Source organism: Myotis myotis, unplaced genomic scaffold (genome assembly GCF_014108235.1).
Source record: "Myotis myotis isolate mMyoMyo1 unplaced genomic scaffold, mMyoMyo1.p scaffold_m19_p_18, whole genome shotgun sequence".
Classification (NCBI taxonomy): Eukaryota; Metazoa; Chordata; class Mammalia; order Chiroptera; family Vespertilionidae; genus Myotis; species Myotis myotis.
In genome coordinates, this window is record NW_023416322.1 from 22,456,869 (window position 1) to 23,607,035 (window position 1,150,167).

The window sequence follows — 1,150,167 nt, forward strand, 5'->3', positions numbered from 1 at the left end:
TAGTTTCCATATGGAAGGCTTGCTCCAGGCTGGGCTCTACTTCCTCTAAGAATCCATCAGCCCTGGGAGGGGCAGTCTCTCCCCAGCCAGAAAGTTTTCTAATATGTCAATATGTCACAATATTCAGAAAATTAAAAATATATACAATACACCCACAAAGCCTAAAATATGTTCTGTCTGACCTTAGTAAAGTTGTCCAACTCTTGCTTGAAGGCACTAGATCTTCTTTAGGTCTTAATTCTTTAAAAAGGCTGCCCTTGTCCATCGTAGATTAAGTAACCCACTGAGAATCGAGGCAGGCATGTGCCCTCATCTTGAGTGCCAAGCTCTCAGATCCACACCCCCAGGAGTAGTGGTCACTGTACACTTGCTGCTGACCTTTGTCAAGATTGTAGTTGAGACTTAGTTGTATCGAAAGAATCCAGTCTAGAGAGAGGGAAGAATCAAGGTTTCAACTTTTCCAGTGTGCCAGTCAGTTCATGCTATGGCCTATGAATTTAAACAGAGCTGGGGAAAATTCCCTGCCAGAGTCTACCATGGTCATGGATTTATCAGAGCTGAGGGAAAACTCAAATACGCACTCAGTCCTATTTATGGGAAATACAGGGTTCTTCTAAATTTAGACAAATGCCATGATGGCAGCCCCAACCATCAGTTTTATTTGAGACCGTTTTTTCACCCATCCCACGTGGGTGCAAAACTCTTATTTTGCCTTTTCCCATTGGAGCCTGTGTACTGGTGCCTGAGGACGAAGTCGGGTGTGAGCTCTGTTTAGAGATATAACCTCTTTGGGGCTCTGTGTGCAGAAATTTATCAGACCTGTCCTTCAATGGCCCTGCTGTTGCCTTTTCCTGTGGCATTGTTTAAATCCTAAGAAATCTGTCTTTTAAAGTTTGTACCCTTGTTCTGACATCCATTTTAGTGAAAACATTACCTTTGGAAAACTCCTAAACAGAAGTTATAGTTGACCTTTCTGAAGTCTGTGCCTTAAGCATATGTGCCATGTGGTTCTTTTTTTCCCTCTGCATTTGACTATTGCAGGCCTTTAGTAACATTCCTTTCTCTCATAATTCTTTTCTGCAGTAATGGTATAAGCCTCTGATGTTTCATTCTCCTTGCTAGTTCCCCTGTGCCTTTGAGAATGGTTCAACTGAGGTTTTGACACTTTAACCTCCTTCTTGGGTTAGTTCCTGTCTTTCTTTACCACATGGTAGATCGATAGTGTTTATTGGCCTAAGTGCTCTCCTTCCTCTCTCCTTTTTGACTTATGGCCTAGATGGGAACAATACTCAAATAGTTCACCTTCATTATAGGACAGGTTTCAACCAATCAAGAGAGAAGTGACTCTGGGCATGATGTTACATACCTACCAGTGCATTCTGGCTGAAGACCGGTCCAGCCCCAGACATTGGCTTTTTAAAAAATTATGCATTTTTTTTTTCTTGTGGGAGCCTGCACAGTGAGACATGAAAAGTCAGCGCATCCTGGCCCATAAGATCATCCTTGGTTCAAGCAAATCCTCTTGAATGCCCCAACACTGAGTTGGTTAGCCTCACCCAGGAAGCATTATTGTAGCAGGTCAGCATCGAAAGCTGTCCAGGACTCTGTTTTTTATTTTCTTCCCCAGGTTCATGTTAGGATGCTGTATTTGTTCCTCACATTCCCCTAGAGGCCAAGTTTCACACCATTTCGAGCATACTTCAGTAACTACACCCCTGGTGGGGTGCTGGGGCTGGTTGCGTGGGGTGCTGGGGCTGGTTTCATGGGCTGCAGAGCTCAGCGTGCACATCTCTCCCCAAGTCCATGCCAGGCATTACCGTATTGAAAGCTTTAAATCAGCACCAGGGGGAGTATTCATATCGCACAAATTGGCAAGCACTACAAATAAGGTTATTATTTTTTTTCCCCAGAATAGGTTGTTAAACATTAACCATCACAATACTGCATTCCTATTGACTAAAACCTGCAACACTTCCCCTCGAAGGGCCTTAATTTTCCATTGTCAATATGAAGGAAAAAACAAACCAAAATAGCTCCCCCTCAAAAAGAAAACGGAGTTGCCTGACACTCACCCCAGTATTGCTATGGTTATATATGCTGCTCTTTGTTAAAAGTTCTTCTCCCCCCCCTCGCCCCCGCCCCCGCAATTTGATATACCCATCCTATCTTTCAAAAATGGTTCCCCAATGGCTCTTTAAAGTAGAGACTATTTTCAGCTTTAAACTTAGTTTCAGAATCTGAGCTCCTTTTAGGAAAACACCCCAGGTAAGTCTGGGCTCTTGCACTCTTGTTCTGCGGGATTTCTTTGTATTGAAAAAAAAAACACATAAAACTTTTTGCATCAAGAACAAGTGAAACATCCCCTCCCCTTTTCTAATTATCTCTTTTTGAGCCATTTGATCCAGGAACATCACCTTTACTACCTCTCTGTTGGCCCCCAAGATTTTAGTTTTACATTCGGATGGGTCTAGGGCCTAGACCGTCCTCTATGAACTCCTAAGGAAAGCCTTCCTTTCTCCCAGAGCTCCTGATATGATAATGAGGTGGTACATATTTTTAAAGCAAATCCAGTTTCTTTTCTGATTTCCTGAGATTTTTCCAGACACAGACCTTTGAGTTTATAATAACAGTTACTGAGGTGATTTTTTTTTTAATTCCTTAAACTGAGAAGACACTTTCCTTTATAAAATTAGGGTTTCCATTCTTTTAAAAAATGACCATTAATAAAATCCACCATCTAGGGATCTTAATGTATCCAGTATGGTGAGTATAGTTAATAATACTGTATCATATACTTGAAACTTGATAAGAGAGTAGATCTTAAATGTTCTCACCACAAAAAAGAAATGGTATGATGTAGGTGTTATCTAGCCCTGTGGTGGTAATTATTTTGTAATATACCGTAAATGTACCACATCAAGACATTGTACACTTTAAACTTACAGAATGTCATATGTCAATTATATCTCACTAAATCTGGGAAGAATAAAATCCACTGTATCTCTGTAGGTGAAAGCAAAATCTGGGTCTTTAAAACCTGAAGTCATGGTCAAAACTAAATAGTAAATCTGGAGCCAACCCCATCCTGACACAGGAGGTAACCATTGCAAATCTGTGGACATGCTGCATAATCTGGGAAATGAAACCCTCCCCACTTCTCAGACTTGCCCCTGAATGCAATTCCAAATATCATGGAAGAGCTGATTTCTAGAGCAAGCATGTCAAACTCAAAGGCTAAAACAGGCCAAATAAATGAGGCATGCAGCCTGCAGGCCGTGAGTTTGACATGCTTGTTCTAGAGTGTGCCTTCATGTCTTCCCTCCTACTCATCTTTCAAATTTACACTTAAATACCACATCGGCAAAGATTTCTTTGACTCCTTGGGCAGTCTCTCCTCTGTACCTTGTTCATCCTGCTTTTATTATACTTGTGTAATAATTTTTTCTACAATACTGAGAAGTAATCTTTGACCAGGATACCTTTTCGTTTTCTTTATATCCCTGGGACTTAGGGCAATGCTTATGGCATAGCTACAAATTCATAACATTTGATTAATGATAGAATGCAACTTTTTTCTAGTAATTATAATGTTTACATAAAAAATTAGTTGTCAAGAAAAACTAAAGTCATTAGATGAAGTGTTTCACTTGAAAGCTATTGATCCTTTAGTCTGCCCTGGAGTTGAGCAAACTAAAGGTAGTTATGTTACCACTGAGGGTGAATCCTTTAGTTTTCTTGTGCCTCTCTATTGGGCCAAAAACCTACTTTGTTTTACAACCCTGGTCATGATAGGAGGTAGATGCAGACGGTAGATCTATCCAACGACTTAGCCTAATTGGCCAGTATACCCATTCTTTTTTGACCTCATGAAATGAGGCCAGGATTTGAAGTCAGAAAATCCACTCATGGCTGAGCCTACTAATATCTGTGTGCCCTTAGGCAGGTCATGTAACCTTGGTGTGCCTCTGGTTCCTCATTTATAAAATGGGCTTAACAATACCCATATCCAAGAGTTGATTTGAGGATCATATTGGAAACCTTGAAAATATGTATTCCCTAGAAATTGGTGTCTTTATGTGATTATTGCCTGAGTCAGCTAGAGTTAACCGTGGACTCAGATCCGGAGCAGTAGAGAAACCCTGTGTAATTATGAACCATATACCGTTTCTACTCTGACATTTCAGGATATTCATCTTTCTCATCACACACACACAAAGAGTTAGCCTGGAAGTGGCCATGCTTCAGGTCTCATCCTGAGCTGAGGATTTCTCCTTTTCTTTTTTTGAAAGTTTGAACTCATACAATTCTACCAGCTTCTCTGCCTCGAAGTCAGATACAGAGTATTTTTTTCCCTTCAAGTCCCCTCTCAAAGAAAATGCTTCAATCTCTTTGTTGTGATTGTGTAACTCAGAAATGTCTAAAGCTATAAGCTTCAAACTTGGCAGGGTTGTTGTCTTCACTAAGAAAGAGAAATCAAGGAAAATTTGAAGGAGAAACTTTCACTGTAATTTTTTCCTTATAAGTTAGTTAAATTTTAAAATAATGTGAGTTGTTATTTACATGTCTTCATTGTCCTTGCTAATAACATCATTGTATTGCCTACAGAGATTTCAGTATCACCATTCTGGTGACATGTAGGATAGAGACGTATTTCTATTGTAGTCATGAGTAGTATGTGACCATTGTTCTTGTTCTGCAAGCAATACATGCTTTTCATCTCCTATTAGAGTGATTTGTACCCAGGTCTGATTATGGTAAGTAAAACGTGATTATCTTCAGGGTGCTCCCCACATCAGAATTCTCCCTACTTTTAGCACAAGTGAAATTCTATCCTCAGCTCTCCCCTTTTCTAAATAGCTATACTTTTTGTGAAAAGACAAATGATAGTTATTACCTATGGACTGCTCTGAATGAATAAAGAATGTGAAAAAGAGGTTTTGAAAGGAGTTGGAGGAGGTTGCATATATACACTATGTGTGTAAAATTAGCATAAGGTGGTTCAAAAGCAATAACACAGAGGATGAAGCAGTTACTATCAGTTGACCTGTTTTGTATATGCAGGAAGGGACATACTTAACTGTAATTCACTTATAAGGAATAGGAACTCCAGAGGGCACCCTCAAAAATGTAGGAAAGGAAGGAACAGTAAGAGTCTGGGATGAACAAAGCAATGTGGGCATGTGAGATGAAAAGCAGAGATTCTCAGGAACTTACATCTTGGTCTGAGTCCAAGGGGGGCAAACATGAGGTGTGGCAGGGTTGGCTGGTTGAGGTCCCCAGCAGAGTGATGGCCAGTGTCCTTAGTTAGGTGTGTAGAACACAGGGGATGCAGAGATCCAGGTAGTCAGCTAACCTCCAGGTCACACTTTTCCTAGGTCTTCTCATCAGGAGGGATTCACAATTTTTATTTGCTAGAAGAAAAGAGAGAGAGACAAGAGAAATAAAAAAAAACAACAACAATAGAAGTAATTTTGTTGTGAAAAATATGACTTATAAATTCTGGAATCCTAGAATTTTATATATGAGCAACTCATACTTATGAAAGAGTGTCAAGCATTTGGGCTGCAGGAAACTTGCTCAAGTTACATTTGTGGTAGAAGTTTCTTGAAAGGGCACACACAGTGATCAAGAAGACTGCATCCTCAGGGCCCCTGGGAACATCCATTACCCATGTTCCCAGTAGTGCTCACAGCACTTGGGTCATCTCTGTTGTTCCTTAGATCTGCACTCCAACACCATTAACATGACTGTTATTCTTTTTTGTTGCTTCTCTTTGTGCCTTTTCTCATTTCTCCTTCCACTATTTGAAGAGTCAAAGTGACTAAGAGCACAAGTTCTGGAGTCAGGCTACCTGGTTTCAAACACTAAACCAGCCGTGAGCAAACTACGGCCCGCGGGCCGGATCCAGCCTGTTTGAAATGAATAAAACTAAAAAAAAAAAGACCGTACTCTTTTAAGTAATGATGTTTACTTTGAATTTATATTAGTTCACACAAACACTCCATCCATGCTTTTGTTCCGGCCCTCCGGTCCAGTTTAAGAACCCATTGTGGCCCTCGAGTCAAAAAGTTTGCCCACCCCTGCACTAAACTCTATTTCTTACTAGCTATGTAAGTTACTTAACCTCAACCTACTCCTCTGTAGAATATGGATACTAATGGTATTTACCTCACTGGTGATTTCATATATTTAAAGTCCCAATTATTAATATATTCTAGCAATTTCTCTCTGTCCTGGAGAAAGATACTGGATATCTTGATAAGTTATATTACCTCTACTGTGTAAGCAACCAGTGTGTAGGTTGACCATACTTGGGTCAGATGTCTGTGCTGTCCAGTAAGAGGCCACCCTTTATTTACAAAATACCCAAGGGCCATTTTCCTCAGGAGAAGGCTGTGGTAATTTTTCTTGGGAGGTATGGTGAATGTGGCAAGCTCCATGACTAAGAAACCCATTTTAGGAGGGATTAGTGTAAAGATAATGCCTTATCTAATTAACTAAATCCTCCATCATGCTTCTATTAAAATCTGTGACCCCTTTTTCTTTCTCATTTAACTCATGTAATTACCTCAATTATGCATTTGTTCAATTATTATAATTATACATTTTTATTGAAGACATTCTTAGATGGAATGATGTCGGTGAGATGATCTCTAAGTCTCCTTCCAGTGAGGATGTCTTCATAATGATTCCTGTTAGTTTTGAGGTCAAGGACCTTGTCTTCTTGTTTGCTGCTATAGCCTCAGTATTAGAATAGTGTCTGACATGTGGTAAGTGCTCAATAAATATTAATTGAATGATGAATAAAATGGAGGCTTGGGAGAGGGAAATGGGCAGACAGAAAGATCCTGAGCAATACATTTCATGTGTCTTCCTCTAATATTTAATGTCTAATGTTCTTCTATTTTAAGATATAAAATTACCCATCACTCATTTTTTACTGATGTATTTTTCTTACTGGAACAAAATAAACTGTATGGACATCAAGACAATGAACTAAGCCAATCTCTGAGCAGTAGGAATAGGGGATGGAGATGTTTATACCTGGAAGTTGAACTAGTAATTGCCAATATCTAGAAAAACCATCACCAAGACACTCTGTAGTTGCCATGGATACTAGCTTGGTTGGCCAGAGGTGTCCTTACACAGTGAGATGAGTCATGCAGAGTTGGGCTCAAATCCCAGGCTGTTCTTCATTGACTCTGTTTTTCAGCAAGCTATTTAAACTCTAGAGCCTCAGTTTCCTCATTTTAAAATGCACAGATAGCAGAATTGGACGTAAGATGATAATAATAGTAATGGCTGCCATATAGTAAACATTTTCCATTAATAACACTTCTTCTACTTAATTATTCTGTAAAGTAGGCATTATTATCCCTATTAACAGATGAGACAACTCAGATACAGAGAGGCAAGCTAATTTGTTAAGGTCATACAACTAATAGGTGGTGGAGCTAAATGCAGCTGGGGTCTGAATCTCATACCTTGACTAGAGATAATTCATGTAAAGTGTCTGGCACATAACAGGCATTTAATGAATGGAAAGTATAAAGATTACTTCCCAATATATGCTTCCCTCAGGACTTTCTCATCCTCACTATTTCTCCCCTTGTCAGAGAACTTTTAAGACCCTCCTTTCTACCCAACCCCACTTCCTTACACAGATCATGAACTTCAAAGACCTTGTAAGTGAAGTGTGACAACAGCTGGCACAACTGGTTACTTCCTAGTCTATGCTGCCAGGAAAGGAGAGTCCATTTCCTTGATCTGAGCATCATTCAGGGGTTAATATGTATTTTATAGTGGTATGCTCCGATCCCTAACAGCTGGGTAAAAGTGGGTCAAGGAGGCTTCTCTAGCCAAGTAAACAGTGAAGGTGGGGGTGTTAGAACCTTTGAGAATCAGCATCGCCTTTTCAGGTGTTCTGTGCTATAGCCATGAGAGAGTCTTTATAAAACCAAATTTGATTCTGTCCACTGGATCAAAGAAATAATTATACCCTGGAGGGCTAAAACTATTATACAGGAAGAAAGAGAAGAAGAGGGTAAATGGTGATATGGGAAATAATTACTGCCAAAGGTGACGGAGATTGACTGGGCGTATGATACCTGTGTAATTGAAGCAAAGTGAATGTAAAAATATGCTGCTTTCTAGCATGCACATGCAGGGGTCCTTGGCAACTGGTCTGTGCAGTAGGTGGGGGTCTTCAATGTTGTCTTGTCTTGAATCTTTGCTTTTATAATATGTTCTTACAAGGCCTATTTAAGGAGTCTACTGCTGGCAGGGGAGTAGAGCAAAGAAAGCCATATTTAAAAAATAATTCCAATTATTAGTATCTTAAATTTCTCATGGCATTCTTTGAGTCTTAAATCTGCAGTCGAAGATAATGTGCAACCCTCTCCTGACCTTAAAAAGAATTTCTGACAACTGTTGAGTTTCCCAGTGTAAGCTCGGATGACAGGGTGAGTGGGCAGGAAATCCAGAGAACCTGACCTGCTCTGCATGTGTACTTCCTCTGTGGCTTCCAGTCTTTATTAGAAGGTGGAGTTTCTTTCAGAGTTTTCTAGGAACCTATTTCAGGTTATCCTTCTAGACTTTGTGGGGAATTGCATCCCAGCCAATAAGCACTGAACAAGTAAACAGAGGGCAAGGCAGGGTTGTCATGGAGGAAAATCTAAGATCTTGGCTTCCATATTCTAGATTGCCACTCTCATAACAATGATTAGATTCAGGCCCAATCTGGAGGTGATATGGTTTGTTAAAGGGAGTATGCTGTTCTGCTTGAAGTGTAGAACTCCTGCTGGTCTCCCCGGTCCCCTGTCTTCCTCCAGTTCTCCTCCTCTTTATAGTCTTGCTCCTCCTTTTCATCTGCTTCCCCCTTTTCTCTTTTTCCTCTTTCATCAACATCCTTGCCCATATTTTATTTTTCATCTATTCTACTTCTCCACTTCATATTTTTGTTTTACTTTGTTTTCCTTCCTCCATATTTCAAACCAAACTCATTGTCTATAATTTTGTCCTGAGTATCTCTTCCTTCCCCCTCTATGATATTTTTATGTCTTCAAAATACTCCATGTTTATCACCTTTTCTGAAGAATTTACATATTTAATGGTCATGGCCTTCATCCCACCCCCCAGGGGACAAAAGTGCAGGTGAACAGCTGTTCCTCCCTATACAGTTGGGCTGACAGGAGGGAAGAAGTAGCACAGCAAAGACTTGCCCCAGGGTACAAGACAAATTAGCCGAGGCTGAGGACTGCCTTCTTATCTCTGGATGGCTCTGTTGGGCCTATTCAACAGGTTTTCATTCCCACCCTCAGTAAGTCTATAATTATTTGCTTTTGAAGACACACAGATATTGTGGAAAGCCTCCCATCAGTGCTTACCCACTCACCGTGCTCAGAAACTTCTCAGGAGCAGCAGAGATGACACTGCAAATTACTATTAAGAAAGATTTTTATTCTGAGCAAAGCCAACAATCAGTGGTGAGAGCCAAATGAAATATCGGAGTATCAGTCAGCAAAAGAAGAAAGGAACTTGGGGTGCAGACCTTGTGAAAAGTGCTATGGAATGTACTGCAACCAGAATCAGTGAAGAGGTGGGAGCAGGGTCGGGTGTTTTTGTGGTACAAAGACAAGTTTAATTGTTTTGATAGACATGTTATGGCCTCAAAGCCTTAAATGTTTACTTTATATTTTTTCTTTATAACCCTATAGAGAAAAAATTTGCCCACCTCTGCATAAGAAAAAAGAGACAGAGAGTTAGAATAATAAGAAATTACTAAGCCCAGAAGACCTTTTGACATGAGTTCTCAGCTCATGTAGTGGGAAGGCAGAGAAAGCTATGGCACTAAACTGGGACTTAATCAGAAGAGTAACTGAGCTCCTGAGAAGGTCTAACTCCCAACCAAGGAAGGTCTATTATACTAAGGTCAGGGGACATACTCATAGGACAGGGACATCTGGACCCATATCTCCAATGGTCTTGAATTTCTAGATTCTTTTGAATCCTTTGAGCCTACAGAAGTATCCCTTTGTTGTTTGAAAAAAAAAAATGACGAGACCTCTCCCTCGAAAAACAAAATGTGCTCCCCTCAGAATCTGCTTCATCTCCCCTCCTGGCCACTAGACCTATAACTAGCAGCCAGAAGTGTGCAGGGCCTGCAAGGGGAGGGAAGAGATTATACCTTAAAGGAACTGCGGGACTTAGCCAGGATCATGGGGAGTATGTACAGGACTGATAATGGGGGTGCTTGACCAAGGGGACCAAAACATATGGTTGGATAAGGGAGACGTTATTGATTTAGGAGTATTCTGAGATATTATGTGTGATACTGTGTCAAGGATCCCAGAAATATGGCAGATTTCTTACAAAGTCTGGAAGGATGAAAAATCAATAGTCCACACTGAGTAAGGATGAAATGCCAGAATTTTCACAGAAGAAGATGGAGAAATTATTCAAAGAGTTGGGGAAGTCAGCATGCAAGAATGGATAGACTATGTAAAGCCAAAAACTCAACCAGAAGAATCTGTTCATGGGGTCACATGGAAAGCTCTGACAAGAGGGTCACAAACTTCAACAAGTTCAGGGATGGCTCTTGTTTATGGTCTGTGGCTGATGATAGGAGAAACCATCACAGTACAAAGCGCACTGATAGCAATGGGATGGTTGGATCCTTAAACAGTTGAGACCAGGTGGCACTTCACAGTCAGAAGCCAGGTGGATGAAATTCTCATAAAAAATATCAAGGTTGGAATGGCAGCCAAGAAGATGTGATCTGCCAAGAATTATGAATTGTTAACAGACTGTGGCATCCGTCAGGGCAGAATAAATGTGCATCCAACAGAGGTATTATTCAACTGTACCCTCAGAAGAAATCAAGGCTGCATCATCAAAGGCTGAGGGCCATTGCCCCAGTAAAAAGTTATGGTTCTTTGCCCATTCTCTGGACCTGAGCCAGTTTTTGGATCCTGAACTCACTGATTGAAGAGGAAACGGATTCTGGGATGAAAGACTGCGATACCAGTATGAATCTAGCAGTTCTTCCCCAAAGGGATGTATACTCAGGGACATTGCAAATGGAATACCCAAATATTTCAAGGACTATTGGACACCATCTTGGGCTTAACATTGATACCTCAAGACATGAAATATTTTTGTAGCCCTGTTAAGATGAAGATTTAAGAGGCCCACATAAAACATAGACTTTGAAAAAGGTCTGGCTCAGCAATTTTCAACCCATGTGCTGGGTTATGTGTACCACAAGAATTTTTAAAACATGAAGTACCTGACTATTTAGTCAGAGGCACTGACCTCTTTTCTCTCAGATTGTCAAATAAAAAAGTGACAACAGTCAACACAACAATAGCCATCCAGTGGTAATGAATCAAGATTATACCTTTGTTGTTGTTATATCAGCAAAAAAAATGTATTTGTTGATGTGATCAGAGTTTTAATAGTTAGTGTATATGGGCCATGAGGTGAAAAAGGTTGAAAATCTTTGGTCTAGCTCATTGTTTATTCCTTGGGTTTGTGAGTCACCCTGTAGTAATTTACCCTGTCCCCAAAACTATAATTAGGAGAGAAACACTTGGTAATTGGTGCGACCCACACATTGGTCTTGACCAGTGGAGTTAATGCTATTTATAATAATAAAAGCGTAATATGCTAATTAGAACAGACATCCTTCTGGACGACCTTCTGGACGAAGCCAGGACTCTGAGGGAAGCCCGGGTCCCAGGTGCCTGCTTGTGGTCAGAGGGAAGCCGGTGCCGGCAGTCAGGGGAAAGCAGGCCTACTTTTGCACAAATTTTGTGCATCGGGCCTCTAGTCTATAATAATTGAGAAGGTCAAGTTCAGGTGCTTGGATGGCTGATGAGAAGCCTGAAAGAAAAAACACGCACAACAGTATGAAGATTGAGACCAAGGAATAATGGGCTCGAGTCATGTGGGTAAATATATGGGAGTGGAAACAAAATGTGAAGATCATGTGTTACTACCCACTGAGAGCATCCAGCATGGAAATTCCTTTACAGAATGAAATGGAGAAATGAGTCAATCAGTAAGTAAATGATTATAGATATTGGGTGAAACCACAGATGTTGTCAGGGGTTGTGGTGGTAGTGGTAGTGGTTGAGGGATGGTGTAAGTGGCTGAAGGAGCTCACAATCTCTTGTTAGATGTGGGTGATAATCTATATGTCATATATCTTTGATGCTTGGCTAATGATCCCAGTCTGGAACTCTTTTCTCGGAGTTTTTTAGCCACCCCTTTCTGTTTCTTCTCTCTGTCCATCCTCCTCCACTCACTCACTCGCTCACTCACTCCTCAGGAACTCCTGGTTCCTGCTGCACATCCCCTTATCCTGAGAGTTAGGGTGGCTTCCCTGCAGATTTGTAGAGCAGGCCACTGTGTCCCAAAATTGGATGCAGACTCTAGGAGAAATCTATCTGTGATGAGAAGCTGCGGGCTTTTGAGGAGCCAGTTATGGACCTCAGGTCATTAGCCAAGACTTTTATCACAACACATTATTGTAGTTTTGTAAAGTGTCCAATATTTCTTATCCCGTGAACTTTGCTTGTAGTCTAACTCTCACTGTGGATACATATGGAATCAAAGAGCTTAGAATCTATAACCGTCTTACCTCTAACTAGCCCTTGTCAGCCATAAGTGTAGGGAGAGAGATAGCAGTCTAAATAGTATCATTTGGTGGGTTTAGATCAGTCCTTTTGCCTCTATTCTGTCTCCATAATTAGCAATATTTTCCTTATAGGTATAACATTTTTCTTATCCACCCACCCATAATCTTTTGAAAAGTGAAATAAAAAGAAATATCTAAAGAATCTGAGTTGAAGTTCTACTGCTGATTACTTCTGTGATTCTGGCAAAGCCACAAAACTTCTGTGAGCTAAAGTGTTCTTGGGTATAAAATGAAATGAGAGTAGCTGTGTAGTCCACCTCACAGGGATTGTTAGAAAGATAAAGGCAATGAAGGTGAGCGTTTCATAACCTGGAAAGAACTATATAATTGTAAGGGGTTATTATTTTCAGCTGTTCCCACTTCCCTGTAAATATTGTAAATTAAATTACCTGTCAGCTTTCTCTTTATCTCAGGACACCGAAAGAATAGGAGTTTTAAAAGAAAAGAAAGAAGGGATGATTTTTGAGAAGTTGCATGTTCTACTTGTCATGGGTAACTCTGGGCATGTGTCTAAATGGGGGGCTGAATGGACTGGATAAACCCAAGAGAGAGGAAATTGGTTAGTGGGAATTGCTGGCCACTATAAATTAATCACCTTGCAGTTAGGGAGAGCCCTGGACCGTACAGTGTTCAAAAAGAGCCAAGTGCAGATAACTTCATTCATTCATTCACTCATTCATTCATTAAAAAAACCCAAAAAACCATCTAGCCAGCTTTCGGTTTGTGCTCAACACCAGGGGAATGGAATAAAACACAGTTTCACAGAGTGGTGGCAGAGACAGTCTAACAGAACACACTTTTCTGCAGACTGTGACAAAGCTGTGACAGAGGCAGCAAGGCTAAGAGGAACACAGAGCAGGAGCATCGATATCGGATTAGGAAGCTCAAGAAAGGTTTCTTAGTGATGCTTGAGCTGAATTTAGAAGGATGAGTAAGTCTTCGATGACATGGGGGCGGAAAGAGCATTTTCCTGGAAGAGGGAACGGTATGAGCGAAGATTTGGAAGCCTAACGCAGCTTGTTGTACTTTAAGAAATCACAGGTGATTCCAAGTGGCTGTTTTTGGAAGTGTGTGGTGAAGGAAGAGGTGTGTGTGTGTGTGTGTGTGTGTGTGTGTGTGTGTGTGTGTAGAATAGAGAAATGGGGGAGGGCATAGCCAGAATTTCTGAGTTTGATCCTGAGAGCTATGTGGAACTTGAAAACGGGCTGACATAGTCAGAAATGCATTTTAGAGAGGACAGAGTTGACAGGGAGGAGTTATCCCTGGATGCAGGAAGCCCTGGAAGAAGACTGAGCAGCCCCTGTGATGGCACAGAGTAAGATACTAGCCTGGCCATGGGGATGGAGAGAAGGGGGAAGAGCTAACAGATTCTGCAGAAGCTGATAGTAGTACATGCTCTGTGACTGAATAGGGAAGTATGAGTGTGATAAGTTAGCATGCCTCTCACAAGTTGAAAGGTACAGATAAGTTAAGTTTGGTCACTGGACCCCTTCTATTAGAACCTTCCTTTACCCTGTTGGGAGTATAGGTATCTGGTGATGGTCTACCTACTCTCTGGTTCTGGGAGAGAGCCCAAGCATCATCTCCAGCTCCATTCAGTTACAGGAGGACCAACCCCACCCTCCATCATGCCCAGTCCATTATTAACTCTAAAAAATCAAGCTCATATACAGAGACTTTCACAGACTGAAGTCTCCCATCTCCCACATTTTCTGCAAGAACCCAGATTGCCTGTCCTGCTTTCCCCCCAGAGCAGTGGCTGGTGGCCCAGAGCTACTTTCTCCACAGGGCCAGTCTCTCCAGCTCTAAGTCCCTCCCAGCACACATGCCATCCTCTGTAGGAAGTGACATGCCTATTTTGGTCTGGGGGTTTCCTCTTCAGACTGTGTCTGTCACGTCCCCATTCTGTGATGCATGTATTCTAAAGAGTTTACAGGCCGTTTAACTGGGGCTGAGGCATTTATTTTAGCTGGAGAATTGCTGACATCCAGGAGCATTTTTTAATAGAAAGAAGAGTGTTAGAAAGAGGTGCCCTGCTCTCTTTTTCACAGCAGCATTTCTCTGCTGGCTGGTGATCTGGGGTGGCCTGGCGCATGTGGGAATCTGTAAATCGTGACCTGTTGCAGATTACAGAAATGGCCCCAATATCCTGGTATCCATGCCCTTGCAATGTGACTCTCTAGTTCCTCCCAGCAAGCAAGGAAGACTCTAGTTTTCTCAGGGCATTGAAAGAGTGAAGTTTTAAAGGAAAAGAAGGAAGGAAGACTCTGGAGATGTGGGGTGATTGACTTGGCACAGTTCTCAGAGAAAGCAGCTCTGGGTGTGTGTCTAACAGGGAGGTAGAATGTTCTGGATCAACCCGAGAGAGAGGGAGTCATGGGAACTTGCTGGGGGAAATAAATGAAGTGCTTTGCAGTTCTCCAAGAGACTCCTCTACCATGCAGTGCCCAAGAAGAGCCAAGTGCAGAGAACTTCACTTATTCATCTGTTAGTTCATTAGCTAAATTATTATTTCAAAAAATGCTTACCCGCTTTCAATTTCTATCCTTCAGGCACTGCAAGAGTTGAGGCAGGATAATAGGTCACCCATTTGAGTGTAATGTGGCAATTTTAGCTGAGATTCGCTGAGTCCACCACAGCCCGCCCAACAACCACCTGGAAGAATCATGAGTTAAATAAATGGTGATGTTTCAAAGCCTCTAAGTTTGAGAATGGTTGATTGCACAGCAAAAGCTAGCTGAAAGCATGATCTAAATCTAAAGGATTAGCATTTTGGTCTTTATTTCCCTAGAAAACTCCTTAGGCCTCCCTAGAAGATGGGTGATGCCAGATTTTATCTTACTATTTTTTTTTTTTTGCATTTTAATAAGACTTTATTTGAGCCAAGCTGACAACATATGCCAGGGAGCAAGATCTCAAATGCTCTTGGGCGATGCCAGATTTTAAAGTAAAAGTGTCTTATGCAGTAGAACAGGGCAAGAACATTTCATGAAAGCAGAAGAAAATGCTTGGTCCATCACTGGAAGATAGAACACAACCAGAATTAATTTTTAAAGGTATGCAAGAAGGCTAGACCCCAATAACCTTAAGAATTCAGAAGCTTACAGATGTAATTAAAGATATTTCTTTAATTTTTTATTGCCCCAAGGGTAATAATTGATTGGGTGATTTTTTTCTATAACCTTTTTATTAAACATTTTTAGCTCATAAAAACTTATACTGAGCTTATTTATCACAGAAAAATTACCTTTTCATGTCTTCTGGGGAATCTGCAAGTTCTAATAAGTTGATCAGAATGAACTATGTGATACCCAGGGACAGTATGAAACTTTCAAAGGTTCTCTTTGAGAATATTAATATAAAATATAAGAATAAAGTATTAGCTATGGGAAGTTTACTATAGACCAGGCACTCTGCCTGGGGCTCTCCATTCATTATCTCATTCTACCATTTCATCAGCTCACAAGAGGTAGAGTCTACCCTCATTAGGGACTCCACTTACGAGGTAACTGAGGCTCGGAGACATTTCATTAGGGAGGAAGTTAGCAGAAGGCAGCTTCGGCATCTAGGGTGTTCGCCCTTGGATGCCATGCTCTGAGCTGTCCCTTGGCACTGCTGTGTTTGACTGGGACTGAATCCACACTCTGTCGTTGTTCTCTGTCACTGCCCTTGGACCAGCCATTCAGCCTTTCTGCACTTCAGGTGCTTTCTCTACAACATGCAGGTAACAACAACAGCTGCAGAACCTGAGGGCTGAAAATGTGTCTTTATATTAGGGCAGCAGATATGGAAGCTCTCTGAGGATGTAAACCTAACTTTCACACAGTCAGAAGTTTATTTTTGTCCCTGCAAAGATTGTCAAGGCAAACACTTAGAGCCTGGATCTCAACAGGTCTCCACATTTTATCTCTTTCCTCTTTCTCCACGTTGTATTTGAAGGCTGTTCCTTGAATATGAATGTTGTGAGCAGTTCCTGGTTCTGGTTCATTAGACTGAGCCTTAGCCATCTTTGACCCTAACAGAAGACAAATCCCTCTTCTAGAAGCGCAGGGTTTTGTCACATATGAAAATGCAGGGTTTTGTCACATACAACCAACTAATCTGTCATTGTCCTATGAGAGATGCAGAAACTGGTAGCAACAAGGATCTCAGTGAGTGATAGCGGAGGCAAAATGTCTGTGGAGATAAATGGTACTTACTATTTGGGAGGTTCAGGAAACTTACAAATGTGGTCATTTATTCAGCAGGTGGTCTCCTCTCCCTTTGAGCTTCCTGAAGACTGTGAACCTGCTTTAGGTGTACACTGGATGAAAGGGATGGGTGCTTAGAAGAACTGGATGTTTTTTATCTCGCACTAGGATTTGTTTGTCCTTTGTGTGGTGCCAAGTAGGCCCAACCACTCGGATACACAGACACGCAAACATACACACACACACACATTCAGGGATAGTCAGGTGTCTGCTTTTGCCATGGGGCTCAAGTTAAAAGAGCAGATAAGGTAGGGAGGTAGAAAAGTTAGGAAGGCAGACACCTGACTATGGGGCTCAGGTTGACCTCCAGTCTTCTCTAGGTACCTTTAAGGTAGTTGTAGTGGGAGTTATAATCAAACGAGTATCCAGGACAACAGACCCAAATCTCTCTTCACTTAAACCTGTGTAGCCTCTCTTCCCCACCCCCCTGCCCCCAACATACACATACCTATCATGCACATACACAGTCCCACAGGGCACGGGGACACCTAGATGTCAGTCAGGTTCCAGAGAGCTGGGCTGACCCACACTCACTCAGTCCCTCAGTCATCCACCCAACAGAAGGTTATCCCAGGCACTATGCTGGGTGCTGTGAAGTCTCACGTCAAGATGATATGTCTCTGCCCTCAATGAGCTTTAAGCCCTGAGAGTGCCTTGGGGTTTCATTATACCTGGGCTTTCTATGATCATGTTTTCAGGGACTCATTAAACGTGGGGGAAAACTCATTAAAAGGGACCACTGATTTAAAGGAGGACAGAAAGTGAAAGGATTGGAAAAATGGGGGCTATTAGGGAAAGCTAGAGGAAGCAGTATTATTCAGCACAGAAGAAAAAGGCTGAAGTGATGACTTAATAATAGTAGTTAAGTGTGTAGAGAACGGACTCCATTATGCACAAATTTATCTAAAATCCTTTTTGAACCTAATTATCTTTTTTTTTTTTTTTTTTTTTTTTACTCTGTGCTACCTCTAGGGGTGATGAGTTCCTTATGCAGACTGCTTGCTCTGTGAAATAACACATACTTTTGCTTCTGAAATGTCTTCCTTTAAGCTTATAGGACCTCCCACTAACTCTGGGTTTCCAGCCTTGGTGAGTAGGACCTGTGTGGTGTGTCCTCCCAGGACCCTGTATGATTTTGCCAGCTTCTTTCACATCTACTGACAAGTCCCTGCTTTTTCTGGAGTCCCTGTCTTTTTCTCATAGAGAAGACCCTCTAATTTTGTTACAAAATTAGCTACACAGTGTTCTCAAATTTTCTTAGCTTTTGTGTGTCATTTTGGGGATATATGAACAATAACCAATTTATCAATTAAATTAAAGCACATTTCCCCCACATTTTAACATCTCAAAAATCATGATATCTATATATTTAAAAGGCTAAGTGACCAACCGTCCATCCGTTCTATTGACCTACCAGCCAGTACATATGACGTGCACTGGCAATTTAAAAATAAATGTTGACTCGTGCATGCACGCTACATATTAAAATATTTCATATTTTAATTTTTTTTAATTAAATCTTTATTGTTCAGATTATTACATTTGTTCCTCTTTTTCCCCCCCCATAACTCCCCTCCTCCCAGTTCCCGCCCCACCCTCCGCCCTCACTCCCCACCCACTGTCCTCATCCATAGGTGCACGATTTTTGTCCAGTCTCTTCCCGCATCTCCCACACCCCTTTCCCCCACAAGAATAGTCAGTCCATTCCCTTTCTATGTCCCTGATTCTATTATAATCACCAGTTCATTCTGTTCATCAGATTATTTATTCACTTGATTCTTAGATTCACTTGTTGATGGATGCATATTTGTTGTTCATAATTTGTATCTTTACCTTTTTCTTCCTCTTCCTCTTCTTAAAGGATACCTTTCAGCATTTCATATAATCCTGGTTTGGTGGTGATGAACTCCTTTAGCTTTTCCTTATCTGTGAAGCTCTTTATCTGACCGTCAATTCTGAATGATAGCTTTGCTGGATAAAGTAATCTTGGTTGTAGGTTCTTGGTATTCATCACTTTGAATATTTCTTGCCACTCCCTTCTGGCCTGCAAAGTTTCTGTTGAGAAATCAGCTGACAGTCGTATGGGTATTCCCTTGTAGGTAACTGAGTTTCTTTCTCTTGCTGTTTTTAAGATTCTCTCTTTATCTTTTGCTCTTGGCATTTTAATTATGATGTGTCTTGGTGTGGTCCTCTTTGGATTCCTTTTGTTTGGGGTTCTCCACGCTTCTTGGACCTGTAAGTCCATTTCTTTCACCAGGTGGGGGAAGTTTTCTGTCATTATTTCTTCAAATAGGTTTTCAATATCTTGCTCTCTCTCATCTTCTGGCACCCCTATAATTCTGATGTTGGTACGCTTGAAGCTGTCCCAGAGGCTCCTTACACTATCCTCGCATTTTTGGATTCTTTTTTCATTTTGCTTTTCCAGTTGGGTGTTTTTTGCTTCCTCGCATTTCAAATCATTGACTTGATTCTTGCGCTCCTCTGGTCTGCTGTCGGGAGTCTGTATAATATTCGTTATTTCAGTCCGTGTATGCTTAATTTCTAGTTGGTTACCCAATATAAGATCGAGGGTCTCATTAGTTTTCTTGTAGATCTCATTAAGTTTATCGGCGGCTTCTAAACAGTTCTTGAGAGACCTTAAAAGTGTGGTTCTGAACTCTATATCTTCCATTGACAATTTTGTCCTGTTTCTTTGTCTCCGCATTTTGTTATGCTTCCTTGGTGCACCCCCTAGTGGTCTTTGTTCGCAGTCTTATAGTTAAAAGTTGATTGTTGTAGCTAATACCAGGGAGGGTTTGATCTCCAGGCCAAGTGGCTATGAGAATCAGCTGTGTCTGCAGTGAGAGAACTTCTGTCCTCTAGGGAGGTGCTAATCTAGCCTTTGCCTGAGGCTATCCGGCAAATGCCTGTGTGCAGGGCTTGGGCGGGGCGGGTCGCACAGGATCAACAGGGTGGGCCAGAGAGAGCAGTTATGGCGGCTCTCAGTCCTGTCCCCAGGGGCTCTGCCTCTCTGAGTCCCAGCACCCGCTGCAAACCTTGGAGAGAAAGCTGCACTCGCTCTGACTGAAGCCAGACAGTCCTGCTTCTCCTGTTTGAGTCTGGGTCCCTAAAGACTCGCCTGTATCTGGAGCTCAGAGTCTGCGACTCCCTCCCGATTGAAAACGCCAACCGCGCCCTCCGCCGCCAGCCCGCTCCGCGCACTCTGCACCTCAGAATTTGACTTCAGCACTGCGCCTCCTCTGAGTGTCCGTATGCGTTTCTCTTTCCTCCTAGTTGTAGGACTTCCACTCAGCCAGCGTTCCTGTGGTTCTGGGTGATGTCCATTCCGTTTTTTAGTTTCACTTTTGAAGTAGTTGTTCAAAGCAGCAAACTCCGGCGTTAACCTATGCCGCCATCTTGGTTCTCCCATATTTTAATTTTTAATACTATATTATATATACTATTTTGACATGTTATTTCTTGCAGTAATGTAATTACCACATCAATATTTCTTCTAATTAATTTCCTTTCAGTGTGCATGAATCTGTGCACCAGGCCACTAGTTTAAAAATAAACATTGACTTGCGCATGCGTGATACATATAAGGCTCTCACTGGTGCCGATCGCACATATGTGTTTCGATCTGTCATTGTTGATCATGAATTTGGTTGACACATAGAGAAAGGGCAAATATCAATATTAAAATATTTCTTCTAATTAATTTCCTTTCAATGTGCACGAATCTGTGCACTGGGCGACTAGAGATCAATGTTATGAAAGCAATGTCTCAGAGCTTAATTGGCAACATATTTTTTAGCAGTAAGGAAAGATAATGGTGTGGCTTGACTATCACCTTCAATTTTATGAAATATGGTATTAATATATGATTGGTCTTTGTGGAACAGTGGATGCTAAAGCACAATGGTAATGTTTATGAGATGGCTCTTGGATGCCCCAGGATTTAAATTGAGTATTTGTTCAGTGTTTATTCAGGATCCTCCCCCCACCCCCCACCAATATCTTTATTGTCTCAGAGATCACCCCAGCTTCTTTTCATATAATACTACATACCCATTGGTTCTTAAATGATACTAACCAATACGGCTGGTGAGAAAGCACCTGGAACCTGGCTTCAATTCCTCACCCAGCTCCCCAGGTATCCCCATAGGATTTCCCTCCCATTGGTTCTGTTTAGAAGTGTAGAGAAAGACTCCCTACACATCTTCCCAACTGGTTTGAACATAAAAGCTAAGACAATGTCAGGATGGAACTCTGAGTTCCTTGAGAAGAAGAATTGTAGAGACCAGCATGATATCATTATTATTACCGTGTTGACCGTGTCCCTGGAAATCTAAGCCGTTCTGGAGAATGGCTTTTCCACTAAAGAATGGCTCTTTAATAGTAGCTTAATTGGAGGCAGAGTCTGTTTTGGGAGCTTCTCGGCATGGCTCTCCTTTCCCAGGCAGATTGCATTTCCCTTTACATAATGAGGCACTCTTTCTATTTACTGATTATTTCCTTATATAACTTGATCACTGAAAAGAAGTCACCGCCAAGACCTCAAGCAACTGACTAATAAACCTATTCCCAAGTCCAGGTGCGAGGAGCCCTTGCAATGCCTCTCCTGCTTGCAGATTGGAGTTTGTGCACACTGTATGTCAGAGTGTATTTTGCCAGAAGGCAGAATTTACATTCCTGGCATTTTCTATGGAAAACAAGAAGGAAAAGAACAAGGGAGTGTCTCCATGGCTGGCATCTGGAAGATTTGAGCTAGGATGTGAAATTTCTAGGGTCCACCTAATAATAGCACAAGTAACATTTATAGAGCACTTTATAATTGCATACTAATTTGTTCCTCATCACTACCATGCTGGAAATAAGCAAAAAAGTTATTATCCCACTTTGTATATGAGAGAAGCAATGATTGAAGCACTCTAGTGGCCCCAGATCACAGTAACACAGGGCAGAACAAAGAACTGAGTGCAGGTATTCTGATCCATAACCCTGGCGATCATACTGCCTCCCTTGAAAGCTGACTATATTCCAGGTCTGAGCCCTCAGGACAGCCATTGTGGCATCTGTCAATAGTGTGTACCCAGTGATTCAGATAAAGGAACCAACAGGCTTATACTGCTTTCCTTACATAATTTCCTCAATCATTCAATTTGTTTTGGTAGCATAAGTAGAAATGCTGCCTTGCTCCATTATTCCTATTTCTCTTCATCCTTGTTTTCTGTATAGAACTTATCCTGATATATAACTTCTCTGGTCTCAATATGTCTGTCTGCTATCTGTCTCTCCTATAGAAGAATGTAAGGTGCATGTGGGTATATACTGTTACATGCCCAAGACACATAGTTGGCATTCAGCAAATATTTGTTAAGTGAATGAATGAAGTAAAAGCTGCCTTAGCCCTAACTGGTTTTGCTCAGTGGATAGAGCATCAGCCTGCGGACTGAAAGGTCTCAGGTTCGAGTCCAGTCAAGGGCATGTACCTTAGTTGTGGGCACATTCCCAGTAGGATGTGTGCAGGAGGCAGCTGATCAATGTTTCTCTCTCATCAGTGTTTCTAACTCTCTAGCCCTCTCTCTTCCTCTCTGTAAAAAATCCATAAAATATGTTTAAAAAATAAATTTTAAAAATAAAAAATAAAAGCTTCCTCAGCCCTAGCCAGGAAGCTCAGTTGGTTAGAATATTGTCCTGTATGCCAAGGCTGTCGGTTTGATCCCAGGTCAGGGCACATACAAGAATCAACCAATGTATGCATAGATACAACAGTGGAACAACAAATCTATCTCCCCTTCCCTCCCCCCCTCCCTCCCTCCCTCCCTCCCTCCCTCCCTCCCTCCCTCCTTCCCTCTCTAAAAATCAATCAATAAATATTTTTTTAAAAGGTTTCTGCAATGGCTAATTTTTCAACCAACACCAAAGTGAACAGCATAGACTTTTATACATGTGTCACTTCACTGTAGATTTTATCTCCTTGAACAACAAATCTGTGTTCAAGGTGGTCATGGAATGTTGGAGTGTCAACCCAGCACCTTGAATTGTCCTGTCAGGAACACCATATCATCTGCACTTAATTATGCATTTACTATATTATAACCTTGGTTAGTGCATTACAACGAGAGGGAGATTAAGAGCAGTGCCAAATGGTACACCAGGGGCCATTGCAGTGATACAGTCTAGAGTTCGAAGAGCAGGGGTCATATTTATGGTCTTATGATCTTCTTCCTGGGTTCAGGTACTTTCACAATTTTTTTTAAATTTTTATATATTGATATTTTTTTAGAGAGAAGGAAAGAGAAAGAGAGAAGAGACAGAGGAAGAGGAAGAGGAACATCAATTTGTTGTTCCACTTATCTATCATTGGTTGATCCTTGTATGTGCCCTGACCAGGGATTAAACCTGCAATCTTGGAGTATCATGACCATGTTCTAACCAACTTAGCTACCCAGCTAGGGCTCATAATTTTTTATATTAACTCAATGAACCCTCCAATTTTCCCAAACTTACATAAGCAACCTTGGTATCATGGTAAGAAAAAAAAATGGTTTTTTAAAAATCTTTATTGTTATAAGTATTACATATGTCCCCTCTTTTTCCCCATTGACCCCTCTAGCCTGCCCCCACCCCCACCCCCACCCCAAGCCTTCACCACCTCATTGTCTGTGTCCATGGATTATGCATATAGGAATACAGGTTCTTTGATTCATCTCTTCCCACCCACTTACCCACCCCCACCTTCGCTCTGAGGTTCCACAGTCTGTTCTGTGCTTCTGTATCTCTGGGTTTATTTTGATCATCAGTTTATTTTGTTCATTAGATTCCCCATATAAGTGAGATCATGTGATACTTATCTTTCTCTGACTGGCTTGGAGAGTATTATGCTAAGCGAAGAAGTGTGTGTGTTTTTAATTTTAAAAGAAGTTTTTTTATACAAAACAAACAAACAAACAAACAAAAAAACAACCAATACAGTTTTATGGAGGTTTTTTGGTATATCTGGCCCTCTCCTGTGTCCATAAACTATTTCTTGTCAGGAAAGCTGCAGGAAAAATCTCTAGCATCTCTCAATAGCATCAAATCCCTCAGTGTAGACAGTGTGCTGTGTTGGTCGATGTGCTTGTTAAATTGACCCAGTGTTAATGTTTTACTTAGAACTGATGACACAGACATAAGTCAATGTTACTTATCACTGTCTTTGATCTGCTCCCCAGGATGGGAACTGCATGCATCTGCTTCCAACAGGTTGGACGGGCATCAGTAGTAAATAATAAATCATACATATAGGTCACCTGCTGATTGGTGGCAGGCACTGACAACCACCCACTTTCTTCTCAGACATCTGAAGCAAAAAATTCTCCTTCACCCATCCTTTCAAAATACTTCCCTTCAAATGTTATCACTTTGTTTTTAAAGACTGTCATTCATCACTCAGTATAAAAACACAAAATCTAAATTTAACTCCACGTGCCCCCCAGGAATACAATCCCTAATTCTGAGACACTTTGGGGTATATAGACATACTTTTGCTAAAGAATAAAATGGTTTAGAGTCCTCAAGTTATGTGAATAAATACGAATTTAGGAATCAACAAAAAGGAAGCAATGTGCTTATCTTTAGAAGCATAGTATTTTTGAGAAAGGGAAGTTCATGATCATCCATCTAATGTAATATTCCAATATCCTCTCCTTACAGTTGAGAAAATGGAGACTCAGAGAAGTGAAGAGGCTTGTCCTAGGACATGTGGTTACTTAAGTACAGAAATGGTGTTTTTTAAATGTCCAGTTAATGTGATTTGTAAATGCTAGAAAAGGGAAGATGGCTGGATCTTTGGCTTGTTCATTAACTGGGAGAAAGATTTCTAAAGTCTCACTTGACAGTAACTGCGAAGCTCTCTGGAATTATGTCAGTCTTTGGAACCCTCGCAGTCTTGTCACCCTAGAATGTGGTTATCTGAGTGCATTGCCATGGGTTAGTGGAGGGAGAGGGGCATGGTGGTTGCTGAAGGGAGGGAGGAGGCAGAAGAAAATGAAGAGAGGGCATAGCCTCTGTGGACCAGGGAGAATTAACCCTTAGTGCAGAAAATGCCTGTTTCTTGTTCCAGCTGAGTTACTGGAACAGGCATGAATGAGAATCCCTTCATCATAGCTCCCATTGGGCCTGACTCGGAAATAAAGCTTACATTATGTTCTAGAAGAGCCTTCTTCAAAGTTGGGTTAATTATGGAGGCCTCATCTGCTGGTGCGTCCTTGATTTCAGGAAGCAGCTGCTATATGAGGGGAAACATTTTTTTTAAGGCATGCATCCCCAGCATAATATGCTTAAATCCTCAGGGCACTCTTGAGAATTCAATGACCAACAGTATTCTCCATATTCATTAGACAGTTATGATAAAAATAAAAAAGATAATCTTACTGTATTCACATGATAGGTTACCAGAAAAATTAAATTGCAGTCTCCTACTTAAGGATTACTCTCATTTTCATCTTTGAGGGCAGGGCAAGAGTAGATTTTATGGTAGGTGATAAACTGATGGGAGATTTCTCTGAACTTTGATTGGTTCATATCCACCTGACTTTGCTCATCTCTTATTTTGTCAGAGGAACGTGCCTCCCATACTTTCTGCTCCTGGAGTTTTAGTTCTGTCTGGTTTACATCCTGAGTCACACTCATGTGTAATGTGCCTGTGGCCTGATCTGTGTCACTGACTCTCTGAAGTTTATTAAAATGTGTGTATCCAGGACTTTGAGCAGAAGGACCATCAGTGAATTGATAAAAATAGATGCAATGAACAACTCTTAAGTCCTTTTTGTAAAAACAAAACAAAACAAAACAAAAACAGCAGAACTACTTCACCAGTGACATCATAGCATTATCCCAAACTGTGATTACATTGAGAAGTCAAAAAGCGTGGCCACGTCACCAGTCATTCTGTGTAAATTAAAAGGACGGCTTACCCAATTCAACATGTCCGCATTACTTTGCTGGTGATGAATGTCTAGGATGTGTGAAGTGCTACACGGATACCCTTCACTGTAGTGGTGGGCACTGGCTGGTTTTGGTAACCCTGGGCTGATCCTAGTAGACATCCAATATGGGTGGAGTTTGGAGAGAAGGTTTATCTGCCTAGATATGAATTGTGGACTCCCTGCCTATCCTCTATAATAACAGGCTAATATGCAAATTGTCCCCTCGACCAAGAGTTTGACGGGGAGTTCAACTGGGAGTTTGAACAGGGGGTGGGGCCAGCCAGTCAACCACCTGCAGCCCCTCCCCCTGGACGGCCCCACCCCTGATTAGCCCCCCTACCATGATCAGGGTGGGACCACCAGCCAACCACCCATGGCCATTCCCTCCAGCTGGCCCAGCCAGATCTGCCATGATATGGGTGAGCCAGCGGACCCCACCCGTGCAAAATTTGTGTACCGAGCCTCTAGTTAGATATATGACTTTAAGCAAGTTGTTTGTGCTCAAATTTCCCACCCATTGTCCATAATATAGGAACAATAATTTCACTAACGTTATAGAGAAGTTCAAATAATTAAATGTATTAATACACATAAAGCATTTGAACAAATCCTGGGCACAGTTAGTTGGAGCATCATCCTGTACACCAAAATGTTGTGTATTTGATTCCCAGTCAAAGCACATACCTAGGTTGCATGCTTGATCCCCAGTTGGGGCACATACAAGAGATAACCGATCAATGTTTCTCTCTCACATCAGTGTTTCTCTCTCTCTCCATATCTCTCTCTCAAAAAGTTAATAAAACATATTCTCAGGTGAGGATTGAGAAAAAAAAAAGAGCAATTACTGGTACCTAGTAAGTGCTAAAAATGTCATGCTATTATTGACAATTTGATCAACCTATTTAATAGCAATGTTGAAGAGGGAGCACATCATGAAAATTAATCATTTTCTTGGCTTTCATGAAAACTCCACAGTACAATAAAAAGTCTGACTTAGAAATTATTTCCAGCTATATTATCTTGGGCTCATTACCTTGCTTTCTAAGTTCCAGTTTCCTGTCTGTAAAATGGAGCAGTAATATCTACCTCATGGCTTGTTACAAGGGCTAAATAACATCATGGACAGGGTGGGGCAAAAGTGGATATACAGTTGTTTGTATGGAAAATGATATAGTAGTTAGTGAATAATAATACAAAAATAAACTCTGTGTTTCACATAGTCACACTGTAAACACTTTGCCCCACCCTGTAGTGCAAATAAACTGTGCCTGATACAGAGTGATGGTTCCTGTCTGTCACTTCCCAGTTCCTGCCCAAACTGAGTCAACTGGGAAAGAAGGCAATGTTTTTAAGTCACAGTTTTCAAAATAAATGAGAAGGAAAATGTATTTAAATATTAATCTAGTGACCATTTATTGAGAACCTACAAAGTGCCAGGCCTTGTGCCAGCCACTGGGGATACAATGGAGAATGGGTCCTGCTCTCGAAGAGCTTACATTGTACCCAAAATGGCACTTTGATTTCAAGGTACAGAAGGAAACACTGGGGATTAACATCTCACAAAAGAGAAGATGCAAGGAAATTTTTGTTTGAGAAGGAAGTTGCCTTTGGATTCTTCTGTCTTCTTGAATTGGACTGCCAGGCCCCATCAGCCCACAGCACCTGTGCTAGCACGTCACTCTCCACGGAGAAAATAGAAAAGGGAACCGCATGTCACTGATTAGGCTGATTTCAGTGTCCCATCTGTCTTCATGGCTCAAGATGTTTAGTTGCAGTTCCAGAATCTTTCAGAACTTAAGACCAACTATTGGTTCTCACTAAGAGCTTCCTGGCTGATGTAGCAGAAATTTGAAAAGGTGGCTGCATGCCAGAGTGCTTTGTAGAGCTCAGAATCACGAAGTTTTTCTCCTGGGAGCTTAAAGTTTAACTTCATCAAAGCTGTCTGAAACAAATGAGGAATTTATAAGAAGAAAAGCTGATCTGTGGGAGAAAGGCATGTGGCAGTGTGGAAAAAGTACAATTTTGGAATTGGATGGACCTGGAATGAGGAAAGTGGTTAGAGGTATAGGCTCTGGGGTTGGGAATACCTGGACCCCATCATCTAACTAGCTGTGTGACTTTGAGGATGTTACTGAACCATTCTCTGCCTCAGCTTCTTGATATGCAACATGGGGGTAATAATGACTTTATCAGGTTACTGAAAGGACAAAATTCAATTAAGATCTACTTAAAAATGTTCCAGTAGAGAGGAAGGAGCTGCTGTTCTAGGATCATTCTGAGCAAGCAAAGGAGGGGGATGCCTTGTAGGGAGGAATGGCAAGAGGAAATATAGCACATGTTTATTGAGTACCTGCTATGTGTTATCTCTTTCCTGTGTCCTGGGGAAAGAGGAGATACAGGGTAAAATAAAACATTAATTGGGTGTCTGGGTGCCAGACAACTTTCCCGCATTATTTAATTAAATCTCCACAACATCCTTAATAGATGGTGACTTACATGATCTATAATTTGCAAATGAGGAAAATGTATATATAGGTATTAGATGACAGAGATAAAACTCAAATGCTAGATGCACTCATTCCCAAAATCCATACTCCTCTTACTCTTCAAAAGATGAACAAGACCATCCTGGCCAGTGTGGCTCAGTTGGTTGAACATTATCAAGGGCGCCTAAAGATTGCTGGTTCTATTCCCAGTCAGGGCACATACCCAAGTTGAGGGTTTGATCCCCCCTCTTCTTTCCCCTCTCTCTAAAAATCAATTAAAAACATTTAAAATTAAAAGATGAATAAGACCACATCTTTCTTCCAATGAGCTCATGGTCTAGTATAGTAAAAGCACTATGATTATGTAGATGGCATGAATTTCAGAGTTACAGACTCTGCTATGGAAATAAAACTGTGTTCCTTTATATCTTAATTTACCTCAATTATTAAATATGAAATGCCACCAATGGGAGAAATTTTAATCTTACCTTTTTAAGGCAAACAGCTATGTCTATCATTTTCCTCTCACACTTTTTAGACATTTATTCAGTTTGGGATTTTTCACTCTCCCTTAACCCAAAGGTGGTCTAAATTCCAAACACTCCATTAATTTGAGTATTTTGTCTATGGCTGTTTTCTGATGTTGCTCGTCTTTGCTGAGGAGTTTGCCTACCCCTGTACCCATTATTCCTCTGCTGATGTTCACCCAAGTGAGCATCTCACCCTCCTAGTTACAAGTCTCTTTCATGACACTCACACCAATGCCCCTTCTGCATTAGGCTTTGTAAAATTTGGCACCTCTTCCGAAAAACATTGGATTTATTACATAAATTATCGCCCCTGGTTGTGACCTGGGCTCCACCTGAAGAGCAGAGAGCTCCCATGTGCCTCCATCAGTCATTCTACTGCCCTATTTACCACTCTTCCTGAGCAGCTTTACAGACAGGTTCCTCTTACATCTCTGTCTTTCCAACAGGGAGCAAGAGTCTTTGGGTCAAGGATATGGGGAGTCTGGCACACATCTCAGCACCTGATACGTGGTGAGTGCCCAATAAGTGTCTATTTTAAAACAATCTATGAACAAACTCACAAATACTGAAAAAAACAAAACAAAACACAAAACACTGAAAACCCAAGACTGGTCTTCCTGGATGAATGTTAGTGATACCCAAGCATTCTTTGATTGTCTTATTTTCACTTTGTTCATCTCAAATGAGAGAACATAGTTTTAAGTTAAGGAAGAAAGGTAGAAAATCAACAAGATTACTTGGGAAAAGAAACAGGAGACCAGTATTGAGCACTGACTGTGTGAGACCCAATGTTAATTCATCTGCATTGACTCTGTGAGCAAAGCTTTGCCTGTGCTGATCAAGTTATGATGAAAAAATATAGCCCAATTTTTTATTCTCTTTTAGTTCAGACAGAATCATTTTGGACTTTTTAAACTTGCCTTTTACTAAATCTCAAGGGAAAACACCATGACAAAATATCTCACTATGAATGGAGATATATTTTTTGAGAACATCTGTGTTAAATGCAAAGCTGGATGAGATCTTGTTTCAAAGTGGCTTTGATGTGACTGTTTATAAGTACTGCATTTTGACTGAAACTCACTAAATCCTGAAGCCCAAAGTGTTAATTCTGGCTGGTGGTTCTCTGGTGAATTGTGCCTCTGGTAGGAAATGATGTTGGAAAGTTAGTATAAGCAACCATGCCTGAATACCAAGCAATAACTAGGTAGACTATCCAGGGGGCATAAAGGGGAGAAGGGAATAATGTTTATTAGAGCCTCATTACCAACTAGGTATCTTAAATCATCTCATGCTTACAGCAAGTTAATAAGAGGGCCATTATTATACCCATTTTACAGATGAGGAAAATAAAGCTCAGAGCATTTAGAAAGGGTGCTCAGTTAGCAAGTGGCAGAGCCAGATTTTGCACCCGAGGTCAACGTGTGGAGGGTAATTTAAACTTGCTGGAAGGCATAGCCTGAGTTGGAAAGCCAGGCTTGATGTTCAAAAAACCCAACTGGACCTAAAGACAGGCAGACATATGACCCAAGCAGAGCTCAATATCTGGGATCAGAATTTGTGTGGAGATGAAGCCTGATGGGAGGATTCAGGCAAAATATAAGGAAAAAAGCAGAACCAGATTTCCCAGCTTGGAATAGAGTGCAGCAGGGCTTTGTGCACTCCAAAGAAATATCTGCTGCACTGAGCACTGATCCTGGGGCACGAGCTGTCTGCCTCATGCCTGGGTTTGAAGCTGCTTTCTTGGCATGAACAGGGAAGGCAGGTAAGTGGAGGAAGCAAGGCTCTGCAGATGCCCCTACTCTGAGGAGGCCTCATACCTTCCTGGGTGACACAAAAGTGACTTTGATGAAATAGAGTAGCTTTTGCATTCGAAATGGAAATGTGGGTAAAAGCTTGTCTCCAAGATAGGAAACAGAACTGTGGAGGTCAGGGGCAGGGCAGGCAGCGCCCATGAATCTGCCCAGCAGCAGGAGATGAGAAGGAGCGAGGTCAGGGATAGAACTCTTGACCTGGACTTAGATGGTTCAGAGGGGTTCAATGAGGATAGAGTGTGGGGTGTACTTTACCTGTCAGGTAACTGATAAAAGGCAACATTTATATCCAGGATCTGGAAGGTATCCTTAATATCACCTGTAAAAGCCAATAACTTCCATTGTTCCTCAAGGGTTAGTGACTACATAAAGTGAGCCACCAGCTTCTGTGTGAGCTGGTTATAATTGGGAGAGTGTTATGATGTGGGTCATTCGCTATAGAGATGGGGGTACAGAAAAGATTAGGTTTAGATTCAGAAAGGAGTACTCTCTTCATCCTTTGTTGGCGACAATGGGGAGCCTTTAATTTGAGAATGACCTAGTTTTTATAAAAGTCCGAATTCCCCAATTTTGTCTGGGGCTGCTGTGAGTTTTCCTATTCAAGAAATGAGATGGAGCTGCCGATTCCTATATCTAATAAACAGGTAAAATAGAGGAAGCCCGTCCACCAGGTCATTTTTTTTAAAAAAATATATTTTGTTGATTTTTTACAGAGAGGAAGGGAGAGAGATAGAGAGCCAGAAACATCGATGAGAGAGAAACATCGATCAGCTGCCTCCTGCACATCTCCTACTGGGGATGTGCCCGCAACCCAGGTACATGCCCTTGACCGGAATCGAACCTGGGACCTTTCAGTCCGCAGGCCGACGCTCTATCCACTGAGCCAAACCGGTTTCAGCGCCCAGGTCATTTTTTAAAGCCACAAGACAAGCCCACAACAGGAGGCTTACCTGGTGCCTCCTATACTTAGTAATGTGAGTGTGAGCCTTCCTTTAATGGCAGCAAAGCCACCACCTGAAGAAGAGCATGCCTTGGCCTAGGGATGGGAGTTTCAGTTTCCTATGAAACATCTGATTCACAATCCAGTTTCTTCCCTGCCCCAGGCGGGCATGTTGCCGTAGGTTTTACTGGAGGGGTGGGGTGGTCCACTCCTCTGGAGTATGGGACCACTGTCTGCCTCCTGGACACCAGCAGAGCTTCAAGTCCACAACAGGCATGTAATGGAAATGCTCTGGTTCCTTACACATCTACCACAAGCATCAGGTTTTATTAAAAGGGAAGACAGCCTTCTAATGAAATATGGCCCTTAACTTCCTTTATATTTGGTAATCTCCCAAACTCTTTATCCAAATGAAGCATAAAGCCCTTACAACTATGTTTTGCCATTGCACTGACCGAGGAATATATTCATTTGCAGTAACATGGCATTCAATGGAGTGGAAAATAAGCTCTGAAAATTGCTCTTGCCACGAAATTGTATCAATAAATAGGAAAAGCCCATTTAGATTTCACTGACCAGTCTCCCCATGTGACAGAAATTAATATGGCCAAGTGGTTGGTGACAGAGGCTGGGCAAGCCATGTGCCAAGGCCTGCCTGGTGTAGTTAACTCTTTTTACTGTTCACAGAGCCAACTGAGAGTGTCTTTGTGGATATGTGGGGGACAATGAGGGGAGGCAGGGAAGCCTGTGGGGGTGAAGCAGGAGGAGGGGTCTGGGAAGCACCCACTTGTGGGTGTATTGACCAAGTCCTTACTTCTGTATCTCTGAGTCTGCACAGACTGAAACTCTCCCCAAAAGTGTCTAGCCCAAGCTGAGAAAATGAAAAGCAAGCTCACCTTGTACTTCTTTGAATCAGTGTGGTTTCTGGCTGTTAATTTCAACACACCGTATTCTCATAATAAAATTCTAGCAGACACATCCAAAAATAAACACATGGTTGATCTGTGGCTTATCCATGTGGAGATGAATAAAACATCAAATTCAGGTGTAAAGTAGCCAATTAGAATGTTAAAAAAATTTGTGAAAAATACAAAGGCTGGTGATTGATGATACAGAAGGGAAGTTACATTAAAAGTCAGAACTGACACTTTCTGCATGACTTTGGGGAAATCATACAGTGTCTCTGAATTCAGTTGCCACATTTGTAAAAATGGGCCTAATGATGGCTGTGCTGCTTGCTTCTCAGAGTTGTTATAATTCAATGAGATCATGTATGTAAAGTGATGGTGATGGTCTGTATACATTCAAGGTGCTCTTAAGCTCCATCAACTCAGCACTGCTGTTGAAGGACAGACAGTGCTAATGGAGGTAAATTACACCATGAGTCCTACTCCTTCATGCCCCAGAGGCAAAAGGAGTTGGAACTCAGCATCTGAGGAGCTGGATCCTAGTACAGCCCCTCCAGCAAGTCCTCAGGCAGCCAACTTAACACCTCCCCTTTTCACATCTGTACTGAATTATCTCTAAAATTCCTTTCCATTACCTAAGTTTGTATGCCTTAGATCAAAGAGGTGTCATAATAGAAACCCAGATGGTAAACTAGGAATAAAAGAACATATATTATAAATTCTGAAGCAAAAAGATCACAGTTCTCTTGTAATTTGATGTTAAGGGACAAGGTCAGGGAGGAAATTTTGGAATGATTTTTAGAGATCTATGCTCTCTAGGGTAAACTTGTCTTGAACCAAAATCACCGTACTGTGCTGTTACATGAGACCTTCACATATATTGTTTTCAAATCTCCATTTGAATCATCCGTCCAATGTCAATGAAGCTTTTTAGATATGGTAGACTCGTCTCCTTTCCAGATACCCACTGATATTCTAAAGTCTTGGCGAAGAAGTAACAACTATTTTCTTTGCCCACTGCCACCCTGGTAGAAGCTGACTATACTACTTTGTTTTCTTGCCAATAGAGGTGTCTTGGGGGCCTTCTCTTATTCCGGATATGCAGAATAACACACAGGAGAGAATCCCAGTCTCTTGCTTGTTTACTAAGCACCTCCCCTCCCTCTATATGCATGTCAGGAAGCCCTGACAAGTAGTAACTCCGTAAGGCACTCAGCATGAATGAACCAGGCCACCTTCTGCCTCTATGCTCTTGCCAGACTGCCCCTTCCATCCTGCAGGGTGTCTATCTGCTGCTTTTATTAGTCAGAGTCTAGCAGATGATTGCACAGACTTGTAGCAGGTGGAACATGGAGGGGAACGTTGACTTGTAGTCTGTGTCCCAGCAATGTGGGTGAAGAGAGTCTGTGCTGTGTTCTAGGCTTCTACTTGCCAGTTATGCTCTTAGAGAAAGTGCAACTCCTCAATAGAACTTTTAAAAAATGTACCAGTGTATATAGTCAGGTCTTAGCACAATGTTGTGGTCAGGACCGAGATACCAACTTTGCCTGCTTTGTTTAAACCATCCGTGGTATCTTGATAGGCCAGTCATTATTCTTTTGTGTGAATGAATGAAATATGAAAACTTTTTTTTTTGTAAAATCACAAGGGCAAAATAAAGCCAATTTACCATGGCTCAGCATCCCCTGTCTCTATGCAGAGGAGAACACTGTCAGTAAATTAGTTTTTACAAACATGTACCTGTATATAACAGGATGGTGAATGGGTGTACAGCTCAGGAGTTATTGGGGACCTCCATGCAGGATTTTCTAGGAAGCAGTAAAACTGACCCTGCTGCTCTCACTCTACAATTCTCTCAAGATGTATACAGAAGAAAGTAGAGATGTGATTTCTTGGCTTAGAGAGAGAGAGTGCTGTGGATCTTCCCTTCCATCTCCCCAGGGAATCAGAGGGTTGCTTTAGTCTAATCTTCAAGCCAAAGGAGGAAGGCTCCAAGAAAACCACTTTTATATTTGGAGGGTATCTGCAAGAAGAGGAGACTGGTCTCTAACTCCCTAATCTGCTTAGGAAGTGGACTTGCTGATCTTCACTGAGCACCTATTTGAGCAGGGTGAAAAGAGATTTGGTCTGACAAGGATAAAGGAGTTTTCTATGCCTTAAGCAGACATGGATGATGGTAGCTTGAATGCTCTTATTGGTACCCTGACCAAGGCAGCTAACTTCCAGAAGAGTAGACCCTGTCAGCAAGAGAAGATGGTTTGAACCACAAGGAACAAAGGTCAGAAGAAGTCAACTCGGAGCTTTTCATCTATTTCAGGAAGAACTCACTCATATTCCTTAAGAAAGATGTCTGCCAACTCAGTAGCATTGAAGGACAGGTGATGTCAACCAAGGGAGGACCTCAAAGGCACAGAGATTCCAGTTTTATCTCTCTACTCCAGTGCCGTGGAGGAGAGACAGAGACCTAGAGAAGGGAGGAGGAATGGAAGAAGCAAAAGAATAGACCAGACATCACCCCTACTCCAAGAACCCCCCCAGCCAGTGTCAGGCTAGAACAAGGTTGGAGGAAGGGTATGAGACTGATGATTTAAAGTGAGATAAATGGATAAGACGTAACTGAAGTGTTTAATATGTGAAAGTGATCAGAAATCTATGGGATCTCTTCTGCACATCATTAAGGATTTGAGATTCAACACAGTTATAGGCAGTGATTGAAAAAAATAATAAAGCAATTATTTCTATCCCTAGTAAATCAGATTTTTCAAAAAATTGGTTACATGCAGAAAGATATAGTATTGTTTGCATGTTTTAGCATTAATAATGTCATAATCTGTATATCACACTGTAGCTTGCCATTCCTCACTCAGCAATATGTCTCAGAGAACTTTATGTGTCAATACACATGGGTTTTGTTGTTATTTATAACTGCTGCATGGAATTCCACAGTACAGCATTCTTAGAGTTTATTTTTTTAAGTTTAATTTTATTTATTTATTTTCAAGAAAAATGATTTTAAATATAATGTTATATGCAACAAACATTAATATTTCAAGAAAAATGATTTTAAATGTTACATGCAATAAACATTAATATTTCAAGAAAAAACATTTTAAATATATATATTACTAAAACTGTACTAACAGTATAATATCACAAAAGTTGTAGGAAATATTAAAAATTTGCAAGTAACAGGATTACTGCTATTATATTCTAATATAATATATTTTTCTCCCACTCTGGCTCTATTTTGGCTCATCACTTTTAGAGTTTAGTTAGGCATTATGTAGCTGGTGGATTTCGGCTGCTGTGGAATAACCTGATGATTGGGCACAGTTAGACCATAAGAGAGGCCAAGGGTTGGCATTGATCTCTGCAGTAGGGCCATACCTTCTGAACTGATGAAGAACTTGCCCAGGATTTCTGAATCCCCAGTGGTCCTGAGAGCCTGGGTTCTGAGAACGTGGGGATGAGGGAAAGTGTCAGGACAGCTTGCCTGGGGATACAACTGTCTTCTCTCCATCCGCCCACATATGGTTCTTCAAAATCCCCATCTTCCTGAGGTAGAAGCAAAGCCAGTGATTTCAGCTCAGCACTCTGTTTTCTCACCCCAAAATTGAAATTAATTCATTCCTTCTCCTTCCAATTTTTGGTTCTGTGGCAATTAACCAATAATATCCGGAAAGTACTTTGAAAATCTTGAAATCGATATTTATTAGAAACTCAAGGATTTATTGAAACAAATCACCGTACCACTTAGATATAATATTTCATATACATGTGTCAAATACATATATTTTAACCTCTAATTTATGTTTTGAAAATAATGCATACTCAAACAGCGGGGTATTTTTCTGGTGATACTTTGCCTCATTGCCAGTAATTACTGAACAGATGTAAGGGTATCCAAGTAACTATATGCAATATTAAACATACAATGCTGAAGACAAAATATATTAATGATTTCACTTTTTTTTTTTGGACTGTAGTCATCATGGTCAAATATCCATAAACACATCTTAAAATTGAGTGAGCTCCTCCTCCTAATTCTAGAATTTTGTTTTTATTGGCCTTTTACAGCCTGCTTTATGAAGCTTTAAAATGAGAGCATCACATTTTTGTCCAGTGGAACACTTTCTGAATATCTGTCTGTCTTCTCCTAAGAGTAGAAGAATCTGGCATCATCCTTTAGGGCAGTTTTCATTGATTTGCCAATTGCTTTTTGTCTTTTGAAGGTTCTGTTCACCTTCCAAAATCTTCGCGTTAAGTTTTTAGCAACAAATACATTATTGCTATTGTGCACTGATCCAGTTTGCCTGATGGCATGACTGTGTGTCCATTCATGTTAGAAAGCTTACTGCTCTGTATGTGTCTCCCTGATTTATATTCTAAGGTAGGCTCTGATTGACAGGTGTCAGTGAAGTCCACAGGATTGTTAGTGGGTACTTACATGATGAGAAAAGACTTTCTTTCTCCTGTAAACTTGGCCCTCAGATGAGCCACCTGCCAGTGGTTTATAGCTTTTTATTTTTAAACTCAGAGGAAAATATAAACAAAAATCACTTGGTGTATCTGACAATCTTCTGTTAGAAGGATTTATAGACTCACAAAGCTCCAGGGAACCTAAGAGCCCACCGATCCCAAACCCTGTTCTTCATGCAGATCAACTGTTGGCATCCCAAATAGACTGGCTCTTTTCTCTTTTCATAGCTTTTAAGAATAAGAAATTGTATTCCTCACTCTGGGTGAATCATTCTAATATTTAATAGTCCTCATCTCAGGAAGTTTCTCTTTTAACCTCTCTGAGAAGTAAAGTTGGTTTCTTGACTGTATGCATCCAGGCTGAGACTGGGCATTGGTAGGTGAGCTAAACTGCTACCTTTGAAGACATTACTCTTTGACACACATAAATTTGTGTTTCTATCATTTTTGTGTTTTGTTTTTCCAATACTTTATCCGAGTGCCCACCGTCAGATCTGGAAAAGCCACCTTTGCTGCTGCTGTGGGCAGGGCAGGTCAAAAGCTAAAAGGGCCCTCGCAATTTCCTCACCACAAGTGTGTGTGGAAAAGATAGATGGCTGACTTTGCTTCTGATAGATGCCCATGACTGAACATCTGTGAGAGGAATGGGAGGGATGCACTCAGAGGTCCCATTTATATCAGTAGGAAGTCAAATGTCCACCTCTGAACAGCTTCCATGGAAGTGAGGGCAGTAGGCTCTGCAAGTCTGAGGCCTCATTTGCCTTCCCGCCACCACTTTCCTCACGGCTTGATGTTAGGCAGAGCTTGCTCTATCGTCCCATCCTTTGCAATGATCCCAGCCACCTAAAGCCACTTAGCCAGAGGACACGGTCAGGCCAAAAACATCCTGATTTGGCTCCTGTCCTGGGGACAGAATGTGGCCTTTCCTTTTTGACATCTTAACCCCTTGCCTTCATGAGTTCATCTCAGGGAAATAATCCTAGAATTGATATATAATTAATGATGAAGCATAGAGTTTGATTGATACCTCAGCTTCTTTTTTTAATTAATAATTTATATTATTAGTATTAGGGATGCTTTGCCCTCCGGTCCTGATTTATTCCCAATATCCAGGTAACAGGCTACAGGAATGGTAATTTAAAGTTGCTCAGAACACTTCGAATAAAAAGGAATTGAAAAGTGTTACAGGAAATGTCATATACTCTACAAAAGACTAGAGTGTTTTTAACTGAGCATATTCCTTTTGAGCCAAGACTTAGTGCCTCTCTTCCAGAGCCCAGCCTAGTCAGAGAGGACCTTCACAACATATGCTACCTAATGTTAAATAATGCTATGGGATGATATTTCAAATCAGGTACCCCTGAGTGAGTCTTGAAATATAAGCAGGATCCAGTTAGGCAATGGAGAAAAGAAAAAAAGGACCAGGGAAGATAGTAGAAAGAGAGTGAGTAGCTTCCCAGGAATTTTGAAATTGTACAGGATGGTGGAATATAGAGTACATGGAAGAGAATGATGAGACATGAGGTTGGATGGGCAGTTTCTAACACATTTGGGAGTTAGTTTGAAGGTAATAATGAATCATTGCAGAGCAAGAACATCAGCATATTTGTGATTTTAAAACTCATTGGGTGGTGGGGGGAGAGATTTGAAGAAGAATGAATTGATGGAGACAAAGCTTGAGGCAGGGAAACCATTTAGAAGACTGTTGAAATAATCATGAGCTAGACCTCAAGAAGTAGTAGCATTTGTGATGGAAAGATCCATATTGGAGATGGAGTTTGAACCATATCACAGAGGAAGAATTAATAGCATTTGATTGGCAATAGAAAAAGAAGGAACTCCAAGTTTTGGCCACAGAATTCAGTTTTTGATTCGTGAATTGTGAGATGTGTATGGGATATCCAGGTGGCAATGTCCAGCAGGTCTAGGCTTGCTTTGAAAGTCATCAACATATATCTGTAAAAGATGCCATAAAAGTAAGTGAAATTGCCCAGGAAATGTGCAGAGGATATACCTGTCCTTGCTTTACTCTAGAGCAGTGGTTCTCAGCCTTCCTAATGCCACGACCCTTTAATATAGTTCCTCATGTCGTGGTGACCCCCAATTTCATTGTTACAAATTGAACATAATTAAAGCATAGTGATTAATCACAAAAACAATATGTAATTATATATGTGTTTTCCGATGGTTTTAGGTGACCCCTGTGAAAGGGTCGTTCGACCCCCAAAGGGGTCACGACCCACAGGTTGAGAACGCTGCTCTAGAGCATAGTTCTCCAGGCACTGGATATGGTGTTCAGCATTTATAGCGTCATTTTCTCTTGCACAGTGGCAGGCAAACACTCTCACATTGTTATTCTGCTGCCTGGACTCTACAGACTCTCACCTTCTGTTATTACAGTTGTTTCAATATTTCATGATTCTAGTATTCAAGATGAAATGGACAAATCTATTCTTGATGGCATAAATAGATGTCTTAATTTGGGTATTAGCCATGCTCACATACCAGAGTAAAATGAGGTTAAATAAAAGCCCTTCCACTGTATTTAATGCCTCTGAGGCAGCTTCACCGGTGACAAGTTCTTGCCTTGTAACTAGATGTAGAGGCAGCTGTTTCACTTTTCTGTCCCTCGATCCCGAAACCTGTATCACTGCGTTGGATTCCACAGAACCGTCCTTATCTGTTCGCCCCTGACCGCTTGTGAATTACCTTGACTGTTTATAGAAAGGGAGGTGGGGGAAGGAGAGGCTTTTAAAACTGGATTTTCTAAGGCCTGACAAAGAGTAAATATTTTTAGACTAGAAAAAACCCAATAATTCAGAGCAGCAAATGCATGCATCTTAGTGTTCTGATGGCTGGAATGTTCTAAATGTGGAAACACCGCAGCCGCCTCTGTGCCTGTCTCCTTGCCACATCTCAGGTTCCCTTTGAGGCACCGGGATGGAGGGTGTTCTGAGCACCAATTGCTCACAGGTTCCCCCTTCTCTTCTGAAATACATTCATGCTAGCAGGTCTCCTAGTATTTAAGATGCTGCCTTGTTGTGTCAAAGCACATTCTAAGCAGAAGCATTTGCATTCTGGGTACTAACCTCTGCATGTCGAAAATGGGAAGGCAGACATGCTTCCTAATCTATTAGCATGGATGGGATGGGATTCCAGGCCCAATTATATGCTATTTTACTTGTGTTTGATATGAGATCCTATTGAAAGATGTTGAATATATATGGGTTTATGTGAGAGGTGAGTTTGCCCTCATTGTTAGATGATTCTACCAGTTCTTTGCCTTCTTTGATTAGTGAAGACTGGGCACAGCCCTGCCTACATATGTTGGGGGTGGAGGGGAAGAATGGAGTTGCTGATGTGAGCTGCACTCTAGTGACTCACCCTGGCTAGTTTGACTTTGGGGATAGGGCTTCTGTGCTAATAAAAAATTGATGCCAATCAGAGTGTCCCTATTGAAGGACCTAATACACTGTGTCCAGAAAAATCTTAATTCAGATGGCAAAAGTGTCAGGGGAAAAGAGTTTAATGGGCTAATTGAACTCAAGAGAGAGGTAGCTAACTGGAAGCAGGTGGGGGGAGGGCAGAGCAGTTTTTAGATAGAAATGAGTCAAGACCAGTTCTGGGAAGGGATGAGCCATTTATTGTGGCAAAGGAACGTATGGACTCATTTTGGAGTTCAGAGTGGTCCCGGAAACAGAAATTAAAGAATTGTGAAAGTGACTTCCAGTTTTGAAAGGATGTGTCTGATTTGGTACTTGCACCTAAACTGCTAACCACATAGGTTAACAAATGGTTGACTCCCTGCCACCAAAGTGGAAGCTGGTTAGACCAGAAACAGAAGCCTGGCATTAACAGTGGCATCCATGCCAATTGTGACTTCAGGCAGCTTTCCAGGCACTGGCATTGCCAGAGGCATTGTTTGTGCATATCTGCATAGATTTTTATATACATTGTAGTCACAGCAGTGGGTCAGTGCAGTGACCTGAAAGCTAAGAGCAGTCCCAGTGAATAATGGTCTTTCCTGACATAATTCCCAGGCTCATTATTTTTTACTTTATGTTATATGTACTGTGGTTATTTGCACTGCTGTGGCAGGGCATATTTCAGATTCTCTCTCTCTCTTTTTTCTCTCTCTCATAAACACATACGCACCCCTGCAGGTAACATGGCTTGGAGGCAATAGACTTCTCTAGATAATCCAGAGTTTTACTGGCATAACTCACCACAGTGCATGATGTGTCCTGCCTTAGAAGAGACCATGCCCATCTAAACAGGTGGTAGTTCTGGGACACCTAGACCTGGTGGACCTCCAAGTGGCTAGCTGAAATGGGAAGGTCAGCTACATAGACCAGGACAGTGAGGGGACAGGATAATTCTGGGAGCTGGAGTCAGAAAAGGTAGGAAAACCACTTCAAATCCTTTGCCTCGAACTGCATCCACTTATGCTTGATCTCAGCCCTCTGGGGCAACTGTTCCTGTCTGTCTTTGGGTAGTTTTCCTCAAAGCGGAGCCTGAGTCAGGGATTTGAGTGCACTTGCTTTATAGAGGGGCTGTTCTCCAGAGAAAGTGAGTGAAGGCTTAGGACAGGGGAAAGAGCTAAGCAAGTATTTGGTCTCAGCTTGATCTCCAGTATGGGCGAAAGGCAGCGACCCAGATACTAGATAGAGTCATTGGGAAAGGTCTCCATTGTGGGAGGGAAAACCTGTTTTTAAGTTATTTCCCTTCTAAATGTCCAAGATGGTATAAATACAACGTAGGACAAAAGTAGGTTTGCAGTTGTGAACACATGAAACAGAGGTTATTCTTGTATTATTATTTCTCAGTTGTATTATTTTCCATACAAACAACTGTAAACTTGTTGCTCCACCCTGTATACTATCCTCTCTCTTACTAATTTGGAGCCCATGACCAAGGAGATGGTCCTCATTCCCAACCCTGAGATGCTCTGGGATGGTGTCTCAGAGACCCGTTGTCCTGATAGCTGGTTCCTCGGCTGATATGTGTGACCTCAGCTCAGAGGTTACTCCTTAACATGTTCTGTGCCCCTGAGTAAGGCTATCCAAGGCTGTAACAACAGCTATTTCCAAACTTCTTATGCTGCCTCAGCCAGTTGCTGACTCCAATACTTTCTGCATCTTATTTGTTAGTGTTTAAAGGAATAATTATATCATGTGTCCAGAACAACCAATTTAATTTAGGTGTGATGGAATTCTCTTAAACAAACAAACAAATCATGAAATGATAACACTGGCCTCAGGAGAAACTGGAACCAGGGCCACCTTGTTCACTTGCATATTTTGTGCACAGCCCAGCCGAGGGGACAAGTAAGCCCTGGAATCAAGCCCTTGTTCTGTTCATCAGGCTGTGCTCTTTGGCATGAGGTCATGTCTACCCAGAGGTGCCTTCTGCACACCTCCAGGGCTAGGTCCTCCCAGAGGCATCATTTTTCTAATTGATCCCCTCAGAGGAGATGCCCACATTCACCTCTCCTCTGCTCATCCTTGCTCTTCTCATTCATCAAGAATCTCACTAATAGGGCTTATGTGAATGAGATTCTCACATCTCAAGCATATTTGTAGGATGTACCTCAGTAGCTTACCAAGTGTGATAATTGAGTTGGCATGGCAATAGCATCAGTGTTGGTGTCATTCACAGTCATTAGAAGATCTTTAACACTAGTTTAGGTCATTCCTGCGATTATGAAAAGAAACGGCATAAAAATTGGGGGGATGAGATAGTACAGGTCTAGTAACTATAAATCAGGGTCTCCTTTAGAAGAATGATTGTTACATCAAAGGCACTTAGGCACAGATTTGATACTGAGGGGAAAAAGTGAATTATAATTGACAAGAGTAACTTGAGAAGCTCTTCAGATATATAGAAAAATGGGGGTGAAATGAGAAAGGAGATTATGAATGTAGACGATAGAAGACCGCAGTTTTGCCAGATAATAGGAAGTGCCTCTGAAAAGGAAACCCAATCCTCTGGAACCAGATTAAATGAGAACTGAAATTATTAAAAATGTTCCTTGATTTGAGAAAAGATCTCATATCGGAATGACCAAAATTGCTCTTGTATAGATAAAATTAATAACATGAATTCTATATCCAGATATAGTCAGGCATAATTTCTGAATTATAAAGAGAGAAAAATCCTATTGGTACCCTGACAAAAGGAAGAAGAAAATGGAGAGCTATCTACAGAGGCATTAATATTAGGCTGGTGACAACTTATTTTCTTCAACATTAAGTGCTAGAAGACAATGGAGCAACACCTGGAATTTGGGTAGCTGTGAAAAGAAAGATTATTAGCCCAAATTTTATACCCAACTGAATAGATATTCAAAAAAATTTTATGTAGGACTAGTAAGTATACTGCCCATCAATTCTTTTTGAAGAAGTTAAATACATTCTTCAACTGACTAATGAATTTTTAATAAATACATGGAAATCATTATTAAAATACAAATCTTAGTACAGAACTGCATTGAAAACACTTTGGAGTTAATAGAGTTCATATTTATGGTTTTAACTATTTTCAAGCAATCCCAAAGTCTTATGATATGTAGCAGTTTTTAATTGTGTTGAAGTAGAAAGGTGAAGAGTAAATCACAGAGCTAGATAGCACCTCAGAATCTGCATTTTTATATGTGTAGTGTTTTCCTTAAACTCTCCCAACTGATTAAAAATAAAATTATTTCTTTGTTAAAATAATGACCATCAATGGAGAGAAGAACAATAGCAAATATCCAAAAGATAAGTAATGGTGCAAGGATATGCTCAGTAAACACATACTAGATATGTGTTAATTATTTTATTCTATAAGTATTTATTGAGCACTTACTATATACTGGCTATTGTCCCAAACCTGGGGAAGTGATGAATAAAACAGATATGATACAGGCCCTTATGGAACAAATGGAGCAAACTCTTTTCACAGTTAAAGAAAGAAATGGTTACAAACTGAAAGATGCTTAGTTCAAGAATATGGGTGAGGATTTACTTTCTATAAAATAGTAAGAAAGTGTTCAGAAAAGGGGGTTTTCAAGTTGAGTCTTTAAGGATGAGATGTTGCCTTGTTGGGAGCCTTTTATACCATACTAGAGGCCTGGTGCACAAAATTCGTACACTGGGGGAGTTGTCCCTCAGCCCAGCCTGCACCCTCTCCAATCTGGGACCCATCAGGACATGTCCAACTGCCGGTTTAGGCCCGATTCCTGCAGGAACAGGCCTAAACTGGCAGTCAGACATCCCTCTCACAATCTGGGACTGGCTCCCAACTGCTCGCCTACCTGCCTGCCTGATCACCCCTTAATAAATAATATCTGATACTAGAGGCCCAGCCACTCCCCTGCCAGCCTGATTGATGCCTAACTGCTCCCCTGCCGGCCCGATAACCCCCAACTGCCCTCCCCTGCCGGCCTGATCACCCCCGACTGCCCTCCCCTGCCAGCCCAATCACCCCCAACTGCCCTCCCCTGCCAGCCTGGTCGCCCCCAACTGCCCTCCCCTGCTGGCCTGGATGCCCCCAACTGTCTTGCAGGCCCGGTCACCCCTAACTACCCTCCCCTGCAGGCCTGGTCACCCCCAACTGCCCTCCCCTGCTGGCCTGATTTCCCACAACTACCCTCCCTTGCCGGCCATCTTGTGGCTGTGGGTGTTGCCATCTTTGAGGGCGTGGCAGTCAATGAGCATATTCCCTCCTTATTGGCTGTGGGTGCCGCCATCTTTGCAGCCTGATGCTCAGTTGTTTGGTTGTCCCTCACTAACCCCCCCACCAGCCTTGTCGCCCCACGCAGTTTGCTGCTCAGTTGTTTGGTCATCCCTCACTAACCCCCTGCCGGCCTGGTCACCCCACGCAGCCTGTTTGGTTATCTGTTCGGTTGTGATGGTTGCTTAGACTTTTATATATATATAGATGAATTTGGCATTTGATCAGTCTTAAACCAATAAGCAGTGGAATAGGATGAGCTGGCTTACATTTTGAAAGATCACTTTGTCTGCCATAAGGAGAATGAGGCAGGGGAGGGCAAAGATGGAATCTCTGTTCCAGGTGAGAGATGATGATATCCATATGACAGGTAGAAGAATGGCATGGGAAAGCAGAGTAGCAGTGGAGAAAAAGAGATAAAGTATTCTACCTTGGGACATAAATCAGAGATATCTGTGAGACATTCAGATGGAGATGTTAAGTGAGTAGTTGGGGATGCAATACCTGAGGTCAGAGAAGTTGAAATTACAAGTAGAGCATATGTTCAAAACCATCAGGATATAGATGACATTTAAAACCATGAAAATGAATGATGTCATCAAGGCAAGAGAATGTGGAGAAAGAAAAAGACCAGAATTGAATACCAAGTACAATGCAAAACAGGGCAGACAGCAATTCTACCATGCTTATTGGAGAAAACTCTTACATATAGTTATTGTGGCAGGTATTTGGGTTCTCTATTGCATTCTAGGTCAAGGCCCAGAAATCTAGTGGGACCAAATATTGGACTTTTTAGCCCTTGTGCTGTGGGACTTCTAAACTCTCTGACTGAGAAAGCATCAACCTTCACATGGCACCATCAGTGGCCTCTTTTTAGCACCATGGCAGTTTTGCTCTTTCCCCGTTCTCCCAGCTCTGGTTTATGGTTGGTGAAGCACCAGCCTTACTCCTATTGTGAACAAGGAGCTGAGATCTAAGACATGGGGTTGCAACTGTATGACATGGTGATTTACTGGCAATATTTCCTACATAAGCATTTTTGGTTGGAGAAACATCAGACCCTCCCATGGTTTGATCAGGTTCCTGGGATCCACACCTTCTGGTTGACTGGCATTGATTGACGGAAGCTATGGGTTATAGCCAGTTTCCATGAATTTTGGCCAGGGTCTTGAAGAAGATGAATCTTGATTCTCAATCGACCTTCTGATTCCACAAGATGGTGTCTATGCACTATATCCCATTGTCGGAAATCTGTATCATTTCAGTCCTGAGAGCTGTGAGACCAATCACTGACATTTTAAGAGACACTGGAAGATGGTTAGTAATTGTCAATTGAATACTCCTAGGAGGAAGATCCTTTTCATCTCAGGCATACAAGGAAGTCCATTCATAAGAATGGCCAGAAGAGGCATATTTTTCAGTTTGAAAAGTATAGCTAAGTCAGTATCTGCAGATATAGCCCTGGAGTTAAGAAACACCTACTAACATTTGCAGCATTACCGTGCAGGCTCCTCCAATGACACCCAAGAGAGAGGAGACATCATGAATGCCTTGCTCAATCTCCAGTCCTAGGCTTCATTGATGGTTTATTATTAGGATACTGATTTGCATAATTTAGTGGAGTTTGCCAGAAGCACCAGAAGTGAACAAAGGGGTTGGTGTTATCAGCACACACTCAAATGGCTACTAACTCCTAGCGCAGCCAGTATCAAATAGCAAGTCCAGTATCATAACAGATTAGTTGGGGAGGTCATCACTTATGAGAAACACACCAAAGAACTCATAATGACCAATGCAGAAATTTTCCTGGATGTATACACGCTCAGTTATTGTGTACACCTATTTTATCTTTCATGATTTTAGATGTTTCCCTTAGAATAAACAGGGTTTTTTTTTTCCTTCTTCTTGAAGTATCCTTACTGACTGTCCCATACTGGGGGACAGTCATCATGGCAGGGACTTAGGAGTCATCCCATCACTGTTCCAACACCAGGGTGTTGTGATTGTTGAATGCACTTTTACACTTGAGATGAATAAAGTGGCATATTATCAGTACATGGAGAGCCCATGGTAAGGAGTCTGAGTCCAGAAGTTCAATATCACATGGAATAAGGTAATAGTAATGTGGGTTCTCTTGAGTCATCTGATTGGCTGAAGAAAGCAGTGCCTCTGAGTGGTGTCTGCCCACTCCTTGGCACCAGGTATAGTCTGGACTTCACAACCTTCTCAGGGAGGCAGGGCAGTCACAGTAGTGTGCCTCTAATAAGCAAAATCTAACTGGAAACTGGTGTTTAAGTCTGAATAGGTGTTGTACCCTTAAGTAGAGATAAGAGCTAAGAATCTCAGTAAAGGTCCAAAGCTTAATAAATAAAATCTGATACTAGAGGCCCAGCACGCACGAAATCGTGGATGGTTAGGGTCCCTAGGCCTAGCCTGGCCTCCGTCGCATGGCCTCTGCCACCCTGCGATGCTACATGAAGCTCCCTGCCCCAGGCCCCAGGATTCTCTGCGACGCTTGCGGCCCCTTGACTGCTCCGTGAGGCTCCTCCCCCCCCAACCCCCTGCCCCACGACTGCTTCATGAAACTCGCTGCCACCTGGGTGACTGCTCCACTAAGCTCACGGCCGCCACCACCGCTCAACAGTCCCCAGTCCCACCCTGCCACCAGTCCCCCCTCATGGTGAGTGGCTTGGGGGCCAGGGGAGGGGGGAGACTAAGAGGTGCTCCATGCACTTCATGGTGACTGGTCGCCCGTTCAGTCATGACAGCACCTAGTTCTTTCTATATTAGAGTAGTCCAGCCCTTTGGATATTCAGTGTCCAAACACAGAATACCCTTCTATACATAATTAACTTTTAAATGGTAGCAATATCAGCATCATGTACCCACCTAATAGCATACGTTTACATATTGTATGAATAATGAGTTACTCTTTCTCCCCCAAAAAAGGACAGATACAAAATCCCATGTATACATGCATGTAAGATGTTCATTTCTTTCCTAGCACAGCCAAAATTCCTTTTTACATTCTGTAATCTAAAGACCAATAATGACTATCAATATACCATACATCAGGTAGTAGGGGAAGAAAGAATCATGAAAATGGTGTAAATCATTTCTACTCACATTTGGTCAGCCAAAACTGGTCATCTAGGCCAGAATCTAGTTGAAATCAGCTGGGAGGGCTGTACCTAAAAACAAAAGAAAATTTGTTTGGTGAACAATAGCATCGCCTCTGTCATACTCAGAGCAGAGTGTTTTAGGAAAGAGGGGCTTCTGATTAAACACGTATTCATCTCATTTCCCCAACATGGGAGTAATCTTCCAAAGTGACAATAAAGAAGTAAAGAAGGTAAAAATTGAGAAGGGAAAAGAGATTGGGAGGGTGAAAAACTGTGAGAAATGTTAACAAAATTTGGAACATGGAAATCAGATGAATGAGAAGTGGTAAATGTTTGAAAAGAAGATGGATGACAGAGAGAAAATAAATGATATTTCCACCTGCCCCAGGCCCCCTGAGAACCTCAGGTATTAGAGGAATGAGGTGCATTGTTTGGTGTCCTCACAGCAAATATGTGTAACAATCATAAGACCTCAGTGGCATACAGTTGTTGGCATGTCTGAAGATGAGCTGAATCTCACGTGCATTTGTGGGTCAGCTGGGGCTTTTCTCGAGGCTGGGCTTGGCCGGGCTCCTCAGGGGATCAGCTCTGCTTCCATGTCCGACTTCCTCTTCCTAAGGCCTGCGAGCTAGCAGTCACATCTTTTTCTTGGTAAGGACAGGGGCACAGGAGCACGAAGGAAAATTCCAGACCTCTTAAGGACAAAGTTCAGAACCAGCACACTGTTACACCCATTCTGTTGTCCAAGGCAAGTCATACAGCCAAGCCTGATTTCGAGAGCTGGGGTAAGATTCTGACTCTTAGTGAAGGGCTGCAGAGTCACATGGCAAAGGCATGGGTGCAAGGAAGGTGAAGAATTAAGTCTATTAATCCAATCTGTCATATATATATATATACTCATAGGCACACACATATAAAGCATGAAATCAACATATAAAATGCTAGCAATGTTTATATCTATGTAGTGGGATGCTTTATCAAATAAACATGCATTAATTTCAAATCTGGGGGGAAGTGTCATTTATCCATCTATTTATTTATTTATTTATTTATTTCCTTCAGAATATGGATGTTCCTGGACAGATAGACTACCAAGGAAGTAGTATGGTTTGCAATACCTTTTTTTTTTTTTTTAGAATGAGTTTGCCTGAGGAGATGAATGGAAGGTTTAACAGAATTCCAGAAAAAAACATACAACTCTATCTCTTCCCTTCTTGGGTGCCCCCAGCCCTTTCTTCACTCCATGGAGGTTGTCTCAGCCTTCCTCTCACTGTTTCATAGGTTTTGTCTCTCATTCCCCCAGGCTATTTTTGTTTTGCCCCCTCCCACTGCCTGATCCATTTTCAAGTAAAGAACATGATTTCTGAGTGTCCTACTTCATTTTTCTGGTCCCCCTGTGGACCAGCCTGAATGCGTGTTGTCAGAGAATTATGTTGCACTGACTTCAGGAAATGAATTAAATTGCTAACAGAGCATCTTCTCTTAGAACACAGGAAAAATGCAAATAAACTGGCTGTGTTGTCTCACCTCCCTATGAAGGCACTTTGGTCAGCTAGGAGCCCAGACTCTGCTTCTCTGGCTCTCTGGCCTCCCTCTTGAGCTCTTAACCCAAATGGACTTGGATTGGAAACTGCCTCTGTTCAGCCATGTGACTTTGGGGAGGTTCTGGTGTTCTCTAAGCCTAGGAGTCCTTCTTGGTAAGATGGCATAGTAACACCGCGTACCAGGCTGGAGAACAGCTGCCCCCATCAGAAGAGGGGTCCAGCAAAGAGCCATTTCCAGTCTTTCCTCCTACCTGAGCTTCCCACTATTTCTGTTTCAGTTTATTTCAGTTAGCAAGCCACAATGGTCCTGTCACAACACGAGGAATGTCCTGCCTTCATCTCCACAGTTGAATCTGGGCTAAGCTCAGACAGGTGGGGACTAAACACAAGGCTCTTAGCCAGGGGAATGGCAGCTGAGAGCTTCTCTGATAATGAACCTTTCTCATTGAAAATAAACAAACATATAACAACCTGCTGGTCTCCCACATTGGATGACCTTAGGTATTTATTTCCATCCTTGGTGACCCTAATATGATAGGTTCTTTTTAGTTTAACCTTGTTTAAACCTCAAGCAACCCTGTGAGATATTATCATCCAGATATCAATAGAGAAGAAAGTGATGGTGATGTTCAAGCTTCAGACAGTTGAATGCTACTTCAAGCTTCAGACATTTCCTCTAATCAGGAATCTGTACTACAGCTGGCTTCACTGAGAAAGGCCCCTCTCCAGGGCAGCTCCTACAAGCTTCAGCTATCTTCAGTTCTGATCAACACCAGACACGTTGCTAATTAGCATGCTGGAGTCAAAACTGAGTTTTCATTTGTGAAATTAGTGGCTTGTTAATCAGCATAATGGGTGTTAGAAACGAGCTTTAATAGTTCAAGTTAGAGGTAATCAAGACATGGGAATTGGCTAAAATGTTGTAGGGACATTCTCTACCCATATAAAAACAGATAGAAGAGTCCAGCAAGGGCAATAGGCTCTACCTTTGGGGATGGTGCCTGATCTTTGTATTTGATTCTTCAGCAGTGCTATTTCCAGCCATTAGGGCAAAGGATTTCTGGATGTCTGGCCCTGCTTTGGCACGTGACCCTCTGCTGAGTGAACTCCTTATGCGGTACAGTGGTCAGAGCCCTGCAAGCTCAGTGAATGCAGACTTCATCACACTTACAGAGCAGGTGTATTACTTGCTTTGTGCCGGCTTGTTAATGGCATCATGTCTGCATACGTGGCAAAATCTGATCTGAGATTTGCTCTCATTACACCTTGGTAATGAGGTTGAGGGAGCAGTAACTGATTCACCCATTTGAGCCTTTACAGTGAACCTAAGAGTTGTGCAATATTAGACTGGACTTTAACTGCTGTATCACCAGTGAGCAAAACAGTGTTGGGCGCAGAGTAAATAAATATTCCTTAAATATTTGTGGAATAAATGAATGATCCCAAAAATCTGACATATTTCTCTATTCCTTCCATATTATAATGTCCAAACCCATTGCAATTGGAAAGGCAATTGAGGAGTGACATGTCTTTCTGTGGGAGATGCTCATAATCACCCATTCACTGATATAATTAATTTTTCTTGCATGCCTTCTGTCAATCAGGTGAGGATGAAACTCTGAAGCAAGCCAGATAAATGTTCTGCCCCTATGGAAATTACCATCCAGGGGGAGTTATAAACATTAAATAGCAAGTGACAATTATAGATTGCGATGGGATTCATGAAGGAAAAAACAATAGTGTGCCATTGAGAGAGAATGGCAGTAGACCATGGTAGGAGCTTGTTAGAGGCCGCATCTCTGAGGAGATGACCGTATGCCGAGGCCTGAGGATGAGAATGAGCAGCACATAGTAAAGTGGATGGCAAGTGCAAAGGCCCTGAGGCAGGAAAGAGGACTGAAAGACCTACATGGTTGAGGGGTTGTGAGTGAAGGGTGAAAGCCATGTTTGACAATGAAAGGAAAGGCAGGAGGTGGGCAGCTAGAACTTACCCAAGGTGTCTTTAGTTAGAGGGCAGTTGTGATGGTTGAGCTAGAAATGGTGGAGGCTCGGACTAAAGTGGTGGCAGGAGAAAGGGAAAGATAGAACCACATTAGAAATATATTTTGGAGGTAGAATCAATAGAATTTAAGGAGAATGGAATGTGTTTACCCAGGGCTAGACACATGACAGATTTTCAGTGCATTTGCAATTACATTATATCATTGGGGAGAAAGGAAAAATAATATTTTTCAGAGTTCTGGCTTTCACAACAGGAAGGGAGGAAGGGCATTGCTGTTTCCTGAGAAGATGGAGAATCCAGAAACATCCTTAAGAGGAAAACTTGCTTCTGATTTGCACATATTAAGTGTGAGATGGCTGTGACCCTTCATGTTAAGTAGACAGTTGAATATCTGCAGCCAGAGTAGAAGAAAGGTCTGGACTGGAGATAGCAATGTTGTATCTAGGTGGGAATCTAGGTGGCATTTAGAACCACAAGAAGGGAAAATGTCACCCAGGCAAGACTAGCAAAGAGAATACATCCCAGAGAAGGTGCTCGGGAAATCTAACAGTCTCAGGCAATTCGAAGAGGAGAGACTTAGGAGGACATTTGACCGAGGTGAATAAGAGGAAATCCAGGATGATATGGTACCCTGGGGACAAAGAGGAAAGTTTTCTAGGAGGAAGTTTGTCAGCTAGGTTGAATGCTGGTGAAACGCTCAGAAAGATTAGGAGAGAACAGTGTGGGTTGCATTTGGCAACCTGGAGCAGTTTCCGCTGAGTAATGGGGATGAACGTCAGTGTTGGACAAAAGTAAGTTAGAGATGCACACAGTGGAGACAGCTTGTGTGGAAAACCCTTTTAAGAAGTTTTATTGTGAAGGGGAGCAGAAAAATGGTGCAATAACTAGAGATGTGTGGTCGAGGGAGAATGTATCGATCTTTTTTTTCATGTGGGAGATTATAGAATTTGCTTGATAGTGGTGGGACTGTTTCAGTAGAGAGGGAGAAACTGCGCAGAAGAGAGAGAGGAGAATGCCTTTAAAAGACAACAGGGGACAGGATCTGAAGTAGAAGCACAGAGATTGGTTGGCTTTTGGTAAGAGAGTTTTTATTTTACGGAACTCAGGATGGAAAGAGTACTTCTATTTTGCTGCTCAGGCCCCAAAGCTAAGAATAATAGTGAGTAATACCCCTGAATTCTGAAGTGAGACATGGCATCATTTGTGCAGGGCTTGGAAAGATGTGAACAAAAACCTATTTTGCACATTAGCCCATCAGCCTACTCTAGGAAATACAGGGGAAGCTGGGAGTGGGTGAGAACTCTCAGGAGAGGCTGTTTGCTGATTCCCTGGACGAGAGAGAGCAGAGACGTGTTTTCCCTTCACTTCAAGCCAGTGAGGGGAACGCTCCATGGAACCACTTGGGAAATTTGATTTGTATTCCCTGTGCATGGGGCATTCAGGGACCTACCTGATTACACCTGGAAAAGTCTACATAGGAGATCTATGTGCAGTGGTTGGCAGCAGTGGAGCAAAGAGGAAATGGCCTGTACTTCCAAAGTCATCAGGTTCAAAATGTTTGCTTGTTTATCTTTCCTGTGGGCCATAGGTAAGCCCCCCAAAAAGTAGGTAGTCTTGGGGCTTCTTAAAAGGAACTTTCTCAATAGAACAGCCTGGAGAGATGAGGTGGCACAAGAAAGAAAGTTTGCGTTGATGAGCCAGAATCCAGAGGATGACAGGGAATCAGAAAACTCCCACTGCAGAGGACTTTCCCACGTCAGGCACCTACCATGGGAGACCTCCAGTGGGGAGATATGTGAAGGGCCCACAAAAAGACTTAAATCAGGTGTCTGACACACAGAGGCCCTAATGCCATGATGCCAACATGCCAGCAAAGGAAGGCTGTGGCCTTTCCTCCGTTTACTCTAGCCCATAGTGGGCAGAACAGCATTTAGAACGTTGAAAAGAAGTAGAAAAGAAAGACAAAAGTAGATGTGGACACAGAAAAAAACCTTCCTACTTCATTCCAGGCTTCTGGACCAGGGGTGTCTCCAGATGGTGTGTGGGGCCAGCAGTGGGGGGGCACTTAAGTTGATCAACAGATTGGAGATTTAGTATCAAAATAGATTGGACTTTCTTCATACTTTACAAGCCAGGTTTTCCATTAATGCCTGAGAGTGATGGAAAGAATAAGCTGATGCCTAAGAGTCCTTTTTAGGTGGGGGAGAACAATTTTACAGAAAGAGTGTGAAGGGTCGGTGGTGAGAAAGAAAGAATAAGAGCTGCTTTCTGCCTGTCCCTTGCTCGTGCCAGCTTATTCAGCAGCTTATAATTGTTTCTATCTTAAAACATTGTGATGTTTATGCTGTTGTCGTCCAAATAAAACCTGTGTCTGACAGTTTATGAGCACTGCCATATTTCCTGTTCTATCGTGCTTAAACCAGGTTCGCACATTGAAAAGCATCCAAAAACCTAGCAAGTCGCAAAAATAAATGACTCAGGTCAGGGGCAATACACTACAGAAGCATGAGGCCTGGAGACTGCATGGCTTCTAGATGCTTTAGAATCCATCTGCCGGTCAAACAGCACGAATAGTTTACTATTTAATAGTAAATAAATAGCCTACTAGTTTATGACTTTTATGTTAGGTGTTAAATACAATTCTCCTCCTATTCTGGACATCGCAAGCCTACATAGCAATGAGTGTGGCCCCGGGATGGGGACAGGGCACAAGGCAGTGTGACATACCCGCACCTCACATTCATACATATTAATAAGCTAATGGCATTTATTATGTAAGTGTAGAAATATGTTGAGGTTTCCCAAATCTATAATTTATAATTTCTTGTCAACATTCTTGGCACACATAGGAAAACAGCAACTTATCATCTTAACATTCCGAGCAGGATAAATGAGAGAAGAAAGAGAGTGTGCGTCTCAAAACTCCTTTCGCTGTTCTATGCCAGGTCCTGATAATGAACATAAATGCAAGCCATTTGCTTTCACAAGGAAAGTGTTTTTTAAAGTTCACTAAATAGTTACTGAGCGTCTACTATGTGCAAGAAAATATTAGGAGATCAGCTTTGACCAGAAGGATTAGAACCCTCTGGTATATAATCTTGTCATTTGGAATTATGCCTGTGTAACAATATGCTAGCCTCAAGCAAAATATCTTGTCAGCAAAATGTGAGCTTCCTCTACTCAAACCAAGACATGTGAGAGAAATATAAAAACAGAGTTTCAGAATGAGAATAGTCATATGCTAGAGAAAAATGTATTTCATTAAATGTTTGCTTTCAAAATGATTCCCTGAAAAAAGAACCCAGGATTCATTTCTTTACATTGTATTTGAAAATAACTACAGAATCTTGGGTGTCAGAGGGTCCTCAGAGGCCATTCTCCTATGTGGGGGCAAGTATTCTCCTTAGAGGAATGCCCTTTCCACATGGTTCATTCCACCTAAGCTTGGCCCTCATGATAATTATAACCAGATCCTGGTGCTGTGAGTATTTCAGACCAGATGCAAGTAAGTGCTGAATCTAGACAGATCTGTGGTTCTGGGCAAAGGTCAAGGCTCTGGTTATATAAGACATGTGAACTTAAGTCTGAGAGTTGGTCTGTAATCAGGAAATAACCAGTTATAATGATGAGACGAGGCCATCAGTAGAGGACCAAGGTGGTGCTGGTTGTGAAGTCTCACAGCAAGAATCAGAATCTAATCAAAGGAAAGAGACCTACAGTAAGAAAGAAAAATATTCCTGACCCCCTGAGAACAAGGTGTTGACCCAGGAACACAGTAATGGCTTAATAAGAGTGCCCAGAAGCCAAACCTTGAACAGCCAATAAACAGCTCTCTGTCCTTCCCCAGCATCAGTGCTGGCCTGGGTGATCATTGCCTGCTGGCGGGTTTATGTTGCTTTTCATCACCCAGAATAGGAGAGATATAGGAGCAGTAAGGAGCAGTGAGGGGACTGTGAGATTCTCTCTGTGGAGGGAAATCTAATTTTTAATAACAGAATGACTTCCTCTTTACATACTCTATTCTTTTGATTTTCATCATTCCACCTTCTCCTGGTTTTTATCTTATCTCATTAGCCATCCTTTTACTGACTCTACCTTTTCTAACTGATCTCAAACATTTAAAGCTTCCAAGGCTCTGTTGTGAGGTCTCTTATTTTAACCTTCTCTCTCTAGCCCCAGGCTTCATGTTCCATCTGTTGTTGATGACTCCCAATCTTTGTTTCTCCAGCCATTACCTGTTCCCTGAGCTCCAGACTCCTGTATCTAACTTCCTACATGATATATCCACTTGTGAGTCAAAATAGGCTTTAAGCATAAGATATCCAAAACATAACTGAGTCCTATCTATGGTCCACAACCTGTTCCTCTCAATATTTCTCCATCTTAATGAATGGCCGTCCATCCAATTGAACAATTAAACCAAGAACCTAAGAGTCATCCTAATTCTCCCCTTTCCTCTCTGACACCACCACCCTACCAACATCCAATTCATTAGCCACTCCTGCCATTTCTATTTATGAAATGTTTCTCTATAGCATCACCACCCTGCTCCAAGCTCCTGTCCTTTGGCCTGTGGAATTCTGCTCTAGCATTAACTCCTTCACACTCTATTCCATGCCCAATGGCCAGAGGAATCTTTTAAAGTATAATTTAGATGATAATTTTACTGCTTAAAAAAATCCTGTCCAAAATATACACAATAGTTTTTCATCACAACTGGAATACAATTCATCCCCCATTCACCTTCTTTCAGACACACTTTTTTGTCTTTGGTAGCCCAGGCTCAATCCTAAGTGATGGCCTCTTCACTTGCTTTTTACCCTACTCAGAAAGCTCTTCCTAAGACTGGCTTCTCTTCACCATGATCTTGAAATGTCCCCTCCTTGGAAAATCTTTCCCAGGACCCAGTCTAATGAACTCTTCTCCAACCCTTGTGCTCTCCTCCTTCATCACACTCCATCTTTTTGTACTGTACTCCCTCACTGTACTCATCAATATATAAGTCATTTATTGTGTTGATTATCTGTCTCTCTACCACTAGAATATGACCTTGAGGAGAATATAAGCACTGCCTTGTTCCTCATTAGGTTCCTGTGCTTGTACCTAGAACAGTGCCTACTAAACATGGGTCCTTAATAACTATCGAATAAATGTAAACTCTACTTGAATATGGCTTCCAATCATTGGTCTGCTGGAGATGGGTTCAATCAGTCTATTGTTTCTTCTATGTGTTGTCCTTTAAATGTTTGGAGGAAATTTTTATTATGTATGAAAATTCCTGTGTGTGTGTGTGTGGTGTATGTGTTTCTCCTGGATAAATATCTGCAGGCATTTAAATCAACTTCACTATCCAGGTCACTCTGTCCTAGAAAAACTCCAAGAGGAAATTCATTCAAAGTTCATTCCAATGGTGTCTAAAAAAAACTTTAAGGACACCAAAAATAGGTAGTGGGGAAAGAGCTTTCAACTTTCAGGTTGAAAATAACATTTTTTCCTGTAATGCAAAATTTAAGACAGAGAAAATCTTAAAAGATTTTTATTCTTTAAAAATTTTTTTTTTAATTTATTTCAGAGAGAGAGGGAGTAGGAGGTAGAAACATCAATGATGAGAGAGAATCATTGATCAGCTCCTCCTGCACACCCCACACTGGGGATTGAGCCCACAACCAGGCATGTGCCCTGACCAGAAATCGAACAGTGACCTCCTGGTTCATAGGTCCATGCTCAACTACTGAGCCAAGCCGGCTGGGCTTTAGTCTTCTTTTCTATAGTGAATAACTCTCCCCCATAGCCCCCAAGCAATCAGCCTAAACCTGTATTATTTACTTCCTCGCTTACTATGAATGGCAGTTTGAATCTGAGAAAGAAATAGATGACAGGTTCTCTGCTTGTATTTCTAGCCCTGGCCTCACCCCTGAACTTCAAACTTGGACATCCACTATCCTATTTGGCATCTCCACCTGTTGTCGCATGGGCATCTCAAATCCAAGACATATCCCAAGCCAGACTTTTCTTCCCCTCTCCCCAAACTTCTTTGTGCTTTTATTTCCAGTGCCTTTAAATGATACCACTATCCAACTTGTCATCTAAGCCCCAAACTTCAGGTCATTTGAAATTCCTCTTCTTGCTCATTATCCACATCAAAACAGTTTTCTACTGTGAAAACAGCTGTTCTCTTGACCTTTGTGGTCACAGCCCTGGCTCAGGCCTTCACAATCTCTGGGTTGTAGATTCCTGAACTGGGCTCCCCTTTTCCTACCTTCAACCAACATTCTCTATATTGCAGTCATGACTGTCAGAGTGGCTCCTGTGGGGCCAAGCCTCCAAGCATTGTACCTACAGCCTCCTTAGGCCTGATCTGTCTACCTCCCCAGCAGCATCCACCATTTCCTGACTTGCACTTAATTCTTTAAAAAAAACCCAAAAAACAACAACAAAAAAAACACCTACATTTGAATCCCCTTGAAACACTATACACTTCTACCCTCCATGTCCTTTTTTTGCCTTCTACCTTGACTCCCATTCACACCTTTCTTCACTTGATAAAATTAACCTTCAAGGCCCAGAAGGGCAGCTGCTTCTCCAGGAAGCCTTTCTGAACCCTCTTTCTGGTGTACTCCCTTTTTCTGCTAGGATTGTGCCCCATATGATTCTCTGCCTAAGCACCCAACATTAGATATTGAAATTATCTGGTTTTGAAATGTTCACAAAGCTGAAAGCTCCTTAAAGTCTTCCCATATCTCTTAATGATTTTGGTGCCTATTCCCTGGGACCCAGCTAAGTGGGAAACACTCAATAAATATTCCACAAATATTTGCTCATCCCAAAGACCTTTTAAGAGGCTAAAACATTAAAAGCTCTAAATATGGAACTCTAAGACCTAGAATACCCCTACATTACAAAATGAAAGTGTCTGTATTTCTCTATCATTCATAGTTCTTTTTAAAAATATATATTTTTTAAAAATAAAGACAATCTTTTAATAGAGGAAGGGAGAGGGAGAGAGAGAAACATCAATGATGAGAGAGAGAGTCATTGATCAGCTGCCTCCTGCACACCCACATTGGGGATCAAGCCCGAAACCCCAGCATGTGCTCTAACAGGGAATCGAACCATGACTTCCTGGTTCATAGGTTGACACTCAACCACTGAGCCTTGCTAGCCGGGCCATAGTTCTGTTTTCAAAAGCACTTCTGAGATGATTTCTCATGCTGCTTCCACTGCAGGATCCAGGGAACTTAAGGTGGTTAGTGCTGCACCTATATGCTCTCTTTTACTTTCTTATCTGTGGCTAAATCCAGGTTAAATAAGGTAGGTGGTAAGACATGCTTCCAAAGCCAAGGCTATGAAACTTCTTGTGATCTAGCAGTAGATAGCTATTAAACAACAGAAATCCCAGTGTGATGCCATTATTGATGTACTTGTCTTAGTCCCCACAGCGAAGTTCCCACCTGGAAGATATGACTCATTTTTCCTTGAAACTCTGAGAGGCTCTGTCACTGTGTCCCACACACAGAATGACCTACACAAATGTGTACCGAATTGAGTTGAGGCAACTACATGCAAGGAAGCTACTTCAAGGCATCACTTTCGTTTGCAATTAACATGGAAAAATATGTAGTGACCATTTCTTTCTCTTTATAGTGAATTTCCTTGTCAAATGCCTCTTCAAACGGCAGGTGAAATTAATTGCAAGTCAGCTGAAAGTGCTGCCAAGGTGTGAGTGACTCTGGGAAAGAACGGAAAGACAACTGGTATTGTGTAGCATTGCTAACATGCAATGTCTACGTCAAAGTAATGAATCCATTTGAAATTAAGATGACTGATGACATTAGGCACTTGTAGTCAAAGCAAAGGGCTTTGTCACTGGGCCCTGGGAGAAATGACCTTTATTCTCTTCTCAGCCTCCCTTGCCATGTTAAACTCCAGTTGGTTGGACCACCAAATGCTCAGCCCTTAAAAGCTCTGGAAGTATTCTTTAACTTAAAGCATAGCATCTCTGCTGTCTTAAACTCAACAATGTCAGTCTTCTCCAACATTCTTTCATTCATTCACAAGTGTGCAATAAAGTATTTATGGTCAATATTCTTCATGGTGTTTCCCATGGGTTGTCTACAGGCATGTGAAACATAAAATAAGGATCCTAGCCTAAGGGGCACAGTATGCAATTAAATTGGGAGGACAGTGACTCTAGGTTCAGAAATTTCTCACTTTTTCTGTAGTCTGGGAGGAGGATGTCCCATAGACCCCTTGAAAAGTAAATTTGTAGAAAATATGAATATTAATTTATTCTCACCTTCAAGTATGAGATCTTCCTGTGTGTATAGAAGGAAAACGTGATTATTCTGGATACTGGAGAATAAGAACTTTGAAAACTAGCAAAACCCTATCTCTGCACACCACTAAGGAACATGTAGGCAGTGCTTCTGGCTGGAGGACTTCTATATATGGATCTAAAGAAAAATATAAACAAGCAAACAAAACCAGAAACAGACTCACAGATACAGAGAACAGACTGATGGTTGCTAGATGGGCACAGGTTGGGGACTGGGTGAAAAGGTTAAGGGATTCAGAAGTACAAATTACAATCTTGTCCCTAGCTACCTCACTTCCTTTTTTCTTTATTTTCTCTCTTAATCTATTGTAATTACACAGGGGCCTGTTGGTCATCTGCCTCTCTTCTATTTCCTGTTCTATAACTGTCAGGGCAATCTTCTGAACCTAGGCCACTCATGGTCCTGGGGAGGGCTCTGCAATCCTAGGCCTTTGGTCTTTCCATCCTCTGAGTGCCCAGGGCCCTCAGCAAACAGCATGTGGTTGCTTTTATGACTTCTCTCTCAGGGGAATGAGTGATCCTGGAAGGTGAGGACTACCCCTCATGTATCATTGTATCTACTGGGCTGTGTGAGTGATATGAGACGCCTCTCTGATCTCACTTCATACTAGAGTAGTGATTCTTGACCCTGGCTACACATTTAGAATTATCCAGGGAGTTTTAAAAACTATCTATGCCCTCATCAAATCCAAGATCAATGGAATCAGAATCTCAGGGTATGTGGACTCAGTCTAGGTATTGCCACAGCTCCCAGATGATCCTATTGTTTAGACAGAGCTTAGAGCCACAGTGTTTGTATATATGCCCTGGTCTCTCTCTATTGCTCCTTCACTCATCTAACTGGGTTTAAGAGGAAGGCTTACCTGTAGCCAACCCTGCCCTTCTCTTCCTCTCTGGGCCTTGCTCACACGCAGAGAGCCTGTCATCTGTGCTCCTGGCTGGACCTTATGGTAAACAGTCAGTGCTCTGCCCCTGGGCAAGCCCTGCAGCCCCCTAGAGCTGCCTATGTCTGGGCAGATAGGCCTGCCTAATTCTGGAGTTTGCTATTAGGAAATCCATTCTTACCTCAACCTAAGCTTCATTCTCTGGTATGTGTTTTCAGTAATAAACTAGAGGCCTGGTGCATGAATTCGTGCACCAGTGGGGTCCCTTGGCCTGGCCTGCAGGATCAGGCCGAAACCGGCTCTCCGATATCCCCCCAAGGGGTCCTGGATTGCAAGAGGGTGCAGGCCAGGCTGAGGGACCCCACCGGTGTACTATCGGGGCTGGGGAGGGACCTCAGGAGGGCTTCAGGGCATGTCCGGCCCATCTCGCTCAGTCCCGATCAGCCAGACCCCAGCAGCAAGGTAACCTACTGGTCGGAGCATCTGCCCCCTGGTGGTCAGTGTGCATCATAGCTACCGGCCAGTCATCTGGTAGTCGGGTCATTCGATCATTTGTTCACTTAGGCTTTTATATATATAGATTTGTTCTTTATATCTCTATTTGCCTGAACTCCCCTCTACCTCATCAATTAACTTAAAATTTAGGGAGAGAAGGTATTTATTATCTCCCTAAAATAAATAGCATCCTGTTTTTCTTGCCTGGGGCCCAGGACGTAATAGATGCTCAATAAATATTTGTTGAATGAGTCAATTCCCCATGCACTTGTAGTGATATGCATTCTCTATATTTCAGTTGCTCTTTCTCTCTGTCTCTTTCTTCCTCCACCAGCTACAGATGGTATAAATGCTGCAGTCCTTGTGAAGGCTGAAAAGGCAGTCAGACAGATGTGTTGTTCATAGCTCCCTAGCCAGGCATAACTAAACATTTACATTTATTACCAATTAGAGGGGAAACAGACTGTAGTTTTATGTACTGTATGTGGCTGGATATATTTCTTTTTGGGATCTCACTAAAAACTTCAAAATGTATCATTAGATCTCACTCTCTTACCAACTTGAACCTCAATGAAAATGCCATTTAACTAGAGGTCTACCAATGACAGCACGAATCTCAATGCCATTCTCCCATCCTCCATGAAGCACCATGAAGGTGGGAAAACGGGGTCACAGAAGGGCAGCTGACCCGGTGTGATTGAGTTGACCTTACTCCACTAGGAGTTTGAAGCACATGCAGAATTGATGGAGCTTTTATAGACTTTCTTGAAGGCAATGCATATAAAGTCGTTGATGGTACACTATGTGCATCAATGTGTGTTCGCACATAAAGCTTTGCTGTGTTTCTAGCCCCTTTTCCTTTTAGGGCAAAATAGAGTGAGTGAAAATTGTACTGTAAGTGGTGTTGGAGTCATTCCTTCCACAGAGCATCAGACCTAACACAAGAATTCAGTTTCCAGCTGAGTTTCACCGAATCTGCCTTACATCTGACCTATAAAACACCGAGCCAACCTCATCAAAAAGTCAAAGGGAAGCACTAGCTGGGGTCTAGGCAACCTGAGGTCTGGTCTCAGCTCTTGTTAACTTGGTTTCTTTACCTACAAAATCAGATGATGGCCTCCCTGAACTTTGCTGAGGAAATAATGAGATTTAATTAAAGACTTCACATGGTTACGTACAGTAGGGATGATTTTAAAACAACCTAATTGCTAACAGCAGAGTAGGGACTGGTTAATATCTTGTGGAAAAAACAGAGAATCACACAAACCAAAAAGTTGTGGCTTTACCCATAATGAGGTACCATTTACACCCAGTGTAATGGATGGATGGCTAAAATGAACAATTTTAAAAAAAAAAGGCGGAAAATAGCAAATGCTCATGAGAATGTGGAGAAATTGGAACCCTTGTGTTTTCCTGGCAGGGATGTAAAATGATACAACAGCTATAGAAAGCAGTTTGGTGGTTCCTTTAAAAGTTACACATGGAATTACTATATGACCCTATAATTCTATTCCTAGGTGCACACCCAAAAGAATTGAAAACAGGCTCTCAGAGAAGTACGTGTACACACATGTTCCCAGTAGCACTATTCAAAATAGCCAAAAGGTGGAGGCAGACCATATGTCCATTAATGGATGAATGGGTAAACAAACATATACATACAAGGAAATATTTTTCAGCCATAAGAAAATGAAGTACTGATACATGCTACAACATGGATGAATTTAAAAAACAATGCTTTGTGAAGGAAACCAGACACAAAAGGTCATGTATTGTATGATTTCATATATGTGAGAGATTCAGAATAGGTAAATCCATAGAGAAAGAGTGTAGGTTGATGATTTCCAGGCACTGGAGGAAGTGAACTTTGGGGAAACCACTTCATGGGCATGGGGCTTCACCTTGCAGTGATAGAAATAGTCTGGAGGTTTATAGAGGTGGTGGTTGCACAATATTGTAAATTTATTAAATACCATTGACTTGTTCAAATAAAGTGGTACATTTTAGTTATGTGAATTTTACCTCAATAAATTATTTTATAAAATTGTGATTTTGAAGGATATTTTCTGACACAGAAAAATTCACATCATGTATATATTGTTAAGAACTAGATGTATAATATAATCTCAATTTTATAAGCTTTAAAATATACATGAGTGTGTAAATATATGTATATATATGCACACAAATACATGCACATACATATATGAACACATATTTACAAATATTTATATACATGTACACTATCCCCCCCCCAAAAAAAATGAAAAGAAATGCAGAACTCTGATAATTGAATTATAGGTTATTTAATTTTTATATTGTTTTTATATTCCTTAAAATGAGTACTTGTCAATTTTATAATTTGAGGGAAAAGAAGCAATATTATTGAATAAAAATTGGGTTATAAGAGTACTGCTAAGTTTCCTTCAACTGTGCAATTCTAGGAATCTACCCTTACTTGAATGCCCTTTAGTGGTTGGGCAAGAGCAGAGAAGCCTTGTAGGTAGGTGCCTAGAAAATGATGAGTGAAGGCAGGCAAGAGTGGAGCACAGAAACATCTGATATGCAATTTGCATGCAGAACTTCAGTCCCTGTCACATCTCTCATTAGTGGCACCACCAGGGGGACATACACATCCGTCACCCAGCTCCACAGCCCATTCTCTCAGATGGCTTCTTGAAGAATAATGGTCATGTTCGCGGCTCTCATGTGGACTCTTTCCATCATACGTGCATCTGCAAAGAAAGTAAACGTCCCCGCCCTGCACACCTCCCCTAGCTGAATTCCCACTAGTAAAAGACAATTGAGTTGTTCAGATTTTCTTTTCTTTATTTTCTTAAAATAATACGCTCCAGTTGATGTACTCCAATAGGTGGCTTCCCACAATGCTCATCTCTTGTTTGGCTTGTCCCTCTCTGTGGGAGCCTGCACTTTTTATTATCCTCAATCCAGCCTCTCTCTTCCTCTTCCCCTCACTCCAGAGCAATGTGACTTTTTAAAAATGCCGAGAGTTAAAGAGAACTTGCATTAATGTTCACACAGTCAGAACACTTTTCTTCGTATTTACAGATTTTGTGGGGGGTCCTTTTTTTATTTTTATCATTTTATCTTCCGTGATTCTCCCCAAGCCCTAACTACCTTTGGGAAATAAGAATCCCCATTGTCCGCCTCACTACACTAGGTCAGTAGGTTTAAAAAAGAAACTGAAATATTAAAATGTTTGTGCTGAGATGATATCAGGAGATTTATTTCTACTGGGAGAAAATGCCTGTGTTTGGAAGGAACATGTGCTTGGACCTATGAGAAGAGGTATAAAATCTCATTTAGTGTTTCCAACAGAGAGGAGATTCATAAGGAAAACTAATTCAGATGCGGTTTCAGAAAGACTCTTGAGTCATACGCATGAAGGCATTCATAATAGAGGAAGATGTGAAAGATTGAGAGTATGTTCACAAAAGCCTGGAAAAAAAAAAAAACACACACAAAAGAACACTGCTGAAGAGTCATTGATCCCAGACCCACGAAAGAGGAGGTTCAGGGAAATTCTGTTGACGGAATTTTGGGATGTGTCCAAGATAAGTTCTGAGAGGATGACAGTGAGTCATTTTGAGCTCTATGAAGCACCAGTTTTATCAAAGTGAGTCAGAATAGAGCTGGCTTCCTTAGTCACGAAGCTGAGACATGACTCTAGATTCTACCTGGAGGAACACCTGGGAGGAGAAATGCAGGGTTTGTCAAAACCTGACAAATGTCAACCTCACGTGTGCCAAACTCAAATAATAAGACTCATCCCTTATCATTATTGACTCGGGTAAGGTCTACCTCACAGGCAGGGACGTGTGCCCCCTGAACATCTGAGTGTGCAGTGCTGAATGTTGGAGTGGGTGCTTCTGGGTAAAGGAAAGGTCTGGGGATTGTAGAAGAGGCTGCATTCCTACCCCCCTCCTCCCTCTGGTGACTGCTTTTTTGTTGAATTGTGAAGCTGTGAGGCCTCAAATAATAACCTGACATATTGATTCCTGTTTCTCTGGCTCTCTCTTTGAAAGAACACTAATTCCAGCCCCAGGGGAAATAAATAACCCTGGGATCAGTGAACAAAGGATAGCTGCCCCCATCCCTTGACCGAGATCTTCAGAGGAGTCAGAGTTTACCAGGCCTATGCCACGGAGACCTAGCAAGACAGTTTGGGGACTTGCCTGGCCTGCTCTGGAGCAGTTGGCTCTCTCATTTAACACTCACCCACTCGGCTCTGTTCCCTCATGGCATCCTTGGTCTGACACTACTTCACAGCTGTCTATATTAAATTGCACTTTCTTTTCTCTAGCCTCAGGTGACACACTCAAAAAAAAATGTTTCAAGTCCCTCTAGACCCAATTAGTTGCTATATCTATAAGTTTAGTTTATCAAGAGGAAGATGTGGTGGCGTTGATCAGCTCCTCCAGTGTCCTTCCCACATGGAGGTAGGTTCTGGACTGTGAGAATGGCATGTCGTGTGCTTTAAGCAACATGAAAATCGGGCCGTGTCGTCACTTGCAACATCACAGATGTATGCTACTCCCGTTGCATTCCTCCGGGAGCCATCACTTGATATCTGGAAACTCATTATTTAGGTGAAGAGACAGGAAACAGTGTCAGGCACGACAGCCCTGAATGGACATCAGCTCCGTGCTAACAAAGACCGCTCTTGTTCCTCAGGATGTCTCTGTGTTAGTAAAACCAGGATACATTCCTCCCAGGGTGCTGTCTTTACATTTCAAAGACTTAATTGAGGGTGAAGAACAAGAGAAATGTAAGGGATTTGCTTCCCTCCAAAGTGTCTTGATTTTAGAAAATGGATTGAGTGGCCCCTCACATAAGAATATGGTGCTGCTGGCTTTGTTTCTCTAGTGGTCAGGATGGACTTGTGTGGCATCAAATACACACTGTCTCCTGATCTCTCCTGTGACCAATGCTCTAAGATAGCTGGTTGGACTTAAAATCAGAACATATTATCTCAGAAGAAGCAGAAGCTGCCATGGCCAGCATTACACAGAACTAAGGTCAACACGTGGGGACATCCAGGTTTGCTCTGGAGAAGCAGAAAGATGCTGATTTCAGTTAATAATCAGAAAGCAGGGTCAGATGGTAGGAGGTCAGATGAGACAAGCCATTCTCCAGAGGCAACAAGAACAAGAAATGGGGAGCAAATGGGGGAAAAAATAGCTGTGACTCTGGGGGACGGGACCTAGGGGGATCCCAGTGGTTCCACCGATAGCATCTCCTTGGCCTGGCTCAGGTTTTGATGGGGTGGGTACAATTTCACTACTGATCCTTTTTCTACATCAGACTTATGGTCACAGCAGTTAGGGGAGTGATATCAAGAAGCAGCTCCTTGCTGGAAGTGTGGGTCAAGAATACAGGTTCCTGACTTTCAGTCCCATGCTCTGATGCGGGGGGGGGGGGGGGGGGTGTGTGGCCGGGGGTGTGGGGGAGGGAGGGCATAAGAATAGAGCTTTCCTCTGAGAAAAGGTGACCTGTCAAAGCTCTGGACATATTATAATCTGAGGAGGTTAGTTATCTATCACCCAACTCTGGGGGGATCTATGCCTCTCCCCTCTTCCCCTTAGTGGAGTGAAAATGTTAAGTCTGGCATTGGGACAGAGATCTTTATATGAGCTCTGAAGGGTCAAGATAGAAATGGCTGTATTTGACTCTGGTGGATTTGTATCCATTTGTATCCATTCTGTAGCAGGGACGCTGTGGACAGAGCTGCCCACTCTCTGTTCAGAAGCCGAAGGTTCAAGACCTATCCATTAGAACCCTCTCTTCTTCCCTTCTTCCCACCAACACTGTCCTTTTCTCTCATCTCTGCCCCCCTTCCCCTCCACATACACCTTTGTTCTTTCTTTCTGTTGATTCTTAGCCCCTCTAGGATGTTAGTTTTATCATGATCTTACATCTTTTAACCTCCACATTTTAACCTCTTCCCTTGATAGCTTTGAGCTCCTCTGTGTTTCTCACCAGTCACTCTGTCTTATTTTTCAACTCATAATCATTTCAAATGTTTAGCCTAAATGTTAGCTCTTTCCTTTTTCTTGCTGCTTTCAGTTGTTTGTAACTCCTTTTAAAGTTTCTGTTTTTTCATTTCATTTTCTAGTGTGTATTTTATTTGTTTTATAAACTCCCTTTGCTCTATTTTTTCCTTTAATTTACATCTTACTGTTAACCATGATCTGTAATGAAGCAACAGAATACTAATACAGCCTGGAGGTCTGTATGGTATAGGGAGCCCACTTTACTGAAAGGGAACCAAGAAGTGTTCTTATCCCACTTATGCCAGCTGCCTCTATATACGTCTTTTCCATCCTCTTGATAGATTTCCTAGCTTTGCAAGGAGACTTAGCCCTAGGAGGCTTGAGAGACTTATGGATAGAATCTCCTAAGAGCCCAAATCCCACTGTTCAGATAGTATGTTTTACTTGTAGGGTATTAGTTATTTACAGCTCACACTATCCAGGCATTGTCAGAAAAGTCATGTTTTAAAATCTGTGTTCTCTGAAGTTTACATCATTGGCTTGTGAGTAAATCATCAGAGTGGTTTGCCCTAGAGAGGTTGGGAGTGGAGCATAGCTTGCCCCCCATTCACACACACCCTCACCAGTGCTCCTGGCCTGACTTGGTAAGGGGCCAGGTAGGGCTGAGTAGAGAGAATGGGGGTGGATTCTGATACCACTCTCACTGAGCTATTTCTCTGCCCTGTCTGGGGAGGACCACAGGAGGAGCCTATCCAAATGTGACTACCACTGTCTGACCTTCTTTCCTTCAGCATGAGAACAAGGAGATGCTGTCTATGGCAGGGGTGATTACAAACAGGGTTTCTAAATGGGGGCAGATGTGACCCTGCCAGATGCTTCTTTCGAACCACCAGGCACTGTACTGGACAACAGACAACCACCCCAGAGGTCATCACCTGTGGCTCCTCTCATGTTCCCAGCCCTCACCAGTCCCCAGCCTCAGGACATCTACAGTGTACAGGAGAATAATTCAGAGTAGAGTAATCTAATTCTCTGCTAGGACTCTGGGGAAGAAAGATGGCGGAATTCCCCATCAACTGCTGATTATCACAATGTTCTTGTCGACTAAGCCAAGTTGGCTAATGAGATATCCCATCTGAGGACTGGTACTTCTCAGAGTTTGAGTGCTTGTTATAGACAGGTCTTAGTATTAGATGCCAAGGAAGTGACATGATGTGTGAGTATTAGTCCCTGCCTTCGGGACCCTTATGAGGTATGTAGTTGGTGATATAAGAAATATCCATAAAATAGTTATGTGGCTTATATGGTCCTTACATTCCAGGTCTGTCTTTCCCTTCTTTTTCCTACGTCACTAAAGACCTACTCATTCTCAAGTCAAATTTTAAGGTTACTTTCTCGAAGAAATCTGCCTTTCCTGGAAGAGGCCTCTTCTGACCTTTGCCTTTGCGATTTCCTGTGTTTCTGCCGATTTTCCTCATTTGACTGTAAGTTCTTTAAGGGCAGAGACTGACTCCCACACTGTTGTATTACCAGCATACACTAGAGAGAGAGATGCTCAACAAATATTTTCAGTGAGTGAATGAATCAGCGATAAGACGTAGCATATGTCACATGTGAAAGCATAGGAGAGACAGCAGATTCTGCACGAATTTAGGAGGGAATAAAGAAAGTGAGTCCTCAAGGTACTGCGGTACAATTATGGAGGCGGCGCAGGATCTGTGATCCGGCAGTTTTTGTAACCCTGGGCACGCATGTGCACTCACTTCTCATCTGGTGTCATGTGAAGCTACAAAGCCCCTTGATCACAGGAAGTTGATTAACATTCCTCTGGAACAGGTAGCATTGTGATTCTGAGCTCAACATTTCCAGATCCCTCGGCTTTTGCGCACAAGCTCGCGCTCGCTCTCGCTTTCAGCCTTCATCACTAACACTTCCTGAAAGCCACTCAAGTAGCAGTACAGATACTGTCTGTACTGTGATAGAGCCTATCAGCTTACATTCTAGTGGGAGAGCTCGGGCATACATTGCAGAATATGTACAGTAATACCTCTGAGCCTAAGTGACACGCGGAGACACCTTCACAAACAAGCACACTGCAAAAAGGACCCAGGCGTGGAAGCAGCCAGTGGACAGCTGGCTCAAGCTGTACAAATAGATCACAGAGAAGGAGGGAAACTCCTGCAGGTGGAAAGACCTTGTACCTGTTTTATGCACGTTTCTTGTATCACCAACTACTTTGTAAGGTCCTCAAAGGCAGGGGCTAAAACACACCCCATGGAGCAACTTGGCACCTAAGACCTGTCTATAACCGGCACTCAGTACCTTTCGGGGGCTGCAGAAAGGAGTCCCATTTTGAAATAGTAAAAGGCGAAAGATTTATGTGATCTGAAGAGATACTAGAGTACTGGCAAGGGTGTCTGGTGGGGCTCCTGCTGAGGGGGACTCTGGGCACAGCTCTAAGTGGGAGTAGGACCCGGTTTACTGAAGAAAACTGGGGAATGTGGTTCTGGAGGGGGATTGTGCAGGGTTGGTAGGTGGGGATTCCAGCTATCAAGCCAGGAAAGGGGCGCCGAGGTGGTGAATGAGGACAGCTGCTGGTGGACAAGAAGAGAGAAGGAGAAATACCATGAATGACACCCCCATGGAAGTGCTGCCTGTATCAAGTGTCATAGGATATATTCCTCAGAATCTGTGGATGTAAGGCTCTCTGCTGGGAATCGGTGAGCTTGTGTGGACAACAGAGAAGGGAAGTGTGAAGGGTGGTTACTTCTCAGGGTTCAAAATGATTCTTCTCATTTAGTAAATTTGTATTGAGGATCTGGTGGAGGCTTAGACTATGTAAATACCTGGCAGATGCAGTGCCAAGGGCGGCTCTGTACGAGCAGGAGGGAATAGTTAGGAGGTTCAAACTCAAGGAAAGGGGCTTTCAGGAAAAGAAGCAATCAGGAGCTTCTTGAGGTGTCTGAGAAGGATGGTCACCTGCTCCCATGGTGCTTGAGGAAGATGATTTAACATCAGAATCCAGATTGGATTGGGGTGGGGGAGAGGAGTTGAGATTGGGAGGCTGGCCAAGTGCTGCCAGTCTTCAAGAAAGAGGGTTAGCGTCTGGCTTTGAGTGAGCATAGAGAGAAGGGATGACTACAGAAATGTTGCCAATTCTGCTTTGATGTAGTGATGCTGAATGACGGGAACCGAGAAGGGGAAGCAACCACAGAGTTCTCATCCTTACAAGACTAATCAGTTAGGGGGCTTTCTGGGAGTTGCTTTGTGGAAGGAGCCAAGCCAGGAGTCTGAAACATGGCTCTACTCCTGGCTGTTGGACCTTGGGAGAAATAATTTCACATCAACTTTGGCTTATTTATCTTAAGTTGAGGCCATTTCAGCCTTAAATGGCCTATGATTTACAACAGTACTTTGGTGGGATGATGTGAATTAATGATATGCTAAATTATACTACTGATGGCACTAATCACTGAGATTTGTACACGGCTTTACACTTTACAGATCACTTTTGCATGTGATATTTAATTTCATCCTTATGAAATCCCACTGAGGTAAATATAATCATTTCATTCATATATTATCTTTTAATTTTTTAAAAAATATATTGATTTATTTTATATATAGAGAGAGAAATGGGGAGAGAAACATTGATTTGTTGTTCCACTTATCTCTGCACTCATTGGTTGATGCTTATATGTGCCCTAACTGGGAATCAAACTTGTAACCTTGGCTTATTGGGACAATGCTCTAACCGACTGAGCTACCCAGCCAACGTTCTTATTTCATTCATATTTTATAAATGAGGAAACAGATGTTTGGAGTCTTGTCCTAAGACAGAAGGATAATAAGTTGCAGAGCCAAGACTTAAATCCCCCCAGATCTTGACCTTCTATACTGTGTGGGAACATAGGGATCTCACTTATTTATTAAAAGTTGGTTGTGAATTCTTGTTGAATGGAAGCCAGCATTAGTTATCATCATCATCATCATCTCAGGACATTTGCTATTCACTGATATTAACCCACCCACACATTCATTATATGTTTATTGATTACCTGCTATGTGTCAGATGCAGAACTAGGTGCTGATGATAGGGTGAAGAAGTATGGTCTCTGCTTAGAAGGACCCAGTCTCATGAAGATGCTGGACTTTAAAGGTAAATCAATATTTACAATCCAGTGTGCCAGGTCCTCTCACTGAAGCATGTGGACGGTACTATGAAGTGTGTGTAGGTCTGTCCCATGTGAGGCTGGCGCCGTTTCAAGCCATGCAGAGAACAAACCTCTGACACATGGCCCAAGGACCACTCCTTGATCATGGCTCCCCTTACTTCAAGCCATCATCTTCCACCTTTATCAAAACCTGCTGCCCTCTGCTACCACCATTTGGCCTATGGTGTCTTAATTTTCATTTTCTGTGTGTTTGTTTCTGTTCACTACATGTTTTCGGTACTTCTGTAGAAGGCTCTGTGGTGTACACGGTAGTTTTTGCCCATGAGTACCATAGGTAACATTTGTTATCCAGTCAGACCCTGGGTCTGAACATGGTAGGAATCAGTAAAACATTTGTTTGTTTGATAAAGATTCCCAGATTGAGAATCCACATGTTTGGGAGATATCAAGATGAATTTTCTAAACATGCTGCCCTTAAACCTTGAGAGTGCGTTTCAAAGCAGCCGCAGTGCTGTAGAGCATGCTAATGGGATGGCTGGGGTCCACAAGCCTGCCTCTGACTCCCTCTGTTCATAGTATCAGGGGCTCAACAACTGCTTCCAGGCGCACCAGCTCCCCGGGTCAGGGAAAAAGGGAGACTTTGGCTCTTTAAAGTTGTTTTGTAAAATAGATCTCAATCCAGCAGGAAAGTGTTAAGAAGCAACAACAAAACAACAAAAAAAAGAAATTTAGTAAATTTGTATTGAGGATCTAGCGGGGGCTTGGGATTATGCAAAAAGCTGGCAGATGAAGAAACAGTGGCGGCTCTGTTGTTATTTTTTACCTTCATCCTGTTTCTGGCTGTGCCATGGCCTGGTGAAGGGGCCTTGGCATAGAGACTGCTTTTGAGGGCCAGTTTTCCTTTCTGTAAAATACTCCCTGGCCTTGAGCCTCAGCTCATAGGGGTGTTTGAAAGCCCAGAGAGGTGATGTCTGTGCAGGACAAAAGGCATCCTATAAATAAATGGGACCACTCCTATTAAGAGTACACAAGTGGTTCAGAATGTGTTTAATGCCCTGACCTCTTTCCTCATGTCTCCTTGTCCTAGAGTCAGTCCTGATCTATCTGCAGTCAGAGGCTGCAAAATCCTTTGAAATCCCATCTAGTTTGCCCACTTGGCCTGTCTTTCAGGGCTTTCAGCAAACTCTTCTCTTTATTGAGAAGGGGGAAAAGACATCACTTGGAATGGCAACTCCTTTATTCTTCTATCAGGTCAGCTTTTCCTGCGGGGTCCCGCTGCTCCTCAAGCAATCTCATCTGAAACTCCCGGCTTATGGTGATGGCTGCATGCAGGACCCTCTGGTTCGGTTGCCTTGACAACAACTTCTGTTTGTTGTGAGTTGAAATTAGTGTTGGGTAGCCGTTGTTTTCCCCTCTGCCTCGTGGTGCATGAGAGGCAAATAAACTCTGCAGGTTAGATGGAATGAAGGAAGCAGTCCAATGAGTGACAGGAGAAAGGGGAAGAGCAGACAAAGAAAACAAGGACTTAAAACCAGGAAGCAATTATCTAGGATGGTTTGAAGGGAGGTATGTAGAGACCTTGGCATGACAGACCAATTCCTATAAGAATCACAAAGAACAGGGGACTCCATAAGCATATCTGTTCAGGATAGACCACGGAATCACACCTGAGACATTTTCGTCACCCTCAATGAACTTAATCTTTGGGCATCTTCTTGCACTAATGGAGGGCCTGCTCAGAGCCAGTCTCTGTGGTTTACAGGACACGTTCAGCAAAACCCTTCCCAAATGTCCTCAGATCTCACCTATCCCTAAAGCACAAACATACCTGTCCAAGTGGTTTTACTTAACATTCATTAGCTTATTATTTATTTCTGCTTTTATTTTAAAATTTGTTTGGAAGATTTTTCACAGTTGTACCAGAAAAGACAACTTTCAAGACTTGTGAGTGTGAGAGAGAGAAACATTCTGACCCATTTCAACAGTTAAACTCCAAATCCTACATATGAGACTGTTGATTCTTTGTGTTGTCAACAAGGGCAACTCTTACATTGCAACAGGAGCAAGGAGGGTTTAGTGGGGAGGAATTCATTTGAATGTCAACATAAAGTTTAAAAAATGTACATTTACAGACTTTTCATTCTCTTATTTCCTCTCCAAATATTTATTGGACTCTGATGATTTTCAGGCATTAGTAGTCATTGGAGGTTAATAGTGAAGATGCTGTGTTCTCTCTCAGGCCCATAGTCAACTATGGTGCTCACGTAAGTGCTTCTGTTTTAGCAGAAAGATTAAATGGAGAATATAGAGTTGCCATGCCCAAAGTTTGCCATGAAATGACACAACTTCAGGCTTGAAAGGGCCTCCTGAGACCATTATCTCCATGCAAGAATTCCTGTTCCAAGCACCCCTCAGAGGTGGGCCCTCCTTCCACCTGTTCCCTCTTCTGCAGTGTCTCCCAGTCTGCCCCCACCTGCCTCACCCCAATGGTCCTGGAGCAAGTCTGCCTGTTTCCAGTCTTTCCTTCCTCCATGATCCCTTCTTCACACAGAGGGAGCTTTTAAAAATGCAAATGGGATCATGTCCTCTCTACTTAAAATCCTCAGAGGCTCTCTCTGCACTTAGATGACAATCTTAACTCTCCATGTTGCCTCACAAATCCTTGGGGTCCTTAGGCCTGGGCCTCTCCCTGACCTCACTTCCCTGACATCTCAGCACAGCTCTGTCCACCACCTGAAGCATGGTGGCCTGACTGCTGTCCACCATCTGAGGCAGGATGGGAAGCATGGTGGCTTGATTGCTTATTTCTCTGTTTTACTGCCCCTGAACCACTCCACATACCTCAACATGGACTTAAAACTAAGCTCCTTGGCAGCCTGTACTTTGATTTTGTTCACTTCTACTTATAAATGTGTCACACATAATAGGCATTCATCGTTATTTGTTGAATTGATAAAAATCTTGCCTCTTTAACACCTTTTTTGAGTGACAAAGGACTATCGGTATAAGGGTCCCCAATATATACATTATTCTAACATTTAGTTTAGTTTTTTTCTTATATAATGCAAAAATTTCTTTCCATGTAATTCACTGGACTTTGTTCTGTTACATGAAATTGACCCATTTCATATTTATGCTAGGCTCTTTCGTTGCATGTAACCTTTGGGTCTCACTTCCTCTCTGTTTTCCAGGATAAACATTCACAGTTCCTTTAACCTTTGACCTGTGCTGATTTTCAAACCTTTCCTTCTTGCTTCCTTTATCTTGAAGACTACCAGTTTGCCTAGTGCCCTCTTAAATTGTAGTGGTTGGTTTAATCGTATGTCACAGCTACCTAAGAAAGGTAGGATGAGCCAATTAACAGAAAATGTTTGGCTGGTGAAAAAGAAACGTGATCCAATGTTATAAAATGCTATTTGATCACTTACATGAAACTAGTTTAATGTCTGACCAATTAAACCTAATTGAAGGCTCTCCTCTGCCAAGCCCAGGAAGTACACCTTCCGTTGCATTTTGAACAACCACCTGATATGCATGTTAGTGAGAGGAGTTAAAAACTAACTCTCTGTTCCTAATTGCTCCTAATACTTGGCCTCAATAAATATGATATCAAAATAATTATAATAAGATTATGCAGAATCTCAGACATGGTAATTAATGAAAAAATATTTGAACTGTCAGTGGTGTCTTGAGCCCCAAAGGGAAAAATAATAACCTGACAATATAAGTGAAATATGAGATCAACCAATTAATTAGCAGAATAATTTAATCCTATGCTCTAAAAGTAGGCCAATTAAATGCACTGTTACTATTTAACATTGATTAAGCAAGGTGCTAGATCCTGAACACAGCATGAAAATAGACTTATTCCTACCCTCAGGGCACTTAAAACTAATTTAAGTGGTTGTGTATAAAAGGACAAAGGACCAGGAGGTGGGGTGTTGCCTTGATTTACTTACTGGAGCACCTGCCTCTAGTGTTTGGTAAGAGTACCACCACTACACTTTCCCAAACTTCTCACTCCTTCTAACCTTTCTAGGAGGTTGGGAGGAGTTTATTTAAGGTCAACCAAGATCAGAAGAAATAGGTTCAAAAGAAACAAAACAAAGTTTTTCAAAAATATGAAGTTTTCCCCACTTGAGCTTGTTAATGGGAAAGAGGAACCCAGATACCATCGATGCCTTTGATAGTTCATTAGGAATAATTCATTGTCTACTAATGAAAGAACAATAACATTAAATACCAAAAACCTGAAACCATTTGCCTTCCAGCATACTGAAGGGAATGCATGTACCCACTCTCAAACTTAATGATGATACAAAAATAAACCACAAAGTAACCCATTAACTGCTCATTTATCTTTAATGAATTCTGACCTCTGAAATAAATAAAAATATAAATTTATATGTAATTTGCAGAAAGTTCTTTAACCTCTTGTAGGCTGCCTTCTCCCTATGAAATGCTTAGGTTTCATGGTCTCCCCTCTAACACTTTGCTCACAGTGTTGATTGATTAATAGTTTAGTATCACAGCACTGTCCCTGAAAAGAGAACCCTCCATCCCTTCCATCTTACTAGAAGAAACACAGGAGAAGACCCTCTTTCTCTCTCTTTGGGATTATATGTTTCCTGTTGGGGTGCCCTTTGAATTTTTAAAAATATATGTTAATGATTGATTTCAGAGAGGAAGGGAGTAGGAGAGAGAGACAGAAACATCAGTGATGAGAGAGAACCAATGACTGGCTGCCTCCTACAGGACCTACACTGGGGATCGAGCCTACAACCTGAGCATGTGCCCTGACCGGGAATTGAACCATGATCTCCTGGTTCACAAGTCAATGCTCAACCATTGAGCCATGCTGGTGAGGAGTCCTTTGAAGTTTTTGCAGTACTTCAAGTAGATTGTATTGAGGCATCGGTCCTCTTTTGTTCTCCTTTAGAACCATCTGCATTCATCCAGATGTTGGGAATAGCTACCTCTGGCTGGACACAAACTGTGGCTCTGTCTCAATGATACTCACCCTAAGGCTTAGGACTGACAAGCATCATATTCCCTTTAGCGTTCAGCAATGTACTAGATAAAATTGGATGATAATTAGCCAAAATTTGTTGTAGGTTGTTCAAACACACTAAATTATTGTGCTTAAACACAAATGACCTCTGAGCTTATCTACTAAAATGAGACCAACTCACCAAGTGGCAGTCACCAACAGCTGTCTATATTCCACTGTGTGTCCATGGCTCTAGGTTAAAAAGTACTTGTCTAAACCCAGTAGCATTGTCTGCAACTTGGCTTGATTTCTTGGTACCTATTTCCATGAAAATGAAATGGTAACATTGATAAAAACTGGGAATAATTGAGTTCTTACTAGAGTTTACTAAAGCTAAGCATTTTCCATGCATTCTTTTATTTAATCCTCACAACCAATGAGGTAGACATTACCATTAATTCCCATTTTATACAGATAAAGAAATTGAAGACTAAAATTTAAGTAACACTGTAATTGGCAGAGGGAAAATCTCAAATACAAATCTGCCTGGTATGAATTTCCCTTCTATGAATTTCTCTGTGCCTTATTATCCCCTCAGGAATAATGTGTCAGGGTATTAAGGCTACAGTCATTGCTTGGACATACAAGGTTTAGATAGCTTACACATCATTAATATACTTAGCCCTTTGATTGAATCTTTTCTTATAATCTTTACATGCCTTTTATACTTGATTATTATAACAATTTTGTAACAAATTCCTAAAATCTAACGATGCTAAACATCTCCATGGTGACCATTCTTTTTTTTTTAAAATATATTTTATTGATTTTTTACAGAGAGAAAGGGAGAGAGATAGAAAGTTAGAAACATCAATGAGAGAGAAACATCGATCAGCTGCCTCCTGCACATCTCCTACTGGGGATATGCCCGCAACCCAGGTACATGCCCTTGACCGCAATCGAACCTGGACCTTTCAGTCCGCAGGCCGACGCTCTATCCACTGAGCCAAACCGGTTTCGGCTAACCATTCTTCTTTGTTGTGTCTATTATCACATTTGTACTATATTTCCAATCATCTAATTAATTGCATTTCCTTATTTAAAATGTTGTTATTTTTCATCCTTTCCCAGTTTGAAATTAGCAATTTGTATCACCACTTCTTCTCATAAAGAAGTAATCGAAGAGGAAATGGAGTAGAGTTTTTTGTGTGTGTTGTTTTTTTTTTCTTCATTTTTTCGACAGATGCAATGTATCACTTTCTTTGTCCCGAGGGCTAAATTAATGTTTGAAATTGCAGCAAATTGGGATCTCATGGCCAAATCTATCTTTCTCTGTAGAGTTTTCTTCTCTTCCTTGGAAGTCTGTGGGGTTTCCCATTTATTTAATGTTGCAAATTTAGGGTCCAGATTCCCCAAGTAAACTGTACAAAGCCCCTCTCTACCTCAGTTCTCCAGCCCAGCAACCACAAGCAAAGCGGCCCCAGGAAAGCTTTGTTTGCCTTTTTTTTTTTTTTTTTTTACCTGACACTCTTGAATTTACTATTTCTTACTGCTCTAATGAGAAAGTCTAGGGCACAAATGACATGGAACATGGAAGAAATTATCTAAGTATTCCTTGGGCAAGTGAAGTAATAGTATATTCATGTGACAATGGGTAAATTATCCAGTTACTATCTTCATTCCTTGGCATTGTTAGTGGAGAGAAATTATGAAAGAATAATGGAAAGATCTTGATGACTGATGAAATATGGGAGATTGGGGAGAAAGAGGAGTCATGATGATGGAAACATATTGAACTTAGATTGCCAGGAGAATGATGATGAAGTAGAAAAGACAGAAGGAGAAGCCACAAGGGATGAAGGGAGGAGAGAAAGGAAATTATGAATTTGGCTATAAAGTTGTTGAGTTTGAGGTAATGCTGGAAAATTAAGTACCAAATGCCTGGTGGGCAGTTTGAATGGTGGAAGTGGAGTTTAGGGAAAAGGTCAAGGTGTGAGATAAAAATGTAAAGGTCATGTGTATAAAACTAGATGATATCTCTGGGGTTGAGAAGAGGAATGAGGCTTGAACCTTGAGTAATACTCATCCTTAAACAAGAAGCCAACACAGAAAAGCTAGTTAGGAAGTTAGGGAAAGGAATGAAACACACATGGGAGAATAACTAGGATCCTGCTACATGTTTGAAGCCAAGGAATGATAATGGATTTTCTTCTGATAGAGCTATAAGAACTCAATCAGATTAAATATGTTGAAACAGTTCGTAAGCTATCAAATGCCATACTAGTTTTTATTTGTAAAGTTGTTTTAAACTAACATTTGATGAGGAAATGGAATGCATTAGAAGAGAGCAGCATTAGAGCCTCTAAAACCTGTCTAAATTCCCAACCCAACTGGATGCTGCTACTGAAGAGGAGACCCAGTTAGGACACTCCAGCAAAACACACACTTTATAACTACATTGAACCATATGAAACGGCATTTCTTTTGTCATGGGGAAAAAGGTCTTTTCATATGATTCATCCTAATAACTTGAGCATGGTTCCCCAAATCTACTCTGGTGAGCATGGCTACCTTTGAGCTTTAGGAAGTAGTTTTACCTACTCTGACACAGATTCTCCTCCCTTGGCCCTCACCCTACTTCCCCTGGTCATTCTATCTGGGGTCTTCTGAGAACTGGGCAGAGGACATGAAATTGGTGTTATGCAACTAAGTACCCACAGGCTTAGGTCAAACCTGTTCTCCTAACTCCTACCTTGTTCCCACTTTTCACTTCCCTCTCATACCATTTCTCTGAGCTATGTGAGCATATTCAAGAAATCAAGACTGTGGAAAGTAATGATTCTGACTCTGTCTTTCCATGAACTGAACACAAGAAAAAAATCCTCATTGATCTAATATATCAGGACACCCTTCCCTCTATGGAGCATAATCATATAACCTGGAAGTAAATTTAGGACAAAGGAAGGGTCAAGGTGTGTCATCATTCTGATTGACATGTAGACCCTCCTCCATGGTCTGATGATTTTTATGGTCAGAATGAAGCAAAGCTCCAAGAGACTTATTTCAATTATGCAAATCAGCGACCCAATTAAGAGCTTCCTTTTGTCCATAGAGTCCCAGCATTCGCATGCCTGGTCAGTTGGTTGTTCAAAGGACCAACTTTTACTTGGTCTTATTAACATGTAATCCTTAAAATGCATATTCACCCAATTAATGTAATAGCTTCTCTCTGCAAATGGAATTCTTCCCAAATATGTGGGTTAAAAAGTTTTAAAAGTATAGTGAGTACCTTATACATAGCCTGGTGATCATTAATAGAAGTTCTACAAAATGGAAGTCAGCAGAGAGAACCATTAAAGTGCAAATAAAGCAATTATGGACTGCCAGCCAGCCTGACTGTCCTTGTCACTCTGCATGGCTACTGTCTCTTTGCCAACTCCATAGCAGTTCAAGGAAGCTGACGTATATTCTTGATTCTTTGGTGTGGTTTCATAAAAGGGAGATATTCCAAGGCACATCTTTATATCCAGGAAGACTCACAAGAAGTTGAGATAATGCTTGATTATTCCAAAACTTAAGCATGCCTTGTATTTGCCCCTCCCAATAACCATTGGGTAAGGAGTGTATCTTTGCCTTTACAGTTTCCTGTGATACTCACCCCTGTTCTCCCTCATGGCTACTGCTCTTCATAAATGCAATTTAATGATGAAAATTTGAAAATAATGTGGCAGAGGTTGATTGCTGGGGAACACAGTTGCCCCTGCTTTTGTCTTTCTTCTTCAAGATATGTTAATAAAACATCAGTGAGATTTTTCATTTTAGATAACCGGAGAGACAGATGCATATGTAGAGACATTGATATGATGTCGGATATGTATTACAAAATTACCATATAATTATGTTGAACACTCTATGTAGTTTAATTTATATACATTGAAAAAAAAAATATATATATATATAAATATATATATATATATATATAATGCCTGTTTTATTTAAATACCCAGCAATATATTTTAAAACATTACTTGTGAATTTTTAAAAAGCCTATAATTTTTGTACCTATGGGATACTTTAGAAAGTTCATTTTCTCCACAGGTTCTGGTAATTTTAATAGAATATTCAAAGATGACTCATGCTCATGAACAACTTCCATGTATTGAAAATTGGGTTTGAAATAGGATTTAGAACTGTCATTTTCATAAATGAGATTATATAGTGTGCTCATAGCTTCATTTTTAATAATTTTTAAATTTGAAATTAATTTTAAAAATAAAACTCTGCTGAAATGTTTTTAAGGAAAAAGGTACTGTTCGCCTTTATCTGCTTCTTCCCTCCATGAAACTCCCTTAGGCCTTCATCTAGGCAGCACATCTTCTCAGCAGCCATATTGCTATTGCTTTCAAAATGTGTTTTCTAAAGACAACAAAACTAAGTATATAGATTTGCTATAGGTTGGAAGTTGCCTAGCAAGATGTCTGACAAGTCACATCTTGTTTCTAAAAGCATCATAATAATTCTTTGTGGGATATTGAGAGCTTATTTTATCTACATCTGTTTGTTAATAACTTAGATTTTTATAATAGTTAAATACTTATTTGTGAGGTTTGGGCTGAGATCACTAGACTGCAAGCACAGTAGATAGATGCCTGCTTTCTGTTCCTGAAGGTCAAGGACATGACTGGTAGATATACCTGGTGTCAGTCCTGGTGAAACAAGGATGAATTGCAGGTAATCACCAGGCTCCAGAGAGAGCACATTTTTATGGGATCAGTTTTTCAGTCTTTACTATTGCCTCATACCTTTATTTCAACAATAAAGTGGCCAGCATAAAGGGCCTGTGAAGTATGCATTGTTACTGCCCTCCCACTGCCTGTTGGATGCATCACCTCAGACCATGTCAAACGTGTTTGCGTACTGTGTATGTATTTAATGTACCCACATTCCACATTAAATCACATTTATACATTATGATAGAAGACTTGAATTACAGTTGACTATTTGATATGATAACTTTTAAGACTATTTAAACATTTACTACTTTTATTTTTCCTTGGTTTGGAGGTTTTTTAAAAATTTGTCTCAAATATTTTTTAAAAGCCTATAGGTCATAGACACGAAGCCTAGAGGTCTTCCCTTTTCTGCTGTCTTAGACCAAGACCTGCCCCTTCTCTGTGCCTTCAGCACTATCCCTGGCATCCATCAACAAGCATGTAAAGAATGACTACTATTTGAGCACATGATGAAGCAATGATGATGTAGAGTGAGAATTTCCACAAGAAGGAGAGAGCTCAGCTGGTATGGCTCAGTGGTTGAGCATTGACCCATGAACCAAGAGGTCACCAGTTCAATTCCTTGTCAGGGCACATGCCCGGGTTGTGGGCTCGATCTCCAGTAAGGGCCATGCAGGAGGCAGCCAATCAATGTTTCTCTTTCATCAATTTTTCTATCTCTCTATCCCTCTCCCTTCTTCTCTCTCTAAAAATCAATAAAAACATATTTTTTTAAAAAAGAGAGAGTACAGAACTGAATTTTCTTAGGACATGACTTAAGATGGTTTCACAGTGGAGGTGGCATTTATTCTGAGCATTATAGATGAATTGGAATTGACTAGATGGGGAAGTGTGGGGTGGAATAGGCATTTCTGACAAAGAAACAGTGTTAGCAAGAGAACAGCTGTCTCTTCGGTCTTGTCTATAATGTCTCTCTACTTTTGTCATTTTCAAAGACTTTAGAGACATTGGACCAATTTTCTTCCTATTTCTCAGATTGCCCTTTCTCTGGGTGTCATTTTGACTCCTACCCCCATGACATTAGATGCTGCCCTCAAAAGCCTGTCATTGTCTTCTTCTTTTCTTTATGTTCTCTCTAAATAATCTGACATTTTCTCAAGGCTAACAATTGTGCCCTTATGTAGAACTCTATCCTTCTCAATCTCCAGGGGCAAACTTTCTTCTATACTAAAAGTGGTGGGGCTTCTTTTCTATTTCATTTGCATGATGTGCATCTCCATGCATCCCAAACTCGGCATATCAACTCTTCCAGAAAAGTCTGCCCTTTGTTTTGTGTTCCTTATTCAGGGCACTGCAAGATTTCCTTAGGCATTTAGATCAAAAACTTTAGAATTACCTTGGACTTCTCCCCAGCAACTTGGCCCACCACTTCCAATCAGTAATTGTTCTTCAGCTATCTCCTTCTTGTCTTCTACTCTCTTCCCATCCCACTCTCTCCCTGTTAGTTAATTACACATTTCCCTCTCATTTAGGTTATCACCTAGCCTCATGACTGGTATGTCTCCATTCCCATTAACGCACACCTCAGTTAACAAAATGCCCATTTCTGATCAATCTTCTTTTCTCTTGAGGATGTTAAAGACATTCACTATCTGACAAGTAAGATTTGAAATGCTCAGGTCATATTTGAAGTCTCTACTATTTACCTTTCCAATCCTATATAATAAAAGCCTGGGTGGCCTCGCGTGATGTTGTCACAAGATGGCACCCTCACGTCATCACAAGATGGCCATCATGAGATGGCCCAGCAGGAGAGGACAGTTGGGGGCAACCAGGCCTTCAGGGGAGGGCAATTGGGAGCAACCAGGCCTGCAGGGGAGGGCAGGCCTAAACCAGCAGTTGGGGGCAGGCCTAAACCAGCAGTCGGACATCTCCCAAGGGGTCCCAGATTGGAGAGGGTGCAGGCCTGACTGAGGGACACCCTTCTTCCCCCCCCTCCCCCGCATGAATTTTGTGCACCAGGCCTCTAGTAGTAAATAAAATGTTCACATTTATATTGCATTTGCCCTATCAAAACTGCCTCATTTGCTGCTTTCCACAGGCACATAGAAATTTTCAGACTTTATTTTTGTGTGTAGAGACCTTTGATCCTCTGTCAAGAAATCTGACTTCTCCTTTAGAAGTCAACTAGGAGACCGCCTCCTTCACAGAGCCTCTCCTTATGCTATGCTTTCCTCCCCATCATCCATTGCTCCTCTCCTCCACCCCCACAGCATATTAGAAGGGAATTCTCTCCCTCTTTTAAACTCACAATTTTTAAATTAACAATCTTTACTGTGTTTTTCTGCTTATAATCCCACAGCCTTTTCCCCATAGCTCTTAGGGCAATTATTGTACTTTGCATTGATTCTGGAGACGTTCCTCCATAAATATCTGGTGGATGAATGAGTGCAGCCTTTATAGATTTTTTTTTCCTCTAACAAGTCTGCCTTCACATCTCTAAGTCAATTGAAAGAATATTATACACGGAGGGAATTTCTGTGTGCTCCCAACAAGTTATTTTAAAGTATAATTTGAAAGGTTGCTTATTTCTGGTGTGGAATTACAATTGTCCATGTAACTATAAAAAGAGGAATTAAACTGGTGATTGGATAATTTTGGTGATATTGTTGTGCAGAATAGTTGAGTTAAATTTTTGTATAATAAAGCAGGGGGTGAGTCAAGGACAATTAGTCACAACAATAACAATAGTTGAATATTATTTATTGAGAGCCAGGTATGTATCACATACTATTTCATATGATCTGTACACATTCTTTCTATCCTTACACTTTACAGATTTGTATACTGAGGCTCAAAGAGGTTAACTGTAATTCTCTAAGTACTCAAGATTACCATTTAAATTCCATAACTAGGTCTTATTTCTCTGGACCAGAATCTACCCCTCAAAGTACTTCTCGGTAAACATCACACAATTCCAGGCACCTCTTTACTAGAGTAAAGCCTATTCCATTTAGGGTCAACCTGTGGTTTGCCTCTGCTCTATTAGTGTGAGTGAAGTCATTTTTCTCCTGACTTTATGCATTTGTGCAGAGGTTGTTCCCAGAGGCCTGAGAAAAATGAACTTATCAGTGCATGAACAGTCAGGGTTTTTCCGCGTGGTGATCCATCTCAGGATGCAGCTCGGCAACGCCTGCATCTGAACGTGATGCACGTCTGCCCCCAGATCTGTGCAGCAAGCACAACTCTTTCTTTAATATTGGCATAAATTAGCCTAAAATATTAAATCTCAGAAACTTAGCTATTGTAAAAAAAAAAAGTCTGCACTGATCTGTCCAACAATGGCAGCTCCCACCGCCAGCACTCCCGGAGCTGTGGAAGTTCATTCCTGTGTTACAGAGTTTGTTCCAGGGAGTTCGGTGGTGAGAACAAATAGCATGGGCTTTGAATCTTGGCTCTACTGCTTAGGAGCTGTGTGGCTCCTCGGTGCCTCAGTTTCCCTGAGTGTGTAATGGGTGAGGAGAGGGGCGGGCGAGGGGATAGTACTATTTTAAAGAATGAAATGCGGACTGGAAAAACATATGGACCTGGTATAGATGAAGGAAATTCTGTAGCAGAAGGGAGCAGTCTGTATTTGGTACCTGTAGCTGCTGTAACAAATTCCCATAAACTTGCTGATTTAAACAATAGAATTTATTCTCTCTCAGTTGTGGAGGCCAGAAGTCTGAAATCGAAGTGTGGACAAGGCCATACTACCTCTGGAGGCTCTAGGGGAGGTCTCTTTCAGCTTTTGGTGGCTGCCAGCATCCCTGGACACATCACTCCACTCTCTGCCTCTGTGGTCCCATTGCCTCCTCTGTCTATGTCGTCTTCTTCTGCCTCCCTCCTATAAGAACACTTGTCTTTGGGTTTAGTATCAACCTGGATAATCAAAATGATCTATTCTCAACATCGTCCAAGTTAATAACATCTGCAAAGATCCATTTCCTGAATAAGATATCATTCTGAGCATTCATGGGTTCTGGGGATTAGGGCATGGACTTTTTTGGGTGGGGTGAGCAACATTCAACCCACTGAAGGAATGGGTAAGGCATCTGTCTTTGGGCAGGTGGAATATATGTGGTGCTCAGAATGCTTCCTGGGTGGGGTGACACAGTGCTGCTGCTGACAGCCAGAGGGCAGCATAAGAGGCTGAAACAGATTCTGAGAGAGCAGGAGGATAGGACACCCAGAGAAACAGTCTAGGACTAGGAGAGCTGTCCTATGGGGAAGTCTGGATCTGGGGAGAGTCAGGCTCTAGGTCAGGGTGGGAAACCTTTTTTCTGCCAAGGGCCATTTGGATATTTATAAACATCAGTCGTAGGCCAGGCAGAATTATTAATGTAAAAATTAGCCTGCTATATATTTGGTCAAACATTTCATTAACTCACCCCTAATGCCTTGGCAGGGTCATACCAAATGATTTTGTAGGCCTTATACAGCCCGTGGGCCGGACATTCCCCACCCCTGATTTGGTGTAATCTCACCCGCAACTCACAGTGTAGCAGAGGGCAAGACACTTCTCCACGGGCCTCAGTTTTCTCATCTATACAGTGAGAGAATATTGGGCCAGATCAGATTTTTTTTTTCCAGATCAGATTTCAAATGGACTGTATACAGGCTGAATGCAGCCTGTCCAGGTGTTTTATTTGTATCTTTAATTTTTTTTTGACTATTTACAAATGGACAGGTATCATATAAAAGGTAGTCCAGGTATTTAGAGAATCAGATGTGGCAGCCACAAGACACTCAGTCCCCTTAGCTGACTGAGTTAGAGGCAGTGGCCCCATTACCAGGAACTGACCCCCACACTCTGTTGGCTTCTGACACTGAGGCTGAGAGCCAATGGTACTTTGTCCTCCTCTCACACTGCAGATTTCCTGATGGTAGGGAAATGTTTGTATCCATGTTTTTATTGATCTTGAGATCCAGATAAATGGTTTTTCCTATACCTCGCCGAGCTTGCTCTCTGCCATGTCCTGCCTGGGCTTTCTAGAGCTTTGCATTTGTGATGACTATGTCGGAAGACTGAGATCACCTCTCGTCTCTATGATGCTGATGATCTCGGTGCCGGAAGGAAAGGCGAGGGCACCAGAGACTGACGGGACCTGGCCTGTATGCAAGCCTCCGTGTGACCTTCTAGTCCCTCCAATCCAGCATGTGCCAAACCTGCTAGCAAGCTGCTTCCCAGCTCAGAGGATGAGGTTCACAGGATGAGATTCCTGGCCCCTCGCCCCTTATAACCAGATCTTCCCTCTCCCCAGTTTTCTCAGCCCTTGGGCTCCTTCCCCTCATCTTTCTGTACATTTCCATGGCTCTGGCTGAAGGGCCGATATTCTTCAGCTCCTGCCAGTGAGTACCTTTCCTGTGGTTTAAAGGAGCTTCTTACACTGCCTCTTCCTCATCTAGACTCTCTTGCATGATTCATGACTTAGTCCTGCAAAGCATTTTTTGAGCCTTGTTTGTAGAGGAAGAGAACCAGGAAAACAAAGCAGCATATTGTCTTTAATCTGGTTCCTCTCCTAAGGGGTCTAGTTAATTTTTAAAATCGTAATCCTCCAGTAATGGACCATCTGAAAGGACAGACTCTCTCTCAGTGGGAGGCTCCTGTGACTTAGGAAGGAGTCTGTGCCCTGTTGGCAGGATTGAGCCTGCCCAGACCTTTCAGGGAAACTGCCCTCACCCATTCCCCTATCTCGAAGTCTCACTGTTATGTGTCCTTTCCAGGGGTTCCTACCTAACGCTGGGGTGTGAGACCATCTTATCTCCGCCCACCCCAACAATTTTCTTTTTTAAACCACCAGGGCTACCAGCTCACTTGGGTTCTACTGATGGCTCTTAGCTGTCTAAGCTGATTATGGAGAGAAGCCAGGTCTCTCACAAGCAAAAGAAGCCTTGGCTTTTATTTTAATTTTGATTTTTTGTTTTGCTGTTTCTGAACTTCCTTGCAAGTATCAAGCTATAGCTGACTGTCTTTGTAGTTGTGTGCTGTTCAGGCCAATAGGCAGTGCCTTGCCTATGCTTGTGGTCAGGTTTGAGCTAACGAAATGTGGAGATGAGCTGGCTTTAGTGAGATGAGTGGAGAGAAATTATCAAAGCTTGAGAAGCAGGTCAGAAGAAAAAGTCTGCTAGACACAGAGGTAGGCAGACTGAGGAACAGGAGAGAGGTCTGAGGCATGAAGCAATATTCTTGGTTATTCCATGTGCGGATGTGAACAGACCGAGGCTGCTGCAGACTCTGAGGGCAGGAGGTCTCTCCTAAAGAGTCATGTGGGCTGGTCGGCATAGCTCAGTGGTTGAGCATCGATTTATGAACCAGGAGGTCACAGTTCAATTCCCAGTCAAGGCACATGCCCGGGTTGCAGGCTTGATCCCCAGTGTGGGGCGTGCAGGAGGCAGTTGATCCATGATTCTCTCTCATCATTGATGTTTTTATCTCTCTCTCTCTCTCCCTTCCTCTCTGAAATCAATAAAAAATATATTTTTTTAAAAAAGAGCCATGTGGTTCTCTCAACAGAGTGTGCTCCTGTGAGATGATGCCCTGCCAGCCTGCCTTCCTTTGCTCTCTATTCTCTGTTAATGGTGCTACTCTTCGCCCAGCTGCTGGAGCCAGAAGCTCAGATTCCTCTTGACACTCACTTTCTCTTCACTCCCTCACCTTCCCTGTCACCTAATTCAGTGGTTCTGTTTTCTAAGCATTGAATCCACCCTATTCTCCCCTTTACCACCCTGTGGGATCTGTTGCAGGACCTTTCTACGCCATCTCTACCTCTAGTCTTTTTCCTTCTTAATTCTGCACAACTGCTGATTTGATCATATTGCTCATCTACCTGAAATCTTTAAAACAACAACAACAAAAACCCAGGCTCCTACAGAACAAAATCCCCAATCCTTAGCCAGCACGCAGTTCTAATTTCGTAGCCTCACCTCTACCACCCTTTGGTTCACAGTCACAATTTTAGGCACTCTAGACCATGTGGCTTCTTGACCATTTCGTGCTGTCTCATCAGCACCTTTGCATGGCCATGCCCTGTCCTGGGGCGCCCCTTCCTTTGCTCCTGCACCTGCAAGCCCTCTTTATGCCTGGAAAACTCAGGTTGGTCTTAAAGAGCCACTTTTCTGTGAAGTCTCCCCTAAGTTATTTGCTTTGTGGTTCAATACAAGGCACCCCACCTCCTTCCTTCTCACATCAGTCTGTGCAGAGGGTACCACATCCCTCTGCATCACTTTTGTTGGCTCTTAGTGACCTACACTCTAATCATTTGCATACAGTTTGGATCCTGCCAGGGACCTGGGCCGACAAAAGGATGGAGATCTCATTTAGCTTCCTTATATTAGGCATTCATTAAATGTACTCCACACTGAACAGATATTTCCAAATCATCTACTTAGTAGATTCTACTATGTGTCAGGCACGGGAGACATAGCAGTGGAAAACTATGGCAACACTGTCTGCCCTCATGGAGCTTACATTGTGGCCACAGTGCCTGAAAGTGACTAAGATAAAAAGTAAAAACCATGTGTTACATAGTGATCGGTGTCAGGGAAAGAACTGACGCCAACCTAAAAGGCTTGGAAGGAAATGTTTGTTAAATGAATGGGCCTTTCCTTCTTCTTTAGGATTTTATGAAATTTCAGGATAAGGAAAAGGAGTAATACACTTAAGATGAGTAAATATAAGAAAGAGCAGGAAACCTAATACTACACATTAATGTTTATAAAATTAGGCTTTGAACCTCGAGTGATAGGGATTAAGAAGAACCCATGGTCTGTGAGTGGCAAGGTCTGAGCAGATGTTTATACAGAGAAATGATGTTGCAAATTTCAATGTTCAGTTCTAGAAGCTTCTATCTGAACATTAATATGTAGGTATGTGCATTTCTTCCCATCCTTGGGACTACGGGCTTTTTTTTCTCTCTGTTCCTCTCACATGAACCCTGGAACCTCCTCATTATAGACTGCCTTACCTTGCCTCCTCCTCTCGTGCAGTAATCTGTTGTAAAGGTGTAAAGGTCATTCAAGAACCTTACTTATGTCATCATTCTTCCCAGCACCATGCATACACTCCCAAATAATATCTCACTTTCTCTCTCTCTCTCTCTCTCTCTCTCTCTCTCTCTCTCTCTCTCTCTCACACACACACACACACACACACACACACACACACACATGCACACAGACTCTCTCACACACACTCTCATGCAAAGACTCTGAGATGCCTGCAATTGAACCTCTGAAATAGTCATAATCATGGAACCAGCCACGTGTAGCTGTTTCCTGCCTCGGCACTCACTCTGGAATGTAGTCGCTTAAGGATCTATCTTGGGTCATAGGTCAGTTTCCATGAAGCCACCCTCAGGCTCTTTCTGCTTCCTCTGCTGTATAGGAATTCTGGTCTTCTTCGTGTAAATGTCCATGGATGACATCACCCCTTCCTTACCTGTGGCCCCTGCCTGAACCTTGGCTTCTTCTCTCATGGTGATTTCCCTGAATGCACCCTCTTCTCAGATCATTTGGAACTCCCACAGCCTGTGATGAAGACAGCTCTCCCCGTGGCCCCATGAGGTGAGGACTCGGCCAGCCTCTAGGCTCCGACAGAGGAATAGCCCTGTTCCCTGTGAGTGGAACACTCATTCCCAGGCTCCTCCTTCAGGCCCCTTCCCCACACAGCAGGGAGTGAGCAGGCCACCAGGAGAGCAAGAACTTCCTTGATTTGACCCAGCGGCCCTGCCTACTATTATCTAGTGAAGCTTTGCTTCATTGGAGACATTATCGTCCAGTCAAGGAAGATATGAAATTACTTCTCTCTGTGTCAGAAATTGAATTCATTAAAGCAATGATTACTCTCATCCCCAGGAATGAGGTGAGATTGTTGGGTTAGACGTGTCTTTTTTCCTTTCTGAATGAAAGAATCTTCTTTCTTCTTTCCATTTTTGAGACTCCATAAGGAGAAAAGTAACAGCGCATTTCTGAAGAGGGCTGGAAAATGAAAAGAGAATGAAAAATTATTATTCACTAATCAACTCTTTCTGCAAAAGCAGTAGGTTCTGCTGAGACATAGGACTCTGAGGAGAGGCCAACCCAGAGCCCACCTGCTTGCATCTCTGGGGCCAATGCTCTCCACAGAGACCTTATTAAGGGAGAAAGATGGGGAGCCAGAGGAGGAAAGAGATAGGATTCAGCCTTGGCAGCCTCTCTCTTTGTACAGCATGCAGAGTCACTGTCTTGTGGGCCAGCACACCCTCCCCTCTGAACCCCACTGTCCAATTAAGAAGCCACCATGTCCGCTGAGTGGCAATAGATCAGAGAAACTTAGAGCTGAAGAGGACCTTGAGAGTTGCCTACTCCACACCATCCATTCTAACGGTGTGGAAAGGTCCAGAGAAATTAAAAGATATGGCAGAAAAACCGTGGCTAATTAGTGGCAGGTCCACAGGGATCCCTGGGCCTCCTCTCTCCTAACCCACTGCATCACATTGTCTCAAAAGGCTGCTGTTCTGACTGGCAGAAGTAGCAGTTATCTGGGAGTGAAGGTTGGGCATGGCAGCAACGGAATACGCTTGGACCCTAGGACCTCGGCTCTGTTTACCCTTAACTGTGGCTCCGGCTGTGAGTGGAGGCTAGTCTCATGAAAGCATTGCTAGGCCTGCCTGCCTACTGGCTGGTAAGCAGCATGCAATCTGTCTCTCTCCTGAGGACAGCCCATTGGTTGTCATGGTAAAGATGTAGAACATGTAAGGAAGAGGTGTGGAGAGGTTGCCCACAGGTCTGCAGGGAATCAGCTGGGCTAGCCATGCCTCCCCACTGGAGAAAAGCCATCAGGGCTTTAAGTATCAAACTTGTCTCCTCTTGCAGGGCTGGCGGACATCCGGCCCATGGGCCATATAAACCCCCCGAAATCATTTGGTCTGGCCCTGCCAAGGTAACCGCAAGTGGGACTCAAAATTCAATAAATCTAGGAGCTTTTTTCATAGCAACATAAATTTATATTAAGTGAATTATATTAATAAGCAAATGATGTTATAAATATCCAAATGGCCCTTGGCAGAAAAAAGGTTCCCCATCCCTGCCTTAGTGGGAGGTGCTGTTTAGAGGAGATTCTCACTTTTTTGCTGAGTTCCTCAGGAAGCCTCTGACTTCTGGTAGTTGCATTTCTCATGCCTCCATGCCTGTGTGTATTGTCTCTTCTGTCAGGGATGCTTGCAGTCCTACATGGCTTTTTTGGAAAGCGCAAATATTATCTCCTCTGAGGAGCCTTCCCTGACCTCCCTGGAAGATTAAGACACTTGTCCTTTTTCAGTTTATTAACAAATATAAATAATATGATCCTAAGTCATCTAGTGAACTTGAGACAAGTACTAATTATTTCTGCTATACCTCTTTATGTAGATACTAGAGGCCCGGTGCACGAAATTTGTGTTCAGGGGGCGGGGGGTCCCCTCAGCCCAGCCTGCACACTCTCCAATCTGGGACCCCTTGGGAGATGTCTGACTGCCAGTTTAGGCCTGATCCCGTAAACCGGCAGTCAGACATCCCTCTCACAATCCTGGACTGCTGGCTCCTAATCACTCACCTGCCTGCCGGCCTGATAGCCCCAAACTGCCCCCCACTGCCAGCCAGGTCACCCCCAACTGCTCCCTCCCTTCTGGCGTGGTCGCTCCTAACTGCCCCCCCTGCCAGCATGGTCGCCCCCAACTGCACCCCTCTGCCAGCCTGGTTGCCCCTAACTGCCCTCCCCACCAGCCTAATCGCCTCCAACTGCCCCCCCCCCCCGTCAGCCTGGTTGCCCCCAACTGCACACCCCTTGCCAGCCTGGTTGCCTCTTACTGCCCCCCATGCCAGCCTGCTCACCCCTAACTGCCCCCCCTGCCAGCCTGGTCACCCCCAACTGACCCCCCTGCTGGCCTGGTTGCCTCCAACTGCCCGCCTGCCGGTCTGGTTGCCCCTCACGCCCCCCCCTCACCACCACCACCCCCCCCCCCCCCCGCCAGCCTACTCACCTCACACAGCCTGCTATTCAGTCGTTTGGTCATCCCTCACTAACCCCCCTGCTGGCCTGGTTGTGGGCAGGCATCTTGTAAGGGTGTGAGGGTTAATTTGCATATTACCTCTTTATTAGATAGGATTAAATAATTGGGCTGTATTATAAATATTTTCATGTCAGTTTCCTTATTAGATCATAAGCTAGTTGATAGCAGAGATCATGCCTTTTTCTTTTCTTTTTGGTTCCCCAGCCCCTACCAGAGCCTGGAGCAAAGTAAGTGTTCAAATAAATGTTCACCAAATGAATAAATGCACAGAGCTATGAAAGTGGGCATACCTGCAGTAAGCAGTAATACTTTTCTCCAGGGTCACACCCTGGACAACTTGCACTGCCTGCGAGTTCATGCCAGCATTTTCTTCATTACTGGCTCTGCGAAATATTGGAATCAACTGAAATAGTTACCACAAGGAGCTTACGAAGTAATCTCATTTGGGTCTTAAATGTTAGAGCCATTTCTTTAGAGAGTTGCTTCAGCATAATCATGTTCAGCTGACCTTGCAAGGCCATCTTTTAAGTTGTGATCTCAGTATGTCATTCTCCCCATCCCAATGTCCCAGATACGGGACCTTCTAAACCAGACCTTCCAAACCCATCATATGCTCCGTCTCTTTCTAAAGAACACACAAAGTCAGTAGCTGGCTTTTGATAGCTTGGTTCATAAAACATTTGAGGACCTTTGCTTAACATAACCCATACTTTGGAGGAATCTATATATATATATATATATATATATATAATGCAAAGTGTCCCCTCGGGAGTTCGACCAGGAGACTGGGAGTTCAATCGCTTGCTATGACGTGCGCTGACCACCAGGGGGTGGTGCGCAATGAAGGAAGGCCCAGGCGAGCAGCCGGCAGCTGGGAAAGGAAGATCCCGGCCGGTAGCCGGAAGGCTTCCATCAGCCCTGATTACCGGCCAGGCCTAAGGACCCTACCCATGCATGGATTTTGTGCACCGGGCCTCTAGTATAATTATAGTCTCCTACCAGGTCCTCTCAGATGTGTCTTGGCAGTTCTCGCTGCTCTTCACAGGAACATGTATTTTGATTCAAAGTAACTAGATACTGGCTGATCATTATCCCTTTCCACATACCAATTTTTTTTTTTATTTTTCATATTGATTCCTGCCTTAGCCCACATAGTGCGAGCTTTTTTTTTAAATATATTTTATTGATTTTTTACAGAGAGGAAGGGAGAGAGACAGAGAGGCAGAAACATCGATGAGAGAGAAACATCGATCAGCCGCCTCCTGCACATCCCCCACTGGGGATGTGCCCGCAACCCAGGTACATGCCCTTGACCGGAATCGAACCTGGGACCTTTCAGTCCGCAGGCCGACGCTCTATCCACTGATCCAAACCGGTTCTAGCATAGTGTGAGCTTTTATTACATCTGTCCTGACCTCTTTGCAACTGCATTGCAGAGTATAGGAAGGCATTATTATTTTTCCAACAGTTCTAGTAGACTTGACCAGTTGTTTAATACTGGTATGGATTCGAGGCCCCTGGAGGGATGAGCTCTCTATGCAAAAACAGGATGCTTTGCTCATCTGCTTGCAGGGAGAAGGGATGCTGTTTGGTGATTGGCGCAGCCCTTCACGGCTGCCCACCCCGACAGCTATGCTGCTGTTGTTTTCCTGTGGTTAAAAATAACTAGTTGGAGGGAGAGTGTGGGCTTGCAGTGGGATCCGACTATGTAAAGAGATTTAAAATGCTGTGGATATGTTCAAACTTCCACCAGCTCTCAGAAATCTCCCTTGCTGATCAGTTTCTTTGCAGGCATGTATCTTTCAGCAGGGAGCAGGGGTCACGGGGGGCAAGGACACCAGCAGAGCCTGGACCAAGATGTCACGTTTATACTTACAAGCTGTACTTCTCTGTAGCTTTGCTTGTTTTAGGTCGAGTCTGATTCCCCCATCCCAGAATGTGGAATTACATTAATTGAGCTGGTGCCTTTGCATTTTGGCAAATGTTATGGCTCTAGAAACTCAAGAATACCCACTAAGGAGAAATAAGGTAACACCACTCACACAGGACTCCTGTAATAGAGAGGAAAGACTGGTAATAGAGAGAAGTCTTTTTGATTTTCTGCTGCAGCTGGCTCTCACGATCTAATTGTGGGCATATTACTTCCTGACTTTAAACCTCAGTGTCCCTCTCTGTAAATCGGGGGTAATAAAGCACTTTGCTTGGCCCCTCACATGTCGTTTAGTTCTGGTAAATGCTTACAGCCTACAGAAGTCAGGACTGGCCTGAGATGAAATTGTACCCCATGCAATGCTTATATGCAACACCCTGGGAGGTCCACTTGCAATTCCAACTGTATGCTCTTGGATGAGAGGCTCAGTGAGAGAGGTAGCCAGCCCCTGAATGTCTCCCTTTTGCCTCCCGCCTGTGAGTGCAGAGTGAATGTCAAAGTGGACCTCGAGATCCCAGCAGGGAAATGGCATGGGGGGAAGGGAGCTGTACCAATGCTTTGTGAGACCCCATTCAGGAGCTCAAATGACCGACCAGGCCCCCTTCCCCCTCCACACACTCTCTGAAGGTTGGCCTGGTTGTGTTGTAGGGACAGGTGAAGCAACATCGCCAGTGCGCAGGCACCGGTAACATGAAGGCTCCCATCCTCTGTAGGTGAGAAGCAGCTTCTTTGATGAAGGTGTCCAGAAACAGCACCTTCTAAAAGAAATAACAGTCCCACTCTAAATGAAAACAATAACATAAACAAAACAAGGACTCCATTGATATAGAGAGAATATATCTGTCCCTTGATAACTCCTGGAGGTGGGGCCGGCAGAATCTGGGCGGGGAGAGAGGAAAGAGGGTAGAGGGTGCAGAGGTGCAGAGAGAAGGTGAGCGGGTGGAACTTAGGGAAGATCTGCAGTAGGACCCTCAGCCTCAGGGTCTGCAAACTACAGCCCAGGAGCCAAGGCCATGAACTTATGTTTGGTCCATGAACTACAAAGGGTTCCTGCCTATTTCAATGGCTGAAAAAAAAACAAAAACAAAGGAAGAATAATGTTTTAGCTATATGGAAATTATGTGAGTTTCCAATGTCAGCATCCATAAATAAAGTTTTATTGGAGCACAGCTCTGCCCTTTGGTTCCTGCCCACCACAGCTTCCACACTTGAAGGGCAGGGTTGGGCAGATGGGACAGAGACCCTGTGGCCCCCAAAGCCAAAAAATTGACTGCCTGCCTCTTGACTGGCAGATTTACTACCTGCTGACCCCTGCTCTAGCTAGTGTCTAAAACTCTGGCCGGTCATTTCATGTAAACTTTCCCCCAAAGAAGCGCCGAGCCATTATTTGTAATGGTGCATTGCTTCCGAGGGCCTGCTGCAAAGGCAGGTGGAGAGAGCATTCCAGCTCTGCAGCGCCCCTCAGCCAGCTGCGCAATCCTTGCACAGCTCATGGTGCTTTTTTGGGGAGCCAGCCCGCCAGTGGAACTTGATGTACATGAGATTTTCACTTGAGCAATCACATGGGGACTACATCCAACTCTTCAAAATATCACAGAAAAAGAAGTTGTATATGGAAATATGTGTAAAATGTGTTACAATGCTTTCCATTTCTTACCAACTCTAAGTGCAGCACAGCCACATCTAAATCATCGAATGTGTTATTAATCACAGTGTGATATGCAATGTTATTAAACTTCATCATAATAGTGAATGTTTCCTATCATATGGTGTCGATAATCTCTGGGTAATTAATCACGCTGGGGGCATGTACTTTGCATGGCTGCAGTGAGGACTGCTATATTTTACACAGCTGCTGCACCTCATGAAGCACATATTAGGTGCCCACAGATGCGTGTGCCCCCCCCCCCATGTCATTTTTTATCCTGTTAGCACTTGCAAATGGCTCTTGGACAAGAAATCTACGCTACCCAGCATAGAGTTGCCTTCGTTCCCACTACTTTCCACCAACTAGATCTTTCTTTAATTAGGTTCCTGTGTAAACTAGCCATTTAAAAAAAATGTTTTTTGGCAGCTTGCTTTACTTCTAAGTGACTGGCGGAATTTGCATATATTCCCCAAGGAACTTGTTACATAATCCATAGTTAGGGTTTTAATATGGGGAATCTAGCTCAGTTGGAAAGAGAGGGCTATAGTAAGAGAGATGGACAATGAAATAGATGTAAGAAAGCCTTGGTAGAAGCTTTCTGAGTGCCAGGAGGGGCAGAGCTGATTTGGCCACAGAGAGGAGAGAGAGAAAAGCAAGGGTAGAGGATGGGTTGGGAGAAAGGGGAGAGGCAGGGATGCTTTTCTGAGAGACTGAAAGAAAGGAAGATAGAAGCAGGTTCAAGGTCAGAGAGATGAAATGGCAAAAGGATGTTATGGAAAGAAGAAAGAGGTCATGGGTGCAGCTGTGATCTTGGAGGGAGAATGAGTACGTGGTGCATGTGGGAATGTGGATTCTCCTGCAAGGTGGGCTCCCAGAGAGCCATTGTGTAAAGAAGCGTGCATGAGAAGGTGGTTGGGGTCAGCGCCGAGCTGGTGGAGGGCATCAGAGTGCAGGCAGGGGGTGGCTTGTGTCTCTGTGTGTGTGCTGTGTGGTTGGTTGTGGGGAGGAGAGAACATAGAGACGGGCGTCATGGGGAAGGCATTAATTGCTTCGCTCCTGTTTCTGTAACCCGGCCGGAGACATAGTTTCCCCTTCAGGCTTTTTAATGGACCGCTGAGGTGAGCATGTGCTCTGGGCCCTGTCAGGAGTGACGGCATCTAGGCGGACAGCCCTGGGGCTCTGCTTCCCCCTGTAGTTCATCAGATCTGAATGGAAAAGGAGATTGTTTGGACAGGCCTGTTAAGTGAATGTTTTCCCAGCGTTGATGGGAGAGCTTGAGGAGCCTGCTTGGATGGAAAAGACATCCAACCACGTCGGGCTGCAGTGGGAGAGAAATTTGTACAACAACATCCACATAGCATCTTTCCTTTGTTTCCTTGGTTTCTTGCCCTCAGATTGGTCTCAAGCATCTCTCCAAACCTCTGCCTGGATTGGGTTAAACCTACCCAGCACCCATCTCTTACACTGTCCCAAATCATAGGTCTGTTTGCAGGTTCAAATTGGGTGCGTTTTAGGAATATTCCGAGTGAGCGTGTGCTCACCTGGATGTGTGTGTGTGTGTGTGTGTGTGTGTGTGTGTGTGTGTGTGTGTGTGTGAGAGAGAGAGAGAGAGAGAGAGAGAGAGAGAGAGAGAGAGAGAGAGAGAGAGAGAGCACGTACAGTGTGTAGAGAGAGGAGCCTTGGTTGTGGGGACTCCAGCAGCACTGCTTTGGGAAAGTTCAGGGAAAGTTCAAGCAAAATGATCTGCACACATGTGTGCTTATTTCTGTCAGGACAACATGGAGCCACAGGAGTGCCAGCTCCTGGGACAGTCCCAGTTACTCCATCTCCAAGCTGTTCCCCACACAGTGCACCAAGAAGAGTGAGGAGAATTGTCCAAGCTTGTGTTACATAGAAGCCAAAAGTCACATCATGCATAGTTTCAGGCCTTTACATTGAGATGGGGTGGAGACCCAGCTGTTCAACTGCGGGGACAAAATGCTGGATTTTTGTTTCTGGAGCAGGCCTCTCTGAGGCCGCCTGGGGGGGCTTCTGCACACCTCAGCAGCAGCAGGGCCTGGAGGGAGGAGGTGGCATGAGGCTGGAGAGAAACCTGGTCTGAGAGGAGGGGCTAAGGAGGAGAGAAATTTTTGCTGTAGCCAAAAGGGTTTCTGGGTTCTTCTTGCTCCATTAACTCTGCAGAGGGAGGGCCTCAGTCCCAGCCAGTGCAGGTGTGAACATTCAAAATTGGGCCCCAGAGGCAGGGGCTGCCAGCTGCTCGTGATGGGCTCTAACGCAGTCCAAGTCCAGGCTGTGAGGACGCTCCCAGCACCCCTTTCCCAGCAGCTTACTCATCCCCCACCACTACTCCCTCCCTCCAACCCTTTTCGGCTTCCCATGTAATTTGCTTGTAACATGCTTCGTAAAGTTTGGTCGAGCTTGCGAGGACTGGCGAGTGCAATGAGCTCCTGGTTCTGGCAGGGACACCAGGGTTAACAACATGCCAGTCCCCGGGAAGGGCGGGGGGGGGGGGGGGAGGGAGTGTCTGCCTGGCGTTCTCAGGAATGAGAGGCAACTTAACAACCTCCAGACTTTCAAAGTGTCAGAAAGGTAAAACCTGACATGCTCCTAGTGGGCTACATAACCCTGTTCTCTGAATTCCTAAGGCTCATCAGCTCCTTTAACAAGTCCAACCTCCTCTCTCCCTGGCTCCCATCTCCTGGGGCCTTCAAATCAGCACAAAACAGGACTTTTCTTGTCCTCTCATCCCTTGAAGCATTGGGCCCAACCCGTGTGTCACTGTCTCTTCGGTCACTCTCCACCCTCCAAACGTCTCCTACATTCCTTCCCATCAGTGTTGTTATATGTCATATGCCTCCTCTTCCTTCTTTCCCAAGACCCCTGCATTGCTCCCCTTACCTCATTCTCCCTCCCATTCTCCATTCCCTCTCTCTCTCTCTCCTTCCCTCTCTCTTCCACCTTTTTTCCATCCCTCCCTCCCTCTTTTCCCCTTGCTCCATACTTTCCTGACCCTCTGCCATATGGCTTATTGGCTTGGCATCTCAGTGGTATATGGACAGATGGACAGAGATCAGAGCAATGAAGTAGGCAGTTTCTCAAGGTGAACTAAAACACTTTCTCTTCATCTTCCAATGCAGCCAAGACACTTTATCAATTTAATAAACACAAATAGGGTACCATTCTGTAAGGCTACCATGTTAAGCATGGGGTCCTCCCTACCTCTGAATTGCCCCAACCTACTATTGATATTATCACTAAACTATAGTAATGTTATCAATAACTACGTTAGGTATTAGTATTAATTAGTATTATTAATAAGCATGACTATACTTAGTCATTAATTTTGTTACTATCTACACTTTCAAGCTTATTAATTGATTCCCCATATATTATCTATTCAAATAAACACATCTTTGTTTGGTACCTTCTGTGTGTCAGTCCTTATGCTAGTCTTTGGGGATATGAAGTGCTCTTCATGAGACTGACGGAAATCTCTGGAATAGCCCAAGGTTACAGAGCTAATGAATGGGCAACTCAGATGTTTTTCAGTTAGAGCTAATGCTCTTTCTTCAACATGGTTTCTCAAATTTGGCTGTACAGAGAGATCACCTGGGAAGCAAAAATATATTTCATTCATATGGAATATGTCCTAGGCTCGAGATTTTTAGACATTTCCCCCAAGTGATTTGAATATGCAGCAAAGAGCACCTTTTTTCCCTTTTTTAAATTGAATTTATTGGGGTGACAATGGTTAACAAAATTATACAGGTTTCAGGCACATAATTCCGCCACACATCACCTGTGCACTGTATTGTGTGTTCACCACCCCAAGCCAAGTCTCCTTCCGTCACCATTTATCCCCACTCTATCCTTCTTCACTTTCGCCGACTCTCCCCTCCCCCGACAATCACCACACTGTTGTCCCTGTCTATGAGTTTTCTCTTTCTTTTTTTCTTTTTTGCTCAATCCCTCCAGCCCCCCAAACCCACAACTCTATCTATGTGTCTGTCTCCATTTTGCTTTAGTTTATGTTTTTCTTAGATTCCAGATATGAGTGGAATTATATGCTACTTGTCTTTGTCTGACTGGCTTATTTCACTTATGACAAGTTGGAGGGTGGGTTTGGTGTCAGGAAAGACTAGCAAAGCAGTTCCCAGGCCCTCATTAGTGTCAGAGGGCCTGAGACACTTTCTCTAAATTCTTTTAAAAACAGAGTTGTCACAAAAACACAACAAAATGCCTTTCCTTGAAACGTCCAAGCAGCTCGCTTACTTGCCCTTTCTCAGTGTTCCCCACTTTGACTCCTACAGGATTCTTTTCCCTAGGACGTTCCTCTCTCCATTTTAAATGGTCTATGTTCCAAACTATACATACATACCAAGTTGGCTTTCCAGAACCCTTTCCTCCTTTCGAAGCTGGAACCTAGAAGCCAGGCATTGCCACTAGCACAGAAGGACCCATTCCTCTTGCCCTTCAATCTCTCCCCACATGCAGACCAGGGCCTCGCTGTAGAGGGAGCAGTGTAGTGGGCAGATCTCAGCCTTCGAAGAAGATGGCCAAGCCAGTTGCTCCCACCTGTCTGAGCCCTCACCAGAACCCCCTTACTCTATGTCTGTGGTGGGGGGTTGGATAGGGTATATAGTTCACATAAACTCAAGGAATCATCTGTCACCAAGGCTCCTGGTGCTATGAAATAGAACCCAAACATCTCTTAGTTTTTGGTTCTAGAAAAATGTTAAGTACTATAGGTCCACCTCTCCAGATGTAGAGTTGTGATATATCGGGACAGGGGAGGGTGGGATCTTTACTTTTAAGAGCTGCTTCAAAGGATTCATTCAGTCAGTCGATCAGTCAGTTAACATTTATTGAGCCCTTTTGAACAAGCGCTAGTTCAGGAGCAGAGATGAATAAACTTAGCTTCCAGGAGTTCCCAGTTTTATGGGGGAGGAAGACATATATGAAAATAAATACTCTGTGAGTGAACTGTACGGTGGGGCACAGAGCAGAGGATCCTACCTAGTGTGAGTGGTGGAATGTGGGTGCTAGGGAGGGTTTCAGGGAGAAAGGGAGTTTGTTGAGTGAGGGGTACAGTGAGTGTGGAGGAGTGGAGTGGGGGCGAAAGGATAAGATGAAGAGGTGGCCTTCATTGTGGCTATTTCCCTACCCCTAAACTCAGGGAAGGGACTGACCAGTCTCTGCCACCAGATCTGTCTGCCACTAAGCATTGGAGATATGTGGGCACCTTCAAAAGCAACTTTCCATGTGCTCAGTTGGTTTTCAGATGCAATGCCACCATCTCCCACAAGATCATCTCAGGTCCAAGCTTCAGGGCCATTCTTCTATCGTGTTGAACTTGTCTGCAATAAAAGAAAATAGTAGGCAGTTTCTGGTTGGGTGTTGCCTTCTCTCTGAAAACTGTGGTATGCCGGCAGGCAACAGGCTACAAATTCACCAACATACTTTATTTTTTAATTTTTAAATCTTTATTGTTGAAAGTATTACATATGCCCCCTTTCCCCCCTGTTGTCCCCTTCTAGCCTCCCACACACCACCACCCCCCCACCCCCCCTGCAGGCCTTCACCACATTATTGTCTGTGTCCATGGGTTATACAAATATGCATACAAGTTCTTTGGTTGATCTCTTCCCACCCACCCACCCCCGCCTTCTCTCTGAGATTTGACAGTCTGTTTCATGCTTCTGTGTTTCTGAACCGATTTTGTTCATCAGTTTATTTTGTTCATTAGATTCCACATACGAGTAAGATCATGCCTTTCTCTGACTGACTTCTTTCAGTTAGCATAATACTCTCCAGGTCCCTCCATGCTGTCTCAAAGGTTAAGATCTTTTTTACTGCCGCAGAAATCTACCAAAATACTTTAAACAATGACTTTCCATGAAAACAAACAAACAAACAAACAAAACTTATGATCCCAAAGGCGCATGCCATATCTTCTCTCTATTGATGTTGGAGATTTTTACGGGAGAAATGTTCCATAACCTTATTTCTTAAAGTCCCACCAAAAACATGGCTCAGCTCCTCTCCCACCTGACACTGTAGCTTCAACAAACCACTTCCTCCTCTAAGTCTCTTCTCAGCAGAATGAGTGCAGAATGCATCCCAGAGCTGTCAGACCCCACCAAATGTGTTTGTGAGCTTTTTAAATATCATTACAGGAGCCTCTGGACATTCCATGTGTTCTGGTTGCTGAAGGGCCTATAGTTCTCAATAAAGTGGAACTTGCAGAAGCCCCAAGGGAATTGTGTGTTCCTGGCCACACACCCAGACACAGGCACTGCTGTCTTATCTCTGGATAAGTGTGTGTGTGTGTGTGCGCGTGTGTGTGTGTGTGTTTATGTGTGCGTCTTTTTTTAAATGAGAAATCTGTTGAGCTTTTGAAGAAAGTAAAACGGTTATTTCAGATCTGGGCAACCTTCTACTACTAACCTGATTTTTCCCAAATGGAAACATTAGTCTCTATCACGAGATAGTTATTTTCAAAAGTAGGAGGAAATGGTGAAAGAGAAGGAAAGGGGTTTGTAAATTAAAAACCCGACTTCAAAAGGTAGCAGGGACTTGATAGATTGTACTCTCATGATAACCAAGGAGGCATTTTACAAATGAGGAGATCAAAACGCAGATGATTTGAATCATTTGCCCAAGACCACAGAGGTAGGAAGCAGCTGACCTGGGTTCTACAGGTCGGCACACAGGGCAAGCTCCTCATTCATATCTGTAGATTTGAAATTCCATGTGCAAAATTAGCTGGCAGAAGAGAAGGCCTTCTCTGATTAATTGGGGAGAGTGATTAATGAGGGATGTTAAATTTGATAAAGAGGATGTGCCATCAGGTTTGTAAAGTGATTTTCCACCTTACAAAACCTTCTGAAGCCCTTATCTCATAGCAGGACCCATGAAGGATGGCTTTCTCAGGTGAGGAAGCTGCAATGTGACAGGATCATTCAGTGAATTAGTAACAGACCAGGGCAGGGATCCGGGCTCCAGATACCTAAGCCAAGGCCTCAGCACTACTTTTGTTCATCTCAAGCCTTGGACATGTTTCAAAGTCAACATAGATTTCCAGATACCAACCCAAATTCACTGGATCTAGCTCCCCAGATGATTTTTCCTGACACCAAAGTTTGTGAGCATGTGTACTTGCTTTTGGGTACCTTTATGCATGGGAGGACATTGTGTGCCCCTTACACTGAGTTGAACTCCCCTATGTGCCCTCCAGTCTATCAGTGTCTTCTAATCTAAAAACCTGTTCTCAAAGGAAGACTAGAAAAATGCCCCCATTCCCTCTCATGTTTAACAAGCCTCCCTGTTAGCTGGTTCTTTCTAGGGTCTAACTATAGCTTTCCTTTATTCTTTTTTTTTTTTCATTTTATCATTGGGAATGGAGAACATATGATCGCCATCCCTGGTGTAATAACAGTCACTATAATTGAAAGCAACTCTGATGTCTTTCTTCAGAATCCTCTACTGCAGACTGAAAACTCTTAGCATAAGAATTATGAAATATTTTTAGACTGAGGCAGTTCTGAATTGTAGAGCTTGTGGACAGCATCACATAGAAGCTCCAAAGATACCCCCCCCCCATATGACATATTTTGAATAAATATTATTTTAAGATTTCCACTGATTTCACTTAAGAATGGAAGTATATGTTTCCAACTTACAGCCCTACATTTTATTTAAAAACCACCTAACCTAAAGTTAATAAAGCATATAAAAGAAACAATATTTAAGTCTGGAACATAATGATATACTACTTATGCAAATCGGTGAAAGTGATTAAACTCCTTTTACCCATTGCTCAATCAAGATTTATAGTTTCCCGTTATCTTGGGGACAAGGTTGGTCAGATAAGCTCACATTTCCCCCCATCTTTCTGAAACTTTTTTTTCCTTGGAAGGAAGACAATAAAAGGTAGAAAAAACACCTTTTCTTCCTTTGATCCTTGTTCCTTCCTACCAAAAATCAAACTCTTTTTCCAAATCCTTCACAGGTGATTCCAGTTGGGGCTTAAGAAGATGGTCCATGTATATATTTTCTTATGACAAAAAGAGATCATAGAAAGGCTTTAAGAGGAAAAACAGTTTGGGAGATATGACGAGGTTAGCAGAGAGGAGCAAAGGTCTCCATCCATTGTCAAGTGACTCTGACAACATGCTCCTCTTCTAGGACGTGGCTAATATTAGTGCTCACTTACTACATGGCACTTCTGCTGCCACAGGAGACTTGGGACTCTCTTGGCTGTATTGTGTATTCCAAAGAGCTTATTAAACATGTGTGGTAGGATTAGATTCAATACCCAGTCAAGTTCCAAGTTCTGAATCCAGAGAAAAACAAAATGAATAGCTGGCTGCTATTTAATTCCTTTTGTTCTACCTTCCTGTCTTGCTTTATAGAAAATATAAACGTTGAAAAATAGCCAACTGAAAAATAAAGTTATTTGAGAAGGTGTTGAGGTCAATGCACTCTTCCTTCCTACCTCAGCCAGAGGACCTGCCATGGGCAGGATGACTTAGCAGAAAGACCTGAGCACCCTGTAAAGAAGAAAGTCCTGACATTAACACATGGGATCAGCGTGCAGAGTAAGTGCCTGTTGGCAGGAAATATGCACAGGCATGATGCTTTATGACCCATAGATACCAGTCTTCCCATCTCCAGACAACTTTATCTGGAAAGACCATCCTGCCTAATGTCCTAAATGTCACTACAAAAGAGCTTTTTTTGTTCCTAAATGATCATTTTCTTACGCAAGATTTTTGCCTGCCAATGCATAAAATCTACAAAGAGAACAACAACCCAAGCTTGGAAATGACATCAATAGCAACACCTTCCTCTGGCTCCAGATCAGGGCAGCAAGGGAAGACAATGACAGAGATAGTCAACCCCTTTCCATTCCAGCCAAACACAAATGTGGTTGCAGATGCCTTGGCCAGTGATGGACGTTTGGCTCAGAGCTGCCTACAGTTGTTTCACAGTCACTCTCACACACATACTCTGATGGATGCCATCAAATGCTCTCCCCTCTGCCCATCCTGCCCTGAGCACATGCACACTTAGGGGAGACTTGGCACACACACACCTGGCTGAGCAGATCAGATGTTCCATCACCCACCATCTTCTACTTCCTGAAGATGCTCAGACATCCCTTCTACTCAACCTAACCTAAGTTGGAGCTAACCTAAGTTGAGTAAGTCCTCTTTGAGAACCATGGCTATAGCATATCTGCAGAAAGAAATGAGTAATTCAAAAGCAGGTTTTTCATAGTAAGACATCACTATGACCATTGGAACCTAGAATGCCTAATTAGACCAGGACAGAAGAAGGAGAGCCCTGACTCCTTTCATTGTAACTGACAAGGTGTTATTTTGTGGTGCCTCCTGCTTGAGGGAGTGCAAGTCTTGATTGTATAGACACATGTCCTCACAGACATATACTCAAGAAACTAAAGAAGCATTCCCAAACTAAAGAAGCATTCCTTATAACATATTTTCCATTTGCTTTTTTTTTTTCATTTCTACTTCCCTGCCTTCCTCATGTTCTGTGTTGTCCAGGGGTAACTATCTCTCCTCAGACCTGACCTTTGTTCATTCCTGAGAAGATTCCTGGGGGAATCTGACTTTCTGCTTAGTTTTCTACCAGCCTGATTGGAATTGAGTTAGAGATGGCTGGCAGTTACAGTGTCCTTCCCAAATGGCACTTATTCTTTGAAAGCCTTTGTTGGTGTTCACAATCTGACAAAATGTCAATGGTGATCATGCCAAGTATGTGTTAGGCCCATAGGAGCCCCCATATAAATCTTGATCAAGGTTCTCATTCCTATTAAGACCCCTGGATTCTAGAGACATTTTTTCCCCAGAAGATGGTCCCTGTGTGCAATTTTTCCTTTCAATCCAGTTTAGTAAATATTTTTGCTGGTAATAACACAACCATGTGCTTAGTACATCGCTGATCCTGCTGTGGAGGAACTAGAGAAATATGCCTCAGTTTCTGTAAGGTACCTGTTCGTGTAAATGAGACTTATCTCTACATGAAACAGTCACAAAGCAGGATATAAAGCTCATAATCAAACACTAAATTATGATGTCGAGCTGACAATACTATGAGTTCAAACAGGGATAGACCAATGTGGATGGCTATTCTGGAGAGGTGAGTGCATGTAGGGTAACCAGGTGGAAGGGCAAGGCTATGCGAGGTATGGAAAATGTGCTTGGCTATAGTAGAAATCGGAGCTAACCTAAAGCTGATGCTCTGAGCCATCTCTAAGTAGCGAGTGAAAACCTGCTTTTGAATGTTGTTTTGCCCCTTTAAAGTCTCCCAACATGAAGCTGTGGCAAGATGCCATTTGCCCATAGGCAGTGCTGGTGACCCTAAAGACTGGTCTTCTAGGCACAGCCTGGTAAATATCTGTCAGAGGCTTGGGCAGTGAAACATTACCAAATGATCAAGTGCCCAAGGTAAGGGGTCAATCCTGGGTTGGCCAGTTAGCTCTTCCTGTTTCACTTCATGGGCCAACTGTTCCCTGTCAGGCAGAAGAAGCCTGGACAAGAACATGAACGGATTATGATAAATCTGCCAGCATCATTAAAAAATCCACAGTTTAATACGGGCCATGTTTACTGATGTATTGGCAAACTCAAAGGTTTTTTGCTTGTTTGTTTGTGTTTTTATAGAACACATCATTAAAATATACTCATAGGGCAGTATTGCAGTGGCTAAGCACAGCCACTGGGAAGCAATTGCTTGGGTTCAAATCCTAGCTCTGTTTCTTAGCTGTCTGACTTTGGACAAGCTATTTAATGTCATTGCACCTCATTTTCTTTGTTCTTGTGTTTTGTTGTTGTTGTGTGTGGTTTTTTGGGTTTTTTTTTGAAAAATAGGGATAATGATAATAATACTTCCATATGATTGTTTTGAGGAATAAATGAGATAGTATATGTAAAAGGATTAGAAGAGTACCCTGGTATGTATTTGTGCATGCAGTAAATATCAAGTTGTCATTATGCTGATGGTCATTATTGATCCAGAATAGATCTTAGAGGACATCTAGTTAAATACTACAGTTTTATACCCTGGCCAGTGTGATTCAGTTGGTTGAGCATCCTCCCTTGAACCAAGAGGTCACGGGTTTGATATCTGGTCAGGGCACATGCCCAGGTTGTGGGCTTGATCCCCAGTAGGAGATGTGCAGGAGACAGACATTGATACTTTGCTCTCATCAATGTTTCTCTCTCCCTCTCCTTTCTTCTCTCTCTGTAAAATCAACAAAAACATATTTAAAAATAAATAAATAAACAAGTACTAAAATTTTACAAATAAGGACACTGAGTTTTTGAGAGGTGAAGTGACCTGCTGACAATCATTACTAGAATGGGAACTAGTGCCCTTGACTCCTGGCTCATAAAAAAAAAATTTACATTTATGTGTTATTTTAACCATTAGCAAAGAACACATTTACACACATTATCCCCAAACTCTCCCTGTTATACCATGTTGCCTCCGCACACTGAATTGCTGAAACATTTTTCAGGCACCCAAGTATAAGAGTTCCGCAGGGAACCATTCTCAGTGAGTTCCGGAAAGAGGCGCTTGTGTGTAATGAGATGAGGGAAGGGCATAGGGAAGGGATGTCACAACAGTGCCGCAGACAAATGTGAGGCCTTCGGTGCTGTAGCAAAGTTATGTTCCATTATTAATTTGATGCTGTGTTAAATTAGCCATTTTTATGAGCAGCACAGAGAATTCCTTCAGGGGGAGCTGCACTATATTCTATGAGCCCAACTGTCCCAACAGGCTGTCAAGACAGTACCTGTTTCTCTTCAGTGATTAGGGGCCGGGGACTAGAATGACATCAGGTTTGCTGCATTTCTGCTTTCTTAAAGAATTGAGTCTGGTCTCTGAGAAATGATATCTGCTTGTCTGTGGCCACCTTCCCCTCTACTCATGTTCCTGCACGAATTAGCCCATCTGCCACCAAAGACTAACAAACGGGCGTATCACAGTCACCGCCTGGGTTTGTCCTTTGTCTGGGTGTACCTGTCTTATACAAGCATCAAACTCCTTGAACATTTCTATTTTTCCTGAAGCAAGATGGAAAAAAGACTGTTTTACTACAACTTCTCTGAGTTTGTGTTGTTTGATAAATCATTGGGTTGGTGGGTTGAGACTTCAAATTTATGTTGTATTAAGTAACAGTAGCCTGATAGCGTAGTCAGCTTAGAGGCAGAATTACTTGGGACAATAGAGGAACTAAGGCTGACGTTGAGTGTGAGAATTCAGTCTGAGGACCACAGTAGGAGTCTGGAGAGTTCTGTCTGATGCAAAGACTTAAACTCTTTTTGCTATGAGGTGTGCAATGTAAGCCCTCCTTTCTGTTTTTTCTTATGATTATTTAGGAAAATTTATGAACAAATCATGAAGTGGATTTCTTTTAAAAAAAATGTGAATGAGTCTGTATTAAGATATAATCTGGTAAAGATAAGACAAAGGTCTTCTAAATTGTTGGTAGGATCCAGAGGGCAGGAGGGAAGTTGGATAAAAAATGTGCTGAGATACCCAGTGACAACCTGAATGGTAGAACTCTTTTTTCTACCAATAACTACCTAATCCTTAGTAGAAGTGGCCATCCTTCAACTTTTGGAAATGTTTTTCCTCTTTTTGTTCACCAGTTGTGTATGATGGACTGAATTGTGTCCTCCAAAAATGCACAGGTTGAGGCTCAGTCCCCAAAGTGACTGTATTTGGAGATGGAGACTTCAGGGGTTAATTGATGAGGTTATTTGAGTAGAGCCCGAATCCAATAGGATTCGTGTCCTTATAAGAAAAGTAAGAGACACCAGAGCTCGCCCTCTGCACATGCACAGAGGAAAGGCCACTTGAGGACACAGTGAGAGGCAGCTGGCTGCAAGTCATTGAGAGGTCTCATCAGAAACTAACCCTTGCTAGTACCGCAATCTTCCAGCTTCCAGACTTGGAGAAAACAAATGTCTGTGGTTTAAGCCACTCAGTCTGTGGTATTTTGCTATGGCAGCCCAAGCAGACTAATACAATGTGTTTGTTGTTCTATTAAAAGAGCACCCTCTTCCTCACTGTTGAGCATGGCTTAATATTAATTTTTTCCTGCCTGTTCTTTTACCTAGAATGTTCTACCACTCAGTGTCCACATCTCTCCTGGAAAGACAATTCCTATGTAAGCCTATTTAGCGGGTGCATAGGGCTGATATTCAAACATGCCATGGTTCTTCTGTCAGTCAGAGTGTAACAGAGGAGCAGAACCAGTAGGAGATATATATGTGTATGTGTCCATATATGTTATATATATTTGTAATTTATATTACGAATAGGCTTATGCAGTTGTAGGCACTGGCTTCTGAAGTCCCTAGGGCTAGGCAGTCAGGAAGAAAGGGAGAGAAATTGCAGCCCCAGCTGCTGCTGATGCCAGTGAGGTGAGTCAGCAGATCTGCAGCGATGAGGTGAGTACAGAAATCTCAGATTGTAGAAACATTTGACAGTTTACTTTCTCCTTGATTGCTCAGAACCTGTGATATTCAAGGAAGATTTAGTCACTTTTTTAAAGGTTTCCATCTTATTAAATTGGGGGCCATCCAGGATAATCTCTCTTTTGATTAACTCAACATCAAGTGATTTGGGACTTTAATTGCATCTGAAAAAATTCCTTCACGGGAGCATCTAAACTAGTGTGTGTGGTAAAATACCTGGGAAAAGGTGTGTGTATCCTACAGAATGGCAACCATCTCTCTTTGAGGGTCCAGATCGCAGAAAGATGCTCCCTTGTAGCCCACCCTAACCGGAAACACACAAGGGAATTCTGGGGAACGTAGTTTAGCTTAGCCTAGTTGTCACATCACAAAGCCATCACAGTGTTCAATAATGACACTGGTGCTGCTTCTTCACTCTCAGGTTTTTATCCCACAACATATCTAGGGCTTGCCAATATAAATGTATAAAAAAACTTCTCTGACCATGGAAAAGACCACCAGGCTTTAGAAAGATACATTCTCCTCTTCTGTGCTTCCTTTGGTTGTCTTTGGATTTAAATCCTGGTTGGTTTCACCAGGTGTCAGTCTTTGGTTCTGTTTGCTGGAATGTCCTAGGAAGAAAGCATCTACACCCTTATCTTTGTTGTTGCTTTGTTGTAGGTCTTCCAATTACACACTGAGATTGAATAATGGCTCTACCACTCACATGCTATGTGAAGTTGGGCTAATGCCTTACTTACCCAGGGCTCAAGGAATAAGGACCTCTTAGGGTTGCTCTGTAGGTTCGAAGACCAAATAATATAATACTGCTGTCTGCACACATTAGGAGCTGGATAAATGACAACATATCATAATCATTATTGTCTCGATATGATTCTTTATTATTTTCTGAAGGTCTTTAAAGATAATTGCAGAATAAGTGTTTTACCCAAACGCGTAGCTGAGAATTTATATCAGTTGATGCTCCTCACCCTACCAAGAGTTATCTCAAGTTCCTCGTTACTTTAAGACATGTGTTCAGAAAGTCTTCTAATTGATATCAGCCCTTTATCATTTTCCTCACAGATAGTGCCTACAGCATTAGCAGCAGCAATGATAGCTATAATAATGATAATTTCACAAAACCTAAATGCGCGTGCTAAAGTATCCAGTGACATTCTGAACAGCGGGAGAGAAAGTTTCTTCCTACCAATTAATGGGAAGCCAAGTCTAATTTGCCACCTGCACAGCACTTTTGAACCTGTCAGAGAAAAAGGAAACCAGTGAACCTTCATCTTGTCACTAGTCTTCTCGGGAACTGCTCTCTAAAGCAAATGAAAATAGCAGTCATTAGAGTAAAAAGTAGAAGGCCTGTGTCAGCCCCTTCTGTTCTCGTCTTGGCTAGAAGCAAAGTCCATCATTGTCAGCAAGGAAGCGGCCCCCAAAACCCACTGGACCTACAAACTCATCTCCTGAGGCTGGAGAATGAACATCTCCGTAAACTCTTTAGAAAAGTTTAGAATGTTGAGTTAATCAGTTCTCCGGGGCCTCATGAGTCAAGGGACGTTATAAATATGAAAAGAATCCCACAGGTTGAAGAAAGGAGGTAGATAAGGCAATGTCCCACGTAAGAACCAGGTACACATGCTATCAGTACACTAACCAGGTACACATGCTATCAGTACACTAACCAGGTACACATGCTATCAGTGAACGAAATAAACAGAGAAAATGGGGTCCCTGAAGGAATAATATTCGTTGAGCTATTTACCAATCTTATCAACAGAGCTATTCAATGTTTAACACCCAAACGCATAGAAAACATTAACTTTTTAAAATTTTCAATTACAGTTTACCTTCAATATGATTCTGTATTATTTTCAGGTGTTACATAATAGTGGTTAGACAATCATTTACTTTACAAACTGCCCTCCCCCCCCGATATTTCTAGTACCTGCTGACACCATACATAATTATTACAGTATTATTGACTATATTCCCAATGCTGTACTTTACATCCCCATGACTATTTTTTAATTGCCAATTTGTAGTTCTTAATCCCTTCACCTTTTTTCACCCAATTTCCCAACCCCTTCCCTCTGGCAACCATCAGTCTGTTCTCTCTGTCTGAGTCTTTTTCTATTTTGTTTGTTCATTTATTTTGTTCTTTGGATTCCACATATAAGTGAAATCATATGGGGTTTGTCTTTCTCTGACTGACTTATTTCATTTAGCATAATGCCCTCTATGTCCATCTATGCTGTCGTGAATGATAATATTGAAAAGCATTAACCTCATTAACTGATTCAACAAATATTTGTTGAGAACCTGCTATGAGTAACACATTATGGTAAATACTGGAGACACAAAAAAGAACAAAATAAAGCCCTTGCCCTGTGGAGTTTTTGTGGTATGGGGATGATCTACACTAATAAAAGAGAAAAATGGTAATTGGCGTACGACGCTACCCTTTTCATTGGCTAATCAAGGCTATATGCAAATTAACTGCCAACTAAGATTGGCAGTTAACTGCCAACAAGATGGCGATTAATTTGCATATGTAGGCACAATGCAGGGAGGCGAAAGGGAAAGCAGGAAGAAGCCCCCTGCCACTGACAGTGATCGGAAACCCAGGGGGGAGCTAAGAGCTGGGGGGCACACACACCCAGTGCACGAATTTCGTGCACAAGGCCCCTAGTATAATACAATAAGTCAATAAATACGTAAGAATATATGCTGTGATTACGGCCATCAGGACAACAATGTAGGCACAATGCAGGGAGGCGAAAGGGAAAGCAGGAAGAAGCCCCCTGCCACTGACAGTGATCGGAAACCCAGGGGGGAGCTAAGAGCTGGGGGGCAGGGCAAAGGCGGCCTTGGGGCCGCCTTTGCTCTGCCCCCCAGCCATGATCGGAGAATCAGGCGCCTTTGCTGCCCTGGCCAGTGATAGCAGGAAGTAGGGGTGGAGCCAGTGATGGGAGCTGGGCACTGTCAAAGCTGGCAGTCCCGGGAGCTAAGGGTCCCTTGCCTGGGCCTAAAGCGGAGCCCACGATCACGGGGCTGCTGCAGCTGCGGGTCCCCGCTGCCCAGGCCGGACGCCTCAGCCAGAGGCGTTAGGCCTGGGCAGGGGCGGAGCCTGCAACCGCAGGGAGCTGGGGGTCCCCTGCCCAGGCCTGACACCTCTGCCGGAGGCCTCAGGCCTGGTCAAGGGGCCGATCCGGTGATTGGTGATAGGAGGGTGATGAGGATCAACTCCTCTGGCTGAGGCATCAGGCCTGGGCGGGGGCTGGGGATCCCCTGCCCAGGCCTGATGCCTGGACCAGAGGCATCAGGCCTGGGTGGGGGCGGAGCCGGGAATTGGAGGGATATGATGGTCCCCTTGCCCAGGCCTGAAGCCTGGGTTAGAGGCGTCAGGCTTGGGCGGGGGGTGGAGCAAGCGATCAGAGGGAGATGGGGGTCCCCTGCCCAGGCATGATTCCTGGGCCAGAGGCCTCAGGCCTGGGCAGGGGTCAGAGCCAGTGATCGGGGGGAGATGGGGGTCCCCTGTCCAAACCTGACACCTCTGGCGGAGGCGTCAGGCCTGGGCAAGGGGCCAATCAGGCGATCGTAGGGTGATGGGGGTCTACGCGCTGGCCGAGGCATCAGGCCTGGGCAAGGGGCAGAGCCAGCAATTGGAGGGGTCTGGGGGTCCCCTGCCCAGGCCTGACGCCTGGGCCAGAGGCATCAGGCCTGGGCTGGAGGCAGAACTAGTGATGGGGGGAAATGAGGGTCCCCTGCCCAGGCCTGACACCTCTGTCAGAGGCGTCAGGCCTGGGCAAGGGGCCGATCCTGCGATTGGAGGGTGATGGGGGTCAACGCCTGAGGGCTCCCAGTATGTGAGAGGGGGCAGGCTGGGCTGAGGGACACTCCCCCCCCCCCCCCACACACACACCCAGTGCACGAATTTCGTGCACAAGGCCCCTAGTATAATACAATAAGTCAATAAATACGTAAGAATATATGCTGTGATTACGGCCATCAGGACAACAAACAGGGAGCTATGATTGAGAAAAATGTGCAGAGAGGGGCCTATGGAGTGGTCTGGGAAGGCCTCCCTAGAGGAACTGAAAATTAAGGAACCAGGCATAAAAGGAGTCCTGGGTGGGAGTGCCAACCAGTGACAGCAAAGGGGACAGCAGGCCCAGAGGTTCAGAGGGTGAAACAGCTTGGCATGTTCTAGAAACTAACAGCAGGCAGCCTAGTGGGAGACATGTGATACTATTGAGACATGAGGGGACAATAGGTGGTTGGAGATCAAAATGGCAACTTTATTACCGGAAAAAAAAAAGAAAAAAAAAAAGCTGGATGGGAGGGTGTGGCCTACATCTCTGGGTAAGTGGCTTGCTAATGCACCTCAGAATTCAATGCCTCCCCAGGCCTCCCTGGGAGATGCCAGCCTCTCCACGGGGACCTGCATCTGCAGTTTACTCCATGGAGAAATAGAGAATGATTCCCCCCCGCAGTGAACAGGCTGCCACCCCAACAAGGGAGAAAAGAAGGGGCTGCCATCCCATAACTCAAGTTTTTCTCCCAAACCCACCAATCAGAGAAGTTGTTCCTCTTCCCATAGAGATAAGAGGCCAGGAGGCTTATTTAAATGGTGGTGCCTTCATTTGGAAACTTGAAGCCAAATAAAGTGGTTCCTCTAAACAGTTATTTAGTTTGGTGTCTAATTGTGTATTTAGACTAGAGAAGGCTGACAGGAAGAAATGAGATACTACATGGAGTGAGAAGGACTGTGGCTTTTGATGGGGAGAAATCTCCCACTATCTTCACCAATATTTATCCCCCTTTGGATGCTGCCAACCAACAGCACCCATCAGGGATTGTGGCAGATTTAGCTAAGGTAGAGCCCTGTTTTGTTTTTGATCATTGTTTTGGCTAAACTGGACTTACAGGGGAGACAGACGTTGTCTATCAGGACTGAAGCTAGGCTAATGTCTTAGCTGGTCCCTTGGTCTTTTAAGCCACCCTGCTCTGGTTAAATGCAGGCAGGTATGTGCCTGGCCCACGTGCATTCCCTCCTTTCCATTAGGATCTAAACCTCATTAGCTGCTTTTATATCTATCCATAGAGTCAGATTTCATTATAGAAATTCAATTTTTGCTGCTTGACTCGCTGATTAATAAGGTAAAGAACAGAGTTATTCAACATTGTTGGGTTCAGACCAATGAGAAAAGATACCTCTTCCTTATTTCATCCAAAACATCTACCCTTCCTCCTTCAACATCACAGTTGCTGGGAAACAGAAGGAAGAAAATCCCAATGAGAATGAAAAGAGTCCTTCATCCTTTGGGGAAGCAGACCGGGCTCGGTCTGATTCCCACACAGTGAAATCCTGCTTGGCCCAGTGTTTCCTCTTGTGTCCCCTAGGATTCATTAGCCCTGGATTTCTTGGCATCTGTGGCTGGCAGGAATGAGATCACCTAGGCCCAGCAAGCTCCAGCCCACTGAGGGCTGAATTGCAGCCCGGCAGGCTGAGTATCCTTCTTGGGAACGGTTGGGAGCAGCTCCATGGCTAAAGGAGCTGTGTATTCCAGTCAAAAAGGGACCTTTTGGTGTCCCTTTGACAAGAAATGCACAGTTCCAAAAGTTCAAGTGGTTCTAAGGGGTTTACAAACGACCCCAGATTCTTACTCCCCAGAGGCAATCACTTTGGATTATTTAATCCTTCCTTTGGTAGTTTCCTCAATAATATTAAATAACATGCTTAACACTACTGATTTTTCCATTTTAGGCATACTCTATCAATTTTCTACTATACAAAAGTAAGACTTGGCTCTCTGAGGCCTACATACATGTTTGCACAAGAACACAGACACACACATGGATGCATACAACTTCTCTTCCCCTCATCTGCCCACTGCCATTACATCCATTTTCACTGGACACTGTGCATTGCTTACATCACTGTGAGGGTAGAACTAAATGCTTCCACTGCCAAGTCATATGGGGTACTATTATTTTTCTTGCGCAATTTCCCCCTAAAATAAATATTTGAACTAAATTTTTTTCACTTAGTTATACATGCAACTATCTTTAATTCGTCCCCAAACCAGATCCCTCCTCGATGTTTTTAAAACAAATGGGGTAATCTATTGGAGCCACTCCTATTATGGGGAACATGCCTTCCTATGTCTTGCCATTTGATGGTTGTTATCTGGGTCTGCCCCAGCTGCCCACCTGGCATCTTCTTTAGCCTACAGTCTACAGAGGGTTACACTCTCCTCCGTGTTGAGATAGGTCCCTGACCTTCTAGGTCCCATTTCTCCCTCCTTCTTCATTTACTTTTGGGTCTTCCACTAGGGGTGCATGAACTGGAGTAAAATTTAGATAACTTTTCTATCTGAAAAAACATCTTTATTCTATTCTTGCTAACAGATTGAGCATAGAAATAGTTTCCCCTCTGAACCTTGAGGTCATCTATCCATTTTCTTCTAGTTCTCTCTGTGACTATTGAAAAAAAGTCTCAGGTGGTTTTTATCCCAGTTCAAAAAATTTTTAATATCTTTTTCTCTATTAAAAGCTTTTAGGATTTTTTTCTATTTTCCCATCATCCTGAGATTTTATAATTCTAGACTTTTCTCCCTACAGTCTTGGGCTCTGGCCCTCTCTGACATGGTAAGTTTATTGCCACTTGTTCATCTATTCTCCGGCACTAAAATTTTATGGCCATTTCTCCCTTTCTTTTTGGACTCCCATGATTGTATACAGCCTTTAAAAAATCCTTTTAGTGTCCTGTGTGGGATATTTCAGGAGGATGTGGAGACACACGGGATGTGCCGCACCTTACCATTGTACTTCTCAATGCATTCTCACGATGCTGGGTTCTGCGTAAGTGAGGGCCACAGTCCAGGTCATTAATAAATAGATTTCCTGAGTCTATGACGATGCTACTGTCAGTCATTAGGAAGGGTGTTGAGTCTTGAGAGGGGGGTTTCCTAAACTGGCCACGGGCTCCTACTGTATGATGAGCACCTCATGTTCTTGGATGGCCTGCCAAGGCTCAGGTGACCAGTGTGTTTTCCCATGACTTCCAGCCATTGGTGTATAACCTGGAGCAATTGAAATATCTGACTTTGGTTCCTTCCCTTGTGAAGGAAACATACATATCTCTGCTTCTAAGTTTTGTGCCAGGCCTAGAAACTATAAACTGTAAGGCTCTCTGCAAATAATGGGGCCGTTATATTTTAGTTGTTTCCTCTCCTTGCCTCTCACACATCTCAGCCTGTGCCCACTTATTACACAGCACAAACCACACTCTAGTTAATTTTACATTTTCCTGTCCTCTCACTTTGCAATGAATGGCTACTCGACAGGTATATTGGCCATGATTTATTCAGTTGGTCTCATCAAGTTCTAGCACTGGGCATGGTACATAATAGGTATTTACATACTAAAACGTTGGCTGTTTAAAGAGGAGGCAGAGCCATCTAGCACCAGGATTGCACCCATAATCTTCACCTCTTTAATCGTAACTTCTAACCAACTGCATATACCATCAAGAGAAGCCACTTCCATGACTGCAAAGACCCTTTTTAATGGGCTGTGAGAAGCCACAGGCTGGTTGACACTGCTGGCCTTGCATATCTGGGGGCAGACCTGAAAAATAATATTCCTGCTAAGCTCAACTCTATGTCCTATTGCCCATCCCTTGAGCCATATGTTTAGCAACTTATATTTAATAAATACAGCAGCAGAATCGGATTATAGCAAGCCCAGTGATAGTTAAACTCGACTGCCAGGGAAATAAAGTTAGAATTTTGAATTGTTTTTATGCATTGCAATGGGCAATTGAAACGCCTGTTCCATATGGCGCTGACTCTGTCTGTAGATTGCACAGCCCATTCCCTGTCAGATGGACTTCTTTTGGGTCAGTGATGATGGCAGAGAACAATATGTAGAGGCAGGTGATCCCCAAGGGGGTCCATTAGATTTCAGTTGTTTCCCCTCGATCGCTGTCCCACTGCAGGCCATTGGACATTGGCACAGTTGGGCTTGCATCCTTCCATTTTTAATTGACACATTGGTATTTACGATGCTGGCTCTGTTCAGGGCTTTGGAAAGGCAGAGACAATGGTAAGAAGAGAATAAATGCCTCATAGAAAGGTTAGCGGAGATTGTTTGCATGCTTGCAAAGGTAGGGTGGCCTCTTTAATCTGCACAGTTCACCTGTTTCCAGCTGTAATGGTTTGGGGGAGCATCCACAACACTGCCCAGTGCTCAGCCAGAGGGAAGAGAGCTGTGTGCTGCTCAGCCTTCAGAGTGACATTTCTTCTTCCATCACCCCACCAACACCCAGAATGCATTGCCCTTCTTCCTTCTTGAGTCTGCTGGGGAGTGTTTGCCATTGCTTGCCCTGGCAGGAGGAATTGGCTTCCTTTTCCATCATTGAATGAAAATTACAGAAACTTCCTTAAAGATGTTCCCCTCTGGCTCACCTGTTCAGCTTATTAGTAAGGAATTCTGCAGCTTCCTGGGGGTGCCGGGGGGGGGGGGGGGAGGATGGCCTGGTAGAAGCTCGAGGTCACTCTTTGAAAAAAGGACTCCATTCAGATCCCAAGAAGAGACACACTCGCCTCTCCGTGCCCCCTGATAAAGCTTTTGTGAATGCTTTTAGAGTCTATTACAGGAGGCTGGCTTTGGTACATTATGAATATCAATGGAGCTCACATCACCATTCTCCCCATCATAAAGGAGCATTCATATAATATTCACCAGCTTGGTAGAGACAATAAGTCTGCTTCCCTCCCTGGCCCCTTTCCCTTCCTGTCAAGAGGAATCAACTCAGTGAGGAGCGTGGGCAGCCTAGCTTTAAGTAATTGCTCTGAATCCTGGCCTATTGAACCAGCAGCTTTCTTGTGTGCCTGTCACATGTCTTTCGTGGGTTCTTCTCTAAACAGTCTTTCCATCTTGCAGTTACCTTGCTCTTTCTGTATTTTTTTTTTTTTCTGAGAATTCACAACCAGGCTAACTTATACAGCGGCTGTGGCAATGTCAGGACACCAAGTCCTTTGCTTTTCACAGAAAGGCCAAATACCTTCCAGCTGGAGTTTACAGATGTCTTGCTGTCTTGGAACCTTCTTATTTAAAAACAAAATTAAGCCTCCTTGTTTGAGCAGTGGAGTCTTAATGACCTACATAACGCAAATGGCAATAAAGCAAAACAAGTACTGCTTTATAGCCAACTATTCACGGAGAAGAGGTTTTTTTGAAATAATGATAATAGTCCTAATGAGAAGTAGATATCAGGAAAGGAAGGCTGGAAATGGGGGCTGCAGTATAATGTGTCTTCTCCATTCATCTCTGCATAGCTTCTGTGAAACAGCGCAAAGGTGCATTTCCTTCCTGGGTGGGTACCTGCACTGACCTTGGGCCTCCTTTCTTGTCTTGGTCCTTGATGATTACAGCTGTGAGCCAGACGAGGCTGCCATCTGGAAACAGGTGGAGGAAGAAATGGGTCTCCTCGCCTTCTACCGTGTGTATCTCTTGCCCTGATGTCAGAGGTTCCCCACCGTTGTCTAAAACAGTTATTTCACCAAGGCCCATAGGTCATTGCCCAAGTCTCGGGTTATTTCAGAAGATTCACATTAGACAAAACTTGCACTGGTGGCCTTGCTCTCTGGAGAGAAACCTGGAGTTATTTCAGTATGCTCTAGGGCAGGGGTGGGGAACCTTTGTTCTGCCAGGGGCCATTTGAATATTTATAACATCATTCTCAGGCCATACAAAGTTATCAACTTAAAAATTAGCCTGCTGTAGTTTAGTCAAATGTTTACTTCACCCCTAATGCCTTGGCAGGGTCAGGCCTTACACGGCCCGCAGGTTGGATGTTCCTTACCCCCTGCTCTAGGGTGTTGGGGTTTCTAGATGTTTGAGGTAGTAGTTAGAAGCTAGGGAAGGCAGCATCCCTCCATGTACCCCAATGGGCCCATCTCAGAAGCCCTTTGGTAGCAGGGTCCTCTGGTTTTGTGTTTATATCCTTCTTGGCTTTCCTCTTCTATTATTCCCAGCCTTCAGGAAGTCTTATTTAAATATTCCCCCTGGTCTTAGCTCTGTGACAGAGTTGGCAGGTCGGGTTCCTGGCTTATGTTTGGTCGGAACAATAAGTAGAAGCAGCCCTGTCCTCCTCAGGAGAGGAGTGGTGGACCTAGTAATTAACAAAAGATTTCCCTCAGGCAGCATTTTCAGAAGCAGGTTGCATATAATGTGAGTTCTGTTTGGATATTAATAAGCCTTATGGGGGAAGGAGTATCATGGTCAACGATGTTTGAGGATTGTTGGGTTGTATGCCATAACAGGTTGACTTGGGCAAGACTTCTCAAAGTTTTTTACATTTCCTATGGCTGCTGTAACAAACTGCCATGAACTTGGCGGCTTGCATTCTCTCACAGCTCTGGAGCCAGGAGTCTGAAGTCAATGTCACTGGGCGGAAATCCAGGTGTTGGCGGAGCTGTGTCCCATTCTGAGCTCTAGAGGAGAATCTATTTCTTGCCTATTTCAGCTTCTGGTGCTTGTCCACATTTCTGAACTTGTGTCCACATCTCCCGAATCTTCAATATCAGCATCTCCACACCTCTATCTGCTTGGTCTTCACAGCATCTCCGTGTGTGTGTGTGTGTGTGTGTGTGTGTGTTTAACCTCCCTCAGCTTCCTTCTTATAAGGATATATGTGATCTCATACCACCTGGACAATACAGGATAAACTCCTCTTGAGCTTCTTAATTTCCTCACTTTTACCATATTAGGTAATATTTACAGGATCAGGGATTAAGAAGGGAATATATCTTTTTGTGGGGTCACATTTAATCCACTACTACTTCTAACACCTTAAGAGCAGTGTGCATCTCTAGGGTGGGGTAAGGGTTGTGAGTGTTTCTCAAACTTTTCTCCATGACAGAACAGTCTCATTTTGGGATGTCTTTGTAGGATCAGGGTTCTGAGGATCACAATTTGGAAAATGTCACCAATGTAAGATGAATCCTGGGGGGAAATCAAAGCCGATCATTTCAGCTGCCCTTCTCCCTGTAGGTTTAGGTTTTATTTTACTAAAGAAGATGGCACTCTCCTTGCTGCAGGGGTTGTTATTGTAGAGAGAAAATATGAAAAAATATCAGCAATTTCACAGAGACATTTAAGCCGGACTCCGCAGGGGAAGTGTCTCTGGGGAATAGTTCAAATAGCAGTTTCAAAACCTGGATTGGATTCCTAGTCCTCCTACATATAAGCTAAATCATGCTGGGAAAGTAATTAAACTTTTCTTCACCTTGGTTTTTCTCACCTATGCAATGAAGATAATAGCCATACGTACCTTGTTATATCATGTGAATGCTGTGTATAAAACACTTTGTTAAATGTACAGTTTTACACAACTAAGATATTATTTTTATTCTTTGAAACCCAAAATTTAAAAAAAAAAAAAAAAAGAGCCCTGACTGGTTTGGCTCAGTGGATAGAGTGTCAGCCTGCAGACCAAAGGGTCCAGGTTCGATTCCGATCAAGGGCGCATGCCTGGGTTGTGGGCTCGATCCCCAGTGGGGGGGCGTGCAGGAGGCAGTCAATCAATGATTCTCTCTCATCGTTGATGTTTCTGTCTCTCTTTCCCTCACCCTTTCTCTCTGATAGCAATAAAAATATATTTTTTAAAAAAGAAGAAGAAGCTTGTCCTATAGGATGATGATGGGTTGGGGTGCTGGGGGGCTAGATTTCCATTGGTTTTCCCTGGAGGTCAGGTTGGTTGTGCTCAGTGAGAGACCATAGCAACATGACTATGCTTTCTTATCCACTGCTACATTCCCAATACTTGGCATTCAGTACATCCTCAGTAAATGTGAGATGAATGAACTCTTTTTGCCTAGATACTTCTCCCCCATGTAAGTTCCACAAAATTGTGGAATCCTTGGCCTGGAAGGGCCCTCAAAACAACACATCGAACAGTAGTTCCCAAATGCTGATCTGAGGATAAGGGACGGCTCTCTGCCTGAAAATCACATCCCCAGGAGATGCATACAGCTGGTCTGTACAATGATATGGCCTTTTCCACTGTCTTCACACAGAGCCACTCCTAAAGCAGTACACCAAATAATTAATTTCTTTTTAAAGGTCCCCAAGGATATTTTGTGACTTCCTTCACTAGAGATGTTCTTTGTACCAGGTGGTCATGTGAGCTAGCCGTGACTCAGGGCGTCTTAGTTCATTCATTCATCTATCTATTCATACAAACTTTTATTGTGTACCTACAATGTGCCTGGCGCTGTGCTGATTTATCTCACTGCATTTCTTCTCAGCACATCTGTTGTTATAATGGACTCCATGAGTTAAAGCTTCTTATTTCTCCTTTTTTGCCTTGAATAAGTAGAGATATAAAGAGACTCAACTATCTGCTTCACTATTTGCTTTTCTCTTTTCTGGGATTATCTCTAAAGTAATAAGAAAATTTTTCTTCCCTTAAATAATGAACCCATGAATTCCTCAGAATTACGGATCATACAGTTGGAAGGGCCCTCAAGAAGCACAGTTCTCAGAAATGTAAGGCAGCATCATTCCCATTTCTTCATTTACAAGTAAACCAAATAAAATTCAGGACATGAAGTTATTTACCCTGTGTCAGAATCAGAGAAGGGAAAGCTTAGATCTCCTATTTCTTCACTTTTATTTTGTAAAATAATATTTATTTAGAATTTTTATTCTAAAATAACGTATATGAGAGCAAAGGTCTCCCATTTAAAAAAAAAAAAAAATACTGGCTTTCGAATACTTATCTGGTTGGCTTGAGAAATAGGCCTTTTCTTCTTTCCCAGGGTTCATAATTACTTATTGACATCTGATATTCATCAGTGTGTGCTTACAAATAAATATCACATGCCCCCAAACTGAGCCAGTCAGTATCGATTAAAGGGTGGAAGAGTAAATGCTGTTAGCTGTACTTTATTTTCTCAGCTGCAATAGGGCCCTTTTCTAGTCTCTCTAGCGCTAGAGGGTGAAAGTGCCTACCGTGAGCCCAGCTTCCTTGGCCTTACGGTGTCTCTGTTTCTGGGCAGCTGCTCATTTGTCACCAGCAGTCTCCAACGTGAATAGGGAGGCAAGTCTCCGGCAGTTCTGAGAGTTGTCATGAGATCTGCCAGAGTCTGGGAGCAGCAGCTGCCCCCCTCTGCCCACCTCCATCCCAACCCCCTCAATCTCTTTTCCAAGTTCTCAACTCAAACTTCATAGGGTCCAGAATGTGTTGCCCTCTAAGTGGCAAGTGACATACTAGTATTTGCGGGGTAGGGTGTGAGCATGGACCCACATCTCTGACCTGTGTGTTGGGGATCAGGCTGGCCTCAGAGCTTACATTTTTCATGTTAAACAAAGTTCTATTGTATCTTATTGTGTTTCTAGATAGCGATGCTGCCTTCCTTTGATCACATTTATCCAGAAGTCAACAGAAGGATGTGTGGGTGCCAGAGAAAGTCTCAGGGCCACCAGCTGGGATTGGATCCTGGGAATGATGATGGGAATAGGATTGCAGAGTCTTCATAAGGGCAATGGGAAGTTTGGGATTTGCTCTGTTTTTCTGACCAAACAAAATTGGCTGTTTTCTGGCCCCAAGGAAAGGGCAAGATACTACACTCTTTTTCTTTTCTTCCTTTGGTGCCTAGCATGCAGAAAAGAATCTTGATTTGATGAGGCTGGTGGGCTTTTGTCTTTTTCTATCTTTCTTTTAAATCGTTGATATTTGTATAGACAATTACTATCCTGCATTTTCACACCATTTACTGGGAATGAATCATTCAAAATAGCCCCAAATAGCTGTGAGTAGTGAGATCTGAAGTTCAGAGGATCTAAAGAAAGAAACTGTTTGAATGTCAACAAATAGTACTAATAATGAAATGCATAAAATTCCCACCTTTTTTTCCTCTTCTCCCACTCTCTCACTTCATCCAGTTGGTTCAAATTACTTGAACAGTGATAAAACTGTTTTGTGTACAAAAAATGTAAATGCCTTTCTTTCTCCCCCTCCCCCAGCCCACTGCCATCCCCACCTCTTCTCTTTCCCCAAAAGAACTTAGATTAGAGAACTTTTTGCTCTATTTGCAAAACGGTGAATTCAAGACCAGCCCAGCCGAAGACCTGCTCCTTGGTGCCCCTAAGTGTTCCAAAGGACATTTGCATATTTCCTGAGGAGGAGAGTCATAGGAAGCCACCAGTGTCAGCCCCCAAGGCCACTCTTCTGCGATAGCAATAACTGGAGTGGAAGGACATGCCTCATTGTATCTCAGCTTCGGATTTATTTTAATGCTGGGAAATGGGGGCTGGGAGGGGAGAGTGTAGGGCAGGAGGAAAACAGATGAATGGTTAATGGGGACTGAAGTGGCAGATTGAGAGAGAGCACAAACACAACAGACAGACGGATGGATTGATAGATTGGAGTCAGAGATGTAAATAGGATAGTTTATCTAAGCGTTTTAGAGCCCCTCCTTCTTATCTATCCATCTATTTATCTATGTATCTGCAGTAAGCAAGGACTGATAGGGGAGCAGACAGATAACATGAGCAGGATGGATTAGCAGCAGGCATAGGAGCCTCCTGGCATCCCAGACGTCAAGAGAGCAAAGGGGCTTCAGGACCTGGAGGGCAGGTGAGAGGCACTTCCCTGGAGAACTACTGCCCCTTTCTGCCCCCAGATAAAAACATGCTCAGCTCCCAGACAGAGGTTAGTCGGGTGTCTGCCAGTCTGAGCCTGCCTTGCTGCTCCAGACCCCTCCTCTGACAATTAGCAGGTGTCCTATTCTCAGACCCCAGGCAGTGGACAGCTGCCAATCTGAGAAGGAAGCTGAGAGCAGGGCATGGTGCTAGCGTGCATTTTTCTCCCAAAGCCTTGCTTTAAATTCCAGTCAGGCGTTCAGTCTTGCAACAACAACAAGGGAAAGGAACAAGGGAAAAAAAGAGAGAGAGAGAGAGAAGGAAAGCTAACCAGGCTGTTCCAGAAAGCTGTCAGCTGTCAGGTCTGTTTAATTGACAACCTGGTCTCAGAGCCTTGGGAGCCCAGCCCTGGGAGGGGATAGGTGAGAGCTGGCCTGAGGGGTGGGGATGTCGGCTTATTGCTGACTGCTTCTCCCTCTACCCCCACCCTGGCTCTAGGCTAATGAGCAAGCCTCGGGGAGAGGCATAGAGAGTGAGGTGAGGCATGTTCTCTGGTCCACCAATCATCCAGGGAAGAAGGGACCACAGGGTGAAGAGGGGCTATGCAGCAGAGAAGCCAGGACATCCCTCCTTTGTGGGGATAGAGGGGTTCCTTAGGGTAGGGAAGGGAGGAAGAGTAGGAGGGAGGGAGGTGGGAGAAGTTCAGAGATTTCCAGAGCTCACTCCAGGCACACAGGCAGGTGAGCTCACCTTGGGCCCCCGTTCATTGGGACTGAGCAACAGCCTTTAGGCTAGCTGGGAACCACATCTGAGATTAGCTGGTCCTCCCTTCTCATTTCCACGAGCTGGCTTCCAGGATCCCCTTTCTTTCTCCCTCCCTTTCTTTCTGCTGGGCCCATCTTCCTAGGTATGAAATTCTTGTGAGTCATCTTTCTAGGACAAACTCTGTTTCAAGTTGGAAGACAGCTAGGTTTTATTCCAAGTGCCCCTCAATTCCAGTCCCCACTACATACTCACCGTCTGACCTTGATCCTAGTTCCCCCTACTTACTCACTGTTTGACATCAATTCCAGTCACCCCTACAAACTCAGTATGTGACCTTGATCCTAGTCCCCTCTACTTGTTCACTATGTGACCTCAATTCCAGTCACCACTACTTACTATGTAACATTCATTCCAGTTCACATTACTTACATGGGACCTTGATCCTAGTCTGTCCTTACTGTGTGACCTTGATCCTGAACCTCACTACTTACTATATGATCTTGATTCTAGTCCCCATCACTTACTGTGTGACCTTGATTCTAGTCCCCACTATCTACTTATGTGTGATTTGGAACAAATAAGCCTTATCTCTAAAAGGGAGATCATCTTTAATGCACTGATCAAACAAAATTGTGCATACGGAGACATTTCATAAACTATAGGCATCTATAAGACATTATTCTTCCCTGATTTATCTTTGTTTCCTTGACAGCTCCTAGTACAACGGCTTACAAAGAGTAGGCATTCAATAATAGTCAAAGGAACAAATAAGTAAGTGGATGAAGGGACAAAGTGGAGATATGTTTCTCTGAGTTTGATCGTGGCACCGCTGAGCTCTGCTGCAGTCTGCAGTCAGAGACTCTGGGAGGGGGCCTGGAAATGGCTTCAGCCGGCTGCACAGGTAGTCAGTGTTTCAAGCTGGGGGGTTTCTGTCCTAAGTAGGAAAGCAGGGGGCATAGAATAGGTGTGTTCATTTTTTCTCAGGGCAGGGACTATGCCATCTTTGAATCCCCAGCACATAGCACAGTGCTTGATAAACAACAACACATTAATTCCTCAGGACAGAGTTTTATTTCATGAAGGCCACAATCAATGTTTTGGTACAAAGCAGGCTGCTAGGTTTCGCTAGTGAATAAAGCATGGTCCTACCCTCAAAACGGTCACATGCAGAGATAAATTAAAGTATTGCTGACCTGCAGCCACATACTGACACAGGGGCATTACTTGAAAAAGGAGAATATCCAGCAAGGCAGAGGAGGTGGGCACTAGGGTGAGACCAGTGAGGCACCTGGGCCACCAGATCTAAAGAGGCCCTACTTAGATTGTGGAAGCGCTTCCTTAAATGTTCTACGTAGGTGCCCTGCTTGCCCAACCTTAGTCTTGGCCCTGGAGTGAAGGAAAGAGTTAGAGAGGCTTCTGGAAGGAGTCATGGAGTCTAGAAAGATGAACGGGAAGTTTTCCAGGGGACTCTTAAAGAGAAAGGTATTTCAGGCAGAGGGAAGAGCATAAACAAAGTAGTGATGTTAGAAACACTATGGTGGGGTGAATGATTACATGGAGCTTCCAGGAGCATGAAATTAAAAGTGGAGTGTGGGAGACACGAGTGAGATGAGGAAGGAACAGGGAGGGTCCTATCAGCCTTACTGGGAATTTTTCCCACTGCCTACGGGAGCAGGAGGGTGAGGTGGTCAGTTTGTGCTTCAAACATTCTGATCAGTCTCTAAACACTGCACGATCCAATTCATAGATATTATGAGCCATAAATGTAAGCAATGTGAGTAACTTTAAATTTTCTACTAGGCACATTAAAAAAGAAAAAGAAAAACTACTTTGAATGATGTATTTTATTTGCCTTAACATATCCAAATAGAATCATTATAACCATCTCAACATATAATGTATATTAGACAATTAGAGGCCCGGTGCATGAAACTTGTCATGGGTAGGGTCCCTAGGCCTGGCTAGTGATCAAGGCCTTCCTTCCCGGCTGCTGGCTGCCGGCTGTGGCCTTCCTTTGTTCCTCGCTACCCCCTGGTGGTCAGCGCACATCATAGTGAGCGATCGAACTCCCGGTCTCCTGGTTGAACTCCCGTGGGGACACTTTGCATATTAGCCATATATATATATATATATATATATATATATATATATATATATATATATATATATATATATGTAATTAACCCATTGAGTGCCAACCAATATCCTAGGAACTATGCTAAAATTGCCAAGGCATTTTTGCTGATTTTACAGGAGTTTGGGGAAAAAATTATGAATCGCAAATAAATGAAGTTACATATTCAAAAACTTAAGGAAACCTTTACTACATTGACATATTTAGCAATATCATCATCACTAATAAAAGCAGACTTAGAACTGGAGGTCATTTCGAAGCTTTGCTAGCATTCCCGGCACTTTTGACGAAAGACAGGAGAAGCGCGATCACGCTCCCCGGCACTCTAGGGATTAATGGGTTATTTTATGTCTTTTCTTATACCAAGTCTTCAAAATCCAGTGTGTAATTTACACTAACAGCACATTCGCTCAAGTGATCAATAGCCACATGTGGCTAATGGCTACAGTATTGAACAATGTCTAGAGCACAGAATCTAGAGGCTAAAAAACAGAGGCAGGTTTTTTCAAGGTTTAAGGGATAATGATAAATTTCTAGTTCAGGATTTTAGTGACGGGAATGTAGAGAAGATGATAGACACATTGTTATGTAACTTGGCTTTCCATAGTTTCTTTATTTGTGGAATTGGACACCATATTTACCTTGCATGATGTAAAGATTCTTGGAGATCAAGTATATAGAGCACCAGCCCAGGCTGGGAACGAATGTATGCTTAGCCGGCATTCTCCTCACTACCTAAGCTGATTGCTCTCCCCAGGAACAAGAATTGACATCCCACATGAATAGGTGGTGTTTACAGCACTGAAGCGCCAGGCATGGACTGCAGATACCTCATAGTGGCCCCACTGCACCTTCCCAGGTGTCTCTTTCCATCTCACCCAGGGGGAGGGAAGTTAGTACCCGGCTGGCATGTGGAGGCTGGAAGAGTACAGTGAAGCCAGGGCAGGAGAGGCAAAGAGGCAGGATTGCTGGCATTCCAGGCTCAGCCACTCTTGATTATCAGCAGCCAGCAGTTGGCATCAGCTCCCGGTGATTGAGAACCGAACAGCTTAATTGGAGGAGTGCGAACACTGTGCAGTGCCAGGCTGGCATGGTTACGTGCAGGAATGTGTCCCCAGAGCCCTCATTCCTTATCTTCGGTTGATGTGCCCATGCTGTCTTAGGTAATGCCCCCAGCTAAACTCCTGTGCACAGATCAACAGCTTTTATGTTTCTTGGAAGAAGAAAAGAGCACATTTCTGAATAGATACAGGATACAGCTCTCCAGAGTTGCTTGCACTGTGGAGAGAGGCTGGGGGTAGGAGGCAGGAAACATAGGTCACTCTCTGCTCCATGAAAACTCCATGCAGGGTGTCCAAAGGGTAGAACAGTGGGTCCAGATCTTAGCTGCATTTATACCCTCTGATCACTGGGAAGTCTTGCCTACCTCCATGTCAATCAAGGTGACCTTCAGATGAATATTTGTTTATTTTCAAAATGATTATTTTGGTCAGCTAACTATCTGGTCACTGGGTGGGTGCTGAGAATCGAAAAAAAAGTTACTAATTAGTGCTTAGAGCTGGTGGGAAGCACAACTCAGATTCCCTTGTGTTCCCTCTGACTCACATTCATTTGCCATCTCCATATTAGTCAGCGTAGGTCAAAAGCTATAACAAACAACCCCCAAACTCCACTGAGATAATACAGCAAATGATTATTTGTGTAACATCAGCCTGATTTGGAGGAGCAGCTCCCCTAGACAGCTTTCTTCTATGCAGAGATCCGAGGACCCTCAAACCTTATATCTCATGGCTCTAACCTTCACGCCTCAGAACCCTTTCCTGTCTGCTCCTAGGAGAGGAAAGAAATAAGAGAATTGCATGTGGGAGCATCTATGGGGAAGGTCTGGGAGGAGGTATATCATCTGTACAACCCTTTGTCCAGAGTTCAGGCACTTAACTTCAAGAGGGTGGCAAATACTAACTCTGTGTCAAGGAGAAAAAGGGGAAAGGTTTGGTGACCATCGGTTGGTTTTTGCCTCTCTCTCTCTCTCTCTCTCTCTCTCGCTCTAGCTCTCGCTCTCGCTATCTCTCTCTCTCTCAACTAAGATAGACTGTTTTGGGCTCTCACTTGACCCTGGAGGTTTGAGAATCAGGAGACTGAAGGAGAAGGGCAACCTTAATTAGAGGGTGATGCCCTGGAGTTTCAAGGTGATTATTAATCAGGACAGTGTCATAGTCAAGAAGTTGTAATGCCAAACTAAAATTTTTCTCTCTTAGGTTCCAGACCTCGTTTATTAGTTTCTGAGTCAAAGAAAGACAAGGTGCTATAAACCAGAGTGCCCACAGAGTAGAGGGCTGGGCCAGACTTCTCAGCACTCATTGATACCAGGCTGTCACCCATGGCCCCATGTGCCAGCCACACTCAGTGGATCATTTGTGGTGGTATGGTATGGAAGAATATTTTCCTTTTGATTTCAAGAGCAATCCTGAATGCCCAGAGTAAGCAACATTATCAGTAAAGATGTGGAAATTCCAGTCTGGTGAGGCACTGTGAAAGATAGGCGATGGTCATGGTGGGGTCATAATAGAGGTCATTATAACAGATGTTGTCGTGTGCCACAGGGGTCCCCTCTTCAGAGTTGACACACATCTCCGCACTTCTTTGAATATCAACCATTTACTGCTCACAGTTCCAAGCTATGCCTCTCACTAAGAAATGCCATATCCAAAGTTATGGCCTCTCCCATGCATAATTCTAGCCAGTGACTGCACACTTGGAGATTTAAACTTTGAGCTCTCTTGCCTCAGTTTGGGACAACTCTGAAAGGTTGGTTAGGTTCCAGAACCCCAACAGAATCTGCTTAGGGCTCAGCGAAAGCTTCATTGCAATTCAGCTTCTCTTTCTGCTCAAACTTACTTTCTTCACTTCCTTACATGTGTATCATCTCAAGAACTCTCCCCAATCAACCTTCCACATGCAACTTCTCATCAGAGGATTAGTTGATACAAAATGTGTTTTGAGGAAGCTGACTTTCAAAATGGGGTTTTGGAGATGGGTCAGTCATTGGCTCTGGCAGTGCAAACTTCATCACAGGTAGTAGGTGGAGTGAGGCTAGCCCCTGAGATGCTGCAGCAGTGAAGTTGTTAAGTGAGGAATTTCCTGAGCAGTTGTTAAAACTTCTACCAGTGGTAGACTGATATGGGATGTCCATAGAAGGGGGTACAAAGGCCTATTGTAGTATTCCTCCTGATCAAGTGGGACAAGGGAAATTGTAATTATAAGGACCATGGAATTGGGTGTCTGTTGCTGAGCATCATTGATTTTTGAAAGATAAATAATGCTCAGATGATTAATCACCATTTCAAGGCACACAAGAAAGCTAGAGGGGCTTCTTAGCAGAATTTAAGGAAACCCTAATCTCCCGCAGCCAGAATACCAAGAGAATAGAAAACTAGGCTCAGGACTGAATCATATAAATAGTAGATCTTCAGGGAGGACTGACTTCTTAGCCTCAGTAAGTCTCCTACGCCAAGTACAGGGCTCAAACAGGGAAGGAGGAGGATGCTGAGACCTGGAATGTCTGAGTAGATGCAGTTAAGTACCTTAAATTGATGGCTCCGGAAGTCCCCTCCACCCATCTGCTTTTTAGAAGAGAGTAGCCCTCTCCTGGTTTAAAGATGATGCAGAGAACTCAAATGAGGCATGCACTTTGCAAGATGACCCCTAAATCCCCAAACAGCACAATAAAGAAGATGGAATCTCAGTACAACTAGACTAGAGGTAGACATGCTGAGCCTGTTGTAGAAGGAGAGAGAGCATATGCCATGGGAGCTATAGGTGTGGCGAATGTGTACCTGTAGTAGTAGCTGGTAGCATCAGTACAGGACTGAACCATGGAGTATTGGATCAAGAGGGGCAGAACATGAGGCATAGTCTCCATTTTATATGATTCAACATTTGGGTGAATATCCAAGAGATGATAAGACTATCTTGGTAAAGGGCTGTTAGGATCTGGAAAAAGCGAAGGCCCACGCTATGTGAAATAAAAATGCTGGAACTGGCATGTAGCATGGTGAAGGAACAGATCAAGGTTCAAAGAAGTTAGCACACTGGAGTGCATGCACTGTATACGGCTGAGACCACCAGTTGAATATGTCTCATGGAAGGGTCTGAAGGATGCTCCAAGTGTCAAACCAATAAGCAATGCCCTGGAACAAGTGGGAACAGCTCAGTGATGACTATTCTCTGTGGGCCAAGGTAGGAGAGGCTAATATAGAACTGGACTTCCTGATTGCCTGATTAGAGCCCCATACAATAAAGGTCCCAGTGGTGGCACTCAAACCTCAGAAGCAAGGAAGTTGCAGATATCATAGTGATAGCAAGGTGGCCACAGATACCACATTATGTGGCAAAATCCAAGTGGCATTTGGGTTCAGTTGAAGCGGCAATCTAAACTTGAAAGAACTGTGGAGATATTAATGGAACTTGATATTTCTACAGGCAAGTTAGATTAGCAGTTAAAGGGGCTATTTCTTAGTTTACATAAAAAAATAGCAAAGATGAATGATAAGAAGGCTGAGGGAAGCCTCTCAAATTGAAATTCATGTTACTTTGCCAAGTTTCCACACTTGAGTCAGTTCTCAGACCCAGAACACCAAAGGCAGAAAGAGTTGCTTCTGAGGAGGACTGCAAATACATAGCAATTATATTCTGTTGAAATTCCGCCAGTTCTTTTCCTAAGGGACCACAGTCATTTACTCAAGTGACTGTGTATTTGGGAAAAAGCAGTATCCAAACTCTTCAATGAGTATAGGGTCAGAATTTACACTGATAACCAAAATGGGACTCATATGCCATAATAGCCCTCCTGTTAGAATTGACTCTGCAGATCCATTTGGGGAGTATTGCCATTCAGTGTGGCTGTCTGGGAACAGATAATAAATGGGATCCTGGAATTCTAGGTCTGGCTCACAGTGTGTTCACTGGTTCATGAACCCACCTGATGGTCAATTGGAAGAGACATACTTGGAGTTTGGCAGAAACCCGTGGAGTTGGCATTGCTTTCTTAACCCGTAGAGTGAGAAATATTAGCCAAGTGGAAACTTCTGCAACTGTGCCTCCCCCAAGCCAAGATAGTAAATAAAAAAAATATTGCAACCTGGGGAGAATGGTAGACATTAGTGCTACCTTCAAAGGTACAAAGAATACAAGGGAGTCTTTGACAAATCCCCGTTGAATTCATCAGAATGGCCCCTAAAAAAATGAAATGAATCACAACTGAATGATTCACTACGGCAAACTTAATCAAGTTAGTGGCCCCAGTTGCACCTACTGTGCCGAATGTGATTTTACTAGAGCAGATTAATATAGCCTCCAACACATACTGAATAACCACTGATTAATTTGGTGAGTGCCTTCTTTCCCATCCCTGTAAGAAAAGAGGCTCAGAAGCAGTTCATATTTATGTGAGATGGACAAGAGTACACAATTATGGTCTCACCTTAGATTATGGTAACACTTGGACCCTCTGACATAATATTGCTAGGAGGAATATGGAATGTCTAACATTCCACAGAACCTCACATTGACCCATTTTATTGACAGTGCCATGCTTATCAGCCCAGATGAGCAAGAAGTGGCAAGTATGTTTGTACCTTTGGCAAAACACATGTGCTCCAAAGAGTGGAGATGAAAGATTCAGAGCACCAGCTTATTAATGAACTTTTTAGGGATCCAGAGTACTGGAGAATGCCAGAACATTCCATCCAAATTAAACAACAAAGTGTTGTCTCTTACACCTCCCATTACTAAGAAAGTAGCATAAATCTTAATAGCCTTTAAAGGTTTTGGAGGCAGCATATTCTGTACTTGGGAATATTGCTCTGTTTCATTTGCTGGGCAACTCTGAAGGCTCTGGGCTTTGCGTTATGTTCAGAGCAGGAAAGAGCTCAACAGACAGACCAGACTATGGTAAAGTGGTCTTGGCATTTGAGCCATATGACTCAGGAGACCCATATGGTACTAGAGGTATCTATGGTAGGAGAAGATAATGTGTAGAGTTTATGGAAGACCCAATAGAAGAATCACAATGTAAACCTCTGGGGTTCTGGAGAAAAATCCCTGCCATCTACAATAGAGGACTATCGCCATCAAAAAGCAGTTACTGATGTGCTACTTGGCCCTGGTAAATACAGAGCTTCTGACCATGAGATACCAAGGGATTCTGTGAGTACATTATCCATCATGAGCTGGGTTTGATCAAAGCCACCAAGTCATAAGGCGGGACCAGTCCTAAAGCAATCCATTCTAAGATGGATATGGTACAACTAAGGTTGGAACAAGCAGAGAAGGAGAAAATGCATAAGATAACCAAGTAGGTGACCCAGAACCCCATGCCATCCATTCGTGCTGCACTAGTGTATCCCCCACAGCTCACATTGGGGGCTTAATGGGAAGATCTTTATGACCAGATAAGAGAGAAATAAAAAGGCCTAGGTTCACTTATAAGGTTGCTTTAACGGACAATGATGAGGGGAAATCCTTCCAGAGAATAGAGTTTTGATGCTAAGTTCATCAGTTTTGTGTAGAAAGAGAGGTGGCTTGAGGTGAAAAAATATATATATATAGATGAACTCATGGGCAGTGGTGAATGGCATGATTGGTTGGTCAAGGCCCTGGAAGGAGAAATATTGGCAGATTAGAGACAAGGAAGTCTAGTAAAAAGACATGTGGATGGATCTATGGAAGTGGAAGCATGAAGATTTTCAAACTGTATGTTAACGTTCAGCAGAAAACACCTACCATGGAAGAGCTACTGAACAACTAGGCAGAATGACTTGGCCAATTGGTGAAAAAGCCAATATTTGTCATTGGCCACTCTGGTGCCGGCCCAGTGAGAGTGTGAACTAAATAGCCATGGCAGCCAGGATGTGTTCTAATTTGTTAAGGCTGATTCAGTTACCACTGCTGTTGAATGGTCTTTGAAGGCAGCTAAAAACTTTGGAGATGGGCTATGAACAAACACCTGGATTATTGATTATTCTCACCTTTTCATCATTTTAGCTTTTGGATGCTTTTATGTATCCACAGATAATGCTAAGAGAGATATCTTTTTCTGTAGGCCAACCTGACTCCAGAGTAAAATAATTTTCTCAAGTGCTCCTGGTCAGAGCATAAAGGGGAAGTCCTCCTGGCCCCACAGGAGGCAGCAAGAGCAAGAATGAATCTTCACAGCAAGAGCAAGAAAGCATTGGTTGGGGTCGAGTCATTAAGAATAAAGGGAATAGTAAAACTACATTTGGAGATGAGTTGCTCCTGTATAAAAAATGTTCTAAGGAATCCACACCAAAAAACAATAACTGTTAGAACTAATAAATCAAGTTTAGCGATTGTAGTTGTATACACAGTGAACAATCCAAAAATGAAATGAAGGAAACAATTCCATTTATAATAGCATAAAAATAATAAAATACTTATAAATAAATTTAGCAAAAGTAGTGTGAAACTTTTAAGGCCCAAAACTACAAAACACCATTAAAAGAAGTTAAAGATTTGAATGGAAAGATGTTCCATATTTATGGATCAAAAGACATGGTTATGATGGCAGTACTCCCCAAATTGATGTACAGATTCAACACAATCCCTATCAAATCCCAGCTGCCTTTTTGTTTGCAGAAAATGGCAAGCTGAACCTTATATTCATATGCAAATACAAGAGGCCCAGAATAGCCATAACATCTTGATATGGAAAAACAAAGTTGGAAGTTATATATTTCCTAATTTTAAAACTTATTACAAAGCTACAGTGATAAATACAGTGAGGTATTGTCATAATGAGAGACATATGGATACATCAAATCAAATTGAGAGTACAGATATCAAGCCATACAATTGTTGTCAATTAATTTTTGATACATGTGCCAAGACAATTCCTTGGGGGAAGAAAAGTCTTTTCAACAAATGTGCTGGGACAACTGGATATCCACATGCAAAAGAAAGAAGTTGGACCCCTGTCTCACACCATGCACAAAATTTAACTCAAAATGTATCAGAGGCCTAAATGTAAAAGCTGGGACTCTTAAAACTTTTTTAAAACTCTGAACCTTCTTCTTAGAGTTTCTTTCTTTTGCATTTCTAAAACACTTCCTTCTTAGGAGATAACATAGGCATGAATCTGTGTGATATTAGGCAGGAGATGTGTAGACAGGACACCAAAAGTAAGCAGCAAAAGAAAAAAATAGACTTTATCAAAATTTTAAACTGTTGTGCTTCAAAAAAACACTATCAAATAAATGAAAAGAAAATCCACATAGTGGGAGAAAATATTTGTATTTGTAAATCATATGATGTTTATGCATCATATATATTGTATGATCACACTTATATGAAATGTTCAGAACAGGCCTCTCCATAGAGACAGCAAGTAGATTTAGTGGTTGCCAAGGACTGGGAGTTAGGGAGGAATACAGAGAGATTGCTAATGGGCATAGGGTTTCCTTCTTGGGCGATGCAAATGTTCTGGAATTAGATAGTGGTGATTGATGCACACCCTTTTGAATAAAAACTACTGAATTGTACACTTTAAAGTAAGGGTGAACTTTATGGTATATGAATCCTATCTTAATAAAGCTGCTATTTGACAAAGAAGAAGGAAGAAAGTGAAGGGCATTGACCCAGGAGGCCGGGTTTAGAATGTGAACATTAAGCTGAACCCTCATCATGTCCTTGAATATGTGCCCAGATATATGCTCTTCTTAGAACATTTTCTCCACCTTTCTGCCTACCCAAGTCTTATACTTCTAATACAACTGGAATAAAAACTCTGCCTCCCTCATGTCTGTATCTAAAAAACGTATGTTAGTACTACGCCCTGGCTCCTCATCAAAGAATTCAACCAGGAGTTGACTGCAATCTGGAATTTGCTAAAAGTGCACTTAATATGCACTATTGGAAAGGGACAGTCTAATGGGCACATTAACTAGCCATTGGCTTAGGTACTCCAGGCTTGATCACAGTAATAAGTTACATCATCAGAAACAATGCGCTTGGGCCACACGACCTAGCCAGCCACGGGCATTTTGGTGAGGAGTGATGTTATAATATTTTATTCTCTGCTTTTATGGAGGGTCTGTATAAAAATATCCATTTGAATGGCTTATCTAAGTCTGCCACAAAATTGTAATTGAAGACCTTTTCCATTATATTATCGAATGACCCTTCTGTAATGGCCCAGGCGATAAATGTCTCTTTGTTAAGGAAGAGGTTTCTTCAGCAAGTGAATAACATGGATATTTCTTTGCTTTTCCTTTGCTTCTATTTCCTTCCCCTCCCTTTCCTTTTCCCCAAACATAGAAAGTATCTAATGCATTAAAAACAACCCACACTTACTGAGCATGTACTGTGAACCTGTCGAGATCCTTTACATGTCTTTCCTTATTTGACCATCACAACAACCTATGCTATACACACTGCTATTGTCCCTCTTACACAGATGTGCAGACTGAGGCTGAAAAAGATTTGATGACATATCCTGCTTCTCCCAGTGTGTAAATGACAGAGACGGGATTTGAACCAAGGTAGTCTGACTCCACAAAGCATTCTAAGTCCAGCTTCTGTTTTCACTTAGCTGTACAGCTTCTTCCCTACCCAAGTTTCACTTTTTAAGTCATCTGCAAAAATTTTGAATTAAGGGAGTGTGCCTACTAAATACATGTGTGCTTTATTCCTCACATCTACTGGCTGAAAATGCTCAATAAATAACATTGATTGATTTATTCCTCCAAGTTCTGAGATCCTTGGAAGAATGACCCTCCATAAATTCCAGTGGCTATTTTTATTAATGATGCAAGGGTAGTAATAATCATACAGGCTGAAGGGGAGGAGGACAGAGCTGAAAACAAAAGTGATTCATTTTATTTCTTAGATGAGGTGCCTGGAGGTGCAGTCTGAAGTCTGGGGCCTCTGGGTGCTTGCGCATTGCTGGTATAAATTTAATTGTCTCGTCTGATGTGTTTCCACAGAGTGGCAGGTACTCCCTCTCCCACTTCTGAACAGATTTACTCTGATAGGCTTAGGGAAAAAAGACCTTTTACTCTGCCAGCATGATTTAGCCGGTCGGTGGGACTGCTCTGCTGTAAACGCATTCATAAGCAAGCTAGCTCTCAGTCCACAGAATTTTGATTTGGTTGTTTCCTTTCTTTTCTCCCTTCTCTGCTTTTTTGCTCTATTGGTACATAGAGGTTAGACACCTGGCTCCTAATTGGTTGAAAGATGAAAGGCCAGTAGAGCATCAAGATTTTCATAAGTGAGGTCCTCACCTCCTAGCCAGACATGATTAACCTTTCTGTTTCTCAACCCCCGTGCTTCTGGGAGGCTCCTGCTTTAGAGTGCTGATGCTGCAGGAAGCTAATAGGCAGACTCCCTAAGAAACTTGCCTCTGAAAATGTGGTCCACGTACCAGCAGCAGTAGCATCACTTGGGAGCTTGTTAGATGTGCAGAATCTGGGGCCTCACCCAGACCTGCTGAATCAGAATCTGCAGGTGAATCATATGCACGTTTAAGTCAGGAAGCACTCTTTTGAGACCATTGTACTCTCAAGAGGTGGAAGCAGCTCTGCTACTAAACAGACCTCCCATGGCAGCCCCTTGAGCATGCCTTAAACTGAATGCCTTGGTGCTGACATGGGGTTCAGGAGTTAGAAATAAGGGCACCGACCAGACATAACGTGTGACTTCAGTGGGGCTCTGCTGCCATCCTTGCACTTTTCTGCTCTCTGGGAAGGATGCACATGTTATATGTTAGTCTTTCCCTCCACTGAGATGTAAAACATCTGATGTAAAACATCAGGGGTGTTGCTTCTATAGTTCTAGGAGGTTCACAGTAAGTGCCATTAGTGTCTCTTCCAGGGAGTGACTTTTCTGTGCATCATCAGTACTTTGTACATCTCTACTAGAGAATGCACCTCTCTGATTTGTGTATGCACCCCACCCCCCACATTATATTGTGCAATTCTTCATGGCCTGGAAGCATGTTTCAAAGAGTGTTCAATACCCTACACTTTAGCCTAGTGCCTAGCACTTAAAACATGAATGAAGGAAAGTAGGAAGGAGGGAAGGAGAAAGAGAAGAAACAGGCTTGATGTTTGGAGAATTGAAGATATACATGGGTTGTGGAGAGTATAGAGCAAAAGTGTGCAGGGAGGTAAGTGTTCAGAAAGAGAAAAAAAAAGAAAAATCTTAAGGAGGTGGGCATGAAGTAGTTGGGTTACAGATAAGGGGACAGGTCAAGAATTAAGGTCACTTAAATATAAATGTGGAGCCTCTATGCAAATCCAGGTCTGTCCAACTTCCCAGACTGTCTCCTGTGTCATACTATTTTTTTAAATATATTTTATTGATTTTTTTACAGAGAGGAAGGGAGAGGGATAGAGAATTAGAAACATCGATGAGAGAGAAACATCGATCAGCTGCCTCCTGCACACCCCTACTGGAGATGTGCCCGCAACCAAGGTACATGTCCTTGACTGGAATTGAACCTGGGACCTTTCAGTCCGCAGGCTGACACTCTATCCACTGAGCCAAACCAGTCTGGCCTGGGTCATACTGCTTTTAAAGGGATAGTACCAGAAGGACCCCCAGTACCTGGGTAGAATATCCAACTCCCTCATACACAGAGGAGCAAAATGGGAGAAGTGGAATGACTTGCTCACGGGTGTAGAGATGGCTGAAGGCAGAACCAGAAGAAAGGTGTGTGTCTACAGTCAGTCACACTATCTGAATTTTCCACCTGTCCTTCCAGTCCAGGAGTGCCAGCCACAGCTTTGTCTTGGGTAGCTTTTTTGGCCCACATGCTCACTCTACTGCTAGAAGGAGAACTCTGTACAGCAGAACTTGCCTCATTCCCCTTCTCTGCCATGGCCTAGACTCCAGTCATACACTTGACATGCTGACTGCACCACCTAAGCCCTTTGGTGTTGATGGTACCCGGATACCTCTAGCCTTCACAAAGTTGTTACGCAGATTTGCAAAGATATTCAAACTCTAATTGGTGATCTATAGAAAACATCAATAAATTAGAGGCAGGATATTGTAATTAAAAAACATGTAGCTGATAGAGTCATCAGGAATCCAGTAAGGAGATCCAACCTGGATGGAAATATGTCTAGGCTGTGCTGAAAGCTTGTCCCGGGAGAAACTTCAGTCTTTTTCTATTGCCTGTTAGAGAAGCTGGTTACTTTTGCTAGAACCAATACCAGGGAAAGATGTGAAGCTCTTCCCACCTCTAAGTAGTCCTCTTCTTCCAGGGAAATCACCTTTCCTCCACCCTCACACTCCTAAGCCCCACACTGGGTGCCTGTCATCTCCCAACACCCAGATGTACTAGCGAGAGAGGTAGAGAAAAAAGCAGATTCAGTGCTATTACCAGTTCTGCTAATACATAGAAGCTTAGGCAAGTTCTGTCACCTCTCCTTCCTCACATCAGAAATGAGTTGACTGAATGACCTCTAAAAACCTTCCAACTCCAAAAATTGCATCCTCTCTTTTGCCAGTGGGTTAACTTCTAAGATTTATTTCCTTCTAAGGGCATTTTTGTTTTCATATGAAACATAATGGCAAAAAAAGGAAGACCCCTCTTGTGCAAGAGAATAGACTTGCATGATGGAATTACAGACTTTGTCGATGATATTTGGGGGCAGGACATCACGTAGCAATGCATTCCATCTACACATAAGGCGGCTCTGCCCATCATGATGACTGTTTTCATATTTGTGAAAAGAAGCCAAGAACTGTATGTGAACTATGTGTGATACCCAGTATTTGAAACAGACTTCATTTACGTTTTTGGCTGTGTGAGTGTGAGTAGGCCTGCAGAGCATGGCATTATATTATTAGCAGCAGGCATTAAATATATTATTTAGTATTAGAGGTATTAGTCTCAAGCATTAGAACAGATTACATTTGATGTATTAGTTCTTTAGGGTGACAATTAAGGCTTGAATTCCTGATTGTTATAGCCAGTAACTGAACTGTGATTTGACTCTTAATTCCACAGGGAGTTCACCAACATTGACAATCCACTATTAATTAGTGACAATTCTTTATTTGTGACTATATCTGGGAATAGTTGTTTCCTATCATCTGGGTACTATAGACTTTGAAAGTGACAATTTTGACCAGTGGCATCCTTTTATTATTATGGCATTTCTTAGCCTAGCTTTTTTGAGAAATTCTATGCTGAATTCATGGTATTAAGTCTTTAACAGCCCCTTCAGGAATCCTGTCCATTCTTTATTTCTTCCTTTTCTTCCATCTGCCTTCTAGAAGCAGTCTTGGTACATCCACAGCCCTATTGATGAAGATGATCTGCTGGTTCCATATCCCACAGACAAAGAGCTTGAGACACCCTCCCACCCCCAAGCAAGTAGTGGCTGAACTAGAAATGGGCAATAACTGTTCGTCCCTAGTTCATCCATCACTCTGCATTCCCAGCCTAGAAGACTTCAGGGAGTTGTGAAGAAAGAAATGCCCTAGGCTTCTTATCTGCCTGGGATTTCAGGTCCTCGTGAACAGAGAGATGGTTCAGGTATTAAATAAAATGCTGGATTCTTCTCTATGCAGTGACAAACATGGAAGCTCTTGGGCAGATAGACATGGCCATCCTCTCATTGTCTCCCAGTTCATTTTGTACCAACTGAGATGTACCACAGGTACAGAATGAGGTACTTAGTATTTATGTGGTGACTTCCGCTTGAATAAAATGGGGGTTGTCATGCCTACACATTGTGCTCAGGGCATGTGGGGAATAGACAGAGAGACATGGTTCTTTAAAAGATTTGCTGTGAAGTGATTTCCATACCTCCTGGGGAAGGCACTAAGGAGAGAAGAGGCACTGCCCTGTGTGGCGTATGTCAAACCTGCTTTTCAGGCTGGGAAGGTGGTGATCAGACCGAATGGAGGAAACTCGTGCCAAGTCTGCATCTTTCCCAGTGTCCTCAAAGGGCGATCCCAGACTTTAAGATGCAGAGTGTGGAAAACTCTCCTGATGTCCGCAGCAGTGTAAGCAGAGGTCCCCCCTTTAGCTAGCATTTGCCCAGCATAAAGGCTGCAGTTCCCCTAAAGAGCAAAGACTTTCATTCTCCTGATAGTGTACAACCCGTGTTAGTCCTCACTCCTGGGAAAAGGGAGAGGGGAAGCCAGATTACCTGGGAGAATTCTGCCTTACTCCATCTCATTCCAATCTTTACTCATTCTCTCTCTCTCTCTCTCTCTCTCTCTCTCTCTCTCTCTCTCTCTCTCTCTCTCTCTCTCTCACACACACACACACACACACACACACCTCACACCCAGTCAAGATAGGCATGCATTCACTTGTGTATATACTAGTCAACCAGCTTCTCACACAGCAATATCCACCATCTAAGGACACCCACGTGTCACCCACAGAGCAATAAAAAAATCCAGGCAACCCAGGAAACTATACTATTTTTTCCTCTTTTCTCTCTCATTTTCCCTCTAATAAAGGTCTTTAAAAATATATATTAAATCAGTTAAATTTTTTTTACTCATATGTTCATGTGGCTGGAGCAGATTGACAAGGAAAACAATCACAAAATAAATATTTTTGTTTTTGTTTTTAAAAAAGAACATTTCCCTAGACATCATCTCTCTGACTGGACAGCTGCTTTCTTGGACAGATTGGGGGCGGTAGGAAGGGAGCTCTGGCTGGACCAGGGTGGGGACATGGAACAAGCCAGGCCCCAAAACTGGAGTAGCCCAGGAAGCCAGGGGACCAGGGGGGAGGGAGGAAGGTGAAGGGGGAGCAAGACCGCCTGCCCACCCTGAGTGTCCTCAGTTGGTGTCACTTCCCCTGTTTCCTAAAGGAGCTGCCTGGAGGAGCAGTCAGCGTCCAGGAGGGCTCAGAGGAGGCAGAGTACAAAAAGTAGGAGCCAGTGTGGGAATCACGAAACACCAAGAAACCTGGTCAAAAAGACTACAAAAGTGACTCCACAGAGGGGGAGCAGGAGCTTCCACCCCTTCCGTTTGTCCCCTCTTGCTTCCTTGAATGATAAGAATCACTTTTAAGGATTTGTTTGTTTCATGGTTTGGCTGGTTCTTTTTCTTAATCTCTCCCTTGGCTCCTCTCCTTCAACTGCATTCATTTTGGAAAGCACCGACTTTACAGACACAAGGCTGCTGAGTTGTAGCCTCCCCGAGGGAGCGTGCGCGCACACCCGCGGCGTGTGTGCATGTGCAGTGGCTGTTTCTTTCTCTCCTGCCTGTGTCAGTCCATTCCCCGAGGTCTCATCTGCTGGATGCAGAGTCTCAAGGGAGCACCTTGTTGGCACCAAGGTGAGTGCCTGGATGCATGGATCCCCTCCCTGTCCAGCACTGAAGTGCCCCCCCCTCCACACCCCATTAGCTACAGAGTTTGCCTGTCTCATACTCCACAGCATTTGGCAGCTTGGAATTGAAAGCCCTCAGGGAGGACTGGATCCTGCCCACCTCGTTGTTGGCCAGCTTGAGCCGGTGCCGGAGCAAGCAGGAGAAAAGGTCCAGCCGGACTTTGCCAGGTGGAGAAAGCTGGTTAACCCGGTCCCTAAGCTCTATGAGCTGCAAGAGGGCAGAGTCCTGGGAGCCTTGAGTGTATGGGTAATCCAACTGGAGAATTAAGTCCCGGATAGCATCTGGGTCAAAGGGCAGGCTGTAGCCGAAGACCTGCAAGGTGTTGATTTTCATGTAGCCCAAGTTCTTGGAGGGATCTGTCATCTCCAGGGGCTCATAGTAGATGGTCTCATTGGAGCTGTCATCCAGGGACTTGATTCGGCTCCGTAGGTAAACATGGACTGTCTCAAAGAAGGTCTTCCACCTGTTTCCCAAGGTGATCGTCCAGTTCTGGCACTGGGCAGCCGCGTCCACGTTAGTCCTTTCCCAGTCCGGGAAGTGGGCCTCGTTCACGGGCATGAACCAGCTCTCAGAGTGGCTGCCTCCAAAGGGGTTGACGTAGATGGCCATGACGGGCTCCAGGGTGCTGTTCTTGGTGAGGCAGATCTGCAGGGACAGGGCCAGCATCACATGCACCAGCCCAGGCTTGTACTTATTGCTCTTCAGGGTGAGCAGCATGCGCTTCCTCCAGGAGGGGTCAAACCAGCTGCCCAGGCGCATGTCGTTGCTGATGAAGATGGAGTGCACCTCGATGCGGCTGTCCCACTTCTGCAGCAGGTACTTCAGCTCCAGGTCCTGCAGGTCTGTCTCCAGCCCCAGAAAGTTCTCCAGGGACTCAGCCACCTCTGGCCGGCACAGCCCTTGGACCAGCACGTAGCCCGGGTTGCAGCCCCCACAGCGTGTGCTGTTGTCCCGGGCACAGTGGGCACAGGCAGACCCTTCACCCAAGGCACATGGGATGGGGCCCTGGCAGGAAGATTGGTCATAGGGGCAGCTGCAGCTGTGGCTCTGCTCCAGGAAGGTGCCAGGGAAGGTGCTTTCTCCACAGTAGAGGAAGGACTGGATTCGGTTCCACCAGAAGGATAAGGACCTTTGGGAGAGGAGACAGAAATGAAGCAAGAGTCGTAGGAAGCCACACACCGCCATCCTCCCTGAGGGTACCAGGACAGTGACCAGCAGACAGGGAAGGCGTTCAGGAAATTAAAGGCCCACATTCTCTAAAAGATGGAAACCCTACTGACTAGGGCCTGGGACTCAGGTTCTGACAGATCTGCCCCAGAAATATTTGACATCAACCTTGAAGTGGAAGCCGCCAAGCTCATCCCTCCCAGGTACTGCCTCACTCCCTCACTCAAAAGCCTACAGAAGCTCTGCCCCATCTTTTGTGTCAAATCTGGCTTCCAGCCTCCTAAATAAGATCTTCTCACAGCCGGCTCTCCACTTTCAAACATCCTGCCGACTTCCTCCCCACTTCTTAGTCGCTGTCCTTTGTGTTCCCTCTGCTTCTCTCACTCTTCCACCAAGAATAGGAATTTTCTAACATGGCTCCTTTAAAAAATTTCAGCTCTGTGATAATGCCTCCTCAAAGAGGTCTTCCGAGACTTCCCTTTCAGAAGAACCGCCCCGTCACTCTCTGTCTCGTCACCCTGTTTCTGTGAACCCACAGCAGTGATCAGGATCGAAAATTATTGTGTTCTTTTGGTGCTGACTTGTTCATGGATGGCTTCCTTGCAGATGCCTTGAGAGTAGGGACACTGTGCTATTCGCCAACGTGTTCTTAGGAGCTAGAATTGTTCCTTGTGCCCAGTATATATTTGATAATTATTTGTTGAAAAAGAAATGAATTGGTCTTGAAAACCCTTGCTGGCCTGCACCCCCCCCTCCTCTTCCTTCTCACCTGTGCCTCGGGTAGAGTGGCGCCTCTGGTTTGTTGCCAGGGCAGCTCCCTCTCCTGGAATGCCCGGCTCACATGCACCCGCCTTTCCATCTCCCTTACAGCCTGGCCGCTCCTCCTTCCCCATGGTGGCTTTTCTCTCTGGCCTTTGCTAGACCATGTTTTTTCTTTACGCTCCATGAGCATGAAGTGAAGTGGCTTTGAGTGGCTGCCACATAGCTGCAATTTTTCAGTTTTTATGTTTCTGTATATTTTTTCAGTCTTCCCAAATGTCCCCCACAGCTTAATCACAGCACATGCAATGTGGACTTAATAAAAACTTGTTGAACAAATGATTCAATGAGCAGATGAATGAGTGAGTGCCTAAGATACAGCCCCACTCTGTCCCCGAGGACATGAGACCCCAGCTCTCTTTTCTCTTGTGACTTGGAGCAGTCACCTGTTCAAAATAATCCAATGTGTGTAGTTCTCATCCCAAGCAATTGGTGTATGAGCTTTGACTCCCCCCTTTCTTTCCTAGAAGTCTTATCAAAATGGAAATAAGTGAGAATAGGAGTATTATTAGGATAACATTTGATTCTACCATCATTTATATATAAAAGTCCAATTAGCCTCTCTTTTTTTCACTCACTCACTTGAGGTACATCTCATAGTTGAGGATGACACATGAGTAAGTCAAGATAACAGGAGCATCTAAAAAGCCATGTGTGTAGCTCCCTATTGCTGGGTCTCCCATGTTGGGCAGAGGGTCCTCCCTGGCCTTAGCTGTTGGGGAGGTACCAAGCACTGGCTCTGGGGCCTGGGGTGCTCACCGCTCCTTGGGCAGACGGAAGCGAGGCTGCCGGTGGCAGCGTTTGCAGAGGTTGAAGAGCCGGCTGACGATCCGATGCATCTTCTTGAACAGCATTTTCAAGCTGGCTCCCAGCTGCTGGTAGCGGTGCTGGAGGCCAGCGTCCATGGCCCAGAACTGGGAGATGGTTGTGGAGTTCAGGAACCTGTCGTCAGGCAGCCTTTTCAGCAGGGTTTGGAATTCCTCTGTGGGCAAGGACACAGGCAGGGCTGAGGGGGTCCATGCACACCCCCAGAGGGGCAGGTGGTTGCTCCCCAGCCCTTCAGAGTCACTGGCTTCGCAGCCATTCTTCTCCCAGACCCTTTATTTATGTATTTTTCAATAGCTTTATAGAGAAGTAATTAATATACCATAAAATATGGCTTCAGGATTCTTTCCCATCCTTCCTGTCCTTAATATGCTTCTCAATTTCAAGACAGATCTCTGATATCCCCAAGGGGCCAATGGCCTTGGACATATCCTTTTCCCCTTTCTACTTCCTTGTAAGTCATTCACAATGCAGTCTGAGGTCAATCTTTAAAGACACCACAGCACCCTTATGGAAAATGCGGCACTCTTAAGGGTGAACAGCCCTTTCAAGCTGGCTCCCCACTGCTGGTAGCAGTGCTGGAGGTTGGTGTCGATGGCCCAGAACTGACTAACCAATGGGAACACAGAGAGGATAGAGCACCAGCTGAGAAATCTTCCTAAAAGCCTTTCAGTCTCTGAGACCAGCCACCCTCTCCCTATCCTTTTATTTTTTTATTTTTTATTTTATTTTTTTTACTCTGGGATATACTTCCTTTTTTTGAGCTTCCACTCTTGCTCAGATACCCATTCTTTCCTGTAGCTAATCCAGAAGCAATGTGCTTTCTGGTTCTCAGCTCCTACTGCCAGTCTGAGATGTTCTCCGGGCTTCCTGGTCACATCATGCTTTCTGAATTCATGCTCAGAGATTTGTCCACATCTGCTTTAATGGGACCTGCAGCCACCAGTCTCCTGATGGAGATCCAGAGAGTCCTTGTTTACTCAGCAGCAGCAACTCATGGTGGTGAAAGCCCGAAGTCATTTCCCGCACACTTAAAAGTTATGGAACAGCTATCCCCAGTAGCCCATAGCAGCTGGGGTTGGAAGACTAGGGTGGGATGTTCTTAGCTGCTAAATGCCTTGCCTAGAACTTGGAATGACAGGTGCCTCAGCTCATTCTGACTTCTCAAGCATCTGGTTCTGCATCCCCTGCAGAGAAGTGGAGAATCACTCCTGTAGTGCAACTTACAACTATCATGTGCATCATTCTGTTTAATAAAACATTTAACCTACAAAGGGGTATGGAGAATAGCAGGATAAGTTCCCATGTGCCAACTACCTAGCATTTGGCCCTTTGCCATATTGGTTTCAGATTTTTTTTAAAGGAAGTAAGACAAATAAATATGCTCGAATACCCCAGACTTCCCCACTTCTCCATCGAGATGTGGGCATTCTCTTGGATGTTTTCTTTATCGTTATCACATATTTTTATGTGTTCTACAAGTGTATTTATCTGTAAAAATATTAAGTATTCACTAGCATGTTCTTCAACTCCATATAAATAATATTAAATGTGTATTATATTTAATAGATTATTATATTATAGCATTATATATAGATATTATATATAAATATGTATATATCTCTTCCTCTTGCTGGTTTATCTAACATTATGCTTTTGAAATATATCCATATAACTAGCATTCATTAGTATTGAAATGTATGAATAGAATTGTGCAGAGTTCTTTTCACATTAATTTTATCTCAATTATCCCTTGTAAGCCTTCTATCCAACTGTCATTATCACTTTCTGTCTAACAGATGAGGAAACCGAGGCATTGAGAAGCCGTGTGGCCAATATAAGGTCATAAAGCTGGACAGCAACAGAGTGCATTAGTCTGTTTGGGCTGCTACAACAAAATACCACAGACTAGGTGATTTATAAACCATTGAAACTTATTTCTCACAGTTCTAGATGCTGGAAGTCCGAGATTGGGGTTGCAGTATGGCCAGGTTCTAGTGAAACCCTCTTTAGGGCTGCAGATGGCTGACTTCTCACTGTGTCCTCACATGGTGGAAAAAGTTAGAAATCTCTCTGGGTCTCCTTTATAAGGGCACTAATCCCATTCATGACCTAATCATTCCCCAAAGTCCCACCTCCTAATACCATCACTGAGTGCATTAGATTTTCAACATGAATTTTGGGGTACACAGACTGTAACACAGAGCAAGGATGCAAAACCAAGTCCTTCAGAATCTAGGTCTCAAGGTTACATTGGTATTAGTTATACCTAGCATGTCTGGGTCTCCTAGAACTTTTCTATTCACTTTACTCATTCAGCAACCATTTATTGTGCACCTTATGCGCAGGCACTGTTCTAGGCACCATGGAACCTATAGCATACAAAACAGAGCCTATGCCTCCCTTATATTTCATTAGCTTACTAAGTCCTTCAAACACATCTCTTTGGTACGTAGTATGCCCATTTGCATATAGAAGAGACAGAAATGACTTGAGACTCAGAGTGGTGATAGAATCTGCTTGAGGTGGCTGAGCCAGGATCCAAGTTGAGTTCCCATGATCTTGCCCCACACCTTACATCCCCCTCCCATTAACAGGAAGGACACCTGGGACTGGTGACTGCTCACCTGACTCCTCAAACTGCCGGTTGTGAGTGGCCCAGGAGTCCTGGATCTGCAGCAGGCTGTCCTCCATGGCCTGGATGTCCGCATCAGGACAGTTGCACTCAGGGAAGGTAGGGCTGCACTGGCACCAGCAGTCATTCTCCTTGCAAATGAGCTCGCCCTCAGAGCTGCATGTAATGTAGCTCAGCGCTGCAGCCACAAAGCGCTCACGCAGGTACTCAGGCAGTAGCACCTGCAGGCCTAGGGAAAGGACATGTCAGGAAATTGCCAGGCAGAACCAGGGGGGCTCAGTTTCCCTCACCCCAGGCTGCAGGAGGCCCAGCTAGGGTTCTGCTTCCTTGTGCATCCTGGGCCCAAGAACGGTCACCCCAGGGCCTGATCCTGCTGAGCTGGTTGGGAGAGAGGGTTGCTGCTGCCCCAGTGACAGATGGGGGAGGATCTGAAAATGCAAATGAGGATCATCAAAGCCCAAGGCTTAGTTGAACCCCTTATATCAGCCAAATTGAGAGCGTGCACATCATATGAACGGGCTTATTGGCTACCCATCAGCATTTCTAGGATGGAAACAGGAAGATGTTTCAGATAAAAGAAGAGCTTACGGCTCTCATGGGGGAGGAATCAAGCCTTGATGGGCTTTTTGCTTTGTCTCTGATAACCATCTTGTTTCTAGCTTCACTGAGATTAGCGGCAGGCATCCTAAGATGTTACTGAATGCTGATCCTTCTGGGCCTCCCACCCCAGTCCCAAGGATGGAAGAGGTTGCCCTGGTTAGGAGGCAGGGACAGGTATTCTGGGTATATAGTGGCCAGGCACTACCCCAAGTACTTTACATATACAATTGCAAGTAACAGTTGTGGTCATACTAAGCCTCTTAGAGGTGAGGAAATCCAAGCCCAGTGACCACGGTGACCAGCCCAAATCACAGTACTAGTAAAGTCTGCTTGGTGTCAGACGCTGCCCTTGTCCCACCAGGACTGGCTGCCCCATCTCAATGTAATTTAACTCCTGAGGAGATTCAAAAATAGGATGGTGGTAAATACCCAAGATCAGTCAGGCCTGGATACATGCAAATGGCTCTCAGCTCTCTTCTAATTAGCATCCTCTGATCTTGGCTGTAATCCACTGACACTTCAGTTTCCCCACCCATCTGTGGTGGGTATTCATTTACCAGTTGTAGCAGAAGATACCCCTAGTTGGTTTCAAGCCACACTGAGTGGCTGTTGGAAGCATATCAAGGGATGAGTGAGGGACAGGCATGCCTTGGGACACAGCCTGAGCTTGTTCAAGGTCAGACCTGCCGGAGGCTCCCCTGCTAGGGACACTGTGAGATCCTGTGTCAGGAGCGTGAGGGACATGGGGACTTATGTATATGATGCACCCCTTTTCTCAAATGTCTGCCAGCTCTTTATTTTCACACCCCTGACCTTGTCCTTGGCAGGCAATCAGAGAGCCCAAAGTATATATCCCAGTCTCAGCAATTCAAAATATGTTAGAATTGCAGCTGCAGTGGATGTTTGGTGTTTTTGTCTAAGGCCTCCCTCCCATTCTGGACTGCTCCCGAATTTTCCTTCCTTGATGTTGTGCCTGTAGGGGCCTTAGAACTGCCCTCCCCACACTCCCTGTCCATAGGCGTGCTCTCAACACCCACCCCTCTGCAAGTCCATTCCTTTCACCTCTCCTATCACCTCCCTCTGCCTCACCATAACATTTCCCACTGCTATAAAATAAGTGCCCGGAGCAATGTCTGCATGAGTGATGGGCTATAAAATTAAATGGCATAAACTATTCCAAATGAACCACCAGACATTCTGAACTTCCCTCGTTGCTAATTTCCAGACACCAGCCCAGCCCACCCAGGGATGTAGGAGAAGAGGGATGCTAACTGCCTTAGGTGCCAGCTAAGGAGTCTTTTACTCCTCTTTATCATTTATTCCTTGATTCCTAAAGCATTTATGGGTTGCATCCAGCTTAGGTTGCCTGGAATTTGTAATCGTAGATCCTGGGTGAGGGCTATTGATTTTATAATACAGAGACAATAATATCTTAAGCAGAGTCCAATTCAGTTAGGCCTTAAGAAAAATGAACTTTTCCCACTAGCAAACAGCTCTGACTCAGTTTGCGTGCCTACGGGGCAGACAGCAGGAGTGATGCCGCCCATCTCCAGCCTCCTGACCTAGTGGAGTTCCCTTTCCTCTGGCGTTCCCGTTTTCCTGCTTGCTGCTCTGTCTTCAGTTGAGGATCCCATTCCTCTCACACTTTCCTCCTAGCTTTGATCTCCCATGGAAGATCACTGACTAATAACAGAAAGCAGGGCACTACTTTCAGGGTAACCAGTGGTCCCACGGTTTGTATAGTTCTTAATTGAGCTAGAGATGGTGGCCCCATAACCATTCTGCAAAGGCCAGCTGTTTCCAGTGTGTTCTCAGGACAAAGCAGAGGCTTCTTTGGACAAGAAAGGAGATTGCTGAATGAGGTCAAGGCATATAAAGATGGATGCGTTGTTGCTGTAGGACAGTGACAGCATTTTTGGATTCGGGGTGTTGAGTGGTATAAGCATTGGTCTTGGGTGTGGGGCAAATCATGTCAGAAGTTTTCTCAAATGAATGATGGAAAGTTGTTAACTACCAATCCCAGAACTCTCGGTCATTCTTGTCTTAAAAGGGGGTGAGCAAATGGGCAGGGCCGGCAGGACTTTTCCCTGCTCCCTCGGGATCCACACCTTTTACCAGGTGTGAGGAGTGTGAACACCATCCCTGTGCAGCTTACCGAGTAACTGCACTCTGTTCTCCGGACTTTGCACCAGGACTGAGCTGACTGAGTCCAGATTGTCGTAGTTGCTGCAGCCCAGAGGGCCGGTCCTGGTCTCCGTGACCTAGAGCAGGAAGGGCAGAGCGTGGGTTTACATAACAAGGGGAGACTCCCTTTGCCCTTCTCTCTCCAGTCATCCATCTCAGGCTCTGTGTCCTGTCCTGACTAGCCAAAGGAATGGCATGTGTTCCCCCACCCCCAGAGCATAACACCACTCTTCTTCTTTGTCCTAAGATAGTGACTATCTGTGGGGCATGGTTGGAAGCAACAGTTCTACACAGAGGCAGTCTGTCAGAGGGAGCCAGAAAGAATTTGTGTCGGGGAAGAGAAAATTCAATATAGGCAGAGGAAGCTGGATCTTTAAGCTGGACCCTCCCCTCCCTGGAGGGAGACAGGAGACCAGATGTGGATGCCGTCAGCCTGCTGGTGAGCCCAAATGCAGCCAATCACTGTGGTGCTGACAGGCTTCACGGATCCCTAAGATGAAAAGTACTAGAGAAATATGAGTTATGAGTATTATTATTAGTATTAAACATTTAAGTCCCACCTCGGCACTGAGAAGTCCTTAGAGAAAATCAGCCATGGGCTTACTGCATATTTTACTAAGTATATTAAATATACATAAAGTCTTATAGCCATGTAATATTCCAAAACATCAGAGCCATTTTAAAATATTATAAAGTTGGCCTATCAGTTTTTCCCTGATGTTTAAAGTATAAGATGAAAAATGAGGAGCTTTAAATGCACTGAAATAATTATGTAATAAGAACGATGGGGACCTGAGGCCCTTTCTTCTCAGAATCTCTGAAGGCTTTTCCCACAATCAATCAACCAATGAACTAGTATTTATTGAGCAGCCACCATTTCAATTCCATGCAGTTCATCAAATATTCATAGTGTGCCTTTCCCAAAGTTCTTCCACGAAGTCTGCCCTGATACCTCTCACCCCCTCTCCGAGCTCTGGGCACCTCTGCTCAGCAGCAGGCAGGCAGGCCACCCTATTCCATCCTTTGCTGTGAATATTTCATAATGTCTGGGTCCTCCACACACCAAAGGCTCCACAAAGTAAGTTCATATTGTCAGCAGCTGTTAACACAGTGCCTGGCACATAGCAGGTACTCAGTAAATTAGAGAATTTATGAGTGATAGGTTTCAGGCTTTAAGGGGAAGAGAGGGTGAGCACAAAGATATACACATTATATACTGTATTGTCCAGGAGATTACAATCAACTACCCTCCTCCAAGTCCTCATCTATACCTGTAGTGGGGGTTAGGTATATATACAACTGACTGCTACACATTCAAGTCTAGCAGAAGCAGTATGTCATGGCTACTGAGGGAAGTATAGTTTTAAACAAAGAGAAAACAAGGGAAGAAGTAGCAGAGAAGAAACCAACCGAGTTGGTCCTTAAAGATAAGTAGAAAGTGGACAGGAAGAGAAGTGAGGGAAAGGTACTCTGAGAAAAAGAAGGGGCAACATGATGTAATACATATGGGTTCAAAGTGTATATTTCTAGCTCTCTTCTGGTTACCGTGTGAATACCAAAGTATAAGCAACATGCTTAAAGGGAATTTAGCATACTTAGGCTTAATACATATATATATATCAGAGTAATCAAGTGAAAGCTGGTATGATAATGACTTGAAATACAGTGGGATGAGAGACAGGAGAGATATTTGTAACTTAAAGTAGTCAAGGAAGGCTTTATGAAGAAGGTGAGCCAGAGCCAGACATTGGTCTTGAAGGATGAGTAGGGGTGGGATGGAATGGGGAGGGAACTGAGAGAAAAGGAGGTACCTCAGTCCCAGAGTCTGCAGAGTTGGTCCAAAGACCAAGGGGCAAGGATATACACAGTACATGAATGGGACACAAGACCAGACAAGGTAGGAACAACAGTTTTCCAAGTTCATCTTCCAATATCATTCTTTTTCACCTTCACAGTAACTCTCTGAGATAAATCTCAGTACTGTCACTCTCCAAAGGAGGACCCCAAGGTTCCACACTGTTGAGTAGCCCAAACAGGATTTTAACCCTTGAGTCTCCAGACTCCAGTTTGGTGCCCTTGTGTCTCCTGTGAGGGCATGTCAACAGACTGCAGAAAATAGAGTTAAACCCCTTTAGATGGCATCAATGTTAAAAACAATTACTTTAAACAGCATCTTTTAGTGATTTGCCTTCTTCTCCGAATGTGAACCTGAGGCAAAACAAACTGTATAGCCTTGAGATTGGAGGACCCTTATATTATAAATTAGGAAGCCCAGGCCAGTGAGCTTAAATGACTTATTCAAGGTAACACAGCTAGTCACCTGCTGGGCTAGGATTCATCCAACTTAATTATTCATTTACTTATTTTTTTCATTTAACAAATATTCAAGGAGCGATCAGAACTCACAGAGTATAAGCCCCAATCACTGCCACAAGAACGCATAGACAAGTGGAAACATGTTTCCATAATCCCCAAGTTCTGGCTGTTATACATGGGCCTGTGTCCCTCAATAGGTGGGCACTAAGGGCTGCATTGGGTGAGTGAGTGAGTGAGTGAGTGAGTGAGTGGTGAGTTGCCAGACTGAACTGGAAGGCTGAACATTGCCTTATATCAAGTGAAATTTTCTTTATCCATATGGTATGAAAATCCCTGTAAGAAGAGCCATGGCTAAGGACTAGCTCACCTGTTCTGGAGAAGCCTGCCCCCAATGGAATGGCTTGGGTTGAAGGGCTGGGTAAGATGGTGGGTGTGGTATTTGGAAGACCTACCCCTCCCCAACTCCAGGCAAGCTGGCATCACACTGTCACATAGTTCTGCACTGGATTTTCTATCCACCCACCGCTAAGCTGGTCCATTCACCAGCATCAGGTCTAGGCAGAGAGGGAGCTACACACTTTATGTAGGAACAGGATGACTCCCAAGGAGGAAAACCTAGAACAGCCACCTTCCTGTCCTTAGTCCCACCAGTAAGCCTTCCTCCCTACCACCCATCCATCTGCCTTCCCACCATCCTGTTAGCATTCTGGGCTGCCTCGGATTGTCTTTCTGACCTTCTCTTTGCTATTAACAAAGGTAATTTCCACAGAGGACAATCAGCTAGGTAATTCACTGAGCGAGTGTGAGTAGCTTCACTTTATTAATTGTGGCACAAGGATAGGAATGAGGAAGTGACAATGACCATGATCCCCAAGCTCATTTCTTGTTAGAGGGAATGATCAGGCCTGCTCTCCAAGAGGGAGGAAGGTTCACTATGATTTTACTAGATCCCAAAGTCACTGCTCTTCCCACTGCTATTCTGCTCTGAGTCACCTCTGTCCTCCCTAGACAAGTAAGGAGGAGGAGAAAGGGCACTGGAGAGGGTGCTCTTGCAGACAGTGCCTAAGCATGGACTTAATAAGCAGGATGGCCTAAGGCCCCCTCCCCCCAGTGATGGAGTCCCAGAGTCTGCAGAGTTGGTCCAGAGAGCCCTGTGCCTCTCTCTGTAGAAGAGGCAGGCAGCTCGGGCAGATTATAAAGAGGGCCCACAGAGGTAATGGAAAATGCAGTTCACTCAGGCGCACACGTTCAGAGTGTCTCAGATAAGCTTTCAGAAAGGGGAAATAATTGTGTGCTAATTGGTCTGTTGACAGAGACCAGCCTGCCATCAGAACGCCCTGATGGATCTCAGGTTCATTAGCACATCCAGTTTTTTATATATACCATTCTAGCCGCCTACTCTCCTCCCCTTGCCCTTCACTTCCGGCTGCTCTTGTCCTACCAGATAGGACACCTGCCGAGCTGAGAGTGAGTAAAATGGGCTTCTAATTGTGAGCAGTGGGGCTGCTTGGGAGAGCAGGGCCAACGCCAAGTGTGCCAAAAAGATCTGCAAACTGAATCGAAGGCTGCTGCTGTGAGCAATTTGTACAAAGCCCTCCTGGGATGCTTTGTGAGAACCACTTCCTTTTGCCATCTCGGGATCCACCTGAACTTTGTGTGGGCTCCGGAGCATCTTGAGCCACCCCGCACCAAGTCCTTCCTCAGCCTTTGATTAAATAGAGGGTGAGTTGCAACTGAAGAACATGCCCCCTCCCCTCCTTCATGCCTCTGATCCGATCCTGACACTTATGGGCAGGATGGATATGTAGTCAGCCCTTTATAGTTTACAAAGTGTTTTCATGTGAACTATATCATTTGGTGTCACTCCAGCCGAGAGTCAAGGATTATATTCACAATATTTGTGGCAGGAAGGACAGGGTATGCCAAAGTAGGGTTCTGGAAGCCTCCTGAGGTGCATTAGCCCTTTGGTTACTACCAGGGGGGAATCTGGAGGGTCCAGGGAAGGGTGAGATGGTTAGGGTGGCACACAGGGCGGTGTGGTGAAGACCGTTTATCAGCCAGGATGGAAGTGTTTTAATATTTTAGTAACTATGTAGCCATCGCAACTGAATATAAGCCTGGGTCTAGGTAAGTCAAATCGTTGGTAAACGATTGAGCTCCATATCAAGGAGCTCAGTGACTCCTCAAGGTCATAAAGATAGGAAGCATCTAGGCTGAAACCCAATCCCAAATCTCACTTGAGTAAGTTTGTTTCTCACTAAACCATGCAGCCCACTGTCACCTATTGAGCATTTGATTGGCCTTACTGTGCCAGATACTGTGAAGGGACCCAGAACTGTGTGCACTCCGCAGTCCCACTACTCTAAGCCATCTTGTCGTGATGGGTGTGGGAGACGAGATGGGCATGTAAACAGCTGTAGCATAATGTGCCACGCCCAATAGTAGAGGTGTGTGCTGATCCGGGTCCACCTTGCTCTCAGAGGAACATGCTGGATAATCAAAAGGGACCACCATCCTTGGAAGCCTGTTTTTGGAACATCTCTACTTGGATGTCTAATAGAAATGTCAAGTTCGATATGTTGAAAACCAAACTCTTGATTCACTCCTTTCAGATCTGCACCTCCCCCAGGGTGATCCTTTCTTAGCAAATGGAATCGCTGTTCATCCAGTTGCTCAGGCCAAAAATCTTGCTGTTAATCTGGATTCCTTTCTTCCAATTCATGAGTAGTCCTGTAGGCTCTGTCTTCAAAATACATTCTAAATCTGCCAACTTCTCACTGCTTACTTATAGCCAGCTGTGTCCGAGCAAGCTACCATGATTTCTCACCTCGACCACTGCAACAGTCGCTAATAAGTAATGCTCATGATCTTGTGCCTACAATCACTTATGCCATTTCCCACTTCACCCCCTCTTTGACTCCACCTCATATGGTGTTCCACCGAGAACACTCCCACTTTAGGGCAATTGCATTTGCTCTTCCCTCCATCTAGAATGCTCTCTCTCAAGATGCCCATGTGGCTTACTCCATCACCTCATTCAAATGTCTGCTTAAATAACATTCATCTAGACCAGTGCTTCTCAACCTTCTGGCCCTTTAAATACAGTTCCTCATGTTGTGACCCAACCATAAAATTATTTTTGTTGCTATTTCATAACTGTAATGTTGCTACTGTTATGAATCGTAATGTAAATATCTGATATGCAGGATGGTCTTAGGCGACCCCTGTGAAAGGGTCATTCGACCACCAAAGGGGTCGCGACCCACAGGTTGAGAACAGCTGCTCTAGACAGATAATCCCTAAAGCACTAGGTCTCCATTACCCTCTTTTCCCTGGTTTCATTTCTTCATATCAATAATCCCACTTGACATGGCATATTTATTTAATTATGTCTCCACTACTAGAATTTATGCTTCATGAGATCATGGACTTAATATGTTTTGTTCACTCTTGGATTCTCAGTATCCAGAAGAGTGACTGACACATAGGAGGTGTTCAAAATATTTATTGAATGATAAATAAATAAAACAGGACTTCCTTATGAATTTTGGGTAGGATAAAGGCAGGATATAAGATGAGACTGACCCTTATTTGCCACCCTAATTTTATATTTTGAATTCTAAAAATCCAGTATTCTCAAGTATTCTCACTAGTCTTCTCTTCTCTAAAACAATATGAACTTTCCTCAAACTCTGCTAGATGTAAGTAGAGATAGTGGGATGGAGGTTATAGTTACTAAAGTTACAATAATATTGATCTTTTCCAAACATGTATGGTCATATTGCTCCTCTGCTCCAAACTCTCTGGTTGTCTTCCATTGTACTTTGAAGTTCTCTATCATGGCCATGTAATCTGGCTCCAACCTACTTCTGAACCTCATCTTGTACCAGCACCTTTCTTGTTCATCTCACTGTAGTCACAGTACTCTTCTCTGTGTTCCACCAAAGCACCGAGCTGATTCCTGCCTCAGGGCCTCAGCACTTACTGTTCCCTCTGCCTGAACACTCTTCCCTCAGATCTACATACAGCTGGTTTCTTTTCATTCAGATCTCCATATAGAGACCAAAGGTGTCCTCCCCTGACCAATCTGGTGAATATTATCTGCTCCCTTCTCTCACCCCAGAAAAATCTGTACCTTATGACTCTTCTAATTTCATAATTATCTGAAATTACTTTGCTGATATTTAATTATTTATAATCTCTATCCCCTACTACAATGTAACCTTGGGGGAGCAGGGACCTTGTCTCCCTTTGTCTATATATAGTCCCTCGGCTGGAGTCAGCTTCAGAGCAGATCTACATGACTGTTTGCTGCAGAATGAAGACCTGGACCATGTTTAGGCTTGACTCTGCTTCTATAAGAAAACTTCCTTCCCCCTCAATCGGTCAGGCCTGGCCGACTTGGAGTTGGTTAAGACTCTCGCCTCCCCAGTGCCTCTCAGACCTTTACCTTGATGGCCCCTGTGGCTATCTGGATATGGTGCAGCCGCCTCAGGGTACTCTCTCTGTCGATGAAGTAGGAGGCTGCCAGCTGATGCAGGGTCTCCAGGGACACGGCGGAGCTGTTCCCACTGCCCCCAACTGTAGGGGCACTTCCTGCTGCTTCTGTCTTTCGGCTCAGTTTCCGCTTGTCCACAAAAATGGTCAGGGACTCTTCTCCTATAGCAAACAACATGGGTTCATTGATGAGGCCTTCTGCTCCCTCCTCCCCTACCATTAAGAATGAAATGTTTGGCCAGAATAGACATAGCTAAGAAGGAGCCCAGTACTTCTGTGGACGGCCTCTTCCCCGTCCCTTATCATATTTAGAAAAATCTCAGCAGACTGTGTCATAGGACAGCAGGCATCACACCTGAGAGGTCCTCCTTCCTTTCCTTAGTTCCGTATGTCTCCCCAGAGCTCCCCCTTGTCATCCAGCTTATCCATTTAACATCCTCTTTTGATCTCTATCTCAGGCATCCACCTCCTTGGAGGACAGAAAATTCTTCCTCTTAAGTTGTTTATGAGAAGTTGCCATGGATATGTATGCTCCCTCCTAAAGGACAGAAGCCTAGAAGTTTAAAGGGCCCTTTCCACTCAAACACTCAACACCTACCACATGCGGCAGCTGGCCTGACCCCTCAGAGAGCTCTTTTTTTGTCCGTCAGACAGTGAGCTAAATGTTATAATAAATCCTGTTTTCTTCTGCCGGAACAGAGAGAACTCTGCCTCTAACCTCCATCCAGCTCAGAATTATTAGAATTGGTGTGTCTGGTTACTCGTCTATATAAAGAGGAAGCAGGGGGCAGGGATTCAATAGACATTTCCCTCTTTGCCCATGGGCCTGGCAACTGTAGCCACAGCAAATGTAGGGATGTGGAGAAGCTTCAGGGTTGATTGGCTCAGTCAAAAGGAAACTGAGAGCACCCACTGCTGGCAAGGTCTTGATGGGAGTCTGTGTGTCCCCCAAACTCTTTATCCCATCCTCCTCCTCAGGAAAATGCTGAGAAGGTAACAGCAATGTTCTGGAGTGAATTTGGATATTAAGAAGCTATACTGTTCTCAAAGGCACCAGAAAGGAGACAATTCTCAGGCAATAATAGGCCAGGAAAAACTAAAGATGCAGGAAGACTACTAGTATGGAAGCTATACTCAGTGGGCTTTAAAGCTATTTTCAACAACCTGGCAACAATTCACGCAGGATCACGGTGTTGCTTACCTCCAAGGGTGGCAGAAAGTAGGAAATGGGTGCCGTACTTTTTGATCAGGTTTTCGGTAACCTGTTGCAGGTTGGGTCTCCTTCCCAGGAGGCGGATGTTCCGGATAAACTCTGGGGCAAGAGGCAATGGCAAACTGAAGAAGTCCCTCCTTTCCAGAGCCAAGTTGTTCACTTTCCAACGGGCAAACTCCCTGGAGGAAAGGTCAAGGGATAAGGAAAAGCTCATTGTATTCTGGAAAAGAGGCACGCAGTCCGCAGTAGGTCATGTTCTTCCTCCCCTGGAACCTGCTCATCTGCTCTCAGCCCACAGCTCCAGATGGATGCACCCACTGCCTGAAGGAGGCCCTTTGGCCTCCCCTGGCCTCTCATTCCCCGGGCTGTGAGAAAGGCTTTCTCAGCTGACCTCCATCATAACTTACTTTCCAAACCTTTCTCACTGGAGCGTAGCTGACCACCTCGTTCATGTGAAGGTCGTCATGGTAGTAGTGTAGTAAGGGAAACAAGCAATGCAAATAGTGGTTTTCAGAGATAGGGTCTAGTCACAGTTGGCCCCATGTGGGTGGATAACATCACCTGTTATAGCCTCAGTTACCTCTTTGTAAAGTCAGATGTTGGTGTAGAACAACAGTTCTCAAACGTTTTGGTCTCAGGACCCCTTCACACTCTTCAAATTGATTGAATCCTCCATATTTATGTGGCTTACATCTATTGATAATTGCCATTTTCGAAATAAAAACTGAGAAAAATAATTATGTATTTTATATTACATATCACATAAATAACACATTTTTATGACAATAACTGTATGTTCTGAAACAAAACTAATTCAGCAGGAAAAGAGGCATCACTGCATTTTGCAGATCTCTTCACTGTCTAGCTGAGCAGGTGAGGACTGCATAGTCAAATTTGCTTCTGCACTCATCTGTTAGGATAGTTGTAGATATTGTTCTATGGGGCCATACTAAACTCAACAAACATGGTTTCTTAACGGTTAGTTCCAGTGTGCAATCTCAACCCATATCAATGAACTCCTCCTCTGTTACATTAAAATCCAATGTTACACATTGTTCTTTGAGTAGATCTTTCTATCCTTCTTATTTTGCATAGTCAAATTTGCTTCTGCACTCATCTGTTAGGATAGTTGTAGATATTGTTCTATGGGGCCATACTAAACTCAACAAACATGGTTTCTTAACGGTTAGTTCCAGTGTGCAATCTCAACCCATATCAATGAACTCCTCCTCTGTTACATTAAAATCCAATGTTACACATTGTTCTTTGAGTAGATCTTTCTATCCTTCTTATTTTGTAACATCATGCATTAGTCATCCGGAAAATATGGGAACACTGAGTTATTCAGATCTTCCACATTTTGACACTTTTCATTATATAATATCAAAACATTATATTCATTAATATTACCACCAATCTCATCAGAAAAGTCTTCAAATATTGGAAAGCTGTCAAGCTCATGGTGACAAATAGGAGTTCTCCAAAATTCTATTTTTTTGTTTGAAAGCTTAAATTTTATCATTGGTAATAAATACTGTCAGTTGTTTTTCTTAAAGAAGCAGGCTTCCTGCATTTTTTTTAAAAGAAAATGTCTGCCAAACACTGAAGTCTGAATAACCATATTTTGTCCGTTGGTTGTCAAGAAAAAATTAGTTCCATGAAAAAAGTGGCAAGTTCAGCTCACAACTGAATCACAAAAGTACTTTTTCCTGAGACAACCATCAACCATCATTCTTTAGTATCCTCAGACATGCTTTATGTGCACCTCCTATTTTATCATATAGAAGATTAAAAAGACATATACTCATGGTCAAAATCCAGTGAAATTAATAAGTTTTACTGCTTCAAGGACATTCTTACATAAAACGAGCATACATGTGCATGTGTGTATGGATAGATGCAAGTATATAATGATTAAGAATACACAACTACTGATGTGATTTGATAGAACTGCCTTTATTCAAACTAGATGCCAGATTGTTTTTGGATCTTTGGTGTAAATGTCAACATGGACATCCTGAAAGGAACTCAGAGGACCCACATTATGAAAAGCCCTATTCTAGAAGATGGTAAAGTTCCTTTCCAGTGCCATCTAGAATTTTAATCTTCATGCTTTGCCCCACACTGAATTGTTCATATTTGAAAGGGGACCAAGATTTCCAAGGGGGATCTTTGTCCTGGGATGAAATGTAAAGGATCATATCCATTAGTAAGAAAGGAGTTTTCCGTACCTCTGAAATTACACGAGTAAGGACCAGCTCCACTGCCTTAGGGAACAACAAAATGTAGCATCTTCTCAATCTTATCATCCATCCCAACTCTTCTCCTCATGACAGTGCTAAGCCTTGGTCATACCTTCCCCCATACCCATGAAGTACAAATAATAGGGGTGCAAAAGAATAAAATAATTCAAAATAAACAAATAAAAAACCATGCCCCATTTGAGGCTATGGAGTCCCCAAATCTAAATCTAGAGACAAAGACAGAGAGGAGGGGCACAGGCCAAACATTACCAGGGAAACAAAAGAAAAGGGATGACTAATAATTCACAGTTCCAACAAAGTCTTTTAAAATTCCTGCTGTGTGGCTCTACTTAAGCAAGGCAAGTCCATAATAATATATTATTATTTATGCCTTTTGTGCATAAAATGCTAAATTTTAATAATAAAGTACAGGGTACTTGTCAAAAGTGTTTTTTTTAATCCCAAATCCCACTACCATGTGAAGAACAGTTGCTTGATCTCATTTCTAAATGGCTGGATGGCCAATAAAAAGACATAGAGCAGCTTAATGTTTTAATGAAACAAAAATAAAACCCAATTACAAACTGCCTACAGGAAACTCACTTCAGCTTTAAGGCTATATATATTGAAAGAGAAAGAATGGAAAAAGATAGTCCATGCAAATGGACACACACACACACGCTAGGGAAACTATACTTACACCAGACAAAATAGATTTAAAACCAACGATTGTAACGAGACAAAGAAGGTCATTTTATAATGATAAATATATCAATTCATTGAGGAGATATAATTTTTATAAATATGTATGCACTCAACATAGGAGCCACTAAATATATATAGCAAATATTAACAGATCTAAAGGGAGAAATAGGCAGCAATATAACAATAGAAGGGGACAGCAATACCCCATCTTCAATAATGGACAGATCATTAAGACAGAAAATTAACAAAGAAACATTGTACTAGATGGACTTAACAGATACCTACAGAGCATTCCACCCAACAGCAGCAAAATATGCATTCTTCTCAAGTGCGCATGGAACATTCTCCAGGATAGATCATATGTTAGGCCATAAAACAAATCTTGATAAATTTAAGAAGATTGAAATCTCATCATGCATCTTTTATGACCATATGCTATGAAATTAGAAATAAATTACAATAAGAAAACTGGAAAATGTACAAATACATGGAGATTAAACAATATGCTCCTGAACAAACAATGGATCAGAGGAGAAATTATGTATATATATATGAATGATGAGACAAATGAAAATGAAAACACAAATATAAAAACTATGGGATGCAGCAAAAGTAGTCCTAAGAGGAAAGTTTCTAGCAATATATGCATATATTATGAAAAAATGAAGATCTTAAAAAAGCAACCTTACTTTAAAAAACTAGAAAAGAATAAACTAAGCCCAAAGTTAGTAGTAGGAAGGAAATAACAAAGATCAGAGTAGAAATGAAAGACATGGAGACTAAAAAGTCAGCAAAATAGATCAATAAAACTAAAAGCTAAGGTTTGTTTTTGTTTTGTTTGGGAAAAAAAATGAACAAGGCTGCTCAGCCCTGAGGAGACCAGCACAGGGAGTTAGTCCTGCTACCCCAGATTTTGCACAGCTGCCTCAGGGGCTGAGGGCATCAACCTATCTGTAACCCGTCTTCAGCACCTCCAGCGCCAGCATGCATAGGGTTGGGAAGGTCTATTATAATCCCCTTATGTGAGTGATGGCGAACCTTTTGAGCTCAGCCTGTCAGCATTTTAAAAAACCCTAACTTAACTCTGGTGCCGTGTCACATATAGAAATTTTTTGATATTTGCAACCATAGTAAAACACAGATTTATATTTTTGATATTTATTTTATATACTTAAATGCCATTTAACAAAGAAAAATCAACCAAAAGAATGAGTTCGCATATCACCTCTGACACGCGTGTCATAGGTTCGCCATCACTGCCTTATGTTATGAGAAAACCATGAAACAGAGAGGGAAGTGGTTTGTCTAAAGCAGCGGTTCTCAACCTGTGGGTCGTGACCCCTTTGGTGGTCGAACGACCCTTTCACAGGGGTCACCTAAGACCATCCTGCATTTCAGATATTTACATTACGATTCATAACAGTAGCAACATTACAGTTATGAAGTAGCAACGAAAATAATTTTATGGTTGGGTCACAACATGAGGAACTTATTTAAAGGGCCAGAAGATTGAGAACCACTGGAAAGCAATATAACCAGTTGGTACTAGAATCAGAACAAAAAGTTAGTGTCCAGACCCTTCCCCAGTGCTATTGACAACAACTGTGATGATCGTGACAATAGACAATGAGACCCAGAGAGTTAAGAAAGCAACTTGCACATCACCCAGTAAGTGGCAGAGCTAAGATTAAGTCCCAGGTCAATACCAGACTGCTGTTTCTACAACCCTATTTTCCCTTGTGTAATTAGGTTAAGTGTATTTTACTGCATTCTAATTCTTTTTAAATGTTTACTATCTTCTAACAAAAATATTTCATTGCCTGGAACATTTCATTCTTTTAATTATCTACACAAAACATGAGTTTACTGTGTTTCTACAACACAGTGCAACATATACACCGAAGCAAAACCTTTTTGGATTAAGGTGGTTTCAATACACACATTTGCAGGAGGAGAAATTAAACCCTAGAAAAAAATCAAGTCCATACACAGGGTACCACGGGAGAAATCAGAGAAAAGGCCTAATTCCAACTCCTATAAATGCTCAGGAAATTATAACACAGACTAACAAGGACTTAGAAAAATGAATGATACTATCTTAGGAAGCTTTTTATGAGCAAAAGAAAATAAGGGTTAACATTTAATGAATTCTTAGAATGTGCCAGGCATTCCAAGCATCTTATAAGTACCAACCAATATAATATTTAAAACAACACTGTAAGGGAGAAAATATAATTACCTTCATTTTATGGATGAGGACATTGAGGCACAAGTAAGTTAATTTCCCAGTAAGTACTAATACCTAGTGGGTGGAAGAGTGAGAATTTAAACCCAAGCTGTCTAACTCCATGATCCAATCTTTACCACCCTGCCATAGCACCTCTCCTGTGAAGCTCCAAGGGGCAATAGTTTTGTGAGTGGAAGAGTGTATGAGTGTGTGTGTGTGGGGGGGGGGGGTGAATTTCATTTAAAAAAGAATATATGCACTAGAATGAATTAGTCACAAGGCCTAGCAGCTGCAGGAAGATTCAGGCTTGAGGGTGCCCAGTGGTTTTCTCTTCCAATTCACTAAGTTTCTTCCTGCCCTTTGGAGCCCTTCCTGGAATTAAAATAATGGGGGAAATGTCTGTGAGTGGATTTTGAGTCAGAAAGTGGTAAAAAATACGATTACAGAACTTATTAACCTGGTTCTTTGCTGCATCTTGAAACCTCAGAGGCAATCCTGGAAAGCAGCTCGAGCTGTTCAAAGAATAAATGTTCTTTTCTGATTTTTCATTTAGTAGTTCTTTCCAGTAATAAAAGAATCCAGGTTTCCTTTTTCCCCTCAGGAAAAGGATATTTTCTACATATTAATTAATTAGCACACGCTACTTCAATGAAGCCTTCATCTTTGTTTCCATTAAGACACCAAATAAATCTCCATTTCACTTCAGCCATTTCTCTTAAAACCTTCTCCCACTGAGTTTGGTTTGCAGTAAACAGTCTGAGAAAGCAAACATTTCAAACACAGGAAAGCCCCCTTGGAAAGGGCCTTTAGAACAGCAGAGGCCAGTCCACCAGGGGCTCACCAGTGAAGCCAAAGGTGCCCAGAGCTCTCTAAGGTGGACTTGACCTGTCAAAAGTGTTCACACTGCCCTCCAAAAGGGGCTTCAGTAACCTGCTATATAATTACCAGAAGTTGGGTCCTTTCCCATTGTATTTTACATTAGCCCAGAATGAACAACACATATTTCTGACAAAGGCCTATTAACATACCCATAAAATGATTAGTAACAACCAAAACAATGTTTAGGAAAGGTGTAATCCAGTTTGGAGGGTAAACCTCAACGTGTTAAATAAAGCAGCTGTACATACTGACACTCAGAAGTTTGAGCTCTAACTTAAAATCTCCATACTCTGGCTATATTGTGAAGTGATTATAGTTATCTTGGTCCCAAAATGCTTAACACTAATGGTCCAGATTGTCAAAAAGCCATGCTTCTGGTTGTATATGAGGTTAGGGATTTTCCCAGAATCCAGCAAGAGGAAAGCTGAACAGGCGTGCCAAGCCTCAGGCAACAGGAGCTCCTGGGAGCTTGGGGCCTGGGCCTGGGCCAGCTCTGGGTTTGCAGCAAAAGGGTCTCCATGACAATACTAAATGGATCAAGGTGTTCCTAATTTGAAAGATGTAAGTGAAAAGGAATGCCTCCCAGCCACAGCTCCTGACTGTAATGGCAGCAACCATCCTGCAGCACTGTGTTCCTTCATGTTACCCAAGGTCAGCGAGAATGCTGCCAGTGAGGGTCCCCCACAGGGTCCCAGCTCCTGGCGATTAAAGACTCAGAAAGAGCACAGCCGGGGTCTTCCGTCCCAGGTGCTGTATGCAGCAGCTGCCTGCTGGGGCACCACTTTTCGGGCTTGGAAACTGAGAACATTGATCTGGCCCCCAGTGAAGAGTCATTACCTATGAAGCCTCCTCCCTGGGAAGCCTTAAGGGAGAGAGTATTTAAACAACAACAACAAAAAAATCCATGGTTTCAGAACAAAAACAAAGCTATACCTCAAGTGAGGCTGGCATGTAGTAGTAATGAATCCTGCAGCCTGCAGTGTGGGCAGTGGTGCTGAGATCCTAAGAGCCGAATTATTCTGTTACCAGTTTCTAATCGACGTCTCTTTCCCTCTCTGTGTGAGAGCCTGGCCAAGCCCATTTCCAAGGCCACCGACATGGGAAGGCACATTTCCTGTATCCTGAGTGTGCAGCTGCCCCTCTCCCCTGCTGTGCCCCCCTCTTCAGGCTGGATACCCGTATCGATGTGCCCCGAGTGCCAGGAGCCCATTTGTTCCTCCTGAGTTAGACTCCTGGCTGGTTCACTGTGGAGGGAATCAATGTTGCTTCCAGCAGAGCCAACCCATCACCACGTGCCAACTCAGGCAGCATTTCTCAGAATAGGATCTGATCCGAAGAGTCAGCAGAGGTCTTAAGGCAGCCGTGGAGCCCGGGATGCCCAGCTCCAAGCTCCACTTTGAAATCAATGGTAGAAAGAATGTGCTGTTGTGGTAGCGACTAATCCCCTTCCCTGACCTATTTTGGGTAACCTCTGTCTTGGGGGGCGTGCTCCTCCAAACTTCAGTATTCAAAGGGATTGCAGTGCTGAAAGGGACTGAGCTATGGACTCTCCAAGTGGTTATTTTGGTATGACCCATCCTGTAAGAAAAAATATGATTGGTTTTCCTTGAAAAATTAAGGAAGGCACATGATGGGTTATTGAATAAAATATTTAAGAACTTTGAAGCGAAAAGGATGGATTGGCCTTAAGCCAAGGCCTCAATTTTCTTGTCATTTTTCCTGTGACTTGACTTTGCCTATGTTAATTGTCAACCAGTGTCCATGGGAGATTTTCTCTTATACCAGACAGCTCCAGATAAATATCTTTGTTCTCAAAAACCCCCTTTCTTTTGGAGAGTTGCCTTTTCCCAAATAGCTTGAGACTTGCCAGTTTGATACAGTAGTCTCAGTAAACCCCGCTGATCATTGGGCCACTGAGGTCCAGACACAAAGCAGCTTTTCTTTCCTCATTTTCTGTTAACATACCTCATATCTTGGGCTGTAGCTTCCAGCACAGAACCCAACCCATCAAGCTAAGCTGTTACACTTCTTCTTTTCCACGGGGCTCACACCCTTCATCATGAAAAACTCCCATGAACAAGAATAGCCAGAGCCAACACCCACATAAAGGATGCCAGCTACTTGCCTCAGCAACGCAGCTATGATGGTCTCATACTCTCTAACTGGACATGTTAGAGGCTGTGGGATCTGTGGTGTTTTGGCTCCTGTATAAAAGGCAGTATTTCTAGACACATTATATCATCAGGAGATTCCTATCTCAACATCACATTATTGTAATGTACTTGGCTATTAGAGCCTTTACTGTTATAATGAATAGGACACCATTAATCTAAGCTATAAAGAGAAATTATCATAAACACCATAACCTCTACTAGTAATATTGGTATAGAGCTTTCCTTCAGATTTTTTTAAAAAATTTGTACACAATTTTCACACATGTTCAACTATTTTATCTATACAAGGCCCTTAGAAAGGAGGAACAGAAAATATCATTACTCAACTGTTAACTTTTATAGGTTAACAAATGAAGTGGCAGAGAAATTGAGAAAATGACCCAATCTCAGTTGATCAGCAGTAGTGTGAAAAGATCCCAGACCATGCTGCGAATGCTTTCCTGCCTTTGTCTGTGACGTGTGCAAGTTGAGAGACCACTGTACACCTTTGTCATACTTCTCAGGAAATACTTTTGCCCTGTTTTCCACTGTGGCTGGGAGAAATCCACAGGCAGGACAGCTTCAATCCAAGAGCCATGGGTTAAATAATATCTGGGCCCTGAAACTCTGGGGGCACAGGAGCAGAATGGAGGCCAGCCCTCCCATGATGACCACTGCCCCTGTCTCTCCTCCTGTCTGGGAGAATTCAAGAAGCCTGGCATGGAGGTAATTTAACAGCCTGCTGTGTTCTCACACAATGGCCCGTAAACAATGATTGGCCAATTTCATTCTAATCTTCACAATTTTGCTCTAATTAAAATCAAGCTGCAGCTTTCAAACAGTTTAATTAAGTCTGATTGGGAGAGATGGGGAGGGGAGACTCAAGCTTAAAGGAGAGGAAGAGACCAATGTTTAGGGAATCTCACACTGCCATGTTGGGGCTCCACAGCTTGGAGAGGGCACTGAGGGTTATATAGAATTAACATGAAATGCAAACAGACAGGTTGGAATGGAGGACCAGTGGATCTGAAAGAGTAGAAGGAAATGAAAAGGGAGCTAAGGTCTGTGTTTTTCCAAGTACAGAAACCCAGCTCTGCTCTGACCTCTCAACCCACTCCCCACAGCTCCTCCATTCAATTGTGGAAAATGGCTCTGGTCACCGCTCTACCTCCCGTGTCCTTGTCTTTGCTCAGCAAGCAGATAGCTTGTGCTATGCTTGTCTCCAGCAAATGTCCACGGGCCACCCATTATCTACTCAACTCTAAGAGAATTCCCCCAGACTGACAGTTCCTTCCATTATTCTACAAGATTATTCCTTTTGCAATGAGATAGCCCTTCTGTTATTTGGGTGCATTTACTTTTTATATGGGCCACTCTTCTTTGGACTAAATATTTTTAGTTCCTTTAGTACAGTTTCCAGATTCCCTAGGCCCTTTATGTTCAACCTCATCTGCTTGAAATCTAGCTAGTGTATATATTTATTTTTTAAATGGCAATCCAAGTTAAACACAATCCAGTGGGTGTGCTCTGAGAGTACAGTAGGATACAATATCTGGATATGTACATCATTACCATCATCATCATAACTATCATCACAGTGCCTCTTTCCTGAGCCCCTGTGTTGCCAGGCTTGAGACTGGATGCTTTACATATTTTTTTAATCATCACCACAGTCTTCCAAATACAGTGTATTATATTGACTCCTCGTTCTTATCTGCATTAGAATGTCCCTAGACATGTGACTTTGCAGTATCACTCACTCATATAGAGGGAGCTCATTTACCTCCACCATTGATATTGGACTTGGCTATGCGACTTTGATTTGGACAACAGAATATGGACAGAAGTGACAGTGTGCCAGTTCTGGGCCAAGATCTCAAAAGTCATTGCATGATTCCACTCTCTCTTGCATCTCTGCACTCACCATTAGAGTTGCATTCCCTAGTGCTGCTCTTTCAGCCTGTGCCCCAGGAAAAACATCACTGGAGTAAAGACTTCATGAACCCCCTTGCAGGCCTGCATTGGGAAGCATAGCTAACCAAGCCAACCTACAGATGCATGAGAATGAGTGATTCTTGTTTTTAGCTACTGAGTTTTGGGGTTGTTTTCATATGCATAGTCATACCAGTAGTTAACTGATACACCCCACATGCTTTAGCCCTATATAGCTAAGCTGGCTGAGACTCAGATAATTTAAGTATTTTAGTCAAGGACACTTAGTTAAGCAACAGATGGAGAAAGTTGATGATCTTTCTCCTATACATATTTCCTTTATTAATGCACTTGCGTATTGTATTCTTTACACTTATTTATGCATTCATTGGTTGATTCTTCTATGTGCCCTGACCAGGATTGAACCCACAACCTTGGCGTGTTAGGATGATGCTCTAATCAACTGAGCTACCTGGCCAGGGTCATTGTATTCATATTTTAAAAGAGAAAAGTATTCTTGACTAACAGAGTAATGTTATGATCAACCAAACCTTACTTTTTTTTTCAGCCCCAGATTTCTTCTTTTTCACAGCTAAGTCAGATTTCCTATATATTTGTGAAGTTGACATTTTGAACTTAAATTTAGGGCTTTGCATTTTACCCTTTTCTTGCATTCTGCCCCTTGTGACATAGACTAGAAAGTTGTTCTCTAAACTGTTTCTACTTCCCTCCTAACTCACGGACACCCCCCTGCCCCAGCTTCCTCTGTATTAAGTATGGCAATGTGACTGAACACAGGCCTAGCCCCTAAGATCTGCCTTGACGTGCTTCATGCTCTCTCTCTTTTCTTGTCCACCGGGACCCAGAGGAGGATCTGAGGTCCCAGAGTGATTAGATAGAACACACCTTGGACCTGAATGATTTCATGAAGCAATCTACTTTTAACCCTTCCATAAATTGTACTGGAAGTGACATGAACAATAAAAAAAACACAACTTTTATTAAGTCACTGAGATTTGGGGACTGCTTGTACCTGCTTTAGCCTACTACGACTAATACTACCTTAAGTCAATCTCATATTCCAGCCTGGCAAAATGATCTTTACTCTTGATTTTATTGCATGTCTAGATTAGGGTCCCTTTCAGTTACCTGACTTTTATTGTCTATGAGGTCAAACATCCATGCCCCACTTCTCCACAGCTCAACAACATGCCCATTGGGGCCTCTCATTTTATCTGGGTGGGAAATGGTGTTGGTCTCGAGGCCTCGACTTTGATGCTGTGGGATCATGGTGTGTGAGTCATCTCTGCAGGGAAAGCATCTGTCACTGTTCAGGATTTTTTTTGAACTCTTGATAACTATAAAATCAGTGGATAGATTAACTCAGACTACAGTTAGGGAGAGAAGTGTGGGGATGTGGACGAGGAAGGAGTCGAGCAGCATCGCGCCTGGCCGCACGAGGGAGCAACGGCAAAGGAGACAGATACAAATCATGTAATAGGATACATGGCAGGGGCCGCGTGGCTATGATTCTACCACAGAAACTGAGTCTAGCTGCACAAAATCAAACCAAGTGAGAGGTGGAGGCAATTCTTTCGGAAGCTGAGGAAAAAGTTAGGATTTTTTTCACCTACATTTAACTTGCATGGAAAACCTGTGTTCTTTCACCACAAGCCTAGCACTTATTTCCAATTTTTCATGAAGCATTGATGCTGTGGTTCCAAAGGAGAGTCACCACTCTTCTGAGGTGGCCTGTGACCTAGCAGCACCCTCACAAGCCTTGGAGAACTGCAAAGAATGCAAGGAGTTAAAAAGTCTGTGGAAAGGACAATGCCTGGCCTGAACAACTCCAGAATGGTGACAAGATTCTTGAGCAAGCAAGCTCCTAGGAGCCAGAATTGGTTCAACAGATCTTATGTCAAAATAAATGTATTATATTTCCTTTATGAAGAAAGATGAAAAGAGGGAGAACAGCTTGAGGGAGAGGATGTGAAAGAGGGGAAGAGAGAAAAGAACTTCTGGAGGGAAGTTGTAGCGTGCTGACAAGTCTAGGAATCGGGGAGAATAATAACCATCTTCAGGTCTCTAGAGACGTGTTGTGAAGAGGAGGCACTTCAACTTGTCCCACAGAAATAAGAGGAAGCAGAGTCGGGATCCATAAGTGGAATTATGGGAAGAAAGACTGTGACTCAATATCAGAAAGATCGTTATAGTGGGCTGTCGAATGGAAATTGGCTTCATGAACACGCAGAAATGGAACTGCTCAAGCCCAGACTGTTCACTGCTTTCTTGGGCATTTGTAGAGCAGTTGTCTGCATTGGGTAGGAAATAGCTGACTTTAGGTTCAAGTATCAGGCATCCCTTGGTTCTATTCTGTCCCCGTCACCCATGTTGTTGGGCTTCCTTGCACACCTACGCACTGTCTTTGCAGCTTTGGCTTCCTGACCTAGGCCAACCCCTAAAGCTGTGGCTCCCAGATTTAGTCTCCCAGCCTTCAGGCACCCAAATGGACACCACCCTCCTTGGTGGTCACAGAAGACAAAAGAATGTGTTATCAGCTTCTAGAGTTACACTTCTATCGAGTCTCATTTGGGCATGAGTTTCTAGCTGAATGTTTGACTTGCACACACCCACCTTTTTCTCCACACTGTCTTTAGCAAGCTCACCATTTAGAACACCCACAGAACTAGCTGAGCAAGAGGCTGGCTTACCACACTGAAGTTTACCGCTGTTACTAGTAAACCAACAACATAGCTTATGTCGAGGGATCATTAGGTGGTTTCATGCCTCTGGGCATCCGGGGGAACTCACTCCCCAGAGCCTTTCTTCCTGTCCCTCCTCCGTCACTAGCATGTCCCCAGGTAAGGCTCAGACTCTCTGGGCACGCAAGGAACATGAGAATCCTCCCAGCACTGGGGCTGGTAATGAAGGCTTGGAGCAGTGCTGGTTCTGGAGACCTCATTTCTCTCCCACGAGGGCTCCTACCTGGACAGTGAAACTTCTTGCTCTGACTCATTGTGGCTTCCAGAGCTTGTTCTTTGCGTGCAGAGGGAGAAAGAAGCACATTTATGGGTTCAGGGGAGAGCCTGGCATGGTGCCAGAATCAGGTGCAGAAGGGAAAACACAGCAAGTAAAGGAAGCTCAGCCAGATCACTGCATCGTCCCCAAATAATAGCCCTACTATGCCTACCCCCACACCTACAAATCCTGAAACTGAATCGGGAGTCCAGACCTGGGTCTTGTTCAGAGCTTTATTGGAATCCACAGTGTGCTGTGCATGCAGGGAGTAAGCAGGGGTGACCCAGAGGACATACCAATCTTGTCACTGTAAGAAACTCCAAATTTACAAACGAAATAAGCAGAGGTTATTTGCAGCACCAAAGATTTTTCTGGCTTTGTGAAAATGTTGCTTCCAAGTAGATATTGGTGTTTATAGATCAGTAGCTATCTGATCCTAAAGTCAGGAGCTAGAAACTGACTTAACACTGAATTTTTATAAGCCAGGCCAAAAAAAAAAGAGAGAGAGAGGCTGCATTTTGGAAATGATATGAAGTGCCCCTCCAGTAGAGGATTCAAGTTACAGAAATTCAGTTTACAATGCCCCCTACAGAAACACACTGGCTGTGCAAAGCCCACAATACAGGCTTTGCTGCGGGTGAGTTGCTTCCTCCCATGGAGGGTTCCCCAGAATACAGGTGCAGATGGAGGAATCTGGTGGAAACAGAACCATAGGAACTTCGTGTGGGTTCCACCACCCTCCAGCTCCTTGAAGCCCACCTTATGCCTTCCAAAGCTCTGCAAGAATACCACCAAGGGGAGCGGAGGGCCAGGGCACAGGTAGTTACAACTGGTTTTCCTCAGAGTGATGGGAATCCAGGCTCAGATTATTTACTTCATTCAATAATAATTTAATGGTCAGGTCCTCTATTTTATGGGTTGAGTGCTGGCTCTTCTTACCAGTCATGTGACATCCCCTAATCTCAGTGTCTTTATCTGTAATGTATGTGTACAAATAGCATCTCCTTTGTATGAGGATAATTATATATCGCTTAATAAAATGTTGGGCATATGTGAGCACCCAATGTATATTAGCTTTTATTATTTATGTTCTTTATGTTTCACAGTAAAAAGAGAGTCATGTGTGCTCTTTCCCTATGTTAAATAGAAACTTTGGCCAGCTTGTTTGTCCTCCTGGAACCATCTATTTTCTTGGCCCCTGTCCTCCTTTTGTCCCACAGGGAAGTGGAGGAGATTGGTGACTCCTGCTGTCTTGTGGTCCACATTTCAATACTGTGTGGAGTCAATGCATTAAGCTCCCAGCTCACAACAGGCTCTTGTCCCTTGGGTACCATGCCCTCCAGTGGACAACCCCACTGAGGCTTCCCCCACCCCCCCTCTCGCTGGTACCTCACTAGCTGGAGCTCCATCGGAGGCCACATGGCCAGCCATGACCTCTCTAGGCTTCATTAGGATTGGGCAAACCAGTCCAATGGAATCCAGGTCCAAACCTTCATCTCCAGCCCAGGCTTCATGGTCATAACTCTGTCCCACGGGCCCTCGGTACCTTGTGAGTACACTCCCGTCTCCAGTTCTAGAGGGGAAGGCAGGTGACAGGCACAGGAACCAGACCCCTCACATCCGGCACTTTTCGGCCACATAGACCCCGGGCCACTTCCAATCACTTGCTCCAGGTTTTTCCGTGAGGGCAGCGCTCCCTGAAGCCTGGGGTGTATCCTGTTCACGCCGTGTCCCCAGCACTTATGGAGTGGCCAGCACACCCAGATGCTCAATAAATGTGCCCAGTAAATAAATGCACCGTGTGCCACTCACTGTTCTGAGCTTTCTGTGGACTGAAATAATTTTCTTGCGGGAGATGTGAGAAGCCCTCAGGTGGGATAAATGTGGCAGGAGCTGAATAAAGAAAAAAAAAATGAGATTCCCTGACCCAGAAAAAGCTCTTCTCTCAAGAAGAAGAAAAAAAAAAAGCAGAAAAAGAAGAGACCACATGACTAGCCAGTGTCCCTGTCTGCCTGCATCTGTGTCCTGACAATTTCTAGATGAAGCTCACCTCACTCCTTTCTAAATGTACATGTCTCTAAGTAACAATTCATTCATGAATAAAATTAATTATTTCTCAAAGCAAAAATTAATCCTCTTTTTCTCTGCCTGGCTGACTCAAGATCTTGCTTTTGAATCTCAACGGCAAATAAACCCAAATCGGCCTTCTCCCCCTGGCCATCCTGCATTCTCTCTTCACTTTCTTGCACATTTTTATTTTTTTCATTTATTCTTTACAGACCATCTTTGCCATCGTATTTTGAGCCAGGGTGAATAACCTGGTTACAGCCCCAAAAGACATGGGAAAATGTGGGGTGAGAGTCATTTTGTCCTGAGGGAACCTGGGACTGGCATCCTGGAAACTCATTCTGACATCGCATTCGAGGGCCAATTCAATCCATCAATCATTGAGCATGTCCTAAATGTCCTCCTCTCTGCAGCAGCACTTGAGATGTGACATTCTGATGTGTTTTCCGGTGTGTGTGCTGTCACTCAAACTGGGCTGCTGAAATCCCAGAAATCACTAACCCTGTTCTCTCTCTCTCTCTCTCTCTCTCTCTCTCTCTCTCTCTCTCTCTCTCTCTCTCTCTCTCTCTCTCTCTCCCCCTCTCCTACTATGTCCAGAATGTTCTGTACAAAAGAAAATGTTCCATAACTGCCCATGGGAGAACTAAGCGAGCACATGCAAGATGTGGTAAGCTTTCTCTGAATTCAAACTTTTCAGCATAAATGATGCTGGATTTTCAGTTGGACAAGTGGGTTTACAGGACCTGAAAGTACTGCTTACCATTTCCTCACCTGGGGAATAGTCACCCACAAGAGGAACAGCCTTAGCTCCTGACTTCTCCAGACATGCAATGACTTTAACTTCATTTCCTCGCCCCTAATGCAGAGAAATGACAGGCCCTGCCAGGTGAGTGTTTTGAAACTGCATTCTGGAAGAAACCAGTGTCTCAGGGAGCCTTTGGGCATTTTGGATGGACGAGTTATGGCGAAAATAACACAAAGCAGGGGAAGGAGGGGCACAGTCATGTGCATCTTGACATCGATATCAGATGTGTGGAACTGGCTGCCCAGTTCCTGAACCACACCTTTGTCCCCATGCCTTGGGGAATACTGTCCACCACACCATCCCCCATGCTGTCTCCCTCATTCACTGGGTTTGCCCTGTATATCACCTTTTATTACAGCCTTCCTTGACCTTCCTTTGCTGAGTGACCTGGAACTTTCTCCAAATGTGCTTATCTGTAAGTTCCATCAGATGAAGAATGGTGTCCTTCTTTCACGGTTTATTATTAGAATTTTCCAAAAGCAGAAGCACAGAGTCGGCCCTCAAAAATACTGAATGAACATTGCTCTTCGTAGACTCTTGAACTGTAGTTGCTTCTTTTGTGCTAGTTCTCCTTTTCCAAGAGAGAACACTTCCCTCTCCCATGTCAGAGATGGGGCAGGACTCTGCTCCCCCTCCAGACGCTCTGGACTGAAATTCCTTGGGTAAAGATTTCATGCCGGATCTACCCTCTAGATGGCATATGATATGTCAGAGGTACTGTACACTTAGTCAGCACAGACCTCTTGGTTAAAGCAAATCTCAACATCTCATCTGTCCCTCTCTCACACCTCTGTGGGCTGAGGAATAGAGCCTGTGACCAGACCTGTAGGCTCGTCATGGCCGCATTGCCTCTCCTTTTGCCCTCACTTGTTTCCCTCTGTTTGTGCACCATGCCTTTCTCTCCTTCCATCCCAATGCACTCTCTGGTTGTCAAAATATAAACCCAGTGAGAAGTTCAGAGATCAACCAGTTCATTCGGGTGACAGTCATTTTCCAGGAGACCTCCCCTCCTTCCCTGCCTGTTCCACCCCCTGAGAACCGTGGCTTCCCTCCCTCACAGTTCCCTGTAGCTGTGTGGTAGCAGCTTTTTGTCTGTCCCGGTAGCCATAACGAATGCCTGAGAATCACTGGAATTTACCTAGGCAGGCTGAGGTTGCCTTTGGTTGTCGTCTGTTTACATGGACTGTGATCTCTTAATTAGAGATGGTGCCTCTCCCAGGGTTTGCTGTTTATCCAAATCGGTATTTGTTAGTCCAAGAGAAGTGGTTGGATGATACATCAGCTTAGAGCTGCTCCTGTGATTGCTTCCACAGCTGCTCTCTGCCTCCTGCCTCCTCACCTCTCCGCTCCCAGGAGGCACCCACAGGCTGGTTCTAGGCCCTCCAGCCTTTTCTGTTTTTAAATTTTTCTCCCAGCTGCTGCATCTATTCTTATGAGTTCATGTGCCTTGGCACTAATAACTCCTAAATTTAACCTTCCTTGATTATGATTCTGTTTCATCTGTAACATCTTCTGTCACTATTCTCACTACCTCCAGGGCATTGTGGGAGATGCTGCCTTCCCTTGAAGCCTTCTGTCCATCCACCCTGGTTGTTCCTGCTCTCCTCTTGGTCTCCGGAGCACGTAGTGTAACCAAACACAGGGCCTCTCAAGCTTTAATGTCATGCTCTTGTGAAAATGCAGGTCCTGATTCCGCAGGTCTGGGAGGAGCCTGAGGTCCTGTGTTTTTTATGAGCTGCGGGTAAGGCCAAGGCTGCTGGGGTCACAGACCACACTTGGAGCAGTGTGGGTCAAATACTTGCTCTTTCTCTTTTCTCACTTCCTGCATACATGAGCTATTACCATATCTTATTTTTCATCCCGATGAACTGCAAACAGGTTTTCTTTTCTAAGGGTTATTGTGCTGGTGCCTGCTGATAACTTCTTTGGCCTTAACTGCCCTTGTTCATCACATATGATTCTGTGTCTGCTTGCCCCATTGGATGTTTCCAGATGCACCTGCTAAAACACATTCCTGCCTGAACACTGCCTACCTTTGGGTACCACTCCCCCCTCTTGACTTTCAGCTTTGTTCTATTTCGGTTCTCAAAATTTATAAACTTGGCCCAGAATATGATCAGAATGTAATGTCCTTTTTTTTTTTTAATCAATGAAGATATCTGTTTAATATATTTTTTGTTTATCTTCCTCCCAAAACACTTCTACTGTATCTCCAAATCCTTCCTTTCTAAAAAAATAAAAATAAAAATAAATGAGGCAGCTAGAAATGGAGATAATATTGACAAAGGTCAATAATTTGGAATTACACCAGCCTTGCTTCCCCCCCCCCCCAACCACCCTATTATACTCATGGTTCTGTATGGTTTTTAACTTTTTCTCCTAATTTTAATTTATTCTTTCCGAGTTTTAAGTGTTTCATCATAGTGGCTTGGATTTTTTCCAATCCCATGATTATCTCTCTATTAAAGCCTTAATACAAAAAGAAATAAAAAAAAACAGACTGCTCATTACTTTGATTTGTAGCAAAGAGAGAATGGAACATTATCGCTAGAGTGTTTCGAGAAACCATATTTACATTTGCATCAGCTCAATTTAGGTGCCTGATTAGGTTGCGTGTTATGATGAAGATGCACTTACCAGTCAGAGGGAAGTGGCCTGGTCTAGATAATGAGCAGAAGACTTCAAGTCAGGAGCCCTGAATGCTATTTCTGGCTGTGACTCTCTACCTCTCTGACCTTGAACAAATAAGTCCGTCTCATTGCCTTGGTCCTAATAGCTTCCTATGCCTTATAGGGCTGCTATGAGAAGTGGATCACCTAAGTGTTTATTATGGAGTAGGAGCTATGGAGTGAAGCAAGGGAGGGGGGTTGGGGCTCACAAATGGAATTGGAGATGGGACCTCTGCTCTGATGGCTCCACTAGCCTGCTAAGAGACAGTGTCTGAGAAGTGGGCTGACTGCTCAGATGTTGGTCTGACAGGGCTTGAGGACATGATGAGAGGTTAGTTAGTGAAACTTAAAAGCTTGCCAAAATATTGGGTGAGATGATCAAACCATCCTGTTACTTAGGAAGCCTTAACAAGAGTACATACTGTCTTTCTTCTCATAACGGTGCCTTCCTGAGGTGTCCATGTCACACCTGTGACCAGGACTGGCAGTGACCGGCTTCTGTAGGACATCCTAAGGAAGGCCTGCTCAGCTGGCGATCCCTGACTTTAGGGGAAAGATCTTCCCCTGTGGTGACTCTAAAACATGCTTGAAACAAGCTAGTTCCCTCTGTTAAGCCTGCAGGACCAGGAAGAGTGTGCCCAGAGAAGATTCATGCATTCTTTGGTTGAGTTCCTCTCCCAGCAGAGAGGTAGATGGAAGGGTGAAGGTTAATATGGTTTTAAAAAATAAAGAAAAATAACAATATTTTCTTTCTTTCTGTTGGATACTTAGACCTCAGCAGACATCACAAAGGCAGCACCTGTGGCTCTCATCTTGTTACCATCTTGTATTGGCTACTATTTGCTGAGAACAACCTAATAATGATAGGTTGTATTGATTAAACACTGTTCTAAGTGCTTTACATCAACCAACACATTTAATTTTCACATTAATTTATTAGTGTTTCACATTAATTTATCAGGGCTATTTCTATCCTGATTTTACAAAGAAGGAAATTGGGGAGTAAAGATATTAAATAATTTGCTGAGCATTACACAGCTAGGAAGCCACAGCTGCAGGCTTAGAAAACAGGTCTGCTAGCTCCAGAACCTTCCCTCAGAAAGGTGAAAACAAACTTGAAATGGAGAGAGCAACAAACTCTGGGGCCTGTGGTTAGAAAGGTCAGAGCTATTCTAGAGCAACAAGTCATCTCCTGAAAGTGAGAGCACAGGCTGATATCCCAACAAGAATGCGTGGGATCCAGAGACTAACATGAGAACCTTGCTGTGGGCTAGTTCTGACCTGTTCACACAACTGCAAGGGGGTCTTTTTCCTGATGCGAGAGAGCTTCCTAGGATTCAGCACCAAGCATCCCACCTGTTGGAAAGCCTTATTCTTTGCCATTACAGTTCATCTTCTTTCTTCTATGGAAAGCACATGAGGATACCATTTGTTTTCTATGGACCAAAAGCTTTCTTAGAGAATTGAATGAATTCTGTTTGAGACTGAATATTGCACCATAATACATTTCTGATACTCTCTGTAAGCTTATTCTCCCTCTACCGTTCTGGATAAAGTGCCCTTCTGGTCATGTGGGTGACCCTCCATGTGTAGTTTAACAATTTCTTGTGACCCTCTTTTGTCAGAGGAAGCAAGGTCATGAATTTGCCAAAGGGAGTTGCCACTAGAGACCAAAGGAGAAGGAAGATAAGAGGGAATTCCCACAGGAACAGGGAGGTGGATCACAATACAGACCCTACAACAAGTCTCCCTGGAGCCACCATTTTGCTTGATAACTAAAGGCAAAACTCCCAGAATGCTCCTGGAGCAGCTGTGTGTGACCATTCTTTGGTCCCCCACCAAAAAAGGGTCACAAATCAGAATGCTGCATGTCTGTCAGAATGAATGCTTACTGCCTCCCCAAGTAAAGGTTCATGTGCAAGAACTGACCCCTGAGAAGCAGAATGGCGCCGTGTAAGAGCTTGTCACATTAAATGATCAGAAAGCCATTACCGACTGATAGAACGGTTGATAGTGCAGAAATGATTACACACTCTCCTCCCCATCAGCCAGCTCAGAGCTGCCACCAGGCCCTCCATGGCTTCCAGGCTGGGGCTGGGACTTGATGAGAAGAAATCTCTATCGAAGAAGGAAACTGATGGTTGAATCCCTCCGGTTCTTACAGCGCTTGAAGTGGATGGTGGTGGTAGGATTCTCAGCCTATTTCAATTCCAATGTACTTTTAAAAAATATATTTGTGGGATAACAGTGCTTCTAAAAGATTTGGGGTAAACTGAAACATCTAAGGTAAATTAAATCTCTTTCGTGGACTGGAGGAATTTGCTGCTTAAACACTCTCTCTCTCTCTCTCTCTCTCTCTCTCTCTCTCTCTCTCTCTCTCTCTCTCTCTCTCTCTCTGGAGCAGGATTTTGTTTCTATGTAACTCTCCAACCCCTTCACTCTCCAGGCCCTTCGTCTGCACGTGCCTATGAGAATCACATGCCAGGAGATAGGCCTCTAAAATGTATGCTCTTACCAGTTGGGAATCTTCCAGTGCTGAATACCTTAAAACCTTGTGTCTGAGACACCATACTGACCCAAACAAACACCATGGTTATTGCAGACATTAAAAAAACAAAATAACAACAACAACAAAAACCCAACCTCTTAGAAATAGAACAATGCCTAAATATATTTCAAGAACTCAGATTCTGGAGTCTGACCATTTGGGAACTAAAGCTGGCTCACCATTTACTAGCTGTGTGTCCTTTGGTAAGTCCCCTAACTTCTCTGGACCTCCATTTCCTTATTTGTAAAAAGGGAGAAGAATTGTTCTTCCGGCATAGAGTTGCTGGAAGGATTAAATGAGTTAATGTACTGCCCTGGCCAGGTGGCTCAGTTAGTTGGAGCATCACCCACCCCATGCACCAAAAGGTTGCGGGTTCCAACTCCGGTTGGGGCATGTTTGGAGGCAGCTGGTTGACGTTTCTCTCTCTCTCCCTCACCCTCTTCCTCTCCCCGCCTCAAATCAATACAAGTAAAATAAATGAGTTAATGTACATAACAAAGTGCTAGATCTAGCAAGAGGTCCAGCCCTAGAGTATGTTCATATGACTGGACACATGTTAACCATGTGTCACATGGTTAACAACAACCTCCAGGTGCTGGAAGGATAGGCGTTTTTCTGGTTTTGTTTCTCCTTGTGCTTTTAAGATACTTTCATATTTTTGCATTGGGAACTAATTTGTAATTGGAAAATAAATGTCTTTGATAAGAGAAAAAAGTTCAGCCAAGCTCCCAGGATTGTTTGAAGACTAGGGGCATGGTGAGGGGGAAAGGGAGTAGGCGAGAGGGCAAATGGGCAGAGGAATGAAGGAGACATGGGAACTCAGGGATGCACTCCTGGGAGCCCTGACATGAGGATCTTGAGGTGCCTCCTGCTTTACAAGTGCTGGTCCAGCAGTGGGGTTTTTATCCCTGCTTTGTCCCTTGTCACATGGGCCATATGCAGCCGTGGGCAAACTACGGCCCGCGGGCCGGATCCGGCCCGTTTGAAATGAATAAAACTAAAAAAAAAAAAAGACCGTACCCTTTTATGTAATGATGTTTACTTTGAATTTATATTAGTTCACACAAACACTCCATCCATGCTTTTGTTCCGGCCCTCCGGTCCAGTTTAAGAACCCATTGTGGCCCTCGAGTCAAAAAGTTTGCCCACCCCTGGCCATATGGGTCTCATGCTTGACTTTCTGCTCTCTGAGGCTTCTGAGGATGGGCACTGATGGGCCAGGAAGTACAGCCTGGTTCCATAAGCAAGGCCAGCTGAGGCTGTGGTGTTGACAGGAGTGAGGGCAAGCTCGTCCCTGTCCCCATGGAGCTCCCCAGACCTCTGGAGCAGGAGCAGGAGCTTATCCTGCCTTCATTTGCATGTCTGGGTAATTAACAACTCATAAAAGTATCTAACCCATTAGTTAAAACCCAGCCCCAGCTTTTGACTGTACCCTCCTGCCGCAGCACTGGCCACACGCTGACTCTATGCTGCCTCATTTGTCCTCAATTTATAAGCAGCGGAACCTATAAATAGAAACCCTTTTGCTAAGTTCCCCAGGAGGCATCAGCAGGTTTTCCAGCCTGTATGTGTTTTCTTCTTTCTTTTTTTAAACACCAACATGGTAGGCTTGTTTTTCCTGCCCGCTGCTCCTCCAGTCCTCACTTCTAACTCAGTCTGTGGGCATTCCAGCTGGCTCAGTCGCCCGCCCGCAGGACCTGTCCAGGTTGGGTTCTGAGGGAGGCCCCACTCACCTGTAGATCCTGTACCTGGTGGTAAACCCCTGGCGGTACCGTTCCACGAAGTCAGTGTACTCCTGAGCACGGTGGAAGGGGCCCCGGTCCGTGAGCAGCCAGTCCAGGGGTGGCTGGCCAGCTGAGGACGCATGCTGTTCGGGGACTACAGCAGCAGCCGTGGCCGAGACAGCCAACACCCAACCAGGGAGGCCCAGCACCAGCAGAGTTGCCCATGGGGCCGCCGCCGGCCGGAGCCCTCTAAACCGAGTGCTGCTCTGCCACCTCATGCTTCTCCCAGGCAGTTGGTGTCTTCATTCTCTCGCCACACTCTCCCCCTCTGAGCCTCTCCTCCAGGGCCCCTGGAACCAGAAAAGTACACACAGAGATGTCAGGTGAACATCCTGGTCTCACCAATGGGCCTGTGTCATCAAATATCAGTGGGCAGGACACATCCTAGCAAGAGCCCACCCAGAAGTTGGGGCCAAATGTAAACATCTCTCTATATAAAAGCTTAAGTGACCAGATGACCGGCCAACCAGCTGACTGGCCAGAGTCTCAGCATCTGTGCAGGATGCTCAAATCAGTCCCTGGTCATAGGATAGAGGGACAGAAGCATGAGTGCCTGGACCTCCAGAGTCACTCCTCCACTCCAGCTCGGAGATATTGGTCATTTACATGTGTGGGGTGATTCTGAGAAGTTGCCCCAGTTAACACACAGTAAGAGAGGTTTATCAGCATTATTATTATTATTATAACTAGAGGCCCAGTGCACAGATTCATGCACCAGCAGGGGGCCCTCCGCCAGGCCTGTAGGGATCGGTCTGAAACTGGCTCTTTGACATTCCCCAAGGGGTCCTGGATTGTGAGAGGGTGGTTCTCGGGTGACACACTCTGGAATTAGGCTCCCTCCTCTCTGGTTCCAGTGCTTCACCCAAGAACTGCAGCTGCCAAGTCACTGCAGCTCAGCAGCTCCTGCGTTGAGCGTCTGCCCCCTAGTGGTCGGTGTGCATCATAGCTACTGGCCGGTCGGCTGGTTGGCCGGTTGGCCAGTCACTTAGGCTTTTATATAGGGAGAGGTTTACATTTCACTGGAACTCAGAGGAATTAAGCTAGGAAGATGCAGAGGTAGGATATGAACCTAGGTCTGGCTCCATGTTCAACCCTTGTCAAAGCATGCTGTGCTGTCTAAGGAGCTAGAGCAGGCAGCAAGGCAGACCCAGGCATAAGGGACTGGGTGAGAGAAGAATAATGAGGCCATGCCTGCTCCTACTGGATCTTAAAAGATATTATAAAATTCCAGTAATTAAAATAGGTGATACTGGCCCACAAATTGAATGGGCAGATCAATGATATAGAACAAATGGCTCAAAAATAGAGCTCATTATACATGAGAACTTAATATATATTTAAAAAAGCATTACAGACTAATTGGGTAAGGGATGGAATATTTTATCCATCATATTGGAAAATTAGTTCTAGATGGATTAAAAAGTTAAATATAAACAGTAAAATCATAGAAGGGAGAAAATTCCCCAAATGTTTTATAATAAGCATTCATTCCTTTTAGATCATGGGGGAAAGTGTTATAAATGAAAAGGAGGAATCAGCCTTACTCATGGGTTGTAGCATATTTAATAGGATACAATCTGATGAGGACACCCAGAATATTTCTCATTTAATCATTCGCACATTCATTTATTGAGAAGCATCCATTGAGGGCGCTGTGCTAAACATTAACAGTACAGAAGCAGGTGCTCATGCCATTATCTGAAACTCTACCAGTAGTAATTACTTCCTCTTATAAAACATTGTTTCTAAAGGCATGTTGCTGGAGGGGAGAGAAGGATGCTCACTTTGGAGGCTGGGCCACTTGACACAGCTGTCAGGTGGATGTGCATGAATGGGTGGGAAGTTACAATTCTAAAATGGCCACAAGTTTCCCACGTCCATCAGTGCATGCCCTTCCCCTTGAGTGTGGACAGGACCTGTGAATAAGATGAGTCACCACTCCCATAATCAGGTCACTAATCAGTTGACCATCAAATGGAAAGTATCCTGGGTGGGCCTGACCTAATCAGGCAAACCTTTAGCCATAGGTGACGTTTCAGAGACAAGCTCCTGCTGGCCTGGAAGAAAGCAAACAGCCATGCTGTGAATGGCCTATGAGGGCCATGCGGCAAGGGGTTTTAGGTGGCTTCTAGGAGCTGAGAGCAATTCCCAGTCAATAGCTAGTAAGAAAATTAGAAAGTTGGTCATATGGCCACAAGAAAGTCAGCTCTGTCAACAGCCACATGAACCCTGATCCCCAGATGAGAACTGTTTCCTTTATTTCAGTCTGGTGAGCATAGTAAATTTGTTTTTATTGTTTTATGCCTTTAAGTTTGTGGTGATTTGTTAGACAGCAATAGAAAAACAATACAGACTTAGCAAAAGACAATGGTACCCCTCCCCAATTCTGCACAAGGCCTGGCCTGGTGAGAGTTCTTTATGTTCCCCGAAGACTGACTATTCTTCTCAGCATGAGAAAAAGTGAGTGTGGCAGTTTCTGGAGCAGAGTGACGCCCCTAAATCTGATCACATCCACGCCTTCCCTGTCTGGATTATGGATCCCTCTAGATCAGCAGCCACATCTTCGTTTTGTAATTCCAACACTCAAGGGCCCTAAAAAAAAATTGTGAAGAATCAATTGCATGCAATGAGCCAGTGACACTGTGTGGCCTCGGTCCAGCCACTGAACCTCTTGGTGCCCTGTGCTATAATCTGGGGATTGGTAGCTGTCACCTCCCCTTCGAGTCAAGGGTTTTGTAAGGACAGGTGACAGCGTGTGGGAAAAAGAGAGCCCTATTGAGTCCACACGTGCTTCTTGTCATTCTTTGTTTGTAATTATGCCTTCTCGGAGCTCACATTGTGCTAAACCTGACTGGGTGTAGCAGTATCGGCTTTAGAATCAAATGCTTGTGATTGCGGGGCGAGTCTGCTGAGCGCAGCAACAACGCCCAAATCCAGAGCCAACCGCACATCTGAAAAGCCAGGCCTTGGATCATGTGGTTTCTGCTCCATAGGTTTCCTCATGGTCTCAAAACATTTTCACTAAATAAAAATATTTTTAAGAAAGCGAGGTTTTAAACTAGTTTCAAAACTCTTTTTTAAAAAAAGTCTTATAATTTGTTGATTTGCCTTAATTTAAAAAAGACAAAATAATTGCTGCATTGACAGTTATGTAAAAATTAGGCTCCTCCAGGGAATAGCTTTTGGCCATTCCCTGTACATACTCCACAAATAATATGACTAGAAATGTTTTTATTAGTGATCTCTGAAGAAATTTTTAACCGTCTACATTCTCATGACTTCTGGTGACATCACTAATATTCAGCAGGTTAAATAATTAGCACCTTCCCCGTGTCCTTTGTCCTAATGCTGACTATGTGAGTAACCCCCCTCATTATAGGCCCATAGATTAAAATGATGGTGAGGCTAGCTCTTCGATTAAAAAAAGTATAAATTTTCTTGTGAAAGCCCAATAATTTCATTTACTCTGACCATATTTAAGACAGAGTTTTACACGGACCCAAACAATAAATTCGCTTTGGACTAAAGGTGCAAGTGAAGTAAGTCCTGGCTTTTGCTTTGTGAGTACATTAGCTCAGATCTGTCCATGAATTAAACGCATTATAGTTTTGTCAGTAGAGAAAATCAGGTGCAAATGAAATCACACGAGAAGGAGCCCGTGCAGTCTTCCAAACGGGAGAGCTTATGAGACTCCTGTCTCCACCACTTGGAGGTGATCCCGGCTGTGGCCTTCTGGGGACTCTTGTGTCCTCCTGTTCATCTCAAACTCCATTTATCTTTGGTGTGTCAAGACAGCCAGTTAGAATGTGGGCATCCACGGCTTGTGTACTAAATCCCAACAAGTGAGAGAAACTTCCCCCTTGGAAAATTACTGCAGAGCAGGGGTTACATGTTAGAGGAGTTAAGGATATGGCTAACCTATTGTTAGAGGCCAGAGGAAGAGGAGAAACAGGTGTGAAATCAGTATTGTAATTAACAGAATGGTTAATCTTGCTAATAATTATCATTGGTAAACACCAGAATAAATCATTTAATATTTGTGTGGAACTTCCTGCTTAAGAAGCATGGATAATAAAATCACACTCAGTCTTCACCTCCTAGATTGTCTGCTCCCCCTTTCACAGATGGGAATACTGAGGCTAGGATTACCAGATCATGTATTTCAGTGGCAGATCCAGGTCTACACACTCCAGATCCTATCCTATTTGCTCCTCACTGCACCACTGGCATGATTTATAGCTATAAAACCTTGCGGGCTTTGCCACTTACAAGTTGGTGCCTGTGGGAGTAAGTCTCTCCCCTCTGGGAGTCTCCCTTTGGTCATCAGCAAACTGATTTAAGAGGTAAGATGAGCCCTCTGGTCTTGCCCAGTGCTCAAATTCCATTATTCCAGGCAAATGCAAGGTCACAAATAGAAGGGGAGAGGCATTAAGATTTTGTTTTTAGGAGGAAGCTCTGTGTTTCAGAAAGGGAGTGAAGCATAAGAGAAGGCAGGGATAAAGCAGAAATCCCTGCCTGATGGAGCAGTGACATTTAATAAAGTGATTAGGCAGTGACATTAAATAAGTTCTCAAGCCATTTGAGTGGTTAATTGGCCAACTCTATTGAGGAGGTGTTTTCCTGAATACATCTGAGGGTATCAGTGGGGAAAACTCGCAGAAAGTGTTTTGTTCTGATCAGCTGCCACATTTTGATGCAAAACCTCTTGTTTTGAGCAGAAAAAGAGGGTGGACAGGAGAAATGGCAGAACGTTCTGGGGTGGGGACTCCTACAGGGCAGGGGTGGACGTGGGTGCTATTAGATCAATGACTTTTATTCTCCCCTCCTGTTAGGGTGATCTGCCACCCTCAACAGAGACAAAGTATGGTGCTTTTACTCCAATAATAGGTCAGAGAGCTGCAGCAGGGCCACGATTCCCCTACTGAACCCAGGCAGAGGTTACACCCAGACCGCTACTGTCCTCTCCAGGCTCTGTGATAATGACCTTCAGTTTCACCTCCAGATCTGGCGTGGAACTGGCAAGCGATATTTCATGCATTTCCCCACCGCTGGTCAGGACATGACTTAAAATAGGTGAGACACATGGATATCTTCCCTGTATAGAATCAGGTTACCCACATTAATGATTATTCAAGCAAAGATAAGAGCTAATCATAATTTCTATTTACTAAATATTCTTTCATTCATCAGAGACCATTAAGAGGAGAGGCTGCGAAAGGAGAGGGACTTGCTGGCGCCACTCCCCAAGGAATGAAACTTTAATATTCACAGTCTAAGGTCTACACTTGGTTCTCCTCTTCCTTGCTCACCTGTGTCCATCTGTCAGTCAGTTACTAAGTAGTTTGTGTGCATGAGGACTGTACTAGGGGATGCAGTAAATCTGATGATCAAGGTGGTCCCAGCACTTGCCCTCATGAAACAGGATTTGAGGATCATGTGATGAGCTTAAGAGTGATGATATATGTTCGTTCTCTCTCTCTCTCTCTCTCTCTCTCTCTCTCTCTCTCTCTCTCACACACACACACACACACACACACACAGAGCGTTAGTGACATTAGACCTAGTAGGCACCATCCCCTCAGAGCCCCACATTTACAGGTTTCTGCTGTGTGATAACCAGCCCTTCACACGTGAAGAACAGATTCATGTGTCAGTCGCAGGGGTTCATACTTGCCAGCAGGGTGTCCTGGGCACTGTTCTTGGAGAGACAAACTACCCATCAGGCTTGCCCAGAGGCTTGCGTGATAAATTCCAGGTCATGGGGTGCAGACCAGGGAGGCCCCTCTGCCCCAGAGCTTCCCCTGAAGCCATAGGGGTCTCCCATATAGAGAATGAAGGCACTGCCCATCAAATAGAACCTCTAAATGAAAAATGCACATTTCAGAGTCTTTGGAACCTCACCTCCATGCAGATGAACCATTCTCAAACCATGACACATTTCCATGGTACTCCTTTTTTAGAAACCCCAGCAGCGCTTGGGGCCCTGATAACAAACCTGCCTTCCTCTGCCTGGCACTGAGATCCCTCCATCCCATCAGCTGCTCCACAGTGGAGGGGTCATGAGCATGGGCCACCAAGCCAGAATGTCTGGCTTCCACTTGGCTCCACCTCTATTGCCTCAGCTTCCTCATCATCTTCAGAGCTACCATCATCATCATCGCCAATTATGTTTAGATATCGGTTACTCCGTGCAGACATGGTCTAAGCCCTTTCCATTCATTGGCTCATTTAATTCTCATGAAACCTCCATGAAGTTGATATTGTGAAATTCCCATTTCACAGAGAAAACTCAAGAACAGATAAGTCAATAATGTCCTCCCAAGGAAGCCATAGTACACCCTAACTGACCTCTAAACCTAAGACTCACAGGCTTTACTCTGACGAGGGAGCCATAGTCACAGGAAGTTACCTAAACCCCTCCAGGTGACTTGTGTTTAAAAAAGTGCTATGGATTGATAGGAAGTTCAGAATCTTAAAATACAAAAGTAGGAGTCACCTAAAATCATGTTCCTGGCTTGGAGAAGGCCATCTAAGTGTCTGATTTGGGGAAGCTCTGTGGATCCTGTTTAGATGGCCCATCAGCATGCCCTTATGAAAAGGCAGTTACCTTTCACAGTACTAAGGGCCACAAGGTCAAGAATGTTCCCCCAACCTGGGCCCTGGTGGATAACCCACAATTGCTGGTTCCCTGTGTGCCCCTGAGTTACAGTGCTTTTTCCTCAGACCCCAAACTGAACAGAGCCTTTGCCCAAGTTCCCCATCCTCCTCCTTAGGGCCCAGTCTCAGAGGGTCCATCTAAGGTGTAAACACACACCCTTGCTGGCCCCTGCATCTGCTCGCAGCTCCACACTTTCTATTGTAGGGAGGCGGACCACTTAGATTTGCCTGCCCCTTTACCTGGTACTTAATTGCACTACCACCTCTTTCTTCGTGTATTCTGGCCAACAAGTCTGTCCTCCCTGAACCAAGATTACCTGAATTATGCCAATTTGCCCCTGCCTCAGGGTATGCCCAGCCACGCTCAAGCTGGCTTAGTGAGTCACTCCACACCTCTGGCAGACAGCTGGTTCCATCCTCCAGAGAGAAACCCTTCTCTGTCCCTGTCTCCTTCCCACCAGCCTGGCTTTCGCTTGTTAAGCCCAGCTCGCTCCCCAGCAGAGTGAGCCTCTGTATACACACAGGATGGTAAGTGTTTCTCTCAGGCCCGAGAAGCCAAACTAAACCTAACCCAATCACATAGAAATCGTTCATGGCTCTGCAGGCTGCAGAAGGGAGGTGAGGCTGACAAGCCAACTCTCCCTTTGACCCGCAGCCTACAGTTCTATTCCTACTCTTGGCCTTTTGCCAGGCCTGTCACCAAACCTGAACTTTTAGCCCTAGCTCTGCCCCATTTGGGCCTTGGCGTGGAGCAGAATGTAAAATGATAATGCCCTGAGCTGTGCCAAACAGCACGCAGCTCCTGAGATGTTACAGATGCAGCTGTGACCAGCAAACACATTGTTTCCGGGATTGTGTTTGTAAATATATGAGTTGCCTGACAGCTTGTGGAATTAAATATAGATGCTACATCACAAACCCTAGCTAAAATAAACTATATGCTGCTCGATGAATGTCAATAAGTACACTGAGAAAGAATCATTACCCCTTTCTGTAGTGCAGTCCAAAATACCCATCCCTGAGTGGTTTTTTTTTTTTTAAGTTGTTGGGGTTTTTTTGTTTTTGTGTTTTATGAAAGTGACTCCTCCCACCCCACAAGCTTTTGTCTGGCACTGCTGGACAGCTGGGGGGAGGGTGGTGTGAGGACACAAGATGGGTGCAATCAGTAAGGTTGCTGCATTGGGTATGATGTGTATAGTGTGTGGAAAGCCAGCTTGGAGGTTGCCAGGGAGATGAGGGAGTCATAGTCAGCCTTTGGGGATTGCTGGCCTTATGGCAGCATTTCTCAGTGTATGGTCTGAGGCCCACGCGGGGGGGGGGGGGGGGGGGGGCAAAGGGGGGTGTTTGGAAAGACCTTTGGATGGAGTGCAAACTTACCTGTCACTCAGTCTTCTCAGCAGTTTCTGAGCCACATGACTCTCCTTTCCTTACACTCGTTTCTACAGGCTGCTTGTACGTTAGCAACTGCTGAGATTAGTAAGGCAGGGGACGTGGAGGTGGTCTTCCCACACTGCAGTCAGCACCTGGAAAAGCTTCCTGAGCACTCTCACTGGGTCTTAAGGGAAGAAGGCTTGTTGCCATGGAATCCTGGGTGTTGATGCTAAGCCTGAACTGCTCTGTCCAGGTCACCGAAGCCTGCACTCTGGGAAGTGGTACAAAATGAAGACCCTGTGAATTCAGCGCAACCGCAGTGCTGTGTTAAGGTTTTACTTACGTTGATCATTAGGAATTTATGCAATTGTTATGTTTCTGCCAATTTTATTTATTTGTTTGTTTGTGGTATTCCTCTCTAGTTCTTTAACACCAAGTCTTTCCTCCACTAAGAAGTGGAATATAGACTTAGATAGACTGAAGATTGGGCACATTGAGTGGTCCTTATGCAAAAATATTTAAGAGCCTCTAGAACCAGAATAATTCTTAAAAACTTTTAATTCATCGTTGCTGGGTAGTTCAGTTGGTTGAAGCATTGCCCCAATGCGCCAGGTTTCAGGTTCCATGCCTGGTCAGGACAAATGCAGGAATTAGCCAATGAATTTATGAATGAGTGGAACGACAAACCTCTTTCTCTCTCTCTCTCTCTCTCTCTTCTTCACTCTCAAATCAGTCACTAAATAAAAATCTTAATTCAGACTTCATTCTGGCTTACACTTACTAACTACCTAAACTACTTATGACACATTAAACCATTTATTAGATGTGGTAAGAAGTTCCCCACTTCCTTTTAGGACATGTAATTGAAAGGGCGAGGACTACGCCCTCCACCTTGCCCCAGGGTAAGGGCTACGCCCTCCACCTTGCCCCAGGGTAAGGGCTATGCCCTCCATCTTAACTTGGCCATGTGCTCAGCAAGCTTCTTCCCGGAAGATAGTCAAGGGAAGTGCACGCCATCACTATGACCACATCCTGTGTAATGAGACACCGACTCGCGCCTGGCCAATCGGCAGGGCCCACAGTCCTTTCTCCTCCCCTTACCCCAAACCCCTATAAAACCTCTCTCCACACAGAGTTTTCTCTCTCTCGGCCACTGGAGCTTACCGTTGCATCGGTGAGTGTGGCAGGGGAGCCAAACCTAGGTTTGAAATGAATGACTCTTTGCTTTTGCATCGGACTCGCTGGCTCCCTGTGGGTTCTTGGGAATCATGAAATCTGGGCACAACAGTAATAAATAACTACTCATTCAGTTATCTAATGTTTATTGGACAAAAAAGAGTTCATTTAGCTAAAATATAAAATGCATGGACGGGACAGTGGGAGAAAATACTAGAAGGTAAAGCTTAGATTTCTTTGAACATGCAAACCCTTGTTAGAATTCAGGCCTCATTAGCCGAAGCCACGTTAAGAAGACTCTGCTGACCAGGATCTGCCCTCACAACTCAGTGAAAACAGAGGCTCCAATCAGCAATTTCCAAACCAAAACTGAGATGAAATTATTTTCAGCCTAATTTTATATTGTATCATTGATTTTCAGTCCAAATCTTTGGAAAAGTAGTATAAAGTAACTCTATTAAGAATTTTAAAAATTAAATCAAACATTCCATTTCTCAAACAGGGAAACAGAGAATGTAGACAGAGGCAACCATTTACTCCAGTGGGTCTCAACTGGTGTGTGTGTGTGTGTGTGTGTGTGTGCGCCAGAGAGAGAGAGAGAGAGAGAGGGAGAGAGAGGGAGAGAGAGGGAGAGAGAGGGAGAGAGAGGGAGAGAGAGAGAAAGCGAGAGAGAGAGAGAGAGAGAGAGAGAGAGAGAGAGAGAGAGAGAGATTGATTTTGCCCCAGGTGTGAAGAGACCCACGTCCTGTGTGGTTCAGGGTTTGGGCTCTGGAGAAAAGGCCACAAGCAAATGACAGAGATGAGACAAGAAATAATAATTTGGAAATTGGGGAGCCAGGCGGGAGCCCAAAGCAAAAAGGTGGACTCCGCTTGGGCTCAGGCCTTGCCATCCTTTTATTCAATTTGGGATACACCTATAGGCCTTTGGCAGTCAATTTCCAGTACTAGACAGACTATCTTATCAGTAAGGATTTGCATGACTATCAGGTGGGGAAGTTGCTTCAGCTACCATTGTCTCTACTAAACGACTAAACAGTGGGTGCATAGCTCTGACCTTTGCCAGGGTTCAAGGGTCACCAGCATTCTGGGCTCCTTGTCCACACCTCTCTGCTAGTGAAGACAATAGGCGGCTTCCCACACCAGGACACCTTTGCCAATTTCTAGAGAAATTTTTTATTGTAACGAGTTGGAGAGGGGTGCTCTTACTAGTGTTAAGGCCCAGCAGTTGTTGAACATTCTACAGTGCACAGGACAGCTCCTCACAACAAATCATTCTCTGCCCCTAAATCTCAGCAGTACTGAGGTTGAGAAGCTCTGACTTATGCCAACAAATTCTAATGAGCCCTGACTCATACAATGTCTGTGAATAATGGATGGTCAACTTTTTAGGAAAGGTTTTCATGCATATCTAGTTTGCTAACATATGTCATAGTGTCAAAGACCAGAATTACTCATTTCCACAGTCTCTTCATCTAAGACTCCTGTTTCATGCTGAATTGGACCTTGATAACAATGACAACAAAACAGTAAAACGTCCTATTTACTGAGTACTTATTTTCTACTGGGCACTTCCTTTCAACAAGATAGGTATTATTAATCCATGAGCAATTATTATAAAGACAATGAAATTCTAAGAGAATTAAGAAGTTTGTACAACTAACTAACTTCCTTCCTTCCTTCTTTCCTCCCTCCCTCCCTCCCTTCTTCCTTCCCTCCTTCCCTCACTCCCTTCCTTCCTTCCTTCTATCATCATTTGGCCAAAAAGCTAATAGGCAGTCCTGTTTGTGTGGGGTGGGGTGGCAGGGTGGCATTCTAGTAAAGGTCTATATATATATGAAGTAGGTGGTTGAATGGGCAACAGCCCAGTGGACTCGGGAAATTGGTTACACACAGGGGGGTCTAGCCAATAAGTAAATATATTGAAACTAATAGGAGCTAAGGTTCTTGTGAAAGAGGAGAGCTATAAATTTAGGAAGGACAAAAGCAAGAATAAACCATGCAGTGTGGCTTTGAGACTCAAGACATGACAACTGCCTGCAATGCACAATTCTGGGTTGGATCTTCTGTTCTAACAGACATGATTAGGTCAGTGGCAAAACTTGAAAGGGGTCTCTGGGTAAAGGGCATATGGGATTTACTTGTACTCTTGTATAAATTTCTAGTAGATTAAAGTTATTACACTGTGCAAAAGGAAAAAGAAAATCATACATGGTTACACAGCTCTTGCAGCCATCATTGAAACCCTATTGTTCTAACTCCGACACCTATGCTATTTACCAATCCATGATTCTAAAATATATGTGTTGCCCTGGCTGGGTGGCTTAGTTGGTTGGAGTGTCATTGCATGCACAAAAACGGTTGCAGGTTCGATTCTTGGTCCAGGGTGCATATGGGGGCCAACTGTTCGATGTTTCTCACATTGATGTTTCTCTCTCTCTCTAAAATCAATTAAAAAACATATCTACTGATTCAGCCAACTAATAATAATACAATAAAATATATTTGCCTATTGGTATACCTGTGGGGTATCTAAGATATGGTTTTAAGACAGACACTCATTGTTTACATCTTAGAAGCCATAACTGGAGACTTGCTATATGTGGCTTCATCCAGTGTAGTTCAATAAAAATATAATGCAAACTACATAGATATTTTAAATTTACTAGCACCAACATTAAAAAGGTAAAATGAAATAGATGCAATCAATTTTAACAACATATTTAATCTAAGGAATCTAAAATATTGTCGTTTGAACATGTAATTCATATAAAATTTATTACCAAAATATTTTATATTTTTTTCACCGAGTCTGAAAAAAAATGGGGGAATTTTACACTTACAGCACATCTCAATGTATACGTTAATTTTTCATCAGAAATATTTTATTCTGTATTGAGATTTGAAGTAATTTACAGTTGAAAAAATAAATTCACATACTCAAATTATTCCAAGCATACTTCAAGTTTTTCTAATAATGGAATTGAGTATAAGTTTTAAATTTTAAATTAATTAAAATTAAATAAAAATTTAAAACTTAAGTTTCTTAGTTGCATGAGCCACATATTAAGTGCTCAATAGCCACATGTGTCTAGTGGCTACAATATTGGACAACACAGGATGATTCATCTGCTCCTATGTATTCCTGTGCATGCATATTGCTTACCCCATCTCCATATATAGAGATGTGCTATAACTTTATTAGAAGCAGTATACTCTTTTCTAAAATTTAATTTTAGTTGACATACAATATTATATTAGTCTCAGGTGCACAACATAGTAATTAAATATATTTATATAGCTTGTGAAGTGATCATCCTGATAATTCCAGTACCCATCTGATTCTATACATAGTTATTATAATATTATTGACTATATTCCCTATGTTCCCTTACCTCCCTGTGACTATTTTCATAACCGCTGATTTGTACTTCTGAATCCCTTCACTTTTTCACCTGTACTCCAAATCCCCTCCCATCGGATAAGCATCAGTTTGTTCTCTGTGAATTTGTTTCTCTTTTGTTTATTGATATTTTTCTTTAGATTCCACATATAAGTGAAATCATATGGTATTTGTCTTTCTCTTTCTGACTTATTTCACTTAGCATAGTACCTTCTAGAGTAGACCATCCATGTTGTTGCAAATAGCATGATTTCATTATTTTTATGCTGAGTAAGATTGCATCGTACACACACACACACACACACACACACACCATATCTTCTTTATTCATTTGTCTATTGATAGACACTGAAGTTGCTTCCTTATCTTAGCTATTGTAAATAATGCTACAATGAACATAGGGTGCATATTAATGTTTTGGATTTCTTCGGATGAATACCCTGAAGTGGAGTTGCTAGGTATATGGTAATTCTGTTTTCTACAGTGGCTGCACCAATTTACAACCCTCCAACAATGCATGAGGGTTCCCTTTTCTCCACATCTTTGCCAACACTTATTGTTTGTTGATTTATTGATGATAGCCATTCTGACAGGTGTGGGGTGATCTCTCATTGTAATTTTAATTTGCATCTCCCTGATGATTAGTGATGTTGAGCATCTTTTCATGTTTGTTGGCCATCTGTATGTCCATTTTGGAGAAATGTCTAGAAGGTCCTTTACCCATTTTTAAATCAGATTGGTTTTGTGTGTGGGGAGGGGGGTGGGTGGGTGTTAGGTTGTATGAGTTTCTTATATATTTTGGATATTAACCCTTTATCAGATGTATCATTGGCGAATATCTTCTCCCATTCAGTAGGTTGTCTTTTCATTTTGTTGGTGTTTTTCACCTACAACTACTAGGTTAACCTCCCTTATCTCATGGCTAGAACTTAGTGAGTAAATATGGAAAGTACATAGCAGGATGGTACCACAAGAGAAAATCCTTTACAACTGAAAAGTCGTATGCAAATGTTAATTGTTCAGATTATTTCTCTTATTAGAGGCCAGAAGCAGTGGACAGAAGACACTGTCATTGAAAAGACTTTGAACAAATCAATGGGTGTACCAGTTAGACTTCTCTGTAATGATAATACAGGGATGCACTACCCTCTTCCAACCACCCCTTGCGCACTTATGCTGCAGAATGGATCTGAAATTGTCTGCTCCATACTGTACTCTCCTGAGAGAAAAGTGTTTTAGGTGAATTTATCTTGATAACTTGCCAAGTACTGCAATTATAGATGCATTTTATTTTCTTTGTTATGATTTTATGTTCCAATCTTTTTTATAAAACAGTGCATTATTTTTGTAATCAGGAAAAAAAAACTTAGGAGTACTCTTCTGTCTCCATTTTTCTCATCATCTAGATGACTGAGAGAGGCCTATCTTAGCTGTTTTTACTAAAGAGCTTCAGTCACCCATTCGAACAGCTGGTCAGACAACCCTCTCATTTCCAACCATCTCACACTTGGTTGCTCCACTTGTGTGAGGCAGAGCCGGGGCTTAGTTGAAACAAACAGAAACAATTCCTCATACTCATTCACAGACATGGCTATCGCCATCTCCACCATCCCTGATATCCTGCCCGCTCTGCGGCCTGTGCTTGCTCAGTCCTTGGCCAGGCAGCCAGTGGGCACATCCTGGACCTGGCAGTGGTGATTCAGCAGGATGGGGCTTTCTGTCTCACCCCACTCATCCTCATCCCCTGCCCTAATGAGGTGCCCAGAGGCTGAAACTGCTCTCCTGGCATCGCCGCTGGCGTGGAGGTGCCTGGAGAGCAGTTATCTGTACGTTTTCTGGGTTGTCATCCTTTGAACTTTCAATTAAAGTTGCCCTCAGTTCTTATGTGTTTATTTGTTTGTTCCCACCCTGACTTAGAACCCTCCCCTCTCTTCTAGGACTGCTGTATACTATGATTCAGATGGTCTTTGCACAACACCAAGGACACCATTCACACTGTAGTCTAAGTGAACGGCATCCTGAGTTGTTGAGCAGAAAACAACCTGTGTGGTCACACCTGGGGCCCTGCCACATCCTACATTTCCCTTAACCTCCAGAACGACAGTTAAGCCTCCCTCTTGGTGGGGCAGCATAGTTACAAAGGGGTAGGGAGCAGGTGCGAGAAAAGGTCGAAAAGGCAAAGAAAATACTAAAGATAAAATTGGTTTGACCATGTAGGACATCTCTGTGCACCATCAACTCACCCTATGAGATGGCTTGTCAGGGTTAAAACATTTGAGACTATGACATAAATATAGAGTGTCATGGACGAGGGTCCAGAGAGTAATACACCTGCTTGTAGATTCTGTTTGTACCTGGGAGCTATTTCTCTGAAGGGCCATTACTAGTAGTTAGGAGTTCATAACTCTCACCACACCAGGACAAAAGGAATGGTAAGTGCACTTCTTAAAATGCTTATTTTCCCGTTTTTATTTGAGAGACACAAAACTGCTTCTCCACACTTTTCTTGAACCTGCTCACATACAGCCCACCCCCCATTCTACAAACATCATTAAGCTTGTCTTCTGCAAAACCCACAGCAATGTTCTAATCTCCAAACCAGAGGGACTTTTCAGTGCCTGCGGCTAATACTTATTGAGTAATAACTGGGTACCAGGCGTTGTTCTCACTGCTTTACATACACTGTCGCATTTGATCCGCAGGACAATAAATAGCTTTGCATTCCACTGTTACTTTCTTTTTATGGAGAGGAAATTAGGAGCTAAAGAGATTAAGTAATTTCTCAAGGTGCCAGCGTTTTATGGCCAGGGTGGGTTGTCTGGATCCAGAGCCCAGGTTGTAACACTGGGTCCTGCCCACCGCAGCCCACTCCTCCCTCATTACCCTGACTTTCCTACAGCTTTTGGCACTGCTGGCCTCTCCACCTGACTTCTCTCTCCCTTTGCTTCTGTGTTTCTGTCTTTTCTTGCCTCCTCCTCTAAATAGCTTCCCCAACCCTTCAGTATGCCCTGTTCTAACTCTCAGCTCTAGGCACCATCCTTTTAGGGAGTGGAGAAAGGGAACCCACCTGAGAAGAACTATAAATAATACAGATGGACAAAAACCCCAGGAAGTCCAGCCAGCATGGCTCAGTGCTTGAGCCTCAACCTATGAACCAGGAGGTCACAGTTCGATTCCCGGTTAGGGTGCATGCCTGGGTTGTCAGCTCGATCCCCAGTGTGAGGCGTGCAGGAGGTCCTGCTAGCAGTCAATGATTCTCTCATCATTGATGTTTCTATCTCTCCCTCTCCCTTCCTCTCTGAAATCAATAAAAATATATTTTTAAATAACACAAAACAAATACAAAACAAAAACCCCAGAAGAGGCTGCCACACCAGCAACTGTCCTCTGGAAGTCTAGAATGGTAGGAAGATAGGCCCTTGGTTCAGAGAGGAAGAACCAGAATCCAGAGTGTGGTTACAAGGCTGATACACCAGTTAATGGACAGTTGGGGTTAGAATCAAGGCCGGCCTTTGCCACGCAGCCCAGAGGCCTTCATGGTACCCCACTCCTCTGACAAACCTATGGTTCCCAAACAGACCCAAAGGAGCCGGTTATCCAGGCAGGACTTCCACAAGACCTCCCTGAAATACCCAGATTCTGAGGCTACTTTTATGTTCCCCAGCCCCACTCTTCCCCTTCCCAGCCTCTTTCTACCCTGCATTTCTCCTCTCCCTTTGTCTTCAGCACTGAGTGTTTACAGTCTGTCTCCTGTCTCCCTGCTCACCTGTAATCTTGTTTTTTTCAAGCTGTTAGCCACTGGGCTCCAGGTAAACATCTTTCTTCTTCTATAGGATTGTTTTCAGCAGGATGCAAAGGCCATTAGTAAATCAATAACCCTTTATGAAGAAAGGGGCGGGGGGATGGGACCTGGAGTTTTTAATTCAGATCTAGCAACTCCTCGCCACGCCACCGTTAGCAGGCATGTTCTAAAATTAGGCCCTTGGAAAGCATGCCGCTGCTACTGCTGGAACTTTATAGCTTCCTGCCCATAAATAGGAGCAGCTTGCTATGAGAGGGATCATTAGCTGAACTCTCCCTCTCCTGTGGTTGTGATGTCTTGCTTTAACTCTGACACCATATGTATTAGCTATTGCATTGGGCTCTTGGCTTCTTTTATTCTTGCCTCCTCTCTCTTCCCTCCATGCCACTTTTCCCTGATCTCTGCTTCTGCTCTTTTTCTTCTTTTGAGGAAGCTTTGAATTTCCATCTATCGATGTGTTTCTAACACTGCAAATACTTCTGCAAGTGCATAAAGTCTCATTTGTTGATGTAGCTACTTTGAGCATCTGTAAACACAGATCTTCCTGCTATATTTACAAAGATGATTCTCTGTGTCAGCACCTGCCCAGTACCCATTGTGTTTCTTCCCTTCTATCTTTCTGTCTCACTCCTGTCCCACTCCAACTGTCCCCATGCAGAAAACAAAGACACAGTTCTGAGACAAGCCTGTGAATGGGACAAGAGCAGTGATGGCATAACCATTCCCAAGGCCAATGCCATTATTTCCAAAACAGCGCATATATAACATTGAGTGTATACAACCTGAGTGCTTTAACTGGGTGTCCTAAAACTTCCTCAAATCAGCATACCCCAAACAGCCCCATGATTTTACTTGGTTTCCTTTCAGAGTGAAGGGCAAAACAACCCATCTATTCTTGTGGTTCACAGTCCTCAGTGGATATTGGAATTATCTGGAAAGCCTTATTGTAAATACCAGTGCCTGGACCCCCAATGGTTCTGGTTTAAAAGTTCTGGGGTCAGGCTCTGGAGTCAGTATTTTTTTTAAATATATTTTATTGACTTCAGAGAGGAAGAGAGAGGGAGAGATAGAAACATCAATGATGAGAGAGAATCATTGATCAGCAGCCTCGTGCACACCCCCCAGTGGGGATCGAGCCCACAACCTGGCATGTGCCCCAATGGGGAGTTGAACCTTGACTTCCTGGTTCAAAAGGTTGGTGCCCAACCTCAGCCATGGTGGCTGGGCTGGAGTATTTTTTAAACCACTCCACAATGAATGTTAACGAGAGTGTAAAATTCCACAGATCTACTTACTCGATAGGAACCTGGTTGCAGTTGTTGACATCTTCCTCTTCCTTGCTCTTTGTGTGACCCATCACTAAGTACCATCAATTTTACCTCTAAAATGTTGCTCCAAAATAACAACCATAAGTCTTTGTCCTTACTGCAATGACCCTAATCTAAAAGGTCACCTCTCATCTGGGCTTTCGATGCATTCTGCATGACACATCAGATCAGGACCTGGCATCTCTTCTTCCCCCTTGAGGAGGACACACTCTAAAGTGTGTTTGTGTATTTACCAGTGCATATTTTTTTCAGGATTAGGGAAGATGTCAGATATGAGCACAGAGAGAAGAAAATAAAAATATATTTTTTGACTCTCAGAAATTTCCTATTTGCCAATTTTGAAGGACTACGGATTCCTAGAGTTTCAGAATCTATAGGTCTGGGGAGGGGACTGAGAATTTGCATTTCTATTAAGGTCCTGCTGTTGGAGGCACCTTATTTGGAAAGTAATATTAGCACCTAACTCATAAGTTTGTCATTGGAATGGCAAGATGAGTTACAGGGTAAAGTATTCTGAGTAGTGACTGGATATGCTAATTGTCCAATGAATGTTAGCTGTCAATATTATTCCCTGCCCAGCAAAACTGTACATGTTTGTCATCACTCATCTTAAATTTCACCTTTGCTGAAAGCTTTTGTGAGACTTCCTGGCAGAATTTGTAGTCTTACGCCTATAGCCTCCTTACCCCATTATAGAACTTACCATGTGGAACCGAATCTGCTTACACCTTACACGAATGCTCATGCCTTTCCATGTACTGACTGCTTAAGGATGGTAACTTTGCATTAAATCTCATTGATTTCCCAGAATATGCCTGACCCAGAATGGCTGCCCAATGAATATATTTTGATTGGAGAAATTAATACCCAGAGTGTCATTTTCCTGTGAGTTGCAGGGTTGGCGGAACTAAATAAGTGCTGTTGTCTGGCTATCATTTAGATTTTCACCTAAATTCCAACATAGGAGATTTCCTCTTTGGACAGTGGAATCACATTTTGATGATGATCACTGGCAGAATTATCTTTTCCACCAAGACATATCAGTACAGTGTCTCTGGGTGTAGAACCTGGGCACAGGTAAGTTTCAAAGTTCATCAGGTTATTCTAATGTAGAGCTAGGGTTGTGAACAACTGGTTTAGAGACATGCAACCTCTTAAAATGGGCAAACCATTCAACATTATCAAGCTTCTCCTTCCACCCATGAATTTGCTTCTCTTACCTCAATATAAATTGCCAGCTTGGAGCAGTTTTGAAAAAGGCTAAATAGAGAAATTAGCAATTGTAGTGCACTTTACAGTTTTCAAAGCACTTTCATACTCAGTGTGTCATCAAAATCTTAAAATAACCCAGTGAGGAAGGTATCATTATTCTTTACAAATGCAACAGCCTAGGGAGGGGGTTACACACCAAACCCTTTTAAAAGAAGCAACAAATCAGCAAAATGCCATCTGCCAGGTTCTTGCGCTTTGGGCCTAACTCTTATCGACAATGCTACCTACAGGCCATCTTTGCTGTTCATCTAGGACAGGGGTGGGCAAACTTTTTGACTCGAGGGCCACAATGGGTTCTTAAACTGGACCGGAGGGCCGGAACAAAAGCATGGATGGAGTGTTTGTGTGAACTAATATAAATTCAAAGTAAACATCATTACATAAAAGGGTACGGTCTTTTTTTTTTTTTTAGTTTTATTCATTTCAAACGGGCCGGATCCGGCCCGTGGGCCGTAGTTTGCCCACGGCTGATCTAGGACTTGGATTCCAGATATTTTCTTCACTTAGCCACCTGGTCCACACTGGTCAATGATTTCTGCATCCTCCTTGGCCTCCTGGATGGCTTGGCTCTTTGCCAGCTGCTTTTCAGGGATTTTCCTCACCCACTTGCAGGCACTGGTGTTGGTTTCACTTCCTTCTGCCCACAGGCGGCATCCCCCAATTTTCCCAGTTAAGGACTCTTCAGTTCAGAGGACTTAAATGACTTGCCTAGAGGCATAGAGTCAGTGAGTGGCAGGACTGAGACTCGAACCCAGATTGTAGTAAGAAACAGCTCAGGAAGACTCAGTGCTTTGAGTTGGGCGTGGGCACAGAGGAGTAAGGATGCTGTAAGGAGGCAGGGCTTTCCCTTTACAAGGCTGCCTAGGGTCACTTTGGAATTTGTGGGCATAAGATTGGATTATAAAGTAATAACAATGGGTTGATAATTATGCTAAATTTAAACATCCAAAGAGAGTATTTTGCTCATCAACAAAGTACTTTAGGTACACTGTTTTATTCCAGGGATGTGGCAATGACCCAGAAATATTTTTGGAAGTGCCTCCCAAATCTGAAGCACATTCTTGTAAAATATAATTAATGGTGGCAAATATTTGTCCTGTGAGGGAATAATTTATGTTTAGATTAAAAACTCACTTAGGCCCTTGCCGGAGTGGCTCAGTTGGTTGGACGTTGTCCTGGGCACCAAGCAGTTGCTGGTTCAATTCCCGGTCAGGGCACATGCCCGGGTTCTGGGCTTAATCCCTGATGGAGGGCATGCAGGAGGCAGCCGATCAATGTGTTGCTCTCTCATCAATGTTTCTCTCTCCCTTCCTCTCTCTCTAAAAATCAATTAAAAATCTTTTAAAAACCTCACTTAGACCCAAATATAATGAGTAAGAAAGAAGAGAGAGGAGTAGGATTCGTTCAGGAAAACCCGGGGCTGTAAGTGCCTCGTGGAGAGTGAGCATCTAAATTTCTTGTATACCTGCAGGCTCTGATATCTTGCTAGACCTATGACAAGAGGTTTTTGGTGAAACAATGAGCAAATGAATGAATGAGTTGAAAATATTTTGGTATGGGGCCCAGATGGTACTATTTTTAAAAGAATACCCCCAAATGCTCTAATTATTGGAGTATCATTGAAGGGAGTGTTGAACCTCTCAAGGAGACTAAGGGTTAGTTGAGGGCCTGTTCTCATTGAATCATACAGGTCTTGATGTCTTTGCTGCACATCCACACGTGCACGTGCACACACACACACATACACACACACAGCCTCATCACTTCATAGTCCTACTTTTTCTATCCACATGCAAATATGTGCGAGACATCCTATATGTATTGAAAGAGAGTTAAATCTTCTTAGTCATGGTAGCTGTTCAGGAGACAGGGAAAAATGAAGGCTTATAAAAATCAAAAGGGGATAGAAGGAGATTTGATACACTAAATGGTTAGGTACAAGGTTTGCCTGCAAATTGAGAATGTATCTTCTCCCTCTTTCTGATCCAAGGCAAATGAGCATTTCTCATCTTCTCCACAATCCTATCCATTTAAACCTCAGGTGTCCTGGGAAGGTGGAGTCCAGGGTGTAGCACAGCATCCTCAGTCTGGACCTGGATTCTCAGAAACATTCAATTGGGGGAAAGAATCCCCTGATCTAGCCTCTTTGAATTGTGGATGACAGAACCATGGCAAAGTGGAATACTCTGCTTATGGAAAGATGCAGGACTAGGATCATATTATAGAGACGGGCTTTTAGAGTGTTGAGATGAATAGAAAATTTTATTTCCTACAAGTCACTTTAAAAATGTTATTAGGAAAAGGAGAGTACGAAAGAACAAAACAAACCCTCCCATGGCTCTCCTATTGAATTCTGATAGAAGATAAAGAACAGCAGTATTTTTGTTTCTGCATGGTACAAACAATAAGATGTACAGCTAAACATATCATAAACATAATTAGCAGCAGCTTCTAATGTCAGTCCCTCTCTAGTCCTATCACTAGCATTTCTATTGCAACAGTGGCATGTAAAAATATCCAGGGCCATGGGCCAGGAAGAATGAGGTGTGGATTCAAGTTGCAGCTTTTGCCAATAACTAGCTCTGTGACCTTGAACAAGCTACCCCCCTGAGCTTTAGTTGCCTCATGAAAAAGATGAGGTGATCGGAGTAGACAACAGCTGGGGCTCCTTCCGGCACTGGCAGGCTAATAGTTTTTAAACACAGTTTCACCATATGATGGGAAAGATGAGCATAGAACAATACTATTCTGTGAATACCCCAGCAGTGTCTGCTGAAAAGACCACACCTTTGTCCAGGGTACATGTTGGACACGGCACCGTGCTAGATGTTAAATTCTACCTGAGGGATGCTTTCATGGCATGACTCAAGTTCAAGAAAGGACACACTTTTATTTCCTCCCCACGCAAAGAGAGACAAATAAATAAAGATTTTGCTAAATTTCCCAACAAGGGGGAAACTAAGAATCTCATGCAATTATATAGCTCCTGAAGGTTCTTTTAATTGAATTACCACAGGCGCCTGTTGGGCATTCCTGGCCACGTCCCCTATAATTCCAGTAGTATTACCCCTGAGGATCCTATAAATGCCATTAACATAAAGCAGCTATTTGCTTTCAGTAAGATAACAGAGATGATTTTGTCTAATTGTCTCTCTAATCCCTCCCCCTCACAGCCTGGGAAATCACTTCTAATTGCTCAAATCCAGAACTCTATTATTGTTAATCACAACTGCTTTGGAAACATGTCAGTGTTATTGAGAAGGGTTGTCTCCTCCTTTCACCCATCACATGCTCTTGTCTTTCAGGCAGGTGAAAGGAACCATTTGTACTGAGATTCCCACATAGAAGCCTATAGGGAGGGAGAAGAAAGGTAGATAGAGCTGGCCCCTGTCCTCACTATACTGGCTATGGACACAGGACTAAACTCGTGAGCAGTTTATGCCTCAGAGCCCAGATGAGTTTCCTTCTCTGAGACTCTTGTACCTGACGTGGGCAGTGGTTTGCTGTTGGGTAGTTGTTTGTGTCCATTGGACTGGGATCACCATCCATGGGCGGCAGTCAACTACTGTTTGGTCGCTATGTCCAGTGGAACAGGATCAGTCTGCAGCCCTTGTAGGCTGGTCTTATCATTCAGTCACATTTCTATTGTTCTTGGGCTACTCAATCTTGGATATTCCTAAACTGAGTCTGTTTTTAAGTTATTCAGGGCCTTTGCTTGTTTACCTTATGTTTTTGACTGTCTGATTGCGCATTCATTTCCACGTGTTGGCTGAGCAAGGTAAAACTTGACCTCCTTCACCCCTATTCATTGCTCCAATGAGATATTTGTAGGAAGGCTTAGGAAAAACTAGTTTCAAGTGTTATTTGAATTGCATTTATTCATGTTCAGACTCACCACTATAAAAAAAATCCAAAGTTGAACATAGGTCTGGCCACTGGTCAGTGGTAGTAATAAAAGTTGACACTTAGTTGTATCAGATAATGAGTGATGTTCTTAATACGAGTCAAGCTTGGATGGACTCATTTCCTCTCCACAAACCAACATATATGAACAGACCCAGGCTGTGTTATAAAAGGAAAAAGTAAGTTAGACTAAGTTGGGGACCAGATGGCTCTCACAGTGGGTCTCCCTAATCTCCCTCACCTATATTTCTGCAAATCACTTCCCTCTTAAACTAATCCTTTGATAATTACCAGGCCCATCCACCTACAGCCAACGTGGGCGCACCGGTACACTGAGAGACCTGAGGACATATGCAGTGGGCTGCCCATTAAAGACTACAGGTCTCTCATCTCTCATCCCCGCTGCAGAAGGTCTACCCTTCCCTTGTTAAAGAAGGTTCAAATCAGAACACTCCTAACTTTACCAGATTGGTGAGGAATCTCAATCAAACATGGGAAGTAATAAGAGGAAACAAGCTTCGCAGGAGACTCCTATTATCTCTGCTCACAGTGCAGCAATAATTGGAATAATTGCTCCACTGTGAACATGAGTCTCACAGTTAAAGTTGTTTCCCCATTATTTTCATTATTCCAATTGATTGATGCCACTTTTAAACCTATTTGAAAGAAATATGGTCTTCCATTATAATCTTTTATTTTTTAATGTAAGATTAAATCAAGATGTGTAGTAGTAAAGAAAATATAAGAAAAAAAATACATATTTTACATAAAGGAGAAAATTGACCTGATCTTTGTAAGAGTTATTCACTGCAAATTTTTAACTTCAACATATGCAGCTAGAGAACTGTCAGTGTTTGGTCCTTCCAGTCTGGGTCTCCTCTGGACACATTAGAGGTGAAACACATGAACCAAATGAACAGGTCTTGAAAGCGGACCACCAGGCCATTAAGTCCTGTGTCCTTAAGAGCTACAGTAGTTTGTTCTCTTCCTCCTACTCTCCAGAGTTCTATCTGGTTTCAACTGAAATGTCTTTAGAAATATAGGTCCCAAAGGAAAAGGTTGGTCTGGATAACAGAGCTTAGCATTTAAAAGCTTTCCAAATACAAGGCTGCGCTTTGAAATTTAGCTCCAGAAATCTTCTATGTGCAAATTACTACTTGTTCAAATAGTACACAAGTTTTAGGGCTTTCTAGTGATGAGATCCTGGATTAGTAAACTAGTCCTCTGTGGCTAAAGAGACAGTGGAGACATTATACTTTCCTGAAGGGATGATACTCTCTGGACAGATAATGACACAGCCAGGGCCCTCAGCCCTAGGGAGATGCCAGGTACTTCTCTTGACTGTTGAGGGAAACATTGAGCTTTTGCTGATTGGTCTGGGATGGTATGATAACATGAGCTAACATTTACAGGCCAGACAACTGTGCTAAGCTCTGAATGATCTCATTTCATCCTGACCATAGCCCTAGGAGGAGGACACAGTGACCATCTACCACCCACGTTTTCCATGAGGAAGCTTAGCTCTGTGATGCGACTCACGCATAGTCACATAACTAGGGAAGCCTAGCACTGAAACCAGGCCGTCTGACCCTTGAGTCTGTTCCAACCACACCCAGCTGTGGGCCCTTTGCCTGGGTCCAAGAAGGCAGACTGGTATTCCAAATCTCTCTTCCCATCAGAGGAGTTCAGTTTGCTTACAGCTGCTTCAAAGGGACCCAAGTGCTTTTCTTGACTGACTCCCACCAGGGGACGAAAGAGAGGAGAGAACAGGAGCTTGCCAACCTCAACAGATGATGTGTGGGCTCCTTCTGGATATGGGAAGAGAGAGGTTTTTGCTGGCTGACAGAGAACAAGGGGAAAGAGATCGGAGAGAAGAGTGACATAAACAGAAAGAGCTAAACTTGAAATATATGTGGAAGAGAAGAAGATCGAGGGATAAGGACAGATCTAGGAGACAGATGGGCAAATAGTCTTGAAAGGACATTTTTTAAAATGCCACTTAACTCCAGTCTAGGGAGGAAAAGTGAGCAAGGAGACACGGTCAGAAAAGGAAACTCTTCTCTATGGTGTTTGCAATTCTCCCAATGGGAAGATTCAAGAGACATGTAATTCTCCCCTCTACTGCCACCACCAGGGAGTTAGGGATCCATGCTCGTGTCCAAAGGAAGCTTGCCCTAGTCGTTTTAGTTTGGAACCAGCCTCCAGAAGAGCAAAAGATGGGAACATTCTTAGGAAGCTTAGAATAATATCAGTCCCTATCCATTGTCAACTGATTTCCGGAAAGGGATCAATAAGATGCAATTGGAATTTCTGTTTAGTTGACCTTTACAGATGTGCCACCTGATACCAAGCTCCAAGGACCCTCCCAGATCTTGGCTGAGAGACTCCTGAGAGTGAGACCAATGTCCCCCATCCTTCCCTTTCCTTTTCCCTCACAAGCTGCGCTTAAATTATTTATGCACATGACTTCCCATTAAGATGGTTTATGCATGAGCTTGCCTTAGGAGACAGGAGATAACCTGCTTTTGTGAGGGTCCCTCTGGGGAGGGGCAGCAGCACAATCAGGCTCTGTGAGGACAGAACACATCTCCATGTTGAGGCCTCTGAATAAAATAAGGACCTGTTGCCCAGGTCCTAGGTTAAGAATAATTTATATTGACACAGTTGCTGGAAGAAAAACAATCAAAAGATTATTGGGCACCAGACAGGGCAGGTCTGTGTTAAGTAGGACAAATCAGTACCTCTGATTGGTTGCATCAGTAACAGGCCTGAAGGTAATATCCCATTGTTGGCTGTGGTTCTTCTCTGGAAGGAATCAGGGGCAACCAGGTGAATCGTTCTGCCATCTTTACACCATTCACTGTGGATGGGGCTTGGCCAGAGGCCTGTCTTGGACCCTATTCTGGGAGGTTTGGTTACTAAAGAAACCAACTGCCAAATGGGCCTTACTGACGAGAAGGTCTCACCAGTCAGATAACTCTACTGCATCAGAAGAAAGTCTTTTTCTTCGGGTATCTTTGTTCAGCTTTCTTAATTTGCTCTTTGGTCATTTGTTTTGATTTTTGGAATCAAATCTAAATGGAACTATTGCTTTTAATTAAGATCACATGATGAATAACTGCAATTCTTAATTTATGTTAATGCTTTTGGAATGTTTTGCCACAGTTAGGACTGCATTTAATGACATGAGTTTCATCTCTCCCTTATCCTCCTCTATCTGGGCCCTTCCCACTTCTTCAAGAATTCTCTTGAGCTACAGATTTCACGACATTAATTTGTGTTTTGTCCTGAGTTAGCTTAATTGAAAACATCAAGCTAATAAACCTTAGAAAAAAAAGATGAGTGTTTTATGAAGGTACAAGTGACAGAGGTTTAGTTTTATTATAAAACTATACACTGCAATTTCTGCTCTTAAAAACTATTCTTGAGAAAGATAGGTGTGGGTTTATTTTTTATAAACAATTGCTGAGTTTTTAACCTGCGCATAATACTGAGAGGGAGCTCTGTGAACTAGCACAAATGTAAAGTGTAATATATACTCCAAGCAATCAAGAAGCCTACGGTGGAATCAAACATGCATACCTTGCAAGTTACATGGTAATATAAGAATTCAATAGGTATCAAAGAGTGTTACTGAGAAGTTACCAGAAAATATGTATTAATTTCCCACTGTTGGGAAAATTCTACAGATATCCACATGGCTCACCTCCCAACCTTCTTGTAGTCTTTGCTCAAATGTTACCTCCTCATTTATTCTCTAGTACTCCAATTTCCCCTGCTATATATTATTTCCAATAGCACTTACTACCTTCTACCAAAAAGTACAACTCATGTATTACAATTTTTGTTTATTTTTGTGTCTCTTCCCACCAAAACATAAGCTCTATAAGGGCCTGGATTTTATTTTTTTGTCTACTTAGGTCACTGCTATATCTCAGGCTCCTAGAAAGTGCCTCGCACCTGGGAGGAGCTCAATAAATATTTGTTATTCTTGTTATATGAACTTGGAATTGAACTAGATAGAATGAATACGCAGCTCAATAAGTTACAGTACCTGCTGTGAGAAACTCGCAAAATGATACTAACAGCAAAGATAAAACGGTAATAATAGCAACAATGATAGTTGTTTATATATCCAGCGCTTATTGTGGACCAGTCATTGTGCTAAGCTCCTTATTTCACTATTTCTTTCAATTTCCACAATAGCCCTGTTGGATAGATAAGATCTCTATCATATTGATGAGAAAACAAAGACTCGGAAAATTTCAATCATTGGCTCCAGATAACACAGCAAGAAAGCGATTGTGCTGAAATTTTTCAGCTCAAGACACTTTCACTCCAGCATCCACATTTTAAAAAATCCTTTTAATTATCGACCTTTCCCAAACACATATAAATTTGGAAAGAATCATGGTATCAACCCCTCTGTACCCACCACTTGGTTTCAACCAACAATGATAAATCCACAGCCAACCTGGTTCCCAGGGTCCATGATTAACCACTGGTATCTGATCAGATAAGCGGAATGGAAAATTTACTCCTCATGAGCAGAGGTAGAGCAGAACTCTGCACACGGGAGTGGTTAGGAAAGCCCTCAGGTGGTCTGCTGTGATTAACCTCTCCTCTCCCTCCTCCTTCTCTCCAGCTGATCACCCAGGCTTCTCGTGAAGCCCAGAGGATGGAGGGCTCAGTCCCTGCTCCACTCCTATCCTGTGCGCAGGATGTGTGAGGCCTGATCCAAGCGAAAATGGAATGAGAACTCAATTCAGTAAGTGTACATGCTTAGTTTGGGAAGCAAGACTTTCCCATTAAGCCTCGTTACTGGCAAGGGGTTTGGGGGTCCAGAGGAACAAGTTCAGATCAGAAGACCTTGGAAGTAGCTGTGTGGCCCAAGACGAGCTATCTCTGTGGGTTTCTGGAACTGGTGGCTGATGGACCAACCAGTCCATAAGGCGGCATAAGGCATTTTCTGTTAAGAGGTGGGCACCAATGATGACAGTGGGAAATAGTTGACTTAGGAGAGCACAGAACTTGGAGTATAAGAGAGGGTGCTGGGAAGGCTTGTTTCCAAAGATCATGGTGTGATTTTTAAGTAGCTCTTTCTTTTTTTTTTTTTTAATATATTTTTTATTGATTTTTTACAGAGAGGAAGGGAGAGAGATAGAGAGTTAGAAACATCGATAAGAGAGAAACATTGATCAGCTGCCTCCTGCACATCTCCTACTGGGGATGTGCCCGCAACCCAGGTACATGCCCTTGACCGGAATCGAACCTGGGACCTTTCAATCCGCAGGCCGACGCTCTATCCACTGAGCCAAACCAGTTTCAGCAGTAGCTCTTTCTAAGTTTTCATCACTGAGAAGCTAGTCCTCAGTGGTCCTCCCTGCCTTCTTTCTTCCTCCTGCACCTTTTCTGAGAGTTTGGGAGGAAGAATCAGGGAATTGGGTTAAACAGACCTGACTGCTATTCAGCCTCTGCTTCTCCGTCTGGTGTGACCACAGGCTAATTACAAACTCACCTAAATCTCAGCTTCCTGATCTTAGATGGGGCAACCGAGTTTACGTTTGTAGAGCATCTAAAATGATGTGTGGCACATGTGAGTTAGTTCTTTGGAAATCAGGGCTGGGAAATTACCCATGGTTGCCGTGGGACACTTCTCCCGCTTTCATTAATGAAGATGCAGAGTTCTCCAGTGGGATGTGCCCATGACTAGTATTATTCATGTTTTACAAAGAAGGAAATTAAAGTAAGCAAGAATCCTGGTTGGATTGCAAACCCCAGTGACCCACATTCCACAGGTAGTTCGGAAAAGATCCAGGGCCTCGGAGCCCAGGTGTACCTTCCTCAATTCCCTCTCATTCTCACTGTGGACCGTAACATTGACCTCTTGTTATCTCCTCCTTAACATCTTGGAAGGTACTAACAGGGAAAGGTCTCCTACTGCCACTGTGTGTGTCATCCCCAGGCCCTTACAGTACAAGAGGCTGAATATACCTTCCCTGTGCCAAGCACTAGGACAAACACTGTGTGTGTGTGTGTGTGTGTGTGTGTGTGTGTGTGTGTGTACACAAATTTATTCCTTATTTCTGTTTTTAATTTGTCTTCATTATTGAAAGTATTACAGACATCCTCTTTTTCCCTCCCATTGACCTCGCCCCCAGGCCTTCACCTCACTGTTGTCTGTGTCCATGGGTTCTGAATATAAGTTCTTTGGTTCATCTCTTCCCACCCGTTATCATTAGCTTTCCTTCTACTCTTTTTAAGATTAGGAAACAGAGGATTAAGGAGGTGAAGTAACTTGCCAAAAGCCAAAATTCAGCCTAGCTAGCCCCTTGAAGGATAGCTCCCAAGTTCAGGAACCATGAGGAGGTTGAGAGTTGGTACAGGGACAAGAGCCAGGCTATCCCATCACATATCAAGGTGACAGCAGGCTGGCCAGATCTTCAGCCCATTTGGGATTTTGTAGGCACAGAATATGAACCTAATTCGTCTTCATGAATCAGCCTTTTCAGGTTGTTTTGCTAAGTATATCTTGTATGTAAGTACAGCAAAATCTTTCAGAAGTTCAAACAGTTTTCATAATAATTCTCGGATAAATAAGGGGAGATGAATCCAGCCCTCAGGTATGGAAGAGAATCCTAGGGCATGTCTTCTGTGCTGTCATTCTTCCCGGGCAGAAATGTCCAGAACCTTGCTCCTATCTAATAGAGCAGTTAACAGGGCAGGACTGGAGGGAGCCGGCCTGTGTTCAAATCCTACTCTACCACTTTTCACTTTGTGATCTTGAGCAGACCCTGGCCTCTCAGTACCTTAGTGTCATCCTCAGTGAAACGATTATACTAAAAGTGTCTGACTCACAGGGTTGTTTTGAGAAGTAAATGAATTAATACATATTAAAAATGTAAAACAGTCCCTGGTAATTATTAAATGCTTAACATATGATTGCTAATATGACAAACACTCCCCCAGACTATCAGGTACCTCCCCTGTTAGCAATTTTCCCCAACTCCACACTCATTTTGTTTATTCTCTCTGTTGGAAATTTAATAATAGTAGAGCTGGGCTGTAATACCTATCTTGTCCAGTAGGTGCCACCCACTCCTTTATGGCAATGTTTCTCATACAAAATTCAACAATATTGAATAGGTTTTTAGCCATAAAATAAAATGAAATGAATAACAGTTTCAAGATCCACACATATTGGAAATAGTTGGTTAAACGAAATTAAAACATGTTTCTTTACTGCAGAAATTTTCAGAACCTCTGACATTCTAGGTACATTGTAAACCTCCAATTATCTATGAGGGGATGGGTGAGAAGGGGAAGAGAACCATGTCCCCCAAGTTTTCTAAGCACAGACCTTTTTTTCCCTTCACGATATTTTTTAACCATTTAAGTGACACTAATGTTCTACCAAACTGAGTTGGGTAACATTTCTCTTGGATTGCCTTAAAATGGTGTTCCTCAAAGTGTGGTCTTTTTATATCACCTGCTATTAAAGGCAGTGTTCCACATGTAACACAAGACCTGCAGAATGAGAGTCTCCAAAGGAGGGGCTGAAGATTCTGCATTTTACTTAACAAGCTCCCCAGGTGCACATTAAAATTTGAGAGCCACTGCATTAAAGAAAACACTTCCCTAATTTTGGAATTCTCTACATTTAAAATCCTGACTACTGAATTTCCCTGTTAACTCCTAGAAACCCGTATTTTAATGAAAAAAGGATGCTATGGTGAGGTTTGTTTAATTGCATAAACGTTAAAAGATTCCCCTGTGCGAGGTGTCATGTCACGGAACTCAGAATACAATGACAAATCAGACTTCAGGGTATTTAGACTCTATAATAAAAAAATGGATCTAGGGCCCTGGTTGGTGTGGCTCAGTTGGTTAGAGCCTTGTCGAGTGCACCAAAGGGTCACAGGTGTGATTCCCGGTCAGGGCACATACCCAGGTTGTGGTTTGATCCCCAGGCGGGGCATATAGGTGGCAACCAATCGATGTTTCTCTCTCGCATCAATGCTTGTCTGTCTGTCTGTCTCTCTCTCTCTCTCTCTCTCCCTCCCTCCCTCCCTCCCTCCCTCTCTCTTTCTCCCTTCCTCTGTCTCTAAAATCAATAAAAACATGTCCTTGGGTGAGGATTTTTAAAAAGATGGGAATCCAGGGACACTGCTCAGTCTCTTGCCAAGCATCACTGTAGGACTTTGGCTACAGCCACCTTAGTGGTCAAGTTCACATGGGATACAGTGGGTTGGGAATTAAAGTATGGAGAGGAAGAATTCAGTTCTCTTCTAAATAGCTCAGTCACAAATGAACCACCAAGATACTGATTTTTGTTTTGTTTTTTGATATCCTAAAAAAAAAGGCAGTAGGAAACAGGACAAAGAAGTCAACAAAGCAAAGGATGAGAGTGGGAAGTAAGGGGAGGGGAAACCTAATAGCTAGACGAGTTATGGGCAGAGAAAAGCCCCAACCCTGCTGACTCTGTTCAGTTTCAGGTGAGAAATAACAGGATTAGAATGTCAAATTGCTGAGTCCTGCAGACCTGAACCGTAAACCTCCTCTAAGCTACTCAGCTTTTCCCCTCTGCAGTCACTAATTAAATATTGCCTTGAAAGAAATAAAATAAAAAAAAAAATTAAAAAAGCCTTTTGGAGTCAAGCAGAAGTGCATATCATCAACCTGAAACAGGGCTGGGAATCATGTTGACCTACACAGTACTAGGAGCTAGCTGACAGTGGAACGGGACTATAGGAGAGATAGCAAGATAACAGACAGCTTATCTCTGACTTTTTTACAATCACTTCTTGTTTCATATGCAACCTTTGTAGCATCTTAGTTTCATATGTATTTTCTTTGCTCTAACTAGCAGTAGTAAAAATACGTGGGATTCCCCTTTCAATTTGATTTATGCAGAGATGTAGACCAGAGGATCCAATCCAAGGACATGATTAGTAGCATTTGAAGTCCAAAAATCATCCATGTGTCCAACGGAAGGGACGCTCAGGAGTCGCTCCAAATTAGGGTGGCTCAACAATTCAGCATCCTTTGCACTAGTCCCACCTGTTATCCAGATAATAGTTTTATACACTCTTTACTTCCTGGCACGTAAAGCTTGCAGTATGGCTGCGTTCCTAAGTCTCCTCTCACTCATGTCATGTAAACACAGTGTCTGTGTCCCAAGCTTGATGTTTGGCATCTTTATGCTTGAATATATGATTCTAGCATCTGAGGCCACGCCAGGCCATTGTCCACTGTGCCGTCCTCTCCGTGGTGGAGTAGGTCTGCCACCAAAGAATTTTACCAACTGAAGCCCTAACAGAGACATACCGCTCTGCACTCTTCTGTTGTTTGCCCGAGCAAAATCTATCATTTCTCTATCTGCATATGGCGTGTGTCAACTGCTTTAAAATTAGCCAATTTTCCTCAGCATAAAAATGGATTTTTGTCATATCACACGAACCATATATCACAGAAACAAACCAGTTTTTGTTGTGGCTTTTCTTTTCCTTTCCAAAATGCATTAAGTCTTTTTAAGTCACTGCCAAATTCATTGCGCTCACTGCATTTGTGAGATACATTTAAAGAAACCAAGCAGAAGGGGGGAAATAATCCCCTACACTGCTGTCACCTAGAAAGAAATCTAGTCCATTACCAAGCCAGCCACACCTAGGAGGCTGGATTGCTTCGCCTGCTTGTAAATAATAAGGACAGCATTTGGATGCTGCCCTGCACGCCAGGCTCGGGAAAGAGCAAAAATAATAAGTGAAACAATAAGATGATTAAGAGAAAGAAGTGCCATTTATTGAGCACTCCTTATACCCCAGACATTATGGGGAGGGCTAATTCTGCATAATTTCATTTCATACTCAGAACGATCCCGTGATTCAAGGTTTATTATATCCATTTGACAGATGTGGAACCCGAGGCTGGCAAGGTCACATCGCTAGTACCTAGCAGAGCCTGCCAAACACTTGAGCTCAAGTTAGTCATCCCCCAGCCGAGCCTGTTCTCTCAGTGCCGAGGGCATCTCGTGCTTCAGGAAAAGCCCATTAGACAACAGCAGGCCCCTCTCTGAACTCTTGCATTCTAGGCTTCTCCTCTGAGTGAAGGCTATGTGGGTGCCTCATGGACTTGATTGCCTTGGGTTTCTCTCAGTCAGAGAAATCCCCGTTTAGCTTTGGAGGAGGTGGAAGAAGCGGGGTCTCCTGTGTCTGCTCCCACCAGCACAGGCTGCCTGACGGATGGTGGCGCAGAGCAGCCTGCTCTGGGAAGTTCTGCCTCCTCCCTGCACAGTGCCTCCCCACCTTGCTCCCATGAGCAGAGATGCAGCTTGTGCCTGAATGGGCAGCTGTCTGCGTGGTGCATTTTGAGGGGCCTACAGTTCCTCCCAGGAGGAAAGAACATGAGTCTCCTACTTGGCTTAAAATCTGTTAATTTCTCTTTCTAAATGCTGGAATGTTAATTGAGAGGACAGCATATTAAATCATTACTAGTCATTATTACTTCGGCACAAATTGGTTGATCGGGTTACTGAGAGGTGTGCAGAGCGCGGAGGAAAAGGTATCATTTTGACGGAGGTGGTGGGGAGGGCTGACTGTGGGGCTGGCATTCAAAGGGAGGGAGGGAGGACCATCGTATTGCTTCTAGTGCGTGCGTGGGTGCACCCCTTCCCCCGCCACCCCCCCCCCACACACACACACACACACTCATGTGTCCCTGTGGAGCTTGCCAGGACTGCACTTATAAGCAAGGGTTTTAGGAAAGGTACCAGCCACTCCTCAGCAACCTCCTCTAAGAACCTTGACTGCACCTCCAAGGCCAGGGGGGCATGTAACACAGCTTTTGGCCTCTAGGGGTCTCCAGCGCCCCGAGGCTTCAGGAGGATGCTGACCTTGCTCTGGTTTCCTGAAGGGCCCAAATCCCAAAGAGCTGAGATTTTGGAAAGAGAGAGACAGGGGCATGGAGCCCCCAGGACCCCACCACCCACAGAACACTGCTTATCCACCGGCCCTGCTCCTTCCTGAAGGCCGGTTTACAATATGCTGAATGGCTGAACCCCAGGGGGGCAAGGGACAGAAGTTAACTGCCCTGCACTCCTCACTGAGGCTTGAGCATTCCTTTGCCTCAAGGGCATTTCAAGGACTTCCCTCTGCAGCCCCACCGCACACTCTTCCAGTAAGTCCCACGTCCAGGCTAGGAGACTATAGCTGCGCAGAAATCTTCACACACACACACACACACACACACACACACACACACACGCACACACCACCCCAGACCTATACCCTGGCACTCAGGATCCTGCACAAGACCTGGGAGAGCAGGGCAGGGCAGTGTCCCCTAATCACCAAGCTCCCCCTGCCACTGGAGCTGGACACCCATGGCCAGGAGGTTGGGGATGAAGATGGGAAGGGATAGTGAGGGAGAACCACAGCCTGGATCCTGGGAGACTGCAGTGCCCTATGAAAGCAGAGCCACTGAAAGCCAGAGAGTCCAGGGAGAAATTTTTCTGTAAAATCACACAACTGAGGAGTATTGGAAAAAGTAACAAACTTGGAGAGAGGTACTGTCATTGCAGGTCCATGTTTAAAGAGGCCGCAGCGGCGGATGGCAAGACCCTGGCCCTCTAGCCCTCCCACGGCTTGGGTTTGAATCTCATTCTCACAAGCTATGAGATCTTGGATAATTGACTTAACCACTCTATACTCAATTTTTCTCATCTTCAAAATGGGGATAATGAGATCTACTTTTAGGAAGTTGTTAGAATTGACTAAGATCTTACCGCTGCGGGTGCACTGTGCCTGACACGCAGCAGGCATGGAATTTCACGAATCTTCAAGCATCCAGAACCAAGGGGGACAACAGCGATTTGTCCCAGGCTCATTGAACTTCACAGGTTGGGGAGAGTCTTATTTTAAAAATCAGTTTTGGTATGTCATTTGAAATGAATCACGAGTCTTGCTTTCTAAAGGAATTCTGTAGTGTGGTGGTTTCCAGTGTGTTTTGAACAACCTTTAGGTTCCCAGAAGGTGACTCAGGGACCACTGTAGGTGAGAAAAAAGAAGTGGCAGGTGGGGGAGCTCCAGGCCCCCAGGCCTGCTCTTTTACCTGCTTCAGGTATTGGGGTTCTAGGTAAGGGTTTGTTTGCTCAGAGTCTTCTACTGCTTTTGTAAAATGTTAAAAATCACTGATAAATCCTTGTGTAATTCAGGGAAGCCTTTTCTCCAAGCCTAAGGACACTCAAACCTTATCTTGCTTTGAAAGCCCACTCTTTTGAAAAAGGAGCACACCTGTGTGCAGAAACAGAGGCACTTGAAATACTCAGCCCACCACACTAAGTACTCCCTTGAAACTGTGCGGCATTTTTGAATGTGCACCAGCCCACTTGACCTGCCCCAGAAACCACCCTGCCTTCCCTCCCCGACCCGTGTCTAATGATGCTTCCATCCCACTCCTGACTGCTGTAGCGTAGACCTCAGAACAGTTACCTTGACCTTGACCATGGAGGTGCCCTTCCCCTAGATGTGGCCAAAGACAATGATCACCGTGCAAAGCCCAGTATTGAAGGGCATGTGCTTTGGGATCTGGCAACATGGGTTCAAATCTGAGCTCTGCTAGTTCCCAGTTGCATGACCTCAGGTTAGTGGCTCAGTCTCTCTGAACTTTAATTTCATCTGCTATAAACAAGATAACGACCCTGTTCAGAGGGTTGTTAGATGATTAAATGAGACAGTGCCTGAAAAGCACGTAGCATGGTGACTGGCATATGGTAACTATTGCCAGGAAGTTCCGGATTCCCTGGCACCTAACAGCATATACTGAAGCTACTGCCTGACTCTGGCCACAGCTAAATGTCATTGTTCTCCATGGAAGTCCGTGTCTTACGTGCTTTCCTACTTGGGGACACAAACCAAACATCAGCTGCCGTTTTCTGAATGCCTATCCTGTGGCAGGTAACTTTGCTGAAATTTTTAAATCATTTTCTCTACGCTTCATGATGTTTGTACAGGATAATGGTTTATGGTTTCCATTTTAATAGAGGTATAGTGTAGCTCAGAGAGGCTGTGTAACACATCTGAGGTCACACAGTAAGTAACCAAGATTAGACTGAAGCCCAAATTTGTCTGAGCCAGAGCTGGAGGCCTTTTGTGCCCACCTTGTTGACTCTCAGTGCTTCCTGCAGGGTCTGAATGTCAGCTCCTCTGGGCTCCGTCTTCCTCAATATCAGTCTCTAAACAGGAATGATACTTCATAATATTGTGAAAAAATGTAATGAGATAATGTAAGTAATAATGAACAATTTTATCATTAAATAGGCGTTGGATGTATATCAAATATGTATAAACTTGCTCCACCTGCTCTATCTACTCTCCAGAACATTTTTTAAACCTTATTCTGAGAAATATTCATAGAGATTATATATATACACACATATATATATAAATATATATATATATATGTGTGTGTGTGTGTGTGTGTGTGTATACAAGTATTGTGGTGTGTGTGTGGATATGTAGGTATGCATGTACAGGTGCATCTATGTGTGTATATGTATATATTTATGTACATTATATATGGAAAATTATAGCACAAAGTACCACCCAGGTCCAGAAACAAAACACTGTCAGCATCTCAGAAGCACCCTCATCTGTATGTCCTCCATGAACAAATTCCCATTCCTCCCTCCAGTCCAATTCATTTCTCCTCTTGCTAAAGAATAATCTCCTGTCCCCCTTTCGCTCATGTCTCTGGGTTGTCTTCAGCCTTTTTGATGTGCCTGTGCCTGTCACTTCACTAAAGTTCTGAGTGACACATCATTCATAGGAGAGAAGTGAAATAAAGTGGTTCTGCAGAGCGGGGACATATGCGTGTGTGTGTGTGTGTGTGTGTGTGTGTGTGTGTGTGTGTGCGCGCGCGCAAACCAGATGTCTTGTAAGATGACTTAACCCAAAATAACCGAAGGAACAGGTGGTCTGATTGGGGAGAGGCATGGGGACATTCAGACAGTGTGCTATTCCCCAAGACCACCAGGGACCAAGTCTGATACCTCCAATGGTGAGGGGCCAAGGTCAGGGCTGCTGGAGCCTAGGTGACACAGAGTACAGTTTCTCTTCCTTACATCCCAGACTCCCTGGGATTTCTACTTCCTTGAGTGACAAATCAGGCCTCAGTTAAAAGTCCCCTCCTGAGGAAGCCTTTCCTGATCACCTCAACCACCCTCTCCTACTCTATTTTAATAATCTTCGTTATCAGTACCTGAAACACTCGCATTGATTTCTTTGTTTACATGTTTGTTTGTTTTCTGGATACCATAGCAATAGGCAGTATGGACTCAAGATCTAAACTGGGTAAGTATGCCAGCTACTCACTTACTAGCTGTGTGACCTTGGACAAATGCTTTAACCTCTCTGGGCCTCCAATTCACCATCTATAAAATGAGAATATAGGATTTATTAAAATGGGAATTACAGGATCATTCGGTGAAGTAAATGAGTTGATGTATATAAAAGCTTTCAGAACCATGCCTAGCACATAAGTACTATTAAAATGTTAGCTCTAATCAGCAGTGTTAGTAATGATCATTATTGTGATTATCATCCTAGCTTTCTTCTAGAATGTGAACAACTCAATGGCAGGGCTTTTATCACTGCTGAATCCCCCCGTGCCTAAGAAGAGTTCCTGGCACATATTTGTAATAATATACTGAATAAATATTTCCTGAGAAATATGTCTTACCACCCGATCCCAAGCCTGCCTCTGAGGAAGAAGATAACCACATAAACAAATCATTACAGTGTGGTGGGTACAGTGCAAAAACTGAGTTTACGGCAGATGTGTAGGAGTACAGAGGAGGAGGCAATTAGTTCTTTCCCTGAGTCTTAGGGAAACCTTCACAGAGGAGGTCATCTTTAGAACCTTGATGCTCAGGAACTCTCAGGGAACAGAAAAGAGGGCAGGGTTCTGCAGAAAAGCAGCACAGCCCACCCACAGCCTTGGGGTGCTGAGGGAGCTGCCCCTGTCTCAGGTGCAGAGGGGAAGGGGGAGGGGAAGTGGAGAGATGCAAGAAGAGGCTGTTAGACCAGCTCATGAAGGATCTGTTGGCCATGCTAAGAAAGTGGAATTTTATTCTGACAATAATTACATTGAAGAATTATAATAAAGGGAGAAGCATAATCAAATTTACCATTACCACTGCAAGGGGGAGGCTGGCCCGGCTGGCCTTCAAGGGAAGGAACTGGGAGACCAATTATTGGGAAAGTCCAGGTGAGAAGGGATGAGAACCTGACAAAGAGAGTGGCAGGGGGAGGGGGTTGGCTTTGAGAAACCACTGGGAGGTGAGCTGTGTAAGATCCTGGGGATTGGTTGCATTTTGGGGGGCGGGGGGTAGGGGGGACTTGTGAGAGAAAGTAGGGCCCAGGACAACCCCTATTTCTTAATAATGTCTCTGGGGGTTTGGTTGTGCCATTAACCAAAGAAGGGAACTTGGAAAAGGGAATCGTTTTATGTGTGAAGTTGATGCATAATGAGTTCACCTTTGGACATTTTCATCTTGGCCATATCAAAGTCAAGACCTTGGGTAAGAAAGGAGGCTGACATTTTTTTTTTTTGAGCATCTACCATGCACCTGGAACTGTGCTTGCCACCATATATATTTTATCTCATTTAATATTGAGAACAGCTCTTTGAAAGATGAGGCATGATATTGTTTATTTATAGATGATGAAGCACAGGCTCAGAGAGGTAATGATTCCCACTTTACATAGTTAACATTGAAGTACACTAAGTGGACCGGTTTGATTAAGCAAGACTGAATGAAGTGCATACAAAGAGTAGGATTCAGTTATAAAGATGTTTGGGGGCAGATCATGGAAAACTTTGCATGGAGATATCATCCATTCCACAGGGTGTTGTGAGAATCAGGTGAGAGAAAGCTTGTAAAACATTTTGTAAACGGAGGAATGCTGAGAAAAAAGGAGTGCAGGTTGTGGCCAAACCTTATTGCAATGAGAAATAACAATGAGTGAATGATGAAGTTCAAATCTGTAATTATTAAGTGGAATTCAATCAGGATGTCTTCTCCCATTCTTCTTACTCATAGGCCCACAAAAGAATCTTGAACACAGCGTGTCTTTTGTTTCTTCCCTTTCCCTCACCCCAACACACACCCACACACACACACACGCACACACACACACACACACACACACACACACGCACACACACTATCTACATGTCTGGCTTGAAGAAAGCTCTCAGAAGGAGAAATGATAATGTGGCCAAGATGACAAGGAAGAAAGGGATTGGAAAATCAAGCGCACCCAGCTGATCCCAGCTATTGTCTCCTCACACTTTGGAGTGAAATCCTAAAGATAATTTATTTGGTTATTTCTACTGTCAGGCAGAAACTCAAAAATATAAGGATAAAATTACTGGCAGCCTACCAGCTAACTGTTTGCGTGTGAAGTGACAGCTTCAATGCTTCTCAAATGCTTTAGGTGGGATGAGTCAGTTGAGGAGGTCCCTCAAGTTTAAGCCAATGTAAGCCACCTGTGCCCTCCTTCCCCTTAGACTTCAGAAACATATGCCCAGAGGCCCGAGCTGCTTGTCACCCCTCCCTCCATGATCTCTATTCTCAAGTCTCTGGCTCCTCCTGTCTCATGCCTCTGCAGGGCCTACACCAGCGCTGTTGAAAAGAAATATGATGCGAGCCACATATATGATTCAACTTTCCTAGTAGCCCTCATTAAGGAGTAAAAAGAGATGGATGAAGCTAACCTTTATATACTTTATTTAGCTCAATCATTTTTACATGTAATCAATATTTAAAAATTACTGATCAAATATTTTATTATCTTTTTTTAATACTAAGTCTTCAAAATTCGTCATGTGTTTTACACTTAGAGCACACATTTAAGTTCTCATCCTCTACACGTGGCTGGTGGCTAGGGCTCAGTCTTGGGGGCTATCAGATTGCCACACCCTCTGTTCAATCCAGCACTCCCCAAATATGTGCATTTCATGTGAGCGTCCATAAAAGGAATGATGGAACTGGCTGTAAAGATTCCACACTGTCATCTCAGTACTCAACTTTATTCCCATCCTCAAGACAGAGTGACAATTGCAAGAGAGATCAAACTGCATCCTAATTGGTCAGGTGAGACCTGCCCTCTGCAGCCCCCAATCTGAAGCATAACTGAGCTGACAGTCTTCGCTCCCAAAGAGAAGAGGCTTTAACCACAATCACTAACCACAGGCACATGGGCCTGGACCTCTATCTTAGCCCCAAACATGGGCATGGACACTTGCAAAGAATAAAGAAAAAAGGCAGTGGCCTCACCATTCAGCTTCAGGGTCATTTCACGCTGGAAAGAAAGGTGACAACAAGGCCAAGGGCAGGATTTTCAAGAGAAAGTACATATCCCTCAGGACTTGTCCCCAGGGCGAACTCGAGGACTAAGCAATCAAGCAGACTGGGTTCTTGGGCATTTTCCTCTGGACCTGAGAGCAAATAGGATGAGACTTTAGGCAAGTCATTCACTCTCCTTGCTGAAATGGGGCCACCCAAGCAACCAGGGACCTGCAGGGTGAATGGATGTCTCCAAACCCAGTGCAGACCAATGAATAGGATAGTTGTGTCTCAAGGGACCTATGCTTTGCCTTGACCTTTCTTCCGAGGAGATCAGGCTCAGTGTTGGAGCAAATGAGTGTGGCTGGCTGGTCACAGCCATCTCCTGGTGGTCTGCAGCCCTTGGCCCTTCCTTGGCCCTGCCCTGGTTGGCAGACTGCCTCTCCCCTCTGCTGCTCAGCTGAGCAGTCACAGTACTCGGTGGTACAGCTGCAGGCAATCCTGCACCCACCCCTTCTGCTTTTTTGTGGCTGCCTCCTTTGTGACTGCTACAGCATATGTTTTATTAAAAGGGAAAGAGGAGGGGAGACAAGAGGTTATGTACATGGGCATGCTCAAGAATCTTAAGATTGAAAATATGCTCAATGTGAAATGCCTAAAGGCTTTGGTATTTTGCTGGCTCTAAGTAAACCCCAACAGGGACTTTTGGGTGGGGAAATAGGAAATGGAGGAAAAGCAGGGTTTTCTCTTAGGGGAGCCTGATTCTAAAAATATGAAAATATTTTCTCCTATTCTCTTGAAATCTGCCTGCTGTCCCTCAATGTCTTCATCCAGTTTTTGTGATATGGTGTTGATTAGCTCTCTGACCTTGAGTTCTGTTTTCCCAGAATGTATGACTTAGGCTCCAGAGTAGGTGGAAGGCTAGGTAAATTTCAATGGCTGATGAGATGTCCAACATTTCAGTGCTCTGCCTGGCCCAAGGACAGCTTCCTCTAGGCCAGCAGTTCTCAGCCTGTGGGTCGCAACCCCTTTGGGGGTCGAACGACCCTTTCACAGGGGTCGCCTAAGACCATCCTGCATATCAGATATTTACATTACGATTCATAACAGCAGCAACATTACAGTTATGAAGTAGCAACGAAAATAATTTTATGGTTGGGTCACAACATGAGGAACTGTATTTAAAGGGCCAGAAGGTTGAGAACCACTGCTCTAGGCCATTATGTGCTTCAAATAATTAACCCAAGTGTATGGTCTTCCTATGATACAAGTGGGGAAGTGGCAAACCCCATGGAATCACACAAGCCTGATGTTTCCAGGCTTTCAGCTTGTGCTGCCCTTAGCATCCCTGTCAGCTAGCGTCCTTTCCCCATTTCTCCCTCTTCAAACAAATCCCACCCCAGTCCCCCTGGCGTAGCACAATGGTACCTCCTTGCAATACTGATAGCTCTCATTATCTGGACCAATCAATCCTAGATTAATTAGGTCAGCCTCTCAAATCTCTTGTATTGAACTGCTGCTTAGAATGTATAAGGCCATTTACCTTTTCCCAGATGTAAGCCTGTTTTCCTAACTAGACTGTAAGATCATTGAGGGCAAAGGCAAGGTTATTTTAAGACTTTTACCCCTCAAAGCCTTTAGTCCAGGGCCAGAGGATAAGGTGTATGTCACTGCAACCTCCCATTCTTGTAGAGTTCAGGAAAAAAAAAATGAATCAGATCACAGGCATGAGGTTAAGCCAGTCCTTACTTAGGAGGAGTCATGGAGCCTGAGATTGGTTTAGCAGTGATGAGACCCACACCCTACCCCATAGGTTCCCTTAATTTCCCTGAGTAAGAGCAGTTGGTTCATCTTCCTGAGGTCCTTTGCCCTTGCTTTTCCAAAAAGGGGGCTAAAATCATTGTAGTTCTACTTCTTAGGTAATCAAAGATCAATGAGACAATAAGGCATGTGAGGATTAATTAGATGAGCTCCCTGCCATGCCCCCAGCCCATTGGAAAAGGATGCCATTATAAAATTTAGACAAGGTCTTATTTAAGAGAAATACTTGAATTGCCAAAAATACACTGCACAGTGGGGAAAGCAAGCCATTAACCAGGAAACCTCAACTCTAAGCATCCCAGTCAGCAGAAAGTGCCCACATAGATGTCTCAGTCCCTCCAGATTACCTCTTGTTTGTGAGCAGGGGAGGGATTTTGGAGCACAGTCCCTGTCCCCGGAGGGGATCTCTTTGATGTGAAGCTCCCCAGTGGCTAGCCTGGGGATCAGAAGGAGTTGATGACGCAGGGTTGTTCTTTGCCCTCTGGCCTTGCTCAGTAAACAACCTGTTAGGAGGCCAGAAACACCCAGAGGATGATCTTTAAGGGCCAGATAGGAGAAGATGCTTCCATCCTTGAGAGTGGCCTAGTGCTAACAGAGCAGGAACCCTCCTCCCTCCCCAGCCATCCCCTTCTCTCCTCCTGTTGTGCCCACACTGCAGCACACATCACCCCATTCCGGGTGACAAGCTGGCCCCTTGTTTGGTGAGGAAGGAGAGGCCAGAGTCAGGGATGCTTCTGTCTTCTACATGCCTGCAGCTCAGCTGTCAAACCCTTTGAGGCAACCTCCCTCATCAGGGAAGACCCTGGTCTGACATTTGCTACCTTTTCCTCAAACATTTCACAGTATCCATGCTCTGCACCTACCCAAATCATATCCCTCCTCAAGAAGCAAAGCATGCATCTTTCCCCAAAGTAGCAGCAGCAGTGACACTGGTAAAAATCTCGGAACACTGTGGTAGCATTGCTTGGTCATGCCCCCAATGCTGCAAAGCATCTTACTCTGGCTGAGCGGGAACTCTGAGAGTCCTGCCTTAAACAAATAACATACCCACAACTGTGTGAGGTCAAAAAAGAAAACACCAACTTCAGCATCCCTTCGCTGTTGCCTGATGTCATCAGACTGCCCCCCAGGGGATTCTGTGAAATACTTGAGCTGCTTGGTTAATACTGGCATTGCATGCATTCTAGAGAGCCTGATCAGAGAGTATTACTTCCGCATACCCATGTCTGGAGAAGGACAGAGGCAGAAATACTTGACTGACAACATGCCTTTCAATCTCCTGATGGGTCTATGCTGACATATTATTGTCCCTGCAGGAGAAGGCCCAGATTACCCAGCTATAAGCAGGCCTGTTTTAGTTGCTCCCCTTTTCACAAAACATTTCTTCCTGCTTAGGGCACGGGCTTCCAGGCTAGGAAGAGTGCACACACAGTTCTTTACAGAGGGGTCTGTTCAATCACGTTACAGTGCATTAGCTTGATTATTCGATAATACTTGGCTTAGGTCTATATATCCTGGATAAATATGTACCAGGCATTGGGACTGCTTGGTGAGGAGGAAACTCCTCTGGACTGGAACAGCAGCTCCCAAGTTCAGGCTCCTACTAGGAAGGAACCCTCAGCCTGGGGCCTGGGCAGCAAGCTGCACATGCATGTTTTTTCTGTTAGCAACCCGCTTCCTGCATACAGCTGTGAGCACAGACACACACACACACACACACACACACACACACACACACACACAGAGGAAGCATTAGACTGTGTACTCAGGCGATCACAGAACCAGGGAGAGAGATGGCTAGATAATGTCAGCACACCCTTCCTTCCAATGTGCAGCCAGGCTCAACTCAATCAATGGGCTCCTGCCACCACCCTGGGGAGACTATTTGCAGCCCACGGGGCTCACTCCTCAGAATTTTTTTTCTTAGTTGTATGTGCATGGGAGGAAGAGACAGGACTCTACAGGCATGCCACTGAGCTCTAGGAACATGTGAGTATAGATGTATCACGTAGCATGGCCTCAGCTCTTTGGGGTCCTTCTCAAACATAGTGAACCACGTACAGTCTCAGCTCAGCAGGCAGAAGTCCTGGGCATTTTCTGCAATTATGCAGCTCGGTTGAATTTTCTGAAGCTAATGGGAGTTGCACTAACTTTGAGGACTTAGCCCAGGCAAATGCAATATAGGTCAGGCAGTGTGCCCAAGCGGGTGTCAGTCATGCACACCAGGAAGCAGTAACAGGGCCATCTCTAGCTAAACCCTAAATTGTATTGCTCAGCTCCACCAGACAGAAACTACCAGATGGGATCATTCCTTCTGCCTGCAACTGCCAGGCTACAGGGCAACAGGGTAGTAAGGGGGCAAATGATCCCCTTACCAAGGAACATAGCAGAAAGGGCAAGGAAAAGGGGACAGAGGAAAACCACCCAAACCCTGCACTGTTACCTTGGATCCTTGCAAGAGCCCTCCTGGCTGTATCAGCTGCTCCCCAAATGTCCACCGACTGGGAGGAGACTCCTAAAAGATTCCAGGTTTTTGTGCAACATCTCCAGTGGCAGCTTTCCAAAGTTTCTACTTCATGATTTCTTGTGGCTTTCTCATTTGGGGAAACGTGAATGCCTCTCCTTCAGCATGTGAGAGGGAAAGGAAGTCTTTTTTCAAATTCTCTTGCTCTGGGCTTTGCCTCCGCCGCTGCCTCGCTAGACCACTTGCCGGCTGCCTTTCGCTAAGCAGCCTGGATCCCTGGCACCCAAAGCAGGTTGGAAGTGGGCTTCAGCGCACGCGGGTGGGAGAGGGAAGGAAAGTGCAACAGCAAACCTGGAGAGTCCCCTGTCTGTCCACCGGAGAGGAACCCAAGATCTCGCTTTCCTTGCAACTCTAAAGGGATTCACCCTCTTGTTCTCTTGCCCGAAATCACTGCCTAGCACATGGGCAAAGCCCGTTTCGCCGGCTTCAGCGCTCGCTCTGCTGCCCGCAGACCTGTCCCTGAGCTCGCACCGCACGGCAGGTGCCCAAACCCGGGCCAGTGCGAGCGGGATGCTCAGGCGCAGGGGAAGCGCTGCCCCAGCCCCGCCAGCAGCTTCTGAGGCGGGCGTAGTCCAGTCCCGGCTGCAGCCGCGAGCCCCTGCTCTGACTCCCGCTCCGCACGTAAGCAGTGTCACCTGCAGACTCAGACACCAGATGAGTGTCTTAAGATAACAATGCTGCCCGGCCTGCCTCTCTCTCTCTTATGCACGTAGGTTGGCAGCCAATGGGACACAGCGCCATCGTCCCCACGGGCGCCCATTGGCTGGCGGCTTGGCAGGGGGTGGGCTCGGAGTCTCCCCGCTATCTCCTTTGGTCCGCGCCAGGCCGGGCACCAGCTCTGTTAACCCTCCCGGCCCAGCCGCAGGGACTTTTTGGTGTGGGTGAGGAGGGCTTGGGCTGGGTGTCGGAGAGTCTATGCAGGCTGAGGAACGGGGAGAAGCTTGGGAGCTAATTAGGTTTTCTCATCTTCCTGAGTTACAATAATCATTTATCCCAGACCATTTTGTTTGCTTAACTAGAATTCCCAGAAATAGGGACTCATTTGAGTCATTCTCTTTCTAATTTGAGGTTTTATTTAGTTGTTTGTGTACTTTAGCCTCTTGGTCCGGAATTAATTAGAAATGAGCCCCCCCCCCCGTGTGTGTGTGTGTGTGTGTGTGTGTGTGTGTGTGTGTGAGAGAGAGAGAGAGAGAGAGAGAGAGAGAGAGAGCAGAAAGATAGGAGAGACTTAGAAGAGGAGAGAGAGAGAGAGAGAGAGAGAGAGAGAGAGAGAGAGAGAGACACTTTGAACAGCTAAATCTAGAAACATTCTGTCCCCAAACCAGGATTGTGAAGGCGAAGGCAAGAAAAATTCTGGGGTGAAATTAAGGGGCGTGGGGGATGCCCTGCTTCCAAAAGAGGAAATTGTTCTGCCTGCGCTGTTTTCCTTCTGTGTGTCTCCTTTCACGTCAGTGAGTGTAAGGAAGAGGGAATGTGAACTTCCATTTGGTTTTTAAAGGGGGACCAGAGATTCGGAACAGGCCCAGCCTTGTTTCTGTGAAGCAGGTGGTGTAGCTGAGCCTGTGAATTGAGAGTGGGGGAGGGGAGAGAGAGAGAGCTAGGGAGAAAGAGAAAAGGAGAGAGAGAGAGAGAGAGAGAGAGAGAGAGAGAGAGAGAGAGAGAGAAGAAAATATTAACTTTCAATCAAAGAGTGTGAAATATATCCTTGATGTCCTAATGCGGAAGCAAAACTGAATTACGTCCAGCTAACTAGCATACTACACTAAATATTGGCAAGAAAAAGGACACTAATAGTTGAAGAAAACTGCAGTTCAACAGAAGAGCTAAGGGTTGGGGCTGGCAAAGGAATTTGGGGGTTTCACAGTAAGTCAATGTGGTGGGAGAAATATAGAGAGAATACACAGGGAGGGAGAGAAGTATTTTGGTTTAGTTTCTAGAATGAAGAGCAACAGCAAAGATTATTTTATTTAAAAAACTGGAAAAAATAAAGGAATGCAGAGGCTTAATGGATGTCAAAGTAATATAAACCAGGGTTAGCCAAAAAGCATCAAGGAACCAGGTGTTCTGAATGAATGGGGGTAAATTCGAAATATTCCAAAAATACACAGCCTTAGTCCCAATGATCCATCACTTTCACCTATATTATCCCCTGTGTATCTTATACAGGTTTGAGTGTCCTTCTCCATCCTGTAGGTATTTGTTTGTCTAAGCTACAAAATGTGTCAGAGAGAGGTGGTCCTAGAGGGTCCCCAGCTCTTGTCCTGGATAAAATATCCAAGTGAACCAGTGACAGACTACATCTGTTGCTGTCCAACTGCTGAATTATTTACTCCTGTGCTTAGTGACAGAGACCCCCTGAACTTGTCCCAGGAGCTAAGACATTATGTGTGGAAACTCTCATAAAATTGGAGAAGGGAGTGATTAAAGGGAAAGAGTAGTTGAACAAATTGTTATCAATTTCAATGGAAAGAAAGTTAAATTTTCCAAGATCTCTAAGGAAGAAGGAAAGGGGGTGAAATTGGGAGACGGGAAAACAACTTGAAAAAAGAAAAACTTACTTGTACTTTCTTCTCCTATGGAGTCCTAAGCCCTCTAAAAAAATCTAATGTGGTATAATATACATTAAATTCCACATGTGTACAGTTTGATGATATTTTGCCTATACATATACCCTTTGGAACACTACCCACGTAATTTCCAGCACTCAAAGAAGTTTGTATTACCCTTCTTAGTCAAAACCTCTCTCCGCAAGTGATAACCACTATTTTGATTTCCACCTTCCAAGATTAATGTTATCTCTCCTTGAACTTCATAAATATAGAATCTTGGGCTATACACTTTTACTCTTATGGCCTGATTTCTTTCATTTATCATTATGTCCATGAGACTCATTCATGTAATTACATGTTTATTTTTTATTGCTGTGCTATATTTTGTAACATGACTGTATTACATGAATTTATTCTCCAATTGATGCATATTTGGATTGTTTACATTTTTTGTATATTATGAGCAAACCTGCTATAAATGTTCCTGTACATGTCTTTTGGTAGACACATGCAATCATTATCTGGCATATATAGCTAAGAGTGTAAATCACTTAATTTGCTTTTGGCTACTAAAAGGGAACAAAATCTCACAAAGAAGATTCTGAAGACTACCATTATTTTTGAAGTAACTGAATGAGGGGATAATGGTAAAAGCTATCATGTTGAGCACCAACTAAATGCCTCAAATGTGTCAGACTTTATATATATATATATGTATATATATATATATAATATATATTATATATATATATATACATATATATATATATATATATATATATATATATATTAGAAGCCAGTTGCACGAAGATTCGTGCAATAGTCGTGCAATAGGCCTTCCTTCCCCTGGCTGCTGGCACCGGTTTTCCTCCGGCACCCAGGACCCAGGCCTTTGGTCTGGCCGCAGCAGAGAAGCCAAGCCTCTTCAGTCTTCAGTCTTCAGCCTTCAGTCTTTGCTCTGCACCTGTGTATGCAAATTAATCACCATCTTTGTTGGGTTAATTTGCATAGTCACTCTGATTGGCTGGTGGGCGTAGCAGAGTGACACCAATTTGCATGTTTCCCTTTTATTAGTGTAGGTATATATACATCTATTCTAAAAAATATGTATCATTGTTTCTATTTTGCTAATAAGAATATTGAGCACATTGTCTCAGGAAATGGTCCTTGGCTCCTAAGGATGTGTGTGTGTGTGTGTGTGTGTGTGTGTGTAAGTCCTCTGTGAGAGGAGCTATGAGCAAAGGAAGTGATGGAAGGTCTCACTGCATAGAAGAATCTGGGTATTGGTCTGCATGGATGGGAAGATCTAGGGAACACAGAGTGGTGCATTCCAGGTAGAAAAAATGCATGAGAAGAGCAAAAATGGGCTTTAATTTGATTGGGTTGTGTATGTGTGTTGTTGTGGGGAGGAGGGAAGGACAGCGTAATAAGCAATAAATCTAAGAGAATACATAGTATGAGATTTGCAAGCGTTTTTAAATTTCTAAACCATGCTTGAACTTATTCCCATAGGGGGGGAAATTTTTAGAATGGCATGATGAAAGCAAGATTTCATGAAGATAACCTGGCAGCTATGTGAAGAATAGGCTAATAGCAGGGGAAGCATTTGGAAGCTATTATGAGTCAAGGAGCAAGGCCACTGATACTTAAATATAGGAAGATGGATCTCAGGAGAAAAGTCTGGATTGGGGATAACAGAACCTGACCTTGATATTTTATAGTGTCTTAGTGAATATAAACACTTGCACTTAAAGTATCTGTAGCATATGTGATGGGCAGAGTTCACTGACCTCATTTTATTGATGAGAACATTAAAGATAAGATTGGTCCAGGCTCACCTCCAAATAAGCAAATTACATAGTTGAAACTTGAATCCAGGTCTGTGGTTTCACTACATCGTGTTTGCTATACACAAAGGTAATGATTGAGATGCATACAAACTTCTAGTCCCATTTAAACTTAAGACATTACACTGTGCAGATGGGCTGGTTTCTGTGAACTTCAAACTCTCCCCTATCTGTAGGTATTTAATTCCTTAAATGGAGGCCATGTGACATTGTATGATATTGTATCCAAGTTTACAGGAATCCAGTGCTCAGGCAAAATACTATCTCTTTTTATTTGTACAGTTTTCTTGCTCAGTCATTCCATAGAGAAAGAGGTATACAAAGGCTTAGACACCAAATTCCAACTACGTATACATTTAAAAATGGCCATGTACTATTTTTTTATAAATGTCAATAAGCATGTACAAATAACTATAGATAAGCACAGAATACTAAAATCAATTTATCAGAAAATCGACCCCAAATGGTTCACTTGGGTTTTCTAAAATGATTCAAGACACTTCAGAAAATTAGAGAGATTTCAAAAAAATTGATTACATGCTACTCAAAAGCAGAGATTTTTTCCCCTTAGTATTTGTCCATGCCTAGCCTAATGCCCAGCATATGGTACGTTTGCATATGTTTACTGAATGAGTTATGATGACCCACAGAACCCAATGATAATTCATGGATGCTCTACCATAGCCACATAGTGGAAAGAGTACTAAGGAAAAAATATGAGTTATCTCTACCCCTTCTCAGCAGATTGATCTTGGGTAAATCACCCAATTATTTCACTGGCCTCAATTTCCTCATGTGTTAAACAAAAGACTGGATTAATAGGTGATCTGGCAATTTCTCACATTTTAGGAATATGTGTGTTTTCCTGGCATTTACCCTAATTTTTCAATGATAAATCTTGTATAACTAGGTTTAATATTACTTTTTATGCTAGTGAGAGTAGGGGAAAGGTATCATGGAGTCTTTCTCTACCTCACTACCTCCTTGGGGAACAATGAAGATGAGGAAGAGTTTTAGAAAGGTCATTAGCTGATAAATCTGCTCTGCAGGAGCTTGCAATGCTACATGGTAATATACCTCTGGGTTAGTTCCCAGATACAACAGATTCAGACTTGCAATAAAGTTTTTCTTTTTCTTTTTTGAGGTAATCATGGCTCATTTTCTCTATTCCCATCCATCAATTAGAGTAACTTTGTTAAATATATGGCAAAGCTTTTTTTTTTTTAAGGACATGCACTCACATATGCCAATAAATTGATACCAGGAAGAATAAGAATGAAATTGTTTCTAAAACGGGGGTCCTCTTTGAAGAGTGTGGTCCAAAAAATTCCTATGGAGTAAGAATGACCTGTAACAGCCTTATATCACTAGTATTTAAGTCAGCATTGAATCAATGATGGTGGAGGGGCATAGCTTTCAAAAAGTTGTTGGTTATCATGTGAAAGCTCTGTTAGAGATCAGATTCCAGCACACATAAATGTCATTTTCTACCACTGTTTATTGCATAAGGTCATTACTTTAAGGCAACACTGCCCAGCACTGATGGAAACAAAACTTATATGCATTTTTGTTGTTGTTGTTTTTATCTGTTCCGTTCCACTCTTTGATTGGGCTGGGCTTGACTTGGCCCTACCCAAGGATATCCCTCTATTCTTTTTTCATTTGTTCAGAGTGCTTCGAAACTTTAGTTTGTCTCCTATTCTTCCAATTCCATTCACTTTACTGGATTCTCTAAAATTAAAGGCTCAACATTTATTACAGCACCCACCAAGTCATCTTTACTAGTATATTGGTTATAACAGATAACATTTATAACAGAAATGAAACAAAGAGGCAGAGAGAAGTTGCAAATGAAAGTTCTGGTCTCCTGCTCACTGTGTGCAGTAGATTGGCTTTGCTCTTTGTTGTTCATATCTACCTCTCCATCTATACTTATCTATATAACTAACATTTTCTTTAACTATTTCTGCAAAGTTAGTGTTGAGTAAAAAATACACAGTGTGTTTATCCCAGCATTGGCTTATCCGGTATACAGGTCCAACTAGTGGTTTAAACAAGACAGAATGGGGCCACCTACGTCCACAAAATAACTGGGGGTAACCCCTCCCACCACCACCTCCACCACTTGTTCTGAATAAGCACCTTGCCTGTTTGTGCCCTTCCCAGCCATCTGGATGATGTTGCTAGAGGGGAGATTTTAGACCCATTTCTAAAAATGCCTTGCTGGTAGTTAATGGCCAAGAGTCAGCTCCTCCTGAGGGAGGCAAAGGAGGAGAAAGGCTTGCGCACGGGCAGCCTGCTGGGGACTGACTTGCTCTCCTAGAATCCTAGGCTCCCTTCCTCCCCCTGTCCTTCCTTCCCGTTTTCTCCTCTCCTTCCCCCTCCTTTTCCCCTTCTCCAGATTAGCAGCTCTGAGAAACAAAGAACGCGGGCTCTCCAGGCATCAGCACCCAAGCCCCGCGCTGCAAGCAGCCTCCGGTGGGGGAAACCTGGGCTCCCCCGCGGCGCGTCCCCTCCCGACCGCCCCCGCCTCCCGCGCGCGCCCGCTCGCGCCCTCCCCGCTCGCCTCGCGTCCTCCCCCACCTTCGCGGCGCTGGGAGGAAGGCGCCCGGCTCAAGATGGCTTTAGTCGGGCTCTGCGCCCTGCTCGCCTGCTGCTGGGGGCCGGCGGTGGTGCTGGCCACGGCAGCGGGCGACGCGGATCCCTCCAAGGAGCTGGAGTGCAAGCTCAAAAGCATCACGGTGTCGGCGCTGCCCTTCCTGCGCGAGAACGACCTGAGCATCATGCACAGCCCCTCGGCCTCTGAGCCCAAGCTCCTCTTCTCGGTGCGCAACGACTTCCCGGGAGAAATGGTCGTGGTGGACGACCTGGAGAACACGGAGCTGCCCTACTTCGTGCTGGGTGAGTCCCGGGGAACGTCGTGGCGGCCTGAGGCGCTGGCCGGGCACCCCCACCCCCCACATTGGCTCGCTCTACCCACCCACAGGCCGGCGACCTCCCCTCCCCCACTCCCACCTCGCTGGATCCTCCCCCTACCAAGCGTTCTCCACACCCACTTGCAGGCTAGCGCCTCAGTGCACCTGGCTTCTTCCCACATCCTACCTGGACGCTGGGCCCTCAACCTCCCTCAGCTGCCCTGACTCACAGGAACAGGTTGTCAGTCTCTCAGAAACCTCTCCCAGCCCTGACCTCCCAGCTCTCATTCAGGAGCACATGGACAGCACTTGTGTGCCGCTACCGGCACAGCTACCATAAGCCTTTCTCCGGACTCCCTGGCCACATGCTCAGTCCTTCCCTTCACACCCCTTGGATACTCACTCCACCCGCAGCATTTCCTGGGGGAGTAGGAGACAGACATCCCTTTGTCACCTTGCCAGGCATGTGCAGGCCACTTTGTATTGGCTGGATCTCTGGTCTTCACTTATTGAGAGCTCCTTTCTGTCACCAGGTACTGACTGAAACTCTCTGGCCTTCCTTCAGAACACTCAAGTTTCTCATACCCCTGGTGTCCATCCTGGCACGTCCTACCTTCATACCTACATATATAACAGTCATGTCCACATCTCCATGCCACCTCACAATTCCATGGGTAAAGAAGTCATCCAGCTGAACTCCATTGATATTGGCATCCTCTTTATTCTCCAGGACACCTCAGATAGGCCTAGACATTCCTGCACACCTGGCACCCTGGGCAAGAGGCTTTTCCTTCCTTCCTTTGTCTGTTTACGTATCTCTCTTGGTGCCTCTGTTTTAATTTTCTTAGGCCACGAAACTCCTTCAGGTACTGGAAACTCTACCTCACTTCTAATTCCCAACCCCCTTTCCACTTCCAAGTTGCAAAGGTCTCTGCAGCACCTTTGTAGAGATTCATGTGACTTCGTTTAACCAAAATTTCCTTCACTTTTCCATGTGCACGTGCAGCTCTCACCCTGCGCACGTGTAGTTCTCTACTATACAGTCCATTTCTTTAGTGATGGTGTAAGTCGTTCTTATTTTGCCCAGGAGAGAATTCAGAGATAACCACAAGTGAGTCTCTAGATTCAAAAACAAATAATGCAAATGTTTAGGAGACTGTTTTAGCTACTTAATGCCCTACCAACTAGGGCTCACTTTGCAGGGGTATGGCCTCCTGATGGCCACATGTAGGTTAGAGCTACAAGTAGAATGTTATTCAACATCTTCTCATGCTCTTTCTTCACAAGAGATATCTTCACACTGAACACATCAAGAAGTGGGTGAGTAAATCTTCACTTCCCACCCATGTGGGAGAGCTATTTCTGAAATTACCTGACCTTTGAAAAGTTGGTTTACAGTTCCTGGAGTGCTGCTCAGGCAACCCTATTAAGAACACCTACGCTCTTGATGGCATTATTTATTTTTGCATTAACATGTACTCATAATGAGAACTAGGGACTGACTGGGAATAATGGAGACATTGTGGATATGCTGCTCATTACAGTGTGCAATTGCTGGTTATTCAGTGGATGTAAATTTCATGCCAAAGTCCTGCTGATATGCAAGTACAATCTGTTCATCATAGTACATAAGAATGAGTATGGGGAGTTATGTGTTTCTAAAGAGCCTGTTTTTTGGGCTTCACATGCAGTGTTTACTGTGTTGAAAGGGACATGAGTGGTATATGAAAAAAGGGAGATTAGACTAGCAAATATTCAAAATTCCACTTCCTTTTTTTGCAGAATCCCAAAGCTAAGGCCTAAAACCATGATGTGCCTATTAGGATCCAATGTGCACAGCAAAAGCCCAGATGTTAAAGAATGGGTTTCCTGCACCTCTGTGCAAAGCTGCCCACTGCAGCACCCTGCTGGAGTTGCTATGGTAACCTTCTGCAACTTGGCATTTATACACAGGAACAGACTCTCTCTCTCTCTTACTTTAGAGCCAGATGCATTTGCTAAATGCATTGATTGTCCACCACCCTCCCAGCCAATGGACGTGAGGGGGGGGGCGGTATTAGAATCAGAGATGAGCTGGTACCTATTCCTTTTGGCCCAGTATTCCCAGGGGAGTTGGAGTGAATCTGTTCTTGAGTGGTGGGGCAAAGCTGGGCAGAAAGGGAAAGGAATCCAAATTCATGGAATGTAGACTCAAGTGTAGTTGCTTTTGAAGTTAACTTTTGTGGTCCTGGATCCTGCCACTTATAGCCAATAGTAAGGGCTGTGGTGACTTAGATTTTGAGCTTTCCTTACTTGTATCTCTGGAACCTAGTTTGCTTGTATCCCCTGGAAAAAAATCTGAATTAGTCAATCCTGGGAATTTATTGCGCATTTACTTGCTGGGCACTATTAAGACAGAAGTTAATTAAAAAACTAAAAGATTCCGACCCTCCGGTCTTCTCTAGTCAGTGGAAACACAGACTGAGATGCTGTAAGAGCTGCAAGTAAGAACACCTGATTGTGTGGCATAGGAAGGTTGAGGAAGGAGATAATTGCACGATTAGGTTAGACACCATGAAGGCATGAGCTTGACTAGGGCCCTCGACCAAAATCAGACCCTTTGGCTTCCTTTCTCTCCAGGATCAAGTTCTGCCACTTCAGTGCGGCAGACAAGGGTCTTCTTCCAGCTGCAACCAGCTTCTGCAGCCTTATTCCTGCAAGCCTGCTATGGCCTTTCAGGACTCTCTCAAGGCTTTGCACATGCTGTTCCTTCTGCCCAGAATGCTTTCCCTGCCTACTCCACTTGGCAGTCAGTCATCCATTCTTCTTCTAAACCTGCACCCATGTCACATCTCTGTGAAGCCTTCCCTTCCCTCCAAAGCAGTCTTTGTCCACTTCTGTGCTCTATGCGTGGATTAAACAACATAGATGATCGGAATTAAAGGCAGATTTGATTTGGGATAAGGTGAAGCCATTTGACATCATGGAAAACAGCTGCGTAAAGGATGGTGGTGGGCGTGTAGGCGGGAATGGCGTGTGTATGGCGGGGATGGAGATCAGCCTGTGGTAGGAGAGCGGGAGGATGGCACCTGGCTCCGTGGAGTGGGGCGTGGTTCTCCCTTTAGAACCAGGTGGGGAGGCTGATGGCGCAGAACGCGGTGCAGCCGACTCCCAGCGGCCATTGCGGCATCACGGTCGCCATCTTGTTGGATAATCCGGAGCGGGCTGCGGAGGAAGGAGGAAGGTGTGGCGGAGGCTCCTGTTGTCCTCGGAGGTAAGGTTGGCAAACTGCGGTGCTAGGGGCATATGCGACTTCCCAGGTGTGCTTTGCTTGGCTACATCGTTGTAAAGTGTTTTGAATCTGAACGTTTTCAGTCGAGGCATGCCGTGCTTCTCGCGAACACTGCCCCGTGGCCGGGCCTGTCCTTGGTGGCACTTGAGCTGGCCGGCAGGGCTAAGTGAGGTCACCCACACCTCTGCCTCAGCAGTGTTGTACAACTCCCCACGCAGTGGTTCGCAACCTTCTGGCCCTTTAAATACAGTTCCGCATGTTGTGACCCAACCATAACATTATTTTCGTTGCTACTTCATAACTGTCATGTTGCTACTGTGATGAATCGTCATGTAAATATCTGCTATGCAGGATGGTCTTTAGGCAACCCCTGTGAAAGGGTCGTTCGACCGTCGAAGGGGTCGCGACCCACAGGTTGAGAACCGCTGCCCTACAGCATCATACGAGAACTGTTCATTTCGCGTTTAAGATATTTAGATACATAAGCCCGCTGCCCCTCTCAGGAGAATGTAAAAGTTTGTCGGGGTTAGTCAGTGAACGTCTCCTGTGTCAACCTCGGTGTTGTACCTTGGCTTTCAAAACAGCGCCCACTCCCGTGTTGGAGCCACGTTTGATTGGGAGACCACTGGCTGGCCTGCAGGGTGGCTTCCACACGCGAGGGCGACTTCTGTGCTGTGACAGGACATCACTGACCGTCTTATTACCACGAGAAAGGGCTGCGCCTCCGCTTCAGCCCCCGATTCCGAGCTTGCGCATGCGTGAGGCTGAGTGAGGCACGCCTGCTCTCGGCCTTGGGGTTGAGCCTCGGTGTCAGGGTTTGATGGGAGAAGGTCCTCCTGAAGATCAGTCAGCCCGCAGAGCTGTCGTGCGTCCCCACAAGGAAGGAACAGTCCAGTGTGGTGGTTAAAAGAACAGGCGTTGAAGACAGATCCGGTGTCAGCTCCCGGCTTTTCCACGTATCCCATTGGAGGAGAAGAGGAAGTGTCCGAGAAGTTGAGTAACTTAGGGTCACATAGCTAACAGGTGAGGGACCCATCACTCAGACTCAGGTCAGTTCGCATTTAAGGCTTTCTCTCGGTTCCTGTTTCATAGGCCTTAATTGGATGAAAGGAGTCCTGGCAACCGTTAGAACAGGGAACGCCCACTCACCTCATTTGGATAGAGGAATCCCTTTGAATATCCTTGCCCACGGAGTGATTGCTCACACAGACCTTAATGCAGCACAGGTGTGTAAGTATCGAGACATACTTACCTAAGTTAGTCTACTTCCCTCTGCAGAATTGGGGAGTTCTTATCTTAATCTTATTTGCCTTTTCCACGTTTGGGTAGCCATGTTCCATGGTGTGTTAGCACCCACAGTTGTGATATGTGGGTGAAGTCGACGTGTCCAGTGCTCTTCTTAGAAGGGCCCATGGAAATGCAAACTGGGAATCCAGGGAGGATGCTCCACTGTCAAATGGAGTCATCCAGGAGTTGTTGCTGTAGTTCTAGCTCCTTCCGCACGGCACTGACCTTGGAATTCGGTGGCCTTGTGCTTGGAACCCACTGTCAGAGGCCAGTGCAGGTGCAGAGGAGCAGTTACCGAGCTTTCCCATTGGCTTTGAATGTAATATCAGACAGAGCCTTACTTAGTGGTGAGCTTTAGCTTAACAGGAAGCATCCCTAGCATTCTTTTTCACGCATCTCTCCATTTGAAAAGAATCTTTACAGTTTATTTTCCCTCCTTGGTTCTCAGCTACAGTGAGCTGCCTAGGTTAACAATACTGGTAAACAAATTTGTATAGAGTGCCAGCCCATCATCCAAGACAAGGGAGGATGAATGGTAGCAATCTTCACTGAGGGTCTGCAGAACTTAAAATTCCTCGTACTAGCAGAATGCACTAATTCATAGTGTTATTATTTTATGGGTTCTCTACAGAAATGTAGATTTTTTACATCAAAGGAATTTTGAATGCGGGAGTGATGAATTTTACAACAATTCAAATGCTCTTCTAGATATACTGATAAATGACTTAAATTCAAGTCATTGGCATTTTTCAAGGAAAAATGAAATACAAGCTTAATTTCTTAGGGAAGATTAAGGACCTGTTTTATAGAGCTTATATCTAACGTCCTCCCTCCCTCTCTCTCTCTGTTTTCCTTCCTCTCTTTTCCTTTCTTCCTCTAGCCTCCTTCCTTCCTTACCTTCTTTTTACGAATATAATTAAACCAATCTTAGATTAAGGCCAGTTCACAAGAAGAAAACTTGGCACCTTTTCAGGAGGAAAATGCCAAGTCTTTATTTCTTCCCCTTTACACCAAGTTCAAATATATGCATACAGATGGCAGAAAAATCACTGTATTGAGCAAGTTAATCTCCCAGGACAAGTTAAGGCTTATGGTAATTTCTCATGTACCACAATTCAGCATCTATCACCCTATTTTTATTACAAATATGGAATAGTCATTATTTTCTAATCACATTCAGTTTAAAACTGTGAGAAAAAAAACAAAACAAAGCACCTCTATTGATCCCTAGGTTCCCAAGGAACCAAATTTGGAAAAAGTAAATCGTTATCAATGGTGATCTAAATTGACATGGCAACTTTTGTAAACAATTTGGCATTGTAAATAAAGTTGAAAGCATGCATGCCTTATAACCCAGCAATTCCACTTCTAGGTGTTTATTATATTGGAATTCTTACATGTGTACACAAGAATATTTGTAGCAATATTGTTGGTCACATCAAAGCATGGAAACAACCTAATGTCCATTAACAGGAGTCTGGACATGTACATGGTGTTACTGTCATCCAATGAAACATCATTCAGCCATGAAAATAAATGAGCTGTAGCCACATATACCAACATGGATACATGTCACACTGTCATGTTAAATGAGGATAAGCTACTAGCTGAAAAATACATACAGTACAATTTCATTTATATAAAATTCAAAACAACAAGACATTGTTCAAAGACATCCAAACGTGGCAAGTTTTTATGAAAAGCAAGGAAGCAAGAAATGCAAAATAAAGGATGGCATTATGTATGGTGGAAATGGAAGATGCTGTGAAGGGGAGGGAAAGAAGAGGGACTTCAAACATTCTGGCAGTTTTTGGTTTTGCTTTTTAAAAATTTTTTTATAAGTTTCAGATTTACAGAAGAATTACAAAGATAGTACAAAGAGTTCCCATAGACCCCAAATCCAGTTTCTCCCTTTATAAACATTTTACGTTTAGAATGATACATTTATTACAATTAAAGAACCAATATTGATATATTATGAATAATTAAGTCCATGCTTTATTCAGATTTTCTTAGTTTTTACCTGATATCCGTTAAAAAATATATATATATATATATTATTGATTTCAGAGAGGAAGGGTGAGATAGAAACATCAATGATGAGAGAGAATTATTGATTGGCTGCCTCCTGCATGCCCCCTCCTGGGTAGCAAGCCTGCAACTAGGCATGTACCCCTGACAGGAATTGAACCCAGGACCCTTTAGTCCACAGGCCGACGCTCTATCCACTGAGCCAAACCAGCTATGGCTACCTGATGTCCTTTTTTTGTTGTTCCAATATCCCATCTAGTATACCACATTAGTTGGTTAGCACCTCTCCTTAGTGGTGACTTGCCTGTGACCGTTTCTCAGGCTTGATTTGATGACCTTGACAGTTTTGAGGAGTTCTGGTCAGGTATTAAAGTCACTCTTTCCCTCTTTGTCCACACTGTACTTTTTGAAGGATATTATTATGTGTAGTCCATACCAAAGGAATGGGGAGTTAAGGTCTACCTTTTTAAAAAAGCATCTACATAACTTATACTGAATTATTCTACATGAGAAAATTACCTATTATCCCCCACTAATTTATTTATGTAATCATTTATTTGTATCATGTGGACTCATGAATATTTTATACTTTAGATTATAATCCAATACTACTTTATAGATTTCAATGCTCACACTGTTCCAGCTTTGGCTAATGGCAATTCTTTCCGTTGACTTCTGTGTCTCTGTGACAGACCCTCGTTAGTGTGAGTTTTTGTTCTGTTTTTGTTTCTTAGAGCACTTTGTTACTGTGGATCAGGACAGGCTGCCCCAGGTTACTTTGTATATTGCCTGCCCAGGTCCTAGAACCAGCTGTTTCTCCAAAGGTCCCTGATTCTTTTAATTGATGAATAGTATTAGAAACCAGATCAGGGGTGGTGGTATTTCTAGGCAAGGAAATATGTGTGTGTGTACTAACTCATACACGTATCTATAAATATTTCTATATGTAACCATCTGTATATAGAGTAAGACAAACATTAGTTCATACTGGTATCTCCAGCTCTAATCTGTTATCTAATTATCATGACCTAATTTTCATTATCTAATGTATTGTTTAATCCATGAATCATACTAGCCTCCTCCCCTTGCTCTGCTCATTCCAACAGTGAGAAATTTGGTTCCCACTACCTTCCATCTGTTTATTGTGTTGTTCAATTCCGCTATGCATCTATAGCAGTATCAGAATTGTTTGCCCATTCCCAATGAGCAAAACTTTATTAGAGTGCAATTCTTACGTACAATCCTGCTCTTAAGGACAGGGATATGTTCTGAGAAGTGTGCCTTTAGTCCTTGTGTGAACATCCTAGAGTGCACGCACACCAACCTAGATGGTTTAGGCCAGTGGTTCTCAACCTTCCTAATGCGCAACCCTTTAATACAGTTCCTCATATTGTGGTGACCGCCAACCATAAAATTATTTTTGTTGCTACTTCATAACTGTAATGTTGCTCCTGTTATGAATCATAATGTAAATATCTGATATGCAGGATGTATTTTCATTGTTACAAATTGAACAATTAAAGCATAGTGATTAATCCCAAAAACAATATGTAATTATATATGTGTTTTCTGATGGTCTTAGGCGACCCCTGTGAAAGGGTCGTTCGACCCTCAAAGGGGTCGTGACCCACAGGTTGAGAACCACTGGTCTAGCCTATGGCACTCTTAGGCTGTGTGATAGAGCCTGTTGCTCTGTAGGGGAGGAAAATAATTTTCCCTTTATCTTTCTGGATCCTTGGCTGTGACCTCCCTGTAATAAAAGACAGATTGACCTGAGAAAAACAAAAGTTTAATAACATTTGTACCTCCTGTCAGCTCTATATTTTTGAGATCCATTTATGTCACTCTTACTATTTATACCGATTCATATGTTTATCTGTATTGTTTTATTTATTGAAGCTCTGTAGTTTTAATATTTGGTTGGACTAGTCACTCTTTGCTACTATTCTTTTTTGGAGTTCTAGCCATTTATTTTCATGTAAACTTTCCAAGAAATTTGTCTAGTTCTAAAAAAAAAAAAAAGCCAACAAACAAGCAAAAATAAACAACAAAAAAGCAAGAATAACAAAAACGTGTTATTTCATTCAAATCCTGTTAAAATTTTAAATTAAGGAATAATCTATTTCTTACGATAGTTTTTCTGTTTAAGAAGCAGTACATTTGTATTTGTTGAAGTCTTTTAGTCTGCCTTTTAGTAGAGTTTTAAAAGAATATATTTTTTCTCATGCAGTGCTTGTATATTTATTGCTAGATTTAATTTTAGGTATTTTATTTTTTGTGATATTGTAAAAGGAGTATATTCTTTTTATAGATATATTCTAAATGATTACAGTTTGTGTATATGAAAGCTGTTGATGTTTATGTGTTAATTTTCAAACCCGCTGTCTACTGAGTCCTCTAGCTCTCAGTATGCTTCAGTTGGTGCTCTTGGATATTTTAGTTATGCAGACATATCATATGCAAATACCATTTTATATCTTCCACTCAAGTGTTTATACTTCTAATTTTATTCTCTTGTCTAATTACACTGGTAGTAACTCCAGTACAATATCAAATACGAATGTGATAACTTGGATTATTGTATTTTCCTGACTTAATGGTAACAAACCTGCTGTCTTGATAATATGATAATGGATTTTGGGTTAAAAGAGATAAAAAGTATCATGTTAAATAAGAATTTAGTGTTTTTTATTACCAAAAGTTATTTTTTAATTAAAAATATTTTTTCAATATTTATAATCATATTTAGATTTCTTAAAAGGATAAATTGTATAAGTAGACTTTCTAGTATTAAACTTTGCATTCCTGAAACAACCCTCACTAGGTAAATGATGAATTATTTCTGCAATATGCTGTTGGATTCTGTTGTATTAATATTTTGCATCAATAGTTCTATGTGAAGGTAGCCTTATTGTGTGTGTGTGTGTGTGTGTGTGTGTGTGTATCTGTGTGTGTGTGTATCTTTGTCAGGATTTGATATTAATTTTACATTTACTTCCTAAAAACAATTTTCAAACTTCTTTGTTTCCTCTGGATACTTAAAATAGCATTGAAATTACCTACAGAGTCTATAATCTCAGCCACTGCACTACCCACTGTGGTGCATGAAATGGCTGAATTCAGAACTGGTTCCTTAGTAAGTAATGAGCCACTAAATCAGACAGGATCATAGGCAATTCTTTCCAGAGAAAATGGTCTACATTGAGATTAAAGGATAATGGGATTTAGCTGGGTAAGCATGGGGGTTCTGAGTTTTGGGGATAAATTAGGAGCTCTAGTGTAAGGAAGCAGGGAGTAGAAGGCATAAAAACCAAAATTTGTGAAAGAATGCAAGAAATAGTCAAGCATTTACACTTTGTGTAAGACCTTGCCTCATACTTTACCTTAAAAATTGAAACTATCAGACATAATTTGTACACACCCTCAACTTCCAAACTTGTAGACCTACCTCCAACATTCATTCTTACCTTTTCATCTCCAACTGCCAATACTTTATAAAATTCAACAATACTACATTCAAAATAGTATTATTACATATAATCAACATGTAATTATTAATGAAACATTTTGAATTCTTTTCTGTCTTCTAAATCTAGGGTGTATTTTATACCTATAGTGCATCTCAGTTGACTAGCCACATTTCAAGTGCTCAGTAGCCACATGTGGCTGCTGGCTACTGTATTGGATAGCACAGATAAGTAATTGTAAAGAAACTTACCAGTTTGATTCCTGGTCAGGGCACATGCCTGGGTTATGGGCTCAATCTCCAGTAGGGGGCATGCAGGAGGCAGCTGATAGATGTTTCTTTCTCCTCCTCCCTCCATCTCTCTCTAAAATCAATAAAAATATATTTATAAAAGGAACTTCCCAGTGCCTTGAAACTACAGCTAATACCCAAACAGTTTAAAATTACTCGTGGCAACTTGTGTAGCTTTCTGAAGCCAACTTCAGTGCCTTATAGAGAGGAGGTACTCAAAGTTTATTTTTCTAATTACGTTATTTTTGTTTGCTCAATTCAATGTCTATACTTATGTAGATATGGTCAAAATGCCTCATTGTAGTAATGACTCATTTTGTTAGTCATGAAACAAAATATTCCATATATTTTATACTTCGTTTCTCAGAAATGAGAACTGTTTTAAGAATGTGTTTTTATAAGATTTGCCAAAATTTTTCATCACACAATAGTTTTTTTCTTCTTCTGCCAATACTATTTGAGTAGCTGCTAAGTACTGGTCATAATAGTAGGCTCTGGGGATGTTACCAGAAATAAAAAAATATACAACTCTGTCTTCACAGTATCAAGAATTCTTCCTCTTCTGGGGCCTCACTGTGTCTATCATTTCTCTCTTCTAGATATTTACTTTTCTTTCCCCTTCTTTTTCCTAGATCTTTCCCTGCAGCCTACAGATATATATTCATGTTTCTCCTATCTTAAAAAGACCGTTTGCTTACCTGTGTGTACCTCTTAGCACCTTATCTCTCCCTGTTCACAGTGGCTTTTGACTTCTTGGCTACTTCACTGCAATGAGGTTGCCTTTGACCCCCAATGTTAAGTCTAAAGAACACTTTTTAAAAAATATATTTTTATTGCTTTTAGAGAGAGGAAGGGAGAGGGGGAGAGAGATAGAAACATCAATGTTTAGAGAGAATCGTTGATCAGCCACCTCTTGCACGCCCCCCTTCTGGGGATTGAGCCCACAACCCGGGCATGTGCCCTTGACCAGAATCGAACCTGGACCCTTCAGTCTGCAGTTGGACGCTCTATCCGCTGAGCCAAACCAGCTAGGGCTCTAAGGAACACTCTTATCTCATCTTAAAGGCACACTGTGGCATTTTCCACTGCCGATCTTCCTTGAAATTGTCTCCTCCTTTCCTTGGGTAATGCACAACCTCTTCAAGGTAAGAGGATACTTTGTAAAACTGAAAGAAATCAAATGTGGCCGGGCATAAAAATAGAGTCCTCCCCAAATCAGTGGGTGGCACCTTCAAAAGCCTCGTTATTTCCCATCTTGTGATACTGTATTGATGCACAGGACCTGCTGGAGAGTGCTCAGGATTCCCAGTAAGGCATGGAAGGTACTCCAGGATGCGGTTCCTATTTCTGTAGCACCATCTCAAATTAACCTCATATTAGTTGGAACTTTTCCATTGCAAGTAAGAGAACACTTAACCATCTGATGTACATGATAAAAGGGATTCATAGGCTCAGGTCAGTGAAAGTGGTTGTCAGGCTTACTTGTATGAGGGCTCCAACTATGTATCTCTGCAGTTCTCATGACTTTGGCCCCCTCTGTATGTGGCCTACATCTCAATACCAGATATTGGCTCAGTGGATAGAGCATTGGCCTTGCGGACTTAAGGGTACCCGGTTTGATTCCAGTCCAGGGCACATGCCCGGGTAGTGGGCTCGATCCCTGAATCAGTGATTCTCTCTCATCATTGATGTCTTTTTCTCTCTCCTTTCCTCTCTGAAGTCAAAAAATATATTTGAAAAAAAATAAAAAAGGTACATTCAAATTTCAAATGGATAATGGATTTCAGTGAAGAGTATACAAAATGTTCACTGTATGGTTTCTGTTTCCACATTGCCACTCCCATTTAAGAGATTGCTACTTAATGAGTTTTGGTGTAGTATCAAAGAATATCCACACTTTTCTGAAATGGCTACTAAAATTCTTCTCTCCTGTAATGTTATCTCTGTGAGGCAAGATTTTCTTCATGGACCTCAGCCAAAATCTAGTCAGTGCAGTAGTAGAGATGAGAATCTAGCTGTCATTCATTAAGCTGGGTATTTGAGAGCTATAAAACTATAAGACAGGTAACTCTTCTCATTAGTTGTTTTATCATAAAAAGATTTTTTTTTCATAAAATACATGGTTCATGTGAATACATAGTGGATTTCTTATTATGGTTTTTAAATAACATGAATTAAATATTTAAAACATTTTTCAGTTCTGGCTTCAAATATGGTAAACATTGATAGATATAGCCCACATAACTAAAAGCTACTTGTGATTCTCAATAATTTTTAAGAATGAAATGGGTTGCTGAGACCAAAAGGTTTGAGAACCTCTGACCTAGGTTGCATGGCACTTCACCCCCATGGGGCCTGACCCTATATTTCAGAAAGAATCAACTAACTTTCATGTGAATATTGCAACCCGTGGTTTACATCTCTGTTACACTTCTAACAGAGTAACATTAGGTGGTATTACTGCTTTTTAAAAAAAAAAATTATCTTCATTATTGAAAATATTACAGACTTCCCTCTTTTTTCTCCCCTTGATCCCTTGAACCTTTACCCCACAAGCTACAGTCTATGTCCATGGGCTATACATATATGCATGTAAATTATTTTGGTTAATCTCTAACCTACCCCCACCCTTTACCCCTGCCTTCTCTCTGAAATTCCTCAGTCTCTTCCATGCTTCTATGTCTCTGCACCTATTTGGTTCATCAGTTTATTTTATTCCTGCTTTTTTTCCCCTAGACCAGTGATTTTCAACCCTTTCAATCTCATGGCACACATAAACTAAATTCTTTGGTACACCAAAAACTACAGGGTGTCCCCCAAAAATGTATACACACTTTGAATGACTATAAAGTCAGAGTTTATTAACATTCAGTTCATTTTCAAAATTTAAAAGAATCTACAGAAATGAATAATTTTTTTTGTCAATGTCATTTTTCAAACTGGTGACCTGACTGTTCTGGTCCAGGCACTGCCAATAACACAAAGCAGTGGAATCACAAACATTAATAATCATCTCATTTGGACTTTGTGTGCCTTCAATTCATTGACTGTTGCCTACAAATAAACTTTATATTTTATGTATACCCATAAAAAAAGTCTAGTGACCCTTATATATAAATTTTCTTTGTTCAAAACTTAGTCTGGCTTCACCCATTATGTCAAGTCAGTTAAAATTTTTATGTCAATTGAATAAAAATTAAGTGAGTTATCAGCTGTTAAAGTGTGTATACATTTTTGGGGACACCCTATATATTATGTTTTTTGCCTATTTGACAAAAATAGGTATAATTTTGATTTATTCACACTGGACAGCTATAGTGTTGACTGTTGTCATTTTTTAAAAATATATTTTATTGATTTTTTTTTACAGAGAGGAAGGGAGAGGGATAGAGAGTTAGAAACACCGATGAGAGAGAAACATCGATCCGCTGCCTCCTGTACACCCCCTACTGGGGATGTGCCCGCAACCAAAGCACATGCCCTTGACCGGAATCGAACCTGGGACCCTTGAGTCCGGAGGCTGACGCTCTATCCACTGAGCCAAACCGGTTAGGGCGACTGTTTTCATTTTTTATTCGACAATCTAAGGGAAAAGAGGTCAGTGCTCCTGACTAAATAGGTATTGAATGTTTCAAAAATTCTTGTGGCACACCAGTTAAAAATTGCTGTTGTAGTCAGTGACTCTCATGCTGGTGCATATCTGGTAGCCACTACTTGATGAATAAACAGAATAAAATGAGTGAATGAATGAAGGAAGGAATATTCCTGGTCTCCTCCTCCTACTCTAGCTCTGTTTTTGTTAATGTGGTTCCTTTGGAGGTCAGAGCTACTCACACACCCACAGGCATATGTATGCACACATGCACATGACTCAGGATAACGTCTACCACTTAGATGTGCTGTGTTTAGCCCCTGCCCCTTCAGCCATGTGGGGAATTTCTAGAAGTCAGGAAGGAAACGTCATTGATAAAGAATCTCTGACACTTGGCACCTAAAGGTGCTTTTAGAGGTGCTTTTCTTTAGCCACTTACTTCAGGATTTTGGATATGTAGTAAACCTGAAAGGCACACTGTTTTAGTTTCTTAAAGGTCACAAGGGACACTGATGGAAAGACTATGACATTTAAAGCAACTTTGGCTTATTTCCCAGGTGTCTTGAGATTAAAAGCAAGGGGAATGTTATTGTTCTAGAGCCATTTGAAAGGGTTTGAGCTACTTTTAGACAGACTCTAAATCCAAGGCATTTTCACCTTCATTTACCGCCAGAAAGATAGAACTAAAAGTTGATTTTTCTAAGGTTGCAGGTTAAAGGAATCAATGAATACTCTGATCTTCTCAAATCTTGGTCCTGGACCATGCAATTCTGGGCATTCGACACCTGGAGACTTAAGAGGTTTGAGGATATAAGGCAGTTGTTCATGGCATATCTCTCTGTGTCTCCCTGAAGTAAATTACATGTCTTTTCATGGCTGGAGGTGTTGGGCTTAGGGACTGTGGCTTATCCCAGTTCCACCCCTTATCCCAAGAGTTGGAGGTGAACATCATTGCATATCTGCAGCCCATTTGTAGCATGCAAGTATGTTATGGCATACCTATTGGGAAATTATTTTCTAAAGTGTCTTTGTGGGAAGGAGTTGGAATCTCATCATACTCTGAATGGATTTCTTGAATGCGATGAGAGATCACTAATAACTTTTCTAAGGATCTGAAAACCTTGGCACCTCCAAACTGGATCAGATTGCCCCTAAACAATTGGGGCTGTTATCCAGTGGGTTAAACCAGTTTGGAGATAACACCAAACAAGTGGGCTTCACTATCAGCTCTTAATTCTTTTTGGTCTCAGTTATATTTAGTCTAGTAATCTGGAATAGAGAGCACATTCCAGAATTTCTCATGATCTCCTCAACTGCAAGTTATAGTCTGTGGGAATATGTAATAACCATAATTTCCACAGGGACTTGATACAGTTCTAGCGAAACCTAAAGGCAAAGAAACTTGATATTTCTTTTACCCGTGAGTCCTTGTTTGATGTCAGCATTGCTCAATAAATGGTAACTTATTTTGAAATAATGTTAGGTTTACAGAAGTTGCAAAAACAATGCAGAGAATGCCCCTGTGCCCTTCACCCAACTTCTCCTAATGAATCTCTTGCTCAAATGTAATGAATGATCAAAACTAAGAAATTAGCATGGGTGTAAGGCTACATTTTAGAAATATAGTATTTAAACATATATTAGGAAATATGTAGTTTAGAAAATAGTAGGCATATCAAACTCGCAATTTCACTGATTTTTTTCACTAAGATTAAAGTTAAGCAACAAGTTGATATAAAATAAATTTTAATTTTAAAACATGAAAGTGACAAGTTTTAGGTGGTATGTGGACATGGCAAAATTAAATTATGAAGGTATTATTTGAATGAAGGACATTTAGGGGTCTTAAGTACATGCATGATTGGAAACATTAAGCATTTACCTCCTTTTCCTTACTACCTGGGTAGGTGCTCCTTGGATGCTGACTTCCCTGGGCACTTTCCTGCTTCTGAGTGCCACTCCTGAGTGATTTGACTCTCCATCCAGTCGGGGACGATGGTCAAGCCTGGCATAATGTCCCTGTACTCCAACATAGCTAAATTGACCTCCCTATAATCCTCCCATTACAATGTGGATGGATGATTATGATGGTAGTGATGGAATTTAATGTTCTTAAGACTGGACATTGACAAAAACTTGGAAATGCCCATACTAGAGGGAGATTTTCGAGGGAAATGTAAAGTATCCAGTTAATGGGCTTTCTCCAATAAAAATGCAAAAACCGCTTTCATCTTCAGGTCACCATGTAAATCACACTGCCGCCTGGCAGGTTTACGTTCTCTCAGGTTCTGTGCAGAGGTGATTACTCAGAACTCTGGAGCAGGGTAGCTATTTGAAGAGCTCAGATAGCCATGAGGAGCGTGCAGAAGGCCAGGAGGACTTGTGTTTAATTTGGAAGGGAATTTGCTGACCACATCTGTCTTGTGAAGTTCAGCCTTTTCTCCTCTCTCAGGAGTCAAAATCACTTTAAATAAGTTGTGACTCTTGAAACTCAGTCTTTATATTTCCTTCCTCCTTTCTCCTGGCTCAAAAAAAAATCTTGATTTTCCATGCATGTTCTAATTGCCAGTGAATGAAAGCGTGGTGAGACATAGGGTTTAAATTATGGTACCCACAATTCCATTGTCCTTACGGAAGTCAGGAAATTGCTAGATTAAATAAACACCTCCATATAGAGCTAAAGTGCTTTTTGTTACATGGTATAATTTTTGAAAAAAATTTTTAACCAAAGTCTTTCTCAAGGAACATAGATTTAATCCCACTGATTATCAGATGCTCTTGCTTTTCCCTATTTTTTATGTAAAATCTTGGACATGAAGAGTGACAGTGATGTGTAAAGGACTATTTGGTAATTGCCACTTAATAGTCTTCTGTATTTTTCTTTTATATTTTTATATTTTATATCTGCCTGGCTTTCCGGATCATTCCACATTGACTGGTATTCCACAGTAACACCAAGTCCTGGGGTGCTCCGGAATAACAGAAGAGGGAGTCTGATTTATAAATGTCAGGCACGTGAATTGGAGTTAAAGTAGTCTTCTGGTTCTGCCTTGGCTATAATTTGCTCATTATTTTTTAAATCCTTTTCCGGGGTTTGCTTATCATGTAATCACCACTGTCAGTACAAGTATAATTTTAAAAGAAATACAACAGCAATTTGACCACATGCTGACCACCTTGCCGAGAATTTGTAAATTTGCTGGTAATGTGTAATTATTATTATTATTATTACTAGAGGCCTGGTGCACAACATTCGTGCACTGAAGAGGGGAGGCCCTCATCCTGGCCTGCACCCTTTAGCAGTTTGGGAGCCCTCAGAGGATGTCCAGCTGATGCCCGTGGGGAGCAGGTCTGTGTCGGCAGTCAGACATCCTTAGTGCTGATGCGGAGGTGGGAGAGGCTCCTGCCACCAACCAACGCTGCCAGCCGTGAGCCCGGCTTCTGGCTGAGCAGCGCTCCCCCTGTGGGAGTGCAATGACCACCTGGGGGCAGCTCCTGCATAGAGCCTCTTCCCCCTGGTAGTCAGTGTGCAGCATAGCAACCGGTCATTCCACTGTTCGGTGAATTTGCATATTACCTTTTTTTAATATAGTAGGATTATATAGGATTTTTATTGCCTCAAACAACAACAACTACAGAATAAATATGACCAAAGGGAACTGTCATCAGAACCTGTCTGCATAACCAGTAGAGCTAGGGTTCATGGTTTAAGTGGTATAACAGTCCCCCATGGTGTAACAGTCCCTTATGGCTGTTTTTTTATTGGTGGACATTCATACTGTCCCCTTGATACATAAGGGGCATATAGTAAATTGGCTCATTTATTCATACTGACTTGGCAGTGGGGCCCCCTGGAAGAGAAACAAGAAAGGTGAGAGGAGGTTTTCCCAGCTGTGTCATACCTTCTTGCTGCTCTCTGCAGACATAATCACTGCATTTCTGTCCACTTTGGGTCTTCCACTTGGAAGGTTAAAATAATAATTATTATTAGGTAATCCTAAACACAAAAGTTTTCCCCTTCTAATAGACTTCTTAACATTCAAGAATCTAGGTTATTTCCACAATATCTCTGCTCCAGCATAACTGTCCTCATCACTGCATCCCAAGTGTCCTTGATTTAAGTTCTTAAACTTCTGTTTAGGTCAGGTGCATTGGTCTTGACTTGGTTCATAGCATGTCTTTCTTTCTAGAATGTTCTCCCATTCTTTACCCCCTGAAATACCAGTCATTCTGCAAAGATCAGCATGAGTCCCTCTGTTTGATAAAGGCCTCCCATAATACACTATCTCACTTAGATATTTCTCATCTCCTAAGTCCCATAGTTCTTGTCATCTAACTTGCATTATTTTATATTACTTAACTCTGTGCTCTGCATTCATTTTTTCCTCTCAGCTAGATGGAAAACTCATGCATAGGAGGTACTATTTTTCTGTGCCTTTCCTTAGAGCTCTGTCTTTGTTAGCACCCAGAACAATACTCTGCCCATGGCAGACGCTCAATAAACAGTTACAGAATACATGCTGGAGCCCTCATCTGCTGAGGTCTACTAAATCCTGAGCTCTGTTGATAAGTCACCCCTGGAAGGGTTTTCAGTGGATTGTCCTTTCCTTCCTAGCTTTTCTGCGTGGTGAAGTGGAAAGAGCATAAACTTGGGTGTCAGAGAATCCACCACTTATCATTCAATGACCATGGCCCAGTTTTATTCAAAGCCCCTAAACATCAGCTGGCTGCCTCATCTGCATAGCAGAGATAATACTTTTCTCCTAAGATTGCAGGAAATCACTGCTGTGGGAAAGCTAGTACAGTGGTTGGCACCAAAAAGATGCCTGTTCTTGCTCCCCACTTGGACACTACTCAGACTGCACCTTCTCCTCTGCCTTAAATCAGGTAGCTCCCAAGTGCCCCTTGTGTTCAGTTATATCCTGATTAATGAAAGCTTTCTAAGGAAGCTCAGCTTGGTGCAAACAAACTCTTCAAAACCTCCTCTAAATCTTGTGAAGTGCAGTTGTCTGAGTGCATTAGCATGATAAAACCACTCCAGGACACTGCTATTTGTCCCAGTCCAGTTGAAGAGGGAGCCATGTTGGCTCAGCAAAATGACCAAGTGTTCTAAATATATCTAAGCTCACAGCCTCTTCTTTCCATGCTTTTCCTCTCTCTCCTTTTTTAGCAGCCAGAGACTCCTCCGTAACTTCATGTGGGCCACATAACCAAAATTTGGAAGGACCTGATATAATTAATGCTGTTTGATGGATTGGTTGAAGGTGAATGTGAATTTAGCCCGTGTGTTACCTCAACCAGCAGTTCTATATCAAGCCTTTCTGTGTCTGGTGTTCTAAGAAACTTTGTCCCATGAAACTTTGTCTCCAGCATCAGCAAGCAGGGAGATTTTCTGGAGCAGGGAAATTCTCCCATCCAGTCTGCCAGCTCTAAGGTTGGCCTTGAACATAAACCAAATTTGGGATTTTTAAGGTGATAGGATATGTTGGCCAGGTGGCGCATCTCTCTTCTTCCTTGATGGCTCGGCTCCTTCCTCTCCTGGGGAAAGTTGACACGGGCTGGGTTCTGACACTTGTTCAGGTGGCTGGTGGTGACTGGATAGAGAAGTGACTACTGTATCATAGGCCCCTTCCAGCCTCTGGAGTGTTCTATTCCCTGCCACTGGTACCCTGGAAGGCACCTCCTTCTTTCCTGAGTGAGGTATCTTAACCTCATTCTAAACCAGTGGTTCCCAACCTTTTTTGGCTGTGCCCCATCTAAGAACCTCTAAAATCCTGATTGCCCCCCACCCTGTGACATATAATGCTTACTATTCAAAAAGTGAAGGAAGTATAAGTGTAATTCTTATTATTCACGTGGAGGAAGCCTAAAAGGCCATTAACTTGGTCTAAACAAGCTTCTACAGAACATGGCATCCATGAAAGAGAAAAATAAAAGAACGAAAGGACAATTGAAATACTGAGGAAGAAATAACTAAGAACTTGGTAAAAAATAATAATATGAAGTGATATGAAAAAATAGCAAATAAAGTTTCAAAACAATAGAGAACTAAAATGCATAAATATGTAAATATATATATACACATATATACATATATATATATAGTATATGAAGTCCCTAGGACCATAAGAAATACAAAAAAATAATTGTTAATAACTCATTCTTGAATTGTCCACCCTAAAAATCAAATTGCCCACCTGTGGGCATGTGCCCCATGTTGGGAACCACTGTTCTAAACTATCCTTATCATTTTCTATTCTAAGATCCATAGATTCATGTTTTATATTTTCTAATACCCTGGATGCTGTTTTAGTTAGCATTTCATTAACAGACCATCCACACTCTAAAAATCCTCATGAATCACAACGGACAGAATGGCACAGTGGAGAGAGTAATAGGCTACAATGCAGGAGGAGATCCGGGTTGAATTTTACTGCACAGCCATCACTGGTCCTCAGTATTCTGTAGGCCCACCTCTGGGTGCTGGGTAACCAAGGACAGGTAATACCGAGCCTGAACCTTTACAGACCTTGAAGGTCTGTGTTCCAGCTGTGTCTCTGGATAATGTGACTGGGGTCATGTGTAGAATGATGGCACTGGAGTAGGCGAATCTAACTCCCATTCCAGCTGTAGATTTTATGAGTCTACTAGAGGCCTAGTGCATGAAATTCATGCACTTGGGGGGTGTCCCCCAGCTTGGTCTGAGCCCTCTTGCAATCCAGGAGCCCTCAGGGGATGTCTGACTGACAGCTTAGGCCCCTGCCACCTCCACTGTGCTCACCAGCTGTGAGCCTGGCTTCTGGCTGAGGGGTGCTCCCCCTGTCAGAGCCCACTGACCACCAGTGGGACAGCTCCTGCATTGAGTGTCTGCCCCCTGGTGGTCAGTGCACATTATAGCAACTGGTCATTCTGCCATTCGGTTGATTTGCTTATTAGCCTTTTATTATATAGGATAGGATGCCCAGTAGACCTGCCTCTAATAATTAATACTTCAAAGTGACATTTTCATACCAGAACAGCCCTTCTTGTCTGACATCCTTGAACTCTTTTCTTTATCTCATGTTATTTCCATCTTAGTTAATGATAACTATGGCTGGCAACAGCCTTTGATGAGCACCTCTGCTCTTCAGTAAGAGATGTTTGCCATTATTAGAGGTTGTCTCTGTTCCCCTTGGTTTCTCCTCTCTGAGTCATGTACCTCCCTAGATTCTTCCTCCATCTTAACCAGCCCCTTGACTTGCATGTGCCATTAAAAATTCTCACATAATCATTTTCAATTCCTTAACTGCAGAAACCAGATATCCATTTTCATGTGGATAGCATGCAGCATAGGGCTACACAATGAGAAAGAGAAGAATGATTTATTATTGTTTGACTAACCCCTGGGTAGATAAACACTGTCACTATGTACATTTAGTCATGTTACAATCCCCCAGCGCATCCAGGAAGGGAGGTTTGTCTAAAACCATGGTTTGATACTTCTTATAATACTGAGAAATGTCTAAACACTATTCTATTGGGACACTTAACCAAATGCAATAAGACTAAAGATCCTCAGGTAATCCATTTAAGATATGTTCAAAAAAAAGACATTCCACATGAGAATAGCCATGAGGACTGCAGCAATGACTTCTGAGGCATAGGAGGCCTGCTGTGTGTGAGATTTACTTTGATGACAAATTTCAGCACAGTGTCAGGCCTCTTAATGGGCAACAGTGATTCTTCTTCAATAGGAGAGGTTATTTAGTCTGGCATTTGTTTTTGCTTTATTTTATAATTCTCAAGTTAGAACTGATGAAACTCTATACACCTGTAATAAAATGTTCTCGCACAATGCTTGTTAAACTTTAATGTGCATGCAAATCACCTGGGGACATATTAAAATGCAGAGTATTTTTAAGTCCTTCTGTTTCTTTCTTTCTTTCTTTCTTTCTTTCTTTCTTTCTTTCTTTCTTTCTTTCTTTCTTTCTTTCTTTCTTTTCTTTTCTTTTCTTTTCTTTTCTTTTCTTTCTTCCTCTCTCTCTCTCCCTTCCTTCCTTCCTTCCTTCCTTCCTTCCTTCCTTCCTTCCTTCCTTCCCTCCCTCCCTCCCTCCTTTCTCTCTCTCTCTCTCTCTCTCTCTCTCTCTCTCTCTCTCTCTCTCTCTCTCTCTCTGCCATGGACACCCTTGGAGTAACAAGGTTTTACAATGTTAAAACTGGAAAGTATTTTTAAGGTTATTTAGCTCAAGTATGTATGTCACAAATAATGCAAGTGAGACCTGGAGACTCTAGGGCTATCACGGATGGAGTGTGGTGACCAGATGTCCATGCTCAGGATAGTCCTCTCCCTTCCCCATTCCAACCTTGCTGCACAGTCTTTGGCAAATCACATACTGTTGCTGAGCCTTGGGTTTCTCTTTTTAGAAACATGTGGCCTGTGGTCCCTGTGCATTCTGTCTTAGCCAGGTGCCATTTCCTTTAAGCTTCTGTCATTTAGCTTTGGATACTGATGGTCACCACTACTCATAACTCTATTTCTGTTGCCTTCTGCCTCTAGGGGATGAATTTGGGGAATGCAGGGAGGGAGTGGGCTGAATAGGCAGAAGACGGCTGGGGACTGATGATGGGGTATCGGCAGGATAAGGAGCTGCCATCTTCATTTGGTGAGCGCACCTCTTTGAGATGGACTCTGACCTTGCTCACAAATGAATCCCAGCACCCATCATGCTGGCCACTACTGATGTGATGAGAGGCATAGAGCTTAATGTGAACTGGCGTTCCTCACTGCTGAGACACAGGCATCAAAACCAAAGCAGCGTCCTGTGGCAGACAGCACATCTATCTACCCCTCTGCATGTGGCAAAGGTTCTCAGAATCATAGGGATGCTATTTCTATTAATACTGCATTGAAGGGCAACAAGGCCCAGGGAAGGAAGGATGAGGAGACCTACACCGTTGTGCACTTGACCCTCTTCATCATTCATCTGCTGTAATGCCTTTTAAAACTGGCATCTTATTGCTTTTTAGGTCATTCTTACAACTAACCACTATGATTAGCTTTGGACATCCCTCTGGGAATTCCTAAGGCATTTCTCACAACTCATTCAAAAATAATGATTATACCTGTTCTCATAGAATGGTTCTTATTGCTCAAGTTTTACCCCTCTCCTGTATACATTCTTACCACTTCCTCTTTTCATTCTGTAGTAGCATCCAGAGAAACCATTTTTAAAACTTGAGGGGAAAAAAATCAATACTTTAAGCAATAAAAATCCATTGTTTTTCACAGACTTTTTCTTTGAGGATTTTTGCAAGCATCAGACAATACATGTCCTTCGTATTCCTTTAAAGTATGAAAGAGGGTTATTCTTTTCCATTTTGAATAACAGTGAGACTGACACATAGCCATTGAACATTGGCCTAAAGTCACTTTTGTGTTTGGTGGGGAGTGGCCCCACAAGAACAGAACCAGGTTATCTGGTTGAAAGTCAGACCTTGTGTGATTGATTCTCAACTCCAGTGAGGTTGCTCCCTGTAGTATATTAGGCAGGACTCCAAGGGTGGGAGCCCAGTGTCTCTTTAACAAGATCAGGACTGTAAGAGCTGATTACACCTGCAGGATGGAGCAGGAGTGGATAATGAGTGGCAAGGAGGTCAGCTAGGTGCTCCTGCTTCCCTGGCCCACATTTCAGAAGCAAGAAGGCACTCAGTGAAATGAAAATGTAACCCAGTTAGTGTTGATGAAATGACATTCTTACGTTTGCAATCCATTAGTAATCTGTGCATTTCAGTGCTCCTTGGAAGCACAGAGGCCAGCTACATACATGGAATGATGGATTTAGTAGGTGTTAGAGCAATAGATTGGAATTTGTGGGTCCAGAGATTGGTGCCCTCAATTCTGCTACTGTTATCTGTAATCAATAAATGTTTTCAACTCACAATCTCTGGGAGACTGCTATGGACACAGCACAGTCCTAGGCACATATGGTTTTGTCCCTCTAGCATCTGATACACAGTGGGTACTCAGAATAAGCTCTTGAGTAAATCAGTGTGTGAATGAGTTAATGTATAAATTAAAGCCAATGAGAACTGTTCCTTACACTTATACAGCTTTCAGGAGTTTGTCGTCTGTAGCAAGTTAGTCCCATTCTTGTGTCTCATTTTCTCCACCTTAAAAAAACTTAGACCTTTACAGGGCTAACCTGTGATGAAATCATACCTTCAGACCCTTTGGATAAGTAGAAATGTTTTGCTACAAATTATTGTTAATGTTTATGTCCTCACATTAGCTGGACTAAAGATAGAGTAATGAGTTTCATCCTTGTTCTGGAGACATTCAGTGTGCTACTATATTAATCATGGGATATAGCCCTCATTCCTTCCCCATCATTATGCTTTGACCATCTATATCCTTGCTTTACCCATCATCTATTAGTGAGAAGAGAAGCAATGATGAGGTATTTGGGATTATAGGACATTTATGCTTACAAGGCACCTGGATTTTGTGCCATGTAGTTTGGTAGGTAGAAGGCAGTTTGTTTCAGTCTAAATATATATATCAGCCCCTAATGCTTGGACTTTGTACCAAGACCCTGTTTGAGCTCCATCTATGGGTCATTGCTAACCAGTTACGTAACTTCTCTGAGCCTAGATTTTCTTTGCACCCTGGGGAAATTTAGAAACAGTGAATTGACTAGTGCATAGCTCCTCTAATTCTAGTGATTACGTAGGTCATTGCTTAGTGGTATCATTGCAGATACCTCAGTTGGACAACTAAGGTGATATGTGTGCTAAGAACAAGATCCAGCAAGGGTGGGTACATATGTGCATGACTCTAGGATATTAGGGGCATCCTAAAAGCTATCTTTAAAAGTATATTGTGTGATCAATTGTGCTTTAGGAACTAACCTGAAAGGATTATTTTTCTTGGAGGATCTGACCCATGCTAGGTAATTGAGAGGGAGAACACCGACATTGGGGTATCTCTCTTTATACCCCCTTCTCACTCTGGGTATGACTATCCATTAACACCTGTAATCCTCCTTGGGATCTGTAAAGCAAAGTATTTGATTCCAGGTCTTCCATGAATAGCTCTGTTGGTGTCATAGCAGTTAACACCTGTTAAGCACAAGCAGTTTGCTCATTGAATGCTAGAACATATATCAAGACAGTTTACATAGAATTATGTTAGCTTTGTTTTTCCACTGGGCCTTTGGCATCTGAGATCCCAGCTGTCCCCCAGCTTGTGCTTGGGCCTTGGTGGGATTCTGGATTATTGTTTCCAAACTACTGTTTCGGATGTTCTGTTAAAAGTATGACCTTGGGAATGGAGGGCGGTAGAAGAAGGGAAAGGGGATAAACAGTGATGGAAGGAGACTTGACTTGCTGATAAAAACACAATATAACATACAAATGATGTATTGTAGAGTTGTATTCCTGAAACCTGTATCCAATGTCACCCAATCAATCCCATATAACAAAAGCCTAATATGCAAATTGTCCCCTCGACTGGGAGTTCGACCTGGAGTTCCACTAGGGGGCCGGGCTGGCCGGCCAACCGCAGGAAGGGAGGCCCCAGCCGGCAGCCAGCAGCCTCCAGGGACCCTACCTGTGCATGAATTTCGTGCACTGGGCCTCTAGTTTAAAATAAATAAAGTATGATCTTAATGAAGAACTGAACTCCTGCTACTGTGCCTGAACTATCCTGATGAGTGGACTTAGATGCTGGGGTTTAGCAGGGTCATGTGGGTGTTCAGCCCCAGAGTCACAAGGCCATCCCAGCAAAGCCACCGCATGGGGAAGGGATAATGTCACCTTTCCTCTGTGGTGACTTCATTTGCTCTCTATCTCTAGTTGGTGATTATTCAGTCCAAATGGAAGCTAGCGATTGGCAGACTGGAAGGCAGACCTGAGTCTTAGCCAAGATAAGAATCCCCTTTTCTATTCAAAGGAAAGGAGTTAGTCAGATTGTATTTATCTTTCTGTGTTCACATGTCTTAAGAAATGCAATACTTTTCCGATGTCCTTCAATTGCATAGGTAATATCTGTTTCCAGTCTTTGTGTCAGAAAAAAAACAGGAAAGCATAGAGAGAAGAAAAATCACTGTTAACCTCACCAACCCGAGGGAACCCTGTTGATACGAAGGTGTGGTCCCTTCTTTTTAAGTATAGTTTTTACATACTTGAAATACTATTGCATGTCTAAATTAAAATCTTGGGTTTTCACTTAAAATGTTAGTATAAACAAACTCCCCTATTATCCAAAGAAACGTTGATTTTATAAAGTCTGAGAAGGCAGTGGATGGGTATAGATGGTTTACTATTAAATTCTCAGTGCCAGCCAATATTTGTCAAATAAAATAAACAGTGATATTCTTAACATATGGCTATTCAATATTCTACTGAATAATATTGATGTTTCCAATTTTTTGTTTTCCTAATGCTGTGGCAGTCATCCTTAGTATAGCAAACTTCTCTTGTATTTCTGATTCTTTTCTTTGGATACATTCCCTGATTTGTAATTATACACTTGGTCAAAAGGATAGGTGCATTTTTAAAGTTCTTGGAACATATTACCAAATTGCTTTCCCAAAAGGATGTGTTAATTTACACTTCCCCAAGAAGTATGTGAGAGGCACATTTGTCTGGATCACAGGCAGATATACTTTCATACCAAGGACCACTGAGCAGCTCCATCCATCTGGGAGGACAGACCAGGGCAACTTTCTAGTGAACTCAGGGAAGGTATTTGAAAGTAGGACCTGAAGAGGGAAATGTGTCATATACTTAAATTTCAAAAAGCCAGTAAGTGAAAACAGGGGCTCAGAGCAGGAAAAAAGAAAAGTTTTAGGAAAACCAAAGTATAAGCGATCTCCTGCTCTAGGGACCTAAGGACCAGCCCCTGCCAGCCTCAGCGAGGGACTCTATGCTAGGAGCTAATAGTAACCTTGTCTGCCTTTCCTGCTCAGTGTCAAACACTTTAACGTGAACCAGGCTCATGCCGAACTCTCTCGGTGACACTAATTCCTGATTTAATTACCATTGACAGTGTTCAACGGGCCTTAATGAGCTATGCTTTCTAATGAACTGCATCTTGCGGTTTTAGAGCATTGCCTGAAAGGTGTGGCCCTCACCCAGGCTAACTGGTGGGTGCAGAAAACCATCTTCCAGCTCAGGGACCTCAGTGCAAGTGACAGGGCAGCATTGGTGACCTGCAGTGTGATGCTTCTAAGTGGGAGGTGACACATGAGTTTTTCCTGGCTGTAAATCATCAGATAGGAAGAACTATAGGGACCATTTTAAGAGCATTAACCACCTTCCCAGCTATCCAGTCATCTTTCTGGGGACAAGGACCATTTTTCTTTTTGGATCTTTATTAAAGTTTCCTTCCTGCCATACCACAGGGCTGAGGTAGGAGGGTGCAACGCTAACTATTCTGGAGGGACATCCTAACTTTGTACCCAGGGTGACATAGACCACTGTGTTCTGCCCTGGCAAAGTTTACTCCTGGTCTTCTCTGTTAATCGAGGCATGATTGCTACTTTGAAAGAGGAACATCAACAAGAAGACCCAATAGAAAAAGAAAAAGTCAAATAAATTTGAGAAAGTAGATGAGTTTACAAAATAAAGCTTAACCAGGAATGAGTTTGTCTATTCACAAGCCCTATGACCTTGGAACAAGTTAACCTTCCTCAGTTTCCTCATCTCTAAGGAAGAGAACAATACCCACTTGCAGGATTTGTGAACATAAAAGGCAGATGCACAAAGAAGAGAATGGAGCTTAGCTTTGAGACCCTCCTTAGGGCTCAAGAAATGGCAGGTGCTTTGTTGTTGTTATTATTTTCCTGACCTCTTCTTTATTCAGCTCTTTCCTTAGAAAGAGTGTACTATTTAAAGACATTCCAACTCCCAGTCTGAGGAAGGTTGGGGCTGACAGAGCTTCTACATCTGGTAACTGAATAGATCCTGTCTAGCAACCTTTCTTCTTAAAAAAACAAAAAACAAAAAACAAAAAAACAAAAAACTGATGAGAGAGAGACAGTGATTTGTTGTTATACTTACTTATACATTCATTGGTTTATTCCTGTGTGTGCCCTGACTGGGGATCGAATCTACAACCTTGGCATATCTGGATGATGCTCTAAACAACAGAGCTACTCGGCCAGGCACAACCTGCTTTCTTATTTAGTAGGATCCTCAGATCTGACAAAAGCTGTTCTCAGGTCTTATTTCTGTGTGCCCCCCCACCTGTCCTTATGCTGATTTTAGTTTGACTTGGAAACTCTTATCTCTTCTATTCATGTCTGGTGCCCAATGTCCTGTATGTGAATTGTCCACTTGGAATTCAGAAGACTTGTTCTATGATCTTAACGATTATGCAGCCCTGGCAGTTACACTGTCCTCCCTTACACGTTTCCTGGGTATTCTATACATGACCTGAAGCTTATTCTTCAGTTTGTCTCCCCAGTAAAAGTAAGCCTACCATCTGATGAAATGTGGCAGACCTACATCTGCTGGTCTGATTGGGCACACTGACCTAGTCTTAAAGCCCAAGTAATTCTGATGGTTACAACCATCTTTTCTTGGCATTTGTTTCACCTTTGACAATTAGAGGCTGATTCATTCTGTTTGTAGATTCACAAGTCTTTTTTGACTGTTTATCATATTTCTATTTTGTGGTGATAAGAAATCCCAGCCCTCCTATCATATTCAGAGCAGTGATAAGTGATTGCTGTGTCCTAAGGCCAGTGGCTGATCCAGGCTTTGCTTGATTGGGTTGCTAGTTCTCTCCACTTCTCCGGTTTTTCTTTGATTCATTCTATGACATTAAAGAACTCTCTCTTTCCCTCAAGTGCCCCTATAGGGGGTTAATTGTTTAGATTCTTGTCTAATGCCCAAAGAGCATAAACACACTATTAAAATCTCAGAAGAAAGAGAAGAGTCATTTTATCACAGATGTTTCTTCCAGAATTTAATATTGGCTTTGCTAATAGGATCTCAGATTTGGTGCCTACATGCACAGACACACACCAACTTTGCATACAGCTGTTGTGCCGTGCCAGCACAGCCAAGGGTTTGGTGAGCCTTATGCAGGGCGGCGAAGGATGTAGAAAAGACAGAGAATAAGCTGGGTCTAGGTGTATCTTCCTGTGCCTGGCTGAGGCCACAGAGAGAAAGATCCAGACAGCAAGCTGGGCCTTTATTTTATAGCCAGAGGTAAACAAGGTAGTGGTCACCATAGTTACAATGTTCTTGCGAGTTTCACTTGTTTTGGCAGCACTTGCTACATTTCCCTCAGCCCATTAGTTAGCTACCCAGATAAGATCTAGGGAGCATCATAAAGTCAAGCCTAATTATGCTAAGATGGCTGTGCCCTCTAAGCTGGGACTTATTTGTGGCTTTGCCAACAGGTCAGTATGGAGGCTTAACCCTATAGCCGCTCCCTACATCTGTGGTACTGTGAGTTCCCCAAACTAAGGGAAAGAATATTTGAAAAACTGTGGGCTTTTTCAAAAGTAACTTGTTTGACTTTTGAAAGCAATATGTGGAGAATTTGAGGATAAAAATTTTAACTCTCTAATAAAGTTTGACTTTTAGAATTTTGATTCAATTAAGCAAATCTTAATTGTAGTTGGCAGCCTTTGAATTCACCTTAGAAAAGTCCCAGGCATAGAATCCCTTTGTATAAATTTATAGGTGAGTCTAGCCTACAGAGGTAGGAAACACTCTCCAGAAAGGCTTATGACAAGAGGAAAGTGGATACCCTTTGTATTCTTTTTCTATACAGTACTTCAAAATTATGACTCCTCTTCAGAAATGTACTATGTGCTCAAATTCATTTAATGACAAGAAATTATCTGAATAACCTCAAATTCCTATGTAGTGTTTTAATTACGAAATGATAAAGGCCCCCAAACCATTTTGCTGTTCAGTTGAAACTTAACATTTGCATTATTATTATTACTATTTTTCTCACACCTTGCTGATTGCTTCACCAGGGTGTTGCAAGTTAGTATTTGTAAATAAATTGCATCTCTCTGGAATAAAGGTTATTTTCTCTTGGTGCATAAGTTGACATGAAAAATTACATCTACAGCAAACATTTATGTTTTGAATCATATGCGTACAGGATGTGGTTGACCTGACAAACTGTTTAAATAAATCATCAAAATGGGATGCCATCCATCCAACAGTTTGGAAAAAAACTTGAGTGAAATTGTAAAACTGGGGGCCAAAGGTGTCAGTGCCTGTATGAGCTACCTGATTCAATAGGTTGCCTGGTAACTGTCAGAGACACCCAGCAGTACCCAGAAGGGCCCCTCAGATCACCTGTCCATTGCAAGAAAGAGCTGAGGCATTTAGAAAGAGAGGATTGTTGAATAGCTACAAAGCCACATGTTTACAGTGTAGTGCTTAAGCTCTTGGGTTTCAGACCAGACAGTGGGTCAGAGAGCCGAAGCTGTTTGATTACTGAGAAGGTGCTGGGTGTGGGTAGAATGGCAGAAAATATTGTGATGTGGGTCAGGAACTGGCTTAGATGTCAAGGAAGGTGATAAATGGGTACTTATCGGAATAAAAGGCATTAATCGTGGGGTCTTCTAGAAACCACTACAACATTTTTAATTTAACATTTTAATATTTTTATAGACGAGAGAGACTATAATGAAATTTCTTTAGTGTGCAATCGACATTAAAGTCTTTCACATATAGGAATGTCAAACCAATAGAAATAAATTTCAGAAGTATTGGAGATTAGATGAGGGAGTTGAAAGGCAACTTCTGTAAAAGATTAAAGCTTTATTCTTTGCCACCCAGATGAGTAGGACCTGACTAGGGTCTGCACAAGGTCTCTGATGGTTCCAGTGATTGTCCACCCTTATTCGTACCTTTGATGCTCGTTGCTTGTGCTATTTATTTGTCATGGAATGTATGCTAGCTTTAAAATATTACTTACTTTTTCCCATATATTTTGAGTCTCCGATCACATTGCCTATTTCCTTCTGGTATCACTAGCACCTGCTACACAGAACCCAGTCTCTAGATCCTTAACAAACTGTTCGTGGGACTCTTGATGAATACTTAGCCCAGACTCCCTAGAAAACAGGACCTAGGGACTAAGTTCTGATGCTTTATTTGCAAGGCAAGGACCAAACTAGTAAGGAGAAAGGGAATAGTAAGAAAAGTTATGCCGCAATGTGGCATTACCATGATGGCTACTGCTTCAGGACACCAGCAAGAAGACACAGCAGGTCACCTGGCACATACATTTGGCTCTGCCACATGGGGAATCTTTGAACTGGGCTGTACCACACTTTAGAGCCATTTATAGATGGCAAAGAGGCAAGAGTGTGTATCTGTCTGGCTTTTTCCCTTGTGTTATTTCCCATTGGTCAGTGTATGAACCAGAGGGGTTCCCTGTGCTTCTGGGTTACAGCACCTGGCCCCTGTAGTGGCCATTTAGCAAGCCAGATCTCAAACACTAACATGTAGTGCTATGTTGATCCAGAAATTGCAGGAGATGCCAAGACTCAGAGGGTGTAGCTAGTTAGCCTGGTAGTATGTCCTCGGCTAAGGGGGAAGGTCTGTTACTCCCAGGCAGTAACTGGTTAGCTTAGGCCGACTCATCAGTCACAAAGATAGCTGAGGTGGAGCAAGCAGGGCCTTGGAGGCAAGTGAGGGCAAGGGAATCAGATGAAGCCAGGAAGATGTATCTGAGAGCATGATAATGGTAATGAAGGAGGGGGAGAGGGAGGGGGAAGAACATTGCCTGCCAGAAATGTATCCAGGAAAACATGGGAAGAGGCCAAGAAGAATCAACAAGCAAGAGAGGAAACTTTTAATATAAAATTAAGTTCAGTACTCTTTATTTAGAGAGGTGAAAGTCAAGAGAAGTTCTAATTTATGAATACAGATTTGTTCACAATATCTTGGAATATTAGAAATAAGGGGCATCCTTTGAGGCTTGAAGGAGAGATTAATTTGGGAAAAATGAAAGGAGGTATTATTACTTAATATAGTTGGTAGTAAACACATAGAATGCATCACCCTCAGAGGTGATATTGTCAGAAACTACAAATTGGTTGAAGAATAATTTAGGTAAGCGTATATTTTATGGAGCCATAATCGGCTACTAGGAGGAAATTAAGGGTGTTTAGGGTACTAGCCCTAACCTTTTGAGATTGAGCTCACAAAAGAAGTAATGTCCTTCCTTTAATATACTTGGTGTCATTTTCAGTGGCTGAATCCTTGTCTGAATGGATCATTGGTCTGAGCCTATATGGAGTATTTTTCATAGCTATTTTTTATCATTAATATCCTTGGTAATTTCAGGGACTTTTTTTCCTTGCAGAGGTGTGGGGAGATGTGGATGATGCATCAGAATTGTTTTCTCCAACTCTAGGAGGGGTGATGCTCACCTTAAAGATTATTCTGCCTTTGTCAGTGCTCCGCCTGTTAGTATTTAATTCTCTTTTGCACCCAGTAGGGAATTAAATGGGCACTCATTCCATTTAATCTTTGTATAGTCATTTGAAACACAGATATATCAAATACATTAGTTTCATCATACTCATTCTGAACTCGTTTTTTGCCTAAATTAATCTCTGTACTTGGATTTTCTTCTGTTTATCCAAATCCATGCACCAAAACGCTTAGGCCAATTCCCGTTTCTCCACAAAAGCGCCTCTGACCACTTCATTCCTCGTGCCCTTTCACTGATTTAAATCGTTTGACATTTATTGTCTTTATCATAAATACTCAGCTTCATGCTGTCTGGAATTGGTTGCTAATCACTTTGTACATAGATCATGTCACTCTAACTAGACTTTAAACCCTGTTAAGGTGGGAAATGAGGTCTCCCTGTACTCTCGGTTTCCCCAGCTTACAGTACAAGTCCAGGCACTTGGATGATGCTGAGTGACAGGTTATCAGGTCAGAGAGGCATATGTGCTGCCATGCAGACAGACTCGGGGCAGCGGGCAGCTCTCTGTAGCCCCATGTGAAAATGCTTCCTTATTGCTTTTGGATAATGAAAGTCATCCTCAATTTGTGGTGAGAGTAGTAAAAGTGGTCCTCCCACTCCTTCCTCTTATTTTTTGTTTTTGTTTTTGTTTTTGTTTTTAATTAAATCTTTATTGTTCAGGTTATTACATTTGTTCCTCTTTTTTCCCCCCATAACTCCCCTCCTCCCAGTTCCCGCCCCACCCTCCGCCCTCACTCCCCACCCACTGTCCTCATCCATAGGTGCACGATTTTTGTCCAGTCTCTTCCCGCATCTCCCACACCCCTTTCCCCACCAAGAATAGTCAGTCCATTCCCTTTCTACGTCCCTGATTCTATTATAATCACCAGTTCATTCTGTTCATCAGATTATTTATTCACTTGATTCTTAGATTCACTTGTTGATAGATGCATATTTGTTGTTCATAATTTGTATCTTTACCTTTTTCTTCCTCTTCCTCTTCTTAAAGGATACCTTTCAGCATTTCATATAATCCTGGTTTGGTGGTGATGAACTCCTTTAGCTTTTCCTTATCTGTGAAGCTCTTTATCTGACCTTCAATTCTGAATGATAGCTTTGCTGGATAAAGTAATCTTGGTTGTAGGTTCTTGGTATTCATCACTTTGAATATTTCTTGCCACTCCCTTCTGGCCTGCAAAGTTTCTGTTGAGAAATCAGCTGACAGTCGTATGGGTATTCCCTTGTAGGTAACTGAGTTTCTTTCTCTTGCTGCTTTTAGGATTCTCTCTTTATCTTTTGCTCTTGGCATTTTAATTATGATGTGTCTTGGTGTGGTCCTCTTTGGATTCCTTTTGTTTGGGGTTCTCCGCGCTTCTTGGACCTGTAAGTCCATTTCTTTCACCAGGTGGGGGAAGTTTTCTGTCATTATTTCTTCAAATAGGTTTTCAATATCTTGCTCTCTCTCATCTTCTGGCACCCCTATAATTCTGATGTTGGTACGCTTGAAGCTGTCCCAGAGGCTCCTTACACTATCCTCGCATTTTTGGATTCTTTTTTCATTTTGCTTTTCCGGTTGGGTGTTTTTTGCTTCCTCGCATTTCAAATCATTGACTTGATTCTTGCGCTCCTCTGGTCTGCTGTCGGGAGTCTGTATAATATTCGTTATTTCAGTCCGTGTATGCTTAATTTCTAGTTGGTTCCCCAATATAAGATCGAGGGTCTCATTAGTTTTCTTGTAGATCTCATTAAGTTTATCGGCGGCTTCTAAACAGTTCTTGAGAGACCTTAAAAGTGTGGTTCTGAACTCTATATCTTCCATTGACAATTTTGTCCTGTTTCTTTGTCTCCGCATTTTGTTGTGCTTCCTTGGTGCACCCCCTAGTGGTCTTTGTGCGCAGTCTTATAGTTAAACCTTGATTGTTGTAGCTAATACCAGGGAGGGTTTGACCTCCAGGCCAAGTGGCTATGAGAATCAGCTGTGTCAGCAGTGAGGGAACTTCTGTCCTCTAGGGAGGTGCTAATCTAGCCTTTGCCTGAGGCTATCCGGCAAATGCCTGTGTGCTGGGTTTGGGGGGGGGGGGTCGCACAGGATCAACAGGGTGGGCCGGAGAGAGCAGTTATGGCGGCTCTCAGTCCTGTCCCCAGGGGCTCTGCCTCTCTGAGTCCCAGCCCCGGCTGCAAAGCTCAGAGAGAAAGCTGCACTCGCTCTGACCGAAGCCAGACAGTCCCGCTTCTCCCGTTTGAGTCTGGGTCCCTAAAGACTCGCCCGGATCTGGAGCTCAGATTCTGCGACTCCCTCCCGATTGAAAACGCCAACCACGCCCTCTGCCGCCAGCCTGCTCGCGCACTCCGCACCTCAGAATTTGACTTCAGCACTGCGCCTCCTCTGAGTGTCCGTATGCGTTTCTCTTTCCTCCTAGTTGTAGGACTTCCACTCAGCCAGCGTTCCTGTGGTTCTGGGTGATGTCCCTTCCATTTTTTGGTTTCACTTTTGAAGTAGTTGTTCAAAGCAGCAAACTCCGGCGTTAACCTATGCCGCCATCTTGGTTCTTCCTCCTTCCTCTTATTAAACATGCTAGTGAATTCTAAAGACCTTTAGTTGAAAATAAAGAGAATGTAATTTACCTGATTTTGAAAAAGAATTTGCCTTTCTTATCTCTGTCCTGTTGTTCTTGTGGGTAGTGGTATCTGTGGTAGCTGTTAGCAAAGTGCTTCAGTCAATACACATTACTGAGTTCCTCTCAAGCTCAGATCTGAGATGATACCATAGAGTTTAGCCAAAGCAGCAGCAGGCTCACACTGGCTCTCTCACCAAATCGATGATGGGTCTCAAGAGCCTTCTTCCTCTGTCTTCTCTCTCCTGGAAATAATTTGGAGGGAGGGAATTCATTTGCAATAGGAGGCAGAGCAAAGACTTGGAGTGAGAATGATTTGAATAATTCAGCCTGGAACATGCTACTCAACTTGTTTCAGCCTCAGTTTCGTTGTCTCCCAGGTGAGGGGATGAAGTGAGATGAAAACATGGATGATGCATGGGCAGTGAGGGTAGTCAGAGCTTCCTTGGCTGGCTGAGCCTCTTGGCGGGGATTCTGGCTGCCTGCTTTGAGCTAATGTGTTCACCAGGCCTGGAAAGATGCTACTTCCCTGTGCTGCTTAGAAAGAGGGCTGCAGTGTACACACAGTTGGAAGGAAGAGTCAAGCTCTCGGTTGGAAGCAGCTCCCAAAGCTCTATGATAATCAGATGCATGGTTCAGAGGCTACCTCCCAAATACCTCCATATCAGAGAGAACAAAATTAAGTGTCCTTAAATCAAACCTTTCATACTCTGGGCCGGCCCCTCATAGGCAAGGCAAGATGGAAATACACTTACAAGTCCAAGGCTGAATTCTTTTCCTTCTTCCCTCACTGAGGGACCACTAGATGTGGCTTTCTGCCTGGGGTTAGCTCAGAAGTTGATCCTCAGGCCTCCCCATAGCTTGGCTCTGCCAAATGCCATACGGCCGACCAAGAAGTAATCAGTTCACAATGCTAATAGGTAAGATGCAGCTTGACATGCATAGCTCCTGACTGTTGAGAAAGTCTGCTCTCTAGAACCCTGAACTCAGAAACAAAGAAAGAAGTAGCCTGTGGGCTACCAGGAGCCTACTAGGTTGAGGTGAGGGTAAGAAGGTGGGGAAGGAACATGAGGGTCTACCTTCTGTGATCTGTGATTGCCACCATTGGGACATTGGCTTAGGTTTGTATATTCTGTAGCACCTGATGCCTGCCTCATCTGAGAAAAGGGAAAGGCTGTACCTATCCTACTTCCTCCATGGGTCTCTGCCGGGGTCCAACCCCAGCGGGTCCAGGGGTCCCCAAAGGTGTGGATGGAGTTGGCGAAGAAGGAACGACACAGAGGCAGTGTTCAGTTGATCAGCAGCCTAGCCAGGATCTCTAGCCAGGTTCTGGTCAGGATCTCCAGCGAAGTTCTGGTTAGGATCTCTAGCCAGGTTCTGTGTCCATGTTCTCTTGCTAGGTTCTCCAGCCAGATTCTCCAGGTTCTCCAGCCAGGTTCTGTAGCCATGTTCCCTCGCTAGGTTCTCCAGCCAGGTTCAGTCACCAGGTTCTAGTCAGGTCCTCTGGCCATGTTCTATCCAGGTTCTATAGCCAGGTTCTGCCTCTAGGTTCTTCAGCCAGGTTCTCTCGCTAGGTTCTGTCTCTAGGTTCTGTGGCCAGTTTCTGTCCAGGATCTTTTGCCATGTTCTCTCCAGCGAAGTTCTTCTGTCTGTAGGTTCTGTGTAGGTTCTGTCTTCTTAGTTCTGTGTTCTAAGCTCTGTATTCTAAGTTCTGAGTTCTAAGTTCTGTGTTCTAAGTTCTGTGACTTGCTGTCTAGTGACATCTGTATTTATACCAGTTGATTCCAATCCTATCAATCTCTATTCCAAAGGTTAGGGCGTTTCCCATCTCCATTCCAGGGAGTAAAGACTATGTAGCTTAAGCATGATTGTTTGTAGTTAAAGTGATTAATTACCCGCCTGGCACTTAGTCAAGAGGTTTTATTCCCTCCCTAACTTCAGGGGAAAATCCCTACCTGGGGAAACAACCTTTCTCAGAGACCTTGGTTAAAACACATAGTGCCAAGAAGGTGAGCAAACATATTAAGAACAGTATGCCATATATGCCAGGTCCCTTGAAACAGCAAGGATGGACCGGCTCCCAGCAGGTCTCTGATGAGACGCAGCTGCCATAATATATTTACAAGACTCAGGAAACTACACATGATGTGGGCACTTGTTGGGCATTAATTGTCATAGTGGCAGTGGAAGTCCAATAATGATTATCATTCTCTGAAGTTTTCCTCTTCATTTTAAGTGAATGCTTCAAAATTTTTGTGCCAATTGGTGTTGACCTTCCATATTTCTCATTGACTGTTTGGATGAAGCTATCCCCCCTCTTAGGGGGCTTCTCTTAGGATCACTGATAGCACATTCTACTCAGCATGCATTGCTCTCCTTTACTCCTCGAGGAAACCTTTCAGAAGAATGTGTTCTTCATTCCTGACTGGTGACTGACTCTGTGGTTGAGTCCAACTGCACGGGGCTGGTGTGTGGTTTTCAAATAAGCAAGGCAGAACCAGCTGCAGGGGGCATTGCCTGGAGTGTTGAAAGGTGCCCTTGACCTTAAAGCTGTGGGCTGTTGCCACAAGGCGTGCTCCAGCCATGAAAGTCCCCAGAGGGAAGAACGGGGTGAGGGTCCAGCAGAGGCTATGCAGTTTGGTGTGTTGATTCTAGTTCACTGTCTCAGGGATCTTCTCTCAGCCTTTTCCATAATTTATTGTAAGCAGCTTAGAAGATCTTTTGGATCCTGGGCATTTCTACCTCCAAGTGCTTTGAAACAAGGAGGCTAATTCCAGTCCCCTCCTTTGCAGAAGTACGGTGAGTCTGATGAGTTAGGTAATGTCTGGACAGAATGCTGGCCACTGTGAAGTGAGGAGTGTAGGATCGAGTGGGGACATGAGTAGTCAGGTCACCAGGATGGGGAGTGTAACCCTTGTCAGGAAGAGTCTGAGCTGGATATGGGGTGGGAAGTGGCTAGGGGTGAGATAGGGAAAAGAAATGGGAGGGTCCTCATTTTATTTTTTAACAGTCCTCTCTGTAGCACCCTTGGCCATGCAAGTTGCCTTGCAAGCAGCAGTCAAGTACTTTTCTGTTGCCATTGCTCAGCTCCAGAAGCAGCAACTATAAACTACAGCAAATCCAACCACACCTTGTTTAAGGAAGTTTTAAATCACAAATCATCCAATTGCTCTGGAATGAAAATGTTCCACACTTGCAAGCCACTTGCATTTTCAGAACTCAGCACAATAATCTAGTGCACAAAAACCATGAGATGATAAGACTACATACATGCTGGTATTAGGTCTCCTAAGTTCAGCAGAGAGAGAGGCTCTTGCTAATGAGACCCCAGCCAGTAATGGCGAACCTATGACACGTGTGTCAGAGGTGACACGCGAACTCATTTTTTTGGTTGATTTTTCTTTGTTAAATGGCATTTAAATATATAAAATAAATATCAAAAATATAAGTCTTTGTTTTACTATGGTTGCAAATATCAAAAAATTTCTATATGTGACACGGCACCAGAGTTAAGTTAGGGTTTTTCAAAATGCTGACATGCCAAGCTCAAAAGGTTCGCCATCACTGCTCTAGGCACAGGCCGACCTTGTGCGGGGGAGGTGTCTTCACCTACTACACCTGGCATGCATCCAGATGGTGCCCTCTTTCTAATGGCTGGACTTTTTCCTTCGAATTCCTGCAGCTGAGAGGAAAGCTACGGCAAACACCAACCTAGAGAAACCGGAGACAGCCTGTGGGAGTGAGATAGGAATGGGAAATTCATTATAGCAGAAAGTGCTGCCTTTTTGTATTGGAGGGCCCTTCTTGTGTCTGGGACTCATGAATATCGCATCAAAAGAATAAGCTTATTTAAGAAAAGGAAGAAGAACCCCAGGAGTGGAGAGAATTAAACTCTGGGAACTAGCCTAAGGAAGGTCTTTTCAATTTGATTGTGTAAGTTAGTTTCTGTCGGGGTTTTGGACTTGGATTTTTAACTTGTGCGAATCCGATCAAGAAACCCCTTCGGGGTGCCTGAGGGGAGGAGGATGGCCTTTGTGGAACAAGGGTGGTAGGTGACTTCATAACTGCCAGTGTGGCCCAGGGCACTTATCTGGCTTCTCAGTGCCTGGTTTCTATTCTTCTTTTATTTAAAATTGCCCAATGTTTAAATCTCACCAGGGTAGTTGAGGATGTTCTAAGGGGCGCATCATTGTTGCAGCTCAGCCTTTTAATACTTAAATTAAGGCTCAAGCCAGCAAACAAATACTCTTCTAGGGGCTTCCTAGCACAAGATCAGAAGCAGGAGCTCCATGTGGGCCCATTTTCCAGCTCTGGGGCCACGTGGCTGCTGCTTTTTGTGGAGAGTGGAACAAATAAAGATCACAAAACGTTATTGCTTGTGGGAGCCACATAGAACAGGAAGGAGAAGCTTTTTCCTGGATTATTGATCAAGATTTTGACCTGACTCTGGTGAACCATGCAACAAAGCACCCCGCTTCTGTATGGGGTAAACAGGTTCTTTCAACAGTTCCTCATCCCACCCCCACCAGTCTGCCCTGTGTTTTAGGACTGAGGGACACTTCCTGGTTGATTGTCCTCAAGAAGAGGCAGGTTGTTTATGGACATACTTGAGGCAGTTCCCTGTGATACTGAGAACAAGGAGCAATAATAACAAAAGGCAGAGGACAGGTAAAGGCAGTACAGAAGGCATTAAATAGCCCAGAACCAAAGCCACATTGTTTCCTGTGGGCAGGTCCATCCCAGGAGTGCATGGAATCCTAGGAGAACTGGGTCCCAGAACTCACCTGGTTTCAGCTTTTGAGTTGCTCTAATTAGTGAAAGGTTTGGGAGAAAAGGAGAGAAGGGGAGAAAATCAAAATATCTTTTGCATTTCTATAGCTTCTTTTGAGTTGAGGACTCTTTAGCCAGAGCCTCCATCCAGAACCTTGTTTCCATGGCAACCCACTTGCAGCCTGCAAAGCTAACAGCCCACTCTGGAACTAGTGTTGCCGGACCAGAAAATGGAACAGGAGAAGTTTTGTTTCCTGGGTTATTAGCATTAAATATATACACAAAGAAGTATGTAGGAATCTGTATATTTAGTAGCAGATGCTGCTATTGTTTTTTCCTTGACCTTAAAAATGAATTCTGTGCATTTATGCAGCACTTACTATGTACTGCGTATGTTCTGGGGATGCAGAAGTGACTAGGATGTCATCTTTGACACCCACCAATGAAGCTGCCATCTCTGGTGGGGTTATCACACCATGAGATCTGTCAGCATTTGTGCGCCGATGTTTCACTGGCGCAGAGGGGGACAGTTAACCTTGGTAGCAGTTGGGAAGGCTTCCCAGTGATAACATTCAGGAACATAAAGGATTGAATATAAGTTTTTCAGATGGAAGATGTGGGGAGAAGGGAATTCCTGTGGGGATAATATCTATGAAGTGGAAAATAAAACACATTATGATTTTGTTTCTTTTTTAATGTATTTTTTTTATTTTTATTTCAGAGAGGGAGAGAGAGAGAAACATCAACCATGAGAGATAATCATTGATTGGCTGCCTCCTGCATGCCCCCCAATGGGGATCGAGCCCACACCCGGGCATGTTCCCTGACCTCCTGGTTCCTAGGTCGATGCTCAACCACTGAGCCAAGCAGGTTGGGCTGATTTTGTTTCTTGAACTGTTCCTGAGGCCCTAGAGCAGGGGTGGGCAAACTTTTTGACTCGAGGGCCACAATGGGTTCTTAAACTGGACCGGAGGGCCGGAACAAAAGCATGGATGGAGTGTTTGTGTGAACTAATATAAATTCAAAGTAAACATCATTACATAAAAGGGTACGGTCTTTTTTTTTTTTTTAGTTTTATTCATTTCAAAAGGGCTGGATCCGGCCCGAGGGCTGTAGTTTGCCCACGGCTGCCCTAGAGTCTGCCCACCAGCTGCTGAAGAATGTTCTGGCTGCAGCATTACCACTTTGGGATGATTTAACATCTGTGCACCAGTAGCATTTCCCAAGCCTTCATGGGGCTCCACCTACATACTTGCTTTAAGGGACAAGTGCATTTCTAACATTATGTACAAATGTAAAACTGGCAAGCCAATGCCATGGGCAGCTCAGAGAGTGGCCAGGGCTGATTTAAAAGACAGCTTATAATTAAATATTTGATTTTTTTTTTGTTTTCTTTAGGGTTTATAATACTTTCTCCCTAAGACATCCCCACCATTAGTTTGACTCTCCATGCAGTGACTTTTTAAAAGAGCAGCACACCTGTTCTGAACTACCATAGTGGTTTTTACTTTAGCAGGTTTCTTTATGCTTCTAGAGATACACTAAATTGCATATTGACACCAAGAATATAAAGATAAATTACTTCTTTCAGAGCACTGGAGAGTGAGGCCCACCTCAGTAATGTTCTGCAGAGCCCCCCCTAGGATCAGTGCCAGTCATTTTGCAAACGCCCCATGCATAGTAATTGGTGATAATTGAATAATAGCACCCGTCATCCTTAAGGAAGAAAACCAGAACCGCCTCAACTGATTGCACTTTTCTACAAAGGCTATTTTTATTACTAAGACTCACTAAATAATCAGATTGTCATTATCACACTCACTATTACTACTAATATACATTTAGTGTTTCCATTCATGCAACAGCAGTGTGGTGCGGATGTAAATATGGAAAAGAACAAGTCCTAGCATATAAGCATAACCAATGGACATAGGACACTGGGGGATAGGGAAGGCTAGGGGACTGTCAAGGGCGGGGGGGAAAAAAGAACACATATGTAATACCCTTTGTAATACTTTAAGCAATAAAAAAAAAGAATCTTACAATTTACTGTGTTTGTGGTAGGGAGGGTGGAGATGTATATATAAAAAAGGTAAGAACAGAATGAAGTAATAGCTATATATATATATGTGTGTGTGTGTGTATGTATGTATATATGGGTATATATATAAATATATCTCACTATTCCTCACACATAACACATTTTATAAGTGTCAAATGATTGATAGGATAAATAAACATGCTGTAAACACGCACAGAAGAAATGATTCATTTTGATGGCTATCCAGGGCTTTCAGGACAGAAAGGCTTTATAGAGGAAGCAACTTTTTTGTAGAATTCCCAAGAGTGAGTGCTATTTTGTAGGTATAGGGGAGAAGGGCATAAGGGCAGGGGACACAGTATGGGCAGAGGCTGGGAGGTGGGATGTTGTGAGGTGTGCCTGGGGATGTGAATGGTCCAGTGAGAAAGGATACAGTATGAAGCACCTGGAAGTCAGACACTTGCTTTTGGAGAATCTTGAGTGTCATCGTACCTAGTAGTTTTGATTTTATTTTTTCTGGTGGAAGGGGTGGAAATTCATGTGAACATTCAGTTAAAGGGATAGTTTGGGAATGGAGCTCCATATGGGACAGGAGGACTGCAGTGAAGGGCGGGAGAGTCTTTAGGTCACAGGTAATAATTGAAATACAAGAAGTCAGGGCCTTGGATCTCCTAGGGAGGGAGTGGAGGGCAGAGTTGGTGAGGACAGAAGGCAAATCCTGAGGAAAGCTTGCATTTAATGGGTAAGGCATTCAGAATCTTGAGACTTGGGAGGGAAGTCAGGAATAAAATTAGTAGAGCAAAGGGTCAAAGAATTCGAAAGAGTGTTTTCTGATTGAGGATGTGACCGAAGAGCTCAGTTTGGAAAGAAATGAAGCAGAGTGAAGGCAGGTACGCACCCACTGGATTCGATGGTCAAGAGGTATAATAATTCCAGTAGAATGGTGGAATTGGAAAGCATTACAGGAAGTTAAAAATGTTGGATGAGAAAATGTAGCACAAATGTGTTTGGCAATGAAGGAAACAAAGGGGGAGGATTGAATTTCAGGAGAAATCAGGGCTGATAAAGACTTTTTATATTTTATGAAGGGAAGTATGTTAGTGAACTAATGGGATGGGAGCTGTTATGTAAAGATGTTACAATACACCTTTAGTTGTTTCTATCATATAGGAAAAGTATTTTGATTCTGAGTAAAGAAGCATTATAAGACACTTGCTTCCATCTACACAGAAAATAATACATCTGAGCATGATTTTAATGTGATAATGTCAAACAGTGCATAAAGATGTTTAATATTATTGGTAGAGATCATTTGGACAGTCTCAGATTTGTCTATGGAAGGAGGCCTTCTATCTGTAAATGCCATGAGGTCCAAGGTATGGTGACATCACCATGTGTCGGTGCCTGTCTCTCAATGGCTGATAGTCCCAAGGATGAAAATCATGTTAGATCAGGGGTGGGCAAACTTTTGGACTCGAGGGCCACAATGGGTTCTTAAACTGGACCGGAGAGCCGGAACAAAAGCATGGATGGAGTGTTTGTGTGAACTAATATAAATTCAAAGTAAACATCATTACATAAAAGGGTATGGTCTTTTTTTCTTTTTAGTTTTATTCATCTCAAACGGGCCGGATTCGGCCCGCGGGCCGTAGTTTGCCCACGGCTGGGTTAGATGGAGAAGAACTTGGTAGTCCGGGATTTGGGTTTCATAAAGATGTTAGGAATCTTAGATGTTGAGATGCTTTGGAGGGTTATTGGATCTTTCATCTTGTGCTCCAGAAGATTTCCACTGAAAGTTTTCCAACATGATGTCCTGTCCAGTGTTGCTGTCTAGGATCTGCAGTGACAGTGGTATCAGTGTAGATGGGAAAAGGATCTCATGGCATTTCATGTGATCAGTCTTCGTTTTGGCCAGTTAGGGAGTCGAGTTGGCATAGAAATAAATGGGAAAACATTTTTTCTTTTTCTTTTTTTTTCTTAACCAGATAACATAGCCACGTCAAAGCAAATACAGTTTTTGTCCCTTTTGTGAAAATTGAAGATTTTATCATGCTCTGTGTCTTCAGAGTGCTAGGGTGGAGTGATTGTGATAGAGACAGGAACTGGCTGAACTGTGAGTAGAAGCGAATCTATTCTCTTCAGTCCAGAATGTGGAGACCACCGAGTCTGGGCCAACACGGGTGTCTGAGCCTATCAGATGAATGAAAAACCACACTGGCAACAAAAGGTGCTTTGTTTTTTAAAAATTATTCAAAAACAGAACTAATAGACAACTGCCCAGCAATGCTTAGAGCAACATTAATGCAGGTGCATGAGAAAGAGAAGTGGGCAGAAAATCTGATACTAGGGAGTAGTTGAATAAACGGTGGCACCTCTCTAAATTCATCACACACAGTTATTTAGCATATTCAGAATATGGAGGGAATGTTCAAGGGAATATTTAGGATACAAATCTCTATGTGATATGATACAAATTTTGTGGATTTAAGTGTTGCCCATTTGCATAGAAAATGCACCTGTGGGAATATTATACCCCAGAAATCTATGGTGATAGGATTGTGAGTGATTATCATTTTCCTCTTTATATTTTTATATACTTGCTGAGATTTATATAATGAGGATACTTTATTTTTATAAGCATACAAATTGTTTAAACCTGAACTTAAATAACATAGAAGTGTTAATCGCACATGTGTTTCCTCCTATGTTTCTTTTCATTTAATTTCTCCCTGATTAGGGTGTGGGTTTGAGGGGGGTGGGTTAATTTTATAATCCTGTGGGCTTTCGTTTACAACCAAACCCTGTATGAATCAGAACAGCCCTTGTTTAGACTGTAGACTAAAGCAGGTCAGAACTGACCTGTTTCCAGATACTTGCCTGTGAGTGGAGTGGGTGGGCACCAAGATTAGGGAGATGGTGGTGCTACTCCTGGTCTGTAGGAGATGGAAGTGGCTGCCCTGACTCCTGCTCCTTCTGCTTTCCTTGCTCCCTCTCCCATACCCTTTACTCTCGGTCCCCTGCTCCTCCCCCCTTTCTTATATTTCTCCCTCTCCGCCTATTTTCCCCCCTCCCCCTCCTCTCTTCCTTGGCTTCTCTGAAGGTCAAGTAAGTACTCTATTGCTGTGGTTGACCCATGTACACTGGAGGGTGAAGAGCTGGCTACTGCTCATAGACATTGATAAAATGCACCAGGAACCAGAAGAAAGGCAAAATGAGCATTTTGACTGTGGCCACCCAAAGCAGACCCTTTAAAAAACTGATTAAAAAACATGTCTGTTTGTGGGGATGGATATGTTGTGCACCTTTACTGTGGTTGTGGATATACGAACCTGCACACATGATAAAATTGCATGAAAATACATATGCCCATGAGTCTGAGTAACACAGGAATTCTGAGTAAGATCATTGGGTTATATCAGTGTTAATAGTCTGGTTGTGATGATATTCTGTAGTTGTGCAAGATGTTGCCATTGGGGGAAAATGGCTAAAGAATACATGCCACATCTCTGCGTTATTTCTTACAACAACAAGTGTGTCTATAGTTACCTCAAAATAAATGGCCTAATTAAAAAAATAAAAAAGTACACATGATCCATTCGTGTCACATATGATTCATTGCCCTGTGGCTCAGAATTCTGCTCTAATAGTAAAAACAAAGGGTTTTGAACAAATATCTATTAAGAAATTATTACATGTTAGGCACTATGCCTACTAGGCACTTTATATGCATCACTCTTTTAATCCATTCATCAGCCTTATGATGGGTGTTATTATCCTCATGTGACATAGAAGGAAACTGAGGCTCGAAAAGTTCAGTAACTTTTCCACACACCCCCAGCTAGTAACTGCAAAGTGAGGGACCAACCCAGCGTCTGATTCTGAAGCGTGCACACTTCATCACTAAGCTCTACTCCCTCTATTCTGTCAGGTAACCGTTTGCCTTGAATGGTATTTAACTCAGTTCTTGTCTCTTCCGAGCCATCATTTCACAGCATCGATCCTTTGGGGCTCATTCCCCTATGAGTCTATCTAAATACTTACTACACTTATTTATATGACCACCATTATTATCTCTAGTTTACTATTCAGTTTTCCAATAAATCAAGTTTATGTCCTGCAGTGGAGAGAGGTATGCCTTTTTAAATAGAAGTATTTCTCTTAGGTCTCTGTGGGAAAGTACTCCCTCCCTTTCCACCCCCTAATTACCAATATTAGGTGGGGCTTGATGCTGTGATGGGTCAGAGCAGGGCATGTGATGGGATAAATCCTGTAGCCGGAACTGGAAGAGTGGGGCAAGGCTGGGAGGGCCTGAAAACTTGTATTGGGGCAGAGCCCAGCTTCGGGAACCTGGGCAGTGGTTGAACTCATGGAGATGAGAGCAAATAAGTGAGATTAAACGAAGTAGGTGCCCTGGAAGGGAGAAGACAGAACAAATAGAGACCAAAACAAGGCTAGCTCTGGAACTGGCACATCCAAGGAAACCAGATGGTGGCAGAGGAAGGTAAGGATGAGAACAAACCCAAGGTCAAGAGGAGACATCATTGAGGAAGTTTCCTCCTGGAATTGTCTTGTGTGCTTCCCATGAGAAAAAAACAACTCAGCACCTGGACAGCAACAGGTGTCACCTTGGCCAGGCTACCAGATGCTGCGAGACTTAATCACTGCAGCTTGGCTGTCCTAATACTATATCATTTTAGTTCAGGGGGGTTAGGGAGCATGGCCTCTCTCCTGCCGCAGGGAATCTGGATACAACTGCAGGTGTTTATGGCCTGGTTTGGAGCAAGTGCACGGGTTAGGACTTAAGGGCTCTTATGGCGAACTGACTGCCTCTGATCCTGAACTCCTGGCAACAAGGAGGCACTTTCCAGATGATCACTGGGAAGATGGAGTATGTGCTGGGGGCTGGAGTGCAGGGAGGGCTGCTGGCGCCATGAGGGTCGCCTCTGTCTGTACTCACATTTCTTTTCATGGGATGCCTTGTATAGGGTTGGGAAAGGATTGGTTAGCTAGTTCATGTTAGCTCTACAAAGATCGCCTGACAAGAGAAAATGAAAAAGAACCTTTCACAGCCAGTCACAGGGGAAAGAGGTCACACAGAGGGAGGAGCAGGAGATGATGTAAGAAGAAAATTTCACAAGAAGACTACTGGATATGGCAACAGACCGATTTGAAAAATGGAAAAGAGGCAAGGACTCTGGGTGAGCCAGCACTGCCTATGTTGTGTGAAATGAGATAAAACAAGATGCTGGTGTCGTATTAGAATTGGGGGAGGTCTCCCCCTCTTGCTATTTTCTCCACCCCCTTCCCAGGCTATAGCTCAAACCTTAGGTACGTGAGACGAATCGGACTAGAGATGCCTGTTTGGAGGCAGTCATGTGGCTATATTGGTCAAGAGCCATGTGAAGCCATTCCCCCATTGGAGCTCATCACCAGCATCTGCCTTTGAGTCAGTGTCCCTGGTCTTGTTTGCACTGGATGGCACCTACCCCTGCTGAGCACGGGCTGGGCTGAATGGAGAGTGTCCTCTGAGAGCTCCTCTGGGGTGAGCAGGGCCTCAGCCGTGCAGTAGGAGCAAGCGGTTCTGGAAACAGCTGCTGTGTGTGTCATCCACTGCCCCCTCTTCTTTATTTTATTTTATTTTTTTAAAATATATTTTATTGATTTTTTTACAGAGAGAAAGGGAGAGAGATAGAGAGTTAGAAACATTGATGAGAGAGAAACATCGATCAGCTGCCTCCTGCACATCTCCTACTGGGGATGTGCCCGCAACCCAGGTACATGCCCTTGACCGGAATCGAACCTGGGACCTTTCAGTCCACAGTCCGATGCTCTATCCACTGAGCCAAACCGGTATCGGCAGCCCCCCTCTTCTTTAGATGTGAAGGATTCCTTACACAAAAGCTACTGTCAGCTGCAAAAACATGGTAATAAGTGTTTTCTTTTCCTGCTGAAATAAAGCAATTACCGCAGACTATGCAAACACCTAAGTGACCTCAGTGGTAACCAGAGCAATTTGCTGTGAAGTTGGTTTCCACTGAAATAGCAAAACACTCCCTGCAACTCAGCTGGGTTGCAGACTGGGTGGAGGTCACTTGCTCTTCGGCTCATCTAAGGAGGCTGTGCAAACCTTGGAGAGGGAGAGGGGCAGGGGAACAGGAGTGAGATGCAGAGCAGAGGTGGAACATTCATGGTAAAGCGTGCAGAATAATTTTGCACCGAACACCTCCAAGTTGCCAGCCCCTCCCCTGGCTGAGTGTTTTGAGCCCTATAGATGGGGGCCTATCTGATGGGACCATGATCATTTGAGAGCTGTTGCAGCCTCGGGGATCATAGGAGACATCCCCAAATTCTGCCTTTCAAAGGGGATTTCTCACCGCTGGTGGTGAACCCTTCTTTGCTGAGCAGTTGTCCTCGTGTTTGCAGAACTGAGGTGAGGGCTTGGGGTGATACCCCTAAACCTCTCATCCAAACCTTTTATGTGCTCCTACTCTCCATCGTAGCAGCTGTATTAGGGAAGATTCCCTTCCCATCACTTAGAGCAGTAATTGAATGTTTCAGCAAGCACCATTTCCACTGAAGCCACCTTGCAGAAGAGAGTGGAGTTCTGCACACACCTGCAGGGTTTGCTTTGTAAATTAAGTTCTCAGCATCATCAAGAGGTTCTGCAACTGCAAGTGAAATGACATATAATGAAACCAGTTTTACCATAGGCTGGTTTATATAAACAAGAGTTAAGTTCCTATGGCATCTCATCAATGTTAAAATGAAATGAAGTTGAACAAAATGATGTTATTTGAGGACCTGCTGTGCATCATTTCTGTTCTTAAAAGTGATCTGCAAACCAGGAGTACCAGCACACCCTGGGAGCTTGAAATGCAGAATCTAAGGCTCCACCCCATCTCTAGCCAATGAAACCTATATTTTCACAAGCTCACAGGTGATTGGTATTTATTTTGAAATCTGTGAAGTACTGCTTTTGGTGTCAGGTGCTCCTCTCAGGGGCATGACTGGAGCAAGCCTTGTCTTTGGAAGTAACCTTAAATCCAGATCATAGCTCTTTACCTAATGATGCTGGTCAAGAACCCTAACTTCTATGTGACTTAGTTCCTATAGCATAAAATCATGCACAAGGGCGGTTGTGAAAATTCAGTGAGTTGCTGCATATCAAGGGCCTAGCAAGGAGACTGGACTTGCAAAACAGTCTCCCTATGACCAAGTCTTCTCATTTAAGGGACCTTTGAATAAAACAGAATAAAACACCCCACTCCCATCTTCAAAAGGCTAGCTTTTGTAGAAACTGGTATTTTCAAGTGTTAATAGTAAGATTCCATAGAATTTCACTTTGCTTGATTGATCTGCCCTCTCTTATTCTCAGCCAGGCTTTCTGAGCAATCTTTTTGCTCAGTTATGTCTACTTCATAATTAAAGACAAGAGACCTGCCTCTTTCCTGGATTAGAAGCATCCTGGAATCAGGACCTTTCACACATTTTTCTCTAATGTGAACTGTGGTGCAACTCCAAGGGCTTTGGGCTTTAACAGGCATAGGTCCAGACTCTAGCTCTGCCCTTTACTAATATATGATGTGGAGGAGTTGTCTAATTTCTATGAACTTTGGTTTCCTTATGTAGAGAATGGAGCTGGCAAATCCTTATCTCCTAAGGTCATTGTGAAGAGTAAGTGAAAATTACATACAGCCCAAACCTTGCCACATAGTAGATGTTCCATACATATTTATTTCCTCTTCTCTGGTATCCAGAAATAATTAACCATTTGGGTGATAATTAAACTAATAATTTATTTTACAACATCACTGGCAGAGAAGGGTTTGCATATCAGGGACACACACCTAATTTTTGCTCCTCTTTTAGCCCCTGGCCACTTCAGAATTAGAGCTAATGTGATGTTAGACACACTAGCCAAAATGGTATGATGATGCATTGGTCTTGTGACTCATTCTAATTAACTTTGAAATGTTACCTGTTTTTATACTTCGGAACTCATTCTAACTTAGTCCTTGTTTGATCTTTATAATGTATTTCAAAGATCTCTTTATACGTTATTTTTCCTCTACAAGTCTTGTGGTGGCCTTTGGCCAAAAGCAGTAAAATTTTGACCTAGTAAAATCCCTGCTTATCATTTTTTCACATGTCATGTATAGTTCATATTTACCCTACCAACATTGGGTAAATACTATAAATATTATAGTTCAGAGAGAAAAATACTATTGTTCGGAGAGCAAAAAAATCAAATATTAGTGTGTTTTATAGGTCGATAAGTGAGGCAGGGGAAGGATGGATAAGGGAGGGCAAACAACCAGTAAATGACAAGTAGTGGAAGAGGAAAATACTCAGACATGTAATGGAAGGTGAAAGATGCCTTCAGATGAGCTTTTTAGGGAAGTGGAAAAATCAGTGAATCTGGGAAACTTGGCTGGACTATCTATTTTAGTAGATTGGAAATTGGAGTGATGAAAGCTCTTTCACCAAAGGTGGTGAAACAGTGGAGAGAATTATATAAAATTATGAAAGGAAGGACCCAGGAGAGATCTTCAAGTCTGTCTTCTTTATCATGAAGCATGCCTACACGTGGGCAGTTCCAGACAGATGAGAACCCATTTTTGCTTTTAAACAACGTTAAAGGAAGATATTCCATGGTCTCTTGATTTCAATCAGCATTTAACAATTTTTGAATGTTTTTAACAATTTCCATTCACAGAGAGCTTTTTTTCTGAAATCTAACCCAAGTCTCATGTTTCTTGCTCAACAGTGATTTTTATAGATAGTATATTGCTAAGATCTGGAGTTTTAAAATACCATCCTATAGCGTTCTCACATCCAGTGCAGTCAAGTTAACTGTCTCTTGAGATTGTGTATGTGTGTAACATTTTTCTCCTTTAAAATCACCTTGCAAGTTTTATCTGGTTTCTCACAAATGTAACACATCTAACAGTTTCTCACAAATGTAAGATCCTAATATGTATATTCCTTTACTTTTTTTTGAACAAATGGATTTCTTAGATTTACTACCTATTTTCTGCAAACTTCAAGTGTATACTTTTAAATGTAGCATACCATATTTGAAAAATCAATATTCATAATTTAATGAATTTCAATGACATCTAGTCTCAGTCTTAGTTTTTACCAAACTGATAAGGCCTGACAACCTGTATTTATTCCAGATGTTTTTCAGAATCAAATAACCCCACACTCTGTTGAATTTCTGATTTTCTATGTGCTTGTTCTACTTCCTTTTCTAGCTCATCCTTCATTTCCTCATCACAAAATTGGAGTTCTTCGGAACTCAGCCCTAGGCTAGGCCATCTGCTTGTGCTCTGCCCAGCCTCCAGAGGTGACCTCAGTCACTCTCTTGGTTCCCATTGCTACCTAGATTTCTACTTTTGCTAAATCTGTACCTCTAGCCCAATGTTTTTGTGAGCTCAAGAGCCATATGTATATTTATATACAGCATATGAGCACTTATATGTCTTATGGGCACTGAACATTAACATACCCTTAACTGAATACACCATTTTCCCCTGTTCCTTCCATACCTCTTCCTTCTGTTGTCCCTACTGCAATAAATGATACTAGCTGGTACTCACAAGAGCAAAAGGTGGAATCAACCCAAGTGCCCATCAAAAGATGAATGGATAAATGAAATGTGCTATCTACATACAATGGAACATTATTCAGCCTTTAAAAGGAAAGATGTTCTGACATATGCTACAACATGGATGGACCCAGAGACATTATGCTAAGTGAAATAAGCCAGTCACAAAAGAACTAATACTCTATGATTCTACTTATATGATGTGCCTAAAACAGTCGGATACATAGAGGCAGAAAGTTAGAGTAGGGGCTGCTGGGGATTGAAAGGAGGGGGGATGGGAATGAAGAGTTACTGTCTAACAGGTTGGGAATAGGAAAACAGGCCTGAAGATGGATTTGGTGATGATTGTACAACAATGTGAACGTGTTTAATTCCACTGAACTGGCCACTTAAAATAGTTAAGGTAGTAAATTTCATGGTTTCTGTATCTTACCACAATTTTAAAAAGACCAAAACAAATTAAAGAAACGTTAAAATACACCACAGAAAGCAATCTTCCAAATCCAGAATGTGGAATATAAAAGACAAATGACTGAGTTTCTCTAGGGGCATGAAAAAAAGAGGAAGGATGGAGGAACTGTTATGGAATTCAGGAGGGCTGAGAGACAAAGGTAAATTAATTAATTTTTGGAAGTGAGTAAGCAATACCACCTTCTACTTAGGCTCTTCAGCCATGAAGCTGAAAGTCCTAATTGAACCATCTTGCCTTATATGTCCACACATGTATTCTGCTTACGGGAAGTCCCCTGGGTTCTGACTTAGAAGCAAACAAGCTCCAGAGGATTTGGATAAGGGAGAAATTTTATGTTTTAGAACCGCAAGGTTGACTTGACAAAGAAGCGGGCCTGCTAAGGGCCTTAAATGCTGGGAAATCCAGAGTTACGTAAGAACTGGCTGTGGGAGATCAGATTCTAGAGAGAGGGATAGATGAGGATGGGGTGGAACAGGCTGGATGCTTGAGTGTCATTGATGGATAGGTTGCCACAGGGAAGCCTTTTGACCTGACCAATCTGGCTGCATTGGCTTCTTGTGGAAATGGTCCCTCTGGAGTGGGGTGTGCATCCTCCAACTTGGTTTGAGTCACATTTTGTTTTGGATGTAGGCCAAAGGTTATGCACATTTTATATTCTGTGATGTATGGGAGTCAAAGAAATTTGATCAGATATAATTCTGTAAGCTTCTAGAAGACAGGAGTCATGCTATGCAAAGGAGTGGGTGATCTGAACAAGTTGATCATAAAAGGGTAGATCTTACAGGAGAGGGGACATTTTCAGTCTTCTAAGACTTCCATGGTTGCAGATGAGGCCCTAAAGGGACCTTAGTATTAGAAGACACACAAGCAGGGTGTACCTGTTAAGTAGGGAATCTGGACTAAAGTGCAGTGGAAATCCATTTGAGAATTAGGACTCAACAGACAAAGGGCTAGCTTATCCTCAGGGATGTGCACAGCACTGGGGTTGACGTGTAAGTGGGATGGAACATCAGCCTTTGGTAAATTGGTTGCAACCTCTTCTTCCTGGATCTTCATTTTGAATCCCCTCTTCGGTGACAGATTACTGTTCTCCACTTTCCTTCCTATTTTTGGACCAATCCATCAGTCAGGGTCCCAGCAAAAAAGAGATTATGTGCCCCAACTGAGTATTACAGAATTTACTGAGGGATTATTCAGAAAGTACAGGAAGGAAAAGTGCAGTATGAAGGTAATAGCAGCCAAGTATTGTGGCTGTTTGGAGACAGCTGTAACCTCCACTGAGGGATCCAGCCAGCCCCTGGGGAATCTCACTCTTCTTTATCCCTCTGCCCTTGTATAGGTTGGTCTCCCTGGACACAGAGCCACAAATGGGCTATCCCTCTTGGAGTTCCATGTCACTCTCTTACCATCTCCATTTTGGTGTCACTGCATTTCTCCTGAGCACAGTTTCTCAGTTTTCCCCCCTCTCCTAATTCTGTGTTTCTATTCGATATATGCGTATGTATTCATTTGAATTTTTACAATGGAATATATTTTATAGCCAGTTTGGTCCTGCCAATCTGAACCTGAGCTATGAACCTTCTACCAGAACTTCTCAATACATAACGCACTTGGGAATAACCAGCTCCTGGTACTGATTGTGCCTCAGGATGTCTGGGGCGGGGACTGAGCATCCTCATTGCTAACACACTCCCAAGTGATGCCCCTGCAGCTGGTTCCTCGGCCACATTTTGAAGAGCAAGGCACTGCATGATTTGAGAATGGTCTTCCGATCCACTGCCAGCTGCCTTAAATTAGTTAGGTGCGGTCATGGGAGGGTCCACCTTTCTGCTGAAGGCCTGCCACCTGCTCCTTCATTATTTCTTGGCTTTGCCACCAGTTCCCAGCTTCAGGTGCAGCCTGTGCCTCAAAATTTATGCCTTCTCTATGGGACTTGATGCTGCTCTTCTTCCTGGACTTGTGAGAGAATAGTGACGGAAAATTACTATGATTATCTCCTGGGAATGGTGTCTTACAGTCCTGTTATCGGCCTCCCTGTTGCTGTCATTTGTTTGAACACTATTGGGCTTGATGCTTACCTGAGCCAGATAGGATGATGGTGTTTTGGTGACTGGATCAGTGAATTGCAGGAAAGGAGTCTGTAATCTTAGGGTAAGTAACCCTTTTACAGGGCAAGGTTTCAGAGACTAAAAGTTGGGGGTATCTTAGCATATCCTTGGTCCTATTGTTCTGTGGAATTTCAGCGAAACCTATAAATAGCACATTTATAATAATAAAAGTATAATATGCTAATTAAACTGGATGTCCTTCTGGACGTCCTTCCAGACAACCTTCTGGACGAAGCTAGGGCTGCGAGGGAAGCCCGGGTCCTGGGTGCGCGAGGGAAGCCTGTGCTGGCAGCCGGGGGAAGGAAGGCCTACTCTTGCACGAATTTTGTGCATCAGGCCTCAAGTATAAAATAAGTGACCAGTTTGCCAGAGGCAGAAGCTCTACAAATAGTGGGGAAAGTACAGGGGAGGGAGCAGTGACTTTGTCCCTCTGAACTGTGTTTAGACAAAGCTGATATATCAGGGAATAACACTCTGAAAGCCAGGACCCAGGGAAGATGCAAATGGGATGTCAGGGACGTTCATTATGGAATGACTGTGGGTGCCACTGGGCCTTGTGTCCTTGAGTTGAGACATCAGTGAGGCCAGTGTAGTTAAACATGTGGGAAGTTAAGGTAGAGAGAAGGAATAAAAAAAAAATCTGTGTCAAAATCAATGGGGAAAAGCAATAACATTTATGAAAATAGCTATTTTAACCTAAATGGTATAAAAGTACTGTTTATTGAGTGTTTACAATATGGGCACTTCTCTACATATATTCTTCCAGATCTCCACACCAACTCTGAAAAAAATAGCAAAAGTAAGAGCTCAGACTCTAAATTGCCAGGGTTTAAATCTAGTGTGCACCAGTTTGGACACGTGGCCTTATGGAGCTTCGGACCTCTCTGTGCTGCACCTTTTCATTCAGTGAAATGGACACAAAAATAGTAACAATCTCATAGGGTTGTCTTGAGGAACAAAGGGTTTGATAAGTGAAAATTGCTGAGATGAATGCCGGCATAGACTAATCAATGCTAACAATCATTATTATCATCTAATCATCTTCAATTTCCTGCTTAGCTGTGAGTTCTTCCCATGAAGCCTGGTTGTGTCTTCCAGCTTGGTGAAAATATGGTTTATAGTGCAATGACCAAGTTAGTGATGGTGGAGGGGAGTCTTAAATGTGTTGAGATATTCACAGGAGATTTTCTCTTTGTGTTCATAGCATCATCATCTATGTAGAGAGAAATAGAAGAAAAAATGATTTGGGACTTGAAACATAATGGTCATGATTCTTTGGGGTTCTGAGGAACTAAGGTGAAGGAAATCCACACTTGCAATGGTGTATCAAGGCTCTTCAGTTGTGGGTATGGTTCTTTTGGAGAACAAACAGGCACTAAACTCTCTTAAAGAACCATTTAGCCCTTGAATCTGGAAGGTATTTCAGGCAAGTTCTGTGAGACTTGAAAGGTAATTATTCCTGAGTATCTAGTGGAGTATTAAGTATTGGCTAAGTCCCATCTAAGCACATTATTTAATCCTCTCTCGCTCTTTGATGGTAGCTAAGTGTTTTCACATAATCCCCCATCTGTGAGGAAGTGATGGGCCCAGAATTCCAAGGCAATTCCTGTTCAAGGACAAACAGCAAGTCAGAGAGAGAGAGAAAACCCTCAACCCACCTTAGCCAGTTGGTCTCCATTCTGCCTATTAACTCTGTGAGCTGGGCTAAGTGGTTGGAGAGGCTGTCCATTTGGGAAAAATAAGCTTATTTCAAGATGGTACTTGAGGGACACATATGTAATACCCTTTGTAAACTTTAAGCAATAAAAAAAAAAAACCAAAAAACTGTCACAGTAAAGAGGAGCCTAAAGAGATATGACAACTACATGTGGTGTAATATCCGAGATGAGATCCTGGAACAGAAAGGCAACATCAGGTAAAAATCCAAAAAAATCTAAATAAGTATGAAGTTAATAATAGTGCATCAATATTGGCTCATTAATTGTACCTTGAGTACCATACTTATGTGAGATGATAATAATAGGGAAACTGGTTGTGGTGTTTAAGGGAATTCTCTGCAAAATCTGAGCAATTTTTCTGTAAATCTAAAACTGTTTAAATGAATAAAAACTTTTTAAGTGGGCAAAAAAAAAAAAAAAAGATGGTACTTGATGAAATGTAGGGGTGATCAAGAGGGATAGAGATACGGGCCAGAGGAGTACTATTTCACAGTCATAACGCTGGGGAAAACAAAACGCCATTTCATGGAAACTTTTTCATCTCACAGATGAAGAAGGAAGGGCCAGACCTCAAGGTCATTTGCCCTTAGTGTCAGTGTGGAGACAAGGACCTTTAGCTGGGAATGGAAGGCTGTGAGTTTAAATGTCCATGGAATTCTTTTAGTAGGAAATAGTTAAACCGGAAGATCATCCTTTTTAATTATTGAAATCATTTATTGATGCTGAGACACTGTTTGGTGAACAAAAGTGAAGAATATTAATAGATATGATATATGGCTAAAGCACCCCCTTAGTGACTTCTGTGTCACAACATAAACATGCATTGCCCAATAAAACATGACTTTGTCTTCATAGCATTATAAATAAATTATCAAGGGCTTTTGGTTTCTGCAGCCCTACCTTCCATAGGATTGTAATTAAAAATAAAGGAATGTGCAGCAACTTTTAGCCATAAACGTCAGGAGTTTAATGAAAAACTGGAAAAACTCAGATGAAAATATATACTATTTGCTGAGGGGCATTTGGAGGATGGCCTTTAAGAGGGCCATCGCCTTTGTGGTTGCTTATGCATCTCACCAGCTGTGGCTGAGGTCTGTGCTGTGGAGAACCTACCCAGAACGGCTGCCATACCCTGCTTGTTGGATGACCATGTGCATTGTCAAGGCCTTGGAGTGGTTCATCTTCTACATCATCCATATCTAACTCAAGCCTGACCTACAGCAGGCCCTGTTCAAATGCTCCTTGGGTGAATTATTGCTCTCCAGGCCATACCCTTGAACTCCAAAGCTGTATCATGGTTTGTATTTCTTATTTAATTAGTGAAAAAAAATTTTTTATTGATTTCAGAGAGGAAGGGAGAGGGAGAGAGATAGAAACATCAATGATGAGAGGGAATCATTGATAGGCTGCCTCCTGCACGCCCCCTACTGGGGATCAAACCCACAAGCCAGGTGTGTGCCCTTGATGGGAATAGAACCCTGACCTCCTGGTTTATAGGTCGACGCTCTATCACTGATTCACTCTAGCCGGGCGGCTTGGATTTCTAACTGAGTTGGCCTAGGGATCTGCTCAGAGCTGGAGTACTCTATGAAGGACTGCAATAAGAGACAGGAGGACCCAGTTTAATGAGCAAGGGCTCTGGTGTAAGCCATACCTGTAGTTTACCAATGCCTTCACTGTCTTAGGCAAGTTACATTGTCACTTTGACCCTCCTTTCTTTAAAAATGGCAATACCTGCTTTTTAGGGGCTGGTGTGATGACTGACAAACGTGTAAACTGAAGTCACATTTTACACAAATAGCCTGAAGGTTGCTCTTACTCTGCCTGCCCCCAGATGGAAGCCTCAAAGGAGAGTCACCTGATCATGAAACTAGCTATTAAGTTCAATTTATCTACTAGTATTGTTTTGCTATTTTTGTATAAACATTTAGTATCTACTGACCCATCTTGGTAGCTCCCCATATCCCCTTCCCTGTTTTCATCTCACATCAGTTTTTTTTTTTTTAATATATTTTATTGATTTTTTACAGAGAGGAAGGGAGAGGGATAGAGAGCCAGAAACATCGATGAGAGAGAAACATCAATCAGCTGCCTCCTGAACACCCCCACTGGGGATGTGCCCGCAACCAAGGTACATGCCCTTGACCGGAATCAAACCCTGGACCCTTCAGTCCGCAGACCGACGCTCTATCCACTGAGCCAAACCGGTCAGGCATCTCACATCAGTTTTGATTCAGAGTCTCTATGGCTGCTCCCTCCTAACCAGCCCTCTAGTGTTAGGTTCATTCAGTGCCCAGTCCTGCAAACCCTGCTGGAGAGGGTGAACAGGACAGATGCCCATTCCATGATTTTCTACGCAAGCACAGGGCTTACTGTACATATCCTCTAGATCAGCCGTGGGCAAACTACGGCCTGCGGGCTGGATCCAGCCCATTTGAAATGAATAAAACTAAAAAAAAAAAAAGACCGTACCCTTTTATGTAATGATGTTTACTTTGAATTTATATTAGTTCACACAAACACTCCATCCATGCTTTTGTTCCGGCCCTCCAGTCCAGTTTAAGAACCCATTGTGGCCCTCGAGTCAAAAAGTTTGCCCACCCCTGCTCTAGATGGTAAGTTTCACTCTCATTTTTTTTTTTTCACTCTCATTTTTTTTTTTTCCCTGGCTTTTTGATCCATCGAGTTGGAGTTCCCAAATACACCAGTAAGTCCACATCATTGGTTTCCCCTAGTACAGTGGTCGGCAAACTGTGGCTCATGAGCCACATGCGGCTCTTTGGCCCCTTGAGTGTGGCTCTTCCACAAAATACCACGTGCAGGCACGCACGTACAGTGCGATTGAAACTTCGTGGCCCATGCGCAGAAATCGGTATTTTGTGGAAGAGCCACACTCAAGGGGCCAATGAGCCACATGTGGCTCACGAGCCGCAGTTTGCCAACCACTGCCCTTATGTTTCATTATGAGTTAGGAAGTTGCTCTGAAACCTTTTCTGTGGGAGCTGAGAACATGTGCAAGACCAGCACCAGTGTGCCCTGTTCAAGGCTCCCTGTACTGATAGTCACACAATTCTTGGTACTTGCAGGACACTTCTTTATGCAGACCTTCTTTTAACACCCTGGAGGACAGGTAGGAGTTATAATCCCTTTGCAATCTGGGGATATGAGGTATGGAGAATCAGATACCTATCCTAGGTCCTAGCAGCAGCCATGGTGGTCAGGGAATACTTTCAGTGAAGGCGGCTCCCAGTCTGAGTTCTGATACTTCAAAGCAGTGTATCGGGTTTACCAGTTCTCTGAAGGCTTCTGGATTGGCACCATTGCTTTTTCCTCTTTGGATGTGGCCAGCTCTGCAGTGCTAGGACTGATTCCTTCCTGGGTCTAAGGGAAGTTAGACACATTGAATGTAGACATCTAACCTTTTGCAGCCTGCTTTTGGGATGAGCACCCCTTGGATACCACCATTTATGAAAGAATATTAGGCTGGAGAGAGAAAGTGGTCTGAACTAGCAATGAGAATTATTATAATCTTTTACCCTCACTACATCAGCGTTTAAGACTTATTTCCCCAGGCAACAGGGTGGTGGTGTTCTTTTCTTGCAGTTGGAATACTCTCTGATATGAAGATAGAATTGAAGCAGAGTTGAAAAGACATCTTTGGTTCTTTGCTCTAGACATTTTGTCAAAGAACTATATCTGTAGAAGCTGTGTGATATAGAATGAGCCCGATGAGTCAGTGGTCCCAAAATGAAATCTTTCTTTCTTCATTTAGTAGCAGTATAACTTGCAGATGAAGCACATAGGACAAGTGCCCAGTTAGTTCATGTTCCCAAATGATGTGTGTTCCCCAAATACATCTTGATTTCTCATTGTAATTAGTGGGACCCATCTCAGCTACCACAGCCTGCCAGCAATCAACTTAAAAAGACAGACTTGAGTTCACTCATTATCCTAATAGGTCCATTTTTAGTGTCTGAAAACTGAGACCCAATCTTGCCTTGGGGCAAAAAAAAGTGCCTTGGTTCCTGCATAAGAATGTGACATTTATACATTCAGAGTTTCTCATTTGCAGGCTGGTTACTAGTTTCATAAGCAATGAAGAGGGAAGACTAGGGCAAGGGAGAAAAGGCTGCCTATGGGTGCAGTCATTCTTTATCTTATTGATGGGCCACCTGCTAATTTGTCACTCTCACTCATGTTTTTATAGGAAAATTTTTAGGGCTTTGGATTTTTCAAATGTCATATACATACACTCACATAAACTTACAAATCATAAGCATGTAGGTCAATGCATTTTAAAAAAGGTAGCAGCCCTGTATAACCAGGACCCTGACCAAGAAACAAAATAGCATCCCTTCATCTCCCCCTCCTCTATCCTCCTTGTGCCCCTTCTACCACCATCACCACCCCTAGGGAAACACTAACTTGATGTGTAATGCCATAAATTAATTATATTACTTTTACATTTTATATGAAAGAACCACAGTGCCAACTTTTACATGTGTGGTTTCTTTTACTCCATTATGGTTTTTGTGTGTGAAAATCTGTGTTATTTCGAGTAGCCGTAGATCATTATCAGTGCAAGTAGTATTCCATTGTAAATATATCACAGTGTATTTATCCATCCTGCTATTGATGACCCTTTGGGTAGATTCCAGATGGAGGCTATTTTGAATAGGCTTTCTATGAACATTCTTGTGCATGCCTTTTGATTAATTTAAATGTATTTTTGTCACATACATTGTTAATTAAAACACAATGCAGTAGACAGTGAAAAACATCCTCAGTTTTGTTTTGTTTTTCCTTTTTTGGTGGAAGTAGGGTGGGGTATGGAAGTGGTAGAGACAAAGGGAAACAGCCCAGAAGGAAAGTTAGGTACATACCTATGAGTGGAATTCTTTGCTCATAATAGATGGACAAGCTTAGCTTTCTTGTCAACTGCCAAACAGTTCTCCAAAATTAGGGCTTCGGTTTTAAAAAGACAAGGTTATTAATGGCAGCACTGAGAAAGGACACTAATAATCACCTTATACTTAGGAATGGAAGCATCTTTCTTAAGCTATAGTTTACATGCTGCTTACAAATAGTTTCAATTTTAGTATATGTGCTGCCGAAGCGAGCACAACAAATAGTTTCAGTACTCAAGTTCTAACCCTGTAGTTAGCTGTCCTTACCCATTGGTAATGATTTTGTCTCATCTTGGATTCCTGAAGGCAGAACATTTTCCATGGTGGTACTAACCTTTCTCTGGATGTGAAAACCTCAGCTTGTTCATTTTTATGGCACAATAAAAGCCCACTTTTAGAAATTGGCCAGCAGGGTATCAGTAGAAAAAGTCTATGTGTATGCAGTTTCTAAGCTATCTTTACCCTGCTTGTTCTGTTTGTATTACTGGGAGCTGTCATTTGTCTTAAATGTTTTAATGAGTGATATTTAGTTGCCCTAGGCTTATTTTTTTTTTATCCAAGTACACACATACACACACACACACACACACACACACACACACACACACACATTTTAATGCAGAAAGAGATGGAAAATCCACTAGGCAACCATATTGTCAAAACATTGAATTGTCCCAACTTCAAATACTTCATTAGTTTTTATTTTAATATTAATATTTATTCATAAAATATCTATTAAGCATCAGCTATATATCAGGGTCTTATGATATAGAAATAGGTCATCAGATTCCCACACAGTCAATGAAAGTCTCTGGTGTCTGGAAAACCGATCTGATATTTTACATGATTTTCCTTTTTAAAATAGAATAAATAATGGAAGATAGTATATGGTCAGACCTGATGTTTTTTAATAACCTGTGCAGTTCATAAAATATAAGCTTGGACTTTAAAGACAGATTATACATTGTTTGTTTGTTTTTGCCTTCCTGTTTTTCCTGGAATATAATTATGTGGAAAAGCTGTTAAGAATTATGTTTTTGGAGGAAAATAGAGTACATAAAAATCAGCTTTGGAGTTTCTGTAAAAAAATACTTGATGTTTAATTTTTACTTATAGTGGTACAAGAGATTACGTGGCATTAGGTGTTGTGATGGTCATTGTTAAATTGACTATCCAGTGTATTGATGTTGCGTAATGGGAATATATATTCTTCCCTAGTAACATGTATATTATTCATAGAAAAAAAATGGTCTTTCATGAAAAGGCAGCTAGTCTCTTAAGAGAACGGAACCTCCTGAGTTGAAGTAGCTTCTAATAGGGGTTTTGATTTGCTACCCGAAGTGTAATTACAGGCTCATTTAACATTAATAAAAGGTGATCTGAGTTCTTTCCTGACCTTTTGGAATCTCAGTCACACACTGGGTCACTTAAGAGTTTTGGAATGAGTATGTAGCCAGTTAGCAACAGGTCATGGAATGAGCATTCTCACCTTTATTTCCCTTGTGGATCTACTCAGTAATTCATTTCCCTTTATTGGGGTGGATGGAGAGAGGGACTGGAAATCAGTTTATTGCAGAGATTATAAACAGTGATTTTCAAATTCACTCTTCTACTTTGTCCCCTGTTTCTTCATTCTTTTCTATTCTGGATTTCTAATTTTCTCCTTCCTTTTTTTCAGCTGTTTGCTTACTCAACATTTGCCATCACAATACCTAATGCCATGTAAAGAAAATTCATATTTTTAGAGTGCAGGGAGAGACTATGAGGCATAACAAACTGACTTGTCCAGAGGATCCAGAGAGGTAGATAATAATAACTAAGTATAGTGACCCTGCTCAGCCCGTATGGCTTAGTGGTTGAGTGTCGACCTCTGAACCAGAAGGTCATTGTTGGATTCCAGGTCAGGGTATATGCCTAGGTTGCAGGTTTGATCATCAGTAGTGGGTGTGTAATCAATAAAATAAATCAATAAAAATAGATTTTTTAAAAAAACACAAAAGAATAGTGACCCTTTGCATTCCCAAATTCACTGCGGCATTATTAACTGTAGCCAAGATATGGATCTAGATGTCCATTGATAAGTGGATGCAACATATATATATGGCTTACTCTTAAAAGGAAGGAGACTCTTTCATATGCTACTACATGGGTGAACCTTGAAGACATTATGATAAGTGAAATAAGTTATCACAGAAGGGAAAATACTGCATGATTCCACTTATATGATGCATCCAAAGTAGTAAAACTCATAGAAGCAGAAAGTGAAATGACAGCTGTCAGACTTGGGGGAGGAGGAAAGGGAGATTGCTGCTCATGGGTACAGAGTTTCAGTCTTACAAGATGAAGAGGTTTTAGAGCTCAGTTGTGCACCAGTGTGTATATAGTTAATAATACTGGAATGTCCACCTAAAGTTTTATTTAGAGAAGTTTTCATGTGAAGGGTTTTTTACGCACACATTAAGAATGAAAGTACATATTGTGAATGTCAGAAGGATGAAAAGGAAAGGCAATGGGCCTGAGATTCTGTACCACTGAACTGGTAAGAGGAGCAGTGGATTAACTCAGAGACGGCATATGCACAGGCAGCCTCTCTTCATTTAACACCCCTGAGCACATTTTCCTGGCACTGTATCCTCTTGAGAGGAAGGCTGTACGGTGCCTAAGGGGTGTGGTTTGGTGTCAGACAGTCCTGGGTTTGAGTCAGGCTACTCTGATTATGAATTGAAAATTGTCTTCACTTCAATGAGCCTCACTGTTTTCATCTGTACAGTGGATGATAATATCTTTTGAAAAGATTATATGTGATTATTTGTGTGGCAGTCTCAAAGGAAAATGGTCATACTTATGTATTAACATGGAGGCAGCATTGGAGCATGAGGCTGCAGTGACTGAATTATAGGAGTTGCCTGCAAGTTCCTGAAATTTCAGGCAAGGCGATTTCTACAAGGTAGGCTCTCTTGGAAGCTATTGTCAGCATTAGTATCTGTAGGTAGGTCTGCACCAAAAACATAAATACTAAAATATAAACCTTCAATTAAATTCTAAGACCTAACTATCATGTGTCCAAACACACGACTGAAAAGTCAGCCATCATCTACAACCAAGAAAAAAACCCTGAACTTTAAAAAACAAAACTCTTGTTAGTCATTAACCTGTGGGAAATGGTTGAAATCCCTCTTTCCTTTGTTGATTTTTTCTTTCATCTGCTGATGAACTCTGCCCACTGTGTCATTTTCCAACCAGAAGAACCCTGGAAGAGCCAACCTCATGGGTGTGCATAGGCTCTTCTTTTTCCTGTCTTTGTTGTTGTTACTGCTGCTTGGCCTTGTTCTTCCAAAAAGGACTAATGTGACATCTCAGAATATTAGCTCATCAAAAAGGTTTCCCCTTCTCTTACACTAAGAACTGTGTGAATGCTCTAGGACTTTGCAGTTCTAAGTTGGTAATAATGTTCATAGCGGCATTATTCATAATATTAAAAAAATGGAAGCAATCCAAGTATACATCAACTGATTGGTGAATACACAAAATGTGCTATATTCATGCAATATGCTATTTGACCATAAAAAATAAATGAAGTATTAATATGTGCTATAACATAGGTGAATCTTAAAAACATGATGCTGAATGAAGGAAAGAGAGAAAAGACCACATATTACATAAGTCCATTTATATGTACTTATAAATGGATGGTTAGAGGAGGAGTGGGACTGTTAATGGGGATAGAGTTCCTTTTTGGCATGATTAAAATGTTCGCAACTAGATAGTAGTGATGGTTGTACAAGTTTGTGAATATATTCAAAACCACAGATTGTACAATATAAAAGGGTACATTTTATGGCATGTGAATTATATCCCAATAAAATACATGCTTATCATAATTACAGGTTACATGAAACTAGCAAAGGGAATATTTGCATTGGATGGCAGAGATGGCAAAGTCAGTACTCAGAAGAATCTTGACGGATTGGAAAGATAAACTCAATCTGACAAGGTGAAATTTAGTAGCAATAAACATAGAATCCTAGAACTGCATTCAAGAAAAACAACTAATAACAGCTGTATAAAAATAATTCTAGGCTTTATTTTATAGGGAGCTTGATTTGAGTCAACAGAATGTCACATCCTGAGAGGTTAATGTAACATTTTCAGAATTAAATACAAGTGTAGTCACGCCAATGAGGAATTAACTTTTTTTTTTTGAGAGCTAGTCAAATGAAACTCAGACTTTTAAGGTCAGTTTTGGTTGCTGTGTTTCAGGACGCATCTTAGTTCAGTGGGTGAATCTAGTCCAAATACAAATTATAATTGGCTTTTCCCAAAGTCTGTTTTCTCATTTGAAGGTATTTGGGTAGAAGAGGACTCTCCCTTCCCCACCAGGCCTATCACACCTTCATTGCCTTAAGCAGAGCCAGACTCACACATGTATGTTAATCAACTGCTCCTTTCTAACATCTGAATTCAGCTCTCCTCTCCACCCAGTCTCAAAGGCAAAGGGTCCCAAAACATGTTGGAAGGATAAGGAACATTTGAATGAACTAGTTATGTTTGATCAGAAGAAGATCTGGAACCCATAGGAATTGACCTCATATATTTGAGGGTCCTTCATACAGATGTGGGAATAGTCAAATAGTTCAAGGGATTGATGGATTGAGGCTTCAGAGAAGATATTTTGACTCATTGTAGAGAGTATTTCAGCTGAGCTCCCATGGATGGGTGGTCTTTATCCAAAGGTAAAGTGCTGGTAGAGCTTTATTGGCACAAGCTGGATGACCATTTAGATGGAATTTATGATCAGATGGAGACAGGGTCAAGATGACTTTTGTAACTTATTCTAGTTTTAAGATTTCATCATGATGCTAGTTATCTGCTAAGCCACCCCACAAGTTTATCTATTAGACGCTCTGCTAGGGACTAGAAACATCAGGCTATCTTATGGGTCTTGACCTTTAGGAAGCTCACAGTTTAAAACGGATAAGAATGCCAGCACCATGGAATTATTTTGAGGATTAAATGGTATAATTTTTATAAAACAATATCTATGTCTAGCACAGGGTATGCACTCAGTTAATGTTATGATCTTTTAAATTAGGGGAGACAGAGAAAGTAAGTAAATAGAGTAAATGTGAAATGTTTGTATAGTAGACCAACAAGGTACTGTTGTGTCTTTACTGATTGTTGGTACTATGAGTTCCCTCCATCCAGGACATTGTCATATGGTGATGATAGGCTCTTAAGGTAAAACTGGGTTTCATGGATTATTGGTTTAACTGTATATAAATCACAACTTTCTAACTTTCGAGGCCTTGTATTGTATTGTGTTGATGATGGTGGTGGTGATTAAAGGGTGTATTTATGAATGTATGTGTGCTTTACAAATGTGTATATTTATGCTCAGGTGAGCCAGGCCAAACTAACAAATGGGTAATGAGTACTTTTTGTGTCAGAAGTGACAAGGTTGCCCTATTTTATTAAACAAAGTAAAAGCTTCAGTCAACCACTGACTGACTGGTCACCCAGGAAAGGTGACTGTTTTCAGTGATTTCTAATTTCTATTTTAGTGTTTGATTTCAAGTCCTTTTCTAAGGGCCAATTTTGATAAGGGTTGCAGGGTTGTTAAAGAACTCCCAGGGGGCCCAGTGGACTTAGGGTGCTGTAGAGAGTGTGATCAGTGGGTGGAGAACAGGCTCTCAGGTTGGGCAGTGCAACTGGGAGGCCAGAGTGTGAGGGGCACAAAGGATAAACCCACCCTCAGGGCATGTACCCCTCTGTGAGTAGTGAGTGCTACAGAGGGTGGAACAAGTGTGTAAGCATGTGTATCTGGGAGGTATCAGAAAAGTTTCTAGTTTTTTGTGAATTGGACTCTGAGAGTCGAGGAGTTCTTGTACTTGGTCTTATTTGTCTCAAAAGATTTTCAGGGTATAGTGTTTCTCTCTCTCTATCCCTTCCTCCTCTCCTTCTCCTTCCCATGATAGCTATGGATCAAAGATTAATACATTAGCCCAATGATAACATGGCTTTAACTTCCCTCCATAAGAGCTTTTGTTATTTGGAAGGGTCAAATCTGGACCCATTCAGAAACATCCAGAAACTCTCATGGTGTCTTCAAGGACCACCCAGAAGTGTGAGCTTCCTCCTGAGCAGAAAGACTCTAGGCATCAGACAGAACAGAGAGGAGAGGGAGCTCCAGGTCTCTGAGTTGATGAGGTGAGGGCATCAGCTCCTGGGCTACCCCCTCTGCCTTTGAGGAGAAGGACTAGCTGTGGCTGGTTACATCCGCCTGGAAAGGTCAGCATCCTCTCTGCTTGCTCACTGCCCAGTATCTTCCCCTTGTCCTTCCTTCAAAGGGGAGGAGAGAGTGGTAGAGGGAGAGAGAGAAGACACACATGCAGTAAGTTTGTGAATCCTGAGTCTGGGCCAGGTGAAATAGTCCATATCAAATGAGCATTACTCTTTTCTAAATCTTAATAGAAGCATTTTGATATTCTTAGTACCCCATTTTGTTAAGGAAGGATGGAAGAGAAGAAAGGGGAGAGTTTGCCCATGCAAACTCCACACGTGTTTGTGTATATTTATTCAAGCTTGGAGAAAGGTGTGCCAAGCTACAATTTCAGATTTTAATATTTGTTACTTCTGGGTATGGGATTGCAAGGCAGAGGGGCAGAGTCTGGCTTCAGAATCTTCAGGGTTGTTTGATGTCTTAGAATGAGCATGTTACATTTTCAAATAGAAATGTTTCAAGTCATTTTTTTAAATGATAGGGTATCAATGGAATGTAGGAGTTTTCATAAAAATTAAAGTAGCATCCCTTGGTTTGTTGACAACATATTTTTCCCATGTGAATGTCTCGCCCACCTTCCTCATCTTATTGACGGTATACTGGCCACATTGAGGAAGGCCTCTAGTCAGGGGTGTGGTGAATGTCACAATTGTGCAAACTCTCTCTGTCTTTGGCTTATTGGCGTGGTTCCCGGGCTCTTAGGGTCCTGCCCTCACACCCCACTCCCATCTCCTGTGAACACCAAGAAAGCTTGGCTGTACTATGGGAGTGAATACTATTCACTCTGGCAGTGGAACTTGGTCTTGGCTTTTTGGCCATGGCAGAAGTGACAGGTAGGCACTGAGGTAGGAAACCTTCTATTCTCTTTAGGTGCTTAAGTAGATTTGCAGTCCAATTCTGTAACATCTGAGGTGGTCAAATAGATTTGCAAAATCCAAGCCTTTAGGCCTGAACTGAACGGAAACTCTGTGGCACATGAGATTGGTTCCTCATCACTGGTGCCAGAGTTGAAGATAGAAAAAGATTAGGTGATAATAATACCTTACAGGTATACAAGTGCTTTAATCCAAAGCCTTTTGCAAACATCTGGGCAAACTCCAGGACCCAGGCCCAACTCAGCCAGTGCTGGAAGGCAGCCATTCCTGGAATGAAGCTGCCTTGGGGGTCAGCAGGCCACCCTCAGAGAGACCTGCCTCTGGACTTCACTCGGTGAGGTGAAAATTAGGACTGCATCTCACAGCAGCTGCAGGGACACTCTCTGAAGGCAAAATGCAATTACCAGAGTAGGAGCTGGTCTGGCAAGTGGGGATAAACACTCCCCAGCTCCCACTAGCACCTTGGGCTCTCTGAATGGCTTCAGCAAGATTTGGGGTTTTATGTTTCCATCCTAAAGTTGGCTCTGTGTGAAACACTGTGGGCCACAGGGACATTGATTCACTGTAACCAGGGGAAAGGATTTACTAGTATTTCTTGTAAAGCTAGGCAGCCGGAGGGTGGAGGTGGGGATTAGAGGAGATTTGCAGAGTCTGAAGGTTGTAAAAGAGGCCATGGTCACCTCCAAATAATAAATAACATGGACTCTTGCTGAACGCGCAGAATTTTGCACACGGCTTGCTGAGCTCACTGCTGACGACGGCTGCCTCTTCACAGTCAGCATCACAGGTCCTGTTACTAGTCTTGGATCCCAAGAACATCACTGAAAGATGCTTTTTTCTCTTTGAGGCAAGTTTCTCATGCAACCAGCGTAGGAGTCTGACAATTGGGGTTTTCTGTGATGTCGTGGTCAGGAAACCTGATGACTTACTACAAGTTGCTACCCCTCCCCTCCCCTTGGTGCCTGAGTCCTCATGTATGGAATGGAAGGTTCGAATCAAATCAGGATCTTTCCAACTCTTAGGATCCTAGGATTTTACTCATATGCTTCAGCTTCCACCAGAAGGGCGGGAAATGGTAGTGAGGGACCTCTGGGCACATTATCCCTGCTGGGCTCTTCTCTTCTCTCTGTTGACATAGTAAAGCATCTCTTTAAGGTTTCTTTTGAAGAAAGAGCTTTGCTATTAAAAATAATAGTTTAAAAATAGATGCTATTTTCTAGTTCTCTCTATCTATAGTAATCTGTGCCCATGCAAATAGCTTTGACAGTTTTACAAACAAAACACCCCTAGTATGCATATTAGTTACCATAAAAGATACCTAACAGCCTATGGAATCAGAACAAAACCTTCTTTTTCATTAAACACTATCGATTATAGAAAAATTAAGAGAAACACACAAAAATATAAAGAAGAAACTTAAAATCACTCACTCATAACCCAACTTTCCAGAGGTGAACTGTAAACATTCGTTGCATATTTTGCCAATTTTGTATCCATATAACTTTTTTTTTTTTTTTTTTTTTTTTTTTTAAGAAAACTAAGCTAGTGCCCTAACCGGTTTGGCTCAGTGGATAGAGTGTCGGCCTGTGGACTTAAAGGGTCTTAGGTTCGATTCTGGTCAAGGGTATGTACCTTGGTTGTGGGCACATATCCAGTAGGGGTTGTGCAGGAGGCAGCTGATCCATGTTTGTAACTCTCTATCACTCTCCCTTCCTCTCTGTGAAAAAAATAAATAAATAAATAAAATAAAATCAATAAAATATATTAAAAAAAGAAAACTAAGCTTGTATTTTTACACAATTTTCAACAAGTTTAAAAAATTATTTGAACGTACATTGCAAGTAATTTGCCACATCATTAAATGTTTTTTGAGACATGTGATGGTTAATGGCATTTAGTATTAAAGAGTATTTAATCTTGTTTCCATAACTTTCTTTCTCCATCCCCTCTTCCCATGCTGAGACATAGATGGATTCCAGGGTCCTCATGTTCTAGAAGGAAAATATTTCCTTGGAACATTCTTTTTCTACCACATATATCTATTTGAAGTTTAATTATTGATGTTGTTGGTTGGTATACTTGTTTGTTTAGTTTTAGCGTTATGGCTGTTTTTCCTTCTTTTTTTTTTTATATTTTATTGATTTTTTACAGAGAGGAAGGGAGAGAGATAGAGAGTTAGAAACATCGATGAGAGAGAATCATCGATCAGCTGCCTCCTGCACATCTCCTACTGGGGATATGCCCGCAACCCAGGTACATGCCCTTGACCGGAATTGAACCTGGGACCTCTCAGTCCGTAGGCCGACGCTCTATCCACTGAGCCAAACCGGTTTCGGCTGTTTTTCCTTCTTGAAAATTTATATTCATGTCTAAAACTAGTTAACATGAGAAGAAAAGTAAAGGTGGAGAAAAGAGTTGGACGAATGGATTCATGACACTAAAGAGAAGGTCCCACTAGAGAGGCAAGAAGGGGGAAATAAAAACCCTAGGAAAAGGTGTATGGGGGAAGGGCAGGGTGTCTCTGCTATTATAAAAGACCAGACATCTGAAAGCCTCCATAATATAGAGACATCTTTGCATCAGATCATACTTACTGAGTTTGAATAAAGATTCTATTTCTGAGGAACACAAAATAAGCTGTGTAGAACCCCTTCCCAAGGGGGCATTATGAGAGGCTTGAGTGAAAACCACATGAATAATAGAACAGCCTAGTTGCTAATTTTTGTGTTGCTTCTAACTAACACCATGTATTAGTGGTGTTAATATACCAGAATTGGACAGGTGGCCAGACTTTGTTATTTCGTCAGATAATGAGGGGGTTCCATTAGGTCAGTCATTTCCTATGACAGACAGCAGCCTACCTGGGAGCCACTGAGACAGTGAAAGGTGTCTCTGAGGTATTTGTGGTATTAGTTAAAACCTGATAGGAATTCTGACCTTGCTATTGAAAGGAGAGAGAAGAGAAAGAGGAAACCAGGGACACTTACATATTCCATGCCTCCCCTGTGCCAAACATTATCTTCATCTCAGTCTCCTCTAACAACGATCCTGGGAGGCAGGGATTCTGTTAGGTGCACTTTGCTGCTATAGCTGCATTTTATAGGTGAGGAATCTGAAGCTCTGATCAGTTAAGTAGCCTTTCCAGGGTCATGTGGCTTGTAGGTGCCCAAATAGGTTTCAAATTCATACTGCCTGACTTCAAAAACTATGATCTTGTCACTGGGCCATATGGCCCCAGTCAGATATGTCTTTGAATAAAAAGAACAAATAAGTATAGTAAAGAGGAAGAAAAAGATGATACAGGCTCTCTATCCATTTTTTTAAAGATATCTGAGAAATGTGGTGCTATTTCATCTCTAGGTCCTACTCCAACATATACAACCAAATGTTTTTCCTTCCTTTCTTCTAAGATGTCAAGGAGCATGATGAATCCTTTAGTGCAATCACATTGCTTTATAGATAAGAAACTGGGGCCCAGAGAAAGGTAATTGGCATGTTCAGTATCATTTAGATGATTAGGAGCAGAACTGAATTCAGAACCGAAGTCATCTATGATCAAATGAGACAAGTATTTGTAACACCTAACACAGTGCCTGGCCTGGGTCAATACCAGGTCTTCCTTCAGAGATAGCAAGTGAGGGAGAGGATTAAGGGCTCAGGTAAAATAAACAATAGCTTTTCCTTTAAGTTGGAATGATTATGAAAGGAAAAGTGAAGATATGACAAATCTTGACATGAAAGACAAGGACATTAATGGAGTTCACCTTTCTTATAGGTAGATTGGGATGATATTTTTGAGTTATGGAAGGAATTGGGCTCAGAATGTACCCACTCTAGAGATTCTTTATTTTGGGAGAGACATACTCGTTGTCAGGTCTGTGATTGGGAAGTTCCATAAACCCTTGGAATAGCCTGGATCTTTGGTGGGAGGCGTGTAGGCCCTAGGATTGTGGTGAAGCATAACCAGATGGTTCTCTTGCCCTTGCTTTTTTTTCCTCCTAAGTGGAAATTGTGACACCCCCAACCATGCCTCCCTCTTCAGAAGTGTGTCTACAAGAACTTCTTCTACTGATGTGGAACCGAGCAAGACTATGCTTCATAATCACAAGTATATGACACTCCAGAGGGCAGTGGTCCCCTATTTGCAGATATTATTAGAAGGCTCCAAAGTAGATACTTTTCATCTCCACAGAAGAAAAGCTAAAAGGAACAGATTTAAATGACAAGAAGGGAGAATTTACTCTGACAATTGAAGAAAAATATCTTAGTAAGGTAGGATAAGCATGTTGTGGAGAAGGATTTGGAGGAGGCTGTGGGACACCATCCCTAGAGACCTCCAGGCTCTCACTGGTCTGGGTCCCTGCAGGGCAGGGCAGAAGAACTTCCTGCAAGGGTTGGTCCACATGGTGTTAAGATTCCCTTACAGTTCTACATTTAATTTATAATCCTGTTGTCCTGACCCCAGTGGTTATCACTGAGGGAGGACCACTTAAGAGACTGTGTTAATGATTGAGGATTTGGGGAAGGAGCAACACACACACACACAAGGGGGAAAAAGAACTCTTCTGTGGCCTTTTAGGGATGTAATGGGCCTTTGCAAGAGGAAAGCATTTCATTCCAGGGGTTAGAAACGGAATGCCTCGCCCCAGTTTTATACAGAGGAATCCGAAGCCCCAGTTGCTGTGTTTTCATTCACTTCTGACTTTACTTGGAATTATTAATTTCCAGTACCTGAAAACAATGGTTTCATTTTAAAAGATGCTATGAAGCATTTTTTCCTTTCATGACGGAGAGAAAAGAATGATGCTTTTGGACATATAGGTTACCTACAAGAATTGTGGGAAAGTCTGAGAGCTGTCATCTCCTAGTATTGGGTGGTGCCAGAATGAGGGTGATAGATCACTAGTGTCGAATTTGTATATGATGACCAAGACATTTATACTCTGCCCAGTCAACCAAAAATGTATGGCCCTGGACTCACATAATAAGGAAAATACACGGATCCATGGCCAGTTGTTGGCATCGGGTCACTAAACCTATTTCTCCACATATTAAATGAGACTGCCTTGCCTCTCGCTACAAATGTAATAAAATCTAGTCATGCAACCATGAAAATAAGCATTGACCCTTAACCTGAGGGCTTAAGAAGTCAAGGCTAATGAGAAATGGGCAGTATACAAAAAATCAATAGAATTTCCTCCTCTTTACCTCGAGTTTAATAGAAATTTGGGTGTATTTTACACAGAGAACATGAGCATTGCACAGGTGGGATGTAAAAAATTGGAAATATTGTGCATTAAGAGGAAGAGTGAGTAAAGATATAAATGGGGATATGGGCAATGAAAATCTTATGGTTCTAATAATTTTTTGTCTAGTAGCAAGTAATGAGGTCCCAATACCTTAGGCGCATCTGTGGTGGTGGGGCTCCCTACAGGAGGAGGGAGAGTGTTGAAGGTATGCCAGGAGTACTTAATGAAAGGTACCTTAATAAAGAAAGCATTATTCTTCTGATTTAAATCACAACCACCTACCCCAACACCTGAGGAGTGGGAGGGAAATCCATGCTGTTTTGGTTTCTTTGAAGGCATGAGAAGGGCCAGGTCCTGGCACAGAGACCTGCCCTGATTCTCGCTTGCCTTTTCTTCTTCTGGTGTACTCTTTGTTGTGTGTCCTTGTGACGGAAAGATCAAGAGTCCACTTCAGAGGCGCTTAAGCTTCAAATAGCTTTTTCCAAAAATAACAAAGGTAGAAGAAAGAAAAGAGAGCCTCTTGTGAGTGGAAGCCTGAGCTAAAGAGAAAAGCATGAAGTAAGGGTATAGAGGTGTGTCACTCACCTGAGAGAGCCCAGGATCCCACCCCTCTCACTTAACAGAAGAGGAAACTGAGGCCCAGGAAATCCTTTTCCTTAAAGAATAGTGTTGTCCCTGCTATCATCCTTGCCCTCTAATCTTTACACATTTGCACACTCATAGATTGAATTTATTCATTCCCGTGGCTTCAACTGACCATAACTTATTATTGATCTTAGAGGAGAATTTCCAAGGTGCTTCTCATGAGTCCATTTCCTTATCAATGGGTCATTCCTATGTGGAGGTCTAACATGGAATTCAAACTCAGCATATCCGACCTCCACTCCTTCACCCAAACTTGCTTCCTATTCTTTGTTTCTTTCATAGGCAAATGGTATAAAGCCCATGATAGCCTTTCAGGGTTATCCAGAGGTCTTCCTTTCCCCTTGTCCCTTCATTCCCTCATCTCCACATTCAAGCAGTGACTCACACTGTTAATATCTCCTCCCCTTCTATTTACCTTCTGCCTTCTCCCTATTCTCCTTTCATGTCTCCTTTCAATGTTGATTTTCATGTCTTTGGTCTCAGCTCTCCTGATCTTCATATTCCACAGCCATCTTTTTAAAAAGCAAAAAACAGGTCTTGTCTTTCGCTCTCTTTAGCCTGGAGAGTAAAGTTCAACCTCTTAAGCACAGCATAGTGTCCTCTGTAATCTGGCCTCCAGTGAGCTCTTCAGCTTCATGCTGCCTGCCCTGTGCCACCCGGATGTTCTCAAGAGAGTGCCCTGCTGTTATAACCTGGCTCCATAGCATAGCCAAGAGGATGGCCAGAGTGTCTTTCGCTTGTCATGCACATTCTGCTGGGATGACCATGCTTACCCTTAAACTTAGTACACATGTCACCTCTTCTTCTAGACCAGTGGTTCTCAACCTGTGGGTCGTGACCCCTTTGGCAGTCGAACGACCCTTTCACAGGGGTCGCCTAAGACCATCCTGCATATCAGATATTTACATTACGATTCATAACAGTAGCAACATTACAGGTATGAAGAAGCAACAAAAATAATTTTATGGTTGGGTCACAACATGAGGAACTGTATTTAAAGGGCCAGAAGGTTGAGCACCACTGTTCTAGAACTTTGTGACTCTCTTCTTAGGAAGAACTAGGTACTCTTTCCTTATACTCTTACTCTGTCACAATTCCTTGATTGCATTCCTAGTAGTTTTATTTTTTTTCCCTTGGCCATTCTAGAATACGAACTCCTTATGGGTAAGCTCATTCATATTTGTAAATTTTATTATTTGGTAGGAATCAGTAAAATACTGTTTAAAGGAATGAGTGAATAAATTAATGAATTTTACATAGCTCATTGGTGGCCGACCTAAGCAAGAGATCCTTAGTGGTTCTTTTTCAACTTCAAATTTTCTCTGCTCCACGCTGCCCAGTAAGAAGACCCTGGTGTTGAAAGTGGTATTATCAGTGTATTTTTTTTTCTACAAAATGTATCTTATTTTCAAATTTAAATATTAGAACTCATAGGTTAATTGGAAATGAGTCAGGACGGGTTTCCACATTCTAGAGTTTGTCATCTCTCTGGTGGCTCAGTGATATTTTAATTATCCAAGAAAAAAATGCAGGCAGGAAGGATGTACACATGTGCTGAGTGCCTGGATTTCACTCATGGGCCCATTGACTCTTCATACACCCTTTACAATGTGTATTATCATCTACATTTTACAAATGAAGACACAAGGCTGGAAGTTATGTCACCTGCCTAGGAACCCATGACTAGCAAATGTCAGAGTTGGGAGTCTAACCACGTCTGTCTGGATCTCAAGTCCATTCTCTTTCCCCTTCACTTCACTTCCTCCCTAGGGAAACAGAACAGAATTAGGGACATAAAAATCTCAAGAAGTTTCACTAAAAGACATTCCTCTGTGTCTCCGATAACAAATTGGACTGAAGAAGCAGGAACTGTGGATCGTGCCTCTGATCCTGTTGCCTGGTGTGACTTTTGAGTAAATCCATTGACCCCTAATTTTCCAAATCTTTATGTTTACAAACATGTACACACAGACTCTTCTTACCAATTAATTAGTTAATGGAAAAATGACCTAGTGAATGAGTTTGTGTCATTTGCTGCAGAAATGCATTGGATACAATTATCATACAAGTGACCTTATTTCTAAAAGAAGCTGGTAGTGGTCTAAAGGAAATAAGACAGCTAGCCTACTGAAAATCAAGCAGTGGATAAAAATTGATTCCCTTTGTATTTAACTTTACTTAAAGTTTTTGTGGAGGTCTGTGAAGCCTGCATTCTTTCACGCTTGGTGGTGGGGCAAGCATGGAGGAATGAAGAGATGCTTATCAGGAAAGAGGAAGGGCAGGAGGAGAGTAGCTGTTGACATTGTATGTGCCAAATTGATTTTTTTCCCCCTAGGTCTAATAACTCCAAGATGGCAATTGGCATTTTTGCTTGAGCATTAAACACATAACAGTCACAGCATTCATTGGACCTCAGCAGTTACCAGCTGTTGACAGACTTGAATTTCAACAGTGCTTTATACAGTGCAAAGAATCAAAAATGAAATACAGTGGACAGGGCAATAGAGAAAATATTCAAAGTAGCAGCATTGTAGTATATAAAAATTATATTTACATTTCTGAATTTTGAGAGGCAGTATAACAGAATGAGCCCCAGTCTGAGATTCATTCCCTGGATTTCTTATGAGCTAATGTTCCTTGTGACCTTGGGCAAAATGCTTAATTCTCTGACCTTTTGTTATTTTTTAGAGATGTGGGAGGGGGTGGAGTATATACTGTGGAAGGACTGGGCTTCTGTAAAATGAGGACGAGCAGTATCTCTAACTTCCTGTGCAGCACTGTGTCCCTAGGTTTATGGTGGCTCAGATACTCGATTTGTTCTCCAGCCACTTGAGAGCACTCCTGATAACATGACAGCAGGGAGGTAGGTGACATGTTTGAAGGCCCAGATAATGGGGGGAAATGGGAGAATTGTGACTGTCTTTTCCTTAAAATAGTGGTACTTTTTTCATAACAGAGCACTAAAATAAAGACATTTTAAAATGGAAGGGAGAATTAATCTCAGCTCTTAGAACAGAGGTGGGGAAGGTCCGGTCCATAGGCTGTATAAGGCCCGTGAAATCATTTGGTCTGGCCCTGCCGAGGCATTAGGGATGAGTTAATCAAATATTTGACTAAATATAGCAGGATAATTTTTAAGTGGATAATTCTGTATGGCCTGCAGATGATGATATAAATATCCAAATGGCCCTTGGCAGAAAAAAGGTTTCCCTCCCCGTCTTAGAAGCTAACTTCCTGAAAGAATAAACTTCTTGAGACATTTTTTTAGTCCCCCCAACCCCATAATGGAAGGGGTGTGTAGGCTGGGAGAGACCTAGGTTGGCCCCAACACTTAGCCTTGCTAATTGCCCCCCACACCTAGGCTGCCATCCTTCTAGGCCTGGGAAAGACACCAGCTCCTTTCTCCAAGCATCTGTCATGTTTACAATTGGATACTCTCTCAGACATTTGCTCCCCTCTCTCCTTGTTTTAGAAAAAGTCCAGCCTTTATACGCCTAATATGATTTACTCCTGGTTTCATTTCCTGAATCTTTGTGTTGCTTTTTCTTCCTGGATCTCATGTTCAATGCTGCCAGGTTCTTTGTCCCTGCAGGTGCAGACAAATTAGCATAAAGAGTAAGTTGTGGAATTGGAGAACAGCAAATTTGATTTCAAAAGCCATTTCAGATTGAGGTCCATTTGGTGGCATTATGAGCAAAACTAATAAACAAACCCGGCGTTTTTTGTGTGTGTTTTTTTCCTACTCAAATTCTTTTTTTTTTTTTTTAATTTGATAGTATCACTGTAGAAGTAGGATATTTTATCAAATTCTGATTTTAGCTGTCATGTACAGTGCTTTTTTTGTTTTCTTATTATTGCTGACTGTTAAGTTATGTGGGTTTGGCAAAGGAAAATCTTTTATAATAAAGAAGAATGCATTGCTACCCAGCATCATTATCTGCCTCTGTATATCCTGACCTTACATATGCAATATTGTGCCTTGACGCAATTTGTGCTATTGTGACTCCCATTTTGCAGATGAAGGTAAATTGCAAAGAGAATTCGGGGCCATGGCTAGACTGTGAAAATTCTGAAGAAGCCAGGGCCCAGTGTACTCTTCCACTGTCTAAACAAACATTTCCTTTTATGGCTTCTCTCATAAGGAATAAGTCAGACAGAGAGAGAGAGCCATATACCATATGTGGAATCTAACGACCAAAATAAACAAACAAAACAGAAGCAGACTCATAGATAGATAGAAGAGACTGACAGGTGATAGAGGGGACAGGGTTGGGGACTGGGTGGAAAAGACGAAGGGATTAAGAAGTACCAATTGGTAGTTACAGAATGTCAGAGAGATGTAGGGCATATAGTCGGTGATAGTGTAATGACTATGTATGGGGCCAGGTGGATAGTGGAAATATTGAAGGAACACTCTGTAAATTACATGATTTTCTAACCACTATGTTGTACACCTGAAACTAGTGCAGAGTATTATTGAATGTTAAAAATAAAGAATGGTGTATATTTACCTGTTGTTCTGGGAAATTTTAAAAAAAAAAAGACTCTTGTATAAGCTATGACAGACGATCAGAGGAGGCCTGTGCTGGGTGCCGTGAGCAAGGCAACTAGCGAGGAGCCGGAGGTCAGAATTCTTGAGCATTCACAATTCTGAGGGATGCTCACCTCTCAGTGGGCAGGCTCTTTGGTTGCAGGCATGGTGATTCACTCAAGTTACTCAGTGATGGGAGGCCTGATCAGAATGCACACATGTCAGCAGGAGGCAGTGACCTCACAGGAATGAAGAAAAGGGAGCTGTGCTCCTGCTGGGCCTCAAGGCAGGACGACCTGGGTCCAGGCCAGCTCTTGCGGCTCCAGAGGCCAGGGGTTTTGGGGTGTTCCCTATGCTGCCCTGCATCCGTGTGCCTCTTCTCTGCTCAGCTGCTCCTGCTAGTCCCCATCGTTGTGCCTGGCATTTCCTCCACCTTCGAGCTTTGCTGGCTTATGGTTTTTCTATTTCCTCATCTCTCCAGCTTGAAGTGGCCCTAGGCCACTTCCCTCTGCGTCTCTTTGTGATATGCTTGATTGGTTTCATATTCCCGGTTTCAAACCCCTAAGAGTAAGGATCTGATTAGCTCATCTTCTTGTGCTGAGCCACATGGTAGCTCACGGCCCAGTCTACAGACAGGCTGCCCATAAGTGAGGTGCCCACACTGGGGTCATGTGGAAGGGCTGTGGGTGAAAGGGTGGCTTCCTTCAGCAGGAGCAAAGGGTGGACACTAGGATATATAGACCCAGGGCACAGCCTATCTTTCTTTTCACAAACCTTCCAAATACTATCCTCACCCTGAAGTAGCCCAGCAGCCTATGAGGCATGGCTGGAAATTAATTTCTAGTAGCTAAAATGTTTTCAAGGTCAGAAAAGGAGAAATCACTAAAATGACCATAACTATGAGACACTGTATTAAAAGCTTCACATTTATTGTTTTCTGCTCACAAGAACTCTATAAAGTAGATGTTATAGTCCTTATTGGGCTTAAGTAACCAGTTCAAGACAAACCAGTGTTAAGTAGAGAGGTTGACATTTAAACGTAGTCAGTCTGATGCCAAAATTGTGCCTGCAAATTATGCTCCTTCCATATCTAACTAGGTATCGGTAACTGGCATTTTCTTCACTTGAGTCGCCATCAGCATTTATGAATAATTCAATTGGAGTTGGAGCTGTCATGGGGGATGTCCCACATCAGAGCTGGGATGGAGGGGAGCAGTTGGGGAGGTTAAGGAGACAGTGTCGCATGAACCAGGGCTCCTGGTGTCAGTGCCACGGAGCAGCAGTGTGTCTGTGAGGTCGCATCACCTCCAGCAGATATGAATGGGTCCTGCAGAAGCCTTCTGTGACTTATATTAACACAGATCCATCATCAGTATGGCAAATATGCACACACACATGCAGATTTAATTGCTTCAATTTCCTTGAGTCACTGGTAGGTTATGGCCTGCCTCAATTCCAGTAAAACCGAAGCTATCTAGATTGGACAAAAATGTGTCTTGCTCCAGTCAATCTCTTGAATAGACCTAGACTCCAGCCAATGTGACAGGCTTGCTTTCTAGACAGGTGATTAAAGAGGCAAGGCAGGCTACTTTATTAAATCTTAGAAACTCTAGACGGAAAACATCTTTTCTTCTCCTGTCCCTCCCCAAACTATCAGCAAAGGCTGAGTTCCCCTCCGTTGGTCTCACTTCTGAGACCAGTCAGCATAGGCTTTCTAGTTTGTTCCACTGAGGTTAGGGGATGTGTTGTAGGGTTTCTGTTGAGGAATCCCTCACCTAAGGTGGAAAGGTTTGCCCAGAGAAAGAAAAGCCATCTTTATAACAGAAGCTTCCCCCCCCCCCCAAAGTCACTGCTGGCTCTTTGTGAAAAACTGAAGATAACACAAAATAGGATATTAATTGTCCCTTAAGTGACTGAGGAAACCTCTAGCAGAGAAAGCAAAAGCTATCAAGTAGGTGTTTGTGCTAATAGAATGTTTTAAATATTAAAAAAGCAAGGATTTGGAAAACTCTAATAGATTATTAAATGACTACCTGTGAAATAATATGTAATAAATAGAAATGAATTGACCAAAAAGTAGATTTTGGAATGATTAGAAGTGTAAGAGATCCCCATTAGATAGAAAGAAATGATACAAGTCAGAAAACGGTCACATTCTTTCATGATTGTAGAGGGAAAAATGATAAAAATAACTTATAGACTGACTTATCTCAGTTTTCCCTGATGAATTTATGAAATTTCAACAAACATGTTTCTTCCTAAAATTTAAGTACTAAAACAATAATGACTACTAAGAATACCCCAAACCAGGTAACAAGATTAGTTAAACTGCTGGTGCAGTGTATGATCCATCCATGTGTCCCGAAGAATTTCAGAGGTGACAATGGGAAAAGTGGTGTTGAAATAGCTAGTTCAATCTGACCTGGCAGACCATGCCTATTTGTAAGGACGCTGAGCCCTTACTGGGGCAAACCACCAACCTTGACGGTGATGGATGAGATCTGTAAATCCTTCAACACTAATTGAACCTACCATGAGTGTAAGTGATGGACACAGTGGGAGCGAGGGGGGCATGGTAACAATGGGAGTCTATAAAGGGAAATCCAGTCTGAATGATCAATATTCCATACATGTTGATTGATCAAGGGGATCTACTTAGATTTTCAAAAAGCTTTGGGAGGTTCTGCCTTTAGAATCTACTTTTTAGATCTCATGCATGATTTGGACAATACTAAACTTTATATACTAAAAAGCCAAGACAATAGAGGCTAACTGCAAGATCATTAGAATTTATGTTAGAGGACAGAAGCGAGAAGGTTGATTTTTATGTCATTAAGGAATGCTCTCCCAGATAGAGGGTCGAGCTCTAGTTATAAAATAAAAGGCTCCCTGTCACTCATTAAGGATTCAGGAAAATAACCTAGGATTCATTAAAATCGTTCTCTGAAAACATCAACCCAACATGCTGTCCTGGATGAAATGGAAGCACAATGTCATGCTGAAAGGCATGGGAAACACAGTAGAGCTCTGCACCATGTAGAATCATATCTATTTCTTTTACCAGGATGTAAATAGATTATTCTTGTGACTAATCTTTCATGACTGTATTAACATTAATAATAACGACAACTCCATATTCTCATATTTTGAAGCATTTCCATGTGCATTTTCACTTTACCAAGCTCTATGAGGTAGATGTTTGTATTATGACGCTTTTTCAAAGATAGAGAAATTGAGGCATAAAGATTTCCGAGACAGGAGCCTGTCTCTAGGGAGCACATTTAATGAACCCACAGAACGTGCACAGAAAGGTAACTATACTGGGCAGTAGGAAGTGGGTGTGGTTGTGTGAAGACAGAACACATAGTAGACGCAATAGCCAAATAAGGATGTAAGAAATAGGAATGTTACAAAGGCCAAGACTAAGAGAGAATGTGATCTCTATTTACCACATTAGGCCTATGTGACTTTGTTCACCACATACTCAGCGCCTAGGATTCAAAGCTCTATTTGAAAGTCCATGAAGGTAAGTTTAGGGCAAATTAAAGAGAAGTGCTAGTTCACTCAGCAGGTATTATTCATATGGAACTTTTTCCCCAGAGTGTGGTGTAATCAGAAAATATAGATGCAACAAACAAAACAAAAAAGATACTGAAAACTTCATGAATGAAAAAGACATGGTTCCTAAGAAGCTGAAATTGCCTCACTTTTCTAGTCCGGGATAGCAATAGTACCTACCTTATCAGCTATCAAATAGCTTAATGAGAATGTATATGTTTAGCCATTACCTGCCACATAGTAAATGCTCAATATAAGTTAGTTATTGTGAAAAAAATAGTAATATTAATAACTGTCAATTGCCATACTTTATTCTTTTATTTTTAAATATATTGATTTTTTACAGAGAGGAAGCGAGAGGGATAGAGAGTTAGAAACATCGATGAGAGAGAAACATTGATCAGCTGCCTCCTGCACACCCCCTACTGGGGATGTGCCCGCAACCAAGGTACATGCCCTTGACCGGAATCGAACCTGAGACCTTTCAGTCCGCAGGCCGACGCTGTATCCACTGAGCCAAACCCGTTAGGGCTGCCCTACTTTATTCTTGTTAGATTCAGCTTGATCATCACATCATCCAGCGGGTTATGAACACTAAGTCTGTCCAGGGCATGAATGCAAGTCTCATAAACAGATGAGAAAAAGGAAAACGTCCCTTGTTTCATGAAGTGTATGAACACAGATTCAGACCCATATAGAAGAGCAGGAAGGGTTCGGAGAAGAAAGTAAGCATGAGGGGCCGTGCTAGTGATGAAAGTTCACCTACTTTCTAACATGCACCCTTCCTGAAGCATGCATGGCTCTCACTTCTCACTGCCAGCTCTTGGATGGGTATTTTGTGTGTGTGTGGGGTGGGGGGAAGCTGTTGAGAAGGAAGGGCTTTAGAATTAAGATAGAATTTGGGAGAGAAAAGTTGAAAGAATGTATCAAGGTGTTCCCGCACTGCATGTTATTCCCAGCTGATCAGCAACATATTTTAAAGATCAAGTGATCTTTGTATTTCTTTGAAATCATTATCATTCACTCAGCAGGGACTGGATGGCTAGACCTACATATCTAGGGGATATCTGTCGGGTCATTTAGAGGTCATCTTCATCCCTTTTGTAATGAACATTTACACAGGTCAACCTGCAGAAGTGGGCCCAAGGCAGTGTCAAGAAAGTCTTCAGACTGGTAATGGGAATCTAGGGAAAAAAACAGATCTGATCCGCCAGGGGAGCCTGTCACAGAGAAATTACATCAGATTGCTATGTGAGTTATACCCTTGTGTGAATTGGTTAATAACTCAATTTCACTCCTGGGTCTAGAAGCCGAAACTCTTCAAACTCCTGATAGTGTTTACTTTTGCTGTATAACTTTTGTGTATCTAATTCATTAAGCTGAAATACAAGCAGAGTAGTTCATGATTTCTCAGTATAAATAAGTATCGCTTTGGTAGACAGCACAGTGTAGTAGAAAGAACACTGTACTAGGAGTGAGAAGCTGGATTTAGCGCTGTCTCTGTCTCATTTGCTCTAGCCCTTGCCATCTTCACTTACCCTCTGGCCTTCTGATTCTAATTCTGTGGAACCTACCACACAGAATTGATGAGTGAAAAGAGAGGGGATAAGAAAGGCCTTTGCAATTTATAATACGGAATTTTTTACTTCCTTGAGTCTTTGTAAACACCTCTCCTTTCTCAGGCTGAGGAACACAACAAAGATATATAAGATTATTACCACTTCTCATCTTCACTTTTTAGGAACTTAAGGTTCAGCCCCTAGCATGGCAATTACAGATCATAGGAAGATTTTTTAAAAAGAATTTAGAGAAGAGTCTTTAGAAGTCACTTATACTCCCTTTTCTTTTTTTCCAACTTTACATAATAAAGTTTTATAATACATAAAAATCTCAGGGTCCGTAACATCCAAAACGACCGAAGGCTTGACTGACCAGAAGTCAATTTTGCAGTCAGTGCTGGGTTGCCGTGGTGACCCAGCACTGACTGATGCTGCTGTGAGCATGGCAACCCAGCGCTGACTGCTGAGGGAGCTGCAGATCAGGCCTGAAGAGAGGCCTGGAGAGAGAAGCAGGGTCTTATCTGTACCCTCCATGGCAGCTGTTCAGACCTTGCCTCTCTCTTTCTCTCCGGGCCTGGCCAGCAGCCGCATCTCTGTTTCTCTCCGGCCTCCGTGGGGGCTGCTGATCAGCCCTGCCTCTCTGATCAGGCCTGGAGATAGATAGGCCTGGAGACACTGACTGGCATAGAAACTGACCAATCAGAACCAAATCTGGGTGAACTGTGAGGAGCCAATGGCTGCCTAGGAGGCGGAGCTTCTGACCCTGACATAGAAAGTGACCAATCAGAACCTAATCTGGGTGAACTGGGAAGGCAGAACCTAAGGTGGGGGCTGAGGAGGGGTTTTAAGGGCAATAGCTGTTTGGTGTAAGGTGTAAGGTGTAAGAAAGCGGTTTAATTTTATAAGGACCAGTTTGGCAGTATAATGGGTATGACTGGCTATCAGTCCAGATATAGGGATTATGTATTTTTGTCTTTCAAGAGCATCTCCTCCAGCTGAAAAAGGCTCCCCCCCAATTTAAGCAATCCTATCCTATATAATTTATACTAATAACAGGGTAATATGCTAATTAGACTGGGTCAACTGGCCATCTTCCAGACATCTGACTTCCTTCCAGACAAAGCCATGGTGGTGGGGGCCAAGGCAGAGGGAGTTAGGAGCGATCAGGCCAGCAGAGAAGGGTAGTTGGGGGCAAGATCAGGTCAGCAGGGAAGGGCAGTTGGGGGGAACCAGGCCAGCAGGGGAAGGCAGTTGGAGGCAAGATCAAGCTGGCAGGGGAGGGTCATTGGGGTGAGATCAGGTAAGCAGGGGAAGGCAGTTGGGGGCACCCAGGCTGACAGAGGAGGGCAGTTGGGGGCGATCAGGCCGGCAGGCAGAAGTTGTTAGGGGCGATCAGGCAGGCGGGTGAGCAGTTAGGAGCCAGCGGTCCCAGATTCCCCAAAGGGTCCCCGATTGGAGAGGGTGCAGGCTGGGCTGAGGGAACCTCCTTCCCCCTTGCACAAATTTCATGCACCTGGCCACTAGTTAAAGAATAATTGACAAATAAATTGTACCTATTTAAAGTGTGCAGCATGATGGTTTGATACACAGATATTTTGACACCCCTCCCTTCCCCCATCTGCAGGAGAAAATGATTTAGAGAAAGCTTAGAGAACTGACTGGCCCACCGAGCTTTGGGCTCCCCAGTTGTGTATGTGCAAAGAAGCTCATGGTCAGCAAGGTGAGCTTGCAGGTCTGCAGGAATGGAGTGGAAAGCCTTGTTCTCCAGGATGGAGATGAGAATGCAAGCTTCCACTTGAGTGCAATCAATACTGTTTGGCATTTATGATGTCAGAAAACAAAATTCAACTGAATAAATTTAAAGATCTAATTGGTGTTATTTAATGATTCATGAATCAGGCATCATCCCATCTTAGCAGCTAGAAAGGAGCCCTGAGGAGCTGTGCAAAATGGAAGAATTATAGGCAGAAGGAGGTGGGGCAAGGAAGTATTTTCTAGCAAAAAATGATTGTTTTAGGCAAGGTCACCTTAGCTTGGTGGAAGGTGTGGGATCTCTAAGGCCGATTATTTCACCAGTACTGACTGGGTAATTCCAGATTGGTTCACATTTACATTCTTGGAAGAACCTGAAACTGAGTTAGGCATTATGTCTCTGTTTCCTGACATGGGCCTTAGCACAAGTGAGTCCATTTGGGGCCTGTTTTTTTCTTTTTTATAATCCTTTCCTCCTTTTGGTCAGACTCTTAGTTTACCTAAGACAGGGGTCCTCAAACTACGGCCCGCAGGCCACATGCGGCCCGCCGAAAACATTTATCCGGCCAGCCGGGGGTTTTTGCCGCCGCTGCCTGTCCTGCTTAGCAGCCAACTCCTCCCGGGCCCGCAGTGCGCATGTGTGGAATGTCTGAGGGACAGTGAACTGGCCCCCTGTATAAAAAGTTTGAGGACCTCTGACCTAAGAGGTGACCAAAACGTATGACATCAACACCACTCCCAACCACTGCTACGGAGTTCTTGCAGTTTTGCTGATCCTATATAGTATTCAGGTTGTAACTTCAGGTTCACATTGTTTAAGTTGGTCACTCTCTTTGTTCCTTGTCTGACATTCTAGTCTTGGGAGAGATCATTTGCTTTGTGGTTACTGGTTGCAGATGTGCCTTTAAAGCTTTTGAGAGAATATAGTTGACCCTTGAACAACATAGGGATTAAGGGCACTGACTCCTGCAGTCAAAAATTTTCATATAATTTAAGTTGGCCTTCCACATATGCGGATTCCCAATCAACAGTTGACCCTTGAAAATGCAGGTTTTAAATGCATGGGTTGATTGAACTGAATGGATCAACTGGAAAAAGTTTGAGTGTAAGTGGACCTGTGCATTTCAAACCCACATTGATCGGGAGTCAACAGTACAGCTCACCAGGAGGGATTGCTATGATTATTATAAGTAAGATTATTCTCAATGCTTGGAGTCACTTAAAAGCCATGGTCCCTAACACCCAAATCCATCAAAATCACCTAAGTCAAAGACAGGCCCTGTTAAAAGAGTACCTTCTTTTAAGCCTTAAAAATTTTTATCTTTATTGTTGAAAGTATTATAGATGTCCCCTTTTATCCCCCCATTGACTCCCTCCACTCCACTCCCACCCCATCCCCAGGCCTTCATCGCACTATTATCTGTCCATGGGTTATGCATATATGCATATAAGTTCTTTGGTTAATTTCTTTCTAGCCTCTCTTTCCCTCTGAAATTCATCAGTTTGTAGCATGCTTCAATGTCTGTGGATATATTTTGTTCATCAGTTTATTCATTAGATTCCACATATGAGTGAGGTCATGTGATACTTGTCTTTCTCTGATTGGCTTATTTTGCTTAGCATAATACTCTCCTGGTCCCTTCATGTTGCCTTAAAGGGTAAGAGATCCTTCTTTTTTATAGCTGCATAGTATTCCATGGTGAAAATATATTACATCTTTTTCATCCACTCTATGGGCATTTGGGCTGTTTCCAGATCTTAGATATTGTAAATAGTGCTGCTTTGAACATAGGGGCGCATATATTCTTTCTGATGAGCGTTTCAGGATTCTTAGGATATATTCCTTAAAGTGGGATCACTGTCAGTTTTTAATTTTTGGCAGTTCCATTTTTAATTTTTTTGAGGAAACTCCATACAGTTTTGCATAGTGGCTGCACCAGTCTACATTCCCACCAACAGTGTTGATTTGTTAACAGTAGCCATTCTGGCAGGTGTGCAGTGATACCTAATTTGCATTTCTCTGATGATTAGTGGCTTTGAGCATTTTTTTATATGTCTCTTGGCCATCTGTATGTCCTCTTTGGAGAAATATCTATTTAGGTCCTTTGCCTATTTTTTAATTGAGCCATTATGCTCTATTAACATTTGACACAGGAGGTAAGAGCATACAGTGGCGTAAAGACAGTCTCTTCAATAAATGGTGTTGGGAAATTGATAAGTACGTGCAAAAAAAAAAATGAAACTAGACGACCAACTTACACCATACACAAAAATAAACTAAAAATGGATAAAAGGCTTAAATGTAAGTTGTGAAACCATAAAAATCCTAGAACAATGGTTCTCAACCTTGACTGCACATTAGAATCACCTGGGAATCTTTTTAAAATCCTGATAACTGGGCCTCATCCTCCGGAAATTCTGTTTCTTTGTTATGGGGTAAGGCCACAACATTAGTAACAAAGAAACAGAATTTCCCGAGGATGAGGCCCAGAAATCAGGATTTTAAAAAGATTCCCAGGTGATTCTAATGTGCAGCCAAGGTTGAAAACCACTGTCTTAGAAGAAACCATAGGCAGCAAAATCTCAGATATCTCTCGTAGCAGTATGTTTGCTGATACATCTCCAAATGTAAAGGCATTCTACTGCATGGGAGAACATATTTGCCAGTGATACGTCTGATAAAGGATTAATTTCCCAAAGATTTAAAGAACTCAACAAAAGTAAGGCAGCAATCCAATTTTTAGGCTTTTTTAAGACTTCCTTGGTCATCTTATGTTAACTGAGTTTCAACTTCTCCAGAAGTGTTAATCAGCTACAGCAGGTGGTATTGGCTACAGTATAACACCTTGCTCATTTAAAAGATAACCAGGGGCTAGCCTGTTATCAAGAACAACTTTGGCCAGAGAATCTAAGGTTTGTTGGGCAGGCTTATTTTAGCAGCAGATTCCCTGATACTTTCAAGAGTTAAGGGGAGGTTCTTGATCATAGCTCATTTACATTTACTCCTAACCAGGGAAGTAAGGACCTGCCAAAAGAAGTGACTCTTGGATCATGAAAACCTCCTGGTGAGTCCTTTCTAACTTGATGATGTAAATTCAGGGGATTTGACCAATAACGCGTCTCATTCATTTGTGAACTGTTAGGGGCACAGTTAGATAACCTAAGAGGCATTGTCTGGTTATGTGCCAGCCATCTGGGCACTTACAGGCCCAAGCAGAATGATAACCACCACAGACAAACCCTATATGAACACAAACCATTCCCATCAAGGTGGCACTATAAATGGATTCATTAACAGGGATCTTTGCACTTGACATTCAGACCATGGGTCATTTAGGTTTTTAGCACATTCGGCAAGTCAATCTCTTAGCCTGGAATAAAGAGTTGATGTAAATACCTTGCAAAGATGGGTGCTGCAGGTGAGATCATTTTGTGATTGGGGGCAGAACTGACGTAGGAAATTATGAGCACAAGAGAGTGCATATGTATTAAGATTTATATAGGTATTGGTGCCTATTTAAGCAGGTAGAGTTATAATCAGAGAAAGATAAAAAAAAGTCACTGGATGTTTTGGCCGTGAAAGTTAAACTTTGTAGAATATTTCTGAGTGGGTTGATTGTAGTTTGTGGGACATTGGAAAGAGGAAAGAAATTGTTAACAGGGAGGGCCAGAAGGTCTTTAGCATTATGGATAGATCTGAGTCTTGGATGACAAATCCATCAGCCTGAAAGTTTACCTTCCTTAACAATGGCCCGGGAAATGTGGACAGTGGCCTTATATTTCCAGGCCAATGCTAGAGTAAGAGAAAAAAGAGAAGAATAAAGGATTTCATGTTTAAAGTATGAGGTCTTGATCGGACATTGTGGGTGGATACATTCTACATCAATGTCTGCTACTTGTCTTCCTCATCCTTTTGATTTTGAGTTCCTCAGCTGTGTGCAGTTCCTTGAGTTCTGAGGAGCCCTTTCTGATCGGGAGATGTAGACCCAAGGTTCAAGTTCCTGATATTTGGTTACCATTTGGTTAGTGAGGATTTGGTATGGTCCATTACAAGATTTAAGAGCATTCTTTGTTGTTAGTGATTCCAAATCAGAAGGATGGGAGAAAATTGGAAACATTAGTTTGGAGAGTCATAACGTAGCTAGATATTTGAGGAAACTAGAAGAATTCAGGATCCTGTCCATTTTACAGATATATAACAAAACCTCAAGGACAATGAACAGGTCTAGAATGTATTATCTACAGAGGCGCATAGTTTTCTTTCTCTACAATCACCCCAATTTTTAAATCAAAGATAATCACAGTAAAACTAATTTTTTTAAAATTAATCTTGGCCTGGTTATTAACATAAAGGCAGCAAGGATAGTGATTGACCATATAACCTCTTTTTAAGACTGCTTTACTGGAACTTTTCATAAGGAATCTCAGATTGAACTCTTAAAAGCTTCCCGAGGCCAGGAGCTAAGCCATGGACTCACCATCAAATTTTATTTGCAATCCCTCTCCTTAGGGTGAATCTCTTTCTTGAGGTCCCCCAGATATCCTGTAGTTCCGGTTGTTTCTTCTTTTTGACAATGATAACAAGCATTTACACAGCCTACTCTGCAAGAAAGGTCTCAGTTTACCACTGAAGGAAGTTCACCTGTTATTTTAACACCACCTTCATTTTTGCTCCTTTCCTCTTCCTTGACTTCAGTCACAACTCCCACATCCCCTTGGGAGGACCTGCCCATCTTAATTCTTGAACATCTTGCTAAGCTCACTGGACTGGCCTTGTGTGCCAGCCTTGAATGGGCATGGAGAGCCTGGCATCCCTCCATGAAAGTCTTGTGGCTGAGTCTTAAAGCAAAGAATGTAAATGGAGTTTTATCAGAGATACCCAAAGAGTATAAGTTTGCTCAGGAACATTAAAGAAATGTGCTAGCACAACTTGGACCAGGTTTCTCACTATAAATGGGTGGATTCCTGGATTTAGGTTCCTGGATTTTTGAAGATAATCTTAAGCAGCTGGAGTCATTTAAAAGTACTATTTATTTAACTTTGTCAAGATTATTGCACAATTTTAGAATGTATATGAATGATGCTAATTGTGACAATAGCAAATACAGTATTGATGGATGATGATATTGATGTGGATTGGTGTTCATTATATGCCAGATAATGCCAAGCAATTTAGCTGTATTATTCTGGGGTTGAGAATTGCAAAGCAAGAGAATGTACATTAAAATAGTGGAAAGGAACAAAGGCCTTAAAGCCAGGAGCCCTAGGATTTTTCTCCTCTAATTTTCCCACTAACCAGTGAACTTCTTCAAGTATGTTGACTTTTCTGGAACTCCCCATCAATGAAATGGAGATATAAATACCCACATTAAAGGGTTGTAGAGGACTGAGTTAGCTCATGAATGTTGAAAGGGCTTCTTAACAGAGCCAGTGAATAAAAGGTACATCATTACTTGTTGAGTTGAATCATAGATGATAACCAAAATACAATTAGATGAGAAGTAATTAGAAATGGAGATAAATCAAGACAGGTGATGGCCTATTCTCTCCTGTAAGTCATGTTCAGGTGATATTTTGTCATTATCAGTTTCATTTTCCATCCATTTTATAAAGTGAGAGCCATAGAGGAGATCTCATGGAATAGTTAAGGATCAAGAATTAGAGCAAATACTAAACTCTTTGGCAATGAAAGCCTGGAGGCCGAGAAAGAGGACTCAGGAGGAACAGAGTTCTCCTGGGTCTGGTAGGCAGTTTCTTTCCAACCTTCCTGCATCGAGGGCCCCAGATTTCCAAACCCAGGTATTCCTATTGCTTCCAGTGCCACACTGCAAGGACGTGGCCCCCAAGGATGTGTAAACCTCAAATTAGAATTCCAATCATGAAAGCGCAGGCTTCAAAAGGACTTATTCTCATTACAATGTATGATATGATCTGTAAATACATATTTTAACATTACAGAGTTTAAATATTATTACACATCTAACTTGATGTCAGATTTTGTTAAATGGGTGCTGTTAGCTCAATTTACAAAGGTCAATTGGTGGCAGTGGAGAATAGAACTAGGCATATTTAAATTTTTTCTTATCAATACATCTGTGACTCAGATAACCCTACCTTTTTTCAAAGAGCTTTAGGCTTCCCCTCACCCCCTTTTCAAACAAGACTTTAATGAGAATCATGTGGATAAACTCTTTGCAGAGCTTTGAAAAGATCCAGAGAACCATTGTGGTAGGAAGAAGCAAACCATTTTGGATGAAATCATAAGCCATTTGAATGCCTCCTCATCTCCCCGGTTGTGTCAGAAACTTTTGGCTGCACTCCCCCCCACGGGAATGTTTTCATCTCCATGGCTAGGTAAATAGAATGTTCACGGAGTTGCTTGATTGCTATTCATGCTGGCAGAGAGTAGCGCGGTGACCTACTTCCAGCAGCATCCATAGAAAGCTTCACTGCTTTCATGAGCCTGATTTCAAAAGCCATCCTCTGTGTTCTACAGCGCCTGCCCACACCTGCCTCGGAGAAAACCTGCTATGGACCATTGAGGGTCCTTACTTCTGTCTCTCACACCACTCCTGCTCTCATTTTTGGTTCATTTTAGCCCACCTTCAACCTCTTTGGGAAAAATAGAAGTGGTGGGTGGTAATTTTTGAATTGTAGAGGACAGCTCTATAAAGGGATCTTGATGGGGTTGCAGAAAGATCAGGTGAAGTTGTTTTTTTTTGTGTGTGTGTTTTAAATCTAGATTATCCTTGTTTACATAAACATAATTGATCACAGGTAAATAATTCATTGGAAATTATTTAGAGGCATCTCTATGTGGATGATTCTTCTTGGGGACCACTGATGCGGTTTCCATAAGTCACTGTCATAAATTTCAATATAGCCAATTTTTACCCTGAAATGGATAGGCTGGGCTGAGCTAGAAGCTTTACAAACTCCAAGAAGAAAGTTGGATTTGAAAAACTTCCACAGAGACTTTTATCCAGTTGGCAGAAATATACTCGGCCTGAACCAGATTTGGGTGTCTGACTAGAGCTGACTGTCGTGTGTGGTTTTGTATCATTGAGTACCATGGTTAGAGCTGGGGAGTCCCTACAGACCTTCTAGTGCAATCATTTGAAGATCAGAAAAATGAGCTCCAGAGAGATTGCAGAGCCTCATCTCCCCAGATTCCCGTTCAAGGGCTCCTCTCCACCTGCCATTCCCTTTCTCATCACTGGGTCATTACTGCTTTAAGGCTCTTTCCATAGGGAGCAAATGTCACTGAGCAGGGAAATAGGAATTTAATTGTTTTTCTCCTGGTCACAAGTGGGAAGTTTCATTCCAAATCTCATCATGTCTGAAAGGTTCTAAGTACTTGAGAAAGGAGCTGCCTGGGCATCTATCTGTTGGGTGAGAGGTTCTTGAAGTTTGGAGCCATTTTACTATTAAGCTTTTGCCCACATAGTCCAGCAGCCCTTGCACAAGCCTATTTGGAGGTAGAGGAGCAAGAATTAGATGATAAGCAGCAGCAGGCACTGAGTTTAATAGAGGAACCACAATGAGAGTTCCTTTTTTAGTTGTATCCTGAGCATCTGCACAAAAGGACTTCATGGCTATGCTGTCTCCCATTTTGTTGTTCACTTAGCCGGGTCTATATAGGCACAAACTTCAGACAGGCCTTCGTGTCCCTGGCATCTGTGCTGCTTGAATCATTTTATGTGGCTCTCACTCTGGCAGTAGGATTGTGTCACCTCAGCACTCCATACCAGATGGTCCCTGTGGTGAAAGGTGTGAATACCCAGCAAGTTCAGCCCAAAGCACATTGTTGCCTCACTTCTTTTGACTTTGTCCTTTCTCTCTGCATCCTTCTACTTTGTCTGATTTTCATTTGTTCTTCATCTTTCTTCACAGATGGCCAGGACACTAATGCGCTGCTGTCATTATGTTTATGGAACAAGTTGGGGTCTTTAGAGGCTGCCGTTCCAGAGACATTAAAGGCTTGGGTCACGTTTGATACCAGGGTAAAGATTTGCAGGATAATTAGTGATCCTCTGCTGTTATTAACCCCTGACTTAAGCAGGTTATTTTCTTACAAAGGTGTTGAAAGTTAATGCCACTGTTAATAGTTTCAGTTGGAAGACCATAATAAAGCCATGTGGGAAAGTAGACCTACCATCAATATCTTTCAAACTCTGAAATTAGAGTTGGGGAAAAAGGAAAGTAAAAAAAGAATTGAGTAAAAGGGATAATTCAATCAAAGGCCTACCTTTGGTAACCTTAATTATAGTCCCTGATGCAAAAGGCCCATTTGTTATTCTTAGTTTTGGACAGTTGGCTTTATCACTAAATCCCTGAGCTTGCTTGTCATCATGAAGAACCTCAGAATGGTAGCTGAGATAGCACAGGGTGGGAGGTTGCTATGTTCTATTTTTAGAGATGTTCCCTTTCCCTTGTAATCTATATATATAAAAGCCTAAGTGACTGTTCCACGGTTCGACTGGTAGCTATGAAGCGCACTGACCACCAGGGGGCAGACACTCAATGCACAGGCATGGAAACATGGAACAGACTGATGAATCTCAGAGGATAGAGGAGCAGGTGGAGGGCGGGAAGAGATTAACCAAAGATCTTATATGCATACCACAGGCCTGGTGCATGGATTCGTGCACTGGTGGGGTCCCTCGGCAGGTCTGCCGGAGTCGAGCTGAAACCAGCAGTCCGACATCCTCCGAGGGGTCCTGGATTGTGAGAGGGTGCAGGCCAAGCCGAGGGACTCCACCAGTGCATGAATCCGTGCACCAGGCCTCTAGTTCTTTCATAAAGAATATGAGGCCATTCACAATACTGTACTTAATAGAATTGAAAAACAACCATGTAAAACTAATAACCCATGGACACTCCTTCCTTCCTCTAACAGCAGGCAGTTTTGTGGTAGTACATTTTATTTGTCTTTCAATTCATCCAGTTCTTTTCTAACTCTGGGGAATTCTCTTAGAAGCTAGACTAGATTTAGCTGGAGGAAGTTTTTTTAGATTAACATTAGGTTTGAAGATCTTGATCTAAGCAAGGTTTGTAAGAGTAATGTCCATCAGGTGTCACCCTCAACCCTGAAAGACTGCAGTTTCGCTCAACATGAGGCAAATAATTGACATGTCAATAGTTCTTCCTGGCTTGACCTGGTCACTGGAGCCACCTCATGGCTCCTCCATGGGATCCAGCTTGGAACTCAGGAGGGAAAATGGCCTAAATGCCAGTATTGCTCTAAACTGAGTCATTCAGTGAATTAAAAGGATCTTTTAGAATTTCCCCAATTCCAATCCACATTGGACTTTAAATTGTCCATTTCTTTGAAAAAGACATTACCATGGATCTGGTCGTTTCTGAAGTTACCTTTTGAAAAAATTTTGATCCTGAAACATGATGATTACTGTCTTAGAAGCTCAGTTCAGGGATTCTGAGAGTGAGGAAATGACTAATGCAAGTCATGAGGAAGGTGTAATTCCTAGAGAAGGAATTTTTGGAGCAAGTTTTGGGTGTCCTGACCTAATCCCACTAAAGGACAATGCTGCAAGCTCACAGACTGAGGCTGATTTTAATGTGATTTTGTCTTACCCTCTTTCCTGCTGCCTTTCTTCATCCCAGGTTATTCTCCAGAGTAGCGGTCGTCAACCTTTCGGACCTCACGGAACGCCAGTGATCCACAGACCACTGGTTGGCGACCGCTGTTCCAAAGGCTTCCTTAAACCAGCGGTTGCCAACCTTTCAGACCTCACGGACCACCAGTGGTCCTCGGACCACCGATTGGCAACGTTGCTCTAGAGTGACTCTCCCTGACCAAGTTGCTATCACCCACATTCTTTGTTGCATGTAGAAGCTCCAGGGTTTCTGCTTTAGAAGCCACATGTCTGTGCCAGTGTGATAAGAACCTTTCTCTCCAGCCTGAGATCCAGTCTGAAGATGGGCCTGGTTCTTAAAGGCTCTGATCAAATCATCCCAGACCGGTCCACCCTATGCTCAGAGGGAAAGGAGAAGTGGAGTACTATAGACCTGAGAGATGATTTGACATTGTCTGTGACATTGAAGTCATTGCCTTTTTAGGTGGTCCTGTGAAGCACACCTTTTAGCACTTAGAATCGTGGGTGGACAGAGTTTTACCAAGATTTTGACATTCATCTATACAGCTCCTCCTTATACAGATGAGAAAACTCAAAGCTAGTTTTGAGTTTGAAGGTTATTCCAGACTTGGGTCTCCTGAGCTCTGGTTGAGTATTTGGATCACTGTAGATTCTAGGATCAAAGTCACAGAGTGAGATTGATTAAATCTAGTCTGTTTGCTACTCTCTTTATAGGTCTTTCTTAATCATGGCTTTATTTTCTCCTCTGCTTAATAAAACTGTGTATGATTTTCTATTAGCTCCTAACTCCTTAAACTGGCATTCACAACTTTCACAATTGACACTAATCTGCATTGTTTTTTAGCCCCAGTCCTCCACTAATCTCTGCATATCCTCCATCCTGCAGCATCACCGGACCTGCCTCAGTTTTGCAAACACACATTGTTTTGCTGTTCCTTTGCACACACCATTCCCTTCATCGGCAATCACCTCCCAACATTTTACCTCTTCCCCTGGGTTTTTGCCCAGCCAATTTCTACCCTCTCACTCAGCACTGCTATTACTGTTTAGAGGACTTACTTATGGCCATGTCTTCAATTTCTTACTAGACCAAAAGCTCCTTGAAAGTAAGGACCATGTCACACAGTTGACTGACTGGCAAAAATGGTATGCTCCAAAAATATTTGTTGTGTCCAGGAATAACTGTGTATTCCAGTTAATTCCAGAATTTTGGGAGGTACTTAGGATGTGAGGGCTGTGGAATGAAAGAATAGACACGCTGAAAGGACAGTCTATCCTTTCAGAGATCTCAGCTCCAAGTGTGATGATGGCTCATGTCATCTGTGATAGCATGAGATGCTTGTGTGGGCTCCTGTTGGCACTTGTTTTATTCAGTACATTATAGAAAAGGCCCTGTCTGAGCCTCAGGTGCAGTGCACAAGGGGCCTTGGACTAGAGTAACTATTTTATTACCATCCCTGTTTGCTCCTTAGAAGTCTTGGGACAGCCTTGCATTGGCGAAACAATTTGGGAGCATTTCCTCTTCTTGAGGTATTCTGCTGACATCCAGTCCAATGTGACTGCATTGATGTTCTAGGCTCCACCTCAGCCCATCGACAATGAAATTCACAAGACATTTATTGTGCCCCATGTGTTTTTTTCATTGGTTGAACCAGGGCTACTATAGCATAAGTAAATAATTCCAGGTTTAGCATTTTAACTCTTCCATGTCAAGTCCTGCCAAGAAAGGGAAAAAAGCTGAGGAAGAAGCCATCATTCCTTAATTATCTTGAGTCTAAAATATGACAGTGCCCTCTCTGGCAGACGTGGCATTCTCCTTCCTTTAATCTTTGTCCTCTATGATGAGTCTGGTCTGGGAAAATCGCCGTCCATAAGGAGGGGTGTGAAAGACCTACAGAGGTTCAGAGGACTGGCCTGGTGCCAAGGCCAGAAATGCTCTCCGCTCACCTTCCCGTGTGGGCATTTGTCAGTGCCCTCCCTGCACCTGTTCTTTCCTTGGTACCATCCCTCCTAGAACCCTGCAGCAGAATACCTTCCTTCTCAAAAAAGTCTTAGATGGCCAATGAATATGGGGCTTCTTTTTGGGCTGATGAAAATGTTGTGGAATCAGAGGGATGATGGTTGCAAAGCTTTGCGAATACACTAAAAACCACTAGATTGCATATTTGGAAAGGGTGAATTTCTGGGTATGTGAATTATATCTCAATTTTAAATGAATTCATGGAATACTAACTCCTTGTGTAATAAATTAAAGTCCTGTAGCACAAAAACTTCTGAAAGACCACTCGGACTTTCTCCTCAAGTGCGTCCTTGCTCTGTGCATGTTCAAAGGTGAGGTAGTACAGTGTGTGTGCTGGGGGTGGAGGGGAATGACAGAAGTTCATCTGTTTCATTCCCTGTTGTGTCATGCCCAGTGACCTTGGTCTGGGTATTGAATTGTCTTTGCTTCCACAGTTAAAACAGAGGTAATAAGCTTGACCCACTTGATGAAGATCTGGGAAATAAAAATCCAGTTTGTTAAGTGCTTTAGGCAGCGGTTCTCAACCTGTGTGTTGCGACCCCTTTGGCGGTCGAACGACCCTTTCACAGGGGTCGCCTAAGACCATCCTGCATATCAGATATTAACAGTAGCAACATTACAGTTATGAAGTAGCAACGAAAATATTTTTACGGTTGGGTCACAACATGAGGAACTGTATTTAAAGGGCCAGAAGTTTGAGAATCACTGCTTAGAGCAGTGATGGCAAACCTATGACACGCAAACTCATTTTTTTTGGTTGATTTTTCTTTGTTAAATGGCATTTAAATATATAAATTATCAAAAATATAAGTCTTTGTTTTACTATGGTTGCAAATATCAAAAAATTTCTATATGTGACACGGCATCAGAGTTAAGTTAGGGTTTTTCAAAATGCTGACACGCCGAGCTCAAAAGGTTCGCCATCACTGGCTTAAACCAATGAGAGGCTAGCTTCCCTCCGAATGGGTACAGGAAGGGTTGAAGAGACACCAGCGTGTATGGAATAAATCCCAGGTGCGGGCTGGAGGCTGGGTGTGTGTTGTGCTGGGTGATTCAGTTATACCACTAGGTGCTCCATTAGGAACCATTGCTGCTGGTGACTTATGTCTATAGTGAGAAGGAGACTGAGTTTGGTTTCTGCAACAATAACAGGAAAGGGACTTAGGGGAGGAGGGTGTGTTTCCCTGGAGGAATCTTCCCAGTGCTTGGGTGTGAAGGCTTGATGGGTGAGGGTAAGTGCCACCTAGTAGGGTTTGTGACTGGAGGGGTTTCTACTAGTCTAAGCAGGAGGCACGCCCAAGGGTTTCTATTCACCTGGGAATCGGAAAACCTCCTTAGAGGAAAGGTGAATCGGGAAACCTGAGTCCCTGCCTCACCCACAAATGGGGCTGTGTCTGAGGCACAAGACGGGGATGCAGGGAGTCATCCATTCTCACACCCTCTGCCCACTGCAGCTTGCTGGATGCTATGCCAGGCACATCCCAGAGCATGGACAGCCTGTCAGTCCAGCACCCATCGGGGTAACTGAGTCCCCTAGGCCAGTGGTCGGCAAACTGCGGCTCGGCAAACCGCGGCTTGCGAGCCACACGTGGCTCTTTGGCCCCTTCGGTGTGGCTCTTCCACAAAATACTGACTTCTGCGCATGGGCCACAAAGTTTTAATCGTACTGTGTGTGCACGCCCACACGTGCTATTTTGTGGAAGAGCCACACTGAAGGGGCCAAAGAGCCGCATGTGGCTTGCGAGCTGCGATTTGCCGACCACGGCCGTAGGCGATCAGGGAAGAAGGGCTAAGTCTTTACTGCTTGCTGGTCCTCCGTCACATCCCACCGTTACTCTGTGCCCTTGTCTGTGGTGTGAGATAGGCGATCATATCAGTGTCTTCTAGATACTAGCCATGACCTGTGCCTCATAAAGATTCTTGTCATTTACCTACCCTGAGAGGAATGGCTCACATTCTTCTTCCTCCTCCTCATTCTCTTATCAGGGTCTGAATGCCTTCTCCCCACTTACCTGCCTGTTAAAGGGAAATCTCCCATACTTCCAGGCCCAAACCAGTATTATCTTCTGAAAAGAAGGCTACTTTCCTCTCTCCTTCACCCCTCTACCCAGGCAAGATGAGTCTTGCCTCCTCCTACGTTCCCACAGAATGCTGCCATGCATGTATTGTAGCACTTAACCCACGCTCACTCACCATAGGTTACTTTAGAGCAGCGGTCACCAACCGATGGCCCACGAGGTCGGAAAGGTTGGCAACCCCAGGTTTAGAGAACTTGTCAAGGGTCTCATGGGGATTCATGTCTTAGTGCCCAGAATAGGGTCTGATGCTTAATATATGGCCAGTGTGTGTCTGTTAAATAAGTGAATAAATATATAAGTAAATAAATCAGAACATTATTTGTGTCCTCGTACAAATAGTGAAAGGTATTTATAAACTCCATAAATATTTAAAATTGCTTTCCTCTTTATGGTCGTTGTACTTGATAAGCATATTCTTCTGAATGTGTTTTATTAAATTTTTTTTCTGTCTATGGAATTAGTTTTTTGGTCAAAGGTGGTAAATTTTGGGAGAAGCCATACCTTACAAAAATGAAGTTTTAGAAAGCAGAGCTTTGCCCAAGTGTGTTCAGCAGAAGGTTAGTTCCCTGGTGGTAATAGTTAGTAAAGAAGAAACGGTCTGGGGCCAATGAAGTTCAGGAGGGACTGGGTTGATCAGGTCTCTGTTGTGGAACGTCTCAAAGCTTTGACCTGGTGTTGCTTAGGAATATTAGTAAGAGGGTCATATCACAGTGACCTCTGCAGCAGGAGCTTAGCACCTATGGTATGAGGTGCATGTTTGGAGTTTTATAATTCATTTGTTGGTGATAGACCAGTGCCTCAATCTACTGCCCTGAGGGCAGGTGAATGTCTGCTCTTAGGAATGTCTTGTGCCTGTGCTAAGGACCCACTTCTGCACCACCCTCTCCCTGTACACCATCTCTGCTCTGAAAATGTGAAGAGAAAATTTAAAGGGAATCAAAACATTATTTTATCTGCCACACCAGTATCAGACATCTCCAGTGGACTCTGCAGAAAATGATTATGGTTTTAGAAATAACCTGTCAGCCCAGTTGTTTCTGCAGTAATCTCCCAGGATGTTTCATAAGTACCAGTTCTCTGCATGGTAATTACCAACTCTCTCCATGGTAGATTCGCTGGTATCTAGGAGCAATTGCTAGGGAACTCACACTTCCACAAATTTACAAGAGGAAAGCAACCTTGCATTTACCCCAGGGGGAGCTATCAGGGTATTAAAATTGTGCTGGGTAAAGGATGCTATTGATCATAGAAATAGCGGGAAGAACTTGAATTTTTACCTGGTCTTTTTCTCAATGTGTGAGAGGCTATCTCGCTAGATTATGGTGCTAAGACCGATGGGGGATAATTTTCTTCTCAGGGTCTCTTCCACTCCTTGAGATTTGGAGCAGCAGTAAGTCTGACCTAACTGTAGTTGGAACCCTATGTTGTCTTCCTCTGATGCTGGCTAATCGGTACCAGTGTCTATGAAGAAGATGAGTAAGAAGATTTGATCTGGTACAGCTGGAATTCTGATCTGTGCCTTTGCTGTTTGTCCTCTAGAGATCTCAGGGAACACAGAGGACATCCCTCTGGTGCGCTGGAGGCAGCAGTGGCTGGAGAATGGCACTTTGCTTTTTCATATCCATCACCAAGATGGTGCCCCAACCCTTCCTGGACAAGACCCAACCGAAGAACCCCAGCACGAGTCAGCAGAGGAGGAGCTGAGGATCCTGCACATCTCGGTCATGGTAAGAGCAGCATGGCCTTCATCTCTCAGGCCATGGCTTACATTACCTTGACATTAAGAGTCTTGGTGCCAACACACAGCTCTGTAAGACCCAATGCAATAATGATCACTGATCATGTTAATGAATAATTTTCCATTTATGGGAAAGCAATCCACCTGTGGTGTCAGTAAAAGTTGCAATTATTTCCACAGCACCATTACTCAGCTGTTCTCTGTAGGAACATGCCTAGGCATAGAGTTTTCACAAACCATCAGCAATAGACAGGAACAGTAGACTATCTTAGAAAGAAATTATTCAACTCGTATATCCAAATATCTTATAATAGTTGTTCCATAGATGTTGGCCAAATGACTGAATAGCCAAGCTGCTTGAGGCTACCAACTCCTCTTCCCTCTTGCATCACCTGAGAGAAAGTCAGCATCCTGGTAGTCTCTCCTCGTACAAGAAAGGTCATGGCAATAGATACTAGTCCCTCCCTCTAGCCCAGCTCAGAAACTTCACCATCAGTAATCCTTCACCTACTCAGAAATTTAAAAAAAAAAAAGTTTAGAAGATCCTAATTAGCAGATTTTTTTCTCAAAAAAATTAAAATAGTATTCCTAAAGTTCTAGTAAGGTGTATTTTAAAATCTCACTAGAAGTTTGTACAATGGCAGGTAGGGGTTTTCTTTGATGGTGTATCATTCATCACTGTATCCTTAGCACTTAGAACAATGCACTCACATACTTAATGCTTAATAAATATTTCTGGAATAAATGAGTGAATTTCCCAATGCAGATTGAAAATACCTGTTTTACTTGATATTTTATGTATTTGTATTATGTTGACAAAGCCAATACATCTTCTGCTCCTAGGGTAACCTGGGAGCAGATTGAGGCTTGACAGATTAGCCATGAGCCATATGTATGGAGGGCATAGGCTACTCCACTGTTAGGAAATTCAGCTGAGAACCAATCTAGGTCTTGGTGTAAACTTTAATCATTTATTATTCTGGTACCATCACTACATGCTGTTTAGTTTTATGTATCAGATTGGAGGAAACTGAAACACATTTTAGATATATGTAAATTTTCATTATCCAAATACTTGGCATAGAAACTTTCCCCATAAGAATCTCTCATAAAACCTCAGAATGTAATCCTTCTATATCTTCCTCAATCCGTGTCCCTATGAATAACTGGCTCAATAGATTACCTGCATACACATAAGCTACTTTATGTAAACTATCTAGTCAAGAAAAGAATTTTTGAACAGCAAATGTTAAATCTCAATGTCCAAATATGCTAGAAGGCAGATAAATGAGATTGCTATGCCCCATATTTACAAATGAACTGAGGTTTATAACATGGGAGTTACTGTACTTGTACATCCATAATCAAAGGCCAGTGTTTCCTTTCTCAGAGAAGGCTGTCTGCAGTATAGTTTGTAGTTTCCAGGGAGTGGTGAGGTCAGTCCGATCTGAGGAATCAGCCCGACATTGACCAGGGTGACAGATGTGATGTGGAGGCCCCGTTGTCTTCACACTAATAATATGGTCTGAGTGGAAAAAAAAAAAAAAAGGGTACAGGGTGGCTTCCCACCAGCTATCCACAGCCTTTCATGGCTGGGGGAAGCAGTCATAGTCATGGGTGGTTTTTATTTTGTTTCTTTTAGTCCAAGACCATGTCAAAGAACCTGTCTTTTTCACACCAAATATAAGTATTGAGATTCCCAAGAACTAATACTGGGTGTGATTTTTGTCTGAAAGAAAGACCTTGAAAACAAGAAGTTAAGATAGGTAGCATGTCAGAAGGAGTGTTTAGTTGGGGTGGGGGAGTCCTGTGAAGATCCTGGCGAGACAATCTAATGCTTGTCCTGGTTGCTACCTCATATTTTCAGTGTGGCAAGGACCGCAGTGTCTATCCTCAGATGGAGGTGTTTCGGTACCTTCTCTAGAGGAGTGTGTGTGTCTGTGTGTGTGCACGCACACATTTGTGAATGCGGATGGCAGTGACAATAGAAGTACACTGATCAAGAATGTCAAAGTATATGAGGAAATACGTTGTGCTCGTAAATATAACAGCCCCTGTGAGAAACCCTGCATTATGAATGCCATGCTTTTCTTGAGACCCCTGGGCAGGGGTTAATGGACAATGGACATTTAAATGGAAAGAGAACAAAAGTCAGCCTATTGCTGTGCCTTAGACCTTTCCTTCATATGCTACTGGTCACCATGGCAGACCACTAATGGCATTCTCTTTCCCAAATAAAATGGAATATAATATTCATCCAGCTTTATTTAAACTAAGTTATTTTCAATGAGGCTGGGGGAGGCAAAGGTTAAAAAGCAGTGGGGAAAGGGTGAGAATGGACAGGTCTTGTGTTTGTCCCTGGCTTGGCCCCTTGGAAAGGCCCACATGTGATTGAAAAATTTAAGTAGTCCATTGACTTCTGCAGGAGAGTAGAGTTCCCTGGATGAACTAAAGATATAAGTACCACCTCCCATCCTCCTCAAAGATGATGTGGTCAATGTAGTCCCCTGCAGCCCAGCTTGCTGCTCACCTTCCTCCATTCCCTATCCACTCCACCACCTCCCACACTGCCTCTCCTATGCTGAGTCTATTGTAGTCAGTTTCAAAGCTGCAGTTGTGTATTTGCCCTCAGCTTAGAAATCAAGCCTGAGGGTATTGTGTTTGAAGATGTGATTCCTAGAGTCTCTATGTCTTAAGAGATGGAGAGATGGATAGACTTTATCTGATATTCTTTATACCATCTTCTTCGGATATAAACTAGGCAACTAGTTGAGGCATCCAGAATGACAACATTATAAATGTGAGAAGATAGCAAAATGCTTTGACCAATAACAGTGTTGGGCTGCAAAATGCACTTGAAAGAAATCTTACTGCCCAAACACTTTTTTTTATTTATTGATTTTTTACAGAGAGGAAGAGAGAGAGATAGAGAGTTAGAAACATCGATGAGAGAGAAACATCGATCAGCTGCCTCCTGCACATCCCCCACTGGGGAAGTGCCCACAACCCAGGTACATGCCCCTGACCGGAATCGAACCCGGAACCTTTCAGTCCGCAGGCTGACGCTCTATCCACTGAGCCAAACCGGTTTCGGCCCAAACACTTTTATGAAATGACAAAAGTGGTGCTATTTTTCATTAATTATAATGATGACTGTTGGTATACTTTTAGTTTGGACCCATTAGCATAATTTGAAAAAGAGAAAAGTTAAGGTGTTTATTAAAACATGAATACATCTAACCTTTTCTCTATTATTAAAAAAATATATATTTAAAAGCTTACCTGATAATCCTATTTCCAATATGTGTAAAGGAAATTAATGATTCTGTGAAAAACCTTGAGCTTTACATTTCTTTCATTTCATGTTTATACCTTTCTTGTTCATCTTGTCTCGATGCAGGGATTGCTGTTTATATTTTGCATTTACCATGTTTTGTTTTAAACACAAAATAGAAGTAATGAGAAAATGAGAAACACAGAAAAACCTTTTTTGGTATCTTTATGACAGTGTATGAATGAGAATCATTAAGTCATGTCCTCCACGGTGCTAGTACAAATACACCATCTGCAAATCGTGGGCTGGCAGAAAACCAATACCTCGGCTGGGAACTGGGCAATTTTAAACTTTGAAAACATTTTACTTTTGTTATTTTTTTCAATCGCATCCTAAAATTTTTAATAATTCCCCCCCCCCAAATGCTACCATTTCTTCCTAGTGTAGAATAATTGGATTTCCCTCCTGAAATCTTATATCATTGCTCTGCAGGTCAAACAATGTATGTTAACCTCCTTTGTGACTCAAACTTGGTTGAAGAGATTTATTTCAAATTTTGCAAGATAATTGGCATTTAAAACTACAAAAGTACACATGGGTAGTTTTTTGCAAACTCTTGAACAAGCGAAGGCAAAATCATCAAATGAAAATTGATGTCTGAGTTTAAACCAGAAGTCAGATAAATCTTCAGTCATAAGCAGATTGTTTATTCCTAAGAAGATCGGGTTTAATTTGACTTTATATCGGCTGTTCAGACTCTGTGTGGATTAACATTTCCATATTTTACTTTTGCTAATTTACCATATGATCTACATTTTTCTTCAAGTATGTAAAAGAGTTTAATAATGTCTAATAGAATTTTAATGTATTATCTATATATTTCATCTTTGTAATTAAAGATGGCAGTGTTAATAGACTTGCTATATTGCAGCCAGGTTGGTTAAGTGCATTTTTCACAGCAAATAGCCTTTCAAAAATACTGTGAGTTGATGTATATTTTGTAGTGATAATTCCGACTGATAAGTAATATCTTTTATAGTTCAGCCTTCTTAGGCACAATTCACAATTGTGGGGAAAAATAATCTTTGTGCATTTGTCTATCCCCCTGAGGATAAAGTCCATTAATCAAGCTTGGGTGCTGCTGAGGCTTTCTAGCCCCCTCAAAGCCCCCACCTCCCCTGCATGAAGCTCATTGGCCATTGTCTACAGGCTCCTGTGGCCTTGACTGCTGGCTCCTCAGGTGTCCCCACGCTCGTTATTTCTGGGAACCTCTGATGAGTTCAAGAGACATTTTCTCTTTAGGGAGAAACATGAAGACAACAAGGTTCAGGGACAAAAGAGACCACAGGTGCTTTTGTGGAGTCCTAGAGTGCAGGAACAGAATGGACACTCTAGGGAAGTTCCAGTCTAGGGAAGTAACATTTGGGGCTGAGTTGAGTAGAAAGCCCACAGAACTTTTATGGGAGCCTCAAGGACTGTGTTTCCAAGACTGCAGAAAACTTTGTGCCATGGGACCCATCCTTTCTCTCACTGTTACATTTGAGTTTGGTCCAGCTGACTGTGCAACACATGTGACTTTGCTTGAAGTTGTCTTCATTTCACTCCTAAAGCTCAGCCGCTTCCCGGGCAGAGAAAAGCAATTCCAAGTGGTCATCACTATGTCCACCAAGACCACCAGGTACTTACTAAATGGTCATGGGCACAGGAGAGATGGTGAGATGCCTTTTCTGTCAATACCTTTTGCCTTCAGAAATCTGTTACAAAAATTATTAATCAGGGTTACTTTTGTATCTTTATTATCGATATTATTTTTGTAGTTCTGACTGAGGATGCCCTCATTTATCAGTGCTGATCTTTTTTACCTTTAAGAATCAAATGGAGGAGTTAAATGTGTCATGCCTTACTACGAAGGGCAGAGCTATGGCAATAAATTGAAAGGTACAAAAAGATGGGTCCTAATTCAGTGCAACGAGTTTTTCTAGCAATTCAAGCCATCATCCATCTTGGGACTGGACTGTCTGACTGGCATGCTGCCCACCTGCCAGACTCATTACTGTGTACTCTGCCTTCCACTAGGAAAGTGGGGTGCAGTTCCTAAAATAATCAACAAAATCCCTGAAAATGGAACTTCTGCTTTGGGTCTTTGCTCTGAAAGACTGATGTGCAAAAGACTGGAGATCAGGGTTCCTTGAGGCTATTCCAAGAGCCAAAGAAGGTTTGGCTTGCAAACCTCCTCACCCGGCACCATAATTTGTGCATCTCTTACAGGTACATGGGGGTCTGTTAGCCATTCAGTTGCTCAGCTAACTTCGTCTTGCTTGCTGCTATCCTTCCATGTTCCTCTGGAGCTGGGATATAGTGGAAAGAAACTCTAGGTTTGGAGTTGGAAGGTGGGCTTCTAAGGTTGGCTTTACTATGGTGGGTAATTGGCTGACTTTTTTTGGAAGATTTATTACCTCGTCTGTGAAATGGATGCATTGGTTAGACTTTTAAGTGATAAAGAATAGGGACCCCCTCTGTCCTCTAATGGAGTTTTACAATAGAAATTCATATGGAGGTAAGGGAGACAAGAATCCTCTGATTAAAACAAAATTCAAACAGAATTTCATGAAGCCTGGAAAAGTTAAGTTAGGGTTTTTCAAAATGCTGACACGCCGAGCTCAAACGGTTCACCATCACTGATCTATGTCATCTTGTCAGCCTCAGCAGTGGCTTGGCTCTTCCACACCTGTTTTATTGCTCCTGTTGCTATGAATTGGTTTCTACGTCTTATAGTCTCTAAATCCACCCCCCCCCCCGGCTTCATTGCTTTTATATGTTTGTATTTTCCATTTGCTCATCATGTCACCTCACTTTTGACCCCTCCTGACTTCTCTCAGTCTAACAAGATTTCCAGCTTTGTTCCTGTGTCTGTCAGAGCCCCTGTTTTTTGTCTCCTGTTCTTACTGCTTTGGGAGAGAAGTAGATGGCTCTACCCAGTTGCTATAGTTCCTGTTCAGAGCTTTTCCTATCAAGTTATCCCATAGGTCAGCGGTTCTCAACCTGTGTGTCGCGACCCCTTTGGCGGTCGAACGACCCTTTCACAGGGGTCGCCTAAGACCATCCTGCATATCAGATATGTACATTACGATTCATAACAGTAGCAACATTACAGTTATAAAGTAGCAACGAAAATAATTTTGTGGTTGGGTCACAACATGAGGAACTGTATTTAAAGGGCCAGAAAGTTGAGAACCACTGCCATAGGTGGATGTAACCCTATTGGCTGTAGTTATGAAGAGATGGGCTGCTGTGGCACAGAAAATGACCATCCCTGTTCTAGGCACAGCTCAGAACCACTTCCTTTAGCAGAGACTAACTTTATCATTCAACACAATGGACATAGTACCGTCTACCTTGTAGAGAGAAGGATTAAATGATATCATCATTATTATCATCTTATTTTGTACCTACTATGTGCCGATGCTAAGTATTTTCAATGTACATTATCTTATTTTTTTATTTTCATCACAACACCATGAGGGTAGGGTTTATTATTTTCCCATTTTGCAGATGAGGCGATTGAGGGCCAGACAAGCTAAGTAACTTACCTAAAATTAAGCAACTATTAGGTTGCAGAGCCAGGATTTGAATTGAGGCACTTGGCAGTCTAGACTATGAGAAGCAACTAGCTCATATTCTGTCCCACACTAAGTGGCCAATATATGTTTATTTCTTGTCCTCTTATCAGCTTTTGTTGTTTTGTTGAATTCTGTCTGCTAAGACTCATCTGACACTTTTCTTCATTGTTACTGCAAAACTACCAACTCTATGAGCACTAGGACCCACAAGCTATCACAGATCTTTCCCTCTGTAGCTGCACCAGGCAGCTAACCCCAAAAGCTCAGATCTGTTCAGCGTGGCTAAACCCACCTGCCCACCTTGGCTTCAGCCATGCCACCTCACAGCTGGCCATGGGTTTATTGGCAGGGAAGGGAAGAGGACAGTTACGGGTTTCCAACTCTAAAATTGTGGAAGTCATGTAACAATAGACTTCGGCTGCTTCATATACATCCTTTCACACTTTCAGAGTAAATTTTTAGAAATTCAAGAAGCATTTTGAAAGCATTATTGGCCTATTATTGATTTAAAAGAATCATTGACTCATTTATTTATTTAGATATTGATTCTTTCATTTAACAATATCTGTCAGACTTCAGGTATTTTTTTTAGCTACTAAGGAGATAGAAAATTAATAATACAAGATTCTGCTTTCAAGGGACATTCAATCATGTTATTAATGCTTAACATTTGAGGATGGCCTTTGGCAAAACTAAGAGCCAGGTGGAATGCACCGTCTTCTCCATTCCTTTCCATTTTTACATCCTTGTTACAATTCTGGTGTTTCCTTTCTTGAAGCTCATGGAAGCCTTAAGTCACCCCATTTTTCCAGACAACAAGGAAAATAGCCAAGAGGCCAATTTTTCACAAGGATACTAATGCCTTTTAGCAACTTGATGTAATATTCTGTACCGCCATTTAACTCACTTGATAGAGAAGCCAACGATTTACTTTTAAGTACTTAGTTCCCCAAACCCCTGAAGATCCTTTTGAAAGCAGGAGCTATAACCTCTTTGGGGTTCAAATCAATATTAAGAACTGGCAGTAGTCATAGTAATGAAGCTATCACTTTGCTCACTGCATACCAGGGAGGGTGTAAGATTATTTTCCTGCATAATACCAATCAAGTCCCATAGCAGCCTGGTGAAATTAGATGTGCATTTCCCCCCATTGTGACTTAGAGAAAGAAAATCCCAGAATCAAGGTCACACAGGTGGAGCCAGTATTTTCAAGGCCAGTGTGTCGGACCTCTGACCTCAGTCTGCTGTGGGACTGTACTGCTTGGTGGCACCAGAATCAGCTGGTCTCTCCCATTTTCCAGGCGGTGGGGGCACTTGCTCTCTCAGCTAGTGCAGCAGGAACTCTTCGCTTGGTGGAGATAAGGAAGAGGCACCTAGAGAACTGGATAAGATGTTACCATGGAGGAGTCTCTGAGCCCCTTCAGAAGTTGCAGAGCTAGATTGGACAAAAAGATCAAGCATTGCAAAGAAGCCTGAGGTTGGCTCTGAGCAAAGGTCATTGAGAAGCCGATGAAGACTATAGTCTTTGATGTTGAACTTGAGTGAAGTGGTTTATAGCAAAGGCTTTGCTATCAGACCAATTGAAATGCTAGTTCTACCACTTAACTGAATTTTCTAATGACCTTGGACAAATTGCTTAATCTTTCTAAACTCATTCGCCTCATCTATAAAATGGTAATGATAATAGATTCTGCTTTGTAAGCTGTTTTGATGATTGCAGGAGATGATTTTTATTAAGCGCTTCCTATAATGCCTGGCCCATGGGAGTGCCCAGTAAATATTAACTAGGTAAACTCTTGGGATGTCATGCAAGCTCCCTGTAACAATTCTGTGTGCAATGTGTTACCCGGTGGCCACTACTTTAGAGAGGCAGAAAAGCAGCTGGGATCATAGCAGCCTCTTAGAGGAGTCCTGGAGGAGTCATACTCAGGGAAAACACCAAGGCAATTAGGGACATCAGGGCAGCGGAATGAGCCCTTACAAAGCCAGGATACGGTCATGTACATCCAGGGCATTGTTAAGCTGCTTCTGTTTCATTGTTTATAGGGTTTCCTAGCAGCTGTATTATGGTTTAGGGTGATAAGCCCAGCTCCAAGCTTCCCTGGAAGAACTTCACCAATTTATTTTTTCATCAAACCAAATGATGTCATTATGGGAATTCCTTTTCTGCCCAGGTATCCACACATACAGATTGTTATTACATTCACAACAGGGAACAGAAGACATGGAATGGTGGGTGTATTCACCATTCAGATGCTTATTCCTAATGCTGTTACCTTTCCTCCAGGTCATGCTATCTTCCCCACGCTTCCTGCCCCTATCAAAACTTTGGGATTCCCTCACAGACCTGAAGTTTGTCTGTAAATATGCCCTCAAACCTACTCCCATCACACCAATGGGCTCTGATTGGAGACAGACTGGATTTGATAGTAGATGTAGCAGCTCTGTATAATGCCTGATCCATGGGAATGCTAGCATGGAGAATGGCAGAAAGTTAGGCCAGGGCTCTATGAGCTCTGTTGCAATTACCCATCTCTTGTCATTGTAGTACCAAAGCAACCATACACAATATGTTAGTGAATGGGTGTGGCTGTGTTCCAATAAAACTTTATACAAACAGGCAGTGGACCACAGTTGGCCTAGAGGTCATAGTTTGCTGGCCCTGATCTAGTACTTTCTCCTCATTTTGTCTACAGAGCCCAAACACAGACTAAAATCTAGTAATTTGGTAGAAGTGATAGGGTTGTATTTGCAATGTAAAGATAATAGTTTGCTAGTTTTCGTCAGCTTCCCATCGGTTGGTTGCAATTGTCACTTAAGGCAGGCATTGACAAAGGTTGTTCTTGCTACATATTTAAGGCATGTGGTATTCAATTCAGGTGACATGTAAGCACATTAGCCTCTCCTGTGAGGTATTAAAGGGTTTAGTGAAGACAAAATTTGATGAAAACAAAAATATGCTTCAACTTGACAAGAGTAGTCTAAAGAGGATACTGATGACAAATATGCTATTTTTCTTCTCTGTGTAGCTGATGGCCCCTGCTTGGTTTCAACTGTGACATACACAGTAGACTATTATTTAAAAAAAACAACACAGATATGTTAGAACAGCCTCTTAAAGCAAAATACCTAATAGACGTGTTCACACATGTATGGGAGTAGAGTATGCTTGCGGACATGTTAGGATCAAGTTGGTTTGTGTGGGACTGATATGTAAGACTTTAATAGTTAGTGGTGGCTCTTTGCCTTGCTGATGAGGCTAAAGGTAGACAAATCATATTAAGATCTCCCCTCATAAAGTCATCTGTGACCCTCTCAAATTTCTGCTAAAGTTTATTATGAGTCTTGCCTTGCCCTGGCTGGTGTGGGTCAGTGGTTAGAACATCAGCCCATGCACCAAAGGATCACAGGCTAAATTCTCGGTCAAGGACACATACCTGGGTTGCAGGTTCAATCTCTAATCCCTGATGGGGCATGTGCAGAAGGCAACCAATCCATGTGTCTCTCATCTATCTTTCTCTTTCTATCTCCCTCCCTCTCGCTCACCCCTCCCTACCTTCCACTCCCTTTTTAAAAAAAATCAATGGAAAAAATATCCTCAGGTGAGGATTAACAAAAAAGAAAAAAAAAAATCTTGCCTCTAGGATTGGCTGATGCCAGTGGACCCTCCTCAAGGTTGCATAGAGGCCTCTTTAGAACATGTGGGGAGGTCAGGTATATGTGGGGAAGTCTTAATACTGCCTTGCTATTTATGATTCTCCTGATCCTTCTGCTGCTGCTGATGTCCATGAATAGCAATAGAGATGAGTCAAGTACCTTCTAACTTGGGATGAATCAGATGCTAAGTTTATTGATATATTGGACTGAAGCTGACAGCAGGGGCTACTTCACAGAGCAGTATCTAGGAACTGCTGGGTTCTGGCTCCTAATCCCAATTACCATAGAGAAGACGGAGCCATAGGAGATCCTTAAGGGAGACCAGACACGAGATGTTTATTGATGCATTCCACCTTTTGTTTCCTCCCTTCCTGTGTCTTTTTTGGGAAGGGCTTTGGGACTAAGACACAGGAGGCTTTGGATTTATGAATGAACATGTCAGAATTTGGCATTTATTGGCCTTAAACCCATCATTGCACAATGAGGTAAGCTGCCACATAGAGCAAACTCAGAGGGTCCTGCATCCCCAGTAATGTTCAGGCACTCTCTGTTATTCCCTAAATGTCACAGTGTGTGTACATCCAAGGCTTCACCCCAGGCTGTCAACTGGCTGTGTCAGTCCCCAGCCCCACTCCCCTCACTGCTCTGCTGATCAGAACAAGCAGCCATCGGAGGCCCTGGGCTCTCCAGGGCACGGACACCTTCCTGGGACTGACTCTACTTGGTATTGGGATGGGACAGCAGCAGCATATCCCTGCCAGGCACTGCTCAGAGCTTCTGCAGCAGTGATGCAGGCTGAGAACCCAGCTAGGCTCATCTAGCCTCCATCTCTCCTCAGCAGTGACTAAAGCTGGGCCGAGGACATGTGTGGCCTAAAACCACTGACTTCGAAGTCAGGAGGTTTGGATTTGGGTCCTTTCCCCTCGAAAGTCTGAAACCTCAGACAAATTCCGTCACCTCCGTGAGCCTCCATTTGTTCATCTGTAAATGAGTGTTCACAAAACCTTAGCACTCCCCCCTTTTTGCCATCTATTTATACAATCTATATTCCTATTTTCTTGATATTTCTATATAAGTAGATTGGCTTTATCTGGCTGAATTTATTTTAACTGTGTCTTAGATGAAAATGTCAACAAAGGCATGGGCTTGATGTTATTCATTATTTCCATGGAAGTTCGGAAAAATGCTAGTTTATAAACTAAATAATAAAATGAAAATGTTCCACACTTTCTTTTTTTTAAAAAAATATTTTATTGATTTTTACAGAGAAGAAGGGAGAGGGATATAGAATTAGAAACATTGATGAGGGAGAAACACCGATCAGCTGCCTTCTGCACACCCCCTATTGGGGATCGAGCCTGCAACCAAGGTACATGCCCTTGACTGGAATTGAACCTGGAACCCTTCTTTAGTCAGAGGGCTTATGCTCTAACCACTGAGAAAAACTGGTTAGGGTAATGTTCCACACTTTCACCATCCATCAACCAGGAGCACACAGATGGGCGTGGCAACTCCAGACCAGATGACCATGCAGGCTGCCTCCAGCCCTCATGTTCTAGGTCAGCCGTGGGCAAACTACGGCGCGCGGACCGGATCCGGCCCGTTTGACATGAATAAAACTATTGAAAAAAAAGACGGTACCCTTTTATGTAATGATGTTTACTTTGAATTTATATTAGTTCACACAAACACTCCATCCATGCTTTTGTTCCGGCCCTCCGGTCCAGTTTAAGAATCCATTGTGGCCCTCGAGTCCAAAAGTTTGCCCACCCCTGTTCTAGGTGGAAGTGGAGACTTAGGGGCACCGGCAGTCTCTGGTTATAACAGATTTCAGAGCAATGAGTGAAAAAGCATTATTCCCATCCTCGGAGCAACTCTGCTCTTTTTTTTATCACCCCCAAACCCCACTTATGAACATGATGATGATGGTCTGGGGGAAATGGTGGGTCTGTGTGCCTGCAGGTGGAGTTGATGGAAGTGGTTCTGCCCCGGGAGGGAGCTGGCACTCGCCACTGTGCTGATCCTTTGAAAGGAGTTTGGTGCCTTTGAGCCCTTTCCCATGTCCCACGGGGGCCTCTCTGGGGACACCTGGGTTTGCTGAGTGCTGACCTAGGCACCCTGGTGCTCAGATGGCTCTGCTGTTTGCAGCCATCTTCCGGATGTGCGCCCGGCCATTGCTGACTGTAAGTGCTCCAGGAGCCTCCTGGGACTGGCCTCAGGATGGAGGGGCCCCAGAGCACGTGAGGGAGCAGGTCCACAGGAAGGGCCTCCAGCTTGGGGGATTTCACAAGGAGAACTGTCCCATGAGCACTGTGGAATCACCTATGGGGACTTGGGTTTCTCAGGAGTGGTTGTTGATTCTCCTACTTAAAATGACTTGGCTAAAAATAAATAAATAAATAAATAAATAATAAATAATAAATAAATAAATAAATAAATAAATAAATAAATAAATAATAAATAAATAAATAAAATAAAATAAAATAATAAAATAATAAAATAAAATAAAATAAAATAAAATAAAATAAAATAAAATAAAATGCCTTGGCTGAGGCCAGAGGCAGAGTGGCTCCTATCTAAGTCAGTGTTTTTGTATTTCTTCCTTACCTTACTGCCTCAATTGCCCTGTGTGCTCTGTTCCTAGGACAGCTGTTGTATTTTGGGGGAAAGGTGTGCTTTAGAAGAAACAATTACAGCACTCCGACTTGCCAAATAACAATGTAGGGACTCAGAGGGTACCTTCCCTTCAGTTGACCCGGAGGGTTCTGGGGCAGCCTACACATGCGGCAGGGACAAGTCCAGACCATATGTCCATCAGGAACACAGGGTCCCCTCAGAGGCACAGACACTCAGCTGCCTCCCTCCCTCTGCTTTCCTCTCCTGCATGCCCCTGTGAGTGCCTTCGCCTCTCTGATCAATCTTGGATCTGATGTTCATTTTTACCAATTTAATCTAACGAAAAAAGTTAGCGTGGGACGTGGGCCATGTTACTATTCCTGTGTAATATAACAAGCACATTCCAAGGGCTGTTTCTACATTCAGACATTTCCCCCAGCATCTGTGCTGCATGTTGCCTTACCAGCCTCGTGTCACTCCAGGCCAGTAGGGTTGAAGCAGAAGAACAGTTGAAAGGAGAGTTATTTCACTTGAAAATCATGCACACGCACACACACAGTGCATTTCATTATGTAAACTTTCTTATTCACTCTTATTGCCCAGGATCCCCCTTTCTGCACCCTCTGCTCACTGGCCCTCTACCTGCCATGGCTTTGGCATTGTGCCCTGTGCCCTCAGTACCCCTCCGTGCGTGTGCAAATCCTATCTACCTTTCAGGTCCTACCTCACCTGTGGCCACCTGGCTATCCTCCCCATCTTTCATTCAGAGACCATGCCTGCCCCTTCCTTCCTATGGCTGGGCTGCCAGGGAAGACCCCTCTAAGGCTCTCTCATGGCTCTATTTCCATCCAATGCGTCAGTATTTTGATGTGCCTTTTCCTTCCCTACGAGTCTCTGGGCTCCCAAATGGCAAGATCTGGTCTAAGTCTGATTCATCTTTATATTTCTTACAGCTTCCAGCCCAGTGCTTCACACAAGAAACATCCCCAGTTGGTGTTTGTGAAATGAGTATAATTTGTTTGTATTATGTTTTGTTCTACTTGGTCCTCACAACTGACTCTGTCTCACTCCCAAGCTTCTGACTTACAGATCTGTCTGTCTGGATGTCCCCTGTGCATTTCAAACAACACAGGCCCAGTGAAACCCATCCAGCCTTTCCAAACCCCTCTCCATTTCATGTTCTCTGCCTCACTTGGTGCAAGGACCACTGAAAGGGTCCCCAGCCAGATCCCCTTTCCTCCTTCTCCCTCCTCACTTGATCTAGCACTGAGCTCTGATCATTTTATTTTCCAGATGCCTCTAGATTCCTCTTTTCTCTACCTTGCCACGACCACCACTGATACAGGGCCCCCTTGCCTCTCACCAGACTGCTGCAAGGGTGTCCTACCTGTTCATTTGCCTCTCTTGTTCCCCTCAAAATGTCCCTCTGACTGCCACCAGGCCATTCCTGGGAAAATGTTCCTGAGCAAACACCATCTTCCTGGTGAAACAGCTCAAGCAGTTCCTTCCACGTTGAAGGGCAAATTCCAAGATGGGAAACCTTTCATGATCTGACCCTCTATCACCTACCACTCCTTGCTTTCCACTTTGTCCTAGCCACACTAACCAGCTCTGTCATCTTTCCTACATTCTCCCTATTGTTTAACACTTCTGTGATTTCACTAATCTAATGCTGTACCATTGGCTTCAAGTCTCCCTGAGCTCCTCCAAGTGTGGTTATTTCTAATGACACATGAGTTTAAAATCCACCCTCTGACACCCCCCCCCCCCCAGGAAGCTGAGTTGAGTGACCTCTGGTACATTGTCCCGCCATTGTCCCCGTCTGTGCATGTGTCTGTCTCCTCTCATGTGAATTTCCTGAATGCAGGGACTATGCATCTTTGGATCCTAGCGGGGCCTGGGCCTTGCCAGGAGGCTAGAAGGGACTGAATGGTCAGCCTGTAAGGAAGGCTAGGTAAGTCTGGCACAACAGGAAGCTCAGACTCAAAGGGGTCGAAGGGCTGCCTGACTGGGGAGTGGCACTGTGGGGACGAGGACCCAGCCGATGATACAGTGTCCCTTCCTCTGTCCTGCAAGACCTCTGGCCACATATTCAGTTCAGGTCTCCTCTGCTTGTTGTGGCTCCTTTCTCTCCACCAAACCCTCACCTCTCTTCTTTCCTCCACATATTCACAGAAAAGGGACCTCGGGGAAGACTGTCATACACACCAGAGCTGGCTAGGTTACAAAGCCCTCTCTATATATCTATTCAAAAGTTTATTTTAGCCCAGCCAATGTAGCTCAATGGTTGAGCATTGACCTATGAACCAGGAGGTCACAGTTTGATTCCCGGTCATTGCACATGCTTGGGTTGCAGGATCCCAGTAGGCAGTGTGCAGGAGACAGCTGATGGATGATTCTCTCTCATCATTTATCTTTCTTTCTCTCCCTCTCCCTTCCTCTCTGAAATCAATACAAATATATTAAAAATTTTATTTTAAATTCACACTGAGCAAAATCTCTGTGAAAGACTTTTTGAGTAAGAATTTCAGTTTTTAGTGTTACAGGGCATGGCATAAAGACTGAGGTGGTATTGCTTGGTGTGATAGCATGGAGAATCCCCCTTCTAGGGCCTAGAGACTGGCAGTCCCTGACCCAGCCTCTGGGCAAAGCAAAACTGCCCCGCCCCCCAAACAAACAAATAAACCCTCAGGAATGCAGCTAATTGTCCTTGGTGGCTACATTCACACTTCTGTAGTTGGCAACCACAGTGCCACATCCCCATCAATTGCAGTGTGGCAAATTAATTGGATACTAATAGTAGGTGGAGTGCTGACATTTGTGACTGGTTTCCTTTTTCCATTAGAGTGGAGTCAATGTTATAAATGACCTGTAATCAGGTTTCTCTCACTCAACATGTACCCGGGTACGGCTTCTTGACTGAGAGAAAAATGGAGTCATCGCTGGTGCTGGAAATGCATCAGCCCTCCATGTCCTGTGGTGTCTCCCTGTGGGTACCCCGTGTCTATCATGGCAGAGAAAACTTGAAAACTGCTGGCTCCGACGTTGATTGGTCTGCTTGCTAAGGCAAATGTATTCTCCCCAATTGCAAATGGACTAGAACTTCCTACCTGCAATCAGTCTACAGAAACAAAAATATAAATTCAAATATACAGCGTGAGGCAAAAATAGATTTCCAGTTGTGAGTACATGAAACGGAGTTTATGCTTATATTATTATTTATTAACTAGTGCCCCAGGGCATAGATTCAAGCACATTGAAAGAAAATTAATTAGAGGGAATATTTTAATATCACTATTTGTCCTTTCTCTATAATAGACGTGTCAACCAAATTCACAATTGACAATGGCAGATTGAAACACATGAGTGCGATTAGCGCCAGTGAGAGCTTTATATGTAACACACATGTGTAAGTCAACTTAGCCTTTTTTTAGATATAGAATAAACTTGCTTACTTAGACTTGCTTTCTAATTTAGCTAAACTTTTACCAGCTCAGTGAAGCACCCCAAGTTCTCTTTCAGGTAATTGTCAGCAACACAACAGTAAATATCAACACAAAGCAGATTATTATTGTAGATCATGGAGGGAGAACAAAGGGTAAAATATTTAACTGTAACAGTGTTTGGCTATATTCTGCACCGTGAGAAAACCTGATGTCATTTTCAAGTTCCACCATTTCTTACTTCCTTTCAGTTGGGTCAAGTTTCTAAACTTTCGAAATCTCTGTTTTCCGGCTAATGAAAATAAAATATGATTCTACCGAGTCTCCTATCCACCTACTCCAGGACTTCTGTGAGGATCAAATGAGACGAGGCATGGGAAAATGCTTCACAGACATTTGGTTAAAGTGTAAAATGTTTGCACCTGCCTGTAAAGCAAGTTGGGTTACTGGGTTGAAGAAACTCCAAGGAGGCTAGTCACTAGGGAGAGGAAACCAGGCATTGCTATGTGACATCATTACCTGGCGCCCACAGCCACCATTTCTGGGCTGGGCTGTACTGTGAGCCTCATTTTGCGACATGGGGTCTTGGCAGTGTTGGCTGCGATTTGGTGGGCTGGCGTTCTGGGGTGGTGGTGGGGCCTGTATCCCACTTGGGGGAAGCTGAGTGTTGGTTTGTCAGCACCAGGTCCGCAGTGCCGTTTCTTTTTAAAAGGCCAACGTGTATCATGGCAGCTCCTGTGCTGAGCATCTGCCCCCTGGTGCCAGTGCACATCATAGCTGCTGGTCGGATGGTTGGACGGACACTTAGGCTTTTATATATAGAGATTATTGCATTTTCCATACAAACAACTGTAAACCTACTTTGCCCCGTGTGTGTGTGTGAGTGTGTGTGTGTGTAATGCATAGATTAATAAAAAGTATAAAGCTTTGGTTTCTAAGAGAAGGGACTTTTTAAAAAAATTTACACCATTCCCTTTGTAAAGCATATGGTCCAGTTCTTCCTATAATTAGGTATTATAAAATGCAATGACATTCCCGGGCTGGGTGGCTCAGTTAGTTGGAGCAACATCCTGTACACCAAAAAAGGTTGCGGGTTTGATTCCCAGTCAGGACACATACCTAGGTGTTGTGGATTCGATCCCTGGTTGGGATGCGCATGGGAGGCAACCGATCAGTGTTTCTCTCTCACATTGATGTTTCTCTCTCTCTCTCCCTTCCTCTTTCTAAAATCAATAAACATATCCTCAGATGAGGATAAAATAAAATGTGATGGCACATTTCTTTGCCCTCTCTGGGGATGAGACTCTATTCAGGCAGAGGTCTGTGTGGTAAGGTACAGGTAAGTTCTAAGTACAGGTCATTTACTAGAAAAAAATCCCTGTCCATTGAAAGGTGCACTCTGCCTCCCCCAGCAGGGTGCTAATGGCACAGAATAGTATAAGTGACACTGAGGTTGGATAAGTCTAAGCCATCACACTTTCTGAAAGCACAGCTAATGTCTTCTGGGTGATGGCTCTGTAGCATGGACCTGCCATTTGAACGTCCTTGTGAGAGAGGAGGCTGACACCCTACTGTCTGCTGACTTCTTCCTTGGGGCAAGGCAGCCAGGGGCCAGTTGAGAGGAGTGAAGATGGGCTTTCAGATAGAGGCCTGGAGTCTGAACTGACAGCGTGTGTAAACATCATGCTATTTATGCTTTACCAACCTTGCCAAGCCATCTGGGTGTGCCTCCCTGCAGTTAATCACGCTGTGCACGGCTTGTGGGCGCCAGGCTTCCTGGGCCCTGGGCTGGGATGGGGCTGTAGAAACGTTTTAACACATGGTCTTTGCCTGCAAGTCTAGAAACAGCAGAATTAGGGGTTAAAGATTAATTCAGAAATGCCCACATATGCTTTCGGGTGTGGGAGAGAATGGCATGTCTGAGGATTGGAGTAAGCAAAGTCAGTTTTAGGAAAGAGTGGGAGTTATGCTGGGACTTAAGGGAATGGAGGGAGGGTGAGTGGACATGCTGTGGCGCAGAGCATGAAGGCTTAGGAATAGGCACAGACAAGGCCCCTTCCCTTCCGCCAGCTCTAGCTATCTATCTCTCTCTTCCCCGCCTTCCTCCCAACCTCCTTTTTATTTCTCTCCCTCCCTTACAATAGAGCTGAATGTTAAGAATAGAACAAGTAAATCGGCACAATTAAAAACTAGAAAAATTTGGCTGAAACCGGTTTGGCTCAGTGGATAGAGCGTCGGCCTGCAGACTGAAGGGTCCCGGGTTCGATTCCGGTCAAGGGCATGTACCTGGGTTGCGGGCATATCCCCAGTGGGGGATGTGCAGGAGGCAGCTGATCGATGTTTCTCTCTCATCGATGTTTCTAACTCTCTATCTCTCTCCCTTCCTCTCTGTAAAAAATCAATAAAATATATTTTTAAAAAAAAACTAGAAAAATTAAACCCTGGAACAACTGTGATCTGAATTAAGTAGTCATGCTGTTAACAGGTTGGCTGGGAATGGCACTCATGGGGTCAGGAACACATGCCCACCCCAGGTGCAGAATTTAGCATTGGCTGGGCAGGTGATGTGTGTCTCATTACTTGCTTTGGAAGCAAGAAACCCTGACCTCCTTTCTGTCACGTGAGTGTCTCTTGCCGGATTGGACTGAGCTATGGATTCACTCTTCATCATCAAGCTCCTGATTAGTAAATCAAAACAATACCAGTGTTGGGCTTTTTGTCTGTACCCAAGGGGGCAGGGCAGAGCTGGGACTCAGCTTCCAGCTTCCCTTTGCTCTGGCCCATCCTTGCTGATGAGCCTGGACCTGTGCCCAAGTTCCTGGCTTATGTGCCTAGCATCTGGCCAGGAACAGAATGAGCCCTGGTCAGCTAGGGAAGAAATCAGGCTTACAGGTGCCAGGGTCTCTACTCTACCTTATCACCCCACCCCCCAACTAATGCCAAATACAAGAGAAAAAAACTAGAAAACTAGGACAGAGCTGACAGCATGTGGTGAGGGGTGGGTAGGGTGCCAGGGAGGGAGGAGGCAGGGCAGGGCAGTGTTTTATTTTTTTGTGTGTGTGTTTTTTAAATTAATGATGAGAAGGATTTGAAGACTTGTACAATGGCTTTCCTAGCGAAAATGTAATTAGTTAAAGACAATCTGCCGCTGATGTTGGAGCTGGTGGGTTAACGAAGCCTGCCCTAATGAGAACAGCAGTGTCTCTCAGAGCTGCCTTCACACACCAGGCCTCTCCCAGATTGGGGCTTGATTAGTTCCAGAAAAAAATTGAATTCTAATAATTTAAGGCAGGGTGGGGGGAGGAATAAGAGCCATAGCACTTTGTGCTTGGCCCAAGATGAGACTCTTGTAACTGTCAGTCTTCTCTCTCCCAACCCCCTTTGATGCCAAAGTTTGCTGGCAAGGAATAGGTCTTGGAAGGGATTTCAGTGTATGATGTGCTAATTGTACATGTACGTCATCTCCTCTAGTCCTTAATTCCCTCTTGGGTTTTTTCCCCCTCGGATTTTTTTTAGCTCTAATATGCATCTTCCTTGGATGCCAAAATTGAGTTACAGCTGGAGTGTTAGAGGGATGTGACTGTGGATGCTCACTGTTTTCCTCAGTGTTGTGGGTCAGATCAGTGACAAGTTCAAGGAGGTTTGTAAGCAGAAAGCAATGCAGATGAGTTTTGTTAGCCTCTGTGACCAACATTGAATGACTTGCATTGGGTATGACCATTACCCTTTGGTACCTAACGCAAAAACTGACCTGCAGGGTTTCTCCTACCTTCTCCAAATCTGTTGGCCAGCAGTTTGTTGAGTTGCAGTTCCCAGTTTCCCTGAAAGTGTTCAAATTCAAGATTTTCTTCCCAGTCTGTCTTCTACATGTGTTGTTACATTGTGGAAAACATCTACCATTCCTCTTAGATCTCTGATCCCAGAACAAGGGGTTGCAGACAGCAAATAGACAGCAAAGTCGTGTTCATGGGTGGTAGACTGCTCTCAAGGAAACGAGTGAGCATCTGTTGCCTGTAGACCCTGGAGACAACAGAGTTCACTTAGAAAACATCTACTTAAGAACAGATCTCTCTATAGGTTTTCCCTGCCTGTTTCAAAACGACAGTCTGACAAGTATGGTCACCCATGGCACAATTAAATTATTGCTTGAAATTATGCATCTGGTCAACCCAATGATAAGCTTAACAGAAAAAGATTGGGGCTTCTGTGGCAGGCAGTGTAGACAGTGCTGAGTATGGATGTTTGGGAATCCTCATTTGCATAACCACAAGAGTTATGTGTGTAGGAGCAAGGCCATTCAGGGCTTAATTTAAAGAATATGGGAAGTTCTAGAATCAGGACCCAGACTACAGTGGTGGGCCCCTTTCTACTCATGGTCATGGAATACATAAGTAAGATCAGTGGTTGAATCTTTGGCCTCATACTACTGCAAAAACTTGGGCAAGTTATTTAACCCCTCTTATCCTCTGTTTCCTCATTTTAAAAATGGAAATAGTAATTCTGCTTATAATTGTGGGTAGGATTAAATAAAATAATATAATTATCTCTTCAATATGTGATATGTAAGAATAAGGCAGTTTGTGCCTAGAATAGCAAAATAAAGCAGGATTCAGGGGAGGAATTGAGCACATAGGCTGGATTGCTGTAGGAAGCTGAGAACAGCTTTCACAATGGTTTGTAGCATTTAAGATATTCACAAAACTAACCATCAGCTATGTATGGCTGTCACCTCTCTCAGTAGAGGTTCGGTGCCATTGGAGATCCCACTGTGAGAGAAGACCAGGCATGACTCCTAAGCAATGACACACCAGACCTAATGGCAATTATGAAGATAAGGTTGTACTTCTCTGTGTGGGACAAGAATGTGACCAAATCCCACACAATGTGAAGGGCCTTCCACCTGTCCCAACTATCATCTCTGAATAGTACAGCCATTAAGGGCCCATCTCAGTCTGTATTTGGGGAAGAAACAGACCTTTTAAATCTTCACTAGTTCAGAGAGTGACATTGGCGATTATGTACCAAAATCAGAAAAATCTTGACGTTTTGAATCTCTCTTCCCTTATGTTCCCAGTTGTTTTCATCTGAAGCCTTGTAATCCCCCCAGGGCATTGGAATCCCCCCACCTCCCCAGGTACCTTGCCTAAGGTCTGCCCTCAGTGACTAGTCTTGAATAGTGATTTTTATTTGCTCAGTTCCAGCTGCTGCCCACGAAGTGACTATATCTCTGAGACCTTCTCTCTTCCCCTTGACTTGGATTGTCTGACTTTGAGGAAATGGGGGGAAGAAGGGTTTAACAACTCCATTATGTTCAGAGAGAAAGAGGGTTAAAGTCTAATGGTCATTAGCATATACTGTGCCAGCTGCCTCTTCTGTTACTTGTTCAGTAATTCCCGTAACAGTTGGTCCTAATGGAGCAGATTATTGTTATTATTTTATTTCATGAAGATCACCTACTGCATAAAAACGAAGAGGAAAGGAGGAAGGGAATGTGGCCAAGAGTAGGCATTGAGTGTTACCCAGCTGGAGTATTTCTTTATTGGCTTCATGCTTGGCTCGTGAAGATTTGCAGGGCTGATGCACAAAGCCCATGGAGGCAGGCTGTCTCATGCAGCTCTGCCCTGGGTTTGCTGAGACAGTGACCTGGGGTGCTTTTGCTTTTGTGTGGACCCTTTTATCTCCTAGCCCCATGGTTGGCAAACTGCGGCTCCTTGAGTATGGCTCTTCCTAAGCCTTAGGAGTACCCTAATTAAGTTAATAACAATGTACCTACCTATATAGTTTAAGTTTAAAAAATTTGGCTCTCAAAAGAAATTTCAGTCGTTGTACTGTTGATATTTGGCTCTATTGACTAATGAGTTTGCCGACCATTGTCCTAGCCTGCCTGTCACCCATTCATGCATGTGCATGCACACATATAACCGCACACGTGGTTATCGGTGTTGTCTTAACACCGATTGGGGTTCCATCATAATGTCTGACCAGGCAGCAGCATCTCAGAACATGGTGAAGTCTACATCTAGAGCAGCGGTTCTCAACCTGTGGGTCGCGACCCTTTTGGTGGTCGAACGACCCTTTCCCAGGGGTCGCCTAAGACCATTCTGCATATCAGATATTTACATTATGATTCATAACAGTAGCAAAATTACAGTTATGAAGTAGCAACGAAAATAATTTTATGGTTGGGTCACAACATGAGGAACTGTATTTAAAGGGCCAGAAGGTTGAGAACCACTGATCTAGAGGGATGTGAAGACTGCAGCTTTGCCCCTGTCACCTGATTCCTCACTGCTGCCAGCTCTGCAGGAGGCTAGGCCATTCTTTGGAATTAGGTGATCTATTAGGGTCGCCTTGGACCTAGAAAACTCATCCCATAACAAGCTGCTTCTCTCTCACCCTACTTCTCTCAGCGTCAGTTGGCCTTAGCATTCTCATTAAACGATAGACAGGTCAAATCAAAGGACAGGTCCCTGAAGCTGCTAATGATTAGACAGCTCTGAGCAACTTATGAGCAAATGCACTCCTTTGCTTTTGCTCTGGGACAGAAAAGTGAAGGCTCTGAGGCAAGAAAAATCCCAAAACCAAAAAAGCAGCTCTATAAAAAGAATCTGAAAGAACAACTTGAAATAGCCCAGGCTGACTCCAGCACACTAGCCTCCGGCCACTTCCCTGTAGGGCTTCAGGCTGTCATTAGATGAAACTCCTGAAGTCTTATGAAGAAACTGAAGACAAACTTTCCAGATTAAAGACATAGGTAGTGATCAAACCTAACAGAATTAAAACTTTTAGACCTAGAAACAAAAAAGTAAAGCTATACAGTTGAGTTTCTTCCTGAGAAAACTCCATGCTCTTGGTTTCTTTGTTTGGAAGGGCCCTCAAATGTCAACCTGCCTGACCTGGAAGACCCTTATTCTTAGAGTGTGCCTCTTGCTTATGGAAAATTGCCTGGTCCCTACCTTTACCCAACAAATTACATTTTAATGAGAGGGGATATTGGAGAGACATCCTGTTTCTTTCCTAAGCTTTGGATACTTGATCTAGAAGAATGGGGAAGAGGTTTTGAAGCAGCTCACGACAGCAGGCTGCATTGGCATCATGCCCCAGTGAGAGGCTAACCTGGCAGGCGGGTCTGTCCCCTGCCAGTGGGATGTGCAATTCACGTCAGAAGCCCCAGAGGACATATTGAGGCCTCCTAATTAATATGGTGGCCCATGGCAACTGGAAGGCATTTCCACACGATTAAAGACTTCTGAAAGCCCTCAAGGGGAGGTAATGCTCCTAATAATTTATAAATTGAACTCTGTACTTAATATGCTTGAAGTGTTTCTCTCGTCTTCCATTTGGGAAGGAGACGGGTAGGGGATAATGGATTTCTATTCACCAGCCATCACAGAAAAGAGAATTTGCCGGAAGAACAAACCATGGAGCTTTCTCTTCTAGTTTAGGTGATGCCTTCTGGCAGTAAAAGGAGCCTCAAGGTCAAGAATTTGTTACTACAATTTCAATGACATCATCTGATTTCAAAGGCCTTATTATGCCTTTGGGGAAGTGGGTAGGTAGGCTTATGGGGACTTCATTGGCCCACCTTGGAAGGAGAGGGCCCGTTATTTTCGTGGTCTGCAGTTTCTGGCTTTACTGGGCAGGAATTGCTCACAGACATGTTCTCTACCATCGGTTTACCTCTTTCAAGTTACTTCCAGTTCTACAGGGACCAGTATTACACTCAGGGCATGTTCAGGTTGGAAGATTCAGGTCTTTCAATCACTTCATTTGATAGATGAAGGCCTCAGGTAGCTCCAGAAAGTTATGCGCTATCATTCCACTGGTTAGCCCTGCTGTTTTATTGGTGATGTTCATGTTATTAGTAATTTGGGTCTGATTTTCCATTGGGCTCATAGAAACACAGGGTTGGATGAGACTTTGAAAAGTCACCTATCTACCTCATTCATTCCTTATCCCTGGCCCATTTGAATGTAGATTAGAATATAGCCAGCATTGCCCATGTGGGCATTAGTTTTTCTCCTCTTGGTCTGTTTCCTTTGAAAGCCAGAGACAAATGAGAGTGATCATTGTCATACATGAGAAGGGACCTGTGCCCAGACCTTCGGGTTTGTTACTGGGGAGAAATAGTTGATGTGAGCCACCAAACTTGTCTATTTGAATCTTATTTTGTTAGCCACCCTTTAATTCCCTTTGGAATATCACTGGAATTCAGTATGTCCAGTTGTCTTGAGGGATAATTAATTATGTCTCAGATTCACTCCTCTGGTTCCTCCTAGGGTGAAACAGCTTTGAAATGTGAGCTGATTAATTGGCTGTAGTCCCTTGACAGATGGTAGCTGGAAACAAATCTCAGCTTTTCCATTTCTTTGCCAAGGGTTCACAAAATCCAGGTGACATCCTAAGTGTTGATGACATTGATAGATCCAGATTCTTTATTTTGAGATCTAGGGATCATATGACACTGATTTGGGGTAAGAGAAGGATTCCTCTCACCCCTGAGATGATACCTAGAGTACCTTCTAGTCCAAGATCTCTTTACCTGTCCCAGTTTCTTCTCTTGGAAGAAGAAGAGTAATGACTGCCTTCTAGCCCCTGTGAGCTGTTTTTATCTTCCTTTGTGCCTGCATTTACCTTTAAAAATGAGTTATACAGATTATTTTCTCTAACTCTAGTGTAAACTCCATGAGATTAGGATCTATACTTGTATTAGTTATGGCAGAATCCCCATAACAGTGACCACTAGAAAAATGCCTTGCTAAAGTGAGTAGGTACTTGGTGAATGATTGAGGAATGAATTGAATGAATGAGTCACATAAGCAACTGACTTATATAAGCTTTGCTTGAAGGCCCATAGAAGATGTCCATATTGAAATATACTCAAAGTTTACCTCTACTTCTCTCCTTCCTTCCGCCTCTTTCTTTTACAATTATTGAACACTTGCTATATTCCATGCACTGGGCTTAACCCTGGACCTTGATGGCTCCTGCTCTCATGAAGTCTAAAACTTAGATGAGGTTGACAAGCACATCAAAGGTAAACGTCCTTGTGGTTAGAGTCATATGGAGGGTTCTATGGGCAATTCAGCGAGATTAGGGAATCATATTCTGAGATTATGTCACTAAATTCACTTTGAAGGACAAGGAGGAGTTAACTAAGGGAGGGAGACGTGACCCATACCCAGAACCAATACACAGGTCAGATAATGAGATGGCCTTGTGGTTGACCTACATGACTGGGCTAAGCATAGAAGGGAGATCTGCCAAGCATGTTCTATCCCTGGGCAATCACCATCGGTGTTATATAAAAGATTCTAAAGTCTGCAAATTACCTGACAAACCTCATGCTATTCTCTAGGGTAAGTGCCAAAAATGTCAGTGTCATAATAAAATAAAAGCCGATTTCATTTGTTTGATCTCTGTTAAAGCCAGTAGAAACGATTTATTGATTTTTAAAGAAAAACATATTTTTAAATGCCACTTTTTTTGCAAGCAACTTGTTAATAGATGTGGAATTCTCATATGCCCCAAATGCACTTCTAGTTACAAAATGTTCAGTGTTGAGGAAAATCAATAGAATAATCAGAAAACTCATGGAAAGATGAACAAAGAGCAAAATAATTTCATATCATGCAGTCAGTGTTATTATAATTTTTTAAAATATGTTTTTATTGATTTGAGAGAGAGAAGGGGGGAAAGGAGAGAGAAACATTGATCCATTGCCTCCTGCACACCCCCTACTGGGGATTGAGTCTGAAACCTGGACATGTGCCCTGACTGGGAATTGAGCCTGTGACCTCTCAGTGCATGGAACAACACTCAACCAACTGAGCCACACTGGCAAGGGGTATTTTTTAAGATTCATAGTTTGCAACTTGTTTCACTTGGATCCAGATGTTTCTTAATTTTGTTTTGTTCTTAATGCCATAAAAGCAAACTAAGACACATAAATGAAGAATATGCTCCGAACACAGCTAAGGTATTACAGAAACTCAGAGCCAGAGTCGCGTGTGTCAAGAACTCTTAGCACTTTCTATAGATCCATTATGTTGTCATGTGCTCATGCTCACATCCAGGTGGAAGTCTGTTTGGAGTTGAATGCATGGAGCAGGTCTGTTCCTCCCAACAGACTTGGCTTTTGTCAGACAAGAAGATATGGGCAATTTTCCTTTCTTTCTTCAACTTGGTTATCAGGAAGCTCCTAGCTACAGCTGGTGGCCCAGGCTTTCTTTCCATTCCACTTGCCCCACCTCTTTGTTTCATTAGATGATTTGAAAGAAAATCCTAGATCATATGTGTTTTTTACTGAAACTGCTGAAAAATCCTCTGTGGAAGTATGAGAGATCACAAGTAATGATAATATCAAAGAACTACAGTTTATCATAGGACTGTAAAAGTAATCAGAGGTGAACACTGGATTTCCAAGTTGTCTCTGTAAAAAGTGGTCAGGAGGCTACACTTGTGCCTTTTTCTAGTATAGTAGAGAAAGAGAGAAAGAAAGAGAGAGAGAGAGAGAGAGAGAGAGAGAGAGAGAGAGAGAGAGAATGAATGAATGAATGAATGTGTTTAGCCTGCTTATGACTTTCTTTCTGGATAGGGCAGATAAGCAATTCAGAAGAATTTGTGTGTGGTGATTTTACAAATCATTATTATAAAATATTAGTATCAAATTACATAATAATATCGCATAGCATTACGTATGTGTAGTATTATCCTATATAATAAAAGTCCAGCGACCAAATGGCAGAATAATCAAAACCACCACTTGACCAGTAACTATGACGTGCACTGACCACCAGGGGGCAGGTGCTCCACGCAGGAGCTGCCCCCTGGTGGTCAGTGTGCTCTCACAGTGGGAGGGCCGCTCAGCTGACCAGGATGAGAGGCGCTTCCATAGCAGGAGCAGCCGCTCAGAGGGCAGGTCCACAGCCCCTTGGCTGACCTGGGTGAGTGGCGTTCCCACAGCAGACCAATCCTGTAGGCCACGCCCCCCACTAGTGCATGAATCCCATGCACTGGGCCTCTAGTGTATGTAATAATCCATAATCGATAAGCTGTATCAAAATGTTGTGGCACCTGCCACAAATCTGGATTCTAGAAGCAGAGAAACTACCCCACGACATCAGTGAGTACCTGAGAATCTTCGCTCCAGGGCCTGTGCTATTTCACCTGGTGTCTGGAACTCATTCTTGGTAACTGATTATTAAAGAGTTGAGATCATCAGGAATCACTTACTCTGAGCAGAGGAAATGTTTTGCCAGCACAAGTTAGAGATGCTAAATACACTGGTTTAGCCAAATGAAAATGTGTGTTCTAGCTTCCTTTAAGTCATCATGTTTTTGACAAAATAAACATAAACTAGTCCTGAGTGCCTAGGCGGACACGTGGAAATGGGAATTTCACATTAACCTAATCAAAACAGTCCCATGAAAGAGCAGTGAATGAAAGTCTTGGTCTAGAACAAATTGGGCACTGTCTAGCTTTGCCATTTCTCTGGGCCTTGTTTCTTTATCAGAAAATGAGGAGCTGAACCTAGAGATTTTCAGTGAGTCTCACAGTTGAACCAGAACACAGATTTCTTTGTTGAAATTCAACTAAGTTGAGGGCCTAGCAGCGGTTCTTAACCTGTGGGTTGCGAACAATGAAAATACATCCTGCATATCAGATATTTACATTACGATTCGTAACAGTAGCAAAATTACAGTTATGAAGTAGCAACGAAAATAATTTTATGGTTGGGGGTCACCACAACATGAGGAACTGTATTAAAGGGTCGCGGCATTAGGAAGGTTGAGAACCACTTCCTCCAGGCAGGGAGCAATGTATGACCTGAAAATGGGATGTGGATTTCCCACTGCTGATGGGTCCTAAGTGGAACACCTTGTGGGTGCTTAGTCCAAGGATGTGTGTTGATGACAGTGCTGTCTGACCCACGGTCAGCTGGATGGGCACTTTGAATAGTTCCTCTTTCCTTCAAGAAGTTAGGCTGGATGTAGGAGGAATTAGGATTATGATATATACTAGAGGCCTGGTGCACAAAAATTTGTGCACTCGGGGGGGAGGGTGGGTCCCGCAGCCCGGCCTGTGCCCTCTCGCAGTCTGGGACCCCTCGAGAGATAACGACCTGCTGGCTTAGGCCTGCTCCCGAGTGGCAGAGGGCAGGCCCAATCCCTAGGTGCAGCCCCTGGTCGGGCTCAGAGCAGGGCCAGTTGGGGAGTTGGGGCGCCGCCCCCTGTCATGCACAGAGCAGGGCAGATTGGGAGGTTGTGATGCCACCCTCAGTCACGATCAGGGTAGGGCCTATTGGGGGGTTGGGGCACTGTCCCCTGTCACACTCAAGGCAGGGTCGATGGGGAGGTTGCGGCGCCACCCCGTCACACACAGAGCAGGGCCAATCAGGGGGTTGGGGCACTGCCCCCTGTCACTCGCAGAGCAGGGCCCATCAGGGAGGTTGGGGCTCTGTACCCTGTCACGCACAGAGCAGGGCCAATCAGGTGGTTGGGGTGCTGCCCCCGTCACACACAGAGCAGGGCCCATCAGGGGTTTTGGGCACCGCCCTCTATCACCCACAGAACAGGGCCAATCGGGGTTGGGGCGCCGCCACTCTCACACTCAGGGCAGGGCCGATGGGGAGGTTATGGCTCTACCCCGTCACACACAGAGCAGGGCCCGTGGGCGGGGGTGGGGGGGTGGGGGGGTTGGGGAGCTCCCCCCTATCAGGCACAGAGCAGGGCTGATCAGGGGGTTGGGGCACCTTCCCCTGTCACGAACAGAGCAGGGTGGATAGGGAGGTTGTGGCCCCACCTCCTGTCACACACAGAGCCGCAGGGCGATCAGGGGGTTTGGGCGCTGCCGCCTGTCACACTGATCCCGGTGCTGGGAGGCCTCATGGCTCCGCTGATCCTGGTGCTGGGAGGCATATTACCCTTTTACTATATAGGGTAGAGGCCTGGTTCAAGGGTGGGGCCGGCTGGTTTGCCCTGAAGGGTGTCCTGGATCAGGGTGGGGGTCCCCACTGGGGTGCCTGGCCAGCCTGGGTGAGGGGCTGATGGCTGTTTGCAGCTGGTCACACACCCTTCAGGGTGGGGGTCCCCACTGGTGTGCCTGGCCAGTCTGGGTGAGGGGCTGAGGGCTGTTTTCAGGCTGGGGGTGACTAAAGCTCCCAACTGCTCCTTTTTTTCTTTTTTCTTTTTTTTATTCTGGGCCAGCTTTAGCTTTGAGTCTTGGCTCCAGCTCTTAGGCCTCTGTGGCTGAAAGTAGGTTTCTGGCCTTTGCTTACAATGTTGTGAATCTGTTGGCTGAAGTCCGGCGGTATTCTTTACAGAGTTTCTTAAACTGCCCGCTCAGAGGCCTGCAGCAGCAGGCGGGGAACGTTGGTTTCCTCCGTCACTGAGGCAACCAAGCCTCATGTTAGTTTCAAGCTGCCTGGCTGCCGGCGCCATCTTGGCTGACAGTTAATTTGCATATCTCGCTGATTTGCCAATGAAAAGGGTAGCGGTCGTACGCCAATTACCATGTTTCTCTTTTATTAGTGTAGATGCCAGGAATGAAACTCATTCAGGATGATTGTGGTCACGTGGGTTAGAGTAGGGGCTCTGAAGTGGCAGTCTCTTTGTTCCCATTTCAGTCCTAGTCATATGCTGTGTGACTTTGGGCAAGTTGGGTTTTACTGTGTGTTTTTCTCACTGTGCCTTAGCCTTTTCAATGTAAAATAGGGAGCATGTAATCTAATTACATAGTTTAACTCTACCCCTTAGAGTTAAAAGTGTGGAGCAATTGAAACAAATGTCTGATACACAGTAAGACCCCATAATAGACAACTGTTCTCTTTTTATCCCTGCATTAGAGGCCCAATGCACAAAATTCATGCAAAGGGCTCGGCCCTCACAGCCCCAGCCAGCCCCAGCCTGCCCTCGCAGCACCTCTCAGTCTTGGCCAGCCCTCGCAGTCCCAGCTTCGTCCAGAAGGTCGTCCGGACGGTCATCTGGAAGGATGTCCAGGTGGACATTCTGCTGTTCAGTCTAATTAGCATATTATCTCTTTATTATATGGGATAATATCAGGAAAGAACCTAATACTGATCTTCCAGCCCTGCATTGGCCATCTGAAAGGAGAATTGGGGGCTGGGGGGAGGGGCGAGTGGAAGGGGCTCCCGAAACGTCTGTGTGTGCAGGAAAGATGGTGTTTAAACCATTCCTCAGAGATGGATGTTTATGCTACTCTTAGAGCTCTTTAGGGAATGAAATTACCTCTTGCTTGCACAGACCTAATTCAGTGTCTGACAACTTTTCTCACTCTGCAAGTTTTTCTTCCTGTGTGGTTTAGTTACCTATTGTTGCAGTTTCAGTTTGGGGTGAAGGAAAGGATATGGGTTTGACTCTGAGACACGGGTTGGTCTGTGGAAAACCTATTGGGTTGGACTCAGCATTCCCTCTCTGCAAACTGGTGCGGGCTCAGAACATCACTTTTGAAGCCCCAGAGGCTTTGTGTGCACGTTTTCAGGACCCCGGATGGAGGGTGGAGGACAGGGCAGCAGGGAGTCAGCAAGGAGCCAGGATTCGTGGCTGTGGACTCTCACCCCAGCCATAACCTGAGCAGCTTCATGTTTATGCTTGCTCTGTATTTGCATAAGAGATTTCACTAGGAGAAGGAGTTCCACAGATAAAAGAGACATTTGAAAACCTGGAGGCCCCAATAAGCCACCTGGTGTGACCTGTCACTTGGCAGCTACTCTGTTGCTTCTTGTCTCAGCTCCTCTGTGCTGCCTGTTCAAAAGTTTCAACATCGTGTGTGTGTGAGTGTGTGTGTGTATGTGTGTATGTGTTTCGTGTATGTTTTTGTGTGTTTGTGTTTCTGTGTGTGGGGGGGGTATTTTGTGAATGTGTGTGTGTGTGTTTTTTTATATGTTTGTGTGTGTGTTGTTGGTATATGTTTGTGTGTGTATGTGCATGCACATGCTTCTTTGTTCACAGTGATGATAGGAGAGGGAGGGTAAATGGAAAGATTTACGGGGAGAGAAACTTTATAAATCCAAGACATAATGATTATGAGACTGGGAAAAGTCCCCTTTAAGAAGTATGGGGGAATAATATTGACTTAGCCTGTGGGGTTTTCATTTCCAGCCTGTATGACGGGGCTACAGTGATTGAAGCCCAAGGTTGATCAAGAGAAGAGCCATGTGGCACACCCCCACGTAATGAAATAGGTTTGGAGAGACATGGACCAAATAAAGGAGTGGTTACAGTTGTGCACAGGACAATTTATGTCTTCTGGGTGCTGAGCAGCACAGGCTTGCCAGAGTTTCCCTCCCAGCCCTGTTCTGGGTAGGTGTCCAAGGAGGGGCTCGATCTCGGAGCACTGCATCCTGATATCTGACAAACTCACAGCTCCTGGTATTTAAGTTATGGCTTCAGAGGGTAGACTTGGAGCATAAGGTTCAGAAGAAAACTCTCCTGCCAGCCTGACTCTAGGACAGGAGTCTTGATCTCTTCCCTGGAGATGCAGTGAGAATGGGAGCATCACTGTGGCCAGTAGGAGTGGGAGGCGGCTATCTCCCAGGTCAGTGGTGACCCAAAAGTCATGTCAGATGGTAAGGTTCCTGCACACACTTGGATAGAAACTTCCCTTTAGATTGGTCCATGGCCTTCCCTGCTGGGCAGTCACTTCGATGGAGATATTTAAGGTTAGGCTGAGGATGGCCTTGATTCTGTGGGTTACACTCTATTGGGCACTTTACACTATTACCTAACTTAGTCCTGACCACCACCCTTGGAGGTGTCTCCTCCATCACACAGATCGGGAACCTGAGGTTTCGAATTTAGAGGGCTCACTGATTGTTGGTGGAGCCAGAGTAAAAATATGTACACAATTGATTTTCAGATGTGAGAGAGGGAGAAACCAGATCCCCTCACACTGCTAAAAGAATTGGTCTGAAAGTAGCTTTGCATGGATCAGATTTGCCTTAACAGACTAACCCTTCCCCTTTTTTCTGAAGCTGAAACACACACACACAATCACAAAGATGTCTTTATTCAAATTGTTTGCTAAGTTGGAAGCAACTGTGGAACACTTGAAATGATGCATTGGTCATCCCAGTCCCATCTTTCTTTCACCTCAAACACAGGTTACAGCAGACTGTCCCTTTTTGCTAAGTGACACTTGTTACAAGTGCTTCTTGCACCTGAATGAATGAACTAGTGAGTGACTGGTGGTGGTAGCAGAGGGGCAATGCCTCTCTGAGGGACTAGCTCACCATCCCCTGCCTCAATCTGCTTTCCTCTCTCCAGGGTGGCATGATCGCGCTGCTGCTGTCCATCTTATGCCTGGTAATGATCCTGTACACTCGCCGCCGCTGGTGTAAACGCCGCCGGGTCCCCCAGCCCCAGAAGAGTGCCAGCGCTGAGGCGGCCAATGAGATCCATTACATCCCCTCTGTGCTGATCGGCGGGCATGGGCGGGAGAGTCTGCGCAATGCCCGTGTGCAGGGCCACAACTCCAGTGGCACCCTGAGCATCCGGGAGACACCTATCCTGGATGGCTATGAGTATGACATCACCGACCTGCGCCACCACCTGCAGAGGGAGTGCATGAATGGAGGGGAAGACTTTGCCAGCCAGGTCACCCGCACCCTCGACTCCCTGCAGGGCTGCAATGAGAAGGCTGGCATGGACCTCACACCAGGTGGGAACTCCTTAAGAATAGGGTTTAGATCATCATTGTCTCAGATTCCCATAGCACCTGGCCTGATGCTAAGCCCATCAAGTAGCCCTGTGCTGCTCAGGGGTTACAAAGTCAGCTGCTTTCAGAAAGCAAGCAGATCTCACAAACATGTGAATGAGCTGGATGTCAGACAATAGAGACTAGTGCAGACTGTGGTGATGAGAGGGCATGTTCTGGGTGAATACACTCAAATTACATTCTACAGTCTGTATCTAGTTAAAGGGCTATACCTGGTGACCCTATCCACACAGAATTAGTTTAATTGAACTTCCAGTTGGAATTACTTTTCCTTCATTCTTTTCATAACTTTGTGGTCTCCTAGAAATCAGAGTATTTCCGTCTCTGCCAACCTCTCACTTGAAAGGTTCCTTATTTTAATTCTGTGAAAATCACTTCCTTGGTTTATGCAGATTCCCTCGCTCTCTCTGACCTTCTCCTCTCAAAGTTCTTGCCTTGACTTTTTCTTACACAGGGAGTGACAATGCCAAGCTGTCGCTGATGAACAAGTACAAAGATAACATCATCGCCACCAGCCCTGTGGACTCCAACCACCAGCAGGCCACACTGCTCTCGCACACCTCCAGCAGCCAGAGGAAGCGGATCAACAACAAAGCGCGAGGTACCCGGTCTGAGGTTGGGGCATGCAGGTAGATTCTTTCCTACTGGTGGAGGCAGGATCCTTAATATACTCAACCACCACTCTCATGCAATCTTTTCTGGGGCACTATTGAGTATGAGTTACCAAAAAACTCAAATAATATATAAACCTGATGCCCAAGTAATTTCATCAAAAAGAATGTACCCTTAGGAAATAATTGGAAAAAATATGCATATGTGGTTGTCAGAGACTCTTTATCACATTGTTTAAAAGAGAGGAAAATTGGAAATAGCTTCAGTGTCTATAAAGAGGGAACTGGTTAACTGCCTGCACACTGTCTCCTGTCCAGTGGCCAACCACGCAGTCATTTATGACAATAGAGATTGTACCTGTTAATATGGAAAGTTGGCCTCTCATTTACATGACATGGGAAAAAATGAGGTCATAAAAGAGAAGGTGCAGCGGAATGCCATTTTTAAGGGGAGATTTAATAAAGTTCATCTGTTTTTGTATCAGAAAAGGCAGACTATATATATATATATCTCAAATGTTAAAAACTGGTATACATCAGTTTTTCTCTGATTTAAAAGATTTAGGGGACATCGGGGTTGTTGCTTTTACATATTTTTGTGTTTTTTTCTTTATTATCTTCTCTCTGCACATTGAATATATATAAATTCTAGAACCAGAAAAAATATAATATCCTATAGATATTAAGGCTTCTAGACATATGCCCCTTAAGGCATAAATCCAGTCTCATATCAACCAGAAGCCTGACTTGGAATGAGGGAAGTTTCCCTTTCTTCCTTTTCCACCCACCATCTATGCGGGCCTGCCCAGTAGGTAGCTGTCAGCAATAGCCTTCCTTGGTAGAAGCATGGGCTGGGTGGAAGGAGGGCTTTAGTGATTGATGTCATATAAAAGTTGATTTCTCCAATAAATCTGTATCTCAGGAAGCTCCAATTCCATGGTTACTCCTCCCACATTGTCAGTCAACCTGCTCTCATTTTTATTGATTTTTATCTTGAACTTGCCCAATGATGTGGTGCCATGAACACAAGACTGAAGATGTTCTTTGCCATGGTCCTATTCATTACAGCTGGTTCCGCCTTCCTGAACCCTGAAGGGGATTCTGGCACAGAGACAGAAAATGACCCCCAGCTGACCTTCTACACTGACCCCTCACGGAGCCGGAGACGCAGTCGAGGTAGGAAGCGAAGTGTGGGGAGAGGAGCTCTGGGAAGGTGAGGGTAGGGAGCTGCAGAGGTGCTGGTTTGGGTTGTGGGCTCACTGCTCCAAAGCCAGTTTACAGAATGATTCTTGGACTCTAAGTGGTGCTGTGTCCTAAGGAAGAAAGAAGAGCCTAGAGTGGACTGTTTTGGAGACTCATCTCTCCCAGATAATGGCACTCTCAAACAGGTTTCCAAGTTGTTTGAAAGGCTATTTCTTGGTCAGAAGACTCTCAATTCCTTCTGGAAGCCTCGGGAGTCTCATATTTTGCTGTTTAGAGATAGGAAAAAAGTTGATAAAGTGTGTTATATGTGAAAAAATGGACAGGGTATGTACCCTTGCTTACCTGGCCACACTGGCCTTGGGTTTGGGTGAGGCAGGGATGGGGGTGGGCAGGGTAATTAAGGAACAATTTATTGAAAACAAAATGCCCAGGCCCTGCCTGAAAAATGTGTGTAATGGTATTTGCCCTTTAATCCCCTCCCCAGTGGAATCACTGGAGCCCACACCTCCAATTCCCTCTTCTCCCCTGGCAGGGTCCAGGTTAGTTCATTTATTCTGTTCAGCATCGATAGGGTTGTCCCTCCATGCACTCACTGCCTGTGTGACTCCACTTTGATGTTTAGTGGCTTCGGATGTGGCTACTGCATCTGTGGCTGCTACTTATGACTTGTAGGCATCACCATCCTCACTGAGAGAGGTCTGGGTTCAAGCACCAATCAGCTTGCTGTGTGATATTGGATAAGGACAACAATTTCTCTGAGCCTCCGTTTCCTCACGGAGGAAATGGGTTAACAACAGGGCAACTGTCATGATTGAATTATATTAAAATGTGCTTTTTGTTTTTTTTGCTGACCGGCAAAGGTCTATGAAATTCCTATTGTTGCTGTTAGGATTCTCAACAGGGCAGCCTCAGGTTCCCACAACACTTCATCTTAAAGAACTTTGGGCAAGGGCCTATTGAGATACCATGGATGATGTGTGAGTAACATCACATTATATTATGACCAGTAGAATTTTCCCCAACCAAAAACCAGTGCCCTCAAAAGGCAGCTACATGTTGGCTCCTCCTGCCTACACTTGAGTTCCTTTCATACTGAGGGCACTCTTCCCAGAGATTGGAGGAAGCCCTTTTAAGTCCTCAGCTCCAGTTTCCATAGGCTTTGCAGCGATCAGTATAAAACTTCTTCCTAACATTTTTCTCGAGAGATCGATGGGGCTCTGGGCAATGCAATGTCTGATGCTCTGGTGTCCCTGAGGAGAGAATGTGGGCCCTCTGGTCCTCCTTACATATTTATATATAAGAAATAGTCAACCTGGGCTCATCAGCCCAGGCCACACCAAAGCAGAATGTGTTCTGCTTTAATAAAATCCTGTTTGAGAAAGACCATAATAATGAGTTAGAGTGAGTTTCTATGCAGCACAAGACTACTACTTTTAAATACCAAGGTCTCCTAGCATGTCAACTATTTATTGCTGCTAACTAGACTATAAGCTTCTTAGGGATGGGCATGCCTAATTTATTTTACCAAAGTGCCTAGTGGAGGATTTGGTCTTTGATAGATGCTTGAAAGTGTTTGTTCAATTGAACTGGATACATCAATCAGGCCAGCAAGAAATTTCATAACCTACCTGCCATGGGTCAGGCTGTGTGATAGGTGGTAGAAACATGAAAACATGGCATGGTGATAAGTCTTAATTTAATAATATAAATAAAGGAAAATGAATACTTGGAAGTGAGAACAGTACATTCTACCTGGCAGCAACTGGAGGCAAAAAAATAAAAAGGAGAAAATAATTGCACCTGGGTTGTATACCATATAAAAAATTTATGGAACGAGGAGAACCTATGGTAAGGGCATTCCAATAGAGGAAAGTGGTGTATAAAAAGCCTTAAAGATACAAAAGAACAGGGTATTTTCAAGCAAGTGAAAGTACTTCAGCCTGGCAGCTGTAACTCGGGATATGAATACACAGCAGGGAAACAAGCTGGCTAACTCAGGATCACCACTTATATGCCATGTTACCAAGTCTGCTCTGGTTCTGGTGGTCCTAGGAGTGACTGGAGATTCTGAAGTTAGTTGGATGATGGGTTGATAAGCAGAAGAACTAGAGAGACAAGAAGATGGGTAGCCAGTTCCTGCCAACACAGGAGAGCAGTGGAAAGTGGCCGTAACAGCGATAACACTGTGTGAGAAGAGCTGTAACAGCAGGGCGTACTGAGGGCTAGAGGAGCAACAAGGAATGAGTGAGAATTTGTTCTTAAACATTTCAGGGAAGTGTTTACAGGGTGCTGTTGTTCGAGCTGAGACTGAAGAGTAGGTGTAGACCTGGCTGACAAGGTGATGAAATGGCATTCTACGGGGGGAGGAAGTGACATGCGTAAAGTCACAGAGACATAAACTTAAGGGTCTAGTTGGAGAGAAGTGACTAGTTTATTAGAGTGAAGCTCATGGTGCAGGTCTGTGGTTTGCTCAGGAAGGACGGCTGGAACGTCAGAAGAAAGCTCATGGCCTTGACTACAGGACTTGGACCTGACCTTTCAGCTGTAGTCGATAAGGCTTTAAAGATCACTGTCCTGTCCTCTGCTGGTGGAGGGTCCCTCTAGGGCAGCCTGGAGGGTAGGTGAGGGTGGGGGAGGTTGAGGCAGGGAGGCAAGTGGATGGCTATTGCCATTGCCCAGGTGTGAGATGATAAGTATAAGCAGGGAGGGAGAAATGGGGGCGAGGGAAAGTCTGAACACAGAATGAAAAATGATTTAGTGTCGGTGGTGGGGAGGGTGGGCAGAGTTGGACATGAGGGAGTATTAGGACTTGAGAAACCAAGTAGATGACAATGCCATTGGCTGAGCAATGAAGCAGGAAGGGGAGTAGGGGTGAAGGGAAGTGGAGAGTCTAGTTTGGGATTTGCACTTGAGTGCCAGAGGGACATGCTGGGAGTGGTTCTGCTACTCAGGCCTGGTTTGGCCAGGAGTCCACATTTGTAAGTAAGTGTGGAGAAATAGACTCCATGCTCAGAGATAGTAGCTTAAGTAGAATATCTCCAGGTAGCCAGGGACAGAGGATCCAGAGGCTGCCTGCTTTCCCCCAACCCGAGTCTCTGCCTCCCAGCCCCTGCCAGCACACCCACTTGGGGAACCTGCTCCCATAAAGGATGGTGAAGCCATGGACCCAGGGATCGGGCTGTTGCTAGGGCTCAGACTCAGCTGGGCCTGCACTCTGTTCTGGCTCCACTCCTAGTAGCAGCTTGACCCTGGACCTGCCCTATGGCCTCTCTAACATATTATTTCTCTGTGGCGCTGCCTCATGAGATGGTCATTGTCAAGTGATATGAGCCACGAGACCCTGGTCCCTGGTCCCTGACACTCAATATACTTCGTTAGTGTTAACTATCACTATGAGGTTAATCTCTTTGAGACCTATTTTCTTACCTGTAAAGTGGGTAGTGACTGTGCACACATAGATTTATTGTAAGGAAGTATATATTCAAAATTTCAAAAGTACGTAAAACAGCATATTCTCAGATATCACAGATGCCTTTTATTTCTATCAGTAATAAATATTAACACAGACCACAAGACAAGTCCAAAGGACCAACATATTTTGTTGGCAACTCCCTTTGCTTTCTTCCTTTCCCACATCTGTTCTGCCTTCATGTGAAATCATCTTCACTGGTACCCAAAACAAACAAAAATCACACTAAAACCCCTCCTTCCCATCCCTATCCCCATCTGACTGGGAGTGTTTCTCATTCCCCAGCTCCATTATTTTCTCATTGAGCTTCCATTTGTTACCTTAACCCAGTGACTGGGGAGAGCCTTCTGTTGCAATATCCTCAACTCATACAGAGTGGATTTGCCTCAGTTACCTCCACCCACACCCTACAGAGCAGAAACTCCTACCTATTAAAATAGGTGCAAGCTCCTTAAGCTCAGGAAATTACTGGGAAGTGAAGGAGCTGATTTGGAAGCGTGCCCTCTGGGACAGCTGTGGGAAGTGCAGGGAGTTCAAGCAGGGTCCTGCCACCCTTGGACAAGAGGTTGGAGCTCAGCCAGGTGCAGACAGGGGGAGAACGCCCTCCTTTATCATTTCTCTTGTGAACCTGGCCCAGGGGGACTGCAGATGACTTGCACACCACTGACCATTGTTGACCCTGAGGGCCACAAGTAGGCCAAGTCCCCTCTGATTCTGACCCATGCCATAGTGTTCCATGAGGCTGAATGTCACGGAGGTCATGTGGCTGCACACATCTGTTGCCAGGGTTTGCCAGCTGCCTCCCCTGTTTGCTGGGTTGGGCAGCAAAAGACTAAGTTGGCTTCTCACTAAAAGATGTTTACCGCCACGTATCTTGCTTGTCTTGCTTTCAGTGGGCTCTCCCCGAAGTCCTGTGAATAAGACCACCCTGATGTTGATCAGCATAAGCAGCTGTGTGATCGGCCTGGTGTGCTCCTCCCATGTCAGCTGCCCGCTCGTTGTCAAAATCACCCTGCATGTCCCTGAGCACCTAATCGCTGATGGTGAGCCCACTTCTGAGATGCAACTTCCTTCCCAGTGAGGAAGGTTTTGGGTTCGGCAAGAGGGTATAGAGAAGCCAGGGTCATGGTTATAGTTACCTATGACTATAGATGAAGGGAAAATAAACACAGATAAATAGGCTTAGGACAAAACTGGATTGTTCACTGTGAAATCAAAAAGCAGGTTAAAAATACTGAACAGGTCACCTCTTCTCTGTGCACACTCCGTTTCCCATTTCTGTTGTTTGTCAGTATCCCCCATCTTGGTAGAAAAATGCAGAGCATCCCAGATCAGGTAGGTTGATACAGATTCCTGTAGCCCCTGATAGGGGAGAAGCTGAGTGGAGGAGCAGAGGTATTTCAGAATCAGCCGTGCCTCAGTTTGGTATGCCCTGGTGAGAAATTCCTAATTGTAGTAACTTAACTAAAACTCCATAGTAACAATTTACTCTAATCCAGGAGACTCCACTATAATGAAGGAGTGATATAGGTTCTGAGAGCTCCCGGATTAGTTCAGGCCAGAGCACCTGAGCGACTTGCTAGAATCTGTTTTCTTTATGGCTGTAAGGCTGAAAACAAGTGGGGACTGTCCCCACTGTCAGGGGGCCTGTTCTTTAATGGCCAGTAAATATGGGCAGCAGGTCTTTGTCCTTGGATGAGTGCCAGTGCCTGTGGCCGGGTCTGATGGAGCAGCGCCATGACCATCACAGAGCTGCTGTGCCCCTGGATCCCTTAGGTCCACCCTAGTGGGCATGACATGGTGCAAGGCAGCAGGGGACAATGCAGTGAGACATCCAAGGGGTGGCCTTGCTTCCATTTGGTGGTACTTTTCTTGGGTACCAGCTCATGATGGCCCAGAACTAGTAGAAGGAATGGCCTTGGACTGGGGCTAATCTTCAGAGAGTGTGTATGTATTTGTGCTTGCATGAATGTATGTGTTTCTTTGTGTGTGCAGGTTTGTGTGTGCGTGTGTGTATATGTATGTTTGTGTGTATATATTTCTGTGTGGATATGTATATATGTTTTATGTGTGTTTGTGTGGATATGTATCTGTGTTTATTTTTGAGTGTGTGCTTCTATGTGTTTGTATGTTTCTCTGTGTATGAGTATTTTCTATTTGTGTGTGTGCTTGTGTGTGTTTGTGTGTATGTATGGGTTTTTGTGTGTGTGTGTGTTGTGTGCACTCAGGGCATGCCTTCTCTCTCTCCCCTGCAGGGAGCCGATTCATCTTGCTGGAAGGGAGCCAGCTGGATGCTAGTGACTGGCTGAACCCTGCCCAGGTGGTTCTCTTCTCTCAGCAGAACTCCAGTGGGCCGTGGGCCATGGACCTCTGTGCCCGACGGCTCCTGGACCCCTGTGAACACCAATGTGACCCCGAAACTGGTAGGCGGGAGCGCCGGGCAGCGGGTAACTGTCAGAGATCATGCCTCTTGCAATCACCTTTTTGAAACCCAGGCAGTCCCTCCCAATTACCCCACTGCAATTGGGGGCCTAGACCGGTCGAACTGCCAACATCGTGGGCCCCTGAGCATGTTGGTTTTAAAGGTGGGGTCATCTTCTGGCAGAAGCCTGGGGAGCATCCTAATTGTAGCCCCTGGCCACACAGATCAGTTTGGGATGATATCCGCAGCCCATTAGCCATCCAGTTGGGATGTCCAATACTAGGGCTAGATTTCTTATGCTTGTTTATTGTAGAAAATTTGGAAAAATCTAGCAAAGCTTATAGAAGAAAGTTATAATCATCTATAATTCTGTCTCCTGCAGAAATCATTTTAAAATTTTCATGTCCCCTCTTCTATTTTTTGTCTATGCATGATGTTTAGAGGCCTGCAAGCACACAAAGTCCAGTTGTGTTTTCTTTATTCTTCTTCACTTATTCTATCATGAAAGTTTTCCAGAACATTAAACAATCCTCAGTAGTATAATTTTTTAATGGCCTTTTGGTATCCCTATGTGTGTGCATATTAATGCTCATTTAAATAATTCTCTTATTTGACAATTAGGATGCTTACAATTTTTAATTTATATAAATACTACTAAACTGAATATCTTTCCACATAAATGCAGGATACATTTGAAGTTATTTTCTCCCGATAAATCTTAAAAGAGGATTACTGGTCCAAAGGGTATAGACATCTTTCAGGTGTTATATCATCAAATTGGGCAGGGGCTTCACTGAGAGGGTCCACATTCAATGTCATACATCAGGACCTCAGTGCTTAAGCGCCAAGATGTCCAGCAGTATGGATCCCTCCTTCCAGGAGGCTTTGCATTTCACTGTGGAAGGAGGCGTCTACAGTCATCTCTGTAAGATTTGTTTCCAATAGATTCAGGACAACAAATAGATCTTTCCCAGAGAAGTAGTCTGATGCATTAGAACAAAGGAAAGGGATGTAGGGACAACTCCTCAAGAGAAATGTTGCTGGAGGCAGGGGCCAATTCCTCATGTACAGCCCTCCTATACACACACACACACACACACACACACACACACACCTGATATGCATCTTTTTTTTAGATGCTAGGACTGAAGTTGAGTACAGGAGGTCCATTTAGTCCTTCTGTTATAGTCCACTAGAGACCTGGTGCATGAAATTCATGAACGGGTAGGGTCCCTAGGCCTGGCCAGTGATTAGGGCCTTCTGGCTGCTGGCTGGGGCCTTCCTTCGTTCTGTGCTGTTCCCTGGTGGTAAGCACATGACATAGCAAGTGATCAAAGTGTCCTGAGGGGACACTTTGCATATTAGGCTTTATATCTAGACTAGAGGCCTGAAGATTCATGCACCAGAGAGAGGGGTCCCTCAGCCCGGCCTGACCCCTCTCACAGCCTGGGAGCCCTCAGGGGCAGTAGGCAACCCGGCGATCAGGGGAAGGCGATGCCCCCATCACACCTCTGCTGCTGCCACTTCTGGCAGCACAAGCCTCAGCCAGCCCTGGTTACCTGAGCCTCAGGCGGCTCTGGGTGGCTGGGCAGCTGCCATCTAAGGCTTGCCTGTGCCTCAGGCCTGCCCTAGCATCTGGGCAGCCAACATCCCAGGCTTGCCTGTGCCTCTAGCCAGCCCTGGGTGCCTGGGGGGCTGAGGGCGGGTCTGGCTGCACCGCGTACCTGCCAACCCCCCATCCCCCATGCGGGGCTGAAAGGACTGGGGGACTCCGGCGGGGCTGAGGGGACTGGACGCCGCCATCTTGTGGCTATGGGTGCCGCCATCTTTGTGATGGTGTGATGGTCAATTTGCATATTCCCTCTTTATTAGATAGGATTATTCTATGTTTTGAGGGGGGTAATGGGTCACTGCAACATCTAAAGTTCACCTTCTTAGGTCTAAAAGTTTTCACGTGGGCCCATTGCAGATTCCAGGCCCCCATATGGAGGAGAGAGTACAGCATTTTGAACATCTGATGTTTAAGGCTGTGCTTACTTGCTGCTCTTCCCACGCTGTCAGGCAAACACCAAACCAAACAGATGGGCTGTGCACCAGACCCAAATCCATTGTGCTTGGAAGAAAGAAAACGAGTCATCTCAGAGGTGGGGGTCTCTCCATGCGCTGAGGTAGTCTCTGGTCCCCCCACAGACTTGAATGATGAGAACCTGGGACAATCTCAGTTGTTAGACTCATGTCTCAGAGAAGCATAATTGTCAGAAGGCTTTGGAAGCTTCTGAGGTTTCTAAGAGCAGGAAGCACTAATTACATGTGGAAAGAAGGGATCAGTATTTGCAGCTTGGTGGGGTTTCAGAGATAAACTGCCTCCTTATTTTAGATCGATGCTCGAATTCCCCAAGAAGGCACATGACTTGTCCAAAGTCCCACAGCGACCCTTGGTAGAGTCTATGCTCTATTGTTAAAGCAGAATAGATGTGGGATTATAAAGGGCTGGTCAATTTCCCATGTCAGATCCAGCACACTTGTCATTCAAAACTTATACGCAACACCATTACTGAGCATCACTGCTTCCTTAGCCAAGAGCTCAGGAAGCTGAATGTCCACAGGGATGCTGCCGTTCCATCTTTGGTGCCTCCCAGATGTCTCACTTCCAGTCCTTGCTGAAATGGACTTTGGGTCAGTTCCCCTGCTAATGGCTTCCCAGTATCCATGACAATTAATGGATTTCCAACTGGAAAGCTTTAGAGGGAGACTAAAAATAAGAACCAAAACCCTACAACAGAGCTGAGGCACAGAGTCTTCATTTGGGTTAGCAGCTGAGAGATGATGGTGCGGAGAATTTTATTTTCATTAATGCTGGAATTAGAAACGCTCCCTCTTTCCGCCTTGATTCTCTGGGCACATGGGATGATGTGGTCATCCCACATGCTCATCAGCAAAAAATTTTATCACCTCCCACACTCCATCCTAGAGCCTTTCTCCAACGAGCTGGGTGTGGGAATTGGCTGCAAGTCAAGTTGACGTTATTTTTGTAATCCTCCAGCTCACTGGGAAATGTCATAGTGTTGGAACATGTGCTTTCCCAGCCATGCTGAGGGGTCCGCCCATGGAGATGGGTGGAACTGGGCAAGGGCACGTGAATACTTCTCCATACAAACAGGCACTCAGTCTCTGCAAAGGAGCCACCTCTGGGGCCTGGAACATTCCCTGGGCATCCTTCCAAAGTCTTCCAAAGTTAGGCATGTGTCTGCTCATCACCTGCACAGTTGTCTGAATACCAGGTGTGGCAGGATAAGGGGCCCCCAGAGATGTCCACGTCCTAACCTCTAGAACCTGTGACTGTGGTATGTTACATGGAAAAGATGAATTGAAGTTGTAGGAGGAATTTAGGTTGCTAAACAGCTGCCTTTAAAACACAGCCAATGTCATCACAAGGGTCCTTAAAACTGGGAGAGGGAGGTAGAAGAGGAGGTCAGAGTGATGTGATATGGGCAGGACCCCACCAGCCATCGCTGGCTTTGAAGATGGAGGGAAGGGTCATGAACCAGGGAATCTGGGCACCCTCTAGACCAGGGGTGGGCAAACTTTTTGACTCGAGGGCCACAATGGGTTCTTAAACTGGACCGGAGGGCTGGAACAAAAGCATGGATGGAGTGTTTGTGTGAACTAATATAAATTCAAAATAAACATCATTACATAAAAGGGTACGGCCTTTTTTTTTTTTAGTTTTATTCATTTCAAACGGGCTGGATCTGGCCCGCGGGCCGTAGTTTGCCCACGGCTGCTCTAGACAGTGGGAAAGGCAAGGAAACAGATTCTCCCCTAATGCGTCCAAAAACAACCTTTAGACCAGTGATGGCGAACCTATGACACGCGTGTCAGAGGTGACATGCGAACTCATTTTTTTTGGTTGATTTTTCTTTGTTAAATGGCATTTAAATATATAAAATAAACATCAAAAATATAAGTCTTTGTTTTACTATGGTTGCAAATATCAAAAAAATTCTATATGTGACACGGCACCAGAGTTAAGTTAGGATTTTTCAAAATGCTGACACGCCGAGCTCAAAAGGTTCGCCATCACTGCTTTAGACATAGCCCAGTGAGACTCATGTCAGATTTCTGACCTACTGCAAAATAATACATTTATGTTGTTTTAAGCCACTATGTTTATGGTAATGTTTATGACAGTTATGGAAAACTAATATACTAGAAAAGAGAAAATGATAGAACAAGAAGGAGCATTGTTGTGTGACCCTTCATATCATTCCCACCCAATTTATTGAGGGTGGTTTCATAGATTTTGTGAAGATGTTTCTGGAATCTATGGGAGAACCTGGGCTGAGGTTATTTGCTGATCTGTTTTCCATTCCAGCCACCCTTTGCCCTTCTAGGAATTGTGCTATTGGGGTGGGGAGTGTAATGTGGCTAAAGTTCTTAACTCAGTGCCTAGAAGCCCTTTGCCAACTGCATATTGATGTTCTCTCCAAATCCTTCCAGATCTGGAATCCTAGGTGTGTCTTTGCTCAAATTGGGCTAACTACAAGCTCTAAGGTCGTAAAGCTTTACGCCCAGCTGGATCCAGCCAAAGGTTGACTTTTCCTGTACTTTCTAAGGGTTTTGTTGTGGTTGTAGGTTTGTTTGATTATTTTTTTATGGAGACACAGACCAACGATTTTGGTGACCTTTCTCTGCACTCCCTTCCTGGCCTCAGTTCTGCCATGTGGACAGCTGGGAAGTCTTCACACATCTTCTCAATTTCACAGACCCTCATTGTCATTTCAAGATATGTAGGTTTATGGTCTGCCAGGAGCACAGCCCTCCAAGCTCAATTAAGTTGTAATCATCACCCAAGATGTGTCCCTAAATTTCTTTTGTCCCAGATCTTTCCATAAGCCAGTCCCCACCATGCAAAAATGTGTAAAATCTGGTGAGGCCATTGACCAGTTTTCCAGACTCAACCTAGCCCTCCTCTTTCTGTGCTCTTAGCCACTGCCTACTTTCCTCTAGCTTTCTCTAGTTTTTGAAACCAATTTGGCTGGGTAGCACAGCCTTCATTTTGTTCCTGTCACCTAGAGTGCCCGCTCACTAACGCATCCTTTTGTGGCGTGATTAAAACACCTGCCTTCAGGATGTACGTTGGGCTCATTGCCCTCTGTCTGGCCTCCCAGAGTCACACAGGATTGCTTGATTCTGGGCCTGGCTTTTGCCTGATATCTCCACAAGGAAGGAGATAAGGCAGTTAGATATTACCCAAGTCCACGTCTTGCAAGAATTGCCCTTTTTAGAGAAAACACACCCAATTCCATCTTATGAAAGCCCTCATCTACCTGAAGGAGAGAGGGAACTCAGAACTTACAGCTTTCCTTTGTATCCAACTCACAGAGAATGTGTGGTGAACCCAGTCGTGTGAGGAGCCCTAGCTATAAGGTCTTTCTCTAATCCTTCCATGAGATTGGTGCCTCAGTCCTCAACTGTAAGCAGGAAATGGCAAAGGTGCTACCCATCATACAAGGTCCCTCGAGGTGTCAGCCTTCAGGTGACCAAGCACAGATCAGTGTGGCCATCTCCAGGTGGCGCACAGATCACCTCCTGGTGGGCTTCTGCCCTCTGGTGGTGTGGTTGCCTGTGAGGGCATCCATCCTGTTTGGACATGTATTTGTGGCTTTGACACCCCTTTCCATTGGATCCTATGAATACTGCCACAGAGTCAGCACGTCATGTGTTCCCCGCCATCTGCCGCAGCAGATGCAGAGACTGTAACACCTCTAGCTTAGGAGGGCATCCAATATCCTTGTGGGGTCTTTAAAATTCACAGCTACCAGTAGGAGCTTGTGCTTGCACGACAACCCTCTTAAAGTCAAGATTTTGTAGTGGGTTGCCATAGCAACTTTCCTCGTCAAGTCTGATCTCCCTACAGTCTAGATGGCCAAACTGGTTCTGAGAAGTGATACAGAAGTCGCAAGTTTGGTGGGTTCCAGAAATGATCATTGAGAGGCAGATTTTGGATATCCTCAAACTCTATCCTGATGTGTTGGAACATGTCTCTGTTGCTCTGACTTTGATCTGCATATGCCATTATATAGAGAAAAGCTTTATCTGTTGTCAGCAGTGTTTCCCTACATAGGAGTGAGTGAAGGAAACCTCATAAGGAGATAATGACTATGAAGGCAGTTTGAGAAATGTAGATGTGCCTACCAATGGTAGATATTGGCATCATTAGGAAAATCAGGCTCTGCTTGAACTCTGAATTGTTACTGCACTTACTCTTACAAGTTTTGTTGTAACTAGATATCAAATGTAGAAGAAGGACTCCCTTTTTTGTCAGTCCTTAATTCTAGGCACGGTATCCAACCAAGGCCATTCTAAGAGTCAGAGTAGAGTGATGGATTTGACAGCCTTTTGAGGTTACCTCTTATTTGTAATATCATCTCTTGTCTAATGTCCACGAGGACAGTTAGGAAATTATCTCCTTTAGGGAGAAACATAGCTGGGCCCTAGAACCATTAACTGGCTTAGATATTTGCATCTTGGCTGAGGTGGTGGTGGTGGTGGTGGTGGTGTTACCTATAAATTTAGGGCAAATTAATTAATTTCATTTGGAAATTAATCCATTAATTAATTTCATTTGGAAATTAATCCATTCCACAGTATTTATAAAAGTCTTACTCATATGGGGGAAAGCTGACATTGTTCTTGCCCTTATCTAGTTTATAGCCTAGAGTTCATGCTTTCTTTGGAATTAATACAAACAGCCTTCATTTGAAAGCCTTATCAGCTGTCTAATTTTAAGCTGTTTTTTCCTGTGTTCAACTCATAGCTGCCTGAGCTCAGTACCACTGATGCCGGTAGATTGTAGTCTGTTGTGGAGATAGCCCATGTGGAAGCCTGAATTTGCTAAAGTTACTAACCTGATGGTTTCTTTTGACTCCCCACTAACTAAGAAATGACTCATTTTCACTGCACCCCTCAGCACCTTGAGCAGGTGTGGGGGAAGAAAATGCCTGCCATCTGGGAGTGAGGAGCTGATGGACAGTGATTTATAGGTCAATCTTGAAATGAATAGTTGAGCTAAGATTCTGTAAGCACCTTCTCAGAGTCTACTCAGCTCCTTTCCTCAACACTTCATTTGCCTTGTTTTTTTTCTTTGAAAAGAGAAAAGATCACTCAAAGCTATTATTCTATTAATATCCTTGTTAAGTGTCTCTTAAAAGGGAGATACAGAAACTATATGCCCCTGGTCTCCTTAGGGCAGTGATGGCGAACCTATGACACGCGTGTCAGAGGTGACATGCGAACTCATTTTTTTGGTTGATTTTTCTTTGTTAATAGCATTTAAATATATAAAATAAATATCAAAAATATAAGTGTTTTACTATGGTTGCAAATATCAAAAAATTTCTATATGTGACACGACACCAGAGTTAAGTTAGGGTTTTTCAAAATGCTGACACACCGAGCTCAAAAGTTTCGCCCTCACTACCTTAGGGCATAGCCCCTTTATTATTTACACATTTCAGGAAATCACACCCTACAAATGAAATAATCAGCCTGTAAAAGAGTTAATGCAAGTGCTTTAGTGGAACTGGTCTTTGTAGTGTAGGGATTCATAGTATTGCATAAGGAATTATTAATATGAGGAAGCAGCAACAATATTCAAGATTAGAGCTAAGCAGAGCAATGGTTCTTAATCTTGTGGGGCTCTTGGATATACTTGTAAACCTGACGAAAGTTATGAAATTTTTGACAGGAAGCTGCATATATATATATATATATATATATATATATATATGCAGTTTAGCATACAATTTCATGGGGATTGTAGGCCTCTTGGTATACTAATGGGGTAACTAATGATAATGAAGCATAGTAATATCCTAAACAAATATAGAATTGTGAGTGAGCCTTCTGTTTAGCAGCCAAAATGATTATCTTCTTTCATTTAAAAACTAAAACCCAGAGTCCCTGTAAAACCATAATTAGTTTAAGTGGCCTCCTGTATAGTAGTTGTTCTGTGGACTGGCAGCACGGCATGATTGGAAAATAGACCTGGAGTCAGACGGACATAGATTGAAATATTAACTTTGCCATTTACAGGCTGTCTCCAAGTCCCTTAATTTTCTGAGCCTCAGTTTCCCCTATCTGTATAGCATAGTCAATAATACCTACTTTTCAAGATTCTTAGAAATGTTTGATGAAATAACTCACTATGCACTCTTTATTTTTTTAATATTTTTTTTCTTTATTGATTAAGGTATTACAAATGTGTCCTTATCCCCCCACTTCACTATGCACTCTAAACATTTACTGATCGTCGAAAGTGTGTCTGGCAGTGTAATGGGCACCGAGGAAATAAATATGAACAAGTCCCTCTGCTCAAAGAGTTCCCAGGTTTTGTGTTTACAAGACACGTATACCAGGTGCTTTGTCAATGTTAGCTCTCTCTGGTAGTGAACATTATCACATGACGGAACTTGGAGGGATGGGTAGTGTGTTCATTCATGTGGGCAGTGGAAACAAAATGTATGACATCATGGGACTTAATGGTCTCATCCGTGTCACTGTAGAGCCCAAGTTTGATTGTCTCATATTAATTTTCCCCAAAACAGACATGTTAATCAATTCCCTTATGTTTCTTTTTCTTTCTCCTTACCCTGCCTCTAAGGGGAATGCCTCTGCTACGAAGGTTACATGAAGGATCCAGTACACAAGCACCTTTGCATTCGGAATGAATGGGGGACCAACCAGGGGTAAGTGAGGGGATGGCATGGTAGCCAGTCCCCAGATGTCACCCCTCTGTCACACAGGCCTGAGGTGGAGTCACCACATGTAGGGAGACAGAGCTAAAGGGTGGTTGGTTATATTCTGAACAGCGAATGGGTAAAAATGTCATGCTGTGTTTCCATATTTATACCATCTTAGTGACGTACCTATCAGCTTTTTCTCCTCTCCATTGACAAATTCAGAGATGACGTCTCTGACTCACAGCCCTCAGCTGGGATTTGAAAGCCAAGCTGTCCCTCTCCTTCTTGTAATAGTGTCGCCAGCCACGAGGATCCCACTGGCAGAATGTGGCTGCTGATTTGGTTGGAGGCACGTGAAGCCACAAGGACTCCCATATAGCTCTCCCAGGCTTGACAAGCTTTGTGAGACTGTCCTGAGTGGAAACTTGTTTTCATGGGGACTATCAGCAGGGGCGCATTGCAAGGACCCAGGGTGTGCTTGGTGTTGAGTAATAGTATTCTTTGCCTGATCCCATGTTACCAATTTTATGTGAGACCTTTGCTTTCCCCCAAGAACACGTGACTGGGATAAAAATGTTATCTATTGCATCTTTCTTTTTTTATGAATTTTTATTGTGACAAAATATACATAGTATCAATTTCACCATTTTAACCATTTTTCACTGTACAATTTAGTAGCATTATGTACATTCAAATTATAGTGTAACCATCACCATTGTCCTCCTCCTATTGCTTTTTGAGAGCATATTTGTGTTTTGTTTTGAATGCTGTGAGCTTGCTTTCTGCATTGGCTGGATTGTGGAAGAGAGCAAGGAGAAAGAGCTTAATAAACACTAACTAATAACAACAATCAATGGAACAGGGAAAACTAAAGAGAAATCAAGGCAAAAGCTCTCGGAGTGATTGCTTGGAGTGCAGATTAGAAATGTGTTTGCCGCAGGTCAGGGTGGAGAAAAGAAGCCACCGTCATGTCACTCATTGCTGTGGGGCACTGGGCCCCCTCTGTGTGATGTTGACGAGACCAAGCCTAGAATATTGGATATAGTTCTGGACTCTCAGAGTAATAAATATGGAGACGAATGGGTGAGAGTTTGGAGAAGAGCAATAAAAATGATTGAAGAGCTCAGGGGAATGATTTATGATGAAGGGATAGAACTCAATGCGGAGAACTTGGCCAGCTGATGACTAAGTCAGGGCATGATAGATGCCCGTAGATGTTAGGAGAGGGCAAATGTTCTGGAACGGGTTGAGGTTGAGGGATAAGGACAAGAGAGAATGAAGGTAGAGAAAGGAACTCTGAGTCACGGGTCAGAAAGCCTGGGGAAGTCAGAATGCCATGAAATGTTTCTGTTAGTGAAATTGAGGGATTGCTCCTTTTCCACTGAACTTGAGACCCTGTCAGAGAGGCTGTCCACAAAAGTCAGAGAAAGGTGTTTGTAGGAGGGTGAATGCAAATGAGGTGGCATGTTGTGGAAAGACTGGCCAGGAGGGTAGAGGACTTGGCTAGCAGATGCCCTTTAGGGTCTGAATGAAGAGGGTCTCTGAAATGTTTGCATAGCTTCTGGGGAGCCAGGGTTTTTGCTTATGGAGGACTAGAATCTCAGTTGGCTGTGATTCTTATTGAGTAAAATATTGTAAAGGGTGATGGATAACCAGCTCTCTCTCTCTTAGCCTGCAAACTTCTTACTGAAGAAAACAATGGCAAAATGTCATTTCGCTTTCTGCCCTGCATGATCCATGCTGGCTCTCTGCAGTGATTGGATTTGGTGGCTAATGACTCAAGCCTCCACATCCTTTGCCTTGTAGACAAATCATGTGTGGATGGGCCTGACCTCACTTGGTAATTGCACACGACTTTGTTGTTCCCTCTGGCTGTGTGTAGAGACAGTCTTTAGGATGTAGACAAAAGCCTCCAGGGAAATGGCGGAAGCTCCACGTTGGTGTCATTTAAAATAATACAGGCTGCCGAAACCGGTTTGGCTCAGTGGATAGAGCGTCGGCCTGCGGACTGAAGAGTCCCGGGTTCGATTCCGGTCAAGGGCATGTACCTGGGTTGCGGGCACATCCCCAGTAGGAGATGTGCAGGAGGCAGCTGATCGATGTTTCTCTCTCATCGATGTTTCTAACTCTCTATCTCTCTCCCTTCCTCTCTGTAAAGAATCAATAAAATATATTTAAAAAAAAAAAATAAAAAAAAAAATAAAATAAAATAATACAGGCTGAAGCACTGAGGTACTGACTGACAGGAACATTAGCCCCAGGAAACAGACAAGGAGACCTAATCTGTCATTTCTATCTCTAATTCCCATTATTCTCTGATCATCACTGTCTACGTGGTCTCATTTTGGACACTAATAAAATAATGGAGCAATTGTTGGCGGGGGGTGACTATCTTCAGGATAATGGAACCAGAGTGATAAGCAGCATGAGTTTATGTGTATATAAAATAGTGCCAGACAGATGACTGCATTTTCCTCATAAAATGACAAGATAAATGAAAAGTGGAAGATGTCATACATCTTTATTTAAATCACAGACTCGATGCCACGCTTCCTTAAATGATTCTTACAAAAGTAATCTAAATTGATTTGAAGGGGAAGACTGTCACCTGACTTGATAACTGCCTGACAGATTGCCAACTAATGATACGTATTGGGGTATGATGGGAAAATCAATGGTAGGCCTCCTTTTCCTGAATATTTTATTTAACATTCCAGAAGGTGGAGGTAAGCAGCATGTGTGAGTATTTATGTTTTCACTTAGTATTCTCAGATTGCGTACATTAAAACAGCTGAACATTCTTTTGAGAACTGGCAGATCCTAGGCTAGTAATAGTTCAAAGGAATTCCCTTGGGAAAAATCTTGGTTAATATACCTAGGGAAAGATAGCAATAAGCATTCATGACTTTTAGACAAGGAGGAAAATTGATCAAGGACATAATACAAAAAAATTATAAATGGGGCACAGGAGTTTCACCTTTATTCAGCTTCTGCCTCATGCTCCGGTTTATCTGGACCCACATGTGAGGCTGTTTGTGTGCATGTGAATGCATGTGTATGCATGTGTGTGTGTGCCTGCACACACTGGTTTGTTTATAGAAAGCCTTTCACCAGTACATGCCATTTATTCTCTTGCTCATTCGTGTTTTTAACACAGATTCATTCCATTACCTATTGTAGCCATGAATAAACTAGGTTACTAATTATAAGAAGGAAAATGTGATGTCTGCTGTGGAAGAACTAGTATCTAGATAAATGGGCACACAAGAAAAAATTACAGTGAATTATAAGAACTGTTAATGGGGAGCAAAGGTCTGTGGGATTATGGCTTCAGGGGTAATTTATGTGAGGTGGGAGAATCTGGAATGGGCTTCATGGAAAAGTTAGATTTTGAAGTCCTCTATTGAATGGAAACAAAGGTAGTGCTAGGCCGAGGGAACAGCCTATGTTAAGGCAGGGAGACAGAAGCAGCATGGTTTTCTAGGAATGGCAAGTAAACAGCTCAGTGTGGCTTAAGAGTACGGTTTACAGAGGCAGGAGAGGCTGAGAAGGTGGGGAGGACTAGATCTCCACAAGCTCTTGCTCTTGGACATTGAAGCTCTGGGCACAGGCCTCCAGAATTGGTAGCAGGATGGAGAAGTTCCAAGGTGTCTGTATATTTTGTGGGGTATTTTCTTACATTGTGTTTCTGAACCCCTCAAAATAATTTAATCCTAAAAAGAAAACAGAAACTACAGCTAACACATATAAAACCTCTTGAGACTATCTAAATTTTTATTGATCTGGATTCTATAAGTAAAGTATAGACCTAAAATTACCCTGTAGATAAAATTTGTTAAGACAAAATAGCAAATAATGACAGAACTGGGGACCATATGTGCAAGGCATGTGAATCAAATGGGTTGCAACCATTTTTGCTGACTCTTGTTCTGCCAAAAACGGCCAAGGAGAAGCTAGGAGGGTGAGGCATTCACATGGGTATCTGGGTGGGGAGCCAGTCACTGTAGCTCACCCAGGTGACAGGATTCAGGTGGAAGCTTGTAAAGTCACTGAGCTCCTTACACAAGAAGCTCCTATTCACTAAAAGGAAAAATAGCATCAAAAGGATATAATAAAGTTATGGGTGACATTTCTCGTGAGTTATTAAAAGAACATGCATGCTTGAAGTTATATCCTTGGTTCATGAGGTTGGCAACAAAATTATTTCCTGCCACAGCAACCTGGCGACTCTGCTGCCTGACAGAGGGCCAGGATGGAAGGGTCCTTCCCCAGCCCTGGGCTTTGCCATGTGTCGTCTAACCTGTGTGAATTCACTGAACATCACCTAGGCCTCTCATCTCCGTGGCTGCGTACACACAGCCAGGGCCAGTTAGGGTCTCTTTGATATTTGTTTTCTAGAGCAACAAGGACAAATTGAAATTTTTCACAGATGAGAAGTGAAAACAATAAATGAGGGTGGAGGAGGCAAAAGAGATTGATATGAAAATATTAGAGGAGGAAAAACAAATTTATTTAGCTACTTTAGAGAATATTAAGGAAGACTATACTAGTGGTTTTTTGTTAAATTAAAAGTGTACCCAAGGGCCTCTAGATAACATTTTCCAGAACACCGGTATTAGATTAAATTCATGCATGTGAAGATTCCCGGTAAATAATAGTCTGATTTCTTATTCTGGCATCTCCGATACAGAGGGCAGCTCCAAGGAGATTCCGCCCGAGAGACCTATCGCATATCACTCGCTTTCCGTGCTGAAGGATGGTGATAGAGCGATAATTCATGAGAGGGGGAGGGCCCTGCTGTGGGAAATGAACAGGTATTTCTCCAAGGTGTTAGGAGCTGATGTCAGGAAAGGCCCTGCTCATCAGCACACCTCCTCCTCATACCGCCTACTCAGGAGGCAACACAATTTCCATGATGTCTCCAGATTAGTGCACATGCACACACATGGACACAGGTGCACACACACGTATGCATATATACACACACAGACACAGCCCACGCTGCCTGAATACGTCCTTTCCATTGTCCCAGGATCTTATCATTCTGTCCTGCTTCTGCAGCTCCTCCCTGCTGCTCACCCTCTCAGAATGACTGCTTAGGGATTCTAACTCTGTATGTGGAGCCAGTGCCCCACCATGGAGTTTAGTTTCCTCTTCCACCCGAGAGCGAGATGCTGTTTGTCATGGTTGGCCTCAGTCTCTTTGTCTTGCTCATGCTTGGCAGGAGGTGGTTCTATTTGGGCCTGAATGATGCCCCTGACATTTTCCTGTTGTCCGCTCACAGAACAGTGGCCAGTGGCCTTGGGCAGAGTGCCTTTGCTTAGGTCCTGGGGCTTGAGCAGAGATCAGCTTCCATGGATTATTCAAAATGATCCCAAACTCATCCTTGCTTCTCATGGCCACTTAAAAATGAACAGGAACTTCCAAAGTGCAAATGCTAAGCCATTGTAGGCCAGTGATGAGAATGCTGAGCCCTTACTCTGATGCCAAACTCGGTCTTGGGCAGTGTTTGGCCTTCTGTGATCTATCCCTTCTCTTCAAATGTGACTCAGATGGAGGCAGGCAGTCCTATGTGACAGATGACATTTTCTGACTTTCCTTTCCTCATTTCTAGCTCATTATCTGGCTTTTATTCCCCTGCCCACATGCCTGTGCCACTGATGCCACTCACCTTGCTCCAGCCCCTCAGACAAGATTTGCTGGTCAGCCTGCTGCTGCCCCTTTATCTCTGGGCGCCCTCCACCCCCACAGGCAGCTGACCTGATTGTCTGTGCCCAGCTCTGGTCATTGCCATGCCATGTCCAAATGGGATTATCACCTCATTAGCTCTTTTTATTCTCCTTTCCTCTGTTTCTGTGTGTTTGTGTATGTGTGTGTTCACATGTGTGTGTCACTTTTTCTAATGATTCCTAACTTATTCACTTATTCCTAACAAGGGTTTCCGGTGTATTTGTATGGCCCTTTACTTCTCATTCTTCTTTTCTTCCCTCCCTTTTTCTTTACTTCTCCTTCTCAGAAGTTCATGTAAGTGTGCCTGTCTTTTATCCCACCAATTTCAATGTCAAAACAAAGGAAGAAAACACTTAGAATTCAACCTCAAGTCCCCAGGTTCTTCTCTCTCCAGAAGCCCCTGCTGTTGCCTGATTCCAGCTAAAACTTTGGGGCATAGAAGGAGATCAGACCCTCCCTAGTGATCAGGCAGGAATGGAGGGGTGGGCAGTGGAGCTCCCCCTACTGGGGCCTCCTTGTCCTGCTTCATGGGCTCAGGTCACCCAGGTGGCTTGGGGAAAGGCCACACTTTATTCTCTGCTCTATGAATTGGCCTCAGGAAGTCACATTGATTAGGGCAGTTATGCTCAAGTGAAAACATGTTTAACTCGATCCATTTTCACAAAAAGTGTGTGGTCAGTCAGCTAGCACAGAGTTACACTCCGTTCATGGCAGATAGACATTTGGCTGGGAAGGCAAGCGAGAGCCTAAACTAGTTCATGCACACCACTGCGGGTGGGGGAGCTCTGACAAAGGCTGTATGTGTGCTGATGGACACCTTTTCCTAATTCGCACAGACAATTGATGAGCTAGTGCCAACCCGGACAAGGCTGTGTCATTTTAGGCAATGCCCTTTGCTCCCTCTTAACCTGGTTACTCAGGACGATATATGAGCAAAACTGCCCTAGTCAATGTGACTCCCTGAGGCCAATTCATAGAGCAAACACTTAAGAATCAGCTGGGAGCTTATTTAAAATACTGATTTCCGGCCTGCCCCATAGCTTTTAAATTCATAGGTTTAGGAGAGGGCCCACCATTGACTCTGAAGCACAGGCAGACTCAGAGCCCTTCCTAAGCAAGATGTGGTGTCTCTAGACTCCTCGGGAGGGCATCGCTTACCAGAGGACCATTCTTTCCAATGAAAATAAGAACTAGTTTGTAGACTAGAAGCTGAGTACATCCTAAAGGATGCCTGCATTTTACTGATTGGGAAATAGGGGGGCAGTGAGGTGAAGACACTTGTTCAAGGTCACATGGCTGATGGCCAGGCTTTATAGTGACAGGTGAGTAGTGGCAGTCACTCAGGTAAATTCACAGTTCAGAGAGAGCACAGTGAGAAGAGCATATGACAGTCTGGACATCCGTGATCAGATGCTGATGAGAGGTGGACATTCTGTGTTACCCATCTGCTTCTCTGCACCCTCCTCCCCCAGGAATATGGGGACACATCTTTATCCCATCCTACCCCCGCCCCCCGTAATAAGCATCTGCAGTCCCCCTACAGTACTTCCCACTCCCCAGAGGAGGGTACACACACCATAGTGTTCTCCCTGATGATTCCAGTCACGGCACCAAGAGACTTATTTTAAACAGGGCCGGAGGTGGGAACACTCATATTTCCTGCAGCAAGACCAACAGGGTGAAAAAAAAATCAACCTCAATTTACCCTCCCATCTGCTCAAGAATGGAAGATAAATTGTTTCAATTTTTATAGAAATGAATGTTTTATGTCTTGTCCATGCTTTTCAGATAGGGTCCTGAATTTATATATTCTACCGAATGCATTGATGTTTTCCACTGTGAATGCTCTCTGGACCACCAGCTTCTTGGGTTTCAGTCTAAGAATACTAGGTCCGAGAGTGCTGTCACTTCCCCTGGCTTTGGAGAGCTTGACTATTTATCTTTTTTTCTTTAAAATAAACAGGAAAATAATCCACTCATTATTCCATGCTCAGAGAAAGCTACCATTACTATTGTGGCATATTTCCTCCCAGTTTCTTTTTGTATGCATAGAAAGTTTTGCTTCCCTCCTCAATCCTGTGTGTATTTTTGTTATTTGCATAATGTCACAGTGAGCATGTATGACTTGTACAACCACAAAATTTGCGGGGGAAAGATAAAGGAGGAAATTTCAAAAGTATCTTTGTGGTACTTTGGTTTTTCTCAAAACTTTCCATGGGAAGTTAGTCTTCAGGTCTAACTTATTACCCCTATTTTAACCTGATTTTGGAGGAAAGAAGAAAGTAGTTCAGGGTCTGGCATTTAGGTAAAAATATCCTCTGATATAAGCATGTCTGCAAGTCTGTATAACAAAGGGCTGAATGAACACCAGGCTGTGACCCTGACATTCAGCATAATATTTAAAGCAGTAGAACTTTAATGTCACTGAAGACTTTGAGCAGTCCTTTATAGAATGCAGGTTAATGGCTTTCATTTATTATTTTCATGTAATGTTTGGCTTAGTGTGTTTTTTTGTTAACATCATCTCTACTCTGGATAAAAATTCCACAAACTTGTTAAGAGGTGAGCAATTTGCAGTATTTCTGCCACTTCCCATTTCTGTGAAAACAATTTCAGGAAAAATAATCTTAAGGTTTAGTCTTCCTAGAGAAGGCATTTTGGATTCTTGTTCAAACATCTATATATCTAAAAGCCTAAGTGACCATTATGGCACAATGACCGGTCGCTATAACGCGCACTGAGCAGGCAGGCAGGTGAGAGGTTAGGGGTGAGCAGGCCGGCAGGCGTGTGGTTAGGGTGAGCAGGCAGGCGAGCAGTTAGGGACAAGTGGTCCTGGATTGCGAGAGGGATCCCAGATTGAGAGAGGGATGTCCAACTGCTGGATGTCCTAAACCAGCAGTTGGACATCCCCTGAAGGGTCCCGGATTGCAAGAGGGCATCAGCCGGGCTGAGGGACCGCCCCCCACCCCTGTGCACAAATTTTGTGCACCGGGCCTCTAGTTCATACTATAATTATCTTCTCCTAATTTTGACTTTAGATAATTTCAGAACTTTGAGAACAAACATTTTGTCACTGCACATTATTTTTACTTCATCTTTTTTCTTTATGTAAAAGCAATGCATGTAATTGGTAGAAAATATAGTAGAATAAAAAAGAACACACAGTAGTAAAAGGAAGAAATCCAAGCCACCCAGCATGCCATTCCCTGGAGAGAACATGCCCTGAACTTTAGTTTGTTTGGGTGTAATTTTTTTTTTTTACAAAAATTGCATCATGTTGTTTTATCTCTTGCTTTGTCATGAATGTGCACATGTTTCTATATTCACGTATCTCTCTCATATATATATATATATATATACTCAGTCCTAAGGTGCCCAGAGTCACACAGTGGAGAACGGACTGATGCCAACATTGAGGCTCTTTTAAATAAACCATAATGCAACTCAACGATTGCAAGAATCTTTTCCTTCCCTATGCTCTCCTTCCTACCAAGTTTATTAACCTTTACTAAAGGTTTTCCACACAGAGAATAACGTTGTTGGCTTGAGGAGATATAGCCCAAACCAACCGGACTTTCTGTTGAGGTTGGCCTTTAGGTCTGAGACACTGAGATGCGCGAGGGTGTCCAAATTTCTGTCATGTGGAACAGTGAAAGGAGACCCTAAACAGCTGCTCAAATGTAGCTCTGGCCCAGTCAGCCAGGGAGGTGGAGGATCCCCATGGGGCTGCCCAGACCACAGTTCTCAGCATGAACTTCCTCTCACCCTGAAATATAGTTGGGACCCCCTTGTTTGTAACCACAGGAGAAAGGTGACTTTAAATGGAGTGAGTGCTCGCCACTGTGGGATGATGACAAATTGGGAATGTATTCCCCACCAGGAGAAACCTGCCTGGAGTTGAATTAGCACCAATGAGCCCTGGTACTTAGCATTGCCTGGCCCTGTAGCATTCCCCACACTTTGCCCTTTGGGTACAGTCATAATAGTAGTGATATTCAAATTAGTAATAATAGTAGCTGATGCTTGTATAATCCTTTTGATGCAACAGCCACTCTTCCAAGTGCTTTTCATGTACCCATCAATTTAATTTTCATTTCAACACTGAAGTAGAAACTATTGTCCCATTATATAGGTGAGTCAGTTGAATATTGCAGCAATGTTGAGAATCTCATAGGCAAGAAAAGGGAATTTTGGTTCCTAAAGAGAACTTTCTATTGCCAAACTCCTCATGGGCTACTGTTCTGAGTCTCAGAATGAAAGCAGGAGAGAAGCTGCAATTCAGCCTTGAGGCTCTAGGAGAGGGAATTTAGAATGGATGTATAAATTAAAACAATGACAAGTATGTAGTGCATAGTTAAGCATCTTTTTCAGAATGATGCAGAGTCCTAGGGGAAGTGACAGTCATGGGAAGAACCTAGCTAGAGGCCCTAAAAAGTGCCATTGGCTGCTGCCTAATTCAGGTAAAAGAAAGAAGCACAGGGACACATCCTGGGGGGCCACAGGCTGGTGACTGTCTGAGGGAGGCAGGCACCTGTTACTGAGGAGCTCTGTGCTGTGGCTAATGTGAAATCATGGCCATGGGTGCAGGTCAGAATGGCCCAGTGTAGCAGAGGACACGGCCCAGCCCACACTGTGGACCCTGACCAGGATTGTGTTTGCCTATTTACTGGCTCAAAAGTGTGAGAATAAACACCTGGGCAGATCCTTGCTATTGGCAAAGATTTCAGAGACCTGCCCAGTGGGTCAGGAGGGACATCAGCACATATGAAGGATGGGGCCATCCATTTTCCCCAAGCTACTGGGCCTAGGGAGCAGGTAGTCTGGGACATGATCAGAGGTTTCTCTGGATATCATCAACCAGACTTCACTTAATGGCATTGGTCAAACTATCCCACTCTAGCCAGGAGGCTGTGAACACCTCACTTCCAAGAGGATTAATGTTCCCCTGCTCACATTTTTATCTGTGTGTCAGGCAGTGGTACATAATGGGTAGAGTGCTGAGCTGCTGTCAGACTGATTTGGGCTCAAATCTCACACAGTCTGATTTCTTCTACTTCAGAGCCCTGTTGTTTTGGCTAGCTTCATAACTTTTTAAAAAATATATTTTTATTGATTTCATAGAGGAGATGAGAGGGAGAGAGAGATAGAAACATCAACGATTGACCGGCTGCCTCCTGCACATTCCCCACTGAGGATCGAGCCTGCAACCCAAGCATGTGCCCTGACTGGGAATCAACCCTGATGACCTGGTTCATAGGTCAACCCTTAACCACTGTGCCACCTTGGCCAGGCACTTCATAACTTTTTTGAGCCTCAATTTCCTCACCAGTAAAAATAATAATAGTATCTACTTCATAGAATTAGTGTAAGAATTATGAAGAAAACCTAAATGAAACATGTTTTATTGAATAATGTTACATCAGCTGTGTAAACACTCAATACGTGATGGCACTAAGGTTCCAATCAATGATATTTTGCATTTGTCAAGGCCTCATTTTTGTTCTTTGAACTGCCACCCACTGATGTGATCTTAACCTCAGTTTGACAAGATGGGTTTAGAATAACCCAGCTCTACCATTTAAATTCCACAAGGGCATAAACAATGTCTCTTATATGTCATTACATTGTCATACCCTAACACACTGTCTGGCACCTAATAGGTGCTCAACAAATATTTGTTAAATAGATGAAGAAACATGTCCACCTTTGGGCAGGACTTCCACAGACCTCTGTTTTCTGATCATTGGATCTCTAGACTCTCTCCTGAGAGTGACAGATAACCTCCTCAATGTCAGTAAGACTATTAGCTGAATTACTGGCAGTTCTGCACACTCAGAGCTGGGAGCGCACTTCAAGGTCATAACTTGACACTTGGTATAAAAATCCCTCCTACAGCCTTTTCTCAGATGCCACCAAACAGTGTTCAAATACTCTCAGCAACAGGGGTTAGATTCTTTGAAAGGCAGCTACCTTATTGTTTTAATGCAGATTCTTAGACAGTTTTTTAGGCTGAGCCAAAATACGTTTTCCTATAACTTTTGACCTCTATGGTCAGCTCTGTCCTTTGGGACAATAAAGAATATGTTGATTTTCATGGTCTATGCTGAGGACTGGTAGCTTCTATAATGCCTTTGTGTGGATTAGAGAAATGTGCCCATCTGCTGCTGAGCCTGGGATGAGTGCCTGTGAACAAATAGGTCACCATGTATGGGTGGGCTACCTGGTAATGTTTCATGTAATTGTGACGATCTCTTCAACAAGCCTTCTCTTCTGAATACACCTAATTCTATCAACTTTCTTTTAGACTGCAAGTTTTCTGAAATATCCTACTGTTTTCTGCCTCTTCCTAGTTTGTCATTTTACCTGTCAGGCTGTGTTACCCAGGACTGATCAAATCACTCTGTAGCATATATTCTGCCTGTTTCTTCCTGTGCATTTTCTATTAATGAATTCTAAGCTAAGCTTGTATTAGATCCTTTAAGAAAAGAGTCATAGTGATGGCCAACTAAAGATATTTTTCAGAGGGACTGCTGTCAAAAAGAAGGTATGTTTAAGACAACATTTAATTGTCTTAACCTAAATTCAGGTCTTATGTAAAACCCTATTAAATTTTAGCTTTAGCCCGCTGAAATCCTTTGGTTCTTGACTCTGTTATCCTATGTATTAGCTACCCCTCCTACTTTACATGATCTGTAAATTTAATTAACTCACCTTCAATGACCTTCTCCATGTATCTGATGAAAGTGTAAAGAAAATACTCCCAAGCCCTGCTCCTATCAGAGACCTTCCTGCAGGTTGACCTTGACCCATCACTTGGAACTTGTTGGTTTCCTTGTTTAACTACACAAGAATTCACCAAATGTACAATCATTGAAGCCACATACATCTATCTAGTCCATATAAAAGATTATGTCAAGTGTCTGTCTCAGAATGGGTACTCAGTGCATCTTCTAAACCAGTGAATGAATTCCTCTCTAAAACCAAGATAGGTGACTCCTATGGCACCCTTTAAAATGCCGACCTAGAGATGCCATCAGAAATGGTCATAAGCTTAGTGTGGGACTCCTCTTTGTCAGTGAATTCCTTCCAGCTCTTAGACATCTTTGCATTCTTGTTTGTTTCTTTTTAATATTGATCCATCCTCTTTCCCTAAAGAGCTCAAAGCAATTAAAAATTTGCCTCCCCACTTTTCATGTGGCTCTTAGGCCATCTTTTCCTTCATGCAGGGTTTTCTTTCTGCTTTTACTTCTATTAGCATGTATTTTTTGCTGAATTTACTCCCAGGCCATGAGTTTTTGTTTCTTCTGTTTCTTCTAGTTAGTGTGTGTGTGTGTGTGTGTGTGTGTGTGTGTACACACAACCTCTTCTTTTGCTTTGGAAACAATCTGCTGTTTTCTAGTGAGGATCATCACCATGTGGCAGGGAGAGCTCATGCATGAGCTCTGTAAGCTCTGCCCCACATCTTGGGAGCTTTGTTTACCTGGATGTGCTCAATGACCAGAAACTCTGCACCCCTACCCTGAAGCTCAGCATTCCTCTCTGCATTTTTGAGCATGTATAGCAACAATTTAGCACTGCTTTTGGACCACGGACCCTGTGTCCAGCCCCACTGTTTGGCCTGGACACATGTACCAGCTCCACCATTGTAATGACAAAATGGCACATATTGCTTCTGTAAGGTGACATCCTTCAGATACTTGGTGGCTTTTTATGTATACACTAGTGGCCTGGTGCACAATATTTGTGCATGGAGGTGGGGGTTCCCTCAGCCCAGCCTCCACCCTCTCCAATTGGGGACTCCTTTGGGGATGTCCCACTGCTGGTTTAGGCCTGATCCCACACAGCCCTCTCACAATCTGGGAACACTGGCTCCTAACTGCTCATCTGCCTTCCTGCCTGATTGCCCCTAACCTTTCTGCCTGCCTGCCTGATTGCCCCTAACTGCCCTTCCCTGCCAGCCTGATCTCACCCCCAACTGCCACTGCCTGCCTGATCACCCCTAACTGCCCTCTCCTGCTGGCTAATTTGGTTCTGATTGGTAGGTTTCTGTGCCAGTCAGTGTCAAAAGCTCCGCCTCCTAGGCAGCCATTGGCTCCTCACAGTTGACCCAGATTTGGTTCTAATTGGTCAGTTTCTATGCCAGTCAGTATCTCTGGGCCTATCAATGGGGCCTGATCAGAAAGGTGTGGCTGATCAGGAAGGTGGGGCTGATCAGAAAGCCCTGGTGGAGGCCTGGAGAGAAATGGAGGCATGGCTGCTGGTCCACCCCGAGAGAAAGAGAGAGGCAAGTGCTGATCAACAGTTGCTACACAGGCTACAGATGAAACCCCACTTCTCTCTTCAGGCCTCTCTCGGGGCCTGATTCACAGTCCCCTCAGCAGTCAGTGCTGGGTTACCGCGCCTGCAGCTGCAGCAGTCAATGTTGGGTCACCACGACAACCCAGCGATGACTGCAGGACTGACTTCTGATTGGTCAAGCCTCCCGTCATGACGGACCCAGGGTTTTTATATATTAGGATACCCTTGATGGCCTGAACCAGTGGTCGGCAAACTCATTAGTCAACAGAGCCAAATATCAACAGTACAACGATTGAAATTTCTTTTGAGAGCCAAATTTTTTCAACTTAAACTATATAGATAGGTAAATTGTTATGAACTTAATTAGGATACTCCTAAGGCTTAGGAAGAGCCACAGTCAAGGGGCCAAAGAGCCACATGTGGCTCGCGAGCCACAGTTTGCTGACCACAGGCCTGGGCTGTTTCACAAGTATTCTTAAACTGAACATGGAGATTTGAACCTTTTACCTTGCTTGATTTTGTGGGGTTTTCTGAGTCAAGTGAATAGTGAACCATTTCCAGAGGTCACCTCTGGCTGCTTTTGGGAAGAGTAGCTCATGGGGTTTGATCTCATTCAGAGTATTGCTTTACAGGAGTTCTAATGATGTGACTATGAATAGCAGAAGAAAAGGTGATAACAGTAGCTAATATTTCCTGAGAGTTTACTGTGCCTGGCACATTTCTAAGAGCTTTCTGTGTGTTACTCTTACCATTACTCTTAAACCTATCCCCTTTTTTCAGATGAGGAAACAGGCACAGATAAGTTTGATAACTTTCCCAAAGGATGCACGATGGTAAGTGGCATAATTGGGATTCAAACCTAGGCAGGTTGTCTGGAGCCTGTGCACTTAACTCTTAGAGCGCCACCTGCACTCTGTGGACAAGCAGACTTGTGGGAGGCAAAAGCCCCTTCTTGTGTCTTGCCCCTCCCCCACAGCCCCTCCTTGGTTTCACAGCAGGCTGTGAGTCAGACAACTAGTGTGGCAGCAGGCATGGTAGTCAGGATTGCCCAGCAGCCCAGCCCATGTTCTCGGTTCTCCAGCTATGGGGGATTGAGCTCATGTGACCATCTCTCCATGGTGAGGAGCTTAATGGGTTTTCCTCCAAAGTCCTAGGAGCATTTGCACTTTGAAAGAAGCCTGTGGAAAGGTGGAGTTCAGTCCAGAGGAATGAACTACTCCAAGCATCAGTGAAGTCCATTTTGAGTTATTCAGGGTGCTCCATGAGAGCACAGAGAGGAGATCCATGTGTCATGGGCTCCTTTGTCAGGCCAGGCACTCTCTCTGGTACTTTATATCTGTTACCTTGTTCAAATGGTAATAGGTAATATTTTCTGAATGCTTTCTGTGTGAAAGGCATTATGTGTAAATGCTTTAGGGGTACTCATATAATTCCCTCCTTACATCTTACAGATGATAAAGCCATGGCACAGACAAGTCCAGTAATACTCAAGAGCACATAGTAGGGATGGAAGGAGATGGAATGGCCCCAGCATTCCATCTGGCTCTGTGTCCAGACTCTCAGTGTGATGAGTGAGAACAAGTGTGGCCAATGGTTAGCCTCTCAGGATAGGTCCCTCCCAGCACTCAAGGCTCCAGCTGCCTACTCTTAACCGCATGTCTTTGTTTACTCTACCTTCTACCCACGTTTGCTCAGGACATTTTTCCCCCTCTGGGCCCCCCCCCCCCTACAATGCCTGCCTCCTAATTCTATTCATTCTCTAAGATACAGCTCAAACATCTCCTTCATAATGCCTTCCCTAGTTCCCCAATGGGAAGCTGTCTCTTCTTTGGCCTGCCTCAGGTCTGTAATTCTCTCTTATGTCCACAGCCACATTTGCCTTGTGTTATTCTATCTCTAGACTCATCTTGATCCTCATAGACTCTAAGACTATTGGAGCAAGGGCTTAATTTTGAGCCTCCTTCACAAGTACACAATGTCTTGCACATAGTAGGTCCTCAATAAAAACAGAATAATTGCTACTGGTGGGATTTCAAGCATTATGGCAGATATTTATTTATGTTGGTGCCAGAAGGAGGGCACATCTTTATCCTACTCACAGCACATCACTTCCATTGAGGACTTTCTCTGAGCCAGACCTATATTTCATCCTCACAGCAGTCCTGGGAAGTCCTACCTATTAGCAGTTTAAATACACATTGAACAAAATGGTTAAGACTGTAGAAGTGGATACCTGATTCCAGATCCTGCCTCTACCATTTCCAGCTCTTCCCACTTCCTTTGGGCAAATAACATAAACTCTGTGTCATAACTACTCCCCTGTGAATTGGGGATAGTAATACCTACGAGGGAAATAGGAGTCTTGGAAGATTAGAGTATCTAGATCAGTGGTTCTCAACCTTCCTAATGCCGCGACCCTTTAATACAGTTCCTCATGTTGTGGTGACCCCCAACCATAAAATATTTCTTTGCTACTTCATAACTGTAATTTTGCTACTGTTATGAATCGTAATGTAAATATCTGATATGCAGGATGTATTTTCATTGTTACAAATTGAACTTAATTAAAGCATAGTGATTAATCACAAAAACAATATGTAATTATATATGTGTTTTCCAATGGTCTTAGGCGACCCCTTGGAGGTTGTTCAACCCCCAAAGGGGTAGCGACCCACAGGTTGAGAACCGCTGATCTAGATCATGGGAGGTGCTCGGTAATACCAGGTGTCAGTAGTTTAGGTGGCCCTTCCTCCAAGAATCAGGGGACCCAGCCTCAGATATTTAATACTTGTCAGGGATTGATTTTCAGGAAAGAAGTACTGCTTCTATTATTTAAACTCTCTCCATTTTGACCACTTACCAGCCTGGGTTTTTCACTGGTTGGGTTTTTACTTTTCTCTTTCTCTCAGTCAGCATCAAAGTAGTTATCCTGAAAACATGCTTCTGCCTCTTCTGGTCTTCAAAAGCTTTGTCCTTTCTTCCCCAAACTGTGCTTTCTACCAGGCAGTGGGCAGCCTTGTGGAATGCACCATCCTAAACTCAAGTCTCCTGCTTAATTACACTGCAGTCAGATTTTCCAAGAAAGCCCCTAGCATGGTAGGATGCCCTCTTTGATGTCATTAGTCTTCACAGCAGGGAGAGTACATCATCAAAGACTGTGTTTCCCAGCAACCCCTGCTGGGTCCTTGTGCACCTAAGGATTGTGGAGGGAGCAAGCTGAAAGCCTGCAAGTGCATTAAGTCCGCTGTTCTCTCCTCTGGTCCTGAACTGAGATTTCCTTTGAACTGAAGCCCAGGGAGAGGGCTGGTGATGCTATCGCAAAACCTCTCCCCATTCTTTCAGTTTTAACCACTTCAGCAATTAAACTTGCTAGGTCCAGGGATGTGGAATGTAGGCCATGGTTAAGGTTCCAGTTGGTGATCTAAGGCGCTGTGAAATGGGGCTTGGGAAAGGAGAGAAAGTGCCTTGGAGGCTCTAGATACTGAGAATGTACTTGATAGTGGCTGTGAGCAGTCTGCTGTGAAGTTAAAATTTTCTCTATGTGTGTAAGATGGGGAGACAAAGAGAGACAGAAAATTTGGACTTGACTCAAACAAACCTAGATTTTCATCCCAGTATTGCCTCTCTCTTTTTTTTTTAAATTAAGTCTTTATTGTTCAGATTATTACATTAGTTACTCTTTTTCCCCACCATAACTGCCCTCCACCCAGTTCCCACCCCACCCTCCGCCCTCACTCCCCACCCACTGTCCTCATCCATAGGTGCACGATTATTGTCCAGTCTCTTCCCTCACCCCCACACCCCTTCCACCCCCCCCAAGAATAGTCAGTCCATTCCCTTTCTATGTCCCTGATTCTATTACAATTACCAGTTCATACTGTTCATCAGATTATTTATTCACTTGATTTTTAGATTCACTTGTTGATAGATGTGTATTTGTTGTTCATAATTTGTATCTTTACCTTTTTCTTCTTCTTCCTCTTCTTAAAGGATACCTTTCAGCATTTCATATAATACTGGTTTGGTGGTGATGAACTCCTTTAGCTTTTTCTTACCTGTGAAGCTCTTTATCTGGCCTTCACTTCTGAATGATAGCTTTGCTGGATAAACTAGTCTTGGTTGTAGGTTCTTGGTATTCATCACTTTGAATATTTCTTGCTACTCCCTTCTGGCCTGCAAAGTTTCTGTTGAGAAATCAGCTGACAGTCATATGGGTACTCCCTTGTAGGTAACTGAGTTTCTTTCTCTTGCTGCTTTTAAGATTCTCTCTTTGTCTTTTGCTCTTGGCATTTTAATTATGATGTGTCTTGGTGTGGTCCTCTTTGGATTCCTTTTGTTTGGGGTTCTCTGCGCTTCCTGGACTTGGAGGTCTATTTCTTTCACCAGGTAGGGGAAGTTTTCTGTCATTATTTCTTCAAATAGGTTTTCAATATCTTGCTCTCTCTCTTCTTCTGGCACCCCTATAATTCGGATGTTGGTACGCTTGAAGCTGTCCCAGAGGCTCCTTACACTATCTTCGTATTTTTGGATTCTTTTCTCATTTTGCTTTTCCGGTTGGGTGTTTTTTGCTTCTTCGTATTTCAAATCTTTGACTTGATTCTTGCGATCCTCTGGTCTGCTGTTGGGAGTCTGTATAATATTCTTTATTTCAGTCAGTATATGCTTAATTTCTAGTTGGTTCTTTATCACAACATTGAGGGTTTCACCAGTCTTCCTGAGGATCTCACTACATTTATCGGCGGTCTCACCAGTCTTTTCGAGGGCCTTATTAAATTTATTGGCGGCTTCTAGACAGTTCTTTAAAGACCTTAAAAGTGTGGTTTTGAACTCTATATCCAGAAGTTTGCTTTCCTCCAATTCTGTCGTTTGTGTCCTGTTTCTTTGTCTCAGCATTTTTTATGCTTTGCTGTGTTGATAGAGTGCCTTTCTGTGCTAAGTGTCCCAATTACCTGAGGTAGACACTCTTGGTGCACCCCCTTGTGGTCTTTGTGCACAGTCTTGTTATAGTTAAGCCTTGATTGTTGTAGCTATCACTGGGAGGAATTGACCTCCAGGCCAATTGGCTGTGAGAATCAGCTGTGTCTGCAGTGGGAGAACTTCTGTGCTGGAGACACCCCTCTGGGGCTAGACTTGCTTCGATGGGGCTTTGGTGCTCACTGAGTCTGCCCCCTGAGTGTGTCTTTTATGGTCCCATGGAGCTGTAAACTGGATGGTCCCACTCTGATCTCTGAGCTTCCTGGCTCCTGGATCTCTAGGGAGGTGCTAACCTAGCCTTTGCCTGAAGCTATCCAGCAAAAGTCTCCCTGCAGGGCTTGGGCGGGGCAGGTCCCAGGGGATCAGCAGGGCGGGGTTAGCAATTATGGCTGCTCTCAGTCTTGCCCTCAGAGGCTCTGCTTCTCAGTGTCCCAGTAATCGCTGCAAGCCCCACAGAGAGAAAGCTGCCCTAGGGTTCTGAGCGATGCCAGACAGTCCCACTTCTCCCGTATGAGTCTGGGTCCCTAGAGACTTGCCCGGAACTGGAGCTCGGAGCCTGAGACTCCCTCTCGATTGAAAACGACAACCACGCCCTCAGCCGCCAGCCCACTCCACATGCACTCCGCACCTTAGTATTTGACTTCAGCACTGCGCCTCCTCTGAGTCTCGGTATGCTTTTCTTTTTCCTCCTAGTTGTAGAACGTCCACTCAGCCAGCCTTCCTGTGGTTCTGGATGATGTCCGTTCCGTCTTTTAGTTGTATTTTTGAAGTGGTTGTTCGAGGCAGCAAACTCCGGTGTTTACCTATGCTGCCATCTTGGTTTCTCTCTCTCTCTCTTTTTTTTTTTTTTTTTGCCATTTACCTGGGTAGCCTCTTTATTTCTGACTTTCAGTGGCTTGATCCCTTGGAAATTCAGGGACTATGGTAAATGAAATGTTCTGCAACCATTTCCTTAGACCTGGATTTTAGATTTTCTGCTTGGACCTGGGCACTGAAGTCCTAGGCCTCAGAGCAGACTGACTTGCTCTGTTTCAGAAGATCAGCTGGTGGAGCAATGTCATGGAATTCTTAAAGGGGGTGTTTGCTTCCAGACCTCTGGGGGGCCTTGCCAAGAACCAAGGGATGCCCCTAGTGGGAACCAGCATTAAGTATCTCTTCTCCACTGTCCTATTTATCTCATTGGCTCCACATACACAGAGTCTCATCTGCATCACACTTTCTCGGGCCAGCACTTTATCCCTCACTTGTGCCACTATGTTAGGCTTCTCAACTGGCTCGCTGCCCCATGACATGTCCCTTCTCTCCAAGCACCAAAGAGATCTATGCAAAAGAGCTTTCTATTTCATGTACTGCCAAAACTCACTAGTGAAACTTATGACCCTACACAATAAGTTTGGAGCTTTCTAAGATGGACTACAGGCTCTTTCCAACTTGGTTCCTGCCATCCCTTTCAGCCCAGCATCTCCAATCACTCTCTTCCCAGAATTTTATGTTTCAGTGACATCTAATATCTGTTGTAGAGTCTGTGCACTCATGCTTTATGCCACGTGTCTGGGCATTTGCTTGTGGGGTATGCCGTGCCTGGGATGGTTTTTCCTGCTCCCCTCCCTAGCCCACTCCAAACTTTTCTGGCTACTTCCTCCCTACTTACTGTTTAAGTCTGCATTCGCATAGCTTCTTGGAGACAAACACCTGATGCTCCCTAATCTTTACAAAGTAGCCCTCTCCTGTGATCCTGTGACCCCATCATATCTCTGCATTGTTTTCACACCTTAATTGTAATGATCTGATAACTCTGTAATCACCTGTTCATGTATCTGTCTCTGCCTGTACTATCCTAGTTTGTTACAAGTTACTCAGGTTCAGGATTGTGTCTTATTCATCTTTGTAATTATATTGCTTTTCCCCATCACATTCAGTATTAAGCACTGAATAGATATTTGTTGAATGAATAAATGATGGCTGCATAATGTGCAAGTTTTATGCAAACCTCTGCATGATTTTCTCTGTGCATTTTCTGTTGCTTAGGTCTTTCTATCCACAAAAGAGAAGTCAGCTTATTTATATTTAATATTAGGCATAATGTTCTTTTCTGAATTAGTTCATCTATTTCCCAAGTGCCACTAAAGTAGGGTACATCTTCATTCATTCATTTGAAAAACATTTGCCTTCCATATCTCAGGGTTTGTTAAGTGCTTGGGGAAAAAGAGATGAGTAATAATAGCCAACAAACATGTAGGGCTTATTATGTACTAGGCACTATTCAAAGCACTTAATACTAATTCATTTAATCTGCACAACAACTATATGAAGTAGGTACTATTACTACCCACTCTTATTTTAAAGTTGAGGAAATTAAAGAGCAGAGACTATCCTAGCCAGAGTACCCTAGAAACAAAGCTTATATGCTAAGGTTTCTGAGGAAGGTACAACTCCAGGGTAGCAAGAGTGAAGGGGCAAGATAATGGAGATAGGGAAGGGAGAAAAGCAAAGACAGGTGATGCTGGCCACAGTGTATAAGAAGCCAGTTTTTGGACATAGAGGATACAGTGTAGAAAGTATGGCAATCTGTACCTCCGAACAGTCCATGGGAAGGGAGAGGAACTTATGTGCTGGTTCTTTCCAGGCCATAGTTCTGATGGGGGTATTAACTGCCATGATCATCCTCAATGTTAGAATGAAGGGAGCCTATGTTACACACGCGTGCGCGCGCGCGCACACACACACACACACACACACTCATCCAGATGAGGCTCTGATAGGGGACAAACTCGAGAAAGGAAGTTAAATCAGAATTATAATAAAAATTTGGCAAATATCAATGTATAATATGCAGGAAGTACAGGACATAAGCGAGTTTATTATAGGAAAGTTGGAGTCTGACTATAAATATAGTCTGTTGAATGATTAAAGGAACTAATGAAAGAGTAAGTTAGTGACTGAATGAAAAGTTTAGATGAATGAAAGGATGAAGAGAAAGCACCCCAAAGAGCGATTGAGACAGGAACAATAGAGGGAACCAGCATAGTCCTGAAATGGCTCCACTGATAACAAAGTATTAATGCAAGTGGACAATGTCTCTAGCCCTGGCAAGAGGACAACCTAGTAGAGCCCCCACTGACCCAGGTTAGAACACATACTTTATATTGGTGAGATGGGTGCAGCCAGTCTATAGCTGGTGGTTTTCTGAAAGAGTTTTCCTAGGGGTTTTTTGGCAAGGAAGCGGGAGGGAAGGTAGTGTTTAAGGATAAATATTATATTTCTATTTACTTCTAACTCCTGTTCCAAGAACAATTCCCATAACAATCTTGATTTCCTGTTTTGCCCCTCATCTCTGCTATCGTGAATTTAAAAGTCTTCCCTGGGGTTCCATAGCACCTACATGCAGTGAAATGAGAGCTCAATTCAGGATAACCATTGGTAGTCTTGTCTGTTTCCCAACTGGACTGTACAGCAATGGCAAACTCCTTAAGGACACAGCCCATACCTTTTTTATTTTGGCTTTTTTGGTCTTGTTTTTGTCTGTGATGCCTAGTCCTCTTAGACCTACAGAATAGGTGTCCAATAAACATTAACTCCATCACAGAATCAGTGAACAAATAGTGCCAGATGGTTGATAGTTCCACTGTAGTCACTTTCAGAGAAGAGAGACAGACATTTTTCTTGCTCTTCTGAGTCTCTCTATTCTTATACCCGTGCCCAAAGCAATACCTGATAATAGAAACTGCAACAAAGATCATCTCAGAAGAGACAACAAATCTTACTGGAATGAGAGGAAGGGAAGAGTTTTTTTTTGTCATTTTATTCTAGACAGTTGAGAAGGATGCTTTCAGATCCTCATCTAGCTGCCTTTTCATGCAGTAGCCACAGGGGTCCAACTAGGTTACTTAATGAGTTTGGAAGCAAAGTTCTCATTCTCGCAGGTCATCTTTGTAACTCTTCCACAATGTTCAAGGCATATGTTTTTTCTTTCTTAAAGGCAGGTTTAACCCAGGAGGTCACTTTTTCCATTTTCTCCCATCTCCTCCAGACCAGTATTTAACACTCAGGAGAGGCAATGAATCTGGATGGGATCAATTTGAATTCCCTTCTTTTGGTCCAGTTTAGAGGCCAGGGGAATGTTCCGATTGATAACAGAAATAACTGCCATCTTTTTGGGCCCCTACTTTGTGCTTACAAAGAACTTTATTTACACTTTACTTCCATGGTTCCCTAACTATGTACCGAGAGGATACCACAAAATCTTATTGGAGCTCTGTTGTTGAAGGAAAACATGTGTATGTCAGATACCACAAACTACTTTCAGTTTTATGGATATTACTAGAGGCCCATTGCACAAAATTCGTGCATGGGGGAGTCCCCTAAGCCCAGCCTGCACCCCCTCCAATCCGGGACCCCCCAGGGATCGGGCCTATACCAGCAGTCAGACATCCCGCTCACAATCCAGGACTGCTGGCTCCTAACTGCTCACCTGCCTGCCTGGCTGATTGCCCCTAACTGGCTCCCCTGCCAACCTGATCACCCCTAACTGCCTCTGCCTGCTGACCTGATCACCCCTAACTGCCCCCCCCACCAACCTGGTTTCCCCCAACTGCCCCCCCCCGGCCTGGTTGCCCCTAACTTCCCCCTCCCCGCCAGCATGGAAGCCCCTTACTGCCCCTGCTGCCAGCCTGGTTACCCCTCACTGCCCCCCTCTGCCGGCCTGGTCACTCCTCACTGCCCAACCCTGCTGGCCTGGTCGCCCTCAACTGCCACCTCTGCCGGCCTGGTTGCCCCACGCAGCCTGCTGTTCAGTCGTTTGGTCGTCCCTCACTAACCTCCCTGCTGGCTTGGCCGCCCCACACAGCCTGCTGCTCGGGTGTTTGGTCATCCCTCACTAACCCCCTTGCCGGTCTGGTTGCCCCACGCAGCCTTTCAGTCGTCAGTTCGGTTGTTTTGGATGTGACAGCCCCTGGCTCTTTATATATAGAGAGATTTTTTTCAAATGGTTCCTCAGTTGTCAGGATGAAAATACTTATCAAGTTATTTGGATCTAACTACTTAACAAATGAAAGTAGTAGATGTTTCTTTGGACCTAGGAGGACTGTGAAAATTAAGTCACTTAGGTGCTATGAGTTGAGCAAGTTTGGGAGCCTGTTTTTCATTCATGCAGTGTCTCCAAGAAGGTTGGCATTATGTTCTCAAGTCTATCTCTGAGGACACTAAGGAATAGAGGAGTCAAGAAAATGACTTCATGGTCACAGGGCTTGTAAATAGTGGAGCCAAGTTTTGAACCCAAGACCTCCAGACCCTGAAGTCTTCCTGCCTCCAGAGTCACTCTACTGCAGAGACAAGCAAGATTAGATCTTAAACTGTCAGAGCCAAAACATGCTATAGCAATAATCCAGTCTGGCCCTGGCTGGTGCAGCTCAGTTGGTTGGAGTGTCATCCCATGCATGTGCACCAAAGGGTCATGAGGTCGATTTCCGGAGAGGACACATGCCCAGGTTTGATCCCCAGTTGGGATGCATCTCGGAAACACTGTCGATGTTTCTCTCTCACATCTAGGTTTCTCTTTCTGTCCCCCTTTCCCTTCCTCTCTCTCTAAAATCAATAAAAACATGTCTTCAGGTGAGATTTTTAAAATCCAGTCTAACTCACAGTCTGACCCCGTCACACGACTGTTGAGCAGCATAATTTAGTGTAGGGATCAGTCTCCTGACTTAAGGCTGCATTATTTCCTCCCTACGCTACACTCCTGTCTCATCCCAGCTTTGGACAACCATCCATTATTGTGCCTCATTTTTCATGGACATGCCAAAGGTGCTTCATTACCTGAAGCACAGAGAAATGAGGGGCTTTGGGGAAGAGCACCAAGACTAATTATGGTGGCATGGGGTTTGGTTTGCAAGGACAGATGGAAAAAAACAATCATGCCATGTACAATTTTGCTAAGCAAACAGACATAAATGGGAGGTGGCGTCATCTATTAATATCTAAGTGGTATAAATGTCACAGGAAAGGGCAGAGAAGTTATTTACGGGATGTAACTAGGAAATTAAATTAGAAGGGGAAAGAAAAATTTAGGCTGAAAATGTGATGTTGATATTTATTAGCTGGTGGGGGAGGGGCAGCAGAAGGCTCAGTGTTTCCTGATTTATGTAAGTTGGATTGGACATTGCGTTCTGGAAAACACCTGAGGCATTGACTCTGCTGAACCCTGGGGGCTGCCTAGATGTTTCTGTTTGCAATTTCTATCAGTCTTTAATGGTCATAGTTTTTTATTTGTCTTTTTCTGTGTATGTTTTTTCCCCCCTTTTCTGTATTTTCTCTTCCTATTCATTTATATCTATTCCAGGCTCTTCTTCCCACTTTTCTTTTTCTCTTTGATTTTGGATTTGCTTTCTTCCATCTCTAGGCACTCTCCCCTGGTCCATCTTCCTCCTAGTCTTTCTTTAGGACCTGGCGGATTCCAATTTCTGGGCCATTGTTCTTCTCTGTTCTCCCAACATGGCAGATGAATTTTGCCACTCTAACAAAGAAAGAAAAAGCTGAAAGTCCCTGCCAAAGTTACAAGGACAGCATTTTCCCTTTTTAGGGGGTTTTAATTTTAAGAAGAAAAAAATGGAAGCCTCTTCTCCCTCCCCTGCTGGATGTTCACTGCTCTTTGGGCTGGGAGTGTCAGTGGAGGGACAACCGGATGAAACACCTCTGCTTGGCTCCATGGTATCTGGGCTCTCGTGTTCCCGCCCAGCCTCTGTTTACTGCATCTTTCTGAAATCCAGGCAGAAATGGTAGCATTAGCATTTTTAATAAAGGAAGCTGGAGAGGAGAGATGCAGCTCAAGGAAGCTGAAAGAGGATGAAGCCCCAAAATACTGACAGTCAAAATTCCCTTTCTGCAGAGAGAGCTCAGGTGGGGGCAAGGAGAGGCAGACAGAGACATAGTCCTCTTGGGAGCAGCATTCAGGCCCGTACAATTGGCGCTGAGCACAGGCAGATGCAGTTGGGAAGTGGGAACTTGTTGTGCTTGATTGAGTTGGACTCAACTTGATACTGAGGCCCAGCATTGTAAAATGTTTTCTTAATGTAGGCCATTTTCTCCATCTTCCTGGAATGAGCCATTATTGGTCCATGGCTGGCAAAAAATGATGGTCCTGGCGTCCCCCACCCTTCTCCTTTTTCTTTTTCCTCTTTCCCCTGTACTCTGCAGGAAGGGAGAAGAAATAAACAGGGGAGAAGGGGCTACACAGATTCCTGATTTAGAAAAAGAAAGTGACTCTTGAAGACCTGGAGTGACTGACATCATCTTTTCCTAGTTCATTTTTTTTTTTATGGGTAAGAATGCCCAAGTTGAATGGAGTTGCTAGGTTTATGTTTCGTCTGTTTGGTTATTCTACCTCTGCAGGATGGAGCTTAATTGGCTCTATTCCCACCCCTAACACAGAGAAAAAATATCTCCTTGTAGAGGTTAGTTCTCTAAAGAAAGTGGCAGTGATTAGATTCTAGTGCCCCTGATTGCTGGATAAAAAGATGCTAAATAAGAATAAATTGAATGTCTAAACAAGAGTCCATCAGGAAGTAACACAGACCCCAAACAGTCAAACGAACCACCTTGTCAGAGCTCTCTGCACCCATCACACCTATAACACTGTGAGAGTCCAAAAGTGGCAGAGCCACTTTACTTTCCCAAGTCCAGTTCCAAGGAGAGCCAGGGCCAAGTCAGAATTGGGGAATACCTCATTCCCCCCTGGGGTTTCAGGTCTTAGGTCAGTGGTTCTCAACCTTCCTAATGCCGCTACCCTTTAATACAGTTCCTCATGTTGTGGTGACCCCCCCAACCATAAAATTATTTTCATTGCTACTTCATAACTGTAATTTTGCTACTGTTATGAATCATAATGTAAATATCTGATATGCAGGATGTATTTTTATTGTTACAAATTGAACATAATTAAAGCATAGTGATTAATCACAAAAACAGTATGTAATTATATATGTGTTTTCGGATGGTCTTAGGCGACCCCTGTGAAAGGGTCATTCGACCCCCAAAGGGGTCGCAACCCACAGGTTGAGAACCGCTGTCTTAGATGCTTGTAAAGTGTCAGTTCAGATCATTGTAGGCGTTGCACCCAGTTAGAGGCGATGCTAAATTCCATTTTTCAGAGCCCTGTAATTTTAACAAAAGAGTGACGCTCCTTACACATGAAAGCAATTGTTGTAGCTCACCTGAACTGACAAAAGACTGTGTATATTTGTACAAACATTTAGCTGCCTCTGGGCCTACACCTTAATGCTGCACCTGGATTTCCTCCTTCATGAGCTTGTCTTCTTGTCCCTGTACTTACAGCCCTGACCCAGGACCCGGTGCCAAGCATATGAACATACATATAATTACTAACTGCAACTCTAAAAAACTTCCAAGATATTTAAATCAAAATACCTTCAAAAAAGTGCAGAAAGGCTAATGCAATTGTATCTCTTAGGTTCTTTCAAGGAATCAATGCTGCCTTCAAGTTTCATGTCCAAGGGTAGAATTAGTACCAGCTGGAGACTCTCAAAACCACTGAGGTTTGGGTAGATGTAGGTTTATACCCAGAGCCAAGTTCTTTCGAAGGAGTCAGAAAATAATTCGGAAATTACTTTCTTACTATACCTAGGGAAAAGAGCGTTTCTCTCCCTCTCCCCGTCCCCAGTGTCTATTAATTTGCAAATAAACTGAAGTGAGACCTTGGCCTTTAAGGTTTTCACATTGAAATTACCCTGGTCAACCATTTAAGCATCAAAAAGGGAAGTTTTCCCAGTGGCATCCTCAGCCAGCTATCCCTACCTCTTCCTGGAGGTCTTCGCAGGGTGCTTGGTCCCCTTCTATTACTAGGCTGTCTGTGTCCCCAGGGAGATCTTTTCCTCTCCCACTGTCTCCAGTGTGATTTGTACACTTGTGGTTTTCAAATCTGTATCTCTAGCCCAAATTTCTTTTCTTGGTTTCAGGCCTCCAGGTCCAGATGCCTCCTGGACATTTACTTATAGATTTCTTACTAGTGTCTCAAATTAACATATCTAGACTTGACCCCGAAACCACTCCCCACCTGATACTGACTCTAACTTCCACAATCCTTGGCCTTTATAAATAGCATTGATGATCACTCAGTCTCTAAGATGGGTTATGCTCCATAATCCCCCACAATTACCTTCTCCTCACTCCTGTTCAAACATACCCTGTTCACACGTACCCTGTTAGTCACCAAGTCCTCTTCGTTGTTCTCAGAAATGTCTCTCAAACCCAGCTGCTCCTCTCTTTTTGCAAAGCTGTTGTCTTTGACACCTGTTACTTTTGACAATTTCTAACATCTTCCTAGCTGCTCTCACTGCCATTGGTGCACACAGAAAGGTGATTTCCCCAGCCAGACAGGTGTTCAGAAGTCCCCAGGTTTGCAGCAGATGCTGAAAACTTACAAAGGTGAGGACACAGATACTTCTAAGCCCTGCCTGACCACTGGACTTGAGGCCTGTGCACAGGGGGAGGTTTGTGGGGTCCTGGAGTGGCCAGGCCGCCCCAGGACACATACTAGGAGACAGGATTTGCATGCAGGGTTGGAGTGGAAAGAGTTCTGGGGAGCAGCAGTGCAAGGGGGTGAGAAAAGCAACTGGGCAGGGTGAGATGCTCACCTAACAGGCAGTGACCACGGAGGCCTCAGCCAGTCCCAGGGCAACAATTCTAAAAGGTTTGGCCTTTAGCTTTCAGCATGACCTCACTACCTGTAACAGTGTTCATTTCTGGATGGTGCTGATGTAGATAAAGTCCTTCCGCTCCCTTTTCCCTGGATCAGTTCTCACCATCCCCCAGCACTTACATCGGAGAGAGAGGGAATAAAAAGCCCAGCACTGCAGAATGGCACTTCGAATACTCCATTCTCCTTGCCATCTGTACTGAACAATTGCTGAGCCTCGGCCTTTGTTCCCGGCTGCTGCTCCCACCATGTGGAGGGAGAATAAAGGCCCTGTCTTGGAGAATGTTAAAAGGCCCAAGAAATGGCACAGCTTTCACTGTTTCAATGAGGCGGGGAGGACAGCCTCTGCTGCGGTGTCTTTCTCTGTCTCGCCTCTGGCTGGGCTGTTACAGTCACTGGACTTCCTGAAGTCTCCACTTGCACTCGGCTTGACAGAATGGATTAGGCCTCGGCTGGAACTTTCTACAGCAGCGCAATCCAGCTGTGGCAGGCCCAGCAGCTGTTGATTGTGTGAGTGCATCTGAGGCTGGTGGGAGATGCAGGAGGAACAGCCACGGGGATCTGAAACCTTTTATTAGCACAGAGCCCCTCGCTGCCTGACCACTGTGCCCAAGTCCAAGGTCAGAGCGGAGTACTTTCCAGGAGAGAGGCGGGGGAGAGGTGGGGGGGGGACAGGCCTGTGTGTGAGGCACTGGAGCCCTGAGATGAAAATAGTAGAAACCACATCTTGAGTTGATGACTGAGTTGTCTTCAGCAAAATATGGCCTATGCAAGAAACAGCCCCAAAGCCCAAATCAGAAAAAGTACTGGGAGAGAACAGCAACTAAAAATCAGTGAATTTTAACTACGTTTGTGAACATTTTTCATAGGAAAGATAAGGGCTGTGAGTGCAGCTTGAGTTAATGCTGCCACAAGGATTAAGAGGAATAAAAATGGTGTTTACACATATACCAGGGAAAAGAAGCACTTGGGAAAAATAGGTCCATAAATAAGGAAAGGGGGTTGAAATCTACTGTGTGCCAGGGTAACAAGATGGAGGCGCGGAATTGCTTTTTTCTCTCTGCCTTTTACATGAAAAATAACAAGGAAATGTAGGGAGTTATAATGATTTTCAGTGGGAGTCTGTAACTGTGAGGCAGGGAAGGGAGTCCCAGGGAATGCCGTGGACAGTGTGAGGAGTTCTTCAGGGGTCCCCATGACCCCCGGATGGCCCAGAGCCTCAGCCTGGCAAGTTTGCCCCTCGCTGCCCAGCTGCCTGCCAGCTGAGCCAGCCTCATCCTGGGCTTTACTTCCATGGCGATGGTGTATCTATTACAGTGAACCACTTGTGTTGTCTAAACAGACCACATTCTCACCCGTTCTTAGGTTCTCTCCCCTTCCTGGACTGGAGTGCACCCCTCTGTCGTCATTAATCTTCCCACATCCCAGCATCACTGCTGCCCTGTTCTTCCCCATTTTCCAACCTGGAAAAGCCAAACCTGCACTCGCTTTCACCCACCCCGACCCCAATCGTCATCAGCTCTGTGGCTTTTCCCTGCACATTTCCAAACCTCCGTGCCTCGCCTTCCTTCCATTACATAAATGTATGTCCACTGTCTTCCTCCCACTGGTCCAAGAGCCCTTAAGACCTAGCCAGGGCTTTTCACTCTGATCCTCATGTCTGTGTCAGCTCAGACACAGGTGGTTCTATACCTGGGCTGCACTTTAGCATCTCCTAGGTTGCCTAAAACATATCCATGGCCATGCCACCTATCAGACCTATGAAGTCAGACCTGGCATTGGCATAGTGTCAAAGCTCCCCAGGTGATGCTGGTGCCCAGGGAGGGTCAAAACCTCTAGTAACCTGGTTCTCCAAGTGTGATTCTCAGACCAACAGTGTCACCATCAGCTGGGATGTTGTTTGAAAGGCACTTGCTCCAGCCCATTATGGACCTGCAGAATCAGAAATGGGGTGGAGCTCAGCAATTCGCATGTTAGTAAGCCCGCCAGAAGATTCTGGTGTACACTGCAGGTGGAGAACCTCGGCCACACAAGGCACAATGCGATCAGTAGTCACTGAATGAGATCAAGATCATGAGGTGTCACCCTGATTCACCAATCCTTGGTTTGCCAACCTTCATTCCTCCCAGAATCCATGCAGCTGATGAAGCCATGGTTTGGCATCTTGTTTTCTTTCTTCCTCCTGTTTCTTCTCTGCATGAGTCAATTAATAACCAACCTTCATAACTCATGGGACTTTTCTGTGTACTGGCCAGGCCCCTAGAGAAGGAAATTTGCAGACACTGCCTCATACACATGTTGCAACTGGAAACTTGGGGCAGGCTTAGTTTTAAAAACTAAAAAGCCCCTTTACTAATAGAATTGTGTCCTCGGGCCACCTTCATTTTCTGCTTACATATCCCTGCCAATTACCGCCTCTCTACTTCTCAAGACTCTTACTTTGACACAAAAAAATATGATAGGTCTTCATCTCTTGCCTCTCATGATCTAACCCCTACCCAACTTAAACAATTGAAACTCAGTGTGTCCGATGGAAAACTCTTAATGCAAAGGTTTTTCTCCTTTAGACTGTGTGTGGAACTCTTGCCACCTATTTGCTCAAAGCAGAAATCTGGGTTTCCTCCTGACTTCCTCTCTCTTCCTCATTCCACGTTCAATCAATTACCAAGTCCTTTAATTCTGCTTTCTTAGTATCACTTAGAGCTGCCTTTTCTCTTCTGTCTGCTTCCTTTTTTCCAACACTTATTTCTCATGGATTACTCCCTGAGCCTGCTAACCATTCTTCTTGCCTCCACAGCTTAAAATCATTCAGCATCGATCCGTTACCTTTCAGGATAAAATCCCAGCTCCCCATGTTTGCACACAAAGCATTCACTACCTGGCTCTGCTTTGCCCCACCTCTGGCCTCTTGTCCAGGGCTTGTCTCCTGGTCACTGGACTCCAGGGGGTTAGATCCACCTGCTGTGCTAAGTATCTGTGACTAAATCAGGGCATTGTCTCTCTGTGGACTGTACTTCCACACGTCTTTCTCAAATCTATCCATATGTATCCTTCAAAATTGGGTTTCTTCCGCCTCTTCTCTAAAGCATTTTTTGCGCCGCCCCCCCCCTCCCCAGTGTGCTGTGAATCCATAATACCTGAAATATTCCCCAGTGAGTACCTTTTACTGAGCATATGAGTTTCCTACGATTGCCATAAAAAGTGCCACAAACTGGGGTGGCTCAAAACAAGAGAAACCCATTGTCCAGCATGTCTGGAGGCCAGAAGTCTAAGGCTAAGGTATTGGCAGGGCCATGTTCTCTCTGCAGCTGTCTTTGCCCTTCCAGGTGTTCCTTGGCAGGTGCAGCACTCCAGCCTGCACCTGGTGTTCCCACGCATGTCTGAGTCACCATATGGTCATCTCTTACAAGAACACGAGCCATTTTGAAGAGGAGGGACTCCCTTCATTCAATAGGACCTCATGTTAGCTAATTAAGTCTTCACGGATTCTATTTCCAAATAAGCTCACATTCGAGGCACTAGGGGTTAGGGCTTCTACATAACTTTTGGGGGACACAGTTCCACCCACATCACTCAGTCTGATAATAATCCACTGATTCATCTGGTGCCTTAATTAGACTGTAGGTGAACTAACAGATTTTTTAGTGCATCAGTATTTTCCAATTTTCTATGTTAGGCCAGTTCTTGATGGCATTATTATTTTAAAAGCATGCCACCTCTAAGTTTTTGCATTTGAAGTTCTGCACAATCTCCCAGCTTTTCCTCCTTGCCGTACTCTATCCTCCCAAAGATTTGACTCCTTGACCTCATTTTTTAGTATCCATCAAATCCATTGTCCCTTCGCTGGCTTGTTGCTTCCCAGCCTGCCTAGAGCCCATGAGAAGCCATTTATATAAATACATTCACCGTCCTTGCCTTTTTTATTTCCTGCTGCTCCTGCCTGGCTCACCCCAGACTTTGTAAGTGCTCGCCGTTTGCTTCTCTGCTTCTCAGGGGTTTCCTAGAGCTGGGAACTTGTTGACGGGTATTGATTGTTTCTGTATCTCAAACCAGGGAATCATTGCAGCATCACAATCTTCTTACTCATCTCTTGTCATGGACCAAAAGACCTTTCTCTCTCCTTAAGCACCCAGTTCTGTCCTGGCCCCTTACTCCCAGCCGGTAACCTCAGATCTAACTTAGCGAAACCACAGGGTCAGCCCCCTCCTTTCTTCCATTTTATTTTCAGTCTGTCCCCCATCTCTGTCCTTCTCACTGTTCTCCCTGAAGTGGATGTGGCCTTCTCCATGTCATAGCTACATCCACCACCTTAATCTGACAGTCCAAGTCTTCTTACTTTCCTATGGAGTCTTGCCCCCCAGGAAACCATTTCTTGCACTTACTGTTATACCTAGACACCTTCTATCCCTTATTCAAATGTCACATGATTCCTTGACCCTATTATCTCTCCATGTCATTTTTTCACTTCCACAGCCTAAATTTCATGAGGAAAATATCTGCGGAGTTTGTCTCTGCTTTTATCATCAATTCATTTCTTAATTATGATGGCTGGTGCTGGTGCTAAATTACCTTGAAATTTTAAATTCAATTTGCCAATCTCCCTTTTTCTTATACATAACAGTACCACACACATATAGAAATTGTTCTTTCTACTATCAGGCACTTTTGCTTATTTATAATTATCAAAATCATTTATTAAACCATTTTTTTCTGAGGGCTTTACTGTGTGCTAGGCTCTGTTACGAGCTGCAGATACTACATGGAAAGGACTCATAGGGCTCTTGATCTCAAAGGATAAACACTTGGCAGGAAAGGTACTAGAACATACACATCACAGAATACTTACAGGCTTTGAAAAGTGCCCTGAGGGAAAATACAGGGGGAATCAAGAAGCACTAAAGCGAGGGGAGGAGCAGGGTAACTTGAAATTGGGGAATGGGGCCTCAGAGGCTGTGTGCCCATGGAAAGTGAGAGATAAGAAGGCACCAGCCAGATCGGGAGGCAGTTGGGGCTTTTCAGGACTAGCACATGCTGATGTCCAGGGGAGGAAAACGCCCAGTCCCTTCTAGGAACTGTCCATCACTATGGTTCAGGCAGAATAAGCAGGGAGGGAGTGGCTATGGATGAAGTTGGTGAGCTAGGTAAGGGCTAGGTCATACAGGAGTGGGGGGCTTGAGAGCCAGGACAGAACTTTAAAGGAGGGGAGTGACATAATCAAATATGTATATATAACAATCCCCTAACCCAAGCTTAACCCTCTCCTTCTCAGGCAGGCTGTTGTTAACCATACACACTCAAAGACTGCAATCCTTTCTTCAGAGCACCCATCTCAACTGGTAATATTTCCACTAGTATAAACTCCATGAAGCAGAACCTCACCATCTTTACTTCTGTTCATCTCTGAACCCCCAGAGCACAGAGCTTGGCCTATGCCAGATGCTGAACACATATTTGCTGAAGGAAGGAAGGAATGAATGAGTGAATGAATGATCTTACTGTGTATCTACTATATGAGTTTTGGTAATTTAACCTGTCTGAGACTCAGTGATTTTTATCTATGAAATTGGGGATTGTAAATGATCAGTAAGTAGCCTTATTATATTGCTGTCTCTTCTACCCCATGGCCTCTATTTTCATTCCCAGTCTCTGTGCTTCCTTCTCTTTTAACCCATTGTACAGCATAAGCATCTGTAGATGCAAGCTGCAGACCTTCCCCACACGCCACTCGCATCTATATATATATATAAAAAAAAATGTTTTCCCTAAGTGGCAGCCCTGACCAACTTTAAAATCATTTTTCATGAGAATTTGCAGCTGAAAATATTCAAGAACACCCCACCCGAACTGTGAGTAATATATTTATTTTTATTATATTCATTACAAATTGATTTTTTAAATTAAATTCAAAATATCATGGCGTGTGAGGAAGGTTTCTGTTTTGGACACATGACAGTGAACTGGTGGATTGTCTGCCCTGCTTATCTAGCTACCTGCTGTACCTCTTGCCAGATGCTCACAGTTAAAACTCCACCTTGTCAACCCCACCTTCTCATTTCTGCCAGGGAATGTGGATGTGGCCTCATTTCATTAACCCTCCCAGCCAGTGCAATTCAGGGGTCCCCTTGGCCCTCTGGCAGCACTATGGTAATGAGGATACAGCAAGGTCATAGCAAGGACTTTGGCCTCTGAGAGCAGTGGGCTTAGCCTTGGCTCTGCTATGTATTAGCTATGAGACTTTGGCTAATAATATATAACATTTCTATGCCTCACTTTCTCCATCTGTTAAATAGAGGTAATACAAATGCATATGCCTCAGTGCTTTTTATGAGAATCAGTGAAATAATAAATGTAAAGTAAATATTCAGTAAATATGGCTTTTGTTTGCTCTATCATAAACACTGACAAATGAAGTGCCATGGATTGTTTACTTGTCACTTTTATCCCATTAGACCATGATCGGCGACAGGGACCCAGCCTTGTATCTGTGTGTCCCAGGGCTCTCCATAATATCGGGCTCCTTAGAGTTGTGTAATAACTGCTGAGGAATGATTCACTACACTAATGAAGTCCTTGATGGCAGAGAATGTGTATTAATCATTTCTGTGCCCCTTGACAGTGTTTAGCAAAGTGTGTTTTACATGGCAATTGGTTAATTAATATTTTTCTAGTAAACAAATACATGAATAAGTGAATGAGGGATTGAATTAATAGTGAAACTAGCTATGTTGAATTGAAATGACTTAGTAAATAGGAAAGAACTTTGGGGAAAGGGCAAATGCTCTGTACTAAATACAAGTCCTTGATGGATTTTGTGATATTTCCCTGGTTTATTTAACTTGTCAAATCCCCCTTGTTGCCAGTAAAAATGGGTTCTTGCAGTATTGCAAGAAAGGAATTTCAAAGGGCACAGGTGTGGGAGAAGTTTAAGCATAGTGGCAAGATTTATTGGGGTTAAGGGAAATAGTATGCCCTTGGGGATGTGGAGGGCAGGCAGGCTCTAGTAACAACTGCTCCAAGATTCCTGATAATCCTCCATATATTTTGTTGGTTTTTGGAATGAGTAGGCTTTCTTTCAAATTGTCCAACCTTCTTCCTATTTCTTCCCACACTTGTGCTGGGCCCTCCCCTAACCAGTCCCTTTCCTGGACCTTCTGGGTTTGTGCCTTTATTCAATCTGATTCTTTTTACAGATTTTCTTGGGCTAGGCTCCACTGCACATGACCCCAAATCCTGCTGCATCATTTGGTTTTTTACTGCACATGTGCTTACCTCTCCCTGCACCATCTTGGTTTCTGTTTTGCCCATGTGCCTAGCAAAGGAATTTCCCCTTTACTGTTTATTTCTCCCACCCATAGTCTGGGCCAGTGGACTGGCCGTCCCCTGGGGAAGAGCCTCCCTACACAGGACAAGGGGTGCTATCCCCTGGGGTGTCTGAAGCTATAATTTCCAGACTTAGACTGATTAAATGTAACGTCTAGAGCAGACTCAACCAGGCCCAGCCAGTCTAGCTCCCTTCTCTTTTATTAATTCCAGGCTGCCTATGCTAACACCCTCACATTATATATTAGAAATGTAAGAAGCTTTCTCTTCTGCACATTCTCTGCTTCTTTATTTTTTCCTCTTCTCTCATGTAAGTGCTGTTTGCCCTCCGACCTGGAATGTCTGTTGCTTTGGTGAAGGAAGGGGGAGCCCTCCGTTTGCACCCTCATTTGTATAAGGAGGTATCACTCCAAAGTGAATAGGTGTTAAGCTGTTTTTCTTGTGCAGAGATGGATTTGCACAGATGTATTACCAAGCTTCTGTCCTGTTCATTTGTGAGCAAAGATAGGAGTCCAGGGATTCCCGGGGCAGGCTGTGCCCATGGACAGGAGTAAGCGAGACTAACAAGCTTTCAGGGGTATTGAAGTGAGACTCTGGCTGCATTATCCCAGGGTAAAAATCAACTGTGTCTCTTTATTCAGAGTCTAGAGAGAAGTGGAGGGAAGTTACAGTTAGAAATTGACAAATGTATTTCAGCCATTGAAGTGGAACTGTATTCATTCATTTAATCATCTTACAGTCCTGTAAGTTACAGGTAGTTATCACCATTTCACAGAAGAAAGGCTTGGAAAGGTTACCTGTCTGGTCAGTTTCACACAGCAAGGAGCTCTAACCCAGACTTCAGACTCCAGTGGAGATCTGTCCAACTCCAGAGCCCACCCACAAAAGTCGGGTGATTCACAGACCAGGGGTGATCTGCTGTCAGTGGCTGTTCTTCAGGCTCGCTTTCAGAACCCATAGCAGTTGCCAGGGCATTAAGAGCAGAAGAGGCAAGCAATAGTGAGTTTTATCAGCCACCTGCCTCCTTCCCTACAGCCCCCAAGGGAATTGTTGCAGCTGTGGAAACGTGTGAGTTTGTAACTGTGTGTATGTGTATATATGTGACATGTGCATAGGTACATATATGTACGTACCAGTATGCATGTGTATGGGGGGCATTTGGACCTGTGGATTCATTTATGAATGCATGAAAATCTCAAATCTATACAATACTCTTTTAATGGAAATGTTGATCCACTGAAATAAAAATGACTAACAGTTTATAAAAAACAAATGTATGTCTTATATACTTATAATGATATTTGGGGATCTTAATTCATCAGTAAAGTGGATAGGAAGGAAGGAACTTAGTATGCTTCATCTCATGATTATTCGGATATTTGAAAAGTGGGTTCTAGTGCGTTTTTAGGCAAGATTGCAGTTGCTGTTTTTATGGCAATCATGTTTTATAGACTGCCAGACTCATTCATAACAATTTGCTGGGGCAGGGAGTGTATAAGCAGGGCACATATTAGGTCTCAACCTAATGTGTGCTTTAGAATCATCCACTTAACTTTTCCAAACTACCAAGGTGTGGTCCACTCTAGATATGTGAAATGAGAGGAATTAAAGTTTCAGAATAATTATGCCCATTTGTGGGGTGAATCTGATGTCCCCCAAGGCTTTAGAATCATTTTGCCAAATGTCACTTGTGAAAGACACAAGCGTTTTGGAGATTTAGTAGCTATGTCAGTGAGAGGGTATTTAAAGAGGAAGACAGATAAACAGGTGACCTAATACCACATGGTGTATGCTAGAATTGCCCTACAAAAACAGGCAGGGGAACAGGTAATTCTTGTGCACAATAGATAACATCTGCCATGCCTACCACCTGCACCTAGAGGCCAGGGGTGGGAAAGTCAGGCCAGTACCCAGGCAACATCTTTGCCTAGAGATCCAGTGCTGTCTTTGTACACTTCCTCTAGCAGCTGTATACCCATGACAGTGCCGGGGGAGAGCAAGGTGTGGGAGAAAGTGTAGGCTCTGAGATCCATGCTAATGCTCACCTCTGTCCTTTACTAACTGTATGACCTTGGACAAGTCACTAACCTTGATGAACCTTTGTTTACCTTTGCAGCCTGGGGATAATAACTGTATAGCTGATAGCTCTCCAGGTGGCTGTGAAATGATGCGTGTATGGCACTGAGCTTAGTGTTTGCCTGGCAGGTGGTCAGTATTCATTCAATAAATGGCAGCTACTGTTATCAGCTTTTTCTGACCCTTTCAAGACTTCTTTCTTGTGCTTTGTGTAATCCTTGACCCCAGAATATACAGGGGTGCTGCATGTCTCTGGGCTAACTTCCCCCATGAGTACAGATGGGTTCTGACCCTACCTTCTCTGATTATCTGTGAATCTACAGAAGCAGATACCTCTCCTTTATCCCCATAAGGCAGATGTTAGAAGTCAAGGGACTGAAGTCTCTTGCATAACTGGGGTCAATGTCCATGTCCCCTCGGTCAGTCCCTTACTCTCTGACATGATTTGTGTTAACATGAAGGTGAAACATGTATTCTATATTTTTGTATGTGTATATGTGTGTATTAGTCAGCATTCTTCAGAGAAACAGAACCAAAAACATGCAGAATATATAGAGATTTATTATAAGGAATTGGTTCATAAAATTATGGAGGCTGACAAGTCTCAAGATATGCATCCAGCAAGCTAGATACCCAGGAAAGGTGATAGTGTAATTTCATTCTGAGTCTGAAGGCCTGAAAGTCAGGAGAATCAATGATGTAGTTCTAGTTTGCAGGCTCGGAGGCTCAAGACACAATAAACAGTCCAAAGGCAGAAAAAACCTGATGTCTCATTTAGAAGTCCATTAGGCAGAAAGAATTCTCTCTTACTCGGAGGAATGTCTGCCTTCCTGTTTTATTCAGGTCTTCAACTGATCAAATGAGGCCCACCTACATTAGAGAGGGCATTCTGTTTTGCTCAGTCCACCAATTCGAATGTGAATCTTACTCAAACATAGAAGCACCCAGAATAATGTTTGGTCAACTATCTGGGCAGCCCATGGACCAGTCTGATGGACATATAAAATGAACCATCATAATTATGTATTTGTTTTTATTGCCAATTTTTGGGGAAAGGGCTGTATCTTTGAATCCTAAAATTGGGAGGGAAAGTCACAGCACTTGTTTATTATTGTCATTTAAAAATCATTTTATATGCTTCTAAAATTTCTTTAGGAGAAACCCTTTTTCAACATTTAAAACTAGCATTCCTAATAATGTGTGATTAATAGCTACCATTATACTATATCCAACATTGTCATAAGTTATTTGCACATGTTAACTCATTTAATCCACTGCAGTTGATGGGCTACTATTATCCCATTTTATGGACAGGAAAACTGAGCCACTGAGAGGCAGGAATTGTTTTCCCCAGTTCTATCTTTAAATGAGATAATTTTTGTTAAGCACACACATGAACATATGCACAAAATACAGAATTCAACTGCAAATAAAAAGTTGATTCAAAAATAAATGATCAAAGATTCTCAAGGATCTGAATTTTATTTATATATACTTTGTTCAACAATGTGAACTTTGTATGAAGTATGCTATCCCTCATGATTTCCATTCTGCAAATGAAGAAATTGAGGCTCTGGGGTGTTCTTATTTGATTGAGGTTATAGTAACAGAAGGGAGATTGATTTGTAACTTCCATCTAGGGCTCCTTCCCTTATATCTCAATGTCCCATAGACCCATAAGGTGAGTTGGGATGGCATCTTAAACAGGAACACAGTCTATTGATGCCTAATTACTGGAAGGAGGATCAAGGGATGAGCACAAGGAAAAAGAGGTGAGTGTGGTGAGGAAAACTTGTCATCTGATTGCCTCTGTTGTCTTGATCACATAGGAAGCAGGTTATTAGCTGAGGGTGAGGACGAGGGAGCAGTGTTGGAAGTTTGATGAGAAAAATTATATGAAACTAGAGGCCCAGCGTACAAAATCGTGTGGGTAGGGTCCCTAGGCCTAGCCAGTGAGCAGGGCCATCTTCTGCTAGTTTGCCAGTCCCCAGGCCGAACGCCGCCTCCACCGCTGGAGCAGGCACACCCCACAGCTTCCGTCAGCCCCGCAAGCTCCTTGCAGCAGTGGTGGTGCCCACGTGAGCGGCCCCGAGTGGGCAGTGCTTTCCATCAGCGGCCGGCCAGGTGCACATGCATGTAGGTGAAGTTGCCGGCACCCGCTTTCCCACTGGCCTGAGCCTCCAAGCAGCTGGGGATGCGCTTGGGATCCCAATAGCCTGACAGCCAGCCCGGTACTCTGGCTACCCATCCCAGTTCCCCCATTCTCCAGCGGGGGGCCTACGGGCCAGAGGAAGGGACCAAGAGGTCAGCCCTTCAGCCCACTCGCCAGTCCCCGCCCCACTGCCGCTCACCACCCCGCCTGCCACCATGCTCGCAGGCCAGGGGCGTGGGGAAGGGACCGAGAGGTGGTCAGTTCACCTCATGGCGATTGGTCGAGCTGTTGTTCCGGTCGTTACGCTTATGGTTCCTGGCCTTTTATTATATAGGATAACAATACAGAGATGGGAGAGCAAACACCCACGGAAAATGTAGTTTGATCATTAGGTAGTATTCAGAGCCCACTCGAGATCAGTGGTGTGAGATTTAAAATGAGACCAATTAGCATGGTTGCCAACTGCATTCATTTGTGCAAACGCAGAAATGGAGCCTCAGGGTGGTTGAGCTTGACCAGTATTGGAGAGTTCTGACAAGTTGATAAAGCAGTGAAGGGGAGAGAGAGAGCTGAGGTTACATGAAAGATGTGATTATATTAGTGGGTCAGAATTTAATCTGAATAAAGAGGAGAGAGAGTACGTGAGGTGCTTGAGGGTCAGGAAAACGGCGGTTGAATGAATGGATGTGAAGACTCAGGCAGGTGGAAAGGTGCGGTGGCACCAGGAGGTGTGAGCCCAGCAGGACTGAGTCCGGAAGGCCCTTATTGGGATCCTTGAAATTGTGGCCCAGGGAGGGATTATAGATAATGGTAATTTAGGCTATGACCATTGAGTGAGGGGGGTGGACAGGATCACTTGAGGAGAAAAATTAAGGTATGGTTTTAGAATTAAAAGCATTATTTCAGTAGCTACTGAAGTCCCCCAAAATTGTGAAGTATCAGAGAGGACAGTAAGCCAGGCTCTGAAATGTGTGTGTGCTTCAGGCAGGGATCGGGGACAGGTGGAGGCTGGGTGGTATTGACATGACTCCGGCAAGGAGAGGACGTGTATGGAATAGCGTGATATCAGGGCTGAATGACTAACCAAGGGCAGAGTTCATTAGTGGTAGTTTAAACCTATTCTGTCTGGCTCCAGAGCCGACACTCCTAGCTGCCTGGCTCATTAGTGACAAATATGTTGTTTTTCTGCATTAAAAAAATTCTAAATGAATTTGTTTAGCTGTTAGTCAACATTAAATAATGAATAAAATCACATCAATATTTAACTTTTTTCTATGAAATATACATGTTTAAAGATAGCAAGACTTTGTAAAATATACCATATGTCGTTAACTGTTTTTAAAGTGTGATGTTATAAATGCATTTTCTATTCACCACTGGGAATGTTAATTATGATTAATAATAGCCAAATTGGTTAGGTTTGTTCTATGTGACAGGCACTGTGCTAAGTATATACATGTTTATTTAATTCCAGGAACTACTTTACCACATTTTATAAGTGAAGATACTGGGGCTGGGAGAGATGAAGTGACTTACCTGAGGTTGCATAGTGCAATGGACACCCTCCTTTAGGATTGAACCCCCGTCTGTCGGACTCAGCTTCATTTGTGACTGTCCAATTCAGTGATGGCGAACCTTTTGAGCTCAGCATGTCAGCATTTTGAAAAACCCTAACTTAACTCTGGTGCCATGTCACATATAGAAATTTTTTGATATTTGCAACCATAGTAAAACAAAGACTTAATTTTTGATATTTATTTTATATATTTAAATGACATTTAACAAAGAAAAATCAACCAAAAAAATGAGTTCGTGTGTCACCTCTGACACACGTGTCATAGGTTCGCCATCACTGGTCTTAATTCTTTCCTGAGTACCTGCTCTGTGATATTATTACACTAGGCCAGTGGTTGGCAAACTGTGGCTCAGCAAACCGCTGCTCTTCCACAAAATACCGACTTCTGCGCATGGGCCACGAAGTTTCAATCGCACTGTATGTGCGTGCCCGCACGTGGTATTTTGTGGAAGAGCCACACTCAAGGGGCCAAAGAGCCGCATGTGGCTCGCGAGTCGTGGTTTGCTGACCACGGCACTAGACAGTCAGAATATAGCAATGATGATGACCTATCTGATGGGGGAAATTCTTGACTAAATATATAATGTATGAATTATGGTTATAGGTTTATAAAGGAGCATACATGGTGCTTTATATCACAAGGGGACGTAACTTAGTCTTGGGGCACCAGGGAAGGTCTACTTTGGGAAGTAATTTTTAGTCAGACTTGAAGAATAGTGTAGGTCATCTGAGTAAAAGAGAGGGGGAGAAATTCCAGGTAAAGTAATAACATATGCAAAGGCCCCAGGCCCTAAAGTGTCCTGTAGAAACTTTGGCCATCATCGTCCTTATTATTGAACCTTGGATAAAGCCACAGGTTTATCAGATAACCCGGGCATCAGGCGTTCCAGTACTTCTTCCTCCCAGTACTGGTACTGGCTATGAGGACAGTGGCATATACTCATCACCCCAGCTCACCATTAAGGTCAACTGAGGCATGGGATGTTTCAGCCAACTGGGTACCTGAAGAAATAATTTTTTTACCATTTATTTCTTTACTTCTGTATCTCATACAAACTACCCTTTTGTGGAAGCATTTTTTTTAAATGAATCTCTATTTTCTTTATTTCACTGCTCTCCCCTTGCAAATGAATTTACCTGGATGAGAAAAGGAACATTTGTTTAAAAACTCCCACATTATGTAAGGATGTGAAATCCTAGACCAGGACCCCAGTGTTGGGAGTAGCTGGGTGGGAACGTTCGAAACCCTGCTTCCTTCAGAAACTTAGTCTAATATGGACCAGAGGCAAGCTTAAGACAGTGCTTTTATTTAACTACTAGGGGCCCAGTGCACGAATTCATGCACCTTGAAAGGAACTGTGGGCCACAAGGCTGTAGTGGGCACAGAGACGGGTCTTGGCCCATCCCCCACCTGGCCCCTCCTGCCGCGATCCCCCGGTCCCCTGTCTGCCAGCAGCCCTGCTCCCGCTGCCGCCACTTCCATGCACTGATAGCACCGGCCCTGCTTGCACCCATTGACATCATGAAGTGATTGGGGACTGCGCCAGCAGTGGGTGCAAGTGCGGCCAGCACCATCAGCAGGTGCAAGCAACGGCTGCTGCCCCAATCACCCCTCAGGAGCAAGGGAGGTGGAGAAGCCCTCAGGTCATCAGGGCCAGCAGTTGTCACTCACACCCGTTGCCAGTGCCTGGTGCTGGCCCGATCGCTCCGAGCCATCAGCAGGTGCAAGCAGTGGGTGCAAGCAGCGGCCCTGGTGCCAGCAACAGGTGCGAGTGCCCAGCAGGACCACGGCACGTGGGAGCAAAGAATTTTCAGTAACCACCAGAGGCTTGCCCTGATGATAGCGACCAGCCTGGTCTGGTGCCCCCACTCACCAGCTTCACCATCCCCCCCGCGGCGGATGCCACCATTTTCCACGCACGCGCCCTGGTGGTCAGTGCATGTAATAATGACCAGTTGTTGGGTGGTTCTGCCATTTGTTCTATTTGCATATTAGGGTTTTTTATATATATAGATGGACAAATTACTGTCATTTGTAAAATGCTCTCTTAGCAATAGGTGGAGGATTATATAAGTTCAAAAGAAGCTCCTAGATTCTGCCAGCTCATCATAAAATGCCTTATTTAGCATTGGCTCTCTCTCAAACATTCTCTCTGCACTGAACCGTGTACACATACTGCATGCATGCTTAAATACATGCATACACCACATACATACATACATGTAGCCTCTCTATCCCCCACCTATTTTGTATGTATTTATGTATCTAACTATCTCACATCTGTTCCCCTCCTCTTACCCCATGGTAAGCTTTCCACAAGGAAGCCCATCTCAGGTACACTTGTCCTAAAGCTTTCAACCTCCATCTCAGGTGCCACAGTTAGGTAAAAAGCTGGGACTAGCACTTAAATCATTATTTAAAGGATTGCTGTCCAGAGCAGATGTGGTCACTTTCTGTACTGAGAGAGCCATTGTGAAGGGATACCCAGGTCCTCTGGTCAGACTGGCCATGTAGGAGGTCATCGCTCAGTTGGGTCTGTGTTACACAGTGGAAAAAAGGCACAAGAAACAAGCCCAATACCAAGAATGAAGGAAAAAGCCCTGCAACAGCTGTTGTGTCTTAGGGAAGAGGAGGAGCAAGCATTGAGGAGAGAAGCTGAAAGCTTAGAAATTGCCAGTGCTTAGGAAGAACTCTGCATAAACTGTGGGGATTGTGGGAGGCAGGGAGAGGAGAGAAAAGGCAAAGGGAAGATTACTAATTGTCCTCCGTGTACACAATTTGCATGTGTGTCCTGGGCTGCTGTGTTTTCATGACAACGGTGTTCCTCTGGGACACAGATCATGTGTCCGAGGCAGGGATCCCAGCTGGTTCCTCTGCTGGCCCTCGATGCCCCTGCCATCTGTAGCTGCCCACAGGGATGACAGTCTTCATGGTCTCGATTTGTCAGCAAGAAGACATAAACAAGCAAACAGACTTTCTTCTGAGTTTTGATTCTGCTAATTTTCCCAAACCAAGAAGATGTGACTGGCTTACCCAATGCAGAACAGAGAATTCTGGAGGCCACACATCTAAATTGTAGTCAAGAGACTGAGGGTTCTGTCCAATTGCAGGGCTCATCATGCCTGACACTGTCCTTGAGCTATTTGATGGGCACTCTTCCCACAAAATTACTGTTGGCACTGGATGCTCAGTATTGCCACCTACTCATGATGGAGGCAGCACCTTTACCACCACGAGCAGAGAGAAGCTCAGGTGGAAATTACTGTTTTGCTTGACACTCACCTTCCCCCCAGCTCTAGCCCTGAAGATCAAATGGGACTTGCTTTCTGCCTTGACAGGCCCAGGTTGGTCATCTGACCAGGGATATGCCAAGCAGTCTTCCCAGGGATTATTCTTTCCGAATGAGCAGGGGGAGTGCCCCTCTGTGGTCTGATGTAAAGACAGGAGCTGGAGCTGCCAGAGGCCCTGCCTCTAGCACATTCAGTAGACATTTTGAGCAAATGACACCTGCAGAATGAGAAATAGCAAGGAGAGGAGGACAATTCTATGGCTCTAGAGACCCTATTTACAGGCATCCCCAAGGCCACGTCCAGCTACGCATGGACATGCAGCTCAGTGATAGGCCTCTTCTTTGGTGGGGCCAGTTCAGTTCACTCACTTGGACACAGAGAGACCTACTGCATGCCATTCCTCTCAGTTGGTCTCAGGTAACAGCTCCAAAGTGTTTCTGGTACTTTTAGGTCCAGCTCTCCATCGCTTTGTGCCTCTTCCTATATGGTCCCCTGGTAGCTTCTTCACTCATGCAATCCCCCAACTATCACTCCATGCACTGCCAACACCCAGTCTTTGAGTGACCTGACACAACCCCCTCATTGTCACTTAGCATGTCCCCTATACCTGCATCTCTCTTCCCTTTTATTCATTCTCTTCTGTTTGGATCTATGTGTGTTTCTTTGGAAAAACTATAGGTTCCTTTCAGGGAAAGAATCTCTTAATCCCAGCTCCTGTTTCCTGGCATCACAATTCACACACAATAGGCCCTTCATAAATGTTTTCTAAATAAATAAATTGGAATTCCCATTTCTCTGACATCATTCCTGTCTCTTGGGAAGAAAATAGTAAATTCTCTTTTATTCCTTTGCTGAAGAATTGTGCAGCTGATTTCTCTTACCATTTCACAATATGTTCTTTCCTCTCTGTGGATTTAATGTCAGTACTGTATAGTCACTACCCGCAGAGTGATCGCTGGGTAGGAGATGGGTGGGGGCCCAGGCTTCCATACTCATTATTGCCTTCCCTCCAACCAACATTTACAGTCTGAGTGGAAGCCTGGTATTGCCATTGCATCTGTACTTCTTCCTCTAGAGAAATTGGGGGGTCTCTTTATTATAGTATTTATACTTGACTCAGGTAACTAGTAAATTTACCTTATTTAACTAATGCTTGTATGATACTAAATGCCAGATACTGTTGTGAACACTTTAACTATATTAACTGGCTTCTCCTCATAACAACCTTACCAGGTAGATACATTGATTACCAACGGTCTCATTTTATACATAAGGAAATGTAGACATTAGTGATTGAGGGACTTGTTCATAGTCACAATGGATTGTTGGCTAAGCCGGAATTTGAAATAGGCAGGCTTGTCTAGAGCCTATGTCCTAACCACTGCACCCTCCTGCCTTTCAATGTGACCAGGGTGGTGTCTATGCTGCACATCTGTGTCCTTTGAATCTAAGTTTCCTTTCTTACCATTCAGGCCTCTCCAGAGCAGGAAGTCCCTTTGCCCTCACCTACCTAGCAATATGGTGATGTGGGCTTAGTGGTCCTGGCTCATTTTATTACCTGTGACTTGAATGTAGGCTTATTGATGTTACTCTATGCAATTAACTGTTCACATTGTAATCAACACCATCCTAAAGTTTTGTTCCTCCAAATATATTTTCAAACAACCTAGGAACCATGCCAAGAATTAACTCTAGTTCACACATTATACCAGTTTTGAGTTCTACAGATGACTCAAGAGCAAAATGTGTGTTATTTGAAATTATTAAACAGATAGTAAAGAAAATGTGACTTTGCCGAAAAGAGAGAGAAAGTTGCATGTCTCTCTTCTCTCTTGATTGCTTTTTCTAAGTGTCTAGGAGCCTATGGAACAAATCATGATTTCTGGATTTTTTTTTCAATTAAGACATTTTTTAGCTGGCCTTAAGCCATCACTTACTATTCAACAAAAAAGAATCAGGCTTAAACCCCACTCTGTGGGGTCATCTTCAGTGAAATTAGCAGAACAAACATAAAAACACACTAAGAGCTGTGCCTTTGATGCAGGGGTTGGTTATTCATAGCACAGTGTTTGGGTATTTTTTGGAGCCAATTTTAGTTGCCTCCAAATATTTCTAAATTGGATTCCAGGAATAAAGTGTTTATAAATAGTAAGCATAAAAAATGAATGCATCCATCCCAACCACTCCTTCGTGTAGTCCTTATGGCCTCCCTTTGCAGGTACCAAGTCCTTGGAGTAGTTAATTGGTTAATGGGTTAGGTTAAGTTGGTGGTTCTCAACCTCACCAGACCTAACATGCTCCTTTATAACAAATGTTTTATAACCCCTTTTATAATCCTTAAATGAAGTCCTATATAATAAAACCCTAATATGCTAAGTGTATGACCATTCATTTGACTGTTTGACCGTTCCACCAGTTGCTATGACATGCACTGACCACCACGGGGCAGACATTCCGACGGTAGGTTAGCTTGCTGCTGGGGTGCGGCTGATCAGGACTGGTTGAGACGGGCAGGACATGCCCTGGAGCCCTCTCATGGTCCCTCCCCGGCCGGCCAGCCCCCATCGGCCCAATCAGGACTGGGCGAGACGGCCCTGATCGATGCCAAATGTGGGCTAGGCCAAGGGACCCCCCAATCAGTGCACGAAATTGTGCACCAGGCCTCTAGTTCATAAATAATAAAGTCTGTTAATTTTTTTTTTCAAAAAATAAGTATAATGCCTTAACAATGATTAAAAAAGAAATAACAAGAAAGTAATCTATCTATATATATAAAAGCCTTAGCGACTGAAAAACTGGTCGACTGGTTGCTATGATGCACACTGACCACCAGGGGGCAGACACTCAACGCAGGAGCTGACCCCTGGTGGTCAGTGCACTCCCACAGCAGGAGTGCCGCTCAACTGACTGATGGGCACCAGACACTGGGCTCATGGCTGGCCACTGCAGCCCGGAGACGGCAGTGGAGCAGCAGTGAGCCTACCAGGGCGGTGGCAAGCACAGCGGGACTGGGATGACCAGGAGCAGCAGGAGGCATTGGACTGCCAGTTTTAGCCTGATCCCCATAGGCCACACTGAGGGACCCCACCAATGCATGAATCCGTGTACCGAGCTTCTAGTTTATAATGACATAGTAACTTTTAATGTGTAAATATTCTGTAATATTAAAATAGAAGTATAGTTCACAGACATTTGCAGCCATTGTAGATTCACCAGAATGTAATCTGTGTAAGAATAATCCATCTAATTCAGATTCTTTATTGGTGATTCAGTGATCATGAACAGCATTTCAGACAATGACATAATTTTCCAAAATTATGAATAAATGGTAAAATTTCTATGTAGAATCTTCCTTCAATTTATATGGTATTTATGCACCTAGAAAATTAATCACATGTTAAAATTGTACAAGCTACTCTGTGCTTATTTGTAAATGGAGTTAGCAGCTAGGCTCAGATAATTATAAGCAGGGTTTCACCTCTGTAAATGTGTAGCAAGACATTTAAAAGTTTGGAGGGCATTGGGAAATGTGTTGTTTGCAGAGCTGAGAATGGCCCTGTTCTAGCCTTCTTAGCCCTACCTTCTAACTGACAGTAGTGTCCTCAGTCATTGTGTCACTCACCTGCCACAGACGTCCCTAAATGCCATCTATTGGGTGATATCCCTTGCCCTAACAAGCACTGGGTTGTTAACGCCTAATATTAGATTTAGCCCCAAATAATTGTATTCTCCTTTTTATAGTCCTTGAAAAGTAAAGGCATGTCTACAGTGAAATCCTCTATTACCGGGTTATTGGGTTGGTATAATTGGGTAATACGTGAAGATTGCTGTCCATGACAGCAAGGGCTCAGTCCATCAAGTGTGCAAAATGTCTGGTACCCAGCACAATTCTGGGATTTCCTAAGTTTTGCTCCAGTGAACAAATAATCTTGGGGTTGGACATCTGGGTTAGTGAAAAGATATATACTATTTAAAAGAAATAGTTTTATTACTTTCAAGTATATGAGACACTCACTAGGGAGGCTCGTGGTTAAGGATTCTTTTTAAAATACCATTTCAGTGGTTTCTGTTTCAAAAATGGGTGACATAAAAATTTTGAAAACATCTGGAACCAGAAGACCTGGAATCTTCCTGCCATTTTGAGTAGAGAAAGGGAATGTGTGGAGGACCCATATGAACCTTGACCTTGGCTTAAAAGTTTTGCTTAATTTTCACAGTGGCCTGTGAGGCAGCTCTTACTAACCCAATTTTTAGAAGTGATAAAATTATACTCAATAAGATAAATAATCTGCCCAAAGTCAGACAGCTGACTGGTTCATTAGCAGAACAAGATTTGAACCTGAGCTGTCTGATTACAGAGGCTCCACCTTCCCCGACAAATCATGCTGCCCACCCCTCAAATAAGTGAGCCTAAGCTACGTTTCTGTTCAAGCCACATCCGAAGGACCATGAGTTATGGTGATGGGAGGTCCACCTTAGTATAGTTTTACTCGCTATATCATTCCAATGTTCATGTCTATTAAATATCACTCTCCTTGTGGTTAAGTGATTTTTACATTGATCCTGTTGTTGCTTGGGTTCCTGCATTCAAGCACCTGTGTAAACTGACATCAGTGTGATTCCTGAGGACAGGAACTAGGTCCTCACTATCTTTGGGCCTCCAGAGTTCCGTCTGGTCCCCCTACAACAGGAGTCCTCAAACTATGGCCTGCGGGCCACATGCGGCCCGCCGAAAACATTTATCTGGCCCGCCGGGTGTTTTTGCCGCCGCTGTATGCATAGGAATTTGTTCATAGTTGTTGTTTTTTAAACTATAGTCCAGCCCTCCAACGGTCTGAGGGACAGTGAACTGGCCCTCTGTTTAAAAAGTTTGAGGACCCCTACCCTACAAAGTGGACGGATGTGCAGGGAGTGTGTGTTGAGTCGATTTTAATTGAATGATGTTTTTCCTTTTAGGCCTTGGCCTTACACAATATTTCAGCGAGGCTTTGACCTGGTTTTGGGAGAGCAACCTTCTGATAAAATATTCAGGTGAGTGGTTGTTTAGGGACTTGCTTATATATGTCTTCAAGCCCCATGTCCCACTTCCCACTGAGCTTGGCTTCCTAGCGGTAAAGTGGAAAGGCAACGCTTTGATGAGTCATTCTGTCCTCCTAGTAACAAAAGCATCTGTCCCCCAATCATGCCCAGTGACAGTGTGGAGGCTTTTGCAGTCACACGGATTCTGTGGGGTCCTGGCTTCCTTCCTCACCTGCTCTCTGACCCCGGTGCTTCACTTCACATCCTGGAGCCTCCACTTTCCACTTTGGTAAATGGGACTCTGTTACGTGCATGGCTCTCTTGTTATGAGGAATATGTGCGGTAATGCAGGGAGAACCCCTAGCACAGAAACCAGCACAGGACACGCAGCTACTGCCCCTCTCTGCATCCCCTTTGTGCACTTAATTCACACCTTCCTCATAAAGTCTTAAGTTGTTCAAAATTAATCTTTCTGGCCCTGCCACCCCCTTTTTTTTAGATCTACTTTATTATTATTTTATTTTACCTGCCATCCTCTTGATCAAATCGGATGTTTCTAATCCCTGCCTAATTTCTACCTACATACCTGGGAATGTCACATATTAGAAAATTCAACAAGCAGAGGAAGAATTTGGGTTGTGACTGTGAACTGTTGGATTTTTATAAAGTCTCATTCACACCAGACCTTAGCAGGAACACATCTTTACTTCAAACTAAGATCTTATCCATTTATTTTGTCAATTTATCCTTCACTTAACATGCATTTGCTGAGTACCCACTAAGTGCCAGAGACCTTGCTGGGCCTGCCAGGGTGGATATGATGAATACATCACCCTCTATGAGGGTACCCTCTTGTGGAGGAAGGAAACAATCCTGCAGGAGTGTCTGATGTCAAAGGATGCTCTGAGCTACCACATCGCATTAGGGAGGAATGGTGAGCAAGGTGGGACAAATGTGCTTCCTTTCACTGCACTCGGATAGTGTGCGGAGCCTCACATATTCACTGCTGCCTTTGCAAACCCCTCCTGTCAGCCAGTCCTGGCCTAGGTGTTAATATTGCTCCTGCACTTGCTCCTGGAGCTGGCTCCTCTGCCCCATCTCCTCCTGCTCCTCTTCCCTGCTTGCTGGGGATGGGCTGGGCTTGTCCACTGAGGCGTTTTCCTAAGGCATGCTCTTAGCAAGAGTGCAGATTTACAGATTCACGCCTCCTGGGGCCTTCTCTTCCCGAACTTTTCTCTCCTGATTGTCTCTCCTGGGGCAGGCTGAGTCATGTTTATGGCATTGGCTACAGGCTTCTTTTGAGGATTTGTGCTACAGGAAAAGACAGCTATATCCTTAGACTGTGACTTGGACATTTAAACTTTTCAACAATGATTTATCATTTGGCTGACCCCGCCCCCCCCCCTTTTTTTTGACTACTGATCTGCCAGGACCAGCCAAGGGTGATAAAGATAAGGCAGATAGAGAGCCTGGCCAAGTCAGGCTGATGAACATGTATAAGTTGCCACTCCCCTAAAAGTCAAGACACTAACATTTTGAAAAGCAAGCTCCTTAATGAAATAGCTATTAGAGCAGAACTTGTACCAAAAATGTGTTTGCATCCCCACAAGCACCATTTACTCTTTTCAGGTTCGTTAGTTGCCACCTGGAAGTGACACCTGAGCACTTCAGATGGGATTGGCTATGAGGCTGGAACGTGCCGTCAGTGCTCTCTCTCGGGAGCCAGTGTGTTCATCAGTAAGTGATGAATCATTCTGGTCACCAGCGTGGCAATAATGCATCTCTCAGATGAAATCAATGGGTCATGATTCCCTGATTTCAGGTATTAAGAACTTGAACCAAAACCACTCTGAGTAAACCGACTGTCAGTGGCCACGGGAAAATCCTGTGACCTGCTTAGTGACTCTTGATTCTTGAAGAAGCACGTGACTGTCCGCTACTTCGTTCACCAGTGATTTCGTGTTCTGAGGGATTCCAGGCCACTGCACATGTCCCTGGATTATGGAAGAAAATTTAAATGTTGACATTCAAATCTTCCCACAATTGAATGCCAATGTGTAGCTCCCTTTTAATTGGCTGCTTTTCTCTTATAGAGCTTTCCATTCTTACCATCAGATCTATCTTCTAACTGATGTACTGCTTCTAGAACTTGAATATTTTTTCCTCTGTACACTCACCCCTACTCTTTCCTCCAGCAAGAGTGCATATTCTCCTCCTAATATAAACACTACCCCTTTTCATGGCCTAGATCAAGTCTGTTGAGTACCTGCTATTTATTACAAAGCACTGTTTTAGATACTGTAGCTATAACCAAAAAAATATGACCAAGATAGTCCCTGACTTCATGCAATTTATGGTCTCATCCAAGAATTGTTTTCCAACCTTAGCCTCCATGAGAATCCCCAGTGTGCTTTAAAACGACCAGTGATCTCACACAGCACAAATCAATTCATTCAAAAGCTCTGGGGGGTGGGATGTGGGCATGCGTCTGTGTTTTTTTACAAACCCTATGGTAATTCTAATCTTTACTAGTGTTGATAAATGCTTCTCTACAGCTTTTCCAACCCACTGCACCAATCCACAATGACCTTTCCCCTCCAAATTTCTGTAACTTACTGGCTGTAATATTTATTTGTCAATTATTTTATTTCATATTTATTTTAATTTACCTATTGATTTCTACAGTGAAATGGTTGTCTTTTTGAGGGAAGTGTCATATATGGCTTTAAATATTTAATATCTAACATGAAATTTTGAACATAGTTGGTCTTTAACAAATATTTGTAGGTGATCATTTCAGGTATTTCCTGAGGACTTGAAACCAGATTAGGAAAAGATCTGATGCTCAACCTAACCTTGGTAATCTGCAATCCCAAAGAACCTGGAAAGGGTCCCAGCTAGACTCAAAGGGCCCAAGGGGAAAGGCTGAATCTTTGCACCAAGCCCAGTCTAGTGCCCAAGGTGTCCTTTCCATGATGGCTCAGATCACTCCATCTCACTGGATCTTCTGGTGGCCGGAATTACTTCAAACCAGATTTCTCTCTCAGAGACCTTCCCCCCAAGTGTGCACCTGCATCCCAGGGAACAAGACCTCCTCCGGGAATGGCTGCTCTGGGAAAAGAGTGCAGACAGTGGACCACGAGCTCTTTGTCCCTTTCTCCACATTCCATCTCATGCCCAGCACATGAGAGCACAGGCCAGTTCTGTCCACTGTGCTCTGGTGAGCATTTGCCTCTGAATAGAAGTGTCAAGCTCTTGTTTACCAAGGCCATGTACACGACTCAGCCTCCAGCCAAGCCACCAACTGTGATGGCCCCACCAGCTGTTGTAAGAGAAGGCCCAACCTGGGAAAGCATTCCAGATGCTCACCAACTTCCTTTGATGGCTTTCTGAGGTTGTTCCTGCCAAATCTGCATGAATGAGGGACAGATGAGATTTCAGGACACTGCTTTTCTCTCACAGTTTGGGCTATATTTAGAATTAGTAGATTTTGCAGATAAAAGAAAACTTTAGAATTTCGTAGGCATGAGCCAGTATGGGCTGGAAAGCTGCTTAGAGAATCAGACCAGCCCCCATCTTCCCACTTATGAAAAGGTGATCTTGAAGAGGTCACATTAAAATGTTAGTGGGCAAATGTGTAAAATGGGCCAAATGACCACTCTTGGAAGGCTGTTGTGAGGATAAATGAGGTGGCTCTGCAGACCACCTGCCCCTTTGAGAGTTCTCACTAGAGGTTCGTCTCACCCTACACCTGATTTGGCTTGCCCTTCAGGTTTTCACCTTGACTCCACCAGAGGTGAATGTGACACTATCTTTCTTGTTAACTTGGTACAAAGTTGTGTCTCAGAAACTTCTGTGAACTTTGGAAGTTTCTCATAATGTCAAAACCAGATCCACCCTGACCATTAAGTCCATTCCAACCCAGAGGTGAACCCATACCCTGCTCTAAACGAAGGAAATCTTCCCCACTGCTTCTACTTTTGCATTTGAAATTTGAAACTCTCTCCGGGTAGCATGTGCAAACTAAAGAACAATCTACTTATTGATCAGTCAGTAAATACTTAAGGCGTAATCTCCTTGGGCCAGAAATTGTATCAGTCAGTGGGAATGCAAAGATGAACAAGCACTGCCCTCTGCAGTCTAAGGGAGCACCTTCTGCTGAGCAGTGGTGAGAAGATGGGCACAACTCATCATCACCAGGAGCATGTATACAGAGGAGAGTCCCTTGCTCAGCCTGAGGGTTGGATGCGAAGATCCTGGAGGGGTGGGACCTTACCTGAGTCTTAAAATGAGCGGGACTCCTGCAACGAAGAAAGGGGAGAAAATTCAGGAAGAAGAAATACTAGGGGCAAAGGCAAAGCGGGGAGAAATGAGGGCATCTTTAGGAGCTAGAATCAGGTTGCTCTGTAGAAGCACAGAGTATGGTGTCTTTGGAGATGTGAACTTCGTTCTGTGGGCCTGGGGTGCTGTCCACAGTTTCACTTGGGGAAAGATGTGGTTTGCTTTTTCCTTTGAAATATTCCTATGAGCAGAGGAGGAAGGGAAAACAGATGGATGGACATGATCTCTCTCTTTTAAAAGAAAAACTCACCGCCAGGAAGTGCTAGACTTGCCAACCGTTGCCTAAAATCTGTGGCATAAATGATGAACTACAGGTCACTGATTTGTTGCTGTGCATCAATGCACAACTTCTCATTTTAAAACCAAAATAGAAAACAAAAACTCTGTCCCAATAAACTCTCCCCACCCTCCCCCCTCCAGCAGCATTCAAACGTGTGCCTGTTTTCTTTGAAATAGTACACATTGCACAACAGTAATGGGGCCTATCATAATGTTGCTGTCTCAAGAATATTCAGTACTAAATGCAAAGTGAACGCAAATCTTGCACACTGTTACCTCCAACACACATTTTTCCTTGAGTCCCAGATCCTAGGTACCTTGGGACAATGACTTGCCCTGAATACGGTCTCCTTCATTTTGCCAGTTGACATGTGTGTGTGCATGTGTGTAATGGGGCTGCCATGCCTTCAGTTTTACCAGCTGCTTAGAGAAGGGTGAAGTGGTGGGTCTCCTCCTCTGTCCCCCAGCAATGGGCTTTCCACATCTGGTGTGGACCACCCCTACACACACCTAGCCCAGCTCTTGCCTCTCTTTCCTGTGGATGGGAAAGGTTGAGTGCCTCCTTCAGATCAACAAGCTCTTCTGATACTTCAGGGCTCTTTAATGCAGGTGTTTGCCTAGCAGGTCTTTGGATAGGGGACTAAGGGTAAGAGAGTAGATGGGGAGAGGAAGTCTCCCAAATCCTGGCCACTTCCCACTTGCCTCTCTCTGGGGCACCTGTTTTCTCTTCTTAGAGCTGCTCTTCTGCCCAGAGCTGCCATTCAGGAAGTGAGTGAAATCTCATGGCTGCTTGCAACTCCTGAGACTTGGTCAGTGGGCATTCTCATGGCCAGCATCCTAGAGAGGACAACATTCCTCCCCAAATATCTCAAGTCACCCATCTGGTCTCCTAGCTCTCAGACAGCCCAGAGAGAATAGAAAGGTGCACTGGGTTAGGAGAGAGAAGGAGTCGGATTCTGAGGTGGTCCTCTGTGACCAGCATGCTGATGGAGCCTGTGCCGGATTCTGTTTAATCATATGCATCCTTCCTTATTCCTCCCTGCACATTAAGTTGGACGGCAACACCAGACTGCCACTGCCTTGTGATATCCCACCCACATTGGCTTTTATCCCACAGACTATTTTTGACTGTGAACAGAGAGCATTTGAATGCCTTTGAAATAAAATGAATGAATGAATAAATAAACAAATAATCACTAATGGTCTCTCTAAGCTCTCCCTTGAAATGCTGATTCTTTTATTCCTTTTAGCCCTTGTTATGAGAATAAAAACACACACCACCAAATCTTCCCTGTCTCCCCAGGGTTAAGGCCATTAGCTGAGGGTGTGGGGAGGAGTGCGGAGGATACATCTGGGCCAGTCTCCTTCATCCCCCTTCCCTTCTCCCTGGCTCCTGGTTCCAGTGTTCCCATCACACAGAAGCCAGAAAAAGGGAGCTGTCCTCCCTCCTATTCCTGGGTAGCATTCTGCCAGGCACAGAGAGACCCCATTGCTACCCCTGCGCAAGTGCAAACTAAGGGATGGCGGTATTGGGAGGCTGGAATGTCTCTTCAATTAAAATTCTTCCAATTATATCTGACTTAAGATAGAGGGCGCCCAGCTTCAAATATGAAGGAAACTGGAACATGCTTTCGTATGACTTGATAAAAACCACTCTCACAGCTGGTGAGTGGGTGCCATGATCAGTTCTCCAACTGTCTGGACATGTGAGCAAGAATGGGCCTCACCGCCTCCCTCAGACTCAGGCAGCTCATCCACAAAGTGGCAATCACTATCCTTTCTGCGGAGGCTGAGAGGGAAGCTTGCTGGCAATGGATGCTAGGTCCTCCCAGGGGCGGTGGTAACCATGTCCTAACCCCCTGGTGGTGGCTGTCCCTGCAGATTCACCTACACCCTGGGCGAGGGCATGTGGCTGCCCCTCAGCAAGAGCTTTGTGATCCCACCAGCCGAACTGGCTATCAACCCGTCAGCAAAGTGTAAGACGGACATGACGGTGATGGAAGATGCAGTGGAGGTCAGGTGAGTCCAGCCTCCAGGTGCTGAGGCCCATTCTTGGCTGGAGAGACTGAGGGAAAAACCACCTTCAAGTCCAGGACCCTGGGAAAGGAATCCTGACAAGCTGTAAAGAGAACTTGGCGGCTGCCTTTACATTCCTTCTACGCAGTGCCAGGATCTCCTCTATCTGGGTCAGCATTGCACACCCCAAGGCTCAGGCACAGGGAGAAGACATAAAAGCAGAATTTGTAAGCACATCTCAGGTCCTGTAAGGACTGACAGGGGATAACATGTTAATTTCCTAACCCAAGATGAGACCTTCTTTGACCAGGCCTTTCAGGGTTGGCTCAGCTCCCAGATATGGAGAATGTCTGTAATTTGTTAGCTCAAGGCTCAGAGCATGGTTGATCTCGAATTTTTATGAGGGAGTAAGACATGATCTGGCTGGCCAGGTAGAACCGTGGATTGTGATGCTACTTGTGGCACCTGGAGTCCTTTTGACGCCTCCCATGTCCCTGTGTTCTCCCCACAGAGAGGAACTGATGACCTCGTCCTCCTTCGACAGCTTGGAGGTGCTCCTTGACTCCTTCGGGCCAGTGCGGGACTGCAGCAAGGACAATGGGGGCTGCAGTAAGAACTTCCGCTGCATCTCAGATCGCAAGCTGGACTCTACTGGTTGTGTGGTAGGTCTGCCCTATCGAGCTTGTAGTGGGGAGAGGGCACAGGATCAGACACAATGCAGATATACAGATGAAAATACACTATGACTAAAAGAAAGGGTCGAGACTGCTTCTTCCTCACTGTAGCTGCACTCTAGTCTAAATTTTGAATCTCCTCCTGACAGAGATGAGATACTAATCACCAGTCAATAAGTCAAGGGATATTTATGGCGCACCTATGGATCACCTGTAGCTATCCAAGGGAAATCTCCTGAATTATATACCATGATTCTTTCTTTCCAGTCTTGCAGTCTAGTTGGTAAGGAATACCCCCAAACAATTTGAGAACTAATTAACTGCTAATAGTATGATATTGACTCTTATAGGAAATAGACTGTATTTACTCTAGTAGGAAATTCTAGGGGGAAAAAACTACCTTTGTTTAGACTTAAATCACACTGATTGTAATAGGGAATTTTAGGAAAAATCTACCTATATAAAATAAGCCAAGAATGGTATAGAAAAAATAAAAATGTGTCCCTTTTGAGACCATCGCAATGAACTCCTACCTGGGGAAAGGTGGTTTCTTACTTTGTTATTACCTATATAGACTTTGGATACCTATAAAATATGTGATGCTGTGAACTAGGAAGACTATTTGGGCTAGAGTGGACTGGGATATCTCCCATGCCATGGATAGGAAGACTGATTGAACCACACAGGCAAATGGAGGTGGGGCAGAGTGAGCCATCAGCTGCTGGTGCTTTTATATTGTCATTTTCATGCCCATCAGCACTACTGTCTGTTTCCAGCACTTTCTTCTTTTAAGGGCAGAATGATGCAGTCCTCTCAGAGAGGGGGAGGGGTGGAGAAAGAAGGCAGGAAAGCCAGGCATGAAGGAGAGGGAAGATGATTCATTGAGACATGTAGTCCTGTGGTGTTTCCAGGGCAGGGCCAGGGCTTCCATCTCTGGGGAGGATGTGGTGTCTCGTCTTGCTTCCACGTCTGACAGTTGTGCTCTTATCAGGGGACCCAAAGCCGGAGCAAGCTGTGAGGATGCTGGGCCGATTTCAGTGTTCACACCCTCCTCTTCCCCATCTTTGAGCACCTGCTCTGTTCAGGGAGCCATTCTCATCAAAGATGGGTATGAACCTGGAATCCAGGTGGGGCTCACTCTGGCCTGGGGCCTCCCTGGCTTTCACAGATTAGGCAGCAGTTGACAAGGGCCTAATTTATCTGAGGAGGGGGGAGATAATGAAGAAAGGAAAAGGGAAAGAAAGAAAGCTAAGGGGCAGGTAGGTGGAGAACTTGGCAGGTTCATCAAAGGGAGGGGAAAGTAAAGAGATTGGACTATCAGGAAAAGTACAAAGAAAAATGCTCTTTGGGCCAAGTCTTTTGAAGGCAGCCAGGTCAGTCCATGTCCCCCTCCCTGTGGCTGGTCCACTTTCTGCTGTCTAGGCAGTGAGTTTCCCAACTGGGTCCCTCAGGAGATAATTTCACTGTAATGGAGTTCCAGCTGAGACACTTTTTTAAAAAAATATTTTTTACTATTCAGCCTGCATGTCTCCATCATCCAGATTTCAACTTATCATTTTACATTATTCTCTTGGGTCACTCTAAGTATAAAACACTGTTTGTGCACATTTTTGAACATCCTTTGCATCCCCACTTCCATGCCAGCCCCATATGAGTTCGTGCATGCTCACGCACTCACACACATGCATGCGGATAGACTCCATGCTTTCCCACTGCTCTGCACCTTTCCTGAGCCCCTAAGGATTTGCTTGTCAAAAGCCTTCTGTTGGTGATCCTAGCCCCTTTACTTGGCATGGAGCTGTGCTGATGTATTCTTGTACTTTTAACACTGATCTGTGAGACAGAGCTAACAGGAATAGTTCTGATGAATATGCATTTGCAATAACAATTGGAGCCACTGCAGAAAGTCACCCAATTGTGCCAGGGCTTGGTATTAGCATAATAAATAGAAGTCACTGGTCCACGTGGCTCTTGGAGGGAGGTGAGGCCAAACCAACTGGCAGGTCTGTCAATTGAATGTTTTCCATTGGTTCTGAAGCACATGATCCCAGATGCAGGTGGATTGGTGAGTTGAGAGCTGATGTGCTGCATCCTGTTTCTTGTACCCCTGCAGAGAAGTATATTAGGAACTTGACTTTGAGCTGCCCTGACTCTCCTGGGCATCCACACCTTCCTCAAGCCCTGCTGTGTAGCAGAGTGGTCCCATGTCCTCTGGAAGTGGACCAGGGACAATGCCATCAGCTGTACAGCTGCCTTTCTCCTCTCAGAAACCCTGACATTCCGTTCTTTGGGCACTGAGCTGAAAGGCATCCTATATAATAAAAGCCTAATATGCTCAGTGTCTGGTCATCCGTTCAACCAATCAAAGAGTAATATGCTAATGATTTGTTAAGGCTGCTCAACTGCTCGCTATGATGAGCACTGACCGCCAGGGGGCAGACGCTCCAGCTGGTAGATTAGCTTGCTGCTGGGGTCCAGCTGATCAGGACTGAGCAAGATGGGCCAGACAAGCCCTGGAGCCCTCCCGCAGTCCCTCCCCGGCTGGCCAACCTCCTCATCCCTCCCCGGCCCTCTTGCAGTCCGGGATCCCTGGGGGGATGTCAGAGAGCCCTTTTCAGCCCATCTCACAGGCCAGGCCAAGGGGCCCCACCAGTGAATGAATTCGTGCACTGGGCCTGTAGTCCTATATAATAAAAGGCTAATATGCAAATTGTCCCCTTGACTGGGAGTTTGACCAGGAGTTCAACTGGGAGTTCCACCAGGGGCGGGGCGGGGCCAGCCAACCACCCACGGCCCCTGCCCCTGGCCAGCCCGGCCTCTGATTGGCCCCTCCCCCCAGCTGGCCCAGCCTGATGGGGCTCCAATTGGGGCAGGCCAGCCGGACCCCAACCATGCACGAATTCGTGCACCAGGCCTCTAGTATTTTATAAAAAGAGAGAGGATGAACTCGGAATACACTGACCCTTCAGGAACCTGGGAAAGGAGCAAAGATGTGGGAAGAGACAGTGTGTACTTCATATCCTCCTGTTGAACACAAGGCAGACAGGTGGGGCTGGTCCACCTCAGCTGCCAACATGTTTCTCAGTTCTGCATGGGCTCCCACAGGTTAGTTGCTACCCGGTTAATTGCCCTGATGTTTATATGGTCTCTGAGGACAGGAAACAGATCCCTGTGAAAGGCACACGCCTGTACAAGCCACAGCTGCTCTTTTCCAAACCAGAACATTCTCCAAACGTAGAGCTTGCTGACCCTTTGGAATGGTTCCCACTGCTAATAACTGGGTCCTGCCTAGGAGGCACAAGAGCATTTATTCTCTGTCTGTGGAGCCTGTTGGGGTTCTGCAAAGTTACTGTATTAGTGTCCTGTTGCTGCTGCAACAAATTACTGGAGGTTTAGTGGCATAAAACAACACCCATCTATATCTTGCAGCTCTGTGGTGCGAATTCAACATGGGTTTCGCTGGGCTAGATTCAAGGCTCCAGTGGGGCCGCGTTCCTTTTGGAAGGCTCTAGGGGGCAAACCATTGCCTTTCCTTTTCTAGCTTTGGAGGCCGCCCACCTCTTTTTGGCTAATGGCCCCTTCTTTCATCCTGAAAGCTGTGCCGTTGCATTTTTCTGACCACTCTTCTGCAGTCCTCTCTCTCTTCTGTTCTGTGCCTCTTTCCACTTTTAAGGACTCTTGTGATCACATCAGACTCACCTGGGTAATCCAGGTTAATCTCCCATCTCAAAAGTCATAACTTGATATGCAAAACCACTCTTGTCAAATATAAGGTGGCATGTTTATAGGTTTGGAGATTATGTTGCAGACAACCTTGGGGGCCACCACTCAGAGATGGCAGTATGGATTGGAGCAGACTTGGTAGGCAAGACTGTAGTCCAGCCATTCCCGGCTATAACAGGGCATTTTTATTCATATCAAGCCCACCTATTAAAAATTAATATAAAACTTTGCTTGAAAGTTCAGATCTGGCCAGGTAGCCCAGTTGGTTAGAGCCGTGGTTGGCAAACCATGGCTCGTGAGCCACATGTGGCTCTTTGACCCCTTGAGTGTGGCTCTTCCACAAAATACCACGTGTGGGCACGCACATACAGTGCAATTGAAACTTTGTGGCCCATGCGCAGAAATCGGTATTTTGTGGAAGAGCTGGTATTTTGTGGAAAAGCCACAGTCAAGGGGCCAAAGAGCCGCATGTGGCTCGCGAGCCTCAGTTTGCCAAGCCGCAATTTGCTGACCACGGGTTAGAGCATCATCTCCATCCACCAAGGTTGTGGGTTTGATCTCCAGTCAGGGCACATACAAAAATCAACCAATGAATGCATAGATAAGTAGAACAACGTATCAGTGTCTGTCTCTGTCTGTCTCTGTCTCTCTCTCTCTAAAATCAATAAAATAAAAGAAAGTTTTGAAATGCTTTCCAATGCGCAAATACAGTGGAAAGCCCACTCTGTACTGCTCCTTCCTCATCTTCACACTTACCCTGAAAGTGGCCCCCAAATGCCTTTGCTTTGTGACATGTCTGCATGTGCTTAGGTGAGAGACTGTGGCCTTGGAAAGCAAGAGGTTGGCCGTCCAGCTTTCTCGTGTTGGACACATGACCTTCGCTGCCAGATCATTACGCTCTAATGAGCTTTGAATTACACAGTGACCCCGCCGCCCTTCTGTCCACATGCTGTCCACAGTGGTTTTCCACCAAATGTGTCATTTCACTTCTCCTGGAGCACAGTTGTGCAGAGCTCATTACAGATGACCCTCCCTTTTCCTCTTTGTAGGGAGTGCGAGTCAGAGACTTTTAGCAATTCAGGGGCTGGAAGCTGAAACTCACATTTAATTCCTTCCAACTTTTCCCCTTTGGAGAAGTCCTGCATACCATAGGCTTCCAAGTCAGACTCATGAAAATTTCGGGAATTGCTATTTATGAAAGAAATAAAAGTGACATGTAGGAAAAGAGAACCTGTTTTGAGTAGGAATTATTCTGAGTCCCCCAGGTAAGGCGAGGCAGGCTTAGATACAGGAAGAGGTTCCTCTTCTTCCTCTTCTCCCAGAGCCCCAAACATGCTCCTGCGTCCATTATTCATGCTCTCTGCCCATAACACCCAGCTCATAATCTGCATCAGGTGCGCATGTCTCAGGCTTGGCGACATTTGACTAGACTCTTGAGTGATTAATCAACTCCGAAACCATTGGTAGAAAAAGAAGGGAAAGACGGGGAAGAAAAGCAGTTGAATGGAGAAAATCATTTTAAACTCATTAGCAAATTATGCCTCAGACAAGTAATAAGTCAAAAAGCCATGAGCATCTCATGAAAGATGATTAACCTTGTATATTTTAGGGGTCACTGAAATTGCAGTTCATTTATTAGACCTTCTTGATGGGGGAGGGCTATTGCCATAATAGAGAGAATTTTCTTGTGGAGCCTGTGGTTTATAAAGGCTCTGGGACTGCTTAATGGAACCTGTGCAGTGAGAGTTAGTGTGTGACCTTGGGGCTCCCTCCTGAGCAAACAGTCCTCTTTCAAGGAATAAGTGGAGGGATTGTCCACACGCCAGGGAAGAGAATGGCCAGCACTTGCAAAGAGGAAAGAGCTCCTTCCTTGTGGAGGCAGGATTTCTCTCCTGGCGGCTGGCCTATGGCTCAGACACTTCTAGGAGGAGGGCATGGTGTGGAGCCGGCAGTGTCTTTGTATTTATATGTAGATTTTGAGGAACCCAAAATGCATATGAATACCATAGCACAAGGCACATTTAGGTAAAAACAAACTCACACCTTGAGAAAATTGAATGATTAGCCTTCTTGGGAAGTGAGGGCTCTAGTTCAGTAAGAGTTAAAAAGAAAACTGTGTCTTTGGTTTCAGCTCTCTCTTTTTTTTTTCTTTTTTCTTTTCTGGGAATAATTTCAAAAATGTTTCCTCTGAACTGCAGCCCAAGTAAGTTATACTGAAGTAAAGATAATTGCATCTTTTTCAGAGATTGAGGATCTTGCCTTGTTTTCAAGGTCATGGCTCTGGGCAGTTTGCAGTGTTTCGTCCTATAAATATATACACCATAATATGGGTGTGTGTGTGTGAGAGAGAGAGAGAGAGAGAGAGAGAGAGAGAGAGGGAGAGAGGGAGAGAGAGAGAGAGAGAGAGAGAGAATGAATATATATGAATATTAGGCTAAAGATACAAATCCATAAATGACTTCAGAATGTACTCCAGGAGTTGCTTAAAACAATCAGACGAACAAATCTACAGAATTGATTTACTTTGTCAACACATTGACTATATTTCTTTAGGGGGTCCAGGAAACCCAGGTTTTCTCATACTTGGGATGCTATATGGCAGAGTGGAAGGGACACACATGAGCTTTGGGGCCTGACAGATTTAGGTCAGAAATCTGATTCCCACCTCTGTGGCCTTAACCAAGTGATTACTTAATCTTTCTGAGTTTGTTTGCCCTCTGAAGAAAACTAGAAAAAGAGTCTACCTGTGTTGTTGGGATTGAATATACATAGATTGTCCTGCATGTAGAATTGCTTAATTCCTGAGAGCTGTTATTTTTAGCTTTGCTCATAAGAAAAGAAAACTCCAAAGTAGCTAACTCTGTCTTCTCTTCAAATCTCCTAAGAAAGTGTAAATACCAGGTGGTCCCACTTGACACACCAATGTCATCTAGACACCAGGGCCACACAAGGTGTGGATGTGCCCGATTTTGGAGTTCTGGAATAAAGCCTGCTTGAGTTTCATTTGGTGAAGTCTTTGCCTGAAACCATGCTTAATGGAGCATTTGGGGAAAAGGAGGTAATTGAGGAGATGGGAGCCCTGGTGGTGACTGAAACAGCTAGCTGGTCCAAGGATTGAAAGCATGTGAGGTGGAATGACAGGACTGGCTTTATCTCCACTCTGATGATGTTTCTCAAGCTTTATAGAAAAAAAAGAGCTCATGGCAACCAGTGCAGCCCATTTAATTCCAATCAAACTTCTGTGTTTCAAGACCCACATTTGTGCCTGGGCTGCCTCATAGGGTGATGCCAGCTCCCTTCTGGTAGCACATCTGGCTTAGCAGCTGGATGGCCAAGGAAGCGGATGGGTGGGGGGCTAACAAAATGTGGGGTGCAATCCTCAGCTGCCTCATTTGCTTGTTTACCATCATCTGGAGCATCTCGGTTTGCCCAGCACGAGGCAGCCCTTGGAAACTTCCTTAAATGCTGTCACCTTCCGGCACTCCAGCTGTCTTTGGAGGGGGAAAAAGGATGGACCGGGCTGGGAGCCTGGAAGGCCCACAGGGGGCCCGTTTGTTTGGGAAATTGCGGAATCAGTGTCAGCAAACAGTGCACATCCTGCTGTGATCTTTGAGTGGGAAGCAGGGAGGAGGGGAGGTGGGTTTAGAGGCGCACCTGCCGCAGTCCCACTACTGGGCCAAGGTAATTGGCAGTGGGGAAGAAGAGGCAGCCAGGTGACAGGACAGAGAGGAGGTGTTTAATACTGTTTCTCTGAGTTTTGAAAGTTGTTTTTGGTTTGGTTTTGGTTTTGAAGAAGTGTGTTGGGTAGCTGACAGCACAGCCATTAAAAGCAAGTCAGATCTAGACAGACCCCAGCTCTGCCCCATATTCACTGCCTCGCTCTAGGCAAGTGATCTACACCCTTCCAGCATGTTGGGGAGAACCAGCTGTAATGCACATGTGCAGGATCTGGTGCACAGACAGAAGCAGGATGGCAAAGTGTAGCCATTGACTTTTAGATGGAGTCCAGTGCAGTGAGATGTCCCTGCATTAATTGGCTGTGTTAGTGCTTTCCACATCTTTTAAAATGAGGATAATACATGGCATTATGAGGTGAAGTACCTAAAGCACGTAGAATAGCCGGGGGTCCCAGTAAGTGGTAAAGGGTGACTGTTGTGTGAGAGGCTAATTGGGATGTAAGCCAAAGATGGAGCAACTAAGTCATGGACTACCAGTGGTCCTACCATGACCAGCAGTGTGACTTTTGGGAAGTTAAGCTCTCTGTGCTGTGTTTCTTCATGTATAAAATGAGGATGGTCACCCTGCTTACCTCAAGGAGATGTTCAGTGAGTAAGATGGATGCCATGTGAACTTCCTACTGCTCACCATGTCGCCCAGATTCTGGCTGACATGGTTCCTGGCTTCTCTCATTTGCTTTCACTCTTGGGGGTGGTTATTGAGGGCATGACAATGCAGAAAAGCTCATGTCCCACATTAACACTACCCAGGGCACTGGGATGCATACAGTCCAAACCCAAAGGAAACACATACGGGCGGTCACGTCTGTGTGTCTTCCACAGGGGTGTCCTTCTGCAGGAAAGGCCATGAGTATGGCCACTCCCACAAGGAAAGCAGTCAAACCTCCCTCCAAGGTCAGAAGAAGTCCACTTTCTCCTCCTGGCTGGATGCCCTGTCTCCTTTCATTCCCTCCAACACTGGTGTCTGGTATCAATGTTGACAAAGTGCTTTAGACACTTTTTAGAAAAGTCCTATTGATACTAAAGCAGCAACACTCCCTTGCTCCAGCCCAAAGGAATCTCTGTTAATGCATTTTAATTCTGGCCCATCATGTCCATGCTTCTGCCAACCCCAGGCCCAGTTGGGAGGCCAGCACACCTCCTCTGTCTTGTTACAATGCTCCCTTCCAGCCTTTTTGGAGGAATTGGCTTTAATGCAAATGTGTGTGGTCTGTGCCCAGAGAGAAGAAGCAAGATGTCAAAAGGTCCCTTGCTTTTAAACATAGTCCAGCGTAGCGGGGAATTTTACATTATTTGACAACGTTAATGGTTTCAATGTGAGTGTTAAAATAAGGGTCACACTCCAGATAAAATAGCAGCTACATGCCAGTTTCGAGAGAACCCACCCCCCTGATTCACCCACCTGTGTGGATGCTTTCTGATTGTGCCAGTGCCCTTCCGGACTCAGCCCCATGAAGGATAGTTCTGGCTGCTATGACCGCCACATTGGGGTGGACTGCTCCGACGGCTTCAATGGCGGCTGTGAGCAGCTGTGTCTCCAGCAGGTGGTACCCTTCCAGGACGACCCCGCCTTGTACAACATCCTCATGTTCTGTGGGTGAGTTGAGCTTCCCATGAGGCCAGCCGGTTTGCTGGGATGGGGGACTTTAGTGCTAAACCCAATTTAAAAAATATCTGAATAAGCTGGTCACCCCAGGCCAGCCTGTAGGTTCTGAGAAAAGAGCCTGCATGACTGGAAGAACAGTCCTTTAAAAAAAAAATTAAGTATATTCTTACTGATTTCTGAGAAAGGGAGAGGGAGAGAAAGATAGAAACATCAGTGATGAGAGAGAATCATAGATAGGCTGCCTTCTGCACGCCCCACTCCAGAGATTGAGCCTACAACCCAGGTATTTGCTCTTACAGGGAATCGAACCATGACCTCCAATGATACTCAACCACTGAGCCATGCCAGCTGACCAAGAGGAGCCCTTTTATAGTCAGAGTTGCGAAGACCCTTAGAGAAAGTTGGGTCCCACCCCTGTAGACAAGGAAAATGGCCACAGTTATTTCCTGCTTACATTGGAATTTTCCAACCATCTTTTGTGGAACTATTAATTAGGTGTTTTGTGACAACCTTTCAATGGTCCAAAGCTTGGGAAAGATTGTGTGGAACTAAACTATCAGAGAAGAGGAGGAGTGAGACATAATTAAATTCTGTCTCCAAAGTCCCAGCATTTTGTGCAGCTGCCCTCCCTCAGACAGAGGAATTACACCACGTAAAGAGCCCTTGACTGTGGATCAGCTCATTTCATTTGGGAGGACAGGGCAGGCAATGCCTCCCCATTTCACAGATGTGAAAATTAAGGCACAGTGAGGGTAAGTGACTCCCCCAGGACTGGGGAATTGGTGATTAGGAAGATTAAGATTAGCATTCAGGCCCTCCTGGTTTTAAAGGATTTCTGTAGCTCCTTTAAAATTGTAATTTATACCACTGACTAAAATTATATTTAAAGACATTTTCATGTTACATAAATTTGGCCCATTTTTTTTCAATCCACACCTGAAGATACGTTTATTATTGATTTTAGAGAGAGAGAGACAGAGAGAAATCGATGTAAGAGAGAGACATCAATCAGTTGCCTCACATATGCATCCTGACCTGGAATCAAATTCACAACTTAGGTATGTGTCCTAATGGGGATTCAAACCTTCAACCGTTTTGGTGTATAGGGTGACACTCCAACCACCTGCGCCACCGTGCCAGGTCTTGGCCCATTCTTACACAACCCTAGTTTGCTTGTCTGTCCTGTCCTCTCTCCTTCCTTCTCCCTTTCCCTCCTTCCCTCTCCTTTCCTCTCCCTCCCCACCCTTTTTCTGCCTGTCAGGGAGCTTGCTTCCTTTATGCCACCAACCATGCTGGTCCCTGGCTGCAAAGATGAAAGATGTGTAGTTCTTGCCCTCAAGGATCTCACAATCTAATAGGCTTACAATGAAAATCAATGTTTATAATAATAAACCTATGCTAGATTGTTGCTAATAATCATGAAAAGGTTATTTGATGGAATAGTAATGTTATTTTATTGTTTTTCATTTTTTTTTATTTCTTTGCAACCGAGCAATTTTCAATTCAGTTTCTTATAAAATCCCATTTCATAAATGGAAGCTTGATCTAAATCTTCATGTCTCTATAATGTTATCATTATGGTTGACCCACCTCAGTTAATAGAGGTAAGTTCAGCCAAAGTTGTATAGCTTTATTTATTTCATAAACATATATTTGAGCAACTAGTTTGTGCAGAAAACTTAGTTGTTAAATATAGGAGATCGCAGGCTATGAAACCTGATCTCTGCCCTCAAAGGCGTTCCCAGTGGGACACACGGTGATGAGCACGGAGAATAGGGGATACGGGGTCCTAAGGAGGGGAATTGGCCAGATGCTCACAGTGGTCTGAGGGAACTGGCCAGCTTCAATATTCTTTATAGAAATACTATGATACAGCTCAAGGATGGAGTCACCTCACTATCTTGTCCCAGACCTAGATTGGTACCATAGAGTCCTTTGTGGGTCTGGAATTACATCTGTTACCTGGACTAATGCAATAGCTCCCTAACTGGACTCCTTCCCTGTTGCAATCAGAATTCAGTACACGTGTGTATGCAGCACTCTCCAAGCTACTATAGCCTGACAAGTCCTTGGTTTGAGATTCTTATCTAACGACCAAGTCTGAGCTCTGGTCACACTTGTTCACACAAATATATAAATGGTAAATCGGGAGAACTAGTTCAAGGGCATTCACATGAGTCACATTTGTGCCTCTGCTAATAATAATGATGGAAACATTTGACGAGGACCTGCTATATGCTAACACAACAGAAGTTCTTGAGTTTCATTGTCTGTCTTCTCAACAACCCAGAGAAGCAGCTGCTGCTTCCCCTCCTTTTGCAGATATGAAAACTGAAGCTCAGAGGGTTTAATAAACTGGCTCAAGGTCACCTGTAAAGGGTAGTGTCATTGCCATTACAATATTGCTTCTAACCACTTAAAACTATGATTATTTGTTCCTCTACATAGAACAGAGTCTTTATCTTATTACAACAGTTACTGTAGGTAGTAATAAAAGATGTGTTTTAATGCCATGAACACCCACAAATTCAAAATCTTGTGTACTTCATATTAAATCAATATGCTTTTTAAATGGCAGCTTTATCAAAAGAATTCTTACTTGACTAACAAATTATAGTCTTCTCAATATAACTACAAATACGGTCCAGTTAATGACTTTTGGGTCATTGACCCATATTTGGCAGCATCAGTGTTGCCCTTCCATTAGAGTAACTGGACACGCTTAATGGGGAGGGTGTCGAGGAGGTGCCGCACTCCATGACCTAGCTGCTATTTAGTTTAATTGGAGGGGGAGTTAATATGGGTAGACCTTGTGTTTGGATACATTCTAACAGAACACAGCCGGAAGATGATCAATCTTCCTAATTTCTTAGTGACTTGTCACAGGACCAGATTTAGAAGGTCATTAATTTCTTAAGTACAGTGTCATTTTTTTTTTCTCTGCCTACTTACCCTCTAAACAAAGGCAGAATCTGGCCATATAGATGGTTCCGGAGAAAGGCTCCAAAATATCTTGGATTTTAAATGAGTTAACTCATTTACAAGCTTATCTCTTGAGCTATTTGGGAAATCAGATACTTAAAGGAGTACAGGACAGTCCTCCAAAGCTCTGAAAGCATTTATCTGCAAAGGTAAGGTGAGAGGTTCATTGTGATCACATCGTGGAAGGAGACTTGGTTTACAGGCTTAAGAAATTGAGTTGTGACAAAAATCACATTGGGATATTCACCATCTTCAGCTACTCAACACACTCCCAAAGGCATTTCCTCCCAACCAATTGGGTTGAGTTGACTGCATAGCTCGTTGATGGACTAACATCTCGAGTTTTCCACTGTGTCAGGTGCATTGAGGATTACAAACTGGGTGTGGATGGACGCTCTTGCCAACTTGTCTCGGAGACCTGCCCAGAGGGAGGCGACTGTGGGGAAAGCAGGGAGCTTCCCATGAACCAGACACTCTTTGGGGAGATGTTCTTTGGTTACAACAACCATTCCAAGGAAGTGGCTTCTGGACAAGTGCTGAAAGGAACATTCAGGTGAACCTCAAGTCCATAGAATTGATTATTCGGGGCTGCTAGATCTTCCCCCTCAGAGCTTTAGCCAGCATCACATGTTACATCTTAGAGCGAGATAAATGTGATCCTAAAAGGACAGGTTATGTTCTCTCCCATGGTCTTTTCCAAGTCTGCACTCCTCCTTCCAGAGTTCTAGAACCATGCTTCCTCTGGGTGAACAGTGAAGTATGAAATAAATTCTTATCTTGCCCAGCAGGAACTGGAAGATTTTCTGTGGAACCCTCCACAAAATGCTCAGGTTCTATTTTCCTTCTGAGTAGAAGAATCAGTGTGTGAGTCAGTCTAGAGTAGCAGTCCTCAAGTATGGTCCAAGAATCCCTGAGCAACACTGAGGTCCTTCCAAGAGATAGAGTCCTGCCTTTTCCAAATAAAGAGAGGCTGGGTTTCCTTTGTATACTTCAACCCAAACAATATGTTTCAGTAAGTTGAATGCAGAAGTGAGAATTCAGCTGTCTTGTAAGTCAGATATTGTAAAACTTTGCAAAAAATATAAAATAATGCTACTCCGCTCATTATGTTTTATAGCATAGTAGAGGTCCAGTGCACAAAATTCATACACTGGGCAGGGAGGGTGTCCCTCAGCCCAGCCTGCACCCTCTCCAATCTGGGACCCCTCAGCAGTCGGACATCCCTCTCACAATCCGGGACTGCTGGCTCCCAACCGCTTGTCTGCCTGCCTGCCTGATTGCCTCTAACCACTTCTGACTGCCAGCCTGGTCACCCCCTAACCACTCCCATGCCAGCCCGATTGCCCCCAACTGCCCTCCCCTGCAGGCCTGGTCGCCCCTAACTGCCCTCCCCTGCCAGCCTCTTTCCCCCCAACTACTCTCCCCTGCCAGCCTGGTCGCCCCAACTGCCCTCCCCTGCCGGCCATCTTGTGGTGACCATCTTGTGACCACATGGGGGTGGCCATCTTGTGTGAGGGTGTGACGGTCAATTTGCATATTAACCCTAAATTATATAGGATGTTAATATTTAATGGCTTTATGATTGATATTTTCCAGTAAATTAATATTTTTAAAATTCTTCTATTTCCAATAGGGTAAATGTTGATAGAGGTAATCCACATAAACAGGAGTAACTTGGGGCCTTCAGTTATTTTTAAGAGTGTAAAGGGATCCTAGAGCAAAATGTTTCAAACCATCGGTTTAGACTATTTCTAGGAGATTCTGCATTTGACCCCTGTTTCTGTTCGGTCTTAGGCTACTTGAATACACCTTCCTCAGAACTCATGCTTTGGGAGGTGATAAGTATGATGAAACCATTGTGATATGGACGAGCAGTTCATAGCAACCTGAGCCTAGAGTCTCATGAACAAACCGAGGCCCTAGACTCACATGAATTTCCAAGCCAGTTCCTGGAGTCACTTTTAGACAGTAGACTTTACTGTATTTCCCCTTTTGCCTGGGACCTTGCCAACAGCAAGCAGTGAGGTGTCATGCCCATTCTTGTGATGGCTGGGTCTTCTCTGTAATCTAGAAATGAGACCACAAACACGCAGATCTTATGCAGAGGGCACTGAGAAATAGGGACAGGGATGGGAAGAAAGAATGTCTCTATCTTCCGAGCAAACCTTTTTATCTGGTTTATTTCTAATCTCCCCCAGCCCTCACCCTACCTCTCACACCCACGTCCTACTCCAGACATGTACACTGAGTGGGGTTCCGAATGAGGGGAGTTTTTGGCCCAGAAAGAATTTTTTCATTGTGGGTTGAGATATGGATTTCACACTAAGGAGTGGGATTCACCTGCACACTCAGAAATAAATGTCTGCATCTGTTTCCAGGCAAAACAACTTTGCTCGAGGTTTAGACCAGCAGCTGCCAGATGGTCTTGTGGTGGCCACTGTCCCCCTGGAGAACCAGTGCCTGGAGGAAATCTCAGAGCCCACCCCTGACCCAGACTTTCTGACTGGTAAGTATGCCTCCTGCCCTCACTTACCCTGCAAATGCCAGGTGGCTCCCCAGGGTCTCATAAAATGAAGACTCTTGACCTCACTTACTTGGTTTCAAAGCCAGTGATTTCCTTAATATACAATAAAAGCTCAGTCCTAAAACTGAACACTGGTGGGATTGTCAGTAAAATTGCCAATATTATTATATAATCATCTGTAAAATACTCATAATAATACCTTTCTCGCTAGACTCACTGGGATGCTTTGAATCAGATGGGGTAGTAGATGAGAGTTCAGAGTTCTCAGTGGATTAAAGGGTATAACCAGATCATAGCAGAGGCAGAGAGAAGGTGCAGGTTACTGTGGCCTGAATGTCTGTCATTGCCAAGTACTGTGGGGCAGTGTGAGGGTGGTCCAACGACCCAGGGTCTGAATCCCGGCTCTGCTACTTTCTAGCTGTGTGACTTCAGACACTGCAGCTTCTCGGGTCATGCCTTATCATAAGATGGAGCGACACCTGCCACAATGCTGTTCTGAGCCCAGTGGCATCTTCCCCTGGCTCATATGGAACTAAGGGAAGGGTTGATGGGAAGAGGCAAGAACCTCAGGGGAAGCTTCTCCTTTCTGTGTCTGTGAAGACCCCCAGTTAGCATCTCCTGGACTAAAGAAGACATTTCAAAGGGTTCCATGGACCCATCCATAAAGGGCAACTAACCAGGAACCCAGCGTCATGTGCTGGAAGGCTGGATGTAAGCACAATTTCTTTACTGGCTTTGTTCATTTCTCCATTACTTCTCTTCCTTCCTCATTCTATGACGCTTATTTTTTACCCTTTCCCCCCTTTTCCCTCCTTTTCTCGGTAATGGATTGTGCTGGGGTCAAGCCTCTTCCAAATATTGAGTTATGTTAACATTGTAGTTTAGACCTGGGTAGAATTAGAAATAGGTCTGTCTGGGGTAGTGTACATAGTGATTAATAGCGAAGGCTCTGGAACCTGACAGCTGGGCTCAACTCTACACTGACTGTGTAATCTTGGACAAGTTACTGACCTCTGTCCCTCAGTTTTTGTTACCTGTAAAAATGAATATTATCTTCCTTATACGGTTGTAAAGTTTATAGAACAGTTGCTGATACACAGTGAGATATGTTTGTTAAATAAATAAATAAACCTTAGTGTTTTATCTATGGGGGGAGGAGAGGGAGCAAGAAAGAAAACAATTAGATATACCTGGACCAGAAATAAATCTCATTGAAATCAGTTCCCCACTAAAAAACAACTACAAACACAGACACACACCCACACACACACACACCCCCACACACACAGACCTTAAAATGAAGAAAGTACAGCGCAGCCTCTGGGCATGTCTCTAAAGCCTACATCTCTGGTGCTGGGGAATCTTGATGTCTTGCTTCCACTTCATTTGCTGAGAAACATTTGCCGGGCGTCTAAATTACCTGGTAAAGGAGGGGTGAGATGCACAAATAGGACAGGGTCCACACCAGTAAAAAGCCACCTGGTTTCCATTTAAAGACCCACCACAACCTCACACGTTAAACTTACTGTGCAGGTGAGACTGTATTTGGGTCGCCAGGCCTGGAGGACAGAGAGTAGTCCTGGATGCTACCTGAAGCTTTCTGGGGAGGAGTGGGTGGATAAATCTGAGAAACACCAGAATATCTTTGGAAATAGGGAAAAGATATGAATTCGGTCATCAGCCACAACAGAACATTCTTTCTTCCCGAGCCCTCGGACCTTGCCTGATGTGGCATGTTGGAGGCAAAGAGTACAGGGTATCCACATGGATCACTTTCGTTTTCATGGCCTTGAGAGAGTGAAGTCTATGTTCCGAAGTGTAGAGGGAACCCTTCTTGACCTGCTACTTTTGTAGCCTGCCTTTGTTTTTAACCTATTTTGATTAAAAAGTGGTGCCATTTAGACCAAGAACTCTTCTTTGATATATAAAGGAATCCATCTTCTTTATATAAAGCCCAGAATAACTAGAAGAGTCAATTAAAGAGATGGTTGACCAGATTTCTTCCATATTAACTTTCTAGTCGGGCAACACTTACTTGTATCTTTCCTGAGAGTCACACAGATAATTTCATATCTTGTCACACTATTGTGCTAGTATAGGTCGTAATCCCCATAAACCTACAAGCTTGGATTTTAGAGGGAATCTTCTATATCAGCATTTCTAAGCATGAAAAAACAGTGCTCCACTCTTTTTAAAAAATATATATTTTTATTGATTTCAGAGAGGGAGGGAGGGAGGGAGAGAGAGAGAGAAACATCAATGATGAGAGAGAATCATTGATTGGCTGCCTCCTACATGCCACACTGGGCATGGAGCCTGCAACTACGGCATGTGCCCTGACTAGGAATGGGCCAGTGCTCCACTTTTAAATAAGTTCTGTCTTCAACTCTTTGCAACATCTTAGCATACAACAGGTTCCAGAAACCCCGAGATAAAGAAATCGGTTGACTTCATTTAAACCAGCAGTTCCTAAACTTACGTCCCTAGAGAATTCTCTTACACATAACAGCTATTTTCATCTTTCAGAATTTCTGGTTTGAAGACATACTAGAAAATATTGACTTGTGTGTTTTATCTTGCTGATTGCTTCCCCCTTTATCAAAATAACAGTTAAGGCTGAGCTTTACCAGCCTTTTTCATATAATAAGTTGTGTGAAAATAAATGTAGACTAATCAGATGAAAGCTGTTTATTCATAGCTTTCTCTATTCTATAGAGTCTGTAGTATGGGAGTCGGTTGCCTTCACTTCTTCTTGGAAGAGACAGATGGGCAGGCGGAGGGGAGGAGAATTTAGAGGGGAAGAAGAGAGGCCAGATGAGCCCTGGGGGAGTTGTTGGCAATAGAGGGCCAACTACCCAGGAGTATGGCATTCTCTGTGAGTGTTTAGGGGGACATATTTGGCATTCTCTGGTTGGACCTAAGTTGGAAGCAAGAACAAAAATTGGGAATCTGTCAGTTATTAATCAAGTCCTGGGCATGGTGGGCCAACTTTTACAGGTGTTACTGTTTGGCATCCTGGACTGGTTGCTCGAGATAGTGCTCTGACTTCCTACAGATCTGATGTAGGATAGTAGACTCCCTTCTTGGGCTGATTACTTTGGATAGGTTGGTTTTCTGGGCTGATTGCTGCAGATTCTGGGTCAGAGTTCTATTTTTACATGTGATCTGGCCATCATCTATTTGTATTTTCAGTCTCTTAATTAAGGAAAAGAAGAGAGTGCAGGGGCAGACCAAGGAGGTAGAAGAGACTGCTGACCCCACTCATGGGTCTACTGGGCATCACAGTCGCTAAAGCAATATGAAGATGTAGAGTTCTGTGCTCTTAGGAACTCCTTCAAGGTCAACCAAAGGAAACAGACTTTAGAACTTTGGTGATAATATATCCCCTGACATTTCAAATAAATAATAGAAAAAAGCTTCCTTCCTTTCTTCTTTACTTCCTCCCGCCTTCCCTCCTTCTCACCCTCCCTTTCTTCCTTTCTTTCTCTCACATAAATCTATTCAGTCACTTTTTCTTCAGGCATAGTTAAGGAAAAAATTAATGTTTATTCTGGAGAAAACATTAGTTGGAGATACTTTGTTTGAAAAAAAGAGTCATTCATAAATGTATTCCAAATAACAATAAATTAACTCGAGCCTACTGCAATGCCAAGGGCACACTGAGAAATAATTCTATGACTCAGCTGAAAAGTATATCTACTTTAAAATATCCCTTTCTTTTTAAATAATGGAAATATTATCTGTAAGTGGGCACAGAACAACATCTGCCGAGCAGCACAGTTATGTAACCGTTTCCTTAGCTGTGCTCTGGCATAAACGCATTAAGTAGAATGGTAGTTAAGTAACAGAGCAGTTCGGTTGTCTGGCTCACCCTGGGTGAATGTGGGACACTCATCCCTCTCTACTCTTCTGCATTCGTACTTCCTGCATTTTTTAGTTCCTCTGTTGTTCTAGATATTTATAACAAAAGCATCAATTAAGAAGTGTCAGGTTCACATAATTAGGGGTGATGAGTGAGGTGAGGTAGAAGTGACAACATGGTGGAAGCCATGTTCCATGTAGTGGTTTATCTTTTCTCAACATACTTTTATACCCGAAACATAATTTTGTTCTGACAGCCTACCTACCAAGTAGGTAAGATGAATCGCAATCCCACTTTCCAGATAGGAAAATTGTAAAACACGAGTTGCCTAGTCCAAAGTCACAAAGCCTGATTGGAATCACAGAATTGAGAAGGAAGGACTAGGTCATTTCAGCTGAGCCTCTAGCTTTATAGACAAAACAACTGGGAACTCAGATCCTCTAGCCAGGTGGCCAGAGAGAGGAAGCTCAGGCTCCAGACTTGCAGTCAAAACCCCTCTCCCCCATAGCCAGTTTTAGAACACCCGTCTCCTGATTTCCCGCTCCTCTCTTGTCCCACTAGGAAACAATTCAATTAAAGGGAACATTTTATAATACTGTATATTGAAAAATCTTTATTTAGTGGGCTTGCTATTTTTTTGTTATTAAACTTTTCAAAAACACAGCAAGCTGATGAACTGACTTAACTATAGGGTACACGTTATCTAGAACAGTCCTCCACAGTGTGCCTCTTATGTTCCAATAAAACGTGCCTTTGGGGTATGTGACTGGGTCTTAAACTTGTAAAAGCATAATTTCATTTATATGATTTGAAAATTAGCATAAAGGTTAAAAGCCAGAGTAGGTAGGAGAATGACTGTTGTCATAAAACTTTATGCCCTAAAAGAAGAACATTTGAAAGAAAAAGTGCTAAAACCTTCTTTGAGTGTTAATCATTGATGGCCTACAATTAGATTTAAGCAATTGATTCACTAAGTACCTCTTCTGACCTTTTTTCTTTTTATCTTACCAATAATTATTCCCATATGATTCACACAGAAATGGAAGTTTGGTAATTGCACACCTAATTTGATCAGCATTGACAAGCAGCTAATTAATCCCACCCACTCTTCATCTAGTTTAGGTATTAAATTAGTTGATTATGCCTGAAGGAAGCATGGGTTAAAATGGCAGGATAATTCACTATATATGTATTATTTCCATTATATTTATACACACAGTCACTATCTCCTGTCTTCTAAATTTATTTTATATATGGCCATTATATTTGTATATATACAAATATGCATATATCTCTCTATATACTTATTCCTATAATATATACATAGCAAACAGGCATAGAAATTAAGCTAAAATTGGTTTTCTAAACTTAGCAAGGTGAATTTTTGTTTTTACTACCTATGGTAGCGGTTCTCCAGCTGTGGGTCGCGACCCCTTTGACGGTCAAACGACCCTTTCACAGGGGTCGCCTAAATACATCCTGCATATCAGATATTTACATTACGATTCGTAACAGTAGCAAAATTACAGTTATGAAGTAGAAATGAAAATAATTTTGTGGTTGGGGGTCACCACAACATGAGGAATTGTATTAAAGGGTCGCGGCATTAGGAAGGTTGAGAACCACTGACCTATGGCCTAATTATTTTGTTTCTGTAGCATTTTATATTAATGGCCAGAATTCAAATAGGGTGCCGTTCCAAGGTGCCCACAAAGGAACAGCCCATTATAACATCACTAAGAGGCTACAAGGATGTGTTTCTTGAGAGTGACCTTAGATGAGTAATTTGCCTTCTTGGAGCCTCAGGTGTCCCACCAATAAAAGGAGGAGTGCAATAAAGTGTCTATCACCGTGTCTGGCACATCAGTGTCACCCAATAGAGGGCCATTCCTGCCCCTTAACTTAGTTGCGCTGACACTGTTCCTCCTGGTAAAGAAGAAATAAGCATGATCAACTTCAGAGTAATTAAAACTTAAATACTGAAGACGGATCAGTTAAATGGGACGGAAAAATCAATGTTATCAGGTATGTAAGCTAAGTCAATTACTGCAACTATTAAAGGCAGTAAAAATCTGGTGTGTTACAGTAAGCCTAGCGTTTTATATACATTTATTAAGGGAATATTATACCAGAATGGTTAAGAACCCCAGCCCTGTCTCAGACACACCTGTTGGCCTAGGGCCCTTATGCAAACACCTTCTCTGAGCCTTAGTCTCCCCATTTATAAAATGCAAATAATAATACCTATTGCACAAGAATCAAATGACTTTATAGGTTCAGAGGGTTTAGCAAAATGCTGGGCACAGAATCAGGGTTCAGTGAATAATATCTGTTGTGACTATGGTTCCAGAAATTCTCTCCATCAAATTTTCTCACACTTACTGCCCCCCACACTGACCCCCAGGCCAACCCAATAGGTTTGGGACTTGGGAATCCATCGCACATGCTGAGCCCGTGTTCTCCTCTGCCCCTAGGGATGGTGAACTTCAGCGAGGTGTCTGGCTACCCCGTGCTGCAGCACTGGAAGGTCCGGTCTGTGATGTACCACATCAAACTCAACCAAGCGACCATCTCTCAGGGTGAGCACAGCAGCATGCTGTCACTCCCACCTGCTCTGGGGCAGGAGTTCCTTCCCCAGGGCACAGTGTTTTAGCCCACTGTCGAAGGTGCATTCTAAGTGAGATAGATAATCAGTTCATTTGTACTCACCTTTCAGGGCAAATGGCTGGAAGCAGACCCTTTTCTAAGGATGGATTAAATTGCAGATTTTATCTTGGGTCATAGAAGAGATGGAAAGGGCAAGGCAGGGACCACTGAAGATAAACACCTACTTTATCACTTTGTTCCAATTGCAAGGAGCAAAACTTAGAGGTTTCATACAATGAAGGAAATAGGGGAAAGAAGCAAGAAAGAGGGGTGGGGGAAGGAAAAATAGAAAATAGCTTACAATTCCTAAACAGCATGCAAGCAAAACAGATGATAGAGAGACAGCTAGATTTATTAAGTTAAGGAATAGTGAATTTGAAACTTAGGACAAATTATTCTAAAACAAAACAGTGAGGTGCCTTGTACAAGTATTCTTCAAATCTTAGTGGTAAATGCCTTGAATCAAGTTTTCCTAGCATTTTAGCAGTTCTAATGTACAATTTGCAAAAGAGAAAATTTCTGTAAATATGGCCTTAATATAGGTCTGTGTCTCTACTATTCTGCTTCACCCATGGACTAGGACATTACTCAACTCCGTCCTCTGAGGGCACCTAAGGAATGTACCAGACCGGACGTTTATGCTACAAAATTTGGCTTCTCTGTGTTAGGTGGAAGGCTGACTAGATTCAGATGGTATTATTGGCACCGGCTGACAAGACAAGGGAGTATTGTCTTTGGGCCAGCCATGGGTAGGCAGAGCTTAAGGCCAGCAGGAGAGAGAGAAAGGGTAGAGGCTGGATGCAGTTTTGAAGAGCAGATAGATAAGGCTCACAAAAGATAAGGCTCTGTGCACATAGAAAGAAATGCATTAAGGGTAGAGAACATCTGCAGAGGACAGGAAGGACTCTGAACTTTTTATTTCTTATTATGAAAAGTTCTTGGCAAGAAGGGATTGGGATGGGGATCTTACTGAAGTCAACTCTGCTGGTGCAGAAAACACCAAGAAAAAACTAAGCCCCTCTTCATTCTAGGAAACTCCAGCTGTATAGGCCCTACCCAACACAGGGACTGCATATCAGGGGTTAACAGTTAGATACCTCCATTGCCATATGCCTTCAGAATGGCCTCTGGACTTGAGGTCTCATGCCTGGGCCAGGTTCTGCTTTTTACTAATAGGACACAGGTGTGCAAGGCTATATGAAAGAAGGGCTGTGGAGAGCTGGCCAGGGTCAGCAGGCATTAGATTCAGAAAATTTGTTGCAGGTTATTTTTCAGACAAACATAATTCTCTTAAACAGGGAGAACAAGTCTGGGGTAGGCACACTCCCACATACACACAACAGAAGTTCCATGAGTGATACTTCATCTTACGATGAGAAATGTTCTCTGCTGGTATTTGTGTGTCTATTTTAGACTATGCTATTTTTTTTCTCTTCCCCCCCCCCCAAATGCTATTATTTGAGCTTGATAAAATGATTTAATGTCACGACTTACAATTTGAGAGAAAAAACAAACAAAAAACCATTAACTTAAGCAGGGGAGTAGATTTGGCAATGTTCTGCTTAATTTGTACAATTAACAACATGGCCAACTGGCTTAAAGAGATAGATAATTTGTTTAGGAACCAAAAGATCTGGTTTAGTTGAATGGAAATTCACTTGTAATCCCAGCCAGCTCTGCAACTCACTCTGGGCTACACAGGGCATCCACAATTGGGACTGAATGACCTGGGAACCCAGATGCCCCTATTGTGAGTTCTCACTCTTACTCTTGGGTGATGTTTCTCCACAGCCCTCAGCAATGCTCTCCACTCCCTCGATGGGGCGACATCCCGTGGGGATTTTGTGGCCTTGTTGGACCAGTTTGGTAACCACTACATCCAGGAAGCTATCTATGGCTTTGAGGAGTCCTGCTCTATCTGGTACCCAAACAAGCAAGTCCAGCGGCGACTCTGGCTGGAATATGAAGACATTAGCAAAGGTGAGTGACAGACATGAGCATCCACAAATTTTACACCCCAAATTTTACAGCAATTCCTGGCTGTCTAGGTGCAATAGGACCAGACTTAAGGAGTATGTAGGTGAATGACCAATGTGGGTATTGCCTTGATGCCCCACATCCTTAAAATGCCAAGGTTTGGTTGCTAAAACTCAGTCTCAGCATGCGGGTATTCAGGGGAAACTTTTATTCAGCATGGTGCCCAAACTGTACGCTCACTCTGTTAGTTATTGTAGGGAGAATCCTTGAAAGGTTTACCAGCCACTCGCCATGCTTCTGCTATCATAACAACAGCTGTTTTTATGAAGTAGAGGAGAAGGACGTGGTTACTGCAGTCTCCCCACCACTTCCTGTACCCCACAGTCCCAGCCTTCACTGACTGGCAACTCCTTCCAGCAGCTACACAATAACCCCTTCTCTTGCCCTCCCGCCCTATGTTTACACCCAGTTTTCCTACTGATGTGAGCTATACGGCTTATGTAGCTCCAGATACCAGCCTCACAAATAATTCCTTGTCTGCTGTTTGATGGCAAATTACTATTCAGTCCAAGTAAGTGTAAGACTGGTGCTTTTCAAACTTTCTGAATTTGCTTTCTGGTAGAGGAGTGCTGCCTAGTTAATGTGGGTTCTGGTCAACCAGGACTGGTTAAGAATCGCCGTTCATGAATGTCTTCTCCTGAGCTCACCCTCATGGCATTCTGAGGAGGCCAAGCTGTGGATATGTGAGCTGCTAAAGGCTACTAATGAAATCAGCACAATAGACATTTAATGATCAAGGGACTAGGGACAGGTAGGCTGCAGGAGGGAAAATGGTCCCCCATGGCTGGGATGCTCTTGGTCCTCTGATCGCCACACGAAGTCCAGTTTTGTCTTGCTTAAAAAGTAGCAGAGGCCTGAGAGTGTCTCTTGCTACTTCCTTCCAGAAGAAGTAAAAGGCTTGTGTCTGGTCTGGACTTCAGTTGCTACAGGCATTCCCCATGGCCTCACCCCATCCCAAGCCCTGATTTCTCTAAACTCAAAGACACAACCACAGGGTTCAAACTTCAGCATCTTAAAATTGTTCTGATTCCAATTTGCCAATAAAGGAGTGTAACGAAAGAAAATATAGATGAGACCAGCTAGCAAAGCTTCCTAAGTTTCCATGCCACAGCCTAGTGATAAACCAAAAGGCTAAACCCTCCTCTGTTTCTCTTTGCCAATAGTTCAAGGGTTGCCAGCCGCTGGACTGCTGGGGATGAGTCTGACCCTCCCCGAACTCTGGGTTCTCCCCTTGCATCCATCCCCAGTATGACAGTGTCCTAAAGGTTGAACACTGAGCCCAGGAGGGAAATTTGTCTGTGGCATTAGCACTGTGCTCTACTTTTGATCTCAACCCATTTTGCCACTTTGGAGCCAGCTCTGTCACAGTCCATCTGTTTACTGTAGCTCTGATGTATACACCCCCTTGCTTGTTATTGATCGTAAAACAACATAATTCACTTTCTGACTGTTCTGGCCAGAGGTCCAAAATCAGTTTTAGTGGGTTAAACTCAAGGTATTAATCAGTATGACAGGTTCCTTTTGCAGACTCCAGAGTGGCAAGATGTCCTTGTCCTTGCCAGCTGCTAGAGGCCACCCGTATTCCTTGGCTTGTGGCCCCTTCCACCATCTTCAAAGCACATCACTCCAATCTATAAGTCACATGCCCTTCTCTCTGACGCCTTCTGACACCTCTTATAAGGGCCCCTTTGATTATATTGGGCCCACCCAGATACTCCAGGATAATTTCTCCATCTCAAGAGTCTTAATTTAAGCATATCTACAAAATCACTTTTGCCATTCACGGGTTCCGAAAGTTAGGACCTGGGCATCTCTGGTCCTAATCATTATTCAGTCTACCACACCCTATCCTCTTACTGCTGATTCACTAACCACTCTGTACCCCAAGCATCCTCTACTCTGACCATATAAGGCTACTTGCTATCACTTCAACTTGCTTCCAGACAGTCAGCCTTCCTAATGCCGCGACCCTTTAATACAGTTCCTCATGTTGTGGTGACCCCCAACCATAAAATTATTTTCGTTGCTACTTCATAACTGTAATTTTGCTACTGTTATGAATTGTAATGTAAATATCTGATACGCTATATGTGTTTTCCAATGGTCGCGACCCACAGGTTGAGAACCGCTGGCTTAAGGCCTGAGCTTCCCTCCCTGCCCAGTCTAAGTCCATAGATACACTCTCGAAAGTCTCCATAACTACTGTCTCATTTGGAAATATTTTCTTGGGCTCCTCTTTTACCCTGCTCTTAGAACTTTCTCTTTTTCTCCTTTTCCTGGTGTTTGTTCAGTTGCCTAATTTCTGAGAGGATTTTTCTCTTTTCTTGGATCCTTAGGATCAGCAAATTAGTCTTCCTGACTATGCTTTCTGTTTCTTACTTGCATTTTTTTACCACCCCTGCTTCCCCCCCCCGCCCCCCCCCCCCCCCCCCCCCGCCCAGCTCTATAAATTGGTATTCGCCATTAAGTAATACCCCATCCCGGTGTCAGGCCCCAACCCTGGGTCCAGGATCAAGGTTCCCTGGTTTGGAAAAGGGCATTGGTTCTTTCCCACACTTCCTGAGCCTTTGTGTGTGCTGTCTGTCTGTCTAACCTTGTCCTCTAGTCTACCTCCATCCCACCATCTCTTCCTTCCTGCTCCTCAGGAGCATGCTTAGACATCATCACTTGCACCAGGCCTTCCTTGATGCTCTGGGCAGAGTTCTTTGCTACTTATCCTGTGCTCTTATAGCTCTGTGTATGTATCCTTTGGCAGCATTTTTCACATCTCCCTGTCTTGTTATTTCCTATATGACTGTCTCCCGTGATAGACTTGGCAACACTTCCTCCCTCTCTCTCTCTCTCTCTCTCTCTCCTTATTTAAAAAATTTTAATTGTATAAAATAGAATAAAGTGCAAAATCTTCCTCCCACTCTTATTTCCTGATAATTTATTTCCATTCCTCAGAGTCAACCAGGCAGCTATTTGCTACCAGTTTACTGCCTGTCCATTCTGATATAGTCTGTTCCTAGCCATTTGGAAGTAGATAGAGCAAGTTGTAAAAGGGTGGATATAGGATTACATCTGTTTTTAAAATTTCATATATATATAGGGTGTCCCCCTCAAATGTATACACACACTTTGAATAATTATAAAGGTAGTGTTCATTAAAATATATTTCATTTTGAAAATTGAGCTATCAGCTATTAAAGTGTGGGTGCATTTTTTTGTGACACCCTGTATATTTAATCCTTTAGCAGGCATCTTTCTCACTATATTTACAGGATGGGTTAAAGTAGGTTTAGAGTTGTTCGTATGGAAAAAAATACAATAATTAATAATAATGGAAAAATAAACTTTGGGTTTCACATACTCACACTGTAGACCTAGTTTTGCCCAACCCTGTGTAGTATATATGTGTATATAGTGTGTAGTGTGTTTATGTGTGTCTATATATACATATATATAGACACACACACGATATATGTATACACACACTATACACACACACACATATGTGTATATATATATATATATATATATATAGAGAGAGAGAGAGAGAGAGAGAGATGTATACAACCTCAAAATAGTTTTATTCATGTATTTATATGAACCAGTTATCTGTTTGCTTCAAGATTAGGGATATGGGACAGGGAAATATATTTTTTTATTCTTAAAACTTCTGTATTGCTTTTATCACAGTAGGCATATGCCACTTTTGCAATAAAACTCTTTTAAAACAATGAAAAATATATCATGAAAGGTTTGTATTACCTTGAATGAAGACTTATAAAGTTAACTGAAAACAAAGCGCACAGTTGTCCCTACAGAGAGCTGAAATTTGGATAGAAACCTGGGAAGAAGTACAAAACCCTGTGACCATTTCTCATTAATCTTTGAGTCTATATCTCTGAAAAAGTGCCTAAAATATAATGAGCATCCACTGTTTGTTGATGGAATGAACCCTTTATTTTGTTCTCACTTCAAGAAAAACCGGTAAATAACTATAGATCTGTAGATTAGGGATGTGACTGTAAAATATTGAACCTTCAAATAAGAACTTCCAAGGGATTACTTTCAATCCTCCACCTGACGTGCTAAGCACAATACATTTCCTTTTCTTCTTTATTCAGGAGTGGGTTTCCTTGGGTCTTTCTTTCCTTTGCCAACAAAATTTTCATTGTTAGTTCAGATCTGATCTTTGCCGTTGCGTGGTCTTGCCACTGCCTTTGGTGCCTATCACTGGGGTCACATGGGTTGACAGTTGGCAATAAGTGAACTCTTCTTGTCTGCTGTACCTTCTAGTGCAAAATCCACTGTTCTTTCATTTTGCTTTGTTTTGTTTCCAGAGTTGCTTCCGTTCCATGGGGAAAACTAAAAAGAATAGCTTCCTCGTCTTCCTAGATACAAGCTGACAGTTTTTCCCTGAAGTCCACCCTCTAGCTCTGAGAAGTCGTAAGTCAGATTAGAGTCAAAGGAAGAAGGAGCCCTTCCTCGGGTTGTATTTCTGCCACACAGGATGCCGTGTTTTCCGCTACCCATCAATGTGTTTTGGGGGGAATGGAGCCTAAGACATACTCAGTTAGTCTGTCTCCCCCAGATCATGAACAGACTTCTGCTGTGGCCGAACCTAAAACTAGCTGAATCAGCAGCCAGCCTTCTGAGTGTGGTCCGTAAGCTCCGGCCGGCAGAGAGTACGTCTTGTTTATCTGACTCTGGTGCAGTTTGTAGGCTAACTTACATAATTGTGGTTCGTGGCATAAAAATCTGATTAGGTTAAGGATGCAACATCGAAATCCAATGAAGACTAATAGCTTAAGTTTCTATAATGCTTTATGTTTTACGACCCTGGAGCACAAACCAGCTCCAGCAGCTCTTTTGGCTCTTTTCATGCACATTTATGACGACCAAGTTAGCACTCAAGTAGCAAAGCAATTATGGCATATAGCTATTTCCTTTAAATGATTAATTAATTAATTCAACAAATGTTTGCTGCGGGCCTGCTACGTGCATACCCTATAGTGCACGGAGAAGGGGTGTGGAGGAGACAGCTGTTCTCCGGCAGCCCCAGGCAGGCAGGCCTGAGGAGGGTGAGGCTGCAAATGAGCCTGGTGGCATCATAAACAGCCTTCGAAAGGAAACTGAGCTTTCCTAAACATATGTGCGAAGATTTAATTAAAGTCTCACATCCCTAGGCTCCGATGCAGTGGTCGCTCATGAGCCACATGCAGCTTTTTGGCCCCTTGAGTGTGGCTCTTCCACAAAATACCACGTGCGGGCGTGCACGTACAGTACAGTGCAATTGAAACTTCGTGGCCCATGCGCAGAAGTCGGTTTTCGTCCTGGGCGAGTCTATTTTGAAGAAGTGGCGTTAGAAGAAGTGGGGGGTGTCGATCGGTCAGGCGACGGGAGACGTGGCACAGGCGGGCCACGGGATATGCAGCTCGGGGCAGGCGTGCGCGATTCATGCACAAGTTGAGTGAGCCGGTCAGTCAGCAGTCTCATTGTGCAGTGGTTAGTGCTAGTCGCGTCCGCAAACCGCGTGCGGGTGACAAAAGTACCTACTCGAAGCATAAAGTTACCTGTATTTTTCCAACCAGCTGCAAATCCTACAGGTATTTTTGTCATCAATTTAAGAATTGTAATTATTTTGTGTTGGTGGCTTTATTATTATTTTAGCAAAGGCCAGCTTAGGAGTACCCTAATTAAGTTAATAACAATGTACCTACCTATATAATTTAAGTTTAAAAAATTTGGCTCTCAAAAGAAATTTCAATCGTTGTACTGTTGATATTTGGCTTTGTTGACTAATGAGTTTGCTGACCACTGGTTCAGAGTCAATTGATCTATAGAGTGAAGGAGGAAGTGACTACAAATACTATTGCCAAACTGCTACCATTTTTCTGAGCACTTACTTTGAGCCAGGCACTTGGCTGAAAATGTTACAAAGCTTTTCTCACTTAATTCTCAGACATATGTATCACTGAAGTCTCACCCTCCCCGAGAGAAAGACAGGGAATCAAGCCTCCAGGCGCTTAAATAACTTGCATATGGTCACAGAACTCAAAAGTGGCAGAGTGAGGGGAAGAACACCTTCACCTATGAGATACATCGTGAATGGCTGCATGCTGTTTTGCCTGCTGATGACACACGAAAAGATCAAAGAGGAAGGGTAGTGGACCAAATGAAAGTGGGATCAAGACCTAATTAAAGCCAGGCCACTGTTCTAAGGTGAACCCACCAGGACCAGGGCCAGATGTTGGACTTCGTAATGGGTCCCCATTGCCTTTCACCTTGAGTTTTCTGGATTTTTGATTGTTGAATGATTTTTTTGTTTTTTTGTTTGTTTTGCTGTGATCTGTTGTGATGTAGTTTTGTTTTCCTAAATAGAAGCACGTCTTGGAATTTACTGTGCCCCGTATTACCTGGGAGCTTGTTCAAATGGAGATTTTGACTCAGGAAATCTGGGTGGGGGCTGAGATTTTGCATATCTAACATGCTCGCAGATGACCCCAAAGCTGCTAATCCAAGGACCACATTCTGAATAGAAAGGCTATGTAATTTAATTGAAGACCAGCAGGGAGGGGCTCCCTTATCCTCCCTTTCTCCTCTTCCCCTCCACTCCCCCTCCAGTGCAGGAACTTCAGCCCTGGACCCTTGGCACGTGGCCTCCATGGGGACATCGTGGTATCCTGTCCACTAGGGACTGTCACAGGCAGGAGGACTAGCCTGAATGGACCAGGACGTTTCCCTGATTAAGGCATTGATCGTTAGGCTTGTGTGCAGAATTGAACAGTCTTAAGCCCTTAGGCACTGAGAGGAATTGGAAACATGCCAGCAATCAGGATTAAAGGTGATAAGCTGATATTTTAAAACTGGGTTCTGTAGGTAACACTATCCCATCTTACTTCCTCAGTTATTCTCTCCAGGTTTTTAAAAGTAGTGCTCAAGAAGCCCCTTTGTTCCCTCTAGAAACTGCTCACTGTCATAGAGCTTCATATTCTCACCTGGCTGATGTTTTAGTGCTGGTGCTGAGGCCAAGCTCCTTTCATATAACTGTGGCCCTGACAATAGTGACATACTATCCGTAGCATACAATTTAGTAGTTAATTATATAGTATTCTAGATCATAAGCTTTGCCTTCACATATGGATCGACTGCTTCCTCAGAGTGCGTTTACATGTTTATTGAAAACCTTTTATATCTAAACATTGGTCTAGGCACTGGGCATACAATGGTGAATGGCACCAAAAAGTTTCCTGCTTTTACAGAGCTTATATCCTAGTGAAGAGAGACAGAAAGGGATAAGTAACGCATAAATGAAAGCAATCGTTCTAGATAGTGATAGAAACCATGAAGAGACTAAAACTAGGTGATGTCGTAAAGGTTGACTGTAGGATTGGGGAGCTTATTGAGATGGCAGGCACAGCCTGGCCAGTGTGGCTCAGTGGTTGAGTGTTGACATATGAAACAGGAGGTCACAGTTCTATTCACTTCAGGGCACATGCCCGGGTTGTAGGCTCCATCCCCAGTAGAGAGTGTGCAGGACGCAGCCAATCAGTGTTTCTCTTTCATCATTGATGTTTCTCTCTCTCTTACCCTTTCTCTCTGAAATCAAGAAAAAAACACACATCTATAATAATAAAAGCATAACATGCTAATTAGACAGGACGTCCTTCTGGACACCCTGCCGGACGAAGCTGTGGCTGCAAGGGAAGCCTGAGTCCTAGGTGCCAGAGGAAAGCCGGTGCTGGCAGTCAGGGGAAGGAAGGCCTAGTCTTGCATAAATTTTGTGCATCGGGCCTCTAGCCCAGGGGTGGGCAAACTTTTTGACTTGAGGGCCACAGTGGGTTCTTAAACTGGACCGGAGGGCCAGAACAAAAGCATGGATGGAGTGTTTGTGTGAACTAATATAAATTCAAAGTAAACATCATTACATAAAAGGGTACGGTCTTTTTTTTTTTTTTTTTTTTAGTTTTATTCATTTCAAATGGGCCGGATCCGGCCTGCGGACCGTAGTTTGCCCACGGCTGCTCTAGTATATATATATATATAAAAGATGGTAGGTACAGAGAAGGCCTCCGTGGTGGGATAAGGGGTAAGTTTGATCTGAGGCCTGTTAGACAAGAAGGAGCCAACCATGCAAAGGTCTGGGGGCAGAGGAAATAGCAAACATAAAGGCTTCATAAGCTTTAGAATTCTCATAGCTTTTAGCATAATCTAGAGCACATAGTTACTTGGTAAATATCAGGCTGGTAACCGAGGTGGCTATAGAAGAGAAGACTGGATTCTCATGGAATATGAAGAGAAGAAACTCTACACTTGGCTTGTTCTGCTTCTCAGACTCGGCAAGCTAAGGTGGGACCAATTCATTTAGCCCATCTCATTTTGTACAACGTGTAGATCATGCTCAAACAGGCTGACCATGGGGCTACAGACCCAAGAGAAACAAACATGGCTATAGTCTTCATAGTACAATGCATCTGCCTACCAGGACTTCTATTTTGATCTTAAGTTATGGGCTGAAACCCACAAATATATATATTTGTTGCAGGAAAAACTACAAAAGGTGATTCAAGGGAGATTTAACATCAAATGTGAAAATCTGAATTGGACATCACTTGGGCTTTTCACGTCATTTGGGATGAGTGCCTTGTGTCTTTTTTCTTTTTTAATTTTTTTTATTTTTCCACTGTACTAGGATAGGAGTGCCTTGTGTCTTAAACAGCAATGGCCTATGTCACCCATCCTTCTCCAAGGCAGCATGTTGAGGGAAAGAGCACTGGATGGGGAGTCCATAGGCCTGGGTTATTGGTCTCAGTTGAGCCATAAGTCAGCCCCTGACCTTGGGTAAATTTCTTAACCCTCTTCAAAATAATCTTCTCATCTGTGTCATAACTAACCTGAATTAGATGATGCTTAGAGTTTCTTCTACTTCTAATGTTCTGTCACTCTGTATATTCATCATATAATTTTACTTCTGATGACAGAATGCAACATTTAATTACACCTGGCTCAAGGTTAACTAGGTTTCAGCCAGCCGGGATCTCAGAGCTGGAGTTGAAACAGTGTTTCGATTATAGAACCCAAACAAACCAGATACCTGCTTTCAGCAGCGAGGCCTAAGAGCTGGAGCCATGGCTCAGAGCTAAAGCTGGCCCAGAATTAAAAAAAGAAAAAGAAAAATAGGAGTGGTTGGGAGCTTCAGTCACCCGCCAGCCTGACAACAGCCCTCAGCCCCTCACCCAGGCTGGCCAGGCACCCCAGTGGGGACCCCCACCCTGAAGGGTGTATGACCAGCTGCGAAGAGCCATCATCCCCTCATCCAGGCTGGTCAGGCACCCCAGTGGGGACCCCCACCCTGATCCAGGACACCCTTCAGGGCGACGCCCCAACCGCCCCCCACGGGCCGGGCTCTGTGTGTGACGGCATAGAGCCATAACCTCCCCATCGGCCCTGCCCTGAGTGTGACAGGGTGTAGCGCCCCAACCCCCTGATCCGCCCTGCTCTGTGTGTGACAGGGGGCGGTGCCCCAACTCCCCTATAGGCCCTACTCTGTGAGTGACAGGGGGGCGCTCCTCAACCCCCTGATCGGCCCTGCTCTGTGCATGACGGGGGAGCTCCCCAACCCCCTGATTGACCCTGCTCTATGCGTGACAGGGTACGGAGCCCCAACCCCCCGATGGGCCCTGCTCTGTGCGTGACAGGGGGTGGCACCGCAACCTCCCCATCGACCCTGCCTTGAGTGTGACAGGGGGCGGTGCCCCAACCCCCCAATCAGCCCTACCCTGAGGGTGGCATCGCAACCTCCCGATCTGCCCTGCTCTGCGTATGACAGGGGGCGGCACCCCAACTCCCCAATCGGCCCTGCTCTGAGCCCGACCAGGGGCTGCACCTAGGGATTGGGCCTGCCCTCTGCCACCCGGGAGCAGGCCTAAGCCAGCAGGTCGTTATCTCCCGAGGGGTCCCAGACTGCGAGAGGGCACAGGCCGGGCTGAGGGACCCCCCCTCCCCCCCGAGTGCACAAATTTTTGTGCACCGGGCCTCTAGTCTTATGTAATAAAAGAGAAACATGCAAATTGACTATACCTCTGCTACACTCACAAGCCACGCCTACAGGCCATGCCTGCCAGCCAATCAGAGCGACTATATGCAAATTAACCCAACCAAGATAGCGGCCGGCAGCCACAGAGCTGGGGCAAGCAGGAGGCTTGGTTGCCCCAGCGATGGAGGAAGCCAAGCTTCCCGCCTGCCCTGGCAAGCTGTAGCCTCTGCTCAAGGCAACAAAGTTTCAATTATAGAAGATAAATAAATCCCAGATACCTGTTTCCAGCCACCCTCCACTGGGAGCTTGGGTGGCTGGGGACTGGGGGCAGCCTGCAAACAGCCATCAGCCCCTCACCCAGGCTGGCCACACCCTCATGGGGTGAGGGTCCCCGCTGGGAGGCTTGGCCAGCCTGCAAACTGCCATCAGCCACTCACCCAGGCTGGCCAGGCACCCCAACGGGGACCCCCACCCTGATCTGGGACACCCTTCAGGGCCAACCAGCCAGCCCCCACCCATGCACCAGACCTCTGTCCTATATAATTAAAGGGTGATATGCAAATTGACCCTAACAGCAGAATGACTGGGAATAACTGGTCACTATGACACACACTGACCACCAGGGGGCAGACGCTCAATGCAGGAGCTGCCTCCTGGTGGTCAGTGCGCTCCCATAGGGGGAGCTCTGCTCAGCCACAAGCCAGGCTGATGGCTGCCAGTACAGCGGTGGTGGTGGGAGCCTCTCCCGCCTTCTCAGCAGCACTAAGGATGTCCGACTACAGCTTAGGCCTTCTCCCCGCTGGCAAGTGGACATCCTCCAAGGGCTCCCGGGCTGCCAGAGGGATGTCTGACTGCCAGCTTAGGCCCAATTCCCTAGGGAGCGGGCCTAAGCCAGCAGGTGTACATCCCCAGAGGGGTCCCAGACTGCGAGAGGGCACCCAGACTGCGAGAGGTCACAGGCCGGGCTGAGGGCCCCCCCCCCCCCGAGTGCACAAATTTTTGTGCACTGGGCCTTTAGTTACATATAAAGCACAGCGTCTAGTGTTCTGTAAGTGTTCAATGCGTTTTAACTCATATCTTTATTATTAGCATTCTTTTAATGAAATCTGTAGTGCAGTTCACTTTTTTTTTTAACAAAATAGCTATTGATAAGAATTTCAGAGACATAGTAACACTTGCCCTGTGTAAACACACTCTTCACTGGAACAGTGATATGTGTTTTAGAAGTCATACATCATCCATTAACCAGTCTAGTGGATCAGGGGAGTCGGCCATCCAAAAATCAGAATCAACATCCTATCCTTTGACTTTTGACCACTGTTTTCAATCCCAGTCATAGCCCCTTTGCTGGGAAATAAGCATGACTTCCCCCAACATATCAAGGATTTTTATTTTTATTTTGGGGGGTTTTTTTGTGAGCAAGGGAATAGGGGCTATAAAAATGTTCTCTCTGTGGAAGGGGTCCTCTGGGGGACCTTTTTTTTGATGAGCAGCCTGGATGTTACTGCCTTTTAAGTACAAAGGACCTGTCAGGTGCATTCTTCAAAGGAGGAGAAATTCATGAGTGTGTCCAGCTGTATCACCCGTCCCTTCCACTGTGATTCAGAGCCCCTGATGCCTGGTTCACTGCCCGCATACAGATGCAGACTCATTCCTCCTGTGCCCCAGGGGTGGGACCCAGGCCCTACTAACGACCCAATTCCAACAGGAGTGCATATAGAAGTTGAGAGATGTCAGTAGTATTTGTGTTTTGTTAGGCTCCTATCTTTTCCTCATTTCCATTAATAATCTGCTTTAGAGGGACACTGATGTATTCTCAAAGGCCAGGAGGGGGTGGTCACATCACTTCCTACCCTGCCCCATCTCTTGCAATGTGTGACACCATGTGCAGCATCTAGTAGGCAATCAATAAACATTGGTGAAATGAATAAATGAGTCAATGCCATCCTCTTTCCGCTTCCTCCTCTTTTTCCAAGAAAAATGATAGCACGTTGTCTATGTCAGCATGTCCCCAAACACCTTTCCCTCCAACCTCCTGGCACCAACCCACCCTTTCATGGCCCCTCCTACACATCTCCAGAGTTGATTGTGTGTGTGGAGGTGGGTGGGTGGGTAGTGTCATGTCCAGGAGCTTGGAATTAGAAGAATAGACTACACTGAAAGCCAAGGTATCAAGCATAAGGCAGGACTAGGGTTAAATACTAGGAACTGAAATAAATCCATTTGTGGAGGTTCAATTTGTGATCGTTATTCCAAGTTTCTAGCTACCAGTTATTGTTATAGAAGTCAAAAATTGTCTTTTTTGTCACCCTTCCTATAATCACTTTTCTTGTAGAGCAAATTGAAACATTTTCTTTGTAGGGGGAGGGAGAAATGGGATATGTGTTAGGTGTAATATGCAACATGTGTTTAAATTGAAATAGAAGACATAAAAGTACTTGATCTAAACCCACGAATCAGCAAACCCCTTTCTGCTCATCCATGGGCCACTAACCACTTCCATCCACTCCTGATTTCTGTTCCTCTTTTGTCAGTCTCCCTGAAACTCCTGGACCTCTTTGGAATTTGGTTCAGTTATTGAAAGAAAAAAACTTAACAGGGAAAATTAAAAACTAATGTCAAGGAAATCAGTAAAAAATGGATCAGGGAAGTAATTAATTTTGAAGAAAATGATAGTGGTTGACATCATTTTCAAACCTGGCCCCAGCTGCCAGCTACAGTACAAAAATGCCAATGATTAATGCTGCAACAGTCTAAGGCCCCAGAATACATCAGTTCTGTCTCGGTTACTGAGAAGAGGAAGAAGGTTTTCCAATCAGATCAGCTTTTCTCTCTTAAAACTCCCTGGGGGCATTGTGATTCTCCTACTGATATATGACTGCTCAGGCGTCTGGGACTTGGAGACCTCAACGAGCGCCACCTGGAGGGAAGTTGGGAGTTGCTTTGCAAAGTAGTGCTGTTCATACAGTCATTCAGAAATGTGCATTGAGTGTTCACTGTAGGTCAGGCCCAGTGCGAGGTGCCAGGAATGGAATGGTTAATGAAAGAAGGCTCCTAGCCACAGTGGGACCTTAGATGTTAAAGGTAGAGCATAACTATTTCCTCTTCCAGCTTCATCTTCCCTCGTCTCTCCTTGCACTTGACTAGTCAGTTTCTGTGGAAAAGAGTCTGTTGCAAGGTCCAGAACACACTCTCCACCTGGTCCTTGGACAGAGGGACCAGGCTTGGGCATATTCTGTCCTCAGGAAGAATCTGAGACCCTGAAGGGGAAGCCAGGGCCATCTGTGGAGGGCCTTGGGTGAAGGACCTCTTGCGACGTACAGCATTTTTGGGGAGAGGAGCTGCTTGGCTAGATTGGACCATCCTGGGACACGTGGGATGCCCCGACCACTGCCTTGGAGCTTTGTGAAGGGCTGTTTTGGTCTAGTGACTGCCCACCGAGGCAGGATTAGGGACAGTACCTGCCTAACCCAGTTCATGACCAGGGCCTCCAGAGAGTGGTCACATTGGTTTCCCCTTAAAGCACAGGAATAGATGGCTTTGCTGAGTCATAACCATGCACGGCCTGTCGGCTTGGGTAGGTTTGGCAAGGTGCAGAGTTGGTCAGAGTTTAATGCCACAGAGCTCTTTGTTGAGAGCAGTTGCTACAACCATGCAGGTTCAAAAAGACCTTCGCAAGGTTTGCTTTTGCTGATTTAAAAAAAAAAAATAAAGAAAAGAAAGGTTAAAAAAAAAAGACATTTCTGCAGTTCAGCGTCTCAGTAAATCTGCCAGTTAAAGTATGTGCTTTATAGGTGACATTGCATGCCAGTGACTTGGAGAAAACCAACCTAATCTGATAAATCAGCAGCCTGGTCCCCTTGACATCTCTGTTTCTTTGGGGTTTTCTTTCATCAGGTTGAATCCACAGAGGTGGCCTCTAACGTCACTCCTCGGATGCGCATCCACTGCCTGCTGATGGCTACGGCACCTCCTGTCAATTTATTACAAGTGTAGCTGATTACTGTGGCAACTGGTTCTTTGTACATTGATGTATTCGGGGCATTTATGACTTCGTGTATTTTTATTTGGTCTATTTTGCTGTAGAGAAGGGACTCTGTGGCCACTGCATAATCCCCATAGGGGAGGCCATAGATCCTGCTCATAGCGGGTTTGTAGTGATTATTGATCAGTCGTGGTGATGAGGATAAATAGGAGACGTCAGCCCTCCTGCTTTGCTGGTCTGTACATTTTTGCACAGGGTTGGCGGTGGGAAGAAGAGGTGTTACTCTTTCAAAATTTCCATGATCTTTCTCTTCAAAGTTAATGAGCATGTTGGGACCTGAATAGAGCATGTATCTTGCAACCATTGAGCTGGAAAAGGTCACTTAGTATCTACAGGTAAACCTAAAAGCAAATTGAAACCACAGAAAACTTTACTTATAATTCCATCACCATTTTTAAAACAAATTCTTATATCGTTCTTTATTGTTCATCACTCAGTGTTTATTGAGTTTCTACTTGTGCAGGCATTCAGCAGGCGATGCTGTAGAAGGGACCTGACTCCTGCTCTCAATATAAACAAACAATAAAACAAGTAAATGAAGTGTAAACAGAACATTAGGAACTTTGGGCCGTGATAGAGGGTCGCAGAAGCACTGGCCACTTCAGAGAGGGTGTCAGGAAGGCCTGGGTGGCACTATGCTGAAGTGTGGATGGTGAGCTGGAGGAAAGGCATCCCAGGAAGAGGGAATGGCCGGTACAAAGTTCTGAGGTGGGGAGGCCTAATTGGGTTGGAGCAGAGTGAGCCAGGAAGCTGTGGTCTGGCTGGAACCCGGAAAGGCAGAGCTGGCCATGCAATACCACATAAACCCTGCTAGGATTCTGGCAAGGAATCTACTGAGGCAAAAGCCCAGTCACATGCTCTGCACTGGCTGGAGCAGCATCAAGGCCAGAGTGGACTCAGGGACACCAGTCAGGGACCTGAAACAGTGACCCTGGCGTTGAACATGGAGAAGAAAGGACAGAGCGAAGGTTGTTTAGGGACCAGAGGAACTTGAAGACAGGGTGGTCTGGGGACGGAGGAGCAAGGGAAGAGGACTGAGTTGATTCCTAGATATTTGATTGAACAACTGATGATACTAAAGTGCCGTTTACAAATTGGGGCCGATAGGATGGAACAGACTGGGGGAAGGTGGAGAGTAGAGTTTCATGCAGTCCTGTCGATTCTGAGTTTCCATAGGCATCTGGGTGGAGGAGTTAGGTAGGCTGTCGGAGATGTAGGCCTGGAGTCAGAGGAGAGACCAATGCTTGAGATGCTAATGTGGGGGTCTGCAGAATTCAGCCAGTACCTAACCCTGGGAATGACCAAGCTCAGCGAGGGAGGAAAGCTGAGTCAGAGCCAGGACCAAACCTGGAGTTGCTTTCACAGGTAGAAGGCAGAGGAGGTGTCAGATGTGGGGGGAGTTGTGCAGGCGATACTGTGAAAGACAAGCAGGGAGTGGGAGGGTGGGGAAGGTTGTGGTGAAGAGGAGGGTGGACAGCTTCTTACCCTGCTGAGCAGGGGAGTGAGATTGGTAGGTCAAATGTCATTGCCTAGTTCCCTTATGGAATTACAAAATATTATAACTGCAAAGGCCCTGAGGAAGAATCATAATGGCAGTATATATGCCAGAATTCCCATTTGTTGGTATTGTTTACACAGTCTGTATTTCCCACCACCCTGGGAAGCAGCAGGTAGGTGGCCTGGGTGCCTCTGTTTGGGGAAGGTTTTTGTGGGTTGCTCTCAGTCAACACTGGCTTCGCTTTGAATTGTGAAACCGCAGACAGCACCATGTGAAGCAGAGCTGTCCCTTGGGTGTCCTAGATCCTCAGGATGTTGAGCCATAGGACTATTCCCCACCTGGGACATCTGCCCACAGTACCAGTGCCCTTGCACGAGTGCTGTCACACTTCTCCCCTGGTAGCCCAGCACCCACAGCTCCAGAGAGAGGGAACTGAGGTCCACACATGGAACTGCTAGTCTGCGGCTGCACAGAGAGGGGTAGACCCAGGCCTGGACCCTGGGCTTGGTCAGTGGGCATCGTTGTCTCAGCTCTGTGTCTGCTTCTCCATTTGCTGGGACCAAGGGGGCTCTGGGCTTGTCCCTTTGCCATCCCATGGGGATGCCAGAACAGACATGAGCTCATCCACTCTTAACAGAGTTATTATGACTAGGCACTGTTAACATAATAGCAAAGAAAATAAAATCTGTGCTCTGCCCAGCCCTTACTTTGCCACCCCAGCCCTGGGGAGAGAGTGTCATCCCACAGTTAGTGAGCACTCACTAAATACTGACTGCTAAAGATGTGTTGAATGTCTGGCCCTGTGCTAAGTGTTAGGAGTATGTTGATGAATAAAAGCTGGGCCCTTCCCTGAAGTTGTTCATCAAATATGTGGAAAGGTGTCTAGTAAACCAGAATCTACAATGAAGTGTGGCATGGGCTATAAGAAGCCTGAGAACAGGAAGCACCAAAGAGTTGCTCAGAGTTCAGATGGGCAGGGCTTGGAAAACCTTCCTGGAGGAGTTGTTGCCAGCAGTGATGGAGGGTGTGTGGACATCAGTGGGTGGCTGCTGGGGAGAGGATATTCTAAACAGGAAAAAGGCAAGGCAGGTGAAACGTGGGGGCATGAGAACACAAATACCTGTGAAATAGGGCTAGAGGTGGCCAAGGCATGGGCCTAAGGGCTGGCTGGCCAAGCCCTAGTCTCTTATTTTTATCTTGAAACCATTTGAGAATTACTAAAGGATTTCAGTGAAGAGAGAGGACCTGTTCCTATTGGGCTTCAGAAACATCCATCTGGTCATGGTGCAGAGGATGATTGCAGGACGTAAAAGCCAGAGACCGGGTGATTGGACAGAAACATTTTGGAGGAGAGCAGGTGGGAACAGCTGAAGGTCTGGATTAAGGGGGAAGATATGTCAAATGTAGGGTGGATGGGACAGTAATTTAGGAAAGTCATTAGTAGGTGACTCTTTGGATGTGGAGGGTGAGGATGTGGTACACAACAGGAAGGGCCACTGCAGAAGTCTCCTGGGTGATGTGGGCCCTGCAGTCACCCCCCCACCCCCCTCACCCCCAGTAATGGAGCAGCCAGAAGTTAAAGCTCGTTAGCCCAGACATGAAACTGGGCAGACCCAGACGCCTGAGTAGCAGAACTTTTATAATTTATTTATTTTTATTATTATTTCTTCCATTGCAGCTTATATTCAGTAGAATGTTTGCTTTTTATGATAGTACAGTTGTTTCTGGAGGCTGACATATCAGAGGATGCTAAAGACAGCAGACCCACCTTTCTGGGGTCTCCATCCTGGCAATATCTCACTTTTTAGTAAGCTGCAAACACACCTTCTTGAGATACAAGGGAGGAATGGGGAACCCCCATTCTCTCCTGCACCCTTATCTCAGACAGCCTGTGTGTTGCCTTGATGGGGGCCCACGTGGAAGCACCTTCAACCCACTGGATTCATCCCTCTGCCCCAGCGTAGGGGAGAAGGGTCACCGATGGCCTCTAGTTTTCAGGTACTAGTTAGTCCATCTGCCACAGTAAAATCACAGTTTTCATTGAAAGCTCTTTGTGTAGAGAGGAGCTAGGGATGTGTTGAAGACTGAGAGTGGTGGGGGCTGGGACTCAGGGTGGTAAAATGCACTCATCCTTCCCACAGCAGCTAGAGGTCATGTTCCATAAACATTCTGATTCTTGCCACTCTGAACATATGTTTCCTTGTTATCTTTTAATTGGTTTTTATTCTAAATTTAACACTAAGCAGTTGTGGTAGCGTCTGTGAACACTGGTGTGGGAACATGTCAATTCTGGGGACATGGGAGGCACCAGGATCTCCTCCCTGCCTCCTTCCCCTCCCACGTCACACCTGCCTGCTTGGAGAGTCAGGAGATACTCACCATGCCCCCTCCTGCCTATGTTGTCATGTTCATAGGTGTCAGGTTTTGGGGAGCAAAGGGAGAGGAATAACCTGAAACCCGAAGGCTACCACCAGAAGCCATGCATACTACAGGTGAGGCCAGTAGGTTGGAAGCTGCTATCAGCAGGCTGTGGTGCATGAAATCTTGCCTTCCAGGGAAACACTTCAGAAATTGTTGAAAACTAAACAATATGTGGCAATTGAGTGTTCTTGAGAAAGAGAAATCTGGGAAGTCAGACTTTGAAGAACTCCTAGGTCTATGATGGGGAACGAAGCCTGGTGCAGAAGGAGGAGGCGGAGCTGGGAGTTACAGACCCAGTGTGACTACAGCCTCTGAGCCTTGGTGTCCTCATCTGCAAAATGGGATCATCAGGATGTTGCAGAGAATTGTCAGGACTAAGAGTCAGGACTGGCAGAGCATCCAGCCCAGAGTAGGTTCTAAAAAATGTTAATAATTAGATTATTTTCCCAACTGGGCTCTGCAGCCCACTAATCCAACAAGATACTCTGTGAACAATGAATTCCATATTTAGATTATTTTGGACGACATTGTGTGCTGTATTGCCTTCCTTCTTGGAGATTTGTAACATATCGGAATTTTAAAGGCTTCTCAAAGATTTACCAAAACCCTGCTTAACTTTCACTCTAACTGCCCCTTCACATTAGACCTTGAAAATCTTGCTGATTGTCTGTCTGTGTTATTCTGAGAAATGCCATTAACAAACCCTGAAAACAAAAATTCTGTGAAATCTGCTTAGAAAAATTTTGAGTTTTTGTTATGTGGCTTCTAATAAGGTAGAAAGTTTTCTCTTCAAACTCCTTCGTCCAGATTTGGCGCCAAAGTCTCTTATTTCTTCTGAAATACTCCATTGCTTTGCCTTCATTCTCTACACATGGTTGTCACCCCAATCTGACCCCCAGAGCTCCATGCCTGTGTTGTTAGGATTGTCTCCTGTCTGTCATCCATTCATACACTCATTCATTCCAAGTCGGTCTGTGTTACACGCTTGACCCGTCTTCTGCAGCCGTTTCCACCCTCCATACCACTTCCTATGGAGCCAGGCAAAGGCTCGCTCCTAACTGTTGCTTCCAGTCTAACATTCCTGTCTGCTCTTTCAAGGGTCCATTCAGTATGACCCTACCTCAGCTGTGGGCAAACTACGGCCTGCGTGCCGAATCCGGCCCGTTTGAAATGAATAAAACTAAAAAAAAAAGACCGTACCCTTTTATGTAATGATGTTTACTTTGAATTTATATTAGTTCACACAAACACTCCATCCATGCTTTTGTTCCGGCCCTCCGATCCAGTTTAAGAACCCATTGTGGCCCTCGAGTCAAAAAGTTTGCCCACCCCTGCCCTACCTTACCCATGTAACTGTATTTATGTAGATCCACTCTCAGCTTTCAGGCCTCACACACCTAGGTAGCAGGCTAGCTTTGTCATAGGCTCACCCCTGATCTATTGAGCTCTCACTGTAAATACAGTGGTTTATTATACATGAACTTACTGAATTCTCACATTCTGCTCTGAAAGATAGATACCATCATTTTCATTTCCCAGACACACAAAGTGACGCATAGAGAACTCAGGTCACACGGATTTCAAAGACCTGGCTCTTAACTAGCTGGTCATACTACCTCTCAGTAATGGGAGGAACTCAAGGGAATGGTGGAATTAATAGATTTTCTTTAGCCAGAGGCATTTAAAAACCTAAAAATACTTTGAACAGAGAATGTGAGGTTGGCCATGATGGTTTGCTCAGGGCAAACTCATTCTAGGTCTCTGTTATCACCATGTTCTCCTCTTGTAAGTCACACAGGGAATGGACATAATGTTTAATAACTTCTACTTTCCAGAATATAATATTCTTCCATATTTGAAGAGAAAAACAGTCTTCTGGCGTTTGTTCCAACCTCTCCATGGTTGTGGAAGGTCTTACTAGCCGCTGAAGTGATGGGTGTGCTTGGAGACAGCATTCTCCCAAAGTTGCTCATTTCTCTCTCCTTCGCTTCTCACCATTGACCAACAGTTCTCTGTAGTGGCCATAGACAGTCTCTTGTGTAAAAGCGATTGTTATGTGCCAGAGAAGGTGGAAGGGAAGCAGGAGTTGCCATGTTCGCTCGCTGCCTAGGAAGGAAGATTCCATCAGGTGGTGGTTTCAGTCCTTCTCTGATCACCTTCTTTCTTGGAACAGAGCAAAGTGTCCTTTACACACTATCCAGTTTGTCATGAATGTAGGGTCACACTGGGTTGTCGGCTTCCAGATATGACAGTGACAGATTCATCAGTGAGTCAGCAGACGTCTACTAAAGACCTGTTATGTGCCCAGCACTGTGCTAGGTACTGCGGAGAGCTCTACAGTATGATACTGACCTCAAAGAATTTGCAGTCTATTTGTGGTAGCAAGATAACAAACAATAATAACAGCAATAATGCTAATAACAGCAGTTGCTTTCATTAGACATCTTGGCACTCTACTAATATATTTTTTTTAAGTAGAAGACAAAATGGGGCTTAGTGAGGTCACCTTATTCAAAAATAGTATTGTAAGGAGGGTGAGGTAGGGGAGGGAACACTATAATTGGGAGAATGCTCTGATAAGGTCTGTAAGCATCTTGAGAATTAGGCAAATTATGTCTCTCTTTTATAGAGAGACATGAGCAAAGCTAGAAGGAAGTAGGTGGGGAAGTGGTGTGAAGCCAGCCTGTTCTCAGGAGGGTCTGGATCCTGGCTCAGGCAGAAGGTGGGCTAGCGTTCAGGGGCCTAGAGGAAAGAGAGGAGCTTAACCAAAGTTTAATTAACAAGCTTTTTGTTCCAATTAATCAGTGGAGGAAAACAGTTCAGCTAATCATTTATAGGGCAAAGTGGGAAATTTGAGGGTCTATGTCTGGCCTTGTCACCAGTAAACAAAGGTAGCATCTGTGAGTCATGTCTAAATCTCATGGGGAAGGGTGGTTCTTTGCAGTAAGCCATTTTTCAGAACTCAAAGAGATGACGGGATTTCTTAAGCTTTGCGTAAGAGTCAACACTGTCAATTCTCTATATGAGAGATGACAAAACTGAGCAACAGAGAGGTCAGTTACTTTGCCCAACTTCACAGAATGATCAGTAGGAGAGGTGGAGCCTATACCTGGTCTGTCTCCCTCAAGGCTGTACAATCAGCCCTACATTACCTGGTCCAAACTGTACCTGTTACTGGAGTTGGGAGAGACTGAGTGAGGGCCAGAGCAGTCACCGCAAGCTTCCAGGAAGGAGACGTTCTGGAGAATGAGAAGAAATACAGAAAACAAGATACATTACATGATGAATTCCATTTTAAAGCTTGAAGTTATAGGACCTATATTTCTTCTGTTGATCAGGTTGTTAGATACCATGTGGGTTATCAGGGCAGAGCAAGGTAAAAAACAGAGGTGAAGATGGCCAAGGAAATTGGTATTTTATGACATGTTAAAATCATGTGAAATCTAAATTTCACTATCCATAAAGGACGTTTGTTCTGTTGGAACATAGCCACACCTATCATTTAGGTATTGTCTGTGGCTGCTTTGTCAAACACAGGCAGAGCTAAGTGGTTGCTGCAGAAAAGCCTAGAATACTTGCCATCTGGCCCTTTGCAGAGGAAGCTTGCCAGCTCCTACTGCAGCTGGTTGATCTTATGGGATCCTCTCATCCCCCAAGACCCAGTCTAACAGCTCTGTCCCCAGTGAAACCTGGGCTGGTCTAACTGTCCTAATCACCTGGTCCTTCTTTGATCCTTTTTAAAAAATAGCACTTAATTCTGTGTGTCTGTCTCGTCTCCTCTACATCCTTTGGATGTAGGATTACACATAATTCATTCTGGTGTGTTCAAAAGGCCTGCACAGCACCTTGTAAATAGACATTCAATAGTTTAGTATTTGCTCTATCAGATTGAATTGAGTTCCACTTTGGGTCTTCTGACTTTTGCCTGATATCAACCAACTATTCAATGAGAAGAAATTCCTGGGAGGCTGGAGACAGAAGCATAAGAAGGGTCTACAAAGATTTTACTCAAAAAAACAAACGAATAATGGTTACAGCCTTGAGCTGAGTACTTAGCACTATTCACACACAATTTCCACATTGGTTACTTGTTGACAACATTCCCTTTCTGCTGTTTCTCAGAGTGCAAAGTTAGATGTGCCTCAGGGACTTGACAATGTTAAGGATCAAGTTTATCTTCCACCATCTGAAAAGGGTTCTGTTCCCTGGCCTTCTTGACACCTGTTAAGGTTCTGGGATTGGGGGAAGGGAGGAGGTTGTATTTTGTTGGTGAGTGTGTACACGTGCACTCGGGCACTCATTCCGTCATATGGCATTATCTGTTTGACACTAGACTAGAACAAAGACAACACCTGAATTATCCTCCAGGACACTTGTTACTGTAGGAGTGATGAGTAAATCCAAGGTCCTATAACTTCAAGCTTTAACATGGAATTCATGATGTAATGTATCTTGTTTTCTGTATTTCTCTATGTGGTTTTGATCCTAGATTGGTGGATTGGTGCAAAGGAACAATACCACTGGGCTCTTCATACCTAGAAAGGGTTTTGTTTTTCTCTTTTCTATGAAATAAGAAAGAATCTAGACATTCTAGCACTCACACCTCTTTATCCTATATAATAAAACCCTAATATGCAAATGGCAGAAGGACCAGTCACTATGACATGCATTGACCACCAGAAGGAAGATGCTCAATGCAGGAGTTGCCCCCTGGTGGTCAGTGAGCTCCCACAGGGGGAGAGCCGCTCAGCCAGAAGCCAGGCTCAGGGCTGGTGAGCACAGCGGCGGTGGTGGGAGCCTCTCCTGCCTCCACTGCAGGCAGGCGGTAAGGAGCAAGGAGTCCCAGACTGCGAGAGGATGCAGTTTGGGCTGAGGGACACCCCCTCCCAGTGCATGAAATTTCATGCACTGGGCCTCTACTATATATATAAAAGGCTAAGCCGGTAGGTATGATGTGCACTGACCACCAGGGGGCAGACGCCCAACGCAGGAGCTGCCGAGCAACAGCCACTCTCGTACTCCGGGACCCCTCGGGTGATGTCAGGCTGCTGGTTTTGGCCCGATCCCGCAGGCCAGGCCGAAGGACACCACCTGCCTAGGGGACCCCGCTCACTCCGCAGATGCCCTTCATGCCCCAGCGCCCAGTTTCGCCCCACTGGCCACCTTCTAATTAATTTCCTTTCAGTGTGCACGAATCTTTGCACGAATCTGTGCACTGGGCCTCTAGTGTGTTACAAATAGTTATTTAAAACATGGAATGGGGTCCCTTAAATGCTGCTTTTATATGTCATCTACCCCATGCCAGTACCCTCCAAGTAGTGGTGCACTTGGGGAGAAATATTTTGTAAGTAGAAAGGTCGACTTGGGGGATCAAAACTTCCTCTTATTCCACTTGTGTAAACTTTTTCCTTGAAGTGGTTAAGTCTCAGCATAATCACAGCATCTTTTCTACCCATTTCCCCCCTACCATTCATTGAAGTATCATCCATAAATAATAGAGTTGTTTAGTTTTGCCAAACAGTAATGATGCCTAAGGAGTCTGCTGCTCACTTTTATCTCTTTTACTTATTGGGGTTACTTTTAGAATGTTTAAAAAGTATTTTGACAGTATTTATAAAGTAAATTATTCTTGCTTAGGATGGAGACCAGAAGACTGCCTAAGTCAGAATTACTTATTGTGCCTGATGCAGGTTCCCGGCTCCTCCCCACTGACTTAGGGAAATACTGAGAAGTTCGGATCACAGAATAATAGAAGTTTAACATTTGGCTGTTAAAAGGGACTTGAACCTATGCTTCTGAATGGCTCCGCCTGCTTGGACATCGTTGGCAAGTGGTTGTCTGGTATCCACATGAATACTTCTGCTAGGCCAGAGCTCGCCATCTCCAAGGCTGCCCACCTACTTGGTTTCAGTTGTAAATTATTACCAGAATTGTCTCCAGAGGAATCACAAGTCTTGTTTTAGCCTCCTCGAGTCCTCCAGATTAGATTTCAAAACTTTCTCCTGATTATGCCAAAGCTTCTCTCCCAGGCCTCTAATATCACCCCTATCCTATTGTCTACTTTTCTATCCACGTCCCCAACCATGCACAGTAGAAAATGAGCTTTTTTTCTTATTTATCTGTGTATATGAGTACTGAACCTGACATAATAGGCGCTCAATGAAAATTTGTGGTTCTGTAAACTCATCCCTTTATCGTTTCCCCCCTTGGATCTTAACTCCACTCTCTGAGATACACAAAATTCATGTGGTCCCACTTCTGCATGACAACCCTTCAAATATTTACAGAGAACTGTTAGTCTGCTTCCGAATCTCCTTGTCTCCATCCCAAACTGCCCCAGTTTCTATGACACTGTTCCTATGATTCTGTCTCCAGGTGCCCTGCAATCCTGACAGCCCGCCCTTTTGTCAGATCTCTATCTACTTGGGTCACCCAGAACTGAACCAACTCATGGTGTGTAGCTTGAGGCAGCTGTTTCTCTCCATCACCTTGCTCACCACACTCTCTTAATACAATGGGAGCTGTAACTGTTGGCCTGGCAGCATGCTCCCCTCATTGCCAGGCTCTTCATCTTATAACCTTTGTTTTCCCAAGCATCCTGCTGTTTTTGCCATTTACAAACGATTTTGCAACCAGGCCTAGCCATTGAGCCTCTCACACACCAGTGTGGGTGCAGCTCTCACAACGAGAGTATTATCAAGGTTGGATAGGCAGCTGCAGAGACCAGCATCTGAGAACAGAGGGCATGCATGGGTCACTGAGGGGTGAAAGAACCCGGTCCACTCAGTGCATTTTAAACTCAAGAGATGAGGACCAAGAGATGGGGAACTTGCGCAGAATCCAAAATTGCCACCAGGAGCCACAATCTATTTGAGCTGGTGGCTCCAATGGGCAGGAAGGCAGCATAAATCTCAGTGAGGCAAAGCTAAGTGGTAACAGACTTTAAGTTCTGTTATAAGTAGTTAATTTGCAGAATAAATTGGTCAGGGCAGCAAAAGGATTTAACATCTGAATTCATTTGAAAAACAGAAGCTAGATGAGTATCAAGAGGAAATGGAGACATTACAACATTCCCTTGCTGGCTGGAATGGTATTATTACTGAATAATATTTTTATTAAAAATTTCTAGATTGTTTGATAGTTAAAATATTTATAAGACAGACTGCAGCAGCTCAGCAAGGCATTGAACCTCTCTGGCTGGGGAGCCACATAAGCCCCAAGTGACTCCCTGCATCTCATTCAGGTGAGCATCCCCCCACACCTACTCACGCCCACACCTTCTGTGTACACGGGTGTGCAGCTGAGGTTTTACCATTTCAGAATTGACCAGGGATTTCCCTAGACCAGCGGTCTGCAAACTGCGGCTTGTGAGCCACATGTGGTTTTTTGGCCCCTTGAGTGTGGCTCTTCCTAAGCCTTAGGAGTACCCTAATTAAGTTAATAACAATGTACCTACCTATATAGTTTAAGTTTAAAAAATTTGGCTCTCAAAAGAAATTTCAATCGTCGTACGGTTGATATTTGGCTGTGTTGACTAATGAGTTTGCTGACCACTGCCCTAGACGATGCTCCTCTTCTCCAGGTTTGAAGCCAGAAAGAGAAAGAGATGACTAGGCAGGAGCTGGAGCATACAGGTGAGGAGGTGGAGTCAGTGTGTAAGGATGAGATGGAACCAGGTAGAGGAGAATGTTGCTGTATGGTGGTTTGGGCAAAGCTAAAGGACTCATTGGCGCCCCCTAGCGGATAAATAATGCCACGTGCTACATAGAAGGAAGCCTCATTAATCTGAGTGTGGATAAAGCAGGAGCTCAGGGAGGCCCCCAGTGGAGCCCTCAACACTAGCAGAGGCTGAAGCTGGTACTGGGAGTTCCCTTTCCTCTGCACCCTCTCTGTTTCTATATTTTTTCTGGGTTATCTTCCTGAGTTTTCCTGGCTCCCTCTTGGGGTAGATGAAGAAGTCAGGGAGGCACCTGCCCCTGAGAGATGTGGGGTGCACACTGGCTTCTCAGCTCAGCCTCTGAGATAGGAAAACTCAGAGCAGAGAAGAATAAGCCTTAATCTCCAGGCAAGTGCACGGCCATTCATGTGGACTCTCTGCTAATGGAGATTTGGCAGTAACAGCCCGCAGGTGCTCCCCATTTCCACCTCTCAGCCTGGTCCTCTCCACTCTCTCTCTCCGTGCGGCTCCATCTATGGCCAATCAGCAGGGATAACCCAGTGCATCTCTGCACATCCAAAGGCTGTGACTCTGAATCTCTTTGTCAGGTTTATTTTGATGTTGACAAGAGGCCACACACAGCCGCTGCTGGGCCTTGGGATGCTGATGGAGCGGAAACTTCTTCCAGTCACACCTGCACCTTGGCTGGAAGTCCAGGGGATGGACAGTAGCTCCCAAATGTCCAGCCAGTACATCGTCACCGGCTGTGGTCAGAGGAGGGCTCACAGTCAATGTCACCATGTTGAAGGCTGTGGACACTGCAGTGGGTTGAATAATGTTTCCTTAAAATTCATACCACCTGGAGCCTCAGAATGCAAGCCCTGCTTATTTGAAAACAGGGTCTTTGCAGATGAATTACTTTGAGATGAGGTCATACTGACAGTGAGCCCTAAACCCAATGACTGGTGTCTTGATAAGAGCAAAAAGAGGGGGGTTTGGACACATACACAGAGGCCTAGATTGGGGTGATGTAGCTACAAGCCAGGGAACCTCAGAGGACGCTAGGAATGAAGGCACCACCAGAAGCTGGAAGAGGTAGGGCAGGGTCTTCCCTCAGGTCTTTGGGGGAGCATGGCCCTGCCAGCCCCTGGGTTTCAGGCTCTCAGCCTGCACACTGGAGCAATACATTACTGTTGTTTTACGCCACCTCAGTTGGCAATGTGTTAGAGCAGCCCTAGGAAACTAAGAGGAAGAGACTTAATGAGGACAGAAACCTTGGTGATCCACTCAGAGTCCCATGAAAGGCATTTGGTGAACAAAGAAATGGGACCATAAGAGGCAAGTGAAAAATAGCCAACCATGTAAACATTACAGAGGGTGGGTGTTAGATAATACGTGAACCAATTTATTGCTGTTCAGCCAAGACTGAGGAAGTGTCTGCAGAGTATCAGGTGCTGGGCTCCAGGGACACATGATGAGTAAGACCCCACTCTGGAAACAGACAGACAAGATATAAAGGCAGACTCAGTCTGACACAAGTGAGGTCAATGCTCTGCTGGACACGGGCACGAAGGACCCATGGAATCACTTCTGGCAAAGGCAGGAGTGGAGGGCACTCAGTAAATATTCGGAGGGAGGGAGGCAGGAAAGACAGATATTTTGGGGGGTTGGGAGGACAATGAAATCAGCCCAGTCTACCACACACCTGGCACTTAGTAATCACCTCCTGATCCTTCCGCTGAGCCTGGTCTGGCCTTTGTGGCGAACCCTAATGAGGCTTTGGGTTGTCACTTGATGAGTTGCAGGCAAAGACTAGGAAGAGCTAAAGTCCCTTTGCTTCTTTCCATCCCTAAATATTTGTTGAATTCTTACCAACTAAAGGGCATTGGGTGAGAGCCATGGCAGTCCACCAAGAATAAGGCAGCTCTTGCCCCAGGGACTCACAGTCTAGCTCAGATTTTCAACCAGTGTGCTGCAAATTTTTAAAACACGCAATACCTGACTATGTAGGAGCCCTAACCTCCTTTCCCTTAGATTGTCAAATAAAAAACAACAACACAGCAGCCAACACAACAATAGACAGCCCATGTGAATGAATCAAAATTATACCTATTTTGAGCAGAAATATATATATGTTTTTTTGTTGTGCTGCAGAATTTTAGTAATTAGTTTATGTGTGCCATGAAATGAAAGAGTTTGAAAATGCTGGTCTATCTAGAAGGGCTCATTTTTTAAGTCAGTGCTTCAGTTACTTGGATTTTGTTGCTGGGCGTCTTGAGACACATGGGCTGTGTAGAGCTGGATCTTCAAGCAGTGGTTGTATCTCTCAGCTGTCCTCACCGTTTCCTCCTCACACCAAGGTCAAGATTGGACAGGGGGTCACAGCTCGACAAAGGCTATCTTTGTGTTATTAATTCCTTGGAGGTGCTGCCATCTGGCTGTTTGACTCAACCTCTTATCCCAAACGGATTTCACTATGACTGATAGAGGCTTTGGCGAGTTTCATCCATTTGTCATTAAATTAACTGTTCCCAGGCTAAAGCAGACTACCAGTACTGGGCAAAGAGAAAGCACTGTGCTTGCACCAAAACCTCAATTTCACATAAACCTAATTAGCCAGGAACCTCAACCAGGCAGTCATTTGTTTGATAACACGGCCATTAAGAGGAGGCAATCTTAACAAAATGGAACCTTATACTATTGATCAATTCTTAAAAAGCCATTTGGGCTGTAGGTACCATTTTATTTCTATCTCCCACAGCTTCCAAATCTGCATAGTCATAATTGATGAATAAAATTATCACCTTGGAGGCACCTTGGGGAAAGGTTTAAGCCTGTTTCGTAGGCAGTGCTTCATGGGACAGGCAGAAAATCGGAAAACTGCATTTTTAGGGAAGAAAAATGTCAACAAGGATTGGAGGAAGCGTAAGCATTTTCTAGCTAAGTATCAATTAAAGAAAAATTCAATTTTCCAAAAGACACCTTTTTTTGAGCCTCCCAGTTAATGGCGCTTTGCTGAGGTGCCTAGTGGGTATTGATGACCGCTAATTACCACACTGGACTGCCCCACACCCAGAGATGCTGCTCATGCTTTTAACAAAGACCATCTGCTATTTCCAGAAACTTCCCGAAGAAATACCAAAGCACTAGATCTGAAGTGCACAGTAACTTTAATTTTAGAACAGAAAATAAAGGCTACATTCTGATAAAGGATTTAAAAAATTGTTTAATTCAGTTTTAGGAAAGGACAAGAATATAAATTCTTTGGAGTTGGGGCTTTTTCTGGACATGTTGAATAGTTGTGAGCTAGTGGTTTTCTAGTATTTAATCCCCAAAGAAAGATGTGCTTCCTCTGAGCTATGGGAGTGCTGAGTGTGTGGCTGGAAGTGTGGATGGGGCCCCGTGTGCAGGCTGAGACTGGGCGAAGCAGAAACCTGCAGAAGACGCAGGTGTTCATGTTTCATCCTTGTGGCCATCCTGGTTCCAAATGCCTTTCTCTCATTTGCTATCACAACCACTGCCTTTTTTTTGCTGGTGACGGAGAACATGTGATTCTGAATCCCAGTATGACTGCTGTCACCCCAGCTCACCCACACAGTGATGCATCTCCCATCTCAGCCACCTTTGGTACCCAGAGCCTTACAGGCCCAAACACCAGCCATGCCCTTTGTCACTTTGTGACATTAGTGGCTATAACCTCACATTTTCTAGCCGCAAAAGAACCACTGCCTACTCGCCAGCACCATAGTTGGCCTCTCCTTTTATCAAGCTTCAGTCCTTCAGTCCCAAGGTAATGAATTACCCAATGCACATTAAATGAATTTTAAAATGCAAGTGTAGGTTTCACAAAATTTGCACAATGTACTTTTGTCAGTATTTCCCTCAATCTTTGCAACTAGATGATCTCTGACCCATGCCCACTTGTACCTGAAAGCAGCAGAACCCACCCTGGATTGATGCCCCTCTTCTTAGAAGAAAACTAGACCATCTCAGAAGCACCCAGGCCAGTCAGACAAGAAAGGAATTTAAACCCCGCCTGTCCAGAGAGTACCTGCAGAACACAGACAGCTGTCATTTTGTACACAGGTCATGCTAAGTGATTTATTAATTCAACAAACACTTGTAGGCATTCAGTAAATATTTGTATAATGAATTATTGAATGCATTGAGCATTCGACAATGTGGGATATTATAGTGAAGAAGGAGATGTAATTTCTCCCCTCGAGGAGCCACCATGTGACAGGGTGGCTGGGGACAGGGCACATAAGTAGACAGGCATTGCAAGAATAATTAAATTTGGAGCATACTCACTATGTCTGGGGCGCTGCTAAACTCTCTCTATGGAAGAAACCATCTTTACCGCAGCCTTACCAAATCAGATCAGTTATCTCTATTTTATGTATGAGAGAGCCCAGGCCCAGAAAGGTTAAGAAACTCGCCTTGAATTACACAGCAAGTGGGAAGGTCAGAAATCAATCCAGGCAGCCTGAGACCTCACACTTTAGACTGCATTGCTCTGGGGCAGCAGTGGGTCAGCAGAGAGGTGAATGGCTGGGGGTAAAGGATGTGCTTAAGGAGCCTGGGTGATTGACTGGGAGAGCAGGACAGAACCAGCAGTGCAGCCATGATTTCTGCCTCAAGCACCTAGGAAGTCGGTACCTTTGCTGAACTGGGACCTGCAAAGAGGACAGATGCTGGGGCGAGTGTGGAGGAAATGTGGATGGTAGTTGGGGGCACAGTGATTGAGGTGCCTGCTGGACAGACATCAAGTGGATTTCTGGACAAGCATGTTAAGGTTCTGGTAAATGTGGAGGAGATGGGGCTGGAGATGTGGAGTTGGCCATCATCAGAATAATGCTTTGTTCCTTCTGCTTTTTGAAGTTTGGGTGAGGGGCTAGACTAGAGACTGTTCACAAATGCTTTTTATTATGTTTTGAGTGCTTTAAAAAAAATTGAATCTCTTACCATGACTTAATATATTCCCCCCTTTCCCCTTCAGTATATATATGGAGAGATGGATGGATGGATGGATAGATCAATTGATCGATAGATAGATAGTAGGTAATAGGCAGATAGTAGATATAGATGGGTTATAGATAGATATGGACCTACACATCTGAACTAGGCAAGGTGTCAAAGATAAGGAAGACACAGTCCCTGACCTCAGGGTGCTCATTATCTCACAGAGAGACATAGAGGTGGAGAGAAGTGACTGGTTCATGCCCTATCCTTTTCCTCTGATTATTAATCCACTAGAGCAGTGGTTCTCAACCTTCCTAATGCCACGACCCTTTAATACAGTTCCTCATGTTGTGGTGACCCCCAACCATAAAATTATTTTCGTTGCTACTTCATAACTGTAATTTTGCTACTGTTATGAATCGTAATGTAAATATCTGATATGCAGGATGCATTTTCATTGTTACAAATTGAACATAATTAAAGCATAATGATTAGTCACATAAACAATATGTAAGTATATATGTGTTTTCCAATGGTCTAAGGCGACCCCTGTGAAAAGGTCGTTCGACCCCCAAAGGGGTCGCGATCCACAGGTTAAGAACTGCTGCACTAGAGGCCGGGTGCATGAATTCATGCACTGCTGGGGTCCCTCAGCCTGGCCTGTGGGATCAGACCCAAACTGGCTCTCCAACATCCCCCGAGGGGTCCTGGATTGCAAGAGGGCACAGGCCAGGCTGAGGGACCCCACTGGTACACAATCAGGGCTGGGGAGAGATGCCGGAGGTTGTCCAACCAGGGAGGGACCGTGGAGTGCTCCAGGGCATGTCCAGCCCATTTTGCTCAGTCCCGATCTGCTGGACCGCAGCAGCAAGCTAACCTACCGGTTGGAGTGTCTGTCCCCTGGTGGTCAGTGCACATCATAGCAACTGGTTGAGCGGCCTTAGCATATCATTAGCATATTGTGTTTTAATTGGTTGTATGGTCGACTGGACGACCAAATACTTAGCATATTAGGCTTTTATTATATAGGAGGATTATACTCTATTTTGCTCAGAGTGTGTGTCCCTTGGCAGGTCTGGAAGTTCAGATTAAGTCATCCAGCGTCACTGAATCTCCCCTGAGACTGATTCCGCCTGGACAGAAATATGACTTCAAATGACTCAGGACACCTGTGTGAACCATCAGGGGTGGGGATGGGGGTAGCACCTGCAGTGGGGGGCGTTGGTGGGCTCAGGGCTCAGTGTGCTGTGGCCGTGTGCTGTTTGCTCTGTGTCAGACTTTCTCTCCTGAGGATCCACGCCATCTCCGGAAGCTGCGCTCTGACTAGCTTGCATCTGATTCCTTGCTGCCTAATGAACTGCCTCTGTAGCTCTGGCTGTGATGTCATTAGCATCACATTGCCTTGGGCACCAACTCGGGAGAGAGATTCTTACAGCAGCCCCAGAAACCTACAGGAATTGTACCAATTTACTTCATAACTACTCATTCACCTTGATGGCCTGTCAGTTCCCACCAGCACAGCAGGCCAGCATGAGGATGGCTCAGTTACTTTTATCATCCTGAGTCCAGGTGGGTCAATATGTACCTGCCCAAGGCCCTGGGCACGGCCACGGTGAGATTTTGAACACCGGGAAGGCCAATATTCTCATACCACGATATTCTGTGGGGGAAATTCATCCACTGTGTGCCGGAGGGTACAGATTTAGCCTCAAGCAAATGGCATTTATTTATAGCAAACTATATTTTCAGAATGCTTTGCAGTTTGGGGGCTGTGAACTACATTTCAGGTTGGCTCTTCTTCCACTCGTGAGAAACCTGAGTCCCCTGGCTGGACCCCAGCGCCTCCCCTGTGAGCAGTGGGGTGGGTTCTGCAAACAGGTGAAAGGAAGCCACAACCACACCCCGTATCCTCCATCAGAAGGCACCTAGGCTAATGGTAATCTTTTAAGACCTTAATTATAGCTTATTTCTTATGTCCAGAGACTGCACTTATTGAAATAGAATATTCATTTTATTAAGAAACACTGTAGTATCAAATTACTAGAGCAGTTCTACCCAGGATCGAGAAGGTGGAATGGGGGCAGAAGCACCCAAGGGCTGTAATTGGAGTGGACAATAGAACCATAAAGAAATGGGGTGGAGTCACCTCCCTACCACTGTCCATACACAGACCCCTCTCACACCCATGCCAGCATGAGCGGAGGTAAAGCAAGTGTCAAAGATCAGACTCTGCTGAAGCTTTTAGGATTTGAACGAGCTTCACTTGCCACAGATGTGATGGCTGTAAGTGCTCTCTTCAGGCAAAGGGAGATTTATCTGGCTTTCCACCGGACTCCATCATTTTAAGGAGTATTTCCCAATTGTATCTTTAACCGCGCATGGAAAATGCATTTCCTCCTTGAAAAATCTCTCACACCCACATCTCTATTCTTTGCCGGAGTCTTTCGGGAGTTCACTGCTCATCACTTCTGTGTAAATCCAGCTCCTCTCTAGGCAGCGCCATCCTGCCTGATGGGGGGACTGGCAGGATGATTAGTCTTGGTCTTGGCCGGGGCCCGCTCTTCTGGACTGGTGTATTTTCAGAAGGCAAACTTGATTCTGAATTACAACAAGAGTTGGGTGGCTTCCCACCATATTCTTTTGCACCCTCCTTCCCTTGCCTCTCTTCTCCCTAGCTTTGCACCTGTCCAGGACTGAAGGAGGTGGGTGGGGAGAGGGAATGCTGTATCTTGATTTTTAAAAATTTCATTGAATTTATTGGGATAACATTGCTTAATAAAATTATATAGGTTTCAGATTAGCATCTCAATTTTAATTTGGAAAGCCAGAAGACAGCAGCAAAGGGAGCAGCCCCTCAAATGTTCACAGCAATTAAAGCCTTAATGATAGATTGCTGGAGGGCTGCAGGCTGTCACTCAGCTCCAGATTGTGTGAGGTCGCAGTGCCCTCTAGTGGCTGCACTTGCGGTCACCGTGCCCTCTAGTGTCAGACCTGAACATCCTGAATAGTGACCCAGGTTCTATACAAGAATATGGATGTAGGAGGTGAGGGGCATTTCTGGGTATTTGGGAATTAGAGGTGAGAGAAAAGGTATTTCATGGCATCTTATTCTTCCCCTAAAGCAAATTATACTCCGCGTGAATAATATTGAGGGGGATTTTTATTTTCTCCTGTAGTTTTGTTTTCCCTTGATTATCTTGTGTCTCTGTTATTTTCTCCTTAGGATAAGTTGGATGGAATTGTTTTACTCATTAATGTTGTATTAATTGTTAGAGAAAAATTTTGCCACTACAATTTTTTTTTGAGTAGCCATGTGTTACTTTTCCATAAGTTTATTTTCTGTGATGCCTAAGTGGTCACAGAATGTATCACCATTTGTTTCCTCTCACAGAAGTCATTTTAGACTTGCTATCACCACCTAGTGGTCACTTTGTAGAAACCTTTTCCCAGCTTCTGTGTTGAAGACCTTCTGAACCAGGAGGGCTGTGGGCTGATCTTGAATTGCAGTGCATCTGATTCTAAGGGGCCTGAGGGCCAACCAGGAGACACTCCAACTCTCTGGTAAGACTGACAAGGCAAAACTTTAAAACTCTTATCTTGAAAAGAAGCACTCTATCTTTACTGTTCGTTTTTAAAATTTCACTCCCCAAATGAATGAAGGCCTATTTTTCTAGAAATAACATCAAGAATTCAAAAACTTATCCCACCCCCACTTACTCTTGCCAGGAGCTGGGTGAGGACTTTACAGACACTCCCAGCCATGAGTTGCAAAAGCCTGAATGTCAATCAAGATTTACATGTTGCTTGGAGTGACTTTGGAGCTAGCTGGTGTGGGCTCCTGGGTCTCCTACTTAATAACATCATCTTGGATTTGGTGTGTGCAGGAATGTAGTTCTCTAGAAAATCCAAGAAGGGCTTGAGCTCCACTCTAGATCCCTTATTAAACCAGATGCAGATGTGAAATAAATCATATCCTACATCGATAGTCGCTAAGTGAGCCCTTTGCCTTCGCATGCACGAGGAGCCCACGTCCATGGAGCTGCGGGGTAGAAATGCCTCATCTGCATAGTGGAGATGCTCATCTGAAACAGCAGTGCTGCGGTGCCTCGCATTACACAGCAAGCGAGAGGGGGGAGCACTGCCTGGACCCCACAAGAGAGAAGTCTGTTGTCAAGTCAATGAGTCATATCTTGCAGTCACCTTCTGGAACCACTTTGCAAAGCCTTCCAACCAGATCCCCCAAAGATCTGGCCCATCAAACATTGCATTCTTGTTGTGTGAGGACAGAATGGATGGTCTATCCACCCATTGTTTCCAAAAGCCCAGTGACCTCCCTGCAACTGTTTCATGTTTGGGCCTACAAAGGGTCAGGGAACTCTTAAGGAACTAGGGCTTTTTGCCAGCAGACTCTACTTCCACCTCCCATAGAATTAATCAGTAGAAAATCATGAAGCCCTGGAAAAGAAATACCAAGCAGTGCTTTATTCCACAGGGGACAAAGTATTATTTTTTGGTAGGCATTTCTAATGTCACCAAAAATAAACCAAGAGCCCCCCAACTCCCTTTTACTTATCATCAGTGTGGTATAGACCCATTTCTCAGGCTTTGGAGTGAAAATCTTTTTGAAAAAGTCAAACTTCCTTCCACATCTTCATTACATTAATAATGAAGCTGAGATGTCCTGTGACAAAATTGGATTCAAATTTCAGATCTCAATACAGTAGCTGTGAGCTTAAGGCTGTTGGCCTGAGTTACCTATAAAATGGGTTTAATATTAGAATTCTATGCAAAGAGCTGGTGTAAAGCTGGTTATGATCAGATATCACATTCCTGGTATATACAGGCTCAGTAAGGTTACTGATGGTTATGGTTAAAACTATGATGATGATTATTCGCATGCACTTAGCCACCATCATGTGCTTTAAAATCATTCTGGCCTTTATTCATTAGCAATGCTAGAGGGAGTACTGTTCAGGCCTTCATTCTCTGGATGCAGAACTGTCACTGCTGTTCCTGCTTGCATTATCGATGGCAGTCATAATCCTGCACACAAACTGCAGAAGCATCCCCAAGAGGATCAGTGAGGCTGGTGCTGCTCAGCCAGGAAACAGCCTGCTCTCCCAGTGGGGGCATCTGGGAGGAGGGGTTCCCCAGATTGAGCCAAATGACAGAATCACATCTTACCCCTCTATGACATTACTAGACCTCTCGGGGATTTGACTCCGGTGCTCAGGGCCATGAGGTCATGCAGTCCTTGCTCCTCCCTCCCTCACTGTTCCTTTTCCTTCTGTCTGGCAGGCAACTCCCCATCTGACGAGTCAGAGGAGCGGGAAAGAGACCCCAAGGTGCTAACGTTCCCAGAATATATCACCAGCCTGTCGGAGTCCGGCACCAAGCGCATGGCAGCTGGAGTCCGTATGGAGTGCCAGAGCAAGGGACGGTGCCCCTCGTCCTGCCCCTTGTGCCATGTGACATCCAGCCCTGACACCCCTGCCGAGCCGGTTCTGCTGGAGGTGACCAGAGCAGCCCCCATCTATGAACTGGTGCCCAATAACCAGACCCAGCGGGTAAGAGGCCTGAGACTCTTGGTTTAGGGAGGCAACAACAATAGAGGGCATTGCCGATGGCCCAAGGAAGTGACAGGTGCAGCTGAGCCCATGCTAGACTATGGATAGGAGACTTTTTGTTTAGCTAATATAAGCACCTATTTTCTTATATTTGCATATTAGTTCAAGTCAGTGCATTCACAACTCCCATAGTAATGACTCAGGAGTCACAACTGAACATTCGGTAGGGCTTTGAGCAACAGGGGCTGGAAGGAACAAGGTAGATGGGGAGGCATAGCGGTTTGCAGTCACCAAAGTAATTAATTGTTCAGAAAGCCTCGGGGGACAGTCGTTGGAGGAGTTCAGTTCTGGCTCCTATTGGCTGCTGCAGTGAGAGTAGCAGGAGCACATTGGATACCTGAGCCTGAAGAGGGTGGTTTCTCACCCATCACTCTGACTCAAAATGCCATGTCCATGCAGAAGTTCCTGCTTTATATTATGGTGCAGGTCATGACATCTCCCAGCCACCCCTCCATCTCCTCTGCCTCTCCCTTTCCAAAGATGCTCAGGGAAAAAGCAGGGACCCAAAGGGATGAGTGGGAAAATGTGACCGAGGCAGTGACTTAGCTCATTTCCTCTCTCTCTCCTCCTCAAGGTCATAAAGGACAGAGTGGGTCAGAACAGACACAAAAACAGCAACAACACAGACAAAAATAAAAACCTGAAAGCTTAGGGTGGGGACTTCTGAGACTATAGGCAAAGGTGACCTTGGGGACAAGCCCTAGTAGCATCTCAGCAGTGAGCCTCTTACCTGCCTGAGAGGTATGCCCATCCAGATGGGGTGATAATTGCTTTCTCTGTCCTCTTTTGAGGGACACCTGGTGTGTCACAGTTTCATAGGTGGTGTCTAAGCCAACAGGAGGGATTTTATGTGTGTGTATCTCTCTCTTACTAGTGTCTGCCTCTGCCACAGATACTTCATTGAGTGTTTGAAAATAAGGTTTGTCACAGGAACAAAAAGATAAATTGTTCCTTCGGTTTACAAATTCCTCTTCCATTTGATAGAAGTGACCATGGGAAGAGTAGTGGGAGGAAGAGAATTCTGGCAAGGGGCTTGAGAGGATGAAAGAAGACCCAAAGGAGACCCAAAGCCCAGAGTGACAGTGGCTCTAATCCAATGCCCAGCCCTACCCTGCTTTGTCTTCTGGCAGGATGAAGAGGGCAAATAAGGATGCACAGAGAGGCATTTGAGAAAGAACTAAGTGCCTCTGGGCAGAGGGAAGTGGTAAAGGCAAGTCCCCCTGACTATCTGGTAAAGAAGTCATTGTTGCTGGAACCCAGATGTGAAATGATGGAATAGAAAGGAGATGGCAGGTGGAATAAGACTTGCTCCCAAGGTGTCAACCACAGGGACAATTGTGATGCTAATGCAAGATGAGCCCTAGAGGTCCTGGGAGGTCTGGGCTTCCCAGAACAATCTCCTGGGAAGAGGTGCTACTGACTGGAAGTTACTTAGGACCAAACAGAACTTTGATGTCCCTTGATTATGGTAACTCAGCCCTGGATCCCCTCTTTGCCCTCTCTTGCAGCTCTTGCAGGAGGCCACCATGAGCTCTCTGTGGTGCTCCGGGACTGGAGATGTCATTGAGGACTGGTGTCGCTGCGACTCCACTGCGTTTGGGGCTGATGGGCTCCCCACGTGTGCACCTCTGCCACAGCCTGTGTATGAGTCCCTTTCTTTGCCTCCCTCTCGCATGCATGCCTCAGCATTATTCCTCAAATACTTATTAGAGAAGGTCTACTATTAGCAAAGCTATGGGCTAGATGCTGGGAAACAGAGAAAACCATGATGCTGCACCTGTCTTCAGGGAGCTTTTAATATTCTAGGGGAGGCAGGTGCACAAACTGTAATTATAGGAGGAATGGTTTGATAATAGTTATAGGAGACATGTAAGTGAAGGCTTCATGAAAGAGGTGAAACTTGAATTTCTCCTCTAAGGTAGAGAAAGTCAGACAGCATGGCCAGAAGGTAAGGGGTGGAAGTCAGGTCTATAATGAGGCCACTGGTGTGGGTCTGTGGAGCAGTTAGGTGCTGTTATCCCTCCTCTCCTTGTAATAGGTAAGGGAGTGGGTTCGTAAAGACTGGAATTTCCCAAGTTGTAGAGCAGAGCCATGGCTAAGAGGCCATGATATTAGCCATCACAGTGTGGAGAGGATACAACTGAGAGATGACTTTGGGTGCAACCAGTGGGGCTTGGGGCTGACTGTGGGTGTGAGAAGGAAGGAGTTGAGAATGGACTTAGGCTTATGACCTGGGTGCCTGGGAAGATGAATAGGCCACAAATGAGAAAAGAAGCATCAAAGAAGAAGCAAGTGTGAGGAAGAGGCTGGTTCCGTGGGGGCCTGCCTTGGAGTTACAGGGGGGAAGTTCTATAGCGGTGGCCAGTGGTCAGAGGGAAAGATAGTTTGGAACTGCATAAAAAAGTAACCACTAGAGATAAGATCAAATCAAACCCAAAGAAATGAAAGATGGAACACAGCTCTGAGAAAGAATGCTCCAGAATAAGTATCAACTGGGAAGAGCAGAAGGTCAGGGATGAACATGGGGGGTTCTGCATTTGAGGGGTGAATAGAGTACAGAGTGCTGCAAAGGTGGCTGAGAATGAACATGTCCAGTCTCCTGTCCCTCACGGGAAGGCTTCACAGACTGGCTGAACAGAGAATCCTGACGGGCTAGGGCCCAAGCCAGGACCCCCTTCTAGTCTCTGCTATAGCATCTGCCATTGGAATGGAGCATAGAATTATCTTGTCTAATATGGAGTGCTGGTAGGGCAAGCTGGAGGAGCATGACCCATGGGTTGGTTAGGCAATGAAAGCGGAGTGAGGATCAGGACCTACGGTACCTGCAGGGCTGAGTCGGCAGGAGCAAGATGGCAGAAGGAACCAGCAAGTGCGAGGCTGGTCTTGGTGAACACTGCCCTCTGCCTGTTACATGGATGTGCAGGTGGGCATTAAAGGGCCAGGATTAAACAGGAAAAGAATCAGAGGGCAGCACAATAGTAGAGTGTCATTACAAGCCAATGTCTTCTCTTGTCCACAGGCCTTCCTTATGTAGTTTTAAATGTACCAGCCATTGGCTTCTTGCTCCTTATTGCTGTGACTTGGACTTTTAGAGTCAAAATATAATCAAGCTAATTATTAGTAGAAATCCTTCCTTTTGGTAGAAAAGGAGCTACTAGAAGAAGCTGGTGCTTCCAGACTGATTCACCAACTAAGAATTCTGCCTTTGACACATTACACTGAATCCACCAAACAGCTATCAGGGACATAAGATCTAACCATTAGGGTCTTAGGGCTGGTTTCATTCGTAAACCTGCATTTACTAAATGTCATAGACAAAGATCAAATTGGGCTGAATTTTCAGCAACATCTATTAGGGACTTCACTTCTCTTGTTAATTCTAATCAGTAGCAGACCTGTTTCTTGAATTTTTGTTGGTAGTGGGAAATAGACAAGCACTTTAGCTTTCCACACGTCTGTGTAAATCTCACACACTCCTGTTTCTCAGTAGAGGCCAGCCTTACTCCATGTTTTCACAGAATCTGAGTTCTCAGAAAGGCTTAGTTACTTGCTTAAGCCTCCTAATGCTTTTTCTTCAAAATAACATTCTGCATGTGACTCTAATTAATGAGTTTGTCAATATCGGCACTGTTTTGGGTCTATTCCATCTTTAATGTCACATGCAAACTATGCACTTCTCATAGGAAGCCACGAGAGAACATGTGTTTTGCATTATTTTCCCACTAGCTGAATTCCTTGCTGTTGCTCCCACAGCCTCCTTTGATTTCTTTTTAAAGTTCTTATCACACATTGTTATCATCACATGCATAACTATGTTTGTCTATTGACCACCCCATAAAAATAGGGGCTGGAGCTGGTGTGTGCACCTCTGCATCTTTAGCACTCACCAGGTACATTCTTATAGGTAATGGGTAAATTAAATTAGTAAATCATTGCCGAATTGAAAATGAACATTGCTTCGGTGTGATACTCTCACAGTGCCTTGCCAAGTTGATCCTTGAGACCAGTGACGGGCATCTGTGAGCCGAGTAGAGGCTAGAGGACCAGGATTATGGGGGGTCATGAGATATGGGAACCAAGGATGGGGGTGAATGGCAGGGATAACATGTGAGGGAGCAAGGCTGGAGTGAGCAAGAACTGGGAAAAAAGCCCAGAAGCCAGTGGTCTAGGAAGAAACAGGGAATTGGAAGCAATTGAGAAATCTGAGACCCACACATGAAGGCAGAACAAGAAAGGGAATTGAAACCACGTGGACCATTAGGAGATTCATACCAGTGAATGTCAATAATGGTTACTGAGTGTCTGCAACATACAAAGAAGTATGAGATGGAAAGGCAAAGAGTGGTCAAGATGGACAATTTACACAGAATGAGGAGACTATGAATTGGGAAAATCAAGAAAAGAATGGAATCAAAATCAGGATACCTATAGAAACCCAAGAACAGACAGTGAAATGAGAACCTGAGTTTGCAGACAGAGGACATCAACCTGAGGACAACTTGACTGGTGGCCAGCTTTCTCTTGCCCAGCAAAGCTCCTCATGAGCATTACCTCCAAACTGAGCCTGTTCCAAGGCCCACACGCTCAGAGGCCTGGGGAAGAAAATATGTTAATTCCCACAGCAAGAGGTGAAGCTTGGGTCTCAGCAGCAGGGCAGATCCTGACAGCGCTACGGAAACTGAGCTGACCACAGCCTTGATAATGCAGGCTCTCCCAGCCACCACCTTCAGTGGGCCTGGGTCTAAGCATTACAGGCACATTCTCTTACTTTTTCAAGAGCAAATCCAGAAATTATATTTTCAAGCTCTATCAAGGGCTACTTCAAAAGACCTGTCCCTGACCGTTTGAGATACAGGCACTCATTCATCTTTGAGTCACCTACTTATTTGATTACAAATATATGTTGAATTCCTAACGTGTAACTGGCACTTAGATGAATAAAATATAGATATCAAGGATCTTCCGAAACTTGACTCTCCAGTGAAGGAGACAGGCACTCAAAGAGATCGTTGTAGTGGTTGGTTAAGAAAACGGTCAGAAAGAAGAATTTATACTTGAGAAGAGCCCGCAGGTGTCAGCTGTGTCCCTGTGTCATGTTTCCTCTTCTCTGCCCTCAGGCTGCGGCTGTCCACAGTGCACGAGCCCAGCAGCACCCTTGTGGTTCTGGAGTGGGAACACTCAGAGCCTCCCATCGGGGTACAGATTGTAGATTACCTCATCCGTCAAGAGAAGGTCACCGACAGGATGGACCACTCCAAAGTGGAGACTGGTGAGCATCTCCCATCACTTCCTGGACCCAGGGTGGGAAGCAGGGGAGAAAAACGCCTGCCTCCTGGCTCTGCACCAGGGTCCCAGGGTCCCAGGGTCCCAGGGTCCCAGGGTCCCAGGGTCCCAGGGCAATTCCGGAGAGGCCTGAGCAGCAGCCATTTTGTCCATTTAAGAGTGTTTGCCTGGTGAGCATCTGACAAAATCTTGTTTTGATTTTGTTTCACTTTTTGTTTATGGAAGAGGTGTCCATTTCGTTGCCTCTAGGCACACTCACAAAGAACTAATGATACAGCATACTAGTTATCCTCACCCATAATTAGAAAACAATTCTGTGCTAACCACTGCCGTGATTACAGAAGAAAAGATTTCTTTACTAATAAGGCAAAAGCACATGTGGACAGATTCGCTTACCCGTGTCTTGTTCTAAAGCAAACTCTGGTTTTGCTAGGACCAGCTAGAAGAAGAAAGTCTTAGAGTAGTGGAATCACCTCATGAAAAAATGCTTCATGCCTCACTATTTCACTGTCCACATATAGGAAAGGTCAAGGTAAATCATTCCTGAAACTTTCACATGAGTGTGGTCACCAACGGGATGGTAGCATCCGCAGTCTAACTCGGGGTAAATATCTTCTGGCAAAACTGTCACTGAGGCTTAGAGACAGTGTCCTCAGGCACAGATTGCTGTCCACTGCTTCTTCCAGGCCCTTTCCCTGATGTGCACAGGCACCACGAAGGTCTGGCAATGACCACTGACCAGAACAGCTGTTCTCACCAAGGACATTGCATACAAACTTGCAATGTGGCATGTCTGTCTTGCCTTAATTGCTTCTGAGCTAACTCTGGACAAATGGCTCTAAACCAGTTAGTTAAATGTGAAATAGTTATAAAAAACTATTCCTTCTAGGTGTCCTTTTTCTACCTGGAATTTAAGAAGCCTGGGGTCCAAGCAATTTTAATGTTGTCACTGAATTGATCCTGTGTCTTCATTGCTTGGCCTCGATTTCTCATGCCTTTTACACCCCTTCCCCCGGGCAGAAACGGTGCTGAGCTTTGTGGATGACATCATCTCCGGAGCAAAGTCTCCTTGTGCCATGCCCTCTCAGGTGCCAGACAAGCAGCTCACCACCATCTCCCTCATCATTCGATGCCTGGAACCCGACACCATCTACATGTGAGTGACACCTACTGCCCTGCTGTGCCTTCCCCCACACATCCCGAGGCTCCTGGCTGGTTCCTTTTTGCTACTTGGGTTCCTTTGGAGACTTGGAAAAATGTTTTGAGTCTCTCAACTCTTGTCCTGATCAGCATTACACAGAACCTTCTAGGCACAGTAGGGGGAGGATCAAGAAAGATAATATAGTCCCATCCTGCAAAGAGTTCACAACATAGAGAGGGAATAGAGAAACAACTAACCTTGACATCAGGCAGAATGGAAAAAATGCTGGATGGAAGAGCAAGGGATGTGTTGAAGAGAAAGGAAAGTGGTGGATTGTGACTTGCAGGGACGTCTGAATTGGATTGGGTAGCATTTCAGTAGGTAGGGTCATGTTGGAAAGGGCATACCAGGTGGCAGGATCAGCTAGGGAAAGGCAAAGAGGCATGAAGGTGAGTAGTGAAGTCGTCCATGGGGTGGAGGAAGCAGAGGGTGAGTAATAGGGATAGAAGAGGGCAAAGCTGGGAAAATAGAGTGAAATGCTGTATATCAGAGGAGATTATTAATTTTTTGGAGGAAAGGAGCAGAATACCAAGAACTCTGCCTTAGAAAGCTAGCTCCAGTGGCATTGAAATAGTTTACTGAGGTTGGAGATGGTCCACATTTTTCTTCAAAGGACACACAGTGAACTCCATTATTGTGGCACCTGCAACAGCCCTGTTTTCCCTGAGCGCTCCTCCCATTCCTCCCTGTGCTCTGGGAACAACTGAAAGCTATTTGTGAAGCAGACACACAAAAGACACCGAGAGAGGAGAGAGATCATGATGCAATCCAAGTCCTGGTAGGAAAATTTGAGAGCTAAGGCAGAAACCATTGTGATATAGTTCTGGGACCTTCTGACCCCATCAGGATGAAAAACATTTAACAGTTTACAGATGAGGGCACGAGAATAGCGTCGAGATTTCCAGAATAAATCATTTCCATTTCTGCAGTCAGGGAGTTCAAAGATGAAAAGCACTAGAAATGTGAGTGGCATTGATTGCATGATGAACTTGGATGCCCAGGCTGAATATTTCCAATATAAGAAAAGGAAATGTAACCAGGGGGCCATGCTGATGAAAGGAACATATGTGAGTTTTTACTGGAGGAGTTGGGAAATAGAGAGAAACACAAATGCTAATCCTAGGACGAAGGACAGCCAGCCTACTTATGATTGGGCAGTTGTGGCCCTTTATGAGAGGGACAGACAAAAGGAACAAAGTAGCTGCTGTAAAATTCCTGAAACTCAGTGAAACTGGAATTACCATTTATAATAGGGGCTCCATAATCCCTGTCCCTAGGTCACAACTGTTAATTAGGAATTTCAAAGTTCCTATGCGCATGAGGCTGGCATTGTTGTCTGTGGGGAATGCCAACCCTCTCCCACCCGGGACCCTCTCAGGTTGGCCTGATGTCGCTAAGTTTCCTGCTCAAAGAACTGAGGCTGATGCCTCCTCCCACTCTGACATCCCTGGTGAACTTCCAGTTTGCCCCTGGCTTGTAAAACAGCAAACTTTCTGTGACCTTAAAGAAGTTAAAGACCAAGCATGGGGCTGAGGAAAAGATAGACAGTGTGCACTAGGACCTAGTGGAAGGTGGCACTGCAGATCACAGGACGAGGGCCTGGCCTGGGAGACATTCCTCTGCACTAGGGTGGAGGGAGGCTGAGCTTCAGCCCCCAGTGCAGAAGGAAAGGAGCCCTGGGTAAAGTGTTGAGAACACATGAGCCCCAAGCCTGGATCGTTTCTAACCTTCTAACCACCGAGTGTAAGTGAGACTCATAAAGTTTCTGCAACAAAGCTTTCTCATCTATAAAATGGAGGAAGGCAGCCTAAATTCATGGAGTGCTTGCCATGTGAGGGAGCCTCTGGGAATCCTTCTGACCCTGTGAGATTAAGGTGATTGTTCTCATTTTATAGCTGAGGAAACAGACTCAGCAACACCGAGTAACTTCCCTAGAATCACACAGCTGGTAGTCTCGGGTGTGACCAGTGGTGAAGAATGGAATCAGAATTCTTATCTCTTCATACACTGCATTTCATGCCCCGAAGGATCTAGTAGCACGATCTTAGCACCTCACCTTGAGGCACAGAGCTGGCTCCTCACCTGGGTGCACAGAGGTAGAACTGCATTTCAGAGACCTGGCTGACCTTGTCATCTGAAGCATTTTATTTAATGCACTTCAAAATCATTATTCTGAGTAGGGTCCACAGCACAAACCCAGTTAAGAATCCATGGTTGGAAAGTATCTTAAAGGATGTCTGATCCAACATCTTCATTTTAGAGACAAGGAAACGGGCCAGAGGGGGGTGACTCCGTGGCCTGCTAGCCCAGGCCCTTCGCCACAGCATGTGCTCACAGGAGAACCACTGCCTCTGGGGCCTGTGACAGCAGACAGGTAATTCAGTAGGGAGCCGATCCGGAGTGATCCGCAGAAATCATCTCCCCCCACCCCCCAGCCTGGAAGGGAGCCTGTGAGAGCAACAGATCCTTCAGACCCCAGCCCTGGAGCCACAGCCAGGCTGTGCCGGTTCACAGCCTGCACGTGAGGATGGAGGGCACTGGGACCCCTGAGGATTGGCTCTGAGGCCAAGCGTCCCCTCTACTCAGAAGGTTTGAGGCTCGTGTATTTGTCAATATTTCCTCAATAGCCGTTTAAAGAAAACCAGCCGTGGGAAGCATTTCCTTCCCTAATGCCTTCCTTTGCTATTAAAAATAGTGCCTACGACCCTACATTTTATACTAATTGCCCCTTTAGAGTAATTTGGGAATTAAGTTAAGCACAGGCATTTTTATTCCAGCTCAGTATTCTCTCAGTTTAGCTGGAATTTAAAGCAAGATGGGACACAACGCCAGGCTGCCGAGCAGTGGGCCTGCTGGGGGTGGGTGAGAGGAACTCTGTCCCGGGCATATGGCAGAGGCTGTGGAGTGGACGGAGCCACCTATTTGGATGAGACAGGGAGCTGAGCACCTGGTTCCGGTCTCAGGCCTGCGGAGCCCACCGCTGTGGTCTTGGCCACGTGTCCTGCACGACCAGGATGCCCAGTGAGATGGAGGCTGCCTGTGTGCGGTGCCCGTGGTTCCCGAATGAGGACTTGGGGAGGGTGAGGAGGCGACCCACACACTGGTACACTGGCTTTCTCTGGGCTCCTCTGAGGGAGGAAGTGGTGGATGGATGCAGGGTTGTCTTTTCTCTGCGGAGACAATCATCTCACCACTTTCTCAGCCCAGCAGACCTTACCTGGGCACTCGGCCTGGGCATCTTGTCCCTCCCTCTAGCTCTGCCAAAAGGAAAGAAAATTCAGAATTGCCAAGACTGCAGCCTCCCATGAGGACACAGAAAAAGTGACAAGAGAGGCAGCATTAATGACTTTATTCTCATTGGGTTGGGGACAGAAGTCCTGGGCAACAACACCAGAAGTTATTGTGAAGGTCACATTCACATTCCTCTCTGCGTCCCAGAACCTCCACTTCGTCACCTGTGGGGGAGGGGGTTATCCACTCAGACTTCAATAGCCAGGTCTTCCTCCCCCTCCTGGGGGGCTCTCCGGAGGGCTGGGGGCTCCTTCTCATTGTCACAGCCCTCTGTGGCTCGTTTCCACTCGGGACGTGAGGCAGCACCCCTGTGGTCAGAGGAGCTGTGTGCAGGAAGTAGAGCCCAGCCACCAGTACATCAGGGCCCCTCCATCCTGGTGGTTTCACTTCCGACTTTAAAGAGGAAAACTGCCCTCATTCCTGTGTGTCCCAAGTGTCAACTGAGCAGAAGACAGGACAGAGCAGGATCAGTGAGCTGTGCAGGGTTGTTAGGCTCCAGGTCCCACACGAGGTCTCCCTGTTTTATTATCATCCCCACTTCACAGAAGAGGAAAACCAGCTCAGAGGAGTTAAACTAACATCACATGGTGGGGAGCAGGGGTCTCAGACCCCGGTTCTGACCGCCCCATAGACAGACTCCTGCCTCAGCTCAGTGGATGTCAGAAAGTAACTGGAGTGAGAATCGCCTGGGCCCCATCCCTGGAGTCTCCATCCAGTAGGTCTACCCAGACGCTGGGGCATGACGCTGCTGCTACAGGTCTGGGGTCCCCACTTTGATAACCAGTGCTCTATGCTATGATGCTTCCCATCAGATAATATACCCAAGACCGCAAACCCCAACCCAAGACCCACCAGGAAGCAGTGAGAGGCTTGGGACCACACATCTTGTGACCTGGGTGGTGGCAGTAAGTGCATCATGGAGTCGCAGAGCATTTGGGGGCAACTCACCCCACCCCCACCTCCAATCCAGGCAGAGCTTGGCCATTCTCTGATAACGACACCCTCCCCTCCCTGCCAGGTTCACCCTGTGGGGTGTGGACAACACAGGACGACGCTCCAGGCCCAGTGACGTGATCGTGAAGACCCCCTGCCCTGTGGTGGATGATGTCAAAGCCCAAGGTAAGTGATGAAGGATGCCCAGGGACTGCCCCTTGCCACCAGGAGGAGGGAGTCTGTGGGAACAACCTAGAGCTCAGGGGGGAAAGAGGAGAATCCAAGGCCCAGCATAGGGGCCTCTCTCTCCCAGGAATCCTCTCCGTCGCCTCTGGCGGAAATCCTCGTAGTGCCCCATCATTCCACAGTGAATCCTGGAGCCAGGGACACTGGTGCAGGCTCTGGGCACACCTGGAGACTCACCGGGTGCTTGGTACCTGCTGGGGTCCCCATGACCTCTGCCCTCAGCATGGAATCTGGCACTTACTCTCTCCGTATTTTGTGTACATCAGCAAATGTGAAAAGCCCTATCGATCAGTCTTGGAGTGGAGCTGAGATAGTGTTCTTCCATCCCCTCCATGGATGGACTGGCAGGGATCCAGCAGCTTCCTGTGCCCTCCCTCTGTTGCCTCTGCCTCCTTCCTTCCACACACCTTTATCCTCCCTCCCACTTGCCTGGGGTCACACTACCTATACAGTATTAATCTATGAGCTTTTGCCTCAGGCTCTCTGTTTTTAGGAAACATGGGTAAAGACAACGAATATTATAACTAAAATTAATCTGGGAGGTATTCTATTCAAAGGCTTTCATTTTATAGAAGAAAAACCTGAAACCTCATGGGGCAAAGGTAAAGTGATTGACTCAATCCACTTTCTCCAGGTGCTGGGCTCAGTATTCATCAATATCACACACACATGTATGCAGGTGTATATGCCTATACACATGCAAGTGTGCCTGAGTATATACTCGCTTATATATGTATGTATAGAAAGTATTTGTCTTGTCGCCCTTCTCAGAAATAGCAGACAAGATCTACAATCTCTTCAATGGCTACACCAGCGGGAAGGAACAGCAGACGGCCTACAACACCCTCCTGGACCTGGGCTCCCCCACCCTTCACCGAGTCCTTTACCACTACAACCAGCACTACGAGAGTTTTGGAGAGTTCACCTGGAGGTGTGAGGATGAATTGGGACCCAGGTAATCAGTCAACTTCAGTGCCTCTTTTTCCCCATTTTTTAATTAAAGTTATTGGTGTGACATTAGTTAATAGGATCATATAGATTTCGTGTAGATTTCTATGTTACAAGGTCTGTGTATTGCACTGTGTGCCCACCCCCAAAGTCAAATCTTCTCCCGTATGTTAGGGCCCCCACTACTCCCTTCCCTCTGGTAACCACCACACTACTATTTGTGTTAACAGGTTTCAGTTTTATATCCGACATATGAGTGAAATCATATGTTCTTTAGCTTTGCCTTATTTCACTTAGCATAATATTCATAAGATCCATCCATGTTGCTGCAAATGGCCTTCCTTCATCCTTTCTTATGGCTAAGTAGTAGTCCATTGTGTATATGTACTACATCATCTTTATACAGTCCTCTATAGCAGGACACTTTGGTTGTTTCCATGTCTTGGCCACCAGGAATGCTGCTGCAATGAACTTAGGGATGCCTGTATCTTTGTGAGTACATGTTTTCAAGTTTTTTGTATATATACCCAGGAGAGGGATTGCTGGGTCGTATGGTACCTCTATTCTTAATTTTTTAAGGAATCCCCAGACTGCTTTCCATAGTGGTTGTAGCAGTCTACATTCCCACTAGCAGTGAACGAGGATTACCCTTTCTCCATAACCTCTCCAACACTTGTTTTTGCTCGTCTTGTTCATGGTAGGCACTCTAACAGGTGGGAGGTGGTATCCCATTGTAGTGTTGATTTGCACTTCCTCAGTTGCTAGTGAGGTTGAACATCTATTGGCTGTTCATATGTCTACTTGGGAGAAGTATTTTCAGGTCTTCTGCCACTTTTTGATTGGGTTTTTGTTTGATATTGAGTTCTTTATATATTTTGGAAATTAAATCTTTGTCAGAGCTATTGTTTGCAAATATCATCTCCCATCTGGTTGGCTGCCTCTTTGTGTTGTTGTCAGTGTCTTTTGCTGTGCAGAAGCTTTTTATTTTTATATAGTCATATTCTTTTATTTTTACCTTTACTTCCCTTGCCTTTGGGGTCAAGTTCATAAAATTTTCTCTATAACCAAGGTTCGTAAGTTTAGTACCTACATTTTCTTCTATGTAACTTACTAGAGGCCCAGTGCACAAATTCATGCACCAGTGGGGTCCCTCAGCCTGGCCTGTGGGATCAGGCTGAAACCGGCTCTCCGACATCCCCCGAGGGGTCCTGGATTGGAAGAGGGTGCAGGCCAGGCCGAGGGACCCCACCAGTGCACAACTGGGGCCGGGGAGGAACCGCAGGAGGGCTCCAGGGTGTGTCTGGCCTGTCTCGCTCATTCCTGATCAGATGGACTCCAGCAGTAAGCTAACCTACTGGTCGGCACATCTTCCCTCTGGTGGTCAGTACATGTCATAGTGAGTGGTCTTAGCATATCATTAAGCATATTACACTTTGATTGGTTGAATGGCTGACCAGACACTTAATTAGGCTTTTATTTAGGTCTTTGATCCATTTTGAATTAATTTTTATACATGGGGACAAATTTAATCCAGTTTCATTTGTTTGAATATGACTTTTCAGTTTTCCCAGCACCATTTATTGAAGAGACTATCTGTACTCCATTGTATGTGTCTGGCTCCTTTGTCAAAAATTACTTGTCCATATACATGCAGTTTTATAGCTGTTCTTTTCCATTGATCTGTGTGTCTGTTTCTCTGCTAATCCCATGCTATTTTGATTATCGTAGCTCTGAAGTATAATTTGAAGTCAGGTAGCTTGATGTCTTCTTATTGGAGATATATATATATATATATACAGTTCCTGATTAGGGAACATAAATGTCACAATTTGAACAGCACGAACATTTCCTTTATCATCTTGATTTCCAAGGGCATTTGGATTGCCAGTTTCTCTCTTGTAACTTGAGTCAGAAGGAAAACTGTTTAATGAAGTGAGCAGGGGAAGAAACACGGATCGCACTGTGCAGTAAGACCTACTGCGGACTATACACTCTTTTCCCAAAACTTCCCTCCCAGGAGACCCTTTAAGTAGTTTTTCAAGGCTCAGTAAGATTTGAAAATAATGTGTAGTTTCATTGGCTTGTGGAAAATAAAGTTTTAACTCTTTGGTGTCATGGATCTCAGGGAGAACCACAGGAAAGAAAAAGTTTTGTTTTTCTTGCCTTGAGGTACATCAATCCACTTTGGAGTCATTTGTGGGAATGATTAAAAAGGGGTCTGTTGGATACCTACTTCCTGTGAGCAAGCAGAAAGAATTCCTTTACTTCAATCCAATTCATGGAAGATTTCAGGTGGAGCCAAGGGTTGAAATACTTTAGTAACAACACTGATTGCATTGCTAGTAAGAAAGAAGACCACAGGCTCTGAGATAGTCAAGGGCAGACCCACATTAATTACTATTTTTTTTTTAAAGTGAGCAGTGAAAGTAGCTGCAAAGATTCAGGGGGTAAGTAAACCCATTTGTTGCAAAGGATGGCTATGGCATGTTTATTTCTTAAAGATAATAGAGATGCTGCTCCTCCCTCTTCCTTCCCTCCCCTTTCCTCCAACTCAGGACATGCAGCAAGATAGATTAAGAGGATGGGCCGCCGAAGTCCCTATTGATTATTTTTGGAAAGCTTGCTTGGCCAAACTGCAGAGAAAGCCCATCTACATAAGATGGTATTTTGTCAGCAGGTGGGGGGTCAGATTTCCTCTGACCCACCATTGAAGTTGGAGCAAATGTGACTGCCCTTCCAGTGACCTCTCACTGTCTTAGATCCTTGACTGTGCTGCTGGGGCTCAAAATCTTTCCTCCTGTGTCCTCTCCGCCCCTCTCTCAGTGTGCCCTCCTAGGAATGTGGTGAGCTCACCCCTCGTGATGCTCATGGCCAGGAATGAAATGAATGCAATTACTGTTCTTTGAAAGCTCGTTCTAAATGGCGTGCGGAAGCTTCGTTTTCTGGAAGGAATTGTTGACTAAATGGGAAGGGATGATTTATCACCTGAGACGTTAGCCTAGTGGTTGATAAGGACTACAAGAGTTTGCGTTGAGCTTCCCAGAACAGCATTGTCCAGCTTGTTCAAATGGACCCTTTCTCATGGTCTCTGGTCACTCAGTCTCTGGAGAACACAGTGAGTGAAGGATTCCTGCTCCTTCACACATCCTGAGTGTTTAGAGTCAACGCCAGCAAGCTATCAGGTAGCTCCCATCTCTGATACACACCAGTGAGATAGCGGGTGGGAGGGCCATTTCCCCAAGCTACATGCACAGGCGATCATACTCTGTCCTTGGCCCAGAGGCATCACTCCTTTCCAGTGTGGGAAGGCCTGCTCCTTTCTCTTCCAGGGATCTGCAAACAGCTCAGGTGCCTCTATCACCTCCTCTGCCCACCTTGATTGAGGCTCAATGGCAATGACCTCCTTCCTCTCTGAGGGAGATGGCAGAAGGGAGCATGAACTCCCTGCAGGTTAATTAGGTGATGTGTGCCCCTGAAAGTCCGCACATTCCACAAGAATGACCCTGTGCCAGCGTGCGCGAAGGCCTTATTGACCTCGTCCGTACCACAATCAATCACCTCCATACCACATAGCTAATTCCATTTGCTATCCCCACAAGATCACTGTTTCAGCTGCTTCTACTCAGTGCAGAAATAGCATTGAAAAGAGAACTATTCAGACAAATACCTTATTTGCCATCTAATGATAAATTACTGACTAAAGAAAACTGATTTGATGTCTTTCAAAACTGACAGCTCTATGATTTTAAAAGGGCAGACATTCCCACCAAATATATTAGCAGTTTCCTCTGCATTTTGTGTCCCTGTCTGCCCCACTTTGCCCCAGCCATGCTATTACTGGTATTTCATTCATTTGCTTGACAAATATCTATGGAGAGCCCCTGTTCTAAGTGCCAAGGACAGAGCAGTAAGCAAACCAGGCCAGGCTCTGTCCCTCGGAGTGTACAGCATCACACTGCTTGCCTTCCTGTCTTCCACTCTTTCTAATCTCCATGCTTGTCCCCTAGGAAAGCTGGCCTCATCCTTTCCCAGCTTGGGGACCTCAGCAGCTGGTGCAACGGACTCCTGCAGGAACCCAAGATAAGCTTGCGGCGTGGCTCCCTCCGGTATCTGGGCTGCCGCTACAGCGAGATCAAGCCCTATGGACTTGACTGGTCAGCGCTGAGCCAGGACCTCAGGAAGACGTGTGAGGAGCAGACCCTTAGCGTCCCCTACAACGATTATGGAGACAGCAAAGACATCTAGCACCACGAAGCCAGAGAGAAGCAGGAGAGAGGAGGACATCTGGGTAGGTTTGTGGGTTTTTAGTATTTTTTAATGGAACATTAAAACCTCCACAGGTGACATCTAACCCAGGGAGAAACCGACCCTTGCTGCCTGCAGGATTTCTTCACTATGTTCTCCATCTGCATGACCAGGACACAACCTGCCAGCCAGCGGCCTCATGCAGCGCCATTTCAAGTTTAGGGGATTTCGTTGGGGCTTGTTTTGCAATTGATTTGTTGATTTTTCCCCCATGGGGTTCATCCAGGAAGGGCCAGTACCACCATCAGTGTTTAGTGAACTGAAGTAATTACCCATCACAAAAAACTTCTGCCCCCCACCTCGTCCGTACCACAGTCATTATGTTGTTGCTAGTAGCTTTGCAAATCATTTCTCTGGACACATAGGAAAGAGGCATCTTCTTCCCCCACCTGGTTGCCAGGAGGGCACCTGAGTGTTGGCACGGGCAACAGTGGGGGCCTAGCCTTCCAGAAGGCACTTTGCAGGTGACCAGTGACGGCCGCAGCTGTCCCCACACACTCAGCTACCCTGCCCTTGACCAGGGTCCTCGTTTAGAAACATGAAAGGTCATGGAGAAGGTGTAAGGCCAGCCACAGAGCGGTGCTGATCTCTTCTAAACAGTAATAACAGACCACATTCACTGAGTGAGTACTAGGCGCCAGACATTGCTCTCGGTACTTTACATGTCACCAAATTCTCACAACAGGCCCCCTCCCCCCAGTGTTATTCTGAGCTCCTTTTCAGTGATGAGGAAACTGAGGCAAAGAGAGGGTACGCACCTTGTCCCAAATACCGCCTCTGGTCTGCCTGGATGGCAATGTGAGTTCAGGCTGGCACGCTCCAGAACAAGGCGCTTACCCCGCCAGCGTTGTGCTCAGTGTTGTCTGGGCAGTAGCTGTGAAATCCAGGGGTTCTGGCCCAGAGAGCCTCCCCCTTTCCCACTCCTTGAGGTGTAGATGCGCCCACCATGGGCAGGCAGGGGAGCCCAATGCACCCTTAACTCTGTAGCTAGAACACCTTTGGGACCACGGGGTCCCCACCCATGCTGGGAGTGAAGACTGGGCTACGGCTGCGACCTCAGGTCGCTCTCACCCACCCCCCCCTCCTCAAGATCCACAGGTTCATCGCACACAATGGACTGTACCTGCCTCAGAGACCCCCGGCCCAGAGCAAAGGCCTGCAGGAAACTCGGCCATCCAACGCAGGGCTCAGCTAAGACGCCTCAGGGGAAAGTTTCTCACCAGGAGGAAGATGCCTGGGCAGTGGGTCACCAACCAATGGGGTGGCGAGGGAAGGCCACCTTCGCAGCTGCCACTGCGTTCTGTCCTTTATTCAAGTTTGAGCAGAAAACCAGGTCCACGCAGCAGCGGGAGGCTCCAAGGCTGTCCCTAGTGGTGGGCAAGGTAAGGGCAGGGAGTGACACCCAGCTTGTTTATTAATCTTTGCTCTTCCTGTCTGGGACCCATCCTTCTCCTCCCTTCCTTCCCCAGGATTCTCTTCCTCCTTGTGTCCCCCTCGCTGCACCAGGCATGTGCACACACATATACACCCACCCACACTACACTTATACACATACATCCCTCCCCTCCCCCCAATAGCTGGGTTCCATCTACTTTCACGTTAAAAGTAAGGACTTGAATGGAGGGTTTGTGCCCTAGAGAGACACGTCGATCACACCCTGATGACATTCCCAAAATGTGTCCGGAGGAACTCACCTGCCTAGAGAGGGTGATGGTACCGGGCCAGTATTCAGCCTCTAGTTTCCAAGCTGCCAAACAAGTCTTAAGGGAGTTGGTCCTGCCCACCAACACTCACCCAGCCTGGTGTCCCCATGAATGGACACCGTGAGAGCTGAAACCTTTCCGAGTGTGCAGTCATTTCCTACGGAATTTGGTCTGTTATTTTTAGTTAACCGCATTTCTTGATATTCAAATGTTCTATTAAAAAAATGTGTGTGAAAACCCCCTACTTTACTACTGTAGAAGGAAGAAAGAATATGATTGACCCACTTCAGGTATAGCAGTATTGTTTAAAAGAGAATTATTGTACGATTACTAAAAATGGAACTAAATAATAAAGCTGTTAGTAAGTGTCCATTTGTGTGGGTGTTACCTTGTGTCTTTAAATAATTGGTGTCTGGTTGGACCAACTGGGGAATCATTCGTTTTAAATGTTAGGTTCCAAATACATAGGTCTTATCACCTGTCATCCGAACTAGAAAAAAAAAAAGATTTTAACAGCAAATTATTGCTACCTAGTGATGATTCTCACTTTTTCTCCTCCACCTTCTCCAAATAAGCTGTTACACCCATGACACACTGGTGGGTAAGATGAGCTTGTTCTCCATCGCAGAGCGGGCACTTTATGGGGAAAGTCGACATGGAAGCCTTCATTACAAAGAACTCCAAACACTCAAGCTCTTTTTTCTCTCTACAATGTAACTATAAATAGATGTCATCTCACCGCCACTCCCTTTATCTTTCACGACCAGATGTGAGTGTCTGCACACTTAGTAGGCCCCTTGCAAAGTAATGATGAGCCTTCTAGTCTTTGCAAGCAGGAACGACTATTAAAAGAAGATGAAGACTGGCAGTTTTAAAACATGGCTATACACTCTTTGACATCTCCCATTTGAAAGCATGTTCTGTGGGCTCTCTTCCTGAATCTGGGCAGGTTTGTGACTATTTTAACCACAGATTATGATAGAAATGACACTATGTGACTTCCACCTCTGAGTCATAAAAGGCCTTGGGACATCCACCTTCTCTGGAATTCTTACTCTTGGATTCCTGTGTTATCACGAAAGAAATCTCAGGCTACCATGCTGGAGAGGTCATGTGTGAGCACTTTAGGCCAAGGTCACATGTGAGCGCGTTGGGCCCAGCCTTCCAGACATTCCTCCTGAGGCACCTGACACATGGACGGAGCATCTCAGACCCTCTGCCAGATGCACACCATCCAGCAACCTCTATCAATGTCTCATGAAAGAGCAGACTCACCCTGCCAACACCAACAGATTCCTGACCCTAAAAGTTAGACATCATCATAAATAAAATGGTTATTAATGTTTATGATCTACATGGCACATGAGCTGAACAGCAACATTTCACTGAACAAGTTTTCTGTCTGTTGTTTTGTTTTGTCTTGTGATGATGGGAGGGGGTGCCTTACATGCAGCAAAAATGACCAAGAAGACACAGCCATCTTTACATGCCCAGGTCTTGCACTCAAGGCTCCTGTGACATGAGTTTACTGGCATTCGTGGAGAAGGGGCACCTCCCTTGTCTGATTCCACTGAGTGTGGATGCAGACTGGCATAGGAGTCACAGTAGTCCAAGTACACCCCTCCTCCCACTCTGTCGTCTGGTCATATCCTCAGACAGACCATCCCAGCCACTGAGATGTCTACACACTGAGAGAACCCTACCACACCCACGGAGCTGTTGTGTCTGTGCCATGGTAACCCTTACCGAGAAGGTCAGTCTCACACGCTTCAGACCTCTCTAGACCTTCCAGACAGTCTCTCTTGGGTACCAAACAGGGGAAGATGTTTTGATCTTCACTCTGTAGGCTCTCTGTCCCTTGGCAACACAAGAGGGATCTGAGGAGGCCCACAATAGAGGTGTTGGTGATGGAACTGACGGAGCAGGCAGGGAGAGGGGACCATAAAGGGAGGGTATTTGGTTGCCACAGCAATACCAGCAAACACTCAAAGGGGAGGGTGTGGCCCAGGATTTAACGAAGTGCCACTGGGTTTGAGCAGCAACTGGAATGTCTGAGTGTAGCTGCATTCCTCCCCACAGAGCCGGGCCAGGCCACCAGCAGGGGCTGCCGGGACCTCTCAGGAATGCTCCGGGTGAAGACAGGCTTGGAAAGACAAGCAGGCCTCAGGTGTGGACTCTCTGACCCCCCAGCCACAGAACAGGGCCTCCCAGAAGGAATTTGGAAAACTCCACAAAGAGTCAAAGCAGACTTGATCTACAAATCATTGCCACCCCCCCGAGCCAAACACTGACCCTGACAGTCTTCAGGGTATGAGCAGGCACTTGAAAAGTTCTTCCCTGCAAATGCTCACCTCTGGCTTTCCCTTGCTGTCTGCCTTCTCCACAGAATCCTCACAGTGGGGATGGACCTGAGTGTGAAAACCCTCACAGGCTGACCGAACAGAAGACAGGTTTGTGTACATATTAGCAACAGGAACGTGTGTGGCAGTAGGCTGGAGAGGCAGGTCTGGAAAGATGCTGGAACAAGAGAGGCAAGACCACAGACATGGAGCACACAAAAGCCTGAGGTCAAGGCAGGGTCTGTGTCGGATGCCCAGTAGTTAGATGAGGCTTCCGCTAGCCAGGAGATGAACCAAAACCCCAAGAAGAATGCCCTAGTGAGGCACCTGCTAGCCAGTTATCCATGAGGAAGGTGGCCTGCAGCTCCCCCTAGAGCAGTGGTTCTCAACCTTGGCTGCACATTAGAATCACCTGGGAATCTTTTTAAAATCCTGGTTCCTGGGCCTCATCCTCCGGAAATTCTGTTTCTTTGTTATGAGGTGGGGCCACATAGTAACAAAGAAACAATTTCCAGAGGATGAGGCCCAGAAATCAGGATTTTAAAAAGATTCCCAGGTGATTCTAATGTGCAGCCAAGGTTGAGAACCACTGCCCTAGAGGCTGGAAAACATATCTTGGGAATCTGACCTGGCCTTCTGACCCAGGTCCTCAGACTCAGCCCTTCTCTAAACTCAACTCTCTTCTGTCTCATTTCCCCTTCCCCTGAGCATCAACTAAGGAGGCAATTCTTATCTGAGAAACAGCATGAAGGGAAGCTGGGAACACGTGAGATTTTAAGTGCTAATTAGGGTGATTTGGACACTTCATTGGGAAAGGAAGGAAATTCATTCACGAATATGGATTATTATTTCTTGAGCTCTAGCTGTGCTATGGAAAGGAACTCACATGAACACTTTACAGGCCAAGTGCTTCCAAGGGTCACTAAAGTGACCCCACTGAATGCTCAGAACAACCCTGCAGATATAAGCGTATCCCCACTTTACAAACAGGCTCTCAGAGACCCAGTCACCAGCCAACACCCTCCTGAGCTGGAAGTCTACACTAGGTCTTGAGTCTGAAGCCTGTACTCTCTCAATGAGGAAGCATGATACAAAAGCGCCTGAAATGCCTACTGAAGTTCACTTTGGGAGACGAGTTGAAATACATGGAAGTCTCAGTACCACCAGGAACTTCATTTATATCTGGAGGGAACCGTGCTACCCTCCCTAAGCCACAGCCATGGCCTGGGGTCCTCTTTACCTCATTAAGGTACAGTGCCTAGCTCTAAAGTCGTATGGGTGGGTATAGATTGCTTGTTAATGAGCATGCTACCCAGACAGAGCCCTGGGACACGCTTGGACATTAACAAGACCCTCTAAGATTGTGGATCAGTTACATTGTCTTGCTGACAGTTTCTTCTTTAACTAAAACTTTTTAAAAATCTCTTCCCTTAATACTTGGAATCACATTCCAACTAATTTGGGGCTTTAAACTGGCACACAGCATGGCTTTAAATGAAATTATATTTAAAACACAGCCAAAGGTTCAGAGAACATTTAATTGCATGTGAGCGTGTGTGTGTGTGGGGGGGGGGGGGGGCGAGGGAGAGGGAGAAGGGGAGGGAGATCAAGTTCATTAGAATATCTCAAAATTTAAGCCAGAAAGTGCACAAAAAGCCAGCATATCACCATCCCTACTGCTCCAGCTCCATGGTAGACACCTCACATTCACTATGCATTGGAGTGGGGAATTAATCCATTTTACAGATGCTAAAATTTAGTCTTAAGCCATTAAGTAACTTGCTCAGGATCACCTGACTTTATCTCAAGTCAGGTTGTCTCTTAGAGTCTCTATCTCATCTGATCGACACTATTTCTTTCCAACCCATGTGGAATACACATCTAAAAACCGAAATGTGCCTATTTGTTAACCGGGCTAAAGCACACCTCAGCATAAAGTTGACCCCTGAATTAAACCCAGTCTCCTGTGTTGGCCCAGTATCATCATCACTTCTTGGACTATTGTTAAAGAACCAGTCAAAGAATAAAGGTCAGGTGTCCACAGGTCCACCCACCCATCCCCAATACAACATGCTTTTTTTTCTTCTTCTTTGGTTTTCACATCCATAAAAATGTAGGTTGGGATTCAACTCAGCAAAATTCAAGGTTTTGTCTAGGCAGGGCCAGAGATCTAACGGGTGAGAGTGTGTTTCCAGGCCCCCGTGTGGGGATGTGAAGTATTGGCTTGCCTGAGGCCACCTGGTCCAAGGGGTAAACATGGCCAAAAATCCAACCTGTGTTACACTTCTCAAGCCATGGTCTCTGATGAAGGGGGGCTGGTTTCTACTTCAAAAGGCACCAAGTGGCCTCATGGAGCCCTGAGCTCACCTGACTTCGAAGAGTTTACAGTTGACTAGGGGGAAGACAAGAACACATGGAACCAAACATCAATCAACTAGATCGAGTATCCTAGGAGAGGACAGGAAGTGCTCAGGGACACAGTAACATTTTCAAGAACAGCTTCATGACAATGAAGAACACGAGAAGGGGCCGAAGAAGTGAGCAGGTTTTGGCAGATGGAGACAGGGAAGGCACTCCAGGGTAAGGCAGGAGGTTAGGGGATGTGCCCCAAGACGGGGAAGAGGTGCTTGTTCAGAGGCAGTGGCAGGTCAGTGCTGGGAATGGTCTGGCCAATGAGGACATGCAGAGTCTGTGGACTCGGTTCCCTGAGTCACAGGTGGCTCGAAGGGAGCTGTGCTTTAGAAGGAATGATGTGGACTCAGTGTGCTGGTGGCGGGGGAGGGGGGAGCATGCAAGAGGCAGGGGTGTGGACCTTGCTTGCCCATGTTACCACGGTCTATTGAGGGGTTGATGCAGCCTGAGCCAGGGGAGAGCAGGGAAAATGGAGGAGAATGATGGGTGTGAGAGGTATGGAGATGCAGAGGGTTATGTGCAAGCATAAAGCAACTGGTGGCTGAGGAGACCCTCCCTCTGATCCCACTCTGCCCTCAACTCCTCCCTCCCGCCTTCTGCCCCAGAGCTGGCCTGGGTGCACCTCCACACATGCACCCAGCTCTCTCCCACCTCAAACCTGCTGCTCTCTGTGCTGGCTTACTCAGCCAGAAGCTATCACTGGCACCCTCTCACTTTCTGCACGTCTCCCAGAAGCATACAGGGACCTTCCCATATAAACTAGCACCTCCCCACACCTGGCCACGCCTCACCCCTTAGCCACACCTTATTTTTCATTTTTTCATGGCCTCTTAACCAGCAGACGTATATTACTGGGCATATTATTTGTCCCTTTAACCTCTTTCAAGCTCTATGAAGACAGAGACTTGGTTTAGTTCACTGAGGAGGTGCTCAATAAATATTCATCAAATGAAACAATGACATTATCAGCTATATGGGTATTTTCTGCTTCGCTAAAGTAAGAGAAGTCCAGATAGAAATTGTACAGCTCTGGGGCACAGTGGGTTCGTTAATGCTAGGGACTTGAGATTAGGCAGGACGACCCACAGAAGGAAACACTACAGTGAACGATTCGACCTTTCAGAGACTCGAGCCGAGGACCCCACAAAATAAAGAGGAAAAACAGAGGCTCATTGGCAAGGAGCTGAATGTAGAAAATCACTCACACCTCAAGGTGCACTGGCCATCAGAATAGACTCTGACCAGAAAGTGTGCCTTCGAGTCTAGGTAGGCTCACACCAGGGCAGACTTGAAAATAACCATTATTTTTTAACCTCAATCTTACCTGTTCCAGACCCAAATACCCAAGGCACATACATACGCGTAGAGGCTCTGTGAGCGTGGACCATGGTGACATAAGATTCGCACCTCCTCCATGGCCAAGCTCCCTTTTTTCCTGAGCCAACCACTGGGTGAGCCAGTGAGATGCCCCAAAGCCAGCCCCAGAGATGCCCTGGAGCTGTTTACTGGTGTAAGTGGGACCTTCCCACTGCCCTCCTGCCCAGCCGGAGACCCTCACCATCTGGTTGGCCAGAACCTGACCAGGGCATCTCCAGCTGACCATGACTCAGCCTGTCATTTCAGGTTGTCAGTCCGTGGAAACGAGCCCCCGTCTCTCCAGGACTGTCCCTGGGGAAGCTGTTCGGGAGAAGCCAGCTTTGCCAGATGGCTCCGGCCAGCTGGCCGAAGTGGCATCTGCTTATACTCAGGGCCTGGCATAGGCTGCGGGCTGGTAGGGAGCTCCCAAAGGCTCACTCTCAGCTGTCCTGCCCTCAGTTACCAAAAATGCCGCAAGGACACCCAGGAGCACCTTGGAACACAAGCAGGCGAAGACATGTCACCTTCCCATTTCAGTCCGTTTGCGCTGGGCCTCGTGGGCGGCACATCATGTCGTGGGAAGCAAGCGTATTCCACATCCCATATGGGACCGAAAACTGGGACTCCCACCCAACCTGCACTTAGTTGTATGAACTTACATTTCTCAGTAACCTGTCACTCAGTGTCCTCATCTGCAAAATGGGGGAAAACAACATAAAAACACAAACCTCTTCTTGCTCTGCCTAATTCATGGGTAGCATAAAGCATACGAAAGCACTCTGAACCATAAAGAAAATGCCAGGTAATACTCTTTTTACTCTCAAATGTTTACGTTAGTCAACTCCCTGCCAAGGCCCGAGCTCGCACTCTCACCTACCTATTCCTCAGTGCTCCCCAAAGGGCTCCCAGGGGGCTGAGTGATCCCCAGCTGCCGGGCAGCCCAGAGGCTCAGCACGCCATCCCCAGCTACAAAAGCCTCCTCTGTGAGCCAAACACTGGGCATGTGAAATTTCCAGCTATTACCTGGCTCTCAAACCAATTGTCTAAAAAACCAGCCATGCACCCGCCCTTTCTTCAAAAGCCAGCTCCTCCTGGCTCCTTTCCTGCCGTGACCACCTTCATGGGTGCGGGAGCTTCTTGCAGTGGCATCACCTTGAGGTTTCCCCCACGGCCCCTTACACAGCCTGTTACTCACCGTTCTCTTTCCTTCTCACATCTTGGCATCTCACAGAACCAGGCCTGACCCTCAGTCCAGTCATGGCACCTAAAGGAACATTCTTCAGCAGCCTGACCTGGTGTCCTTGTCTATGAATGAGGACATGGAAGTTGAGGATCTTTGTGAGGATTCAATAAGACTGCGTTTGCCAAGAGCACAGCACACGTAAGCTGGCTGCTACTTCCAGCTCAGCTGGGTGGCCCACTGACGTCCAGTGACACACAGCCATTTCCCATCCTACCGCTGTACCGTCAACCCTTCTCTTCCCATGGCCCAGACTCTCCCCTGCTCCCTTTTCTGCTGCTAAGATCACATGCATCCTTCACACGCCATCCTTCAGACGCTACCTACCTTGGCATCAGGAGTGAGGCCCACTTCCTCTGAACCATAAAGGGTTCTTGCCCTTTATTGCTATAACTCCTGAGGCTTTTGACATCACTACCGTGCGCTTTGCTTTTGTTAATCATCACATCTAACGAACTTCCACGTTTCTCTCCCTCACACATACCACTTACTTCCTCGTTTCTAAGCGCCCGGGAGGAACGGTCAGTCATCAGTCATGAACCTCTGGATCTGGCACTGGCACCCGCAAAGCGATCTGGAAGTGGCAGGAGGACTTAGGGAATAAGACACCAAACACACCTCACGTGCTCTGTGCTAATTTCTTTAATGAACACCTTACAGTCGTACAGAGTAACTGGCTGTGGCTGTTACCTTACAGTGCAGGGATGGGCTCCGTTCACCGTGCTCCCCTCAAGCCCTCCTCGCAGTTGCCAGCTGACACACTCACTGGTGGTGCCACAGAGCCGAGCAAGCGTCAGGGCCAATGGCTCATAGTGGACAGAAGGGAAAGGGAGACTCAGGGCAGCTCTTCCCTTTCACATACAAGTTTGTCCTCTCGTCTCCGGTCGGAGACTGTCCCACTAAGCCGCAGTCAACCAGTCCTGGGCAACTGGGTACCAGAGCCCCCAGTTACCAGGGAAAACAGGAAGCAGAGATGTGATTTGGGAACAAGGACACAGATGGGAGGGGTCCTGGGAGAGGCTGCCTGTGACTTCATGGGTGGGTGAGAGTCGCAGAACGCTGACCATCCTGGGGAGCGAGGGGGAGCTAATACCCAAAGTCCTTCAACTTGACAAGTGACCGAAGGAGCTCAAACACTAATCCCTGGACAAGGGCTGAAAGAACCTCCCTGAGTGGCCAGAGCTGATGGACAGGCCGCCTTCAGGCCGCGAGCCTTCCAGCCACCACAGGGGCGGCGCACTCCAGGCCATGGGGAACTGCAGGTGTCCCCAGCAGAAAATAAAATACCTTTACGTGAAGGATGAAAGCGAAGCGTGCTCACTGCCACTCCTAGGGGACACTGAGCACAGACCTGCCCTGGCATGGCCTGCGGTCGCCATGTTCCTGTGGGCGCTGCAGCCTCCTGAGCTGGCCAGGCCGGGAAGTCTACCTCCTCCATCTCAGACAAGGCAGGACCCTGCACAGAACTCGATATCCCACCAGGAATTCGGGTACTCCTCCCAAGAAAACAATTTTACACTTTTTTTTTAATGGAGAGTTGAAACTTCTCCATTGTCCTTCCCATATGGAAGCCTACCAGAATCCCAGAAATAAACATTTGTTCTCTTCTTGGGCACTAAATGTGAGCCCAGACAGCGAGTGGTTTCTCCTGCGCCCTCATGGTTGGAGGTCGTAAGGATGAGCGTTGTGGGGATGGATGGACTGCTCTTCCTTTCCCCAGTGACTAAGCCACCTCATTCCATGTCCTCTTCATCTGTTCCAGAATAGTCTTCTTTCCTGTGTGACGTGTAGCTCGAGACAGTGGCGGGTCACATGTCCTCATCCTGTTTGCACAGCCATGGACTCCGTATTGACGGGAGACTAAGCAGTTTCAGGGTAGGCAAGCTCCTGGCCCTCCCTGATATGATAAACTGGTGTCTCAAACAAGAAATTAGCTCCTGATGCTCATTCCCCAAGGCCTAATCCAGAAACTGTTGCCAAGAAACACAAATGTCATAGACCTCATGTAAAAAATGTAAGTCTGGGATGCAATAGAGGCAGATTAACATGGTGCAGCATGTACGGCCCATGTACCCAACTAGAAGGAATAACGAAGTGGACCCTAAATAGTTGAAATTCTTCTCTCTCCCCACAGAGTGTCACCCTTGCTCCACGTGCTTCCATAGCTTGTTCAGATGGAACTGTCTGGGCCACAGATCTGACACATCGCGCCTGAAGAGAAAGTACTCCGACTCGGAGTTAGTCAAAGGATCCCTGTGGTCAGCGTTGGAGCCTGGAACAAGGTGGCATCTCCTGACACATTTCATCCCTGGATCTTGACTACCTCTGGCCTCTCTCTTCTCCATGGCTTCCCTCTGCTCCTCCACCCCTTCCTGTTCTTCCATCTCCTCCCGCCTTTCCTGTCTGTCATTTCCATAACATTTTCTTCCCGGAAAGTCAACAATTAGTCATGCGGCTGTGAATGATGGCCAGGCTTGGGGACTCAGAAGGAGGGAGATGAGTTGGTAGGAGGAATGTGAGTTGCTGTAATCCTGGTGATCAGAGAAGGAGCCCTAAGACGAACGTGTTGACTGGCTGGCTGGTGGAGCGCCATGTTGGGAATAGCGCACGGGAAGAGCAGAAATCCTGGGTCTCACCGACCCCCACTAAGAGTTCAGAGAAGTTAATATATTCTTTTCAGATGGCAACTCAAGAAACATGGTCCAGCTTTCCTGTGGTCCAGCCACTAGTGGGTACTCTCACCCAACTTTCCGTGCCTTCTCGTGTCATCTTTCCAACCCCCAAGTCCTCAAAGTGGGCCCGGCTCCCAGCTCAGCTCATAAAAAGATGATTAGCTGACACATTCGCTTCAAGAACCCCATCTAATCTGCCTCTTTCCTCTATTTTCCTCAGCCAGCCCATCCCCATGGATACAAAGATGGCAGAAGGACTTGCCTTTCTGTCCTCAAACCCTCAGCGTTTATTTTGGATGTGAACTTCATAGCAGCATGTGTGGAACAATGGGTAGTTTTTAGCTTAGTAGACAGCAAAAAATATAATATATATATTTATATGTTTAAATACTTTAAAGAATAACTAACCTTGTTATTACTATGGGTGACTACACAGATGACAGGGAGAGAGCCAGTTTAGAACAGACGAGTCCTGAAAGGTGGCAGCTCATTCTAACTGGGTGTGGAGAGTGTGTTTGGTACTGGTGTACAAGTTGGGTGGGGCTGAGGAGTGGGCAGGGTGCCCAGCAGGGAGTAGGCAGAAGTTGAGGATGGAGTTGGATAGAATATAAATGAGGGAGGAGGGTCCTTGTACACCTATCATATTTCTCCTATTTTTAATCAACTGCCTATGATTCTTCCCTACTTGAGCTACTTGATGCCACCGGCGGCTCCTACAGACCTCCTCCTGCGTTCCTCATTAGCTCCATGCTCTTCCTTCATTCCAGGTACTTCCTTCCTCATTCACCTTTTCCTTCCTTCCTTGGAGGCCTTTCTTCCTGCTTCCAGGGTGGAAGGAGGGGCTCCTCTGCAGTTACTGGTTCTCTTCTGCCTTGGGGTCTCGGCAGGTGCATTCATCCAAGTCACAGTCAGCAGCGAATGGGATGACCTGAGGGTCAAAGAGAAGATGAGGTGGGGAGGACGGCAGCAAAGTGCCCCAGAGGATGTCTATGTGACTTAAGATGATGGCTATAAAGCACACATTTCCAGGAACCGATAGCTCCTGTAACAACTCCTCCTAAAATCACCACTGATGTCTAAAACTGTTGCTGTTAATGTTTTTGTCACATTATTGTTGACACAAAATCTCTGTAAAGTAGGTAAGCTGAACGTCAATGTTTTCTCTTCACAGAGAAGGCCAAGAGAGTCTGGGCGACTTAACTCAAGGCCACGACACACCACCTGGAAACCCAAGGCCCTATAACCCAGGTCTAGGGCTCTGTGCCCGGATGTGCTTAGAGCAATAGAACCCTCTTGGCATCTTCATAAGCATGAGGCTTGCCTTTCTTGAATCAAGGATACACTCTGGCTTGGTGAAACAGTGCATCTCTCTACCCACTGTTTATGGCTAGACTGCCTTTCTGCTATGTAACTATCCCTCCTTCATGCCAGAGACGGTCCAATAGAGTCTGCACTGTTGGCACTTCTATCAACAGATAAACACACTTTTGGGGTGTCCATAACTAGCTTCAGAGAGATGGGGGCATTCGGGACACATGAGGTAAAGTGGCAGCGATTCTACCCTTTGGCATGGACAACTGAATGAGTTAAAAATAGATGTATTTTAATAGTCCAAGTACACTGGGCAGAAATACCATCTCTTGCATATTTCTGATTCATTAAATTGGCCAACTAGCATCAAATATCTTTGGAGGGCTTTTTTTTTTAATCCACATTATTGCAAAATTTCAGCCTATTGAATTTTACAGGCTTAGCTTAAGCATACTTGCTAATGTAATAGAACCCAGAGCAATAGGAATAAAAGGCATCGAGAAAAGAACCAGTGTTCAGTATATGATCCAGGGAAGACTCCAGGTAGCTTGTGGTGGCCATTCAACATATGTTTGCAATATGCTTATAATACATTTTATAGGATTAATTTAATTATGAAGATTAATAACTGGATATTACTTCCTGCCTCTCCAAGGGGCGGAGGCCATTCTTTCCTAACTTCAAGATGTTTCCTGGAGGGCAAGCAGGTGGGAGTTTTTCAGGAGCAAAAGCCAGGGCTTCTCTGAAGGAGGTGCTGCACTGACAATGAGAGAATTAATATTCTTGAAGGAGCTATCCTAAAACACCACTATCCTGAATCCTGTCCCTTTAGAAACCCCAGTGTTTATTCATTGTGACCCCCTCTTCTTGACTGTTGAATAAAAACCAATTGTTATACACCAAAGAAAGCTAACCAAGGCATCTGCTTCATTCCTGGGGCTGCCCCTCCCACTCCCACCCCCAGGTGCCCTCACTTACCTTCTTGGAGGAGAGTGTGGAAGAGCAGCAGTCGCCCCCATCGTAATGGCAGTAGGCTCGGTTGTTGATAGTATCACACCAACCATCTGCTTGGAAAGGCTGGCAAGGAGGTGGGAGTTTAGGGTCCACGCCCAGCTTCATCCCCTCTCCCACTCAGCCCTGCCCAACTTCATGTGCGGAACTCAGGAGATATTACGGGAGAACACCCAAGGGGCATGACACAATTGACCTCCCATTTTCAAGAAGTTAAAATCTCAAGACCATCAGGCCTAAGGAATGATCAAATTTCACCTGTAGAGACTGCTTCTGGCCTACACAGAGGTCCAGAATGTTCGTCTGAACTCCTTGATGGATTGTTTCATATTCTTGTAATAACAGGCCCTTATATCATGTAGGCTACAAAACAGCTTCACACATTTTATTATTATTATTATTTTTTAATCCTCATCAGAGGGATATGTTTTCACTGAGTTTTAGAGAGAGAAGAAGGGAGAGGGGGAGAGAGAGATAAATCAGTGTGAGAGAGACACATCGATCAACTGCCTCCCACATGCACCCCGACCAGGGATCGAACCCAGAACCTGGGCATGTGCTCCAACCTGAAATCAAACCCGCAACCTTTCAATGCAAGGCAGGGCTGGCTTTAAAATTCCTATGTTATCAGCGAGGAAGTGGAGATGCACAGAGATGACAAAGATTGCCTGGGGTCTCATAGCTAAAGCAGAGTTTAGGATCAGCAGTCATGTATCTTGACGTTTTGGTGCTTCTCACAGACTATAATTTTCATCCCTGGCACTTATCCTTAGAGATCCTAGCAGTCCTGTGGTTCTATGAGGACTCAAATGATGTCTGTCCAGAGTGCAGTGGCTCTCGGGACTGGGACACCCATGCGGAGTAGAGATAGTCCGACCTGCACAGCCCCTTGCGCGCAGTAGCTACACATAGGGTTAGAGCATAAAAAGCTAAACCGTTAGTTTCCCTTCACTCCTCTACTGCTGCGAGTTCACAGGAACTAACATGGGAAAGGGGCCCAGGCCAAACCAGAGTTAATGGAGTGTTTCACCCAAAAGGGAATGTGTGATAAGAATAGCAACAAGCAATTAAAAAAAAATAGCTCAGCGGCCCAGTGCATTGTTTCTCTAGAACCACTCATGAGGGCAATGGTGGCCCACAGCATCCTGGAGGGTGAGGCAGCCAGCCCACCCACCCAATCACATTAGCTCTCTCCATCCTGAGTGATGGCCAAATGCAAAGCCTCAGGAAACATCCCGTGGTCAGATTCTTTGGACCACAAGACAGTCAACAGACGCCTGAGTCCTGAGGCCACCTTCCAGTTTACATGTTCACATCACTTTCTCTCCCCCACCCTCCTTAAATGTCAAATAGAAGGACTATTCTCTATTTTGCTGTGCTTTGATGAGACAGATCACTAAACTCAAATTTTTAAAAAAGGCCATTAAATAATTTTTAGCAATTGAGTTACATCAGAACGAGCTCATCCAAGATATTACTTCAGTGTTTTGATTTATTCTACGGGGTCCTGAGGTCACTTGAGCATCATTCCAGATGTGTACCCCTTTGCTGATCACTAAAAAGCTGCTACTTGTGGGGTGGAACTCAACAGCTGTCGCACAGCTGCACAATCATGTCGGCAGCGAGCAGGAAGTAAAAATGAATTCTGTTTTCAACACAGGCCTCGCCGGGCTTAAGAGACAAAGGTTCCAAGAGGAGCATCTGTCTTTGACATGAAGCCAAGGCCTCTGGCTCTGGAGAACAGAGAATAGCTACACCATCAGAATCTGGGTTTCCCACTGCAGCCAAGTAATAGTGCATCCTAACACCTAGTGACGCCCAGAGGTCCTCCCTGGAGGATCAGATACATCTATTGAGATTCCCCCCGAGTTTTTCTTTTTCAAGTGTTTGGAGTTTATTTCCTCATATAACGTGACATCTGTTCCTTTTCCTCCAACCCCGACTGACTCATTGGCACAACGTCATCGGTTCCTCCTTTCTTTTTCATCCAATTGTCTATAAAAGAGACCACCCAAAATACATTTCCCACACAATTAAGTATGGTGGCAGCATGGACAACGTTAGCAGTTGGATGGGTGAATAAAGGATGCCGGGGAATCTTTCTTTCCTACGTGCTCCCCAAGCATGGCTTCTCACCTCAAGAGCAGGAGGGAAGACACACTGAGAGAGAAGTGGTCTGGGTAACCTTCTAGGTCCGAGTGCACTTCCACTGCCACAACCCAGACAGGCTTCCTACAAGCTGCTGCTCAAACTCTGCTCTTAGAGGGTCGTCTGAGAAGAGATGGGAATTTGTAAGAAGGAGCAGAAATGCAGAGAAAAGGTTGGACAGACCCGAGTATTTAATTTACTATATACCTATTAGGAATAACTGTTCCTCCCCAAACCTGCCAAAGACAACTTCTCCGCCCGAAACAAACAGAGGCTCCTATGGCAACACGGTCCTGGGAAGCTGACAATGGAAAAAGTGGGAAGGGAAAATGACTAATTGATCCCAAGTTTTTAAGCCTCTGTAGACTGGATGGAGACAGGAGATCTAAGTCTCAGTCCCGGAAAGGTGTCCGACCTGGGGTGGCACTCCTTCCCGAAAGAAGCTTTCCCAAGGGAGGGTGCGTGGCTTGGTGTCTCTGCTCAGTGTGACCACCGGTGGCACCACGACACCTACGCCCCATTCCTCCCGTCACACCAGGAAACAAAGCGTATTTTTCAAATACCTGGGCCTCATTCCTTTAGAAGCTACATTTTCATTTTAACCATTTTTGACAAAAGAAAAGAGAACCTGTATAAAATGGTGCGCGCGTGCGCACGCACACACACACACACACACACACACACACACACACCCTAGGCCTGACTCTGGCTTCTTAGAATCATATTTTGTTGTTTTAAGGACCATAGATACATGAAATTCTAAGGCTTAGTGGAGCCTTAAGTGAATGGCTGAGTCTGAGAGTCTGGGTGGTTCTTCTTATGACCTACGAGCTGGATGGTCCCTATTGTAGTTGTTCCTGGAAGGCCTTTCCTGCCAGCCTCTCTGTGCAAGTTGTGTTCCAGGCAGATGTGGTGGCCAAATAAATGGCTACGTGTAAGTGAAGGAATACAAAGAGGAAGGCGCTCAGTCTACCTTACCTATACTGCTTTGGAAACTTCTCAAAAGTAAAGACAATTTCTCATGTTATGTATGTTATCTGGGGATAAACTGTTTAAGGTTTTGCTGGGGAGTTAACCATAGAGATGGTGACCTTGTCTGTTGTCCATGGTTGTAGTCACTCATGGGATCAGTCAACATTCTTTATCCCACACCTACAGGTGCCAGGCACTGTGACAGGAAAATGTAAATGAACAAATAAAACATGGCTCCGGCCTGGCAGAGACCCCACGGTGAGCAGGTATGGCTCACTCACACGATGAGTGCTAGCACAGAGGTGGGCAGGGGAGATGCCCCTAGTCCAGAATTGGGGTGGTGGTGTTGGCCTGAGCTCTCAGGGGCTGGCTCTACAGTAGCCCTTGCGGAGGACACACAGGACTGGATGAGAGAGGAAGAGGGGCCTGAGAAAACTGTCAGGGAATGAAGAGGGAGAAGACAGAGAGGTGGGTGGTCCCAGACTGCCGAGCGCAGGGCCTGCCCCGGGAAGATTTCCATCGACTGACTGACTGGCTGATAATACCTCTATGACTTGAGTCAGACTAAGGACATTTTTCTTCTACAGCTTGCAGCAGAAGTCAGGCCACATGGATGTGTTAGAAAGGTTAGTTTAGACTTCAGATCTTCTAACCGACAGGTTGGGCTCTCAGCCAGAAGTGACTGTATCCCTTAGGGAAGGCATGGGCAGAATCCTGATTAAGCATCTTGAGGAGGGTTGTGGACCAGGAGAAGATGTGATCAAGATTTTGCCTGGGGCCTAACACATTTTCTTTCACCCACACCAACTCCCATCAAAACCCTCCAGTGATGTGAATGACAAATCAGCCCCACGCCCATTCCCTCTTGGGCTGCACCAGGCGCAGGAGAAGCCCGCTGTGCACAGCAGCTCTGAGGCTGTGCCCAAGGGGGCCTCTGCTGCAGATACAAGCTCTGTGTAAAAGCATACTGCTTTCTGTGTGTGCTAATTCTCTTTTCCTCTGACCCTTCCCTTGAATGGTAACCTCTGGCCTGATTCTCATTCTCCTTTTGCTGCGTGGATCTGCCTACCATGTCCACACTGCCTGGGATCCATGGCAAGGCACTCAGCATCTCAGAACTAAAACTCGGGAAGCCTTTGAGGCCACTCAGGGACCCTTGACAACCACAATGCTATTCGCTTATTTTGTTGTTTTAAGGACCATAGATACATGAAATTCTAAGGCTTAGTGGAGCCTTGAAGACCATTTAGATACAAAATTCCCATTTTACTAATGATGAAATGGAGCCTTAAAAAGGGGTCATGTCCTGCTTGCAAGGCCAGTTGGTGGCAGCCCTGGGAACTGAGCCCAAATGCCCTGATTCTTGACCTGATGCTCCTACAAGACCAGGCTCTCATGATGTGATGATTTCATTAGTGTTTTAGTGATTGGGAATGCAGGGTGAGGTTAATTCCCTTGGCACCTCTATAACAAGGACTTAGGTGCAAAGGCATTAATCATGAAGTAAAGCCAAACATCCAACACAAAAGCGAGAAAGCGTCACAGGTATATAATCTCAATTCCCCTGGGCCCCCAGAACCTCACTTCCGATTTTCTCAGTGGTGGGTCTAAGTTTGCCCCCAGCAAGCGCCCTGGCACTGGGACTCCTTCTCATCTTGGGGCTGGGCTGGCCCACAATAGCCAAGAGGCTGATTTCCCCCCCAAGGAAGCAACATCTCGCTCCCCTCCCATCAGCAGAGGCCTGCAACGCAGAAACGTTTGTTTCTGGCCCCAGAATGCTACAGCCAGGAGTGTCTCTGCTCACTGCAGGCACCTGAGGAAAGAGGAAGCGAAGTCCTGCCACTCCTCCCGGGTGCACCCCTTGGGTGGAAGGTGCCAATGAGCTCATGTTTGTGGGTTTCCAACAGTCTTCTTGGGAAATGTAAAACTAAAACAGACAGCCACCTGGAGATGGACTGAGCAGGAAGAGTTCCTTCCATACAGCCTCCTCTGGAAAACCTTCCCCGCTTCCCAGACACAGCGCTCTCCCTGCCTCTGTGTTACTCCGGTACCTTTCATGCACATCCGCCTTGTAGAACTCAATCCTCTGAATCAAGGGCCCGGAGTCTAGTTTCTTCTTAGTCCCAGAGACTAGTTCAGTGCCAACACACAGTAGGTTCTCAACAAATAAACCAATATGATGGTGGCTACCTACATTTCTTACGCATGCCTAACAGCCAGGTCCTCCTTTTCATGATTCCTTGGCTCTAGAAAGCTTACTGGGCCTGCTGCTTTATAAGAATCACATAACTCAGAGACAGGTCCAGCTGGCAAGGGCACAAGTCCTTTTCTGTTTCTTTTCTTAGTATAAACCTAGACTCTATAGTCAGACACTGGGGTTGAGATAGATTATATATATATTTATCTTACCAGGTAGAGTATTGGCATATGTTCATTTCTGAGTGGGAAGAGAGAGTAGAACCTACCATCTAAAAGTTCTCCTTTTATAAATAACCCCAACATGTTTCATTGAATTTAATATGACTCTCTCGGTTGTGCAGCTGGGATGATGAGGGAAGGGAAAGTAGCTGGGGCCAAAAACAAGAAGCAGCTGAAAACCAGAGAAGACAAGGCGTGGAACCATGGCTGACCCGGGGATGTCTGCAGATACCTGACTGGGTCTTAATAGCCAACCAGGAATAGGGCCTAGGTGTGGGGCCTCTGCAGGGTGGGGAACTTCTACATGACTCAGTGCTGGGAGAAGACCCTGCTGTGAGGGCTGACATGCATGGCACAGTCACATGGCAACGCTGCCCAGGCTGGAGAAAGGGAATGAAGGTACACATTCTGGTGCATGGGCAGAGGGAAGCAGCCTTGTGTGGTGGCCCTGAAACTTGGGTCTAGTCTGATGGTCTATTGTGCTTTACTGGTCCATGTGAGCTTCACCCTCTGCCTGTGGAAGCCACCAGACCCTCAGAAGAAGAAAAGCATGTGTGTACCTTTACAGAGAAGTCTGGTGATAACCAGCTTATCTTATCTGCCACCAAAGCCAAAGCACAGTCTCAGACTAGACATCAGAAAATGGTGCAAACACTAATCTCTCCCAGGAGAAACAGCTGGGATGAATTGAGATCAAACAAATAAAAGTAAACAAAGTAAGGTCAGATGGCTTTTTTCACCTGCACTATTTTCATCTGCTTCAAGGTGCCCAGAATTGAATAGCTCTGGAAAATGATCAGGCTGCTTAGTGTAGTGACTGAGGGCCTGGGAGGTAGTGTTAGGTAAACCTGTGCCCAGGTTGCGGCTTCCTTCACCTCCGGTTAGACTCTGAACAAGTTCCTGGCTTCTTTAGGCAGCAGTACCTTCATATGTGGATGAGTAGAACACCCGCCTTGTAGGGCTGTTGCAAGGGATAAATGAGCAAATGGAGGTTAAACACTCAGCCCACAGTAAGCACTCAATGACTCTGTTTCATGAAGGTGCTAGGAACACGGCCTGTGCTTTTGCAATTGTGGGCGGCCTGAGTTCCCTCCATAGAGACTCTGGTAAAAAAAAAAAACACAAAAAAACACATCAGGATTCCGCCACCAGCATTCAGAGTTAACGCCATGGATGCTCCCGTCCCTGCGAGCCTCCTGCCCCATTCATTTCACCAGAAAGGTGCCCATCTGAGTCACGGAGGCGTGTCAGGAGACAAGGGAAATGGCCTGGGACTTAGGAAAACAGTGGGAAAGGCCTGGCTGGCTCCTGGCACCTGCGTCTTTCCTCAAACCATCGTGGAGACGTGGGTGTCTTAGCCTCTGAAAACCCCAGCAGTCACTGACACCTCTGCCCTTTCGTGCGTGGGGAAAACAGGAAGGTGAGAGGCTGGCTGGGGCTCGCTCTCCAGCCAAGAGCAACCTCCCAGCAGCACCTTTCATTCGGCTGTAAATAAAGCCCCGCAGAGCAGACTTTCCACCTGACTCACACACACACCCAACCTGCTTCCCCACGCAGCCTCTCCTCTTGACCCAATGTGGCCCCGGACCTTCTCATCCTCCCCAAAGGGGGGTCAGATCCCCAAGCGTGAAGACGGAGCAGAGGATGCTCACGTGAGGCTGCATTTATCCAAAAAAGATCAGCTCAACGCAAGAGCCCTGCTTCTCAGATGACAGCCAGAAGGAAACACCCTTCCGTGGGCCCTTGTCACGCTCCCTTGGGGGCTTAGAAACAAAAGGACACAACCCTCCGGCAAATCTGTGAGCTGTGCCACTGAGAAATGCCACTGTTGCCAGCCACTGCTGTGGGTCAGAGGTGTCACCTAGGGTACCATGCTCTGTGCCCTTGCTCTTATCCCTCCCCCCCACCCCCCCGGTCACCCTTTTACCAAAACTGCACAAGACTGTGAAGGACCCAGTGCTCCACTCCCTGCCACCCTTTACTCTTTCGGCACACCTTCAGAATCGCTCTCAAGGTCACTGCCTGGAGCATCAAACCCCAACTCTGGGTCCTAAATAAACAAAAACCTCAGAACCCTTTTTTTCCTCCTCCACTAGTCTGACGACAGCCCCCAGGCTTCCCCTTTTCTCTGGAGCAGCTGACCCCGCGTGGTCAGCTTGGCCAGATTTTATAAAGCTTGAGATTCCTATCCCTTTACTGTCAAACTCTGATTTCATAGCAGCACCAACCTCCCTCCTTCTGGAACCACAGAAGGTGGGAGCAAAGCTTCCCAAGATGCCGTCTGGTGACCTTGGCAGCAGTCCCCCTGTGGCCTGGCGCTGGGCTCCCAACAATGACCTTCTCTCAGACTTCATACTCGCCATTGCAAAACTGGGGAGCTGTTAATCCTCCTGATTTTGTTCTTGTTTTCACGGCAGGAGTGGCACAGGTGGCCACAAGCTCTCGCAACACACTCTTGCTACATGGCATTTGGCTTCTTTCAAAGAGGAATGGATTAACTGCTGCTTGTTCCTGGAATTTCTGCCTCCTCACCAGCTAACTGGAGCCAGCCTACTGCATTTCAGGTCAGAGGTAGAAACTTTGAACACCAGAGGCTTGAACCCGGCAGGGGCCATGGGATCAGAGGCACTTCCTCTGTGTTCCCTCACGCTTCCCATTTACTTCCCTCGGCAGTAAGGCCCCCATGAGGCGCAGTGCCTGACAGGACATCATAGATGCCTAGTGAGTATTTAGTGAGACTTGTGGGCCCCCAGTTGACTTTATAAACGAAGGAGGCAGACTATTTCTTGCTTTCCACTCCTGCCTTTCCTCCAAGATAAGGTGCCTTTCCTCTGTCTTGTCCCCTGGCCTCCCCAGGTATTTGTTCTCACTATGCATTACTCTCTCTAAAACGTCACCTGTAAATAGCTTAGTGTAACTTCCAGGTACAGGTTCGCTAACTTAGACTCTTCGAGAACCCAGCATAAAGATGCAGGAGAATGAAACTGAGCCACCGGCACCTTGCGAGCATGTGGGGCCTGCTGCCTGGCTGCCAGCCCCTCTGCTGGGGGTCTCTCACCCAGGTCCTCCTCTCTGGGCCTCTGCCAGGCCCATGCCCCACATGACAGGAGTATCAGGCTGCATGTGCTGTTCCCAAGCTCACACAGCTCTGGGAGGGGGAGGAGACAAGGCCTGAGGAAGCAGGAGTCAGAGGTGCAAAACCTGCCCCTAGGAGGAAGGGAGGAGAAGCCCGTGGCTGCAGGTGGGCTGGGCATCCAGCCTCTACTTCCCTCTGTCTCCGTCCTCATCTCCCAGTTCCCTGGCCAGCCCGCAGTTCCTGGGAGGCTGAGGCAGGCCAGAGCAGCCCGGCCACACGTACTCACAGCCACCCCTCACCCCCGCCATACACACACTCATGCCAGGCAGCTCGGCATGTCTTGGCTCCCAGGCCTGCCCATGGAAGATGACTGGGAATGCAGACTGTGGGAGGAAAAGACAATATTCATTGTTTGGATTAAATATTTTTCTTGGCCCTCCTGCTATTTGCTGAACCGCCTATTTTTCCCCTACCCCATTCTCTCTCATTCTTTCCCTCTTTCTTCCTTTCAACCCCCACCCCTACCTTGTTTTCTTCCTCAGCAATCAAGTACACACAGAGAAATTTCCAGGAGAAATTTCTAGACTCCCAGAGTGGGAAGAGCTGTTTTAGGAAATCAGTGGTTCACAAAGTCTTTCGCTGTTCTGATACCACACCCGGCTCTTTACAGAGAGGTTTCAACTTGGGGTAGATCTGCATGGACACTGCTTCGAGTTTTCACAAGTCTTCATGGGATATATCTCACAATAACCCAGGGAGGTAAGTTTTGTTATCACGCCCATTTTACAGATGAGAAAAAACAAGTCCCAAAGCTGTAACGGAATCTGCCTGAAGAAAAGATGTAGAGCCACCACCCAAGGCTCAGGCCTGCACTGTGCCCACCCCAACATGGATGGTTAGATGCCTTCAGCATTAGCTCCAGTTCTCAGCACTGTGCACCTGGTCCAAACTCTCCTTAAAACCATGAGCATGCCGTAGCCACTTTCCATCTCAGGAAAAGTCAGTATCAGTCATGAGAGATGTACCATCGAGGATACTTAACTTTAAAGCAATCCCACGGCCCGGCCTGGGCTGGGGCTGGAGCCCGGGGATCTCTGATGGACCTGAAGTTAATGTGACTCCTGTACAAGGCAGCACAGTAGGCTCTGCACGGGACAAGGTCTGTCTCAGAGGCTCGGTGGCATCAGCACCAAATAAGGCAGCATCTGAACAGTGTTTGAGACAACAGGGCAGAAACCACAGGCCAAGGAGAACTCATTCCCAATGTAGTAGATGGCACAGCTAAGAGCTACAAGGGGTCAGACTAGGAAAGGGGCTGGGACAGTTTGAAGGCTTTATGACGTATGTGTGATTAGGCTTCATCTGTGAGGATGGACAGGATTTGGGCAGAGAAGCGGGGAGAAAAATTCCAGCAGGAGGGCACATCCAAACCAAGATTTCAGATGCAAAAGAGAATATACAAGGTTTTCTGCCTTGAGGATTAATGGGCCAAGTTTGGAACTAGGTCAAAATCTCCATCTGGACCGGAGAAATCTAGTCCTTATTCTAGAGACAATGGGGAGCAATAGAAGGTGGTTGTTTTGGTGGTGGGTTTCTTTTTTGTTTGTTTTTGAGCAGAAGATGATGATAAAAGCCAAGCTTCAAAGGTTGGATCTGGGAACAGCGAGGCATGTTCAAGAGAGAAAGGGAGGGACCCAGAGCAGGTGGAAGCTGACCTCAAGCAGGTCTGAACCGAGAAGAACAGAACTGGCTGGTTGTAATATAGAAAAGGAAAAAGCAGACAGGACGGGGATTGCGAAGGAAAACGATCAGGACTTGGTGAATGGTCATATTTGGGTACAGACCGACGGAGATAAAAAAGTCTGTCTATGACAGTTGGCTTTTCTCAAAAAATTGTCTCATTAAAAAAAATAGCTAGAAAGAATCCTTCCGAAACCTAAGGACTGGGTCACGGGCAACAGAGCCCGAGCCGTCAGCAGACGCTGCCCTACCTCACAGGGAGACACTGTACACATTCGCCTTTTCCATATAAACACAGGCTCGAAGGTCCATGCATTTTCGCTCCTGTCTGATGTCTGCCAGGCTTTCCCCACAACTTAGACATGACTATTTTATCACCCCCAGTCACTTCCAGCACCAGCTGAGTTGAGGAATGGCAGGAGGGAGGTGTCATGTTTATTCTAGAAGATTCTCTTGCCAACAGTCTTGTTGCTTTTAGCCTCGGTCTGATGTTCAGTGCCTATGTCTATGAACAGCGCCAGTTGTGGGGCTGATTATTGTGGTTCTCGTCCTCAACCTGTCACGCCATCCTGGGTTGTCAGCCAGGCTGTTCTGTGTTCTGTTAATTGGTCAGTCCTTCCAGTCTCACTTGCATCCATATGGAACCCATTCTCCGTGCAAGTGTCTCGTTTACATTTCCTTTATCTACAGGATGCTTGTCTGTGTACCTTACTCACTCATCCACCGAGCGGCTGCATGTTTCACAACATGTTCCCTGGTCTCATCTCCTCCATTTCCAATCCTGGCAGAGCAGGGTTCATGGGCATGCCTCCTCTTTCTCCAATTGCTCTGGCTTAAAGCTTTCAAAGCCCAGGGAGGTATCCTAAAAGGTGGCCAGCATCTCCTGGTCATCTCTCTGGTGAGTTTTCTAAAAGCCCTGCATTCCTGGTTCATGTATTGTTTATTTGTTTTTAATCTTCCTACCAGTTTCAGCCCAGGGACTCTGGACTCAGACCGCCTGGGTTCATACCCTAGTCCCACATTTGGACATAAATGCAGCCCCTCAGTTTCCTCATCAGTAAAACGGAAATGATAATAATGGGAATAATGCCTCGTAGTAGGCACCTGGCACACAATGGACACTCAATAAAGTTATTAAGTATACTGTGAAACCACGAGAAATTCCTTTGTTTCTTGAGTGCACTGAGCCTGAATACTTTGGGTACTGATGGCTTTTGTCAGGGAAGATTGACAGTAGCCCTCCCAGAAGTAGCCCTCCCTACTCATTCTTCCTCTCTCATAACTATGACCAGAAATCCCAAGGATCTCACCGTTCACCAATTATGGGGACAGAATGACTGTATATAGCATGCCTTAAGCAGGCAAAATAGCTGAGCAAAGTTTTCTAAAATACCAATCACCTCTCTTCTGTTCTAGTATTGACAGTGAGCTATAGCAGCATTGTGTGTCAAAGTCTGTCCTTAGTCCCTGGTCTCCTTTTTATTCTTCCCATTATCCCCACCCCCATGCTGGACTCTGCTCCCTCTGACCACACCCCTAAGCAATGTATCCATCCTACCATAGCATCTGCATTCTCTTGCCCTTCGGGAAAGCAGCTGACATACTGAGGGGTCAATGAAAAATATGTATCTGCAACTAAATAAAAGATAAATATTAAGGCAAAAAAGTGACTTTAATTGTGGAAAGTTGGGGATTTTGTGAGCCACATAGGCCAGACCAGTATTTGGGGGATAAATAAGGGAAGCACCTCCAAAATCACATAGTGGAAGTAGCCACTCATTAAACAAAATTGAGAAACGCAGCTCTGTGTATCAGGATATTTCCCGCCCAGGTGAAGTGAGCATAAGCAAAGCAAAACACATGTTGTTACGACTGAATGGTGTTGCTCCTAAATGCATATGCTGAAGCCCCAACTCCCAAAATATTGGTATTTAAAGGAGGGGCCCTTAGGAGGTAATTAGAAGATTTCATGAGGGTAGGGCCTCATGATGGGATTAATGACTTTCTAAGAAGAGACACCAGAACTTCCTCTCTTTCTCTGTCTTGTGAAGACACAGTGAGAAGGTGGCCATCTGCACACCAGGAAGAGAGCCCTCACCAGGAAACAAAACCTACCCACACCTTAATCTGGGACTTCCCAGCCTCCAGAACTGAGTGGAATAAATGTCTGCTGTCAAAGCCACTCAATCTATGGTATTTGGTTATAGCAGGCCAGACTGTCTAACACACATGCCTTATTTGGTGAACTTATTAATTTAGTTATTTTTACTGACTTGTCAACCCAAAGAATCCCCAGAGATCCTGTCTGAAAAGAGGGACTGTGAAAGGAGTTAAGAGGGGGGACAACCAGAAAGCAGGGAGCCCAAAGAAGTAAAAAGATCACCAGCTTCTGCTATTCGGTTATTGGCAATTCTGGATGGGCACACAGGCATTAAACCAAGAAAGGTGAGCACGGCCAGCAAGCCAGGCAGGCTGCAGGCACTATCGACTCGGCTGCAGTATTATCAGGAGCAGAGGTGGTTCCAAGGCTAGACGGTTCTCGGAAACCTCACAGCTCTGCAGACATGCACCACCACGTTTCATATGCCTCCCATTAGAAAGATTTCAGTTGAATCTAATCTCATTTTTAATTAGTGCTCACATCGCCTGGTGAGGCAGGTTAATATGATTATCCACATTCCACTGATGGAGAAGATGAGACCAAGGGCCATGGCTCAAGGACACTTGGGGAATGAGCAATAGAGGTTAAAATTAAACTTAAGCATTTTAAACTTCCAAACCAGCACACAAGGGAGAGGACTTTGAGGAGGGGATTTCTCCTCTTGTTCAGGATCTTTCACATCTAGACAATGCATATTCCATTTACTACTTGTTTTCTCTCATTAAAAAATAAAGTAGTTAACTGCTTCTGAACCCCAGTATGTCATATTCAATGCATAATATGTTTTCCAAACAATATGCCAGGAGCAGCCAAAAGAAGAGAATAAAATGAGCATCACTTAGCCAAATTTGAATATTAATGGACTATTTATAAATGTTTAATATTAAACTAGATTATGGGGGGTCGGTAAAAATACAGAATTAAATATGCTTCCTAATCTCTAGAAGCTGGTTTAACTGGACATTCAAAATATGTAACCAACAAAACACACACAGCACACACTTCTAACTCCAGAGATAAGAGCAAGCTCTTCTCATTGCTGATAAATTGTTGGCTGAACATATCTCACAGCAAACTGAGATATTACTGAGATGGAAGCCCACATTATCATCCAGTCCCCCCTCCAACCCAGTTAACTTCATCTTCACCTCCTCTCTTGTCATCATAACCAACATCCAAATATTCACCATTCCACTGCAGAAAGTTTCGCACTGAGCCTCTCTATCTCTTCTCTTTCCACTTCCTCAGTTCAGTTACTTTATAAAGTTCAGATGAGAGATGATAAGGACTTTCACAGTCCAAATTTGCCGCCACGATTTTCTTCCTAAAATGTAAGTCTTATCATCTTTTCTCTGTGACATGGGTATTTAATGCTCACCTGATTATCTCGTTCCCCTCACTCACTGAAGTGGCTTGAGGCCATGTGACCGTGTTCTGGTAAATGGGAAGGCAAGTAGGAAGGATGTGTTAGTTCTGGTCCAAGGGATTGAAGAGTTACTAGCCTTTCTCTCTCTGTTGTCTCTGCATCTTTGGAGGTACCATGGAGACCACATCTTGAAAAGACAGAGGAATAAGTTGAACCAGATGGATGGGCATTCTAGAGACCCCAGATGTTTTGTGAGGGAGAAGGCCATCCTCTCTCATGTTAAGTGACTGAGATTTCAGGGTTAATTTGTGATTACTTCAGTCTATTTAGAAGCCTCCATTGGATCAACACTGGCTATGGAATAAAGTCCAAACTCATTATCTTGGCACATAAAAGCCTGAGTGACCTACCCCCAGCTTAGCTCTTAACCTCAAAATCCTGCCACACTTGTTCATGTTCCCCGGATCCATTTAACTGAGAAGACCAGTAATATTTTCTGTGATTTGCCACCAGTGGTGTGGGTTGTTTGCTCTATGACAGTATCATGGCAACACTTGAGTACAGAAATTGGTATCAGAAGAGGGGTGCTGCCATAATAAACACCTAAAACCCTGGTACTAGCATGGTGTATCAGGAAGCGCAGGAACTGTTTTGGGAAGCTGTAAAAATGAAATAGCTCTTTATGCAGTGCCAAGACATTTGATTAAATGTTTCCTGTAGTTGTGAGGGTACTTACAATGTTAACTTTAAAACTTGCAGGTCAGAAAATTTACTTAATGGCCTATTGGCTTTGGGTAAAGAGATTTAAAGAAGAATTTACTAGGTTGAGCTGGTGGTTACTACCTTCACTTGATGAAGGGGGGAGCACAGAAAAAGCTGCTGCTTTGCCAGAAGAACCAGCAGGGAATCTGAGGACTAGAAATCCTGGATTTGTGGAGCCGAAACACAAGGCTGTTCCTCACCCCCAACCAGCAAGCGATAACACTGAGGAATGCTCTGTGTTGGAAAGGCCTTCTAAGACTGAAGTTAAAACCTAACTTCAGGCAATGACCAAATCAAGGGGTGGACCATTACATGATTTGTTAAGACTTCTAACGAAATTAAAGTGGCACCTGAGGGAGCCTTGCAGTTGAACAAAGTGACTCATAGAAAAGAGACTAAGGACTTTGTCCCAGAGCCGCCTCATAAACACAGAATACCTATAATTAACGAGAGAGACAGAGAGAAAAAGGGGGGGGGGGGGGGCTAAGGAGAGAGGGAGAGGGAGAGAGAGAGAGAGAGAAACATCTTGAAAAGACATGTGAGGACAGCCCTTGTAACATGGATGTGACTTAAGTTAAATAAATAAATACATAAATACATAAAGCTGTGAGAGTTGAACTGCCAAAAGTTATCATCAGCTTGGATGAAAATGGACTTCCTATAAGAAGAATTTTGGTCCCCTCTATTACCAGGAGAAAGCAGGCTGAGAAAATTACTTAGCTTCCCAGAGGGAGATTGTCTCTGATGCTCTTTTTGTGACCTTAAGAGGATAATGGAAAAGAAAGAACTTCCAAGAGAGCAGAACCAAGAGCCATGAAGAACAATGGATTTAGGAGCTATACCCAGGGATTGATCCAAAACTATTAAATGAGAAGCACTCCCTACCTACTCTTAGAGGAGCGTTTTTTGTAAATTTCCTCAGAGGGATTTCAGAATTGTTGTGGACCAATGACTGTTACGTGCCTCTCATTTTTCTCCTTGAAAGGGAGTATTTATTAGAGTTGTCTTATTTGGCTCCACATTGCCCACTGGGTATAAGGAAAGCTGAGAACGTGGAATTTTAGTACACCAGATTATGTAAATACTCCAGATTAACATAAGCTACCTTTTAACCTGATGTAAATCAGTGTTCCAGATTTCAAGCCTAATGTGACACCTGGATAAGACTTTTGGAGTGACTTAGGGTGAAGTGGAGTGAATATAAATATAGCAGATGTCTGTGACTAAGAAGGCTAACTGGCAGGTATTATTTTATGTCCACAGTTCCTTTTACTCTCTCTTCCTTTGCCATTACTTCACTATCAGCAGACCGTGATTCCCCTTCCTACAAACTTTGGACTTAGCCATGTGGTCTGCCTTGACCAGTGGACTGTGAGCATGTGTGACAGTTGCTATATTTGACCAGAAGTTTGGAAAGCACTGGCGTGCTTTTGCAGGCACATGGAGCATATCTCAACCCAATCTACAGCAGAACCACTTTAGTCAGTCTGCAAATGTATATGAGGAATAAATAGTTATTAAAAGATATCGCTAATTGGGGATCACTTGTTAGGCAGTGTTATTACAGAAAAACTTGATGACTGCATCTTGCCATTTCCCTCCACATCACATCTTTGCCTTTCCATATACTCCTCTTCATTCTTCAAAGTCCACTTCACATGGTTCCCCTCTATACAATCTTCTCCATGAGCGTAAAGCAAGTTATCTGATGAATTCTCTATGTTCTCATGCCACTTAGGTCATATCTTTGTAGCAATATTCATTGGGTAGTAATTTAACTTTTTACCTCTATTGCATACTCTGTGCTGGGAACTCCTTACTCATTTTTGTAATCTTGACACATAGTAGGCATTCAGAAAATATTACTTTAAGTGAAGAAATGAATAAATGGACCTGAAGGAGTGGCATGGTTTAATAACCATGGTGTAAGCTGGGAGAGAAGGCTATGGGGCGTCTACAAACCCTAGCCATTGGGGGGAGCAGCAAGCCTTTTGCTTGAGAAATGTTATGAGGCTCAGACCCAAAAAAAGCTGCATGGATTTGTTTTTTCATGTGTTGGAATTTGGAGCCCTGGATTCTGTAGCTAAGCTTGGAGAGGCGGGAAGATGCTTCCCATGCATGAAGTATTGTACATTCCTGGGTTAGAACATGTTTTCTTTGGGGGTTGCTGTGGTTTCTTTTTCTTTTTTCTTTTCATATTTTTCCAGCTTGGAAGCATCTAATGTTTGCAATAACAATAACAACAACAAAAATCTAAGGCTGGCCCAGCATGAATCAGGCGGAAATTTGTACATGCGGCGGGTGTAGGGGGTAGGGAAGGGGAGGGTAAGAGGCCGAGGGAGGGGAGAAGAAAAAAAAAACATGGTTGCCAGGAGCTTAGCAGAAGAAAATGCCATGAAGGACACGTGGCTGGCACAGGGGGCAGCAACATCTGTTCTCGATGAGGATCCGGGTGCGGGCTGTGTGTGCATGTGTGGGTGCATGTGTGTGGAAGGAAACCCAGGCACTGTGCTGCAGGAAGTCTGTTCGGGCCTCGGCCTCTCACCGGGGTTAGATCTGCCGCCAGCTTTGTCTTGAGAGGTATGTCGCAGGCTTGCAGGGGCTATGGGAAACAAGCCGGAGAAAAGCCACAAGCGCCTCCTGACCCATTTGAATCTTTCTCCTGCCAAGTTCTCGTTACTGATCGTACATAGGAGGGAAAACAAGGTATAAGACTGAAAAGGCTCTGGAGAATCCACTGGGGAAACAAAAGGCTTACTTAGGATTCCTGGGCAGGGCTTCTGAGATAAGGAAGAGGCAATGAGTCTGTTCACAAAAGAGGTGCATAGTCTAAGGTTTCTTTTGTTTGCCTGTTTTTCTTTCTTTCTTTATTTATTTTTCAGTTTGGTTAAGCATTCAAAAGCCAATTTTCTCTCTTATTCTTATTACTCTGTTCAATGAAATAGAGGACAAATGAGGTGGAGGGCTTGTATCTCTATGGACAGTGGGTATCCTCTCTTATGGGGGAGCTTGTGAAGCAAGGTCACCCCAAGTGCAGGGCTGGAGCTGGGATACTGTCAGCAAACCTCAGATCTGAGCTGCTGGGTGCCACTTTAAACAGGGGTCTGATGTCCAGTTGGGTGCCTATGCTTGGAAAGGCGGATCCTTTCCAAGAAGAGCCATAGAAAACCAGCTTGGAGCTCGAGGCCTGGAAGGAATCAGGCTGGTGGACAGGGGAGGGGAGCCTGTGCCCCTCACTGGCCTGTGGCAGCTGTGTGCCCTGGTCGTGGCCACTCCCTTGGTGGGAATGCCGGTGGGGGCACTTAGGGTATGTCGCCTGCCTTAGGCTGGCCTCACTTCAGAAGCCTTCTCACACAGGGATGATGATAATGAAGATAATCCCATGCATGTGTGTAGCATTTCAGTGTCTACAAATGCTTTCACAGATACACTCACATTTGAGAGCAAAAGAACCTAAAAGTCAACCAAGGGAGATATCATTTTCCCATGGGAGTTAGTGACTATGACTACGGTCACATAACCAGGGAGAAGTCAATAGATCAGTGGTTCTCAACCTGTAGGTCGCGACCCCTTTGGGGGTCGTACGACCCTTTCACAGGGCTCACCTAAGACCATCAGAAAACACATATACAATTACATATTGTTTTTGTGATTAATCACTATGCTTTAATTATGTTCAATTTGTAACAATGAAAGTACATCCTGCATATCAGATATTTACATTACGATTCATAACAGTAGCAAAATTACAGTTATGAAGTAGCAACGAAAATAATTTTATGGTTGGGGGTCACCACAACATGAGGAACTGTATTAAAGGGTCGCGGCATTAGGGAGGTTGAGAACCACTGCAATAGATGGAGCCAAGCTTTCTCTCCTCAGAGCTTCAAAGAGCTGAAGGGACCCAGGGAGTCCCAACCTTGCCCAGCCCGGAATCCCAGCCCTGGCCACACTGACTGCGCACTTAACTCCACAGCAATGACACAAAAGAGCAGTCAGTAGAAAAAACTCCTAACGGTGTCACAGAACTCAGGGTCTATTGATAATCTTTTTATTCTTCACTATTTAGCAAAATGTTTCTTTCCCCCCACAGTAATCAAGCTACTTCTTCAGGCTGTTACCCTCCTGCCAGTTCTCTCCGCAATGTGGGGCTGCCCTGACCATCCTACCTCATTCATCCACTCAGAAGTATTTACTGAGCATTTCCCATGTGGTAGTCAATATACCATTGTCCCAAGGACTTGAGATAGAACAGTGACTAAAATAAAGTTCCGTCCAGTGGGGGAAATAGACATTAACTCTAACAAGTACTTACTTAGTGATTAGAAAATAACAGTTCTATAGAAACATAAATAGGCTATATAAGGCAGCACTGTGTATTGGGGGATAGGTAGAGAATGAGGAAGGATAGCTGTCATTGTGGATCAAAAGGTCAGACAGGGACTTTGGGAGGGTGGGGTAAGCCAACTGGAAGGACTTTCACTTTTGCTTCGAGTGAAATGAGAAATCACCCAAGGACTTTAGAAGAGGGATGCTTGGATTTAAGCTACATTTTAAGGGGACCCACTTGGCTGTGGTGTTGAGAGTAGACCGTGAGAACAGACAGGGTATCATGAGACCAGCTACAACACTGTTGCGGTAATCCAGGTGGCAGGTGACACAGGTTAAGTGGTGAAGTCGTGGGATTGTGGGTATCTTTTAAAGACCGAGCTAGTGGGATTAGCTGATGAACTGAAAGTGGAGGGCAAGAGAAAGAGAGGAATGAAGATGACACCGAGGATGTTGTCCTGAGCAACTGAGATGGACAAGTCGGCACAGAGAAATGAGAAACCACTGCGCATGAATTCCTTAAATTCTACTGAATTCCACTTGTTACCTACAAACCTTATCTCCAGTCATCGTTCTAGCCTTCCCACCTGCCTCAGAGCCGACAGTATCTGTAACCTCTTCTACTCCCTTTACTTTGAGTCTCCAGTCTCTCAACAAGATTACTACCCACAGCCAATAACTATATTCAAGTCTCACCTATATCAAAAGTCTTTCCAGCGGCACGGCTTTCCACAAAGTTACTGCCCACTCCTTGCACTGAGCTTAGAGAGCAGAGGGCAGGCACTGCTAGTCTTGCAAATAAACCTACAGGTGCTACCTGGTTTTTTAAAACTGGGTTCATGTATTACTTTTATACAATTAAAATTAAGTTTAAAAATATTATGCAAAAATATAGCTAATAATATCAGTGGAGCTGAGATTTAAATTCATTGGCCAGGGGTTGAAATGTGTACCCTTTCTTACACGTGCTGTTTGCTGTGATTTGTAAATAACTGTAATCTTTTGGGAGTATCACCCTTTTCTCTATCATTACTTCTCTGGTGGGTGAGGCAAAACATAGATACACAAACATACATACACATAGGAGTGGGCAAAGAAGGTTTATAATTGTTTGTATGGAAAATAACACATTAACAAATAATAACACAAAAATAAATTGTTTCATGTACTCACAACTGTAAACCTACTTTTGCCAATCTCTATATTTTATACACTTTTAAAAATAAAGTGTAAGAGACTTAATAGAATACTTTGCTAGTGTTCAGTCATTATAACAAACAATTATTTAAAAAAATAATTTCACTTAAAGGAATATCTATTTCGGTAGGATAAATTAGAAACAATTCAAATTATATGAACTTTTTGAAAGTGCTTGTCCATATGATTATTTAATAAAAGCGTTATACAAATGACCATGATGGTAAATGGCAGACTAATCCATGTCCCATGGAATTTAAGATCAGTCTCAGTGAATGTCCTGCATCATGCTCAGACTGCGTCGAAAACACATTTTAGAAGTATTAGTAGACCAAAGTCCCCATGAAAAGAAGAAAGGGATGGAATTATTTCTAGATATAACCTGAATATATCTGCTCGCTGCTAATTTTATAGCCTCAGCATAATGATTGGGAAGCATGTAGAAGGTCAGGCAGGTCAAAGAAAGTTGCATTTCTGTGATGTCAATTTTGCAAGCAAGTAGCATTTAAGTTGTCTGCAAGCCTGGGCTAGACATGAAAAGTCAAAACAACAGAAAAATAAGGAAAAGCACAGAGTAAATCAGAAAAAGGGTGGGGTGGGAGGAGAGAAAGGGACAAGCCATGTCATAAAGAGAATTAACAGAGTGAGAAAGTGGCCCACCCAGGAGGCTGAGAAGACAAATGAAGCTGAAGGCAGCCTGTGGAAGGAAGCCCACCAGGATGTCACAGTGTGGCTCCATGGGAGTTTCAGATGAGCATACATTCTCACAAATGTTGTTCATCTAGATGAGGTTTTCCAATTTGCACGGCTGTGCTTTTAATGTTTCATTAAAAAAAAAGAAAAATAGCGGCGAAAGAAAACAATGGTTTTTGCTTTCAAAATGAAAACCTTGTCCTAATTAACATTTGGAGCCGGGCTCTCAGAGATTCCAGCTGAAGGATCTGAAGTCGGCCCTGCACCGAATGGGACCCTGGACAAGCCTGCACACATGCCCAGATTTTCAGTCTGGTGTGCACTGCACAGAACTGGCAGCGACGTTCACAAACAGATCTCCAGGGGACTGGAATTTGGCAGCTAGTAGGCTTGAAAGACAGCTCCAACTTAAACTCATTTTCAGATTTTCTCTGGATTTTAACACGTCCAACACGTATTTAGATTTAGATTTGTAAGGACCTCTACTACCCTGACCAGAAGTGGAATAGCTGTCCCCACTAGTGGCTGCTAGGCCGTTACTCTTCCCACTGTGATTAAACCCTTTTTAATTACTCCTTTCCACGCACAGATACTAAAGAACTTGGCAAGAGAGTAACAGAAAAGTAAGCCCATATGACCCTTCCTCGGAGAGGCAGGGAAGACATGATTGTTATATCCGATTTGTAAACAGCTGAAATATGGCAAAGAGAAGTTTGATTATTGGCTATTATTTACATGACAAGACATAAATAAAGGAAAACAAGAGAAGTTAGACAACCTCACAATCCCATCGTGCCCAAGCAATCAACTTGTAATAGAACATTGGGGTTTCTGTCTATAGACCTCATTAAACAGAATCGTTTTTCTCCTTTTAATAAGGAACTTATAAAGACATACTCACATGTATGTTTTTTGAAAGATGAGTAGCAATTCTATCTGGTCACAGTTTGAAGTTCAAGTCCTGGGCATTTATTAGAAATAATCTGTGACTAATGATACAAAGGCATTCCTAAAGCACAGTAACAGAGGTAAATCTTATAGGCAGCCATGAGAACAGACTGGAAAGAATGACTGAACAGGTTTCCCTTGGCAGCTGAGGGGAAGAGAAAGGGAGAGGTTTGGAATCAGAGGAGGGATCTTAGTATTGGTGTGTTTTTTAAGTCCCTGAAAACTATCACTGTTGGGCCATCTTCCTCAAACTCTAGGGTGGCAGGTATCTAGCCTGAAGGAGCATCAGAACCACCTGGAGGGCTTTTGTACACTGGCTGCCAGACACCCTCCCCAGGGTTTCTGACCCCAAAGTCCTGGGTGGGACCTGAGACTCTGGCCAGGGGCCCCAGCTGCCTCGTCCACCTGGTTCTCTGCAGGCTCGGGTATTGCTGCCCTCACATGGGAGTCCTGAGCCTCGGAGAGCTTCCTGGGCTGGACTCACTGAGGCCTTGAAGCATTTCCCCTGGAGAAGGTGCCCTTTCCTGCTTTCCCACAGGAGGGCCTGAGCCTGGTTTAGCTGCCACAGGGAACATGGGACTTCTACATTGGCGTCTCCCAGACACACATATGTTTTCACTTCACCTTTTAGAATAAAGAATTCTCAAATTTATGGTTGTGCTAGTATGGTTGTGCCACCTGCAATGGAGCTTCACAGATATGATGAGCTACAACACTTTTATCTATCATCTATTTATCTATCTATCTATCATCTCACATCTTGTCATAAAATAACAAGGACTTAAGATCTTAACAAGAGATGAAGCCCTTCCTCCAGAAGGGTCCCACATCATCACAGACCCATAAGTATCACTATTGCTCAGGTATCCCCTCCTGCCACCCCTCACCTTTGATCAGTTTCATTGAGATCTGCATGGAGACATTCTGCACCCAGAATAGAACACATCGCCTAGAATAATGGGACTCTTTAGTCCGACTCCATCTCCTCTCTACTTTTTCTTGGTTCAAACTCTGGGCAAGAAAAAGAGGTCCTATAACCACTGGATTTTCATTCCATCATCTCCACTTCATCACATCAATTGCACACCCCCCCCCCTCCTGCTCCCCACATCCCATTGAGGTTGAGCAGTGAACCTAGGCAATACCAGTGAGTGATCAAGAAGCACACATCCCAGCCCCACTGGCGTGGCTCAGGGGTTGAGCGCCGACCTATGAACCAGGAGATCGTAGTTTAATCCCCTGTCAGGGCACATGCCTGGGTTGCAGGCTGGATCCCCAGTGTGGGGGGTGCAGGTGGCAACAGATCAATGATTCTCTCTCATCATTGTGTTTCTATCTCTCCCTCTCCCTTTCTCTCTGAAATCAATAAAAAATATATTAACAAAACAAAAATGAAGCAGCACACATCCCAGACACAGCTAACAGGGCTACCATCTGAAATACAGAAAACAAAAGGGAGAAGTCCAAGACAACAGGGAAGAAAGAATCCAAGGAATGGCAACAGCAGACGGAATGAATTAGTGATGGAAGCACTGCTGTTATCAACTACTAATGCATAACGACACTATAACTGCCCACCTGCATTTAAGTAAATGTGGCCGCTCTGCCTGAGCTAAATTTGTCCCCAAGGCCTCCTCACCTAGACTTTCCACCCACATTTCCCTCCTATGCAAATGTTTATCAAGGTAGTAACTCTTATACTAATGCTACATAAAAATAGTTCTACTGGTTGCTTTAAGAAAACACAAATATGTTTGCATTTAAATCCATGGCATGCTAGACATATAGGGAAAGAGCATACCAAACAACAGAAAATGGTTAGCCATGTCAGAGATCACAATACATATTCCTTTAAAATGCGCCAAATACTAATATGCCTTTAAACACGTCCCTTTATAACTCTGTAAAAATCTAACACTTTCAGGATATCTTCACACAGATTTATTTGAAACAGTTCATTTAGTTTTTTAAGCCCATTATTTTCTATTCTATTCTTAATAGGGGATGGTGACTGTTAACTCTTCTCTAAACTATTTGCTACATGAAAACATTTACTAAAGATTAATACTACATTAATCTTTATCCTTCTCCTCTTAAGTTTAAAAATTGCAGTTCTTTTGATTAACCCTTTTGATGTTATTTTTGTTACCATCAATTGTTGTGTGTTTTATAATGGCTATGGAAGTCAGATTTAATGAGAAAATAGGATCAGATCAATGGTGAGAATACTGACAAGTCAAGGAACTATGTGGGTTTCTGCTGGTCCCACTTATACTTATTGGAGCTTTTTTTAGAACAGAGCCATATTGCTGTTTATTCAGGATCAGCCATATTTTTTTAAAATTACCTATAATTTAAAAGCAATCCAGTCTTTTCTGGCTTATAAGAATTTCAATTGTAAAAAGGTTTTATTAAGCAAACTTTTATCAAATCCTCCTCCAGGTCAGCTTGGCTCATCACTCTCTCAGTGTATGCACATATCTGTGTATTGCTTGTCACACTATCTGTTAGGATAATGGAAAAAAGCACTACTTTTGCTTTGAATAGCAGAAACTATTCAAAATTACTGATAAATGGAATTTCATTAGTTTGTCACACATTCCATTAGTGTCTACCAAACACTCAGACCTTAGGTACTTGCACACTTTTTATCAGGCTCTGATTCATATATTTTAGTCGGAGTTTCTCTTGCAAGCTATTACCAGGACGGAAGTAGTAAAACCCAAATGGACTGATGCCAAGCTAGGCCAGTGCCAACAGTTTTCCCAAATGCAACCCATCAGTAAATAAGAAATCAAGGCTAACTAAGAAAGCCCCAAAGCAGAGCAGGGGCCCTTAAGAGAAGGACACAGGGATAATCAAGGTCAAAATCTAGGTAGAAGGCAAAATTCTCCGAAATAAGAGCAGGTTTGCTGGTTCCCCTGAAAATTTAGCATGACCCATACTTTATCGAGGTGTGGCCTCTCCACTGGCCCCAAATCACAACCTCATGCTCTGTCTTCACAGTTTTCTGAACCTGGTGTCTGACAAATTTAAAAGATACATTTTATTCATCACATTTTAAATCTAGGGAAACTAATTTAGAAAAGTCAACCAGCTTGTCCAAGAAAACATGTAGTAAGGAATGGAACTGAGGTGCACGCCTGACTCCAGACCAGGACAGCATTCTGTCTGCTGAATTACACCACCCTCACTGTGTCTATGGCAAGGCCTTTAGATTCTATGCAGGGCAGGTTTTTACTTCTCATTTCTTCTACTTCTTCCTTACCTTTACCTCCTATCTTTATTGTTCACACTACCCAGAAGATCGATCTAATGTTTTCCAATTTAAGACTCTCAAAGTCTATCTTCTTTCACGGGCCTGGAAGCAGGTGCCACTGAAGAATCAGGCCCGAGTCTGTCAAATGGGTAAAGAAGGAAACAAAACGTATCCTGCCACTCAGGAGTTTGAAGACTGTAGGAAGAAAAGACCTATCAGATAATGTTGAAATAATGTGACAAGTGAGATAACAGGCATTCGCCAGGATATGTATAAGAATTTATAGGAGAAACGTCAGCTAATGCTCAAAGAGACTTATTTGAAATTCCGCCCCCCACCCCCCCCAAAAAAAACACACCTTAAAATGATTTTTAAGATTTACTGGAGGCCTCAAGAACATCAACTAACCACATCTACCTGCAGTAAACCATAAATAGTCATAGCTGGGTATAACTAAACTGTTTCTTGATTCTTAATATGTTGCTTCAATAAGATCCTGTCCCCTCACAGTTATTCATATTATTCCTTAAACAATATCACTACTAATATGTTATACTATTTGACAATTTATGTAATACCTTGACATCAGTTATTTCACTTGCTTCTCACTGGAGTTCTGAGAGAAAGCCAGACAGAGGCTACACATAGCTAACAAGTGTAAATTCAGAATCTGAACCTAATTCCTCTGACATCATTCCACCTCTGTCCTCCTCCGCAACTCTCATTTATGAAAAGGAAAGGGCACAAATAAGAACCAGCCAAGGGCTGATGGGAGAATCAGAAACTGCAGTCCAAACTACAGGCTCCTGGGAAGAACTTGCAAGAAATACATGCTCACAGCAAAAGCAGAGCCAAAATGTAGGTCAATGGGCACTCGATGTAATCATCCCGCAGGAAGGAAATTAATCATTTCTATCCAAAAGGAGGCTGCATATGTGGTCTTTATTCTCAGCTGCATTCCCTGGAGAACAAGATGCTCTTGGTATAAATGGAACCTAGGATGGTGGACTTTGGGGGAAAAAAATGTGACCTTATGAAGAAGAAAGAAAGAAGGAAGAACTGAAGGAAGGAAGGGATGAAAAAGGAAAGAAGGGAGGGAGGGAAAACGAGAGGATAACACTTTCTTGTACGAGCATTTGACAGAATCAATATGTGTTTTCTACACAGACTTCTGTATGCTTGTCTGTAATTTTAATGGGCACAGGTTTGGGAGTGGAAAGAACAATTGGGAAACCAATGCAACAGCCCAAATGAGAAACACTGAGGCCGCAGCTAGGGGTGAGTAGAGCTGCTCATCTAACAATCTGGTGGCCAGCTGACCAAGTGACAGCCTGGATGTGGCAGTGTCTCCAGGTGATTTGTGAATTATGGGTCCCAGTGGAGCTCCACGCTGTGGCCTGTTTCCCCTCCTTCTCTCGCTTTCTCTGTCACACCCTCTGAGTTTGCACCTAATCATGTTGAGGCCACACCAGCAGCTCCACCCCCTGCTTTCTGCTGTGCTTATTCAGTTCATGATGAATGCCACCACTTTATAAGCATCTATTATGGAGCAGATGTGGCATGAGACTTAAATGCTTTATATACATTATCATAAGAATCCCTCATCACAACTCCTTAAAATAGTGTTGTTGCCCCCACCTCCCAATAACCATGAAGACACGAAGGCTCACACCACTCGGCTGACCCAGGGTTTGACTCTACATTTGTTTGACTCCAAAACCTTCAATCAACCAAGTCATCATTCCTTGCCCATTTGCAAATTACAAAAAAGAACTGGAAAATATAAGGAGTTCAGGTCAACAAGGACAAATACGAGAATCAACGAGAAAAATGTAATTTAAGGTATAAACAAGTTTGGGTTGCAGATATCTAGTAAGCACATGTTTTGTTTGATTTTTTAGATTTTTTAAAAATTCATTTATTAGAGAGAGAGGAATTTAGAGGGAGAGAGAGAAAGAGAAACATGAATGTGGGAGAAAACCATCAACCGGCTACCTCCTGCATGCCCCCCCACTGGGATCCAGCCCAAAACCCGGGCATGTGCCCAGACTGGGTATTGAACCGGCAACCCTTTAGTGCATGGGACGATGCCCAACCAAGGGATACACACATGTTCTTGATGAGACAATGGGAACATAAATGACTATGAGCAGATGGCATTATTTATACACATTTTGTTTTGTTGTTTTTTTAGAAAAAAATGTAGAGCTGTCATCTAGAGAATGTGAGAGGCATAGAACAGTGGAGAACTGAAGGTGAAATCTCTGTGGCAAGGGGGTTATGACACACACAGAGGCACCAAAATGACACAAAGTGAAACGCGGGCTGGGGTAGTGAGGTGAGGTGTTCACTGGCTTGGGCTCATTGAGAGAAATAAAGGAGGGCCTCCACTATCTTATTGGGCGGAGTGTCTAAAAGGCACATCTTAGAATTATATTCAGTACTGGAAAGCAAAAAACAGAAAGCCCTTTTTAGACCAGGGAACAAGGTGTCTAATTTGAGCTCATAATTCTGTGCTGCACTTTATAAAATTTACTCTCTTCGTCCTAGCCCTCTTCTGTTTAATCTCGCCTCTGGGTCTGTTTTCCCTCCATCTGTCTTTGACACTCTTAGGTTTCCCCTAATATATTTAGCTGACTTTTTCCAGTAAAGAATTAAGTGTTTTCCAAGATGCCCCTAGAACATGCCAGTTTCTGCCTCTCTCGTTCTTTCTTTCCCATTCTTGCTCTCCCTCTCTGCGTTTCTTCTTACATATTTCCTCTGAGTTGTTTCTCCTTCCCTACCCATTTTCCTTTCCTATGATTAGTGATTCTCCTTTTTCTTCCTGCTTTTTTCCAGTCCTTTAAGATTTTTTCTTCCTCTTAGCCTTTGCTGGAAGACCAGAAGCAGAATCTTGTTCTTTTCAATCTGATTTTGTAGAACAATCAGAATGTAAATAATGTTGGCTAGAAGTATTCCTGGACAAAGGAAAATTCACGTTAGGGACTCCACAGGCTAGGAACCTTCTCATGTGCTCCCACAGTGACTAAAGTTGTGGTTCTCAAACTTGATCAATCTCCAGGATCCCCTGGGGGCCTTGCTGAAACACAGAGTCCTGGGTCCTGCCCAGGGTCTAAGACGGGGCCTAGGGGGTGTGCATTTCTGACAGGTTCCATGGTGGTGCCATTGCGCTGGTCCAGGGACCACACTTGGAGAACCATTCAAGTGAGAGGACCAACAGCAGTTGGGTGGTCAAGGCTCTGCTGAGCAAGGTAACATTCCTTGTCCCAGCAACCACAGGACTTGGAGAAGCCTAGGGAGCTCTGGAATAGGGATCCAGAGGATGTGCTGGGGTGCAGCAAGGAAGGGAGGAGAAACATGGAAGCTCCGTGTTTAACCTTCTGGGAAACACTGAGGCCAGCTCCAAGGCCTGCCAGCCACCCGCCCTCTTGTGATCACACAATGAAGCAGCAGAAGGGAATTCTCAGATCCTTTGATCTCTTCCCAGTCTTAAGTCCTCTGTCTGTTTATCTCCCTGTTCTCTGGCCTCCTCTTCCCTATCCTTACCCCCTGCCCAGTGTATGAGTCACTCCTCTCCTCCCCACCCCACTGTCATCTGTTTTTCTAATGATGGCAGAAGATGAGCTGTTTTGTTGGCTGCGCCATCACAAAGTGTACTCCATGTTCAACTTTTTCCCGATGCCCTCTCAGAACGCTATTTTATTGGTATCCTTTCCCTTTGTCTCAAACCCCACCCTTTCCCCTTCCTTGGCCTCATGTAGACTCCAGTTTCCCAGAAATGGATCAATATAAACAGAGATAAAGAAGAATGGGGGAGGAGGGGAACTAACATACATGTGGGTTGCGGGGGAGGGGGGGGCGGGTATTGGAAATCAATGGCCATTAAACAGCTCTCTCTAGCACACAGCAGCCAAAATGACCCAAGTATTGCTGCTAAGTGGCTTAATTAGTTCCAGTGAGAGATTGGGAGGTCAAAACCTGGTGTGACTGAGACTAGAGGATTTGTATTTGTCACTGGCTATTCCCAGGGTGAGAAAGCTTAAATGGTGTTTGCATGTGCTTTCTGGGTCATCCCCCATCAGCGCTACCTCACTCATGACTCTTCCTTGCCTTCACTCCTGTCAATCTGGCTAAGGAATTCACAGCGCCCTAGGTGCCCCAAGGTAGGGAATCCCCCATGTGAGCAAGTAGACAGGAATCCTCAAGGTGGTAAAGGTCTAATTTGGCGTACTCCACAGCAAATTGCAGGTCTGCCTCAGAGGTGGGGAACATAGATGCTTGCCTGACCCCTGCAGTGGGTGAAATTAAGGTAGGAAGCCACAGGCAGAGGGGAGGAGCATGTTGACCTGAAGAACAGCTGCCCTTCTGGGGTTGTAGCTGCTACGCAGATTCAGCTAATTGTTGCCAGATAGTCTTGTTTTTCAAGAGAAAAATCTTTGCACAAAGTGTTTTATATTTATTTTTACTTGGAGTATGTGTGCCTGTGTGTGTGAAATGTTTTATATACACATATGAATTTTATGTGAAAAATCCCAATTTTTAAAATATTAGCAATCAAAACAAGATTGTTTTCAGACACTGTGTTGGCCAAATAAACCTGTCTGTGGGCCATCGGTCTGCAAAACCCTGACCTAATTAAACTCAAACAGGCCCTGTTAGAGAATCCCAAAACCATAAATAATTCTGATTTGCTTTTAACTTACTTTTATTGAGTCATTTCAAATGAAACCCTGGAATTTTGCTTAAAGAAAAGCCAAAATCAGAAATCCTAATATCTGAAGTTGTGGGATTATAGAAATTAAACAAAAAGCACAGAAGTGGAGAAAGGGAGGACCTTGCGTTAGAAAGGCTCAAGGCCTGGAGTTAAGCAGAGAAGTGTGGTCCAGGTTGGGGAAGGGGGTGGTGACTTACCTCACAGGACTGGATGCAGTGGATCAGGACGGGGTCTGGGTGCCATTGACGCCGCCCAGTGCACACAATGCTCTGAAGGAGAAGGCAGAAAGTACAAACACCAAGACACCTGGTCAGTGAGAGAAGGGGCATGTCCTGCGCTTACCCCACCAACCCAACCCCATTTCCTGAGGAGTGAGACACCGACTTGGGCTCACCAACAGGTCAAGGCTGACAGGACTTTGCCGTGGAGCTGCTAGTCCTGCTGATGGTGCCATGGCACAAACTCTCAGTGGAAGGGACTTTTCATCCTCTTCCTCTTCCTTCTCCCTCCCCAAGGCATTGAATTTTCCAGAGCAGTGGTATAGGTGTGGTTTAACAAAGCATCATCAATATTATCCTATATAATAAAAGGGTAATATGCAAATTGACCCTAACAGCAGAATGACTGGGAATGACCGGTCACTATGACACACACTGACCACCAGGAGGCAGATGCTCAATGCAGGAGCTGCCCCCTGGTGGTCAGTGTGCTCCCACAGGGGGAGCTCTGCTCAGCCACAAGCCAGTCTGACGGCTGCCAGTACAGTGGTGGTGGTGGGAGCCTCTCCTGCCTCCTCAGCAGCGCTAAGGATGTCTAACTGCAGTTTAGGCCTGCTCCCCGAAGGCAAGTGGACATCCCCCGAGGGCTCCTGGGCTTCCAGAGGGATTTCTGACTGCCACTTAGGCCCAATCCCCCGGAGAGCAGGCCTAAGCCAGCAGGTGGTCATCCCCTGAGGTGTCCCAGACTGCGAGAGGGCACAGTCCAGGCTGAGGGAACCTCCCCCTTCGAGTGCACAAATTTTTGTGCACTGGGCCTCTAGTCTATATACATAAAAGCCTAAATGACCGGCCAGTAGCTACGATGTCCACTGACCACCAGCGAGCACTCAACGCAGGAGCTGCCGTGCTGTGGTCACTTGGCACCTGGAACCAGAGAGGAGGGAGCCCGATTCTGAGATGCGTCACCTGAGAACCGTCATCTTGCAATCCGGGATCCCTTGGGGGATGTCAGAGAGCTGGTTTTGGCCCGATCCCCACAGGCCAGGCCAAGGGACCCCCCTGGTGCACGAATCTGTGCACTGGGCCTCTAGTAATGAGTATAAAGTGGTCTTAGGCATAATATTGGTTTCATTTGTTTTGCCATTTTAAATAACGTTACAAGAAATGGCAAGATAGCTGTGATCAGGAAGCAGTGTGGGTTTTTAAAGGCTGAGAAATATGGCCTCACAAGAAGAGTCCTGAACCAGAAAGGGATCTCAGAAATGCCAGATCCTAAGATGTGAGCGCCAGGCAAGCCTTGGAGGCCAAGTGCACTCTGCAACTCTGTGAGCACCACTTTCTCTTCCTTGTAGGGAAAAAGAGGGTCTGTGCCCTGACCAAATAGGGTTAATGTGAAACCACTGGGACTCAAAAGAGCACCGACGTTAAGCTGGTGAGTGTGAAAAGACACTCAGGTTAGGACATAAGCTACTTTCTCATTCCCAACAGCCACTTCCAGATGCACATTTAAACAGTCATCTACTCTTCATTAAATGACAACTCATTTTCATTGAGCTTCTTCCTTTTAATTTTTGTATTTTAAAATTTCCAAAGACCCACTTCAGGAAAAGAGGAGGTCCCATAGGAAGTTTTCAAGGAGACAGAGGGATTCTCTCAATAGCCTGCAACCCACCCACCCATGTGCACACTTTCATACTCACATTTTTATTTGGTACAATAGGAATTCAGTTCAATGGTAAGAAAAATAACACATGGGGAGATACAGGCTTTACACAAGATATCACCTCTATTAATTGGAAATTATAGACCCTACAATGCTAAGACTAAAGTAATCAGATTGGAAACAACTGCATACATTAATATGGGTGCATATGAATATATACCTCATGGTCAGCTATGAGAATAGGAATCTGCAATATTCACCTGGAATTACATGACTGTAAACTAAAACTCCTCCTTCACAGCTTCCCTAAAGGGAAATAAACACTAAGAATCCTAACAAATTTTGATATTCAAAATTCCATATCGTACTATTGTAGAAGGTGCTTTGGCATAAGTTATCATTGTACTTTAATAAGGGGATTATTAAATCTATTCAGGACTACAGATATATAAGGTAACCCCAAGAGGGGGTTCAGCCTCCTGAGAAAGTGAGCTGTTCTCCTGCACTTAAAGCCATTTAAGCAGACTATTTACTTATAAGCTCCGCTACCTAGAAATGATTCTCATTTATGTTCTGAAGCAGGCACCAGTGGAACTCTATCACCAGGTAATGGTAATAAAAATGTACAATAACTAGTACCCTTGAAATGTGAATGCAGGCCACTGGATTCCTTCTCTTAGCACTGTATCCACTAAGGACCCTCATTCCCACCCTAATCAGTCAGCATTCAGTTCAGATCACAGGTATGAATCTCAGTAGGAGCCAGGGATGCTCTCAGAGTGCTCAATGTCTGGTGGGGAGGATGTGGAAGAATGTCAAACCCTCCAATAAAGGAATACTTGGCCTTGAAACTATCTCATGATGACCATTGCCAGACGCTCTAGAACACGCTGAACTTTGTGTGTCAGCTTCTCTTCTATCCTCTAAACATTCTACCGGGTCCATCCCTTTTACAAATGTAGGAGTATTGGGTTTATTTAAAACTTTAGAAATTCTCAAAATATATTGCAAAGGAAAAACAAAAGAGAGGAAAAGAGTCTGTCTTTTCTTTCTATTCTTTCTCTCCAAGGCTCTTTTCTGCTATTATTTCCAATTTATTTTTTATATCTTTATATTATGTAACTTTATTTCATGATCATGTAATATTTGTAAAATATAAAAGGCATAAAAGGGTACATAACCTCTACCCTGCTTCTGATCCCACAACCCATTTCCTCCCTTCTACTTTTAGTTGTCTTCTGTCATTATAGAGATAGTCTATGCATATACATACATCCTATATAATAAAAGGGTAATATGCAAATTGACCCTAATGGCAGAACAACAGGTCACTATGACATGCACTGACCACCAGGGGCAGATGCTCAACTCAGGAGCTGCCCTCTGGTGGTCAGTGTGCTTCCACAAAAGGAGTGCCACTCAACCAGAAGCCGGCTCATGGCTGGCAAGCCCAGTGATGGTGGCGGGAGTCTCTCCTGCCTCTGCGGCAGCGCTAAGGATGTCTGACTAACAGTGGGGAGCGGGCCTAAGCCATTAGTTGGACATTCCCCAAGGGCTCATGGGCTGCCAGAGGGATGTCTGACTGTCAGCTTAGGCCCAATCCCCTGGGGAGCTCCCAGACATACCCTGAGGGCTCCTGGACTGCAAGAGGGCGCAGACTAGGATGAGCCCCCAACCCCCGCCCCTAAGTGCACTAATTTTTGTGCACTGGGCATCTAGTATATGTATAAAATCCTTTCTTTCCTCACACAAATAATAGAATACTGCAATTTTCTTCTGTGCTTTGGTCTATTGTTGTTTGCTTGCCTAACTTTATTTCACTTCACAATGTTTCCTGGTTGTTCTGTGCATTTTATAGTACCTGGTCTGCTGTGTCCTATTGGCCGCACAGTGCTCCACTGCAGGGATGGACCCTAATTACTAAACTAGATCTATATTGATGGGTATTTTGTTCTAACAGACAAAGTCTTTTGTTATAAAAGACAAAGCTTATGTATAAATCATTTCACACGTGTACAGATACATCATCCACAGAATAAATTCATGGCTGTGGAATTAACAATACCCATGTCCTTTTTTTAATGATCTATAATTCAGTCTTGAGATTAATTCAGACTGGCAGCCTTCCTTCATTTCTATAAATATTTGTAAGTTTCTGGTCCCTGTGTCTATGCCTTCCTAGATTTCAAAGTCCTTGAGAACAAAAACTATCTCCCACTCATATTTCTTATCTCAGTGACAGAGAGAAACGATGTTTTACGAGTAACTGTCAACCACTAAATATGATGTTGTATTGCTAGGATTCTCCCTTGTCTTCTGGCCAATGAATGTCACTCATCCTGTAAGTAAAGACATGCATATTTCATTAATTGAACTAGTTATTGATCAAAATTGGAGGAAAATTTCAAATGCTTTTCAGCACCTACATTTTATGGGTACTTTGTGGTGGTGAGGTGAAAGAGAGGAGTGAAATAGAAAGTAGTAAGAAAGGGGCATAGAAGGTCCTGGTGAGTGTGTTAAATTCATGAAACAAGGGGACTCTTCTGCCATGGCAGCTTACATAGCAAGCCAACCAAAATCTAAGCCTGTGAATTCCTCAAGGTCATTCAACTGAAACATAAGGACAGCCAATCATACAACAAGGCTTTAAGCTACAGCCAATCAATCAATAACTTCCTTGCTTTGCTTCTGCCTTTTCTCTGTAATAAAGTATTTCCCTGGCAGGGTGCTTCTAGCTACTCCATTGGAATTGATTTTTACTCAAGTAAGCTCAAAATTTTAAATGCTTCGGTTTATTTTTTAACAGCCCAATATGACTTTCTTATTTTCTGGAACATTTTTGGCAAATTATAATCATATATGATTACATTTGAATGGCTACAGAAAATAATTGAGAAAATAACTTTATATCCTCTGTGCAACTTATCAAACCTTAACATTTTGCTATATCTGCTTCCCCAGTATAATAAGTCACTAAAGATTTAATTAATGCCCCCTATATGTGTGCCTCCATTATCATTCTCCTTCCTTACTCCTTATTGGGTAAAACTATTTTGAATTTTTTATTTTATTTTATTTATTTATTTATTTTTTTTTTAAAATATATTTTATTGATCTTTCTACAGAGAGGAAGGGAGAGAGACAGAGAGCCAGAAACATTGACAAGAGAGAAACATCGATCAGCTGCCTCCCGCACACCCCCCACTGGGGATGTGCCTGCAACCCAGGCACATGCCCCCGACCAGAATCGAACCTGGGACCCCTCAGTCCGCAGGCCAACGCTCCATCCACTGAGCCAAACCGGTTTCGGCTATTTTGAATTTTTTAATTATTATTGCTATATGTTTGTATGTAGTTACAATGATTGCTATGATACTATTGGCAAGTCATTGCTCAGATGAATTCATTGTGCAAGAAGAAGAGCCAAGAATTTGTTTTGAACTTTCAAATAGAAAGAGGTTCAGAGAAAATCAATTTAAATATTTGAGCCATTAAAGTTGGTTGGGCCATTTAAAAAAATTTTTTTAAAGTAAGAAACAAAGGAAGAAGAAAGAATAGTATAAGGAAGGAAGGAAGAAGAGAGAAAGAGAGAGAGAGAACCATTTAAGGGCTATTGGAATGGTCTAAAGCTGTATGAAGGCTGTTGCCTAGTTAAATGCCTAAAGGTCACAAGACTGATGGTTAGCCAACATTAAGATCTAACAAAAAAATTACTCAATTGTGTTTTTTATTCCATGAGTTGTTTGGCTCATCACATCAGACCACAGAGCTCTGCTGCTGCCCATGTTTATGGCAATTTCTTTATTTCTATAGATGTAGCAACCTAAATGTAGCAGTATTCTGCATATTTATTTGGGCCATAGTACATTACCCTGACATCTACTTTCCAGTTCCTCTTCCTTTGCCCTCCAAGACCCTCTTGACTAGTCTTCTCTAACAATGAGGGACTCAATGCCTAGAGACGTATTCAAAAAGAGTGAGCAATTCCACGCTTAAAACTGATGAAAAAAACGACCTTTCCAGGGCTCATGGGACTGGGCCATTTGTTTTCCCACTGATGTGGGGCAAATATGACTGGAGCTGTTAGACACAGCTGTAGCCTTCAAGAGGACACTTTGGAGGGTGGTGGCCAGGATTAGGCCATGAGGAAGCAGAGGGTGGGTGACACCATTCTGTTTGAAATTATGGCTCCTGGAGGAAACGATCTTTTCTTTTTCTTCCTGCTTTTCTCTTCCTCTTAAAACATTTTGTTTTTATTTTAGTAATTATTAATCTTTTGGGGACCAATTTTGAAAAACAGAGCCAGAAATCATAAGATTTGTTTTGACTGAGCAATTCTGTTGAAAAACTGGGGAGGTTAAGAAAGGGATTTCATGCAGTGTTGAGAATTCGCAAACCTAACATGTTGCAGCCACAGGAAAATCTCATTAATTTGGACCTCACTACATTAATTTGGATTTCATAATTATAATATACTAAAAAAAAGAAAAGCATTGTCTATAAAAAATGGATTTATGAAGCAAACTACTATGGGAAATAGGATGTTATGATGGATGCTCTTGTACTTCAGAAAGAAACACTTTCAAATACAATTTAGAAAAACTCATTTACACCCAAACAGTTGCCACATTATACATAGAAAGTAATCTCTCCATGAAATCAGCTTCCTCAAGGACCACTTCTTCACTGCGGAAGTCAAAACCTTAATTTCCTATCTTAAATAGAAAAGCCATGAGATATCATACAACATTCTCTCGTCACAATGGTTAATCATAAAAATTCAACCTTGCACAGGCTTTGTGGAAAAATCAGGTTTGCCTTGAGAGATGGCTCTCTGGACGTGGGGGCCACTCTTCTCTGGGTTCATTTTATCTGGCAACCTTGTTCTGAGCAGGGGATGAAATGAGTCATGCCTTGAGGACATCTGGGAATAAGAGTAAGGCATCATTCCTACCCTTAAGAATCTTATGGTCTGGTGTTAGAATTACAGATAAGAGAAAAGGAAAGAGACAAATTAAGAGGAAAAACGAAGATGAGGAAAGTACCAAGTGCTCCCAGCAACAGTCTAAGGAACAACTCCATAGTCAGGTTCCCTGGACCTCAGGCCTCTGGGTGCTGCAGGAGGGCAGTCAGAAGAGGCCCTTGTGTCTGGGTGTGAGCAATGGTACTGCCTGGACATTTGGCTGTCCCCTGCCTGTCCCAACTACCAGATTCCACTGCTCAGTCACCTTGATGGTCAGGCATTTATTGGACTGCTGAGAGCCCTTTTGTTTAGCGTCCTCTCTATCGGGATATTTCTCTGCTGGTGCCATCACCATAGAAAGGCCTAGATGTCTGTGTGTAGTAGGTGAGGGAGGAAGACGCCTTCACAACAAAGGCCCTGAAAGTCCACTTGACAATTTCAACCCTTACCTCTTGCTTCTCATAGTCTGAAACATTTAAAAAATAACAGCATGTTTCCTTCCTTACTCTCTTCTGTTGGCAAGGCTAAAGATGGAAGTAAATTTTTCATCTTAATTCCCTTCCTGTATTATTTGTTCTTTATGTCTCAGAGTCTTCCTTCTATATTATCTTTGAAATGTTCCTTTGGATGTGGGCCATCTTTTTCCTCAAGCTTTTCCTCTTTTTCCTTCTTGATTTGCAATTCTTCTCTTTAGGAAATGACCCATGTAGTTGTTCCCCTTAAGGATGCTTTGAAAGCCTCTGAAATTATTCCAGGGAATATGCTGTCTGTTGGGAACTGCTCTGTCCCTGATATGTGAAAGTGTCCCTTTGCTCACCTGGACTTTGACAGGCTCCATCCAGTGCTCCAGAGTGTCTGCAGTGATGTTCTCAGGCAGAATCACCGGGTCCCTAGGGGGCACTACACATGATGGGGTGCACACTGCACCTGAGGGAACAGAAATTTACAGCACACACATGAACTTCCCAGATCTCAGTCTTTTTCATTTGGAATCAACAGTTTTGCTTTTTCCTCAGCAATTGCCCTCTATGCTGAGGGTCATCATTATCATGGGTAAGGGCAGGCCTCATATTCCTCTTCTATGCACCTGTGAAGATACTTTATACACAATTAGTGAAGGGCCTCTGCCCCCAAGTTCACGCCCTGTGCCCCAGGTGACTATTCCTCTTTCTGAACTCCTTTGGAATCTCGGAATCTCTGCATGAGCCAGCAGTTAAAAGATTAAGTCCTGGTCCAGCAGATATCCAGGACCTCACTCCGGGACTCTGGCTAGCCAAGGTCTCTCCTGATTGGTTGATGCATTTTAAGTACATTTAATATTATTTCTGCCTATAGGATCCAAAGCATCTACTACCTAAGGACTTTACTAGCTGACCCATAAATTTTGAAGGCAGATTAATAATTTCTACACTGATGATCGTTATGTTGGCAGCCTTGCAAGAAAATGATGTGATTAAAAGAAGAAACGATGGGAAATCAAAAGCAGACATTTTGGTCACATGTTTGCCTCTTAAAGCAAAATCTTGGACTCCACTCTTTTGTAAATGGAGTCCAAGTGTCTTCCAAAATTCTATTCAAAGAAGGTACACTCCAGGGTTTTCTATTTCCTCATCTATAGATTTGATGATCTCCAAGTTTCTTTTCAGCTCTCACTATCTCTGTTTTGATATGTTGTTGTTTTTTGCTAACTTGTATAACTCAAAGATCCACATGACTCTGAAGGACTCTATATATGTGAATATATGACATATTAATGTAGAAATCGGAGGGTGGAGAGATGAGAATTTGTTCATGAAACACCACTTGAGAAGCACAGTCCAAGCTCCCCACTGCCTGACCTCAAGATATCTCAGTGAAAAGGGCAATTTGAAGAGAGTAAAGAACCGTCTCAGAAACTAATGAGCTTTCTCATGAACTCCAATTATATCCACTGGCATTACACAAGTTAGAATGGCTTATAAAACCACTGCATGCTTGTAGAGTTAGCATTAATCTCACAAGGTTTTCCACCAACAGCACCTCTTTCCCATGATGATTTGGTTTAGCCAGGGCCAAGTTGAGTCCACATCACTATAAACCAGTTCTGGCCACAGAGACCTTTAATTGAAATTACTTCATTAAGAAATTGTCCAGAGGCTCTGGAGCCTGGTCCTCTGCAGAGAAAGAATGGCTGAAGAGCCACACAAGCAAATGCAATCTCAAATCGTCCCTTTCAGGAGTTCTCTGCTGCAGCCACACTGCAGAGGAGCCCAGCACTTGCTGGGTGTGTGGCTCCACCTTCCCACCTCTCCTCTTGGAACTGCAACTTCTCCCCAAACTCATCCACTTTCAGCCTGCAGTGAAGTAGGTAACATGACCAGACACTATGCAAATAGCTCAGCAGCTGCACCAACATTATACACATGTGGAGGAGTAAAAGGAATGAATTTGTTATAGATTTGTATTTTACTGAAACAGCTCAGAGTCAACTGCATATCCATCCACTCCTCAAGGAGAACAGTGGATCTATTCAAGATCCAGCCAGGCCTAATAAAAAGGTAATTTGGGAACAGAATCGGCATCTCTTCCTGAACTTACCAATCCCATAGCCCTGTTCGCACTTGTATTCCACAAAATTCAGCTCCGAGGGTGGTGGTGGACATTCCCCTTGCAGCTTCTCACACAACTTGAACTCCTCAGTCCACAGTCCTTCCTTAGTGCAGAGGATGGAAAGCTAGACGATCGAAAGTAAAGAATATTTCATTATTGCTTTGTTAACTGCACTTAGAGTGGGGAGAGGGGGTGTAATCAAATGATAGTGTTCTCCAACTTCTAGAACTTAGAATAAAAGATACTCTTGAAATAATAAGTCATGTTGTTACTGACCAAAAAATGTCATGACAATTTTTTTAATGTTTTCATGTGAAGGAACCATGAAGAATTTTGTCATTAATGAAATTTATTTATGATGTGTTTTCCTTTGGCTATAAACATAGGATGAGCTATCCACTATAGCCTACGGATTCTGAAATATTTTTGGAAATTTTTTTTCCCTGGTGCTATTTTTCTTTGATTCATCCATACTGTCACACAAATATTGTTTGTGGCAAATGTTAGACTTTTTTCAAGATGAATTTGACGTAGTGAAACTAATTCACAAAATTCTGAATGTACTTTTTCCCTTTCTGCTTGAATGGATACAACAGAGTTACTTTGGATCTCATCAAATTTCTGTTGCCTTTCTCCACATGTGTGCTGGTTTGTGTGACTCTTGGCTTCACACCTCCAGCAACACAAAGTATCCTAAATGCAAAGAACATACAGAATAGCACTAATTCATGAAACCCAAGAAAGTGAGTTTTTGGAATTACAGATAACTGTCCCTTCATCTGGCCAATTTCATGAGTCCTTAAACAGTCAGTGCAAACAGAGGTGTCTGATTTCTTGTCATATCCATAGCATATTCTTTTCACACCTGTCCTGCAGTGCTTATCTTAGAGTGCTGGACACTGAGATACAGACATGTGCCAGGAGAGCAGTCAAGGTCACTGATCTTTGCCTAGAGAGCCCGCTTAACTTCCTGTCTCATATATCGTGTGGTACTTGTAAAGATTCGAAAATAAAATTGATCTTAATCATATAACCATGATAAGACTATAGTTTCTCGTGGGACCTCTACTTCCAAAATCCTAGAGAGAATAAAAGTCAAGCAGCACTTTCAGCTTTGCCTTTATTAAGGAATTCATGTGTCTGTTCAGGACTCTGTTCCATTGAAGAACGTAATATTGGTATTCCTAGGTCAGTGGCCACACATGGGAGGAAATCACATTGCTGAATCAGAACCCCAGCCTTTTTTGGAATTTACCAATGTATCCAAACCATCAGGTTTTTCTTCTTATGCAAAAGAAAATTCTCAAAGAATATTCCAAAAAAAAAAACACACAAAAAAAATACCCAAAACATGGTATCTTCTGAATTCCCTATGAAATGATAATACCCCAGTTAGATCCCAACTTAGTAAGGCCCTGTGTGTTGGGATTCACTTATATCATTTCTACTCAACATTCTTGGGTTGGTCATCAAGACTAGGGTACAGCCTGGCCCAAAACAAAGTTCAAGTCATCCTTACCCTTTCACTTTCCTGGTTACAGTTGAGCACACATTGGCTGTCGAGCTCAAAGCCATTGGTACATTCGTACATGCCTTCAAACACAGGAGAGGGAGGCTCACACACCACTGGGATGCAGCTGCCTTGCTCCCAGGTCCCATCCTCCAGGCACTGTATCTTCAGGAACTTTCTGATAAGACATAAAACATAATAGTCCATCAGACTGACTCACAAAGGTCATGGAAACACTGGATCCTTAGTAATACATGATAAGAATTCGCAAATAGGAAGGGGCAGTTGGATTTGGTTAGCCAAATGCCCTATCTCTCCAATCTAATGTCTAAGGCATGGAAGGGAAAATAGCAATGTACACTTAATAGTGATAATAGTAGCTTGTGTATAGTAACCTTTGATATAGAGCTCTCAAAAGAGATTGGTAAATATCAGTGCAGGGTCTAGATTATTTACAGTTGGGTTTTCTCTAAGCCTTTCATCTTGGAGCAGTCTCACACCTAAGTGCACTGGTAGGCTGGAATACAGAGATGGTTATCTCACACTTAGGGGACCATCCAGTAGGGATCAGAGGGTCATCAGTGTTACTATGGTGATATAACTTAAGTTGCCAATATTTACTGGTTCTCCAGAGAGGGGAGAAGATGCAGTTTTGTGACTCTTCTTTTAAAACAGAGACTCTCGCCCTGAACTTCAGAAGGGCAAAAGCCTTGCTGGAGATTTCCATGGTCATTTTGTTTGTTTATAGTTGATATTTTTCCTTGGAAAGCATGCGTGGCTTTCATCAAATTCTCAAAGCAGACATGACTCAACACTGTCCTGAAAGACTCACCCTCCCTTCTCATGCAGAGACATGGCCTCCAACCAAAGAGACTGCATTGGAGGTGGATGGTAACCAACCAATGAGGACTTGCTACTGAGAATTCCATCCCCTTCCTCTTCTGACTCACTGCCAATTTGAAGGTTCTTTCGATTTTGTAGTTTTAATGAATTTGCTTCTGATTCAAAACATTCCTAGGTACAGATAAGCTTGTGATTCTAAAATAGAAATAATCCTTTGGCCATTGACTCAATCACATAGTGATCTTAAATTGCTATTTCCCAGTATCCTAATGTCCTCTGTAAATCTAAATATGCCCATCATCCATGCACTTCTAATTGGTTACTGTACTACTGTACAATCATTTCCCCAGTGTTCAAACTTTACAATAGTGTAACTTTATCACATTGCTTTAAAAATGTGAACATTTGTCTTTCTCTGTCGGTCAGAAGCTTCCTGAAGACAAGGAATCTTATTCTTGTTTTTGTGGGGTTTTTTTCATTCATGGGAACTAAATAATATCTGGCTTATATTAGGCATTAATTAAATATTTGCCAAATTGAATCATTTAACCCAAATTCCCAGTGTGTTAGGCTCATTGTAGAGCATGTTACATAGTTTAACCAACTGAATAATCAAAATACTCCTAATGAAATAGTTTTGTTATTCTCATGTTATAAAGAAACATGCTCAGAGATGTTAAGTAATTTGCCCAAGGTCCTATAGCACAGCATGCATTTGATTTAGAATAATTTAAATAAAATTTAATATTTTAACAATATCCACTTAGAAATAAGTGAAGGGCTTCATTTATTATTCAATAGTCATACCTTTATTCCCAGGAATATTTTATAATAGAAATCTGATTTTATGACTGGAATTCTTTAGCACTGTAGCTTATGTGGCCATATACCTACTATATGTTAATAAATACTATTTTGGAGCTATATTCCACCTGCATATATTATTTCACTTGCCAGACACCTACATATATTATTTCATTGAATCTCCCAAACAGCAGTTAATGGTAAATATTATTATCTATATTTCAGAGAAGAAAACTGTGCCTGAGAGAACATTAAAGCTAGAGATCCACAGGAAAGGATACAGACAGTACTTGGACCTAGGTCAACCTGCTGCCAGAGCCAGTGGTGCCTCCACTGTGTCAGGCTTAATTGCCGTTTTATGCTTTACAGTCCACTTTGAATATTAATAGCATCTCTCTCCTACGGAGTATCCCAGACGTCCTTTATCTTGATGCTTTATTTATTGGTGTGGCAAAAACAGAAGATTCATTTAAAACTTTTGAATTGAGTAATAAATTACATAGACAACATTAGGCAAATCTTAGTAGACAGCTCAAGGAATTTTACATGTGCACACAACTGGGGAACCATGGTAACCATCACTCAGATCAAGATACCAAGCATTTCCAGTCCCCCGATGCTCCTGTGATGTTCCTTCCCAGTTAAACCTCCCCACTTGCCTGCAACCTGCACTATTCTTTCATCAGCATAGATTAGTTTGGCCTGATCTTGAATTTTAGATCAATGAAATCACACACAATGTATTCTCTGGTAAATGACTTCTTTCCCTAATGGAAGGTGTCATCTTAAAATCTCTTCCCAATAGCACTTTCAATGAAGGGTTTGCCATTGTTTTTACCTCAAAAAGCTGCTTTTTGTCTCTCTCCTGGACTGGATACTTTACTCTTTTTCCCACTACAGAGAGTATATCCTCCCAGGGACTCTTTCCTTTCCACCACCTCCCACAGTTGAAATCCTTCCCCTACCTCTGCTGAACCAACATCCCCCAGCTGGAGAGAGAGAGTGAGGCTGTGAAACCTTGCATGTCAGCATGGTTAGAAAGGGAAACCCTCACTTGGCCACAATAATACTATTTTGACTTCATGTGGTATTTTTCTCTGAATTGGTTGGAACACTTCAACCAGGAAAACAGTCCTCCTTTTCCTTGCCCAGAGTGAGGAGCCATTCAACAATGTCAATTTCGTATAGTCACTTGCCAGCTTAATAACCTCAGGGGCGAGGGGAGACAGATCAAACTTGGATGGTGCAGAGCGAGGTGGGTGTAATGGATGGTGCCTGGACATTGTGACAGGTCCTGTGCTATAAACCATCAGAGGAAGGGAAATGCTGGAAGGTAGAAAGGGAGGCAGCATATTTCACAGAGTCCCTGGACTCCATAGGAAGCACCATAGGCAGGAATGACACAGATGGGAGAGAGTCCTGACTCCCTAGGAAATCCAATTTCCTTTCTACAAGTGATCCTCACGGATTCTCCTCGCAATTTCTTCTCCCTTGTACAGGGATGGTCTCCTATGGCCACCTCTCCATAAGCCTGTCACAGCTTCTGCATGTCATGTCTCTCCTCAGACTTCTCACAAAGCATCCATTCCTCAGGCCCAACAGCCCTTGTCGACACCTGTCAATCCTGTTTACGGCATTTATTCTGAGATCCTGTGGTACTTGAATGCCATGATCTGTTTCTGGCCATGTTGCCTGTAATTGCGGCAGGAACTCTGGCACTTGAACTCAGGAACTCAGAGTGTCTGAGGGTCCTCCAACCTCTAGGAAATGTGGTTTCTACACAGGGCTCTTGAAGAGGACTGACGCCTATACCAATGGCAGGACTCTGACCTCCAGTGGAGCCACGGCTGACTCTTCTAGTTTGCTGATGTTGAGGAGTGACCACTAGCTTTTTTGTTTTGTTTTGTTTTGTTTTATTTTGCTAATCCTTATCCAAGGATTTTTTTCTTTGCGTTTTAAAAATTCTTTATTGATTAAAGTGTTACATATGTCTCCTTTTCCCCCAGTGACTTCTCCCCAGCCACTCCCACCCTCCAGCACATGCCCTTAATGGAAAAAAAACAAACAAACAAAAAAAAAACAGAACAAAACTGTATTATTCACAATGGTCCATAAAGTCTATGCATTAAGAGCCAAGGGGCACTGTGAAGTCATTGAAGTGAATGAGTGCATTTCTAAGAATGAAGGCATTGGACACTAGACCAATGCATGTAGACAGGTCCTCACCAAGACAGAGATCCCAAGACGTCTTTGATAGTCTAGTCCAGATGTTGCAGGTTGAAATAGGGCTCTTCTGCTGAGTCAAGAGAAAAGCATTTTGGTGACCCATGCCTGGGAGGATGAGGTGCAGTGGTGAGATTTATTGAAGCTGGAGCAAACACAAAGGACTGTCCCCAGGTGCCCGGACTCTGTGTCTCATCCACAGCCAGGAAGAAGTCCAACCTTGTCTTCATCAAGCCCAGAAGAAGGTCCAGGGTCCAGAAATCCTGTGCCATTGGTTCAGTCCATGCCAAAGCTCTTTCCCCATCTGGCTAGCCTAGTCTCTGTTCCCAGCTATGCTTCGGCCAGCAGTGCTATGCATAGGCCCACACTTCCTAGTAGAGCCACACTTGAGGCCCACATTGGGCTGCCTCAGCTGCTGGGCCTGCATGGCTGCTAAGAGAGGGACACAGGAACAAATAGGGCACTTGCAGGAACAATGCATGGGTGCCACCAATATAAACTTTGATTGTATTACCTGGGGCTTGGGAAAGACCACGCACCCTTTCAAACTAACCAATCTCTTATTCAATCCTTTGGGGGCTTGTGTTGGGCCCCCCCCCCCCCCCCGCTAACTAATTTGGTCTTTTACCCAGATTAGACACATCCCCTTTATGATCACTGCCTTGGCTCCCACTGTGCAGGCCTCAAAGTAGAAGGACCTCCCCCTGCACCATCTTGGCTTCTACTGGGCACATGCCCAGTAGAGAAATCCCCCCACCCTCCATAATCAGCCTCCACTATCAGGCTCGCCGACATGCTAAGTCCCTTCAGCAGAGGATGCTGTGACTTCCTAGTGAATGAGGCAGTGTCTAATCTTAATATCTGATTCCATTTGCTCCCTTTCTTTATTAATATCTAGCTACCTATGTTAACACAAATGCCTTTCCCATGAAACATTCTACTCACTGCCTATCAGCTCAGTATATTTTCTTTATCCCAGTGGAGTAAGAGAAGTGAAACTATCTCATTTTACAGGCAGGAAACTGCACATTAATAACCATAAGGTGACTTGACCAAGGCCACATAGCAAGCAAGCCACTGGCTAAAGCAAAAATAGAATTCAGACTTTTGAAATAATGATATAACACCCTGACCATTAGACCAATGGCTACCAAATGACATTTGTAGACCAATGATGTGGAAGCCATTTAAAAAACACACACACAACAACAAACCTTGATTCACAGGTGTACAGAACAGTTCTCTTGGGCTGACTTAGTACCTTATATTTTTAAACTTTCCAATAGTTTTAATAGGTAGCTAGGCTGCCAAACTAATAAAAATCTATGCTAGCAAAACTAAGCCATAGGTATGGACACCAGGGAGTAATACCACCCATCTAAAAACCTGGTCAAAAGGCTGGGTGTTTAGCAAAGACCAAACAGCTACAGCTTTACTATGTACATAGTATCATGAGAAGTTGGGGTAGAAGGTTTATATTGATTTTCCCTCTACCTACTCCAGACAAACCACCACAATTTCCAAGTTAGAAGATGCATTTGGGAGAACCAAGATGGCGGCATAGGTTAACGCCGGAGTTTGCTGCTTTGAACAACTACTTCAAAAGTGAAACCAAAAAACGGAAGGGACATCACCCAGAACCACAGGAACGCTGGCTGAGTGGAAGTCCTACAACTAGGAGGAAAGAGAAACGCATACGGACACTCAGAGGAGGCGCAGTGCTGAAGTCAAATTCTGAGGTGCGGAGTGCGCGAGCAGGCTGGCGGCGGAGGGCGTGGTTGGCGTTTTCAATCGGGAGGGAGTCGCAGAATCTGAGCTCCAGATCCGGGCGAGTCTTTAGGGACCCAGACTCAAACGGGAGAAGCGGGACTGTCTGGCTTCGGTCAGAGCGAGTGCAGCTTTCTCTCTGAGCTTTGCAGCCGGGGCTGGGACTCAGAGAGGCAGAGCCCCTGGGGACAGGACTGAGAGCCGCCATAACTGCTCTCTCCGGCCCACCCTGTTGATCCTGTGCGACCCCCCCCCCCCCAAGCCCTGCACACAGGCATTTGCCGGATAGCCTCAGGCAAAGGCTAGATTAGCACCTCCCTAGAGGACAGAAGTTCTCTCACTGCTGACACAGCTGATTCTCATAGCCACTTGGCCTGGAGGTCAAACCCTCCCTGGAATTAGCTACAACAATCAAGATTTAACTATAAGACTGCGAACAAAGACCACTAGGGGGTGCACCAAGGAAGCATAACAAAATTAGGAGACAAAGAAACAAGACAAAATTGTCAATGGAAGATATAGAGTTCAGAACCACACTTTTAAGGTCTCTCAAGAACTGTTTAGAAGCCGCCGATAAACTTAATGAGATCTACAAGAAAACTAATGAGACCCTCGATCTTATATTGGGGAACCAACTAGAAATTAAGCATACACGGACTGAAATAACGAATATTATACAGACTCCCGACAGCAGACCAGAGGAGCGCAAGAATCAAGTCAATGATTTGAAATGCGAGGAAGCAAAAAACACCCAACCGGAAAAGCAAAATGAAAAAAGAATCCAAAAATGCGAGGATAGTGTAAGGAGCCTCTGGGACAGCTTCAAGCGTACCAACATCAGAATTATAGGGGTGCCAGAAGATGAGAGAGAGCAAGATATTGAAAACCTATTTGAAGAAATAATGACAGAAAACTTCCCCCACCTGGTGCAAGAAATGGACTTACAGGTCCAAGAAGCTCGGAGAACCCCAAACAAAAGGAATCCAAAGAGGACCACACCAAGACACATCATCATTAAAATGCCAAGAGCAAAAGATAAAGAGAGAATCTTAAAAACAGCAAGAGAAAGAAACTCAGTTACCTACAAGGGAATACCCATACGACTGTCAGCTGATTTCTCAACAGAAACTTTGCAGGCCAGAAGGGAGTGGCAAGAAATATTCAAAGTGATGAATACCAAGAACTTACAACCAAGATTACTTTATCCAGCAAAGCTATCATTCAGAATTGAAGGTCAGATAAAGAGCTTCACAGATAAGGAAAAGCTAAAGGAGTTCATCACCACCAAACCAGGATTATATGAAATGCTGAAAGGTATCCTTTAAGAAGAGGAAGAGGCCGAAACCGGTTTGGCTCAGTGGATAGAGCGTCAGCCTGCGGACTGAAAGGTCCCAGGTTTGATTCCGGTCAAGGGCATGTACCTGGGTTGCGGGCACATCCCCAGTAGGAGATGTGCAGGAGGCAGCTGATCGGTGTTTCTCTCTCATCGATGTTTCTAACTCTCTGTCTCTCTCCCTTCCTCTCTTTAAAAAATCAATAAAATATATTTTAAAAAAAAAGAAGAGGAAGAGGAAGAAAAAGGTAAAGATACAATTTATGAACAACAAATGTGCATCTATCAACAAGTGAATCTAAGAATCAAGTGAATAAATAATCTGATGAACAGAATGAACTGTCGATTATAATAGAATCAGGGACATAGAAAGGGAATGGACTGACTATTCCTGGGGGGGGAAAGGGGTGTGGGAGATGCGGGAAGAGACTGGACAAAAATCGTGCACCTATGGATGAGGACAGTGGGTGGGGAGTGAGGGCGGAGGGTGGGGCGGGAACTGGGAGGAGGGGAGTTATGGGGGGGAAAAAAAAGAGGAACAAATGTAATAATCTGAACAATAAAGCTTTAATTAAAAAATTAAAAAAAAAATTAAAAAAAAAGAAGATGCATTTTCTAATTTCCAGAACTCATGGTAACCACCTAGAACTGAAATCCCAGCTGCACTCTTTCTGGTTTTTACATCTTTGCCAGAAATGAAGATCTTTTAATCAAAACTTGGCTGAAATTTTGATTGATGTTGCTTAAGGCACACAAGTGTCTACCCCATCTTTCTATCACCAAGGCAGGGTTTTAAAAAGTAATATTTATTTTCCATTGGAGAAAGTAAAAGTATGATTTTTGACTCCAAGAGAATGATCAGGTCTTTGCTGATGGAGGGCATCTGGTTTCTGCAGTGGTTAGCCCCTGGTGAGTAATTACAGTAACATAATAACAGTGGAACACTGAGCACTTAAGCGCTAGGCACTGTGTAGAATACATATCTATCTCACTTTATCCTTAAAACCATCCTGTGATAAGAGCTACTGTAACCTGATTTCTTGACCCCCTTATCTCCACACATGCTCTTCCTCAATCAATCCCAGCTCAGAAAAATACCATCCTCCACCCTGTTGCTCAAACTTGTACTTAGGAGACATCCTTGATTCTAGGCTTTCTCTCAACTTACCTTTTCCCCAAACTCCCATCTGATCTCATCTATTCATCAGCAAGTCCTCTCAATTTTATGTCCCAAATAGCTCTGGACTCTGTTCCCATTTCTCATGCACATATCTCCATGAGTGATCGCTCAAGTGCCCACCTCTCACTACGACTGGATACCCTACTTCTCTGGACCCCTTCCTATGCAGTCAAAAGACATGTCAGAGGGGTATTTTATAAAAACAAACAAATAAATTAGGTCATGTCATTATTATTAATTAATTTATTTATTTATTTTTGCTTAGAGCATTTCGGTTGCCTCCTGTTGCATCAAAAATAAAATCCATGCTTTCTCCCTTCTCACTGTGAGGTCCTACATAATCTGGCCCCACTGCTTCTGACCTCATCCTATGACCCACTCACCTTCTTTAATGCACTTGGTTCACACTGGACTTAGAATTCCACATACAACAAAGTTCCTTCCTGACAGAATTTGTTGGTGCCATTCTCTATGCTTGTCTTTTTGCCCTTCTCCTGACGGGCTCTTCTTTCTAAGAATTACTTTGGCTACCCCAGAGCATCCTTATTTTACATCTCTAATGTTTGTGGTTTTCTATCAGAACACCTGTATATCTTTCATAGAATGCTTCCTCTGCAGTCCTGTAATAATTTGGTTTTTAGTTCCTATTGCCTGTCTTCCCCACTGAAATATAAGCTTGGTGAGGGCAAGACCTTACTCTTATATCCTCTGTGCCCAGCACAATATCTGGTATGTAATAGGCACCAATAAACATTGATTCAATGAATGTTTAACTGTTTATTTTACAGATGAGGTAGGTGAGGTTTCGAAAATAAAAAGAGCTTTGCCTGGTGTTATGTGAATAGTTAATGGCAGAGTAGGAATGAGGACAATGATCTGATGTCAGGCCTAAGTCATAATACACCTAGGAGCATGTTAGGAATGCAGAATCCCCAGAAATTGCAGTCTAATGAGATCTCCTAGTGATTCCTATGCCCATTATAGTTTGAGAAGTACTGATCTAGACCATCTTAAAAGACACAGTCCTCTACCCCACCCCAGATAGAAGTGTCAGCACTGCCAACCTTCACGCCACTTTCTTCTTAATGAAGTGCTGACTTGGTTTCTCAAGCCAGTCTCCTAAATGGAGAGCAGGTTGATTCCAGCATGGCTGGTCCACAGCCTGTCATCCTTACCCCACATCTCTAACACCAAGCCTCCCAGTGTATGGCCCAGCTCTTCTACTGGACAAAAAATAGTATCTGCAGCCTCATCCCATGTTGGCTTTGGTCTTCTACTCTATCCTAATGAAAAATAATGCCCCATACAAAGCTCTTCTCCTCTGTGAAATAGAACCCCTCTGTTAGAAGGAGCCACTGCTAACCCCTAAAAACATATGGACAGTTCCACTTTTAAGCCTGGCCACCCCACCTTCTATCTTTAGACTTTCTGCTGCTAAATCTTAGGTCTCCAAATTGGCAGGTGAAATAATGCCCTGTCCCTAGGTCTGCACACCTGACTCAAGTTTGGGGCTCTGTCTTCATCTCTCTCTGCAACTGCCTCAATTGTTCATCACTCAGCCTCTCTCACTTCAAGTTCAACAGACCCCTCTTTTCCACGAGTTCCTTGGCCCCTCTCGTACATTCTCCATACAGCTGAAGGGTTATCTTCCTACCAAATCTGCTCCAGTTACCCCCAGATCTAAAAACATTCCAAGGTTTCTCTAATGCAGCGGTCGCCAACCTTTTGGACCTCACAGACCACCAGTGGTTTGTGGACCACCGGTTGGCGACCGCTGCTCTAATACATGCAACTCAAACACAAGCATATACAACAGCTATTAACATTGTTCTGCCCTTCAATCCATGTTTGAGGAACTGGTGATTATGCTGAAATGCAGGTGAAATGGGTCCAAAACATGGAAATGTTCAGTAGGAATCTCTTGCCTTCACGATCTTTCATCATTCAGCTATTTGTCCATTGGTAAGTTCAGCCAACAAATCTTCACTGAGCTCCTAGTATGTGTCCACGCACTACACTAGGTTCAGCAGTTGTAGAAACAAACATTAATACTACAATAGGGGACCACCAGTTGTGCCTGGAACTTGAAAGAAGACGAATACAGGTAAGGACACTTTGACATGGGTTCATTAAATAGACAAAGTGAAGATGGCATGCCAAAAAGAAGAAACAGAGCATGCAAGAACCCAGAGGTCTGACAGGTAGTGCGTGTTTGAAGCCTTGGACAGGAGCCTAAATGGAAAAAAAAATATATGCCTGTATATGGCCCCTGTGGAAGGGAAGGAGGGTGCAGCAGGGCCATGACAAGTCAGGTGGGACAAAATTCTGGTAGGAAAAGGCCACAAATGATATGAATTCAATTTCAGAGGGTGGGTTCTCCCACTTGTAAAAAATCCTTTGGTCATCTTCACAAAGTTTTCATCTTAGGAATCCCTCTAGGTATTGTTACCTCCCTGGTTCCTGGTCAGTCTGATTCACCAGGCAAGTGTGATAGAAAGTGTTATCAGTTATACACAAATCCACACCCTCCTCTCTGACTCCCCTGGGAATTAACTGATCAATCACTGCATGTCACTGTTGCTTTTCCTGAAAACAAAGCTCTTTGCATGTCTCTTTGTCCAGAAGCCACAGAAATGATAAAACCTAAACCCACTAATGAGGTATGAGAACTTTCTGGAAGGTTGTGACACACCTAAGGACTTTGGAATTGGCACAGGTAAACCATATCTTTGCAGTCTTCCTGATCTGTCATCCCTCTGATGAGGGTTGGAGTGAAATGGCTAATTAACCTTCTCCTGGTCAATTTTCCTTAACTGAAGAGGAAGAGTCAGAAGTCACAGCAGCCCTCAGCAGGCTTTTAGTGACTGCCCTGGGTGACTCCCATCAGGAAAACAGTGAGCAGCAGAAGATTTGGTATCAGGAGACTAATGCTCAGACTCCAGCTTTGGCTCTTAATAAATCTCTCACTTTTAATTAATTACTTACCCTTTCTCAGTTTTCCTATCTAAAAATGGGGATAATAATAGCTCCTTTACAGGTTCATTAGAAGATTTTATAAGTTAGTTTATATAAAGCATGTAGTCCAATAAATGCTCAACAAGCAGCAGAAATCATTAGCTCTGGTGACCAAAAGATCTACTCAACCACACTCCCCTCTCCATCCTCACCGCCCACAGAGTGTCCTTGTGTCCGTGTCCGTGTGTGTGTGTGTGTGTGTGTGTGTGTGTGTGTGTGTGTGTGTGTGTGTGTTATGAGTGTGGAGTATTATTCTACTCAATCTTCCCACCCCAATTAATTCTTCATATTTTGTCCCACCCAGAATCCTTCAGGAGACAGTTCATAAATCAGTTTGGCCTGAGATAACCCCATCACTAGAGAGCAAAGAGTAATGCTCACCCTGCAGGCTGCAGAGGAGTTAGCAGAGCCTGACGCAGAGGATGGGAAGGAAAAAGGAAGCAGAGAAAGGGCAGAAAGCTTAGGAGATGAAGAAAGTCCTACCGGCTTATATAGAACAAGCCAGTGTTTCCTCAGTCTAGATTTAAAGTTTTTTTCTGATTAATAGAGACATCAACAATCAATATAAAATCAAAAGAGGAAGGATCGTTTTTACAGTAAGATGCTCCCTAGACTAGGATTGAAGGTCACAGGGGAATGTATGAGTTCAATAAATGTGTTTCAAGTGAAGGCCTGCATGCTAGTCACCAAGGCTGTGTGAAGCCTGCAGCGGTAAGCTGGCCTGCACCCAAGTGTGCATCTGAGTGGCCGAGGCGTGGAACAGACATGCAGTCCTTTGAGGCCAAAAGAGGCCATAATAAATTAGCCTGAAGCTCACATTATCCTACAATGGCAAGAGAATTTGAGGATTCCAAAGATAAACTTTGAATGTATTTACTATAAAAACTAAAAAGCCAGACAATGATTTAATAAAAAAAATTTCTATTTCTCATAGATGCATGAGTGTACATGGTGATTATATCCCTTAATTGACAAATCATAGATAGCACATGTATATACATACATATGTACATATGTTCAGCACCTACTCATATATTAGCTTAAAAATTAGGTAGTTTTTTTACTGATTGTTTAAAATCACAAATCCAGGACACTTAAGGAGTTTAAGCATTACCCAACTCCTTCTTGTCCTTCCTATAGTAGGATAAAATCAGGTGAACCTGAGATTCAAGCTATGGCTCAAAAAGATTAAAAGAGCCTACAAATCTAGGCAATGTCTCCAGGACACGTCTTCCCCGTCTCCTCCAGACCTGCCTAACCTACTTGCCCACCCTCATTTCTGAAGTGTGTCCAGCTCTAACTTGCTGACTATTTCATTTCCATTTATTTCCCCCCCCCTCTTCCCCTTTTTCCGTTTCATGGTCTATTGAAGCCTTGGTAGTATTTGGATAACTCAGTGAGCTGACAGCGGGATGAAATGAAGCATTCAGAGAGGTCCTGATTGGGGGAAGAAAGTGCACATTCTTTACAATTTAATGATCTTTCTGTTTTGATGTGTGTGTGCATTTTTAATAGGCAGAAAAATGTGTTTCCCCAACGAGCTGGTCACTGAGGACCTGTACCTCCCACTTAGAATGTCAACTTCACTCTTTCTGGCTTTTATGCTGTTCTTCTGGAGCATAGGGAGCAACCATGGTTGGGAGACAACAGCCACTGATAAAACTGTAGCTGAATCTTTTTCTTGTTAAAGGAGGTTACCTGTTAAGCACACAGAAAGCAACTAAGGTGGTTGAAATGCTGCTGCTGCTGCTGATGATATAAATAAAAAGCAGCTGCTGATGACTGAAAGATTACTATGACTAAAAACTGTGTTTGGCCCTAGCCAGTTTGGCTCAGTGGATGGAGTGTCAGCCCTCAGACTGAAGGGTCCGAGGTTCGATTCTCAATTGCAGGCTCCAACCCTGGCCCCTTTCCGGGCACATGCAGGATGCAACCAATCAATGTGTCTCTCTCACATCAATGTTTCTCTGTCTTTCCCCCTCCCTTCCACTCTGTCTAAAAATCAATGAAAAAAAAATACCCTCAGGTGAGGATTAACAAAAAAAAATTAAATAAAAACTAAAAACTGTGATTGTTTACATCCATTCTCTCATTAAATCCTTACAAAACCCTATAAGTACTCTATTTCCTATTATCTTCATTTTATAAAATAAGAATAGTGATGATCAACACAAATCAGTAACTTGCTTGAGGTCACAGAGCTAATAAATAGCAGAGATAGGATCCAAATTCAGATCACACTGACCCTGGAATCTGTAATTGAACACTAAGCCAAGAGGTAATCCTGGGACTAAAAAGGCTTTCCTAGCAATGTGACTAAATCATCTTCTTTAGAAGTTTCAGGAAAGTTTTAACTTACAAATTAAACTCAATTCTAGAAATTTTTAAAAATTTCCAAAACTCTATCTTCAAGGAAGACCGGATTCAGTTCTCTTGGGAGTGAGTGGAGAACAAATGACCAAAACCCTTCAAGAGGAAGAGAATAAAACTTTGGCCATCCTTCTAACTAAAAGTTCTCTAAGTATAACCTTTAAGTATTGCCCAGTAAGATCATGCCCAAGTAGTATTTGTGCTTATAATGTATCACTGCTTCTTTTTTATTTCCTGGTGGCAATAAATTATTATATATCACTTCTCTCCATGTTCTTAAAGGCAAGTGTTAACTCTTCTTATGGATTCTACTGAGGTAGAAAATGCAACATAGACTTCAGAGCTGAAGTCAGTCAAGATTTTTTTCTTATTTTACAGATGGGGGGGAAGACGGGGGGAGGGAAGGCCCATAGAAATAAACTAATTTCCTGAAGCTTGAAAGTCTTTTTACCCAAGGGCCTGGTCTTCGGGGTCATAATAGTTTTAACACTATATATTAGCAATAATCTGAGTCTCAGTTTCCTCATTTATAATAGGGGATAATAATATACTGAAATGTATTATTATTATAGCAGCTTATAGAATATAATATCATATGTTATATTATACTTTTGTTTTATTCTGTAATAAATCTGTGCCATTTATTAGCACACATAGAACACAGGAGGAATCAATATCACCATCATCATTATCACTGACCCACAATGACAAAGCCCAGACCTTATGCTTTTAACTCCCTGCCACACAAATGACTTGTGTGTGTGGAGATGGGTAAAGTACACACATCTAGCTCCAGGGCTTCCCAGGCCCACCTCCCAAGTTGTATCAGAAAAACCTACTGAAAAGGTTTACCAACCAAACATTCATTAAACAGTAAACAGTACAATATGAGACCTAGTTATTGCATTCTTGACCTAGACTTGTGTTTATAGAACTTAAATAGATTTATGTACTTTGGAAGAGCTGATCCCATGGGCAACCCTCAAAAAGGATGGCTGTTTATAATTACTTTGAAGCAGATCTGACGGGTACCTTTTGGATGGTTTCTTGATGAATGACTTATAGAAAGAGAGCCTAAGTAAAGTTAGAAGGTTGGAATAATTTAGAAGTCAAATTAATTATGGGCCCTAATGAGGTTAACCTAACCTTCACACATAAGGATAACACCTAATGAGAAAAAGGTAACTATGAGTGTGTGAAAGCGAGACTATAATATAATGTTTTTGATAAATTTTAAGTTAAACACATTTATTTGAGCTCCCTAGGAAGTCAGGGTAATAAAACAAAGGAGTCGTTAATGATGATGTATATATGGAAGTAAATTGCATGGGAGAAAAGGAAAGGGCTTAAAGGAGAGTGGGTGTGGATATTATAAAATGTGAATAAGAAAGAACTCCTGAAACTACCTAAAATTTAGTTTCTTTGGAGTTACAATTCTGTTTGTTCCTCTATTATCTCCAAAAATAAAGAAGCCTTAAAGAAACTTGCAAAAATGAAACATGCAAAAATGCTGCTTCACTAATTTTTAAAAGACACAAGTATTCTGGATTTCTTAAGGAAAGTCAAAACCCCATGAAAAAGTGATAAAAATGTACTTCTCATATGGAAAATAGGGATTGTGCCATTTATAACAATCACTTTCTTGCTTTTTCCCACTTAGTGTTGATTATATAGTGAATGTTTTCAATATTCTTCCAAACATCATTAATGGTAGCAGGATATTTCATGATATGGCTGTATGATCATATGGCTGCACTAGATAATGGCCATTTATTTTTGCTTTATTAATTTTTTCTGCCCCTCAACATTCACTTATATCTTCCTCAATTTGCCTCTGGAGAATCCATGGCCTTTGGGTGATGCTGACTCCACTCATGACTTCAAGTTCAGAGTACTTGACCCATGACTGAGCCATAACATCTCCCTGATCTCAGAAAGTAGACTGAGTGTGGGCAGCACCACCCTCAAATTGCAGGAAGAGGGGCAAGGAATACAGGGAAAAGGAGAAAGCTCCTACTTGTACTCATGTCCCCTTCCACACTGTTTCTAGGAGAAATAACACCCATGAGCGAGGGAGCATGGGGGCTGTGTGCTCCTTGAGGCCAGGGCCTTGGTCTTATTCATATGTGATCTTCACTCCCAACCCAGGGATGGGCACAGAGCATGCAGGTGGGACTGCCAGCTGCAGCTGTGCCATTGGACATCCCCATGTGGAATGGGATGAAGCTTAAACAGGTTGGATGGAAGGAGAAGTCAGATCCAGTACTTAGACTTCTTTTCTCTTGAAACAATGTTCAATAGACTTGAGAAAAAGCAGGAAGGGAAGGAACCTAGCTGATATTTGAGTCATTGTTTTCTGCTTTGAAAAAGAAATCAACAAAAAGTAATACCCAGAACATGGATTAAACCTCATAGTTTATGAAATGCTGTCAGGACATTATCCACTTTCAGCCTCAAAACAACACTGTTGGATAGACATAATTACTATGCCTCACATTGTGGATGCAAACGTTGAGACATGGGGGAATTAAGAACATGGTTCAGGGTCATGCAAACAGCAAGTTGCCAATGTGACCATCAGGTGGGCGTTTCCAGTGCTCACAGACCTGCATCAAATCAGCATGTGCCGACTGGGTCTGGATTGATCTCCCTGCCTGCTTTTCTCAGTTTCTTCTCCTCATGCCCACATGCCCTAGAATAGGGGTGGGCAAACTTTCTGACTCGAGGGCCACAATGGGTTCTTAAACTGGACCGGAGGGCCGGAACAAAAGCATGGATGGAGTGTTTGTGTGAACTAATATAAATTCAAAGTAAACATCATTACATAAAAGGGTACGGTCTTTTTTTTTTTTTAAGTTTTATTCATTTCAAACTGGCCGGATCCAGCCCGCGGGCCATAGTTTGCCCACGGCTGCCCTAGAAAGAAGATGAGGGCCCCATTTATACAACTCTGGGCTCTTTCCACCGAGCAAGGAACAAGGCTAACACAGTTCGTTGCGTAAACACCAGTGGCAAGTGACATTGATTTACACCGACCTGCAAACTTCTGATTACCAACCAGCCGCCTGCTATGTCAACAGGTACAAACTGAGATTTAAACCAGTTTACATGGGGCAGTAAATAACTTAATTTCTCCTCAACACGATGCTGACGCTGACGCTGTGATCCAAGCTTCCAGTTTCTCAATTCATTAGAAAAGTTGTGTCAATGAATGCCCCTTGTGTGCTCCCACCTGGAGTGGAGATGCAGGGTCAGGCAGAAGTCCCACAGTTCTGAGGGGAGTCTCATTGGGCCCAAGAGCTAGAAACAATCCTGCCACCCTTAGTTCTTCCTGGTCCTGAGACTTTTCTCCCCACCTCAATTATTCTTCACCGCACTGCTCTGCAGACACCTGAATGGGGTGCATGTGTGTGAAAATGGAGGCAAGGAGACAGGAGGAAGCAGCCTCAGGTTCGCTGTCATACCATCCTCACTGACCAGTGCACTCACTGCCTGTCAATATGTGCCTATGCAAACTGACCTAGATCAGGGGTCCTCAAACTTTTTAAACAGGGGGCCAGTTCACTGTCCCTCAGACCGTTGGAGGGCCGGACTATAGTTTAAAAAAAAAAAAAATGAACAAATTCCTATGCACACAGCGGCGGCAAAAACACCCGGCGGGCCAGATAAATGTTTTTGGCGGGCCGCATGTGGACAGAGGGCCGTAGTTTGAGGACCCCTGACCTAGATCCTATGAAAATCATATGCAAATGTATTTTCCATTGTCAAAAACTGTTGACTATACCTGCCAGAGTCCACTGAACTAGAGTGCTGCCGTCTGTGAATTTTTCATCAGAATTATTTATAGTATTCTATTCAACCTGGCCCTTGCCTCCTCAAACTGGGAGGACAAGGAGTGGGATTGCCTCTCCCCCTCTCACAGGTGAGTCTGATCGGGGATTTTCCTGCCATGGAAAATCTACCCCACATTAAGAAAACTGGGAATTGCCTCGGCCACTGTGCTCAGTGGTTAGAGTGTAGGCCCCACACACCAAAAAGCCACAGGTTCGATTCCCGGTCAAGGGCATGTATCTGAGTTGCAGGTTTGATCCCTGGCCCAGGTCAGGGCACATGAAGGGGGCAATTAATCACTGTGTCTCTCTCACATTGATGTTTCTCTCTCTCTTGTCCTCTCTTTCTCTCCTCCCCTCCCTTCTTCCTTTCTGCTCTCTAAAAAAAACCAAACAAACAAAAAAACAAAACAAAACTTTAAAAAAATATCTACTATAGTCAGACTTCTAATAAAGTCCTGGGTAAGAAATAAATTTGATTTTCTCCTGTATTGGCTTAATTTATAATAGCAAAAGAATAGCTACTATTTACTGAATACAAGGAGTTTCTTTTTCTGAAAGTTTTCTGTTTGTTTAGAAAACTGTTCTTTTTCTGAAATCATTTATTGAGCAATTGGCACAAGGCAGGCACTGGGCTGGACATGTGTTATCTTGTTTAATCCTAACCCAACACTGTGATATGGGCAATATCCTCAATTTCCAAACAAAGTTAAGTAACTTGATTGCATTTGGTCAGCTGATAAAAAGGGGGGTGACTGGGACTTGGGCCCCAGCATGACTGTCTTCAAAGCCCTCCCTCTTCAACATGCTGGAAGCTTTTGTGTTTTGGTCACCACGCTGTCAGAAGACAGGCGCTAGGCTTCGGGGTCTCAAAATGTGTTCACAAGAGCCCAGGAAGAAAAAAGCAGAGAGGCTATAATGACAATATTAATTGCTAATACGTATTGACTTTTACGCTCTAAAATTAAATTTACTGAACCTTATGTTTTATACATATTAATCTAGTCCCCATACAGATATTATTACTTCTAACCTCATTTTATAGAGGAGAAAGACTGAGACACAGAAAAAAACAAACAAAACAACTTCCCTGTATCACACAGCAAATAAGTATCTAAACTGGGGAGTGGCCCAGGCAGTTTCTCTCAGAGTCTCAACCATAAGCCCTAACTGTCCTGATGAGGATATTCCCACACACAGAATGACACTTGGGAAGCTCCTAACACTTACTTTAAAGCAGTGGTTCTCAACCTTCTGGCCCTTTAAATATAGTTCCTCATGTTGTGACCCAACCATAAAATGATTTTCATTGGTACTTCATAACTGTAATGTTGCTACTGTTATGAATCGTAATGTAAATATCTGATATGCAGGATGGTCTTAGGCGACCCCTGTGAAAGGGTCATTCGACTCCCAAAGGGGTCGCAACCCACAGATTGAGAACCGCTGCTTTAAAGGAAAGTGATCATTAGGGCAGAGATTCTTTTCAAAAGCTCCCAGGTGGCCCTAGCAGGTTTGGCTCAGTGGACAGAGTGTTGGCCTGCGGACAGAAGGGTCCTCGGTTTGATTCCGGCCAAGGGCACATGCCCAGGTTGCAGGCTTGATCCCCAGTGTGGACAGGCAGGAGGCAGCCAATCGATGATTCTCATCATTGATGTTTTTATCTCTCTCCCTTCCTCTCTGAAATCAATAAAAATGTATATTTAAAAAAAACCACCCAGTTGAAACTCTATGGGATCTGCTATGGGAAAAAATATATCTTCAGAAAGCACACCTGGTCAACCTGCCTGTCATAATTATACAAACAAACAAAATAAGCACTGGACAACTCAGAAGCTCTTACTACTACTCCCAAAACAATGGTCTGGGATTTACAGGAGGGAACAGGAGCAAGGTATGGGGGGTAGAGAGAACTGCGAAGACCAGAGGTGATCCAACTTACTTCCTGACTTTACTTTCTGCACTTTCCACCACGTAGTAGCCAGGTTTGCATTCATATCTGCAGGCGGAGCCCACGTCATGGTGGCCTTGGAGGCAGTGCGGCAGGAGCAGGTTGGCGTTGGGAATCGCAGGGGGAGTGTCGCACTCCAACTTGCAGTAGGCTTCGGGGAGAGACCAGAGCCCATCTTCAAGGCAGGTCAGCCACGGGCTGAGTCCTGACTCCAGGAAAGAGAAGTACAGGTGGTCAGAACAGAGAGTGCAGAAACACCACACCAGAAAGAACCAAAACCTGTCAATGTAATGGCATTCTTGGAAAGGACATTATTCTTTGTTGAGCTACTTCACTGAAAACTTGGGACAAGTGTTTATCCTATATGTCTTACCCACAGAACATCCAATGTGACCTACTATACAGAATAGAGGTCAGATAACTATTCCCTAACAGAATCATGGGAAGCATTATAATAATAATAATGGATTGCCTTCCTATAGTACTTATTATAAGCCAGTCATTGCTCTAAGCATTTTACAGGTAGTAATTCATGTAAACTTCAAACCTCAAGAACCCTATGAAATTGATCTCATTATTATCCCCTAATTTAGGGATGAGGAATTGGGTTTAGGTAACTTGCCTGAACTAGTAAGAGACAGAGGCAGGGACTGAACTCAGGCAGTTTGGCTGCAGAGTTCTTTGCTTAAACACCACACCATGTGCCTACTAGAAGGCACAGTTTCTCCAAGTTGCAATCCATGGACTTGTCATGGTCCCATCACCAGACCATCCCTGACCTTCTTTCTACATCAGAACCTGTTAGCATGGGGCTCAGGGAGCTGCATTTGTAACAAGCCATTGTTAGGCACAGGGAAGTGTAGGAAGAGGTAAGGAGCAGGTATGGGGTCCATTAGAGCCGGTTTTCCTCCCTTCATCCTAGTCTTCATCTGTGACTAGCAGTAGAGCCAGGAACAAATCTTATAACTGCGTTCTCATCTATGAACCAGAACTAAAAGCATCACACCCATAGGATGGTTTTAAATATTAAATTTTAAAATATGTATGAAAAAGTGTAGCTTTCTCCTTAATATTATCAGGACACTGCTGGTTGGCTTGACTCCAGAGGACATACAATCGAATAAAAATAGAAGAACGCCTTAGTTCTCTCTGTAAGGAGATCCTGAGCCAGGGATCCTTCCAGGTCGTTGGAAAGAGTGATGTTGCCTTTGGGGACTTTGCTGGTGTTATCAGAAGAGGGTGGTCCCACAGAGCAGATAGGAAGAGGACTGGGGTGAAGGGACGATCCTCAAAGTACCCCCAAGGAGAGAAGGACTGAAGGGACCCTGCATATAGGGCCTGGTTGGCTGAACAATACCTTGAAGCTTGGCTGGTGGGACACAGGAAATAGAGCAGCGTTGCAAAAAGCTGGTTCCCTCTGGGCAGGAGAAGGTTGCATAATTCACCAGAGCTGGGTCGGGAAGGCCACAATCAAGGGGCATACACCTCACTGTCCGGTCCCAGTGCCCTGAGGAGCATGTGAGCAGAATGTCCTTCTAGAAACAGAGAATTTTCCTCTGTCAAGGTCACATCAAAACGTTTATCAAAAGATCTTCCTGGAGATTATTTGTGCAGACATTCAAAAGAGGTACAAATCGTTTTGCCTTTCTCCCTTTTTATGCCTTATTGTATTAACACAGAGCCTCCCAACCTGATGCTGATGGAAGGCACCCATTGTGTAAGAGAACCACTGAACGGGGATGCTCCGCCAGGCCAGCTGTGGGCTGCCCTCTACATATGTCTCCTGCTCCGCTCTCCACCCTCCCCCACTGGCCCCTGTGCATCTCAGGCCTTTGACCAGGACACACTGGCAGGAGATTAGCGAGGGAGGAGGGAAAGAGAGGTCAAGGTGCTGATTCTTCTCCTTCCCTAGAGGGTTGCTGCAGATTTGCTGCACCCTTCGGCACCCTCTCTGCACAGCTCCTGTGCTCTTTTCCTGCGGATTCTCTAACTGCTCCCTACAGTCAACCTTCTAGGCCTTGGGTGCTAACAGCCCCTTCCCCCTGGGGACTGCACTGTCCCTCTGTACTTTTCCTATACACTGCTGCTACCTTTGCAATTAATTAATCCCTTTCTTAAATCCTCTGAAATTGCCCACTTCTGAAGCATGTCATCTGTTTCCTGCTAGGACCCTTACTGATAAGGCAACCGATAAAGCTACTGAACATTGTCATCTCAGTTGAGGATGGTGCACAGTGTCTAAGAACAGTTGAGAATTAATATTATCAGGACACTTCTCTGATAATTCCTATCAGGCACTTTCCAAACCTTGTGGTTCAACTTCAAAGGTTCCAGTCATCTCCTTGGGCATCGGCTCTGCAGGGTAGCCCTAGAGTTTATCATCCCCAAATAAATGAAGAGACAATGACTGAGGGCCTGGAAGGCCAGGCTCTGTACTAGATTTGGGTAAAAACACCCTCACGGATCATAATCTACCAGCAAAGCAAATCATAGGTTGGTCTGGTGGCTCAGAAAACACCTGAAGGAGAAAGAATGGAAAGGAGGAGAGAGAGAAAGGGAGAGAGGGAGGTACGGAAGGAAAATGGGAGAGATATGCTTTTATTGGTTATATCTTACCCCCTTCCAAGGTGAATCGAGAGAATATAATGCAGAGAATGCAAACAATGAAAGAAGTAGGAAATGGGGATCATAAAGAAAGGAAATATAATATATAAAAACGACAGCAGTGTCATATATACGGACTTGTTCTATGGTGGTGAGGCAGCACAAAGGGGTGAGAGGAGGGACTGCCCAATCCTTGGGAAAGAGGAACAGTGTGCTGAGGGAGGTGACACAGGAACTGGCCTTTGAGCGATGAGCTGGACTTCCCAGCAGCAGAGGGGAAGAGGGAGAAGAGAAGAAAGTGTTCGGAGTGAGAAGAGCAGACTGAACAGAGCCTGAGAGACCTGGGAGCTCAGGGCATGTTTGGAAAAAAAAACACACAACACAGCTGACACTCTAGCCAAAGGGTTATCAAAGGCTAAAGAGAGTGAGTGGGAGAGATGATTCTGGGGCTCAGCCAGGGGCCAGCAGTGGCCAAAGCCAGAGGTAAAATGACTAGTGAAAGCACCTGTCACCCCTGACACCCACTCCTGGCTACCAGCTCTGCCCTGCTTTCCCAATGTTTCCCTGTTGCCTGCCAGGAGGACCCAATTCAAAGCCAGACACATTTTTCTATTTAGTTTCAGTTCTTGTGTCAACAAAAAGCAAATATCCCCACTGTCTTGTGATCACAAGCTGGGATTGTATAATTTCCACAGTGGGGCCATCCTGGGTGGGGGCCTAGGGGTGGGAGTGGACAGGAGAGGCTGGCTGGAGAGCTGAATCCACCATACGGTCAGTGAAGGGTGAGCTCCCAACTCAGATGCTGTCCCTTACACCCTACAACCTGGACGTCTGGCTCAAACCACAATGATCATTTAAAGAATGTCTCCCAAACTCTGCATATATTGCCTTGGTTTTTCTCCTGCCTTCATTAAGGACTGTCTATGTTTGTTTTGAATTTGCTCTTAATTTTAATAACTTGCAAAGCCTGTCTTCTCTTCTCTCCCCTTCCTTACCTATCACAAAAATTTATCCAATCTTTGTATCTTTTTTGTTGTTGTTGTTAATTTTTTCTCTTTTCTAGAGCAAGTTAAGCTGGGTTAAGAATGGGTGGGTGATAAGAGCATCATATCACCAAAGCATCATATACCAAGGATAGTCTCAAGGTATATTGAAACTGTTTCTCTCTATGCAGATCCTAAACCACCTGAAGCCAATGACTATGTCTCTAAATTCTGACTGTCCCTAAGCAAGTGAATTCTCCATTGACCCACAATCTGCTGGCAGTCAACTGGTACAAAATAAAAAGAAAAAGTCCTTTCTTCCAAACCATTGAAATCTGACTGCCAGTCACACTCCCACCCATTCCTCATCATACCGCATCTTGCTGGGTCTTTCCTAGAGCACTATTATCTTTGGCCTACTGCCTCCTTTCTCTATCTCATATTATGGTTATGTCTTAATGGGCGATTTCAAGTTTAAGTTGCTCTGTAGAGTACCAAAAGCTCTCTAAAGAAAAAGTGGAAAACACAATTTTTTATTGAGAAGACAGCATCATGTTCATAATAATGGTAGATTAATGGAGTGCTCTGTGCCTATCATTCTGCTAGCAACTTTAAAACTATTTCCAGTCATCAGAATAACAAAATGACATAAAGTCTTTTGTCCTAATTATCTTAAAAATGTGAGAACAAGCTTAAAGAGGTTAGTTCCTTTTGTTTGTTGATTTTTACCTAAAATTACACATCTATTAAACAGTGGAGCCAAAATTTCATTCCAGATCTGTCTCCTAAGCCACGCTCTTACCTCCAAGTCACCTTGAAATCCTGGAAAGGGAGATGTGGTAGCTTGTAGAAATTTGGACAATTCCATCAAGGCTAGAATCATGACATAATGCCCACACCAGGAACTGAGGGAAGGAAATCAGCTTTTTCTCCAGCCTTCTTTAAGAGGACTGGGGGGTCAGACCATGAACTACAGATAAGTGGCTGCCCCCATCTTGCCTGCATATTGTGGACAAGGCTCAACTGTGGCATCTCATCTTGAAGGTCAAAGAAGAGGGAGAAGAATGGAACAGGCATTCCTACCTACTGCCCATCTGGAGAGAAACTGACACCCAGATAATGGGAACAACACTGGCTCTTAGACACCTGTACTTCTGTAAAGCCTTGCTTCACCTGGCTTGCTGGAGTCATTTTTCCTTTCACCTGATCGACAAACACCTGCCCTTCCTTGATGGGGCCAGGGAGAGGAACATGAAGACCTTTTCTCCCCAGGAATTCGGTCCTGATAACCACGGGTTCCCACTCACCTGCATGGGCCTGAGGTACTGCCCACTGCTGGCCTGAAGGGCAAACCCCCTTTGGCAGGTGATAGCACACTTCATGTGACCTGGTCCCCCAGAGGTACAGTTCACCACATCCGTGTGCTCCAGCAGCAGTGGCGCACAGCTGCTCTGCTCCCCACAGGGCCGATGGACACAGCTGGAGTGACAGAAAGAGAAGCATCTTAGTCCAGCAAGATATTTTCTTGCTCTCGGTGCTGTTGGCAGTGATGCTAAATATTAGCCAAAATGACTACAGTGAATTTCATCATCATCAATTTGCCTTATTTTTCCTTGAGTTGTATTAGTGTTCAGTGACATTTTTTAAGAAGGTGGAAAATAAAATGTCTTGGCTATGCACATACTGCCTTGAAATAATTGAGAATTGATTTTAAAAGCACTGGTCCAAAAGAGATGAATTTGATTTGAATGTCCTAAAGTTGCTGCTTGTGATCCTATGCCCATGGGACTGCAGTTATATGGCAGTGACATTCTCACTTCTTTTATCTATGCTTTTCAGGTATAGGGTGAATGGATTGGAGTTGTGTGATGTAAAGAAAGCCTTTAAGCCCTGGTTATTCCCTGCAATGCTGTGGTACACCTCAGACACTCCATGAAGCCCCAACAGAGGGAGAACTAAATGAGTTTGGGGAAGGGGTTATTAATTGTCAGCAGGAATTCCCCCAACCCAACCCTAATAATTGCACAGGTAGTATAGGAAATACATCTTTACCTCTGAGTCTCTATTCAACCTCTCAGGATAAGGTATCTGAAACTTGACTGTCCATGGGACCAGATCGGAACACCTCATTAGTGATGCTAAAGAACTCCAAGTTCCATAGAGGCTACATGCCCTGATGTCCACAAAACGTATTTCTTCAATGTGTTAAGTGGAAAGTACTGGAAAACAGAGTCATTAAAGGTTGTGGTCCATGTCAGCATTCTGCCAAGAAATTAATGTGAAATAGCATGTGCTATTTTTCAACAACTCCATCCAATTATGCCATGTCATCATTGAGGACAAATCGGTGCTGAGATACGACACAAAACAAACCCTGTGAATGAGCTTCCTTCCACCAGGATGGGGTTCCATTAACTACGGTTGCTATAACTACCAGTGGGCAGTCTGTCCAGCATTGGCAGATGGTAGGAAGAGTGAGACAGGGGAGCACAGACCAGGGGGAAAGTGACATGAAATAAAACCAAGACCAAAAAAATAAAAACCATCAAACCCAGACCTGTTTATGAAGTGAGAAATGGTTTTAGGGCAGCTGCTGCAGATTCTTTCACTAGTTTATATTTCCATGTGCTTCCTTTTTAAGGAATTTGTTTTATGAAGACGGTGTTTGTCAGGTCGTTAGCTTCTGATGGCATCTGGTACCAATTGTAGACTTTTCTCCCTCACACCTCAACCCCAAAGCCCTTCTGTTTTTCTCTTCCACTACAAACACCACTCTTCTGAGCGAAGATGTGTTCTCCATTTTCCTACCACCCGCGCATGCTCCTCTCCACCTAATGCTACATAAGCTCCAATATCATAAAGATAATGCAACTAGTAAAAAATAGTCTTTAAAACTTCTCAAAAGCATTCTTCTTAGGGTCTTTGGACATGTATTAATGACAGGGACAACCATGAAACCTTACAATGCCCCAGAGAGGGGGGAAGTTTGGTATTTATCTTGGTCTGACATGCAAGAAAACTAAAGCTGTTTGGAGACTGGCTGGAGGCCACACAGCGAGTCGGAGGAAAATCCTCGGGCTGGAGCTCAGAGCCCTCACTCTGGGGCCAGCCTAGACCACGAGGCCATCTCCCTGGGGTGAGGCTGCTTCCCTGTTGCTTTCTTCTCAATTCAAAAGCTAGCAGCACAGGCCAGGTAAGCCAAGGAGCTCTTCAGTAGGGCCGCCAGGGGGAAAGTATAGAATATTTAACAGTTTACCTCCCTTTTGAGCAGTTTTCTCTTAAATGAGAGCAAATGGAATTGGCCACATTTGCCCAGCATCCATGGACTGCAGGGTGTCCTGCTCAATGTGTTTCCTCCTTTGGCAATAGAGCCTCAACCTTCCACCCACTTTTTCCAGATCTTTCCTCACACCTCATCACAACGTGTTCTTAGGTAAGCACATGATGAACCCAGTCAGATGTGATTCACAGGTATTTCCATTTTAACAGGAGACAAAGTTTTAAGCCAAAGGAATGAGTTTCTCATGATGGAACAGTGAGTCAGGAGGGCCTTAGAAATCACACTCCTCTGCAGACGGCCACCTACCATGATCCTAGCTTTGCTTTTGGCCTCTCCACTTCTCTGGATAAGCTTCTACTCTCACTTCTGTCCTCATTCCCCGAAGTCATTATATGTGAGGGTTTAAAAAATGCTTTCAACTGAAGAATCCCTGTTTCAAATGTATTTAACCCTAGGCTGTCCTGCTCTTGAACATCAGCTGCTTGTGGTCATCCAAGCCTAAACCCAGCACTGTCCTGCCATGATGATAGATGGTTTTCCTTTGTTGGCTGGGTCTGTGAGTGACACCTGTCCTTGGGAAGCCTTTGGTGTCACAGTTCCATGAAGGGGTGACCTTTGTATGCCATGAGGCAGGCTTTGTCAACCATAGTTTTACATTTCACTCAGGAAATGTTAAAAAATATACAGATGCCCAGACTTTGTCCCCCGGATGTTTTCATTCTATAGGCCTGTGGTGGGATCCTGGCATCCATGAGTTTTTCTTTTAGACTTTTGATGCTCACCAGGAGTGAAATGTAGCACCAGAAAGGCCTGGATATGTGTAACCCGAAAGATGTCAATAAATCTATAGGCCAAGACTATAAAATGACAGGGCTGATTCCAGGAGAAACTGGCCCCACTGCTCAACCATTATGCTCTCATGTATTGAGCACAAAATATAACACAGAGGCCACCAGATAGATCAAAAGCAGAAGACATTCCTCTGCTCTAAAGAAACTTTCAATACAGCAGGAGAGAGAAAATAATTAAACTATGTGTTACTGATTATACATTCATGGCCATTCCAGAGAACGTTTTATCTTGGATAGGATTTAACATCAATGAATGGATAGGATTGGGCAAAGCCTGAGAGATAATAGCCTGAAATGTTACCTCTGATGCTGTACAGACAGAACACAGGGCAAGACAGCGTCTCAAAACCTAGGCAAAATCACCATTTCCTCCTTACCACTGAGAACTGATGGGTTTTTGTGGGTTTGTTTGTTTGTTTGTTTGTTTGTTTGTTTTTACTGAAGAAAATTCAATATGTGTGGGTCTCTTAAATTTTGGCTAACGAACTTGGAGACTTTATACTGAAGGAAGTCAACATCTAATTTAAAGATAGACTAAGAGCACGTTCCTAAAGTTCTCCCCTGCCGTCCAGGGGTGGGTGAGGAACAGGGTGAGGCACCAGAAAGCAGGTAATATTCTCTGCAGAAGGAGTGGACAGATCCACTAACAAACCTGTCTTGAGCTGTCCCCCAGAACATGCCAAACCAGGCAAGTTTTTTCAGTTTTCCATCCCCCGAGGCCACTAGAGAGAAGTTGGCATAGCTTTCAGCCAAGGCCCACATTTGGGAAGCTGGGTAATTCCTATGAATGGTCAAAGTGCTGGCTGTTCTGTCCACATCTTCACAGCTTTGGCCCAAGGTTCTCCTTAGGAGCTGTGCCACCCTTGAAGTTCAGGAGGCTATGACAATATTCCAGAGTAAATCATAATCAAGCTACATTTCTCCCAGGTGAGGATTGATGGGAGATTATGAACTAAAGAGCCCATTTCTTAAATATAACTGCTGGGGGCGGGGGGAATAATGTTCAGCAATGATCTTAAAGGAACCATACCATGTTTAAACTTAAATGGACCTTAAAGGCAATTCAACCCAAATTCCTCTTTTTAAAGAAACTGAGAGCAAAAGAAATGATGAGCTATTCTAGATCTTTTTACTGCACTGAGACTACAATATAATAACAAACAAGCATTTAATTAAACTTCGGCTCAAAATCAGGATGACATCAGCTTATGAAATTTTTCTAGTCAATATCCCGCCCTCCCTCAGGCAGCCAGAGAAAGCTCACCACAATTTGATGTCTGGACTCCAGGATAGCTTAGGAGAAACCAGCTGGCATCTGCACCACAGTTTTTAAGGAAGAGCATGGTATGATGCAGAAAGCAGCAAACCTATGTGAGCTGAGGTCAGGTCTTGGCTTGTTGGTGCTTATCTCTATGACCTTGGGTAAAACTCTTAACTACTCTGGCCCTCTGTCTGCAAATTTGTAAAATGAAAGGGTTGAACTAGGTTCTCTTGAAGGTCCCTTCCAGCTCTAGCATGGTATTTAATTTCACAGATGAGGTGATGGTGGTATTGGGGTAGGAGTACAGAAAACCATGAGTGGGCAGGATGTGGTGGAGAACCCAAGAGGGAGTTTTCGCACTATCTTTCTTGCCCAGTGTAAGTTTCTACTCAATGTCCCTACTTTTCAGTTGTTTAGTTGAACACAAGATTGCAATTCCTCTATCCAAAAAGTGCCACCATTGACCAAAGAGCTGCGCCAGTAGTTTCGGTAGAAACAGCTCTTTTAAAGTTAAATAGTAAAAGAGGATCAGATGTCCCTCCATTCCCCCACTGTGTTTTACTGATTCTTATTGAAATAAGAGGGTGTGGGCTAAGAAAGAATGTATGCTCTGGATTTGGCAGTAGATGGTGGACAGAATGTGGAGTGGACTGGAAGAGACCGAGTCCTCATTAATCTTCTCACCCCCAACAGCAAAACCAAATAATAATGATAGCATCCATCCTTAGAGAGCTTTGCTGTTTCTCCAAACCAGTGCAAAAGGAGATGGCCTCTGCTCTGGTTTCCCATTCTGCCTCCTCCTCACTCTGGCCCTGTCTTTGTGTAGGACAGGGACTATCGGCCTCCTTGGGTAGTACAATGCTGGTACTTTGAGGAGTCTCACTCAAGGATCGTACCAACTGGGAAGGGAAAATTAATTCAAGTTCTTTGAAGATTCTCATCTGAGAGCAACAGAAGACTCTCAGTAGGAGCTCTCAGTCTTCCCTCATGACTGAGAAATGATGAATTTATTGCACAAAGCAGACTTCTCTTTTCATTCCTGTATCCCAGGAAAAGTGGAGGTTTCTCCTGCCTCTATTGAAGTCTCTGCCCCAAAGTTGGCACCTCAAAATATCCCTGTTGGGAGATGACCGTCTCTTTCTAGAATGTGACCTGTTTTTAAGTTCAGGGCTGGACTCTGGTAGCCACAGTACTGAGTAATTTGCTTTGCTCATTTCTAATTCTGGGCCCAGTTTTTACCATGCTTGGTTGTAACACTAGCAGTTCCATCCAGATGCCCCCTGTCCTTCTAAAGAGAAACAGATTTATATCACCTAGCCAAAAGCACTCCCTTTCAAAAGCCCTGTGTCACCAAGTTTCAGAACCCATGATGCTAATGTAGATTACAAAATATGTGGAATACCAAAGGAAGTCAAAACAATAGCTGGCTAACCCCCAGGGAATGTGCTTCCTAGCATGCACCAGGGAACAGAATCGCCCATAAGAAACAATAGCAACGACTTTATTTACACACTTTCTTTTCTGCAGTTTGCAAGGGCAGCAACCCTTTCCACACAGGGCATTTTCTTTTATATATACATATATATATATATATATATATATATATACACACATATATATATATATATATATATATATATATATATATGTATATATATATTTTATTGATTTTTTACAGAGAGGAAGAGAGAGAGACAGAGAGCTAGAAACATCGATGAGAGAGAAACATCGATCAGCCGCCTCCTGCACATCCCCCACTGAGGAAGTGCCCGCAACCCAGGTACATGCCCTTGACCGGAATCGAACCCAGGACCCCTCAGTCCGCAGGCCGACGCTCTATCCACTGAGCCAAACCGGTTTCGGCCACACAGGGCATTTTCTAATGAGGAGTGATCACTGCAGCCCCCACTTGACTGCACTGAGGACTCCCCACTACCTGTTATTTATCCCTGGGTACCAATTAAACACTTCCCCAGTCATATTTGTCGGCCAAGCCTGGGGAATTGTGAAAGGTGGAGTTAAGTGAGGGAACAACACAGTCCTGTGAATAAAGTTGAATGGGCAGGAGCTTCTATTCGTGCTGTTGCTAAAACAATACCTATGGGACAGAAAGAAGGGGTGGTTGGCTTCTCATCAACTATGTGTAAGTTGAGGGCTTGATGATTTGCAAGCCAGCACCTTGAAGGAGCTCCAAATTTACCTATAAAAGTAGAATCTAAAACACATGCAGGGCCCCTTTGGGACTCTCCCTCTCCGCCTTGGCTTCCTTTCCCCATAAAGTTTTTGGACTCCCCAACAGAAGCTCCCCGTGTTCCCATCATCTTGTAATCCCAGAATCTGTCAGTCCTCAACTGACATCAGATTTGGAAGATTACTCTCTTCTGCCCTTTTGCTCTTCCTGGCACTCCAAGCCTTGCAACATCAATGGCTCGCTTGCTTATGGAGAAATGAAGGCCCAGGGAAGGGAAAGGACAATCCTAAATGCATGTGGTGAAACTAGATGGTGTAGCCAAAAGCAAGAGGTAGGGGTCTGGGCACTGGGCTTGCTGCCACCCCATCACCACACTTCCTCCGCTCCATGATTATGGCTACACAGAACCAGACAAGGCCTGAGCCGTTCCAAACAGAACTTATGGTCAAACCTGTCAACAGTGTCTGTCTCCTTGGCAGGCTGGCAAAATGACAGAACCCTAGAAATGTTGATTTGTTTTTGTCTTCTCTGCTCTCTCCACCAACTGCCAGGAAGAGAGGCCACAAGTACAGGCTAGACCAGAGCAAAACTGGAAAGCAGATGGCATTTTAAACTCATCTCTGTCCAGCATCACTTTCTCTGCTTCTGTTCCCCTAAACTGCCCAATGCCTACAGAAGGTTGCATTCCAGCAGGGCCCTGGTTTGCTTTTGAATTGTCAAGATCTACAAGAGAATACCCCTGGTATAAATAGTTGATAATGACTTATAACATTTCTATTTCTATCAAAAAATTATTTGCAATTTTAAAGAGGCCTGCAAAGATTGTCCAGACTTGAAGAAAAAAACCTCGTAATTTATGAAACTGAGATAAGGCATTGGAAAGTCATTGTTTCAAAGTCATCGTATTAAAACCAGCCAATTCCTTAGAGGGAGACACCAACACCAAGTCTCCCTAAACTGTCTGTGCCCGTTCCTAGCTTTCCACTCAAAAGCTGTCACTCAACTAGTTCTTAGAATGTATCCTGCTAGGAGCCATCTCAGACAAGATAACATTTTAATAAAGGTTATTTCTATAATAGTCTAGTCATAGTCCAATAATCGCCTAAATGAGATCATGTCCATGACCTTTTCTTTGTTCCTCTAATACCCCATGAGAGCAAATAGTTGAAAAGACTCAAACAGCTCACTCACTGTGCCTCCCCAGACCCATCATCCACCAGGCCATCCATCATGGGCCAGGACACTCAGAATCCTCTTCAGTGAATTCTCCTCCTTCCCCCTATTGTATGGACAAGTCATTCTGGGAAAAGGAAGTTGGGCAAGAAACCTACAGAACAACTGAGCTGCTATAATTCTTTCCTTGCTTAAGAAACAAAAACAGATTCAACGTTAATTTGCTAAACTACTTTGGGGAAGAAGATAATCAAATGAGTAGAAATGCAATACATATTTAATATCTACAGTGGCTTTCCCAGCAGCAAGAGAGAACACTTCCCATCATCCCAGAGCACTCAAAGGAAATCCTCTCCTAAAAATAAAAGGTGAGGAACCAGCGAATGAGCAAATGTTTTAACATGTAGTCCCTAGTAAAAGGAAGGAAGGAGCCCTTCACTTTGTGGGGCTATCAAGAGGGAGGTCATCTGAATGTTCTACATGGAACAAGTCAGGGAGGAGACGCCTGGCAGGGTATAGCAGCCTGATCCAGGCAAAGGAGGAAGGGAAAGTGCTGGCATTTAAACTCTGAGCTCCCAATAATTGAAGCACAATAGGAACTGGTAAAGCAGCAGCAATGAGGGTTCCAGGGAATAATGAAGCATGAAGCAAAATGACGGATAATAGAGATGGAATGATCCTGTTACCAAGACCAGGCTCACACACTGATTACAGCAGGGAAGGAATGCCAAGGCACTGAGCTGTGTTCTGGCCACAGGCCTCTGGACTAGGGCTCAGAGGCTTACAATCCAGCCCCAGCCTTATCCCTGAGCTACAGCATAAGCAAGAAGGAAATTTTCATACCTGAGTCCCAACATCTCCCAAGTGGCAAAGTCTACAAGAGAATACTTCCTCCCCCAAATTCTCTGGAATTCCTAAAGTCACAGAAAGGAAGTTCTATGGGAAAGTTGCTTTCCTTTCTACCACACCCTTCCACCCCCAACCAAAATCTATAGTGCCTTTCCCAGCAGCAAGCTCCTGTGCTTTCTGAGTCTATGTACAATGGAAGGTGACCCAGAAATCCTCTGTACTTGACTTAGGGATACAGAGGCTCTGTCTTCTCCGTCATCAGATCCACCTTTTCGAGAAAAGCTTTCTCAAGCTAAAGACATCTTTTGTGGCACAGCACAGGGGTTCCATGAAAGAGGGCTCTGAAGAGGCAAGGCAGGTGGGGTAAGGCAGCCTCAGACGACATTAACCCTGCATGTTACACTAGTTCATACATTGCAAACAGAAAATAATTAAGTTCTTGGTGATCACTAATTGTTGTTGTTTTCCTAAGTATTATTTATTTTTTGTAGTCCTTGCTTCAGGAAACAGAACTTGAAGAACAAAGGCTGCACAGAGAAAGCAACAGTGCCTAAACTAATGTACATGCATGGAAACTTACAACTGATCCCTGAGCATCCAACCCAACCCAGATCTACATTATGCTTTGAATACTCAGTTTTTAAATTACAGATCCTGTCCTTTACACCAGCAAAGAAAAACAGCATAGCAAGTATGTTAATAATGTCTATGTGCATTTTTATGTTACATATACAAGCGTTAGAAGCTGAACACCAATATTATTGTTATTATGATGTCCACAATAATAGCTTAATAGTAAGGGTTTTTAATGTATAAGGTAAATCTGTTTAAAAGTTGTTGCCTTAAATATAGAATCATACAAGAGCACACTGTGTGTGTTTGTTATTTTTTCTTGACTCAGAGTCAACTGTTCCCTAGGTTTCTAGCCCAACTTCCTTTTCCCAGAATGATTTGTCCATTAACTATGGGGGAAGGAGAATCCACTAGAGATTTTGATTATCCTGGCGGGTGATGGATGGCCTGGTGGATGACAGGCCTGCTTGGGGAAGCACAGTTTGTGTGTCCATGCTTAGGATGTTTTAAGTAAATAGGAAAAGATTTATACAGGAAAAAGAAAGGAAAGAAAGAGGAGAAAATCTGGGGATGATACTACTCTTTCCAAAAACATTTATTTTTTACTTAAAAAAAATAGCTTTATAATGGCACTTCCATTTAAAAAGTTAAATCATTTTTAAAATTTAGTTATAAAACAAGGACATTAGCCTTTTCTAAAAGAATGCCTTACATAAAATGAAACACACACAAACACACACACACACACTCATTTACACACTAGACCAAAATTACTAAAACAATTAACTCTCAATTATCTAACATTATGAAAATAATCATGATACAGATCATTTGAAAAATAACCACAAATTTTTTTTAGGTTTTATATAATTTTATAATCTTCTAGGAAACAAACTGATATTACTAAATTAAAATTACATGAATGAATACTATAGTAATTCCAGTTGAGCCACAAAGAACAGAGCTCTGAAGGTGGCTCAGGCTTAGGAATAAGGGGGAAATTAACTTGGGAACAAAATATGGGTAAGGATCACTCACAAAACAAAGGTGGTATATCTAGAGAGTGGAGAACTGAGAGGACATTCTCTGATAGAAGGTAGCTTAGACAATCTGACCAACCAAGAACTGGGCAAAGTCTATGAGAAGACCTTACTCTGGGAATTACTGTTCTTCCCTCATGCTTTTGTCCTGCATTCAAATTCCTCACATGCCCACTGTGGCCCAGGCTGTGTGGTGAGTTAAAATTACATAAGTATAGTATGTGCCTCTGTCAGGTTAGGAGACACACAATTAGATGCTTACAACTCCAAGGTCTATGCACACTTTCAACTAGTCTAAGCTAACATAATGAGCTGAACATGACTATTGCCTCCTAGAATCCACACCGTATCATTTCCTCAACTGTATGGGGAGGACCTGTGACTGGTTTCTAAGCACCTGAATATGTCAAATAAGACAATGTCACTTCTGATTATTTTGCCTAGACTGAAAGTTATCCTTGTTGAGAGATCCTCTCTCTTGATGGTTTTGAGGAAACACGCGGCCATGTGAGAGCTGGCCAAGGGAGATGGCTGTGTGACAAGGAACTGAGCACAGCCTCAGTGCCACCCCCAGCAGGAAACAGACCCTCAGCCTTTCAGAACCAAGAACCAAAAACCCTGTGATTTCCCCACTCAAGCCTTCAGATGAGAACCCAGTCCTGGCTGACATCTCACTGTAACCTTACACAGGATCCAGTTAAGACTGGTCTAAAAATCTTGACCTCAGGAACTGCGAGTGTAAATATGTGTTGGTTTAAGCTGACGAGTATGTAGTAGCAATAGACAACTAATACACACATAAACCAGGCTTTCAAAATTGTAGGTCCCCTTTCTGGCTTACCTGCACTTGTAGTAATCTCCAAGAGAGTGAAATATTTTTTCTCTGATTTTCTCTTATGAGAAGCAAAATTATTTCTTGTCTGAGCTAGGACCCAAATGGAGCTGGGTTAAAAATTCTCTTTTTCTAATGACCCCAAGTCCCCTGGATTCTGCCCATAAAACTGCTCTAATCTAGAAATTCATTTCCTGAACTTTCCCCAAAGTCCCAAGTATGTTTTCAATTCCACCCTTTTCACCTACTTCATCAAAGATCACTAGCGTACCTGCATTACTTGGAACCCACATCTACATTTCTTGGTTTCAGGGTTTCCTCAAAATAAATATGCCATTTACATAAACACATTTAAACTAGAGGTGCTCTTTATTTATCCCAAGGTCAGTTAAGCCCTTGTTACCCCAATCCAAATATAGTGTGAGGGAGGGTGGTGGTGTTTCTTGGACAGCAGTAGACATGAGTATATTTCTGAAACAGTCTTCCATTCATATAATGAAAACTTTCTTTACTAAACACAAATTACTTGAATTCTAGTCCTTGTTGTGCTAATCTCAAATAAGGTGAATTTGTGCACTTGAGTCTCAGTTTCCTCAATTGAAAAATGATTCCTGGCAACTGTAGGCACTTGGTAAACATTTTAAATGATGCATAGTCTATCTCTTTCTACATACACACACACACACACACACACACACACACACACACACACACACACACACCATATAGAATAGTTTTACAAATCCATTTACTTTAAACTTTTCAGAAGCCTTTCTTTTTCTTAAAGTGAAATACAGCTATGTACATACAATGTGTACACACGCACACACACACATTGTATTAGAACTAAATAATTGCATGAATCAATTATCCACAATGATAAAAAAGGATCAAAGCATGACTATATAAAGTGAATGAGAAAGGATGAGAGTAAGAATGAGAGAGAGAAGAAAGAACTCAGTTTTCCATGTAGATATTCATTTAAAAAGATTAATATCACACTCAATTTTAAGTTAGAATACTTGGCTTTGATAAGCTATAGTTTAAGGTAAACCTCAGAACCCATTAAGTTTTATATTTATGAGTATCTATTACTTGTTTTCCATCTCAATCAGAATGTGTATTTACACTGAATAAGCTAATGAGGTATTTATACTTTATGTTTGCCTTGGACTTCAAGTAAGGTCAAAACATAAAAATTTAAAAAAAGAAAATGTGCATTTCTAGTGAGGTCAATCTACTTAGGCATTATATTGAAAAGTTGTCTTATTATTAAAGTTAGGAACTTTTTAAAAAATCTTATCTGAAATATAAAAAGTAGAGTGAAAGGGGTTTCTTGACCTTTTCTGCCAGTTACCAACTTATTGCCTCTCAGTTCCAAATCCACCCTTCGTTGCCCAGAGATGGGCCATGCAAATGTTGCTTTTTCACCAGTTAATATCACATCATGTTTTCCAGGAGACATATCGTAACTGGAGAGACACTGCAGAAGAAAGGGCATCTCTCCTTGCTTTTGCTGCACTCGATGTCCAACAGAGCTTCAGTCCTTCACTCTTGGTGCTGGCCTCTTAACAAGTTTCAGTGACATCCTACACTCCCATCAAGTCCCACCAGCACCCTAGCTGACTTTCCAGCAGGTCTCAAATGTACGCCAGGGAATGGCTCCTCAGAAAGTTTCATGTGCCCCAAAGGCAAGCTGTCCAGCAAGCAGCTTCCTCATGAGTTCTGATCAGCAGCACCCCACTGGGGGGTGTCATTCTCATCAGCCCCAGCCTGTGAAACTTCAGAGAACTTCCCTGCCACCCAAAGTGCCACCGCCCACTCTCTCCATAGAGATCCTCCCACAGCCTCTTTCACATTTGTTCCTTCCTTTGATACTCTTCCCTTTTCCCTAAAAGTAAGAGTTGCTTTATCTGCCGCTCTTCTATGAATTAGAGTTCTCCATACCCCTTAGTAGTTCATCCTCTGTTACTAGTTAATGGTTATTTATATTAAACTTTCCCTATTGTAGCTGTGCCCTGACTGGACCCAGACTAACTCAGAATGGAACCAGAAGTGATAATGGGAGACAGATTTACAAAGACAGGATCTGGGGACCAATTGGTTCTGACAATGCTCAGCTCCTTGCCAGTGGGAAATGGGATGCTAGCAATCCCTCAAGTGCAGTGGGATCATAACTAATGAGCTTTCACCTTTGGCTGATTATGACAAAGATCCAACTGGGAACACCAAGCAGCTGCTGGCCTTGACTGTAAGTGTTGCACAAAACACTGCCAAACACATCACAGCAGCAAAGGGGAAGACAGCACACCAAAACCACGAAGAGATGCTCCGTCCTCCTGCCGTCTCTCCAGAACCCTCTACTGACAAAACTTAATATCATGCCAGCTGGCAAAGGGTCACTCCCTTTCTGGAGTCACTCTCCTGTTCTGGTGTTACAGAGGATGGCACCCAGACACAGCTTGAGAGCTGAGAAGCAACACATTCAAGGATCCCTGGCACATCTTGTAAAGGGAGGATGGTAAAAGGTAATGATGGGGACTGTGTGCAATGATGGGGTATTAGAACGTACTACAAATTCCACATCTCATTCTCAGTTAATCTCACATGAATACTATGAAATAATTGCTCCCTTGTTGCCACTTACATACCAACACTACAAAAAAAATAATAAGAAAACTCTTATCAATAGCAAAAACTAAGACTGACAGCTGGAATCTGTGAGGATTTCCTCCTGATTTTAAAATGTATGGAAGCTGAATTGAGAAACATCATTGGAAGCCCAAGCATGGATTTTTTTTTTTCTGAAGAAAAAGCAAATAAGGAATGGGGCCACACTCAAAGAAGAGAGGGAAATGGGAAGTTCTTTCTTCATTCCTTGGCCCAGGTAAAGACCAGAAAACTGGACACTGACCTTCAAGGGTCACAGATATGCTCTGCATCCATCAGTCCTCATCAGTACTGCCCTTTCTTTACTATTTCAAAACTTCAGGTCAGGTAATATAGCAATTTTGGTCAGGTGGAATGGGAGAAGGGAGCAGGGAGAATTGGCAAATGCCATTGGACCCTGAGACATAAATGCCCCAAAGAGAAAAATGCTAGAGTCCTAAGAATACCAGAGGCTTGAGGTCAATAGATAAATTTTCAGAATAAGATCTTGGAGCAGTTTTATACAGTGAAATCCTACTGTCATTTTAAACAATTCCATGAAGCAATGTGCCCTGGGCTCACTGGCAGTCAAGAAAAGGAAAGGTTAAAAATAAAAGGCAAATATTTATCAAACAAATGGAAATCAGGGATGGAAATTTTAATCCCAGATGAAGTAGAATACAAAGACAAAAGCATTTCAAGGGGCAAAAGGATTGGCAAGAGGTTTGATCCTAATAAAGACGAAACAGTCATGGGCAGTTATACACCTAATTATTCCACATCAAAGTATAAAAAACCAGTACTGCTTAAAATACAAGGAAAAAGTGAAAGAAGCACACTTGTTTGGAAGGTTACAGTACATTTCCAACCTTTTCTAGAGCAGGTAGAAAGAAAAATCAATAGGAGGGAAAGTGCAAATACTAAAAAGAGATGCATAGTCAGAAGTTTCAACCACTGTCATGAGACCACACCCTGGGAAAGGAGATAATGTTCTTCAGAAGAGTCAACACAGGATCTGGTGGATACACCATTAGTTAGGGTCAGAGAAGTTACAATCAATGTTTCCACTGGGTTCATGTGACTGGAAGAACAATTCTGTCATAGCAAATACCACATGCCCATCAGTGATTCTCTACTATTAGTGAATTCTTCTGGACTTGACCTTGTGAATTTCCAAAGTAGATAATCAGAGTTCTGATAATCAGAGTTCTGATAATCAGAGTTCTACATGCAAATGCACTCAAAGGCAAATTAACCTATTAGTGTGTGGGTTATATTTCGAACACACTCTCCCACTGCATTGATCAAAAAGATGATTCCCACTTTCCAAAGTCATCAACACAGTCCTGGATTGGTTGGGGATCTACCTGATACTCTAACTCAGTGGTTCTCAACCTTCTGGCCCTTTAAAACAGTTCCTCATGTTGTGACCCCCCAACCATAAAATTATTTTCGTTGCTACTTCAAAACTGTAATTTTGCTACTGTTATGAATCGTAATGTAAATATCTGATATGCAGGATGGTCTTAGGCGACCGCCAAAGGGGTCGCGACCCACAGGTTGAGAACCGCTGCTCTAACTCATGGGAAGTTATGGCATATTATGTAGGGCCTTTCCCTAAAGTGGCTAGAGCTGGAAACAGCTAGAAAGTAAGAATGACTTGAGATCTTATTGAGCACTTATGGCCAAAACCTGGAGCGCTAAAATCGGTTTTCATTAAAGTACGCTAAGCCCAAAGGGTCATTATCAGTACACTAAGCCCAAAGGGTCATAAACTGTGTAGCTGTCAAAGCAGAATGGGAAACAAGATGAAGAGAGAGTTCAAAGCCAATGGGTCCAAGCCAAGGATCGTGAATGTTACTGGAGAGACAGACATGGGTTTACTGGCCTCCACTGAGGCTCTGTGGGCCAGTCAGGCTGGTATCAAGATGCATGTGGTAGGACAGACAGGCCATTGGTCATTACTTGTTAAAAGCAAAATGGCTAACACATCTTCTACTGCCAGGCCTCTGTCAACTCTCCCTTGCCCGTTTTTAGTATTAATGGAATTCAGGTCATAAGGGGTAAGAAGGAGGAATTCAGGAATCCCTCTCACTGTGCCCAGAATTTGAGGGTTTCATATTATGGTCTATCTACATCTACAATTGTGATTGATACAAAGATGCAGAAAGACTTCTTCTAATCTTTCAGAGTATGGAGGGATACTGATTTTAAATCTGTTCCAAAAGCAAATATATGGGATCTATTCAGTTCCCTGTGTATCAAAATTTACTTTATTGCACTGATTTGCTGGCGGAGAAGGAAAAGCCAATTTGCATGGTTCCTGTCAGTCAGACGTGGTTTGGAATTGCTTATGCATTCCAGATACACTCTATGTATACTGGAGAGTCATATCTTGTTTCTGCTGGTTTGCATGCATGCATAGGAAACTTGTTTTTCCCCTAGTGCCAAGTGAAAATAGGTGAAGAACTAGCAGCAGTGCAGCAATAGTCTCCGTTAATCAACCTCTTTATCAAAACGTCATAGCTGCAATAGTGAGAATCCCTGTCTCTTGAGTCTACTGAGGCTGTGATTTCTACTTTTCGGGCTTGCTTGTTCAGTTCTCTTCCATGGAGCATTGAGAGATAAAGTCTGTAACTGTCACTCAACACAGTTTCTGATCCCTACTATGTGCCAGGCCTTCTGCTAGGTACTGAGAGATACTGAGCAGAATCCCCACTGCAGGCTGCTCAGAGTTTAGTGGGAACAAACTGCAAGTAAATAGTTACCACCCAGTGTGATAGATGCTTTTGTAGAGTGTGGGTTGTGTCCGAGACCCTCTGGAGGCAGGGAGGGAGTCTGCCAAAACTCCACTAAAGAAGGTGAATCCTGATTGTGAAGCATGAGTTTAAGTGGACAGGGACTGGAAGGCATTCAAGAAAGTAGGAACACTATGTGCAAAGACATGAAGCTCATCAAGAACACATGTTTCAAGGACCTAGAAAGATTCTGTATGGCTTGAGGCCAGAGGTAGAGCCAGTGGAGAAAATAATTTGAAAACACATGAGAAACAGGCAATAATTCTAGTAAGCAATGTTATTTTAATAGTCTACATTCTTGTGTTAATATGTGATGATGTTTGTTCACTAAGAAGACTTAGGAGTTGCAGATAAATTAGCTAATGTTCCAGTGTGCATTACCCTGACATACTGTTTCTCTCTCCCCAGCACTTGCAATAATACCTGGCACAGAGTTCGCACTTAACAAATGTAAACCACTATTACTGCATGGGGTAGATAGCCTCTAAGGTGGCCCCTAATGGTCCATGCCCTGATGCAAATCTCTCCCCTTGAGCATGAGCTGGACTTATTGACACATTACTAAGGAATAGATAATACCAGACATAGTGGTATTCACTTCCAACATGATATTATAAAAGGACTGTGGCATACTTCTGGACAGTTGCATGTACTCAAATGCTCTTGCTCTCTTTGTCACTTGGACCATTAGTTGCCATGTCATAAGGACATTCAGGCAGTTTATGGAGGAGCCCACACAGCAAGGAGCAGAGCAACGCCTTCATGAGCATGCCCACTGTCTGCACCTGGGTAAGTGAGCTTGGATGCCAATCTCCTGGGGTTTGCCAACAGCCATAGGAGTGAGCTCGGAAGTGAATTCTCCAGCTGCACCCAAGCCTTGGCCAACAGCTGGATGGAAACCTCATAAGAGACTCTGAGCCACAGGCACCCAGCGATGTGCATCGATATTCCTGGCCCACACAAATTGTGATTAAGCCACTACATTTTGGTGTAATTTGCTACACGACATAAGATAATTAAGATATTATACTAGTGACATCTACTCTTAGTCCATAACTATGGTTGGGTTTCTTGTATACCTAGGTTGGGTATGGTGGTATCAGACTTTCTCCTTGGTGATGGATCATGGCCTGGAAACCAAGCTTTTGTGACTGTGATCCCAATTGCCTAAGGGACCACACTCCTTGAGGGACTGAACCTGTTACCTAGTGTCCCACCCAACTGATCAGACCATTCATAGAATGAGTCCAGCCCAACTATGGCAAAGATTACTGTGTTTGGTGTGCTCCCCCATCAGGGCCAATCTAGGCACTCCAACACTAAGGATTAGAGTTCCTCCACTACCTTCGGCTAAAGTCCAAGAAAGGTCTATCTATATGATGACAAACACAGATGTCCTCAAAAAGACACATGTAGCTAACATATTCTTGCTTTCCATATGTAACTCTACTTGATTATATCACACGCCTTGGAAACTGTTAGCCTTGCTAAATACACTGTTCAGGTGGGAGCAAGTGAGAAAGCCTAGATTGCTTAGGGAACACTGGGTTTTTGGCCACAAATTTTTGGCAGTTTATATAACAAGATTAATTTAAAGGCAGTGGTTTTATACATAAAAAATATTTTAAGACCTTGTAAAGATGTTAAATATTTACATAAAATATTATGCTCAGTAAAGAAATGAAAAACAAAATATAAAACCCAAATAGGCCTTCTACCAATGGTTCTTTGCTTACTTCTTATGTCTTTTTAGCAGTTCTTAGCCTGTTTTTATAGTTAGTGATTAAGCACTCACTTCATACACAATGCTGCATATGGAACTGATAGCATCTCATCACAGCTACGTGGAAAAGAAAGGAAGGAAGAGGACTTTGTACCTCTGTCCCTGATGATTTTGCCCCTCATGCTCTGGGACGCAGTCATTAGGAAGTGAAGGATTCAGGTGGGAGGCTGTCCTGAGAGCCACTGCTGAGATGCCTATGAATGGGGATGAGAAATTCAGCAGCACAGAGGCGGTAAGGTGGGAGAGGACATTCGGGTGAAGGGTCACATTGACAACCAGTGGGTTATGTTGGCATGACAGTTCATAGATTCCTGGAGAGAAATAAGGACATAAATCATACGTTAAGCCATTCAGGTAGCTCAGTGATTTTTAACCGGTGTATTGCAAGAATTTTTAAACCATGCAATACCTGACTATTTAGTCAGAGGCACTGACCTCTTGTCTCTCAGATTGTCAAATGAAAAAAATGACAACAGCCAACACAGTAGCCATCCAGTGTGGATGAATCTAAATTATACCTTTTCTTTTTTTGGTCATATTGGCAAAAAAAGTATTTTTTTTTGGTGTGACATGAGATGAAAAAGGTTGAAAATCACTAATGTAGCACCATTTTTTTCATATCTAGTATTCATTTTAACTTCTCAATAGCTGTGTAACATGCCTAAGGTCCCAAACAATATCAGAGGCAGATATGGAGCAGACTCCTGGTCTATGGATTGTCTTCTAGTAGCCCTATTGTCAAACTCACCAAGAGAGTGGTTGTTTCCACTGATATCAGTCAGGTGGACAGTCACTGTGGGCCGCTGACGTTTCCCAGATACCAGGCCATCAGATGTCAAGAAAATAAAAATTGTTGTGGCCACTCCTGGTCTACTGAAACACACCTAGGCATAAGCACAGAAATGTGTGAGCCATTATCTCCATGGTCTATCAAAACACATTAAGTAAGAGCTCCCTTCTCCCTTACAAATGAGAAGAATGTGGAGTAGGCACACAAAGATGTCCAAAGTCGCAGCAAAAGTTAAGTAAAATTAGACGGAAAGAAGATAACTTTCAGCTACTGAGCTTCCCATCTTTTTCTGGGAATTCTGGCCTCAGCTGTTCCTTCTTTGCTTCAACCAGTCTTTCTTTAAATGCCTCAGAAAGGTCATTCAAAGAGACAGTAAGGCACCACAGGACCAGCCAATACCTCCTTGTTTCCACAGTGAGAGTGGTGGACAAAGACGGTCACTGAGGTAATGTTTTGCTCTGATCCAGCCCAGCTAATTATTCTTCCCCACCTCCCCATCTTCTCCTAACATTTTTATCAGAACCTCCCACTTAGTACATGAACTCTGACATGGGGAGAGGTTATTGCGGAGCCTGTTGTGTGTGATATTAGAAGCTGCCGAACTGTTTATTCTTATGTGGGTCTCCTGGTGCGCCAAGTATGTATGTCCTATTCTTGGCTGGAAAATAAGCCAACACTGAGGCACAGAAAAACCTAGTTATTTATAAAGAATATGCCTCCATGGTTAGGCTGATTAACAATCAAATAGTCTTTCAGAGTGAACTATGGAAGTCTTATCCCTGGAAATCCTTTAATATGAAAGAAAACATCAAAGAAGTGGGGATGACCCGGACTGCTGCTTTTTTACACTGAAATCATTTGAGGTGGTAATTTTAATTTCCTATAGTTAAACATTATTCTTTCTTTTCCTGATTTTCACAGGGGAGCTTTTATTTTTCTATATAGGACTTTATTTATTTACCCTTTGGATTACATACATATTCCAGATATTTGTTTACTGATTGCAGATTGATTTTAGTCTGTAGAAGGACAATTATATAGCAAATAAAGTAGGGACATACTAGGAAACCATAAGTGGATTTGACTCTCTTTTTCTTCTTTTTTATTATTGAATTTATTGGAGTGACAATGGTTAATAAAATTACATAGATTTCAGTGGTACATTATAGTACATCATCTATATAATGTATGGTATGTTCAACATTGCTCTTAATTTCTGTTGAGAAGGAATTCCCACCTTCCCTGGTGTTATCTGGGAGTTACATTGTTAGAACCTGTGTACATTTCTAGCTTTTTTTCAGGTTCTGAGGGTGATGAAGCCCAGGAAAACTGTCCCTGGAGTAAAAGTGAGGTCCACATGGAATGGCAGGGACCTCCTCTCAAAAGTAAATCATGTTTTCCATTTTCACGAGAATTCTTCCTTGTCCGCAGACTAAATTTCCCCAAGTCTTGGTGGTGTGTTTATAGTGTTCATTTGCACTGCTGGCTTAATTAGGGGATTTTATGATTTGCAGTGGTTGATGGAGCACAAGTCTCCCTTCTTCCTCTCCTCCTTTGAGGGAAAGACCAGCAACACTCTCTTTTTACAGTGTCTTTCCTCCCTTTTTCATTTCCCCTCTTTGACGTAATAAATATTCCTTTACAACTTAAGAAATATCCAGACCCATAGATTATGTATGGCTTGCAATATGAGGTCCTTTGTCCCTGGCTGGATGAGGGCTAGACATGAAGCAAACGGTAAGGTAACCAACAGTCTCGCTTCTCGCAAAGCCCTCAACTCTAGCTGCAAAGGACATCAAAGTCCCCTGGGAACGCCCACAACTTCTTCCTTTTCACACACCACAAAAGAGACTGAGTGCTGGAAGAAAGTTCTGGGTTGTTTCCTGAACCAGGAACCGACAGAGTCTAAACATGGACCTGGTGGCTTTACCCCAAAGGCCTCAGACTTGAAGAGTGGGGTGGATTCAACAAGGAACAAGAAGCCCAGTCTTCCCACCTTCAGTTAGGGTCCCACGCAGACACCATCCACATGAAACTAATTGGGGTAGGCCTGATGGTGTGGATTTCTCTGTCCTGAGGGCCTGTTCCCAAAACCTCCAACTCATTTTACATCTTCCAGAAATGTGTCTCTTTGCTCTAAGGGTCTTTGAATACCAATCACTTTGAACCCTGGAGCCGGCTCCTGGTAGCAGTGTCCCTCTCTGAGCCTCCATTTGTGGAATGTGGCTGTGCCAGGATTTCCAGGCCCTGGCTCTAGCAGAAAAAACACAGGTGAGGCTTACAAAGGAGACAGAGGCAGCGGAAAGCAGGGATAAACAAAGCAAAGAAAGGCAAGGATCTGATAAAGGTATAAGATGCCCACTCGGGTATTTCTTCTCAGAGCGACACAGAAGAGGGAACTAAATTCCATTCTCATCGAAACAACAAATAGGCCCCATAACAGCAGCAAGTAAGTACAAACTCTCTCATACAGCTGTTGGGCCCTCAAAATCAGAGGTTAGTTTGAATCTGCACACATGTGCCTAATCAATCTGAGTGGGATAAAATGGACCAACTATGTTCACCATTCTGGAGAGAGGGCTGGCCAGGCAGACCCCTGGGTTTGATTCTGAGCTCCCGCTTAACTCTCTGGGTAAATCTGAGCAACCCATCATCTCTCCTCTCTAAGCCTAAGGTCCCTCTTCCCCACACCTGAGAAACAGACATACTACCAATCTCACGAGGTTACTATGAGGATGAGATGAAATCATCTAAAAACGCATAGAACAATGCTTATCATCTAGTAAGGGCTCAATGTTCAATAATTCTTATTTCAAAAAAAAAATTTCTATTTTGTTTATACTTCAGGAAGACAAGGATAAAAAAATAACATTTTTAAATGAAACATATATCTGCACATTTAGCATCTAGAGAATTGTGATTTTCTGAACTGTATATACTATTTTAAATTGGTCCTTATAGAAATGTGAGTTGCTACTCTAGGTTCTACTTCCATAGAAACTGGCAATATTTGAGGCTCTTGGTTTGGAATGTATCTCTACTTTATAAGTGGAATCTATGAAAAATACATTATATATACATCTATAACTCTTTTATGAGACTTTTCAGGAAATTCAGTTCAATATACAATTATTAAAAACCTACTTTTGCCTGGCCTGTGTGCCTCAGTGGTTGAGTATCGACCTATGAACCGGGAGGTCATGGTTCAATTCCAGGTTGGGACACATGCCCGGGTTGCAGAATCCATCCCCAGTAGTGGGCATGCAGGATGCAGCTGATCAGTGATTCTCTCTTATTATTGATGTTTTTATCTCTCTCTCTCTCTCTCTCCCTTCCTCTCTGAAATATATACACACACACATATATATACACACACACATATATATACACACACACACACATATATAACATACTTGTGTTATACATATAAACTTCTAGAATTTACAGTATAATTAGAATATTAAATGTGTATTCCTTATTCAAACACAAAATATTTTTAAAAGTTATCTTTCCATAGCCAAGTCACAGCTGTTTTAATACATATAATAGTCCAAACTATTTTTTACTTCATAAAAATAATGAATTTTGTGTCCCTAGATATGAAAGATAGTCAGTGACTGAAGCAGAAAATTTGGCCACATGAAGCTTTTACTAATTCTACCCCCATGCCACCTTTGGCATTACAAGTAGGACACCCTTCTAACTGCCACACAAAGTGCATTGTCTGAATAGCTGGCCCTACCCCCTTCAGGACAAAGCACCTCAGATGCACCTTTAGGGAGATTACTCAGTTCTGAAATGAGCATCTGGCATGCCCCAAGAGAAAAAAACAGGAAGATGCCAAGAGGGCAAGAGAATTGTAGCTTTATCTATAAGGTTTTATTATTTGTCTTAACAAGGAAACTAAATTCATGTCATACATGGGCGACATAAAATGAATTTGAACATGGCTCTTATGAAGAAGAAAAACTATAGGTGGACATCAGAAAGGAGGTGAGATCTTTTAGAAAAATGAGTGATTATTGGGACTGAGGAATGTTCTCAAGATAGAGGGATTGTCAATGAAATTAGCTCAGTGAATCCATTGCAAAATACTTTGAAACAGAGAAAACATAAATTGGAAGGATGGATGACGGACAGACGGATGGATAGTTACAGACAGAAGTAGAAAACCAGTCCCACACCCTCAGTTGCTTTTTCATCCAAAGCTTGCATATTAACCACCGGATCTAACTTCTGGCCACTCGTGAGGGCAAAGCTGAAAGAATGTTTCCCTAGCACAGAACTGTTTGGGCTTAAGAAACCCTCTTCAATGTGTCTGCTGGGTAGAAACAATATACTCCCAAGCCAAGCATTTCAACTTCCAGGTCATCCTCTGTGGTGGTCACTGGAGAGTAGACCCTGAAACTATACCACAAACTTGAAAAGAATCTTCTTTGAGGTTTTAGGATGCTTTTGGTTAGTTACAGGGTTGTTATTATTTTTCCTGTGCCTTTTAATCTTCATTGATCTATGGCACTTCCTGGCTCAGAGAGAATGGGGAGGCCCTTGAATAGGATGAGGTGGGCAGACATCCAATCTGGTTGTGTCGCACTTGACAGTTTGCCAAGTGTGATCCCATGCTGTGCCAGAGCCTCCATCAGGCTTGTTGGGTTTCTACTCCTATTTGAGATTTTTGTTCTATAATATCCCCAGAATATAAAGGTTATATTATAGACGTGGAAAAAGCAGGATTCTGGTAGCTTAAGTGACTTCCTCTAGCTAAATGCTAGAGAAGCAGGAATTTAGGTTTCCAACTTTGTTCTGTATTCTTTTGACTGCCCAATGGTTGTTAATTTGGGGTGTGCAGGAAATCACAGATTCCTTAAAAAATGTGTTGACATTTGTGTCCCTTCTACCTCCCAAAATGAAGTCACACAAACACGTAGGCCTAAAAGTTTCATTCAATTTCAGGGAGCTAAGAGAACCCTTTAAAAGCCATTAGCAGTCCAACTGGGAGGGAAGTTGTCAAAAGAAATTAAGAACTCCTGCACTATTGGTTGACTCATATGTCTTTTTGTAGATGAAAAATTATCAAATATTGGAAATTTTATATGGATCCCCCTAATAACATTGCGGCCTGTGTAGATTTCAGAAATTTGACAAGGGAGAGATTAACTTTCAAAGTTTTAGGGAATTCAGCTGAAGTCCAAATTTAACAGATAAAAGAAAGGTGTGAGGCAACTAGCCTCTTGCCACTGAGCTGTCTTGGCAGTCTCCATACCAGAGGATGTGAGTCAAAATGCGAGTGAGTTTTGAACCTGGTTTAACTTCATTCCCTTGTCCAAACCCCTCTCTCTCTTGGTATTGGTCAAAACCCAGGTGATGTTCTGTGTTGTTCCTTCAGAGTACAAGTGAGGCTATAAACACCGTGAGCTTATGTGGCTCTTTTTTCAGAAGCGTGAGGTCATTCTGTAAAGTTAACAGGGAACCACCATGATGACCCTCACTGTCCAAGGGGAGACATTTAAAACGTGTGCTTTGGCAAGTCAGTGGAAGGTTCAGATCAGAATCAACTCATTGGCTCAATTCTTCCTAAGAATTTTCCTCTCTGTGATGTTAGACATTAGGGCTAAGTACGTAGAGACTCCGTGTTAGAACTTGTGGGACTGAGGGGTATCAGAAACAGACAAAACCAAATCTTTAGTGAAGGCTGTGGTCTGTCCCAGACCCCCTCCTTCATGACTGAGCACTCTGTTTCTGGAAACTGGCCTCAGAGAAGAAAACCATTACAAGGTCAGGCCACTTTGCTGGAATGGGAGAGGGCAGAAATCCCTGTCCAATGGCCTTTTGATAGAAGTGAGTGGTACAGGTGGGCCAATTCAAAAGCACCATCCCAACTCCTGTGGATGGGATGCTGATGGCTTCATGTGGCTATTTTTCCCTCTGCCTATTCCTATTTATTTCACTCCCCGATAGCTGTTGATCCCAAGGAAAGTTCTTGATCAATCTTTGCATGGAACACTTCATCTCAGAGTCTGAATCCTGGGGAAACTCCACTTTTGACAAAGACTGAGCAAGAGACAAGAGACAAGGTATTATAGAATATAGATGGAGAGGGTTCTCTTTGGAACAAGAATGCATAGGTGAGGGGATGAAGGAGCACTCTGAAGAATCAGGCAAGCTTCCTTCTGGTTAAGAAGTGCTATCTTAATTATTCATGATGCTGGGAGTCTGCTCAGTTGTCATGTCCAAGCCTGTAACAGCTTCCATGAAAATCAATAAAAAGTTAGATTAGCAGTAATCAGATAGGAAAGTGGACAATGAGTGCTTTACTCTCTGGGGATTAACTGTGTAGGCACAGGGACATGCCCTTCCTCTTTCAATATACCAGGCTAGGTTGGGATAAAAATAAAAAATCATATATACACAGTCATCGTTGCTTTCTCGGGATTCCCCAGGCAATGCGGGGAACTGCATAGGTTAATTTTCCAAACAGAAGATTTTCTTTTGAAAGGCAAAAGCTTTTTAGAAATTTCAATCATGTGTCCAGAAATAATTCCAACATATACTAGGAATCCTGCCTTCCTAAATAGAGAATTCTCTGGCTAGTTGACATTCTACATTTCTACCTTGCTCTGGGTGCCACAAATGCTCTTGAATGCCAACTGAATGTTGAGCAGCAAGGCCCTAAAGCCATCAATGGATATAACTATTTTTGCCCTTAGCATCTGATGACCTAAAACTGTTCTCTTATTAATAATATGTGTTTATCTCATTTTTTTAAATGTACCATCAAGCTTAAAATAAAATGCAGACCTGGAATGAATTGTTTAGTCCAAACACTTCATTTTAAAGCTAAGAAAACTGGTGCCCAAGAAAATTATATGATTTATGTAAAGTCTCTTGACTGGTTAGTGGCAAAGACAGGGTTTTAAATACTGTTTCTCTGAGTACATGTTTCCTCCCAATTTTTAAATTCCCTACTAATTTGTTGCTCCTTTTCTATGCCAGACTGAAAATTCAGAAAACTAATATTGTTAGAATTCCATGCAAAAGTAAACAGTCTCTAACAAAGGGTCTTGTCAACTTTCCTATGAATAAAGTCAAAAAATTCAAAGTAATAATTGGACTTGGTGCCTTCTACACATAAACGCTTTTTTTTCTTTTTTCTTTTTTACTAAATCATGAAATTTGGATGGTTTTCTGGATGGTTGAAGTAATCTCTAAGTAGAGTATTGTCACCTGACTGATTAAATTAAAAAGAATTAGAAGGATTGCCTGATTTGGGAAAAACAAACAAAAACGAAATTTTAATATCAGAGCAACAAGTAATTTTTTAGCATAAGTATGTCTTGAAGCTAAAGTAGGACTTATTTACACTTAAAATTCATTCACTGTTTATCTGAAATATTTTTTTCTGCAATCTGAAGTTGAAAAGTATAAGAAGGCACAATAAAAGAAAAGAACAGATCAAATAAAGAAAAACAGAGAACACTAATAAAAAAGAATAAAGGAATGGAGGGAAGGATATTATAGATAATTTTAACAAACTAGAGAGAGAGAAATGTTAAGGTGGGTAGACACTTTTTGACCAACAAATAGAGAATACACATTTCTAACACAAACTGGTCCTTAATTTCCGAATGAATAAAGGCTCACTATTTAAGTGCTTCCTAATAAAATGTAGGTCCAAGAAGAAGAGGAAAAATAAAAATCTCCATAATGACACACAGCTGGCACAATAAAGTTGTTATAGTCTGAAAAATCAGTGCTAGAAACAAACAAAATGCTTTTAAAAACCCATGATTTTAAAAAGAAATTATGAGATATTTTAAAATACTTAGGGCAATTGATAATGAAAGTTATGTATGTTGACATTCATAGGCTACAATTATCGGTATACTTTGAGGGTGGAAATTAAGGAACAATGAAAACAAATTATTCAAGGATTCAATACAAGAAGCTAACAAAGAATGCAGGTATAAATCCAGAGACACCGGAAGAGAAGAAATGCTAAAGATAAGAATAGAAATCAGTGATTTATCAAACTAGAATGATAAAAGAAAGAAAACTGAAAGCTAGTTTTGAAGAAATCCCAGACACGAGTAATCAAGGAGAAAAAAAAGAGAAAAAGAAAGTCCAAAAATATGTAATATAAAGGGATTGATAACTGTAGCTAATATAAAAATACATTATGAACAACTATCAGCACTAAATTTGAACATGTGGAAGAAATTAATACATTTCTGGAAATATCAAATAGTCCAAAATTAGAAATGAAAAATTTAATATTTTAATAAAAACCAAAATCATTTAAATGACAATCATAAATCTTTTCTCTAAGAAGCCCAGGCCCAATTGGTTTTATAAGTGGGTTCTGCCAAATTTTGAAGGAACAGGTAACTCCTATTTGATACGTGTCATTTCAGAAAATTAGAAAAAGGGGAAACTCCAATTTCATAAGGCTTGTATAATCTGAATATTCAAAAAAGAAAAATATATTGCCGAAACCGGTTTGGCTCAGTGGATGGAGCGTCGGCCTGCGGACTGAAGGGTCCCGGGTTCGATTCCGGTCAAGGGCATGTGCCTTGGTTGCGGGCACATCCCCAGTGGGGAGTGTGCAGGGGGCGGCTGGTCGATGTTTCTCTCTCGTCGATGTTTCTAACTCTCTGTCTCTCTCCTTTCCTCTCTGTAGAAACTCAATAAAATATATTAAAAAAAAAAAAGAAAAAAAAAAAAAGAAAAATATAAACTAATTCCACATAAGAAAAAAAATGCAAAGATCCAAAATAAAAATTAACCAATAAAATCCAAGAATATATTTAAAAAAAACAAGTTTACTTCATGAAGGCAAAAATGATTTGATATCTAAAAAGTAAAATAAATCTATCGATGTGATTCAACATAATGATGGATCAAAGGAGAAAAATCACGTGATTATGTCAACTGATGAAAATCAAGTGTTTGATTATTTCAGCTCATATATACCAGTATGTTTTTCAAGAAGCAGAAGAAGTTATCTAAGGCTTATTCTGAAATTTACATGGAAAAGTAACTGTTCATAAATAATAGCTAATGCAATTTTTGACATGTGCCAACAATGAAGGGGAGACATTCTCTACTAAGTATATTTATATAGTGAAAGTTATAGAAATACATAGCCAGCATCGTACTCAAAGGGCAAAAACTACAGCATGTCCCTTAATCCTCTGAGTGCCAATCAATATCCTAGGAACTATGCTAAAATTGCCAAGGCATTTTTGCTGATTTTACAGCAGTTTAGGAAAAAAATTATGAATCGCAAGTAAATGAAGTTACATATTCAAAAACTTAAGGAAACCTTTACTACATTGACATATTTAGCAATATCATCATCACTAATAAAAGCAGACTTAGAACTGGATGCCATTTCGAAGCTTTGATAGCGTTCCCGGCACTTTTGGCGAAAGACAGGAGCACAATCGTGCTCCCCGGCACTCTAGGGGTGAACATCGAGAATAAAACAAGAATGTCCACTTTTGCCACTCTAATTCAACATAGTAGTGAAAGTCCTAGCCACAGAAATCAGACAAGAAGAAGAAATAAAAGCCATCAAAATTGGAAAGAGGAAAGCTGTCACTATTTGTAGATGGCATGAAACTGTATATAGAAAACCCTAAAGATTCCACCAAAAAACTACTAGAACAATCATGATCAGTGACCAATTCCATCACTTCTTTCAAAGTCTATCACAGATTGATTACTGTATCCCTGCCCTTTGGTTCATACAGAGACAGAAAAGTGTGTAGTTGTGTTGCCCCCATCTCCCAGTGATAAAACCACAAGGCATTTTACAAAAATTGATAATCAGAAGAGGAAAGTTGCCAATAAGAATAAAAGTGCAGCAAACAAACAAACAGAACAAAAAAAAAAGAAAAGATAATGGTGGAGGTGAAATCTGAATTAAAGGTAAACAGAGTTATAGAAGTAATAGCTGACTGTGGGAATGCTGGGGCCACTGTCATTGGAGAGATTCTAAGTGTCCAACCAGAGGAGCTCAGTGACTTTAAACTTGTCAATGTGAAAGAGAAGTGGTGCTGACAAAAAGGATGAAGATGCCCAGAGGGAATTAGTGCAAAAAAAAAATCACCTTAAAAAAAACCTCAGAATTATTTTATAATCTTGAAAGCTTAAAAAGGATAAATTTTTTTCTTCAAAGAAAACTCCAGGTTCAAATAGCGTCACTAATGAATACCTCCCAAATTAATACCGACCTTGCATAAAATATTCCAAAGAATTGGAGAAAAAGGAAACTTATTTTTGGAAGTAAAATCTAGCCTTCATAATAAAACCTGACAAGATGGTAAACTATAAGAAAATTGGGAGCCAAGCTCTAATGAACACAGATGAAAAATCACTTAAAATATCCACAAAATCATTTCCCAAATTACTGACAAAGGATTATACATCACATCACCTTCAAGTTGTTATTTTTTTTTCCAGGTGTGTAAGATTGGTTCACATTTAAAAGTTTATCAAAGTCAAGATAGTGACAGGACAAAGGAAAAAATAATAAGAACATCACAGATGCAGAAAAGCATTTGATAGAATAAAAACTGCCTTTTGACTGACAACTATAAAATGTTAAGAGAAACTAAAGATTTAATTAACTGAAACAACATATTAGAAGAATAATATGTTAAAAAGAGCACTCTCTCCCCAAATTGACATAAATTCAATGAAATCCCAATTAAAATTGCATCAGATTATTTTTTTCACATGTAGAACTGAAGCTGATTATAATATGTATATGGAAATTCAAAGGAAAAAAGAAAGTTTAGAACTTACATTATCAGATTTTAAGACTCATCAAAAACATTCAGGAAGTAAGAGTGTAATGTCGATGCAAGATCAGGAGAACAGAATAGAAAATGAATAAGCAAAACAAATTGAAACCAGAGGGGGATCCTTTACATGCCCTTAATTTCAGAATGGCTGAAATTAAGGTGTCAGGTACCACATTTGGTTAAAATGTGAAGCAATTGCAATATTCATAAGCCTCTGATGGGAATGCAACTACTGTGAAAAAATAAGTGGGATTATCTATTGAAGCTGGTCAATTGCCTATGATCTAGCAGTTCTAAATATACTCAACTAGTTCTATACATTCACCACAAGTAGTGTACAGAAAGTTTATGGCAGAACTAACTACACTAATAAAAGAGAAACATGCAAATTGGTGTCACTCCGCTACCCTTCCCATTGGCTAATCAGGGCAATATGCAAATTAACTGCCAGCCAAGATGGCAGCCGGCAGCCAGGCAGCTTGAAGCAAACATGAAGATTGCTTGCTTCAGTGACGGAGGACTCCAACATTCCCCACCGGCTGCTGCCGGCTTCTGAGCTTTCAGTTTGAAACATTGTTACAAATATAGAAGCTAAACAAAACACCAGAAACCAGCTTTCAGCCAGCCAGGATCTCAGAGCTGGAGTTGAAACAGTGTTTCGATTATAGAACCCAAACAAACCAGATACCTGCTTTCAGCAGCCGAGGCCTAAGAGCTGGAGCCAAGCCTCAGAGCTAAAGCTGGCCCAGAATAAAAAAAAAAAGAAAAAGAAAAAAAGGAGCAGTTGGGAGCTTCAGTCACCCGCCAGCCTGAAAACAGCCCTCAGCCCCTCACCCAGACTGGCCAGGCACCCCAGTGGGGACCCCCACCCTGAAGGGTGTGTGACCAGCTGCAAACAGCCATCATCCCCTCATCCAGGCTGGCCAGGCACCCCAGTGGGGACCCCCAACCTGATCCAGGACACCCTTCTGGGCAAACCAGCCGGCCCCCATCCATGCACTAGGCCTCTATCCTATATAGTAAAAGGGTAATATGCCTCCCGGCACCGGGATCAGCGTGACAGGGGGCAGCGCCCAAACCCCCTGATCGCCCTGTGGCTCTGTGTGTGACAGGAGGCGGGGCCATAACCTCCCTATCCGCCCTGCTCTGTTCGTGACAGGGGAAGGCACCCCAACCCACTGATCAGCCCTGCTCTGTGCCTGATAGAGGGGAGCTCCCCAACCCCCTGATTGCCCTGCAGCTCTGTGTGTGACAGGGTGCGGTGCCCCAACCCCCTGATCGGCCCTGCTCTGTGGGTGATAGAGGGCGGTGCCCCAACCGCCCCCCACGGGCCCTGCTCTGTGCGTGACAGGGGTTGGCGCCGCAACCTCCCCATCGACCCTGCCTGGAATGTGACCGGGGGCGGTGCCCCAACCCCCCAATTGGCCCTACCCTGAGCGTGACTGGGGGTGGCATCGCAACCTCCCGATCCGCCCTGCTCTGTGCATGACAGGGGGGGGCACCCCAACTCCCCAATCGGCCCTGCTCTGAGCCCGACCAGGGGCTGCACCTAGGGATTGGGCCTGCCCTCTGCCACCTGGGAGCAGGCCTAAGCCAGCAGGTCGTTATCTCCCGAGAGGTCCCAGACTGCGAGAGGGCACAGGCCGGGCTGAGGGACCCCTTCTCCCGCCCGAGTGCACAAATTTTTGTGCACCGGGCCTCTAGTTTATATATATAAAAGCCCAGTGACTGTTATGGTGGAATGACCAGAACGACTGGTAGCTATGATGCACTCAATGCAGGAGTTGCCCTCTGGTGGTCAGTGCGCTCCCACAGTGAGAGTGCCGCTAAGCCAGAAGCTGGGGTTACGGCTGGCGAGTACAGCAGTGGTGGCAGGAGCCTCTCCGACCTCTGCGGCAGCACTAAGGACCCCTCGGGGGATGTCTGACTGCTGGCTTAGACAGATATCCCCTGAGGGGTCACATACTGCAAGAGGGCGCAGACCGGGCTGAGGGACACCCCCCCTCCAGCGCACAAATGTCATGCACTGGGCCTCTAGTTTGTAATATAATAGAGAAAAACTAAAAACAATCCACATGCTCATCAATATTGATAAAGTGTGATGTATCTCTGCACTGGAATGCGACATTGTAATGATGAAAGTACATACTATAAAGGTTCTTACAAGAAGTTTAAAACCAGACAAAACTAACCTATGGTGCTAAAAGTACAAACAGTAAAAATCTCTGTGGCATAATAACTGAGGAGAATGACAGAACCTTTTGCAGGTGATGTTAATGTTCTGTTTCATTTTTTTTAATATATTTTATTGATTTTTTTACAGAGAGGAAGGGAGAGGGATAGAGAGTTAGAAACATCGATGAGAGAAAACATTGATCAACTGCCTCCTGCACACTCCCTACTGGGGATGTGCCCGCAACCAAGGTACATGCCCTTGACTGGAATCGAACCTGGGACCCTCAAGTCCACAGGCTGACGCTCTAACCACTGAGCCAAACCGGTTAGGGCTAATGTTCTGTTTCTTGATCTGTGTGGTGGTTAGAGTGTATACTTTGCAAAAATTCACTCATCTGTGCATTTCTGATCTTGGCACTTACCTGTATGTCACACTTCAATAAACTACTTAAAAAGAAGCATAAATTTCAAAAAGAGGTGAAAACAAATCCAAAATGTAAACACACTGAGATGACAAAAGGAAATATTCTGACAAGCCATTCCAATGAATCATGTTTAAAAACATACATACATATACATGCACACATGTATGCATACATGTGTATAAACACATGCACAATCTATCTGCAGCTTTTATAAACAAAACACACACACACACACACATATGGGCCACTTACTTTGAGCCAAATCTCATCCTCTCTCCCCAGGCTACCTTCTAGCTGCTCACTGCCTTCCTCCTGAGATCTGTTTCCACTGGGGACGCAGGGAAGCCAGCCAGGAAGGGGACGGTGGTCCGGTAAATCTGGATGGTAGGATGTGCAAATCTGAAATGCAATTTCAACCAAAAATTAAATGTGGAGGATGAGAGATTAGACAAGGAAACTCTCCAGCTCAAAGCCAAAGTTTTCCTCTTTCTCTGAGTGTCTAATAGTTGCATTATTGGCAGAACACTTTTCTCAGTGTAGACCAGTGGTTCTCAACCTTGGCTGCACATTAGAATCACCTGGGAATCTAATGAGGCCCAGAAATCAGGATTTTAAAAAGACTCCCATGTGAATCTAATGTGCAGCCAAGGTTGAGAACCACTGGTGTAGAGCAGGGGTCCTCAAACTTTTTAAACAGGGGAACAGTTCACTGTCCCTCAGACCGTTGGAGGGCCGGACTATAGTTTAAAAAAAAACTATGAACAAATTCCTATGCACATTGCACATATCTTATTTTGAAGTAAAAAAACAAAAGGGGAACAAATACAATATTTGTATTTGCATGTGGCCCGCGGGCCGTAGTTTGAGGACCCCTGGTGTAGAGGAATGTCTCAGCCATCTCCATTAGCCTCCAGAGAGAACTTGCCTGGGTAGAAAAACACATGTGCCAACTCTCAGCCCAGCATCAACCAGGGGATCTTGCCCCAAAATAGTCCTGGCACATTCAAGGCAACTGTTTCTGGAATTAGCCAGGAAAGTCTGTCCAGGATGATGGTTAGATCTTTACCTTGCAGGACCTACTTGCCCCAGGAGAGAGGCTACTGAGTCAGGGAACTGCTGAGCATTCAGATTGGCAAAGGAGCCAGAGGTGAGAAACTTGTCCCACTTCACTTAGGGAAGACGGACCGCTAGACTAAAAGCCACTTTAGAAAACTGTCACTAACAGAATCTCCCAACTTTCCTGGCTTCCTGGGCACCAGAACTCTTGAGAAAAATGCCAGAATTGGGTTGAGGGAGTGTGGCCAACGTGGCTAATTGCCTATCCATATCCATTTCCCCTTACTTTTATATTAACAAACTCCAGTTTTGTTTCAGGGGACAGTGTATCTCGCTATAAATGCTCATCTCCTCAGGGTCCCTTACAACTAAGAGTGATTAAGTGACCTGGATCTGACCAATAAGATGTTGGTGGAAGTCTACAGTGTTGAACTTCCAGGAAAGCTGCCATTTTCCCAATAAAAATAATAGATGCTAGCATGCACTTACTTCCCTTCTTCCTGCTTGAAATGCCTACTTCATGCCTTGAAGAACAACAATCATTTTACCAGCAAAAGGAAGAAAGTTGCAAGCCAAGGATGCAAAGAACTAGACCCCAGGAGACATCTGGGTCTTTGACGAGTTTCTAGAACTGGAGCAGGAACCTTAGCTGGTCCCTCAATCTCCTGGGGATGTCTCCACAAGTCTAAAATCCAGGGATTTCACCCTGGCCTAAAATACTTAGAGCATTAAATCTCACTTCTCTGGAAAGGAATGTATTACCCATTGTTATGACGAATGGAAGAGTTTATTTGGCAACAGACACACCTGAAATAATAGCTAACAGCCAAGCTCTTAATCTGCTTTTCAATATTCAACTATAATTCATAGAAGTCAATATTTAGAGTCCTCAGAGGTTCTCTTATTTATTTAGCTGGATATTCTAAAAAAAAAAAAAAAATGTACACAAAAGATTTGTTCTTAGTACTAACTCCAGAGTTTCTTCAATAATAAGAATTCTTTTTTTAAAAAAATATATTTTTTATTGATTCTTTACAGAGAGGAAGGAAGAGGGATAGAGAGTCAGAAACATCGATGAGAGAGAAACATCGATCAGCTGTCTCCTGCACACTCCCCACAGGGGATGTCCCCGCAACCAAGGTACATGCCCTTGACCGGAATCGAACCTGGGACCCCTGTGTCCACAGGCCAACGCTCTATCCACTGAGCCAAACCGGCCAGGCAATAAGAATTCTTTAAATCAAATTATACTTTGCTCTTTAACATATATTTATTTTTTAATATATTTTTATTGATTTTAGAGAGGCAGGGAGAGGGAAAGAGAGAATCAATGATGAAAGAGAATATTTATGGGCTGCCTCCTGCACGCCCCCTTACTGGGGATTAAGCTGCAACCCCGCAACCTGGGCATGTGCCCTTGAACAGAATTGAATCTGGGACCCTTGAGTTCACAGGTTGATGTTCTACGCACTGAGCCAAACCAGTTAGGGCTTTAATATATACTTTTAAAATTTTATTTGATCTTTGTAGTAAATCATTGAGTTGAATGCAAAACAATTAACATACCCATTTTATGTATGAGAAAACTGGGACACAGAGAGGTTAAGTGACTTTTCAAACGTCACATAGTAATAGTAATAGTTATACTGGTGGATCTGGTAGTGTAATCCAAGCACTCACACTCTTTCCTGCTTCTTCTTCTTCTTTTAAAATAAATTCTCTCAAACACAAAGCCCAAGTGTAATTTCTAATATGTGTACTTCTAAGGTTAATTTTAAGTTGGTTTTGTATACCTGGAAGCCAACCACTATATACCTGGAAGCCAACCACTGCATAGTCAAATGAAAACTGACGAGAGTTCCTGGGGGGAGGGAGGGGGAGATTTGATTGCCAGTCTAAAAGCTTTTCTAGACTAGCTTATCTTATTCTTAGTTCAGTAAGGACCAAATGTGATGCCAAAGTCAGGAGAAAAATGTCAGTTCACAATTTTGTCAGACTTGACTCTTCTGGCTTCACTTACAGTGAAATGAGGTTCTCCTGTTACCAAGGAAACAGGACACTTGTTCTTGTCTTCATAAGCGGAGTAAGCATGGGTAGCCCACTGATCCAGGTATCCACTGGGAGTGTAGAGGCCACAGTCTATGAGGCTGGTTTCCTTCTCAAAAGGTTCACATATCCCATCTCCCTCAAAGACATAGCACAGGCTTGGCTCTCCTGCCAAAGAATATCATATGACATTTGAAAATGTGTTTTTATATATGTCATGTAAAAATACATTTTTTCGCCAACCCATTAGAGAATCCCATAGTTGACAGTCTAAATGCCCACCCCAAACATGCAGACCACACACACACACACACACACACACACACACACACACAACCCTAAAGAAGCAGAATTCTTTTCCATTGGGAAAGTGGTAGAATCCACCTATATAATAAAGGTATAGAAAGGGGTGGGATTGGGGGAGAAGAAACAGGGAGGAAAAATAGTGGCTGTGGGCTGGATGAAGAAATAAATTTTAAGGAATAGCTGAGCAAGATATTTAGGGGAACGGTGATATTAGAAAAGTGGATAAAAGAAGGAAGAGAATTTAAATAAATTATATGATGTTTTAGATATTTGGGTCCCTTTCATAGTTTTTGAAATATTAAAGCATTTGAGGGATTGGTTCTCAATTACTTTTCACTGCTGAATTGTGCATTTTTAACTCACTATGCAACTGATCTGAAATTGGACAATTTGGGCTCCAGGTTTACAAGGGTTACTACCTATTGTTTCTTTTAGTATCACAGCAACCATGTGAGGTATGTGTTTTCTGTTGTTTTCATAAATAAGAAACCTGAGTTTCAGTGATTTTAAGTAATTTGTCAAAGTCCCATAGAGCTTGGATTTGAGCCAAGCTTACATGATGGGGGTAATGGGTTCCCATTACTCCACCCTGCCTCAAGCTCAGACAGGACTGTTCCATACTCGCTCATAGGATAACTCTAAGTCAGTGATCGGCAAACTGCGGCTAGGCAAACCGCAGCTCGCGAGCCACATGTGGCTCTTTGGCCCCTTGAGTGTGGCTCTTCCACAAAATACCAGCTCTTCCACAAAATACCGACTTCTGCGCATGGGCCTCGAAGTTTCAATCGTACTGTACGTGCGCGCCTGCACGTGGTATTTTGTGGAAGAGCCACACTCAAGGGGCCAAAGAGCCGCATGTGGCTCGCGAGCTGCGGTTTGCCGACCACGGCTCTAAGTGAATAGTACTTACCTATTGCTCTTTAAACTAGCTTCAAATGTAGAAAAATGAGATGCAGTCATAAAGCCATTTATTAAGTTCTACTGCTTTTTCTACCAAAATGTGGGACAATTATTATTAGCAGCACAATTCTAATTTTGCACTTCTACTTTAACTGCACATGAAAACAAAATCACGATTCAAACTAAACCAACCCATAGGTACACATTCAATACATTATTACTGAAATGTACTGTTACTATATCAATCATTTTAATTCTTCACAGCAATACCACAAGGCTTTTCCAGTAATTTTCATGGCTCACTAACATGTTTATTAACCATTTTTCCTTAATAATTTATTCAAATCTAAGATCCTTCTGTGGTAAATTGAGCTTTACTTGCCAGGAATAAGCCACTGTTCCAAGGACTTGGTTCTAAACCTATTTGGGGCTTTAAATTCCTGCATTTAATTAAGCCTAGGGCCTGTTCAAATCACTCCCCAAAGCCAATATATGTGTATTTGGAATGACTTCCCCATGATGATTCTCTCTCTCCCTCTCATTAATAGATACATATACATACATATTTATGTACATAAATGTATATATTTTAGACATAAGTACATATATGTATATCTTTTATAATGTATATATTGTTTATAATATATATATTTGTTTTGTTTTTCTACTTATTAACCAGTGACTGTTTCTTCTTGCTTCTCTACATTTTTTTATCACGTACTTAAAATTTTTGCCTCTGTCTTTTTCAAATCCACCTAAAAAATAACAGACACTTTTAAAACACATTTCACAATAATTTATTCAAACCTAATCTTTGGCGAAATAATGAAATAGAACTATATGCTTAGCCTACTAGAAATGTATTACTCACTGAAACAGATGTCTGACTGTGGAATATATCATGTTTAACTTCACCCTGTAAAAGTTAGGTGTAGTCTTACTGGAGTTAGAGACTCAGGAAATATGAGGCAAACTTAAAGGGATCAGATGTGATAGCAATCAAGTGAGGTTGGTTCTGAAGTCAAATGAGATTTGAGCTGCACTGGAGAAGGCACAGTGTTTTGGGAGCAGGGAGGAGAGAGAGAGACTTATTGTGTGTGTTCAATATAAGCCCTCTATGTATGACAAAAAGAGATGATGCAAACAGAGGTGGGATTAACAAATAGTTGTGTACACAAGGGGGGAGGTAGTGGGTTCGGCATATTCTGCACATCCAGGCCACATCTGGAGTCTTGAGTTCCTTTCTGGGCATTGACCACATGACGCATGCCAGGTCCAGGGTAAATGGGGAAGCGACTGGAAACCTAAGCACCTGATGAGGCATTTGGATTGGAAAGGAAAATAATAGGGAGGCATTTCTGAATGGTAGTCAAATCAAACCGTGTAGGGGGAATGATCCTCTGCAGTTTCGCAGCAAGAAGAAAGCCCCGGACTAGTATTAGGAAAGCTGTGTCCCAGGCCTGGGTCTGCAGGGACCTTGCTGTAATGCTATGGATGAGTGGCTGAAATGCTCCCAGCCTCAGTTTCCAAACCAAGGAGAGGAGAATTTGACGGCAGATAAAGCCATTTTTAAATAGAACAGTATGTTTCAAGGTGCACTATTCACTGCTAGAAGTGTGTAATTAGACCTACATACAGGGGCCCATGTCTCAGGAGCTGTAGAAGGAAGCTGGATGCACGTCACTACAGGCCTGTATACAGGCAGGGAGCAGGGTGTCTCTAGGCTCATATACTAGTTGGATGGATGAAGATGCTCCTTGGCTCAAATTCTGACGTCACCATCTCTAGTTATTTAAGAGAAAGCAAGATACCTAAGGTCCCTAGTCCTCGGTTTAGTGACCTTGTACTTAGAGTAGGGATTAAATGAGATAATGTATGTGAAACAATTAGTGCCTGGCACACAACAGACCCATCAAATGTCATTGTCATTATTATCATCATCACTAAGCTGTACGGTACAGGATGTCACGAGTTCACAAAAATAAGACATGAAGATACCTCTAAACCTAGGACATGAGCCTGCACAGGTGTTCCTAAACTCACCTGCACAGTTGAAGCCTTCCTCAAGGTTGCATGTCCTTGAGCAGCCATCTCCGCTCAGAAGATCTCCATCGTCACACTCTTCCCCTAGGTTCCTAGAAATAAAAACAGGCATACACATAGAAAATGGTTTCTCTTTCTCACTACCATCATTTTAACTTCTTTTGTATATTAAAAAGTACATGTATGAATGATTCCACCTATACATAGAAAATAAAGAACAAAATAAATGAACAAAACAGAAGAAGACTCATAGATACAAAAAACAGACTGAGGGGAGGGGTGTTGGAGGCTGAGTAAAAAAGGGGGAGGTATTAAGAGTACAAATTAGGCCCTAGCCAGTTTGGCTCAGTAGATAGAGCGTTGGCCTACAGACTGAAGGGTCCCGGGTTTGATTCTGGCCAAGGGAACATGCCTGGGTTGTGGGCTCGATCCCCAGTAGGGGGTATGCAGGAGGCAGCCTATCAATAATTCTCTCTCATCATTGATGTTTCTATCTCTCTCTCACTCTCCCTTCCTCTCTGAAATCAATAAAGAAATATATTTTTTTAAAAAAGAATACAAATTGGTAGTTACAAAATAGTCAAAGGGATGTAAAGTACAGCGTAGGGAATATAGTCAATAATATCGTAATGACAATGTATAGTGCCAGGTCGGTACTAAAAATATCAGGGGGGAGGGACACTTTGTAAGTTAAATACTTGTCTGACTATGAAACTTACATAAAATAATATTGAATATCGACTGTAACTGAAAATTTTAAAAACTGCAAGCTGGAAAAAAGCGGGAGCTAGAAGAATGCTTTCACACACACACACATTAAGTATAGAATTATAGAATTAAGCAATGACAGTTGATTGTAATGTCCAGTGGGAATTCCTCTAATGCAAAGTAGCTCATGGCTCAGAAACATCTAGAAGACCCATGAGGGTCCTAATGGTGTTTCTAGTAAGTTGTCTTGAGCTAGAAAATGCCAACCAGCCTGTTATGAATGCAATCTGAGAAGTAGTGGATTTGGTGAGGAGGAAACTGCTTGTGATGGGTGGGTCTGTTTTCTGTTCTTTTTATCTATTTCTTTGTTTTCACTGTTTTGTTCCATCTATATGCAGTTGTGTTAGAGTTAGGATTTTGTAAGAATGAAGTCTGTCTATATACCAAGGGACACAGCAGCCAATTGCAGCCTTCCCTCAGGCCAGGCATCTCTAAGGCTGTCTTGCTCCCTATTAACACTTTGTGGCAGCTAACATGTATTGCAGGGCAGAAACATACAGGATGGGGCAAAAGTAGGTTTACAGATGTTCCTATCCTATATAATAAAAGCCTAATATGCAAATTGTCCCCTCAGGCAGTCGTTTGGCCAAGAGTTCGACTGCTCACTATAACGTGCGCTGACCTCCAGGGGGCAGTGTGGAACATGGCAAGCATCCACAATGTGCTGCGACCTCTTGCCAGCTACCTGGGGGCAGTGGTGATGGGGACAGAGGTGCAGTGAGAATGCCAGGTGTCTGCCAAGCTTGCTCTCACTCCCCCTCCTACCCTGCCCCTGATGCCAGGGCTCATGCGCCAGGGAAGCGCCCCCCCACCACCACCACCACGCCCACGCTCAGGTGCTGGGTGCCCATGAGGAGCCCACCCCACACCTGCGTGACCTCTTCCAGGTGAGCTGGGCTACAGCCACTGGGACCACAGGGGCCCACGCTGCGTCCTGGCCCATGGCATCTGGCTGCGCTCACTGCATCTGTGCGCGAGGACTCAGGTGCCATGACTCAGGAGGAGTGGGATGCATGGGGGCTTGGGGGCCCAGGTGCTGCCCAGGGCCCAGAGGTTATTTGGGACCTGCCCTTCCATGCCAGACACTCGCACTTTGATGACTGGCCAGGCCTAGGGACCACACCCGTGCACAAATTTCATACACTGGGCCTCTAGTGAAAAATAATACAAAAATAAATAACAATAAAAGAATAAATTGTTTTTTGCATACTAACAACTGTAAACTAACTTTTGCCCCACCCCCCCCCGCCCCCCCCCCCATACTGGGAGAAGAAAAATATCATTTTTGTTTTGAACCTCAAAAGCTAATACAATGAGCAACTAAATTTGGATTGAGATGGGGGAGTTAGGTTAGAGTGAGGGGTACATGAAGCATGTTATGGGAAAAAAATAGATAAACTTCAGTTAAAGCCACTTTGAAAGAACCAAGATTCAGCTGTTGTAAAATGGATTGAGGGTTTCCATTGTTTCTCCTTGACTTTTTATCATGTCAAAAATGGACACACATTTTAACTCAGTAGGCAAAGGGTTTTGGAATGCTCAAGTTTTTCAGACCCAATTCATCACTAATAGCTACAACTATTGCTTAAAGTATACCTCCTCATAGTGATGGAATCAAGATTAAGTAATTAGACATGAAAATGCTTTGAAATAAATTAAAAATATGATATAAATGCAATTGTATAATAATCATATTTTAAATGATAAGGTGTGAATGGAGAAAAGATAGATGACATATAAAAATAACATAATTAAGGAAATTAAGGAAACTTCAAGTTCATTTTCATCTTGAAGATACTCTAAACAATATAAGCATACTGTATATCATCTCATGTACTGCTGCCTAATAGAAATATAATGAGACCCATATTACATATACTTTTCAATTTTCTAGAAGTGACATTAAGACACTGGGGGATAGGAGGAGGCTAGGGGACTGTCAAGGGCTGGGGGGGAAAAAAGGACACATATGTAATACCCTTTGCAATACTTTAAGCAATAAAAAAAAATAGAAAAACAAAAAACAAAAAACAAAAAAGAATATAATGGTTACTTTAAAACAAAACAAACAACAAAACAAAACAAAAAAAAAAGTAAAATGAAACAGGTAAAATTAGCTTGAACTATATTTCATCTAGTCCAATATATCCAAAATATGGCATTATCAATAATTAAAAAATTATTACTAAGGTACGTTACATTATTTCTTTGAATTCTACGTCTTTGAAATCTGATGTCTATTTTTCACTTACAATACATTTCAATTCAAACACCTAATCTGTCTTCAGATTTCTTAAAATCTATAGTTGAAACGGTAGATCCACCTACCCAAATTGCTCCAGAGAAATTTAAAGTTTTTTAAATAACTGAATCAAGTTTTGTTTTTTTGAACTGACTTCAAATAACTTAACATTAAATGAAATTCCGTTTCTTAGTTATGACTGCCACATTTCAAAGGCTCAGCAGTCACTCTGGCTAGTGGCTCCCATACTGGGCAATTGGTAGGACCTCTACAGACTTTGTCTTGGTAGTCTTATTGATCAGTGGTTCCCAAAATGACAACTTCCAGCTTTTAATTAAAAAACTTACTTAAACTAGAGTCTGAGCATGACTTCTTGGGGACCTGTGATTCCCTCAGAATGAATTTCTCGAGTTAAAAGGTGGATTAAATAATTTGCAATGGCTCCCTCTTGTTTTATGTGTAATTGGGAAACTCCAGCTGAGACAAAGCAGCAATTCAGAGACATCTTCCTGCTGGATGGCAGAACTAAGTGAGACTCTTTACAAGACGGAATATAACGGGAGCTTAAAGGTACATTTTGATAAGGAGCCATGGGAGGCCCAGTAGCCAGGCAGGCACTGCCTCAGGTGAAGCTGCTTCAAGGCACAGGAGAGAATGTGCAATACCAAGTTAGGAAGAGGGACCTTAACTCCTTTTGCCCAGACCCCCAGGCAGATGTGGCATCATGGGACCTCAAGTCAGCTGCCATCAGAGAACAGATGTAGGAGAGGCTACAACATAGGACAGAGTGTTTTGTTCAAGGAGGGCTCCACCTGGGTAGCAATGGGAACCATGCACCCCAAACACCTCCACTGGTGGGCAGCAGACTTAAAAAGAGGCAGCCAGAGTGGGGAACCCATCAGCTAGACCTATTCTGTGCACAAGCAAGGCTTCCCCAGGGAGAAATTTGATTGTGATGGGGAGGGGAGAGAGTAGGCAGCATGCAGAGACTGCGTGAGGCAAACATTGGCAGTAAACTAGTGAGGTTTGGGTATTCAAGTAACCTCAATAACCTCCATATATTACTGAGGTCTGAGAGCATTTGGTGTTTATACTTTTATGAAAAGCAATAGGTTACACTAAAACTTAAGGACCTTAGGAGACTGAGAAGATAAATAGTGTTTAGTAATTGCTAAACAATGGGTTGGGATCCCAAGAGAAGTTATGGAATTGCTTGCTATAAAGGCTTCATGATACAATATATTTTCACCTGGTCTAGGGAATTAAAAATAACTAGGTTGTTAGCATGCAAAATCTAGGACAAATCACGGTCTCCTACTCCCAGCAGCTTGTGTACGTGGCAGGTGGTGTCAGAGGAGCATCCAGGACAGGTTGATATAGTGTGACCCCTGGGACATGGGAGTTTTCTGTGCTAAATTTGGGAAAGTCCCAGGAAAACTAGGTGATTAGTCTTCTAGGTTGATATTGCAAAAGGGCAGCAGATAAAGGAACATAGAATGTTAAGATACCAAAAGGGGAATTCCACCTTTATGTTGGTGATTTTATAGAATAGCTGCAAACTACATTGCATGAAGGTCTTCTAAGGGTCCAATAAGTGGCACTCAGAAAGCTCTACTGGCCTTCCTCAGATCACACCGCTAGTTAGGAGTGACAGGCCACTGATCCACAAGTATCCTCACATCCTCTTGTAGCATCATTTGGCAAGTAACCTTCTTCCCTACAAATGCCTTCCCTGGACCACAGTTCTCTGAAACCTTAAAAGCCACCCACCCATGCCCTAGAATCAGCCTATCTCAGTATTGTGGGGTCAAATCTAAATAAAAGTGGGTCCCTCCTGAACTATGCAGGAATGTGAGTGACCTCACAAGATCACTGCCAGGTCCCAGAGTACCCTGTCACTTTCTTTTCCAAAACAACTCCCACTGAAACTGGAGGCGGACCCTCCCACGCAGAGCAGGGGCCCTGCTCTCACATTCCCATGCACACAGCACTCACCTGGCCACCTTCCCATCACCGCAGTAAGGAGCTCCATGAATGTGGACCAGAGGCGGCGAAGCTTCTCCCAGCTCTGCTCCTGCCACAGCTTGAACTTGGTACTGATACACCTCCCCAGGTGTGACCTCCCTATGGAAACGAATGGGCTGTGACTACCACATCCAGAATGTTTGCAGGAATTTAAAATAAATGTTATGGGGAGCATGAATGCTAAACACATGCCATATTTTCTGAAAGCAAAGACCAGGACACGCAGTCTCCCACAGCAGCAGAATATGGTTTAAGACCATATTCATTTCGGTATTCCCAGTGCATCCCACATAGTGAGTATGCAGTAAATCAAGGCTGAATTAACACTGAACTAACAGTCACACAAAATCTAGGAGGGTGGTATTTCCAGCGTATCTTTACCATGTTGAAAAGTAACACCAACTATTGAAAAGGCAGTGTATTTGCAAAGTAACCAGAGAAAGGGAAGATGAAACTTCAGAGTATGGGCTCAGCAAGGCCCTTCGTGGATTACAGGTTTTTTTGTTTGTTTGCTTGCTTTTGTCTCTTGAGAAAATTCTTGTCTTGGGTAGACTGAATCCATAGGGAATCCTCAGGAGAGCACTGTCTCCTAGGAGGTGAGGACACCTTCCATCATTTTGGGGATGCAAGAAACTCCATAATTAGAAATGTGTTCAATTGCTCCCCACGTCTGAACCTGTCAAAATGCATACACTCCAGGTGTGGAGTTGTATCAGTTGCAGCATAGATGGAAGGAGTCTACCAGGCTCTCTCCAAAGTCCACGTGCACAGACAGGTGGAGAGCGTGACGGACAGGACATTTAGAAGGGGTAGGGGCTTGACTGGGAGACTGCTGGTTCCAGAAACAAAGTCTTCCTTCATCTTAATTTAGTACAGTGCCTGCCCTGGAAAACTACTGCCAGAGTCCAGGTGGGCTGGTGAGCTGTGAGTGCCTTCAGAGGCAGGATCTCAAAGGGTTGTTAGGACTCGCACATGTGGCCACTGTGAATGTCCTGCCAGAACCTTCTCTTCACCACCAGGCTCTTCACCTCAACCCCAAAGTGTCACCCTCTAACTTGACACTGCCACCACCAGACAAGAAATGTCATAGGGTTTCAAAAACACTATTAAAAAACTCTGTACTGGCTTTTAGTTGACCTATATAATAAAAGGCTAATATGCAAATCCACCAAACAACGGAAGACCAGTCGCTATGATGCGCACTGACCACTAGGGGGCAGACGCTCAACACAGGAGCTGCCTCCAGGTGGTCAGTGCACTCCCACATTGGGAGCGCTGCTCAGCCAGGCTCACAGCTGGCAAGCGCAGTGGTGGTGGCGGCAACCTCTCGTGCCTTCACAGCAGCACTAAGGATGTCCGATGATGGCTAAGCCATCAGTCAGACATCCCCTGAGGGCTCCCGGACTACAAGAGGGCACAGGCCAGGCTGAGGGACCCTCCCTCCCCCCTCTGAGTGCATGAATTTCATGCACCGGCCCTCTAGTTTTAACAGAAAAGACACCTAATATTACAGACTTTTACATTTCTAAATTAGCTGTCTCTGGGGAAGCAATCTTCTCATGAGAGTGCCAGGTATTTTCAAAAGCAAATCAATCCTGATGGTTTCTCTTTCCAGGGAAGTTTCTGTTGGACTTCTCATCCAGCCACGCATAAGTCTGACATTGTGCTATGGCTGGAAAAGGATGGGGAGTGGGTCCTAACCTTCCATGATGCAACTTTGTAAAAGGCAGTCTGTTACTAAGGAAAGGAAACCAAATGAGACTTGGTCAGAAAATTAGATTTTAATTCTGAGACAACCACTAACTAGCTCTGTTCAACCAAATCACAGTTAAGCTAGGTTTTCTAATCTACAGAATGGGATACTATCGACCTTAAAGAATGTGTATGAGCATGTGTGTGCGTGTGTGCGCACGTGTGTGTTTGTGTGTATGTGTATGTGTGTGTGTGTGTGTAGATATCAAGTTATTTAATGAGTGTCATGTTAACTGCCCAATTAGAGAAGCTCAAAAATGATATTCTTTTAAAATTCATCCCATGATCTATCCTCCCATTTGCATGAGCTTTTGGACCATTTCACTGTCTTCTAGTTCCAATTTGGAGAGCAAGTAGGGGAGGAAACTGTAGGAAAGCTCAAGGTGAACATTTGTCTCTACTGCTTTGTAGCTGGGGCAGATGGCCCAAGACTCCTCCCATCCCAGATGTGCCCCCTCGGCCATGTGACTTCGCTGTTCCTTTCATTAGCGGATAAGGACTTGTCTGCCACCCCTGAATCAGGAATTGACTTGCTTTGGCTACTGGAATGTTATCATGAGTAACATAAGCAGAGCCTTAAAAAATGTGAGAGCTTTGGGGTCTGCCCTCCCTGCCACCCCCAGGAGGAGAAGCCCAGGCCATGCCTACTGGGCAATGAGGGATGGTGTAGAAGGAGGCCTTGGGCTTCCCAGACATGACAGCCACCTCCATTGAGCCTCCAATGTGTGCACGAGGCCATCCTGAGCCATCTAACCCCAGTCAAGCCAGTCCCCCTGGGGACACCCAGCCAACCCATAAAATCATGAAAAACAGAGTTTGTTGTATTAACCCACTATGTTTCATGATTATTTCTAACTCGGCAAAATATAGCACCTCTGATAAAACTTGTTTTACCCTGAGTTCTGCCCTTAGGGGTAGGGAGAATTTGTCTTTGGTGATACCAGCCTCCCACTCTAGACACTGAACTCTTTTAAGCCAGTGGTGACCTTATCTTAGTCTGTGTCCCAGAACTGGGCACTCAGTGCCAGGAACACAGTAGAACTCACTAAACGCAGAAGGCCAGAAGGAAGAGTAAGAGGAGAGTTGGGAGAGAAGGAGAGAGAAAGAGAGAGGGAGAAACAAGAAAAAGAGAAAGCATGGAATGCATATCATGGGTGGCTAGAGACTGAGAAGCATCATGGTTTAGAAAGCCCCACTTCCAAACTCACGTGTCTGTGAACTTCCTGTGAGGGTGTGTGGCTACAGCAGGTAAGCCGCTAGCGAAGGGGGGCTCCCGGAGCACCTGGTACCGCAGGGGCCTGCAGCCAGAGCACAGGGGGCTGTGGGGCTGAGACGTCAGGAGGGCTGCATCCACTTCCAGCCGTTCATCGAAGGTGTAGACCTTCACCCCCAAGACCTTGCCATCGACATGCAGCTTGATGGTGAGTGGGGTGTCACAGAAAGTGTCCAGGGGGCCCAGGTGCACAGATTTCTGGTGTTCCAGCAAGATTTCTGTGTCAAAGAGCGCCTGGGAGGCGTCCACAGAGAGGTAGGTGACCCACAGGGTGAGGGCATCGGCATGCACTGGGTGCTGGAAGAGCAGCTCCAGGCTGCAGCCTTCCGCTGGGCAAGGCACCGTCATGTTCATGTGGTACAGGTGCAGCTCGGGGCTCCAGGCCTGCAGGCTTGGCTCGCAGGGCTGGTCCACATCGGGGGGCCCTAGGATAGGTAGACAAAAAGATAGACCCATCAGGCATGACCATCATAAGTCTGCAGGTGAGTAGCCCATGGTGGCAGCCAGAAAGAAGAGTGAGGAAGAAGAAAACTATGAACAAATTCCTGCAGAAGCTGATCAGCTGAGTGGGTTAGGTCTCAAGTACGACTGAGGACACAGGTGTAACAATTCAAAAGTACTATGTCCCCATCCACATCTTCTACTTGGTGTCTTTTAACAAGAGCTCCAGTTGGGCTCTAGGAGTCCTGCGACCCGGATACCAGGTGCGAGCCTGAGGCCAAGTGGAAGGAGGAGGCCTAGGTGGAAGCCTGAAGCCAGGCAGAGAAGCTCAGTCACTGTCCTTGTACTTAGTTTGTTAATAATTTAGGATAAATTAATGCTTCTGATGCCCTGTTTTATTTGTCAATAAGGCCAATGTCTGCTTCACTCTGATACCACACTCTGTTTAACTGGGCTCCACAAAACTTTCATCCCCTAAGGTGATGCCTTTGCAGCCATACGCTTGGCTCAGGTCCATGGGAGCATGCAGGTCGCTGCACAGAGAAAACGGCAGGCAGGAAAGACGACACTTTCTTGAGTGGAAAGCAATGGAGATTCAGGAGCCAAGCAAAATTGTAATGGTGAAAAACCAAAGACCGCAAGTAATATAAAGGTCGGCTCTGTGGGAAAAATCTCCATGAGGCATTTTTTTGTTTTGTTTTGTTTTGTTTTGTTGCGGGTTTTTTTGTGGTTTTCTTTTTTGTCACATGCAGAAAAAGTGCTAAATCAGGAAGGAGCAGAGCTGGGCTCCAACCAGTGCTGTGCGGCTGTGGCAGGTCTGTTTAAGCCTTAATCTCCTCATTTATAACATAAGTACTATTTAACCCCCACTTTACTAGCTAGTGTGGAAGATTTATACAGTGTTCCAGAGGAACATTTTCAAACTACATTTGCAAAAATAGAACTAAGTAGCCCTTTAGAATCTGGAAAATAAACAATAGGATAAGCCCAGAGGAAACATGTTCAAATGTATGTACGTGTGTGTGTGTGTGTGTGTGTGTGTGTGTGTGTGTGTGTTGTTCCGTGTGTGATGTATGTGTGTATTACATCTTACGGTCCTTACTATTTTTTGCCTATATTGTGAATCCATTCATTCATTCAACAAAAAAAGTACTGCATACCTCTTTCACACCTAGTACTAATCTAGGTATTGAAGGTAGAATACTGAACAAGAGAGGTAAAGATCTCGTATATTCTACAGTGAAGTGACAGGTGCAACAATAAATAGTAGAAGGTAGAAGGGTGATTCCAAGTGGTGGTAATGACATCTTTGAAGAAAACTGAAGGAGCATAGGGGCTAGAGAATGATGGAGTGAGGCTGGGGGCTATTTTAGATTATGGGGACGTGGAAGTTGTGACCAAGAAGGCAACATTTAAGCAAAGCATATGGCTGGTTCACATTTCTATTCCCCATAGAATTTAGAAAGTAGTTGGTGGTCAATAAGTGTTCATTTAGTGTCATTAAATAGGTTTTGAGCATGTCTGTAAATATATGTGTTTGTGTATGCTCTGCTGAGGATTCAATTACTTTCACTGTGTATATTTCAAATATGACTTGGTTCTTCACCTTTTCAAAGCAGAGGAATACCAGTATTTCTTAGCACTATTTTCTGATAGTTGTTCCAAAATACTAGCAACCCCTTTGGAAGTGACCCCTAATGCAGAAGCATCTGTTAGAAAGTTTTTATTATAATCGTATGTTCAAACATGAAACCGAGACCCTAAAAGTTGACCTGGTTTGCCTGAAGACACAAAACAAGGAACCCAGAACTTCTCATTCCTTTCATTTCTACCAGATAACTTTAAATTTCCCCAAGAATTAAAGAGAAAAATTTCAGGGACAGAGAGTTAAACGGGCACTAAAACACCAGCCCAGGACAACAACAAGGCCAGAAACGGCCTTGTATGAAATGCCAATATCTAAATAGCCCACGCAATGCCAACGTAAATTTTATAGCAACTTTCTGTTCTGCCCCGGGATCTCTCAGTTGGAAAGAGTCCTATACGAAAAATTGGATAAACTGTCCCTCTCAAGCCTTCTCCCTGAGGCTCCTGTCATCTGAGGAAGTGGGAGCCCAAGGGGACAGCTAGTGGACAGTGTCAGCTCCTAAGCCAATGTTCTCTATTTGTCTTGTAAGAGTCAAGCCTGTAAACTAACTCAAACAGAATCTTGTCCAACACATCTTACTGAGAACCCTTTAGGATCTTAACAGGTACAAGAAAAAGAGAAAGAGGATGATTAGATAAACACTGAAGATGGAGAAGATGGAGAAGTTAAGCTAATGATCAGGTGCTAACACTCATGGACCAACATTTTTTGGACTTGAGTTGGGATAACATTCATGCTCTGATTTGTCTGAGAGGAATGTGAGTGAATATGTAACTGAGAAGCTGGGGGAAAGACAGCAGAAGGGACAGCAAAAAACATCCCCCCTCTGGGAGCCCAGCTTAGATCTTAGCCAAAGCACAGCCAGTACCAGCAATTAACAGACTCATAAAATGGCAAAAACGAGAATGCTTCGCTTGGAACCCCTAGTGCACCCCACACCCACCCAGACTGGCTTGGCCCATGTCTGAGTGTTCCCTGCAACGTGTTCTCCATTCCTCTCCTAGGAGGGAGGGACAGGTGGGCTGGCACTGTCCTGCGGCACCGGGTGCTGTAAGCACCTGAAACACCATGTATGAGCGGTCACATCCTGAGGTCACCTCCTGCTTTAGCTGATTTCCCCACCCCTGTCTTCCATGCCGACCTTGGCCTCACCACAGCCACTCTAAGCACGTGTAGGACATCCAGCACACAAAGATACCAGAGAATATGTTTCCCAGCAAATCACACACACACACACACTCACACACACTCACATACATGTGCATGCCACCTCTCCACCCCCACCTCCACCCCCATTCTCACCAACTACCAGGGTTAAAGGAGAAAGCCGTGGTCCTTACCCACTGCCTCCTCTGGAGTCCAGTACCCTGAGGAGTCGCACACCCGCTGGGAGGAAGCCGTGTGCACATATTGACGGAACGTCCCATCCTCTGTGCAGGCACTACACATGCTTCCCGGGGCCCTGGAAGATGAGGGGGGAGATGGGGAGACTCCATCAGATGGCTTGGAGAGCCAAATTCAGATCTTTGAGGATGGCGAGTGGCAATAGGTTGTGAGACCCTAGGGGGAAATGGGGAACACAACTATTTCTTATCTCATTTCCTTCTTGTATGAACCTCATCTTCGCAAAATTCATAGTGACATGAGAAATCTTGAGGTTAGGAAGCAGAAGAACCTAAGCCCTAAGGGAGGCCTGTAGAGATGAACGTGGGCAGCTCCATCCTCAAGCATACGACACAGAAGACTGCACCTGCATCTTCCACCATAAAACTCCTTCCTATGCTGACTCTCAATAAGTCAGCTAAAGACCCAACATTCCCCCAGCGAAAATAGACACTGATTTTTAGAGTAAACTTTTCTGCTACATGTGGACTTATGCTTTAAACTCCCTACTTTTACTCGCATGCATAAAAGTACTAGTACTAGGAAATATAATGCCCCTGGGCTCTCCATCACCTGTGGGGCTACAGCTGAACTCCTTACCATGATTCAAGGTTCTTCACGGAACAGCTCTTTCATGAATTTTATGTCCCCATCACAATAAACGAATCACCATCCCACAAATACATCATATCCTTAGCACGGGCTCTGTGAAACATGCTGTTCCCTCTCCTGCCAAAGAGCCTTTCCGTGTTTAGCAAACTCCTACATATCCTTCAAGGCCCATTCAAATGTAACTTTGGCAGGGGCACTTACTCTGACTCCTCTGAATGGCCTGCACTCTGTCCTCCAGGCACCCCCTGCACCTCTGGCTCCTGCCATGGGGCATCGCTCTGAGGTATTGATAATCCCCGTCCCCACCCTATCTCCTTTGCCTGTGAGCAGGTCCAGACAGAGCTCTGCACAAGGACTGGCCACAGCAGTCCTTCTGTGCCTGGGGGGCGGGGGGGGGGGCGGGGAGGTGGTGTTTTATGAGCATCCCTAAGACTATTCAGAGCCTAGGAAGAACTCTTCAAGCACCATATCTGGGGTGACTGGGGAAAGCAAGGACAACAACAGCTGAATAAGGAGGGGCAATCACTGGAGGAAGCTCATCTCTGATGCTTTGAATCTTTTTAGAAGCCCAACTGTGAACACACATCTGAAAATGAAGGTATGATGTCAAGGTCTCTCGATAAGTAGGGGAAAAGCAACACCTGGTAACATACTAGAAACTCATATTGTTGAAGGAGCGCCATAATTATGCTACCAGCCCCTCATATACCAGGCATGGTGCCATGAGGTGCTTTTCATAAATTATTGCTCATCCCTGTAAGAAGAAGCCTATTTACAAATGAGGACTCTCAGGCTCACAGGGATTAGGCAAATGGCCTAAGGTCACAAGTTCTTCAATTCCTATAAGCCAGTTTTCAAACACCATGAAACGTCCAGGACTCTGGCAAGGGAAAGGGGTCGTTAGCTCTGGCCTCTGCTGCAGTCAGCACTGCATCGGTGAGGACACAGCTCCAAACCACATTCCCCTGATGCACTTGGCCCTTCCGGGGCGCCACCAAGTGCGTGTTCAGGCTCCTTGCTGACATAAAGACTCCAAATACCCACTGGGGAGGAGTAAACAAAGCTCCCAGTGTGACACAAATTTCTGGGTGTGTGACGTGCATCTCCCCGGACACACGTGTGGGGAGGCCTCAGCGCTGCGGCCACCGGGCTGGGAAAGGGAAGCAAACACTGCCTTTTCTGCCAACAGCCTCGAGGCGAGCCAGCACTGATGTCTGCGTTATCGCAACGTCTGTACCAGAGCGAGAATGGGAAGATTAAATTGTTTACATGTGTTACATAAACGGATGTAAAACTCTGGTTTGCACATGCCCATGAGGACTTACTGTTCGGCCAGTCCACCCCAAACTGCACAGGGGCCACACGCAGAAGCAGATTTTTTTCCCCTTTATTGATTAAGATATTACAAATGTGTCCTTATCCCCCCAATTACCCTCATCCCCCCAATCCTGCCCTCACCCTCACCCCCTGTTGTCCACATCCATCACTTATGCTTATATGCATGCATATAAGTCCTTTGGTTGATCTCTCCCCCTCACCCCCACCCTCCCCTATCTTCCCTCTGAGTTTTGAGCATCTAATCGATGCTTCTCTGTCTCTATATCCATTTTTGCTCATCGGTTTATGTTGTTCGTTATAATCCAAAAATGAGTGAGAACATGTGATATTTATCTTTCTCTGACTGACTTATTTCACTTAGCATAATGCTCTCCAGCTCCATCCATGCTGTTGCAAATGGTAGGAGTTCCTTCCTTGTTACAGCAGCATAGTATTCCATTGTGTAGATGTGCCAAAGTGTTTTTTTTTAATTAAATCTTTATTGTTCAGATTATTAAATTTGTTCCTCTTTTTTTCCCCCATAACTCCCCTCCTCCCAGTTCCCGCCCCACCCTCCGCCCTCACTCCCCACCCACTGTCCTCATCCATAGGTGCACGATTTTTGTCCAGTCTCTTCCCGCATCTCCCACACCCCTTTCCCCCCCAGGAATAGTCAGTCCATTCCCTTTCTAAGTCCCTGATTCTATTATAATCAACAGTTCATTCTGTTCATCAGATTATTTATTCACTTGATTCTTAGATTCACTTGTTGATAGATGCATATTTGTTGTTCATAATTTGTATCTTTACCTTTTTCTTCCTCTTCCTCTTCTTAAAGGATACCTTTCAGCATTTCATATAATCCTGGTTTGGTGGTGATGAACTCCTTTAGCTTTTCCTTATCTGTGAAGCTCTTTATCTGACCTTCAGTTCTGAATGATAGCTTTGCTGGATAAAGTAATCTTGGTTGTAGGTTCTTGGTATTCATCACTTTGAATATTTCTTGCCACTCCCTTCTGGCCTGCAAAGTTTCTGTTGAGAAATCAGCTGACAGTCGTATGGGTATTCCCTTGTAGGTAACTGAGTTTCTTTCTCTTGCTGCTTTTAAGATTCTCTCTTTGTCTTTTGCTCTTGGCATTTTAATTATGATGTGTCTTGGTGTGGTCCTCTTTGGATTCCTTTTGTTTGGGGTTCTCCGCGCTTCTTGGACCTGTAAGTCCATTTCTTTCACCAGGTGGGGGAAGTTTTCTGTCATTATTTCTTCAAATAGGTTTTCAATATCTTGCTCTCTCTCATCTTCTGGCACCCCTATAATTCTGATGTTGGTACGCTTGAAGCTGTCCCAGAGGCTCCTTACACTATCCTCGCATTTTTGGATTCTTTTTTCATTCCGCCCCTCCGGTTGGGTGTTTTTTGCTTCCTCGCATTTCAAATCATTGACTTGATTCTTGCGCTCCTCTGGTCTGCTGTCGGGAGTCTGTATAATATTCGTTATTTCAGTCTGTGTATTCTTAATTTCTAGTTGGTTCCCCAATATAAGATCGAGGGTCTCATTAGTTTTCTTGTAGATCTCATTAAGTTTACCGGCGGCTTCTAAACAGTTCTTGAGAGACCTTAAAAGTGTGGTTCTGAACTCTATATCTTCCATTGACAATTTTGTCATGCTTCCTTGGTGCACCCCCTAGTGGTCTTTGTTCACAGTCTTATAGTTAAATCTTGATTGTTGTAGCTAATTCCAGGGAGGGTTTGACCTCCAGGCCAAGTGGCTATGAGAATCAGCTGTGTCAGCAGTGAGAGAACTTCTGTCCTCTAGGGAGGTGCTAATCTAGCCTTTGCCTGAGGCTATCTGGCAAATGCCTGTGTGCAGGGCTTGGGCGGGGCGGGTCGCACAGGATCAACAGGGTGGGCCGGAGAGAGCAGTTATGGTGGCTCTCAGTCCTGTCCCCAGGGGCTCTGCCTCTCGGAGTCCCAGCACCCGCTGCAAAGCTCAGAGAGAAAGCTGCACTCGCTCTGACCGAAGCCAGACAGTCCCGCTTCTCCCGTTTGAGTCTGGGTCCCTAGAGACTCTCCCGTATCTGGAGCTCAGAGTCTGCGACTCCCTCCCGATTGAAAACGCCAACCGCACCCTCCGCCGGCAGCCCGCTCGCGCACTCCGTACCTCAGAATTTGACTTCAGCACTGTGCCTCCTCTGAGTGTCCATATGCGTTTCTCTTTCCTCCTAGTTGTAGGACTTCCACTCAGCCAGCGTTCCTGTGATTCTGGGTGATGTCCCTTCCGTTTTTTGGTTTCACTTTTGAAGTAGTTGTTCAAAGCAGCAAACTCCGGAGTTAACCTATGCCGCCATCTTGGTTCTCTTCTGGATTCCTTTTGTTTGGGGTTCTCCGCGCTTCTTGGACCTGTAAGTCCATTTCTTTCACCAGGTGGGGGAAGTTTTCTGTCATTATTTCTTCAAATAGGTTTTCAATATCTTGCTCTCTCTCATCTTCTGGCACCCCTATAATTCTGATGTTGGTACGCTTGAAGCTGTCCCAGAGGCTCCTTACACTATCCTCGCATTTTTGGATTCTTTTTTCATTCTGCCCCTCCGGTTGGGTGTTTTTTGCTTCCTCACATTTCAAATCATTGACTTGATTCTTGCGCTCCTCTGGTCTGCTGTTGGGAGTCTGTATAGTATTCTTTATTTCAGTCGGTGTATGCTTAATTTCTAGTTGGTTACCCATGATAACATCGAGGGTCTCATTAGTTTTCTTGTAGATCTCATTAAGTTTATCGGTGGCTTCTAAACAGTTCTTGAGAGACCTTAAAAGTGTGGTTCTGAACTCTATATCTTCCATTGACAATTTTGTCCTGTTTCTTTGTCTCCGCATTTTGTTATGCTTCCTTGGTGCACCCCCTAGTGGTCTTTGTGCGCAGTCTTGTAGTTAAGCCTTGATTGTTGTAGCTAATACCAGGGAGGGTTTGACCTCCAGGCCAAGTGGCTGTCGCCAAAGTTTTTTAATCCATTCATCTGCTGATGGGCACATAGGCTGTTTCCAAATCTTAGCTACAGTAAATTGTGCTGCTATGAACATAGGGGTGCATATATCATTTCTGATTGGTGTTTCTGGTTTCTTGGGATATATTCCTAGAAGTGGGATCACTGGGTCAAATGGGAGATCCATTTCTAGTTTTTTGAGGAAACTCCATACTCTTCTCCACAGTGGCTGCACCAATCTGCATTCCCACCAGCAGTGCACGAGGTTTCCTTTTTCTCCACATCCTCGCCAGCATTTGTCATTTGTAGATTTGTTGATGATAGCCATTCTGACAGGTGTGAGGTGGTACCTCATTGTCGTTTTGATTTGCATCTCTCGGATGATTAGTGAGAGGCATGTTTTCATGTCTCTCACCTCTTTCAAAAAGTGTCTATTTAGGGCCGTTGCCCATTTTTTGATTGGGTTGTTTATCTTCCTTTTGTTAAATTGTATGAGTTCCCTGTAAATGTTGGAGTTTAAATCTTTATCAGAGATATCATTGGCAAATATGTTCTCCCATGCAGTGGGTTTTCTTGTTGTTTTGTTGATGGTTTATTTTGCAGTGCAGAAGCTTTTTATTTTGATGTAGTCCCATTTGTTTATTTTCCCTTTCGTTTCCATTGCCCTAGGGGCTGTGTCAGTGAAGAAATTCCTTCGGCATATATCTGAGATTTTGCTACCTGTGGATTCCTCTAATATTTTTATGGTTTCCCATTTTACGTTTAAGTCCTTTATCCATTTTGAGTTTATTTTTGTGTATGGTGTAAGTTGGTGGTCTAGTTTCATTTTTTTTTTTTTTTGCACATGTCTGACCAAATTTCCCAGCACCATTTATTGAAGAGACTTTCTTGACTCCATTGTCAAATATTAATTGAGCATAGTGGTTTGGGTCGATTTCTGGGTTCTCAATTCTATTCCATTGATCTATATGTCTGTTCTTGTGCCAGTACCAGGCAGTTTTGAGAACAGTGGCTTTGTAATACAGCTTGATATCTGGTATTGAGATCCCTCCTACTTTGTTCTTCTTTCTCAGGATCCCAGCAGCTATTCGGGTTTTTGTTTTTTTATCCCAGATGAATTTTTGGAGAGTTCTTTCTAGATCTGTGAAATATGATGTTGGTATTTTAATGGGGAGTGCATTGAACCTATAGATTGCTTTGGGTAGTATGGACATTTTTATGATGTTGATTCTACCAATCCATGAACATGGTATGTTCTTCCATCTGTTTATGTCTTCCTCTATCTCTTTTTTCAATGTCCTGTAGTTTTCTGGGTAGAGGTCTTTTACCTCTTTAGTTAAGTTTATTCCTAGGTATCTTAATTTTTTTTTGGTGAAATGGTAAATGGGATTGTTTTTTTAATTTCTCAATCTGTGAGTTCACTATTGGCGTATAAAAATGCCATGGATTTCTTGGTGTTAATTTTATATCCTGCTACATTGCCAAATTCATTTATTAGGTCTAATAATTTTTTGATGGAGTCTTTAGGGTTTTCTAAGTACAGTATCATATCATCTGCGAGTAATGACAATTTTATTCTTCTTTTCCAATTTGGATGCCTTTTATTTCTTCTTCTTCTCTGATCGCTTTGGCTAGCAATTCCAGTACTATGTCAAACAGGAGTGGTAAAAGTGGGCATCCCTGTCTTTTTCCTATTCTTAAGGGAAATGGTTTTAGTTTTTGCCCATTGAGTATGATGTTGGCTGTAGGTTTATCATATAAGGCTTTTATTATGTTAAGGTATGATCCCTCTATTCCCACTTTGCTGAGTGTTTTTATCAGAAAAGGGTGTTGGACTTTGTCAAATGCCTTTTCTGCATCAATCGATATGTGATTTTTGTCTCTCAACTTGTTTATGTGACGTATCACGTTTATTGATTTGCAGATATTATAACAGCCTTGCATTCCTGGAATAAATCCCACTTGGTCATGGTGTATGATCTTTCTAATGTAATGCTGGATCCGATTTGCTAGAATTTTGTTGAGGATTTTTGCATCTATGTTCATCAGGGATATTGACCTGTAATTCTCTTTCTTTGTGGTGTCTTTATCTGGTTTTGGGATTAGGGTAATGCTGGCTTCATAGAAAGAGCTTGGAAGTGTGCCTTCCTCTTGAATTTTTTGGAATAGTCTGAGAAGAATTGGCTTTAGTTCTTCTTTGAATGTTTGGTATAACTCCCCTGTGAAGCCATCTGGTCCCAGACTTTTGTTTGCTGGACGCTTTTTGATTACTGTCTCAATTTCATCAGTAGTTATTGGCCTATTCAGGATTTTTTATTCTCCCTGATTGAGTTTTGGAAGCTTGTATTTTTCTAGGAATGTATCCATTTCGTTGAGGTTGTCCAGTTTATTGGAGTAGAGTTGTTCGTAGTATTTTTTGACAATCCTTTGTTACTTTACCTCTTTCATTTCTGATTTTGTTTATTTGGGTCCTCTCTCTTTGTTTGTTGGTGAGCCTGGCGAGAGGTTCATCAATCTTGTTAATCCTTTCAAAGAAGCAGCTCTTGGTTTCATTGATCTTTTGTGTTGTATTTTTGGTCTCTATGTCATTTACTTCTGCTCTGATCGTTATTATTTCCTTCCTTCTGGATACTGTGGGCTTTGCTTGTTGCTCTAACTTGTTGAGTTGTATGGTTAGATCATTTATTACCAGTTTTTCTTGTTTTTTTTTTGAGGTTAGCCTGTAGATCTATGAACTTCCCACTCAGGACTGGTTTCATTGTGTCCCATAGATTTTGGATTGTTGTGTTTTCATTGTCATTTGTTTCCAGGATGCTTTTTATTTCTTCTTTGATCTCTCTGGTAACCCAGTCATTGTTTAATAGCATGCTATTTACCCTCCAAGTGTTTGATTTTTTTCAATGTTTTTATTGTAGTTGATTTCTAGTTTTATGCCATTGTGATCTGAGAAGATGCTTGTTATGATTTCTATTCTCTTGAATTTGAAGAGACTTTGCCTGTGTCCTAATATATGGTCTATCTTTGAAAATGTCCCATGTGCACTGGAGAAGAATGTACATTCTGTAGCTTTGGGGTGAAATATTCTGAAGATGTTACTTAAGTCCATCTGATCTAGTGTGTCATTTAGGATTGCTATTTCTTTGCTGAATTTTTGTTTAGAGGATTTATCCAGTGGTGTCAGTGGGGTATTAAAGTCCCCTACTATGACTGTATTGCTATCGATCTCTCCCTTGATAGCTTCCAGAAGTTGTTTTATGTATTTGGGTGCTCCTGTATTGGGTGCATATATGTTCACCAGAGTTGTATCTTCTTGTTGAAATGTTCTCTTTAGTATTATGTAGTGGCCTTCCTTATCTTTTGTTATGGCCTTTACTTTGAGGTCTATTTTGCCAGATGTAAGTATCGCAATCCCAGCTTTTTTCTCATTTCCATTTGCGTGAAAAAATTTTTTCCATCCCTTCACTATCAGTCTGTGTAAATCCTTTGTTCTGAGGTGGGTCTCTTGCAGACAGCAAATATATGGGTCATGGTTTTTTTATCCATTCAGCTACCCTGTGTCTTTTGATTGGAGCATTTAATCCATTTACATTTAATGTTATTATTGAAAAGTACTTGTTTGTGGTCATTTTTATTCTTAATGTTTGTGTTTCTTCTTGTCTTTCTGTTTCTTCTTTTTACAGCAGTCCCTTTAGCATTTGTTGCATTGCTAGCTTGTTGGTAATAAACTCTCTTAGCCCTTTTTTGTCTGTGAAGCTCCTGATTCCACCTTCAATTTTGAGTGATAGCCTTGCTGGGTATAGTATTCTTGGATTCATTCCCTTGCTTTGCATCACTTTGTATATTTCATTACATTCCCTTCTTGCCTGGTGTGTTTCTGTTGAGACGTCAGCTGATATTCTAATAGGAGATCCTTTGTAGGTAACTTTCTGTCTCTCTCTGGCAGCCTTTAAGATTCTTACTTTGTTGTTGTTGTTTGCCAATTTAATTATGATGTGTCTTGGTATTGGTCTTTTGGGGTTCATCTTGTTTGGCACTCTATGTGCTTCTTGGACTTGTGTAGTTTTTTCTTGCCAGTATCAGGGAAGTTTTCTGTCATTATTTCTTGAAACAGGTTTTCTATTCCTTGCTTCTCCTCCTTTCCTTCTGGTACTCCTACTACATGAATGTTGTTTCATTTTGCGTTGTCCCAAAGCTCCCTTAGGCTCTCCTCTTGCTTTTTAAGTTTTTTTCTAGTTGCTCCTGTGTTTGTGTTTTTTTTCCTACCTTGTCTTCTAATTCACTGATGCAGTTCTCAGCCTCTTCTAGTCTTCTGTTTAAGCCTTCCATTGTGTTCTTTATTGCAGCTATGTCGTTCTTCATTTCCTCTTGGTTCCTTTTCATGTTGGTGACATTCTCATTCAGCTCCTTATAATTCTCATTGAGTTGTGTGTATTTGTCATCCAGCCATTTGAGCATCCTTATAACCATTACTCTGAATTCTTTCTCTGGTAAGTTAGTAGCCTCAATTTCATTTAACTCCCTTTCCGGCGATTCCTATTTTTCTTTCCTTTGTGGGTTGCTTTTTTGTCTTCCCATGTTTTGCTTTAATGTTTTAATTGTAGCTCCGATTGCTTTGCTACCCAATTTCTTTTGGGTATGGTGCTACTGGTGTGACCTCTCAGGTCTCCTGGGCTTGGTAGTCTAGTGTAGCTCCCTACTTGAGCTATTTGGGTTCTCTTGATGTAGGCCTGCAAGCTGGAAAGGCGCAACTGAGGTGTCTAGAAGTTATCAGCCATGGAGGGGGTGTCTCAGTTTTTGCTGTCTTGTGCCCTTGGCTGAAATCATGCATGCCCAGCGGGGACTCACAATGGCACCCAGGAACCATCCGTTGGGGTGGTGGGGCTCCGGAGGCCTGAGTTCTGGAAAGGCATGACTATGGTGTCCAGAGTTCTGTAGTTGAGGGGTGAGCAGGCTCAGCTTTTGCTGCTGCCTCCATGGTTGGATACACGCAATCCCAGCGGCAGTTCACAGGGGCACCTCTAATGTGTTTGCCAGCAGGGTGTACTGACACACTCTGAAGGACCCTGGCACTGAAGCCACTGGATTGCAGTGTCTGTGAGCAGGTATCCCAGAAGAGGGAATTCAGCATTTCTACAGCCCAGCAGTGCCTCCCTCTTTAAGTGTGTGTCCAGCGGGGCTCACAGCGGCGCCCCAGGGCTGTCTGTGGAGCGGTGGTCTTGGGAGACCTGCACGCTAGAAAAGCATGCAATTGTAGTCTCCAGAGTTCTGCAGTTGTGGAGTGGGGAACCTCAGTTTTTGCTGATGCACCTATGGTGGATAGGCGTCCGTTCCCAGTGGTGGCACACAGGAGCACCCGCAGTGAGTTTGCTAGTGCAGGCGCACTGAAGCACTCTGAAGGGCCCTGGAACACTTAATCAAGGTGTCTTTGGGCAGGTATCCAGGATGGGTGAATTCAGAATTTCTACTGCCCAGGGGAGTGTGTCCCTATTAGTCCAGGATCGGACCCAGCAGAGGCTCACTGCAACTTCCCAAAATGCCCTGTGGATAGATGGGTTCAGGGGGAGTGAGCAACTGTGACAGTGCAGTTCGCCGGCGCTGACCTCTGATGCACTCTGAGGGGCCCTGGCGCTGAAGGGCCCTGGTGCTGAAATTGCACAGCTGGGTGTGTGTGAACAGTTATTCAGGCAGAAGGAATTCAGAATTACTACTGGGGGGCAGTGCGCCCGTGTCTGCACAAAATCACACCCAGTTGGGGCTCACAGTGACTCCTAAGAGAAGTCTATGGAGTGGTGTGCCTCGGAGACCTAAGCACTGGAGATGTGTGAATGCGGAGGTCTGCCGCTGGGGAAGGGGAGGCTGCACTTACTGCTGCGGGCGCGGTGCACCTTTGGAGGTGGAGATCCCAGGGTCTGCGAGTCTGCGGGTGGGCAGCAGGATATTGGCTGGAGTGGCTGCCGGGTCGCGGGCAGTATCCAAGGCCTGTCTGGGTGGTGGTGCTAATGAGTTCCTAGAAGAGGCTGCCCTCCCCTTTAAGATGGCGTGGGCTCCGTCAGAAGCCAATTCTTACACCATCACAGGGATATGAGCCAACTGACAAAGGGAGACCCTGAGCACTGTGGTACTGGGACAGTCAAGAGTGCTTTATAGGCAGTGGCCAGGTGGCTCAGTTGGTTGGAGCATCATCCCATATGCCAAAAAGGTTATGGGATCTATCCCAGGTCAGGGCACATACGGGAGGCAACCAATCCATGTTTCTCTCTCATTGATGCCCCCCTCCCACTTCCCCTCTCTCTAAAAATCAATTTAAAAAAGCATATCCTTGGGTGAGGATTAAAAAAAGTGCTTTATAAAACTGTGGGGTCCAAATGATGTCATCAAGGTATCAAGGACAGGTGGCAAGATCCCAGAAGGATGGATCACAACTTGGAAAAATTATTCACCTTCTCTGCCTCACCCCTGTGTCTCCCTGTCCCCTTCCCCCCTCCCAGCTCTGGGAAAGCTGGGGCACAAGGAAACATGCTCCAGGGACAGCCAGCATCTTGGCTGGGCCTGACACCCGAGGGAAAGTGGGACACAGAGAGGGAGGTGTCTACCTGATAATGAAAAAACCCTAAATGAAAAGAAATAATATATTCCATGTTCCCCACTTCTGAAGTTTCACTGGATGTCCCCAAATTCACCTCTGTAGTTGTGGGGGCTCAGGCAAGCCCCAAGTGCTTCTCTATGCTTCAATGTGTATGTCGCACCTACACAGCAGGAGTGTGCTTATAAGGACTAAATGAGGAAATTGCAGGTGAGATGTCTGGCGCAATGCCTCCCACATAGAAGAACCAGACAGACCACCGCCACTCTCGGAATACAGTGCAGGATTGGAAAGTGGAGGCCCACACGGGTCACGGGTGGGGTTCTCATCCTTCTCGTTAAAACATTCATTCCCCCATCCTCCCGCCAACTGTCAGATGTCATCTTTTCCTACCTTCTCTCCTTTGGACAAAAATGTCCCTAATGTTCATTTATACCAATATGTAAAGGACAAATAAAAGCTAATTTAGGTATAATGATTCTCTTCAATAGGCAGGTATTAGGTATCTACTGTGGCAGATCAAAGGACAAAGATGCAAAAGACAGATGCTCCTGCCCCCAAGGAGCTGCCAGTCGAGTAGGGCAAATACAAAGATGAACAGATAATGACTGCTCCACGAGAGGGCAGCCATAAATGGGGCAGGCACCAGGTACACCTGGAGGCAGAGAGGGTAACAGATGCCCACATAATCCAGGTAAGCCCCTGATGCACAGCTTGTAGGTAGCCTGTCACCAACCCACCCACCCCCAGAACTGACTGGAAGAGCACAGCTCACTTCCCTGCCCCCAACACCACTGTGCAAGTAGAAGCCTCTGTGCCACCTTGCACTGAGAAGGGCTGACCTTGATCAGATTTGTCAACCTCATCATAGCTCCTGGCAGCTGGCCAGAGGTGACATTCCACAGGAAACATCTGCCAGGCCCCTGGCTGAGGAGTGAGCACAGGCGCTGAGGTGCGGAGCCATGGGCTTTGCTGCGGAGATGGGCAGCAAGATGGAGGCAGCGCTCAGTGGCTGCTCATGTTCACAGCTCCCACTGGGGTGCCCCTGACTTCACACCTTCCCCTGAGATGCAGAAGAAAAGCCAAAGAGGAAACAGGCCAGCTCGGCCATGGCAAGGACCTCTCACCTGTCATACACGACTCCACTAATTGGAGGCAGCCAGTGGATGGTGAGGGATGTGTTGGTCTGCCCGATGACCATGGGTGGGATGGGAATGGGGGTGGGCTTTCGGCTTTGACTCCACTGTTGATACACAAGGTCCAAATAGCAATGCATTCGGGCCACTTGGTTAGGGGTGAAGCTGTCAGTGCAGTCATCATCTGCGGGGACAAAAAAAGGAACAGGGGAGATAGAGGTGTTAGCCTGCAAAGTCCACCTTGGCGGGACAAGTTCTGCCTCGTTCACACCTGTGTCACCAGCCCCTAACACAACACCCCATACTTGATAGGCTCCATAAACACCTGTTAAATGGATAAACGTATTCTGTTCCAGAAAGTATCTATGCTGGAAATGGGAAAGAGAAGACAGAGAATAGCACTTGCTGTATCTAAACCTGGCCATTACCTTGATATTGGGCTGGGCCAGGTGGGCCCAGGGGTCCAGGGCTGCTCTAAGCTAATGGCTGCCTATTTGGGGATCCACAAGGCGGCAGTGTTTTCAGCATATGGCCTTTTTATTCAAGAACATTTGTGGAGTTGCAGTCACCTGCTCCATTCCCAGTGACTTTGGCCAGAGTTAGTGAGTATTCAGTGGAGATATTCAAGGGGAGACAGTGCCTAATGTCAAGGAGGCAGCAGGACTGGAACTGTAGTCCCCACCTCACTTTCAGAGCTGGCAAAATCTCCCATGTGTGTGTTGTTGTTTTTTCCAGCAATAGAAAGGGAGTTATCTTAGTTTCAGGGCCTTTTTAAATAAGAGTACACAAGTCAAACACTCACCCCTGCTGCTTCTTTTAACAAAAAATATTTTTATTGCTTTTTGGAGAGAAAGGTGGAGGGAGAGAGAGAAACATTAATGTGAGAGCACAACATCGATCAGCTGTCTCCTGCACACCCCCACCTGGGGATCAAGCCAACAAGCAGGGCATGTGCCCTAACTGGGAATCAAATAAGCAACCCTTTGGTGCACAGGATGATGCCCAACCAACATAGCCACACTGGCCAGGGCTGCACCCTGCTTCTTAGATGTTTCCTCTGCCCACTTGAAAAGCGGGACTTAAACAGCTCTGCCCTCTGCAGCCCACTGTCCAGTTGCTCTGCCCTGGTAAGGACCACTGTGACCTTGTTGGGGAAAGAAGGGAGGCTGGTTCTTATGAATGTGATGCACCAGAATTATACACTGAAATGAGACTTGGATAAAAGTTTATTGATCGGCAACAGACAGGACCAGCTCACCACCCCTTCTTCCCTCCAAAGGCATAGCAAGGTTCTATGGTTGATTTACTTTTATTTTTTGGATAGTTCTAGAACTTATCACCAAACAAGTCCATGGAACTTACAGAAAAATTACCTCCTTCCTTCAATATTGGAATATGTCATTAAATCAAACCTGTCCTTAATTTTAGTAATAAATGATAAATTTGAGTCCATTATGAGGAATAATACTATGACTAGTATTATTTTTGGCCAGAAATGAGGAAGGTGTCAAGGGACAAGGAAGAAGCATAATCCAGGATAACAAGACCAGGCAATACATTTTGTTCCCAAGCCCAGGAAAGTATTTTTTAAATGAAATGGCACCATTTGGGGGAGGGAGGTAATCAGTACTTGACTAGTGTTGGAAGAAAAGAATCTGATACTTTAAAATAACATAAAATGAAAAGATATCCTGAGCTTAAAATTAATGAAGGCCATTTTCTTGACCAACTTCAAAAATAGTACAAAGAACCACCTTAACCCAGAAACCTTCTCCCCATCACTATTAGATTCTTTCAAAGTAAATGCCTAAGAACATGGATAAGGACAGGAATATTCAGGTTGTAGAAATCAAAGGCAGCTCAAGAAAGCTTATGGTTTAGGCCCTTTTTCCAAATGTCCCATGTAGAAGTGTGTTTTTCTTTTCATCTCCAGTGACAGAAAATCTAGTCAATGAGATCCCTACATATCTCAAAATTTCTTTAAGTTCTTCAAAGACATGAAGAAAAGAGTATCCCATGATAAATATACTTCAATGCTCAGGCATAAATGACTGCCTGAAAATCCTCTCCACCTCCTGCATGTCCACCCTCCCAGCCCCCATACTCCCCACATCATCTTCATTAAAAACAAGCACATTGAGACTGTGATACCTGTGTAGCTCATATAGTTGCTGAACGGAGCCCCCAGAAAGTGGGTAAAGCCGCAGGTGTCGTTGGTAGGCTCCGGGTCCTGGCACAGCTTACTCTTGGGAGTGGGCGCAGTGTCGGCACAGAGATCTCCTGTGTCCATGGAGGGCACTGTCTCCCTGCAGGGGTCATCGCAGGATTCTCTTTCACTGACCCCTTTGAAGACATGGTAGAGTCCCAGGACATGCCCCACCTCATGGACCATGATGTTGGTATGACCAGGCATCCCGTAATAGGCCGGGTTGAGAACAACGCCACCTGTAGTAGAAGGTTTGGAAAACATCTCTGAGCATGTAAGGAATGGCAGCCCTCTAATATTTAGTTATGTCTTCTCATAAATTAGCAAGTGTTCAATGTCAGCTTCTAAGGCAGGGGTAGGGAACCTTTTCCTGCCAAGGGCCATTAAGATATTTATAACATCATTTGCGGGCCATACAAAATTATCAACTTAAAAATTAGCCTTCGTAACACTCTTAATGCACAATCCCCAAACAGGAGAATATAGATTTAACAAGACAGCACTTAAATTCTAATGAAAAAACTTAAGTCTTTTAACACACTTACTGATAATATTTTTTATTCCAGAGAGATGGGTCTTCTTCCCCAAATCATCTGCATTCAATACATAGTAATGAGCTTGGCTACCATATGTGTGTTAGAATGTTGCATATGCTAATTTAGGAGGCAGTGCTGTGTGCAACAGTACACATTAAGGAAAATCCTGAGGTCCTGTGCTTCTTATAGTAATTCTGCCCATGAGTCTGAGTTTAGGTAGCCACAATGGACTGGAACTTAAAGAAATGGAATGCAATCCTGACATTAACTCGCTATAGGACCATGGCTCTGCCCTTGGACCTTCTCTTGTCTCTCCATCTACAGAATGAGGGGCTAGCAGGGCTCATCCCTAGGCTCCCTTCCTGTTCTCACCCGGGGTCGTTAAGAGCTAACATGCAGGACTGCGTGTGACCATCATAAATTCCATGTGAAGAAATGTGTGCTATCATGAACTGTCACCACCTCGGCCTTGTAATTTGTGTTCCAAGACTTCCATGTCCCTGGAGCTGGTGGTGAAGGGAAAGAGCTGGGAAGGAGCAGCACAGACATTCTGCTCTCAGATCTGCCCTGGGTTTTCCCAGGAGCCAGATTCACTGCCTAGTAATCCTCATGGCCTTCTTTCTACCAGGTTGTCCCCTCCTTCCTCTCTCCTATGGGATCAGGTCGAAACCGGCTCTCTGACATCCCTCGAGGGGTCCCAGATTGCAAGAGGGCGCAGGCCAGGCTGAAGGACCCCACCTGTGCATGAGATCGGGGCTAGGGAGGGACACGGGAGGTTGGCCAGCTGGGGATGGACCATGGGAGGGCTCCAGGACATGTCCGGCCCTTCTCGCTCAGTCCCAGTGGGCCAGACCTCAGCAGCAAGCTAACCTACCAATTGGAGCATCTGCCCCCTGGTGGTCAGTGCATGTCATAGCGAGCAGTTGAGCAGCCTTAGCATATCATTAGCATATTACCCTTCGATTGGTTGAACGGATGAACGGACACTTAGCATATCAGGCTTTTATTATATAGGATTAGAGGAGTGGGTCCTAGTCATACACACACACACACACACACACACACGCATTTCATGCCAAAGTCTACTGGAAGCATAAAGGCTTGCTGTCCAAAATCTAAAGACAAATGTGAGCACTTCTTTTCATGAGGAAGGAACAAGACATGGTAAATAATAAATAAAAACTGAGTCCGCCAAATGGTCGGACCAGGGAGGGTCTGAGGACCTGAGAATCCCACCTTTCAGGGGCCTGTGCACTCCTTTCCCAGGAACTTCATAGGAATAATGAAATGACAGTACAATTGCCACTTTCCAGGACTATTTTATATTAATATTCAAACCAATCAGCATCACCTCTGATGCTGCTATACTTTCTTCCATTTTCATTGCCAGCAACAGTCAGGCACTGAGGGCTACTGGAGGGTCCTTACGCCGCCATTTGGAAGCCTCTCTCGCATGGGATAGTCTTTGGAGAGTGTCCAGGGCTCCTCTGGCTGTGGACATGCGCTGGAAATGTACTGACCCTTACCTTTGGGAATATTCCTTGAAAGCTCTCAAGCCTATTTCCTGATCTGTTCAATGGTAATAACAAGAGTTTCACTCTCAAAAGGTTATTATGAAGATTGAAGGAGTAATGTGGACAAAGAAGTAGTTTGCTTATTTTCTAGTACAAAGTAACTCATGGTGTGTACTGGACCATTTGTCAGTATTACTATAATTATATAATGCAGCTGGCCACACATGCTCATTTGCCCCACCCTTATTGGCTTCTTCCTGACCACCTTCATTCATCAAGATAGCTAGAGTGTGACCACAAACAGGCAGACGTTCCAGATATTTTCCTTCCCACTTCTCTAGATATATATATGCCTAGGTGACCATTTGACCATTCGGCCAGTAACTATGACGCACACTGACCACCAGGGGGAAGATGCTCAATGTACAAGCATGGAAACATGGAACAGACTAATGTATCTCAGAGGGATGTAGGGGTAGAGGGGAGGGTGGGAAGAGATTATCCAAAGATCTTATATGCCTACTAGAGGCCGGGTGCACAGATTCGTGCACCAGTGGGGTCCCTCAGCCTGGCCTGCAGGGACTGAGCCGAAACCCACAGTCTGACATCCCCTGAGGGGGGTCCTGGATTGTGAGAGGGCACAGGTCAGGCCGAGGGACCCCACTGGTGCACAAATCCATGCACCAGGCCTCTAGTATTCAGTATTTGAATATTCCTATATTCAAAACCACTCTTCATTTTTGTTTCTCCTCATCTTGGAAGATTAAAACATAGATGAGAGATAAAATATGGTGTTAACATGGAGGACATGATCCCCTCCTTTGTAATGGAATCCCTTCCTTTGTGCTCTCTGCTCCAACCTGCTACGTTAAAATAGAAAGTAGAAAGACATGCCAAAATATAGGTTCAACCATACCTTGGCCCCTCAATCTTCACTCTGAGACACTGTCAGACTCTCTCTGCCTTTGTTCACCTCCCCAACACCTGTAAGCAAGGCTGTTTATGGACAAGACCAAAAGTACCTAAGAAGGGAAAACTAAGAAGCAATAGTATAAATAGAAGAGTTACAATTTGGAAATACTAGTATTTCACCTCAATCGTTCCTTGTTCCCCCTCACCCTGTTACTCTACTGCCAGTTCTGGAAGCCAGATTCTCCTCATTCATCCACTGCCTCACTAAGAAATACAGAACAGAGTGAAATGCAAGGAAAGGAGTTCTTTTCTGGCTGTGATGATTCCAAAGTCTATGCCATTTGGGCCATGAGAGGCCTCCATGGTTTAGCCAGCATGGTGGATGAATGGAGGATATAGTGAGCTTTGCCTCACGTTAGCAATGTCACCACTACATCTCAACCTAGAAAAGATTCTCCTAATCTGGAGGAAAATAAAAGAAATAAAAAGAAAATAATGGGAATGTATGGATGATGGTGAGTCCAGATTAAGTAGAACCTTCCAAGGCTCTGGTAAAAAGATAAAGATTCAAAATAGTGCATGTGGCCTGACGGTGGGGGATCTTACCTCCTTCTAGTGATGGATTCCTGGGTGCATGGTCTCAGTCTAGAGAAGAATGGCTGACCAGTGTATCTTAGGGGGAAGGGTGACAGAGAGACCCCCAGAGACTCCCTGAAGGTGGGACCCTGATGGAAACAAGGGTCATCTCAGGTGCCAGCCTCACCTGATGACATAACATAAAATGGCCTTGGCATCTGTAAGCCATCTACACATTAGATACAGCCCCAGGCAAAACAAACTCAACTACTAGTAAGAGTAAATCTCTATCACTCAAAAACATAGGGATTCAAAATAGAAATTAAGTTCAATTATAGAAGAATAATTAAGAATTTCATTTCTTGCATATCAGAATATATACACTGGGACTTGAACAGTGCCACTGACTGTACATAGAACATAATATGGATAGGCTTCCTCAATTTAGCAACTGGTGGCCATGTGTGACACAGCTGTTGCTTAATGGACTGCCAGTGGAGCATGCTTCCTTAGAAGACCTTTCAGCCTTGATTATCAGGGAGAAGCTAACAAAGTAAGACAGGGTTGCTGTGTGGTAATGGGAAGAAAAGAGAGGGAAGTTGCTGATTAAAAGATGAAATCTAAGTAGCAGACAGTCAAGCTCCCAAAGTGATGCTGTATTAGCAGCTTCCAACTGGCTTTTCCCAGCTTCATCCCAAGACAGACAGAGCTGCATGTGGTGAAGAAAATGATTCCCAAAGCCACTTCCATTAAAAACAAACTCTAACTCTAACTCTCTCTCTCAGGCAGTTTGAGAAAAGGACACAAATGGAAATGACTTTAAAACAGTTCTGTAAAACTTTTAGGGCTGAATATTATATGCCCATAAAACATGGAGGTTGAGGGCTGGTCTGCAGGTGCCTACATAATTACTTCCAGTTACTAGCTAAAAACACTCCTTAAAATACACTTTTCACCACGAATGGACAAAGATATCAAAGTGTGGCTGGGGGTCCAAGGAAGAAGCAAAGAACTGTAGAAGTGGACTGATACACAAGGGAGAGAAAGAAATGGAGAAAGTTTTTTAAAAAATCATGAGAGCTAGAAAACGCAGCACATTTTTAACAGAACCAGACCAGAAACCATTCATCTCCAAATCTTGAATTGGCTTCTTAGTTTTATAGCCTGCGGTCTCATTAGAAGGAAGTCCTTATTCTGGGCAAGACTAAACCAAGACAGGAATGTGTAGAGGATAAAGATTTTGCAATTTGGTGTTATTTTTTTTTTCTTCTTTATACCCTTTTAGCCATTCCTACCCACAACTGTCAAGCCCTTCAGGCTCTCCAGCTACTCCCACCTCATAGGAGAAAAGTAATCTGATTTTAAAAACTGAAGATGTTATTATTGAGGCATTGAAGATTTATGATGTAATTCTTTCCTTGCTCCTGAATGAGGGAAGTGCTTCAGACACACACACACACACACACCACTGTATGCCAGAATTTCAGGCACTACAGAATATGCATTAAAATATTTTCTATAATTCATTTATTAACTTAGCATTCACTGAGCATCTATTCTATGTCAGGCACTATTCTGGGCACCAAGTAATCAATGATTACTAGTTTGAAAGAAAAGATAAAGGTTATCTACACTAATAAAAGAGAAACATGCAAATTAACCATCCCTCCACGATGCCCACAAGCCACGCCCACCAGCCAATGAGCGAGTATGCAAATTAACCTAACAAAGATGGCGGGTTAATTTGCATACACAGGCAACAGGCAGCCAGGGGTAGGGCAGGTACTTCCCCCACATTGCCATGGCAACAATGGGGAAGTTCCGGCCCCGCAGGCACTTGAGCGCACACAGGTGCCAAGGAGCCGGGGGCGGGGTGGCACATGCAGAAGCCAGGGGTGGGGCCTGGAGTGCGTGTGCAGGTGCCGGCGGAGGTTCTCTCTCTGCGGCCGCTTGCACACGTGCCTGCGCCAAAAGGCCTGAGTCCCTGGGACAGGCATCCTCAGGAGCCAGGCCACCCTGAGCCTGTAGGCCCGTGCCTAGGCCTGGAGCGGCCGGGGTCCCAGAACTTGACAGAGGGTGTACATCAGGCTGAGGGGACTCCCCCGCTACCCCTGTGCATGAATTTTGTGCACCGGGCCCCCAGTTGATATATAAATAATCACACATAAAGATGCTTATTTATTTCACCTACTTATAAATGCATAAACCTACCTTTGGGACACCCCAATTTCAGGGCATGAAATTCATATCCTAGGGTAATTTTGTCCAAAATTTTCACTATCCAAGAGTGCTCACCCAAGTTCGAAACCCAAGTGCACCTGGGATAAACCCACTTACTGAATGCTGTCTTCTGACAATAAAATAATCTACAACAGCAGCCAGTGGGTGATTCCAAGACCAAACCAAGTAGCCTGTCTTGTTCATGTCAGGTAGCCTATCTCATTACTAATCCTACAATTCCTCCTATTTACATGGTGATCTCCAGTGTACATACCTCATTTATTCCTCATCTCCAGAAAGAATCCCTCTGCTTAGGCACCATAAAGAGACCCATGGATAGGGGACAGTATCTCCTTTGTGTGGCCCAACCACTTAATGGTGGTACACCAGCTCTTCCCTCTTTACCTCCTGTACACTCTTCCACCTCCTCCTCTGCTCTCTGCATCTGCACTCGCTGAAACAACCTGGCAGAGACTACCAAAGACTTTCCACTTGTCAAGTCTCTGGCTGCCTCAGCCCCTGAGACCTCACCCACACTATGCATGAATGTGGCACAATTGATGTAACACCCTAATCTCAATGGCAACCTCTTGGTTAGGAAGAAGTCAAGGCTTGTCCTGGGAGACCCCCTCCAAATTTCTGGGTGATGAAAAGGTATCCCACCCCTGAGCTCATCTCTGCTACTTCCACCTTGCCTGCCCCCCTACTCCGCAGTTGCTTTGCCTTCCCCAGAGAGCTGTCCCTCCAGCATCACCCCAAGATGGCTGCTCTCCTTGGTCCCCTGGGCCCAGTGACATTCATAGACCCTGCCCAACAGCCACCCATCCCCACAAACTGCCACCCATCACTCACTCTTCACTGGCTGGTAAGGAGACTCCCTTTGCTTCTTTTTTTTTTTTTTAATATATTTTATTGATTTTTTACAGAGAGGAAGGGAGAGAGATAGAGAGTTAGAAACATCGATGAGAGAGAAACATTGATCAGCTGCCTCCTGCACATCTCCTACTGGGGATATGCCCACAACCCAGGTACATGCCCTTGACTGGAATCGAACCTGGGACCTTTCAGTCCGCAGGCTGACGCTCTATCCACTGAGCCAAACCGGTTTCGGCTCCCTTTGCTTCTTAGCAGCTGCTCTACCATTGTAAGCAGTTGGACCCCTAAGCACACTTTTTTTCTCTTTGTAAAGGAGCCAACATCTCTCCAGGGCAAATTCTCCAGGTTGGAAAGGAAGTGAGATGGGAGGGACAGCTCTCTGGGAAGGCAAAGCAACTGCTGAGAAGGGGGCGGGAAAGGTGGAAGTAGCAGAGATGAGCTCAGGGATGGGATACCTTTTCATCACCCAGTAATTTGGAGGGGGTCTCCCAGGACAAGCCTCGACTTCTTCCTAACCAAAGTCTCCAGGTTGGAAAGGAAGTGAGCAAACCCAGGAAGATCAACCACAGACACACAATGTTTGAAACGTTCTACACTGCCACCGTTATTGCTGCTGCTACTAATGAAGCTAGCATTTCTGAGGCTGTGCTATGTGCCAGGTACTGTTCCTCATGCTTATTACCCCCATTTTATGTATAAGGATACTAAGGCCCAGAGAGGCAACTTGCTCAAGAGCCAATTAGTTCCTATTTATGTGAAACCATATTCCACTCTATAATTCAAAGATTTTTTCCCCCCTACAAGGTCACATTATCTGAACTCATTTGTAGATCCTGTATGTTTAAACCCCCTTTACGAGACAGGTTTAAGTTCCCTCCCACATGTCTCTTGGGTTCCATGCACACTGGGCATGTTGCTTGTGATCTTACCTGGATGTTGGAATGTTCTTGGGCAGGACAGACATTTTCTAGAACAATTAAGGAAGATGGTTGGCCCAGGATACACCTGAGTGTCTAACTCCCATGCCAGAGAGTGACCGAGTCTCTTGTCTAACCTGGCCAGCATGCCCTGGTGCTGAGTTCATCTCTGCGGCTCTGGTATTTGTGGGCCACAGGGTACTTTCTCAGACCTCTCTCTCCTTTGGTGGCTGGTATACCCCTAAGTCCTGCTCCTCCTCCTTCTTCTGTTTACGTCCCTTCAGATGACCCCAAACTCAACATATCCAAAACTAAACCAGCTCCCCATTCACTCCTCCTTTTCCTATATTTTCCGCCTTGGCACTACCAACCACTCAGTCAAAAATAATTCTTCTCCCTCCCTCCAAAAACAAAGTTTCTCAGTACTTAGAGCTACAAATTTTTAAAAAGCAATATAACTAATGCTGAATCTTATCTTGTTACAACAATTGCTATTAATCAACCACAGACACAAGAACTAATATGGGGGAAAAAAACACCTCATTAAGATATGCATTTCCCATTTTGTTTACTAGTCATCAATTAACACTTCAAAATGTTGATTTTATCAATTTTGGACAAGTAACCGGTTCCAAAACCAACTCAATTGAAGAGAAATTTTCAACAATTTAGAACTTATCAGTATTGATGTGAATATCTTATTTGTGTTGTTGTACCACAGTTTTGTTAGATGCTACCATTGAGGAAAAAGGGTAAAGGATTGGTGAAATCTATTTGTATTATTCCTACAACTACATGCAAATATACCACTGTATCAACATTTAAAAGTTTAGTTAAAAAAAGTATTAATTCAAAAAACTATTGTATTCAAAATATGTTTTTAGCAGAGCAATGGGTGACCAACTGAGACTTTAAAAAAATAAGCATGTATATGCACCATTAATATTAAGTTCTATAGGAGAAATGAAGTAGAAACACAAATTCAAAGAGAAAAACAATCAGTGAATAGCTCCCCAATGTTAAAGAAGTGCATGGCCACAAATTTTTTTAAATAAATGATAGTGATTATCCAATTGTTACATTACTGAGGATACATTTAGAAGAGTAAACTTAAAATTTATTTTTAAAACATCAAAAATTTATAATAGTATAGAAGAATTTATATTATTTTCTTCTATTGAAACATATGATTAAATGTTTAGATGTCACTCTTAGACTGTGTAAAGGGTACAGAGCTTTTCCAAAGTCTTTTAGGGGGTCCAAGAGAGCAAAAATAAATGTGAACAGCACTGTTCTAGCCAATACATTCCACCTCTAAGTATGCCCAGGTTTTTAACAGCCCAAACCTTGGCACCTATGAGCCTACTCAGTGTGGAATGCCCTCTCATTGTCTACCAAGCAAGGCTCTTTCAATTCTCCTCTCCAGCCTCAGCCCCTCTGGAAACTCATCCCAGGTGCTATGGGCATAACATAGCACTTTCTCTATGGTTCCTGCCTGACCTCATGTGCGGTATCATCACACTGCACCCTAAGTATTTGTTTACATGTCTGTCTCCCAGTTAACCTGTGCAAACCTTTAGGGTGAATTCCTTTACTGTCCTATCTCTGGTATTACCATGAAACAGATTCAATAGGTTCTGGATGAATGGACAAATGAGTGAATGAATTATCATCATGCGCCTGGGATTAATAGTTTATAAATGATTTACCACTTAAATTAGTTTTCTGCCTTTAAAGATATATTTTCAATATAAGTGTTGAGCACTAAGGCTAAAGATACTCAAACCAATAAATATTAGGGGATCTCATACATTCATTTACTTATAAAAATTCTGCCCTGAGTTACTAACTGGATTAAAAGTACAAAATTACACTAAAAGGCAGAAATGGCATTAATGGCAAAGGAGGACCATAAATCACCTTGGTCTTTAGGATAGTCACTGAAGCCACTGGTGGTCAGAAATAGGGTTCAATTTTCAAACTTTCGGCTACAGGATTTATCTGCTAGGTCACTCAGCTGACCCTCAAAATGCAGGAGTCTTGATAAGAACTCAGAGCGATTCTGAAAAATGGCGACCAGCAGGAAGGTAGGGAGGGAGAGAGTGTGAGAGCGCAAGGAAGTGATAGAGGAGTATGTGGACGTGTGTGGTGTGTGTGTATGAGCTAGGGACAGTTACATTCTGCAGGTCTTCTAAGGAGCTGCTAAACCGGGCAGTCTTAGGGGGCGGAGTCCCACTCCCTGCGCAGACACTCCTGTGCGGCCAGCACAGGCATGGCAACCACGCCATCTTGGGAAACAGAGCTGCTTGAGACTAGAATCCTGGCCTCAGCACCACCCAGTCTGATCTCAGACGCATACCAGGACCCTGTAGCCACTGGGGACAGAGACCTGTGACCACAGCTACAGACCTGCGGACACCAAAAGTTCAGAAATCCCCGCGGCAGATCCGTGAGTAACAGAGCCCATCCCCCCTTCCCACAGGCTCACAGGCAGCACCAGAGTAACTAACTGATAGACCCACCCCTTGCCTGGGCCTCAGCGCTCCAGGAACTTTAGCCTGGAAGTGCGCGAGCACCTTGGAACTGATCCCGCGCGTAGGGCCAGGCTCAGGAGTCCTGGGCTGGGAGCAATCGCCCGAACACCGGGATCTGGTCCTGCTCACATTGCCTGTTCCAGGAGCCCTGGGCTGGGAGCAATTGCAGGAACACCAGGAATTTTTCCCGTGTAGCAAAGGCCCAGGGACCCCAATTCTCTGGGCAGGAGGCAGCACCAAGCACCAGTGACTTCACTGTGTTTCTTATCACCTGTGCCTGAGATCCTGATTCCCTGTGCATTCACACTAAGAGCCAGTGACTCCAATTCCTGGTGCAAGGGCACACAGGGACCCTGATTCTCAAGGCAAGGTCGCACGAAGCAACAGAGACTCTGACACTGGATTCTTGGGTAACTCTGACTCCTGGCGCATGCTAGAGGGCTCTGGTTTTCAACACGCTTCAGGGGGGTCTCTGTTTCAGCACAGTGCAGGCAGGGTCCCTGATTCTAAGGGCGCGTACGAGGCCACATTGAGCGCTGACAACACTGACTCTGAGCGAGCCTGGTTCCCACCAACCCACAACAACCACACATCTTGGTGTCAGAGCTCTTCAGTGACACTAGGGTGGTGGGAGGCTCCCACTGCACACAGCCCAGGCCCACGTAACTCGATGTTTGAATCATCGGGAGATAATCAGAATGAAGAGACGACACAACACCCAGAGGAAAGACAATGAGGAATCGCCAAGAAAGGAAATTAATGAAGTTGAAGCATGCAACATGACAGAAAAAGAATTTAGAATAATGGTTGTACAATTCATTCACCGATGGATGAGAAAATCAACAACCTATGCAAGAATCAGGAAGAAATGAAAAGTGATATAGCTACAATCAAAAACACCATGGAAAGTTTCAACAGCAGACTAGAAGAAGCAGAGGACCGAATTAGTGAGTTAGAAGATAAGACAGAGAAACAAGCTCAATCTGAAGAGCAACTGGAGAAAAAAAATTAAAAAGCATGAGGAGAGCCTAAGGGAGCTTCGGGACAACATGAAACGAAGTAACATACACATAATAGGGCTGCAAGAAGGACAAGAAGAGCAGCAAGGATTAGAAAATCTATTTGAAGAAATAATGTCAGAAAACTTCCCAGATATGGGGAAGAAAAAAGTTACACAAGTACAGAGAGTCCCAGGCAAGATGAACCCCAAAAGTCCCACACCAAGACACGTCATATTAACGATGGCAAATGTACAAGACAAAGAGAGAATCTTAAAGGCTTCAAGAGAGAAACAGAGAGTTACCTACAAAGGATCCCCCATCAGATTATCAAATGATTTCTCAACAGAAACACATCAGGCCAGAAAAGAATGGACAGAAATCTACAAAGTGATGCAAAGCAAAGGACTGAATCCAAGAATACTCTATCCAGTAAGGCTATCATTCAAAATTGAAAGGGAAATAAGAAGCTTCACAGACAAAAAAAGGCTAAGGGAGTTTATCACCACCAAGCCAGCAATGCAAGAAATGCTAACGGGACTGGTGTAAAAAGAAAAACTAAAAAGCCCAGAAAGAAAACAGCCACAAAAATATAGAAATGGCTGCAAACAAGTACCTTTCAATAATAACTTTAAACGTAAATGGACTAAATGGTCCAATCAAAGGACATCGAGTGGCTGAATGGATAAAAAAACATGACCCATATATTTGCTGTCTACAAGAGACCCACCTCATTAGAAGGGACTCACACAGACTGAAAGTGAAGGGATGGAAAAATATCTTTCAGGCAAATGGAAATGAAAAAAAAGCTGGGGTAGCAATACTTATATCGGACAAAATAGACCTCAAAGTGAAGGCCATAACAAGAGATAAGGAAGGCCACTTCATAATACAAAAGGGATCAATACAACAAGAGGATATAACCCTGATAAACATATATGCACCCAATGCAGGAGCACCCACATACATAAGAAAACTCCTGGAAGATATCAGGGGAGAGATCGACAACAATACAATCATAGTAGGGGACTTTAATAAACCACTGATATCACTGGATAAATCCGCTAGACAAAAACTCAGCAAAGAAACAGCAATCCTAAATGACTCACTAGATCAGATGGACTTAATCGACATCTTCAGAACACTTCACCCCAAAGCCACAAAATACACGTTCTTCTCAAGTGCTCATGGGACATCTTCAAAAATAGACCACATATTGGGTCACAAAGTCTCCCCAAATTCAAGAAGATTGAAATCATACCAAGCATCTTCTCAGACCACAAGGGCATAATATTAGAAATAAACTACAATAAAAACAACTCAAAATACTCAAACACTTGGAAGCTGAATAGCATGTTATTAAATACTGATTGGGTTACCAAAGAGATCAAAGAAGAAATTGAAAACATCCTGGAAACTAATGACAATGAAAACACAACAATCCAAAACCTATGGGACACAATGAAAGCAGTCCTGAGAAGGAAGTTTATAGCTCTACAGATCTATCTCAACAAACAAGAAAAAATGGTAGTAAATCATCTAAATCTACATCTCAAAGAATTAGAAAGAGAGCAACAAGAAAAGCCCAGAGTGAGCAGAGGAAGGAGATAATAAAGATTAGAGCAGAAATAAATGACATAGAGACCAAAAAAACAATACAGAAAATCAATGAAAATAAGAGCTGGTTCTTTGAAAGGATAAACAAGATTGACAAACCTCTAGCCAGGCTCACCAAGAAACAAAGAGAGAGGACCCAAATAAACAAAATCAGAAATGATAGAGGCGAAATAACAACTGACCCCACAGAAATACAAACGATTGTTAAAAAATACTATGCACAACTCTACTCCAACAAACTAGACAACCTGGAAGAAATGGACATATTCCTAGAAAAATACAACATTCCAAAACTTAATCAGGAAGAATCTAAAAATCTCAATAGGCCAATAACTATGGAAGAAATTGAAGCAGTCATCAAAAAGCTTCCAGCAAACAAAAGCCCAGGACCAGACAGCTTCACAGGGGAGTTTTACCAAACATTCAAGGAAGAACTAAAACCTATCCTCCTCAGACTACTACAAAAAATCCAAGAGGAAGGAACACTTCCACGCTCATTCTATGAAGCCAGCATCACCCTAATACCAAAACCAGGTAAAGACAACACAATGAAAGAGAATTACAGGCCAATATCCCTCATGAACGTAGATGCCAAAATCCTCAAAAAATCTTAGCAACTAAGATCCAGCAGTACATCAGAAAGATCATACACCATGACCAAGTAGGATTTATCCCAGGGATGCAAGGATGGTACAATATCCGCAAATCAATAAATGTGATACATCACATAAACAAACTGAAAGAAAAAAACCACATAGTCATATCAATTGATGCAGAAAAAGCGTTTGACAAAATTCAACACCCATTTTTGATAAAAACTCTCAGCAAGGTGGGAATAGAAGGATCATATCTCAACATAATAAAAGCCATATATGACAAACCCACAGCCAACATCATACTCAATGGACAAAAACTAACACCGTTTCCCCTAAGAACAGGAACAAGACAGGGATGCCCACTCTCACCACGCCTGTTCGACATAGTACTGGAAGTATTAGCCATTGCAATTAGACAAGAAGAAGAAATAAAAGGCATCCAAATTGGAAAAGAAGAAGTAAAACTGTCCTTATTTGCAGATGACATGAGATTATACTTAAAAAACCCTAAAGACTCCATCAAAAAACTATTAGACTTAATAAAAAAATTCGGCAATGTAGCAGGATACAAAATTAACACCAAGAAATCTATGGCATTTCTATACACCAATAGTGAACTTGCAGAAAGAGAGACTAAAAAAGCAATCCCATTTACCATCGCACCAAAAAAATTAAGCTACCTAGGAATAAACTTAACTAAAGAGGTAAAAGACCTCTACTCAGAAAACTACAGGACGTTGAAAAAAGAGATAGAGGAAGACATAAAGAGATGGAAGAAAATACCATGTTCTTGGATTGGTACAATCAACATCATTAAAATGTCCATACTGCCCAAAGCAATCTATAAATTCAACGCACTTCCCATTAAAATACCAACGGCATATTTCACAGACCTAGAACGAACTCTCCAAAAATTCATCTGGACCCCGAATAGCTGCAGTGATCCTGAGAAAGAACAAAGTAGGTGGGATCTCAATACTGGATATCAAGCTGTATTACAAAGCCACTGTTCTCAAAACTGCCTGGTACTGGCACAAGAACAGACATATAGATCAATGGAATAGAATAGAGAGCCCAGAAATCAGCCCCAACCAATATGCTCAATTAATATTTGACAAAGGAGGCAAGAACATACTATGGAGTCAAGATAGTCTCTTCAATAAATGGTGCTGGGAAAACTGGACAGATACATGCAAGAAAATGAAACTAGACCACCAGCTTACACCATACACAAAAATAAACTCAAAGTGGATAAAGGACTTAAATATACGACGGGAAACCATAAAAATACTAGAAGAATCCAAAGGCAACAAAATCTCAGGCATATGCCCTAGCAATTTCTTCACCAATACAGATCCTAGGGCATTGGAAACTAAAGAGAAAATAAATGTGACTACATCAAAATAAAAAGTTTCTGCACTGCAAAAGAAACCATCAACAAAACAACAAGAAAGCCCACTACATGGGAGAACATATTTGCCAATGCTATCACTGATAAGGGTTTAACCTCCAACATTTACAGGGAACTCATACAACTCAACAAAAGGAAGATAAACAATCCAATCAAAAAATGGGCAAAGGACCTAAATAGACACCTTTTAAAAGAGGACATTCAGAAAGCCGAGAGACATATGAAAACATGCTCAAAGTCGCTAATCATCCGAGAAATGCAAATCAAAACAACAATGAGGTACCATCTCACACCTGTCAGAATGGCTATCATCAACAATTCAACAATGACAAGTGCTGGAGAGGATGTGGAGAAAAAGGAACACTTGTGCACTGCTGGTGGGAATGCAGACTGGTGCAGCCACTATGGAAGACAGTATGGAGTTTCCTCAAAAAACTAAAAATGGAACTCCCATTTGACCCTGTGATCCCACTTCTAGGAATATATCCCAAGAAACCAGAAACACCAATCAGAAAGGATATATGCACCCCTATGATCATAGCAGCACAATTCACCATAGCTAAGATCTGGAAACAGCCTAAATGCCCATCAGTAGATGGATGGATTAGAAAACTGTGGTACATCTACAGGATGGAATACTACGCTGCTGTAAAAAAGAAGGAACTCATACCATTTGCAATGGCATGGATGGAACTGGAGAGCATTATGCTAAGAGAAATAAGCCAGTCAATGAAGGAAAAATACCACATGATCTCACTCATTCATGGATAATAGAGACCATAATAAACTTTTGAACAATAATAGATACAGAGGCAGAGCTGCCTCGAACAGACTATCAAACTACAGCAGGAAGGCCGGGGGGGGGGGGGGGGGCAGGAGCGGGGGGTAAGAGATCAACCGAAGGACTTGTATGCATGCATATAAGCATAACCAATGGACATAAGACACCGGGGGTTAGGGGAGGCCAGGGGATTGTCAAGGGCAAGGAAAAAAAAAAGGAGACATATGTAATACTCTTTGTAATACTTTAAGCAATAAAAATAAATTTTAAAAAAATGCAGGAGTCTTATGTGTTGACACAAACACGTAATCTCAAGTCTTGAAAAGACTATTAAGAAAATCCTAGCCCTGCTGGTGTGGCTCAGTGGTTAAGCATCAACCTATGAACTGGAAGGTCAAGGTTCGATTCCTAGTCAGGACATATCCCTGGGCTGTGGGCTCCATCCCCACAGGGGGGGCATGTAGGAGGCAGCTGATCAATGATTCTCATCATTAATGTTTTTATCTTTCTCTCTCCCTCTCCCTTCCTCTCTGAAATCAATAAAAATATGTGGTTTTTTTTAAAAAAGAAACTCCTAAATGTCTTCCCCTATCATGTTATGCTGCTGCCTGTATTGTTCTACACCTGGTTTAGGTCAAAAGAATTCCTTTGTTCAATCACAGTGATGATTGAACAAGAAGAAATAAGTATGAACAGGAGCCATTTCACATCGAAGCAGACCTCTCAGCTGCTCAGGCCACTTCTGAAGATGACATTACATATCATGCTATAGGGGGAAATGGCTGTAGAAATGTTTAAGAGCAAAACATAAGTATCCCCAGCTTCTTTTGCAATTCATGATGAGTCAATAATTCATGAGATAATTCTGGAAACCATTTAAATTTAATACCTTCCCTCATTTATTCATTCATCCCTTCATTCACTAAGCATTCACGGAGCACCTGTTATATGCCAAGTACTCTGCTTCTGCATAGAGGTCACAGACCTTATGCAGATTTCACAAGCTCTTACATGCACACGTGAGTGTGTGTGTGTGTGTGTGTGTGTGTGTGTGTGTGTGTGTATCTCTACACAATTTTATCACAGGGATACCTTTGTATAACCACCACCACCAAAATCAAGGTACTGAATCCTGGCCTGGTAACTCAATTGTTTGGAGTATCATCACATACACCAAAAGGTTGTAGGTTTGATTCCTGGTCAGGGCATATACCTAGGTTGTGGGTTCAATCCCTGGTCAGGACACATATGGGAGGCAACCGATTGATGTTTCTCTCTCACATCAATGTTTCTCTCTCTTCTCTCTCTCCCTTCCACCCACCCCCACCCTCTCTCCCTCTCCATGACTCTCTAAACAAATCTATGGATGATGACTTAAAAAAAAAGATACTGAACTGTTCCATCACCATTAAGATCACCCACCTGCTATCCTTTTGTCACACCCACACGCATACCCCGCCCCCCATCTCTACCCCATTCCTAACCCCTGGAAAGCACTAACTTGTTCTCTGTCTCTATAATACTGTTACTGACAGAAAATTTTGAAAATACTATGTAGATGGAATCACACAGCAGGTAACCTTGGGGATTTTTTCCCACTCAGCATAATACCCTTGAGAGTAATCTGAGTCATTCCACGCATGAGTCCTTTGTTCCTTCTTGTTGCTGAATAGGATTCCATTGTACTAAAGATGGACTACAGTTGGTGTAAACAGTTAGCACTGAACGCACTTTTGTCATTTCCAGTTTGAAGCTATTACAAATAAAGCTGCTAGGACAACTGATATAAAAGCTTTTGACTTGGTATAAGTTTACATTTCTCTACAATCAGTGTCCATGAGTCTACTGGCTGGAGCATAGGGTAGATGTTTGTTTAGTTTTATAAGAAACTGCCAAAGCATTCTGCAGAGTGGCTGTGCCATTTTACATTTCACCAGCAATGTAGGAGAGATCCAGTGTCCCTGCATCCTCACCAGCATCTAATAGTGTCATTATTTTGAAAATGATTAAAGTATAGTTGGCATACAATATTTGTTAGTTTCAGGTGTCAGATACAGTAATTTAACATTTACATACCTCATGATGCTATCACCACGATAAGTCTAGTAGCTACCTGTCAGTGTGCAAATGTATTCCAGTAGTATCAACTCTATTCCCTGAGCTGTACCTTACATCCCCCCGTATTTTTTATTTTGGCCACGTTAATAAGTGTGTAGTTACATCTCATGTGGTTTCAATTTGAATCTCCCTAATGGCTAATGATATTGAACATCTGTTCATGTGTTTATTTCCCATCTGTATTTCCTCTCTGGTAAAATGTTTGTTCATGTCTTGCCCGTTTTCTAACTGGAATGTCTGTTTTACTATTGAGCTTTGAGAGTTCTTTACATATTCTAGATACAAATCTTTTGTGAGATGTATGATGTGCAAATATTTCTTCCAAGTCTGATTTTTTTTGTTTGTCTAAACAGAATCAGAAAAAAATTTTTAAATTTTGATGGAGTACAATTTATCAGTTATTATTTATATGGACTATGCTTTTGGTGTTATTTATAAGTTCACTCTTTCTTGTAGTCCTGCCCTGACGATTTTCTCCTATGTTTCCTTTTAAAGTTCTATAGTTTTATTTTTTACATTTAAATATTTAAATATCTGATCTATTTTGAGTTAATTTCTGTACAAGGTGTGAAATTCATATTAAGATTCCTTTTCTTCTGCCTGTGGATGTCCAATTGCTTCAATACCATTTGTGGAAAACACATATTGCTTATTAATGTCTGAAGTATATGTAAGAATATTACCTCCTTTATTCCTCATAGTGGTAATACATTCCTTCTCTCTTATTTATTTTTTTTCTTGATCAGGGTTGGGTTCTTTTTTTCTTTCTTTCCAAGGGTTTATCAATCCTTTTCTCCTCCCTCCCCCAAAAAAACTTTTGGTTCTGTTAATTTTATTCTAATGAATGTTTACTTTCTATTTTATTTTTTTCTACTTTTGTTACTTCCTCTGGTTTTCATTCATTGGGTTTAATTGTTATGCCTCCAAGACATAAAATCAATCTCAATCCATGTCATCACCTTATTTACATCTAGATTATAGAGTTGGTCTAGAACATCCTGAGTATTTCCCTCTGTTTGCTCTAATACCTCTTACCTGACCGAAGTGAAACATTTTGACAAATTCATGTTTGGTCTCCACTTCACTTACCCAGGTGACTGATGGCTTCCTTATCCCAAGGCCAGGTGGCAGCACCTGCAAGGTCTTCCCTCACAGAGCTGGCAAAGTAGACATTGAGGAAGTGTGTGCTGTTGAGCTGCAGCGCCTCCTTCAGTTCCTTCACACTCATGTAGGCCCTGCAGAACATGAGAGAGAGTCAGAGTCACACCAAGAGGTCAGCACTCAGAGAAGAACACAGCCACACCTACTCAGACTCAGACACTCCCAGCCAGTGCCACTTTTAGAAGGGCAGGGAGGCAGAGACCAGGCTGCCATGAAGACATTTGGGATATTTATTCTAAGATCAATAATACCCCACCTTGTTAACACTCAGTATTTGATGTCATATTCAAGTCCCCACTCTATACCCAAATGATTTCTTCAAGATAAATCCAATGAGATTTATCCTAGTTCTTTGCCCTGAGATTTATCCCAGGCCATGGTAAAGGCCATCTAACTTTCAGTCCCAGCTTCTTTGCATCACACTGCATGATCATTATTATGATCAGAAGACCAACTGAACCTGTATCTCAGTATATGCTTGTTCCCAGAAATTACATTTTTATCCTTTTTAAAAAATATTTTTTTATTGATTTCAGAGAGGAAGGGAGAGGGAGAGAGAGACAGAAACATCAATGAGGAGAGAGAATCATTGATCGGCTGCCCCCCTGACACCTCACACTGGGGATCAAGCCGGCAACCCAGGCATATGCCCTGACCGGGAATCAAACCATGACCTCCTGATTCATAGGTGGATGCTGAGTCACACCGGCCAGGTTGCGACCAGGCATTACTTTTTTAAAGGGAAATAGTGGCTAGGAAAGAAAGTGAAAGAGGAAAAAAAAAAAAGAAAAAGATGAGTGATAGATACGAAGGGTGTCATAAAGCTACTGCAAAAAATATTAATTATATTTTTTTTCTCTTTCTAGCCCCTTAATCATAGAAATTCTACTCCTACTATACTACCTTCTGATACCAAGTATCTTTATTGATGGTCTTAAAAGCACTAGGCAATATTATGTTTACACTTACAGAATCAACAGTCTATTAAAAACACATGCCCCATGGCCCATTAAAAAAGAAAAGGAAATAAGCATTTGATCTTTTTGTAAGTTCATATATAGTCAAAGACCTTCACATTCCTGGCATCAGTGAAACTTAACACTTTACCACGAGCAAACAGAGCCTGCTGTTCTCACTGAAGAGCTATTCTAAGAAGGAACAAGGAAACCAGAGTTCAGTGGCCCCTAGGACTCACTGGATGCTTCCCATAGTGGCTGGCCATGGTCTGCACTCCAAAAAGGGGAATGTTCTCATCACAGCTTCAACTGAACAGACAGTTCCCTCAACCTAAGTTGGATCAAGCTCCACTGTTGCTATTCTGGTAATCTCCCAACCCAGAAGCTCGTGTTAGGACGGCATGACCTTTCTTCTCTTACTTGCTCTATCTCCCAGCCACACTATTGATGCCATCTACTTATTGATACCTTATGTAGGATATACTAGCAAGGAGTACCCAAGAAATAGAGATCACAAAGATCAGATTTTTTTAAAGAGAAGGGTGTGTAGATATGTAGAGCTAAGACCATTGGCCGTAGTATAAGAGCTTTTCTTTCTTTAAATTTTACTGATTAATTGGAGAGAGAGACAGAGAGACAGAGAGACAGAGAGACAGAGAGAGAGAGAGAGAGAGAGAGAGAGAGAGAGAGAGAGAGAGAGAGGTATCTAGATATCCATTAGGTGATTCCTGTATGTGTCCTGACCAGAGGGGCTCAAACCCACAACTTTGGGGTATTGGGATGATGCCAGGGCCCAAAGATTGTTTTAGTTTTCTTTGGAACAGAACCAAAAAGAGAAATAAAACATAAAAACAAAAATGATTTTGCTTTAGAATTAGAGGTTCTTGCAAGAAACGGGACTTGAAAAATACTTTCTTATTGAGTTATAATATCTTGGAAAAATAGTTCTCAGCGCCAAGAAATCATCCAGTTCCATGAGGTGATGCCAGATGTGATCAGAGGGATATTCCTTCTACTGCCGTCCTGGAGACACGGTGTTTTTTGAACTGTTGCCTGGTTTTCCTTGAACATTAGTCACATCCTTGTTCCCTTCCTCCACTATTAAAAATAATTACAATTTCCTGTCTTGATAAATTGATGGTTTGGAGCTGTGATGACATCAAATAATTCTTCGACATGGAGATGCCTCAATAGGCCAAGAGACAGGAGTAGAGAGGGGGCAGATGGGAGATGAGACAAGAGAAGAGAAAAGAAGAGAAATAGAAAAAGAAAGGAAAAAGAAAAGAAGAGCAGGAAGAACCAGAGATAGCCTATATGCAGTGCAGGGGACCATGGAATAAAAGTCATACCCTTCCCTGTCTCTATCCAGAACTCCCATTAACATTAGGAGTTGGTAACCTGACAATTCTCTCTCTTTCCCCCTCCCTCACTTTCCCAAATCGCCTGTCCCTGGTATGGTTTACTTGGGCTATATGTGTGTTTCTGGCTTCTTTGTCTGCCATTTACCAGTCTTGGCCACCGACTTTCTGTCCTCCCACAACCCAGCAGCAGCTCCACTCATTTCCCTTGAGCATCCTCCAACAGGCCTCTTCCTCCATCACCAACCTCATTAACTGGTTCTACTCATCGCCCTCTTCTCCTTGCCCATCCCTCTCTCCAACCATAAAGTATCCTTCCAGATGAGAGTGGTTATGTCATGCTGGTGGCAAACTGGGTGTGGTTGCTCCAACTCCTGCACTCCATAGAAATATAGATAGAAGTCGGCAAGTCCAAGAGAGAGAATATATTTCAAAACATAGTTTAAACAGTCATTAATTGGATAGAAAAATGTCTTATTTTGCTGGAAACAAGGATTTGTGTCCAGATGATTCTAGAAACCAAAGAAAGTAAAAATACAGATACCAGTGTATCTGCTTTGTGTGTAGAATGTTTGCCTATTACAGCATGGGTACGCCATTTTAGGACTTACATCAAAGCCAATGAGGACAAACAGCTTAGCTTGACACTAATGTGGCCAGAATCTGGCTCAGACCTAGGATGGGGAAAGTGAATATGATCCATAAATTCAGAGCTTAACATTTTGCTTTCAAAATTATTTATTAAGAGATAGACTTGCTATCCGAATGAACTTAATATTTATTCCATGGAAGGTAAAATAACATACATAAATGTTATAAAAAGCATAAGAGTCACAAAGCGACCATGTGAAACGAGAGATGAACTGCACGAATCTGCTTAATTCCTGCCAGGATCTCCCCTTCCTCATCCTCTCCACACACGATACTGAAATACTCTCTGCACCCTTTTCCCTGAGGACTCAGACCAACCAAAGTGAAGCTGCATCTTTATTTTTGTAAAAATTGCCTCAGAACAAGTTCCCCTTGAAGCTGACATCCCAAGTGGCTGTGCACACTGCTGCAGTCTCTTACCTCCGACATGCCCCTGATAGATGCACACTTGCCTCACCAATATTATGACTGTGGTCCACTGGCTTGGGATGAAACCTTTCCCAGTGTCCAGTCCACCCTATTTTGTTGTCCCCCAGAATTGGTGCATTCATTTTAATTTCTGCCTTGCTCCCTGATCGCTGACCCTAGCCACAGCACCATATCTAAGTGCACAAAATGAACTCCAATTCTGGCTTTGTTTCTGACCAAGTAAAATAAAAGGTTAGAAAAGGTGCCTCTTTGTGCTCTAGTTTAATATTCAGTTGATTAACTCTTTTATAGACTGAAAGAAATAATCTGATAATAAAGCTAGAAAGAGGAAAAAAGATATTAAGCTTCTGAAAGAAGTTGAACCATTTAACCAGTATTAAAAGCTGGCATGTGAAAAACAAGACACGAAGGATACATGCATACCCTGAAACTGGGACCCACAGCTCTGCTTCCCAGGCTGAGCAAGGCCCATCCAGAGAAAGATCCTGACTTCATCTCATAGGTTGGGACACAACCAGGTGCCCTCAAGAACCTCAGCCAATTCCCTCGCAGAAACAACCGGCACCAAATCTGGGATGCTTTATTTTGGTCAAATCTAAGCCTTCCTGTCATTACTGCACACCACAGTCTCCACACAAATGTACAGAAGGGCTCTCTCCCCCACCCCCATCCACTACCCACGTTTTCATCTATGTTTCTTCCTCATGATGAATACTGTCTTTGACTCCCCCTCCCAACCCTTTCACTGTGCCCATACCATGGGAGTTATAGGTCCCAGAGTTCCAAACCAGCATTCTCCCAGCTGCCCCATGCAACTCCAAAAACTTAGTTCTTATTTTCCCTCAGTCAGATTACTCCTGCTTTTAAAGACATAGCTCTGTGATAATCACCATATACCTTCCACTTCCTGTCATTGCCCATCTCCTGGTTACTTTACACATGGAGGACTTCACTGTGGCTCACAGTCTCCCCTTCACCCCAGCCCGTATCACTGAGGAAGCTAAAGTGAAACAGCCACTGAAAACACAGTCTTCTTTCTGACTTCTTGACCTTCGCACTCCATTCTCATTGTCACCCTTACTCAGATTGATTTCTTATATCTGATGTTAACCTTTAGTTCTATTTGTCTATACTTTTGTATAGACAACTTTTGTATAGGTCATTTCCTCTCGAAAAATTTTATGAAATCTTCACCATTCTTCTTTTACCCCTCCTCCCCCACTAATCTCAATCTCTTATTCCCCTATCTCTTAAGTAAATGATCATGCCTCCTTCTTTGATGATAAAATTGAGGTCACACACACACTCAAACATTTACTTCCCTACCTACTTCTATTCCTTTCTGATGGTCCCATAGGATGAGATTTCTGAGAAAAATCACAGCTAATACCCTCTTACTCCTTTTCTTTTACAACCCAAACTTCTTGAAAGAATAATTTCCTCATCTCTCATTCATTTCTTTTTTCCATGTACACCCTAATCCCACTGTAACCTGGATGCCATCAGCATCACTTCCATCAAAGCTGCTTTTGTTATAGTTGTTATCGACCTGCTAATTGCCCTTACCCACAAATGAAAAAAAGAATCAGCCACCTTCAAATTGGAATGTGCCATATAGCTAGGACCCGATTAATTGTAATGACTATTATTATTAGAGGCAAATAAATTACTGCCACATTAATGATTTTCACTTTAATAATTATTTATCTTGGCAAAAAAGGCAGACTTCAAAGAGTTTAGTGGTGTGTGTTTTTCTTGTGGATCATTCTAGTCCCTATTTTGCTTATTATTCTAAAAACTGTAAATTTTAAAACATCATTCTTTGCATTTTTTATGCTTCATATATATTTTCTCATATGAAGCTCAAAACAATCCTATGAGGTTAGTATATTTTATTTTACAGATAAGAAGTTAAAGCTTACAGAAATAAAGTCACTTGTTCCACATCACACAGCCTGTAAGTTTCAATGGCAAGTTTTAAACCTGAGTTCCTCTCATTCCAAAGCCCACATTCTTTCTTCTATTCTTAAGTTGGTTTTCCTATAATCTGTGAGTCATTGTGTTGGTTGGGCCTTGGCAATGAAAAGTTGTATAAGACATGACTGTTGTTTTCAAGAAGCTTGGTGTGGTGAGGAAGATAACTGTGTAAACAGGTGGTTATAGTGCAAGGTGACAGGCACAATGATAGCCATGTGAACAAAATTATCTGCAAGAGCAGAAGACGAGTTGAAAAATCAGCATAAAGAACCAGACAGATGCTATGAACTGGCTTGTGCACAACTCCCCCAACCCCTTCTCCAGTGTCTCTCTGCTCTGGAGGACAGAGAAGTTAGTTCTACATTTCTCCAATTCCCTTGCCCCAGAGGATCTGGATGTGATTGAGATTCTACCAATCGGCTGTGCTCTAGTGAGAGGTGGACAGTGACAGTGAGATAAAGACCTCACTTCTGTTTGTTTGCTCTCTGCCTGCCAGCATGGCTGGGTGAGTGTCCTGGTGCCCAGGCACCAGCAGTGAGGGTGTGGAGAAGCTGGTGCATAATCTAGCCAGAGCAGTGCTGCTGGGACCCCAATACTCCTTGCCTTCCTATCTCTGACAGGGGCGTCCACTTGCTGGCCAGTTTTTGAGGTTGTTCTGAGAAATCTTCAAAGATGCCCAAATGAAATCCTACTATCCTAGCCCTTCAAAACCTTTGTAACCACTAAATTCCTTTGTTGGTTAAAATAGCTACAGTACTTTTTGTTTTCCGCAACTAAATTTTGACTGATTCAGAATTATATTCCAGCTGTGTTTACAATGTTTGATTTTCATTCTCAAGGCAGAAAAGTATAGGAAAATACATTCAAGCTGATGGATGAAATAGAGTAAGAATTGTTTTTTAACTCAATCATAGAATTATACCCTAAGATCCAAAAAATACCTACTTATGTGCTGATAACAAATTAACATTAACTCTGTGGATAATAAGAGATGCAAAAAGGCTGAAGGTTGAAAGATATTTCAAGTTCCATTAGAGGAAAAAGAGAAATTTGGTGAAATTACAGACAACTGTCAATTCCCAGAAATATTCCCAATCATTATTAAATAGACAAATGTTTATTATTAGATAAGAAAGAGTGATTACTGGAACTACCATGGGCTCACTTGTGGGGCGGGGGGGAATCACACAAAATTAATCACATTTATTTTGTTGTTGCTTTGGGTATTTTGTTGGATTTGCTGGAATGGCATGATTCCTTGGAGAAAAAATATCTTGATTCAACAGGATACATGATGAATCTCTGGCGAGATCTTAATGAGGTCGGTGGAGAAATGCATAGTAGATTCTTAGCAACTCACATCAAATCTTGGCACTGCCTGAAGGGGATCAGGCCTCTGTATTTTCCCTGATCTAACTGAATTATTTAATCAATGCCTTGCAAGAATCCACACAATGTAAATTTATCAAATTTAAAAATGACCTAAATTGAAGAGAGATAATATGTTGGACGGCAGAATAAAGATTCAAATACATCTCAAAAAGCTATGATTATGGGGGTAAACTCAAAAGTAAATTGAAAAGTTTCAAATGTTAAATTTAAGCATACAAAAATAACAATTGCTAAAATACATTATTAAGGACTCTGGATTTAGCACCAATTGATAGGGGGAAATGCCTATAGATTTCAGTTGCCAACAGTGTTGTGTGACTCCCTGGGGGAAAATATAGTCCCCTAGGATTCAATTCTAGGCACAAAGAGAGTGCACTGCCACAGACCTGTACTTGGTTATCCTATGCTTCTCTTGGACATATCACTCTTGGTTCCCTGTGGTCTGCACAATCAAATCCTTTACATTTCCTTTAAGTTGCCACTCAAAGCCTTTTAATCTGACCCCCAACCTACCTAGCACCACTATGCCATTGATTGAGCTAAATTGATTTATCCATTGATGTCAAGCATGCCTTCAATCTTTTTGGTTTTGAGGTTATTTGGTTGATTGGCTGTGTTTTTGTTTTGTTTTGGCCTCTCTGCTTTGCTTATGTTCTCCCCTTACATATACAATTAACAAAATTGTATCTGACATTCAAGGCCCATTTTCTATCTCATTTCTTCTGTGAAGCCCACATCATCCCACCCTGAAATGAGCCCCTAAATCTTAATTACAGTGTCATTCAGTCTAGTCTGTAACACAATGGACTATAATATATAATATGTAAGCCTGTATTGTATGAGCTTTAAATTTGTACCAACAATAACAGCAAAAAATAGGGGGAGAACCAAGATGGCGGCATAGGTTAACGCCGGAGTTTGCTGCTTTGAACAACTACTTCAAAAGTGAAACCAAAAAACGGAAGGGACATCACCCAGAACCACAGGAACGCCGGCTGAGTGGAAGTCCTACAACTGGGAGGAAGGAGAAACGCATACGGACACTCAGAGGAGGCGCAGTGCTGAAGTCAAGTTCTGAGGTGCGGAGTGCGCGAGCGGGCTGGCGGCGGAGGGCGCGGTTGGCGTTTTCAATCGGGAGGGAGTCGCAGACTCTGAGCTCCAGATCCGGGCGAGTCTTTAGGGACCCAGACTCAAACGGGAGAAGCGGGACTGTCTGGCTTCGGTCAGAGCGAGTACAGCTTTCTCTCTGAGCTTTGCAGCGGGTGCTGGGACTCAGAGAGGCAGAGCCCCTGGGGACAGGACTGAGAGCCGCCATAACTGCTCTCTCCGGCCCACCCTGTTGATCCTGTGCGACCCGCCCCGCCCAAGCCCTGCACAGAGGCTTTTGCCGGATAGCCTCAGGCAAAGGATAGATTAGCACCTCCCTAGAGGACAGAAGTTCTCTCACTGCTGACACAGCTGATTCTCATAGCCACTTGGCCTGGAGGTCAAACCCTCCCTGGAATTAGCTACAACAATCAAGATTTAACTATAAGACTGCGAACAAAGACCACTAGGGGGTGCACCAAGGAAGCATAACAAAATGCGGAGACAAAGAAACAGGACAAAATTGTCAATGGAAGATATAGAGTTCAGAACCACACTTTTAAGGTCCCTCAAGAACTGTTTAGAAGCTGCCGATAAACTTAATGAGATCTACAAGAAAACTAATAAGACCCTCGATCTTATATTGGGGAACCAACTAGAAATTAAGCATACACGGACTGAAATAACGAATATTATACAGATTCCCGACAGCAGACCAGAGGAGCGCAAGAATCAAGTCAATGATTTGAAATGCGAGGAAGCAAAAAACACCCAACCGGAAAAGCAAAATGAAAAAAGAATCCAAAAATGCGAGGATAGTGTAAGGAGCCTCTGGGACAGCTTCAAGCGTACCAACATCAGAATTATAGGGGTGCCAGAAGATGAGAGAGAGCAAGATATTGAAAACCTATTTGAAGAAATAATGACAGAAAACTTCCCCCACCTGGTGAAAGAAATGGACTTACAGGTCCAAGAAGCGCGGAGAACCCCAAACAAAAGGAATCCAAAGAGGACCACACCAAGACACATCATCATTAAAATGCCAAGAGCAAAAGATAAAGAGAGAATCTTAAAAACAGCAAGAGAAAGAAACTCAGTTACCTACAAGGGAATACCCATACGACTGTCAGCTGATTTCTCAACAGAAACTTTGCAGGCCAGAAGGGAGTGGCAAGAAATATTCAAAGTGATGAATACCAAGAACCTACAACCAAGATTACTTTATCCAGCAAAGCTATCATTCAGAACTGAAGGTCAGATAAAGAGCTTCACAGATAAGGAAAAGCTAAAGGAGTTCATCACCACCAAACCAGGATTATATGAAATGCTGAAAGGTATCCTTTAAGAAGAGGAAGAGGAAGAAAAAGGTAAAGATACAAATTATGAACAACAAATATGCATCTATCAACAAGTGAATCTAAGAATCAAGTGAATAAATAATCTGATGAACAGAATGAACTGTTGATTATAATAGAATCAGGGACATAGAAAGGGAATGGACTGACTATTCCTGGGGGGGAAAGGGGTGTGGGAGATGCGGGAAGAGACTGGACAAAAATCGTGCACCTATGGATGAGGACAGTGGGTGGGGAGTGAGGGCGGAGGGTGGGGCGGGAACTGGGATGAGGGGAGTTATGGGGGGAAAGAAAAGAGGAACAAATGTAATAATCTGAACAATAAAGACTTAAATAAAAAAAAAATAGATAATAACATGATAGTATAATAGCACAGTATATTATTCTAATAATATAGTATAATAGCAGAGAATAGCAAAATATAGGTAATGTAAATTACCTTTAAAATGGATCGAGCAAGATAAATTAAAAGCATATAATATCCATACCAAAAGTCATTAAAAATTATATAGGTCTATTATTATCCCATTTACTAAAATAAAAAAAATGTGCCCAATATATTATTGAATGAAAAATTAATCTGTACAGCCATAGCTTAATGTAATTTTACTCATTTAAAACTATAAACATATCTTGCGTATTGTCAAATGCTCATTTAATATTAGTTGAATGTATCAATGGTGAAGATGGGCTGTAACTGGAAGATGAGACAGAGAATACCCCATTCATCCTTCCACCCAATGTCCCCAACACTGCCCAACTGCAGAATCCCCATAAACACAAGGGTCCATTTACATCTGAAGGAGCCAAACTTGAGGACCTGCTACCTCTGGTAAAGAACAAGAGGCAAAAATACACCCATAGATAAAGCCCCAACCACACTCTCTTTGATAAATCTTTTTTAGTGATTAAAGACAGAGTAGGTTCTTGGCAAAAACACTGTACATGATAAACTCTCAAGGCCCGGGTAGGAATGGGCAGTGTAATTCCATGAGCATTACTATGTTTTAAAAATAGGAAGCGTTTCCCTAGAGGAGTGGTCCTCATGGGTAATTGGAGCAGACACAATGTGTTCCAATTAATGGCAAAAACCCATGAATACATACACTATTTTAGTCAGTTTTTTTGTGTGCTGCTTTTCTCTTCTCCTAAACTTTTTCTTCCACTGCTTTAGTACATTTTTAAAAGGTTTTCTTCAAATCCAATTTTCAAGCAAAGCATCCTTTCTGTAATACATCATACATACACACACCACTGAAGTCAGTTCTTTTTGACAATACACATGTACCAAACTGAACTCAACTTTCTATCAACGAGGGGAAGGTCAACAAATTCTATAAGAAATCTAATAATTGAATATCAATTACATTTGACTTTAGAAGGTAGGACAACACACTCAATTCAGAAAGTATTTCCTGAGCACCTACTAAATCCCAGGCCCTGTGCTGAACAACCAGGATACAATGCTGAATAAGCCTGGGCAGCTCTTCTACCCTTGTGGCCTCTGTGGCCCTTTAGGGAGGAGGACAAGGAAATGGGCAGTGGTACTGGGACACAGCAGGTTCTCTAGTAGAGAAAATAAAAGATATGGTAAGAATCCACAGACCAGGATTAGAGGTGCCAGGGGAGTCATCTCAAAATTAGCATTTGCCCCAAGACCTGGCAGATGAAAAGGTGTTACCCTGGTGAGGGGATGGCCTGGGAGGAGGAGCTACTAATAGAAAGGCCCAGAGGGCTGGGCAAGAAAATTATGCAGTTCCTGAGATTTGGAGAGAAGTGGAAAGGGTGCTGAGGAGGGGAACAGCAGCTGGATCCTGAAAGGTCTTGCAAACCATGGTAAGAAGTTTAGAGTGCTTTAAAGCAAGGAAGGAACATGACTAGGTTTGCCTTGTAGATAGACTTGTCTTAAGAATGTGTGGAGAATAGATTTGAGGAGTGCAAACGGGAGGCAGAGGAGCCTGTCAGGGGCTGTGGCTGGATTTGAGAGATATTTAGGAATAGAACTTATAGGAATTGGTGATTAATTGGATGAGGTGGAGTGAGGAAGAAGAAGAGTTCAAAATAATGTCTGAGTTTTTAAATTGAGTAACTGGATAGCACAATTCACTGAAATTGAAAATAGGAGAAGGAACAGGTCTGGGTGGCAGCCTGAAGTCATCTGTGATAATCAAATTACAGATGCTTATTAGATTCATGTATGTATAAATTCAGAAAACAACGCACACATGGTAATATAAACTATGGAATGAGTAAGGTATGCTCAACACAATATCATGTGCTTAGGGAACCAGGGTGGAGAGAGAAAGTTCATTTTCAAAAATATATCCACACTTGTGCAATCGCAAAGTCTCGAGAGACACAATATTAATTTGGCTTTGTTTAAAAACATTATTTACTCTTGAATTGGATATCATGGGACAGTGAAGGGGCGATCTTCCCTGAAGGTCTCAAAGGCCTCAGTCTGACCGAGGAAAAGGGATATAGAGGGAGAAGAAAAGGCATAGCATCAAACCCTGAGGGATGGCAACTTGAAGGAGTAGGCAGAGGAATAGAAATTGGCAGGGAGGTCTGAGCAGCAGTGATGGAGAGGTCGGAAGAGAAGAGTTGGCATCTCTGAAGCCCAGGGAGAAGATCCATCTGAATGTTTCCGGCGTTGAAGTGAGAGAGGAACAGAGAAGTAGAAAAAAGGAGAAATTGGTTACTCTGACAAAAGTCGTTTCAGGAAAACCATAGAGGCAAAAACCAGACCGCAGTGGCTTGGAGAGTGAGGGCTCTCAAGGAAGAGGAGTTAATGGGCATGGATGAGAGCCTCGGAGTGAAGCAAGAGGGTGAAGTCATAGGGCCAGGGGCGGGGGGAATAAAAGGTTTCTATAGAGGAGACTGAAGGAAAATGAAGAGATAGGAAGAGATAATTAAGAGAATTCAATGCAGAACCCAACAGGAGAGAGCCATCTTGCACAGCAGGGTGGTCACGGTACAGTTGGTGCCCCGGGCATGCAGGTACCCTACGCCCCAGCTGCTGTGAGTACTGGGTACTAACAGCTCACTGCTGGCCATTTTCTTTGAAGAATTTTCCTTGGACAAAAAGGAGCTGCCTCACTGGAGATCATGCGTGTGTCCTCCCAGGGGCAGCTCCCAGATGACCGACTGACAGAGGGTGGGGCCGAATCCATAGTGCAGTCTGGCACCAGAGCTCCCTGCTGGACTCCAGCGGAGACCACAGGCTTGCTCAGCCCCTTGCTCTGCCTTGTCATGTGTCCCTGACCCTTTTACGCTAACAGGAACCCTCAGTGTATCACAAGTACCGAAATTCCTGTCTCAGGCACCACTTCCTGGGAATCTCCTGGAAGATAGAGGAAATAGGAGGGGGGTGGGAGGGAGGAAAGGAGGCAAATGGCTTTGAGGGCTGATGGCAGTAGTTTGAGAGGAAACTCCTCTAGGCCTCTTTCCCAGTATATAGAAGGTGAGGGGTCCCCTCAGAGTGAGAAGTGAGGTAATGGGAACGGGAATTTGCGAAGACTCAGAAGATGTGAAATATCACTGTGGGAGAACAGGGAAAGGAAAAGCACGTACTAGGGAGATACAGGGGACCACTTAGATGGCATTCCTGAGAAAGGACTGCCATGCTCATCTCCTCCTAAATCCAGTAGTCATCACGCCTACTTAGAAGTAAGTAAAGGGCTTCTGCTGTTACTCCCAATTTCAAAGTACACTAGAGGACTTTTTTCCTCAATGTGGAATTTATAAATGTTACAAAATAAATTCTGTTAATTATAAATTGTATATATGCTTAGATTATATGTAAACACAAAGATGTCTATTCACCCTTAGCACTCTCTGGAAAACTGTCCCCTGAAAGGTCATCAACTATCTCCCAGCTCTTCTCTCCAGGACACCTCTCTGCCCTTACCTTCCTGACCTCTCTGAGGCATCTGGCATCACTGACCACCTCAGTTGGCTTCAGTAAGTTGGCATTCTCCTGCTTTATCTTCTATAGCTAGACACCCCTTCCCATCTCTCTCCTGGGACCTTCTCTCTCTCCCCATCTTTCAAGCACTGCTGTCCCCAGGCCCAGCCTCTGCTTTCTTACGTATCACTCTCTACTTCCCTGGGATGAGCATGTTCATTCCTGCAGCTTTTCTTGCAGTGATGACTCCAAAATGTGTCTCTCTAGCTTAGAGAGACACTCCTAATTTTCAAGTAAGTATATTAAACTGTCTATTGAGTATTATCCCCTAGATCAGTGATGGCAAAGCTTTTGAGCTCAGCGTGTCAGCATTTTGAAAACCCTAACCTAACTCTGGTGCCATGTCACATATAGAAATTTTTCAATATTTGCAACCATAGTAAAACAAAGATTTATATTTTTGATATTTATTTTATATATTTAAATGGCACTTAACAAAGAAAAATCAACCAAAAAAATGAGTTCGCGTGTCACCTGACACACGTGTCATAGGTTCGCCATCACTGCCCTAGACATTGGAGACCTCAGACTCAACAAGTCTAAAACTCAACTCATCCTCCCTTTTCATTTCCACTTCTTGTGTTTCCCTGTCATGGAGACAAGCCTCATCATTACTCTGTATCCAGCACCCTGGAAGGGAATTATCCCAAACTCCTCTCTTTCTCAATTCCATGTCCAATCAATCACCAACTCCAATATGTTCTATATTGAATATTTCTAAAATCTCTCCCTCCCACAGTCCACTCTGCCACTGCTTTAAGCCAGCATACTTTCTCTCATGGTTTATTGAGCAAAATCTTTATTGCTAGCCTGTGTCCATGGCTAGCCTGTCCATGGCTAGCCTATGTTGAGTCTGCCCCATCTTCTTCCCTCTTCCTTAAGGAAATCTGAGTAAGCCATTTACCCGCTTACAACACTCCAGGGGTATCCAGTGCATTTGGGATGAAATCCAAATGCATTAATATATTTTCAAAACCCCTCATGACCTGGTCCCTTGCTACCTGTCTGGCTTCATCTCTGGCCATTATTTCTCTTACACTGATTTTCCAAATCCACTAAGTACTTATAGCTCTGCATCTGTGTTATACTCTCTCATGGTTCCATGAAGGTGCACAAATTTTTTTTCAGGCTAGAATGTTCTTTTTCTGTGCACTTTTCTGGTAACAACTATCTGTGATTTTTAAAAAAAAAAAAAAAAATTGGTCCTAACCACAGATTTGGTTAAGCCCGGGTACTACATCAGCACACTCCGGGTCCCTTCAACTGATACTGAGGGTACTGTGTTTGTGACTGGAGGAAAGCTATAATGTCAGTGGAGACCCTTCTGATTCCAGAAGGGTCCTCTCTCTAACATGGTACAGTATTGCCTCTAATGATAGTCTAAATTTTTCTCAATATTAAGTCCCTGAAAGGAATTAAAATAATTCCACTCTAGGAGGTACATACCTCCTAGGAGGTCTAGTAGGTACAGCCATTTCTGTATTCATAGTTGACTCTTTTTTATAAACCACTAATTCCAATGGACCACCAGATAATAAAATAAGTATTTAAAGAATAGACTCATAGACTCCAGAAGTCTTTTTGGTTCTAAAGAGATACAGGATGGGAAGATCCAAATCCTCCAAGGCTTTTTGGGCCCTTCGAGGGTGCTCACAGCTTCCCCAGAAGTTGCCTGAACCTGTGGCCAGGGCCCACTTGTCATCATTGGCTCCTCATTCCACCCTCTCACTGGACAGGGCCTCATAAGCCCAAAGCCTCCACATGGAAATTCTATCCATGTGCCTCCTCATGAAGAGACTTTTGATGGGAGATTTCTTCGCCTTTTGCACGATCACTTGTAAACTTTGATTCCAGAGAGTTGCCAGACAATTCCTGTCCATCTGAAAGTTGCAAGTAAGTGTTGTAACGGCTGAAGAAAGAGAACTCTGAAGACATCCACTGCAACATCTTCCTTGGCCTCCCTTCCCCATTCACACCTCCTGTCTTGTCCCTGACCTACCTTCTCCTCTTCTCTGAGAGTCTGAGGCCGGTAGGCATGCCCTCCAGCCACTCTTCTCAAGAAGAACAGGACCAGTGTTTGTCTAGAGAGCACTCCTCCATCCCTCTCCCTCTTCACCCCTGACATCCATGCTCTGAAGGCAGCTGAGGATCATGTGTTGGCTGAGCAATTACATTCAGACTGTGGCCTAGCGATGACTCACACTCTTGTGGTCTCCTTATGTTTACCAGGGATACTCGATTCCAGCTGGATTTCCCTTTCCCCAGGCAACTAGAGCTAAGCCATGTCACCATTTTTCTCCTGCCATCCCAGCACTCTCCACAGTACCCTTTTAACACCAATGGTCTCTAAAAGGTGTGTATGCATGTGTGTGTGTACGCGTGTGTGCGCGCGTGCACGCGTGCTCAAGACCATGGATCTACAGCGTAGACTGCAGGCCAAGTCCTGCCTGCACCTAGTTTTGTCTGGTCTATAAATTAAAAAAATTTTTTATATTTTTTAAGAGTTAAAAAACAGAAGAGGAAGGAGATGAGGAGGAGGAGGAGGAAAATGCAAGAAAGACTATATATGTGGCTGACAAGATATTTACTCTCTAGCCCTGTACAAAAAAGCTTGCTGACTTCTATTCTATACCAAAGTGTATCTCTGATACATTAGTCTCATTATTCTGCATCCAGACAGACATGGACTTGCAGCTCATGAGCTGCTAGTACTTCACCACTCTTTTTTTTTTTTTTGACTCATGCAAATTTATTTTGCTCAACAAGTGTCCTCTGCGATTATTGTCATTTAAACTGTAAAACAACAGCCGAAACCGGTTTGGCTCAGTGGATAGAGCGGCGGCCTGCGGACTGAAAGGTCCCAGGTTCGATTCCGGTCAAGGGCATGTACCTGGGTTTCGGGCACATCCCCGGTGGGGGATGTGCAGGAGGCAGCTGATCAATGTTTCTCTCTCATCGATGTTTCTGACTCTCTATCTCTCTCCCTTCCTCTCTGTAAAAAATCAATAAAATATATTTTTTAAAAAAAGAAAAAAAGTCTTTAAAAAAATAAATAAATAAATAAAAATAAACTGTAAAACAACAATAACAATACGCACAATCATGCCTTTCTCAGCTACTTACTCTTTGGGGCAAAAGACTTTCCATCTCATTCAGAGGCAGGAAGGACGGCTTGGGCACTGCTCATAAACATGGAGCATTCTTTCTCCACAAAACAAAAAGGAAATGCTAGGAGCACGAAATCTTTCTGCCTCACAATTGGATCTAAGTTTGGTTACACAGACAAGTTGCCATTTGGTTCTAGAGTCAAGTGGCAATTCTGGGAGTAATGTGAATATTGGGGCTGACTTTGCTGCAAAGTTGTCCCCAGTAACTTATACCTCCTTGACTTATCTCAGCAGCTGTGCCAACACCTGCAGGAGTTGCGGGGACATCGCCATCACCGACAAGACCTCGAGACCAAGGTGTTGGCGAGGGTGACTCAGTTTAGACTGAACTTCACAAGAAAACACTCTTCACAAAAGGGATTTCATGATAAAATAAATAAATAAATAAATAAATAAATAAATAAATAAATAAAGGGGGGGGGGTGTTCTCCCTTCTTTATTTCATATAGAAATTATTAAATGTTCTGAAAGCTCCTGTACTAAATTAAACTAAATTTTGTTTAAATTCCTAGGGGATAGCATAAGTAGTAATAAAGATTGTAACTCTGAATTAAAATGACCTGGTTAATGTGGGCTTTGCCACTTTCTCATATCACTCGGAGCATTATATATTACTAAGCATGGTTTATGGTGTGAAAAATGATATGATCCTTTTAAAAATTAACACAAAAGTAATCTAAGAAATGAAAATGATAACAGTACCTACCTCCTTACTTTGTTCCACAGGTTAAATGAAACAGTGTATATAAATTAGCACGTGACAAAATACCAACTACATAAAAAACAATGGTTATTCCTCATATTTGACAATGGCACACTTTTTGTTTTTTAAATAATGATTATTTAAAAACCAGTGGAACATAGTTTCACAAACTGATATCAACTCAGGCTTGTTTTAAAAAATAGAAAGAAGCAAGCAGGGAAAATGGAACACAGACAGAACATAACTATTTCTTTACTGTATGACAATATATAAATAGAATGATTTGAGAGGAAAGATTCCATTTTAAAGAATGAAAAAGGAGACCTAGCTGGTTTGACTCAGTGAATAGAGCGTTGGCCTGTGGACTCAAGGGTCCCAGGTTCGATTCTGGTCAAGGGCACATGACTGGGTTGCAGGTTCGGTCCAATGTGCAGGAGGCAGCCAATCAATGATTCCCTCTCATCATTGATGTTTCTATCTCTCTCTTCCTCCCCCTTCCTCTCTAAAATCAATAAAAATATATTTTAAAAAAAGAATGAAAAAGGAAAAATAGACTTCAGGTAGAATATTCACCCTATACCAGGCAAATCCTTTAGATGCTGTAACAAAAGCAGCTTCTCAATGAACAGGCCAGCATACCTAAGCGAATGCATCAGGCTCTGCAAACGCAGCTGTAGTGGGCAATGCTTCTGGTTGTAGGAGTTTCCCGAGGCTGAGCCTGGGTCACTGAGTCTCTATTATCCTAATTCTACTCCAGTATTTGGAACAAAAAGATGGGTCAACAATCACAAACTAAGAAAGAAAATAGAGACATAAGAGAAAGGACCAAGTGAGTACATCTTCATTTTTTCACCTGGCATTTCTCCCAAAGACAATTTTAAAAGCTAAAACAAGGATGGATGAGTCATCTGTTTAGCTTCATCCTTTATTTTTAAAAATCAGCATTTCCGACTCCAGCATCTATTAACAAAGTTGTTTCAACATTCAGCATTCTTCACTTGTCTCCCCTACATACACACATGCACGCGTAAGCACTTTCCCAAAACCCGAGTTTATTTTTAGGCTAGAAAGAGGATGTTCCAGATCAGCACCCTCTGCTCTTCAACACACATTCTCAAATGCTCCATTGCCAGATCTAAAAAGGCCAATGTAGGATTTATTAGAGGAATGTTCATGAAGCTCTGATTACTTTTTAACCAGAAAATGAAGAGAAAAAAAGTCCAAGAATCTTTATCAGATCCAATATTGCACTTGGCACCCGGGAATTTATAGGGGCTGGGAATTCTCAACAACCCCCAGCCCTCCAGCCTATTCACCCACACGTGGCACGCCATGGAGGGCTTCAACTTAGTTGACATTCAGTCTTTTCTCTTCCCTGTGAAGGTGCATTCTGTTTCCCTAAATAACAGGGGAGATTAAGCCAAAGAAAACTTGAAACAATGCATTAGTTTTACAGCTCTAATGGCTCAGCTAAGGCCTGCCAATGAAAACGCTGGCTAAATCATTCCAAGGAATCTTCTACCAGAGCTAATAAAACCAGCCAAGTCTCTACCCACCATCTCCACCTTCCTGCCATTCAATTCCTTTTTCTTTTTTTTTCTTTTTTTTGGCATTTTCCCTTTTCCAAGAGGATTATGCAAAATACCCAAAGAATGTTCTCTTTTCAATAGATATTATGTTTGGGGTACAGATTCATGTTTACTTTTCATGGGTATGGTGAGCATATTTTCAAACAAAAAATCAAGATGAGGTTTTATAGTAAAGGGTATTTTATAAAACAATAGAATGGTAGATCTGAAATCCCGACAGTCCTGAAAAATCCAAGTAGGGTCAACCTTCATTATTGAGAATATAAACATGTCTGATGTTATATGTTGTCTTTTCTTTCAAAAAATATTTTTTGGGAACTTACCATTTCCTAATCCTGTGAAAGGCCCTTGGGATGACACTGAGATAATTCAACTAAAAAGAAAAAAGGTCTACCCTGAAAAATAATTAACCAATAACCCCTTCACCCTCTTATCCCACATGGTCATGGTGACCCTTTTGGACCCTAAAAAAAGAGATTGGCGGTCAAAAATAAGAAAAAAATGTCGGGATCAGAATATAAAACAAGAAAAGAAGCAAAAGGAAATGCAGAAAGAAAATAAAATTTTCATTATACGGCAAGGCCACCAACAATTGAATCAAGCCACTATTATATACCAAGACCACTCTTGTCCACCCTATGAGAAGAGCAATTAAAACCAGACAGTTGGAATTAGATTCCATGCCTTCCAACCTTCAAATTACCAAGAGGAAGTCATCAAATTCCTCCCAATTCCTTCAAAAGAGTGTCAAGCTATCACATAATTTGGAACATGTCTTCAGGTTTTCTCATCCAATACAATTCCTATGGAAACCACAGGAGTCCCCTATTGTTACAATTTATGTGGCATACAATGATGCCACTTTCCCATGATTCAGTACTGACTAGATTACAAGGACTCAGGCCTGGAGGAATCTGTTACATTGATTCAGTGATTCAAAGAGCAGAAAAGGAGCATGTGAAAAACGTTGCCATGTGCATTGTTATAGAGAGACTTTGAGCAAGCTATGGGGAAGCTCTGGCCTAAAACAATGCAGTTAGTGAGGCCTGTAGCTCACCTATTCATCTTCAGGCAGTCCCTCCTCCATTCCATCCTGTACCCTGCTGCAAATTAGTATTTCAAGGAGTAAATTATGGTCCTGGCAGTCTCTGCTCAAAAACCAACCATGGGTCTTCATCGCCCAATAATTAATTTTAAAATCCTTTGTTTTGTGTTGAAGATCTTTTAAGCTCTTGATTTTTTTACCTTCTCGGTCCTATTCTTCTGCAAGTACCCTGCTCCAGTTGAATGACATTGCTCTTAATTTCCTGAATACACCTAGAAATTTTCTCCAAACATTCATTCACCCTATCTCCATTGCCTGACATCTCAACTTCTACCTACCCAGTCTGTATTAACCCATCAATGTCTACATGAATTTTTATCTCCTTTAGAACTGTGACTTAAATGGTAATAGATGGACACCTGACTTGGGTGGTGAACACACAATGCAGTGTGCAGATATGCTGTAGAATTGTGAACCTGAAATCTGTATAATTTTGCTAACTAGTGTCACCTCAATAAATTAAATAAAAAGGAATAAGAAATAAAAAAGCATGACCTAATTCCTTCCTTCTCACTCTTGTTGTGTTATAACCACAAAGAAACCCCATTCCTCACTTTACCATTTAACCATATTTTACCCTGGTTTATATTTATATCTTTATTTGCCCCCATACCACATTATACGTTCACTGAATATGTCTTACTTATTTTTGTTTCCCATAAAGAACCTATGTTCTAAGAGAATGCACTCAATAATTCTTTATTTTATAAATGAATCAACCTGGATCTTGATATGCCCCCAAAAAAGAAAGAAAAGAATGTGTTATTTATTAAATTTACAAACTTTTCTGTGCATCACAATCACTTGTGAGATTTGTTTAAAGATATATGCAAATAGAGTCCAGGCATCAGAATTTTTTAAAAGCTGATGATTCTGATGTACAACAAAACTTGTGAAGCTCTAATCTATAAAATTTTAAGGATAGAAAATGTTTTGAATCAGTGATCCCAAATATTTAAGTTTAACTTAGAAGTTGAAATCAACCTACCAATTCTACCAATTTCCCTATCTGTAAAGCAAGTTAACAAAATCATAATTGTTTGCCAATATTCCCCCTGACCTTCTATCCAATTGGTTACTCTAAGTAACTATCAGATAGAGCCAACCTTTCTGAGAAAACATTTATTTGGAGATATTTGCTAGCCATTTAAATTTAGAGCTTACTCAAATCCCAAACTGAATTTTATTCCTAGCTGCCTAAATTTGAAGCTGGGGAATCTTTAAGCCTCTTAAACTCTCAATCTTCGATTTCCCTGATCAAACTATGGAAAGAGTTTAAGCAAGAAAAAAATACCTCATAGACACAAACAATAGTACAGTGACAACAAGAGAGAAAGGAGGGTGGGTGGAGGTAGAAGAGGGTATATGGGGGATAAATAGTGATGGAAGAGACTTGACTTGGGGTGGTGGACGGACACACAATACAATATACAGATGATGTATTCTAGAATGGTATACCTGAAACCTATATAATTTTATTAACCAATGTTATCCCAATAAATTCCATTTTTTTAAAAAGAAAATAGGAACCAAAGAAATAGGTAAAGTCAGTATTTCTGAAAATTCCACAATTTACCTCTGCAAAATGAGGCAGTTCCAATAGAACGGCTCTACTGATTTATATGACTTTCACTTACAACTGTGTTGTTGACGGTGCCCCTTTACTATTCTCCACAGCAGAGAGCACCAATGAGAAACCATTCTATGTGGGTGCTGCAGAGGCACAAGGAAACAGCACTGAAAAGGCTGTTTCGTGTTATTTACTCTGATTCCCTGGTTTCAGAAGTGATGACAAACATCACTTGGCATTCCTGGATCTGTGGCTTTTAGGCCTCCAGGACCCATTCCTGGTCATGTTAGGTTAACTCAGGGCATTTGGCAGCATTGCAGGAGGTGCTGTGAGTAACTTCAGTTTTGCAACCTCATTTGTCATATAATTAAATTATTATATAATGAAAACTCTGTACCACACAGTAAAATGTTCATTCTCCTACTGTGGTACAGTATGCCTAAGCATAAAACAGCCACAGGGGAAGATTGGAAATGACATTAAAAGGTCAGTCTTAAAATTATTTTAATTCATTTACAAAAAAGAAAAACAATAAAATGAATAACAAACCCAGGAAGAATTAATTTCCACACCAAAGGAACCGAGGAAAGTTGACTGGAAAACAGGAAATTAAGAGAAAAGAAAATAAATGCTGGGACAGGGCAACAGAAAGAGAGGAAGAGAGGGACCTCTGCATTCTCATCCTCTCAGAGCTCCCATCTCTGGCCCAAAGTTGGACAATTTCCAGCCAATCATTCATCTCAGAGATGATCACTGAGTCACTCTCATGAAGTACTACAGCTCCTGCTCCCCATACTAGCCAGATACCCCTCGGAGGTGACCTACCTCTCTGTGTGTCCATGCCCTACCCTAAAAACAGAGCTCATGGGTTTTCTTTTTCTTTATTTTTATATATTTTATTCATTTTTTACAGAGAAGAAGGGAGAGAGATAGAGAGCTAGAAACATCTATCATCTGCCTCCTGCACACCCCGTACAGGGGATGTGCCCACAACCAATGTACATGCCCTTGACTGGAATTGAACCTGGGACCCTTCAGTCCACAGGCCAACGCTCTATCCACTGAGCCAAACTGGTTAGGGCCTCATGGGTTTTCTTAACTCATTTGGTTATTGTGAAGATGAAATATAAATCATGTAGACCAGTGCCTGGTAAAAAGTAAGCACTCAGTAAGCATTTCTTCATCTTGTTGTTGGTTATTGTTTTACTGTTAATAAATAATAAGTCCTCCACAGAACAGTGATTCTTCCACTTTTTTTCCTAAGAGCTACAGGACCCTGTGAGGCTAAGGGACTGGAGACCGTATGTTGACAGGTGTGGCTCCAGGTTACCAAAGGAGAAGCTTCGTTTGTCCCCTTTGGGGGCTAGTTACTAAATAGGTTTCATTAAGTAAAATAGCTCCATTGCTAAAATAAAATTTAAACGACCCTTCCTGAACCACGAGGCCACTCTCAGCATACTCTCCCTTCACTTTCTTAGCTTCCACCCTGCCCCGCGCATCCTGTTAGTCAGCCACTCATCTTGACATTTGATTCCCTGATTCTCTTTATATGCAGTACCCCACAAGATTTCATAGTTGAATAAATCCCAGCATTTTTTTTCTTCTGTCCAGGTTTCTGAGAGCTGATGAAAAATAATAATAAAGTACACACAACTACACAGATTGGTGTTACTATTAATTCTTGGTCTCTGACCTCCGTTAAATTCCCATTGCTGCTTAGCAACCCAATGTGTCTCTCCAGGAAGCAAAAGTCCTCCATTTCCTTCCCTACTGAAATTCTTACTCCTTCCCTAAACCACCTACCTAGATAAATCCCACTGAACCTTAAAAGATTTTGCCCCCAACCTAATGAGAAAATAGAAGCCACATGGAAACACTTCATTTGCTTTGTTCCTTCCCACTATAAACATCTCCATCATCACATATCCTTCCTCATTCCACGTGTGCTCCCCTCTTCCCAACCTGTGCAATGGATCCTATCACTTTCCACCTTTTAATTATTTCCTTTGTCAGCTACCCTCCTCACGCCTGCCCCTGGAAACTTTCCTGTTCTCCTGGCTCTCCTTCATTTTTACAGAAATGCTGTCTTTGTTCTCAGCCTTCAGCTCTGTTTTCTCTTCTCAGCCAAAGTTCTTCAAAGACGTCATCGTTTTCACCTCCTATTCATTTTCAACAACTGTCATCTGTATTTCACTCCCCCAGATCACTGAATTTGCCAATGACCGCTCCATATTCTCAAATCCAATAGAGATCGTTTTGCTTTTACTTTACTAGACCTCTATACTGCACCTGATTTTCTTTTAAGCAGCTTCCTTGAGATAGAATGCATACAATAAACAATTCATCCATTTAAAGCATTAGTTCAATGTTTTCATGTTTTCACAGACATGTGCAACTATCATCCAAGTAAATTTTAGAATATTACTTTTATTGCCATGAAGGGAAACCCTACCTCCTTTAGCTGGGGAGATTAGCATTTTGTAGAAACATAATAGGTTGGAGGGAGGCATTACAGAAGTTATTTTGGTAATTCTCAGAAACAATTAAGTACCAATACTTCATTCCATTTTTTTAGCTGGATAATATTCCATTGTATAGATATAAATATTTGTTTATCAACCCTACAATCCTTCAAAAAGTTCTCCCCTCCTGATATTCTATGACAACATAGCCTCCTGGATTTCTTCCACCCCTGTGTTTTCCCATTTTCTTCAAAGGGTTTCCCTTCCAACTCCTCATCACTTGCCTGTTATATTCTACAGACTCTCCCTGGATGAATCCATCAAAATCTATGGCATCAACTCTCACCAATTTGCTGATGACTGTCAAGACAGTATCTGCTCTCCACATGCTTTTTCTGTTTTGATATGCATATTCCATTTTCTACTGGACATTTTTATGTAGATGTTTTTCTGAGCATTTCAAATTTAATTAGTCCTACCTCCACTCTTCACTCCCAAACTAGCTACTTCTTCTCAATTCTTCATTATGGGGTGTTTGCCATTTAGAAGTCTATGCCATAAATATACATGTCACCCCTTCCCTCCAGCCCTTCCTATTTTCTATCAGTCCCCAAAGCCTGTATAGTCCTCAATGCCCCTCATATATTTATCTTCTCTCCACTTTTACTCCCAATATATTCTTAGTTTAAGCATTTGTTATTGCTTCTGAGAATTACCAAAATCACTTCTGTAATGCCCCCCTCCAACCTATTCTATTTCTATAAAATGCTAATCTCATCACATATTTTTAAATAACCTTCAGTAGTTCCCCATAGTTGAGTACACAAGGTGTGTCATGATCTCCTTTCCTAAGTCTCTGGCATCAAGAGTCTTTCCCCTAACACAGGCTCTGCTCCAGCTTTCTACTCCCCCACTGCCATTTCACATCTGTGTGCTTTTTTACACACTTATTTTGCCTAGAATGTTTCTATAAAAATAAATATTTTAACATAAAAATAAGTTTTGTTTAATGGAGGTAGAAATAAATATATTAATACATATATGAATAACCTTTACTTAAATAACTCCTCACCAGGGAAGCTTTCTCTCCCCTTCCTGATGTAGATGCCTCTCATTGATGCTGTATGATTAAGTACTGATCACCGTATGCTGCAAGCTTTTGAAAGCAGGACCTACCTCCCACTTAATTTTGTGTCCCCTGAGCACTTAGCACATTGGTTAGCACATGCTAGAGTTTCAATCATGTTTTAAGAATGTTGTATCTTATATTTTCCAGGAAGCTTTCTCTCTCTTCATCCCCAGTCTTTAGGGGGTGATCCACCCAAGTGCTTCTTAGAAAATAATTGTGATACTCTGTCATAATACCTATTACACTGCATTATAATTATTGTACTTACTTTCATATCCCAGTCTCTTCCCCAATGCCTGGCACATAGTAGGTGTTCAATAAACCCTTGTTTAATCAATGAATAGATGAATTATAATGAATACATGAAAGAAACCCTTTTCATAAGACCCAGCCTCTGCCATATGGCCCAGTCCTAATCACTGAACTTAGACCTGTGTCGCTGTCCCTATGCTAATCTCCTTATTGCCAGCTGAGTGCCTAAGGACATACAGAATTGGACCCCAGCCAAATTCACACACAGACCACTTTCAGGGTCTGAAATTCTAAATTCCATCTTGATATCTGAGGCTCTGACAGTTTCATCTGTACCAGTAGCCCACCTGCTAGAAGCACTTCGGGATGGAGAGAAAACTTCCTGGAAAATGTAAGCTATGAGAGGAACCACTTTCTGATGGACTAAGTCCCTTTGAATTTATACCACTTGTGTGTGTCCATATACATCCACCTATCCAAAGGAAGCTGACTCTGATACTGTTCCTATCTTTCTGTTAATATCAGAGGGAGTTATTAGAGTCAAATGTCTCTCACTGGGAAAACACTATAAACCACAACAGATGGGGGTCAGGTTGGTCTGTTTATACCAATTTTGATTGCTTCCCATTGCTGGTGAAGGGTTTCAGTTTTATGGGTGGCATAAATTGCAACTACAGCTAGGATTCCATATCCAGCTCTTAACATAAAAGACCTGTCACAGGCAACACATCTTGTGAAGTGTAAAACCAGAGAGAAAAATTGAATTTTATCTGCAAGCAAACTTTTTAAAAATAGGAGACTACAAGTCCTATTCAACAACTGAGAAAGAGTTTCAATTCCAGATGATAAACCAAATGAAAAGGCAAATACAAGGTTATCTTTTTAAAGTAAACTTTCAAAACCAGCCTACACAGACCCATTGTATCATTTACTCTGCTTGGGTTTATCAACCAGAGGTTAATCTGTACTGATTTTCAAGAGACAGAAATCAAAGAAACTACCCAATACTAATCAAATAGTGGCATTATACAACATACATATGTTCACAAAAGTATTTATCCCCTATTTTATTATATTTTTACATCATATTCTACTTATCAATTAGATTATAAAGTTCTTTAGGGTGGAAATCACAGCATAACTCTTTATGAATCCCTCATGGCACCTAGCATCATGATGCAAACATCCTATCTAATAATAGACAAACATGGTAATTAACCATACCTCTGCTACGCTTCCCATTGGCTAATCAGCAGGATATGCAAATTAACTGCCAACAAAGATGGCGGCCAGCAGCCAGGCAGCTGAAGTGAACATGAGGCTTGCTTGCTCCAGTGACGGAGGAAGCCAAAGTTCCCCGCCTGCCGCAGCCCAGCTCTGAGCTCTGGATGCAACAATGTTGCAATTATAGGAGCTAAACAAACCCAGATACCTGTTTTCAGCCAGCCACGCCTCAGAGCTGGAGTCGGCTCTCAGCTCCAGTGACAGCTATAAAAGGTAAATAAATCCCAGAATTAAAAAAAAAAAGAAAGAATAAAAGGAGAGGCTGGGAGCTTCAGTCACCACCAGCCTGAAAACGGCCCTCAGCCCCTCACTCAGACTGGCCAGGCACCCCAGTGTGGACCCCCACCCTGAAGGGTGTGTGACCAGCTGCAAACAGCCATCAGCCCATCATCCAGGCTGGCCAGGCACCCAAGCGGGACCCCCACCTTGATCCAGGACACCCTTCAGGGCAAACCAGCCAGCCCCCACCCATGCACCAGGCCTCTATCCTATATAGTAAAAGGATAATATGCAAACTGACCCTAACAGCAGAATGACTGGGAATGACTGGTCACTATGACACACACTGACCACCAGGGGGCAGACGCTCAATGAAGGAGCTGCCCCCTGGTGGTCAATGCGCTCTCACAGGGGGGAGCTCTGTTCAGCCACAAGCCAGGCTGATGGCTGCCAGTACAGCAGTAGTGGTGGGAGCCCCTTCTGCCTCCTCAGCAGTGCTAAGGTCTACTCCCCGCTGGCAAGTAGGCATCCCCTGAGGGCTGCCAGAGGGATGTCTGATTGCCATATTAGGCCCAGTCCCCCGGGGAGCAGGCCTAAGCCAGCAAGTGGTCATCCGAGGGGTCCCAGACTGCGAGAGGGCACAGGCCGGGCTGAGGGACCCCTCGCCCTGAGTGCACAAATTTTTGTGCATTGGGCCTCTAGTCTATATATATAAAACCCTAATATGCAAATAGACAGAATGGCAGAACAACCAACCGAACAACCGGTCACTATGATGTGTGCTGACTACCAGGGGGCACGTGCGGAACATGGCAGGTGTCGGCAGCAGGAGGCAGAGCACAGAACATGGTGGGCATTGGCTGCGATGGGATGGTGGAGCAGGTGATCAGAGGCACCAGACCAAGGCAGGGCACCTGTTGCTGTCATCAGGGCACCAGGGTCCTGTAGGGCACTCACACCTGCTGCTGGTGCCAGTCCCACTCACACCTGCTGCCAACGCCAGAGCCGCTGCTCGCACCTGCTACCAACACCCAGTGCCAGCCCTGATCACACTGCGCCATCAGCAGGTACGAGCATTGGCTGCCAGCCCTAATCGCTCCTCAGGGCTTCTCCAACTCCCCCTGCTCCTGAGGGGCAATCGGGGCAGCAGTCGCTGCTCACACCCGCTGCTGGCACCAGCCCCAATTGCTCTGCGCTGTCAGCGGGTGTGAGCAGGGCCAGCACCATCAGTGCATAGGAGCAGCAGTGGCGGAAGCAGGGCTGCAAGCAGACAGGGTGCCAGGGGCCATGGTGGGAGGGGCTGTACAGGGGCACAGAGGATGGGCCAAGACCCGCCCCTGTACCCACTGCAGCCTCCCGGCCCACAGTTCCTTTCAAGGTGCATGAATTCGTGCACTGTGCCTCTAGTATGATTAAAATTATTTCATTAATTGAAAAACATACATTCAAAAAATAGGCATTGAGAACCTACTATGTCCCAGTCTGAAGACAGTTCTAAATTTGTCAAATAGGTCTACAGAAGACAAAAATTTCTGAGACACCAAGATCACAATTTTCCATCATTAGATCACTTCTTTACATATTTTCTCAACTCCCTTGTCTTTATTTTATTTCATTGTATATGCCCTTGGCAAAACCCCAAACCTAGTTGGCTCAACATTTCCACAGACCTTTATGTACCAATGTAGCTGACCAGAAAAGAACACACAAATGCGTGATGTGGACTCAATGTGTGGTCTTCAATCTCAGGTTGGCCCTTTTGCTGTTCAGATCCTAATACACTTCTCTGGTCATTCACTCTCCTGTTCACCTAGAAGCTACGTCACATCTTCTTTCTCCCTTCAAACCTCTCACTCCTTCCTCCTCACATCCTCCTCTCCATTGATTACCTTCATGCCTCTTTTGCAAGGTAATGGAACTGAGAAAAACTTCAGACAAGCTCCCCATCATCATCTACCCATCAACTCCGACAGACCCTTATGCTCTGCTCCTCCTGCTGTTAGGTGAGCAAACTGGGCTCTGACCTAAAACCAGACCTCCTGTTGTGCCCTGGATCCTATCCCCTCTACCTTCTCTAGGCTAACACTCAGCACTTCTTCCCAAGACTGATGAACTTTTAAAATGGCATGCTCCAGCTTCCAAGAGTATCTTCCAAGTTTTCCTTATAAGGAAAAACAAGTTACACTACCAAAATGGATTTTTAAAATAATGAGAATAACACCTATGTCTAGATTCTTTTAAAATAAATAACATCAAAAATAAAATTCAGTTTATACACACAGCCAAAGTTAAGTCAGAGCCTGGAGGCAGGGGAAAGGGCTTTAGACTCAGGTTAGTCCTTGCTTTGGGCAATTCACTGAACTCTCAGTTTCAAAGGATTAGACTGGGAGACCTTTGTGGTCCCATCCAACTCTCAGATTCTTATCTGGCACTGGCATTCTTTAGGGCAGTGGTTCTCAACCTTGGCTGCACATTAGAATCACCTAAGAATCTTGTTAAAATCCTGATTTCTGGGCCTCATTCTCCGGAAATTCTGTTTCGTTGTTACTAATGATGAGGACCAGAAATCAGGATTTTAACAAGATTCCCAGGTTATTCTAATGTGCAGCCAAGGTTGAGAACCACTGCTTTAGGACAATCCACTTTTTGAAAACAAAACAATATATGGTAACAAGTAATTGACTTAATCCAACTAATTGTTTCGAGAACAATGGGGTAGTTTAATACCAAACCAGTGGACATATATAATCAAATCTATACAGTCTCAGCTCTGCCAAGTTCTCACTCTCCCTTCCTTTCTCTCCAGGGTCAACAGGCTATACTTCCAAACCCCACTGATGACAATGTAATAAATACAACAGCAGAGTGAAAGGAAAACAGAGAAAGGACTAGGGATGGGAGTGGAGGAAGCAATGAAGCTGGATCTTAATACAAAGTGACCCAGGTGAAGGAGCAAAAAACTATCCCAGCAAGGGAGGAACAACTTCAAAGGCATAAATATGGGAAGCAGCCTGACAAGTTTGGAAAACGATGAGAAGTTTTGTGCACTGAAGGAATGAGAGATGAGAACAGAATGGTAGATAAGAGTAAAATAGAGAAAGATCTTAAAGGGCTTACTAATAAAATGTGCCCTATTTGGCATTCATTTAATTTATTCTTGTCACAATAATGATAAATTAACCGATCAGAACCAAAGTAATGAATTCTATTATTTGGGGATTCATGTGGGCTCACTCACTCTTATAATTTAAAAGGCTTAGCATGCAAGGAACTCTGAGCCCTTTAGTACAACTATCATCACCTGCACCATGTCCTTGGGCAGGTGATGGAGGCAGGTCAACTGCCTGCTCAGATGCACAGTGACTTTAATGGACTTATGTTTTACTTTGTATTAGTTTAGTGGCTAGACAATCATATACTTTAAAAAGTTATCCCCTCAGTCTTTCCATACCACCTGGCACCATACACAGTTATAACAATATTACTGACTACTGTACTTGACATGCTGTACTTGACATCCCTGTAACTACTTTGTAACTACCAATCTGTACTTCTCTATCCCTTCACCTCACCCCCTCTCCTCTCTGGGAACCATCAGTCTGTTCTCTGCATCTATGAGTCTGTTTGTTCATTTATATTGTTCTTTACATTCCACATTATTTAAGGTCATAAAGTGAAGGAAAGAGCCCAAGAGTTGCTTAGCAAACTACTGACGAATATATTTAAATTGAATCAAACAAAAATCCGATCTTTTGGGAAATCTCCCAGAGTTCTACACCTGATTCTGTTACCCCGAGTGCCAGGACCGCTCTCCCCCGGCCCCCTGCAGAAAAGGCAGCTGTTCATGGAGAGGAGGCTACAACAGGAACAGCCCCAGGTGAAATGAGGACTAACTGCTTTCTCGGCCCAACCATAATGAAGGTTGGCTCTACGCTTCCTGGCATGGCTGTAGTTCACACTGTTCATTTCAATGGCCTGCTGGCTGCCAGAACCTCTCTACTGCCCATGATCTACACAGCCAACAATGAATCATCACGTGGATGGTTCACCTCTCTGAATCAGAGACACACTGACTCAACGGGTCAAGGGGACTTGGTTCAAAACAGAATGAGAAGGGGAAAAACAGCAAGGCAGGGAGTAGGAACAGAATAGAAGTTCTTGAGACAGATGTCAAATGATTGTAATAATAAGAATGAAGGGAATAAGATGGCTTGGGTCATTCATCTGGGCAATGACTTCCTTATCATGTGAGCCCGTTTTCACTTCTCTTAGACTTAGGTGGGCATACCTGAAGTTGACAAGAGCAGATTATTTAAGAGGTTTCACTAGAGTGGACACAGCAGACCATCATGTTTCATCACCTCTCCATCTCTCATCTATGCTAACGTCAAAACCCCAAACGCAGAAGGAAACTTGCTTCTTATGGCTCACCATCATCATTTGTTAGTAAAAGAAGCTGTTTCAAGACACCTTGATCTCAAACATGAAAAAAAAACAGCTTGACAAGTGACCTCTGGGGACAGACTTGGCCTGAGGTCATTCCAGAGCCCATTAGTTTGTAGAGATCACCCATGGCCTCCAATGATTACAAATTTAGTTAGCACAAATTTATTGGGTTCTTACCATGTTCTCTATGCAAGACTATGCAAGGCAAACTGAGACAGATTCTGATTGTTTTTCTATCAAATGAGGATAATACTCCTCTATCAGAATGGCAATTAAAGGAACTCATAGGATAGACTGTGCCTGGAATCTAGGAACTGGAGATGAACTACAGCTACTCTGTCATTCCAGTGTTCTGTGATCGAGCCATTCTGACTCAGGTCTGTACTTAATTCTCAGCATTCTGGGCTGACGACCACACAGAGTTTTCTTCTGTGTGCATTCTAGATCTTAACTCTATCCCCCAATTTTGGTGTTATATTAAAAGAAAACTGTGGACTATTTTTAAATTTAAGTACCATTGACTAATGAGGACAGAGTAAAGAGACTGTCAAGTGACGGTCGACGTAAGTAATAGTTCTGGCCCAAAATACTTCATAATTGGTAGAAAGTGTACTTGACTAATATTTTTAAAATAGAGTAAGGGAAAAGCAGAGAGTGCAGTATTTCTTGGCATGAGGTGTTGTTATGTCCACTAGAGGCAGTTACTACAATAGCAGGCCACTGATCCCAATTTTGAGTTGCCACTGACAGAATGGGTACCTCGCAAGAGTCAACTGTGCCAGAGAAAACTAGCTGCCATTAACTGGTCCTTCCTGGAGTTTTGAATGGAAATTTAATCTTTATTGCTATGAAATTGGCTTTGTCTAAACTGCCTGCACTTTTTTCTTTTTTCACTTTTCAGGTTTTTTCAATGTAAGACCTCATGTGCTAAATTACTTGCAAAAGTGAAACCTGATTGGGAAGTATGAATAAAAACTAATAAGTACGCTGGTCATTCAGACTTTAAAGTAGAGAACAGGGTACCAGGGGTGATGACTAGGAGAACAGTATCTTGGATCACCAGTCGATGACAGTCCTTTGTCCATTACTATATCCAAGGCTTCATCTGGGTTTGTAGGTGAACCCATTACCTTCTTCCTAGTATTAGGTTTGTCATCTTCCATTACAAGGAATTCTTGTTGAGTTTAAAAAACAAAACAGCTACTTGATCTGGGGATATCTCCGAAGACCCCAAAAATATTTCAAATCAATAATTTATCAGATGTCCTCGCCCTCAGAAGAATAAATGGAGTTATTAGCATATGTATGAAGCAGCATTTCCCCCTCTTATGAATATACTAGAGGCCCAGTGCATGAATTGGTGCACCAGTGGGGTCCCTCGGCCTGGCCTGTGGGATCGGGCCAAAAATGGCTCTCCGACATCCCCTGAGGGGTCCCGGATTGTAAGAGGGTGCAGGCCAGGCCAAGGGATCCCCCAATGCACGATCAGGGCCGGGGAGGGATGCAGGAGGTTGGCCAGACGGGGGGGGGGGGGGGGGGCAGGCCTGATCACGGGAGGGCTCCAGAGCATGTCTAGCCCATCTCGCTCAGTCCTAATCAGCCGGACCCCAGCAGCAAGCTAACCTACTGGTCAGAGCATCTGCCTCCCTGGTGGTCAGTGCATGTCATAGCAAGCGGTTGAGCAGCCTTAGTATATCATTAGCATATTACGCTTTGATTAGTTGAATGGATGACCACACACTTAACATATTAGGATTTTATTATATAGGATTAATGAGGCCTTCTTCTGGTCTTTCAACAACTCCTTCTGGCCTGGAGTTTCCTGTTGCCTTTGTCTTTTCTCACATAGTAGCCCCTTTGTTGCCCTATCTTCTTTTCTCGCTCTTGATCCCCTTGTGTGGGATCTTTTCTCTCTTTGCTGGTGTCTCTATTCCTGAAGGCAGAGAGGACAGCATTTAAGGATATTATTTGCCTTTATTAGGATAACATGGAAAAGGAGAAATTATATAACATCTATCTTAAAACAATGTACATGAATTTTAAATGCAAATAAAAGTTTGTTTTATTTTTGTCCTCAATCCTTTCTAAAAGTGTTTATAGAATAAATTCCTATAAGTTGAATCTCCAGTGTTTTCCCATTCCCTTCCATTATCTAAAGAAATTTGATATATAGCTGTGAACATATATATCTTAGCCTGTCTTGAAAGTGATTGGGATTTAAATACCACTGTTGGTCTGTATATTATTTCATCTTTAATGAGGCCAAGAGGTATCTGAGCAAAGATTTTTCATGTCAAATTTCTATGCAGTAATACTTCAAGCACTTGAATGCAAGTCTTTAGCATTTACCCAATTAGCGACTACCGATGTGAATCCTGAACAAGCATCTTCCTTGCTTTAAAAATATTAAAAATGTTACCTTTTACTGGAAAAAAAAGAAAAAAAAACTGACAATGCCAGGCAGCAACTTGATATCTCAAGAATTGGGTAAGCATGTTTCCAAGACCCACTTCTTTAACAAAAAATATATTAACAGAAACAGGGCAATAAAAGTCTTCCAGGAACATGTGCTTAGCCTGTGCCATTATGATGGCTGTCAGGAAGTACTTTTACTGAGTGAACTGGCCCTCAGCACATATTGCTGTACATACATGACCCCTTCTGGAAATGGCCATGAAGTCTCAAAGTGTCTGCTAGTTACATACCCTCCTGAGAGAAGCAACTTCACATCATAGTTTTAATGCTTTGCAAAACCATCTGCTTAGACTGAATTAACTCTATGATGTTGGCCATAACTGACTGCATCAGGGATTAGTGTGTGAATTGAAAGTTACCCCATAAAAATGTTCCATATTGGATTGTGATCCCTTGGCCCAATCAGATCTTCTCTGCTTGGGTATGATGAAGGTATGGGGAGACAAGAGAAGGATAAAACTGAACAGCAAACAAAAGCCACCTCTAGTACCATCAGTGCAACAGTTTTATCCTTTCATAATTCCTATTACTTGATGTCACCAGAACACCTGAGAGAGCTGAACTCAAACAGCCCTTATCATTAATTCACTTTTTCATAAAGTTCTAAGAATTGCCTAATGAGAATCACACTAATGATGTGTGGCAGACATCAAGAATGGTTCCCAGTGATCCTCACCTCCTGCTCTTCATGCCCCTGTAGAGTCTGCTCCCCTTTAGTGTGGATTGGGCTGCATGACTCACTTCTAATGGATAGAATGTATTTCCAAGACCTGGCTACAAAAAGACAACAGCTTTTGCTTACATTGTGCTTCAGCTCACATGCTTCAAGGAGAGCCATGTAAAGCCGCTTTAGGAAAGGCCCATGTGAAGAGGAGCTGACATCTCTTGCCAACAGCAACATGATAAGTGATCTTGGAAAAAGACTCAGTCAAGCATTGATGAATATAGCCTGACATCTTGACAAAAGCCCCCAAACACCCCAACTAAGTGCCTCCCAGATTCCTGCTCCTCAGACAACAAAGGTTTGTCATTTTACACTACCATGTTTTGAGGTAATTTGTCATTCAGTAATAGATACTATCTGAAAGAGTAAATTTATAAAGGAGTTGGTAAACTGGAGCCTGTGGGCCAGTGCCTGTTTTTGAAGTTGTTCTAGGACACAGCCACACCCATTCAGTCACATATTAGTTAACATATAATTATTATTTTTAGTTATAATTTATTCCTCCACAACTCACTTCCCAGTCCAGACTGTGAAGGCAGTCTTTGAGGGCAGGTGTGTTTCACCATACTAGATACTAAAATAGACTTTTGATGGCTACAAGTGCAGCTCCTCTTTAATCGCTAGTGCCTCACACGTACAAAGAAGGCATTTGTTGACTTAATAAATGCTTGAGATTCTAAGATCTCTAACAGCTAAAACAATTCCTTTGCCACATCAGTAAACCTCACAGAGAAAAAGTTCTTTGGACACCACATATGCATTACAAATGCTGTTCGAATAAACAAATAAGCAAAAGAATAAGTGCTCAGGGTAGTTGCTTGACTCTGTTGCTCAATCTTCCTCATGATGTTCTTCACAAGTTCACTTATTGAAATATCAGTTTCAATATGTACCAATCAAAAGCAGCCTATGCATAGGGGGAAATCTTAGTTCCTGGTGCATTTGAGTGGTTGGCTGAAATATGATGAAATCTCCTTGTCTTGGCATTTTGATATGGTTAGTAATAAACATTGAGTCAACAGTGGCCCATCTCTGAAGAAAGGGAAAGAAGCAGATGACTTCTGAAGGTCCATGTGACCCATCTGGAGAAGGTGTTTTGACAAGATGAGTCTGAGAATATGAACCTGGAGCAGAGGCCACCAAATTGAGTCTAGCATGGCCAAGGAGTTGATGGTTTTGCTTGATATTAAAATACCTCAAATTGCAAAATGGAGGAACTGAAGCTAAGAGGCTACATAAATCAGTACTTATTGAGGTCAGAAACATCACAGGAATTGTCTCTCATAACACAACTTGGTTAAGTTTCCTAAATTCTAGCTGGTGATGTAGCACACTCCAAATATCATTCTCACAACTCCAAAACCATTACTTACAGTTCTTACCCTTCTATAAAAAGGAAATGCTATGAGAGTACTTTTTAGGTCAACTCAGATTTGCAGGAGTCATTTTAACTGACAAGATGTCCTGATTCCCTAAGTGGAAGCCTCTTTAATCTCCTATTAAGTTTATTAACCACACACCACAGTTTACTCAGAAGTGGACCTTATTATTGCTTTAAAACCCTGCTTAGACACAATGTGAAGGTACTAGATACCAGAGGATACTTGACAGGAAGGAAATTAAGAAAGAAATATAATCTCAAGAGATTTGTTTAATTTCTGGCCAACATTTCAAGTTTTCACTTGTAATACTATAAGTCATTCAACACGCAGCAAGCAAAGCTGACCCAACACCAAAGACTGCTACAGTACAGTACATGGCAAACTCAATCAAACTTCCACATCTCTAGGAAAATGGCTATGGTGGACCCTCCAGGTGTCAATGGGTGGGCTATCAGATCTCCATATGGCTCTAATTAAAGCCTGTTCAATTAAGAAGCAAGTTCACAATTGGAGAAAAGAAAGATAATGTAATGTGCCTGTTATACTTTCTTTTCTTCCTCCATTCAAAGAGTAGGTTCATCAGTCTTTCAGAATTTACCTTGGTTCTACCTTCTTAGAGATTAACAGCAGCTTCCCCTTCACCAATCTTATCTTTATCTCCCTTGTCCTGTCTCCCCACCTTCCACCCTGGGTTGGGCTAATGATTTAGTCATTCTTCAAAACAAGAATACTGCCATTTCTGGAAAAATGATAAGTTTTCTTAGTCCACTCGTTGCCACAATTTTTCCTGATTTCCAAACCTCTCCTGTGGCAACTGAAATGAAGCATGGGCACGAGGTCTTTGTTCTTTTGAAACTGGGAGTTGCATGCTGCTCTCCATGCCAACTGCAAAGGCTTGTTCACCAAGCCAGAACCTCCAAGGCACTCAGCCATGGACACCAGAGAGTCAGCCCATTCTAATTTCCTAGGAGTCACATGACCCATGGTGATGGGCAGCTCTGGGCTTCACTCTCATTCTGAACTTTAGTTCACATCCTCTTTTGATCAACCTCCTTATTTTTCTCCTTCTCCAGCATTGTCTACTCTATTAATTATTGTATCATGTGAACCTAGTAAACCAGATAAGCACATAGCCACATAGGCATGGAAGTCTATTAAGGAATCTGTAATTTCAAACTTCTCTTGCTCCCCAAAAGATAGTTTTGAGGCTATATAGTGAAACAAAGGCATGGGATGAAATGGATAAACTGAGGCAGAGAATTAGATGAAGCAACCTCTACCTCCTGCCTAGTAGCTTGAGTAGTTAGGTGTAGTTGGAAAAACCAGGAATCAGACAACCTCTCTTTGGGTTATCCTATCAGACAAGCTTCCTTGAATATGACATGACATGACATGACATGACATGACATGACATGACATGACATACGTAACAGCTGAACTAAATGATCTCCAAGATCCAGCTATGACATTCTATGACTCTGAATCCAAGTAGTTTCATATGTCTTTCAGAATTTACCTTGGTTCTACCTCCTTAGAGATTCACAGTAGCTTTTTTCAGAACCACATTCTTTCACAACAGCTCGTGAAAGAAGGAAATGGGTTAAAACCATAAGTTTGCTTCCAATTTCAGCACATGGAGATTGACTGAAAAGAGGCTATTATGAACAATCTTGACCATCCTCAAGCACCTACACTGTCTGCAACCCTCCCCCACCCCCCTCAAGAGACAGCTGCCTCTCTTCACCAAGCATATCAAGTCTTCCAGGCAAAACCTCTCTCAAATCCCTGCCTACTGGCCAACAACTCAAATATCTGTGTCCACCCTCACCTCCTTTCCTTGTCTCAGAGAAATTGTGTCTTTTCTTCAGTCCATGTCTGCCACTGTTGCCTGAATTATGAATCCCTCTGTTATCTCCACAGAAAGGCCAGTCTTTTGATCACTGTTCTTAAAAACTGTTCCAGGATAAAATTTTCCAACCATTCTCTAAAAGGTGGAAATTGAAGTCAAGCTGAGGAGCAGACCCAAGACTGATTCTTTAAGAGAATATTACATTTTTGCATAAGGGTCTATTGAGAATGTGTTTCATTGCCCTACACAGTTTTCTCTACATGTGGTTCCCGAGAAATTTCGGTCCAGTATCACTCCCTATGCCAGTTGTTCTGTCTTATAAACAGAGTGAGCCATCCTGTCTCCCTCTTCGTATTGATTCTGGGAAGTTCAGAGCTAGCTCTGTGGTCTGACTCTGGCATGTTTAATATGTATCCACTCCTTTGGCATACTGAATTTAGCCCTGACTTCATCTTCTCTTATCTGTCCTCATTTTCCCTTTTCTCCTCTTTCTTATTTTAAATGATTGTATCATATGAAAATATAAGTTATACTTTAAGTCCTACCTGCAATAAGGTATGGTATAACTAACTCCTAAACAAATTAACAGACATTTCTTATTTAGAAATATGTATTTTAAGTGTACGAAGATTTCTCTTTCCATAGAAGTGAAGTCCAAATATGTAAGAAAAGCATTAGAATATGGGTTAGAAAAGGATTCCTTATATTTGAGTTTTAGTATTGGTCACAATAAATCCACTCAAATTAAAGATGCTGTGACAGCTCCCAAGAGCTCCAAAAAAAGGAAAACCAGTCCTGCTGGCCATCTTCACTATGTGTCCTTTTCAAACTACCTGTGACAGACTCAACCACTAACAAAAAGTGTGATTGTATCTATTTGCTGATCAAGGATTTATGATCATGCAGAAGAGCCCAGAATGACAGAATTAGAGATGATTTTCCCCATTATATTAAAATCTATGGAAAAAGAAGTAGACCAAATTATTAAGAGGGGAGAGTTAGATATAATTACAAAATGTATTTAACTAAAAGTATTAGGCTCCACATCGAGTCAGTCTGAATTAATATTGGACAGTGAATGTCCCATAATTTCAGTTAACAGTTAAGGTAACTGAATATATGGCAATTATTATTATAGTTACTGTCCTAAATCATCTTATTCTATATAAAAGGTGCCAATTCTCTGTCCTAATACACTCTTCCTTCTGGCCTCTACTACCCATCTTTCAAGAACCCATCCTTCCCGGATGGGTTCTTCCAATTGGGAAGAGCTGAACATATGCATGACTCTTAAAATGATTATTCTAATGGCAGTGTACAGAGTTAATTTGGGGGTTAGGATGGAGGAAGACTAAAAGTAGAAAGACAAGTTGGTTAGTTACTGTAGATGATTAGAGATAGCACTTGCTTTATTCTATTCAGTATTGCAATTGCATTCATGGATGACTGTCTCTCCCATCTGAACTCTTTGAAGACAAGGATCATATGCTTGCTACTGTGTCTAAAACATAACAGCCGGGGAGAAACCAAGATGGCGGTATAGGTAAACACCTGAAATTGCTGCCTTGCACAACCACTTCAAAAATACAACTAAAAGACAAAATGGACATCATCCAGAACCACAGGAAGGCTGGCTGAGTGGAAATTCTACAACTAGAAGGAAAGAGAAAAGCATACTGAAACTCAGAGGAGGTGCGGAAGTAAAGTGCAGAGGTACGGAGGCGCGCAAGGAAAGGGCTGGCAACTGAGGACACGGTTGTCTTTTTCAATCAGGAGGGAGTCTCAAGCTCCAAAGTGCTCTGAACTCCAGTTCCAGGCAAGTCTCTGGGGACCCAGACTCACACGGGGAGAAACTGGACTGTCTGGCATCGGTCGGAACTCAAGGGTGGCTTTCTCTCAGAGGTGCTTGCAGCAATTACTGAGGGACACTGAGAACCGGGGCCTCTTTGGGCAGGGCTGAGGATCAGCCATAGCTGTTTGCTCTGCCCTGTTGATTCCCTGAGACCCCGCCCCACCCAAGCTTTTGCATAGAGGCTTTTGCATATAAATGCCCTGACCCTTGGCAATCTAAAATTACCTAACAAACTGCAGCTGGGTCAGAGAGACCTAGAACATCCAAAAGAAGGCCAAGGCCCCACAGCAGCTTGCATTGCTTCACAGCTGGGCCTCATTTGGGCATCTCCAAACCCCAAACAAAGAAGAGGAATCTGCATATCTCTCCATTGCCGGGGTCCAACCCCAGCAGGTACAGGGGTTCCCAAAGGCGTAGACGGAGTCGGCAAAGAAGGAAGGACACGGAGACAGTGTTCAGTTGATCAGCAACCTAGCCAGGATCTCCAGCCAGGATCTCCAGCCAAGTTCTGGTCTGGATCTCCAGAGAGGTTCTGCTTAGGATCTCCAGCCAGGTTCTGTGGCCATGTTCCCTCGCTAGGTTCTCCAGCCAGGTTCTGTCCAGGTTCTCCAGCCAGGTTCAGTCACCAGGTTCTAGTCAGGTTCTTTTGTCAATTTCTGTAGTCAGGTTCAGTCCAGGATCTTTTGCCATGTTCTCTCGCTAGGTTCTGTCTCTAGGTTCTGTCTCCAGATCTTTTGCCATGTTCTCTCCAGCGAAGTTCTTCTGTCTCTAGGTTCTGTGTAGGTTCTGTGTGTAGGTTCTGTGTGTAGGTTCTGTGTCTAATTTCTGTGTTCTAGGTTCTGTCTCTCAGTTCTGTGTTCTAAGTTCTGAGTTCTAAGTTCTGTGTTCTAAGTTCTGTGTTCTAAGTTCTGAGTCTTGCTGTCTTATTACATCTGTATTTATACCAGTTGATTCAATCCTATCAATCTCTATTACAAAGGTTAGGGCGTTTCTTATCTCCATTCCAGGGAGTAAAGATTATGTAGCTTAAGCATGATTGTTCATAGTTAAAGTGATTAATTACCCGCCTGGCACTTAGTTAAGAGGTTTTATTCCCTCCCTAACTTCAGGGGAAAATCCCTACCTGGGGAAACACCCTTTCTCAGAGACCTTGGTTAAAACACATAGTGCCAAGAAGGTGAGCAAACATTTTAAGAACAGTATGCCATATATGCCAGGTCCTTTGAAACAGCAAGGATGGACTGGCTCCCGGCAAATTCCCCCTTTTTTATTTTTTAAAAAGCAGGCATTAAAAAGAATAACCTGAAATGCTCTCTTGTATCCATTTTAAGAGTAGGATTGGCGCTTTCCGCTATTACCTGAGTCCTGATCTATCACCCCAGGGAGAGCTTGCCAATCCTGCACTTTCCCGGGGTGGAAAGGCTGCAGTGGGGTTAAGGATAAGGCTCCTTGGGCCTACCTTCTCCCATGCCTTTACATTTACCTTTCCTTCCTCAGAAAAGCATGGACATACTTCTTGTATAAAACGTTCTGTCTGACTGGGAGTAACCTTAATTCCTCTGCTAGCAAGCATATGTGTTAAAAGATCAATACAGAGTCTTATTTCTTTAGACTCAGTATGGCACATCTTCTTAATCTAAAGATCAATACAGAGTCTTCTTTCTTTGGACTCCGTATGGCACATCTTCTCAATCTAAGAACCAATACAGAGTCTTCTTTCTTTGGACTCAGTATGGCACATCTTCTCAATCTAAGTTCTGTACTATCCACCTTCTTACCCTACTTATCCTCTATAGGGGGGTCTGTAGCACCCTGGTGGAGTCCTATCCTTCCCGAGTGTGGGGGTTCTCAATGGGGGGGGGGGGCTTACCTAGGGGAATCCTTTTCCAGGATTTCCCAAAGGTGTGGACGGAGTCGGCGAAGACTATCCACCCTCTTCCTACGGTGGAGTCCGATCCGTCCTGATTGTGGGGCAAAGACTATCCACCCTCTTCCTACGGTGGAGTCCTATCCATCCCGAGTGTGGGGCGCTTACCTAGGGGTCCCTGTTCGGGCGCCATATGCTGAGTGATTCCTTCCACGTCCTGCGTGGTTCAGGGTTCAATATCTGGAAGAGGAGCCGCACACAAATGAAATAGAAAAGACAAGAGATAATTTTGCAATACCGGGGGACCAGGCGGGCAAGTCCGGAAAGACTGGGAGTATGCCATATATGCCAGGTCCTTTGAAACAGCAAGGATGGACTGGCTCCCGACACTCCATAGCTCCTGCTGGGTAGCCTCAGGCAGAGGCTAAATTAGAACCTCCTTAGAAATCCAATAGCCAGTGTACCCAGTGGTCAGAGTGAGACCATCCAGATACAACTCCTCAGATCCATAAGGGACACACTCAGGAGGCAGACTCAGTGAGCACCAAAGCCCCACTGAAGCAAGACTTGCCTCATAAGGGTGTCTTCAGCACAGAAGTTCTCCCACCGTAGACACAGCTGACTCTCACAGCCAATTGGCCTGCAGGTCAATTCCTCCCAGTGATACCTACAACAATCAAGGCTTAACTACAACAAGACTATGCACACAGCCCACAAAGGGGTACACCAAGAGTGTCCACCTGAGGTAATTGGGGAGGCTGAGCCACTGGGCCCTATAGGACACCTAGCACAGAAAGCCACTCTACCAACACAGGGAAGCATAAAAAATGGGGAGACAAAGAAACAGGTCACAAATGACAGAAATGGAGGAAAGCAAACGACTGGATATAGAGTTCAAACCCACACTTTTAAGGTTTTTCAAGAACTTTCTAGAAACTGCCAATACTTTTAGTAAGACCCTCAAAAAGACTGGTGAGACCACTGATAAATGTAGTGAGACCCTCAAGAAATCTAGTGAGACCCTTGAGGTTATGAAAAAGGGCCAACTAGAAATTAAGCATACACTGACTGAAATAAAGGATATTATGCAGAGTTTCAACAGCAGACTAGAGGATCGCAAGAATCAAGTCAAAGATTTGAAATACGAAGAAGCAAAAACACCCACCTAGAAAAGCAAAATGAAAAAAGAATCCAAAAATACAAAGATAGCGTAAGGAGCCTCTGGGACAGCTTCAAGCGTACCAACATCCGAATTATAGGGGTGCCAGAAAAAGAGAGAGAGCAAGATATTGAAAACCTATTTAAAGAAATAATGACAGAAAACTTCCCCTACCTGGTGAAAGAAATAGACTTACAAGTCCAGGAAGCGCAGAGAACCCCAAACAAAAGGAATCCAAAGAGGACCACACCAAGACACATCATAATTAAAATGCCAAGAGCAAAAGACAAAGAGAGAATCTTAAAAGCAGCAAGAGAAAGACAGTCAGTTACCTACAAGGGAGTACCCATACGACTGTCAGCTGATTTCTCAACAGAAACTTTGCAGGCCAGAAGGGAGTGGCAAGAAATATTTAATTTAAAAAATAAATAAAACATAATAGCCATTCTATAATTGCTTATTAGAAACTGAATGAATTAATGAATGACTGGATGAATAGAATGAATGAGATGCTAAAAAAAAGGGCCACTACTACTCTTTTAAAAATTCTCTTCATACTGGCTCCTTCATCAAGCAGGGAGAAGTTAAAATCCCATCTACAAAGGTGATCAAGGCCATGTTACCATCTTCCTCATCACTATTCTCCTTCCCAAACTCTGGATGTGCTCCAGGTTGTCGATGTTCCCCATAAAACCTGCTGCCCAGAACCAAGCACAGACTCCAGACAGAGTCTGATTAATAAGGCTGTTTCTGAAAGGTGCATCTCTTCCAGCCATCTGAACACTCTATCCTTTTTAACAGAGCTCAAAATTGTTGGCATACTTTTAATGGACACATCACGCTTTTGTTTCATATGAAGATTATGCTCAGGACTATTTTTTACATTGATTGCTGCAAACACAAATATCCACCAGCTTGGTTTACACATTTTTTAATATTCTAAAATCTAAGTTCATCCCTTTGAATTTTCACAGAATTGTGTTGAGCCCAGCATTCAATCCTTTAAATTTTTATGTGAAGTAATTTTGAATCCCTGACTCTGTCATAGTCCTAAGTGCTATGACCCCCACAATTTTGCAGCATTTATGCAGCAAACAATTATGAATATCTACTGGGTACTACACATGATAGACATAAGGACTTCCTGAACAATACATATTTTGAAAGCATAGTAGAGAGGAGATGCTCATTGTTCTTGGCTTTGCACTCTTACACTTACATGTAAAAGAGATGAGATAGGGCGCAGATTCCCTATGAGTCAGGGTGATGGTCCCCTGCTTTCTGTTTTATGAGGACTCCTTATTACCACATAAGGCATCCCCTTGCCCATAAATTCCGCACTACAAATGAATACCTCTTTCACATCCCTTTTTCAGTCATCTGCTCAACGTCTCCTTGAGAATGTCCACCATCTCCTCAAAATTACTGTTGAACCAATGCAATGGCTCACCAAACACTGTCACTTATGAAGTATTTTCAATTTGCAAAGCCCTTCAACAGCTATTATCTCATTTGAATTTCCCAACATCCTTTCAAGGAGACACCTCTCTATACCTTCTCTGTTAGTATTGCACTGCTCAAGTCACTCTACTGACCAAGCCCTACTCATCAAAAGTAAAAGCCAAAATCTACACAATGGCCTGATAGGCCTGTGACCTCTCCCCCCCAACTAATCTCTGCTTAATTCACTCAACTCTACAATGGTAGCTCCTTGCCTTTCCCTCTGCCCAGATTCCATGTGGCTCACTACCATACTTCCTTCAGCTTTCTGCTCAAATGCCATCTTTGCAGTGAGGCCTTTTCTGGACATCATTTATTTTGCTCCTACAGTAAGAATTCCCTGTCTCCATTATTCTTCTGATTTATTTTTCCACAGCACTTATCATCCCCTGGGATATATCATGTATTCACTTGTTACCTGTTAAGTGCCTATCTCCTCACATTACAGTACAAGCCCCATGAAGACAGGGATTTTTTTTTCTTTATCATAATATCTGCAGTGCCTAAAAGAGCGGTTAGCCTACAATAGGTGCTCAATTAAACATATGTTGAACATCAATAAATATCACATAAACATAAATGTAAATATAAATGAACAAATTATTAAATTATGTGACTAGGCTGGAATAGGAACTAGAACCCCATTCTTATCATTTATACTTTCCTAGTTCTCTCCACTATGCCACAATAATTTTCCTAATCATTTTCAATCCAGACCCTTTGCTGCTTAGACTACTACAGGAGTTTACAAGGTCATCTCCCTGCCTTCAGTCTCCTTCATGCTGCTTCCAGATGAATTCATGTTCTGAAAAATTGCTTCCATTTCTAGAATAAAGAGTTTAGAAGCCCTGATCATCCTTCCACTGTAAACAACTAAGACTTCTTAATAAAATATAAAAATAAATATTTTTCCCTGGCTGGTATGGCTCAGTTGGTTGGAAATAGTCCCATGCACTGCAAGGTTGATGGTTCACTTCCCGATCAGGGCACGTGCCCTGGTTGCAGACTGGATCCCTCGGGGGTCACGCAGGAGGCAACTGTTCAATATTTTTCTCGCACTCATGTTTCTCTCTCTTCCTCTCTCTCAAAAAATCAATGAAAACATATACTTGGGTGATGACTTAAAATAATAATAATAATACATCATATTAAAAAAAGAAAATCTACATCAATATATCACGGTAAATTTTCAGAACACTGAAGACACACAAAAAATGAGAGAGAGAAAGAAGACAGCCAAAGAGAAAAGGCAAAGTAAATACAAATGAAAGACAATTAGATCGCTTACTTTTGAACAGTATAAATGGAACCAGGAGACTGGTATAATATCTTGATAAGAGAAAGCAAATAGTCTATCTAAAATTGAATAACTAGAAGTTTGGTAAAATAAAAACATTTTCAAAGAAATAAAAATTTTAAAGTATATGAGTAGAAAACATTTTAATAAAGAAAATTGAAGAAAAAATATTTCAGGTATAAGCAAACTGAACCCAGAAGGAAGATAAAATTCATCAGAGATGGTAGCTATTAAACCAGATATATATTAAAACAGATGTCTATCTGTGCCTCCCCCTTCCCCTCTTTCATGAATCCCAATTGCTTACTATTCAACATCTAAGGCCTTCCCAACATAACTTTGCTAATTTTCTCTCTATCTTATTCTTCCCTGGGAAATGTCCCCTCCTTTCAAGTTGCTCTTCTCATAATGGCCTAAATATGTTTGCACATGACTATCTGTACTTTGGTTCATACTTTTCCCTTGCCTTATAAACTATTTCTCCTGCTTAGCTATTCATGTTTTAAGGAATCTACCTCATATATAATGTGCTTGATAAATACTAAGCCGTTAGTATTTTCCCCTTCCCTTCCTTCATCTCTTCAAGTATATAGTCTCTGAAATAATCATTGTATAACCAAAATAAACATATATTATATGCCTACTATGAACAAAGTACTTTGCTAGACATGTAAGATTTAAAACTGACACACAATACAGATTAGTGGTTAATAACACAGACTGTAAAGTCAAACTTTAATCCCTGTTCTGCCACTGGGTGATGATAGTTATTTAACTCTCTAAATCTTCATTTTCTTATACATAAAATAGAGATAATAAAAACATTTGCTTCTTGGAGCTGTTGTGAGCATTAAATAAGATAACCCTTGCAAAATGTTTTATTTCATTGGTAAAATAAATACATGATAGACAGATAGATAGATAGATGATAGATAGATAGATAGATAGATAGATAGATAGATAGATAGATAGATAGAGTTACATTACTAGGAATACTAAGGTCTAAAGTCTAAGGAAAAGGACAGTACCAGGAATTATGCCTGTCAGGTGTTTCATCCCCAAGAAGTAAAGATGAAAAACCAGCTCACTCTGTCCAGAGTGATGGCACCGCCTGTGAGAAGACTGCCCTTGGAACCCTGAGGAATTCTCCCTGCTATCCTGCTCCTTTGGCCACAGTTGCCTGAACCAGAAGCTGGCCAGAAACCTATGACTTCTGGCCTGACATATAAAAATGAATGAAGCCAATTCACATTGACTGTTTCCAGAATTTGAACCAAGATTCTGCAAAGAAACTCAGAGCATTAAATAAAATAACCCTCAGCTCTGAGACATGAATCTGAAGATAATACTCAATGAGATAAAGCAGGAGTCACAGCCAGTTTAGTTTAGTTTTAAAGCTCTAAGGGGATGGGAAGTACGAGTAATCTAGCAAACTGAATGAGAAATGAATGGTGCAGATGCACTAAGCTGTGGAGAACCCTGAAGCCTTTGAAGGAAATGGAGAATCCAGACCTGCCTCAGTTCCTAGCAGCCATCTGGCTCCAGCTCCAGTCCATATGTAATTGTACAAAAAATCCATTTTCTTCTGTTAACTTGAGCAAGTCTCTATTCCTTACTACCACAAAAGCCTAACAAAAATGTTTGGTAAGAGTCTTGGCTAATCTGCAACATCATTTCAAATAGGCTTTATCTGATTAGAGGGAAGGCTATATCCATTTTGGGGGAGGCTTGCTCTACTTGTCAATCATTGTCTCCCCGGTTAGCTATGATTCATCTTATTTCCTTGGTACTGTAATTGACTATTTCTCTGTTCAAAACTTACTCCATGTTTCATACTTTCAGACCCGTATGGGGCTCAACTACTCAAATAATGAGATCATGAACATAACTGCTTATAGCCTTCCCTCCCCAGCTAACATATTCCCACTTCATGGTTACCTTCAGTTGTTTTACTTACTCCTCAACATGGAGACTGTACCACAGTAATGAGACAAGCAGAATGGATTACTAGAGTGTAGGTTCTGCATATCCCTTTTTTCAATATAAAGTAGCATACCTTGCTCTACTCAAACTCTTGCCCAATACTGTCCTTCCCCTTATGTCATTGATTTTTTCACTTATATATACGTTAATTCATTTTTTAAAAATCAGTTGAGCACTTCCAATGCTTCAAGAACTACAAAGAGCCTAAATCTTGTGCAAGAGACAAACATCAAGGGGTAATTATGATATAGTATGATAAATATGTACTTGGGCAGCGGTTGGCCAACTTTTACTGTAAAGGGCCAAATAGTAAATATTTTAGGTTTTGTGGGCCACCCGGTCTCCGTTGTAACTACACAACCCTGCCACATGAAAGCAGCCAGAGACAATATGTAAACAAGTGGATTCCAATAAAAATTTATTTACAAAAACAGGTGGTAGGCTAAATTTGATCCATGGCCCATAGTTTGCCAACCACCATGCTTGGGTAAGAACATTCTTTTAGTCAACAATTATTTGTTAAACACTTCTAAGTCTATTCCTTTTGCTGCTCTAACTGGGAGGGTAAAATAGTAACCTGAACATACAAAAACCCTGTCTCTGATGGAACTTACATTCTAGTGGAGAAGATGGACAGTAAGCAAAATTTTAAAAATATATAGCACATTAGTGGAAAATTCTAAAAAGAGAAATAAAACAGGAAAGCAACCATGAAGAGTCAGAGGAGTGTGTGAAATTTTAAATGATGTCACCAGGAAAGGATTCATCAAAGGTGACTTTGAAAAAAACTGGGGAAGGAAGTGGGAAGACTAGCCATGTAGTAATTTGGAGGAAGGATGTGCCAGAGAGTAAAAAGCCACTGAAAACCTAATGTGGTAAGAGTGTGTCTATCAAATCAAGGGGCAGCGAGAAAGTCGGTGTGGCTGGAATGGAGCAAACAAGAAGCGTGGTAGGAGGGGAGGCCACAGAAATAACTGGTGCCAGATCAGGTAGTACTCTGTAGGTCATAGTAAGGCTTTGTCTCTGGATGAGCTGGGAAGCTGCTGGAGCATCCTGGGAATGATTGGATCTGATTTATACTCTAGGATGATTACTCTGGCTGCTTTGCTAAAAACAGTTTGGGGGAGAAGTGCAGGAATAGACGAGAGTAAACCAATGAGGAGGCCATTGTAATGAGACAGGTGAGAGACCAGGGGCCTGAGCAGAGTGGTGAAAGCAGGGGGTGAGCAGTGATGCAAGTGAGATGGCCAATTCCTACTTGAGGACAAAAGGAATGTTATCAGGATGGAGGAAGTGACATCCTGAGACTTAAAGGAGAAGCAGAAATCAGCCAAGTTTTAGGCCAGGGAAATCAGGTCCACAGTGGTGGGCACAGCCCCCAGATTAGAAGTCAGAGATACATTGGGGTTCAGGAAATTAATGGATCAGCAGCTTCCTCCAAAGGTACACACAATTGAAATAAATCCTAAAGAAAAAAAAAAGGAAAGAAAGAAAGGAAGGAAGGAAGAAAAGAAGAGAAAAGAAAAAACCCGGGGAGAGAACCAAGATGGCGGCATAGGTTAACGCCGGAGTTTGCTGCTTTGAACAACTACTTCAAAAGTGAAACCAAAAAACGGAAGGGACATCACCCAGAACCACAGGAACGCCGGCTGAGTGGAAGTCCTACAACTAGGAGGAAAGAGAAATGCATACAGACACTCAGAGGAGGCACAGTGCTGAAGTCAAATTCTGAGGTGCGGAGTGCGCGAGCGGGCTGGCGGCGGAGGGCGCGGTTGGCGTTTTCAATCGGGAGGGAGTCGCAGACTCTGAGCTCCAGATACGGGCGAGTCTTTAGGGACCCAGACTCAAACGGGAGAAGCGGGACTGTCTGGCTTCGGTCAGAGTGAGTGCAGCTTTCTCTCTGAGCTTTGCAGCGGGTGCTGGGACTCAGAGAGGCAGAGCCCCTGGGGACAGGACTGAGAGCCGCCATAACTGCTCTCTCCGGCCCACCCTGTTGATCCTGTGCGACCCGCCCCGCCCAAGCCCTGCACAGAGGCTTTTGCCGGATAGCCTCAGGCAAAGGATAGATTAGCACCTCCCTAGAGGACAGAAGTTCTCTCACTGCTGACACAGCTGATTCTCATAGCCACTTGGCCTGGAGGTCAAACCCTCCCTGGAATTAGCTACAACAATCAAGATTTAACTATAAGACTGTGAACAAAGACCACTAGGGGGTGCACCAAGAAAGCATAACAAAATGCGGAGACAAAGAAACAGGACAAAATTGTCAATGGAAGATATAGAGTTCAGAACCACACTTTTAAGGTCTCTCAAGAACTGTTTAGAAGCCGCCGATAAACTTAATGAGATCTACAAGAAAACTAATAAGACCCTCGATCTTATATTGGGGAACCAACTAGAAATTAAGCATACACGGACTGAAATAACGAATATTATACAGACTCCCAACAGCAGACCAGAGGAGCGCAAGAATCAAGTCAATGATTTGAAATGCGAGGAAGCAAAAAACACCCAACCGGAAAAGCAAAATGAAAAAAGAATCCAAAAATGCGAGGATAGTGTAAGGAGCCTCTGGGACAGCTTCAAGCGTACCAACATCAGAATTATAGGGGTGCCAGAAGATGAGAGAGAGCAAGATATTGAAAACCTATTTGAAGAAATAATGACAGAAAACTTCCCCCACCTGGTGAAAGAAATGGACTTACAGGTCCAAGAAGCGCGGAGAACCCCAAACAAAAGGAATCCAAAGAGGACCACACCAAGACACATCATCATTAAAATGCCAAGAGCAAAAGATAAAGAGAGAATCTTAAAAACAGCAAGAGAAAGAAACTCAGTTACCTACAAGGGAATACCCATACGACTGTCAGCTGATTTCTCAACAGAAACTTTGCAGGCCAGAAGGGAGTGGCAAGAAATATTCAAAGTGATGAATACCAAGAACCTACAACCAAGATTACTTTATCCAGCAAAGCTATCATTCAGAATTGAAGGTCAGATAAAGAGCTTCACAGATAAGGAAAAGCTAAAGGAGTTCATCACCACCAAACCAGGATTATATGAAATGCTGAAAGGTATCCTTTAAGAAGAGGAAGAGGAAGAAAAAGGTAAAGATACAAATTATGAACAACAAATATGCATCTATCAACAAGTGAATCTAAGAATCAAGTGAATAAATAATCTGATGAACAGAATGAACTGGTGATTATAATAGAATCAGGGACATAGAAAGGGAATGGACTGACTATTCCTTGGGGGGGAAAGGGTGTGGGAGATTCGGGAAGAGACTGGACAAAAATCGTGCACCTATGGATGAGGACAGTGGGTGGGGAGTGAGGGCGGAGGGTGGGGCGGGAACTGGGAGGAGGGGAGTTATGGGGGGAAAAAAAAGAGGAACAAATGTAATAATCTGAACAATAAAGATTTAATTAAAAAAAAAAAAAGAAAGAAAAAACCCTGATATCCAGACTCACTGTATGCTCCAACCACTCCCCAACCTACTTCTCTCAGTTAGAGAAGACCCAGCAACAAGATTTAACTTCTGTTCAGTCATTAAAGTAATATACAAACAGGATTCCTAGAGAAAAAGAAAATGTTTCTTAGTGGCAGCTATTGTTTAGATTCCTGGGCTAAAATTCTAGGACTAGATCCCTCAGTGAAAACATCTGAGACAGTCATCTGGCCAGAGTATAAAGGCCAGCACCCCAATTCCTAGGAAAGTGCCCAAGTGTCTTGAACTCGAATGTAGTTGGAGATAAGGGTCTCTCCGCAAAAGTTTCTAAGAGAAAATAATTTTAACCCAGACACACCACTTACAGCTCGCTCATAAGTCTGTCTATTTGGCTATGAAATAACCATGAAAAGGAGAAAAGCAACCTCTCCCCATTCACCTAGTTAGGAACATTCTCTGAGCCAGGTGAACAGAGAAATTGTAGATTTCCTTCACTGTACAAGGAAATCTTTGTACCTATTGGGACCGGGAGAAATTGGCCTGTCGGAAAACAAACAGGGGATGCTTCTGTTTGCAGGCACGCTTCCTGAGCTTACCTGTAAGGTGTTCCCTTACTGCTTACCCCTGGTCTCTGCCAGGTGAAGTTAGTGTGAGAAGGTAAGGCTTGTCATTTTAGAGTTTGCACTGTTTGACGTTGGAAAAACTGTTATACTTTAAGGTTTCGCCTCCATTTATTTGCTCTCTGCCCTCTTCTACCCCTTACACTTATTTTCCCCACTTTTTTTTTTCCTGCAGGGAACTTTGAATCCCAACTTCAAAAGAAACCTACAATGAAACCTGGCTGATGTTTAACAGACCTGCCACTGCAGGGGCCCAGCCCAACCAACCATTCCTCTGGCTTAACAGCCACAGAGGGTAAGTGAGTGAAGCACAGCTAATCCCCTGCGTCCAGGTCTGTGCAGCACTGGGCTCTCCACTTGTTCCCTTGGTGTCACGTGCATTGCCCTCCTGCCCCAGGATACACATCCCACAGTGTATAACTGTAGATACCACTCTCACCATGCCCCGGCAGGGCCCCTCCCAGTCCACATCTTGAGGACCATTTTTAGAGGGAAGTGGGCCATGGCCCAGCATAGCTACATAAGCTGTCCCCTGCCCTCAAACGCCCCAGCAGCAAAACACAAGGAGTGAAGCAAAAGAGAGACAGTGAGTCACCGACACATAGAGACGTTAGCCCATCACAGGCTTCAGAAAACAAGTGCAGGGCACCCCCGTCTGCTTCACAGCGTGACCTGACACTTGGTGATGGATGGCTTGCTTAAGCTATGCTCAGCCATCTCAGCCATTTGTTTTTATTTCCCCTACATGATAACAATATTATGAACTCTGACACACAGAAACCAAAACAGAGGCAAGCCCACAGTTCCAGGTTCCACTGGGCACTAGGCTCAACTTTGATGGGAAAAGGAGAACAACAAGGGATGGAAAGCAGGTTCAGCAGCAAAGAACCCGTCATCTCTGATATCGATTTAGATAGAAAAAGAACAGAAACAATTCATGACCAAAAAGAAGCTGAAGTCTGCAAGGCTCAGGGGAGCCGAGTTTCCTAAGGGCAGAGAGAACCCCTTGGCTTGGCTCCCTAGGACAGTGATGGCGAACCTTTTGAGCTCGGCGTGTCAGCATTTTGAAAAACCCTAATTTAACTCTGGTGCCGTGTCACATATAGAAATTTTTTGATATTTGCAACCATAGTAAAACAAAGACGTATATTTTTGATATTTATTTCATATATTTAAATGCCATTTGACAAAAAAAAAAAAATCAACCAAAAAAATGAGTTCGCGTGTCACCTCTGACACGCGTGTCATAGGTTCACCATCACTGCCTTAGGATGTGCCATAGTCGTGGTCAATGACGTCTAATATGATGGACTCTGGTCTCCCTTCCTTCCTTAGTACTTACAGACCCTCTCACAGGGCAGCCACCATGGAGAAGTAGACATCTGGCCTACGTAGGCTCCCCTGCCCACAGCCAAATTCCCCTATCTTAGTAACGCTGTTCAACTGGCTGGGTAACATATCTATAATTTATATCTCCTCCTGACCAGTACCAAGTCTGATAAATACTCTCCCTTTGATATGCCCATCTGGGTTACAGATGTTTGATGTTGGATTCCTCAGGCCCTCTCTTCCTCTGAGCCTTTGGGAGAGGAACATCTTTGGGCTAGATTTCTGGTTTCTTGCCGGGCTGGGAAAAGGGGCATGTTGAGTAGGACTTGAGGAATGAGGTGGATTGCTCATACACCAATAGTTGTACCTGCATGTTAGTGATCTATCGATAGATGTGTCCCCCACATCCAAAACACTCCCCCCCCCCCACACACACACACACTAAACTGTGAGCTCCTGAATAAAAGGACTCTGTGCCTGGCACACTCAGTTTGCTCAATAAATATCTGGCAAAACATTTGATAAATTGGATTCCCTTCAAAGTCACAGTATAATGGAGTTATGAGCTTGACTTCTGTGATTTAATTGTAATAATAGGGATACTGCCTATGGGTAATTTCATTCATAGACAACCCATAACTGCACCAAGTTGCAGGAACAGAAAACACTGATAGAATTCCAGAAATCTATGTCTCCATGAATCGAAAGCCCTTTCCAATGATCCAAGTGCAGAAAGGCAGTCTACACTCCATATGCTGCTTTTGGTGCCTCAGCCTAGATTTCAACTTGGAGAATTTAGATATAATTACTAAACCCCTCCACTAAGTTGTTAGCACTTACTCTTTATATATATTTTTAATTTGTCCCTCTGTTTAGCTTACTGTATCTGGGACAACATAGGAATAATTGTTTTTCAAAATATGGTTCTTGCCAATAAGAGTTATGAAAAATACTCAATGGTTTTAATAATAAAATTCAACACGAGGACTACAGGACAGAGGATGGAAGAGGGAAAAGTCCTTACTGAAATAAATATAAGGGAGTTAAGAAAGAGAAAACTGCTCTGCACTATGCTCTGCCTTCAGATTTCTTCCTCCAAAAGAGGAAATTCATAGATAATTTCCCTTCTTAGTTCCTCTTAAGTATAAATGTAAAGATGGGTTTCTTACTCTGAATAAGCATGGGACACTTGAGGAAATCCTCCCATATCAAAGACAGGCAGGAATTAAGCAGGAGGAGGGGAGAAAAATTGACTACAGATCAATCACATATAGTGCACCATAAAAAAATTCAGACTGGATCTCATTTCTAGCATTGAAAACGGTTGCATCCTTAAAACAAAAATAGATTAATACAGAAAGTTCAAAGAATAGGAAGGTCTTAAAAATATGATTGCTGAAATAAAAACAATTCAATAGAAGAGTTGGAGGATAAACTCAAGGAACTCTCCAAAAAGGGGGGTGGGGGGAGAACAAAATAACAAAGAGGTAGGCCATATGAGAGAAAAAAGAGAATAAACTCAGGAGATCCATCCTCAGGAGATTCAGAGTGGAAAAGAGAACAGAAAACACTGACTTTTGAAGAATCAAAATCTATCATCTAATAGAAGTTGCCAAAGGTGAGGGACATGAGTGTTGAAACTGAGTGCTCAACAAAAAAGAATAAAATTCCAACCCTAAAAAAAATCATAAGATCCCTAAAATACCAAGGCTAAGGATAAAATTCTAAACAGTTTGAACAGAAAAAATATTCCACTTTGAAAAAGACATACAATTATCAGAATAGAAGTGATAGACAAGTAACAAATTTATTCAAAAGTTTGAGGGATGTTTTATAACCCAAAATTTTACAAAGACAAACTATCAGTTTTGTGCAAAGTCAAAATAAAAATGTTTTGCAAAATGCATTTTCAAAAAAGTCCCCTAAAACACCCATTCTTAGAAAGTTACTTAAGGATTTTTTCCAGTATATTAAGGCAGTAAATTAAGAGATATTTGTGCAATTCAGGACAGTGTCTCCAATAAAAAAAAAAGAAAAAAGGCAAGCAGTAAAGAGAAATTCTGAATGACAACTATGCAGCAGACCTGAAGATAAATGGTCAAGTTTGAAAGTGAACGGAAAATAGAATGAACTAGAAGAGAGATCTACGTACTGTTTAAAAAAAAAGATAATATTTCTATAGATTAACTGTTATGATAAAACATGTAAAAACAATTGAGGATATCAAAAAAGTGAAGGAAGGTAGAAAGAGTAAAGAAAGGGAGGGAAAGAGGGAATAGACTCAAGGAGTAGAGGGAGAGTAGGAAAAAGCTTTGCAAGAAAAAGATATATAATAGAATATTTTGTTCTGCAACAAAAAAAAATATTTTATAGTCACGATACTATAAATATGACTAATTCAAATAAAAACAGTAAAATAACTATGTTGAAAAGATGGAGGGGAGAAGGAGGAAAAATGGAAGAGTTAGAGGGTCATCTTTACCATAAGAGCAAATCAATGCATAATGTTTAAAACTGATGAATCAATTAATATAATATATAATACCAGAAGACATGTGTAAAATAATTTAATATGGGAGCAAGACTAGAGAGTGAAGGAAGAGTTAGGCAGGGAACTATCATTCCTGTTTACACCTTTTTATATAATTTGATATTTTTAACCATGAGTATTTATTACTTTGATTTAAATATGTTTAACTATCAAAAGGTATAAATAATAGTTCCTTTTACTCCATAAATCAAATTTTGCATGTAGAGATAAGAAGGTTTGAGACACTTTTGGATCCCCAGAGAGAAAGGGAAGAGTTACCATGGCAACTCTGTGACAGTAAGTGGAGTGTGTTATCAACATCCAGAGAAGTGCAGTGGCATTATGGATTTAGAGAACAAAGGGCCACATTCAGGAGAATGATGGCTGGGCACCATGAGAACTGTCTCAGTCAGGGCAGTGGGCTGTTGTAATGAACTAGAAGACGAATGAGAGCAAGCCAGATTTCCTCGTCTCTTTGGAGTTGGCAACCACTGATATTAGTGAGGTTTAGCTTCTGCTTAAGGTTATCAATATCTAAAAACCAAACCCAAACAGAATCTTTCTTCTGTGAATAGTTCTGGTAATGTGATCAGTGCCCTGTGCATCTTTATATAAACATAAGCTTCCCATCTGTCAGCTTCAATAATGATAATAATCACTAATGTTAGCTTAGAACTATTTTTGTACACTGACAACTTTAGAATTACCAAGCATTCCCTATACTGTATTTCATCTGATTCACAAAACAACCCTAGGATATAGGTAATGCAAAGTACTACTGCAATCACCCTTTTTTTATAAACTTGTACAATTTACACAGCTAATCTATATTAATAAAAGCGTAATATGCTAATTAAACCAGACATCCTTCCGGAGGACCTTCCAGACGAAGAGGGGCTGCGAGGGAAGCTTTGGGTCCCGGGTGCCTGCCAGCGGCTGGAGGGAAGCACGGGTACCAGGTGCCAGAGGGAAGCCAGTGCCAGCAGCTGGGGGAAGGAAGGCCTACTCTTGCATGAGTTTCGTACATCGGGCCTCTAGTTAATTAATAAGGACTCTTGAATTCCACTGTGTAGCCTGATTCCAAATCTTACACTCAATTCCTGACATCACATGCCTAAACTATAGGCCAACCTATGAACTGGTGTTAACTGACTGCCCACATACAGCGACACCACGAATGACTATACAAATTGTGACCAACAAACCCAAAGGCAGCCATCCAGGTATCCGGTGGGAGCTGATTTCCAATCCTCCCACCTCCCACCAACTCTACAGATCAAGTGTGAGCCTTTTTAAAATTTGTACAAAGGTACCAGTCACAATGAGGAAGCCTTGCCCACATGCACAGATTACCAAGTTTACCACCCACCTCTCTCCTTTATTGTTTTCCTCTAACTCTCCCCAGGCCTTGCATGGACCATCAAATGGAAATCCTCTTATTTGCTTCTGTTTCACAAGGAAAGACACATCAGATCCATTCATTCATTACAACATGACATAAACAACCAGGTGTCAGCTACTGTTCTAGGCACTGGGCACAACCTGGTTAATAAGGGCCCTGATTTCATGGAGTTGAAAAAAGATAAATAAATGAATGCACCAGAAAAACATCAGAAGTGATAAGTGTAATAAAGAGAATTAAAATTAGTTGATGTAATAGTGACTGATCAGCTGATTTAAATTGGAGGATCAGGAAAGGCTGCTCCAGGAAGTAACATTTAAGGAGATGTTGGAATGACAAGAGAAAACCCACCAATGGGACATAAAGGAAAAGAGGATTCCAAGGACAGCTCAGGCAAAGCCCTGAGGCAAGAATATCAAGACAGGAGAGGTCAAGCAGTGTTGGTGGGGCAGATGCTGAGGGAGGAAGCCAGAGGGTAGGATGGGGCTACCTGCAGCTACCTGTGAGCCAGGCAGGGAGTCTGCATTCTATTCAAGGTACAGTTGGGGGCAAGGGGGAATGTAAGAAGGGGAATAACAGGATCTGATTCACCTTTTACTTCTGGATGCTGTGTGGAGAATGGAATTTAATGGGGCAAAATAGGAAGCTTCCAGTCCTAAAGGAGACTTGGGGTTAGGCGTAGAATGTATTGTGTTCACAAAGCAGGTGAACTGCTCAGCCTGCAGCAAAGACCAAGGATAAGAGGCCTCTTCGAGGGTTTGTGTAACTTTGCTGATTACAGAAGAGTTAAGTAATTAGAGGCACAGAGATGACTTGGACCAGGGACAGCCCTCAGAGGACTCACTGTCTAGGGAGCAGTCAGCTGTGTACGTGCTATGAAGTGGGCCTGAGGCAAGTGAACAACATAGTCTGTGAAGGGGAATAACAGGATCGAGTTCACCTGCTTTGTGAACACAATACATTCCCTGGTCCCTTACCTCTTGGGTAAGTCAGGATCAAACCTGTGATCATGTCTAACAGGTGCTAAATGCCTTCTGTCTCCCTTGTCTGCTTTTCGTGAAGGTCCCCTGGCTTTTCCATGTTCTCCACACAGCATCCAGAAGGATCCTTTGTAAAAGGTAAATCAGTTCCTGTTATTCCCCTTCACAGACTATGTTGTTCAGTTGCCTCAGGCCCACTTCATAGCACGTACACAGCTGACTGCTCCCTGGACAGTGAGTCCTCTGAGGGCTGTCCCTGGTCCAAGTCATCTCTGTGCCCCTAATTAATTAACACAATACCCAGTACTTTATGAAAGCACAATAGTGTCTGATGGGTGGATGCATGTTTTATTTGGGGACTGTGTGAACCCTCTTTTGTCTCCAGAAGTAAAAAGGATAAAATGATGCTAGAAATGTACACTGCAAACAGGACTCCCCAAGCCCTGGTCCCTTACCTCTTGGGTGAGTCAGGATCGAAGCAGGTCTTCTGTACGTCGGCCACCTCCGGGTCACAGCAGTCCCCGTCATCAAAGTCATTCAGCATGTTGTTGCACTCCACGTGGCAGAGCCCATCCCTGCGGTTCCAGGAGTAGCACCGGCCCTGTAGGCGGCAGTCACCCCCATCATAACCCGTGAGTGGGTGCTCACATTCTGGGTCACAGTGGTCGTTGCCGATCTTGCTGGGCTCACAGTTGATGAGCACAGCACGGTGGCGCAGGGTGGAGTTGTGGACCTGGAGGACGCTCAGCTGCCAGGTGATGTTGTAGCGGCCAAAGGCTTCATTGAGCACCTTGTGCTGCCGGCTGATCTGCTCATCAGTCACCATGGGGTTCAGCCCCTCATCATCGCAGATGTTCACCACCTGGTAGCGGATCACCTTCTCTCCCCGAAGAGGCCAGTGCCCATTGTAGTGGGAGATCAGTTCTACATTGTCACATGCTGTCTGTCCACAAAGTGGGGGCTGCAAAGGTGACATAATCTCTGGCTCTGGTTCATAGCCCTGGAGAACCTCAAGCCGTGGGTACTTGTCATCTCTAAATGGGGCCCATTGGTGTTCCAAAGGCTCAAAGCTGGCTGTCAGTATCAAGGTGGTCAACTCTTCTACCTCATGTGGATGCTGAGGACTGTGCTGAAGGTGGCTCTGTGAAAGGGCCGTTGACCAGAGGACCAGTGTGCCCAGGTGTCCACGGAAAGAATGCCCATTCTCAGAGCTATCACCCCCAAGAAGCAAAGAACGGCATGATGCCATGAAGGGGCTGTTCAGGGGACCAGACTGATCTAGACTACTAGCCACTTGAGTGCCATCCACATACAGGGCCATACGCAGTCCATCATAAGTAGCTGCCACGTGTGTCCATGTGCCTGGTTGGTAGCGACTGTGGCCAATCATAATGGTGGCCTTCTTCACGCGGTCGGTGCGAAGAGAAAAGAAGAAGCGAGCATCTCGCCTTCCTGTGTCCTTCCCTGAGTGGATCCCCAGGGACCAGCCCTTGTCACTGACAGTGTGGGAGCAGTTATCAAACACACCTGGGAAAGAAGGAAGAATCGAGGGGAGAAATACCAGATACAAAGGGGGATGGAGAAAGGGAGAAGAAAACCCATGTGAATAGCAAGAATGTATGGTTTTTTAAATTAAATTTATTGGGGTGACATTGGTCAACATGAACATATAGGCTTCATGTGAAAGTTTCTATGTTATAAGATCTGAATATTGTACTATGTGCTCACTACCCAAGAATGTAGGTTTTTAATGGGGAAAAAATTAAGTGATACAGATTCCCACCTGAACTGCCTGCACAGTATACCATATCAAGCCGTTCTGGTAACCTCTGTCCCTAAAAGGAATCTGATTTCAGATTCCATCACATTTAACTCATTTTGGTATTTTAAAACAACCAAATCAGAAGTTGGAAAGGGGATGTCTAATGCAAGAGACAACCATCTCTAGAACTTCGTCACAGATGTTCCTTATGCTGACTTTGAGTCCATGCCTTCTCTCCCTGATCCTTGTCCCCTTCCTTTTCCTCAAAGCCATGAGGACAGTCACAGTTTTTACAAAAGTCAGTAATCTCCTACCCCCTCAAAAAGTCATTTTTTCTACTGAATATTGAAATGATGATTTTCCTGAAGAAAACAAGGAGTTGGTGGATAAGGGAGTCACATCAGAGAAGACTGTAACATCCCAGATGTCATTCCCAGCCTGCTATTCCCTCTAGTGTCTAAGGGCAAGGATACCCACCTGCAAAGAACAGTTGCTCCCCAAAGTAGGAAAAAATAGAATTGCTCCATGGTCCTTGCCTGAAAACTTAAGTCAAGTCAATAATAAGAATGACTGTTCTAGAACCAATGGTGCCCACCATACTACAGAGCAGAACTTGCCTGGATAGATGAAGATCCTCACCACAGACTACCTTACCGCCTTGCTCAATGTAGGCACAAGGCTATTAAGTTCAACTGCATAAACAAAGGAACACCTGTAGATAACCTGGCAGCAGGAAAGAGTAGGAAGTTCAGATACATGAAGGCAGTTTGGAGGCCTTAAATGTTTTCATCTTTGGTCATGAACCCAGCCATCTCTTCTAATACATAACTCCAGTTCTCTAATCTGGAGGATATGAATGGAGAATCATTTGATTCTCTTCTCCCTCAGACAAACAGGTTTAGCCCCAACATTAAATCTATAACCTGAAAGTTCCGAGCTCCACCCCTCACTGGTGGGAAGAGAATCATGCTTGGTCCCTCTACTAAAGGGCCATCACTCTACTAAATCACAGAGGGTCCACATTTCATCTCACTGTCACACTCCTCCTGGAATTAGTAATTTCAGTTCATCACACATTTACCGAACGGCCAGACATAGACACTTTTCTCAGCTTTGAAAGAAAAGGTGGTCTTTGCTCGTGAGAAGTCTCTCAAGGGGAAGTGAGAAACACAGAAGATTACTTCAATATAACATCAGAACTCCGATCAAGGGACACATAGATGCATGAAAACCCACAGATCCCAACCCACAGATCAGAGAGGGTTTCCTGTGGGGATAAGATCCAAACACACTCTTGAGGAGTGCATAAGAGTTGGCCAGGCAAAAGAATTACAGAAGATATCCCACACAGGAGGGACAGTAGGAATAAAGGTACGTGGGGCCATACAGGTCAAGGTAGATCTTGCATAACATATTAAGGGGTTGGACTATATAATTTATGTAATACATGGAGGTTTTTCTATTGCTGTCAAATACCTCTGGCATCCTGAGAGTATGCAAAGTAACTGTCACAGGAAACATCCCATGGTTGTTGGCCTTGCCCTGAGCACTGGGTCCAACTGCAATTAAGACATCTCAGGAACTTTGCAGATGGACAACTGTGGCACAAGAAGTAAATGAACACCACAAAAGGACCCCTGCACTTGTTCAGTAGATAGTCATGAAGCAATACAAGCTGCCGACCTCAATTCTTGGAACCAGAGATTTGATTGAATGTTTGTTTGACATCATGGAGAGTTCAGTATAGGTAGAATATAAGCTTAAACTTTTGAGTGCCAACCAATATCCTAGGAACTATGCTAAAATTGCCAAGGCCTTTTTGCTGATTTTACAGCAGTTTAGGAAAAAAATTATGAATCGCAAGTAAATGAGGTTACATATTCAAAAATTTAAGGAAACCTTTACTACATTGACATATTTAGCAATATCATCATCACTAATAAAAGCAGACTTAGAACTGGACGCCATTTTGAAGCTTTGATAGCGCTCCTGGCACTTTTGGCGAAAGACAGGAGGAGCGCGATCGTGCCCCCCCCCCAGCACTCTAGGGGTTAATAAATAACTACAATAAAATATGCTGACTGTTACAAGTAAAAGTGGTTATGAACCTCTTTATTAAAATATAGACATAATGCAGGAGAAACTCTCCCTAAAGTTACATAAATGTCAACTTGCAGGCACTTATGCATCCTGTTAATAATTTTATTCCTAGAAGAAATCCACTCCAAAATCTGCCCATTAGACTAGGGCTACCTTGATTACCTGTCAGACTATCTGGGAAGGTTAGAAAGACCTAAACCCAAAGGATTCCAAGAGATAGGTTTAGATAATCCCAGATCAAAGGTTCTGCCAGTTTACCCAGAAACATTCACTCTACAATTCCTTAGAACCTGCATTTACATGAAATGCCCACTTCAGCTGAATCTTCTAAACTGGGACATATGGTGTTCTTTTTATAAATATTTTTCCCTTCACTTCTCAGCATGTAATGATATCATCTCCCATTTGAGCTTTCCAAAGCAATCTTGTATGAACTATCACTTAAGCAGTGAAGCTATCCTGTGAGCTAAGCAAGATTATCATCACCAGAATCATGATATAAATGAAGATAATACCAAGGCTCTTAGAGGTCTGGTGTCATGCTGGGTGCAGAGAGAACCAAGGTGTCATGATTCTGAGGCCAGGAAAGTTTTCTATGGTGAGAAGAACATAGTGCATGGTGGTTACAAACAGGACTCAGCCACAATCTCCGGTCCCTAGTCTACCACTTACATGCCAGGTGACCTCAGAAAAATTGTATCATCTTTCTGAGTCTCAGTTTACTCACTTGCAAACTGTACCTGTAAAATAAAATTTGTCCATCACTGGTCTGCTCTTCAGCATCCTTCAAACATAAGCTGAGATCACAGACTCCTCATAAGGTTGCTGTGAGAATTAAGTAAACGAACACATGTGGAAGATCTCTGCCTAGTTCCTGACAATAAGTGATTGACAAAAATTAACTATGATGCTTAGAAGGCCTTTGAGAATGAGATATCAAAGGGAAAATCAAGTTAGATATAAAACGTGTTTCACTGAGACCAGCTACTAACCTGGAAACAAGGGATCGCAAGCAGCATGACTGCGTGAACTCAGACGAGCACTGCTTCTTCTCACGGAAAGCGCAGCAGAGAGAGAACTACATAACCAAACACCTTGAGAAGAGAAATCATGGTGAAACAAAGAAACAACCCAAATATGAAAGAAAAACAGGCATCATCAGAAAAGGAAGTAAACGAAGTGGAGGCAATGGAGGCAAGCAACCTATCAGAGAAAGAATTCAGAGAAATGGCCATAAGGTGGATGAAAAGAATGGAAGACCAATTCAACAATATGTGTAGGAACCAAGAGGAAATGAAGAAGAACCAAGAGGAAATGAAGAGAAACCAAGAAGAAATGAAAAATGACCTCACTGCCATAAAGAACTCAATAGAAAGCATCAACAGTAGACTAGAAGAAGCAGAGGACCGCATCAGCGAGCTAGAAGACAAGGTAGAAAAAAATACCCAAACAGAACAGCTTCTAGAAAAAAAAATTAAAAAGCAGGAGGAGAGCCTAAGAGAACTCTGGGACATTGCTAAACGAAACAACATCCGAATAATAGGGGTGCCAGAAGGAGAGGAAACTGAGCAAGGAATAGAAAACCTGTTTGAAAAAATAGTAACAGAAAATTTCCCTGATATAGGGAGGAAAAAACTCACACAAATCCAAGAAGCTCACAGAGTCCCAAACAAAATGAACCCGAAAAGACCGACACCAAGGCACATAATAATTAAATTGGCAAACACCAACGACAAAGCAAGAATCTTAAAAGCAGCCAGAGAGAGACAGAAAGTTACCTACAAAGGATCCCCCATCAGACTAGCGACCGATTTCTCAACAGAAACACATCAGGCAAGAAGGGAATGGAATGAAATATACAAAGTCATTCAAAGGAAGGGTCTGAATCCAAGAATACTGTACCCAGCGAGGCTATCAATCAAAATTGAGGGTCAAATCAGGAGCTTCACAGACAAAAACGGTCTACGGGAGTTTATTACAACCAAAACAGCAATGCAAGAAATGCTAAAGGGTCTGCTGTAAATAGAAAAAACAGGAAACAAAGAAGGAACGCAGCTGTAAAGAACAAAAATGGCGACTAACAAGTTTCTATCAATAATAACTTTAAATGTAAATGGATTAAATTACCCAGTCAAAAGGCATAGGGTAAATGAGTGGATAAGAAAACATGACCCATATATCTGCTGTCTACAGGAAACCCACCTCAGAAAAAAAGACGCACACAGACTGATGGTGAAGGGATGGGAAAAGGTTTTTCAGGCCAATGGAAGTGAAAAAAAAGCCGGGATAGCAATACTTATATCTGAGAAATTAGATCTCAAAGTGAAGGACATAAAAAGAGATCAAGAAGGCCACTTCATACTAAAGGGAGCAGTCCAACAAGAAGAAATAACTCTGGTAAATATATATGCACCCAATATAGGAGCACCCAAATACGTAAGAAATCTTCTGGAGAAGATCAAGGGAGAGATTGACAGCAATACAATCATAGTAGGGGACCTTAACACCCCATTATCTCCACTGGACAAATCCTCTAAACAGAAACTCAGCAAAGAAACATCAATCCTAAATGACTCACTACATCAGATGGAATTAATTGACATCTTCAGAACATTTCACCCCAAAGCCACAGAATATACATTCTCCTCAGGTGCACATTTGTCATCTTCAAAGATAGACCATATACTGGGTCACAGACAAAGTCTCTTCAAATTCAAGAAAATTGAAATCATATCAAGCATCTTCTCAGACCACAAAGGCATAAAACTGGAAATCAACTACAACAAAAACAATCCAAAAAAATCAAACACATGGAGACTAAATAGCATGCTATTAAACAATGACTGGGTTACCAGTGAGATCAAAGAAGAAATAAAAAACATCATGGCAACAAATGACAATGAAAACACAACAATCCAAAACCTATGGGACACAGAAAAAGCAGTCTTGAGAGGGAAGTTCATAGCTCTACAAGCCTACTGCAAGAAACAAGAAACAATGAGAATAAATGGCCTAACTCTACAACTCGAAGAGTTAGAAAGAGAGCAACAAAAAAAGCCCACTGTAAGCAGAAGGAAGGAAATAACAAAGATCAGAGCGGAGATAAACAACATAGAGACCAAAAAAACAATACAAAAGATCAACAAAACCAAGAGCTGGTTCTTTGAAAGGATAAACAAGATTGATACACCTCTAGCCAGGCTCACCAAGAAACAAAGAGAGAGGACCCAAATAAACAAAATCAGAAATGAAAGAGGAGAAATAACAACAGACCCCATAGAAATACAAAGGATTGTTAGAAAATACTATGAACAACTCTACTCCAACACACTAGACAACCTGGAGGAAATGGACATATTCCTAGAAAAATACAACCTTCTAAAACTTAACCAGGAAGAATCTAAAAATCTCAATAGGCCAATAACTATGGAGGAAATCGAAGCAGTAATCAAAAAGCTTCCAGCAAACAAAAGCCCGGGGCCAGATGGCTTCACAGGGGAGTTTTACCAAACATTCAAGGAAGACTTAAACCTATCCTCCTCAGACTATGTCAAAAGATCCAAGAGGAAGGAACACTTCCCAGCTCATTCTATGAAGCCAACATCACCCTAATCCCAAAACCAGATAAAGACAATACAATGAAAGAGAATTATAGGCCAATATCCCTCATGAACATAGATGCCAAAATCCTCAACAAAATCCTAGCAAATCGGATCCAGCAGTACATCAAAAAGATCATACACCATGACCAAGTAGGATTTATCCCAGGGATGCAAGGATGGTACAATATCCACAAATCAATAAACGTGATACATCACATAAACAAATTGAAAGAAAAAAACCACATAGTCATATCAATTGATGCGGAAAAAGCATTTGACAAAATCCAACACCTTTCTTGATAAAAACTCTCAGCAAGATAGGAATTGAGGGATCATACCTCAACATAATAAAAGCCATATATGACAAACCCACAGCCAACATCATAATCAATGGGCAAAAACTAAAACCATTCCCTCTAAAAACAGGAACAAGACAGGGATGCCCACTCTCACCACTCCTGTTCAACATAGTACTGGAAGTACGAGCCGTTGCGATCAGACACGAAGAAGAAATAAAAGGCATCCAGATTGGAAAAGAAGAAGTAAAACTATCCTTATTTGCAGATGACATGATACTGTACATACAGAACCCTAAAGACTCCATCAAAAAATTATTAGACTTAATAATTCGGCAATGTAGCAGGATACAAAATTAATGCTAAGAAATCCATGGCATTTCTTTACACCAATAGTGAACTTACAGAAAGTGAAATTACAGAAGCAATCCCATTTACCATTGCACCAAAAAAATTAAAATACCTAGGAATAAACTTAACTAAGGAGGTAAAAGACTTATATGCTGAAAACTACAGGACACTGAAAAAAGAGATAGAGGAAGACATAAACAGATGGAAGAATATACCGTGTTCATGGATTGGTAGAATCAACATCATCAAAATGTCCATACTACCCAAAGCAATTTATAGATTCAATGCAATCCCCATTAAATTACCAACGGCATATTTCACAGATCTAGAACGAACGTTCCAAAAATTCATCTGGAATAAAAAAAGACCCCGAATAGCTGCAGCAATCCTGAGAAAGAACAAAGTAGGTGGGATCTCAATACCAGATATGAAACTGTATTACAAAGCCACTGTTCTTAAAACAGCTTGGTACTGGCACAAGAACAGACATATAGATCAATGGAATAGAATAGAGACCCCAGAAATCGACCCAAACCACTATGCCCAATTAATATTCGACAAAGGAGGCAAGAGCATACAATGGAGTCAAGACAGTCTTTTCAATAAATGGTGTTGGGAAAATTGGACAGATACATGCAAAAGGATGAAACTAGATCACCAACTCACACCATACACAAAAATAAACTCAAAATGGATAAAAGACTTAAACGTAAGACGGGAAACCATAAAAATACTAGAGGAATCCACAGGCAGCGAAATCGCAAACATATGCCGAAGAAATTTCTTCTCTGATAATGCTCCTCGGGCAATGGAAACTAAAGAGAAAATAAACAAATGGGACTACATCAAAATAAAAAGCTTTTGCACAGCAAAGGAAACCATCAACAAAACAACAAGAAGACCCACTACATGGGAGAACATATTTGCCAATGATACCACCGATAAGGGTTTAATTTCCAACATTTACAGGGATCTCATGAAACTTAACAAAAGGAAGATAAACAATCCAATAAAAAAATGGGCAACGGACCTAGATAGACACTTTTCGAAAGAGGACATACAGAAGGCTGAAAGACATATGAAAACCTGCTCAAAGTCACTAATTATACGAGAGATGCAAATCAAAACGACAATGCGTTATCATCTCACACCTGTCAGAATGGCTATCATCAACAAATCAACAAACAACAAGTGTTGGAGAGGATGTGGAGAAAAAGGAACCCTTCTGCACTGCTGGTGGGAATACAGACTGGTGCAGCCACTGTGGAGAACAGTATGGAGCTACCTCAGAAGACTAAAAATGGAACTCCCATTTGACCCAGTGATCCCACTTCTAGGAATATATACCAAGAAACCAGAAACGCCAATCAGAAAGGATATATGCACCCCTATGTTCACAGCAGCACAATTCACCATAGCTAAGATTTGGAAACAGCCTAAGTGCCCATCAGCAGATGAGTGGATTAGAAAACTGTGGTACATATACACAATGGAATACTATGCTGCGGTAAAAAAAAGGGAACTCTTGCCTTTTGCAACAGCATGGATGGAACTGGAGAGCATTATGCTAAGTGAAATAAGCCAGTCAGAGAAAGATAAATACCACATGATCTCACTCATTTGTGGATTATAGAGAACAACATAGACTGATGAAAAGGGACAGACCCAAGACTGAGAAACAGCAATCAGGCTATCAATCCCCAGAAGGAAAGTAGGGGAGGGCGGGGGTAAGGGGAAGAGATCAACCGAAGGACTTGTATACATGTATATAAGCCAAACCAATGGACATGGACAACAGGGGGATGGGAGCATGAGTGTGTGTGGGGGGGGGGGCGCGGTTAATGGGGGGGGGTGAGGACACATTTGTAATACCTTAACTAATAATAATTAAAAAAAAAAGAAGGAAAAAAAAGAAAAAAAAAAAACGTGTTTCACTGATTTTTATATTTAATAACTGGTCCTCTGAAGAAGAAGAAAAAACAACTAGTCCTGATTTGCAGCATTTGCCAATTTCTATAGTATAAATATTCCCCCAATGGTCAATTTTCAGTTACCAATATTATGTCACTAAACATGGGGTTTGGAAGATGTGCATCATTGGCCCTGGTGAGCCAATCTGAGTCAATCGCACCGCTATCAAGACTAGCAAGGAAAGCAGATGCAGGAGGCCACTGTCTCCTTCTCCCTCTGACTATTAAAGGACACAGGGCTGCTTTGCTGAGCTAGGCAAGATTATCATCACCAGCATCATTATATAAATGAAGATACCAAGGCTCTGAGACAGGGGTCCTCAAACTGCGGCCCGCCAAAAACATTTATCCGGCCCGCCGGGTGTTTTTGCCGCTGCTGCCTGTCCTGCTTAGCAGCCGACTCGTCCCGGGCCCGCAGTGCGCATGTGTGGAATGTCTGAGGGACAGTGAACTGGCCCCCTGTTTAAAAAGTTTGAGGACCTCTGAGGTCTGGCGTCAGGCTGGGTGCAGAGAGAAACAAGGTGTTGTGATTCTGAGCCCAGGAAAGTTTATGTATAATTTAAATTCAGATTATGTATAATTTAAAAGAGATAAATGTGACTTCAAGACTTCCTACAAAGCTACAGTAATCAAGACAGTGTAGTACCAGTGAAAAAATCGACAAATGGATCAATGAAACAGAATAGAGAGCCCAGAAATAGACCCTCATAAATACAGTCAACTGATCTTGGACCAGGAGTAAAAGCAATACGAAAGGGCAAAGGCAGTCTCTTAAACAAATGGTGCTGGAACAACTGTATATTCACATGACAAAAAAAAAAAAAAAAAAAATTAATTTAGACACAGATCTTGTATCTTTCACCAACATTAAATCGAAATGGATCATTGACTTAAATGTGAAATGAAAAACTACAAAACTGCTAGAAGACAACATAGGAGAAAACCTAGATGACCTTGGATGTGGTGATTCCTGTTTAGATACAACACCAAGACACAACCCATAAAAGAAATCACCTACAAGCTGGACTTCATTAAAATTAAAAACAATGCTAAAGACAATATCAAGATTACTAGAAGATAAGCCACAGACTGAGAGAAAATACTTGTAAAAGATACATCTGATAGAGGACTGTTATCCAAAATATACATAGAAAACTCTTAAAACTTAACAGTAAGAATACAAAAAAAAAAAATTTAAATGGGCCAAAGGCTATAACAGATACTTCACCAAAGATATACAGATGGCAAATCGGTTTATAAAAAGATGCTCCTCATCATATGTCATCAGGGAAATACAAGTTAAAACAACGAGATACTACTACACACCCATGAGAATGGCCAAAAGCCAGAACACTAACACCACCAAATGCTGGTGAGGACGTGGAACACAGGAACTCTCTTTCACTGCAGGTGGGAATGCAAAATGGTTCAGGCACTTTCGAAGACAGTTTGGTAGTTTGTTTTAAAACTAAACATACTCTTACTATATGATCCAGCAATCACACTCCTTAGTATTTACCCAAAGGAGTTGAAAACTCTGTCTTCGCAATAACCTGCACACATGTTTGCAGCAGCTTATCCACAATTGCCAAATCTTGAAAGTAACCAAGATGTCCTTAAGTGAATGAATAAATTAGCTGTGGTACATCCAGCCAATGGACTATTATTCAGTGCTAAAAAAAAAAAAAAAAAATGAGCTATCAAGCCACGAAAAGACATGGAAGAAACATCAATGCACCTCATTAAACGAAAGAAACCAATCTGAGAAGACTACATACTATATAATTCCAACTAATTAGAATTCTGGAAAAGGCAAAAGTATGAAGACATTAAAAAGAGCAGTGATTGCCAAGGGTTTGGGAGAGAAATGAATAGGCAGAGCACAGCATTTTTAGAGCAGTGAAAATAATCTGTATGATATTGTAATAATGGATATGTCATCATACTTTTGTCCAAACACACAGAACGTACAACAAGTGTGGGCCCTCAAGTAAACTATGAACTTTGGATGATTATGATGTGTCAATGTATGTTCAATCTTGGTTTAAAAATAAATTACCATTCTGGTGAGTGATCTTGATTGGGGGGGAAGGGGCTATGCATGTGTGGGGGCAGTTAGTATCTAAAACTTTCTGTATCTTCCTCTCAATTTTAGTGTATAGCTAAAGCTGCTGTAAAATAAAATCTTTTTTAAAAATATATATATATTTTATTGATTTTTTACAGAGAGGAAGTGAGAGGGATAAAGAGTTAAAAACATCGATGAGAGAGAAACATTGATCAGCTGCCTCCTGCACACCTCCTACTGGGGATGTGCCCGAAACCAAGGTACATGCCCTTGACCGGAATTGAACCTGGGACCTTTCAGTCCACAGGCCGACGCTCTATCCACTGAGCCAAACCGGTTAGGGCAAATAAAGTCTTTTTTAAAAAGTGGATTTTGAGCCTTCAAATGTCTTCCTAAGTGCCCAGTAACCAACTATGCCTGAGAACAAAAACCTGTGCCTCCAAGACTTGCCTGTCAGCATCCTTCATCTGCAAACTGGGACCACAGAGCAGCCTACATGCTCATCCACACACTGTCAGCAGGGTCCCTAGTAGTGCTCTCTTAACTCCATCAAGCAGGAGCAATATAGCCTTTGATTCAAAAGAAAAAGTACCAAACGCCCACCTTGAGGAGACTTCTCCTTTTCAGTCTAGCAGAGTAAAGCTGACAAAACCAGTGCAGCCTACGCCAACACACTGTATGTGGACAAAGTCAGCTTATGCAACATTGAGATTTTATCACTTTGGATATACATGTGAGCCACATTCTTGGGTGGAACAGAGGGACCAGATCATCAATATGATTTATGAAATCACTCAACACCAAACTGAACTGTGATAGCCCATGGGTTAGAAAAAAATGAGATCAAATGATGTAACTGGAAAAATGGTAGTGGTACCAAAGCCAAACATTTGGACCATGTCATATTAAAACTTCAAGAGTCATTTTTTTCCCTCTTGCTTGAAACTGGCTTCCATTATGTATTGATGTTTACTAAATTTAAAATTGTTGTAACACCTTCTCTTGTATATAATCTAAGTTTGGAGAGAAAGGAATATAAATGGAGGAAGAATATCTTGTTCATTTTATTCCTGAGCTCAACTCCAATACTCATAGTTGGAGACCCGGTTTAGTTTTACAGAGCTCTATACTCATGTGGGTCTTTGGGAAAAGTCATTTGGATGCAGTTCTCTACTATTATGAATTGCCAGCATTTGGAATTAATAGAGTTTATGTCCCTCAAGGAGAAAAACCTTCTCTCAAATTGGGCTACAGTCTCCCTGCGTAATTATGAAAAATCCTATTAATGGTAAACATGATAGCTAGAGTGTTACAAACTGTTTGATGGGGAAATATTTCAATATGGCCCCTGGGGAAGAGAGAGACCCTGCTTGTTTCTATTTCGTGGGTTCTTTCTTTGCACTCATGAGGTAGGCTGCTCATGCAAAGAAGAAATGAAGAGACTTAAACCACTTTTTATTAAGTGTCTTCTATGCTGGATAGGTGTCTCCCTATGAAATCCTCCCACGAATGTATCAGCGGAATAGTATATCCTCAATCCAAAGCACTGAGGATCACATATGTGAAGCAATTTGTCCACAGTCTTTCATCTGCGAAGGGCCAGAAACGGGGATCAAAATTAGGTGTGCTCTTTCCACTCCACAAAAATACCTCAAATACCAAAACATACCTTGTTAGTAGTTGTTTTGGAGCAAGAACAGTAAGGGCTGCTGACTGTGGCATTAACCAAATTGAAGGTGACTGGGATCTGACTTTGGAAATAGTGTATAGCTAACATCCACACCTGGAAATGGTTTGGAGATAACAGACTGGCTAGCACAGCAGCAAATATGTCCATGTTGGCCAGCACCTAAATGGACAGGCTGCCACCTGAGGAGTGGATAAAATTTCTGGGTGGTCCTGGAGGGTTTCCTGTGACACATACACTCGGTAATCAATTCCAGGACCCTAAGGGGAAGGGGGAACCTCTTATCCCAAAGCTAGGGCCATGGCCGAAGGTGGGAGGGCAGCTAAAGTGAGGAGTACTCAACTGAAAACCCTTCCAAGCCAGTGGCTTCCATCTCCAGTTATTGTCTTCTTACTGGGATTGTAACTAGCAGAGTAGGACTTCATGTTAGAGGAGGATGTAATAAAAAGGGAAGTGAAATGGTCCAGACAAGAGCTGCTCCCACCCACCTCTCAACAGATCCAATCCAACTGCTCTGATTGCTCACTCCTTCTCCACCAGACACCTTCCCTCCTCCCAACTGGAATCTTCTGTCAATTGGTTGTGACAGAATGGAGTCCCCTGGCCACAAGGCCCCATAGAGGGAATTCAGTTTCAGCAGTGCTCCTGGCATCATAATGAGGAGAAAAATGTGTTCACTCCAGCAATTATGTAAGTCAATATAAAGTGAGAGAGAGAAAAGAATCTTCTGAGAACTGTCAGGAAGCAATCTGTCCTTGGCATTATAATTTTATGGAAATAACAAAAGGGGGGGAAAGAGCCACCTTGTACTCTTTCTTCTTTAAAGCAGAGGAGTATCCATGTCTCAGGAACATTATGTGAACTTATTTCAGAGTTATGAAATAAATGGAAAAAAACAAAAAATGTCCCTGTCTGAGAGGCTATGTAGGCCCAATGCTATGAAAGATTCAGGGAGATGACCTCCTCCCCAATTAAAACCCTGCTCTGTGGTCAACACATCACTTCCTGATAGCAACACCCCAAGTACAGTCTCAGCCCTGTAAAAGGTATCATAGTGCTCCCTTTGTCTAAAATACCTCCCCATCCATGTATGACCTTCAAAGGTTAGCTGAAGTTTCACCTTGCCCTTGAAGCCTTCCTTGACCGCCCTTGTCAAAGTGGACTTTGCAGCTTGCTGAGCCTCACAGTGCAGCTGCTATTTCTGTTTGGCCAAGCGACTAGAGTTTCTTGATGACAAGAGCCTGCCTTAGTCAGCTGTGAATTTTGCACACATTCAAGGAAGGAATTGGTTCTAGCTCCTGCATTGCACCCACTCTGCTCCTGACATCAAAATGACTCCCAGAGGAGCATCTCCCCCTGGTCTTATGGGAACCCCAATAACCCTGCAATTGCATCTGGTCTACAGGGATGATGCAGCGGGAGCAAGCATTCTCTTCACTGTGCAGCTGCAGGTGCTTGGACTTTCCTCGATGTAAGATGTGCTTTTCCCATCTGTCACATAATAAGCTGCTTCCTTCTGGATCCCACACACTTGGACTAGAGCACACGTGGCAAAACTTGCTGAGGGCTTTCCTTGGGCAAAGCGCCATTCTGGAGGGAACACCCACCCATGGCAGTGTCTCACAGAAGAGATTGTTTAACAACAGGCTGAGGTAGCAGAAGGGAAAGCCATGGTTAAGACAGAAATGCTGCCCTTGAAACAGACACCGCCGTGGAACCTTACGTCCAGGAGAGTCCACCGGCTGAGCTCTCTAATCCTCTGGGAGCATTCACATTGGGAGTGAGAGTCCTCCTTCTCCAAGAAGGCCCATCAGCTCCCAGGAAGGTGAAATTCTCTTCAACAAAACAGAGGAGTCACACATAGTATCATCAGCCCTGGTAACTAAAAAAACATGCTGTGTGGTGCAAGTTTGTTTTTAGGAGAAAAATGAGCTAAAAACAGGGCCAGGTTAGGTCATGGGCATAAATCAACCTGCTACAAGGCACGGTCTTTTCCCCAGGATATTATGCCTATGGCCTCCTCATACCACACGTGGGTCTGCTGCCTTCTGCAGAACTACTTACCCAACACTCCACCCCCCAGAGAGAGCACCAGGCAGGGGAACAAAAGGACCTAAGAGGAGGAGCTGGACCATCCATCAAAGACCAGGATCTGGTGGTGAGCAGGGCTGTGTCAGCAGGAAGAGTGGGAGAGAGTGAACAAAGAAGGCCAGGGAGGTGTTTTCAGCTGTTCTAGATAACTCTCCTTCAAGACAGGATTAGGCTCAGCCTTTCATCTGGGAGCCCAAGCTTTTACAAATTAGAGCACAGAGTGGGGCGAAGCTCCTGGGAACGCCTCACTTACATCTTCCCAGCACATTTTTCAACCTCTCCTCACAGTGCACGCCTTTCCTTGTCATGCTCTCATCACACGCCAGGATGACAGGAATCAGCATGGGGATTTCCATGGCTTTCCGAAGGCCACTGTGCTGAGGCTGAGAGGCAATGAGGTGGGGTGGTAGCGGTGGGAGAGGGCCTGAAAGAGCAGGGAAACTCAGAATGGTGAGTTCTCAGCATTGCCACGGACCTGGAATAAGTCAGGGCAACGGGAGCCTCCTTCCTAAGGAAGCTTCCTTGATCGCTGCAGCAAAAAGCAACATGGCTTGAGGCATTGGTCACCCATGGCCTGAGAAAGTAATCCACAAGGGTCAGAAAAGAACAACCTGCACAGCCCACCTGGAATGCTAGTGTGCCTTAGAGAGCCTGGACAATGCCTTCAGGGGGCTCAGGAGGATCTGCCAGGACAATCCCGCCTTGTTCCCAGACTCTCCAAGACTGGGATCCAGACCTACAAATTGCCAAGTAGAGCCAGCCCAGAAGCCAACAGAGAATCAAAACGGTGGTTCATACTATCCTAGCTTATTGAGCGGGCTGTGGAATAATATCCATTAGGTCAACCAAATTTGATAACTCTATAATCTTGAGCAACATTGAGCAATTAATTCTCCATATCTTATTTTCCTCATCCATAACATGGAGGCAATAGTACCTAATTTACAGGGTTTGGAGAAGATTAAATTAATTCACACAGGTAAACCAATAAAAAGAATGCTTAGCACATATAAGCACTCAATATTATTATTCATTGCTAATACTATCATCATTTTAACATATATAGACCTGATCTCTTCAAGTGTATTATAAACTCCTTCAGAACAGGTAAGCCAGTCTTACACTTCCCCTGACTCTCTGTATCAAGGCCAATGTCTTGTGCATGATAGGACTGGTAATTCACCAATGAATTAAATCCACAAGAGGCTGTTAGAGCTGCCAAGAGCATCCTCCCAATTGACAATGATCCTCTAAAAACTCCATTCCTCTAACAAAGAACCCTGTCTAATGAAAAGCAACTGCCTCCCCATGCCCCTCCTACACCATTCACTCCCCACTGTCAAGACAGCTACTGACCACAGCACCCCCTATAGGAACATGTTGGCTTTCCACTTCTTCCTACTAAGGATCTAAGAATCAAGAACAGTTATCAATCTTCTGCCTCCTCCCTCCAGTCCTGGGCAATTTCCCTTAGAGTTGTACTTTGTGATCCATTCCAGGGAGGGAGGGAGGAAGAAAGGGAAGAGGCAGAGAAGGAGGAAAAGAGAGGAAGGGAGGAAGGAAGAAAAGGGAGGGAAGAAGAAAAGGGAGGGAGGGAAGGAAGAAAGGAAGGTAATTTTAAACATGTGGATTTTTTAAAATGTCTTTCAACCATTTTTAATAACCTTAGAGAGCAGTATGAAATTCCCTGAGCATTCAACAAGCTTTGTGGGTCCTGTAACTATGGAAGTCCATGAACAACCCATCAAGGCACAATGAATAAACGACTATGGTTTCACAGAAGGAGCATCTGGAATGTGAAAGGTGTGGGCTAGAACTGAGCTGAGCTGCCTGCAGGCTTCTCTATCCATTTGATCTCCCTCCTTAACAGAAATGGGAAAGCATGCCCTTATTCCAGCAACACAACAGAAAGACTATAAACCCCAAATGCAGAAGGTAGGTTGTGCAGCAGCTAAGAGAGCGGTATGAAACCCCACACTTTAGGGAGCCTGGAGTACTTTGAATTCTGTAACCTTGATAAGACACAGGCTGGTCCCAGGAGACACCCAGAGCAGGATGCCAAACCCTCCTCCACAACCTCACTCACCTCTAGCAAGGTCCCCTCTGAGAACTGGCTTGTATAGTTCCAGCTAAGCAACAGCAACACCAATTTCCTGTTTTTTCCTTTCCTCTGCCAAATAAATAATTTTGAGATCCCTCTCAGAAGTTTTCTTTGGCACTTCTTTGACCAGGTACAGTTCACAGAATCAATGCTGCCCTAACAAGACATGTTTAAATAGTGTCCACTGTACACTTCATGATGTGGAGGTATCGCTGGAATCATGTTTAAAGGCAGTGTGAACAAGATCCTCTCGCAATGAAAACAACCTCCCAACTGGTCACTCAGCTAAGGTCAGATGCTTGCCTATCAGGTTTTCTTAAAGTGAAATATTGTATGACTTTCACAGTGTTCGGATTCGTGCAATGTGTCTCCTATTCACACAGTAAGTATGCACTGCCTGTGTTTACTTAGCAATATCTGAACATTTTGGCCTCTACTATGTGGTCTCACAAGTAACCCAAGGAGATCCTGACTGCTTTCTAGGAAGCAAGTGATATCCAAGGACCTCACAAACCTAAATACTCTGCCAATCAGAACCTAAAGTCTCAGAGTCCCTTTTTTCCATCAGTTCCAAAATCTGAGAAGAAACCAAAGAGAATACAAGGCATCCGTTCTCAACTTGAGCCCAGGTGAGTCTTCAGAGCCCAGTGTTCAAAGAGGACACTTAACACTAATCTCTGAGAAAGTCAAAGAACAAGGAAAATAGGTGGTCTGATTAATTGATGTTTCCGATTAAAGGAGAACTAAAGTCGTATTTTTTCCTTTTCTTTTTTTAAGTATATTTTTATTGATTTCAGAGAGGGAGAGATAGAAACATCAATGATGAGAGAGAATCATTGATTGGCTGCCTACTGAGGATGGAGCCCAAAACCTGGGCATGTACCCTGAACGGGAATCGAACAGTGGCCTCCAGGTTCATAGGTCGATGCTCAACCACTGAGTAACCGAGGCCAGACTTCCTTTTCTTATTGAAAGTCTTTCTAAAGTGTTTTCTGCTGATTTCCAATAAGAGATGTAAATTCATCAAAGGCAACCTGGAAGTGTTGAAATAAAACCAAATTGGAAACCAAGAAAACGGGACGTTATCCCAGCCTATTGCTATGTGATGTCTGGGAAGTGCTATTCCCTCTCTGGGCCTCACAGTCCCATCTGTGAAGGAGAAACTGGCTGGGCCGGGTTGTCACTAGGCCATGCTGTTCTGACAGTTTGTGTCTGGGATCTCTAGACTCACCCTGAAGGAATCCAAGGTTCTTGTCCTTCTGCTGCTCCTTGCTGTTCCACATCCTGCAACAGTGGCCACAAAACGTGGAGGGGACTGAGCTGAACCCACATCTCAATGGGCAGGGTTTGTTTCTACTACAGGAATTCAACCCAGCTCATGAAAGAGAGATTTTGTGTGGGCTGGGGACAGGGGAGGCCTTGGGGAGGAGGGGCAGGACAGCCCTGGCCTGCTTGACTGGCAGTGACTCGAGAGCAAGTCATTGGGTCCTTCTTCTGCCACCACATCCCCATGGAAGGATGAAAATAGCATCTAACATTGACTGAACACATATCATGCACCAGGTACCAGGTATAGCTCTAAGCACATGACATTTATTAATTTATTTAATTGTCACAATTCTATCAGGCAAGAATGATCCTTATTCCAGCTTCACTGAGGAGGGGACTTCAACTTGCCAGGTCCGCACAGGGAGTAGAGGGCTCCAGATCCTGAATCCATAACCACTACGTTAAGAAAAAAATTTAGATGGATAAAGAGTCTGAGGTAGACAACTTAAGGCGAGGAGACTGCTTGTACAGAGGCCAGGAATTGGTAGCGGGTAGGTCAGGTGGAGAGGAGAAAAAGACTTTCCTGACTCAGGAATGCTGTTGACTCTGGGGAGTCAGAAGCGATCAAGTTCTATGTGTAGAAAGGGGCTAGATTATTCTCCATCCATGTATTCAACCCAAATGCCCACTCCAGTTAAGGCCTCAACCTGGGTGTGGGGTGATACATAGATGATTGGATCCAGAGAAGCCCCCAGAAGCCTGCGGGCAATCAAAAGTCTTCTGACTGCTGAGCTGAGGAAATGGAACTGGAAGTAGAAACCACCAACAGTGGTGGGCTAAGGACAAGGAAGGCTGCAATTGAGTAGGAGGCAGGGCCGGGAGGAGAGGTCCTAGAGGAGGAGTGGTAACAGAAGCACCAGGACCAGGTAGACAGGCAGTTGCCTTCCATGGCACATCTTTCCTAATTCCCAGACCTTGCTGTGGGCAAAGAACCGGAATGGGTGGAGCCACCTCCTTGGGCCTGCTCCTCTGCCATGGCTGGTCCGAACTAAGGTGTGTCTAATGACACCCTGCACTCTGTCCAAGGGTCCAGTCAGACTGCCACAACCTGGGAGAGAAGCATGCCCACGATTACCTCCCTGCTCAGGATGCGTGCCATGGGCCGAATTAGAAGGATATTCTATTGTGCAATTATTTCAAATAATAAATGTGCCCTGACACAAACAATGTCTAAAATAGACCTCTGCTGTGGTTAGTGTTTATTTTTATTCTGCATAAACTTGGAGTATATTTCAAAAATAGTTCTTGAGTACTTACTTTGTGCTCAATAAACATCTGTTAAAGAAATGAATTATTGAGTAGGTTAAAAAATAAATTGAGCCAAGTACTACCTATTTTATGTTAAAACAATTCCATTCCCCCAACAAAAGAACTTGGTGCTACCTGCAGAATCTGAAAAGAGCACAGAAAGCACAGAAGCAGCGAAGGCTGCCTGGCCTCCTCTTCAGATGGGCGAGACCAACCTTCCCTAGGTATACGCGATGTGGGCCCTTGCCTGAATAGATGGAGCCCTTTGCTGCAGTCAAGGACACAGGATAAGTGTGATTGAGAAACAAGGGTTTAGTTGAGACAGGTTGGGGCTCTTCACTCCTTACTGCTCCTGCCCTAAAATCCAGAGACGGCTTCACATCCTGGATAAGAGCATGTACTCTAAGGACAGAGCCCTCAGGTTCAAATCATGGTACTGCACGAACCAGCTGTGTGACCTTGGGCAATGCCCTATTCCTCTCTGTGCTTCAACTTCTCCATCTCCCTCCTCGAGTTAGTATTTTTAAAGTGACCACAGTCACACCTGGCACAGAGTAAGTACTACATGAGTGATTTTCAAGTGACTTCAATAATTTCTTGGAACAAATGAGCTTGCATTTGCATGCTTTACATTACTGACTTCATCTTCCATTATTTTCCTGTGTGCTTATGTTCTCTCTGCTTTAGATTACTAGTGCTTAGTTACATGGCCTTTAAATTTGCATCTCTTAGCTGAAAGCAAAACCTCTCTGAATCTCTGTCTACTTCTGACGTTTATCAGCTCTCCTCATGCCAAGTTTCTGTGTAGAGTACACTAGATCCACGCCGTCTTCACTCCCTCACCTCTCATTCATATCTCCACTTGCTAGAATGTGGAGACCCCTCCCAACACCCCCAAACTCTCAGTGAAACTGCTCTCTCTAAAGTCACCAGCAATTTCCTAACTGCTATGTCCAATGAGCCCACCTCAGGACTGCTGGTTTGTGGGTGTCCCCATGCCATCAGACACTAATAACTCTGTCCTCTTTTACCCAAGTCTGCTGCTTCCCAGGCCTCCTTCTCTCTCTGTGGTCACCAGCTATCTTTTCCTAGCCTTGAGGCATCCCCAAACTCATCTAGGCAGCACTAGCCTTCCCAATAGCTAGGCTGTAATCAGCTCCAGGTCGGTGTCCAGTAGACAATGAGCACTGTCCAGCTGCAGCCCCTGCCTCGCTCATTCCTGATTCTCCAACATGTGGTTAAATGCCTGATACTTCACCTAATAGAAGCTCAAAAAATGTTGGATGAATGAATGGATGGATGGATGGATGGATGGATGAGCAAACAGAACCAAACAACTTTACTTTGTCCCTAACAGGCCCAGAATGTACAGCAATCATGTGTATAAAAGTTATCAAATGCTGAGTCTCTGCTTGAATGCCAACTCACTAGCTGATAAACTTTTAAGCACTGTGACTTCCCCTCTGATTGGAAACTGGGTTTCTAATTCAGAAATGAGCCATAATGACTGGCCTTGTTATCCCAACTGGTTGTCATGGCAATGCTTTGACTTCAAAAGGTTCTGAGACTCTAGGTTCAAGTGACCATATTGCATATTTGGACAGAACTGCTCTTCTTGGCCACGCACTTCTGACTCATAAAGAGACTGGGATGTTTTTGTTTGACTACCATGCTTCATTTTTCTGGAGGTTCTCTTCTTGAAAAGGTCCAAAGAGCAGGTCGTGAACATGAGAAGCAAAGGGAGCTATTATTTTTCAGACACAAACTTAACATAGAACTATGCTGCTGGAAGGTGCTAGCATTATAAGTTGTATAAAGTGAGCATAAAGGGACAGGACAGGCCCCTAGAGCAACCTAATTCCATGTACTGAAGGGAAGAAACATGGGATTATGGACTTGTTTATGACATCAGGAACTGAAGGCAACCAATGTTCAGGGTATATGGGCTCAGAATCCCAACTAAGGTACAGCCTCCTCTTCCTGTTTATCTGGCCTCCCCAAGGCACAGAATAGGAAGGGAACCAGCAGGAGCCAGGCCTCCCTGTGCACATTCTGAATGACTCAGATTGGCAGCCCCTGAGGAACAATAAACAAGAGCAGGAAGGAGGGGGCAGAGGGAGAGAGAATAAAGCCTTGAGCGGGACAGGCAGCTAGGTAGGTCTAGTGGGGCTGTAAAGGTGATTCTGAGTTTTCAGCCCTGCCCCTGTCACTCCTGTGCTCCACTCAAGAACTGTAACGAGAGCCCGGAGGATGGGGAGTGCACAGTGAATGGCACTCCAGCCCCACAGAGAGAGGCAGGAAGGGAAGGCTGGGGACAAGGACAGAATGGGAAGTCACAGTGTCAGGCACTGAAGCTGGAGTGTGATGAGTAGGACAATCACACAGTCATGCTCAGAGGAAACCCCTCTGTGCTGTCACTTGGAAATGAGCCCCCCGAGTCCCAGATCCCACACTTGGGAGTAAGACAACAGGCCCCAAATCCTGCCGGCCCGAGCACCACCAAAGCTCAGATTCAGAGACTGTCTTATGGGGGGCTGAAAGGCTGGGAGAGACATCAGTCCATGATGTAAGCCTGAGAAGCAAAGAGGGAAGAAAGTTTGAGTGAAAGCCATGCAGTCTGAGGAATGTTCTACAAGGTCTGAGAGTCCTCAAGACAGTAGGCTATCAGAGGAGTTCCGACTCTCTCTGGGGAACTGGTGTGCCTTTATTCCTGCCTCCCCAATGCACCTGGGGCCTCTGAGCCCAGTGCTTGCATCCTTGGTCAGCAAAGCACCCATCATCATTGGAGGCCTGTGAATCTCATTGCATCCCCTATGAGGGGGATTCCCATGGCAGCCACGACATTTAAGAATCCCAGGTGATCTCTATGCATATGTAAGTTTGAGAAGCAATGCTCCAGAGCATGAGCTGACAAACAGGGCTAGATAGTAAATAATGTAGGCTTTGCAGGCCATACGGTCTCTGTTGCAACTACTCAACCCAGCCACTTAGCATGGAAGCAGCCACAGATAACACTTGGGTGTGGCTGGGTTCCAACAAAACTTCATTTACAAAAACAGTCTTCAGCTTTGGTCCAGATGCGGCTCTGAGGCCATAGTCTACCAATTTCTGCTCTATAGTATAAGTAACTACAACTCTGAAAGTAACTAAACTCTTCTTCACCTGCAACAGGTGAAATAGGAGATACTCCTGCTGAAGGTGGGAGTAGAGCCCTGCACCTGGCACTTCCCCTCAGAAGCCCCTGAGACACCTGCTCAGGAGGCAACAGCCGAATTTGAAGGCCCACTGCCCCGGTTACCCACAAAGAGCTCTAGTGTCAGAAGATTCCTCATTCCTAATGGACATCCAGCCATCTACGTTTCTACTTCATCTGTTCTGTAAACACAGCCGAGACTCTAACTCTGTGCTAAGTATTCTGGATGGCAAACATGAATCAGACATGCAATGGCTCCTAGGGCACTTTAGCAGATAGAAATGAGATGCATACAGATAGAAATGAGTCACATGTAGAACCAACAAGGCAGGAAGCAATGTGCACACCGGAGACATCATTTGATGGACTCTGGATGCTGGGAAGCACAGGAGATCTCTTTCACACAGGGAATCCAGGAAGGCTGCATGCATAAGGCAGCGGCGTGGACTGTGCAAGGAGAGGGCACATGGACAGCTGTTTTACTTCTACAACCAAACATTGCCTCTTCTGGAGAGCCAAACAGCCACTGGATAAAAACGTTTCCTGCACACTAAAGTTAATTTGCCTTGTCCACACAAGCAAACTCAGGGATCTCATCCTAGTCACGGTGGGCAAATAGAACCTGCCCAAAGGGCTGACAGCAGCCCTCTCACACCATGATTCTTCCACTCCAATGGCAGGGTTGCTAAGACTTTGATGCACGTCTGGGTCCAGGGCAAACATTGACTTTGATCATTGCTGCACTGTCTGAAGAGGCAGCTGACTGGTGGGCCCTCATATCTTCAGAGGAGCTCTGGGAAAGGCATGGATGTGGCAAAGTGGCTACCATGGAGTTCTGCTGGATAAAGGGGGAAGGGGGTAGCACAGATGGCCCTCCTTTGAAATTCTTTGAATCTGTCTTCTGCGAAGTTCCATCCTCCACATGAACAAAACTCCTCCTCTCAGAACAGAGTGCCCTTACTGGAAAGAGTGGTTGCTACCACAGCCTGTGAAACCTCATTGCTCAGGTTCATTCAGAACAGAAAAAGCTATCAACAAGCCCTAAACAAGGGGCTTTAAACCCAAGGTCAGCAGCCTCCAGCCACCAGGAAATCCAGAGAACTCTGAAAGTTGTGTGACCTGCAAGAAACTGCACACTTTCCTGGGCATAGATTACAGCTTTCATCAGATTCCCCAATGCATTTGTGACCTTACAGAAGCTTTAGTACCACTGTCCAGGTTATTAGAATGAATACTGCCCAGTCTCAACAGAATTCTTGCAGGCCCCTGATTCTACCGAGTTCCCAATCATCTTGAGACCATTTTGTTTAAAAATCCTACTTATAACCATTTGTATTTGACAGATGAGCAAACCAACATCTAAGGAAATGAAATTGATAACCCACCTAAGTAAAAGTTATAGGTCTGTGGGCCAGAACCAAACATACGAAGGTTACTTAGTATTGATGGCCTGTGTCCTAAATGCCACATCATAAATAAAGACCGAGGCTCAAGCCAGGTGTCAGGCACTCTACATACATGGCTGACTTAAACACCATAACTTCTCTGCAAGACCTTATCTCATATTTTGATTTGAGGAAACCAGGACTCTGAAAAGTTTGATGGGATGCCAAAGATCCCGGCACTGAGAAGTGTCAGCAATGAGATCCAACTCCAGGGCTGTCTTGACCCCAATGTCTGTACCAGGAGACACTTTGAAACTTGGATTCCCCGAGGAGGAGGACTCATCTTCAAGTCAGGGACAGTTTCTTAGACAACTTTGTATTCCCCACAGCGCTTTGCATGGCAAGGCAATCATAAATATTTGCGGAATGAAGAAACCCGGGCTCAGACCCCAATCCTGCCTGGGACTTGCTGACTGGAGGTGTAGGTGGCTCCTTAGCTGGGCTACTTCAGGGAACATGTGAAATCAATTACAGGTGAGCAGGAACCTATTAAAAGGGTTTCTTCTGTGTATGTTGGGGTTGAAGGAGAGGAAAGGAAGTTGAGGGGAAGGAAAAGGAACCGGATGATTTCAGGGGTAGGTGCTGGAGCTTAAAGTTTTCACAGGAGGACGAGGCAGAATTTGGCATATGTTCACTGCTGAGTTCCAATGCCCCATCCAAATGGGCTCCTGACCCTGACCTCAGGATACTCTTGGGTGGCAAGAACACCTAACCTGCCAGACCCTCCACCAAAGCAGCTGCCCCAGCTCTTGCCTAGACCTTGCTGCCCTGCTTCCGAACTATAGGAGATGGGCAACTTCACAAGGTCAATTTGCTGGGATCCCAGCACCATTATTCCCCTCTCAGAGGCAGAGAGAATCTCAGCACATAGTCAGTGGGGCCTACGTTGTCCTCAGCCCTAAATAACAGTATTCTGCAACCCATTCTGGACTCCAACTTCCTATTTTAGAAGAATGTGGGAGTTGGTGAAAGGGGAGGTAGGTAACCCTAGTTGATATTTTTCCTTTTTCTTTTTTCCTTCTAATTTTCATTCTGGACTATAAAGCTCATTTTAATTATATTGGCATAAAATATTATATTAGTTTCAGGTGTACAACATAATAATTTGACATTTATATACTTTACTCATTGCTATAAGTGCAAAGTTAGTCACAACCCCCCAAATGTCACTTTAGCCCCTTCTCATAGGCCCTGCAAAAAAAGACTTGGATGAAGCTGACCCTAAAGGATGCCTACCAGCAACACTTTGGAAGGGGAAGATTAAATACAGTCCAAAGGCCAGGGCAGGGACAGCCCTTCAGCAAGCCAGACAGGCTCCCCACTATGTGGCTTCCAGAGGCTGGCCTACTTTCCTGTGCATGAAGCAACACTGCCACCTAGTGCCCGTGTGGGAAGTATTCCTCAAGGCCCCATACCTCAGGGGTCCCTCTACAATGGCTGCTGTGGCTGAATTGCTTGAGGTCTTTGATGAAGAGAAAATGCCCCAAGGTGGGTAGGTTGAGAACGAGGAAACTAGTTCTAAACTACGTCTATAGAATTTAAGGTTTGAGAGCTGTTGGAAAAGCGTGGGAGCCAAGTCTTGCAGCACTTGGGCTATCAGTGGAATAGCAGAAAATCATTGGTTGAATGGTATTTTGCTCCCAGGAACCCGATTCAATAGTAACCATTCTCCGTAAGTGGAGGCCAATCATTCCAGGAACAAGCAGTGGCCCGCTAGCGAGCCACTGCTAGGGTAAGAGAGGGAAGATGGGCTGCTCTGTTGATGGGAGGGAATGAGTGCAAATCAGAGAGCTCTATTCATTAAAGCAGTGGTTCTCAACCTTCTGGCCCTTTAAATACAGTTCCTCATGTTCTGACCCAACCATAAAATTATTTTCGTTGCTACTTCATAACTGTAATGTTGCTACTGTTATGAATTGTAATGTAAATATCTGATATGCAGGATGGTCTTAGGCGACCCCTGTGAAAGGGTTGTTCAACCTCCAAAGGGGTCGCGACCCACAGGTTGAGAATCACTGCATTAGAGGGACAACCTTTGACCTCTGCATGGTTCTCAACCAGGGGCCCCCAGTGAAGCCTAAGAAACTAAGCACAATGAGGAGGCAAGGACCTACACCCTCAGGAGCCTGGTTACTAGAATCCTGAAGCATGAAGGCCTTCCCAGCCCTTACCATTCCCAGACTTTTACCCAAGTTTTCTTTAATTTTTTCTGATGTGCACAAGCCTGAAGGAAGACATAGGTTGGAAGTTGAAGAGGAAATAGACTTGGGTATTCCCTCTCCTTGACTTTCCTGGTGTGGACTTCCAGGGAAATACCAGTACACCACAGGGGCCACTATGATTTGAAGAGAAAGAAACCCCAGAAGCTAGACTGTCTGCAAAAGATTTCCTGCCTAATTTTACATGCTTAGGGAGGTTAAAAAAGTTCAGATGGCACAGTGGAGAAGGATCTGTGTGTGTGTGCTGTGGCAAGGTGGGGGGCCACTGGTGATGATGGACAGGTGAGAAAAGGAAGGAGATGGACAGGGGGTGGCTGGGGGAGGGGTGACAAGGAATGCTATAATCAGAATCAAATCAGGATAATACTCTCCTCCGTGCAGATCATGAGAAAGAAGGACACAGAAGGGTCAGGACAGGGGTCAGGTATCCACCATCAAAAGTCTGTCTCCCCAGGTTTGGGTTTTAACAATCCAAAGCAATTATTTCTAAGAGCTTCCCTCCTATATTCCTGCTGGATCCTTCTCTAATCCCTCACAGCCAGGGAACTGATTCCAGGTCCCCATGTTGCTATCGCAAGAGGAGGGATACCAGCAGAGTCGCGGGTCTCAGTGTAGAAGACAAGCACACAGCTTCCCTGGCAGATGGGTACCAGGAAACCAGATCAGGCAGCACAAAGATGTCATCTGGGAAAAACGGTGGCACTGCCAACTCTGGTCAGATAATCATCTCGTTATTTCTTCCATTTGGCCCCAGAGTAAGGATTTCCTTAGCCCCTCTCTCTCCCCCCACCTATTTACAGCCCAGCCTCTTCTCTCTCCCCTCCCCTCACGCCCTCTCCTACCCCAAAATAAAATAAAGCAAAACCACACAACTCTAGAGTCTGGGAATCCCAGCTTCCAACGGAGAAATCACAGCCAAAGAGGGGGAAACAGTGAGTCCGGCAGGGATGTTCCAGCAACACCCCATTGAAAGAGGCTCCCTCCTTCCAGATTTCTTCCTCTAGTCTGAAACTTATTTGCAGGCATCCAGCAACCTGAGAAGTCTTTAATCTGGACAGCTATCAAGCACTGGGGCTGAGAAGCTCCATTCCCAGCCTGCCTCTGGCATGCTTCACATGGCTTTGGTTTCCCTGCCCATGTAATAGGAGTGGAAATATCCACGGGTGTTGTGAATGATCCAAATTAATAAGATGTAAATGGCTCTACATGTGCCTAGCCTTGTGTGAGGTTCTGTTCTGGACGATGCAAAGGGATGATGCCAAATGATAGAGTAGCAGATCTCATCGCCCCATCCCTTGCTTGAAACTTGTCCCCCTACCAATAAGGCACGGTAAATAGCTATTCCTAATCCCAATATTTCCCTTGTTCTTCTGAGTGACTTTCCGTGGAAAAAAAAAAGTCCTGGGTATAATGGAAAATAAACATGGGTAATGTTCCCAATGTTGCTTCTAACGAAAACTATAGAATTATACAAGGTGCATTTTTTTAGGTCCCTCTCACAATAACCAGGGCTAGAAAACAGGGTCCTGGCTTGTGCCCACCTTTTCCAGTGGACCCTCATGTCCCTAGGCTCACACATGACTATTAGGGGACCCCAGGACCCAGCCAGGTACTAGCTACCTGCAAAGTTGCAGGACTTCTCAAAGAAAAGGAAGACCCAGTCCAGACCCAGTGTCTGTGCCCTGGCTACCTTGCTCCCTGGTCGTGACTCACTGCCCAGGCCCCTGAATCCTCATGGGGCTTTAAAGTTGCCTGGGTATCTCGCACTGGACTATGGGAGGTGGAGGGGGACACCTTGTCCCCAGGGACAAAGAACCAGAGGTTGTCCCCTTTAAGAAGTAGGAGAGGGGGCCAGAGGTCTCCTAAGTGCCAGCACCGTGTATAGACCCGCAGATCAATACCAGGGACAGACGCTCTTGTGGTTAGAGCCATTACTACAGAGGAGGTCTGGAGTCCTGCTGTGCTGGGGAAGAAAGGCTCTACCCCCCTTTTCCTGGCTGGCCCTTCCTGGCTTTCCTGCTCTGTCCCCTTCCCCTCTGCACCCTTAGGTCTGACCCCATCCAACATGAGGCCAGCCGCACCCCAAGGAGCCCAGGGATCCCAGGAGGGGCCGTTACCTGCGATGATGGTGGGGCTGCTCTGCCCTCCCTCCGGCTTCACCCAGGCTTCCACTGTGAATGCCTCCCGGGGAACCTCAGCCAGGACTTCTGGGCGCAGCAGCAGCCTCTCCCGCCTCCCTGAGAAGTACAAGACAGGCAGTCCTCCTCCGTGGGGGTTCGAGGTCTCTGCTTCCCAGTAGGGATTCCCTCTGCCATTCTGAACGCTGTCCTCTGAAGAACTGGTTCTGACCCCGTGCATAAGGGGACGCGTAGGCCAAGGTCTGAAATGCTGGGGAGTGGCATCCGGGTCTCCCCGCATACCCTCTGCCAGCCCCTTCACCACCTGGCGGCGGTGCCTGGACTTGGCCAGACCCTTCCTTCGAGTCTCTGGTCTGGGCTCCTTCTGGCGTGCGAAGGTGGTGATGATGGTGGCAGCCGTGGCTGAACCTTCCCAAGTCCCAGCCTCACCTAGAGACACCTTGGATCCTCGATCATCAAGATAAGTGTCATCATCTCCCAGCAGCTCCCATTGTCCAATAGGACCATCCCCTACCCACAGGGCTGCCAGCTGCTCAGCCCCAGTCCTCACTGCTGCATGTGCAGTCCGGTCTGGGGGAATACTGCTCACAGCCATTCCCTCAGCAGCTGGTTTGCTGCATCCTGCACGGTGGGTGCCCTGGTCCCCCATAGGGTAGGGCCTCAAGGAGCTGCCAGGCCTGCTGGGGTAGACCCCGAAGAGGTGATGCTCGGGAGAAGCTCTGGGTCTTCGAATCCTGGTCCCCAGCCAACAGCGTTCTCCCTCTGACAGCATCTCATTGAGGTGTCCCCTCTGAGCCAGGGATCTCTTGTGTGTCCAGCCCAGCTCAGAGCTGGCAGTGCTGAGTGCCCACCCAGCCAGAACCAGCAGGCTTACTCTCAGGATCTGTAAGCACATCATACTTCGCCCAGCTCTTTACACAGATCCAGACAGATCCAGACAGATCCAGAAGTCAATCTCTGGGTACCACAATCCACAGCAGTGGATTCACAGTCACCGGGGAAACTGTTTTGTTCACAAACCAAACTTTTTCAAGCAGCCCCAAAAGAGTGCCTCTCCTGGCTACCTGCTGCGGGTGCCCTGCCAGTGTGGCCTCCCTGCCTCGCCTCACCTCTCTCCCTCACCTCTCTCCCTGCTCTAGTTCAGCCTTGCAGGATGAAGTTCATTTCTCTGGGTTCCTTTGAATTTCCTCCAGAGAGCTCAGGTTTCTTTTTTTCCCCCTTTTCAATAGCCCCTCCCCTAGCTGATTCTAGAGGAGGGACACGTGGACAGGAGCCAAAGCCTCTCAAATACACACTCCCTCACAAACACAGGGACCTCGCTACCTGGTCATTAAAAAGACCCTTCTCTCCTTTTCATCTTACTCCTTCTCAGGAGTTACCTTCTCTCTGTAGTCCTCACCCTAAAATACCTTTGTCTCCAAACCAATGACTAGAAGAACATGTTTGCAGAGACACAGAATATGATGCTTATTATCTAAAAGGGCAAAAAGAAGCTGGGTGCACAAAGATCCAAGCTGGTACTTAACTTGCACTCTCCAGATGTGTCCTCAGCCAGAGCCCAGCCAGCCTCCAGTCAGCCTTGCAGGTCAGAATGCTTCCCTCAGCTCCAGGCTTGGGGTGGTGGAGTGCCGAAGGTTTTCTTTTTTCTTTTCTTTTTTTTAATCTCCTTCCAACTTGTTAGTATGTTGCAAGTCTCTGTAAAGTTCTCCTTTGGGGTGCCAGTCTGATGTCCTAATAACCTTATGAGTCTGTGAGCCCTGGACTTGACCTCCTGGGAGTCTCGCGAGTCCCTGGGAAAATGGACAAGAGAATAAGGAGAAGGGCATAGACTTCAGGGGACCTGTTCACTCCGGTCCCTCCTGCTCCCCCGTCTTCCTTCCTCTCTGCCTGTAATTATCTTCGTGGTTGTTTCATTTAAAGACAATGATGATGTCAAAGCTAATAAGTTCGGTGTATTACTCCACCCACTCCCTGTCCCCTCCTTCCTCCTGAAAACCTCCCCACCTCACCGAGGCACAAGGGACAGAAACTACTCTTGGTTTCCCCAAGAAACATCTCAGGCTTTCTCTCTCTGCAGCCGCAGCCTACACAATCAATAGCCAACAATCAATACGGTGCTGGAGCACTCCCGTCTGTACACACACACTCACACACACACAAACACACATGTGTGTTGGGAGCAGACCTGCCTTGTAGGGGCCACTTGCATCTTTCTTTTGTTTTGCACAAACCTCCTGAATCTTTTTCTTATTTCAATCACTCAGGATTTAAAACAAAATAACCTAAATTCACTTGAGCTTGCACCTTAGGAGAAAGGAGGACATCAATTCTCCTGCTTTAAGAAGAAGTAGAAATGCCATGGGGGTGTACTACGTGGATCTTGTTTTTCTCTCTGAAGTTTCTCACTCTGAAGTCACTAAAAGTCACCATATGCTGAGTGAGCAAATAAACAAATGAGATGCTCAAAATAAGTAATTTGCAAAAATGAACAGCTAAACCCAAGCAGGTGTTTTGTTTTGTTTTTTCAATTGATTTGAGATGAATGGATAGGATAGGGAAATAGTGTGATTTTAACCTCTCTAATAATGTTTGCCTAGATGCAGGCTAATCTCAAGGAGTACCACCCCCCAAACACACGTGAGTGTTCACCACACACACACACACACACACACACACACGCAAGCATACACACTCCAGGTAAGGGGGTGTGACCTCAGATGGACACAATGTAAGAGAGAAATATACTGGGTTCTTCACTGAATAGTAAGAGAAATCACTTACACATCTAAAATCACTGTTTGTGTTGCCCCATATAGAAAACCCACAGCTCACATCGTTTGGAGTAAGATCATGCTACCTCTTCTGCCTTGGGTCTCCTCATAGTCTTCTAAACTCCTCTACCCATGCTAACCACTGACTTCTTAGCTTTAAGAAAACTGTACCCCAAATAACCCATCAGGGGCATGTCCTGCTTCCCTAGGCTGGGTCCACTGGAGCCTCAAAGCAAGTCCCCCAAGAAGATATCAATCCAGGCACGTGGACATTACTAAACAAATCACTCAATCCTGGACTGTCATTCCTCTCATCATTTCCACATCTCCCTTCACTCTCCTGACTCAGTCCTTAATTTCTTTGTATCTTTCCTGAAGCAGCTCAATAAAGATGGGGGGTTTGAAAGAGGGTAGAGGGGAGACGTAGAAAGAGACATAAAAGTAGATGGAGGGAGGGAGGGAGGGAGGGAGGGAGAGAGAGAGAGAGAGAGAGAGAGAGAGAGAGAGAGAGAGAGAAGAAGAAGAAGAAGAAGAAGAAGAAGAAGAAGAAGAAGAAGAAGAAGAAACCATGAAAGAAAGGAAAGTGAGGAACCTTAATTTAAATGAAGAGAAGATACTCTAGTAAGAAAAAGAGAAGTAAACTTCCCCTCCCTCATGCCACCCCCACAACCCTCAGAAAAAGGATTCCTACCATTCATTTCAGGAAGGAGGGATAACACAGCAAGGAAGAAGAGTCCCACGTGCTTTGCTCCCCTGTCACTGTGGGAATGATCTGCATCCCCTATAGGTCTCCTGGCTCTCAGCTGCTAAGGATCCATTCATAAGCTTTCAAGAAGCTACACAAAACTCAAGCTTCCAGTTTAGTTTTTCTCTCTCTCTCCTTCATTCCTTTGCTCACCACTTTCCTTCAGCTCTTGGCAGTCCAAAGTTTAAAAAAAAATGTTGAACCATTTCTGTGTTTTCCTCCTGTTGTAACTTTTGCTGTGACATCATAACCCTGCCCACCAACACCCCACCTCTCGCCCTCCTTTCCATCCCACCCCTCATCAGCCCCATAACCCCCAAGATGCCCCCCACGGAGAAGCAGGGCTCCTGTCAGTTCCAACGTGTGAAAACACAAAGCCACTAGAAGGTGCCCCTCTCTCTCTTCGGTCCCCCTCCTCTCTTCCCCCTCCCTGCCTTACCCACCGCTCAGCCAGGGCTCTCTGAAGGCTTTTAACATGATCCCATCTGTTTGACATGTGCGGAAAGGTGGGCTGGACTCAGATAATCTGTCAAGTGGATCAGATCAAAAACACAGCAATCCCCCCCCCCCAATTCCAACACACACACACACACACACACACACACATACACACACACACACACACCCCAGACCCCATTGAAAGTGTAAGAGGAGTCAGACTCCCACTGCACCCACCCTGAATGCCAGGGAGAAAGCCACCAAACATGCCAAAGGAAACGCACATTCAACACATATATAAATTCTGGGGCTTATTTGTTTATGACAAACACCCACACCCCAGGCCCCCACTCCTCTCCCCTAAGCCCTGACACTCCGCAAGTGCACAGATTTGAAAGCTGGTAGAATCTGTTTTGAAATCTCCAACGAGAGGGTTTTTCCCCCTTTTTTTCACTCCCAAGCACTATCTGTGGCGATCAGACTGGAGCAGGGTTGCCAGCAAATGCAGGAGGCCCCTTCTAGGGTACAGGCTTTCAAACCAGCTAAGCTAGAGGGAATGGATTTAAGGACACACAGCAGGAGCTGGCTGAATTTATTCTATTTTGACGGGGTAGCTGGGGGAGGAATATCATTTCTGAAATGCCCAAGGAATGAAGGGAGAGGATATGGATTTCTTAAACAGTTTTTGCAAGAGGAGCGGTGTCTTGTTCTGCAGGTAAATCTATAAGGCAAGAAATTGGAGCTTAGAGATAAACAAGGACCGAGAGGGAGAGGGAGGGAAGGGGAAGGAGGAAAAAAGAGAGGGGGTGAGGGAGAGGGGAAGGGGATGGGGATGGGGAGATGGAGAAATGGAAAGAGGAGAGAGGGGAGGAGGACAGAAAGGGGGCGAGGGGGAAGGGGGAGAAGGGAGGGAGGAAAGAGAAGGAGAAAGGGGGAAGGAGGAAGGGGGGGGGGAGAAGAAAAGGGTGAATTGGAAGGGGGATGGGGAGGGGACAAAGGGAGAAGAGAAAAGTCTGAGAGGAGAAAGGACTAAAAAAGAAGAGCAGGGGAGAGAGGAGGGAAGAACGAGACAGAGAGGAAGAAAAACAGAAGGAGGTGGTGAGGCACCTAAAATATGGAGACCAGGAAGGCAGCTTAGACCCATGATGCTTAACCGTCCAGAAATTCCAGAGGCAGGTGAGGGCAGACACTTTCGGATGGGGCAGAGGTTGGGTTTTATAACAAAGAACATGCAACTGGAGGGGCTCACTGTTGCTGACTGAACACATTTTTTAAAAATCAGATTGCTAGGGCTCTGCATGGTCTCTTTAAGTAAACCCCTCTTTCCTCTTCCTTTCCTGCCTCTGTCTCTTCCTCCAATAGCCACCTTCACACCTTCCTTCATTCACCTTTTTGTTCCCAGCGGTATCTTCCCTTGGAGAATTCACAGTAAAATTTAGGCATCCACCCCCCCACCCCCCAAAAAAACAACAACACACCATAATAGTCCCTTTCTTTGCTTTGCCATGGAGGGTCCTGGGTCTTATCTGAAGATTGAGCTGTTTGTGATAATCTGCACTTCATTTCAACCCAATTTATAATATATTTCCTTTAAGATAGGACATCAGAGCTGTTTTGCTTGCATCTGCTGCCCTAGTGGGGCTGGTCAGTTTCCAATCGCACTGTCACCATTACTATTAAGAGTCTTTGAACAAAGGGAGGAGCTAGTTCAGTTGGCGTCCACCTGCAGTACAGAGCTTTCGTGGCGGGGCGTGGGGAGACCCCTGAATATGGTCATGGATCCTCTCTGACTTTCTGATTCTAAAAACCTGATCCCTTGAGGGAAAAGCTCAGCTGGGAGCCAGCCAGGGAGCGTAGTAATAAAAGCCTCCCAGAACACAACCAAATGCAGTATCTATATATAGGAGCAAAATCCGTTTTAGCTACTTGCAGTCTAAAATGACACCCGGAAGCAAACATTTCAGCAATATGTTTATTGGGATTGTACTCAACTAGTGCTGGAAAGAGTGAGCTTCTCTGAAGGCTTTCGCTCCACGGGCTACTGCTTTCTGCCCCCACCCCACCACCCTCTCCCCAGTCTCCAGTGTCCTGAGCTGGGACTCTGTCTCTATCCCTTACAGGGGTCACTTGACATGCCCTGGGCTATGACCTAGCACAACCCATTGTTCATGGGTGAGGAAACAGGGGTGAAGTCGCAGGATGAATGGCCAGCCACATATTGCATCCAGGTCTCCTGAATCCCAGCCCAGGTTTCTCCCCTGCTATCTGCACCTGTCTTGCTGTCTGCCACCCACAGCCAATCCGACTGGAAGGCAATAGGAGAGACTGGCCTCTCTGGGTCCACATCCAGGCAGAACTATTCGGGACCATAGGTTGGTCTTGTGTGTTCTGTAACTCAGAATCGCACAGCACTCACAAGGAAATGCAGATCTGGGTTCTCACTCCTCCCTGTGCATGTTGAGCCAAGGGAGGCCCTTTTTGTCAAACTGTGTGGAGTCTGTTATGTTCGTATTATAATCATATTCTTTTCCATGACACTGTTACTATTATAACGTGTTATCAGTGTTAATGGTAGTGCCTTTCATCCAAATAGATCAAAGCATTTCATCCACAGGTTAGGCTTCCCACCTTCGAGGGACGTATGGCAGAGGTGACATGCTAGAGAGATGGAGTTCCCCTGGGGACAATTCCTATTGGGTGTTTCCTGTAACATTTCCAGCCTGAATCAGCTTGTGGAGGCCTGGGCTGGAGGAGAGTTTACCAGTGAGAAGGATCCTGCCCTGCTCATCAGAAGAAAAAAGGCTCTGCAGAGTTTTGCCTCAGTTAGGATTGCCATTGTTACCCTGGGTCTGCAAAAGGTAACCTTGCAACAAGAATGACAAATAGACGTGAATACTTGCATTTCCTTTGACCTAATGCACATTCCTGTGCATTCTTCCCTCCTAACACAATGACTCAAATGTAAGGCAGGTGCTATGCCCACTTTATAGATGAAGACACCGAGGCTCAGAGTTAAGCAACTTGCCTGACCTGCAGACACTCAGAATGTAGCCAGGACACATCTCCAGTGCATTATGCTAAGTGGAAGAAGCCAGACTCAAAAGGCCACATCCTGTATGATTCCATTTACATGACAATCTGCAAAAGGCAAAACCTACAGAGACTGAACAGATGAATGCTTGCCAGAAACTGGAGGTTGGGGTGGCAGGACTAGTCTCTAACCTGATTGTGGTGGTGATGCATGATTGTATACATTTATCAAAACTCAAAGAACTGTGAGCTCAGAAAGGTTACTGTGTATAAATTATACCTTAGTGAACCTGGGCATTGGGCATGGGAGAAATGGAGCTGGGGCAGAGCCAGGGTCCTTTGATTCTCAAGATGGTGTTCTTCTATCTGCATCCTATAGGATGGGAATGACCAAAGCAGAGTGTCACAGTGGTTAGCCATGGGTAGGGGCCACTCTGTGCCTAAATGTTGCACTGACTCTCTCACCTTAGCCCTATGGGGACCCCATGGAACCAGACTGTCTGGAGCAGCACTGGCTTCTAGTCCCAGTCCAATCAATTAATGATCCTAACCAATCATAAAGTAAGCACTGGCCAGTGGTTAGGCCCCTGCTCTGCCATTCAACAGCTGCCTGATCTTGTACAAGTTAATGAACTTCTCTGAGCAATCTGTAATCTGTAAAATAAGGAGAGTAGAATAGGAGACCTCTAAGTTCCCTTCCAGGTCACATTTGAGATTCCCTAATTTTGCAACCCAACACTTTTTGAAGATTCTGTATTCTCGGTTATTAAATAAACCACAGCCAGTGCCCACTTCCTGCAGATATCCCGGAGACTCAAGTGTACCTTAGCACTAGACACCCCTGAACTTTCAGTCCTTAAAGAAAGCCATATATTCCAATATAAATCCACTGTAACATGCACAAATAACAAGAAATAGGGGTAGCATGTGGGAAGCTTTTGAACTCTGTTATTATAGTGAGGAAGATGTCCAATCCATAGGGGCCACTGTCATGTACTTAACAAATCAAATATCAGAACACATATTACTAGTATGAAAATAATTCAACAGAAATGGCTTTTACATTTTAAGCTATGCTAGAATTCCCACAAAATGGTAATAACAACAATACTAATAATAACTAACATGTATTACTTACAATATGGCAGGCACTGTTCTAGTCACTTTATAGACAGGAGTTGATTCAGTCCTCACAACAGTCCTGTGAGGTGGGTACTTCTATTATCCCCATTTTCAAATTAAGCATAACAGTGGCAGCTCACATTTATTGAACACATACTATGTGCTCAATGTAGCAACTGCTAATCAATGCAAATCTACTAAACAATGTACATAAATTATCTCATTTAATCCAACAGCTAACCTATGAAAGAGCTGCACTATGAGACCCATTTTTAGATGGGAAAACTAAGGCACAGAGAGTTCAAGCAGCTTATCTGAGCCTATCCACCTTGAAAAGAACTGCCTGTCTCCAGAGCCTTCGCTCTTAATCGCCATATGCACTGAGTCCTGGTGAAGGATATAAATGCATGTCGATTATGATCTGAGTCCCCACACTACAAAATGAAACTTGTCCTGAGGAGGACATCCCAGTGATTTCTCTGGATTAGAAGAAAGATCTCTATTAGGTCTTTTCCTAAAGTCTCCCCTAACTGAGGGTCCGATGCCTTCAAGAAACGTAGCCCCAGCGATAGCAGCAGCCAGGGGCAAGCTCCGATCCTGCCAATGCTAAGGTACCTCCACAGATCCCCAGACTCCTTTCTTCACTACCCTTACCCTCAGATCCATCATGTCCTCATTGAAATCTAAGGCACATATAACAACTAATTATAAATAGAAAAACAGTTACTTCCCCAGCTCACTCACTCTGTCTGGGAGGAATCATGCAAGATGGATGAATGCTGAGTTTTCTATTATCACTAATACAAGCTTTTAATACTGATAATAGCTATTAGTTGATGGTCTATTAACTATCATGAAACATATACTTCCTGGGTTAAGGTCAATTCTGACACAGAACTCCAGGTTTTAGTCCAGATTCTAAATACTGAAAGGTACTCATGTCATTTAATTGCTGAAATGTGGTCCATGTGTAAATATTTCAAAAATGGCTGTGCCTCCCCCACACCCAAGATGTCTTTAGGAAAGGGGACAGGTTTATGAAAGAGAAAAAGTTTCCCTTGTAAACCCTAGCCCAGCCTTTCTGAAGGCCATAGCCACATTTGGAGACAGGAACAGAAACCAAGGCAGTCTGAACCCCTAAGCTTGTCAGCTGTCCTCCAACTCATTCAGCAGGAGATGCCAAGACAACTTCAAGTTTCTTTTCTGCATACTAAACTCTACTAATGTGGTATCATTAAAAGGGCAGGCCTTGTGGGTGACAAATATGGGTTCTAATCTGGGCTCTGCCCCCAGGGCCTGTGTGGTCTCAAGGATAAAAGTGAACCTATGCCCTAGATGAAAGGCCATAATAAAACACATTTATCAGCAATGTATGTGGCATACAGTAGGTGCTTAGTAAACATTAGTATCATAAAAGATATCAACTCCTTCGAATTTTCTACCTACAAGTTTCTCATTTTGAACTTTCAATCGGTCCCAATGATCCATTTTAATGCCACATCTTACTCCGCTCTAAATCTTTCCCAAGTTCCAACTGCTCTTTGTTCATCTAAATCTGTCATTCTCAATCCTCATTCTCCAAAGTCCCATTTTTATAGCAACTATTTTCTACTGAAAATTCGAACACAGTGTGACCTACCCAACATGCTTTCAGAGTTAATACTCTATAATACTTGAAAAAGAAAATAACTTACATTGAAATTAAATAAAATTCTACATGTAAATATTTCTGACATAACTGCATTAAAGGACATATGAAGTCATCAAATGCCTGAACTTACTTTTCATGAATAAGTTTGAATTTTAGAGAAATAAGAAAAGTATCAACAAACAGCACAGGTATTTTTCTTTACACTGACATATTGAAATCAGGGCTATCAAAGTATATATTTGTAGAGTCAGCATGACTACAAGAGCACCAAATGCAGACTTACAGGTGTGTGTATGGGTGACACAAATATGGGAACAGCACTGCCACTGATGGTGTGATTTTTCAAAACCTGGAATAACTCTTGGCAAAATTCACAAACAAATCAAAAGGCAATATTCCTTTAATAACATGTTAGTTGCATTCCTGGAAAGTAAATTTAAAGTGTACGAAAAATGTCCTCACCACTGTGGCTCAGTTGGTTAGGCGTCATCCCATGCACCAAAAGGTTGCTGGTTCAATTCCCAGTCAGGGCATATGCCCAGGCTGTGGACTCAGTCCCCAGTAGGGGGAGTTCAGGGGGCAGCCAATTGTTGCATTCACATCAATGTTTCTCTCACTCTCTCTTCCTCTCTAAAAATCAATTTTAAAAAATACAAAAAATGCTTTTGTTATCAAGCATTTGTATTACAGTTAGGTTCTAGAGTCTGATCATTGTAAATGAGCTTTTTAACCACATGAGTGTTTGGGCAAACATTCCAGAGTTAAGCAGGATGCAACAGGATTCATCCTATGGGACAACCTTGAATTACAGGGACATCTAATGTCCCTGGCACCTGCCTGCTGAATGCCACTGTGACACCAAAACACCCTCACTATTTTCCAAACTTCCCATAGGGGGCAGCACTTCTCCCATTGAGAACCACTAAACCAATGCCAAAAGTTTTATGCAGACAAATCTAATTGAAACTATCTGCATTTGCTCTTGACACACTGCCAAGATCCACGAGGGAGGAAGCCATGTGGAGGCTTCTAACTGCAATGTTTATGATATTTGGTGATAAAACTGAAGTACATACTCCTCAATAGTGGTTTGAACTATGTGTCTTATATACATACACCCAAATGTATAGAGCACATTCTACTTAAATACACTAAATATCATCCAGTGAGCTTCTCCTTGCTCAAGGAGTTTACTCAGTTCCATTAAGTTCCCTCTACTTAGAAATAAATAAATAGAAAACAATGTTCAAAATTACAGCTCTTGAAATTCAAATCATGGGTTCTGGTCCTTGGCACCCAATGCCACTTAATGTGCCCCAAATTTTCAATAGGAAATGTTAGCTACAGAGGCCATGGCCATCTCCACCTCTGCAGTTCTTGGGTGGAAGCAGTAAGATCTCAGAAGCCGTGGTGGAGATGTGGTTGCCACTGGAGAGGTATTTCCCACTTAATGCTACACATCAGCTCAGCCAGTGGAGTTTCCATGTTCTCCCTCGCCTTGGCCTAAATAAGGCAGGTCAGTTTGCCTGGCCATATAGTTAAAAGTTTCATTTTAACTCAACATTTTGGCTCCATCCTGCCCTCTGGACTAGGTCTTCAGTGAAGAAGCAGTTAAGTCATTATGGCCTCACCTAATCTTCTAGGAAACATATGTTGAGCACTTGTCATCCATCACACTAGATTCTGGGGCTGCACTGACAAGATATAAGCATGCCTTAGACTATCTCACAGACCGGTTAGAGAGACAGTCCCAACATGAATCAATTAAGACATGGCTGTAAGTACGATCTCAGAAGTCTGAACGAAGTGATATGAGACACCAAGGATATATAACCAACCCCTCATGCAATAGTCATGGGGCTGTCACAGAGAGGTGATTCCTGCACAGTGTCTTAAGTGAGGACTAGTTTTCCAACTCAAGGGCATTTCTAGAGAGAATGGCATGTACAAGATGCCCCAGTTAGCATTTCATTCAAGCCTCCAAGAGAACATTTGTTGCCAAGTCCTGCTGTTCGCCCATGTTTACGTGTGGGGGTTTTTTTCCCCAATGACCCAGAGGTCTGCACAGAAATTGAGGAGCCATGAGAAATTTTGATCACTAAGAAGAAGAAATTCCTAGAGAGAAGCTTTTCCACAGCTTGCTGTTGAAGAGCCTGGAGCCCTTCCCAGCAGACTAAGACCAGAAAGGACATACAGAGGGTGAACAGCTCTCAAAGACATGATGAAAAAAGCACTTATTTCAATAGCAAAGGGCTACCTGTTCCTTATTTCTCTTTCCAGCATCAGGCTCAGCCAAGCCAGACCAGAAAGAAAAGCATGGCCACATACAGGAAAGGAAACAATCCACTAAATGAAAAGACAACCTATAAAATGAGAGAAAATCTGTAAACTGTATGTCTGATAAGGGGCTAATATCCAACGTATAAAAGAAACTCATACAACTCAATAGCAAAAACATAAATTAATTAAATTAAAAAACCCCCACAAACTCAAAAAATGATCAAAGGGCCTGAATAAACATTTTTTCCAATATTAGACATACACATGTGTTCAACAGGTATATGAAAAAGATGTTAAACATCACTGATCATCAGGGAAACGAAAATAAAAACCCCATTGAGACATCCCACACCTGTGAGGTGGCTTTTTATAACAAATAAAATACAAGATAACAAGTGTTGGTGAGGATGTGGAGAAAAGGGAACCTTGGTAGAAGTAGAAATGTCCATTGGTGCAACTGTTATGGAAAATAGCAGGAAGAGTCCTCAAAATATTAAAAATAGAACTATCATATGATCCAGCAGTCCCACTTCTGATATATGTCCAAAGGAAAATTGATCAGAATCTCGAAGAAGTATCTGCATTTTCATGTTCTGCAGCATCATTCACAATATGTGTATACACACACACACACACACACACACACACACACACACACACACGGAATCTTACTCAGCCATGAGAAAGAAGGAAGAACTGAATGGAAACAGAGTCTGTGTGTGAGGGATCTGCTCTGCTGAGCACAGCAGCATGTGGCGCTCTTGCTGGGTCAGGCCACCATGACCTAAGCCTGTGCTTTCCTCCACTTGCCTCCCACCTGCCCCTGGCAACCTCCTCCTCCCTGACTGGGCCCCATTGCAGTTCACTCGCCCAGACTCATGCCCTGCGCTCCATACTAGCCTTGGCAGCCGATGAGGAGCCTGGCACAGCTCTCGAGCTTTCTAAGCTCTGCTGTCAGTCGGCTCTTGTCTGCCTGGTCAGACCAGCACATAGGCATTTGGACTGAAAGGGTTTGGTGTAGGACTTATCCAGCAGGGAAATGAAAGGCCTTTACTTAGCACCTATTAAACTCCAATCCCAATTTCATTCATCACCATGTGAGTCTTGGGCTCCGCCAAGATATTAGAACATAGGTGAAAGGAAAAGGGTTCAGAGATGACTGAAGTCTCTTCAAGAATCTGAGGAATAATTTGTAAAGGTTACATAAACAGCCATAACTTTAACCAAAATTATTTAGACCTGTGAGACCAGGCACACACAGACTATAAGACTGTCAGACCCAGAATCTCAGCTGGCCTCTTTCATGAGTCTGCCTTTAAAAGACCTGTGAATAAAGAGCTGGCCGCAGTATTTATGGGTGGGTTGAATTTGTAAAGTATTGTCTAATGGTAAGATAAAGGAACTTTGAAAAGAGATTGCCTGAGTGTGAATACTGCCTAGGGAACATGGGCCAGCATGGGGGAAGGGGGCGAAAAAGGACTAAAGAAAAGCAAGACTGATCCAAACAAGAGTGGAAAAAGGTTGTAAGTTTCATCTCTTCCCTCATCTCTAAAAGCAATCATGAGAGGTTGTTCAGAGGAAAACCCGGCTTGACTTGACTTCAGGAAGAGGCTTGGAGAACACAGTAGGTCCAGGTACAGGCTCTGCAGTCAATCATCTGCCGCTCTGGGGCTTGGGATCTGCATTTACTATCACTATAACCTCAGACAAATGTCCTCACCCCATCTTGATTTCCACTCCTATACAATGGAAAAAATAATAGTACTTAGCTCATAGGTTGCAAGGATTACCTAATAAATGACAGTGAAGTGCTTGGTTCACTGACACGTAATATGCTCAGGGAAGACAGCTGGCCCTTGGGCTTGTCCTGGCTCCAGGGGGCAGAAGTGGCAGAGGACAGGGGAGATTTGGAAGAGGTACTCACTGGGGAGTGTGTCTGAGCAGAATAAAATGTTAGGATGAGAGGGTGAGAAACAATGAGATCCAAACACAGCCCATTGCACTAGAAGTCACTGTGTTGAGACAATGAAAAAGCAGAGTTGAGGCAACAGATCTCCAAGCATCAGGATCCCAAAGAAAATAAAGAGATATAGGGGCCCAGGCTGAATGGCTGGGTTCAGGACACGGAGCTCAAGAAGAAAGAAAGAAGCCATGAAACATGAGGTTAAATTTCGTAGGTGTGGGTAGAGGTGAAAGAATCAGCAGAGGTCCAGGTAGCCAAAAGGTAGCCAAGCACGAATGTCACGGTCACACTAGAGGTCTAGGCCAGTGATGGCGAACCTATGACACGCGTGTCAGAGGTGACAAGCGAACTCATTTTTTTGGTTGATTTTTCTTTGTTAAATGGCATTTAAATATATAAAATAAATATCAAAAATATAAGTCTTTGTTTTACTATGGTTGCAAATATCAAAAAATTTCTGTATGTGACATGGCACCAGAGTTAAGGGTTTTTCAAAATGCTGACACGCCGAGCTCAAAAGGTTCGCCATCACTGGTCTAGGCAGTCAAGCTATGGTCCCAGGGGTCACAGCGTTAACAACCGAAGATACCTGGCTTTAGGACAAGGCCGCTTATTCTGTGTTTGTGTAGGCCAGGCTCTCAGATGCCTAAGGCAGACAAAGCCAAAGAGAGAGCCCCTGACTAAGGCATCCTGGGAGGTTAATTATACAGGGAAATTGAAGGGTTGTTCCTTCCACTGGGGAAGTGCCAAATTTATTTCATTCATTGATTTATCTGTCAGGGAAAGATGCTGCATCAGTCACACACACACACACATACACACACACACACACACATCATACCTCCTTCACTTTCAAATGACCATCTTCTCTCTTTTTTTTAGCAAACACACACACACGACTTATCTCCTTAAGCACCGAGGAAAATAAATAAGAGAACATAGAGTTTGGTGCAAGGGGTGTTCCAGTTCTGTGCACCAGTATCTGATGCACCAGGCAGATGGATAGGAATTTAAACTAAGTCAGAGTATGGAATTCATCGAGCACCTCCTACATTTGGAGATCCACTTCAAGTGTATGCTAGATGAAATGGCATGAGAATAATTCAAGTCCCGAGTATAAAGCAGTGGACACAGATGTGCAGATAATACCTAAGCCTTGTCCACTGCCTTGGAGGGAGGGGACAGTGGGTATCCACTGAGAAACAGAATTGAATCTGTACCAAGTGCACTCAAAGAAAAGGAACCATCAGAGTAAAACCCATTTCTCCAACATGCTTTCCCCTCATTATCAACCAGGTCTAGAAGAATCTATGAAGAATGGTCTCTTTAGGAAAAAAAATCCTAGGAAAATAATCTGTCCGACCTCAATGGGGGTCTGAATGGAAGCAATGTGGCACAGAAGTCAGGTACATGGGCTCTGGAGTCCCATGAGGGAGGTCTAAGCCTCGCTCTACTAAATACTACATAGATGCCTCTCACTCTAAGCCTCTGATTCTCATCAACAAAATCAAGATGGTAACTGGACCTTCCTCAGAGGGTTGTAGGCAGATTAAATGAGATAATATATGAGCAGAATTTAGTAGTGTCAATATAGACTATACATATCCAATGCCTGTTAGTATTAATACCACTTGTATATTGGTTGATGCCCCTGAATTTTTACTCCTTCCTACATGTATTGGGCTTTGTAGTGCCCTCCCACATTGGCTCTGGGCATGGCCATTGGGGTGTTAGTAAATGTGACCAAGATGAGGCTTGAGAAGTGTTTACACGACTGGCCATGCTTGCACTTGCTGCTCTGCCGTGGCCTTGAGAACATGCCAAGGCCTACCTGCTGGAGGATGAGAACTAAGGACATTCTGGGTCACCCAGCATGACCAATCCTCACACAGGGAAGGACATCTAACCTAGATCAGCAGAGCACCAGCCAACCTGCAGCTAAGCTCAGAAGTAGGGACTGGTCTAGCCAAGATCAGCCAAGTCAGATCAATTCCACAAGCACATGAGCTAATGAATCTACCAGCTGTATGACACTGAGGTTTTGTTTGTTAGGTAGCATTATTGTAGCAATAAATAACTGATACGTTATTATTGTTAGTGTTGTCAATGTCATTCTTAGTTGAATCATTACTTTTCAGAGGAGCACAAAAAGGCTCACCCATACCTACATAGCTATCACAGGCAAAACATCTCTCTCACAACCTGTTATTCTTTACAGAGAAAGAAAGCAAGACTGAGACAAAATGAGCAGGTAGCTAATGCTTTGGACTTGGTGCCATGTTTTCCTGACAGGTTGCTGCTAATGATGCTATTATTTTTCTAGTGAGTGGAGATAACCGTGACAGTGTAACCTCACAGGCTGCTATAAAGAATTTTTAATTAGTTTAATTAGTGAAGAGCCCTTCTTCCATCAACTTAGATTGTAGCCTTATATGTTCCCACAAACACTTTGCAACATGAGGTCCTAAGAAAGCACTTGTCAGGATACCTGCAAAATCAAAGGCATGAGATGAAATGTGTCCTTGGGGCTTCTTGCCTTCACTTTTAAATAATAACCACAGCCCTTGCTCGTTATCAGGTATAAAGCTAAGCATTTAGCACTATCTCATTTATTCCTCACAAAAATTCAAAAAGCAGGACTATTCTTACCCCCATTGTATATCTGAGAAAACTGAGGCTCAGAGAAGTAACCTCGATGTTTCCAAGCTCATAGGGCTGGTAAGTGACATAGCTGAAATGGAATCCAAGTCTGTCTGACCCTATTCTTGTAATTTCCAGAGATGCCCTTTCTCTGGCCCTAATCCCAACCTCGCCCTCATGCCCAGTGCTTTCCTGCTCTCTCTGTCTCTCCCTAACACACTTTACTCTCAGATGAAACCCAGTTGCATGTTATGCCTGTTATCATAGAATTACTTCAATTGTGAGAGAGGGTAATCCCTAAAGAGTAGTATATTAAACTAAATAGAATGTTTTTAATTTAGATATTATGAAAATGAAATGTGGTAGTCAGCAAAATAAGGTATTATGGGCTCCCCAATCATCAAAAATCTGGGTTCCTTCTCTTTTTTTGCTCCAAGATATCACTATATGCTTCTGCCTCATAGTCCAGCATGGCTACTTGAGCTCCAGGGAGCACATCTAGATTCCAGCCAGCAGTATGGAGGAAAGGGGAAGAGGGATGCCCCTTTCTCCTAAAAACATTTTTTCTTATATTGTATTCATTCTCCCTTTACCTCTTTTTCACTTCATGCTCCCCATTTTTCTTCACCCTTGGCAGGCTGGTCCATTCCTCTCCACTCTCCACTCATACACCCTTCTATGATCTCCCTCTGATCTTGAGAATGGAAACAGGAGCATGGGGAACATGGTAAAGAGCAATCTTGGATCCTTTTGCACCCCAATGAGCAAGATACTTAGCAATTTGCAGAAGATTTCATTGGAATTTTGAACAGGATTCCAGAGCAAATAATTTCCATTCCACCTCTTTGCAAACGCTCCCTCTTCCTCATTCTTCTTTCCAAGTCTCCCCAAAGCCCCATCTCTGTGTCTTTGCAGTTGAATTGCATGAAACAAAGTTTCAGAAACCCCCCTTTACCAATCTATGATGGCTACCCATGAGAGAGCAGCTCTGGATCTACAATGGTTGCTTCTCATGGGCACACACCTCTTCTATGCTCAGATTCAGATAAGCCATGGCACATGTTGAAATAGGCTTTCCTGACATTAGAAATCCTAAGTAAAAAAACTTCCCTTTTAGTTGTGACTCTATACCAGGGGTCCTTAAACTTTTTAAACAGGGGGCCAGTTCACTGTCCCTCAGACCATTGGAGGGCCGGACAATAGTTTAAAAAAAAACAACTATGAACAAATTCCTATGCACACTGCACATATCTTATTTTGAAGTAAAAAAAAAAACAAAACAGGAACAAATACAATATTTGTATTTGCATGTGGCCCGCGGGCCATAGTTTGAGGACCCCTGCTCTATACTATCTGCTGACATCATCAAATATCTTCAAATGTGTTCATTATTTTTTTCCTTATCTAAAGTAACTGGATATGTTTGAAATGTTCTCCGCCATTCTAAGCCATTGAAATGGCTCTTCTGATCTGGGCAAGTTGAAGCCACCATCTTGCCAAGGCTGTGGGAAGCAATGCCTCAGGAAGATTGGGAGGGAAGTCAGGCCTGGAGGAGAAGTAGGTGAGTAGGCTGGGCCCAGAGAACACCTACAAATCATCAGTTAACCTAGATGCTAATGTTAGAAGCCAGGCAAAAGAGTCAGGGAGCTATGGCAATCCAACACAACCCCCCCACACACACCCCACACCCTTCCCTCCCTATCCTCACCACTGCTGCTCTCGGGCAGAGTTCTCTAGCCCAACACTATCTGACAGAAATGTGCCACAAGCCCGATGTGCCATTTAAAATTTTTCTAGTAGCCCCTAACCAGTTTGGCTCAGTGGATAGAGCGTTGGCCTGTGGACTCAAGGGTCCCAGGTTTGATTCCGGTCAAGGGCATGTACCTTGGTTGCGGGCACGTACCTTGGTTGTGGGCACATATCCAGTAGGGAGTGTGCAGGAGGCAGCTGATCGATGTTTCTCTCTCATCGATGTTTCTAACTTTCTATCCCTCTCCCTTCCTCTCTGTAAAAAATCAATAAAATATATCTTAAAAAAATAAAAATAAATAAAATTTTTCTAGTAGCTACATTTTTTTAAGTAAAAAAGGAAAAGGTAAAATAATTTTGATAATGTATTTTATATCATCAAATATATTCAAAAATATTATCATTGGAAAACATAAATTAATAGTTTTTTAACGAAACAATTCATGAAACATTTTAAATTTCTTTTTCACAAACTAAGTCTTCAAAATCTGATGTGCACTTTACACTATGGCAGGTCTGAACCAGCCACATTTCAAGAGCTCCACAGCCACATGTGGCCGGTGACTACTGTGATTGACAGCAGTAGTCAGGACAGACCCTCAGTGCTCAGAATTGGGTCCAGGGACCAGCACTACTGATATCACAGGGCACTGTGATATCACAAATCTCAGCCGTCACTGAAAGGAACTTGCATCTTAGCCAGCTCTTGTGGAGACAGGCACTTCCAAGTTTAAGAAAAACTGCCAGAGAGGCAGAAGTCCTCTCAAAGAAAATCTGGTGTGACCAATATTAACAATGGTATGTATCAGCATGACTATAGATGCAGCAGGGAGGGGCTGCAAATGTCCCCACTCCTGGCCAGTTGCTCAGAGAATAATAGTTTAACTAAGTAGTGTTACAGTTGAATAAGAAATAGCTCCAAATGGAGTGGTCTGAAGAAACAAAAGGCTTATCTCCTCAACAGCTGAGGGCCACCTAGTGGTCCAGGATGCTGAGCTCAGCCTTAATAAAATGGCTTAAGGCACCAGTGACTGCAATCCAGTCACAGGAAGTATTTCAAGCATAATCACCGCCTCTCCAAAATAACTCCCTAGCAGCCTACCAAGAGGCCTAAAATCCATACCATTTGACTGACACCTCTGGATTAGGTGTTATTCTCAGCCTAGGCAATGGCAGGCTCACGTCTGGAAGGGGCACCACTGTGTAGGTTTGCCTGCGCCACACTGAGAATCTGTTTGTAGCACACATGCCGAGAAAAGCAGCAGAAAACCAGCATTTTGACAGGAACAGGGAAAGTTCTGAAGCCAGCAAAGAGTGGCCTTGAGGGAGGATGGAGAGTGTGCAACGGAACAGCAGTGAGGAATCCAACACAAATATCACAAACCTACATACACCGTTGTCATGAACACATCTGCATTAATCCCACCAATGCCGAGGGCATCCTGCGAGCAGGGAGGCTTCTGGTCTAGTTGGGGGTGTTCCAGCAGGTGTTCGATGCATGTGTATGGCATCGAATGATCATGCTGATGTTTGGCAGAGATGGAGACAGAAACAGGCAGAAGGGATCTAAGGAGTACCGGACAGAAAGTCAGGCAAGTCCACAAAGAAGACACAACGTGAACGTGACTGTCTGCCTGCCAGGTGGTGGCTGGAGTGACACTCCCACTGTGCTGGTCCACAGCCAGGTAGGCACAGGAAGCTCCTGTCCTTCAGGCCCATGGCCACAACTAAAGGTGAGTACCCAGGAAGGGCATGAACGTAAGCCTTCCCTAGCACACATTTGTTACCAGTGGCCCAGAGGAGAGTCAAACAAACACATCACCATGAGTAAATCGGCTCCTGTTTGAGCAGGTGCCCTTTTCCGAATGAAATTGCGTGTGTTACTTTTGATATCTCATGTCCATCTGCTCCGGCTGTTTCCTCTGGCCCACACTGGAAAGCTCCGTCCCATTACCTGGATGGAGATGGGACCATGCAGTCACCTTCACCAGGCTACAGGGACACGCTTGGCTTCTCTCTCACACAAACCCCAGGAAGTATAAATAGTAATGTTGCTTTTATTTGTAGACTTAATGCTCATGGGAAAGCTGGCTCAGAGGCATAAAAGCTTACCTCCTCCAATTCACTGAACTTTGGGCCCATAATTCTTGCAGTTCAAAAAACTAAATAGAGGTCAGCAGTTTCTGCCTAAGGTACCGGAGGGAAAGAGCAGGAGCGGGCTATTAAACCCAGCAAATGTGCTTATGTGTTTTCAATTTTCTCCTGTTGTTTCTGCCGGGGTCTTCCACAACCACATTGCTGCTGGTTTATGGAGTGAAAAGAAACGTCAGAGTGAGAGGCAGCTTTTCTTCAGCAACTCTGCCAAAATGTCAAGGCCAGTCTCAGCCCAGGCAACCCTCACCCACAAGGCCCCTAGGGAGCCCCGTTCCCAAGATACAGATGTGCTACCATTAACATCAACTTCAGTCAGCGCCGAAATGGGCCCGAGGGCCGGCTCATATTCAGTATGAGTCCCATAAAAATACTGAAGACCACTCACTTAATTGGTATTTTTTTTACTGACTTGTGTACTGTTGGAAACAAAGTCCTGGGAATTAGTGTGAAGGACCACACTGACCCCTAGAAACTCTAATCAATCAGGTATTGGCTGGTTGTTAAACAGTGACCTTGGCAGATCCTTGTAATGAGCTCCCAGAAAGAAAAGCTGCTCAGTTACTCGCCTTTCTGCAGCGAGAACAGTGACCCATTTTCTTGAGAGAATTAACTGAAAGTCTAGACCAGCCGTAGGCAAACTATGGCCCGCAGGCCGGATCCGGCCAGTTTGAAATGAATAAAACTAAAAAAAAAAAAAAGACCGTACCCTTTTATGTAATGATGTTTACTTTGAATTTATATTAGTTCACAAAAACACTCCATCCATGCTTTTGTTCCAGCCCTCCAGTCCAGTTTAAGAACCCATTGTGGCCCTCAAGTCAAAAAGTTTGCCCACCCCTGGTCTAGACTCTGGGGAAACTTGAAAAGGGCAAATACCACTTCAAGAAACATCATCAATGTTTCTGATTGATAGGCTCTCAATAAATATTAACTGACTCTAGGACTATAATTCCAGGTTTATAGCCACCTTTATACTGTACTTATAAACACCGTAATACCCAAACAGTGTCTTTTTTTTTCAGATTCCATCCTTGTTCAGAAAGTCATGCATCTGGCAGGCTCTGCCTCTGACACAATACACTGAAAACCAACGATAGTGAACCGTGAACATCCCACAGGGTCAAGTCAGACTAACTTACATCAACAGTAATGCAGAGCTACTGAAAGCAGGCAGGATCCAAGTTGGATCTGGTCTGCCTGCCTGCTGCTAGGAACCGTGTTGGTGTGAACACTCCTCTTGACATCAAAAGAGCTCCGTATTTGCTTGGCAAATAACTCAATACAAATTAGAACATTCAGTTCCACTTTGGCCTGGTTGCATCCTGTAGACAGAGCTAAAACTGGTTGTCTTTTATGAACTACCAGAGTGGCCTAAGATACTGGGCCTGATGAAACTTTCATGTGGTCACAGAATTGATTCTCCCTGTTGGAAGCAAAAAGTAGAGTTGTATGAAAGTGGAGAGAGAAAGGGGGAAAAAAGTGCATAAACTTCTTTAGCCCCATACAATTTTGGATTCCAGTTCTCAGGTCCTGTTTTCCAATCCAACCCCAATATCTGACATGAAACATACGCCTTTAACTTAAAATCATGAATTTTCTAATTCTTACAATTCACAAATAATGAAATTAATATCCAGAGATTTGAAGTGACTTGTCCTAAACCACACAGCTATTTAGTGGAAGTCTCTATTTCAGTCCCAGACTCTTTCTACCACAATTTAAAGGGGAAAGAAGAATCTGCTAAAGCTGTCTTAAGATGTAGGCAGGACTTAAGCATCACATTTGTTCAACACCTGAAATTGTGATTCCTAGATCTGGCCATCCCAAGTCACTGGGGACATCTCGTCTCCCAGGACTGCAGGCAGCACCAGGGATGCTGGGCCTACTGCCCTATGTTATAAGAGCAGATAGCTTGCTGGCCTTCTGAGTAGGGCTGAATGTGAGCCTCATCTTCTTTTGCAGCCACTATTACATGCCCATTTGCAAAAGTGAAAGAGAAACTTCCAGCCTTGGCCCAGTGGCTCAGTTGGTTGGAACATAGCCCCATACACTAAAAGGTTGCAGGTTCAATTCCCGGTCAGGGTACATATGGGAAGCCACCAATCAAAGTTTATCTCTCTCCCTCTCCTTCTTCCTGTCTCTCTAAAATCAATTTAAAAAAAAAAATTCCATAATGTGTGTCAAGTGATGCTACTGAAATTTTTAGCCAGTTTCTGTGCATCAAGCATTGGAATTTCTCCAGCCCATTGGTATTACTTCTCTTGGCATTAAAGAAGGGATGAGAGAAGAAAAACTCTAAAGAAATGGCACAGATGGCAAAAATCAGTGGGAGAAAAGAAAACTTGGCCTTGAGAGAAAGTAAGTGGTACTATGGATGCAAACATGTTAATTTAAAAAAGAAAAAGGCAAGTGGTCATCTTGCAAGGTTAAAAAGTAAAGGCTAGTGATGGATCGCCATACCGGCAAATGTTCCATGGCATTGAAAACAGAGCTAGCCACAAAATCATTTTTTCTCCAGGTTTTTTGTTTAGGTTGGAAAATGCAACATTAAGACGTGGGTGGTGAGGGAAGGCAGAGCACCAGCTCATGCACCAGTTCTCTTGGGCTGATAGCTGCTCCCCTTCCCTCTTCCTCCCACTATTACCCTCCCCTCACCGCAGAAGAGAAGAGAATACCTTACAACTTCCTAGCATCGACAACTCCAGCATTTCCATGTGCAGACCTCAGTGAATTCAGCAGCTGGGAGATCAGTGGCCCATCCAAAATTGATAAAGAACTCATACAACTCAACACCAAAAATCCAAACAATCCAATTAAAAAATGGGCAAAGGACCTGAATACACACTTCTCCAACAAGAACATAAAGATGCTCAATGTCACTTACCATCAGAGATACAAAAACTAAAACCACAATGAGATATCACTTCACACCTGTCAGAATGGCTATCATCAATAAATCAACACACAACAAGTATTGGCGAGGATGTGGAAAAAAGGGGAGTACTGTTGGTGGGATTACAAATTAATACAGGTATAGAAAACAGTATGAAGGTTCCTCAAAAAAATTAAAAATAGAACTGTCTTAGGACCCAACTATTCCATTTCTGGATATATATATATGAAAAAAATCCAAAACACTAAATCAGAAAGATATATGCACCTCTGTTTACTGTAGGTAGCATTATTTAGAGCAGCAGTCACCAACCTTTCAGACCTCATGGACCACCAGTGGTCCACAGACCACCAGTTGGCAACCGCTGTCCTAAAGGGTATTATGCTAAGTGAAATAAGTCAGACAGAGAAGCACAAATACCTTATGACTTCACTTATATGTGGATTCTAAAGAACAAAATAAATGAACGAACAAAATAGAAACAGACTCATAGACACAGAAAACAAACTAAGTGTTTTCCAGAGGGAAGGAGCTTGGGGGGGAGCAGGGGCTGGGAGAAAAAGGTGAAGGGATTAAGAAGTACAAATTGGTAGTTACAAAATAATCATGGGGGTGTAAAATATGGCTTAGGAAATATAGTGAATAACGGTGTAATAACTATGTATGGTGCCAGGTGGGTACTAGACTTATCAAGGGCATCACTTCATAAATCACATAATTGTGTAATGACTATGCTGTACATCTGAAATGAATATAAAATAAGACTGAATGTCTATTATTAAAAAATTAAATTAAATTAAAATTTAAAAATGTAAAACCTTATAGTTTACAATGTTTTCCAAAATATATATGATTTTCAGAGAGACCAGCATTCCCCACCCAGACTTTCAATGGACCTCTCTAATTCCTGTAAAATTACCAATAAACAGAATTTTTTAAAATTCAATCTATTTTAAAGATTAAGGCAGTCAGTCATTCTCAATATGACTGTGTATCAGAATCATTTGAAATTTTTCAAAAATACAGAAGGTCCGGAAATCTGAATTGTTTCAAGCTTCCCAGACAATTCTGATTATTCCATTTACATCATGAAGAACCACCATCCTAATATATCAAAAGAAATCCTGAACATCTTTTTGCCATACCCATGTATCTACATTATAATTTGTTAAGTAAAGCAGAACACTATCCTAATGTATTATATCTTTCAGAGTGTTGAACTACACAAGCAAAAGCACACATGTAAACACCTTCAATTTGACAAATAAATGCTTGAATGAAGACATGAGGCCAGTCAGAAATTAGAAGAGTTTTACTAGACTGAGTAACTGAGTCATCCACTCATTCAGTCAATCAGTTGAATCATTATTATTGAGCCATTTGTCAGGTACTGTGTAAAGCTCTAATATAAAGATGGATAAGAGTTCCTATCTTTCAAGAAGACAGAGAGAAAAGCTACAGCCAAACTTGTTTCCTGAAAGTATCCACCACAATGCTCCTGAAATTTTAAGCCCGTAACACTTTATTTGGGACAAATGCAGTTCCATAAGAAGGGACAGACTCTATCTTTGCTCCCTTAATCACATTCATCCATCTGAAGGTCACTTGTTTGCCCCGTGGTGAGTTGTCTTATCATTCATTGCAAAGAAGATAATGCCATATCAGAGGCTACCTCCTCCAGGAAGCCTTTCCTCATCATCAGAGCCAAAAATAATAGTTTCCTATACTATGTATTTTATTTATTTCATGTCACTACTCTATGCTTGTATATTATATTAACTCAGCTCCCCTCCCTTGTACTGCTGAGTTGTTATAATGCTGTTTCCTTTTAAATATTTTCAGGGGGGAAAACAGTCCATTAAAGTGTACTAGTCATATAGCTTTTTTCCATGCCCTGAGTGCCAGCCTGTGAGAGCTAGCATGACAGCCTGATGTCTGCACTCATGGTCACTGAGATTGCATCACACTGCAAATGCTCCCAACCCGAAAGAGTACTACATTGAGCTGAGTGCATCCTATTGTGGGTGTGGGTGGGGCTTATCTATCATATCCTCTATTGTTACCATTTGTTTTATGTATATTGACCAACAGTTTGGACCTATAATAACTAAGAAAATGTCTGCAATTGACAGTCCTTGAAAGAAATACACGAAGAGTACCATAATGGATGTGTTGAAAGGTACGTGTTGGAGCTGCTTGAGATTCTTCAGGGAAATGGACATGGATGAGAAAACAGTAAAAGTCAGCAGGCAGTTAGAGTCTGGGGGCAGTCCTTTCACACCTTGAGGGCCTAAAAATCACCATCACCTACGAGAACTGCCACACACTTGTATGAATGAGGCTGAAGGAACACTGCAGGACACAACGTCAGAGAATTGCCCATGTATAAAAGAGGGAACTTAATTCTGCAGGGACTGTGCCATAAATAACCCTTACATCTCTGGTTCAGTTTGAGCTCCATTTCTGAGAGGGCCTCAACCCTGCCAAACTAGGTAGGAATGATTGTTTTATTTCTCCTACCCGATCATAAATCCTTTCAACATGAGAGCCTATGTCTCATTTCTATTTGACTTTCTTAGAGTCATGCCAATATAACTTAAAATGAATGAGTGAATTTCTAAATGAAAGACACCACTCATGATCTCAGAAATGTCACTTAGGAAAAGAAAAACAAAACTCAGAAGTTCTAAGCAGGATCTTTTTTTGTCAGAAATTCTCCAGTGTCAAGGTCTCCCCAAAAGACAGTAGCAAGATAAATAGCACTGAGCTGGTGATGAGTCAGGTTCCAGCTGCGGACAAAAGCTCCACTCTGACTTGCAGGGATCAGAGATAATCAGACAATCTCCAGGTTCCCAGATGGACACCCCCATATTCATTTTAATAAATGAAAAGAATTAGGGAAAATGTAGGCCTCATCCAAGGAAGTAGTTGTATCCAGGCCAGAGAACAAACTTCTCTGGCTGTTGTGAGGAGAGAGTGGGGGTCTGGGAAGTGGGAAATGACTGGTGTCAGTTAAGATATAACAGAAGTTACATCTCAGATATGTTTAGACTCCATAAAAAGATGTTGGTCTTCACCAGCTCGCTTCACAGCTCCCCAAGAACACAATCATTTATATTTGGTTTGGATCAGGTGTACTGGAAAACCAGGCTGGAGATTCCACCCACCCTACCCACAAAGAGGTAAGCACACACAGACAGGCACACCGCAAAGGTGGACATATCCGGTGTCTCGGGGAGGAGCCTGGCCAGACAGATGCAGCACAATACCAGCACAATGTCATGTCAGGACAAGAATTTGCTGTATCTGCACCTAAAAAGCTGCAAAAACTTGCAAGTGTGGAAGGAACAACCCTTCATTTTCCCTGTGTAAGGACCTCCCAGGGTGCCTTGGTCAGGGGCTCTCTCTCTCTCTGGCTCTGTCCGCCTTAGGCATCTGTGGGATGGGCAGACCCTGGAAATCCAAAGGAGAGTTCAGGAACTCTTCCCTCCCCCCTCACCTGGGCAGTGCCAAAGAGTCACAAAGGGCACCACCTGCAAGGGTACCTAATGGGCATTATCTCCACCCACTCCGAGGAAGAAAGAGACATGGCAAAGAGCCTGGTCTGGCCCAGGTTTATTATGTTTGATTTTTCTCTCAGTCAACACTAAGAGAGAGAGAGACTAACACTGGGCACCTTTGTAGGAAACCATAGTGATTTTAGTAAGGTATAAAGTGGGAGAGTGAAATATTACTATAACAACTGACATCATAGTTCCTCCTTGGGGAACAACCATCTTTGTTGAGTCAATACCCTTATAAGCAACTCAGGATGGACAGTGAGACACAGAGCATAATAAATAGGTAGGATGACATGGGTGGGATTTGTTCTGCTACAAAGAGGTGAAAGGAAGAAAGGGAACCATGGCAAGGAATGAGCAGTACACAGAGTGCTTTTGCTTATGGAAGCTCACCAGGGCAGGTGAAAGTTTTAAGAATGAGCATCGTCTCAAGTTCAATTTGAAGTTTGCATTGCCACAATTTAAAACTCTTTTTACACCCCAGAATTCCTTATTAAAATCTACTAATCACAAAACAGCTTCTGTGCGTAGAAATTGTATAAATTAAGAGAAGGTTTAAATTTTGTGTTTAGGTTGATATTATGTGAAACAAATCACCAAAAAGGGACCCATAAATGGAGGAAGCAAGAGTTTGGGACCAGGGCTAATGAGGAGAAAATTATTCCCCAAGAAAGTCACAGTAATCCAGGGAGTCTTCTGGGCATGCACAAGATGTGGAATTAGAGGTTTAATCTAATGCTATTCAGATCTCAAGGAAAGGAGAGGACACTACTAACAAGGTTACAGGGTATTAACAGATATATGCTCTGGGAAGATTCTGGGATTCTTACCTACTCATTACTGTAGAATCACCAGCTCCCACATTCACTCCCATCAATGTCTCGCCAAATCTTTCTAGTTCCTCCAGTGTGCTCACCAGAATAAGGGCTGGTGGCACCCGTTGGTGGCAGTCACTTTTCCTCCCTCCCTGTTTAGCCTTGGAGTGCTTTCCCACTACCAGCCAGCCTACCTGTCACCACAAGTGTTGCCTCCAGTGTCTACCCCAAACTCCCCACCAAAGTTTCACACCCAGAAGTCTCAAAGCGTGGAGATTCCACATGTGTTGGCCACCTAGGACTGTGTAAAAAGCCACCCCAAAACTTAGTGGCTTAAAACAACTTATTGTTTCTCATGATCCTGTGGATCAGCTGAGCATTTCCTCTGTGTCCTCTGTGTCCTAGGGTGTCAGGCGGGATGCTAGAATGACTGGAAGTCAAAAGTGGCCTCATTCTCCAGCCAATCAACGATTCTCCCTCATTATTGATGTTTCTATCTCTCTCTCTCCCTTCCTCTCTGAAATAAAAAATTTATTTAAAAAAAAAAAAAAGTGGCCTCATTCTCCATGGCTGGCAGTTAGTGCTGTATATAGGCTGAGAGCTCAGTTGGGCTGTTGACTGGGGCTTTGGGTCTCATATGGAGTTTCTTGGGCCTCTTCAAAGCATGGTGACTGAGCTCCCAGAAAACTGGAGATGTCTCAAGGCCTTGTCCCAGAACCTACATAGCATCACTTCTGTCACCTTCTACTGGTAAAACCTAAAAGGAGAGAAAATATACTCTACCTCCTAATAGGAAGAATGTGGATAAAAGGGAGAGAGGGAGGGAGGGAGAATTGTTATCATCTTTAACCTGCCACACCACACTGCAACACACACACACATACACACACAGACAAACACTCCATTGCTGTGCTTTCTAAAACTGATTCCAAGCACATCCCTCTAACTTACAACCTCTTGCAGGGAGTTTTTATGAGAACCACTGGGTCTACTGCTATTGGCAGCTCCATCAGTCTTAGAAACCAGTACAGAAGAGTCTGGTAGCAGGAGCGTCTACTGAATCAATCCTTCACTGCCAAGCAGTCTCCTCCTCAAACTCCTTTGCTTTCCAGTCACCCACACTTCCTCCATTTATCACAGCTTTTCTGTGTCCTTTTGAAGCTTTCATTCATTTGCTACTCAAAACAAAACAAAACATGAGTTCATCTTAATCAGGGAGATATGCATGTGCCATGGTGATAAGGAGCTAACTCTGAAATGTCTCTGCCACTTACCCAGTATTGACACAGAGATGACAATACCTTCAAAGGGTCCGGATAGCCCCGTATCACCCAAAGTTCCCAGATCTAACTCAGAACGACAATTCTGCTCTCTGAAAGTCTGGTTCAACTGCCTGACTCTGAACTACTGTAGCAAGACCCTAAATGAGTCAAGTTCCTGCATTCAACTGAATTGGTATAATTCCAGAATTTTCTGGTAGTTCTGGGAAGCTAAGAGGACGAAATATTCCCTCCCCAAACAGTACCTAATCAGCCCTATGTCTGGATCCAAGATCAGTAAGAGGCCTGGGGGGCAGGGGAGAAGGCAGAAGATAAAATTGGATGAGGGGATGGAGGAGAAGTTGAACATTTCTAAGCACACACACACACACACCCCCCTCCCCTTGCTCCTGGTCTAAAGGAAGCTAGCTGCTAACACTGCAAAGGAGTGACTTTCCTCCCATCCCCTCAGGCAACAAAGACTCTGACCAGGGTCAACTGCTAAGACCTTGCCTCAACCCCAATTACCAATTAAGCAAATTAAGCCAGAGCTAAGGTACAGTCTTTCCCCAGTCCAAGCTTCTCAATTCAAAGCTCTCTGCTCTTCCCTCACTTTGCAGAAGTGCAGACAACAGAGAAGCGCACTTGATAGCAACAAAGAGACAATAAAACAGGTTCTTCTCATTGTAGCTTCCACCCAATTAATGACTTTCAATTTCACTGACTGGTTATAAATATTAAACAGGAAAAGATGTTATCTGAAAGTGAGAGGAGTTTGTGATAAATCACCTTATTTGGGCTCATACTCATTATCCAGACAGGTGATGGGCATTCGTGTTGTTTCTATTTACGGGGATTATCTGCAGCCAAATCTTCCAAACATCTAGGTAGCAAAACAGGACCAACCCAGGACCATGAATGGTGGGTTGCCGAGTGCTGTTTTATTAGTTCTTCCTATCATCATCTCATGGAGAGACAAATTTCTAAATTAGAGGCACCTGGACCTTCATCTAGAGACAGGAACAACAAATTAGGTTTGCCTCTAATGAGAAAAATTCTGTAGAGCAGGAGAAGCACACAGTGGTCCAAACTGTGCACCTTTGCTACTGCTGTTATTTCTAAAGGTCATGTCCTTTCCCCTCCCTGTCTATGTGTGTGTCTCTCTCTCTCCACCCTCCTCTTTGCCTATCCAACAGATGAGGCTAGCACTGTTGTGTGCACTGTTGTTCCCAGTTCACACCCAACTGGTGCACTTACTCCAAAGTCTTGAATTACTTGCTCACGTCTCTCTCTAGAAGAGTAGGCTGATAGTGGATTGTCTTACTCTGCTTTGCATCATTAGATCCTAATCCCCTGTCTAGCTCACAAAAACTGCTGAGTCCACACTTAACTGAACTGAACGGGCATCTAACATTCTGCTGTGTGACTTTCAGGATTCTCTTCCTTCTCTTCAATGTTGCCAAATAAATTATGTTAATATGTCTCCATCATGAGGCTAAATTAAGTGCATCTCAGGAGTTTTAAGCCTAATATCTGCTTTCTAGAACTATGTGTATATGGTAGACATTGTCATCATTGTGATAACAGCAATACTTTCCTATTATTCTTGACTTGCTCTTTAAGTTGTGTTTCTAAGAAGGATTCACTTCCTCTCCTGAGTTCCCATTGAGCTAAAAGCAGATATTTGTGAGATGTGTGTCCATTCCAGGAATGCTGCTTCACTGAAGGATGGTAACAACCTATGACTTGCCCTCACAACTCTTACCCACACACGTTAGCTCATGTACAGGAGTATACCCATTTGCAAATGGTTTCTGCATTTATCCTTGAAAAGCCCACATAAAGCTTTTAAAATCACAAGGACTAGAGGAGAAACCAAGATGGCGGCGTAGGTAAACACCGGAAATGGCTGCCTCCCACAACAATTCAAAAATACAACTAAAAGACAAAACGGACATCATTCAGAACCACAGGAAGGCTGGCTGAGTGGAAATTCTACAACTAGAAGGAAAGAGAAAAGTACATTGAGACTCAGAGGAGCTGAGGAAGTGCAGGGGTATGGAGGCGCACGCAGCCAGGGCTGACAACTGAAGACACGGATGTCTTTTTGAATCGGGAGGGAGTCACAAGCCCCCGACTGCTCTGAACTCCAATTCCGGGTGAGTCTCTGGGGACCCAGACTCATACAGGGAGAAACTGGACTGTCTGGCAGCAGCTTTCTCTCAAAGGTGCTTGCAGTTATTACCGGGACACTGAGATGCAGGGCCCCTTAGGGCAGGGCTGAGGATCAGCCATAGCTGCTTGCTCTGCCCTGTTGATTCCCTGAGACCCCGCCCCACCCAAGCTGTGACAGAGGCTTTTGCATATGAATGCCCTGACCCTTGGAAATCTGAAAATTACCTAACAAACTGCAGCTGGGCCAGACAGACCAGAGCTTCCAAGAGAAAGCCCAAGGCCCCACAGCAGCTTGCATTGCTTCACAGCTGGGCCTCATTTGGGCACCTCCAAACCCCAAACAAGGAAGGGGAATCTGCAGATCTCTTCCTAGCTCCTGCTGGGTAGCCTCAGGCAGAGGCTAAATTAGCACCTCCTTAGAGATCCAATAGCCAGTGTACCCAGTGGTCAGAGTGAGACCATCCAATTACAACTCCTCAGATCCATAAGGGACACACTCAGGAGGCAGACTCAGTGAGCACCAAAGCCCCACTGAAGCAAGTCTTGCCTCATAAGGGTGTCTTCAGCACAGAAGTTCTCCCATAGTAGACACAGCTGACTCTCACAGCCAATTGGCCTGCAGGTCAATTCCTCCCAGTGATACCTACAACAATCAAGGCTTAACTACAACAAGACTGTGCACACAGCCCACAAAGGGGTGCACCAAGAGTGTCCACCTGAGGTAATTGGGGAGGCTGAGCCACTGGGCCCTATAGGACACCTAGCACAGAAAACCACTGTACCAACACAGGGAAGCATAAAAAATGTGGAGAAAAAGAAGCAGGTCACAAATGACAGAAATGGAGGAAAGCAAACGACTGGATATAGAGTTCAAAACCACACTTTTAAGGTTTTTCAAGAACTTTCTAGAAACTTCCAATACTTTTAGTAAGACCCTCAAAAAGACTGGTGAGACCACTGATAAATGTAGTGAGACCCTCAAGAAATCTAGTGAGACCCTTGAGGTTATGAAAAAGGGCCAACTAGAAATTAAGCATACACTGACTGAAATAAAGGATATTATGCAGAGTTTCAACAGCAGACTAGAGGATCGCAAGAATCAAGTCAAAGATTTGAAATACGAAGAAGCAAAAACACCCACCCATCCGAAAATACGAAGATAGTGTAAGGAGCCTCTGGGACAGCTTCAAGCGTACCAATATCCGAATTACAGGGGTGCCAGAAGAAGAGAGAAAGCAAGATATTGAAAACCTATTTAAAGAAATAATGACAGAAAACTTCCCCCACCTGGTGAAAGAAATAGACTTAAAAGTCCAGGAAGCGCAGAGAACCCCAAACAAAAGGAATCCAAAGAGGACCACACCAAGACACATCATAATTAAAATGCCAAGAGCAAAAGACAAAGAGAGAATCTTAAAAGCAGCAAGAGAAAGACAGTTAGTTACCTACAAGGGAGTACCCATACGATTGTCAGCTGATTTCTCAACAGAAACTTTGCAGGCAAGAAGGGAGTGGCAAGAAATATTCAAAGTGATGAATGCCAAGAACCTACAACCAAGATTACTTTATCCAGCAAAGCTATCATTCAGAATTGAAGGTCAGACAAAGAGCTTCACAGATAAGCAAAAGCTAAAGGAGTTCATCACCACCAAACCAGTATTATATGAAATGCTGAAAGGTATCCTTTAAGAAGAAGAGGAAGAGGAAGAAGAAGGTAAAGATACAAATTATGAACGACAAATACACATCTATCAACAAGTGAATCTAAAAATCAAGTGAATAAATAATCTGATGAACAGAATAAACTGGTGATTATAATAGAATCAGGGGCATAGAAAGGGAGTGGACTGACTATTCTTGGGGGTGAAAGGGGTGTGGGGGATGTGGAAGAGACTGGACAAAAATCGTGCACCTATGGATGAGGACAGTGAGGGGGGTGAGGGCGGAGGGTGGGGTGGGAACCGTGTGGAGGGGAACTATGGGGGGGAAAAAAGAGGAACAACTGTAATAATCTGAACAATAAAGATTTAATTAAAATAAATAAATAAACAAAATAAAATCACAAGGACTCTTGGTTGTATTTTAAATGCACAGATCATTTTTTAATTGCACTTAAAATAATTCTTTTCTGCTTTCCTTCCTTTCAAAGTTGCTAATTTCAGGTGTTTTCTGGTAAGTCTTTTTTTTCCTGCCAAGCTTTCCAAAATCAAGGGTAACTCCACTGCAGTCTTTCTGTTGATATTCCAGTTGACTGGGATGAACCTGACAGATTCTCTGCATTTGGATCAAACTATTTTTTACCCCACAGATGGATATCCTCAGATTATGTAAGGTGAGCATAGTATGTGGTATTCTTAATTTCCTCAAATTTGTGCTTAAAGTTAGGAAGGAAGCAAGAAGTCTTAGAAAATCACCCAGACTGGGAGTCAGGAGAACTGTAAGAGGTCTCCAATATGAACAGGTAAGTAAGTTGGTAAGGTAAGTAGGTAGGTAAATAGGTAAGTATGCCAGAAGCCAGTCCATCCTTGCTGCTTGGCACAGTTGCTGCAGGGAAGAAACATCTGCACAGCATATGTTTCAAGGGACCTGGCGTATATGGCATACTGTTCTTAATATGTTTGCTCCCCTTCTCAGCGCTATGTGCTTTAACCAAGGTCACCTCTCTGAGAAAGGTTGTTTCCCCAGGTGGGGATTTTTCCCTGGAGTAGGGAGGGAATAAAACCCCTTAACTAAGTGCCAGGCGGTTAATCACTTTAACTACGAACAATCATGCTTAAGCTACATAATCTTTACTTAGGATAATCTCCTTCAGTTACTTCCTTGTAGCTTAATAGAACAATAGAGTAACCTTGGAATGGAGATAAGAAACGCCCTAACCTTTGGAATAGAATGGATAGGATTAAAATCAACTGGAATAAATACAGATGTAACAAGACAATAAACACAGAACTTGGCTGGAGTGGCTAGGCCAGGGGTGGGCAAACTTTTTGACTCGAGGGCCACAATGGGTTCTTAAACTGGACCCGAGGGCCGGAACAAAAGCATGGATGGAGTGTTTGTGTGAACTAATATAAATTCAAAGTAAACATCATTACACAAAAGGGTACGGTCTTTTTTTTTTTAGTTTTATTCATTTCAAACTGGCCGCATCCGGCCCGAGGGCCATAGTTTGCCCACGGCTGGGCTAGGCTGCTGATCAACTGAACGCTGTCTCTGTGTCATTCCTTCTTCGCCGACTCCATCCACACCTTTGGGAACCCCTGGACCTGCTGGGGCTGGACCACAACATAAGTAAATAAACAGGATTATCCTACTAATTAGCCCTGAGATTGGGCAAGTCAGTCCTTCCCTCTGGGCCTCAGTTTCCCGTTTTCTAAGCTGGGGGCAGGGGGCTGTACTAGTTGGTCACTAAGCTCTGTTCAAGCACTTTGAGTCTATGAAGTAACCTGTGACTGGCTTTCTTTCCCACCCACTTCCAGCTCTCACTTCCTGGGTGTCTCCATATTCCCCACTGTCCTGTCCTCTGCCACTGATCTTCTCAAGGTGACCTTAGATCTTACTGAGATCTGTTTTCTTAAAATTCACTTCTTTTTTGCCCTGGAATTCTAAAGCTTCCTGGTTTATTGCCCTTCCCCCCATGATGATTCAATCTTTTGGTGTTTTCTTCATGTTAACAAGTACCAAGGAAAGGCCCCTGACTTCCTTGCTACCCGTGATGACTGCTTCTGAAGTGACCCAAAAAGTTAATGAAATTTCGTTAAATGCCTTGCTCACTAACCTACCAAGAAGTGGAGCCTCCGGCTCACCCTGGCTCATAGTCTTCTGTTCTTAATTGCTTGGGTCCCCATATTGGCCACAGACTTTGGTCTCACAGCCCAGAATGAGTCATCCAGGGAAGTAGCCTTCCCTGCCTCCCCAAACACCTCCAGCCCGAGAGGAGCTGTCATGGATAGTTTTCTTTTTAATATTTATAAACAGGAAAGAATTATCCTCTCCCCCACTTGAAATTCATATATTCATTCATTAAAAGGCATTGACATTGCTGAGGTAATGGCCTGTCGACAGGTCTACAGCAGGAACTATCTCACTGCCTGCAGGCCTATATATTTTAATATCATTAAAAGGCTTCTGTTTAGAATCTTAGCTAATTAATATTCATGCCTCCCTCCTTCTACCTGCCATTCCCAATTTGCTGTCTTTGAAGAGATTGATCATGGCCCAATTAATCCCACCACCAGTCACAGCAACACAGGCAAGGGAAGAAAGAGGACGTGTCATTGCAGTGCTAACTTCTTAATGAGAAAAGAGCATTTTAATTCATGGAAATCTTCTCCTCATTCCTGAGGAAAGTTGAAGCAGTCTCTATAAATACAGGGACTTGGTAGGAGCAGTTGACCAGAGGTTGTGGATTAATTGCTCACACTGAAGTGAGTTCAATTTATTCATCTTTAAGAGTTTTCAGAAGTTTCATTCACAGAACAGGAACCAGGAACAGTAGGTAACAGATTTTTTTAAGAAAAAGGAAAGTGAAAAAGGCAGTGACAGGAGTCATTATTCAGTAGCTGAATGAACGTGAATCAACTACACAGAACCTTTGAGAGTCAGTCAGATTCCCAGGGATAGGCACGTGGTCAGTTCCTTTTCTTCACCTCTGTCATCCTTTAACCTCAAAGCTTGTAAGTGGAAACTGTTTTGCCTTAAAAAAAAAAAATAGACAAAAAGAGAGGAGGGGCTGTGTTAAGTCTTGGGGATAAAGATGTTTGTAATTAAACTTCCTCCAGCTTTGTAAAAGCCTGTCATAAAGGAGAGAATTAAACTTTTTCTACTTGACTTCAAAGAATACAAACAGGAATCTCAGCAGCATTTTTTATGAACACTCAGTAACCATGGACCTGCGTTTGAGGAACATGGAGAGTAAGAGAAGGAAGAAATGGGCTCTGCCTTTAGGGCTCTGCCTTCCTCACACAGTCTCTCTTCCTGGTCCTGGATGTCTTGAGGACATGATGACAGCAAGAACCAGAGAGAAAGTCACCACGCAGAGCCCCACATTCAGGCTAGCTGACATTGGCCAGGTTCCTTCCCTTTAAGTCTCACCCATAAAATGGGAAAACAGTATCCCCTTCAGAGGATGGTTGTGAGAACTAAATGAGAAACAGTGCCATGTTCAGTAAATACCAACCTCAGTTGACTATTCACAGTAACCACACTATAGAATAGTGATGGCAAACCTTTTGAGCTCGCTGTGTCAGCATTTTGAAAAACCCTAACTTAACTCTGGTGCCGTCACATATAGAAATTTTTTGATATTTGCAACCATGGTAAAACAAAGACTTATATTTTTGATATTTATTTTATATATTTCAATGCCATTTAACAAAGAAAAATCAACCAAAAAAATGAGTTCTCACCCACCCAACCTATGTCATAGGTTCGCCATCACTGCTATAGAACAAAGTACAAAAGGGACAACTACGCCATGTCATAGTGAAGAACATTTTTCCAGAAGGAAGAAAGAGGGAATGGAGCAAAAGTGCAAAATGGAGTTTATGGTATCTCTGAGCCTGTCTCGCCCAGTGTACTGGATATTAATAACGGAACAAAGAGGGGTTACAGAAGCAAGATAAAAATACACCAGAAGCACTGGGTTTATGCAACAGGTACGTGTAGTCTGTCCTGTTGATGAGTCACTGTCTGAGAAATCTGTTAGAGTTCAGCAGGAAGTCCATGGACAGGCTGCAGCTTAGTTATCCTTCCATCGTGGTGGCTCCCACGAGCTCGGGATTCTTTATTTTTCACAAGTCTGAGCAACCACGTCCTCCTGGATGGGATCATGTAGGGACTGGATTGCTGACCCAACCAATATGCCCTTTGACAGTTTCTGGCTACCAAACTGCTACTTGAACTTCAGGGCAGCTCAAGTGTGCCCTCCTCTGGGAAGCCAACCCTATTAACCTGGTCAGAACTATTGCAGATCCCCAAAGAATACTCCTGCCCCATTAACATTTGCAAGTCCATCTCCCTCCATAATAAAGGATGATGACATTTGCTAACAGTTACTAAAGACTTTCCAAGTACCAAATGCTGTGCTTAATGTTTTCTGGGCACTGAGTTAATCCTAGGAGGTATGTATTTTTATTCTCTCCATCTTATTGATGATGAAACTAAAGATGAAACAGATTCAGCCATGAAGAAGGTTGTAAAGAAATGATTTTATACCTCTTTTTTTAAAGAGTCATGTTTTACCCAAATACTATTGTTGGTGATGATTCTGAGCTGCAGAGAAACACAGGCTGAATCCAAATGGCTGGAAACCTGAGGGGACTTCTCTACTGGGTGTTAATTTGCTATGGTAACCCCACCTGGGTATAGGTCTGGGTTAAGGCCTATGGGACCGAGACATATCCTGCAGACTCTTTATGATGGTCACCCTAAAATCATGGTAATAAACCATCCCCATCCACTTATACTGAGATAATGCGTGTGAAAGTCCTTAGAGTGAGTGTGAGGTGCTCTTTGGAGAAAGTTGTTACTTTGTGCTTCCCCAAGGTGCACTCCTTTAAGATGCTTGTCTTTAAATGGAACCCTAGGAAGATGCTTGAAATGCATTCCCTTCCTCTTAGTGAGATGACAGCAGGACAGCATGTGCGGCCATGTAATAGAGGATGCAGTGTGCAAAGAGAAGAAAGTAATTGTGAGGCTTCTGTAGCACTTCCAGGAAAGAACGTGAGAGGCAGAAAGCCTTCAACTTTCTCATTTTACACACTTTCAGAGTCAGGGAGATTGTGGAATAAGTGACTGGCCAACTGGACCAAGATAACACAGCTCGTTCACGGAAGGGTTAGGACAAGAACTCAGATCTCCCAACTTCTATAGACATGCTGTGATTTCTCTTCTTAGAACTTAAAGTCCTGGAATGTTTTGTTTGTTTGTTTGTTTGTTTGTTTGTTTGTTTGTTTTTTGGATGTCTCCCTACATGAAAAGTAGACAGGGAGAACCAGTGAGGGGGCGTTAGAGAGAAGAGGTAGGTATTCCCTGTGAAATGGCTGAAAAAGATCCCAGAGCTTTATAGATGTCAGCAAAAAAAGGAAAGAGAAAAAAATTTTATTTGAAAATTTAGGAAAATATAAGCAAGTCACAAGAGTTTATACAAAAACTATGGCATATGAGTAAGAAAACTGAGTTAGGTCATAATCACTCACAATTTGGAGGAGGTTCAGGTCATCCCTAAATTTTGAAATTGTCAAAATTCATCAGCCTCCTACAAGACCTCTGGGGAGACTGACACTCAGTCTGATACCAGGAAGCACTGCTCCTATGACCTTTTGTGTCTGTGACTCTTACTAGGTTTTGTTCATTTGAACAGAGGCTGAAATGTCAAGGTTCCATTATGTTTTACTGATGTTTTACAATTATTCTGATCAACTTTACTGAAGAATAACTTCCATAAACTAAAATGTCAATTTTAAGAAATGTGCAGGAAAATGTTTCCCTGGCACAGAACATAGGGGTCTAGACTGGAAGAGATGTTATCATACACCCTTTTGTACTGCTTACATTTTTTTCCAAGGGCACTTATTATTTTCATAATGACTTCTGAAAAATTACTTCCTTAGTGTGGTCCACTGAAGAGTTTGATATCAATTTCCCCAGCAATGGTCCAGAGTATTAAAAAGGGTAAAGATATGGCACCACATCGCAGAAAAACCATAAGAGAGATCAGAGAATCAATTGACAATGAACTTTCAGACCCACTCCAGGAAGTCCTTCACAATTTTCAGAGATCAACCTAATGAAAGAAAATGGAAATGTGAAATGAAGCTTTCAAGTTACCTCCCTACTCCTGACATTGATGCTGTGGTTTTTTCATTACATACTGATCCTAGAAATCAAATAGAGTTTAGTGTTTATTTGTACAACTCTTTTCTGAATATTTTTCTCTCTCAAAGACTACCACTGAGCTCCTAATCTGAAGAGTCATTTTGCAGCATTTGCCTCCCAAGAATGGAAGCATGGAGGTAACTTTCCAGAATGACTGTGTCTTAATTTACAGTGAACAGACACTCCTTTCCCAAGAACTCCTCACTTCATTGTATTGGAATAGTGGTCCCTTTACCAGAATAATGAACATATTGACTAAAAAGTTCTTGCTCTTATTGTGAGAGTCAGAAAATTTCACAGTTACCTCTAAAGCTAAGTGTGAGTTTTTTGTTTTTTCTTTTTATGATAATAACTAAGCATCTCTTCAAATTTTTCTCTCTTTATTTGTGTGGGAGACAGAAAAAGTGGCCACCCAAAGATGCTTATGTCCTAGTCCTTAGATGTGTGAACATGTTACACTACATGAGAAATTATAAAAACAAATTATGTTAAGACTGCAAATGGAACTAAGGCTGCTGATCAACTGACCTTAAAATAGGGACATTATCTGGATTATCCAGGTGGGCCCAATGTAATCAAAGGGCTCCCAAAAACATAAGTGGGAGGAATAAAAAGAGCTACTATACAAGTGAAAAAGACATGACTGGCCATTGCTGGCTCTGAAGATGGAAGAGGACTGCAAACCAAAGAATGTGGGCAGCCTCAGGAAGCTGGAAAAGACAGGAACTAGATCCTCCCCTAGAGCTCCCAGAGGAACTAGCACCTTGATGTTAGCCCAGGATAACTCTATAAAACCTGAGTCAGGCCGAAACCGGTTTGGCTCGGTGGATGGAGCGTCTGCCTGCGGACTGGGGGGGTCCCGGGTTCGATTCCGGTCAGGGGCATGTGCCTGGGTTGCGGGCACATCCCCGGTGGGAGATGTGCGGGAGGCAGCTGATCGATGTTTCTCTCTCATCGATGTTTCTCTCTCTCTCTCTCCCTTCCTCTCTGTAAAAAATCAATAAAATATATTTAAAAAAAAAAAAAAAAAAAAACCTGAGTCAGACTTCCAGCCTACTGAACTGTAAATACATTTGTGTTGTTTTAAGCCACTAAATTTAAGGTGATTTGTTATAGCACCAATAGTAAACTAATACAATACTGGTATGTTTATTTCCTGATGTTTAACTTTATATAGAGCACTAGGGTCTTAAACTCAGGACATAAACCGGTTTTACTGACAAGCGTGGAAGAGAAACCTGAGACACAAACTCTATCAACAACTGATTATCTACCACTTTCTCCCAAAGCAATTCAGTGTTGGAAGTCCTTTTGACAATCAAGCCACCCAATTAACTTCAGAAGATCCAAGAATGGGTCATGTTTCAAATGGATATAAAATAAGTTATTTTTATTGACTTATTTTGCCATGCCATGCACAAGCCTTCTACAGCATGTGTCTACCTTTTACACAGTGACGCTGCACTGCTGTCACTGTTGCAGTATCTCACCCACCCAAACTGATACATATCTGGGGATTTTTTTTTACTTGAAAAATTGACCAGATGCAATGTCCATTTCATTGTAGGTAGAGAAGACTACTAGGAATAATACATACAAGCTTACTTAGCATAACTCAACAAAAATTTTCCAAGAAAAAATTGATCAATAATTGATCATTTCTTTTAGAAGTAGAGTTTTGGATTTCTTTAGATAAATACCAAGAAGTGGAATTACTGGGTCATATGCTAGTTCTCTTTTAAAAAAACTAAGAAAACATATGCACCCCTGTGTGCATTGCAGCATTATTTACAACTACAGGCCTGGTGCACAAAAATTTGTGCACTCAGGGGAGAGGGGGTCCCTCAGCCCGGCCTGTGCCCTCTTGCAGTCTGGGACCCCTCGGGAGATAACGACCTGCTGGCTTAGGCCTGCTCCCGGGTGGCAGAGGGCAGGCCCAATCCCTAGGTGCAGCCCCTGGTCGGGCTCAGAGCAGGGCCGATTGGGGAGCCGCCCCCTGTCATACACAGAGCAGGGTGATCGGGAGGTTGTGATTCCACCCTCAGTCACACTCAGGGTAGGGCCGATTGGGGGGTTGGGGCACCATCCCCTGTCACACTCAAGGCAGGGTCAATGGGGAGGTTGCAGCGCCACCCCCTGTCATGCATAGAGCAGGGCCCATCAGGGGGGTTGGGGCTCTGTACCCTGTCACGCACAAAGCAGGGCCAATCAGGGGGTTGGGGCGCCGCCCTCTATCACCCACAGAGCAGGGCCGATCAGGGGGTTGGGGTGCCGCCACTCTCACACTCAGGGCAGGGCCGATGGGGAGGTTATGGCTCTACCCCGTCACACAGAGAGCAGGGCCCGTGGGGGCGGGGGGAGCGCCGCACCCTGTCACACACAGAGCCGCAGGGCGATCAGGGGGTTTGGGCGCTGCCCCCTGTCATGCTGGTCCCGGTGCCGGGAGGCCTCGCAGCTCCACTGATCCCGGTGCTGGGAGGCATATTACGCTTTTACTATATAGGGTAGAGGCCTGGTGCATGGGTGGGTGCCGGCTGGTTTGCCCTGAAGGGTGTCCTGGATCAGGGTGGGGGTCCCCACTGGGGTGCCTGGCCAGCCTGGGTGAGGGGATGATGGCTGTTTGCAGCTGGTCACACACCCTTCAGGGTGGGGGTCCCCACTGGGGTGCCTGGCCAGTCTGGGTGAGGAGCTGAGGGCTGTTTTCAGGCTGGAGTGACTGAAGCTCCCAACCGCTCCTTTTTTTCTTTCTTTTTTTTTTATTCTGGGCCAGCTTTAGCTTTGAGGCTTGGCTCCAGCTCTTAGGCCTCTGCTGCTGAAAGTAGGTTTCTGGCCTTTGCTTACAATGTTGCGATCCTGCTGGCTGAAGCCCGGCAGGTTTCTGTTTAGCTTCTATGTTTGTTACATAGTTGCTTGCAGCTCAGAGGCCTGCAGCGGCAGGCGGGGAACGTTGGAGTCCTCCGTCACTGAAGCAAGCAAGCAAGCCTCATGTTAGTTTCATGCTGCCTGGCTGCTGGCCGCCATCTTGGCTGACAGTTAATTTGCATATTGCCCTCATTAGCCAATGGGAAGGGTAGCAGTCGTACGCCAATTACCATGTTTCTCTTTTATTAGATAGGATTGCCAAGATATGGATGCAACCTAAGTGTCAACTGATAGAAAACTGGATAAAGAAGATGTGGTACATATATACAATGGAATATTACTAGGCCATTAAAAATAAAATCTTAACCATCTGCGACAAGAGGAGTGTATTATGCTAAGTGAAATAAGTCAGAGAAAGACAAATACCATATGATATCACTCGTATGTGAAATCTAAAAAACAAGAACAAACAAAACAGAAACAAATTCATAGATACAGAGAACAAGTTGGTTGTCAGAAGGGATGGGGCTTGGTGAATAAGCTAAAGGGATTAAGAAGTACAAATTGGCCCGGCCAGTTTGGCTCAGTGGTTGAGCATAGACTTATGAAAAAGGAGGTCATGTTTCAATTCCCAATGAGAGCACATGCCCAGTTTGTGGACTCAATCCCCAGTAGGGGGCATACACGAGGCAGCAGATCAATGATTCTCTCTCATCATTGATGTTTCTCTCTCTCCCTCTCCTTCCTCTTTGAAATCAATAAAAAATATTAAAAAGAAAAAAGTATAAAATGGCAGTTACAAAACAGTCATGGGGATGTAAAGTACAGCATCCTATCTAATAAAAGAGAAACATGGTAATTAGTGTACAACCGCTACCCTTCCCATTGGCTAATCAGGGCACTATGCAAATTAACTGCCAGCCAAGATGGCGGCCAGCAGCCAGGCAGCTTGAAACTAACATGAGGCTTGCTTGCTTCAGTGACGGAGGACTCCGACGTTCCCCGCCTGCCGCTGCAGGCCTCTGAGCTGCAACTCTAAGCAACTATGTAACAAATATAGAAGCTAAACAAAACCCCAGAAACCTGCTTTAGTCCGCTGGGCTTCAGCCAGCAGGATCGCAACATTGTAAGCAAAGGCCAGAAACCTACTTTCAGCAGCAGAGGCCTAAGAGCTGGAGCCAAGCCTCAAAGCTAAAGCTGGCCCAGAATAAAAAAAAAAGAAAGAAAAAAAGGAGCGGTTGGGAGCTTCAGTCACCCCAGCCTGAAAACAGCCCTCAGCTCCTCACCCAGACTGGCCAGGCACCCCAGTGGGGACCCCCACCCTGAAGGGTGTGTGACCAGCTGCAAACAGCCATCATCCCCTCACCCAGGCTGGCCAGGCACCCCAGTGGGGACCCCCACCCTGATCCAGGACACCCTTCAGGACAAACCAGCTGGCACCCACACATGCACCAGGCCTCTACCCTATATAGTAAAAGCGTAATATGCCTCCCAGCACTGGGATCAGCGGAGCCGCGAGGCCTCCTGGCACCAGGATCAGCATGACAGGGGGCAGTGCCCAAACCCCCTGATCGCCCTGCGGCTCTGTGTGTGACAGGGGGCGGGGCCACAACCTCCCTATCCACCCTGCTCTGTTCATGACAGGGGAAGGCGCCCCAACCCCCTGATCAGCCCTGCTCTGTGCCTGATAGGGGGGAGCTCCCCAACCCCCTGATCGCCCTGCGGCTCTGTGTGTGACAGGGGGCGGGGCCACAACCCCCCCCTCCCCACCCCATGGGCCCTGCTCTGTGTGTGAGAGTGGCAGCGCCCCAACCCCCTGATCGGCCCTGCTCTGTGGGTGATAGAGGGCGGCACCCCAACCCCCTGATGGGCCCTGCTCTGTGCGTGACAGGGGGCAGAGCCCCAACCCCCCTGATGGGCCCTGCTCTGTGAGTGACAGGGGGCAGTGCCCCAACCCCCTGATTGGCCCTGCTCTGTGCATGACAGGGGGTGGCGCTGCAACCTCCCCATTGACCCTGCCTTGAGTGTTACAGGGGACAGTGCCCCAACCCCCCAATCGGCCCTACCCTGAGTGTGACTGAGGGTGGCATCACAACCTCCCAATCCTCCTGCTCTGTGCATGGCAGGGGGCGGCACCCCAACTCCCCAATCGGCCCTGCTCTGAGCCCGACCAGGGGCTGCACCTAGGGATTGGGCCTGCCCTCTGCCACCCGGGAGCAGGCCTAAGCCAGCAGGTCGTTATCTCCCGAGGGATCCCAGACTGGGAGAGGGCACAGGCCGGGCTGAGGGACTCCCCTCCCCCCCAAGTGCACAAATTTTTGTGCACCGGGCCTCTAGTAGGGAATATAATCAATAATAGTATGGTATCACAGGGTTACTAGATTTATTAGGGTAATCACTTTATAAGTTATACAAATTTTTAACCACCTGAAACTAATATAATAATGAATGTCAACTGGAATTGAAAGAATTCTTTTTTAATTTAAAATTAATCGCTCATATCACTGTATTAACCATTTCAGGTAAAGAGTAAGTACATAGGACTGGCTGAAAATACAAGTAAATTCCTTTCCATTCTCATAGCTATGTGATAGTTCACTGTATCACATGAAATGCCAGACATGGACTTCACTAATATCATTTCAATTTATAAAAAATATTGCCTGAGGCCTCCCCACTTTGTTCTAATACTCTCAAACAAATGGTTAGACTTCTTAAAGGATGGTGCAGACAGCTAGCATGTCTTGAATCAGATGTTTGGAGAAAAGTGGATAATAAAGCTTGAACAGTTTTTTATTGTTTAATAGGTCATCCCTGCTTTCAACAATGACTGTTAGTCCTGCTTATTTTTAAAAACAGCTACATCCAGACTTAACAGAGAACTTAAGCCAGAAGTTATTGCTCATACTAGTTTATGTTCATCACTTTTCACTCATTTATTCCACAAAAGGTTGTCTTTTATTAGCAACCATGAAGCTGAACCACAGTACATTAATTTTATAAATGAGATGTTAGTGTGACTATCACAAAAAGTTCAGAGGGACACTGAAGAAATGGCATTACCATGGCGACCTGCTGTGATGGTGAGCACCCCAGAGACAGTGGACCACAGAAAACCATTAGGAAGCTCTTCTCCAGGGACCTGTTGTTGTTTACTCAACCACTTAAGGGATGAGCAGGGCCACAAAGTCGAGGAAGCAATCACTCACTCTTCTCTGACTATTGCAAAGAATGACATGGAGTCTCTGGGCTCTTTTACAACCATTGTACAGACATGACCTCCGGAAAGGCTTCCCCATCTCTGACTGGAAAATTACTTCGGCAAGAGAGTAAAGGTTTCCCAAATGTCAAAGAGTTCAGTGGTTCATTATTAGTTTGTTTGCTCTCCTTTTTAAGTTCCTGTAGTTTTGTGTTTCATCTGTTGTGCAGAGATACAGATGTGATTTGGGGGTTTGGAGAAAAGTGGCCTGAGGGATGAAGATGGGGATGATGGGGACAAGGTACCTTCCCATGGAAGGATTTTGCAGCAATAAATTACAAAACAATCTAGTAATCCTGTAACACCATACGTAATTACAACACTATTATTGACTATACTTCCTATGCTGTACTTTACATCCCTGTGACTATTTTGTAACTGCCAACTTGTACTTCTTAATCCCTTCACCTTTTTCACCCAGCCCCATCCCTGCTGACAACCAGCTTCTTCTCTGGATCTATGAATTTGTTTCTGTTTTGTTTGTTCTTGTTGTTTCTTATAATCATCTATTATTCTTCACTTGTTTGTAATTACCATTCAAAATAAGAGAAACAGATTGTTAAGGGGAGAACTAAGAAACTAGGAAGATATTTATTAGAAGCCACATTAAAACTAACTTTTAAGAAGTAATAATAAAGTACAGCATAGGAAATAGTGTCAATAATATTGTCATAACTATGTATGGAACCATTTGGATACTGGAAATAACAGGGTGAACACTTTGTAAAGTATATGATTGTCTAACCACTATGCAGTCTACCTGAAACTAATACAAAATAATTCTAAATGTAATCTGTAATTTAAAAAGAAGCAAATTTTAAAGAAGTAATAAAACTCTGAGAAAAGACTTTTCCATCAACTCTGGGAATTTGCTTTGCTACTACTACTATGGTGCTTTTAACTTTTAGATTCAGTGTGATGATTGGGTGTCTGATTCTTTCCTATATATTTTATAACATATTAATACACATGTATATTTGTAAAATATAATATTTTATGATTAACATTTGAAAATAGGTAATGTTAACAATAGCCAATTAATGCTAACCCAGCAGCCTTCCAGGTACTAATATACTATAAAAGAAAACTAATTTGTTCAATCTATTTGCACAGTAGGTCACATATTAGTCAATAGTCAATATTTTAAATGAGCTGCCTCAGGATGATTTCTCAAGGACATGTTAGGCATTAGCCAATTAATATTGCTAATGTCAACAGTAACCATGGTTTAGATCTATGCTGTCGTGTACATAGGTTAGGGGAAATTTGGTATTGAGTCATTATCAAAGGTTAATTCCAGTAAAAATCGCTTATATTTGACTTATTGCATGGATACAGAATGTACCTCAAATCTTAGCAGACATTCTTTAAATTCATGTTGCTTGCCAAAAGATATTTGAGATAAATATGCATAAATTCCAATTACTATTGTAAAACAACATAAAGATCACAAGTCAGGTGTTAGTAACTTGGCTATGCATATATTGACACATATTTAGAGGTATATACTTTCTTTAAAAAGTAACTTATGGTGAAAAAAGTATTGGAAATAAAATATATCCAAAAATTAAATTAAATTAAATTTTTTTCTTTTTATGTTGTTTCAAAGCTAAAGTCACTTTTGCCTTTTGTTTAGCAATATAAAAATATGCTATTTTAATCTGATTTGTCCCTAAAATTTTTTTTTCTTATTTTTGAAATTTGGATGAGGGGGGGAGGAAAAGTATCTGGAAAATTACCCTATTTTTACAGACTTAACAAAACTGTACAACTGTCTACATACATATACATATTTCTAAATGTGAACATTTTCAAAAATGTCTGTTTTCCCTTGACTTAAGTACATATATCCCTGTTCATCTAAATACACACTCATTTATCTTAGGATTCTTATTTCTAATTAAATTGCAAAGGTGTAAACATTTCAAAACCAAGGTGTTCTCATTTATTATTGAAAGAACATGACGATCTCCAAATACACCATACACACAGAGAGACACATCGCAGACTCTGACACCGGGAAATGTTGCAAGCATTTGCTCAGTTACCATGAGCAAGGAGAGGGACAGGAAACTACTCACAGATTCAAAAGGTTATTACTCACAAAACAAATTAAAGAATGGGTTAGCAAACTGTGTAGAAGGATAGACTGCAATAGGGCCCATGTTAGGCAAGTCCTCTGTGCAGTGTGGGACTTTTCAACCTCACAGCCCCTTTTGATAATCAGAGAGGTGAGGAATCTGGAAGAGAGCTGATGGATTGAGCTGTCCACCACTGTCTCCCCTCCCCAGCTGGAAGACAGGCTGGGCTAGAAGTCAAATTTTGGAGGAAATAACCCACAGAAGTAGGGATCAGAGCAATCAAAACAACCCTGTCTTTTCTACACTAAGATCTGTTTAAATGTACATCTCCTGGCCCAAGGATTAACTCAAAACCACTTGCTCAAAATGTGTGTGATGAATTTTTTTCCAGAGTTTCATAATCATTAGAATAAGTCATGAGGCAGAATCCTGAACATGCAAAGATTAAGTTATTATCTATTCTGGGACCTTGGCATGACTAGCCTCATACTCTGAAATTCTAACTTTGAAATTCTAATCAATTAAACTGAATCACTATTAACTATTAACTTACTGTTTCTTAAATACAAAGATTAGTAAGACATAATTGAAGTCAATTTAGTAAATAATTATTTCTCCAAAATATGTGGTCCCTACCTAACTACTAGAAATCATAGGACATTCAAGGCCCATTCTAGTGAGAAACCCATTTCTTATCCAGCCAGGTAGTCATTTGTTCTTTCATATCAGCTGTGAATCACCCAACATGCTAGGTAACATTTTCTTGTTTGGTTTCCAGCTAGAGAAAGACCATTTAAATTAGCATAAGACTCCCTTCAGAGGCAGAAGCACACAGAGGAGACAAGAGTGATCTGAGATTGCAGCCACCATCACCATGAGCCTCCTCAACAAGCCCAACAGAGAAATCACCCAAAGGAGTTGCAGGAGTGGGAGCAGGAGGAGAAGAAGGTTAGCATGGGTCCATGCCCCCTGCTCCAAGAGGTCAAGAACAACCCCTAAGTGCTCATCAACTACTACAACATGAAGCTCCTGAGCCATGTGACATGAGAAGGCATTTGCCATGGTGCTGGAGAGAGTGAAGGAGATGTGGACAGAAGTCCCCAAGAGCAGCAAGTGCAAGTCCAAGCCCATCAACAATGACCACTACATCTCCAAGGTGTTCCTGCATGGGGACCAGTCACCATCACTTCCTGTAGAACCTACTCATCCAGGGCAAGGAGGGCCCAAATCACTCCCTGTCCTGCAAAGTCCTGTCCTTAGTGATGCAAATAATAGTCCTGTGGTTTTTAAGAGGAAGAAAAGATGCAAGGAGAGAAAATTGGAAGAAGAGGAAGAAGAGAGGGAAGAAAAGGAGGAAAAGGAATACATTGGCTTAACAAAACAAAAAAAAATGTGGACAGCACAGCCTTGGGGATGACTGTTACCAGGGACTTCAGTGATGCTACCTGGAGTTTCTTCTTATGATTCTTCTCTCTACTTTCTTGCATGATGGTTTCTTTTTGACCAGCATTTCCAACAGGCATGAATGCTGGCCACCTCTAGCTTCAGATTTGTTTACTTATAATCTCAGAAACCAAAATTTCAAGCTCTGGTATGAAAATTTTCTTATCCTGGTTTGTGACAGCTGCCCATCCTGGGATGAATCTCTATGGCCAAGGTCTCATAAGCAGTTAGCAACTCCCAGAGTAGAGAATTGCCAAGAGTGGGTCCCAGGGAAGAGGAGAGTGCTATGTCCAGGAAAAAAGAAGAATGCTGTGAAAACAAAAGAGAAAATGCCCAGCCTTCCCACTCAACCTACAACGTTTCCAGATTCTGAAGACACCTATGACTTAAGAACTGGAAATGATAATAGAAGTCCATGGTTCTAGCCTTCCACAACTGTGTTCCACTCTGGGTACCATGTATTAAAAGGAGCCTAGACAAATTAAAGGTGTGTCCAAACGACTGATGGCATGAGAAGCTCTACCATACAAGGTATGGCTAAAGAAACTGAAAAGTACCTTACAAAAAGGAACATCTCTTTCATGTAGACCAAGGAGCATATTTACTCTGTATTGCCTAATTCTTGGGGTCATAAATGTGCCTACAGGATCCAGAAAGGTAACATAAGGGAATAGGTAGCCAGATGTTAAAAAAAAAAACAACAAAAAACACAATAGTGTATGTATGACAATTAATGGCAAGCAACACTCAGCCACAGGGTGTGGAAATCCATAGGGAGATAATTTAGGTCCCATTTAAGGATGTAGTCCCCAGTCAGGTCCAGATAATGATTGCCCTGTGGGAATGTGGGTGCAATACTAGGAGATCTTTCTCATTAAAAAGAGCTAAAAAACCTATTTTATTTGAACTCTCTCAATTTATTCAATGTTAGCTCATTATTTTTAAAAACAGCATGTATACCAAAAATATGATTTTGAAAGGAAACCCCTACGGGGCCCCCATTGGAAATATTCTAGAAGGTAAAACTAGAACCAGTTTTATGATATAAATAGTGTGCAATAACTAGAACTCTCCCATCATGATGTAGCAGATGTTTTGCCAGGCAGTATCTGGATGTAGGAAAGTAGAAGCTGATGATCATTATTAAGGAATATTGTGGAAATGAATCCTGCATTTAGTGGTCTGAATAGCCCATAACAAGTTTACAGATTAACTCTGATGTTTCTGAAATGAGCTCAGAAAATGTTCTTCTTGAGAGAGAGTTTAAAGGAGAAGACATTTGAGGACTATATAATCGACCTTGGATTCGAACACACTGCTGAAAGAGACCATGGAGAAGCCAACACAGCACAATATTTCTAAGTGCAGGCAAGAACACACTGAAGATATATAAGTCACATGTCCTGGCAATGGGATAGGATTTCTTTTTAATTCTCACCTCAGGATATGTTTATTGATTTTTAGAGAGAGGAGAATGGGGGGGGGGGGGAGAGAAATATCGATGTAAGAGACATTGATCGGTTGCCTCCTGTACATGCCCCGACTGGAGATTTAACCTGAAATCTAGTATATAGCAAGAGTAGGAATCAAACCCACAAGCTTTTTTTAATGTATATTTTTATTGTATTTCAGAGAGGAAGGAAGAGGGATAGAGAGATAGAACATCAATGAGAGGGAATCATTGATTGGCTGTCTCCTGCACGCCCCCTACTGGGGGGGGATCGAGCCCACACCTGGGCATATGCCCTTGGCTGGAATCAAGCTTGGGACTCTTCAGTCCCTCGGCCGATGCTCTATCCACTGAGCCAAACCAGCTAGGGCCAAACCCACAAACTTTTGGTGTGCAGGACAACATTCCAACCAACTAAGCCATCCTGCCAGGGCAATGGAATTGAATTTTAATGGACATAAATCCAAATCTCTTTCTGTCTAGTTACAAAAAAAAAAAAAAAAGGTTTCCTGACCCTGTGACATGTTTTAGGATGTTTAGAATGAGAAGAGTGTGGTTTTGGGGGTTATGTGGTCTGGATTCTTGGCCCTGGTCTGTTACTCATTGAGTCACATGACACAGACAAGTCACATTCCTCACTCTCCAAAAAAACATGAATGATTTACCATCATATCAAATTCAATATTGCAAAGATAGTGCCCCCCACCCCCACTTTCCTTTCTTCTCCTGCTCCCTTTCTTGATTTCCCCGTGCCAAGGGAAGCAGCAAAATCTGACCTCTCTCTGGACTCCAATGGCCTATCATTTGCCCACTATCACAAGGGCAAGATCTCTGAGATACATCATGAGCAATGGTCTAAGGAAGAAGTTTGTGTTCCTGGTAAGAAATTTCCACTTGAAACAAAAGATAATCAAGTCCTCAGATAAGAAAGCCGGTATATTCTAAGCCACAACTCTTGTGAAGGTATGTACTCTGGGCAATAACAAAGTTCAGAAATTATCTCTACAGGAGCCTGATAAGTCCTTAGACGAGACTGTCATCCTATTCCCAATTTTCTCTGTAGAATTTTGGGCAGGGGAGAAGGTTCCATCTTCCAGCTGTAAAGTGAGCATGTACATGTCAAATCATCTGTATCTGTCAAACTCAATCATCATCACTTCAGATTTATTCTCAGAGGGAAAAGATGACCCATATTAAAGAGCAGTTATAAACCAAGCAAAATAAAGACAGACTCACAGATAGAGAGCAGGCAGATAGCTCTGGTGGGGGTGCGGGGAGATTGAACAAAAAGAAAGAAAAGAGACAACTCATGGACATAGACAACAATGTGGTGATTACAGGGATAGGTGGGAGCGTGGAAGAGAGCATAGAGGGGCTAAATGGTGATGGGGAAAAATAAATAAACAAATTTTAAGAAGCTATGAAAATCTTATCATTGCCAATGCACAGCCTGGACACATTTAATTTTTTTAAGTGACTGCAGAAAACTTAAGTTCAAGGGGTCACACAGCCCGAACACACAGCCCCAACTCATTGTCAGCTGCAAGGCATCGATGTAACCTTAAAATTTGTTTAAATATGCTACACATCAAATTTGTCTGCAAAATTCATTTCCCTTTCTGATGAAAAATATCAAAGATGCCATGAGACTAAAGTACTTGGTTAGTCTGGGAGGCAACACTATTGCTCCTAGTATTTAGAAAAACTGGTTAAAAAAAAAAAAAAAAAAAAAAAGCACAACACCTTTTTCAGAGCATTAAGATAACACATATAGTTCTTGACAAACACTAGTAAAAGTTTCTGTCTTTCTTGGTAGGATTGCTCAGCTATCAATATGTTATTTGACTAATGACTCATTATAATAAGAAATTCTTGCATTTTAACTGAGAGGCAGTTTAGCAGAGAGAACAGCCTGGCCTCTGAATCCCAGCTCCACCACCTCGTAGCTGTTAAGTTTCTTAACTTCTGTATTCTTTACTCATCTATAAACTAGTAAACCTGCATACAGGGTATGGTGAGGCTTAAATAACTTAATGTATGGAAGGCAGTGCCTGACACACAGTTAGCTCTGCCTGTCTGTGGACTATCAAAATGACCTCATTTTATAAAACCCATTTGCCCCATAGATAGTTGCAAGGCTGCCTCCTCTGTCCCCAGCACTGTACCGGGCACTGAAATATACGGAGCATTTCCTAAATCAGGAGTCTGATCGGGCCAGCAGTGCATTCTCAAGTACAAGAGCTCAACAGTAAGGCAGAAGTAGGGGCAAGCAATTAAATGCATATATCAGAAACTGCACTGAGCATGCTTCAAGGACAGGCCACCCATAACCTGTTTGTGAAATTTGCAGTCAGATGCCTTTTTGTCATATCTACATTAAATTTGCATCTGGCTTAGATTTCTGAATTAGTGCTTCTAATTTGTGTTTTGGGTTATGGCCCAGCTCCCAGTACATGGATAAAGGATTACAAATGAGGAGGCTCTGTTATCAGAAGGCTGGGTGGGACAGAGTTTTGATGCGAGTGTGCCTGGAGTGCCAATTTTATTCATCCACAGCCCAGGCCAAAATCTGCCCTCAGTTATGCATGCACAGCTTTCACTGACGTCAGTTGAGAACTGTGCTCATGTAACAGGAGGCAGAAATTTGGCTCTTTGATTTTAATAGAGTTAATTAAATGCCAAAAATTTTGCTGATGCAGGTTGCAAATTTAAAGCAATCTCACCTTCTGCACAGGCCATGTAAGAAAGGAGTCCCGAATTCTCAAAGCTAACTTGGAAGCCCTGAATGCTACTGTGCCTAGGAGTTGTCTGTGGCCTCCCACTGCAGTAAGACCTTTATGATTCCAAAATTGCGCCTGTGGCTTCAAAGAAAATCCCAACACATAGCCCCAACTCATTGTCAGCTGCAGGGTTCCATTCCTGGTCTGGGCTTCAACAATGCTGAAATCAGTCAGTGGTGCCGAACAGACTCCACTCCCCACTTTAGATGACTGAAGAATTATATAATGAAATTAGGGTCTCAGCACTCTTAGTATATTCAGCCCAAGTTTCAGTCTAATTTATGTTCAGACACATCCACAGCTTTGTCTTAATATTTGTGTGGGTTTTTTTTAATTTAATTTAATTTCATGCAATGATGTTAACAATTGGATCTCCCAGACCTGAGCATCTGGTAGTAAGTATGACTGGTAAAACACAGTTCAACAAAAATATTAAGCCAGGTCAATGACAAACAAAAAAACAAAAAAAAAAACCTTACCTAAGAGCCTCGATGTTTTTGGTTCCTTTAAGCAGCTATTTCAAGTTCTGTTCTCTGAGTTGGGTCCAGAGAATTCTTACTTAGAAGTTAGGAAGATGTATGCCTAAGTGTGTCTCCCATGCTTGAGTTTCCTCATGGATGACATAACTTAGGAAAGCCTTCTTGACCACTTGTCATTTCTCACTCTCTCTTTTTCAGGGGAAGAGTGTCTTACACAAACAGTAAATTAGGGAGCAAGAACAGAATATATCTAAGCTCTCTCTTTGGGATCTTCCTGTCTGCAGAGAGCATCATTCTGCTCTGCTCCCGTGCTGTAATTTTGTCCCCAAGAAGGAGGCAGCATTGCCTGTGATTGAGGATGAAGTCTGTTCCATTCAGGAGATCTGTATTCATAAGCCCATCATACCTAAACCACATTCTCCCATGGCTTCAGGAGCAAGAGGGCAGCCACCCTGATATCTGCTGTCCTTACATCTTAATGAAGGGGGAAGGGGGTTGATAGACAAGTGACAAGAAGTTATTAACTAATGTCTCGAATTGATCAATTAAAAACTAACAGACTAAGAGCATTACTTTGAAACAGAGAAGCAAATATCAAGGGGGAAAAGGAGCTTGAAAATGGTTGCCCTTGAAATTCAATTTGATAGGGTATGGCAAGAGGCCACTGGCCTCACTGACCCTCAAGGCTCAACCTTGTATTGATATGTGGTGAACGATTCATGATTTTACACTTAACATATCAGAGTAGGAGAGACATTAATACATCTTCTCCAGTGTTTTCCAAATGGAAAGTCGCAATTGATTAGTGTGTCATGAAATCTAGTTATTGAATTGTCACCAGCATTCTGAGATAACTACTGGCCCGGTGCACAAAATTTGTGCATGGGGGTGGGGGGGAGATGACCCTCTCCAATCTGGGACCTCTCGGGATATGTCCGACTGCCTGTAGGATCCTGTAGGATCAGGCCTAAACTGGCAGTCGGACATGCCTCTCGCAATCCGGGACTGCTGGCTCCTACCTGCTCACCTGCCTGCCAGCTTGATCGCCCCTAACCACTCTGCCTGCCAGCCTGCTCACCCCCAACTGCCCTCCCCCACTGGCCTGATCGCCCCCAACTGCTCCCCGCCAGCCTGCTCACCCCCAACTGCCCCTCCTGCCGGCCTGATCATCCCCAACTGCCCCCCCCTGCTGGCCTAATCGCCCCCAACTGCCCCCCCTGCTGGCCTGATTGCCCCCAACTGCCCCCACTGCCAGCCTGATCACTCCCAACTGCTCTCCCCTCCTGGACTGATCGCCCCTAACAGCCTCTGCCTCGCCACCATGGCTTTGTCCGTAAGGATGTCCGGAAGGTCTCCAGTCTAATTAGCATATTACCCTTTTATTAGTATAGATTAGATCAGAGGGCATTACTGGATTACAATATAAAACATATTTCATTGTGTGTTATAATAAAAAATGTTTGAAATCTATTCAGTTTCTCCAACATCCTACTTAACCCTCAATTAGCATCCTCAACCATAACAACCATTTTATCTACCAAGCCAAGTGGTTCTAAATGAGAATACGTACGTAGATGGCAATGGTATAAAAACCATGAAGCCCTAACCGGTTTGGCTCAGTGGATAGAATGTCGACCTGGGGACTGAAGGGTTCCAGGTTCGATTCCGGTCAAGGGCATGTACCTTGGTTGCGGGCACATACCTTGGTTGCAGGCACATCCCTAGGAGGGGGTGTGCAGAAGGCAGCTGATCGATGTTTCAAACTCTCAATCCCTCTCCCTTCCTCTCTGTAAAAAAATCAATAAAATACATTTTTTTTAAAAAAACCATGAAGTTCAAACCACATATAGGGTATTGTTTTGATTATATTATTATTATTATTATTATTATTATATTATATTATTATTGGTAAATGTCTGTGCTAGGTGACCTTCACCCTTGTACAACTCTTCCACATGAAAGCAGCCACAGTACTAGGTCAATCCCACACCCACACTCTTCTAAGGAGCTACTGAGGCCACACAGAGAGTGGGGGCCAGAGCCCCAGCTCAACTGACTGATTGGTAGCACCTTCAGGATACAGGGAAGGGTAATGGCTATCATAGACTTTAGCGTTAGTTACATAGTCTGGGAAACAAATTTAGGTCTGCCTCTGACTAACTATAAAACTTGAGATAAATTATTTAACCTGCCTAGGTCTCAGGATAGTATCATTATTGTCACCATCATCTGAAAAATAATTTTTGTTTTACATTCTGGAAGCACAGAGGAAAAGATGTTCCTCAATCTCACTGGAGCACTTGTCATGCCACTGAGAGACAGAAAAGCTTCCTGAGCTGAGAGCAGAGAGAAGAGAAGACCCAGTCTGAGCCAGCTCCGCAGGCATCTAAGCATCACCTGTGCATGGCCCCAGCAAGACCTGTAGCTAGGGGCTCTACCACCCAAGGCCTGTGAGCACCACTGACTCACCCTCTCGTGTTAAGACATGCTTCTCATCTCAAGTCTCACATCTTGCTAGTTCTGGTTTCACACATTTGATCCCCTGGTGTTTTCACTCAGGGTTCCATGCTTGGTGTTTAAGAGCATCCTGTGGACTTCCAACCACACAGTTGCCCAGAATAAAAGAGCCGGCGTCAGCTGCATTTGACAAGTGCTGAACATCGGGATAGAAGGCCTCAGCTCATGTTCCAGTTCTGCCACTTTGTCATGGGACCTTTGCTAAATCATGTCATCTCTCTGATCTTACTTTCCTCCTTTAATAAGATAGGATGGAACCAAGCAGAAAGTCAAAAGTCAAATTGCAGCAAGTAAAAATGCGGGAATATTTGCACTTTCCAAGACAGAATGGTGTTAATGGAGCAAAACAAATAACCACTACAACATATTTCATTGCCAAAATGTTTTAGGTAAATAAAAATAATAGTAAATACTGTTCTTGGCCCTGGCCAGGTAGCTCAGTTGGTTTAGAGTGTCGACACAATTCACTAAGGTTGTGGGTTTGATCTCGTCAGGGCACATACAAGGAGCAACCAATAAATGCATAAATAAGTGGAACAACAAATATTTTTCTCTCTTCCTCTCTCTCTCTCTCTTCCTTCTTCTTTCTCTCAAATCAATAAATAAATTAAAAGCTACTATTCTTTTTTACAAGGATCTTTACTATGTATAATAAAAAAAAACCACCTTGGTTTTTTTCAAGTATACTTCTTACTGATTCATACAACTTGCTTTGACATTCATCACCTGTCACTATCTGGTTCCACCTACATTTTTACTTCATTTTCCTTTGTTCCCCCTATTCTGCTCCTCCAAGGCTGTGGTCACACTCAGCCTTGGCATTTTTCAAACATGCTAGACATGTTCTAATTTCATGTTTTTATTCATGCAAATATCTTCCTCTCTCCCCTAACTTCACACCTGCATTCAAGCCCAGCCCTGACATCACCTGATCTGGAAAGGCAGTGCCCAACTCCTCCCCAAGGAAAACTAATTTTTACCACTTTGGGATTCCCACAGCATTCAATTCATAGGGATAGTGTAGGGCAAACCATAGGACATCATCACAGTCCTATTTCTTCCCATTAGACCAACAGATCCTTGGGGGCAGGGATATCCCTCCTTTTCCCCATGTTTGAATCTCCAGCCTTTCCGTAGTGCTTGGCACTCAGCCAGCAGATAGTCAAAGTCTGATCAAAGAGCAAACTTATATTGACTCCTCGAGATTTATAGTCTTTGACAAGGTTATGGAAGAGATCAGCATTCTTTCTCCTTCAGGCAGCAAAGCCAATTAGAGGCCCAGCCCTTGTGAGTCACAGGCAGAGCCAGCACTTGTGATCGAATTGTGAATCAAGTGTCAGGCTGAGCTGACCAGCATATGGTCACCAGACATTGTGAAGTAAGTAGGACAGTCTTGAGTTTGGCCTAAGATGCATGGTAACAACAACAACAACAAAAATCCCTATTAGGGTATGTTGGGATTGTTCGGCTCCAGCCTGATAGTGGAATGACAGCAAGGAGAGAGGTCAGATGTACTGGGTCCTTCCAGCCTTCCTGTCCCATCATAGTGCAGGGCCTTCTCTAAGGAGTATTTGCACTGAGGAAGCCAGCTGACTCCTGATGGCCACACTGACTACTCTGAGCTCTGGTCACTGTAGACAAACATGAACACAGAGCAATCAGCTTCCCCACACCCTATCACAATGCACAATGGTAGAAGATGAAAACAAAACAGGGAGGAAGGATGAATATGAAGAGCTGAACCTTTGGGTCTCCTTGGACCAAGTAGACACAAGCTGCACTGGACTTTATTCACACCATGTTTGAACAACCATGTTCCATCCACAAGAGCAGAAATAATTGGTAATATTTACCAGGGGCTTACTATGTAGTTTACACCAAGATAGGTACTTTACATTCAACCATATGTAAAGTATATAGGGTTATCATCCCAATTATTCAGGTGATAAAACTGAACCTCAGATAATTAGGTATTGATCCAAGGCTACAGTTACTCAGTGGCAACCAAGATTCACACTCAAATCTAACTTCAAAGTCACTCCTTTGTCCTCTCCACCACACTCTGTTTTCAGAGTTTTTAACCCCATTTCTCAAATTTTAAACACATTTTTCTTCTATAGGTACTTCTAAGCTAATTTTATGGAAAGGCTTGAGATTTAAACATGGAGAGAGGGAGGGACAGTCCCGGCTTTCAAGGGGGTGGCGATCTAATGTGGAAAATATTATATAAACAAATACATATCTGTATATCTGAACCTATCTACATATCTATATCCATCTCCATCTCTCTCTCTCTCTCTCTCTCTCTCTCTCTCTCTCTATATATATATATATATATATATATATATACACACACACACACACACACACATACACATATCCTATATAGTAAAAGGCCAATATTCAAATCAACCAAAAGGCAGAACAACTGGTTGCTATGATGTCCCCTGACTATCAGAGGGCAGATGCTCAATGCAGGAGCTGCCCCCTGGTGGCCAGTGCCCTCCCACAGGGGGAGCACCGCTCAGCCAGAAGCCGGGCTCATGGTTGGTGAGTGTAGCAGCGGTGGTGGGAGCTTCTCCCACCTCCGCAGCAGTGCTAAGGACCCCTTGGGGGATGTTCGCCTGACAGTGGGGAGCGGGCCTAAGCCAGCAGGCAGACATCCCCCGTGGGGTCCTTAGCACTGTGCAAGAGGGCACAGACAGGGCTGAGGGATCCCCCATCCCAGTGTACGAATGTCATGCATCGGGCCTCTAGTGTGTGTGTGTGTGTGTGTGTGTGTGTGTGTGTGTGTGTGTGTATGTATATATCTCCAACCCTCATTATACTCCACATTTTTTATTCATATATTATAGGTGAAAGTCCCTAAGAAGTAATAGCCTATGATTATCCAACCAACTCTACCATTCATTTTCTTATTTTAAATAACAGGTAAGATGTCTATAAAGGTTTAGTTACTCTAGAAAATAAGGATGACCTGGGCTATTTCTATCCATACAGGACATTTGGAAAAAGAACAGTATCAAACACAGAGGCAAGAACAGAATAATAACACTAGGGTTTCATACCTCTGAAGATACATTTGCTATTCACCCTTACAACAGAATTTGAAAGCAGCCCTTTCCATTTTTTCTGTTCACCTGCCTAAAATCCCAGCTAGGATTCCCACATTGGCCTTGCTGGTTGAGTTGTATTTAGAAGAGATCTCCTAACACCAGTATTCCAATTTTGAATCTAGAGCCTAGATACTACTATTCTTGACCCAAAATCCTTTTTTTTTTACCCTCTCCTGTCCCCTTTACCATCTCTCTTTTGTTATCTACACACATATCTAACCCCCTAGTTAACTCCACATCCATTTGGGAGCAGGAACCACATTTATTTATCTCTGGCCACACCCAGTCCCAGCCCAGGCCTTCGCACATACTCATCCTACATAATAAAATCCTAATATGCAAATGACCAAACACAGAATAACTGGTTGGTGGGGGGCAGGGCCAGCAGGCAGGCAGCGCCAGGCCAGCCAAGGTGGGTGCCAGTGGGCAGAGGGAAGGGACAGCGAAGGTGTGGGGGGCACAGCGGCAACCGGAGGTGATGGAGGGGTGATCGGGGGTGGGGCCAGCTGCTCACCAGTTGCCCCAATTGCCCCACCAGTCGCCTCCAGCAGAGGGAGGCCAGACTGCAGCTTAGGCCCACTCCCTGTGCCATTGGTCCAACATCCCCCGAGGGCTCCTGGTTTGCGAGAAGGCGCAGGCTGGGCTGAGGGACCCCCTTCCCCCCACCCCCAGTGCACGAATTTTCATGCACTGGGCCTCTAGTACTCAGTAAATGCTTATTAAACTAAACCAATAAACTCCTGGAGAATGGCCCCAGCCTAACCAGTTTGTCAGTGTATAGGACAGACAAGCCATGCTTATACTGTGAATACTGACCCCAGCCCTGGCCACCTACTTGTCTTGCCAACTTCTTAGGTCTTCATGCACTTTTAACCAAAATCAGGATTACAGGCACTGGAGAAATAATGAAAGTTTAAAATAATAATAAAAGCTCCCAGGGCATTTAGCTCCTCTAGGGTTTCTCATGACTAGATAACTAGTCATGGTTTAGAACTTTTTCTTCAGAAATTCCGCAACCTACTTCCCAGTTAGATTCTGATTAACTGGCCACAGTAGCTGAGTGAACTTCAGCAGAGAATAGTAGTTGGTCCTCAGCTATTCCAGGAATGAGGACTCCATGGTGATGAGGTAGCCTCGAGTACAGATATGGAAATTTGAAAGCTGCAAGCCCTCTGGATGCCACTGGAGTTGGAGCATGTTCCCGAAGGGAGTCACATAAGCAATGGCTGCATGGTAGCCTTTGGTCAATATGGCCTTGACCAGAACCCCAGCCACTGTTAACATTGAGAGCCAAGTTTTTAGAGTTGCTTTTATTTATTTTTAATCTTATCTCTCCTTTTTTAAAAATGTTTTTATTGATTTTATAGAGAGGAAGGGAGAGGGAGAGATAGAAACATCAATGAGAGAGAAACATTAATGGCTGCCTCCTGCATGCCCTCTTCTGGAGAGTGAGCTGCAACCTGGGCATGTTCCTTGAACAGGAATTAAAAGGCAACCTTTTGGTTCATTGGACAATACTCAACCAACTGAGCCACATCAGCCGGGCTCTGAGACATGCTTTAAATGGGTGATATCAATTATCTGGGTAGGTTGTCAGGTATCTCCTCCTTAGGATCTGTAGAGGGCCTTTGGTCATTTCCTACCAATCTTTGAGCTCATCCCCTCTCACCCTCTCCAGACTTGGTTCAACTTCAAGTATTTCTTCTCTATTCAACATATCCTTCCCACCATATTAACCCCTTTCCTTCTACTCATGAACATAATCAGGCTGTCTAGAATCTCTTTCTTCAAAAACCCTCCATGTCTCTCAGAGGCCTCCTCAACTCTAAGAACACTTTCCTTCTCCTGACACGCAAGGCCAACTACAATCCAGTCCTACTGTGTTTTCCCACTCACACCTCCCACTGCTGCTATCCCCAAAATGGGCTATTCAATGGTTCCAAACATTCTCTGTGCTCTCTCACTTCTAGGGCCTTTGCTTGTGAGGACCCCTCCTTTGAAAGACTTCTATTTGCTCTTCATCTAGGAAAATTAAGATAGTACTCAAATGCCACCTTCTTCATGAAGTCTTTTCTGATTCCCTAAATACAATATGATCTCTCTTAAGTTCCAAATCCCAATAGCAACTGATATAAGAACTTCTGTTATATATCATATATCATATTCTACCTTGTAGTGTAGATATATCTGTACCTAAGTATTCCTACAAGATGGTACATTCCCTGAGAGCAAAGACTATATGTTATGATATCTCTGTCTCTAGACATTAGTAGAGACTCTCACATACATTAACAGAGTACAAATGCATGCTCTCATTTTTAAAAAATATTTCTTGAACACCTACTATATTCCATTAAGAATATAACAATGAGCAAACTAGACAAAACATCTGTTCTCATGGAGCCTGTACTTATGTAACACAGTGGGAGGATCAGAGGTGATAAGTGCTATAAAGAAAAATAACTTGTGGTCAAAAACAAAAACAAAAACAAAACAACCCTTTAAAAAGAGTACAAATAGAATTATAAGAAAATACTTGCTCTGAAGAACTGAAGGAGTTAGGAAAGTGAACCATGGTGGCTCCTGGACATAGGAAAGAGCAAGTTCAAATATCTGAAAATTATATGCCTGGGGAGTCTGTGGAACAGGAAGGAGGCCAGTGTGGATAGAATGGACTGAAACAGAGGATAAGATAGAGATCAGAGAGGTGATGGGGAGACACATCAGTTAGGGCCTTATAAGCCATTATAAGACTTTGGGCTTTTACTCTGAGTGTGATGGAAGTCATTGAAGGGTTTTGAGCAGAGGACTGATGTAATCTACCTGATATTTTTACAAGGTAATTCAAGCTGCTGTTGAACTGAGATTGTGGAAAGGCCAAAGCAAGAACTTCAGGTAGAAGCTAATGTACTTGTCAAGGTGAGATATAACAGTGATGTGAACTAGGAAAGTAGCAATGGAGGCGGTCCAATTCTAGATACCCTCCGTATACAGAACCAACAGCATTTGCTGAGAGGTTAAATATGGAGTGTAAAAGAAAGAGAAGTTGACTCCAATGGTCTAGCCCAGTGGTCAGCAAACTCATTAGTCAACAGAGCCAAATATCAACAGTACAACGATTGAAATTTCTTTTGAGAGCCAAATTTTTTAAACTTAAACTATATAGGTAGGTACATTGTTATTAACTTAATTAGGGTACTCCTCACCGAAGCCGGTTTGGTTCAGTGGATAGAGCGTCGGCCTGCAGACTGAAAGGTCCCAGGTTCGATTCCGGTCAAGGGCATGTACCTGGGTTGCAGGCACATCCACAGTGGGAGATGTGCAGGAGGCAGCTGATCGATGTTTCTCTCTTTCATCGATGTTTCTAACTTTCTCTCTCCCTTCCTCTCTGTAAAAAAAATCAATAAAATATATTTTAAAAAAAAAATTAGGGTACTCCTAAGGCTTAGGAAGAGCCACACTCAAGGGGCCAAAAAGCCGCATGTGGTTCGCGAGCTGCAGTTTGCCGACCACGGGTCTAGCCTGAGCAACTCAAGAGTGGAGTTGTCATTTGCTGAGAAGGGGTTTAGATTTTGTGCCATTTTCTGAGGACTGGGTTCAGAGATCCAGAAGCCCTCACCTCATTAGTCCGCAGGGACCAGCTGCAGCCTAGCCCCTCCAGCTTTTACCACTGGCCTCTAGCACATTTCTTCACTATGGCCAGGCTTTGTGACCCTGGACCAACCATGCCTCCGTCCAAGAGCTCCTAACCTCAGCTGGGATGTGTTTCTGCATATGCTTCTTCTTTATGCCTTAGAGCTCTCTTTTACTCCTTCTCCTAGTCCCTTTTTGCTAGTGTATGAAACTGTACACTAGTGTGTACATTGTATAAAACAATTCTGCATATTATAATTTTTCTGTTCAAATTACTGTGTGGTTTCCTATTGGGTCCTGATAGATTCAGTCTGGGAGAGGAAAAAGAACCAGTAAGGGAGCAGTGGATAAAGGACACTGACAGGTGGAGGTGGGTGGGGCCTGGAATCCAAGTGAAGAATGTGTTACAAAGTGGCAGGAGAGATCCAGTGTGTCAAATAATGCTGATTATCATGAATGAGGAGGATGGAGACTTGACTATGGGATTCAGCAATGTGGAGCACCTTTGGTAAACTTGAACAGAGCATATATCAGTTTTACCTGTCCAGCTCCTCCCTGCCAATGCATGGAACCAGTACCCCAAATTTCCTAGGGAAATCATCCATCCTCTACCTCATTACATGTGGTTTCAGTGGGCTTGCCCCAGAGCTAGGCATGCAATCTAAGCTGGCCAGAATGCTGTACCCCTTGGCTACTGTGATTGGATGAGCACATAACCTAAATTGGTCCTATGAGGGTCACACCTCAGACAACCTGGATTAGATCATCATCTTGTCACCCAAAGATAGAGCTTGTCTGAAAATAAAGCCAACACAGAGAAAGCAGAGTTGAGAAAAAACAAATTCTGATGACATTTCTGTGAATGCTTGGATCTAGCTAGCCAAGAAGCTATCCCTAGAATTTTTAGGTACATGAGATGATAAATTCCTTTTTTTCTTTTTCTGTTCATGAAAATTGGAGTTTCATTTTCTTCACTTACAACCAAAAGAGTCATGAGCAAAACAATAACACTTAATTAGTAATTATAGCATGGAAAACAACTGATGAGCTACGTGACTTGCCCAAAGTCTCCGTGGTCAAGCTGAATCTATACGCCAAGTCTTTAACTCAACACATTTCTTCCCATTATATCAAACTGTCCTCTAATGAGTTCAGCAACATGCATTATGACTGTCATTATTCAGGGAAGAAAATGATGTGGATTAATAGATTTCATTATGATTAAAGAATTTTTCTGAATTGTGTCGAATTTTCCCCCTACGGCATGAAAATTTGTTATAATGAAGGAAAGGAAATTTCAAAGTATCAAAGTGGTGAGGCATTGTGACCAAGAGAACAAGTAAAAACTCTTTATTTTGAAATTAATTGTAAATATGGAGAGACCCATCTTTTTAAGAATATCCATTCTTATCCAGGGTCAGAACAATATAAATCATAGCCTCAGTTTTGCCTTTACAACCAAATGCCATAATTGAAACTGATTTGCCACCTTCATTAATTCAGTAAGACGATTTGACAACTGGTCCCTCTTAGCAATGGGTGGTTGGAGAAATCAGTTTACTCAATGAGTCACAAACATGTGTTAAACCATGTTTGTCTTCTGGAAGGCTTGCCCTGGCCACACTAGGAGATGTCCTCTGTTAGATATACATTTATATCCCTGTGATGTAGACAGACAACTCTGTCTCAAAGCTGCCATACAGCATCACCCCAGAGATGTGTCTGAGCCCCTGGCTCAGGAGGGTGGCATGATGACCCTATTGCCGAAAGGTACTGTGTCTGTGTCTGGGTGTTTTAAAATTTCAGAGCTTAAATCATCCAATGAAATATTCATGGGGATCTAAAGTAGTGAGCAAGCTAACGGCCTTCTTATGGGAATATCAATATTCTTGGAGCCAGTCTTAATCCAATATTCAGAAAGCTTCTTTTCCCCCTTCATCACTTTGGACTCAGACTTATTTTCAGAAACCCTCCACCCTTTTAAAACTCTGCAGGATGGGTTGTGGAAGGTGGGCCAAGGGCAGGGCACCATGACAAGAAGGCGGCACTGTGGGTGTAGGTACAGGTTGGGGATGAGGAGGGGTGCTCTCCCAACACAGTCAAAGGAACCGCCAGGGTAGAGGCTTAGTGTGGCCACCCTGGGAAGCTGAAGAATGTGTGCACAGTCGGGTGACTGGCTTTAGTGTTTTCATCTGCTCTATAATTCCAGGTGTGTACGTAGGATTTTCCTTCCTGGCAAGAGAAAAGGAAGGGGTGGAGAAGGGAGAGGGGGGTGGGAGGTCCTCATTGGTGTCATGGAAGGAAATTACTGCTGGAGAAAGAAAATATTTTCTTTCACCCATTCTCTGTTGCATATGGGTGTCCCTCAAGAGTGTAGAAAGAGGTGCAGGAATAGCATCTACAAAACAAAGCTCACCCAGCAGACAGTGGTGTGCTACACAGTGACCCCCGCCTGTCCCCTTCCCCACATGGCTCCTCAGCCTGCCTATCTCCACCCACCCACTGCCTGCCTGCCCTTAAAATGGGGTGGAATTCTACATTCTCCTTTTCCCTTCTAAGCCTCTCAGTTCAGACTGCCAAAAAAGGGGCCAGTTGGGATGGTGGTTTCCTGATGTGGGTACCTGTCTCTCAGGACTGGAATAAGGCCGGCCAACTCATTCCAGGTCTGCCTGCCTGAAAAACTGAAGCAGCCTTCTCCCCAGGGCTGGTCTGTGTTACTGAGGCTTATCCAGAGCTGCCCTTTCGGGTGCCCCAGGAGCTGGGGAAGGCAGAGAGACTTCTTGGAGACTGGTGCCCAGAGCAGTACTGCCAAGCCAAGCTGGGAACTGAGGAGGCCCAGTTACAGGCATGGTCAAGAGAGCTAGGTGTGGGCAGGACGATGGGGGAGAGGGCTGTTCTCCACACACACACACTCTCTCCCACCAGCTGGCTTATCTCCAGCAAGAGTTAGTGAACAGCAGTGTTCAACGCTAGACCTTAAAGGGTGTCAGTACGCTGGAAACCCTACCTTGTGGCCAGGAGGAGGAGAGAGGCCCCTAGCCACCGGCACTTCCCTGGGTATTTCTCTTCCAAAGGCTAAGTCTTCAAATTCAGGCTTGAGAAAATAATGTTTTTTTAACATTCTGTGCTTTAAGGTTGATGTACTGTGAATTTAGGGAAGAAAGCAATGGCAATTTCACAAATCAAGTCATATTGTATCTTGCATGCTGAGGCTTCCCTACCACAGGGCTTGGAACCGGGAAGCTTCTAGATTCAATGCCAGGACCAAAGTATTTGGATTCTTTCTAGAGAAGCTTGAACCATATTAGGTACTGAGTAACACAGGTTGATCAACAGTGAAAAGTGCAAGGACATTCCCTTATTCATGTTGTTTCTCTGAATCAGCTGACTCCACACTCAGCAAACACCTATGGAAACCCCAGAGTCCTCAAGCCCACTAACCTTGAGCCACCTCACCTCCTCTCTAACCCTTCTCCCTCTCTAGTTATATCTAAGTAAGGGGGTGCTATTTCTTAGGGACACCTGCTTGTTAGTCTGGAATACACAAGAGTTTGCTGTAGAACTGTCACAACTATAAAGGCCAAAGAATCACCACTTCCTTTTTTTAAGTCTTTAACAGTACTTAAGAAATGCTACTCCCTAACACCCACCCACCACAACCCTCACAAGAAAAAACAAAAAGCCAAACCCAGCTGGGTCAAAACAGAGGGTCTAATGCTGCCTTATACTCTCACAGAATCTGGCACTGTGCTTTAGTTTATATGCTGAGTAACCTTGGAAAAATTACTTCACCTATCTGTGCCTTAGTTTCCTCATCTTCAAAATGGAGATAATAATAGTAACTATCTCATGGGTTGCTGTGATTATTAAATGAGGTAATATATTTAAAGTTTCCTAGAACACACAATAAGTACTATAAAGGTGTTAGCTAATATTACATATATATATATATATATATATATATATATATATATATATATATATAAAAGCCTAAGCAACCGAAAGACCAGTCAACCGGGCGCTATGGCGCACACTGACCACCAGGAGGCAGACACTCAATGCAGGAGCTGCCCCTGGTGGTCAGTGCGCTCCCACAGCCAACCTCCCTTGGCCAGTCAACCTCCCATCCCCCCCCCCCCAGCTGACCGGCCCCAATTGGCCCTGATCACCAGCCAGGCTGAGGGATCCCACGCATGCATGAATTCATGTACCAGCCCTCTAGTTTATATAATAAAAGCCTAAGCAACTGTTACAGCAGAATGACCAGAAAGACCGGTCACTATGATGCACACTGAACACCAGGGGGGCAGACGCTCAGTGCAGGAGCTTCCCCCTGGTGGCACAGGGAGTGCCACTCAGCCAGAAACTGGGCTCATGGCTGGCGAGCACAGTGGCGGTGGTGGGAGCCTCTCCCGCCTCCGAGGCAGCGCTAAGGAGTAGTGAGCCAAGTGGCAAGGAGCAGCGAGCAGGCGGGTGTAAGGAGTGAGGGGTCCCGGACTGGAAGAGACCGTTGGCCGGGCTGATGGACCCCCACAGTGCATGAATTTCGTGCACCAAGCCTCTCATTACTATAATAATTATTATTGGTGTGTCTAAAACATTTGACAAGTAGAATTGTTGTCAAGTTCCCATGGAGAAAATACCCTCATTGGTTGATAAACGGGGAGTTACTGAAGCAGCCAGTCTACCCTCAAGGCCTTATGTAACTTAGATCTCATCTCAATCCAACTTGATTCAGTTCCGCCAAAGGACAGTAAGGTTTAACTCCTAAAATATAAATAGGTGACCATGACATAAATAGGTCTTGAATAAAATCCAGTTTTTCATCTAAGCCCAGATGGAGAGCCTCATCAAAGATTCCACAAGACTGTCCCCTATCGTTGAACCCAGGATTGGCAGGCTACACATGAAAAAGCCTGACCAGCTTTGCCGGCCAATTCTGTTCTGCCTAACCAATTGCTTAAGAATTTCCAGTTCTTATCTTCCATACTTAACTGTGTTCTCTGGTTTCTTATTGTTGCCATTGAAATGAAAACATCAGATACTTCTCCACCATAGCTATAAGTGACTATCCATGATCACTCTGATAACCACCCTAAATGTCACTTTTTGGACCTCCTCAGACAAAGCCAATGGCCTTTATGCTATCTCACTATTGACCTGACCCACCCAAAACCATCTCTCTCATGTCTCTTTGCAATAAAGCATGTCACCTGGGGCAGGTCACTGGACTTAGGAGAAAATGACACTCGCCATGTTTTTCTTATTACAGTGGGGACTTGAACTTTAGCTCTTATATTCTCAGAACCACAGGTATGACAGAGAACAAATGAAATACAGTGTACTGGCCACTGTTCTAGGAGCTGGAACACAGGGAACAAGATAGGCAAAGTCCTTGCTCTCTAGGAACATAAAATCTAGACATGAAAAAAGTGCTTGCTGTTATTTTTTAAATCACATTTTATATCACCAGGGCAACCTGATGTTGGCAAGACTGAGATGAAGGTCGTTTTGAGAATGTGTTTTTAATATTTTCCCTTTTCTAACTCTTTTAAAATAATACAGGCCTGGTCATTAGAAAATATATTAGGGGGAAATGAGAAATGATCAAATCTTTATAAAAATAGTCTTTGTTCCAAAACTTACAAAAGCCTATTAAAGTCACAGCACCAAATAACTATAGTAAATCAGAAAATATAATATCCTGCTAATAATGAAAAGTTGTAGTTTCTGTAAGCCCAGTTATCACTCTTGGTTTCTGTTTCCCATTTCCATTAAAGGTTACAAGTTAGGTATCTCAATGGAGACAATCCAGTTGCTTCTCTTTTAACATTTTAACACCCCAATTTTCACACTTTTAAAATAAAATGAACAAATGGTCATAACTCTTTCCTCCTCCTTAAAACACTTCCCTCTCCCATCCTCCAAAAAACAATGTGAAAAACACACTGAAATTACTAATCTTTATTATTAGGAATATAGGATGTTGGGTTATTTTCTTGGCCCAGCCAAGATATTGCCGATGACCTTTTCAATCATTTAACTTGCCTGGTGAGATTTTTAGAAAGTAAATATGTCTGGCAATTTTTCCCCCGGTTCCCACCCTGGAGGGTCCCTAACAACAAGAACTTCTCTAGCGAGGGCTATTCCTGGGTATCAGGAGAATGAAGTGACAGCACACAGGGTCTTGCTGCTTACCAAAAGAGGTAACCATCTCTCTCCAGTGTAGACCTTCCTCCTGAAAGGATGCGGAGGCCAGTAACAACTGATGTTGGGCCAAGAGCAGAGAATCTGGGCTTTTCATTTTCAGTAACACTCCATTAAAAACTCACCTATACTAGGCTTCTGGTTATTTGTGGGCCAAGTCATACCCACAGACACACATATGCAATCATTCATTCATTCAACAAATATTTATTGAGCATCTACTCTGTGCCAGCCCGGAGTTAATGACAAGCGTGGCTTTCTCACCATGGGAAACCTGCTGCACATGTGCTCCAGGAAGTTTCATGGCATAGCGTTCATGGACTTTTACTGTGTAAATTCATTCTGTTTTTCAGTTTCATATTTTAGAGAAGAAAAACAAAAAGAAATTTCTCTTAAGATCACCAACCAAAGATAACTACCATATATTTTCCTCATTTTTAATAATCAGTTTGTATTATAGTTGTTTGATGTAGTTGTGTTCATACTGCACATACAATTTTCTCTCTTGCTTGTTTTCCCCACTTTAGTCATACAACATATTATGTTTCCAAGTGTAAAATTCTGGGACTTAGAAGAGGATTCTGAGAAGATGGTGGAGTAGGAAGAACCAGAAATGTCTCCTGACCTACACAATAAATGCATTGGCAGAATCTGTCTGATGTAACTATTTCGGAACTCTGGAGTCTATTGAAGTCTTGCAATTTCCAGGGGAAGGCTTGGACAATACATTGTGGTTAATTTTAGTCAATTTCAGCTCTTAGCAAAGTAGCAGCTATCCATAACCCATTCCTAGTCCCAAGGCAGGAAGCTATGCATATATCCCTAGAGCAATCTGCACACAACTTGCAGAAGCCAGGGTGGGCAATGAGGACTCTGTCCTCCAAACATCAGGGATTTGTGCTCTGATCACTCATTACTGTTTCTAATCACTGAGCTGCAGATGAAGAGGTAGACAGCTATTGTTGTTGCACTTTCCCCCATTGTGGCAAGCCACTCCTATTAGGCTGAAATGACTCTCAGGGGATTCAAAAGTCTGGTGCTCTCTTCTGTTCCTTCTTCATTTTTCCCTTTTTCCTCTTTTGGGAGCCCGACATAACAGACTAGGATATTAGCTTGGCTGGGATGGCTTGGTGGTTCAGCATTGACCCATGAACCAAGAGGTCCCCAGTTCAATTCCAGGTTAGGGCACAAACCCAGGTTGCAGGTTCGATCCCCAGACATTGATGATGTCTCTCTCACCGATGTTTCTATCTCTATATCCCTCTCCCTCTAAAATTAATAAAAACATTAATAAAAAGACTAGGATATTAAAAAGTAACTGCATATATGGGGAAAATTAGAGAATGACATGCACATCCAGGGAAAGGTACAAGGTCAAAAAGAGACCTGAGAAGTTCCTACATTTACACCTCAGGACTATTCTTGGCACAGAAACAGTGTACAACAATTTTTTAAAAAAATGAAAACAAGAACAAAAACAGCAAACTCTAGGGCAGGAAGAGAATCTGATCTCCAGAATTACCACATTATTAGACTCAAATGTACAGTTTTCAACAACAAAATCACAAGAAATAGAAAAGTATGGCCCATTCAAAGGAAAAAAAATAAATCAACACTATCCTTAAAAAAAGACTTAATGGCAGATCTACTAGACAAAGACTTTAAAACAACTGTCTTAAGAAGCTCAAAGACCTACAGAAACAAAAAAAATATGAACAAAATAGAAATATCATTAAGAGACAGAAAACCTAAAAAAAATACTGAAGCTAAAAAGTACCATAACTAAAATAAAAACTCCACTAAAGGGATTAAAAGGCAGATTTAAACATGCATAAGAAAGAATCCACAAACTTGAGGACAGGACAATGTAAATTATTGAGTCTGAAAAACAAGGGAAAAAACAAAAGTAGACTAACATATACATTGCAGAAGAAGAGACAATGAAACCTTGAGTTACCAAGCCATGAAAAGACATGGATGAGCCTTTATGCACATTACTAAGCAAAAGAAGCCTGTCAGAAAAAGCTACAATATTATGTGATTCCAAACATAAAAGTTCTGGAAAAGGCAAAACTATAGAGGGAGTAAAAAGATCAGGGGTTGAGAGAAGGGGAATGAGTAGGCAGGGCACGGAGGATTTTAAGGGCAATTAAGCAATTCTGTATGATTTTATAATGGTGGATACATGTCCTTACGCATTTTTCCACACCCACACAACATATAACACCAACAGTAAACCCTAATGTAAACTATATACTTTGAGTGATAATGATGTGTCAATGCAGTTTCAACAATTGTAAAATGTACCACTGTGGTAGGGGATGTTGATGACTGAAAAGGCTGCGCATAGTGGAGGCAGAAGAGCTAATAGAAAATCTCTATACCTTCTGATCAATTTTGCTGTGAACATAAAAACTGCTCTATAAATAGTCTATTAAAATTTAAAAATTGAGAAGACACTATTAACTGAGAACCAAGATGGCGGCATAGGTTAACGCCGGAGTTTGCTGCCTTGAACAACTACTTCAAAAGTAAAACTAAAAGACGGAACGGACATCACCCAGAACCACAGGAACGCTGGCTGAGTGGAAGTCCTACAACTAGGAGGAAAGAGAAATGCATACGGACATTCAGAGGAGGCGCAGTGCTGAAGTCAAATTCTGAGGTGCGGAGTGCGCGGAGCGGGCTGGCGGCCGAGGGCGCGGTTGGCGTTTTCAATTGGGAGGGAGTCGCAGACTCTGAGCTCCAGATACGGGCAAGTCTTTAGGGACCCAGACTCAAACGGGAGAAGCGGGACTGTCTGGCTTCGGTCAGAGCGAGTGCAGCTTTCTCTCCGAGCTTTGCAGCGGTTGCTGGGACTCAAAGAGGCAGAGCCCCTGGGGACAGGACTGAGAGCCGCCGTAACTGCTCTCTCCGGCCCACCCTGTTGATCCTGTGCGACCCACCCCTCCCAAGCCCTGCACAGAGGCATTTGCTGGATAGCCTCAGGCAAAGGCTAGATTAGCACCTCCCTAGAGGACAGAAGTTCTCTCACTGCAGACACAGCTGATTCTCACAGCCACTTGGCCTGGAGGTCAAACCCTCCCTGGTATTAGCTACAACAATCAAGGCTTAACTACAAGACTGCGCACAAAGACCACTAGGGGGTGCACCAAGAAAGCATAAAAAATGCGGAGACAAAGAAACAGGACAAAATTGTCAATGGAAGATACAGAGTTCAGAACCACACTTTTAAGGTCTCTCAAGAACTGTTTAGAAGCCGCCGATAAACTTAATGAGATCTACAAGAAAACTAATGAGACCCTCGATCTTATATTGGGGAACCAACTAGAAATTAAGCATACACGGACTGAAATAACGAATATTATACAGACTCCCGACAGCAGACCAGAGGAGCGCAAGAATCAAGTCAATGATTTGAAATGCGAGGAAGCAAAAAACACCCAACCAGAAAAGCAAAATGAAAAAAGAATCTAAAAATGCGAGGACAGTGTAAGGAGCCTCTGGGACAGCTTCAAGCATACCAACATCAGAATTATAGGGGTGCCAGAAGATGAGAGAGACCAAGATATTGAAAACCTATTTGAAGAAATAATGACAGAAAACTTCCCCCACCTGGTGAAAGAAATGGACTTACAGGTCCAAGAAGCGCGGAGAACCCCAAACAAAAGGAATCCAAAGAGGACCACACCAAGACACATCATAATTAAAATGCCAAGAGCAAAAGACAAAGAGAGAATCTTAAAAACAGCAAGAGAAAGAAACTCAGTTACCTACAAGGGAATACCCATACGACTGTCAGCTGATTTCTCAACAGAAACTTTGCAGGCCAGAAGGGAATGGCAAGAAATATTCAAAGTGATGAATACCAAGAACCTACAACCAAGATTACTTTATCCAGCAAAGCTATCATTCAGAATTGAAGGTCAGATAAAGAGCTTCACAGATAAGGAAAAGCTAAAGGAGTTCATCACCACCAAACCAGGATTATATGAAATGCTGAAAGGTATCCTTTAAGAAGAGGAAGAGGAAGAAAAAGGTAAAGATACAAATTATGAACAACAAATATGCATCTATCAACAAGTGAATCTAAGAATCAAGTGAATAAATAATCTGATGAACAGAATGAACTGTTGATTATAATAGAATCAGGGACATAGAAAGGGAATGGACTGACTATTCTTGGGGGGGAAAGGGGTGTGGGAGATGCGGGAAGAGACTGGACAAAAATCGTGCACCTATGGATGAGGACAGTGGGTGGGGAGTGAGGGCGGAGGGTGGGGCAGGAACTGGGAGGAGGGGAGTTATGGGGGGAAAAAAGAGGAACAAATGTAATAATCTGAACAATAAAGATTTAATTAAAAAATAAAAATTAAAAAATAAAATTTAAAAATTGAAACTTTTACACACAAAAAATAGAGGCAAATACTGAGAGCAAATGAAAATATAACTCTTAGTAATCATAATGGTGATGGTAGTACCAGTATTGTTGTTCCAAGCCTGTTGGTTTTTTTAAAAAAAACCTATTTGAATTCCAATTCCTGCTCAAAGAAACCAGGGAGCCTGGCCTGCGTGGCTCAGTGGTTAAGCATTAACCTATGAACCAGGAGGTCACAGTTAGATTCCTGGTCAGGGCATATGCCCAGGTTGCGGGCTCAATCCCCAGTGTGGGGCATGCAGGATGCAGCTGATCAATGATTCTCTCTCATCATTGATGCTTCTATCTCTCTCTCGATCTCCCTTCATCTCTGAATCAATAAAAATATTTTTTAATAAAGGAATGCTTGAAGAAGAAAAAAATCAAAGTTGCTTTTTGAGGACAAACCATGCAATATGCTTGCATAACATGTAAGTTACTTATAGAAAAACGATCCACAGAAATGGAAAAACTCTAAGAGAGCTGGATCAGTATTTTTATTTTCTAGATGAAGAAACCAAGCTCAGAGAGCACAGGTGACTTGCTTAATCACACACAGCAAGATAGAGACAGAGTGGGACAGACACTGGGAGTGGAGCCAGGGCCCTGCCATTAAGGATGCTGTCTTTCTTTCTGGAAGATCTACATGTATTTCGCCAGGAACTAAGGTGTCCCCTAGAGTAGGATTTTTCAAACTAGCTGATGGTAAGAATCACCTGAGCCATGTGTTAAAAAAACAGAGACTCCAGACCTCCTAAAATAGCATCTCCAGGCAGGGGCCCCAGAATCTGTGCTTATAATAGGGCTGAGGCTTATCATCTATCTGGTCCTTTGGGGAACGGTGCAGGGATAAAGGTCTCTGGGAGGATTTCAGCCTGGAGGCCCAGGGAAGGTGGGTGACCTTGCAGAGCCTGCAGCCCATAACAAGACTGGCACTGGATTCTGCGTCCTTGGGGTGAACAGGCCAGAAAGTAGCAGGAGAAGGGAAGAGAACCAAAGGTACATGGGACCCTGTGAGGGATGGAGCCAATAAAGAGGTCAGGATGGGACCTTAGAGGCCATTCTTCTAGTGGAGGCTGGGGCACATTAAAAGCCCTGAAAGAATGTGCTGGGAAGTAGGTTTCCCACTCTCTGCAGGCCGGGGTCTGTGCTCTCTCTAAAGGGTCCCTGCCCTCATTGACTTCATTGCGCTGAGGCAGGGTCACCTACCTCACTGCCTGGGTGAACGCAGGAAGGAAACGCCAGCTGCAGCTGGCACCAGCACATGTAATTAATGATGGCCGTCCCCTGCTCCATGCCCGGCCCCCTTAGGAGCAGAGGTTAATTGAGTGGGGCATAAGCTCTGGCTGATCTGAATTTCTTCTGATGCAATTAAACCTTCTCCAATCATTTATTAACTCATGAAATTGACACAGCAGGTTAGCAGCACCAGGGAAGATAAACAGTTTTTTCCCTTCTTCCTGGACAGCAAGCCTCAGGCAAGCCTGGCAGAAGGTATGGGAGGAAGAAGCTCCTTTTACTTTGACTGGATGTATGGCCATTACCAAACCCCGACCCCCAGGATGAAGGTGTGAGGAGTCAGTGGTCAGATCGCTTCCTTTGTCCCAGATGAGCAACTTCAGCATTAAAAAGCCCTGTGGAGAGAAACCAAGATGGCGGCATAGGTTAACGCCGGAGATTGCTGCCTCGAACAACCACTTCAAAAAACAACTAAAAGACAGAAAGGACATCATCCAGAACCACAGGAAGTCTGGCTGAGTGGAAATTCTACAACTAGGAGGAAAGAGAATATCATACCCAGACTCAGAGGAGGCGCAGTGCTGAAGTGAAATACTAAGGTGCGGAGTGCACGTGGAGTGGGCTGGAGGCGGAGGGCGCGGTTGTTGTTTTCAATCGGGAGGGAGTTTTAGACTCTGAGCTCCAGATCCGGGCGAGTCTCTAGGGACCCAGACTCAAACGGGAGAAGCGGGACTGTCTGGCTTCGGTCAGAACTCGAAGGCAGCTTTCTCTCGGAGGTTTGCAGCGGTTGCTGGGACTCTGTGAGGCAGAGCCCCTGAGGACTGAACTGAGAGCAGCCATAACTGCTCGCTCCACCCGCCCTGTAGATCCCCGGGACCCGCCCCGCCCAAGCCCTGCGCAGAGCCATTTGCCGGATAGCCTCAGGCAAACGCTAGATTAGCACCACCCTAGAGATCCAGCACAGAAGCTCTCCCACTGCAGACACAGTGGACTCTCATAGCCAGTTAGCCTGGAGGTCAAATCACCCCTGGTATTGCCGACAACAATCAAGGCTTAACTACAACAAGACTGCGCACAAAGACCACTAGGGGGTGCACCAAGAAAGCATAAAAAATGCGGAGACAAAGAAACAGGACAAAACTGTCAATGGAGGATATTGAGTTCAGAACCACACTTTTAAGGTCTCTCAAGAACTGCCTAGAAGCCGCCGATAAATGTACTGAGATCCTCAAAAAATCTAATGAGACCCTCGATGTTATGATAAAGAACCAACTAGAAATTAAGCATACACGGACTGAAATAACGAATACTATACAGACTCCCAACAGCAGACCAGAGGAGTGCAAGAATCAAGGCAAAGATTTGAAATGCGAAGAAGCAAAAAACACCCAACCAGAAAAGCAAAATGAAAAAAGAATCCGAAAATACGAAGATAGTGTAAGGAGCCTCTGGGACAGCTTCAAGCATACCAACATCAGAATTATAGGGGTGCCAGAAGATGAGAGAGACCAAGATATTGAAAACCTATTTGAAGAAATAATGACAGAAAACTTCCCCCACCTGGTGAAAGAAATGGACTTACAGGTCCAAGAAGCGTGGAGAACCCCAAACAAAAGGAATCCAAAGAGGACCACGCCAAGACACATCATAATTAAAATGCCAAGAGCAAAAGACAAAGAGAGAATCTTAAAAGCAGCAAGAGAAAGAAACTCAGTTACCTACAAGGGAATACCCATACGACTGTCAGCTGATTTCTCAACAGAAACTTTGCAGGCCAGAAGGGAATGGCAAGAAATATTCAAAGTGATGAATACCAAGAACTTACAACCAAGAGTACTTTATCTAGCAAAGCTATCATTCAGAATTGAAGGTCAGATAAAGAGCTTCACAGATAAGGAAAAGCTAAAGGAGTTCATCACCACCAAACCAGGATTATATGAAATGCTGAAAGGTATCCTTTAAGAAGAGGAAGAGGAAGAAAAAGGTAAAGATACAAATTATGAACAACAAATATGCATCTATCAACAAGTGAATCTAAGAATCAAGTGAATAAATAATCTGATGAACAGAATGAACTGTTGATTATAATAGAATCAGGGACACAGAAAGGGAATGGACTGACTATTCTTGGGGGGGAAAGGGGTGTGGGAGATGCGGGAAGAGACTGGACAAAAATCGTGCACCTATGGATGAGGACAGTGGGTGGGGAGTGAGGGCGGAGGGTGGGGCGGGAACTGGGAGGAGGGGAGTTATGGGGGGAAAAAAGAGGAACAAATGTAATAATCTGAACAATATAGATTTAATTTAAAAAAAGAGAGAAAAAATAATAATAAATAAAAAGCAGTAGAAAGAAAAAAAAAAAAAAAAAAGCCCTGTGCAGTTTGAGAAGGGGCCTAAGAGATATGAGGAACTTTTGTAAATCATCAAGGTGGAAAAAAGAGCCTCAGTAAAATAATGGGCCATGGGCAGGTGGATTCTAAAAGAGGAAACCCAGAGACTAACAAGAAAATGAAGTGATGCCCAAACTCAATAGTAATCTGAAAAACACAAATTGAAACCAGAAAGAGCTATCACTCTACATAGGTATGACTGGCAAAAATGAAGAAGCTGGATAATGCCAAGTGTTGACACTGATGCAGGAATTTAGAGGCACTGCCAGTTAGGGTATAGCTAGGGCAGCTGTTGAGGGAGAAACCAGGTACTACTTGGTCATATTAAGTTCACACATATCCCATAAAACAGCAATTCTGCTCCTGTGTCTATATCCCCCCAATTTCTCAACAATTCATAAGTAGGACTCAAAATAAAAAATGAAAGAGGAGATGTTACAAGTGATACCACAGAAATACAAAGGACCATAAGAAACTACTATAAACAATTATATCCCAACAAATTTGACAATCTAGAAGAAATGGAGAAATCTGTAGAAACATACAACCTACCAAAACTAAATCATGATGAAATACAAAATTTGAATAGATCAATTACTACTAAGGAGACTGAATTAGTAATTAAAAATCTCACAACAGCCTATTACCCAGGAGGTCATGGTTCGATTCCCAGTCAAGGCACATGCCTGGGTTGCAGGCTTGATCCTCCATTTCAGGGCATGCAAGAGGCAGCTGATTAATGATTCTCTCCCATCAATGATGTATCTGTTTCTCTCACACTTCCTTCCTCTCTGAAATCAATAAAAATATTTTTTTAAAGATAAAAGAAACCAGGGCTCCTTGAAGAACTGGCAGATTCCGGGTCTGGGGCAGGAAATGTACAAGATGAGCCCAGCATATCTTGTCATATCAAATAGCAAGGAAGTAATGAAAGACTAGTAGGGCCATGTCAAAGCATTCGAGAGCCAATGGAAGAGGTTCTCAATGGCCATTAATGGGATGACCTGCAATAAAAAGATATTCAATTGCTTGAAAACAATCATATATGTTGAATACATATATGAATACATGGGTACATGATTTCGTGATCCTATATAATAAAAGCCCAGTGACCAAACAACAGAATGAACAGAACGACCGGTAGACCAGGAGCCGTCACTCAGAGGGCGGGTCCACAGCCCCTCACCAAGATGAGCAGCTGCTCCCGCTGCAGCTGCTCGGCTGACCAGGATGAGTAGTGCTCCCATAGCAGGCCGATCCCTGCAGGCCACGCCCCCAACCAGTGAACAAAACCCATGCACCAGGCCTCTAGTAATTAAAATAAAAAGGTATCTTTGGAGGAGGATGGGAAACATTCATTGTTGTGGCAACTGGTAAATAAAAGGGAAGAATGAAGTATTTACTTTACCTTTCCTATCTGAATTGTACCACTTATTAAACAAATAATCAATGATGAAAAGTGTCTTTTTATAGAATTATTATAACTAATCAATGGAAAAAAACAGAATTATCATATTCTGCAGCTCACAATAAGTGATGGATCTAGGCATTGAGCATCTATATATGCTAAAGTAACAAAGAGAGACAATCAAATGTTATATACTTCCATTTCTGTATACATCAGTATCACCCATCATCTTGCCAAAGGGATTGAGCCCGAGTTTCATCTCTAAATCCAGCTTCCATTTGGCAGAAAACACCGAACTGCATCAGGAGAATGCAACCAGTATCAACCTGACTGCAGGGAACTCTGCAGGTCAAATGCCCTGGGTTCTGCAAAATGTCTGAGGTATGTGGAGAAGGTTTTCCAAGGCAGAATATCTTGAACTGAATCTTAAAAGGCAGGGCATATGAAAGTTGGGAATGGCTGAGACCGGTTTGGCTCAGTGGATAGAGCATCGGCCTGCGGACTGAAAGGTCCCGGTTCGATTCCGGTCAAGGGCATGTACCTGGGTTGCGGGCACATCCCCAGTGGGAGTGTGCAGGAGGCGGCTGATCGATGTTTCTCTCCCATCGATGTTTCTAACTCTCTATCTCTCTCTCCCTTCCTCTCTGTAAAAAATCAATAAAATATATTTCTTAAAAAAAAAAGAAAGTTGGGAATGAAAATATAATTGGATTAGTGGGAAATAAGTGTCTTGGAACCCAGTTTGAGCTTCTCATCCATTTGGGGGCAGCACCTCAGATCCCTCAGGTTCAAACCAAGAAGCTCAGAACCCCCATAATCCTCCTCTCCTAAGCTTTGCCTATTTTCACTGCCCCACTCTGGTTCTTACTGTCCCGAGTAACAAGCACTTCCCTTCCCATGTTCTTCTTTGCTTAGGTGTGAACTTCACCTAAAGAGGCAGCTATCTGTAAAAGTTGGAGAAGACAAACCCCGATCCTAGACTCAATAGCTCCCTCACATTCTGGGAGTGTGCTATTTGAGCCAAGAAGCCACTGGGGACTTGGAGAGAAACCATGGGGCCAACTCCCAAAACTTTAAAAAAAAAAAAAATCAGTGACCCAAAGCAGTGGTCTCCAGATTAGAAATCAGATCCAGCCACGATGAGAGGAGACGCCACTTAAAAAAGGCTGGCACAAAACTGTTAATCACAAAGTATTCTTGGAATTGCTGTGTTATTTTTTAAATGATTGTGTTTTTATTTCACATTTTTTGTTGCTTCTGGTCCATTTTCATTGGGGGTTGAACATTTCTCTGGATTTTCTGTTTTGGTGCCTTTGGGGGCATGAAGTCTTCCTTCAGGAAAGTATTCTTTTCTCAATCAAGTCAGCTCTATTTTCCTTCTCTCAGAGTGTTCCATGGAGCCTAGAGCCAACCTCACTTTCCTGGTATGCCTTGAACCTAGAACATGCCCTCTGGTTTGCCTTCCGGCTTTCAAGTCTAGAAAGGGCAGGTGAAAAGTGTAAGTGGATATTGAGACATTTTCATTAGGAAACTAAAGAGGTTGTTCTATACAGCTGTCCACTGACAGAGGACAGAGTGAGAATTCCTTTTTTTTTAAATATATTTTACTGATCTTTTACAGAGAGGAAGGGAGAGGGATAGAGAGTTAGAAACATCAATGAGAGAGAAACATCGATCAGCTGCCTCCTGCACACCCCCTACTGGGGATGTGCCCGAAACCAAGGTACATGCCCTTGACTGGAATCGAACCTGGGACTCTTCACAGTCCACAGGCCGACGCTCTATCCATTGAGCCAAACTGGTTAGGGCCAGAGTGAGAATTCTTACCCCTTACCCTTACTCAAGGAGGCCTCTGGTAAGCAGAGGAAATAGACAGAAACAGATGCCACGTGGGGCAAAATGAGAAGTCAGCGCAAGTTGTTAATTCTCAGTGTCCAGGATCTCTCTCTTAATTCTGGGATGGTGCAAGGGGACCCCACCCAAACATCTTTCTTCACCTTCAAAATCCATGACCTTCCTGCTTGGTGCTGGAGTGGGCTGGTTCTCATTTACATATCAGAGTGGATTTCAGCTAGCATTTGCAATGGGGAATTTAACAAAACTGAATGTTGTTCTTCCTGTTAGAGCAGCGGTTCTCAACCTGTGGGTCACGACCCCTTTGGAGGTCGAACAACCCTTTCACAGGGGTCACCTAAGACCATCGGAAAACACATATATAATTACATATTGTTTTTGTGATTAATCACTATGCTTTAAGTATGTTCAATTTGTAACAATGAAATTGTGGGTCACCACAACATGAGGAACTGTATTAAAAGGTCTCGGCATTAGGAAGGTTGAGAACCACTGTGTTAGAGGCATTCCATCATGCTTTCAGGACAGAATTTGGAGAGCAAATCGCCTTTCTAGAGTCCATAAAAACTCCCTCAAGGAGTTGGCAGCTTCCCCTGCAGAGGTACATAGACTATCACTGCGCAGCAGCACTCACTAACTTCAGAGAGCAGCAGGGAGCTGGAGCCTGTGTTTGCAGCGCTGGAATGTATATTGCGGGCTGGGCTGTGGCGAGGCCTCTGACGCAGCTGGATTACATGCGCTCCCTCCAGGACATCTGGGAGATAGTGAAGTATCTCCAGGCCCTCCAAAGCCTGGGAAGTGAGAGTACAGTCTCCCCGGTAAGACAATCCAGGACCTTTGGCCCAGTGAATGTTCTCACAAGCAGTCACACTCAGGCCAGTTCCCAAGAAATACTATAGTCAGCTTTTCTTTTCCTTGTCTAGTGGGAGCCATTATCCCTGGCTAAGGAAAATTACACAACTGCTCACATAATCCTTGAAGACAGCTCTTCCCCAGGTGCCACCCACAGTAAAAGCCAAATCAAAAAGCTGCTGTACCCACCTCTCCCTGCGATGCAATTAGTCCTGGGCCATCCTCCATTTATCAGCACAAATGGGTTCACAGGGGTGTTATAGGGACCTGTGCTTGGATACCGCTCACAGAAATAAAAAAGGAAAGGGAGGGAGAAGTGATGGAGGGACCAGTGCATTCAATGGATACCAGAGAGAAGTTACAAATGACTTTTTTTCTGATAGAAAAGTACTTTTCCAACAGTTATGCTTTTAAAAAGCCACAAGGAATTGAGGAAAGAGAGTTGTTTTCTGGGAAAAAAGACCTGGGCTTATCAAGGAAATTAAAGTTGAAACACTTGCCTTAGAGAAGAGCACTGTTCCTTCCACGTTGTGCTGCCTATCAAGCTGCTGAGTGTATATAATCCTTGAAAGGATTTGGAGGTGGGGGTGTACAGTGGTTAGAACAGGGTTTCATATTAGAAACTTGAACTGTTCCATCTACCAGCTTCTATAAATTAACAACTTCTCTAGACTTCACTTTACTCATCCCTGATATTGGGTAATAATTGTTCCTATCTTAAGGAATTGTGGTGAATGTTTAATAAGATAATGTATTTAGATTGCCAAGCAAAGTACTGAACAGATAATATATATTCTGTAAATATAGTATTGTTATTAGTTATTAAGGTAAAGCTTTTAAAGGCTGCATATCCCAAAGTACCCATGAGGGACAAAGAGAAGAACTATCTGGGATCAACATCCTTCATCTATCCCCAGCCAGGAAAACCTTTCCTTTTGAGAAGTCATACTTGCAAGCAGAAGTGAAGCAAACTGGCACTTGAGCAGCCAACACAATCCTTGTGATCACTGGGCTAACAGCTTTTAAAATCAGTTTGTCCTTTCATGTGAAAGATGAAGGATGCGAGGAACAGGAAAACACAGGAAAGGCCCCGTGCAGAAGAAGTTGCTTCTGAAATCCTAATTCTTTCCCAGCCCACTTAACTGGCAAGAGGGCTGGAGCTGGACCAGTGAGTGAACCTCCATGACTACACTCCCCAGTGTGTGGGTAGGAGGATGGAAGAAGAGATAGGAGCATGTACCTGGGAGGGTGTCCTCAACAAGTTGGAAGGAGAATTTGCTCAGCTGATTGAAGTGACTCCCTTCTAAACTGTCACCCCTCCCTAGCTGCAGGTATACCTAAATGCCACAGGGACTAATCATCAGAATTGCTTGTGCTGGTTAAACACCCAAATTGTCTTCCCACATCAGCAAAGCCCCTAACTGAGCAATGGAGAAAAAGAGCCTGGAGCTCCATAAAGGGTATTGGAGGGAGGAATGTGATGGCCCAGAGACATCCAGGATGGGAACAGCTCAGAGGCTTGTGTTAAGCATCACCTTCCTCTCTGGTGCTTAATGAGATATTTCAAAGTGAACCCAGCAAAACAAATTTGGAAGCTACCTGAATCCACAAACCTTGAGATAATCAAGTTCCTGGATAATGCAACCTTTGGGATTGTCCCCGTCTCATTTTGTCTACTTTACAATGGTCAGCCTTGACCTCATGCTCCTTTGCTGTCACGTATCATCCCAGCCAGACTCTCTAGTGTCTCTGTGCATAATGCTGTCCTTTTTGTATTTATCAAATCCATGGGACAAAGAGCACCTTAAATAAGTGCATTTTCAGCACCTAGCAGTTCCTGGTACATTGCGGTAGCTCTACAAATACTCATCAAATGGACTCACGATGCACCAACATCGTGTCTAGCATCTCAGTTGTGAGGCACAGTTGAGAAAGTGGCTTGTGCCAAAGTACCTACACCTCTCTGCCCAAACTGATGCCTTTGTTTTTAAAACGGATAGATCGGATTAGGGGATGCAATTTAGGACCATTTGTGGAACACAGTGAAATGAACTGGCTCAAGTAAGAACTGAACCCAGAACCTGAGCCTCATGAGCACCTTGCTCTACTCACTGAGTAAACAAGGTGCCACTGCCCTGATTCACCAGACTGCCCAGGTGCCAAGGTTCCCTCCCTTGGGACAGAATCCCTCTGTGTGACAAAGAGGGAGTTTTCCGACTGGAAAAGCAATTCTCAAAGCAGACAGAGAAGCTGAAGCTCACCTCCTGCAAGGCAAATGCTACTCTCTTTGTAACTAACCAGACCTGCCAAGAGTTTTAACAATGTAAATAAAAGCTCAGGAGAAAACAAATGAAAAGAGGAAGAGATAAACCCCCAGCTCTCTTAGATTTATTCCAGAATGATTGGACCTCCAACAGGGTCTCAGAGCTACAAAATATAACCTAGGATCTCTAAACAGAACAGGTGAGACTAACAGACTTTCACTGTGGAATCTCCAACTGGAGTTGCCCTGAGCTCTGGAAACAATCTTCCTCACTTGATGCTGCAAGGAACTGTTGGCTTCCCAAGATGATCAATCCCCTTTTGCCCTGATTAGACCCATGAAAAATATACAGGCCAGTCCCTAGTCTGGGTTTCTGGCTCACAGCAGGTCATACTGCTGTTTTCTGCATCTGGAAAGCCTTTGCACCCCTCTCAGCTGCACAGATTGAGTCATTCAAGGCTCACTTCCTCCATGAGGACTTCCATGATTTCTACAGCCCTTGTGAGATTCCTTCTTTTTAACTCCCTATAATACTCAAGTGTGGTTCTCTGGATAATAACATTGGAACTTAATCTCATTTTATCTCAGATAAAACACCATGTTTTGGGAAATTACTGAATGATATGGGAAATGGCATAAATTAAATAAAAAGACAGGATTATGAAATTGCAACTGTGGTAGGGTCCTACTTTAGTTTTAAAATATAAATAGGAAATAATCAAAATTGAAAACACCACCCAGAGAGAATCACTGTAGTTAGGTGACAGGATCATGGGTTGTTTTGCATTTTCTTCCTTACATTTTTCTGCAGAGTCCTAATTTTCTACAATAATTTCAATCACTTTTCTGACAAGTGATCTGTAGTGTTTTACAGTGAATTAGTTAAGGAGGGCCTTTTCAAACTCCCAGTTACCCAAGACAGTGTTTAGCAGATGACAGTGTGGAGAGCTACGTCCAGCACCTGATGTCACCCAGGCAGGGCGCTGGTGACAGCCAGGGAGAAACTTTAGGAAAAGCCTCTCTTTTCATTTTTGTGTCCCCGACACCTAATGGTACCCCATACAGGACCAGCTACATAATTTACAGGGCCTAGTGCAATGAAAAATAAAAATTCAGGACCCCTTTTATAAAAAAATATTAAAGTTTCTAAACAACAGAAATAGCATATTACACTAAGCACAGAGCCTTCCTACGTGTAGGGCCTGAGAAAGTGCACAGATCCCACAGCCACGAAGGCGGCCCTGGAGTCCCACACTCTGTGGGTGCTCCATCAGTATTTGTTGAAAGAAAAGAAAGGAAGGATTGAAAGTAGGATCCCAAACACAAACTTCCCAATTGTAATTCATAGCAAAAGTATACTCAACAAGGTTTGAAATTATACGAGAGTATGAGGTCATATATAGACAGAAGAGCACACTCTTCCTCAATTTTCTCTGCCAGTCTATATTTGAACTACACTGTCCCATTGTCGTCATAAATATACATGTTTGATCATAGTTCATAGTCATGACTTTTTTGTTTGTTTTTTGTTAATACTCACCAGAGGATATTTTTCCATTGATTTTTAGCAAGAGTAGAAGAGAGAAGGAAAGAAAGAGAGAAACATCTATATGAGAGAACCACATCGATTGGTTGCCTCCTGGACGAGCCCCAACCAAGGCTGGGCCGGGGAGGAGCCTACAACCAAGGTACGTGCCCTTGACTGGAATCAAACCCAGGACCCTCTGGTCTGCAGGGCAATGTTCTATCCACTGAGCCAAACCAGCTAGGGCCATGGTCACGATTTTTTACCTGGATGACGTGATCCCTCTATCCACAGAATAAATAAATATTATCTCTTCTGTTCAAATAAGGTAGTCGGTTCTGGCTATTGCATCCTCCCTCTTTGGTTGCATCCTCTCTCTCTGCTTTCCCCACTCAACCCACATTTCTTATTAAAACCCTTTAAGCTTGGCAAGAGAACTCTCCCTACCCACCCTTTCCTTCCTGCACCCCCTACACACCCATCCTCAATGCTCCTTCTGCCTTTAATGCCAGTCAGGCAGACACTGAACATGAGGAGTCTTTAGCGCAGTGGTTCTCAACCTTCTGGCCCTTTAAACACAGTTCCTCATGTTGTGACCCAACCATAAAATTATTTTCGTTGCTACTTCATAACTGTAATGTTGCTACTGTTATGAATCGTAATGTAAATATCTGATATGCAGGATGGTCTTAGGCGACCCCTGTGAAAGGGTTGTTCGACCGCCAAAGGGATCGCGACCCACAGGTTGAGAACCGCTGCTTTAGCGGATGTGAATAACCCTCATCCTAAGCTCCTCCACAGTCCTCCTGCTCAGGCCTGGCCACAGGCCTGGCTGAAGCCCAGGAGAACTGCAGCTGCCAGCTCAGGGGAGCCGAGCCGCAGCAGCCTAAGAGGAGACATGGCAGCCAGGGGTCGTCCCTTATCAAGGGAAAATGAGACACTCTGTGACAACTTATTAGATAGGGGAATTGAGCCTTTAAGGGGGAACATGAGCCTAGGAAGGGAGAATGCTAAACAAGGATTGCTTGCCCTCCCTGGCCAAAGCCACATCCCAGCCCTCTGACGCTAAAGGAATACGAAAAGCCGAACACTGGAAACCAAACCAAGTCAGTAAAGGTCTAGCATCCTCCCGTCAGCAGGCATGGTGCTGTAGTCACAGCAATAACGTCTCCTAACACGTACTGCGTGTTCTGCTCCTTCTTAATCTCTGCCACATGCCGTAGCCCATTGTGATCTTCAAAAGGACTCATGGTATAAGGTAGGACAGGTATTACGAACCATTTATAGCTTTGAAAACTGAGATACCAAGAGAGTAAGTGAACTACCTAAGGTCAGAATTTCAGCTAATGGTGGGCCCAGGATACACAGGTTTCCTGAGTGTCTCATAGCTCCTTCTATGCTGCACTCATTGAGGTTGGGTTCACATTATAATTAGGTCCCGTCGAACACAGGCCGGGGAGGTGGACAGGAAGGATGAGGGGAGATGCAGCAGACTCTCAGGGGATTTTTCTGAACACTGTCCATTAATAAAGAAGATATAAATAGTTTGCCATTTGTGTTGCAACTTAGCAGCTACTCAGTTTTTAATTAACTGCATAAAAGCAGGAAGCCGGACTGAAAGTGGAACAACCAATTTCTATTTCAGTTCAGAATGAGAAGAGGTTTTATTTATTTATTTATTTATTCATTCATTCATTCATTCATTCATTCATTCATTCAATCATTCCTGAATTTTAATGTAGCATCTCTGATGGCCTGGGGACCCCTTTTGAAACCAGATATGAAGCCAGACCTTGACAAACTGGCTCAATTCAATCCAACAAATGTTACAGAGCACATTCTCTGCATGTTCCTACCAGGGGAAGCTTCAGACTTGTGTCTAGGTCCACCCCTGACTCTTGCTTCTCTGGCTTCCTTGGCGAGGCTTGGGCTTCTTCACCCAAGGCCCCACTCTGCAATCACAGGCTCCATGAGAGCAGTTATTAGATTAGAATGTAGCTCTTGTCCCATCACAGTGAGCCCTGGAAGGCCAGGCCCATTTCCTAGTCATCTTCACATCTCAAAACCCTAGAGATGGTCTGCAACATTGCAGGCCCTGAATAAATCCATCTGACACATGAGCAAATAAATGCCAAACTAGTTCACCTGAAACAAGTCACTTGACCTCTTTGAAGGTTCAGGCCTCCCATTGTGAAATGGGTCCAGGCACACCTGTGCAGCCTGAGCCACAGAGTTGCTAAAAGATGAAATGTTTGTTTATCATCTGGTCCTCTTATACACATGTCCCAAAGACACAGTAAAACTAAAAACCTGAACACAGAAGCCCTGTTACTCTTGTTAATGGTTGGGTTCCCACTATCTACACTAGTACCTTAGTAAAATGCTCAATTAATGTTGGTGGAAGGGAGAACACTGGAACAGAAAGGCACAGAACACTTTATAAACACTGTGGCCTCTGACAAGTTATGAAACCCTCCCTGCCCCTGCTCCCAATCACACACACACAAAGTGTAATAGGTTCTGGTCACCAGAAAGCATAGTATGCTGAGAGACTGTCCTTTTCCAGGTCTGCCTCTTCTGTCAACCAGTCTCCTTTGTCACCCACTACATGAGGAGGGTCACACTCACCCTCCTCTTTCTCAGAAGGGGAGAGTTTTATCTTTTTCAAACTTTATGTGATGTGAGAGAGTGGTGAGGTCAGGACTGAGTCATAGCAACAAAGCCAATATCTGATAAAAATGTATGCCATCTGTCCCAAAACTCATCTAGAACTCATAATGCCATTGGAGAGGGGTGAAGTCACTAAGCCAGGTTCAGAGGGACACATTGGTGCAGACAAAGAGCCAGAGCAGGAGCTGAGAGCCAGCCAGACGGGCCTGTGTCGCCACCTTGGTGCTGGAGTGGGCACATGGGTGACTCCGTGGCCTCCCTGAGCCAAATACCTCAGCAAAGGCACTTCCTGGGGATTAATGAGGCACAGAAAGGAATAACACATCAACCATTAACCCTGACCAGCCATAAATCCTCAAGAATTGCACGGCCGAGTGCCTGCTCCTGCTATATTAAGGTGAAAATGCATTTTTAAAAAGCCTATAGATTTTTTTTAATGGACAACAATCATACTGGTGCCCAATGGGCCTTTCCACAAATTGAATACCTCAGCCTGGGGGCCTAGCCCTTTACTCAACTTGTAATGTTCCTCCTCCCTCTTCCTGCAACCTGCCCTTTCCTCCTAGAAAATTGAAAACACCACATAAACTGAAAACACTGGGATGAGAGAAAGAGAAGCCGAAGCAGCTTGCAGGAATCCCAACCTGAGAGCAGGTGCCAGCTCTGCAGGTGGGCTCAGTGGGCAGCCAGACAGGAGAAAATCAAGAGTGAATACTGCCATGGTGCTGGAATCCTCATTGACTTCTTTGGCATTGAGAACCCCAATGTATATGTGGTGGAGGAAGCCATTTTGGGCCATTAACAACTTTGCTAAAAAAAAAAAAAATCTAGAATAGTCAACTACCTCTCAGAGCCCTGGGCAATAGATCTCAATGCAAGTGTCAATGGGGGAACTAAGGAAATGATGGGCGCAGGAAGTAGAAGACCTGAAGGAAGATAAGAGACATACCTGGTCTTGGGGAAGGTACCAGGTCCTTGGCCAAAGGATATCAGGATGGTAAGTGGAAAGTAAATACTGGATCATCAATGACTTTACCAGACAAATAATATTTTCTAAAACACATCCAGCTAGGGGATGACTAAAGATAAACAGAAGCCAGAAGAGAAGGCAAAGCAAAGAGAGAAGAAATGAAGGCCAAGGGGCTGAGCAAGAGGAACAGAAGCATTCCTCTGGGCAGTCACGGGATGCTTAAGTTCCTGGGGGTTCACCAACTATTAGGTTACCCCCATTAGGTAAAATACATATCTACTCTGTGACTCAATTTTTCTATTGAAAATATCTCTTTCCCTCAGAAAGTCACTCTGAGTGGGTAAGGAGTTAATATTTGAACACCTCAAGGAGACTTTGGAGATTCCTATTCGAAGTGTGAGGGATTCCTATTATAAGAAAGTCTGTAGATTGATGAAACTAAATGGCCTCTACATCATGTAACCATAATCCTCTTCAGTGTACAAAAGTCCAAAAATAAAGACCAGATGTCTTCAAATTGCTGACGTTGGTTGAGCTGGTTCCACTCTCTCACAATGATTGCTAAACCAAGCTTTCCCTGGACGCCAAGCTGAGAATTTCCATCATTGTATTATTGGCTTTTTTGCCACAATTTTCCTGCTCATGTATACAGGCATCCTTTTGGCCCCATCAGGTCCAGAATGGAGTTTTCCACTCCTTGGAAGATGCGTCTGCAGAAGCTCAGTTGAAACCTATTAAGTACTTGTGCCTCTCTCAGCAGCCTTTTCTGGCATCAAAGAGCCAGTTTCTCATTAACAGCTGGTTAGAACAGTGGGGCCTCCACCAGCAACTTGCTCAAATTCTGCTTCCCCCAGAAAAACTTTGTGAAGATCTGCTCCAGGCAGCTCTTCCAACAACCCCTCCACCCTGCAAGGCCTCAAACTGTGTTGGGAGACCCAGGCTTTGTGTAGGCCAGCTGGGGGGTAGTTTCCCCATTTCCTGTTCATCCAGTCACTCTGTCTCATTCCACATGTTTCCAAACAGTGTTAGGTAGGGTTGAAACGCTTCCTGGTTCTCATACTTATGAATAAATGAAGAAGTAATTATAATACAAGGGCCTGTCCTCAGATATTTACAGGTTGGGCATACACAAATCTAATTCCCATCCCAAGATGTTGAAAAGGTAGAATATAGACTTTAGGTTCACTCTGAAGTGGTCCAATAAGATGTTTTCCATATCGGAAGAATTGCTTGTTGTTCAGTATAGGTGTGGATCAAACCAACATCATAAAAGCTTTTAGTCTTCTCTCTCTTTTCAAGAAAACACAAATGAATCTGCAGTGGCAGTCCCAGGGAAAGTAATCTAGGTTGCAAGAGAGGATGAGAATTTGGTTTTATCAGGAGTGATGAAAGATATAATGTATGGAGATCACCAAATTCAGCCAAAAGGCCTCTTGCTGCACCTGAAATGCACCGGAGATGCCAAGTTGAGTAAACACCTGCCTTTCACACATGGTCTTTCCTGTTGGGTCATTCATTGGGTCACCAGAACACACCTGGAGCCCTCTGATTACATAACCTCAAAAGGTCTAGAAACCAGGTAAGTGGAATCAGGTGGTGATAACAATACATAGAGATTTTAAAATCTTTAGTTTTATAGTTTGGTTTCTTTATTTGTTTGAATTGTGCTGATAGGTTTGCAGTGAGCTAGCTAGCAACCCAATTCCGTTTTTTCTTGGAACCTACAGTAATACCTTTCCTAGGTGACTTTTAAACGGTTACATGGCAGAATGAAACTAACCAGTCATGTGACTACATCTTCCTTTCATCAAATTATAATATATATGCAGACAAGTACCTAGGTCTACAGCAGAATGGACTTCACAGGTTGAACACACAAACTGAACATGCTTAATCTCAACCCAGGAGCCCTCCTTGTGTTCTCTTCAGATCTGCACACCCGCCATGAGTAAAACTCTCCTGGCTTCTAGTACCATAGATTAGTTTAGCTCATTTTGTACTTTATATAACTAGATTCAACAGTGTGTATCCTTTTGTGCTTGGCTTCTTTTACTTAACATTATTTATTGAGATTCATCATGTTATTGCTTTTAGTTGTAGATCATTTATTCTAATTGCTGCATATTACTCCCCTGTGTGAAAAATGTCACAACTGACTTATCCTTTCTACTGTCAATGGGTATTTGTGTAGCTTTCAGGACTTGGCTATTTTGAATAAGGCTTCTATAAACATTCTTATACAAGTCTTCTGGTGCATTTCTGTTTGGTATACACCTAGAAGTACAACTGCTGGGTCACAGGTGTTGCACGGAATCAGCTTTGGCAGATGCCACCAAACACTTCTTAAAGGTGGCATTTTCACCTGAGATTTTCTCCTGTGTATGTTTTGCCTGAGATTTTCACCCACCATCACTGGCCTCATTATCACGGAACTTGAACAGAACTAACTAGTTAAGGACTACACAGCTGCAGTCCTACCCCTCCTGTGGATGCAAATCCTTGAAGGGCATGAAATCCCTAAAATTCTCAAGACGTATCTTAACCCCTATAGATACTCTGAAAACATGATCTTCCCCCAATGAGGGAAAAAGGCAATTGAGGGGCAATTCTATGCTGCTGGTGTTACAGATTCCCAGGATAGAAGAGTTACAACACTTGAACTTGTTTTGCTTTTGGGCAGGGGAGGGTTTCATAAAGTCCAAAGCAATTACAAAGAAGCCTTTGCAAAAGAGATGGAGGTTGGATCAGAGTGCTTCCGCTTTCCACACACTCCACAGCAAAAGTCCCAAGAGGTCCATTGGAATAGAGACTGGTTGGAACCCTTGACAACCCCAATGAGAAGCCATCCTCAAAAGTGGAGTGTAAACCACAGCTGTGTGGAGCTTTGAAAATCTATCTTTTGTTGCTAATCTCTCTATTCTGAAAGGGTGGGTGGGGGATATATGAAAGCATGCAAATCAACAAACAAGTTCCAGACAATAGTTCCTGCCCTTGCCAAAGCTGTGGTTGAGGTTTTTTTTAATAAGCTCATTTGTGATTTATTCTTGTTACTGTACTTTACTCATTAGCTCTTTGAGTTGGATACCTCAGAGTGAAGGCCCCAAACCTCAGGATTCTTCTAAAGGGCTCACTAACACAGGAGGAAGAAATGCGGGTGGGGCTTGCTCATGGCTTCAGCAAGGTGCCACCTGCCTGGACCTCCTTCCCAGGAAGGAGGTAGGAGCCGGCATTCAGACACAGGACCTGACAAATGAAGCTCCTGCAGGAGTCTAGACAAGAGTGCGTCAACAGGTGGATTTCTGGTGTTGCAGGAAGTCCTGGGCTTTAGATCAAGACCCTCCCAAACGTCCTCCCTTAGAGTTTTGGTTCGTTTTCCTATGGTCATGGATAAAAAGCATTCGGAAAATACCCTTTGACTGATCAAAGTTACAAACTTACAAGGCTGTCATAATTTCCTTTGACATTAATCTGATAAAAAGCCCACCTACCACAAGATTTACTATCTAATTCCAAGTGTCCATTTTCCTAAGCTCCATTATGGTAGTGTGTGTGTGAGTCATGTTCTTCAAGAGGTTTACTCAATGGGACAGGGAAGAAAAGGAATAAGTTCTTCATAAAATCACACCATCAAATTGAAGCTTTATAAGAATATGCTAAACTTAATACTTACTTCTCCCCACCCTTTACTAGAAATACATTCTATTATATTTATTATACTAGTATTATATTGCACTAATCTAATTTGCCCCTTCCCAGGATCCTCAGTGTCTTCCATAAACAATTTATACTACTTGTCCTCCCTGTCTAGTCTCTTTACCACTCGATTTCTTGGTGTATTTCCTCTCTTGTCCCAACTTCCTCTCCTATGTAATTCCTGCACTGAACAAGTATATTTTTCTTCACCTCTTCTACTTAATTCATTTTATTCTACCATCCTGGCCTATAGGTAGACCAAACTGTTTATTTCCTAAATGCCACCTCCCTATATCCATGTACTTTCCAGCTCTTATGACTCTCACCTTCCAGAATATCTATCCTATTTCACTTTCTGGTTCCCAGAAGAAAAGGAACTAGACTCTTTGCCCCTCATCATGGAAAGAGGATAGACATGAACAAATGTTCTGAAGTTGGAATATGGTAAGTGAATGACTCAGTGATAATTGCCCTTCTATTGTGTGATTAAACAAGACATAGAATATTACATGTTGTTAGAACAGGACAAAGTCAACAGAATCTAGAGTCATGTGGATGCTACTGGCTTGTCTGTGTCCAGATGGATGGGGAACCTGGAATTGCCCCTGATCAATTGAAAAAAGAATTAAACAAGTTGTGAAGCTAATATTTTTTTTACCTTTGCAAGCAGCATTTCTTCACTACTGTGGATTGGGGAGAAGGTAGAGTTATTCTGAAAACATGGAACACTTAAAGAACGAGAACCCAAAACACTAAAAACTCAACTCTCATAAACATAAAACCTGTGTCCTGCCAAGATCAAATGCAGTTTTTCCAAGATACAAATTTCATGGACAAGTTCAGGGAATCAAAGGGATATTTGATCATTTAGCCACAGAGCAAAAGCTGGTTATGGATCCAAATTCTTTCCTCAAATCTTCACATCCAATCCCTCCCCAACCCACTACCACTTGGGGAGCTCATGGTGTCAGATTCATCCTTCAGATTCTTGGACACAGGCTGTCTCTACAGGTCTTAAGAAGAAGAGAAAAAATGACAATGACCAAAGAAACATGAGAGCTTTTCTTTCTCCACTCTGGCACCTGATTGGATACAGTGTCCTTCCTTTTTATAAAATTCTGCCCCAAAATGGTGCTGCAGGAAACACGTGCTTGCAAGAGGAGGCATGGGGGCAGGGATTGAGAAAAGTTGAGGGTGGATGGTTCAGGTCATGGTGACAATTGGTTCTTTCAAAAAAGACAAAGAAAAAAAAAATGCCAGATATGAGAGTCTGTAAAATGACATTCAACTGAGTGTCTTTATTTAAACACAAACAGATGTATAATGTCCACCCAGCCCTCCAATGGAATAATGCCTGAGTACCTAGCACAATGCAGCTGGATATCCAATGAGAAATTATAATTTAAAAACTGTATCATCTAAAGAACTACAGTTAAAATAATCATTCTTTTATTCAACTCACATGCACGGAATATCAACCCTGTGCCCAGAAACTGTGCTAAGTGACAGGATGTTCACAGGGGTAAGAGGCCTGGGCCCTGGAGGAACTTATATTTTAGTGGAGGAGACAAAATAACAAAGAATTATAACAACACTGCAAGGCAAATGGAAGGAAAGAAAGGAGGAAGTGAAAGATAATGACATGATGATATGGGAAAGAAAGTGCGTAAATCTACCTGGGGAATTTGAGAGTGATTTTAGTGGATGACACTAACATGAATAATTAATAGAAGCATTAGCAATAACCATTATTATAATTTTTATTGATGGACTCTAGTGAATCTCGGTGACACGTAATGGCATGAATAATATGGGTTAAATACATGAAAAGAATCTTTGTTTAGGTTAGAAAGTTCCTTGCATTCTGTGGAACACCTAAAACAGGCAGTGAAGAATTGTGGAAGATGGTTTTCAGTGCTGAACAAATGGTCACTGGACAACAGAATCCCTGACAAAATTACAAGGAAACCAAAATTGTGTTAATAATTGCTACTAAGTAACTCTTCTAGGGAGTGTGTCATATTTTCTAAGAAATGTTTACTAAGTTTTCAACACTGTTGTAATTTAATTCACTATATACTACAGAATGTCAGATATATGCAAAGCACTACCCTGAGTGTAAGAGAGTCTGGAGATAGAAAAGCATGGTCCCTGCTCTCAAGGGGTTCATTGTGTAACTGGAGATATTAGATATGCTTATAAGAGACTATAAAATAAGTTAAAGTACCATAAGAAACATCACAGCTCTCCACTAGTCAATTTTCCTTCAGCCAAGTACAAATATCACCCTACAGGTCTTAGACTGAATTAGTGCTGATGTTAATACCTGCTATAACAAGAAGGACTGACAATCTTCTGACTGGGTCAGAGTCTACCCTGAAATCAAGGTTCCCTTCTTTGAATGTGTTCTGCCTTCTGCTTTGGCCTGGCCCCTATCCCTGACCCTTTCTTAGCTCCTCCTATCTGTCTATCTGCCAAGCCTTTAGATCATCATCAGTCTTGCCTTGCCCTACCCTGGGGTATCTGTGCTGTGGATTTCTGTCCCTCTGCCCAGGTTAATCCCACTTACAGGTTGTGACATACCACATACATGCCTATGACATGCCAGACTGCTCAACTGGCTCCTGACTGCTGACCCTCGGCCCTTAGATCTGGTTTACTCTTGGAACTAGCTCTGCCTAAGTCTTTTCAACCCACACCTAATACCTGTTTTCCGTATTAAACACTTTGACATTGCAAGTACACTGATAGGATCTTAGAGAGGCAGAATAAAAATCACTGAGTAATACTAGTATATCTGATTCAGTTGTTTGAGCAGAGATAATGGAGCTAAACCATTTGTCAGTAAAATGACTGAATTAAAAGGACCCTTTGATAATAGAATTTATGCTCTTAACTGAACTATGAGAATGATCAAAATCACCAAATTTAATATCCAAACCAGAAAAATGTGTGTTATTACATGGAAACAGCTACTCTCAGAATTTTATCTCAAGGTCTCAATATATCATACAATCATGTATCTAAGAGCTAGGAGGACTTTAGAGGATATCTAGTTAAACCAGCACTCAGTAAAAACGTCTCCTGTGAATCACCCTTGTTAGGTAGAGAGCTCTTTAACCTCATTTATCCAACCCACTAAGTGGATCATGTTCTGTGTTCCAGTTTTAGTACTAATAGAGGAGATATAAGATATAGACCACAAGGAAAGGTACCAAGGTATTTTTCTTCAAATGTCTGGTACAGTTGTTCCTAACACTGTATGGGTTTTGTCCTCCCTTCTAAATTCTCTAGCATGCCTGCCAGACCGCTTCTAGTCCACCTTACTTCCCATGCTTACAAGAGGATGAGAAATTCTATAGTGTACTGGAGGACCTGGGAATAGCTGATCTTGTATTGGGTCCCAGTTTTTTTACTGACACCATTAAAATGAAGCTTCCTAAATGAAGAGACAATTACGCAATCCAGATTAGAAATAACAAGGACCTAACCAAAGTAAGGAGGTATGACAAAGACAGAGAACAGATTAAAGCAGCATCATTTTAAAGAAAGAATTGACAACACCCATGGATAATAGACTGAAGAAAGCTGACTTGTATGCCTTCGTATTAGTGTCTTTGTATTAGATCTTCCCACTATCTCCCCTGGATAAAGACAGTGGTGATGGCAAGGCTTTCCAGACCATGAATTGTTATAAAGAAGAGATAGTGCTTCTTCCTGCAAGTTATAGATTCTCTGTTGGTTTTTAAATAGATAGCATTGATCATATCCCATTTGAGATGGCTTGATGTAGGCTCATTTACCCTTAAGAAAATGAAACAGATTATCTTCACACAGTTCTTTCTAGCCTTGTTGTTCTGTCTTTGGGCTTTACTTCCAATGCTAAAATATGCACATTATGTACTGACAGCATTTGATCTTGTAGAACCAGTTTATGTGCACTTTAACCATTGAATTTCTTGTTATACGAGTGTATAATCCACTCATTATTATTATTTGCTCTTTTCTGTATGTTGAATACAGGGATTTAGTATTAGGGCAGTAAATGCATTAAAAAAAAAATCTCCAACCAACCAATTTCCTTCCAGGCTTCAATATTATGTGGGCACAAGGTAAACTTAACGATTTCTACCCAAGAATCTGCTACACATGAGCTATCCTCAATGGTCCTCTCCTAAAGCACTTGATTAATCCCACGCAGACTGTGATGGAAAATTCTGTGCTGGGATCCAGGGGTCACGCAAAGAAATGCATATGTGTCAACCCGGGAAAAGTATCTTCTGCATTCCAGCAGCAAACTGTTTTGGAAATGTTGTCCCTCAGAGGGTTTCATGCCAGACCCAATTAAAGTCATGGCAATAAAAAGTGGGACGATGACACAAATGGCTACAAAGAACCATGAAGTGTTAGAATTACAAGAGATTAGACATGATCTAGTCTAACTCCATCACTCAAAATTGAGGAAACTGAGGCAATGGGTCAGTGGCATTAATAGGATTCTCTCCAGCTCTCCCAACTCTAGGTCCTGTTCTCGTCCTAATGTGCATTGTCTTCGTGGAATCCCAGAGTTGTACGGAGCAATGCATTCTGGCTGAGACTCAGATATGCTAGCATGTGGACTAGGCGCCCTCCTGTCCCGAGCCCATCTATGTGCACCAGGCTATTAAGGGTAAGTGTCATGGAATGTTTGTGAATACTTGGATAAGAATCTAGCTACATCCTTTTACTGCTATGGGGCCTAAGACCCTCATGGGAACAAACTTGAACTGTTTCCATAATTGAGGTCTAGACAAATGCAGACATTTCTGATAGATTGGGAGGTCCCAAGGGAATCCATTCTCCAAAGAGTGACAACCAGGCCACTGAAGGAAAAGTTGTAAGTGGGGAGAGTCTTCGGAGGGACAAACTTAGTATCATGGCCTGAGTGCAGGACAGGGAGCAGTTATTCTGGGTACAATCTGAGGCTGTCCTTAAAACACACTCCATCTAGCTCCAACCAGCCTCCTGGGATGTCCATATGTCCAAAGCTGAAGAGAACTGCATAAAAACAAATATACAAAAAAATCAATCTCTCAGAGGCGTCTGCATTTCTGACAAGAAAACGACCTCCACAGAGGGCTGGATGATGAAAGTGAAAGATTTTTGCCACTAGGGAGCCAAGCAGCTATGTCAAGGATGCCCTACAGGAGCTAGACATAAGAAGGGAACAGGTCTCCTCAACAGCAGAAGACTCGGAGTACAAAGATGGGCAGAGATGGGGAGAAGCTTCAATGAGACAGCAGCAGGAAGAAAACACTTATCAAGGAAGTGGAGGTTGAGAATAGGTTATCAACTTTGCCAAGGCATCCAGAGTCTAGCATAGCCAGAATGGCAGAGCAGTGCCGATGGCCTTGAGGTGACTAGAGCAAAGCCACGTGAGATGCACCATGTTAAGAAGAGTGAAACAGCAGCACTCTGTGAACATTAGCTGTAAGGCCAATCTGGGAAGGCAACGACACATTTAAATTAAGTCATAACACAGATCAGGGCAGGACCGTAGCTGGAACAGATCAACTACAACATTGTAGGCTCTTTTCTCACTGTCATGTTCCATACACTTATTTACTTTCTTGGTACTTAAATTAAGACAGTGAGTATTTATGGTGCAGGCTGGGTTCCCTGGGAGGAAGAAGACTTAGGAGACAGCAAGTTATATGCAAGACCTTTGTTTGGAGTCCTCTCGGGATCAAACCTATTGGAACAGATGAAAACAACATTGCACACAGAGAGAAATTGGTCTGTAACAGTAAAATCCTCAGCTAATCCCATGGGGAGCTCTGAAACTGGAAGGCCCTACAGAATTGTCCCAAATTGGGGAAGGGGATGAGCCTTTATACTCTTGGATCAACCATGTGGATTACCTCAGGAAGGAAGTATCACCTTGTCTGACATTCAGCAGAGGACAGTCTCTGGTGAGGGGCTCTATTATAAGCCATCAGTTGCCAACTCCCAACAAGTTAGAGAACGAGTGTTTTGGTCCTCACAGAAGGATCTGGACAGCACACCACAGCATATACCACAATTAGTTACATAATTGAAGGGGCCAGTCTAAATTATATGTGCAACCCCACCAACTTTTTGAGGATTCCTAAAGCCATAGGAAAGAAGGTAATGTTGAGGTCCAACCATTTGAAAGATGAGCATAATTGATCAGCATATTTAAGGACAAATTTTTCAAGTAGTATCATCCAGAGTCTATAAACAAATGAGCACTTGAAGCATCCAGATTCCATTAAGACTGTGAAAGGTTAACGAACTCATTCAGTCCAAACTTCACCCTCTAGAGCAGTGGTTCTCAACCTTCCTAATGCCGCGACACTTTAATACAGTTCCTCATGTTGTGGTGACCCCAACCATAAAATTATTTTCGTTGCTACTTCATAACTGTAATTTTGCTACTGTTATGAATCGTAATGTAAATATCTGATATGCAGGATGTATTTTCATTGTTACAAATTGAACATAATTAAAGCATAGTGATTAACCACAAAAACAATATGTAATTATATATGTGTTTTCCGATGATCTTAGGCGACCCCTGTGAAAGTGTCATTCAACCCCCAAAGGGGTTGCAACCCACAGGTTGAGAACCGCTGCTCTAGAGACTACCTGTCTGGATGCCAGAAAAGCCCAACTGCTAGTTTCCTCACACCACTCAATAAAATTAAAAAATGTATTATGGATTTGTGGCCCTATGACTCACCTGTTCTCTACCTCAGAACTCTAGCTAATAATGGAACTTCTAACCAAATAGAGATCCAAATACCAGTTTCTTAATGGCCTGGAAAGCATTCAATGACCCTCAAAGCAGAAGTCCTAGGGAATATAGCTTGTAGCTGATGCAGGTTGAAGTCTTCACTACATATCTTGGAGCCCACACAGTCAGGTGTGTCACTGGGTGCTACAGAGTAGATCCAGGGGACCACACCCATCTGGATGAAGAGCCTGCATATTTGATTCATACAGTAATCATCAGCCTGTATAAAGGAAGAGCTTTATATGATGACCTATCCCTAGGAAAACATGGCCTCAAAAATGCCTCAGACTCTAACAAAGTTGACTAGTCTCTCCCAGAAGGAGGAATAAGTAAGAAGATTGAGAGAAAGGGGGTAAAAGTATTGGTAGAAATGTCTCTCTTTGTGCTAACATGGGTCACAGAATGGGAGATATGAACCTTCTTCCCCAAACCACACAACAGTTGCTGGTTGAGCCTCTCTGTGATCATCTGAAGAATGAGAGGTGCACTGTTCCCCAGAAAACATATTCCATTTTTGAAACCCCTCATTGTTAAAATGGGGGTTGCATTCATTCATTCATTCGTTCATTCATTAACTTATTCTGAACTGAAAACTGGTGCTATTCAAGTTCCACCCACTGGTTCTACTCTATCTAGGACATCCAGAAATACCTGTGTCCCTATACTACTACATCAAACTGACTGATTTTCCTTTCCACATGTTTTCTAAACACATTGGACAAAACCTTCACAATAATATTTATGCAATTATGCTGATAATATATGTGGTCCTAAAAATGCAGCTTTCTAGACCTCAACCTGCAGGCTGACTCAGAAGATCTAAGGAGGTGGCTAGGACTCTACACTGTTTAATGCAGCGGTTCTCAACCTGTGGGTCGCGACCCCTTGGGCAGTTGAACAACCTTTTCACAGGGGTCGCCTAAGACCATCCTGCATATCAGATATTTACATTACGATTCATAACAGTAGCAACATTACAGTTATGAAGTAACAACGAAAATAATTTAATGGTTGGGTCACAACATGAGGAACTGTATTTAAAGGGCTAAAAGGTTGAGAACCATTGGATGGATACCCAGTTGTCCACAACTCCTGCATGTTTACCTCTGTTTCCATGGCATTTACTAGACCTAGAGGGTTTTGAAAAAATGTTTATTGAATGAATAAAAAATTAAACATGAAAAAATAAATGCAGAGATCTAAAGATAGTTATTGTTAACAAATTACCTCTAAGTTCTTTCCTTTTCGGAATAAATGGATCCCATTTTCTTCCCAACAGACTATTCAGAATCCTGTCACTCTCCTCTAAAGCACTACCACAATCAATTTTCCTGCTAAAATGTGGTGCCTAAAGTCCAATTCATCCTCCACATGTGGTCGGTGCAAGGAACAATTACCTCCCTTGATGGGAACACAAGAATGCTTCAAACACAGGATGAGATTGCAATAAATTATTTCAGCAGCCAAATGACACTGTTGGCCTACACTGCACTTACATTCAACTAAAACTTATAAAAACTACCCCCATCTTGAACAGAAGCAGTTGATTTTTTTTTATTAATTGTAGTACTGTTCTGCTACCACTATTAATTTCATCATAGTACTTTCAGCTCATGGTTCCATTCTGTCTAAAGCCTTTTGAGTCTTGATTCTATCATCCAACATATTAACTGTTTCTCCCAGCTTTGTGTCAGCTTTTATGTAATAATAGGTTTTCTGGTTCTTTACCTCCAATTCAGTAATGACAGTGAGAGGGCCAGAGCCAGAGACCTGAAGAATACCATTACAGATCTTTCTTCAAATGACACAAACGGCTTAAATTTTTTTGAAGTGTGGCTATTGCACCAATTAGAAATCAGCCTACCTGTGCTTCACTCGAGTTTCCTCTTGTCAAGAAAGATATCATGAGAAGAACCTGATGGGCTAGAAAGAACTTAGGAGACTTGAGCGTATTCCAAGCTCTATCCGCCATAAACTAACTGTGTGACATTAGGGACTGCATCTTTCTGGTCTTTCTTTTTCACTTACAAATGAAGAATGTGAGCTATGTAACACCTAAGATCCCCACAATTCCTGGTGTCTTGATGACATAGGAAGACTTTCAACACTAGTAATCCTCAGAGAGTGAAAGAAATTGCTTTAACATGACTTGATTCTAGTTAATGTCTACTGGCTCCCAGTAAAAAGAGCATACTTTTCTAAGTTCCTAAAACTCTTTGCCTAATAATCTGTTATAAAATGTTGCTGTCTTATCTCCCTTCACAGGAAAATGGAAATCAAGAGACTCGAGGTATAGAATTCTGGGAGCAGGCATAGGGTTAGGACACCACTTCCCTGCCAAGCTCTGAACATGGTCATGGACAGATCCAGCCTGAACAATTGTGTGAATGGACATCCAAATTTCCCATCTGTAATGTCTGAATCTATACTTTCCATTATAAAAGTTAAGATGTTCGCCTTCCTCGGATTTTTAGCAACCCTCTGCTTTGCCATTTTCTCCTCAAAGATCACTAGTGTCAGCTCCTTGCATATATTTCCAAGTTTATGATTTACTGCCCCTTAATCTAAAATCCTGAATATATTTAAAGCAGTTAGATGACCTCTTGTTTCACTTACTCATCTTAGTTCTCTATTCTGCCTTTCAGTTTTAATTCCTTTTTCTTTGATAGAGAAGAATGAGGAAAATACCAGTTAAGTAGGTCTACATTATCTTTAACAACTGTTAACATTGCCTCATCTACCTTTAAATAATGAAACAATCTTTTAACATTTTCCTTGCTCCCAAATTCCATTTTCCCCCATCTTCATTTTACCTCCATCCCCCCCCCCCTTTTTTTTTTTTTTTTTAGTCTTTTGGGATATGATAATCTTGTTTGGTAACTTTTAAATGTACATATAAAAAAAAAAGACTGAACCTTTGTAAAAGCCACGTTGAAAAGCAGAGGAGCTGTTAGGCAGAAAAGAGGAACTCTGATGTGAATTAGAATCAAGTAGCTGTTTGAGAATTTCTAAGTCCTCAGAGAAGCACCCAGGAGATTAAATAACAGAGTCTCTGAACTTCTTTATTGGGCAGACCAATAAAGAAATGTGGCTACATGAAATGAAATTTATTTAGTGCTCACAGAATAATAGGCATTTAAAAAGTAATTAATGGCTTTCTTCTGAAAAACCAATTTAATGTTTTATTGTATCTTTGCTCTGAGATTTTTTTATTTATGAAAACTAAAAAATTAATCAAATTATATATTCTTGTTTTTCAATAAAGTTACCTAATATAAAAAATTTTAATTTAAAAAGATACCTTAATATAAAATGAAAACCACAGGATAGCACAATCTAATGTTATATCCCTGTCTCTATTTCTCATAGCTAAAGAAGTTCTACACAGAGTTCAATCTACCTTCAATGAGCTCCATCAGTGACCTACTATAATTATGCAAAAGATAGGCATAATTTCTAAAAGAAGTTCATTTTCTAAGAAGAGAGTCCAGCCCCCTTTAAGTTATTTAGTAATGAACTGTCACAAAGAAGTTAACTATTATAATACAGGATTCAAATTAGATAACCAAAAGATTAGGTAGCAATGAAACCAAAAGAAAACACCACAACTTAGAGAGATTTTGGTGGTTGTTTTTTTCTTTCTTTCTTCTCCCTCTTGCCACACCATGACTGCAGGGATCTAAAGGAGAGTCTAGGTGAGACAGTTTCCCATTCTGATCCCAAATGCCAGAAATTAAAGAGTTTCCGTATAATATTAGATATTTTAACTTTTAAAGTGACCCAAGTTCATTTTTCTGGAGCATGTAGCTGTGCAGAAAGTTTAGGATAATATTTTATTTTAAGCCCTTCAGAATTTAAATTTGTTCCCCTCACACAGGAGAACAGAAAAGAAGACACAGCCATAGAGAAGGCCAGGTGAAGACAGAGGCAGAGATAGGAGTTATGCACTCACAAACCAAGGAACACCTTGGAGCCATCAGAAGCTGGAAGAACAACAAAGGATTCTTCTCTAGAGCCTTCAGAAAAGGCACTACCCTCCAGACACCTGGATTTTAGACAACCGTCTTTTAACTATAAGAACATACATTTCTGTTGACTTAAACCACCAAGTTTGGGATTATGTTTTTGTAATAGCCACATGAAGCCACTACAGCAGTTTATTAGAATAACAAGAATTAGGCAAGTTTCAAAGACTCAAGTTTCCTTTTCCTTTCTACCCAGTACTATTCCCTTCCTCCATCTTCAAGGCCAGCAGTGCCCAGTCAAATCTTTCTCACCTTACATCAATCTAACTCTGTTTCCATCATTACCTCTCCTTCTCTGGTCCTTCTACATCCCTCTTTTCCTTATAGGTACTCTTATGATTACATTGGGCCCATCCAGATAATTCACTCTAACTTCCCTATCTCAGGATCTGTAACTTAATTACATCTGCAAAGCACCTTTTACCATGTAAGGCAGTGGTTCTCAACCTTCCTAATGCCGCGACCCTTTAACAGTTCTTCATGTTGTGGTGACCCCCAATTTCAGTGTTACAAATTGAACATAATTAAAGCATAATGATTAATCACAAAAACAATATGTAATTATATACGTGTTTTCCGATGGTCTTAGGCAACCCCTGTGAAAGGTTGAAAACCGCTGACTGTAAGGTAACATATTCACAGGTTCCAGGGATTAGAATGGGAATATCTTGGGGGGAGGGAAGGCATTATTCTGCCTAGTGCACATAACTAAAAACATGTTCATGAATAAATCTGCCATAAAATTAGATAATAAGAATTGCCACAAGCCACAAAATCAAAAACAAGAGAGAAAGAGAACCAACAAGTACAAGGCCAGCATGGCATCAGCATCTACACAGAGAAAGCAGAGGAAAATACCAGGTGTCCCATGCACCTGAAAACTTCAGAACTCCAAAATCCCCAATAGAGGCTCATTGAAAAAGGCAATGGGCCAATTTGAGATCAGTAGCTGAGCTGAGAGATTTTCAATGTTCTAGGTGAGTGCAAGAAGTGCAGTGAAGTATGAAGAGGCTGGATCAGTCTAAGCTACATGAAATCTTGAAATTAACATTAAGATACTCATCTGTGATAAAGCCCAACAGTAAGGAGAAATCCCTAAGAGTCCATACAAATAGAACAATACAGGAGCAAAAGGGGCGAGTGTGTAGAGGAAGACAAAAATCTGAGTGCATTTATCAACCAGTATGAAAATTATACAAGAGAAAGCTCACTGAATTGGAAAAGCTATCATGGTCCATTCCACCATCCTAAAAACATAGAAAAACTCATTTAATTTAAAATGAGGCACAGCCTTAGCCAGTTTGGCTCAGAGGATAAGTTGGCCTGTGGACCAAAGGGTCCCGGGTACGATTCCGGTCAAGAGCACGTGCCTTGATTGCAGGCTCCTCCCCAGCCGGAACCCTGGTCAGGGCTCATGCAACAGGCCACCAATGGATGTGTTTCTCTCACACTGATGTTTCTCTCTGCCTTTCCCTCTCTCATCCACTCTCACTTAAAAAAAAAAAAAAAAAATCAATGGAAAAATATCCTCTGGTGAGGATTAACAAAAAAATAAGTAAAATGAAGCACAAAGATCATGATCAAATACCATAAAAAGTTACGTTTTAAAAAGGAAATAGCAGAATAACATCTTTTAGACCAAAAGCTACAAAAAGTCGTGTCTACAAAATAGATGAAAACTATAACCTAATATTTCAAAATGAGCTAAAAATCAATTAAGACAATGATGGAAGTGTTAAAAGAACAACACATCATAATTAGAATTCTTTTTTTTTTTAAATATATTTTATTGATTTTTTACAGAGAGGAAGGGAGAGAGACAGAGAGCTAGAAACATCGATGAGAGAGAAACATCGATCAGCTGCCTCCTGCACATCTCCCACTGGGGATACGCCCGCAACCCAGGCACATGCCCTTGACCGGAATCGAACCTGGGACCCCTCAGTCCGCAAGCTGACGCTCTATCCACTGAGCCAAACCGGTTTCGGCATAATTAGAATTCTTAGAAAGAGAATATATAACTAAAAAATAATTATAAGTAAAAGAACATAATTCCTTAGAAAAGAGAATATGTAACTAAAAAGGAATTATAAATAAAAGAATAGGTAATTTTAGGAATTATTAATAAATGAGAAGGAACAAATGAATGAAAAATCAGTAACATATTAAGGTAAACAAAAGGTGAAAAGAATAAAATTTTTAAACAGGTTAGACATTTCAATGCCAGCCAAGATGGAATAACAGGTCAAATTTACCATCTAGTATGTAAAAAGGGGGGAGGGGAGGAATGCTCAATGTATTTCTTAAAGACAGTTTCCAGGCCACAGTGAATGTTGGAGGCCCCAAGAAGATCCCAGAATTAGGTAAATAGATGGAGATAGAGCTGAAAATCTTGGGAGGCTAAGGCAACCAGAACTTACAGGGAAGAGGTTCTAGGCAGGAGTAGGGGAGGTTAATTTGGAGATCTACTGAGGGTCCCCCTTGAGTTTACATCTGAATATTGATCAACCCATTCATGTAAGAATACTACCCAAGCAGGGAAAAAGCCACCAAAAAGGATTAGAGAAACAGTTCTTGAGGTCTTGGAAAAAGTTCTTGGAGGAAGTGCCAGCAAAGGAGTTTTGTTACAGTGTCAGGGAAAAACTAACACTAGACTAAATTTTGTTTCCAACTCCCCAGAAATTAACCTTAAAATCAGGACCATAAAGGATGAGACTATTTCCAAGAAATTAAATGGTACCACAGAACAAGAGTAAATAATATTTATAACAGTGCAAAAATATCCAGCACCCAACAAGGTAAAATTTACAATGCCTGCCATGCAATCAATATTACCAAAAGAAAGAGGAAAGTATGACCCATAGTAAGGGAAAATGTCAAGCAAACTGATCCAGCAAAAACATAGATAGGATGAGATTAAAAGTATTATTATCGAGTGGTGTATCACAATCAGATTAAACTGCCTTAAGAACTCCGGCCCACATGGCTCATTGGTAAAATGTACCAAACATTAACTAAGAAATAATACCAGTTTTATACAAACTCTTCCAGAAAACTGAAGAGTAGAGAATACTTCCCAATTTATTCTACCAGGCCCAGATTACCCTGATTCCAAACATAGACAAGGACATTACAAGAAAAGTAAATCATAGACAAATATTAATTATGAACAGATGCACAAATTCTAAACAAAAGTTTAGCAAGTTGAATTTTACAATATATAAAAAGGATATCACAGCATAATCCAGAATGTAAGGAACATTTTAAAATCAATCAATATAACATCATATGAATACTCTAAAATACTAAAACCATATAGCATTTCAATTGAAGCAGAAAGTGTATTTAATGAAAACCAAAATCCATTCCTGATAAAAATTCTCAGTAAACTTAAAATAAAAGGAAATTTTCTCAACCAGATAAAGGACATCTGTGAAAAACCTAAAGCTAACATAATACTTAATAGTAAAAACTACATGGGTTCTCCTTAAGATTAGGAACAAGACAATGATATACATTCTAGCTTCTATTTAACATTGTACTGGGAGTTCTGGCCACTACAATTAGACAAGAAAAAGAAATAGAACATATCTATATTGAAAAGGAAAAGGTCAAAAGCATTTATTCACAGACTATTACAATAAAATGCAAACCTTACTATAGATATTTACAAATATTGTAAAACTGAATAAAACATATATATAAAAGAGGTAATTTTTAAATAGACCACACTGTAAAATATTATTTATATAAAAGACATAAAATAATTACCTATACGTAAAGAATATTGTAGAGTAGACAGGGAAATTCAGGACTTCTCTGAGTAGCTGCTTTATAGATTGACTTTGGACTCATGTACATATTTCACATGGCTGTAAAAAAATTTTTTAATCATTCCCAAAAAATGTTTTTTAAAAAAAAGAAAGTAAAGAATCTAAATATGAATCCAGCTGGTCATATAACCACATAGAGAGGAACTTCAAAAATAGCCTCCAAATCATACTGTTGGTGGAAAGACTGGTATTATTATTATTATTATGAAACAGTTGTGTGTGCATTGTGGGATAAGACAAATGAGTAGGTGACAGTCTATCATTCCTGTTGCAAACCAAGGTTCTCAAAATACTTAGAGGAAAATTTGGATTTCCTACAGCCACATAACAATGTCAAAGAAATTCAAAGAGTGGAGAGTCTAGAAAACTTGGGAAGAGTATGTTACATTTGCCTTCAAGGTAAACGTGAGTTTACTATCTTTGGAAGTTTTCTAGGAATAATGGTAAGAAACATAATCAAGTTAAAAACAGCACAGTAAAGGAAGAATCAAGTACCCTGCATTCAAGCCCTGTATCTGTTATGGCCAACTCTGAACTAAAGGTTGTGAACTGGATAATCTTCAAGGTCTCTTGACATTTTCAAACTCTGTTATAGTCCCAGCAAGCATATGAAAATGCTAGCAGCCTACTGTTTCAGTTCAGTAGTTTCATTACTCAATAGGCTGACTCATCAGCAAATATCCAATCTTGCTTGAAAGGTGTATAGTTTACATACAAAAAAATCAATGATATCCTATGTCTCCCCAAACAGACCATAGCAGAACATTGGCACCAATATATTTATCTGGAAGGAAAAGTAAAAGAGACTATATCATTAGAGAGGATAACTACAATAAAAATCTCAGGATTGCAAAGCTAGAAAAATACCAATTTACCACAAGGGTCCACAAATTGAAGGCCACATTTGCCAGGCATGGAATTCCTAAAAGGATTATCTCTGATGATGAGACACAGTCGTCCTCAAAGGAATTTCCACATTTTGCCAAAACATGAGTTTTGAACACTTCACGGTCAGTCCACATTACCACAGAGCCAAGCCCTTTGCAAGGGGTTAGTGGTGAAAATCTGAAAGAATGAAACTCTAAAACACATTGGCTCACAGTAAGACTAATGATAAAGGCCTCTGCCTCAGACTATTTGGAGCAAGGAATGCACTGTGGGCAACTTCCAATTCCTTTCCCCAGTTATTATAGTCTCAGCATCTCCCCTCAGCACTATTGTCTACGCATGGAATGTGAAGGCTTATGGCACTGAGTCTACCCCTCACACAAATATTGTAAAATGGAATAAAAACAGATACAATAAACAACTCATGCCACCAGGCCCTGCTCTAGCTTTCAGTCTGTGAAATCCTATTCCTTGGACGTTCTGGTTGAAATTAGAGGTATTCTTGCTGATGATGGTTTAGATGACACCATAGTCTCATGGGGAACATTCTACAAAAGATCAATGTTTTACTTAGCATAGCAAGTATGACTTGAGAATTTAATAAGGGCCTAGACCTGGGCTAATGAAGTACAATCCAGCCTTGGTCAAGGCTTTTTCAGTGAAAAGCAATGGAAGTCACTCAAGCTATCTTTAAAAATGAGAATGTGAGGTTCCAGTCAAGATGGCGGAATAGGAGGACACTGAACTCACCTACTCCCATGACCACATCAAAATTACAATGAAATCATAGAACAATCACCTGGATGACAAGCTGAACAAAAGTCATATAACTAAGGATATCAAGAAGAAATCATGTTGAGACTGGTAGGGGTGGCAGAGATGCAAAACATGCTAGCAACGCACCCATGTGTGGCAGCTATAGATCCTGAGAATATCTCAGCTGCAAAGGTCCCCCATAAGGAGCGAGGCATCTCAGCCCCATGCCAGGATCCCCAGTCCAGAACACCAGTGCCGAAAAGAGGAGCCACATAACACCTGGCTGAGAAAATCAACAAGGATTCCATCCATCCTGATGAGACAAAAGGCTGCTGGAAACCCAGGTGTCCTCTTAAAAGGCCAACACACAAACTCTTGCTCACAGGCCCTCACTGTAGGCACTGGCAGAGGGACAATGGTTCAAGAGACATCAGAAATATACAGGGAGAAACTGAGTTTTGTGGCTATGAGGGAAGGGCTGGAAGGACTGTCGCCATTATCCCTATGTTAAGCCTTTCTCCCCACATGACCAAATTACGGCATCTTTCCTGTGCTGAGCCATACCCTGACACAGCCAAATCCAAATCTGCATTAGCCTGTTGAACTCCACTAGCTCCATCCTGAGGATTCCATGAGCCCATAAATCAAAGCCTCTGACCAACAACCAACAAGAATCTGAGACCCTCTGTCCAACAGCCCATGAAGAACTGAATCCTACCAACAACCCTGTGAGTGAACATGGAAGCAGATCCTACCTCAGTCCAGCCTTAAGATAAGACCACAGCCCTGGCCAATCAAGGTGTAAAGCACTTTGTAGTCTTATGAGAGATAATGAGGTAGAACACATCTAAACCACTCCTAGATTTCTGACCCACAGAAATCATAATGTAATCAACCTTTCTTGCTTAAAACTTAACTTGGAGGTGATTTGTCATGCAGCAATAAATTACTAATACACTAGCCTAGCTCTGCAGCCCTGCACCTATTACTCTGGCACCACCAACTGCTAGATGTCCCAGTGTCTGATTTCCAAGCTCCCAGGAGAAAGGTTCCAACTGACCCACATTGGCTTGGGTATCCATCACTGGTACAAAGAGCTATGGCCATGAAGGGAACAAAGTTCTTTAGTACAATTACAACTGATCTCCTGTGAGTAGTTCAGTTCTCAGAGTAGAGTAAGTAGGCCAGACAAAAAGTCTTTTTAAAAGGAGATACACGCCCTGGCTGGTTTGCTCAGTGGATAGAGCATCGGCCTGTGGACTGAAGGGTCCTGGATTCCGGTCAAGTGCATATGCCTGGTTTGCGGGCTCAATCCCCAGTGGGGGGCATGCAGGAGGCAGCCAATCAATGATCCTCTCTCATCACTGATATTTCTATTAGCAATAATCGCACCTCGGATAAACCTCATTGGCTACGATACTGCCACTGCACAAAGCTTCACTGATATTTCTCTCTCTCTCTCCCTCTCCCTTCCTCTCTGAAATCAATAAAAATATATTTTTTAAAAAAAGGAGATACACATGTAGTTTTGAATTTACAAAGACTACCCAGGGAAATAAATGATTAACTATGGACCCCATGTTTCTATCACCTAAAATCTAGGGCCTGTGCCTAGTGTGACTCTAATACAACCAGGAAGTTCTGTTACTAGAATTATTCTGTTTGTGGGGTGTGTTTTTTAACCCATTAAGCAAGTTGTTGAGCAGAGTACTGAGAAAACAATCAATTGATTGATTCCATTTGTTGACACAACAAGGAAAAAAGGCAAGCAGGTGTCATACTAGCAAATAAATGCTCCTCTTTGATGGAAGCCAAAGAAAACCTCTCTAGCCTTAACCGGTTTGGCTCAGTAGATAGAGCGTTGGCCCATGGACTAAAAGGTCCCAGGTTCGATTCTGGTCAAGGTCATGTACCTTGGTTGCGGGAACATCCCCAGTGGGGAGTGTGCAGGAGGCAGCTGATTGATGTTTCTCTCTCATCAATGTTTCTAACTCTCTATCCTTCTCCCTTCCTCTCTGTAAAAAATCAATAAAATATATTTAAAAAAAAGAAAAGAAAACCTCTCTAGGACATGACTACTCCAATGAAAACTCTTTGTTTTTTCTTTTTTCTTTATTTTTTTTTAAATCTTTATTGTTCAGATTATTACATTTGTTCCTCTTTTTTTTTCCCCCCATAACTCCCCTCCTCCCAGTTCCCGCCCCACCCTCCGCCCTCACTCCCCACCCACTGTCCTCATCCATAGGTGCACGATTTTTGTCCAGTCTCTTCCCGCATCTCCCACACCCCTTTCCCCCCCAGGAATAGTCAGTCCATTCCCTTTCTATGTCCCTGATTCTATTATAATCAACAGTTCATTCTGTTCATCAGATTATTTATTCACTTGATTCTTAGATTCACTTGTTGATAGATGCATATTTGTTGTTCATAATTTGTATCTTTACCTTTTTCTTCCTCTTCCTCTTCTTAAAGGATACCTTTCAGCATTTCATATAATCCTGGTTTGGTGGTGATGAACTCCTTTAGCTTTTCCTTATCTGTGAAGCTCTTTATCTGACCTTCAATTCTGAATGATAATGATAGCTTTGCTGGATAAAGTAATCTTGGTTGTAGGTTCTTTGTATTCATCACTTTGAATATTTCTTGCCATTCCCTTCTGGCCTGCAAAGTTTCTGTTGAGAAATCAGCTGACAGTCATATGGGTATTCCCTTGTAGGTAACTGAGTTTCTTTCTCTTGCTGTTTTTAAGATTCTCTCTTTATCTTTTGCTCTTGGCATTTTAATGATGATGTGTCTTGGTGTGGTCCTCTTTGGATTCCTTTTGTTTGGGGTTCTCCGCGCTTCTTGGACCTGTAAGTCCATTTCTTTCACCAGGTGGGGGAAGTTTTCCGTCATTATTTCTTCAAATAGGTTTTCAATATCTTGCTCTCTCTCATCTTCTGGCACCCCTATAATTCTGATGTTGGTATGCTTGAAGCTGTCCCAGAGGCTCCTTACACTATCCTCGCATTTTTGGATTCTTTTTTCATTTTGCTTTTCCGGTTGGGTGTTTTTTGCTTCCTCGCATTTCAAATCATTGACTTGATTCTTGCGCTCCTCTGGTCTGCTGTCGGGAGTCTGTATAATATTCGTTATTTCAGTCCGTGTATGCTTAATTTCTAGTTGGTTCCCCAATATAAGATCGAGGGTCTCATTAGTTTTCTTGTAGATCTCATTAAGTTTATCGGCGGCTTCTAAACAGTTCTTGAGAGACCTTAAAAGTGTGGTTCTGAACTCTATATCTTCCATTGACAATTTTGTCCTGTTTCTTTGTCTCCGCATTTTGTTATGCTTCCTTGGTGCACCCCCTAGTGGTCTTTGTTCGCAGTCTTATAGTTAAATCTTGATTGTTGTAGCTAATTCCAGGAAGGGTTTGACCTCCAGGCCAAGTGGCTATGAGAATCAGCTGTGTCAGCAATGAGAGAACTTCTGTCCTCTAGGGAGGTGCTAATCTGGCATTTGCCTGAGGCTATCCGGCAAATGCCTCTGTGCAGGGCTTGGTGGGGGCGGGTCGCACAGGATCAACAGGGTGGGCCGGAGAGAGCAGTTAGGGCGGCTCTCAGTCCTGTCCCCAGGGGCTCTGCCTCTCTGAGTCCCAGCACCCGCTGCAAAGCTCGGAGAGAAAGCTGCACTCGCTCTGACCGAAGCCAGACAGTCCCGCTTCTCCCGTTTGAGTCTGGGTCCCTAGAGACTCGCCCGTATCTGGAGCTCAGAGTCTGCGACTCCCTCCCGATTGAAAACGCCAACCGCGCCCTCGGCCGCCAGCCCGCTCCGCGCACTCCGCACCTCAGAATTTGACTTCAGCACTGTGCCTCCTCTGAGTGTCCGTATGCGTTTCTCTTTCCTCCTAGTTGTAGGACTTCCACTCAGCCAGCGTTCCTGTGGTTCTGGGTGATGTCCCTTCCGTTTTTTGGTTTCACTTTTGAAGTAGTTGTTCAAAGCAGCAAACTCCGGCGTTAACCTATGCCGCCATCTTGGTTCTCCCTTTTTTTTTTTTTTTTTCTTAAAGTATTACAAAGAGTATTACACGTCTCCTTTTTTCTCCCCCTTGACATTCCCCCAGCTTCCCCCACCCCCCAGTGTCTTGTGTCCATTAGTTATTCTCATATGCATGCATATAAGTCCTTCGGTTGATCTCCTACTCCCCCTAACCCTCCTCAGGGTTCCCACTGTAGTTTGACATTCTGCCCAATGCTGCTCTGCCTCTGTATCCATTTTTGTTCATCAGTCTATAATGTTTCTTATTATCCATAAATGAGTGAATTCATGTGGTATTTTTCTCAGCTTCCCAGCGGCCGTCCAGTCTCACAGGGGCCATCTCAGCCTCACAGGGGCCATCCCTGCCTCACGGGGGCCATTTCAGCCTCACGGCAGCCGCCTAAGCCTCACAGGGACCGTTTCAACCTTACCAGGGCCGTCGCAAGCTCACCGGGGCTGTCTCAACCTCACCGGGGCCATCTCAGCCTCACCGGGGCCGTTTTGACCTTACTGCGGCTGTTTCAGCCTTACCGGGGCCGTCTCAACCACACTGGGACCACTTCGACCTCACCGGGGCCATCTCAGCCTCAACAGGGCCGTCTCAGCCTCACTGGGGCCGTCCCAGCCTCACCAGGTCTGTCTCGACCTCACAGGGGCCGTTTCAACCTCACCGGGGCTGTTTCAATTCCAATGAATACTCTTAAACATGGCATCGTTTTATAACTGAGCAAAGAAAAGAATGTGGAAGGAGAATTATTAATGGCTAAAGATCTCCATGAAAATATGAACATCATGGTTGGATTAAATCAGGAAAAGAGCTTCTTGTTTCTCTCCCTCATAGTAAGGTTTTCTGATTGCTAGAGAGCATATATTACCAAGAATGCTGGACCCAGGGAGTAAAAAAGATTAGAAGAAAAATAGCAAAGGTAGGGACTGACAGGACAAAGAGGTAATAGAAGAAAACCTAGAAATAGATTGGAAATGGGCTTTTAAGTCAAGAAGCAATAAAGAATTTAACTTTATTATTTATAGCACTAATTTATACTCAGGATTTTGAAAGTGAAATTTAAAAATTAGAGAAAGAAGTTCAAAGATTAGTGTTCCTAATCTGTCACCAAGTTAAACTGAAAATCTACTGAAGATTCCTTGGCTTTGTAGCACCAGTACTTAACAGCTGCTATTTACTTAGTCCTAGGCAAGTCTTAAGCATGGCTGTAAGCACCTTTGGTACATAACACCATTTAATTCTCACAACAATCATGTAATGTGAACACTATGAAGGTCTCCATTCATTACATAAGGAAACTCATCTAAAGCTGACAGAGATTTACAAAACTTGCCTAAGGATGCACAGCTAGAAAATGAAAAAGTTTCAATTTGAATTAACTTCAAAGTCCATAGCCAATCTATTAGCCTCCCATGATATTTCATTTATATGCTATCATTGTGCTGAGAGCTTTGCTTATGTTATCTCATTAGATTATCACAACAGCCTATATGGTAACTTTAATAATCCTATTTTACAAAACAAGAACCTTAGTAAATGCACTGATCACCAAAATGTCCACTGACCCTCCAGCTAAAATCAGCCACTATTTAAGGCACTAACAGGTGCAAAGTGAATACTTTATAAGAATAAGCTTTGCAAAAAAAAAAAAAAAAAAAGAATAAGCTTTGTAAACAATGTGTTTTATGATATCCATAATTGATGAATAAATATCATACAGGGAACCCCTAGTGGCATGGGATATTGAACTCATGGTAAACTATTTCTCTTTCCCTCATTTTAGAGGTGAAAGAGGGCCCCTTCTTAATGTGTACCTACTTACATAGCCCCACACAGAAGCCAATGACTGTTTCAGGCATAAGCAAGACAGATGTGGCTGCTGGGGTGGGGTGGAAGATAACCAGCATACAGACTGTTGTGCTTATGTTGTTCTGTGTTGACATCTGATATGGCTATTCTTGTCTGTGTTTACACGTCCCAGTCATCTGATTCAACCAGACAGGGTTTTATTAATATTATTGATGGTTGCCATAACAACAAGCATGTGAATATACTTTAGCTATGAAATTGTGACAAGTATTTGGTTGATCACAGTCCATAAATTATATCAGAAGGATAATCCCCAGCGGTGAAGGGAGATGGAGTAGGGCATCACTGGATGGACACTTGCTTTGATCTTTTCAGGGAAATTTACATAGTAATTTCTCCTGAAAAAGTTTACTTCTAGGGCCTTCCTCTGGAAATTTGGAGTTGTTTGCCCCTTGGAGAAAAGCCAGCAACTCAACCACAGACTCTTCCTAGGCCATAAATAGCATTCTGAGTTTGCACCCTTCATTTCCATTACTCTCCCTCTCCTGGCCTTCTCAGATCCTTCGGTATTCAGAACATGAATGGAACAAATTTAGATACTAGAAACTGGATGCTTTTCCTTTGCTGCTTTCAGCTCTGGCTTCTTAGGAGACATTCCTTTGGACTGGAGATACTTGCTAAATTTATATTGAATATTGTGATGGGAGAGGAGAAAGGGCAAGATGGTGGGTATGGAAGACATGTAAAACCATCCTTGCCATTGAGGAATATGTGGTCCTGTTCAAAGGGTAGGTGACTCAAGGGGTTCCTGAGTTGTGAGACTTTTAGTTTTATGACCAGTAAAGTCCAGGGCAAACTAGGATGAGTTAGTCACTCTATGAAGTGAATCTGGGAAATTCACTTTACCTACATAGACTTCGTTTCTCTCAACTCCAAAAATAAATTTAAAATTCTAACTCCTTTGCTTTAATTCACAGTAATCCTCATTCAATGGCAAAAAAAAAGGTATGAAATCTTTAAAAAGGAGTACAGAGATGCTTAGCCATGTCTGATTGTAGAGCACTGACTCTAGAAAGACAGGGAATTGGGTCTCTCCAATGGAACACCTCAATGTCCATGATCTCAAAAGCATAGCTTCTCCCTGTGGTGCACCTGGTGTCTTCGAGGCAATGGAGTACTATTTAACAAACTGACTCCCTGGAGCTGTCTAAAGATGTAGTGTACACACTGGAAAAATCTAGTTCAACCAATATTGAACAACCGATCTTAAAACTCCCAACATACAGCTGCAGGTTTAGGATGAATGAGACATGATCAGTAAAATATGTTGATTGCAAGGGCTTATAACTTAAACACAGCAAAGAAGGTACCAGACTGAGGTGTTCCATTTAATGTACTTGCTCAGAAGGGGGTGAAAGAGGGCAAGAGGAACAGACTATAAAGTCATCCTGCAGTGATTTCATATCACCATCCCTCTTCCAGTGAGAAGAGCACAGTCACTGGCCTTAGAATAATCCATTATTCATTTCTTTCTAGAGAAATAGGAGTGCTATGAGAATTACAGGTTGGTGCAGGGGAGGGGGTACTCAAAGCCTCCCCCTTCCCCAATTTAAAACATAGTTGGGAGCAGAAAGTGTGATAACCAGGTAGACAGACATGAGCAGAGCAAGGACAATGGGCCAGGTACAGAAGATCATCAGGGCAAAAAACACTGCGTGCCTAGCAACAGGCAAAACTGGAAAACAAGGGCCTCTAGCATATTGCTGGTTATGCAGTTTAGACCCTCTAACTTTTCAAACCGCTAGTCATTCAGTCTGAACCCTCCCCTGACCTTTCTGCCCCTGGCATGTCACTAGTCACTGGTAGACCTCCTTAGAGGAGGAACAAAGGGCCAAAGGGTGGTTTTATGTGACTCCCATGCAGGCCCTTGCACAACCACTTAAGCATTAACCTGCAGGGATAACATCTAGGCCTCAGTTGTGTTTCAACTCCAGGTCCAAAGAAGCAGCAAAACCAGACAAGCAATGCCGCAGCTGACATCAGGACCAGCAGCACTGACTAATGACCCCCTACCTTGGCACTGACCAGTTAGCGGAGGCCATGATCCTGACAGAATGCACCTGGAAAGCTGATAAATATCCTATTGAGATACTTTCCTGGGACCTTCTCACCTTTAAAAGCCCTTAGGACCAAGTACCTCGAGTTTAACAGCACCCTTCCCCAGCCCCTTTCACACAGGCACATTTTCTTTGCTTCTCTCTTTTTCCTAAGTCCAAGGGCCCTTCTTTTGCCTTGGTAACGAGTTTCATGAGCCCATTCCTTCTACATCTTACTTCTTCTACTTCTGTGACTATCTAAATAAGCTTTCTTTTATAGTTTGATTCTTGGCTCTGAAATATTCCTTAGCCAGAACTCGAGTACTGACAGGTTGCTGAACTGACGTCCAGTCTGACTCCACCATCTAACACCTGGTGCCATTTTTGTTCTTGCCACCAACAGAAAGAGCAGACAGTCTTCTCCTCCAGGATAGTAGCAAGGACAACACTATCCACCCACTTTGACTCAGCTCAGCCAATGAAGAAAAAGAGACTCCACCCAAAACACTGTCAGAGCAGTGTGTGAATGAGGCTGAGGAGACGGCTATGAGGCCACACAGATGATCCATCACTTTCCTTTCTGTGCCCAGGAAGGCTTGGTGCATGTTAGGGCTTGAATTGTGTCCCCCAAAAAAGATATGTTGAAGTCTAAACCCCAGGTACCCGTGAATGTGACCTTATTTGGAAATAAGGTCTTTTTAGATGAATCAAGTTAAGATGAGGTCATCATGAATTAGGGTGGGCCCTCATCTAATGACTGGTGTCCTTATAAGAAGAGGAAATTTGGAAACAGAAACACACAAGAACAACATGTGATGACAAACACAGAGATTAGAGTGATGCATCTGCAAGCCAAGGAATGCCAAGAATTACTGGCAGCTGCTGGAAGCTAAGAGAAAGGCATGGAACAGATTCTCCCTCAGACGGAACCTCTCTGAAACCTTGATTTTGGAATTTTGGCCTCCCAAACTGTGAGAGAATAAATTTCTGTTGTATTAAGCCACCCAGTTTGTAGCAGTTTGTTATGGCAACCCTAGGACTTCAATACAAAGGTCAAGGGTCTATTCCTGACAGAAGAGTCAAGCAGGACTGCTAGAAACTGAAATTCTTGCCTAAATTACTGTATTCACCTCATTGCATCTTGCTCGCCTTCCTTCCACCCTCCACACTTATGCTAGAGACATAACACTAAAATTCAAATCCTTCAGTGATCACAACCCACCACCCCCGACTTTGCACAAGATAAAAGCAGACCTCACTCATTGGACTTATAGTCCCTTAAAACTATCCTACTTTTTCATGCCTCAGTGATTTCATACAGATGTGCTCTTGGTCAGTGTAAAGACTCAACTCAAATATCACCTCCATAAGAAGCCTTCCTTCACCTCTGTAGGTGAAGAATATGTCTTATCTGTATTCTGTCCCAGAGCTTCAAAAATCCTTGGAATTTCCTGAGTGATAGAAGTGTCTTTGTCTTGCTAATAATGTGACTCATGATGAGCCCCTACTTAGCTTCCGGATGAGGGCAGGTTCACCAGAAAAGGGTTGGGACTTTCAGTCACCAGACCTCCAGGGAGAGGTGTAGGACTGGAGATTAAGTCCAGTCACATAGCCAATGACTTAATTAATCTTAACTATATAATAAAACCCCAATAAAAATGCTGGTCACCCAAGCTCATGGAGCTTCCTGGTTGGTAAACACATTGATGTACTGGGAGGATGATGCACCCTAAATCCACTGGGACAGGTGTGGAAACCCTGTGCTCCCTCCCAGAACTCATCCTACTTGTACCCTTTATAATAAAACTGGAATAAGTATAGCACTTTCATGAGTTCTGTGAGTTGTTCTAGCATATTATCTAACCTGAAGGGCTTGAAAGCCCCGAATTTATAGCCAGTCGGTCATAAGATCAGGTGACCTGGGGTCCCCAAAGTACAGCTAGCATCTAAAGTAAGGATAGTACTGTAGAGGATCTACCCTTTAATTTGTGCTCCCACACTAACTCCAAGTGGTTAGCATCTAAATTGTATTATAATACACCTAGTTGGATTTTGAAAGAGAACAACCCCCTAGTCCTCCTCTCTACCTCATCTCTAGCTGGTACTGTTGGGCCCTAAGACCCCCGGAGAGTCCAGCAGAGGAGGCGACGACCCCAAGTCAAACGCAGAGACCGAGGCTTGATGCAAGAGCAAGAGGATTTTTATTACAAGCGCAGCGCAGGGGCTCTCAGGCAGGCAGGCAACAACACAAAGGAAGTGCTGCTGACTGGAGCCCCGAGCAATTGCAGAACACGGGTTTATAAAGGCAAAAACCACACGCAGGTGGCCGGAAAACAGGGAACTGGGTTACCAGTTAACTCATAACTCATCTTTTACAGGGACAGGTCTTTGTTATTAGTTGACTCATTTCCTAAGGGGCCAGGGTGGTCTGGTATGCGCAGGCCGATCCCGAGGAGTGATAAGATAACTATGCTATGACCAGATCAGGGCGCCAGAGCTTTACGGGAAAGGTCAGGAGGGGGAAGTTCTCTTTAATCTTTACATTAACCAGAGCTTACTGGAAAAGCTGGTCCAGGGGGAGGGGGGGGGGTTTTCAGCGGCCTTACATTCCCCCCTTTTCTTGTGGGAAGTTCCAATCATGGAACTACAGGCTAATGTTTGAGGGTACAGGCTGATACCGCTGTTGGAGGACCATTACCTGAACTGCACTAATCCGGTCCTGGATGAAGGCGATTAAGCGGTTTACTATGCATGGCCCGAATGTCAAAAGGAGGAGTAAAATGATCAGGGGTCCCACGAGAGAGGATATCAGGGTTGTGAACCACGGTGAGCTGTTAAACCAACTTTCAAACCAGCCTTGCTTGGCCTCTCGCTCTCTTTTGCGAGTTTCTAATCTCTCCCTAAGTTTTGACATGGAATCCTTTATCACCCCTGAATGATCAGCGTAGAAACAGCATTGTTCCCTGAGAGCTGCACACAGCCCTCCCTCCTTTAAGAATAGGAGATCTAGTCCTCTCCTATTTTGTAGGACTACTTCAGACAAAGAGGTTAGAGACTCCTCAAGTTTAGTTATGGAGTGCTCTATATGTTTGAGGTCTTCATCTATAGCAGCTCTGAGCTCCTCAGTATAGGTGGGGCCTTTAATGAGGGCTGTTGTCCCTGTTCCTACTCCTGCCGCGACCCCTAGACCTAGGAGAGCAGCCAAGGTCAGTGAAACAAGTTCCCGTTTATCCCGATGGGAAGGAGAATAGGAGTCAAATTCTTTTTCAAATGCATTAGCTTGATAATACATGATCCTGGGGACTAGTTGGACAAGGATACAATAATCTTGAGAACGGTTAAAGGCCTGGGCTGCTAAACATGGAGTAAGTCCCGTACTACAGGCCCACCATCCCCCTGTTGGGGGCACTAAGTAATAGCTTGCAGAGGAGGGATATGCCAGGTTCTCCTTGCAGAGATGCTGGCGGTCCTTTGGCACTTGTCCTATACATGTGCCTTGCCCTGAGACCTCAGTAAGGGTCAACTTCCCCTGCTGTCCCCACGAACAGTGGTCATGGCTGGTGGTGTTGGTATAGTTTCCCTGGAAGGCTATGCCCTCATAGTAGGGGGGCCCTGTAGTTAGGCAGAGCCAGCAAGACTCAGTTAGGTTAGACTTGGACATGTTTAAAGAACTAAAGGCCCCCTCTACCAAGCCTAATAGCCTCTGACCTGAGTTTGTCTCTAGTTCTATGGGGTTGGCCTGTTCCTCCCTGGAGGCTGGGCTAGTTCCTGCCACGGTGGTGGTGGCAAGAGGCCTTTCTTTCGTGGGGAGCTGCCGGCTGGACAAGACGGTGTTGGGTCCTACTGCAACTGGTGGCCTGTAATCCTGTACATCTAATCTTATCTTAAAAAGGAGGCCATCATCATGTTGGTCCTTATACAGCCGGATCCCCCATGTCACTCCCCAGCGCCACTTGTTTAGGTCGTATGACCGCCCAGCTGAGGTGAAGGAGATATTCAGGGCGTTAACCCAACCCCTATGTCCGGAGGTTTGGCTCTCATTTCTCCGAACCTGGATGAGGTCCCACTCGGGGGGCCCTCTGATCCAATATCCAGTACCAGTTGTCTCACATCCCCATTCTGCACAGAAATACTCTCGTTCAGATCCACAATTCTTTCTATGTCCCTGCCTGTCTTTGGGGCACACATAGAATTGGGTCATCGTAAGACGCTCACGGGCCCCCAGATAACTACAGTGAACTCCAAATTGCAAATCTCTTCCTTTTCCTATGTAAGCTCGGGTCTCTATACCTGCTTTAGTCTCTTCTACTATTCTCTCAGGGAGGTCCCATAGTCTGTATCCTGCTGCCATAGCGCAGAGGTCTGGCGTTAAGTCTGGCCACCATGTCCCTTTAGGTGCTATATTGGTGACCGACCAGGCCGTCTGTCCGGTGTGGGGGGACATTACCCTCCAAGTTAGTCTCTTTGGGGCATGGGGGTTGCTACTTATCAGCGGCAGGCTCAGCAGGAAGAGGGCGGCGGCAAATCCGTAGCTTGAGAGGGTTGTCTGTCTTCTCCACAGTCCATCCATGATCGGTGTCGTCTGATGGGGGTGCCCGCTTGACGTGGGAGGCGTGGATCCAAGCAGCTACACCGTCTACCTTGACCGCTGTTGGGGTTGTCAGCAATACCAGGTGGGGTCCCTTCCACCTCGGCTCGAGATTAGCGGCCCGATGGCGTCTGATGTACACAAAGTCTCCGACCTGGAACTGGTGGGGGACTTGCAGTTCTCCTGGTTGGTAGAGGGCGGCCAGGGGAGTCCACACCTCCTTCTGGACAGTCTCGAGGGCCTTCAGCCTGGCAAGCAGGGATTGAGGGGTGTGAGTGTCTGTGGGCACGGACCAAGGGTCAGCGGCTAGGGGCGGAGGGGCCCCAAACAAAACCTCGAACGGTGTCACCCCCAAGGGGCCTGGGGTGTTTCGCGCGCGGAAAAGGGCAAAGGGAAGGAGGACCGTCCAGTCTGCCACGCCAGTCTCTAAGGACAATTTAGTCATAGCCTCTTTTAATGTTCTATTCATTCTTTCTACCTGACCTGAACTCTGGGGCCTGTAAGCACAATGCAATTTCCAATCCGCCCCTAGTATCTTGGCCATTCCCTGACTTACCTGGGCAACAAAAGCTGGACCGTTGTCTGATCCAATTACCTTAGGAATTCCAAACCGTGGAAAGATGTCTTCTAAGATCTTCTTGGCGACCACAGTTGCAGTTTCTCTTTTGGTAGGGAAGGCTTCTACCCAACCTGAGAAGGTATCTATGAAAACTAAAAGATATTTATAACCGTATCGGGCGGGCTTCACTTCTGTAAAATCCACCTCCCAGTAACTCCCGGGCCGGTCTCCCCTGAGCCTGTGTCCGGTCCCGACCTGGGATGAATGTACATTTACCAGCTGACACGCCTTGCATTGCTTAACTACTTCTTCTGAAAGGCGATCGAGTCCTTTGACATAGTGTCCCGTTGCCCGGCTGGTGGAGCTGAGGTGTTTGGCCCCCAGGTGGGTAAGGCGATGCAGTTGTTGGAGGTAGGCAGTGGCTGCCGCCCTTGGTACTACCATTTTTTCCCCTGCAGTTCTCCACACTCCTAGTTTGTCCTTATGGTATTTTTCTGGCCTTTTAAGCAGGTCTTTTTCCTCCTCTAGGGTGTAGTGGAGGGTCTCTGGCTGTGGTGCTGCGGGGCCAACAGCGAGGGCGAGTAGCCGGGGCCCTAGAGCGGCCTGCCTTGCCTCGGCATCCGCTTTCCTGTTTCCTATAGCTGTTTCCGAGGTCCCTTTCTGGTGGCCGGGACAATGGATGATAGCTACCTCCTGGGGGGCATGAATGGCTTCTAGGAGGTCGAGGATTTCCTTTTTATTTTTAATTTCCTTTCCTGCTGAGGTGAGGAGACCTCTCTGACGGTATATAGCCCCGTGCACATGAGCAGTGGCAAAAGCATAACGACTGTCAGTATAAATATTAGCCCGGCTGTTCTCTGCCAGCCTGAGAGCCTGTGTCAGAGCAATTAATTCAGCCTTCTGGGCCGAAGTCCCTTCGGGCAAGCTACTAGCCCAGATAGTCCGGTCCTTGCTGACCACAGCCGCTCCCGCCACCCTCTTACCTTCATAGAGGTAGCTGCTTCCATCCGTGTACCAGGTGAGTTGAGGCTCTGGCAAGGGGGAATCTTTGAGGTCTCTCCTCGGCCCTGTTTCCTCTGCCAGAATGTCACGGCATGAGTGTAGGACTTCTTTGCTCTCAGGATTTACTTCCGGTAGTAAGGTTGCTGGGTTGAGAGCTACCGGAGCCCCGAAGCGGATTCGATCTTCACTTAGCAGGAGACTCTGGTAGTGAGTCATCCGGGCGTTGGATAGCCACCGGTCCGGTGGCTGCCGGATAACACTCTCGAGAGTGTGTGGGGCCACCACAGTTAGTTTCTGCCCCAAGGTAAGTTTGTCCGCATCTCTTACAAGCAGGGCAGTAGCTGCAATTGCTCTTAGACAGCCTGGCCACCCCCTAGCCACTGGGTCTAGTCTCTTGGATAAATAGGCTACCGGCCTCTTCCAGGGGCCTAAGGTTTGAGTTAGGACCCCCCTGGCTACTCCCTTTCTTTCATCTATGAACAGAGTGAAGGGCTTGGCCACATCTGGTAAGGCCAACGCTGGCGCCGAGAGAAGAGCCTTTTTAATGTCGTCAAAGGCTTTCTGATGAGTCTCCCCCCACTCGAAGGGGTTCCCTTGTTTTGTCAGCGGGTATAGGGGCTCCGCTAGGGTTGCAAAACCTGGAATCCAGAGGCGGCAGAATCCAGCTGTTCCCAGGAACTCGCGTACCTGCCGGGGGGTCTGTGGTCTGGGAATCTGGGTGACTGTGCTTTTTCGGGCTTCAGTGAGCCACCTCTTTCCCCCTTCTAGTGCGTATCCTAAATAGGTCACTCTCCGCTGACATATCTGGGCCTTCTTGGCCGAGACCCGGTATCCTAGGCGGGAGAGCTCTAAAAGCAAGGCCCCGGTACCTGTTTCACAGTCCTCCTTAGTAGCTCCGGCGAGGAGAAGGTCATCCACGTACTGGAGAAGGGTGACTTGCGGGTGGTCAGCACGGAAAGCAGCCAGGTCTTGATGAAGAGCCTCATCGAAGATAGTGGGGGAATTTTTGAATCCTTGCGGAAGTCGGGTCCAAGTCAGCTGCCCCGTTATTCCCGAATCTGGGTCTCTCCACTCGAAGGCGAAAATATTCTGGCTGGCAGGATGCAGTCTCAAGCAGAAGAAGGCATCTTTTAAGTCTAGGACTGAATACCACACATGGGAAGGAGGGATAGAGCTTAAGAGATTGTAAGGATTGGGGACCGTGGGATGAATATCCTGTACCCTCTTGTTGACTTCTCTTAAATCCTGCACCGGTCGGTAGTCATCAGTTCCGGGCTTTTTTACCGGGAGGAGTGGGGTGTTCCACGGGGAGTGGCACTTAACGAGGACTCCAAGGCGTAGGAGGCGTTGGACATGAACCTTGATCCCCCTCCAGGCTTCTTTTGCCATGGGGTACTGTCGTACTGCAATCGGGGTTGCAGTGGACTTAAGCTCTACTATCACGGGGGGCCGTTCGGTAGCTAAGCCCATCCCTGCGGTTTCAGCCCAAGCTTTGGGGTATTGCTGTAACCATCCCGCTATCCTCTCGTCCTTTCGGACATTACTCTCAAACAGCCGATGCTCGTCTTCGAGCTGGAGTGTCAAGAGAGTAATTGGCTCTCCATGTTGGGTCAGGGTCGGCCCCCGTGGGGTGAAAGTGATCTGAGCCCCCATTTTAGTTAGCAAGTCTCTTCCCAGAAGGGGGGCTGGACACTCGGGTATTACTAAGAAGGAATGAGTCACTCTTCCCGTGCCTAGATCAACTGTCCGGGTGGTGGTCCAGGAATATTGCTCATTTCCCGTTGCCCCTATCACCCAGGAGGTCTTCTGGGAGACTGGTCCTAGTGGTTTCTTAAGAACTGAATATTGGGCCCCTGTGTCTACCAGAAAGTTAACAGGCTTCCCCTCCACCTTAAGAGTTACCCTAGGCTCGGGGAGGGGATCCGAGCCCCGACTTCTTCAATCACTATCTTCCTGGAGTGCCAGCGCCTTCTTTGCTAGTCTCTTTGGGCACTCCCGCTTCCAATGTCCTTCTTCCTTGCAATAAGCACATTGATTCTTCCTTAACGGTGGCCTGTTGCCCAGGGCCCCTGCCTGTCTTCCTTTTCCTCTCTCCTGTGGCTTACTCCCTTCTATTGCTGCGGCCAAGATACGGGTTAGTCTCTGCTCTTCCCTTTTTTCCTTTTTCTCCTCCTTCTCCTCTCTCTCTCTCTCCTTCCGCTGCTCCTTTTCCTCCTCGGTCTCCCTCTTATGGTACACTTTCTCTGCTTCCTTAACTAAATCTTGGAGGGTAAAGTCCTGCAATCCCTCAAGTCTCTGCAGCTTTTTCTTAATATCTAATGCTGACTGCCCTATGAAAGCCATAGCTACTGAGGCCCTCTGCCCCTCCGAGGTGGGGTCAAACGGGGTGTACCGTCTGAACGCCTCCATTAATCGCTCGAGAAAAACAGAAGGCGGTTCAGTGGGCCCCTGTATGACCTCTCTTACCTTAGCCAAATTCGTGGGGCGCCGAGCTGCCCCTCTGAGGCCGGCCACTAGTGTCTGGCGGTAGACCTTCAGGTGCTCCCTACCTTCTGCCGTGTTGAAGTCCCAGTCCGGCCTGGCCAGAGGAAAGGCCGCATCCACCAAATGAGGGAGTAGAGTCGGCCGGCCGTCGGGGCCAGGGGCGTTCTTCCGGGCCTCCAAGAGGATCCGCTCCCTTTCCTCTGTAGTAAAGAGAGTCTGAAGAAGCTGTTGACAATCGTCCCAAGTGGGCTGGTGAGAGAACATAAGGGACTCAACCAGCCCCGTTAGACGCTGGGGATCCTCTGAAAAGGGAGGGTGGTTAGTTTTCCAGTTATAGAGGTCTGCCGAGGAGAAGGGCCAGTATTGGAGTGGCTGGAGCGGAGCCGTTTCATTATCGTCTCCGCGGGGGGGTGGAGGCCCGTATGGTCGGAGAGGGCAGGCTACGGTCGAATCTGGAGACGCGGGATGTCTCCTCTGACTCCGGGTTCCCTGGGCCGGTCCCTCTGTTGGAGGGGCGGGAGGAGGTGCTGAAGGCTCCGGTCTCCCCGGCGGCTCTGGCTGGAGAGGAGAGGGGTAAGGGGGTGGAGAGTCCAAGAGGAGAAGATCGGTTTGAGAATCTGCCAGGGGACGTTTCGTCTGATCTGCGGCGGGAGGGGCCTGGGCCACGAGAACCCGGGAGGTTCCGGATGGCAGCCAGGGTTTCAGCCAAGAGGGAGGGTTCTGGACCAGGTCCTGCCAGACGACAATATACGGCTGCTGGTCTGGATGGCCCGCCGGGCCTGATTGGAACACCTTATTCTTTACTGCAAAAATAATAGACAGGTCAAAAGTCCCGTCCGCTGGCCATCCCACGCCTAGGGCTGGCCAGTCGGATGAACAGAAAGTCTGCCAAGGACCCTTCTTGACACTGACGGAAAGATTGAGTCCCCGACTCCGGACGTCCGTCCAGTGTGCTACTGTAAGAGAAAGAGGGGTGCTGCTTCCGTGGCCCATGTTACCTGGATGGGAGAAGAGGAGTAAAAGACAAAAACAAAGAACAAACAATGACGCGACAAGACACCGGATCCACAAGAATTTACCCAGATACAGAACGGCCGCTGAGGGATGATATCCCTCCCTAATGCTAGTCCGGCCGGACACGCGAGTGCCCGTTGCCGGACAGCCAGAACCTGAAGTGACCAAGACCTCTTGGTCACCGCCCGATCCTGGGGCGTCCCCCAGGGTGACAGTTTTTCTGGCCGAAGCCCCTACGACCAGAGGAGCCGACTCCTTACGGAGCCGACACCCTGTCTTCCTGAAAAACCGAAACTAAGAACGAACAAAGGACAAGACAAACACTGAATGACTCCGGAGTCTGCTTACCTCCAAGACCGATCCCAGCGCTTGAAGGGGGTCGCCTAATCCCGGACGAGCCCCCAAATGTTGGGCCCTAAGACCCCCGGAGAGTCCAGCAGAGGAGGCGACGACCCCAAGTCAAACGCAGAGACCGAGGCTTGATGCAAGAGCAAGAGGATTTTTATTACAAGCGCAGCGCAGGGGCTCTCAGGCAGGCAGGCAACAACACAAAGGAAGTGCTGCTGACTGGAGCCCCGAGCAATTGCAGAACACGGGTTTATAAAGGCAAAAACCACACGCAGGTGGCCGGAAAACAGGGAACTGGGTTACCAGTTAACTCATAACTCATCTTTTACAGGGACAGGTCTTTGTTATTAGTTGACTCATTTCCTAAGGGGCCAGGGTGGTCTGGTATGCGCAGGCCGATCCCGAGGAGTGATAAGATAACTATGCTATGACCAGATCAGGGCGCCAGAGCTTTACGGGAAAGGTCAGGAGGGGGAAGTTCTCTTTAATCTTTACATTAACCAGAGCTTACTGGAAAAGCTGGTCCAGGGGGAAGGGGGGGGGGTTTTCAGCGGCCTTACAGTACTAGATAGAGTCTATGTTGTTTTGCATACCTATGAGGAATCAACCTCCATAATCAATCCATGATGTTTGATGCCGGGAGCCGGTCCATCCTTGCTGTTTCAAGGGACCTGGCATATATGGCATACTGTTCTTAATATGTTTGCTCACCTTCTTGGCACTATGTGTTTTAACCAAGGTCTCTGAGAAAGGTTGTTTCCCCAGGTAGGGATTTTCCCCTGAAGTTAGGGAGGGAATAAAACCTCTTAACTAGTGCCAGGTGGGTAATTAATCACTTTAACTACGAACAATCATGCTTAAGCTACATAATCTTTACTCCCTGGAATGGAGATAGGAAACGCCCTAACCTTTGTAATAGAGATTGATAGGATTGAATCAACTGGTATAAATACAGATGTAATAAGACAGCAAGAGTCAGAACTTAGAATACAGAACTTAGAACACAGAACTTAGAACTCAGAACTTAGAATACAGAGCTTAGAACACAGAACTTAGGAGACAGAACCTAGGCACAGAACCTACACAGAACGTTCTCTAGAGACAGAAGAACTTCGCTGGAGAGAACATGGCAAAAGATCCTGGACAGAAACTGGCCTCAGAACCTAGAGACAGAACCTAGTGAGAGAACATGGCAAAAGATCCTGGACTGAACCTGACTACAGAAACTGGCAAGAGAACCTGACTAGAACTTAGTGACTGAACCTGGCTGGAGAACCTAGCAAGACAACATGGACACAGAACTTAGCTGGAGATCCTAAGCAGAACCTCTCTGGAGATCCAGACCAGAACTTGGCTGGAGATCCTGGCTCCGTGTCCCTCCTTCTTTGCTGACTCCGTCTACGCCTTTGGGAACCCCTGGACCCGCTGGGGTTGCACCCCGGCATCTGGCGCCCGAACAGGGACCCCTAGGTAAGCCCCACTCTCGGGATGGATAGGAATCCACCGCAGGAAGAGGGTGGATAGTCTTCGCCGACTCCGTCCACACCTTTGGGAAGCCCTGGAACAGGATTCCCCTAGGTAAGCCCCCCCCCCGATTGAGAACCCCCACACTCGGGACGGATAGGACTCCACCAGGGTACTGCAGACCCCCCTACAGAGGATAAGTAGGGTAAGAAGGTGGATAGTACAGAACTTAGATTGAGAAGATGTGCCATACTGAGTCCAAAGAAAGAAGACTCTGTATTGATTCTTAGATTGAGAAGATGTGCCATACTGAGTCCAAAGAAAGAAGACTCTGTATTGATTCTTAGATTGAGAAGATGTGCCATACTGAGTCTAAAGAAAAAAGACTCTGTATTGATCTTTTAACACATATGCTTGCTAGCAGAGGAATTAAGGTTACTCCCAGTCAGACAGAACGTTTTATACAAGAAGTATGTCCATGCTTTTCTGAGGAAGGAAAGGTAAATGTAAAGGCATGGGAGGAGGTAGGCCCAAAGAGCCTTATCCTTAACCCCACTGCAGCCTTTCCACCCCGGGAAAGTGCAGGATTGGCAAGCTCTCCCTGGGGTGATAGATCAGGACTCAGGTAATAGCGGAAAGCGCCAATCCTACTCTTAAAATGGATACAAGAGAGCATTTGGGGTTTTTCTTTTTAATGCCTGCTTTTAAAAAATAAAAAAGGGGGAATTTGCCGGGAGCCGGTCCATCCTTGCTGTTTCAAGGGACCTGGCATATATGGCATACTGTTCTTAATATGTTTGCTCACCTTCTTGGCACTATGTGTTTTAACCAAGGTCTCTGAGAAAGGTTGTTTCCCCAGGTAGGGATTTTCCCCTGAAGTTAGGGAGGGAATAAAACCTCTTAACTAGTGCCAGGTGGGTAATTAATCACTTTAACTACGAACAATCATGCTTAAGCTACATAATCTTTACTCCCTGGAATGGAGATAGGAAACGCCCTAACCTTTGTAATAGAGATTGATAGGATTGAATCAACTGGTATAAATACAGATGTAATAAGACAGCAAGAGTCAGAACTTAGAATACAGAACTTAGAACACAGAACTTAGAACTCAGAACTTAGAATACAGAGCTTAGAACACAGAACTTAGGAGACAGAACCTAGGCACAGAACCTACACAGAACGTTCTCTAGAGACAGAAGAACTTCGCTGGAGAGAACATGGCAAAAGATCCTGGACAGAAACTGGCCTCAGAACCTAGAGACAGAACCTAGTGAGAGAACATGGCAAAAGATCCTGGACTGAACCTGACTACAGAAACTGGCAAGAGAACCTGACTAGAACTTAGTGACTGAACCTGGCTGGAGAACCTAGCAAGACAACATGGACACAGAACTTAGCTGGAGATCCTAAGCAGAACCTCTCTGGAGATCCAGACCAGAACTTGGCTGGAGATCCTGGCTAGGCTGCTGATCAACTGAACACTGTCTCCGTGTCCCTCCTTCTTCGCTGACTCCGTCTACGCCTTTGGGAACCCCTGGACCCGCTGGGGTTGCACCCCGGCAGTTTGAGTGGGCTAATCCCATTTCTTTAGCTCCAGAGTAATCACTGACCCAGACCTGGCCAATAAGAGCATACCATTTCCTTTGGTTGCTTTTTGATGGGCTTGTGATCCAAGTTGACACAATGAGATTAGCTTGACAGAAAAGGACCCTCATTCCATTAGGGTTGCTAAGCAGATAATATGCAAGACCACAGCTGCCTCATCCATCCTTGGCACCATTTGCAGAGAATCTGCCTGAGATTGATGTCAACAGAAAAGAAAGAAGAGCTGAGAGATAACTGTCCTGATAGAGTTTTGAAGACTCTGAAGACACTGTCCTCATAGTGGTTGAAAGCAGAAATACTTCTTGGACTTCCTAGTCATGTTAATCAGTGAATTCTTTAAATCAAGCTAATTTGAGTGAAGGTTTCTGTCACTTGCAACCAAAAGAATCTTAACAATAATCTATCCTTCCAAATGGCTCTCATTTCTACCATCACACTCACTATAACTATTGGTTTGCTTGCCTAGCTCAGGAGATATGTCTTATTTGTCTATAGTGTCTGAACTATCTACCTCAATGCCTAGAACAGCAGTGCTAACTACCTCTAATAGTAGAACCAATCACTTCTTTTAATGTATTCACTTCCTCCCTCCTGTTATCTCTTTCTTCCTCTCACCTTCACCCCCAGCAGGGTCTTACTCACAGGGCAAGGGGAGGGGGGGGGGGGGCGTGGCGGCAGGCACCAGCCACAAATCGAAAAAAATGAATCGTTCTTTCTTTCCAGCTTTGTAAGTATGGTTCTCACTTTTCTCATTTGTAAGGTAACAATATCTGAAGACCCTTTAAGAATCACCTGGGAAATCTTTTTAAAATCCTGATTTCTGGGCCTCATCCTCCGGAAATTCTGTTTCTTTGTTACTAATGTTGTGGCCTCACCCCATAACAAAGAAACAGAATTTCCAGAGGATGAGGCCCAGAAATGAGGATTTTAAAAAGATTCCCAGGTGATTCTAATGTGCAGCCAAGGTTGAGAACCACTGCTTTAAGGGAAAACGTTAAACCTTCAATGACTCTAATACCTGCTAAATTATTAATTGGTAATTAAGCCAGTGGCTGTTTAGGACTAAGCTATAAACTTTCCCTGGAACAGCTGCATATTAACAGATCATTCCTGAAGACTGAAAACCCTTAAATGATTAAAATAGAAATGAACGGAGATGTTTCTGAAATCATCCTCACCAGATTACAAAGGTGGAATGATAAGCAATAGAGAGAAATATGTGCCCAGCTCAGTGGCCCCATACATCACATCTTCCATGGCATTTGCTACTGAAAACCACCCTTGGAAAGCTATAGAACAGGACTAACTGCAAAAGATGGAATCTTATCAAGTCTCTTCAATATGTGTACTACCCCACTCCCCACTCAAATCATCAGAACTAAACCATAAACCAGAATTTGCCCAAAACCCCACTGGTTGGATAAGTGGGTGATTCCATGGTATTGACACTGTGGCCCCAAGCTCAAAAGGAAAACATCTGTTACAAGAGAAAGATGGGGATCCAGTGAAGAAAACAAGCCAAACTATGCCTCTCCACTCTTACCAAACAGGAATAAGAGCTAGACCAGGGGTGGGCAAACTTTTTGACTCGAGGGCCACAATGGGTTCTTAAACTGGACCGGAAGGCTGGAACAAAAGCATGGATGGAGTGTTTGTGTGAACTAATATAAATTCAAAGTAAACATCATTACATAAAAGGGCATGGTCTTTTTTTTCAATAGTTTTATTCATTTCACACGGGCCGGATCCGGCCCGCAGGCCATAGTTTGCCCGCGGCTGAGCTAGACCCACTGTCCACTTAGGACACTGTCACAGGTCTCTAGCTTCTTATGGACAACAGTGTCTTTTTTTTCTGGAGGGTATGACTGGAATGTCTTTATTTTAAGCCAAATTCACCTAAAGGGTAAAGCTATAGAAGAATTTAAAGAAAATAACTATTAAAAGGGGCATAGGTACTGAATCTGGTGTTCCCCGCTCCTACCTGCCCACCCAGGCAGGGTCCTGACAGGGCATCAAGAAAGTGAGCTTCAACTGGATGAAGTCCACTTTTCCAACCAAACTCAGAGACCATGCCTAGAAAAGGAGAAGCAAGTGGAGGCACAGAGCATGATCTCAATCATTCAGACTTTGGATTACTCCCAGTGCCCTCCTAGGGGTTGACAGAGGGTGGCTATTGAAAGGGGGAGAAGGAAATAGAAAGGAAAGGAGATGTTTCTGAAATCATCCTCACCAGATTACTATAAAATTTTTACTTTCTTTCTAAATAGGCAATAAATGACACTACAACAAGATGCCCAGGGATAGCTATAAGGTACAGGTCAAATACAGGACTGCTCATGAAAAAAATGACTTTTTTAAACTCCAGAAAGAAACTTCTATCCCCTCCCCACCTCACCCTGCTCCCCACTCCCCCCAAAAAACCTTCCCCACCCAGGCCCACTGGATGCTACTCCATGTCTCTTTAAATCATTAATTCCTTGGTTTAAGATCTTAATTTCTGTTATAATGCATGTACTTCTAGGAATATCACATTTTAAGTCAATATGAGCTACTTTAACCTGAAAGTAAATAGGTTCCTATTCTCTACAGAAGTGACAGTGATAAGTGAGGGGATCCAGGAAGGAAAGCGAGGAAGGAGAGATATACAGTGACCATGAATGAACAATGGCACACAAAAGAAAAGGAATGCTGACATTACTGCCTTCATAACTTTGCAAAAAAAGTTGTCTTGGTAAGGTGAAATCAAAATTCAGAAATATGACCCTTTAAGAGTTTGTACAATGAGCACCTAGAAACCAGCTAAGAATCATCTATTGTAGAAATAAATCATTTGTTTCTACAGCTCATGGAGATAAATCCTGCTTTAGAACAGAAAGTACTTCTGTCTTCAAACAACACCAGTGTAACTGCATTTGTGAACTCTCTTCTCCTCTCTTCCACACAGGCATTACCTGGAATTATTTCCAAGAGAATTAAACATCTCCCTATAAATCTAACCTCCCTGACACAGGCTATGGAAGGCTATAGGTCATCGTTCCACACTTTGTAGTTCTTGAGCTACTACCATCAGGCTCTTCATACTGCAGTTTCCCAAAACAGAACTTCAGAAAAGAAACTCATTCCCAGAGTTCTTAACCTGTGAGGACTGCCAAGTTTCTCTTGGGTAAGAGCACCCTCTGGTGGTGAATGTCTGGTTTGTGGCATTACAGCTCCACCTCTGGAGGTGTGCTGTCTCCTAACTGAGTTCAACCCTAAATGCTTCCAGATGGAAATGTATTCCTGAATCTCTCTTGGTAACATAAAAATCCACCAATATCAAAGTCATAAGATCTTGGTTCAGGGCCTTGCACTATAATTCCTAGTGTGTAACTTTGGCCTAGTCCCCTCTCGTTTTCTCTGTTAAAAGATGCAAAACAATAACAATAGGATCAAATGAAATGCCTGCTAATCAGTAAAGTACTACATACATTAAAATAAGAGATGCCTTTATGATTTACCAGATACATGCGAATCTCAGAATCAAATAGAAAGTTCTTAATATTTTATTCTTATCCCAATGGCCCCTTTACGCTTTGTGTATGTCACCCTTACAAATCTCTTACACCAATAATTTCCTTCCGGATGCCTGCTTTCAGTTTCTATCAAGTCCCTTTTTATTAACCTCAAGTTCATGTTGCTACCACAGTCTGGTGACCCTGCCTCCAGTTTCTCTTCCAAACCACCTTGCCAAATGCTGCTTTATTGATCTTAATAGCTATGTTCATTGAGTTACTTCCCAGCTTTGGAATGAAGGAAAACTTCCTGTGGCCTTGAGCACGGGACTGTGAGACCCGTCTGTACATGAACAAGCAGACATTGCACAGTATGGCTAGAGTCAGCCTGGGGTTTGACCGCATCCTTCTACTCTGGTATCCCTGACATGATTGGCTTTGTGTTCTCTACTTCTTTTCTGCAGGCTGAAAGGCAGTACCTAGTAAGGGACACAAGGCTTTCATCATTTGGCCCATGGCTACCTCTAATGCCTCATCCTGCCTTGCTACTTCACATATACACCACAGTCCACCCAAACCATCTACTGGTTATCCAAAGCCACACACTAGTTATCTGAGCACAGTGCTTTATCATTATCATGTTTCCCTGACTTTGTATGTGGGTTTCCTCTGCCTAAAGCAAATTTGCCCCCCTTCTTGTTAATCCTTATTCACCCTCCAACACCCAACACCAGCATAAACTCCTGGGGACCTCCACTCATTCCTCACCTCAAAGGCTGGGTTAGGTATAGCTCTCCTATGATAGTTGCCACTATTATACCAGCCATCACACTGTATCCTAATTGCCTTTTACGTCTCTGTCTTCTCCATTTGCCTAGCATAACATTTGGCTAGGCATTCAACAGGCATGCAGTTTAGTTGAATGACTAGATGATGGATTCTGTGTTACCAAATTCAAAGGCCACATTTTTGTTCTAATCTTACTTCATCTCTCAACAGCACTGGCTGATCTACTCCACCTTTTTCCCTTACCTTTCATGACATCAAATTCCTGGTTTTCTCCCAGCTCGGGCCCTCTACTGGAATTCTACATGTGGGTTAGAATGCTATAACAGGAGATCGGATCAAGATGGGAGAGTAGGACAATGCTGAGCTCACCACTTCACATGAAAACGTCAAAATTACAACTAAATTATATAATAATCAGCCTGGCTAACCATCTGAAGACTCGCTGAACAAAAGCACTATAGCTAAGGATATAAAGAAGAAGCCACATCGAGGGATCGAGAGGCAGAACAAGCCGGCCCGCCCCCTCACGTGGTGGTTGGGAATCCAGAGGGACATCAAAGTTGCAGAGGTGCCCCCTGACAAGCGAGAGGTCTCTGCCCCATGCAGGGCTTGCCAGTGGGGAACTACAGTGACAGAAAGAGGAGCCCACCTGCATCAGGCTGGGAAAATCAGCAAGAATTCCACACATCTGGGTGTGACAAAAAGATTCTAGAAACCCAATCATCCTCTTAAAGGGTCAGCACAAAAACTCTCACTTGCAGGCACTCACCTTAGGCTCCAGGAGGAGGACAGAGGCTTGGGGGATGCCAGAGACATACTGGGAGAAACTGAGTTGTGTGGGTTCAGGATAAGGGCTGGAGGGACATCCGCTATTGTCCCTGTGTTGAGTTGTCCTCCCATGTGGCCAATGGACTGAAAAAAAACAACAAAAAACATAAACACATGGAGGCTAAATAACATGTTATTCAACAATAAATGGGTTAATAATAACATCAAATAAGAAATCTAAAGATACCTTGAGACAAATGAAAATAAAAACATAACCACCTGCCGAAACCAGTTTGGCTCAGTGGATAGAGCGTCGGCCTGCGGACTGAAGGGTCCCAGGTTCGATTCCGGTCAAGGGCACGTACCTGGGTTGCAGGCACATCCCCAGTGGGAGATGTGCAGGAGGCAGCTGATCGATGTTTCTCTCTCATCGATGTTTCTAACTATCTCTCTCCCTTCCTCTCTGTAAAAAATCAATAAAATATATTAAAAACAAAAAAAACAAAAAAACATAACCACCCAATGGGACACAATAAAAGCAGTCCTTGAGAGAAATTCATAGCAACAGAGGCTATGAACAATCTAACCTTACAACTAAAGGAAGTATATAAAGAACAACAAACAAAGCCAAAAGTAAGTGGATAATAGGAAATTATAAGGATTAGAGTGGAAATAAAAAAAAAATAGAGTCTAAAAAAATCAATACGAAGATCAATAAAACCAAGAGCTGTTTCTTCGCAAAGATAAACAAGACTGATAAACCCTTAACTAAACTCATTAAAAGAGAGGAAGAGAGGGGACCCAAAATAAAATCAGAAGTGAAAGAGGAAAATGACAACTGATACTTTGTCTGCAACTTTGTATAGTACCAGCACTTATAGGGTACCATCAGCAAGCTGTGATCAGTGGATACTCACTTATATTTGGATCTCAGAGGTGTACTGGAAAATGTTTACCAACCAGCTCTTTGGTGGGGGAGTGTGGCAAGTCAGGAGCATTGATTTTAGCATTTGCCAATTTCTGAGGTGAAAATAATCCCACCGACTTCAAGATATAATCTCAATGTCACTTTAGGAGGAGATGGGTACAACTGGCTCTCATGAGCTCGTGCAAGGCAACTCTAGTCACCTCCAGCCCACCATCCTATATAATAAAATCATAATATGCAAATTATCCCCTTGACTGGGAGTTCTTCCAGGAGTTCGACCAGACAGCCGGCCGGGGGAAAGAGATGGAGGCCCCAGCTGCAGCAGGCAGCTGGGGGAAGAGAGGGAGTACCTGGCCAGCAGCCACTAGGGACCCTACCAGTAAATGGATTTCGTGCACTGGGCCTCTAGTTGTTTATAAACATTGTTTTGTTCTTGGTCCTTCTTTTGTACAAACTGGGTACCTTAAAATTGTTAGTGTATAACAGGAGTGATGTTTAATCTTGTTTTCTGTTTGGTTTTATACAGCACACAGAAGGAATACAGCTCCTTTTCTCATTTCATAACAGCTACCCCTGAATGAAATGATGGACAAAGAAGGCTTTCTTGTCTAGTTGGTAACACTGATCTGGCAATACTAGGGGTTGGGGTGAGGTGAAGGTCTAATCCTCATACACTATGCATTTTACAATCTGTTAATGCTGCGTGGTAAAATATTCTGACTCCTAGTGCCTAAGGTCTGACTCAATGTATATCACTGAAAACACATTCATTTGTGCTTGCTTTTAATGGCCCTTAAAGTAAATAGCCCTTCCTTTGTAAGTCATGTAAGTTGCTAAGATTATTGAATAATAATAGCTTATTTTATTTTTTTATATGATATAGTAATATGTAGTTACAGTTTTCTGGGAAAGTTTCTTTTTAGCAATTTTTCTTTGGATATTCAGTATTTTTCCTTAAATTATACATATAGGTATAGGTATGTGAGTGTGAGAGGCAGAGAGAGAGTATGTGTGTGTGTGCTGGGCTTTCTCTTGCCTTTTTTTTTTTTTTAATGGAATCAGGAAAGAAGCCAGACCTGAATGTGCAATAAAACCATTTTCCTGTTGGCATGCTAGGATGCTATTTCCAAATTCCTGAAGGAAATAAGCATTTGAACTAAAGTAAAACACACCTCTTATGCAGCTACCGGAATCATGAACCTTCTAATTATAACTGTTGCCCTCACTTTTACAGTGTTTTCAAAGGGCTTTTAAATGCATTATGTCTTCTGGTGGAGTTTTGCCAAAGTATGCTCTTGAATCTAAGGTGCAACACCTTTATTTGCATGGTCCAGAATCTTGGCAGGAAAGCTGCCAAAAGAACACTAAATCAAATACCTAGAATTCAAGACTGGAGGAGCAAACTAAACAGGCAATTGTTCACTTCCATCTTGGCTATAACACAGTGCTTACTATTATATTTGGGGAGAAAAACCCTTAAATAATCATCATTTAAATTAATTTAAAGCAAAATACCCTCTAGGTCCTTCCATTTTGTCACAAATGGCTAAGTGAAATAAGTCAGAGAAAGACAAATACTGTATGATTTTACTTATGTGTGGAATTAAAAACAACAACAACAAAAAATGAAAAAACAAAACAAAGACTCATAGAAACAAAGAGCCAAAGTGGGGGGGTTGGAGAAATGGATGAAAAGGTGAAGGGGATTACAGTCAATAATAGTGTAGTAACTGCACATGGACAAATGGTTACTAGACTTACAGGGGTGTTCACATCGTAAGATATATAAATGTTGAATCACTATGTTGTACACCTAAAACTGATATTGTATGCCAACTATACTTTAATTTTAAAATTTTTAATAATTTAACCTAAAGAAGAGGGATCATCACTTCATCACACACAAGAAGGGTGACCTCACTGGATAGTGAATATGGCAGATCTGCATCACAAAAAAGACAAAGGCGGGAGAAAACAATCTTTGGAAGGCTTTGGATGGTCAAGTCTTGCGCACAAAACTCAGACCAAACACTCCATGGACCAAGCTTGAGTCCCATGGCACTTTCCACCAGAGACAAGCAGGTAATGAAATTGGCAGACCCCTGACACCACATGAGATGGGAAAGGTAGTTCCTAGTGCAAAGTCAGCTATCAATCAAATGTCCACTACAGGTGAATAATAACATTCCTATTTGGTGATAAGAAAATTGAGGCCTTGAGTGTTTAAACCTAAAACTACCCTTGGGAATAATACTGCCTGTTAGAAACCACTTTGAAAAGGACTGGGCCTGCCCAGCTGTGGTGGCTCAGTGGATTGAACATCGTCCCACGGACCAAGAGGTCCCGGGTTCGATTCCGGTGAGGGCACATGCCCAGGTTGCGGGCTCAATCCCCAGTAAGGGGCGTGCAGGAGGCAGCCAATCAATGATTCTCTCTCATCATTGATGCTTCCTCTCTCTCTCCCTCTCTCTTCCTCTCTGAAGTCAATAAAAAATATACAAAAAAAAAGAAAAGGACTGGGCCTAAGCCCCACCCAGATAATTAATCCAGAATACAAGTGGTAAGAAATGAGGACCACATGATTTTTAAAGCTCCTCGGGTGATTCTAACATGCAGGCAGTACTGAGAACCCATGTCCTAAGCAGCGGGCCCCTGTTAATAATAAAACCCCGGCTGCAGCCCTTACTTCAGCCACCTTAATCATCCAGCTCATAAGATGGAACTGTCCATTTCACCTGCCTGCCTCCCTCCCTCTCTCGCTCATCTCTGTTATCATCCTATCTTTATGGCTGCCATCCCTGATATACCTCACTGGACATAGCAGACTTTCAATAAATATTTGTTAAACTGGATTGATGTAGCCCCCTGGATTTTCACACAAACACTCCTGCTGGAATAAAGGGTTCATAGGTGGGAACTCATAAAACTACCTTCGTGCCAAACCGGTTTGGCTCAGTGAATAGAGCGGCGGCCTGCGGACTGAAAGGTCCCAGGTTCGATTCCGGTCAAGGGCATATACCTGGGTTGTGGGCACATCCCCAGTAGGGGGTGTGCAGGAGGCGGCTGGTCGATGTTTCTCTCTCATCGATGTTTCTAACTCTCTATCCCTCTCCCTTTCTCTCTGTAAAAAAATCAATAAAATATATTTAAAAACAAAAACAAAAAACTACCTTCGTGATGTAGTGGTGATGACACTGATAGGAAGGAAGAAAAAGGAAAAGTGATAGAAATCCACTGCCTGTATTTTCTGAGCCAAGGAAGAAACCGAAAAAAAAAAAAGCTCAGTAGGTAATGCTCTGGTGTAGCATAAATGACTTTCCAATTTCACATAACCCTTCCAGCCAGCTCCTCAGCTCTCCTTCAGCCAGATTCCCCCAATTAAAGTCTAATTAAGCTTGTCCGCACCTTTCTAGAATATTAACTATTTTCTGCTTTAAAAAGCTAAGCTTTATTAAATTGAAATCCTTAATGGAAAAGCAGTACTAAGGTCTTCTTGATCTTTCCTTTCAATGTGACTACACCATACTAACCAATATATTCTGATTAAAAGTTTAAGATTAATTTTACAGCAGTCAAGCAACTGCACTTGGGATTTTTAAGAAGCTTCTTTTAGAACGACACTAACATCATAGCGCTGGGTTCTGTGTTCCTTTAGGTCACTTGTTTCTTTCCCACGAAATGACTTGCTGCTCTCAAACTCTGATTTTGCCCCGTAGTACTCCTGAAACCACGTGTTTCGTATTTATTTGGGTGTGAAGATGGGCGCAGGGTAATTTTAACGTTCCCTGCCTGGCTGTCTGTCTCTCCAAGCACCACTCCATGTTCCGTGCCCTGGGGTTTCCCTCTCCTGGGTACCTGCACCAGACCTGACTCTGGGCTCCCCCACCCCAGCACGGGCCAGGCCGGGACTGTCTGCAGCGACCACTGGCGCCAACTAAGAACACCTGATGTTTCCTGTCCTGCTCCTGACCTTCAACCCCCCCCCCCCCCACGCCCCTATCCCCCGCCCCCAGCCCGGTGGGGCATTCCTTCCATGGTTTCTGGGGCCTGCCTATCTGTATAAGCATCAGGTCAATCAGTTCCCCAATGAGTTCATTTCTGGCAAAAAAAGATTTAACACTAAAGTGTGTTTCAGACTCAGCGGGCCCTTAGGCAAGAAGCATTTGCCTACAAAGCCCCTTTCCCCTGCGCTGGGTGGGTCCCCGGGATCGGACTGGGGCTTCAACAGTGGAACAGGCCCAGGGGCCCCCTTCTTCCAGCCTCGGCCACCCACTCTAACCTCCTTTCCAGTAAAAGCCTCGGAACCATTTTCCCGCCACCCTCTGCCTCCAGAACCAGCCAACACTGTTTTTCTTTTAGGGGGGGGGGGGGGGTTGATGTTTTGTTTTTTAGCTTACCTCCTGACTGCCGACCAACCATGAGCTCCCAGGTTCGTCACAAGAATTCCACGGAGGTGGAGGCCACCGTCAACTGCCTACCTCTCTTTGGGCTCCTATTTCCATCACGACAATGTGGTTCCTGTCGTTCCCCCCCACCCCCCCCCCTCCCCGCCCGGAGTTTGCGGAAGAGAAGCGCCAGGAGGCAAAGCATTTCTGAATTCCAGGACGAGGAGAAGCCGGCCTACGTGAGTGAGGTGAAGCCCGGGATGCGACCCTGAAACGGCCCGCCTGCGCCTGCGCGGGTAGGTGCTGCCGCGCAGACTCCTGGCTTCCCGGCAGCCACTTCACAGATGAGCAGGTGAAACTCATCAGGAGGACGGAGACCACCTGACTGAGGTCCGCAGGCTGGCCCGCCCCAGGCTGGGCTCCAGCACGACTAGGGGCTCCGGCGTTCGGGGGACTGTGAGGGGCCCTCTGCAACGCTTCTGTCAGGGCTTTTGCAACCACTGGGCAGCTTTATATATAATATAAAGAGAAGAAAGGAGAGGGAGAGAGAGAGAGAGAGAGAAACGTCAATGATGAGAGAGAATCATTGATCAGCTGCCTCCTGCATGCCCCTTACTGGGATCTAGCCCATAATCCGGGCATGTGCCCTGACCAGGAATGTAACCGTGAGCTCCTGGTTCTTAGGTCGGCACTCAACGGAGCCACTTGGGCAGCTTTTAATATCCTGGAGCCTTCACCCATGCTGTGAACCAAATGGAAACAACAAAGCTTTTTGCGGGGGGAGAGACCTTACTGTGAAATCCAAAGGCATGTTAGCAATCATATCCTCTTTGGTCATATTTTTTTCCATGGCTCGTGTTCTTCCATTTCTATTGTCAGTGACCGTTAAAGAAAAAGCAAAGTCTAATTAGAGTCCAGGGGAGGATGCATGTTTCTTCAGAGGAAGAATCTAGAATTTCCTTTAGAAACTTGATGCTCATGAATTACTGCTCCATCCCCATGACTGCCACTGCCACCACTCCAGGACTTTAGACTTAGTAATTTAAGAATCTCTTGATCTCTTTGCTCAATTCTTTCTTGACTCAACTATTTCTTTCATCAGATAGTTTCTGTGTTAGTAGCACATGAATAGGCTTGAAGAGTCAGCATGGGAAGCCAATCACTATTTGCAATACTGCCCCTATGGGAACATGTGTCATACACACAGAAATACATGTGCAGCAATGGCAACATGTCTCCTTCCCTCGTCTCCACACTCGGGCCCTACCCCTAATTCTGTGAAAGGCACTGGACACCCACATAAGTAAGAGGAAACACACAACAGCTCATTTGCTCACTATTCCTTACACCTTCCTTCTTAGTTCGATTTTCTTCTTCCTGAAGTCCATCCTTCAGTAGTTCCTTCAGCAAGGTTCTTTTGTGCTGAATTCTTTTATTTTTATTTTGTTTGAAAATGTTATTTTAGGGGGAGGAAAAGTTTTATTCTTAAAAGAAAGTTTAGCTGGCTACAGAATTTAGGTTAGTATTTATTTTCTCTTAACACTTTAAGCTTATGTTTCTACTATCTTCTGAACTCTATAATTGCCTGTTGAGAAATCTCCAGCCAATTGAACAATCATTCCTTTGTTAATTTGTCTTTTCTTCTGAAGTTGCTTTTATTATATTCTTTTATCTTTAATGTTCTGTAATTTCATTAAGATGTGTTTAGATTTATTTTACTTACTCTGCCAAGAACTTTGCTGTGCTTCTTGACTCTTAGGATTCATGATCGTCATTGTTTTTATTAATGCTGAAAAAATTCTTAGCTACTCTATCTTTCCACTATTCTCTTTATTCTTTCTTACTGAAACTCCTAGTAGATAAATGCTTCACCTTCTTATATCCTCACTGCTTCTTGATGTTTTATATATTCCAACATTTTCTTTCTAGTACTTTCTAGATAATTTCCTCAGATCTCCTATTCTAGTATACAAATTTTCTTTTAGCCATATCTAACATTTTTAACCTATCCACTGGCTTTATTATTCTTAAAATAATCTGTTAGTTGCCCATCGGTTTCTCTTTGCTTTTATAGACACATTCTAATTTATCTCCCTCAATTTTCTGTAGTAGTTAAGAACACAGAATCTAGTATCTGGTAAACAGGCTTTGAACTCTAGTGTTTTCACTTCATCATTGAATAGGCATTCAGCAAAACTAGCTGAAAACCAACCAAAAGTGGTTTAAGAAATAAGAATATTTACTATCTAATATTTATTAATATTTACTCTCTCTCATAATAAGTCCTGAGACAGGGTGATGTTAGGATTGGTGAATTCAGCAATGTCTTTCTGTTTCTCCATTCTGACACCTTCATTATGTCACCTTTGTTCTTTGGTTACATTTGCTTAATGACTTCAAGTGCCCCACATATCACAGCCTCACACCAGAGCACGCAAAGGCAGGGAAAGTGCAAAGTATCTTTTTAAGAAGAAGGATAAGCCTCAGGGTGAATTTCCTTTTATGACCAAAATTGTGTTTCATTCTCATGCCTGAACCAATTACTTGGCAAGTGGAAGGACATTACCATGATTAAATTAGACCAACTAAACATCACCCCTTGTGTTCAAGAGGGACCCTGCCCCTGCAATAGTGAACATATTGGGGTTCTCTTTGCAAAATAAAGGAGGAAATAGCTGTTTGCTGGGTGTCCAGTAGTATCTTCTCATCTTCTTTATAGCTGTTTTATCTTGGAGAAGTCAATGAACATCTCTCAGCCTCAGTTTCCTTATCTATTAAATGTAAATAATAATATTATCTTACCTAGGTTTTTATGAATTTTCAACGGAATTGTTCATGACTACCACTTAGCACAGTGCCTGAAACATAATAAATATCCATCCAATAAATGTTAGCTATTAATTTGGCATCTAATTCTCAATAAATCTTATAATTTTACACTCTTTCTGATACCTCATCTGACCTTCTCTCCTTTTCTAGCAGCTAATAACATCTTTTATAATAATCTATCACATGATTGAAAGGTTTTCTTCTTTATGTTTGAATCACTGAGCTTCTCCTTTTCTACAGGCCCTTTGCCATGTATCCAAGTCACTTGAGGAGAAGTACAAAAGCAGACTCAATGCTAAATTAAAGGACTGACACACACTGAGGATAATAGGAAAATTAGTATAATTCTGGCTATAATATAGCTTTCTCCATTTGAAATGTCCAAGTATAATACTTGCTTTCACAATAAACTACTGTAAGTCTCATATCTGGCTAATCGTCCACCATGACCCTCAGGTCTTGCTATGTCTAAGCATGCCATTCCCCTTACAATTGTTTTTTCACAACTCTGTAGTTCCTTCTGGTTGATCTGGGGTAAAATTTTATATTATGCGCAACGCAAAATAAAAGATTTCTTCCAGAGAGTTGCCTCAGATGACTATGAAGCAGAACATCAAAAAGAGAAATCTTTCAAATATAAAGTTTTATCAGCTTGATGTGGCAATATTGTCTTTGCAATTATATACCACTCAGAAATGATGCAGGAAATGCTACTGAATGTTGGTGAAAAAGAGGTATTAGTAAAATATCCACATGTCTTATATGAAATGAGTGAAATATGTAGAAATCATCTGAGTATTCCAGAGGGTCTGTGTTCTTTAGGTGTTTCACGATGATTTCTTTGAGCAATTCATTTTTTTTATTTTTTACTTTTCAGTTACAGTTTATTTTCAGTATTATTTTATATTGGTTTCAGGTATACAGCATAGTGAGCAATTCTTCAGGACAGTTTTAATAATGTCATCTTTGTAAATAAGGCTGTGAGGATCAAAAGAAAGAGCCCTGGCCTGGGAATTAGGTAAGCCATGTTCTAGCCCTGCTCACTGCTGATTTTCTGTGCAGCCTTAGGCAATTTATATGTCCTTTCTGAACCTCAGCCTCCTCATTCTCCACACTGACCTCTGTAGCCCTGATTTTTTTTCAGCGGGGCTGACATTGCTAACCTTGGTCACATCCTGGGACTTGAAAATTCTTCTCAATACCATTTTGATGAGCCAATGGCACAGGGCCCCAGAGATCATTTAGAACTCTCCCTCCACACACATCCCTCATGTTTCATGTAAGAAAACTGATGCAGCAGGCTGGAGCTGGAGGATGACCGGAACCCAGATCACTTGTCTTGGAGACACTGTAATTTTCTCTAAACCATGCTACTTTGTCCACATATTCCACAATGTCAATATCAGGGGTTAGGCACTAATATAAATATAAAGCATAGCAATTATGTTCAAAGGCTTTTACAGCCTTCAAGCAACTTCCACCTCCATTACTTCAATTGAGCCTCACCACAAAGAAAGCTGGCACCTGGAAGGATTCTGTGACTTGCCCAGTGTCACTTAGCCAGGTGGTAACAGAGCCAGCAGTGGAGTCCAACTCCTTTGATTCCTGGTCTTCTACATTTCCTGGACTTAGCCCTGCCTTCCATCAAACAGGCTGATTACCAAGAAATGAAGTAGATCTTTCCACTGCCTCTGGCAACTGAGGGATCAACCTGAAACGGGTTGGTCCATTTGGCAATATACTCCAAGCTATTCCCATGTTCCAATCTACTAATATCAACACTATAATTAAGTTTACTTTTAGGAAACTCCTGAGCAGGAAACCAACCAGAAGTCAGATGTTCCAGCTGATTCTCTCTCTCTCTCTCTCACTCTCTCTCTCTCTCATCTTCTCTCTCTCTCTCTAGTCCTCTCTCTCTCTTTCTTTTGGTGTTCTGAGATGGCTCATTAATACACTTTTCATTATGTTAAAACACAATATTATAAATAGGTGGTTCACACAGACTCAATCACTAGATAAGCTATTTTTTTATTTTTTAGATAAGCTATTTTTTATCCAAAGTTTTCTCATCACATAATATTGAATATTTCTTACATTTACAATAGGAGCTGCAGCATAATGGTAAAGGAGGAGAGCTTGAGTGGTCATATCAAGGTTTAAATCATGCCCCTTTTTCTAGATATGTAACCCTGTCAGAGTCTTCATTCATATAACGGAGATAAAATTGTAGCACATACATCATAAAGTTGTTAAGAGAACTAAATGTGCTCATATTTATAAAGAGCTTAAAGTTGTACCAAGCACACAGTAAGCAATAAATGTTACGTACTATTATTATTTATATAATGGGGTGTCACATTATCCTCATTTTACAAACAAGAAAACAGACTCAGAGAAATTAGTGGTTTTCCCAAAGCCACAAAGTCCTAAATGTCCTTAGGGGAATTTATTTGCTAAAACCTTATTAAAGATGAATTGGTGTCAGGCTGAGAGCAAAAGCAAGAATTGGGAGAGAGAGACAAGAAGGAATAACTGGGGGGGGGGGGGGGGGGGGGGATGGGAGAGATCTCTGAAGGACCATGTGAGAGAACACAGAGCTTAATGTTGCCAACTTCACACTTTTGCTATCCATCCTATATAATAAAAGCCTAATATGCTAAGTGTCCAATCAACTGGTCAGCTGTTCAACCAATCAAAGCATAATATGCTAATGTATGCTAAGGCTGCTCAACTGCTCACTATGACATGCACTGACCACCAGGGGGCAGACAGTCAACCGGTTGACCAGTCACATGATGAGCACTGACCACCAGGGGACAGATGCTCTGACCGGTAGGTTAGCTTGCTGATGGAGTCTGGCTGATTGGGACCGAGTGAGATGGGCCGGACATGCCCTAGAGCCCTCCCACAGTCCTCCCCAGCTCGCCAATCATGCACTGGTGGGGTCCCTCAGCCTGGCCTGCACCCTCTCACAAGCCAAGACCCCTCAGGGGATGTTGGAGAGCTGGTTTCAGCCGATCCCACAGGCCAGGCCTAGCAACCCCACTGGTGCATGAATTCGTGCACCGGGCCTCTAGTATATATAAAAGGCTAAGCAACCATCCAGTAGCTATGATGCATAATGACCACCAGGGGACAGACGCTCTGACCAGTAGCTATGTTGTGCACTGACCACCAGGGGGCAGATGCTCAATGCAGGAGCTGCTGAGCTGCTGTGACTTGGCAGTGGCAGTTCTTGGGTGACACATTCAGAACCAGAGATTTCCAGGTGCGTCACCCGAGAACCGCCCTCTCACAATCTAGGATCCTTCAGGGGATGTTGGGAGCCAGTTTTGACCTGATCTCCACAGGCCAGGCTGAGGGACCCCACCTGCCAGAGGGACCCCGCTCACTCAACAGACACCCTTCGAGCCACAGCACCACCCCAGGTACAACCAGCCTGTATACTACACATGCTCAGTGGTTAGAGCTTTGTACTGTGCACTGAAGGGTCTTGGGTTGGATTCCCAGTCAAGGGCACGTGCCTGGGTTCACTCCCTGGCCCTAGTCAGGGCGCGTGCAAGAGGCAACCAGTAGATATGTCTCTCTCATATCGTTTCTCTCTTGCTTGCTCCCTCTCCCTCCCTCCCCACTCTCTCTGAAGAGCAATGGAAAAAGATATCCTCTGGTGAGGATTGGCAGAAAGAAAAAAAAGAAGAAGAAGAAACCAGAGTGGATGTAAGCTGCACACATCTCTTCCCACAACCACATAAATTATAGAAAAATAAACCTGGAGAATCATCTGAAGACTAGCTAAGCAGAAGTCCAATAACTAAGATTATAAAGAAGAATCCACATCAAGAGTGGTAGGAGGAGTAGAGACAAACAGGCTGGCCCTGCACCCATGTGTGGCAATTGAGAATCTCAGGGGCAGAGGTCCTTCCTGATCAGCCCCATGCTGGGCTCTCACATAACATCTGGCTGTAAAAATCAGCAGGGATTCCTGACCATTCTGGTGAGATGAAAGGCTGCTGGAAACTCAGGCATTCTCTTAAAGGGCTAGCATACAAACTCATTCACAGGCACTCACCTTGTGCTCTGGCAGAGGGATAGTAGCTGGGGGTGGGGGTGGGGGAGGAGGGGCCCAGCGACATACAGGGAGAAACTGAATTGTGTGCTTTAGAGCAAGAGCTAGAGGGACTGCCACCGTTGTCCGTGTTGAGCCTTCCTCCCATGCTGCCAACAGGTGCATTCTTTCCCTGTGTTGAGCTCTCCCCACACTCAACCAAATTTGAATCTGCAGTAGCCTGGTGAACTCCACTATCTTCACACTGATGACTTCTTGAGACCCTCCCCTAGGCAACTCAAGCAGAGTTTGAGGCTCTTTCAGGAATAACCATCCTGAGTCTGCACTGCAGTTTTTCTTTTTAAAAATCTTGAGAAATTCCATCAAGCTCAGAGGATGCCAGAGGCACACAGGGAGAAATGAAGTTGTATGGCTCTAGGGGGAAGGCTGAAGGGATGACCACCATGGTCCCTATGTTAAGCCCTCCCCACAAATGACCAAATCTGAATTTGCATTAGCCTGGTAAAATCCACAGCTCCACCCTGTTGACTCCCTGAGACCATGCCTCCCGCAACTTGCATACCTCCCAAGGCTGTCAGTACTGACACTTACCTGCAGGCGGTAGCAGGTCTCCGGGATGCCTTGGGCCTTTATTGACCAGCCCCAGGCCTAATACTGATGGCAGTTAGCCTTGGCTCTCAGCATGGCTCCTCCCACACACATCCAGACCCAGCATAGGCAGCCACCAACACCAGGTCACTTAACAGGTAGATCCAGGCCTATCACAGGCAGCAGCTGACTTTGACCTGCACCAACTCCCTCTCAAGAGGCTCCAGAACCAATACATCTGGAGGCTGATTTCATACCACAACCAATCACCACCCAATTAGCCTCATAAGTAACACACCCAAAGGGAGATCCTGGCAAGCACCAGACTCTGCTGGGTGGTGTGAATCTGATTCCATGGGGTTGTGGCCAATCCTCACAGCCAGCCAGCCGGAGGGTCAGTCCCACCCACCGATATGCCAACAGCAATCAAGGCTCAACTACAACAGGAGGACATAAACACCCACACAAAAGATACTCCTGAAACACTCAGTTCAGGGGATCAAGGAGACTATGCCACTGGGCCACACAGGACACCTACTACATAAGGCCATTCTGCAAAGGCTGGGAGATGTAACAGGTCTATCTAACACAGAGAAACAAACACAGAGAGGCAGCCAAAATGATGAGACAAAGAAACATGTCCCAAATGAAAAAACAGGAGAAATCTCCAGATAAAGAACTAAATGAGCCCTAGCCAGTTTGGCTCAATGGATAGAGCGTCGGCCTGGGAACTGAAGGATCCCAGGTTTGATTCCAGTCAAGGGCACATGCCCGGGGTTGCGGGCTCGAATCCCAATGTGGGACATGCAGGAGGCAGCTGATCAATGATTCTCTCTCATCACTGATGTTTCTATCTCTCTCTCCTTCTCCCTTCCTCTCTGAAATCAATAACTAAATGAAATGGAGGCAAGCATCTTGAGTTCTGGATTTCCATTCTGAAATGGAGGCAAGCAATCTACAGAGTTCAAAACACTGGTTATAAGGATGCTCAAGGAACTTAGTGAGAACGTCAACAAAGAGATAGGAAAAATAAAAAAAAAAGACATAGGAACGATAAATGAACCAGTCAGAAATGAAGAATTCAGTAACTGAAATGAGGAATACACTAAAAGGAATCAACAGCAAATTAGACAATCAAATCAGCTATTTGGAAGGCAAGGTGGTAGCAAACACCCAATCAGAGCAGCAAAAAGAAAAAATAATTTAAAAAATGAGGACATTTTAAGCGGCCTCTGGGACAATATCAAGCATAACAAGATTCACATCATAGGGTACCAGAAGGAGAAAAGAGCAAGCAAGGGACTGAAAACCTATTTGAAGAAATAAAGACTGAAAACTTCCCTAACCTGGTAAAGGAAGAAGACATATAAGTACAGGAAGAACAGAGAGTCCCAAACAAGAAGAATCCAAAGAGGGCCACACCAAGACACATCATAATTAAAATATCAAAAGTTAAACACAAAGAGAGAATCTTTAAAGCAGCAAGAGAAAGATAGTTCTCATGAACCTAGCATTGTGAAGTTACAAGCCCTTAGAGTCTTGCTTCCCCTATGTCACTTAGGGGTTCAATTTTGAAGAAGTCCTCTGATGAGCTGAGGAGTACAGAACTGTGCTCTGTACTTAGAGGTGGGGCTGAGGTTGTGCTGTCTGCTTGCCATGGAACTCTTCCAGGAAGCAGGAGACTCTGGAATGACCCAGAGGGCCTTTTGAGAACTGTTGACTGGAGCAACTGGGAGTTACCATGGTCAGCAGCAAATGCTGCTGAGAGTCACAGCATGTAGCTATATAGAGAGGACTGGTCAACAGGAGCTGTGGCCACTGGCTTCCCCTGCCACTGAGGACCATGACCCACAAAAGCTGGTGCCATCAATAGCAATTTCTAAATGACAGTGCTAGAAATTGCCCATGGAATGGATCCTCGTTATTCAAAGCAGCAGACCCTAGGTCAGAACTGGGAAATCTTATTGCTCAGATGCGCTTCTGGCCCTCTTCACTGTCAGTTCAGAGGACCAAAGTGTTGATCACTGAACAGCAAACTTTAGAGGGAATAGCATGTGCTTGGAATCAAAAGACCTGGACTTGAGTTCTGGGTTTTCCATTCTGTGACCTTGTATAAGTCCCCTAATTTTCTGAGCTTCAGAGGATTTAATGAGTATATATATATGAAAATGCTTTATAACAGGTATACAGTACCAGGAAAATGGAAAACATTGTTGTTATTATTTTTTCAGTAAATCCCTCAATGAAGAGCAAAATTAACAATTTTGCACCAGAAAACTTGAAGGAATATAACCTCAGAAAATCTGAGTGGAGGCCCAAGCCAGTTTTAGAAACCTCTCATAGAAATAGAGCTAAAAGGATGGGGTTTGGAGAATGAGAGTCTCACTAATGAATAGGATCTGATTCAAATTTGTGATCTCAAGTTCTTGGGCCTCTGCATAGATGTGGTACAAGTTTTCAGCTGCTAAATAATGTTCTTGAAATCCCATTTTGTTTCAAATGAAAAACCACCTGAAAGTTTCCTGAAGAGGGTTTTTTTAGGGAAAATTTAAGCATAACATATCTGTGGTTGATCTGTCAGTATAGTCCCTTCCAAAGTTCCTCTGGGAAACCAGAAGGCAACAATATTGCAGCAGCTGGGAAAGAGGGACACATGACGAGGTGCGATCACAGCTGCTATTGGGAATCAGGACACCCTTGATACCTACAGAATGGTGCTGAGGGCCACTCTCTGCCCTTCACCACCGTCTGGAGCCATCACAGGGGCCATGCTACCTCCGTGCCTATCTTGCCCTGGGCACCATCTTCTGTTTTGGCAATGACTGGTGCTTCTGACAAACTCCATCTGCCTATTCACTTTGAGTTTCCACCACACTGACATCTGGGATTCAAAACTATTCAATCTACTGTCAACAGAGCTTTCTTTTATAAAAAGAAAAAAGAAAAAAAAATTCAAGAAGTGATGGAACCCAAACACTATCTAAATGAAACAGAGAAACATCATTCGTTTTGTTTTGTTTTTTAAATAGAGCTTTCCATCCCCCATGTGTTTATTCTATAATTAGAAAGGGTATTATGATCACCCTCTAAAAATCCTGTTTTTGTAATACTGAATTTACCATATGATATTAATTTGAGGAAAGGAAAAAAAACAGGAAAGCAGCTACAGCACAAAAAGTTCTGCAATGCAGTACTATGGAGTTTCAGAGACACAAGGAATAACTAAAAAAAAAATCTATTAAAATGTTTTCAGACATGACAGTGATGAAATTGTTCAGTTCAAGTCCACATTGACTCTTGCCTGCTATTGCAATAGACTGAATTGCTTACCCTACTTCTCAATTTTTCTCTCCTTTGATTCAATCTCCAGAAATTATTGTCCTGCACCCCAACTCAGATCATGCCCTTGGTCTGCTCAGAAGCCAGACCTCATCACCTACAAAATAAAGGACTGCCCCCAAACTCAGTATCCAAGGCTCCCTCAGGCATTTTCTACAAAGGTGACACCTACGGGGTGTTTGGAAAATTTGGGGGAGTTCTTCTCAAGGATCAAAACAACACAGAGCAATAGTGGCTTTTAGAAGACTAGGACCAGGGATACACTGGTCCCTAAGACACCGAAGAACCATCCACCCCAACATACCGATAGGATACCCATTGAGAAACTCTAAGACTAACTTTTCAACTTTTCTTAACTTTACGTTCTCCTTCTTCTGTCATATACAACACTTCAACCACTCTGACTAGTCTTATTTCTTTTTTTAAATATGTATTTGTTGATTTTAGAGAGAGAAAGGAATGGGAGGGGGGAGAGAGAAATTGATTTGTGGTTCCATTTATTTATGTATTCATTGATTGCTTCTTATGTGTCCTGCCTGGGGATGAAACCCACAACCTTGCTGCATATGCTCAATGCTCTAACCAACTGAGCTACCTGGCCACAGCCCTGATTAGTCCCATTTCTAACATCAGAGTCTGTGCTCACACTAGACCCTTGTCTGAAATGTCCTTCCCAACTCACTGATCTTTGACACTCTCTGACTTTCAAAACCCAGGATAAACTATTCTTAGCCTCCAATCAACATTAATTTCTCCCAATTCTGTGGTCCCACATGACTTTGCTTATACCTCTGCTGTAACACTTATTGTATTCTGACTTACATTATAGCCATTTTATTATTCTCATCTTCACTACCAAATAATATATTCCTTGAAGATAGGAGCTGCTTTATACAGCTTTATACACCTCAAACACTGAGCATTCACTTAGCACCTTACTACCTGGTAGTTAGATTTGTTGGATTTAATTGAATTAAACTAATTAATTTAAAATATTTTTCTGTCATAGATATATGCAAGAATATTTTAAATTAAAAAAATATTAGTGGATTTAATAGGTAAAGTCTTATTTTATTAGTTCTTCATGGACAAAAATCTGTTTAAGTAAATTGAAGAAAAAAAAAAAGTTGGTTTTCTGTCCCTGTAACTTAGGGTTAAATCCTTTTGAAAGAAACAGCCAAAAGGAGTTAGTCTTCCAAAAGTCACAAGGAAAAGGAAAATGTAATTTTTTTGGTGTTACCCAGTGAGATTTTTGTGTACTCAAAGCTCCCCAAATGACTATAAACTTTACAAATTTCAATTTACTTCAATTCAATTTAAAAAAAAAAAATTTAAGTCACCTTTGGACTAGGATGAAACGTGGAAAATTTCAACTCAAATAAGATTTTTTTTTTTTCTAGGAAGCTGTGAGCAAATGAAAACAAGATTTGGCGGGAGCATTCTACCACCTCTACCATAGGACGGGTCACTGCCAGCGCCATACTTGTTGATGAGACATCTGGCAAGAGGCCTGCTGTAGAAATACAGTCTGTGACTTTATTTTGCTGGACATTTCATCTGTGAAGATTTTCTTTTCCAGTTACAAAGTCCTCCCAAGAGGGACATAGCCGCTTTTTGGAAACCTGTGAAGTGTTGGCAAGACTTGCCCTGTTTACCATGGAAACTTGCACTTGGATAGAATTACAGTGTATGACCTGGTACAAGCATAGATGAATGTTTGATGCCTGCTATTTTCTCTTCATGTTGATTTGGAAATTATAAATCACAGAACCAGATCAAATAGCTTTGATCTTCCCAGTTCATTTGTCCATCGTGGCATATGGTCATACCTGCATAGACTTGAAAATACGTTGGCAGATAACAGAACATGTTATGATTAAAATGTATGAGTTTGGTTCTGATTAATCTGCAGAGGATTGCCTGAAAAGTAGACTATTTGTAAGCATGGATGACTTATATCTGCTTATTTGTTGTTCTTTCTTAGAGAGTTCTAAATATCATATAGCTTCGAAATTGCATTGACAGGTTTGGGGGGGGGGGCGGTTAATGAGAAAGAAAGAAATTAATTAGCTCTGACTGCCAGCAGATATTATCTGCTTTCCTCTAAATAACTGTTTAAAGCATCTGGCCCAATATTGTGTAAGAGATTTGTTTTTATGTCTTTGGGAAATAGTTAACTGTCTAGTTCGGGACTTCATCACTTCTTGCCTGGATTACTGCAACAGTTTCTAACTGGATCCCAGACTGGGATTTTTGCACCCCACCCTCAAGTCATTTGCCATACTCCTTCCTAATGGTACTGTCATTCAAAAAACAGATCTGATTCCCCCAATGGTTAAAATCCCTCAAAGATTTCAGGAGAGCTTTTAGGAGAAGGTGCCAAATTAGTATAACATGCAAAGTTCTATCAGAGCCTTCCCCCTTGCCTCACACTGTCACCCTGTGCTCCACTGTGCCACGTGTCGTGCTCTAAGTCATCACTTATTTTCGCTGCTTTGCCTTAGAACCAGCTGTTCCCCTACAGATAATGCCACCTCTGGAATTCCCTGCCCTTTCCATGACCTGCTCCTATTCATAGTTCAACTCCAGGGCCACTTTCTCCAGAAACCAATCCAAAGTTTCTCATCTAGAAAAGATGGCCCCCCACGAGTTTCCCAGTAACCTTGTGCATATCTGCACGGTGGCAGCCAAATCACACAGCCCTGCATTTTAATGGCATGGAAGCTCCAAGAGACCAGATTTTATCTGGAGCCTAACAATACTCTGGTATGGACAAGGTACTCAATAAAAATTGGTCAGCCCTAGCTGGTTTGGCTCAGTGGATAGAGTGTGGGCCTGCGGATTGAAAGGTCCCAGGTTCGATTCCAGTCAAGGACACATGCCTGGGTTGCGGGCTCGATCCCCGGTGGGGGGCATGCAGTAGGCAGCCAATCAATGATTCTCTCTGATCATTGATGTTTCTCTCTCTCTCTCTCTCTCTCTCTCTCTCTCTCTCTCTCTCTCTTTCTCTCTCTCTCTCTCTCCCTCCCTCCCTCTCCCTCTCCCTTCCTCTCTGAAATCAATAAAAAAATATATATTTTAAAAAATTGGTCAAATTATAAACGAGCAAAAGGATGAATGAAGGAATAAAACATGTATGTTTACATTGTACTAGTTTTACCAGTTTTACTTTTATACACTGATCTTGAATTTGCCATTTGGAAAGGACCTTGGGAATTGTTTTTTTCCCTTTCTACTATTTTGAGGAAGCAAAGTAGATTTAAGAACACAAAGTTTAAACAAGCTGAAAAGAATTGAAAATTGTCTTTTTAAAAAAATATATTTTACTGATTTCAGAGAGGAAGAGAGGAGAGAAAGAGAAACATCAATGATGAGAGAAAATCATTGGTTGGCTGCCTCCTACACACACCCCCACTGGGGATCGAGCCTGCAACCCAGGCATGTGCCCTTGACCAGAATTGAACCAGGGACCCTTCAGTCCACAGGCCGATGCTCTATCTACTGAGCCAAACTGGCTAGGGCAAAAATTTTCTTTTTGTGGCTAGTACAGCTGTGGCTCCCAGTCCCAACAAACATTTGAAGTGTGTAGCAGCTCCAAAGTATTGGATGCTGATTAAACTGACCAGTGTGTTTGCTTCTCGTCCACCTACCAGTCCCCACAATCTAAGAGAATGTCTCCCTTTCATTGTTTTCTAAACAGAGTTATATATGCTCTGACAGGAGATGAGGTAAAGATCTGTCTGCAGCAGTTCATGAAGGTTGATGGCAGGGTGCAAATGATATAGCCTACCCGGTTGGTTTAACAGATAACAGCATTGACAAGACCGAAGAGAATTTCAGTCTCTTCTATGACACCAAAGATTGCTTTGCTTTCCATCGTATTACACCTGATGAGGGCAAGTACAAGTTGTGCAAAGTGAGAAGGATCTTTAAAGACACAAGGGGAATCCCTCATCTGGCAACCTGTGATGCTCACACCAACTGCTACCCTGATCCCCTCAGCAAGGTGAATGACGCCATTCAGATTGACTTGGAAAATGTAAAGGATACTGATTTCACAGGGAACCTGTATGTGGTTACCTGAGGTACTAACCTGGAAAGAATTGGTGTGATCACTAACAAAGAGAGACATCCTGGTTCTTTCAATGAGTTCATACAAAAGACAACATCTTTGTTATTGGCAAAGGCAACGAACCATTCATTTCTCTTCCCAGAGGAAAAGGGATCCAGCTCACCACTGCTGAAGGAGAGACAAGAGACTGACAGCCAAACAGAGCAGCGGGTGAAATGATCTCTAGGTGACATGATTGTTAGGGTCTTTGTACTTAATTAAAGACAATATGACATAATTTAAATTTTTAAAGAAACAAGCCCTGGCTGCTGGGTGGCTCAGTTTGTTGGAGCATCATCCCCTGAACCAAAAGGTAACAGGTTTGATTCCCAATCAGGGCACAAACCTAGATTTTGCAAGTTAACCCCGAGTTTGGGTGCATACAGGAGGCAAACAATTGATCTCTCTTCTCTCTCTCTCTCTCCCTTCCTCTCTTTCTAAAAATCAATAAACATATCCTCAGGTGAGGATTAAAAGAATTGAAAATGGCACAAGTAATTTAAGAACTAAATATTAATTATTTATGCAGTCATCATTCAAATCATGTTCTGATCATTTCCACTATATACATTATATTGACCAACCTAGAGCAACTAACGTAAAATGCCAAACATAGTTTGTGACCAATAAGCCACCTCAAATTATCCCATAGATATTGGTTATTTTCAGGATAAAATCATCTTAAATTTATACAAAATACAAAAGCATTCACATAAGTGATCCTTAGCACTTTTGTTAAAAAGTATATTATTAACTTGAACCAGCAATAGGGTTTATAATTCCCCCCGAGATTTGAAACAATCTGCTTGCAGGATCTGTGACTTTTCCACTTTAAAAAACAAACAAACAAGCAAACAAATAAAAAAACCTGTATATGCATTGACAGTTCAAAGAGCCCAATCTTTCATTCTAGTGGCTATAAACCCAGATCCAGTCCAGAACATGTACTTCCTGTCATCTTCCACCCAGGCATCAAGAAATCAAAGCAATATTTGAAGTCAACCATCTATGTAGAAAAAAAAAAAATCTACGGAATGTGAGATGAAGTACAACAGACTTTCTAGCCCCCAAAATCCATCCCTCCCTGATCCCCATCCTTACTGGTCAATGTCTGAAACTACCTTAACAAACAGAAACACACAATAAGAGAAAATAAGGCTTAAGATGTCCAAGAGATTACCACAGACTTACATTCACACTACCTATTACATTTCTCTTTTTGCCTTCTGTGCCAGGAAGCTCAAGAATTTACTGTTCAGTTGTAGTAAAACTTTACTAATTTCTGCTTCAGTTAGAATTTTTTTCCTTTTTTTAAATATTTTATGAACTAAATGTTTGTGGCCCCTACAGTTCATATATTGAAACCGTAATTCCCAGTATGGCTGTATTTGGAGAAGGGGGTCTCTAATGAAGTAATTAAGGTTAAAGGAAGTCATAAGGCGGATTCCCTGATCCAATAGGATTAGTGTTCTTACAAGAAGAGACACCAGAGAGCTGGCACACTCTGTTTCTCTCCCCCTTCTCCTCTCCCTCCTTCCCTGCACATGCACCAAGGAGAGGCCATGTGAGGACATAATAAGAAGGCAGCCAGGAAGAGAACTCTCACCAGAAACCAAATCGTCTTGAACCTTGATCTTGGACTTCTGGCCTCCAGAACTATGAGAAAATAAATTTCTGTTGTTTAAATCACCCAGTCCACAATATTTTGTTGTGGCAGCAAGCTGACTATTACATATACGACTCCTGTCTTCTCTTTTTATCTGTCTCTTTACTGCTTCCCTGGCAAACAGTCCCTAGGCTTTGGTCACTGTAAACTCTGATGTGCTACATCTCTCACCATCCATGAAGTCTTTAAAAAAATATTCTGAAAGAAATTAAGAAGGGTAATAACTCAGCACAGTAATTTGGAGGTTGCATTCAATCTACCCTTGCAACCTTAAAATTAACCTTGTTTATTCCTTTTTAAAAGTGCACTCTATAATTTTATTAAAAACCATGATAGCTTTTTTTCCCTATTATGCTTTAGTGTTCAATTTTATAAGTGAAGTTTCTGTAAAACTGGCAAAATTAACAAGTATGTTACTGTGGCTTGATTTCATGGGGTGATGTGTCGCTATTGGCCACCAGAACAATGTTCTCCCATCCCATTTTCTTATTTTTTCATGTTTTTCTCTTTCTTCCTTAATATGATCCATAATCCAGTCACACTCCTCCATTCTCAGACCTTTCCCTCCTAATACCTTATCAGGGAATGATCTCAATATTGCCTATTTCTCTGCTGTCATTCACTTTATTTTTCTTTTTTTTTTTTTAAACTCTCCAATTTCTTTTCTTTTAATTTAAATTCTTTATTGTTTAAAGTATTACATTATGTCTCCTTTTCCCCCGTTGATCTCCCCCCAGCTACTCCCACCCCCCAGCAATTTGTGAAAACTATGTTCTTATAAGATATATTCCAGATAGTTATCCTACAAGCTGTATGAATGATAAGATAGTGTAAGAGAAGTATACTAGTAGATCTTTAGAGCTACAGCAGGCTAATAGTATTTAATTAATAGTTTTTGGGGTTATCAAGAAAAATATTATTGATTCAAATAAGTGTTTCTACTGCAGCATACATACTTAAAACTTTCTTTAAAAATTCTCCATGGGAACTAAAATATTCTTTATTTGTATTGCATGTAAAATGATACCACTAGAGATAGGTCCATTTTTTACTTTTCTTTTTTAGTTATAGATATAAAGAGATTACATACGTATTTATTTACAATTCTATTTTGTCATTTTTACAAAAAAAAAAAAATCCTCCAGAAAATGGTTAAACTTTGTAGATTCCTGTGTGGATAGACTTCGATGAGAAGTAATGTTAGTGAAACCCAGGAAAAATAATAAACTAACTTAAATGTGATTTGAAAATATTCTATGAGCAACTAAAAAAAATCTTTAAAATCTCCTGGATGAGCTTGTCAAGATTAGCCTCCTGGGTCCTTAAAAGCTGAATAAAGTTAAATGACTCAAGATGTAATAGTGCCCAAAAATAGAATGACCAGGTCCACTTAGCTGCCAAGCATGAATGCAAGTGTGCCTCTATACATGGTGTGGAAAACATCATTGGTCAGAAAAGTGAGCACCAGATCTCGCTAAGTCAAGAATTAAAGTAAGGTCCCGGGTCTGAGCGGGTGGCGGAATGGGGTCCGGCCGGGGAGCTGCGGGGGCCCAGCAGCCAGGCTTTCCCAAGTGGGGAGGGTCCTGGCTGAGTCACACAGCACGTGTGAGGGCGGCGATGTGTGTCTGGCTGTGTGTCGGGGGGGGGGGGGGGGGGGCGGGGGGGGGCGGTGCTGGGGGGGGCTCACAGGTACCGTGTGAGCACTAGGGGGAGGGGGTTGGGGAGTTGGGGGAAAACGGGGGGCTCACAGGTACCGTGTGAGCACTAGGGGTGGGGGTGGAGGGGTGGGGGGTAACGGGGGGGGGGGGGGGGCTCACAAAAAAAAAAGAATGAAAGTAATTAGTATTTTCTAGAAATGACCCCTCAGTTCAGGGATGAACATTCCAGGACTAACATTCAAGATTTTTCATGGACTCCCCAATACAGACCTTTCTAGTTTTCAATTCCACAATCCTATCATAGACCTTATTCTGCAGCCAAAGTAAACTCCTCCCTGCCCACTCATGCCCTATATTACTCTGTGTTGTTTTCTTCATAAAAGCTACACTATCTGAAATTATCTAATTGATTTGTTTAATGTCTGTCCCTTACCTCTCAGAATGTAAACCTCATGCGAACAAAGATTTTTCTTTGCTTAGCACTGGATCTCTAGGGTCTAAAACAGTGTTTGTCATACAGTAGGCACTTTACAAATATTTATGGGATGAATGAATGAATGACATAGTTCCCATAAACGTATGGACTTAATTGCCTGTGTGCCTTGTCATATACAGCTTCCTCCATCTACATTGCATGTACTCTCCTTCCTCTCTACATCTTCATGGTCCAGTTGAAATTTTATAGCATTCAGGCTTATGTCAGAGTTGCCAATGTACAAGCTTCACCTCCCTTCACAGAGTGGAAGATATTTAAAGGATCAGCCTTTGATGGTTTCTTTTCACACACACACACACACACACACACACACACACACACACACACACACACTATCACAGTAAGTATTTATTACATTAACAAATTGAACTAATGTACCATTCACCTTAGCTAAAAATTCAATAAGAACAGTGAACCCATTATTTGGTTAGTGCTGTGAAATAGCAGAAGAAATATATCAGTTACATGTGTTCAACCCACACAGACACAACCAGAGTAGCAACATTCGGATGTAAATTCAGATCACTAGTTAATAAACCTGAATTTAATTTTGTCATATTAAGGCCAGTTGTTTCCTGCCTGGCTCCTGGGACATATCCAGTACTCCCTATGGCATTCTGATGGGAGTTTGGGAAAAAAAAGGAGGAAAGAACCAAAAACAGAATCTTCCCAAACCTACATAAATCTGCAGGGGCCTCCAGTCTGTCAGTTTATGTCAAGCTGACCTCTGCTCTGCTCCAGTTGGAGAATTTGGCTTGAACAGGTCAGCTGAGATTTATGAAGGCAGAGAGAGAACTGCTTTTGTTCATCCCTGAACTGAGGGGTCTTAGTACCCGGTCGGTCATGCTAGCCCCACTCATTTTTCAACCACCAATTCCTTATTTTCTTCCCTCTCCCTCCAGGCATTCAGTCTCCAACAGCCTGTTCAGTAACAACTCTAAACAAGAATTCTCATGACTTGTAATGACAATGAGTTCTCTGACTATAAAAAAGTATCAATATTTAGTCTCATTCTTTTTCTCTACTTCCATCCTCAGAAGTGTGTCCTTTTTATTTAGAGTTGCTATGTAATATCTCTCGCGGGGTCTAGAAGTGAATGAAATCTGTGGATGCTAGCACAGTTGGTTCCTTTTTTTGTTCGTTTTTTTGACAAGTGTGAATAGGGAGTTACAAACTGGCCAGTGAGTCCCAAAGTCCATTATGTGATACCCAGGTTGTGATACCCCAAAAGGTATTATAAAATTCTTAAAACTAAATTAATTTGGATTCACCTTAAAATTTTTGAAATAAACATGGGATAATAGAATTCCTTGATACAAAACATAACAAAAGTTGTTGCATCTCCAAACAGATTAGGAACTGTTGTTCCCAGAGACAGTCCATTTCATGAGTATTATTCAGTTACTTACCACAAAGTTTAGATATTTTGTAGTGATAATAAATGAATTCTTGTTTCCTCTATTTAAAGTCTTTGTATTTTAAACTACTCACCCCTCTATAAGCCCTTGGAATTAGAAGCCTGACATGGGTGGGAGGGTTACACAGACAACTATTAGGAGTTATTTGCACCAAGTATTACTTCCAGGCCTCAGGATGGCTTGCTAAGATTAGAAGACATGCAAGAGTTATCCTGTGGTCAAGATAGAGAGATGCATATTAATTGACCCTAATCCATTTCACTGATGCTGGTGAGAGTCAGACATGGTTTACTCACAAGATGACCTTTAAACTTGATTTAAAACATCCTATACAAGTTGGAATGTGAATTAGGAACAAGAGGAGATAAGGAAGGGTTCATTGTGCAGTCTCAATCCTAACTGCACTGTGCTTAGAGAGGGAAAGTATTTTGCTTGGTACCAGGGTACTTAATACAAATAACATTTGATATTTATTTAATAGTATTTAGAACTTATTACCTAGTATTTAGTAGTTACTATGTGCCAGGAATTGTTCAAAGTCTTTTAACATATTCGTCATTCAAACTTCACAACAGGTAGTAGGAGGTAGGATACTGTTGCTGTTTTTGACAGAGAATAGGCAACTTGCCCTAAATTGTATAGGCACTGAGTGGCAGAGCTAGGTTTCAAAGCTGGGGATTTATGGCTCCAGAACCCATACTATTAACTGCTATGCCTAAGGGGTACACGGCATGTCTATAAAACTCTAGTGAAAGATATCTTGAAGTTGCAGAATATTCAAGAAGCATTGCTCAAGAACAAGAAAAGTGATGCCATTCCAGGGGAATGCATTGCTGCCAACAACCCCAGAAAGGTAGCAGACTATTCTAGATCAGTACCGACTGGAGTTACCAAGATGAGTACACATACTGCCTGCATCATCCTTAGAAAAAGACATTCCACAATTGCAAAATAAAATACCATTTAAGACCATCCAGAAAAAATTCATGCATTTGCTGTAGACAAAGCAAATTACTATGAAACATGGTAAATACTATAATGATGGATTTTCCTCAGTTATTTTTAAGGGGACATTAGATATACCCTTCTTGGCATAACAGCTGCAAACAGGCATGCAAGAAAGGAAATGAGCAAATATGGAGTATTGCCTTGAGGCATCATTGAACTGTCACAATGATCATGAAGGCACTGGAGGTGTTTTAAAGAAACATCATTACTTCTTTGAAATAATTTATCTTTTAATGGACTATACCCATGATCAGCACAAAAACTCCTTTAGACAATATGAGGAGCTATACTCAGTGAAGAACAGATTAGAGCTCCACTACTAGTTAATCATTTTTTGTTGTTTTACATCATATTTGTTCATTCTTCTTTCTCTTCATGGTATCAATGTTGATACACAGTTTTACAAGAAAGGAACTCCACCTAAACCAGGCATGTCCAGAAGAGGCACCTAGACATGCCTAGATTGGTGAATCCTACCATACATTGTTATCAACTTGATAGAAGCAACCAAAATTATAGAGATTTCTTCAAGAAGCCAGCTCTATGGGAGCATGACTTAAAATCCTGCTTTGAGCCTAATAGAAACTCAAAATTGCAGATATTATTAAGTAATTAAATTCTACTATTTCAGCAACAGGAAATGTCACAACTGTCATTACAGTTCTCACTGAGAATAATAATACCCAAATGCCCACATTACCAACCAAGTTAACGAATGAAAGTAACTGTTTGCTTTATGAAATACAGGTTTGCTATTATAATCAATGAGATGATCATATGAGATACAGCACTTCTAGTCTATTCAATTACTTAGATCACTTAAACAATTATATAGCCTTAACTAAAAATTCTAATTTGCATATTAGGAACTGCAAATATTTCATTACTATTGAATTGTTTTAGGAAAGAAAATAGAAAATAAAAAATTGAATTATACCTGCAAATGGAAAATAAATGACATAAACATATTTAATCATCTACAAGCAAAATTAAGATACTTTGGATATGCAGAACATTTAACTATATCTTCAAATAACACCTTTGTCAATGGCAAATGAGTTGCTAGTGAGTTAAATTTAAGCCTGTATGATTTTTAATAAATTCATGGACTTCAAGCTTCAGCAACATAGTATTTAGCATTTACTCTCTTGTTCATGCCAATGATTATGTAAACTAATAAAATTGTAGAAACAACAAATGTTTTATTATTATTATTAAAGTAAGACAACACACCATCATTCTCACATTTTGTTATAAAAATAACTAAAAAAATAGCCTGAGCTGTTTTGTCTCAGTGGATAGATCATCAGCCTGTGGACTAAAGAGTCCTGGGTTCGATCCCAGTCAAGGGCATATGCCCAGGTTGCAGGCTCGATCCTCAGTGTGGGCCATGCAGGAGGCAGCCTATCAATGATTCCCTCTCATCATTTCTATCTCTCTCTCCCTCCCCCTTCCTCTCTGAAATCAATAAAAAATATTTTCTTAAAAAATAATAATGAATCCTGTGCTATTATTATTAGGACATCAGGGACATTGCATCTAGATTAAAATGCCTGAACTAAAATGTTATGAAATAAAATATGTAGATGTTTTTCATTGGTTCATTCATTCATTTGATGAACAAATAATTATTGAGTACCTATAAAATGGTATAACGTATTTTGTACTACCTATCAATTTTTGTATCAATATATTAATTTATTGTATTTTTACTCATGTCTGTTGCAAGTACAATTAAACATTATTTTAGATATATTTAATAAATTCAATGATGAAATTTTTGAGAAAATCCCATATGATTTTCTCAAAATGTTGTCCCAGGGACCAATTTTTATTTGTAGAAAATTCACATTAAAAATGGAGGACAATGGACCACATCAACAACTTACTCCCTAATGTTTCAAAGGAAAAAATTACTGTGCTTTACTTGAACCTTTTCTGTTCAGGTTTCTTTTTCAAAATAGTTTTTTTTTATATTGAAAAAGAATAAAAAGATAGGCTAGAATTGCATCCTTTGAGACTTTTGAATAGTTCCACTGTAGAATTACGCCGGAAGGCTCTAAGCGTCCTTCCTTTGCCTTCCACTTGATAAATCCTTTTCCACTTTAGGGCCTTTGTGCTTGTGTTCTTTCTGCCAGGAATGCCTTACCCTGAACATGTCCATGGCTTTGTTCCTCACTGAATTCAAGTCTTTGCTCAAATATCACCTCTGGCAGTACACATTCTCCATTCTTTTCCCTGCTGCAATAGACTGTTATATGAATCTGCTTTGAACCTTTGTGCTTGAAATAACACAAAGAAATGCATGTGTAATGGACTCAACATTAAGATGTTCCCATAATATGGATCCTAAAGCCAATTGCAGCATTACTCATCCTTATATATCAATAAAGATTCTATTTCCAGACATAACGACATCTACTGGCTTAGAAACTATTTTTGTCTTAATATTAAATAATTCTACTTTTATTAAAACTCTGTTGGAGATCTGAGGACATTTGCTGAGTAAATTTGAAAGTCAAGTGCCTGGATTTGAGAGATACTACCTCTCAGGCACTATAAATGTGGCTTTTGAAGTTAGATAAACTTGGCTTCAAAGACTTAGATAAACTAGGTCTTCAGCTAACTAGCTATGTAAGCATACCACTGAAACTACTCTCATTAAAGGTACCTAAAACCTTCTTTTGGTTTCATCTAATACACACATTCTAGTTCTTGTTATTGGACCACTCCAAATCATTTGATGTAGATGACATCTCTTTTTTCCCCCAGAAATTAGGTTTTCTTTTTATATATTTGACTATCACTTGTCATTTATCCACCTTTGCAGACTCTTCCTTTCTTTGCCTTTCAAATATTGATGGTCCTCAGAATTCTGAACTATGCACTCTTTTCTCCTCACTCTATGTTCTTTCTTGGTGCTATCATTCTCTCCCATGCTCACACTTTCAGTGTAGCTTAGAGCTACCTCTTAAGGTTCAGTACCAGATATACAACTATCTACTCAATATCACCATATAAATTTCCCAGACAATTCAAATGGATTGTGTCCAAACAGAAACTTGGCACTTCCTTCATATCTAGCCTATATTTTCTTATTCCCTGTGCTAATGAAGGCAGCACGATCCATTTAGTCACCCATTTCATAAACTTGTATCAATCCTTTACTTGACTCTCTCCTTCACCCTTCCCTTCTCTGATCAGTCACCAAATCTTGTTATAACTACCTCCTCTATGTCTCAGATATGTCCATGTCCTTCATCTTCACTGTCAGTTCAAGGAAAATAGTCATCTCTCTTCTGGATTACCTCTAGAAAACAAAGGCTGAAACCTGTAGCACTGCTATGGAAAATAGCTGATGAGCAACTTCAAGTATTTGACATAAATTAATGTTTTACTCTAGTGATTTCTGACTCGCAGAAAGGTGAAGGTCATTCCTTTAAAGGCCTTTCTAGGGAGTCAGAGATTTTAGGCCTTGATGAGTTTGTTTCATTACTTAATGCTAAAGCAGAAAATAAAGGCGATTAACATTCGGGGGCAATAACTATGATAGCCAAATGGCCCTATTCAAGGCCAGAAAACATCTAGACCATCTGATTCTCCTTGGTTCAAAGTCTGTTAAATTGAAAATGTTCACAGTTAAGATTTAATAAGAGATTTAGGGCTAAACATATTTATAATTAAATGTTAATACTAGTTAATTATTGTACCTTCATATTAATAAAAATTTAATACATATGCCTCTTTTAACTGACCTGAAAGCATCAAAATAACAACCACATAAATATCCTACTTTGTATAAAATATATTGTATTTTAGAAAGTTACTACTCTTTTTTTTTTTTTTTAAATATATTTTATTGATTTTTTACAGAGAAAGGGAGAGAGATAGAGAGTTAGAAACATCGATCAGCCGCCTCCTGCACATCTCCTACTGGGGATGTGCCCACAACCCAGGTACATGCCCTTGACCGGAATCGAACCTGGGACCTCTCAGTCCGCAGGCCGACGCTCTATCCACTGAGCCAAACCGGTTTCGGCAAAGTTACTACTCTTTTAATAATAATAAAAAGACAACCCAATTAAAAATAGAGAAAGGATCTAAATAGACATTTTCCCAAATGGCCAATGAAAATATATTCAAGATCATTAGTTATTAGAAAGGGGCAAATCAAAACCACAATGAGATACCAGTTCATATCCAATAGAATGTCTATCTTCAAAACAGTGGACAATAGCAAATGTTGGTGAGGATGTGGAGAAATTGGAACCTTCATATATTGCTGGTGGGAATGTTAAATGGTACAGCTGCTTTGGAAAACAGTTTGGCAGTTCCTCAAAATATTACAATTGACTTAGCAACTCCACTTCTAGGTATATACACAAGAGAAATGAAAGCAAGTATCTACCCAAAAAAGCTTGTATCAAAATGTTCATAGCAGCATTTTTCAAAATAGCCAAAAAGTAGAAACAACTCAGATATCCATCAAATGATGAATGGAGAAATAAAATGTGGTAAGTCCATACAATAGAATATTATTCAGGCTTAAAACAGATGAGTTACTAATACATGCTACAACATGTACGAACCTTCAAAATATTATGTTAAGTGAGAAGACAGACACAAAAGGCCACATATTGCATGATTCCATTCATATGACATGTACAGAATATGCAAATCCTTAGAAACAAAAAGATTACTGGTTGCCTAGGGCTCAGGAGAGGGAAGAGATAGGGAATGACTATGGATAGATAAAGTTTTTTTGGGGGGGAAAGGAACAAAAGGGGTCTAAAATTAGATTGTGGTGATGATTGCACAACCCTGTGAATAATTAAAAACACACTGAATTGTACATTTTAAATGGATGAATTTTATGGTATGTTAATTATCCTATACTAAAGGTCTGGTGCATGAAATTCATGCACAGTAGAGGGGAAGAGGGGATCCCTCAGCCCGGCCTGCGCCCTCTCGCAATCCAGGACCCCTCAGGGGATGTTGGGCCTAAACTGGCACTTGGACATCCCTCTAGTAAACTGGGACGCTGCATGCACCAGTGACCATACTTTTCATACAGGTGAAAGGCATCTTGCTGTTTTATGGCAGCTACATTTTTTTTGCTCTGATTATAAAAAACAGTATATAACATGATCCTTCTAAGGCAGTAGTACCATTTTCCCCATCTTATGGGTGGAAAAACTGAAGCAGAGAGAAGTTGAGTAATTGGCTTTGTCACACAGTTATAACTATCAGAATAAGGGCTGACCACAAAATGTGCATGCCAGAGTCCATGCATGTCATTCCTGCATCATCCTATTTTTTCAGTATTAGAGTAGCCTTGTCAGGTTTTAATTTTTAAATCTAAGAGACTGCTCCCAATATATAGGGTAGGGTCCCTAGGCCTGACCAGCGATCAGGGCCTTCTGTGGGGCAACCGGCGGGCAGGGCAATTGGGAGGCCCCTGCTGGCACCCACCTTGACTGGTGGCCTGGAGCCACCTGCTGGTCAGCCCCACCCCAGATAGCCTCTGCCAATTGTCTCCCTCTCAGGGAGGCAGTGCTTGTCATAGAGACTGGTCGTTCTGACGGTCATTCTGCCATTTGGTCCATTTGCATATTAGGGTTTTATTATATAGGATAATAAAGAGGGGATATGCAAATTGACTGTCACACCCCTCACACAAGATGGCCACCCCCATGTGGCCACAAGATGGCTGGCAGGGGTGGGCAGTTAGAGGTGACCAGGCCAGGGAGGAGGGCAGTTGGGGGTGACTGGGACAGCAGGAGAGAGCAGTTGAGGCGACCGGACTGGCAGGGGAAGGCAGTTGGGGGGGACCGGGCCTGCAGGGGAGGGAAAGCAGTTGGGGGGGACCAGGCCAGCATGGGAGGGCAGTTAGGGGTGACTGGGCATGCAGGGGAGGGCAGTTGGGGGGGACCAGGCTGGCAGGGGAGGGCAGTTGGTGGAGACCAGGCCAGCAGGGGAGGGCAGTTGGGGGCAATTGGGCCAGCAGGGGAGCAGTTAGGCGTTGATCAGGCTGGCATGGGAGTGGTTAGGGGACAATCAGGCTGGCAGGCAGAAGTGGTTAGGGGCAATCAGACAGGTAGGGAAGCGGTTGGGAGTCAGCAGTCCTGGATTGTGAGAGGGATGTCCAACTGCCGGTTTAGGTCCGACCCCTCCAATCTGAGGGGTCCCAGATTGGAGAGAGTGCAGGCTGGGCTGAGGGACACCACCCCCATGCACGAATTTCATCCACCAGGCCTCTAATATACCAATAATTTATATAATAATATAATTTACTAATTCAGCTTAATGATCAGCAGACACAGAAATGACTATCACTTACTTTCATTGCTTCACGCTATCATAGCAATATTCTTCTCCATTGATATTATTTTTTTTGAGAGAGAGAGAGAGAGAGAGAGAGAGAGGGAGAGAGAGAGGAAGGGAGAGCAGAAGGGGGAGAAAGACACACACACATCAATTGGTTGCCTCCCACAAAGGTCCTCGCCCTGACTGGGGCCAAGGATTGAACCTGCAACCTAGGTACATGCCCTTGACCTGGAATCAAACCTGAAACCTTTACGTCCACAGATCAACATTCTAACCACTGAGCCCCAAAAGGCCAGGGCTCTACTCTATCTTGTGTTGCTTTTCTTTATTTCAAGGATGAGAAAGAGGGAGAATTGCCTTAACTCTACCATTTTGTAACCACAATGTTCTAACCATAGTTGAACACAATAGGAATGTGCGTGTGCAGTCTCCTGGCTCCCTGGCAGGGCCGAGTGTAGATGCCATGTGCTGCCTCTGATCAGCTATATAGCACTGGGACTAGATTAGGCTCAAAACCCTTCTCATCCTTGCTTTCTGGGTACCACTACTGATTGATGAAAGAGGGCACATGACAGGATAATCATTTTTCATTCTGTCTATATTTGTGATTGTTACATAAATAAATCATTTACTTGTGAAATCCCTCCTTTGTAACTTTAAACAGTGCCATTTGTCCAGTTAATCATAGGGAGATTTTTTCCAATGACATCACTGGTGGATCATCTTTGCTGATGTTTGGACTCCCGAAAGTCCAATTTGATTCATAGTCTTGACTTCCAACATGATCCACAGTCAGAGCAAGTTTTAAAACTTCTGACTTAAAGACACAGACATGTATTAGAGAAATCTGAGAAAGGAGCTTTACCAGATGCTAACCCTGAGTGTCTCTCTATCTGCGAGCCAGCGTCTAGTAAGTTCTACTTTCACCACTCTGCACAGACTCTCAGAGTTTTAGCTAGAATTTATAATCTGCAAATGGATGGAACAAATTACTAAAATAAATTAAATTTCTGCCCTAACCGGTTTGGCTCAGTAGATAGAGCATAAGCCTGAGGACTGAAGAGTCCTGCGTTTGAATCCGGCCAACGGCATGTACCTTGGTTGCAGGCACATCCCCAGTAGGGGGTGTGCAGGAGGCAGCTGATCCATGTTTCTCTCTCATCAATGTTTCTAACTCTCTATCCCAGTCCCTTCCTCTCTGTAAAAAATCAATAAAATATATATTTTTTTAAAAAGCAAAAAATCTTTTTAAAAAGTAAGGAAAATATTTTTAAAAATAAAATAAAATAACTTTCCTATTTATTCTGGACTGCTTAAGATTAATTAAACTATTAGCTTTGAATTTATATCTTTTGCTCTCTGAAAAAGTAATCTATTTTTAGACATTACCATTGAATGATAGTAAAAAACTTTGCAGTTATTTTCTTCATAAAGATAATTTTAAAATAAGTTAAGTTTAATAGAATATTAAATTTGATATTCCTTGACTTTTTGGATTCTCTGTCTTTATAAACGGATGCCATATATACATCATAAAACAAGGTGCTTGACTACTTCTTTACTCATTTGTTCAACATACATCTATTGAGGGCCTATTATGTGTCAGGTATTGTTCTAAAACCTAATGATACAACAATAAATAGACAAAAGTGTCTGTTTTATTACTGCTTACATTCCAGTGGACATCAAAGACCCTGGGAAACGAGTTCTTCAACCACCTCTGGGTAGTCTAAGAGATGGCTCTGAATTCTCTGGGATGGTAAAGAGGATTCAAAAGAATCATTTGAAAAGCTAATATATACTAGTATTCTCTGGAACTTTAGGGACATAGAGGCAAGTTACTTGATCCAATACTGAACAAAAAAATCAATGTATGCAGCTAGAGTTACATACAGAAGAAAAGTTTGTGTCAATAGTGAGCTACACATCCATTGAAAACTGGGCAGAGGGGTCTGTTTTCCATGTATCAGATACAGACTCTGTGGGATGACTGAGAGTTAAATCTATTAGCTAGCCATGAGTTCTACCAAAATCTCCTGGCAAGAGGGAGGCAGCTTTAATAGCAAGAGAATGAAGGTGTCCCATGGGTGCAGAAGTGGGGTATGGGGATGAAGTGGGCTCCATGGAAGCAGCATGACTCATGGCAGGAAGCACAGGTGCAGGTTTCTGGAGAAAGAAGCACCGAAAGGAAAAGGATACGGCTTGCTTTCCATGCTCAGTTGGTATGATCAATGCTTTGTAACTTTACCAGTTTAGAAGGACGTTTTCTGCCCCTTACTTCTCCCTCTTCTATTCCATTATGAAAGGGCCCCGAAACAACAGTTTTTAAGTGAAGAATGCAGTGAAGCAAGAAAAGAAAGATGTCAGATCAAAACCTTTCCCTACCCCATCTTTTCATTCCCCTAAGCCTGAGGCAGACCTAGCCTGGGGAAAAACAGATTTTACAGTGAATAAGATTTGGACTTTTTGATATCCATCTGTGCTGTACTTTTAATTATTTAGTGAGACAGAAAACCTTGGCACCTGACAGATTCTATCCCAGGGGCTGGAAATAACTAATCCAAAGAGCAAGTGAAGGAGAATAAAGGTGCTTTCTGCTTTACTCTAGTGAGTGCAGCTCATTCAATAAACAATTAAATAAGTTGCGTTTTCATGAGCAGGAGGAAATCAGTTAGGAAAATTTCTGAGTTAGATTTACTGGGAAAACAGGGTGATATACTGGTAACTGTGCACTCTTTTGATATTTAAAAGTGAAGCTAAACAAAGCCTCTAGGATCAATTTCTATATACTCTAGGATCAATTTCTATATACCCTATGTCAATATAAGATTAGAGATTTATAGAAAAATAATATATAGCCCACTATTGGGCACCTTTATCAATTGTTTCAAATACTTCTAATAATTTATATCATCTAATTCAGGATAGGGAGATTGTGACCTATGAACTACAGAGCTCCCTAGTGAGTAATTGTTTTTCTTTTTTACTAAAGCTGAATTTGAGTATAAACCCTGTAAAAAGGTTCAACTGTGGTAAAATAAACAAAGTTTCTACCACCTTTTCAGTAGGATACAAAGTTCAACCAGAATAGGAATAAATGAGTCAGATGAAATATAGATGTTTTCAGATCAGCATGCCCTGGTAGCATAGATCCTGGAATATTTAAGACATACTCTAAACTTATCATAGAAACAATCTTTCAGAACACATGGTAGACAGCTATGAAGCCTAAAAACAGAGAAAGAACATGGGTAGCACCTACCTCTGAAGAAGAAAATAAAGTAATAACCCTAAGAAGTATAGCCTGGTGACCTTAACTTTGATACTTGAAAAGACCAAACTCATCAATCATTTCATTTATAAAACACTAAAAGATCGCAGGGTGCCAGTGACTAGGAAGCTGGACTTTGGGAAGGATAAATCAGTCAGAACTATGTAATATCATTGCACGACAGACTGCCAGATATTATTGATGGAAAGGGAAGAAGAAAGACTTTAATCCTGGTCTTAAAGGACACACTCATAAATAAAGCTGGGAAAATATTTTCAGAGTGCATAACTATATGAATACTCAATGTATTAGAAGGCAAAACAAATGGAGTTTATTCTCCCCTTTTCTTTCCTGGAGAGAGGACAGCAAGAAGGATGGTTAAACCTTAACTGAATATATTGGGGGTGTGGGGACTCGCCACCAAATTTTTGTAAATTGGAATGATGTGTTTCCATTTTGCAATTGGAAAAAAACACACTTTCTTCACTTTTAATGTTGTAAATATTCCCAGTCTGCAATATCCATCTGTAAATAGCTTTGCAGATGGATTTATTTTAAGCTACATTAATCCAAAAAGAATGAAAAGCTAGGGGATATTGCTCCCAAGAAAAAATGAGAGATGTTCAAGGGATTCAGAAAAAGTAAGCTAGCTGGGGAAAACCAGGACAAGCGGAACAAAAATAGCGGAATTTATGGGATCTGAGTAAGTTTTATCATACTGTGGAATGGAAAGGACTTTAATCTGTCATTAATAGGGCAAGAGGAGATACAGTTCTGAACGGTCTTTGATTCAAACTGCTCCATCAACAATTCCTAACAGCTTTTATCACTCACTGCCATTACTTACAAGTCATGCCACCATTCCTGATTACTTAATCAATGAACTAGTCTTTCTATTCATCTGATGCCTTACCCAATCCATTCCCATTCCTATTGGCTTAACACCTGGCTCCCTGACTACAGAATTTTTCAATTCCCATAACATCTACTAATGCTTCATTACAAGATGGCATGGCCACACTTTGGATTTTATTATATAACACTGCTTCACCTCAAAATTTATAAAATCTGAGTTTCCTCTATATAACAGTTTCATTCCCTCACTTATATTAAACTCTTTATTAAACTTTACTATGATCTCTGAACCTCTGACACTAGAGTAAACAAAACTAAATTTAAATATAAACTTTCACATTTGCAGGCCATATGCCTTTATAAAAGTTACTGCACAAATCTCAGGCTGTTTCTTGGTATAGCAACCTACCAGTATTGCCTGATAAAGCTCACTGCACACTCAATTTAACATTAAAACCCATGACAGTACACAAAATGACAAAAACTGGCTACAATACTATAAGCTAAAAATGAGGAGACCATATGCCATGTCTGAGTCGAACTTCCATTAGCTACATTGTCATTCAACTTGGATTAAGAAGCATTCTTGGACTGTAAATCACGTTTTCCACAATCTAGATAAAAAATCAAAGAAACCCTTCTCCCCCCGTCCCCCCCCCCAAAAAAAAGGGAGAAAAAGGCTTTGCTTCTCCCTTGCTATGTGTTGCCAACTCTCTGATACAAGGAATATAGTAACCAGCAAAACAAATGACTGGTCTTCAACTATATCAACCAAAACCAGAATCCCAAATACCCATGTTCATTGATTCTTCTAATTTATTATAGTCATGGGTCCATATGGTATAAAAATGATTGATTGTTAAATAAGTACACACTGGAGAAGAGACGAACCTCCATGTAGAAGAATTATAAATAATTTATGTAGACACTTTGCGCTCATGGAGGTGGATTGTAATTCCCTATCCTATCCTTGACAATGAACTGTACACAGTGACTTCTTTCCAAACACTGCAGGATGGAAAGAAGGGTGATGGGGGGAACAAACCTTACAGTAGGGAAACCTGATAAATACTAGGTGAACATGTGGTGATAAGCCATGTTGCTAGAAAGTATTTTTTTACATAATGTCATGAAAAGGGTAATTTACCTCTGTGATCTTGCTGCCAAAAACCCATAAGCTCAGTCTAATCATGAGGGGAAAAAAATCAGACAAATCCCAATTGAAGAACATTCTGTGCAATACCTGACCAGTATTCCTCAAAACAATCACGTTAAGGTATAAAAACAAACAAACAAACAAACAAACAAAAAAACCAACAAGGAATGTCTGAGAAACCATCACATCAAGCCTAAGGAGGCATGATAACTAAATGTAATGAACCCTGGATAGGATCCTGGAACAGAAGTACATGCAGTAAATCTAGGGAAATTTGAGTGTGTGGACTTCAATTAATAATAACATATCAATATTGGTTCACTAATTATAACAAAAGTACCCCTCTAATGTAAGATGTTAATAATAGAGGAAGCTGGGTGTGGAGTACATGGGAGCTCTCTATTCATAAATTTTCTGTAAATCTAAAACTATTCTAAAAAATAAAATTTATCAAAAGCACGCACACTTCTCCCTCTCTAGAAGCTGATTCACACAGTGCCACTCCAACCCCACCTTAGCACCCTACTAGAAGGGGATGTTTAAGAAATTGCTATAAATTCAATAAAAACATTACATTAAATTTTTAAAAATAAATGACTGGAGCAGGGAGAGCAAAGGAGAAACAGTAGATGAGGCTAGAGAGCTAGGAAGAAGGCCCTCCGGCTCTAGAAAGATTTTGGACTTCACCTGAGGGAGGCACTAGCTTTCAGCAATGAAGTGACAGACATGATTTGCATTTGCGGCAGGTCTGAAATGTATACATGATGACATGTGCAAAAATATAACCTCATTTTCTTTAACACAACTAGCTTAAAAGTCCTCACTTCTTCTTAGTAGCAAAAATAAAGACACATGTTTAAGGGTAACTCACTCTAGAAAAAAAAATTGCTTCTCAACTAACTCAGTTTGAGAATAGATATTTAGTGTTTCTTCCTTTCAGCCCTTACCCCTTGATAATAGAGGATGAAATTTCTGTATGAGTTATTTCTGTCTGTATTGGACAGAAATGTATGGTCCAGGTACCTTCCTTTGGTACGCTGGCTTCTTGTTTCTGTGTAATTCTCTTTTTACATCACATCCTTCAATGTACACTGGCATCTATTGAAGCATAACTGTTCTAGCCTGGCCTTAGGTATTTGGGAACAGGGGAAGTATTACATGGTGATTTAAAACCCTGAGTGCTGTGGAAGAGTGCGGAATCTCAGAGGGAAGGCTGGGGAGGGTAGGTGGGTGGGAGGTAAACAACCAAAGACCTTGTATGCATATATGCATAACCCATGGGCACAGACAATGGGGGAGTGAAAGTCTGGGGGGAGGGGAGGGCTGAAGGAGGTCAGTGGAGGGGGTGGGGAAACGAGGACATATGTAATACTTTCAACAATAGAGAATTATTTTTAAAAGATAATAATAGCCCTGACCAGTTTGGCTCAGTGGATAGAGCATCGGCCTGCGGACTCAAGGGTCCCAGGTTCGATTCCAGTCAAGAGCATGTATCTTGGTTGCGGGCACATACCCAGTGGGGAGTGTGCAGGAGGCAGCTGATCGATGTTTCTAACTCTCTATCCCTCTCCCTTCCTCTCTGTAAAAAATCAATAAAATATATAAAAAAATTTAAATAAATAAAAGATAATAATGTAAAGCAGACTAAATAAAATAAAATAAATTACAGGCTGCCAAAAAATTTAAAAAAATAAAATAAAACCCTGAGTGTTGGAGCCACATTGCCTAGATTAAAACTCCATTTCTCCCATTTACTAACTTAATTTCAGTGCTGAACTTTTCTCTTCTGTGAAACTTAGATGTTTACAATACCAACCATACAGGCTGAGGTGGTGAGGACAGTGTTAGTTAATATACGTGAAGAACTTAAAACAATATTTATCATATAGTCAGTGTTATGTAAGTGTTGACTACTATTATTAATGACCATAGTTTCCAACTTTACATTTTTAGTAGGCAACTTAGTTGTTTCAAATAATTTTAGACATGAAAAAGTAATAGAGCCCTAACTGGTTTGGCTCAGTGGATAGAACGTCGGCCTGCAGACTGAAGGGTCCCAGGTTCCATTCCGTTAAAGGGCATGTACCTTGGTTGCAGTCACATCCCCAGTAGGGGGGGTGCAGGAGGCAGCTGACCAATGTTTCTCTTTCATCAATGTTTCTAACTCTATCCCTCTCCCTTTCTCTCTGTAAAAAATCAATAAAATATATTTTTTAAAGTTATTAAAAAAAAAGTAATAGAGTTCCCATGTATTCTTCACCCAGTGCCCCCTAAAGTTAACATTATATAAAACCATGATACATTTACCCAAACTAAAAGATCGACATTGGTATATTTATTAACTCTAAACTTTATTTGGATTTTGCCAGTTTTTAAATGAATGCCCCTTTTCTGTCCCAGGATCCAACCCAGAATAGCACATTGCATTTAAAACATCACACAGGAGCTTCTGCTTCTAGCCATGACAGAGGAATGAAAATCAGACTCTCAAATACAACTATGGACAAATGAATATAATTAGACAACAGTCAGCAAGTGCATGAGCATTGAAAAAATAGACATACTTAACGGGAGCCCCACAGGCACCTCAGATGTTTGTCAGGAGAGACTTTTGTGCAACAGAAGGAAGTAGAGGGCTGGTGACACAGTGTATTTATTGGGCTGAAGAGTTAGAGAATTCTGAAGCAGCAGGAATTTGTGGAGCAAGGTATCTGAAAACAGGTTGCTGCCTGTAACCAGACGGCCAGTTGTCTGTGTGGAACTCACCACGAAGTCAGGACCATGGGCTGGGCCACATAAGCACAGAAAAAGACTGCTCAAGGCCTAGCAGGGATCATCTGCAACAGAGATGAGAGCTACATTATGATCATACATTGAAGTCCCGGCCCAGCCAGAGCTGAGAGGTCTCACTAACAATCTCGGAAACATCCTTGGAAAGAACCACGCTCCAGAGTGAAAGCACATCCCAGGATGAGGCTCAAAACTGAAGCCTGACAAGACCTAAAGGATCTACCGGTAGTTTAACTGACTGCAAGAACAAAATTTAATATCCTTTATAGTGGAAAAATCACAATGCAGGCTCCCAACAACATATCATATACAATCCACATATTATAATAGATGTATGCATGTATTTGAATATAGAGAGAACAATAGAGAGGCAAATGGAACCATTACAGGGTCATACATTTTTATCAAGTTTTACACAAAATTAACTCTTAAGTAGGCTGTGATTAGTACGCATGTTGTAATCCTGATAGCAACCCTGTGGCATAATGTGAAGAAGTATAGCTGAAAAGGTAACAGAGTGATCATGCTAGAATACTAAAATAATATTCTATTAACCCCAAAGAAGTCAGGAAAGGAGAAAGAGAAAAATAAAATAATAGATTTGGCAAATCAAAAGCAAGCATCATAAAGAACTGACCTCAATCCAACTGTATCAATAATTTCTTAAATATTTTTTAAAAGATTGGTTTAGAAGAAAAAGATATACCATGTAAATGGTATGCACAATAAAGTTGAAAGAGTTTTATTAATATTAGATTTAATGGGCCTGAAGACAAGAAGAATTATCAGAGACAGAAACATTTATAATGATAAATGGGTCTATCCATGGAGAAGACATAGCAAATCTAAAATGTAGGTGGCTAATAACTGAGCTTAAAAATAGATGAAGCAAAAGCTGACTGAACAAAAGAGACAAATAGAGAAATCTACAATCAGAAGTAGAAATATTAATTTCCTCTTTAATAGCTACATAAAAATCGAGAAGGGTGTAGGATATCTAAAAATAATTATTAACTGCTCTAACATAACTGACCTTTATAGAAGAATTTATCCAATAACTGAAAAATTCACATTTTTATCTGTGTGCACACAGAGCATTAACCAAGAAAGGCCTTATGCCAGGACATTATAAAGCAAGTCTCAGTACATTATAAGTTTGAAATTTTACAGAATATGTTCTCTAAACACAAGGAAATTAAATAAGAATTCAATAACAATTAGATATTTAGAAAAGCCTCAAATATTTGGAAGTTATAAAGATTTCTAAATAACAAGTCAGAGAAGAAATTCTTTTTAAAAATTAATAAATATTTGAAACTAAGTAATAAAAATACATCAAGGTGTTTTTTAGATGGAGCTAAAGAGTACTTATAGGAAGTTTATCAATCTATCTTCAAGGTACTCTCTTCAATGGGGAAGATACAAGTTCTATTTAGAATAGTGCCTATCCTACTAACTATAGTGTAGGATGTGCTTTATTTCAACCTATTCTGGGAGCAAAAGCAGTCATGTCATATCAATATCAGAGAACTTCCATAAACTTTGAGGCCTTAAGATTCTCACAGCCATGCCCCCTGAGCCTCAAGGGATAGGATAGAGGGCCACTGCCCCAAGGCCACTTCAGCCTCCATCTGTATTAAAACACTTAAGAGAACCTTTTGGGCCAGAGTATAGGTCTTTTCCCAAAGCTGGGTTCTAACACTATCCAACATTATTGGTTGAATCTACCTGGCCCACTGTGCTAATGTTTCACTATCTCTCCAGGCTAACTCCCGGCATTTGTCTTCCTCTGGGAAGAGAACTCCCTCTAATTTGCCTTTTCTAGTGAATAACTCTTTTTCCTTTGAATGCTGTTCTTCAGTAAAAGTAAACTCTGCTTGTCCCAGGATACCTAGGCTGGCATCTATCTCCCTTAAGGCCCTTTTCTGACTTGCAGGTCATTGTTGTTTAATCCACCATGCATGTTGTTGTCATTATGTACTGACTAGAGGCCCAGCGCGCGAAATCACACTTGGTAGCCCGCCACTGCTCACATCCCTGCCCACCTGCCCACTGCCCTGCTGCACTCACAGCCCAACCTACCTTCCCGCTGCTGCTCACTGCCCCACCCATCCACACCCACCTTGCTGCGATCAGAGCCTATGTGCCATGGGGGAAGGACCCAGAGGTGCTCAATGCACCTCATGGTGACCAGTCGTTTGGTCGTCCTGGTCATCACAGACACTGGCTTTTATATATATAGATGTCCTGGGTCTACTTAAGATAAATATTTTGTACCCAAAAAATGTTTGGTACCCCAACTAGGATTAAATGAGTGATAGTCAAAGCCAGATTCAATTTGGTTTGAGTATGTCATAAGGCTTCCCACAGCCTTCCTCATCTTAGGATGGGGCTGTTCCCCAAAAGATCTCAGATCTACCACACAATGCCCATGTTTTAATCTCATCAGGAACCCATTGCTTCCCTGCTTCCTGCTTAATAGCTTTCCATCCACAAAAACTAGGGTGATTGTGTGTGCGCATAATACACTGTGGCATATTGGGCATGCTGACATTATATTTTGACTATTGTAACCAGAGACCTTGCTCAGCATCTGATTGTCAGGGTTTACAGTTACTCAGCAATCAGTGTGCTAGGATCCATATACCACATGGTTTAAAGTCCCAGTAGGAAGCAATTCTTGGAAATTCTTTCCCAAATGATGCCCTTTGCAGTGGATGAAACTTGAAAATAGTAGTCAAGAGTACCGGCACCTTGCTAGAGTTCAATATAGTCATTAATAGTTCATCCATGCCGAAACCGGTTTGGCTCAGTGGATAGAGCGTCAGCCTGCGGACTGGGAGGTCCCGGGTTCGATTCCGGTCAGGGGCATGTACCTGGGTTGCGGGCACATCCCCGGTGGGGGATGTGCAGGGGGCAGCTGATCGATGTTTCTCTCTCATCGATGTTTCTAACTCTCTCTATCTCTCTCCCTTCCTCTCTGTGAAAAACCAATAAAATATATATAAAAAAAAAAAAAAAAAGTAGTTCATCCAGTTCAACAACATATCATCTGACCAGAATGCCTCCTAGACTCAGGTTTGCAGACTGCCTCCCAACCTTGTCAGGTTCCAAAAGTAGGGGTGGTCTCGGTAAGCATAGCTTCACCCATCTGGACATGGGGTATACTTATGCTCAGAGACAATGTTACTCTCTTGCTCTGAGCTATTGAGGTATTAATAAAATGTTGGATTTTTCTCATTTAGTAACCCTCATACATTTCTTTCCACTCAGCTATTATTTCTCCTCTCGATTTGTCATTTATTTTTACCCAAATTTTTCCACCTTTGGAAGGGACATCAAGTTGCTACAGCAACATTAGTCTAGCAAGCGCCTCTTGTTCAATTGGTTTAGAGATTGGCTGGATTATTTTAGTGAAGTCTAGTCTCCCCTTCTCCCCTATCCTCTACACACACATAACAATGTTAAACCTCTCACATTGCTCCTTAAGGAGGAACAGCTTTCTAAGCCAGAGCTCTGGGGTTGGGAATAATGACAAGCTTCTCTCTGAGTGACATGCCTGTTATGCCCAGACTTCAGGATCCCCAAAAGACCACACCAGGGAGCCAGCCGAGTCTGATGCAAAAGCAGAGTCTTTATTCGAACTAGTTCGGCTCCCGGACCACACTCACCGACCCAATGGTAAGCCAAGTGGCAGAGAGAGGCTAGCCCGGTGGGAAGTTTTATAGGGGGGTGGAGTAAGGGGAGGAGAGGTGACCGTGGGCCCTGCCGATTGGCCAGGCGCAAGTCGGGTCCCGCCACACAGGATGTGGTCATATCCATGGTGCGCACCTCCCTTGACTGTCACTGGCTGGTTTAAAGAAGTCCTGGGTGTGGCTAGCAGAGTAGCAGAGGCTTGGGCTTCCGGGAAGAAGCCTTTGCCGAGCACATGACCAAGGTAAGATGGAGGGCGTAGCCCTTACCCTGGGGCAAGATGGAGGGCGTAGCCCTCGCCCTTTCAATGCCTACTATAGGAGCTGAGTGCTCAGTGAAGGAGAGTCAGCAGCCTGAGTTCCTCTCAGCTTGCATCTCCTGGCAAGGAAACATTGCTCTCACGCTGTGGCAAGGACTATGGCCCCAGTCTTCTCAGCATGCTGTGGCCAAGGCCCTGAACTGCTCTTCACGCACAGAGTAGTCCCTACTTCCCAAGTTAGCAGTCATTTAAGTCATCCATACGTCGTCGACACAGCAGTACCATAGACACCCACATGCATTCCTTTGATATTAATAGAACATTCTCTCTCTCTCTGCCCACGACCATCACGATGTGCACAGCTATAAATTATTCTCTCCTAACAACCAAAAATTATCCCGTTAACTTACCATAAGGTAAGAGAGTTGGCCTTCCTGCCTCTTTCCTTCACTGACACCCAAGGCTTTTTAAAAATATATATATTCTATTGATTTTTTTACAGAGAAGAAGGGAGAGGGATAGAGAGTTAGAAACATTGATGAGAGAGAAACATCAATCAGCTACCTCCTGCACACTCCCTACTGGGTATGTGCCCGCAACCAAGGTACATGTCCTTGACCAGAATTAAACCTCGGACCCTTGAGTCTGCAGGCCGAGGCTCTATCCACTGAGCCAAACCGGTTAGGGCCCAAGGCCTTTTCTTACCACATTGAGGAATCACCTTCCTCCCATGCTTTATTATACCAATTCATGCCTAAAAGATAGGACTTTCTGAGACTTATTGCCATAAGAATAATTTAACATTTTGAAGGGTAGCAGAATATGCCACCTCAAAATATGCCTCTTTGGCTTCAGGATTATTTTGAACTAATTATTGTAAGAAACTGTAGACACAAGAGAAACTCTGAAAAACAGTAGAAATTGTCCTTTTGTAAGATAAATCTACATTTGTAAAGGAAATTTACATTAGAAAAGGGGTCTGCATAAAAACTTCCAGTCTAAAGATAACTTTTTCATCTGACATTATTTGCCTGGCAGGGCAACCTTTGTTTACCAAACATTTCCTTTTCTCAACTTCCTCTGAATCGCCTTCTCCTCATTGAAACCCCTGATCCTAACCCCTTCCTTAGCTCACAATATGGTATACGAGCCTCAATCCTCTGGCTGCCTTTTGAACCTAGTATCTTTGAGGAACTCCCATAAGAACAAAAAAATCAACTAAGTAAATTTAAAGATCTAATTGACTTTACTGAATGATTCATGAATCGGATAGAATCCCATCTAGTAAATAGAGAGATGCTCTGAAAAGTGTACAGAAATTTTTATAGGCAGAAACTGGGCAGAATGAGAAAGGGTAGCAGGGGTCTTATCAGCATACTTCACTAATGTTGATCAGGGACTTTCAGACTGGCTTAAAATTCACTCCTAAGACAGACTAAAACTGCAATTAAGTTAGGTAGTAAGGCTTGGTGGGGCTTAGCACAAGTGACTTCATTTTGGGCCTGTTGTTTCTTTTTTAACGGTACATAACTAAAATAGGGTGTGTGTTTTTTCTCCTGTTAATCTGTCTCCTTACTCCAAGCCCCTAAATTTTGTCCCACCCTCAACCTGAGCCAGCATACATCTTCTCTTGAGAATAAACTGGCTTCAGGGTAAAATAAAATATTCTCTGAGCTACTACCTGAATGTGCCACCCACTCATCCCACTTAGTTCTTTCTAGCTTTGTTTACTCTTCTCTTTTTGCCTAACTCTTGAGTCCTTGTAGTCAAAGTATTCTCCTTATTGCAATGATCTCCCGCCCCCATTTCCCCATTTGCAATAGCCCTTCCCTCTCTTGCAATATTACATTTGAATATAGTCTCTCATTCTCTAAATCCAGATTTGACTTTTATTCCAGTCTTATAATTTTTCTTGCTATTGCCTACCCTGTGATATCCAAACAATAGGGTTTTATGTTTTATGGTTAACCCTGAGTTAATGCTCAGGATAAAATAATGAGATAGCACCAGGAGCAGATTGTTGCTGTCCCAGCTGAAGTTATCATAGCCTCCAGGCAATCCCAAAGTCCCATTGAGAGCCCAAGTAAGACCTGAAGGACTTCCCAGTGGAGTTTAGGAGAAATTGCCAGCCTGTACAGCAAGCACATCAAACTCGCGGCCAGTGGCCCACAATGAATATTTTTACGGCCTAGCCAATATAAGAAACATTTTGATAGAAATTTTGTAACTTAATTTTTACAATATCCTGTTATACATAATTATTAATAAGAAACTACAAATGTTCACTAATGACTGGTTACTATTATCATGTTGCATTCGTTTCCCTTTCGCACCTTATGCACAGGCACACCATTTCTCTCCACTAATACTAGCAGTGAATATTTTGGCAGCCTATTGCCACATCATTAGTCTTGCATTGACTTGTTTGGTGTGCGCAACAGAAAATATTTTGCTTTCAGAAAACAAGAAAAATAGGTTTATTTGCGTTATATTTAAGTTGTGCAGTTAGTTATTCAGTGTCTGATAAGTTAATGTTCAAGAAAAAATATTAATTTTTATTAAAATGTCCTATTATTTTTACGATTACTCATTTCAGTCCTTTGTATTCAGCATGTCTCTATCAAAGTAAACCTATGTTTCTATGAAAATTGAAGCTTTTGTTTTTTTGCGGCCAACATAAACTTAAACCTTGTTTATTTGGCCCATGTTAGCCTTTGAGTTTGACATGCTTGCTGTACAGTGATGACCTCAATAAATGGTGGTGTTTTAATGCTCTAAGTTTATGGGTGTTTGTAATGCAGCAAATGGATTAATACATTGGCTAAACACATGAATGTGTCAGTGTAAGAAAGCTGTAGACAATTTTTACTCATTTGAGTCAAACTGATGAAATTTGCCAGGAAGCAAAATTTCAATGGATTAAGAAAAATGCTCTGAAGAATGGTAGTTTTATAGCTTATTTTATACATAAGAATCAAAGGAGGAGATATAAAAAGGGTTCCATAAAATTTGTTGCTGGTAAACTACTGAGGTGGCAGAAACCAAAGTGGGGAAATCTCTGAGATTGGATAAAGAGTAAAACGGAGAGACACATACTTTTTTACTTTGGCGGGCACAGGAGAGTTAACAATGAACATTTGCAGCATATAGAGATGGTATGGGGGGGGGATATAACAATGAGGGGTTCTGTGGTTTTAAGCTCTGATGTGGTGAGTGTGCCCTGAGGGGTCTGGAAAAAGAGATAATTCTGACATTCCAAAGGTATGTTATCTTAGATGCAAAGAGACAATAGATAGGCTCATTTAAAGTGAAGATTGACCTTTGTTAAGGAAGCTACAGATCTAGGATGTTGTTACCTGCCATGATTCACTTTTAGTTAGGAATTTTATGTTTAGATCATTTTATGCGGTTACTTTCGGTCTTTTGAGTTTGTAGGGCCTGCCATGCTGGCCTCCCCTGATCTTGCCAGGTTTAGATGTGGCCTTTTTTTGTGTCCACAAATGAAGAAATGAACAAACAAATGAGTAAACAAATGGGTAACATCAACCTGGGGTTGTGTTCCTTCCCAAGAGGGAAGAAGGCAAACAAGGAGTTCCAAAGCAAATTGCTACTTGGGCTTCTGCTCTGAGATGACATATAGTATATGAGCTGACAAGGATGAAAATATGAATCTTGAGTATATTTTTGAAACTTCAGTTGCTATGGGGGTGTAACAAATGTATCACCCACCTAAAATATGGAGTCATGATGCTAAAAAAAAATATTTGTGAGTTCTCTGTGAGTCATGCATTCACTCTAGACTAGAAAATATCTTTATGATGTTGTGAAAAGTCAAAATCACATAGGGAAATTGAATTGGTCTCTTAGGCATCTTTAAAACATGAGAGCATCTTCATTCAACATTGATTTAGTAAAATATATGAGCCTTGCCCTCTATATACCAGGTACTTTGCCAGATGCTGGGAATAGACCAGAAAAGAAATAGTCATTGCAATCAAGAATCTGGCAGTCTAGATGAAAGAACTGACAATTACAATGCTAAGTGTAATAACAGGAGTAAGGAATTTATTGCCTGTATAACTAAATATTTTGGGTTAATGCTGCTATTGAGAGAAGTTAGCTTGACAGGCAGGCAGACAGGGCAGGGGTCCAGGAAAACAAAGGCAGGTGGAACATAGGTAGGGGCAGACAGGGCAATTTGAGCTAGCCTAATTACAGAAACCAACCATTGGCACTATAGTGAATAATACCAATACTAATTCAGATCTCCAATATGGAATTCAGCTTATAACTTCTTCATACAGCAAAGGAAGGAAGAATGAAGACTAGTGTATGACATTCAATTTTTATTTGTAACTTTGATTTAATTGACTCAAAACTAATACTAGTATATGCTCTTGTATCAGTTGAATTATTGTCAAACAGATTCAGTAAACTTCAATTGATTTGGCCAGCAGTTTACTGCTTTGACCTAATTTTTCCAAACTGAAGATGAGATAATACAAGTTTCTACAATAAATTGACAGGTGCAAATGCAGTTGATGAACTGGTTTAATAGGAGACGCCCAAAGCTCTGTGTGGGAAGACTCAATGGGGTGAGAAAAGAAATACCTGTCATATCTGCGTAAAGCAAATTTAGAATATAAGAATTACCATACAGACTCAGAGAATAAGAGGAAACATTGTCAGAAAGAATACTTACTTTACTTTACATCACCTTCAAAGGTTAAGAATAGGCTCCCAAACTAAATTCTCTTCCAACTGGGTATAAATCTAATCATAATTATTACATCCAAATACTATTCAATCTTTATTCTAAGTTGTTTAGACAAGTTCACAATTTAGTGCTACTTTAGCATTCCCAGTTTCTTATAGAATTCAATGCGTGTAATGAATTCAAATCAACTAATTAGCTAATTCACTGAAAGGAGTGGATATTGGAGGTGATGTCATAGATGATTTGCCGGTAATTACATCTGAATACCCAGGGTAGTAGGCAGAAAGAAGTATCATTCACAATCTAGGGAGGAGACTTGATGCAAACTACAATGGACAATGTACTGTTTTAAACATTTCTTGATTCTAGCTTACTTTCCCAGATCACTTAATTATACCACTTAATTAAATGCATGGGTAGTCAAATCCCCCCTGCTCTTTAATATTACCTGGTCTCCATCTCATGATGACACGAATTGCTCTGTTTTTTTGCAGAATAAATTAGACCTTATTTTGTTTCTGCTTACAATCTTCAAATGGATCTAAACCTACCCACAGTCACAAAATAATACAAGTAAATGTTTTTCTAGTCAATGTTGCTTTTTCCCAATGTTGATTTTTGTTTTTGTGTGTGTTTTTTTTGTAGTAAGTTTCTATTAGTTTATTTGAGCCAAACTGAGGACATATATTGGGGAGCAAGATCTCAAATACTACTTGTTGTGTGTGTGTGTGTGTGTGTGTGTGTGTGTGTGTGTGTGTATGCACGCGCGCGCATTCGCATACATACACCTTCTATATAAATCCTTCATTGTTACAATACTTTGACCAGCCAGCCTGGCCATATTTTACAACTACGTTGGCTAAAACTGCTTAGCAGTAACTTGCAAAAGAAGTGCTCTAATAAAGGAAATTAACTTCTTTTAATATGATGACTGACTTACCAAGTTATTAGTGCTATTAATTTATCGTCTCTAAAATGTGCTTGTAATTTTACACAGGAAGACTGGGAGAGGAATAAAAGCTAATGATGCAATTCTAACAATGAAAACAGTGTCAGAGCCATTTTGGGGAAAGAGATTGTCCTCAAATAATAACTCTAAGAAATTATAGTTCTCTATAGGTAAGTGTCTACTTCCAAATTTTAATGTGCAAGTTCGAGCTTTTCATTTTACCTGTAGATTATGGATAATTTTCTGCTGGATACCTCATTATGCTATCAGGTTACAGAAGCTTTTCTATTTCTTTCACACTGACTGAAAAATTTTTTCTCCTTTCTCTTCTCAATTTAGGCCCCCTATACCCCCCCCCCTTTTTTTTTAAATAAGGCAAACACATTACATTAAAAAAAATGAACAGGAACCTATTATTTACTGAGAAATTTGATGATTTGGTCAAATAGCAACAGGGCTAACAGGTAGCAAACCCTTCAGGTGAGTCAGGTAAATACAGTTTTTTAGGGAGGATCTTTTTGGGAGATTGGCTACCAAAGGGCAGGGTTAGCTGGAGATGAAAACTAGTAGCCCCATTTCCCTAAAATATTTGGATATTTCTAAGACACCTTAGAAATATGTCCGGGAAGTTCAATTCTCTAGGTAGTTCCATTTCATCTTAACTCAATTAGATTTTATTTCAGTAGCAGTGTTTTTGTGGAGGACTTTGGACTTTGTCTTGTCATTTTTGTCACTCAAAGGATCCCTGTATTTAACAACATAATGGAATTCTTTTAATTATTAGAGCTTAGTTTTTATTTTATATTTACTTTCATTTTTCACTAATGCTTTCTTCCCTTCTATTTGCTACTTCTCCGGAGTTGTCTGACTTCCTTTTTGTGTTTTGCCAAGCTTCCTCTTTTCTCTTCTGCTTCCCCAGAATTTGCCAGTAAAAACTAGTAAGGACTGTGTACTTTCAGATTAGTCTTTATACGTTTATCTGGTATTTACCAAAGTATTACAAAAGTGGCAATACTAAGAATCGATTATTTTTCCTCGGAGACTTCTAAGCTGGAGTCATATTACTTTCTGTCCTCTGAATAAAGCAACCTAAAAGGAAGAGACTATTTTATGTATTTCTCTTACATTACCTACAGTATCAATCAGTGTTTCTCCAAGGGTTAGTCACCTGCATCAGATTCACCTGGGTGCTGGTAAGAATGCATATTCATAGGCCTGACACCAGACCTGTAGAGTCAGAATTTGGAGGCAGAGCTCAGGAATCTGCAGTTTTATTTCTCTCGTGTGCTGAACTTTTCCTGTGCCTTGGCCTGAATTTTCAATCATTGCCTGGATATGCTCACTTGAATGTATTTTCATCCCACACTTTACACAACACATCCAAAACTAAACCACCCTTGGCTGTTTCCAATTCTGTCCTCATGCTAGTATCCCTGAAGTCATTTTTGGAATCACTCCTCTTTGCATTCCATCATTTTTACTTAATCAGTTTGTTGGCCTTCGTGCCAAGCACTGGAAAAGACAGTAATGAACACAGACATGGGTCATGTCCTCAAAGACGGTAAAGATTCTTTCAGAGAGTAACGTATTCCTACAGATTCTTTTGTTTTTCTTAGGCTATTCCCTTACTTTCCTTGTCAACACCCTAATCTAAAATCTTACCACTTATGCTTGGACTGCTATTTTTTCCTAATTAGTCTCTTTGCCCCTAATCTTCCATCTCTTCTGAAAGATTAATCTGCTGAAAACTTAATCTTCAAAACAACTCTTTGAATATAGCTTACCCCCACTTAAGGCCTTCATTGTTCCCAATTGCTTACAGGCTATTTTCCAAAGTGATTTCAAGGCTGTTTACAATCTGCCCCACAAATGAATTTTTCCTGAACAAATTCTATCCCTATCAATTAGACAGCTGAACTTGATGTAGGTTACTTTTACTTATTTATTTTCTGAACTCATGACTTTAATTACATTTTCTGATCGACCTGACCATAACTTTTGCCTCTTAAGGCCAAACTTTTCCCCCCACCAGCATGGCTGACCCTCAGCACTTGTTCTTGCTTCAGCCCCTATGGTAATTCTCTACTTTCTTCATTAAACACTTTGCATATGCTCCTTGGTACTATTACTTAACTTTTTTATATATTTTTCTAATGCTTCAATTATTTCATAAACTTCCTGAATGTAGGAGCAATGTTTTATATACTTCATTTATTTATGCACTCCATCAAAAAATTGGTTGGCCAATGTGAACCAATATGGTCCTGTTTTTCAAAGAGTTGATAATTCAGTTGTAAAGGCACACCTTCAGCAAATAATTAAGAGATCAACTGCTTTATTCATTTGTTAGCCAAGAAATATTTGATAAGCAACCAATCATAGGCCAGGTATTGTGTTACATGTTGAGAATACAAAGTTAAAGCTGATAGGCTGGTGGTGGTAGAGAATCATATATAAATCACGAAAATGCAATGTTTTAAGTGCAAACAAAAAATCCTAGGAGCACATATGAAGGTGAAACTCTCTCTGCCAGAGTCAGTGAGGCTCACATTTCAGGTGCGTCTGTGTTTTTTGCTGTTCTTTCATTTATTTATTTTTTTGTTTGGTTTCTGGTGTGGGTTTTTTTGGTGTTTTGTTTTATATTTTCAGGTGGGTCTTGAAAGTGATTATAAACATGCATTGGATAATGCAGTGTTCATACACGGAGAGTGGTTCTTGGAAATCTGATAAGGCCATGCCTATATTATTTTGCCGAGTAGGAACCTGAGCTGGGCATAGAGGGTGAGCAGCTAAGGCAGAGTTGAGGAGGATGGCGGCCTTATGATGGCTCACCGCCCAGGAGAATGGCGAGGTCTTGTTGCTGGGCCTTCATCTAGCCCCCTCCCTGGTCCTGCTCCCTCAGCATGGACAGATGTGTCTAGGGAAAGGCCCTTGCTGCCCCTAGTCTTCAAAACTTGTGAAAATTAAGCCAGGGATCTTTCCCTCTAAGAATCATACAATGATAGAGTTAGAAAGAGTACCAAAACCCAACCAGTTCGGTTGTTTCTAATTTATATCCCGGAGAGTCTTAGGGATTTTCAAAAAGGCAAACGAAAATCTGCAATCAATTTTTTTTTTTGGTAATCAATTCTTACTATTCTAAAAAGCCTAGCAGGAAGTGCAAATTTCCTGGTAGGTTAAAATGCCAGATTTACTTGGTTTGTGCTAGGATTATATCAGATCCACATTAAACCGGGGTTCTGACTGAGCTGTGTTCTGATTAGGTCTAATTTGTTTTCCACTGTTGATATGCTTCATTTGGTAAATAACTTTTCAAAATGCAAAAGTGAACTGAAGGTCGAACGCATACAATTGGTAACGCCTGCTACCACGTTTTCCACTAACAAAGCATGGTTGACTGACTTCATCTTGATTCATTCCTCAGGATACTGTGGAATGGCTTCAAACAGTAGAACGTGGAGTCCCTCCTCCCGGCCAGTGCTTCCGACCGCTCGGAGCTTCTGGGTCCTTTCTGTGAGCCCCAGTCTCCAAGGCCTTCCATTCCCTATTCGGAAGCACCTGCCGCGCCTTCGCCTCTGCGTTGCGCCGCCTGCCTCTCAGGCGACAGCCACAGCCACCGCTCCCTCGCCCCATTCGGGAATGCGGCTCTCCCACGCGCATGCGTGGTTCCGCGACCGCGCGCCGGCACGGCTCCGGGGCCTGGAGCGGGGACCCTGGGTAACCCAGGGCGCGCGTGCGCAGTCGCTGTTTGAGCGCTTCCCCCTCCTCTCGTTAGTCCGCCACCCGGACCATTCATTCCGCTCTCCTCCGCCTTGTCGCCCATTATGAAGGCCTGCCCTCCGGTACGTCACGAACGAAAACAGCTCTCGTAAACAGCCGCTGTCGTTACTAGGCCGCCGCCGTCACCGGAGGCGCGCCGTGCGTGTCTGAGCACCACCCGGTCGACGTCTGAAGTCGTATTCCCCTGCCGCTCCCGCCCCTTCCGCCGCTCGCGCACGCGCACGCGCACGCGCACGGCCGCTCCTCGGCGCGCCGGGGTTGGCTGCGGCGGCGGCGGCCTGGAGGGCGGTAGTGGTTTTCACTCTGCGCGATTAGTTTCCTCCGCCCCCTCCCGTTGGACGCTGTTGTGTGGTCGCCTTAAAAAAATCAACTTTATTGTTCATCGGCCCCACCTCCCGCCGCGAAGCGCATCCTCAGGATGCACTGAGGCGGAGGGTAGGGGCGGCGGCGGGTCGCGGTCCCTCTCCTCCGAGAGCCCGGCCGGAGGGGAGGGAGTCACGATGTCCGGGAGCCGCCAGGCCGGGTCGGGCTCCGCTGGGACCAGCCCTGGCTCCTCGGCGGCCTCCTCGGTGACTTCCGCCTCCTCGTCCTTATCCTCTTCCCCGTCGCCCCCTTCCGTGGCGGCTTCGGCAGCGGCGCTGGGGTCCGGAGGTGCAGCCCAGGCCGCGGGCTCCGGCGGCCTCGGGGGCCCGGGGCGGCCTGTGTTGGTGGCGGCCGCCGTGTCCGGCAGCGGCGGCGGCGGCGGCGGGGTGGTGTCCGCGGGCCTGTCCCGACTCAGCTGCCCGGCCCGGCCCAGCGCCGGCGGAGGAGGCGGCAGCTCCAGCCTCGGCAGCGGCAGCAGAAAGCGACCTCTGCTCGCCCCCCTCTGCAACGGGCTCATCAACTCTTACGAGGACAAAAGCAACGACTTTGTCTGGTGGGTGTGAAGAGCAGCCCCTTGTCGCTCGGGTCTGAGCTGCTGTTCGGGCTGGTGGGTCCGGGGGAGGTGGCTTTTCGGTGCTGCTGGGGGATTCGAGCTGGTGGTTGGGGCTAAGAAGCGGGGATGTTGGGGGTCCCGAGCAGGGTGTCGTACTAACGAGGTAAGTGCTGGTGGGGACGTAAATGAAGGATGTTTAGGGAATAAGAAATAAGGGGGGACGAGATGGGCAGTCACATAAATGGGTGTGCACCAAAGAAGAAAGGTGGGCCTTGAGTTTTCTGGCTGCCTGGTGCATTAGGCATCCTATCAGTCCGATTGCTTGTCAAAGTGGATTAAACTTGTAAAGGAAGAGGGTTAAGCTTCCTGGGTTGCTCGAGGGTTGGAATTGTTGGCTAGAGTTTGCTTATGGAGACTGTGGTAGATGGTGCTCTAAAGCATAGGTATGGCTGCTTTAAGAAGAAGTATTTCATGTAAGTATCCGTCCTATTTCCAAGGGCGGGCCCCTTTTCAGTCTACTGTTGAGGCAAGAAAGTCTGTTTCAAAAAAGAAATTTCACCTCTCAATGTCTTGAAAGAGGGAACCACATTTACTAAATCTCATCCATGTATCAGATGTAACTGGTGTAATGCGTGCAGTGGTTCTCAACCTTCCTAATGCCGCGACCCTTTAATACAGTTCCTCATGTTGTGGTGACCCCCAATTTCATTGTTACAAATTGAACATAATTAAAGCATAGTGATTAATCACAAACAAATATGTAATTATATGTGTGTTTTCCGATGGTCTTAGGCGACCCCTCCCCCAAAGGGGTCCCGACCCACAGGTTGAGAACCGCTGCTTAGAGTGTCCTGGCACTTCTGCTTTGAGAGACAGTAGGTATTAGACGTTTTGTCATCATAGTTGGCATCATGAATGAAACACCGTCGTGTTTAGTTATGATATTTGGCATAGAGGGTATAGTTAGATGTCCATAAGTGAAAGATTTAGTTCATTGTATTGTTGCGAGTGTTTTGGGATTTTCATTGGCTTTGTAACCGAAATGCAGTCTAAATGGTAGACTTGTGAGGAAGGAATTGCATTTAGCTGAGTGAGAACTGGTAGGATTTTGTGCTTGTTATCTGGAGAAAATTGTATGTAGACTTAGAGGGTGTGATATAGGAAGTTGGCTTGCACTCTCATAGGGGAAGTTGATTCACTTCAGGGTCGAAGATCTGGGTTGGTGTCATTACAGTTGGCCATTGGATCACAGGGGTTTGAAGTGCCTAGTCCATTTATACGTGGATTGTTTTCAATAAATACAGTCGCCCATTGTTCCGTGGTTTTGCATCTATGAATTCAACCAATGCTGAACAAAAACAGTATTTTCATATACTTAACCTCAGATAGAAAATAATGTTTTCCATTCCCGATTGGTTGAATCCACCATTCGAAGGGCCAACTGTAGAGTCAGAAGTTATAAGTGGGTTTTCAACTGTGTGGGGTCAGTGCCTCTAGCCCCTGAGTTATTTAAGGGTCAGTAATAATAAATATAATAGGAAGTTATTGATTAGACTTACAATGTCCAGTTCTTGCAGTTAATAATGTCTGTTCATATTTTTGCTTTTGTCTTAAATACGTCTGGATTCAGAATTAATTCCTTTTTAATTGAAATTGGGCTATAAATGTGATTGTTACTTATAAATAATTTAAGTAACTTATTATTGGGTCTAAGAGGTGTTTGTGCCCATACTCAGTAGAGAGCATCATATGGTAAAGTAGAAGCTAATGAAACAAAGTGAGGGTTTGCAGGATTCAATTGTCTTATTGATTGATTGAATGGTTTTATTTTATTTATTTTTATTGATTTTACAGAGTGAGGAAGGAAGAGGGAAGAGAGAGATAGAAACATTGATGCTAGAGAAACATCGATTGGCTGCCTCTTGCACACCCTCTACTGGGGACTGATCCTAAAACCTGGGCATGTGCCCTGACTGAAATTGAACCAGTAACCTCTTGGTGCATAGGACGAAGCTCAGCCCACTGAATAACACCTACTGGGCTGATTGAATGATTTTAGAGACAAGAAAGACAGACAGATATCAATTGGTTGCTCTACTTATCCATGCACTCACTGGTTGATTCCCTTATGTGCCTTGACTGGGGATCAAACCAATTGTTTTTTTTAGCCACCATTTGCATTTCACTTTTCAGTAGGCTAAAGGAACACATGCCAGCATCCATATAAGTACACTGTGTGAGAAATAAGGGAATCAAGCATTCATTCAGCAGATATTTATTTGGCACTCACTGTCTGCTAGGCACTGTATGAGTTTCATTGTACTCACTAACAGCTATTTTATAGGAAACTAGAGGCCTGGTGCATGAAATTCGTGCACGGGTAGGGTCCCTAGGCCTGGCCAGCGATCAGGGCCGATCGGGGCCTTTGGGCTGCTAGCTGGGGCCTGCCTTCCTGGTGGTCAGCGCACATCATAGCGAGTGGTCGAACTCCTGGTCGGTTGAACTCCTGAGGGGACAATTTGCATATTAGCCTTTTATTATATAGGATTGGAGAGGGATGGGGAGTATAAATAACTGGCACTTTTTTTATTTTTTAGGAGTAAGGTTATTTCTGGTGAAGTTGACTATTCAGAAGAATTCATTAATGGGAATCTAGTTTCCCGATTCTCAAGTTAGATTTGATTTGGCCAATCTTTTGGAGTAGGAAGATATGGATTAGGCAAGGCTCAAAGAATCCTTTTCATTTTTAATTGACTTTGGGTGTGGTTGGTCTTGTCTTGTATGCATCACAGTCAAACTGAGTCAATCCCAATTACTCTATGCTTTTACATCTAAATGAGAGTGAAGTTTGACAATTCCTTATTCATTACATTTTAAAGATGTTTATACTTCACATTGTATTTGATCCTTAGAGCAATTCTGTGAAGTTATCTAGACTTCCAATTTTAATATAATACTAATATAATTATATTTCTATTGAGGTACAAAAATGTTGAGTAACTTTGTTTCAAATTGGACAGCTAAGGGACAAAATCAGAACTCAGCTCTCCTAATTCTCGACCTAGTGCTTTCTTTGAATGGAATTAGACTACAGATCCTTAGGTTTGAGTACATGTATTTATCCTAGTGGGTTTTAAATGTGGTAGATTGGAGGGAAACAACTGTTCTATAATCACATGAGATAAATGTTTTTAATCCCTAACCTCTTCCTCTCCATGCCTGTCTGCCTGCTTACCTCCAGAATTGGAGGCTGGAGTGGGCAGTCTAGTTCGAAAAAGCTACTCTGGTGATAATGACATGTTGTCATCTTCTTGAGAATAATTGATTTAAAGTCAAATGCCTAATTTTCAGTAGTACATATTGGCCTCTCTTGACTTATATATTTTAAGAAGTTTATTTTTAATTGCAAAATTGAACATTTAGGGATTTATAGTTTCCACACAAAGGATCAAAAGAATATATTATCAAATTGCAGGTCATTTTAACTGATTTATAGACAGAATTTTGTAGTACAGGAGAGTAGTATTTAGCTTGAAGGTGGAAAAATCGTTGACATTCAAAGGAAGTCTTTGTTACTTTCATTTTTCCAATTTTTCTTACATGATCCATTTAATTAAAGCTACTTGAGTCTAGCCTGTATTTGAAAGATGACTTCTTTTATTCTTTCACATTACTACTGCCTCTGCATTAGCTTTTCAACTACCTGAAATGCTCTTTTCTACTTCTGCAAGACCCAGTTATTCTCTAAGTTGCAGCAGAAATAAATGTTTTCAAGTAGCTAGCCCCTTGTGGGAAGATTAACTCTAGTCATCTGTCTGATAAGAAGTAGGTAGGATCTACATTTAACAGATCTGACACTTATTAAATATGCCATTGCCTCTCAAGTCAAACTATTAATAATAGACTATCCTAAAAAAAGACTTTTTAATCACATAATTGTGTCATATCCTGGCATTATTACTTCACTTAGATGTTAAATGTTTCTGAATTCAGATGTTATCTCACTGCATTGCACCCTAGGCAGCCATTATCTATAAATCATACTTAGCACTGAAGATGAAACCTGTGACCACATTGCTACAGTTTTCCAAACAATTAAAAAGTGTTTTTAAGAGATGTTAAAGCATATTCAACTACTGAAATAAGCTAGAATTCATTACATTGTTGTTATAGCAATATCAGTCAAGAACTTCCTTGAATCTGCAAAACAAAACTTGGCCCTGGCCAGTGTGGCTCATTTGGTTGGAGTGTGGTCCCATACACCAAAAGGTTTCAGGTTTGATTTCGGTCAGGGCACATGCCCAGGTTGTGGGTTTGTTCCCATGTATGGGCTTGTGCAGGAGGCAGCCTATCAAGGTTTCTCTCTCACATCAATATTTCTCTCTTTCCCCCTCTCCCTTTCTTCCCCTCTCACTCCCTCCTCTCTCTAAGATCAGTACAAACAGTTATTAAAAACAAAGCAAAAAATTTTTATTTTTATTGTTGAGGGTGTTACAAATGTCCCCCACATCCCACCCCCTTTGCTCCCTCCGCCCAGATCCTGCCCCAACCTAGGCCATCACTGCACTATTGTCTGTGTCCATAGGCTGTGCATATATGCATATAACTTCTTTGGTTAATCTCTTCCCACATCTCCTCTTTTGTTCCCCCTTCCCTCTGAGATCTGTCAGTCTATTCCATGCTTCCATGTCTCTGGACCTATTTACTCATCAGTTTTTTTTGTTATTAAAAACAACAACACCTTGATTTGTTTTATAATACATATGCTGGTTGGATGACAATGATGATGAAAGATACTCTGCAGAAGACGATATCAAGTCATAGCAGTTCATTATGGTTCTTTTATCAGCATCAATGTCAACATAAGATTTAGGTGCATCAAATGGCAGAGAAAATGAGGTGATTATGAAGCAGGATATAAAAGACTACTATTGAATTCTGGTCTATAAATTGAGAGGGAGGTACTTGTACAGTAGTAGTTTATTACCAAAGAGTGTGCTGATAGGAGACTACCTTTTCCCTTTACAAACCTTTCTTAATAACAGACCAGTCAATATTCCTTAGGTGACCATATTCCTTCTAAGAATTGTTAAGATAACTATAACCTTAAACCTTGTTGCTCATTTTTTCTCCTTGCATATGTATGTTTGTTCTTGATGGTTATAGAACTGGTAACCTCTTGGTTCATGGGTCGATACTCAACCCCTGAGCCACTCCAGCCAAGCTATTTCTTCCTATTTTAAATAAGTTTAAGCTGCAACCCTTTATCCCAGTGGTTCTCAACCTTCCTAATGCCGCGACCCTTTCATACAGTTCCTCATGTTGCGGTGACCCCCAACCATAAAATTATTTTCGTTGCTACTTCATAACTGTAATTTTGCTACTGTTATGAATCGTAATGTAAATATCTGATATGCAGGGTATATTTTCATTGTTACAAATTGAACATAATTAAAGCATAGTGATTAATCACAAAAACAATATGTAATTATATATGTGTTTTCCGATGGTCTTAGGCGACCCCTGTGAAAGGGCCCTTCGACCCCCAAAGGGGTCGCGACCCACAGGTTGAGAACCGCTGCTTTATCCTCAAAGCTTCTCTAGCTTGGGAGGAAGGCTTTCTTCTTTTTCCTGTTAAAATTTGTATTATACAAAATTTGTATTCAACAAAATTAAAATGATTCTTGACTTGTTTTTAACATATGTTTCCACATGTTTGCCTTTCACCTTGTTTGTTCTTTGCCCTCTGCCTTTCTTCATATATGTATGTATCAAGTTCTATTTATATAGGTCCCTACTATCTCAATATTTTCATTGAGTAACATGTTTTCTGTTCATATTCTCATATATAAGTTAATTGTCCTTTCATTTTTCAAAATTAAATTTAATGAACTGATTTTTGTCTCTATTTCTATGTAGAGAGAAAGGTGGATTGTAATAGATGGTCTGATTTCTGTTTATCGTATTTCTGATTTTATCTTTGGGAATTCATCCTTCTCTCTTCCTAGTCTGTGTACTTTGGGGTGGGAACTCTTTGTCCCCAAATTCAGAATTGGAACACGTGATCCTAGGCCCAAGTAATCTAGTCATTGAATACATTGCCTTTTGTTTCTGACTTCTTCAATTTGGCATAATAATATTTTTGAGATTCATATTAAACTGTGATAAATGTATATACATAGGTGTATATGTATTTATGTATATAAATGTGTTTTTTAATGTATTCATTTTAGAGAGAGAGAGATGAAGGGAGAGGTAGAGAGAAAGAAACATCGATTGTCTACCTCCTGCATGCTCCCTACTGGGGATCGGGAATCAAACCTGTGATCTCTCAGTGCATGGGATGATGCTCAACCAACTGAGCCACACTGGCCAGGGCTGTGTGGTTATTTTTTAACTTATCTTGTGGAGTTTTACTCTGGACATGTATGAGTAGTATTCAGCAATGGACTTGATGAGAACCCTGTATAGAGTTGTAGAATTCTTTCTTCTTGTAGCTCCTTCCTCTGGTGTCCGTCCTGTCCTGTAAATTCTTTCCCTTTTGTCTTTCCTAGACTCAGCAAGATTGTTGTATTATGCTCGTGTTCTCTTTCATTGGGCCTGTGAATCTTTCTGTGAAAACAGAAAACTGGGTCTGTGATAGTGCTGACTTATTTATTCATCTTCCATCAAAGATATCAGTACTGTGCTGAGTAGTGTCCAATGCCTGAAAGCAGTTGTTTCATTTACCCCCGCCTCAATTTTCTAAGTATATGTAGTACGAATGTACGTCTAGTAATAGGTACCTACCAACACAGTGCTGTTGAAAGTATTAAGTGGGTTAATATATGTCATTGTTTTAATGGATATAGTTTGTGCTGTTTTGAGTATTAACTATCATTACCATCTTCATTACCTAGAAGAGTTATTGAAATTGGAATTGTAAATTTATCTTTCAGGAAATTAGTTTTTTTTTGAGATAGGAAATAAAAGCACATTTGGATTAGTAGATCTAGGTAGATGTTTTTGAGTACGGATGATCAAAGAAGATGATAGAACTTTCTTAAGGACTCTTGTGATTGCATTGCACTATTAAAAATTATGGGTGAGTTAAAGTATTGGGGCCATTTTAATATACTTATTTAATTCATTTTAGAGCTTGATGGCCATTAGTGCCATCTTGAACAAATTGTCATTTGACCTGCAATCCCCTGAAGTTTATTCAGCTCAAGAGAAATTTCATCTCTCATTGATAAGATGTTTGGAGACTGCAGTGTATGGAAATAGGATTTTGTTGTATTGTTGCTGACCTTTTCTAATTTGAAATCCCTCTACTTTAAAAGTATCAATTATTTTCTGTTTTCTTTTTAGCCCTATCTGCTTTGATATGATCGAGGAAGCATACATGACGAAATGTGGCCACAGCTTTTGGTAAGATGATTTTACTTAGCAAAATTGCCTTTTGGTATTCTTAAATCTGTGTGTAAATGTAGCTAGTGAGAGGTTTTGTTTTTTTTTTAAGTAATTTTGGTTATCTTGTAATCATATTATTTTTTTGATATATCTTTATAGGTTCTTTGGCTCAAGGCAGTAAGCATATGGTTGGTGTATAATATCTGTGAAGTAGTTAGGTTTACCATAGGCTTTACAGGTAGATTTTAAAACTTTTGGGTTTATTAATTGTTAAAGAGCTTTTAACTGCTCTTTTAGAAAATTGGGGTGGTGGTTCTGGGTAATCAGTACAAAGCACCTTTAACTCACTTGCGGGAATAGGTATGAGGCCCAGTAAAGCAGGCTAAACGGACACTGGAAAAGAATATAGAGGATTAAAAACTTCTGTGTTCTTTTTAACACTTCTATCAGTGTCATTAATATGTGTATATTTTGTAAAATTTAGTTGTGGTAAAATACACATAATAAAATTTACCATCCTAAACACTTTTAAGTTCAGTAATGTTAAGTATATGTGCACATTGTTGTGTTCATTCAATATCCAGAACTTTTTCTTGCAAAACAGCTACTACACCCAATGGCTAGTTTTAGCCAATAGAAACATTTTTTAATCCCATCATTTATAACACATAACCCAATTTTCCGAGATGCCAAAGTGTAAAGCAGCGGTTCTCAACCTGTGGGTCGTGACCCCTTTGGGGGTCGAACGACCCTTTCACAGGGGTCGCCTAAGACCATTGGAAAACACATATATAATTACATATTGTTTTTGTGATTAATCACTATGCTTTAATTATGTTCAATTTGTAACAATGAAAATACATCCTGCATATGAGATATTTACATTACGATTCATAACAGTAGCAAAATTACAGTTATGAAGTAGCAACGAAAATAATTTTATGATTGGGTGTCACCACAACATGAGGAACTATATTAAAGTGTTGCGGCATTAGGAAGGTTGAGAACCACTGGTTTAAAGGAAGAAAAAAACGTTCAATTCAGAAGAAAAGAAATATAACAAAGTAAAACAAAGTGAGAGAGGAGCCTTGGATAGGCCAGTGGATAAAGTAAAACACAATTAACTCACTCTACACTTGAGATAAAAATTTAACTACAAGCAGACGTACAGGAACTCTATACCTATTAAACAACTCCTCCTTTTCCCTTTCCCCAGCCTCTGTCAATTGCCATTTAACTTTCTATCTGTAAATTTGACTGTTCTAGACCTCATATAGGTGGAGTCAAGTAGTACTTGTCTTTTTTGTGACTAGCTTATTTTACTTAGCATAATGTTCTCAAGTTTCATTAATATTGTAGCATGTGTCAAAACTTCCTTTCTTTTTAAGGCTGAATAATATCCCATTGCATGTATCTATTATATTTTGTCTATTCATCTGTCAGTGGACTCTTGGATTACTTTCATCTCTCTCTTTTTTTTTTTTTTTTTTAAATATATTTTATTGATTTTTTACAGAGAGGAAGGGAGAGAGATAGAGAGTCAGAAACATCGATGAGAGAGAAACATCGATCAGCTGCCTCCTGCACATCTCCTACTGGGGATGTGCCCGCAACCCAGGTACATGCCCTTGACCGGAATCGAACCCGGGACCTTTCAGTCCGCAGGCCGACGCTCTATCCACTGAGCCAAACCGGCCTCGGCTACTTTCATCTCTTAACTGTTGTTAATAATGCTACTTTGAACATTGGTATATAAATATCTCCTTGAGACACTGCTTTTAGTTCTTTTGGTTATATATCCATAAGTGGAATTGCTGGATTATAGGTAATACTATGATTATTTTTTTTGAGGAATAGCCATACTGCTTTCTATATATAGTTGCAGTACCATTTTACATTCCCATCAACAGTGCATAAAGGTTCCAATTTTTCCGCATCCTTGCCAACGCTTGTTGATTTTTGCCTTTTTTTTTTTAAATAGTAGCCATGTTAATGGGTATGTGGGTATATAATCTGTGTATGTTTAATTCTTGTTGTTTATTTTTTTGTTTGGGAGTAGTATATTCTACTTTGAGTAATCATCTTTTTAAATTTTATATTCAGTAGATTTGTTATTTGAATTTATTTTTCAATAACTTTGTATACTATTGTCTAATAAATGCCCTATGTATCTTCTTTATGATATACACATATAAGCTGGAATAAATTGGATAAACTGTTTGATTGCTTAAGTTGAAAATGAGGAATAGAAAACTAATAGACATTATTTTGTGACCAGTTTATTAATCTATCACTGACTTAATCAAACCTATTTTATTGTTTTTCTCTGCTAATAGCTACAAGTGTATTCATCAGAGTTTGGAGGACAATAATAGATGTCCCAAGTGTAACTATGTTGTGGATAATATTGACCATCTGTATCCTAATTTCTTAGGTGAGTCTTTGGAATGACTTTTTATTTTTAAAATATTTCCCCCCCCAAAGTGTATGCTAGCATTTAATTTATTCAGAAAACATAGCTTCGACTAAGCAAGTCTCTCTTTTCTACTCACCAGATGCTTTCCCGTCTTACCTGGGTTGTGACAGATTCCATACCTTATCATATTATTTTTAATTTTTAAAAAAAATTTGATTGACACGACTCTTAGATTCTTGCATAGATGGCTGGACAGAATGTGAGGCTAAAGGAGAATGCCAGATGTCCAGAATACTTGTCTCTTTATATGGTGTTGTGCATTCCTGCTGTTTCTGCTTCAGGGGCAGACGTAAAAAACATGGGAAAAAGGATTAAGGTAGAGGGGGGAGGACAAAAAAAAGCCACGAACATTCCTGCGTGGGGGCAGAGAGTCTGTGACCTGGGAGGCAATAGAAAAGTAAGAAGTAGGGAAGGAAGATATGGAAGTAGAATTTTTGAGAGAGGAATGGTAGCTGGAGAAGAGAGACAAAATAGGAAATGCTTAGGGCGAATAGTAAATGGTTGATAATAGTATCTAGTCAGAGACAAGATATTATTATCAAGATATTTGTGAATATATAAGAATTCTACTTGTTGAATAGCCTAAGGTTTGTTGGAAATCTTTAGATTGAGTTTTTAGGAATGAAGATTAATTTTCCAAAGATTAATTTTTAGATCTGGGTAGGCATGAATAGAGTACTACTGTGTATATTAGTCAAAGGTTTAATGCTTCATTCTAAAGAGTAACATACTCAGAGTTATAGTGTGATGTTTACTTGCATATTAAATTCTGACCTGCCAGTGCTCCAGTTGCAGTTTGGCTTTCTCAGCTCAATGTTGGTTTATAATAAACCATGAATTTGAACCTTTTCAGCTATGGCTTTCATTTTTATCTCTGCTCTAAAATTGCATTGGCTACAATCCTTTTTTTCTCTACCATTTAGTATTTTTTCATTAAGGAAAATCATTAGATGGTTGCACAGCAGAAAGGAACCTTGGAAGAAATATTGCGAAGGTTTTCTGTTGGAATATCAAATTCTTCTACATAGAGTTTTATGATAAACTTGGAGAAGGAACTTAGGAAATGAGGAAATATAAGTGGTTTGATATTCTGCAGGACTGGACTTCATGGGCTAGGTTAAATAAAAGGGAAAACAAATCCTTCAAAGCAGAAGCCTTTAGGTTCCTGAACTTGGATTAATGCTGCCGTGTGGGCTCTAGAATCACTTTTCTATCAGTTGCATAACTTTGGAAAGCTACTTCTTTTGAAATGATTAAATACGGAAGGGAATCAAATGTTCTGAAAATTTGGAGATTTACTAAATTTTTTAAACAATATTCCTTAGTAAGTCCATAAGTTAGAAATTCTGTTATGTGACTTTCTAAATGGTGAGAGAGAGAGAGAGAATGAGAATGCTATACACCAGTATGGAAGGAATGTAAAAATGTTGGAAAGTAATTTCATACTATAAATACAGTGTTCTATATGTTAGTGTGTGTGTGTGTGTTCACTAGTGAATATTGAAGTCACAATTACTGATTTTCTAAGCTAGAAATTATCCTGGTGATAATATAGTTTTTAAACTCTTTTTATGGATAGAAGTTTTTGATTTTGGGTAATTGGAATGTAAGTACTTTTGAAGTCTTAATTACAGTGCAGCTTTCAGTGAGATTTTTTATGCCAGCCATGGAAATAACATTTTATCCTGATATATCTCTTTCTGTTTTTCTGCCCATCTTCAGCCTTTGCCTTTGTATAGTGATGGTCAGACTCTTAGGTTTCCTCACAGTAAGTAAATAGGGATTATATTTCTTATGCACTCAGGATACCACTGAGATCTCTTTCTAAAGTGGAATACCACTTGTTTTTTTCTATACTGAAAAACTCTTCTAAGTTATTTACTTACACTAGAGGCCTGGTGCACAAAAATTTGTGCACTTGGGTGGGAGGGGAGTCCCTCAGCCCGGCCTGTGCCCTCTCATAGTCTGGGACCCCTCGGGAGATAACGACCTGCTGGCTTAGGCCTGCTCCCGGGTGGCAGAGGGCAGGCCCAATCCCTAGGTGCAGCCCCTGCTTGGGCTCAGAGCAGGGCCGATTGGGGAGTTGGGGCGCCCCCCCCTGCCATGCACAGAGCAGGGTGATCGGGAGGTTTTGATGCCACCCTCAGTCATGCTCAGGGTAGGGCCGATTGGGGGGTTGGGGCACCGTCCCCTGTCACACTCAAGGCAGGGTGGATGGGGAGGTTGCGGCGCCACCCCCTGTCACACACGGAGCAGGGCCAATCAGGGGGTTGGGGCACTGCCCCCTGTCACTCACAGAGCAGGGCCCATCAGGGGGGTTGGGGCTCGGTACCCTGTCATGCACAGACCAGGGCCAATCAGGGTGTTGGGGCGCTGCCCCCTGTCACTCACAGAGCAGGGCCCATCAGGGTGTTGGGGCGCCGCACCCTGTCACACACAGAGCCGCAGGGCGATCAGAGGTTGGGGAGCTCCCCCCTATCAGGCACAGAGCAGGGCTGATCAGGGGGTTGGGGCACCTTCCCCTGTCACGAACAGAGCAGGGTGGATAGGGAGGTTGTGGCCCCGCCCCCTGTCACACACAGAGCCTCAGGGCGATCAGGGGGTTTGGGCGCTGCCCCCTGTCACGCTGATCCCAGTGCCGGGAGGCCTCGCAGCTCCGCTGATCCCGGTGCTGGGAGGCATATTAGCCTTTTACTATATAGGGTAGAGGCCTGGTGCACGGGTGGGTGCTGGCTGGTTTGCCCTGAAGGATGTCCTGGATCAGGGTGGGGGTCCCCACTGGGGTGCCTAGCCAGCCTGGGTGAGGGGATGATGGCTGTTTGCAGCTGGTCACACATCCTTCAGGGTGGGGGTCCCCACTGGGGTGCCTGGCCAGCCTGGATGAGGGGATGATGGCTGTTTGCAGCTGGTCACACATCCTTCAGGGTGGGGGTCCCCACTGGGGTGCCTGGCCAGTCTGGGTGAGGGGCTGAGGGCTGTTTTCGGGCTGAGGGCTGTTTTCAAGCTGGGGGTGACTGAAGCTCCCAACCGCTCCTTTTTTTCTTTTTTTTTTCCTTTTTTATTCTGGGCCAGCTTTAGCTTTGAGGCTTGGCTCCAGCTCTTAGGCCTCCGCTACTGAAAGTAGGTTTCTGGCCTTTGCTTACAATGTTGCGATCCTGATGGCTGAAGCCCGGCGGACTAAAGCAGGTTTCTGGGGTTTTGTTTAGCTTCTATATTTGTTACATAGTTGCTTAGAGTTGCAGCTCAGAGGCCTGCAGCGGCAGGCGGGGAAAGTTGGAGTCCTCTGTCACTGAAGCAAGCAAGCCTCATGTTAGTTTCAAGCTGCCTGGCTGCCGGCCGCCATCTTGGCTGGCAGTTAATTTGCATATTGCCCTGATTAGCCAATGGGAAGGGTAGCGGTTGTACGCCAATTACCATGTTTCTCTTTTATTAGATAGGATTATTTCAGCTCTCAGAGCTCTCTCTCTTGATCCTGGAAGGCTCATGTGGGGTGAGGGGGTTGGGTGGCAGTGTCTCATCCACCTATTCCACTTCTGCAATTCTGCATTTGTTCTCCAGTCCTGCAAGGCTTGCTCTCTAGTCTCCCTGTTCCTTCCTGTGTAAGATCTCTCTTTGGCTGCTCCATCCTTTCGCGGTCTCTCTTTCTCTTTCTCCCTCCTTCTGTCCCTTCCTCTTTCCCTCCCTTTCTCTCTCTTAGTTTCCTCTGTCTATAGATAAAAATTATAAATTAATTTTTAAATCTTCCTAATGAATGGCCCTCTTTTTATTTATTTATTTTTTAAATATATTTTATTGATCTTTTTTACAGAGAGGAAAGGAGAGGGATAGAGAATTAGAAACATTGACGAGAGAGAAACATCAATCAGCTGCCTCCTGCACACCCCCTACTGGGGATATGCCCACAACCAGGGTACATGCCCTTGACTGGGATCAAACCCCGGACCCCTCAGTCCGTGGGCCAACTGAGCCAAACCAGTCAGGGCGAATGGCCCTCCTTTTAAAATAAAGGACAACATGAATGCAAAGTTTAAAATCCCTGTTTTTTTTTTTTTTTAAGTAGCTAATGCATGTAACATCCTTACTACTGTCCTAAGTGCTTTATGTATGTTAACTCATTTAATTATCATTTGTCATCTTCATTCCTCAGGTGAGGAAAGTAAGGCAGAATTTAACTGCATAAAAGTTATTCAGCCAGTAAGTGGCAGAGTAGGGATTTGGTCCTAAGCAGTCTGGCTCAAGAGTCTGTGCTTTTACTACACTATCCTGCATCTAAAAAGACAGTTGCTAAAAAGGAAAATTTAGCAGTAGAAATGCATTGTTTGTTCTTAGTACTATGGGTGTTATAAGAATCTATAAAATTATAATTATGAATATAGATTATCCTTCAGTTTCAGTGGTATATGAGATTTCTTGGTCAAATGCAATGTAATATATATGTAAAGTATTATTGTTATTTAACTCACATTTTTTTTTAAAATATATTTTATTGATTTTTTACAGAGAGGAAGGGAGAGGGATAGAGAGTTAGAAACATCGATGAGAGAGAAACATCGATCAGCTACCTCCTGCACACCCCCTACTGGGGATGTGCCCGCAACCAAGGTACATGTCCTTGACTGGAATCGAACCTGGGACCCTTCAGTCCGCAGGCCGATGCTCTATCCACTGAGCCAAACCGGTTACATTTTATTCAAATGGGTAATTCTATAACTGAAACATTAAACTCTTATTTACATACTCCTCTTTATTTCCCAGTACTACATTATTTTAAGCTCTCTTCGTTATCTTCCTTTGGTTATAATGATAACTTTACTTGTGACATACATACCAGCTTCTTCAGAATCTGGCTCCAATCTAGCTACATTTCCAATCTTAGTTCTTAGCCCCTGTTAATCATTAACAAAATCACTGTGACCCTGTGTTTCAGCCATATTCATTTTAAATCACTTTATCTTCTGCTGTCTTATGACTTTGTCCCTTGCCTCCCCTTCCTCTATCTGAATTTTTTTCCACTTAGTTAATCTCTGTGCTCCTGTTTTGGCTCAATTCTAATGTCACCTTCTACTGGAAGCCTATTTCTTAAATTTTGATTACTCCTCTTCTGTGTTCTCTGTAAATCTGTTTCAATGATAACACTGATTTTTTACATTATGTTACAACTACTGCATCATATATATTTGTCTTCCTACTCTGAGCTGCTTGAGTCTTGGATTGAGTGTTACTTAGATTTAGTCTCACTCACTTTTGAAGTTTGGATATCTAGTGTGGGCTTGATACCTCTCTTGTTTGTTAGAAAATATTTGTAGTTGGATTGTGGTGTAGTGGAAATTTTAGATAATTGGGTTTGTATCCCAACCCTCTTATGTACTGTGTGTCATGCTCTCTAATATTCCCTCATCTCTAAATAGGAGGAACAACCAATGGGATAATGTCTGTAAATTAAAGCACTTACCTAGCCTAGTGCTAGTTTCCCTTTATCATTTTTTTAAATCAGCTAGCTGTTAAAGACAGAATAATCCAATTAAAAGTGGCTTAACCATTAAGGAAAATGTATTGATTCCCATAAAAAGAATTTCTAAAACTAGTTAATTCTGTGGTTCTGTAACATTATCAAGTTCTTTCCATCTTTTTGTTCCTCCATCCCCAGCATATGTATTGGTCTTAGGCTAGATCCCCTCAAGACTGCAGGATGGCTCTAAGCAGTTCCAGATATCATCCATTCATGATGGCAGGGAACGAACTCGTTTTTCTCCTCTACTTCTTTCTGAAAGACAGCATTCCCCTCATTGGTCAAAACTAGGTCACAAACTTAACACCATGTCAGTCACTGGCAAGAGTATAAATGACTAAATACCATGGACCTGAGGAAGGGTCTAGCGCCTGTGAAAGTATGTGGTAATCTGACACTTGGAAAAAATCTGCTGTTATTTAAATAAAAGATGGATGGTTTGTGGATAGGTAACTGACATTGTCTGCCAGGATATTTATAGAGGAGTCAAACAAACAAAAAGAAAAAATATAAATCTTTAGTACCTACCTCATAGACTCAACCAGTTACCATGGAGAGCATGGTACAATCTCACACAGTGAAGAATTGTCTCTCTCCAAGTGCCAAGCAGTGACATTATTGAAACGTGTAAGAGTAAGTACATATTCTGAGAAGAATTCTGAGTAGTAATAGTAATAGTTTTACCAGTAGTAGCCTGTGACAAAACTGTTTTTAATTTGAAATTTCTGCTTAGCATCATTTTAATTTGAAGCTTTGTAAACTTAAAATACAATTCATCTAAACAGAACAATTAGATGATACATTTAACGCAATAATGCGTGTTTCTTGTTTTGTTTTTATTTTCAGTGAATGAGCTCATTCTCAAACAGAAGCAAAGGTTTGAGGAAAAGAGGTTCAAATTGGACCACTCAGTGAGTAGCACCGTATGTTTCAACTCTTATTACTATTTTTAATACATTTTAATTCATTGTTTTTATTGCTTTAATATTAGATATTCAAATTTTAGTATATTGTTGATTTTTCTTAAAGGAAATTTGTTTACCATTGTTTTGTTTAATAAAGAACTTTCTTAACTGCATTGTTTAAAATTTACTCTAGTGATCATCTTTTGGAAGGTCTGGTGGGATCACATTTAGATAGTTTGCTTGTAATACATGACAGTTGAAAGATTATATGGCAGAGTAAAACTATGTGTGGTAATTTGGGAAAAACTGTTGAAAGAGTCTCAATTTAAGAGGATTAACCCCAAATTATTGAGGCAGGTGAGCTTAAATTAAGACCTTACAACTAAATACCAAGTTGAAAATATGGCTAGAAAAAGAATTAAAACTCAGGCACTTATTCTGAAAGGAATTACACCTTTAGAGATGCTGACTCAACATTTGTCTTGAATATGCCTTTCATGTCTGTTATCTAAATAAATTTAAGGGGAAAAGAGTATTTAAATGATCATGAGAAGGCAGTGGGAAGCCACTAGCTGGGGAAAAATAGGTTGGAACAATATAGTGTACTAGAGGCCCAGTGCACAAAATTCAGGCACGGGTAGGGTCCCTAGGCCTGGCTGGCAATCAGGGCCAATCTGCGGGGTGACAGGCGGGGCAATCGGGGGGGCCCCCTGCTGGCACCTGCCTTGGCTGGCCTGGGGCCTGAGGGCTGGGGGAGCTCCTGCATTGAATGTCTGCTCCCTGGTGGTCAGTGCGCCTCATAGTGACCAGTTGTTCTGCCGTTCGGTCGATTTGCATATTAGGCTTTTATTATATAGGGTTTTTGTTATCTGTGTAATAATCATATTAGGAAGTAGCAGTTAAACATTTGTTTTAGACACTAAAACAATCTTCTTAGAAAGTTATTGTGTTTCTTTTCCTTATTTTTAGAATGGCCACAGGTGGCAAATCTTTCAAGATTTACTGGGAACTGACCAAGATAACCTTGATTTGGCCAACGTCAACCTCATGTTGGAATTACTAGTGCAGAAGAAGAAACAACTGGAAGCAGTAAGTGGTAGCTGAACTTAAAAAAAAACATTGATTTAAATGGTGCTGTTTATTCCATTGTAAAAGATCTAGAAATGTTTATAAATAATAGGGTAGTGTCACTTAATCCATCCAATTTTATTCAGCTAGAAACATCTTCAAGGTGTCACTTATAACAGATTCCCCTTTTTCAAATAAGAGAAAGAACAAAATGTTTGTAATATAACTTAGAGTGGCCAGTTTGTATTAACAAAAGTTGAGTGTTAAGAAAGATCATGAGAAAGTACAATTTTATTTTAATAAGGAACAATTGTATTGGTTGTCTTTCTTCTAATGAATATCTTCTTTGCCATATTGTCCCCTCTTTACATACAAGATTTGAAGGAGAAAATAGAGATTATTTTTATCTACATAAAGTCCTCCTAAAAGGTCTCCATTGGTAGAGTAGTAGTATATTGCTTAACTAAGTGCATTTAGAAAAATGGGAACTGAAACTGAATATATCCAGTTTGATGTAATAAAATGTAGATAAGTAGAAAATTGCATTTATTTCATGTAAAAATGTAAAATGTGAATTTGCACGTATTAGGAATTGAATATGATTCATGATAAGCAATGCACCCCTTAAGCAAATACCCACTCCGAACTAGCTTAAGAAGCAGATATTGCCGAAACCGGTTTGGCTCAGTGGACAGAGCGTTGGCCTGCAGACTGAAAGGTCCCAGGTTCGATTCCGGTCAAGGGCATGTACCTGGGTTGCGGGCACATCCCCAATAGGAGATGTGCAGGAGGCAGCTGATCGATGTTTCTCTCTCATCAGTGTTTCTAACTCTCTATCTCTCTCCCTTCCTCTCTGTAAAAAATCAATAAAATATTAAAAAAAAAAAAAAAAAAAGAAGCAGATATTTATTGATAGGATAAGGGAGTGAGTAGCTCATATACATTAAGAGGGAAGAGCTTATCAACCAAACATTAGAAAGATTGGAACCATGAATCTGTCTTTGGGCTTCCTCTTTGTGTGTGTGTGTGCTTGCTCGTGCGTGAGAGAGAGAGAAAAACAGGTATGATTGTCTTTTCTAAGATTTTTATCACATGGTAGATGATAGGTTCACTTGTACTTCCAACTTCAGTTTAAAATTTTCTGTGGATAGATTCTGATTAACATAGCTTGATCTGGATCACAGAATGGGAACATTTTAGTGGGAGAAAGGAGTAGGTGAAGTTAAGATGACCAAAATGAGTTTCCCATTCTGTGTCTTTTTGGGGGGACAGGGTTGTTGCAGATTTGTCCTGTTTTTATTTTTAAGGGGGCCTTAATCTTAGTGTATATCTGTATCTATATCTATATCTATATCTATATCTATATCTATATCTATATCTATATCTATCTATCTATCTATATCTATCTATCTATCTATCTATCTATCTATCTATCTATCTATCTATCTATCTATATTCATTCTGTATTTCTCACTACGTTTTAGCCAGATGTAGAAGTTCAATTTGTATGCTTTTGGTCTGTTGAAAAAAATTTTTTTCAAATATGTTTTATTGGTTTCAGAGAGGACGGGAGAGGGAGAGAGAGATAGGAACATCAATGATGATAGAAAATCATTGCTCAGCTCCCTTCCGCATGCTCTACACTGGGGATTGAGCCTACAACCCAGGCATGTGCCCTTGACCGGAATCAAACCTAGGACCCCTCAGTCCGCAGGCCGATGCTCCATCCACTGAGCCAAACCAGCTAGGGCTGATCTGTTGAAATTTATTGTGGTTTTCATTATATGGTACATGGTCTATTTTGTTAAATGATAACTTGCTTTTGAAAACAGTATTGCTCTTTGTTGTAATGCTTTTATAAAATTGATTACGTAGTTTGTTAATATTATTCAATCTTTTTTTCCTCCTAGCTCTGTCAGTTACTGATAAGGATATGTTAAAAATATAATTTAGATTGTCCATTTTTCACTGTTTTCTGTGATTTTTGCTTTGTGTATTTTGAAGCTCCTCATTAAGTGTATGTGTCCCCCCAAAAATGTATACATGTCTAGGATTGTTATGTCTTCTGGATGAATTATTTCATTTATCATTATGAATTGTATTTGATTATCACTTGAAATATTCCTTGTTCTGAAGGTGGTTATAGTTAATCATACTACCAGAAGTGCATATCCTTCACCATTTTATTGATAGTAGATTTAAGGAAAAGAATGTATTGATATAGAGAAAATTAACCACCTAAATCATAGTAACAATTACACAAGACATGGCAAAGTGACTCTTGATTTGTGAAATGTTACCTGCTTATTTTATAGGTAGGGACTTAGGCCAAGTAGGGGAAGCACTCAAAAGTTTTACAAGATTTTTAGGTTAGAATCCTTTCTCTAATACCTGAAATTTAAGTCTTGTTTTGTCTTCTCTTCTGTCTACCCCACCTCCTCCCCCTCTTGCTTTTCTTTTCTCTTCCCTTTTCTTAAAATCCAAGTAATAAATAGTACTCCTAATTTACAAAGTCAAATGATATTCCAAGATCAAAGGAAAAGTGTTATTGTTGTTTTTATCATAAAGTTTGGGGTGCTCTCCCCCTTTTTTACAAATCAGTAGCATTCTTAACCTGTTTACATGTCCTAGTTGATAGACAGAAATGAAGTTTCAAACTTACTATTTTGAAGATAGTTTGTACACTTTTTTTGCAAATGAACTGTATTCTTTATTAGCAGTCTTGGTTGTGCATTTTTCTTTTTGTATAAAGATGTGATCTTGACTCTCTAGCCATTAATAATCTGTAGACAGTTGTAAATAATCAGTGTGAAGAGTCCCAAGAAAGAGTCCCAATGTATCCTGGGATACAATGTCATATTGTTGGGACACAGAGCACCTGTTTGTTCTTTAGGATAGTTTAACTTCTCAGGAATGTGTCTCAGGTTCAATAAATGCCAGTTTGTTATGCAAGAAAAAACTTCACTTTAAAATCTCATCACACCATGCTTTACAAATGTATGTATTTATTTTTATTTTGAGAGTATGTTTATTAAAGTTGGGGACAGTGAAAGAAGAAAGGACTTAGGATAGAAAACCAACAGGAGAGACTAGGAAGGGCTGCTTTTGCTCTCTAGAAACATTATGGGAAAGAAGTGAACCAAGATGGGGCTGCTGTCAGTTCACTGGAGGGTCAGAGAAAAGGGGACCTTGGGGACAGATTTAGTGTTAGCCCAGGAGGAGCTGCCTCTGCCCATTGCTCCCCTGGTCACAAGTCTTCTCTGGTCCATTAGAGCTTAGGAGATACATGCCTGTGGGGGGTAAAGAAGAGAAAGGGAAAGGTATGGCCTTGCTCCCAGGAGGGAGAGCACACTTACTTAGTTGTGATACATTAATTCAGTTGTGTTTGTTAATTGGAATATCCTAATGTGATTGTCAGTTCAGATGTGCCTCCTTTGTCCTTTTTTGTCTTGGCTTAAACATTTCATTGATCTATTTTGCTCTTACTCTTTAAAATGCCTTTTAAAGAATATCCCCAAAGGGGATATACCCTGGGAATGGAGGTGAAGTGGCCATGCTCTTTTGTAGTACATGTAATATCTTAGTGATTCTTCAAATTTTGATGGGCTTATTCTTATTATCTGGGGAATTGTTAAATATATGTATTCCTAGAATCTTTTCTAAAGTAATAGAATGAGGTAAAACCTGTCCCAGTGTTTATTTTAACAACTGGCTCCTATGATTCTGTTGCATAGCCAGGTAAATGCAAGTTTTATTAACCCTTTGTATGCCATAAGCATCTATAGAGGCAAGAGGGATGGTTTACGTTTTGGACACATGGCAGTTAACTGGTTAATCTCTCCTATTTATTTATTTTTGTTTGTTTTGGAAGTGTTCCACTGGGCATTTTTATTCTATTTTTCAAATATATATGAAAAATCATAATTATATTTATTCATAAACTATCTCATTGAAATTCCATTTTTACCTTTTGATTTTCTTTGTACATATATTTATTGATTCACTTGCAATTCCTTAATTCTTTATGTGAATTTTAACATTAAAATATATATTTTTTGTGATTGTATTTTTTGATACCCAAGAAATGTTAAGCTTATAATAATCATTTATCTGTTAAATTTTTGTTTGTTACCAAGTTGGGTTATTTACCCCTTCTTTCAGTTGATGATATTAAAATTTTGTTTTTAAGTGTTTGATTTTGACTGAAATCTTTTATAAGACTGTATTGTCACATCTGTGAGTAGGTAATAATCAGAAATAGTAAATTTGACTTCTGATATATGGATTTCTTTTCATTTATCGTGCTTCTTACTCCCCTGCAAATAAAATTTTTATGAGGAAAATTATGTTAGTGTATAGAATCTCTACTCTGTTAGTTCTACCATGATTTTTTTTCTTCATGTTGTATTGGTATGATTGGAAATAGAAAGGCAAGACAGGTAGCAGAATTGCCACTTACCATGAGTAGTTTTTTAGCAAGGTAGATGAGGAATGTAATTTAAGGCACCTTTTTCTTAAAATTAGTTTTAGTTTTGGGGAAAATGGTTTGCTTTTTAAAATTCCAATTAGCAAATGGGAAAACTGAATAGAAGTAATAGACTGACTTAAATGGATGCATTAAGTTGTTTCCTACTGATTATATTGTGGTATTAAAGAAAACGTTGAACTCATAGTTATATTTTTATAAGAACAATTATAATTTTCTATTATAGGAATCACATGCAGCCCAACTACAGATCCTTATGGAATTCCTCAAGGTTGCAAGAAGAAATAAGAGAGAGGTATATTATTTTGTGTATTTTACATCATGTTTTATTTACTGTTGTTGACTATTCCCATTTCTTCCCTATTTTTGTAAAGGCATATCAGGTTAAAAAAATTTTTAATATTTAAAAACCATTTGAGTTTTCTTAAGCTTTGTTATTTTAACTTCTTTTACCTTTACAACTTGATTCTTTAAAAATCCCTTTTTTGGAGATGTGCATAGGATTGCATGCAGTGAGTTACCTCAAAGCTGTAAAGAATATAAAACAGAATTCTTGAATGACAGCCCACTCTTCACCCTGAAAGAAAATTTAGGTAATAGAACCTTAGGTAGAAAGGGTTACAATTTTTGTAATGATAAAAATGCATGATGGGGTGAAAACAAGTAAAAACATAGCTACCTATTTAGAACTTAAAAGATGTAAGTCATGCAGGATAGCTAGAAGATAATTTTCATTAACAATTTTATAACTGGAATGTTCTAATTTAACACTTATAAAATTCCTTAGTCATATTGCACTTGTACTAAGTATAGAAAAATCAAAGGCAAACTCCTATGCCCTTGGTAGCATGCTAAAATAACTTTGAAAGTTGTTTTATATTTAAATTCCTATCTCAAATCTTATGTATTTTTATTTTGAGTTGTCTAATTAGGATACTTTTTACTCATTAAGAAATATGATCACCTATTATGTGCTAGGTCCTTGGCTATCTTTTATTATTTTTGAAAATGTAAAAGATGAGAAATGTCCCTATTTTGATGAAATACTTTGTGCATTGCCAGAACCTTATATTATCTTAATTTGATAACTCCCCTTTTTTGATTATTCATGATCTGTATTTTTAACTTTTTAGATAAAAGCTTTGTATTATGCTAGTGCTTATAGCTAGTATTTTTTACATGGCTTATGACTATATTTTTCTTATCCTTAACTTTTGTTAACAATTTTTATTTTAATGTCTGTTATCAGAAACACTATCTTCATTATAAATTTAAGATTTATTTATTCCTTTTTTTGTGGGTACTTCTTAAACTTTAATATGCATGAGGACCTTGTTAGAATTCAAGTTCTGATTAAGGGTGTGTGTGTGTCAGATTTTGGTAATCTACATTTCTAGCAAGCTTCAGTTGATAATGCTCTTGGTCCTTGGACCACACTTTGAATAACAAAGTTGAAAATTTTATAATATATGGAAATAAAATTATTAATTAAATATGTACACTCAACATTTTTTCTATAGAAAATTCTTTGGAAGAGTGATAATTTTCCATATTCCATACAATACCCTACTTTTAAAACAGAATGTGCAATTGTTTTGCAGTAGTTGTACATGTTTCTTCTTGCCTTAAACTTTGAAGTTATTGAGACTAAGATTCAGTACATAGGAAATTGCCTGATAATGAATGACTAAATGAAATCAGTTAAATATCTGGGGGTTAAACGAAATGGCTGGTCATTGTCTGTATCCTGAGTTACTTAAGGTTTTCTTTAGCCCCTGAGGTTTTTTAGTGCTTCTCTAGGGGTCTATTAATGCTTACAATAAATTGTTAGATTTGAAATTGTTTCAGGTAATGAGAACATAGCATAATACTGTTAAAAAAGCTGTAATGGTTCTGAGGTTTTTAATCTTACCAGCAAGTTAACAAGTTAGCCTGTTACAGTTTATAGGTGCTGGCAGCAGACGTGTGACTCCTGGGTTGGAGATAAAGGACTTAATTATATCAATCTGGCAGCATCAGCCTCTTATTTGCATCAGTTCCTCATGACCCCCAAGTTTTACAGGGGCAATGTAGAGATGGATCCAGGTTGACACTACACATACATGGATTTATATTACAACTAAGGAACCCTGAACTTAGGAAACCCTAGTCTTTTAAAGGGGTCTACTAGCAAACCTGTCCAACCTTGATGCAGGGACACACTTCTTATTATATTGATCCGAAAATAAATCTGCCCTGTTTCCTGGAAGAAGCACTGTTTCTGTCTTGCCAGGACATTCTTTATACATAATTGAAAAGATAATTTAGAACAATATCTATCACAAGATGAGCAGAAGTGTGAGAGATCAATGGAGAATTGGTTCTTAACAATAACTCTTTCTTGTGATCCTAATTTGTCCTCTCTCTAATTTGGTGTTTCTCTATTTTTGTTATTAAATGTCTGGGGTAATAGTGCTGTAGAATTTTTCAGCTTAACTTAATTTGAAGTAATGTGATCTTGTGAATGACTCATTTTGGTTTTCTTTGGTCCATATTTTATCATGGTAAGCAGTTTAACCAAGATACATACTACTGTAGTTCCAGGTACTTCTGAATATTGGTTGCCTCTTCTGTGCACTGATTATATTGTGAATAATACATTTTGGTTTCTTGTGTTCAGTGTATCCATCATTCAGTGATTTTTGAGTATTTCAAGTTTAATTACACATGGGACTTTGAGGACTAGGTCAGTGATGGCGAACCTGTGGCACGCGTGTCAGAGGTGACACGCGAACTCATTTTTTTGGTTGATTTTTCTTTGTTAAATGGCACTGAAATATATAAAATAAATATCAAAAATATAAGTCTTTGTTTTACTATGGTTGCAAATATCAAAAAATTTCTATATGTGACACGGCACCAGAGTTAAGTTAGGGTTTTCCAAAATGCTGACACGCCGAGCTCAAAAGGTTCGCCATTACTGAGCTAGGTTAACAAATTATAAACGTTTGAAAATTTGGAAGCTAGGTTAACATACTTTACCTGTTTTATTACATTTCATAAATTTCTTCATGATTGGAGTCGGGTACAGTAGTGATTTGTAATCATAATAAACTTTAGTCTAGAAAATATAGTCGAATAATACTTCAAGATTTAGTGTAGATGGAATAAAGTGAGTGGTTATATTTTTTGCATGTATTATAAAGTACATTTTCATATCTAATCCTCAAAATGAATATAATTGTAAAAAGTCTTATCTCTAGTAGTATAATTTGTACTTGGAGTTAACTCAAGTAAAATACAGAATGATCAGGAGGCAAAGTACTGCTTTTGAATTTATTTTCCTAAGATTAGCATTCAGATTTTTTTTTTTTTAAATATATTTTATTGATTTTTTACAGAGAGGAAGGGAGAGAGATAGAGAGTTAGAAACATCGATGAGAGAGAAACATCGATCAGCTGCCTCTTGCACACCCCCTACTGGGGATGTGCCCGCAACCCAGGTACATGCCCTTGACCGGAATCGAACCTGGGACCTTTCAGTCCGCAGGCCGACGCTCTATCCACTGAGCCAAACCGGTTTCGGCAGCATTCAGATTTTTAAAAAAATATATTTTATTGATTTTTTACAGAGAGGGAGAGGGATAGAGAGTTAGAAACATCTATGAGAGAGAAACATCAATCAGCTGCCTCCTGCACACCCCCCACCGGGGATGTGCCTGCAAACAAGGTACATGCCCTTGATTAGAATCGAACCTGGGACCCTTCAGTCCACAGGCTGATGCTCTATCCACTGAGCCAAACCGGTCAGGGCAGCATTCAGATTTTGAAAATTAACTTTGATTTCTTATTTATTCATTCATTCCTTCCTTTTTCCCTCCCCCTTTTCTTACCTCCCTCCCTCCTCCCAAGGGTATGTTTAGAATATGTTTAGAAAGTGGAAGAGAGAGGGAGAGGTCGGGGGAGAGAGAAAAACAGAGAAACATTGATTGGTTGCCTCCCATACTCTTCTGGACCAGAATGGAGCCCAAAACCTTTCGGTGTATAGGACAATGCTCCACCCAACTGAGCCACCTGGCCAGTGCTATACTTAACTTTTAATTGGGGTTATGATGAGTCTTGGTTTAGACATCGATGTATACCAAAAAGAAGTAAAATCTGCCTTTCAGATTTAACATATTAATTTCAATGTCACATCTTCCTAGTATCTTAGGGTATTAGGATCCTATGTTTAATTTTCATTTTTTACTTATTTTACCCTACTGACTTTCAAATATTAAGAGACGGGATTGTGCACTTAGTAGACCTCTGAATTAGTTATCTATTGCTGTGTAACAAGCTACCCTCAAATTTAATGGCGTCAAACATCAAACATTTACTATCCTGGGTGCAGTGTAACTGAGTGTCTTGGCTCAGGGTTTCTTACTAAGCTACAGTCAAACTGTTGGCCAGGATGGCAGTTATCTCAAGGTCCCACTGGGATAGGAACCATTCCAAGCTCACTCACTGGCTCTTGGAAAGAAATGCCAATTTCTTGCCACAAGGACTTCTCCATAGGATAGCTTCCTACATGACAGTTGGCTTCCCTTAGGAAGCACGTGAGAAAACAAGAGAGGTTTTGAAAACAGCACATACTTTTTGTAAATGAATCTGGGAAGTGACATCCCAACATGGGTACTGTTTTCTGTTCATTAAAAGCAAATAAGTAGTTCCAGCCCACAAGAAGAGAGGGAATTTAGAAGGGTATGAATACTAAGAGGTGGGGATATTTGGAAGCTATCTTAGAGCCTGTCTACCACAACATTTAATCAATTTATAACTGAACATGTTATTCTTCATATTCAGATTAAACAATCAGGCTTTTGTTTCCATATAAAAGCCAGTCTCATCTGTGCAAATTTGTACTAGCATTTGAACAGATGCTTTATATTTTGTTTGATTTCATTTTTAAATGTACTTTTGGACATTTGTGATACCTGTTTAATTTACTGTAACAGAACAGTTTTGATGAGTCCTGGTTTTTTTTTGGTTTGTTTCGAACGTTAATGAATTGAATTTTTCAGTGTTTTTATATAAAGTAAAACACAGGAAAGTTTATTAAGCCAATTTACTGTTTAAGAATCATAGTAGAGTGACCATCCATGTACCACCATCCTGATTAATTTGATTTTTGTTGTATTCTATTAAATGAATATACCCCATTTTTGTTGTTGATGGACTATTGAGTTTTTGGTTTGTGACTATTCACAAAAGGTTACTATTTTACATATGTAACCAGATGTATATTAGCATATATATCTATGGGATGCATGTACAAGTGGAATTGATGAGTCAAGATATGTACAAACTGTTTTACTAAGCACTTGTGTTACTAAGTTACACTTCCTAGGGGCATTGTATGAGTATTCCTATCACATTGAACTTACGGCAATACTTGGTATCAATAGAGTTTTCAGCTTAGTTGATCTCTGGGGTACATATTGCTCTAACTCTTTATGGTTTTAATTTGTATTATCCTGATGACTAATTTGGTTGAGCACCTGTGCTATGTTTATTGATCATTTAAATTTTTTGTGTATGTGTGAAATACTTGCTTAAGGCTTTTTGAATATTTTCTGTTTAGTTAGTTGATTTTTTTAATGTTTTGTTGTTTGTATATAAGATAAAAGTTCTTTGTCTTTCTTATCTGCCTGCCTATCTCTCTCTCTACCTATAGCAAATATTTCCCCTCTAATTGTCTTAATTGATGTCATTTGATGAGCAGAAGTTTCTCTCTTTACTAGAGTCAAATTTATTTGTCTTTCCTGTTACAATTAGTATCTTTTGTGTCAGGTAAAGAATAATTTTCCATTGGAGGTCATGAAGACATTTTTGCTGTATTGTCTATTTGAAACTTTAATTCTTTATTTTTCACGTTTAGATGTATAATATTCTTGGAAATTGATTGTGTATAATGTGAGGGATAGGGAACTTTTCATATGGATAACCAGCTGTCTAAGCATCCTTAACTAAGGAGTTAATCATTTCCCCTTTGCTCTGATGTACCATCTTTGTCATACATAATGTGTCCATATATGTGTGGGTCTGTTTCTAGTCTCTTTCATATACATCTATTTGTCTTTTTTTTTTTTTTGCAAAACAACGTTGTATTAAATACTAGAACTTTAACGTAAACTTCTGTTCTTCTTCAGGAATGTCTCAAGTATTCATGGGCCTTTATATTTCTACTAGAGGCCCGGTGCACAAAAATTTGTGCTCTCGTGGGGAGGGGTGGGGAGTCCCTCAGCCCGACCTGTGCCCTCTCGCAGTCTGGGACGCCTCAGGGGATGACCACCTGCTGGCATAGGCCCGCTCCCCAGGGGATTGGGCCTAAGATGGCAATCCGACATCCCTCTGACAGCCCGGCAGCCCTCGGGGGATGTCCACTTGCCAGTGGGGAGCAGGCCTAAACTGCAGTCGGACATCCTTAGCACTGCTGAGGAGGCGGAAGAGGCTCCCACCACCACCGCTGTAATGGCAGCCAGCAGCCTGGCTTGTGGCTGAGCAGAGCTCCTCCCATGTGAGAGCGCCCTGACCACCAGAGAGCAGCTCCTGCATTGAGCGTCTGCCCCCTGGTGGTCAGTGTGTGTCATAGTGACCAGTTATTCCCAGTCCTGCTGTTAGGGTCAGTTTGCATATTACCCTTTTACTATATAGGATAGAGGCCTGGTGCACGGGTGGGGGCAGGCTGGTTTGCCCTGAAGGGTGTCCCGGATCAGGGTGGGGGTCCCGCTTGGGTGCCTGGCCAGCCTGGATGAGGGGATGATGGCTGTTTGCAGCTGGTCACACCCCCTTCAGGGTGGGGGTCCCCACTGGGGTGCCTGGCCAGTCTGGGTGAGGGGCTGAGGGCCGTTTTCAGGCTGGCAGGTGACTGAAGCTCCCAACCTCTCCTTTTTTTCTTTTTTTCTTTTTTTTATTCTGGGATTTATTTACCTTCTATAGCTGTCACTGGAGCTGAGAGCCGGTTTTAGCTCTGAGGCTCGGCTCCAGCTCTGAGACCTCGGCTGCTGAAAGCAGGTATCTGGGTTTGTTTGGCTTCTATAATTGAAACACTGTTGCAGCTCCAGCTCTGAGGCCCGGCTCGCTGAAAGCAGGTTTCTGGGGTTTGTTTAGCTTCTATAATTGCAACATTGTTTCTTAGAATGCAGCTCAGAGGCCAGCAGCGGCAGGCGGGGAACCTTGGCTTCCTCCAACACTGGAGCAAGCCAGCCTCCTGCTCGCTTCAGCTGCCTGGCTGCCGGCCGCCATCTTGGTTGCCAGTTAATTTGCATATCACCCTGATTAGCCAATGGGAAGTGTGTCAGAGGTACGGTTAATTACCATGTTTGTCTATTATTAGATAGTATATAAATTTTAGAACCGCCTGGTATATTTCTGTGATATACCTGTGATTTTTATTAGAATTACTCTGTAGATCAGTCTAGGAGACTATATTGTTACAATATTGAGTCTTCTAACCCATAAACATGGTATTTCTCTCCATAGCGTTGGGTCCTTAAGAATATCCTACAAAATTTTGATATGTTTCAGGGTAATATTCTTATACATTTTAATTTTAGATTTGTTCTTAGTTCTTCAATCATTTTTTATGCTATTGTAAATGAAGTCCATGTCTTTAATCAGTTTTCTTACTGTTGCTGGTATATAGAAATATAGTAGATTTTTACACAGACATGTTTTTGCATCCAGCAACCTTGTTAAACTGTCATTAATTCTAATAATTTGTAGATTCTTTTCTGTTTTCTGTGTACACATCATCATCTGAAAATAACAGTTTAGTTTCTTTCTTTATGATTCTTATATCTTTTATTTATTTTTCTTGTCTTACTCTGCTGGCTAGGACATCCGGTACAATGATGAATAGAAGTGGTGATAGCGGGGCATCCTAGTCTTGGTGCTGATCTCAAAGTGAAAGCTTTCGGCGTGTCACCATTAGGTATGATGTTTTCTATAGGTTTTTCCTAGGTACATTTTATCATTCAAGGAAGTAAATTTTTATTCACAGTTTCCTAAGAGGATCTTTTTTTTTTTTCCCTTTAATCGTAGTGGGTGTTCATTGTACAGTCTAATCATTAGTTTGATTTAACATTAAAAAGTAAATAAACTTTGTACAACTGTCCTGATTTGCTCAGGAATAGTTTTATCACAGAATGTTCTGCATTCTAGGGAACCCCACCAGGACGGTTGTTCACCTTATTTGCATCCCTTATGTAAACCAAACTTGGTCATGATGTATGTCCTTTTATAGGTTGTTTGGTATGGTAATATTTTGTTTTGGATTTTTGCATCTTATATACATTGGTGGATTGTCTTATAATTATTTTTATACTGGTCTTGCCTAGTTTTGCTATAAATATTTTTTGTTTTATCAAATGAGTTATTAGGGAATAAACCCTCTACTCTTTTCTGTAGTCTCTAGGAAGGCTATCTTGATTGAATGTTTAAAGATCTTAATGGAGAAGCTATCTGGACCTGTTTGTTTGCAGGTTTAAACTGTTGATTCAGTTGCTTCAATAGTTATATGCCTATTCAGGTTTTTGTTTTAGATGTCTCTTTTGATATGTTATAAAGTCTCCAGAGGTTTTAGTGATGTCCTTCATTCCTGACTCTGCTGATTAGTGCTGTGTCTTTCCCTCTTTTTTTCTTGATTGGTTCTTGCCAGGGATGTATCAGTTTTGAGTCTTATCTAAAAACCAAGTTTTGGATTTATATTCTCTAAGTTTTGCTTTCTATTTTATTTATGCTCTTTATAATTTCCATCCTTCTACCTTTTTTTGGTTCTTTTTCTAATTTGTTAACTTGGTTGTACATATGCAGACTTTTTTCTAATATAGCATTTGAGGCCAAATTTTTTTTAAAAAAATATATTTTATTGATTTCTTACAGAGAGGAAGGGAGACGGATAGAGAGTTAGAAACATCAATGAGAGAGAAACATCGACCAGCTGCCTCCTGTACACTCCCTACTAGGTATGTGCCCACAACCAAGGTACATGCCCTTGGCCGGAATCAAACCTGGGAGCCTTGAGTCTGCAGGCCGACGCTCTATCCACTGAGCCAAACCGGTTAGGGCAGGCCAAATTTTTTTTTAAAGCTAAACTTAATGATTTTTGTATGTCATTTTGTTTGTTATTCCTTAGTTCAAAATAGTTTCTAATTTTTATTATAGTTTTTCTTAGGCCAGTGAGTTATTTTATAAATAAACTAGAGGCCCGGTGCACAAAAATTTGTGCACACGGGGGGAAAGGGGGGGCCCTCAGCCTGGCCTGTGCCCTCTCGCAGTCTGGGACCCCTCGGGAGATAACGACCTGCTGGCTTAGGCCTGCTCCTGGGTGGCAGAGGGCAGGCCCAATCCCAAGGTGCAGCCCCTGGTCGGGCTAGAGCAGGGCCGATTGGGGAACTGGGGCGCCGCCCCCTGTCATGCACAGAGCAGGGCGGATCGGGAGGTTGCGATGCCACCCCCAGTCACGCTCAGGGTAGGGCCGATTGGGGGGTTGGGGCACCGCCCCCTGTCACACTCAAGGCAGGGTCGATGGGGAAGTTGCGGTGCCACCCCCTGTCACACACAGAGCAGGGCCCATCAGGCGGTTGAGGAGCTTCCCCCTGTCACTCAGAGAGTAGGGCCGATAGGGGAGTTGGGGCACTGCCCCCTGTCACACACAGAGCAGGGCGGATCAGGGGGTTGGGGCGCCGCCCTCTATCACCCACAGAGCAGGGCTGATCAGGGGGTTGGGATGCCACCACTCTCACACTCAGGGCAGGGCCGATGGGGAGGTTATGGCTCTACCCCATCACACACAGAGCAGGGCCCGTGGGAGGGGTGGGGGTTGTGGCGCCGCCCTCTATCACCCACAGAGCAGGGCCGATCAGGGGGTTGGGGCGCCGCCACTCTCACACTCAGGGCAGGGCCGATGGGGAGGTTATGGCTCTACCCTGTCACACACACAGCAGGGCCCGTGGGGGGGGGGGGGGAGGTTGGGGCGCCGCACCCTGTCACACACAGAGCCGCAGGGCGATCAGAGGTTGGGGAGCTCCCCCCTATCAGGCACAGAGCAGGGCTGATCAGGGGGTTGGGGCACCTTCCCCTGTCACGAACAGAGCAGGGCAGATAGGGAGGTTGTGGCCCCACCCCCTGTCACAAACAGAGCCTCAGGGCGATCAGGGGGTTTGGGCGCTGCCCCCTGTCACGCTGATCCCGGTGCCGGGAGGCCTCTCGGCTCCACTGATCCCAGTGCTGGGAGGCATATTGCCCTTTTACTATATAGGATAGAGGCCTGGTGCATGGGTGGGGCTGGCTGGTTTGCCCTGAAGGGTGTTCTGGATCAGGGTGGGGGTCCTCACTGGGGTGCCTGGCCAGCCTGGGTGAGGGGATGATGGCTGTTTGCAGCTGGTCACACACCATTCAGGGTGGGGGTCCCCACTGGGATGCTTGGCCAACCTGGGTGAGGGGCTGATGGCTGTTTGCAGCTGGTCACACACCCTTCAGGGTTGGGGTCCCCCCTGGGGTGCCTGGCCAGCCTGGGTGAGGGGCTGAGGGCTGTGTGCAGCTGGTCACACACCCTTCAGGGTGGGGGTCCCCACTGGGGTGCCTGGCCAGTCTGGGTGAGGGGCTGAGGGCTGTTTTTAGGCTGGCGGGTGACGGAAGCTCCCAACCGCTCCTTTTTTTCTTTTTCTTTTTTAATTCTGGGCCAGCTTTAGCTCTGAGGCTCCAGCTCTTAGGCCTCCGCTGCTGAAAGTAGGTAATCGAAACAATGTATAACTCCAGCTCTGACTCCAGTTCTGAGATCCCAGCTCACTGAAAGCTGGTTTCTGGGTTTTTTTTTAGCTTCTATATTTGTTAAAATGTTTCAAACTGCAGGCTCAGAGGCCAGCAAGGCAGACGGGGAACGTTGGAATCCTCCATCACTGAAGCAAGCAAGCCTCATGTTAGTTTCAAGCTGCCTGGCTGCTGGCCGCCATCTTGGCTGACAGTTAATTTGCATATTGCCCTGATTAGCCAATGGGAAGGGTAGCAGTCGTACGCTAATTACCATGTTTCTCTTTTATTAGGTTAGATTACTTATTACTTGGACATGGAGATTTTTTTTGTTTTTTTGTTATAGATTTCTGTTATAATTTTATTATCAGAAAATGTGTTTTATTTAATTAATTTGAATGTTTGTGCTCCAAAACAATGTGTTTTTCTGCAATTGCATGGTGCAATGTAAAGTTTGTTGAATATAAGGTACCTAGAGGCCCACTGCATGAATTCGTGCACCTTGAAAGAGCTGTGGGCGGCGAGGCTGCAGTGGGCACAGGGATGGGTCTCAGCCCATCCTCCATGCTCCCTCCTAGCCTCCTGCTGCAGCCCCTAATCCCCTGTCTGCCGGCAGCCCCACTCCTGCCGCCGCTGCTCCCATGTGTTGATGGCGCTGGCCCCACTCATACCCGCTGACGGTTCAGAGCAATTTAGGCTGGCGCTACCAGTGGGTGCAATCGGCTGCTGCTGCCCTGATCGTCTCTCAAGAGCAGGTGGAAGTGGAGAAGCCCTGAGAGGCGATTGGGGCTGGCAGCCTCCGCTCACACTTGCTGATGGCCCTGACAATCAGGGCCGATGCCAGGCACTGGCAGTGGGTATGAGCAGCGACTCAGGCACCAGCAGTAGGTGCAAGCGGAGCCAGTGCCAGCAGCAAGTTTGAGCGCCGTGTGGGACCGTGGCGCATGGGAGCAAAGAATTTTCAGTAACTACCAGATGCTCGTCCCAGTGACATTGACTGGTGCCCCGTCTTGGTCTGGTGCCCCTACTCACCTGCTCCGCCATCCCGTCACGGCCAACGCCCGCCATGTTTTGCGCTCTTCTGCTTGCTGCCGATGCTCGCCATGTTCCGTGTGTGCCTCCTGGTGGTCAGCACACGTCATAGCGACTGGTTGTTAGGTCTATTTGCATATTAGGGTTATATATATTTATATATATATATATATATATATATATATATATATATATATATATATATATAAAGTTTTCTGCATTCTTATTGATTCTTTGTTTCCTTGTTACATCAATTACTGAATCATATTCTAGGGGAGTTTCTTATACAGAAGAGGTTTGTGTCCTTTCTGCCAGAGTTCTTTTTTCTTTTTTTTGTTGTTGTTGTTACTTGTTTAATTTTTTTTTTGTTTTTCTCCTTATGGGTTACTTGGATGTTTTTAGTTATTGTTTTAAAAAATAGGTTTTGCCCTAACTGGTTTGGCTCAGTGGATAGAGCGTCAGCCTGCGGACTCAAGGGTCCCAGGTTCGATTCCGGTCAGGGGCATGTACCTGGGTTGCGGGCACATCCCCAGTGGGGGATGTGCAGGAGGCAGCTGATCGATGTTTCTCTCTCATCAATGTTTCTAACTCTCTATTCCTCTCCCTTCCTCTCTGTAAAAACCAATAAAATATATTTAAAAAAAATAAAGTAGGTTTTTACTGATTTCAGAGAGAGAGAAGAGAAACATCGATGAAAGAGAATCATCCATTGGATGCCTCCTGCAGGCCCCCTACTGGGGATCAAGCTCACAACTTGGGCATGTGCCCTGACTGGGAATTGAATTGTGACCTCTTGATTCATGGGTTAATGCTTATCCACTGACCCACACTGGTTTGAGCTACTTGGATGTTTTTATTTTTATTTTTTAAATTTTTGGGGGGGAGGGGAATAAATGAAATTCCTTATTTGTAGAGTATTGTATTCCAGCATCGTCCCACAGACAAAATGAGCAGTAGTGCACTTTTAGTTTCACATTTTTATGGATCAGGACTTTAACACTCTTTAAGTCTCCCTTCTTTTTTTTTTTATTGTCTAAAGTTTTACATTTGTCTCCTTTTTCCCTGCTTGACTCCCCCTCCCCCCCCAATCCCCCAGCCATTCCCACCCCGGGTAAGCCCCCACTGCCCCAGTGTCTTTGTCCATTGGTTATGCTAATATTCATGCATATAAGTCCTTGGTTGCTCTCTAACCTCCCCCTACCATTTGTCTCTGGGTCTATTCTTGTTCATCAAATTATGTTGATCACTAGAGGCCCGGTGCACGAAATTTGTGCACGATGTGTGTGTGTGTGTGTGTGTGTGTGTGTGTGTCCCTCAGCCCAGCCTGCACCCTCTCCAATCTGGGACATCCCTCTCACAATCCAGGACTGCTGGCTCCCAACCACTCACTTGCCTGCCTGCCTGATTGCCCCTAACCGCTTCTGCCTGTCAGCCTGATCACCCTCTAACCACTCCCCTGGCAGCCCGGTCGCCCCTAACTGTCCTCCCCTGCAGGCCTGGTTGCCCCCTACTGCCCTCCCCTGCTGGCCCGATCACCCCTAACTTCCCTCCCTTGCCAGCCTGGTTGCCCCTAACTGCCCTCCCCTGCTAGCCCGATCACCCCTAACTTCCCTCCCTTGCCAGCCTGGTCACCCCTAACTGCCCTCCCTTGCAGGCCTGGTCACCCCCAACTGCCCTCTCCTGCAGGCCTGGGTCTCTCCCAACTGCCCTCTCCTGCAGGCCTGATCACCCCCAACTGCCCTCCCTTTCAGGCCTGGTCCCTCCCAACTGCCTTCCCCTGCTGGCCATCTTGTGTCCACATGGGGTGGCCATTTTGTGTGTTGGAGTGATGGTCAATTTACATATTACTCTTTTATTAGATAGGATTATATCCAATATATGAGTGAGATTATGTGATATTTATTTTTCTCTGGCTTATTTCGCTTAGCATAATGCTCTCCAGGTCCATCCACGCTGTTGCAAATGCTAAAAGTTCCTTTTTTATAGTGGCGTAATATTCCCTTGTGTAGATGTACCACAATTTTTTAATCTACTCATCTGCTGATGGGCACTTAGGCTGTTTCCAAATCTTAGCTATTGTAAATTGTGCTGCTATGAACATAGGGGTGCATATATCCTTTCTGATTGGTGTTTTTGGTTTCTTGGGATATAGTCCTAGAAGTGGGATCACTGGGTCAAATGGGAGTTCCATTTTTAACTTTTTGAGGAAAGTCCGTACTGTCTTACACAGTGGCTGCACCAGTCTGCATTCCCACCAGCAGTGCAGGAGGGTTCCTTTTTCTCTGCATCCTCTCCAGCACTTGTCATTTGTTGATTTGTTGATGACAGCCATTCTGACAGGTGTGAGATGGTACCTGGTTGTTTTGATTTGCATCTCTCAGGTGATCAGAGCAGTTTTAAACTTGGTTGTTTTTTTTTCACTGCAAATTGAGAGGAAGGTACAGAGATTTCCCATGTACCTTCTGCTCTCACATATGCATAGCCTCCTCCTCCTCAACATTCCTTACCAGAGGGAACATTTGTTGTAGAACCTACACTGACTCATCATAATTACCCAAAGTCCATAGTTTACTTCAGGGTTTAGTCTTTGTTTTATACATTATGTGGATTTAAAATGTATAATTGCATGTATGTATCATTATACTGTCATACAGAGTATTTTCACTGTCCTAAAATTTCTCTGTACTCTACCTATTCATCCCTTTCCATACTCCCAAATCCTGGTAACCACTGGTGTTTACTGTCTCCATAGTTTTGCTTCTTCCAAAATATCAGAGAGTTGGAATCATGCAGTTTATTGATTTTTATTTTATTTTGTTTATTTTTTCTTAGTTTAGAACCTTTTGGATTTGCTTTTTAAAATGTAGTAATATGCATTAATTTAATTTTCCTCCATGTCTTTTCAGGCTTGACAGCTCATTTTTTCTTAGCATTGAATAATAGTCCATTGTCTGGATGTAACACTGTTTATCCATTTACTTTCTGAAAGATGTGTTGATTGGCAATTATGAATAAAACTGCTATAAACATGTTTTTCTGTAGTCATAAGTTTTCAGTTCCTTTGAGTAAATACCAAGGAGCGTAATCACTAGATCATATGATAAGAGTATGTTTGATTTTTTTTTTTTTTTTTAAGAAACTGCTACACTGTTTTTCAAAGTGGCTATACCATTTTGCATTTCTACCACAAAAAATGAAAGTTTCTGTTGCTCCACATCTTCATCATCGTTTGGTGTTGTCAGTGTTCTGGATTTTGGATATCTAATAGGTGTGCAATGGTTATCTCATTCTTATTTTTATATATTAAGTTTTGCTGCTCTTTTTTTAAACCAGCTATTTTCTGAAAATGCACCAGTATTCTTTTGTTCAGTTTTGAACGCCATCTGATTGAAGTAGTCTTGGAGTATTATAAAAAAAACTTAGGGTGGAGGAAAGTTTATTAGATGGAAGAGTTGAAAACATACGACAGTGCTAATTGCTTTTTTTTTACACTCCACTTCAAGTTTCTAGTATGCATCTATACTAGTTTCATGGCTACTACTTTGCCCTTGATAGTTATGCAGGGTCTCCCTTTCCTTTGCCCATCTCTTAAACATTGGTGTTCCCTACTATCCAGTTCTTGTTCTCATCTCTTCTGGTTATGCTGGTTGACATTAGGGGATTTTGTTCATTGTCATAACTTCAAATTTATTATTCCTCAGAGCTTTTGTTCTCATAGCTTTTGTATGTATTATTATTTACGCTGCTTATTCTCTATTTCCCAACTGTTTTCTACCTGGGAAAATTCTATTAGTCCTTCAAGGCTCAGCCTTTCATTTAATTTCAGATGTACTTTCACTTATCCAGTTACCTGTCCTCTGCCCCTGAGTTTTCCATCTAGTTTAGGAGCAACCTATGTTCCTTTAATTGTGTGCATACCATCCTCCTCATGCTTACTGTGCCATAACTAATTGGTTACTTGTTTGCTATCTCCCCTAGACTGAGTTCTATGAGGGCAAGGGCTATAGTTTCTAAATACTGTTCTTCCCAGGGCTTAGCAAAATGCTTAGGATTGGTAAATATTTGAATAATAAGTTATCAATTATATTAGCAACCATGTATGTATTGTCACAGAAGAGACTGGTCCTAATATTAATAAACTGTAAAAGACTGTTTAACCTTACCAAACATTAAGGAAGTGAAAGTTAAATAATAAGGTACTGCTTTCAAGAAGTAGTATAGTATAGTGGTTAACACAGCCGTGGGCAAGCTATGGCCGGATCCGGCCCGTGTGAAATGAATAAAACTAAAAAAGAAAAAGACCGTACCCTTTTATGTAATGATGTTTACTTTGAATTTATATTAGTTCACACAAACACTCCATCCATGCTTTTGTTCCGGCCCTCCAGTCCAGTTTAAGAACCCATTGTGGCCCTTGAGTCAAAAAGTTTGCCCACCCCTGGTACAGCATGAATTCTGGAGCAAGAAGGCTGTCTTGATTTGAGCTCCAGTTCTGCCACTTGCTGAATTAAGAATAAGACAGCAACTTTATATATTGGTGATAGAATTTGAAACGTATTGTACTTCTGGAAGGCTGTTTTGTTTTATATAGTGAAGAATTGCCTACTCTTTATTTTCTAATTTCATTTTTAATAATTTCTTAATAAAACTTGAAATTCAGAATCAAGTTTCAGATACTTATGATAGTTTGCAATAAAAACTTGGTGAGAGGGGAATGGTTAAATGTATTGAATGTGATTCAACAATTAAAATATTTGCATTTAAATGGCATGGGAAAAGCTTATGAAGCAATAGGTTACAATAGCAAAGGTAAGACATCTTAACTATGTCTTAAAGCTTTTAAGAAGGAAATGTTAAGATGCTATCTTGTGATTGATTTTGGATTGCTTTGTGAGGCTAATATTTATTTTTGAAATGGGTTAACAAGTGACATGCTGACATTACTTGCTGACATTGAAATGAGGTTCTTTGGGTGTCTTGTATTTTTAGTAAGTCGCGTTGTCGTTTATCTTTTCATTACAAAGTCAATTCTTATATTTAAAAAGTACATTTTGTTTTCTTATGTATTAAGTCCCTTCATTTACATTTTAACATAATACTTATAGATCCTTTTGTCTACAATTTACCAATAGTGCTTACTTTTCTAGAAATCATTTCTCAAATGTGGAAGTTATTATATAATCTTGGTGCTGTCAAGTATGGTTTGGTTTAGGCTTCTTTTTTTCTCTTTTATCTGCAGCAACTGGAACAGATCCAGAAGGAGCTGAGTGTTTTGGAAGAGGATATTAAAAGAGTGGAAGTAAGATATCAAGAATTTCTCTGGCAATTTTTCAATTTCATGAAATTATCACTTTTCCTTTAAATTGCTGCATTAAATTTATGGGATTGAGCTTCATTATATAAAAAGTAACAGATGTTACTTTAATTCAGCGGTTCTCAACCTGCGGGTCGCGACCCCTTTGGGGGTCAAACGACCCTTTCACAGGGGTCGCCTACGACCATCGGAAAACACATATATAATTACATATTGTTTTTGTGATTAATCACTATGCTTTAATTATGTTCAATATATAACAATGAAAATACATCCTGCATATCAGATATTTACATTACACGTCATAACAGTAGCAAAATTACAGTTATGAAGTAGCAACGAAAATAATTTTATGGTTGGGGGTCACCACAACATGAGGAACTGTAGTAAAGGGTCACGGCATTAGGAAGGTTGAGAACCACTGCTTTAATTTTAATTGAAAGTTCGTTTTTTATAGAAAAAGCATCACTTTTTTGATGATAAATGTATTCTAAATTTGTTTTCACTGCTTTTTATTACGATAATTATTTTGGGGCAGGTTGAAAAAAATTATTCAACTTTATTGTGTGCCTTCATATTAACTTAACTCCCACAAAACCCTCAATTATTAATGTTAAAAGATGTCACAATTCCATTCTTTTACTAAGTAAATATTTTTTAGATATATCTACTATGCCTTTCTAGGACTAGCATTAATTTAAAGAAAATATATGAGAATATGTTACCAATAATCTTAAGAATTTATAGTATGCTGGTTTACTAATAGGAATCCATGGGAGGATCTTTGAGAGGCTCATTATCTTTAGCTGTATTTAAATGTACTGTATGTTTTTAATTATTCACAGATGTTATACTTTTCTTTTGCTGATACATGTTAATTGACCTTGAGTTGTACTATCAGTGGAATTTCAGTTTCCATGCGGCATTAACCTATATTGATGTCCCTTGCTTGGCTATATGATTGAACTGAGTTTGGATCAGTCAGAAAAAATTCTGCTTGACTGGATCTTTAGTGGCATTTTAAAATTTGCTATATTTCTATGAACCAAAATACAGGACATAAAAAGGAAGCCAGGTTGGTATGATTCAGAGGCATAATTTATGCAATAATATTTGATTAGAGGGGTCCTTTTCTTCTGGGTTAATGATCAAAACTTAGAGTTTAAGTCTTTATTAAACAAAGCTAAATTGAGTCAAGTGTTACTTTTTTTAATGTTTGCGGAGGATATTTTTAAAGAAGAGACTGACACATTCTGTTCTTTTGTACTTCAGAGAATTGAACCTAATGATCCAGTTACCATACTGGCATATTTATCTTAAAATTATCTATAGGTACTTACCTGGATCAGTAGTTAGCCAGTTCACTGTTCATATAATGTACTGTACATCTCATTTAAAATACTGTTGACCCTTGAATATAGATTTGAACAGCGCAGATCCACTCACATGCAGGGTTTTCTTTTCAATAAATACTATAAACGTGTTTTCTCTTCCTTGTGATTTTCTTAACAGTTTCTTTTCTCTAGGTTACTTTATTGTAAGACTACAGTATATGATACACAAAATATGTGTTAAATGACTGTTTATGTTATCAGTCAGGCTTTTGGTCACTAGTAGGCTATTATTAGTGACATTTTTAAGGAGTCAAAAGTTATAGCAGTTATATAGGTTGCTTGAGGGTTGGTGCCCCTAACCCCCATGTTGTTCAAGGGCCAACTATATTTACATTTGTCTTTTTTTTTTTTTTTTGCATTGGTGGCTTTATTAGTGATAAGTAATATTTATTAAAGAGTATCTAGTTTTTAAAGAATGTGTATCATAGAAAAGGCTTATCTTTTAACTTTTTAGGATACTTTTGCTTTAGCACTCTGTGGAGAGGAAGCCTTGAGAAAGTTGGATGTTGATACAAAAAGTGACTGATAAAAACCTGGGGTTGGAAAATAATATAATATATCTGATTTTAATTTTTACATCTTATGTTTGGAGTACCTACTATAATTCAAATAATTATGCTTTCAGGAAATGAGTGGCTTATACTCTCCTGTCAGTGAGGATAGCACAGTGCCTCAATTTGAAGCTCCTTCACCATCACACAGGTATAAAACTTCAAACTTGTAATTGTATAAGATTTATGTTACAAAATGCACATATGGTACTAGTCCTTGGGAGCCTTTTCCATGTAATGTACAAAATCCCAGAGAAATTACTTTTGGTCATGATCTAGAAATGAGATTCAGATTACCCACCTGTTTCTTTAGTGCTTTGAATTTTCATGCCAGGTACAGTCACTGAGTAGACTATTGTTATATTACGAATTCACTGTTGGATTAAAGGTTTGGTGGATTTCTTAAAATAATGATAGTTTTAAATATTTTGGAATAAAGTAAAACCTTAAGCTTTTCCATAACTTACTGAATTTTCTTGGGTAGATCACTTCCCCAGATTTAAAATGAGTGTATTAGATAGATTGGTGAGTTTAGATCTCTGTGGCATCTTCTCATAACTCTGTTACTAAGTTAAATTAAGTATACTTTTCTGTATACTCTTTTAGAGCAGGGCTTATATTTGTCTAGCTTGCAACTATTTCCCTAGGTTTTTGAGTGGCTGGCTTCGTTCACTATTTGTGAGGTACAGAAAATATCTGTGGTTCCTTCTAAAATTCTAGTTGATGAAATAAGTACGACCTAAATTTTTTGCTTGAAATACTTAAAGAGCAATTTTATCTGTTTTCAACTTGCTAATTCATTTAGGTAAAGGTCCAATAGAAGCTTTTTATTTTATTTTAAAGACTTTTTTATTGATTTTTTTTTTTTTCCTTAGAGAGAGAGGGGGAGACAATGAGCCTGCCACCTGGGCATGTGCCCTGACTGGGAATTGAACCTGCAACCTTTCAGTGCATGCCCAACCCACTGAGGCACATAGGCCAAGGCCAATGGAAACTTTTTAGACAAAGAGTTTTAGGATAACGTGGGTTATCATGCAGTCTAATGCCAATATAAAAGATTATATGAGCCTTCAGAACCTGTCAATTTAGGAAAGCTATTGTAGGCCTAGTTTGGTACAATATGTGGGGAAAGGAGTTCAGGGGATGTTCTAGTTAAAGGGCATTCCTGGGATATTTGCTATTTTCCCCATTAACAATTTTCTGGAGATCCTTGTGAATTCTAGTTATTTAGGGGTCTCTTTAGCTATGTAATTCAGATTATTTTTCTCCAAGCTTATTTAAAACTCTTGGGAATGACTCCGTTTCTGTTTTTTTTAAGCTTAGCTTTCACTTTCTAATATACATGGGATCTTTGTCCATGGAATGTTTACTATGTTAGTACATGCAGGAAGGCAAAAGTTGTCATATCACAAAATATTCACTAATAAACTAATAGTTCCCATTATCATACCCCTCTCCCTCTAATAGTAGCATGTCTTTATATCTATTGTGTTTTCATAGATTTAATGTTAAACCTATGTTACTCAGTCTTTGTTACTCAGTCTCTCACTGATGGCTTTTATTAACATCTAACAAGATAATAATATATTCATGTAACTGGCTCTATTCAGTGCTTCTGATGTGCTTGACACTGTTAGATGTTGAATCTAGTTGGCAAAATCCTCCCCTTATGATATTTACCTTTTGGGGGAGTATATGTGTGGAGGTTGGGGAAGATAGTAAATAAGCAAATTTATAATGTAGAAGTAGTAGATAACATGTAAGTAGAGCCTCAGGAGGTAAAATTAGGCATACTAGGGATTTGCAGAGATTCTGTTTTAGTTTGCAAAGTCGAGCTTCTCCGAAGAGCTGGCATTTAAGGTGACAAATGATGAAGTGTAAATATGATTGAAAGTCATGGGAGAGTTTTGAACACGATGTGGTTTAGATGTTAAAATGTGTACTGAGGTTTCCATGTGGAGGTTAGAGAAAAGTTGTGTCGCTTTCAGTCCCCTGCCATTGGAAGCCGGGAGGAAAGTTAGGAAGCATTGCAACAGTCCAGAAGAGAGGAGATGATGGCCTGGATTAGGATTTTAATGGTAGAAGAGATGAAAAGTCGTTGTATTGTAAAATAAAGTAGCATATCTTATAAAAGATATAGGGCTTTCATTAAATTTATGAAAACATTGTTGAAAAATTTGTAAAGTAGTGTTTAAAGCTATCATCAAAAGTGATTCTGGCAGACTTAAACTGGTGACCAGTTGAAGAAGGGAAAATAGTCAAACATAATATTTTCTTCAAAAGAGTGTTTTGACATTTTATTAAAACAAGTAGTTTTAATATTCTTCAGAGTGTGAGAAAGGCATTTGGAAAAAATGATGTTGCTCTAAAATACTCTTGGAAAATGACCCTTAAATTTGGGATGTGAAATTGAACATGCTGAGAAGAATGTCTTGTTATACTATCAATAGTTGATTTTTCCTTATTTTTAAGAAATAATCTGTAATTGCAATTATAACTTTCCCTCGTAATTATTAGCTTTATTATTTGCCAGTTTTAATTTTTATTTCTCACTCTAATGTTTTGATTTCTTTTAAGTAGGTTTATTATTTTAAAGGCCTGTTTATAGATTCTTTTATTTCTATACTAAGGACCTTCTTTATATGTAAGGTCATTGAATTCTCTATATGATAGATTCTGAGTTTGTAATTAGATTATATATTTAAATGAAAAAAAAGAGAAAGACAAGTAGTGGACTTCCTATCCCCAGGATTTTGTATTCTATATACTGTGATCAGCTATAATTAAGATATCCAGTCAATTCTCTTCCTGCTGCCTTGTTTAAACTCAATATCTCATGGAGTCCAGCAATGATTTTTAACCATCCCCCAAAGCATATTGTCAGAAATTTGATTATGTTTCTTTTCTGCTTAAAATTCTTCGGTGGCTTTCCATTGTATGTAAATTGGTTTAGATCCAGCTCTGTAGCATGGTCTTTTACACTCACCTGTACTCTGCCTACTATTTTTATGGATTAGAATTTAATTCTCAAAACAGGATATTAGGTTACCTTTACATATACTGTTCCTTTTGCCTAGAAGCTTCATGGAATCATCTCTTAGGTAACTTTTCCCCAAGGTTAGATGATTATAAACATATCTTAAGAAATATCTACTACACCTGCACGGAGAACTTTTGAACACAAATGATGTTTTGCTGTATTTAAAAAAATATATTTTTATTGTTTTCAGGGAGGGAGAGAGAGATAGAAACATCAATGATGAGAGAGAATCATTGATTGGCTGCCTCCTGCACGCCCCCTACTGAGGATCGAGCCCACAACCCGAACACGTGCCCTTGACCGGGATTGAACTCGGGACCCTTCAGTCCGCAGGCCAACGCTCTGTCCATTGAGCCAAACCAGCTACGGCATGTTTTGCTGTATTTTAATGAAGTTTATTGTGTGGGAAAGTAGTAAAACCAGTTGATTGTTTTATTGTTGAGAGTACATGGGATATTCACCTTAACTCTAACCCTATACTATGCAAAGGTGTTGAATTTGGTGTCATAGGCGATGGAGGATCATTCAAGAATCTTACATAAATTTTAACTTGAGCTAAAACAAAAACACAAAACACAGAAATCAAACTTCCTTGACAATAATAGAGAGGTTACTCTTCCTATATCTGTAATTTCTCATTAAATTGATAGGTAATAGGCATATATAGCAAGTTATGAAAACCATTTTGAAACAGTACATTTTCTTTATTTAGAATATTTGAAGAATTTATTCTTAGTCACTCAGCCAGTTTTGGGATTGTATCAGACATGTATAAAACACTGTTTTAGGCACTGGGAATACAGTTGTGAATATGACAGACCTAGAACCCTGCTATCATAGTTCCACAGCTGTAGGATGGAAAATAAGTTATGCTGGCAAATCAATTATTCTGCTTAAAATATGGTAAAAATAGACTTTCAGTTTCAAGAGTTAAAATAATCAAAATGACTTTAGCTAAAAACTTTAGTAATCGTATTTGATTAATAGGCATTTCAGGATTTTTAAAAAACTTCTTTAGGTTCTTGCCCTAACTGGTTTGGCTCGGTGGATAGAGCGTCGGCCTGCGGACTCAAGGGTCCCAGGTTTGATTCCGGTCAAGGGCATGTACCTTGGTTGCGGGCATATCTCCAGTAGGGGGTATGCAGGAGGCAGCTGATCGATGTTTCTCTCTCATTGATGTTTCTAACTCTATCCCTCTCCCTTCCTCTCTGTAAACAATCAATAAATATATTAAAAAACACAAATAAACAAAGAACTTCTTTAGGTTCTTGTTATAAGCTGGAATTGACACTGCTCAATGAAGCTATTGACAATTCCTTCCAATTCTGAATTCTGAGGTATGAATAGGCCATATTTCAATAAACATGTCCTCGGGGAGGATTAAAAAAAAAGGGCAGAATTAAGTTTATTTTTCAGATTTCTTCTGTCACAGTCTGTATGCAATAATAAAATTTTCTTAGTGAATAAAAGTAAAACTTGATATAAAAATAAATTTCAAACTGCAGATATTACTACTAAAGTACCATTTAAAACTTGTAATATCAATACCTCAACAAATTGATGAATATTTTTTAACTGAATTTATTGGGGTGACATTGGTTAATAAAATTATACAGGTTTCAAGTGTACAATTCTCTAATACATCATCTGTATATTGTGTTTACCACTCCAAGTCAAATCTCTATCACCATTTATCCCCTGCTTACTCTCTTCTACCTGCCCTCACCTCCTTTGTTCCTCTAGTAATCACCATACTGTTGTCTGTGTCAGATAAATATTTTTTATACACACTAATATATCAGTATCATTGTTCAGATTTGTGGTCAAAGAAATCTGAATTATAACACCATAAAAAATCACATCTAGAAATTTCTCTGTTCTTTTGACCTCTACATACACAGCTACATGATTTTATTAATGTTTATACAAATGCTAGGGGAATGGATTTTATTAGTAAAAGTAACATTTTTGAATGCCTGGCATATCCTTATTTTTAGCCCTATTAGCCCTGGATGGAGTATACTGAAAATAGCATGTGATCTTGTCATACTCTGTGCAAGGAATGTGAACATTAATTATATTTCATCAAAAGAAACCCATTTTGAGAGAACCCATTATGTGTTAATTCTTTAATTTTTAGTGTAAGTGCTTAGAAGGCTCTTTCTTGTATAATTAAGTCTTACTATAGAAACAGTTAAGAACACAATGAATTAAGATCTAGTAATATGTGTTGCTTTTGAAAAAGACTACTGTGAAGACAGTTCCATCTGATTTATTATATTTTTTTAAATGTGAGGTTCAATGTTATTGACTAATTTTATTAGTAGAGGGTAAAATTAATTAAATTTTTACCATTTTTTGGCATTGCACTGAGAACTTAACATATTTATTTAAATCTCATATCTCTCTGAAGTGTCTAACTCATTTAATAGATAGAGAAACTAGAGACCAAATTGACATTAGTAACTTACCCAGAGTCATTTAGCTGGTATGGGATGAAATTCAAACCCACTTTGTGCTCTTAAGAGTGCCTCTTGCCGAAACCGGTTTGGCTCGGTGGATAGAGCGTCGGCCTGCGGACTGAAGGGTCCCGGGTTCGATTCTGGTCAAGGGCATGTGCCTGGGTTGCGGGCACATCCCCAGTGGGAGATGTGCAGGAGGCAGCTGGATCGATGTTTCTAACTTTCTATCTCTCTCCCTTCCTCTCTGTAAAAAATCAATAAAATATATTAAAAAAAAAAAAGAGTGCCTCTTATGTTATAACCTTTGAGGTTATTTGAGTACTAACCTAAAATAATGATTATGTGTATTTGTGCAGAGAGAAACATTTTAATACCCTCAATTGCTTAAATTTATTAGAGTAGACAAGAATGTAAATATTTTTATAGTAGAAATAAGGAAGAAGAGTTTTTAAAATGTAAATAACTATTGGTTTATGATGGCTGGTATATATGTTGTGCCATTTTCAGGTGCTAATAGTTTTCATAAGCTCTTTTATTTTGTTTACAGATAGGAAGGGAGTGAAAGTAATGAAGTGATAAGATAGAAATGGCAAAATAGTCTGGACTTCTAGAGGTTTTTCTTGTGTTAAGTAGGAGAATGCACAGACCATATAACCAAATGTAAAGAACCAACGCAGAAAGCAAATTATGTTTGACCAGAGCAGAGAAAACTGGTGCGTAGGTTTTGGGTATGAACGAAAGATTATTGGTATTCTACCATTTATTTTATTCTTTTGATAGCTTTCTTTCATGTGAGATGATTATAACATTTTGGACCTGGAAAGGAACTATATATATTATTAAGATAAGTTAGTTCCCACTTATCTCACTTTGTAGATAGGAAACTGAGTGGTTTCTTTTTATTTTTTAAATATATTTTTATTGATTTCAGAGAGGAAGCAAGAGGGAGAGAGAGATAGAAACAGATAAAGTGAGCTAATCTTCAATTAGCTGCCTCTTGCATGCCCCACACTGGGGATTGAGCCTGCAACCCAGGCATGTGCCCTGACCAGATATCGAACAGTGACCTCCTGATCCACACAGGTGGATGCTCTACCATGAGCCACGCCATTAGGCAAAACTGAATGGTTTTAAAGTACCTGTCAAAGGACACATACCTCTTTAGTGCATAGCAGTATCTGTTTACCATCGCTTTTGAGCGCATGCTTGTGCTCTTTTCCCAATACTCTTCTGTACATGGGGCTTCAAACAACTTATTAACATCTGAAAACCAAATTGAAGCAATTACATCTGTGTATGCACCTGTCCTCTGATTATTTTTTATTGATATTCCTTCATGGTGTGCATGTTTAAGGTGGTGGGGTAAAGGGATAACTTGTTTAAATATTTGCTCAATTTTTTGTTTGCTTAGTCTAATTAAATTATTAGCAATAAATATTTTATTTGCTTAGAAATTATAAATGTTGGATTCACATATTTTAGTTTTGCTTTTTTTCTTGATAAAATAATATAAACACTGAAATCACATTTTTTCTCTTTTTTTTGCAGTAGTATTATTGATTCCACAGAATACAGCCAACCTCCAGGTTTCAGTGGCAGTTCTCAGGTAAATTATACACTTACAAATATGTTTCAAATAATAATTTGAATTGTAAAATCAGATTGGTTTACTGTAATGTCCTGTCATAAAGATTTCTGTTTTGAATGCTGTGACATTGATTGAGACTTGAATAGGTCTGATGCATAATCAGCTATTTATTTGCTCATCAGTGATGAGTTAAAATTATATTTTTTTAACATGCTGGTAATGGTAACATCAGACCTTGAGAAGAATTAAATACTGTAAGAGGAAATTATGAATAATTAGGATATTGTTTCTCTCAGAGATAAGAAAGTAATCTGTTGATGAATTGCTCATCATTAAGTTGAAACCTTATACTTTTCTGTGGAAAGTAAACTACAGGTTTAAGTAAAATACACTCTAGCTTCACCTCTTTTCTAGTTAACTAGAGGCCCGGTGCATGAAAATTCATGCACTGGAGGGGGGTTCCCCTCAGCCCTGCTTGCCCCCTCTCACAGTCTGGGAGCCCTCAGGGTCAGGAGACGACCCGGTGATCAGGGGAAGGTGACGCCGCATCACATCTCTGCTGCTGCCACTGCTGGCAGCAGGAGCCTTGGCCAGCCCTGGTTACCTGAGCCTCGCGCGGTCCTGGGCGGCTGGGCAGCCAACATTTGAAGCTTGCCTGTGCCTCGGGCCGGCCCTGGGCGGCTGGGGGGCTGAGGGAACTGGGGGACTCTGGAGGCAGGCAGGCGGAGTGTGGGCCCTCCTGGGGGCGGCTTGGCCTTGCCACATGCCTGCTGCCCTGGTCGGGCTGAGGGGACCTGGTGCCACCATCTTGTGGCTGTAGGCACCGCCATCTTTGAGGTCATGGCAGTAAATTAGCATATTCCCTCCTTATTGGCTGTGGACGCCTCCATCTTTGTGACGGTATGAGGGTCAATTAGCATATTCACTCAATTGATAGAATTGTTATGATCATTTAGACACTTTAGTCTCTTCATCTGTGACTTAGGAATGCTGATATTTGTCAAATCTAATTTTGAGGCCAGATCTTTTTTTAAAAAAGTTTCTGTATTGAAATAATTTTAGACTTAGAGAAAAGTTACAAGAGAGATAAAAAAGCATTCCTTTATATTCTTTATCCAGGTTATCCAAATGTTAATATTTGATTACATTTGTTTTATTCTCATTCTGTCTTACTACATACACATATAATTTTTGTGTGGATTGTTTGAACAAGGTACAGACATAATGTTCCTTTGCCTCTAAATACTTCAGTGTGTATTTCCTCAAATCAAGTATATTGTCTCATGATTATAATATAATTTTAAAATTCAGGAAGTTGGCATTGATATAGAGTTATTATCTAACTTCTATATCTTATTCAGATTTTAGAAATTGTCTTAATATTATCCTTTTAGTAAGAGGAAAAAATGAGGTATTTTTAAATTCATGTTCATTTGTATATTCACTTTATGTAATAATGTAGTTATTTTTATCATAGTGAAAAGAAAATCTTTTGGATCATCTTTTTCCATTACTTAGATAACTACCTTTGTGTAACTACTCTGCACTTCTTGTATTATCTTCATATGTATGCATGTATTTGGCCTATTCTTTTTTTCTAGTAAGTTTATACATTGGTTTGTATTTATTCTTGAACAACCATGAAAACACCAGATTTGGATGTAACCATTGGAATTTATGTAAAGCAAAACTGTAAGAAACTTTAAAAAATTGATTAAAAATTTAGCTCAAGAAGTAATTAAAGTAGTAATAATAGTAGCTAGGTAATGTTTATTTTTGTACTTGCTATTCATGGACACTGCTCAAAGTACTTTACATGTATTAACTAATCCTTAGAACTTCCTATAAGTACTATTCCTATTATTTCCTATTTTATTGAGGAGGAAACTGGGGCACAAAGAAGTTAATGAGATTGCCCAAGGTTATATAACTAATAGGAGGAAACTGAGATTTTTAACTCAAGCATTATGGCTTCAGAGACTATGCTTTCAAATATGCATTTATCCAACCAACAGATTTTTTATTTTTATTTTTTTGAGTACCTGCTATTTATCAGGCACTATTTTGGGTTCTGGGGATGCATTGTTGAACAAAAACGAAACATAAAAATCTTGAGTAACCAAGTTTCCAATCTAGTTGGAGAGATACTAATAAGTTATCCTTGAACAAAGAGGAGGTGAGGGAGCAAGCTACATGCTTAACTCTGAGAAGTTCGAGGCAGAGAGATAATGAGTAAATAAGCCCTGAGGTAGGAGAATGCCTGACATCGTCCAGAAGTGAACAAGGGGGAGAAAAGTAGAAATGAGTTAAAAATATAACAAAGTTTCACTTGGTGCATGACTTCTTATGCATTATAAAGACTTGATTTTTCATTGAGTTAGATCAGTTAAATGGGCACTTGTCTCACTTTTTACTTTGCATGAAAGGATTATCTACACTAAAAGAGAAACATGCAAATTGGTGTCACTCTGCTACGCCCACCAGCCAATCAGGATGAGCAAGCAAATTAACCCAACAAAGATGGCGGTTAATTTGCATATGCAGGCGCAGAGCGAAGACTGAAGACAAGATGACTGAAGACTGAAGAGGCTTGGCTTCTCTGCTCCGGTTGGAGCGGAGAAGCCTCGAGGTCTGGCTTCTCCGCTGCGGCTGGAGCAAAGACCTGGGTCCCAGGTGCCGGAGGAAACCAGGGCCGGCAGCCAGGGGAAGGAAAGCCAGGGGAATGAAAGCCAGGGGAATGGGCCTCTAGTCCTATATAATAAAAGGCTAATATGCAAACTGACTGAACGGTGGAACGACCAGTCACTATGATACTCACTGACCACCAGGGGGCAGACGCTCAATGCAAGAGCTGCCCCTTGGTGGTCAGTGCGTTACTACAGGGGGAGCAACGCTCAGCCAGAAGCCTAGCTCACGGCTGATGAGCGCAGTAGCGGTGGTGGGAGCCCCTCCCGCCTCCACGGCAGCACTAAGGATGTCCGACTGCTGGCTTAGGCCCACTCCCCTGAGGACTCATGGACTGCGAGAGGGCGCAGGTTGGGTTGAGGAGGACCCCCCCACCCCCGAGTGCACAAATTTCATGCACTGGGCCTCTAGTAAATTGATAATATTTCTGTAGCATTTAGAAAAATGGATTGACTGCATTTTCTGTATTCAAACCCTAAATAAATACTATTTAGACAGTGACAGACAACTTGGAAGTGAGTAAACGAAATACTTTCCTAAATGCCTTTGTGTCAAAGAGTAGAGTAGTTTTAGATGCTGCTACAAACAGTTAGAAAAATAGTGCTAGTGAAAATACTGAATATCAAAATTTATGAAATGTGATCAGAATTGTCCTCAAAAATTTACATCCTTAAATGGATTCTTTTTGTTTTCTTCTTTTTTTTTAATGAATGAAAGTAAATGAACTAGGCTTTCAACTCAGGAAGCTGGGAAAGGCTTCAGATGGTAAAAACAGAGAGAAATACAAAAAGAGCTCAAATACAGTAAAATGTTTTGTGAGGGTTTTAAAATATGTTTTTATTGATTTCAGAGAGAGGATGGGAGAAGGGGAGAGAGAACCATCAATGATGAGAGAGAATCATTGTTCGGCTGCCTCTTGCATGCTCCATACTGGATCGAGCCTACAATGCAGTCATGTGCCTTGACCAGGAATGGAACTATGACCTCCTGGTTCATGGGTTGATGCTCAACCACTGAGCCACATCAGCCGGGCTTCAGTAAAATGTTTTTTATTTTTTAAAATATATTTTTATTGATTTTTTAGAGATGAAGGGAGAGGGATAGAAAGTTAGAAACATTGATGAGAGAGAAACATTGATCAGCTGCCTCCTGCACATTCCCCACTGGGTATGTGCCTGTAACCAAGGTACATGCCCTTGATCGGAATCGAACCTGGGACCCTTCAGTCCGCAGGCTGACGCTCCATCCACTGAGCCAAACCGGTCAGGGCTTCTTTTTTTTTTTAAAGTAAAATGTTCTAATACATAATTGAAGTTGGCTATTACACTATTGAGCAGATTAAAATAATTTAATGCTGAAGCTAATAAAATTCCAACCTTAAATGTATAATATTAAATAAAAGAAAATAAATAGATTTAAAAATATTATAGAACTACTAGAGACCCAACGCATGAAATTCATGTGTGGGTACAGTCCCTACGCCTGGCCTGGGATCAGGGCCATCTTCCCCAGCAGCCAGCCCCATCCCCCGCCGCCACTCACCCCCAGTTCCCCATTCACCATTGGGCAATCGGAACCTGCCAGCCGGGTGGAGGGACCGAGAGGTAGGCCATTCCCACCCGCTCGCCAGCCCCACCCTTCGCGCGTCGCTCTCTGTGTGTGGGGTGACCGGCGGGGTGGGGGCCTTGGCCTGGCACCACCCGCATCCCACGCCACCCACCCCTGGTTCCCCATTCACATCCAGAGATCGGAGCCTGCTGGTGGGCGGGGAGGGACCAAGAGGTGGTTAGTGCGCCTCATAGCAACTGGTCGAGCAGTCATTCTGCTCCTTCCACCATTCAGTCGATTTGCATATTACTCTTCTATAAAAATAGACTTGAATATACCAGTTATCATAAGTATTAGTGCAATTGGATAAAAAAAAATCTCAAGAATATTTTTAAGGGTGTGCAGAGTGACCAACTGACTTTAATTAATTGATAGAATGAATGATTCAGAGGAATAATAATTATGATGGCATTCATCCAATAAGTTATTAAATGTATTCTGAGACTGCTATAGCCAAATGAGCACAAAAGAAATTTAAATGCCAACTGAAAGGTAATTAAGAGTTTAGCCTGTGGTGAAGGTTGGTCAGTGCAGATTAGTGGTGAAATGGAAGATGACTGATCAGCTCACCCTACACGCCCCACACTGGGAATCGAGGCCAAACCCTGGGAATGTGCCTGACTGGGAATCAAACTGACTTCCTGGTTCATAGGTTGATGCTCAGCCACTGAGCCATGCACACCGTGCTCATATTTTTGATGAAAGTTCCAAATAGGGTAAAATAAAATAGCCATGCCGAAACCGGTTTGGCTCAGTGGATAGAGCGTCGGCCTGCTGACTGAAAGGTCCCAGGTTCGATTCCAGTCAAGGGCATGTACCTGGGTTGCGGGCACATCCCCAGTAGGAGATGTGCAGGAGGCAGCTGATCGATGTTTCTCTCTCATCGATGTTTCTAACTATCTCTCTCCCTTCCTCTCTGTAAAAAATCAATAAAATATATTAAAAAAAAATAAAATAAAATAGCCAAAGAACAACAAAGCTGGAGTTGCCACACTTCCTGATTTGAAACTTTGATATTACAAAGCTACAAGTAATCAGAAGAGTGTGATATTAGCATAAAAGCAGATACATAGATCAAATATTGATGTGTATGCCAAATGACCCTCACTTCCTCTCCTAGGTATAAAATTTAGAGAAACTCTCGCACCTATGCATCAAGAGACATACAAAGATGCCCTTAAAAGGAAAAACAAAAACCATAGAAATATATCAAATGTATATAAAATGAACGACTGATTCAAGCACTGCTTTAAAATATGATTGTTACCTACCATCTAATTTGAGCAAGGGTTCATGTTAGTGTTTTATTCATAATAATGCCTTAATATTTCTTAATACATTTGCAGTTGTGGCATAGTTATCGGTGAACTTGTGTCATCTCTCAAGGTCTCATGTATCTTATGTCTGTATTTGTTTCTTTGCCTCAAGCATAATTGATAATAACCACTGTGGAAGAATTGTCTTATTCTTTCAGTTAACATGGTTTAGGTAATATTATATACAGTTGACCCTTGAACAATGTGGAGGACCACACATTTTATGTTATTATATACTAGAGGCCTGGTGCACAAATTCATGCACCAGTGGGGTCCTTTGGGCTGGCCTGTGGGATTGGGCCGAAACTGGCTCTCCGACAATCCCCAAGAGTTCCTGGATTGTGAGAGGGCACAGTCCAGGTCGAGGGACTCCAGTGGTGCACAGTCAGGGCCAGGGAAGGATGCGGGAGGTTGGTCAGCCAGGGAGGGATTGTGGGAGGGCTCCAGGGCGTGTCCGGCTCATCTCACTCAGTCCTGATTGGCCAGACCCCAGCCGCAAGCTAACCTACCAGTCGGAGCATCTGCCCCCTGGTGGTCAGTGCATGTCATAGCGAGCGGTTGAGCAGCCTTAGCATATCATTAGCATATTACATTTTAATTGATTGAACGGACGACGGGACACTTAACATATAGGCTTTTATTATATAAGATATTATATACTATATTCTTACAATAAAGTAAGAAAGAAAAAAGAAAATATTCTACAAAAATCATAAGAAAGAGAAAATACATTTATAATATTTATTGGCGGGGAAATTTGCATTTAAGTGAATCTGTGCAGTTCAAGCCTGTGTTGTTCAAGGGTCAGCTGTATTTTTTATAGGAATTATATGCCAATATATTTCAGGTTTGTTGTCTTTGTCTATATATATGTGTTTTAGTTATTCTGATTTTCTAAAATATATGTCAAACTATTTAGTGCATGCATATTACTGCCCCTTACTCATATTCAATTTTAACTTAAATACATATTCTGTACAGTCAAGCACTGTTCCTGTTATTCAAAGGGTTAAAGGCTACAACATAGGGATGATAGAAAAGTAGTTTTCTTTTGATGATTGTCTTCTAACAATTTCTACATACTAAAATTCATAAAATTCTAAATTTTAGAATGGCAGTTATAATGGATTTTATCTTTATTTAATTTGGAGAACTGAAAGAATATGTCTTCTATAATAATAAAACCGTAATATGCTAATTAGACCGTCTGTCCTTCTTGATGACCTTCCGGACGAAGCTGGGGCTGCAAGGGAAGCTTGGGTCCCAGATGCCAGAGGGAAGCCGATGCTGGCAGCCAGGAGAAGGAAGACCCACTCTTGCATGAATTTTGTGCATCGGGCCTCTAGTATTTTTTATAAAATTGGCCTTAAGAACCTGTATTTTCACTTTAAGTAAAAAATTAGAAAATGTGTAAGAACTATGGGTTTTTACCATTTGTAATTATTTTAATGTGATGAACTTTTTAAGTTAGTTATTCTGTGCAGAAAATGTGTTTTTTTCTGAGTTATAAGTGTCTTTTCTTGTTAACACCTTAGACAAAGAAACAGCCTTGGTATAACAGCACTTTAGCTTCAAGACGAAAACGACTCACTGCTCATTTTGAAGACTTAGAGCAATGTTACTTTTCTACAAGGATGTCTCGTATCTCAGGTACACATTCAGGACTTCATTAATTTTTAAACTTTTAATTATATTTTTTATTTTTATACACCCCAGTGACCAGACATTCCAAATTAAATACGTAATCATCCCAATAAAATATCTCAAATTTAAATTTCAGATCCATCTTTACCTTCCTGTACTGGATTTAAGGAAAGTCCTATTTATAAAGCAAAAGTGTGTATTTTTGACATAGGCTATCAGAGCGTTGTAAAGGTTCTTAGAGATCTTGGAGACCGTTGCTTTCCCATAGCTAGTTTTGTTCTCTTTCTGTGTTTGGAATTTTTAATCTTTATATAGTGAACTATATAAAGTTAAAAAAACACAGCCATGTATATGTAGATAGCAAAAATAAGTTCCATTCAGTTGCCTTTATTATTCAACATTTATTAAATTCTAAGCACTGTCTCCTGTGCTAAGAATGAAAAGCTGTAAGAACTGGGTTTTACTGTCAAGGAGTAGTTTAAATGTAGTGGGAGAATGCAACAGGTAAATTGTATGGGATAATGTATGTTATATAAATATGCAAAGGGTATTATGAGAAGAGAGAAGAATATCTCTCCCAGCTTTGGTATTGGGAAAATGTAAGAGGGAATAATTGCTGTAGGGATTTCTGAAGAGTTGTATTTAGTCCAGACTAGTATTAATTAACTAAAAAAGGTAAGCAAAATCATGTTCAAAGTAGAGGAAATAACTTATGCAAAGACATGGATGTGATAGTATAAGATATTTTATTGCTTATTGTTAGCTCTCTGATCTTTAGCTTTTCTTGGCATCTTTGCTCACCAATTAAGTTGGGCCATTAATACCAGTCCTACAGGTTTTTGTTTTGTTTTTCAGTTTTTAAGTGAGGTATATAATTTACAATGATTGGTGATAAGTTGGATGCTCAGTTAATTCATGTCATTTGTAGTACACCTGCTCAAGTTGAGAGCCACTAAGGATACAAATGTCTGCTATTTTATTAGTTGTTAAAAATTTGGCCTTGGTTTTCTCTTGAATGGGCATGTTTGTATTATAATTTGCACATTACTTCAAGCATATGTTCCTTTGGACAAATATGCCTCAGGATTGATGGTAGAGGAAAAAAATACTAGATTTATATAGGACTTTTCCTATGAAAAGTAGGAGGAAGCCAAGCTCTGTTGATAAGTGTGTTTGAAATTAACAATCAATTAATATGCAGATGGAAAACTTTTATTTTCTTGCCTCAAAATCGAGTCCTTTATTGAGCCTCTGTAATCCTATATAATCCTATATAATAAAAGGCTAATATGTAAATCAACTGAATGGCAAAACGACTGGTTACTATGATGCACACCTGACCACCAGAGGGCAGACGCTCAACACAGGAACTGCCCCCTGGTGGTCAGTGTGCTCCCACAGGAAATAAAATGAGCCGGGGGGGGGGGAAAAAAAAAAATGAGCCGGGCTCACGGCTGGCAAGCGCACAACAGTGGCAGGAACCTCTCCCACCTCTGCGGCACTGCTAAGGATGTCCGACTGATGGCTTAGGCCCAGCTGTCATTATCACCATGGCATTGCCCTAAGCTGTCAGTTGGACATCTCCTTAGGGCTCCCAGATTGTGAGAGGGTGCAGGCCGGGCTGAGGGACCTACCTGAGTGCACGAATTTCGTGCAGCGGGCCTCTAGTAGTCTATAAATTGCAACAGGTAGCTGTTAATTTGAAAGTGTTTTGAGACTTACATTCTGATTGACAGAAGGAAGGTTCATGTTAGCCCTTTCAGATGGCAAGTGGCAGACATTAAAAAAAAGATCAGAAAGATTGGCCTAGGCCAGTGGTCGGCAAACCGCGGCTTGGCAAACCACAGCTAGTGAGCCACAGGTGGCTCTTTGGCCCCTTGAGTGTGGCTCTTCCACAAAATACCAGCTCTTCCACAAAATACCAACTTCTAGGCCTGGGCCACGAAGTTTCAGTCGCACTTTACGTGCGCACCCGCACGTGGTATTTTGTGGAAGAGCCACACTCAAGGGGCCAAAGAGCCACATGTGGCTCGCTAGCCGCAGTTTGCCAACCACGGGGCTAGGCTATTGCTATTAATAATTTTTAACTAATTAGCAGCATAGGCATGCTGTAGGATGGTAAAGGTAATCACAAACCAATTTAATTTATTTTGGGGATTTAAGTAGAATGATAAGTGAAGACCAAGAGGAAGGTTAGATTTTTATTTTTGTGAACACGGTATATTATACCTAATACATATTGTCCTTAGTTTTTAGGAATCTCAAGCTTATCTTCTCAGATGTGCACATTGACTACACTAATCATATTGCTGAATATGAAGTTCCTTATAGGGTACTTAAAAGTTTGGTTGTTCTTTTGTATATTTTCAAAGGAATCCGTCCTACATCCCCTTTCCCCACTTTTTTTTTTTCACCTATGAAAATGAAAGATCAAGATTAAGAAATTAATGCCTTGGTTCTCAATTGTAATTGAAAGAGGAGGTAAATTATAAAGCATTAGAAGAGGTAAAAGAGACACTGAATAGATACACTTTTATAAAATAACCTGTAATTAAGACAGGAGAGGTGATATGCTAGCAGATATGTATGGATGTTCATAAGCCAATCAAGGAAATAAAATTCTACCTTTTTATAACCACATAAGTAAAATTTAATTCCTATACTTTAATATACAGAAATGACTATTTTTAGTATTTTCTTTATTACTTCTGTTGAAAGTACGTGTTAATGTAATTAATGATGGCATGATGCAACCCTAGAAAAGGATTATGGTCTTCAACAGAACACACATTCTATTTTTTTAAAAATATTTTTATTAATTTCGGAGAGGAAGGAAGAGGGAGAGAGGGATAGAAACATCAAAGATAAGAGAGAATCATTGATTGGCTGCCTCCTGCACAACCCACACTGGTGATCAAGCCTGCACCCCAGGCATGTGCCCTGACCCAAAATTGAACTGTGACCTCCTGGTTCATAAATCAGTGATCAACCACTGAGCCATGTCTGCTGGGCAGAATACACATTCTTAAATACTTGTGAATTTTTTGTACTTAGGGGTTGATGTAAAATGAGAAAGAATAGATTAGCATTAAAATAAATTTTAAATGAACAAAGTAACTGCCTTCCCAGTATTTATTACATCATTCACAATAATAGGATTATATATGAAAAAAACGAATTAACTGTTACATCTAAACCGCTTTATGATAATTGATTTTTTTTTGAGAACCAATTAACTGTACCTTCAAACCACTTTGTAGTACAGTTGATTTTTTTTTTTACAATAACCTATGTTTTACTTATAATTTGTTAAATTTCCTGAGAATAATTTTTGTGTAGCAGGAGCCTTATCTCAATAACATTATGATATTTCATGCTAGTTCCTTTTGCTGTTTTTAGAATAGAAACACTACAAATTGGACCCTTTTAATGTAGATTGTTAATGAATTGGCTAAGTTTTAAATCTTTAAAGGGTTACTAAAATTGAAAGATCGGCTAAGTTTTCAATCTCTTTAGCCCTCAGTCTCTTCATCTCAAGAATGGGAAGAATTGTTGTATTTAAAATATTATTCTTAATTTGTGACTATTGCTCTTGGATGTTGCAGTTATTTTATTTTATTTTATTTATATAGATGACAGTCGAACAGCAAGCCAGTTGGATGAATTTCAGGAATGTTTGTCCAAGTTTACTCGATATAATTCAGTACGACCTTTGGCTACTCTGTCATATGCTAGTGATCTCTATAATGGTTCCAGCATAGTCTCTAGGTAAGTACTGGGCAGCACTCCACTATTTCCTTTTGCAAGAGTATCTAGAATTTAATTGAATTTGAGAAGCGGTTATAGTGTATGGTTAAGACTCTTATGTTCTGAAGTCAGTTGCCTGCCAATGTTTAGTTCTTTGGTCTTAGGCCAGTTTTCAGTCTCTTTAGCCATTCGTTTCTTCATCTCAAGAAAGGGATGATTAATAGTATTCACTGCATAGGGTTGCAGTTGTGTTCTTATAATGTCCTTGACTGGTTTGGTGAGAAGGAATGCTGTCCTCATAAGTGCTTCCTCTTCTTCAGTTTTCTGGACATGTTTGTAAAGAATTGGTATTATTTCTTCCTTATATTTGAGAATTCTCCAGTGAAGCAATCTTGGCCTTGAGTTTTCTCTGGGGGAAAACTTTTAAGTACATATTTAATTTTTAATATATGTAAGGCTAACCAAATATCCATTTCTTCTTAATTGAGCATATTTTTAGTTTGTCTTTTAAGGAATTTGTCCATTTCACTTAGGTTGTTGAATTTGTTTGTGAACAAGTGTTTATAATATTCCTTTATTATCCTTTTAATATCTTTAAATTCTGTAATGATGCTCACTTTCTCAGTCCTGGTATTGGAAATTTGTCTCATCCACCCCGCCCCTCACTTAGTAGTCTGGTTTAGAAGTTTATTAATTTTATTTATCTTCTTCAGGAGCCAGCTCTTGGTTTATTGATACTCTCTATTTTTCTGCTCTCTGTTTCATCGATTTCTACTCTTTATTGCCTTTTTTGCTTTCTTTAGGTTTAATTTGCCCTTATCTTTTTGTTTCTTTATTGTAGATAATTTGTGCCGGGGTTCTTGTCCTAGCATCAAGAAGGGTTCAGGAATTTGGAGAAGGCTGTGCGTAGATTTTAAATAAGAGTCCAGAGATGAAGTATAATTTTGAAAGGCATTTGGGGGTCCGAGGTGCTTAGCTAAAGGGGCTAACATCCAAGATCTAAATTCTCAGGTCTCCTCATCCCAGGACCCCATGCTTTTTATTAACACAATATGTCCTGAGGCAAGGCAGAGATATACACTTCAAAGGGTCAGGGTTTCAGTACAGAGTCCATTGTCAGAATGGGGGAATTAGCCTAAGGCTGTTCAGGTATTTGGCTAGTAGGAGGCAATAACATGTAGATTAAGATGCCCTTTAACTGTCTGTCTGCCAAGAATCAATTTAATGTATCCTATTCAGGTTTGGGAAAATGCCTTCAGCCATTCCCAGATGCAGTCCTGCTGTCTTGCTGGAATTGGTCTCCAGCAATTTGTGTTACAAATTTTCCTATTAGCACTGCATTGGCTGCATGCCACAGATTTTGATGTGATATCTCTTTTCTCCAAAATATTTTTATTATGGTAAATACACATACCACAAAATTTGCCATCTTAACAAGTTACTATTCAGTGATATTAAATACATTCCTAACTAATACTGTGCTACTGTCACCACCATCCATCTCCTTAATACTTGACATGTAAAACTGAAAGTTGGGGCCCATTGAAAAAATAACTCCTCGTTTTCCCCATTCACCAGTCCTGACAACCACCATTCTACTTTCTGTCTCTCTGATTTTGACTAAGTATCCCATATAAGTATAATTAGGCAATATTTTTAATAACATTTCTGAAAGAAAAATTTCCAATATTCAAGCTTTATTATGCAGGACAGATGAAGACTAGTTAGTAGCAACAAAGGAAAATAGTAGCTAAGTAGTAATTGAAGGGACTTGGAAACTTTCATAGAACAAATGATTTTTTTGCTTTTCCTACTTTCTCACATTCAAATGCATTATTGGTAATAAGTGTGTTTTAAAGGGTTTTAATTCCTCTCAAAATAGGACCTTTAATGAATTTCTTTTGGGCCTGGCTGGGTGGCTCAGTTGGTTGGAGCATTGTCCTGTACACCAAAAGGTCGCGGGTTCAATTTCCGGTCAGGGCACATACCTAGGTTGCAGGTTTGATCCCCACTCAGGACGCATACAGGAGGCAACCAATTGATATTTATCTCACATTGTTGTTTCTCTCTCTCTCTCTCTCTTTAAAAATTAATAAACACATATCTTCAGGTGAGGATTTTTTCTAAAATTTTTTTGGGGGAAGTGTGGTAAGACATGTTAGAGATGACATTGAATTTGGTATATTTCATTATGTTGTAGAAGAAATTATTCTTACTGTAAAATTGTAAGAAATATATCTACCCTTGGTCACTTATTGCAGTGAGAATCTCACTGAGAGAAAAAGCTGAACCAGAAACTTTGCTTTTACATTTTTCTTCCCTTATGGGTAATTTTGAGTTAATACCACACTCATAAATCCACAAGGTGGCAGCATTTGTTCATTTTGACAGTATCTCAGCTAATTAAATAGTAGACAGGTATGGAAATTAGTGCTTACAGTGAAGGTCATAGAGAGCTCATCTTACACATAGCAGTAATGTCACTTTTGCACTTTTCCTTAAATTAGGTATTGAGTAGCCACCAGAGAGGAATGGTTTTAAAGCATAGTTTAAACTTTGACTACATAATAGCAGTGGCTCTAGGTTCTTGATTCTGGTTTGATTTTTACATACCTAGATTGTTATGTTTAAAATTACTATACGTTGCACTTATAGTTTAGAGATTTAATATTTTTGCTTTATGTTTTCTCAAATTTTGTAAATAGAATGTCATCAGATATTAGTAAATTCATAAGAAGAATATGGTTACATATTATGGCATTCTTTGCTGCTAGATCAGTCACTACACTGGTGATGTGGTATTTGATTACTTTTTTTAGACACCATTGTAAATATTTTACATGACTTTGTAAGTGCTTCATTGACTCATTTAATTTTTTATAAACCCAGTGGAGTAAGGCATTGCTGTTAATTCCACTCTACAGGTTAGGAATTGAGGTGAAGAGAAATTTTCTAACTTGTCTAAGGTCAGTGCAATGCTAATAAATGACAGAACTAAGATTTGAACTAGTTTTAGGATAAAGATTGATTTGGGAGAAAGTTGGATAACATTAATTTCCTTTGCCCCTTTGCCTGTGTTTATATTCTTTAAAGATCTGCCCCCTTCTTTTCACTAAAATGGCCAATTTCTCGACCTTTCTTTTTTTCCTCGAAGTTATAGTTACCACAGTCTCTTGAGGCATATTATCATGGTAATGAATTAGACCTTTAACAACTGTGTTCACTTTATGTAATTTTTGATAAATTGGATTCTAGTATTCAGGGTTATGAATCTGCCTTGTTTGTCCATACCTGTTTTATAATTGCAAAAAATATGACAAGCTGTGGGAACAAAATTACCTTCTTGTTATATTGACGTCTTTGCATTGCTTTGTGCCACACTGTACTGGAAGTGTGCATTAATCAGCTATCCTGTGTGATCTGTGGCCTTGTTGCTTAATCACTTGACTGATAGCCCTTTTGACAAAGAATATAACCAGTTTCCTACATCTGAATTACATTTTTTTAAAAATATATTTTTTTGATTTTCACAGAGAGGAAGGGAGAGGGATAGAGAGTTAGAAACATCGATGAGAGAGAAACATCGACCAGCTGCCTCCTGCACACCCCCCACTGGAGATGTGCCCGCAACCAAGGTACATGCCCTTGACCGGAATCGAACCTGGGACCCTTCAGTCCCCAGGCCGACACTCTATCCACTGAGCCAAGCCGGTTAGGGCTGAATTACATTTTATAACTGTTTTAAATACATCACTTTTTAAAAAACAGTTGACACATTTGAAGTGTGAAAGAAAATTACAATTTCCATGTTTAAAGTAAGTCTCCATTAATACTATTTTTCAAGGAAAATGTGTATTTTAAAATTTAAAACATTTTATGAAATTGAATTTGTCATTGCAATAAACTTTCATAAACCACTTGTTTTAAGAATTACTGATGATAGTGGATAGCAGAAATGAATTTTATATAACAAGCAAGATTTCTTACAATTCTCTTGAATTTAATTGCACAAGCAGGTTTGTTTCAGTTAATTTGTTTACCTTTTACTTTGTTTTTGTTTTAGTCAAACCGATCATTGTTTATTTTTGTTTACATTTCATAATTAAAGCAGTTGAAATATTATATTGTGAAATAAGAGATTGTCTATTTTGGATAAGCTCTGAAAAGCTCTCTAAAAACTTCATTGTTCACTTGAATTATTTCATAATCTATTTTACATCCTAATTATGTTTATGTTTGGGAACAGATATGCTTAAATCTGTCTAAGATTGGGAACAAATGACTCAGTGTTTAAAAGAACTGTACTTAAATATCTAGTTTCAGTTATGTGGAAGTACTTGCATATTTTAAAAAGGCAGATGTTTGTCTTTCTCTTTTAATCAAAATTTACTAGAAATAATAGTATTCTTTATATATTTTGGTCAATAATCCTATTAAAATCTTATTGATTTAAACTATAAAGAACCTCGATAGTCCAGAATATAAAAAGGATATTCTGTACAGTAGTACAGGTCCTTTATATCCCATTATATTAAGAACAAAACATAACTAGAATGTAAGAAATAATAGCAGTGGAGTCAAACCAAAAAGTTATTTTTTTAGTAAAGAATGAGCAAATGTAGATAATCAGTCTTTGTAGGAAAAGATAGCTGTCTTGTGTAATAGGGTAGCGACAGAAGAAATGATAGACTTACATCATCAAATCAATTCTTTTGACAGGTAGCATTTTTATTTATATGTCAGTTTTCTCCCAGCAGTGTCTTTGGACAGTTGTTTTGATAAGTCAGTGTTTAAACTTTTTTTTTTAAAACTATAGTTTGAAAAGGGTACATTAACTTACTGGTACAACTTTAGAATGCTATTGATTTATTAGCCATGTATGTTTGTAGGTGGAGGAAAAGTATTTAGAGATAATATATAATGGATTCTCCCATGGAGTCTGAGCTATACCAAAGCTTCCTAAGTTAAGAATAGGATTTCAACTTCAATAACTCTGTCTTTTGCCAGACACAGTAACATTTTTTCTTCAGTGGCATGAGGTTGTGGGTATAGAATGAGTCGGGGTAGTTGAATAGTTGTCATCGATATAGTTATGTTGCATTAGAATCCATAGGATAGTAGCTGAGATAGCAGTCCAGTTGAAGTTGTTCACAAATAAACATATTGCATTGCTACATAGTTCTGTTTTATTGGAGGGAACATTTGCTGAATTGTGATGTAGTCAATAGCATTTAATGAAATTCCTTTAAAATTTTTATAAAATTAAGAATTTAAAACTATAATGAAAAGTGAGACTCTGAACAAGTTTTTATGGGAAATATTTTTAATGTGTACTTATTTTCCTTATTCATCTCATCATTAGCTCAGCAAAGCTTCTTACTAAATTATTAACTATCCATTAACTGTTTTGTGAAAGAATATCACAGGTAATCCATAAAATGACGAATCCTTCCTCATTCCCACTATTCACACACCTGTTGATATATTTGGTAAATTCAAGTGATATTCCTCTGGTTTTAAATAAGACTGTTACTCCCAGACTGCATTTTTTTAACCATTCAGAGCCCATTTACCTCCTCCCAGAGAGGCTTCCTTGACATCAGGGAAGCCTGCTCTTCCACTTACCCTTTTGCCTCCCTGTATGTGTCAAAGCCTGTGAAGACCAATACAAGTCTCAAGTCCTCCATCTCAGCGGTCGCCAACTGGTGGTCCGTGGACCACTGGTGGTCTGTGAGGTCCGAAAGGTTGGCGATCACTGGTTTAAGGAAACCTTTGGAGCAGCCATCGCCAACCGGTGGTCCACAGACCACTGGTGATCCATGAGGTCTCAAAGGTTGGCCACCGCTGCTCATCTGATTATCCAACCAGGAGGAAGTTTGCCTCGAGGTGTTCCTTAAAAGGGAAGGACAAAGAGTGTCCTTGACCAGTCCTGCAATGACTGAAAACTCAGTACTGTACCGTATTTGCAGAAGGATTTAAGTTTACGAAGTACTGTCACATTATCTTTGTTGGGCCACCACCCACATTTTGCAGGATGAGAATACAAATAAAAAAGCAATTTAGAGCCCTGTCTGGTGTCACACAACTAATAAATGGTATAGATCTCCAGAGAGCCTTGAACCTGAGCTTTATCTTGCAGGCAGGCAGTCAGTTCATCAGCTCAGATGGTAGGGGAAGAAGCTGGCCCAGTGCCAGCTCTTTTCCCAGGGCCTAGTGCCTCTGATACTGGGATTATGCCTTAGTTCTGGTGGGAAAACCATTGTTTTAGATGTCCTCTCGGCCATCTGTTATGCAGTCATTTTTGTTGGGGTTCACCATCCACCATCAATCTGCTCCCATCAGTTTCATCTCATCATCTTGTGGCATCCTTGTCTGTTTTTCGTATTGAGTAATGCTGGCCTCATAAAATGAGTTTGGAAGAATTTGGAAGCGTTCCCTTCTATTCTAATTTTTGAGAAGGATTGGTATTCTTCTTTAGATGTTTGGTAGAATCTACCAGTGAAGCCATCTGATCCTGGACTTTGTTGGGAGGATTTTTGTTTATTTGTTTTGTGGGGTTTTTTGTTTATTTTTTAAAAGATATTTTTATTGATTTCAGAGAGGAAGGGAATGGGGGAGAAAGACAGAAACATCAAAGATGAGAGAGAATCATTGGTCGGCTGCCTCCTGCATACCCTGCACTTGGGGATTGAGCCCGAAACCCAGGCATGTGCTTTAACTGGGAATCGAACCGTGACGGCCTGGTTCACAGATTGCTGATCAACCACTGGCCAAGATGGCTGGCCTGTAATGATAATTTAATGATTCAACTTTTATGTGTGTTTTATCCTTTTATCTGCTTCAGTAATTCCTCTTGTATTCTAATTTATTTATTAAACTGACATTACATAGTGTGAAATTCTATCTTGCCCACACAATGGTAGGAAGAAGAGTAGCTAGAACTTATGAAAAGATTAGTTGATAATTCTCTTTTTACTTATTTTTAATATTGCAAACCATTTAAACTTTCCTCACTACTTTTACAGCATAACTTGTTAGCCTTTACCGTTGGGTAGGTTGTATTATGGTTATTAAAACAAATGAAAAATATTCTAAGTTTTTACTAACAAAAGAACCGTCTATAAACAGAATTATGCAGCTATGCACATTTCACCACCACTTATAATTTGATGTCTTGATCATGATTTAATCTGGACATAGGGCCTGGTACAATCTGAGGGCCTTTCAAGTAGATCTCTTATCATTGTAGGCAGAATCACTTCAGAAATAGAATAAACCAAATTCTGAATAGTTGTCATTATAAATGTCACAAGTATAGATAAATAGTCTTACTGACCACATATATATGTGGGGTTTTTTTTCCCTTCAGTATTGAATTTGACCGGGATTGTGACTATTTTGCAATTGCTGGGGTTACAAAGAAGATTAAAGTCTATGAATATGGCACAGTCATTCAGGATGCGGTAGATATTCATTACCCTGAAAATGAAATGACCTGCAATTCCAAAATCAGGTATCTACATTATTTTCTTGGCATAATGCAGTGTATATGTAATGATTGGTATCTATAATTAGAATGAGTTTATTATTTTGCTTTTCTATGAAACTCCTTACTTATTCATGGGGAACACTATAATTGCCTACAGAGGATACATCAGAATATCTTTCTTAATAGATATTGGTTGCTTTCCCTCTATAGTTATTGCTTTTCAGTTTGTCAAATGAAAGCTATTTTTCTTTCACTTAATCAATTAAAGGTCTTTGTTGAGATGGCCTTTCATTAGGTGTTGAATAAAGGATTACTGTAGACTATGAATATGTCTGAAAGTCAGGAATTTTTCCCCTAGCATGCACATCTCTAAATATTATAATTTTTATAGTTTTAAGAATTCTTTTTTTTTTAAAAAATATATATTTTATTGATTTTTACAGAGAGGAAGAAAGAGGGATAGAGAATTAGAAACATTGATAAGAGAGAAACATCGATCAGCCGCCTCCTGCACCCTCCCCACTGGGGATGTGCTTGCAATCAAGGTACATGTCCTTGACCGGAACCGAACCTGGGACCCGTGAGTCCACAGGCTGACACTCTATCCACTGAGCCAAACCGGTCAGGGCAAGAATTCTTTTCATAAGAACATTCTGCTTCTTTTCATTGAGGGCATAATATTTAAGTTTCCTGTACTAGGGTTTAGAGTTCATAATGAGTATGGTAAAATACTGCATTTTTAACAGTATTCAAACCTGGGATACTGTTCAAAATTGAGGAACTAGGCACAATTTCTGATTTGCAACCCAAAAATTTTAGAGGAGTCCTGGAATCTGCATTTTAAAAATAAGCTTCCTAAGCTGGTCACATGGGCACTGGGCTTAAAAGGTGATGATATACGGAAATCATCTAATAATAAATTATTTAGAACTTTGAACCTTTCCCAGTCATCTTTGTACCTTTTTTATTTAAATTAATGGTATATATAGTATGTGTATGTTTAATAATGTTAATTATATAGCAAGGATTACAGTCTATATAATTATAGCTTTATTTTTTTGTTTCCTAATTCATTCATAAAAATGGTAGACTCGTAATTTGTGAGCCTACTCATTTATCAGTGGTGCTTATTGAGAATCCATTATAGTTTTTGTCCTAAGTCCAACATGAGTAAGAAATAATTTTAGTGAATTCTTCTTACATGGCAGACATTGTCTTAAGTGCTTTGTCTTAGCAGACCAATGAGATAGTTACCTTTATTGCCCTATTTTATATACAAGGAGGCCGAAGCACAGAAAAGAACTTGCTTCAGATTACACAGTTAGGATTTGTGGGTACCAGCATTCAAACAGGCAGTTTGGTTCTAGAGTCTGTGCTCTTAACCATTTCATGTTCTTCATTTATAACATGGAGAACAAAGAGTAATACCTATTTTATTAGATTGCACTTTAAATAAATACACATAATGCACTCAGTACAATATTTGGCCCATCTCAAGAATTCATATTAAATGTGACTGTATTGAAAATGTGGATTAGAGAGTTTACCCTTTCTTAACACGTAAAAACATGGCAATACTTTCGGTACCTTGGAGTAAATGGAGGATGCTTTTCAAGATAGGACGCCATGGACTTGGGACTGAAAGAATCAGTTTGGAGTACGGCAATAGTGAAAGTGAAGTAAATTACCCAAAGCCACAGCTAGTCAGGGCTGATCTGGAATTTGAGCTCAGGTCTATCTGAATCAAATTTAGCTCTTAACTGTTCCATGTAATTTCACACAGAAATTCAAGTAAGTATATTTAAACATATAAATTAATTCTTCCAGTCTCTGAGATTTAGCATGAATGCAGCTAGTAGAGAGCAAAAGATTTTATTATGTTCATATGCTTGGAACTCATTTAGGCTAATTGCTCTCAAAGTGGCTTCTTCCTTAATAGACTATTTGCTTTACTCTATGCATGATTCACATCTGTGTCTCACCAAAAATATACATTTTTAGATGTTGCATTTTTAATTTTGGAGTGGTTGAGAATAGCTGAAAACATAAATGTTACAAGTTTAATTCTCATTGTTAAATGCTTTTGATTGGACTTTCAGCCACAAGATTCTGTTGAGATATAAACTGAAACTTAATTTAAACTAGTTTATTTGCTTTTATGATTGGCACAACTGGGTTCAGGGACCTAAACAATCTGATTAGATCTCTGCTATTCTGCCCTGCCATGCTCTGTGCCCCCTTGGCCTCTATTCTCTTCTCCCATAGGCATACTTTTTTCATGTATTCAAGATGGCCAGTGGCAGCTTTAGGTTCATATTCATCTTTCAGCTAGTAATAAGAGTGCAAAGTGGTATGGGACATTACTTGGTAGTTTCAATAGAAAAATAGGGGAATTACTTGATATCTTTCCTTCCCAGATGTGTTATGAGCAGGAAAATGATGGTGAACTTATGTAGAACATTTCAAAAGGTTCTAATGTTTCTGGACAAATAAAAATCCTTTCTCTCTATTGTTAATTACTTTTACATAAAGTACAGCTTTAATATATTGCTTTTTTTCAGCTGTATCAGTTGGAGTAGTTACCATAAGAACCTGTTAGCAAGCAGTGATTATGAAGGCACCGTCATCCTGTGGGATGGATTTACAGGACAGAGGTCAAAGGTCTATCAGGTAATTAAGGATACTAATTTGTTTTGAGAATTAAATTTTTACTTTCTTAATTATAAAGCTTCATATACTTCATAATTAAAATTTTAAAGGCACTATTTAGTATTTTTTTATATCTATGTAATACTAAATCATGCTTTTAAAAGCATTTTCTTAGACTTTCGCATTTTTAGAGTGTATCTCATTTTAGTAAATGTATATTATATATTAAAAGTTTGGGAACTACTTTACATCTCTTTTGTTTTTATAGCCTGTTCTCTCTCCCTCTCACAATAGCAGTAAATTAGTATCAAGTTTTTTTGTTGTTTTTGCTTTATTTATTTTAAGATCTATATTCTATCTGAGACTACTTTGTCTTCCTCCTACATCCAGGAGCATGAGAAGAGGTGTTGGAGTGTTGACTTTAATTTGATGGATCCTAAACTCTTGGCTTCAGGTTCTGATGATGCAAAAGGTACTATTTGAATCACCTCTCTTTCCCTCCCACCCCCTTTATTCCTTTTACTAACAGAAATACAGATATTTATTGAAATTTATAGCAATCTTTTGTGATTACTGATTGTTCCAAAAATAACTGAACTCCAAAAATCTATATATCTTTTGGAATGAAAGAAAAATGGATATACTACATCTTCATTATTATATTTTCTGGGTACATGCCACATGGTAAAATTTTTGTAACCAATTCCTTTATATATACACTACTGAATGAACTTTTTTTTCTGAAGCATTTAGACATTTTTGCCTTCTGAATTATATTAAATTTCCAGTGTATGCTAAAATATTTGAGTACAGTTAATCCTGTTTTAAGGCAAAAATTCTACATCTCTTTCTGCCAATTTAATCGACCTCTTCTATTTTTTCTTGTATATTTATCTTTATTATTCTTTTCTGTTGTCCATACTGTCCTGTTTGGCCTGGTTTTTCTCACCATTAGATTTATAAGATCATATTAACAGTTATATTATCTTAGAGTTAGAAGCCTTAATTTCTTTGTGTGTTTTTTCCTACATGTAACTTATAGAAGTGGTAGTTGTTGGGACCATTTTTACTTTTTTTTATTTCTGTTTATAAATTACTGTATTAGTATTCCTAAAAAGATTCTAAAATTTTACTATGCCTTCATTCTTAGTACTGGTTTTCAACCCCAAATGCACATCGGAATCACCCAGAGAGCTTTTTAAAAAACACTAATACCTACCTCATCTTGGTATTGTCCTGGGTGGTACACTGAGACCAATCAAAAGATGGATGGGAAGGTTTTGTTTTTGTTATTGTTATTGTTTGTTTTAATTCTATTATGCAACCAGGATTGTGACCTAGATCCTGAAAATATATTTTGTATATGTATTCTGGTGTCTACTAAGACATTTTTGTTTAAAAATAACATGATGGTTGTTGTAGTACTTCACAGGACAACAGCTCACCTTTTTGCTTGTGCTTTCAGATCTGACCTGCTCTGATCAGTCAGCTTTCTTTCTTCTCCCCATCATTACAAATCTCAGTATAAATCACTAGAATGAAATTAGTTATGGGATCATGTTATCACTCATTTTACATTGAATATCTGTTTGTTTTCTAACTTTGAAACTAAGCTCTCCTGGTTTCAATATACTGTTCTATTATTACGTTGTTTAAAATTTTTGGTCCCAGTAAATCAGAATGCTTTAGATTAACTAAAAAACCCCCCCAAAAAAAACAAAACAGCTGTTTCTAGGTTACAGAAGCATTTGCTAATGATTATTTATTTTTTTTGTTTGTTTTTATTTTCCTTTATTCTTAGTGAAGCTGTGGTCTACCAACCTAGACAATTCAGTGGCAAGCATTGAGGCAAAGGCTAATGTGTGCTGTGTTAAATTTAGCCCCTCTTCTAGATACCATTTAGCTTTCGGCTGTGCAGGTAAGAAATACAAGCAGATTGGTCGTTTGATGTTGGTTGAGAATCATGTCTAAGATAAAAGTTTTAAAAATGAGTAACTTTCTTTGTAGGTTTAAATTGTGTTTTCATTGTTAAACTCTAAATTAGAAGTATGCAGTATGCCATCATTACTCATCTGTTGCTGTACCTTCATTTCAGTATTTTGTCACTAATATACAATACATAGAGAGTGTCAGTAATATTCAATACATAGAGAGGGGTTTGTTGATAATTTTTGTCGTTGTTCCTCTAAGTCTTTCTATGCATGAACTAATGCTTACTTATTCAGAAACTTAGGTCAATAATGATGTTTAAACTATTCAGTTATGTTGTATAGACACAGGAATTTTTTTTCCTATAGGAAACCAATTAATTCAGCAATTACTTATTGAGTGTCTACTATGTACAAATTACCTATTTAGGGACAGTGAATAAAACAAAGTTTTGTATCTTGGAGTGCTTACTAATATAGTAAGTACTCATAAAAATGTTTGCTATTTTAATAATAGCAAAGAATTTTTTGCTAAAGTATTTTTTTTTAAACTAGGGTGATGGAATGTCTGTTTGCCTGGGTCAGTGCAAGTTTATACTTGTACCAATATAATTATTACTAGTAAGTTCTTCTTTCATTGTCAGAAGTGTTATGGGGTAGGCAGGTTACTTATAGGGGTCACTATTAATTACTTTGTCTTCTATATCTGTTTTCTTCCCTTGAATATTTATTAAAAGAGTAAACATCTGTGATAGTTTAATTTCTGCATTGTGAAATTTCCTTGGTTCTTTTTTTAATGATAATATCAGTGTGTGTGTTTTTTTATATTAGCTAACACCATATCACAATGAGTACAATTATCACTTTTAAAAGAGAAAAGCACAGTTTAAATCTTAATTTGTCATTACACCTTTTCCTTATTTCAACTTATTTCACTTGGATACTGACATAATTTCATAGTTAAACTCAGGAAGGATATGGACTAACATATATGTGTGGGTAAAATTCCCTACTTTTATTATATAGACTTTTTTTCTTTATTAAGTGTTATTCTTTTCCATTTGAATTTCTCCCTTATTTAAATTTCTGTTTTGTTACTGCTTGATATGTAGCCTTAAACAAGTTGATTTACTTTTCTCCCCAAGCTCCTTATTCTTAAAATAGAGATAGCCCTTTGGGGCTCTTATGAGGATTATGAAAGAAAAATGCTATGGGTAAAGCTCTAATAGTATAGAATTCAATTATTGTTTAGTTATTAACATTTTATTAAGTTAAAATAGTTTATTGAATTTTAAAGTTCTATTTTATAAACATACTAACCATTGGCCATCATTTAAGAAGAGACATAATTGTCAGTCTTTAACACAAATGCCAGATATGAGTATCTTCAAAAGTTCTCCTTTCTGGAAAAGGAAAGCCTACTTTTAAAATGCTTCAGCTATCTGGCAGGCAGTTTTGTCCCCACTGCTTTAAATTTTCATATATTTCATAGTTAATTTTTGCACTTACTTTTTCATGTAAGCTTTTTATTCTCATCTTAATTACATTATTGCCGGGAGCCGGTCCATGCTTGCTGTTTCAAGGGACCTGGCATATATGGCATACTGTTCTTAATATGTTTGCTCACCTTCTTGGCACTATGTGTTTTAACCAAGGTCTCTGAGAAAGGTTGTTTCCCCAGGTAGGGATTTTCCCCTGAAGTTGGGAGGGAATAAAACCCCTTAACTAAGTGCCAGGCGGGTAATCAATCACTTTAACTACGAACAATCATGCTTAAGCTACATAATCTTTACTCCCTGGAATGGAGATAAGAAACGCCCTAACCTTTGGAATAGAGATTGATAGGATTGGAATCAACTGGTATAAATACAGATGTAACAAGACAGAACTTAGAAGACAGAACCTACACAGAACCTAGAGACAGAAGAACTTCGCTGGAGAGAACATGGCAAAAGATCCTGGACAGAAACTGGCAACAGAACCTAGAGACAGAACCTAGCGAGAGAACATGGCAAAAGATCCTGGACTGAACCTGACTACAGAAATTGGCAAGAGAACCTGACTAGAACCTGGTGACTGAACCTGGCTGGAGAACCTGGCTGGAGAACCTGGAGAACCTAGCAAGAGAACATGGACACAGAACCTGGCTGGAGATCCTAACCAGAACCTCTCTGGAGATCCAGACCGGAACTTGGCTGGAGATCCTGGCTAGGCTGCTGATCAACTGAACACTGTCTCCGTGTCCTTCCTTCTTCGCCGACTCCGTCTACACCTTTGGGGACCCCTGGACCCGCTGGGGTTGGACCCCAGCACATTATATTTATTTGTTAATTTTGGGAACATTGACATTATTAAGGTAGTGTGTCTTCCCACATATTTATATGAGATATTTTTCTAAAGTAAAATTTTATACTTTACTTCATTTAGGCCCTAGGCCTTTCTGGTTATTTTTTTCCTAAGTATGCTATAATTTTGTTATTTTAAATAAAATATTTTTCATTCTTATTTTAGGTACTGTTTGCTAAGAGTAGATAAAAACTGTTGGTATTTGGATATCTGTATCATATCAAGGCACTTTGTATATTTATCTTACTAAATCTGGGAGTTTTTTAGTAGAATCTTTTTGGTTATCTATTTATAGTTGATAGTGGCCAGAAATGATGTTTGTGTTTCTTCTTTTCCAATGATTTATTACACTCTATTCTTATAAGGCAGTATCATATCATACTAGTGATAGTTACTTCCCACTTCTATTTAATTGAGTGCACATTAGTATTTTGCTACTTTGGATATCTAATTTTGGAAAACAGTCTTACTAAATTCAAATTAATTATTTTACTATTTCTTAGGAGCAACTTTAGTACTTTATCAAGTACCTTTTCAGCATCAATTGGTTTAATTTGTTGACATAATGAATTATGCTTATACATTTTCTGTTATTCAATTTTGTTTGTCTCTAGATTAAGCCCTGCTTGAGCTTAATGTGGAATTCTTTTTTCTTTTTCTTTTTTAATATAATTTATTGATTTTTTACAGAGAGGAAGGGAGAGGGATAGAGAGTTAGAAACATCGACGAGAGAGAAACATCCATCAGCTGCCTCCTGCACGCTCCCTACTGGGGATGTGCCCACAACCAAGGTACATGCCCTTGACTGGAATCAAACCCGGGACCCTTCAGTCCACAGGCTGATGCTCTATCCACTGAGCCAAACTGGTCAGGGCTGGAATTCTTTTGATAAATTTTTACATTTCATTGCTGATATTTTTACATCTATATCAATAATTGATCTGTAATTCTCTTAACCATTTTTAATATCAGTATTTTACTATTTTCAGTATACAAGTCTTAAATTTCTCTTGTTAAATTTATTTTTAAATATTTTAGTACTTTTAGTCCTTTGTGAATAGAATTGTTTTCTTAATTTAAATTTTAGAGTTTTTGTTGCTAATGTATGCAATCAGTTTTTGTATATTGATTTTGCATACTGCAATCTTGTACTTTTGTATTTTCTCATAGTTTTATGGTGCATTACTTCAGATTTTCTACATTTAAGATAGTGTCATCTGTGAATTAAAACACTTTTATTTTTTCATTTACTGTGTTAATGCCTTTTTGCTTTATTGTGTGAGCTAAAAACTTACATGAGATGTTGAATGTAGTAGCAGAAGGGACTTCCTTTTCTTAGGGAGAAAGCATTTACTTCTTCACAGTTAAGTGGGATATTAGCTGTAGGTTTTTTGTAGACACCCTTTATCAACTAAGTAAGTTTCCACATATTACTAGTTAGCTAAGAGTATTTATTATGAATGAGTGTTGGATTTTGTGAAATGTTTTTTCCTGCCTCTAGTAAGATGATCTTGTGATTTATGTCCTTTATTGTAATAATATAGCATCTTTCTTTCTTTCCTTTTTTTTTTTTTTTTTTTTTTTTTTTTTATACCATAGACCACCCTTCCATTCAGGAGAAAAATCTCTCAGCCATAATCTAAGATCCTATTTATAAGTTACTGGATTTGGTTTGCTGTAGCCTTCTTTTCTTATGCTGTTTTCTGGCTTTGATAGCAAATTACGAATGGCCTCATAGAATGAGTTTCGAAGTGTTTCTTCCTTTATTTACTGAATGAGTTTGTGAAGGATAGGTATTATTTCACCTTTATAAACTTCATCAGTGAAACCATCTAGACTTGGACTTTCCTTTGTGGGAAGATTTTACATTTTGAATTCAGTTTCTGTACTTCCTGTAAGTCTATTTAGGTTTTCTATTTCTTCTTGAAGTTGGTTTTGATAGTTATTGTCTTTCTAGGCATTTATACATTTAATTTTTTTAATTGTTGGCATTAAGTTGTTTATAACATTCTTTTGTAATTTTTTAAATTTCCATAGTGTCAGTTAATGTCCCTTCCTTTATTCCTGACTGATCATTTGTGTCTTCTCTCTTTTTTCTTGGTCAGTCCAGTTAAATATCTGTCAGTTTCTTTCTTTGTTTTTTTTAATATATTTTATTGATTTTTTACAGAGAGGAAGGGAGAGAGATAGAGAGTTAGAAATATTTTTTTTTTTTAAATATATTTTATTGATTTTCTACAGAGAGGAAGGGAGAGAGATAGAGAGCTGGAAACATCGATGAGAGAGAAACATCGATCAGCCGCCTCCTGCACATCCCCCACTGGGGACGTGCCCGCAACCCAGGTACATGCCCCCGACCGGAATCGAACCTGGGACCCTTCAGTCCGCAGGCCGACGCTCCATCCACTGAGCCAAACCGGCTTCGGCGAGAGTTAGAAATATTGATGGGAGAGAAACATCGATCAGCTGCCTCCTGCACACTCCCTACTGGGGATGTGCCCGCAACCAAGGTACATGCCCTTGACCGGAATCGAACCTGGGACCCTTGAGTCCGCAGGCCGACGCTCTATCCACTGAGCCAAACCGGTTAGGGCATCTGTCAGTTTCTTAGGTGTATTTGTATGTGTAGGTAGGGAAGGTGCTTCAGGCCAGAACACCACATATGTTCTTACCCAAATTTACTTGTTGGAAGGGTTGGAGATGTGTAGGCTGAACCTTTTGTAATGACTATTAGCTCACCATGAGTATTGATAGGCTAAAAGAACTGTTATTTCTTTCTCAGCCATTAGAACTATTGAAATCAAAATGCCCTTGCTGTAATCAAGGGCTCAGAAATCTTTCACTATATCTGCCACAGAGATAGAGACTAGACACTGGAACACTTCAACAGAGAACCTCCACATCTTTACAATGATGCTTGCAACAGAAATATCCAAAGCAAAATGACCACAAAATCTCTACTTTTCAAATCTTACATCCCATTGGTGGAACCTAAGTCACATCCAGGAGCATAACTGCAAGGGGATCTGAGCAATATAATTTTTAACTTTCTATCTTCCATAAGCTAAAAATAGCATAAGGTGGTGGGAAATGTATGCTGCGTTTCATTGACCCTAGCCAGCACAATGAGATTTGATATGAATTAAAGACTTATTTTTTGGCAATGGAATAGGTTAATACCAGAACAGGCATTAATGAAACAGAAGGTCTTAACTTTACTCACTGCCTTTATTTGTACCTTCCACTTCCTGAAACCCCTTTAATCATAAGAAAAATCTTTACTACTAGAAAACAATGACTCTTGTTGAATCATCTTCATTTAGAATTGAAATATTTCTTAAAATGCAGACTATTATCTAAATGTTTCTTTTTAAACTGTAAAACATCATTCTCTCTAGCTGTACCATTTATTTTACCACTGAGAACAGTACAAGTTATATTCACAAGGTTCCTTATTAAATACCATTTGTAATGAAGAATTTGACATTAGGAATGGGTTATACATCTAGTTGATCTTTTTGTTGTTGATTTTTTTTTTTTTACATGAAAAGTTTCTCAAGATGGACTAGAAATTCACAAGCATTTCTGTGAAAATCAAATCCTAAGTCGTAGTGCACTTGAAAATAATAGGTTAAAGAACCTTTTTGTGATTAATATTGAGAGAAAGACTTTATAAACCATGTAAAATCTATTCCTAAGCCCTGAGATTATTCAAAATGTGCTTTTCAAAAAGAGAAGATAATATTTTCTTTCTTCTTTCCTTTTTTTTTTTTTTAAGAGAAGGGCTTTTTTAAAAAAATTACATTTTATTGACTTTTTACAGAAAGGAAGGGAGAGGGATAGTCAGAAACATCGATGAGAGAGAAACATCGATCAGCTGCCTCCTGCACAACCCCCACTGGGGATGTGCCCGCAACCAAGGTACATGCCCTTGACTGGAATCAAATCTGGGACCCTTCAGTCTATAGCAGGGTTGGGCAAACTTTTTGACTCGAGAGCCACAATGGGTTCTTAAACTGGACCGGAGGGCCAGAACAAAAGCATGGATGGAGTGTTTGTGTGAACTAATATAAATTCAAAGTAAACATCATTACATAAAAGGGTACGGTCTTTTTTTTTTTTTTTTTTAGTTTTATTCATTTCAAACTGGCCGGGTCTGGCCCGCGGCTGGTCTATAGGCTGATGCTCTATCCACTGAGCCAAACCAGTTAGGGCGAGGATAATATTTTCAACATAAGGGTAAAGGTCTTTATTAAGTGTCTGTTATTTGTTTAACAAGGACATTTTTTTTTTTAATATATTTTATTGATTTTTTACAGAGAGGAAGGGAGAGAGATAGAAAGTTAGAAACATCGATGAGAGAGAAACATCGATCAGCTGCCTCCTGCACATCTCCCACTGGGGATGTGCCCGCAACCCAGGTACATGCCCCTGACCGGAATCGAACCCGGGACCTTAAAGTCTGCAGGCCGACGCTCTATCCACTGAGCCAAACCGGTTTCGGCAACAAGGACATTTTTTAAAAATATTTTTAGTGATTTCAGAGAGTAAGGGAGAGGAAGAGAGAGACAGAAACATCAATGATGAGAGAGAATCATTGATTGGCTGCCTCCTGCACGCTCCCTACTGGAGATTGAGCCTGCAATCCAACCATCTGCCCTGATCTGGAATTGAACCCTGTGACTCCTGGTTCATAGGTTGACACTCAACCACTGAGCCACATCAACCTGGCAAGGACATATTCTTATTGTGTAGAAAAAGATAGAAAACCATTTTTCTTCCAGTTTATCTTCTCTAAAGCCAATTTGGGAGAGCATTGTAAGACTAAAGTAAATAGAACTAGCAATCTGTGGCTTTAATATATTAGAGTTGCTTGCATGCTAACTTGAAGCATCTTGTAATTTTTAAAGTTGTAATTAGTATAACAGATAGGAAATATGGGTATTTTTAAGGTTATTTTCTTTGAAATAATAATAGTTCTCCCCGTCCCAAAATTAGTGATATAAGTCAAAGATAAAATTAGTTTTATTCTGTTTCAGAAGGGGCATTTCTGTTAACAACATATTCACTGGGAAGAAATAATGTCCCTAGAACAAATAAACAGGAATTCTGAAATATTCTATTTAACTGTGTTATCAATAAACATTTTTAGTTTTGGTTACTGTGAACTCTGTTATTCTCACTAATCAGTTCACATACATGAGCACCATTTGTTTTCCCATTTTCCATACTTTCTAATTGTGATTTGGCATTTGATGATTCTTAGTCTTCAAAAGAAAAAAGTTACCTTTTAAGGGTTTGGGAGGATTTATTAATTTATTTCCCTTACTTGAATACTTTTGGAAGCTTCTCATTGCCTAAAGAATAAATACAGATAATATTGCTTTCTGTTCTACTGGTAGGCCTTTCATGATCAGCTTCAATATTTCTTATATGTGACTCATGTTGTGTGTTTTTTTAACATATTCAGTAAAAATAATTTTTATAAAGGTTCTTCTTGATTCTCAGTAAAGCTATCTGGGCTATCGTACATTTGCGGCTTAAAAATATCTACATTTAAAATTGTTTATATTTAATTAAACAAATAGTATAAGATTATGACCTCATTCTCAACTTTCATTTGTTACAAAGTTTAAATTCCCCTTGATCAAACATTATTAAACTACCTCCTCAAAGGTACTACTGTTAATAGTTTTAAAGGTATCTTTCCATAAATACATAGCATTTCTTGAGGAGGAGGCCAATAAGTATTTTTCTTTATTTGGAAATATGTATGATTTTAAACGAGGGTGGATTATAAAAGATGAACATCTGTACTATACAAAACTCAAATTTAGAAAATTTCAGACCTCTACAGTCAGTTTATGAACTACCTTCTACTTTTCTCTTGTTTTCCCAACATCCCTGTCACCAAAATATAATTAGTTCCTTTCAGGTTGAAAACCTTGGTGTTTAAGGATCTATGACACCTAATTTAATTCACAATATAGAGTTAACATGGAGAAACTTGAGTAAGGTAGATATGTAATTGCTCAGGGGACTTTTACTATATTTTCCTGTCTTATCTAAGTAATGGGAAGCATTTTCGATTTGTTAAGTTTATAAATCTGCCTTGTCTTTTAGACAGCAGTTGCCAGTGGAGATGATGTCTTTTCCTTCATGTTTAAATGAATTGAATGTCTGAATATTTAATAAATCTTGATTAATATCGCAACATTCATGAACATGTGTTTCTGTTATCTATACTACATAGATAATGAGGGTGTATGACTGTGAAGGACATTTTATTTTCAAGTTTCCAAGTAATTTGAGCAAACTCAAATGGAAGTGGCAAGCATAAAGCCAGTATTCACAAAACAAATTATTCTATTACTTTGTAATAAATAAAATCTATTTTTTAGAGTGCTAGAACCTAAAATCAACTTTGAAGCACCCAATAAATCTCTTATCTATTTATGCCTGTCTTGCCTTCCAGCCTGTAATTAGCACTCTAGCTAGATCTTTTAAAAAATGAGCTTCACAAGAAATTTTATATTTGTATTAAGTGCAGAGATATTTTAAAGTCAGGCATCTTTTACTCAACTGTTACTAAAATTGAGTGATCACTACAAACATTTGGAAAGTATGAAATGCATGATACGATGTCAAGGGAAATCATTAAAATACTAGAACAAAGAACAAAATTCAAACTGTTATTAGGGTAAGGGGGAAGGAGTACAATATTTGGCTAATCCAAAAGCAAGCAAGGAAGAAAGGGGAGGTGGGGAAGCATAGAAAACTTGGGGTAATTAAAAAAAAAAAAGCTCATAGATAGAAATTCAAATATATCTAATTATAGTAAATGGAAATGGATTTAATGGGTCCAAATAAAAGGCAGGGATTAACAGGCTAGTTAAAAATGTTCAGAATGCAGTTCTATATCTTTATAAGAGACACATTTAAAACAAGGATAAGGAAAAGTAAATAAAAAGTTTTATTGGGTGCAGTAGAAGATACCTGACAAAGATTATATTGCATAGGAGTTTGGAAAATATGGAATTTTTAGACAATTGGTATGGGAAAACGACAGTGTAATTCTAACTCATGAAATACACAAAACTAATTCCAGATGATCAAATGACCTAAATATGAGCAGCAAAACTATAAACTGTTTATAAGACAACATAAGAAAGAATATCTTCACAATCTTGATTCAGGGAATGCTTTAAGATACCAGAACAGTAAACTTTAAATGAAAGGTGGGTAAATTTGGCTATTATAAAATATAATACTTTTGTTCATCAAATAACACCTGGAATAAATAATTTTTAAAAAGTCATTAATTGGGGTGAGATATTTAGGACACATATTCAGAATACATGAAGAACTCTTTCAAGTGAATAAGAAAATAATAAATATGCTCTACAACCTTGTTACTCAAAGTGTAGTCTGCCCAGTGGAACGTGAGCGCCCAGAAACAAACCCAAAACGATCATGTATTGTAAAATGGTACAGTCAATAGTTTGTCAGTTTCTTTAAAAGTTAAACACAAAATTATTACATTTCCCAGTAATTACATTTTATAGGTAGCTCCTCAATACCTGAATATATGGCCACAGAAAGACTTGAATGTGATTGTTGATAGCATTATACATGATAACCAAAAAAAAGGGGGGAAGCAAATATCTATCTACTGGTAAGTGGATAGACAAAATTGGTATATCCATGCAGTGGATACTCTTCCACAATAAAAATGAATAAGCCGCTGACACATGTTAAAACATGGATGAACTTAAAATACATTATGTGAAGTGTAAGAAACCATGCAGGGGAACCAAGTATTATAATGATTCCATTTATATAAATTGTCCAGAAAAGACAAATTTTTAGATCGGTAGGTATAGTGATTACCTAGGGCAATGGGTGATAGATGGGCTTGAGAGATCTTACTGGATGAGGAAAACGTTCTAAAACATTTATGGTGATGGTTGCACCACTGGGTAAATTTAGTGAAAATCACTGAATATTGTATTTACAATTTTTATGTAGTGTCTCTCAAGAAAGTGTTTTTACAAAAGCAAATGTAGGATATATAAAATTATATAGCATTATGTTTAGCCAGAATGTCAAAATATTTATATAACCTTTTTAATAAAGCCATCAAAATTTAGAGATTTATTTTTAAATTTCCAGTTATTTTGAACCTTTAATTCTCTATTTCTAGAGCCAGGATCACAGGAATTGTCAGTGGAACTCCCTTTCACACTGACATTCCCATATGTTTAATTTTTTAATGCAACCTTATTTTCTTAGATTCTTAAAAGAAAACCTATTATATCTGTCTTATCTTTGAAAATGAGTCATAGCCCTTCATATTCTGGCTATTAACAGGTTGACATTACCAGCATCTGTGAAACATTTGATGAAAAACACCAAAACCAATTAAAATTAACTTTGCTTTCTATTTCTTCATTTACTGTATTTTTTCTCTGTTTTGTTTTGTTTTAGATCACTGTGTCCACTACTATGATCTTCGTAACACTAAACAGCCAATTATGGTATTCAAAGGACACCGAAAAGCTGTTTCTTATGCAAAGTTTGTGAGTGGTGAGGAAATTGTCTCTGCGTGAGTATTACTCTTTTCAGAGGTTGAACTGAACACAGCTCTGTCATCCTTTGCCATTTTGTAATGTTACCCCTGCATATATATATAAATAATAACACTGTGGTGGTATGTGTACTTTTAAATTAATTTTTTATAACATCTGATTAAAATGCATGCATATTCTGATCTGTATTACTCACTTTAATATGTTAGTTGTGAATAAAATCCTGATTATACTAATTTTTAATGTCTCCCCCTTAAATACTTGAACTTCAGATTGAGTTTCAGCCACTGCTTCTCCATAAGAAGAGACAACATAGTTGAGGGAATAAAATGAGAAGTGTTTTGTTTAATTCAACTAATGTTATTCTATATATATCTACATTGCAGTACTGTAGTGTATTTATTTCAAGTTATATTTGATTGACTTTTGATTATATGTTATTTGATATCCTTATGATTTCATGGTGAGTTTTACATGTGCTTTGAAGAGAACTTTCCAACTATGAATACTTATACCCAACAAATATCCTTTTAGAAGCTTCTGACCTAGAGAGTCATAGTATAGCTTTTAGTTGTCTTTTAAGAGGTCAACCAGATACATAAATCTCATCTGCCAAAATATTGTTGATAAAGTTTTTCTGCTAACAGAAGCAGTCCCTTCTTTCTGTGATCCATTTTATAGTTCTCTTCATTTTATATTAACCTAGTAAATACCCATTCTTTAGTTCTCTCTTTTTCATATCTATTATTATCAAGGTAAATGATATATTGTTTTCTTTTCTTCACTTAGCTTCTAATCTCTCAGGAGATTATTAATGCCACGGATTTCTGCTTGGTATTTCTCACCACATCTACCTTCATGCCGGTTGCCCTCGATAAGAATTTGGCAATTTGAATTGAGTTACAAAGAAGGGAACAAAAGAAAGTAGGAACTGAGCTTTAGAAGGGCAAGTAGTATAGGTCATTGGTTCACAAATATGAATTAAGTAGTTACTAGTCAAAAAGTATCCTACTCCCACTTTTCTAGTACTACCTAAAGAAAAGATTGGTCCAGATCTTTGACCAATCTAAATATAGAGTTAACAAAATTAAAAACACAGGATGGGTTGATATTGTAAATCAAGATGACCTTTCTCTTGCACATTTTGGAGTTTAGAAGTATTTAGAATAAATTTATTCACAAGTATATTTAGAAGTATTGAAAAGTAGAATTAAAATACACACATTGTTGCAACCTCTGAATTGTTGGCCAGTTTAAAAATGTGTGTGTATACATACATATATATATATACACACACACACACACACACACACACACACACACACACATAAAGGGATATTCACTGCAACACTATTGAACAAAAAACAAATTTAAGACAACATCAGTAGCGAAGAATAGATGTTATGTTGGAAAATGATGAAAAGCAATAGAGAAGTATTTCAAGAGTTTGATGGCATTTGGCCTCTGAAATAAAGATTCAGTCTTGACTCTACTGTTTACTAACCGTGGTACCTTGAAAATGTCCTCAACCTCCTGAATCTCAGTTTGTTCATCTCTAAATAATAGAGTATTAATCTTTAAATAAAATAATGTATGTAAAATACTTACCATGGTGGTCTAGTCTATGAATGTTAGAGTAAATAAAAAGATTTATTATGTAGTCATTAATAAAGGTACAGAAATGAGTTATTTTACAGAAAACAATGTAACACAAATTTATGAATGGTGGAGAATCAATTTACAAAATAATGTACGTGTTATGATCCAATTTTTTAACAAAAAGAGAAAAAACATGTAGTTTTAAGTCCCAGACTGTCTCTATATAATAATTACCAGTGATTTATATAATTACTTTTTGGTAAATAACTGTATCTGCATATTATTTCAGTAAGATAAACTACTTTATATAGATCATTCAACTATTTACAGTATTCCACCTCTGCAGGTACAATTAAGCTTTGAATATAGTTTATATTCAGTATACTAATACAATTCAAGAGTTGAAAGGTAAATCAAAACAAGTGGAACAATTGTGTTTTGATGGTGGTGGTATAATGTTACCAATGACTAATGTTTATTAATGCCCATGGACTATTGAAAACATTTTAAATGAAGTAATTTAATTTTTAAAATATAAGATTCATAACATCTTATAAATTTTATAGTGTAAGAATCTTATATTTCACATTTAAATGATGAAAAAAAAGCAGGCCAGAGAAGTTGTATAACTTTCCCAAGGTCAAAAATAAATTATCGGCATAAGATTCTGCATTTTTAACCACCAAACTAGAGTGCCTCTAATTAGCGGTGATGAGTTTCATGCCATGACATCTTAAATATGCTCTAACTTTTTGTGTTTACTTTAGCTCAACGGACAGCCAGTTAAAACTGTGGAATGTAGGGAAACCATACTGTCTACGTTCCTTCAAGGGTCATATCAATGAAAAAAACTTTGTAGGCCTCGCTTCCAATGGTGATTACATAGCTTGTGGTATGTGAAACCATCTTTTCCTAAACTTTTTTAACAGGTATCTGTCACCAAATGCATTCACTGGAACTATATGTATTCCACTATAGTGGAATATATTAATTAATTAATCCTCAGATTGGACTGCATTAGTCCTTCCCTTATCTACGGAACACTAGCAAATCCTAACCACATGAAATAGCATAATATTTTTAAATATGTTTTTGGTTGTTCTCCATTATAACATAATTTCTATAGATATTATGTAAAAGAGAAAATATTAATATTTGCTAATATCCTAATTTTGGAGACATTATTTGTGTTCTTGAGCTTGTTATTTATTTTCCCCTATAAAGTGTTCTCTTCATTAAGCAGTCTTTTTGGGTAGTCTTTATCTGATCTTCTGGGGCTTTTTTTTAATGATAATTTATACATTTTTAAATCAGAAGTAGAAAAATCAAATTTAGTATTATTCAACTTTATAATATAGCTAATGCCTGAAGAAATGAACTTTCATCAATACCTTCAAATGACTTGGCCTTTATTGAGTAAAATTGACTCTCTCCACATGTATGTGAACCTAAACCCTGCCAAAGCAAGTCTCTGCATAATTATCCAACTTCTCATAGACTGCTCAAAAATGTAGGTTTCTAGACTGCTTACCTAATAGAGTAATGCCTTCATTAGGGATTGGGAAATAAGTTTTTTAGGTTATTAAAATTTGCCTTCACAGGTGCAATAACTTTCTTTTTTCTCTCTAGATGAAATTGTTGTAAATGTAATTAAAGATTCATACGATATTAACAGTGTTTTTATTCTTCTGGAGACCTTTCCTAGAAATGATTTTCATGTGGTAATTTCAGCCTTAGAATTCCCAATGTTAAATCATTTAACAGTGATTATGTCTTTAGTAAAGTGTAGTTTTTCCTATGAATTCTTTTCTGACATGATTCCCAAGAAGTCCCATGCTCTGTTCTTTCAAAATTAACCATAAAAGATATTTAGTCTTGGAGTTTAAACTCTGAGGTATAAATTATCTTATGAATGTGCTGTCCTAGCTCTGACTTATCCCATTCTAAAAAATTATTTTTTATTTTTTTTAGGAAGCGAGAACAACTCTCTTTACCTATACTATAAAGGACTTTCTAAGACTTTGCTAACGTTTAAGTTTGATACAGTTAAAAGTGTTCTTGACAAAGACCGAAAAGAAGATGATACAAATGAATTTGTTAGTGCTGTGTGCTGGAGAGCACTGCCAGATGGGGTAAGTTTTCATAGCAGTTTTTTTCCCCACCTTGGTGTTCTATACAATTCTTTATGTTTATGTACACACAGGTGAGTTTTTTTAATGTTTAAAATATAAATTGATATGTGATATGCATTTAATTTTTTTGCTTAGCCTTGCATCGATCACTAAAGGAAACAAGCATTTTAGGTAGTAATGGAAATGTCACTGATAGGACAGTGCCATACTGACATAATGTTTCTCCTATGTACCCATAGCATTTTGTGTATGCCTGTGTAACAGCTATTAAAACTTTGTCTCTATATCTATTCCATAAAACTGGAAATTTCTCCAGAGTATACACTGTATCTTATTTTTCTTTTTTTTTAAATATATATTTTTATTGATTTCAGATGGAAAGGGAGGGAGAGAGAGAGATAGAAACATTAATGATGAGAGAGAATAATTGATCAGCTGCCTCCTGCATGCCCCACACTGGGGATCAAGCCCACAACCTGGGCATGTGCTCTAACCGGGAATCAAACCATGACCACCTGGTTCATAGCTTGATGCTCAACCACTGAGCCATGCCTGCCAGGTTATATCTTAATGTTCTTAGTGATCACTTGCAGTATATGCTCAAAAGACATTTAGCTAAACCAGGTATTGTATTAGGAAGAAAAAGGTTTGATGTAGATAAAGGGGAGTGGCCTACAACTAATTAAATTCTATTTCAGGGTAGAATTACTTTCTACAAAATATATTTTTAAAGAATATTTAAATACATTTAATTTCTTAAGAAAGCTGCACTTCTAGGTTGCAAAAAAAAATGTTTTCTCCAACTTGTCACTTATTTAAAGTACAAGCTTTCTAATAAAGTATATGAAGAAATAATTTATCTTGATTTTTTTAAAGAGTAGTCATTCTTTAGTGTCATTTTTTCAAAAAATAGCTTTTTAGTTGCTTCCTTGGTTGGTTTTATTGTTGACACAAAAATTCTTAATTGATGAGTATGTTAAGATATTTGAGTTCCAGCCCTGACAGGTTTGGCTCAGTGGCTAGAGCAGGGGTGGGCAAACTTTTTGACTCGAGGGCCACAATGGGTTCTTAAACTGGACCGGAGGGCCGGAACAAAAGCATGGATGGAGTGTTTGTGTGAACTAATATAAATTCAAAGTAAACATCATTACATAAAAGGGTACGGTCTTTTTTTTTTATTTATTTATTTTTTTAGTTTTATTCATTTCAAATGGGCCGGATCCGGCCGTAGTTTGCCCACGGCTGGGCTAGAGCGTCGGCCTGCAGACTGAAGGGTCCCGGGTTCGATTCCGGTCAAGGGCATGTACCTTGGTTGTGGGCACATCCTCAGTGGGAGGTGTGCAGGAGGCAGCTGATGGATGTTTCTCTCTCATGGATGTTTCCAACCCTCCCTCTCCCTTCCTCTCTGTAAAAAATCAAAAAATATATTAAAAAAAAAAAGATATTTGAGTTCCAGGTATGGTTTAACTTTAATTAGATATATTTCATTGCTATATTGTTTAAAGTTCTCTTACTCAATTTTCAGTATTGGTAATGGCAGACTAAGTGTTGGACCAATCTTTCCTCTAAGTCAGTGGTTCTCAACCTTCCTAATGCCGCGACCCTTTAATACAGTTCCTCATGTTGTGGTGACCCCCAACCATAAAATTATTTTCGTTGCTACTTCATAACTGTAATTTTGCTACTGTTATGAATCGTAATGTAAATATCTGATATGCAGGATGTATTTTCATTGTTACAAATTGAACATAATTAAAGCATAGTGATTAATCACAAAAACAAAATGTAAGTATATGTGTTTTCCAATGGTCTTAGGCGACCCCTGTGAAAGGGTCGTTCGACCCCCAAGGGGGTCTTGACCCACAGGTTGAGAACCGCTGCTCGAAGTAGTACTAGAAAATTGGGAGCAGGTATATGTATTTTAAAAACAAAACCTGTTTGAAGGCATTGTAAAGTACACAAGATAGAAAAGAATTACCAGCCTAGAAATGTGATCCTGACTTTTGAGTATACTTTTGCCTGGGAGCATTTGCCAATTTTGGTGGAGTGGCTGAGAGCACTCAATGGAATTTTTAAAGGGGTACAGGTATTGATGAAAGACATCAAGGTAGAGATTCAGGAAGTGCTTACCACTGTGGAAGATAAGCCTCACAGTGATTGCAACTCAACTTCAAATCATATCAATCCTGAAATTAAAGGGAGGTGATTCTGGATTGCTAGAATCCACAGGATGCAATATTAAATCCTTTCTGAAAGATCCTCTAAAGAAGATCATCTGAAAACTTCATTTATGTTTTTTAAATTGCAATTGCAATAATTAGGGCACAATAAAAAATAAACAGACCTAGGAAAAAGCAAGGCAGCATGAATAAACCCAGCAGAAGCAATGGAGAGTAGAAACAAATCACAGCATCTCTGGATATTAGAGTTATCAGACATCGCTTGAAAATACCCACGCTGATGAGATTAAAGAAAATATTGAAAATTTAAACTGGGAACTAAACACTTTAAAATGAAAATTCTAGAACTGAAAATATAGAGCTAAAAAAATCAAGAACACAGGATGGGTTGAATGGAAGATCAGACACAGTTGAAAAGAGAATTAATGAACTTGTAGTTAAATTAGAAGAAAACATACAGAAGTAAACATGGAGAGACAAAGTGATGAAAAAAATACAGAAAGGAAATAGAAGATGAAGTAAGAAAGTTTAATAAATAGGAGACCTAAAAGGAGAGATGAGAAATAATGCCGCTGAAGCAAATATTAGAAAGGATTGTTGTTAAGAACTTGACAAAATTGATGAAACACATCAAGGTAGAGATTCAGGAAGCCTTTGTATCCCAGAGAATAAATGATTTGCAATCTACAGTGTGAATATAGATTTAATTTTTAACCTAGACCTCTTGCAGACCTAGGCCTGCTTAAAAATTTAACTTTGGTCTGCCTTCTCATAGCACAATTTAAGGAAATAAACTGAGTTTAGACAAATATGTGCTAGGAGCTAGTTATCTTAAATTTACTATGAAACTTCATCTGTGGTATTTCATCTGGAATGAGAGAACTGTGAGTTGGCTTATAGTCCTTACATCTATTCAAAGTGAACAGTATAAGACTGGCAGGAAAACAAGGCACATCTCTGTATGGGGATGAACCACTTGCACCTTAACTGTCCTTGGCAACTCTTGAGTACTCTTTGTGTGAGTTGGGGAGAGATCTAAGAAACTATGCCTGAAAATAGTTGCTTGGCCCCCTGATGAGTTTGAAGGTGCTGTGCATGATGTATTTCCTACCATGTATCCCTCTATAAAGCTAACTTAGTACTGGATTAAAGCTAGTTGTATATGATACTGTGATCCCCCTCCTAGTAGTGGGACAATCATACCTTGATACATAGTAAAACTGAAAATAAAATACAAATGGGGATTTTTTAAAAAGGCATCACCCAGGAACTTGCTTTATTTCACAATAAAAAGATTTAAAGTTCTGTAACTCATTTCATTACTACTCCAGATATGTTTTAAGTATCCTATATAATAATCCTCTATAATAAAAGGCTAATATGCAAATTGTCTCCTCGACTGGGAGTTTGACAAGGGGCGGTGCCAGCCAGCCAACTGCCCATGGCTCCTCCCCCTGGCCAGCTCTGGCCCCGATTGGGGTGGGCCAGCTGGACACCCCTCCCTCCCCCCCGTGCACAAATTTGTACACTGGGCCTCTAGTGATTTTTATAAGAACTTCCTTTTATTAGCCACAAAAATAACTTTCTTATTTTAGATGAAGCAGAAGGTGTGAAAGACTTTTGTTCATTTATTCAACCAATATTATGTGCAGCCACAGTTTAGATTCTAGAGATAAACTGTGAACAAAACTGTAAAAAAAGCTCTGGCCTTCATAGGAGACTTACAATTTTATGTGCTGGAGAAGACAGAAAACAAAGTAAATAAGTTGTTATAGTAGAAGGAGCGAGTGCTTTGGAGAAAAAACACAAAGCCCAAAAGTGGGAGAGTGCTGGAGTAGGGAGTGCTGGAGTAGTTTTCAATTGGTGGTGACTTAGAGCAAAGACTAGAGGAGATGAAAGCATAATCCATGTTGAAATATAGAGGAGTTTTCCTGGTGAAGCAAACAGTTCGGAAGCCTTTAAGAATGTGATTAGTGTTCAAGGAACAGAAAGAAGGCAGTGTTATGTGCACTACAGTGAGCTAGGTGGAGAGCAGCAGATGTTTCAGAGTGAAGAAGAGCCACTTTAGTACAGCATTGTTTAGCATTGTCACGACTGTTTTGGCTTTTACTGGGAGTGAGTTGGGAGCCAATGTAAGATGTTCCTCTTTCCCCCTCCTTCCCTCCTTTCCTCCCTCTCTCCTTCCCTCCTTCTCTCCTTCCCTTTCTCCCTCTTTCCCTCTCTTCTTCCCTCCCTCTCTCCCTCCCTTTCTCCCTCTCTTTCTCTCTTCATCCTCCCTCCCTCTCTCTTTTCCTCTTCCCATTACCTCATAAACAGTAAACATTGTTTAAAAATGTGAAACATTCAAGAACTTATGCTTCCACATGCAGTAAAAGTCAGCATTTTCTGAATTTTCATTGTGTTAACCCATTCTTTACCCCAGTTTTACTTAAATCCTTTGAATGTACAATGTCACTTGATAATGTGGGCAAAAAGTTCTAAACTGGATTTTATGAAGTTGTGCAGACTTCATGTGTTTTACTTTGTCATAACTAGTTTTAAAACATGGGAATGAGAATATGAAAGAAAAGAATGGGACATTTTGTAGTATATGTAAACTGCACTAGTGTAGGTAAACAACCCCCAGTTTTCAGCTTCCCTTTCTAGTTTATTTATTTTAAATTCTCATAGATCTCCACTTGTGAAGTTTAACTTTTCTACTGTATTTCTGTGATTCAAATATTCAAGTACTGTGTATCTTTTTTAACCAAATAAATTTATATAAATTTATAAAGGTGTTACAAATAAATTTTTACGTGTATAATCATTCTCACTAAACTTAAAAGCCTCCCTAGGTTAAAAACTCTTGTCCTATTAATCTTGGAATTCTGTTGTTCTTGTGTGAGATGTATAAATTCAAGTTATTTAAAAAAAGAAATAAGTAAATCTTTTCAATTTCCTCCTTGTCACCCCTGACCCAAAGCAGGAAAGTACAGATTTTTTTTTCCTGTGGATTCAACATTTATAGACAGTTTTCAATATCTATACCAGTCTTTTTCAAAGTATGGTCTACTAATATTTACTTCAGTATTATTAATTTCCTGGAATATATATTTAAAAGCAAATTGCTAAACCCCAGACTTATAAGTCAGTTTCTGAAGGTAAGACCCAGGAACCTTAATTTTTGTGTGTCTTTAATAGGACACATAAATCTCTTATTTTTTTAAATTGCCTAGAATTACATGGGAGAAGGAAGTAAAGGTCTCATCCCTGACACATCCATTCTTGGTCCCACCTGTGGAAATTTGAGATCCAATAGTGTTTGCATGTGAGAATGAGAAAAAAAGTGTTCCCAACAATGGCTACTACAGACCTCTTCTTCATTTCACAGCAGCAATAGGCACTATCTCAAACCCTTTCAAGAGCCACATAAGAAGGCTTTCCAAGGTCCATTTGGAAGTTGGTCACTTTGGAAGAGGTTGTAAAAACCAATTCTAAGGGGTAACGTTGGGTAGTAAGAGGCTGGGGTTCTTTTTGATCTCATTGGCAAAAAGAAAGGCTAGAATATTCTTGTAGTACTTGTACTAAATCAGGATCTTAAAGCTGGAGCCCAAGATCTGTCTCCCAGGAAGTAGCATGTCTTGATGTGTAATAAGCCAAATTTGATCAAATGCTTACCAATTTATTATAAAGGCTATAACCCAGGAGCAGCCAAATGGAAAAGATGCATAGAGGCAGGTATTGATGGGGGTGGTGTGGCATGGGGCTCCCATGCCTTCTCTGGGCAAGCCATCTTTCTATTTCCATCACTTCAGTGTGTTCACCAACTCAGAAGCTCCAGAATTTCTATTTTTAAAACATTGCCCGTGGGATTCATATATAATCAAGTGCTATAACATAATCAGGTTTTGAGCTTTTTTTTTTTTACATTGCTTTGTAAGAAATTTGTTAAATTTTTAAGTGAAATTTTACTTAAATGTTCAAAGACCCTAACTGGCCACAAAAAGAAGTGAGGGCAATTTAAATCCAGCAGTGAGCTCTTTGGGATTTTATTCTGAAATGCTATTCCTTTGATTTTTCCTTTCAGCCTCTGTCAGGTTAATGTCCTTGCTTCCTTTTGGCTTTATCATTCTTCTAAGTCATTTAAGCCCAAAATTCCTAAATCATCATTGTTGCATCTCTTTTATCTTCAAATATTCATCCAACAGCAATAATACTTTGTTTTCAATATCCTATATTTATCTTTTTTTCATTTATTTGTTTTTCATCTCCTCATTCCTGTTCCTCCCCTGCCTTCACAGATTACTTCCAATGGCTTTATACCCCCTTTAGATTAGCTTTTGTATACTGCTACCAAATATCCTTAATCATTACATATAGGAATTCACAGAGTCAAACATTGCTCATTACCTTTAATTGATCCTAGGTCATTCAGAAAACTTTCTTTCAAACTCAGTATTTGCAAGTAACTCCTAGTAGTATATTTGACCATCATTAAAAATTAGGATATAACTTCATAAATATATTTCTTCAACTTGATTATTTTACCTATTTCACTTCAGGTGCCTTTATCTCATTTAAAAATTGTATTTTTACCCTCACAATTAAATAAGATTCTTGAGAAAATCCAGTTTCAATTATAGGAAAAAATACCCAGAAGAACTGATTTAAAGGTAGCTCAGATTTCAAATTTAAGTAATTAATTAGAAGTCAGCCTTTAAAATTAAGTATAGAGTAATCATAGATGTGAGTTTAAATGTTACTCTTCTTTAATTATTTCTCTTTCCTCATGTGTTTGATCTTAGGCATTAAATCTAAACTGCTAGCAGTGTTCAAGATTTTTAAGAATTTGAAGTAATGCTACTTGTCCAACCTTATTTTTATTTTCTAGCTCAAAACATCTATTAAGAAAGTTTCTTTATTGCCTTCATTCTATTCCTAATGTTACCTCTGAACTTGTGTTCATGTTGTTCCCCATGTATTGCCTTGTTCTCTCCCTCCCACTTATCTAAATTTTCTCATCCTTTTTTTAACCCAACCCCTACTTTTCTATCCCTTTCTTAACCATTTCATCTCCTTCATTTCTGGCTTCTCACAGCTGCTGATACACCTATAGAGTGCACTCCGCCAGCTGCCATTCAGGTATATTCTTCTCTAATTGTACTTCATTAGTGTGATCCCAGTTATATTCCTCGCTTCTACTTTAAGAGCAAAAAATATCAACACCAGCAGCTACTTAGTTTTTTAGGAGTTAGAATTATGTTAAAATTTAAGGCTACTTAACTGGAGAATCTACTTTATGCTTTTAATCAATTTTATAAGATCATAACTGTAGTGACTAGAATGATATAGTGGTAGTCATAGTTGCAACAACTGTAAAGAAATTGGTATTTTAATTATAAAGAAATGGGTATTTTAATAAGAATAACTGCCACATATTTTTTGAGTGTCTATAATATGCCTGTTCCTTTTTGGTTAGATACTTTACTGTGTTTTCTTTGAGTTTTTATAAAAATTCTATGAAGAACCTAAGATTATTTATTTTATAGTTGAAGAAATTGAGTCTCTAAGAAGGTTAAGAAATACTATGACAGACCCCAAATGCAGGTCCAGGTCTCCCTGTCTTACATTCATTGCAGTTTCTACTGTTACATGGTATAACTAAAATAGTACAGAAGTCTTGAAACAGCTTTGCTCAGAGTATTCTGGAGGAATTGTGCAAATAGCACTAGTAACTAGGTATTCACAGTTCCATGCTCAGAGGCCCTCTTCAAGACAGACTCTTTTTCCCATCAGATGTGCCTTGCAAGCGCATGGTTCTCCAGCTTTATTCAGGAGATTATCCGAAAGCCTAGAGTTATTGTCCTGTGAAGGAAACTAGGTGTCTGGAGGTAATATTTGAGTGCTGTGTGGTAAGGGAAATTAAGTTGATTAGGCTCTTGATGAGAAGGGAGAAGACTTTGGAAAGCATTGGGAATGAAGGAAGGGTGGTGAATGTATGGAATGTTTTTGTGTATCTCAGTCCTCCTTCCCTTGTACATGTTTTTTACAACCTTTTCTCCCTGAGTAAAGATCACTTTGAGTTTGTATGTTGTGTGTCTTTTTAATGGTTCTCAAATCCTGTTTATTTTCCATAACTTGTTTGAATGCATTAAAGTGTATTTAAATGAGAATCTGATGCAGTCAGGAAGTTGATATAGAAAAGACTGGATAGCAAAAGGCTTCTTAGTAATGAAGCACACCAAAATGGGACCTGCAGGTACCAACCGTGTGGACAAATGAAAAATGCCTTTGTCTGCAAATTGCAGTGATCCTACATAAACATGGAGGTCTCTGTCTGGCTTAGCACAGCTGGCTAAGTTTGATCGTTCCCCTCCATACAAGCTGAGAAACCTGCACTCTAGGTACTGCTCTCTTTGCCATTTGTTAATATCTGCTGATTACATGTACTGGGTTTTTAAAATTTTTTAAATTTTTTATTGAACTTATTGGGATGACATTGGTAATATATATATCTCTCAGGTGTACAATTCTATAATACTAGAAGCTCGGTGCATGAAATTTGTGCACTGGGGAGGGGCTGAGGGACACCCCCCCCCCCCCCCAGCCCGGCCTGCGCCCTCACACAGTTTGGGACCCCTCACTCCTTACCGCTCGGCTCGCTGCTCTTTGCACTGCCGTCGAGGCGGGAGAGGCTCCCACCACCGCCACTGCACTCGCCAGCCATGAGCCCAGCTTCTAGTTGAGCGGTGTTCCCCCTGTAGGAGTGCACTGACCACCAGGGGGCAGCTCCTGCATTGATTGTCTCCTCAGTGCGTATCATAGTGACCAGTTGTTCCACCGTAACAGTCACTTAGGCTTTTATTATATCCATGGAACTACCTGACACTCAATGTGCCCCCCTGAGGGCCCGGATTGTGAGAGGGCGCAGGCCAGGCCTAGGGACCCCACTGGTGCACAATCAGGGCCAGCCAGGGAGGGAACGTGGGAGGGCTCCAGGGTATGTCTGGCCTGTCTTGCTCAGTTCCAATCAGCTGGACCCCAGCAGCAAGCTAACCTACTGGTTGGAGCATCTGCCCCCTGGTGGTCAGTGCACATCATAGCGGCTGGTCGATCAGTCAACTGTCTGCTCCCTGGTGGTCAGTGCATGTCATAGCAAGCAGTTGAACAGCCTTAGCATATCATTAGCATATTACACTTTGATTGGTTGAACGGACAACCAGGTACTTAGCATATTAGGCTTTTATTATATAGGCTGTCATCTGTGTCATATGAGTTTACCACCCAAAGTCAAGTCTCCTTCCTGTTACCATTTATCCCCCCCTTTATCCTCTTCTTCCTTCCCCGACAGTATACTGGATTATTAACTCATTAAGTGCCATGTCAGTCACCGGTGACTGACACTATACTTTTCGTTTGGACCTCATCGGTCTCCAGCCGCCAGCATATCGGTGAAATCAGATATTGTGGGCCAAACAGAAAGGAAACAAAACAGGCTTGGCGCGTAACATGTTAATAGACCACCAAGTAAGGTTACCTCTGTATCCATCTTAACTGGTTTATGAGTAATCTTATGGTTTTTGAAAATAGAGATTGTTTGTTTCAGTAAACTAAAGACAAAAAGTGGAATGAAAATAGAAATATTATTTTTCTGAGGGACCACATTGGTTTAGTCCAGAGTTATCAGTAAAGGTCAAACAGTAGTTTAAATGTGAAGGAACTCATCAGAGTTGGCTTTCATTAAGTTTTTCTCATTAAGAATTGATTTGTCATTTCTCATTAAGAAAGTCCTTTTTCCAAAATATAATTTATGTATTCTTATACTTGTACCCAAATTTCCAAAATGACCACTTCCAGGAGGAAAAGTTGGCTATTAATGATTAACTTCTTAGTACTAAATTTAAAATTTAGTTTTTCATGGAGTATGTTCTGCTGTAGGTGTAGGACGGAGAGGGAGTGGCAATGGCATTTCTAATGCACTGGCATGTTATATACAGCACCAAGGTGTGCTAATAAGCAAGCCACAGCTGGGAATTTATTTATAACTGATTGTGTGAGAATCCTGTTTGTGGTTTTGAAAACCCTATATCTTTTACTCTGAGCAGTTATTGCATCAGACAGTTGTTGAATAACTAGTCTTATTTCTCTAGGCTCTTTAGAAGCCCTTAGTCTATTTTAATCTTCATTTTAATGAACCATTTAAAAATTTTCTACATACTTGTATTATTTTTGCTCTGTTTCTTTGTATGATAAATTCAAATCTAGATTCAAGACCCTTCACTAAAATGACCTCCAGCTAAAAATTATGAACACAGGGGAACAGACTGCTTTATGACTGAACCTATCTCAACATATGTGTCCAATATACTGGAGAGGTTTTGTCACTGCTCGTTACCACTTTCTAGAACAGTAGTTCTCAACTTTGGCTGCATATTAGAATCACCTGGGAATCTTTTTAAAATCCTGATTTCTGGGCCCCATCATCCGGAAATTCTGTTACTTTGTTACTAATGTTGTGGCCTCACCCCATAACAAAGAAACAGAATTTCTGGAGAATGAGGCCCAGAAATCAGGATTTTAAAAAGATTCCCAGGTGATTCTAATGTGCAGCCAAGGTTAAGAACCACTGTTCTAGAATGTCTCAACCAAGTCCAAGAAATGTCCCTGGTTCTTTTTATTTTTTGTCAACTCTTTTTTTAAGTTAATTAATAATTTTTATTGTTACATGTAGTAAACATTGTCCCTGTGTTTTTAAATCCTTTTCAATGCCTCTGTCTTTTTGAGTCTACTTGTTGCCATGTTCTTCCATGTAACTACATGTGTCTTCATCCTTTCTTGCAATGTCATATTCCTTACAATTTTCTTCTGCACAAAATTCAGTACATCTAGTAGATGACAGTAGGCTTCTACTCAAACCAGATATATGAAGATAGGAATCAAGTGACCCCTTGATATCAAATCAAAGCTGATTATCTTAATTAAAGGTGGGCTTCTTTGAATATAAAGGCAAGTGAGTATTTTTGTATACTGTACCAACACCTTAAGTTACACATCTTTCTTTGCTGTTTGAAGCTCAGACTTTGATCCTCATTGTATAAATTTTAAATCCCATTAGAAGATGGATGTTTACTATCTCTTTACTGTTACTAGTATATTTAAAAATTGGATGGAACTGTAACTACTTCTGTGGTCAAGGATATGCTAAAATCAGGGACAATCAGATATGTAATGGCATAACTGTACTAGTTTTTATGACTGGTGACTGTGTCTGAAATATTTTTAATATCCATCCCTAAAAGAAGCTTATAGTATGTATTCCCTAATTGTGAAAACAAGTTCCTTTGGATACCTAATAAAACGATTATGTCTTAACAGAAAAATTTTAAGTTGGGTGCAGGGAGGAAATAGGACAATCTATGCTACTTTGCTGTACAAATTCAAGCTGCCCTACAGATACCCTGAACTTACATCTCTCTGTCCTATGATGTGCTTGGCTTCCTCTGTGCTCTATTTGGATTCTCCTTTTTTTGCTATGTGGTTCAGAAATTGCCTCCAAGCAGAAAGCCAGGGCAGTTATAGGACTCACCTCATTTGTTTCCCTTCTCATAAGAATCACAGTCTTGCACTGCTTGTTGTCCAATATTGTCTTACATATGTTAATTTTTTTTTAGCTGATAAGAGAGCACATTTATTCTAGTTATTCTGCCATGGCCAGAAATGGGAGTTATTTGGGATTTCTTTTAACATATTTAAATCTGTAACAAAATTAGTTCACATTTAAAATCAATTATATCTATATCTAGGAATAAGTTCTCTAATTGCAAAGTAGTGAATAATTGTTATTTCTCAACTTGCTTAAGATTTTAATATATTAGCTATGATGGCACTTTTATAGGCAAGCTAGCATTGTATCAGTGTGAGTATAGTATTACTCACTTTATAAGCAAGGTGTTTTTTGTGCATGTGTCTTCTATTTTTATAAAACATTTGCTGTTAATTTTTCCATTATCTTACCTTAATCTCTTTATATTAAGAAGAAAATATTAGGTGCAATATTAGCATAACCTTGAGGAGAGTTCATAATAAAAATGTCAGTTTCCAAGCAAGAGGGAGAAAATGAGAATTATTGGCTAGGGTGTTTATTTCACTTAGCAAGTGAAAACAACTCATTAAACAAGAACTTATTTACATTTGGGCTCTAGCAGACTACAGCTGCAGCTAAGAGCGACCAGTCATTCAAAATGCAAACAAAAATCACTTGAAACCTACAGTAATAACCTTATACTTATCACTTTCATACCTCTATGCTTAAGTAAAATACCAGGTTTTATTGTATTGTATTGTATTGTATTGTATTGTATTGTATTGTATTGTATTGGTTTTATGGCCAACTTTTAGCAACCTTTTGTTTTTTTGTGGAATATATTGGGTTGACATTGGTTAATAAAATTACATAGGATTCAGGGATATGATTTTATAATGCATCATCTGTATATTGTATTGTGTTTTCACCACCCAATTCAAGTCTCCTTCCTTCACCATTTATAATAACCTGGTTTTATTTTTCTGTTGCATGCAAAAATTTATTTTTCTGTTGCATGCAAAAATTAATTTATCGTCAGCCAGTACCTGGTTATCTGAAAGACAGTTTTATCCTAAATCTCTTTTTTATAAGTTCATGGTTTTTTCAGGAAGGGGGTATACTGAGATGTAAACTTTTTTTTTCATTGTTTGTTAATATGAACAGTTTTGAGTGTTTCTAAGAATTCTTAGGACAACACTCTGTCACCTATATGTTAGTCCCAAAAGACAGTTCCAACTGGGCCCTTTCTTCCTATGTTATCTTATTTGTAAATAAGATATTTATCTGTCTCCGCAGGAAAATATGTTTAGTGTTAACCCTCTGGTAGCATCTGATATGGCATCACTTGTTAATGCCACAATAGTTCTGAGGTTACAAAAGACATTGTTTGTTCCTGTTGAATAGTTATCAGATGTCTTCCTACTTAGGTTTAGTGTAGTAATTATACAGACTTCAGACTCCTCTTATGTGGTGATGTATTATTTAATTGAGCCTAACCTTTCATACTGTATGATAATATACTACACTTTTCCAAGATTTTCTTCTACTGAGAATTAGAAGTTTGAATTATGTAATTTATAATCTCTAAAACTGGCAGAGAGGGTGCACCTTCATCTCTACCAGGTTGCACTGCCTTCCTTCTTTGTATTAAATGGTGACTAGAGCCTGGTTGGTGTGGCTCAGTGGTTGAGCATCAACCTATGAACCAGGAGGTCACGTTTCAATTGCCAGTCAGGGCACAAGCCAGAGTTTTGGGCTCGATCCCCATTAGGGGTCATGCAGGAGACAGCTGATCAATGATTTTCTCTCTCTCTCTCATATCATTGATGTTTCTATCTGCCCCTCACTGAAATCATTTTTTTTTTTTTTTAAGGGGACTAGAATTAAAATGGCAGAAAGAGATAGAGCTTTGGTCATAAAATTTTCACCTTCCCATCATTGTATGTTCCCACAGCAGAGCGAGCAGCTTTGGGTGACTGCAGTGTCTGATGGTGGCCAGGGCTTTCTTGGAGACTGGAGTTTTTGCTCAAACAGAAACTAGATCAGTCAGTGCTATTTGTGGCTTCATATCTGGAAGGTGTTCACAGAAGGATCATGTCTGGGTCCAAAGTGGATATTGAAAGTAATTCTAATAGTGAAAACTGTATTACTCATGTTACTATTTTCAAGATTACATGTGCTGATTTAAGGGAAAACCTCACCTAGGGAAATACTGGGTGAGGGGAGGAAAAAGTTTTCTTTAACCTTCTTAGCATCCCTGACCAGGTCTGAAAATTAAATGTCAGTGACTTATTAACAGGAGAAGAGCTTTATTTAAGCTTTTTGTGACACAGGAACCTTCATAAGGAAATGAAGACCCAAAGAAACAAGCCTGAGTAATTGGTGCTAAGTTTGAGGAAGAGGGGCAATCCTGTAGAAATGTGGTAGGTTACAGAGCATGGAGGAAACAGCAAGTTCTGTTTGTTTGGATTCTTTTTGGCATCCCTTTGTCTTTGGAGATAAAGGTGTTGCTTTCTTCTGTGTATAGGATGGGCACTTCTCACCTGAGGACTTTATGGGTTGGGGGGGGCGGGGGGGGGCGGGAAGGGTGTCAGAGTGATCTTCCTGCTTCTGTTGTTTTCTCAGATTCCTTTAACTTAAAGTATATAATATGCCAAGGTGCCATATTTTGAGGGGTTTTTTTTTGGTCCCCAACCCCCCTATCAGGAGTTCCCATGTCCACCCAAGCAAAAACATGTCTTTTATTCCTTCTTGATATAATTAGGACCATGGATTTTATCGCCACCAACTACAACCAAAGAATGTTCTGATACTATAATTTTGAGGGGTTGTGGAAAAAATTATTTCCTATCACACCAGTAGCAAAAACATGAGCATTTTCCAAAAGTAACTTTACTAGGAATCAAAGGGAAGTAAAAAAATAGAAACGAACAAGTTTATAGAGCACAGATGCCTGACTTTTGCAGATATAGATCAAGAGTTTTCTTTCTTGTCTTCATCTCTTTGTCATGAAGCCTGTAGAATATACAAGCAGACCCTATTCTTCATTGAGGTTTTGACTACATTACCTGTTTCTCATAGCTGTTGTTTGGACTTGGTCGTTCCATCAGCCATGTGGCCTCTGTGGCATTTTGAGTCTGTCTGCCTCCTTTTAGCTGCCCACTCTGAAAAGCAAAAAGACTTTATACACTTCCAGGCTCCAGACTCTTCATTTCCAACAGGAGACATGTCCCAACTCTTCTTACTTAATGCGTTTCCTTAAGTAAATGGACAGTCTTGTCCATTTCGTTCCTATTCTTCCTACTTGCCAGAGAAATGATTTTTTCCTAAAGTTTAGAATATAAAAAATACATTCCCACATACATTCTATTTCAAGTAATCACCAAAGTTATAAAAAGTGCATATACTGAGTGATAGAATAATTAAAAAGAAAGACAGCCTTCCTTTTCCCAGATGAATATTCACACTTGTTTGTTTTCCTAGTACTGAATAGCTGTCCATATTCCTAATACTGAATAGCTGTCCATGTTCTTGTATGACAAGACTCTACTGTAGCATTTACATCAATTACTGGTATTTTATGGGAGAAAATGAATGAAGGGGGAGTTTTCTATGGAAAGGATTATGCTCTTTGTTTTTCTCAAGTTTTATTGGTGTTTTCTTCCAGTCATTATTTCTTTTAGCTTTCCTTCTACTAGTAATCTGTTCTTTTATTTTTCTTTACATTTGAAAGTTTCCTACTCTGCTTCCAACTTTATTATTTTTATTAAAACTTAATTCTCAAAATAAGGAATTTTGTGTTTAAAATTTTTAGTTAAAATCATGTTAAAGTTGGTTCCCCACTTTAGATTCTATTAGTTTCTTGGGGTGAAGGGAAGAAAGAAGAACGAAGAGGAATCTATTCTCTTGGACTGCCCTCCAGAAAACCCTCTATACTTTAAAAATTCTTATTCTTTTCTAGGAGTCCAATGTGCTGATTGCTGCTAACAGTCAGGGTACAATTAAGGTAAGCTATTTATTTTATACATCTCCATTTTAAATTCAGTTTCATTTTTAGACTGTAATGGAATATAACTGTAACATGGAAATACAGAGTTATACTAGCCTTAGAGGTATTTCCAAATCATGGGTCTATGTCTACTTGGAAATGGTTTTGATTGAAGGGGAAAAGAATAAGTAGCTTGCAACTATGGAGAAGATGATAGTACTTGTTATAGGTTATATGAATGCTCAGTGGATTGATGAGTGGTCAGAATGAAAAATAGGCAATGGCTGTTAAGCATTTGCTGTGGGCCAAACGCTGTTCAGCTTTTCTATGCCAGTCCAAAGACCCTCAGGGCATTCTAAGATAGAGCTGGAGATGCTTAGACATTCACCAGATTTAAAAATATCTTACTCTTCTTCATGTCCTCTTCCCTGACAAGTGGGTTTTACTTCAGTTGCCAAGGAAAGAAAAGGTATTTTAGTGTTCTGTTGAAAATTGATCGATCATGTGATCTTGCCATTAGTTTGATCCAAAACTTAAATGTCTCTGGGCACACAAGTTTCAGTGTCAAATTCATACATGGTTTTCCACCTGCTTTTCTTTGTAGTTAGGAGCTTACGGAAATAAAAATTGTATCTAATTACACCATTGGATATTTAGCACTTGGGGCACAGTACATTCGACAAATAAATGGAATCTCTGTTTTAAGTGGTTCTCTGTAGTCTCTCAGTCTCCCTTTCTCTTATTCTCATGACAAGCCATTTATTGAAAAAGCTGCACCTTATCCTTCTGTGAGTTTGGCTTTTGAGGCAATTAGAATTGCTAAAGTAGCTACAGAAGCTCAAAGTTACATATGCACTTATAGAATCTTAGTGACAAATCTAAGATTTTGTTCAACAGCATTGACCTCTTATGTTAAGAAGCCTGCTTGCTAACCAAAAGACAAAAACCATTATGGAAGCACAGGTATAAGTCAAGCCTTAGCACTAACAGGAGGGGGAATCGTTGCTCCTTTAATTCTTTGCCACCTAGAATTGCACTCTCCATTTTACATTCTTTTTGACAGTGGCTTGTAATTTTTCTCATGTTCTATGTTCTTTCTTAGCCATTTCTTCTATTCTTTTTATAACTGATCATTGCTTCTTGTCATTTTTAATTTTAGCAATATCTCACTTTTCTTGTATGACAAGACTCTACTGTAATAACTAGCAAAATATTTTGACACTAGAAAATATGTGAAATAATAGGCAAAGGCAAAATATTAGGTCCTGTATACCTTGATACTGCAAACTCTTTATCAGTGGGAGAGATAAATAGCTTAAAATCCTAAACAGCAATACTTAAACTTTTCTTAAGAATATGGAAAGACACCAAAAGTAGTTTACAGTTGTGTCCACTTTTGATTACAATAATTAATAAATAAAAATACAAGAATAAGCATAGAGTATATTCTTGTATTATTATTTAATAATTTAGTATTTTCAAAAGTGGATACAACTATGAACCTACTCTTGCCACACCCTGTATACATTCCAAAAATGTTATATCCATGCTATGCATCAGCCAGTTTCTTTCTAGTTAACTCTGGAGATAACTAATCTCAGAGCATTGATCCAGTTGTTGAATTGAAAGCAAGAAAGGATTAATGACTAATTCCTTCAAATTCTTTGGCATTTTAGCCGTGAGCGAAAGTTTTCCTGAATTAGTTCACCATTTACAATATAGTAAAGATGCATTAAACTCTTTGTATGTTCTTAAACTTTTTATTAAACTGATCCTTTTCTCCCCCTAATTAGGTGCTGGAGTTGGTATGAAAGGTTTACTCAAATTAATTTGTACATGGTCCTGCTGAAGTATATCTGCAGCCAACAGTGAATGAAGATAGAGACTATCACGACAAGTCTCTCCCCGACATCATTATGGGTTTTGAATTTGTTTTGAGTATTTTTTCCTTTTACTTTTTCCCCTCCTTTATGCCCTTTGGGACATTGGGAATGCCCAGTGAACTCTGCACCATCAATGTAACTCTGTGGACTTTGCTGCTGTTGATGGTGTAGTTATCTAATTTTTGTGATAGGGAAACAAATTCTTTTAAATAAAAGTAAATAACAAAAAGTAATAAAAGTTTATTGAGCCATGGTTGAGCTGGGAAAGTTTGTATCAGTTGTGGCAAGAGACAGTAATCTCAAGACAGCACACATGAGCTATAGAATAATGTACCAGTGAGTAGCTTTTAAGGCCCATATTTCCCCACCTCTTTGAAATTATGCATGTCAACGTAAATATAAAAGTACGTGGGTTCCTTTCAGTGAATTTAATGTTTACAGTAGGTGGAAATATTAATAACTTTACCATACAAATTCCTTTCTTCATTCTCTGACCAGATTTCTCTCGTCAGCAAGTACTATACTCCTCAGTCCCTCTACTTCTGACCAAAGATCTAAAATTTTGATGCGTTAAGATCACATTCACACAGAAAGTGAATGTCAGTCTGTGACATATCTCTGCCTTTGAAGTGTCACACATACTAGTGTATGTCATAAGCTCTAAATGCAGGCAAACCAATTTATTTCACACAATCATAGCTATTAGTACCATCCTCGGCAGAATGTATACTTAGTTCAACCCTTGCACTTTCTTTAAAGAGCCAAACAGTAAATATTTTCAGCTTTGCAGGTCATAAGGCTTGTGTCACTATGCAACTCTGTCTTGTAGCAGGAAAGCAGCCACAGACAGTGTGTAAACAAGTGGGCATAACAGTGAAATGGGTCGAGGGTTGGATTTGGCCCAAGTCCCTGGCATATAGGTAAAGAATTGAAAGCTCTGTTACCAAAATTTCTAAGCCATGTAATCTCTTAAACTGTCTAGTTACTTTTCTAAATAGTTTTCAGTTTGTAGAAGGAAAGAAGTTAGAATAGCAGGTCAAGCAAAAGTAATGTAAAGCCTTTGTTTGAGCTACTTTAAAAATCTGTATGCTTTTTAGAAAAAGATATAAACAAAATTAACTCCATATATTTTTGAAAATAGACACTTGGAGAAACTTGGTGTGAATAACTATATGAATGATAATACGTTTTGTAACACCCTCCAATAGAGTCTGGAAAAATAAATGTGCTATTCTCAAACACATTAATATTCTGCGACAAAAAAACCCAAAAAACAACAACTTTCACCTAACATGGGATTAATAAAGGCTAAAATTAGTCTTGCATCAATTCAGATCAGTTTTTTTTTTAATCCTTAACCCAAGGATATGTTTTTATTTTTTTATTTTTGAGAGAGGGAGAGAGAGAGAGAGAGAGAGGGAGAGAAAACAACATTGATTATTGTCTCCCACACACGCCCCAATCACAGATCGAACCCACAATCTAGGTATGTGCTCTGACTGGGAATTGAACCCACAACCTTTTGGTGTATGGCAGAATGCCCCAATGAACGGAGCCACCCAGCCAGGGCTAGAATAGTTTTTACCATCCAATGAGTTTACCGCAAACTTAGGTGAAATTTTTTATATTCAGCTTCACAGTTATATCTTACTAACTTCTGAGAGTTGATAAACTTTTGGACTCAATTCTGAGAGAAAAGGTCACTGTCATTCAAAAGTTATGCCTGTCATCAGTCAGAACAGTGTTAGTTGACCTTTGTTTCTAAGACTAACGAACGACATTTTGCAGAGGTATAGAAGGAATATTCAAGTGTAGGTTCTTCTCTTGAAGAACTTCACATAGGCAGATGGGTCCAGAAAAGTCATCAAAACAGGAAGCAGAGACTTCATGTCTCTGAATGTGCTAAAATAGAAGCAAATTGTTGTGGTATTTTATGTGATCTGATTTTTAAAAATATTTTATTTTGGGGGGTGGTCATGTTAATTTTCATGTGTTTGGAATGATGTAATAAGGTACTTTAGTTATCAAAGGGACTGAATTTTTTTAATCAATTATTTTAAGGCAATGCTTTATTTAAATTTGTGTTTTAACTTCTTGTAAATAGTAAGAAACAGTTTTTAAATTTGTGGTATTTTTTGTAGGATGTCAACATCAAACTATTACTATTTCTTGGAAAAATAACATCAGTTAAATAAAGCTTAAAGATAATGTACATTCTAATACCCCCCAAAAAAACCCACTTTAACTCAAGAAGAATTTGGGTTTTATCTTTCAGTCTAATCTCTATTTCAGCAGATTTGTAGAGGGTTTCTTAGACACAACATGTGCATTTGAAACATTAAAGATTGAAGAACTTTGTAAAGTTCTTATAACAAGATGGAGTTACTAGACATCAGAAAATTTATGGGACTGAGCCACAGCTTCTGAAAGATGAGCATGGCTGGCATTAATAAACAAGGAAGAGACACGTATGGGGTGAGTTTGAACAAGTAGAGGAGCCCACTAGATATGTGGAGCCTTTTAGGGCATTGTTGAGAATTTAAATTTTGTTATAAAAGCAATGCCAAGGAAGGGTTAAATGGAACAACATGATCTCATTTATTGTGAGTGGATGGATGGAGCAAGAGTTCAAGTAGGAAGGTGATCAGTCAAGAGTTAGTGGTGACTTCAACAAAGATGATAGCATGCTCTAACCTAAAAACTGTTTCAGCTTAATAGTTTGCCACAGCATTAGTTCCTATATCTGAGAGAGTCTTGATTAATTTTTAAAGTCATTTTCTCATAAGTCCTGACAATGAAGAATACAACTCAGCAAATTTATTTCTTCAGTGGTTATGCAATTCCGAACTAGCACTAAGTCACTTGGGAAACTCATGATCAAAATGTCTGTGTGCTATTTTAGGGACACCACTTCTCTAAGGTAAGCAGTGCTAGAAACTACCTAGCCTTTGGTTCTAAACAATCAGATAATTTCATTGCTTTTAATGTAGTTATGCAAATATAACTGGGATTAATGGTCAGGAAATAGACTTACTTAGAAGTGAGACATGAGGAAGTGTTAACTTAGATCCTGAGCCTGTTGTGTTACATGACTGATTAACACAATAGTAGCACCTTGTAGTTCCTCCCAAGGCAGTTATTTACCAGCTTCTGTGTGGCTTCTGGTTAATATGTTAGGCATTCCTAGACTAAAGAGAAAACCATAATGATCATTCTAGAAATATTTGTTGAGCTCCTGCTTTGTGCAAGTGAGGCACTATGTACTACATACAAAATAAATAAGATATGATCAAAAAGCTTATTGTCCAGAGGGAAAGATGGATAAGTATACAGTGTATAAACACATAATCAATGTAAATTTTAGATGTACGGTAATGGGAAAAATTATAAACTAAAATGGTAGGAGATAAAGTTCAGTGGGAGTAGGGGTGGTTCCATGAATTTTTTTTCCTTGGAGGAGGTAACGTCTCAGCTGAATCGTGAAAAGCAAGGATACGTTCAAGACCAAAGGAAGCAAAGAAGAAGGCTTGAGTAGCTCCTACTGACCAAAGGTGGAATAATTTGAGCAACAAATAAATGATATAAATAATTGAATGAATAAATAAATGGAAAGAAGAGAGAAATTTTTCATGGAACATAATTGCCACTTCTAAATATGGCTGTGCATAGTGATTTCCTTCCACAAAGTCCAGTAAGGAAGAAAAGAAAAAAATTTGTAACCTGACAAATATTGCCAGCGGCAGTTGATCGGTGTCATCATGAAAAGTTGTAAGTCATGGTGATGCTAGTAGATACTCTTGATATGAGGTACTGAAAATGGCAGTTCAACTTTGGGATCTTCCCAAAATTAATAACCCAATCTAAATTTTAAAAGAAATCAGATGAATCCCTACTGAGGGGCTTCCTATTAACTAGCTGACTGGTCGTCCTCAACACTGTCAAGGTCATCAAAACAAGGGAAGTGAGAAACTGTTACAGCCACCAGGAGCCTAAGGTGACATGACTGAATGTAATGTAATGTCCTGGATGGGTCCTGAAACAGAAAAGGACGTTGCATGAAAACTAAGGAAATCTGAATAAAGTACTGGACTCAAGTTGATACAATGTATTAGTATTGATTCATTAATTGTAACAAATGTACCATACCAATATCAGATGTTAATAATAGGGGAAATGGGGTGTAGTATGTATGGGAACTCTTGATTTCTTTGCAATTTTTCTAGAAATCTAAAAAAAAATTTTTTGTCAAAAATAAAGGTTTGAGGATAGCTTCAACATATACCAAACAAGGTGCAAGCCAGTAGTGCGAGTTCAAGCTGGAGAAGTACATGGAATAAATCAGCGATCTGTTTCAGCTATCCCTACAAAGAAAGGCAAACATGGAGTTTAGGGGAGGTTTACAGTCTCCACTTTGTCACTAACAAATTGTATAATTTTGCAAGATAGTAAACCCCTGTACTCTGTATTTATCCCTAAGTTCTAATGACTGAGAATGATACTCTCATCTTAATAAATAAGGTTATACTATATAGAGTCCTTAATTATCTTGTGTTAGTCACTCAGATATGTGAGTGCCTGCAATTATTTGTTTCTTTTTATTTGAGATCATTACAGCTCAATATGAGAATCAAGAAATTTCATTTGCATATCATTTTAATTTGTTCTTTGTGAATCATTAGCCCTTCATCAGTTTCAGAAGCAAACTCCCTCGTGCCCAAGTTCTGAAGGAGATCTTCGCTTGGAAGTGGGTAAGGACTCATGAATTCTAAGTTGAAGTTTCCAAAGATGATAACAGCCTAGGTTCACCAACTACTGTGTAGAGTATTTGCAGTGTCTCAGGATGATTTTATGGGTTTTCCTATATGCCCTGTGTTTTCACTTTGTTACTGCTAGTCTGTGATTAGTGGTTTAGGAGCCTTTTGGAAGAACCACATTAAGAAAGAGTCTTAAGGATTTTTCAGAGGAAAAAAAAACAAGGCAAACATAAATAATGACATACTTCTAGACTCAAAATTTAAAGATTCATCTTTAATTTTATACACCTGAAAGAATGCCTTATCTCAGAAATGTTTTTGTGAGTGAGCTTCAGTGGAGTAGCAGCCTAGTAATAACTCAGTTCAGTCCCGTGGTTGGAATCCTCAGCTCGTGACCCCTAATGGATATGGGCTATTCTCAAAAGGAATGGATTCAAGTCCTATTCATGCAACAAAATTGGAGTGCCTGTTACAAGGTGGTCTAGTCTAGGCTAGGGGTCAGGTGACTTATAAAGAGCCATGTAATAAATACTTTAGGCTTTGTGAGCCATACAGTCTCTGTCACTACTCAACTCTGCCTTATACCATGTGAAAACAGCCCTAGCCAAATGTAAATAAATGAGTGTGGCTGGGTTCCAATGCGACTTTTTGAATGGACACTGAAATCTCATTTAATTGTGTCACAGTATTTTTTAAAATTATTGTTCAATCATTAAAAAATGTAAAAAACCTTCATTGGTGATGAGCCAAAGGAAAAGTTTGGTTGGATTGGGCTTGTAGGCCATGATTTGCAAACCTCTGTTTAAGGTGCTCACCATGTGGCAGTGGCAGGAGGAAAAGAAAAGCCATGAAAAAATCCCATCTCTCCAGTTCATTTGCATATCATTTTATTGCATATCTTTTTCCATAATGGTGTGTGTCTAGCACAGGAACCTGAAAGGCCTGGTAACTCAAGTATTTTTGCAGCAATGGTGTTCTCTCTCTCTCTCTCTCTCTCTCTCTCTCTCTCTCTCTCTCTCTATTTTTTTCTTTATTGATTAAGATATTACATATGTGTCCTTATCACCCCATTGCCCCCCACCCCCACCCCGCTACTCATGCCCTCACCCCCCTGGTGTCTGTGTCCATTGATTAGGTTTATATGCATGCACACAAGTCCTTTGGTTGATCTTTTCCCCTCCCCCCACCCTCCCCTACCTTCCCTCTGAGGTTCGATGCTTATCTGTCTCTGGATCTGTTTTTGTTCATCAGTTTATGTTGTTCATTATTTTCCATAAATGAGTGAGATCATGTGATATTTATCTTTCTCTGACTGGCTTATTTCACTTAGCATAATGCTCTCCAGTTCCATCCATGCTGTTGCAAATGGTAAGAATTCCTTTTTTACTGCAGTGTAGTATTCCATTGTGTAGATGTGCCACAGTTTTTTTAATCCACTCATTTGCTGATGGGCACTTAGGCTGTTTCCAAATCTTAGCTCTGGTAAATTGTGCTGCTATGAACATAGGGGTGCATATATCCTTTCTGATTGGTGTTTCTAGTTTCTTGGGATATATTCCTAGAAGTGGGATCACTGGGTCAAATGGGAGATCCATTTCTAGTTTTTTGAGGAAACTCCATACTGTTCTCCACAGTGGCTGCACCAATCTGCATTCCCACCAGCAGTGCACAAGGGTTCCTTTTTCTCCGCATCCTTGCCAGCACTTGTCGTTTGTTGATTTGCTGATAGCCATTCTGACAGGTGTGAGATGGTACCTCATTGTCGTCTTGATTTGCATCTCTTGGATAATTAGTGACTTTGAGCATGTTTTCATATGTCTCTTGGCCTTCCTTGTGTCTTCTTTCGAAAAGTATCTAGGTCCATTGTCCATTTTTTGATTGGGTTGTTTATCTTCCTTTTGTTAAGTTGTATGCGTTCCCTGTAAATGTTGGAGATTAAACCCTTATCGGTGATAACATTGGCAAATATGTTCTCCCATGCAGTGGGCTTTCTTGTTGTTTTGTTGATGGTTTCTTTTGCTGTGCAAAAGCTTTTTATTTTGATGTAGTCCCATTTGTTTATTTTCTCTTTAGTTTCCTTTGCTCTAGGAGCTTTATCGGTGAAGAAATTGCTTCAGCATATGTCTGAGATTTTGCTGCCTGTGGATTTCTCTAGTATTTTTATGGTGTCCCGTCTTATATTTAAGTCCTTTATCCATTTTGAGTTTATTTTTGTGTGTGGTGTAAGTTGGTGGTCTAGTTTCATTTTTTTGCATGTATCCAATTTTCCCAACACCAAACAATGGTGTTCTTTTTCCATAATGGTGTGTGTCTAGCACAGGAACCTGGAAGGCCATTTTGGAGGGCACACCACATAACTAAAAGCTTTTCTTGTTGCATTGCATAGCAATTTCCACAGGAGTGCGCACATGCAGTGTTGATGTATATTTGTGTGTGCATTTTTGGAGAACCAGGGGACACCTTTCTGTTAAAGCTCAGTAAACAATGCGACACTTTGGACAATTTATTGAAGGGAATATAAATATCTCTACGATACTCTGGAAGGTTTGTGCTTAAGGTAGCCTGTTGAGTTGGGAAAGCAGAGGGTATTTTGCAAGATTGGCTCCCCGCCAACCGCCCACTTTGGTTCTTTCATCCTGAGTTATTAAAATTTACTTTCTGAACATAAAAGAAGCTTCTCAGCTCACAGCACTCACCAAAGATGTTTTCTTGGAATGACTGTCTCTTACTGGTAATCATACATATGTTATGGCTAATGTTTGAACTCTGGCTCATTTGGAGGGGTTAAATTTTGAAAGATGCAACAAAATTACTTTTTTCCCCCATATTAGCCACTATTAAAAGCTAGCTCATTATTTTTTCAATTTTTTTTTTTTTTCATGTTTAAAGACCATGTTTGTACTCCCACTTCTCAGACAAAGCAGTTCCAGGAGAGTCTTCTCACTGAGGTGTGGGCTTCCTGTGCTGTTGAATTGCAAAGCTTTGCAGTACAGTTTCAGTAATATATCTTGGGAAAGGCCTCAGCATTCTTGGAAATTAAAAAGCACTCCATGAACACAGGGCAATATTAGCATATGCATAACAAAATTTTAGTCACTCTTTATTATGAATAAGAAGTATAAAATAAATATTGGCAACAACAAAAGATGGGAAGCTGAAAGGTTAGGTTAGCTATTCTGGAAGTTTCACTGCGCCCATAAAATGGTATTACTGCGCATATTCTCTGCACATGGCATCTGCTTATGAGCTGACCTGCCAGTAGCCACCATCACAATGGCCACGAAAAGCTGGCTTGGGGAAATGCACAAAGTGACATTTCTGAAATGTCCCTTTTCCTACCACATGCCCAGTGCATTCTCTCCCTGGAGATTTTTAGTAGGAGGTGACTACGGGCTGAAAATCTGCATCATCTCTACAGGAGTCCTTTTAGTTTTATTTCTCTCCCAGGCAACAAGAGTAGAGAGGGGAGAAGGAATTGTGACTCTTGGTAAAAGAAAAGAATGGTTATCAGGGGAACAGTCACACCCATAGAGCCGCAAGTGGAGGCCCAAGATGATTTCAGATGAAAACTGGCCAGGTTAATGTGCATTAGCCCCAGATAACAGCTATTTACTGGCAGAGCAGGAACAAAAAGGCCTGCCTCCCTGGAGGGTCTCCTTCCTCCACACCCTGAGACCCTCCTTGGCCCTCTGGGCTTCCTGAAGCAGAGCTTTGAAGCATTCTCACCCCCAGAGGAGAATTCTGGTTGGAGGCTGGAAGGGTGACTCAGAGCCTTCTCTCTCCCCTCAGCCTCCATCCAGTTCAAGGGCCCTGGATTCCAGTGGTTGTAGAGAGGGGAGGAGGGGCAGCATGCTCAGGACCCAGCCTGGCTCCACTCTCCCATGGACTTCTTCCTGCTGTGGCTTCTGTCTCCTGCCCACTGAGGGGGGCACTTCTGAGTTCAAGTTTGAAGAGGGATAGTCCAACTGACTTGGTTAAAAACTAACCTCTCTGTCCATGTTAGGGCCACCAGTCACACTGTGGTTTGGGGACCCGGGCTCCAGCTGCTCAGCCCCAGTTGAGTCACCTGTAGCTGGAGGTGAGGGTGAGGACAGAGATAGTTGGCCAGGGGTGATCACTGGCCAGCCGCTCTCCACAGGGACTGGTTTTATTTTCCTTCCTTCCTTCCTGTAAAGTGGCAGAGGGGGCATTCCAACTCCAATCTGCCCTGTCCCTCTGGGTCCTGGGCCCACACACTTTCTTCTACCCTATCCCCACCCTCCTCCCTCCACTCTACCCCTAGATTAAAGGGAAAGGGGCCCCCAGCACTTGCCCATGATCTGCCAAGGGAGGACCTGTCTTAGGACTTTGAAACAAAGGAAGAGCCTCTAAAAGCAAAAAACACAAAGACCTCCTGGTTCAGATGACTGGCTGTCAGGTCTGCCTCAGTTTGCACCTCCCAGGTGTGAGGGAGCAGTCAGTTTACAGCCATCACTAGGGCATTCCATCTAGGAATGCATGCACATTGCCTTAGCCATCAGTGCCTTCTGAGTCAGGAGCAGAGAAGCCAAGCCGGGGAGGGCCCAGCCCACCCCCTCTGGATTCTCTCAGGAGGCTCCAGGCTGCTCCCCTGCCCTCTCATCTGAGCTTCCCTCTGCTTGTCATCCCAGCACTTCCTAAGCACCGCCCCTTTAATCCCACCCTCCCCTCCAACAGATGGGTGGGGCCTAGGGAACAAGAAAATGCTACAGATAAAGGGGGCTCAGGTCTGGAGTCTTGGAGACCATAGTAAACTGTGAGATCAGGTGGGGGAACACCGTGGGTGGGGGCATGGAGTCAGGTCAGTCAAGTTCATCAAACATTTTGGGCACCAACTCCAGGTCATGTTCTGGACTGGATACAAGGAACATGAAGCTGTTTGGTTCTCTCCTGTCCACACAGTGGCTATTGAAACCCTCACTTCTGTCCTCAAGCTTTTGTCTGAGTCACCACCCACCCCTGCCTACCCCATCATTACCCACTGGGGGACTGTTGTTTCCAGCACAAAGAAGATGGAGCTGAGACTCCCTAAGCCTAGGGAGGGTGCCGTGTCCTCTCCTCATCCCTCACCTAGACAGGGCCCACCCTCCACCCCTCAGGGACTGGGCTCTGTAGTACTGACCACTCTCCCTCCTCCCTCCTGCACCGGCAACCTCTGCCTCTGTGCAGGATCCTTTTCCTCTGTATTTAATTATCCTCAAGTGCTCCTCACCCAGAAAAACAGCAGCAAAAACAAAATCACGGTAGCCTCTGTTTTATTTCCCTTCTTTGTCTTGAAAATGTTGTCCACCCTGTGTTTCTGCTTCCTCTCTCCTCCCCTTTCCCTTCCTTGCTGGAAAGCAAGCCTGGCGGAGGACAGCAGAGGACAGCATGACTGCATCCCGCAGGTCCCTTGCACGCTCACAGCTTCTGCAGAGCTCTTCCTGCCTGGCCCCACTGCCTCCCTCTGCACCCAGCACTCCTCTTAGGACACATCCTAGTGTAGGAAGCTGGTTTCTGCCACCCGGCTCTGCCACCACGGGCTTGTCAGTACCTCTCTAGGGACACTTAATCTTAGTCCCTAGCTCTGCTCCTGACCCACAGTAAGCATTCAGAAACATTTAAGTGAAGTGATGGAAGGCATGCTGTCTGCTTTGGGGGCGTGCCTTCTCTTGCAAGAGACAAGCTGTAGACACGTGTTATAAATATAATGTGTAAAGTGTCGGAAAAGGTGCGGATATTACCTGGGCCTGGGAGTGTGGAGGAGGAACCCAGAGTGTGAGCTTGACTTGTTATGGGAGTGACAACCCCTTCCTTGCCTGCGTGAGGCTGCCTGCTGGTGGCAGTGCACCAAACAGTCCCTGGGACAGACAGCGCCGGCAGCTGGTTAATGCTCTGCCAGTACTTGGAATGTAAATGCATCTGCGTTTGTATGAATAAATATACAATTCAACAGTTATATGTGACACTGGAGAGGGAGAATGGCCTGGTGGCACCACCATCTGGCAGCTCCAGCACCAACAAGTACACGGTGCCACCTTCTTTTCAGTACCGGTCCTGGGCCCGTTTTTATAAAAAATGAAGTCCATGTCACAGGCTGGGGGGTTGCTTTCATGTCCCAGATCTGCTTGGCTTTGTCCTCCTTAGCTGTGTGGTCTCAATTCTCTGTTTCTCAGGCCCGTGACCTGTAGAGCGGGGGTAAGAATAGCATGTACCTTATGAGGTGGTTGTGAGCATTAAATGAATTAACATGAGTAATACAGGTCAGCACTTAGGACAGGGCCTGGCCTATAAAGACCTGGCAGGCACCAAGCTTTTACTATCTCTGCGATCTGGGGCCTTTGTTATCCTCTCTGTATGGCGCCCAGCTCTGTACATGTACAAACCCTTCTATAGGATGTGGAAAATGCCAGTTGGTGGCTTCCTAGGGGCCATGGATTAGGGATGGGTGCTGCTTGGGGTTAAGGGTGCCAGATGTAGCAAATGAAAATACAGGACATGCAGTTAAATTTTAATTTCAGATAAATGGCAACTGATGTTTCAGTATAATATGTCCCATGTAATATTTGGGACATATTTACACAAAAAAAGTGTGTTGCACACTACTGCAGGTTTCTCAGGGCCTGGCCGTCTGACCTGGTAGCCTGTGCTTGGCCCTGGTGGAGGAACAGGCAGGAGCCAGGATGTAAAACCTAATGGCCCAGCTCCGGTCTCTAAGTCTGGCCTCTTGTGGCTTCGAGCCTTAGCCAGGACTGTTCCCTGTGTCTCTCTAGCGCCTGCCCAGCATCACCTGACACAGAGCAGGCATGCAGGGGAAACTGTGTTGATGCACTGGCTGGCTGGCTGAATGAATGAATGAGGTGGGCCTGTGGCTTGTGGGGTGTGATTTGAGGCCATGGAAGGCTTCATCCTCAATATTCTAGCTTAGGTTTCCCTGGAGATCTCTAGACTTTACCACCAGAGAACCAGTCCTCTGAACCTTCTGTCCCCGGAGCCTCTTTCAAAGTAAAGTGGCCTGTCCACAGACAGTAAGCCGCCAGCAGCCATCATGTTGGCCGACTGTGTGGGGATGTGCTTAGGTGGGGGTGTTGGGGGCTCCAGATTCCTGGATGTGAGTCCCAGCTCCACTCACTGAAGTAGACGTTTATTTTCCCTATATTTTCCCCATCTTCCATTTTGCCTGGCCGCCTCAAAGCAGTTCTGCATGCCCTGGTACAAGACTAAACACATGACAAGCGTGTGCCATTGGGACCAAGGGAAGGGAGAGAGATGGGTTCCCCCAGAATGAACTGGGCCAGAGTGAGGAGCTGGGAACTATTTGGTGAAAGCAAATTGGGAAAATAGCAGCAGGTCAAATGAGCTTTCTGGCTTCTTCCTGAAGTTTCCTGGGAGCTAAGGGTGATGTGAGCCTGGAGGGACCACGGTGTCTCAGTAGTAAATAGCATAGACAGATCAACAACAACGCCATTGTTTATCGAGTGCTCCATGCCTGGCACTGTCCCATGCACCTTACAGGAATTATCTCATTGTGTCATCAGAGGGGCTGCTTCTGCTTTTCCACGAGAAAGCTGAGGGCTGGACTGTTGAACTCAGAAACCACCAGAAGGTTTTCTTTGAAGCTTCAGTTTGTGTAAGGTCCTGGGTGAGAGACGAGGCTTGTAGAGTGACTGAGGGTAAATTTATTCAAGCCAGAAGTAATGGAGCCTTGAACTTGAATTTGAGTCAATTTAAAGAAAAAGAAATGTGATACTCGGTTTGCCAGCTTAAATGCAAACTCCTGTGCAGCACTCCTTCCTTATGGGCACTCCGTGTTTTGACTCTACTTTGCTCAGCCTGACCTGTCGGGCAGGTGCCAGGAGGATAGTGCCTGCCCTCCCAAGGCAAGGCTGGAGGAGGTTTGAACTGGACTTAGCCCTGTCACCGTCAGCTCCCCCGGGGTTGGGAGAAGGAACAGCTGCTTATGTGCAGGCACAAGTATGCGCCCAGTGCCCAGAGCTGCGCCTCCCAGCAGGGCTCTGTAGTATCTCCGAGGCCACGAGGGCAATGCCAGCCTGTGGGCCCCGGGCCAGCCTGTGTGCCTCCTCAGCATCCTGAGGAGCTTATCTGGTGCAAATGCTGAAGGTTCTGGTTCAGTGGGCCTGGGCAGAACTCCAGGAACCTGTATTTTGGAAAGCACCCCCAAAGATTCTGATGAGGGGTAGGTAGGTTTGGGAGCCACTGATCCAGGCCCACCTCCTACCAGTTCAGGCTTCCTCCCTGTCCCAGCCCCCTGCCCATAGCTCGTCCATCCTTAGTTTGAACATTTTCAGCGACAGGGAGCTCCTTGCTTCACAGGTTTGTGCGGTCAGCTATTCTGATTGCTAAAAAGTTCTTTCTTACACTGAGCCAAAGGTTGGCCTCCCACTGCCATTCCCGACCCACGTTCCCTGTCCAGGGCCAGGCTGCACTGCCTTCCCCAGCACCACTTCCCCTGCTAACCCTTCACCTGAGGGCCAGTGCCCGCAACCTCCTAACGCAGAGGACTCCCAGAGAGAACTGCCACTGGTGCCTGTTTACAGGTTGACAGCCAAACCTGAGCCTTTCCCCGCAACGGGTCTGGTCGGGAGAAGAGGCAGAGATGCCGCCCTCTCCCTGTGCAGACACTGCCCTCGGGGAGGCTGCTGAGGTGGAAAAGCCCGTAAAACAAAAGGATGTGCAGAGTAGGCCTAGCCTCACCCAAATGGGAGCCTAATTCCACATGGCTTGGGCTCTTTTTGTGTTAATTATCTTAACATTTTCATTCAGTTGCAACCAGTGCTTTATATTCTGCCATTTTCATAAAGCACCATTTTTTTACATCTCTGCATAGTCTTTCTAATTATCATTATAATGAGCACACAGCTTGGCATCCTGTAGCCTGGGTTCCAGTTTCCAGCTTCTGCCAACACACTGCGGGCGCCCAGGCAGCCACTGCTCCTCTCCATTAGCTGGTCGTGTTGGGCTGCACCAGACCCTTATGTTCACTTTCTTGCTTTACCCTCCAGCGCCTGTGCCCTCACCATGCTGCTTCCCTGCCACTTGGAGCAGTGATAGAATGTCACACCCTTAGGACACTGTCCATGGGGACCATGAAAGCAGCTATTTTAGATGTTACCTGTTAGACCACCCTTGGCCAATAATCACCACCATTTATGGAGCTAGGCTACCATGGCCCACCCTGGGCTGCACATCTGGCATACATTATCTCAGGCCATTCTCAAAGCAACCTATGAGACAGTCATGCACAGCTCCACATTACCAATGGGAAAAGTGAGGGTCAGAGAGGTTCAGCAAGTTATCCAAGATTACACAGCCATTATAAGACAGAGCAGGGATTGAGTTTCAGGTCAATAAAACTTCTAAGCCTAGGCTTATGCCCTGCTGACACGCCAGGAGTCTGATCTGGTCTCTGTGTATTTGCCCTTATAAAAATTAGTTCAGCAAACCTTGATGATTTTATACTTCTCCACTCCAGGCTTAGAGACATGCTTTCTCTCTCTTACGGGTGAAAGACATTTCTTCTCAGCCCACTCTTGCAGACTGAGCAATTGAGGCACAGGCACAGGAGGTCACTGGGCCAGAGAAGGGTGGAGGATGAAAACTCAGACCTTACAAAGAGCAGGTAGAAGGCCAAGATGAGAATGGGGTCATCAGAGGGAGGTGCCCGTGGTGGGCAGGTCTGGCTGCAATTCAGCTCCTGTCACCAGTCTCAAACCATCCCACCTCTGCACCTTCTCCAGGAATAACCCTTCGCCCAGGCTGTGTCCACGCCGCCCTCCTCCCCGGCCTCTCCTGACCATACCCACCACGGCAATCACGCGCTCCTCTGAACTCCTCAGCAATTATAGCTTCAATAATTCATTTGGCAATTAATCATACCCTGCCTCGTGACATCTCTCCTGTTCCGTGTCGAGCTGTTATTTCGAAGTGCAATTGTTTAACTTCCCAGGAGCAGCACATGCCGCCTTGCTAATCTAGATTTTTTGTTGTTGTTGTTTATTTCCTGGCAGTCAATCAAACCAGGGGGATAAGTTTGAGGCCTCCACAGGGGTGGGGGAAGGGAGAGGGGCAGCAGGGGTCCTCACTGCAGAGGTGGTGAGAGCTGAGCTAGGAACCCTGCTGACAACAGTTCCTTGAAGAGTTAGACAGCCTGCGACGCTCCTCGGCATCCTTTCCTCCTGATTCCTGGGCAGTGAAGCAGCTCTGGATACAAACAGCCTCAGGAATTTTCCATGCGTTTGTACAGTCCCCTGGACTGCACTGCATTTCCTGTGGGCATAGGCCTTTCATTCTGTTTCCACTGAGCCTTCTTAGCATGATGTGGCCAACTCTGAAATTAGAGAGTCCGGACTGGAGCCTTGGTTTCAGCTGTAAGCCTGGGTACATCATTTCCCCTACAGACCTGCTTTACCTTCCAGTTGCTAAGGCCACATCCAAAGACGTATCATCAACTCTTTTTTTTTTTTTTTTTTTTTTTTGCACCCCCGTATCTGAGCCACCAGCTAACCCTATTGGCTCCTATCTTCAAAATACATTCAGGGTCCCCCTGCCATCTGCTCTCCCCAGGTTTCTGGTGTAGCCTCCTGGCATTAATATTACTTTCAGCACATGTATATTTCAAACACACATCAGAACTGGAACCTTCTTGAGCAATCTAGCGGCCTTGTTGCACTTGGAAGAACAGCCGGCAGTTACAGGGGCCCATAAACCTACAGGGTGTGGTCTCGTCACCTCTCCAGCCTCACCTCCTATTGTTTGCACTGCCCAGCTCAGCCGTAGGCACAGTGCAAGCAGCTCACTTTCTCTGGATTGCTCTGCCCCCAGGTACCTGCACGGTTTGAGTTTTCACCTTCTTCACATGATGTTTAAACTTTCTCCATCACCCCCCACCCCAGGACTCCTTTTCTTGTTATATTATTGTTGTTTTTTCAGTTCACTTAACACTTTTCATTTATTCTGTAACTTATTTATCCTTCCTTCCTCATGTTCTCCCCCATCTCTGCCATATCCCTGATTTTTAGAACCATGTCTGGCTTGATGAATGAATGAATGAATGAATGAATGAATGAATGAATGGGAGTGAGTGCCTGAGGCCCCCACAGCACTCAGACCTGCTTGGGTGAGTAAAGGCATGGCAGTCCTGGGGAGGGAGGGTGGTCGGCTACCATAAGAACTGAGCTTGCTGCTGCTGAAACCCCGAGAGACCTTTCCCTCTCATCCTGTATTGTAAAGACACATCTCTCCCCTCCCAGCACTTTCAGTTCAAAAATCAGTGAAACAGGGCATCTCTCTTGCTCTCTGAGAGCCATGGCTTTGAGCGAATGCTGCCAGGCCAGCTCTCCCTGCAGGTTGGGAGGGTCTGCACCCTTGATTGAGGCTGGAGACTTAAGGGACCCTGTCTCAGTCAGAGCAAGGAGCAAGGGTGTCTGCCCACTGGCAGAGGCAACCTGTGCTTCTAGGTCTGATGGGAAGGCAGACAGGGTGATGGGAGGAGGCAGAGCCAGCTACAGATGGGGCCTCCCAGAGCGGCCCAGGGAGACAGGTGTGGGGAGATGGGGCAGGAGCACATGGAGACATCTCCCCCAGACAGGTAAGATGGCAGTAGATTGGGGCCATCTGTGCTGTTGTAAGACATTCTAAGTAGAGCCAGATTCCCAGCACAATGAAAACAACCCTTCGAAGGGAGGAGAGAGAGAGAGAAGAGGAGAGAAGAAAACAAATAGCAGCCAGCAACCTGCACACACACGCACACCTCATCTAATCATGAAAACATATTCCAGACGGTTCCAGAGCTGCCCTTGGGAGAGATGTTTGAAATGTGCATGTACATCCTGAAATGTTAGCTGTCAGGCCTCTCGGGAACTGGCTCTGCCTGAACAGACTTGTGTGGACCTTCATCCCATGAATGTTGAAAAGAGAATTTTTATAAGACAAAGCTAAACAGAACTGGTGACAATTGTTCTTGAAGGCCCTTCCCTGTTTTCTCTTCCTTATGTCTACCCACACCAGCTGCATTTCTCTCACTCCCCCAAGACACCATGGCTCTTCTGGAAGCTTGGAGGGCATTCTTCTCATTACATGGGGTCAGGAGTATAAGGAGGGAAGACGATTGTGGGGACAGGCCCGACCTCGGGTGTCGTAGGAGAACACAGAAGTGTGGAGCTGAAGAGCCACAATCGGGAGTCCGCTTCCTACAGGGCTGGTGAGCTCATCCCTGAGCACCTCAGGCCTCAGTCTTCTTGTCTGTGTAATGGGAATGATAGCAATCACATCTCAGGGCTATGATGGAGGTAAGCAGATGATGAGAATCAGGTCCCTGAGAAAGGCTTTGACATGAGGACCCTTTTCTTCACGAACTTGGACCTGGGTCAGTCCTTTTGACAGGAAATTGAGGAGCTGAGAGGTTAAATGACGAGCTGGGGTGCCCCCACACCACTTGCACCAGCTATGAAAAAGTCAGGGTGCCAGTGTGTACCTGGCTGTGTGACGGCCCCTGTAGCCCTAGTCACCTGCTGCTGATGGACCCCGGCCCCCAGGCACCAGCACAGGCGTTCAAGCAGGCAGGAAGTGGGTCAGGGCAGGGCTGCATGGGTCTTAGCTCTGACCCAAAAGCTTGTTTCTGGTGGAACATTTCCTTCCAACTAACAAACAATCATTATTTTTCTCCAGGCAAATGGAAGCTGGCCTCTGAGCGCCAGCAAGAGATCAGTAATAGTGGGTTATCGACAGACAGGGAGTGCTTAATAGGCCACAGACCCACAGGATCCCCGATGGATAAGGGCTGTGCTATTGATTATTGGAGGCCCTTCAAGCCTTCCCAGAGGGTATCCCTGCTCTATTTCTCCTGGGAAGGGCTCCAACAGCACCCCAAGCCATCAGCTGGACTGCAGGAGGGCTGTGCCCTGTGCCCCAAACCCCAAGGGGAAGAACCCGTAAGGAATGTGACAAACATCAAACGTGACAGACCAGCCACAAATCCTGGATATACAAGTCACAGTTCTTGTGTTTGCAAAACAGCAAACTTTGTGTCAGATGGAAAACAACCACCACAGAAGTGCTACCCCCACCCGTTCTCATCCCTTGGGAGCCAGAGTCCGTCTGAAAGAGCTCTCTTGTCTGGCTGAGCCCAGGGTCCTTGGGGCAGAAGGAAGAGGGTGACCACTGTCCACTCAGGCTGCACTGCACGGCCGGGGCCTGGAGTGACAGCGCAGAGGGACCTGGGAGGCCAGACAGGAGGATGGACCTAGGTCCATCGGGCCCTGGAAGGTCAGCCACACCCATAAATTTGTGGGGGAAATCTTGTGTGTGGTCCATAGCATTTATGTGATTTTTCAAAGGGGTCCATGCAAACTGAGTACCAGGGTCTGGGCCTCTATTTTGCCTGCCCCCCCCCCCCCGCCCCGCCCTCAGCCTCTAGTGCCCAGTGAGCAGCGGCTCCATGCCCTGTTTCCCTGGCACAGTGCTCAGCCAATAAAGCCCACAGGGCCTCTCCCAATGGCCCATCAACCCACGATACTCCTCCCCACTCCTGCCCGCCCATTCCCAATCCTCAGGGCACAGGAAGAGACAACTGGCCCTGCAAGCACCACTCCTGTGTGCCCGTGCAGCCTTCATACTGAGTGTCCCCAGGCCCCACTGTGTGTGCCCAGGCCTCACGCCTGCCAGTCAGGCAGGGCCTCTGCTGGGTGGCCTGTGTGACCCATGGGCAGTGCTTCCGGATGAGGAAATGGCCAGTGGCTCTGATGCTGAAGAGGAATCACCTCCTTGAAGGGATCCTAAGGCAGATTGAATGGCGGCCTTCTGGAATCTACAGAGGAAACAGGGTGATTAGGGGGCTCGGAAATGGTTCAGGGGAATGGAGGAACTGGAATTAGCCTGGAGAGGGGGAGGCCTGGGGGGTAATGGGGTGAGGGGCTGCCAGTGTGTGGATGGGCCAGGAAAATCTTGGTTTTGACAGTGAATTGGGAAGTCAAAGCTTCCTTGGGGAAATATTCACTTCTGGGTGGGATCAATGAGGTGAACTGCAGTCTCCCTTTGGGGTCACCTTAAGCAGGTGAGAGCACCATTGTACCAGAAAGGTGTGTGTACAGGCCAGGCAGGAGACGGGCGTGGACAGGATGAGCTCTCGAGGCTTCTGTCAGCCTGGGACCCTAAGCGTTCCTGCTGGGCTGTGGGTTAGTAAGCGGCAGCTGCAGGAGCCAGGACAGCCAGAAGGACAAGTCCAGGTGCTTCCAGGGGGATAAGAGTCAGGGAGAGGCAGGGAGCCTGGAAGTTAGTCCCACTGTGTGGGTCCAAGCTGAGTCTGGAGGAATGTGGAAGGCCCAGAGGCTGAGCCGAGCAGCTTGGCTGGGCCACAGGTACAGAGAGAGGAGCAGTGGGGCCCAGAAAGAGAGGGAAGGTGGTCGGTTCAGCATTAACTCGGTGATGGAGAAGGTGAGTTGACTCATGATGTTGGTGGAATAATGAGATGTTGCGTCAGGACCCCAGTCAGAACTCAAGCTGGGTTTTTCATTTCCCCCCAATGATGGAAAAGTTTATTAGATGCAGAACCAGCCAGCTAGACTGTTAGTCCTTGGTTTTTGGCACCCACAGCACCACAGACGGGTCTCCTCGGCCAAGCCATGTGGTGGGCTCTCTGGAGCTCACCCACCCAGTGCCTGTTCCATGAAGAACACCAGCATGTCACGACCCTGACCTCAGCCTTCTGCATGGCCCACTGTGTGTGCAGGGGCGGGCAGGGGTAGGCGAGGAGGGGAGCTGGATTTGCATTGACCCCCAGAAGGTCTCCCTGCTCTATTTCTCTCCTGGGCAGGGCTCCAATAGCACCCCAAGCGACCAGCTGCTCTGCAGGAGGTCCTGCTGGGGATGGTCATCTGAGGGCATGTCGAGTGTCTCGGATGACTGGAATGAGTGATACATGGCTGTCTTTCTCCGGGCTCTAGCCCCTTTCTGAGTCCCTGAGCCCACCTGAAGACCCTCAGGAGGTGGTCTGCAGTGAGGGCGAAGCTGGCAAAGGACCAAGGGGCTTTCGAGCCACCTGACAGGAGGGGAAGGCTGAAGACATCCTGGCTTAGCCCCACACTGAAGGCGATGGAAGATGGAAAGGAGTCTGCAGCTGAAGCAGAAGCAGCTGTGCCCCAAAGTCCTCTGTGGGGAAGGGCAAAGGTCATGTCCCTGGCAGTGCCATGGGTGGCAGCAGCTCTCGGGAGCACAGGCTCCGGAGGACTCTCAGGGGCCCAAGATTTATGGAGAGGAAGGCCCTGGAGATCTCGTAGAACCGCAGCCAGCCCCACCCAGAATATGGCGCCACAGGTACCACGGGCTGTGAGGGAGCACGTCACATTGGGGTCCTCTCTGTTTCACACCTGAAAACCAAAGGAGGCCTATCACTCTTCCAGGCAAGAACATGAATGAAGTGCTTTCTGGTCTCTCACCTGACAAATCCATTACCTGGTCACTTGCTCCCTTTAGGCTGTGCCTCAGTCCCAGCCATAAGTGGTGATTAATGAGCTGTGAGGGGGTCGAACCGCACAATTCTGACCATCTGTGCCCGGGAAGCCAGCCACAGACAACACTTGGGACTTGGACCCACAGGTCCTCCTGCCTCCACCCTCTGCCCTTCCAGGTCGTTCTTTGCCCTGACCTGTCACCACTGGAATCCTGGCCTCATCTCCTCATCTTGTCCAGATTGCACAAGGAGTGTGCTCTACTGCAGAGTGGGTTCCGGCTAGACCCCTCTCTTACCCAAACCCAAGATCTGGCATATGGTCCCAGAACCTGATGGAGCCCAGTCAAGGCTTTGTAGTCCTTCCTGATGTCAGTTCCTGCCCCAGACTCTGCACCTGGATTCTCCACCTGCCATGTGACTTGATCTGATGTGCACCTGGCCCTCCTGGCCTGGGAGCAATAGACAGGCTGGCGCCCCCAGGAACAGCCATGGTTACACAGGGAGGGCTCCAAGATACATGTGGACACTTCAGCTTTGGGGTCCAAAGTTCAAATCAAAGAAGAGTTAGCACATTTCTTTTTTATTGTTAGATCTTTTTCTTTAAACAATTTTAAATTGAGGTGACATCAGTTAATAACATTATGTAAGTCTCAGGTGTACAACATTGTAATTTGCTATCTGCGTGCTCACTATCAGTGTCTCGTCTCCACCTGTCACCATAGTTTGCATGGTTCTCATTGCTCTTGCCTACCATGAACCACAGGTGCAGCTACGAAGCACCCGCCACCCACACAGCCACAGACTGCACTGGATACGGGGGCACGAGTGGGCAGTCCAGTCGGGAAATGGAAGAGTTGTGCCCGGATCTAACCCACTCAACACTGCTAGGCATGTCTCTGCAGTTATTGTCTTATCAATGACTTATATCTGTCTCATAAATGCCTTTAAATCCTGGCCTCTTGTGAGGCCTAAAGTCAAGAATTGACATTTCTTCAATGTAAATAGGAAACACTACAGAATGAGATGAGGTCGGTTTTATAAAAAGTTGCTTTCTTGACTTTTAACCCTGCCATCTTGCTGACTATTTAATTCTACTTGCAAGTCTCTCGGGAACCAGCCTGTAATTTCTTCAGTGTGACACGGGGGTTTTAACGCAAACCATCCAACTCTCCAAATAGTGGCTCAGGTGAGCGGTGCCATGTCACTAAGTGAACCCCAAAGTTACCTGAGGGAGGGTCCCATGGCTGTGGGCGGGTGCAGCGCCCCTGCCTGTGAATGAATCCGCCTGGTGCTGGGCACTTGGAAAGCCTTTCCCAGGGAAACCACGTTAGTGACGGAGCTGGTCCCCGGCCGGTTCCCAGACGCATACTGAACCCACGATGTCTTCAAGGTAGCTCTGTGCACCTGCTCATCGCACTGCCATTTTAGAAACATCTCCCCTGGATGTCACAGCTGTGGGCTGGCCTCACGATGCACACCGAGGCCCAGGGAGGCCGAGGGCTGCAGGAGTCCCAGGAGTTGGACCTGGCGAGCAAGGCCCCGGGAGGCCGGCCCCTGTGCTGGTTCTTGGTCTGTGGTGCGGAGATGGGATTCCGGGTGGTGGGGAAGGGGGAGGGGGTGTGAGCGGCAGAGGTCGGGCTCTGCTCAGGAGCAGAGAGAGGAGAGGACTGAGGAGATGGGCCGCGGAGGGAAAGAAGTGGGGACCACGACCTCCCTCTTCTCCTGTCTCACGAATCCCAGCTTTCCCTTCCTTGTCGCAAGCCTCCCTCTCCCTCCCGCCCCCCTCCCCTCCCCGGCCCTCCATCCCTCAGCTGCTGCCCCAGCCTTGGGCCAACTCCAGGTGAGAGAAGGAGGTGGGAGAGGGGTCACCCAGGCACAGCTGACGCCGCTGGAGGGAAGACACGCCCTCCTTTGCCGGCTCACAGGGGAAGGAAACACTCCAAGGTGCAGGAACGAGGGCTCCCTTCTTCAAAGAGGCCCCGCCCCGGCAAGCCGCTTCTGGAGGCTTACAGAGAACCTTCTAGGTTGCTCAAGCAGTTAGAGTGTGAGTGTGCGAGTGAGTGTGCAAGTGTCTGAGTGCGCGTGTTTGTGCGCGAGTGTAAGTGTGCATGTGTGTGTTCGCGAGTGTGTGTGTGTGAGTGTAGGGGTGTGAGTGTGTGTGTGTGTAGGGGGCACAAGTAGCTTCATCACAGTCACCTCACCTAGGTTACCTTAAACCCAAGCTCCCCTGGCGCCTTCAAAGTGTTCAAATGATAGACACCCACTTGACGCCGACGCACAGACACGGCGACGCACAGGGACGCCGACGCCCAGAGACGCCGACGCTCAGAGAGGCCCACGCACAGACACGCCCACGCCCAGAGACGCCAACGCACAGAGACTCCGACGCACAGACACGCCCACGCCCAGAGACGCCGACGCCCAGAGACGCCGCACAGAGAGGACCACGCACAGAGACGCCCACGCACAGAGACTCGGACGCACAGAGACTCGGACGCACAGACACGCCCACGCACAGAGAGGCCCACGCACAGACACGCCCACGCACAGACACGCCCACGCACAGACACGCCCTGCCCAGAGAGGCTGTGGAAGGGACAGGCACTGAGGCGCTGTGTCGGCTTCTTTGCTTTACCTGCGACCTCCCTGCTCGCTTCCTCAGGCTCATTTCCCCAAACCACGAAGGTGTTCAGGATCCGGCTCCTCAGTGAGGAGAGAAGACCCCTGCATTGCCCTTGTCTCCGCAGCTGAGCAGACTCCCCTCCCGCGGGCAGGCCCGTGTCACTCGTCGCTCAGAAAACAGTCACGGTAGGGATGCCCCCCAGGCCTCCCACGGAGGCGGTGCCCTCTGCCCTCCCTGCCCCGTGTCCCCTCCTCCCTCCACCTGCTCAGGACCATGGTTTTATTTTCTGTCTCTGCTTGGTCCCCTTCCTCCCTGCTCACAGGACACGGGAGAGGTGCCGCTGGCGCCGGGCCTTGCGGGACGCAGCGGAAGTGGACAGACTGGCCCTGCGTTGTCCAGCGCTGCACGGGGCTCGAGCCCATGTGCTTCCAGAGCTGCCGAGAGCAGGGATGTTCGGGTGGAGGAGAGCTGCTGAGGCCGCGGGGACGTATTTATAGAACCAGGCCCAGAGAGCAGCACGCTCAGAGCCCTGGAACCTTCCCTCGGTGCGAAGTTTCTAAACACAGAGCCGTGTGGCATCTGGTCCGAGGCAAGGTACGCTAATTCCCTTTAAATCCACTGAGAATTTTCTAACAAATGCTGACCAGTCTCAGCCCTACTTCCTCTCACCACCTACTGGGTCCTGCTGCTGGTCTCAGTGGTGGGTAGTGGTCCACCGGCAGGGAAACCCGGGAGCAGGCAGGTGAGCCCCTTGCAGGTGACGCAGCATCTCTGTGACTGAGCCAGTCAAGGGCTAGGATCAGCGGCGGCGGAGGAAAGGGGAAGGCGGCTCGCACTTGGCGTTCATGAACACGGTGACGTCTGAACTGTGGCGTCGCACCTCCACGAAGTAGGGGTCAGAGCGCCCATTTTACAGGTGAAGAAACAAAGGCTCGCCTTAACCGGTTTGGCTCAGTGGATAGAGCGTCAGCTTGCGGACTGAAGGGTCCCAGGTTCGATTCTGGTCAAGGGCATGTACCTTGGTTGCGGGCACATCCCCAGTAGGGGGTGTGCAGGAGGCAGCTGATAGATGTTTCTCTCTCATCGATGTTTCTAGCTCTCGATCCCTCTAAAATATCAATAAAAAATATATTTAAAAAAAAGAAAAAAAAAAAGAAACGATATCCCTCTAAAATATCAATAAAAAATATATTTAAAAAAAAGAAATGAAGGCTCAGGAACTTGCCTAACATTACTCATAAGTGATGGAGTTAAGATGCTAGGAAGGTGGAGGACGGTGGCCCCTGTCTCCAGATTTCAGATGTGCAGTTAACTCATTACCCCCAAAGCTAGTGGGCTTTCAGGCTGTGCTTGGTGACGGCTCCTTTCTCCCATCTGGGCACACAGCTTCCTCTATCCCAAGTGTGGGAGTCCTCTCAGGTAGTTAGGAAATGCCTCACCCCTGCCTGTCCGTCACCCTGCATGAAATGAGGCCGTAAAGGAACGGTGGTGTGTGCTGACACCCTGTCTGTCTCATGAGAAGGCACGTTGCTCCTTCAGCCCTGTGATATGTGTTCTCTCCTGTGTGAGATGAGGACGTTGGGGCTTGTTGAGGCTGAGGGACTCGCTCAGTGTCCCACAGATAGTGAGAGGCCCGGCTGAGACCCCCACCTCTGGAGTGTCCGCCCGGGTCAGTGCTATTGACTTCCTGCCCTGGCAGCCTGTGGGCGTGGTGGTGAGATCAGCGCTGCGTGCTCAGTCTGGTGTGATTTCACTGCTTCTCAATCGACTGCTCCACATCTGACGGCCTGGCCAGTGTGGTGGTAATAGGATTTGAAGGGTAAGGTGGCCCCGGCTTGGCCCAGCCCATTCGTCCCGCCCCCAGCACATGAAGCCTCCTTCTAGCCTAGTGGTTTTTTTGTTTGTTTGTTTTTAATATTGATTTCAGAGAGGAAGGGAGAGAGAGATAGAAACATCAGTGATGAGAGAGAATCATTGATCAGCTGCCTCCTGCACGCCTCCCACTGGGGATTGAGCATGTGCCCTTGACTGGAATCGAACCCGGGACCCTTTAGTCCGCAGGCCGACACTCTGTCCACTGAGCCAAACCGGCTAGGTCCCAGCCTAGTGTTTGAACATGGAGCTGCGTGGCCAGGGTGCAAGGTGGGTGGCCTGCCCCTCTCTGACCTCTGGAGGCCGGGACCACTGACATGGCCCTTCTCCTGGGAAGTCAGAGCAGGAGGCCAGGGTGGCAGGACCAGCCACGAGGAGAGGAACAGCGTTGTCTGAGAAGGTTCCACTCTCTGACAACTTAAACTCCTCTCATCCTTAAGGGCCTGTCTGAGGCCTTCCCTTCTGGGAAACTCATTTCTCTTTCCCTCTCCCTTCCAGAGCACGTGTTGTGTGCTCTACACACTCTGGAACTCCATTCGATGAGCTTCAGAGAACACAGTCCAACTCCTGGCCAACTGAGGAAATCCTTCTGGTCACCCCTACAGTGTCGTCTTCTGCTTGGCTGCTTACCTCTCAGGCCCATTCCTCGATGAGTCAGCACTAGGCATTCAAACATTCCTCCTCTTTCTGACCAGAACTGTGCCTCTGGTGACTGCCTGTCTGAGACCCACCCTCTGGACTTGGCCCATGGCAACCTCCAGATCTTTGAAGAGACCTCTCAGGGCCCCAACAAAACCAGGGGAACCTCAGCAAAACCTAGGAAATGTGTTTACTAGAGGCTGTGCCTTCAGAAGGCTATTTGCAGTTACATTGGGGTATATCAGTTTGAAGTTTAAATGGCATCGTTTTAGTAGCAACTCATAGAATATTCAGATCATCTCCCATTAGCATTGAAAATGATGACCAAGTCTCATTAAAAACAAAATCAACCTTAGAAATATACAAATTATCCAACTGTAGATTTAAAAACCCTTTTCTTGCTAACATTACATGTGTAGGGCTGGAAGCTTGATGTTAGAGGATGGGGCGTGCCATCCACCTCTCCCTCCCACTCAGGCTACCATCTAAACAAAGACCCTGTGCAGGTCAGACAGGACTGATGCATGTCAGGACTGGTAGGAGACATGCATCTTGGCTTTCCAGGGAGATGCTGGTATGAGAGAAACTGGACAGGAGGGAGTGGGAATGGGCAGAAGGGGTTGTGGAGGCTTGCTGCTGCTTCTGTGTGCAGCCTACAGTGAACCCTTAGCCACAGGCAGAGGAGTTACCATCCTGTGTAATGAATGGGGGACAGAGGCTCAGCAAGATTAAGGCACAGGATACAGCAGGTCCAAACCACACTCCTTCCACTGTGGCCCTTGCTTGCTCATTCCAGTTTTATCCAATGTGTGGAAATCTCAGGTGCCCAGGTCACTGGGTGGTCCCCAGGCCCAGACCACGCCTCTTGCCCCTCTCACCTTCACCCCACCCTAGGGCCAGGCTGGAGAACCAGAGGCCCTTGGCAAGGGTGCTGAGCTGAGCTGAGCTGAGCTGTCCTGTCCTGGTTCCCAGTGTGTGACCCCCTGGGATGCAGAGGGAGGAGCAAGGATTCAGTGCCTCACTCACCTGCTGCTCTGAGGCTAGAGACCTGCCCCCTCTCCCAGAGGCTCAGTGCCTGGTGCCTCTGGAGCTGGGAGAACACGTCCCTGTCCCTTCACCCTGCCTGGACTGGTGATCAAGGTGTCCTTTCAATTTAGCAAAGAAAGGGTGACGGCGGCCCCCACATACTGGTCAGGGAGGCACTTTAAAGAAAGGTACTGGGTGTAGTGGCATCTTTCCTCTCATTAAGAGTCATGATAGCCCGCCTGGCATGGCTCAGAGGTTGAGCATCCACCTATGAACCAGGAGGTCACAGTTCAATTCCTGGTCAGGGTACATGCCTGGGTTGCAGGCTCCATCCCCAGTAAGGGACAATGCAGGAGGTGGCCAATCAATGATTCTCTCTCATCATTAATGTTTCTATCTCTCCCTCTAGCTTCCTCTCTGAAAAAAAAAGTCATGATAATTTTAGCAGCAGATTTTACTGGGGCCCCACTGTCACTCAGCAGTCTCTCAGCCTCGCCCTGACCTGGGGCTGGCTACCCCTGTGCCTGCCCGTGCGCTTGGCTTGTTCACTTGAGTCTAATCGTGCAGGAGAGTGGCTGGGGTGACCTGGGGTAGTGACCCGCTGCGCAGATTCAACCGGCAGCTCCATGGTCCTGCATGTGGGGTTTCTGTTGTCATTTCTGTCCTCAGATGTCACTCCCTGCCCACTTCTAGCTTTAAATAAACGCCCCCCCTTAACCCTTGCAACAACTTTTATTCCCATTTTACAAATGAGGACACTGAGGCATAGAGTTTCAAGAAAGTACAGGGTCAGAATTCAAATCGCAGCCTGTCAGATTTCAGGGCTAGAGACCCAAACACAGCCCTATTCAGCAGTTATAGTCCATGGCAACACGTGTTTGGTGAAGGAATAATGGGACACATGAATGAACCCGTGAGTGAGTGAGCAACAGGCACAGAAGCCATCCTCTAGGGCTGCAGTCTCCCTGAAGGGCGGTCACATGGGTGGGAGGTGATTGCAGGGTCAAGTTAGGAATGGAGAGTGGCCTGCTCTGGCTTGAGCATATTAAGAAAAGGCCTGAATTTGTGAGAGGGAGGTAGACCTTGAAGGTGGCATTGCTTCAGGTACCTGCTCCATCCTGGGCTCTGGTGTTTGAGCTTTCTGAGAGCAGAGCCTGTGTTGTGGTCTCACTTTTTCACCCGATTCCTGGGAAAAAGTGGCTGTTAAATGGATGCCCACACAAGTCACTCATGAAATCTGAGTTTGTTCATTGTCATGGGAGGCCAGGCCTTGGTTTCACAGTCTGCCTTTGGGGAGGCTCTAGCTGCCAGCACATCCTGCTCCTCCCCTTCTACCCACCGCTGCCCTCCTCCTCCTCCTCCTCCTCCTCCTCCTCCTCCTCCTCCTCCTCCTCCTCCTCCCTCCCCCTCCTCCACCCCCTCCTCCTCCACCTCCTCCCTCCCCCTCGCAGAGAAACAAGGTGGGTCCTGGCTCTGAGGGGAACTTCTGTCCATGTAAAATTCCATTGTTAGACTCAGTTCTCTGAAAGCCTTCCAGGGATGACATTCTGGAGTGGAGGGTGCAGCCAGGGTGGGGTTTGCCCCCTCCTCCCTGGGACACCCAGAAAGCCACTGAAACCCTGTCCCGTGCCCCTTTCTCCAGCAGGTGACTGCTAGCACAGCTGGCAGAGTGAGCTGCTTTCTTTGCCCAGACAGCAGGCGCTGGAAATTATTCAGGAATAACAAACAAGCCAGAAACATTTGCATACGGAATCACGCAGAACAATACTTGTTATTTAAACCATCTCTGGTTGGCAACTAGAAGTAAAAAGCAGCTGCGATAGATCTGCAATGCAAATCAGCCTGATTTGGAGCTGAGCCCTGGATGGTTTGGGGGTGGGGGCTCTTCTAGAGCCGGGGAGGGAAGGAGTGTCTTGTCTCCAACCCCCCAGGACCCCTCTCTGTTCTCCCACATTTTCCCATTCTCTCCTTTCCTCCCTTCCTCAGCGATTAATGGAAACAATTTGTCTTGTAATGTGACTTTAGCTTATGAATTCTTTGTCTCACTCTAATCCTTTAAATTATCTGCATAATAAAATATGTATCCAGTGATTTCAAGTCATAATTTGATCTAGGGAAAGTGGGGGCGAGGGGGAGGTAGGTGAGCCGAAGGGAGTCTTCTCATAATTTGTACCTCTTCATTTGTCATCCATCCATCTATTTATTTATTTACTTATTTATATATGTATTTATCTTAATGATCTTCCTCTTGACTCCTTCTCCCCTCTGCCCAAAGCACTTCCTTCCTGTGCCTGGGTTCGGGCCTGAGCAGGGCATTGCAGGGAGGAGGCAGGCGAGGTGGCCTCCCTCTTAGCTGCAGCAGCAAGGGTGGCAGTTCAGGGAACTAGGCTTTGACTGCCTCCGTCTCTGAGATGTAAACCCCAGGTCTGCCATCATCTGCCGGTGGGCATTAAGGGGGTGACATTTCAGTTTACTGGCCTGGGTGGGTGGTGCCTCTCATCTGCATACCATCAAATGACAACTCACTGCAAAACACCAGCCAGTCCTTCTAGGGAGTCTGCGCAAGCTTACCACCATTTCCCCAAAACCATTTAAGGGTGACCTTCCCTACTGTCCATCCTGAGACTGGTTCCTCTGGAGCTGCAAACCCCAGTGGGCCATGCACTCAGCCCACCTTCCTCAAAGCCCCCCGAGTCCCCCATGGAAGTCCTGAAGGATCCTCCTCTGGGCCAGTGTATAATTGTGCATCTTGAAGCTTGCACACAGCCCTGAGCCTGTACATGACACAGAATCTGCACATGGCACTGTATCTGCAGGAGACCCTGGGACTGAACACAGGTACTGAGACATCACAGGGTACTAACCAGTGGATCATCTGGATCATGGGCCTTCTGTTGTGCTTGCCTGGAGTGTGTGTGTGTGTGTGTGTGTGTGTGGGGGGGGGGGGGGTTATAATTTCCACAAAAGCACCATAGAATACTTGGCCCAGTCCTCATACCGTTCTAGTTTGCATATTGTGTGCTATTCCCCAAAGGAGCCATACCTGTGCTCCTAGGACAGGGCGCACACCCTCGTCCACCATGCAGGCAGCACCTGGGTGAACACTGACCGCTTGGTGTGCCGGGCATCTTCCTCAGTCTCCTCCAATGATTATTCTGTCCCAACCAACACCATCTTCACCTGACCCCACCTTTAATGTGTTGACTAAATGTCCAAAGCTGTAGAAAACTTTTGTAAAAATTTGAGTCAAACAGAGGCTATACCTGGAAGCAAGATCTTAACAGACTGAGAAAACTGCTTCTGAGAATAACAATTTTGCTGTTTCTTTTATGCATTTGAGATTCAGGAGAGAACACAAGGAAGATTTCATAAGGATGGCTGAGGAAGCGAGGGGGGTTTGGGTTACAGGGTACTCTCTGGGGGGTGGTCACGCTCTAGAGAAGGGGTCCGAAAGGGGGCATTGCAAAGAGGCATTCACCTAGATGCGCAGAAACAATGGGCAGAGCTTGCTTTTGGCCAAGGTAACCTTTCTTTTCTTTTCTTTTTTTTCTTTTTTCAAAAGTACTTGGACATTTTAATGAACTCCCCTCCATGTAGCTTCAGGCTACCAGGATACAGGCCCCACCAACACCCTTAATCTTCTCCTCGGCTCTTCTGCTGAAGAACTTGGCCTTCACAATGACAGGCTGCTTTGGGAGCTTTCCCTTCCCCAGAAGTTTGTAGTAGCCCGATCGGAGCAACTCCAGTCTTGCTTTTGGCAGCATTCACCCGTGTCTGCTCACTGACCAGGGTCCACAGTTTATCAAGGTTGACAGTTGGGCAGAAGCTCTGGTTCCTCTTCATGTGGTAATGCCTCATATCAACTTTCCCAAAGTAACCTGGGTGATATTTGTTGAAGTTGATCCTGTAATGATGCAGGCCGCCAGCATTCCCGCGGCCCCCTGGGTGCTTCCTGTGCTTGCCGATGCGGCCGTGGCCGTGGCTCACGTGGCCCCGAAGTTTGCGGGTCTTCCTCAGTCTGGATGGCATGTTGGCGGCCGAGTTGCAAGAGGGAGGCTCTTCCGAAGTCTCGCCCCCAGGTAACCTTTCAGTAAAGAAGTTGTCGGCCTGCGGCATGGCTGCCCACACTGACCTCCCAGTGAGGAATTTATGATCAGATCACTGAGGTTACTTCCTGTAGAGCCCCTTTATCATCCACAAATGTAAACCCGTGTGCCACAGGAAGACGACCCCCAGCTTCCTGCTCAGTGGAGTCCATGAATGAGATGCCAGGGAGGCCCAGGAGCCTGGCACTTGCTGGGGAAGAGCCGCTGAGGGAAGGAGGGAGCAGGATGTGGCCTTCCAGGGGCAGTAGGGGTCTCTGAGCAGATGAGCAGCAGGGACTCTGTGGCCACGTAGGGAGGTGAGGCCAGGACTGGCAGCGAGGCCCTCTTTTATCCAGCGTGACTGTGTAGCTCATTTGGAGGCAAAACCTGCCCTGAGCTGAGGCTATTTATAATCTTTTATTTATTCCATTATGCGAGAATATTCATGGACCTCCCTGAAGGTGGATTCATGTGCCTGGTGCAGAGAGCTGGCCTGGACCTGGCACGGCTGTTGCACACCAGGGGGATAAGCGGTGTCCTGTTGCCTCCCTAATATCTGAAAACCTTCTGAATTCTGGGGTTCAGGATAAGGCGCTGTGTATGAAGGGGTGGCATCAGACACAGGAGGGCAGGGACAGACAGGCAGAAGTTGGAATGGCGGTCTGGGTAGACCAAGGAATAGGAGCTTGGGTGGCATGTTGGGCATGAGGGAGGCTCAGTAGAATGACTGGAGAGTGGGTGCAGGAGCTCTTTACTAGGAATGGTGATGAGTTTTGAATGAGACATTTTCCTTTTGGAAATTTAATTTAGAAGGAAAGCCCGACTGTGTGGTCTTCCCTGGGAAAACGGGCTGAGGCTGCAACAGAAGAGGTGCCAGGGGGAGCTGCTGGGGTCCTGCATGTGGAAAGACCGATGGCTCAGGGTAGTGGGTTTGTGTCTGGCCGCCCAGGGCTGCTGCAGCCTCTCCTTGGCCTCTGGATGTGAGGGGCTGCCCCCTGTGTGGGGCTGCAAGGAAATCCTGTCAGTAGGGCAGGACGGCATAGCCCCAGGTCTTCTGTTAGGGACTCTGCACAGCTGTCTGGGGGTTGGGCCTGGGCTCAGTGGATCCCACCTTGAAAAACGGCTTCAGGCAGCACCCTTTCCAGAACCAGGATTGCATCCTTCCCGGGACACCCCTCTCCATCCATTCCACCCCTCACTGTCTAGGCTGAGTCTTCTCACCCTGCAGTCCCGGGAAACCAGCGACAGTGCAGAGGCAGGGAAACCAGGAATGATGGGAAGCCACATGGCATGGTTGTGATACCCCAGTGCTTGATCTGCTCACAGGAGACGGACAGACAGTGCCTTGCTGTCTGAAGTAAAGGCTCTCCCCCCCACCCCCCCCCCGCCAAAGAATAGTGGAATTGGGCAAACCTGAAACTAATATTCAGTCCACCCTCCTCACTTTATAAGGGGAGAAACTGAGGCAGAGTGAGGGAAAGTGGTTCTGGGCCTGACTTCCAGGTTCCTTTTCCCTCCTGAGTCCTGCACTCTGGCTCCTCACCAGCCCCCCTACCTTGCCTTCTTCCTCACTCCAGGCTAAAAAAAGTCCCCCATCCTGAGGACTCACACATTTTAAATATTTGGAGACTGTTGTCACTCTGGTTGTTGCTAGCCAGCAATCCAGCATGCATATTTAGAGACTTACCTGCTCCCTCTCCCCTCCTCCCACCCTGTGATCCTGGGGCTGCCCAGCTGGGCTCAGTTCTCCCACCCAGGAGCCTGGGCATCTGGAGATGTGTGAGGGTGGGAGGGGTGGTTTACAGGGAGCTGAACACGGGGAAGAGCTTCTTGCCCACTCTGAGCAGGACTGGAGTCTATGCCCTCCACCTTTCAGCCTGGACAGTGGCCGTGGGCACCCCAGTCAGTGAGGCCCCCTCACGTTAGTGAGGACGTTGGAGCAGTGCAGCCACTGGATCCAGGGCGATCCTGGGCCAGTTATTCAACACCTGAGCCTCAGTTTTCTCATCTAGAAAGTGGTATACCAGTCACCACCTTAAAGGGAGAGCAGGACTGGAACCTCCATGGTTACCTGATCTGTTACTGATGGCATCTTCTGACCCCTAAAGTAGGACAGGCCTGACAAGGCAACTTGGGTTGACAATGGGGACATTATTTAAAAATAATCCATGAAAAATCCAGAATGCTTAGTTGGGTTGTTCATTGGTGAAAATAGGTATTTAATTATAATTATTAACTAGTAAATGTAAATGCCACCTATTTGGCATGTTTTAGTTTAGTTTACATACTATATTTTCATTGACTTCCCATAAGTATTAAGGTAAGAGTTATTATTGTGGAGTTTCCCATTTTATAGATGAGAAAGCTGAGTTCAGAAAGGTTAAGTGAATTTACCAAGGTGATCTAGTGGGCAGAACCAAGACTCAAATCACCCAGTCTTATCTTCTAGCCTAGTTAAGGCTTGCTCCATAGTACGCTATTCTAAAACCAGGAAGATAACTTGTGTCCTTACCTACCAAATCCATTCCCTTGTAAAGATTTTATGCCTTCCAGAATTAGAATCAGATGGACAAATACACTGTACTATATTCATGCAATGGACACTACATATCAGTACAAATCAATAAGTTAGAGCTGTGATATTCAACCTTTTCATCTCATGGCACACATAAACTAATTGCTAACAGTCTGTGCACACCTTGACGATCTGACAAAAAAAATAGGTATAATTTTGGTTGACATACAAAAGTAATAATAGTAATTACCTACTCTTTTTATTTCAAAGTGACATTTTAAAAACCATGTGCCTATACTTGTATATAAGGATTTCTGGTACCAAGAATTAACCAATCAGACACACCTTATTATGAGATGTGACCAATAAGATGCAACTCTATTATATGACCTGTATTTATGGTTCAAGACAGTGCATTCATATGGGATGGCTATTGTTGTGTTGGCTGTTGTCATTTTTTTTACAATCTAAGGGAAAAGAGGTCAGTGCTCCTGACTAGTCAGGTACTGCGGGTTTTAAAATCCTTGCGGCACACTAGTTGAAAATCGCTGAGCTAGAGCTATATATATATATCGCAACGTGGGATTGAGGGAACATATGTTGAGAGAGAAGTGAGTTGCAGAGGAATATACATATATGATACCAGTATATGTTTAAAAGGATCAGAATCATGTTTTAAAAGTAATAGTGTGTGCTCACCACACAACTCAGCAATTGCAGTCTTAGCTACTCCCAGCAGCAGAACAAAAACTTATGTTTACACAAAAGTGCTACACAAATGTTCAGAGCAGCTTTATTTGTCATAGCCGCAAACTGGAAACAACCCAGGTGTCCTCCAGTTAAATATACCCTGATGCATCCAGATCATTGAACACTAGTCAGCAATAACAAGGAACAATCAATAGATGCAACAAGCTGAATGCATTTCAAGGGTGTTCTATTTAGTGGGGTTGAGGGTTAAAGCCGCCCTTTAATGCTTATATGCCATGATTCCACCCACATAACTTGAAATGGCAAAATAATAGAAATGGAGAACAGATTAGTGGTTACCAGAGGCTGTGGCTGTGACTGGGAAAGGGGTCCTTGTGATGGAACTATCTGCTCTGTGTCTGACATTGGTGTGGTCCCCTGAATATTCACGAGGTATACTTGCACAGAACTAACCACTCACACATGCTCACACACAGGAGTGCTTGTAAACCTGGTGAAATCTGCATAAGGCCAGTGGGTTGTCTCAGCATCACTTTTCTGGTTTTGATCATTGCATTACGGTTTTGCAACATGGAAGAAACTGGGTGAAGGGTATTCAGACTCTATTATTTCTTAAGCACTGTGTGTAAACCTGCAGGTATCTCAAGATAAAAACTTAAAAAAAAAAAACCCCAAAAAAACCCCCAAAAACAAAAACCTAGAGAGATAGGAAAGACCCAGTTTAGCATGGTGGTAACAACTGGGGTGGGAAACAAGAAGAGAATGGTGTTGACTTACGCTGGTAGTTTTCAGCACATTCGATACTTCCTTTCCTAAGTTAGGTGGTAGATACATGGCTGCTATGATCTTTGGTATTTGTTTGCCAAGTCTGAATTACTGGTATTCCATAGTTAAAGTAACAAAAATGACCCAAACCCTCTGTTTTGAGGAGAACTAGAGCAGAGTAACAAGGATCAGTGGTGAGTGTGTTGCATCTTGTGTCTGCGTCCAGCCTTTTTGAGTGAAAAGCTGCCGTCTTTGGCTACTTGGCATAGAGTTTGAAGAACGCCTGGAACTCAGTGACATGACAATGGTGGCTCTGCACAGTCCATCCCTGTCGACCACGGCATTGTTCCAGCCACTGGAGGAAGGTCTTAAACAGGTGATGTTATTTTAAGCAGCATAAATCAGGGTCTGTGCTCTGTCTGACCAGCGTCTCAGAGGGCTCTTGCAGCTAAACTCCGTCTCCCCAGCTGAAGCTGGACAGTGGGCAGGGAGGATGAGAGGGAGAGAGAGGGAGGGCTGGAGGGCATGGACTGTGCCCGGCTGGGGATTGTTGGCAATCAGTGAGGACAGCTGAGCAAAGCCCAGGGAAGCAATGGAATGTTTCCCAGGAGCTCTGTGTTTTGTTTGGAAATTGCAAGGATTTGGTGTCTGTCAAGTGTCATTAGTGTTGGGGACCTGGGCTGGCCTTGAGAGCCAGGCTCTGTCCCTGCTCTGCAGGCTGACCTGATAAGTGACTGGGGGATTATGACTCAACAACACTTACATTGAAATAGCAGCAGCCACTGTCTCCAGGATTTCTTGCTCCAGCTTTGCTGAGAATAAATTACTCATGATCCCACAAGGTCCTTTCTCTACCTGGTGGCCACTGTAGCCTAACCAGGCGCCCAAGTACCCAGGCCAGAGCCCAAGCCCAGGGCAGGCAGCATACTTTGTCTCTGAAGTCAGCCACTGGCCCTAAAATGGGAAGAGACTAAAGATTTAGGTCAACCTTCAGAGAGGACGGAGAGGAAGCAGACTGCCCTTAGTTTGGCCACACTGCCTTCCTGGCTGGTTGTATCTCACAGGCTCTGCAACAACGGGGAGGTCTAAGGCTGGAGAAGAGCAGGGAAAGAACAGAAGGGTCAGCTGGGGGTCATAGTGCTGGAGTGGTTTGCATCTGTCCTGAGTGAAGGGGCTGGCCCTCAGCAGCCTCCCCCATGTGGTGTGTGGTGGTATGGGAGGGGCAGCACGGCTCACATCCCGGAGGGCCATGCACCTGGCTCCTGTGAGGACAGGGGAGAGGGGCTCACATCCCGGAGGGCCATGCACCTGGCTCCTGTGAGGACAGGGGAGAGGGGCTCACATCCCGGAGGGCCATGCACCTGGTGCCTATGAGGACAGGGGAGAGGGGCTCACATCCTGGAGGGCCATGCACCTGGTTTCTGTGAGGACAGGGGAGAGGGGCTCACATCCCGGAGGGCCATGCACCAGGTGCCTATGAGGACAGGGGAGAGGGGCTCACATCCCGGAGGGCCATGCACCAGGTGCCTATGAGGACAGGGGAGAGGGGCTCACATCCCGGAGGGCCATGCACCTGGTGCCTATGAGGACAGGGGAGAGGGGCTCACATCCCGGAGGGCCATACACCAGGTGCCTATGAGGACAGGGGAGAGGGGCTCACATCCAGGAGGGCCATGCACCTGGTTTCTATGAGGACAGGGGAGAGGGGCTCACATCCCGGAGGGCCATGCACCAGGTGCCTATGAGGACAGGGGAGAGGGGCTCACATCCAGGAGGGCCATGCACCTGGTTTCTATGAGGACAGGGTAGAGGGGCTCACATCTAGGCGGGCCATGCACCAGGTGCCTATGAGGACAGGCTAGAGGGGCTCACATCCAGGAGGGCCATGCACCTGGTTTCTATGAGGACAGGGGAGAGGGGCTCACATCCAGGAGGGCCATGCACCTGGTTTCTATGAGGACAGGGTAGAGGGGCTCACATCTAGGAGGGCCATGCACCAGGTGCCTATGAGGACAGGCTAGAGGGGCTCACATCCAGGAGGGCCATGCACCTGGTTCCTATGAGGACAGGGCTCTGGGAGCTGGGTATCGTACACCCTGCATGATTGTATGTGAGTGGGCCTGAGCACGTGCAAAAGCAGTCATCTTGAGCAAATGTTTGGGAAGCAGCTGATCTGCATTAGGTACCGTGGGAAAGTTTTCCAGATGGGATGAAACCTCACAGCAGTTTTGCAGGTGGGATTTTACCTGCTGCATAGATGCTTCAGGGAGATGCCAGTGTCTGCTTCCCACTACAGAGCCCATGACTGTCATTCACCCATCATATCTGACCAGTGGTAAGGTGGTGGGAGACAGGAAGGGCAAGCTTTCACCACCTGTCACCTGCAGCTTAGGAAGGTCAGGGCTCCTTATAGATCTGCTACCCACAGGCAGCCTTCCTCTTTGTCCTGGACTATTGTAAAAGCTGGCAAGAAACTGGCCAGAGTGCCCTCACATCAGAGGATCCCTGTACCTGTTAGAGGTTCCATGTATGGGATGGAGGGGGTGGCAGAACAGAAGGGGGAGGAGGGAAGGGCAGCGGGGCTGGGGGGAGTGGGAGAGGTAATGGGGGGAGGAGACTCCAAGAAGCAAAGAGGGGTTTTCTTCTGCAGAGCAGGTCCCTGGGCTGCTGCTTGCTCTCACACTTGTCTTCTGGATAATGGTACCCCAAGTGTTGACTTCCGGGCACTATTTGGAAAGCAGGACGTGATTGGGAACAGGCCATAGACTCGCAATGCAGGCGTTATGCACTGTTGGCGATTCCCAGTGGGCCCACCCACTCCCTCCTTAGACCTTCAGGGTCTATTCTCCAGCCCAGATAGCTCCCTCCCTGGTTCTCAAGGAACCCAGGTCCTTTCTGCCTGCCCTTCGGACAATCCTGTATTTCCGAAAGTCCCCAGCCTTCTCAGGTTCCAGTAATAACTCCTCAGCACCTTTCTCCCCACAAGCTAACACCATCCTCACACTTCCTCTCTCCTGTTAGCTGCCTTCACACCTCAGGCTGGTGGGCTCCTCTTGTCCCACACCCACATCCTCTTAGATTGCAGAATCCCAGGATGTCTGTTTCCATCATTATGTTTCCTGTGGGCTCACTCCTCCATCATTCTGCACGTTGCTCCCACACCCACAGGACAGGGCTCTCAGTAACAGGTAGTTCTTTCAAAGAGTTAGAACACGTTTGCATGCCTGTGAGCTGGGGAGGGACAGAGGAAGGGAGTAGGAAAGATTTCTACTTCACAGCATTGCTTGCCAAAGCGTTACGTTATTTGACTCCAGATAACACGGTAATTAATAATGTAATAGGATGCAATCTATAGGCACTCATGCCTGAAGGCCTCCCGTCCCAAGGCCCTTGGTAAAAGGCAAAATTGAAAGCATCTATAATCTCAAAGAGGATGGCATGATCAGAGATCACCGAGGCTGGAGGTACCTGGGGCTACTGGGCTCCCCACTCAATGGGCATCAGCCCAGGCTCTCAGTTCCCAAGAGAGTCCCACCCCCAATATATAGACTCAGGAGGTGGGAAGTCTGTCATAGGCACTTGGCTGGCAACCTCCCCTCAGCAGGCTCACAGCCGACCTGAGAGCAGCCTTGCATTCGGTATCGCTCCTCTAGGATGGGGAGGCACAGGAACGTCAGGCATCTGCTGGTATCCCAGCCCGGCCATTTAAGTGTGGTTGACCTTGAATGCCTCTCTGCACTTCACAGGGCTGTTTGAGGGTGAATGAGAACAGCTGCAAAGCCCTGTTGAGTTTACAGAGTGCTTATTTGCATGCGTTATTTCCTGTCTTGAACAACTTTCTGAGGTTTTACAGCAGGGACTACCTGCCCAGTATCTGTTCTCACCTGCTTCCTACCCACCAGGTTATAGTAAATGCTGCCTTGGTTACTCATTCATATAGTTCAGTGCACATGTTTGATGATTTCTGTAGAATAGATTTCTAGACGTGTATAACTATGAATCTAATAACATGGGTATTAAATTTTTTTAAGTACTACCAAACAAATTTTGCCAAATGACATGTTCACTAACAGGGTCCAAAGAATAGTCTTTTGTACACTCTTGCCAGCGTCAGGTATTCCCAATTTTCTAAATTTTTATTTTTCTAGTGGGTGAAAAATAACACCTCATTGTTTTAAATTGAATTTCCATGATTACAAGGTTGAGCATCTTTGAAATATATTTTTCTTCTATAAAATCTCATTCATATCCCCTCCCTTTTCTTCCATTGGGTCTTGGATTTTCTCTATTGATGTGTAGTAACTCTCTATGTTCTAGATATTGATTTATTTTCCCTGTTGATCATATTGCAAGCATTTCCCTCTGGTCTTTCTTCCTTACTTGCTTCTTTCTTTAACTTTGTGATGTCTTTTCATGTATAGATGTTTTAAATTTCTATGTAAGCATTGCCTCTCTCGAATTTTCAAATGACAAAATGTTCCAAACTTATAAAAAATATAAAGAATAATATATAATCTACTCACTACTAGCTTTATAAAACCTTAACATTTTGCCACGTTTAAATATTCCCACCATCTTATAATTTTTATTTGGAGTTTTAGTTTTCTTTTAAAAAACAGAAAATAATGTTTATTTTTACAGTAAATTGCAATTGTGTTACTGACATGTGCTATATAGTTCCATGCTGACCATCACTCATTGTGGTCCATATCTTCCCTCAGGATTTACTTTATTTGTAAATGCAGTACTTTATGATAGTGCTTTTAGTGAGAGCCTGTGTATGTTAAATTCCTCTAGTATTTTTATGGCTAAAAATGTCTTTATGTTGCTTGCACCTTAAATAATAGCTGCAGCAGTGACTGCAAGCTGCCTGCCCACATCCCAGGCCTCCTCCTCCCTTAGACACAGAACTGGAGCACGGGTTTATTTAGGGCAGCTGTGTGCTCAGCAGAAAGACTACATTTTCTAGACTCTCGGAGCCATGAGTGGCCAAATAGATGTAAGCAGAAAGCACCGAGTGGGAGGAGGACTCCTAAAAGGGGCTGATTTAGTGAAGAGGGGCACACTCTCACCCTTGTCCCTCTTTCATGGGACATAGGAGCCTTCCTGAGACAATAAGGAGAGAAGCCACAGCTAAGGAAGTTGAGCAGAAGCAAGGGGAATGGGCCCTCAGGCCTTGTAAGGCCCCGTCCCCTTCCTGGGCTGCTGCATTCTCACCTCTGATGTGAGAGGAGGAAGCCTTTAATTTGTTTACATCTTTGTTCTTAGGTCTTGGATGCTAATAGCAAAATTCAATTCCAGGTTGACATTTATTTTTCTTTCTCCCTCTGAGGGTGATGTTCTATTGTTCTTGGCATCTGTCATGGTTGCCAAGGAGTCTGCTATTAGTCTAATTGCTCTGTCTTCTTAGCTGGTAATTTTAAAGTTTTCCTGTGATCCTTCTTATTCCTTAATGTGTCTGTGAGTGGACTTATTTTTATTTATTTTGCTAGATACCTAGCATGTATTTTCCATTTAATGACTCATGTCTTTATCCAATTTTGGAAAGATTTCAGCAATTACCTCTTCAAATATTGATTTTCTGCCATTCCTTCCATTCTCTTTTTCTCTGGAATTACATGAATGTTAAACTCTCCCTCTCAATTTTTCCTTTCTGTCTCTGAACTGCATTACATATGTCATGTGTGTGTACAGGGAAAGGGAGGGTGGTTCTGGGTGAACTTCTTGGTTTCATCTTCCAGATTATACAAATTTTTTTAACAGTGTCCTGAGTTTTTATAAACTACTACATTTGTAAAAATCAATGACATTTTCCTTTAATTTCTAGGATTTCTAATGGGTTCTCTTTTTTATTCTTATTGCTGCCTAGTTAAATAATTTCTCATTTCTTTCAATATGAAAGTTATGGCTTCATTTTTCTCTAAGAACATACTAAAGGTGCTGTCCTTTCTAGGTTCTCTGCTGTCCTCTCTCAGGACAGTGTCTTCTCTTATGTCACCAAGCCCATCATCCGTAAGTCCACCCAGTTATTAGAGCAGTGTTCTGTCTTATACGCAGGTCAAGATAGATGTTGTGAAGTTGTGATTTACAAAAGAAAGAGAAGGGGCAGTTCCTGACCCCAAAGAGCTTATAATCTACTAGAGGCCCGATGCATGAAGATTCATGCAAGAATGGGCCTTCCTTTCCCTGGCTGTTGGCACCACCTTTGCTCTGGCCAGAGCTGCCCTTCCGCCTTCCCAGGTGGCCCAGAGGCCCGGAGCGGCTGGGGCGACGCAAGTGCCCCACCTCACCCCTGGCCGCTTGGCGCCTGCATATGCAAATTAACCCTCCATCTTTGTTGGGTTAATTTGCATACTCACCCCTGATTGTCTGGTGGGTGTCACAAAAATACAGTCAATTTGCATCTTTCTCTTTTATTAGTGTAGATTCTGAAGTTGGAACAAACATAAGAAAAAAAAATGGAAGGAAATTTTCAAACCAGAAGCAAGAGTCAGTTCCAGCCAATCAGACGGATGTGGATATGAGGAAAGCAGTGAATTGAGGGGGAGTTCCATTGTGAGCCCCTTGATGATCTCTGTTAATTCTCGGTACAGTTTTATGAGGCAGGATTTATCATCATTTTATAGAGGAGGAAATTGAGACTCAGAATAATTAAATGTCTTGCCATATGTCACCCAAGTAATAAACAGTTCTGACCCCACACTCTTTTCACAAATCCATGCTGGTTAGTGCTGGGAAATGTTGGGAAGGGAGGTCAAATAATAGTGTTCCCATTTTAAGACCTTAAAATGCAAAGTTAGAAAAGTGCCACAGAAATTTTATTCTAAAAGGACTCCCCTGCAACATTTTCCATTAGTTTTTCCTGTACTTTGCTAGAGACAGACCTTGGGTGAATCAAAAGGTATTGACGAAGGTTCTTAGCAGAAAAGAGAAGGAATTCAGAACCATGGCTATTGATGTTTTTGTTAGTTTGCTTTTATGTCTACACCCTGGCTTCTTTGACTTTTTCTGGAGGGCTTACAGTAATTTGAATCACCACACGAAATGCTGTTATGAAATAAACTATGGTTGAGGTTTGATGAATTCCCTTGGAAAGTGAGGTATTATGCTCAGAGATAGCTGGGTGCTGTAAAATTTTATGTCCCCGAGTTGGGAATGATGGTTTCCTCAGAGTGGCAGAGATGCCAGTAACTTAGCTCTGTCTCCTGAAATGTGTGGCAATGAAGTTTATGGCACTGCACACCATCAACCTGGATGCAATGCCAGCTCTCTTCTGGAACCTTCTCAGCTTCTTCCACATAATCTGGGGACACAAGACAGGGCATATTTGCTACAAGTGTAGCTTGCAAGCTGCCTGAAGCAAGATGGAAATTTCTCTCTGCTGCCAATGTAGAAAACAACAATATTTATGTGACATTACTGTGAGCATGAATGGAGGGAAATGGTTCATTGTGCTGCAAACAAGTAGGGAAACCTAGCTAACAACCGAGTTTGTGGGCCTGAGCTGAAAGTGTAGGAGAAATTGGAGGCAGAAGAATGTGTTCCTCTGGCCTGCCCCTCCTTCAAAAATGCCTTGAGAAAAGCAAGAGAGAGAATTGAGCCAAGAGAGTGCAGACTTTAAATTATCCACATGACTACTTCCCAGTGTTAGCAAGTATAATGGGGAGATAGGACTGACTGTAATCTCCCTTCATGATAGAACCTGTGTTTGTGTTTCCTTTATTACTTCCATTTCCATGCATTCACTTTCTTATCCATGCATTTATTCTGTAAGTGTTCATGGGGTGCCTACGAGGTATTAGGCAGGTGACTGAGGCCAGGGATACAATGATGAATAAACACTAATACGGTCCCCACCCTGATGGAGCTCATAGTTCAGGGGAGAGGCAGATATTAATCAGTCAGAAACCACTGTGGAATTACTATCAATGAGTTCCTGGGATTCTGACTGTCTAGTCTATGTGTCAGGTGCTGTCAGGAGCTGAGAATATAGCAGTGAACTGGGCAGAATCCTGCCCTTGCAATGCTTAGGACCTAGTAGAGGAGACGAAACACAGATACTTTCAAAATAAACCGATAATGCAACTTCAGATATTAACAAGTGCTATGATAAAAATAAAGCAGGTAAGTGGTTAGAATGTGACAGGACATCCAGTTTATGGGTGGGCCCTGTGGAAGAGATGATTCTTGAGCAGGGAACTGGAAGATCTGAGAGAGGATCTGGGGAAAGACATTCCAGGTAAGAGAACAGCATATGCAAAGGTCCTGAGTCTGGGAGGACCATGGCTGTGTGTGGAAACAGACTGTAGGTGTCCAACAGTGGTGAGAACGAGGTCAGCAGGAGGCTATAGCAGGAGCCCAGAGGGGCCTGGACCAGGTTGTTGGTGGTGGAGGAGGTGAGATGGTGTGGGCGATGGAATGCCCTCTATCATGAGGATTTGGCCTGGCAGGGAGCTCAGGGCAGACTTTTCTGAGGAGGTAACATGTGCACTGAGATCTGAAGGCGGAGTAGGGTAATGAGGTAAAGATGGAAGGGCAGAATATTCCAGCCCATAAATGAGCAGGCTCTGTGGAAGCATGGGGCTGGTTGGAAGCCTCTGTCAGACGTGTGTGGCTAGGCAAAGATGAGGGCGAGGTGAAGATGGGAAGATGGACAGTCCAGACCTTGTGGGGCTCTGTGAGCTGTGCGGAGGACCTGGGCTCTGTGCTGAGGGCTGTGGAGAGCTGTGAGCAGGTTTCAGGAGGGGTGGTCTAGTCTGATGTGTGTCTTGGAATACACAGTGAGGAAGCTCCATTTTCTGATTGACATTCACCTCTGAGGGAGTGTCTCCTATGCCATTCTACAGACAAGAGAACTAAGTCTCAGAGAGTTGATGGCACGTGGCCAGGCACACGGCCATGCCTGGCTCTGGAGTCTGGAGACATGGCCCTTTGTACCTGGCCCCCTTTGCTACAATTGGCCCTTCTCCCCCACCCTTAGCCAGAACACTCAGTAGTGACCAATACAGTTGAGGTCATTTCGACATGTTCTTTCTCAGACTGGGGGTCTCTGCGTCCCTTTTTCCATCTTTCCAGGGCTTTGACTTCTCTCTCTGGGCTTGGACAGTTCCAAGGATGCAGGTGTGATCTTCATTTCCCTACCTTAATTCCCATTTTTTGAATTCAGCATTGTCTTTTTCATGGAGTCCTGAAGGGGTGACATTGTTACTAATATTCATTTATTTCTGCCAACGTCACCCGTCATCCCTCCTTTGCTCCCTCCCTCTGTCCCTCTAACTTTTACTAGACTCTATCAAAGCACCAGGTTTACAGAAATGATCCTTGGCCAGTCTTGGGAAAAAGGTATGAAGGCCAGCTGTCACAGATTCAATTGATAACGGTGTGTGAAGTTGGCCAGATGTTTCCCCAGGGTGGTAAGGGATATGGAGAGAGGCAGGGATGGGGCCTCACAAGAGGGAAAAGGATGCAGAATGAGCTTCCCAAAGAAACTTGCCACTTTGCCTCAATTCAGTCCAATAGAGTCAGAGTAGAGAAAGCCTGGGATAAAAAATGTTCTTGGCCCTGGCCAGGTGGCTCAGTTGGTAGTGTGTCCTACTGTGCACCAAAAGGTTGCCGGTTCAATTCCTGGTCAGAGCCCATGCCCATGACTGATTGATGTTTCTCTCTCTCCCCCTCTCCCTTCCTCTCTCAATAAAAAAATCTTTAAAAAAAATGTTCTTGATCTTTCCAGTTCTCACAGACTGTGATAACAAGATGTGAGCTGAGGGAGTATGAAATTGTCAGCAGCTGTGGAATAACAGGCCCAGAACTGGGGACCAGCACTCTGTGGACCACCAAGGGAGTGAGACCCCAAGAACAGCAGACACTGGGCTCAGTCTTTCCCACGCCTGGCCTGGCACTAAGGTCTGTGGATCCTACAGGTGAGGAGGGCTGCTTGGGTGTTACTGTTTTTGGTGGCTGCGGTCGTGTTTATTTACTGATTTATTTTGCCAGTCAGACTCAGCCTTATTGACAGGCCTCAGCCTGCCCCTGGGCCCTCTTCCACCCGCTGACTGCAGTGCACACAGAAATAATTAGTTGCCGGGGTGTTGGGAACAGATGTCGAACTGACATCTTCCCTTTCCTATTGTCAAGTTTAGCAGTTTTCCTGCCTCCCTATAAGTTACCGACTGCTTGCTGCCTTCCACTTGCTGCCTGCCTGCCTGCTGAGCTTTCTTCTCCTGTCATGAGCAGAGCCAGTGCCTTGGAGCTGACCTCGTCCTAGAATGGACCTCCCTTCATCCCCATTACAGCACTTTTCATCTCATTTATTCTTCTTTGATGGGTGTGGAGGAGGAGAGTGCGATTTGGGTAGACTCTAGTCCCCCTTCCTAGGAAAAGCTCTGGCTCTCACTGATGCTCAGAGACCTGGGCCCCAGGAGTCTTGAGGAGGGGGAGGCCATTCATTGCTTCATATCAGGGCAGTGACTTTGTCTCCTTGGGCATCCTGAGGCTTTTTTGCTGATGCCATCAAAGTCGGGTGCACTTTCACAAGCCATGCTCTGTTCTGAAAAGGACACAGCTTCTGTTCAGAAACCCCTGGAAAAGGCAGGGTGGAGTGTTGGGGGTATGCAGGGAAATGGCGCAGGTGGGGCTGCGGAGTTTTTGGAGAACAAACACTCCAGAATACTGAGGTGTGCCGGGCACCGTGCTTTAGAGAAGCTATTTACTGGGGCTGACATCAGGGTGATATTGGGGCTGGTGGAAAATTTGTTTATTCATTCACTCAACTAATGTCTGAAGAGTGCGTTTATGTGCCAGGCAGGGTGCTTGGCCTTGGGGGTGCTGGAATGAGTGGCCCGTGGTCCTGCTTTCAAGGTGTCTGTAGCTGGCACCTCTAGGTGTGAGTCTGGTGGGCTTTACTAAGGAGGTTGACCTTTTTCATGAAGGCGCTGGGGATCCGCTGAACAATTTTAAGCAGGGGTGTGATATCATCCAATCTCATTTTAGAAAGAGGAATTAGGGGTGTGGTATCAAGGACACCAAGATCTCGTTAGAAAACTCCTGTAATTGTCTGGCTGAGAATGACCAGGGCCCCTCAGAGGCTGAGGGGTAGGTAAGGAGGGAAAAGATGGTTTGGAGGTACAGTCAGTAGGACTAAAGGATTGGGGTTAAAATGGAAACATTTTGTAAACCCATTATCTTATGGCCCAGAGGGAGTTAAAGGATCTATCTCAGGTCGTGTCGCCTGTAAGAGTTGGCAGAACCAAGATGTGACTTCAGTGTCTGACTGTCCTGGGGATTCTGTTCATCACTGCTGCCTCTCACCCATGTGAAGACTTGGGAGGTGTCTTCTGTAGCGGAAACTTGGGACTGGAAGGTGGTCTTCAAGGTGGACTTGTCCAACGATTTACATGGTTATTGCTTAGTCTTCACACCAAAGCTGTGCCCAGCACCTGGACACAGGGAGCTCACCACCTCCTGGGACTGCCCACTCTATCCTGGCAGGATTTCCCCAAACTACACCCAAGCCAGTCTCCAGGAGGTTCTGCTCTGCTGCTAGTTCTTCTCTGGGAGGTCACAAGAACCAAACAAAACCCAGCACACAGCAGATTGGAAAGCTCTGTATGCAGTCAACTCATCCCAGGAACAGAAACTGCTTGGGAGAGGGCAGGTACGAGCGCAGATGTTTGTCAAGTATCAACTATGGGAGATTGGGGAGAGTGGGTGAGTCACCTTCTCACCCGTGTCAGCTAACTGAGCTATCCCCATCACTGAGGACACTTTTCATCTGGTCAATGCAGGAAACTCATCGATAATATTTCACTTTCCAAGCCCTGGATTTCTAGATTCCACACTCAGCCTCTCCCATTTCCTGATTTCTGTGAGGTACGTAAGGATCCACCAGGACTTGTTTGCTCCTATGAACAACTCGCTCACTGCCTCCTACATGCGATGAGGAGTGAGCCGTGTGAGCTCTGGGATCTGCAACATTGTCCTGCACACTAAAACTATGCGACAGACCTCATTATCTGATTTATCAGCTCAGATATGAACAGCAGCTAGGCCCGTTTCTAGCTTTTAATTGGCTACAAAGTCATGTGCGATCCTGACCTCTTATTAAATCTTCCCATTAAGCTTTCATGTTTACATAGCACCATAAATTTGGCTCATCAATTCTCGAGGAACTTCTCCAATTTCTGCTTCTTTCTGTGAAGGCAATTATCTTCCTGTTTGCCTTACAGGTCTATCTGAAGCCTGACCTCCTGACCTACACACACAGAGCTTATGAGTCTGCCCTCCCCTCTGCCTGCCCAGCCTGAGCTTGTTCCGGGCTTCCCCTCCCCGACCAACTCACAGTGGGAACTATCCTCCAGCTTCCACTCTTTCAAGCATCTCCAAGCCTCTTAACCCTCTCTTGCTTGGTTCACATTGGCTTGTATTGTTTGGCCTTCTCCCTAGCCAGGCATCAGCACATTTCAGCATTATTCAAAGAACCCTGTGACCCCTCCTTCCTAAGCGAATCCAAATTTATGAATACAACTTTTGCAGCAGTAGAGACCCAAGAAAAACGTGACTAGTGACAGAAATGAAGCAAATATATACCCAACCAGGGTTCAGGAGATAGAGAAAATATGCCTGGAAAAAAAGAAAGATAATTTAAGTAATACTACTAATAATAATTATAACAATAATAATAAATAGGTTGAGACTCTAGTTGTATAATGTATAGCATGTAAAAAAACCCCAAATATTGTTAGCAATAAAAAAATACTAGAATCGACTCTGGAACAACACATGGGTGAGACATAAAATGAGTTACAAAAACCATAGAAGGAATAAACAGATCCTTGTAATGCATAAAAAAAAAAAAAATAACAGAGTAACAAAATAGGAAGATTCACCCTGTGGAAAATAGGGGAGAAAAGCTTAAAAATATGGAAATACTATGCAAAGACAGAATAGTAGAAATTTTCTCAGATCTTTTTTTAATAAAGAAATTTAATCTGTACAGAGTCCCTTTTAGTATTAATTACCAAAAAAATGATCATCAGAAAATGCCTTTGAGGAGTTTCAAAGACAAAGAAAGAATATTATGAAGGAAATAAAAAGAAGAGAAATATAAAGTAGCTGGGATCTTGCAACCTGAACAACCAGAGCAAGGGGGTTAGGATACAGCATATAAAATTCTTCAGTACAGTGTGATATAGCTACAGTCTGAGGCTCCAGGCAGAAAGAAGGGAGACCTGACCCCTGAATGAAAAGGCAAGTATAGTAGATGACAGTATCCTCCACGTCACCTTATAAATTGGGTCCTGTTAACAGTGAAATTGCTCCATAGGATTGAGGTTATTGTAAATCATGATACATAAAAATACAAATAACTTGGCAAGTTCTGTCTGTCTATTCCTTCTATAAACATTTAATGAGCCTCAGCTGTATGCCTGGTACCTACTGGGCTGGTTGTTAGGTGTGTTTTGTTTTATAGTGACAATAATTAAAGTGCTATATATTGCCACCCCAATAATTCAACAAAGAAAAAAAAAGATGCTATAGTACTTGCTTAAAAACATGATGTAGGTTGTTGGGAGATAATAGATATCCTTGAAATATATGCTAAAGAAGAAATCTTTTTAAAATAAGTAACAAGTGAAGTATCAGGAACCATAGAGTTGGGCTCACTTGAAGTAATGTGGAGAAAACCTAGACCTGTAACTTACACCTTACAGCATCTGGTCTATTAGCAAAAATAAGCTAAAATAGATAAAGCCAATGCCAGTGCAGTTCTCAGCAGACAGGTACTCTCTCCCATCACCATTGTCAAGGTTAATATTTTTTTTAAATATATTTTTATTAATTTCAGAGAGGAAAGGAGAAGGAGAGAGAGATAGAAATATCATTGATGAGAGAGAACCATTGATTGGCTGCCTCCTGCACACCCACACTGGGGATCGAACCCACAACCTGGGATTCGAACCATGACCTTCTGGTTCATAGGTTGACACTCAACCACTGAGCTATGCCAGCAAGGTTCAATGTTAATATTTTAGAGGACACATTGTGAATAAGAAATCCGTACATGCATCCATTCTTCCTGCCAGTGTTTCCCCTCTGAGAGAGTCAAGGAAGTTATTGTCAATAGATTAAAACCTATTTTTATACAGATGCTTAGGGGAGCATTGCTTATAATAGTAAAACCCAAAATATAAAATGGGGAGAGGCCAAGTACCCAGAACCTTATCAGTTCAAAGGAATATTCGAAAACCACTGGCCACAAATTGAAAGTTATTCACAGACAGGTAACATGAAAAAGTATGCACAGAAGTTTTAAGAGAAAAGCACATCTATTGAGCACAGCAATTAGAAATTATATGTATGTTTATGGAAAATTACAAGAGACTCTGGGAGTGGTAATGGCTCTGATGATAAAAATGCTGGCTTTCATTGACCCTTTATTTTCGCCATACTCTGTGCTCCATCCATGAAGATGATTTCATTTAATCTCAACATTGTGTGCAGTAGTTTTGAGCTCCACAGAAACTGATTCATGCCATGTTAAGCAACTTGCCCAAGGCCACACAGCTAGTAAATTGGGAAGCTAGCATTCTCACTCTATAGTCCAAGCTAATATACTGCCTAATCCCACCTCAGTTATTTCTTGAGACCCACATTCTACTTGCTCTCTGAATTTGTTAGAGCTGCCCCCAGCTGACTGGTTTTGGTGAGCTGTGGGGAGGCCCCTTTGGAAGGGCTGGCTTTGGCTTTGCCTAGGGGGTGGGCAGGTAGGATGGGGAGTAAGTGGGGATAGGGATGCATAGTGGGGTGGAGAGGAGGAGTGAGGGGTGGGAAGTGGTAGGATGGGAAAGAAGGGGAAGGTTGAGGGGAAATATCTCAGCTAAAGGCTTGGAGAGTTTTCCTCAGAGGGCACCTGGCTCCCTGACGCCCCCACAGCTCCTTAATCAGGTCTACTTGGAGTAACTGCCTGCCCTCCCCCCTTTTGTATCACCATACAAAACCCCAGCCCCATGGCCATGCACTGTGTGTGGGTTTTGTTTTCCTAGGACCACCCTCTCCATTCTAGGGCCAAGGAATGAGTCCCTGCAGAGGAAAAACAGTATTTGTGCCCATGCTTATCTGTGGCCCAGAGATGGAGCTGAGTGCTGGATGGAGAGGTAAAGGCTGTCTTCAAAGGGCTTAGACATTATCCCTGGTAGAAGCAGAATGATTCCAGCATGTTCTGCACTGGAGATACGAACTTGGTGCGATGGGAATTGAGCCATAACCATGGGAACACAGCAAGCCGACTGTCTCCATCAGGAATGTTTCCAGGTCCTCCCTCTGCTCTCACCACACTAGAGGTTCTTTCTTTTTAATCTTCGGTTTCCCAACCATTTCCTTAGAATTTGCAAGAAGGGCTTTTCATTAAAAGAAAAAAAAAAGAAAAAAAAAAGTAAGTTAGGCCCTGCTCTCAGCTCAGAGTTTATCATACAAAGTTGTCTCAGCGCAGATAAGAGAAGCCCTATGACTCATTGTAATAAGGTAGATATTGTGACAAGAAAGATGTGAACATTTTAATAAAGACCCTGAGGGGGAAATTTGCATAAAACAATCTTTTTGTTGCTTCAAAAGAGCCACTGATGCCTTATTAACAAAAAATCAAAACCAAATTCTGTTAAATATTCAGTCTGGGAATGATGTGGAGTATTTTCCTTATCTCTGGGGTGTTTTGTTTCTTCTTGACTATCACAGATAGAGTTGAGGAGGCCCCGCCTTCCCTCTGCTCACCTTCCTGAGGGCCCAGTGTGGGGGTGCTGTCCTCCTCCAGGAGCCCCTGCTCTCTGAAGTCCGAGAAGAAACACCGGACAGACAGAGACTTGGAACTCCGAGAAGAGAACAGGAAACCCCTGTGCTCAAGTCTCCCTCTAGTCCTACCCTTGTCCATTTCTTTAACCTAAAAAAAAATCTCAATTGGATTTTGAGTCTCCTGACTCGCATGGTGACTTGGGGTCACTTTCCCCAACTCAGCACCCAGGTGAAGTCAGTAACATTGAGTAAATTCATCCCTGAAGATTGACAGGAGAGCTTGGGAGACCAGCTAGCCCAGAACCCTGTTTAACCAGAGTTTTATACCAGGTCCATAGGGTGGCTGGCGCCTGAGTGGGGACTGCCTGTCAACCCTTTGCCTCCCACTCCCCCATTACCCATCAGTGTCCTCTCCACCCCCTCATCTCAGTTCTGCAGGATTCTGGCCCTTTGTAATGGGAGTGACTTAGAGAATACCAACTACCTTAAATATTAGCTCAACTGATGACTAGGTTAATTAAGCTAATAATTAGGAAGATGAATTTATTGTGCAAGAAGTCGTCCAGGGTATGCCAAGGCCAATTAAAATTAAAATTAGAATTAACTGTCCTTCGGGATTCCCTGCATCCCTGGCCTCACTGTTGGCCCAGACCATCCATCCTTGACTGCACAGTAAGGAAGGCCCTTTTCTTTTGCGCTCACATCGTTGCTCAGAACTTAGCACTGCCCAGATGAAGTCAGGAGAGCAGGTGTCCTTTGGGGTCACAAACCCATCATCGATGCAGAGAAACATCTTGTTGTTTTCACATGAGAACAGTAAGGGAGGAGCTGATTTCATTTTCTCATCAAGATGGATGATTTCCAAGAGTTGAAACGAAACTAGATGCTTAAACCCATTTCATTCCAAGGCCCGCCTTGGCCTGCCAGTGTCTTCTCCCTTAGCTGCTGAACCCAGCCTGAGGCGACAAGCTAGACGAGCTCAATCTGAATGGGTATTTAATTTGATTTCCAGGATAATGTATCCCCCACAGGTGCAGAATCCCCTATGGAGTTAAGATGGGCTTATTATTTGCTGGGAAGAGTTATCTAGACACCCCCGGTACTAGACAGAGCAGAAACAAGTTATATAAGTGGGTCTTAGGAGCCTAACATCTTTGCCCAAATACGACTCACTGTTTTGAGAGACTGCCCTTCTGTGTGAGGAGCCTGAGGACTTGATGTCACTCCTGCTTGTCTCCAATAGACAGGCCTTTCCAGCTCCCCGCCGACATGCTGCACTCTGTCCTTTCTACTTACGAAAATATATGGATGTGAGTCTTCACGCAGATGGGGAAGAAAGCATGTTAGCATCTCTCTTTGGGTTGGTTCTTGCTGTAAGCTGCACACAGGCCTTGCCAAGCTCAGCCTGGTTCTGGGTCTCTCTGTCGGGCTCAGATCACCTTGTCCAGCTCTCTTCCCGTTGTCCAGGTAACCAGGCACTAAGCTTCCCGCCTACCCTTGGGGGCTTTCCCCTCCCTGGGGTCCCCTGTGAAGGACCCCAGTGGACAGTGCTTCCCTCTCTGTTTCCTCCCTCCTTTTTGCTCCCAGAATGACAAGCATCCAGGCCCCCTTTGCCTTAGGTAGTTTGTTCAGATCCTGAGCTTTGGCCCTCAGTTTCCATTTCTGAGTGTGTGACTCAACCAACTCCAGGGTGTACAACACTCTCACTGGTAAACAGTTCACTATCAACAGCTCCAAGCATATGTAGTTGAGATCTGTGCCTCCAAAAGTTACCCGTTTCTACCTGTCAGAGGTCTCCAAGCTGCTGGTAAACGGAGGAGGTGATGCCAGCTTCTTGGATGCCAGAGAAGCTGAGCCAGTGTCAGCTCACAAAGTGTAAATAGAAAATGAGGATTTAATTGAAAATGGCTACCAATGTTTTTGTCCATGCAAGGGATAGCAGTCTGAACAGATAGCAGTCCTAGGAACTTTCTCTAGTAGTAACACTTCAAGCCCACAAGCTTCTTAGAAGCCCTTTATTTATTTCAGAGGATCATGGAGGCACACCCTTGAAATTTTGAAAGCATCTTTTCTTTTTAATGGAAGGGTATACTGAGGTATATTGGAGATTTGATAAACTGGGCTGTTGCTGAGGCTTTAATAATGAATACCACAGCCATGCCGCTAGCTCATCTTTAGAAGATGCTCTCCTGGTAATGCCTTGGACTTGATCTTGGCTCAGAAGCCATTGCTTAATTTTAGCATCCTTTGCTATCCAGGGAGGCTGAGACTTTTCGAAGCCATAAATTCCCAGCTCCTTCAAGTCTCACAGGCCGTCCTTAGTGTATCTTTCTCCCTCCGCACTTCCTGTAAATACTTTAAGCATTCTGCCTGTAAATATCTCGAGCTAGATCATGCAGTTTGTTGGGTATATTTTATTTTCCACATTACTGCAAGTGACAGTCCTGCTAAACTTCCTGTCACTACATAACAAAGATCCCCTTTCCTCCAATTTCCGATCCTCAACAAACCATAGGAAGTTGTCATGTTTATAGGTAAAAAATGGTTGAATGTTGGACAGTTTCATATAGTTCAACTGTATAGATACTACCTTTCTGTTAGTTTGTGAGTGGGAGCAATTTCGGACAATAGCTTAAAGTTAGCACATCCTTGACCTTGCCTGCAAGCTGGAGTCACCTTGGGGAGGTGTTAAAAGTCACAGTACTCAGGCTGCACCTCAGGCAGTTACATCAGACCTGCTGCAGGTTCATTTCCTTAGGTGATTGCAATGTGTGGCCAAGCTGGAGAACCACAGCTTTAGGGTATAAATGTAGCTTATTTCCTGGGATCAGTCTCTCCAATGTCACTGTGGCCTTCAGTTATCGGAGACAGTACCTTGACCCTCCAGGTAACACTGATTTGTAAGTTAAAACTTTAATGTTAAAACTCTCATTTTATAAAGTAGTGTTTAAAATTTGAGTGAGGTAAATACTGGGATAAGTTGTCCTGAAAGTAGGACATTAGAATGGCTGTTGCATCACCCTGTGATGAATTAATTCCCCTTATTTTATTCCCTGGTGCTTATGACTCTAAGGGTTCTCTGAAGGACCAATGGCAAATTCCCTTTTCTTTGGAATTTTCCCTTTTGGACTCGTTGGCTTCTTTATTTTCCCTTGTTGGACTCGTGGTTTCTTTATTGTTCCCTTGTTGGACTCGTGGCTTCTTTATTTTCGTGGGCTTTGTTGTCAATTTTCCCCCTCTCTTACCTTTCAGAAAATCCTTCTGATGTGAACTGCTGGTTGGCTCCTCTCTTGACTTTCCAGAGCTGCTGTGGATTGGTTATAATATTTCTTCTGTGATTGTGGAAGAGAGGCAATATTACATGTTCAGTCAGTTCACGCTCATTGAGCACTTACCACGTCCCAGCTCCCTTTCTGAGAGCCCTCCATCTATCAGGTCGTTAACCTAACTTGTGAGGAAGAAGTTATAGTTGTATTCTGAGACTTCTCCAGAGAAACATGAACAATAGAGAAAAGATTTATTATAAAGAATTGGTTCACGTGGTTATAGAGACTGAAAAATTTCAAGGTCTACAGTTGGCAAGCTGCAGACCCAGTCGAGCTGATGGTACGGTTCTAGTCGGAGTCTACAGGCCTCAGTTGTTGTAGTTTGAGTCCAAAGGTAGGAAAAGCAATGCCCAAGTTCAATTACAGTGAGGCTGGAGGAATCCTCTCTTACTCAGGGGGAAGGCAGGCCTTTTTGTTCTACTTGGGCTATCAGCTGATTAGATGAGGCCCATCCCAACAGGGCGGCCATCTGCTTTACTCACTCCACCAATTCAAAAGCTGATCTAATCCAAAACACCCTCACAGACACACCCAGAATAGTGTTCCACCTAATATCTTAGCATCACATGTCCCAGTCGAGTTGTCACATAAAATTCACCATCACATTTTCACTTTATTTTATAGATGAGGAAACCAAGATATAAGAGAAGTTGAGTAACTCAAGCTCACACAGGTATTGAGTGACAGAGCTGGGATTCAGAGCCAGGCAGTCTGGCTCAAGCATACATGTTCTTCTTTTTTTTTTTTTTAGCTTTTTTCTTTTTTTCTTGTGGTGAGGGGCGAGGAGGGGTGTGGTGGAGAGAAAGGGAAGGTGGTAAGGGGCGAGGAGGGGTGTGGGAGGTGGTAGTAAGGGGTGAAGATGCATGGGAGTGGAGTGAGCATACATGTTCTTAATTGCTACTCAGGTTATTTCTCTAACTCAGGGGTCCTCAAACTACGGCCCGCGGGCCACATGCAAATACAAATATTGTATTTGTTCCCGTTTTGTTTTTTTACGTCAAAATAAGATATGTGCAGTGTGCATAGGAATTTGTTCATAGTTTTTTTTTAAACTATAGTCCGACCCTCCAACGGTCTGAGGGACAGTGAACTGGCCCCCTGTTTAAAAAGTTTGAGGACCCCTGCTCTAACTAATGACTCATTTATGTGCACTTTGAGTGACGCTGGGGCAGAGGAGGGAACTTGGGAGCATGTTGTGTGTTTGGAATGTTTGCAGTGAGGAGAAAGAGAAAGTTCATTAGGGATCAGGACAAAGATTGCCACTCACACTGAGAGCACAGGTGAGGCTGGGGAGCTGGGATTCAGGAGAAAAGCAGAGCTCTTGGCACTGACCATGTTTTTAGAGTAGGGTGGGACATAGTTTTCCTAGCTGTGCTCTTATTTGTGATCCTTTAAAATAGACCTACAGACTTTTTTTGCTTGAAGAGTCCTATTGTCAATACTTAAGGAAGGGCAGGAAGAAAGGAGATGGAAGTATTAAAAAAAAATAATAACTTGTGGGAATTGGGTTCTGGAACCTTCCAGCATCCTCATAAGAAATTATCCTGTTTTTGACTCCTTTCCTATGTTAATAACTGGAAGCCCTGATAGTTCCCTGCTCTCTTTTTCCATTTATGAGGATGGAACTCATCAAAATGCTCTCCCTCCAGCCACTGGATTCTTTTGACCAGCAATTAAAAAGTGTCAGGAGCATAATTTATTTCCAGATAAAATTTTACTAAGTCTCCCAATACATGAAACACACAAAGGAAGCATTTTGTAAGTATACATTTATTTAATAAATTCATACTAATACCTTTTCCTAATTATGACAAAGTCAAATACTGATTCTTCTTTGATGAACACAAAAATTAGAAATTGTGGTTGTGGCTGACATTTGCAGTCTTACACAAGTCTCAATATGCAATTTATTTCTGTAATCTGTTTTGGACAAACAGTACCAAGAAATCAAGAAAATCCTGATTCAAACAGATAATCAGCTTACCTTGCAATCTCAAGATTCTCTTCTGTCAAACAGATCCAAAAGTGTTAAGGAGGATTTGTAGAACTTCTTGTTTCAAAGTTGAAGTACCAACAGTATCTAATAACTAGCTTACTTCTTTACCATAAATATAAAAGTCAATCAATAGACACTTATAAATGCTAAACCTGTCAATTTTATGGCAGGAACACAATGAAAAGTGCTCTGATTTTACTTGTCATTGCATATTAATTATATAGCTCAGTATAGGCTGAATAAATATGCCTGAACCTGTTCAAGGCTACATGAAAGTGCCTAGAGAAGAACCTAACTCCTAGTGGGCATAAAACAAATATTTGTTGAATGAATAAACAAGCCAACCTTGCCTAATATCTCATTAAGTATTAAATTACATATATACAGATTCATGCACTGGTGGGGTCCCTTGGCCTGGCCTGTGGGGCTCGAGCTGAAATTGTGCACTGGGCCTCTGACGTCCCCCAAGGGGTGCTGGGTTGTGAGAAGGTGCAGGCCAGGCCAAGGGACCCCACCTGTGCACGAGTTCATGCACTGGGCCTCTAGTATGCATGTAAGATCTTTGGTTAATCTCTTCCTGCCCTCCCTGCTTCCCCCTTCCCTCTGAGATTCATCAGCCTGTTCCATGTTTCCATGCCTGGGTGTTGAGTGTCTGCCCCTGGTTGTCAGTTCACATCATAGCTATCAGTTGGTTGGTTGAACAGTTACTTAGGCTTTTATATATATATATATTAAAAAAATTTAAAATAATCCTCACATGAGGATATTTTTCCATTGATTTTTAGAGAGATTAGAGGAGAGAAGGAAAGACAGAGAGAAACAGTGATGTGAGGGAAACACAATTGGTTGCCTTCTGCATGTGCCTGGATCAGGGCCCGGGCCAGGGAGGAGCCTGCAACCAAAGTACGTGACCCTTTGGTTTGAAGTCTGATGCTCTATCCATTGAGCCATACTAGCTAAGGCTACATTTTTATTTTTACTTTTCGATTTTTACTTGTGCATGTTTTAATTTTAAAAACATTAGTGCAGAGCTGCAAACTTCATAATAAATTACTTGTTTGCCAGACTTTCAACTCTATCTCCAGATCTGATAGTAGACATTTTCCTCCAAGGTCTGCATGAAAACACATCAATGAGGCTACATGAAGTTAATCCATTGGTTGGTTGTTTTCAACATCAAAGTTATAATAGAGCACATTTGAGATTGTGTTGAGACTTACTGCAGTTTAAGAAATTATAAATGTGAGTCAAAACATTTGTGGGATCCAAAGCATGTCATGCAACTCTGGGTTACCCTGGGTTCCAAGAAGCAAAGTGTATGGGGGCCACTTCCTCCTTGAGGCCCCTATCTCTAGCATCGGACTCTGAAGGCAGCTCCTCTCACATATGTTGCGTTTAACTGCAGAAAACGTTCACACCATAGGAAGTTCTTTGGTTTGGGTTCCTTCAGTCAGACCAGTGGGATTCTTGGCATTTCCCAGCTCTTCTGTCTCTACAATGGATTTAAACACCCAGCTAAAGTGAGAGTCAGGAGGAGGCCGCTTGAGTGAAGCTTTCAAACAGATGTGTCTGAAACATTGATTCCTTTGGCCACAGGGCACCTAAGGCCACCTGTCTGTGGCCTGGAACAACCTCTAACGGTGCTCTATGTGCCTCCCAGGTAGCCCAGTGTGCGTGATCAGCATGGCCATTTTATCTCTGAGCCACTGAGGAAAAGCTGTGAGAGGGGATTTTGGTGCCCTGAGTCATTGTTTTGGATTTTCCTGGAATGAAGGCTGGAGTGTCAGACAGAGGAGGCAGTGATGGGGTTCTGGTCTTCCAGCTTCAGCTAGGCTTGTCCTTGTGTATGAAGAGGGAGGCTTCTGAATTAGGTGCCACTTTTTTTTCAGAAAGTTGAAGATGCAGGTTGAAAGGTTTTATTATTGTTGCTGGTATATAGGGGCCTATTTGTTAGAATCCACAGTGACTCAAAGCCAAATATAGGGAGTTATTTTCTGAGCTTTTCAATTGAATGACAGGTAGGTTCAGTTTATTTGGCAAGAGTTGTGCTAATCTGCTGGAACTCGGTAAGTACTGGCCCAACTGCTGTTCCTCTTCTGTTTGCCCACAGTACCAGAAACCGTCCTTCAGATTCATCATGAGAAATTTGGGAGGAGTCACAGGAGCAAGCCAGAAGCACAGTGCTAAGAGGAGAGGGTAGGAGATGGCAGAAAATGCTGCAGGCTTTGGTAGCACAAGAGTTTGAGTTTGTTCTATGTGAAGCTGTTCTAGAGCTCACAGCTGTTTAAACGCCATAGCCCCTTGAAGTTAGCACCTATAATAGGAAGAGAGCCTGTTGGTTTTTTATCATGGCTTTACTTATCTATCAGTCTATCTACCTACCTACCTACCTACCTACCTACTGAACTACCCATCTATCAGTGCACTTGGGCTTTTGAATGCTGCCTTTTTCATTATTTACCAGAAGAAATGTAAGTTCTAGAAATTGACTACATAAAATACTTGTTTTTACAAACAGCTTGGGACCAAGGTTATTCTGTAAAGGCGTTCTGGCTTTTCTTTTTAATGAAAATTAAGAATTTATCTTGAGAAAGTCATTGAAAGGCTGGTTCATTTATTTGCATAATGAGAAAATGTGCCAACATTTCTCTTCTTTGCTGCAATCAATGAATAGAGACTCACAAAGCCTCAGTAGAAAGACATAAAAGGCACCCAAGCATTCTTTGGATCTCCTTTGTGAACCAGTCTGCTTCACCAAATGAAACTGGCACTTCTAGAAAAATGTATTTTTATAAAAATCTTATGCAATCAATAAATGCCTGTTTAAATGCATGCTAGGCAATGTACTACTTCCTTCCTCTTGTGTGGCATCTGCTTATTATGTTATCTTCACACACAGAAACACACGCCTCTCTTCCTCCAATAACTGCATTTGACTACTCTGTAAACAGATTAATACGGATGCAGGACAAGGAAGCAGCTATTGGTAACTTATTGGATATGGGGATTAAAATAGAGAGTCCAAGATAATTCCCCAGTTCTGGCTTTAATGTTTGGAATAATCATTGACTAAGATAGGAGACACCCTAAAGCTCACTTGCCTTTGAACATTAAATCCCGTCCGAACAGAGAAAAATCTCTATGATTCGTTTCAAGATCTGATATCAGATGGAGCTAAAATAATTTGTATAAAGCCTGGACGTAATAGAAAGAACCGACTTCTTTTTTTTTTTTTTTTTTTTTTTTTTTTAATTAAATCTTTATTGTTCAGATTATTACATTTGTTCCTCTTTTTTTCCCCCCATAACTCCCCTCCTCCCAGTTCCCGCCCCACCCTCCGCCCTCACTCCCCACCCACTGTCCTCATCCATAGGTGCACGATTTTTGTCCAGTCTCTTCCTGCATCTCCCACACCCCTTTCCCCCCCAGGAATAGTCAGTCCATTCCCTTTCTATGTCCCTGATTCTATTTGTAATCAACAGTTCATTCTGTTCATCAGATTATTTATTCACTTGATTCTTAGATTCACTTGTTGATAGATGCATATTTGTTGTTCATAATTTGTATCTTTACCTTTTTCTTCCTCTTCCTCTTCTTAAAGGATACCTTTCAGCATTTCATATAATCCTGGTTTGGTGGTGATGAACTCCTTTAGCTTTTCCTTATCTGTGAAGCTCTTTATCTGACCTTCAATTCTGAATGATAGCTTTGCTGGATAAAGTAATCTTGGTTGTAGGTTCTTGGTATTCATCACTTTGAATATTTCTTGCCACTCCCTTCTGGCCTGCAAAGTTTCTGTTGAGAAATCAGCTGACAGTCGTATGGGTATTCCCTTGTAGGTAACTGAGTGTCTTTCTCTTGCTGTTTTTAAGATTCTCTCTTTATCTTTTGCTCTTGGCATTTTAATTATGATGTGTCTTGGTGTGGTCCTCTTTGGATTCCTTTTGTTTGGGGTTCTCCGCGCTTCTTGGACCTGTAAGTCCATTTCTTTCACCAGGTGGGGGAAGTTTTCTGTCATTATTTCTTCAAATAGGTTTTCAATATCTTGCTCTCTCTCATCTTCTGGCACCCCTATAATTCTGATGTTGGTACGCTTGAAGCTGTCCCAGAGGCTCCTTACACTATCCTCGCATTTTTGGATTCTTTTTTCATTTTGCTTTTCCGGTTGGGTGTTTTTTGCTTCCTCGCATTTCAAATCATTGACTTGATTCTTGCGCTCCTCTGGTCTGCTGTCGGGAGTCTGTATAATATTCATTATTTCAGTCCGTGTATGCTTAATTTCTAGTTGGTTCCCCAATATAAGATCGAGGGTCTTATTAGTTTTCTTGTAGATCTCATTAAGTTTATTGGCAGCTTCTAAACAGTTCTTGAGAGACCTTAAAAGTGTGGTTCTGAACTCTATATCTTCCATTGACAATTTTGTCCTGTTTCTTTGTCTCCGCATTTTGTTATGCTTCCTTGGTGCACCCCCTAGTGGTCTTTGCTCGCAGTCTTATAGTTAAATCTTGATTGTTGTAGTTAATTCCAGGGAGGGTTTGACCTCCAGGCCAAGTGGCTATGAGAATCAGCTGTGTCAGCAGTGAGAGAACTTCTGTCCTCTAGGGAGGTGCTAATCTGGCGTTTGCCTGAGGCTATCCAGCAAATGCCTGTGTGCAGGGCTTGGGCGGGGCGGGTCGCACAGGATCAACAGGGTGGGCTGGAGAGAGCAGTTATGGCGGCTCTCAGTCCTGTCCCCAGGGGCTCTGCCTCTCTGAGTCCCAGCACCCGCTGCAAAGCTCAGAGAGAAAGCTGCACTTGCTCTGACCGAAGCCAGACAGTCCCGCTTCTCCCGTTTGAGTCTGGGTCCCTAAAGACTCGCCCGGATCTGGAGCTCAGAGTCTGGGACTCCCTCCCGATTGAAAACGCCAACCGCGCCCTCCACCACCAGCCCGCTCCGCGCACTCCGCACCTCAGAATTTGACTTCAGCACTGTGCCTCCTCTGAGTGTCCGTATGCGTTTCTCTTTCCTCCTAGTTGTAGGACTTCCACTCAGCCAGCGTTCCTGTGGTTCTGGGTGATGTCCCTTCCGTTTTTTGGTTTCACTTTTGAAGTAGTTGTTCAGAGCAGCAAACTCCGGCATTAACCTATGCCGCCATCTTGGTTCAAAATTCAAGAACCGACTTCTAATAAAACTACAGGACACGAAGTTTCCAGGGACATGTTGGTCCGCATTATTGCTGGGAGAATTAAATGTGCCCCCGGGAGACTCCACTGGGAGGGACGCCTGGAAGCGTATGCCTGGTTTCTTCTATGCTTTGACCCATCTACCTCTCCCTTTGCTGATTTTAATTTGTGTCTTTCTGCCGTGTTAAACGATAAACATGATATAACCGCTTTAATGAGTCTTGTGAATTTTTCTACTAACTTGTGGAACCTGAGAGTGACTTTGGGGACCTCTGACACAGAACCTCAGATGCAAAAATTTGGATGGAAAAAGCAGCTTGGAATAAACTGGAGATGTCCTGAAAGACGTTGAATTGCATAGGGAAGCAACGGTTGCGTGACTTAACCCCTGGAAATGTGGTTTTCAGGAAGAGACATCAGAGACAGACGGACTTCACACTCCAGTAAAGAGAACCTCGTTAGGTACTGTCAGGAAATAACTGGCACAGCAGCAAACCTCCAAGGGGTGGACCCTTGGATATATGTCTCTCAAATCAAGAGACCCAAGCAATTCTCAGATCACTGGAGATTGTCCCAGCTGGAGACCTGAAGCTGAGGATTCTGACACTCTTCAGACAGGAAGAGACAGCCTCTACCTGAGGCCTGGACAAGTGGACAATAGAGTGATTTGTTCCTGCAAATTTCCACTCAAGACCCACAAAACAAAGTCCACATTTCCAGAGCCAATGAGAGTCATACTTTAAATTGCATGTATTATTATTTGTTTTCCTAGCAAGTTAGTCTTTCCTCTCTGCTCACTTAAAAATCTGCTAACAGACACCTATTAACCCTTAACTACACAAAGGCCCCTCTTAGTACTGCTTTTTGCATTCCTAGTCACTCCTTGGTAAGAGTCTGATATAGGCTATAATTTCCTCATGATCTGGCTAAACTGTTGGCTTTATGCTCACTTTTCTCTGGTTGTCACCCATATTTCTTCAGCACAAGTCCTTTGTAGTGACTCAGCTGTTTTCCTCAACCACTTGGTGGCGTTTTAGATGGTAAACACTACGAAAGTCCAGAGAGCCAAAAACTAGGACTTGCTATATCACATTACATCTAGGATGGAAGTTTACTATTTCCACTGAAGCACCACCTGGGAACCTTGTATAGGAACTGCCCTATGTCACTGCGTGTTCCCAGAAGCAGATCTTGGAGAGGGACTCTGAAGCATGTGGGCCACAGGCAGACCTCACCAGGAAGGCTCCCTACTAAAGCTCAACTTCATGCTCTTTTGTTTCAGATCTACCTAATGATCTGTCTTCTATAAATCTCACTGGCTTGTGCCAAGCCACTCTTGTCGGGTAATGCCAAAACCAGATAATGCTATTCAACAACTTCATAGGGATATTTTGGCTGATTACTGATCACTGGGAGGCTCCCAAAAACTAGGCTTGGAGTCTTGGCCAAAAAACCTACAGCTCACAAGCCGGATGTGGATTAGTTATCTCAAAAAACTGATGCCTGCCTTCAAATAGTCTCTGATATCAACCAGAATTTGTTTTGGCCCATCCATTTCCCCTCTTGGAAGAAGAGGTTTTTAAATGACTAAAAAAAAAAAAAAATGAGACTTGATTTGACACCCCCAAATCTTAATCATTAAGGAGAATTCTGAACTATCTTCTTCTTTTAAGCCTTTTATTTCAAGTCTGAAGTAAAGGTCTGGAAATTCCTATATTTTAGGGCTCACCATCGATAGAGGAGCCGAACTATGTTACAAAGACCACAGAAGTCCTGACTCAAGAAGTTTATGAGATTGGGTGGACAGTGACTCAAATCACAGCAGCCCAGATTTACTGACTTTTCAGGGTGGAACTTGTGCTGTCTTAAATTACTATAGATCTGGGAAATGATCAGAGAACTGAGGAAAGTAGCTTCTGGGAGCTTTTCTCATTAGAATTGGGATCTTTTCCCTTGGACATAGTTGGCTCCTCGCTTAGAGGTGGGCACACTGATCACAACCCCTTTTTGGGTGTTTGCCATGCCACAGTGTTCAGATGCAGTGTGTGCTTGCTGTTCCATCAAAAGACCCGAAAAATGGTCAGCCCACAAAAGACAGTGTGTCAGTTTCCTGTCACTGATGGGTAACAAATCACCCCTGACACAACTTTATACCACAGTTGTGTAGGTCAGAAATCTGGGCTGGTTTGACTGATTTTCAAAAGGCCCAAATCAAAGTGTTGGCAGATTGGGGTCTGATTGGGAGGCTCTGAGAGGAATGCGCTTCCAAGTCCATTCAGGTTGTTGTCAATTGTTATTATAAGCCAGAGGGTCCATTTCCTTGCTGTCACCTAGGGACTACCCTTTCATCTTTGTGCACAGCCCCACATCTCAGAGCCAGAAAAGGCACATTCAGTCCTCCTGTCACTCACTTGTTCCAACTTCCCCTCTGCTGCCTCCCTTCTGCTTCCAGCCTGAGAGAGTTCTCAGCTTTTTAGGGCCCTTGCTATTAGTCTGGGCCCACCAGGTAATTCAAGGTAATTTCCCTATTTTAAGATCAGCCTTAATCACATTTGCCAAGTTCCCTTGGTCCTGTAATCTCACCTGTTTGTTGGCCCAAGGAGTAGGGTGTGGACATCATTCCATCTGCCAGACAGGAAAACCTGATGCTTGTAGAGGTAGAAACAGTGACAATTAAAACTTTACACATGATCTGGGTTGATCACAGCCCCAGAAGGTAATGGCTTCTTCTCCAACTCAGCCTGGAGAATGGTCCCAAAGGGGCACTAATCAATGAGATTAATCCACACAGTCTTACTGTGTGCAAACCAGTCTGCGCAGGCAAACGGTTTTCTTAGATGCACTACTGACTCTCTTATCAGAGAAATAATGTGCTTACCTAAGTATATAACTTGCTTGTCAAGCAAGACTGTGCATATCAGGATTTGTATCAAGGCCCTCTCTTGCTGTGTCCACTAGACTTAAACTCTTATACCAGGCACTTCGTCTAATTCCATCTAGGTCCTTCCTGGAAAAGGCCTGCCTTAAACTCTATGAGCCCAGACCACAAAGTGCTCTAAATACTTTTCTTTAACTCGTCACTCTGGAAACACTGTTCGCTGCAGTAAGTTTCATAAACTCAGTCTTGCTTGGTCAACAGGTTTATCGGGTGGGCTCTGAGGGGCAGACGACACCTCCCTCCAGGCAGCCCATCTCTCCTTGATTCTGAGAAGTGGGAATGGGGTCGGCAGGGGCCCAGCAGAGGCTCATGCAAGGAGCATCCCATGTGGACAGGTTCAGCTGCTGTCACCGAGGAGATGGAATGCCTGAGGGCCATGTCTGCACGATCATTAAAGCTACCATCCTACACACTCTGGAAAACGGTCTCATCAGCACAGCACCACACCTCTCACCCAGAGACCAGGTGTCTAAGGGAAGGGTGGTGTGTCATGTGTCATTCAGGCCTGGGCGCTGCGAGAGCCAGCCTCCCGCAAAGCCAGGTGCGTCTGAGGGAGAGGAATAGGAAGCCGTGCTGGGATTGGCCCTCTGCTGGGACAGTGCCTGGTGGTGGGGGTTGGAAGGGACTGTGTATTGGGGTGTGAGGGCTGGAAAGTTGGAGATCCTTCGTGGTTAAAGCCCAGAACGAACACCAACCCCAGGGTTAATACATGACCAAAGTGTGGTTTCATTTTGTTTCTTTTTAAAAAATATTTTAATTTTAAAATCTTTATTGTTGAAAGTATTACGTATGTCCCGTTTTCCCCATTGATCCCTTCTAGCCTGCCCTCGTCCTCCCCTAAGTGCAGTTTCAACCTAGTCAGATCTAGTTAGATCTTCAGATTTACTTGGTTGAATTTATTCCTTAATAAGGTAAATATGGGTGGGAGGTCAGGGGTGAGGCAGAAGGTCTTAGGATAAGCTGAGAACTTACTAGAAGTCGGGAATAGGGGGTAGTGATGGGTGACGGAACTAAGACCTTGTCCTCACCTCTGTGACATCAGGGTTCCAGGTTCCTTTCTAGAATGTTCAGAACTTGGGAACAGGGGAAGATGGGTGTAGGGGTGAGGGAAGCAGGGGATGGTTAGTCACTTCTGTTCATGGACTGATGACGACTCCCTAGAAAGGGAGAGCTTTCATTTCCTGAGTGGTCCGTCACTGAGGAAATTCATCTGCCCCATCTTTCCTTAAAGTGACATTCTAGCTAGCCCCTGGTTTCAGGAGTCATAGGCAGGTGCCCTGCTGGGCTGATTGTGAGGTGGGGTGCCATATGGTCCTGCTCTTCGGGGCTATTCTGAGTGGGAAGGAAGTGAGCACATGTCACACTACAGCCTTTGTGGGGAGAGTCCTCAGCCAGCACTGGCCCTGACACCCCTTTGGCACTCCTTGATTCCAGAATAAATGGCCCAGAAAGGAGGCCAGGGGCCTGGGCAAAGTGCCATTCTATTCCTTATCTGTTACAAAGACATTTTTGAACCTCTACTCCAGACATAGCTTTTCTAAGAGGGCTCATTGTTAAAATGTGGGAAATAATTCCTAACGCACAGAGTTTTAAGGATGAAACAAGATAATATATATGGCAGGATCTTGTAAGCTTCGAAGAACCAATGTGTGACATTTTATTCCCCACAATGTATTCAGAAGCCACTAGATTAGAGGGTGTGAATGAGACTGGGGAGTGGGTGAGCAATAAACTCAAGTGGCATTCAGAGGAAGGAAGTGTAAATGCAACCCAAACAGGTATGCAGGAAATGTAGGTCTCCCTCCCTTCTTCAGGGACAGAGAAAGTGTGCAGAGACTGGGGCTCAGCTGGGCTTGGAAGACAGGGCTGGCATTGGAAAGGCAGGAGGGAGGAAGGAGCCATTGCTGAGCAAGGGGACACAGGAGAGCATCCCAGAGACCACAGCTGAACTGTGTGTGTTCAGGGCATGGTGAGGAGCAGGGATGCGCTCCGAGTCCCAGAGATCAGCCAGGAGAAATCAGGTGGGGTCTGGTTCAGGAGATTGGTCCTCATGTGGCTGGTAACAGAGCACCCTGAAAATTTGGGGAACAGGAATGACACTACCAAAAGCTATTTTTAGCCACCTGGTCATGGAGACTAAGATGAAATCACAGGAGGGAAAGGTTACCTGTTAGGATCCCAGTTGCACAGTCCAGGAGTGAGGTGACAAGACTCGGATGATCACAGGAGATCATGTTGGAAGGAAGGGGAGGCAGACAGAGACAAGGTTCCTTTCCATTCTAGATCCAGTTTCCTTGGCCTGCATATCTGAGGAATAGCAATGCCTGCATAGATCACCCTCCTACAGACGTGTAAGTTCTGGTCGCCAGCTCGGCCCTGTGTGCCCCGCTCTGTGGAATGAGCTCATTGCATGGATTGTCACATCGTCCCATGTCATCAGCTGCGTCTCTCTACCCCATGTCCCCCAAACTGGGAAACGTGTCTGTCTTTTTTGATTCATAATCTTTGAGTGCAAAGCAGACTTTGATGTGAGTTTGGAAGGGGGATGTGAAGGTGATTATTTGCATTGTGGCAGCCCGCACCTTCAAATTAAATAGATAGTTCTCTTTTGAAAAGCTTGTTGGCCATCTGCTCCTCAGGCTTTTTTGAAGGCTTCTTGGCCTCTGGGTAGCACTGTCCTCACCCCTCCCTCCAGGCTGGGGTCCCGGGACCTTGAACTCTACTTGCTCTGTTCGTTCTGAGCCAGATAGAAAGTCTCAGCCTTAGTTTATTCATATCCATCAGATGCTCAAAAGCTGAGAGTGTGCATCCAACCAGACACACCCTCCTCAGAAATCTGTGGGGGTCATGCCCCCATGCCTCCTCCTGACCATGCAGCGGTTCTTGGGCTATACTCTCTGCTCCTTCCAGACTCTTCCCTGCCAACCCCCCTCCTGATCATCCCAGCTTGGCTGCCACTGTGGTTCAGAATTGTTGACTACCTGGATTGCTTGCAGCTTCTAATTATGAGAATGTTCTAGAAGTTCAAAACTTCTAGGTACACCTGGGAATTGGGCCTCTTGAATCTGCCCTTACTCTTGGGCCCTGCATCTCTCTGTAGCATGCTAGCTGCTAGAAGGGATCGTGCCCTCCCTTGGCAGGCGTGGTTCACCCAGATTAATTTACTGCAGGTCGATCAAAGCTTGGCTCCCCGCCTCTGGCACCTAACGTGCTCGTGCCCTTGGCCATGGGCTTGGAGTGTGAGTTCTCATCTCTGTGTCCTGGGCAGTGATTTCCCTGCGAGACAGTGGCTTAGGCTCTGTTGGGTCCTGGATCTTAGTGGACTGGCTTCCTTCCGAGGGCTCTTGCAACACGAGCCTACGTGTTTGTCTTGGATTTAAAACAGTCACTTACTGGGTGAGCTCATCTAAACCCTGGCCCCCGCCTCCTGGAAGGCAAGCAGCCTGTGCCATTCACTGAGAGTGCATAATTGTGGCAGAGCGCGAGCCACTGGGTCTGAGGTACTGTCCCTGCCTAAAGGACTCCAGGTCCATGGACTGCAAATGAACATTTCTGGCTGCTTCAATGTAGGAACTGGTGGCAGCTTTGCCATGTGGGAGCTCGGATATTGCACAGTGGGGCCCAAGCTGAGTCTAATCGACAAGCTGCAGGCAGGTCTGGCCTGTGCACGTCACTGGGAGCCCCTCCTTCCTCTTCCTGGGCTCGTGACTGCTGGAGGGAGGCCTGACAGAGAACAGGTTGTGTGCTTGGTCATGGACACCCTGTCGTGTCCCCATGTTTTCACACTATGGAGAGGATGGAGGCCCCACTTCTCCCAGCCCTTCACCTGTGGCTCCATGTTTTGTGATGTGTTGGCCCAGACAGGCTTGGTGCGCTGACTTCTCTTCCTGGGAAGACTTTGAAATAAAGCAAAGAAAGACCAATGGTGAGACCAAGAAAAATCCCAGCTTCCGTTTAATGGAGAGATGACTGAGAGGCCTGGGGCAGAGTTGGGGACATGGGAAGGGCTGGGACACTTGTTGTGGGGGCCTAAGCTTCTCCAGGCTGGTGCTGCTCCTGTGCTGTGCGTGCCCTGGCCACATTCACTCCTGTTGTCTCCTGACCCTCCAGTTGGCCAGTGGGCCACCTACAGCTCCCCTGACTTTACTGCACAGCAGACAGTGATGTCATAGGCTGTGCTTGTTTTTAATGGCTCCTTAAAACTCTGATCCCATCCAGCACTTATATAGCTATTTCTGCTGAGTGCTTAATCAGTAGGTCTGAGCCGTGCCATACTCAATGAGCAATCTGCTTGCTGGCTTTGTTCACAGGACGTGGACCTCTGGGTGCCCCTGTAGCCTGTCCTGCCTCCCTGTACCTCATGATCAATTCAATGGGGCAGATATATTCCAAGAACCCATATGTGCCATGGGCTGGCACAAAAAATGTGCACCCCATTCTTGGTCTTAAGAATTAGGGTCAGGGCCAGGAATGAAGAAACAGGCTGTTACAAGACCTGACTGCCAGGCCCGATGCCTCTGCCCTTATTGTCACAGCTTGAGACCTCACAGAGTGGGGCTGAGCGGGAACCTGGGCATGACTTTTAGCTGAGAAAATATATGTATGCACAAACACACATGCACACAACACACACATACATTATGTACTTTTTTTTCAACTGAGGTGAATAGAACTGGGAAGAAAATCCTATGCCTCAATGAATGATGGAGGGAGTCATCCTTGGTGGGATGTCACATTAGCTTATCATGTGAGCTGGTTGTCACCTTGGAAAGCAGATACCTAGGTCTTTGGAGGCAGAAGGATCAAGGTTCAAATCCCAGTTTTACTAATTACCAGCTGGGTCATGGGAGGGTTAATTATTTTATCGAGGGATGACTGTTGTTATGAGCCCTATACACAGATCATTGTCTTGAATCCCCACAATAGGCAATCAGGTAGGTACCACAGCAGGGGCTTCACTGGGTGGTGAGGAGGGAGGCGGGGTGGGGGATGGGGGTGAAAGATGTTAACGCTGAAATCACCAGCACGCCACCTGCAAGCCCAGGGTAAACACAGCCAGTGTCTGCACCTCTAGGGTGGGACACAGGACAGGTAATCATGGATGGTGTATAGAGGATGAGCTGCAGGAGTGCTCCTCCTGGGGCCTGGGGCTGGGGGCACTCTGGGAGTGAAGGGGAAGCAGGGGAAGTAGGATGAGGAAGGGGAAAGGAGAAGGAGGAGGCTGTGCTCAGGTGGGCTCTGAGGTCACAGAATAAGTTTGTCCGGCTCAGTGCCAGCTGGATGGTGGCCTGCTGAGTCAGCCTGCAAAATACCACTGGCTGGGGGCTTAAACAACAGGCATTGTGTCTTCACAGTCTGGGGGCCAGAAGTACAAGATCAAGGTGCAGGCAGGTTGGTTTCTGGTGAGACCTCTCTTCCTGGCTTGCAGACAGCTGCCTTCTCACTGCATCCTCCTGTGGACTTAACTCTGGGCACAGTGAGAACCTGCTCCCTTACGAGGACGCCAGGCCTAATGGCTCACAGGCCCACCCTTAGGCCCTCCTTGAACCTTAATTACCCCCTCAGAGGCCCTGTCTCCAAAGACACATTAGGGTTTAGGGCTTCAACATGTAAGTTCTAGGGGTACAACATTCAGTCCATGCACCTGGTGGTGTCAGGGACAGGTGAGCAGTCAGCATACAGTAGTGGCTGAGTGTGGGACTTTGTGGCCAGGCGGCCTGGGACTGCATCCCAGCTCTACCACTTACTCTCTGGGTAGACATGGGCATGTTTCTTAAATTCTTTGTGCCTCAGTTTCCTAATCAGTGAAATAGAGATAGTAATATTCCAGCCTCAGAAACTGATTATGTGGATTACATGGAATAGCATGCAAAGCCCTCAGTGCAGAGCAGGGCAGAGCGAGCACCCTGTAACCTTTGCCGACAAACCTATACTCAGGGAGGGGTGGTTATTTATTCAGATCCCTTTTGACTGAGTGTTTGCCAGTCTAGGTTGCTGACTGGCCTCATTTGAGACTGTGTGTCTGGGAGGATACAGATTAATTTAAAGACACAGGCTCTTTTCTCAATAGCCTACAGTTTTCATAGGGCAATTTATATCCAGGAAGCTATTAAAGAGGAACAAGAATATTGTTCAGCATCTAAGGCAATTTTCCCCATGTCATATCCAAGGTCTTTCTAACTCTGTGAGGCCAGCCCTGCTTGCATTTCCCTGGGAAGGGAGGTGAAGGGTGCACTTACAGTTACAGTTGAAGAAATCCTGGGTTAACCCCCCATCAGCATCCTGTGACCCAAATCCTCCCTTTCAGGAGGTTTCTGAGTGGAGCTTTTCGCTTCCTCCCCTGTTGTTTTGGTATTGACTTTTGCCTGTAGCTGCATAAAGACAGTTTGTTTCTGTGCAGATGCATCAGGGAAGATGCACCCCCATTCGCTCTCTCATTAGGGCCACAGAACAGGGCTGTCCTGCTCACATCGTTAAAATCCTCCTGGTGCACTTCCTGTCTTCCCAGCAGCTAAAACATGAGTGTCACCAACCCTGGGTGATGGTGCATCTTCACTCTTGCCACCTCTCCCTTCCCCCTCCCCCCAACCTGGGAGCTTATTCCCCATTAGGTTTATTTATAATGAATTACTTGTTGGAGCACTTGCTAAGCATTTTGCTACAAGATGGGAACACTTAGATGAGCAAGACAGTCCTTACTCAGAACCTCATGGGGGACAGACAGGCAGCAGCTATAGGCAAGAATGACAAGTCCAGTGATGGGTGCAGAAGAATCTGAATGAGACCAGGTGTTGAGGATGCCTTCTGGGCACGGCTGATGCTTAGGCTGAGTTTTAAAGCATGAGCAATGGTTTGATAGCCAAAGAAAGAAGTGATGGCAATGTGATTGCAAATCTGAAGCTTTGAAGTACCAGAACTTAGCATGACTGAGGTCAAGAGCGTGGAGAGGGAGGCAGAGGAGCGGGGCCAGAGAGATGGGCCGAGATCAGCCTTTTATGACTCATGGTACAGAGGACATTGTTATTCTCAGAGGGGACAACTGAGGAGTTTCCTCTGGTCCCAAAGTTAGGTAGAGGCAGAGCTGGACTGGAGTTAGAAGTAGGAGGAATTCTCATTGCTTCTGCATTTCCCTGTTTTTCTCCATGGCCTTTCTTCCCCCTTTATGTGATTTCCTTGCCTTAGGTTCCCTTCTGAGGACTTACACATCTTCTCTGTAAACTCTGCACCTGGTGATGTGTGAGCCAGCCATTCTCTTTATCTTAGGTGCTGCCATTGAAGGCAATAAATATGTTTGGTGGATTTAGCCATGTTATTGTGCTCAGCACCCATTCTCTGCATAAGGTCTGGACTATAGTTCTGTGCCAAGAATTCCCCCAGCTGCTATTCTCAAAGGCAAGTGGACACACATCCAGGCAACATCCCTTAATGCCTCTTATGTTCCAGGAGCTTGGCGAAGAGTGGGGTCAGAGATGAGCAGGTCCATTTGCTTCCCTCAATGCCTTTACAGACAGACCTACAGATAGGTTGTTTCCATGCAACGTGGCCGAGGCCTCTTCTTGGATGCACTGAGTCAGGTGGTCACAGGTGGGGTGGGTCGAGGAGGAAGCTTGGATTTTTAACATCACTCTGGGTGATCTTTCTTCTCACTGAACTTTGAGAACTGCTGCTCACATGGCTAGGAAGGAACTGTCACTCAATTCTAATGAATTTTCACATGAGAATTACACATGGGTTTTTCATTTGAGATGGTGAATGTTTAAGCTCCAAAATAATCCCCAAATATAAAAATAGTCCTAGTTATTCCTCAATGTTTACTGTGCCCCAAGTATTAGATGGCCCAACAATGCCATGGCATCTGCACTGTTACTCCATTTCACAGACGGTGGTTAATGTGGTTGAGTAACTTGCTAGTAAAGGTTCCTGACTCTAGACCAGTGGTTCTCAACCTGTGGGTTGCGACCCCTTTGGGGGTCGAACGACCCTTTCACAGGGGTCGCCTAAGACCATCGGAAAACACATATTGAATTTATAATTACATATTGTTTTTGTGATTAATCACTGTGCTTTAATTATGATTAATTTGTAACAATGAAAATACATCCTGCATATCAGATATTTACATTACGATTCATAACAGTAGCAAAATTACAGTTATGAAGTAGCAATGAAAATAATTTTATGGTTGGGGGTCACCACAACATGAGGAACTGCATTAAAGGGTCGCAGCATTAGGAAGGTTGAGAACCACTGCTCTAGACCCTCTATAGCTCTGACCAAGGTACCTGTCCCCTGGAGTTTCTCCTCTCTATGCTGTGACTCAGGTCAACCACCACTGTCTCTTCCTGCCCCCAGGCCTCCTGGAAGATGAGCTGATTAGCCCAGTGGTTGCCTGTGTGATGGAGAAACAGCAGGGGGTTTGTGGGGTGGCAGCCACATGTTGGAAAAGCAGATGGCGTGGCAGCCTTGGAGTGGGGCTCCAATGACCCTCGCCTCCAGCAGTACCCTTCAGACCCTGTTTGCTGCCTTCCTGTTGCTGTGTTTGCATTCCACCTTGCAATTAAGCAATCAGCTTGTTCTCAGTGATTATTCACGGTCTCAGTTGGCAAAAGTCACCTGATTTTTGGCTCCTTGCCTTCTAGTCAGAATGTTATCCAATGTGTGTTTGAATCACCCAGAAGCCCCGCTGCCCTGCTTGGGGTGCTTGTGCTGAAGCCAGGTCCAGCATCGTGCCCCACCTGGGCTGGCCAGGGAGACTGTCACCTGAAGTCTGTCCACAGGACAGCTTTGTAGACTGTGGAGATCTGCCGTGCCATTGGACTGGGGAGAGGGAGCTGCCTCCTGCTCACACCCAACGGGAAGGGAGCCCACAGGAGGGGTCTGCAGGCAGGACCCACGAGCGTGTCCTTGTAGAATGTGCCCAGTTGCTAGACAGGGTACTTGAGGAGACGTGGTGCCCAGTGAGCCCCTGAGAGGAGACTGAGAGCCACTAACCTTGACATTTATGAGGTGTTTGGAGAAAGAGTCAGCCAGCTCCCAGCTGAAGTTTCTCACCTGTCTACTAAGAACTGCAAGGTGGAGGGTTTTATAAAATACACATACTGAAGGTTTATAGTGCAAACATTTTATGGGTGCAAAAGCCATCCGTTCTTCTGAGTTCCACCTCTTCCCTCTCCCCTCTCCCATATCTCTACATCTCATTCCCCTCTTGGCCAGGGCACTCAGCTTCCGTCTCTGTCTCCTCTCCCTACCTCCCTCTTCATCACACGTTGACAGTCCTCCAAATCATGTATAATCTGGGCAGGAGCTCAATTTGACTTTGTTCACATGATAGGGTGCGGTGAGATAAAAGAAGCTTCGGGAACAACTGAGGCACCTTAGGGCTCTGCCTGGGCTTTTATAGGCTCCTTGAGGGCACAGTTTATTTCTTATTATTTTCTATGCCTTCTTCCTCTCCTCCTCTGCTACTAGTATTTTATACACGTTATTTTAATTAACAAAAGGGTGAATGCAGAAGCAAACTAGAGCTCAGATTTCATGTCACTCAGAACCAGCATCTGTCATCTCTAAAGGACTACCTTCAAGGAATTCACCAGGTCCTTGTTATGTCTGGGGCTTGCTGGTGGATGAGTGAGGAAGCGTGATACTTCTCTATTCTAAGCAGGCTCCTCCCTGTGACTCCTGTGAGCAAACCCTGGGGCTGGATGACATGTGCTGGGGTCTCTGATCCACTCCTCTCCCACACGCCAGTCTGACCCTGTTACCCACAGCAGAGGAGGAAAAAGAGGTGGGGAGGGCAGGGTGAGGGGTGGTGCGGGGTGGGGCGGGGGCAAATAAGTCAAAGTGCTACTTAGAAGAGGACATAGTACATGAGGTCAGAGAGAGAAGCCCAGAAATCCACCGTTCAGTTAATATTTATTGAGCATCTATTATTTTCCAGGCATAGCGGTCAGTGCTGAGAACACAGTGGGGCAAAAACAGTCACGGTCTTGGCTGTCAGGAATGTGTGCTGTCATTTGGAGAGGAGCTGCTCAGGCTTCAGCATGCATACAGATTACCTGGAGGTCTTGTAGTCAGGACTCTAATTCAGTGGGTCTGGGTGGGGCCTGAGATTCCATATCTCTAACAAGCTCTGAGGAGGTGCCCATGCTATTGGTCCATGGACAACAGCTTGAAGACCATGGATCAAGAGGCAAAGGTGAGTCTTGAAGGGGCTGAAAATCCCGGAGGGAGGAGGAAACCCAAACTGGACAGAAGAGTTTAGCACAGAAAGGAAGGTAGGCATTTGAGGAATTGAGGAAGCGGTAAATGGAAAGGAAGTCAGAGAAAGAGATTGTGGTAAGAGCCAGCCAAGAGGGGGAGTGTGTGAATTCTGGAGATAGAAGGTTCAAGGCCTAAGGCTGCTCTTCCTCCAGGAATGGGTTCCCCACAAAAACCAGGATGGGACTGACAAGACTGTCGGCTGAAGCCAGAGGACCTAAGAGGGCAGGAATGAAATGCCTCTGAATCTGGGCCTACCATACTAGTATCGAAAGGAGAAGGAGAAGACAGAAAATGAGCAAGTCAGTGATACCCAGTTGTTATGCACCAAGAGGAGGGAGAGCCAGTACCGATTAGTGAAAAGTGCCAGTTCTGGAGAGAAAGGATGCATTCTTCTCTTAAGGAGATCCTGTGACTCAGAGCAATGACTAAAGGCTGACTGGTTCTGAAGGGACCCCATTAAGTGAAGAGATGACACAAGTTTGTAGTCAGCCTCAGAATGCATAGGTACTATGTGAATGGACCTTTTGAGATGATGAAGGTGCTTGAAAACAGTGCTTCCACACACAGCTGAATGTCCTCCCTGCCACTTACTAGTAAAGTTGTGATGTCTGCTCAAATGAGCTCTCCTGTGTCCCCATCTCCATCACTATCATCCCTGGCAGAGTGTCCATGGTTCCAGGGGATGGCTGGACCAGAAGTGGTTCTGGATAAATCTTCCCTCCTCAGTCTTCCCTTCCTCTTCTCACCCCTTCTCCTGTCTCGGTGTTCAGTGGGCCCTGCCAGCCCATAGTAACACAGTGATGAGATGCAGGGTCCTGTGTCTGGCTCCCAATAATCAGAAAAGTCTATGCAACCAAGCGTGGGGCCAGTGGCTCAGAGGCTCTGCCACCTGAACTCAGTCGCTGTCGAGAAAGCACATCGTTGAGATGCAGAAGGAAAGGCCCCATCTGTTTGGGTCTGTGCCTGACCAGTCCTGTCTCCTGGAGTCCTTTGCTCTTTCTCCCTCACCTCACAGGTTAGTTTTCTCTGAGTCTCTCACTCTCACCAGCAGGTGACCCAGTTGTCACTAGAGAAGGAGCAGCAGGAAGGAATGGGCAGGAGTTATTTGCTGGCATTGAGGCACACGGCGGCCTCCGTGGCTCCTGAAACAGGCTAACAGACCTCCCCTAGAGGAGAAAGCGGTGGGCAGCTTTCCTCCTTCCTCATATGGAGGCAGGTTACATGCGAGGGAGGATTGTACAGAAGCACCGACTGTGGGACTGTAACCGACCATGAGACCCCCCACCCCACCCGGGCTCTAGAAAGGCAGAAGGGCTTTTCATTCCTCTTGGGATGTGGGAGTGTGATTCACATCGGGACCACTTGGGATGTTGGAGTGTGATCTACATTGGGACCACTTGAGGTCACTTCCCTCCTCCTGCTGTGAGTTTCTGTTAGCAATGGGATGGTCAGGGATCCATCACCCGCTGCAGGACTGACGGAGTCCACCCTTCCAGTGTCAAAACCTTGTCCACCTCAGGCCTTTACCTTCCAGATGTGTGGAAGCTCCAGCTCCACTCATAAGGCCTTTCAACTAATTGAGTCAGCCCTACCAGGTTGTTGAGGATGACCTCCCTTAAAGTCAACTGATTATGGACTTCTGTCAAATTTGCAAAATATCTTTGCAGTAGCACCTAGGTTAGTGGTTGAGTGAATGACAGGAGACTAGCCAAGTATAATATACACAACTGGCCATCATACCCACTAACCTGTGAGCTCCCTGCATGCTGGGGCCATGATTCAACCTCTGCATTCGCAGGCCTGGCCTTATGCTGCCATAAGGCATGCACTCAGTCACTGCTTGTTGAATAAATGCATCTGTGCAAGTCAGATTATGGAGCCTCTGAGAGTCTTTCTAAGTCATTTGAGTTTTACACCAAAGGCAATAGAAGCCATTGCAGGACCCTGAGTGGGAGTGGAGGGGATGGAGATGCTGCTTTCTCTGTTGAAGCCATGCTGGCAGTTCGCTCTTCTCTGAGAAAGGGAGGAACCAAGTCTGATGCCCCGCCCCTCGGGGTGGATTGCTCCTGCTCCAGAGACAGTTCTCTTGAGTTCTTTCTAAAGCAGGGGTGGGCAAACTTTTTGACTCGAGGGCCACAATGGGTTCTTAAACTTGACCAGAGGGCCAGAACAAAAGCATGGATGGAGTGTTTGTGTGAACTAATATAAATTCAAAGTAAACATCATTACATAAAAGGGTACGGTCTTTTTTTTTTTTTTTTAGTTTTACTCATTTCAAACGGGCTGGATCTGGCCCGCGGGCCGTAGTTTGCCCACGGCGGCTGCTCTAAAGGGTAGAGACTCTCTGGGGAATGTGTTTCAGACAGGCTGCTAAATTTATTCCTCTGGCTTTTTACAGAAGCAAACCAAAACATGGTATTTTACCCTAAAATTATACCCACACTTTTGAGGAGCGCAAGTCCCCCATGTGGCTGAGGCAGAGGGTCTCTCTCAAACATGACGTTGGTGGCTTTTTCGGGGGGCTGCTACCCTGGGGAGGGCGTAGTTAGAACACTCCCACATGGCTGGATTGTGACTGGGACAAGGCGGCCAGTGAGCATGCACATCCAGTGTGCAGAGAGGAAGTGAAAGCAGACGCTGGCCCCACTGGAGTCCCTGCCCTCTGTCCTCTCTCTTGGTCAAATTTGCCATGCTACAGCAGACACGAAGCAAGGACTGTTCTCATCTTGATCAGAAAACAAAGAACCAGGTGCCTAATTTACTGCTGTACATCAAAGCCCTCCTTAGCCTCCACCGCCCAGAGCCCCAGTGAAACCCAGCAGAGCCCCTGGCTGCATGGGATGGGGCATTACACAGAGCTGAGGCCCGTGTGCTCCTGCTGATCTTCCAAAGCAGGTTCCTACCCCCAGGACCAGCCGGGACAACGGGCCACCAGCAAATTGGAACATGGATGAACATGCTTATTTCTTCTTTCAATGCTCTGATCAGTGAGCTTTCAATCACATCATTATTATAATTTTTTTTTATCCTCACCCCAGGACATGTTTACTGGTGAGAGAGAGAGAGACAGACAGACAGACAGACATGTCCTATACGTGTCCTAACTGGAATTGGACCTGCTACCTAGGTATATGACCTGAGTGGGAACTGAACTCAACTTTTTGGTGCATGGGACGATGCTCAACCAAATGAGCCATCTGGCCATAGCTCATTATTATAATTCTTAACGAAGTGTGGGAGTTTCCTTGCTGCTTCTGGAATTCCTTGAGGATGTTTGAAGTTTCCCTATTGGGTCTAAAGATGCTAGAGTGGAGCCTCACACGTGTGCTCTATGATCATACTGAATCTGAGGAGCAGAGACCCCTGGAGCCTGGGTAGTTCATTCCACATTCCCAAGCTGCCCCAAACTGAGTTCAGTTCTAATCAGTTCAGCCAATATTTACTACTCCCTCCCATGCCATTCTCTGTGGAAAAAAAAAAGATAAGTTGGATGTGGTTTGCTGGCCTCAAGGAACATTGCTAAACAGGAGATAGATACAGACCATGATAACATGGATGGTCCGGGCAACACCAAAGATGTGCCCAGGGTGCCAAGTGAACTTGGAGGAGGGTACTGGACCACTGGACTCTGGTGTGTCTGGATGTGCCTGGGAAGGAAGAGACTAGGCAGGGTTAGCCCTGTGGCGTGGGTGCTGAGGTGAAGGGCCCCTCCCTGTCCCTCTCATCCTGGGAGGCTCTGGAGCTGCAGGTGGGTGTCCAGGCAAAGCACCTGGGTCCTCCTAGAAGGCCCTCTCCAGAGCAGGGGAAGGAGGAGGAGCCAGTGTTTGCCTCTCTGCCCGCTCCCAGCCCTGAGAACAGGGTGGGCCACAGCAATCAGCTCCCCTCACCTCCACCTGAAGCGGTGAGGGCTGCAGGCACAAAGAGTTGGTCCTACCATGTGCTTACCGAGGCCCTGGATGCAGGGCTGCTCATGGTCCCCAGGCGGGAGGCAGCGAGATATGAAGGTAAAGCTTTATGGAGGGAACTGAGCTGTTAGCAGTCAGCCCCGAGGTACTTAATGCAGCTCCTCACAGCTGAGCCATAAGGAAATGGGGCTTCAGAGGATTTCCCGAGAAATGTAAAGCTCCTTTTAAATAGCAAGGAGACTTCCAGACAGCAGGGAGGGGCTTCTCCAAGGCCGTGTTTCCTTTCAGGGCGTGGAGCCTCACTTCTGAGGCACCCACCTGGCCTCTGCACCTGGAGTCAGAGACCCTCTTTAAGGGGAGCTTCATCAGGTCTGGAAGCCCAGATTATCAGCATCCCTATGCATATGTGGAGATGAGAAGGATTTGGAGAAGGGACAGGGATGCTGAGGAAGTGCCATCAGTATGCTCACCTCATTCTAGACTGTATACTCTCCTCATTCTAGACTGTATACTCTCCTCATTCTAGACTGTATACTCTCCTCATTCTAGACTGTATACTCTCCTCATTCTAGACTGTATACTCTCCTCATTCTAGACTGTATACTCTCCTCATTCTAGACTGTATACTCTCCTCATTCTAGACTGTATACTCTCCTCATTCTAGACTGTATACTCTCCTCATTCTAGACTGTATACTCTCCTCATTCTAGGCTGTATACTCTCCTCATTCTAGGCTGTATACTCTCCTCATTCTAGGCTGTATACTCTCCTCATTCTAGACTGTATACTCTCCTCATTCTAGACTGTATACTCTCCTCATTCTAGACTGTATACTCTCCTCATTCTAGACTGTATACTCTCCTCATTCTAGACTGTATACTCTCCTCATTCTAGACTGTATACTCTCCTCATTCTAGGCTGTATACTCTCCTCATTCTAGACTGTATACTCTCCTCATTCTAGAATGCATACTCTCCTCATTCTAGAATGTATACTCTCATTCAAGAATGCATACTCTCCACATTCTAGACTGTATACTCTCCTCATTCTAGACTGTATACTCTTTTCATTTTAGAATGCATACTCTCATTCTAGAATGCAGTGATGAGCTGCAGGTCCTTGTGGTGCATTTACATGCCCTTAACCCTCAGGGATCCACCTGGTAGGTGGGGCAGATGTTTGGGTCCTATCTTTATTTTAAAGACAGAGAAACTAAGTCAGAAAATAGCAATCTGTGGTCAGAGAATGGGAGTGGGGATGAGGAGGTGTGGGTTTCAGTCACCAATGTGGGGAGACTTGCCAAGCCCCAGACCCGTCACCTGTGAAATGTACAACAGGATTGGGCAAGATCAGTGGCTTCCAGACTGGAGTTCAGGATGAGTGCCTCTGGGCCCTCCCAGGAGTGGGGCGGGGCCAGGAAGCCATGACCACTCTCATCAGAGCACCCCACCTTTATCTGTTATGTTTTGGGATTCCCACATGAAATTTCTTTTGAGGATAATGTTTCTCAGCTTACAAAGTTCAAAAACTGCCCCATATCTAATTTCCGACTTTCTTGAGTCGGGCCTCCTCAGCCATGACCCAATGTCCTCTCTGCCTTCACTCTGCGATAAGTGGATGGCCAAGAAGCAGGCAGCTTTCCCTCCCCAGGTGGGTGGTCTTTGACCAGAGCATCTGCCCCACAGAGGTGGAGTGTGAACTGGGGCTACATCTGCTGGCTGACTCCATCTCGTTTTGCCATGGGACCCTTGGAAAGATAATGATGAGCCTAAAGAGTTTCTGATGCCTCGGGTCCATTTAAAATGTTTTTCACATTTTAAAACCGTAATTTTTCTTTTCATCTCCTCCTCATATCTGGAAAATACATTTTGGGCAAAAATTAAGTTTTAGTTGACATATTAGGATTCCCTGCCTCAGTTTTGTCGAGTTTGCTCCAGCCTCCAGGTCTGTTGGGACATCCAGTGAAGCAAAGCTCTGAGGGCCTGAGCGGAGAGGGAATACAGGATCCTCACTGATTCAGTGACAATGAGCCACACCCAGAATGGAGGCGACATCTGATAACCAGCCAGGGTCTCCCATTCAGGTTGTCTTCGTTCAGCCCTCAGGGTCTCCTGCCTGAACCTCAGGGTAGGGAGGGTGTCAAGCTGGCCACGTAAACACCCGGAGCTCCTTCCAGATCCTCTGAGCCTGCGAATCTGAGGGGCACTGTGAGCCCCACCTGGCGGTCGCCTGGGGGCTGGGGTCGGGCAGGGGCATTGGCTCTGTAGGAAGCAGTGCTGGTGACAGTGGTGGTGGCCTTGGGTTGGTGAATTGGACATGGTAGTTGTGCCGCCAGGGTTAGTGACATAGCAGAGGTGCGGGCCCAGTGTTGGTGGCAGCCCTTAAGTTTCTGGTGCCAACATTGATGGAGCATCACCAACACTCATGTGGTGACAGATGTGGCATCGCTGTCATTTTAATATTGACATCACCACAGTGAGCCAACTCTGAAGTTGAGGGAAATGGCACAGGTACACACACAACTGTTTTCCTGGAATCCAGGAGACACCATCTGGTGATGCATGGATGGAGCAAGAAGGGAACCAGAATTCCCTTAGAAAGGAAGGGTGTGGAGTGGGAAGAGTCCTGATTTATGCCTGTGGTCATGCCTGTGGAACTCTGTGTGATGACAGACACAGGAAGGCTGGGGTGGGGGTTGTGGGTCACACTGAAGCTGGAGCATCCAACACCCAGCTCCAGTGGACAGAGACATGTTCCATCACACCAGATTGCCGGGAATCTCAGGGATGTAACTTTTTAAAAAGGCAGACATTTCCGAAAAGGCAGAGAAGGTGCTGGACATCTCTCCTTGGTGCCAGACAAGGAGCCATGGGACCCTTGGAAAGATAATGATGAGCCTAAAGAGTTTCTGATGCCTCGGGTCTACCTTATCCGGAATTATTCTCTCTCAAGCCCTTGCTGTTCTCATAACAAATTCCTTTCTTTTCTTTTTTCAAGGCCAAAGGAGTACAGCCATGATTTTTTCCCCTACAACTCAATTTAGTTTTACTTAGTTCAACAAATATTTACTGAGTAAGGCAGCCCTGAGCCTGGGCATGTGGAATACTCATATGAACTGGCCACTGTTCTGGCTCATTGTAAGCCCAACAAATTTATAATTTCTAGGGGGATGGAGGTGGGAAAAGACAGGCGCACATATGTTAGCCACACATGCACACACACAACATACACACACACACACACACACACACACATACACCTTTCAAGGTCATCTCTCTCTAAAATGTATTGGGGGAAGAGAAGGGGTAAATGAGGAAGTTAAGCATCCTGGAGGAGGCTTATATAGGACACCTCTCTCCCCACAGCAGAGGGAAAGGAAGGAGGCAGGCGACACACACTCTGTTCTGTCCCTCTCCTCACAGGACAACCTGAGGCTGTGTGAACTTTACCAAAAGGCTAAGGGAATTCAGTGAAGGTGTGGGCTGAACCAGAAGGGGATAGTCGAGGCCTAATCCCTGCTACTTGTGAGTGTGGCCTTATTTGGAAATAGGGTCCAAATGCAATGAAGTAATCAGAATGAGGTCACACTGGAGTAGGGTGGTCTCTAGCCCAATGACTAACATCCTTATGAGAAGATGGAAATTTGGACACAGAAACAGAGAGAACTCTGTGTGACAACAGACACAGGTTGACTCGAGACAGCTACAAGCTGAGGAACGGCCCAGAGTGCCAACACCCACCACAAGCCAGGGACAGGTGAGGAAGGGGCCTCCTGACAGCTTCCAGGGGAGCGAGGCCCTGCCCTCACCCCAGTTTTGAACTTTCAGCTTCCAGAACTGTGAGACAATACATTTCTGTTGTTCTAAGTCACCCAGGTTGTTATGGCTGCCCTAGGAAACTAATCCAGATGGAATCACCTCAGAGAATGGGAAAAACTTAAAACTGTAGCTAAGTACCATTTTCCACCTGCTCGAGGGAAGAAAATTACCGAAGGAGCTTGACCCTTCATCGGACCCCCTCACTGGTACACCTCCGCCCCACTCTCCCTCTCTCGTCCTCAGGACTGTGTCTTTGTAGATGTCCCTCCTTGCTTATTGTTCTTTGGGTGGCTTCACACACATTCAAATGTGACCCACGAGGATCGGTCTTTCTACCAAATTCTTCACCAACCCCAGCAGTTCATTTCTTTAGGCTTAATTTATTCATGGGAGAGTGACACCCCAGTGGGAGCCCTCAGCAAGACAGTCACAGGGGGATGGTGGATTGGATGGATAGTGGCTTTGGGCTGGGCCCCCAGTGTTCAATGCAGACCACTTCATATTTCTCAGTTGTCTAAGGGACACACACACACACACACACACACACACACACACACGCGCGCGCGCGCGCGCGATCAGTAATGCTCAGAGACCCTGTGTTCTCTCAGCTAAGGGTGGCAAACTCTTGGCATGGGATTCTGATGGACTCCCATATGCAGTGCTATCTCTTAGCTTGTCTGGAGCCCTGCGCCTCTCACCACGTGAGCAATTCATAAAACAAAAAATAATGACAGATTTGGAATGTGAGCTCTCTGGAGTGGAAGACACTTTAAAAGCCTGCCAGGGTTGTTGCCTATCCAGGTTGCATATTTCTTCCACTCTGCAGACCTATGAACTGTGCAGGTGCCAGGGGTCTAGCAGGATTGAGAAGTGAGTGATTCTGTTATTGCACTTAGTAGCCTGGGAATGGAGAGAAATGAAAAGCATTTGTTTTTCACATTTTAAAACCGTAATTTTTCTTTTCATCTCCTCCTTGGGGATGGCGCCATGCTCATATCACTAGTGACAGTCACTATGGCCCTGTAGCTGTTCTCACACTATGGCACAGAACCTAGAACTGGAGGAGCCAAGGGTGGAGCCGACATTCCTAAAGGCTGGGCAGATCCCCAGCGGCTGGCTGGCGGGGCCCCCTGTTACCCAACCACACTGAGCTAAGGAAGTCAACCCTTTCCCACCCCCACTCCGCAGCTCAGCTCTGTTCAAATACCACATTTTCTCTCCTGGGCCTTCTGGCAAATCCACTATTTATCCTGCTCATTCTCTGTCCCACCTGTTGACTGGAATGTTCTTCCCGCCCTGGGCTTTTCACTCCACCGCCCACCCCTTTCTGTGCCTGTACTTACTATCTACGCAGTTACTCTTGATACCAGATAATTTGGTTTTTGATTGTAGGGCATTAGATGGATTTAAAGATGTCAGTGTATTGCTTTCTAGATTGCAGGCAAACCCTCCCTCTACCACCACCACGACCACCACCTTTTAAGTGCACTGAGCATGCTGCCTGCCTGCAGGAGCCATGGGCCCTGCCACTTCCCTGCTCACCCTCCAGAGGTGCCCTTGGCGCTGCTGGGCTGCAGCCTCATTCCAAACACAGGTGGTTCACCCAGAGCGCTGGCCAGGTGCAGACACCGCTCATCTGCATCCCAACCAGCTCGGCCTCACGCCCAGGATTGCCCCCACACCCAACTTTGCTAAGCAGAATTTCCCCTCTCCTGTTGTTATTAAGCTTAAGATAGAGGTCCTGGGTGACTCAGAAAAATAACAAAAGGCTCATGGAACCTCTTCTGAGCTCCTTAGAATTAAGAAAGTGCATGTGTGGGGAGGGGGTGGAGGTGGGTAGGTGGTGGGATGGTTTGGGAGCAGTGAGTGGGGGCCAGATTCCATGAACGGAAAGTCCTGAACACATTATGGCTATTTGAATGTGGATTTATTTGGAGTCTTGTTTAGACCTCTGTGTCCCTCAATATTCTCATCTAGAAATGGGGATAACTTAATAAGGCTATTAAGAACAATGAATGAGAATACATACTATATATATACACATATATCACTTTCTTTGGCTTCTCTCCATATATACATGAACAACAGTACCTGGTACCTGGTAAATGCTAAATAAGTGTGATTTATTACCCCATTATTATGCTTGTGTAAGAAGCATAGCCCTAGAGACATAGCCCCTGGGCTCCATAACTTACTTGATACGTAAATATAGACTTATGTAATACTCTATTATTTTAATTTATTATTTATATTAAGCTTCTACTTTTATCATATTATCTGTGATCAGTTAGGTGTGACCTTCACGCCTACATACTCTCTTTGGAAAATGGGGTAGAAAATTGCTGCCCTGCATCTTCTGTGGGGTTGGATGTGATGGGCGTAGGTGGTGCTATGCTCAGTGATCTGGCACATGCATGGGCAGGCCTCTGGGCAGGTGCATGCTGCCCACCTGGATGCTGCTCCTTTCACCACCAGGCTCCTGTTCACCCTGCACCCTTTGTCCTCACCCGGTGACCCTGGCACTGGCACCCTCTGGTACCCATCAGTGCTAGGGATCTACTAGTCCCAGTAACCAGTACTTTCCTATAGGAAGTGAGGAGAGACACTGACATCAACAGTTCGCAACTATTGGTTGCAACTACTAGTGTTGAGCCAGATGACAGGTGGGCTCTGCCAGCTCGAACATTCTGTGACCCTAATGTTCCCAGGACCACAGGCAGGTCCAGATGACAGAGGCCAAGCCCCATTCTCTCAAGACCTGGGACTCAATCATGACACTGAGGCTGTAATCCAGAAGGAAGCTGGCTGGCTGCTTGGGTGGATGCACTTGGACACCGGGGAGAGCACATCATTCCAAGGGCTGGATCGGTATGCCTGGTGGTCAGGGAGTCCTTGCCATGTGCTGATCCACAATGATGATGATCGGCAATTAACCACACACAGGTCCACAGGTGACTAACAGGGATATGTGTACTACTGGAGGAGAAGTGACCCTTCCACCATGAGACGTGTGACTGGTGTGGCCCTGGGGACACACTGTTAGGTTTCCCTGAGAGAGGGGACACTGGGTGCAACCAGCTGTGTGAGGGTGGGCATGTCGCTTCCCTGCTCTGGACCTGGGCACCCTCATCTGTAAAATGGGACAGAGTGGTTGAAAAGATTGGTTCTGAGGCTCCTTTAGCTCTGACATCCTACAAGTTCATTATTTCCTTTCTTCTGGATCCCTCTGGCTAGCAGCCCAGACTCAAGCTGGTCTCTGTGTAGGATCCTTTTAGCTACTTTCTTCCCAGGCCTTTTCATTCATCTTCATTCTCTGATGCAGGATGAATGTATGCTCTCAGCTACTTAGGAAACCCTTTCCCTCCATTTTTCTTCTTCAGCATTTAAATAAATGAAATCTAGTATGTAAAGTGCTTAGCACAATGCCTAGCTCATAATAATGTATTCATACATATAATGTGTAATCCATATTCTATATAATAGTATATATTCTCCTAATACATGTCTTACTTTAACTTTTCCCTCTAGCCTAAATATCTGTGTCATTTAAAATACTTTTTATTTTTTGAAACTCAGGGCCACTTAGCTTGCTCTTTTCAATAGAAAGATTTCTTTTGAAAGTAGCTCATTCATTCAAGTTCCCAGCACAGTGGGCCCAGTCCCTTTGTGGGGCTCAGCACCATGTCAGATACTGACAAGGCTAGGCCCTGACTGCAGACTGACGAGGCCCCAAAGAGCATAGTTTCTGGAGAGGCAGCCTTGGCTCAGTCGGATGGGATGGGAGAAGTTGGGATGCTGATACAGGAAGGGGAGATGTCTATGAGGCCCCAAAACTCAAAATCTTGGATCAGTTGAGTTAACACTTTCCAGAAGTGCTTTTCCAAGTGAGGAAATACTATAACCCATCTCAGACAGGGCTGGAGTTGCTTCTCTGAATCTGAGCTACCCTCAGATTTGCACTGAGAATGTGATCTGAAGCCCCACTTACCCGCGTTAATAGTGAGGAGAGCAGCACGGTTTTGCAGACCATTTCTGAGGCTCCTTCCTCCACAGATGCCCATTCCCATTCTCATGGCCTCACCTCTGATACTCAGCACACACTTAAGGGGTGCAGAGCCCAGAGTAGAAATTATTTTTTTAAAAAATATATTTCATTGATTTTTTACAGAGAGGAAGGGAGAGAGATAGTTAGAAACATCGATGAGAGAGAAACATCGATCAGCTGCCTCCTGCACATCTCCTACTGGGGATGTGCCCACAACGAAGGTACATGCCCTTGACCAGAATTGAACCTGGGACCCTTCAGTCCGCAGGCCGACGCTCCATCCATCGAGCCAAACCAGTTTCGGCGAAATTATTGTTCTCATCTTCCAGAAGGGGAAATGTAAGCTCAAGGGGCTACGAACAGATGGTGCCGGGGAAGGCGACTGACCTTGGGGAGAGAGGCAGGTCCTGGGCTAGACCGGGATTAGAAGCTGTGCACTGTGAGCTGCCTCTGTGTGGCTTACAGAGGTCTTGCAGACTGACTCCTGGACGGGGCAGGAAGACTATGGCTTTAACCAGCCTGGACCCAACAACCTTGACGGCTCCCTTCAGGGGCCCCACAGGCAGTGCATCATCATCTTTGTACCCGTTATAACTCCACAAACTTTTCTACTTATTAATAGAAAATGCTTCCACTCTGACAAGCTGAAACAGGGAGGAGTGGGCAGCCAAAAGCTTCACTTGTGTCCCATTACCAGGTCTCCTAATGTTGAGCCTTTTACCTCCTCCATCTCTAAGCCTTGGCATCGTATCCCACCAGTCTCTGTAGAGGGGAGGGTGGGAGAAGTTTAAACTGAATAGCACTGACAATAGCCTGAGAGGGCCTTGCTTCTTAAGGAAAGAAAAGGACGAAAGCCAAAAAAGAAGAGAAGAGAAGGAGAAGGACTCTTTACTTAAGAGCAATAGAAAAGGTGAAAAGAGATGCTGGGAGGGAATATTAAAGACCTTATAGGAAAACCAGACATGAAGCCAAAAGTGCCAATGGGAGCTGGCAACACCCTTCTGAAAATTGGAAAAATGTTCTTTTGGCCACTCTGGTGCCTCTGGCTAAATCTGTTCCATATTTGTGATTTGTGGCACTCAAGCTAAACTAGTGGCCGACCCAGGCTTGAAAGGGTAATAACTTCCAAGGCTGGTTCAGATTGCTCTTGCCAGCGGGGCTCAGAAGACAGACGCCCTGTGGCTGAAGGATTAGCAGGGGTCCCCGCGTGCCAGCCTCAGGAAGGAGGAAGCCAGGAGAGAGAAAGGGTGAGGGGCAGGAGAACAGGTAAAGGAAGGGCCCACTCTCACAGCCTTTTCTTCCTTCACTTCTCATTCATAGAGGATTGAATGAGCTTCCCCCACATGTCAATCACTGTTTCAGGCGCCATCATCTCCGTTAATCTTCACTGTAACCCTACAGTATAAATATTATTTTCTCTATTTTACAGATGAAAAATCAGGTGCTCAGTGTACAGTTCTTAAGGTAGAAAGGGAAGGTTTAGATTCTGTTCTGCTTGATTCAGAACCTTACTGCCAGCAATAAAACATGCTACGAAGGAGCTGGAAATGATGAGGAGGTAAAATATGCTCAGAAATGGCAACATTTATTGAACAGGTTTGCAAGAACCAGGTTCTAGGTGTGGGCCATAGGACTCGGGCAGGGCCCCTACCTTCCTGGGATGAAGTAGGCGTAGTGGGTGATGGGACACTAAGCCAACAGAAGGATGGGCATGCCAGCTGATGTGAAGGAGTAGCCCTCTGAGGGGAGGCCTGGGAGCAGGGAGGGAAGGACTCATGTGTGCAGACAGAAGAGACCCCAGCTCACCAGCAGCTGCTGAGTTTCTGCCCTGTTTCCAACAATGCTCTTGAAACTTTCATCCATTATTTCATTTGATTGATGTAGCACCATGGAGAGGGTGTCATTATGCACCGCCCCCCTTTTTTAAAATGAGGGGATTGAGATGTGAAGAGATAAGTGCCTAGCCAGAGGCCACACATCTTAAGTGGCTTAGGAGAAGTTTAAACCCAGTCTGTTCGGTCGGTGGTCGCAGGTCTAGGCTCTTATCTCCTGAAATCACAGAGGTCTCTGGAGTCAGCGTCACAGAGGCCCATCAACATTCAGCCCCACAGGAGCCAAGGGCTGGTGCTGAACCCAGAAACAATATTTATTTGTAAAGCCAGAACCAGCAAAGTCAAGGGCAAGAGATATATATGTTTTAATGTGTGTATTCCAGAATGTTTGCGGATAACAGTGCGTGGACGGAGCACCCCCTGCCGCAGGTGCTGCTCCAGTGCTTTCTATGAACAAACTCACCTGCACAGCCTCCCCATGACGACGGCACAGTTATCTCCCCAACTCCCACATGAGAAAGCCCAAGAGAAGGGTACCTTTTCCAATCGGATGGAGCACACACACCAGGGCAAACTCTGACCCAGGTCGGCCGGCGTGGGAATGATTGGGCACTCTTACTGTGCCCACTGCCGTGAAGGTGGGGGTCAAAGACAGGGTGGGGAGGACTAGGCCACCAGAGGAGGGGTGGTGGCAGCTGCAGCCAAGTCAGGCTGAGAAACAGGGTGGAGAACTGCAGACCCGGACAAAGCAGGATGCCCCTGGCCCCTCACCCGGCTGTGCAGCTGATGGGTGCGGAGCAGCAGGGACAACAGTTGGAGAGGAAGCAGCCTGGTCTTTCCCACAGCGGAGGGGGCTTGGGAGGAAGTGGGGCAAAGATTGGAAATTTTTAATATGACCAACTCCAAAGAAGATGAAACCTAGAAACAGGCTTCCATGTTCCTATCTGGAGACTAAAGGAATGCGTAGAGGGCTCCAAGAACAAAAGGATAGTAAGAGATTTGTGAGGAAGGAAGTCCATGCCCAGAGCAGCTAGGGGATGGCGAGCAGGTCAGGGAAGTGGCAAGAGTGAGGGCTGGGGTAGTTTTGACCCCAGGCTGCCCAACCATGGTGTGGTCTTGGAGCACGAGAGGCACCTACACCGGGTCCCCAACCCTGCCCTTGTCTATGGGGAAGGAGAGAGGCTGCCTCCATCCCATCTCCTCCTTTGCTGCACTGAGGGGAGACATCTGCTTTGCTCTTGCTAATTTAGTGTGGGAAGCCTGGCCCGCGCTCTGGTGTAGATAACGATGCCTGCCAGCTGGCAGGCAGGCTGGGGAGCCAGGGGCCCAGCCACATCCCTCCCTGCCTGGCATTCCATCATCCTGCAGCGGCACCCCGGGAAGGATGCAGCTGCCCTGTCACCCCGTATGCCCACGTGGAGGCAGTGGGAGGAGGGCAGGGTTCCTGCCTCGCAGACTCCGGCTGTAGCCTCCAGACCGGCCGGCCTCTCTCATAGCCCTCTGAGCCTGCTTTGCCCAGACGGAAGCCAAGGGAGGAGAGGGGTTTGGAGGACATGGTCCAGGCAGGGGTGGCAAGAACAGATTTGTCAGGAATGGACATGGTCCTGGAGATTGCTGTTCTTCCCCAGGTGGGCACAAGCAGGGCAGCAGAGCCCTGTGGTACCAGTGGTTACAGGTCCCGGACAGAACATCCCTCTGCACAGGTAACCACGCAGGCCTCAGAACAAATGCTTGCTTTGGGACAGACCCGCCCCAAGCCTCCTGCATTCTGTCATCAGGCAATGCTGCCTTTCACTTAACTGGGTGTTTTCTCTGCACTCCCCAGGAGGGGAGCTTCAGCTGCACACTAGGGGACTGATAGGGAAATTTTATCTTTTCATCTTGTTTATCTTTCTTCTCTGCATGGGGGTGGCATCTTTACTCACCCCCCACTCCTGGTGCTGCTCCCGCCCCAAGCACTTCCCTGTTCTAAGTGCCCCTCAGCAAGCTGAAGGCATACTAGAAGGAATTTGAATTTTCCCAGACATCTTAGAAAAACCAGGGGCCAGAGATGGCCAGCTTCCAAGGAGTAGACTGTGACAGACGGGCTTCGTCTCTAAGAGTAGATCAGACGCTGAGAAACCAATAACTGATCTCAGTGCCAATATCACCTTCAGCTAACACATTATTCGAGTTGTTGTTATAAGCCTGCGAATAGCTATTGGATACCAAGTACTTTAGCCACAAGGATGAAAAAAGAAGTATAGCCCTAGCCGGTTTTGCTCAGTAGATAGAGCATCGGCCTGTGGACCAAAGGGTCCCAGGTTCGATTCTGGTCAAAGGCACGTATCTCTGTTGGGTTGCAGGCTCCTTCCCAGTCCAGGCCCTGGTCAGGGTGCATGTAGGAGGCAACCAATCTATGTGTTTCTCTCACATTGATATTTCTCTCTGTCTTTCCCTCTCTTTTCCATTCTCTCTAAAAATCAACAGAAAAATATCCTCCAGTGAGGATTAAAAAATAATATTAATAAAATAAAATAGAAAAGAAGTATAAAACTTGATCCAGGGACCAAGGAAATAGACTTGGGATTCTGTCCTCAGTCTTCCTAGATTTCTCTTCCATTGATGGTCTCCATCCAGCAACCATCATGTCCATGCAGATGGCTCCAGATTGATGTAACCAACCCGTGGTCTCTAATCTGAGCTCCAAAGACGTAATCCAACCACTGCCTAGACATATCTATCATGATATATACTTACACCCTCCCCACACTCGACATGTCCAAAACCAAATTCATCCATCAACCTAACTTCCCTTCCACCCTCTCCCAAACCTACCCATTTCCAAAGTTTGACATCTTTCTGCCTACAATGATCTTTTAGGCCCTTCTCCCTACTCCCACTATTCTTCAAGATAACTCAGATTTCTTGTTTCCTATGTACAAAATGTCTGAGTGCCATGGAGCACATCATGGTTGGGCTAGGCTCTGTCTTCTGGATGCCCATATTGATTTCAGAGAGGAAGGGAGAGGGAGAGAGAGATAGAAACATCAATGATGAGAGAGAATCATTGATTGGCTGCCTCCTGCATGTCCCCTACGGGGATTGAGCCCGCACATGCCCTGCCCAGGACTCGAACTGTGACCT

General features: G+C 43.1%; 4 protein-coding genes, 1 non-coding gene and 3 pseudogenes across 11 annotated transcripts; 4 read left to right on the plus strand and 4 right to left on the minus strand.

The window, feature by feature from the left end:
- Positions 1-138,353: 138,353 nt before the first annotated feature.
- BRINP2 (BMP/retinoic acid inducible neural specific 2) lies at positions 138,354-226,685 on the minus strand. The gene is made up of 8 exons (XM_036344808.1): positions 225,962-226,685; positions 181,391-181,731; positions 158,400-158,590; positions 157,152-157,360; positions 150,357-150,462; positions 147,594-147,830; positions 144,901-145,123; positions 138,354-143,284 (listed from the first exon to the last, which is right to left on the minus strand). The coding sequence occupies exons 2-8, from the start codon at positions 181,657-181,659 to the stop codon at positions 142,168-142,170; spliced, it is 2,352 nt and encodes a 783-aa protein (XP_036200701.1). The 5' UTR covers positions 181,660-181,731; positions 225,962-226,685; the 3' UTR covers positions 138,354-142,167.
- Positions 226,686-233,030: 6,345 nt separating this feature from the next.
- Positions 233,031-518,755, plus strand: ASTN1 (astrotactin 1). Of its 2 annotated transcripts, none has more exons than XM_036344655.1 (23): positions 233,031-233,339; positions 333,675-333,862; positions 366,770-367,163; positions 367,675-367,821; positions 368,900-369,007; positions 373,397-373,546; positions 374,759-374,950; positions 383,591-383,675; positions 433,752-433,826; positions 440,316-440,453; positions 440,962-441,112; positions 450,015-450,181; positions 453,531-453,725; positions 455,551-455,678; positions 462,033-462,137; positions 463,996-464,184; positions 500,147-500,415; positions 501,984-502,117; positions 505,593-505,744; positions 506,779-506,914; positions 511,269-511,369; positions 512,201-512,384; positions 516,385-518,755. In XM_036344655.1, the coding sequence occupies exons 1-23, from the start codon at positions 233,057-233,059 to the stop codon at positions 516,620-516,622; spliced, it is 3,909 nt and encodes a 1,302-aa protein (XP_036200548.1). In that variant the 5' UTR covers positions 233,031-233,056; the 3' UTR covers positions 516,623-518,755. The 2 variants fall into 2 exon arrangements, with proteins under 2 accessions (XP_036200548.1, XP_036200549.1); XM_036344656.1 differs by having other exon boundaries at positions 374,759-374,926.
- A 7,623-nt stretch (positions 518,756-526,378) lies between these two features.
- Positions 526,379-768,279, minus strand: PAPPA2 (pappalysin 2). The gene is made up of 22 exons (XM_036344757.1): positions 766,389-768,279; positions 737,265-738,336; positions 679,241-679,386; positions 660,491-660,784; positions 658,331-658,523; positions 645,674-645,795; positions 642,180-642,669; positions 639,190-639,318; positions 634,185-634,276; positions 630,910-631,103; positions 628,086-628,232; positions 614,384-614,519; positions 613,730-613,946; positions 595,663-595,834; positions 592,126-592,303; positions 590,760-590,973; positions 571,462-571,630; positions 569,931-570,066; positions 568,171-568,280; positions 560,707-560,778; positions 530,694-530,792; positions 526,379-529,332 (listed from the first exon to the last, which is right to left on the minus strand). Exons 1-22 carry the CDS (start codon positions 767,305-767,307, stop codon positions 529,258-529,260), a joined length of 5,376 nt encoding a protein of 1,791 aa, XP_036200650.1. The 5' UTR covers positions 767,308-768,279; the 3' UTR covers positions 526,379-529,257.
- A 61,325-nt stretch (positions 768,280-829,604) lies between these two features.
- LOC118673283 lies at positions 829,605-921,403 on the plus strand (annotated as a pseudogene).
- Positions 876,252-876,375, minus strand: LOC118673864 (annotated as a pseudogene).
- Positions 921,404-955,521: 34,118 nt separating the features above from the next.
- Positions 955,522-1,059,775, plus strand: COP1 (COP1 E3 ubiquitin ligase). 6 transcript variants are annotated; one of them, XR_004973424.1, is made up of 21 exons: positions 955,523-956,187; positions 963,538-963,597; positions 965,916-966,013; positions 972,411-972,487; positions 973,439-973,558; positions 978,250-978,318; positions 995,068-995,127; positions 997,162-997,238; positions 1,004,138-1,004,195; positions 1,011,322-1,011,436; positions 1,015,063-1,015,198; positions 1,022,547-1,022,690; positions 1,025,228-1,025,336; positions 1,025,706-1,025,787; positions 1,027,117-1,027,233; positions 1,038,078-1,038,195; positions 1,040,545-1,040,669; positions 1,041,749-1,041,909; positions 1,049,167-1,049,210; positions 1,057,613-1,057,657; positions 1,059,433-1,059,775. XR_004973424.1 is itself a non-coding variant. In XM_036344640.1 (20 exons), the coding sequence occupies exons 1-20, from the start codon at positions 955,772-955,774 to the stop codon at positions 1,059,448-1,059,450; spliced, it is 2,193 nt and encodes a 730-aa protein (XP_036200533.1). In that variant the 5' UTR covers positions 955,523-955,771; the 3' UTR covers positions 1,059,451-1,059,775. The 6 variants fall into 6 exon arrangements, 5 of the variants coding, with proteins under 5 accessions (XP_036200536.1, XP_036200533.1, XP_036200534.1 ...); XM_036344640.1 differs by lacking the exon at positions 1,049,167-1,049,210 and having other exon boundaries at positions 972,411-972,475; XM_036344639.1 differs by lacking the exon at positions 1,049,167-1,049,210 and having other exon boundaries at positions 955,524-956,187.
- Positions 1,050,314-1,050,452, plus strand: LOC118673835. Its single transcript, XR_004973501.1, has one exon.
- A 29,685-nt stretch (positions 1,059,776-1,089,460) lies between the features above and the next one.
- LOC118673031 lies at positions 1,089,461-1,089,968 on the minus strand (annotated as a pseudogene).
- Between the last annotated feature and the right edge of the window lie 60,199 nt (positions 1,089,969-1,150,167).

Excerpts from the sequence above, each read along its gene's own strand:
- BRINP2 (XM_036344808.1), bottom strand. The coding sequence starts at position 181,659 with ATGAGGTGGCAGAGCAGCACTCGGTTTAGAGGGCTCCGGCCGGCGGCG. Across the intron at positions 157,361-158,399 it reads ACTTTCTGCCACCCTTGGAG|GAGAAGAGTCCCTGACCATT; the intron begins GTAAGCAACACC and ends TGTTTGCTATAG. Across the intron at positions 150,463-157,151 it reads TAGCCACAGGGGCCATCAAG|GTCACGGAGACCAGGACCGG; the intron begins GTAAAGGTCTGA and ends TTCCTGCTCTAG.
- ASTN1 (XM_036344655.1), top strand. The coding sequence starts at position 233,057 with ATGGCTTTAGTCGGGCTCTGCGCCCTGCTCGCCTGCTGCTGGGGGCCG. Across the intron at positions 374,951-383,590 it reads GCGGGAGCGCCGGGCAGCGG|GGGAATGCCTCTGCTACGAA; the intron begins GTAACTGTCAGA and ends CCTGCCTCTAAG. Across the intron at positions 450,182-453,530 it reads AACATCCTCATGTTCTGTGG|GTGCATTGAGGATTACAAAC; the intron begins GTGAGTTGAGCT and ends CCACTGTGTCAG.
- PAPPA2 (XM_036344757.1), bottom strand. The coding sequence starts at position 767,307 with ATGATGTGCTTACAGATCCTGAGAGTAAGCCTGCTGGTTCTGGCTGGG. Across the intron at positions 738,337-766,388 it reads CAGCCCCACCATCATCGCAG|GTGTGTTTGATAACTGCTCC; the intron begins GTAACGGCCCCT and ends CTTCTTTCCCAG. Across the intron at positions 658,524-660,490 it reads CAACTATATGAGCTACACAG|ATGATGACTGCACTGACAGC; the intron begins GTATCACAGTCT and ends TTGTCCCCGCAG.
- COP1 (XM_036344639.1), top strand. The coding sequence starts at position 955,772 with ATGTCCGGGAGCCGCCAGGCCGGGTCGGGCTCCGCTGGGACCAGCCCT. Across the intron at positions 973,559-978,249 it reads AGAAGAAACAACTGGAAGCA|GAATCACATGCAGCCCAACT; the intron begins GTAAGTGGTAGC and ends TTTCTATTATAG. Across the intron at positions 1,015,199-1,022,546 it reads GGTTCCAGCATAGTCTCTAG|TATTGAATTTGACCGGGATT; the intron begins GTAAGTACTGGG and ends TTTTCCCTTCAG.